At 43.9% G+C, this 1,016,007-nt stretch overlaps 37 protein-coding genes and 3 long non-coding RNA genes across 127 annotated transcripts; 20 read left to right on the plus strand and 20 right to left on the minus strand.

Annotated features, from left to right (window-relative positions):
• The first annotated feature begins 28,689 nt into the window (after positions 1-28,689).
• On the plus strand, positions 28,690-43,174 carry Blimp-1 (PR domain zinc finger protein 1). Of its 2 annotated transcripts, none has more exons than XM_070662957.1 (8): positions 28,690-32,688; positions 35,354-35,566; positions 36,930-37,049; positions 37,739-37,864; positions 37,982-38,108; positions 38,422-40,311; positions 40,698-41,039; positions 41,299-43,174. In XM_070662957.1, exons 2-8 carry the CDS (start codon positions 35,360-35,362, stop codon positions 41,457-41,459), a joined length of 2,973 nt encoding a protein of 990 aa, XP_070519058.1. In that variant the 5' UTR covers positions 28,690-32,688; positions 35,354-35,359; the 3' UTR covers positions 41,460-43,174. The 2 variants fall into 2 exon arrangements, with proteins under 2 accessions (XP_070519058.1, XP_070519059.1); XM_070662958.1 differs by having other exon boundaries at positions 28,695-32,688; positions 35,354-35,524.
• Positions 43,175-45,470: 2,296 nt separating this feature from the next.
• LOC139106312 (protein FAM76A) lies at positions 45,471-48,621 on the minus strand. Its single transcript, XM_070662959.1, has 7 exons — positions 48,231-48,621; positions 47,739-47,803; positions 47,445-47,658; positions 46,868-47,004; positions 46,451-46,694; positions 46,127-46,364; positions 45,471-45,984 (listed from the first exon to the last, which is right to left on the minus strand). The coding sequence occupies exons 1-6, from the start codon at positions 48,324-48,326 to the stop codon at positions 46,131-46,133; spliced, it is 990 nt and encodes a 329-aa protein (XP_070519060.1). The 5' UTR covers positions 48,327-48,621; the 3' UTR covers positions 45,471-45,984; positions 46,127-46,130.
• An 835-nt stretch (positions 48,622-49,456) lies between these two features.
• On the plus strand, positions 49,457-52,658 carry LOC139105892 (stromal membrane-associated protein 1). Its single transcript, XM_070662216.1, has 8 exons — positions 49,457-49,667; positions 50,247-50,380; positions 50,492-50,659; positions 50,761-50,962; positions 51,060-51,329; positions 51,422-51,687; positions 51,760-51,903; positions 51,994-52,658. Exons 1-8 carry the CDS (start codon positions 49,550-49,552, stop codon positions 52,108-52,110), a joined length of 1,419 nt encoding a protein of 472 aa, XP_070518317.1. The 5' UTR covers positions 49,457-49,549; the 3' UTR covers positions 52,111-52,658.
• A 1,333-nt stretch (positions 52,659-53,991) lies between these two features.
• Positions 53,992-54,694, plus strand: LOC139105894 (small ribosomal subunit protein eS28). The gene has a single exon (XM_070662218.1). The coding sequence runs from the start codon at positions 54,077-54,079 to the stop codon at positions 54,272-54,274; it is 198 nt and encodes a 65-aa protein (XP_070518319.1). The 5' UTR covers positions 53,992-54,076; the 3' UTR covers positions 54,275-54,694.
• Positions 54,695-54,884: 190 nt separating this feature from the next.
• Positions 54,885-56,457, minus strand: Mrgbp (MRG/MORF4L binding protein). Its single transcript, XM_070662217.1, has 4 exons — positions 56,212-56,457; positions 55,946-56,067; positions 55,420-55,771; positions 54,885-55,330 (listed from the first exon to the last, which is right to left on the minus strand). Exons 1-4 carry the CDS (start codon positions 56,315-56,317, stop codon positions 55,176-55,178), a joined length of 735 nt encoding a protein of 244 aa, XP_070518318.1. The 5' UTR covers positions 56,318-56,457; the 3' UTR covers positions 54,885-55,175.
• Positions 56,458-58,003: 1,546 nt separating this feature from the next.
• On the minus strand, positions 58,004-61,809 carry LOC139105996 (solute carrier family 35 member F2). 4 transcript variants are annotated; one of them, XM_070662427.1, is made up of 9 exons: positions 61,576-61,809; positions 60,768-60,880; positions 60,456-60,649; positions 59,885-60,047; positions 59,641-59,797; positions 59,349-59,559; positions 59,065-59,192; positions 58,786-58,981; positions 58,004-58,193 (listed from the first exon to the last, which is right to left on the minus strand). In XM_070662427.1, exons 1-9 carry the CDS (start codon positions 61,692-61,694, stop codon positions 58,158-58,160), a joined length of 1,317 nt encoding a protein of 438 aa, XP_070518528.1. In that variant the 5' UTR covers positions 61,695-61,809; the 3' UTR covers positions 58,004-58,157. The 4 variants fall into 4 exon arrangements, with proteins under 4 accessions (XP_070518528.1, XP_070518532.1, XP_070518531.1 ...); XM_070662431.1 differs by having other exon boundaries at positions 58,004-58,981; positions 61,576-61,802; XM_070662430.1 differs by lacking the exon at positions 61,576-61,809 and adding an exon at positions 61,262-61,555 and having other exon boundaries at positions 58,004-58,981.
• A 451-nt stretch (positions 61,810-62,260) lies between these two features.
• On the minus strand, positions 62,261-96,628 carry Ryr (Ryanodine receptor). Of its 13 annotated transcripts, none has more exons than XM_070662384.1 (61): positions 96,488-96,628; positions 94,739-95,128; positions 88,964-89,068; positions 88,783-88,881; positions 87,873-87,887; positions 87,165-87,242; positions 87,007-87,082; positions 86,653-86,765; positions 86,390-86,589; positions 86,069-86,251; positions 85,800-85,971; positions 85,468-85,637; positions 85,190-85,314; positions 84,746-85,116; positions 84,300-84,631; positions 83,026-84,134; positions 82,736-82,944; positions 82,259-82,358; positions 79,951-80,149; positions 79,494-79,870; positions 79,205-79,427; positions 79,096-79,125; positions 78,839-78,974; positions 78,426-78,721; positions 77,814-78,347; positions 77,500-77,732; positions 77,147-77,249; positions 76,917-77,087; positions 76,561-76,676; positions 75,936-76,481; positions 75,029-75,847; positions 74,770-74,924; positions 74,194-74,365; positions 73,967-73,987; positions 73,606-73,883; positions 73,234-73,454; positions 73,056-73,146; positions 72,620-72,942; positions 72,206-72,509; positions 71,979-72,132; positions 71,075-71,869; positions 69,965-70,983; positions 69,502-69,873; positions 69,132-69,244; positions 68,580-68,673; positions 68,193-68,432; positions 68,050-68,070; positions 67,744-67,764; positions 67,211-67,622; positions 66,744-67,148; positions 66,452-66,668; positions 65,504-66,359; positions 65,236-65,432; positions 64,905-65,151; positions 64,547-64,825; positions 64,142-64,428; positions 64,011-64,071; positions 63,623-63,901; positions 63,374-63,530; positions 63,138-63,303; positions 62,261-63,034 (listed from the first exon to the last, which is right to left on the minus strand). In XM_070662384.1, the coding sequence occupies exons 2-61, from the start codon at positions 94,790-94,792 to the stop codon at positions 62,872-62,874; spliced, it is 15,414 nt and encodes a 5,137-aa protein (XP_070518485.1). In that variant the 5' UTR covers positions 94,793-95,128; positions 96,488-96,628; the 3' UTR covers positions 62,261-62,871. The 13 variants fall into 13 exon arrangements, with proteins under 13 accessions (XP_070518485.1, XP_070518483.1, XP_070518484.1 ...); XM_070662382.1 differs by lacking the exon at positions 82,259-82,358 and adding an exon at positions 81,695-81,794 and having other exon boundaries at positions 74,194-74,377; positions 96,488-96,627; XM_070662383.1 differs by having other exon boundaries at positions 74,194-74,377; positions 96,488-96,627.
• On the plus strand, positions 86,511-107,393 carry Nt5a (5' nucleotidase A). Of its 2 annotated transcripts, none has more exons than XM_070662426.1 (3): positions 86,511-86,603; positions 105,204-105,321; positions 105,834-107,393. In XM_070662426.1, exons 2-3 carry the CDS (start codon positions 105,224-105,226, stop codon positions 107,155-107,157), a joined length of 1,422 nt encoding a protein of 473 aa, XP_070518527.1. In that variant the 5' UTR covers positions 86,511-86,603; positions 105,204-105,223; the 3' UTR covers positions 107,158-107,393. The 2 variants fall into 2 exon arrangements, with proteins under 2 accessions (XP_070518527.1, XP_070518526.1); XM_070662425.1 differs by lacking the exon at positions 86,511-86,603 and adding an exon at positions 104,836-104,977.
• Emc6 (ER membrane protein complex subunit 6) lies at positions 97,796-99,021 on the plus strand. Its single transcript, XM_070662433.1, has 5 exons — positions 97,796-97,942; positions 98,212-98,372; positions 98,430-98,522; positions 98,628-98,647; positions 98,736-99,021. Exons 1-5 carry the CDS (start codon positions 97,903-97,905, stop codon positions 98,764-98,766), a joined length of 345 nt encoding a protein of 114 aa, XP_070518534.1. The 5' UTR covers positions 97,796-97,902; the 3' UTR covers positions 98,767-99,021.
• Positions 99,081-103,283, minus strand: LOC139105993 (excitatory amino acid transporter 2). The gene is made up of 9 exons (XM_070662424.1): positions 102,314-103,283; positions 102,156-102,249; positions 101,783-101,981; positions 101,386-101,599; positions 101,026-101,310; positions 100,675-100,908; positions 100,280-100,474; positions 100,042-100,176; positions 99,081-99,950 (listed from the first exon to the last, which is right to left on the minus strand). The coding sequence occupies exons 1-9, from the start codon at positions 102,394-102,396 to the stop codon at positions 99,746-99,748; spliced, it is 1,644 nt and encodes a 547-aa protein (XP_070518525.1). The 5' UTR covers positions 102,397-103,283; the 3' UTR covers positions 99,081-99,745.
• A 735-nt stretch (positions 107,394-108,128) lies between the features above and the next one.
• Acat2 (Acetyl-CoA acetyltransferase 2) lies at positions 108,129-111,004 on the minus strand. The gene is made up of 8 exons (XM_070662432.1): positions 110,300-111,004; positions 109,763-109,884; positions 109,561-109,673; positions 109,254-109,453; positions 108,930-109,162; positions 108,660-108,848; positions 108,426-108,588; positions 108,129-108,366 (listed from the first exon to the last, which is right to left on the minus strand). The coding sequence occupies exons 1-8, from the start codon at positions 110,346-110,348 to the stop codon at positions 108,248-108,250; spliced, it is 1,188 nt and encodes a 395-aa protein (XP_070518533.1). The 5' UTR covers positions 110,349-111,004; the 3' UTR covers positions 108,129-108,247.
• A 364-nt stretch (positions 111,005-111,368) lies between these two features.
• Positions 111,369-243,425, plus strand: LOC139105990 (ensconsin). 27 transcript variants are annotated; one of them, XM_070662396.1, is made up of 19 exons: positions 200,171-200,410; positions 204,836-205,430; positions 206,483-206,772; positions 223,231-223,299; positions 228,019-228,075; positions 229,044-229,112; positions 230,021-230,210; positions 230,440-230,786; positions 233,111-233,293; positions 234,502-234,957; positions 236,429-236,608; positions 237,084-237,400; positions 237,512-237,743; positions 237,847-237,968; positions 238,046-238,287; positions 238,389-238,512; positions 238,595-238,932; positions 241,305-241,564; positions 241,659-243,425. In XM_070662396.1, exons 2-19 carry the CDS (start codon positions 205,096-205,098, stop codon positions 241,670-241,672), a joined length of 3,825 nt encoding a protein of 1,274 aa, XP_070518497.1. In that variant the 5' UTR covers positions 200,171-200,410; positions 204,836-205,095; the 3' UTR covers positions 241,673-243,425. The 27 variants fall into 27 exon arrangements, with proteins under 27 accessions (XP_070518513.1, XP_070518516.1, XP_070518514.1 ...); XM_070662412.1 differs by lacking the exons at positions 200,171-200,410; positions 204,836-205,430; positions 206,483-206,772 and adding exons at positions 111,369-111,548; positions 210,601-210,654; XM_070662415.1 differs by lacking the exons at positions 200,171-200,410; positions 204,836-205,430; positions 206,483-206,772 and adding exons at positions 118,784-119,219; positions 190,978-191,028.
• Positions 243,426-253,765: 10,340 nt separating this feature from the next.
• LOC139106141 (protein Fe65 homolog) lies at positions 253,766-392,052 on the plus strand. Its single transcript, XM_070662704.1, has 16 exons — positions 253,766-254,121; positions 272,671-272,727; positions 292,714-293,075; positions 346,519-346,828; positions 381,577-381,744; positions 384,097-384,323; positions 385,098-385,216; positions 385,333-385,445; positions 385,540-385,738; positions 385,885-386,012; positions 386,199-386,204; positions 386,306-386,556; positions 386,698-386,900; positions 386,981-387,157; positions 387,241-387,411; positions 387,635-392,052. The coding sequence occupies exons 3-15, from the start codon at positions 292,775-292,777 to the stop codon at positions 387,388-387,390; spliced, it is 2,352 nt and encodes a 783-aa protein (XP_070518805.1). The 5' UTR covers positions 253,766-254,121; positions 272,671-272,727; positions 292,714-292,774; the 3' UTR covers positions 387,391-387,411; positions 387,635-392,052.
• A 247-nt stretch (positions 392,053-392,299) lies between these two features.
• LOC139106140 (bicaudal D-related protein homolog) lies at positions 392,300-412,627 on the minus strand. Its single transcript, XM_070662703.1, has 6 exons — positions 411,798-412,627; positions 410,683-411,168; positions 395,757-396,089; positions 395,096-395,265; positions 394,559-394,877; positions 392,300-394,448 (listed from the first exon to the last, which is right to left on the minus strand). The coding sequence occupies exons 2-6, from the start codon at positions 410,923-410,925 to the stop codon at positions 393,828-393,830; spliced, it is 1,686 nt and encodes a 561-aa protein (XP_070518804.1). The 5' UTR covers positions 410,926-411,168; positions 411,798-412,627; the 3' UTR covers positions 392,300-393,827.
• Positions 412,628-414,908: 2,281 nt separating this feature from the next.
• On the plus strand, positions 414,909-418,233 carry LOC139106258 (coiled-coil domain-containing protein 63). The gene is made up of 6 exons (XM_070662859.1): positions 414,909-415,155; positions 415,245-415,635; positions 415,908-416,242; positions 416,661-416,884; positions 417,124-417,386; positions 417,650-418,233. Exons 2-6 carry the CDS (start codon positions 415,285-415,287, stop codon positions 417,941-417,943), a joined length of 1,467 nt encoding a protein of 488 aa, XP_070518960.1. The 5' UTR covers positions 414,909-415,155; positions 415,245-415,284; the 3' UTR covers positions 417,944-418,233.
• Positions 418,234-418,494: 261 nt separating this feature from the next.
• LOC139106259 (coiled-coil domain-containing protein 42 homolog) lies at positions 418,495-420,336 on the minus strand. The gene is made up of 4 exons (XM_070662860.1): positions 420,146-420,336; positions 419,760-420,048; positions 419,365-419,604; positions 418,495-419,141 (listed from the first exon to the last, which is right to left on the minus strand). The coding sequence occupies exons 1-4, from the start codon at positions 420,262-420,264 to the stop codon at positions 418,788-418,790; spliced, it is 1,002 nt and encodes a 333-aa protein (XP_070518961.1). The 5' UTR covers positions 420,265-420,336; the 3' UTR covers positions 418,495-418,787.
• A 144-nt stretch (positions 420,337-420,480) lies between these two features.
• Slh (sec1 family domain containing Slh) lies at positions 420,481-422,866 on the minus strand. The gene has a single exon (XM_070662857.1). The coding sequence runs from the start codon at positions 422,536-422,538 to the stop codon at positions 420,649-420,651; it is 1,890 nt and encodes a 629-aa protein (XP_070518958.1). The 5' UTR covers positions 422,539-422,866; the 3' UTR covers positions 420,481-420,648.
• A 373-nt stretch (positions 422,867-423,239) lies between these two features.
• Positions 423,240-435,709, plus strand: Pcf11 (Pcf11 cleavage and polyadenylation factor subunit). 5 transcript variants are annotated; one of them, XM_070662849.1, is made up of 17 exons: positions 423,240-423,395; positions 424,675-424,895; positions 426,294-426,419; positions 426,929-427,114; positions 427,198-427,422; positions 427,551-427,643; positions 427,776-428,970; positions 429,435-429,546; positions 429,690-431,048; positions 431,139-431,381; positions 431,573-431,922; positions 432,020-432,278; positions 432,367-432,593; positions 432,801-433,042; positions 433,157-433,171; positions 433,470-433,998; positions 434,238-435,709. In XM_070662849.1, exons 2-17 carry the CDS (start codon positions 424,731-424,733, stop codon positions 434,576-434,578), a joined length of 5,667 nt encoding a protein of 1,888 aa, XP_070518950.1. In that variant the 5' UTR covers positions 423,240-423,395; positions 424,675-424,730; the 3' UTR covers positions 434,579-435,709. The 5 variants fall into 5 exon arrangements, with proteins under 5 accessions (XP_070518950.1, XP_070518953.1, XP_070518954.1 ...); XM_070662852.1 differs by having other exon boundaries at positions 429,438-429,546; XM_070662851.1 differs by lacking the exon at positions 423,240-423,395 and adding an exon at positions 423,703-423,885.
• Positions 435,710-435,910: 201 nt separating this feature from the next.
• Positions 435,911-437,949, minus strand: Asnrs-m (asparagine--tRNA ligase, mitochondrial). Its single transcript, XM_070662861.1, has 4 exons — positions 437,738-437,949; positions 436,829-437,403; positions 436,277-436,724; positions 435,911-436,197 (listed from the first exon to the last, which is right to left on the minus strand). The coding sequence occupies exons 1-4, from the start codon at positions 437,867-437,869 to the stop codon at positions 435,937-435,939; spliced, it is 1,416 nt and encodes a 471-aa protein (XP_070518962.1). The 5' UTR covers positions 437,870-437,949; the 3' UTR covers positions 435,911-435,936.
• Positions 437,950-438,524: 575 nt separating this feature from the next.
• On the plus strand, positions 438,525-445,501 carry Cmb (combover). 3 transcript variants are annotated; one of them, XM_070662855.1, is made up of 18 exons: positions 438,525-438,876; positions 438,946-439,194; positions 439,765-439,906; positions 440,016-440,155; positions 440,261-440,359; positions 440,451-440,564; positions 440,648-441,043; positions 441,385-441,657; positions 441,720-441,950; positions 442,023-442,149; positions 442,219-442,374; positions 442,455-442,887; positions 443,799-443,927; positions 443,989-444,240; positions 444,322-444,496; positions 444,569-444,739; positions 444,820-444,942; positions 445,021-445,501. In XM_070662855.1, the coding sequence occupies exons 2-18, from the start codon at positions 439,033-439,035 to the stop codon at positions 445,180-445,182; spliced, it is 3,285 nt and encodes a 1,094-aa protein (XP_070518956.1). In that variant the 5' UTR covers positions 438,525-438,876; positions 438,946-439,032; the 3' UTR covers positions 445,183-445,501. The 3 variants fall into 3 exon arrangements, with proteins under 3 accessions (XP_070518956.1, XP_070518955.1, XP_070518957.1); XM_070662854.1 differs by having other exon boundaries at positions 438,525-438,846; XM_070662856.1 differs by lacking the exons at positions 438,525-438,876; positions 438,946-439,194 and adding an exon at positions 439,363-439,696.
• Positions 445,502-448,292: 2,791 nt separating this feature from the next.
• LOC139106037 (probable phospholipid-transporting ATPase IA) lies at positions 448,293-475,770 on the plus strand. 9 transcript variants are annotated; one of them, XM_070662495.1, is made up of 22 exons: positions 448,293-448,652; positions 460,013-460,364; positions 465,555-465,790; positions 465,885-465,983; positions 466,079-466,189; positions 466,281-466,528; positions 466,677-466,957; positions 467,035-467,329; positions 467,417-467,646; positions 467,729-468,105; positions 468,185-468,322; positions 468,407-468,559; positions 468,631-468,828; positions 468,903-469,002; positions 469,075-469,319; positions 469,387-469,512; positions 469,608-469,748; positions 469,824-469,942; positions 470,031-470,165; positions 470,238-470,342; positions 472,801-472,898; positions 474,365-475,770. In XM_070662495.1, exons 1-22 carry the CDS (start codon positions 448,629-448,631, stop codon positions 474,508-474,510), a joined length of 3,957 nt encoding a protein of 1,318 aa, XP_070518596.1. In that variant the 5' UTR covers positions 448,293-448,628; the 3' UTR covers positions 474,511-475,770. The 9 variants fall into 9 exon arrangements, with proteins under 9 accessions (XP_070518596.1, XP_070518601.1, XP_070518599.1 ...); XM_070662500.1 differs by lacking the exon at positions 472,801-472,898 and adding an exon at positions 472,027-472,058 and having other exon boundaries at positions 448,294-448,652; positions 474,413-475,770; XM_070662498.1 differs by having other exon boundaries at positions 448,295-448,652; positions 474,413-475,770.
• On the minus strand, positions 450,047-452,623 carry LOC139106045 (uncharacterized). Its single transcript, XR_011546280.1, has 2 exons — positions 452,118-452,623; positions 450,047-452,007 (listed from the first exon to the last, which is right to left on the minus strand). It is a non-coding gene; the product is annotated as an uncharacterized lncRNA (long non-coding RNA).
• A 103-nt stretch (positions 475,771-475,873) lies between the features above and the next one.
• On the minus strand, positions 475,874-479,876 carry LOC139106042 (uncharacterized). The gene is made up of 6 exons (XM_070662516.1): positions 479,504-479,876; positions 479,072-479,302; positions 478,500-478,903; positions 477,794-478,379; positions 476,893-477,531; positions 475,874-476,684 (listed from the first exon to the last, which is right to left on the minus strand). Exons 1-6 carry the CDS (start codon positions 479,842-479,844, stop codon positions 476,018-476,020), a joined length of 2,868 nt encoding a protein of 955 aa, XP_070518617.1. The 5' UTR covers positions 479,845-479,876; the 3' UTR covers positions 475,874-476,017.
• Positions 479,877-480,217: 341 nt separating this feature from the next.
• Positions 480,218-513,836, minus strand: LOC139106039 (protein scribble homolog). 8 transcript variants are annotated; one of them, XM_070662506.1, is made up of 16 exons: positions 495,877-496,597; positions 494,913-495,484; positions 493,109-493,219; positions 489,161-489,398; positions 488,808-488,916; positions 488,578-488,602; positions 488,284-488,464; positions 487,607-487,968; positions 487,023-487,092; positions 486,104-486,421; positions 485,820-485,970; positions 485,177-485,514; positions 484,503-484,616; positions 484,168-484,266; positions 481,068-481,676; positions 480,218-480,917 (listed from the first exon to the last, which is right to left on the minus strand). In XM_070662506.1, the coding sequence occupies exons 2-16, from the start codon at positions 494,960-494,962 to the stop codon at positions 480,750-480,752; spliced, it is 2,943 nt and encodes a 980-aa protein (XP_070518607.1). In that variant the 5' UTR covers positions 494,963-495,484; positions 495,877-496,597; the 3' UTR covers positions 480,218-480,749. The 8 variants fall into 8 exon arrangements, with proteins under 8 accessions (XP_070518607.1, XP_070518608.1, XP_070518606.1 ...); XM_070662507.1 differs by having other exon boundaries at positions 495,686-495,962; XM_070662505.1 differs by having other exon boundaries at positions 494,913-495,120; positions 495,212-495,962.
• Positions 513,837-517,635: 3,799 nt separating this feature from the next.
• Tsp74f (Tetraspanin 74F) lies at positions 517,636-524,466 on the minus strand. The gene is made up of 7 exons (XM_070662514.1): positions 524,040-524,466; positions 520,117-520,211; positions 519,824-520,018; positions 519,416-519,586; positions 519,165-519,257; positions 518,529-518,669; positions 517,636-518,294 (listed from the first exon to the last, which is right to left on the minus strand). The coding sequence occupies exons 2-7, from the start codon at positions 520,192-520,194 to the stop codon at positions 518,247-518,249; spliced, it is 726 nt and encodes a 241-aa protein (XP_070518615.1). The 5' UTR covers positions 520,195-520,211; positions 524,040-524,466; the 3' UTR covers positions 517,636-518,246.
• A 1,128-nt stretch (positions 524,467-525,594) lies between these two features.
• Tdrd3 (Tudor domain containing 3) lies at positions 525,595-529,385 on the plus strand. Of its 2 annotated transcripts, none has more exons than XM_070662165.1 (11): positions 525,595-525,971; positions 526,128-526,212; positions 526,283-526,482; positions 526,554-526,701; positions 526,769-527,002; positions 527,084-527,217; positions 527,296-527,532; positions 527,613-528,234; positions 528,398-528,511; positions 528,630-528,720; positions 528,829-529,385. In XM_070662165.1, exons 1-11 carry the CDS (start codon positions 525,946-525,948, stop codon positions 528,999-529,001), a joined length of 2,064 nt encoding a protein of 687 aa, XP_070518266.1. In that variant the 5' UTR covers positions 525,595-525,945; the 3' UTR covers positions 529,002-529,385. The 2 variants fall into 2 exon arrangements, with proteins under 2 accessions (XP_070518266.1, XP_070518265.1); XM_070662164.1 differs by having other exon boundaries at positions 525,596-525,971; positions 528,826-529,385.
• Positions 529,386-529,648: 263 nt separating this feature from the next.
• Positions 529,649-530,335, plus strand: LOC139105861 (uncharacterized). Its single transcript, XM_070662170.1, has 2 exons — positions 529,649-529,790; positions 529,918-530,335. The coding sequence occupies exons 1-2, from the start codon at positions 529,735-529,737 to the stop codon at positions 530,177-530,179; spliced, it is 318 nt and encodes a 105-aa protein (XP_070518271.1). The 5' UTR covers positions 529,649-529,734; the 3' UTR covers positions 530,180-530,335.
• On the minus strand, positions 530,251-534,726 carry LOC139105860 (apoptosis-inducing factor 3). 4 transcript variants are annotated; one of them, XM_070662169.1, is made up of 7 exons: positions 534,473-534,726; positions 532,226-532,518; positions 531,817-532,153; positions 531,383-531,733; positions 531,096-531,301; positions 530,811-531,027; positions 530,251-530,715 (listed from the first exon to the last, which is right to left on the minus strand). In XM_070662169.1, exons 1-7 carry the CDS (start codon positions 534,540-534,542, stop codon positions 530,456-530,458), a joined length of 1,734 nt encoding a protein of 577 aa, XP_070518270.1. In that variant the 5' UTR covers positions 534,543-534,726; the 3' UTR covers positions 530,251-530,455. The 4 variants fall into 4 exon arrangements, with proteins under 4 accessions (XP_070518270.1, XP_070518267.1, XP_070518269.1 ...); XM_070662166.1 differs by lacking the exon at positions 534,473-534,726 and adding an exon at positions 533,779-534,106; XM_070662168.1 differs by lacking the exon at positions 534,473-534,726 and adding an exon at positions 533,812-534,104.
• A 2,976-nt stretch (positions 534,727-537,702) lies between these two features.
• LOC139106041 (cell adhesion molecule Dscam2) lies at positions 537,703-613,121 on the plus strand. The gene is made up of 28 exons (XM_070662515.1): positions 537,703-538,280; positions 560,241-560,567; positions 565,241-565,402; positions 565,813-565,962; positions 571,744-571,861; positions 576,609-576,852; positions 577,540-577,744; positions 582,386-582,682; positions 583,107-583,217; positions 583,563-583,721; positions 590,120-590,470; positions 594,943-595,062; positions 597,365-597,541; positions 598,353-598,500; positions 599,460-599,761; positions 603,133-603,281; positions 603,474-603,628; positions 605,970-606,151; positions 607,071-607,367; positions 607,819-608,115; positions 608,480-608,615; positions 608,687-608,814; positions 609,302-609,730; positions 610,066-610,350; positions 611,118-611,401; positions 612,036-612,288; positions 612,396-612,486; positions 612,608-613,121. Exons 1-28 carry the CDS (start codon positions 538,124-538,126, stop codon positions 613,032-613,034), a joined length of 6,141 nt encoding a protein of 2,046 aa, XP_070518616.1. The 5' UTR covers positions 537,703-538,123; the 3' UTR covers positions 613,035-613,121.
• An 867-nt stretch (positions 613,122-613,988) lies between these two features.
• Positions 613,989-868,853, minus strand: LOC139106036 (putative receptor-type tyrosine-protein phosphatase mosPTP-1). Of its 4 annotated transcripts, XM_070662494.1 has the most exons (21): positions 864,628-868,845; positions 782,418-782,726; positions 676,922-677,045; positions 644,919-645,100; positions 636,531-636,718; positions 636,327-636,441; positions 626,768-626,977; positions 625,871-626,151; positions 625,334-625,590; positions 623,082-623,365; positions 622,173-622,393; positions 621,836-621,961; positions 621,527-621,702; positions 620,993-621,284; positions 620,743-620,914; positions 620,524-620,648; positions 620,176-620,453; positions 619,943-620,078; positions 619,727-619,851; positions 619,264-619,411; positions 613,989-619,177 (listed from the first exon to the last, which is right to left on the minus strand). In XM_070662494.1, exons 1-20 carry the CDS (start codon positions 864,719-864,721, stop codon positions 619,357-619,359), a joined length of 3,750 nt encoding a protein of 1,249 aa, XP_070518595.1. In that variant the 5' UTR covers positions 864,722-868,845; the 3' UTR covers positions 613,989-619,177; positions 619,264-619,356. The 4 variants fall into 4 exon arrangements, with proteins under 4 accessions (XP_070518595.1, XP_070518594.1, XP_070518592.1 ...); XM_070662493.1 differs by having other exon boundaries at positions 619,264-619,851; positions 621,527-621,699; positions 864,628-868,853; XM_070662491.1 differs by having other exon boundaries at positions 619,264-619,851; positions 864,628-868,848.
• Positions 636,298-639,926, plus strand: LOC139106044 (uncharacterized). The gene is made up of 3 exons (XR_011546279.1): positions 636,298-636,415; positions 636,499-636,851; positions 639,797-639,926. It is a non-coding gene; the product is annotated as an uncharacterized lncRNA (long non-coding RNA).
• LOC139106043 (uncharacterized) lies at positions 732,791-851,875 on the plus strand. Its single transcript, XR_011546278.1, has 3 exons — positions 732,791-735,343; positions 788,040-789,094; positions 849,923-851,875. It is a non-coding gene; the product is annotated as an uncharacterized lncRNA (long non-coding RNA).
• A 10,618-nt stretch (positions 868,854-879,471) lies between the features above and the next one.
• On the plus strand, positions 879,472-904,611 carry Woc (without children). Of its 6 annotated transcripts, XM_070662680.1 has the most exons (13): positions 879,472-879,731; positions 879,849-879,892; positions 897,787-900,139; positions 900,206-900,559; positions 900,634-901,451; positions 901,654-901,877; positions 902,004-902,239; positions 902,347-902,533; positions 902,638-902,763; positions 902,845-902,966; positions 903,438-903,585; positions 903,696-903,795; positions 903,880-904,611. In XM_070662680.1, exons 3-13 carry the CDS (start codon positions 897,815-897,817, stop codon positions 904,052-904,054), a joined length of 4,815 nt encoding a protein of 1,604 aa, XP_070518781.1. In that variant the 5' UTR covers positions 879,472-879,731; positions 879,849-879,892; positions 897,787-897,814; the 3' UTR covers positions 904,055-904,611. The 6 variants fall into 6 exon arrangements, with proteins under 6 accessions (XP_070518781.1, XP_070518783.1, XP_070518782.1 ...); XM_070662682.1 differs by lacking the exons at positions 879,472-879,731; positions 879,849-879,892 and adding an exon at positions 897,025-897,386 and having other exon boundaries at positions 901,702-901,877; XM_070662681.1 differs by lacking the exons at positions 879,472-879,731; positions 879,849-879,892 and adding an exon at positions 897,026-897,386 and having other exon boundaries at positions 903,699-903,795.
• Positions 888,627-896,495, minus strand: LOC139106133 (probable E3 ubiquitin-protein ligase makorin-1). Of its 3 annotated transcripts, none has more exons than XM_070662693.1 (7): positions 896,195-896,495; positions 895,379-896,013; positions 894,783-895,064; positions 894,322-894,688; positions 893,777-894,099; positions 893,553-893,712; positions 888,627-892,947 (listed from the first exon to the last, which is right to left on the minus strand). In XM_070662693.1, exons 2-7 carry the CDS (start codon positions 895,411-895,413, stop codon positions 892,819-892,821), a joined length of 1,296 nt encoding a protein of 431 aa, XP_070518794.1. In that variant the 5' UTR covers positions 895,414-896,013; positions 896,195-896,495; the 3' UTR covers positions 888,627-892,818. The 3 variants fall into 3 exon arrangements, with proteins under 3 accessions (XP_070518794.1, XP_070518793.1, XP_070518795.1); XM_070662692.1 differs by having other exon boundaries at positions 895,379-896,042; XM_070662694.1 differs by having other exon boundaries at positions 894,783-895,055; positions 895,379-896,042; positions 896,195-896,491.
• A 95-nt stretch (positions 904,612-904,706) lies between the features above and the next one.
• On the minus strand, positions 904,707-906,257 carry Mrpl19 (mitochondrial ribosomal protein L19). Its single transcript, XM_070662698.1, has 4 exons — positions 906,074-906,257; positions 905,538-905,967; positions 904,998-905,282; positions 904,707-904,922 (listed from the first exon to the last, which is right to left on the minus strand). The coding sequence occupies exons 1-4, from the start codon at positions 906,135-906,137 to the stop codon at positions 904,793-904,795; spliced, it is 909 nt and encodes a 302-aa protein (XP_070518799.1). The 5' UTR covers positions 906,138-906,257; the 3' UTR covers positions 904,707-904,792.
• A 99-nt stretch (positions 906,258-906,356) lies between these two features.
• On the plus strand, positions 906,357-908,772 carry LOC139106132 (pre-mRNA-splicing factor CWC22 homolog). Its single transcript, XM_070662691.1, has 2 exons — positions 906,357-908,557; positions 908,637-908,772. The coding sequence occupies exon 1, from the start codon at positions 906,593-906,595 to the stop codon at positions 908,546-908,548; it is 1,956 nt and encodes a 651-aa protein (XP_070518792.1). The 5' UTR covers positions 906,357-906,592; the 3' UTR covers positions 908,549-908,557; positions 908,637-908,772.
• Positions 908,773-909,559: 787 nt separating this feature from the next.
• LOC139106134 (divergent protein kinase domain 2A) lies at positions 909,560-911,826 on the plus strand. The gene is made up of 4 exons (XM_070662695.1): positions 909,560-910,415; positions 910,546-910,846; positions 910,924-911,060; positions 911,164-911,826. Exons 1-4 carry the CDS (start codon positions 909,810-909,812, stop codon positions 911,383-911,385), a joined length of 1,266 nt encoding a protein of 421 aa, XP_070518796.1. The 5' UTR covers positions 909,560-909,809; the 3' UTR covers positions 911,386-911,826.
• On the minus strand, positions 911,614-915,222 carry LOC139106131 (eukaryotic translation initiation factor 2-alpha kinase 1). Of its 6 annotated transcripts, XM_070662690.1 has the most exons (10): positions 914,990-915,221; positions 914,738-914,919; positions 914,128-914,316; positions 913,895-914,051; positions 913,340-913,821; positions 912,990-913,249; positions 912,715-912,891; positions 912,484-912,639; positions 912,281-912,412; positions 911,615-912,165 (listed from the first exon to the last, which is right to left on the minus strand). In XM_070662690.1, exons 1-10 carry the CDS (start codon positions 915,103-915,105, stop codon positions 911,920-911,922), a joined length of 2,097 nt encoding a protein of 698 aa, XP_070518791.1. In that variant the 5' UTR covers positions 915,106-915,221; the 3' UTR covers positions 911,615-911,919. The 6 variants fall into 6 exon arrangements, with proteins under 6 accessions (XP_070518786.1, XP_070518785.1, XP_070518787.1 ...); XM_070662685.1 differs by having other exon boundaries at positions 911,614-912,165; positions 912,990-913,821; positions 914,738-914,907; positions 914,990-915,222; XM_070662684.1 differs by having other exon boundaries at positions 911,614-912,165; positions 912,990-913,821.
• Positions 915,196-956,051, plus strand: LOC139106128 (telomerase-binding protein EST1A). 4 transcript variants are annotated; one of them, XM_070662677.1, is made up of 27 exons: positions 915,196-915,220; positions 916,242-916,701; positions 916,822-917,116; positions 917,228-917,503; positions 917,578-917,822; positions 917,916-918,113; positions 918,198-918,333; positions 918,412-918,584; positions 918,698-918,916; positions 919,013-919,354; positions 919,432-919,599; positions 919,707-920,231; positions 920,316-920,394; positions 920,471-920,581; positions 921,739-921,963; positions 922,130-922,191; positions 933,744-933,889; positions 940,650-940,831; positions 942,418-942,491; positions 945,111-945,223; positions 946,725-946,828; positions 947,044-947,217; positions 947,374-947,580; positions 950,033-950,195; positions 950,997-951,217; positions 952,178-952,259; positions 952,674-956,051. In XM_070662677.1, exons 2-27 carry the CDS (start codon positions 916,247-916,249, stop codon positions 952,808-952,810), a joined length of 5,112 nt encoding a protein of 1,703 aa, XP_070518778.1. In that variant the 5' UTR covers positions 915,196-915,220; positions 916,242-916,246; the 3' UTR covers positions 952,811-956,051. The 4 variants fall into 4 exon arrangements, with proteins under 4 accessions (XP_070518778.1, XP_070518775.1, XP_070518776.1 ...); XM_070662674.1 differs by lacking the exon at positions 915,196-915,220 and adding an exon at positions 915,428-915,621; XM_070662675.1 differs by lacking the exon at positions 915,196-915,220 and adding an exon at positions 915,431-915,621 and having other exon boundaries at positions 917,581-917,822.
• On the minus strand, positions 929,933-933,813 carry LOC139106136 (odorant receptor 13a-like). Of its 2 annotated transcripts, XM_070662697.1 has the most exons (9): positions 932,116-933,813; positions 931,864-931,977; positions 931,632-931,749; positions 931,228-931,492; positions 931,026-931,148; positions 930,868-930,958; positions 930,513-930,652; positions 930,293-930,425; positions 929,933-930,151 (listed from the first exon to the last, which is right to left on the minus strand). In XM_070662697.1, exons 1-9 carry the CDS (start codon positions 932,269-932,271, stop codon positions 930,101-930,103), a joined length of 1,191 nt encoding a protein of 396 aa, XP_070518798.1. In that variant the 5' UTR covers positions 932,272-933,813; the 3' UTR covers positions 929,933-930,100. The 2 variants fall into 2 exon arrangements, with proteins under 2 accessions (XP_070518798.1, XP_070518797.1); XM_070662696.1 differs by having other exon boundaries at positions 929,933-930,425.
• Positions 956,052-1,016,007: the final 59,956 nt, after the last annotated feature.

The raw sequence follows: 1,016,007 nt of genomic DNA on the forward strand, positions 1-1,016,007 counted from the left end.
CACGGCATTAATAATAATTCCATTAATAATTATCTCTGATAAATAAATTAGATTAATCCAAGGCTTTAGTCGTTTCAAACTTTTGTAGATTTTCTAAATTCTGGGCAGGGGCTAAAATAACACCGCGACATAAATCAACGTCAGGCCTTTCAAGTTCTTATCGATAAATTTACGATGCTATTACGGACTGTAATTATCGCTGTAAGTCTTATCCTCGTGGGCCTTGATTTCGAAAAAAGGTGCTGTACCGAACAATATCACGCACACGTACTCACGCGTGCGTGAAAGTAAGTACGTGCACGCGGTCGCCCATGTGTGCGTTGCGTATGCACGACTTATGTGCATTCACGTCACGTGATTTCGCCTTAACCCAGTGTCAGCGGCCAATGTTCACAACGAGAGCGGTTTTTGGGTCTAGGTCTGCCGAGGGCGTTCACCCCGCTTACGTTGTTAACACACTTACCATACTGCACGAGGCCAATGGCAACGTTAGTGTGCGCCTCACTTCCTACCACCTACCACGTGAGAGACGAGGAGAGACGCAGAGCGTCTGCCTACGCCAACTACGACCCGCGGGCACGTGGTCAAGAAGCTTCACTTTTAATCGCCTCGCTATGCAGCCGCCCGGTTCCCGAAATCTCGAGCGAAATGAAAATAACGATTGCGCGCCGTGCTTCGAAATTATCTAATTTTAAGAGGTCTGGACTTAAAAAAATCCAAAAGCATCGAAGCCTCTGCGAAAGGAGTAATATCATCGCAGAATTTCGCGAACGTCGACTTTTCGTACAATCGATTTCAAACGCGGATATACATAGCGTACAATTTCGCGCTGAAATTAGATTCAGAATATCGGTAAGACCAGTGATCACGAGCCGAGATTACTAGCTCCCGAATCCCGTTACTCGGGCCGCAAATGTAAAGCAAATCGTCTGTGTGTATCTATTAAAACCAATCGTACTCCCACGTTGGCGGGATAAGTTTCTGGCGCAAAAGGTCAGGGCGATAAGGAACGAGCCAGGGACCGAAGTGTCGACCGCTCTGCGAATCTGTATGGACCTCTCGTCGACCGTACGTCGCCCTGTCGTCGTGACGAAATTCACTCTCGTCCCTATACCGTTACGCCGATCGTGTACTTTCGTTGACGCCGAGCGGAAAAGTACCCTAAACGCGATCGGGACAAAACGAACGCGCGTTTTATACCGTTAGCCCTCAAGGTGATCGCCTGGCTCCGATTCGCTCCTCGCCGAGGAATCGCTCGCACGATGGAAGACGCGCGCGAGAGGAAGAGGGCGGAGGCCGAGGTAGGAAGCCCCCATGAGAACGTTCGACATGAATGGACCGGCAGACTCTCGACACCGTTATCGTTATCGCGGCGCTCTGACGTAGGTAGAAATCGTGCTGCGCTGTGCGCGGGCGCGCGAGAAGTTGTCCTGTCGACGTCCATCGGGATATCTTAATCCTTTTGCCTGCAAAGAAACTGTCGGGACACACCTCCGCGCGCGATTCCGACGATCGAGATTTCGATACCGTTGGAGAACATACGTCTCTCGAAGAGTTCTTAAACGGCCCCAAAGAAAGTAAAACACAACGATCCACGCGGCACAAAAGCTCGCAGCGACAGTGGCTGCAAAGTTGCTGGCATTAGTTACTGCCGTGTAACGTTACAGGCGTACCGCGAGGGTATTATTTGATGATATTTATGCTATAATAATTCTGCAATATTTCGCGATACCAAAATTAAAATAATAAAAACAATTAATTGTACGCGCGCAAAGAGCCTTGAGCTTCGGAGTTTATTCACGTGCTTAATTTTATTTTATCTTTATAACGCTAACTGTCACTTACGAAGAAAAAGTATATATGGGTGTGTTGTAATGGATAGTCAATTTAAATTATTTTTACCCCCCGTGAAACCGCGGTAACGTTGATATACGTCGTTTACGGTAGACAAGTAAAAATTCGTGAGATGATTGATCATATTAGCCAAATTATGAGGGAAACTAATATTTGTAAAATAATATTGGCACCGTTCTCGTTCGAGCGGCGCGCGAGTTCGAAAATTACTATAATTTATTATTTTTCTTATATCAAAGGTATTACGTCGATGCGATTATAAACGAAGCATTATTGCATATTTATTACTTGCTACGAGAAAAAAAAAAAAAGAAAGAAAAAATGTGATAAATTGATTTATGGATGCTGCCAGATAGAACCAAGCAAGGCGAGAGATACGCAGAACCGTGGTGCGAATAAACCGAGAGGAGAACCGCTTCTTTGCTATGCGAGATATCGTATTGATACTTCCTGCTGCACAGAATATATATTGCAGATACGTACGCGACAATCGTTTCGGTCACGAGACACACCTCCTACCAAGTCATCGACACTCTTCAGTCCACGCGCGACGTGTGATTACGTCCGACGGTCTTAAAATGGGATCAACGAACTGATTTTATCTAAATTACCTTTCCATTAGGTCTACGATTATTAAAGTTACACGCGGTGAATTTTTCCTTTACCGTTTAAAAGCGGCACACATATGATTTTATTCAGTCGCGATAATTTTAGCTTGACGTTTATCTGTATAGATAGAATCGTTTATATATTTTTTATTTCCGCAGCTACGTTAAAGATAAATGCACAAAAGTCACCCGATGTAGCCAGAAGGAACTTAACGGTAAAATCTGTAGAAAAGAAGACGGCGAGAGAAAAAATGAAATAGAGAAAGTATTTTTCTGAAAGTACATTGAACTTTATCTTCGCTCTCCTTCGACGCTGAGAGGCATCGAGCCACTTCTCGAGCGGATTCTGTAACGCAATAGGGTGTGGGAATTCGTGCGGCAACCTTTGCGTCGCGTTATCGGAGGTGAACGCCGGAGGTTCCGATAGGCGGAGGGAGGATTCGTCAACGAGAAGAATCGCTCGTCCGTCATCGAAGCTCTCACGTCGCGTATGCGTGCCGCCGCCGCGCTGCAGCTGCACCTCGCTGCACATGCACGCCTGCACACTCTCGCGCGGCCAGGCCGTTCAGGAACTGCGATGCGTGACCTAGTGCCGTTGCGGCGGCGTTCTACCTTCGAACTAGGTCTGCCTCGTTCCCAACTAAGTCCGCTAACGCGGCGAATGAGCGTAGAAGGCCAGCGAGAATTGCATCCGCGCGACCGCGAGGGGGAGGGGGTGAGAGGGAGGCGGAAGATCACCTCTCGCGCGGGGTGCATACGCTGCGCGTGCCTAACGCGCGTTTATCCGAGCGCGAGCTAAACGCGAGGGACAATGCGGCGCGCGTCCGCGCGACGAATGCTCTCGAATGCGCGACCCCGCGCCGCGCGTCTTATGTTAGAGCCCCGGCGGAACACCTCGCACGCGTGGTTCTAGGTCACGTTCAATGCGGACCACCGCTCGTTTCTCGCGGCGATGATAAATTACGGCAAAACTTAAGCACAATGTAGTAACGCGTGCGAAAATGTGACTCTGGGCGGGAGGGGGCTAAGATAAAAATCGCAACTCTATAAATAATCGCAGCCCCGCGGGAGAAGACTTGTATATTTCATCACGGTATTGAATTAAAAAAAAAAAAAGAGGATGCAATAGATTTCGAAGTCTTCTATCGTTGAACTAGATCGTGACTTCGAACGTGAATATTTAATAGCTCGTACATAAAGATATATATTTGATAAAAAAAGAGAAAGAAAGGAGGTTTCGATGCACAGGCTGGAGAATCGGGAGATACGTCGATTGTCAATACGATGGCATTGCGGACGTGTGTTATTCTCGCGGCATTAGATAAGTATGTCTCAAGTGCGCCGCCATAACTCCTCTCGGGGAACGAAATTTGCGCGGACGGAATAAGAAACGAGAGATTACGCAAGGCGGGTCAGACGGATCTACGTCAGTCGCTATTAGAAGGGCACCGTTAGAACTCGCTTGCGATCGCCCGTATTTCTATTACAGTATGTATGGCGACATACGTATATATCGGCAGAATACGTATTAACGCCGCGGACGAAACGCCAACGGGGTCAATGCCTCCTATACGGAGCAGTATACCTCGCCGACTTTCCGTAAAGGTATGCCCAGAAACCTCACCTGAGATTCATGCCCGAGTCCAGATAGCGATAAAAACGAATGTGTTACGGGAATTTCCTTTTCAAAGCGATAATCCCCCCTCAGTAATTCCGACACCGTCGATTCTCGCGTGGCAATTTATTTACGAGGGTGCTATTTGCGACACGATAGGATGCGTGAAACAATTATTAGTTCAATGTTCCCTATCGGTTATTTAACAGCGAAGCGGAGGCGCCGCGAAAATTCAAATGATTTCTCTTCAATGCTTCCGCCAAATGAAGATGTTGAAGCGAACGCGATGACCGGCGCGATTCTTACGGCAGAAAGAAAGCATTGATAAAATCTGCAAATCAAATTACCGACATATTTCGTTGACATCGGAATATATTGCTGCATTCGTTAAGGTTTTACGAGATTATATTCCGATGTCTATCTCGATTAACATATCGCGTATGTAAAAGCGTCGACAAGGACAAGGGTGTAGATAAAAATCTAGCGTGGAACCTATATCCCGTGGTATCTCGAAGGCGACGAGGTAACTTTTACCTCGAACGTTGAACTCCCGGCGAAAAATTCACGTAGGAACCGTAGTTCATCGAACAGGGTCGCACACGGCAACGCGCGATGTAAATTTAATGACGATCCGCGGCATAAATGAAACGATGTATGAAATCATTGCCTAAAAGTGAAAAAATTTAATGTATCGTCGGAGTCGCGCGTTGCGTATGATCGCGAAATGGAATTTCCGATCGAATTCCACGCGTGGTTGACAAATGTAACAAAACCAGTTGCCAAAAAACGATGAAAGGAGATCTCTTCTTTTTTTGTCCTTTTTTTTCAAGTAACCTTTGCGCGATATCTTGATTTTATATCTCTTCGTTACCCGGGTTTGTTCGTCTACATCCAGCGAGCCCTCCTGGTGTAAATCAACCGCGAAAGTTGAGGAGCAGGCGACGTAGATTAATACCCGCGATATATTAAACCACTGTTGAAATGCCATAAAAAGAGTATCAAATTGCTTTATCTCTTCATTCGGAAAGATTATGTCCACGTTTGACTAATACTTATTTGTTGCCATAAACATATGCCGGAAAATAATTCGTCAAGTCTCAGGAACTGACGCAAGCGTTATTATTTTTAATTTTATAACTCTAATTATAAAATAGATTAGATCGTTAAATTTTATCAAATCTAATTCGATAAATATTTTCAAATAGAAAATTATTATTGCAAATCAGCATTCGCCGAACTATTTTATTATGCTTTCACAAATTAAAATAATTTCCAGTGCTAACTAATTTTTCATTAACATTTGTCTTCAAATTTAAATACTCTTTATCGTGTATACGATAATATCGTGTACACGTTTTCACTATGTAGCTTAATTTGACAATTCCGAAGGATGAGGAACACTTGTTTATGCATTGAACTTTATTCACGCAAAGTTGGATGCGTGAAAGAAAGAAAGAAATAAAGAAAAAAAAAAAAGGAAACGCACAAAATCCACGTGAAGGAAGATTGGAGAACGGTCGGTTAAAAGAGCGATTTCGCACGTTGCCGTTCATTGGTCGCGTCTCCCGCACACGGGCAATTCGCTGCCGATGGGGTCCCATGGCGCGATGATGCGATGGTTTACGAAGCGAGAGGGTCCGACAGATCAGCGGGAAAGAGTAAAAGAGAACGAGTGAGAGAAAGAAAGAGGGGACGGACGGTGGAAACCTCGAGGAAGCAGAGCGGTCGTCGACCCCTAAAAATACTCTTACGCATTGTGTGCCACTTCACTTCTGAGCGGTTTCGAAGCGGACGGAGCGGACCCCGCTCTCATCCTCGCACGGCGAGCCAGCGAGAACAAACCATCGGTGTTCACCGATTCGTTCGGCGTTACTTGTGATGCACACATGCATCGTAGGGATGCCGGTACAAAGCGCGTTGCCGGCCTGTCTCTCCCGATGCCCCGCCGGCTCCCGATCTTTCAGATCCACAAGACGACGCCTCCTCTCGCCACCGATCGTTCCCTGGGACCCCGAAGAACTAACAGTACTTTGCCGGCCTAGACCAGTCAGACATTGAGACCGGCAGGAACGTACCGCTCGAATTTCAGAGCCCACCTTCCGTTGTCCTGCCCTTCCCGACGAACGAACCCGAGAACGAGCTCTGGTGAAGCTGCAGATGGAGCCCGCGGTATCGGCTTTCGAAAAACGGAACCCTACGACCTATGATACCTGCGTACAACGAATACTTGAGACACCGGAGTGAGGGCCACATTCTAAACTCGTATTGTAAAGTTATTACGGGACTGATCACGGGGAATGGATTTCAAAGATTCTTTTTTTTTTATGGCCGCAGAAATGCGTACCGGATATCCGCGGAGGGTAGGCTAGAAACTGGTACCTACTTGTTTTCATCAATTGCACCGGCTAATTGGCATTAGAAAGGAGAGAAATACCAGATCTTTTAAGGGCGAAGACGAATAACGGGATATTGGTTTAATTCAGATTGCAATTAATTTTAACAGCGACACAACTCGATCTTGAGATATGTTTAATTAAACGGTAGAACCGGCTAATGTAAAAGGTTTTCTATTAAAACTTTTATTGCCCTTTATTTAAAAGAATCAAATTAATTGAATGTTATTAAATTTATAACAAATTCTGAAAAAGACATTTTGATGGCCAGACAGATTACCGCGCGTTGATGCATGACATATCGTTAAATTATTTTTTCTTTTTAATATCGAGCTCAAATAGAAACGATCGAAATTATATTTCAACCGACTAGACGCGTGTCAGAAATAAAAGAGATTTACTTATTTTACACGGACTAAATTATAATAATAATGTCGAATTATAAATGGAACTTATTGAGAATAATTTTCGGAGACTCGTTGCATGCGATTAAAGTTAAATTCGATAACGATCAGACCGCCGTTACGCGCACCGCCGTAAATATACAATGCAAGTCAGCATCTCTCGGGGAGAGTAAAGTTGCGCTATTCATCTTTCCGACAACAGTAGCCGCTGCATCCGTCTCTAGTATCTCCTCTAATTTTGTAAGAGAAGTCTGATCTCTCTTATTTTCACCGAATGCTGATAAAATTAAAGTCTTCGCATCTCCGAAGTTGTATTATCAATTTTAACAGTAATAATTTAATATTCTCTCTTGCACGTATTAAAACGTAGAAGACTTTCAAGTGTCTTTTAATAAAGAAAAGAAAAAAATTAATTTATATCGTTAGAGACAAAGACGTTATTCGTTTCACACGCGGAGTTGTAATAAGGGGAAAAAAACAAATTCACGTTTCAGAGTGAACAAAATTGTTAGTCAATTATTCTGAAAAGGAAATCTCCCTTTTTCTCGCTCGCTCAAAAACTCGGCGCTAATCGCCTTCAAGGAAAGATCATCCTCGAGAGGATGGTGACCGCGCGCGACGGCGACCGTAATCGTTCTTCCGCGGCGATGTAAAAGCGAGACGCGACGAGAGAGCCATCCTCTCCTATCTGCCGATGTAGGTGAAGTGGCTTTTCTAATGATACGAAGCGTGCGAGACAACGCGTCCGAGTATCTCACGCGTTCACCACGTGGGGAAGCCGCGCTTGCAGGGGGGCCCGTCTCTAGCAGACGAAGATGAAACGGAAGAAGAACGAGGAGACGCGGCGGTGGCGGCGATGCGCGAAGTAAACTAGTGCATCCCCGAGAGCTGGAGAACTGCGCTCGGCGGCGGCGTGTGCAAACACGTAACGACGTGTTGTAAGGAGAGTATTTTCAAGGGGGGTTAACGAACCCGAGAGGCGCCGAGTCGGCCATCTTCGCTGGCCGTGTCTTACTTTGCTGCCTCCACAGCTCCTCGCGAGCCTGCCCGACGACGCGGGGCACACCGGCTCGACGACGGCGCGCTGCCGAGGGAAATCGACCATTTTTTTCTCCCGATTCCGCGAACGTGATTTTAATTTAAGTTCCGTTCGAAAGTCGATCTCCAGCAAAGCTCGACGCGCGAGGAGCCCGATCGTTACGCGCGCTGGGAATCGCTCCGTTTATCAGACGGACGCAGTTTGGACGACGCGCGGCTCTATAAATGGAGGAAAATCGACAAATTTATCCGAAACGTCAAATGAGTCAAATTTTGACGAAGATAACCGTCAGCTTTAGATAAAATCAATTGTGTCTGTCCAGCGTGATATTTTGATAATCAGAAATTCTAAATTTGACTGGCAGCCGACAATATTCTGCAGCATAGGTACAAACGACCCGGGTTCGTAGCCGCGTATTATTTGCCTCGCGATTTACCTTGCAGCACGCTGATAAACGTACGAGGAACTATGCGAGTCGCGATGCTATGCGGATGCTGCAACTGCGTTCAAGGTGAAGGTATACCCGTGAAAAGTGGCGATTCAGCGTGACCACCGACGGACCGCCGCGCCGCGTACGCAATACACGCGGTAACGACAAGTTAGCTAAGTAGTGCAAGCGTAAGAGAGTGCTCGGCTCTAGAGGTCAGTAACCACTCGCGATCGCTCCGTTCCGTTCCGGTTACCCGCTCCGGCACGGCACGGGCGATCGCTTGCTGCCACCTTCTCTCTAGAACTCACCTATTAGCGTTTTCGCGTTCGCGGCAAAGCGGTGAGCTATTCCGCCTAACTTTTTGCACCGCAGAAGTTCGCCCTACGCCGCATAATGACGTTCTCTCGCAGCACCGTTATTCGGATGCGATAAGTATCTAAATCCCCATTCGCGCAGTCCTTCCGAGGGAACTTTCTCGGTCCCAGGAAAACGCAAAGCGCGACTTTGCGTTTCGTAGGTAGCGAATTTAGCTTTTATGCCGATTAAAGACAACTAGATATATGTATATAGATATATACATCACATGTCTGGTGCGGGGAAGATTAAACTGCGTGATTAATGCGTCTTTAGTTAAGTAGAAATAATTTATCTTTTGCGTGGAAAATGACAAACATGTGCGGTTTTAGCTGTCGACTTTAGCTAATTAAATATAGAATTAATTGTATATAATTCTTTTTTCTTTTTTTTTTTTTTAATAGAAAACAGGCAGCTCTTAGAAGCCGTGCATTTTTTCTCAATGAGAACGGAGTAGCACATTCTCAAAGTTCTAATTATCGGATACTCATCTTCTTACTTTTTATGGAACGCAAGGCTTTAATTTTAATTCAATTAATTCACCCTCCGTTTCTATTTATTCATGATAACGCTGTATATTATTCCTCGGGTAAGTCAAGTTTACGCTAGTAAAATTAAATAAAATGTAATCCGCGGAGTTTAATTATTGATCGTAAAAGAATCGATTGGAGACGGTAAATGCTGAGAAATTGTGGTTCAGGGCAACAAAATTCCATTCGCAAATCGTTCAATGATATTCCGTTACCGTGCGATTTCCTGTTCTGATCGCGTCCTTTTTCAACCCATCTTATTCTTACCGCCAAAGTGCCACCGGGATAGTGATTGATGCGAAATGTCAGTGGCCACGAATTGCTTTAAATCATCAAGTTAATTCTCTTAGAGACAATATAATAGAATTTGTAAATGTCTATCAATTCTGCATATTACCTATTTGCAACATTAATAAACTAATAAAAAGTAATTTTAAATAATCAGAACTCAACGTAGAAAATTAAGTAATTTAATTTTCTTTTTTTTTTTAATAATTGTGCACTTCTTTAATACGTAACGATTTTTATTAAAAGACCTATTTGGAATTATTTAAATACGCGATACCAACGGAGCAGAATCCAGTTTGGAGAGCTTCGGTAAAACCTAACTTTCCTTATCGATTCTAATTTTCGATCAGCATCTAAATACAAGATTGAATTTATGCTACTTCCCAAATAAAAATATCCTGTATATCATTATGGTACAATGATCTCACTTCGTACGCGTTACGCAACTCGGGACAATCGTATAGAGTTGGTTTCGTTGGCCATGCCATGAGGAATTATGTAGGCGTCTACTCCGGCGACTTCAATGCCAGATAGGAGGATTTTACGAGCGCGAAGCTCGTCAGATGCCAATGAAGCCATAGCCGTATCTCTATATCCATTTGTACATTGGCAAGGCTGATGATTTTTTGTGTTAACGCAAAAAATATCAACGCCACAAAATCGACGCTCTTCGATTGGCAAGCGGCTTTATCGCGATCGCGACGATCAGATCCGTACAACATAGTGCGCCTCTCAGCTACGTTGCGGCAACATCGAGCTTGTACAAATTGAGGTATAACATTGCAAAGATATTACAGAGGCAAAGTACAAGGCTAGAACAATATCGCAGTAACAAATCGTTCGATATCGACGGTAACGAAACGGTCTGATAAGTAAAACCTGTGCGCTAAAGATCGTAACGCGGACAAAATTATTAAAATAAAAATAAAACCCTGAATTATATAAATAGATAACTTACAACTTTAAAATATTTAGTATTTTTATCAGAAAATTCTGTTGTTCTCAAGATAATAATCTTGTGCAACTTTCACTCGAGTTTTGTTAAAATGCAATTCACTTATGAACAAAGATTACACAAATAATTAAATTTTTTAATTAAAATAGGAGAATTAATTATAAAGTAAAATTTGTCTTGTTTCATGATCGTCGAAAACGCAGATGAAATCGAGAAGGGCACATGTTCCGCGACTGCTAAAAAAAAGGGAAAAAAAAAAAAAGATTAAAAATAAAACCGCAATATAATGTACGTTGATCGCCGTCGTTATCGGTCATCTCCGCCGTCTCATCAGCGGCCATCAGATTCTCTGTCGTTGCCCATCGGCTGTTAAGAGATCTGGAGACGATGGCGTATAATACGGACGGATGCTCGAAGGAGCCATCTTCGGCATTTTGTATGTAAAATACAACGCGAATATTAATCGGCCGACCGCGTATTTTGAAGGTCAATAACTAGAAGAAATACAGACGGTATTCGGAGAGAATGCTGACCGGTGACCGCCGTTATTCGATATTCTCGTGAGAAAATATTCTCCTAAAATCCACTAGCGAATATGATCGTCCACTTGTATTTTCGGAGGTCAGTAACCAGAGAACGTGGAAGGCATGCCCGCTCGTCGTTCATAAGGAGGGAGACGGAAGAAGAGACATATACGCATACAGGTAGACTCCAAAGAGGACAGAGGAAAATGTCCGGGATGGTGGGGATACAAGGAAGGGGAAGGATAGGACGGAGTATGAGATTGAGAAAAAAAAAAAAGAAAAAAAAAAAGAAGAGAAAGGATGAATTAACAGACAGGGAAAAGGATAGAGTGAAGAATAAGGCGAGACGTATAAAAGAGAAAGAGAACGAAGACGTGGAGAGACAAGTAAAAAGAGGCAAGAGACAGGGAAAGGGAAAGAAGGAGAGACGGAGTACGCGCGGAAAAGAGACTGGGAAAAGGAAAGATAAAGCTAGAGACGGAGGAAAAGAGGCATGAAGAGACGCGGAAGGTGGAAGAAGAGAGAGAGAGAAAAAAGAGAGAGAAAAAGAGAGGAGAACAGTGTGAGAAAAGAGGAAAGACAAAATAAGAGACGGAGAAAAAGGGAGACGAAAAGAGAACGCTAACATTCACGGAAGAAAAGAGATAAACAGAAGAGAGGATGGAGCGAAGAATGAAACGAAGCGAGTCGGTGATGAGATCGGCGCGAAGGAAAGTTCTCAAAGTTTAAATGTTAATAAAACTATGGAATTTCGAATTCCTCTATTCCCAGCACTTCCGTATTTTTCTCATTTTTTTTATTTCTGTACTGAGAATGCAGCTAATTTCATTTCCTGTTTACTCTTTTGGCGTAAAATAATGAATAAAGGACAGAATAAAGCGTGGAAGAATGAATCCTACAAATTAAAATACGTTTAATGTATTTAAAATAAATAAAAATAAAAAAGCCAAAGGTTTTGCGAGAGCAAATACTAAAAAAAAAAAAAATTTTGTTTTAATTTAAAAAATGATAAAGCGCGAAAGAAAACGTATCGAAGATCGAAGACACACACAGAGCACGGTGATAAGGAGGACGAGAGGGGCCCCACGCGGGCGAAAGGGAGACGAAGATGAGGTGCGAGAGAAGGTGGAGGAGGCGAATGATAGCGTACACGCGGGAGAGAAGAAGTCGATGCCGAGCGATGCTGAAAATGGGGGTGGGGAAGAGTACCGTTGCTTCTGTCGATGGGGAATGTCGGCGTGCGCGCACGAACGAAACGAATAACCGCCTGTATGCCGTGGCGAGCAACCAACCTGGACGGAACGAACGAGGAAAGACAACGCGAAGGAGGAAAAGAGGGAACGTACGACCGTACCAACAAGCGGAGGAGCGAACGAACCAACGAAGAAGCAGAGAGGCAGCACGAGGTGTTCACCGCGTGGCCGTAAAGAGAGAACAAGCAACGCCGAGAGAACCAACGGCCCATCGTCGTCATCGCGGCTCTGCCTCCTCTTCCTTCCTTGGTCCCCTCGCTGGGCCGCTCGTGCATACACACACCGAAGTCCGCAGCACCCATACATCCGTCCACGGTACGTACGCACGTAGGCCCGCCCGCCTGCTCGCGGCCCGTCTACATGGGTCACGCACACGTGCGAGAGCGAGAGCACGGGCAAGGAGACACCTAGACTCACCTTACCCGCTTCGTACTCGTCAGTTGGAACCACGCGGCCCCGCACGGTGTACACGACCGTACGTCAAGGACGAGGCAGTCCTCGACTGCCGGCGCGGAATCAAGAAAGGGAGAGAGACGGAGAAAAGGAAAGAGGAGAGAGAGGAGTCCTGACGCGCGCGATTACGAGAAAGCCGCACTCCCAGTTCGACCATCTCGTCGTAACCGGCCAGCACGCGCAAAAGGGTGCGAAAACGTTCCGCGGCGAATAATAAACCAACATCGGACACGGCGCAGCGATACAGCGAAGGGAGTGGTGCACCGTGAATGCGAGATACCGTCAAAACGTTGTGACACCGCGCCATTGGGACCGTCCTGCCGGTTGGTACCCCCCCGAGTCTTCAGTGCCGCAGAAATCGAAGAAACAACCACGAGACGTGAATCGACGGCAGCACGATCGGTTGACGCGATATCGATGGTGGATTATCAGCCGGACGTCGTCGGACTAAAGATATGTCAGTGACTTCAACGTGTGAACTTTGACAGTTCGTGAGAGGATCTACCGGCTGCCAGGCAAACACGTCGCAAGGTGAGTCTGATAAGCCATGTTATAATATTACTTGAAAAGATAGAGATTACTGCGTGCGATATGAATATATTTTGCTAATAACACCTCGCAAACGGTCGCTTTGTCTGATCTCATACGTAAAACTTTGAACAATATGCAAACATAAAACTACGATCAACTTTTTTCTCTTCAATGGCATTAAAAGAAAATTTTCTTCCCTGGAAATTTATCATTTTGCCATGTCTGTGTAAAGTTTTAATTTTTTAATTATTTATTTTCAAACGCGAAATCGCCCCCATGTAACAGTCGGATTCTAAACTTAAATTATATCACTGGCGTTTAAAGGAGATAACATAGTTGAGCTGTTTGCTTTTGAAAGACGTATTCAAGGTATTATCAAGTCTTAAAGTTTGCAGCAACGCCGGCTTTTTATTACGATTTCACAATCGTAATAAAATATTACTATATAAAGTATTTTAGCAGCAATAAATTAATTAATTAAGATTTTTTAATTGCAACTAAATTGATTGACCGCTATTATTGCATATTTATAAATTTTACAATTGCGGTGTTGATCGTCAAATTGTCTCAGCAAATAATTTAAGTTTCTTTGATTTTCTCATGCATCTTAATCGATTTTAAGTTGATATATCAAAGTAGCGCGCGCGCTGTAAATCAATACATAAATCCACGTTGCGGATGTGGATATGATATTTCACAGCTATTGTAATATAATTTACAGTGAATAAAATTAACGTGTGACATAATGGCAAGCAATCGGAAATCTCATTAAAATCATCGTCAAGAACTAATCCTGAAAAGCGTGACGCTTTTCTTTCACATTATCGAATTAAACAGACACAAATCTGTCCTCATTTGTTATTAATACTCGTGCGATTTCATCGGGATATCATTACGGTGCAAATCGTCGTAAATAAATCAGGGGCTTTCAATGTTCATTAATCTGCCCGAATCGGATTAACTTGATCGGTTTTAAAAATCTCCGCGCGTCCGTTCGTTATTAACAAAACCAGGTACGACGTACCAATAATCAGAAAATAAAATGAATAAATTAGCAACAATGCAGCGAGTTGGTGCTCAACACAATTATGCAATTTTGTATAACGGTCCATCGGGACGGTAAACAAGTTGAATAAAACGACGGGCATAATCGCGCGGAACGAAAATGAATATATACGAGACATTCCCGAGTACTTTGAACCCTTCGATATACACGTTACGTCACGGGAGATGCTCTTCGAATACAGAAAGTGTTTCTTCACGCTCGTTCCTTGAGAGCCTCCGTGTGTCCATAACGGTACCAGGACCAAGCCGAAAGTCTTGAAAAATCCAACGGTAAAAGCAATAACGCAGCTCGTGTGTTGCGAACTACCACGGCACCGCGTCACACGGATCGATTTTTATATAATACATACATCACCTCGCTTCTTTAATCGCATTCACGACCGGATGTTATTCTAGAAAAATTTATTTTCAACAAAAAGTTAATTAAAAGCCACTTATTATTTACGAGGGAAATGTAAAAATCACTAAATCCTGCAAAACGTGATACGATGTCATATATTATTTTAACTATACTCGCTAAAAAAAAAAAAAAGGAATTTTAAAATATCTATTCGATAATACGCATTAAAAATCCACGTTTAATTAAATTTTTTTTCTCCCGAGATACCGCATAAAGTGGGTAACCGAAAAAATTATTTTTATCTGCAAAAATTTGTAAGATAATATCGAGCTAAAAATAAATCATTGTTTGTCGACTATCCAACTTTTCTGTGACGATTGCTGATAACTGTTATTGATTTTCTCTTGTCTTTTTTTTTTCTTTTTTTTTTTGTTTTCCAAAGGGAATAAACGACTGATTTTTGTGACATCACGCATCTGTATTTGATGTACAGCTGTTAGCCGAGAGCAATATCGGCGAACAACTGTACATCAATATGACTTCGCGAACGATCGGAATCGCCTGCCTGTCATAGGAACGAGAGAATCACCGTTAAACGCACGTATTTCCTAATATGACATAACGGTGTCCGTTGCGGCCTTTCACTTTTTTCTCGGGCGAACGAAATTTTCGTCGGCGCGTAACTCCTCGGTCCAGTCGAGGAAAATCTCAACTCGAAGAAGGACGAGGTTTCGTATTTGAAACAAAGTCCCACCGCGAACGAGAGAGGAAACGGGACAGGTAAAGGAAAGGGACGGGGACTGGAAAATTGTTGAGGCATCAAAGGATTACGAGGTATAAAGGAAGTCCAGACCGGAAACGAGTCCTTTGTAGCTACACCCCACATTTCCTATCGGACGTTGCTTCAAGAGGTACGAAGAGACTTATCTTTATCGAATGCACCATAATTTAATAATCGCAAAATAGAAGGATGGGTCTTCAGAAAATTCGATAATTTGGCTTTATAGAACGTTGTACAAAATTCTAAGATAAAGATACACATTTATATGTGTCTGTAATTATTTTCCGCCACTCGTGCTCATTCTGATATTTCAATTTCTTTCCTTTTTTTTAAATTGCATTAAACAAATATAAATAAATAAAATTTAAAGACACATCGAACATTACACACTGAAATATTTATATATTAATAACTTATAAACTCATTTCTGTATTAATTTCATACATATCTAGTTTGGTGCATCCGGTAAAGTATTAATACGTAAAAGATAGCAGCACGTTCATTGTTTGTGACATATATAAATTTAGAGACCATTTTAAAATATATTTCAAAGAAAAGAAGAGAGTTAGATACATTATTAAAGATATGTAAAAATAAGCTATATTTGCTAACATAGCTGAAATTTGCAATAGCCATGCAGTTCTAAATCAAAAGCTAAAACTTTCAGGAGTCCTCGAATATTTGTTTTATGATAACATGTACGATGTTCTGATAAATAATCTTAGAGCAAAAGTCAATCACAAACAAAAAAAGATATCGTGCATTAATAAGAGATTGTTCAAATAATATAAAATAGGAATAGAAACCATGCAGTTTCTTTTTTTTTTTTTTTTTTCGATATGATACTATTACGGAACGGAAAATTGTCCCAGAATAGAATCAGTCTTAATTACCGGTTCGACGTTCTTTATCTCTGTAAGGCTGCGATGCCCAAATGTCCTGCGCGACGCCACGCTCTAGGATATTTCGAGGTGCCGGCCCGGTCAATGTCGATGGCCGGTACCGTTTTCTCGCGTGTTACAGGATAAGTGCTTTTCGATTTTGAGAATGGCACGCTGTGGGAGAGGATAATAACGCTTGCAGGTGCCTACTAATGTGACATAACGGTATCCGCAGCCGCGGTTCGTAGCCGCGGTCACTGCGAACTTGCGTATATGTAATCATTTTGGGACGGGAGGTGGGAAGGGGCGAGGGGTAAGAGAGGTGGAGGTAAAAGAGAGAAAGAGAGAGAAAAGAGCAAGAGAAGAGGAGGGGAGGGACGGTCGATTTATTGGAACGGTCGTTGCACTTTTCGTACGGGGGGCACTGATCGAAAAGATCCGTACTTTCTTGTATGTCCGCGAAACACCGAAGATTTTGAGATATTCCCGATCTATCACCGTTCGATCCAGCAGAATGTCTTCGTTTTTTTTTTCTTTTTTCTTATATTATTACCGATTGCTAATTAACCGCGATGAAGACTTTTATTCTCGCAATTATAACAACGATTTATTTTTCAATTGATAATTCGTCATTATCTTCGAAAAGGCAGTTCACGCGTGTCCACGCCTGAAATATGTGTTTCATCCGGCGCCACGCATTGCAACGGTGTCATAATCTAATCAACGGGAAATCGAACTGTGCACACGGCTTTCTCCATCTTTAAAAAAAAAAAAAAAAAAAAAAAAAAGAATCAAGGGTGGTCGATGACCGTGTCGTTCCTAGGCCTAGCCTAGATTCGTTGTCCGCCGCGGACGAGCGGCGAGGCTGAAAGTACCGTAGCGCCATTTTCCATGCAAAAATTGCGCTTGTCCTGTGCGATTCCGCGATAATACGCACGCCGAACCGTAAAGTATTACGCGCTACCGTAACGATGACCGTCCGTCGCGCGTATACGGGGTGTCCCGTTCGGCGCGTGCTATCCCGTCGTTATGTGTTCAATGAACGGATACATACTTCTCGTAATAGATTTCTCAAACTCTTGTTTCACACGTTGCCCCAATACGGAACTCGTGGTCATTTCAGACCTTGTAGCTCGATAAATTCACAAGACATCGCCAAGAGGGTGACTCTTCACCAGAAAATTATTCAAAGTTCTTAATTTAATTTTTTTTGTAACGCTGAATGACTTTAATTATTATTACTCTAAATATTATTTCATAATAATATCAATTTTATTTAACTTGCCGAGAGGATGGATATTTCGCACGTTTATCAGTAGCTCATTGGAAAAAAAGAGATTTAATCTGCTGAAAAAAGATTTTTTTTTCGTTCGCAGCGAAGATTCTAACGGACAGACACGCCGAATTAGTGCAAATTTTCTCTCGGCAACCGGAGTGCAATAAACTCGGCCTGCATTTTCTGTGGCGCGCAAGCTAGACTCTCCGAAGTATTACGCGGTACCATAACCCCGATTATGCTATCTACAGGGTGACTACGAAATGTACTAAGCCTAATTCATAACTTAGGTCGTACGAAAAAAAATGCCTACACAAAAGTGCTTTTCTCTCTCTCTTTCTCTCTCTTTTTCTCCTTCCCTCCACTTCTTCTCTCTGCCTCTCTCTTTCTCTACCCTCCTGTTTCTCTATACGTACGGAAGTGTTACATCCGTGTCTATCGGGTGCCGCTAGATCGCTCATGAGCCCTAATGCGTACGATCAACATGGGGAGATAAATTCAGGAACAATAGAAATTAAATTGAATTTGTGTCAGTCATACTTTTGTGGTGTGACACAACTGGCAACAAATAAAACGTGTCGGCACGATAATTATGTGGTACATCCGCGAAAAACTTCAGCGTTCGCTAAACGAAGGAAATAACGCAAATGTTCCGTGGCTGGATGAATTAATTTCGATAAGGCTTTAAGTTTTTCGGATCGAAAACGCGGATTATATTTCGCAAAATATGCCGCGACATGCAGCCGCGATGTGTGGTCATTTGCACGCTTCCTTATTCTCACTTTACGTCGCAGCTCGCGTAATTTATCGCGATAAAATCCTCATCGCATCCCGTGCGAGGCACTACACCATGGATCGTCAGCATCTCGGGATATACACGCGAGCCGAGTTATAAGGGTGTTTATCGTACGAGCGCGTCGTTAAATGCTCGTTTCTTTACGACTTCTTTAACCCTACGCTATCGTCAGGTAAATTGCGAAAGAAATAATGTAGAAGCGACGACTTATTCCCAAATTTATTACGTAATTTATCATCGTCTTCAGTAATTACAGCTACGAGTAGGAAGCTGTAAACGCGCCGAGTTAAATTAAATTTTTTTTAATTAAAAAAAGAAAAAAAGAAAAAAATAAAGTTTTTTAAACTGTTATCAAACTATCATTGACGGCGAAAATGCCGAGTGTACGAGGAAGTTTTAGGCCGCCCGGCACGATGAGTGTGCGATCTAGAGGGGAATTAGCGTAAATCGGTAGATAATCAAATCGCGGAGGTCAAAGCGCGGCATCGAGTGTCGAAGTATCACGAGCCGCGTGGCGTGTTGATCTACCGGGTGTCCGTCGGTGAAAGGACGACGTTTGCGGATGGAAAGGAAGGCTCGGGCGGCGCGGAATCGACTCGGGCGCTCGCGTATATAGGAGGCTCGCGAGGCGAGGGGTCAATGACCGTTCTACATTGACGCGCTGCTCCGGCCCGAGTGCCGGCTGAGTTGAGTAAAGTCACGGCCAGCCGTCAGCCGTGAGATTCCCTCCCTTCACTTCACTGCGGTTCGCTTTAGCCTTGCTGGTCGGCCGAGCGACGGCGACGAGCCGCACGCGAGTAGTAAACTCGACATTTCTTTCCCCGCGGCAGATGAAGTCAAATTAAAATAGCGCACTGTTGATCTTAGAACAATACGCCGTTGGGCTTGGTTGCATGTAAAGTATTGCGAAAGCTGGAGGAATAGATTTAACAAAATGGATAACTGAATTTTGGACATGTCTCTGGTATATCGACATCACGTCGAGATTATCGCGTAAAATTTCACTTGCAGAGATAATAGAAATGATGAGAGATATAGAAATGCAACATTAAAGGCTTTTTATAAACTAAGCTTCAGTTAGCGCGTTTAAACTGTCTTATAATTCGCAGTCGTAGCTAATTAATATTATCGATGCATCAAGGTCGCGTGCGAGTAAAACAATGAAAGGTGACGATACGTTGTTACCGGTAACGTTACCGTGGGATGAGAAATTCAGTAGCGCGGAATTCTTTGCATTTTGATTTAATCGAGGCGAGTTGCCGCCGCCGATGAGAAGGCACGCTGGTTCTTATGAAACTTCACGGATTGTATAATCATCCCTTCATTATATTCCTCCGTATAGATTGTGTTCTTAATCCAGCAAAAGGCAAACACGCGCGCTTCCCCGACCGCCGCTCGCTTTACCCGCGTTTGATGCTAATGGCATTAGCAATTCGTCATCGCCAAATTAAAACAGATTTGCATTTCGGCCGTCTGGATCGACGAGAGAAATCGCGGGGACAATCTCGCCGATTATTTCATCGGAACGAACGAGCTTTACCGCGCTCGCGGTCTCGGGACCGCTCGTCGGCCTTTCAAAAATTCCGCGGCCGAATGTCGCGAGAATGCGACGATAATTAAAGTTGACGTGCACTCGCAAACAAGGCGGATGAAATACTCGCGTGATCCCGCTGCGACCGGCGAGTACACAAAATCAGAAGACTGTAAAGCAGAAAGCGGTTTTCTCGGTAGAGAGATGCGCGAGCCACGTTTGAGCGCGAATAAAAGCGGGAGCGCGGATCCGTTATCGCGGAAATCGCACCTCTGACGTATTCGGATACTGACGTCACGACGAACGACGAATACAGGTTGCGGCTTCGAGCAAACGACGCTCGCGGGATCGAAGACGGGATCGCGAGAAAATATTGGTCCGCGTCGCGCGCGAAGGGATTCTTTCGCGTCACGGATTTACCTACTTTTCTCAGTCAGCTGCCTGACTTTTTCTGCTGTCAATGTTGAAAAGTCAGTCGTCCAAGCGGTGCTAAATTTAGTTCGCCAAGCGATACGCGACTCATACCGTGAACGTATCCTTTACTCTCACCACGGCCATAAACGCATTTTACTATCGCCACGCTGCACCGAAGGAGGTACACTTACCTAGAAAGATACCTTTTAGAATTTCCATTTTCTCAAGTACCCGCGAACGCTACTGGAATACACGCGGGTGGGCGGAAGAAGTGAGACTTGTTCGATTAGCAATTCAAAAAGGCCGAGATTACTGGGCAAATGGTTACACAAAAAAAAAAAAATTATCCGTCTTTAATTCTACAAACGGCTAACAGAGCAGCGCACTTGAAAAGTCATTTGCGACTCCGCTTTAATCTTCCCCGGCGAGATTGAGAAATTTTCGATTCTTAAAAAGCTTTAATCGATATTAAAGGGTACAATTATCCTAAATAATTTGATATCTCGATTCAACCGAGTAATTATTACTCGGTTACTCGAATTGAGATCATTTGGATGTATAAAAAGAAAAAATCCATAAAATCAGCTCACTAAATAAACAAATATAAACAAATTTGCTATCATCTTTTTAAAAAAAAAATCTCAATTAGCACACTTCCTCCCAGTAAAAAGATTTTAATCAGGTCTTCTATTATAAACGTTATTTTTTTGTAATAGAAATAGAAGAAATTTAAATAAAATTTTATCGTAATTAATACATTTAATTAATGTAGTGTCTATCGAATTTTGTGTGCCAGTTATTTTTATTGACAATTATCAACCGGCTCGCTACAAATAAAAAAAAAATATATATTTATATATATATATATAAACATTTTATTAAATTTAAATGAAGATTGAAAGAATATATTAAAATTCCTAAATTAAAAACCAATGAAACGACCACGGCTCGTTTTAGTTAAATTGTCGTGTAATGTTACACTTGCTAGATAATTAGTCAGAGGCTGCCGACCGAAACAGGATACAGCTGCGAGCAGACGGAAGAGAAAAAGAGAAGGGGGTACACGGGAAGAAGATTCCTGGATTAGGAAGGATTAGACACGCGAGAGCGCGCGATTTTCGCATTTCCTGATTCTTTGGCGAGCAGCAAAACAGGCGGCGGAATTATTTCATCGTGTTCCACGGCGCGCGTTCGAATCGCATTAAGCGGATAATATGCCCAGTCTCTCGGCGGCGAGTCAGCGCGCTCGTTCGTTATATAAGGTGAAAGGGCGACTGACATTGACATTGAAGTTCCGAGCCGCTCAATGCGGAAACGCATAAACTCCGTTATTTAATCTCTTTCGCAACGATTACAGGGTGTATATCACTTTATCGGCGTATAAACTTTTTGACTACACGAAAGTTTTTTCGCTTTATCAATAAGAAGGAACGTATCACGCGCAACGTAAAGGGAAAAAGCTAGAAGTTATCTCATTCGCGTTCTAAGCTTCCTTTTATCGTTAAATATTTTTATGCGGCTTTAGTTCGCGCGTTAAAATGTCAAAGAAACGAAAGTACTTGCAGTTCCCATTTTCTTTTTTTTTTTTTTCCGCATTTATACGACACCAGAAAAAGTTTAGCCGAGTTTTTCAGTTTGTTCAATCTCCATGATATATATTGTTACAGGACGCTTCGTTATTCGCGTTGTTCAACGTGAAAAAAAATAAAACAATTTACTGCAAAAGCGTGCGACGCGCATTGATAGAGCTTCAATTTTCTCGCGGCCGTTTCGCGCGCGTTCGATAACCTCATCCTGAAAGCGAGAAACGTGTGCACAAGATATAGAAACACTTGACCTGCCTTACTCTCTCACGCCACGTCGAGCACAATACCCGAATATAACCAACGTTCTTATCTGTCCGTGACAATTTCTCGATTTCGACGTACCACGTGCTACTACCCGGCGCGTTATCAGTTTTGTCTGGGTGAATTTTATAACAAACACGCCAGCCATCGCAAAGGTTTAAATGAAACGTCCAACGTACACATGGTTTACATTTTTTTTTAAGTCCTGTCTTTGTTGCTTAATTTTACTAATCTCACATTTTTTAAAATACAATTTTATTCTCGTACATAATAATCATCTTTTATATTTATTTTTTGATAATAAATGTAAAAATTTAACAACTGCAAACAGTAAAGTTTAATTCTGAAAGGTAATGCATTTTTAAGTTTATTCTTCATATGTTAAAATAATTTAATTTGGGAAAAATATTAAATTTAGTCACAAAAAAAAAATATTTTTCCAACATCCGTGATGTAAAAAATAACGCATTTTTTATCAACGTAATTTTATATTATATGTGATTTTAACTCGATCTTTCTATTCTTAACTTCGTGCCACTTTTCTACTCGCGAAAGAGTCAAATATTCTACTTTAGCTGGAGCAGAGGAAGTACGTCGACACGTTCATTCGACCTACTTTATTCTAATCAAATAATCAACTCGCAATCATACAAATTGATTAAAATCATGCGCGAGGTATCGATTTTAATAAAAGGAAAAAGTCATTTCCTCATATTTAAAACAAAATTTTGCGATATACACGCGAATGTACATATTTAAAAGCTAAAAGAAGAAATTACAGATTTCAAAAAAGAATTATTAAATTAAAGCTAACTAAATTACAAATTTTGCTTTTTTTTTTTCTTTTTCAATTATTCAAAATTAATCATTCACGGCACACTATCTTTGTCGTCGGTGGCGAGAAGAGTTTTCGAAAATTGCAAATTAAAAAAAACTATGGAAGATAAGAAAGAAAAAGTGCAGGTCGTTCAATTGGCAACACGCCACGAGCAATAAACGCGCGCAGCCCATTTCGGAATGAGGATGCCGCGCTGGTGTGCTGGTTAGCGCGGCACGAAGTGTGCTATTACAAAATAGGTTATGCAGCGCGCAAAGAGAGTTGGGTTCAACAACCGGCGAGAACGGTGAACCGTGAGGTGCGCAGCCCGGTAGCGAAAATGATATAGCGGTCGTCCGTGACTGTGCGCGCTCGCTCGCGCCGCAAGTGGAGAGAGCGTGTTTTGGTCAGCCACCGGCGAAACACGCGGCCGACTGCCGCCGGCCGACTATGAGTACGCGCGATCACGTGTCCCCATTGAAAGCGGTCGTGCCGTACGACCTGACGTCGAGTTACACCACTCGTCGAGGCCAGTGCGGCCGACGTCCGTTTCCACTTGTACTTTTGCGAAACGGTGCGACGGCCGCGGGGGTCGATGTACTCGCGGCCGAAGTATCAGTTTCGGCGTGTTCGCCATGTTTTCACGCAGGAAACGATATTAAAAAAGAAGCACACGGACTATCGAACGGAACGGCAATTTATAATGTCCCGAGGCGACATGATTTTGGATCCCTTTCAAACAATGGAGCCGCGGTGGAATAAAAAAAACTAGAGAAGTCCGCACGGACTTTAGACGTTATCGTCTCTATGCTTAAAAATAGAATTTTTTTTTTTAATAATAACTTTAAAAATTATTTAGGTCACGTTTTCTGTACTATAAAATTCATTAGCGTGAAGTAATTATTTTATTACATCGTAACGCGTTTAAAAAGGATATTACATCGTGATTAGTAAAATACACCTTGTCCCGTTCCCATCATTCGTTAATCAAACGACGCTCTCCTTTTGCCGTTGATCTTCGTGATAGCAAAGTGCACGAAAAAGTAACATATTTAGATATAAATTACAAGTATGCCCCGCTTTTTTTTTTTTTTTTTTTTAACTAAGCAATGTATTCTATTTTGTTAATGCATTCGAGAAATACCAATATTCAACTTCTAAAAAGTTCAACTTTACAAATCGAGGTTAGCAATTTCTCCTATTTTTATGAAACGACTTAGTCTGAACTTTTATCCATTAAATATAAATGTATATAAAATGTAACTAATATAAAAGAAATTAGTTGATGACGAGCTACATATTTTAATTTCACAACTTAATAACTTTAATTAAGATATTACTTCTATTTAAATACATTTGTATTATTATTATAAGATGATAATCTCAGATTTGACAGATTCCGGGATGATTTTACAAGACATTTAAATAAAACTTACCATTTAATTATTGCAATCTTTTTTATAGAAAAACTGCTTTTAAATCTTATTAGCTCTACGTTTTTTCTCGTGAAAAGCAATTTCCAAATTCTTTCTTTTCAGCATTTCTCATTGATTCTACCAATTTTACTTAAATTTCAGCAGAATCAGCAATCTTTCCCTTTTCAGCTGCATTTTTATTTTAAAAATAAGAAAAAGTTGTAAGGAATAAGGTCGGCAAAATAGAGAAGGAAGGATATTATATTCATGTCAGTTTTTGCTAAAAACTTTTAGACAAAGAAAAATAAAGAAAGAGGACACATCAGCACTCTTCCTGCCCAGCAATTTTTAGCAGAAAATAACATGTCTTTAGCCTTTCATCTATTTTTCCAATCTGACTCTATGCGGCTTTTTCTTATTCCTTAAAATAAAAATGTGGCAGAAAGGGAAGATTTGCTGACATCGTCGAGATTCAAACAAAACCGCTGAGACATTGAGAAACATTGAAAAAAAGCGAGTCTAAAAATTGTTTTCACGATTAAAAAATAACTTAAATTATAAATTAAAAAGATCACACTTAATAGCATTGAAATAATTAAATGCGTAATAAATCAATTTTAATATTTTAAATTCTAAAAAAAAAAAAAATGCAAAATACGTGCTGAAAAAAACTATAATCTCATCTAACATTATTCAAGTTGTATCTTACAAAAAAAAAGCTTTCGTTAGCTCATAAAAAAAATATATACCGCATAAAAAAAAAGGATTGAACGTTGAAGATCTTCGTAAAAATTTCCACAAAACCTCCAAGGAACTAGAGAGAGAGAGAGAGAGATGTTCGCGGTCCGGGATAAAAATCAAGAAGGTATCACGCGTGTGCGTGACGTTCTCTTACATAACGCGCATAAGGAGAAAATACAGACACGCGCGGACAAGGAACATCCGGAAGAGGCTCGTGATAAGGAGATAAGCGGAGAGTCGGCCGCGCTCCAAGCCTTACCGAAAACGAATTCGGTTTTACTTTTGGCCGTGCCATCTCCTTCTTTTCCACACTTCCTCCTCCGCCGCGGCGTGTACAACGGTGCTTTTACGCACCTGTACACGCATAGACTCGCGCCGCGTGCATAGTGTGGGCCCGCCACGTGTGCGTCCTCACGTATTCATGCGTTTTACGGCCGTTCGGCCGCGGCGGTGTACGTATCTATACGGTACTTTCGGTATATACACGAGGCGCAGGTATGTACAGTTAGGCGAATGACGCGCTCCGTCTGTTGGCTCTGTTTTGATGCCGGAACGTGGTAATATGCAGGGGGACAAATCGCGAAGACACCCGTGCGCTGAAAAATCTTCTCACGTTACGCACACATGCGCCCGAGTACACCCCGCGCGATTGTATCTGTCGCCGTTGCGAGTAAATACGGCGGTACCGTTCGTGCGCCCAATTCACTTCGCTTGATGCGCGTTCTCTATGACGACGCGTTCGGTTTTTCGCATTCGGACGCGCCTCACGTCATCCACAAGGATATACGAAGAGCTGACCTGCAAATTGCGCGCCGTTTGCTTCGCAAAATGAAATAATCAAAGCAGCCCTGCCTGCGATCGAACCTAATTCTTTTTTTGTCTTATCGCGAGGTAATACTTGGGATTATTAATAAAGGCTCAAGTACTATGAAAATAATAAGTTTCCCGATTTTTTATTTTCTCCGTTATGTAATTAAAAATAAAAGAAATCGGGTTATTAATTACGATTGCGAATTTTCATTCATGTAATATTGTTCTATGTATGAAAAATAATAAAAAGTGCACCAGAGAGAATCTATAAGCAAAAGTAGCAACGATAGTTCCGGGACACCCCGTATACGTTATGCAGGCGCGAAAGGGGGTCCCCTATGGGGGTATCGGAACCTCGTTACTCAGTGCACCATGCCTATGGTGTGGTCCAAGTCCAAGTCCAAGTAGACCTCCAAGTAGGACAACGACCGACAGAGACCTTCTTTCAGATCCGTGGCGAAGAGAGAATGGAGAAGGTGCCGTGGCGAATGAGGAGAAAGAAGGACGAAGCACTCACTCGGGTGGGGTGCGGGGAGAGTAAGACTGGCCGAGCGAGGGAGACGGGGAGGTGGCGGCAATCGCGAACTCACTTTGCTAATTCACTTGCTCGTTGCTTTTCCGGTTTACATTTTGCTACCAGCCGGGTACGACGGCCTTTAAAGCCGCGCTCGGCCGACTGGAAAACGAGATTTTCAATGTTACGCGCCGTGAATGAGAACTCGCCGAAATCGAAGACGCGGATTTTTCGCCCGTCGTCGAAAAAACGGAGAGAATATAGGACAAGTTTGTGAAAACACGCCATTCTAATTCCGAAGCACTTAATACGGTTCCGCCCATGCAAAAATCAATGAAACAACAACTATTATTTCCTTTTTCTATTGCATATTTAAATCATGATGAAAGTACAATTTTTATTCTCGTAAATAAATGAACTTCGAATTAATATTTTATAATGTTACGGATATTTATGAATGACGTAAAGATTCGTAAAGACAAGTTCGGCAATTTATTTTTTAAACGAATTTTTATATGCGTCCGAGATTGCGACTGTAGCACGGCAGGTCTAGACAGGAAACTTTTTAAGTGACAGGAAACAACAACGGGGAACCGATAGTTCCTTGGTGCTCAAGATGCTAAATATTTCAGCAAGTTTCCTGCTTGAAGCACCGTTATCGATAGGCAAGAGTACATGAAGCGTCCAAGCGAGCTAGACAGAAGTTAGATTTGGCGTTAAATCGGCCTCGTGATTTTACTCGGCAAAATCTCCGCTACTGACATTTAAACTCTAAATATTCGAATATCAGCTGAATAATAAATACTGAAGCGTGTATAATTTTGTTAAGTAAAAAGATAAAAGTTTTAAATATGCAATTTTTAACAATAATATTAATCGGACTTTGTGCATTAAATATTTTCATAAAACTTCCTTTTTGTTTCGTAAGAAAAAAAAAAAACAACTTATTCGTGTAATTATTGGTGGTACCAGCCGATCTATCAATTAACGTTTGCCAATTCTTAATACGTAGGAACGCGAATAACGGAAAAAATTGCGGATTTTCCTAGAAGGTTAGACAACTGGTTAAGCAGGCGCATCAAATATTCATTTCATGTCCTCCGCGGTTAAGAAAGGTCTGGACGTCTGTAAGAAGGTCGATGCTTCTCCGTCAGTGCGAGAGGTCGATGACCCATAAGGCTTTGAACCGGGACATGTTGCGTTTAAGCTTTTTGTAGAAAGTGCTGTTACTCCGCGTTACTTTTGTATTAAAGTGAATCCTCACCGGCCTGCCGCGGAACAATTTACCGTTTTTCGCGTGCGATTCGTCGCACCGTGGCGTTTCAATTATTCCGCCCTTCAACTTGAACAATCACCTGTGCGAATACACACGAGAGTCCGAGCTAATCTATTTGCAGCGGAGGGCAGTAATGTGGGAAGGGCAGATGATGCATTTAAAAACGCATTAAGCTATTTAATTCGAAATATTGATGACCCGAAAAAATGACAGTAATTAATTTTGGGTTTCTTTTTTTTCCTTTTTTTTTCAGAATTTTATTTAGCAAGCGTGTTTAATATGCTTTCAGCTATACACGTATACTTTTATGTAATCATGATTTAATTATGCAAAAGCGGGCGCAGTTGCAGCATACGTTTCATCTATCAAAGGTTCAATGATACGACTTTGTATTTTGTCTTTGGGAATATCTCGAGCAGCTAACAAATTTCTCGCCGTTATTCGCCGTAATCTTTACGTACACGCAATCTACTTGATAAACACGTGAATATATATATAGTATATATATGCTGGCTGATCCGTTATAGTACACTTCTAAAGTAACAGTTACGAGTTACGCGGAGCGCGGTATACGTGCGCGGGGGGAACGCAAAACACCTTGCTTCGATCCGAATGGGTTCCATGGAAACGACGTTTCCGGTTCACATTCGGTTTTCTATCCGTAGTGGCCGCTATTACGCGTCTGATTAGAAACCTACGTACGAGTAGTGACGCGCGACATGTCGCCGCCGCCGATTTTTCCGACTTTTTTTTTTTTACGTGGCATTGTGGCATGGTATCCCAATTTCTCTTTTACTCAGAAATTAAGTTAGCGTTAATCAAAAATTTCGTTAGACTGACCACGATCCTGTCTATAAACGATAATTAAAAAATAAAAAAGTAAAAAAATTATTAGACATTTAAAATAAATATTCCAAATTAGCTATAAATAATGGCGAATCGCGAAACAAAAGTTTTTTTTATTTAGCTACAACGCCATCGCGCGATGCCAACGTCCGCGGCGACGCTCAGAGGCTGCGTCCGAGAGTATTGACCTACAGAAAACGAACTATTCTGAAAGTTTGCAAGCGCCGACATTGGACTGCGATTCGTGTGCAAGAAGCGGTCGTGCCGTAGGAAATTAATATATCTGGTACACAGTCGTTCTCCTGCCGAGGAGGGAAAAGATCGACGACCCCGAGGAACGTATCTGGGTTAGTAGTCGTCGGCGATTCACGCGGAAACTTCTTTCGCTAGGCGGGACCGGCGTCGACTGGTTCGCGATCGCGGAAATCACATCGGAGCGAACCGCACGTGTATCTCCGTCGAAAAGTGAAATTCGGCATGAACTGTCGTATCGCGTATGCCCACGCCGAAATTTCATCACACCGGCGGCGGAGGAGGAGGGTGAGAAGGTCAATGGCTTCCGCCAGCCGTATAATCGTAGCGTAATATGAGAACATCGTCCACATGTAGACCAGAATTGGCGTAGTATGTGTCGACGATACGACACGATTTATTAACACGTTTAGCTTCGGGTCTTAATATCAATTTTATTTTATTTATCAATTTATATTTGCAATGCTTTCTCCGCGTATAAGAGAACACATTTTTTTTAATGATTCGTCGCTACGTTTAACGATCGGTCAATTGTACATTTTATAATGGAAATTCGAGATAGAATATATGATTAAAACAGCATTGGGGGAAAAAAAAAAGTTTTCCTCGCGAATGAAATTCTATAGTTCTCTCGATTTCGATTAAATTACGAATAAATCATGTGTAACCCAATATTCTATTAATATCGAGAGCAACGCCAATGAATTATAGCGGTGATAAATTGTCCTGCGGTAAATATGTGTTTTGCTGCCTGTTCTTCGTTGAAAACCTCTATTCTTTTTCCGTATATAAATATAAATCACGACGTACGTAATAATTGCTAAATAATATTAAATCTATAAATATGTTTTTTCAATTATTACGTGTACAAAAATCGTATTGTTAAAAATTTTTCAATTACGTGTCACTTAAATAAAAATAATTTTTAATTTAGAACTGGGTCTCTATAAAAAAAAAATTTGTAGCGACTAATATGTATTTCTCTACTTTTTTTTTTCAAACTAAATATAAAAATTTGTCGAAATACGGATGGGTTCCCTGTCGATCGTTCACATAACCTTGTATATAATCGAGACCGGTCTTTTGGACTTAGAGTTTGAGTTTCAAAAGTTCGACGACCTTTTTTCTCACGTCGCGATCTGTTCACGGTTCGATTAATATCGCAATAATTAAAAAAAAATTTTTTTAACCGCACACGTAATCATAGAAGTGAATGGAGTCGCCGGTATCGAATAGCAATGACTCTGATCCACGGTCTGGGCCAGTTGGATGCTACGTACTCGCTGACACAAAGTCATTGTGCAAAGAACCGACCAAGAATCTGTTATATTAATTAAAATATATACCTTTTCGATCTTCAAATAATTCGATAATAATTAATTTAAGATGATTCGTACACAAAGTGACGACTATGTTAATACAAGAATTATCTATCAGGCACTATTCTTATTAATTTAATAAACCGCGCGATTATCTTACAAAATACTGCATATGCATCAAATTATTAATATTTTTATATCGTTTGCTGCCTTAATTTATTAACTGCAAATAATAATAAGCTGTTTACTGATTTGTATTCGTGCGCATCGTACGTAGTCGGTTCATGCATCAAGTCGTGAATGAGAATAGATGGTAAAGGAGGGGTGGCTTGAAGTAGTCGGAGGGGTTAAACGTACGTTCCCGTAAAGGGGTTACGAGAGGGCGCCAGACAAGGAGAAACGGCAAAGATGCACCTAAAGAAGCATGAAAATGACAACAGGAAAATAGTATGACAATAGACGAGAAACTTTTAAAAAAAAAAAACCATAATTTTTAAATACTCTGTAAATTTTGTTGATTATATATAAAAATAACGAAGACAACACAGCTATAAAAGTAGTAAAAATACGATTTTTGCAATAAAATAAAATATTTAAATACACAGTAGTAATGATATACCGCAACGTGTTAATATTTTCAAATATTACTAAAATTTTTAAGAATGATTTTCCTTCAATCGTCAACCAAACTCTTTCTCGGTTCTTCACCCGCTTTTTATAATGACAAAAAGTTATTTGAAGCATTAAACTTCGGCACCGACCGGCGCATGTCTTTTGCTGTCATCGACAACGATGAGGGATGAACAAACAAGCGCCGCGATGACGACGAGAGAAAGGGAGAAAGCGACGTGTGGAATAGGGGTAGTGCGCCAAGGGGGTTGGTTGCACGCGCGTCGAAGCGGGCGGTGGGTTGAAAGGGGTAATGGGAGATCAACAAGAGAGAAAGAGAAAGAGAGAGAGAGAGAAAGCGAGATGAGCAGGTACAACAATAAACGATGAGACAAGGATGCAAGAGGGAAATGCACGAAAGAAGAAAGACGGGGGAGAAGAAGGTGGAAAACGGTGGTAGGGACGAACGAAGAGCAATGCGCGGGGAGTGCATCGGGGTTGTAAACGAGGACGGAAAGTGGCGTACAGTGAAGCGAGACGAACAGAGGGAAGAACGGGAGGATTCGGGGTGGCGAGGATCGAGGTAGGGGCGGAAGAGAGAAATGGGAAATAGAGAGAAAGAGAGAGGGGCAGCCTCTGGCAACGGGTCGATCGAAAGCGCAGCGCAGAGAAATGCACCACCTCTGCTCTGGTCTGGCAGCTTAGCGGGCGCACCACCGCGTGCGTCAGAAAGAGAGAAAGAGAACAACGGCGTGAGCGGAGGAGAGACGCAAAAAGAGGGAGAGAGAAAGGAACTGACGGAAGCGGAAGGGAGACCGACGTATATCCGCCGACCAATACCGACGTAAGGGGAAGAGGACGAGAGGAGGCAAGCCGAGTCGCGTTGGGCTAGGTCAGGTCTACCCGAGTTCCACACACACCGCGCTCTCTTGCGTGTGCCATCCCGCCGAGAGCCACACGAAGGCGGAGGCGCAACCCTTTCGCGAAAGAGAGGACCGCCGCGGATTCCCGGTTTTCGCAAGTGGGTTCGCCGAAAGCGTTCCAGATTTTTTTTTAAGACAAAAAATAATGGGAGAATTCGCGCGTCGCGTTCGCCAGCTACATGTCTTGACAACGCGAGATCGGTGCCGAAGAGTGTGATCGCTCGGGAAAGCCGGTGATAGTGCGCGTTGTCGAATGACGCTTCGAGAAGAATAACATGAGAAAGATGATCGGTAGTGAATGATCGTAAGTGTTCACGCGCGTGTGTGAAGTTTGAATCGATCTTCTCTAAATCCGTTTTCGCGGAAGGTGGAGGAAATAGAAGAAAATTGAGGAGCGACTTTCTTAGGAAGTTCCGATCTTTGACTCCCCTCGGTGGCGGCGGGAGCAAAAATTGGCACTGTTGACAAACAAAACAAGCCCGACGGCGATACGGACGGAAAAATGTCGAGCGATCGGTGGGAATCGTTTGCAATTCCCTTTTTCCGATGTCCTGATAATCGATAAGCGTCGTCGACGCGTAGGTGGCCGCGTAGGGACCGCCTAGCCGGGCAGCGATTGGCCTTACCGACGTAATTTCTCGCCTTCGTCTTTTGTGCAACCCTCGGCGCGATCAACTCGAGCTAGATAAATGTTGAGGGTAAACGGCGCCCTGCGTCGCCCGCTAGCGCGAGGCCAGGAGGATCAGGCCCTAAGTGCAACCGGGGCCGGCGCGATGCCGGTCTCTCTAAGAAACCACAGGATCACGTAAAGGGTGGCCGCCGGCCCACGACGATTTAGAGCCCTCCGTACCGCGCACGCACGGTCGCGCAACGGCAAAGGGATCGCGACAAAAAGAAGGTCTTTTCCGGGTGATCCAGGGTGGTGAACCTACCTACGTTTTCACCTCGGAGAACAACACTGTCGTCATAAAGTTCGTTTGACGGTGTCCGATGCACCAAAAGCCGTGAGTACCGTAAATCCGGCTTGCCAGTATTAACACACATTGCGAAGAGTAAAGAAGGATAATTAATTACGTTTGTTAAATCAATGTGTTGCTGCAAAATAAAAACGCGGCTTTTCGAGTAAATCCTTCGCTATTCTGGAATCTAGAGTGAAAAATACAGGGACGCACGCAGCAGACATTGCCACCTCGAAACTAACGGTGCTGAGAAAAATGGAGTTCTGTGTATAGCCTTTCGCTACTCCAAACTTATAAAGAAATTAGCTATCTGATATATGTATTATCTTTTTTTTTTTTTTATGTACGAACGACCGCTTTAACAAAATCTTTAGAAAATTTAGTCAATAAATGGATTCAAGTAGATAAAATACAGAATTGTAAAAGAATAACGGGGGGAAAAATATATAAAATGAAAATTGCAAATACTTTTCCATTACGAAAGTTTTGTAATTACACGTAATATTAAAAACTCGGGAAAATTCGTAATGCAACGCGAAAGGCGACCGACCAAAACACCATATATATCTTTTCGCTGGGGATCGATCCTGTCGCGGCTGCAATTTCTGCAATGTTGCGAGTGCAGCTTTTGTGTGAAATGTGATGCATTGCGTGTTATTTGAACAGTCTTCGTAGTTTTTGTATTTTTTGTTTGGAATTTTTACTGCAAGATCAAACAATCGAAAGAAAGAGATTTCAATTACAGATTCCGTTAAAATAAAATATCGGTGAACCAACAAATATTAATTAAAAAAAAACAATTTAACTTCAAATAATAATATCGGGAAACGATCTGCTACTTTTGAGATATTAGTTTCTTGTTAAAGAAAGGTTAAAATAGATACATAAGCAATTAAAAGTTGATGAAAAATAAATATAACGGAATATGGAATATCCAAGAAAAGGAATTCCTGCATTTGAACGAAAAACCGCGTTGTATAAGATACGTGGTTTCAATACCTTTAAACAGGAAGCAGAAAAAGTAAAGTAAATTTACTTTGAGTATAAAAATCAAATTTCGAAGACGCTATTACACAAAAGCGAGAACAACCGATTACAGATCGTGAGAAATGTAAAGAAAAATCAAACTTCTAAGTACCCACGAATAAAAAAAAAAAAAAAATACCTGCAGAATATTGATTTTAAAAAAGAACCGTGCCTAAAATTCGCGAAGCTTTTTCGGAATGTAAATTCACGTTTATTAAGTTTCAACAAAAGAATTAATCTCGAAAATGCGATATCTATTTTGTAAGAAATCTATTTTCACAAGAATTCGGGAACGTGATAAAACGCTTTTAGTCGGAAAATTGCGTCGAAAGCATACGCGAGCGAGCGGTTTGCGATATCGGTGCAGCGGTGGTGCGCGATTTTCATGGAAATCGAAATCCACCGGGTAGCGAAAACCCTCGGCGGGTGGTAGCGGACGGGGAGGACTTCGGAGTTTATGCCTCCGTCCGCTCTGCCATCCCCTTGCTTCTCCTTTCTTTCTCCCTCCCTCTCACCCCTGCAGTCGATCAATGCGTGGACGGGTTTCACTTTCGCGGTGTTAAAGTGTGCACCACCGCAAATTGAAGAGTCGGTACCGTTGAGAAAACTGGATCGCGGACCACGACTCACTCAATGACGTATTCCAAATCGGCAATTAGCCGATACGCGATAAAAAACATTCTTTGATATTAATTTGATGTTTTTATAATTAAACTGTACGTGCGCGGATATCAATTCGAATTTATGTGATCATTGATTATACGATATTTCGAGCATTGTCCTTGTCTTAACAAGACAGTTGAAAACAGACATAGCGGTAAATCAGCCTTAATACCGAAAAACAACTTCATTACTAACCATTAATTTCGCATCATTTATTAGTTATTTCTACATCAATTTCATCGGTTCTAAATACGTACGTACCTCGATTCCAATTTATTACACATTTATCATTTCCCGGAGTTTGAACGAATACGTGAAGCAAGGAATAGCACTGTGCACCGTTAAGACTTTTAATTATTCCTTCGATAACGATCGCGTCAGTTAACTTTTGCAAGACTTAATAATGACACTTGAGCTTAATCGAGTGTTCACTCGACGATAAAAATAAAAAAACGTGACTCTATAAAAAAAGCAACAGGGATAAAAAAAATAGTGGGCATCAATGGCGAAGGTTCGATTATTCATTCAAAGTATTATTAAACAGACGAGAATGGATTATACGAGTTTGTTTCCTGGAGATCATTGAAGTCATTATTTATTAATTTTTATTTTTTAATCGTATATAATCGGACGACAAGTCGTAATATATATGTATACCACGGTGCCTATATATGACAAAATTAATAATCTCAAAGCATACCGTAAAAATTCGAAGCCTTCGTAATGTATGATCCGCGAAAAAGGCTTTAATCCGTCACTCGATTACACACAGCTTTTAAGGGCTGCCACAAAAGGGATGAATTAGCTTTTACTATTTAAAGTGATAAAAAAATCTGTAAGTTGAAACACGATCTTTGCTATAATTTATAATGACAAAACTATGAACTATCTTCCAATAACATGTGACGCGAGATGTAATCTATGAAATAATTTCTATTTAAATAATTTTTTTTTTAATACAGTCAATAAAATTTCTCAAATATTGAATTTCGTTAATAAGAATTCCCGGTTTTGTTCACAGTGAAGAATGGAGGCCAGCGAGTGGGATCACGCGACCTTGAGGGAGGAAGAATTTGAGCAACATGCCGTATATTTGGTACCGGATGTGTCGGCGTCGCCGAGTGATACCAATCGTGCAGAAGCGTCTTTGCCACGGAATCTGGTGCTCAAACCCTCTCAGGCCCTCAACGATGTATGTTCTTTCGCGGAAGAAACTTATTCCGAAACTACCTCGGTAGGAGCCGCATGTTCAGTCGTGAATCGATCGCATTATTAATTTTTCGACGCCTGCTAAATTCTCATTAAATTACGCAAAAGAAAAAAAAAATTAATAATTTCAAAAAACAAAAATTGTTATCGCCAGAATCAAAATTTCGTTAAGCGCTAGCAAATTGCAGAAACTTTAGAATTTAACCAGATATCAGTACGCGAGCAAAAATACAAGTACACGAAGAACATTAGACTTAATTAAATTATTAAACTTTCATTTATTAGCTTCTTAACCATCTTCCATCAATTAAAGTTATAATTTATAACCAGAAGATAAGCAAGAAGATAACAAACGTTTCAATGATTGATGAAGAAAAACGGTTTTTAACTATAATGTAAAATATACAAAGCGAGAAGGCGTTGGCCGAATGATGTCATGGAATCAAACTTGACCAAGAGATGCTAAGGCTAATTAACTTACGAGGCATGACCTAGACACAAAGTCGAATCGCGTTACACTTTCCTCAGCGGGGCAAGAATCGAGACCATTCGATATAATCGTCGTGAAACTTTTGCTTGAACCTCCTCTATGCTGCTTACGAAATTTCGAGTCCGGCGTGGAAACCGAAACGTTCGCGAATTGCAACGATGTAATATATTGAGAAGGAAACGCGCACGAGATGGGCTAATCGACATCCGTCGGTCGAGCTTCCGTTTGTCAAAAGAGAAGCAAAAGCATCGAAAGCGCGTTCTGGACTGAAAGCACCGAAGAGTTAAATTAGTTTTACCGAACGGACGTTTCTATGCAATAGGGCGAATACTATTCTCACGTGAGCCGGAATGAAAATAGGTTCTATCTCCTGCCGATATCTGCGTATTTTAACACAACGCCGGAATAGATGAGAACGGGCGATGAAAATATCGGAGGAGGCAAACAATGCGCTTTTACCAATCACCGATCATTTATACATTTTGGTAGTTTTTGTGATTTCCCGAACGAAGCTTAAATACGTGAAATTTTTTTTAGCAGTATAATTTCTCTTCCGGATTTCGAAGCAAATTCATTATGAATTACAGAATTGATTTATGATTTCAAATTGTAGCCAATATAATCGTAAATAATTTACATCTATTTATTATTTCTTTTTACTAAATTAATATTTGCACATATTACGGTAACTTCTATAAAAAAAAAAAAAAAATTAGTTATTTATGTTAAATTATAAAATATTACGAAACATTATTGGGAAAATTTTTCAATCATAAAATTTGATGAATGTATAAATATGAGATGAGATCTAAGAGGCAATATTGATATTCAAGCTTCAAATATGCATCATCCCTCGATTTCAATCGTCTCAATTAATCGGAAATTACCCATGTGACAGGTGTTGGGTGTGTGGAGCACCGGTTACATCCCAAAAGGGACACGTTTTGGCCCTCTTGTTGGGCAAGTGTACACGAAGGATTCGGTACCGGCAGACGCAAACCGGAAGTACTTTTGGCGGGTAAGGCTCATGTTATTTTCATTTATTCATCTAAGCTATTTATATAGATTACACGGGCAATAACTTCCAGCCAAGGCAAAGGTTATCGCATATATTCGTCATAACACCGACAAAAATTAAAAAAGAAAACGTATAAAAAAAGCTAGAATGGAAGGAGAAGCCAGCAAAGACCAGAAACTGGTTTCAACCGTTCTAGCAAGCCTTAAAGCGAAACCCCCGAGAAGCCGTTGATACCTTGTAACTTATCAATTCGTTACGACGATTACTTGGTTCCTTCGCGAACTTCACATAAAATACACGATACATACAAATCACAATAAAACCTAACGAATGTTAATATTAACTAATGGCTTTTTTTCTTCAGTATTTTCTAATAATAATAATTCAGCATTTTTAACATACAATTTGTGCATATTTACGACAAAAAAATTAAAAAAAAAAAATAATAATAATAATTAGAAAGACTTGAATTGTAATTTTGAATGTAAACGGTAACTTTGTGCTCTCGACAAACAGAATTTAGAAAAGTTTTGTATTATTATTTAAATACTTATTTTATTTAAAATACAATTGGAACGTACGCAACGAATACGTATTCATAATTAAAAATTTAATATCAACTGTAATAATTATTCTTATCAAACAGTTTCAATTATCGCGAATATAAAGATGATTTTCGCATTGTTCAGGTATACAAGAACAACGAGCTGTTCTATTACATCGACGGTTATGACGTCCAGAAATCGAATTGGATGCGTTACGTGAATCCCGCCTACTCATCCGAATCGCAAAACCTAATAGCATGCCAGTATAAGGTAAAGCAATTTTGTGGAGTGCGTTTTACGAAGGAGTGTGCATCTATTTTGAATCGCGTTTAAATTATTATGCCCGAAGAAAAACAACTTACAATTGTTACTGTACGTGTGTTTCAGATGAACATTTATTTTTACACGATCAAGCCGATATTACCGCATCAAGAGTTACTGGTTTGGTACTGCAGGGAATTCGCGGAAAGGCTCAATTACCCGCTCACTGGTGAGCTGATGCTTCAGAGAATACGTAAGTAGGCGTATCTTTACTTTAAGCCAGTATATGAAAATTAAATCATAACATGGAAATTTAATGCGCAAATCGAAATCTCGATATGCCACTAGCATTTGCAATTAATTAAAATGCGATTAGCGTTATAAGAAGATCATTATTTATAATTCGATTATTCACGGATTTCTGGCACTGTAAATATATATATATTTTATGATACGTTTTACGACCAATCTTGTCTATAAATTGAAAATCGGTTGATTAACGAGCTAACAGCGCATAGTTTAATATTAAATCAACGAAAAACGTCAAAATAAAAAATTATTTTCAGGACAACAAGTACAACAATCAACACTACCAACAGAAATTTCACCCGCCGTCGACGTAATATCGCCATTGAAGGACTCGTCGATTTACGAGAGGCGTCAAATGACGCCAACGGATGGTTCTGTGAGGTCAGACGAGGGTTACCATTCAAATGGCTATCACGATGAGATTCTAACACCACCTGAGGAGAGCAGTGAATCCGATAGTGAGAACAATTATGTGCTGGATTTTAGTAAGAACGCCAAATCGTCGGTGTGCAACGATGAAATTCTTAAGCAAGACAATACTGCGGTGAAGAACGAATACAGAAAGGTAAAAATCAAGATCTCCAAAACCTACGGTAATTTCCAGGCGACGAAAGGTATAGCCGATGGCCCGACAAAAGATAAAGATCAAGAGCTACCTAGCCGAGCAGTCACCCCGGAACTCCAGAAGCCGGTGTCACCTATCATCCTGCAAAAGAACACGGTGCTGTCGACTGTGACCGAGGACGAAATAGACGAGAAGAACATAAAACCTTTCTACGAGCCGGAGGTTAAAAATGGTAATCCACCGATGTCTGGCAGACCCGCCTACTTGCCCAATCCTAGCAGCTCTATTCTGGAGAATATTTTATTGCGTAACAACACAGATAACAACAATAATAGTCACCATCATCACAACGGCAGCTCGCAGCAACACCATCAGCATCATCAGATGCATCATCAGACTCACATGGATTCAGTGACTCCGCCACCTTCCAGTCCCACCGAGATGGCGTACTCTTACAAGAAGTCTCATCGTTATGGAAACATTTTACCTTGCAGCCCGGACTCCAGCTCAAACCTGCCCTTGCAAACAGACTCGTGTGTAAACTCGACAAGCGGCAACGGCACCGGGCTACCTAGCATACAAAGTCCGACTGGAAATCTGCACTCCAGCACAGGAGGGCTGCATTCGAGCACCGGCGGAGGCAACAGCTTACCGCATCCTGGAAGTTTGCACTCGTCTAGCAACGCTGGCGGCAACATACATTCGAGTACGAGCGTACTTTCGTCTAGTACAATGTTAACATCGAGCAGTAGCCCGCATTCGGCATCAACAAACGGATGTCCGCCCAAACGAAAGACCAAATCGCCCTCGCCGTCGTTAAGTCAGAATGGCGTACCCACTCCGACAACGATTCTTTACTCCGGCAGCTCAGGAGCCGTCAGTTGTCAGATCGAGTCCGCCAGTCCGATATATCCGAATTCTACCGGTAGTAGCAGTAGCAGTAGCAGCAATCAGAGCGTCTCGCCGATTTCGCCGATCCAGTCGCCCTCGTCCTACAGTCCGTATGGAAGTCTGTACGGCCATCAAAACGGCTCGCTTCATCACAATATGGGAGCGTCATTGTCAATCAATTGTAGCGCCTATTCACCCACACCGAGTGGCAATGTCGTTTACGAGAGAACTACAGATGGCAGGCGATTGGAGCCGACCAGCAGCGGCAGCCATCAACTGCCGACCTCGTCGACCATGCAAATCGACAGCAACCAAGCATTAATCACTGGAACGCACAATCTCCATATCGGCCATCCGGGCCTCACTATTCATCCTAACTCCTCATCGTCTCTCAATAGATACTCGCCCGCGAGCTCCTTGTCGCCGGACGATCACGGTTGTTCCCAGAGCGGCTCCCTCAGCCCCAATTCTCAAAGCTCGAGGGGCTATAGGTCGCTGCCTTATCCGCTCAAGAAGAAAGACGGCAAGATGCATTACGAATGCAATGTCTGCTGCAAGACCTTCGGTCAGCTATCGAATCTCAAAGTACACCTGAGGACGCACACCGGCGAGAGACCCTTCAAATGCAATGTTTGCACCAAGAGCTTCACACAACTCGCACACCTTCAGAAACATCATCTCGTGCATACCGGTAAGCTTATTCATCTGAGTACATTTTAATGTAATTATATTTTTTTATATAATTTTAATGTTTAATATATAATTTTGGTTTTCTAAAATTTTTTCTAAAATTATTATATAATTTTAATGTAATTATATTGTAAAATAACAAATATCAATGTCTATTTTTTCAATTATTATTAATACATTTCACATGGCAACGTTTAATGCATTTATTAAAACTTTTGTAAAATATGCCTGTTTTTTTTCTTTTTTTTTTTTTTTTTTTTTTTTTTAATTAATATCTAACAATTACTTTTCAACAATTTTATATTTTAAATTCGCAAAAATTTAAATTTGAAATAATAAAATATTAAAAATTATAATATTATGTAATGTTAATACGACTGTTCTCAGGTGAAAAGCCGCATCAATGCGAGGTATGCAAGAAAAGCTTCAGCTCAAGTTCGAATTTGAAGACCCACCTTAGACTGCACTCCGGTCAAAAGCCGTACGCCTGCAATCTTTGTCCTGCCAGGTTTACTCAACGAGTTCATTTAAAACTGCACAAGAGGTTGCACACAAACGAACGACCTTACACCTGCCAGGGCTGCGATAAAAAGTACATTAGCGCGAGCGGCCTCAGGACCCATTGGAAAACGACGAGCTGCAGACCAAACAACATCGAAGACGAGCTTGCACTTGCTGCGGTCGTGGATTCGCCAACGTATTACGAATATGGTCCTGACATGAATGTTGGTAAGTGTAAATTCTCGACCGATTTGCGATCAAATAATAATGAAGTAACTTATCTGTCATTGTTACGTTATATCGCGAGAATAATCGCAAGAAAAATTAATCGACAAATTTATCAACACGTTTAGGAGAAAATTGCTGAAAAAAAAAAAATTGAAAAGAATTTAAAATAAATGCGTTAGATTAAAAAATGAAAATAACGCTGGGGGCAGATGTTCCATTTTATGGACGCGGACACTGAGCCTGGCGGGTTTATTTGCAGGAAATATGCCCAAGGAATGCGAATTGGAGCACATCGATGACTACGACAGGCATGGATCGACACATGGCCCGCACTCTACATCGCTTCACAATTTGGAAAACTCCGTGGGTCGGCCGAGCGTCATAGAAACATCCCAGCCACACATTATCGAGTGTACATAAGTACATTACATAAATGTTATATAATACTATGTACATAAGTACATAAGTCGCATGATGGGGTATAAATTCCCTTTCGTTCGGGCGGTACAAAATGCAATCGTGGAAACGTAAAAGAGCTTCTCGCAATTGACCAGAAAGGAGAAAAAAGAAAAAAGCTTTTCCTCTTCTCTGGAATGGCAGTATAAAACAAAACCTTTCGCACGTAGCGCACACGAAATCTTCGCAAGTTAATTGTATAATAAAAGTTGTTTAATCGATTGATCAACAGCCGCCTAATTTTTTAGCGAACACTTTGAACTTTGTTATTTTAATATAGTGACGACGACGAAAGAAAAAGATGAATTTTTTCTGGGGTACTCAACAAAGTTCTGTCTAGAGACGCGCAAAGTTCCTTCCTTGTAAATTATCCTTGTAAATACTCATTTCTATATTTTTTCTATCATAGCGTTATCAACGAAAGGAAGAATAGTGTTCGGAATAATTAGGTTTAATTGTTTAAGAAGATTCTAATACTGCCACTTCAGAAAAATTTAGAGGAAACTTCGCGTAAGCAATGGTACCAAAGTCACTCGGGTTTCTCGATTACTTAATTCCATGATGCATTTCAGAATTACACGTCAAAGATATATAAACGAATTGACAAATTCTCAAATTCGAATGAATATTAAAATGCCTGCAAATTTTAAAATAATTTAGCAAGATATATATTGCCAGGATTTTGCAATAATTGACGTTAAGTGAATTGCGAAAGATAACACTTACAATTAGTATATTTCAGGCATATAATTTTTTAAATTAAATGAAATTTTACTGTCTTCGACGTGTTAAGATTTTAGGTCGGTGTGTAAAATGGCGGATTTTGTCGGCACCCGTCATAATGTTCGCGTAATATGCGAAACAACAAGAAGTAACAACAAAAAAAAGACTCGAACAACTAGTGACGACACGACTGCAACTATACGAGACCTGTACCTGTATATATACTAATATTATTATTAATTATTCAGTAATTTAAAAAGAAGTAATATAAGAAGCTCTAATTTATGAATACCTTTATACATATATACATATAGATATACTATATACCTATATATGTGTATATACATCTGTATGTGCACATGTACGTACGTGTACTTACGCATATACGCACGTACATGCGTGCATACCGTCGTCGATTGGCGGACGGTAGACTGCGCTTTACGTTAACTTCCGCGAAATAAATTTTATTACTTATTACAGATTTTATTAATGATATTAATTTATTAATATGTAAAAAGAAAAGAAAAAAAAACGTTGAACCTATCAACGTGCGTTTCTTAGTACTGATATAAGTTATATAACTTTGTTAGCACATTAAGTGCTTTTTTAGCCTTTATTACCGTAGGAAAGTTAAATTTACGATAAAAATGCTGTTAATATCTATCAAAATTTTACGTAAAACATTTTTTTTTTTATTAATACTATGATATATAATTCTTTTCGAACTTTGATTACAAATTGGAACGATAAAATAAAATTCGTTAATAGCACTTATTATCTTCGTATATTTTTTGGCTTTAAAAATATATATTTGTAACGTTATTGTTCCATTAGCTTCCATGCTATATGTTTTTATTTATTGCGGCTATGCTAAATCTTTCTATTTTAATATTTATTCATTTAAACAGAATGCATTTTATAGAAACTAAATTAAAATTGCAAAAAAAAAAAAAAAATATATATATATATATTTTATTATCGTAGGATTTGACGGATACTCGTAGTTTTAAAAGATCAAAATTTAATGGCGAAGTAAAGTTTATCGTCTATAAAATCAGAAGTTATGGTAGAACATCTAGTCAAAACGTCATGAGAATATAGTGCAATTATGGCTTTTCATAAGAGAAAGGTATATTTCTTAATCGAATTAAATCTTCGCGGAAATAATGGATCAAATATCGCGTTTGCGAAGTTCAGATTTCGATTATAGACTTCCTTTATATGTAACATAAAATGTAAAAACGGGTGGAATTAACGAATTATCGAAAAAGCTACCCTTTTTTCTCGCAGCTTCCATTGATTTTACACAAAGTTTTCAACGAATTTGTACTTCCATTAATACTAAGCCAGATCGAACGAGTTAATCCTGAGCGCAGCTTACCGTACGTGATGCGAAACAACTCATTCCTTACTGAGGGACGACTCTGAAGTTTCATCAGTGCAAACGACGGGAACGAGAAAGATTTTTTTAACGAACGATACGAATTTTCAAATACGAGCTCGAGGTTTCAGAGTCGTCGTTTTGTAATATTAATCTAAAAAGAAAAAAAAAAAAAAAACGTATCGCAGACTGATATACACACGGCTATCGAGCGTTTGAGATTTTAAAGAGTCACGTGCATCGCGATACGATTCCGTGCGAAGCGAGCGAGAGAGAGAGAGAGAAAGAGAGCGAGAGCGAGAGAATGAGAGAATGTGCGACTTTCAAGAATGCGGGAGAATATCATATTATTATTCTAAGTTTTGGCTTCCTTCGCAAGATCCTCCGAGGCTTCGGTTTCGCAAAAATCTCCCCCACGTGTGCGCGAAAATTTAAATCCAAAGAAATCCTTTTTTTAACTAAATCTCTTACCTTTCACGGAATATAACAATACCGTGTTAACATTTTCTCCCCCCAATGTCGAAACCGCGTGCTTGCGTGCGAGACCTTTACGAAACTGACGATCCTCGTTTCTCCATACCCCGAATCACTTACTACCCTCATGCTATTCATCACCTGCCTACCGGACATTATCGAACGCACTCGAAGAGTTCCTCCTCGATTGTCCAATTACACCGTAATAAGTTTAACGAGCGTTCGCGAACTGGGACTCACAAATACGAACGCGAGTATCATGTACTGTAGATTCGCAAGGCCTTTACACTGATTTGCTGATATACCCTTTAATAACCAGGCAGCGTGGACGACTCGCGGGTTCTTTACGGGATGGAGAAGCAGTGAAAGCGTTTACAATGTAGCGTGCGCTATGCTTAGTAATAGTACATATTAATAACGTTGCCGTGATCACGCTCCAAGAGCCTCTCGGGTGCTACGTGAGGTATCTCGGCGTACGTGTTCCCAGTATCGTTCTGTAAAGTGTGTCTATCTTACGAAAAAAAACTGAAGCATATGAGATATGAAACGAAGTGGAAGCAACGACGGGGAAAAAAATTTTTTCTAAGGTCGTTGTACAATATCGTGTTGCAAGCAATAATGAAATTTCTTTTGCGGTTTCTGCATATGATGTTCTTTACGATCGAATATCATTCTGTACATTATTTTGGTTTCCCGCCTTGCCTGTATTTTAAGAGCACTATTACGAATAACGAAGTTAAACCAGAGCTAGAGGAGAAACCTAGGCGCTTAGGACTTTGAATGTTAATAGCGATACGGGAAAAGGGAGCAGCACACGGCGCAACGCGTAAAGAGGCAGACGGTGAAGACCATGTAAATATATACGCTGAAAGTAGTTGAAATATCGAGAGAAAGCGTCAAGCGAGGGCGACTAACCGCCTCAAGAACAAACAAGCAATATTTAGTTCTTATCATCTCGTAATAATTAAACGATAACGATCCAACTGTACCGTGCACGCACACGCGCGCGCACGCGTGCACGCGCTCGTACATATTTAAACGACTATAAATTAAATGTTAATTATCCTTACACTTCGTATACATATTATATATATATAAATATATATAGTAAAATTGTTACGCATTTATTATCATTATAATTATTGAATAGGTAATGCTCAATTAGCATTTGTTTCTTAAAATAAAGAATAAATATATGGCTGTTGGATATTTATATGCACATATCACTACCACACCTACATATAATGTCGTCATGATCCGATATCATTTACATCCCACTACTAACATTTGAAATGACGCAGAACTCACGTTTCGATAACGAGGGAAGAAAAAATTAACGAATGACTTGGACATGGACGTGAACTGGATATGTGGAACCATAGGTGGAACCATAGGACTATAAGTTTTTCAACTTTTATTGTAAATTAATCTACACTTCGTAATATCCTGATTCAGTGTCAGTATACATCATTATCATAAATAATAAAATGCCATAGCTACGCTGCCACTTATTGTTTCCACATACATATTCCGAATTTGCCTCGAAACCTACACAATAATTTCGTACGACTTCGCGACACAACACGGAATTCGTCAATAAAATTTTACTAATTTTTTTGTCATAAGAGCCAATATTTTCAGTAGCTATCATTGACAATCGTCAAAAATTAAAAGAACGAACAAGCTAAATCTAAAGTCCTGTATTAATTTTACATTTGCATCATCAATCTCCCCTAAACGGAGATGCAAATGACATTTCTCAGTGTGTATTGAGAGAATAATGTACATTCCTATAGTAATTAGAAAAATAATACACTTTCGCCTTGTTAATGGAAACAATTAACTATATGCATAATCACAAGATTTATATGTATAATTGTCATTTGAGTTTGTTGTCTGCTAACCAATTCTCTGGAAACAATATGAAAAACAGGGCTTTTCATTTGCAAGATATATTGGGCGACGCAATCTCATATTGCGACTTCGTTCAATGTATTAGCTCGTTCCATTAAACACGAACATTCTGAAAATAACAAAAACCAAGTATTCCTACCTTATCAAGGTACGGGACTGTCTGTTCCACTCCCACTATTGGTCCCAGCTTCCGTTTTGGTGGCGGCTACCCTATCACCTCGCTTGGACGTTTTCGATAACGATGCTACTTCTTTCAACAAACTAGATATCTTGTGCTGCATGTTGGAAATTTTAGTTTCGTACTCCTTCTCTGAAGCTTTCATTTTATTGCGTAATTCCGTTTCGGATGTGAAATTTTTCGCCTTTAATTCAGTAATCTACAATCAAAATGTTGGTTACATATTATTTATTTTATTTTTAAAGAAAAATTTCCACAAAAAATTGCAGAAAATCTTTCACTTACTTGTCTATCTTTTGCTAATAATTGGCCCTCTTTTATGCTGATTTGTTTTTGAAGATGCGCTATTTTTTCTTTGAGCTGTGTGACCGCTACTACATGATCTGAACTATTTGGATCGTGAGGGTCGTGCACGCCAACCATTCGTGCCGCTTTTACAGGTGTAGGACCATTTGTATCTCCACCTTCGGATTGCGGTGGCAACTTTGTCACATCAACTCTATGCGGTCTTTTATTGTGGCCTTTTAATCTGTAACAAAAAGCATAAGACATATTAGTGAGAGAAGATGTCATAAAAATGTTTAGATGTATGTTTATTAATATGCATTTTGCATAGAACATGTTCCAAAAAATGATGTCACGATGATAAGATTACCAAGCACAGAGTTACCTTGCGATATTATTATAAATTTTAATAATTACTTTTGTTCTTTGTGCTTTGCAGCCCGCTGTTGAGCCAATTTCATATGCGCTCTTCTCTCTGCATCCGATTGCTTTGTCTTTGCTAACGCTCGTTTATACGACAACGTACACAGCCAACATAATAATTTGCCATCTACCTAAAAACCAAAACATCACCATAATTAATTAAAGAACATTGCAATAGAGTAGATTCATTACCATGTACCAACAAGAAGAAAAAAGAGAGAGAAAGAGAGAGAAATCTTAGCTGTAGAAATTATACTTGACATTTATTCACTCTCTAACAATAAAAAAAAAAGTCATGACAGATGATGAAATGTACAGACTCAAAATATATATTATAGTGAAATAGCATATATGATTATTTATAAATTTCAATTATTCAGAACGGTAAAAGAAATGATAGTTAAGCTTCTTGTGTTGAAAACCATGTATATATCTCACTAAAAATAAATTTATTTGATTTATAAATTTTTCATGGAACACAGTCTTTTATTATTTCAGAAATCTTAAAACATTAAATTTTAATCATCAAGATAAAAATTATTTTTTATATCTACACTGCAGAGCTAGATACCTTTTTGTCCTCATCCTGTCTATCAAAGGCACACTTCTGCTTGCATTGCTCACATGTAACTGGTGGTCCATAGCGTTTTTCGGAATTTGTACACCGTTGGCATTTGCTACCAATAAATGCAGCAATGGTATTGCAATATTCGCAAGCTGATGGCTTTCCATAGGCCTTTACATTTTGCTCACATTTTTTACATATAGTGCTTGTGTTACCCTTTCTAAAAACAAAGTAAAAAATCTATTTAGTTTACTTTACAGGTAATTTTTATAAACAGAAGCAATTTGTTTTCACACTTACACTGTTTGCTGGAATTCTGATCTGCAGTATGTACATTTTACAACAGGGAAGGCTCCTCTGCATTCCTATATAACCAACAAAAATATTATTAATATTACTAAGAGTATAACAATATTTTCTAATTATTAATTTATCCATCTTTTTAACTGCACTTATTTCCTTAATAGTATTTCCTTTTCGAAATTTAGATACCACTAAGCAAATTAATTTTTTTTTTATTCTGTAGCACAATAAAGAATAAAAATTATCTTAATGCGATTTGTTACACAGCATTTAAAATTTCCCTAGCTGAATATACAATGTATGCGATACAAAACTTACAACGCGTTAAACAAAATTTTTATCGAAAAAAAAAAAAAAATTGCGTTCTCGTGGCGGCTTCGATCAAGTCTTTTGGAATCTCGTTAACGCCGCGAAACGGTGGCGTCGATTCGCAGCCGAAATATTTGCGTGACGCCCGCGTGAAAAATCAGGTACGGGCGGCGTGCATACCTTGCACAATTGTTGACCGGGCGAGAGGTCTTCGAAGGGATGTCTGGAGAAGCACCGGGAGCACGCGAAGAGCGCTTGCACATTATTCGCGCTCATCCTCGGCGGCTTCTCCGTGGTTGGCGATCAACGGTGGCTGGCTGTCGCGTCGCCGGACAACGGGACGAACAAGGAGAGGCGGCAGGAGACGCGGTATCGCAGACTGCCGAAAGAGCCGGAAGACGTCGTTCACGTCGTAGCGCGAGAAAACACGAGACGAAGCCGAGGCACGGGCGAACCGATGAACGTCGATGGCAACGCGACAACACGATTATCACAAGCGCGATGGAACTCCGCCGGAACCGGTTGTTGACTTTCACGTAGCCATCTGTGACCGCTGCGGCGGGCACGGAGTAACATGGCCGACGGTGACGACGGAAGTGGCCGTCCGAGGGCATCACCGTCACACGAGCGGCTACGTTCACTGAGCGGCAAAGTTCTACTTCTCAGACGCAGCCGGAAACGATCGCGATTGCAATTTCGTTTCTACATATGCATCTCCATCAATGCGAACTACATTTGATAAAAATAAATGTCGCACGTTATGGATGTTATCACATTACTCTTATTGCCTAAGCATGAAATATATCTTTACGAACAAGCCGTGATAATTTTCTAAAATAATCTAAAATTGATTAACGCCTTTTCTGAAAAGGAAATAAAGATCGGGATTTCGGGATTACTTTTTTTTTATTTTTAACCAAAAGTTTTGTAATAATTAATATTCCTCTTTTCCTCGACACGTATTCCTTTCATTTCAATAATCGCAGCGAAAGTATCCTAAGAAGACATATTGAAAACGGCCATGGCCACTCAAGTTTTTCGACGCAACCGGCGAACCGCGTAAGCGACGCGATCACCGTGCATATTTGCGATAGCTCGTTTATAACAGCAGATTATTATTCGTCTCTTATCGTTTTTATTTTCTGAGCAATTATGACTCACCTGCGGGAGCGCGGAGATCGGAAAATTTTACTCCAAGTTAGCCGAGAAACGGAGCAGTCTTGTCGTCGCGAAGTCGAACGCCCAAGTGGGCATCGGAGGCAAAAAACGCTGGAGCGGTCGATAAAATAGTTCACCTCGCAGGATAAACCATAGCTTTACCTACGGCCACGATTCTCCCGGCACTGCTGTCGCGAGGCCGATGGTATCTCGGTGCACAAAACCCGTTACGCGGTGCCGTCGCGGCGCGGCTCTTATCCAGCGTTATCGCGGGGAGGCGACACCGGGGTGCCGTCGCGCGTGGTCCCCGAGATTCCTTCGCGTAGACGCTCCCAGCAAAAATGACGTCCCGCCACGAGAAGGAGCGTGCCAAGCAGATCCAGGAGAAATGTCAAAATCTACTGACGCAGATGCTGCGCGACGAGGACAACAAATACTGCGTCGACTGTGACGCGAAAGGTTTGTCTCGCTGTCCGCGGTTCGTGACATGGATGCGACCATTCGCCTTTCTCGTCTCGCGATCCCCGGATCGGGTAGCGTCATACTCAACGCGTTGTCCCATCCCGCATTCCCGACCCGCGGCTCGATACCAATCATCGAGACGATCCGCGCAAGAACGCGACGTTATAGATTTTTAATATCCGCGTGACATACCCGTCGACGCATTGTCATTAACATGGTCAAGGTCCTCCCGAATTTCACATTGATTTTGGATATTATTTAAAAAAATCACCGCGTTCTTTTTTTGCAAGCTCCCTTTTTTTCTCCCGAAGAGAGAAGATTAACAAAAATCGACAGAACAAAAAAAAAAAAAAAAGAGGAAAAAATGTATCTATTTCTGCTTGGTTATTGATATGTCATACAGTAATGAGAACTTGTAATTAATTGTCATGAATATTAGATAGCTCGGTCTGCAGATAATGTCTTTTTAATTGGTTGTTGTTTTACATCACATTTTATTTGTGGCAAGTCTCTAATGATGTATGAATGAAAAATATTGGAATTATTTGTAATGTCTCATAAATTTGCATTTTGTAGGACCAAGGTGGGCCAGCTGGAATTTGGGGATTTTCTTGTGTATTCGATGTGCTGGTATTCACAGAAATCTTGGAGTACATATAAGCAAAGTAAAGTCTGTTAATTTAGATACATGGACACCAGAGCAAGTAGTGGTATGTAACAGACATATGGTTCATAGTTTCTGATGAAAGATGATTTTCTTAATGTTTTAAAACATTAAATATCTAATTTTCTAAAGAGTTTATTTATGATTAAATTTTTAGAGTTTACAACAGATGGGCAATTCTCGTGCCAGGGCAGTTTATGAAGCAAATCTTCCAGATAGTTTTCGAAGACCACAAACAGATTGCAGTCTGGAGAGTTTTATTCGAGCAAAATATGAACATAAAAAATATATAGCTAGAGAATGGGTGCCGCCTCCTTTACCAAAAGTAATTTTTATTATCAAATTTTAATTTAAGTTATTTAATTTCATATAATTGTATAGAAAAGTTTATTATATTTAGCTTTGATTAATAAATCATTTCTATAGGTAAATTGGGACAAAGAACTTGACGAAGAAGCTGAAAGACAACGTAGACGAAAAAAGGAAAATTCGGAATCTACGACCACTGTACTCCCACCTGTAAAAAAACCGGAAGTCGTGCCTCAATTGCCAAAACCTCGCAGTTCCATTAGTCCTAAATTGGGCAGAACAAAAGAAAATTCTGCAATTCTTGATCTCTTAGGTCTCGGTATGTTTTTTATGTGTTCTATTTATACGTTTAAAATGTACTCTCATTTAAGAACTATTATTCTAAAATAATTATACCATTTCATTATTATTCACAGATGCACCACCAGCTAACCAAACATCCGTAAATGGTTCTGGAGATGACGTATTTTCTTCTTTTTTATCTGCACCGCCTGCATCGGTAACATCAACTGGAAGTGATACTTCTAATGGAAGTAAAACAACCATTACAGCAAGCAAAAGTGAAGAGGAAAGCTTCTTTAATCAACCAACTCCGCTACCTCAGGAAAAAAGTAAGATGACAAAAGACAGTATTTTAGCACTGTATGGTACTCCGAGTCATCAACCAGCTATTTATGGTGTCTCAGGTAATGCATAAAATAGAAATGGTATTAAAATAGGTTAAATTAATAAAATAATCGCAACGTTAATACAATTTTTTAACATTAACATACTTTAGGGGGAGTGTATCCTCAACACTCTGTACCATATAAACAGCAAATACCTACTGTAAGTGCATTTGGGCAACAAAGCTCTTTGAATCAACTTGGTCAACTTCCCACTCAAATACCGGTCACAAATCAGATGCCTGTTAATCAAAATCAAATTATGACAAATCCTACTTCGATTGGTGCTGTAGCAGCTAATCCTTTAGGCTTACATGTAGGACAAATGAATCAAGTAAATGGTGTACCTAACGCTGCTATTACAATGCCACCTCAAATGGTATATAACATTTTTAAATAAGTTATTAATGTTTTCTTTTATATTTAGTTTTTTTTTTTTTCGATTTTACAGATGATGCAATTAGGACAAAGTAATATCGCTAGCAATAATGGGTGGAGTGGAATGCTGACGCAGCATGTTCAGCCAGCTCCTGGCAGCAATCCCTTCTTTAATTTAACATCACAGCAACAACAAACTACTGCATTTGGCGCTCAAGTATGTAAATAAAAGAACAAAATTTTGTTAAAACATAAATGTATCGTTAATATTGAAGTAAATTAATCTTATTACACATTTTCGTTTCAGTTACCACAACAAATGTCGCAAATGTCTTTAGGCGATATGAATTTTGCCTCTACGACGGGCAAGCCTGCCACTGCCACGTTACCTGGGCAGACTCTTTCCACCAATTTGTGGCAGTAAAGTTATTATGGATATTGTTAGCCTGTTATTTCGTTCAGTGTTGTATACTAATGTCGACAGTTTATTATCCAATGTAATAATGTTTCCATGTCCATCGATTGGACATTGCTTCGGAAAGTAATAGAACTGACGACAGAGACACAAAAATGAAGAAAAAAAAAAAAGAAATTAAATGCTGTCTCAATACATAATTCGTCAATGTTCATAGTGCTTCAAGTAGATACATATTTTTGTTTGAAAGTTTACACCAGCTTTCAACGTTATTGTTGAAGTAAAAAGGGGAAGAAAAAATCAGAATAAAAATTGGACAAGTCTTTGACTGAATGTAAGAAATTATTTGCGTGACTAAATATGTACCTTACGGTGCAAATTATTATTACGATAAGAGTTTTTTGTAATTGCAATTAATATATATACCAGGGTCCATTTTCAACAAAGTATTCATTCGAGTCAGTAGTGAAAAGCGGTATTTATTAGTTCAAATTGTTAAAATTATAGTGATGTACGGTGTACTATTCAAGAAAATAGAAATACGATTGGCATTATTATCATTTTATTATATTTTTTATTGAACAACATCGAAAATTTAATTTACTGCAATTGTACCGATTTCATATGCTGAGTAAAAAATTAAGACCTGCATATGTATAAGTTTTATTAGAAATGTGAAAAGACTTGGATCTTCAACTTATTTTTAAGATATATTTGACACGTGCAATGTGTGTCTATACATTTATTCTATATTGGTAAATAAAAAAATGCAAAGTGTAATGCATTTTACATTTGAGTAAGACATAGAATATATTAATGTTGTAACAATGGTTCAAATGGTTCGGCAATTTATTGTGGATATCTACGAAACGTGAAAAAAAATCCGTAATTTATACACTGGTGCTAAGAGTTCCGAAGCATCTTTACCGAATGTACCCAATTTAGTTAAGTCGAATTGTATAATAATTTTTTTTTAATTATCTATGACATATTATTTTGAAAAGTCAATTTAAAAAATATACTTTGCGATTAGGCATGTTAATTAGATAATAATTTATTGCATAAATTGTCATGAGACGTATTGCAAAAAAATTTTTTTAGTTTTTTTTTTTTTTTTAAGTGGAGGATAACTTTGTTTTGTGGGAGGCACTACTATACTTAGATATATAAACACAACTTGTCTTTCAAAGTACCGATGATTCTGCAGACTGTCTAAGTAATGCGAACGTTTTTTCTCATTTACAGGTTGTACGTAGATTTATATTTTTATTGAATTAATAAATTTAGAAACACGAATAAAATAATAATTGTTACTTTTTGTGTTACTTTTAACGACTAAATTAATTATTAATACAAAGAGAGTCTAAATCTAATTTTTAAAGAACCTGTAGTTGAGAAGAAATAGATATGGCACATAAAACACTATATAAATATTGCAAGACGCAGTATTTTTGGCAAGTATTTACGTTAATATTAACAGATAAATCACTCGACGTGATTTCTAATAATCAATAAAAGGTATACTAAGAGAGACTAAAAAAAAAGCTCGTCTTACCTGTTGCCTACGATATCAAGCTGTTATTTATATGAATTATTATTATAAGTGATTATGAAATAGTGTATTTGTGTCAAAATATAATGACATTTTATTGTAATCTGATTATTGTATCGGCCATCACACTTGCAAAAATTAAGTAGTATTAAAGTTAAAAAATAAAACTAATAATTAATTAAGTTAAATAAAAAGTTAGGAAAAAAAAATTGTTAATAAGTTCCTGCAATTGTAAATAAAAAAAGCGTGCACGTACCTCATCGCGTAGAAAATTTCATTTAAATAAATGAATTCTTGCACAGTAGCGACACCGGAAACTGAGCCAAGAACTCAAGCGAAACGGCATGCTCGTTTACGCGTGATCTTCCATTTGCGCCAAGTAGCTTTTCCGAGTCGCAACCACACGTGAAAAAGGCAATCAGTATGGATAAACCAGTCGTTTTGGCGCGCGTTATCAAGGTCCTGGGACGTACTGGCTCGCAAGGGCAGTGCACCCAGGTGAAGGTTGAGTTCTTGGGCGAGCAGAACCGACAGATTATCAGGAACGTGAAGGGACCGGTGCGAGAAGGCGATCTTCTAACCTTACTCGAGTCGGAGCGCGAGGCGAGAAGGCTTCGATAACGTGGGGAGATTCGTTAATGCCGAGGAGAAAACCCGGTCGCCAGCCGTCATCACCACCGGACGTCGCTATTCTGCATCTCTCGAACGTGAATTCCTTCCATAGATAGATCATGGACCGTGGATCACGGATTATGCATCAAGGATCATAGATCGTGGGCTCATGGACCGTCAGCACGAGCACTCCTAACACGTGCCTGGAGGATGCTGCCGACCGCGGGATGGGGATCACGTTTTTCTGAAAACATTCCTGATATATGAAAATTTTTCGAATAAATCTCGGCTGGTAACTGCAACTTTCACGGTGTTGTCATTGTATCCTCTCGTCGAATGTAACTTGCGAAATGTCTGCGATAAGAGCTGTAAACCAAACACTTCTCAACTTAAGAATATTGGAAGAATATATCTGCATTTCCTGATCCACTTCTTGCATTTGTTCTTTTGTCCATTTGTTTTCTCCTTTACAAAGCATGGCTGCATATATTTTTTTCAATTTGGTCATTTTACATATTCTGTAGTTTGAAAGTAGGATGGATATATTCTAATTTGAGAAGAATTCTTATAACAAAAATATAGACATATAAAATAACAATTAGTATCTTAGAAAGTAAAATTATTACAAAATTCAGTTATTTATTCATGGACATTTTTGCATTTTTTATAAACTTATATAAAGAGTAACTATTTATTAGAATCAAGCTACTCGTCACATTTTAAAGTTAATTAAAAAGATACAATGGTATATGTATATACTGCACATATAAATTTTGTATAAAATGAACTTATTTTCTATATATACATTTATGTTGTTAAAATATATATATATATATATCATATTACAATTTTGTGAATAATAAATTATGTAAGGAAGGTTTTTAATGAGATGCGAAAATAATAATAATCGTTAGATTCTTCTGCGTTTTGGTGGAGGTGTATCACGTGGACTGGAGGAAGCTTTAGAAGAACTATCTACACTTTGTCGAGTTGGTCTTTTCGGAATTCTTTTTAGTAGCTCGCGACCAGATTCAGAATCCTTCCGTTCTTTCTTCCCATTCGATGCTAAAAAGAAATAAAAATACGATTGAGCATACAGTTAATCTATTAAACAAAAATTATTAAACAATTAGGATCAATGTTTATTAAAATACCACTCTCTTCCGAATCCTCCTTTCCTTTTGAACGACCTTTTAAAGATTTATGTTCTTTCTTTGGTTCTTTCGAGTCTTTAAATTTTTCTTTTTTCGCGTCCTCTTTCACAAATTTTTTAATTTCTTCTTTTTTCTTTTCTACATCTTTGGTTCCTTTAAAATCACGCAACACACTATCTTTCTTAAAACCTTCTTTGATGTCCTTTTCTTTTTTAATCTCTTTGTATTTGTCTCTCTGGTCTTTTATCTTAAGTTCTAATTCTTCCTTTTTTCGAGGTTTTAGCACAAAATCTGCCTCTGGTAAGGAAAAGTCCACCTCATGCCCAGGAAAAGGTAAATCTTCCATGTCATCCTATGAAAAATTTAGTTTATGTATAAAAACGATATTGGATTCAGTTATAAGCATTTAAAATTGATATATATGTGATAAAAAACAATGAGATTTAATTTAAAAAAACGCAATAATTACTTAAACATTTGTATTGTCTAAACTTGCATTTTTCTACATATCTACATCATTACTTACCAAAGCTATAATGTCATACATAGATTCCAAGTGATCCCAAATTGCTTTCAATGGAACATCTTTGCGAATGGCATTACGAAATTTTTCCCATATACATACCATATGGAAATATTTGTTTATACCTTACAATTAAACAGAAAATAATAAATATTAATCTATCAATACTATAATTTAAATAAAAATCTAAAAGAAAATTAGCATAAAATAAGCACAAAAGCGAGATCAGGAATGAACGTAATCTCCCGTCGCCGGTATTCGCGCCTTACCGACTGGCTTGTGTTTATTCATGGCGAAGAAAAGCTGGATCTCATTCTCTACGTTCCACTCCACCTCGTCAAACGATGTTTCAGTTTGTCTTTCTTTAACAGCCATTTTAGCGTAGTTCAGTTGTATAATGCGGTTGAAGCGGCTCCTAACAGTTTCTAACTACACGCCACTACACGCGTTGAACGGCGTCGTCCCAGTACCAACTTAGAGTTTAGGTTATCTGTCAAATATACAACGACGTCAGCGACATCTAATATGTTATGTGATCATTCGTGCAGTTTCAAAGAGATATACAAATAAAAAAACTTTGAACTTATTTTTTATTATTATAACGATAAATATAAAATAAACTAATGATTATTAATTAATTACTCATCGGACAAGCAAAAAATGAAAAAAAAGATTTTAGGAAGTCTTTAAATTTTAATTCGTGATAATGAAAGGGTTTATGGTTCAAAATCATTATTTTATCTCTTTGATATTTTTAACGTTAATTACGTAGGTTTATTTTATTGAATAATTGGATAATATTAGCATGGTATATAACAACAAGGTCAAGTTGTGTCGTGTTTGGATTTTTAGCCCGTTCTGTAGATGCTCTATGATTCTGGTTAATTGTTTAAACGAAAAAAAGTTGATTATTGATGCAGATAGTAGCGAAATGCAAATTGAATACTCATGTGTTCGCATTAATTAGAGATGACTATCGCATTTTGCTTACTGCGACTGCAAATCGTACTACTGTAATAGAAGAATAGAGTAGTATAGAATAATTACGTAGCCGACTTACATTGACATTAATAATTAGGTCGATTGAGTTCGTCGAAATTGTATTATGTAAAGTTTTCTTCTATCTCGATCAGCATAACTTATAAATATCTTTGTATATACTACAGTATATCGATCATAATAGTTGTAACAAACGTACACGAAAATTCGTGTTAATATAAAAAATTTAAGTGAAAATGAGTACACGTTGTACATAAAACGAGTACATGTTTTACATTCGTATTTTCCTAATTCTACGATCTAAGTGTTAATAGACTTCGACATTTGGCACGTTTTGTTCTTACAGAATTAATTCACATCTTTACAAACAATATATTGGAGAAGTACGTTTTTGATTAGAAGGAGTACAATATCCAAATCGGTATATATTTTGATTTTATGGCCGTCGTTAAAATTAATTAAATAAATAATCCTTATAAACTAATAAGATTAAATTATTTATCGTTATTAAAGTAGTTATTATACTAATCAAATTGATTTTTACGAATCAGAAAAATTATCGGATTATTAAAATATTTTTGAGACTTGCTCGAACAAGAGTTTTATAACGACGACGATTTGGGAGAAAGTATACAATTAATCTCAGAATCGCGAAAAACATCTTATTTTTCTGTTTTAGGGGAAAATGTTTCGAACTCGCCGAGCGCGTCAAAAAAACGTAAATGGATCAATTCTGCATTGAGCTCGGCGATTCGAGAAAATTGCGCAAAAGGAAGGAAGGACGGAAAGATGGAAAATATTTTAACCTAACCGGAAGATACAAATGTAAGTGAACCGGCAACACGTCGTCGGCTGTAGATCACTCAATTGTAATTATTAATATAATTAACTAATGTCCAAAGCTAACGACGCACGTGAAGCGCGCGCTCTGTAATCTCTAGTATATCTAAAAAAATACATTAGATAAAATTATAACTTAAAGACGGCACCATTTATCGTTAAGTACAATTAACACTGTGTAATTATGATTTTACACAGATATCTAAAAGAAGTCTTTAGGTATTTTAATTGTGTGCTAATATTCGTAATTACGGCGTTGATACAAACATCTTTTCGTGTTTTCTAAGGGCCTCGTTTCAAGAAGTCAAGAAGTTTTGCATTTCAAACGAATGAATTGCACGGTATTCTATTCTAGGCAGTCACTTCCTTCCGTTTATTAATTATAGGCAGAACCACTGTTCCCGTTTGCAGCCTGAAACCGTTACAGATTTCATTTACCTCCAAGTATAAATAAAGAAGTACGGAAAAAAGACTTATTATCGGAGGCAGATAGATCACGACAAATTGAAAAGTTTCTTCATGCGGATAATTATTCAGACTATTTAATACAGAGCACCAAATCTATTCTCCTATCACACGAACATATGTATAACGATCACTAAAATTTATACATAATACATTTATCAGTTTTATTTGTCGTATTATTTTATTGCCATTGTATAAGTCAGTTAAGTTGTATAAGTCAGTTAAATTGCCCTGCATGCAGGCCATTTTTGTAAAAGTCTACTAAACTTTTAGTTTAAAGAGTCTACTAAACTTTAAAGAACCATCGTAGTGCAACACCGTCAAGTCTCATATCTCGTATATATGCGTAATGCAAAGTCGCATTATCGGAAATGGGTAGACTTCGAGAAAACGTTCAACCGTGTGGATTCCATCTGCCTCGGAATATCACGCGAACCCTGCGCTCGCGTCAGGTTCATTCCCGACATATATCAGGGGACACCGGTACTCGTATCGAAATACGAATTGGATGAGACACGTGGCATCGATCTTGATGCTACCTTTAGGTTTGCCTGACTGCCATAGAAGGAGGTAAAGGCCGTGTCGGAGCTGACGCTAAGTGGTAGACTTGTCGCATCCATCGTCTCTCTTTCGCTGCCGAGAGTAGACGCCCTTATGTCGAGAGTGCCGCTCACTCCAGACATTCCAGAACTTGTGGCCATCTCAACCTCGCCGACATCGGGATGGGACATGTGTCTTAATATTAAAATAACATTACATTGATACATGCGACAATTCGTCGCAAAAATTGATTCGCAATTTAATAAAACTATTTTTACCTATAATCCGGAATCGGCGGCTCGATGTGCTGTCTACGTGAGTTCGATGACATTGGTGTTCTTTTTATCGCGTAAATGTATATGCCAGTCATTGTGAGCGCGTACGAAACGAAGTATAATGCGTGAAACTAAAAGAAGCAAAGACAGAAATCTCATATTATTCTTTCTATAAAAAGTTAATTTTTATTTTAAAATTTTATAGTTATTAAAATATCATATATTATAATTCAGTCGATTGTATAAGCCGAAAACTTTAGCACTTGTAATAAAGATCAACGGCTTACCTTGTAATGGTGATTAAGCATGCCAGCCAGTATATTAAAAGAATCCGAAGTAAGCAGCGCGAGTTGTAAGGCGGTAGCACCTGATTCGAATAATATTACCGGCACCAGAGAGAAGAACATGAATTGCGTGATACAGTAGAGAATCAGAATTGTTATTACTGGTATGTTGTCCCAATGAAACGCTTCTATTTGAAACCTTTGGAGCACGGCGCTACAACAAAACGATCGATACAAAAATGTCACTCATTCAAGGCGTTCCCATAAAAAGCTTTCATTGCAGCTTACTACTTACGTCTGCATACAGCTCAGTATTGTACCGAAAAAACCTATCATACCGAGATATTCGATAATATCGACCGTTTTAACGGCCAATTCCTGTAGAACCGTGGTTATCGAGAATAGTACCGCACCGCCGAGACAAAGCATATCACCAACAAGTTGGTTTTTTCCTATAACGAAGTCTAAATATTAATTTTTCCCCGTTCTTCTCTTCACGGAATAATGGTCCACCGACGTTTTACTTTATAAATAATTACCAGTAGCCGTGGGATCGTTATTGTCGTCTATACCAGCCCAAACCAAGCATCCTACCCCCATTAGGCAAACTGATACTCCAACAATGTGTACCATTCTGTATCTGACGCCCAGTACCAAAAATGAGAGCACCAAGGCAACCGGTATTGCCACGCAGTCGAGGAGCTGAAATATTTCATAACTTTTTATTAGTATTATATTAATTTATACGTCAGTAATGGTTACATAATGTGATAATGCAGAAATAGAAGTTGAACGTCGTATAGTGCACGCGACAATGGATAATTCATAACGCGCTGGTAATGCACACGATTAAGAATGGATGGCTCGGACGACGACGGAACGAGCATTGTTAGGTCGAAGACCCAGCATACTCTTCTCTGCTATGCAGCCGCGCGGTTACAATGCAAGTTCCGTGCGTCATTCGCAATTGATACGAGTATTACTACGTGAGGCAGATAATACGAATTCAAACTATGCGAGGGAGAAAGTTACGTGTCTGAGTAGGAAACTGTGCATTAAGCAACATCGACAGAAATCGTATTTCAATGGGATTTAAAGCTGATGGAGCACCTGTATACTCGCAAGGCTGGTGTATTGATGGGACGATGTAATAAGCGTGCACGCCTCAACGTCGATCAAAGCTAACAACAAATATCTCCATCCACGAGCTCGTATGACAGAAATTAGGCCATTTCCCACGCCTCTACAGGACATCCACGTTGTGTAGACCAAACACATCATCACATAGTGCGGAACGTTCTGCCCTGTCTCGCAAAAATGATAAATTAATAGTTGGCCCAGCAGAGCTTCAAGCTTTGCTATAGCTTAATTAATTGTAAAAAATACAAAAATTTGTAGTCTGTTTTTTAATAAATAATTTACCTGTTGGAAGTGAGAGCTTGTAGGAACCAGTATTTATGTAATGATTTACAAACGTCATGAAGCACAGCACCAGCGAGAGAAATTGGCCCATTATTATCGCTCTCCATACCGCCCTATTTTGTAATTAACAAAGGATGCTTATTTAAAATATATAAGTTTAAATTACATATTTTATTTATAAAGAATCTTGAATGTTTAAAAGAATCGACTTTTTTTTTTAAAGAGAACTCTCTATTCAGCTTAAACTTGGATGGACTGAATATAGTATAGTATAATACTAGTATGTTTAAGTAGTAGTATACTTAAGTAGTAACGCCCGGCATTGATCAGACGAAGATTGCGTTTTCGCTCACGCGACAGAAGACACGAAAAAGGCACAAAAATGAGCAGCGTTAGTCCGTTATTCCAAATCGTAAAAATAAATAACACAAATGCACACAATAATTATCACATGCACAAATCTCAATGAAAAGTCCTACCAATTTTGTACACACCGAAACCAAGTTATTGTACCAATACTAGCGTGTTCCGGATTTCCGGAATCGCATTGTTACACATCTATCGATTTGTCGTCAATTCCAGAACTTTTGAAACCCAGATTTAATCGCAATCGCACCACAATTACACGTCGTTATGCCAATCATGGGAAACCGAGCGTAGATCGAAACGTAGCTAAACGCCCGCCACTTTTCCTGGGTCGTTCGCCGCCTCTCACCCGTCCCCGCCAATTCCGTAGGGCGGCACAGAGCGGAAAACAAGGGCTTCTGCGGGCCGCCTAGGGCGGCCACCCCCACGTTTACTCACGTACCATCGGCCTAGCTCGGATATGTAATTTTCGATTTTGTCGCAGACCCCGTTCCTGGCCCGCATCGCCGGATTTTGAGCGCCGTGGCGATCGCCCGCCGATCCTCCCATGCCATGGTGCATTTTCACCCTGAAGGCTCCTCGCCGGTGAGCGAGTACTAATCCGTAGCGCCTGCGCGACCTCCTTCCGCTCTCCGGCGTGAAGGGACACGCCGTTACTCTTGTTGCTCCTCTCGCTGCTTCCCTGGGGTGCGTGCCCGCGACTGGAAATACGAGACTTCACCACGCCGCGAGATAGACATCAATACGACGCGGAGTCAGGCGGAAAGTTCCGGCCAGTGCTGCACCGATCTCGAAATCGATCGCGCGAAAAATAAATTTTTTTTTTAATTGAACTTCTATTATTGCACCAAAAATTAATTATTAGATACTTTAAAAAATAAGTAATCTTGTAAAGCTGAGTTATTATTCAATCTTGAATCTGAAATTAAAAGATTAAATTTTAGAAAAATGTAATTATATTAATATGTGAATTTATAAAAAGTTATTTCAGGCTTTTTCTTTGAATTATAAAAAATAAGAATTTAAATTCTACATTACAAATGTAAAATATAATTAATATGTATATGACATTCAAAAAACATTCTGGGGTAAATTAAAGAGTATGTCCTTTTACTTATTATTAGATATCCTGTCGTAGAATTTTATTTACAATACATTGACATACTCAGATATATCAAACTTATCATATATCTCAAACTTGTCACTGCGATACGGCATAAAATTACGCACAGGTATAGATTATTCGATACATGAAAAGAAGGCAATATTGTAACGTTATGAATATGTAAATTTGTGCAGTCGATTTTTCGCCAGTAACTATTTAAAAGAGGAAATCGGCTTTTGTGATACTTTGGCTTTTACAAAGTTGGAAAAATATTCTTAATTTTATAAGTTCCTTCGATATGACATCGGAAGTTTTCTATGCTCAAACATCTTCACACACAATATGCCGTTAATGCACTCTACTCACACATCAGGAAGTCCATTAGTTAGTCGGAACAATGGTACATTGTCAAGTGGAAAATGGGGATGTAAATTTGCTAGATAAAAATTTTCTCGTTTATCGTTATGAGGTAAGATGTAGAATTTTCGAAACTTTTGATTTTAACGAACGCTAACCTCTCGTTCGATGAGCAAAAACTTATGCTAAAAACTATCGAAGACATTGTTCGACGAGGAAAGTCTTCTTCGTCAAGTAAAATCGATCGTTTTGATCATTTTAATTAGAATCAAGACTTCACTTCTTCTTGGCCTCTTCTTCTACCGTTTCGTTTTGTTTACGGAAGCAATCGCCCACAGGGAAAAAGTCCCAACACCTTTGCTGGTACATATTCCACACGTAGGTCTCCTGACCAGTGTATTCGGTGTCTGGTTTATTAATCAAGTGCATGAGGAAGAACCTGTTGATAAAAAAATACGTTAATAAATAATGTAAAGTACGTTTTTCTTTTATAAAAAATATTGCATTGTATAATCAACAGTAAAATGCTTAACGATATTTACATGTAATTTGCTAAATTATGTTCCTGTTGCACATGAGTATCGAACCCGTGTGGCACCGCGTCGAAATATTCTTTTCCTAAACCGCATATGAAGCAATTGCTCTCCATATTCGTCTTTACACTTTCGAGCTGATCTCGAAGTTCGCCAAACGCGTCGATGATCAAACCTGATAACCAATAGCGATATAATATCACGTTATCTTTTTGCTGAACATCGTCAGGGAATCAAATACTCACCTTGAATAATAGCTAACAGAATGATAATCACGAAAAAGAAGAATGTAATGTCAAACATTATACGATAAACCTCGTAGTCGTCACCATCAGGTTCACCAATTTCATCGCCTATGCCACCGCCGGCTCTCACACCTTTGTACAAGTGAAAAACGAAGCACTGCCAAAATAAATCATAGAATACGTTAACAACTTCGATCTGAGAAATAAAATATATTATTAAAAATTCTTTACATATTCAGTGTAACGTACCGTTAACATATGATGACACTTTTTATCCGTTTCATCATCTTCCTCTTGTATATAAAATTTCCTAAAGAAATTAAAGGCAATTACGGTGTAGATGTATACTACGATTGTCAGTAACATCACTGTCAGCACTAATTGTTTGCCGTTATGTGTCACCGATTGCAAAATTGTTCGTAAAGTTTTAAAGCCGACTGCGACGTCTAGCAAGTGAGCGGCGAAGAAAAAATTATTGTAGTTGCCGAGAATCGAAAATGTAAAGTACCATAAACTGTATAAAAATGCCTAAAAATAAAATAATATAATTATGCTTATTATTCAATTTAAATAAATAATAAATATAAAAACATATACTTATAAATTGTAATCTAGCCGAAAATTTATTTAAACTTACGTTATCAGTAATGGTGACTCCGGCTTTCCATATTTGATATCTCCAATCGATATTTACAATGCTGCAAAAAATTATTGCATTATAAACTCTGATAAAAAAATCTGAGATGCTATTACGATATATCTACTTACAAATGTATTAAGCCAGATCCTTCCTCTTCCTGCTGACTAAAAGAAGTCTTTTCCATTCCAAGCAAATTGCTAATGTAATCGAAATCGTAAGTCTCGCTATATTTTTGTCGAACCTTCTTTTTAACAAACTTGTCCCAATAATTTACCGGGAAAGTTTTGGCCGATATCACCATTTTATCCCAATGTGCTTTAATGTCGTCTTCTTCCGGCGTTTCGGCTATGTACAATCCATCGAATTCTACTCGTCTTGCAATTTCTTTTTCTCGTTTGAAAATGGCCAATGGTACCTGAATAAATATAAATATTTCATTATTTAAAATTGACGATAATTATATTGTAATTAATCCTATCCCATCTTCGCATCAATTATATAGCTATTATTTTTATTATTCGAATGTTAAATACCTTTAGATGATAATATGCAACCAACATAGCGAGAGAGACAAGAGAATGAAAAGCAGCTAATAGTCTCATAACGTGAGCCATGTAATAATAATCCTCGGTTATTTCCACGAATTCTTGAGGCTCCTCGTCTTCTTCCTCCGAACCATTTTCACCGCTACCGCTGCCTATATCTAAGCCACTACCCGCCAAACCTGATGTTCCCTCGCCTGATAATTCCGTTAACATATCTGCCATTCGTCCACTACCCTCGTCGTCCGAGTCATCAGCCAAAGACGTAACCTACACATATTTAACATAAGCATATGTAAAAGAAATTTATTATGTGTGAACGCCGAAATGTACCGTAAGTTTTACAAACCTTATAAAATAGCAGCATAAAGTTAATACAAAAGGCAAGAACTAGCGCGACATACTTCAGATTATAAAAATTCCTAGCCAAGAAAGATACTATACGATGGCTGTACTCAGACAGATCGATACTTGAGCCTGAGGAAGGCTCAGCTGAAGTTTCTTGCTTTGCTTCGGCTTCAACTGCTGCCATAGCGGCTTGTTGAGCAGCCGCTGCTTCTGCTGCAGCAGCAGCTTGCGCTCTAGCTTGTTCCCCACTAAAAAAGTGATAAAATAAATTATTTAATTAACAAAAAAAAATTGTAATTAATATTATATAAAGTTTATTATATTGTACTAACCCGAGAAGATCAGCTAAAGTGACAGGCGGCTCACTTTCTCCTTCAGCTCTCGCTCCTTCCTCTCCAGTCCCTTCATCAGGCGTACTTTCGCCGGTCTCTTCGATGCTAGATTGCGGCGTAGATGTAGTCGATTCGTGTGGTGCCAATTTTATTTGCCCTCCTTCCTCTTTTGTTATATCCATTCCAAAGGCTTGCACCTATACATATAAATTATTTTAAATAATATTTTTTGATGTAGTACGAATATAATTTATTGAGAAAATTTTACTTGTAAATTTGACTCATCCGGTGTCGGTGGTAAAGCGGGTAAATGTCTCAATGGCTTCTCTTCTTCTTCCTTGACTATAACGGGCTCTTCTACCTGTGGTCCTCTCATTAGCGTTAATAAAAGCTTCATGAAGTATTTGATGACGCAGCCAACACCAAAGCCAGAATAGTAGAAAGCGTAGAAAATCATCTTGAAAAAACCGATGAAGAGCTCAGGTATCGTCATCTGTTGCATTTCGGCGATCTTGTTCTTGATGTTGGTCGGTGAGAACATGTAGAAAAAGAAGTAAACGCCATCTTTGATGGCTTGTATACCTCGCCTAATCGGATCTTTATTTCTCTCTTCGTCGTCGTCGGTCATATACGTATACGAAGATTCTCTCGCCTTGCCTATTCCGCCGCTTTCCTCGACAGTCATCAACGCGCTCGCATGTTGCATTTCAAAAATAGCGTCTTCGCAAAAGTTGATAAAGGTTTCGAGTTTCTCTTTCTCACCAGCCTCAACTACCGTATTGTAGAAGTAAGTTCTCTTCGACTCCTTGATTTGCGGCTTCTCCCACTGTTCGATATTTGACTCTTTGATCTCAAAGTACACGCGTTCAATCTTTTTGTTGCCGCCGAGAATCTCAATCCTGCCTAAGAACGGCTCAAAGTAATTTAGAACAGAGCCAGCAGTTTCGAGGAACTTAGCTAATCTCGGTTCATTAGGCATGTGTTCGGATAAATTAGTGAGCAATACAGCCAGATTAAAGCCAATTTCCTTCGCCGGCTCGTGGAAACGATCCATAAAAGCAACGTAATTAATCTTGCCGTCGTGATTTGTCTCGCAGCAAGCCAAAAGAAACTCGATTTCCTCGCTAAAAACATTTAAAGAATTAAAACGCTCGTCTTTTAAATTTCATCGCAAGATATTTCAGAGAAATCAACGGTAATTATTTTATAAACGTACTTGGTGTAACTTTTTTGCTGTTCCATTTTCTCCTTGAAATCCTTAGGATACACCCAGCCATCATTATTGAGATCGACTTCAAGGAAACTTGGTGATGATACAAGATCTTTCAATTTCAAGAACATATCGAAATACTTCAAAATTAATTCCACATTGCTAGCCGACTCGACTAAAGTGTCCACCATTTGTTTTCCAATAGTTCCGTTTACGACGTTACCTTTAAATTGAGGAAATATTAATTATTGTCTTTATTTAATTACCTTCTTAAATAAAATTAAAATTAAACGTGTACCTTCAAGCATAGAAAGCATCATAGTAATCATATCTTTTTGTAAGTTAAGCAGTTCTTTCAAAAGATCCACCTGGCTGGAATGCTTCGACAGTTTATCTTGCATATGTGAGAATAAAAAAAGAAAACCTCCTACTGCGTCCCACAGCCTAGAATGCGCTAAAGCTTGTTGATTCTGTGCGCATGGGCCTTGAATGACTTCAGTGAGGGTGTTGAAAACTTGACTTGCAACGCCAATAGCCTTAAAAAAGTTCGCTTTTCCGGCGGGATCAATGAGTTCCTTACTCGAGTAATGCCAATAAAAGTCCATGATCGACTCTTGCAATCGCAATAAGTAATCAACAGTACAAATTACCACGTTTACCGTCGTCGTGTTACCAGCCTGTGTTCTAAGATAATTTTGCCAATCTGTTGAGAATAAAATAAACGTTATTTAATCAGATTTATCTTTCAATATTAATAATACTTACCTAGATTGTGACCCTCGCAGGTGAGTTGAATAAAGCGAAACAAAGCGCAAGTAAATTCAGCGTCGTGCATATTTTTCTCTCCAGCTGCACCCTCGGAACCGACACCGAGACCCTCAGCTTTCGTATTTCTCTCGAAAGCATCCAGATCTAGCACGCTACAAGAGTTCATTAAACCCGCAATGGATGTGAAAAAACCGACGTCTTTTTTTTCTTTTAAATGGTTCAGCATTCCTCGCTGAATTTCAATATTTCCGCCACGTAAGACCGAAATCCCAAGCTCTAAAGTCTTCATCACCATCTCGCTGGGAATGCCCTTGCACGCAGATATATGAAGAAGAACCATTTCGGCGACGCCGCGATTTGCTAGACGAGCCTGATGAAACAAGAGCTTTTGCTTCTCCATTTCTTGCTCCTATATTATAAAAAATAAAAAAATGTTATATTAAAATTATTTTACATACAAATACACGTAATATTTTGCAAGACTTAAAATACTACATTATGATTTTTATAAACTTTATACAATATCTTACCATGAGTTTATGCATTGGCCTCTTGAGAATTATGTTAAAAGATAAAAATTCACAGTTTAATTATATTGTTAGTAATAAATTGTTAAAGAAAAAAAAAAAAACAATTTGGTAGTTTATAATGCTATCTATGATGATTTGCCTACTTATGATATTATACAGATCGCTTTGGTTTCGACGAATAAAACACTCTAGTACAATTTAACGAATTTGGGTGTCACAATATGAAAAACATATATGGTTGACAATTTCTTGGATTGCGAGCATACATTAAGCGGATGGATTCTCCCACTAACTACTGATTCTTACCGTACATACTTTACGTTTCCCCTTTTAGTGGGTTAAAAGAAAATAGGGAGCTTATTAATGCGGTGGACAGATTTTTTGAAGATTTTAAGGATTTAATTTTCTCAAGTTCGAATTAATATATTATTTATAAACAAGATGCTTACATGAATCGAGGCACCTCCTTCTTCCTCACCGCCTTCTTCTTCACCTTCTTCTTCTTCCTCTCCACAAGATTTAGAAATAATTTGAGCGTAACTCATGTATAATGGATCTTCTTGAAGAGCGCCTGATCGTTCAGTCATAGCACCACGACAGAATGTTGTTACCAATTGTGTCAACGGATCGGGTTTGCTCTCGTCTTCATCCTTGTCCATTTTCTTTAATTCAGCATCTTCGAAAGATTGCTTTAAAAAAATTACAGAATTAACGATATATTCAATTTTACGTAAAATTATTTTTTTGTATACTGTCTGTTTTTATTTAATTGTAATTAATTATTAAATATTATTTAATTAATTGTAAATAAATAAAGTAACATGGGGTATAATTACTGTAAGATCCTCGATCATCACTTCTTGACCAACGTTTTCATCTTGTAGCCACAACTCGTAGTACGTTCGTGCAAAAATGTTTATCGCTCGATGCCTAAAAAAAAAAAATTTACTTATACCATATTAACATTATCAAAGAAAATTGCACATTAGAAATTAATTTACGTTAATCGTACCTTCTCAATTTATATAGAGGTTCACTACGCAAACATGCAATCGCCGCTCTTTTTCTAGCAGCGCATAATACACGTTTCCATCCATCTCGTGATGGCGGTGGCTTTGTCGCCTATTAGTGTATGCGTAAACAGCAAGCGCACTCATTAAATCATTAACAATCATTTTCGTTATTGCAGTTGTTATTATATAATATTAAACATTAAAAACAATAGTTTTATTGCCGCAAATACGTAACATAAAACACAGGCGACACTCAATGTAACTTAAAATAAGAATGAGTTTAGTGATATTTAAAAAAAAGTAACAATGTGTGAAATCACAACTGAAAGATTAATGATCAAATTAAGCAAAAACGTAACTAAATAACAAGGATACCTGGGCAAGGAATGCAAGGAAGTTTGTCGGAAGCAAGCGATTACCGCTCGTTTACGCTGGATCGACACCACTGATCGATACTGACTCTTGCTCTGCTGTTGCGGATGATCTATCTACTCGAGAATAAAAGTACGAAGTAAATTCGATGAATACTTTGACGCGATTTAAAGAAATAAAAATATGATGATGATATAATGATAAAATAATTTCTAACAATAATGACAAAAATTTTCAATTACAACAATCACAAAAATATTAACATCAATAGCAAATTGGAAAAAAGTCACAGAACTTTAATTTTTTTTTTTATATGAAATATCTAAAGTTTTAAAATAGAATATTTACTACGCTGACCAATTTTGTAACTAACCATGTGTAAACCGAATAAAACTTTAGCCATGTCGGTAATCCTAGCAACAACATCTTCTAGTTGTTGAGCCTTTACGGGTTCCATTGCGTCTTTCTTCTGACCTAATTTAGAATACAGATAATGTTGCCAGGACATTTCATCGGCAGGATCGATCTTGTCCGGCAATGTCAGCTGAGTTTTGGCAAATTCTGCAATGTCAGATTCCGGCATTTTCTTTAGGAATCTATCTTTACAATGCTGTACCAGCTCTTGTTCGCGACCAGCAAAAAGATTCAAGCCGACAGGTAGTAATCTTTTCAAACAAGCAACCATTAAAGACGCTTGCACTTCTTTATCTTTGTCTCTTTTCTTATCTCGATTTTTCTTTTTTTTCTGTTGAAAAAAGAAATATTTTTCTGTATATCAAAAAAATAAAAGTACTGGGTTTTTTTATAATTAAAACAAATAAATAACTTGTACGAACTTTGCCTCCTCCGGAAGGCGCGGTGCCGTCAGACACTGCGGCAGGCCTTCTTGTTGCGGTGGGCATAATGAGCACCATGTTATCGATCTCATTTGCTGATATAAAGTTCTGTTCTTCACGTAAAAAGTACTGTGACTTCGACCAGATGTTAAAAATAGCCGCCACGTGGTTGTACAAGTCCTCGGCCTCGGGAATATTATTTCTTAGCCAATGATTTCTTTGAAGATCAACGTACTTTATTAACAGAGGATAAAAAGAATAAATATCGCGCACGAGTAGCTGCCAATCTTCTTGAATTTGCGCTTCAACTTGCGAGGTATCATCGGTCGAAGACTTAATAAAGCCTCGAAGAGATTCCTCTTTGTGAAACATAGTATCCGTACGTTTCCTGACGCGTTCGGCAAGGGGCAAAAATGGATCCTTCAACAATTCTTCGGATGAGTTTATAATAATTTGCTGCGTATAAGCAGCGATTCGCGTCATCCACGGTGCGTTTTCGTTGCCAATATTTTTCTTGATTAACTTTAACACATTCTTCAGCAACTGATTCATATGATCGCTAGTTACCATACTGACATAAGTACCTTCAGTTGGATTCACATTGTCAGGTCCTTGAGCCCACCAAAATGGCAAATAAGAGCAAAGTAGAGGTAGAATTACATCAACGACGTGAGGAGCATCATTGTAAGTCTTCTCAGATTCGACAAATTGATCGACTTCACTAAGAATGGTTTCCAAAGTCGGCATACTCGATTCCATTTTTGTCATAATGTCCTGAGCTTCCAAAGAATGATCGGCGATTCGATTTAGAAGAGAATACTGATTGTGTTTATTTAAATGAGGTTCTAAAAAGGCTACTGGAAAGCAGCTCGAAAACGCACCTAGGCAGGAGCCTAGATTAGGTTTATTTCGTTCAATCTCAGTCTTCAAATATTTTCTATCGTGCGTCAAACTAGCATCTATCCCGAGAGTGTATAAAGACGCTAACATTTTGTACGATGCTACTTGAATCTCGTCAACTGTATATGTAAAATAAATCAGATTAAATTATTAAACATATTATTTTAATTAAAATAATTAATTACTTTAATTATTAATTTTTATACTTACGTAACAAATCGCTGCCGTATTCACATGCAGCAAGGTGATCAAACATTGCAGTAAGCACCGGTAGAACTACACTGTTAATATACGATAATGACGTGGAGGTCTTCAAGTGAGTACCTCTGAGATGACTATACTTCCCTTCTTGAAGATTTAGAATTGTGTGACCCAGATCATCGGCGGTGTTATTGAAGAACGTTAACATTGAAGTTCGAATAAATTCAGGACAGTTTTTCACGAGACTCTTAGCATCTATGCCTTTTACTAGCACTTGCAGGCAGCGGACCGTTATTCTTACGTCCGCCCCGAAAGCAGCAAGTCTCGATCTCAGCAGACTTGCCAATTTGCAGAAAAGAGCAGCCACCATCTCCTTTTCTTTTAGCGATGCTGCACCAATATTGTTTGTGGCGGTAGCCACGGCAATGAAATAGTTTCTGTGTGTGCTAAAGTACTTCTCCATTAACGGGAGAACTACTTTGCTGAAGAACTTAATGTCTCTTGTCGACGTCTTGAAACTGTTTCTTCGACTAAATGTGTCAGAAGGCTTCAAGAGCTTCATATTGATCGTCGCTTTGTCAAGATAAGCTATCAACTTCTCTAATAATGAGTAAGCGAATCTTAATTCTACCGCAGCAACTGCGCCAGCCACTTCGGTCTCTGTACCGCCGCGATTAGGTTTGTGAAGCTTGTAGCCTTGATATTGCAAATACTTGAGAAATTCCTGCGAACGTTCGCGATCCTTTCGTTTTTCTTTATCAGTTAATAGATCGTACGGTACCAGCTGAGGATGAATACCACCGCCTAAAGCCGTTAAAAATTATAAAAGTTATTTAATACATATCAATTGAATATTAATATGGAGAAAAAACACAAAATAATTAAAATTATTAGATAATAATCATATATTTACCGCAAGTAAGAAGTTCTTCCTTTTTCTTTTTTGCCCAAATATCATGTGCATTATCTGCTAAACGTTCAGCCATATTCTGCATTTCTCTGCTTAGCGTGAGATTAGTCATGTCCACTGGATGAGGATTGTAGTTAAACGGATTTGCCGAATCGCCCTAAAATATTTGAAAATATGTATATCTTTTTTTTAATACTTATGAGTAATGAATTTTGCAAATAATTTCTTACTTGACTTTTAGAAGATCTTCTCATGGAACTACGATTAGTCGACGGCACATCAACCTCTGCGTGTTCCACGCTCCACCCAATCGCCAAGAGAGCTTTCAAGCTTTCTCTAACAGGTTCCTTATATCGTTCTCGTTCGTAATCACTCAACATATTGTATGGTTTTAATCTCGGATGGGTTTTATTCACATCTGACCATTGTTCGCCGTAAGTCCAACCGTTTTCTAATTTACGACTAGCCCAAGCATCGTGATAATGTTCCGAGAACTTTTGTACAATTTGATTAAGATCGTTATTGAGTACCACGCTAAAAAAAATAATAAAATATTAAATTATTTATAATCACAAAAAGATTTTTCATATCTTACACAATTATCTGCATATAAAATTTTTTTATAATAAGAATTAATAGTTAACCTGGAAGTATTGATTGGTTGAGGATTGTAAGGACCGTCAGGTGACTGAGTTGAGGCCGATTTGCTGCCGTACCACTCGTCGTCATAATTTTTCGAAAGGGAGTAATCTGGCGGCAAGGCGCAACCAATGGCCGTTAAACAGGGTAGCGCTTTCCCGAATAATTCAGGATCGTAATCCATTTTAGACAAGGAATCGAATATGTTGCTGAAGAGAACCATCGTGAGTCGTTTTTCTTCATCGCTTGAGGCACCATAAGTACCTTGACCAGTAGAACCGGTGGAACCATAATATTTCGCACAACGGTCGTAATGAAGTGTTAACAACTAGTAGCGCAAAAAGTAAATCAAATTAAAATAATTTTATTTAAAAAAATGCAGTTATTAGTTTTATTTAATATCTATATTAAAATAAACTAAAAAAATAGTACTCAACCTACTCTAAGAGCCACGGTAGTATATTCAGATAAATTTGATACATCGACAGTCAGCTTTCGTAACAGCTTTAGCAACATGCTCGGCTGCATTTGACTAAAAAAAGAATTTCGAGTAATAATAAGAGACGCTCAATGAATAAAAATATATATTCAGTTAATTGGCTTAATATTTTTTACTTACCTAGTCAAGGCAACCAAGAAGTCCGAGACAGCTTCGCGTTGACCCTTCGTTAGCATTCGATTTTTGCTCAATCGGTAGACTGTATGCAACGTGGCGTCAAGTAAACTCGCGTAATTATCCGCTTCATTATAAAATTTGGAATGCTTAATTAACAGCGGCAGAATACTGTTTCCTATATAACGATTCATAGCGAGCGCCATGTCTGATTCGTAACCGTCGTTCTGAAAAATTAAACCACATAACAATATAAATTTTCCATCATTGTAACTCAATAAAAAAAAATTCCATCTTTGTTAATATAATAAAACAAGTGCGAGTAAATGATATTTAAATAATACTGTACAAAATGTAACAATACAACGTGATCCGTACTCTGTCGAGCATAGTAGCAGCACGAAGATCTGGCAAAAAAGCTTCCTCCAATATTTTGTAAAATAATTCTTGTGTTTCGATACCGTAAACGCGTTCGAGAAACAGCACAACGCTTTGCTTGTGTCCTGGTATCAAACCAGACGGTGTATCACTTTTCGGTCGTTCTTCGCCGGCAGCAGGATTAAGCAGCGTGAACCGCAAAGATAGCACACCCTGAAGATCGTCTAAAGGTACTAACGATCTTAAGATCGCCCGAGCTCGGAGAGACTCATTCTTTCCTGAAATAATTATATAGTTTCAGATAAATGAGTATAATTTCTGATGCAATTCTATTAAAGAAAAGTTTTGTTTCATATATTACCAACAGATTCTGTAGATGCCTCTGTTGCTCATTAAGAAAAAAAAACGATTGTTATTAAGTAATTCAGTTTCATAAAAAAAAGTTGTCGAGCAATTTTATGTCGCGAGAAATATATATTTAAAACAATGATAATATGCGATAAAAAAAATAATTCGAGAATTTATATTAATGATAATGTAACCTAACCATTGTTAATAAATATATAACCATTTAGACCGTTTTTTTACCTTGCTCTATGACAGAAGAATCTGGAGCACAACGGCCTAACAAGTCAACAAGAGTGCAATAGAAATTTAATATCGCTGCTCCTGTGTCGATATAGTCCTCATCGTCGTCCGATTCCGGAAGTGGATGCTCAAATTGCATAACCATAGCCGTGCCTTCGGCTTCGTCGTGTACCTGTGCGAGGTACTAAATTGATATCGTATTAATGACGGATCGGGTACATGCTTGCGGAGAATTTACTTTAAATATGATCGCACTTATGTCATATTTAGTGAACTTTGTGTCTTGAAAATAGATTAAGAAAAATTAAGTCCAGATTAATTTTAAGGAGATTTTAATAACAAATCTTAGTAAGGAATTAACCATAAGGACTAAACAAAATTATTCAAATAATAAAATCTCAAGGGTATCTTTTAAACAGACTGTAAAGATATCTGTCTGCTAATTTTTAGATTAAAGTAGGATTAAAAATTCACACATATTTTTTTTTTATAAATAACAACAAGAAAAGTAATTTTTTACTTACAAAGTTCATTTATAGTCTTTAACTTCAACTGAATATGAGTAAAATATCTTACTTTTCGTCTATCGGCAATACGTTCAGACATCTTGTTAGCTTCTATAATGGCTCTCAATAAACCTTCACCTTCGCCTCGAAGAGCCGGGCCTAAGCATTCTGGTCTTCTAATTAGCAGACGAATTACTAAATTGGCATTTTCCTCCACGCTTTCACCTATAATTAAGATCAAATTGTTTAATATTATGTTTATATAAATATTATGTTTATATAATAAAAAAAACTGAACAAAAGATATTTAATAAATAGGTAAAATTTACCATTAACCCATACACAAAATCTCAAGAAATCGAGATAGCGTTCACCCTCAACCGGATCCCAGCCTAAATCAGGGTAGCCTTTTTCAACTAATTCCGAATTAGACTGCAGACCGCATCGTGATAAATAAACAGCAATTTTTTCTAGATAATGTTCTCTCAGGGCTAGGGCTAATTCGGTGTTCTCCATCAGTGACGAATACGCTACGTCCAACGGTGTCGAGCCTCGTAATGACGGTCTTGCCAATAGAATATTACTGTTCTCCAACAAGAAGTCAAAATGGTCGAACATAGCCTTTTGATTTTGTCTGGATGTGCGACAAAAGTAGCACAAAAATCTACAGCAAGCTACAACCATCTCGTGAGAGGTATCCTTTTCCTTCGACGCTGGCTCACCTTCCGCTGCTTGAGCCTGTGTTTGAGCATCGGATTGTGCCTGAGCGCGCCTTCCCAAAGTATTCATCATGATAGCCATTACGTTTTCGTGAATTCTCAGTACTCTAATGAGATCGGGATGCTGAAAGAAGGTGTGATTGTTCACCAATTTCCACAATCGTTCTCGTACCAGCGCCTCTTCTTCCTGAGACATTTGTACTGGCAACAAAGCACGAATTTGACTCAATCCAACCCACATTAACGCGACATCGTCCTTTGTTTTATTGTTAACAACGTAGGTTTTTTCCAAAGCTCTGATTAACTCGCCGACGGTATCGTATTGCCGAACCAACAAACTGAACATCTCTCGCACAAGTTTTGGCGTTTCAATTTGCGATTCCTCGGCCCAAGCTACGATGGTTGATATTAATACTTTGCGAAATACCTCTAAAAAGAATCAAACAAATTTAATTAATTATAACATTACATATTATTTATTTATTTTAAGAGAGATTAAGATAAACAAGAGATTTACCTTCCGGTGTCTTTTTTTCGGGTTCAGCTTCAGGTTTAGATTCCTCTTCTAATTCCTTGACAGCATTAATAAAATTAAAGAGTCGTTTCATGGCACCAGGTTTCTGAATTTCCTCGACTGGTTCGTTTGCGGCATTGGCTGCTTCTTGTAGAGCGGTTAAAGACACGTAAGACATTAACTCGCTGTGGAAATCATTCATTTTCACGATGAGATCCTCGCCGCAAGGACAATTATCTGGATCTTCTTCGGCATCAAAATTTTTAAAACTTAAAATCGCATTCATCTGTTCTCGCGGAGGGCATCTAAATTCTCTGGTTTTCTTAGCAGCGACAGCCGACGGTAAATCTGATTGCTTAATTTCAATGTAACGTCGCAACTGATCTGCTTGCAATTCTCCAACAAAATCGGAGGCAAAGGCGATAATAGATTCGACACGATGGCGTAACTGAATGTCGTTTAAATGATGAAGCAAATAACACATTTGTAGTTTCGCTCCCTCGGCCATTTTCATATGCAACAATCCTTTTTTATGCTCGTCTTTTCCTTCTATATTTTCATAAAATTGCGTTAAATTATGTTTTCTAATTTATTAATGTTTAAGTTATTTATTTTTTAATTAGCTTACCTTTATCGAAAGTCGGGTCCCAGGTTTCGGGATTAATCATGATGAGCAACTTAAATATGTCTTCGTTCCTTAACATACCGACTAAGAGCAGTCTATCTACCAGTTTTAGAAGAGGTCTGTAATTTTCAAAATTATATTAAGATGTATTTGATTATGGAATAAAATGTCGTAAGCAAGAAGCAAAAAATTGAAAATTCCTGTTTAAAAAAGAAATAATAAAACGAGCTCGCACATTCCATTTTATTGCTTAAACATTTAAAAATAGATACGATAATTATCATCGCTTCCCACTAGTATTGACGAAGAACATTAGTTGCAGCAGCAGTGGCGGCAGCAGGACTTATTATCTTACATACAGAAAGAGATTTTCATTGCTGCCTCCAATCGGATCACGGTTGTGCACCTGATTCACTTCGACAGCTTCGTTGAGTGCCATCATCACATAATCTCGTACAACATCAAGCGGAAAGTGCGGGCTGTATAAGTTCTTTATGTTCTCGATTGCTTGATCACTGGAAGGAATATTCCTTGATGGCAACTGATTAGTAAAAGATCTCACATCTATTGGGGGAAAAGTTTTACTTACCTGATATCCGTCATTTTCATTTGTGGACGAATAGACTCGGTCTCTAAGTATCTAAGACTGTGTCTCATTTCAAAATCCTCATATAAATCCTTCAATTCTTGACCTGTGAAAAAGAGATAAATGTTATATCGAAATCCGTATACAACAACATATTTTAACAATAAAAACTTAAAGTATTATAGTAATATAAAGTAATTAAAGTTTTAATTAATAAAATTGAAAAATATATCTAACTTTAAAGTTTTGTAAAATATAAAAGTTCGCGATGAGATCTTCAATTGTCTAAATAAAAAATGTAAAAAAAATTTTTAATAAATTTTAATATTTTCTATTTTTTTAAATAAACTTCTTACCAAGCGGTATTATGTACTCATTTTTGCACACTTCCATTGTTGTCGCATGTGATTCGAGATGTAAGGCAATAAGTAAGTCGTAAAATCCTTGTCGCAGGGGTCCGGACATATACTCGGCTCGTATCGCGTATAACAATTGTTTCTGGTCAACGTGTTGACACAGAGCGTGCGCTGCACGATAATTTGATTGATAGCACAGAGCTGCGTACAGTGTCAGCGTATGCGCATGAAAACTATAAAAAAAAGCATATTTCATAAATTATTAATATAAGAAAGTTCAGACAAACGGAATAAATTTTTTATCAGTGTTTTACCTGAGTAGCTTATCCATTTCAATGAGCTCCAAAATGTCAATGCATCTGTCTTCTTCAGGTATATGAAGAGCCAGCATCGAGATTGCATCTTCGCATAACATCGACCAACCTCTAATGTCCGATAATTTCAAGGCGTGTACCTGAAGAGACTGGTTCGGCACTCTGGCCCATTGATGCGGCTTTAGACATTGCACTTTTAATCTCGGCGGAAACTGCGGTATTACGTGTCGTTCGGAATTTTGTAGCACGGCGGCCGATAGTGGAAGTGTCGTTGAAGTTCTACCAAGTTCAATTTGCAAAATTTCCTTGCTAGTGGCTTCGACAAAAATCGCCGGAAACAGCTTCGTGTCTGGCTCCATCTTAAATTTGTGACTAGTTTCTTTTCCTTCGCAGGTAAAAGACACATAGCCTGTGGCGGTATCGACGAAACATCCGACGAACATACCTTGAGATGCACCCTTGCCTGATGCATCTTGAGTGACTTCATTATATAGTTCATCCGCTCGGACCATATAGCAGCTTTGTCTGTCAACTCTACAATGTTACATGTTTTTAAGCACCTTTTATAATTATGTTACAAAAATTTTGTAATAAGTAAATGCTAAAACGTACTGGTCCATGAGACGATCGTATTCGTCTATGATTGCGACAGAAGCTTTTCTTACGCGGGATAGATTAAAGTCCTTCGTGTGCAAGTGATATTGCGAAGTAACCCAGCCTACATATACGTGAGTTGGATCTTGACCAGGGAATATTCTAACGCCATAAAAGTACTCGTTCATTAACTTCATACACTCAGCGTCAAAGATTTCATTGCCAATCGCTTCGACGCCACTTCCGGTTAAAACGGACATCGCTTTGGGAACGTTACGTTCTGGAATTTGCGGCGGGATGACTTTCAAATCCGTCTACATAACCAAATGTTATAAAATTATTATAAAATAATGTCGTAAAGTTGCTGTCAAAAATATTTTCTTTGTATTTAGATATGCTCCTCATTAATTAATGTTGTAATTTTTACTTACAGTTGAGACACGAATTTGTGGAGCAACTTTTTTGCTTCCAACTGTTCTCGTACTTTTATCCGAAACATCTGCACGAACTTGCGGCTCAGGCGTTTTCGACTTTGCGTCCGGTGATTTCGCTTTGCGCGAAAAGAATCTGTGCACATAATAAAATTTACTTGTTAAAAATAAAATAATTTTTTAATTTATTATTAAGATATTAAACTAAAAATTTATAATTATATTTTATACTGTTAAACAATATTTAAAAAACTTACGATATATCCTCCATTTCTTTACTAAGCTTGCTAACAAGTTCAAAGTATTGAAGTCAATTTTTTTTACAGCATTCATAAAAAAACAAAATAATTAATAATTTGCGCTTACCGGAAAGGCGATCGGCCGCGTTTTTTCTTGTCATCTTTAATGTCTCCATTCATCTCTGCATATCCATTAATTTCAGCGTCACTGACTGCGTTGTCTAAATGCGATCCATAAAGCGAACCTTTTCTGGGTGGCCTAGCAGGTTTACCTCTTTGCATAGGAAGTGGCGATTCTTTCATCATCTCATCCGCTTCGGCCGCATCTTCCGAATAATTTCTTTGCAGCCCTACTCAATACCATTTATATTAAAATCATAATGCTACATTTATTATAAGTATTATTATACTGATACCTTTAATATCGCTCATACTGAAACCGGACTTCATAATTTGTTCCAAATGAGCCGACGGTGCTGCCTGTCCTTGCCCTTGTTCAATTTGCTCGGTTAAAAGTCTATTCTGGCGCATTTTAATCTCCTGCCATCTTCGCAACTTTTCACCCTCCGTTACGAAACTGGATTGGCAAATCACGGGCAAAGATAATCTTAAGAATTCCCAATTAGCCTTCTCCATGGTTTCAAATGTGTTGTGGGAAATTTTCAAACACGGCGGCGTGTCGGAACCTGCTGGTATCCTAGCCACGTCAATACGCGTATCAGCCATGTCGTCAGTATTCTCAAAAATGGGCTGATCTTTCGTATACCAATACGTAACTAAGCGATTCATATTTCTGCAAAAATTAATAAAGAATATTAATTCTTTTTGCTGTTTATCATATTTTTTAATAGAAAGATTGAAATTAATACTTACACGCAGAATGGTTCGTAGCCCTCTTGCAAACCACAGGTAGTAAAAAATTTTAAGGTGTTCACATCCTGACCGAACGTTAATCTTGCCTTTTGTCCAACGCCAAGGGTGAAAGCAGGTACGAAAGAGTCACCTTGCACATCGGCGAAAGAAGTTTCGCCGCCAAGTGCGTCCATTAGAAGTTCTCCGTTTAAGGAGAAACCTATATAATTTGCAGATTGTATTACAATATACTTGTATTCAACATTAAAAAAAAGTCGAAACAAACAACTTTATTTTAATAAATAAAAAAATAATATCTTTCTTGATAATTTAAACTGTTATTCGTTTCGGCTTATTAAAAAGACAAATTCAATTAAACAATGAATAATCACTACAGTTATTTGTAAATACCAGATATTATAACATTTATAAAAATACAAGCTTGCGATTTTTCTTTATAAGAAAAGAAATAGTTATAGGAATTTTAATAAGATCCTCGCAATAGTTAGTTAGAAATATTTAAAATATTTGCAAATAGAATTACAGCGAAGCAGGTATTAAAGTAGGCTATACGAACAAAAGTTTCTATTTTTGTTTAAAAAAAATTGTATGACATTATTTAACATGCATATACAAAATAATTACACGATTAAAAAATATTTTTATCTAAAGTTCGAAAACAAAGCACTTGCTTCATTTTTATTCGTATGACCTATTAACATAAATTCAGATAGAATGTGCATGCAAGCGGCATTATTCGAAGGCGGTGTAATGAAAATTAAATATGTGTATTATTACACACACATACATAAAAAAAAATTAATCTTACAATAAAAAAATAAAAAAAAATTATATATACCCGGGATAAAAAATATAAATTATAACAGGAAATTCGTACGTATGTGAGAGATCTTCCTCAAACTCTTTTTGTTTTTAATTAGTAGCTCAATTTACGTTTACGTACAATATTTTATAATTGTTTTAAATCAACAGCTTAAAAAGATAAATAATTTCGAAAGATGTAATAATTAAAAAAAAATTTTATCGTGTTTTTTGTTCATAAAATATATTCACGATCTGTTGTTTCAAAATGCACATAATATAATTAATATAATACAATATCTGGGGTTGCCCTATTGTTAGTGATTAGTAGATATGAATTAAATGGAAGCACTGTAGTCGCGCTGACAGTATAAACACTGAGTAGAGTACTGGATACTGGAAAAGACATTAGGCAGACACATGATTTTCATTTGAATATGATTAATAATGACAGGAAACCAGGACTATCTCTGGTTTTGTAGTTAACCACATAAAGAAAGATATGTTAAAATGACGAGATAAAATATCTTTTGTACGAAAAATACAGGAATGTTTTATTTTATTCGAACAACCGTCTCAACGGAGGTTTTTTTAACTGAAAAACCTTAAATAAAGTAATTCAGCTTGTAGGGTGTAACGCGAAAATTTTGCCTAACAAATATCTGTTTAGGTACCAAATAATACTAAGATTCTATTGTGCATTTTGGATTAAATATTATTTTAATTTCATACAAGTTATGAGTTTCTACACCGTTATTCTGTAACTCGTATAACATCTATTTTAATTGTTATGCTAAAAATAACTATCTAAGCAATATGCAGAACAAGTCATTAAAAAGAAATCGCAATGTCTGTATCCAGTAATCTATCACTAAAGATCAAATAGTATGTGTATAGCTTGAGATATGGCAGCTGAAGCGTTCGCTTAAAAATTCCGTCTTACTAATTGTTCGGTCAATTAGATCCAGGAAAACACCGACAACGTCTCCGACCTGCCATTGTTTGCCGAACGTTTCGGCTGTGCCCGAGTATACTTTTTCCTCCTTTAAAACAAAATGTTCACCAGTTCAAGGATACTTTCGCTCGAGAAGATTGGGACAAACCGGTAATCGAGATGCTCTATTTTTGCCCGTGGGCTAAGACTGTGCACACTTGTATATACACTAATCTTCCATTGCTATTAATACGCATCTCGATGTCATCTATATTCGTGTGACATTAATGTTTCAGCATGGTGTACAGTTAAATGATATATCTCGGGGAAATTACGCAATTTTCCTTCTTTCTTGATAAAGAGTCAAGCCACACATCGCCGAATGAGATTCACCAGCGATTTTACATGTCCTGGGGCAAGGGTGCAAGATATAAAACCAAAGTCAACACGTAAAGAAACATATAGAACGAGACAAAGACAATAGTAGTGACGAGAAAACGCAAAAAAAGAAATAAAGTGTATATGTATAATAGGGCCTCTAAGATCGGCTAATTTGGGAAATGGGACTCTTACTGATCGTTCGGTCTGCCACGTCAATGAAACATCCAACTATGTCGCCCACTTGATATTTGTGACCAAATGACTCGTGGGTGCCAGCGTGCACTTTTGTCACCTGACATTCATGTTTTTATGAATTATTTATGTTTTAAATTGAAAAGAGCCACGTAGCACTATTAATAATATTCGTATTCATTTTGTAACATAAAATTTACCTTCTATAAATTGCGCTCAACCTCCCTAATTCATGTTTTCGTAAAAATAAATTAAGCGCGAACTATACTATATCTACATAAAACTCTTACTTTTTGTGATTACAACTCAAATAAATATATAAAATAATTTTAAATAATTTCTTGTTATAAGTATAGTAAATTTAAATTTTATTTGCACAAAAAGATTAAAAATTATTGTTTTAATAAATTCCATTTATGTTGCTTGTTGTTCTTATTTTAATTGTTGAATTGTAGAATAAGAAATAAATATACTTACATTATAACCATCGAACGCCCAAGTACTTTCATCACTGCCCAGCATATTTCCTGGCATGCAATCAGCTATCGCCCAACCAACTCGCATTGGTCCAGCTGTGAGAACTTCAAATTCAAAATACCACTTTCCACTGCTGACTGCATAATGTTTCTCGACTCTGTATGTCCTGAAGAATAATTGCCGTAGTCTGTTGGCTTCCAACAGTAATGCTACAAACATGAAAAATTTCAATAAGATAAATATGTCTTAAAAAATTATCAAGTATATCTAGCAAAAATTAAAAGTTTTACCTTCATGTTGTTCTCCAGTGGGTGGATCAAGCATGTATCCATAAACCAACAAAGTCCTGACAGTTTCACTGGCCGTATCTCGATTGGCTTTCTTGATAGCTTCGTCAACTTTCGGATACGGAACTAAATGGGGACTTCTTCTCATCTCCGAGTCTTCGTTCAATCCGTAAGTCCATCCTTGGCTTATTCTTTCCTTTGCCCAAAGATTATGCGTGTTCTCTGCTAGTTGATCAACGAGCTCTTCCATTTTGGGGGTTAAGGTAATCGCAGACAGGTCAAGTGGTGCCGGTTTATACCCACTGCTTTGCAAAAACGGCTCATTTGGCAGCCTCAAAGTTTTTATTCTCGACGGTGGCTTGTCCATAGTGATGTAATAACCGAGAGCTAAAATTGTTTTCAGAGTTTGCACGGCCAACTGAGTATCGTAGCGTTTCTCCGCGGCTGGTAGTCGCTCGAACTGTACTATGCAAGGATGTATCTTCCTGAGATCATCCCTGATTTCGCCGTAGATCCAGCCGGCCTCGATCTTGTTCATCGCCCACATTTCATGGATGTTTTCCGCCAATTTGTCTCTAATTTGTTCAACGTAGGCAGGAAGATTGACCATAGTAGTATCGACTGGAGCCGGTACGAAGGCAGTGTCATCTTCCACCAACCACGGGCCTGCTAGAGTAACCTTGTTCATATTACCGAAGTAAAAGCACGGATCCAGCGACAGAATTTGTTGTGGTAGCAGACTCTCCACTAGCGGCGAGAATTCTTCCGGTGGCATAAACTTGAGTTTGCCGTGATCGCCGCCTAACAAAAACCTGCAGGAAAGTTTCGACGAACAGCTGATTACGGGAAAAAACATGCCGTCTAAGTTAAAGTTCCGAAAAGAGCCCATGATGCGGGTGCCATTAAAAGTAAACGTTATGATTGGCACTGTCAAGTCTAATGCACAACCGATCACATCGCTTTTTCGTATGTAAGGCTCAGTTGCACTTTTGACCACCTGCGTTTTTCTTCCGCCGGTCCACAAATAAGCACCATCGAATCCGAACGAGTATAAGTCATCGCCAACGCCATTTCCTCCCCATTTCTCACCGCCTCCCGGATACGGCATATAACTGGAAGAAAAAAGCAAATTTTACTGATTTTCTCTGTCACGAACAACGTATAAATTAATAAAACGATGAAGGTAACGCAAATGCACTATTTAATGTAAGCTAACCTTCAATTAACGTTCCAAACATAATCATGAAATATTTAAAAATATATTTTAACTTAATTACCCAGCGGTGTTCGCCCATCCAATTCTCAAATGCGGCATCATGTGAGTCGTTTGCTCGATGTGATCCACTGTTACTTCAAAATACCACTTTTGGTAAAGAGCCGAGCCCTCAACTCTACCGACGAATATATTTGGTCTGACGCTCGCTACATGATCCACCAGCTGCGTTTGAAGGAGCAGATTCTTTCCAGGCAGCAAAAAATCGCAAATATTGTTTTGTGAAGAGCGTACTGCGACGCCGTTACCAACGCATAGTGAGCACAGGACGTCTAGAACCTTTGGATCTCGGCCATGTTTTTCCAGCAGCGAAATAATCACTTTTATATGTTCGTCCTAAAATAATTTATAATCAAATTATGAAATAATTACAAATTTATTTTATAAAAGTTTATTGCATGAAAGTTTGTTTTATTAATAGTTGATTTGCATTGTAGAAATGACACAAACCCGCATCATATTCAAAGCCTCTGGCGAATCAATGAGGACGCAGTGAAGCACATCTAACATTCCAGTTCCCTCGCTGGAAGCCTGCGAACCCAACCGGCTGAATAGCCAATTGAGACGATTACTGTTGGCGAACTGAGCACAGTTGGTGTGATTTCCTTTAATAATGGCCGCCAGGAGTTGATAAAGGTATCCAGATATTTGATCCCATGCCTGACCACTCTCATCACCAGAAAGAGCAACGAGAAATCCTTGCGAAGTGATCACGTTAATTTTGTCAATGGCTTCAAGAATTAGATTCAGTATTCCTTCTTCTTGAAACAGATCTTGACGATTTCTGAGAGCTCGAAATTTATTTTGCTTTTCTTCGTGTTCTGAAAAGAATTTGTTGTTAGCTGTGGTTAATCTAAATAAGTGTCGAGACTATAAAATAAATATTCTTTTTACCCATGTCGTCTTCGGGTTGAGCAAAGTAATTAATCAAGTCCTCAAGACACATTACCATCTCGTTAAGGTTCACGTTTTGAAAAAACATGGATGCTCTTCTATTCACTTGCAGCGTTTCTAGGCCTCTAAAACATATTCGATATTTTTAGCAAACTCTTGTTTTCTCCCTATATCCGATACCTTTTTTATCTACCTGTCTTTTATACTTCTATATATAGTATGTGGTTTTTTAAATCACTTTTTGCATTTTAAAAATATATTTAATGGCAAAAACATACGTGATGAATTGTGTGAACAAGCTGCTACATTTTCTGATGACGCGAGCGGTACGAGATTCCTCTTCCTGAGATCTAGAAAAATCTAAACCGTCGTCCATTTTACCCTCTTCGTGGAGTACCGCTTGTTTCTCTTCGACCTTTCCAACTCCCTTCTTTTTCGTTTCGTACGACTGAAACGTTTGATGTAAAATAAATAACGTGATCACTTCTAAATTATAACTTTAATATAGCTCGATTTAATTATTTAAATTTATTTTATTTAAATAAAAAAAATTTTGTCAGTTAAATTAAAAAAAACTTATTTAGAAAAAAGAAATTAGTTTCTTATTTACTTTATAAGACACCCAGAGGCACGTGGTTGCATGTTGCATAATAACAGTAGAGTCACCATATTTAATAATTGGCATTCCAATAACCTCCAGATCTTTATCTTCCAGAACGATTTTTTGATCATCCTTCTCTTGCCGGAGCCAGAACGTCGACGTTTCGATTGTCGCCTCGTTCCTTTGGAAAAAAAAATAAATCACGGATTTAGGAAACATTGTCACGAGCCTTTAAGAATCGCTGTGACCCTTGAACTTTTCTAAAAATAAATATCAACCTATCGACCAGATAGAGCTCGTTGTTCTCCTTTACGCCGAGATAACGTCCGGTCGTCAGATGTCTGATCCTCATAGGATGCAGCCAGTTAATGAAGCCGCCCGCCCATTTCGTCCTGGCGAGTTCTAATCTCCATAACGATCTTGCCTGACTCATTACGCTACCGCCCTCGTAAATTACGAGGCTGTAAAATAAAGAAGAAAATATCTGTAAGACGATTATTTCAATTCTTGCTCTTATTTCTAAGATAAATTTTTTTATTCTTGTAATTATAAAAAAAAACCATTTTGTAGGGATATACATAGCATAATCGAAGACTTACTTTTGACTGGGTGCAGGACTCCACGTCGACGGTATCGTCAAGCATTCGTCGCCACCGTGGAAGAACCTCAGCACATCGCCGCCGAAAACGTAGCCGACGTATTTCATCCTGCTAATACCGGTACCATATGGTTGCACCGACCAATGCGTAACGTGGAAAGACGCGTTCACCACCGACAGATCATTTTCTTTCGTCGTGTGCTGCAACGAGAAACGTGAGTTATTTTTTATTTTACATAAATTATCTTAGCACTTCGTACTTACTAAGTATCGTTCGGTGGCGACGGATACCAAAATAAGATCGTCACCCACTCGTACTTTTTCTCCTTCGGATCTCTGCTTGGAGGCGGGATGCACGGTCCACCAACACGCCTCACCTTTAGCAATAAAACTTTAAAAATTCTCGAATAACTCGCAAGATTTTATTTGTGCGTGAAAAGTTTATGTCTTGACCCGTTTTAAATGCAATTTAAATTTTATTTTAATTCTGTTGTAAGTTGCTTTTCGAAAAGCAGTCATTCTTGAATGTTCAGTAAAATATTTATATCGGAATAACGAGAAATAATTTTATTAAAAGAATTCGCTAAGCGTTGAAGCGTGATGCGTTGTTACACTGACCATGAGAATGCTGTTGTAGACCGACGTCGAAGGCTAGCTTATCGTTCGACGAACTCGTGGACAGACATGCCAGGTACTGCGGTACACGATCACAGGTTTACGTAACCATGAAAAATTAATGTAGCATGACGGCGTTATTATAAAGAAAAGCAACTCACCATGTCGCTGTTTAGATGTCGCAATAATATGGCGTTGCCATATAACAAGGTCCTGTGCCCTGACCCGGTGCCCTTTCCCTGGAAGCATCAAAGGATTGGTCAAAGCCCTTGCCACCCCTCGCACTCGATAATATTCCTTTCTCTATACCGTACGAGATTTTAATAGTTCGCAAAATAACAGAGTTTCTTAGACAACTTCTACAAGCGTACTGATAAGAGAAGGCCATAAATGCTGATCAAGCTACGATACGAAGCTCAGGAGGCTCAAATCGAAGACACAGATCGCTAAACGCGGTTTTAATATAAACAATTAATATATTAGGCAGCCAAAGAAAGCAATTGCTGTTATTAGTCCCAATATGTTCGTTATATTAATGTTAACTTAGGCAGGCATGATCGCTTAATCGATCGATGGGTGAATAGTCTTCATATTTGAAGAAAGAAATGCAGGAAAAATTATTAGACATTTCTACAAAAAAAAACAGCTATTTTTAAAATTCTATTAAAGGAGATAAATATAAATAAGGTCGCGCTTAATCAGTGCTAAGTAGAGACAGACGGACTGTTGCGCATCGAAATTTAACTAACGCCACAAACTCAGATCTTCACCCAAATTCGATCGGACGTTACGACGTTTTAGCACACAAATAAATGATCGTTTTACCCAAGAGCACAGCACCCCGCAGATGGAATGTAAATTGTACTTACTAAACTGTCTTGTTGCTGTAAAGAGAAATAAGAAGCAATGAATTGTTCGTCAAATGTCGAATTCGGATTTGTTGCAAAAGAGTGAAAACGGAAAAGAAATAGATAGAAAAAGAGAGAGAAAGAAAGAGAGAAGCAGAGAGAATAAATGATAAAGTAATACGCGATTGATGGTAACGGTGGATTTTAATTAAATTTTTAGACAATGTTCTATTTTTTTTTTTCGTAGTGCGAACGTGTTTCGAGTGAACAAAATCACAGGTGAAGATAACATAAAATTGAAATCGTTTTACACGATGAACATAGATCACAATTATAGGGGGGGTGCGGTGGCAGCGAGGATTTGCGTGCGAGTGCAGTCAAGAAAAAAGCTATTCCGATGTATCAGGAATTTTTCGAAGATTATTCAGCGGAAAAACTGAGCAGATTTCTGCTAGGTCTAACGTATTAAAGATGTCTAGAAGATGTCCTAATTATTTCGGGTTATCGGAAGAAGATTTCTACCTTCCTAAACGCTCCTTAGATCTATGGTGTTTCGGGATTGTTGTAGTACACAATAAAATAAGCGGGCGCATTTTATGGCCCACTCCTATGCAGGTCGTGTAGCAGCTTAATTAGATGACTAATTTCGAACGTAAAGAAATAATAAGTGTAATCACGAAGCGAGTGATTGTACTAGTCGCGTGGATCACAATTTAGCGAGTCGTATGAGTCGAGCACGATTACACGAGCCCCGTCGTTTGCAGCCACGTTTGAATTGTTCGCCTCCCATTAAATGGAGGGAGTCGCTGTTTCTTTGATGGCACGAATGCTGAATAGAAGCTACGACTATTCCCTGGATCTATGAGTTTCGTTGGCAAAGCTGAAGTCATACGAGTATTATGCGATATCAAGCAGATAATTCATACGTTACCGTCTCGGAGCCGGCTGCGGTGACCAACTCCTGCAGGGCTCTCACCGAAAGGGCTTGCTCTATTACGAATACGCATTGCGACAAATCCGGCGGTATGTTCTGAAAGAATAAAATTATTAAGTAAATCGCGAGAGCAAAAATTAAAAAAAAAAAAGTCTTTGAGATTTACGGCCGTCTTTACCTTATCCGCGATGTTCTCGAGAAAACAATGTCGATTACCGAAACCCTCGGCTGCCAGACAGACCCTCTCTCCCGTTGCGGTACAGGACAGGCATACCATATCCTCCTGTACATTTTAAATGATATCGTCGCATTTATTTCACATATTAACGATTTATTATATTTTTTAAAAGGACCGATTTCAAACAGCGAATATATGATTTTAAAAATAAATTAATTATTAGAGATAATTAATTATTTCAAGACGATATAATTTTGCTAGAAACATCGTCGGTTTACTTTAATTTTGTAATATCTTCATCGCTTCAGACGTTCGAAATTTACGACTACAGTGTAAATTAACAAGAGACTCCGGTGTGGATTTCTCTCGTGACTGCATCGCGTTGTTTGCTATGCTGCAATAGTACGCAATACGATCCAACGATTTTGCAATCCGAAATAGATGATTTCACGGAGTAACAACGCACGTGTAAATCTTGCAAATTAAAAATTAACGAAAACGTCAAATTACTGATGAACTGATGTCGATTTGAATGATGATCGCTTTGAGAAATTTTCGCCGCAGTAATAAGTAGCTAATCCTTTTGCGAAATCGCGTGAATTATGATGCCGGCTGAACGACAGAACACGGCCACCGTGCCAAAACCGATTTGGACGACCTCAAGAATGCACTAGAACCGGATATACAAGTATGCCGGTTTCGAGTGCATCTCGTAATCTTTCAACGTGTTGGGGAACGAAAAACGACGTTATTTAACGCAGACTTGCAATAATGTCGCGTTTCGAAAAGTTCGTCGAGTGAGTCATTCGATTTGCGTCGTTCGATTTCGACCTGCGAAGACACGCATAGAATCTTTTTTTTAGATTGAAATTTATTCGGGATTCTTTTGAGCTTCTATTTTCTACGTGGACTATATACGCAATCGTATCTTAGTACCTTTCCACTTTAAGTAGAGATATTAAAAAAAAAAAAAAGGAAGAGAAAGATAACAGAGTTATGGTAAAGAATTTATAAGCTGTAGCAACTGGGTCAAGAGTCTCCGAGAAAATTTGTTTTTCTATCCCGTTACTTCTGTTTAGACTGGATGACTCCATCAGTCAATTGGTACACACCTATGTATAAATTACGTAATGACGAATTCCCACACGATAAGATCGTACGGTGATTAATAATATCTGAGCTCGGTTTTAATTACGCAGAAAGGAAATTAATACCGATGGAATCATCTAAGTGCTCTATTTTTAACATCGTTATAAATATAGTAAATTGTATGATCTCACTAAAAATACAAACATAATTAGCTAATATTAAGATTAATATTTAGGACATTTTTCAAGAATTTTAAGTTATTAGTTTTTTTTTTTTTTTATAAGAAATATAGTATATTATAAAATTTAAAATGATTAAAGTAAATCAACACTCACTGATAGTCTTCGATAAAAACGATGGTGCTCGCATGCAATTTGTATGAAATATTGTCCGACTTGCGGCGCTAATCAGCTTTATTTATTGGCAATCCGGAATGCGACAACAATTTGTAGGTAAAGTAATCAATCGATTATAAAGTTAAATTGAAATCGATGGCGAAATCCGATTTGAAGTAGAACTGTTTGTGCAAAATTAAATTGGTTTACACGATCGTATTAATTGTATCTCGCGTCACAACCTTCGTTTTTCTCTTTATATTTCAGTAAGAGTGCAATCCAAATATTCTCAATTGTCGGTTGGCGATGTGTGACCGTAACCGTGAATGCATATTCCTTGACTTACTCAAGTTTGAAAAAATTAATATGCAAGGGGAAGAAAAATGTATAAGTAACGTTAAAGGACACATTAACATAACTTCCTGTCGGGTTGAACGGAACGGCACGCGATTCACTGTATGTAAACCCGTATATTTGCTTTTAAGACACGCGAAGGGCCGAAAGTTTCCTCTGGAAACTTAGCAGGAAGCCTTAATCTTGTCCATCAATATATCAGTAAAGCGCAATTCGCTTAACACGAATAATGTTATAAATTTACAATTTTTTAAATATTAATTATACGAAATATTTATTACCGAAGATCGCCGGATTTAATAATAAATATAACGTATACGAGAGATATTACATATATTGGAAAGGATTTCAATTTCACCTCTTGAAATATATAATTATTTATAATCTGATAGACGGATGCGCGACACATGCCATTGATAATGAACGTATACCGCTTACTTCCGGCGACCGGCGACCGATCGAAACCACACATATTACGGAATGGGTCAAGGATAACCCTTCATTTTGCAAGCAGAGACAATCCCTATAATATTATCAAACCGACGAATCATAATCATAAATCATATTTACCCTTTAAACTTTACATTGCACATTTTAAAGCTTAGACACACAGAAAGAAAGAAAGAAAAAAAAAGTAACGCATGCACGATATGAGAAAATTTATTCCTTGTTTGTCACGTTCACGATTGTAGATATTCAACGGAATTGGAATCTTGTTTAGGTCGAAATGCTAGCGGTTTGGTTTGCTCGAATTAATTGCTTCGGAAAGTTTAAACCTCGACTTAATCCTCAATTTAAGTTCTCGCAAGATAAACTTGATAATTTGTTGCTTCCTCAGCTTATTAGAAATATCGGCGTATAAACTAGCGGGGCGTTTGATAAACATATCGCTAAAAAAACGAGCCTCGTGACGGCACCAGTGAGCTGGAAGAAGGTTCAGAAAGGTGTTAGTGTTCTTGCCGTGCGTGCAATATATCGTTTATTGTTCGATACTCGGTGCATCCGATGCACGCCGCATATTAATTATAAATTCATCACTTTTTGATGCGACATCACCAATGAAAGCTACGCGAGCTATATCGATCAGATGGTACGGCGTCGTGTTAAATTCTAAAATTAACTAAAACCGACCGGTTTTAAAGAAGCGACTTTAAAGAAGAGCGTATCGACGTGTACGGGAACTTCGCTGGATTTCTATGCACGCGACCGTGGAGTTACACACCAGCACGTGTCGTAAAGTTCCGTCAGCAAAATGCACAATGAATCACTCTGCTGCAAGCTTCCTTGAAAGCACGAAATTTAATTAATTAAAAACGATACCATCTATAACATTAGTGATAAAATTTCGTGATATATTACTCAAATTACGTTGCAATTTTATGCATTTCTTTTTTTCGTCTTCAAGAATATTTTAATAATATTTTATTTCTAATCTGCGGACTCGCAACCGCGAAGTCCTTCTTATTTCAACTTTCTGCATAAGTTACAAATTGCAGCAAATTAAAATTTAAGATGATACTTCTCGGGGTGCAGTTTTACTGAAAGAAGCAATTTTCTCCGGCGATGTTAAAACGATCGTAATTACGAAGTTACATGCAAATTTAACTTCGCACGCGGCTAACTTTACGCCCGACGACATAAACATTAAAAAATTGTTGTCACCGCAACGTTGGTCGACGGATTTTACCTGTCGATTATTCCGAGACGTGCGAAGTGAGAGAATAAAGTTTGTGAAACTTCAGATGTTTTCGTGCGGACGACATTTCGTATTCTTTGCTCAATCATATCAAATTATCAAGTAAAAATTCCGACGACCAAACGCGGGGAACGATGGACAGATATTACATCTACGAGAACGGATACGACGCAGGCAGGTGAGCAGCGTGGAGGAGCAAGCTCCACTTGTTTCACTGCTCGGCTTAATCATCTATCCGGAAAAATAGCTCGCCGAGAGGTGCAGATTTGACGTTTCGTGCGAGAACGCGAGCGATTCGTATCTCGGTCTTGGTTGATTGTGTACAGCACGTTATCGCGAATCTGACGGAAATGCATTTTCGCACGCGATTTCGCCGTATCAATTCTTTAGAGCACTTAATCTCGCGAAGACAGGCGTGATTGTGCCGATGATCGAAACCATTCTGCCATAGAGCAATCGACTTTGTTATCGAGCAACGTCCTCGCGTGCTCTATATACATGCTATATATACGTACTTTTTCATCGTAAAAGTTTCGCCGCGAATCGTAAAACGAGCCGTATCTGTTTGCAAATGACTTGGAGAAAAAGCCGCAAGTTTCGTGAAATTCTTTTCCAATTATTAAAATCGTAGCGTGTATATTGCATTAGATGCATTAATTTATTTTGATGAAGGTTTTACATGTTAATTAATTCGTGCCAATTATATTATATAATTTTATTATATAATCATATTATAAATTACAATGGTGTGCGCGGTAATGGAATAAATCAGTCAAAACTCTTCTCAGAGGTGTTACTGAAGAAACGGATAAAAAAACGGGCAAGCAAACCCAGCAAGATGATACTGAGAAAGCGCGTTTGGAACGTTGCAGACGAAGAGCCGAAAGGAAATCGGCGTGCCGGTGCGGCGAGGGTACCATGAAAAGGAAAAGCTCAAGATCCGAAAGGAAAAGACAGAAGGTTCTCTCGCAGAATCCCTTCATCATTTTTTTTCTCGAAATGTACTATAAAACGCCCGAAAAACGCGTGACAGAAGTCGCTCGGGAAGCCGGTAAGGCATGGTGCTCCTTGCCTCCGGAGGAGAGAATGAAGTACATACGTCTAGCGGAAAAAGAACGGACAAAACGAGGACGAGGACGTCAAAGAACCAGAAGAAGACACAAACGTGATTAAGAAAACGAAACCTCGTCACTGTCAAACGCTCTACAAAAGAATTCGTGGCATGAAAAATATCGGGAATCAGAAACTACTCTTGATAAAACAACACGAAAGCGTCCACTGATAAGTTTTAATACACCTGATTTTTTTTCTGTTATCTGTATACTATATAATATAAATATAAATTAACAATACGAACGGAGTACAATTTAAATGCCACGACGCCATAATGCAAGTGCAAGATTGTACTCGGCACGATCGCTGATCTCTGTAGGTCAAGGTTTACGTTGCACTTTAGATTGCACTTCGCTAAAAATCACACACGATTTTCTAGTTATGACTTCTCACGTAAGAAATTGTATGCGTTGGTAAATTGAAAGCAAGCGCTCGGGCAGTTTTTATGCGCCATCCTAAGTACACATAAAAGTGGAACCTGCCATCGACACATAGTACTACATTATTTATTATAATTTTTCCGCGAAATTGATCGAGTATACCCTCCAATTATAATTTAACTTAATTTCGAAACGTGGTATTAATTATTAAATTTTTCTTAAATTATATCGCATCTGATCGATATTTTCGCCAAGGTGCGTTATGAAAATCGCACGATGCAATATACATAATTTACCGGCTTGTCTCAGGCAATGCGAATTTTCTTATCTCCTGCAATGTAGTGTAAAGTTTCACCGATCGGCATTAATTAATTTTCGCACCTACACATCGCGTCATTGAACGCGGATTACCTCCCCGTTTTCACGCTTTTGGCTAGCATCCACGCTAGCATTTCGCACCGGGATCTTGCGGACTTATTAGTATTAATGAACCTTTATTAAAGTTCTCGCCAATAAATTTATTTAAACAAGAAACCATTAATTCATTAATATCGTGTTAAATACCTTTATTTCGTCAAATATTAGTAAAAATTCATCTTTTATTTAATTTTTTTTTACATAAAACCGACGATTTTTCTACTTTTAATGAACATTTCTGAATTATTAATCGCAAGATCCTTATCGGAAGCATGACGATACTACGCGCGCGTGAGCTTTCTCATCGCGATCTCTTTAGCACTTCCTTAAACTCTGAAGTTACTGGCACCTTTTTGTCACGCGATCTTAGATGTAGCAAAGTAAGCCTTACCGTGCGGAGGAATGATACGTCATCCTGTTCGGAACCACCCTCACTGTCGGCCATCCCTTCGGCGCGCTTTCACGCGGCGAGCGTCTTCCGCCTGCGTCAGCTCTTTACGTTCGTGCGTGCGTGTGCGATGTGCGTGCGTATGTTACGTGGCCCTTCGTGTCCGAGGCACCCCTATCGATGCTCGAAACGGACGCGGTAGTCATACACGGTACCGCGTGGATGGCATGCTCCTGTTATCACACACGGGCTCTTCGTCTCGTCGAGAATAACGTCGACGACGGTGATGTTGACGTCGGCGCGCTGAACCGTCGTAGGGCAACGACGATCACCCACTGCTGATCGGATGGCACCCAGACCGCTTGCCGACGTCCTTGCGCAAGCGCCCAATACCTTCAATCAAGTTCCGCATGCTCGAGATTCCGTTAAAAAAACCTCACTTTACGCGATTTTATTACGCGGTTTTCACGTTTACGCTACCGCTTGTCTTTCACTGTGAAATATTGTTGGGGAGGGTTTTTTTTTTTTTAATTTTTAAATAATGCGAGAGGAGTGGTTCTTAATACATGGCTTTTTAGAATAGAAACGCGTTCATGCATTGCAGTGATTTAAAATAAAATAGACTCTTATTTTTAAAATTACAAGAAAAATTTTTTTTTTAATCTTGCCATGATTTGATGCTCATTAAATCTTGGAAAATGTAATACTTGTGAAATACGTCGATTATTAATGCTCACATGTGTTATTAATATTCTAAATAACGCATGGTGAGACAGGTGTATTTTGGCAATTTTGTAGTCATGTAAAAATAACTTCGAGCAAACACATCTGTTTCATCGGTGAACGCAAAGGCGAGGGTTCATGAATGAGTCACAAGTGAGTGCTCTGTCAGGTTTAAATCACAAAATTAGAAAGCATCTTGGATTATGAGAGCAATTGGGAAATGTTACAAGTAACACGTTTAATTCACGAGTAATTAATTCGATCGGCTCACGTTGCAAACGCGAAAAGCAGTTATTAACTATTGATACTCTAGTTTCGATTTGCGTTTGAGTGAGTAATATTAATTACGTAAAAATATTGAATCTTATAATATTTTAATATCTTGTTTATATATTTATATTTTAATTTGTGAAACGTTCAGCAGTATTTCAAATAGAAAAAAAAGGAAGAAAAAATTACATTATCCCGATGCAATACGTCGACACAAAATTACGCTTGGCTGATTTTACCTTCTCTGAGAGTCTATTTCCAGCAACGCGGCAAAAGTAGAGCCATCCGTGATGGCTTACCGAAATATCCCTGTGCGCTCATCTCCCTATTACCGCATTCAAATACTCAGTTGAAGGAATAAGAATCACGTTAGTGGTCGTTTCTGCAATGCTTGGGGGTATAAAATCGTTTTAGAACAAATTAAATAAAAATCCTATAGACCGGCGGAAAGCCACGTTTTTAACATTTCCAGAAAACTACTCCACAGAGTTAATTAATTAATTCTAGAATAAAACACAATTTTCAGAAGCACATCACTCAAAGTACCACACTCGTGCGTGCATGGTTTCACATGTATGCATGCACACACACGCATACGCACACATATAACAAACACACGCCCTATGCGTAATAGGGTGCAACCGGTGGTTCCATTTTCCAAGTTCACAGGCGCATGTCCGAATGAGAACAAATGGAATTAATCGCAACGATTCACCCCGAGGGAGTTTCACCTTAGGGTGATGTTTTTTTTTTTTTTACCTCGTCACAAATTGTCGAACTCCAGTTTTTCGGCCTCACGTGAAAAATTCGCGAACACACGCACGACAAACGCACCACCGAAGGGCAAGGGTGGATCGTAGACCCCGCGATCGGCCGACGCGGGTCGTTTCGTGCCGGGTGCCTAATGCCCTGCTTTTTTGACCGTGTAAGATCGAGCCCCCACGACGGAATATCTATCTCAGTTCGAGAAGCTGTCCCGAGCGGAGCCGAGCAGAGCGGAGTGACGGCTATTTTCAGCCTCGAGCCGAACGAAGCCACAATGCTCTGCGCGTTTCTTCTTGAGAGAGCCTTGAGAGACTCGCAATCACGACGAGATCACCTGAGGATTGTCTACTACTTTTTCTATTAATACGTAAAAAGTGAAAGATATCGGAAACTTTTGTTCAACGTAAAATTTTACTGAATATTATTATTAAAATTTTTTTTTTTAAGATAAAAAAATTTACAAGTAACGCGATATTAATACGAGACTCCTGATGATCGTAGATTCCAAATAATTAATGAACGCAGTAGGATATTAAGCTTTCTAAGTTATAAAATTACAAAATTTAATTCAACGCAAGAGCTGAACAAATTATTTGACGATATTCGGTTTACAGCGGTCTCAAGTTTCAGTAAATGACCGTTCAGTAAATACTTTTATACATACGTTATATATTATACCTTTGTACGTCGCTTTTGTTGCCACCGAGTCTTGCCAAGATTTTCAACGTAACGTATCATTGTCACCGAAACACGCGACAGAACAGATCGTGCATTATTTTATTAAACTATATAACAGTATTTTTTATTATACTATTAATATTACTTCGCCGCGTGCAATATAAATCTCCCGGAACGTTTACTTGTCGATTACATCAATCACTTTTACTTTACGTGATCATTCTAAAGAAACAAATATAATTAACGAATGCATATATAACTTGCACTTAATGAGACGTGAGGTTTTTAAAGTATCGTGTAGAATGCGCACGTACATCTGTAATTTATTGCTGAAAATTAATTAAATGTGAAATAATTTTTTTTTAAACGTAGAATTAAGAGTAAATGACACGCGCGTTCTGTAATGTCCAGTCTTTTTTTTTTTTTTTTTAAACATGTTGAAGAACATTAATCTGACTTGAGTTTGCGGTATGCAAACCTTTCGATTGCTAATCAATTGATTGGTAATTATTTAAAATAGCTAACGAGCAACTGATCGAACAGTGCGAGTTTTAACAACGTGTCTCGCGAACGAAAGACATACTTTAAACTTGCCGCCGTCAGACCTCGTATGCGCAGAAGTTTATGTGACGTGTCTGTGTGAAAGCAGCTGATCGGAGCTGACTGGAGTCGCATCGTTCATCCCTTTATTTTTTCGCTGTTAAGTTAACGTACCATTATTCGACAAAGTAATGTTGGGGAAGATAAAAACGAAGCAGGAGAAAAGCGGCGGTAAGTGTGGAAATTCTCTTGGAAATAAATGTAACTACAACGAAGCGAGAGAAAGTTGAAAATTTATAGAGTTTTTTCTATAGGTTAGGTTTGTTATTTATTTATTTGTTGCTCGGATGTAACAGCGCTTTAATTAATAGAATAAGCCGTAATTATTTTAATAATAATGAGTGCTAATTGTTTTACATTTATTTCCAAAAGTTCAGAGAAATTTCTAAGTTTATTACTTACTTATTCAGTGTGAAATACAATTATGTATTGTTACGCAGAGATCATCGCATATAGCGAGACGGCAGTTGCAAACAATGCCGCAGTTGTGGAATACTGTAAAATCTCAATGGCAGCTTTATCGGGTGGTACAGCTGGACTGTTGGGTTTGACCGGCCTGTATGGTTTTGGATTTTACGTTTTTGCGGTTTTTGGACTGTGGGTAAGTACACTGGTGTTATTAACAATAACTTTTTAATGCCACGAGTTACCTTTGTAGGCCATGCTGTTGATGAAAGCTGGCGGCCAGTGGAGGAAATACTTTATTAGCAGACGGCATCTTTTAACCAGCGGGTTCTTCGGAGGGCTTTGTGTATCCTTTGCAATGATTTGTAAAACTAATTTTTTTTTTTTTTTTTTTTACTTTCAGAGACTGGTTTATGTATTTCTTCCTTAACCGCAATAAAACTTTCTGCAGACATACGTACTATTCTGGACGTATCCTTTTTTTAATTACAAATGGTGTAAGTAATAATTTCTGTATGAAATATTAAAATGGTGTAAGTTTCTTAATGATCATGATTAGATTCTTGTACGGAATGGTCCACGTCTATTGAAGAAGAGAGGAGATGGAGATACCAAAAGTGGTGATATCACTTAATAATTATTTAAAACATAATTACTATAAGTGGGTCATTTATATAATTTAAGTTTCTTTGATACTGACCAAATAAAGCGTTCTCGTGAAGTTTTGCAAGTATGTCGATATGTATATAGAATACACTTTTCATGAAGATAGCTGCATTTATTCAATATTTGAATGTGAAAGTAGAAAATCTGAAAATCAATGCAATAAAGATGTTACATAGCCATATTGTTTTTATTGAATGCATGGTATTTATAGATATAATATATATCTATATATACATATATATATTTGCATAATAAATTATTAATTACTGAATTAAACTGTACGATGAAAATTATTTCTAACCATATACATATACTTATACATACACGTTTGCTGCTTCGAATACATTCGCGCAGATAGATAATTACTTTAATTATCGCTTTCGACAGTTAATTTTCTGTCAATTAATCACTGATAAAGCGCCTTAGTCATCGTCAAATGCAGTTTCTAATAATTTATTGTGTGGTATATTTTACTGTACCTATTTTACTGTACATGGTTATTTTTGATTACATATTTCGTATTTTAAAGTAAATGAATTTTCTTTCACGTAATGGGAGGGGAAAATATATGAAATTGACACACAGTTTCTGTTAATTTGTACTTAATATGCTCATGTTCTATGTTAATGTTACTCGCTATTAGCTAACGTAGTCTACGAAAATGAAGATCTGTTCGTATATCGTTTAATAAGACTCGAATTGTACCTACGGTATCCTTAATAATTATATACTATACTTCGTTGTGCTAATTTTAAATTACGGGAATAACTTGATTTTCGGCAGTGAAAGTCAATTGCATTACACAAATATATTTAGTACAAAGACGAGTGGTAGTTCTTGCGAACTGACGGATAACATTCCTGACGAAATAGATTTTACTTTGTTGAAATCTGCGGGAGGACCTCAGATTTTTGTCTCAGAAGTTTGCTCGTGTGCTTCCGTATCTTCTCGACAGCTTTCAGTAGTGATATCGAGGGGTTTTCCGGTTTCTAAGCCTTCCAGTCTTCTTTCCTCGTCCATCTTATCCAACTCCGCTTTGCTTAAGTGATAAACTATTCCAGCTCCGTAACCATCGCCCAGAACGTTAATCGAGGTTCTAATCCGATCCCTTGAAACAAAAACAAAAAAAAAAAAAAAAATTAATTTTATTTCTATCCCTAATTTTATCGCGGCGTTAACAGTAAGTACGCAAAACTTACAACATCCAGTCGATGGCAAATAATAAGGAAATATCGTTCGTTGGAAGACCCAAAGCAGTCAAAACTAACAACATAGTTACTAAGGCTGCACTGGGAATACTTGCGGCTCCAACGCTTGCTAAAGTAGCCGTGAGACTATAAAAAGAGTAAATCTTGAAACAAAAAGCTCAAATTCTTTTGATTTAAATTAAAATTTCCAAAAAAAAAAAAATATATTTATTTTACGAAATGTGTATACCTGACAGTGATGACTTCAACGAATCCTAACGAGATTCCGTTCAACTGTGCGATGAAGATTGCAGCCACAGCTTCATAAAGAGCTGTGCCGTCCATATTCACAGTGGCACCGACCGCCACAACGAAGCGTGTCACTCGCGGATCGATCTTGTTGTTTTCTTCGAGACAACGAAAAGTTAGAGGCAAAGTTGCCGCGCTATAAAACCCACGTGTATCGATTACATCATTGCTATTTCTTTAAAAGCTAGAAAGCGAAATTTTTATGCGCAACTAAACGTAAATCTACGAAACTACGATTATTTGAAATCAACTTTGAATTAAAAATAAAATAAAATAATTGAACGTTTTTTAAAACGATAATCGCAAAAAGTTAGAATTGATTTTGTCAACAATTACCTTGAAGCGGTTCCCAACGCCGTCACCCAGGCTTGCATCATACCTCTGAAGAATACTGCTGGATTCTTTCGGGTTATAAACCAATAGATCAGCGGCAACGTGATGATCGCGTGGATCATCAAGCCTAATACAACTGTCACCATGTATAGACCTAACATCTGCGCGGTCGCCGCTAGATTTGTGATCGACATAATTTTTCCGGCTATCAGACACATGATTCCGAATGGCGAATACCTGAAGCGATTATTAATTACATTATCATAGACAAAGAAAAAAAAAATTTATTTTCATCGAGCTTCAAACGATGTATAAAATTGTTATAATAGATTATTTATTCGTATCGTTTCGTACCAGACGACGACGATCGTAACGAGTTTCATAATGATCTCGTTCAGCACCACGAAAAAGTCAACCATCAGTTTGCCGCGTGGTCCAATCTGACCTGCGAGCACGCCAAAGATTATACAAAATACGATCATGCCCATCACGTTCGTGCCGTCTTTATAAACCAAGGTCGGCTCCAATACGAATTCGGTTTGATTCACGCTACCACTGATCACGACCACTTTCTTCTTCACGTAGGAAGTCTGAACTTGCTGAAAGCACGCCTGCACCAGATTCTCCGGCAACATGTTTCTGTGAATGAAAGATTACGAGAGATTGCGGGCGCGAATCGTAACCGCGGGAACCATAGAAACTGCTTTTGCGTACCGAATTATGTCGAGGATCGCATCTATGGTGGAGACTTTGGTCTCCTCGGCCTTAACCACCGCCGCGACCGTAGATTTGATCTGCGGATTACCCGGATGGATCATCAGCACCATCGCGATGCCCACTATAGCTGCGAGAATAGTCGTTATCGAGTAATACGTTAACGCTCTGAACCCTATCCTTCCTGACCTTCGAACATCCAGCTGTGCCATTCCTGAAATAAGCAAGTAATCGCTTGCCAGAAGAGGCAAGATAGAAGCGAGTTGGAAAAATTCTAGCGCGTATCCCTGCTGCAATACGAAATTAAGTTCTCCGTTTTATCTTTTTTTTTTTTTTTTTTTTTTTTTTACTCATTGTCTACTTAAAATTAAATTAATTATCGGCGGGTTATAATTACCGGCAATTAACGAGGAGATGATGAGTGGCAGGATAAACATCTTCAGCATCCGCATAAGGAGCTCTCCCGGGAAGCTAATGAGAGTTATAGATTGCGGCGTGAGATCGGCCAGCCGACCCAGAAACCCGAGACCCAGACCCAACAAAACTCCACCGATGGTCAGTGCCAGAAGCATGTTACTTCCCATCCATTCTATCACCTACGTACGATTTTTACTGAGATTTTGCAGAAGCACAAACACACACTGTGCCATCGCTCTTATCGCAAAAATATCGGAAAATTATATTAACAGCAATATTAAAAAGTGGAGGAATTAAAAAATTTAATTTACATAATAATGTAAAATGTAAAGCCTCGAAAAAAGTTTACTGACCATCTGTAACCTGTCGAGCGCCGTTACTTTGTGCTGCGTCTCGGCCTCGGCTTCTTCCTCGGACGTCATCTTCTCGATCTCTTCTACGCACGACCTGGAAGATATTCCTGATGAGAAGCAGCGCAAATTTTGCGGTAAAAGCATTAAAAATCTTTTACGTGTGGCCACCAGTCTCCTTGGCCTCCGTCGAGGTCCCGCGTAGGACCGCGACCGCGCCGGAAATACGTTGCCCTAAGGACATGTTTCAAGCTTCCTTCGAAGATCTTCAAGGTTTCAAGTGAGACGTAAGAATGTCGAGGTAGGCCCTATGAGTCTTCATCCCGCGGCTTTCATGACTGCGTTGTGCTTTTTCACAATGCGAATCATCACGATTATATTTCAAGCACTGGCGACAACTTTATCTGAATTAATTCGTGTAGAAAAGACGCGTGCTATTCTTCGTATATTTTTCGCGCAAGCCTGTCCGTCTGTATTTTTATTCTCGCATCGGGAAGCGGCAAAGAAGCGACGAGAGCCGAAGTTAAAATTTCAGGGCTAAAATCCAACGAGCGAGCACTTGTATTCGCGAACGATTATCGAAGCACGTGCGGACCGTTTGGTAGCGCATCGCGACACACGACGATCCTTTCGCGCGAACCACCGGGAACCATCAGGGCGGGTTGCAGAAGCGCTTGGAGAGTTGAACGCTGGCCCCAATGATAACGGAGGGAGACGACGGAGTAAGGCCCCGAAGGAGGTCACCGCCGATCTATTACGTTCAGGATCATTGCACCGCGGGCGCGAGTGACATCCGCAGAACTTCCGACGAGCTTTTCGCGCGATCGACTGCCGAGAGATCGGATAGATCTGCCGTGGGTGGGCTTAGGTATCGCGCCGCGGCGTTGGGATCTGCCTGCAATCAGGCCGATAATGTGCCCCATCCAGGAAGTTGATTAGTGCGCGCTTCGGGGGAGGCTCTCCGGAGAGACGAAAGGCGCGCACCGAAAAGGGAAAGAGGGGGACTAGATGAACGGAGATGTGTCGTGAGGAGAAAGAGAGATCGGTAGATCACAGGAAGGAGGCACTCATCGTTACGGGTCGCACGGCACCGAATAATAAACGCCGAAGGGAGCAAAAATGCCGCGGTGCCGGTACATTTCGCAGAAATCAGCGGTCCGAGAGATTGGCTACTTGGCGAACGTAAGGTACACCGGATCGAAGGAGAAAGAAGTCGAATGAGAGTGAGATGAGAGGGAAGTTTTCGAAGATAATGTCGCAGCGACGTCATAAGAGCGCTGAATGCTGCCTTGTTACGCGTAAGAGTCTGCATCAAATCCGGAAGACACGTAATAAAGCCGGTAACAAGACTCGATGATCTTATTATACGAAATGTATTTATTAATAAATGTTTTTATTACGATTTATATTTAGCAGTTGATTTTTTTTTATTAAAATAATATTCTGTACAAAGCTTAAACTAAAATAATCGTTATAATTTTGTCTAAAATCCGAATGAGATATTCCGAAAATATTAAAAAATCTTAAGAACATCTCAGGTATCTTGACGTCAGAAATAAATATTTTTCTGACAGCTTTACAAGGCATCTTTAAAATTTCGAGACGTGTCTTCCAGATTAAACTTTAAGAAGCGCGTAATAAAATTCTTCAGAATTTTTTTTTTTTTATTGCGGTATCTTTTACTCAGTTCTCGTAAGAACATTTTCATCGAAAGCGTCGGTTTTCAATCTTTCGCGAATGTAACGAAAAGGAAAGGTAACAGTTACACGGAAATATTTACGCGTGATTGTTTTAGATGCATGTAGGATACGACCATTTACAAGACCCCTTTGTATATCCGTTGGGAAGTAACCTAATTCCTCCAGCAATGATGGCTATATAAGTGACTATATATAGACTAACATCGGGTTCACGGTAGTAGTATAATACGAGGACAAATCGAATCTCCCCACAATAACGTATTTAACATCCCGTAACTTCTGGACCACAGAGCGAGAAGTGGAATTAATATGCATTCGAGAAAATTGAGTTACAATTGTCGTCGCTCGTGTATTTCATTTGCATAAATGCAACCTTATTTAATTCCTATCTGCTTCATATACTTTGCATCGCTTTTTCGTATTAACGTTCCGAGGTTCATATCTGGCAAGCAATACATCGCATTTATAATTGTCACCACATTTGGATCGAATCTATTAAATGCAAAGTTAATCTATGATTATGAAATATAACAATTCTTTTGACTGATCGCTTAAGTTTGAACTAGATAAAGATATGACGCTGCTGTCGGCTAAAAAACATACTTCTATATAATTGTAATTTATACAATTCAGTGTACAGAAAATGTATCTCAGTAAAAATAATCGATTTGTCGTAATTTTAATAATTTACTATTCTGATGTAATAATTATTGCAGCTACGAGTAAAAGAATGACGAAATTGTTCAAAGACTGATTACACTGGAAGATTAAATATCTCGTAATAATTAATTTTGTAACGTTTCTGTACATTATATTTATACCATGATTTAGACACGTGTAATTTTAAATTTGTCCGCATTCTTGCGCGCGACGTTCGCATAACTTGACGTAATGCATCACGTGATGACGCTTCGCCGGACAGTGAGCAGTTTCATACGAGTCGGGCAGTTCGCGCGTTCGCGGTAGTTTCACGTTCGTTTTCGCGATGTCTAAAGACTCGAATCGTGAGAAATACTTCTTCCACAACACCTTGTCGATCTTACTGAAGGCAGTGGAGAAACAGCGGACAACGATAGACTTGCGGAACGAGGCGTCGATCGTCGGTGTTGTCGATTATGCTGATGCGTAAGTCAACGGTTTTCGACACGACACAAGTGCAGCTAAGCGCTGCACATTTCGGAAAAAAATCGCGTTCTGTCGACAGCAAGCAATGCGCGATTTTTACCACAAAATTAATATCGAACACCGTGCAATACATGAAAAATCGGAGAGTCTTTTTCGAAAAAAATAATATCTTGTGATTCCAACCTGCCACATCTCTGAAGTTATTGCATTCGCTCTCGTTTTGCAGATACATGAACGTCGTGATGAATGACTGCATATACACGGACCCGCGCGGAGACTCCTTCAAGTACGACCTATTCTTCGTGCAGGCGAGAAACATCCGCTGCGTCCACATCCCGGCAAACGTGAGTCTTTTGCAATCTTCTCTCAAATGGCTATTTCTTTCCCTCCGTTTCGATTCCCGGCCCGAGGTGGTGGTAAAGCGCGTGAGCGGCCGGCTGTTCATTTCAGGTTATGTCACGTCTCGCGACGCCCGCGTCTAAGGAACCGGCTTTCGTTTGCGTACGCGTGTCGAAGCATGTCGAAACGTTCAGAACACTTTAAAGCAGCTTAAGATCTGTAGGGTTTAGGTGTTTTGCGTTTCAGGGTTGCTCAGTCTGGCTGTAAAGATTTTTTGTTACTGTTTGTACACCTCTCTACTCAAGTACATAAAATTTTTAGTCTCTTGCTCCTGTACGTTTGCCAAGCGTGATTCTTGTTAATAGTCGCAATTTGATATGATTAAAAACCTGCCTGTTCATCACTGCATCAGGTTACACATGCACAGATACTGTTTGGTGCATATACGAGCAATACATAAAACAAAAGCACTTATTAGTCCAGTTTTTAGTAGCCGGTATAATTTAACGTTTAACAGTTCTGCTAAGAGCATCATGGACACGTTCAAATTCACTGACTACGATATCATTGGTTTCGACCTGGATAATACACTGCTGCGTTACAACATCATGAATTTGGTGCATATGGAGTACAAGATACTAGCTACATATTTAGTGGAAGAACGAGGATACAGCAGAGAGCATCTATTGAAGCCGCTAACGGATGATGATCTGGATTTCATGCAGAAAGGGTTGTTGCTGGATTGTGAAAAAGGAAATGTGCTTAGAATTAGCCCAGATGGCATTATTCACAGAGCATGTCATGGCACACATTTATTAAATATCAATCAAATTAAGGAGATATATCCTGAACAGAGATGGACAGTCACTGACATGTTCTGTCGCGACATGGTAGCAACTTGGAATGGTCCTTTGTCTCTAAAAATAAGAAGCCTATTAGATAACTTTGACATAATGTCCGTTGTTGCGTTTGCACGGGCCGTAGATGCCTTCGACGAGAAACATGGATCACCCCGAGATTACTCTTTTGAATACAATATTTGGCCTGACATATTGAGCGGATTGGTGTACTTGTACTCTAGAGAGCATTTCCAATCAGACAAAGGAATATTTGGTATTATTAAGAGACATCCAGAGAAGTATTTGCGTAAGTGCAACTCAGACACAATTTCATGGTTAAAAGAAGTAAAGAAAAAGTCAGCAACCTTTCTTCTTACCGGGTCAAATGCAGATTTTGCAAATTTTACGGCCAGCTACTCTTTGGGAAAAGATTGGCGATCACTTTTTGATATTGTAGTATGTTTCGCGAAAAAGCCAGGATTTTTCATTTACAATCGACCGTTTTTCGACGTTGTAAATAATAATGAGACCAATATTGAAACTCAGAAATTAGAACGAGGTGAAATATATAGTCAAGGAAATTGGAATAAGCTGTTAGAATTTTTTATTCACATAACGGGGAAAGCTAATCAACGTTGTTTGTACGTCGGCGACAGTCTCCTACAAGATATTTATGTACCAAGTGCATTCACACGTTTTGATACGTTAGCCATAACCGAGGAACAAATGTCGGAAGGAATGCTTCATCATGCCTTGACTCATCCGGACGAAAAGATTTTGAATTCCAAATTATGGGGATCTTTCTTTTGTTTAAAAGACTCCACAGTTTACGTAGACTCTTTATGGGGACACATATTAAAGAAACACGCGAAGCTGTGTATACCGGATCTCAGCGTGGTAGTGAAGAGACCATTAGAAGAACCTATTCCCTGTTTTGATAAAGATGGAAAGTCGTATCACGGATATTATCCTGCCATACCACTTAGTATATCTGCCCTGTAAAAATAATAACATTAAATATCACGTTACATTGATTGTTATAAAAAAACTTATATTTTTTTAAGAAGTCTTTAAAGTATTAGAAAAATTGTTCAGTCCATGTGACTTCAAGTATAATGTTTCTTCATTTACATATTAAGACATTGATATTTGCTTAATGGTTTATTGTTAAAAAAAACTTACAATAAAAAAAATTTACTTATATGAACGTTTTTTAGAATCTAATTTAGGCATATTAATTTAAGATACGGATAATCCCAGCAATCAAAGAACAATTAAAGCAACTGAATCGATCTACGAGGAAAATGCAAGGTACGACACGTACTTACAAAACAAAACGTGAACTACAGAAACAACAGGAGGACCTTGCGGCTGTGGAGCAAATTCTGGAAAATAAAAATACAAAAAAAGCGGAAGACACAGAAAATAAATAAAACATCAAAAATATAAAAAAATTACTTACAATTGTTTTTTATGAATATATAATTGTTAATTTTTTTAAGTCGAACTATATTAAAATATTATTAACTAATTTGCATAATTTATTTTATTGTGTATAGTCTAAGATTACCTTAATTTTTATTTGAAAAATGTCTTCTTATTTATAATATTTCAATATTCTATATAATCTATATATATTTCAATATTTTTTACTTAATCCTTCAGCTATTCTACTTTTTTTTTATACAAAAAATCAGATGCGTATTATCTTGAGAAAATTCATTAGTGAAAAAATAACAATTTATGTTATCGGAAATTTAAATATATGATTTAAATTTTTGATTTATGTGAGTTTTAAAATAAAATTCAAGAATAATAACATGAAAAAAAGCCTTACTCAATGGCTGAAGAATTAAAAATAAAATTTTGTTTCGATTTATGTATGCATATCATAAAAATTTTTATTTACAGTATTATTAAAAGAAATTGAATACTAAAATACTTATATTACGCAATTTAAATGAACGAATACATTTTTACAAAATATATTCCTTTATTTACTGCATAATCTAAGAGAAAGGCCATTTTATAACATTAATAAAAATATAAAAAATTTTATATAACATTTATTTATAAGTAAAGAAGACATTTGTTATTTTCTTTCCACAGCAATAGCGATGCCCATCCCTCCTCCTATACATAAAGATGCGACACCCTTCTTTTTACCCGTTCTTTCTAAAGTGTGTAACAGCGTAACCAGTATTCTTGTACCTAAAACAATTTGGCCGTGAAAATATTTTCGGAGAAAGTTCAAGCATATTAATACATACCTGACATACCAACAGGATGACCTAAGGCTATAGCACCGCCATTTACATTAACTTTCTCGGGATCTAATCCGAGTTCTTGAACGCATACTATTGCTTGTGCGGCGAAGGCCTCGTTTAGCTCATAAAAGTCAACTTCTTCTTTTGTCCAGTTCGCTTTTTTTAACTGCAATATATATCTAATCGTAATATGTGATATATCAAAATCAAAATAATTAACAAATAAAATATACAAACGACTAATTTAACAGCTTCGATTGGTCCGATGCCCATAATTTTGGGATCAACTCCAACTTGTGCAAACGCAACAATACTGGCTAACGGTGAAATGCCTTTGTTTACAGCAGTTTCTTCAGACATGAGAACTACAGCTGCTGCACCATCATTTACACCAGACGCATTACCAGGAGTCACTGTTCCATTGTTCTATATGTGCAACATAATAGTTTTGAATGTATTTTCGTAGTTGTGAATAGATAATATTTAAATATAAAATACGATATTTACTGGTTTGAAGACTGGATTTAACTTTGCAAGTACTTCTGTAGTCGTTCCAAATTTTGGAAATTCATCTTTAGATAAAACTTTAGTCGAGTCTTTTTTGCTCGGAATAGGGACAGAAACAATTTCTTTTTTAAAATACCCGGCAGTGATAGCAACTTCTGCTTTCTGCTGAGAATTGGTGGCATAACGATCCTGTGCTTCTCTGCTTATTGCATACTTTTCAGCTAGATTCTCGGCTGCCAATGATAATAAAAACACATAAAATTTATGTTGTACCATAAAGATTTTATGGAACATATAAAATCGCTAAACTATATCTAATTTTACCTGTCATTGCCATGTGAATATTATAGAAAGCATCTGTTAATCCATCCTCTAATAGTGTGTCGGTTAAATTGCAATTTCCAAATTTTACACCAGCTCTGAGATACGTGGCATGCGGTGCTCTGCTCATATTTTCTTGCCCACCAGCTACAACTATTTCATTCTCTCCCGTCTTTATAGAACAGTAACCAGACATTACCGACCTACAAAATAAATGCATTGTAACGTAATCTATGAAACATTTTTAATGATCTTATTTGTAATTGTAATTATAACATATATGACAGAAATAAGCATAGATTAGACTTACTTAAGACCAGAACCACACAACATATTTATTTGAAAGGCTGGTACATGAATAGGTATGCCAGCATTTATTGCAGCTTGTCGTGCAGGATTTTGGCCTTCAGTTGCAGTTAGTATCTGAAAAGTGACAATTTCTATAAGACTGTGCATACTTAAAATTTATATAGTTTAATACTTTATTTCTTATTTTACACAGTTTTAACTACCTGTCCCATAATGACTTCAGAAACGTCTGATCCTTGCAGTCCAGCTCTTACGAGGCTTTCTTTGATAACAATACTTCCCAACTCTGATGCTTTCATTGAAGATAAGGATCCGCATAATGACCCTATGTTTATAAAACAAATCTATCATAAATACTATAAATTTTATATTTTCAGAATTTGTTATAGAAATAAATTTTTTTTTCCAATGCTTCTTTAACATATTATGCTCTGCAAAAAATTTCTCATTTAACAATTGTAATAGTTTTTCTCTTTCTTTTTTTTTTTTTTTTTTGTAATTATATAATTGAATTTCTATACTATTCTCAAAAAGGCATAACCTGAATAGATATCTAGAAGAGGCTTTGTCGACACGTTATCGCTTGTAAGGGAACTTTGCACAAAATATTTGCAAAATCTACTTTAATGACTCGTTCGAATTCAAATTTTGTATTTGTTTAAATGTGGATAATTTAACATTGCAAATTGCTAGTCGTGATTTTATTAGCCAGGAACCACGTTGTTGTTGCCCGCAATTACCTATGGGTGTCCTGACTGCGGACACTATCACCACAGTGCGATCGCTCATTTTACAAACGGTGAACAGGCACAGGCGACTCGCTGAAAAACACGCGAAGACTGCCGCGTCTCGGCTACCTAACGGAATTATATTAGCACTGACGACGTGTACCAGGAGCGGCTATATTGTGAAAGTGTGTCATGCTGGAATGCATGCATGTATGTACTTGCGCGGAAGAAAATCGGTGGATCAAAAGGAGGGGAGTCTGGTGGCTGTTTCATTATTTTTCGGAATTTCGCGGAAAAAACTGCGCGGCCGTGACGCACATTTTTGCAAATCTAAACGCCCGAGTTGCAACAGTCCAGTTATACGTGCGTGAAATTACAGGAAATAACCAATGACGCAAATAATACGATAATGTTTGAGGAAGGAATAGCGAGTAATATGAGACCAGTTTGGAGAATTAAAACGTGATAACGTTAAAGAACGTTGTAGTTATCAACTTTAACAGCTTATTTCGTTTAGGTACAGGTTAAGTTAGTAAAGTCCTCGTATTAAAATAATTTTAATACAATTTGCGTTCGTGATTACGAGGTACACTCGTTGCGGGTTGAAATATTTTATATTGTAATTTTTTGTGATAATTCGTCTAGTTTATTAAAAAAATATCTCGACAAAGATTTGAGCAGACATTCACTGCAGCCGTTTGTTTATGTTTTAGTTACGAGGAGCTTTTCGAAAAATACAGTCCTGCATGGTTGAACACTGGCCCGATAAGTCAGACCGATAAAGAAATATAGGTAGCTGAGCTGATCACAAAAACTGCTAAGAAGACGGGTCAAAGATTACGAATGAGAGGCTTGACAAAAGAGAGTTACGTAGCAGTCGAGCAAGAAATCGCGATTGGAATACAATGTACGGGGCAACAGTGCGAGCCGAAAATCGAGCTGAAAAATATCTATAGCGCCGACAAAAAGTCGAACAATGCCTGGACAACAGGGCTATTGTCGAACGGCGATGTCGACGATGCACGTGCAGGATAACCTCATCGAACGAGCGCGGACCTGCGGTGCGACTCGACTGGCAGGCAGTTTCCCGGACTTACATCAGGTGGCGGTATTAGCCGGCGTGGCGTTATCAGCGCGAGGGCGCGAGTGTGCGCGTATGCGGCGGCGCGTTTGTTTTTACCCAGCGTGCATTGTGGGACAGTGACTGGTGCTAAGATGGCTGACAACAGGGAGGAGATTTTGGAGCTCGTCGAGAAACGAGGTATTTGTCGGCGCCACGCGTCTTGTATTCTTCGCGATCACGTTGCGTAGCGGGCCATCCGGGTCCCGGAGACGAGCCGAGACTCGCCGGACCGACCGCCGTCGCCGCCAGGGCACGTTCGCCCGTACACGTCCGCGGCCGCGCATGTCGACCCGTGGTCGGCCGTGCCGCGCCGCGCCGCGCGGGTGTCGAGAGCTCGTCGTCCGCTGAATTACCGGATTCCGCGGCCCTCCTCGGCGCCCTGAATGTCGTCGCGTGAGCGAGGGACCTGCTGCACCTCAACGGAGGCTGTCACCGCGTCGTCGCGACGCGTCCGTCCGGAGCGCGCGCCTCGCACGCGGGGGATTGACAGCGCGTTCGATCTTCCGTGGACGGCCTCACGTATTACGCGAGATAGTGATTCCGCGGTCGGCCGATTACTCATTAAGGTCACGCGCCGACGGCCTTGCAGCTCGCGTTGTCGCGACGACGTCCCTGCCGGCCCGCGATAGATTACCCGTTATCTGTCTCCGTCTCGCCACCTTCCTTCGCAAATTTTCTTCTCCCCTGACTCGCCTGCGATCGCGCACGATTCGTCTGTGCGGGCTAATTAATTTCCACCGGCCGATTCGCGACGAGCCACTCGCGGACAGGACTCGCCGCAACGTGCTCCTGTCGGAGCGTTCGTTTCACGGATGCTGGATTCGTCAGCATGCGCTATTATTACCTTCTGTGCCCCGCGCGGACAAGTTATGCCTCCATAAATTGGATCATTTTCCTACTAAAGCTTAGATAAACATTTATACGCGCGCCAGATAACTGGATGCCTTTTCACGGGTACACCTGTTACCTCGTTTGCTCGGTACATACATTGGTGATTCATGGAATCTTTAAATATCGTGGTCTTGTCGAGAAATATTTACGAACGTCCTCAGTCATAATGCTCACGCGTTAATTAGTCGACACCATTTGTAGAAACCTAATCGTCTAATCAATCTCCAGGTTATATTTAAATAATTTTAATTTAATATGTTTATTATTATGTAAATTGCATATCGAATGCCGAAAAATGTATGTGTTGTATTTTAATAAATTTTTTGTAATAATATAAAAAAAAGAATTTAAAAAATTTGTTAAATATTGTTGGAGATTAAAATTTAAATATACGTATAAATATTTCCAATTATTTTTCGGCATTCGGTATATAAATTACAAAATAGATTTCTCGATATCAAGGTTTTTTACTATATGTATACATTTTTTAGCATTTAGAAATGTTCAACATATATTTCGTCACGTTACTTTAATTGTTTGATATCTATATAGAATTGTCATTCTTATTTCTTCCGCATAACGAAATGCGAACATAATCGGTAAAAATAACCTGGAAAACGGTCGAAAGCAGGCGAAGGTAGTGAATAGAGCGAGTCGAACAAACATCGCTCGGTAGTTATTTGATATTTTTAATGCAATCCGTTACTCGTAACAAAATTAACTGTAATACGCACATCCAACGATGCACCGTGTCCCGCAACGATGCATACCTTGTTCGGTCCGATGCACATTCGTACACGATTCGTACAAGGATCTCGTAGTTTCCTGAATGAACATCTATATCTTACAATCGCCATACTCCTGATAAATTATGTAATTGCGAGTTCCGAGTGATGCCGATTAATTCGCGTGTTTATTGCATCACACTCTCCAAGCAGTCGGATCAACGATTTCGATCTTAGTCAACGCGAATTATACACCTGTGGATTTGGAAACGATATACATTCAGAAACAAGGCGGAATAATGTTTCAAAATAGTGTAACGATTAATTACTGTAGATTTACTTGACTGATCGACGAATATCGACCCAACCTGACGGACTATGCATTAATTGTGAGACAAGAAGCTGCTTTTCCATTGTGTTCGATCGTAGATTCTCTTATCGCGGTTTCTGATATTCACGTGATCCATTATCGATCATACAAGGTATCATGATTTCAGTTTCAATGCATTATTACGCGATATCCATTAGTCGCTCGGTAGTAACGAACGATATTTAGTAGATTTCGTGGCTTCGCTAAAGCTTTCAGTGACTCAAAGCTCGGAAAGAGTTATTTATCTGCATAAAAAAAAATTTTTTTGCCAACAAAAAAACGCGTATTGTTGCGTATAATACGATCGAAAGATCATAATGCACTTAAGAATATTGCGAGCACACGGTTTCTTCCGCATTGTAAGTAGTATCGGCTGCATACGTATTCTCCAGATGGTTTCACGACTGCCGATATGCCTCAGTGATTTTTTAACGGAAGGAAGTCGGCTGTTCTCGCGCGTTTTTACACGGATACCGAGCCCCGAAACAAATTCAGTAATTCCGTCAAAGTATTTTTGTCTATATTTACCTCACGATGTCATAATGATACTGCACTTTGGATTTTTTTTTTTTTTTTTTTTTTTTTTTCGTTCGTAACGTTATGACGTAACCTCGCGTTAAATTTCAATTGTTCGCGACTCATGGTCAAGTTTCAACATCTCGACAAATTCCTGCCGGGATACGGTGGGCGTATATGTATTCTCATGTAAAACAACGTTGCTCTGCTCATTTGTTTCCGTTATCTATTTTTTTTTTTCTTTTTTTTTTTTCACTTATATTTTTTTTATTACGCATTGTATCGAAAATAAAATTACGAAATCTCGTAACGTAATAGTTTTATGTGATTAACGGTTCTAACAATTACAAGGCAAAATAGTATGCGAAATGATTTGTAACGGTGAACTTTGATTTCATCGCAGTCGTATTCTTCATTATGCCGAGTCTCTGGCGTCATCTCTTTCATTGAGACGAGCGCAGGGCTGTCAATTCGATTATTCGAGGCATCGGGCCTGTGTTTCAGATCAGTAGCTCTCTGGCATACGAGTAGCGGCGTGTAACGAAAGCGCTTAAGTAGGTTGCAGTTATTTATTCTCGCAACACCCGTATGACTGCCTTCTCTCGGTAATAGAACGGCATTGTTGTGCGTTTCCGCCTCTCCAAAGCCGCTTAAAAATCCGTTTATTTATTATTAGCTTTAATAATTCCACCGCGCGTTTCCAGCGATAATTCTTCAATGTCAAATTTCTGTGCCGTGCACTTAAAAAAAAAAAAAAGAAAAAAAAGCCGTTTATAATAATAGCCGTATATACGTGCGCGTGTGCAGCTCAGAGACGTATAATAGCGCTCACTCTCGCGCCTTGTAATCTCGCGGACGCCACACGTGTATTCTCGCGTACTCATCTTCATTTAGATGGAGAGATTGATACTCAGTCTTAAACGACGCCGAAATAACTCTATTCTTCGCGGCACGCTCGGAACTTTGTTTCAACATCGCACGTTGCCTCATTCAGGACTCGGAGGTGTATGCATACCTACGCACAAGGTGTCGTGTATAACCGCGTGGCCAATGCCTCGTGCTATTCTCTCTCGTTGCCGGGGAAGTACTAATGACAGACTACACCCTAATTTTTCGGACAGAGGGTTACGTTAGGCTAAATGTGTAACTAACGAGCGCGATTTCGTGCGATACTCCACCCTCGTCAGGGTCACGTAACCATTGATCGCGTCGGCATTAGGGGCGTAATCAACAGGAAACGATGTGGAACGTTTTAAATTGGCCGACATTCGCCGGCTCGCCAGTCGAATCGGCAGCGGGAAGTGGCTCGTGGTGTCGCTTTAATGAATCGTCCCTTTCGCGTCCCAGTCGTATCGATAAGCAGGTCGGTCCGCGGCGCGAACTTTAATGCACAAACTCGCACTCGGATCGTGACATGCCTCGAGTACTTCCACGTGGATAACGCGGACGGTAATTCGTGAATTTTCTACCGCGACTCGGCTAGATATTAATCGCGTCACAAAAATCGCAGGCTCGGTCTTTATCTTCGCCGCTCCCGTCGTCCTGCCTTATCTCTAGATATTTTATCGGACGACGTATAGCCGGTCCGAGCGACAGTAAATCGCGAGCGGAGTAATATTTTATTCAATAAAATACCTCGCGTACAGTTTCGGTCGGTCTTGCGCGAACGACTTTCGCCGCGCCGACGTAATGAATTGATATCTGTCAAATGAGCGAGTCGCGGCCGGGCTCGAAGTGACGAGCCGGCGAGAAGACGGCCCGAGGAGGGAATCTGCATCTCGCACGTTCAAAGTCCACCGTTTCGTCGAGTCGTAGGCTCGCAACACCGACCGTGTTTCATCGCTGACGTGCGGAGCGCTCGCCAATTACGACCGCGCGCAGCGTAACGCTACGTAATACGCACTAATTATTTTAACACCGTTACGTAATCGTATCTGCCGGATGGTGGTTTTCGGTCGACGCTTCCCGCTGCGCTGGAGATGCATTTCGTTCTCCGAATGTTCAGTAAGAAGAGAACGATGAATTCCACTATCGTCTGCTGGCACGATTAAGCAAGCAGAGGGCTGATCGATCGACACGTGATCCCTGATTTTCTTTATCGCGACGCTTATCAATTGTACGTGTCTTGTCTTTTTTTGGGTTTTTTTTTTCTTTTTTGTTTTTAAATAGGACATTGATTTTCGTTGATTATACGATATATATCTTTCGTAGAAACTCCGTTCTACTATCGCTAGCGCCGTTCAAGCCGGTTTATTAAATCTCTTCTCGCGAAGTGAAATATTCCGCGCGATAACGTCAGGATATCTCGCGGTTCTTCTATATATTTCCTTATCTTACATTGTCCGCCTTCGATGTCGAATAATTACAGCGCGAAATAAACAAAATTACTGACCAAGCAACTTATCGAAAATGATAACGCGATAGGTGTGATCACGTAAATCCTTTAATGTCTCGCATTCGAGCAGGCTGATTTGGCCGATCTCTCACGTTAACGCGACGCTTGTTAGGTGATCCCCGGCGAAATCTAGCCGTAATTTCTCTCAATCGGATTTCCGTTTTCGTTGGAAAATCGCCGGCGAGTGTCGCGCGGTATATCGTTATGCAAAATGGGAACGATCTCTCGCGCCGCCGCCGTTTATACACATCCGACTTAGAAATCATCTCGGAGGAAAGTCTCTCCTACCAGCGCGAAGAAACCTCTCGCGGTCACGTTTTCCACGCGTTCGCTAAACGCAATGCGCGATCGCATGTCGAACGTCGGGTACGACCAGCCCCCCGTTCATCCGATTTCTATGCGCTCGTCGGGGGCAACGTCGGCCATTTGTTGCCCGCTTCGCCGAGCAATTCCGCCCGTGGCCGCTCCGTGAAAGTTTCTGCTCCGTGCATCGCTCGTTCGCGCGGCATGTGGCACGCTCGTGCAGTATCAAGTCGTGACTTATGCTCGCGAGCATGCTAATTATCCGCCACGGCAAATTTTTTACTCCCGCCGCGACAGGAGACGTGGCAGGTCGTTCCTTTCTTTATCGCGACCGCCACACGTGGTAAAAGCACGCCTTCTGTTGGTTTACGTCGAGATTGGGAGATAAACGAGTGACTAATTGTCCGATGAAATATGCCTCGGCAGCGGGGATAAAATTATTCTTCCGGGAATTTGTTGAGTTAATTTCCTTCGCGGCGGGCGTACGTTTTGCGCAAGTAGGCTGATCAAAGAGATGCAAATTTGATATTGCGGATAGAATTGAAAAATTAAATGAGAAGTGAATTCATTAACGTTCAGCGTTTTTTTTTCTTTTTTTGATTAATTTAGTAAAAAAATATTTATTTTTAATTCGACAAGTTTAGAATATCAAGTTCATGATTATTTATCAGTATTATACCGAGGACATTTTTTGAACCTCTGCCAAATTGATTTGTTTTACGTAAAGAAGATTTTACTGGATATTACACCGTGAAAATAGGATTAAGATTCATCAAGTGTTAATAAGATCTCGCGTGCATTCTTGACGTGTTGCTTCAGGCATTGGCATGCTGCCTATTTAATGTCGTCACGTGTCATTTCGATGCGGCTAAAAAAAGGAAATGTTCAAATGGATGAAGTGCAGCCGTCGTATCCCTTCTTCTCTTCTTTGTCTTTTTTTGCCGCTAAGACGACGTTATTTATTGCCTACTGAATGTCAGACGCGTGCGAGTCGAACGTATTGCATTTCCTCGAGAATTACCATAAATCGATTCCACCATTCTGAGTTCTCCCGACTACGTCGAACATTACTTTTCCAAGATCGCCTCACCATAAATCGAATTTTAAATCGCGTGGCACTGCGAAACATAATAATCTCGACGGCTCCGTCGAGCGTGTCTAAAAAATTTTGATCGTACATTTCGGATTGATACCACTTCGATACAACCGCGATCTGTTGCGTTCCTCGTGAACGAGATTTTATTAACCGAAAATGGCACCTCCCGACCGTTCCGATGTGCTCTTTTTAGGAGCCCGTCTGCTCGTTACATTATTTTTTTTTTCGCGAGGGCGAAAAAGGAGTTGCAACGGAAGAGACGGGTGGCGGTGGGGAGGTACGTCGACTTTGGGATGCAACGGGGAGCTTGATTCATCGCGGCGGCTGCCGCGGCACTCGGCTTCACGCAGCCGTAGAGCGAATCTCGTCCGTCGGGATCCTGGATTCGAGCGCGCACGAGCCAGCCAGACGGCCAGTAGTTGGTTATGCGTCTTCCGCGCGAAAGTCAAGGACGCGCGAACGAGGTTCCGTAGTTTTCTCTCCCGACCTTCGCGGCCGCGCGTGCACGAGCAATCACAGTCGGCCGGTGTGATTCGCTGAGGTCAGTGCGCGGATTTTCGCAATTTGACGAGAAGGAGAATTCCCGGCGATTGCCCGGTTCTTACCCGAGCCTAGAAAAGCGATCCTTACCCGGCCCGGTGCCCTGGCCTCTTGAGATTCCTCTCTCGGTAAAACGTTGGACAGCCTCGTATCTCTGAAGACTCGTATCTCTGTGGTGTTCGCGTTGCGGGGGAGATAAAACATTCAGTAGTGCTGCTAGTGGGGGAGTAGTGTGTGTTGGGAAATCTGGCTTGAAGTACACGTCGAAAATAAATTTGTACTAAGTAGAAGACGGAGGGTATTCCAGTGATCAAGTGAATCACGCGTGCATTTGAATATTTTCTGCTTGTCCGGCGCGATTACGTCATCGCGAATTGATTAACCGCGCGTCACTCGGTACATTTGCGAATCGTTACAAAGTGAAACGTGTCGCGTATTCCATTTTCCCAAAATTTATTCATAATTTCGTAGCGCGTGCATTTCTCGCTATTTACTCTGATCAAATATACATTTTTATTTTTTTTTATACTTTTTTTTTTTTTTTTTTTTTTTTTTGCATCATATAATATCGTTGCTGTGCAGTAAAACTCGCTAATTTCTCCGACGCATCTCCGTGTATTATTTTACGTATCGTCAAGTACAAAGCGAAGCGTAAACTTTGCGGTCTCGGCGGAGGCCTACGTGAAATCAGTTTTAACGCGACACAAATTGCTCTCGATCTCTCCGTAACAAAGTACGTGCCTGCCCGTGTCCTAAATTAGTGATTCACCGCCGTACGTCGAGGGTTCGTAACACCGCGTTCGTTCCGCTCACCTTTCTCAATTGTTTGCGGCCGAGTAATATTTGGAACTCCTCGATCACCTTTCCGCCTTGATAACCGCACCCCATTGTTTCCGGTGGCTAGTGTGAACGACCGGGCAACGACTCAGAATGGTAGTCGCGATGGTCGCAAAATACGGAGAGTCTGACCTAGGTATGTCTGATCAATTACAGAAAGATAACGAGTTATGTTCTAAGTCTCTAAGTCCCGCTCTTCTCAACATTTTTATTACACGCTTACGCAAGTCACGTAATCGTTAAACGTACCTTCGATCTTCCCATGTTCTTTCAATTAGTACAAAGCGCGCGAACTGTGTACAGATAATCGGGAGGAAGTCGGCGGCGAGTAGCACATGGTGCTAAGTCGAGTTGCATAATTATTGCGCAATGGTATTTCGCATGTTGATAATAAATAAGTGCTATACGATACAGCACGCGGAGACGCGAGATTTATCTCGGCCACGCGAAGGAAGCGAGAGATTTGTTCTAATGAATTGCATACCGCTAAACAAACTCGAACGAACGGCCTGTAATTACGAGCGAGTGTAACGAGCGAGAGATGGTAACGCTGGGTGAAATACGCTGGCCTTAATACCCTGATCGATTATTACTTCCGTTCGGCGGGATATGTTGAAATCTGGAGGGAATTTAAAAGTCCGAGTTTATCGTCTGGTAAATATCAATTAATGATGGAAAGAAAGTACAATCGTTCATGCGGATAGCAGATAAAACAGCACGCTTTCTCGTTATAATCTCGACGTATTAATTTCTTCTTAGCTTCAATCACGAACCGCAAATTGCGTTACAATTAGTTCGGGATTTATGTTCTGTATAAATATTATTATTAAATTGATTGCATGTGTACGGAAAATTTTAGAATAATTCAAGTACGATTGCAGACCGCGACGTAACGTGGCTACTTTATCGTCTACAATCTACATCATCTGCACGAGGCGGTAGCCTTTACGATTTGGAGCTCGGAATCGTAATTTCCGCGATAATTTTGCCATTCGGGGCACGTTTGCTCCGTCTAGCGCGGGGTCGGTCGAGTCGCTTTATTTGCAGTCGAGTGCCATAATTGCAAGGTATACACACACACACACCCACATATACACGTGGGGCGTTCGGCGAAAAGTGCGCTAAAGTCTCCGGAGGCCGGCTAGCGCGTTCACGCGCGGTTGAAAGCCCTCCACCATCGATCGTTTGAGAGAACTCGATCGTGTCGCGCGATATGTAATCGCTCGGCGGCTGAAAAACTGCGGGAGAGACGACTCGCGGGTACTCGAGATGGAACCGGCTTAATGGCATTCCGCCAGCCCGATGCTCCTGCAAGACCCGGCTCGCGCCGGACCGAAGACGTCGGCGGATTGAAATTCGCCGCGGCAAATTCCGCAATCAGCCTCCCTGGCGTCGTCATCCGTCGAATCGCGTCATTAACCCCTTACGTCGTGGCGTCTCGGCCCGCGAACCGGCTCGTTTAAAGTCTCCGCGCGACTCTTCCGCGACACAAGGCGCTCGCAAAAAGATCCGCCGGCGAAGAAATCACGTCGCGCCTAATGGGAGATCTCGATTCTCGAAGACGGTCTTGCGAGAAGCCTCGCGTGCTCGTCGCAGCCTAACGTTCCAAGCTGCATCTTGTTTCTGGGCGAATTGTTTATTTGACGAACGGTCGTCTTTAAAAATGCTTTATTGGATTTTGTGAGACGCGCGTATTGTTTTAGCGTGCGAACTTAAATTTGCCGTTACAATACTCGGATTAATGTCGCGTTTTTATGGAGCTCTTCCCTTGATTAATTAGCGCGGCACTGACCGCATTACAGTGTATTTATAATGAGAAAGCTGCGAAATATCATCGCGGCCGACGTCTTCTAATTAAGCATGCGCTATTTTTGATAATGTCGGTAATTACCCTAATATTCTCAATTATGCCGGACGCAGGGTAAATTGGAAAACGACTCCTTAAGTATTACCAAACTACTTTTCACAATGGAACATTATTCGGGCTGCTTATCAGTATTTTCTTCGGTAAGAAAGAAAATACTGCATCTTAAATTTCGCTAGAAAACTCCCACGCGTCTATGTGAGAATTTTAAATAAATAGAATTGAGAGAATTTTACGAAAAAGAAACTACAGTTCTTTAATGACATCCAGAGTATTATTTTTATATAATGTATCTCGTATAAAATATCGCAATTTTTTTTTTAATTTTTATAATATGTATGAATTGATTGATATATGAATGACTTTTTAAGTGTAAAACAGAAACAGTAGTTGCGGTTTATTGCTCTATAATACGTAAAGACATAATTCATGGCCGAGGTTAATATGCGACATAGGGAGAACGCGAGCGATGTTTGTTTCCGATCCTTTCTCTTTCCGGCCACGTGTACTTACGAAAGGAAAGATCTATGGTGTATTTACCATTGTGCGTAGCAGTGTTCGCGACCACTGCCATTGTTTTATATTTCACAGACTAGTGGGAGAAACAGCTGGATTTTCCTTTCAGTATTATTCATTATAATTAAAAAACAATCCGCTCGTGTTATCATTGTTCGTCTTGTGCGAGTTTAAGTCAGTAGTAGTCAAGGAATATAAACGTAATACGGTATAAAACGTAGGCGGTAAATCGCAGTAATAACACTTTAGCAAATTGAAAGACATGATTGCAATAGTAATTAATATTAGCATCGTTGTTATTAAAATTTTTTTTATTTAATTTACGATTAAAAACACATCACGGTATGTGCGTATTTTATTTGGAATTCTAGACTTTTTGCATAATGCGAAATAAACTGCGAAACAGTATCGAGAGGCTTTGGAAAAAATCTGTACACGGGTATTTCTGTGGTATTTCGCGTTCCCGGGGTCGTAGGGGCGAAAGGTTGGCTCGAACCGTTTAATAAGTCTTCGCGTCGATGGTCACCAGCGTGTCCGCGTCTCGAGACTTTCCACTTCCGAGTTCGCGATAATTAGCGTACCTGAAATATTTACGAGAGAATTCGAATAAAATTCTCTTCAAGTTAAAAGGGCTTCAATAAAAAAAAATTCTAGAACGGGAGCCGCGCTTGTTTCGCGGCTGGTTTTTCCAAGTCTCAACAACACGTACGCGGAGAGGCTTGCTTTGATTTATGAATGTCCCGGTAGGAAGATGTTGCGGAAGCCGCCGAGCGCGAAGCGCGGAGTCCAAAGCGTGCCGCGTTTAGCGCGATTTTTTAGCGTAATGAGTGTAACATAACCGTTAAATGCTGAGTATTCATGATGGATGCAAAATGTAGGGTACGCCAGCGAGACGACTCGCCGGGGAGCTTGAATGTTCCCTCTATCTATCTACCGCGAGGTCTAGCATGAAACCAAGTTCCGCGCGCGCGCGCGAGAGGAGAATTCCGCTTAGCGGCTTGCGTGCACACGCGATATATTATGGCGCGCATAACGAAGTAGCAGAAGGAACGAAGAGTCGCGATAATCGCCGGCTTGCAGTGGCTTTGTGGCAACTCTCCGGAGTTTATCTTGCGCCAAGCCGGCGAGATATCACCGCGCGCGGAGGAGATATCGCAGATCGATATCTTGCCGGCCATCAATTGCGGCGAAAGCATTAATCGCGCGAGTTTCCGCGGCGACCTTTCGCTACCAACATACGCTTTCCGTAGTAATCGTCGTTAATAAACTTTTAGTCGAAAAATCAACGTTTTTTTGTTACGTGAAAGAAACAAGAAAAGACGTATATAATAATGTAGAGAATAATTGAAATGCGTTGATTAATGCTGATAATTTTTTTCCTTTTTTTCTGTTACAGGTGAGTTAATGCGAATAATATTTTCGAGATGCAGCGCACGTAATTCGTGGGCGGGTTGAAAAGTAAGTACGTTGACGCTGTTTTCTATACCGTAACGTTGCCCAGACACGTATAGCAGTTTCAATTAGGCGATACGTCGATCGAACGATCTGCGCGAGTTATGCGAATTAATTAAAGCGGAACCCTCCCGATACGCGACCGGCTCAAGAGATTAAGATAACGTCGGGAGAGTTGCGATAGAACCGTAATAAGAATTTGGCACGTTGCTACGTGGGAAATACGCGCGCAAGTCGAAACGTTTACCGTGATTTATCGTCGATTATTCTCGCGGTTATCATTCCCCGGGAGGAGGCGGGGTAGAGTCAACGGCGATTATCGTCGATGTAACTATTATTCGCGGAGAGGAAAAAAAAAAAATTCGAAGTAGGTTCCCAATGGAACAAGTGGATGCCGTAAGACCGCGTCGTTGCGAGGAAATGCAAATTGTTGCACGACGGTTCCGCAGCCGCGCGTGTCCACTTATATGCGGACGGAGTTATTTAGCATTCAATGCTCAATGAATAAGACGCCTGATTCATCGGCGCGAGAAGCACGCTGCGCGAGAAGCGGGTTAAAAAGTACCGGGCGCGACGCGGCCGCCTTGGCTCTCGCATTCAGGCCTCCGACACGCGGATTAGCGGTGTATGCGTGCGGGTCAGCGGGAGGCAGGTTTCGATCCACGTGATAGATTCCCACGATAGGTGGGTCGGCATCGAGGTGCACATTGCGTTTCTCGATCGCCGGATCGAGGAATCCGTGCCAGGGGAACGGTCCCGCGGAAAGCTGCTATCGCGAGTGATCATTTCTCGCGGGCGGATTTACGCGCCCGTACGCACGAGCCCATTCGTGTCGCTACAAATCGCGTATCTTCCCCGCGGATCTCCGAACGCTATCCCGCCACGGCCGTTTTCCATGCCTCCATGCCACTTTTAACGATTTAAAGGAGAAAGCAAAGCTGAATACCATTAGGGCCGCTCGTCGATGCGGCACAGATCTGTTTTACGAGCAGAATGCCCCTCCTTGTTCGTCGCCTCGTTTGAGCAGAGAGAAAATATAAAAGGGGGTAATCAAATTACACTATACGTGTCCGTGGGTCGCAGTCGGTTAATTACATTCGTTAAAAAGCCGGCGGGAGAGACGAGAGATATTTCTTCCGCTTGAAAATAAGTCTGATGATCTGACAACGTTTCGACCTCTTTCGTTTGTAATTTTTTTTCTTTTTTTTTCCTCCTGCGATCTAATGATTCCGTGACATCTAACTTATTAACTCGTTTAAGAACACGACGAACGATATCATCCGCGTTTTCCACGCCGCTTTGCAAGTCCGGTATCGCATGCGGAATCTTCGCGAAAGTGCCATTAGCACACATCGGCGTCTTATAGAAAATTTAATAACAGTTATTCGTGTTACCGCTAATTTCGCCTACCCGCCCTCACGATCCCAGAGTCACGCCGTCGACCCGGCGAAATCGAAAATTCATCTTTCCCGTCGCATGTTAGCCCTGACGGCGTGCGAATTGCTCCCGCGGCGTGCGGCACGGCCGGCGATAATTGCGGAAGACGACGCTCGTTGCGGGGCGCGTCTCGAGAAATCCCCGTCGGCGGGACGCGCATTAATGCGAGCAGCAAACCATCTCGTCTACTTCATTAGCATCCGCGAATCGGACACCGTTAATTATTTCCATTATCCCGTGCTATTCATAATTCAACGGCGCATAATTCAGCGGGACCGCACGCGCTAACGTGTTTGGCTGCGACTAACGGAAGGAAACTCGCGTCTGTTCTTTCTTTTTTTTTTTTTTACACGTGTCTTTGCGCACGCACCGTAGATCATCTCTTTCACTTGATGTACACGATACTCGATGTATGCTATTATGGTAACGCTAATGGCAAGCCCCTCATTTTTTTTTCTTTTTTTTTTTCTTTTTTTGCTTAGTCCACAGTGTTCCGCGTGCAACATTGTTCATCTTCTCGTTAATATCCGCGAGTCGAACGTTTAATTTTCTAATGACTTCCATCTCGCGGGTTATTCATAAATTCAACGGTACTCGCCATGTACAAACGCGAGCGGAGGAACGGTAGTGCGAAAAGAAAAGAGGAAACGGTGAGATTGCCGTGGCGAATTCTTCGATTTCGTGGCAGGAAGAGATTAAGCCGTCGCGGAAACGATGAGCTTCCTTGAGCGTGTCCGACTAATTTTCTGAACGGCAGGCCTGGATAACGATAAGAAGCTCGTTAAATTTCTTTTAATTGCATTCCAAGTTTCGTTCGTTGACTCGCGTGCTTTTTAATTTCTATCGCGGTTGCGTAGCATTTCATGCTATTCTACATGTTTATTTTTCCCAATTATTATTGAGTGTTGAATTAAAAATTATGCCATTAATTTTAATATGGAGATGAGAAGTGCTTTGACTTACAAACGATTGCAAATTTAACTGTTTGCGATCGAGCTTTTAAATCAGAAGTAGATTGGAAAATCTATTCGAGGAATGGTTTACATACGGACATGGGTATATATAAATTATGAATTCATGAAGTCTCAATCTAACTTCACACAGACTATTTTTATATTGCTATTTTACACAGCAATTATCGGAGATAATAAAAATTTAATGTTAAAAAAAAAAAATACCGATAGAAATAATATAGTACGTCGATATACCTACTTTTCTTTGGATTTTGGAGGCAAGTTTAGCAATGTCTGCGGAAGAATTTTATTCGTTCGCTTTTAGTAACAGATTGATATTGTGAGTTGACGATGATCGATAACACGGTTCCATTTCCGCGTTGGGCGCGGCATAATTTCAGGAAAGTAGATTTTACGGCAGCCTGACGGTCGAATGGAAACTGATACACATAGGCTTGGTCGACAGATTTCTTAGCGGCGTGATAAACGATCGTGGAATGTGTTGCGCGGCAATTCCTTTCTGGCGAGATGCTGATCGAAGATAAATCGCCGGTCATAATTCTAATTGTAGCAAGATAATTCTAAAGGGTATACATTTATCAATATGTAACGCGCTCGCGAAGCAGTTACATCACGCGGCTAATTGTCAAGAGTTCAAGAAATAAATCAATATTCGCTTTTCTAAAGGAAACTTTTTACGCTCGCGTTTTGGTGGAAATGAATCTACTTGACAGACAAAAGAAATTAAAATCTTTCGCAAAAAGGAAATTGACAAACGTTTAATAAACATCGCGTCGCAGGAATCTCCGTTTGTGAAATCGTGTCTTCTTTCAAAACTACCCACGTCTCTTAGGATTTTTCTTCTTGCGCTGGACGCTTGTGCAACCGTCGTAGTGAATCAAACTCCAAGAAATTGAGAAATCGTTCGGAACGTGTGTTTTGCACACGAATAAAGATTGCACGCCGTAATAGTTTTTTTTTTTTTTTTTTTTTTTTTACTGACCGTTAAGCTGCATGATTATTGACTTCGCGACACAACATTGAAATAATTCGCGAATTTGAAGCAGTAAATTTTTTTTTTATTTTTAAACGTAAAGATTTTTTTTTTTTTTGGTCTCTTGGTAGATCCTTCCCGATTTGTGTATCGTTCCATATACGTTAATGAGGAAGAGCAGATTAGACGACCTCGCCCACGTCTCATTACGCGATTACATAAACACGAGATACACGAGCCGCGGCGCGCCTGAAACGATCAAGTTATCCAGCGCGGCCAACGCGCTGACACGCGGAGGCCAATGATGTTAAATGCGAAGGAGGCCCACTTAACGTTGCTTTAGTCAGTTAGGTGTGACTGGCTTCTCGTTGCTTTTAGCCTTTATACCTTGTCGTGAAAATTTACGTCGCGTGTTCGGGGACCATCCAGCAGGAAGAAGGATGGTCCAGCGAAACATTTATATTTCTCTAAGTCTCCGAGATCGATTTTTCAAAACGTTGCTAGGCTCTTACACGTTGAGGATTCAATTTAAGGATACGAACGCAGGGAAATAGCCTGTTGGGAGATAACATTATCATAATTGCGTAACATAAAAGTGAAGATCTGGCGTAAAGGTGTCATTCGGCCGCGTAGAGGATAATGCCACGTTCAGCGTGGTTGCACTTGCGTTTCGTGGGAAGATGCATACAATAGTGAGAAAAGATGCGCGTCGAAACACACAACTAGCTATATGGAAAGGCGCGATGCGTCACGGCGTTCTTTCGACCCGTGTCGGTCGTTATTAACACGAACACGTGCTCTCGGCGATTGATAATATCGCACTGAAACAATAGAAACGTGAAATGGTTTCATTCGCCGGCGAGAAGATTTTCGTTAAATAAATCGTCGCAATCGTGGGCTCTAATCGCTGTACGAAAATTTTATTAAAACTGGAAGGTTACTAGGGAGGTTAATAAATTTTACGAATTTTTTAAATATTTTTGAAAGTAGGTTAAAGATAAAAGAAGGTCCTATTGACATTAAAAAATATAATTATTCCGTTTTCTAAAATTATTTCTCGCATTCGAGCTTCGTGAAATATTGGCGTAAATCGGATAATACGTTTCGATTTGTCGTTCAATTATTATACAGAATTGAATTCTCGACTAGTCCGTCCAGCTCGCGGATGATTTCTTGCAGCGGATCGTACACTTAATTCGCGAGATTAATTATACCGTAAAATTCAAATTTTCGGAAATAAAACAGACGTAAGCTGCATATGACGCAAAAACGTGCTCAGAAAGTGTGACGACTATTTGTACGATCGTTTTAATGGAGACTACTTTAATAGAGATCGTGCCAACTGACCCGTGAATCATCTTCGTGATTAACGCCCGTTAGAAATTAGATCACCCTGCAAATTTCATTCTTTTTTTTTTTATCATGCAATTAATTTTATTAACGAGCAATAACGGGTAAGTCAGATATGATCATCGCAAAGAACTCGCTTTTAAAATGTACGTTTTGATGGTACATTTATTCCAAGATGAATGATTGGAAAAAAAAAGATGTAATTTTATGTATAAAAATATGCGTTGAGGAGGCAGAAATAATTTGATTTGTTGACAGATTGGATTTTAAATTATTTCGTCGTTTTCAAGTTGAGCGAAGTAACAGAATGCGTGAAATGCGGTTCGGTGCTTAATATTATTATACCCCGACGTGTCTCGGTGTCAAATGAGCGGATGAAAACGGCGGCGAGACTAATACCGATTCTTACAGACGTGTCCGCAAGAAAACGTTCGAGCTTACGTAATCCGGGAGCTCATGTATTATGTCCGCTGCGGAACTGGACGAACCGCTTACGTCGTTAGAAACATTCGTCTATCTGGTTTATTTCTGCTAAAGCGGCGTTTTTCGGGGTCAAGGTAACAGCTGAATCTTCCACGAAATCGATTCTCAGGACGAATGGTCAAATCGTAATTTTGTCGTGTGTTTCACAAAAAGAAAAAAACAATTTCTTACCGTTTCCGAAATTATTATCATCGAAAGCATCGAAGATTAAATTAAAACTCTTATTATAATATAAATGTCGAGATATTGTTTTATTATTTATCGAATTAGCTTTAATTTTTTTAAGAATAATATTTCAAAATAAAAAATATCCGAGAGATTGAAATATGTATATTCGACGAGGTTAAATCCCGCGGTTAGAAGTATTTTTCTTATCTTCATTAATTTCGCAGCGTATGAAGCTGTTATTTCGGGAGATATATGCGGAACACTTGCAAGCGCGAGTATCTCGACGGTAATCCTGTTTCGATATGATCTATACGACGCGACATCAATCTTGCACCGTTATTACTTCGTACGCGTCGGCTCGTATTGTCTCCGAAACTATGCGCTTGATCTTCGCGCTTCCGCGACTGGTCGTCTCGTTTATTTTATCGCGCTTCGAATGAACTCGCGCTGACTTCTATATAGTTAGAGCCCTCTCGTTCCTCGATCCCGCGAAGATTAAGATGAGGATATTCGCGATACAAAGTATACATTTGCACAGTTTCATGCGCTTTACGGTTAGTTTCATTACGCGATAATGGAGGAGAGAGGCGACATTGAAATATCCCCATCGCCGCGATGAATCGCGGCTCCTAATGAATGATACTTCGCGTTTAAGCAACACTTAGACCGCATCCATCAGAACGACGAACAGGGAGCGAAACCGCTAAGCTGCGCATACCATTCATCCGGCGTTTTATTTCATGAAATGCAGTAATAATATACAAGTTATTCGACGACCTCGAGGGCGCCGTAAAACATAAACATATATCGCGTTTAAAGACCTGCCGGGATTAATACGATACTCGGCGTACTCAGCGGAATTTTGTTATTACATTTCCGAGTTACCGATTCGTTACGCTTAAATATGTTCGATTACCGCGCGTGCTTACGGATTAATTACGGCGGAAAGCGACCGCGCGAGAACCGAGCAACGTGAAATTTAATTTGGCGCACGCGCCATCGTTGTATACTACCGGGAAAATATTAATGAGGTATTATATCCTATCGATTCTAATGGGCACGTTTTGTATGCCATGATTATCGATTTTGCACGCTTAACGGACGCCTGTCGCCGCTAATATCCCCGACAAAGGAAACCCCTGCTCGACGAAAGTAAAGTTTCTCTTTTCGCAGCTAATTTTTTCTTTTTTTTTCTTTTTAATATTAATTTAAAGCCGAGATATATTCCCTCTCTTTCTTCGCGATCGCATTATGTCGTGCAATTATTCATTCTCCACACTCGCCGGCTATACATATCGCCAATTCGTACGTAACCGAGGCACACAGTGGCCGTATTTCTTCCGACAAATTCACCGGGCGTGTTGCACCTAATTATCCATTTTCCACGCTAGGGAGGTAGTCTATTTCCGCCGTCGCGCAAGGGTGAGAAAATTCTCGTCGAGGTCACCTGCCTCGTATTAATTTTATCGTACAGTTCTAGCATAATTATCAATTTTCCTCGCTCGACCAGCCGGACATTACCGAGCGACATACGTTCGGTCATATGCCGGCCTCGCAGGTGTCGGTTTGTTCACCGGGATCGATGCAGCACGGTGCATTAACCCTGTAGGAACGTGGAAACTCATTTACAAACTAGAGGGGAATCCCGACACCGACGGCGACAACCGTAGTCGGTCTTCGTTCGCGACTTTAACGAGCGGCAGCTCGAAACGATTCGCCGCCACCTCGCCATCCCAGCTTTCTTGCACAAACGAGTCCATTAGGAAACATATCTGTCTGCCGTTACATTGATATACACCTCGGCGCCGTTCTCTTTCGCCGCGTGCTGCAATTTTCGTTACTAGTTGTACCTCGCGTGAGCCACTCGGTTCTAATTGGCAATTGTTGCATGTCGCACATTTTTAATGCCGACTTTAATATCGACTTGTGAGCATATTATAATTCGCAATGAGTCCTAGATTGCTGCTCGATATAAAAATTCATTAGGTGAACTGGGCTATCGCGAACCTGTTGCGAGAGCTACCGGCTATGTGCTTCTTCCGTTCGATTTGTAATCGATTTTATTTTATCGTTAGGTGGATGAATTCCTCGACTTTTATTTATGTCGCATAAATTCTGATATTTCTCTACGGCGAAAATTCAATCTTGGAAGTTTAATCTCGTCGCTCGTCCTTTGATATTTAAAACGATCGGCGGGCAAATTAATATCGAGACGCGTGGAATTTGCAGTTCGACGGCTAAATGGAACCTCCTGCCTTGCGTGACCTTTACGAAACGCATATCCGTGAGTGTAACGTATGGTTATCGCCTCTCGGGTAATATTAAAAGATTGCGAGATGCAACTTCGCAGGCCGATACATCTTATGGAGCGAAAGTGTGCGTTGCTTTTTACATAACTCGTTGAAACCGTTAAGACGTTCTCTCGAAGAACTTTGCCAATGCATATAAAAGAAAAAAAAAAAAAAATGTAAAGATTTTATTCTTGCTCGATTGTTGTCACTTTTCCTCGATGCTGCTTCTCTCATTTGACTCGTATCGCGCCGCGAGAGTAAATGTCAGCTTAATTTTTTTTATTACTAGAAGTAACCATGCATGCTCTACGCGCGCGCTATTTTTTTAACAAACCCCAAATTACATACTACGTAAAAAAAGTCATGCAACTCACCAATCTGCATGAGCATCAGCGGAGTTGTAGATTTCTGGCGTTGGCTGTAACATAAAATAAAAATTATTGTAGACGTGTAAATTGGTTCATAAAATTAATTAAAAAAAAAAGGTAAAAGTTTTTATTTAATATTTTATTTTAAAAAATGTATATTTACCTAAGAGTTGCTCCGCCGGTGCAGGATACCCGTCCCGGGCCTGCTCCTCCTCTCAGATGGGACGTGACGAGCCATCCTTCCGCGCACTAGACACCCGCGGACGCACTCGCGTGAAAAGATACTCGTAAAGAAAAACGTCCGATAACTAGCGGCACTCCCGATACGACCGACGAACCGACTGCGGTTCGTATTATCACTGATATCGGCGTACGACACTTCTCTTTCCACTTTTTTCCAACGGGGACGTCAGGCTGGTGCTTCTTTGACGAAAGTCTTCCTCTGGATTTTCATCTGAAACCAAAAAAGTTAAATTTGATCAGCAAAATTAATGAAAATTAAACGTGCTGCGTTACAAGTAATTAAAACTATTTTGTATCGAGTATTTACTTTACAGATTTCCCTACACGTACACGTTATCGATCGCGAAGATTAGTTTGCATCAGTCTAATATCTTTACATACTCTAAAAGTATTTTACGCACAGAGCAACCGACCGGCCGGCACATACTTACGTTTCACCGTGCGAGACATGTACACCACGTGCGCGACCGACCTCTACTCTCGGCCACTACGCAGCCATAGAAATACATTAACAGAGATTTTCAGACCTCGCATTCCTACACCACGAATGAATATCTCCCGAATTTATCGCGGACTGGTCGATCGAAACCTTCTTCCCTCGAGCCCGACTCTATTCGTCGACACTTCGTTTACGGCAAAGAAACACGAATTTAATGTACACGTACACGTGGTTTTAACTTACTTTATATCGAAAAGATGTAGTCGCCGGTACGCACGATTAACCCAGGAAGGTAATTCACGTCAGATTATGTACCCATGGCCCGTCGATTGTGCGTCGATTTTTAATACGTACGGAGCACGTGCTGCGTACGTACGTCTCACTCGATCGCTGGAGAAAGACAGAGCGAGAGTGGTGGTGGTGGAGAACCGTAGCTCGCGCGCGGCACGTACGCCGCTCATCCTTATCTTTTTTTTTTTGTAAATAACTAATGTACTTTATTAAATAGAAAACTTTATAAATTTTCTATACATTTATTTCAACGATATTTCTTTATATATGAAATCCGAACCTTTATATCATTGAACTCTGCTCCTCTTGCGTGCCAAAGCTTACAAACCTGTTCACTATTATTGATCGACATTAAACTTGCAATTATACACGGCTAACTATGGCATTACAGTCGCGGTATCGTGTAGCAAAATGCATTTAATTCTCATGCTCTTCCTTTCGCGATCTATACCGGTTTCTCGCCTCCCCAGGCGCTCGCCAATGTATTTCCGTTTCCGTTACTCGCCTTGAACTTACTTTTCTCATGCTAAAACCTTGAAACATCTGGTTTAGCATCGCTCGTGAATAAAATCGATTTTTTTCGCTAAATGTTTCGCTTAACTCAATCGAAATTCATATCGCGCCGTGAAAAAAGTAATCGCAAGGTATTTTCCGGAATAGTTTTAATGTCTAAAGTTCACTTTGCTAAAAATTCAGAAATATTTTGTTTTTCGTGTGGAAAAAGGAAATGAATGCGACGATGACAGGTTGCTGGGTGCTTCGGGAAGTCCATACGAAAATAGCTGAGTCTGACGCGCGCGACGCATTATGCTTTTCTGTGATGCTCGTTCGCAACGATATCCGCTCCCGAGAGTTGGTCCAGCCGACTTCAGCAGCTCGAACCGCGAGCATAATTCTCGCTTTTATCAGAACGTATAGTTTACCTACTTCCAGACACACGTGCGCGAAACATAACTGCTCTTTCGCGCAGGTGAAATAGCGAAAGATTAGAAAAATCTTAGTTACCACAACGCGCACGTTTCTTTACAAACAGCGTCTTAATGCGTTCAATAAATTCTTTAGAGATTCATTAACTAATCCGGCGAGCAAGATGAAGCCGTCGAAAGTGTATAGACTCTCTCGAAAGTATCAAGGTAATTTAAGAAAAAAATTTTAAAGCGCGATCTACCTTCTCATTCGCTCGGATTGCGTATCGCTGATTTAAATCGCTCTCGCCGGTTTGTCATTTATATTCTAATGCACTTGCAAGGCGTCTCGAGATCGAGAAGATCGACTTTGTAATACGCGTGAATGTCAATTTGTTGATACCGGCGACGACGACTCGTTAACGTCGCTGACTTGGCGTCATTAACTGCGGGAAAGAGAAACTCGTGTTCTCCGTCACTCCGCGAGTGCACCAGACCTAACCAGACGTATCGAGGTACACGAAAGTCTTCTTCCGGGGCGATTTGTTCCGCGGGCGCCGTCGCGGGCTTCTTTATAGATCTCGTGTTCACTCCGACGTTCCCGCGGATTCAAGACGAGCTACGATAAATCATGAGCGATGACCATAATTGAGATAAGCCTTATCTCGGGAATGTGCGCGCAGTAATCTGGAAAACTCGCCGTAGCGAGACCAGTAGCGGGTTCGCGAGCCTGATGACGATTTACGAGTGACGGCGATCTCGTAACTAAACGGCTTCTCGCTTGCCTGACAAATTCAATCTGCTCGGATCGGCGAGCTCGCTGCTCTTGTTCTCCACGGCGCTTTTCAAATTATTAATGACAGACGGAATAATAATGGGTATGATTTATGCGCGCGTTTAGCGCAGGTGGAGATTTTTCAATGGATCGGAGATATATGACTGCTTACGCAGGCGGTAACATACGCCTATACGTACTCTTTACGTTCCGGACAATCTATCTAATTCGTCATTATATGTCTAATACGCACAGTAATTTTTTAATTTTATTATTTACTGCCTGTGCACGTTTTCTAGAAGGGAAAATAATTGCGACATCCTCACGGAGAGCTTTTAAAATATTTTAAGCTCAAAAATACGTTCATCGCGCATCGGTTGCTCCGCGCGTAAAACTATTCCTCGTGCTTTTATCCTGACACTCCGCGAGATGTTAAAACTTCACGCTTGATACCTCCCGCGAGCTGCAGCAATGTAAAGTAACAGCATAATCAATCGCACCGCCGACGAAATGCGTATCGAAATGCGATCTCTGTTCTAAAAACCGGTATGGAGTCCTAGAAAGAAGCTGCGAGCGCAATTTCACGCATGCTCTCGCCAGGCAAGGGTTAACAGCGGTTAACGGACGAACCTTTTCATTATGGAAATAGCGACGCGTTCTCATGTTTCTTCGTCGGTCGAGTGTGCTCGGCGAAGGCTACCGGTTCCATCACACGTGACAGAGGTTCCCAAACGTTGGACTAGTTGAGAAATTATACCCGATGATCCTGCTATTAATGATAAAAAAAAAGTTTCATCGATGTTTTAATATGATTGCAATTAAAAAGAAAAAAAGAAAATTAGAAATTTTTTTTAAGTTTTTCTTAACCTTTGAAAATATTGCTTTCTAATTTAAAATTAAATCTCGTCTTTGGATTTGGGAACCTCTTTATAACACGTGTAGCCAGGCAGCACTGACGTCTCTAATTCGCGCAACGTTAATTTGCGGATTGCGGCGTGTATTTCCGTGCTTGATATATCCGATTAATCCGCACGTGATCTCGCACGGATAAGCAGCCACGTGGGAGTCACGGTTACTCTCGCGCTTATTTTTTTTTTTTTTTTTCCCGATCGCGAGAGATTCCGCAAAGCGAAACCACTTAGCGCCGCACGGGAGTGCATTTAATTACCACTCCGCGTATGGCAATATTCGCTCCTTAGCAAAATAAAACCGACGCGATCGCGTATCAACGCCATCCTGTAGTTTCGCAGAAATCCTTATCTAATTGGGGAGCTTTACGCAAAAATCCCTTATCGAGAAAGATGCACGGTTCTATTTCGCAAATGTTTATGGATCGATTAGTCTCCCGCGGGAATACGTCGTATTTTTTTCGAGTTTAGTTGCCAACGGGAATCTCTCGTGCGCGTGAAGAAGCGGCGAGGGACGGGGGGGGGAGGGAGCCGGGTCTTATTTAAGAAAATTTATCCGCGATCTCTCGCTACGTCGCGCCGCCCGAACGCGCGCGGGGACACGCGTTCGAGGATTTCGGAATGAAGATAATTACATCGGGGTCTCGAGGATGCGATAAATTCGCCGGGGCCCCATGCTCACGTATGCCCGTGGAATTTGCTGAGAGACGCCTTGTCCTCTATCTTCTTTATTTTCGCCGTTCGAGCCTCTCTCTTTTTCTCTCTCTCTTTCTCTCTCTCTTTCTCTCGCTCTTCTTTCTCGTTCTCCTTCATCTCTTCGTGGTCCGCCGCAAACCCGTAATTTGCCCGTTTAATCCTGCCGCGATTCCAACGAGCCCAAGCAGCTTCTTCGTGCTCCGCTAGCGCCCGTCTGGTTTCGTGTCAAACATCGGATTCACCCTTCGGGAATGCCAGCGGATTTCCTAGAACCCTAACGACTCAGCCTCAACGAAATAAAGGGATAAGCGCCTCAAAATGATCTTCTGGGAAAGGAAAACGTTCTCCAGCGCGGTGCAGATTCAGGAAACTTCAGCTTCCCGCGCTGCTTCGCGCATAAATTAGCGAAATTCACCAAGTTCTATCGCGGAACAAATTTTTAACGCGCGCGTAATGCGTAATATATGCGCGATACTTCCTTTATTTTCCAAGTAGAAACGCAAAGATGATCCTCGGAGATTACGCGGCGCGTCATTGGATTTTTAATCGGCCGACGTATGAATTTATCGACGCTTTCATATCTTTTTAGGCACACTTTCCGAATCGTATCGCTCGGATACGTTCTGTAATTTGATGAAACCGACGGTACACATAAATTGCGGGCCGCGAAGACACGTACGACGTCGTTACAGCCTGCAGCGTGCGATACGACGGAATGTTGATTCTGTTCGATGTCAGTTGTCTCGGGGCTTTACGTGTTCGATTCCTTGCCGTAATCCGCGCTGCCTCGCTCGAACGATTCCGCAGATTGAAAAACTTTTCGCTGATTGGATTTCGTCGGAAGTTGTCGGCGAGATTAGGCCACGAGAAAGAGGGACTTTAAGGTCGAGCGTGTAACGCTTCGTTTGCGTTATCTATCGCCCGCGGCCGTGGGATGGAAATCCCAGAGAAATGCACATAAATCGATGGGCTTCGCGCGAGAGAGAGCATCCGTCCGCCAAGCGCTCCAGGTCGATCCTCCATTAATCGCAGCCTGATCCTGGCACTGCCACGGGCAGGCTCCCGAGACTACCGCGTTCGGGACCACAATACGAGTCGTCGGAAGTCGAGTTTAACCGTTCCCTGAATCTTCACCCGCGAGAGAGATCTTAACGCTCTATTACGGCGGGTACCCTTCGAACGCATCACTCCGAATCCCGAAGACAGTATCCTAGAGCTTGTTATGGTCGATTAAGTAAATTTGCTAGTTCTTAACCATTAGCTACCCCGCGGCAAATAATACTTTATCCCCGCCTTGACTTTAATCCTGTACAGTTTATTAATTAGTTAATTGAATTTGTTTTTCGTACCCGTGCCTGCGTTCGATATTACCGTTTCGCGTGGAATTTCGCCAATTGGGGCGCACTCGGCGGTCGGTAATCGCGAGAATCTGAGGAAAATCGATGCCCTTTCTGTGTCGAGTTCACGCCGACGTCATCGCGACGGTGGTATCGTCGACGTTGACGTCGCACTCGATGGGGCGTCTCAAGGTCTTCGTTGGGGGCCGCGGGTGTTTCTCGACAACCCCATCTTCTGGTCTAGTCCGCGAACTGTGGAAACGGGGGGGAAAATTATCCGACGCGTCGCGTCTATCGACCATCCGTGCCGTCGGCGCCGCGCAGCGTCGCGACGCCCGCCAGCCAGCCAGGAGTTCACTGCGCTCCACCTTTCGGGGCGAGCCCAGGCCGAGCCGAGCCAAGCCGAGCGTCTCGGGCCAAAGCGGAGGAGAGAGTCCACGGTGTCAGGTGAAAAAAAAAATCGCGGCTTCGTTCTCTTTCCGGTTATCTTTCCATCGTTCTTTTTTTTTTTTTTTTTTTTTTGGCGTCCCTGTATCGTTATCGACATTCCCGCGTCTCTTCGGCAAGCAATATGTGGTGTTGCAAACGACTAGACGCTTCCGATTGGCCAGTCACGACCGTCGTTCGAGGTAACATTTCCTGTCTGCACGTCGCCGCTACCGCCGCCTCTCTTACGTCCGAGACGCCAGTCGGTTGTTGTTCTCGAGACTTCTTGTCCCTCTTTCCTCCTTTCTCTACCTTCCTCACGGACGCTTCTTCAGCTTCTTTCAGCCACTTCGCTCTTCCACCGCTTCTTTGCACCAAAAGAGAAACAGAGACCAGTCGGAGAGAAGGAGAGAGGAGGAGATTTCGCATACCTGCGCGAGAAGAGACGGGAGAAGATGAAGGTCGAACGGTGTCCACGCGAAACGGGTCGTCAGGCCGTAGACCTTCGCGAGTTGCTCGAATTTTGGCGAGACGGGCTCGCGTTGAGCCAAGACTTCTTCAAAAATACTTCCTCTCTTGGCAGTCAATTTTATCAGTCTCCCGTTTACGATCTCGAATTCGCGATTGTTAGGTCATTCACTCGTAAACGTTCCATAAATCAAATAATATAACGCGACAAATAATACGTTCTTAAACAAGCCCGTGAGCAGAGGATGCGACTCGCCTTAATGGAGGCTGGCGAGATCGCCCGCCGACATTTTTCCGCTGGAAGATAAATCCATCGCTCCGCTCGATGGACCGGGTGACATTCTTGTCATCGGGTTCTCACGTTCTCGCGTCGCTTCGTTGCAAAGGATGGATTAAAAGCTTTTCAGCGATGCTTTTAGCTCTCTCGTCGAACACTTGTCAAACACCTCCTTCGATATCGCCTGTTTTCTCGTGTCAAGGTTGAGGCCTATGGAACGGACTCGTCCCAGTTAGATCGTCGAGTAGGTAATCGTCGGAGAGACGACTCGTCCTGTGACGCGCATTCGTTATTCCTGTTTCTCCGTCGCACGCTTCAATTCACACGCTCTCTGGCTTTATGTACCGCACCTTGTCCCTTCGCCCATCAATTAAAGCGTTATCTCGCTACGAGGAATTTACGTGGATTAAGGTTGTAGAATTTTGGTATTAATTATTAACGAATAATAGCCCGACGTGCGCAGTGACAAGGGCGTTGATTATCGATTGTCTCTTATCACTTCAAGGCTTCTCAATCTCCGTAACGACCTCCGCTAAATTTACCATCGGCAATTTCGCCGCGCAATCGTTTATGAAAACACATAGCCCGTAACCTGCTCGTGTTATAATGCGATTCCGCCCGATCTACTAGAAGCCGCATATGGGCGATTTCCTTAATCGCATTGGACATTCCGATAGTCTATTCGATTTGATACCACTTGCGGGTGACGCAACAAGCGCGTCCTCTTTCGCGATCATTGATTTGCCTCTTTGCGCTTGGAGTAAACCGTGGCTCTGTCTGTACCGTGGTTATCTTTGCCGTAATGCGAATGACGTGCCGTCAACGCGGCGGTCTCCTCTGGAAGCAAGTAGCCCAACAAGTCGCAATTGTCGATTGCTTCAGATTAAGGCTGATGCAATGGTTAAGAGCATTAAGACTAATTAGCGATTAAAAAGATGAACGGATAAACCTCGGATGTACTTAGATTTTTTTTTTAATTAAGACAAAATTTTTTTTAACTATATTTAAAAGAAATTTAGAATATTTTGTTTATAGTAAAAATCTAATCGCACAATTTTTTGTAATGAATAAAATTGGAGTTCGCAGTATCAATTTTAATGTCCGCTTCTCTCATTGATCCGCGTGAAAGGAAGACGGACGGCAAAAATAACAGCTTCCGTTATGCGCTGGTAAAAGTATTTGGCACATCCGCCGTCTAAAGGCGTCGACCGTTGCGAGTTATTTCTGTCTGCGTCGGCAGAGCTTTTGTAATTGGAGAAATTGCTTTGTGTACAATGAAAATCCTCAGATCGGTGCAACTCGATAGTAAAAAATATTTATATTTAAAGATAAAAAAAAAATTACTTTACTAACAAATAAACGTGAAGAAGTACCTTGCATTCAAATCAAATATTTTATTTCTTTTAATTTTCCTTGTTTTATCTATATAAAGAGGAAGAGAAAATCATTTAAGTCGCGGCCGGTTTATCTTGGTTACGCAATTGTATTTTCCGTTAAAGGTTGAATGCTAACGAATCTCGCGTTCATTGAAATACTGCGACTCGCGAAACACCGTCGCCGTGATTACGTGATCCATGGCGAAATCACCATCGCGTACCAGATATCATTGCCCACGTGCACCGGCAATCTCCTCGAGAGGCCGACTCTTGCAAGGCCCTTATGCAAATTCATACGCGCGCCCACGTCCGCTGTCGCGTCCGTCATACGCATTACGTATCGTTAAAATAAAAGACGGGTGCGTTGCCTTAAACAGCGGTGCTGAAATTAATTCGAGGCGCTGACGCCGCATGATATTTCATATCTAGATTTTAACGATGTCTTGATATTCTTGTTATCTATTTCTGTACTTATCTCGTTATAATTACTGGTATTATTACGCACTTTATAGCACTCTTTCGGGATTTTTCAAATGTGTAAGTAGTGTTTTTCACGGCGGAAGCTGTTCGATTAACCTATCATCGTGCGAGCGACGATGGCGCGAAGGGGCAATTTCCGACGCGTGAGACGTGATTATAAGAAACTATGGGAAATACGAAAGCTTGTAATTAAGTTATAATTACTATTAACCCGGCATCATTACAAGCAAGTGCGACTTTCATCGTCACTCCGAAACTTTCAAAAGTTAAGTATCTTGTTTGATTGCACCGCATCAAAAATCGTTTTTTTTTTTTTTTTTTTTTTTTCGCGTTTAAGACGGAAACCTGCCATTCCGGCTAATTTCGTTTATTCATTATACATTCCTTGATTAAATGCGGTCGTTAAGTATCGTCAGAGACTTGTCTAGATTTTCTCTACTCGTTTCTTCATTTTACTCGGCGCAAAATTAACGCGGCGCTTCGTATAATCCAAAACGAATTTGCCATTACGTTTTCTGTCGACAGTTTTAGTTTTTTTTTATTTTTATTTCTATTTTAGTTTTATTTAGTTTGACCTGTCCTGCCGGTCTATCTATCGCAATCAAGCTGAAAGGGTCCCTTGTACGAATATAAACGTCAGAATTTCAGATCCATCGCGACCATGACCTGTGAATGAAAGCTGCGCGCTAATTCCAACCCTCCTTCAAAAAGCGTTAATTAATTCTAGTCAAACCTGAAGCTCGGTCACTCAAGAACTTTCTAACTTTTAATTCCTATTTTACGGTTTGTCGCGAGAGCAGCGATCCGACAAATTACTCGACACGGATTTACCCGAGTATAACGTGGTTATATATTTATTTTATTTTTTTTTAGTTCTCTTTAATAACGTTTTAATTTTTCTAAATATAATTTTTACACTCGTAAATTTTGTTAAGAAGAAAGTTAATTTGAGGTTTGCCAAAGAATAAAAATTAAATAAATACCGCGACAGAAGTGGGACACTTTGTAACCCTGAGATCTAATATGAGAGCCTGAGCATATCGCGAGTAATAGCTGCATAAGACACGGCAGCTGTCGTGAATCGTTGAGCCGGATCCGCGAGGAACCGTCGATTATCGAGACACGGTGGCCTCGGGCATCGCGCATGTTTGACCGAGGCATCCGATGGCATTCAGAAGTCGTCGTACTATCGGTTAATGCGATCGGATCCGAGACGCTAATCAGCGTATTGCGAATCGGCTTCTCCGCGAACACGGCCCGGCTCGCGGCGGCGAGGTTCGGTAATCCCGCGCGGATTCTTGAGGATAGTAATTACAGTGCTTAACGAATAACCGCAGGCAGCTGCCACGCCGGGTACCGACGAACGTTCGTTTATCAGTCTCTTTCTCCGTCGGCCGCGTGTCGGACTGTCTCGAAACATTTGCGCGGGGAAGCACCTCTGGATGCCGCGTGAAAGGAAAACATATACGTATACGAGGAACGTATATGAGACGTTTGAAAAAAATATGAACGAGGTCTTTATTAGTTCATCGGAACGTTCGCTTTGAGAGAAATTAAATTCCGCCACGCGGAAAGAAATTGAATGCGAGTTCAGCGAGTCGGTCGCTTCTCCTCGCCGCTTCGCTTGAATTTTTGGATGCTGGGCAGCAAAAGTTCTGACGTGATCGCGAGGAAAGTTCGAACGATGACGCCGATGATAAGAAATGTTTGATAGCTCGCTGCACCGATGGCGCCTCGCGGCACGATCATCGATCACAATCGTCGCCGGGATCGAATCGACAAATAGAGCATCGTGTATTGCGCGTAATAACGATATTCATTTCTGTCGCGTCTAACAGGATCGCCTTTTCTCGATATGATGCATCACGCTGATCGGGCAGTGATGGGAGTGTGTTACATCGTAAATCCGAAACGACGGCGAGTCCATAAGTTATAGACGATCGCCGCGGAGATTTAAATAAATCCTTTCGTAAACACAGCCCGCGCCGCTCGATGCCCCAATTAACGGTTGCTTTTTTGCCTCGCGGAGGCCCCAATCGGGTGTAAAAACGAGCGTTGCGAGACAGACTAAAGGCCACCATCCTGGTCGCCGGCGCATAATTGCGCTTGTTAATGAGCGTGCCTCTCGACCGGCTCTCGTAATTAGAAAGGTAGTGACCGATTCTTCTTAAGTTCCCGATCGTCTTTTTTTTTCCCCGTAGCGTTGCGTAAGATTATCGTTTTTCCTTTTGTTCTTCACGATGGCACTCGGAAGTGAACCGCAAAATAACTCCGGGATGAGTCACGAGAGCTGATAGATCGATTTATTGGTCGCGGAGGCAGTTAATTATAATTATGCAAATGCCGCGGCGGGACTGAAAATGCCAAATAAGCGCGCGCAGCCACTCGTTCTGCATAATCGCCCTCATAATGTGGTAACGGGATCGCGGTTAATTAGCTGACAACAAGAGATTGCCGACACCAAGTCACGCTTTTGAAAATAATCTCAGAAAATCGCTAACGGAGTATTACGCAGCGAATTCGAAGAAAATCAGGTTCCGATTTCTCAATATTCGTTCGAGAGGAGTGGAGCTTTTACTCAAACCTCGATTTAATTTGACGTAAATAAATTTTTTTTTTTTTAGTTAACCGATTTTTTGTTAATAATTTGATTGTGATTGCTACATAGAATTTGAAATTGCATACACGAGTTTTTAATGATTTTTACGCAAAGGGTCGGTGATCATCGTCATATTATCGTTAAGAGTTTTTATTACGAAATTTTTAATTAAAATTAGATTTGATAATTGTTTAACATTGGATAGTGCTAAGTTCCTCGCTTTTGTCTTATCAGTTTTCGCTCGAAGCGGCTGGGTATTTAAAGTTATCGGTGTCATCGGTATCGCGGGCAATTTGGAGGACGCCGACATGCGAGAGACGGTAATTCCGTAGATTCGATCCGCGCCACCACGGGTGCCACCGATTGCAGGGTAAACAAAAGGGAGGTCGAGGGTGCTCGTACGTGACTGCAGAAATAGCCGGGGAGACGGGGACGCGCTTCGAAAGTTCTAATTTTACATATGGATTGCTACTAATTGCGGACCGACTGTCCGCGTTCGTCGTGACGTTAATCGCGGACGGATGCACACCGTCGACTTACGTAATTTTTAACACCGGACATTTCAATTTTAATTCTGCCCACGTTTCGCGAGAGTATTGATTTGAATAGCCGCGAGAGCTGCGACTATTATTGACAACTGTTGCGTGCTTTCGGCGCCGAGCGCAGTGCGGTTTCCGCATATTGCGGCCGCAGAAATAGGATAATAAGCGAGGAGAACGCAAACCGCGCCGGGCACGCCGTCGTTCTAATTTTACAAACGACTCGGGTCGATCCTCGCGGTCGGCAGGAGGCATCGCTCTAAAAGCGTCTTTCGGAAGCACGCGCGCCCCGCATTTTTCGAGCACGTCTCTCTCTCGCCGTTACCAGCGAAGGCACACGACGTAATTCCGCGGTTTTCTCGACCACGACGTCTGGCGAGCGAAACTCGTAGGCTGCCTCTCTCGACGTCGACCATCGGAGCTGCAGATTCCTGCAGCTATCAGCGTTTTCTCCCGGCCGACGGTTTCTCGATAATACCGTCGCTCGTTAAAAGTTAATTCGCTAAAAAGCGCATTGTTACATTTTTCTTTTACGCATATAAAAAAAAAAATTTTTCAAAGTACCGACGAGTCAATTAATCTGGGAATAAGAATTTGATTTTATTAATTTATATAATGATATTCTTTTAGCAATAACAAGTGTATTCACTTTTCTTAAATAACGTTTCATTTTATATTTATTTAGTTCTGCCGAAGTCTAGCGTATTAGCAAACATTTTATTATTTCTTTACGGATTTTATTTTTAATTTGAATCTCGGTATGTGTGACGCGTAAAAGATTAAAAAGAGCTGTACGTCGCGCAGTTTACTTTGTAGAATAAAAAAATATTCTCAGAAAAAAATACCAATTTTTTCGGAAGCTGGATGAGAGAAAGTGCGCATTGCTCACGACACTCCGTGCAATGTTTACGGAAAATTTCTTGCATGATTTAATGCGTATCGATACGCTGTCTTGCATATTCAAGCCGAGAGCGAGCAGACTTTTACGATTATGGGCAACACGTTGCCCTGGCCGATAAAGTTAAAAAAAAAGAAACAAAAAAAAAACGGGAATTGCGAATGGTGTTGATCGTGATTTTTTCACGCGACCGCTTTTCCGGTCGGTTTGCTATCGGCGCGTATCGCCATTCAATTAAATTTCCCCATCGCATTGCAACCGATCGTCGATCGTTTACTACTGCATTATCACAAACGTTTTTGCTCCCCTTCTTTCTCTCTCTCTCTTTCTCTCTCTTTCTCTTTCCCTCCTTTTCGTTACATTCCAATAACTCCGCTACAACTTTGCAAATAACTTTCAAACAACCTATGGGAAATTAGTTCGAAGGACAGATAAGATAAATGTCAAAAAGGTTAGAGAAAGGGCTGGAAATTGTTTATAGAGGAAACTCTCCTACGCAGGAAACTGGTAATTATCTCCAGTTTCTCGTCAGTGGAAGGTAGACGGGTCGTGGTCTCAGGTTAGAACGTTAATTAAAACTTATCGCATAAATTACTGCAAATTTTCCGTTATTACAGATACAGAGAATGACATTCGTAGTCTATCGTGTAGAACTATCGAAAGAAATATTTATTTTTAAGCAAATGTTTAATTTTAATATTAATATTTTGTTTAACGTATAATTATATTTTTGTTGCAGGTGAGTCGTCACAAATTGCTCTATCAGTACAATGTCGCGAAGCTGTTTTGCGCGAAAATAATCGCCCGAAGTTCAGGTAAATCATTACGAGAGAGAGCTTGAAATAGATCCGATCGTAGACGTCATTTAGATATTATCTTAACGCCAAAGGGATCGTAAATCTTCCTTCCAAGATATTTACGATCAATTTTTTTTTTTTTTCAATAATTATTATCCGTATGCAGGTTGGGTCGCGTCTCATTTAGCGAGAGATCGCTTTTGGCAGCATCTCCAATCGCGATGATCGAGGGGACGCGAGTAATGATTAAATTTCGAAAATAGACTTGGCCCGATTTGCCCGTAAAGTTCCTACGACGTTCTCCGTGGTTTCTCTGGCATTCTCCTTTTGCATAGAAAATCATGAGAAAAATCAAGACTAAAGATGTATATACGTTGATATATTGCGTTAAAATAAATGTGCTGAAATAGATATATACGCGCATTTGGCAGTAACGAACGAAGTGGAAATTTCCAAAAGGACATATCTAGCGTGTGCATTTTCTTTTTCTATATCGTCGATTATTTGGCCAGCAAAAGGAGCACGGGAGAGAACTAATCAAGTTCCAGGAAATTTCTTGGCTATTAATATTCGCGCGCGTACACAATTATCGCTAATCGTGGCTTTGCCGTGAAAAAATAAATTATTAATTAACACAACGACATTGATATATTTGTACTTTCGTACCGAAAGAAAGTTTCGTTGCGGCGAGGCCGCGCTTGTGTCTTTAATTTCCAAATGCGTCCCGCTGCCAGTTGGCAATGATTGCATTGATGTTTTTATCCGAGTCGAGAACATGTCAGCTGCTAGTGACGCTCCATTTTTTTTTTTTTTAAATATAAAAATTTGAAGATTAGGAAAAAGCTTAATTATGTTAATAACGATTGTTCACTTTTAATTAATAAAACACCGTATATGACGCATTGATTTTACCAATTTTAATCGTGCAAATGTATTGAAATGTAACAGGTTTAAAGTATACCCACGTAATTTGCACGGTGTTGATGGCACATACGATTATCTGAATTAATAATAATAATTCTGAAATGTTATATTCAAATATATGTATAATGCGAATCGGCGCGGCACTCTGCCGGAAATTAATTGTGCTTGGAAAATTAAACGGATATTAACGTGCGACGCAGTCATTATACACGACATGACGTCTGGATATCGCCGCGATACGGTCGTTCAATTATTATCGGAGATGCAAGGAGAAATGTGCCAACCGTTAATTGTCATTACCGTCGTTGAATTAAGAGTAATTAAGGTCGGGCCGGCGTTCGCGCGCGCGAGGTGATAGCGTGGCGTGCAGTCCGCGGCCAAAATAAATAAAATCCTGCTTAATTGCGGTCGTGTTTCTCCGATAGATAGAACAATTTTATTATTCCGCCGTGTAATCTGTTAATTGGTCTACGTCGCGTAATTATATTTTTCGGAGCTCCACGAGACGAGACGGCGCTTTCGACGTTTTCATAAAATCGCAGGTAATTGCGATATCACTCGCGGCACGATATCATATTTGCCGTGGAGAAACAACTCGCATTTTTACCAAAAGATCGCGGCTAATTACGTGAGAAAGCAAAAAAGAGGACAAATTGTTCGCCGGAGATAACTCGTGTGTACCGTTAAAATAGCGTAAACCTTCCTTATACATATCGTCCGCTACTGTCGTGCTCGCCAGCTATTTGTACTTGTCGCATGTAATTGAAGGCTCCTTCAACGCACGTTTCACGAGATCCATTACGGCTTTCAAGGCCAAAGATTTAAGAACCGCGCGTGACCTCTCTTCTCTCTCCGGCCATTAGAGATAATTAAATTAATCTCGCAAATGCTCGAAACAAATACCCTCCATTATTAATCTTGCCTTTTTTTTTTTTGTTTTCTTTCTTTCGGCACTTCCGTCGTTATAAAAGTAATACGTTCCGTGATATCACGGCAATTCGCGTAATTAATTATAATTACACGTGTTTGTTTAGAAAACGCGGATTACTGTCTCGTTCCTTAATTACAATCTTGCTTGCGTTTTAATTGCGGAATTTTCTGTTAGCGTTGGAAGTGTCTACACTTGTTAACACTTGGCAGAACCACTAGAAAGCGTATAAAAAATATTCAATACGTACGATTAATTTGTTGAATTGGCCGTCCCGCGGCCGAACAAGTTTCCGGCCGTTGAGTCGCGTGAAAGCGAATTATTTTTCTAATATGCCGTCCTCGATTTCTGTATAACCTTTCGTCAAGATGACCGCCGGACATTCGTGCTCCGGATTAAGTGAATCTCCAATAATATCTAAGCTTCGCACGTGCACGTCACGTAGGAACAATGCGCAGAGGATCGAAGCGGGATTCTGCCGCTTTGCTCTTTATCAGCCCTGCGATTAATCGATTTCCCCAAGCGACCCGCTCGAGTTAATTACGCGTCGAAGTAATAAGAGAGTCCGATCTCATTGTCGAAGGGGACCCACTATTCCGGTCACGGGGTGGCGTGTTTGACGGATCGCGTTACCACTGACCTGAAAGGCGAGTAATAACGACAATCCTTGGGTAAATCATTGTAATGAACGTCCTACATATTCGGCCACAAATAGCAACGTGCGGGCAGAGGTCGATGGTCGTAAAAACCGAGTTAACGGATCGGAAAAATGACGAGTACAATGACAATAATAAGTAACGAAATACCACGTTGATAAATTCTCCACAAAAATTTGCGTACTTTTGGTTTAAAGAAAAAAAAGAAATAAAAAAAAAAAAATAGAAAAAGTGAAGACTTAGCGAAATTTTACAGTATATTTTATATCGAGATTTCTGACGTAACGACCGACGTAATCGACGATATTTTTTTTCTTCGCGAAAGCCAGGCACATCGATCGGCATCGTTGTTTTCTACGTGCAGCTTCTCTTAGTCGGGTGGTGTTATTAATGCGTGCGAGAGTTACGGGCGTTACAAAGGTCTCGCGCGAGCTTAACAAGGTGTAACACGTGCGTAAAGGCTCAGCTGTCTCGAATCGCAGGTGCACGCTTAAGGTGGGTCACGGTTTACGTGGCTGCTCGCCGATATTACGGTTATCCCCTTAGCGTGCCTGAATACATACATGTGTTTCTGAATCACGGCCGTTTCTCCTCGGAGGCCGCCCGCGCAAATCACCGGACCGCGGCGTTTCGCAATCGCGCTCGTTCGAGCGATGACGATCGATTCGGCGCGACCGACGCACACAACGGAAACGAGAACCGTCAGTCGAAAAAACCGTGAATCAAAATTCCATGTTAATAGCTCAATTAAAACGTTTGATTAAACCTGCAACTTAATTAACTGTAACTACGTGACATTTTATTCTATTATTCTTTGAACCTGATCACGAAATTTCGCGCAGCCGCGACTCGATCGTTATTTATTGGAATAATGAGTAATTAATTGGAAATAGTTCAAGAGATGCATTTAGAAATTGGTTCTGACTATATTTAATTTTTGCGAATCTTCGCGTTGACATGAATTCAACGTGGAAGGCACATCTATGTTGGAAAAATCTGTTTGTTAACACTGGTCACGTACTGACTTTGTAACCTTGTCGGGGATGAGTCTCAAAAGCGTCATTAAAACAACGTTTTTTTAATATATTTTTTTTATTTAGTTGCCGAGACATTGAGAGTTCTTGCCAAGAACGGTATAAAGTCTGAAAATAGGGTAAAAATTTCCACCAGATAAAATGTCATTACGTTCGCTTGTTAGGATACTTTTCTGGCCTTCTCCCAAGACAGTATATTTCGTATGCAAAATTATCAGACACCATTTCAATTTTTCACGAAGCTTCCCCCGAGCCCTTGAACTTTTCTCTCAATATATCAGACCCGTGCGTTATAATTTATTTAAATATTTAAAACGTCGAATCTTTTCTTTATATATTACATTTAATTGTACGCATTGATCATTCGCGTTACCGTCGATTATTAATAGAATGTGGATTTTCTCTAGTAATTACGTGTATTAATATCGGCGTCTGCGGTAAGGCAGCCGAATGAAACACTGTCACGTCACTCTGCGGTAACTTTCGAAAGTGTCTAATTAGTTACACTTTCAGACGGCACTTTTTAACTGGGCCACCATAGCATGATCGGTAACCATTAATCAAAGAAATTTATACCTCGTATTTACTCTAACAAGAAGGAAGGTATATATATACAATTACCGAAAAATAAAAAGCTGTACAGTTCCGCCGAGAAACGGTATCTAACTATTCGTTAAACGATTTAGTAATCGATAATTCTTATCAGTTTGCTCCACGAAATTTAGCTCGTCCGGCGTGATTCTCTTGCGTTTCGACGATAGAAAAATCGCGTAGCCGTCCGCGATCGGAGATGAACCTCGCACCTTCGAGCTTACAAGATACCGACGCCAATAAAATTTTACGAACCGTATCGCGATCGCTCCGGGATCGTTCCTCGTTCGTCTACGTACGTCCGGATTCTCGACGTTGTGTCAATAAAATCATTAGTGATTAGGGAATCAGGAACTTGGAAGGAACTTTTGATATCAGATTATTGTGACGTCGATATATTTTTAATCGACGAGGATTTTCTTGTTGAATATTTTCCTCTCGAACGAAATTTTGCCACCGGAAATATGTCGACCGCGAAAGACAATCGAAATCGTTCTCTTTACATCGGCGAAAGCGTGAAAATCGGAATGTGGTGTTTTTTCATGGCAGCGCGACGAACGTGTCCGCGTATTGTGAATATTACAATAGCAAAAACGGCATGAGATATGGATCGATGATGCCAGGCGAAGTTAAATGATTATCTTTATATCTTCCACGAAGTCGTAACAATGCAACTGCGCGCGCTTTTCTTTCCTTTGTTGGATAGCTACGGGTTACTGGAACGCATACGGTACACGGCGGATCGTAAATTTTGAAACTCTCGCCGCTGTGGGGTAACAGCGTCATTTCGTTAGACCACGAGAGCCTTGCTCGACGTTTATTCGGCAAATGAACATGCTCGAAATACTGTACATGTATTAACTGGAATTATATACGCCTGAATTGCGGCGAGAATTTTCCCTCGACTATAATTTTCGTTAAATCTGCGGTAGCATTTTGAAGAACGACGACGCAACAAGAGATAGCGAGGAGAATAGCTTCACGAATTGGTGACGTCGTAGTATCGACCCTCTTTAGTCGGGGCGCCAGCGGTCCGTCACCCTGGCAACCCTCGGCTCCTTTTGCGTAGACGAAGCACGACGGTGCTTACAAACTCTGGCTAGACGAATGGAGGATCCTCTCGGCGTGCACTCTTCGTTAGCGTCGCGGTCAACGAATGTCGAGAACGCTCGAGAGAAAAAAGAGGGCTAGAAAAACAGAGGGCTTTCACCGCGTCTTCCCACTGGGATGGGATCCGAGAAGATAGTCTCGGCTGTTATAAATCGCCTTATCTCCCGACGAAACTGTAGCGGTTGACGAGCCGAGATTACGAGAATGGAGAGGGGGGGGGGAGGGGGTGACAGATTACAAAGGAACACAGTCATCGATAGTCGGCCGGTTACGAGGAAAAGATAAAACTTCGAATAAGGCAGTCGAGTTTATACAGATCGCGCCGGGGAAGATTATCTCGGGCAGATAGCGTCAATCTTTAATCCCAGAAATATTTTCTAGGATTAAATCTCGACATCCTGTTATACTTCGAGCGCTGTGTTCAAGTCTCGCGGATGAGGGACACGGTGATTGGATTAATCCGGTATCTTAATCCGCGCGGAGCGAACTCGCGATTTTGTTTCAACAATATGACATGCTGTGGTGCTATCTCGCGTCAGATTATATTAATTTTCCTCCATCAACTCCGCTTTCCAAACGATGAAAAGAAGCATCGTCCGTTAGTATTATTCCGACACGTTCAATGATTGAATAACAGATTAGGCGGCCGCGTCGCGGTAAGACCGTCGGACTGTTAATCGGTGGCGAGTTCGGAATAACTGTTTTTAGTCCAGCGAATCGGTTTATTGGCGGTGCGGGGCTAGATGCATTGTCCTGTGCCCGCCGACTCTCCCCGACAATAAATAATCGGGATCGCACGTAACGAACAGGCGAATTACGCCGGTAATAACGACGTGCACGCAGTCGCTCGCGATCATACTCGTTAATTAAGTCGGTATTGGATCGATCTCTCCTTCGCGCGCATCATCGAGCGTATCGTTCTATCTTTCTATTTATCATCGCCGCGCGCGAGATAACAGGAAGCGCCGGTCGAGACTTTACAGCCGCCGGGAAGCCGTTTGCCGCCTATGCTTCCGTGCATCGGCTTTGATATATTATACGCGATATCATATTGATGGCTGATACGTCGTGAGTAGAGAGAAAAAGAGAGAGAGAAAGAGAGCGAGAGCGCGCCGTGAATGCGAAGCAATAACCCGCTAAACTACGAGCGGCTGCAAAAGGTGGTGAATTTTTAACTAGACCCTGCCATTCTTCACTGTTGCCTTTGAGCCTGATCTTTAATCTCCAAGTATTCACGCTGTGATCGGCGCTTTCATATACAGTTACCTTTTCACGACATTATTTTTTTCCCTCTGTCATTACGGTCATGTAAATCTTTATAATTTATTATTAAAAAAACATTTATTTTTTACTCTCGTTCCGGTATTATTTTGTCGAGTAGCTTTAAAGGAAAACGGATATAGTGTCCTCATCGCGCAATATTTATTGCATCGGAATATAACAATTTCAAGAACCAGGTAACTCTGTTCGTTCGTTTTACAATTTATCGCCGGGGTATTGAGCGGACAGTTTTAGCGGATGGATGCTAATGGCATCTTCGGGATGCACCCGAAGACGGCAGCGGTTATTATGTAATTAAGGGCTGAGGGCTGGGGACGCAGGTGCAGCCAGGAAGTCGATAAGCGTCGCGATACTTATGCACAGTCGTCGCGCCGTTTCTCTCTATAGAAAATCCCACTTTGGATTTTCGAGATTACACGTTACGTTTGTCGCGAGCACGGGGCCCGATAGTCGTTTCTCTCGCAAAGGGGAGCGCGCGCGCCGAGAAAAACTAAAATACATACGACGTATATAGCCATCTCTGGAAACGATTACGCTGAAAATTTCTTGTCTGACCTATAAAGTCGCTCGTCTTCCCTCGCTTACACGAAGACCCCACACACGCCCGAGCACACACTCACGCTGGAAGTTACATTATACGAGAAAGTTATTGGCTTTTTCTTGCGCGGATGCTGAAACGTTAAGGCACGCTGGTACGGAGGAGGGGGAGAGGGGCGATCGATAAGGATCAGAGCGTGCAATGGGGAATCTCACTCGCGAGAACGTTACGCACACGGCGGGGCTAATTATCGCAATTGAAATTTTTACAAGCTCACCCGCAGGATGAGTTACGACGTTGTTTATGAGCTCGCGATGAAAAGATGATCGATCGGCCGCGATTGCTTCGGCAATCCGGCAATTTCGCGCGTTCGCGATTTGACGCACGAGACACGCGATTAACGAAGAGCAAAAGGAGCGATGGAAAATTCTCACTTGACGTAAACGCGATGGTCTTCTTGCTCCTAAGGAAATCCTATCTCTTTAATAGTGCCTTCGATCGAGACGACGATGCTCAAGGCAAATGGGGAGAATTGAGTAAAAATAATCCAGCGTAATTTTATATAATCGGGTTTGAAAAATATTATAAAAAAAAAAAGAAACAGACCAAAAATTTTACAACGCGGATCTTACGCACGCAAATGTATCTTAGATTTCGTGTTTTAGTTGTCTATTTTAATCAGAAGTCAAATACACGCGGGATTCTAAGTATTATGCAGTTATTCACCCGAGTAGAAATTGAGCCTAACAGTTATCTAACGACTAGCCAGCAAACACGTTGTTTTTCTCGTGACTGTCTCGTAAAACTGTTCAGCACTGAGCCAGAAATATGACGCTCAAAATGTTTATAGCTACTAAAAAAATATTCCTGGCTAATTATGAGCTTGAAAAGCTAAATAATTTCGCCGTGTGCTAGTCCTGCATCCACGTGGACGTGCAGCGCGATGGCCGCCGGTATAAACACAGGCATGTGCTTGCAACGCGCGCAGCGGCCGGCTGACTCGGCAATTGAGCGCGCGTTGACATCGGTCAATACGCGCAGTGAGTTAATACGCGGAGAAAAACGTTCAAATACTTAACTTTTCTAACTCTTTATTAGCCAGGAATAAATAATTATCTCGCTACGTAACCCGCGCTGAAATGGTTAGACGAATAATAAATTTTTTTTTTTTAAATAACACAATTTTACTTTTTTAATTTTATACATGCAGTAACGGCTGTAAGACACTAGATAGATAGTTTAGCTAAATAAAAAATTATGGTTAGTATCAAGCTAGTCACTAGGTAAGAAATATATCTAATCTGTGCGATCTAACCATTAGCTACAAAATCAGAATAATTAGATGTATTTCCACTCGGGTATATTATACAGTTTACAACTGTCATATTTAATTGCAATATACGGTCGGCGGAAGGGGCGATCACGGCGTTTTCTACCACGCCTATTCCGTCTGTGGGCATAAAGTATTTACGAGCGGTTGCTTCCTGCTTGAGCGGAAACCTGGGTACACCTATGCATTATCCAGACTGGTAAGAAGACCGACCGCGGCGCGTCACTTTTAGAAAAGGGGAAGACGCGGGCATCTCCCACGTAACTCAGAAGATACGGTGCGCTTTCGTGCGGCGAGAGCGAGACGGAACGATCTGCCGGATGCTGCGGATTCTCATGTGCAGAAGCCAAGTCGGAATGCTCGAACTCGGCTAACTACCCGCGAGCTACGTTCTCTCATATTAACTTTAATCAGAGCGGGGCTCTTCTCATTCGAGTTTCGGGGCAGCGCTGGACGTTACCGAGGAACGTGTCTCTTTCGACGCTCGTGACGTCGCGGGGATGAATAGTAAAACGCTACAGTAAAATGCACTTTTACACGGGCGTACAAATGCATTTTTATTTTTTATCTCTTAGAAAATTATATAGTATTAATGGATTAAATAAAATTTGCGTCATTACTTTCGCGTACCATTTTTAAATTAATTAATTAATATTGTTATTTCGAAAGCATGCATTCGCCTAACAATTTTTTCGATCTCGATACTCTTATCTCACGCAATGTGTTTCATTTACTTTCGCAACGGTCATCTTATCGAGGCATTTTTTTTTTATTTTTCCGTATCATCCGTGGGATCGTTGTTAATCACGCTAAAAAACGTTCCGGCCATTCGCGCACCATTATGGCTCGTACGCGAGCAATTTAATTCGTTCGAGTTAATTTACTTCGCATAATAGAAATCACTTTTCTTCGAAATCCTAACGTGCCGCGAAACGAATTTCTAGGCCTTCGAGGTGGAAAATGGACAGGCATGAAACCACCTAGTCTCCGACGACGCGGGAACGTCGCAGGAATCGCGGCGCCGATTAAAAGATCGGTCCTGAAACAGGAACGACTTCATGCTCGGTGATGCGTGTAATATTCTCCTGTTGGAAGAACATCGATCTCAACAAGCGTACGAAGGACGAATCGAGATAGCAATAAGCACACAGCTTCCGTTTTAAATTGTGCTTAATGCGTCGCGCGTTAAGAACGAGAAGAATCGTTTGTCGATCAAACCTTTCATTTGATTTAACGCTTCGCTGTACACGTTTTTTTTTTTTTTTTTTTTAACTATTTATCTCTCGCTTTGTTGTCATTTTACAGCGTAATTGTCTTTATCAATCCTCATTGCTTCCGTCGAATACATCATCAGCACGACGCTCGATAGCAGCGTATAAGAGATTGAAGGCACGCACAGAGCGAACGCAATACTCCCGTTTCCACGAGATCACAGACAGAGAAGGCGTGTTTGCTTTGAAATTCGAGTTTCCGAGAAGGAAACATTTTAGTCTCCCAGAAACTTAATATTATCGTATACTCGGGGCGGAAACAGTTGTATTTCTCCCGAGGATATAAACGTGACTCACGAACAGACGCGGCGCGCGAGCAGTGCGTCTCAAAAAGCGTCAAAAGAAATCGCGGAAACGGCAGGTAGATCAGCCCCCTCGAAACCCTCCCCGTCGGCCTCTAACTCCGCGTTTTCCCCGGACGACGCTCGTTCGCGAGCGGCGCTTCCTCGTTGCTCTTTCTCTCCCGCCCTGCTCGACTTTCGCCGGCCGCGCGCTCGCTCATTTAATTTGCGATCACGGCAAGAAACGACGGCGAGAATCCTCGAAGACGCGGAAACGACGCGGGCACGAACGCGAGCAAGAAGATCCGCGAAGCAGGGGATATTTATTACCGTCGGCTAAGAAATTATCGGTCGTCGTCCCGTCCTGCGCCGCAGCGAAAACGATCCTCGGTACGAAATTATTGGCGTCCCTTTGCGAGTCTTCCAAGAAACGATCGGGCGACCTAATTCCCTCCGCCGTGCCCACAGCGCGATTCTCGCGGCGGATAAAGGATCGAAGATCTCTATGGGAATTATGGCGTGCCGTTAGATTTCGAGGTAAACAGGCGAGGTTTCCAAAGCTGGAAATTACGCAGAGTTGCGTTTCGAGTCGCGAAAATTGTTTACAACATTATTGTAACTGCGACTTAAAAGATCGATTTCTTGCCAAATTGAAAATCGTCAAGCTCGCGATTTTAAAATCTTATTTTTTTTTTTTATAAGAAATTTTTTTTAGCAAAAATAATTTGCGACATGATGCGAGAAGCAGTAATTTATTTTGTTCCGAAAAAAAAAGTGTGCTTCAAATTTAAAAGCGCAGACGTAGCGATACATTACTCCGCGCGCTCCCAAACATGTAATTTGACATCGCAATCTCTGGAACGGCGCGGCTATATAGGTGCGTTTCGTATCGGAAATAATCGTGATCATCCTCATATTTACTCGCGATACGGGCGCGAATGCATTGCACGTGTCGGCCGGCTGCATGATTCTGGATCTTCATTACAGTCGCGCGCACACTGATGTGTTCAGGATGCGGGCTAGGAAAAGGGAATTCTGAACGAATAACGATCGCCGATGCATGCAATAATCATCCGAATATACCGGTATTGAAGCAGAAACTACTTACAATTACGTAATGTACTCCATTAATTACCACGAGTGAGACAATCGTTTCTTCGATTTGGAAAACACTATTTTGGAACTTATTTTCGCATTTTTTTTTTTTTTTTGGCGATCTGATTGATATTTATATCACGTTTAATAAATGCAAAAAATTTTTAACGCACAACTATCCCCGAACTTAAATCCATGTTTCGTATACGACTTTTCGAATGATTCTAAATTCCACGATGCGTGTCGCGCGCGATTGAAAAAACTGCGTTGCGAAACGAACGCGGAAAACCGTTTATCGTCGATTATTATTCTAGCGATGGGAAACGACGGAACGAAAAGTTCGCTTGGCCGTCAATAGAACGCGCAAATTATAGCGACATTAAGACGAGCGCGCGATCGCCGTCTCGTTGAACAATCGTTCGCGGGAGAAAGCACGGACGGCGGAGGTGACGCAATTTGTGACGCGCCAATCTGACTTCCCGTCACGCGAGGAAAGGATTGTCTTTCACGGAAAGCTGATTCCGGCTGACTACGGTTATTACTGTGATATTTAACACCGGGGACGGAGACGTTTTTGCAGCGTGCTTCATTAAAAAGAAAAACAAAAAAAAAAACCAAGCTTCTTAATGTGTCTATTAGTCGCATTAGTTATTTCAGAGAATTCTCGCGCGTCGCCTCGCTGACACAAGTCCGGCTTTATTTTTCAACTAGACCATTTAATGTTTTTCTCCGACGGAACTAGAAATGTTTTCAAGCTGCGAGACTGATTTATAATAAGCGGCACGAATTATTTTTAGGCTAACATATCACGAATTACCGTCACGTCGTAGCAAGCGTCCTTTCTTCCTCCGTTTTACCTGTCGTGAATTATAAGCTTGTTTAGGGCTTCCGAAATAACGGTTTGGCGACCAGCCGTTGCACCTTTTATTTTCTCCGCTGTCAAGTAGATACATTGTTCATTTGGCGTTTGCTTTCTTTACGACTTGACCTTCCATCTGGACATTTCGCTTCGCGCGTAATGTAAATTATAACGTTGAAACCTTTTAGGTTACGTTGTATTTTAAAGAGAGAAAAAAAGTATTTAACTTAATTACCGGAATTACGATAATGAAACGTCGCTATCATCCACGCACACCCCGCGGCTCTTACTCGAGTTGTTCCTTCACGTGGCAGATGCGGACACGTGCGATAATCGATGTGACACGAGCTCTCTTTCTCTCACTCTCTCTATATCGTCGGGAAAAGGTGATAAGTAATCTCCGTCAATCAATGGCTGTCCTTGGTGCTCGACGTTGTAGCCTGTATCTAGTGGAGCCAACTGATGAACCTGGCATTAGTCTCCCATACGGGGACATCGATCGTCGTTTGAATGACTTCGTACACGAGGCACGCACACGGAAGATCAGGTCGCAAGAAGCAGGCGTTCGCTACGTTCGCCGTGTACGTAATAGTGAATCGATGATGGAAACCCGGTCGAAGTAATTTCCTCGAGCTATTTTGATATTTGCCGTTGCCGGGAATGTTTTATCGAATGAAAAATCAACCGAGCCAACATCGAACGGAACAAAAACAAAATGCAATTCGCAATCCTCTCGCAGAAATCGCGCGAGCCTTATATCAATTCCCTGTTAATAGCGTAACTCGGATTTACGACGATTGAGAAGAATCGCTCTGCGCTTTACGACAGCGGGAGAAAATTACAATTTAAAAAAGTAAAAAAAAAAGATAAAAAAAGAAAAGGAGGGGCAGACCCTTCGCGATTCACGCTGCTAATGTTGACGAACTGCGTCTAATTAACCTTCGATTGAGGGGACAGTTATTCAAATATTCAATTAAGCTGTCTATCGAATGTCACGAATTTCAATTACGCGCGACGTGTATATTACTATAATATCTAGATGTAAATTTAATCACCATAATTTTCCGACGATTCCACAGCGGTTGTTAAACGAAAGTAGTTATCGCGTTAAACGAGTTTGTAACGACTGCTGAGTTTATTGGACGAGCATCGTGTCGCAGCCGATTGACCCTGATCTCTAAATTGCTGCGTGAAACGTCTTCGCAAGTAAAATCCCGATGGCTTCGTTTATCCGCGATCTTACGTCGCCGTCGAGACGGCATGCGTTCTCTCGACGCGTAAGTCCGATAGGGGGGGAAAAAAAAAGTAGCTCGATAAATCCAGCAAGGGAGTCTGGACTAACGGAGCAGCAGCCGCTACGTGTAACTATTATTCTCCAGCATTTTTCCCGACTCGTCCACGTTGCGAAATGTTTCTCGGAGCACCCATTTTCCAGCGCTCGTTCTCGGCGAAAATAGAATCCCAGTCAGATCGCGGCGTGAAAATAAATAAACGCCGTAAGAATTCGCGATTATAGAGCGAACCGCGCGACAGTGAATTTAACTCGCAAAAGCTTTGCTAATATGTTTTTAGATTTCTGATTTTTTATTTTGGGCTCCGCGGCCTCGTTCGCGGAGGAAAAGTCGGGGCTTGAACGCAGGAAAAAAAATCTGTCATTAGCGATTAAGACGGGGCGGTCTTGTAGGCGCAATCGATTAACCGCAAGAAATAACCGCGTAAAATGCCGCGAGATGTTCTCGGAAACGATTCGCCGTATGCTCGGTAGTTTCGGTGCATATTCGTGAGGTGCATTTTCCAACGATAAAAAGGGTCTCGCCGCAAATTACCGTAACCGCAACAAGAGCCGTTTCTTCCGTACAACCACGTTATTCCTACGGCGCGATTCCGCATTTCGTCCGGGTCGTACCACCCACGTTTTTCGTTGCGACTTACGCGGAGCTCCTCGCGCAATGCGGACGCGAATGATGCACGATATTTAAGGAAATTGTTTATGCAAAGTGACGACGATAATTTTTTATCTCTTTTTTTTTTTTTTTTTTCTTTCCTTTGCGATAAATTGTTCCGCAAAACGGTTAAACGGCAGAGTAGCAGCGAGTTAGCTGCAATTTAATTCGCACGCGGAGAATATTTAAACGTCATCGTGGAGTTATAAATAAAAATGGAATCACCTTTCAATGAAGATAAGCGGGGGAGGAGAGGAGGGACAATTCTGTTACCGCGACGAAATTTATAATCCCCTTTTATAGACGGTTTCCAAGCCGTCTAATTGCGCGGATTATGACCCAGAAAGCGGGCCAAAGCTATTTTAATGGCTCGGCCGGCTTGTCCGAGGAGGCTTGTCCGCTCCTTTTACGTAATCCCATGTAACCGGAAGGGATCGCGGAGCAAAAATATTGCGGTACCCGCCGCAACGGTTGCTTTCGCGCGGCGAGATTATTCCTCGGAATTAATTTTTAGACGATACACGTTGTTACACCGCCGCCGGTGAGCTGTCTAATTTTATCGCCCGTCGTAAAACCATGATCAACACAACGCGGTTCTTTTAGCCGCCGGTGCGAGCGAGTGCCACAACCGTGACGGATCTGATCTCGGGAGACATTCGGGGCGGAATCTCGCGTCGCGAAAATCCGGGGGGGATCGGCGAGCTTTCTTACGCGCGCGAGGGAGACAGGCTCCCTCGGCACTTCTCTCAGCTGGCGCGGAAAACGCATCTGTCCGCCCGCGCTGCATCTCTTCTGGGGCGCCCTGTCGGTCGTTTCCGACGGCGGTCGGTATCGCTCGCGAACGCGGCGAGACGGGCCCACTCAGTCGACCGCTGACCGCCGTAAACGCAAGACCGTTCGTGAGAGAACCTGGCGCAAGCCGCGCAGCCACGAGTCCGCCCGACTTGGATATCCCTGGCTGCAAAGACGCGTGTCATCGCCGGTCTGGCCGCGTGGGAGGCTACCCGAAGCGACGCGTTGCCTCTTCGTCATCCGGGAGAACCTGCTGGAGTCGTCGCGACATTCGTCTCCCTCGCTCGCGGTCGCGACATCAAAGGCGACGTCGCGTAGGCGGCCGTTAATTGGTATTCCGCGGCGTTGCGTAAATAGTATAAAAGGCCGCGACGTGTCGATAAGTGAGTCTCGCAGCAGATAACGCACAGCTGACACCTGCGTGGGACGTGGTACAAGGCCGTAACCGCCGAGCGTGTTGCTCGCGCGTTCGTCACCGAGCTGTCAAATCGCACCGGAGCCGAGTCGCGTGTCTTCTCGCGGAGGGAACGATTTTGGGGGGGGGCCTAGGACCGGTCTTACGAAACTCGCTCCGAGCTGGGCTTCGTCTTAAACGAATTCAACGAGCGAACCCGTTCGGACAATTCGTGCCACTTTACACGGCGAAAGATCAGCCGCCCCGGCGTTCCCACTTCCCCCTTTCTTTCGTCGACGCGCGACGTCGAAAGTTGACTGACCGACGTGACTCACGGGATCACGAGTCACTCCCGAGCCGTGGTGATCGTCGCGTCACCAAGTGTGAACCGCGGTCTCTCGCGGTCTTATCGCGTCACCGCCAGGGAAAAAAAAAAAAAAAAAACACCGATACCGTATCATTAACGCATCGCCGATCGAATCTCGCGGCGACCCGGATCGAATTACGAGGAGAGCGCCTCGTCCTTGACTGCAAAACTCCGTCGAAACGCCAACGTGCCTCGAGCCTAACTTAATCGGCGATTAATCGCAGCCGGATAAGAAAACCCGAATCTTTCGAGTGCTACTAATTAAGCTTCAAAGAGAATATCTCGCGACGACAAGAAGTAGCGATTCTTGAAAGCTGCTTTGCTGCTGCTCAACTCTCCAAGACCTCACGATCTCCGCTTCTCTGACGAAGCAACGCGCGGCAAGGTTTTGCATACCCAGCGTCAGGATTAAGTACCCGAGGACGGGGGCTGTTAGGAGAAGCGGTCACGTGCCACCTGTTACGAGTCGGTCCGCAGTGCGGAAAGGTCGCGGATTACCGTCGCGGATCAGCGTGTCGGGCGTAAGGCGGCCGCGGGAGGATGCGACTTCGCGCCGCGACGCGATCCTGGCTGATCCTGACGATAGGATGTTGACGGCCCGCTCGGGGCCTCTCGGGCTCGGCGTGCCGCGAACCCTGGGGCCCGCGGAGGGAAGCGATCACCTATTCCTGCTGCCGGAACGCGCCCTCGTCATGGACAGCACCCACCTGCGACAGGATCTGGCCGGTCTGGATTTTAACCTGCACCTGAACCTACTGCACACCGCGCCTCGCGGCAACGTCTGGCTATGTGAGTTGTCGATCGGCGTTGACGGGAGAGGGACAAGAAAGAGCTCGTAATTCTCGGGATGCCTTCAATCCCTCCCCCTTCTCCCGAATACCTCCGCTTTTATCTGCCGAACTCGTTCCTACTGATCCACTCGGATTTTTCTTTTTTTATTATCTTGTTTTAGAAACAAGTCGCGTCTACGTTTCGCTTTGGTATTGTCTTTTGTATTCGGCGGTGAAAATAAGGCGACGAATCGGATAAAAAAATTGAGAAAACTGTGGAGAATAAATTTGAGGACATTTTGATAGTTGTATATAGAAAAGATGACGAGAGTAAAAATTTTGTACTTTGTCGTTTACTCTAAATTAATTTACTTTCTCGAAAGGATGCTCTCTATCGTATGAATAGAGTAATCTCTATGCTTAGGTCTCTATGCTCGCCAATTACTTCAATTGACGGGTATTAACCGGGCCCTCGATTATCCCGGGCAGACCGTGGATAATACGGTCGAATTTGGAACATTTGTCCGTCAAAATCGCTAGGTGAATACTCAGATAAAGACTTTCTAAGTAGCTTATCTATGCGAATAGGGAAAGCGTCTCGTCAACTTATCTGAATAGGGAAAGTGCCTCGAACGACAGATAACATCACGTTTTACGACCCTGCGCGAAACAATGCGTCATGTTATTATTTTTCGAGACGTTTCAAATCTGCCTTCCGGTTTCGAAATGAACCAGGAGAATTGGAATGCTAACATTGACAATCCCTTTTTTTTTTTTTTTTTTTTTTTTTGTCTTAGATAATTTTTCTTTCGACGGAGAATTTGAAAAACTCGGAGGCTCTCGACGCGGCAAAAAAGAAACCATTATTTTGCTCGAGTGTTGTCTAAAATAATGTATCTTCCGCGGACCACACCTTCGTGCGCTCAGAATTTTTATCGTGCGGTAATTAAGATTGTAAACAAGGCGTCGCCTGTAAAGAAAGATCGCTTTGTGACGCCGCGAGAACGGTCTCGCGCAGTGTTTCCCGGTACTTTGCTATCTTCCGCAAGTGTGTGCGTGCATCTCTGCTTACGCCTCGACGTTGAAACGAAACGCATTGTAAACCGGGTCGCGCTTCTCTTTCGCGATCTCTCGCGTGCCGTACTAGTAAATAGGCCCGATTGCTCGCGGCATCCCGGGCACTGGGCACCTTTCCGGAAAAAGCCGTGAAACTGTTCTCTCGGGAGATCATCGGGCGCGCGATGCTCGTTGGGACCTAGCGAGATCGCGAGCGGGTGAAAACGCGGGGAAGAATTATTGGCGGCCGGCCGTTGTTCGTAACTCCCGCGAGCAGAAACACACGGAAGAAGATAAATTACAATAGCGTGCAAAAAGATGTTTCGCGGCTGGTAGGAAGAATCTTCGAAACGCGGGGTCTGGAAGGAGGTAAGAGATACGGGGAGAGAGTTAACAGGTGCGCCGCGAAATTATCGCCAATTAAATACTTTTTTTGCCACCGGTAAAAGCGTAAAAGCCGTGCTCGCGAATGAATACCGCGCAATTATAATGCTTCGTCATTGTGCCTTTTTTTTTTTTTTTTTTTTCCTCTCCCCGCGATCGTTCGAGGCACGAGAGTGGAGGCGATTGTTAATTTGGCGGATGGAATTCAATTAACGCGAATTGGTGCGTTCGTTTTCGTTGCGCCACGCGCGCCGGAGAATCGCGGACGTGTATTTATTTATTAAACACGAATGCGTTATTTCTTACGGGGCTTGACGATTATTATAACGTATGTCCTTCTTCGCGGTCGGCGATAATTGGGCCAGGATGGAAGAAATAATTAACGCGCGCCGCGAATAAGTTATTTTCTTTCCAGTCTGAGACATTCTCCTCGTGAAGTCAGTATTTTGACGTGTTAACGGTATAATTGTACGTTCTGATTGCGGGATGAGAAATCTCGCTCTTTTAACATACGATTTTACGTTATATCGCGAGTACATTATGAATCCTAATTTACTCGAGGAGGTTTACGTCCCTTGGCCGGTGTAAGTTATTATCGCGGTTACCCCGCGATAAAGGAAGCTGTCCTTTACTCGCCGAAGAACGAGGGAAGTTATGTACCTCCAACTTGTTGTGACAAACGACTTGTCGTAAATGGTGATAAATGGAAAATCGTAAACCGTTCAAACGACTCGCTCGGAGGTAACAAATACTTTCCCTAAAAGTGATTTTTCCCGGTTTTTGTAATCGTAAACACGTAAATCTCGGCGGTAAATATCCAAACGCCGTTGCTCATAGCTTCCCGTAAAAGCGTGGTAAAAGTTGCCTTCTTGGCTTGCACGGGCGGTATTTAATGCGCTCCGCGCGAATAAATAATTCCCTGATATTTTTCTCCTCGGGATATGAAAGTATAAATATCGCGCGGCGTACAAATGCATTTCTTACGCACGCATTTACTTCCCGATTAAAAGAACGTTACGGAGGCCAATAACTTTGCATGCGGGTAACCGAGAAATATGATTGAAATTTTTCTCCCCGGACGATTGTCTTTTCTCACGTTCGCGGTTACTGCGGCGCAGCGAATGAAGATGCACTGCAGCCAATAAAGATTTTATCAAGGAATCGCGGCTTTGTCTATTTGTCCTGCGTCACCTTAACGATTCGCTCCTTATTTGATACTTAATGCCCGAGCGCGATATGACGCGTGACGCGTGTAATGCGCCGGGAACTTTGCGTTAAATATCGACCCCCGACGATATCGCGTGGAAAAGTCGTCGGATTCACGATTGAACTTAATAGAAGGTGTATTAAACCGTCGCTGGGAAGGAGGGGCGTTATCGCATCCTCTTTTATACCGCGATTACGGAAGGCCTAGTAAAAAAGATCGTTACGATTTATATTTATCAGCGCTCAACGTACCATATTATTACGGTTTTTGCGGCGGCAGTCAATTCGCGGCGTTAGAACGCATATTGGCGGAGCTCGTGATAGGATGCCGCAACGATATCCCGGGACATGTTCGGCGGGCACATTCCTCGCTCGTTTTTTCCCTTCCTCTTTTATTTATTTATTAATTCTTTTTTTCTTTTTTTTAATTATGACAGCTCCCACGCGCGGCCGACAACCCCGCGAAGATTAATGAAATCATCCGGGATGTGTTTTCATCTGGCGCACCGCGGGCGCCGTCAGATTACTCCGACGGCAGACCGTGTCCGATTTGATGCACGGGAGTACTGCATCCGTGCATTACCTAGTTTTCTTATTTCATTAAGGGTACGCAGACTGCGCGGGAGACACGCGACGTTGACGAATAGCTCGGGTAAAATCTGAGTAATCGCGAAGGCTGGTAGAAAATCAGTGGGCTGAAAGTATAATTCGGGTTCAGCCGGACATTTAAAAGCGCGCGACTGCCCGTCTCGAAAATTCAGGGACGAGCGGGAGATATTGAGCGGTGTATTGTTTCGAAATCTTTATTTAGCACGTCAGAAATGCGCAGGTATATCCTCAGGTCTAGAAGTTCAATTTTAATAGCCTGTAATTTCGTGATATTAATATAGGCTTCGGGAATACCGTTCGGGATACCGTTCTGCATTACATTGTAATTTGCTTTAAAATTTACGGCCCCCGCGTGTCCAGCGGGACAATGGCTGCGAACGGTGATTGCTCAAGCGAATTCATGCAGGTGTCACGAAATTATTTCGCGTGTCTAAGGGGGATACGTAACGTTACCGAGCGTTACGCTTTCAAATATTGGTCGACTGAACGAAGACGAAGAATTAAAACGGACTTGCAAAACTGTAGATCGTTATATTAGCGTCAGGGTCTTTCGCTGATGCCGTCTAAATTTCTCATACGCAGCTGCTACTTTACGAGATAGGCAACTCTAATCTGGTCAGATAACCAGTGGAATTAATTCGTTCCACGCGCCTAACGGCAATTAATTAAACGTCTCGGAACTGGCTGACGATAAAGCTAATGCTTTGAAGTAAAAATCCGCAGCGGCGAAACGCGCGACTGACCATTCCGCGAAGTTGACCGTAGTAATTTAATAATTATTTCTTGTAATACACACAACGTGGCGTCGTGCGTGACGGGACGTAACGATAAAACGACGACAGCTATTTACTTTAATACGACGGTTCGATCGAGACTAATCGAAGAGATTGCCCCCTTCCGTCTTGTACGCGCTGTCACATTACGATGATTTACAACTGCGGCCTGTCGCAGCGTGCCCCGTGTGCGCCAGGCTTTCTTGCACTGAAACGCAGTATCGGTATCGATGGGAAAGTTTAAGGTTGCGATAAAAGCGCGAGGTGCCGCTTCGTTCTCAAATGGCCGTATATTTAGATGTAAAGCCTACGCATACAATTGCACGCGCGACGCACTTCGCTGAAAAGCAAGGTCCGCCTTTTCCGAGGCAGATTAATCTCCTTCGTGCGCGAGATAAAGAATCGTTGAATAATTCAAAACGCGAGACACTTACGAGAGAGACCGCCGGTCTCGTCGAAATTGGGTTACTTGGGTTTTTTTTTTTCTTTTTTTTTTCGCTCGTGTTGATTAGCACGCGGCCGGCGCGTGATCAATATTTTTCGTTCCGTTATTAATTATGCTAATGCATATTTTATTTTTAGCGCAAACGCGCGCGATATGAGCATCCGAGCGATCTAACGAAACCTTGTCGCGCCGTTGTTATTACTCACGAGCGCGCGCGAAACGTTATTTGCATCATCGCGATTACTTCACGCGGCTGGGATTCTTATGTGCTTTTGTGACAAACTTATTGTGCTCGCTACAATTTTGTTCAATGATAACGACGTAACTTCCTGTCGTTTCGGCATTTTTGTATTTATCTATTCAAGCGAAGGCCGAACATTATTTACCGAGCACAATATGTTTAAATCATCTGAAATATCTTTACAGATTTTTTTTTTATAAAATTTTTTTTTTTTTATCATTTAGATCAGACTTTAAATTTCAAACGACGTATTAAAATATCCGATAAGATCCGATTTTCTCTCTATACTTTCACAGCGAACGTAGCTGGTATAAAAAAAAAAAAAAAAATTATTTCAACGCGGACCTTGAAGAGTCGCGCGTCGCCATTTGGCATCAAAGCGCAATTCAAGTCCGGGGCAGTTTCTTTGTGCCCGGCCGTTTATTCCAGTCGATTGAACGTTCGGGCCGGATTGCAACTTGGCCAACGGGTAATCCGAGATCGCTCCGTCTAATTATCCGGGAAGGGGCGGCCCGTCGCGACGGTGTCATCTTTTCGCGGATTCGAGATTAATGTCGCCACGATAAGCCGGGAATTGCGTTCTCGGCGCGTCGCCGTTTTTCTCCCTTTCGTCGCCGCGGATGCACGCACGTGGGCAAAGAGACGATATTCTTTCGCAGTCTAGGCTAGTGCCGCGATCAAGACTAATGGGCTGCGGCTCGGACGCTGTTTGCGATAAGCGGCGCAAGTGTGTCACGGTTATTAAAAGCTTTCGCGACGAGACGCGGCCAGGCTGGAGCACTTAGATCACGCTGGAGCCCAAGTCGATGTAATTTCCCGTTTTTCTCCGCCCACCTTTAGAGCCGCGGCCTTTTTCTTTAATCCTGTATATCGCGCTTCGCTGATAACGGCGCCTGTCGTAAATCAGATTTTTGGAACAAAACTTCTGACTCATCGACCTGATTGCTCTCGGCGAGACGCAGGCCGTAAGCTTGGGGTTTTTACGGCGGACGTGTTAAGATCGTGGCGGGCGCGCGAGATGGGAAGCAAATTTGTGGGCGCAGCCGGTCGGGAAATTTAGAAAGTTCTATACGTCATATATGTTAAACCGATTACGCTTATACGTATCTATATTTCTCTCTCCGATGCGCGTGGAGGAATGTCGCCTGCGACAACGACAGCTGCCAAGCTCGTCGTATCTCGTGCGGTATTTACGAAATTAACACATTATTGCGTCGATGACGTTCCACGGAGTCATGCTCCGAACAATTACGCGGAGTGTTCCCACGAGTTATAGCGATCATCCGCTGCGTAGAACGAGTGTGTAATATGAACGGAATTTTGCAGCTAATGAGGTGAATCAATGTAACGCACGCAGGGTGCTCGTACCGCATTCTGCCGTCGCGCGGGTCCTTTGTAATCACGCCCGGGGAAATGCGCGGATTGACCATGCCCCGTTCTCAAAGCCCGGAAACACGTGTTCCGCGAGGCATAATCGACGCATGTGTAACAAGGTGAACTCGTCTTGTTACGCAACCGAGTTGTGCGGCAACCCGAGGCTGCTTTTGTCGGCGACTCGCCGTTTACGCGAGGCATCGATCGCGCAACGAAAATTCAATTATCCGAAACAAACGCGCGGGGTGGCAAGCCTTGGCCGGTATATCCGCCGATAATGTTTCCCGTCGTCGGACGATTTAGAGACGCCGTCTTCGTCGTCGAGAGACAACGGGGCGAGGCTTTGAAACATTTGCCGCGGAGATAAGCTTTTTTTTTTTATTCTCAAGCACAAAACCCGATAAACGTATATTTCTCTTCTCGTTCGTTCGCGCTATCGATAGCCGATTGAAACGTCACGACCGTTGACAGTTCGTATAGAGCCGCATTTACTTCGCCGCGTAAGTGCCGACCGCGTTATGTTTTGACAGTGACGTTTTATAGAAGATCGTCAAGTCCGAAGAGGTTTGCGGCGACCGGCGTGAATCGTTGCTTCAAGCGTCCGTCTCGCAGTGAAGTCCGCCTTTCAGCCGAAGTATACAGGCGATGAGTCGATGATAGAATTGTAGAGAGATATTTAACGGCGGACGACCATTGCCGATGCCAGCGGTGACATTAGGTTTCTCTCCTCGTTCATAAAGAGAGGCTCCTTCGAGGTAGCGTATCGAGAGGCGCCGATACAAAGACGCCGTTCATACTTTAAGAGTCGACCTATCGATTGATGCAACATCGGGGAGGATACCGCGTACGAATGCGCGGAATGCATAATAACGAAAATACGCTCGTGCTTAGAAAAAACAAAATCTAAACTATCATTAAATAGCCAATAACAATTTTTTTTTTTTAATTCAATATCTTGTGACGAGTTGATACACGTCTGGAAAACTGTCTCACGTATGAATGGTCCATGTACAATGTTAAATCGTTCCACGGTGTAATCGTCGGGTGAACTTAAAAATCAATATATCTTAAAATAGTGCAGACGTGACATACTTCCCGTATCCGCGGCTCCATTTACGAGTCTTACACGAATTGTCAGGCTTAATCGCTGACTACTTGCGAAATTAAATTCCTTCGAATCTTCGTATGTTCGAATCCCCTACGCATTATTTCGTACAAGTGCGATGTATTATTAACAATGAAATTTATGTCATTTTTTTTTATCAGAGATCTTTCTCCCTTTCTTAATTGCTACAGTTATTTATTTTACGGAGAAGAAGTGTGGTTCTGCTTAATCGATATGGTTTACGATCTCCTGGTGAAAGTGGAATTTTCTACGGGCGGAAAAACACGGTGATATTTTTATTATAGAATTTCGTGGGAGGAGCGTAACGCTATTAAAATACCTTCCACGCGGCGATTTATCGTCCAATAACTCGAACAGAAGCGTGGAGAACGGAGGGAATATTCATATCTCGGGAGAGTTGTTTCACAAGAACTTTGTCTTTCCCTTTCAAGTTCCCGGCGGTTCTCCGCATGATTTGCAAAAGCCGCGGCTCGCTTCCTCGGCCCGTTTCTTTCCGCGTCGCGCAATCGCGAGATTGCTGGTAAACACGCCAGCGCAAACTCGCGAAATTTACGCAAATGCGTACGACCGGCAAAGCCGACCATTGGCCGAGAGAGTCGGTCCACGATCAATACCATAGACTCCGTCCCCGTTTTGTTAAACTTTTAAACGAAGCTGGCAACATCGTTATCTTCTACAATCGTCTCACGTTAATTTTTTATTTAAGACTTTAGTCTGTAAATTACCTAAGTTTTTAATCTTTTTTTTTTAATGAATTTACAAGTATCAGCAATTTTTTGTATTTGAATTTAATTTCGGATACTTTTCTTTATTAATTATTTTGTTATCGTATTTTAAGAGCTGCAGTTTGCATGCGAAGATGCGTTCAGTTTACTGCCGGAATTCGCAGTTGTTCGCCGTGTAAACGGTATACTTTTATGTGACGACTATGATGTAAAATGGTTATAGTAAGTCCCGGGTCTCGTTCTACCGTAAAACCCCATTACCGGGAAGATGGTATTGTTCATTCAACGACCAGTTCCTGGACGGGAACTCAATGGTCTGGTTAAACGCACCACGTGTGTCCAACCGGCTTGACAACCGCCTATTTTATCTCGATCGCTCGATCACTCTGTAATTCTTTTTCGCGATATGGCTTTCACGATTTTTCTGAATTATTAACGTCGCTTGTGCGCAGGTAGACGATAAAATAAATCAATGTTTGACAATCCTCCGAATGCGGTATATAATCCTTTTCAAAGTATTCTCGAACAATTCTTGAGAGAATTTTTTAAATGTACATAATATAAAAAAAAAAAAAGAAAAAAATTTGAACAGATTGAAATAGGTACAGTTACGTTGAAAAACGAAACGGATAAAATGATACATAGTACATAAAAGGAAGTATGAAAGAAATCACGGAGTAAAGCCGTACGTAATTTCACGCTATTCTGCTCGAGTTTGTCTGTAGGTATTGATCGTTCGATCGAGCGAAGAATGCGCGCCGATCCCACGCGATTATTACCGTAGGACACGTAACAAAAGTAGATGCGAAACTCGCGTACACGTTAATTTCTACCGAACCACCGTATTCGAGCTGAATTAAATCCGGACGCGCCCCATCTCCGAAGTTCGAACCTTTACGCAACTTTACGATCGCTCGACAGAAATGTCAACGCATGAAGGTATTGGTCCGTAATCGCTATCAGCTCGTAAAAAGCAATCGCGTGCGTTTAACTGTATTTTTTTTCACGCAGGCATTAATTTTATAGCATTTCGTAGTACGTTTATGCTGCACTTATCTTGTCAAATTGCGATTACAACAATTTTCCGCAATAAATCGCGAAAAAGAAAAAAAATGTTTCTTACGTAACGTTTAGAAATTTAAAATTATACTAGTAAATTAGTAGCTACAAGACTTTACGACCGTGCTTGGAATGTAAAGAAATAACACGTATCTACTTATATCAGATTTGTAGTTCAGAGATAAAAAAGATTTTTAATTGAGGAGAGCAAAATATTTTAAGTCTCGCAGTTGGCGACGTTAAAGCTCGAGAACTTTGCGCGATTTTCTTTTCGACGAAGCGATTCGAGCGATGTGGCGTTAAGTTCGCGAACTTGTTTTTCGCGGATTCGCGGATTCCCGATTCTTTCGCGGATGTATTCGGAACTTTGTCACTCGTGCATTGGCCCGTGGTCGATCGTTATTGTGCAATTCATTGTCCCGGGGGAAAGACGGGTCACGAGTGACGGTTTATCAAAAAGATTATCTCGACTCCGCCCGTTATATCGGCTACCGTGTAATCGGCTGTTACACTGTGAGCGGAAAAAATCCTGTAGAGCTTGCTCGCCGATCCTGCCGCGTCATGCCGGAATGCAATTCTCATTCGCGATGGAAACTTTGCTATCACGTTTTAATTTCTGGACACAGCGTTTTTGCACCTTTCAGAAGGTATCGCAAATTTTTTTTCTTTTTATTCGAAGCAACGAGAATAAATAGAACGCACGGCGTACGCGAGTTTATTAGAGCAGCTTTCTGAAGTCTAAATTAAATTAAAAAAAAAAAAAGAAAAAAAGAAAAATATTTTACTGTAATTTACTAAACTTTTACATTGTGGCGATTATTAAAATTTTTGAATAGTTATCAAACTGTTACTAAACTTTTAAACTTTCTCCTAAAAATTCACGATCAAGGCCTTTTTTCTTTTCGAGAGTGCCGACTGTTCAAGTAACAATTGTAAATGCAAATCTAAGACTCCCTATTGTTCTTCGTTCGGAGAGTTGAACAACGAAGAACCGTTGGTGCTACAAGACCGGAACTTCGCTTGCGTTCATTTTCTCTCGTTTAATATCGCGATTTGTTGTCGTATCGCGCAAGTGCTTGACTCGAGCGAGTCGCTTAATGGATTATACGAAAGGTCAGGGTGCCTGCCTAAGCCCACGTGGCATTTTCTACACGAAAGAAATGGACCTCTATACTTAGCTCGTATTAAGGCAAAGGGCGTTTCGCGAAACTTTAACAGGCCTCAGTCCAATTAGTCGCGGGGAATGCCGCCGCGAAGTTCGCCGGTCGTTAACAACTCTCCAATTAGCGACGCAGCCTCAGTTCGTAACTTATCTTTATCGCTAAACAAATGGTGTGCATTAATTTTATTTGCGAATCCTGAAAGCGGATTTTACACCTCGCTATCCGGCGAACGTTTTAAGTTAATCGAACCGGGGAGTTTATACTAAAGAGTTTAAAATCCTCGATGATGTCTAGATTTAATGAGGTTGAAAAAGCACGCGCGCTAAGTGCCTCCTATTAGGAAAACCTACTTCGGACGCCCCGCTACGCGGACTCCCCGTCTTCCTTGCCTCGGCGGCGCCTCGCTCTTCCAAGAGAAAGTACGCGCTAAGCTCAAAGCTCCCCGATGCGTAACTAACATCGGCTCGCGGATTGCGTCAAGTTCGATCGAACGCGCGGGAGCGATTGGCCGACGCGCCTTTTCTTTTTCCCCCAAGTCGGGATCCTATCGTTCCGCGATTTATGCTTCCTTCATTGTTGCCTCCGCGGGGATTTATCTCCGCGCGCGAATGTCAAACTCGAAATACGCGGCCGACGCCGCGTGATTTATTCGTTAACATCATCGCGCTCTGTTTGGTGAGTCCGCGCGCACGTCGAAACGAAACGGGAGATCAAAGAATATAAGAAGGTGGCATATAACGAAAGCTCAATCTCGTTTGTTCTCTGCGCTCGATCTTTGAAGATTAATCAAACGATTTTTTTCATCCTTCTGCGAGCGTGTAAAGAACGAAAAGATCTGGTCTGTTCCGTACTCCCGGCTCGCGTCAGAAAATCAATGTTGTACTTAAATTCATCCTACGTTGCTCGAAGTTGGAATGGTATTTTCTAGCGGAATTCAATTTCCTGACGTTCGTCCCCCCCTCCCCTTTAGTACGACGACCGGAGATGATAGAACGTCGGTCGGAGTCCTTCCGCCGCGGCGGGAGTCAAGAGACATTGTCCTCGAGATAAACAATTTGAGAGTGACTTGCCGTGTTCTTTGAGGAATTCTTTGAATTCCTCCATCGCCTCTTAATGTAAATTGCTCCTCTCGACTCGGAAAAAGACTCGGCTTCGTCAGGGTATTAGAGTCACCATCGGCACACTCCGCGAAGTCGCATAATTTTATCTCTCATTTAAAAAAAAAAAAAAAACTATTATTTCAACGCTAACAGACAGACGCGATATGTGAGAGTAGAAAGGAAGAGGAAAACCTCACTTAAAACGTACGTCTCAGTATTCGCATTCATCGCCGTCCTTTCACTTCTTCGCTTTCAACGTTTTAATTAAATGTTATACAAAATTGCGACGCGCGCTAGGACCGCATGCATGATTTGCGAATGTGTAATTTGAGAGTCGCACGCCGGCGCGAGGGATACGCGCGCGCGCTCGGCATTGTTGAGAATTCTTTCGTGCCGTAATTAGATCCTGCATGAGACACCGCGAGTGGAAAACTTTCATCTCGATGCCGCGCGACTTATTACCGCGCGATGATTTATGAATAGCTCACGATACTGATATAATTTACAATGCAACTGAACCCACCTTCGGGCTTCGATCTCGCCAGCTTACCAGCGCTGGTTAATTGCTCCTCAACAATGAGCTCCTCTGAGAGGGCCCCATTTTCTGCCTCTACGAAAAGATTCATCTCGAGCCTCCGCGAAAGTAGGCGAGCGTCGATAGAAAATCGGCTCCCGAGTTCCGTTATTAATCGACGAGTTTGAGAACTTTTGTTATGAAATTTCTCTCGCGCGCGTCTTATCGTCGCTAATTAAATTCTCTACAATTCTGAAATCGTACAAATCGTGCCTGATGGACAGCGCGTGTTTTAATTATAAAAAGTCTATTACAAATACCTAAATACAAAAAAATTTTTTTTTTATTTTTAATAGGAGGAGAAAACGCCGTTATTAATTTTGATTTTTTTCTTTAGACAAGTGTGTTATTTTATTTATCAGAATTTTATCAGAATTTTTTCCTTTGTGCAACTTCCTTGGCGTGCCGAATATTGTGAAATTAAAGCCAAGCTGCGTAATTTTTTTTTTACGCTGCCCGAGCGGCGAGAACCTTTTTTTAATTCAGGAAATCCTGGTACAGAAATAAAAGGAAAAGAAAAAACAAACGTTCCTTCAGACACGACGATAATGCACCGAAATCGATCGTTAAGGTCATCGTGGACCAGTAAAAAAACTTCTTGGACGGCGCGATCGGGAGAGAACCGGTTTCTCCTCGCGGTCTAGCACGTGCCCGATGATGAGGTACACCATCGTCACGAGGAAGCGAGACGTCTCTCCCCAATTTATTTCTTACTCTCTCCATCTCGTTGATCCTTTCACGCCCACAGCATCATATTTTTATTAGAAACAAATGCTGCGTTTGTCAGACCGTTGACGGAGAATTGTCCCGTTTACGGCGTGCCTCGTGCCTCGATAACGTAACTGCTTCGCGTAGTTTTCGTAGAAATAAAGCCATTCTCCGTCATGGTTGTATTTATTTCGCGCAACAAGCAACGTGTCTTTGAAATAATTCTTTTTTATATCCAACGTTATTATAATAATTGCAAATGTATAAAATAATCCTATCCGTGAATATTTTATTATGTTTATTCGATCGGTAATTATTTTACAGTTTACTTAATTTATGCTTAAGGGCACCTTTCGTTTTTACGCCGAGCTCTCGTGATCGCAAGAATTATTTTCAGGGGGGAGGGGGGGGATTTAGTGTCGCGTCGAAACACAATGCCGTGTTCAGAGACGCGTTAGGCTTTCAGCCGCGCAGCGGCCGTAGGTTCGATACGAGGCGAATTTCTGCGGAGTGTAAGGAACAGGGCGGGACGAGAGATGATGATCGCGAAGGGTGCAGTTAAGGAGTACCGGTCGGTCGGTTGCCTCGTCTTTCAGGCGTGTTGTTTGAGCTGCGGGGGCGAGACAATCCGCCCACATCGTTGCATCGAACGAGTCGCGTCGCCGTTCTCGCATTTGCATTTTCTTCCTACCCTCCGTGATCAATAAGAACCTCGCGGAACATTGATGCTTGCGATTCAACGGCGGTCGCCAGTACCATTTGTACCGATTGTATTAAAAAAAAATTTCAATAGCCGCGCTCGACGCGCGACAGAATTGCACGTCTCAACGTCCATACGTGAATAGCAAATTTCATTGACAAAGTTCAGGTTGCGTCGTAAACGTCGAGTCTCGCGTTATCATAATCGACTCGGCCGTCTAATTCCTTAGCAAATGTATAACGTTTGCAAACGATCGTCGTCTTGTGCCAAAAAAAATTTTTTTTTTAAGTTGAGGGATCAATTTTTAAAAACGTGACGATGATGACGGAGCTTTTCTCCGACGCGAACAGAAAGCTACTCGAAAAAAGTAAAATATTTTGTGTTTATTAATTTCTCGCGCTTTCTCGCTTTGGGATTCGACGCTTGTCAACGCATGTTTCAGATTGTTTATGTAATTTTGTCGCCGATAGTTGCGATACAGGTTCCTGCCGCGGGTGTAATACAGGTTCCTTCCGCAGATGAATACAGGTTCCTGCAGTACAGACGGTACGGCAGAAATTCTAAAATCGCACCAGCAAACGATAGCCGTCCGATCGATGCTAACCCAGCCGTGGTTGGTAACTATCATACTTGCTTTGCTATCTACGAATACCAGTACGCGGTATCAACGTAATAGACGTGAATTAAATATTACGCAATTAATATTAAAAAATAGGGTATTGTATTTCGCGTCAAGATGTGTTTAAATGATTGCCTTCGCCATTCGTTTTAATTATTGAAACTTTTTGGGGTATCACGACTCGTCATTTTATTTTCCGTCAATGTTATTGTAATTCATCAAGAGGTAATTTATATGCGAGAGTTACTACGTCGTTAATAAAGTTGAAAAAGGGAATAATAATACACGGGAATCTTCACAGACGTCGCTTTCGCTCGACGTTGTGCAATGCCTCTCTTCTGCTTCACCCCCGCTGTTAATTATGCATAATCTGCAGCATCGAGCTAATTAACTGCAATTTACGGCCGCCTGATACGAGCACACGATGCACTCCGTGGAAAATCTCGCGTCTCTTCAACGAACTGAGCGCGATGCAAGTTCGCGCTTAAATCTCCGCCCTTTCATTTATTTTAATATCCCCCTCAATGCGGTTTTCCCTGGCTGTTTTACGAAAATTAATCCCGCTTTTCGATTTCAATCCCGACGTCAACAGGCCGCCTCAAGTGCGTAAGCCTTTCGACCTATTAAAATTATATACCAAAGTGTTTTTTTTTCTCCCCCCCGTGGACGTTTTCTCTGACATAGAAAAAAAAAAGGGAGTGGGCATGCCTCTAACGAGATGCTTTTTAATTATTTCGTTCTGTAATTAAAGCGAACCTATTTTCCCGTAATCGTCAACCGCTTGGCTCACAAAAAACAAGACACGCGCGCGTCCTTATTTATAAATTTGATTGTCGGTTTGCGAAATAACGGTTGTACATTTTACAAACGCTCCGCGTTGTTATATAAATGGACAACGACGCGGAAAAGCATTAGTGGTCAGCGGCGAAATAAAAATAGCCGTCGGCCGCACATATACGTCGCACGCAAACGCGGCGCCGGCGGTTTGCGCTTTTCAAAAGATGGGGAAACTCGGCGGAGCGAGAAACAAAAGGTTGCCGCGCGATCGCGACCGAGATTTTTCCGATTCGAGCCGCACGCACGGACCAGAGGCTCTGACCTACATTTCAGTCGAGGTACTGCCCGTGCTCCATCATCTGACTCCCGCATCACTTCTTGCGACGGCAAGAACTGTATCGCGCTCGGCCGAAAGATATTACAGCGAAGGAGAAAAGAGGAAGAGAGAGAGAGAGAAAGAAGAAAAAGAAAAAACGGAGAGAAGGAACTAATCTCGTTGTCACGGACGCGGCGGTCGGCTGTTATCGTGCGCGTAATGCCCTCGAGGCTGTCTAAATCTGGCCTAGTTCCGCCAGTCAATCGGCTGGCTTGCGTCAAAATATCATTTCCTACTCCCGGATTTAATCTGTGACTCAACGAAGAAGTTTCTCGCAAGACTCTATCGAGCGTCGATAATTACGACAGGCCACACTCGCGATTGTGGTGTAACGAAGCCGCGCTAATAGAAAATAATCGATCCGCTCCGGACCCTTTCTCCTCCCATCGCGTCATACGCGAGATTCATTTCACGTTTACGTCGCCGTCGAGAAAAGGAAAGGGCCCACGCCTCGTTGTGCTCTAGCGCTGGATGAATTCCCTCGAAAATATGAATTCCATTTTGATTTCCCGGCCGCGCTTCCCACCCGCCTTTCCGCCGTTTCGGCCGTTATTCCGGTCGGCGGAATGCAAAGAAGAAATGTCGATCGATTATGCATACGGGAGAAGATATTGCGGCATGCTTTCTAGACTTTTTTGCTCCCCGCATATTACATCCGGTGGTTTGAAGTGATTATTCTATGCGACATTGTTGCCGTAAAGCGGCGGTTCTTTAAGCATTTATCTTCTGATGTCTTGACGTCGCACCGAAACGATTTGTTCACTTTTTTTTTTTTTTTTTTTTTTAATTAATTGATTTATTAAGATGCGTTAAAAATTTTAAGAATGCCGGGAGCAATTTGAAAGAGAAGACGAGAAACGGAGAGATGCGATGGCATTCCCTTCCAAGGACTATCGGCGTGCTCGATTCCTTTACAGGTGCGTCGAGTGATCTCACAACGTTGTCAGCCTAACGTATCAAGATAACCGTGCAGGAATGCACACACGCTCGCGCTGACACGACACGCACACGATTGTGACACAATCGCTGCGGATCGCGCTCGGCCGCGCGACGTAACCGAGGGATTTCTCACGGCGATAATCGGCTCCGCGGAATTCTAGGGAAAGTATCAGAAAAATCAGAAAAACGCTGCCATTGTGTCCCTAAATGCTGTGAGAACGAGCGGGCGCGTTTCGCCCTGCCGATTGTCTGTCAGTCTAATTAAAGGCGCGACTGCGATGCCGCAACCGAGAAATCACGATCGAATTCGAGCGTTTCGTTCCTCTTCGTTCGAAATTAAGCGAAACTCGAGCGCGTTTTTTTTTTTTTTTTAACTAAATTTTCATAAATGTTTGCGAGACAGAACTACTTTTTGTTTTGCGTCACGAGTATTTGCGACAAGAACGTCAAATACTAAAGGAGCACTTAACTGCGCTTTTCTACTGCCCGGTCGCTGCCTTTAGCTATGAATAAAGGATGTATAACCGCCGTTAACGAGGCTTTTTCTTACGGCACAAATGTCCGTGTGCAACGCCTCGTGACAGTGTCTCATAACTTGCCCGGTAATTTCCACGGTTCTGACTCGGGAAAATTGTCTTAAATCCCGCGACTTCCTAATGAGACGGCGCGAATTCGGTGAAAATGTAACGCAGCCGTGCGCACTTATCGCTACGTAACGTTGTTAGCACAACATTTGTAATTAAGATAACACATCGAGTGAGAAGCAACGCAAGAGAGAGAGAGATAGATAGATAGAGAAAGAGAGTTGTCATCTAAAATTAAAAAAAAAAAAGGCGAGCGCATCGAAGTTAATAATCTATCGAATCCGTGTTATTGGAGAAAAATTGTACCGCACACGGTCACGTAAGCTCGCGGACCGAATTTACGGCAGCGAATTTACGATAGCATCACCGAAACGCCTGAAAATATATCGGGCAGTCGTGCCGCTTTTACGTGAGATCTGAAAATTGCAGTTCTAAGGTTCCCTCGCGTGTCGCTCGAGCGTAGCGATTAGCGATTTGAAATATGAATTTTCAGCATCGATTTCTTGTCATTTTTATCTCATCTCATTTTTTTTCCGCGTGACAGAAGATCATAACTTTATATAAGAAAAAGAATATTGAAATTCGTGCAAAGTTTCGCCTGATATAACGCGATAAACCGCAGCACAAATGTTCTTTGTTTGAGCGAGGCGCACTTCCCGTGCAGCTGCGTCGCTTGTTATTCTCAGGTGATCTTTATTACGAGCCAAGCCCACTGATCGTACTTATGAATCAAGTAACAAAGTATCTCACCTTAATGAAGGCCGTTATAGTTTGCGACTCGGTTGCATATTCGAGCTTTTAATTACTAGAATTTATATAGCGAAAGAAAGAGCCACTGCACTCTACAACGGAATAATTCTCTAACTACGCGACGATTAATTTCCGCAAAAATAGAATTATATAATCATTGATATGTAAATCGCAAGAAAGAAAAAAAAAATAAGAGATCTAACCCAATAGTCGCGGATAATCTCCGTGAATCGAATGCCAAACGCACAGATTACATCAGAGAAGAGAACCTGACCCCCTTTTACGTGATATTTACTTCGCACGTCGATCAGACCGATCTTACAAGCACGTGTCTTATTTTATTGCATGCAGACGAGTGTGTTTCGTCATCGGCTCGAAGGTGATTAAAGTTTCCAAAAACGAGGTAGACCACGGAGAAAGCTACGACGTTGTAACCGATACGAAAAGTTAGCGCTTCCATTCATTCACGAATAAAAGAGAAATATTTTAAACGTTTAAAAAAAGCAAAAAAAAATTTTTTTATATTCTACAACACGTATAAGATTTAACGTTTCTAAATGCTTTTTATATTACTAGAAGAAACCATGCGCGCGCTATTTTTTAAGAAACCCTAATTACAAACCACAAAGAAAAAAATTATATGACTTACCAATCTGCATGAACTTCAGCGGAGTTGTAGAGTTCTGCCGGTGACTGTAACATAAAATGTAAAATATTAATGTAGACGTGCTGAAAACAGTTAATGTTTAAACAAAAAAAAAAATTACGCGTTTGTATTTGATTCTTTAATAAAAATAAATAGAAATAAAGTTAATAAAATGACAAATTTAAAAAAAGAATTAATTCTCACCTAAAAGTTGCTCCGCCGATGCATGATGCTCCCCGAGCCTGCTCCTCCTCTCAGATGGGATGTGACGAGTCATCCTTCCGCGCACTAGACACCCGCGAACGCACTTCCGTAAAAAGATACTCGTAAAGAAAAACGTCCGATAACTAGCGGCACTCCCGAAACGACCGACGAACCGACTGCGGTTCGTATTATCATTGATACCGGCGTACGACACTTCTCTTTCCACTTTTTTCCAACGGGGATGTCAGGCTGGTGCTCTTTTGACGAAAATCTTTCTCTGCATTTTCATCTGAAACCAAAAAAGTTAAATTTGATTAGCAAAATTGATGAAAATTAAACATGCTGCGTTACAAGAAATTAAAACTATTTTGTATCGAGTACACGTGGTTTTAACTTATCTTTTTTTTTTAATTATTAGTTACATCAATTTTTTAAGATAAGATGCGACGATAAATTGTTACTAAAATCTACCCTGAACCTCGTCGCGAGTTGCCGAGCCCCATCTGGGCCTCCGGAATAGATTTCGTCGAGTCAGTAAATTAATAGGACGATCTATTCGATCCTCATTAATTTTGCAGCCTCAAGTTACGTTCTCGTCGAGATTGGCGGGGAGCTTTCGCAGCTCGTCCGTACTTTGTTACGTCGCGCCGACTGATTCGGAGTTTGGAATTAGCTTCCTGGCATCTCCTTTATTGTCCCGGACGGTCTTCGTCGAGTGGGCGGCAAATTCTGTGTTTCTCACCCACGGTAATCTCGAGCGTTTCCAGTCGCCGCTTCGCTCGCACGCTCTGTATTTCCCCGTCGCGCCGCTCGGTGCACCGGCTCGTGCAAACCGTGTAGACGGCCTTGCCCGGAGATACACACGCCGGTCACGTCCCTCAAGTCTCTTCACGATTCGCATTTTCGCATACACAACCAGCGCGCGCGAGTACGCTCGCTCATTATCGTCATGTTTATTCGTCTCCGTAATTTCGCAGCGCTCCGAAATAATGCCGCGATTCATAAGTATCTTCATTCATAATGACTTCGTGTCGGAATTGCAATAACTTTAGAATCTGCTCGAGCACATCTAGATCCGAATTTATTTTTTGAAAAGTCGAAACGTTCTATCGGCGCGAGCCAACAGGTAGGTGAAACGGCGTGCGGCCTTTGTAATTGAAAAACTAATCCCCGCGGAGGTTTCGGTGTCGAACTACCGAACGTATAATCGTGAGAACCAGAGAACTCGTTCGGTGTGAAGCCTCTTACTTTTCAGCCCCGATATCCTTCGAATTTGCGATCGTTTTCTCGTATATCCCATCCAGCGCGAGTACGCGGATCACGCGAAGGAGAGCGAATCAAACTTGTCGATTTCTCGCGAATCACAATTGCGCGAATGCTAATTCGATGCTTTTTGTGCGATTAGACTGAATAAAAAAGGGGTGCGTTTTTACTGGTGAAATTTAGTCTTTCAGGCACCGCGGTAATAAGAGAAACAATAAGGAGAAATATAAATGGAGATTCTGTTAGAGTAACAGAATTTACGCTTCTTATACAATATTTGCGACGAATGTTGAAGGTAGAAAATTGTAATCCCGTTGGGATTAAAAAAAACTTGGAAGTTTCCCAACGTGGCGGTATTGTATTTTTGAATCGGACGCACAAAGCGTCAAAAAGAGAGAGAATTTCGGTTTTTTTAAATTTTATTTTCGCTGGGATAACCTTCGCTTCCGTCGAATTATCGATTATCGAGACAATTATCGAGAAAGTCGGCGAAATGAGTTCAGCTTCGCGCGTCATTGCAATCAGCCCGTTTTATCGGCCGGTACCGCGAACGGAATGTAGATTTATGTTTATTCAGAAAAGTTCTATTTCACGACGGTAATATACCGTGCCGCCGTGGCGCGGTTATTGGTTCCCAATAAATGTCGGCGATGCTTACGACATGCGCCGGCCAATGCGGGTCACTTTTTCCACCGACATTGCGGTACTAACCGGCTATGTATCGGCCTTTATTTGGCATAACGCATTCCGCGGAATATATTTCCCGACGATTTAAGAACTGGTCGCTCGACTTTTACGGTCAACAGCGGCGCGGCAAAAGATACGGAGGAATCGAACCGAGCGAGTTTGCATTCGCGTAAAATCGCGCTGCCGCATAGAAAGTGTATTCCAGCACGGCGCGCGTTACGACGAGAATGAAGCCGTCGACTGCAATAATCGGGAAAACGCCGAGATTTAAAAAAAAAAAAAAAATAAAACAAAAAACAAAAGAGACGACGTGGATGACGTAAAAGGGATCGAGCGGTCGACTCTGCTTGAAGACTTGACGCGGGAGAAATTAATTCTGTCAGATTTTTGATAGGTTTATATAATGTTATTTAGAGATGCAGCAACGCTGCCAATAAGATTTTAATTTTTTTCTCTTTCTCTCTCTTTCTTTCTCTTTCTCTTTCTCTTTTTTAATAGTTGTCCAACACTTTCTTATATCAATTATCTTCTCATAAATTATTCATAACATCCTGCCTGTCCGCGTGAAAGTGAGGACGCTTTTATCGCAGATATTTTCACAGCACTTGAGGCCGCGCTCGTTGGAGGCCAATAAGAGAAACGGGAAAAGGCACCTCGGTTCTCAGTCATGTAAAACGTTTTACCGTTCCGTTGTCTGAGGACCGTAACGTCCGGCACGCTGCTCCGAGAGATGCAATTTCACGTGTGCCGTTGCATCCGAGGTGCATGACGTGCGCGCTCAGCTTGGCGGCCATGTCGCTGGGTCCTTTTAAAATTGAATGCTTGCGCGCCGCCGACGATCTCGATTATTGCATTCCCACCTACGCCCCCCCGTTTCCTCCTTGCGCACTCTTCGAATATCCTGTTGCGTCCCTTTATCTTTACAGGTGACAGCCTCCCGACGTAATCGAACGCAATCTAATAAATTCTCGCTTTCATCTAAAAGCTTTCGCAACTTTTCCGGCACAATTTTCCGGTCTTCAAATCGCAAGATCGCGGCCCGCGATCGGCCTGCGTCTCGGGAGAGATATTATGCCATAAGGCAATCGCCGTAGTTTCGATAAGACGCAACGATTTCACGAGTATCGTCACGTAATCTCCCGGTGCGTGTCTAAATTGAAAAACATCGTTTCCAGTCCCATTTCGCGCTCCGCGATTACACAAGCGACTTATTAAAATGTCCGAAATAACACCTTAGAAACGCGCCTCGTGACTCGCGGCTGCACATGAGCTCTTAGCGTGCAAAAACCTCTTTATTACTTAATGATCTCGACCAAGCAGCGTTTTATTATTATTATTATTATTTTTTTTCTTCTAAATTGAGGGTTGTATAAAAAATAAGTTTTAACTTTCGCCGACCTATTTCGCATATGTTTATGTCTAACATGTATATAAATCTGATTTTCTTTCTTTCTGCATGCCGTTGAATTAAGTTGCATCTCGCTTTCACTTTTCGACCGAGTACTCAAATATTTATCGCGTCGTCACTTGTGAAAACATACGTACGTGTAATGCATAATGTGCAAATATCTATGGTGCATTGAGCCCCAATGACTCCGTAAATCAGTCATCTCGGCGCAATTTCATAACGCCTACTCTGTAACTCAGTTATTTTTTAACTGTTACGGTTTATACACCTTTCCACTTAACGCGAATTTATTCGATAATTAGAACCTGACGTGTAATTTACTTCTTAATAATTCTGTGTTATGGAAAAAGGAATGTTTCGTTTCGGCAAAGTACTTATTAGTCTTACGACTAATCCGGTTCTTTTATTCTTTTTATTATTTATTTTTATAAGGTTAATTGTAATGATCTTATACATAGCGGAGGAAAACTTCGAGTCTTTAAATTAAAAGATATATCGTGAGAAGCGGACTCTATTCTTAAATGGGTTAATATCCCTCTTGAATATCGGATAATTCGATTCCACGAGATTCCGCGAGCTTAAAATAAATTTGGATGCTTAAATTAAAACGATGAATTAGTAGCTTCGTGTGAGATTGCCGAAAGACGTATTTTCAAGAGAGAGAACTCATTTCGTGTCTACGAAGGTTTACGTAGTAATTTTGTTTCCCAAGGGACCACAAAGGGATAATCTCGTTTCTTCTTCGCGTTTCAAAGCCGTCGCGCGATAAAAACCTCAGGCTCGATTAGAATTTTAAATGCATAATCTCGTTGACGGTGCGCGAGAACAAGGATTAACGATTCCAAGTTTCGGTTCGCGGCGGGAAACTCCCTAATGACTCTTTTACGAACTTCGGCGTCGATTTCGCGTACCTCATACACGGGCGCTCGTTATTTTTCACGACGTCGTCGGTAAATCGCTTCGCCGACTTTGCGGCGGCACCATTTCATCTCTGCTCATTGTTAAACAAACCGTTCGTATTTACTTCGAAATTATCGGCGAATATCGGGAAATAATACGGGCTGCATTTTACGTAGAACTCGAGATTCCGCTCGGAAACGGGCGCCAATTGTTATCGACACGGTGTCTGCGAGTTGTTCCGAGATGCGCGGCCTTCTCTCTTCGCGGCAGCGATCAAGAGCGATGCTAATGTCGACAACGCGCGTCAGTTGCATCTTACCACGGCATTGCAAGGTCGCCCGGCCGCGAAAGACCGACGGGACGAGAATACCAGCGTTGCATGACGCATAAATCGCACGAAGGCGAAGGTGCGACGCAAGATGGTGCCCGAACCGCGACAAATCTCTTGCGTAAGCCTCATGCGATCGTCGGCGCGCTATCCGCGATGCAAATCACCGTACAGCCAACACCTTAATCGCCCGCGCTGCATATAATCGCGCTTATCGTTGACTCGATAATGCGCCTCGCAAAAAGCTCGGATTCTACAAGTACTATTTTAACAACAAAAAAATTTTTTTTTTAAACCAAAGAGAAGCGGAAGTTCCTATCCGTCTGGCATGTTTATTTCTCCTGTTTCACGCAACGTGTTTGAAATCTTAATAAAACCGCTCGATTCAGCTTCGCTGGCACGTCCTGTGGCACCTACACATACCGCCACGTGCGTCACGTAGAATTTAGAACGGTGTGCCGGATTTGGTGTACAAACCGGGTTTCCGAGCCGCGCGAAAGAAAGAGTGCCTGTAAAATTTTCCATTCATTGAACAGCCATTCGCGCGGACACTAATAACTTCTTCCTCGCGCACAATGCTCTTATTCTTCTCGCGATTGGAAGTTACTGAGTCACCGCCTTTGCGGTTTTCTAGCCCAGCCGTGCCGCCTCTACGAGGCGGTTCGCGGAATAGCGAGCGCGAAAGCGGGAAGTCCGTATGCCGAACGAGATCTCGGGGCCCGTGGAAGAAATCGCGAGAGCTGTTTTAGGCGGCTCGTTTCTTTCGAGCTTTTCTAAAGTTTCGGAGAACACGGGCGCGCTCGCCTCGCTTTCTCCGTTCACGGTCATTACCGTCACAGCACGCAAGCGTTGGCATTATCGATGCAGATTTGTTCGCCGAACGCATATCGGACGCACGCGCTTTAGTATATTTTCTTTCTGATGCAATCTCCAAGTTATTTTACCGTAAATAAGCATAAAATTTTCCTTTCTGCCTCGTCGCATTAAACTGTTTAAGTTCAGAAAATAAAAAAAAATATAAAAAAAAAACGGAGAGAAAAATGCATAGTTATCCATATCTGTTGACGACATGGGATTTAAGAGAAGCTCAGCGAGGACGGTTTTTCGTGTATTTTGCGAGCTGGAATCCGCGATCAGGATCGTTACTTACGGTCGATTCGACTTTATGGGTGATTTACGGTCGCCATGCTCTAACGCCTCTTCCAAGAAGGTCTACGGCGGGAAAAAGAAATACTTTTGCTACCTTCTCGCGCCGGTAAAACATACGGCTGATCTAATAAAAGTGGACCTGTGCCCGCTGATCAATATTATCGCTCACAAATTGCCGAGCTCCGCGCGTATCGATACATGCTGGTCCGCGAGATCGACGTAGAAAGAATAATAACAAAATAAATAGAAATAATTTTTACTTTAAGTAGACGTTCTACGAAATAAAAATTTAATATAATACTTTATCGATGAAAGGAAATAGGTATAGCGTTTACTCTTTCGCCACTTGAGCTCAACAACGGAACATCTATCACGATATATTTATGAGGTCAGTATAAGTCTTCGTTAGGTCGATCCTTGAACGGTTATTAGTTTACAGATGATTTACGGAGTTCACGGACGACCGCCCTTCGTTCACGATTACAGATATCGACGTCGACGATATACCGACACGATTAAATCAGTATCATCGAGGTGTGAATGGATTACGCTATCGACGTTTTGAAATAGAAGATTCCACTTAATAATTGCTTAACCAAATTTTTTAAAGAAACGCGCTTCATTAAATTTTTTTTTTTTTATAGACGGTTCTTATAAATATATTACAGATTTTTTTTTACTTAAATAAGAGTTTGCGTAGGACGTTTTAAGCAACGTTTTTTTTTTATTTTTTTTTTTTTAACGCACGAGGAACAAAGGAACGATTATTTTTTCACGGAGACAAAAATTACTTAAATTAATGAAATGATTTAATGAGTAAGCAAGATTTCTATCATGCTTGTAATCGAGAGAACGTCTGTTAGCGTTGCCTTTTAAGGCCGTTTTCGTCATTCCTCGATTGCCGCTTATACGCTCCGTTGTGCTTGCAGAGTGAAACTCCAGCATAACCATAAGTGGAGAGTCAACGAACCGTCAGATGACTTTTGATCGGTCTTTGTTGCTCGATTTTTCGTGCAGAATTTTTATCTCAAATTCAATAATAATAATCGCTTCGCGGGTTGTCTTTCAGAAATCACGTTGCCATTGTTTTTAATAGAGCGCGGTGAAAGTGAGGGGCGCCGGGTCCAAATTAGGTGTGAAAGTCTCTTGTCAGCCGTTCAGTTCCGTCGTTGATAGACAGAAAAAGTAAAGAAGCGAGTAATTAATGTATCGCTCGACTAGAATTTCGCGTGCAATCGCGCCAACGCCTCGCGGAATGCCGAAAGTGTATTTTCGAGGGGAGAGAAAATCCAGGTCGCGAATAGCTCGAATTGTTCTCCGGGTCGCAGGAAGACGGAGCATAATGGCCCGAGGTAATCCGGATAATACCTGAATTCGTGACGCCACCCGTGCTCCGTCTCGGCAGTTACGCGATCCGTTTCGCGGCTGCCCCGCGCGCGTTCTGCAAGACGTGCATCGGCAGGTAATAACACACAGGTGCTGTCCGTCCCCACTCGGGCCCGGCGACAAACAACGGGCACCTCCACCGAAGGTAGCACACCTATCCGCGTGGTACCTGCGAAGCGGACGCGCCGCGCGAGTGGGAGAGGAATGCGAGAGTACGGAAAGAGAGAGACCACTCGCGCCAAGGAGGGACCTGCACCTCTTCCAGCAAGTCAGTTACACACTCGGCCGGCATGTTCGACGTGGACGTTCGCGCTCGTTAAACGATACATGGTCGTGGCGGTGACGCTGTTTCGACACCTCGCGGGATGACGCGGCATGTCCTTGAGCAAGAGGTATATCGAATCGCATCCGGGAGAACGAGGGGAGACGAGGGATTAATTCGGGGTCCCCTGGGGAAGCTGCTGGACCGTCCACCTCGCGGGGTGACGTGTGCGTCTGAGTGAAATCGCCGGCAAATCCGGGAGCGCCGGAGTGAGAGTGCGGCACGCTAAGTGCTTTGTTGTATCGGAGTGCGTTTACGAGTGTGCACCGTGCGGAATGCAACGTGGGCCGCGCGGCGCGTTGCGTGCCACCGTGGCCCCATAGCGCGGCGGTTTGCCGGCAAAGGAAAAGTTCGTAACGCACGGGAAGGCTTTTTAAACGCGCGAGGTCGGCGAGCGGGTGCTCCGGCGAATCCGGGTGGCGGGGCTCTTTTTAAAATCGCGGCATACTTGCTCTTACGCCTCGCGCGAGGGTGCTAATTAAATTTTTCCAACCGGTTAGGTCGGATTAATCGAATAGTCGCGAGAGTGTTGCTCGCGATACGACGCTTACGCGTGTTCGACTATCTGGGTGATTGCGTAAAAATGTCACGTGGGGAAATGATATCATTCGAAACTATTAAAAAGAAAAAAGGGAGGGGGGAAGTTGAACTTTTCATCGCAATTTTTAATCTGGATGCAAATCGAATAGAGATCCGATTTTCAGAGAGATCGGAAGCCGGGATTACAGACGGAATATCCTGACAAGTTTACCTTTACGCGGTGACATTTAATCTGTGTGTAAATCGAAAAAGAGACCTGGTCGGCAATGTACTTTCGAAACTCTTGAATGCTTTAAAATAGAATAAAAATTACAGTACACCTAATATGCTCGTTTTGCTTTCCAATACTTCGATACGAATGAGATAAATCGATAGTTTACATTCAGGAAATTCGTGTCTCGTGAAATCTAAGCCAACCCTAGTCATCACCAGCGACTTTTGCTGGACGTATTCACCTGTCAATCGATTATCTAAACAAATCTCGTGGATTACGTTGATTCTGCGCATAATTAAGCGTATTTGCCGTCGCGAAATCCGCGTAATCGATTTTCTATCGCCGCCGAAGTTGTTTAACACTCTTTTCGGTGATAATTCTGACCTTTAAACCTACGTCGAAGTAAATTATCTTTTGCCGAACGCTAAGTTTATACGCTGACGTAACACGCGATTACGGACGAAAAAAAAATGGTCACGGTCTTGAAACGTCATGTGTTGTGACGTAATTATTTTTCTTTCTTTTTTTTTTTTTTTTAATTTGATTGAAATATCGTGTCACGGCAACGGCGTTTGACACCGAGCACCACGTTACCATAACCGATTCACATTAACAGTCGAAGCGCACGAAGCCCCGTCGGTTCAAAAATTAATGATCCTAATTAAAATTCCACTTATGTCGGACGGAGTTTTACAGCGGATGATTAATTAAATAATTACACAAGCGGGTGATTACGCGAGCGCCGATCGAAGTTCTCCGTGCCCGACGATACCTTTCGCTTTTCAGCAGCGGATTCGTTCGCGATGCATGAGCGTTTAATCTGCCGTTCGCGGGAATTGCTTCGTTAACTCGGACATTTATCGGGGCCGTAAACGAGGGCGGCCCGAGAGAGTGACCCGACAAAACCGGCGGTGCGGGCAACCGAAGCGAAATCCCGGACACTTGGTTTCTCGCTGGAGCGCCTTCTCGCATCTCCCGGGGGGATTGTCTGCAGTTTTATTACACGTGCCGGTTACGCGGATAAACGCCGTCACGATGTAACTCCGTGGTGGCTGCCGTGCCAAACGAGAATCGCTCGCGTTTTCACCTGGGACGTTGCACCGGCCGCGCACACGTGCGCCCGACGCTTGATGGCGGAAACCTGGATATGGGAGCCGGCAAAATGAATAGAGAAATTCCCAGCAGCACCCTCGCGACCTTGAGGGGGATCCTAGTGAGCTCGCTGTCGAGGGAGAACCTCGGCCCGAACGACTTGCCCGTTCACGAGCACACGAGGCATCGACCGGCCAGAAAAGTGCACTTTCACGAAGGTAAACTCGGCGGAGAAGTCACTGCGAGATAACGGGGAATACATTTCCGAACGAGACGTGTGTGCGCTATCTCGTTTCGCGTAAGAAGATTTGCGTAATTGCCTTGACGGTCATTCGTATCTCGTTTGTTTTATTCCGGGCGTTTAACGAAAACGAATAACGCTCGCAAAGGCGCGTAAAAACTTGACTCCGGGTTTAAACAGCGACGCGGCTGAATCCAATTTACATACGAGGCGCGCGATTCGGAGCTGCGAGAGGAAGGGCTTTGATTGCACGGGAGCGCATTAAGTTCCCAGCATCGAGTGCATTTACACGTTACGCATTTCTCTTAAGGGTCATACGATAATTTAAATATAAACGGAGGAAGCGGCACGCCCATCAACTGATGACATTGTTGATCGATTATGTGATTACGATGCGATTTATATGCATAATCGTTTACGAGGCGGCCGTAACGAGCAGATTCTCAATCGTTTCTCACGATATCGGTTCATGGGAAGTTAGAGTAATTACCGGCCGGTAATCCGGCCTACTCAATCAGCGCATTCGACAAAAAGTACCGATTTTTATTCGGTTGATAAACAATTATATAACGGAGACTCTTAAAATTTTTATTAATTTTTTTATTATTTAATTTTTTTTTAATAATTTAATTTCTAAAAATTATACGATTATTGTTAGAACTCTGGGGATCGAAAACAAATTTCCTCGTCTACACGTAGGTTCAAATTAATATTAAAGACTTGCAGTTGACTATGCACGAGCGTTAAACACTCGCTCGCCTTCGATATTTCAAGGATAGCCTTCGATTTGAATATATTTCACTTACACGCGAGTTGCGTTGCGCTGACGTGTCGTGCTGGATATTCAATAAATAAAATGTAGACGTCGGTTTAAAATTGTATCCAACGCGAGGACGCATTTTTATCCTATATTTACAGTTATTCTCGTAAAGAATCGTTCCCGACTTTTTCCGACGTCGACTTAGAGTCCCGCGGAGAAAAACCGCACGTCGGCGGGTGTGCGCCGTGCATACGCGAGCGAATTTTCTCATCGGCGGAAACACGCGACGGGGATGCATAAAATAATGCAACTTCCTTACGGGGAGCCGAGGAGAGGAGCTCGCGGTCTGCGCTCAGACAGTGATGGGGTTCGATAAGGATCTCGGCGACGCGATTCTCGTTAAGCGCATTAAATGTGCCGGCGCGCTGCTTAGGAAGCAACGTTAGGCTGCACCCGCCACTTCATAGCCATTCTGGGAACGATCGTTTCCTCGACGGCGGATCTCCCAGACAATTACCGCGCTCCGCCTGCTCCGTGACTAATAGAATCCGTTGATGTCACGCGCTGAAAAGTACGCGCTCTCGTCGAGGGCGTCGCGTAAAACGTGCGACGATGTCGCAGGTTCCGGAATGCGGATTGCTGTCTGATCGGGAAACCGAGACGCGGCGCAATTCAAGCGTCGTCACGCGGCCAGGAACCCTCCCACCTCCCCCGCACGTAAAACGCGTTCGGCGAAGAAACGTGACACACCTGCGGGTGACGCGTGACGGCACGCGCTGATAAGATAGCCGATTGATAACCGATGATAAGGAGAGAACTTGTTTAGAATTCCGTCGTCGATTCGACCAGAGGGAATGGCCGCGATTATTTCGAGAGACAGACATCGTCCCGGGAATCCATTAGCCAGACTGTAAACAGGAAGCACCACGGAGGCCGGGAAATGGCACGGGCGGGTTTGTTAATTTCTGACTGAATCAATTCACGCCCCAATTAATTGACTTGTCATTCGCGTTTACGCAAATCTCGTCTTCCTTTCGTGCGATTTTCGTTCATTTACACGTGCAAACGCGAACACGAAAATCCTCTCTTTCTCAACGTCTTTCACAACTCCGACTTGAACGTAGAGGACTCAGTTTATGGCTTCCGTTTTTTTTCGGAGACTCGGGCTTATTTTATCGTTAATGTCGCCACGTGGATGGCGAGCGTAGTAATAATTTAATATATTTTGTATAACTTATCGTTAGCTACCCACGAACGAAAGCTGTGAGATAAATTTTCCTTCAACGTGTAACGATTTCGCTTGATCAAAAGCATTGATTGATTATACTTAATAGCCAGTAAGTGGAGGAACGAGGATCAGCAAATTTTGACGCTTGACATTCGCACGAATTAATATTTACCGCGATAAAAATCGATCGGCGATTATACACTGCGATGCTTACGATACTCGTCGCATATCGATGCGTATCCGAATACTTTGAAATTGGATCGACCAATATTGTCGCGTTCCCCGGAGGTAAAAGTCGATCTAATACTTAGAACATATATTTATAACGTGTATTATAAGGTACTTGTTTTTACAAGAGAATACGATTATTTTGCTTACGAGCTAAAAGCGAATCGCGGGGTTCAAATATTTTAATATTTTATCTCGTCTGTTAGAAAAATATTGATACAACATCTCGTAAAAATGATATCGACGTTTGCCGGCGGCAATACATGTTTGGGACAAACACTTCTTTTTTATACTTTTCTGACGAAAAATACTTTTTTATTTTTTTTTTTTCTTCTTTTTTTCTTTTAATGGAAAATAAAATACTTTACTTTTGAAGACTATAAAGTTGTGTTCAAGAATATCTTTATCCGCATTGCGTCAAATCACAGAACGCTCGTTACTACGTGACATTATTATGTAACGTCTCGTTGTTCGGTAATTGCAATAGGCCTTATGTTTTCTCTTCTTCTGTTTCAGGTGAGTACCCCGCCATAGAAAGCCGCTATACAGGTCATCCAAATAATCGCGGTATGTAGACTTGTCGAATGCAATTGCAGGACACGCCGCGCTCGAGTAATTCTCTCGGCCAACACTTTGTTTTTATCCGACTTTTTTTTAATTGAACGGCAACGTGAGGCATACGTGAACCGATAAGTTCTACGGAAACGATAGAACGTCAACAAGTTTGATAACTCGTTGATCTATGCGTGATATAAGATAAACCGTCAAGTGAAACTCGAGATTCACAGTCTCTCTATCGCCTGACATGAAATAATAAAATATTACTTATTCAGACGAAAGATTATAATGAAAATTATGAACTGCTCCGGGGAATTTTGGAAATGAAATTCGGAGTGAATTTACGTTATTTATTGCGAGCCGTTGGCGCGGAAATAACGAAGCGATCTTTTAAAATAGAACGAAATAAATAACGGATCGGATTAATTCTCGAAGCTGGCAAAAAGGGGAATTTACATATCGGGGCTCCCGTGGGAAGACCACGACGGTCACGCGATATTGCACTTCAACGCCGTCTGCATTCCGCGAAATCCCGATGCTTAAGGACGAGATAAAAGCAAAAGTAAATCGGCCTGCCATATTTTCGAGTCACTTTATCGCCTTTTATGGCATCGTTATCGCTTCGAGAGAAAGGAAGAAAAGATCTTGCCGAGTCCCACCTTGCGAATCGGTGCCTCGGAGGGCTTAGGCTTTGCGCCTAAAGGGCGCGTCGTGCGGTAAATTACCCGAGCGAGACTTGGACGCATCGCGTGTATGTGCACTCGCTTCTTTCTCGTTCTCACTCGCAACAACGGTGCCGAGCATCGTAGCGGCGCGAAAGTATCGTTAAGAAGGACCTTTTCCGAACACTTGCTGGCAAAAGCAGTGCCTTACCCCAAAAGAGTGCCGGGCGTGACGAGTAATTAATTTCAGGCCCTTTCGAATTTACGGACTTTGCATGAGAAAGCCGCCGTGTGTCGAGTCGCCGATAGTCTCTTTCTTAACGAGCCCTTGAATGCTAAAAAGAGATCCTTGACGCACGGCTGACGAGATGATTCGGGAGTAAGAGAAAGAAGAAAAAGCGGAAAAGTCGTTGGTAGAGTAAATAAATTCTGAAAAAACAAGGTCCGCTGTTGACGCGAATCGACGGCGCGGGGATCGAAACGGTGTTATTGACGAACATTCATTACTAAATATTGATTTTGAATCGGGAGCAGCGTTGACCATTGTCAATTTGCGCCGGTGAACGAATATAAACGCGAACGCGATATGTACACGTCAGGAACGTTTCTGCCTCGACTAGATTACGTAATTTATTTTCGCACGTCGAACGTAATTAAAGAAGATCAATTATATACGGCGGACACTTCTAATTTAAGACGCTTGATTAATTGCTTCCGCGTTATCAAAAAAAAAAAAAAAAAATTTAATATTCTATTTTAAAGCGAGCTCTTAAAATAAATTTACGAGATCGGTTGGCGAGATGAGAGGCTCGCGCTTATCACGTTTGCCTAATTGAATATCTTAATTAAAATATTTCAAGATAAATAAATTATTTTGCAGAACAAGTAACTTCGTATCGCCTATTTCAATCACTTTTCATATTCTACCTGTTATAAAATTCTCACGAAATGACGTGAGAAATCCGCATAACATGTTCGAAGCTTGCAATTTCCGCGTCGATCGACCCGCCACTCGATATTTTATATGTTGAGCTCGTCTGATGGATCCGAACGATGTATCGTTAAATTGGTTAACTGATCGGCGTCTATCAGAACCGACTCGCGGAATTCGCCTCAAACGCGAACGTAATAGACATTAGAATGAAGATAGTGGCGGTATCCCCATCTGTTTCCCTCGCGACTCTTCTTGCCCGACTCCGGCGGGAGAGATATCTCGAATAAGACAGCGCCAGGAATGCAGCCGCTCGATGGCTTCGCGAAATAATGCCGCGCGGTAATGAATATGCCGCGCGGGAGAGTGCTCTATCGCATTAAACGATTTAGTGTATTGTCGGCGGGAATATATTTGACTTAATGCGATTCACGTGCGATCCAATAAAACCACCGGGGAAGTTCACAATGCCGCCCTTGGCAGAACACTTCCATTCTCACGCGATTCATGCACGCGCATGGTATAACTGGCTGACTGCAGTTTTTAAATGCGGAGGCATTAACTATGACTAACGTAAAAAGCTGTTCTCGCGAAAAGAGGCATGTAATCCCTTTTCTAGCGTATATTACAGAGATATATTTTTCTTGCGCTTAGTTTTTTTTTTTTTTCTTTTGTGGACAACGAAACGCAGTAAGGTTAAAAATTAGCTTTGTTAATTTAATTTAATTTTGAATATTGATGATATCAAGATTTGAATTAATTAGACATGTCGAAATAGATAAATTTTGACTCGGCACCGATATAATAATCCGCCCCAATCCGTTTATATGTGACTCTCGATTCGACATTGAGGACTGAGCGATATTGCAATCTCTTGATTGATTCGCAAATCTTAGGATGAACTAACAATGCTAGGATTAAGATGCGCAAACGAACCGCTTTCATTCGATTGACGTGCACACTTCGCGCCCGCCTCGTCCTCCGCGAATATCCGCTTTTCCACGTGGCTGGAATAGCGATCGCGATAACGTATTCAGAATAGCGGAGAGTGGTTTCTTGCATCATGAGTCATTGTATTAATTAGAAATTGCTTGCCGAGACTTTGGGCCCCGAGAGATCGGTAGGGCATATATCGAATGAAGAAAAGTTCTTCGCTCTTAGCTAATGGAGTTTTGCTGTCCAAGTCGTTTCAAATTCAGTTATTCCTAACAGCAATGTAATGTTTACGGGGTTTTGTTACAATACTGTTCGAAGCAGATTATCTAAAACGGAGTACAAGCGGCAAAATATCAGGCCGAAAATTCATGGCAGTTTTCAGCCAGCTACTTGAGAAATATATATTCGGTACGCGTGTCTGTTAAGTAAATAATAATGTTATTTTATGAGATAGATTTTTGTACGTTTTTCTATTATTCAACGCGGAATAACGGGGAAATTCCGATATTCGGAAGATGGATCCGAACAAACGGAAATATTCCCATGTGCAATATTCCTAGAAGCGATGCATTGCAAAAACAACTCTTTTTCCTCGAAAATAAAAGAGTTGCAATCATGAGCGTATCGAAAAAAAATCTTTTTATACGAGGGGATTTTTTTTATATTTTTTATCGTTGAAAATACACCTCGGTTTTTCGATAGTTCCTACGATCGAACATTATTAAAATTGCATTCCGCTGAAGTATCAAATATTTCTCCGAATCTAGAAAAACGTCTCGTAATTAAAAGCAAAAATTAAATTTCATACAAATAACGGCACGGATGTTTCCTCGGAGCTCGGAACAATTTGCGGCCATTATAATCGAGTTCTCGCTCTGTTTTCTACTAAATTTACGTCCGTTATGCTTGTCGACACTGCCAGTGGGTCACCATTGTAGCCCCGTTTATTATAAGAACGAAACGAAAATTCAATCGAAAAAGTTACCGCATATTATTCAAGTAAGACAAAGAAATATAAAGCGTAATTGTGGAGAAAGAAAGAGACAGATAATTAATAACGTTGCTTTTTGTTGGCATTTTTAACTTATACAAATTAAATTTACTAAAAAGAAAAAAAAAAATCTTAATTGATTTCTAATATTAATAGTTCCAAAATACACGCGAATAATACAGCAGGCCTTTGATACCGAAATATTTCGTTCCCCTTTTGTGGCTCGAAAACGTTCGTCGAGGTGGTCCATTAAAACCAACCGCAATGGCGAAACAAAGGAAGCTACGCAGTCTTATCTTGATTGAATAAAAATGCCCAGGACTTTCGATGCACTCGATATAAATCTTGCTAAAAGGATTGCGGCAACGAGCAATACTGTCGATCGTTAATGCCACTCGCGGACGGAAATTTGCGAGAGGATGTATCTTGCATTCCACTTTCGACGATTAAAACGTTGACCGAAGTCTTGTACGATCGGAAGTGGGAATCTAAAATTTTTTTTCTCGACGACGCGATTATTGATACAACGGATTTGCAATGTATTTCCATTTGAGAGAACGTGCTACAAATATCTTTGTATTTTTTTTTTCTCTTGCAAACTGCTTTGAATTTGTAATGTGAATATTTTCACTAAGATCTTATTGTACGAAATTCATGTTGAACGATGTGATGCAGGCTGCATTTATTTCTGTTTCGATATCAAATACAAATTATCTTTCGAGCATCTCACATGAAAAAGTATTACCGATTTTCGTATCTGCGTGCGCTTGTTCTAGCACAAGTTTTTGAATAATTTCTCACGCGTGTGGCGAATACACGGTGGTGTGTTGCTCTGCTTCGCGGAGATGATCGCCGAGTTCGCAAACGACCGTGGCCCCGAAGTTTGTTCAAGCTTTCATCAAAAGCGACTTTCAATTTTGATTAACGATTCTTTTTCCACGGGCATAATTGTGGGTTTTACGGAGTCTCGCGTTGAAATTATTTTGCGCAGGTTGAAAAATGAACGAGCGCTCGGGAATAATCAACGAAAAGAAGCTGCACGACTTCGCGATATTATTCCGGCAGACCCATTCGTCGGATTGCGAGTTAAATCTCGGATCGGCCGACCTAAGCGCGCCATAGTTTTGATATCTGGCGAATAGGCAAATACAGTCTATCTTCCAAATCGCCTTATGAAAAGGAATCTCTCCGCGGATGAGCTTGTATATCGCGTCGCCGCAGCTGGCGCGAGGAATTATTTATTATTTACGCAGTCGGGGAGAATGTTCGTTCTACTTCAGCGCGACGGCGGCAGCATCCGGGCAATTCCTATTTGGCCATTTCCCTCCGATCTACTTCCCCTTGCATCACTCTTCATCCTTTCCCGCCGCTCACGTCACGGGAGATGTCAATTAGTCGGCGAAACACGAAACGACGGTGGAAAAAAAAAACAAAAAAATAAAAAAAAAACGTCACCACGGTTTATCTCGGTATTTTGGTTTAAAACTTAAAGGATCTTTAGCCGTGACGTGATCGGTGTCTATCGAAGAGACGAAACGGTAGTCGGGAATTGTCTACCTTACCGTATTCTCGCATCAAGCATTACTCTCGAGACTGAAAAATATACGAGGATAAAATTTTCTCGACTCGAAGAATCAACTCCGCGTGCGCAATTCGATCCGTCGATCTCGAGTGTAACTTTTAGAATCCCGATAGAAATAAAACCCTGACAAAGATTCTTAGATTCTTCAGCATGTATGATTCAAGCTGAAGGAGATCAGCCGCCGAACTTTTTTGAAAGTATTATTTTATCGAGGACAGCGGGTCCACACTCATCAAGGCAAAAAAAAAAAAAAAAAATCAAGGAATCTGATACGAATCGGATGACTCAATAGGATATTAAATATGAGATATTAAAATTGTAGTTTGGTTAAAAATGATGCAGACGGATCGATATTTTATTCCGTACCCTCGTCACTTTGACGCCCGAGAATCGATAAAATTCTAATCTCATTCGAATACGCGAGCGAAGTGGCTATTATTGGCCGAGAATCCGATATTAACCGATTCGTACAACTCGTGAAATCGACAGTGTGAGGAACTCTATATGCGAGACGCAGCGAGACACGAGGGAGAATCGCTCCTGCGGAAGTTCGATATGACGAAAATTAACGAGCTGAGTGACGCGACGGCGCGGGGGCAACGTAGGATGAACGCGGAGAGTGGACGCCGTTCGATTGATTTCCATTTAGCGGAAGAATGTGATTTTAAGCGGGGTGACCAATGCATTTAGCGAAACTGGCAGAAAGGGAAATGTGTGTTTTTAATTCGTTTAGCCGCCAAGGGTGGCTTTTGCGCGCGGCTGGAAAATGCAATATTGAAGATCAAAGCGAGAGGCGAGATGAGCGCGCGGCAAGGCAACGGGGCGATCTTATCAATAATGGTTTTCTCGGGACAGAAAATTTTTTTATCGCGGGGAGAATCAACGTTTCTCATATGTACGTAACGGCCTCGTTGCAACTCATTGGCGACCGGGCTGAGCGTAATCGCCGATAAAGCTAGGCTGCGATTGCAAAGTGGGACGAGAGCGACGCGAGAGCACCTTAAGTGCCGCGGAGTGCTCCTTGTTTTCCCGCTTTCCCATCCCGGGCTCTCTCGTTACGACAACGAGTGATTCGAGAGAAATCGCATTTCCCCCTCTCCCCCCTTAACCGATGGACATTTCTTGGCGTTGAAATTAATCTCCCGATAAATAACTTACTCCGCTCTCGAGTGCTCGTCTCCGGCTCGGTAATTATGGTGCTGCGATAAGGCTCGGCGCCACGAGTGCTTCTTCGAGACTAATTCGCCAACGATTGATGATTGTATCGCGCGTAGCTGCAAACTTCCGCGGTTCTTTCTCTTCGTGAGCAGGGAAAAACTTTTCCAATTAAATATTTCCAACCGCAAGGACGCTGCGGAATTGATTCAACGATTCTTACATCTTCCTTTTGAAAATAGGACACTTTTCTCAGAAAATTATCAAACACGCTGTAAGTTCCTTTCTTTTATAGAATATATATTGTATATTGAACTATTTAAGCGTGTGTTAAAGCGACATCGTTTACAGCCTCGTTAATAACGTATTATCTTTGTAAATCATATTGCCATAATTATTTCGCGTTTAATCCAATATTATCGCTCTAGTTGCGAAATATTTAGTATTGAATGTGTTCAGTTTATACGAGCGTTTAGAACTAATTACCCCGGGCGGTGATCGTCAGCGGATTAGCTCCGATGTCGGGATGCAATTTTCCGGAGGTACGATCGAGAGCAAAATCGCATAGCAGGGGCTACCCGAGGGAGAGTCCTTCGAGTGACAAAACGAGAGAGAAGCGCGACGGATGACGGTGGACGCGCCGCGTTACACCGCCAGAATGTTTCTTGCGCGGAAACATGGATACGCCGGCTCTCACGCGGCAAGGGATTCTGATTAGTCTGGTTTCTCGAATTGGCCGTCTTCCCATTTCCCCAGACACGCCCGGAATTTCGGTTTGGACACGTATGCGGAACCACCGCGCCACGTCAACAATGTAAATTCGGGCGTGACGACGTTCGGAAACTGTCGTCTGCGATAAAGTTTCGAAAGGGCGCGATTTGAGAAAGCTGCAAACACGATGAGACCCGAACCGATTACGCGGTTTGCGAAATTTCCAAAGTGGGACGACGTTTCGAAAATGTATCGCTTCTTCAAGGTTCTGCGGGTCTGTCGGTAATGCTCTGAAAATTCTACGTATCGCGACGATATTTCCGCGACGCGGCGAACGTTGCGGTGCTTTAAGACGTTTAAAGATTTAAAAATCAATGTGATTTTATAAACCATTAATTTTTCTTACCGAGTTTTCGTTTATATATTATAAAAAAAAAAGGTCAGCTCGTAATCTTGTATTTTTTATGAGACTACGTACGGTAGTCTCGTTTAGATATTGTATCGCAATACCGAGAGCTACGATCTGGATTTTCATCGCGGCGAGTTAACTTGAGGGAAGAAATAATATGATTTCACCGTCGGACAATTCCCTAAAAGAACGACGTTTCTGTATTCCCGCATCGTGTTACTTCGTATCGCCATAATCCGTCAGGGGATTCGTACAGGAGCCCTGGAAGCACGTTGGTACGACGTCTTCAAGGTTATCGATCCTCGAGGACCTCTGTCGCGAGACGAGAGAAAGGCAGATAGACTATGAGAATTGCCAGCCGTTTTCTACCCTAAATCTTCACTTGCGGTACCCTTGAGGATCGGCCCTCCGCAAAAATCTGTTCGTCTGTTCCTCAATGTTTTGTAATATCTTACGTCACAGTTTTCTATCTCCAACTAACATTCGACTTATCTAAAGATATAAGTCTGAAAATATCTAACGCGATCTCTGCGAGTAACATTCACGGTCTATCGGCGAAATATTAAGGCTTTAACTGTCAAGCTTTCTAATCGAGGTCAGTTCTCCGTCGAATCGCGATCACCGTTGTTGGCGCGATACAAAACGCCAGTTCACGCAAAAGTGCCCCTGCTGATGGGGCGAAAACTCAAATGGGCAAAATAATAAATCAAGTCCATCGGTCGATCGGTGGCGAGCAAGAGACGTGGCGAGGGGGGGGATGATGGGCGAGGGGAAGTTCCTACGACGCGAAATAGAGGTGGAGGTTGAAGATCACGATGGAGTTAGGCGGCGCGAGCTAAACGGATGTGCTGAACGCGCGCCGCTCTACGAGATCGAGGGTTGACCATTTCGGGAGAGGGTTGCAGGTGGTGGCGGCGACGGCTGATCGATGCAACAGCAGCGCCACTAGCCGGCGGTGGAGGACGGCCGGTATTTCCACTTCTCCTTCGCTTTCTCTGTATCTGTGATTCCTCCCAAGCTTATCTCACGGCTGCTGTTCCAGCTTCCTCTCTCGTCTTTCTTTCCTTCATCTCGCCTATTTTTTTCCCGCGGTACGTGCAGTGCGCGCTTACTAACCGAGTGTTCACCCCCTCGGTCCTTCCCGTCATCTACCCTTCCTCCATTCCCGTGTCCTCCGCCATCTCTCTGGCTCTTTCCTGCCCTCCAGGATCCTCGCAGCGATGTACTACGCACGTACTAACCGATCGGCGCACGTCGGACCTTCGTGGGAGTCGGTGCGACCCTCTCCGCGTGCGCCACCCTCCAGACGGGGGTCGCCTCGACGTAGCACCTCCGCGCCGTTCTCTCTCCCTCTCGGCGATCTCGCAGGCTCAGTTCTCGCCTGGAGACCATCCGGTACGCAGGTGATTCGGGACCATCTACCTCGGGCTCGGGTTCGCGATGACACGTCGGCGCGCCACGAGGTGATCGCGGGATTCGCGCGTTCGCAACGAGGTGCTTTACCGTGCTTTTTTTTTCCGAGTCGCAAAAGCTTCCTCCGCTCTTTCGTCCTGATCTACTCCTACTCTGCGGTTCGCTGCGGTTGGCTCGTTTTAATGCGGATGAGATTGATCACGTCTGTTTCTCGCCGCCGACGGTTTTCGTTGTTACTTGTTTGTTTCCGCTGGTCGGATCTAATAGCTCGATAAAGCCGAGAGAGAAACCGGGTGTGGTAAAGGCGTTTCATTGTACTATTCTTTTTTTTCTTTTTTCTTTCTTTTTTTTTTTTTTTTTAAAGTAACTGTTGCATGGACTGATTATTAAAACTGACCTTGGCAGATGAGAAGAGCGCTCGACGGATTATTTTATTTGCGTAACTGCAGTTTCAATTATTTATTATTTTTTTTTATTAGTCGTATATTTCTGCAATTTCAATTACGCAGCTCATTTGCGTTTGATTTTTTTCCCTCGCGAAATCTTGGTAGATGTTATTTCATTAACTAAGTGCCGAGAAACGTAGAACACTTCAAAGGAGGTATATAATTTACAAAATTGTAGACACGTAATTATTGCATCATGCATTTCGAGATCGCTTTGTTAAATTTTCGCATAGAATTCGAAAATGTTTTCGTAGCGGCGCAATACAGCGGAAGTACAGTAGTCTAATTAGTCGTCTGATACGTTTAATTTAACCGAAGATAATTGAAGACCGTTTACAAGATTTGCGGTCGTTTTGTCGAGAGACAGTTTTACGGCGAATAGACGTGCGTGAAAAACTAGAGAGCTACTAAATCGTCGCGCGGGATCTTTGTGAGATAATATTCTGCAATATGTCGCACGTGGACAGATGGAATGTCACAAACGTCTTGATCACGTGGTCACTGCGATCCCACCTGGATTACCGCCCAGTATCGACGTAATTTCGAGCATCAACATAATTTTAATCAGGAACTAAATTGGCGATCTCGATGGCAGATTGGTTAATTTCGAAATTAATCCGTGATTGCACTTTGGCCTTATCCTCATCGGCGCATTTACGCTTCGTCACGTATTATTTGTTCAAGACACTTGATTCATATGAAACGCATTACGTTTAATTAACGTTATCGAATAATTTTGTGAACTCCCGTCAAGTAATTTTTATTCGGTCTCGCCTCTTTTCGAGGATACCGTATCTTTAAGATAGCTGGCCCGATTGCTAGCGAAATGCTGCAAAGTGGCACGGAAGTGGTAACAAAATCATGTCCCTCCACCGGCACCGCGGCGTCGTTCTTTCCAGGAAACTTTTTGTTTTCTATTCCGTACAGTTTATATAGCTGGCGACTGGAACGCGGCGGGTCTTGGCAGGCACAATTTTCCCGAAAACGACGAAATATCCGGAACGTTCCAAATAGAGTTCGTAATCAAAGTTCGAGTTAAGCCGTCGGGATCAATTTTTACCGGCCCTCCCGACGGTAAGCTGCCCGAAATGCTTATTCAAAATTAAGTTTTGACAACCCGGAGCTCGAAATGTCATGTCATTAAAAGATAAAAAAAATAAAAAAATAGTTTTTTTGCATCAAAACTTTTCTTGCGGAATAATTCGATGAGAAGTTAATTAATACTCCGATTTTGATTACAGAAAAAGTTTGTCGTAAAAATAATTATAACTTAATATCGGAAAGGGTATACTTTTCTCTCATTAAAGCGCGATGTTCCATAAATTTAAAGATAAAGGAGATAGCTTTTGCGAAGAAAAAGTAACGCTGTACTTTTAAATCAATTTACTAATATTAGTATTAATATTAAATCACGGTAGATGATATTTATATATATTTCTGCTTGGAATACAGGAGGAAATTTATCATTTTAGTTCGAGCTGCTCTTTATCGGCACAAGTTTAACATCGATCAAACGCATATAATTAATAATAAGGCGAATTTAATTATTCTAATTTCTCCATTACCGGCAATCTGTAGTTCAGCACGAGAGCCACATTCAATCGTCTACGAAAATTAATTCCGCTGCCTTTGTTTCATTATTCAATTCTCGGCTCATATTCCCCTTGCCTCGAGGACAGCAATTAACATAATGAATTTCGGCCGTGTCACACACGCCTCGCCATTTATCCTTTAGATACGTTCGGTCTAAGTACCGAAATTAAAGCGGCCGAGTCTCGCGAGAGGCGGGTCGAAAATAATAAACGGCATTCAATTAAGATGACCCGCGGTATCTCGCCAGCAATAACTTACCGACGTTCATTATTATTACTTCGAAGACGCTCGTTTATTTCTGTCAAACGTATCGTGTCTCGCAAAGATCTTTTTATTCACGTCGCTTGCCGGGGAGATATCTTCTCTTAAATTCCTTCGACCGCAATTTCGCACGCGATTCTGTTCTATATTTTCACTGTTATTCAAAGTAAATGACTTAGCTGGACTTTTATTATTATAATTTTTTTCTACAGTTTTCTTGCTTATATAAAAAATGAAACGATTATAGATATTGTGGACACGTTGTTACATATACGTATGGAGATGAAAATGGAGATGTCCACACGTGTACCGCTGGGAGAATGACACGCCATTGTTCCCACGCGCGTCTGACTTTGACAGAAGCTCAATGATTCGTTCACCGATGGGCAAGGCCGACCAGCCGTCGGCGATTGCTTTCACGCACGATCGTAGATCGCTTAGCCTCATGCGAATGAAAATGCATGCTTTTGCATAACACGGCCGCGCCGACTTCCGGTTCTCTCACGTCGCTACTTCGCACGATCGGGTATCGCGGGGAAAGATACTTAATATTCCGGCGTAATCTCGTGGGATTCGCATCGAAATTCGCCAACGTAATCTTCGATATATCTTCGATAATCTTGTAGCCGAAGTTAACTTGCCGCTTAAATATAAATGAAGCCTGATCACAGATCCTTGATCGCCGGACTCAGAATCTAAAGTTTCGATCCGGAGAACGTTCGCGCCGGATTCTTTTTTAATGAAACCATTTACACGTGTAGTATTAAGCGCGAGTCACTTGGGGAATATCGTTTTCGCGTTATCTCGCGAACTCGCAGTTTAAAACGCGGATGATAAACGGCGGAAGGATACCCATTGTCAGTCTTTTTTTTCTTTTTTTTTCTATAGTTTCAACGAACGCGATGTAGTACTCTTTAGCGCGACTGAGAATCGCCGTGTTCGGGAATTCCCATCAATTCTGTTTTCTTCCTAATGGTCGACGTGTGGCTGGCGATGGTACAGCGGACGTTTGACGGAATAATGTGCATGGCTAAGTGCGCGCATACCGAAAGAGTTTTTGCGCGTTGCACGTCGCGTGCAGCGATAAATCATAGGGCCCTTCGACCGGGAATGCGAACCATTTTTCCTGTACAGAGGGAGGGAGGGGGGAGGGAGAAAAATAGAAAAGTGCCTCTCTCCGAAAGTTTCCAAATCATTCTCTCGCGAAATCGCACACGGAATTTCAGACTTATCGCATCTAGATAGCGTCGGATTTCCGCCTGAAAGCTCACAGCCACCCGTGCGCCCTGTTTATCTACGTTTAAATGCGCGGCATTCGCGCCGATAACGCGAGAGATATGAACGATTCCGCACTTACGATCATCGTTAACGCGCCCGCGTAATCGAATCCCGGATAATAGAATAATAATTGAAAAATAGAATTATGCGCTCGCGATACGGGTCTGTAATAGCGCGATTTTGCAACGCGTCGTCGACGTTCAACTTTACAATAAAATCATCCCGTTACCGGCAATAAAATCGAATATCAATCAGGATTATACTTATCGCGACGTGACGAGCTTCTTCTCTCGATGCAAATTAACTGGTCTCGTTATCGATCCGCAATCCGATCCAGCGTGGGAATGCAATTCTCTAATGTAGAAATATATAATATTTTGAGAATCACGAAATGCAATTTATCCCCGGCGAATACTTCTTATCGACGATCTTTTTCTCGATTGACTCGGCTCGTAATTAATACCTTGCAGATAGTAATAATTTATATTAACTCGGATCCGCGTATCTAATCCGTATAATGGCTTCTTACCCTCGATTTGGCACGGCTTAATTATTAGATATCGCTGCAATCATTAGTTATTAATCGAACGTTGTTAACAGGACCTCCCCCCCTTCCCCCGGCCGGTTCAACGCGCGAGCGGAGTCGTTAAACCTGTCTTGATAATTTTCGTTATCCAACGTGGGAGACGGGAATGGAATACGGGCGACACACAAATCGTATAACGGGGCCCCGCGTATTCATGCTCGCGTTTGCGGTGGAAATACCTCGCATGCCCACGCGGCGAGAGCTAAATTAACAGCATGCGGCGTAATTTTAACGTAATGTAAATCGATATTGCTGCGGCGCGCTCCGCCGGGTTTCTGGCCCCCCTCGAACGCGAGCGTCACGGAATCCAGCAAGACATTTCGCGCTGCCTCGACCGGGGTAGTAAATTTTGCCGGACGGCCGCCTGGCAATCAGCCAGACATTTTTGCTATGGGTTACGACCGACGCTACGCACACCCCCACGCTAATGAACATGTGCATTCTTGCGTTATGCGTCCGTGTCATCTGTCGTCGCTGCGCGTATTGTGCTCTACGATGCCCACCTGCGAGTTTCCCCCGATCTTTATGCCCTCACGTCGAGACGTTTGTGCCACAACCATGCGACATTTCACGGAGACGTAAATTTCTTTCTCTCGCCGACTTTTGATATTGCATATTATTAATTAATTTCTTTGTAAATTTTATGAGAAATTTACCGAGGCATTTTTAATTTTTACATTTTCTGAGGAACTGATAAAATGTTTGAAAGGGAATACGACTCGTCGGAGAATTTTCTGTAGAAGTTTTCTACTTCGGTGTCAATTTTATAATATCGCCAAGCACTGACGAAACGCAAGCCAACTTCTACGACGCAAATACCGCCTAGCCTGATCTCGGTGTAATCTTGTCGATCACTCCCTAGATGCTCGCTTAAGCGAGCTCTTTCCATCCCCGAATCGGATCCCGGATTAGTCGGTTTCGCGTTTAATAGACGCAATGTAATATCTGTCGTGATGAGATCGCCGCTGTTGACGATATCGAAAAATATCAGAAGAGATAGCCATGAATAGTGAGCGGGACTCGTGACTGTTTTGCGAACAACGAGAAGAAAACGACGAAGAGCGAGCGAAAGAAGGTAGAAGCGGGCCGGTCCGGTGGGGCCCCGGCCATGGGGGAGACAGTATGTTTTCCGAGCTGTGCAGGGAGACCCTGCGGAAGGCAGCAGTGTGTTACTCTGCTCGTGCAGGAAGTCCATCACCATCGCCACCAACGTCTCCGCCGCCATCACCCGCCAAGGAGGCAAAGACTGCTGCCAACGCTGACCTGGCAAATGTCCGTGATGCCAGCCACGAAGGAACCAGAGACTACCACCAACACCAACACCACCATCATCATTCAGGGACCATCGCCGGAAAGCGAGCACCGCCAACCGGAAACACCACCGGCGAGCCCAAAGACTCGGAAAAATCAACTTCTACCGACCGTTCGAACGACTTCAGGGAGTACGTTTACATCCGGTGCGCGAATGACATTAGTTCATTACCCTTACTATTCTTCGGGGACAGATCGAGCATCGGTATATCTCCGTCGTCTCGACAATTCGCGCTCAAACAGATTAAAAAAAAAAAAAAAAAAAAAAAAACTAGAAGACCCGTAATTCTTTTGAGTGGACAGAGTCCTTTGGAATGGACAGTTCGTTTATCGATTCGTAAAATTGACCGTCTAAATTTCTATCGTTTTAATTTTTCTCGCACTTTGCGAGATTTTGTTGTGTAAAAATGACATATAAAAATTGCAATTTTAAATCTGTATTAAAATTTTGACGATTAAACGCTTTGTATAGAAATGTACAAATTTTTTTTTTGTATATTTAAATATAAAACATCAATTTGCAGCGTGAGATTAATTAACGAAACCGTGATAAGCTGAAAGTTACATTTGTATTTTTCGCGAAACAATAACGTTAAATTATATTTTCGCGTAAAAAAAAAGAAAAAAAACAATTTTGCGATGCTCGTGTTGGATATATCGATCCATTAGAACGGCTTGACGTTGTCATCCGAGGAAATTGATAGATCACATGCATCACTCTGTGAAGCTCAATGCAGCTTGGTCCGCTCACTTCCGTTTTATATACCCGAGATTAGCTTCAACGTGGTACCATCGGATAAAATCAACAACGTAGACGTAATATCTCGATTTTCAATATACTGCGATGGTACCGTTCGCATTTATTGAATCAACTTCATTTATATTTGTTTCTCCTGTTTGATCTGAATGCGATTGAACGAGTTATTCAATCTCGCGATTATCACTGTCGAGCCAATAGTTTGCTCAGCTTACATACATTTCTACGTATCGCGTCATAAAGTAATGGAAACAAAGGCCGGTCGTAGACGAGTGATTTTATTAATTAACGAGATACGTTTGTTCTCGCGCCTAGCATTATGTCGAGTTTCCTCGGATCAAGTCGACTCCCGCGCGTCGAATCTTGCGTGAAAAGAATAGATACGAAATAAAATTCTCTTTTGGTTGGAAAACCGTGACGTAAACGTGAACGTACTCCCAGAAAGCGACCAGCGATGCCAACTGACTTCAGCAAACGATTGCCCGGACTCGAGGCGCGAGAAGGACGACGTGGCGGCACGCACAGTGCCGCCAAGTCCAAGGAGTCCCGATCGGTGTCCCCTGAGAAAGGAACGGCACGTCAACGCGAAGACCACCGAGGAGGAGGAGGAGGAGGAAGCGGCGGAGGAAGTGCCAGCAGCGAATACGGCAGACTGGACTCGAGACTCGGCCGACGATCCCCAGGGTCGTCGCCCGAACCTGAGGACAACTCCTCAACTTCTGGCGACGAAGGTATCCTCTCTAGTTGCCCGCATGCACGCGAAATTTTTCACGACCGGCCGCGACCAAATCCGCCGGCCTATCCCGCGGGATTGTAAAAAATACTCGCGTGTCCTCGCATGTCGACACGGCGCTCAGTTTCGTGTCATTCGTACGGCAGTAAAGCACAAGACCGATCCCGGGATCCCTAATCTATTTTTCTCTGCAATAATATATCTCGTTCTATTCATTTGAACGTGATATCTCTCGGGGGAAATCAGGAGAATTTAATCGTTTTGGGGTGGGAATTAATAATTAAACATTTTAGAAGGTAACGAGTTATTTCGGTGCGTTCTTCTGTGCACCTCTTTTGTGCGAAAATATGCGATTTGGTTATAAATGTTGGTGGTCGTATTAGGAGTTTATTAAAAACGCGGTTATTTTCAGGAAGATGGTGTAACGAAATGTTCAATGATAATCCTCCGCTCAGCGTGAAATGGCGGAAGTTCGATGAGATCTCCGCGTTCGGAAAATACTCTTGGGGATTGCGGGAGTTGTTGATCGTGGCTCTTTGAGAAATCGAGTTCGCGAAGTTACAGGGAGTACCTCGACAACAAAGGTGAACTGGAAGATCTTAGATAATTCAGTCGAAAGCGAAAACTGTGATCGTACAGAAAGCACTTGCAACGGGCGTTTAGTCGCGTGCTGTCGCCTTATTTATTCCTTTCTTATCTTTAAAAAACCGTGTTATGTCGAATAGAATTTATTAATGCCGTTTTTTTTCGCGACGCTGATTCTCATTCTCTTGATTGGCTCACTTCGTACCGTGTGAGTATACGTCAGATTAATTGTTATTAATTTGTAAGAAATAATAATTATTACTTTTTTGTTTAAATTATTTTTTATTGGAAGAATAAATTCATTACGATTTTATTTCGATGATATTTATTACGACACGATATTACGTATGCGAATAAAAAAATTTTACGCCAAGTATCGAAAACACGAAATTTTTTAAAAATATTTTTTCGTATATAAAGTATAATTTTCCCTCCCGAAATTTATTATTTAACAGAATAAAGCATACGCGCGCGGAACATGTGTTGTTTTCTAACAGATTCCAATAATAAACTACAAAAAGAGAAAAACATTACGACTCACCAGTCTGCATGAACTTCAGCGGAGGTGTAGAGTTCTGCCGGTGACTGTAACATAAAATGAAAAATATTAATGTAGACGAGCTGGTTTATCAGTTAATAAAGTTAATAAAAAGGTATAACTTTTTTTTTTAATACAGATTTTATAAGAAAAATTTATAATTACCTAAAAGTTGCTCCGCCGATGCAGGATGCCCGTCCCGGGCCTGCTCCTCCTCTCAGGTGGCAGTGTCGAGTCATCCTTCCGCGCACTGGACACTCGCGAACGCGCCCGATTAATTACCATTGCAAAAATTAGTTATTTCTTAAACACCTTCGCGCGATAGTCCACGACACTCCCGTTAAAAAAATTCTATATGAGAAAAATCACGTCCGATTACTATGCGGAACTCCCGAGCGACCGACGAACCGGCTGCGGTTCGTATTCGTTACAGTTTCGGCGTTCGGCACTTTTTCCGTTTCTTTTTCACTGATGTGCAGCGGCGAAATTGTTAATAAGATGATCGGGCACTCTTAAAGAGGATGTTAAGCCTGATGTTCTTTCAATGAGAGTCTTTTAGCCGTTCTCTGAATTTCCACTTAAAACAGAAAAAGTGATACTCTGTCAGCAGTCTCAAAATATTAAGTTACAAGTAATTATACTTCACGAACGAATGTCTCCCGAATATATCGCGAACTTGTCGATCGACACTCTCTTCCTCCCCCGAGCCCGACTGTACTTATCGACGCTTCGTTTTCGACCACGAGACGCAATGTACGCATAGACGAGATTATAACTCACTTTATAGCAAAAAGATATAGCCACCGGTGCTCTCCGCGTATGCAGAATTAGTCGGAGAAGGTGAATCACGCCAGATTAGGTGTCCTAGCCCGCCAATTGCACGTGATTCTTGTGATACGTACGCAGCGGCTCCTGCGTACGTGCAACATGGTCGACCGCTGGAGAAGGACAGAGCGAGAGTGGGAGTAGTGGGGGAATATTGCTAGCGCGCGGCACGTATGCCAGCGCTCCCCCCTTACTTCTTCCCCCCGGCTACCCGACTTTCTCTCTCTCTCTCTCTTTCTCACCTCTACACGATTCAACGCGTTGTAAAAAATGTTATATGCCGAATATTAAATAAAAAATTATCCTTACCCTGTGCCTGCTCCGCCGAGGTAGAAGGCTTCTTCGAGATCTCTTTTTCTCAGGTTCTCCGGGATGTCGAGCCTTTTTCCGTGCACGGGAGACTCGTCGCGAATAAAATCGCGAATAAAATAAGCTACAATCGCGCGTGGGCTAATTTACTTATTAAAATCTGTCGCGCAACGTTGTATGGCGCTCTCGTTCAAAAAAATTGCTCAAACTTTGTTTGCCCATTTATTAAATTAAACGACACTCCCGAGGTAAACCCGACGAACCGACTGCGGTTCGTGTATTCTATATAATATCGGCGACGAATGTACGTTGGCCACTCCGAGTTTTTACCTAAAACAGACACAGAACAAGAATTGGTTAGATGGATTCTCAAGAACAAGAAAGTTTTTTTTTCTTTTTTTTTTTTCAACTCGACAATAAAATTCGAATGGACTGAGAAACATTTTCGTGCTTTAGTCGCGCATTTTTATTTTTCACGGTGCAAAAAGAGAGAAACTAGAAAAGAGCCTCTGGACCTCTGAATACTAACTACGAATGCTGACTATTTCGTCTCCATGTATGCGAATTTTTATGCGCGATGCATAACTCTGGCATAACCTAACTCGTTTGTCCCTGCAACAGCACGTAACGTTTCCGCGCTTTAAAGGAAAAAGGGAACTTCAAAAAAGTAACAAGGTTGCAGAACAAGACTGCGCTTCGAGATAAACAATCTGCGATCGATTGCAAAGATTCCTTTCGTCTCTTTTCTATTGTGTTTTGAGATTCTGATCGTTTCTGCAAGCGAGACAAGCACTCTTTTCTTCTCTTTGGTATCTCTACATTTTCTTATTTACTCCCGGAAAATATAAAGCATTTCTTATTATTGTCGTAGGTATCTCTATGAATTTTTCGATAAATTTTTTATGTATAAAATGTTACATAAAAAATAACCGCACAATTAAACGTTCACTACGACTCGAAAACATACGGAGTACTTGGTTCGCTATCGCGGCGGATCGTTCTCGCCAAGATCGCTGATAAAAGGCAATACGTTGATATTCTCGAGGATACCCGAATCGCTGCGCTGGCAAACTTGACGCGGCATCTTTTCTCCTAATCGAAAGTTTCCTTCTCTTTCCGAGACTTTAGCGACTGCATCGGCTGCACTCGAAGCCTAAAAGTACCAGAGCTATCTCGCGATGTGCCAACTCGCGATGCTCGAGAACACTCCTCCGGTTTACTTGCGATAGTTTCTTTCCACGTGTCCTCTGGATCGCTTGTTATATTTCAAAAATTTTAACGATCAACCTTCAACAACAGACGCCTCCGACATTTAGAATTTAAAACCTCACGTTAAACAGTTTACATGAAATTTTATTTAAAAATTACTATTAATCATAAATGATTATTTATAGTTTTATTATTCATTTGTGATATAAAAATTTTGAAAGGTTAGAATATGTTGTAAGATTATAAATGGACAGCTTCTAAGGAAGAAATTATATAACAATAGAAAATTTTTCTACATCTATAAGATTCGTCGATTCGATCAAACTTTCTAACGTTACATTTTTTTTTATTTTTTTCCAGGTGAGTATTCTCCGAAATTGGCGGAAGCGTCTTATCTTTCTTCTGCGGCGTCAGGTATTTATATTAGAAAAGATATTGGCAATTAAACCTTAATTTACGATTCTGATACTCGCGAATTAGTGAGAACGCGGTTTTCTCTGGAAGGTAATCCAACTCCATTTAATCTTTCAGAAGTGGAAAGAAACTTCTTTATAATCACTATTGGACATCATTGTATTCGCATTAGTTTTCGACTTTACTCCTTTTTATCGCACCGTGCGATTCGAAAGAGATCGCCTGAAAGGGATCGCGATACCGGACTGGGTAAACGTGGGTTATCGCCTGTTATAAGATTACCGGTTGGAAGACGTAATTAATTTAAAGAACTTAATGCCAACGAGGTCACCGTTCGTTTTAATTTCAACTCGCGTTCAACGTTGCTTTTTTCTTTTATTGGCACTTTTCTATTCTTCCAACTTTTTTTTCTCCCTGTCAGCAGACGAAGAGACTTCGCCCATTGTCCGGAGAACGCACTTTGAAACTCTTTCGTACAATGTTGAAATGTTTTCTCAAATGTTCGCGCGCCGTTCGGAGAAGAAAGCTCTCCGATAACTTCAATCAACGTCGTCGAGATTCTTCCGGGATGAACGTCATCTCGATCGAGTCGAGAGTCCCGGGGCTATCAATCAAACTTACGTTGCGTTATATTACTGTCCGTATTCCGCGTAAATGTCGACGCCGCGCGCGTTGAAGTTTAGCGGTGAATTGTTGCCCGATCATTAATTTGATTACGTCGTCCGCTGGCGCGGGCGAATGCTGTTAAACGTTAGTTGTGAATTACGGAAATTATTGCTGCTCGAAATTCGCACCGGCACGTGACACGATCTGACAAATCGTGCGGCTGCTCGCGAGCGCTCTTGACATTACGAAATAATTCTTTAATTTAACTCCGTGTAATTTAAGAGCATTTTTATTTATTTATTTTTTTTTCTGGTGGGTGTTAATATTTTAGAAATTGATCGTATATATTGAAACAACATTGAGAGGTTCTTATTTTAACAATTTTTGCATCGCCACTTTAAAAGCTGTCGACCCGGATAGTTAATTAATCACGTGTAAATACATTTCGGGCGCTTTATTTGCTCTCTTTTCCATATCGATCTTCGGTACGCTCCGCGTTATTGCTTGCCAAGGAGATATATTTTGCTAATAGTCTTCTTCGTTGGTCGGTCGACGGTATTCGGATATCTGGAGCGCGCATTTAGATCGCGGAGCCTCGGGTTTCCGGCGAAACGAACTTTCGGCATGCCTCGATCCGCATATTTGCTAAGTTACGGTTATTTACTTTCGAGAGAAAACGAATTTATGTTACTCGTTCCGCAACGTTTTTATATCGAGACAAGAAGTCTCGAATATTTCATTTCGCGCGAGGGAATCCATCGAGCTCTCGATGTCGCAAGAAGAAACACGCGGCTGTGTACATTATTCAGCGTATTAAAAAGCGAAACGCTTGCCTCATAAAGGCTCCTCCTTTATTTCTTCCTTTTCAATTGAGATCCTCGACATCCCGTCGTCTCTTTTCTCGGATAATCTAATTTCATCGCCGATTAAATGTGCTATTGGAAACGTGAGAGAAACAATGATTTCAATTAACAGTAACGTCAAAGTGCGTTAAACGACGTTGAGATCTCCGCGGGAATTACCCTCGAAATTTCAAACCGAGCTTACGAGTCTCGCTTACGACGAAGTTTTCGTAAGCTGTCGTGCATCCCGAACTTAAGACGCGCTTCCTCGCGAGATAACGCGGCAATCCGTCGTTGTTTTAATTAAATCCAACCGGTGAGTATCGAGGAGCTTATCAGCTGGTTAGACACGCACTGACGGCTCGCGTCGTTGTTTCGTTACCGAAATTTCGCTTTACTAGAAATTATCGAAAACCGGACTAGGCGAATACTCAACGAGATGCAGGACGCGATCGGAAACACTCGGAAAGCAAGCATCAAAGTCCTCCTTCGAGAAGTTAATTCACCCGCTGCTTCGCCCTCTCGATGCACTTTCAAATACTTATCTCATCTAATGCCTTTACGAATCGCGTGATATTCGAGCATGAGCCAAACTTTCGAGGCGTCCGTCGGAACTTCCGGCGACATTTTCTTTGACCGTAAAATCTACCGCGATAGGATATCGTTGACTCGTAGAAGATTTACCGTTCTCGAATGGCACGTTTATTATCACGACAAATATATAAATTTAATTGCGATAAAAAAAAAAAAAAAAACAGAAAGAAAACCAACCACGTCAGTAATTTGAAATAAATTTAACCCGGACGTTTTATTAAAGGAGGATATTGTTAATATTATTTGCCGAGCGTCTTCCGGTGAACAGGAATAATGAACTCGGAACAGGAAAATTGTCCCTTGTTAGTGGCAGTTTTAACGGAGGCGCACAATGACATCTCCGTCGTAAATCATCGAGGCCCGCGCGCGCGGCTCTCTCGTTATTTAAGCGGAAACGGCGATGGGTTATTTCGCAGCTGGATGCAGTTCCGTTTCGCACGATGCTCGCCGGTAATAATTATGCCCGACGTTAATGGACGATTAATTATTTCTCGCCGCGTCTTCGTGGGTTCACGTGCGATCGCTCGGCGAAGTAATCTGACTAGCGCGTAATTAACTATGGGATATTGTTTACAGTTCTCGCGTGACGCGCGGAGGCAAAAGTTGCGCGATGTTTCGAATCGCCGGATCCTCAAGATCTCGCCCCGGTCTCGTTGCGACGACCAGGCCCGTCGTTAAAAGCTACTCCTCGTTAACGAGTTTCTTGCGCGCTTCCCGGTCCCAGCGCCGATAAATCGTCCAATTCGGGGCGCTTACATACGAGCTGTAAATTCGCGTTTATTTGGTTCGGGCTACCGTGTTGAGAGGCTTTCTCCCGTCTTGGCGAAAAGAGCAACTATTTTGCCCGTTGCGCGGAATTTCGTCTAATTCTAGAAACCGGAACGCTAGAAAAATTGCAACAATTAAGGAGGATGCTGGAAATAAAAATGTTTTATCGTTTGAAGACTTTAAAGTAATCATTTCTTTCGTAATAAATATTTAAAAAAAGTTATAATTTTTTTTGTTATTAGTTCGACTGTTGGTAGAGTATTTCTAAAGCTTTTCAATTGGCAGAAATATCCTTACGTTTTACGACGCGTAATGCCGACGGATAAATTTGTCAGGTTATATTATTAAATTTCTTCAAATATTAGATATCGATAACTCGATAGCGATGTAGGTATAATAACAGCTCTATAAATCAACGTCACTTGCAGATCCTAGCTTGCTTTAATTCCGCCCTTTTTGCCGATCTCCTGGAAGAACCGAGAATGCATCTCGGGTCTTATCTAGCCGTACGACTGCAATTACTCTGTAAAAGGCGGGATAAACGCAGCCGGCGTCGCCCTTTATTCCCAGGACCTTAGACGACCCAGAAACATTCTATTTTCTATGCTGAACATGTCGAGCGCTGTCGGGCCGCGAATAGTAATTATTGCGGCGAAAGTAGTAGCATTTATCCTCTCAAGTATCAAACAGATCATTTATTTAAAGTGCATTTCTAATTTCGTAATCGTAAGGGGGGAGGGCTGTGAAAACGGCGGAGCAGAACTAAACCGCAAAATGTCAAGTCGGCAAGGTAAAAAAAAAAAAAAAAGGAATAACGTTCCGTTTGAATGACATTTGATCATCTTCAGCCCACGAGAAATGTCGTCGTAATGCCACACAAAGTGCGATGTATACGCGAAGATTGCAATATTAAACAATCGACAATATTTATAATATATCGGCGTGAACGGAGGAGGACCGGCTGGAATTGTTTTCGCTTGAATATCAATAGTTCGTAAACGTGGGCGATTCTCACGAATAAAAATGATCGGGATAAATCAACGATCGGTTCCGATCATTAATCAGATGGTTGCAGACAGCGGACGGCACGGCGCAAATGAAACGTCTAGCGGTACTTCGGCGCATACGGATCGCATTTGAGACTCGATCGCGGGTGCTAATAATCCGGCAAATTTTCCGATTGTTCGCCGTCAGTCGACGGAGCTCTCTCGTCCGAGTGATAAATGAGCCCGATCGCGATGGATTGAGGTCTGGCGCGGAAAAAGTCGACCGGGAATTCCGGCGTTCTCGACAACGATGCGTTCTAAAGAACGGTGAAAATAGAATTTCTACGTCTCTCGCGAATGATCTTTTCACTGCGTCGCTTTTTGCAATGAGCGTGCACTTTGAATAAAACAGCATCAGTTTAGGATGCATCCTTCTACGCGCAATGATATTCGTCAGAGTCTTGACGTCATCACTTTAAGTATAATTTCCTCGTAAAATATTGAGCGAATAATAAAAATAATGGTTAGCGTATTAATAACGTATAAACTTTGCTAAACACAACGACCGTTGACGTTTTAGTTCGAGAAAGTTAAACTATCGCTCTTTTATTAAACTGACCTAATTTACACCTCGGTCCTATCTCGGGTCCATTCTACCTCCGCGACGTCGCCGGAAAAAATAAAAAAAAGAAGTCCCTCGCGGCAATGGCTTGCAATTGAAATCCGCTATAAAAGAACGTAAATTGAGACCTTTTCTCTGAAGAAACCTGCGGAAAAGGATGCGAGCCATTTTTGTGGGTTAGAATACGAGCGATCAGACTTCGTTGAACATTCTTTTCTCTCTAAGATTCGTTTGAAGGGCAGAGTCATCGCGGCTCTTATCTCCTTTGACCGAACCGCGAGCGCATAAACGGGGTTCGACGAGATAATCAGATCTGATAGGAGATTCCCCCGACGCTGCGAGTAACCTGTTTCCACTCGGCGATTCTCGCGCAAAGACAATGTAAAAGTTACTCTAATATGTAATATTTTTATCTCGTTAGTTTGAGAAACTTTTGTCAGCTAAATAATCTCCGCGATTTATGCACTCGATATATTCTTTAATCAACTCTATTTTTTTTTTTTTTTTTTTTTTTTTTCTTTCGCAGGTCAGCTCGTCGCGTTATCCCGGCTTTTGATTTATTTACTTCCTCGAGAGAAACTTCGCTTAATCTCCGACATTTGTCTCCTCTCCGCCTCTACAGCTTTCAGTTGCCGGATAAAGGCATGGTTCTGCTAGCGCACTTTACCCACGCATAAGAAAATTTACCTCCTTTAGCGATACTTAGTCGCCGATATATACTTTCACGCTGTAGAATATGCGCTTACCAGGTGCACGGAAGACCCGTTCTTTCGTATTTGGAACTTTATTCTTCCTGCCGATGTCCCGCCGCCGAAACTTTCGGCTCGTTTAAAGAAATGTTCCGGCGATATTGCTACGCGCGTGGCGCACGGTGACGGAAAATGGTTTCCCTTCGCGGTAGGATAGACCGTATATATTCCGTTCTCTTTAAATGCCATTTCGGAATTGAATTCAGGAACGAGATGGCCAGGGAACACATGGCTGCGTAGGGATCGATATTAATTCATTCCGACGTTCGGAAGCGGAAAGCGTAAAGTATACTTAAGCAAACTCTGTAGCAATATTCTATGCGCTACTTGCTAAAGTCCGCAATCGGAAATAAATAGAATAATAACGTAATAGAGAGAGAGAGAAAAGAAAAAAGGTTTCTGTACCTACGTAAAATACAAATTGCAATTAAATCCTTTCAGAAGTGCAGAAAATTCGCGCATTTATTCGGTTTTTTTTTTTTATTTTTTTAAATCATACACACGCTAAGATATGCACTCTGTGTGAGTGAAACGCACGCTTCGTGAAGTTCGGGTAGCGACACTCGGCGGAACAATCTTAATCCGATCTCTTAATTAAATTTCCTGCCTGAAATTGACTTCAGCTTTTGTGTCAATGAACACGAAATAACGGTAATCGTTTCCTCGCTTCGAAAGTCTCGCGGGCGTTTCTCGGTGTTTTATATTCTCGAATTAAACGAACGTGTACACGACGGCCGATTTCCCGCATCGTCGAGCAGTAGCACGAAATGGAAAATGGAAACGCCGGACCGAATTGTCGGCCCGGATAAGCCTGCCTTTGTTTTTGCCGACCGATATGCACATATTTTTCACGTTTGTTTTTTTCTTTTTTTTTTTCCTCTTTTCACGCTGCGCGTTATACGCTCACGTGTAAAAAAAAAAACAAAAAAACTTGTTCTCGGCACAATGAATCTCGCGGGCTCGGAGTCAGCACGAAATTTTTCGCCCGTACCGAACGCGTACCGCTTACCAGATGTTTATCGATTACGCGTTTTGAGAGATCCATCGGGTCTTTTCGAATCCCTGAAAAATGCTTGTTGAATTTTAATCACTCGCTGACATTTTTCCCGCGCACGTATACGCCCGTACCTACATGCCGCCTGCGTTCACGCGGATAATTTGACAACTATTCAACCTCGCCATCCACGTCGGGGAGGGTCACACGTGATTTCATGAGATGGATCTGCGGATGCAAATGAATCCGTATCAAGCGGGAGTTTCGAATCGAATCAGCTATGCGTCCGCATGTGAAAGGCAGTCTGTACGTCAGCAAGCGGCCCGAAAATCAAGGCGGATTCAATGGCTCATCGAGTTAGATCGTAATGGATTCCGTGAATATTGCGATAATTAATTTGTTGAATAACTCTGGAAGCGTCTCTGCCTCGGCAGCTTTAATAGAACATCCCTTTATTAGAGAATATGCCGTTTAATAATGGATTATCTTGGCCCTTTTGCCCGTCCGGGCAATTTCATTTCCGGAATGTGATTCGCGATCACGGTACACGTGTACGCTATTTGCGCTGGCATACGTAACATGCCAATTAGAATAGATAATGTTTTATTAGAAACGAATTTTGTATTTATTTTCATTTTTATGAGAAATTTCGTCGCTCGCTATCACGTTTTATTTAAGTGACGTTGGTTAAAATATCGCGCCGATTATTATTTTATTCAGAATACGCCGACGTGTTCCAGGCCTTTGATATATTCCGATGTTCACGCAATACGCACATTTTCTTCTATTTTTTATGCGCCCGCTACTCGCCGATTCCCAGCGGCACGTATTTTATTAAGGAAAGTAACGTTTCTTTATTCACTCTTAAATTATGTAGAAAGCCTGATGCTTCAGATTCCGGTAAATAATTATATGAGCGTATTCTTATAATGTACGGTTAAATATTTGATTATAACGTTTCAAATCACAATCGCGCGACACGCAGAGTACTCACGATGATTGAATTCAAAAATATTGCCAAGGTTCTGCCAATATTAACCTCCTATTTTATGCTTTCAATATTAACGTACTTGTTCTCGTAAAAAAAAAATGTTTATTTTATTGTTTAGAGATTTACTGGAAAATAAGTTACACATGATAACGTTTTACTTTTCGAAATGTCAATCAATGTCGTCGAGACCTACGGCGACATCGCGATACCAACGTTAAATCGACAATTTATTTTACGAAGTGGAGGTCGTCGAAGACACGCGAGGAAACAAATTAGCATGGGCAATGAGCAAAGAAACAATGCGAACGCTGCCTGGAAATTGGCGCCGAGAGTTGAGCCTCGGTGTAAACTTGGCGCGTCTGACCATGTGGATCGTTTATCACTGCGGACATATGTCTCTGACATTTTCAGCGTGGATAAATGTCAGTTCGACCAATACGTCGTCGTTTTACGCTACGTTCGGAACTTCGAGTCGTTACGAGTTAAACGAAAGTTTGAAAGAAATTACAGGAATATGAATTAAATACTTAATTACGTGACGCGCTGGTAAAAACGCTTAACGATTCCGAGCTAGGGACTTATGAAATTTTAATACACAGTGAAAAGTGGCGCAATTTAAATATGAATTTTCACTCGGAGGAAACGGTAACGACGATCCGCGGCGAGATTTCAGGCCGCATGCATCGAAAGCAAAATATTTTCTCATCAGTATATACAAGAAATATTACGCCGGGCGCACAGTTTCTCTTCTTAGTTTTTTTTTTTTCTCTCTCTTAAAAATAACTTTTATGATTGCATTTATCACGGCGTAAAGCTGCGGCTGGCGTATATATTACAGACGAAATATTAGCGTCATTTGCGACGAACAACAGCTTCTCTTCGTCGTATTCGCGATCGATATTATGGTGTTATTATAGCGAGCAACGATTAAACGGAGACAATCGTAACCGCTTTTATGTATGTCACCGTCGTAAACGTGGATTATTGTGCAAACCATTACTGGAACATGCATTTCCTTTCATTATGACGACTTGCTATTATAAAAATTTCTCCAGATAATATTGCGTAATTTCCCTCCTTATCGAAAATATAACGCTTTAAAAATTATTTCCTGGACTCTAAGAAATAAGAAATCACTCGTCCTTCCCCCATTTGCACTTTACGATTTAGTTAATTTTGAAAATTTTGACATTTTGTGAAAATATACCTAATGTTTTCCTGCGAATTATGTAATTATTTAAGACTAGTCGTTTTGCAGTTTTAATATCGCAAGAGGAGATGGCTATCGCGATAGATTAAAGCTTTGATTTTTTCAAAAGGTTATTTTCCACCCGTAGATCTAATAGGTCGGCCCTATTCTTCCGTTGAAGACCACCCAGCCGTAAAATTAATATATCGCTTGATAGTGGTCGCCCTTCCCGTCCATCACCATTGTCCCTTTTCTTTCTCGTGGCAGTCATTCTTTTAAGACTAAACTATGTTGCCCAGACGAAGAGGGAGAATCAGCGATGTCGGGCTTCCTCGTTGGCTTCTCGTAAACGCATTGCAGCCTTCTTTCCCATTTAGAAACAATGCACTTATTCTCATAAAAGTAGCGATCTCGCGATAAAGCTGCTTTTAATAAAAAAAAAAGGAAAAAAAAAAAATTAATCGCCGGAAATATCGATATCGGCAGGATGGAGCTCATAAAACGCGTAAAAGAGAAATTATATTTCACATTTTTCTCGAACGCGTCCCTTTAGGTATTTCATTTTATGCTCTTCTCAACTTCTCGTTTATTTCTTTTTTTATCGGATTATTTCTCACTACGTTAATTTAACGCTCGATCCGGAAAGTTTATCGAGAATAAGGAGCGAGTTTGTCTTACGCTCTCCGCTCGTAAGGAAAAGTAGTGCAGAACATTGCAATTAGCGGCTCGGTCGATCAACGATTTAATTGCGACGCGAAGGACGACGGTGCTCCATTGTCTGATCAAGATACGCCTGGCTCTCTCGGGGATCGCACTGCCGGCAGTTTAAGCGCCTTTGCGGAGTACGGTAGGGTGTCGTGTCACCGATACATAGTGAGATACTTTGGCAGAGCGAGCACCTGTTATTTCTTCATCGGCGTCTGGAGGCAATTAACTCTTCTCAATGTCCGACCGATCAATAAAAATTTATTACCGTTTCAATACGTGATATGCTGTATCATATTGACACCGTTGTTCTCGGGAAAGAATAGGGCCGGCCAATTCTGCTCGGCATCGCGACACTTAAATTTAATTTTATCGAGATATTCCGTCCGTGTAATTACGAGTCTTGTAAAAATCGAGTCGAGTAGCAACGACCATTTGTAACACCGAAGGAAATATTATACCGAGGCTCTCGCCACGTTTGCTCAAGAACTCGGCATTTACGTAAGAGAATTTTATTTAGCGGAAATTGTCCGCGAGTTTTTTCGCGAGACGTAGAAATAATGCATCGGGTGAAAGCTTTTAATGTAGATTTGCATTTCCGCGTTGTTTGTCTACCTTACTGCTAGGTGCGCATACACGACACAACGTCGAATAATCAGCGACCGTCGCGCTGAATGGGTTAGCGTGTATTTGTCAACTAGTTAAACGGCTGCTAATATTTGCTCTCGGGACCTTGAAGTGCATTCGAGTGTACACGACGCGACGAGGTAATCACTGGGATCTCGTAATGACCTGCAAATGAATATTTGGTATCGCGCGGCCTCCGCGGAAAGGCGGATCACCACACGTGCCGCGAGTTAACATTCCCTCCCCCCACGTAATTTATTAACAATACGATCTGGAGATACATGTGAATTGATTCTGTCACCCGCGTATGAATTTCTTACGTAACCCGAGGAACCGAGTCTCCCGATTGCCGCTCACGCAACGCCTCGCGGTTGGAAATAAAAACCTGAGCGCGCGTTCTCCGTGAAGCCGCATGCGAGTTTTCTGTTTCTCTCGCGCTTCGCACGGACTGTGTAATTGCGCAGAAAAGTATTTTTAAAGCTAATAAAACTTATTTTAACAATGAAACAGAATTTGAGATTTTATTAAATAAAATCTGTTCCCTCGCCTTTTGAATTCACCCCGCATCACACATGCCCGTTAGTTTTTCCGGCTTATTTTACATGAGAATGCCTGAAAATTTATGGCCACCGGTGGGGCCACGCTTTTTCCCCCAAATAGCGATCTAGAGAGGGTGTAACTCCGGACTGGCGAGATGCGATAAGAATTGTTTCACCTCGAGAAAACCATCTCCGGGCGAGCTCGGTTTGCGGGGGAATACAAAAGAGTCCATTTAAAAATTGAGACGCCACTCGGAGGAACGTAGCGTGTGATATGTGCTCAGAATTTCTGAGCTTCATATAACGAATTATTATTAACAACAAAAATTTGGACAATTAAAATCTTAAGTATCTGATAATGCCTATCAACTTTTTATACAAAAACTAAGTTATACGTTTTCACATCAGTCTCTCCAAAATTTGAAAGTAATATAAAAAGAAAAAAAAAGATTTTTATATTGGCGCTCCTTGGTGTAATTAACTACAATTAATGACTATACTTTCAAGGAGTCTGCTTTAAATTGATAGTTATTGTACTTTGTGTGAATCACGAAGAACAACACGCCAGCGTCGTTAAGCGAGCTGGATTCTCCTTTCAACGAGGCTCCTTCCATTCCTGACAAATCGTCCGCGACACCTTTCAAAGTACACCTCCGGCATCTTTAAACACAAAAGATCTCGCTCTAGCTTCCCTCCTTGTGCCATACTCGGCGTTTTCTTTCGCGATGCGCGCTGCATCGAAGATTTTATGTCAACGTTTATTCTCTCAACTCTCCGTCCTTATTATCCGCCGACTACGACGTCTTAATAGCGCAAATTTAGCGAGAATTTCGAGAGCTGTCCTCGTAAGAACGGCCATCGATGGTAAATGCCGACGACGCGCGATAAAATGCTTTCTCTCCGCTATAACCGTCTCGCGTTATCATCATTAGCGTCTTCATCCGTCGTTCCGCATCATTATCCGCCGCTCGATACTTTAAACTACATATCTGCTCGTTGTAGGAAGCGATTTTTTTACCACCGATTTGGATTATTCTCTTCTTACTCTCTCTACTTCTTATCTTCTTTTTACTTAAAAGATCTTACTTAAAATCTTATCTTGCAACTGGAATTAGAGTCTAAGTACTCCGTCGTTTTCTTTTTTTTTTTTTTTAATATAAAAGATTATTTCAAGATTTTTTTTTAACCGTCGATGAATTATCACCACTAAATTAAAATAGTAACTCGCTTGTTTCGTGACGGAAAAGTATTCTTTGCAAGCGTATTGTTTTAGAAACTTAATGTAATATAAATTTTAAATGTAATTCTAACATTTGCATTTAATCTGTGAATTAAAATAATGTATAGAAAAAAAATTTAATGAGCTATTCACGATAAACTTTTCGCAAATAAGGAACGAAATCGATTGAAATAAATTATGTTGAATGTATGTGCTTCGCTCGGAAGATACCAGCCTGCATATCGAACCTTTTCGCTAACACGACCAAGTTCCACCCAATTGAGTCGGTGAATATCTCCGCGTAATGGAAGGAGAGCCTCTCCTCTGTGAAATGTCGAAGTTCAACTACCCGGTATCTACCCTATACACTCATGCACCAGATACGCAACTTCTCGTCCTCGTGCCTAGCCCTTACTTACGTGCGTCGCACGATTCCGATGTTCGTGTAACGCAATTTTCCCGTCGCACGTGCAACTATTCCGCCTCGCTTGCCACCGATATCTCACTTTTATCTATTTATTTAACTTGCGATTAGGAACGCGGCGTGGAATTTCTTCTACCTTGACGGGCAGATCTCTCAAATGGAAAATTTCTTAACGGCCTAATTTTATTGCGCGACGCTTCATTTTGAACGTCGCGTTGCGAAAGTTCGGCAAATGCAATTTATGCCCCCACAGTTCTCGTGTCGTAATGAGTCTCGGTCGTACCTAGTTAAGTCAACTTTAGACGATTCGCGAATATATATATGGATATATTACATTACACATCGTTAAACGTTGTACACGAAATCCTATTTCGACTTCTAACAGAAATTACATCGCATTTAAGGCGCGCTTTAATCAATAATCCTAAATTGAACTCCGAATTTAGGTTATGCTACTCGAAATAGCGACTTTAATTAAATTTCCTGCCTTCTGTCTTTCATGGGATGACAACAGTTGTTTCGCCGTGAGGAATTAATGCGGCTACTAAAACACTAATATTGGCGCAAGATGCTTCGAGCCTTTAGAACCGGTGTGTCGGTTCATACTGTCGTCGGACCGCTTTTAATTAAATTTTTATTCACCGTCGTAATACGTTCGCATATTCAATAACTAATTCCGTTACCGAGAGAGTGGGTTTATGTGGAACAATTTATGTTACAGCTGGAGCCGCTCCTGAGGAAACTAACCAAAGGTCCAGTTCTGCACACAATCGCCACTCTCTCACGAAGGGTAAGACTACTACGTTTCAGATATTTTCATTTGCTGTAATAAAGCGCTAATCTATCGAGCAGAAAAAAATCGCGAGATTTAAAATACATTTTAAAATAAATTATTAAATCATTTAATAACCTTAGCAACGTCATTAATTAGTTATTGTACATATTATTAATAACCATATAGTATAATAATAGCTCAAATTTAATAGATAGTCTGTAATTTTATAAATTGCCTCGCATAGGTTTTTATTTTAATGGAAATGATATAACCCAGTATGCTCGGTAGCTACGTTCCAGAATTTAATTTACTATGCTTTTTTTTTTTTTCTTTCTGTCTCTCTCTTTCTCGTCTATCTTGCTGTATCCTAGCTAGTTTCTCGTCAAAACTCTAAAGCATCGGCTCGAGAACTTTTTATTACTTCGTAGCGAGTGTAACGCTCGACGTTATACCTCTCATGTCGGCTTTTTGACATTTACACGGCGGATTTAGAAGTGATGCACTTTTCAATATCGCACTCCGTGTCTACCGACATTTCTGTGACGTTTGTGAGCACAACTCGATCATTTGTTTGTGATACAAATAGTGACATAGACATACGTACGTACCGAGTGTACAGGTCATTTTTAGCTGGACTTGAAAAGTATTTGATACTTCGGACGCGCTGTGATTTTAAAATACTAAACACAAAGTCGCTCGAAATAAAGTTTAATAAAAGAAAAAGAAAAAGAAACATGTCGTTAATTAGATTTCGTCTATCAGTTCTCCCAGTAGTAGCATAATCTTTATCGAATGCTGCGTTTAATACAGATTGAGATTATTTTGCAAAATTGCGCGAAGACAATCAATTCGCCAAGCGTCTTGCTGCTGTAAATTCAAATCCCCGGGGAATTTTCATAGAAACGCAGATCCGTAAATTTCTGCGTCCTCGAGATATTCCGCAGTCGATAATGATATTAATCTCGCGCGGGAAACCGCGTAACTGCTTTTCAATCTGCGGTAGAATCGAGAGCGCGATCGAGCCGGCACCGAATCCCTAGTACGACCTCCCGGGTCGCGGTAGATAACGAATGCAATTCTCCGAGTTCGACCTGCCAAGCGGCCAACTGGATTTAATAAAGCCTCAATTGCATTCCGCGCTTTTGTGAGAGACGCCGTGAGTTTAAGCAATCGGGAAAACCGCCTGTGAAATTGTTAATAAGTCCGCGTGGCCGAAAAAAACTGCGCGCGCGGCCACGCATAAAAATGGAATTTAAAATTAAAAAAATTAAAAAAAAAAAATGCGTAATTTATCATACGATTGTGTGATTAGATACGTTCCAGTGGCCGGTATAATTAAACCTGAGTTAACGAGGTCTGTGTTTCGAGTGCGAGCGCGCCCGTTGGCTTACGCCGATTTATTAAATGTAACATATCAATTCATATTTAATTACGTACGGCGAAAAGTTTAATTGGAAGCTTAAATTGTGTCTCTTGTTTTAATAACGGATTTTATGAGAATAATGCGAGAGATTGGGAAAAGGTCTGGGAAACATTTTGTGTGTGTCTTTCGCGAGTTACTTTCTCCAGTTTACCTAAAAGTAACGAAGTGCTTGGAAAATGTTTAAAACGGTTTTGTTTGATTAAAAGACGAAGGGAATAATCGAGGGTTTAAATTCGAAATATAAATATCGTTCTTGCTCAAGAAAGCACGTTCGCTCGTTAAACATTAGCAAAACACTCTGGAGATATGAAGAGTTCCGCCAGTTCGCGACGTTCATTAATAATTTAGCCCCTACGATAAATTAAGAAAAAAAAAAATTCTTAAAGTATATTTTAGTCGTATCGTGCGGTAGAATTGATCTTACATAAGCCAAAAATTTACAACGTTGACAAAGTTTTTCTATTACAAGTACTTTGAAGAGATTATTCTCTAAATGGTTACGGATCTATCCCTGTATACAGTTCCTTTTCAAATAATTCACGCGAATATATCTCAAATGTCACCCGATGCGATAATTATCGCTTCAGCAAACATGAAAGGGGCACGATAATCGACGAGAGCGAATCTCGTTACTTGGCTGCGCAACATTTCATGAATCATTCGCGTAGCTTAAACCAGCGCGCGTATCTGTTCGCGTTCTACGCCGCCACCCGAGCAAGGCTGGCAAGATAGAACAGTCGAGTGGATGAATGGAGGATCCGAGAGGAAAAGCCGAGAAGTTGGAAAGAAATGAAGAGAGAGAATTGTGAAGACAACGTCCGTGGCACGGTGGCGGCGAGAGATGGAAGCGACGGATTCCATTGTTTTCCGACCCACTTCCAGACGAAGGGAGATTAACAGAGCGGTGTGTATCCACCGGCGGATTTACTAACGTTGGAGCCTCGCAAGACGGTTGACGACGATGACGGCGGATGCTGCGACTGCGACTGTATCACAGATTCCACCGGTAGTTCGAACGAGCGCATCCCTCCGGGCGACAGCGCGCGTCGCGGTTACGTCTCATTCGTTAAATAGTCCCGGTTACCGCATTGTCCCGACCTATCTCCCCTCGAAATTGCGAACATGCCGCTGTAAATATTCGTCGGGATAATCGGGGATTTTAACGAACCACCTTCTAAAATAACGCTGCAGGAAGTGACTTACTCTGGGATATTTCCGTGCTTTTATTACTAAATAGTTGTCGCGAAACGTCGGCTAAACTTTATTTGTTTCCCGCAGACTACGTTTTCGTTTTCCTTGCAAGTTGTTATTTAATTTTATTTTATTTCGCGATTTGAATAGATTGTATTGAGATCTTTATGTGGAGTTTTTTTTTTTCTTATAACGCCGCTTTTATCACAATTGATTTCTTACGTAATTCTAATTCCTCACGCATACTTAACGCGGCCGTGTTGTTCTTTATTTGTTATTCCGTTCCATTCGTCAAAAGCGGATGAATTAACGGCGATATTGTGCGGAGGACAGCATTCAGAAAGATTGATGGATCAGAGGGCGCATTGTGCGTTTCCGAGTGACCGGAGATTAACAGCTCTAGGGACTGCGTGCAATACTAAGCGGTGCACTTTGCATCTACATTCTCGAGAACGCCGCTTCGGCGACGTGTTATTATCCTTCGTCTTTGAAAGTTCGCGTTCTCCTCGGTCGAAGAGGAATCTTTTTGATCAGGATAATGGCCGGAAAAAGAAAAGAACGCGCTTTGTAGCAAACTATTTTTTTCTCTCGCTATTCCTTTATCTGTAAGAATTCAATTACGTATTACGCCCGCAGTGCTGTATGTATTATCTTTGTTTATCCGCTCGAGAAAAGCTGGCCCTTGATTAAATAGAGTGCCAGAAATCGTGTTATTTATATTTCGCAATTCTCAAAAAATTTATATTAAAAAAAAAAAAATAAGAAAAAGTATCGAGTTATTCCAAGTGCAGCGCGATGATGCATACGTAAGTGATGAAAGGTTTTTACTTTAATAACTCGTGATTCTAAAAACTTCGGTAATACGGTCTGCGAATTTTCTCATAAATCGCTAAGTGTAACACGGCGATATCAAACTTATTTTTCCGGTCTTCTTTTTGTTTCTTTTTTTTTCTCTCTCTCTCTTTCTCTCTTTTTCTTTCCCATTTTTTTTCTGCACGTCTTTCTCGGCCCTCTCCACTTTTCTTTACTTTTCGTTTTCGGAGCATGCCACTCAACGTCTTCAAGCTGCACCACTGCAGCAAGTATCGAGTATTTCCCCAGTGATTCGATTCGAATTCGTCTTCCAAATTACATTTACGTGCAAGTGGCTCTCGGTAGTTTCCCGTCTTCAATAAAGGGAGAAGCGAGTCTTCAATTACTATCTCGTGTTGTTTGAAAAATCCAGCGCCTCTTTCATCGTCGAGAATTCCCGTCTGCATGCTCGCGACGTAATTCGATATTCGTGACGTCGAAAACGTCTCCTTTTCATATCATCCCCGGCCTAGTCCCGTTTCATCCCCCGCGTTCCGTAGCGTTTTCCCTTCATTCTCGCTCGATTCGGTGTCCGCGTTACTAATGGTATGTCCAATTACTATCGGCCGTAGGTGTGCCGCGTTTTCTCCTTTATCCTCGCACTTTTCCACCCCTTCCCTCCCGCCTGATATTTGCAATCAGCGGCCGGAAACAATATTGGCAGCTTGGCAGTTGTTCGCGTTGACGCTCGTCGAAAATTGATCGCCAGCGAAGGATGAAAATATAAGCCAACTACGTTGCAATTAGCGAATGTAAGGGGGAACGGAGGGGTGGGAAGGGGGGGGGCTTCTATCCCAGATTCGCGTGATATCGACGCAAAGTGAACGATTTTGTATGCGTGAGATAACGAGGTGCCGATCAATACTTTCGTCACGCGGCGTAAATGTAAATTTCAAGAGCCGAGAGGTTTATTAACGAGTTGCGCGGTTGTGTATACAGTATTTATTGCGAAATAACCTTTCAAAGGGCCCGCGACGTAATGAGAGATTTAATTTGGAACGACTTTCTTCGGAGACGACAACGTCGTTCGGCGATACGTGCATCGTCGTCGAGCAAACCCGAGAATCACGTAACATGCAGCGTGGCTGTCGTCTTTTGGTAAACAATGTTAGCTACATATAGCCATCCGGCGCTATCTACATACGGTGCACTTTGATATCGTTGATCGTTAAACACGTGTCTTTCGCCGACACAACGGCAGCGTTTGCTGCACTACGAACTTTATTGGTACGAGAGAATGTGTATATCTTCGAATTTATCTTTCGTAGAGCAAACGATGCACTGGTTCGCACAGATTGGCGGTAACGACGCCCTCGCTTTGACAGGTACGCTCGGCGTGAGTTCAACGTGCTTCGATAACGATTGTGTGTGTCTTGTGTGTGGAGCATTTTCTCTTTGTGGGAATGACAAAACACACGTTCGGAAATAGTTTGAATTTTTGGAAAATATTGATTTAAAAATGCGAAAGTGGCGTGCATCGTGATTTTAATTCCCTTGAGCAAATTATTCCGCATTGTTTGGCACATTTGCGTTGCGAATGAGGGATTGATGTACTCCGTTATGATAATTTCAATGTGGTTTGCAATTGAGATAATTAATACTACGTCCTATAATTAGAAACTGTTGTGCTGCCGGAATATATTTGTATTCGATTTTGCGTAAAAACGTAAGCTGTATTTGCATGAGAATATTGAATTTAACTAATTCTACAGGGAATCAAACAATTACGTGTTACGTTCAATGTCTGTAACATGCGTTTAAAAATAAAAAAACGTATATAAAAATTTATTATACGAATTATACGATATTATTCTAATGGTATTATTCTGACGATAAACCGGGAGAAAACGAGAAAATTACTTGGTAAAGAAAAATCATAAGAAAATAATTTTTACATTAATAATAAAATCTAGGAGCCATATTTTACTTTCAATTTTATATTCCTTTGTTTTTTTTTTTTTACTTTATATTAATTTTTTGTTAATAAATTTTTGCGTTTTTCTATCGAAAGTTATCATGTATTGAACATTGACACGATTTATCCATTAATTTTTCTCGCTTGTAATCAGCTGTCTACGATTTTGTATTAACACAAGCGATTACGTGCATGTTGATCACTCGTTTTAACCGCACAAGCACACATTTGCATATTATATCACTAAACGGCAGGTGCGCACCCGCAATAACCATTTAGTCATTCATTTATTCATTCATGCTTTCATTCGTGCTGTAGTTTTTTTTAATACTTGAAATCTTACGTGCACACGCACATGTCTCGCTTTCTTCTCGGCAGATGTGAAGCGCCCGCGAAGCCTCTACGACGAGGACTCCCTCGACGGTGATCGTCCTTATGAGAATGAAGGTATCGTTTTTCAAGGGCATTGTACAGATCGCGTTTTCCTATTCTTTCTCTTCAAGTAAACTATTCTTTTTTTTTTTAATTTTTTTTTTTAATAAAAATTAACGAGCCAATAACGCCTTGCGACGCTTTTCCAATTTGCATTTATATTGATTTTAACAAATAATAACAGATATTATCCGCGTTTCACGTATCTGTGTCTAGTTCTAATAAGTAAACTGGATTCATCCCGAGTCGAAATTAAGCTTATATACAGTAACGACGAAACACTAAGGAATATGTCTAATATGCGCGATCTAACTATAGCTACAAAATCAGAGTAGATAAATTTCCACTCGGGATGCTGCACGTATCTCTAATCGCGCCTTGTATTTTATCATGTAATATTCTTTGAATATTTTATTTTGTAAATAACTTTTTACTACCGTTTCGATTTAATATGTAATATAATATACGCGTGTATATTTATTTTCTATCGTTTCACAACCCACACTTACATATTCTTGTATCGAAAACGTAAGGTAATTTTAACAATTAATTGTTCATATTGAAAGTTGCTAGTATTTATTTAAAAAATTCTTTTAAATCATTTTTCACCATAAAAACAAAAATTTTTTTTTTTTTTTTAATTACGAACAACTTTTTATTATTTCGATTTTAACTTGGTTTGATTTTTAATTGCTTTGTTATATCAAGCGTAACCATGAAATAAACCTACTGGACTTGATACATCTACTAAATATACAATTGAACGAAGATTTAAAACTGCTTCGTGTAACATTCTAAAAGAAAGTGTGTTAATCTCTAATCGAACTCCTCCGTTTATAGTAAATGTGATTACCTTAAATTAAGCATTAGCGAGTTAGAGCAAACGAATACAGAGTGTGTTAATCTCGCGTGGCTGTTTGCAGGACGGGAGTCGACGGGAAGCTCGAAGGAGTTGGACAGGGCGAAGCTCGTCCGCGAGAGGCAGAACGAGGAGCGGCAGCGGAAGCTGGAGGAGCTCAGGCAGCAAGCTCTCGCCGCGCAACGCTTCCGCGAGCAGCGCGAGGAAGAACGACGAAGACGAATCGATGAGCTCAGATCGCGCGATAACGACAGGTTTGTTAAGTACATTTACGATCCAACTGATCGACTTCATACTATATAAAATAAAATAAAATATATATATATATATATATTATTTCTATTTTTTTTTTTTTAATTATCTTAAAGTGCAAACTATTTGTATACCTGCCATGTGCAAAGAAAATAAATCTAGGTTTACTTAATCGTAGATGGTTTTGTTTGAAATTGTCACGAGCGTGTTCTGTCGATTTTTTTTGCTCAGACGAAATCAAGTCGAGGAGAGAAAACGGTTGATATGCGAGGCGGAGCGGGAACGACGGGAGGCTATCCTCCGCAAGAATCAGGAAAGGGAGGCGCGTATCGAGGCGAAGAAACGGAACGAGAGATCGCATATCGTCTTTGCGTTCGGCAGCTCTACACCGCGAATGCTGGAACCCGCCGACACCGGCGGCTCCACTTTCTGGGGTACTCGCAGAGCAACTTCCACTACAAATGTCATGATGTTCCCCGCCGCGCAACCCCTCACCAGGAGGTCCTCCGAGAGAGAGCTGGACGGCAGCAAAAAACGAGCTACTTCCGCCGGTGGACTTGACCGGAAACCGGGAGAAGGTTAGTCGATACGTTCCATCGAATGCCGATTGAATTACGCGAATTCACCGAAGTTTATTACAAATCAGTTAGCGAGATGGCGATCGTTCACGTAAACACGTTAGCTGCACATCGCACACGGAAATTTAATTAACCCTTTCAGCGCGCGATGATAGACCCTTCATGTACTTAAACGTTCGGTTCTATGATCAAATTTCTCGATCGCAAACTCTTCGATAAATAGATTTTAAAATATGATATAATCACGAACAATTCACCTTCTCGTTCTATAACGTTGATATGTACAATATGCATTTATAATTATATAAATTATATAAATTATAATCAATCAACGTTTACGCGATAATTTAATTTCCCAGGCTACTACGCCGCGATGAGTTTTAGCCTCGCTGTACCTAATCAGCCTCTCATATTTTTCTCGAAGTCGGCGCATTCGTTTATATTAAGAACTTCGCAACGGACTGTAAATAATGCAACGCTTTCTCCGCTTGATTTATCCAGCGGAGGGATATTGAAATATATATTGTAGGAAATATCTATAAAATTCGCTTACGCAATGTGAAACTGCAGCTGAAAGCGTTGAGGGCTTTTCCGCATCTCGCGAATGAACGATACACGCGTGCGCATCTGTCCTGCACTTTTGCACAAGTAGAATACGAATTGGTGTTTATCGTAAATTTAATCGAGTATCGAATCAACGCCGGGTGTTGATCGCATCATGAGCGACTCGGAGGCGGATTTATCTTAATGTGAGTATAAATGGGGATCGCGACACTTAATGCACGGCTAAGTTTCGTAATGAGAGAGATCGAAGACCGAACACCGATTGATCGGGCCACCCTGAATATTAAACACACGGCGGCATTTTATGAGTCAATTATTTTACGTTCGTGGCTTAAGTGTGTTACTCGGAACGGAATAAATTCTGCCGATACCGTCCGGAAAGAAATAAATCGTGTTTGGGAATTCAACGTCTCGTTCCCTGTTTGCTTGCTCCACCCTGTTTATTCGAACGTCCGGTATATGTATCGATGATTGATGTTTGTCATATTGGGCCTACAATCGTTCTTTCTGCCGCGGTGGGATTCGTGAAGGATGGGTGCTGCTTAATCGCGCCACGGCTATGAAAATATCTCTACGTCACGGCTTTTAGAAGCGGATAAACGAGACAGGGAAGCGACTGGCGTCTTGTCGCAGCCTACACTTTACGCACGATCGCTTCCGATACATTTGACAGCGATATATTTTTCTTGGCGGTAACCGATATTGCCATTTAACGAGATAGAAATTTCTTTCTGCCGCACATGCTGTGATAGATCAAATTCTACGCTAGATATTTGAAAAAAGTAATAAGAATATTTGTCCGAGACGTATCAATTATTATGATTATGAAAGATAATAATATTTAAAATGGTTAAATTATTTTGCCATAAAATTAAATTCGTTTATTTAGTTACGCCTTTGGAGACTTGATTGATCGGTTTGGATTTAAAAGAAAAAAGAAAGAAAAAAAAAACTATGAGCTGTATAAAATCGCTGTCACATGAAGCTCTCTTTTTCGCACAATTGCTCGCAATGAAAACGACATCGCGTGGCATGAAAGAACGATTGTCCAGCACTTCTTAGAACCTGCAACGCGATATTATCCACGGTGTAAATTTTATTATTTTTGGTTCTTTACTTTCAGGTTTACACTTTCTAGCCTATTCTGTGTACAAGTTTGTGGCATATTCTCCTAAATGACAGACGAATTCACGTATTTTCAGCTTGAGATTAGTTACACAGCGTATCCTGAGAACGTTTTAAAGCGCGGTATGAGTCGCAAGTTTTGCTTTTTACGCGACATTATTTACTTTTACACTGCACACAAATTGCTCGGTTCGCATTCACTTTGATAAACGACCCATTTTCATTCACATTCTTTCCTATCCGAGCATCTATTCTGTCTTTTTCTTTCTTTAAAGAAATAACCACCGAAACGAAACGAAAGCAATTTTTTATCTTTTTTTTTAAGAAAATAATTTACCATTAAATTATATTTTTTCTCTGTACTCCTTTCCTTGGTTACGAGTCTGTGCTAATCCGGTGGTGGTTGTGTATAACGAGGTGTACGGAAAGAAGAAGAAAAGAAAAAAAAAAAAGACTAATGAGGAAGGGCGACAGACGTGCGATTAGCACTGTATCTAACTCACGCTGATACTTACGCTTTCCCGTCCTATTTTTTATCTCTACTCCCGCCCCGTAAAAAGAAACCCAAAAAAAAAAAAAGAAAATTTTTCGCGGAACACCTAATATTTGCGTTGCGTTGAATGGTTTGTTCGCAGATATGAGAATGTCCTCGTCCATGTACGAGGTGTTCAATTGGAATTCTAGCCCCGATCCTCCCTTAACTCCTGCCAAGCATAAGAGAGCCAGCCTCTCTCTGCCCCCCACAACCGACATCTTTGCCGTCGATGATAAGTCCGATAGCGATACTAGGCGTCCCATGATTCAGCGGGTTGCCAGTGGTGAGTCCTGATGTCTCAGAAGCCTGCAAGATTACCGGGAGAGATCCGTTTCTGTTCGCCTCGGGAATGAATTGTCGAATCCTCTTACCTCTCGTTTCGTTCTAGCACTCACTCTCGTCGGACTCTCCCTCTCTTTCTCGTGTTTTTACGTTACGTTTTGTCTTTTTTTTTTTTTTTTTTAATTAATTTTTTATTTACATCACTACAAGACACTATCAACGCATGTCACATTTATTTAATATTTCGAAAATCTGTCCCGTGCACTGTCTCCCTTGCTCCGTAGCTTCGTATTGTTAGTTTTGTTATATGTTTCCTTGATCCCGTTATTATTAACTCTAGCTAATTACTAGACACTATTAATATTTAGTTGCAGCTCAGTTATCTGTTGCACTGGTCGCGAATACGATTAACAAGACGATTATCAGTCACGACCAATCTCTCGTTTATTTTATTTTATTTTATTTTAATTTTTCTGTATGTATTTATTATTGAACTATCAATTTATGCTAATAATTATTTGAAATTTATTACGAAGTCGTGCGATAATTTACTGCAGATAGAATTTAACGTAAATATTGTTAATTAAACGACTTATAATCGTCAGTAGCATAAAATTTGCTGCTTGCGTAGACGCGATTTTTCGCTGTACTTTTAGACATTGTTCGATTGAGTGTATTCGAAACAATCCTAACATGCTGCTTATATAAAAGATATCGTAATGTTTTCCTTTACATATAAATTTTTTTACAGCATGCACACTAACTTTGATACTCAAGTAATTAAATGCGCTTCAATATACAGCGGTTTACATTGAGAGAACGTTTCTTATAAAAAAAAAAATTTAAGAGCTGCATATACCTCTTTTCTTACTTTTTTATTTGCTCATCTGCAAATATGCGCTAACTTTCTGTCGTATTAAAATTTCAAGCCAAACGCAAAATACTCTGTCCCCGCGCGGCTCTAAATAAAATCTCTCTCAGTGTACGTCTCCGCGTCACCCTCACGTACCACAGCATGAAAAGCAAAGCTCTACAAACGCAAGTGACGAAAAAGAAAGAAATAAAAATCTGGACGCGACCGAGTTGCCGCGTCAGAGGAGCTCTCTATTCGAGTGTGTCTCGCTACTGAACGAGCCGCGTATCCGCGCGAAAAGACGACGTCGCTCGTTTTCGCAATACGGGCGGCACCCTAAGCAAGATTCTTTGCAGGTGACGATAGCGACGGCGGTGGCACGCCTAGCACCCCGACCTCGGTTTACCTACGCGTGAACAGAAGACGCACCGACCTCATGCCGACGATACCGTCCCCGCGCGACGGCCCGCCGTCGACGGCACGCAGCTCCAGCGCCAAGGCCTTCACACGCTCGCCAGGTAGGACTTACTCCATGTCCAGGCTGGACCAACTGGCGCAGCCTAGGAAACGCACGTCCGAGCAGCTCGGCACGTTGACGGAACAACAGCAGAACCAGCCTTTGCAGAGCGCTTCTAGCATGAGTCGCAGCATGTCGCACTTGGCCGCGCCCGGAGGAGCCAAGAATCTAAAACGCTCCGATAACTCGCGTAGCATGGGCACGCTACCGGGCGCGGTACCTATGCCCAGACCTACCCGCGCTGAAAGATTACGCCGTAAAGCTCGCGAGCACCAACAGGCCCAGCAGCATCAAGGTAAGCGCGTGTGATCGTGCACTCAACTCGACTACTTTAAATCCTCCCATCGAAACAAGCTTCTGTATATAATGAAAACACCCGCGATTTCCCACGAAATAAACCGGCAATTCTTTGCGCACTTTGTGTAAAAGGGCGTAAATCTCGTTCTTAATAACGTAGAATTATAGATAAAATAGCTAAGCGGCTGCTCGACAGTCGCGTTGATTATACACGTAATATCGTTTGGTTGATTTATTTTTGTAAGAATATTTTTTATATTCTCCTGATGCAATATTTAATGCCCTGATCTCAGCTCTCCGAATTAATCACTTCTTTGGCTTTGTACTAATTTACTAGTTAACTTTTGTCATCGTACAGTCGGATTAGTCATCGCTTGATGACGAGCTTTGTAAGCTAGAACGATATATAGTTAGATATGCTCTTTGAAAAAAATAGGAAGTGATCTCATAAATCAAAGTTACATAAAAAGACAGCACATGAATGCACTCCACTGCCTAACAAGGAAACTTCGATCAGAGTTGGGTGCACACATGTATGAATGAGCGTAAAAAGGAGTCTTTGTAAGTCAATTGGGACGACTAGCTTTATTTCACGGCGTGAGGATAAAAAGAAATATGTTTCTCACCTAATTTCAAATCGCAATTACTTTAAGTTATAAGTTTTTTTTTTATATGTACTATACTTAATTATTAGTGACTAACCCATTGATTTTCAAATTCTTCTATATTTTTTAATGTCGAACTTTTACGGCGACCTACTTTAACATCAAGAACCGACCGCATCAACGATTAGCATTTAGTTAAGATCCAGCTAAATCAGTAATGCAGATGGCATAAATTTAGTTAAGCATTCTGGGTGGGTTATCGATTTTGATGCGACCGGGCTCTTTGATTTTCAAATTAATTAACAACGCTCATACTAAAGAAGATCTCTCAGCGGCTTTTCGATACCATGGGTGAAGGTATGAGCTAACATCTCGGTAAGCTGCATGTTTTTCTTATCTTATTCTGATAGCAGTGCGTAAACTTATCTCGCTTGTCACTTATTATACATTTATGCATTTATACATATTTTATATTTAGTGTGCAATTTATTTATTCCTCATTTATTTACTCAACTATAATTTTTTTTCCTTTTCTGCGCGATTATCTTAATTTTTTTTTTTTAATTCTACTGGCTTAATTTGTTTTGTTCGTATTGGCTTATATTTTGCCCTTCGATTTCTCCTTCTCTTTTCTGTTATGTTCACGGACTGCGCTCGGTGATGGTGCTTAACGTTTCGGTTTCTTATTTGTGTTTTTGCTACACGTTACGTTACAATAACGGCACAAGCGATACGATCTCGATAAAGTACGAGCAGGAAATTTATTCGCACCGCCTTCTCCGCCGCGAGATCCACGCGATCGCGTTCAATCAGTCTCCAGCGAGAAAGATCAACAGATTACTTATTTTGGGTGGGTGCGCGTAGGTATCCGCAGCGGCGAAGTGACACCCAACAGCCCGTCCCGACCGCACAGCTCCATGAGCCAGCAGAGTGCCAGCAGCGTGGGCAGCAGTAACGTCAATCTGCGTATCCGCACGGCCGCGTCGCGCCGTCCGCGGCCTGCTTCTATTGCCGGTACCGGTGTCTCAATCACAGAGAAACACAGTGAGCATGCTTCCTTTACTTCTCGTCCTACCGATTTTTTTTAGATCACCGACGATCAACGAGGAGATTTTTTTTTAAACAATAATAATTCAACTAACGCAAGTACTTTTGGAGGAATTAAGTTAAAAAATTATGGATAATATATAGAAAAGATTGTCCGCTTAAGTTGAAAGGATTAAAATACATTCGCGTCTAAAAGATACGATGAGAACTCCAGACATCTCGACCTTGCTTTAAAATTCTTTTCTTTTTTTTTTTTTTTACAATAATTTCTTTTTTTTTTTAATAATTTATATTTTTCGAAAATTTGTATATATATATTTTTATGAGATTTCTCTTTTAAATCTCTACTTTTAATCTTTTGTACATATTTTTGATTATTAGATTGCTAGAATTGCACATGTAAATAATGCATATATTCCGAAAGCTTTCACGCATAGCAAAGAAAATATTCCGTTTGCTCTCGTTATCGCAGATCTGGTGGGTGACGTGAAATTAACGAAGGATTCAAAGCCACCACTGCCAAAGGTCCATAGCACTCCAAAGAAACCTTCTGTACCCAAAGCCGCGGAAATGAGGAAGCCGACGGATAAATTAATTAAAAATGCCAGATCATCGCCGCGAATAACTCCGAAGGCAACACCCTTGCAAAGTCCCGGAGTTGAGCATGTACCACTCATCCGTGAAACTAATGCGGAAATCATAAAGCAGGATGAGGGCAAAGAGGCGCAAGACGTGAAATCGGAAGATAAAAATGAAGAGAAGAAAGACCAGGGTAGCGAAAAGACACAGGTGAATTTTATTCTAAATGTTCCTGCTTCAACATTTAAATATGTAATTTTTTTACGCGATAAAAAAAAAAGTCGTAAATTCAAATAAAAAAATTTTTTTCCCCAAAAATAGGAAACGAATATTGTCGAATCTGTAGCTAACGATACAAAAGTAACCGCGGAGCCTGTGTTGGCGAGCAAACAAGTTAAAGATGAAACTAATTTGATGCAAGAGATTTCATCGGATGCTATTGAGGAACCGGCGAAAGTCGCGAAGAAGGAAGACAACAAGCAGGAGAAAAAATCGCCAGAGGTTACTGAAGTTAAGCTCGAAAGTGAAGGAGACGAGCAGATGGACATGTCAGGTATAATTAATTGAAATTTTATCGAGATCGAACGATCGTTTATCACAAGTTCTTGAGTGTTACAAGCGAACGTCTCCTTTTATTGATTGATTTCTCTTTACAGCTTCGATGATCGCAAAAATCAGAATTACCACAGAAGAGGAGGCGAAAGCTGCTTTGGCTGAACGTAGGAGATTAGCTCGGGAACAAGCGGAACGAGAGGCGGAATTGGAGCGCCAACGACAGGTATCATCTATAAGTTAATTTAATACTAGGTCGACTTGATCTATAACTCGTTATCTTACGCGCGAAAATTTCTACAGGAAGAAGAAGCACGTCTAGAAGCTGAAAGATTACACGCGGAGGAAGAAGAACAACGTCGTCTGGAAGAAGAAACTATACGCTTAGCTAATGAAGCTCGCGAGGCGGAGGAACAGCGATTGCAATTAGCAATAGAGGAAGCGAAACGTCGAGAGGAAGAGGATAGAAGAAAAAGAGAAGAAGAAGCTCGCCAGAAACAAGAGAAAGAAGAAGCCGAGCGCAAAGCGAGAGAAGAAGCAGAAAAGTTGGTTTAAAAAATTCTTTTTTTTTTTCCTCTTTGCTTGTCTTGAGAAATTCACTACAGATATGCCTGATGAATTATATCTAAATATATTTAAATTGCAGACAACGAATCGAAATGGCTGAGAGGCTTAAGAAGGAAGAAGAGGAGCGGAACGCTAGACGCAAACGAGTCGAGGCGATTATGCTTAGAACTAGAGGCAAAAATCAAAGTAACACATCTGCCAAGGTACGTCTACGTTACAAAAATTAAATATATTGTTTTAATTAAGTCAGTTTAGTTAAAACGTAATTTTGCGACAATAATGTAGGGCGAGAGCGGCGATGGCGACAAGCTAAAAGAAGATAGTCCTACTGACGAGAGCAAACCGGTACCAGACGGTAAAGGTGACGACGTCATGACAGCCAGTTTAATTTCTGAGGCGACTCAGCAATTTATCAGCGGCGAACAACGGGCGCATCATACGGAAAATAACGTACCTGCTCCGGACATAGTGCACAACGGCACGACACATAGCAACGGCATTAACGAAAGTAAAATTGTATTGGATAATAATCAGGGTAATGTTGAAGGAGAATTGAATGGTCACCATACGAATCACGGCAACGGTATCAACAGTCAATCGATTACGCTGGACAATGCCACTGTGTAAGTATACCTATTCTAAACCACGGAATCGCAAACGTGTTATACCGTCGTCGACCGAGAGTCAAAATCGTGCGTCTCTTCTCGTTAGATCGATGGACAATAATATCATAGTAATAGCTTATTTCCGCAACGCGCGTTTATCTATACATTCAAACATATAATTTTTGCAATTCAAAAATATTTAAAATCAATCAAACGTTTATTTGTAGTTAAATGTAAAATTGTTAGCTGTATTCTTAAAAGCTTTGTATATATATAATAAATTATGTTGTTCATGATAAGTCTTGTAACGTCGGTAAACTATTAAAGTAAATTAATTAAGTTTCAAAGTTATATACGTATATATAAATATAAATCTATATATACATACATATATGTACACATTATTAAACGGTTATTTAGTAAATAAAAGTTTATATATATACTGCGCTTTCCTGAAACTTTTACAGGAAAGAACTGCCTATTGACATAATAATTTCACGAACATTTATCACTTCATGCAAGTATTCTGAGTAACCACGCGTATTGTACATTGCAAAAGTAGCCAGAACAACGGTTGACGAGCATAATAAGCACGCCATTGCGACTCATTGTCTACGGTACGATTAGTTGCACAATTAGCAGCATATTAATTAATAATAAATTACATGAGACTAACACTGTCACGATGATAATGAGATTGCAAGTACAAGAGTGCATATTATATCACCTATTGTAATAGTTACATATATTTTATAATTGATATTCCGCTATGTACTGACAAATTTACATACTATTTTTAGCTAGAATTATCAAAGATAACACGGAAATCGCGCATGTATTCCGATCGTTGTTAAATACTATGCGAATGAGTTGGAAGAACGTAATGTAAAAGCAGAATAATCGTTAAGAGAAATATTAACAAAACTGCAAAATATACTTAGCGTTAAATCGTACGACAGATAAATTTCAGTGTATATAATGTAAAGAGAGACAAGAGCGGCATAAATCTAATGAATCATCGAAACGTTTCGTTTTGTGATTTTACAACATACCAACTCAGCAAGGGTGACTAATGCTGACATGACTTTCACGAAAATACGACAATAACGTGTCGAGTTATATCACAGAAAGCACAACGAATAATTTTTATAAAATAAGCATAATAATTTCGTAAATATCATCTTTGCTGAGTTATCTCTCTAGTTCTTTCCTCCAATTTGGTGCTAAAAAGTGTTCTTCCATTTATTGACCCGTTGTGTATACCGTAAGTGCGACTGATTTTCGTAACAATCTCTATAAATCACCAATGCATGTTAACTAACGTTGATATGGTGTGGCTTGTTCTTTTCCTTGCACAATGATTGTCTGCGTTCCTTATGCTTATGTATTGTATACCATCAAGCGCGGTACATGTCAACTTACTGCCTACTTTTGCTATGTACTATTTATATTTCCACATGTTTTTTCGGTATAGTACTTTTTTCGTGAGAAAACATGTCTTCACGCACACCACATCCACGAATCCTACACAATGGTATCCGGTATATAGGGAAGATAAAGGGAAGAAGAAGACGAAACGCGGCATGAACTTTCTTCTCTAATATAACTTTAATACGACGAGTATGATTCGATCGAATGTGATTCAATTTTCTATGTAATTAGATCTCTATTTGCTGTTTTGCTGTAATATGTTCTAGCAAGCTATGAGTATTAGTTACACAGTTTACATGTCGATTTAATTAATTGGTTCCTGTAGTTACTTACTTAAACAGAAACCTATTATGATCCATCGACAGAACAATATGTGTATATATTAGTTGTATTTCGATTCTTTATTCGGCCAAATGCAAACGAAAGATTTATATTGGATATACAAAGGACTGCAAATGGTTGTGGACTATCTCGGTTAGTATTTATGCTGCGCAAAAAAACAATTTCTATCCGATTTAACCGCTTATAATAGCTGTTTATATAGTTATATATGAAAATAGTTGTCTCTCGAAGCATTTAACGTCTGTAATTTATGATGCAGTCTCATCATCGATGATGCAAAAGAACAATTGACGCATAAGCGCTTCATATTTATCCGACACGTTATTTAGTTATTTTCATCTAGCTTCGTATTGTTGAGTTGACAACGTTTTTTAGATGTATGTATATAGAATCGCGAACTATGTTCTTATTCGACAGAGTCCAAATCCGTTTCATTTAATTTTAGTGAATTAACCATATGAAAGTGTTAACGAATCGCTCGTAATCGGCTTAGCTAATTTAGCGGCGGCGATTCCGTATTAGTGATCGAAAATAGTCGCTTAAGTCGTAGACCCTAAATCCACAAATCTGGCTGCCAATTTAGTCTTTGTATGTTTTTTATTTGACTCGTTTTGTAGCAAGCAAAACAACGTGACCAACAACTTGTTAGACCTATCGGACTTCGACACTCTGAGTAATAACAGTAGCGGCTACAATACTGGGCCGATACTCGAACTGACGCCCAATCTGGCGAACGAAGATACCCTCAACTCTAATCTGAATCCGACGGCAATGCCGTTTACCCCGATAGGGTTCGTGCCTGCTGCTGCTAATGTCAATGTCAATCCGTTCCAGGATAATTTCATCAACAAGCCACAGGATAACAATCAAGTACCAGGTATATAAGTTTGATTTTTATTACAACTTTAATATATTAATTGAAAATATTCGAATAACAAACTTTTATATAAATGCCGTTTTTCTTTTCACAGATCTACTATCATAAAGTGTCTCTTAAACGTTCCCGGACGAACAGAGAAAGAGCAGTTAGGCAACTAATATAACCGAATTGCTCGTAGCGAGCAATAACTGTATTTGGAACGAGACGTTGTTGTTTATGATAATGTAAATAACCGCCGTCGCGCGACGTATCATATGTAAAGGGGATATCTCGGTGAACGAGACGCGAGCATGAATACCATCCCCGAGCCCTACAACTATGCCGAGCTCTGAGCGTCATCGCCGGGAAGAGAAGATGTGTAAAATAATATATAATGTTAATTAATTATTATTGCGCAACAGAGTGTGGACACTCAATCTGTGTGTCGTAGTACGCTATTAGAAAAAATAATTTTTTTTCTTAAGGAAAGGGGTTGAGGCCTGTGTAACACATCATTTTTCGGATGTTCATATACGAACGTATTTTACGATAATGAATACGACATGAAATTATTTTCTCTCACAATATGTACACACAAATACACGCATACACACGATTTCGCCCTTACCACACATATACGTGTGTAGATTACAAATAAGATTTTTGAGGCATTAATTAATAATGAGAGAATTGAAAATTAACGCGGAGAGAGTATGCGTGAGGAATGAATATAGCACAAGACACAAAAGAAGAAGAGGGATTAAACACGAGTCCGATCGAACGCTGAGAACGTATCTGCCAAAACGACGGATTAGAGAATGTTTCTAATTTATAAGAGATAACGTAGCATGGTACTATCTTATAACAATTTCACGAGCAGATCTAGGCGCGTTATCGCATTCAACCTGAGAGACATTCTGCAGATACGAAATGGGGAAAAGTAGCACGGATAGAAAAAAAATAAAACACTTTTCTTCCATACCGGATTTCGGGGCGTGCGCTCACTAGTCAAGCAATCTTACTGTTTTATTTTATTTTTTTTCTTTCCTTTCTTCTTTTTATTATATTTCATTTAGAAGGCCTACTTAACATTGGTATATACCGCTTCTGTTTGAACTCGAGATTTTTCTTCGTTTGCGTTTGCAACTTGCTTTTTCGGGCGTCGAGAGAAACTCTCTCGCGAATAATCAATATATTTTCTTATAAATAATTAATATATATTTCTATCGACAATTTTTAAAGCAAGCGTGTTTGTACAAGGTTGTGCATCACAAGTTATTTAATTCATACATGGAAAATGTTTGATCATTAAAAAGAAAATAAGCAGGAAAAGGCATATACACAGCCCGAAACTATGTAATCTAACGGATCTATCGACATATTTTATCGCCCCGTTTTTTCACAAGAAATTGTCTTTACGTTTGTCTTGTAAAAATTTCAATGCTGTAATGAATTGGAAACAACCGGTTCGCTACAACTTATTGTATGTAAAACTTATTTATATTTATATTTATATATATATATATATATATATATATATATATATATATATATATATATATATGTATGTATGTATGTATGTATTAGTCCTTCTTTTTCGACAATATTTATTAACTGTTTGGTCACCATATATTATAATAATGCCCCTGCGTCACGTGTACACTTATACTATTTTTAATAGATTTGGTTGAGATTCTATTAAAACTATCCCCTATAAGAATACCTAATAATAATAATTATTAAATAGAGTACGAGAGAATGTTTCTAAATATACCATAACGAAGAAAAATGCTAAATATCACCAGTCATGTCTAAAGAAACAGATACTTCATATTGTAAAAAATGCTTGTATGTAATAAATACTTAATACTGAAAAAGATGCCCCGAGTGTGTGCTGATTTTACACGCCCTTTCCTACGGCTACTTTAAACGCAGCTACTTCATTCCCGATGCAGCGCATCGCATTGAGAAACATCAGCGATTCCACCTATTAATATCAACTGCAGTTGCGGCCATTTATAACTCGGTACTCTGTAACGCAAACTCTTCTTGCCGCCCTATAAATCTTTACCTTTACCGAAACTAACGGATCCTCCCCTAGTAATGTAAACTTGCAAACCTCACGCGGTGAAATACAGTACGGCCGCTGAGATGCATCGTGGATGCAACTCGTCCCTTGAGTCTCACACTCGTAAAAACTAATGTTTGTACCTTCGTGCCTCTCGTGAATACGATGCTGCTCCTAACACAGAAAGTAGTTCCTCGAGCTAGACGCGTTCCTCGCGTGTCTCTCCCCTTTGGAGCTCTTCCTCAATTATTCATTGTTATCTCAAGAATCGTGTTCAACGGCACAACGGAGACGATTCCCTTTTTCTTTTTTGTCGCGATAGAGCGTATTCTTTTATATTTTGTAAAATTATTCTTACTACTGCCGATGGAGTATTAACGTTGTAGTTCTTGTAAAATTGTTATTAAATCTCGGTTTATGCTAACGAAGGGAGAAATAGAATTCAAATTTTCCTAATGTACAAATACCAGATAAAATTTTAAATTGTATATAGGAACGAACTATTTAGACACTAATATGTTACGATTATAATTTTCAAACAACAATGGAGAGACAATTTTGTGAGAATTAAGATATATCTCCGGGTGAACCGACAGTTACGCCATTTAGCAAATTTACACGATGCAATTATCTGCTTGTCTGTGTAGACGTCGTCGCGGTTAATGTTAACGCTATTAGGTGTATAACGGCAGCTGGAAAAGCGGGTGGAATCGTTTGTTTACTTCATTTCTTCGCGAGGAAAGCGAGGGCAATGGAAAAGGTTACAGCCTCGGGGGTTCATAATCCAGTGCCTCATCGGCGTAAATTAATTAATCAAACGACGTAATACGCCGGCTCCTTTTGCCACGTTATTACGGACCGGAGAGGTGAAAAGGATCGCCTCTGGGCATAATGAGGATTTCGGATATGTAAGCGGCATGTTGCGGATTCAGCGTTGTAGAAAATTAAACCGCGGTGCAAAATGAAATTTTTAGACAGCTGTTTATCATTTGTTGAAACTATATATACGTTACTCATTATAAATATATTGCATGTTATCTAATACAGTAATTTATTATATACTAGAAGAAACCATGCGCGCGCTATTTTTTAAAAAACCTCAATTACAAACTACGAAAAGAAAATCATGTAACGCGTTCTGAAGCGCGGTAGAAATAAAACGCGGGATAGTGAAATTATGATTAATATTATGTTCTGTTCGATATTTTATTGATCTATCGATTTTTTGAGTCGAAATCACATTAAAAATTTACATTACATTATTTATCATCATATCTTAAAAAATTGGTGAGTGACGCATGAATTAGCTTTTTAATTCATGCGTTACCCACCAATTTTTTTAAGACAGAACAAACCAGACGCGCGCTGCGCGCGCGCAACGTTTTACTTCATTTTTCATTTTTCATATTTTGCAAAATATAATCTTTAGAAAAGAAAAAGTAATTTTCACGGTAATTTATCAAAATGAGAATTTATTTTTCACTGACGGAATTGAAAGAGCTCTAACGGCGGAATAAAAACGCTAATTGGTCATATACGACGACGGTAAGTTGAAAGTAAATGAGTAACGATGTAAAACTGGTAAACCAACATCTGGCCCGGCGCAAATAGTATTGCTCGCGCAATTAAAGCGGACGCGAGACATGCAGTAATTCTTCGTTTAGCAAATCCGCGGTATTAATTCCGTAAATGAATTTCGCGTAGTCACAGCGCAACGGGAAACACGTATTCGCTTAACGACGGGGGTGGCTCACGAATATTGTAATTTATGAACAGAAGAAGTGCTCCCTCCTTCGTAACGTTTAGCTTCCACGTGCGATTACGCGCTTTCCCCTCCTGGCATTCAAATTTTTATGCGCCCAGACGCTCAATTAGTTTTTAATTAATGGTACGGAAAATGTAAAAATACTTGTTGCACGCGTATAATTTTTTTTTCATTGTTTATCAATTTAACAAATTTTATTCCTTCGCATCTTTAGATTAAAGTAATAAATTTTGTATCCCAACTCGTCTTTTGAACAATTATTTTTATTTAATAATCCACTTGGCGAGGTAATTAATATAATTTTTATTTTTTTTATTAGATTGCAAAAACGTTTGCTCGTTCGAGGAAAGACGTGTAACGACAGTGGTTGCAAGCTTTCACGATCAAACGTAATCCAACAGACTTGGACCAGCACATTTGTGTTGCAGTCGGGGAAACGGGCGAGGGGGCGGGGGGGTGTGAAGGTGAATGGGGTACCCCGTAATTTGCGGGTTGTAATACCGTGCCCGTCGTTTGTAACCTGTTCGAGACACGTAAGTACAGCCAAGAGAACGGTGTCGGGGAGAGAAGTAACTACGTAACCGCATCGTCTCATTGAGGGGGATGTTTTCCCGGTTCTGAAACGGATGTAACTACTACCGCCCGTCTATGCGGCACCCTCAGAAAACGCATAGGGGTACTCGATCACCGCTCGCTTCATTCTATTTGCGGGGTTGTGGCCTTCAGGGTTTCGTTTAAATAATATATTACGAGCGGCTGCTTAACGTTACGCCATCCGGCCCCGGCAAACCTGTTCATATTTATGATCCGCCCGCGATTAATTGCCTCTTGGGCAATTTCTTAATTCCCGCCTTGGAAATGATTGCCAAAATGTAAAAATACGTGACGGTGTTAAAAAAAAAAAATAAAAATAAACCTGGCTGAACAAATTAAGTTAATTAGCTAATAATAAAATTTTTATGCCTGGAAGATACAAGTTAGATCGCGGGAATACGTTTCAATTAAGAAAATTATGTACGATACTGTAAAGAAATTACTTTGTCGCAAGGAGATTCGAAAAAAGTTTTAGACAAGTATTTGTCGAGATGAAACAGATATAGACAGTAATAATTAAAATAAGTGAAAAATTAAAAGACGGACAAACGTGAAATAAAAATCAATGATCGATTTAAATTCCAATATTCTTTTAGCGAAAGTTTTTAAAAGTTTCAGCGAGATACATTTTCATTATGTCCGGGTTGGACGGCATAAAGGTCAGGTAAGAAAACGGCGGGGTTTAGGGAAGAAAGATTCGAATGAAATTCTCCGCTTCCGGTTTATGGGCACGCTCGATTTAGCGAGTAGCTCGACAAAGGAGGCGAAAAGGATGCAGCTCGGGTCGAACGGGATGCATCCATTTTGCATGGGTCATAAGGCCTTCTTGCACGCGCAATGCAGAAAAGAGAGAGGGAGAAAAGGACCCAGGACTCCTTCGCCGAGGTTACTGCACTTTGGGGACGAGTTATCCTTCCCATCAGCTACCAGAAATTCTCGCTCGAGCGTTCTCCGGGTGAACTCCCAAGAGAGGAGCACGAGCTCCTTTCGCAAGGAGCGCTTTTGCAGCTGCGAGATAACACTTCACGATGATTTAAATTTCTGAATGCGACGTGTGCTCATAAATGTATATTCACGAGCAAATTATTAGAAATATTAAACGTACTCGGCAATTAACAAAATTTAACTTTCGTATTTTCCGTAAAGTATCTTCTTGAGAATAATGAAGCTACATACGTTTCGTGACATTATATTTAAGAATTATATCTCCGGTGACAATTAATCCTGAAGTGGATATTCTCGCAGCTGCAGCATTAGGTGCTCGTGCCAATTACGAGATAAAAAGAAATTATCTCCTGGCAGTAAGAAAATAACCTTGTGAGAAACGCCGGGGAAAGTCGCATTTCCGAAGAGAGTGCTCGAAAGCGAAATAGAGACCGGGGAGAAGGGAGAGGGCGAGAGAAAAAGCACGGACGAACAAAAGCGAAGGTACCAAAGGGGAAAGAAGAATTGGATTCGCGGATGAAAAAAGCAAAAAGAAAAGCGCCGCTTTATGAAAGCATCTTTCTGTCTCGCCGCGTGGACAACACTTGTTCCGCGGCCCTCGAAAAATGTACCTGCTTCCGGCGGGATGCGAGACAACAGCGATCGCAGAACGATTGACCGCAAGAAATTACTGGCAGTGATATCGGAACGAAACGTTTCGATCCTTTCGTCGTCCAGTCGGGCTACTCTATGCTTTTTAATCGCGCCGCGTCCGAGATGTCTTTTTCCACCATTCTCTCTTTTATCTTTTGCCGTAATAAAGACTCAATGTGCCTTGACTCCGCAATTTTTCAGAAGGGAATTATTATTTTATGTTTTACTCCAAAATATTATCACATTATCAATAACAGCTCGTTAATAATTCCTTGACAATTTTTTAATTGGAATGATCATCGCCGCGAAATATTTTCTTCCAAGGAAGCAAAAACGGTGAAAGAACTTAGACATTATGCATTCATATCTCTCCGAATCGAGATTATTTTTCCACTAACCTCGGCACGACTGGGGTACTTCCCCAAACTCGGTATATGAATCCATTTGCACTCATTAATGTCTTTTCATTGGCATTCTGGTGCACCCGAGCGCGTCGTAACGCAGCAAAAATGCCCACATAAAAATCTATCATGCATTATTCAAGCCTTTCGATCGAAATCGCTTCCGAGCTGCCGTAACTTTTCTTATCTATCGAAAATAATTTATCTCCACCTATGCGTAAATAGCTCGCCACACACCTCTGTCGTTAAAATTAGAGGTTTGCGAAGGGGTTAAAGGAAATTCTCGCGAGATTGTGGTGCGTTGCTACGAAATACGTTGTCTAAGAGAACGGAGCGAAATACAAACCACGAACAGAGGAGAAAGCGGGAATCGGGGTTGAACGGCCGTTTGCAAAATTATCGGACGGAACGAGGGAAATCGGACGGAATCCGCGTGTGACCGCCGGCCGCAAATGCCGGATGTGATTCGTTCCTTGTCGCGCTCTCACCGGCCGATAATACGTACGTCCTGCTTGGCCAGGTCTCCATCTGGCTGGCCCTGCTCATCGGAAATCATTGCCACGCTGGCAATTGTCAGCCGCCAGCACGTCGGATTGGCTTCGATCCCAATACAACCGATTCGCGATTCCGTCCGGCACGATCGCGTTATCCGGATTATCCGCGGTTGCGCCCCTTGAAATACCAGCTCGTGGAACGTGGGGAAGTTTCGGATTTCGAGGCTGACTTTTCGAGTCAGCCCGGCATGGATTTGAGCTCCTTGGATTTTCCAAGTTGAAACGCGAGAAAAAGCTTGATATCCATAGCACGTAAAAATAAATGCGCGCGATTTTAAAACGTGTTAACTTTAAGGGCAGAATATTAATGTTCAAAATAGTGACGTTTGCCGGCGGGCGACTGAAAGTCCTGGTGTACTCCGTGCAGCATAAACAGCCGGTCGTTTTAAAACTTTAAAATAAACAACTCGAAAATAAATTCAGGGTTTGCGAATCGGCTGCTCGAACGCTTCAGGACTTCGGCGATTGTATTAGAAATCTTTTATCGCGTCTAACTTATATATGGAGTTCGAAGACGGCGGGAAAAATTATCGACGGGAGCGACCGCGATAAATCCGGATTTGGAAAATTCAGATTTACAGAGTCGCGGACGGGAGATGTAAAAAGCCGCAGGAGTGTTCCATAAATTCGAGAGAGAAAGAACGAGAGAGAAAAAAAAAAAAAGAAAAGAGAACAATGTGCACGGGGGTGGCGGCCTCGTCGAAACTTCGGCCAAGTTTGTTTCTCACGATTAAGGCTCACTACCTCTTACGCCGGGCGCGTTTCTGTATCTCGCTTCCGGTATCTCTCAGCGAGAGACTATCGCGTTCCCGGAGAGGATCTCGATAGCGCCCGCTCGGTTTGGCCGAATGAAATTTTAATTTTTGATAAGGCACCCGCGCCAGTTCTCCCGGTCTTTCCCTCCGCCTTTCTTCTCTTCCGCGCGATCCGAGCAACCTGCGTTGGTTGGTTTCGAGATATTAAATATCGCCGGGAACACGGTGCAGCGGCGTGGAGAAATTTCGCAAAACGGCCGCACGGACAGCCCCTGTGAATCTTTTAAGGCAACGCGGAGGTCGAGCTGCATACTTATGCTGAAAGAGACCAGTTTTCGTAAAGTACGTTACGCTCAGTTATATCGAAAACTCTTCAGCTAATTTCGGCTCGGGCTCGCGTGTTCTTTTCCGCGCTGCTACGACTGTAACTGAGGCGCTTTGATTGCGAGAAACGACGTGAAAGTTATTCTTAACATAAAGTTTAAACGGTCTGCGTAAAGGCAGATGCGTTTCTTCTATACGTTCAATTCCCGTACGCGCTGCACACGGGCAGTTACCTTTAATAAGTTTGAACCAGCCTTACAATTATTCTGGGAGTCGCTACGTGACGATAAACAAGCTATTCGGGGTAATTAATCACTTTTAAGTTAAACCACCTACGAATTCTAATCAGCTACGAGGCATCGGGCAGTAAGTTGACAATATGGTCGGGGTTCCGCTTGTCACAAAACGTGAAGGATGGCGAAGGGTGGCTCGTGACAATAATGCGAAGGTGAGCAAATGAAGAGAAGAAGGAGAGACAGGGGGAGACCATGGGTAGGACAAGGAGGAGCCGTGAGGAACCAGAAGTGGGTATTCCACGACATGTGGGTGCACTCGTACATACAATCAACGAACGAAAGCAAAATATATGACGCATGGTGACGAAGAGGGATGGAAGAATACCACGGCGAAAGGCTTCTCGTTGCGAGGAGGTAAGCCGAGGGGGAGGGTGAAAGGAGCAGTGCGTTACGCCATGTGTGAAATTACAATCACCCATCCCTTATGCTCTCGCTTCGAGTCGACTTCGTTCCCGCGCGCACGTTCGTTTCACGCACGCATTAAGTATTCGGAGCGTTTCGGAACTCGTGCAACCATCGGGCTCTTAATGGCTAATTAATCACGCGTCCCGGCATCCTAATCATTTTTTTTATCTTATTAAAACACCCCAATTACAAACTACGAAAAGAAAATCATGTGACTTTCATCAATGTGTTTTCGTAGATTTCATATTTGACGTTTAATATTCAACAGTTTTAGTATACAAGATTAATTCATATGTAATTATATAAATATATTCAGCCACGAAAAGCATACTCAGCTCGTTAAGTCTCGCTCGTGCATCTGATGCATCTCACGAGTGGCGGCGAAAAGGCGTGTATCGCGAAGGTTTGGCGCACTAACTTCTCTTTGAAGTCTTTGGTAAACTTTGACGTGTAAACTTGTCGCGACAACCCTCTCGCTGTGGTCGCTTATGCGGCGGCTCGGAAGTATGTGTATACCTATTTAACGAACGAATGCCGCACGCGAACATTCCAAGCAAATCTTTAATTTTTTTTTTTTTTTTAACAATAAGAGTTTATTTCAAACAGAGGTTTGAATGATAATGTATAAAAATATATGAAGCTTTCGCGAATTAAGGCTCTGTATTTTACAAAATATCACGTCTCTTTATTGTTACGCAACGTGAGATAAAAATTGAAATTTAGATTTTAATGTTGCGCTATTATTGACTACGTTTAGCAAAAATGCTACTTTGTAACCGTTGATCCGTTGATCAAACTAAGAAATTTACGCAGCCGCCTTTCACGCCTATTATTAATTCGACGCTCTAGCGCACATGGCTGTAACGATTAATTTTTTTTTCTACGGGATAGCATTGTAGACAATAAAATTATTTTCTTGTAACTACTAAAAGCGACTGCATTATCACTCAAACCTCTGTTGAAAATAAACCCTTATTATATATATAAAAAAAAAAAAAATACCCGCAACTTCTCGCTCAAATACGAAAAAAAATTTTCTGTAGCGAGGGTACGTATTTACGAAAGAAGACAGACTGTCTCCCTGATTGGCGCGAATTATAAATGCGACGTGAGCATTAAAGCGGCAATTTTCCGGGCAATTTCATTTCGCGAGTGCGTAACGAAGTGCGCATTTTTCTGACAAAAGGCGATGAAGGATCGGAGCGACGAGAGCGGATTTCTGCGCGCGTGACATAAATGTTGCACGGTCCGATTTCTACCGGGTGGCCGACTGATATGTGTGTGTGTGTGTGTGTGTATGCTGTACCGTAGCTAAAAATCGTCAGCGCGCAAATAAGATTAATAAATATTAGAGAAAGAAAGAGAAATGAGCGAGAGAAACGCGTGCTCGGGATATGCGTGATTTAAAGAGGCATCTCGCCTCTGGGAGCCTCTTTTAATAAATAAACCGGCTAGGAAAATTACTTGGAGATTGTATCTTTTTTCACGGACCACCGGGTAATCGGTCTTCCCGGCTCGGTCCACTCGTCACGCGGAATAATTAATAAGCCCGAAACGGACAGGACCGACTGAACGAAACGATGAAAACGCCGACACGATGCGACGTGTATTTAAATGTTCAATCTGGCGAGATTCGTCTCAATAAATTTCCCAGCTCAATCGACTGGCTTTAATCTTTAAAACCCGTCCAACATGCTGAATGGGACGATAAAATGCAATTTCCATTGACAAATGTGTACACAGTTTATCCCGGGATTGAAACATGTTTCAACAAATTTCTTAATGCACGGTTTTACGTCCAACCGAAAGTTGGCAAGTCGCATGCTTTTTTTTACAAATGCTTATATTATATTTATAAATTTTTATATATATTTGTACTAATATATATTTCTTTCAGGGAAATAATGCGGAATGCATCAAAAATTTTTAACCACACCGGTTGTACTTACAGAAAATATTAAAAGTATGTACAACCGACAGTCCGCAGTCTGTTTAAGTGGGACGGAAAATTTTTGTTGCATTGCACATTAAAAATTTACATTACATTATTTATTCTATTTTAAAAAATTGGTGAGTGACGCATGAATTAGCTTTTTAAGCCAAACAAGAGAGAACTAATCAGCATGGGTTTTAAGAAGTATAGGAACACGAAAATTAATATTTAATATTGATCTTCTGTAATTGGAAGTTAAATATACGCGACACACGCAGCTAAAAAAAATAAAAAAAAATAAAAAATATAAGATTTGAGATAAGAAATGCTACAAATTCGAAATGGGTTCTATTCGTATTGATTTTTGCGCGCTTGTCGTAGTAAAGCGTGACACGACCCAGCAATTCACTTTTGCAACCCTTCCTTCTGGCAAGTACGCAATTATACACGCGGTTCTTGTCACGCTTTCTAAAGCCATTGTCTATTACCGTTAACGAGCTTCCGATCACCCGGCGGAACGTGTCGTTAATCCATCGTAAATTTTTAGATTTTTCAATCGTTTTGCTTCTTCCCTCCTTTAACGTTTAAATGTCATATGACTTGATCATTTCTCTTGTTTCTGTTTCAATATTTCCATTTCCAACGTGAATGTATTACAATAAATAATTTGTCGTTTTTTATGATTAAAAAAAGGTTGTTTTACGAAAAACGATTTTTTCCATAATTATTCATCGTCGTGCTGGAATATTTATGTTCTCGTTGAAGGCGTATTTTATTCAAAAGTTTTGCAAATAGACGTCTACTGAATTTATTATTTAGAAAAGCACGGAGAAAGCCGAGAACGGAGATTTGCTATAATTACTGAGCGCGAAAAGTGAAAATGCGTATACACATCGCAAGGTAGACAGCAATGAAGGGATGCTAGGGCAACTTTCTAGACGCTGATTAATCCACAACTCTACGTAATTTATAGACCAGATTCGCAGCTTCAAAGGTTATGCAATGGTTACGCAACTTTCCGGGATGTATTTTCCTTTGATCTGGATTTTAGAAGTTTAACACGAATTCACTACTCGATTTTATAACGTGATACGTCAGCCAATTTAAAATTAAAGGTCTATTGTGCAAAGGATCAATGAGCAAAAGAAAATAAATATTAAAAAAAAAGAAAGAACGACGAATTTTTTGCAAATTTAAAGCTGGATTTACAAGTTTCGAACACGGGATTTATTACACAAATAAGTGGGAAGAAATCCCACGACATACGATACCACGGCTCTAACAAAAAAATCAAATTTCAGACCCTATGCAAAATAGTTTTTTTAATAGACACGTACGCAACAATTAACGCAATACGAATTGAAATACTTTGTTTGGTATTTGCCGCAAAATTTGGCCCAAAAGAATAACGTTTGAGGGTGCCACGTGCGTTTCGACGTTCCTGAAAGCTATTCGGTGGGGATTGAGGGTTGCTATTGCCTCCACCCAATGGTGCGCGTGCCCAAGAGAGAGAAAAAGAGAGGGATTCGCAGAGGGGTTGCAGGAACACGGTGGCGTCGTCGTTTGGTAGCGCCGCGACGCTCTCAACGCGAACTAGACGCTCTCTGTGCACCCTCAGGTTCTATGGTATTTCTAACCTAACCACCCTCGCGTACCACCCCGTTCGTGCTCGCGTGACGTGTGTGTTCCGTGGCGCGCTGCGTTATACCGTTTCCCTTCTCATTCCCCGGCGCAGTACGCGCGTTATCCTTGTTCCGGAAGGTTCGTTGCAACCAGGTGCAAAGCGAGAACGTCAGTGTGAGCCGAGAGGGTGCGAGGGACCGAGAAAGAGAGACAGAGAGGGGAGAAGCCAGCTGGCTCCAGGCGGGAGTCCTCGAGGGTGGAAACGACTTGGATTTCGTTGTAAGTATTTTCGTCGTTAAGTCATTAATTTCGCGAGTATTACTCCTCGAAGGAGAGCCGAGTCGCTCGGGAGTTTGTAGAACAACATTGTTATCGATGTCATCGATGGCATGACCTTGTGCATCCCCGCGGGAGATGGTACACGATCAGCCCCTTCGATTTCCAAGTATGCTGGCTATACGTACGACGTAATATTGAAACCTAACAGCGCAGAATGCCGTTTTATTTTTTTTTTTTTTTCTCTCTCATTTATTTCTGCGTGAGAAAATCGCGAGAAAACAGTTTTCAACTTTTCCGTAAAAGGTACTTAAATTAATAAATAAGATGTATACACGTCAAGATTTATTAAATAAATATGTTTTTTAAAGGGTGAATTTTTTCTCAATTAAATATCAATTTTTTTTTTACCGACGTGAAATTTGACGTTAATAACTTACTGCGTTGATTAGATTAGTTGATTGATTGTCTGTAATTGACACGTTTCCCTCGTTCGAATATTTTATAAACCTATCAAAAGCTGTCAGCTGTCTCTTGATAATTCAAATTCTTCGTTCGCGTTTTTAAAGCTGTCGATGCGAGCTTAAATCTTTTTCTAGCTATAGAGCGATAAGTGTGCTCCGGTTATTGCGAGAGGTAATTCTCGACTATTGTTCTCGCGCACCGCTGATAAGCACAGGCCCTTTTTCTTTTTCTACGTGATGAGAATTCGCGCCCAGCGACCTGCCAGCATTACGCTTTGACCTATAAAGGTCTGGCTTTTTACTTCTCTCTGTCGCATTTTCGAAACGATCGCATAAAAAGTTGTAACGCAGCCGATATTAAAAAACATGACGGATATAACAAAAGTATATTAGCCGAGGCTGAAGGCCAATGTTCCTGGTTATACGTAAAATATTTACTGATCTATAAAGTCTTGTCCCGGACTTTATACGTGTCCTGACTTTTGTTACATGAAAGGATAACGAAAATAAAAGCGGCGTCCTATGTTTTCAGCTTTTTATTTTTGGAATATTATTTGTGTCCTATTTAATCACGGTGGCTCTTGCGCTGAAATACGCCCCAAATTCATTAAGAATCTAAAGTTTATTTTGGAAAATCGAAATTAATTATATCATGATTTCGCAAATGAGATAACTAACTGCATCAGCGTTAAAGTGTCATTCCTACGTAAAGGAAGATTAATTATTTGTACCGTGATTTAATCCTGAACGAGACACTTGTCACGTGAAACTGTACAGAGGTATTTAGGGCTGCGCTAGCGAAAAATCGAACGATACGGTGTCGAGAGAGAAAGACGTAGAATTTTATATATTTTCGTTGCGGCAAGTCGATACGCCAAAGTTTCTGCAGTGGTCCTCGCGAGTGTAGCACAGACGGACTCGACACGAGCGGAAATAAATCGCGCGCCGGGTTTCGATCCCAAGATCTATCTCGTGTAATATTTAAGGATCGTGCGCGGAAGGCAGACTGAGCGGAAAAAAGACCCAAGTGCGTAGTTTTCTCCTTTCCTTACCTATCTCGCTTAAAGCTCTGGGATTTCGAGTATCGTTCCTAGAACGGACAATGAAATCGATACGAAATACATGTCACGTTTCTTCTTTCCCGATGAGCTTTTAATCCTCTCGGCTCTCACTGACGCTACGCGCTGTCCTAATATTTAATGTTGTCTAATTTAGGAAAGAGAGAATAATGCGAGCTCTCCATAAATCAAGATTTACTGTCCGGAAAAAGTGAGCTTCGAAAAGAAAAAGCTCTCAATTTAAAGAAAAGTCTACTTTATTCGTATCATTATTCTTTTCTTTTGTTTGTTTGCTTGTTTTTTTTTGTTTTTTTTTGTTTTTTTTTTTTTAATTTTAATAAAGTTTTAGCACGATGCAATACTAATTTTAATACAGTGACATTTTCGAATCATGCATGAATTAAATAAACGGTAATACGTCACGCTCGTAATTGCGAAATTGCTTTCCCTCACCGCTCACTCGGTCGTTCCATTCATGTCTTTAAAATTCTCGTTCGCGGAGAGGTGCAGCGAGCAGGTTGCGAAACCGCAGAGAAAACCAGGGTAAATAGATCATTTGCGAAACGACGGGGCGCGAAACCGAGAATAAGCGACGACAGAACGGAGACAAAGGGAAAGAGAAACGAGAACAAAAGCCGACGAAAAACGGTTCCCTCTTTCCCCGTCCAGTTTCGCCGTACTTTCCATTTTTCTTGCTCTCATTTTTTCCGAAGCGCGGAACGCGTGTCTCGCGCAGATACCGAGGGTACACCCGCGCATTATTATTTTCCCTCCGCGCCTACCATTCCGCCGCTGCAAGTGGCACGAGTGTTTTTTTTTTTTTTTTTTATTTCTCGCCGCCGTTTTCCTCCTTCGTTTCTCACCGTCGTGTCTACGTCGCCTTTTCCTTTGTCTCCTTGGAAACCTTGCGGTAGTTACGCGACGTTCGGTCGTGCTGTTCGGCAAGAGCGAAGGATACCCGGCGGGGAATGAGAGTACGCAGGGGCCGAGGGGGGAGGACGGGCGCGAGAGGATACGGTCCAAGAACGTGACTTGGATGCAATATTTAAAAGCGGCGCAACGTCAATACTCTCTCTCCTCTCCGCCTAGCTCTTTCTCACCGTCTGTGCTCCTTCGGCGAGTCTCCCTTCGAGGGCGAGAGGAGAGAACCGCCAGTTACCCTAATACGGCTCTGAATCGGCCCCGCGGTCTGACCTTAACCCGAGATCATCCCCTTGTTCGACGGGCAGGGCTTCCTCGTGCGTCGCGTTTTTCGTATCCCGAACTTCGTTTCGACTCTTCGACGTATGGAAAATTTTGGTGAAAACGAGTTTCCAAGCCGGTATAAGTGAGTGGAAATTTCGAGTGTGCTTAAAGGCTACCACAGGTTGTAAATGCATGCTTTGACTGTCGTAAATCAAAAGGCTACTCAAACACATCAGCTTTTGCGCGGTCGTTTTATTATTTTGAAAGTTCTCTAGCAACTTCGTTCTTTAAAAGACATCGTTATCGCATGTTAATGTGATCACAAAAATTCTTGAAAAAAAATCCACGTATGTATATGTTGATTAAAAACCGTTTACCTTTATTTTTATCGAAATTTTCTCGCGCAACGCTGTTACCGAACGTTATTAAGATACCAGAGGAACGAATGTTTACGCTACGAATTATGTAAAATTGTGGACGTAATGCTGCAGCCATCGATAATGCTATAAGTGCGCAAATATTTTATCATTTCCCGACGTGGCTCTATAATTTATTGCTAATGCCTTCCTGCACGGCCGGAAAGTCGTCTTCGCTCCCTTCTGTAAGCAGCGACTGGCGAAAACGAATGAGAGAAAGAGAGAGGGAGAGAGAAAGATGTACGAGCGGTGATATAACGGCGAGAAAATGCAGGAAGTTATGACAATTATGAGGGGAGGCGGGGAAGGAAGAGGCATCTAGTTGTGCGACGGCTCGTGAAATGAAATCGAGACGGAGGACGATCGTTTATAAGTTCGACAGATGGAATTCTCCCTCGTCGTTTTTCCCCGCTATCACCCCCCGCGGTATTGTCCCTGCAGCGAACGTCTCTCTACAATCTAATTAGGAGATCTGACAGGAAGATAAAAATGAATATCCGATATATCCGACATTTCGGTCGCCGGTGATACGTTCGTTCGTCGCTCCGCCGCTAATTCGAGCCAAGTATAACGGTATAAATAATTTATCAGCTCAATTTTCAAAAATAACCGGTTTAAATTATTAATTGGTAATAGACGGCTCGCCTATTTTAAAACGCGTGCACGCGCCCGACTTTTTCAAGAGAATCTTTTATAGCTTTTATTTTAAGAGATGAAGGGAGATGGATATTAACTTGGAAGAACCCCAAGACACACAATCCTTTACGCTCGCTAGATCTCTCTCTTTGCACTTCGAATCCGAGAGCCTTTGACGTTGGAAGAAGAGACGCGTCTTGACGTGTCCTTCCTTCCTTTTCTAGTAAATTCGCGGGGCAATACGAAGTGGCGTATGCAGGTCACGAAGAGAAGATCCACGTTCGCGTAGCCAAGGTTGACACGACCTAATTAAGAGAAAACTATAAAGTTCTCCACGTCACCGCGGACTCTCGCAATACCCTCTGTATTAATTGCATCCTAGTCTCATTCGTCACATAATACTTTTTATTTCAACGGCTCCTTCGGTATTTATAATTTACAAAATGCTCTCGAAGACCTAAACTCTTATTGCCAAACAAGTAAATTTGTCTTTGCGAGGACGGATGTGCGAAGTAATTAATTCGCCGTGAGCTTTATTATCGCAATAAATCGCCGCGGGTCTCGACGTGGATTAGAAAATCCCTTTATAGCTGATTAGCGCCGATTAAAGTAAATATTTAACTCGCTTTGTGTTAATCGTTAAGTAGGGTTGTAGAATGGGGGTGTCGTAACGCAACCCCCGTCGAGTCGCAACGGGAGCTGGATTTATGGTGGCTGTTGGGAGACTCGCCTTCTCGGAATTTCGTAAAATTTACAAGCTTATTCCTTTAACAAAGGACGACGGTAAAAAAAAAAAAAAAAAAAAAAAAAATTCCACGCGAACAGAAGTGTTAAAACGTCGACGTTTTTCTCTCTTCCGTGATTGTCGGTTAACTTCGAGAACAATGCCTTATCTTAAATTTTATCTGAGTAAAATAATTCAATCTTTAATAAAAATAATAATACGCAAAATAAATAAATATATAAGTAAATAAAAAAAGCGTTGTAAGTATTTTTTTTCTCGCGAAATATCCTAACATCGTCTGGGCAAAGTTAAGGCTTCTAACCCTCTCGGGCTTATAGCGGCGTCTTAAAGTGAAGTTACCAAAGCCCGGGACATCTTGTACAACGATTTGCATGAGTAGACAATACACAGGCGGCGACATAAAAAAATGATATTACCCGACCAGCTGTTCTGCCATTCAAGCGGCAACACGCGCCGCGGTCCGTCGAAATTTCCGTCCTCGGTGTCCCGCTTTTCTCCTCAGTTTCGCACCGACGCCCTTGCCCTTGACTTTCTCACCCTCTCTATCGCCTCGCCGAGACACTGCCACCTTATCCCCGAGCTTAATTCGCAAAGGAAACGGTCGATGAAGGGCGTGCCTACTCGCGCGTGAAGATTCGTCTAAAGAGTGACAGGAAAAAAAAGGGGCAAGAACCTGGCCGCGCATAACGCGATGATTTCAAATGTTACGTGTTGCGATTTTTTAATCAAATCTTTATACCGCCCATTTCGACGCAGATAACATACAACGAATTTCATATTTTTAATATACTGACGGCATAAACTTTTTCCTTCGATCCTCGAGTCTTTCACATTTCGCATTTCCGCCCTTCTATCTCGTACCCCTCGCCCCGCGTTGTCCGATATTGGCGCGATGCCTACCCATTTTTCCCTCCGCTGTTTCCACCGAGCCTTGAACCTTACAAGGCCTCGCCACGAGAAACAGAAGCGTCGAAAATTCTTCATTAAATAGTATAATGTGCGTTTCATTATAATATTTCATAAATATGTAATAAAATTAATATGTCGTAAGCGAATACTTTTTGAATTACTTTTTTTTTCTAACCAAGCACGGCATTAAGAATCTTCTTGAAATTCGTCCCGGAATATTTTCTGCGTTTACACGGAGCATGGCGCTTCAAAAGTTGTCTGATTGCGAACCTTCGACGGCGCGGTAAACGCACAGTAATTTAATCTCGTTCAGAACGCCGAGAAGTTTCGTATCATGTTTTCTAGGTTTTCATTCTCAGACGAGAGGACCGTATTTTTTTTTTTTTTACTTTTTTAAAGATATTTAATATGCAAAGTTTTTTTTTTAAACGATTATATATAAGTTTTATTCTCGGTTTAATTAGAGTCTTGCAATCATTGAAATTTTATCAAGGAAATGTGCAGTATACCAATCTTCTCTAATATACAAGTTACATTTCACGTAACTGTTGATATTTCGCGATATAACTCGGAGTATAACTGCTCTAAAACATGGTTCTCCCGCCCGTATCTCAGAAACATCTATCACTTCCACGGCAGATAAACATCTGCTCTTATTTGTACAAGTGTAACGTTGTTTCGTGCAATTTCGCGAGAATTGTCGGGGAACGAATCGATAATCTCAAACAATAAGCGTAAATACATATTCCGGGACAGATATTAACGATTATTGAACGTACGGCCACTTGCTTTGAACGCAGGGTCCTTCGATAACGAGGCCATAAGGATGCCAAAGGACTGGCTGGAGCCATAGGTTCGCGATTAATTCCGGCTGCAACATGCGCGCACTTGGTTAGTTACTCCATCTTTGGAGAACCTAATTTACGGAGCGAACTACAGGTCGCGGCGAAACTTGGTGCTCGCAAGATGCTACGCTTGCTGATATCGACTTCAGTAAATTGATGACCCTACGGCAGCACGGGTCTACGTAAACTGGAATTCGGGGGGGGACTAAATTATACAAATAGCCGTGGAAATTGGAAAAAAAAATTGATTGAAAAAAATCAATCAGAAAAATGAGAAGAGCTTGAGATGATATGTTCTTAATCTGAGCAGGGAATTATTTTATATTACGTATGTTAAAATTAGATTAATTTCGATTTCGCAGGACGATCTTGCCGAACGTACGTCTTACTAATGATCGCTTTAATCGCTTTAATTATTCATTCTCCGGAATTGTCAATCATGAATTTGCCTATTACCCCGAAACTAAACTCGTTTGCGTGTCACTTTGGGTGATCACCTCGCAGTCAAACTTCCCCCGGTGCTTGTCACGCCTCGCAAAAGTCCACTCGCGATGTTGTGTTGCACAAGTGTAGTAACAAAGCGAGTCTCCCGAGAACTTTCGACGTGGAAATTCAATTTCCATCGTGAGGTTCGCGCGACGTCTCGCGACCTTTTCCTTCCCCGCGCTCTTTATCTCTGTTTCTTTCTCGTGTGCTCGTCGCTAGGTATTCGCCTTTTTTTTCGTGGATCTTATCTCGCCCGAGAGACGTGAAACGCCAAGACAGGCGATTTCTACCTCTTTTTCCTCTTGCGCGCGAAGGACGAACCGAGGAGCGTATCTTCCTCTCTGTGTGAATACTTCGCACCCGGAGATCACGCCGATTCTTAGAGAAAACGCTCGTCGCGGGGAATTCTCATGCCAAGATCCACGCGAAATGATAAGACACAAAGGGATGACTTCTAGTGCAATTTTCCTCATCGCGTTCAGTACATTGCTTATAAATCAAAAATGAAAAAGAAAATTATCTCTTACGGATAAGAGATAATTCGTCTCACGAATTTACCTCCTTTTACTACAGAAAACTGTATTAATTTTAATACCAAGTATTCACCGATAATATAAATATCTTATTAAAAAAATATTTTTACTACGAACGTACAACGGAAATACTACAAGCCGTTGAACAAATATTGTTTAGTATTCTAGCTGGACCGAAGCGAAACGCATAAATCATCCCTTCGAAGCAGAGGGTCGAGCCGAATCTTTCATTTACCGCAATCAATTCTCCATACGACGCCGGTACACGCACCATATTTCTACGCTCATTTTTGTCCCCTATTCGTACAGCTTTTCATCCCTTACCTCACCCTATCGCAACCTGCATTTGCGCCGTCCGACAAAACTTAAAGACCGCGCTCTTCTATCGCGACGCTGTTATCTTTTCAAGGTACCAGAAAGGATCGCAATCGTAAGTGCGAACGTAGATACACAAGTTACACAATAATAAAAGAAAATATCGATTTCCAGATATACGTACGTGTGTACGACTACATATAGGGTGTTCTAACTTGTGCCATAATTTTTTTTTTTTACGTAGTCTTTTAATTTTTACCGAGTCAATTTTTTCTAACGTAAGTCAAACTCTTCTCTCAATTTTAATTCGCGACAATTAATTCGAGCTTCAAAGTTTTAATTAACTAAAACAACGTGGAATACTATATTTATTGATGTCCTGAAAATTATTGACTTCTTAGAGAAAAATTAACCTTCTCGGTATCTCGGAAAAGAAGGAAGATACGAATTGCTCGAAAAACCCAAAAATAATAACGCACCCTGTATGTCTATACGGATGTATGCCATATGTAGATGTACATGCTATAAGACCGGTTACAGGAGGATAACACCATTTATGTTCCCTAGAGACCGCGAAGATACCGAGGAGAGACGCGTCTCTCCATTTCTTAGTCTATCTTCCTTCCCGCTCGCTCACCGGAGTCCAATCTTCCTCTAGCTTCTCGGGGATCGATCGTTTCATTTATTAGTCAGATACGGAAAGCAGGGAGAGAAAAAGAATGGAATTCGCCGGGACCCAGAGTAAATCTGCGTCTTTCGAAAAAGAAAACGTTTCGCCGATGCGAGCAAATCATGCGATCTGATTAACTTATAAAACTTATAAAAATATGAAATATTTAATTCAACATTTACTTTGGAAAAAATAACCTTTTTATTATCATATATCGTTTAAATAGCCTGTTAATTATCAGTTGAATAACGCCAATTAATTTTTCGTGGCCAATACCTCCACAATTAATTTTTCAAGAACGTAAAAATGTTTTCGCAAGAGTGAACGCCTATTGATACTTCCAATAAAATTTCGAACGGTATTCGATATCGTTCGCGAAAGCACCTTGCGCGAGTTGAGATCCAATTAAACTCCGCGGTATCAAGTTACAAGCTTTTCCATTACTTAAATAACGCTTTTATCCCGCCCGCGTCGTTTCCCTTTTCGCGTGCCCGAGTGGTTCAAGCCTCGCGTGCAGTTTCTATCGATGCGAGAGCATTTTTGCCGGACATCGGAAGACAGGCGGACGACGCTTTATCGGCCAGGGAAACACCGGCAAGTCATGTATTGTGACCGGTCGAGATTAGAGCTATTGTTCTCGCACTCGCCCGACCTGAATAACGTTCGACGGTGAGGAACGAGAGCGCGGGAATAGAACTCGTTTCAACGTCGCCCTGGTTCGTTTGCCGTACGTAACGGACGTGCGCGAGCTTTATTAATTTCCGGAAACTGAGGACCGTCAAACGTCGGATCGATATCGACGGTGACCGCGCGATCGAATTGCCTTCTCTCTCGCTGTCTCTCGATACACCGATAACTTTCGTCGCCTATCTGAAGCTGCACAATAACGATCGGAGAATAAACAACACGGCCGTTCGAATATTTGTTTCGCCGGACACGCTGCATTTTTTAATATATATTTTCTTTTTTTTTTTTCTTCTTTCGTGCCGCTCGGACTGTGACATTCTAAAACGTAGCGCAGTGGCTTTATCGTGATCGATAACGCTCTCTTATCATAATTCACGTATAAACATGGTGTTGTGCAATTTTTCTCCAATGACTCACTATGTTAAATTTATTTGGCATAAATAACTAAAGAGTCGAAGAGAAAGAAAAAGAAGCGAACTCGCGCAGCGACATATTCAATCGATTTTGCAGGTCGCGGGTGTTTGCTCATCGCTACGAGAACGAGTGTGTTTTTCGCGAGGAGTCCAAAGTTTTCGGGGACAAAATGGAATAATAAAAACCAAAGGGGGAAGAGAGTGGGTGCGCGAAACGAAATTCTCTAACGGTGGACCTGTTTGCGCTCCAGATTTAGCAACGAACCGAGTTCGTTAACCGGCGTTCCATGCCGCGAGGCTTTATGCACCTCGGAGAACAATTTCTAATTTTCTGTTACAATAGCGCCGGGGCTCCATTGACGCCGAGAGAAAAGGTCCGGCGCGCTTTCATTCCCGGCGAAATTTTCGAGAGAAAGGGCCCGCTCGATTAAAAAGTAATGTTTCATTAATTCAAATTTCATGAAGAAATTGTTTGCCGAATGCGGGCAGCTTTGGCGCTTTTATTCCCTCGCATGGATCGGCTTCTACCTCCCCCGGCCGGGCTCTACACTCCGTTCGCCGTTAAAATCGGACCATTGTCGCGCGCGTTGTGAAACGAACGGATTTAATTTCCGTTAATTAAACTTACGAGAACAAAGTTTCGTGTCAAATGCGATTATTCTAACGACACTCGGGCGAAACTGCCGGGCGCGGCCGCACGTTGCCCGTCGTCGCGTGATAATAATCTTTTTGTAACGGCATCGCTTTACTCGGTAGAAAACGTCGGTCGAAGTGTCGAACAGCACTGTCTGCTTCGCCTCATCCCAAAAGATGTTCGATACGCGCGCGGAGATCGTAAAACCCCTTTTATCTTCATTTTTTACTCGTATTAATCTCGTCGGCCGAGTTTCTCGCGTAAATAACGCAGCGCGGGGGAATGTAAGTTCGCATCTGAAAATTGATATTTACGCCCATCGCGGTGCCGATCCTCGATATTACGAGGATACACGGTTTGACCATTGAATTAAACTTTTTTTTTTTCCTTCCTCCGTTGTTTCTCGTGGGAATTCGTCGGTCAGCACAGACGCCTAGTAAATTGCGTGATATACGTCGATAACATTTTATAGGAATAACAGTGATTTATCTAACCGCGTAATTCTCAAAATACTCGTTGAAAGCGGACGCGCGGATAAAACGGTTTCAATCGTACACGATTTTATAAGATACTAGAACAAACCATACAAAAAAAAAAGTCATGCGACTTACCAATTCTGCATGAGCTTCAGCGGAGTTGACGAATTCTGGCGGTGGCTGTAACATAAAAAAAGAAATATTAATAAAAACATGTCTATTAATTAATAAGATTAATAAAAAAAAAAATATTTTTTTTTTTTTAATTTATACTTACTTAAAAGTTGCTCCGCCGATGCAGGATGCCTATCCGAGGCCTGCTCCTCCTCTCAGATGGGACGTGTCGAGCCATCCTTCCGCGCACAAGTAACTCGCGAACACCCCGACCGTGATTTTAATCGCGAAAATTTACTATGATTACTTTCGCGCGTCCCACGTTCGGCACTCGCGTTTAGAAGAAAATCGTATGTCGAAAAACTACGCCCGGATACTTAGCGAGACTCCCGGGACGACCGACGAACCGACTGCGGTTCGTATATATCTTAATATCGGCGGTGACGACGGCGGAAGCAACTGCGTCGATCTGTAACAAAGAAATATAAAGTTTAATTGTAGTTATAGTGTCGGAAGGGTTTTCGTTAAACAGAAGTGCGAATTACTTTCGGCACGGAGACACGTGCTCGCTGCGCAGTGTGTAGTACGTGTGTGCCTCGCGCGACCGCTGGAGAAGGACAGCGCGAGAGTGGGAGTAGTGGGAAAATATACCTAGCGCGCGGCACGTAGGCTCGCGCTCGCTCTCACTCCGTTCCCCCCTCATCCCGCCCGTCCCCCCCCCTCGGCTATCTATTCGTTACTCTCGTCTTCTCTCTCTATAAAAAATTGGTGCATTACACATGAATTAGTTCTCTAATTGTTGCCGCTCAAAACCGACGCTGATTAGTTCTCTTTCGCTTGGCTTGCTTCACGCCAAGCGAGAGTCAACGTCGGTTGTCAAGTCGGCGATTTTGAAGTTCGATTTAATTTTAATATTTAATTCATATGTCCAGGCAAAGACGGTCTTCGCGATTTTCAAGATCGAAAACGACCTGGTGGAAGTACCGTCTTTGTCTGAACATATTAATTAAATATTACAATTAAATCGAACGAGAGTAACGAATAGATAGCCGCATCAATTTTTTATACAGAGGATTTGATAGCGCGATGCAAATGTTTAGATGCGCGGATATTATCGGCCGTTCGAATAGCGATTCGGTATCTACGCGCGCGGTGCCTGAGCGTCGTTATTTCAATGATATTTTTGCTGCGACGGAATGTATCTCATTTGATCACGAGTGAAATGACAAAGTAATTCAAGCCGCATTAATAATTGTCGCTTATGACGCGAGCATTACCGCGCTGGATTGTTCGAAAAGATACGACTGTGATGTTCAATTTGTCATCCATAATCAAAAGAAATTAAACACGCGATATATATTTTTTTAATATTACAATACTTTGTTCTTTATAAAGAAAAAAGGGATAGAAAATACAAAATTTATTCGCACAAATCTGAACAGCTTCGAGCCGCGGACTGATAAATTTTCTCTTCCAATGCTTATTTATATTGTTCGACGTAATTATTTCCTCGCGGGTTATCTCTTTAATCGTCCTCGAAATTGCATCGCGCTCTCCCGCTTCGAAGGGAATAAAGTCCACGTGCCGGATTGTGCGCTCGACTTCACCTTCCTCAGTCGCGTTATTATATGGAGCGTGCGTCCAGAGCCGGTGACGAGGATTACAGCGAAAGTACACGTATGTAAGCGTTGCGCACGTATTCGCAACAGAAAAGAATCAGGGAATTGTACGTAGATGCACGCGAGAAAAAAAAAGAAGATGGAGAACGACGCGTAAAAATCTTACGGCGAGAAAGCGGGAAGACGCATTGGAAAGAGAAAGAGAAGAAGGAATGCTCGTGCAAGAGTGGTGTTACCCTCTAATTGCATGCCAGACAGCGACTGCATTTTCCACCCTCTCTCTTCCCTTTGTTCTCCCTCTCCCTCCTCTCTTTCGTCACCGTTTCATTCCTTTTCCACCGGTATTTCCGAGACACCCACCCACTGTAGCCTACGGCACGCCAGCCCGGAAACGTGGCGTAAGAAACGTTATTGTGCCACCCCGCGGAGTTTCCTGTCCTTCTTTTCTCACCCTCCCATTCTCATTTCGGCTCTAGCTGACAACATGTACCCGGAAGAGACATCAGACAGTGTACTACGAGTCGGGTTTGTAACGCATACCCTTCCCTTTCAAGTTGAATCTACTTAAAATGCTACCGCAAGTAGTTCTGGTCGGGTCATTTTCAGCGATAAACACACAATGCTCGCGAATAAAATGAACGTAGACGCTAATAAAAAAAGAGACTCTTGACTTACTTATGGAATGATAGATGCGCGACGATAATTAATATTCATGCATCCGAATTTACTGTTAGAGATATCTTTCACTTTAATATATTCGAAATATAATTTCAATTATAATATAGAAAATCTACGGTCGGGAATTTTATCAATAAAATTTTTTATCAATAAAGCAAGAAGACTAATTTAAATCAACGACAAAAAGAATCAGCCTGAGAAAGCCTAGGCTGCGAAGTTTAGTCAACTTCGCGGCTTTTCGACGCGCGAAGAACCAGTTGGTTCCAATCCCGGCGGTCGGCAGGTTTCGCCGGGAGTCCTGTACCTGTTGATCCCCCGTCGGTGAGAGACCCTCTCCGCCCCTCGTGTCGGGCCCGGCGCGCGAGACCGAGGGGGAGGGTAAATAACTGCCGGCGGAACGGCCCGGAATTATGCTGGCCGCTCTCAAAGAGCGATAAAATAAATTATGCTTCGCGAGGACACGCGCGTTACGGCGGTATCCGGCACTCTCATCCGGCCGGCGCGATATCCCGGCGGCTTCGCCGCGGATAAGAGCGGCAAAGGCGGCATCCCTTGGGAAATCAGAGAAAGATGCAGTGCAGCTCGCGAAGACGCCCCCCCAGCTTCCTCGCTCAACCTTTCGCTACCGCGGCGCCCATCCCTCCCAACCTTCCCTTGTCTTTCGACGGCCGAACGCACCCACCCCGTGGTGGATATCGCATCGACAGGGAGCAAGGGCCGACGGACGAAGAACAAGGGAAGAATAAGAATACGAGAAAGCGAATGCAACACGCTGTAACGCATCGGCCCGACGTTAAATTGAGTTTCTTGTATAACTCGTTTGAGAGTTCGCTATTGAACTTGATTATTGGACGCACGATTGTAATTAGAATGCTGTATCGATCAGGGCGGAGAGGAAAAAATGAAAGAAAAGGAGACGACGCCTTATCTCATCTTCTGGCAATTCTGATTTTCTCGGCTGAAATCTTTACGCGTAACGCGAGCTTATTAAGTAATTTGCGATTGTTATTGATTTACCGCGAAGTTCATTAGACTCATTGTTAAAAATAATTGTAAATTTTCTTGTATTTTATTTTCTATTACTATTATTGTTACGTATATTAATTTAAAACGTGAAATTATGTTTATGAATTATGAATGGAACCCGAGAAACGATATCCGGATCGTTTTTAAAAGTGTATCCCTATTTGCATAAAAGCCGGACGCCTTTAAATCCGCTCGGAGGAGGACGACCGAAAAGATTTTATTTTGATCTTTCAAACGAGCTCGCGACGTAATTAAAGCAGGAAGTAAATCAAAAGAATATACTTAAATCAAGAGAATATTCTCAAAAGGAATTATTCCGATATTTCTCGACGCTCTTTACGTATACTTTACGTTTCCATAATAAAAGTTGAATAATTTGTCTACTTTTCTTTTCGCTACAAGTATGCTGTAGTTGCAGATCGAATTGCAACAAATTAAATATAATTACTAATCTAAAATAAGTGCGCAATATTAATTTATTCACCGATCGATGCACCATCCCATCTTCGCATTCTCGGCTGCATTTAACGCATCCTCCCTAGCCAGAGATCCCGGTCAGATCCAGAAGCATCCTTCGTCAACCAGACATCTCGAGAAGAGAAACGCATCCTTCGTGTGGCATTTCATTATCACGACACAAAAGTTCGTGTAACCGTTTGTTTTACGACGAACCGCGACGGTTAATCGCACCGATTGCGCCTTCCACGATCGAAGCAATGATTGAAATGGCAGTTCCAGTATTTAAAAACTCGGCAAGATTTACTGACGAGATAATTGATACGCCGCGGATACGCGCTATGTCTCCGGATTTTCGAGAAAACGACGAGCGTTCGCGAGCGACCGCCGTCATTACCGTCAAACGCCGTGATTGAACGCAAACGACAATCAAGTCGAAGTGGACTTCGAAATACGCAAAGCACGCAATCTTTTCTGCGGGAAACCCGTCCGGATGTCCATCGTCCACTGTGGAATGCGGTAATGCCACAGCAGGACGTGATGTGACCTTCTTTTCCGCGATAAAAGGTACCGAAACTCGCATCGCGACGACAAGGTATCAAGCGATGATCCATGACTAACGATTGACGAGAAGGCGCTTCTCGCAACAAAATTAAATCGACCAATCAGAGCGCTGAAAATTAAGTCACTGCGGAGTGCTCGCTGTCGGATAGCGTCGCGCCGCGGTGGAGCGCTAAACTACGTGACGAGATATCGAACGATCGATTTATTCTTCCCGAGAAGCTGCATATTTGCGAATATATTTTTATTACAATGAACGCCGTCAATGTTCCCTCGCAACGAGTAAGGTAAATCGTCCGCAACTTCGATCGCTATTAAAATTAAGTACGACGAAACGCTGGCTCTACTGAGCTCCGGAATTCGTGCATTCACGCATCGGAATAATTTGTTAGAGCGTTTCGTTCCATGATATTTCAGTCGTCCTCGTTTCCCAGTCATTCGCGACAGCTAACGTCTCCCGTGAAAATTATTCGGCGACGTGTGAACGTCGCCGAAGATGTGAGCCGCTCGACGAGTGCTTGCCAAGTTTCGAAGTGTCTTCAACTCGGTTCGAATTGTTTCAGAAGCTGCGATTAAACTGAATTTGTCATGTGCTCGCGTGAGACCAAAAATGCGTTTGGTTTGGTAACTAACGTTAATACGCTGTCGAATATATTTAAGCGCGACGTTCGCTGAGAATTGAGAAAACTGCCTCGCGACTGTCGTAAGAATCGCGTTAACGTAATACTCCTAGATTCGACAAAAATCTAAGACCGTGCGCTAATCAGATTCGTAGATTTTTGCAACAGTCGCGAGACGGTTTTTCCTCTAACGCAGCTGTTAGAATCACGTCGAGTCGAGTGAATTGACGCGAGCATTTTCGTATTTTCTCTTCCAGATATTTATCGTAGCTTCTTTCGAAAGTTTGCTTTTTGTCCACGAACGAACGATTAAACTATGCAAAAAGACGCGCTGGCCGAGGGAAGCGACAATTCTCGGAATCCTGGCAAGCCTCGAGATGTTAAACAACGGTAAAAAGAACGCTAACTGCTGCCCGAGAGAAGCGAAAATATAAAGAATCGAAGCAGGATCCGAAATGGTATAGCAGCTAAAGAAACACTGTTGTCCGTGGTCAAGTAACGCGTCCGAAAAGTGTGTCGAGACAGTTGATAAAAAAAAATAACAAAAGAGGTACGCTTGCTGGGCGAACGAGAACTGTAAACACGCGCCGCTATCTCTTTTTATCGAATGTGCATCTGACTTCAACACGCATCTCACTTCAACGCGCCTCGAGTATAGGCCCGTGGCGATCACGTGACGCGACTTAGCCAGTTCAGTCGCGCGGCTACCTTCCTGCCTTGCACACGCAATCTTTCCGATCGGGAGCGGTCCGAAGTGCCATGTTGGATTGCCAGCCCTTTCCGCGGTGCTTTTTCTCGTCGATTTCTGTTCGTGCGAGGTTGGAATCGCGTTCGGGAGTATTCGATCGTGGCACGCTGCCACATACGCGAGCGATTCGATCCGGTAAATCCTCTGGGCCGCTCGACACCGGTCGAGCGTCCCATCGTCGCGAGAATTCGTGCCGCGTTGGGCTTTCGTCCGGTGTGCGTTGTGTGGGGGCGAATGATCGCCAAAAGTGCAATGGAAAGTGTTGGGCGCTTGTGCCGATGTGAGTTAATCGCGAGTGAGGAGGATTACACGGATCTCCGAGCTCGGGTCCCACGAGTGAGTCAGCGAGTATTGGAGGAACGAGCGACGACAAGATGGCCGTGGCTCCCGGTTCAGGTGAATAAATTGTTGTATTATTTTTGCGGGAACATGGATGTTGCTCGCGAGCGCTTTGACGTCATTGAAAAATACATTTATTACGCAAATTTCTGGTTTAACCTTATTTTACTAAGTATCTTCTGGATAATAGATACTTTTTTTGTTTGTCACTCGACTACGCGATTATTTATTTCATTGTTTTCCGTCGAAATTCGTGCATTCGTAAAATCGTAAATTTAAAATGCGGAGAGGGTATACAATTTTACTTAGGGCATACAATCATAATTAATTATAACTAAAATTATAAATAAAACAGTTCCCTTTTTTTAATTCATGATACAAAAATTATATCGCTTTAAAATTACGATAATTAATTATAATATTCGCTGCTTTATTTTATTTAATTATTTAATTAATTAATTATTATTTAAAATATTTAATTCATTATTTAAAGTCTGTTCGGAATTTTTATTCCCTTATTAAAAAAAAAAAAAAAAAAAATCTCGTCACTGGATCGATTCACAATTGCCGAGCAACAATTTTCTAAATTTATTCGTGGTAAATATAATTTTCCCTTCGACGTTTTCCTATTTCCGCAATTGCCTCTCGATAATAGTTTTCCCAGACGCTCCGTGAACGAGGACCTAACAATGTTAAGCGGCCGCGCGTGTACATTTGCGTCGCCGATTCGCCGCCGTGCCGTAATGCGTCTCGTCAAAGTTTCCTCTCGACGAGTAGGCACTCGTCCGCTTCCCAGACAGCGCGGGAGATGGGACGAAACGTTCGTGAGGAAAACGCCGCGAGAAACTCCGAATTTCGACCGGCCGTCGGGCGAACATTTGCAACCGCTTTCGACGCGAAAACACTCGGCCACCGCCGTGCGGTACGTACCTACTCTTCGCGTGACGAGTCCTACGCGAAGATGAGTCTCGAGGACTCCTTCACGCTGCTTCCACCGGGTGCACGTGAACCGCGTAACGCCGCGAGTGTATCGTCCCGGCCGTGTGCGCGACGCCGAACACGAGAAACCACTCAGCCTCGGCCCGTTTGGGAGTGCGTTTGCAGAGACGACCCACTCGTACGTTGCCCTTCCCCCTCGCCACCCCTCCCCCCCCACCCCCGTTTCTCTCCCGTCTTCCGGATGTGCTCGGATGTGCACCGACGAGAGAATTGAAATAAAAGGGCCGAGACTTCACCTACGTCGACTCGCTCTGTCGACCGTCCTCCGGAGTTTATCTCGTTTCGTGCCTTCGACTCCGGGGTAACCGACGTCAGGGAAGGTCCCTCCCCGATGGCCGATGGACCCTTTTCCGACATGTGAAATCGGAGAGTGGCGTTTCGCGTGAAATTGTCATTGCTGTATTAAACACGGAATTTCGTTCTCGCAAAATACTATTTTGCTTTTTCTCATCCCACCCGCAATTTATTCACGAATGAATCCCGACGATCACCTTTCAGTACGCGGTGAAAATAATTTTATGGGGAATCACCGTAGGAAATGTACTTTTATACATTTTGTAACAAATACGAAAGCCTTATGCCGGTGTTAAATTTAATTTACAATTAATTTCCGTAAAGCGAAGTGCGATTATTTTATTTTATTTATCTTAAAATGCGAGCAATCGAGAGTGGCAGCGTTGATTCAAAACGCGCGTCGCAAGAACAGCACCGATCTCGTAATATATTTCACTAATAAGTCGAGATAACAGGTATCTAATAAAGAAGCTGCAATTAACTGGTGATTTATCTCGCCGAGGAGATGAGCGTTACGATAGTCCGGCTAATTGCTGAGATTTGAAATCCGGCGTAAACTCGAAGTTTCTCCCTGCTAACGTAGTTGCCGCGCAAGTTGAAAGTGTTCTTTTCGTTTTGTGTTTCAGGTATCTTTCGTCTAATGCAGTGGCCTCTCCCGCCCGGCGAACTTTATGAAAACTCCGGTAAGTGTAGCGTGGATTCACAATTTGCCCTCGTTACGGAATGATACATACCAACAGTTTCGCGCGGACTAATGGCGAAGTGCTTCCTTCGTTTTCGCGCGGCCGGGGAACTATCGGGAAACTGTTTTGTTTCCGCGGAGAATGGAGGCTGGTCGCGTCGCGATGCATCACGCGCGTTATGCGGGAGACAAGGAGGAAAGTGGTTTATAAAATCCGCGGCCCGGCGCCGCGATAGTCGTCCTCTTTCGCGGGGTACGCATTTTTCTCGGCTTCGAGTCAATTTTATGCGGCCCGCCTTTCACGCGAGAAGAGAGAATTCCCGTCGCTCAAACTGTGAGAAACTTTTGTGGTCGTCGCGCTCCGTACTTCGGCTCGTATTTTAAGACGAATAATTTCACGTTCGGTAATATAGTAACGCCACGGCGACGGTAAATCAGTGAACGCGTTACCGTAATAATAGCTGGCGTGATTCATAATCGCTCGGGTATCACTAACGCGGGCTTAAGAGCCCGGCAGCTCCGGGATAGCTTCTTAGATTAGATTCCTAGGCATGTCGCCAAATTCGCATTCTTGTGCGGCCATTAAACGAAGCTCGGCTGTATAAAGCGCTTCTGATAAAGCCTCCCCTCCCCTCGATCCTCCGCCTGCCAAAGGCAGCCCTCCGGTAATTAAGTCGGGCCCGCAGTGACGTCGCTTCCATTGTACCGGGCAAATGGGCTGTTTAGCCCGGATACATGACTCCATCCCCCGATATTGTGCATGTACCGGAGTAATCGATCACCGACCCACATCTCTCGGTCCCTCGATCTCTCTTCCCGAGCCTTCTCCCCCTTCGCAATTTCTCTTTTGCACGCTCTTTGCCGACCGGTGGATCAGCCGCTTTATTTTCCGAAACCTCAGTATTATCAAGGTTTTGATGGACGTGCGAAAAAAAATTCCGCTCGCAATATGTTAGGCCTGACGGGTCTTGCTTTGCGCAGTACGTTTTGTGAAAATTATTTTATTTCTATTTTGAAAAGTGCCTACCGAAGTGGAAGAAGTAGACAATTTTTATTTTTATATTATTCGCGAACGACGCCTTTCCTCATGAATATTTCTCTTGCGTAAAACGCGAACGATTCATCGAACACAATTCAAAATGAAAACCCGAGTCTCCGACTGTCGTCTAATCGCGCGAAAAGACGGACATGAGCGTCGCAATATAACACAGTTCAGCAGATAAAGATCGCCGGTGTACAAATACGAGTGCCTGAAATTCGATCCGTCGTGTACGATAATGTCGATCGGCGTGCAGCTTTCCTTCTCTGCGACAAGAAGTACGCCCGCGCGGAAACGAAACGAAAATATTGTTCCACGAAAAAGGCATCTCGGCGACGTTACGCGCCCTACGGAACGTATTCGAGTCGAGAGTGGAAAATACAGTCGAAACGAATTCGCGAAAATCCTCTCCGGGGAACGGACGACGCGCGTCCTCGGAATTTTCTGCAAGAGAAGTCTTTGACACCGGAGACATTTTAAAAACGTGTCGGAACTGCCTGAAAGCAGACTATGCATTTCCGCGAGAACAACTCGCTCGTGCTCGATCGAATATTCCTTCGCTTTTATTAATATGAAATTATTTCCCCTCAGTCGAGAGAAATAGGAGGATGAGAGATGAGAAAAAGAAAGAGAGAGAGAGAATCCGTTCTTTCTCGCGAAAGATTTGTGGAAAATCATATTCGAATCGCGGTGATCAAACGAGATTTTTATTTTCATATCATCGAGATTTACGAATTTTCAAACTATATCTTATTCACTTTGATCGCGATTTATAAAGATAGTCTTGTATATACGTGATTACATTTTTTTTAGATCTCATGCAATTGTGATAATAAATCTTGATACGATAAATAAATTTATGAAGACTTGTAAAATTATAATTACATTATTAACTTAATGCATACATTTTATATTAATATAAATATTTTATGTATATATTCCGGTAATTTACATTGCTTAAGAATTCCAGCAAGAATTCTTCGTTACTCATTGTAATTACTAATTAAAAATCCGTCAGTCGTGCAATTATGCGGCCGGAATGTCTCGCGAACTTACTTGATAGCGCTCGGTCGTTAAGTACGCGATTCCCATTCTTGATGAGGAATATTATCTTCGTCCGACGAAGACACCGTGTACCGTTACTCACGATCGCGCGGAAAATCCAGTTTCCAGGCGAAAACTTTCGGCGCGACGGAACACTCGTGACACGTCGCGTATTTTACGTACGTGGCGGGAATGCGAGCACGTGCTCGGTCACGGCTACGTGGCGGAAAAGTTTCGGATGGGAGAGGCGACATTAATTATTATCGTTTCTCTTCCTCTCTCGGACGCGAATGCGATCGACAGCTCGAGACGGACGTTGAGCAATAACGTCGTCGATCGTCGCCTCGTCATTAAGCCGCTCTATCTCTCTCTCTTTCTCTCGTCTATCGATCAGACTCGGTCTCGGAAACCACCTGCCGCCTCCAAAGTCAACCTCGTTCCCGAGGAATTACACGATGTTCGCGGCAGATGCGCCGATGCGCTAGTGAGTGATAGCCTCCTCCTGAATGCGGAAAGGGTTGTCACGAAATCTCTAAGCGATAAATCAATCCGAACGTCCAATTAGCGCCGAGCAGCACGCACGTTTGCGTGGTAAAAGTAAAAATTCGTCATGTTTGTCATATCTACTATTTGTTAAAAAAAAAAATAAAAATAAAAAATTCGCTAAAAAATACATCCACAGATGCGCAACGCGCGATGCTCGCATTCATTTAGCTCAATTATTTTAAATCCGTTTCATACGCGAAACAAACAGATTGATTCGTATGTATCTAATTTTATTTGATTTTATTAGTTTAGATTTAGTGGTCTCAGGGAATGAAATAAAATACGGTTACACCAACGCACGCTTCCGCATCGTTCGCCCGTGTCGGTACAACGAAACATTTGTCTACGTGCGGCGTCCCTATGATTTATAGCGGTATTATTCGCACCCAGCTACCCTTTCAATAAAATAACATCGATATTCCCCGAGTGGCATTATTGAGACGAATTGTTTTCAATGTGTTGCCCCGACATTCCAGAGTACGCAAATTTTTTCGTGGTTGGCGCTCGTTTGATCGTCATCGATATCCGGTAACATCAGTTTATTACCATTACGTGATTATTAGCGAAGGATCATTCGCAACGTATCAAAATAAATCAAAAGATTGAACGCTGTTGAAATTAATCTTTTCTTTTTTTAAGAAGAGGACGTAGATTTATTTGCTGCCGCTTTTCTGCGGCCGATTGCAGGCGATCTCTCGCCCGGTTCGCTTTATGTCGCAAAAGTAAATTCGTTGTAACGCTAATATATTTTAATTCTTAAGACTCACCAGTTCGATGCGCAGCGGCGGAGTTACAGCTGCGACGATTCTGTAACATAGAAATATAACATATAAATTGTAGAAACGATTTCAATAACGTAAACTATATTGAAAAAAATTTTACGCGTCTCTAATAAGCTTTTTAATTAAGCAATTGAAACAAAAGTTATTGAATATGTGAACGAGATTTCTAAATTTAATTGTTTCTAGAATTAAAAATATTATTTCTTTATTCATTATTTTTTAAGTGATCTCTATAACAAAAAAACTTTTGATTTTTTTTTAAATAAAAAATGATCTTTACCTTAAAGTTGCTCCGCCGAAGCAGGATGCCCATCCTGGGCCTCCTCCTCCTCTCGGGTTAGAATGTTTCTTCCTTCTGCGCACTGGACACTTGCAACAACCGCGACCGTGAATTTATAATCGCGAAAATTAATTATCGAACACTTTCGCGCGATACTATGCAGCACTTCTGAATAAAATTCCCCATAATTTAACGCCGTAAAAAGATATTCAGTAGCATTTTAGAATACAAGAACGAATAGATGTGAGGAAGCGTAAAGAGTTCGAGGCCGCTTCGTTTTAAAGAATCTAAAGAATTACGGGTATTTTACGTATTTAATTTGTCAGTACTTCTCAGGCCAAGATTATTAATCGCGGAAGCTCATTCGCGTTAGCAAACCCCTCTGATAACTTTATCCCGACACGTAAGAACCACCACGTTACTGCGTACCGTGACCTACCTACCGCGTGCTGCGTACCACATGGTTCGACTAGTTGAGGAATCCGGACGGAGGGGACAGAGGCACGCGAGGTACATACACAGCTCGACCGCCCGCCTTTGTTTGTGTACATATACTGAGAGATGGATATGGCGTTTGCTGCGACGACGGCGGCTAGCGTAGGTGATCTTAAAGTGGTGTGCGTCGAATCTCACACGAAGCGCGCATGTGCCACGTATCGCCGGCTGCTAGACTGGAGTACGTGACTTCCCTACTCTCCATTCCTACCCTCGGCGCACCGCGGCACATGTACTGCGCGCTTCGTGTGAGATTCGACGCACACCACCCTAAGTTCACCTACGCTAGCCGCCGTCGTCGCAGCAAACGCCATACCCATCTTTCAATGTAAGTACATCGCCTATTCCAACCGATACCTGTACGCGTTGTAAAAGAAATAATTACGCTGAATAGATATATGTATGTATATGTAATTTATGAACGCACATATAAATTACGTTTAAAGGAACGAAAAGTGTTTAAGATAATACTTTTAGATTAATACGCGCGTGCATAGTTTGATGCCGATATTTATTACATGTGAAACAAATGTTTTTAATGTAGAAAAAGCAAAAGTGAATGACGCGCACTTTTTAATATTTAATATACAACGGAAGCTTTTTGTTTCGTTTTTTTTTATTTTTTTTTATTTTTATAAGTATCAGGGCAAACATAAATTTAAATGTTAATGCAGTGCGCTTGATTTAATTTATCAATAATTAATAAACAAAATTGTTTACTGCTTTATTTGTTTGCTTTAGTCAAATATAGAATTTAGTTCATGCATTTTAAAGTTTTTATATGTACATTCATAATTTTTCCGTTTTTGAACATTTACCGATAATTACAAACGAAATGCGAAGTTGATTTGATTTAATTATTGAGTAAACATTATTCGGTCGACATGAAAAACTGGAGCATGACCGGTTGATAACTTGATTTCAGTTTACGTGCCGATAAAAAATATATACGTGCGATAAATATCTTCTTTTTTTTATTATTTGATTACTAAGAAGAAAGTTTTTCTATTCGAATAGTTCGAAAAGTTTTTTAAAGATTAATACGATAGAACATAACGAAGATTATTACGCATCATGATGCTCTACCTGACGTTTATCAAGCATCTCTTAATCCATCTCGGTAATAGCGCCAACCCTAATTTAAGTTCCGAAACAATCCCCAAGCTTCCTGCAAAACTTGGAAATCAGATTTCTGCCTACGTCCCAAGACGATTTGTGAAAATTTCGCGAACTAATTCCCACGGTGGTAATTCTGTCGACAAACTCAGCATCCCTTTCGCTCTAAATGAGGTGTTTATTTCGAAAGTGACGTAAATCGAATTTGATAAACTTCGTTACGTGTAATATTAAATAAATTAAAACCAGGTTGCTTTAGATCTCTCGAATAACTTTTTAGTCGTGCTTCCGGTTTGACTTTGATTTCCTCTCGGCGGATAGTTCCTCATTTCGCGTCGGTCTATCATTAGCCATCGCAATAACGATATGTTAGACAAAAGAACCGAGGAAACTTCGCCGGCGAGCCATTTCGCGAACTTCAACTTTTTTTCCTTTTTTTTCTACGGAAATAAAAATTTTGAAATCCGATTTCCTCGTCCACGGGAGACAATTGTCGTAAGAACCCAGCCGGGATTTGCGGCGAGCAGTTCGGCACACTCTCTCCGCGTGGGAATGAGAATAGTTACGAGGAGTTTTCGGCCGGCTGGCTGGCCGGATTAATCTGCATATTACCATCCGCCGCGGGGCCATTTGCATTCCCGGGACGGAATACCTGCAGTGCCAGCGTCTTCCGTCGCGTGGCGACGACGTGCCAACGATCCCGTAATGATCGCAATGACGGATGCGGTCGCGGTGCGGTCATGTCGCACGTGCGTTGCAGGCCATCGAGAGGCCGTTGAAAGATTTAATTAACGCTCTGAACGACGCTGGTAACCCGCCATCGTTGTAAAATTATTCCCGGATCGTGCAATCTCGTAAAAAAAAAAGAAAAAAAAATCAAAGAGATACCGAGTACTTTTTCCGTTTCAAATCGCATCGTGCACGAATAACGCGTAATACTTTAGATTATTTCGACATATTGAAAAGATATTTTTCTATTTTTATTTTATTTATTTATTTTATTTTATTTTATTTTATTTTTTTTGACTACTTGTTCGTTCACGCTTTTCGTCATCTGTCTCGTCGCGCACATTTTTCATTCGACATATCAAATCCTTCCGCTCGTCGCATTCTCGTCCGCCCTTTGTGCTAGAATCTACCCTTGGTCCCTTTTATATCTCTCGTGACTCTTTCTTTCGCAGTTCTTCAATCTCCCCGGCGGATTAGGAGCTCAAAGCGTACCGTCTTCTTCGGTGCCGCCCGTGTCTGTTTCGCGGCGGGACAAACTGTTCGCCGTTTCCTTCGGGCGTAAATTTATGGTCCATCCACGGTAAACTAACCGGAAAAACGGTAGCACTGGCGAGAGCCAAGAGGGAAATTCCGCGACAAAGATCGTTTTATGCGCCGAATTAACTCTCAATGTATAATTTCGTAATTAAGAGTTAGCATTGAGGAATTTTATAAAGTTTGATTAATATTACACGTGGGAAAAAAATAATTCTAGATGATTATTAAGAGGTTCCACTGAAAATACACGCGGTCGATTAAACAGAAATAAATATTTCTGAGACTTCTGTTTTATATTTTAATGTTCAGTTTCAAAGTTCTTCTAGTTTTTATAATTATTGGCGTAATGGGTTGATAATATAAAGACATCAAAAGCTGAAATTCTCTCTTTATATGTCAGTGCTTTTCTCCGCGAAACTTTCAAATAACCGGCTCGTGCTTCGCGTAATTAATGCTAGATGAGAAAGAAGCCGCGATTAGAATACTCGATGAATTTTTCCGAAAGCCGTACGGCTCGCGAGCCGCGCTGGAACATCAAAGTGGAAGCGAATTCTTTACCAACTCTGTTTTCTCTTAAACCTCCAATTTACTTTTTCACTTTACGAAATCGTCAAACTGCTCGTACTGTAAAAGACAAAGAAACCCGAGTCTCGAGATTCTGTTAGAGCGTTCGAGTATCTCGCAGCCCTCGAGTTTTCAGAAAAATGTACTCTATTGTGTTTCGTGCTGTTGCGCACATTTATAGCCGAAACATTTTCGAACTTATCTACAAAAATAAAATAACTCTTGCGAAAAAGTCGATCCAGTGCTGACGGATAATCCGTAAAAAGAAATAGCGTTACGAGTGTAACAAAATCAAATCTCTTTTCTGAAAATGTATTTGACGATAGGTACCTTAAAAAAAAAAAAAAATAACTTACTTTATCCGAAACGGATAAAAATGCAGAGGTGGAAAATTCTACGTTATTCGAAATGCTTATTTAGAAGTTTCTGCATGCGGCTTTCTAAGGAATTATTTCTGGAGAAGGTAAAATAACATTTTGCCATATTTCACTTGATAAAATAAGCCGTGTAAAAGAACCGTGGTGCTCCTCCCCCTCCCCCTTTTTTTTTGTGTGTGGGACAGTCGCCTTTTTAAACTTCATGAACAATGCAGTCTGCGAATTCGGCGCTTTCGCGTTCTCGTGCGCCGCGGATTAACCCCGTTTACTGCCCCGCCGTATTAATAAAGGGACGGTGTAAAACCGGTGGATTATAAAACTGTCCGCGACGGATTTGCAGGCAGGCGCGATTATTACAGTCCGCCAGCACGCTTTTATGCGGGAGTAAGCGACAACGAGGTTATTTCTGCAAAATCATCGCTGCACTTGATTGTTTAGTCTAATTATCGCGGTCTGAATAAAGACATGCAAATTTACAGAAATAAATGGAACGAAATGAAGTCTGCGGGAATTGGGTAATATATCGCGCTAGAAATATCACAAAATGTGAAAATCAAATATCTTGCGTTTCACCAAGAGGATCAATCTGTTATAATCCGAAATTGACGCGCCATATTCAATCATCTAATGTTGAAATTCACATGTCTGACGCTGTATATGAACTGCGAATGCGAGGCAATTGTTATCCCGTTCATATGTATTAATCCATTGTGTTCAACTTTTCTGATTACCTATTCGCCGCTGCTCTAATGAGGTAGCCAATGCGTTCGTACATAATGAACTGGACAAGCCGCAAACAATTAATATAATCACAAGTCCAGATCGATTAGTAGCGTAATTAATAAATTTCTTTGTGGATTATCCGTCCATGTGGCTTCTCGTAACAGGAGACAATGAGATAGAAAATTGATTACGGATTAATATAACTTTCCATATTTACGTAAGAGATTTTTTATTTCCGCGTGGACGTCTATACGTACAAGGTTCCTTTGTTTTCTAAATTCTCTTTCTTCATGTACGCCATCGAAGATATGCAATCTTGGTATTATCGTGTCAAGGACGAAATAGCTTTCGTCCTTCGCGCGATAATGCCGGGGAAAGTCCAAATTTTGATGCGGGCATCAGAACGGTGAATGACGGGAGTCGAGTAAAGAGTATCTCTCATCGAGGTATCCCCCAGGAATCATTTCGACGAGCGAAACCCGCCCGAATTCTCCAACAATTTCGGGAGAACCTCTTAGCCACGTGGGACACACGGGTACCTGAGTTTCCTCCACGTTCTCGTTTTGAGAATCGTAAACTAGAACAAGCCGCCGTATCCCCTCTGTCTTCTCCAGAGTGTGACGAAGTGCTCTAGAGTCCGCTCTTCTCACCGTATGTCCAAACTCTCGCTCGGTACCATTCTGTCGCACCCGGCCCTTCTCTCTGTCCCGCCCTGCGCTTTTCACCTGTGATCCGCACGGGGGTTACCTCGATTGTTACGCAAGGTGGCAAGTTTCCAACATTCCGCATTAAACGCGACTTCCGCGTCATTAACTTGCCGGCGTTTATGTCACGATTTAATTAACACTTATAAACCGACGACGGGGCTAATATCGAAGTTCGCCGCTGTATTTATTAGACATTCGAATTCACGAGGCGATTTTGCGAATAGCCGCCCGCGCCACGAATGCAGATTTCAATTGATATCTATCTCGACGAGGGTCTGAAATTTCATTCCCGTCACCCGCGAAATGGACGGCTCGTCCAAAGTCAGCTCGTACTCTCCGTCTAATTGCGATTTAGATCTTAATAGCGCGCCCATTATTCGCTTTTTATTAGATTTCGAGCTCGCGACTCTCGCCCCGCGCGACACCGCCGAATAATTAAACCCTTCGTCTCCTTATTCCCGCCGTGTTACGGAGCACCGTCCATTAAAATCACTAAGCCCGAGAATAAACGTGACGGCGCACCTGAACGATCGGGAATCGCTCAATTAACGAGGCAGTCGTCCGCGTCGTCGCTCACGCCCGTGGTCTATTATCAGCCGTTGCAAAAACACGGGGCGCATAATCGCGGCAGCCGCGAAAATCGATCTTAGCGCGTGCAACGCAGACCGGAAAAAGCAATCCCCGCAGACACATCGATTTTCGGATGCTACAAGATCGGCTCGCGTGGCAGCTCGTGTTCGGGCTCTCGTTTGTAACGATTTTTAATTATACAATAACGACAACCGCGCTCATTACGACGGTCGTAGCATTTGCATAACGGCGCTACCGCCTGGAGATAAAGCAGTAAAAATATCACGTGTTTACAGGCCGACACAGACGAGATAGATAAAGAGGAAGAGCGCGAGGTCAATTGCGATCGAATTCGTGGGAGGGTCAAAGGAAACGCGACGCGGCGGAAACGAAGGTTTCATATCGGGCGTGTGTGTCTCTGTGTGTGTGTCTATATATGAGCAGCGGTGGGCGAACGCGTTTACGACAGCACGGGCGCACAAAAGGTGTCGGCCTGGACTGCATTTTATCGGATGCGTTTTCACAGGGCGGTCGGTGGCGGTCGGTCGACTGCGCGAGCTTGCGGCCGACAGCATGAATGTTTGATGGAGCGAGTTGGATCGCTTGGAAGTACCGGAGAGTCATCTCTCTCGTTCTCTCCTTCGTTCCCTTTCCCGCCGTCCGATATTACCCGCGATAACGTCACTCGTCGATCAAATAAAGGGACCCGCCGGCGCGGCGTAGGGGCGGGGGATGGATAAAGTGACTGACAGGTTACGGTGGTCGGGGGCGCCCAGAGCCGTGATTCGTTTCCACGGGAGAGGGTTGACCCTTCTGCAGGGCTTTAGCGTCTACCCTTTCTCTCTCTCTCTCTCTCTCTTTCTCTTCTTCGCGTTCCTTGAAACCCATGCGAATTTAATTCGCGCACACGCGAATCTACTTCGGCCGTACGTGCGCGAAGTAACTCCCTATCGATCGCCGCGTCGTGGAAACGTGTATTTTCCGTCGCGAATTAAAACGGTTCGCCGCGGCGCTTCGTTGCTGTTTACCCTGACCGAGTTTCAGAGTTATTTTTTTTTTTTTATTCGCCGCGCTCTTCGTATGACAGAGGGAAACCGATACCCCGGCGTTTATCGCCACCCATGACTGCGCCGTTTCATCGTAATTATGTTGTAATTGCCGGAGAGTGCAATCCCGTGGGTTCCTTCGCGTAGGCGCCAGTCCATCGCTCGTCGTTATCGTCCCGCTTGCAACGAAGATAGCTCGAGTGATTGCGCTTTCCACTCCGGAGGCATAACAATAATACACGGCGGATATTGCGGAAATAATTGTCGTCTCATCATTATTAAATGCACGGCGGTGTCATCACAGTCTTAAACCGGCTGCCTGAGACTTCACTCCGGATTTTATAACTACGTCGCGCCCGAGACTGTAACCACTTTAAAAATTTCTGTTGACACTCTGATGAAACTAAAAACTCGGAAGTTATTCCCTTCAATATTAAAGAGTCCTTTTATTACCGCGAAGTCACTCCCCCGTTGATAACTTACCTCTCTTTTACGACATCCAAATCGCATTAACAATCTTGTACCTATTTTTAAATTTAAATAAATTGCGTTTATCGCGTTTACACTGCTTTTTTAAAGGCAACTTTTGCATCATAAAAGAACAGCCTGTTTTACAGCCGCCTCACAAGCTTTTTTTTTTTAATAGAACGTCATCCCTATATACTTTTTTTTTACGTCATTTTTTATTCATGGTTTATTTCCCACGTAACACGTTGTGTGCAACAGAGTGCACGCAGCTGCGTAATAAAACGTTGTCGTCATTGTGCGTGGCGTCCATACTTTTAAGCTCGATAAAAACGGACTCGACTTCCGTCTTCGTTAATAGCCCTCGTGCCTTGCACCCGCAAAAGTTGCCCCGAGTGCCCACCCTCGCATGGAAGCGGGTTGGGTACCACTGGCCTGGCGCCAGGTTGGCTAGAACCTGACACGCGATCAATCAACCTGCTACCTTGTCCCCTGACTGAGTTCACTCGCTCCAGACTTCCTCACCTGAGCTCGAATTCGCATTCCCTATGCGACGTATGAACGTCCTCCCCTGCCGCCTCCTCGCGACAAAAAGATCGAGGCAAAATTTCGATTAGATCGTCGATCTGTTCGTAAACAATACACAGCAGCTTACGTTATTATAATAAAAAATAAAAGCAAGGAATTGAAATAGTTACGACGTCAAAAGAATGCCTTTATATAACGTTAAAATATAGAAGAACGTATTTAGAGGTAAAAAAAAAAAAAGAAAAATATATATTAGCTAGTGAATCGGTGATTATTGTTTATTGGAGCTGTAATCAACATTTTTATAGAATCGAATAACTGCAGTCGTAAACCAGTCGGAATAAATAAGATTGCATGCACATTGCCGCTACTGACGTGCCAGATATTACGACTGGCATTTTTCCTAGGGCAATAAAGCACTGTTTCGAGAAAAATGGAATTTACGTGAAAACAGAAATTTTTGTGGGATAGGATAGCGAGGAGCTTTATAGAAGGCGTTGTTCGATGATGCATCAAATATATTTGAATTTATATTGGCCACCAGCCACCACCTTCGCACAATTGCTTCTCTTTTTCTCCCCCCCACCGATCTGCCCTTCGCAACTGTCTCTAGCAAACCATGTAAATTCTCATGTAAATTCCCCGTTTCGGAGGATAACCCCGACTCACTCGCAAATCCGATTGCCGAGCTATTGCGGTATCAAAAGCCATTTGCATGTAGTCTGCGCTTCGCCGATGCCGATATATGCGTGCTCGGCAATCACATTGTTTATATTAATCTCAGATTTCCGCCGTATGAAATTCAATACTTTTAGCAGAGTGATCAGCGCGTATAGACGGCGCCATCGATTTCCTTTTGTAATAGCTGAGAGATCGACCTTTATAAGCTCCACGTGCTACGGTGCTTCGATATTGTCACGGGATAGTTTGTTACTAGAAAAAGATATTAATCACACGCCGTTATCGATTCCTCAACACACACAGAGAGGTTTTAAAATAATTTGCGAAAGAGCTCTCAGGTCGGTCGGGCATCACGTCGAATTTAGAAAACTGACGAATAAACAGTTATTTAATAACGCTCGTTGATAAAGGACAAATCGAGATTGCGATATATTGAATTAGATAACTTTCCGTTAAAATAAATCTCCCTCCCTCTTTCCTTGTCCGGAGAAAAGCTAAACTCGGCGGTTCTCTCGTTTGTAAATGTATGAACATTCTCGAGATCTCACTTTGACCAGCTTGCGTTTCGCGATGAAGATTAATTACGAGAAGAACAGGATAAGAGATCGCCGTGTCAGATTACGTAAACTGCTCTATCCCGATGCCGCAAAGTGCGGCCGTTGCGTATCCCGTGGAACCCTGCGTTGTCGCGCCGAGGAAAATCTCATTTGGCCGAAGGGCACGGCAAGCCGGATACGGGGCTGTATATACACGTACCCGGCATATCTAGAGACGGGATAAAATTACGTCGAGTTTGTCGGCTTTACGAGCAAACGCCGGTGACACGTCGACGTGCGGTCGGTGTAACAAGCAGAAACCAGTAAATTACGTCTCGCCTTACCTAGACCGCGACGCGATGCACACACGGGCTCTATTTTAACTTAGGACGTCCGGCGTACACAATGGCTATCCGCGAACAGTTGAAAGTTTAATGACACCCGTTGTCTGCCGAGATCGTAAGACGAGCCCTCGAACAGTGAGATAAAACTCTGAGAAATTATTTCAGTTGCTAAAGTTACGTGCTATCTTTCCGTGCGATAAAAATTGTTGGCGCTATATAATAAATGCCGATGATATAGCAGAAAAAGAAATACAGGACATTTGTTACGTATAATAAAAAAAAATGAAAAGCGATGAAAATCGCGTTTTAACGATAAGACTCCTTGGGTTAATAAAAAATCAATAGGACTACAGGGCGGGGGCCGGTAGCACTTTCGTGACGCTCAAAAAAATAAGCATTACGGAAATTTTTGTTGCTTTACTCAGCGCTTTTAGCACGGAGGGTAAATGGAATCGATTTGCGTGATCGTTGTAAGCCTTGTAAAATGTGCGTTAAACAAAAATCTCTCTTTACGAAGAAACCAAGGGAAGCGCGTTTTACGAAGCATCAAATTTCGAATGCATTTTATAACATTCTGTTGAGACGCGGAGTGTCTTCTGTCCACTTTTTCCCCGAGATATCAAAGGCGAAATGGAATCCCGCGCGGGATAGGGGAAAGTAGCCATTTGCATTCAAATCAAAAATCTTAATGACGAGATTCTTGTCGGCAGAGAGTCGACTTCGATTTGGAAGATTCCGCCAGCTCGCTGCAAGTCGAGGGGAAGGCCTTTCCCGCCCCTAATGTAATCAACGGGGTAGCGAGGGAAGCCCCAGGGTGAAAAATTCGCCCGAGATTTCCGACGGCACGTCCCGTCCACTTTCACGAGCGATATCGAATATTCCTGCCTCTCCACTTTTGTTGTTAAGTATTTGCACGGAATTATAATTCGATGAATTATTACGGGCAGTCGTCTTCCTCTTTCATCCCTGTGATTTACAAATATCTTATTGTGCGTTATAATTTACTCTCGTTTCGCGTTATAGAAAACTCTGTTAAAAGTTGACGTCATGTGACATGCATTTAGTTGCGCACATGTTGTACGTACAGTTGTTAAACTGTAATAAATTCGAGTTAAATTAACACGTCATAATTTTTGCTTTAGTAATAATTCATGAACGCGAGGTTGAGTGAATTATTCCGATAAAACAGCGGTAAAACTGCAATTAAAATTTTAAGTTATATACGACAAGTGGTTGGAAAAATTAATGTGCGGCAATATTTCTGAATTATTAATTGTGGCACGCGATGTACTTCAATGAGCGCGATGCAATTTTTGTTAATTCACCGGAAGGGAGTGAATATGATTTAGTGTACGTTAACACAAAAAAGCCACGTTTAATTAGGAAATAATTTTCGCGTTGCGGTAATTACGGTACAATGAGTCTTTGAACTTTTGATTAATTGGATATAAACTTTTGCTTAATTTAATTTATATATTTAATTGGTTAGATTTGTAGGGGGATTCAACTATTGCAGTTTAACGTTTGAAATTACAGTTATTCATTTGGTGAATAATTTTTTGACGTTAATTGAATAAGTATCTATCTAATTAAATTCATCTGCCGATGGGTTATCGCATTTTTGTCTCCGCCCGTAACGAAAGTGCTTTTTCAATCATGAAAATTGAGCTGATTAAAAATCATCATTGCGCACGTAATATAAAATGCGCGTTATACGAAATTCCGTTTGTTTTAATTAATTGCTCGACGGTTATCGAATACCTCCCTTTGTCTGTTCACTTCGGCTAAAGTGCCTTTTGCGCCAAGTCCCTGTTCTCGACAATTTCACTTTGATTATCATCGCGCTCGTCCTTTCCGCACTATCGTGCACCTTGAAGGTCCAAATGGAATCTATCGCGAAACCGGGTATTGTAGGGCTCGAAGGGCGGATATCGTGCGATCTATCTGGCTTAGGTTTACCGTTTATAAGCCTTCTCGCGCGGTTCACGATTTTCCACGGCCATGCAGGTGATATCGGGCCCCGCTCCAAGATTTTCGCAAGTACGACCGAGATTGCAGCCGGTAACGACGCGGCGACGATGTTTACCCAGACGCCGAGGGTGGAAACGATCCACCAGGATTCGCGTGTACGTGCCCGAGGACTCCTTACAGTTAAGCTCGCGTTCCTTCGTGTGCGCGATGTGTCTCGATGTTAATCGTGCGAGCGTTGCTGAAATCAACGGAAACTCTCGTGCGAACGTGCAGATGTAAACATGACGCGATGCAAACACTCACCCTCGCAGACGTCGCTAGCTTTTTATCATTATTTAAAATGTATTTAATCCGAAAATTCGAACTAGCTTTTAATAATCTCTTCGCGGCACGCGGAGGGACGGGAATTCCGGCGTTTTGAAATAACGCGAGAGACGCGGTGAGTACGGTGACCGCGCCAGAGCGGTTTGCGGCCGCGGAGTACTCCGCGTTTTTCGAATCCCGTGAGCTGTGAAATTTTTAGCAGCGGACACTCGGGGGCTACGAAATCCGCAGTTGCGGCTCATAAATCACGGCTTCGCGGGGCGATTAAGACTGGATGTTTAAGACTGCTTTATGAATGGCGAAACGGAACGGTATCTCGTGCCGAGCGGTTGTTTCATAGCGAGCATTTCGGTGAGGCAAGATAGGAGATTGTTCCAGTTTCAAACAAGCGAAGGAGTGGACCGAGGGTAGCCATGGTGGGCGTCCCTGGTCGATGGCTTCATCCACCACGCGTCCTCCCGTCTCTTCTCTACGTTATCCGGAATATTGCCAGTGCCAGTATCGCGGTATTCCTGGACGATTTATCCTGTCGAGCAGTAACGCGACTCTCTACGCGCGCCGCTCGTGAATTCGGGTTTAAAGTTTGTGCGAATCGCGTGCGACTAACGAGGGAAGAACTTTTATTTGAGCATCTTTAACTCGGTTAGTAATTAATACTTTCGTGATAGATGTGAAATTTGTTTCGCATTCTATCTACATACGTTTTATATTTAATAGATATGTCAGTTGATTTTATTTTTGATCTATTAGAAAATTAACTCTGTGGCAGTGGCGTGTCACGCGAGTTACACTAAAAAAAAAAAAAAAAAATAGTACGAACATTAATTGTCATGTATCGCATATGGATGCGTTTCCGTTTCCATGTCGCAATACGCGCAAATATCACGATGTATTGACAAGCAGAAATGCATTGCTAATATTTGCGCTTGCTGCGACAACGCTAACCAATCCGATACTTGTTATCATGTCGAAATCGAAACGGTATTTAATATCGGTGATTGAAAGTTCCGATTTTACGTCCATCACGTATATATCGAAAAACGCGTATTTAATGAATATTAACAAACATTATGTCACGTTCGACGGAGAAATATAATGTATATAAACGTGCATGACAATTTCTAGAACTCCTCGATATCTCTAACGGCAGCTTTTAATACAGATTTTAGTTCAAAGACAGTTTCCTTTGTTGGAAATTGTATATCAAGACAGGCACGTGCGCGCGTTCGCTCTTCACTCCGTTAAATCACGTGGACGCGGGCGTTATTCATGTGCATTTGCGATGCACTTGATGCAATTCGTCAGATCGATCGCCCCGGCCCGTGAACCAGAAAATTATGCAGTTTCGATTTCGCGCGACGCCGTCCTGGCTGCGATCATTCTCCATGAATCACAGCGGAATTTAAAAAGCAGGGAGGATCGGACTCCTTTCGAACCGGAATCTACCGGTGATTTTTCATTGCATCCCGGACAGTCGCTGCGCATACGTAACGCCGCAACGTTTTCGCGAAATAGACTACGCGTTCAGTTAACGTGGAAAAAAAATCTGCTACATTTATCCGTACTTAAAAAAAAAATATAGAGAGAGAAGTTTCACTGTTTCCTGTTTACTACCGTTTTTTCGCGATGTCGATTGATTCTCTTGCTTGATGCACTTTGCACCGCGATAGTACAGGTAGCTTTTTTATTATTTGGCAAATTGCAAAGCGGTATTTGTGTTATAATTTTAGGAATATAACTTTAAATGCTGCTCGTTATCATTATTTCTGGTCGCTATGTTTTAATAAAAAAAAAAAAAATAATATATACATATATATATACTACACATACATATACATATAATCGCGTACGAATGGCGGTGCAGTCACGCCGAGGGAATTTGGGAAATTCTGGATTACGTTGTAATACAGCAAGTAAATTTCTGTCATGCGCTGTGCAGATAATGCTACATGTTTATTCTGCGCCAAGCAATTTCCGCGACGACGATGACGCGCGTGGAATCTCCGCGCCCTCATAAGCCGCGAGCGTTATGCCGGTTTGCGTAACGAATACTTTCGAAAGATTTCGCGAGATAATTTTGTCGTGTTCACCGTTTGTGCGGCTCGATTTTACAAAAGGCAGGGAGTGCCGTTGCTCCCCGTGCCGTTACGCCGCTGCACGATGTCGCGAATTCCGATTCGGAATTTCAGGGACGCCGAAGTTCGCGGGAATGTCTCGCGGCATAATCCCGTGCCGCACGAGATGCGTATAATGTAATCTCGCGTGCGTGTACGCCGGGAATTCGTGCGTGGGCGATCGGATTAACGGCGGACGAGATGTCTTCGCGTATCTCATCTCTGATCCGCCGCGCTCGATGATGATTCGCGAGGAAAACGTGTGTCACTCCAGGAATGTATCTCTTACTCATCGTCGCGTCTCTTTTAACATATATTTTATTCATTTACGTCCCGTAAATAAAACCTCAAATTTAATACATTATATCTTTTAATAAAAATTCAAATTAAATTCTAAAAATAATCATTTTTATAGACTATCAAATGTTTGTTACTCCAGGTAGTTAAAAGCGTTCAGTTTATATTGCAGCTTCTCGTTATCTCGATTTTTAAATTCTTTTCTCTCCAACTAATATATATATATATATTTTTTAATTTATAACATTTAAAAGCAAGAGCGAATTTATTTGCGGAACGGTTCTTGGTCTCCAAAAACTCGTCGATTGTCGCCTGCCATTTATCACCGCGATGTCGGGTGCATCGAGCGCTTATCACAGCCTTGTCGGCATGAGATCACTCGATGCATTCACACTCGCTCGATGCCTGACGTCATGCATCGCGCCGAGAGGCGGTCGGCTCCATGGGAATGCTTCTCCTCCCATTGGATCACTTCCGGTTTTCCGTCTGTCACGCTCCATTTGCGTCTGTTCAGTGTCGCATCGCCGGTGTCCGCGATCGAGTGCGTCCGCGTGTCCTCTCCGAGAATATTCGGGAATTTTGCTATCCGCGCCGCGTTTTCTCTTGAAAAAAAAAAATCCGTATCGTCCATCACGGGACCCTCTTCAGCTTATGTGTAGGGAAAATGGTGCGTGAGCCTTACTATCTTCAATGTTGCACGTGACACTGAAAAGTTACGAACACCGGATAATTTTGTGAATCTCTTCTTCATCGCGATCGATTCGAACAATATTCGCCCCAGACATATTTTAATAAAGATTTTTGACGCACAGCACGTCGATAATGAAGCATTCGGATTTAATCTGTATAAATATTTGAAATATTAAATTTTCGGCACAGTTGCATAATGAGGTCAATTACACCGGGTCGCAATTGATGAATTTCGAACAAATCTGGAGTAATTGAATCGGCGAGCTTAGCTCATTTAATTTCATAAACCGCAGTCAAATTGAATCGTCCGACAAAGCGATTCGAAACCCGATTGTCCAGACGCCTTCTCTTTCGAACACCCGTTATCTGCCGTATCTCGCCGGTGCTGCCTTCTCGTTACTCTATTCGGTTCGTGTTTCATCGGGATCTGCCTCGCGTGGATAGGATTAATTTGCGTATATATTTCACGATAATTGTGCGCATTTGCCCGTCTGCGAGAGATCGTATTGTTCCTCCGTTATTTCGCGTTCGGTATTATCCGACCTCGGCTCCTTTGTTACTGCGAGACCGGACTTGAAATTTCGCAACAATTATTATATCCACGTCGTTTCGCCTGGTTTTCACGTTCACCCACCGAATTGTATATTCAATATCGCCTCGCGACGACTTCGGCGGCACTGAATCTTCCATCGAGGCGCGTTAACGACTGTCCTATAATTCTTGCAGCGCAAACGATGAAAGGACATTGTTCTTTACCGTTAATATAATTATTCCGAGGTCGTTCCACGGGCGTAATTTTCTAAATAGAGATAGCCAACCGATGGGAGTAGTTAAAGTATTCCTTTTCTCAATTGTCTCAGAGTCGCGCGTTGGCAGTTTGCGATAAAATAATAACGAGACGAGTAAGCCTTGCACGCGTTTGCAAAGTTTATTGAAACCAAAGAAAGACACGTCGTGCGTGCAAAGTTACGTCAAGTTCTGTAATACAGTGCCTTGCTCACTCGCGCTTGTGAAACTTTACTTTTGAAAAGAAACTGGCGAGCAAGTTTATGTAACGCTGTAAAAGCCGTGAAAAATTTCAAGATTATTTAATGGCCGGTATCAACTCGCGCTCTATCAACTCGCGCAGTGCCGGGTGCAGTTAATTATTTTCAGCTGTTGCTTTTTTTTTTTTTTTAATCACCCTTCTGCATAATCATCCTCGCCGTCGCAATCTCAACTCACCTCCGTTAGTTAAACACAGCTGCCGACTTTTTTTTTTTCAAATCTAAAAACTCGCGCGAGAGAAACTCGTAAAGCTCGGTCCCTCGACTTTTTCGCCGTGGAAAGTCGCGAAACACTCTATCTTCGCACCCGTCCCGGCCCATTACTTCCTCCGTTAACCTTTGAAGAACTCGCGGCAAGTTTCGCAATTAATTTTCCCTTCGTCCTCTCGTCGGGACGTACCGCTCGAACTGATCGAAGCCGTTGTGTGGTTTGCAGATAGTCGACACCGAGCCGGTGCCAAGGTCACGAGGGAGGAGCTGAGGTCATCGCGGCATCTATGTTGTGCGGCGAACTCCTGAACGGTGGCTTCGTCAGTGCCGGAGCGGTACCGGTGGTTCCGTACAGCCTCCCAGGACTCTGGTTGCCCGGTTGTCTGCGTGCTACCAGTCCACGCCTGTTGACCTCTCCTTACCTGACCCTGCTGGCCGAGCTTCTGGCCGCGGGCCGCCTCGAGCTGCGAGACGATCTCCTGGAGCTGATGGATCTGGCAAAGAGGAGCCATCAGGCTCCCGGTACCAACGGGGCGTCCGAGCTCGACCTCGACCTTCACGCCGACGAGATCGACGAGATCTTCTTAGGTGAGTACCATACGTTGTTCTTTTATCTAACTTACACAACCATTTCAACAAAGCGATTCGCAAGAAGCACAGTCGCTCGCCTGTCGAATTCTCTCCGAGTTAATTCTCTCGCAACAGCCACTAAATCATTCGATATGTTTTAATGTCTCGGATGTTGAAACTGTAATACAATTGAGAGCGAACACGCCCGTCGTGTCTTTTTTTTTTTTCCCCTCGAGACCGTTTGATTAAAAATATCTCGGAGGCCACGCGTGTAACGATCTACGCGTATCGTGGGTGTACGCGATCCGTTGTCCTTTATTTCAAAAGCATGCCAGCTTAACAGCCCGGCCGTAGCTCACATTAATGGGCAATACACGCGGTCGTGACGACATCGTGAAAGTAGCCGTGCGTTGGCAGAAGTGAGCGGCACGAAGTCCGTGATTACGTCCGCTGGCAAATATGCTTCTCGGTTGAAGCCCGGTAATATTCTCCGTTTTTCACGACGAGTGATTTGTCGGTCTATGTACGAAGTACATAGTACCGCTTCACTGAAGTGTCTCGGGAAGAAAAATGAATGTTTTCCCTGCGGTGGACTTCGAAAGAAATTTCGAGAGACGTCACACTAAAATGCATTTAATTGCAAAACTTTTTTAGATCAGCCCGACGTTTTATTACATTTTATTTTTATCAGGCCCTTATTTTAAGAATACCCACATATTATTCCCGAAGCGTTTCATATAAAGCGCGGCGTTAAATTTATATTAAAATGAGATTTTCCAGGGAATTCCGTGACAATGAATAATTCGAATTGCGAAATTGCACAATCAACTGCAGCTGAGTTTAACTCGGCTTGTAAATTAACGTTTGATAAACGATTCTCTTTGGTATGAGCGACTTGCGACTGACGACCCCGCCTAAGTCATAAAATCATTTATAGCGCTACGATTGTTGTAAAACGGCGAGAGCCAAATATCGGAGAGAGTACAACGGCTGCGAATAATAATGATATGTCGCGAAGAAGGGCTTAACGTGAAGGGTCTAAGAGTAAATAAGAAATTATTACCGTGGTACTCCTCACATCTCGAAAATACGTTTGGCTCGCGCAAAGCGCCGCGATCCTTACAAGATCCTCTCTACTTTTGCTCCCGGTAAAAATTCCGCTAAGAGCATGTTTACGGATATGACGTCGCGAGATTTATTTCCATCGCTCTCGAGAGAGATTCCGCGCTTGGTATTTTGTTGTTTTTTTTTCTTTTTTTTTTTTTGCGAAAGAAAGAAAAAGGAAACCTTGGTCCCGCGAAGCGTTAAGATTTTCCAAGACGAGCCGCGCCTTATGGTCATCCTTCTTGGCTACTCTTCCGGTCAGTTCTCCTCGTTCCATCTTCCAGCTACGGTTTACTTTCCGCCCGGGAGACCGTCGAGGATCTTAATAAATCGCTCTACGGCTCGATCCCGTTTCTTCGTAACGGTCGCCCGGAAAAATGGAGTATCGTTCCACATACTCGGGAGATCCCTTAGAAATTGGCGGTTCTCTTTTCCGCGTGGAGGACGCTTTTAATCCACGGATAATTTACTTCTATCACATCGTCGGTCTAACGGATTTTTTTTTCCCCCCTCGAAGAGAAAAGTATGAGATCGAGAAGCGGCGTTTTTATACCCGTAATTTGGTTTAGTGCCGATATCGCGATATACACATTAATATATTAATTATTATAAATTAGAAAATTAATTGCGTTAGTTTGTAGGTGTCTGTAGAAAATTTAGGAGATTTTAAATCGTATAAATGACGCTGCGGATTATTTTGCGAGCTAGTTTTATTTAGCAACGATATAGGTACAATATACTATACATATATAACTGAATATTTTAGTTTGATACTTGGACTTAAAATATTATTGCCGGCGTATATCAGGCGGCATATCGGGCAGGTCAATTTCAGTGAGCCAAATTGGTGCAATCGCTTGTCGTCTGGTTGCAAAGTGGTTGAACTTCGTCGACAGCGCTTCCAGAGAACTGCTAGACTTGGCTGAGAGTTTTGGTGGAATTCTATTGAATTTACGGATTCACGAGCCACCCATGTCGATCACCGTTCTCGGTTGCAGCTGTAAACTTCGTTGCGTGCAATATTGAAATGCCGAATTCTTTTTTTGAGTTCGATAAATGATTCGGAAATAAATATTTCCTTCCGTCCCTTTGGATTACCTACGTACATTGCGTTAGCAATATATTAATTGTTCTTTTGTGTACCGAATTAATCTTCAGATTGCTAATTTAATTTATTTCAATATGTAAAAGCAGTACCATTAGTTAGAAAAAAAATAAATAAATAAATGTAGTAAAGGCGAGACAGGTCGTCAAAAATAGATTACGCTTGAGCTCGATCGGATTAGCTACAACTCGCGCTGCGTGCGAAAAGTTATGTTTGCTGTTGATCATAAAAACGGGATATTCACGAGCGTCCGGGAAACACGCGGAAAATTGCAGAAACAATCCGCGGCCGGCGAAAATTCTCGTCGTGGAAAAACTGCGTACGCCGGATATTTCAATCAACTCGCCGGATTGGGCGATATCGATATCGCCGCTCTAAAGTCGGCGTGATTGGATCGCCTCGATGCCGATCGATCGTTCGTCGATCACCGGACAGTTTGCGAGTACAAGCGAGAAAACGCAGGAGAGGGAGCCGGGGTGTTAAAAATAATCTACGCGAGTCGGAATAATCATATTTCACGATCACGTCGCGGCGACGACGGCGGCACGGGGAAAATTGAAAAACGAGGTCGAATCAGCACACCGGATGGCCACCGAAAATTAGTTTTTATATTCATTTGCTTTGCCGAGAAAGTATATTTCATCGGCACGCGTGATGAATCGTAACTGGCACGCGCATGTGCAGCCACCCTTTCGAATAAACGTTTCAATCTGTCGCGGATCGGCTCCCGTCGTTCCCGTACAAGAGATAATAAAACACGAGCGACGTAAAAAAGAACGAGATTCGCATGCACAACTAGTAAAAAAATTTTTTTTTTCCCTCGACTACCGATAAACGAAGCGTTATGAATAAAAAATGACGAGCACGAGTAGGAATAAAATATTCTCGTACGTTACGTAGAATTTTTTTGGAAATTGGGACAAAGGGCGTCGAACTGTTACATTTTTGCCGTGCATTATCTTCTTCGATCGATACGTTTTCCGTCTATATATATATATGTATATATATATTTGTATACATATTTTTTTTTATATACCCGCTACTTTTTCTCGTATACCAACCAAATCGTGCTCGAGATGATGCTGCGTCTTTTTCCCTTCTGTCGCGCAATCGGCTGTCGACGAAATAGTTTTAATAAATGACAAACGCGCTTAATAACGTGGCCAGCCTTTGGCTTTTCTTTCGAAATAAAACGGTGTAATCTGTCACGAATCTTTCCCTTTAAACCTCGGCTAAAAAAAAATGAGAATACGTATGCCGTTCGAGGCGGGGGCGGTAAAAAACAGGTGGGTCGGATAGAGTGCTGCAACGAAAGCGGGGTGGCGGGAAATGAAGAGCGGGAAGAGGATCCCTGGTAAAACTCGACAATAGAGCGGATGATCCTACAGTGGCGGAACGCGAATTGCGAGTGGATAAAGCGGGACAGAAGGGAGCAAAACGGGAACAATGCCGTCCGGTATTATTTTCTGTTTGCTGCGTCAGGCCGACCACCCACTCGGAACCACAGTTTTCATCTACCCCTGATCTATCCCGGTGCTTTGCAATGGCGTGGCCATAACTTCCGCGTCCTTATGTGAGGCTTGCTGACGGTGACAGCTCTCTATCTTTGTGCTACGATTACCTTCCGCGCGATCTCCGCCGTTTACGGACGTTTCGCTGTTTTACGCGAGAGCCATTCTTCCTCTCTCTTTCCCTTCCCCCGTGACAAATAATTTACTTTTGCGATTCTCTCTGAGATATTCCGGGCGTATCAGAAAGTTATGCCGCCGATGCAGTCACGCGACGTTAACGGCAACTGGGGGATAATCGATTACACGAAGAATCGCTATCGGTGCATTCGAGGGGATCACGAATTTATGCGTTACTATGGCAGCGCCCGGCTAATGGATTTACTTATCCGTTTATTACAGAGCTAGTCGGAGTTAAATTTGGTTATCGGGTACTTACCCGGCAACTAACGCAAAGCGAATCAATGACCCAGTTCGCCCCGGCGCGTTAAATTATTTTTCCGCTATCGATCGCCGCTCTTTGCCGACGTTGATGCTATTATTTCGCGTTAATCATGACTAATGAAGAGCGCAGCGCGATTAAACGCGCGCCGCCGAACGCCGCTTTGTTCTACGCGGGCGAACCGCGAACACTTCTCGCTTCGCGTCAATTTCAGATTTTCAGTCGCACCCCGCGATAAATTAGAACGCGAAGTGCCAGACACGCTGGGAATGAATTCGACTAATAGTCCGCGCTTGATTGATTTCCCCGAGACGTGGGAATCGAGATAAATCGCGCGTGCACAACAACTCTTTAACAAACCGGCGGGTCTCGCGGCTAAAAATAAAGTCGAAAGGATTATGAAGATTTGATTTATGAACGCTGTAAGAACAAACGGGTCGTTTAACGATAACGAGTATAACGAGGGTGAATCTTCCTTTCTTAGTCGCGCGGAAGAATTTTATCGGGTAATTACCGGCTTCTGGCCGTTTCTTCGGATTCGAGAATCAGCTCCTTTTTCTCGTGCGCCCTCCAGGTCCGTTTCCGGGGATTCAACAGAGGGTCTCCGGCTTTTGTCGTTAATCATTTCCGTGCTTCTCGTCAGCCCGCCCCTGACCCGCGATCTGGAAACGAAACTGTTCTTGCAATTAAGCGCATTCAAAGGAAAGACCCCGGTTCCTGCTCGCAGCCGCTCTGAGACACGTGTTTCCTGCTGCGCGCTGTTTCGATTTGCAGCTAATTCTTTGCCATTTCTACCGCCGTTCGTCAAGCGCTCGAAACAAGAAATTTTGTTCGCCCGAGTTCTCTCGTCGGTTCACGTTCTTGCCGCACTTTAGTAGCTTTGTTCGCCATGTCTCGTTCCATCTCTACGCAACCGTTAATTAATGGAGTATGATTTAATAGCGGGGCCCTTTCGCGTACGATATCAAAATCAACTTTCTGTTCGCGAAAATCACGAGCGATTAAAATTCGCCACGCGCCCGACGTTAAATATTAAATATTACGATTAATTGACGGAAGTTTGGTAATTTAAAGCGGAGCCTTTAATTGGGTCAGTCCTTACTTGGCGAAGACTAACTTTTCTTCCTCTCGGTGCGCGATGGTACAGCGCGAGGTGCGGATCGAGTTTTCGCAGCTGTTTGAGAAAGTTGTAAGAAGCGAGAACCACTAGCGGGCTTCAAACAGACACGGCCGTGCAAATTACACCGCGGAAATGCATTCGAGTTGGTACGCGGCGCCCGCGTACGAAAAGACGCTTTCCGCGCGACGATTTTGCCCTTGGGGCACTATTCAGGCGGGAAAAAATTTCGCCGTGGAATCGAAGAGACGCGCCCGTTGTGCCGAGGAGAAGGAAGGGGTCTCTCTCGAAAATTCGTGACACGTGAATTTCAAATCCGACGAGGCCGCCGGGAGGAGCGAGAATAAAGCCTTCCTCGAACCCAGATTAAACCGAACTTCTTTCTCGTTGTCGCGCGGGCGACAATAACCTCGGTGAAAATGTTTCGTTTGAACTTCGTATGTCTGGTAGTCACGCTGCTTAAGAGACAATATCTCGCCGAGTATTTTGCCAAATAATACAACCAAGAGTCACAAAAATCGTTCCGAATAATTACTAATACACCTTTTTTATTTTACGAGTACTTCGCCGAAATTGATTACCAAAGTTTTTAATTAATATCGGAATATGCTCTGATACCTTCAGAATTCGATGAACTGTTATTAGATTTCGAACGAGTAGTAATCTCGCATAATACATGCTGCATGGCGACGGGACGCGGTGTTTCGCGACGGGAATCGATTATTTGAACGAACGTCGGGTTTCCTCGACGTAATTTATTCCGTTGTATACGGGTAATGCACACAAATACGTTGCGCGAATCCAAACGCATTTGTATTAATCCGTTCTTTGACCCAAGGGCGAGGGGGGCCTCCCGTTGTCGCATATTAACGCGGCTTGCAAGTTTCAAACCGCGTCGCGAGCGAGAATCAAATTACCGAGTTGTCGTGAGATCGATGGCGGTAGGAATCGAGAGCTAATTAATGCCACTGGAAGGGGATTAGCGACGATGTAATTTGGCGGGTATACCATCGCTGGCAGCGAGACGGTGGGTGGCCTGAGACCTCGAAGAATCGGAATGGTTGCCGAGATAATGAGGAGACCGACTGATTAAAAGTTTACTTTTTCCCTTCGGTTCGCCGCCGACCTTTCCTTTTCGTCCCACGAATTGTCGCGGCGAATTATTTTCTTTCCTGTGTTCGTCCCGAAATGCGGAATGATTTTACGAGCTAGTTAGCCGCACAGCGCAAAATGCATTTAATCGTCTTTGGACAGCTTTAATTTCTTTTTTCTTTTTTTTTTTTTTTTTTTAAGTATTCTTGTTCAACATAAATATAACTGGTTAATTTTGTTGCGCATAAATCTGCGGCTTTTCGATTTGATTTAATTATTGTACTTAGATTTAAATGCAGACATTTACTCCGGGAATGAAGAAAGATCACGTATGTTAGTTAAGACTTCGACAGGAGGAACTTAGTGCGATACCGACGAGGTTAAGAAGCAATTCCCGTTGGATGAATTTATGGGTGCTCGGGATTAACACGGTCGGTTGCAATAAAAGTCAGTAGATCGCGCATCCCTCCCCCTCGTACCTGTAGCGTTGTCTTTCACTGCTGCTCTTTGCTCTTATAGCGAGAAACGTCGCTATACGAAATGGTTACCTCTGCGCCTCAATTTCTTCTCTCTTTTCGCTTTCATTTTCTTTGGATCCCTTCGTTCTCGCTCGCGGGAAAAGAAAATAGAACAGGAAAACGGCAAACGTCGGCCCATCCCCCTTCGCACGGGGATGGACGACACAGTCGGCATTAAACCACCGGAATGTCCCTGTTTTCAGGACACCAGAATACCACACGAAGGACTCGAGCTCTCTTCCATTTTTTTTTTTCTTTTTTCTTCCGATTCTATCGATCTCGAGGCGTTGCACGAAATAGTCTTGTTCAGCAGTAAAAAAAAATAGAGTAAAAGAAGATACAATACTAATCAAGAGAATATCCACTTTGAATGTACTGTAGATTGTTGAGAACAATTATATTGAGCTGCGATTATAGAACTTAAACTTCGGAGATTTTTTGACGAAACTTTTTGTCAGAGATACGCGAGACATCATATTGTAATCACGTTTCCGTTCTATAATTTCCAATTTTCAATTATTTTCGGAACGTTAACGTACGCGATAATTAAGGCGAGTTCGATACGATTGTTCATTAAGTCGGGAATTAAATCGTTTCACGTATAATTCGTGAAAATTTATCATGCATCCTGCGGGACCAGAAAAGTGCGAATTAAGGATGCGCGCATAAATTATATCGGAGGACACGTCGGGCACTTTTTTTCCTCAATTGCCGCACGCAACTCACGCCGGGAAATCTCGAGCGAATCTCTAGGCCGATTTGCGAACCGGAGATATGTTCGCTGGAAATCGTATATCCCAGGATTTAATTCGATTCTGCGGGACTGTCGTTCCCCCGCGCGAAACTCGCTTTGCAGAAACTGCATGTCGGGATTAACGACTCGGCGTTTTGCTCCGTTTTCCCTATTTTCTTCCCCCTCGGAGACGAATTAGATTGCGGATCGTGTCGAGCTCCTTTTGCACCTGTTCTCTTCTTCGCTTTATTTCTTTGTTGATTGAAATTCCTGTACTATTAGATCACTTCGCCCATCGGATATTTTAGGATGTCGGGGGAACAAGTCGTTCAATATATCTTTGTTATTTGTGACTTGCAATTTTATAATCTCTCTCTTTTACAAAAAAAAAAAAGAAGAAAGGAAATAGTTGAATTTTATTACGTCCCTGATCTCTCTTTTCCTTTTTCACTCTCTTTTTTTTTTTTAACTCCGCTCTTTTATTTCTCCTATGTGCTCGTTCGTCTCAAATCACATTTGCAAGGAAAAGCCAGTAGGCAGAAAATAAAAGCGATGAAGGAGGACGAGGGGAATACCGGAACGTGTCGCTAACGTAATAACATTTCAATTCGAGGACGGAAATTACCGCAGGGCACGATAGACCGTCCCCTATATTCAGTAAGCTGACCACCCCTCCTCGCATATCTGCCCTTAGTGTTCGAACTTACTCTCTTTATATATAGGTAACGTGTTATCAATATTTCTATAAAATAAATTTACGCCGACGGAAATATCTTCAGGAGTCACCTCCGCTTTTTTTTTTTCAATTACATGTAACACTACGGAGCGTGCGTTAGATTTTACGGTGATATTTTTATAGAAATTAATTTCAACGTTTATTCCGGCGCGGTCTAATCATACGCGGGTCCGAAATCACGCACTACCCTACTCCGAAACGTGCTCGTTGCGCTTTACGATCGCATTTACCCCGTTAATCCATGTCGCACGAAACCAGAATAAACGGAAAATGCGCGCGGTTCACGACATGGATGAAGAGGGGCGTCGAGACCAAGCGGGAGTGCATTTGAGGATTTTTTTTTTTCTTTTTTTTTTTCATTTATTTAACGAACCCCCCATCGCACGCTCTCGCACGGGCTCAACGGGACGGGCTCGCGGTGTGGATTACGAGGATGTGGCACTTTTCAGCGATGGGGAAAAAAATGTGTCGCATTAATTAAAAACGACGCTGTCGTCGTCGTCGAACGCAATTACGAGCGCGATGCGCTGCAGGTCGATTTATACCGCGGATCCTCCTGTTGTCCGCTTCGTGCAGCGACTTATTTTTATTTTTATTAATTTTTTTTTAAATTCTGTATTCGGTTTTTTCTTTTCATTTCGACGACGCGACGTTGCACCGTAAAGAATGACTTCTCAGTAATTACTCGGGGCGGATGACGTCGAAATTTTAATGAAATTGAGTCGTCGAGGGACCGGCATATTGAGCCATTTTAAATGTAACCCACGCATAATTTTCCTGAAATACATACGCACGTTGTTACGCACTCGATTAAAATATTAAGTGCCCCGTGGCGACGGCTTTTTCGCAATATTAAATTAATTTATTACATTCGTAGTTTCCGCAAACGAATATTCTTTTACGGCGAAACTAAAAATTTTATTGGTGTTGTAATGTTAATGTTATTGTGCGATAATTATATGATTCTCTCGGGGTAAATACGCGTTATTATTTTACAGCGTTTTGTGCCGCGTCCCGATAGCGTAAATATGAATATTCGAAAAGTGGCAAATGACAGAAATATTCATGGCTGCGTATCGTTGGCATGAAAATATAACTGCTTCGCCGCAATCATTTTCCATTTCTTTTTCCGCGGAAATGGTGAAAAAAGTACGTCCGCGATTTTTCTCCCCAAATATATAAACTACGTGTGAAAAGAGGAAAAATACCGTGAAACGAGCCGTTCTCGTTTGCTCTGTTAAGACCCTGGCCCCCATTCACACACCACTCACGTTTTATTTCCTTTCGGGCAACTCGGACAGGGAGTCATTCACATAAGAAACACGTGAGATTTATTTTTCCGTCGTATGCATTTTTATCGCGCCGCATTTGCGTTATTTCGCGTTTTTAAATTCCACCACGTGGGACAAGAAGAATTGTGATTCTCGCGATATCGCGTTTCACCCGCCCGCGCATTCAAATTCAGCAGATATATAATTACGAATTCTTTTGTTCCTCGTGAAATTAAAGAGGAATATACAGTCTCATTATTGTGTTTACGTTAGCGAACCATTCTTTTGAGCGTTGTACCTTTCCACGTCTGCTTTTCGTGTTTCTTTAATTGCGAAAATACAAGATATTACGCCGGCGAAATAGAGAACGCGAGCCCGAGAGCGCACGAGCAAACTGTGTTACTACAATTATTAATTGCGTCACATGCAGTTGACTTAACAATCGGCCCGCTGACAAGTTCACGAACAATCGGAGGGCTTTTTCGCTGTGCTGTCACTCGCACGCGTGTAGCTTGCAGTCTCGCGACAATGCTCGGCCAATGATTTGTGCGGGTCATTAGGTACCGGTTTTCACCGGCACAGCACGGACAATAATACGTGGCGTAATGCACGATGTAATGCTCGTCCTGCATTACGAAGCCATCCATTGCGACTCCTGCACGGCGTTTAATGCGCTTATCTCATTTGCGGCAAGTGTAGGCAATCGTAAAAATTTTATCGGCACATTATGCTCGCGTAATTCATCTTTAAATTCGTCACGCATCACCGACGTGAGCGCGTCGGTTGTTTTATCGCGTGGTTTAACATTTTTGCGAAATTGTCACCTTTTATATTATTAAAATATTTTTTTTAATCGATATTTCATCATTTATTTAAAACGAACATTTTAGTAGTTTGCATTAAATATCCTTCTGTAATACTCATTTTGTGTTCGGTTTTGTGTTTATTTTTATATTCAGATTTTGTATATTTAGCGTTTGTATTTAGAGTTTAGTCGTGCGGTACATTACCCGAGAGGAAATATATCTAGCTATTCTGATTTTGCGCCTAGCGCAAGAATCTCTAATATCCGATATTTAAGATAAAATTTGAAATAATACTTTTGCTTTGGTATCGCGACGTTATTACGTACGGTGAAGTGACGTAATGAAAGAATATGGCATTCAACGTGATAGGAATTAAACAAACGGCGATAGCTTTCAATAAAGTTCTCGATGTCTCTGATTACGCTAATGGACGTGCTCGATTTTCGACAACGGTGCAAGTTATCAAACGCAGAGTTTATTGCTTAATGAAATGTAATTTCAATTTTTGCTACGCCACTAACCATATTTCCGGACGCCGTTTCCCCGCTTGTCATAAATTTTTATTCCATCCCCGGCGCCCGCGAGGCTGCTAGATGCTTCCCGGAAAATCGCGGATGTTCGCGTGATTCAAATCACCTGACAGTCGCGCGATCACGTCGATGTTAAAAAAAAAAAAAAGAAACTAACTGAAACGGACGAAAAAAACAAGAATACTCCGTGAAAGAGAATCGAGCCACTGCTTTTTGATTGCTCACGCCTACGTTTCAATTATTGCGCCCGACTTGATTTACGGCTTCGCTCGCGCGTGTGTTGCGTTTGAAAAGGATTATATTTTTTCCGGACAACGAGAGCTCCGATGACGCAAACATTTCTGATTAAATCGACGTGACTAAGAACGCCCGTTTAAAAACAAATTTGCTGACGGCTGATTAACTCAATAATAAGACAGCTATGCTCCTTTGGACCAAAATTTTTAAAAATAACTCGACGAGAGAGTTTCTCTTAAATTACCACAGCAATAAACGTATAGGACCGTTTAGATTGAAGACTTTGCTCTGAGCTGTTCATGTAATTAAAATAAAAATGTTTGTCATTTAATATTATATTATTGACGTCGTACACCAATTGCGAAGGGTTTTTTTATTCCTCATATGACGCAAATTATTAAAATAATTACTCTCAATTATATAAAGTACTTGAAATACGCGGTCTCCGGACGCAGTTCATATTCGCCGCGATAATTGCTTTCTGATTGTAAGCGCAATTCATCGGTGACTGCAAATACCGGTTAATTATTTGCAAATTTGGGGTGCGCCGGATTTAATCCACCATAACGGGGACGAGATTTGCCGCCACATTTCATTGCGTCACGCGCGGTCGTGGCAAACGGAGTGAGTGAATTTCAGCTTACCGAGCGTTTTATTTACACGTTTTCGAATCAAGATGCGTGCGCTAAATACTCTTCATCATTTATCGAATTTTCAAGTGTTTTCGGAGCACTCGAATCGCACGATAACGGGAGCAAATCGGTAACGTGTACCCGAATTAACCCGCATTATTCCTTGCACACGCGTAAAGATGAATTACGACGGTCTCTGTCGTGCTAAAGTTGCGGCAAAATGCAAATAAAAGACGAATAGAAAATTTTACGAGGCACAAGATTTACGACTGACTTCTCCATTTTCCTTATTTTTTTCTTCTTCTGCCGGTGCATAAAACTTTCCTAGTAAATCCACATCTGGCAGCGTCCGATCGCAGTAACGGCGAAGTCGTGCGGGAGTATTTCCGCCGCCGAAAGAGAATCTTTTTTTGTTCTTAAAATGAATGTTCAGTAATGTTAAACGCCTTATACTTTCCTCTTTTTCTTTTACCTTCTTTCTTCCGTCTTTCCTTTTAGTGTCAGTATATTTTTCGCGCAAAAAAAAAAAACAAAAAACGCGTACGTAATTATTTTGGCATTTACGAGCGTCCTGACGTAACGAGGATCGTCATGCGTGACCGCATTCGCGAGTCGACCTCGTTATGACGAATGCGTTATCGGCTTAGCATTAATGAAATGATAACGACGAGCTTTTAATCGATTAATCGCTTTTGATGAGATTTTATAGGCGAATCGTGCTTTTATGAGAGCCATACGTAACGTTGATTTAGCGCGTTTGCAGCCTCCACTTTCCCGGCGCGCTCATCATCCGGCTATGCGGCGCGGAATTTCATTTCGGTGACGACGACCTCGTAATGTCTGCGAGGAGAGAAAGAGAGAAAAAAAAAGGCCCAACTCGGGCGCGGAATACAAACAGGAAGGTTTTCGGCACTAACCTATTTTCCGGCCGGGAGAAAAATGGGCCTCGGTATGAGCCGTTCTCGGTGTGACGCAATTTATGGTCATACGTTGCCTCCAGTTTCATAGTACAGATGCGCCACGAAGTGTCCTGAACGGAGGAAAAAATCCGCGACATTGAGCAAGAGAGAAGGAAACATTTAATTTTTCTTTTTTTTTCTTTTTTTTTTATCTCTCGATATAGTAACGGTTATTTTTATTTACATTCGGAAACCGTCTGTCATCGCGGAATCAATGGATTAATTAATTGACGTATAACTAGGTGCAGTTAATTAAAAACAATGAATATTAGAGGGCAAAAAGAATAACTCCCATGGATTTACATAACGACGTGTAAATAACCGAACAAATACTAAAATAAAGCGCTGCGGGAATTGAACGCGGACTGTGTGTAAAATAAAAGGGAAAATGAGCAGGATATGAAAGGGCAAAACGGGTTTTAAATTAAAAACTCAGCCACCAACTTCGCTTGCGCGTATTTTAATTTTTTTCGCTGTAAACTTTCGCAAAATTATTTACGCGTGTGCGTTAAAAATCAATGTACACGCACAAAAATCGATCTACGGATATGAAAATGATAAATTAAATCGATACACTTTTGCGTGAAAGAGTTCTGATACGTTATAATTTTAAGACTTTCGCCGTGTATACTTTATGACGTTTTCCAAAGAGAACGACGGGGTAAAGTAGCTACTAAAAAACCGGCGCGACAGCGTCTTAATCCTTTTCGTGAGATCTCGAGGATCGTTGGTCCCGCCGTTGCATCACACGTCGGCCGTAGATCGAACCGACCGACCATCCATCCCTACCCAGTGTGGAACACGTCTCCCCCCGATCCGCAAATGCACCCTTACGTCCGCGACTTCTTTCCCGAACTGAGCGAGGGAACCCACGCGGATGACGTCACCCGGCGCACGATTGGCCGAGCCAGCGTTCACGTGACCAGCTTGGCCAGTGTCTGGAGGGTTGCTGAGGGACAGAAGGAGACGCGCGCGACAAGGCGAGTAGGGAGAACCGAGGGTGCAACGGAGAGAAAGAAACGAGGGTAGCTAGAAGGCCGAGTACGAAGGAAGGGCGAGAAAGAAAGAGAAAAGAGGATGAGAGGGACGGCGGTATTTCGAGGGATGAAGGAGGCGCGGGGCTGCATGACGCAAGGGATATGTGATAGATAGAGACAAAAACTACGGCGGGAAAGAAAAGACGAGATATGGATGCTGCTGGCGGAGAGTCACCGGTGGAGCGTAGGAAAGAGAGGGATGGAGCACACGTGCAGAGGGACGAGGAGTGGTGTAGTCGAGTGACGTGAAAGAGAGGGTGCCGGGGGGTGAAAGAGAGAGAGTAGAGGGGATCCGCGATGCGCGCAAACGGTGAAGGGGGTGGTTGCGAGTCTCGCCAGTCACACTGCGACGACCGCGACGCCCCAACGTCTCGGGGTGCCATTTGTCCGTTCGTGACCTCGAAAAACCTCGTTGTAATCATTTCCGGCGAACGCGCTCGGGCTTCGAATAGTTACCTCCGATAAGATGAGTTAGAGAGATAGAGGATCGAATTGCAGCATCGACGAAAAAGCGTTTCCGCGCGTTTGTCGGGAAAGAAAATAGAGTATCGGCTGTTGAAGGAGTTATATCGGCGATTATATCGCGCTTCTCGTGTCATATGGTGATGCGTCACTCGTGCTGAACTCAGAACCCCGTGCCGTCACGAAAACTCCCCCCGTCATCGGAATCGCGCTCAATTCTCCAGCGAAAGGATGAGCTAATCGCGCGCGCGCGCACGGGGGGTGGCTCAAGGTGCGAGGCATTTTTTGCGCGTCGTTTCCGGGTGACTGTAAAAGTACATAGCCGGTGGGTGCCATCGAGGACACTTATAGTTGTGTAAAACGCGGCCACGATGGTCCTCCACGGAGCGAATCGTAAGTTATATGTCCCCCGTCGTCGCCACCCTTGCTGAGCACGTTTCACAACTTTATGGGACGTCCGATACGTGTCATCTGTATTAAATATATATGTATTTATACGGTTTAATATTTGAAGCCCCGGCACTGCGACAAAATCGATTTTGAAGAACGCGTATCGCGAATGCCCTTTACTTTTACAGGAATAATTTTCAAGAAAAATATCAAAAGTCGATCGACTCGTCTTGATTAACGCGGCGTTTCTCATTAAATACACGTATCTTGCTAACCATAAATGAAACGTGCTTTAAATCTCTCCCTTATTCTCCGACATATTTAGAGTAGCAGACAGTAGTCCCTTCGCGAAATTAGTCGCACCTATATTTATTATACGTTCCGATCTCGAGATTAAGGAGTCAGTTTATCAAGATTACGTCTCTCGGCGAACAAGCTCAACAGATGGCCGAACAATAGTCATAATGAAAATTACTTTCGCATTTTTCCCTCCATTTGTACGCCCGCCGTAATAGCACTTTCATCTTTTTCCACTCATAATGAATTATCTCGTATACTCAGCGCGGCAGTCAATCATGTCGTCGTACATTTCCACCTTTCGCATATAGCGAAAGGTCTCGGTGTCGGTGCCATTCTTCGCGAGCCGCACAATGTGGCGGGTGTGTCGATTACGAACGTGTACGAGCGAAATCGCACGAGAGAGAGAGAAAGAAAAAAAAAAAAACTTGCTATCGCGTGACCGACGAAAGCATGGCTCATTGCACGCGTTCGATCACGCGAAATCAGAGCGACGTGACGGGAACAACCGACGGGTGGACCAGATACGCCTGACGAATGGCGAGAAAGGTGCAATTGCACTCCGAGTTTCATTCCGTACACTTCAATTTCGTGAGACGAGGCCATCTCGCGCATACTCGCACCTTTAAAAGAAGAAAGACGTACGAGATCAAAATTTTAATCTGTTAATAATTAAATTAAATGCCGCGAATTCCGGATCGCACTTACGATATTTAACATATGTTTGACGGGCACGTTTTGCAATTATCATTTATTGAGATTTTTAAAGTTTGAATTAAATGTAAAGTAAAAAAAAAAAAAAAAAAAAAATCTGGGGAGCTTAAAACGTTTTATCTTACCCGAGATCGCATGAGTAAACCACGATCGATGATGACTAAGAGCCGGAGAAAGTCGGCATAATTGCTTGCCGGTTAATTGCAAATGGAAAGCTAGCGTTGCCGTGGAACGTGGGTGTCCGCCAGGAAGTACACGATTTGATTTTCGGATAATAATGTACCAGGGGGAAACGTATAAAATCGTAGGGAGTTTTTTACGTAACCGCGCGCGGTCGATTAGCGTGACGTGACGGAAACGACGGGTCAAGTACGCCGCGCGAATAACGAGAGGGGTGAAATCACAGGCCGCGATCGATAAGTATCGCGGACACGGCACGATCGAAGGCTCATAAAAGATTTACGACGGCCAGGCGGGACAGGACCGATCGCGTTTCGACGAGCCCGCGCGGTCGTGTCTAATTCCGAGATCGGATCTCGGCTATCTCGGGGGACGATAAAAATCGCTCGCCTTTTGATTCGGCGATGATAAAGATCGTTTGTTAAGAAGTCGTTTGCCGAAGCCGCTATAAAAAGTTTTATCGCCCCAAACAGAGCGGAAAAGTGTTCTCCGTGCCTTGTTTTTTGCTGTCGGCTGGTCGGACTCGGTGTAATCTGTATTTTTTTCATTTCGTTACGGTCTCGATTATATGGAATCGAGACGATGCCGCGATGTGACGAGACATAGACTCCGTCGTTGAAATGATAAAAAGGGAGAGGAGAGGACGAGATCGCGAATTGGGATTTGCAGAATGTCGCGTGTGCTCGGTGTGCGCGATCCGGTCTCTGATCGATTAAAGCTTTACGACCGTCGGTGTGGACTCCATCGCACCGCGAACACGTATATCGGCGCGTAAACAAGCGTGCTTGCTTGCACGGTTAATGATAATAAATATCGCCGCATTGCCCCGTGCGTCATTTTAAAGAGATCGGCTCGGTGATTGAATGTACAATGTAACGCCACCCAATGGTACTCTAAATAATAATTCGCGCCGGCATGAACGGTCACGTGTTGCGTAATTGCGTGTCTGGAATAACGATGCGTGTAAATTACACGAATCCGCAATTTCTAAATTAATATAGAACGGTAATTTGATAGCGCCGCGTTTTCCACCGGAAATGATATTTTATTACGCATACGTGGCGCATGAATCTCTAATAGATATTTATTACTTTGAAACAATATAATTTTACGTGAAATATTTCATCGAAAGAAGCGCGCGGTGCAGAGTACTTCCTTTGTTAAATCCCGCCGTGATTCGAGACCGCCCAAATAATTCTCGATCTCTCACCATTAAATGCAACAATGCATCCCTTCCGCTGTAATCTTTTCTACCGGCCATACGTGCTGGGGCGGGTCCATTAAAAAACGATAACCATTAAAAATCTCCGAGGAAACGTGGGGATTCACCCTCGTAACCGCTCTCCTTTCTTTAGGAATGACGATTGTCGGTCTTCCGCCGCGAATATCCGAGGAAAAAAGTATGAGAGAGGAAGGATAGAAAAAAAAAAAAAAAAAACGTTAGAGACGAATGGCACGAAAAGAGAGACGATGATCTTTCCTTCGAGTTCGGTGTAGAAAAGGCGAAGGTCGGCCACGATGGTGGTGAATGTTGGATCGCACTTTATAGTCTGCAATTATCGGCAGGGTTGGGCCGAGGGCATCTGGGAAAGCGAATTTTCTCGCGGCCCGAAAGCTCCCGTCGACTCGTAAAACTCGCTTATATCGCGCTGCAATGGCGGTGGTGCGCTATTCAGTGCATTAGCTAATTGTTGTGCCGATATTGGTTGCCAATTTGCTCAATTTGTTCGTCACTTCCGGCAGTACATCATCGAGCCTCGAATCGATTGCGTTCGTTTGTAGTGAAAAATACGACCTCGCGTAAAAATTTATCGAACCCCTGTTACAGAGAGTTATTAAAATACAGTTCTACTTATTCAAAATAAAAAATTTATTACATCTTTGTTGTCGATTGCTTTAAATTTGCAAGTCCTGATATAGACGTTATCAATCCCGCATTTTTTTTGCCGGTAAAAAAACAAAACGGGATTCACTCTAGCTATAATGTAAAATAATTTTATTCAATACGGCTGGAAAATAAAACAGCGACGATCGATGCAAGTACGTATGTAGTAATCACCTGTAGGACGTCACGTGTATATGAAAGTGTTAATAAAGCAATTTCGTGTATTAGCTAGGTCGAAGTAGGCCGATTTGTCCAATTCGTTCGTCCCTTTATCAACCCGGCAGCGACCGTTCGACGATACCTCGATGAGAATTGGCCGGAAATCGACGCCGATGAGATCTCATCGGCGCTGCTGGCCGTCGAGTGATTGGCGTTATCTGCGAATTCGAATTACGCTTAAGCGGATCTCCCGACGATGTCATCGCGAAAATATGGCACAATCGCGAGAGCGCGGCCCGGCGGCAGTGTCCTTTTTCTCTTCATTGTTCATTTTTATCGTCCATTATTTTTATATCGGCAACATCGATATTGATAGCGGGCGAGAGCGTATCGACAAGCTGGTGTCATTTGCGCGGGGGAATGACTTCAATATCTCTTCCGAACGTCGCATCGTCATGGTAACGAGGACAAAAGAGAAAGATAATAAAATAGAACGAATATAGAACGGCGCGGAATCTATCACATCGGTGATAACATGATCCAGCCCGACCAGGTTCCCGCCGTTATGTGCGCGAATACGTGTTACGCGATAATACACTGTACAAGATTAAGTATTTCGCAACTGGCGGCTAACAAGCTTACGCTTTCTCGCGCGCAAGGAAATCCGACGCGTCTCGACTGGGCGTACGTTTTTTTTTTCATTTTCTTTTTTTCTTTATTTTTTTTTTTTTCCTTTACAAAAAGGGAAATTATACGCCTTGAGACGCAACTTTGTCACTCTTTAAATAATCGCTAAAAAAAAAGAATACAGTTTAAAACTTTTATGTTCGTGATAGTTAATAGCTCTCGAATGTCAATGTGTTATCAACTTTCCGCTCTTCATCACAGCGCTTTAGTATTCAAATTTAAGTCACTGGGCGGCCTAACGTAGCGGCAGTTCGAATATGAATCTCCATTGACATTAATTAACCCCTTGTCAATCCGGTCACGTATTCGGCGTGCTCTTGTCGCGCGCGCTGCTTCAAAAAGCCGCGGCTTGGGACTTTATAAAACACAATTACGGGCCTTAATCAAGTTTCGACGCACTTAATTACCTGAAAGTTGGGGAAAACCGTGCTTGCTGTTTACCCCGTTGTGACATCGTCATTCTGGCGGCGACGACGGTGAAATGGAACGGCGGTTTTCAGTCACGACGCGTGGCACGGCGGTAATGAGCCCGCGCTATGTGCGGCGTGCACCATCTTTGCCAACTACGCCTATCAAGACAAGCAGAATTTAATATGTGACGTTAGAATGCGCCCTCGGGGTTACGGCCGAATTCGCGGCACTTTGCGGCGCGTCGTACGCGAACTCGGTGATGTTATTTCAACGGCGATATTGCGCTTTAGTGACGCTGCTAATATGTCGCCGAGGTGTTGTTTGAGAACGCGATGACCTGAAGGTAATCGATCCCCCTCAGATGTCGTCGTACGTTTTTTCGCAACGGCTTCTACGTCTCGCCTCCCGCGTCCGATATCTTAAAACGTATCGCGTTTAATCTGTTGCCACGTAGATCGCAATTCCGTCGACTTGCATCGGAACGGAAGACTGTACTTTATATAATCGAAGATCTTGAATCGCGAAGAGCAGCGTCTACTTAAAACCCATTTGAATTATTAAGAGCACCGGGTTCTCTCGAAGTTACTTTAACGGAGTTCTCGAGCGCGACTTTCCGACGTTCATTTTCGGATGTAATAAAGGCAGGGGTTGGCGCTCGCGCACGGCATTTTTAGGTTGTACAAAATTTTAGAGTGCGTCTCGTTACTTTGCATATTGATAAACGAAGTTGTTTAACGCGGGGCGCAAGGAGACAGTGATCTCCCGTCGTTTACTCAAATCATTTTAACGCCATCAATTACGCGAGCTCGGTACGCGGCGGTAGACATTTGCATTTACAAGGGCTATAAATTGTGCAATCTGCGTCTGCACAGTTTGAAGCCGCAGTTTCCGCATCGACGCCTCCGTGGTTTACTGCGCCGGAGGATCTTGATTCAAGAAAATACGATCGACCTAAATTTCTTCATGCGCTACAAACGTGGCTCGGGTTTCTTTGCGGAACAGACATCCGTGTGGGCACCCGAGGGATTTCCCTCTCGAAAGGAAGTCCTCGCCATAGTTATTCTAAAAAGTATCCCGCGATAATATTGGCTTTTCCATCACGCGGGATTCATCCGGTATAGTTTTTATTCTCGTTCTCTCTCTCTCTCTCTCTCTCTCTCTCTCTCTCTCTCTCTCTCTCTTCAACTTCGATCGACGCGTCTCGGAATCGAAACCGCGCGTTAAACCTTAGTTCTTTTATATTTAAAAGACCACGAATATAACGGGAGGGAAGCAAAAAGCTCCAGCGGGTACCTTCGCCCGCTTATCGGATAATAATCGCGGCTCGAGCCCTCCGCTTGAATATCTTGAATGCCGCTTTCCGTCGCGTTCCCGGTCCTTTCGCGTACACTCCCGCCTCTAAATCACCCCGGCCTCGTAAATCGTCCGACGCGATGCTTCACGCGGTAAAATACGAGCGTTACACACCGCGGGTGCATGCATGCATCGGGCGGGTCGGCGCGATGCATCGCGGACGATGGGCGTTGCATTCACGTCCGGCCACTCCGCGTGCATGCAGGCCCATGTCTCTCGCAGGTCGAGGAACGAACGCACAACGCCCGAGATGCATTCACGATGAGCATCCGTCCGAGATTCTTTTCCCGGCTTTTCTCACTTACGGCGGACCGCGATTTACCTCCCGCGTTCCTTATAACTTTCAGAACGTGCGAAGAGGAAAACGGCGGGCGTGTTGGCCGTAGCGGAAATGTCGCCTCGCTAAAGTGGGCCGCGCAGCAGTTTCTTGCAAAGTGCATACCTCAGGTGTACCGGGAAGATCGAGAAAACGGCGGAGGTTGAAATGTGAGCGCGAGAGTGCGGCGCGCATACCACTCGGTACAATGGGTTTTGCGATATATCGTGAGCGAAACGGGCAACGAAGACCGAGGCTGCGAGTTTCTCTTCCGTTTACGGTGTGTCCGAGAGACCGCGTAAAGAATACTCGAGAAAACGGACGATCGGCGGAAAATGCCACGGGGACCGTCTTGCGTATACCCGACGTTTACGAGCTTTTAAATAAATTTCGAATCGCTGCAGGCCATCGCGAATAGTAATTCCAAGTATAGATTATTATTAAATTATTAAGAAGTGACCGCGAGTGAAGCGTCGTAAAGACGTAATTATTACGATAATATTTCTTGCGATAAAATTTATGTAGCAATGCAAGAACGTTTGTCCTTGTTGAACGTTGCCCAAGTATATACGTTACTCCGATTAAATCCCGACTTTTTCGCGTGTCATCTCACGCATAAAGCGATTCGGATATCGATTCGTCGCACTAGTCATTCTATTCTTCGCATAATCGCATCAAAATTTTATGGGACCTCGTGGGTGTTCTATACTACCGCTTACTGGTTATTACAACTTGTCATATCTCGTATGCATATTACCTATCACTATCCTCTCAAACATAAGTGCCGTATAAAAAAAAAAAGAAATAAGAAAATAAAAAAAGGAAAAAAGAGAAAGAATCTGTACGCGAGAGATGTGCGTCGTAGTCGCGTTTTCCATTTGCAATATCTCGGGACGAATAAAAATTTAATGCGTATTCGTTCGCAGTTAAAGCGGATGCGATCGGCGCGACGCCCGGAGTCGGAAACCGCGAACCGGAAGACGGCCCCCGGAGGACGGTAAACGGGGCGGTCCAGGGAATTCGCGTGGCCGCGGATCGAGCACGTTTCTCGTATGCGACATCGGCGACATTATCGGTTTCGCATCAACCTCGGTTTACCCCGCGCACATTTCGCTCTTTGGTCCCTTACGCCCTCGCGCGTTATTCGTACACGTGGAGCGGCGTGGGAGTCTCGAAACGAGACGCAGTTTGATAAAGACCACGGACATTGTGTTCGATTCTGAAATGCCGGCGCCGGCGATGACGGCACGAGGTAAGCGTGTGTTTCTCCGCGAGCGGTCGAACGAGGGCTGTTTTATCTGGTGAGGAAGGCGAGTCGCGGGGGTGGCACGTGCGTCATTTATGTATCGAAGGAAGGGCGCGAGGCCAAAAATTCGGCGAGGAGCTTTTAACGAGCGCGCGTCATGCGAATAAAATACGAGCATTAGGTCATTGTTGTTTGTTAATAGAACGTTTAAATATTTAAATAGTAATATTTAGACGATTCATAATGTTGCGTCATTGTATCAGGAATTTTGGACGTAATTAATTTTCGGGATTAGACATTTAGCCGCGCGCGAGTCGTTTTAAAACTATTACTCCAGCAGTTCACGTTTGCGGAAAGAGCAATTTTATGAGAGCTTCGCATGCAAGTGTCTCTCTTTCAACTTGATCAATTCAAATATATCGATCGCCCACGTCGGGATATATTTAGTTCCTCGATAGGAGATATTAATAAGCAAACTCTAAGGAGGTCGTTCGTGTGCGAAGATATTATTTCATAAGGTGACAACTTATTTTTATCAGCAGGACCTCGTTTCGTGAAGAAAATTATCCGGCAAATATGATTTTACTTTTCAGAACCGATTTCTGTTATTTTCTAAATGAAAATCTTATCAGTCTGAATTCCGAGTTATTTCGGCTGATTAATTGCCGGTCGCGTTTAAACTGAATCGAGTAATCGTGTCGAAAGAGAAGCGACGGAGAAAGGTGTAACGGGCGGCACTGGAGGGCGGTTTGTTCACTCACGGCTTCGAAACCGTTTGCAAGTGGCAGACGGTGGCGAAAGAACAGTTTTTCGAATTAATAGACTCGCGTAGAGGCAAAAGGACGCGGCGAGGACGCGGCGAGGTGGAAGAAGAGGACACCCAGGAACTCTTCATGCATAATACATGCCACGCGCGGCAATATGTCGCCCTCGTTGCTTCTCTTGTTTTATGAATCTTTCCAGCCTCTTCAGTCTGCCGTCCAGCCACTTCCAAAAGCTATCATGCGCTTTTTACTTTATTTTTTATTTTTTTTATTTTTTTTTTTCGGAGCCCCGAGCATGCTCCTTGTCGTTCCTCGAACGCCTTCTTCCGCTCGTGCTACTTTAAAGCTGCTGTTTATTGTTGCCCGCAACTTGCTTCTCTCCGGAATAATTATTCTCAATTTGAACGCCGGAAGCTGCCGCAACTTTTCGCGAGCGAGATGCCCCGGTGTCGGATTTTCGTCTCGAGTGTATTTAATACGAAAACCCAAGATATTAAAAATAAATATTATCGCGTGGATGCTCGCCGGGATGCTTTCAAAATATTAAAAAGAAAAAAGAAAAAGAAAATGAAAGAAATACGAACGTCATGCAACATCTCGGATAAACGTAGCGGAACTGCAACGACAGAAAATGAAATCGGTTTACCGCGGATGGACTCTTTCCAGAATCCCTGCTTCGAATCCTTCCTGTGCCCTGGTTCCACCACACCGCGCTCCGTTCCCTGCCCCGCTCCGTTACCTTCCGCTCGAGGAAAATTTATGGCAAATTGTTTTAACCGTCGGCGTGGTACCACCTGGTGCACGAAATATACCGACGGTATACCGACCTCGCGAAAGCGGACACAGCCGTTGTAGCAGATTTTGCAAAAGGGGGGTTGGCCGTGTCTCCTTCTTCGAGATCGCGTAAAAACGAGGGAGCGAGAAAGGAACGTGCGGTTACCTGCTGTTTTATTATGCGGCTCGAGATTTTCTGCCGATTAACCCGAGGACAACAACGCGTGTGATAAAAATCCGTATCGCGACAGAATTATCCGAGTGATTCGAAACATTAAAAAACTGACGTAGTTAGATAAAAAATTTACAAATAAATTATAATTATATGATTCAATAATAAAGTTTTTTTTATTATAAGATATCGAATAATAGAAATATAATAATTCTTAATTCAATGTTTCAGTTATTTAAAAAAAACAAAAAAAAACAGTATAGAATTACTTGTCCTTTTATTAGCATCGAAATTGTCGTGATTATTTCTGCAGCTTGCATTTGGGAGATACGAATAACGCTTTATTACGGGGCTCGCGCTTAATTAATCACGTCGCGCTTAATTATCGCTCTAGCGAGAGAACGTATACGCCGCGGCGAAAACTTCTGGGAACGGGGAAGATAAAAAGCTCGAAGGCTCGGCGGAACTCAAGCGTTGCTAGAGCAAATATTTCTCAGAGCAAAGCGGAGGAAAAGAACCGGTACGTTTCTCCACTTTATTATGAGGCTTACGTCGAGTTTCCTACCTATTAACTTTCGGGACTGCGATAGAACCGACGACCTCCGACGAGGCCGCAGGCAGGGTGGAGGAGGACGAGTTCGTGTCCAGCCGAAACTTTTCTCTACGCGGCAATCTTAAAGATCGAGTGAGAACACAAAAAAAGCAAACTAGGCAAGCAAAAGGAAGGTAACAGAACACGTAACGCTTCTCCAGACGCGTCTCCGAAATAAAGTCTACTTTCGTATTGCTCGTCCGCGCGATTAAGTTTTTGCGATGCCCACCTTGAAATTAGAACCGCTAATTATTTCATATTATTAGATAACCTTAATTAACAATTTATTTTATTTTATTTAAATAGGAAAAGCCAGGTAATAAATCGTTAAATTATCATGTTATTCCAGTTTCGTATTGGCTCGTTTTCAACGAGAGATAAAATATCGCTGATAAAACTATTTTGTATCGTAATAGGATTTATTTCGTTCATAAGTTAAACGATATATAATTATTTTATTTAACGGAATATTTAAAAAGACATGAAAGCGATATTTCAGCACAGATTCCATTATCTCATTTCTAAATTAAATTCGCCAGCGAGAGGTGGGAGAAAGGGAGCAATCAAATAAATCGATGTTGAGCTGCGAACCGTATCGGAAACAGAGTTCGAAAATGTCCGGCGCGAAACGCGGGAGGAAACAACGAGGATGAAAAATGGTGCGGGGGTGGTCCGGCGCGATGGTCCATTAGCCCTCACGCTGATCCGTGAATAGAATACGTGTTTTCGGCGAGGGTGCGAGACGTGCCGGCATCGTTATACAAACTGTGTCGCGGGGCTGGGGCATAGGGGCAGGTTGTAACGACCTCCGTTGATCCTGTCGTCGGCAAGATTATGCCGGGAATGCAACCCCGTAGGACGATTATGCGACGCCGGTGGATCCAGCGTGCGAAACATGCCCAGCCGCGTGCTGAGGCACGCGGACACGTGCGTGCTCGTGTCCCCCTCCGTTGAAATTCGTGGATTACGGGCGAGAAAATGGCAAGCGGCAGTCTCTCGCAAGGCCACGTCGCCAGGTGGAATATATACTTCTCATACCGGACGCGGAATATTAATACCTTTCTATATCCGCTTCCTTGTCGAATGCGCTTCTTTTTCCCCGGCACGAATATTTAGCGAGCGACGTAACTTGCGTTACATATTTATGACGCGGCGGGAAAAAGTAATAAAGTCCCCGAGATCGCGTTTAAAATAATCAAGCCGAATGGAAGGATTTTATTTTTATATGTTTGAGTAAAAATATTTATTTTAACCAAAAATAAAACCTTTCGGAGAACATTTTTTTGACAAATATGACGACTTTTTTATTTTTTTTTATTTTTTTATTTTTTTTTATTATTCTACTCGGACGTCGAAGATGAAAGCTGGAAATGCATTTGGTGGTAACGTCTGTTTGACATCGTGAATGAATTCCCGGGTGTTGTTCTACTCTCGCTGACGAATGAACATTTCTTTTATGGCGCAGATTTATGACTGTGTAGTGTGACTTGCTGAAGGAACGGGAGAAATAACAAGCTATCGATCGAGAGGAGGATTACCATTCGCGGAGATGCAACACGGTTTACCGTGTATTTCGTCTGTGATTTCGGTACTGAACAAATATACTTTCTCTCCCTTTCTCTCTCTCTCTCTCCCCCCTTCTCTTTTCGCTGTCTTAAGCGCAGGAATGACGCGTGCCCTCATTTGTATTCACGCTGTAAAGTCTGAGTTACGAGAAACGCGAATATAAATTGCCATTACGAGGTGCGGCGAAAAGAAACGCGGCCGAGAGGTAAGGAGATAAATCTTCTTGTTTGTCAAAATGCCTTCTCGTTTTTGGGCTTGAAGCTTATTTCTCTCGCATACGAATCGCGGGTGGACTCGTGCGTGACGCGTGGGTCGTGCTAAAGGAAAAGAGCGATAATAAGCCAACGAGCCTGCTGCGCCCGGCGGAGAGAAACGAACGAAATAATTGGAATTGGAGATAGTGGACGTGTTATGCGGGGAGAAAATGCTCAACGGGAATGAAATTCACCACGACGGAGGAAATCCGAAGGGACGTCGAGCCCATATCTCGAAATAGTTTTCCATCTAACAATGCTCGAATAGTACATTTATTAGCAGCGGAAAAAATCGTTTAACTCTTAATCCCATACTTTCAAAAAAAAAAAAAACCCTTAATTATTATGAACACTTACCGACTTGATATTATATTTCGGAAAATAAAAGATAACTTGTTTTTACGGATCGTTAATGTCGACAAATTAAAAAGCTGTCCGGGCAATATTTTAACAGCTCAACACGAGATGTTGAATTTTAATAATAATTGTAACCCGAGTCACTCGCGCCGCTTGAAACTCGACGTTGACGTGTAACGCTCTCCGTCATTCCCAATTCAGTCCCGTCTTAATTAATTTTGCCGATCTCGCGTGCCTTACATCAGATTATGCGCGTCAGATGTGCGCGACATTCGACAGCGATACGACATCGTACGTGCCTTGCTCGCAATAAATCGGATATAGCCCGCGTTTACTGGCGCATCTTGCAGTGCATCCCGCAAGGCGCGGTAAGGCAAGAACTTGAGATATGCAATAAAGTCCGGCGGGGGAGAGGGTGGGAAGAGAGGAACGGGAAACGTCTCCGTGACAGAAATGCCATTCCGATAGAATTCTTCGTCGTGCATTATACACGGGCTGCGACGCTCATTTACTCGCTTTGCAGCCGCGCGCCGTTCGTCTTGCAAATGAAATTACCGGGCTCGCTTCTCCAGACAGCCATACCGTCTGGATCATCGCCACAGTTGCCTCGCACGTTTCGGCACAAATGTACGAAAATCGGTGCGCGACAATATCCCAGACGCAGTTAACATTTTAACTGCCTGTCTATCGGCAAGTTCTTGAATAAAATCGGAATTTATTTTGGAAACGAAAGAAATTAATTTTTATTATTTCACTATCGCGTCTGTATTGTTACCCACGTTATGATTATGACAATCGTCGACGTTATCTTGCGCCTTGTCTGTCTCGATGCATTTAAATATCGCTGCTTAAAAAAAAAAAAAAGCCGTATGTTTCACCGCGAGAGGGTAACGGTCGTCGGGAATGTACTTGAGTTAACGGAGACCGATAACAATGGTCGGTCGGTCGGTCCCACGGGCAGTCTCGAAATATCACCGAGTATTTTGGTGTTAATTCGTAGCCGGCGCGGACCAGCGAAGGACGTGGCTGGCTCTATCATAGCTCGACGAAGAAACGAGGGTAAAGCTAGCCATCTACAGTCGGTGTAATGCTCGTCCCGGTCTGGTCGGAATGGCATAAGCTGCCCCAGGGGTGGCCGCTCTCTATTAGAGGCAGATACACCTCCGGGTTCACATCAGCGGATCAACATGCAGACACTCGCCCTCTCGCAGCACGGTCCGCATCTGCGAGCGGAGTGTAATTCGGAATTGTGTGCCGGCGCGAGAGAGGAAAAGAGGAGAAATTTTGCGGAAGGGAAAAAAAAAAGAAAAAAAAAGAAGCTATCTCTGCGAGATCTGCGTAGCATCGTCCGGAATATTTTTGCGTTTAGGTAATCTCATAATGCGGCCGCGCTTATATTTTACATAATTACATTTAATAGAAGATATACTCTATTAAGATTGTTCGGGGTTTGCGGTTCGCGTATATTTGTAAACCTTGACGCGGCAGAAAGGCCGCGGGAATAATTTATTAACGAAACGTTCGCAGGTATACGAGCATTCGTCGCCGGTGAAGGAACGGCATTGCGAGCGACGTGCGTAAAATATTAGGCGCCACGTTCGGTCTTATATCCTGGGTGAAATAGAATATAGAACTAATTGCTTTCAGTAAGCCGGTTCCCAGGTACGCGATTAAAGCTTTGCATAATATAGGAATGCACGGTGCGCCGTCGGTTTCCTGGGGGAACGGTAAACAGGTCGCCTTCGCGACCTTAATCGATGATGATGGAGCGGCGGAGTTTCCATTTGTTCCTGTTCCTCGCAAAGATTGTCCTCGGACATATCGATTACTTTTAATAAAGTCGCTCATATTATTACAAATTTTTTTTTTCTTCCCCGCTCGCGACCGTCAAGCCACTCGATCGCGAAATATATACATATATAACACTCTTGTTTTTCTTTACGATCTAACCACCGCGGGAAGAAACGTTCGAACGGATCCCTCGGAATGACAAACGACCAATTCGAACTGATCCTATCGATTCTTATTTCGCTTTCGTTCTGTGTGACTGCCATAACGAATCCGCGCGGCAAACAAGCGTCGCTGCTTACTCAACCGAAACTCGTTATTGGGAAGTTTGATGAGGGAGCGTGATAGAGCACGTGGCTGCGGGATCTATAATTCCGCCTTACAAATGGGAAATTGTATTATCTAAGCATGATGCAGCAGCTGCGTCCCATCTCTTTCCGTCTCCGTCGTAATTAAGTGCCGCCTCTCGTTCGGCTTGTCTGGCGATAATCAAATCTAACGAACGGCAAATTTCTCTAATTCTGCTAACGAGGGCAGCGCGATTGTTTTGTGAAGTTTGTTAATTTTGCTTTTTTCTTTCTCTCTCTCTCTCTCTCTCTCTTACAAACTTTAAAGTTCAATGCTCTTCGAGTTTCACAGCTTCCTGATTTTTTAAATACAATTTTTGTACGGTTTACGTTATGCACGAATAAATTGCGAGGTTTTAATGGCGCAACAATACGATTAAGGGTTAAAGTTGACAACGGGCTCTTGCCGGGAACAGTCGGGTCGTTCAATGAAAGTAGATTATCCAGCGACGACCGACCCTTCCTACGGGATTCCATACAACTCCGGCAATCACGGGATCCGACTATTCCCGCAGTATCATCTTCCGATATCCCTCTCCGTCCCTTTCGTAATAGAAGCTTTCTCAGCAAAAGACGCGCGCGAGAAAGCGGTCTTTCTCTTCGGTCGTCGGTTCGACGAACGATTAGGCATAGGTAGACACGTGCTTGCGGATTAGGAGGATAGGTATCATCAGTAACAAGATTATCTCGCGCGAGGGGAACGCATGCGATGGACATTAGATATTGCCACTAGCAGAGCGACTCGCATGCTCCAGTTGAAGCCTTATTCGCCGTTGATCTCGTTATCGGCGCAAAAGTATTCGTGGAAATTCTGAGTTCCTCGTCGTATCCCAAATATTTTTTTCTTTTATTCCTTTTTTTTTTTACCTCAATGCGTCGCGTCGATCTGAACTCGTCTTCTACTTTTAATCAAAATGCCTCACCGTCTTGAGTTTAATTACGCAAAAATAAGTTGCAGGAAATAAGCGTAAACTCGATTACAAAGGTTTGTAAAGTTCTTTATCTCGTCGCAAGTTGAATGCGCATTTTTGCGTCAAATTGCCGCGGACTTCCGCGGAGTCTGGTCCAACTTTCAGGGAAGTCTCTCGATTTCTGAAAATGGCGTTCATCCCAGGGATAAGTCCCGAAACTTATTGCCCCGTGGCCGTCGTCAAGAGAATGCGCGTCTGCGCCTCGTAAACTTCCCGCTGATACGAATTTCAAAATATCCTCGTTCTCCTATTCTCTCTCTCTTGCCCGCGCTCCGCCATCAGCGCCAAGTTGCGCCCTAAAACAGAACGCGAACTTTACGTCTGCGACGTTTTCATCACAAAGATACCGTTAACCCCGAATCGTCCTCGTCGCAACTTCCCTCGGAACTTTCGCCCGCTAATGGAAAATTTATATTCCATCGGAATACAAATCTCTCGCCAAAGACAAATCACCATCCCGGGCGAGTCGCGATTAGCATCGCACCACAGGATGACTATGTACGTTCCATTATGCGGGACGCGAAGCTGCGGCTTTCAAGGAGCAGACAAGCTCCTCGGGTCGGACTTGAAAATTTCCTGCGAGCCGCGAACGGATCTTAAAAGCCGGCGTAAAAGTAATTTTCGGGAGTCGAATCGAATTTCGTCTGCGAGATCGCGTCTGGCGATCGCGAATTAAGTGAATTTTTTTTTTTCCCCCTCTCTCGACGGCTGCTTCCGGCAACGTGATATTTTCCAATACTCCGAATTACCGAATCGAAACTTCGCCGGTTAACTCGCGAACTTCTGTCGCCGCTCGTCCTTCTCGCGTTTCTCAGCATCTGTCTTGCCGCACGTGGAAGCTGCATCCGCGCATCTTTTCGGCGAGAGGACACAAGCTATCTCGTGCCACGGTGGCGTGCGGCAATAATTTTCGAGATTTTCCAGCAGTCGCCCGCGCTCTCTGCCGAGAAGCGATAAACTTTTTTTCTTTTTTTTTTTTACCCCCAGCCTCCGTTTTCCTTCTCCCGTTTCTCTCTTTCCCTGTCGCCGTGCGGCCACCAGCGAGAAATTCGGTAGGTCGCACCGTGTCGTGTCCGACTTCGTTCTTCAACGGTTTTCTCGCAGCTTCGTCCCGCGACGAAACAGATTTTCTCGTTTATTCTACTCGAGAGAAGTTTACGTAGACAAAAAGAAATGCGCCGAGTCGCTAGCAATATAATTTTCTTCGAAACACCGCATAGCAAACGCCGCATGACAAGATACGTATTTTTCGGCTTCGCCGTACGCAGATTTAATTTATTTATTCCTTTATATATATATATATTTTTTTTTTTTTTTAAAGAAAATACGTTCTTTTAATATTAATAATATACAACAATTGTCGATATGTGTATAATGTTGAAACATGTCGTACGAATTACTTAAAGCGATAAGAACCTAAACGACGGATGACTTCTTTTATTATATAACGCGGCTGACATTTATTTCATTTATAACTTCACCGAGTTTATGAGAAACTCGTAATATCGCCCGCTAGAGTCGTAGGAAAGGTAGAAAATTGAATGTACGACCGTAGCGACCCGGTCGACCGCTATTGAAACGCCATTGCCCGCCGCGCAATTCGGTGGTCGCTAAAATGGACGTTTACGCAAATATTTGCGATTGCGATTGCGATATTTGTTTGCGAAAATATATATATTCATCGAACATGTAGAAGTAGAAATCTTCCACTTTCCTTTCTCTCTGCACTTCGTGTATTTTCAACATTTTATTCGATCGCTATCGTCACCTCGCTAAAAAGTATAAATGACATTTATTAAAATGTCAGGGAAGTTCAACCGCGAGTTGATAAAGAAGCAATTATGTCACGCTTTAGTTCTTGTCTCGTCAGTAGCTGTTTATTATTTCTCTATCCGCGCTCAGGTAATTATGAAACCGGATTTACTTTTTGTATTCGAAATCGTAATTATATAAAAAAAAAAAAAGAAGAAAAGAAAAATTGCATGTAAAATGTATTTTTTTTTTTTCTTTGGGTATAGATTTTTACGCGAAGAGCTTCTTTTAATATAGTATAACAATTTTTTTTCAGCAAGTATTAAACTTATATATTTAAATATTAATGTAAACGAGATTGATCATCCTATAATCGCCATTTTCAGATCGGATTGATTACTTTCGAATCGCCTGACCGACATAACCCCTGTCTGATTCACTCGCATTTGACCTTCACCACCGTGCCGTAAATGTAGCGAGCATAAAAGCTATTCCGGCTGTAGGCAGGATCCAAAGTTCCCCGTCATCTCCTTGTCCTCCCTTCTCGCACTTTATGCCCTATAACCCACCATAATTACGATACCGACTCAGGTACCTCGTAAAGTCGGTCGGGTAAGTAAGGCTAAGGGTTGTTGCATCGGGGCGCGCGATGACAAATATTACCGATAAACCCGAGAACGAAACGATTCTGTAATACGCGCCGCGAAACCCGGCAATTATCGGCGTTAAATAATTCTATAAATTATTTTGACGTACGCACACATGCATCTGTTCGTTCTGACGACTCATTACTATCAATTGCATGAATTACCATCGCGCATCGGCTCGACCAAGTGCTCGGCTAGATATTAACTCGACGAAGCTATTTTTCTTTTTTTTTTTAATTTTTTTAATTAGTTTCCTCCCGTCAGGTTTTTCAATTTGGAGCTCACGGACCGCTAGCGATTAAATATTTTTGTCACGCGACGACTGAAACGCGCTATCTTAGTGTCACATGCAGACGGAATCTTTCTTGAGCATTTGTATGTACTTACCAAACACTTAGAAATTGTTATAACAATTAACGTGCGCCGTTAAAATAGAGTAACGATTAGAATTTCCGCGAAACTATTATAATTCAGGTAATGCCGTGTTTATCTCGATACTGAAAAAATATTCCCCTCCCGCGTGGTGGCTCGTTGAACGCAGAACGCCGCTGATATATCATTAAGTATGAATTATTAGGTAGAAACGCGACCCTAAATTAGCACGCGACATACCGTTATCGTTTCATTGAATTATTCATACACGTTGCAGTACTGCGCCGCTGGTACTTCGCCTTTCGTGAGGCAACATGATACTTAGTGCGTCGGTATCTTTGACAAATTCCCCACCCGGTGACGTTATTATTATGCGTACCGATGAGATTACACGTCAGAAAACAATTAAAGAAAGAAAGAAAAAAAATCGCAGCGTAACAATAAATAACAATCACGCGCCTGTGTGTTTTTGCGTAATTAAAACTTGGAGAAAAATTGCGGCGATCGGGCGTTTTACGACGCCGAAAATATGCGCGCAGCGGCAGGACCGCGTAAACTCGGCCCGAGCGAGTAACTCGAGCGAAAAAAGGTGTCTGCAAGCCGAGCTGTTATCTTTAGTTTCACGAGATATATCACGAGAGACACTAAGTTGCACTTTAAATTCAAAAATAACGGGCGCCTCTTTTGCCGGAGGTACGGGTAGTGACTTGGGTTATTATGAGAAGGAAATAAGACACCGTTGTACGCCGGGCTGGAATTTTTCAGCGCGACAGTATATACACTCGAGAAACAGTTCTCTTCTTCGCAAATAAGGTTTTAACGCGGGAGTAATGATTCCCCGCTAATTGGTCCGTTCTCGAAACAAATAACGTCTTTACTTTAGCATGTTTATTCACAAATTGTTGTGATGCAGCGGAATTACTTTCTTTATTATATTTGATATAAAAATATTAAAAGTGAAATCACATTAAACGCGTTGATTATTAATGACAAGTGAACTTTATCAACGACGAAAGTCTATTCGGTAATCACTTCGCGATATATATCAAATTTGGGAGCGTCCGGTTAAAACGGGGCGAGCGTTAATATAACGAGATCCTCGACGTCGTGAGGTCCTCGGGTCTTCGAGATGGTATCGTCCTTTGCCTGCAGATTTTAAGGATAGGAGATTAGACGAAGAAGGGTAAAGAAAAAGAGCAATTCCTCCTAATGATCGAGAAGGTCCGTTCATTAAAATCCCGCTTACTCGCCGAACGTCCCGCTATTTTCCTAATTAGTCACGAATTTCTCGAGAAGCTCTCTAGATTCATTTGTTTTTTCTCTCTCTCTTTCACTCTTTTTCTTTTTCTTCTTTTTTTTTTTTTTTTTTTTTTTTTTTTTTTTTTTAAATCCTGCGTTTGTTGACTCTGGCGACAATTTCAAGAACATACTGCCAATTACTTTTCCCAAGCTTTTCCCTCCTCTTTACCGCGGTTTCAGATTGGCCGCAAATTAAAGAAACGTTAATTCACTGAGCGATATTCGTTTCAGTCGAATTTAAACGGCCGTTTTGCCGAGTCACGTCGAAAGCTGCGCGGAGCAGAAACGGCCGGGCAGCTTCTGCTGAATAAACTCGTGATTTCCCCAGATGCTCCTCATAGAAATCCTCGCGTTTCCCGATGCACAACCGCGGCAGAAAATCTTCCATTTGTAATTCCCTTTGTCGACGCCAAAGAGGATCGGCACTTGAACTGAAGCGGCTCGCGCTTCGCTTTTAATCCCGTTTGAATGACGGCTTGAAATTATACCTGAAATACCGCAGGTTTCCGCCGGTGAAATCCTCGCGTTTGAGCCTCCCGCGGGAATATTTCGCAAACATTCTCTCCCTTATCCATCGCGAATTCTGTTGCGGAATAAAAAGCGAATGGCGTCTTTTCTCTCCGTAAATACGCGCTTCTATGGCGGGGTGTCACTTGCGCCTTCATCTCCTGACACTCCGTCCAATGACATTCCATGACGTTGTTAAAGCCACCTCCGGGTAGCTTTAACTTAAAACATCTGCCGCTTTATTCCAGAACTATGCCCTTAAAAACGGCGCCGCCCGTGTTACGAGGTGTCTTTTAACTATGCCGGCTGATGGATGCGCGTTTAGAAGCTCGCGATGAAACGCGGAATGGGGTATAATTACGTCGCATTCACCTAGGCGTTTAATTAAGTGACGAAAATAAAATTCTCTGCCGCAAAAAGAGAAAAGGTCGCGTTGTCTCGTGATTGCATTGGCATTTTACAAGGCTATGGAAAACTGCGATGCCGTGCTCTAAGAGAGCGCAAAAACAATTATGTAATAAACGTGGACGATGAACAAATATTGATTCGCGTATTTTCGTGTTTTGCGAGATTACATCTCAACGATTCATTATTGTAGAGTAAGTATTGCAATCCTATGCATGGTATTTTTCTTTCGATAACAAGAGATAATAAACAGAAATGTTTTACGGGCGAGCGATATGGGTTTTCGTGTTTGGCTCGTGAAAAAAAAAAAAAAAATGAACGCGAAACGGGCTGGGCAGAGCGGCGCGGAACGTCATGGAGTCACAGGCCACCGACGGTATTGTCGAAATGCGAAAAATAGTAACGTTACGGGTATTACGTTCCGCAAACAGACAAGTTCCGGAAAGGGTGAAACCAATTTATTGTCGAGGTCACGTTATCGCAATCGTGCTTTTCGCAGCAAAACACGCGGGAGTTGATGCATAATGAAAACATGGCGCGTTAAACGCAAACAAATAACTCCGTGGAAAATAAACCAAAAAAAAAGAGAATCACGAATCCTGCAAAGAATTGCAATTTGCAGCCTAAGGATCGTTGCACGATTCGGCATGTTTCTCGCGTCAATTCAAAAATTCCTGAGCGGGGAAAATTATTCGCGCTTGTTTTTGATTCGGCAAAATAAAATTGTTAAAGTAATAGAAAAATAAAATGCACGTTAAGAAGCGAATCAAAATTTAATTTATAATTATACAAAAAATTTCTGTACGAGCACGAAAATAATTACCTGAAAACATTCTCCCAAGTTATTGAATAAATTCTACAAAATATATGTGAACTAGGGAGACGAATTCGACGTTTGTAACTCGAGGAAAATATTAAATAAGTAAAGAATAACGTGATGCAAACTTCGCGACATGTAGCGCAGCAAATATGGAACCAGTGTCGTGTTAAAGGCACCTCATAAGAAACAAGTCAACGTTGCGTCGTCGCAATGTAAAGTTCACCAAGTTGCCGGTGCTTAGCGGCAAACGGAAAGACGTCATGCGCGACGTCGCGCCGGTGTCGCGGATATTAAATTACGGGAGCGAGAAATGCGCGAAAAAAAAGAAAAAAAAAAAATTACGTGTCGCGAAACATGGTCCCCATCATATTTCACGCGGGCACGGTTCGCGAAACTTAGCCGGGTACCGAAATAACTTTTGCGCGACGTGTGTGCGATTCGCACGTGCGCGTCCGTTTATGACGCGCGGCGACATTCCGCCGTGTCTCGTTGGCATCGATACGATCGCGAACGGTCGTTCCGGGAAATTCCCGACGAAGATTGATAACGTCGGACTGCGCGAAACCGACGATCCGCGACGGTAATCGCGCGGTGATAAAGCCGTACGCATTGTCGAGCTGCCGGGTATAATAGCCGGACGAATTGGTTATCCAAGCGGGAAGAAATAGCGTAAACTATGCGATGATAACGACAACAGTCGGTGTAGCGATTGCGTCTCGGATAATGAAAACAGACCGAGTGAAAATTAAGTTTAATCGTTGTCTAATGACTAGCTAGCGGATCTTTGATTTATCTCGTAAATGTCTAGCAAAACTATCTAGCACTGAGCCAGAAATATAACGTTCAAAACGTCTATAGCTATTAAATAATTATTCCTATCTAATGACGAGTTAAAAAAGCCCGATATCTAAACGTTTTTTGTCGCGTGCTAATTTATTACGCATACTGACATAGCTAAAGCGCGCTCGACTGCCGCGGTCACTGACTTCCGGGCCAGCTGTCCGCCGCGCGTTGTGAGCACGTGCACGTGTTACGTCAGCCGGCGTCACCATTGTTGCCGGCGGTCCACATGGTGGGAGTAGCGCGTGGCGGTCAGCGGGCCCGGCGACCGGCGGATTCGGCAGTCGAGCGCGCGTTAGCTAAGGCAACTGAGCGGTTTTCAATTCCGCACGATGGAAAAAGTCATTGACTTTTAATTAAAATGACAATAATATATAATTAATGAACGATAAAAAAAATAAAATAAAAATTATAGTGCTCGGTAGTAATGAAATAAATCACCTAAGTGAGCGGCATAATTTTTTATGGAAGTTAGTATCTTCTTTGACATGCTTTATTTTTTCACTTAATGGATTTCACGAGTATTTGCAAATTAAGCATGTAAAGCGTGTAAATTCCCGGATAAGTTTCTTCGAGGATCTCAAAAGGCCGAAACGTCCGCGATTTTCAAGAGGCACCGTAAGTTATTTAAAAGAGAAAGGGCTTTTCTCTCCCGACGGCGCAATCCTATTTCCAATTTCTCTCCTCCCTCTCGCTTGTAATCCAAGGGTGGAGCGGAGGTTGTTTCGAATTAGTCGGGAATCCACCCTGAAAACGTTACGGCTTCCCTACCTCTCCCATCTCGCCCCCGTTCTGTCACGTCTTTCCGTGTCCTCTTTTCTCAACGAGTTGTTTCGCCCGTTTTATCCTCTTTGCATTCTTCCCCGCTATAGTTACGTCAGAAATTTCGAGGGGAATGTATGCTCGCAAATAAGAGCATAACTTTCCCCAGAAATGCGTTTGTTACGTTTCTTATCGCGACACGAAGGGCATGAATTCGTACGAACAATACCCGCTTTTTCTTTTCTCTCAACAAACGTAACGCAGTTCTTTATCCGACGATAAAATAAATGCGCGTACACATACGTGACAAACATATTCAATATTCTCGGTAATTAATTTACATTATCAGCCACGTCTTATCGATTTTGCTGAATACATTCCGTTGGATCATATAATTTTAATTGCAAAGTATCCTTTCTCCCCCATAAAACGTTATTACATTAATCCCCGATAATTAATTAACGCGATGCCGCACGGTCGCCGTGACTCTTACTCCCGCAGCGGGCGTGCACTTATCAGAAATAATTAATTGCCTAGGCGACAATATCAGACCGCGGCGTATCTGTTCGCCCGGCGATATATACCCGTTTAGTGTAAAGTTTTCGGCGATTAATAACGGCGGGATTCTGGCGCCGTAATATCCCAGATTAATCCCCGGGCCACTTCACCATATCAGTGCTGCGCGAGGCGGACATCTCGCCGGCAGTCAAGGAAAATCGCGCGATACGCCCAGTATATTTGGCGGAGCCGAGTGCGAACGGGACGGGAAATAAAAGCGCCGACTCTCGATTTGATTGTACGTAGTTTATTGACGCACTTGAGTACAGAGATATAACGCGGGGCGTCTAGCGACATCATTTCCCTGACATTATTCCGCGTGATAAAAAGCTGGAGATGTGGATTTTATGCGCGCGCGAAGCTACACGCGTGCCCCGGCGCGGTTTATCTCCCGGGGCTCGTTTGCAATTAAAGGCCGCAATAAAAAACGAAGTACTCTCGGGTCATTCGACGTTATGAAGAAATATGAGGCATAGGCATCCCCATTGGCTCGCGGTAAATTATAAAAAAGGGGAGCGCGACGGAGGGAGCGGGAAAAAGGAAGAGAGCGAGATCTCGAGTTAAATTTACGAGGAAGCCCGCAAGCTCGTCGCAGACAAGTGCCGCGTCCACCTCGTAAAACCATCCCTCGCCCCCTTGAGCTCTTCTTTCTTTCTTTTTTTTTTTTCGCCCCATCTCCGTTTCACTCTCTGCCGTGGACCATGTCCCGACACTTCTACTCTTGTACTTCCTCCACCGGTTCCCCATCCCGGTTCGTGCCCCCCGTTCCTCGCCCTCGCGATCGTTCGTTTCTATTGCCGTCTCCTCGCCTCGCTCTTTCTCTCCCTCTGTTTTCTACGAGCATAAAGTCCGCGGGGAACTGCCAGGGCGCTGCAGTTACAATTCTTGGACTCGAAAGCCGGCCACTGTACGTGTGCGCGCGCCCGTGTGTGCGTGTACGCGCGCGTTGATTAACCCCCTTGTAATTCCACCCTCGTAGTTACGTTAACGCCACGAGCGCCTGTCCGCCGCCGACGTGCTGCTTTTTCGCTCGCCTTACACGGCCGCCGGCGCACTTTTCCTCGATGATTTTTTTATCACGCCGCCGTTTCGCGAATTAAATACCCGACTTATCCGAGCGTGTTGCGCGAGGCGGAAATTATATCAACGGAAGCTCGGCCGGCGGTTTCGCGATACGGGTGATACGCCCGCTTGCCTGCGTTGTATTGTGTATCGATGTGCGTGCACACGCGTACAAGATTTAACTCCGCTCGTACCACGAACGGGGGAGGATATTTATCCGCGATGAGTTTCACGCTCGCCGTTTATTCGTGCGTGCGCAGCTCGGTGAAAGGAATCCCCGTGAATTTTCGAAAAATTGTTAACGTCCTGGTTCTCCGCTTCCCGGATTCTGCACAGTTTCGCTCGCGCGAGATATCCTCGCGGCGATCGTTAATAATGACTCGTTGCACATACGCGAAAGCGGCAATGGGAGTTGGAAAAACGGGCTTTCCTTTGCATAAAAAATTGCTGAAGCGGCGAGCGTCGGCGTGGCCGGCGCGTGCCCTCCGTATAATGCACTCGTCGCGTAACACACGTTAATTGTCCGAGGTCGCATAAATTTTTCACGAGATGATAAAGACGCGAGTGTGTACGCGCCATGCAGCCCTGTTTAAAGCACGCTTCTTATTTATTCAACCGTGATTAGTATCAAACGGCGAGGTGATTTAAGGAGCCTGCGCGCGAAGCAGCCGCCACGTTAATCTTGGGCTAATCTGCAAAATAGCGGAGCGCTGCTCGTTATTCGTTATCTCGCTCGTAGTTATTTCCTCGGCTTTTCTCTTTTTAATTTCTATGGTGTTCTAATATTTATCGTTTTAATTATATGTTTCCTACTGCCTCGTCTTGTCGCTAATCCCATTAACCTTTTTCTCAATAATCTAATTTGAAATTTTTAATTACTCCTCGAACTTCTTCCTAACATTTTCCTTGATTCTCCAACGTCAAATGCAACAACTGATTAAATTTTAACGGGACTGAAAATTACTCCGTTATTGAAAGAGAGCTGTGTTAATTAGCGCTAATTAATGCCAACGTAATATCCTGACATTTTTTTTTCTTTTCTTTTATTTTTTGGAATTTAAAAAAATCGTAACGGTTCTTTTGTACTTAAAGTGCAAAATAAAAATTTATTTTCTAACGGCAATTATTTTTCTCGATCGTGTTTAAAACAATACTTATCGCAGTTTGCAAGCGAATCAACGGAAAGCACCGTTGGCGTATAGGACTATAGGATCGATCAGAGTGAAAAGGCTCTGTGGCTCGCGGTGGAAAACTACGTGCTTTCCTGCCTGCTATTGGTAGTTGGCGGACATCCAACGAAGCTTTTCCACAATCCCTTTTCCCGAGCCAAGCGTCGAAGACAACGGCAATGTTGGCTGTAAGTCAATTATAGGATGGCAAAGAAACATAATAGAAAACCCGACGCGCGGAACATAATAGGCAAGGAATAAGTAGTAAGAAAACAAGTGACGTTAAAAATCGATATATTAACAATAAGCTCAACGAGGCAAAAAATAAAATAAAAATTACAGTCGGTAAACAGACAGAATTTTAATGAAATAATAAAAATATGATACGGACGGCAGAGATGAAAGCTTGTACGTTTGAAAGCCGGAGATTTGAAGTAATGTTATTGCGGTCGGAGATTAAATTCCATCACGTGCGCCTTATATCTTCCTCTGCATAACTCGCGGTTTCGTTATGTTTTTATCGTAAATGAGAAAATCGAACCCGACGCGGTTTAAAAGAATGGCGGCATCCTCCAGGGAACCAGGCCCGTAAAAGTCCATAAAGCTTTTTCATGGCTCCGTAGTGGAGAGCGGTAAACTTCATTTCGGACATGGGTTTCGACAATTTGCGCTACGCATGCCGGCCGCGAAGAGCCTGGAGCTCTCGCGCTGAGAGACTAGACGCGAATAACCGTAGATCAATTAAAAGCCGGGAAAAAGAAGGCGAGAAGACGTCGACGGCGAGAGACCGAGAGAACGACAGAAGGATCGGGAGGTACGGTGAAAGGTTTTGCCGGCTGGCGGAGCACGGCGGCTAATATCGCGAGATATATTGTTATAACCGCTGATATTTCGCGGAAGACTCCCAGCAGTCGGCGTCTGCCTCGGGAAATCTCCTTATAGTTGGATTCGCGTCGAAAGGGTTGCAAGCAATACTGCTTTTCGTATCTCCGCCCTCTCAGTATCTATTTCCTCGGTAATTCGCGCCGGTTCCCTGTATTTCACGTTGTTGCGCAATTCCCGTAGGAAATTTTGTTCGAACGAGGCACTTGAGCGAAACGTAAGAACTATTTAAACCGGAAGGCGTATCTTCCGCACGATGTACAAGCCGACGCTTAATTTACTTCGAAGATTGCTTCACGTCGCTCGTGAAGGCGGCCGATTATCGGCGATTTCGGCAGACATTTCGCTGCGCGGCCGACGGGTCTCGCTTTATCATCCGGCCGCTCTCGCTTCCTCGGTCAGCAATTAATATCGCGGGAATTACCCGTTATTGTCGTTAATATTAATATATGTCGCGCAAAAGTTTTCGACATCGAGGCATGCTTCGGGAAATCTCCTAACAACTGGTCGCCGGAGAAGGGTTGCGCGAGCGACATCGTCTCCTCTCGTTTTCCCAGCTTCCTCTCGCTGCCCGCCTCTCTTTGTCCTCCACCCTTCCCCCCCCCCTCTGCGTAATTCACGTCAGCCCTTGTTCCGGAGCTCGGCTGGAAAATTCACGATGAAGAGCCAAAGAAGAATCCTCCTCCTGGAATTATTGTTGCCTCATAACTTCCACCTTCTCCACTCTCCTTATGTAGAGAATTATATACTTTGCGGATATTGCCCTCGACATGGTATATGCTTGTAATACGTTTCGCAGTGCGTGGGATCCGGGAATGGTGCCATAAAGGATACAATCTCACCGACGCGAATGTATATTTTATCCGCGTGATAAAGAAAAATATTTTACGAACGGGAATCCGCGTCAATCCGGGATCGTGGATGCTTTCAATAACGCCGCTGCGCTATCAGTTTCTTCACCTTCGCGTTATTTATTTCGTATTATCAAGACAACCCATCCGCGCGCGCCGCTTTCCTTTCTGTGCCGTCGGGGATAATTCTTTTTTTTTTTTTTTTTTTTTGCCGGCTCCTCCTTTCTCGAAATTCATTTTGGGCTTATCTGGCGGCAAAGGATGAGCACATTTTATCTTAATGTAGACTGGAACTCGTCGAAAAAGAGCTCCCGACGAAAGCTCTCTCGCTTGGCTCCCGCCGTTAGGTAACTTTTATAATCCGCGTTCTCTTAATCGGGAAGTTCCTTTTGGAAAGACTTTATCTTCTTACCAGGTCTCCCCGCCGAGAAGGATTTTAAACGATACTATCCCATACATTTTACGTCGTTTCTTTCACGGCTAAAAGCGGAAGGTAGGAAAATGGAGCCGGGTGTCATGGCAAAGCCGTCCCGATAGCTTTTAAAAATAATTTACTTTATGAACTTACAACGACGACTACTACTGCAAACTTTTTCTCATCTCGCTGCACGCGGATTAAAAAAAAAGGGAAAAAAGAAAAATAGTTCGATTTTCTACGGCGACTGAATGTTCGAAGGCTCGGATTCGTCATATTATTTCGCCCAATGAGCAAATAAATACTTTATTAAAGAAAAATATGTCATTACGCAATATACGATTAATTATAAATTAAATTTATTTTAATTTATTAAAGTTACATATTAATATTTCGTTAACTACTCCACAATCGTAGCGATAATTTAAATGCTGGAAGATGACGTTTCATCGACGTACTTCGATGTAATCCCCCATTTTCTCAAATTACTGCTCCCCGAAGCGAGCGACGTGGCATTACCCTGGACTTTGCACGGTATTACAAGTCATTACGTGTTGTCACAAGCGCGCACAGGATCAAAGGCTCGTTTCGCGTGTAACCAAACCACGCTCCTTTCTCCTGCGGCACGATCTCGCGTTGTAGCACGCCCTAACCGTCCATCCGCCGCAGTACGTTACGTTCTTATCGCGCGGTTTTCATTACGTCCCGTGTCTCGCTCGAGCGTATGTGAAATTATTGAGTTTGATGTATAATAATTTCTCTTGTCCTCGGGTACGTCGGCACTTAAAACTTATTCGGAAAATTGCTCGTGTAATTGAATTTATTCGACGGCGAACCGAGACGTGCTCCGGCAGCATTCATAAATAATATCCGCGGTCGTTCGAGATCACTTAAACGAAAGAAAGAAAGAGAAAGAGAGAGAGAAAAAGAGGAGTCCGTAATGCCGGTGCTTCCTACGTGCCCGATAAAAGTCGTCGCGTCGTAAACGGCTCGAAAAGTCGGTGGCTGATAGTTAAAAAGATTAGTCGAGCCGCAGGCGGACGGTAGGAGGGACGGGGGATTGACTGGTGAAAATTTCACCAGGACCGGTTGCAATATCGCTTTTATGGGTGCACGGTAAAACCGAAAGATGCTTCTAAGACCGTCGTAGCGGGCGTACGTGCTGCTCGATGGGTATTAAGGGGTTAAGGTGCGCAAGACGGCAGACTTACGGACGGACAAACGAAGCAGGGAGCGGATCGCCCGACTGGGATGCAGGTGGCGAGGGTCAAAAACACCTTCACGAGAAATATCCACGACAAGACCGCAGCCGGCGAAACGGGCGCTCGTAAAACGCGAGAACCCGGATAAGTGGTGGGAACGCGGGACGAGGTTCTTAGGCGACAATATGTTTGCTCGCGGCGAGACCGCCGCCGGGAATAAATCACCCCTCGCTATAAGCCGAAGGAGCGTATCAGCCGTAATCGACCGGCACGGATCGCCTAATTTTATTCCTTCCGAAAAGGGGCGATTTAATTAAATTACGCGCCTTCGCGCGGTAAATGCTGCCTTAATAAACACGTAACTTGCGTTCGCTCGAGATGCACGTCGGCCATAAAACGAAATAGGGAAAAAGTCGAGGTATAACGTAGCAGTCAACTCGAACCTTGGCGAGAAATCGACGACACGGGACTTTTAAAAAAAAAAAAGGAGATAAATTAATTTTTACCGCAGTAGTAAAGACGTACGAAAAGTCCCATGTTTCTCGTTGGAAAGACCGGCGACCGGAATTAAGGCAACTCGTCTCGAGATACCCGGAACAGTCATTTTTTCCGATAACACGCGGCTCGAAAAAACACATGTCGATTACGAAAAAGGGGGACGTTCTATGGACAAGAAATGCAATCGGAAAATATGAAACTGCGGCGGCGTGCACAAGCGGCAAAGCTCTCGGACTCGGTCGGCGACACGTACCGTGCTTTTCCCAGGCACACTAAAGTCTTAACGGGACACCGTAAAATCGCGATTTATCGTCTCTCGTTAGAAAAATAAATTACAACGCAATTATTTCTCGACGGGAAAGCGTCGTGCAAACACGTATAAGCCGTCACGTTTGCGTCAGACTTTGAATCGATGCATCTCGCCGCCCGGAAGTTATCGCGGCCGCGTTATGGGGATATTCAAGAGTACTTTGTCGGAATTCTCGCGGCGCGATTTATGCGGGTTTTACGTGACACGTTCCTCATAAACTTTTCCTTAACGCTCATCCATTCTCCTTACGGCGAGCGCGTATAGTGCATTCGGTGTTGATAATTTTTCCAGTTAAGCTCACGAAAAGTTATCGCGTCATTACGACAAATGCGTTTCAACGGAACTCCTAAGTGCTTCTCCGCGTCTTTTTTTTATCTTTTTCTTTCTTTTTTTCGGATAATTCGACATGTTTTCTTCAACTTTTCCCATAAAGCAGAGGCGCGGCTAAATCGGGGCGGTCAGCTGTGCAGATTTCGACAAGTTTTCGAGGAGGCTGTCGCCGCCCGCTGGAATCCGGCCACGGGAATCATTAAGAGTACATATGTCAGACCCGGGCGGCGTCGCGACGCCACCGGCGGGGGCCCAAATGGGAAAAAACGACGGTCGAACTTGGCTCATTACGACGGTACGGTTTTTGATCTAAATGCGAATCTAACGAGGACACTGCGTGCTCATCGAAGAGGGGTGGCCGCGCAATCTTTACCGTCAAGTTTCACTTATGGCTCTTTGCTACAAGTAAGAAGAACCGTTAAGAATTACGCGGCGCTGTGGTTTATGCGTTAAAAATTTTACCGCGAGCATTTGCATCCGACAGAAATCTGCATGCGGCTGAAAAGAATCTCTAAAAGTGCCGGAAGTAATAAACAAGCTGTGTTCTCGCAAACGAGAATTTAATATCTCGATGAAATAAATATCCCGCATTATTTAAAATACGATGTATAAAAGATTCCAAAGGTGGTACGATAATTCACGTGCTGTCTGGAATTAACAAGGCTCCGCTTGCATCAATTATCCGGATGGCGTTTTTCATACATCGGCTGACAATAGCACGAATCATCTTGCTTATGTCGCTACGTACCTACCTATACGCGGCCGGCAGATCGATAACGCCGCTAGACAGTGACGAATGGCTTCGTGTCGGTGCTTGGTGGAGGCAATTCCGGCGCTTGTATCAGTTTTTAATAAATCCCCCTGCGTAAATACGTTCATGTTACCGCTCGTGCAACTGCAAAAACAACGGAAGATTTAATGGAGTGCTTAAGCTACTTCATTGCATTTGCCGCAGTGGCAGCGCGTAAAGCTTATTGGATTTTTAAGTAACATTTAATTAATTTGGAGTTAATCATAGGGCATTCGTAGGATTCGTGGCATTCGTGGCATTCATGGAATATTTAAAATTATTTTTTAATTTTTTTTTAAAGCTCCCTTTTTCTATCTTTCCATCTATTTGCGATAGACGTGTCGTTCCATGAAAGCGTTATTATTCCAGGTGTTCTCGCTTTTAATTAAATCACCCATTGCATCAGCAAATGGCAATGAGGAAAGCAGCTATCTCGCTGCGCCGTCTCGGCGAAACGGGTTGAAAAATAGAACACCTTTTCCGCCGTCGGGAAATACGTTTTAAATATGTAACAAACCAGTAGCTAATTAAATTAAAATTTTTAATGTGGATGCCGTCACGCTTTGCGAAAAGCTCGGTAACGTTACTGGTACTACAGCAGGCTGCGGGCGCGAGGTACTAAATTTAATTTCCTTATAGTGTCACTGACAAAAATTAACGTAATTGAGTGACATAACGCTATTTATTTTTCAATTAAATATTGTTAGATAGTTGTTTTTTTTTTACATATATTTTATTTTAAGCGTTCCGCTTGTTACTGAAAGAGTTAATTATTTTTATATTTAGTTAAAGAATTGTAATTATATTAAATGTATTTACGTATGAAAGTTTCCGGCGATCCACTGTCAGCTCTATCCATCATCAGTTTTAAAAGTTTCACGGGAAATATGTTAAACGGAAGGAGGCTGAAGATTAAAACAACAGCCTTTTTTCTCTCTCTCTCTCTCTCTCTCCCTCTCTCTCCCTCGCGAATTGAATGAACACTTATTCATATTCATTGTACGTACCGCTTTTACACGTGCCATAAAGCACAAGCTGGCACTTTAAATGCCGCGACATCGTCTCGGTGCAGCGTTCGTACGTTCGAGTGAAAACGGACGCGATGAGTCAGACCATAGTCCGACCAGCTCGGCCGTCATCGTTGAGCAGATTTTACTGTCGCATCACATCGACGCCATCAAAATGTCGCGTCACGTTGAAATAATAAAATCGAGTCCGTCAGTTCTATCGTTAAAGTCCTCCCCGCGCCGTCATCGGAGCGCGTCACAAAATCTCGGTTCTACCATCTTTGTAAATGAGCGTCTGCTGCATACTTTGTTATCGTTGGACCTCTTCTTAACCACGAAAAATCACGTGTGGCACGCATTTTATTCTCGGCCAGTCCAAAATATTTTTTTTTAATATCTTTGCTGCAAGCGTTAATCAAGAAACGCGTTTTGATTCTTAATGTTCATGCTACGGCGACGGCGAAAGCCGGAGTAATCGCGAGCTCGGTAAATACCGCTCGTTACACATTCCAGGATTTTCTTTCCGTGGCAATCGCACGACGAGACACAAAGCGAAGTGGCGCGTAATTTTGCTTTCTTCGTTTTCTCGCATTCGCTCTCCATTGAAATTGGGAATTTCGTTCCGCGAGTTAGGCGAAAGGGGATCGGCTACTTTTCACGCGGGCAATCTGCCTAGCGTTTTTCCACGACGGTCACCTAGATTGGCTTCCCCGAAGTATATACCCGGACGTTCGTTCGGGCCTCTCTTTGTTCGATCGTACTCCGTTCAACGGTGCTTCCAGCGCGAGTGACGTATATCTATACCCGGAAAATATACTCGCCGTCGGGGCGCTTAGACGTGCCGGCGCCGTTCACGTGCGGCGCCGCACGCAAGCCCTAAGTGCTATTAGCCGCACCATATCAACTCCCCCCGGAGACCTAACTGACCCTTCTCGGCCAGCAGTAACCCCTTCATATACTCGTTGTTATCCACTCCTCCCGATAACGTCGAACGACCATCGCCTACTCGTCAACGGAGGCAGATTTACAATCTCGTCGCGCGGACCAGAACGCATGTCGCGTTCCGTTTAAAATATATTATTAAAAAAAAAAATTGTATACGTATTTATTTATTTAAAAGTAGAATCTGCTAAAATGTTAGTTTGTTAAAAAGTTACAACATTGTTAATAATTGTAAATAATTATTTTTGGAAAAAAAAATTTTTATTTAGCATGCGGCTAATATATTTATTGCGTGACATTTTATTAGTCGTATGTTTTAAATAAATAGTGAGTATTAAATAACTTATTCGTGGCTCTGCGAATGTCGTTAAGGGATAAAAGAAAACGCTTGTCTATTATTTCGGGCTTTCAATGTTGCTGATTGAACGCGGGTAATTTTCCTGAAATTCGCTCGCGTGGAATAGCGAAATGAGGTTGCAACGTGAATAAGAGATCGTTGCCGTGGAACCCGAGCCGAAAAATCTTGACCTTACCGTCTCCCACCGTCGTCTTCGCCATCTTGCGCACGTCGTTAAGCTTAACGACCCGCTTTCAGAATTGCCGCGGCCTTTTTTCGCCATAACGAGACGCGGCACTTGGTTCTTCGCACCCCATTCTCCCATGGTTTCCCGTGCGAGAGACATTTAAGTCCGTAACTTCATTGTTATGGGAGGTAGCGCCGTGCGAGACGGGATGAAGCGAGGAACTTCAACTTCTGCGCTTCGCATAATCGCGCACTGGAGAAATCGATTAACCGTTGAGTTCCGTGATAAGAGCCCGTGGTGCAGAGATCACCTTATTTCCGCAAGCACTCCACACTGCAATGCGCCACACACTTATCGATTTTATTTTCAGCGGATAAAATAATCGAAAATATCAATTATTCCGGTCTAAATAATTGCCTCCTCTTTTTAAAAAAAAAAATTGATTAACGTTTTTATTTTTAACAAAAAAAAAATTATTTTATAATATTTGTGTGCAGTCATTGTTAATAGAATCGTTTACTTTTAAATTCATGCGTATTTGCGTTGCTCACTCGCCGATCTCGTCCGCGAAGAGAAAATCATTTTAAACCGAAAGTGGCGGGATAACAAACGGTCGGTTTCACCGATCGAACGTCGCCGCCGTTTGCTTGGCACGCGTCCTTCGCTCGCGAAACGGCGCGGGAGAAACGGGGAGGTCGGTTGTTCCGCGTCTATGAAACTTAATATTCCGTAGGAAGGACTTACATAAAGACGCCGGCGGCAAGAAGAAAGGCGTACGGTAAAAAACCCAACCCTCACCTCCGTCAGCTTTACCTACACTCGCCACCGAGCAATCGATAGGGTGACTCATCGAGGGCGGTGACAGAGCTTTTTACCCCTGCTCTCTTTGCCTCGCGCTCCTTCTTTTTCTGTTTCTCGTCCTTCTTGCCTGCGGCACTCTTCTCTCCATCCACTCTCTCAACTTCGTTCTTTTCGCCCTTACTCGCTTCCGGCTTGTGCACCTCCAACCTTCCCTCTCCGCCCGCCGGCTTTTCTGTGTGAGAAAGCGTGTCCAAACTTTAAAACTTTCCGCAGCAGCCCACTTTTCGGTTAGACTGTGTGCGCGGGTTCCTGCGGGCCGGCGAAATAACGGGGCGCATCCCGAAGTATGCAGCTGCAAGTACACCGCGCACTTTTGCTCGCAGCACCGCGAACTGGAACACGAACAGTTTTGCCCGCAGCCAATTTGTCGCTCCGTCTACGTCGGTTTGATTCAGCCTCTCTTTGGAAATCGAGACCCTCCTAGACGCTCCCTCGCGAAATCTAACCGACATTTTTAATTCGCTTAAACTTTTAATTAGACGATAATTGAAATATTGAGTTCAACTTTGGTACGTTTGTCTCGGGGGATTACGCAACTTCGTTTGCTGATCATGTAAAATTTCCCATCGCAAATTTTGTTTCCCTGAGTTCAAAATAAAATTCACAATCTTGAGAAAGTTACACTTTTCGCAAATGAATTTCGAAACGGCTTCAAACACTCGTTCGCATTTCCGCGTTATCCTCGCCGCTCTTAATTGTCTCATTCGCGTAACCCTTTCCGCGATCCCGACATGCGTTCAAACTTTAAACTGCTTCATTCCGTGCGAAATAACGAGACGTGTTCGTGGAACAACGATTGCGAAGGCTGTGCGCTATTCCGTCGCGCCGTAACACCTAACCGGTCGCGTGCGAATCTCTTGTTTGCAACCGATTTCCCCGGCAAACCGTTTCTTCATCGACTCGCCGGTCCCGTATTTTCCCTGTGCGAGTTTGGAAATGCGTAAACTTTTTAAAAATAAAATATGCATATAAAAGTCAAAACTCTGACGTTTGTGCAATTTAAATATAATTTTTTTATTCTTTATTTTTAGTGGATGAGTGGAAATCAAATTTTTAGCGCGCACAGAATGGCTAAAACGTTGAAATGTTTTAAAAAAGATCTTTTTTACGTGCTCCACGTGCTGCTAATTTTTTTTTTATTTTTTTTTTATTTTAAATAACGGAAGGAATTATTTCGAAAATAAAGCCATTTCAAGCAGAAATTGATACGAAGTGAATTCAAAGAGGTGCAGAGTTTCGCCCAAACGAAGCCTCTCATATTACGGCGCTCGTTAAACACGCCTAAGCGGCCAATTTTTATTTCCATCCTTCTTTTTATTCGTCCCTTTCAGACGCGGGGTGCGTCTGGTTGCGCCACGTGAGAGATTTTTTAAGATGGGATTTTAACGAGCACGTAGGGTATTTTTCAGAGTCTTCCTTCGCCTTAATACTTTTCGCTCGGCTCCTCTCGCGCATCGGACGTGCTCTCGAACTTTAAAACACATCTCGACTGTTCGACCCCTCCCCCTGCGTCCCTCCTTTGCGTGCCAGGATTTTCGCACGACAGAAATAACGAGATGCACTCGGCGGAGTACAGTCGTCGCTTGTACTCGCGCATATCTATAACGAGCACGTGGCGGAATGTCACCGGCAGACAGTTTGCCGGTCCCGGAATCTGTCCCGCCGTCGACTCCGATCTTCTTCTACAATTTTATCTTATTACGCGAACTCCTTTTAAATACTCCGCAAATTACAAGCCTCGTCAAAATTATTTATGCGACATATTCGTTACGATTTTCACGCGAGGAAAAAAAAAGTAATAGTAACTAACATTTGCAAAGTAATATAAATTAAGGCAAACGTGAAGATCGATTCTGCGTCGCTTAAAAGCGACGACAATCGGGCAACAATAAAATCTACATCTTTTTAAATAGAGAATGCGGCCGGAGACCAAATTTTGCACGAGAGTGCTTTTTAAATGTGACGCGAACGGTATATACATATGTAAATTTGTAAACGCATTTTATAAACGAGTTGTTAAACGGCGGTGCCTCGTAGAGCATCGTGTAATTAAACTTGCAGTTCTGTTTAACTCGCCCGGCGCGCGTACGTTTGTTCGTAAATATAAATTTCATAGGGCATTCTTTTATTAATTACTCCACAATTACCAGCCCGGCGTCGCGCGTTATAAAATAATTACTTAAACAGCCTTTTGTACATTTTTTTTTCCCTGGCGCTTTGTGACGCTACAGCGGATGAATAACCAATTTACAGCGCCGCATAAATTGCGCCAGTTAAATATTCCCGAAAGTTAATGTCGACGTTAAGACGCTGCGGAAAATGCGATTTTATTTTTTTTTTTATCAATAATTAACTCTCACGTGGAACGTTGTTAACACGCTGGCGATCCGTACGCCGGCCGGGGATAAATTCAAAGTAACAAGGCTATTAATTTTAGCTTTGACCGATCAGCGGAAAGAAGACTTTTACTTTGTTGTTAACGAAACGGGGAACGTCAATTAATCTAATAAAAGGTGACCAGTTAAACTCCGCGTTTTTTTTTTTTTTTTTCGATATTATTAACTGCTGCGAAGGAGGTTCGTATTTTTCACCACGTGACTCTCGTTTAGTGCCGTTTCGTGTGCAACAAGTTAATAGGCTTTTTTGTGACCGTACGCTAACCCGACCCTTAAAAAAAAAAAAAAAAAAAAAAAAAAGAGAGAGAAAATAACATGAAAGACTTGCGTACGCGCGAACGTTGTTTGAATGATAGAATGACCGACGTGGATGAGAGTTCATTGCCCGTTTGCTTCTCGGATCGCAGACGCGCGATTGGTATTTACGTCGCAGTCATCTTCGCCATAAACGCGAAACTATGGTGGTTATTGACGATGCCGAAGGAACGCAGACTGAATGAACATCCGTGAATTCATGTTCGGCACGTCTGTCCGCGATTTTATAGCATCGTTAGTTGTATATTCTTTCTCTGCCGCGTTGAATTTTTCTACCGGCAACGTAAAAGAGCAGATTATGAAATTCGGAGCGCTCTGACTTTCATTTAATATTAAAATTTTAATATTTAAAAGAAAAATTAAAAGGAGAAGGGTGAAAGAGAGGAAATATTTTATATTGTACTCTCGCCGTTTCTCAGGTGCAGAGATCGGAGCTTGAAGTGGGGCGTTGCAGTATTTTTAGTTCGGCCTATCAGTTTCACGCCGCGCGTCATTTCGGGCGAAAAGAAGCTCCTTTCGAAAGTTCGGAAAGCTGTAGGCTTGACGGCGGTCGAATCGATAGCGCAAGCGAGGCGGATAGACGTGAGCTAGATGGGAGAGGCCGCGGATGGAAGAGAGGCAGGAAGAAAAGGGACAAAAGGAGGCCAAGGAGAGATTCGGAGACTCGAGACTCTTGCACGTACGCGCTCGCCGGTATAGCGCGTCGATAAGCTGCCTTTAGCCGATTATTTTGCGAGAGTATCGCGAAGTATCGGGCTTTTCCGCCAACATGACAGCCGTCAGACCAGCATGGATTCGTTTTGTCGATTCCTGCGCAACGTCGTTCTCGCCGCTATCATTCTTCTGAGGATTATCAGTGAGTAGCGAGAGAAAAAGAGAGAGAGAGCGAGATACTAATCGGACCGATCGCTGAATATCCACGAGCCGTATTGCGGAAATAAATCGCGAAACAAAACAATTAAAGGACTTAATTATCGGAGAAACTTTGGTAGCCAGCGACGCGCGTTCTCTATTAATCGAGAAGCTATTCGCGGGTTTTTGCAAGTTGCGCCGGCAATTATAGCGGGCGGACACGTGTGAGCAGCCGTAATGGCTGGGCGATGTAAATTCCTGCGGGCGAGAGCTCTATATTAACGAGCGACGTGTACTCCGCCAATATTAACCGCGCTGAATAAATTTTATTAGTATTCCGCGCGAGCCACCGCAAAGATAGTCGAAATTTCGGATAACCGCGACTGCAGTATTTAACTTGGCTATCTATCCCCGGACGAGCTTAAAGCTTTAACGCTCGCGTCCATTACTCTCACCGCCGCGTCGGCCAGATAATGGCCCGTCTTCGACAATCGCGGACGACAAGCTTTCTTGCTTGTAATCGTCGCCACTGTCGTAGATTAGCGCCAACTTAAATTGGATCCCCGACCCGGCGTTCGGTTTTTCCCCGAAAAGCGCAGCCGAAACTTGGAACATTTGTCATGCGGCTTCGTCGGGCCAAGCGCCTCTCTTGATTTCTTGACGCTCGCAGGGAAGTTCGAACTCTTCCGCGTGAAACGAACTCGATTTCGCTGGATTCCGCGGCGTTGCGGCGCGACTGCTCCGCGATAACTTCGTACCGGAGGCTGCGTGTGTATCGAGCGACCTTTGGCGATGTCTCTTATGCACCGGCAGCTGCGGTCGATCGCATCTGCCGGCCTGCCGTAACTCCGGAGCCTTGACCTTTGGCTCGCTCGTTATCTGCTGGTATTTAAAGCTGCGGAACCGCATTCGTGACTTGCCGTCGCACGCGAAACGACGGTGGTCTTTCTAAAAACGATCGGGAGCCTCTCGCGTGGACAATTGGATCTCTAATTATTTTTCTTTTTAATTACATGGGGAGGAAAACTGATTTTGCAGACGCGGAAACAACATTCGAGATCTCCGCCGCGTAAACGCTTCGCGAGGAAACGGAATCGTTTATTATCACGTGCAATCACGTCAGAGAACGGCGAGTGACTACGCATGCGTCTCGTAAAATCGATGCCTAATTTTCCATGATGAATATACGATACAATTGCTCCGAAGTCGTTCCGAGCCGGTCGCTACAAAAGCGAACGCTGAAACGCGATATCCATTCCTTTTTGATTATTTGTTTTATGTCTCGTCCCACCGCCCGTTCAGTTTGCGTGATTGATGAGAATTATCGTAAGAATTGCCTTGAAAATCGTTTGAATAATTAATTCCCCGTCGTTGCGACGAGGCACTTTGCATCGATAATATCTTCGATCGTCTCCCATGCATATACATAATAATATACAATAGATCATGCACATATATTTATATAAGAATACAATTTAAACCAAATGTATAAAAATTATACTTTGATAAATTTCGAAGATATAAAGATATGCCGCAGATTATTTTGTCTTCTCTAACCAGACGTGTCGCTTTGTTTTTCAGAAAACGGCCTTCTCTCGTTCGAAAATCCTAACTACCACCTGGACCCGGCACGGCTGGACGACGCTCTGAACAGCAACGGGAACGGCAGCTCTCTCTATGACGAACTGTATCAGGAATTGGTCGGCGGCGGCGGCAGAAGCGGCGAGGTGACCGGTGGCGGGGGAGGGGGTGGCGGAACGAGGGTGCAGGCACGCAGAACCTACGCTACGTTGGATTTGGGCAGCATGGGGGTCGACGTCACCCAGGGCCCTCTCACGCAGGATTCTGTGACGGATGACGCCGCCGACAACACGGACAATCATAACCTAGGGTGAGTACCGTTAGTTTTGTCACGTTTTCCCTCCCGCACTCTTTTTTTTTCTCTCCCTCTGCCGACAAATGGCTTCCCGATGCTGATAAAACGATATTCGCCGCACGCGAAAATTAAGAGCGCGATAGGGCGGAAATACGATAAAGCGTTGTCACTTCGACGGAGGAATATGTCAACACGTCATTTTGCTTTCAACGGGAAATTATTATAATTTTCTTTCTTTTTTTTTATTTGAGCTTTTCGATTTCTTTCAGAGAGAGAGAGAAAGAGAGAGAGAGATAGAGAGAGATTAATGAAAAGAACAAGCTGTAAAAATCGCGTTGTCTAAAGACATAATATTCTAAATGTTTAAAACAATTATCTCGATGTAATTCTATTAACTAAAAGAAATTTTACGTATAATCGTAAATCAGAAAGTAATCTTTTTCTTTTTTTTTTTACCAAGCTCTCGTCTTTTCATTTCAACTAACTGAGACATCAAAATCTCTTTTTATCTCTCTTTCTCTTTGAGAAAATGGAATATAAGCTCCGAGCAGCGAAATAGAAGCCGGTCCTCACTTTCCTTTTTTTTCCCCCGCGTAATATAAGGTCCGACCACCCATCGTGGGCATCGATAAAACTTTCGAGTCGGACCTCATCGGGATACCGCATAAAATTTCAATAAATCTACAAGCGAGAAGGGAGGGAGTCCAACGGAGATAGCCCGATAGAACGTACGGCCGATGTTACAAGACAGTTCGAACTTATTCGCGACTGTTACACGAATTTGGTGCAGCCCCCGCTTTCGCCGAAATTCACTTCTCTCTTCTTTCTCGTATTTCCATCGGGACTCCGCTCCATTGTCCAACTGCACTATCGAGTTTCCGGGGATATTTAGGATAACATGGAAACGCGATTCCGCTCATGAAACCGGAGACACGTAACAGAGACGAGTCGCAATCCGGGATAAAGAGATAGAACGCTAATTACGTTTCGAGAAAATTATGAATTACGGAATGCAGAATCACGTACGAATTTCGTGCATTATGCAGCGCATAATTTGATGCGTTTTGCTTGAAATTTGAAAACCATCCCGGTTGAAGCTCGAGCGCGTAATTAATTTTGAAATTTTTTTTTTCACGAAAGAGGAAAATACTCGATTGTATTTTTATTTGATATCGCTTTTAAAAAGTCTGTTTACTCGCTGATACACTGTAACGTCTGAGAGAGATTGTTGACCTCTTACTTCTTGTTAATTATGGAAACGAGATTTTCTGAAAGGTCAAGACGATAATTTTTTTTTTCTTTTTTTCCATTTTATTCTATCTTTTACTTGAGATTGAAATTAGATTTGTCACTCCAGCCAGACCTTTTTGTAATTAGTTTTGAATATCTTTTTGCTCTTTTTTTTTTTTCTTTTTTTTTTTACTCGAGATGTTCCGCTTTAAAACGGATCTTTTTAAAACTTTGTATTCAAGAAAGAGAATTTTATATTTTTGAATAATAATTAACTTTATATTATCTTATTAAAAAGAAATTGGTGGAAAGAAAGAATCGCTTTTATTGTTGCCTCTTTTCCGCGACGCTGATTGGTTCTCTCGCTTGGCTCGCTTCGTGCCGCTCAAGCTTCCGACTAAGCAAAGATCACGTCGCGTCGATTTCGTTTATTCCATGAAGGAGCCAAGACGCATTAATGGTTAGCCGCGGACTGGGAGAGTTTCTACCTTCGGTATAATAAACTCCTTTCTTTTCCCTGAACCCCTCGGACCCTTTTGCCGACCCGGAAATCCGGGCGGGCATAAAAATGCAATTAAGGAAACGCCCGACGTCTGGCCGCCTCCGCATCGCACTAGTTTTTCTCAACGGCGCTCTTTTCTTCTGGATCGTCAATCTCCATTCTTTCATATTTTTCTCCCGGCTTATTCCTTTACGCTTTTAGCGTAACGCGCGACAACGTGCGTTAGCGAAAAATCAAAAGCCTCAGCCGCGCAAAATGTAGAGAGACTTCGCGACTTAAGAACGAAAGCTCCCGTCGTCTAGAGCAGAATTTATTTCACGGCGAAACGCGCGGGGACGCCGCGCACGGAAATAAAAGTATCCAGCGTTTCCGTTTGGTATTGAATGTAATACACGCGGGAAAGTTTATCCCGCGAAATTTCCAAGGGGGATGAGGTACCGTCGAGCGTTTCGTCCGCCGCGCGCGGCTCCTCTTGTTCGCCGCGTTGTCGAGCGAGATGGCGAGGTAAGGTAATGACGCCATCAGCCGGCGAGAATGCGGCGTTCCTGATCGAATTTTACGGGCACGGCGGCGAAGGGTAGAACGAAAGGCAAATTTCGCCCGACTCGTCGCCTGGCGAAGGCTTTCATCGCGGTACCACGTTAACTTGATTTACGTGATGTGCTCTTAACGTACGCAACGTTACATCGTTAGACGCTTGACACATTCCGAATATAGTTCCGCATGTTCGAGATGCACTCGCGACATGCGGTCGGCGGAATCAGTAATTTCCGTTTGCGACGATAAACGAATTACGACTTCTTTAGACACGCCCGATCGTTTAAAAGGACTTTATGCGCGGATAAAAATTAAGTGGCGCTATCGGTTAATGCGAATTCTATTTACAAAGTGTTTTGGAGAAAAATGTATTACACGCGAAAAAGATAATAAAAATGAATAATCCTTTTTTTTTTAATAGAAAATCGTGGTCGGTATTGAATCGTCAAGTTTCGCAGCCGCGTGCCGCGCGCCCTCGTAGAACTGTTGACTTTTCTCGCGAAACGTACCGCAATTCCCGAAACGTATTAGCAAACCGCACTATCAGCAGCCGCGCGGTTGCATTGAACTCCGCGAGGCGCTCGTTAAACGTGGCCTGACGTTAAACCGCTTTCGCTGATAAGCATCTCGGGCGTCGATAGTTTCTGGGAAGGAGTGAGAAAAAAAAAGAAGAAAAAAAAAAAACTTTACGATCGCGCCACACAATTCCACCTCGGACGGTTACTTTGTCACCTCTGGGAGGGGAGGGAGGGGGTCTGGAGGGACCTAGAAGACATAGAACTCGAGGACGCCGGGGGTCTAGGCACGAAACGTCTCGACATTTCCACCTCCGGCTGGATATTAGGCGATAAGCTAGCCGTACGGGGGGTGCAGGGAATCGAGAAAGGACCGACGGTTGAGTCACGATAGGCCAGAAGGTGCGAGGAAGTAACATCCGTGTGCGCGTGAACGTGCGCGCTTACGCGTGGCAGTGTGGGTGTCTCGGAGATTGAACTCAATCTAAACTTGCGACAAACTTTGCCCGGGCCCCAGCGCTATCTCTCATACCTCTGTCGATTCGCCATCTACAACCTTCGACCTTGTTCGCGACGGAGCGCGAGGTGACGTCTCGGCACTAGGCGGGCCGCATCGGCGGCAAAGTGCACGCGAACGGAAGACGAAAAAAAAGATATGCTCCTTTGAAATGTGAAGTTTCTACCTTTGACTCTGCGGCGAGGTCCTATTAGAGAGTATATTACGTAACGAGCACATAGAAGCAAGCTTAGGGCTCACAATTAGTGGAGATAATTAAATGACGTTGCGGAAACTAAAATGATTCGTGCGGTGAAACTGCTATCGAATTACGCGAAAAACGATTTAATTATTTTGATGCTTTTAAAGGTAGATTTAAATTTTTATTAATTTACGTTTGGATAATTATTTCTTGTTAAACGAAATTCAATCTAGCTCTGCGGGAGGGCGAGGTGATGCGTTTTCACGCACCGGCTAGACTTGGGAAAGTTCGTGTACAGGAAAAAAAAAAAATTGTTTAATATCAAAAAGCACGAGATTTATGAGCGCGTCGTAGCGTTTTTAATAGCCGGATCCCTTCGTGCATCCACCAGGGCGGTCGGCAAAGAGCAAAGGAATATTAACGAGGAACTGCAGTTTCTTCGTCAAATAAAAGGTAGCCAATGCACGGACAAAGAGTCAAATTAAAAAACATTAGAAGTCTGCAAAGACTCGTTTGCCGTCAATTAAAAATTGCTTTAATTTCGCATTTCTCTAAAAATTCAGTAAAACGTGTTCAGTTTCCTGCCGCCGCTTTTTCTCTCTCTCTCTCTCTTCTTTTTTTCTAACGAGAGTTCGCCGGACGTATTCTCATGAAATTCAAAACCAGTACGGAGTCCTGGTCGGGGAGTAAATCGCGTTTCATCGCGAGGCACAGTCGATGAAAAGTGGAAATTTTCACACGAAAAAGGAAGCGCTGATAACGCGCGGAACGAGGTTATCGGGCTAGATGTGTGTGCACGGAGCTGAGTTATGTCGCGACTTTCGCGATTTCGCATCGCCGGTTCCCGTTGTGATAACAAAAATTATGCCGCGGCGTCTAAGATAATTCGCACGCTTGCGCGCCGTCGCTATTAAAGTTAAACGCTCTCTTCTTGACACACTTTCTTTTGGACACTAACAAATGAAAGTCTTAAAAACTTCCCGCAAGTCGTATTTGAAATAAAAATAAAAAAAAAGGGAAGAAATAAATAACTTTGTAATAAAAAATTTAGCAAGAAATTTTTGCTTCTTTTTTTGTGAGCGATAAATATCTTTTGGGAGCTATTCATTTAGAAAGACTGTCTTAGAAGTGAAATAATATGATCGAGCGCGACGTACTCACATTAGTTCTCATCCAGCGAAAGAGTATACCTGGTTAGGAATGTCGGGAAAAAATGGGGCGGACAAGCTATAGATTAATGCGGGACGCATCAATCTCCATCGGTAGCTGACAGCTTATCTGGCTTGCGGCAAAACACAGCTACCACTCATCATCCATATTCACTTATATCACATCTTTCGCCCCTTATATACGTCTCTTTACACTCGTCTCTGGATAATCATCCTTCGGACCACTCGAGAAAAAAGAAAGATCGCCAGGGAAGATCGAGCGTTTGCCGGCGTTAAAAAAAAAAATGGGAGAAGAATCTAATCGAGGCGTTGTGGCGGGGACGGCGCGTTGCGAAAAATCAATTTCTCCTACACGCTATTTTATAAAATAGCTCTTTCTCCTCGGCGAAATTGAATTTTTCTTCTCTTTGCGCCGTATCATCTTCCCGATAAAATCGATCGAATGACGGGTTAACGACGGGCCCGACTACCGCCCTCGCGTCTTCCATTGGCAGCTGCCACGTGAAAAATTGAATAAACAAATTCGCCGAATAGGGTCGCGAAATAATAAAGCGCACTCTCGCCTTTATTTTCGGACCCCTGATGAAAATCCTACTGTCGAACTTACATTTACAATTCGCCGTAAATCTATCCGCGCGCGGAGGGTGTTCTTTACTCGGAAAAAAAAAAAAAAATAATAAAATGGACAGCCGTGTATTTCGAGGACGCGACGTGAAGCGAGAAAGAGGAACCGCGACGAAAATACACGTCGACGTGGATTCCGCCCGTAAAGCGGAATTTTGGTGTACGGCTCGTCGTGTACGCGCGCGTTCTCGTTCCGCGTCATTTCGACCGCACTTCGCCGCGTTCCGCGGCGCGGTTTATCTAGCGGCCAAGGGGGTGGCCAGTACTTTTCGTTTTTATTATCGCGCTATTATCATCTCTTCGTACGATCCCCCGGTGAACTCTGATGCGATACCGGGCGAGTGTTCGCGAACGGCCCTCGCGGGCAGAATGCGCGCATAATCGCGCCAACTGCACAAAGCGACGCCTCGTAACGACGTTGTCGACCGATATTCCGATAAAGTCCCACGGGCTCAGCTCCATTCAGGAAGCATAAACCCATAAGGAACGGTGCGCTGGGCGCCATTCGGCGTCGAGTGCGAATTGCGAAACCCGCTGCTATATGGAGTTGAACTCGAAAAAAAAAAAAAAGAAAAAAGAGAAAAAAGTGAAAGAGAGTGTTGCAATAAGTCTTCTTTATCAGCTATAACCGACTACATTTTTCATCTTTGTACCATTAGCACTTTTCTTTTACCTTCTTTTTTTTATTTTTTTATTTCTTTTATTATTATTATTTTTATCGAAGGTTAACGACGGGCCGCTCTCAACGGCTCGGAAATCACTTTGGAGTTTAACGAGACTTATCCGGGAGGAGTTCATGACGATTTAAAGATTTTAGAGTTTAAGAGAGGCAAGTTGCGACAACGGGGGGAGGAGGGAAGCATTTCTTTGATTTATACGGACTGGTCCTCGGACCCGAGAAACGTCAAGTGAAATTAAAGAATTGTCGCACATCTCGGCCACCTCGTCGCGGTAACATCCCAGGGCTTCGCAAGCGGGAAGGCATAAACCTATAAGGAATGACGCGCCATTCTCAAGGGTCTCAAAGAGAAAGGAAGATAGGGCGAGGAGCTCGTAGAGTGCGGAAAGGAGGAACGCACCTCGCACCTCGCCAGGATAGGTATCTTAACGATCGTGTCTGAGGCGGGGTACATTGGGCGTGAAATAAGGCGCCTTTGTTAGGGCAGCTTTTCTTTAGAGAAAAGCTCATCTCTTCCCCTCCTTGCCTCTCTCTTTCTCCCGCATCTCACGCTCTCCTCGAGCCTTTCACCCTTCGTCGCCCTTTCTTTCGTTTCCGTCTCCGTGGCACTCTCGCGACCGCAACCCTCCACGTGAGGACCTTCCGCAGGAAAGTGCGCCGTCTCTGACAACCTCCCTCTCACGGTTTTGCCACGCTCGTTTTCACGAACGAGATACGGAGGGAGAGTGTTTCTCGCGTCTCCCAGCACGTTTACGGAGCTAACTCATGCGCTCAGAGGGCCGCGGTGCATTAGTTGAATCGTGGCGCGATATTAGTAGCAAAGACCGTCCTAGTTGAAAATTATTTAGCGAAAATATTTAATAATTACATTGCTTTTCCCAGTCAAAGCAATCATCTCACTGGCAGGTTTTTTCTATTTCGAATACGAACCGCAATGTTTTTAACCACTTAATAGTAAAGACCGATTACTTTCACGGCGTTATTTTTACGTAATTTCAAAAATTCTTCAAGCTGTTCTAACAGGTTGTAAGCAGAATTACTGTGCTTTTACGCCAGATGTCTTAAAGAAGTCTTCTTTAAAGCGCGATTGAATTTAGAACCCACGCCCGACGCACTTTAGAATTTTATGCACTCGCGCGCAGTATCCTCGAGTCAGTCACGACCTGTCTGGCTGAATATATGACCTAGAAAATTTACGATCGTCTACGCTGTCGTTGTCAACGGCGTGCCGTAATCTCCTGACGTCGTTACCTGCAACGTACCCCAACGACGGCGGCCCGGGTGTCTTTATCTACCTTCCGAACCAGAGGCTCGAAATTTCGTCCCGTCGATCACGCGTCGCAAGTCGCGCGAGTAAACCGAGAGGCGGCGAGGGAGAGGGAGGGGGCAGGGTCAAACGGCCGGAATAAACTCGGTCACGTTTCGTCGATTTTCAATATAACGGCGTTCAATACAGTAAAGGATTTTCAATATAACGGCTGCGCCGTTTCTATCTTTATCTCTTGGAGACGGGCGAACCAGCTAGAATTGATCACATCCCGGGACATGTAGGTATATAAAAATTGTTTACATCGAAGTGACAAATTGAATTCTCGCGGTCGGCACGGGTAAAGAGAACCACCTTTGCTACGATAGTTTGATTAGGACGGACTGCTGTTAAATTCTTAAAATCGAATTCACTTCGTTGGCGCGGCCGTCGCGGTAAAAATTGGAAGCCCTCCCCTCGGTGTTTGACGCGAGCGCACGCCGGCTCCTGGCGAGGTCGAGATCTCATATTTGTGCCTGTCATTCTTTCCTCTCTTTTATTCATCGCGCATGAATCCGCGGCGTTGGAAGTGGTACGAATCGATAAATAGTCCGGCGGAGCGTGCCCGGGATAGAGACAGCGCGGCCGGATACGTCGATAAACAGCGGCCGGATATTTCTCAATAAAATTTATAAACGGCGAACGCGCAGCCGAACTCGCGCGAGTAGAACTCGAATAGCACGGAGGCGAGACGCGGTGGCAAACGGCCGCGTTTGTTAAGGCGTGTCCGGTGCAATGTACTCAAAGTTTGCTCCGTGCGATCGTAGAAGACCTCGCGGGGTTTTCTGCGCCTTGCGGCCGGCATTTACCGAGAAGAACACACGCGAGCGGGAGCTTATGACCGCGACTACTACCTCGAACATAACGTCGAACGCGGGCGTATAAATAATGCGGCGTTCCCCCGATGCCCGCACATGCACACTGGCGTCGGTGAATTTATGTAGAGACTCCACGTCGCCTACGCTCGGTAGTTGATAAAAGTTTCAGCGCGGCTATTCGCGGTTGCTGCGGATCGAACGATCATTAGAAATTATCGACCGTCTTCGTCTTTATCCGGAACGAATCCCAGATGCGCATGATAAATCGCCAATTTATTCGCACTGTACTTAAATAAAATTTACCGCGACCTTTTTCGGCTGACGCTTAGATCGAGTTGGACGGCTTCTTTTTTTTTTTTTCCTTTTTTTTTTAACTGCGACTGAAGTTACGGAATTGATACCCACGCAATCGCCCGACGCCAGATACATTTCACCCGATTCAGGTGCATCTGGTATTGAATACGTCTTCGGCAATACGCCGCGCAAATGGAAACATTGTCGGGGACGTGGCGCAGCCGCAGGCGCGGGGAAAACGTAACTATTCACTGTGACACCGTGTCGCGCGTATTCCCGCGCGATGTAAAGTCGATACGCATTCATACTTCATGTCGCAGCGACGATTTTCTGAGCCGCGCGAGGAGTGCGGATGGGAAATTACAGCGGAATATTCCGGTTTGCGCTCCGGAAATACGCGTCGCGACGAGCGAAAATGTATCGTTTAAATTCACTTTAATGTAATTAGATCGCACAGCGCGCGTACAAATGTTAAGCGCGTCGTTGCGCCGCGGCTGCGCGAAAGTTCACGGATTCTCCTGCGAAATTCCGCGATCGAAAACGTTGCCGGGAGCATTTTCTAAGAGGGTAACTTTCGGCGCTTATTCGGAGAAACCGGAAAACACGGTGGGAAAAGTTTTTTAAGTTCCGCAGACCGGGAAACGTGAGGGTTGATGGACGCGAATTGGAGATGTCGGCGAAAAATTCCTCTCAGAGTTGTCGAAATCTCCGAGCCTATTTCTCTTCGGCTCGGAAACGCGGCTAGAATCGCGCCGCGTGCACCGAAACACGTGTCCGTTCTCTGCACGGCCGCCAGCAGCACGACTAAAAGCTTGAATCCGCGATTTCCATTCTAACGAGAGATCGGCGTATACTTGCCTCGACGTAGGGTCTCCAATTTCATGCAAATCGTAGCGGGCGAAAGAGAGGGCCCTCGAGCAACTTTACTGTACACCACGAGCGACATGCATGTGAGAGACCGAACGGCAGCGCTTGTTATTAAAATACCCTCCGTCGAGAAGGGTCCGGCGAAATGTTCCGGCCGATGTTCCGTTTAACCAGCGCTTCGAAAAGCGCCCGCTCGGGCTGGAAAATGCATCGCGGTCATTCCGGATCCTCGGCTCTCTCCGGCGCATTTGCATTATTCCGCAAGCTGAGATTTAAATTGAAGTCGCCGGGGCGATCGGAGAGTAATCGTTGACCTCTTTTTTCCCGTGGCGCGCCGGATACGCGTAAGAATCCTCAAGTGCTCCATTTAATTTCAAAATTGCATTCTTGTCTATCTCGATCGTTTCCGCGTCCTCGTATCCTCCCTTCGCACTCGACGCGATTGCTTCACGGGTGGCGCCTAACGCTCGCGAGCGGGGCGAATTGTTCTCCACCGTCGGCCGTGTTACTTTCGCCCCGTTCCTCCTCGCTCTCGACGAATCGTGCCGGCGAATACTTCGCAATAGTTCCGCAGAACAGGCGCACGCGACAGAATCGCGCCCGGTAAAGTTTCATTACTCCAAGGCGGCGATAAATAGCGACCTGTTTTATGCAAATGGCCGGGGCGTAGGCGCGGGAGGACCGGCTGTGCAGTCCTGTCGGCCTCGCGCAAACAGAGGCAGCGAGGGGCGGAGAGGAAAAGCGAGAGAGGAAACGGGCCGACGCCGTTATTAAAGTGCTTGTATTGCGTCGCGGGAAAGAAGTATCGCGGACTCGCTTAACTCGTGAATAATAAACGGGCAGGAACTAGCGGATAACTAGCGCTCTTCCGTGCGGGAATTAAATTAAGCCGCCGTATCGCACGAACGTGTAATACGCGCTTGTACTCGTACGCGAGCACGATCGACAAGTACAAATCAAGCCTCTCATTACGTTTTCACAATACCCGGCGTTAATGATGTATAATGATTAATAACGAGGCGGCAGAGAGAGAGAGAGAGGAGGAGCGCCGTTGAATTCTGCATAAACCGACTTGAATATTTATGACTATCCGCGATATCTCCATACGTTATCAATGTTTCAGCGGGCAGGGGTAAAAAGTTTATGTGCGCGATAGCGGGCACCATTTTGTCGTTTATCGTTAATAATTAAATTCCACCGTTTACCCGCGCCTTGCGCCGAGCGCTTATATTTAGCTAATAAAGTCGACGCAACGTAGACTCGGGGGTGAGGAAATGGTGGGGGAGGGGGAGGAAGGAGGAGGGGTTAGTAATCGTGCGATGACTGCGCAAAATGCATTCTTCGAAGATATCGCAACGATGAGAGCGTGCACGCTCGTACGAAAATGGCTCGGGGGTCGAATTTCTCCTTTTCGCCGATCAATTCCACGGCCCCGCTCGCTTTCGTTCCTCTCGCCCTCTCATTCTCTCGCGCCCGATCCACTGTTCGGATATTCATCGCCCGCTTTCGCTGCATTGCGCAGAACGGCGATAAATCGCATTATCCAGGAACGACCGCTGGCCCTGGAACGGGCAGCTTATTTGGCCGCGCTTAAATTCCGGTCTAAGCCATTTTCAGGACCCCGCCGTGCCGACGGGAAACCATCGGCGGCCCGTTATCCCGAATGCGATGTTCGAGCCAGAGACCGGGAGCGTTTTGATGTCTTTATTAAATTTTAATGACGGGAGAATATCATCATCGGCCCCGCGCTCGTCGCGCCGGCTCGTAAAAGAAAACGCTTCTATCGGAGAACGGACACTTCGCAAGATATTCTTATGATTAAAGGAAGAGAAAGAGGAGGATGCTGTTGCCGCGACGAGAAAATTTGTTCCCGCTGTCACGTAAATTTTCCATTACGCTTAAGACCCACTTTTCCGATTTATCGTTGTCTCATAATTTGTTTCGCGTTACCCGTCGAGTGTATCGATTCCCGACGGCGAGAGGTGATTTATCTACGCCGCTCCCGTGCATCATACGTTTCCCTAATTCCCCTCGTTCGTCAGCTAGCAGAAAATTACGGTGCTCGCGCACTCGATAAGCCGCCATTTGCGCGGCGAGGATAAAAGTCCAGGATGTCTTTCCGTAGCCGCCCGCCATTCGTCTCCGTTAGTCTCGCTGTAACGCGACGGGATCGATCGTACTACCCGCTCGTAACTCGTCGATCGTACACTCACGCACCGCCCCCACGTCGATGCAGAATCCCTCGTTTCGTTCGGTGAATTGCCTCGCGTTAACGTCGCGGCGCAGTAGAAAAGGCCAACGCGGGTCAGACAGTCGCGACTCGATCGCTGCACCTTAATTGCTATTACACCCGCAGTGCCGATCGAACGCGTCCGATAACGGCACCTCGGCGCGCATTAAACTCAATGCGGAAAGAATATTGCCCCTCCGGGTGCATTGCGCTACTTCGAACAATCGCGTGGCAACGGGAAAGCCCTTTCTTTCTCAAATGTACTGTATTACGTTGTGCTCATTTTTTAGAGAATTTATTAAAGTTAACTGAAAAATTAAATTGTATCTATATGAGGTCATCGAATTAGTCGTGCCGATAATGGTCACGTCAAGACTGGCTCGAATCATGGTTCAGTCTTATAACCCTATTTAGCGTGAATACGTAAACGAAGACTTTATTTAGGATAATCACGTAATTTCCGTACAAATTAAAAGTGATCTTCAGTCTAATTTATTTTAATATTAATAATAATATTCCTTAGAATTTCACTGTTTAACGATCTCTTTTAGCAATAATACCACCATGGTATCGTTATTAACGCATGTGGAAGTTACGGTAAAATACAAAGACCGCACGCGAGCTTAAAAAATTTTAACACATGCCTAAAGACTCGATCGTCTCCATCACAGGTGCACGCGCTTGAGGTTGGTTACGGTTTACGTGACCGTTCACCGATATTACGGTCATCCCCCTATCTTTGTTCGTGAATTATTTTAAGATCAAACAGCGCTGTTTTTCTTCTTTTTTTTTTTTTATTTAAATATTTGATTTTCTTTTCTCCTTTTACGTATCACTGTACCATCGGACGTTTTAATTTCAATTCACCTCTTGTGTTTCTTAAAAAGAACGGTACTGAATATCCAGCTCCCTTCCATCCATCACCCTGATTTGACAGACGGGTTAAACGATACAATTGCAAAGGAAAACATACATACATATACCGTTGGCGAAGAGGGTGCTTTATCGTTTCGCTTTGCGTCGCGCGATTTAATTCTTCTCTTTCCGTGCGAGAATCGAAAACGGGATTACCGTTCGATCCGCGTAGCCGTCCAATCTAATCGACAGCTGTCGCTTTAATGATGGTTGGTTTTCCCCGCGCGGGTACGCGCCTCGAATAATAGGAATCCAACGGAGACCCAGGTACAAGGAAAAAGGCGGACACGTCGAAATCGTTTCCCGCGCACAGCGCCAGCTCGTCCGCGTTTCTCTCGCGGACATTTCGCCGGACACGTTATTTCGCTGACAAAACCTCGCGGCTCGTTCACATTCCGCGTTCGTATCGCCGGTCGCCGGCAGGATATCGACTGTCCCGCCTCGTCGACCCAATTAATAATAAACGATATCGCGATATGCGCGCGATACCGGGATTTTCTTCCGTCCGGCCACAGGAAATTGGACTTAACGCGATATATGACACGTCTCGGTTTTCATCTGATTGTGAGATGTCAATTTTGCAAAACCTCTCCGACAAACGGAGGCTCGCGGCCGTCGAATGTCCCGGAGGTTCGGATCTACTCGCGTTTCGCAACCGGAACCGCGTTTCGACCGCCTGTTTTTGACCGGCATCCTTCCAGTGCGCACACGTAAAGGCGCACCGGCGCAGAGACCCGGCATTCATTGACATTCTACGAGTCGTGGCGAATTTCATTTATATGCTAACTTGAAGCCACGTGCACATTTCTGCATTCCACCTTGAGATCCCGTCGAAACGTGCCCGATGCACGCCCCCGGGCGCTGGATAAGCAAGCGCGACGGGAGTATCTTCCGCGTGGCGATGCGGGCCAGAAATTTTCCCCGTCCGTTGCTAAGCGGTGGCTAAACTCGACGTCGCAATTTCTGCCTAGAATAGACCGATCGATTTAATTTTACATGAATTATTTCGGGAGCTTTTAAAATGCCGGCCTTTATATTTTTGACGTATTCGGGACGCTGAAAACCTCTCTCCCCGAATAGCATGAAACGAAACGATTTGAATTATTCGACTGTAAAAGCGTCAGCTGTAATTCTGCAGTTTTTGAAATGAATATTACCAGCGCAATATTCGTTTGCACGATTCGGTTTGTTTTACATTCTTGTAATATATATATAAATAATAATTTTGTTTTTAATGTAAGGATAACAGTTCATTATTGCGTTTGCAACGTGGCACAACGACATTATGCTAATACCACTTAATCATCGTCGTTAATTACCACGCTACTAAGTCGGTCAGTGAAGCAATTACGGCGGCAAGAAATTCGAGCTTGCACGTGCGACGAAACTATGATGTCCTCGCGTTTCTCTCAAGCTGCATTTGCATCCTTATCCCTCGGCCCGAGGTATGCAAAAGGGCGTTTATTTTCTCGCGCGCTTTATCTCGACGGATGACCCAGATAGAACCATTTCTCAAACTCGAAGCATTTATTTTAATTTTCAATCGCGCTATTCGAGCCATTCGCGCGCGTTTAAAGGATTGATTCCAATTTCCGACCGTGTCGCGCGATTCATTAATTTGCGATTTCCGCGTAGAGAGGCGAGAAGCAAATTCTCGGCGAGCGAGACTCGCAGAAGCGACGGCGTTTATTTAAATTATATAATCTCAATGAAATTCCCGGGGCGAGAAGTCATCGGTCTTATGCATTATGCAGGAATAGGGGCCGAGGAGAGACAGACAGGCAGTTGTACAAAAGAAAACGGAGAAGATAGGCCGCGTTCGCCGTGGTTTGTCATGCACGACACGTGTCACGTCGTAAACTTTCCTTCTTTCTCTCTCCGGCGTTTCCGTGCGAATTTCGGGTTCTCGTAAAGTACTTTCGGAAAGATGGCCGGCGAAAGAAGTTCCGGCCTTGTCCCTGTGTCTTAAACGGAGACAGCGGGATCAACTCCACCTAGATCTTGCTCGCGAAATAGGCACATAAAGTGAATGTGAAACGATTTTTGACAAGCTGTGAGCAAAAAAAAAATATTTAACGTGATAAATTATTTAAAGACGCAATGCAGGATTTTCTTAAAATAAAACGATACTTCTGCGAAGAAAAAAAAATAAAAAAAAAGATAAATGAATAAATAAAGGAAAAAAAAAATAAATTTTGTATTCAGAATGGATCTCCAACGTGACTGTTTCGTTGCATATCGAATTATGCAATCGACCGCAATTTTCGTCGGAAAGCGCGCGGGATTCGCGGTTTTCCAGGCCGAACTTTACGAGCTATCAGATGTGAGATCGTGAGCTCGTGCATTTTTAAACCGGACCAGTCATCTCATCGTCGCGTGTGCGAAACACCTATTGAATTAGGTATGACGAATTAAATGTTAATATCGGAGTTGCTCGCTATCATCTAGACCGCGGCGGTGCGAGTCTTATAGCTGAAAGAAATCCAGGAAATTCGAGCGGAACGTTGCTCGCGCATGCGAGAGCAGATCGGCGCGGATACGCGGGCGGAAAGCGAGAGATCGTAATTCGAAATTCTGCGCCTCGTCGCCGACGAGTCCCACGAGGCGGCTTCTCGCTCCTGGCCGAAGCGACGCGTGTAAGTCGAGGAGATTTCAGTATTTCGCAGTCCCAGGTCGACCCGCGCTCTCGCACGAGCGAGTTCCGTGCATCGCGATGCGTCGCGCGAGGATAGAGAGATCGAGTGGCTGGCGACGGTTTCGCGAAACCGTCGCCGTGCATGCGGAAGGTAATAAGGGAAAATGGCATATAGCGGGGGAATGGCAGAGCAAACAAAACGCCGGGAAAATGGTGGCGGACGTATATGGCCGGGCGGTGAGCGAGAGAAAGGGGTAAACACGTAACGGCCGCCGGAAGGATAAGATGACGGATCGATCCGCGCTCCGAAATGCAAGGCAAGGAGAAGATCGCGCTCCCTCCATCTGACTTCCGCGAATTCCGAGGATAATCAAACTCGACTTGCGCGCGATATCAGCACGAAACTATTCCCGGGGTATCTAACATCTGCACACGAGCAGCCGTTTTATTCGTAAGCACTCGCCTGGTTTTACGGTACGCGCAGGGGCGTGGAGGAAATATAATATCGAGCGATCGCACGCAATTTCGTAGACAAATATTACACGCGTATTAGCTCGCTCGTAAATCGAATAAAGTTCCCAGCCGCCGAACGTGTATTCGGCGTTTATCGCGAATTTATATACGTGTTTCGAAGTTATCGGCTCGCACATTTTCGCGAACCGGGAATTGCGCTTTCCGGCGGACCTGCACGTTCCGTTCGCGCGCGATAGCGTCGCTGGAAGGTGAGAGGGCTCGAGCGAGCGGTGCAGGCCGCAAAAATATCTGACTTCCCGCGAGTCGCAGCGATCCGTTGTGTAAAGGGTGAACGAGGGGAGCCGAGTCGGAGGAAGGAGGACGGATGGAGTGGAGGGGTTAGAAGAACGAAGGAATTAAGGCCTCGAAAATGTAGGTAAACGCAAGCAGGTAGAACAAACGGCGGGGAAGGGGCGACCTGCGCGCCGAGTGGAAGAGTCGATCAAGGGCCAACGAACCCTTCTTACCCTTTGACCCTTCCCAACCGGCTCTCCCTGCCGGTGCCCCTCCTCCTCGGGGCGATCGCGTCAGCGGGGATCCTCTCGACCGGAAGTGCTTTGCAATGCAAGTCGCCGAGCACGAACGCGACGCTTTGTGGTGCATCGCGATGCGTCGAAGAAGAATCGATTGCGAAAGATGGCCGGCCGACAAGTGGCGAGGCCGTCGCCGTAATCTTTCGTTCGCGAAACGGCGCCGCGCGTTTTGTCTCCCGTCCCGTCGACTTTCAGAATTGCATAACGAAAGAAAAAATAAGAAGGTAAAATTTGGTTTAATTAACTTCCGCGAGTTTTCTTTGTATCGTCGCAGATACTTTGTTAATTAGCGACCGAGGCTGACTCGCCTCGAGCGGAATTTCGCGGCGAACGGAAGTTCGCGCGCTCGCGTTGTTACTTGCGAGCCCGCATTATCGCTCGCGACTTCATTAAGAATCGCGATAAGACACTTTGCATTATTTTTATTCTGAAGAATCCTCCACCGGACGAATCGACGGTTGTTCTAAATGTATCGAGTGAACTCATCGGTCGAAAGTCGCGAATAAATATTCAACCGTCATCTTCTTCTAGCCTCCTTTCTTCCCGTTTCTTTAGCGAAAAGAGATGAAGTTCGAGTGGACTCTCGACGAGAGAAAAACATTCCTTATTTTTTTGCTCGCGGAGACCATCGAGGCATCCTCGCGATCGTGAAGCTAACCTCGACTTTTGCCATATCTCATCCTCTCACTTTCTCTCGCCGAATACCCTTCTCTCTGTCTATTTTTCCGTTCCTCCGCATTCGCCTCGATCTTCCCGTCCATGACTCGAGAAATAAAGATCCCGAGGACAGGCGAGGAGGCAGGGACGAGCGACATCGAGGGGAAATTATTGACGACGGCGGGGGTGCAGCCGGCAAATTCCGGGGATGCTTGTGGAAATTACATTCGATCGGCTCGTCATCCGGAAAAAAAAAGAACGAGCCCCGCGTCGTCGCCGAAAAAGAAATTTGCTCGAGAATAGACGGTGACATCTTTCTCCGAAAGAGGATCGTTCGTAATTAGAGAAAAATTTGCATCCCATTTGCGTATTGAAATATAAAATTGCATAGTCGGTTAAATTCAGATGTCACCATTGTGTATTAATATTTATTTTATTGATATTCATTGTGCACATTTGTTATTTTTACATTTTTTTAATTTTTTTTAATAATTGTTCGACGATATACTTTTCGTAAATCAAACTCATATTATTTCCTACGTTTAAATAAAATACGCGTGAATTTCCGAAATGGCAAACGGATGGAAATTGCGAACGATGACGAGCATATATTGCTTTTTGGAGCCATCGGGACGACGCTAAGCGATTTACATGTCCTCCTGTTCGCACTAGTCGGACACCGATAACGGAATTTCGGGATATCCGCTCGCCAAAGCCGCGGCAGAGAGTCCAGAGAGTGCTTTGAGCCGCGATAACTTCCGGTTCGGCGGTTTCATTGCTCACGCGACTCTGCGCCCGACTCCGGGTCTCCGGGATTTAATTTATCGTCTTCGTCGTATTTGCGACGAGCCGGGCGACCATCCTTCTTTCTCTCACCGACGTTTTCTCTATGAATATCAGTCCTATAGAACATACCGTCCCTTTTTTCGCCTAAATGGCTAACCAGCCAATGTGTGCAGTACCCGCACACACGCTCGTTCGATGGAAATTACATGGGCAGCTCCTTGTCTTTCTGCTTTTCTCTCTCTCTCTCACTCTCGCAACTTTCGCACGGCAATTCCGAAGACGCCGATAATTCTTGCCGGCTATTAGAAGTTCGACCGCGAAGATTTGCTCGAATTCGATGGTGGCTGCAGGTGCCGAGATGATTTATCCGGGAAATTTTGTAACTCCGAGATTCACGCTGCGCTTAAGAAAATTCAACGTATTCGATACACGTTCGCAATTTTCCACCTTCTCTCTCGCCGTAATGTAATCATGATATACGATAGAATTATACGTAAAGAGCGAGCGATCCTCGAGTCTTATATTTTCGTCGTTCACCCTGCGTTCGGTTAAAAAAAAAAAAAAAAAAAAAAAAAAAAATATATATATATATCTTTCTGATAAGGCACGGGAACCTCTCTCGTCTAACGAACTCCGCCTTAGGACGACCTTGCGCCTCATTCCGATTATTTAATTTATCCAAAATCGTGCGCGGTCGACGGTAATAACAGGCGATTATCGGATGAATAACGAATTTGTGGCCTGCCGGAGTTGTTTATTGAATTAGTATCTCGCCGTGGCGATTGGCAGCATTTTTTTTTTTTTTTTTTTTACGCTAGAACGCGACGAATGAATAAATGCCGCGGAAACGAAGGCGGCCGGCAATCAATTAGGGGCCGAGTATCGCGATGGAATTCTTTTTCGCCCTCGGCGAGCCACGGCACGCCGGGAATCGTCGGCGAGGGGTGACGAATGAATCCATAAAGTGTCGCGGCCGATAGAATCTACAATTATACTTACGAGATGACGGGGTTATTTCGCGTTATTTCACGGGGTCTCGCGAGGAAGGGGAGCCGCGTCTTCCACGCAGGGGAGCCAAGTAAAATATTGGCGATAAAAGGGAGGGTGCGCTCCGAGTGCATCGAGGACGCCGAGTCCCTTCGAGCCGCCGTATGTAATCGCGTAGATTTTTATGGCGTTTAATATTACCGCGAGATGTACGACGGGGTAAGCGGGGAGGGAAGACTGCAGACTGTCTCGCGATTATTTCCAGTCGGCTGCGCTCGCAAACAGCATTTGCGCCCGGCGATTGGGACTTTTATTGCACTTTTTATCGCGCTCCTTAGCTTCTTTCTCCACGAAAAACGGGGGCGACTGATTGCTTCGCGAAATGACTAAATTCCGCTGCCTTTTCGACCCTTTTTAACCGTTGAACGGAGGGTGCAGTCGTTTCCGCGGTCCACCCCCGGAATGTCGGGGGCGCTTCGCACGAAACGCCGAAAATATATTTGTCATCAGCGGCGAGAATGCACCCGATAAGACCCGCTGGGGGCCACTATACTCTATTGATTGGGCTGCGGCATTCTGTGTATCGAGTTCTGCCTCGTAATCTCTGGCAGACTACGGACGCATAGCGTGGAGCCTAGCACTCGATTGTTCCTCGTCAGGCGATTAACCGAAGAATTGCGAGACGATTCGGCGCGCTCGGATTACGGTATCGCGATTGCGTATGTAATTCACGTATAATCGCACGATTAAAACAACAAAAGCGTTCAAATGCAAGTAACTTTTATATCAATCTCGCGACGGTTTAATTATTAAAATCCGCGTTATACCACCGCTTCGATCGTCTCTTCTCCGCTCGGGTCGACGTGTCAGTGAACTCTTTCGACGGGCCGCGCATCCAATTCCGGAGCGAAATCTCGTTCGCGAAATCAGTCGGTATCTCCCAATAAACCCTCGTTCCGTGGAGGCCATAAACCTTCATTACGCCCGCCCATTTAATATCTTCCCCTCCGCGTTCGCTTAACGAGCGGAACTTCGATCGTGTCCAGCGTCACGTCAACGATAGCCACCCCCGTTCAACCCACTAAATCTCCCTGTATCGAGAAAAGGGGCCAGAACATGCCCCGGTTACGATTCGTGAACCCCGCGAGGGTCGAGAGGGTGGCCTGCCATATCGTGACCTCGCGTCGTTCGCGTAAACAAGTCGTCCCTCCTGTCGACAACTTCCACCTTATCTACTCAATTAGACAAACTACTTCTTTCCCGACAAACATTGTCCGGAGGAGAAAGCGGCCACCCTCTGCCGCGCTTGTTTTCGACTCAGCCCCTCGCCCATCGACGGCTGCCTCGGAGAGAAAACTTGCGGCTTTTACTTGCGGGGACTGCAAAGAAATTTTCTAGAACATCACGGTCCTTTTGACGCAGAAAGATTTTACCTTCCTCTGCACGGAAAGAAATTTTTATTTAAAACAAGAGACGAGGATCGGAGCAGAAAGAAATATCTTATAAATCTTTATTTTCAAGCATTAAATAATTGTAAATTTTTGCGAAGAAGGAACTTTAAAAAAATATTCTAAAATAGAAAAAAAAACGATATTTAAGTAGAATTACTAGTGAAAAAATTCCAGGTGGTTATTTTATCTGGGGCTCTAGATTATCTCGGAAACTCGTTATTTTTATTTTATTTATTCATTCTTTTTTATTGATAATTATATGCGTGTACATAGATAGACTCGCGAATCTCAGTACTCCGAGTGCGTCACCGGCGACAATAAGTCTCCCCGCGGTCGGCATCTATTGTAATTGCCGGTGACGTGTCGCGCGTCTCGCGATTTATCGCGGCGCCGAGCGCGCACTCAGGCAGAAGTCGCCAAACGTCGTCTGCGGGACTGAAAAATGCATCGCGGTGCACCTGCACGCCACGTTGGTACCGGTAAGTAGTAAGGGCACGCGATAGCACGGCGCGACTCCACGTCGGTGACGTCACCCTGGCAGTAGCGAACGCGACCGGAGTCAGCCGAGACGGCAGACCCGAAGCGCACCCACACCTAGTTTCGCCGCCGACGTTCAGTCTGTCGCCGACCATCGAGCGCTCGTGATTGTCTTCTCGCGTGGAGGACTCGCCGTGCCCCTTTCCCCCCCTATTTTTCCCCTCTTTCGTCGGCACCTCGATGGTACGGCGCGCGTCAGCTGGTCTTCGACTCGCCCAACACCGAGAACCGTGACAGGTGACAGTGACCAACGACGAGGCGGACCATCGCTCGCGAGGGGGTGGCAGGAGAAATTAACGAGGCGTCCACCCTCCGCGGTTCCTAAATGAATAACAATCCAAGTGCGGTGGAGGTCGAGCTTGTGTCGCGACTGCCGTTGCACGGCGATCTCCGTGGCAGCTGACTGTAAGTCGTGTTTCCTTTGGCACTACTACCTTTCGCGACTAGACCGCGATGGAAATCATAGGTTAAATATTGATTTTTCGCGCTGGTACCATCCGTCTCTTCTGTATCTAGCGTCCGTCTAACGCCGCCGGCCATAAACTCGCCCATTTCAGATATACGCTTGCCCCTTTCGCGGTTCGCGTTTTATTCTCGTGCGACGAACGAATTCACGGCCGGATAATCGTTATCGTTTGTTGACGCCACCCAAATTCCTTTTCGCGATAGGTCTTGATGGCGTAATTCGCGCACTCTTTCCTCGTCGGACCTACTTACGTCTGATCAATACGGATTTCTCCACTTGCCGTGACTCGAACGCGCCGCGCTTCTGTAAATGAACAATCGCACCGAGATACGAGCTCCTTTTCTTTTCCTTCTTCTTTTTTTTTTTTTTTTTTTTTTAATTTTCTTTCAACGCCGCCGATCTTGATCGCGATAATCCACGGTGTTATCGATTGTCCCGTATCTAAACGCGCGCACTTAAAACGCAACGATGCGAACGATATTATTTAAGGTCACTCCGTTAATACGGCTGTAACATGCATCGATACTCGCCGTAAAGAGAAAGAATCTCCGGGCGGAATTAACGTATGTGATAAAACAGGCGAGTTACCGCGACCTCCACTTCGCGTTCGTCACTTTCTGACCCTCGGTCTCTCTCTCTCTCTTTGTCTCGGAAACTTTCATTTTCTCGGATTTAACTATCCCGCTTCTAAAGTTTCGTCCACTTCCACTTTCGGCGGAATTATAATATATTATTTATTATTTATTATTTCCTTGATTTATTTCATTAATTTACTCGAAGAGTATCGGACGTCGAAGCGGCAATTATCGCCGGGATATAAATTGCCGCGACACACGGTCGCGATTTATATTGCGATTTAAGTTGCCGATTCGATATCGGCACGCATCCGCGTATATGATAATGCGCGCGCCAGATGCAATTTCGATAACAATGCGGGGCCCAACCGGCTCTCGCGAGTGCAAACTCTCATCCGCCGAGCCCGGGCGTTTTGCTCAGCGCGGCGTGAAATGGACCGGGTAGCGGAAAATAGTTATCGGCCCGGTGCATACTGAATTGCGATAAAGCATTCTGGCGGCCTTCGCGGAGACGCGTTGCGTAATTGTTAATAAATATTGTCGGAAAAGCGGCGCGGGCCCGAACGTCGAGTCGAACAGATTTCCGCGCGTGGAAAACAATTCTCGCCCCGGCAGTTTTATCGTTGGTCGTGGCTGGAAAACGCGCGGCTAATTAATTTTGACGTAGCGGCTCCTCGTTGTTTCGGCAAACGAAACGCGGCTCGATAATGAGCCCGGTCTGTGTCGGTACTCGATAACTAACGCTCTGGTTTCAAAGCCGCGGCGCACCGTTGAACGGAAACGCGAACTGAAGAACTTTAAATGAACCCTGCATTAATTAATCGACGTATACGTGAATTCTTTTTTTAAAACAAGCATAAATTACATTATTTTGTTCGGCAAACCTACATTTTTTTTTCCCCTCGGTCGTTTCTTCGATCTTTGTTCCTTCAGTCACGATAGCGAAGTGGAGAAGCTGTAAATATTATTTATCGCCGTTTGTTCGGCCGCAACGAACTGGCCACAAGTAGTTAACTCTCCGAGGGGCCGCCAATAAAATTTAACAATCCAAATTCGAACTTGTCTGGAGAATGCCTCGAGTGGAGAAGTCGCGTTCCATCGCTTAACGTTAGCGGCGATCGTTCGAGTTTACCGGAGTCCATCGTTTTGTCGTGGACAGCAGAGCGGAAGCTCGTAACACGTAGGGCCGAAGCGGAGAGAGGATGGGGTGCAAGGGCGACGGACGAGGAGGCAGCAGACACGGAAAGGGGTGGTCGATAAAACCCGCCCTCGCGTGGCTGCGTTATTACGTATAAAAGCGCGGGGATTGCGCCCAGCTCGGTTACTTCAGCCGTCTCTCTCTCTCTCTTTCTCTCTCTTTTCTTTCTCGTTCCCGCCGCTCTTCTTCCTTTGCCCGGTGCACTTCCTCTATTTTACACGACGCTTAATAACGACGAGCGAGCGATTAAGCCGGAATAAATTCGTCAGTCGGCGCGATCGGCGGTAAATTTCTCGCCGGGCATTGTCATAATCGTCCCTCCGCTACCGGAAATAAAAATTAAATTTGATGGCCCGTGTTATTAAAATTTGAATATTTTGATGGCGATGTGTTAGATCAGCATCTAGTATTCCGCAACTCTGTTCATGAAAAATATATTTTATATATTTTAATTATTAATTAATATTTTATAAAAAAAAAATTGTTTTTTTTTTATTCTTTAAATGTTAATATGCGTTATTTGGAACCTGCGATATTAATAAAATTTAAAAAAGGCTGATTTATTATTTTGCGGAATATATTAAAAATATATTTTTAAAAAAATCTTTGCGAAAAACTATTTCTGTATTTATTTTGCTGCAGAAAGAGTCCTTAATAAATGTTAATTCCTTGACACTCGGCTGCCAATCGATGCAATAATTACTAATAATATCAGCCACACTGTAAAGATATCTTCGGCGGAGCCGCGAAGTTACTCGAGAAGTTTGGCGAGCAAATAGAACCGATAATCGATGAAGGAGTGCCGGCACTCGTGGCTAATTTAAAAAGGCAAAACGGCGCAAAAACAGAAGAGATCACATCCTGACGAGTATGCTTTCGTTAACTCGCTCGGAAAAATTGCAGTTGAACGATAAACGAGACCTCTTTTTTTTTCCCCTCTTTTTTTTTTTTTGTTTTAACCCTTTTTTTCAATGCCGGTGTTCACAATGCAAGCGCCTCTCGACCGCGCCTGACTTTGCTAGTCCGCTTTCGCGACAATCGTTAATTAAAGCCGTCTAAAGCATTCGCGTTTTGCCAGACTTTTCGAGGGCGGCTTCCGATAGGGAGATCCCTTCGGCGTCGTCGTTACGTTCGGCGGCAGCTTGAATCGCGTCCCGTCATATAGGATTTTGTAAAGTCCACGACAACAAAGAAGTTTCAACCACGCGCGGGTCGGAAGGAGGAATAAATCGTTTGCCGATAATTAATGGCCCGGGCACGTGGCGTGATATATTATCACTCGCCGGAGCAACTTTCTAAGCGCTCGCGAGACAGGCGAGAATCGCGCTGCGCACGTAGAAGCGTTCTTCGCATCTTCGCAACCTATCACTGTTTAATTATCATCATTAACTCCCGCCATTAATATCGCAACGCCGTGATGCGATATGCCGAATGCATAAGTAATTTTTTTTTTTATTCTTCTGGCGAGCTGGAAGAATGCCGAGGTAATAATCATAATTATGTCTCTCCGGCGGAGGCGTCTTGATTCATTCCGACTGCGCGATTCTCCGTCGTCGTCAAGGAGACAGCCGTAATCCCGCTTCCTTCTAAAATTAGAATCCACTTCACACGTCTGATCTTGGTCCCTCTTCCTCCGCCGGCGTCTGCCTTGAATTGCTCCCCACGTTCCCCGTCCAATCTACCTCGTTCCCCTTTGATCGTCCGTTCCCTCTTTCCGACTTCCATATACCTTTGAAACAACGTTGCTGGACTTTGTAAAGCGCGTATACACGGTGTCCCGGAACGACTCGGCGGTGATCCCCGGCCAATTCGAGATTGGACTCCTCGCCGGTTCAAGTGAAAATTTCCTCTCGCAGTTTAAGCGGGTCGGTATTTCGCGCGGACGAAAGATAACGGTAGTCGGATGCGATATCGAGGCAATTTAGCATAATTGCGCCCGTAGTATTCACGAGGGCGAGCGTGAATTATTATTCGCCCTCCGTAGCTATCTGTCACGTATTTTCTATCCGTGACGATTACGCGAAATATTTCATCGCGGCGCATTACCATCGCGTAACTGAACGGGAGGTAAAGAGAGTCGTGTCTCCTGCGAAGGAAATGCGTTGAAAAACCGGAGCTCGCCGGAGACGTTCCTCGCGGCGAGAAAAAGAAGCGAGTCTTCCCAGAGTCGCTCGGTTTTAAAACCCGACCGCATTCAGCGCGTATTCGGCCGCAGCCTCGCATTCCTCAGGCAATCACATTAATTTCCGAAGCCGATTTCGCCCGCGTGCACGGTATTCGGGGTCAGTTTGACCCCGAAAGTTGGAATCGTATAACTTCCCGGTGGCGCGTTCGGGAGACACATCGCGTCCCGGCTAGAACAGTCGGAATTCGGCACAGTAGTTTGCAAATTCTTCGCGTTTTCCGACTCGAAGTTCACACGTACGCGGAGAGCGCTTGGATCCGACACGTTCCACGTGCGACTGCAAGTCAGGAGGATGGTTTTTTATAAAAAAAAGTAACTCACGATCGAAGAAAACGTCACGCAGGCCGTTTTATCACTGGACTATATATTTCGGATTGAACGCGATTAACTTTTTTGATTTGTCTGCTAAGGTCTGCACCGACCGCGTTCGCTCGCAGGATACGCTTTTCCATAGACTCAGTCCGTGGTCCCGGGTGTCTCTAATTCCGAAGTGCAGAGCCCCCCCCCGACTTCAGGCGGGCCGTCATGGTAAATTAGATTACGCTTCGTTAGTATCGCGTCCGCTGAAAAGTTGAACGTTAGCATGGGCGGGCCGGGATTAATTATGCAAATTAATCCGCGTGACGCCGGAGTATTTTGCGCGCGAGTCGTCGGGCGATAATTCACCGTCGAGTTCTATTAGACCGCATCTACTGATTTACTCCCCGTTTTCCCGGTCAATTACGACGCTTCTGCCGCGCCGCGCGGATTTATTGCTCCGGGAAGTTGCGGGCTGGAAAGGGGGCTCTATCCTCGTGAAAGATCCCGCGGACTCCCGACGAGGAAACGACGACCCGCACGGGGATGCATCGCCGCGCGCGTTTTCACGATTGCGTAACGGAGCAGGAGTTGCAAATTATCGCGCGGGCTCGTTATGACGTGTACGCCGGTAGTCACGGAATGCCGGCGATTACGCCGTTGTAATTATGTAATAAGCGTAACAAAATAACGGACCCGGCCCCGATTTGCATAATAACGTCCCGGCCGGCACGAGCCGACGAGCGCCGGCTCGCCATAAACTCGCGCACACGTTGTCCGGTGCGAAAATTGCTCGGCGATTGTTCGCGAGGAAAGCGAGCACCGCCTGCCTCGCCTAGTCCCAGCGGTGGGATTTAAAATTAATCGGCTGGCGAAATTAATTCGCGACTCGCGAAGGCGCGACATTCGATCGCCGTCGACTTTCACGGTCGCCGCCAATAATCCGCGAGGTCCTCCCTTTCTCCGACGGTCGTGGATAGCGGCCCGGGGACATTGTCGAGCGTGATTGTTCTCCGCCAGCGTTCTAAAAGCATCAAGTGTCGATAATGGAAACTTTATATCGAGCACATAGGCTCTCATTACCGCAAGGATTACTTTTGACGCATCGAAAGCGCGATATTGTTTCATATCGTTCGCTGCCAGCGAATGCCATTCGTTACCATTGTATCGCTTCCGAAATTACGAAATTAACTGATTCGCGTTGCGCGAATCGCAATCGAATGTGTATTTAGTAGCGGCGAGTTTAATCGACGTACCACGGCGAGCTGCAAATTGAGTTCCACCGCGAGTCGCACCGCGTGATTTGCAACCGAATGCACTTTTTCTGTTAATAGAGAATTTACTTGCCATTTTATTTTAAATTGACAATTAATCTATTATTAATTTAAAAAAAACTGGAGACACTCACAAAGAAATAATTACAACCGAGCGATAAGTTATAGGTACGTTATCATCTGAATAAAATTTGAAATTAAATCGAGATGCTGCCGAGCTCGGAATTTCAACGTTGATTATTCGTTTTCTAAGAGATATCGACGGATTTTTAGAGCGAGCCCGCCGCGGCAACGACTTTTCCACATTGATCGTTGCCTCTCGAGACGCACTCGAGTATTTCTGTCCCGAACAGAGCTGTCGTGCGAGCGAACCTTCGGCCGCCGGTGAGACCTTCGCGGTTCTATAATAGCGTGCGAGTATAAGAAAACATCCGGGTGGGTCCGTTATCTTGCAAAACACGCGCTGCTGGAAGTCGATCGCGCGCGGTGAACGTGCGGGATAATTATTCTCTATCGTCGACGCGAATATTGCGCACTCGCCGTAGCCAGCTGGTCCCGATACGATTTGACGATAATTACGGGCGTTATCGCGCGTGCGATAGACCCGTGTGAATTCAGGTCGAAGTCGAACCGGGTATTCTCTCGGTTCCGCTTCCGTCGTTCCGCCGCGCGACGCGGAGAAAGTGAGCGACGCTTTCGACACTGTGCGCGATTCCGTCACGAGCGGCCACGCCTCAGATCCTATCTCGATGCCACGAACGGCCGGCGAGAGATTAGTCCGGTAGTTATCGATGATCGAAACGCTCCGGTTGCACAAGTGTCTCGCTCGCGAACGAAACGACACCGATAATAGACGCTTGTTCCTTTTATTGCTACTTCTACGGTGCACCTACGGAGGAAAATGGACCGGGAGTTTGAGAAATTTATCAGAGGCCACACTCGGGTTCCTTAGCTCGCCGCGAACGTGACGAGATAGGATGCAGGAAGGGAGGGGAAATAAAAATAGAAACACGGGAAAGCCGTCTTTCCCTCGGTGTGAATATAATATTAGATAGACTATAAATTTAAATGGCAGTACACTTTTACTGATGACCCGTGAGGACTTCATCTCTTCCCGCCGGCCCGACGTTTGATGAATGAAGACGCCTGTTCGTCGGCCGCGCGTCTACTTTCGCAACGTAGACACACCCGTGGAAAGAGAGATGCGCCCGCGATAACGTGAGGCATGAGGAAATTACGGTGAAACCGACATCATGCTGCGAGTCACATGCATGCGCGCGCGACGCGTCCATAAATCCCGGAAATGGAATTCCCCCTGCGACCCGCACCTGTCTTCCGCAAGGGCCCCCCTTTTTCTTCCGGGACACCTCTTTCTCTCCGGTAATACCTGCAGGACGTAATCGGTGATCCCGGCAAGTCGGCACGCTTGATAAGTCCTCCCACGTCGGGCTTTGAAAAAGCTCCGCCGGTCTGAGGGCTGAAAAAACGGCGACAGGGAAAAGGAGGGAGTCGCTAAGGTGAAAGCGAGAGGGTGCAAGAAAAGAAAGAGAGAGAGATAGAGGAAGACACACAAAGGCGGGAGAAAAAGAAGCGAGGGGAAAATGATAGAAAGAATAACGTCCCGAGAGGTCTTGCCAGGGATACCCCGGCCGTCGGAGATTATCGGGCTAAACTGAAATCCGGAGCGAGGACACTCGTAAACGCGAACGAATCGTCCTGTCTGGGATGCAGGATGTTCTTGGCGACGCCAATAGCTTCGTTCCGAAGATATATATGCCGGAGAGCGGACTAAGAGCTAAGGAGCTCCCGGCGATAATAGTCTTACACGGATGCCGAGGAGATCGGTGAGATCGGATCCGCATAATTCGTATAGGTCGGGGCATTCCGCGAGCTCTTCCGGCAATTTTCCACGTGCCAACGAACATCGGCCGCCGCTGCAATTTGTAACGCTGCTCGAAACGCGCAATGCGTTCTATTAATATTCTATCGATCCCGTGACATTTAATATTCACGCGTTTATTAGTATTCGATATCGCGGCGGTTCCCGCCGCGGATGCAATCGGCCGGGCATCAAATATGAAAGGCGCGACGGTGCCGCAAAATAAAATGCAGTTCGGCCGCGGATCGATAGTCGCCGATGCGCGATCTCGAAAAATCCTCGGAAAACACAACGTGTGCGCATTTTTTTTTTTTTTTTGGAAGTAAAAAAATATTAAAAAAAAGGGAAAGGGAATCTTCTCGGATGCTGATTCACTTTTGATCGTGTTTTATCGCGCAAGTTAGATTAAAGTACGGCACGCGAGTTGATACAGCGCGCTAGTAGACGGGGAGGTATTGCCGCTAAAGGGTCGATTTTAAGAAGAGCGAGCGGAGTTTTCGAATTCCATAAAAAAAAAAAACTCGTAAAGTTGCGACGAGAAAGCAGGCACGGACAGGGTTCTCGATGAAGAAAAAAAAAAAAAAAAAAGGGAATCGTACATTTCTCGGCGAGGAACTTTATTAACCGTGCTTCGCGCAGATTCCGCGACGGAACGACCCGCGACCAATCATAAAGGTTTATTGGCCGCGGCCGGTCTGTAAAAATAGAGGGAGATGTTGGCGAAAAACGCGGCGATTTATAATACGTCGTAAAGGGCCGTGTTGCGGATCGCGAGGATTTCGCGATGGCGGGCCCGATGATGGAGCGATAAACGCCCGAGTAAACGGTCCGGGGCTTCCAGTAGCGAGTGTGCTCTTAATGCTCATTCCCGCAAGATGACGAAACGATCTTGTTACTCGCGGCGTAAACGGGCTTTAGTGGCGATTTACCCGCGCTTTGTCTTTATAAGACGGGACGAATTCGCGATCGCGAAGGCGCTCGTTAAAGGCGTTAAGCTCGAAAGGCGTTAAATCGCGGGAGTACATGAAGGAAAATTAGCGGCGTAAACACACGAGGAGGGCGGAATTATGCAAGTGGAGATTATCTTGTTAAATGCGAGATTACCCCCGTTTAAACGGCGAGATTTTCCGGAGGTACGTGGCATTTAAAAAATTCATCTAAATACGGATTAACGCCCGGATGGGGAGGGAGGGAGGGGGTTAGGCGGGGAAGAGAGTGAGAAATTCCACGGCATTATTATAGCGACCGTGATGAGACGCTATTTCCTAGCTGAGAACAGCGATGAAACGGGGAAACGGGCAGTATAGTTTACTGTGCCTAAAGCAAACGTTGTTACTACGTGCCGTCTAATAAAGTTATACCGCGCTCGGTAAAAATTTTACAGCTCTAATAATATGCGAAGTTCTTTACGCGTTCAGGATCAATAACTCGCACGCGGGGTGGTTTCTCACTTGCGCGATAATTCGCGTCTTGAGCCTCGAGAATGCAGGTTCTTTTTTTTTTTTTTTTTCTTTTTTATACACCCGTCTTTAAATAATCTCGACGGGGAGAAAGGCGGGCGATAGTCGTTTCAAAGGAAGTAAGCGTAATGTTGTAAATTCAGCCTAACTGTTCCGGAGATCTTTCCCACGGACGTGACTCAGTTTGCCTTCATGAATCGGCTATTTGTGGGAATTGAGTCATTTATCGGAACATTCTCGTCACGAAGCGTGCGTAGATCGGCGTCTTTCAATCCCTCGCCTGACCTTGCTTTCAACTCCGCGAGGCTTGGGAACCCCGCCGCTCGATTTCTCTTAATGAACACTCGTTTAAATGAGTAGGTAACGCGGCGTTCATTCCCGACAATAGCCAGCGAGAGTCACATGTACTTTTTAATTTATTAATCCGCGATACTTTCTCGCCGTTTCCTCTACATCTTCATTTTCTAGTTGGCATTTTCTAGTCAGACTCTCTTTGCTGTTCTCTACTACCGTCGTTACCGCATATATACTGATTAAATCGGTTATATTCGTCCTTTTATTTGAATTCTATTTGCATATCTAGTTCACGTTTTATTTCACAATCTTATCTGTTTAGCATTTTTATTTTACGACCTATTTCCGCTCGAATTGTCTTATCTTTGCTATAGATAAGTCCACGCGGTAGCGGTTTTGCTGATATAATACACGTGCACATCTTTTATTTATATCTCTTTATAAATAATTAAACATTTGTAATAAAATATTTTTTTTTAATTACGCGTTTAATTAAATATGTTCTTTCATAAAAACTCATCGATACGTTAACGATTTTTGCAAAAAGTTGTAATAGTGGCTTAATTGCGAGGCTACCGGATGTATTCGGAGAAACCGCGGGCAAGCTCTTGGAAGCTCTTGAGACTTCCTCCCATCGGCCAGAACTTAATTACCTCAGCGAGCTGTATGCGGCACCGTCAGCCACTCGAAGGGTGAAAGGGCCGCGGGGAATACCATCCTCGACAAGGCCTAACTAGAGTTCCCTACGTGTTCCAGGTAACCGACCTACCAACAAGAGTTCAGACTTTGCAACACCGCGACTCTCCTTCGCGGAGAGAAACGGCCTTTCATCCGGCCGGTCGCTTTCCTCCGAAGATGATTCCCCCCCCCCTCCCCTCTCGTAATACGCTCGATTGCTTGTCAGTTGCGGCCAACGAGAGATCGGAGGTCGGTCAATCAGCCTGAAAGGACTGCGAAAATTCAACGGCTTTGTCGATACCATAGCGATTCCTATCTCGTCGTACGTGCGTGCGAATCGTGCACACACACGCGTGTGCGTGCGGAATATATACGGCGGTGGCTGTGCGCTCGAAATGGGGTGACGTTGGCGGGTGAGCGCCGCACGGTGGTCGAGGGTTGCGCCATGGAGCAGAGACGTGAAGGGTGGCTCGGGTGGTTGCTGGTAGTGTGTATTGATCGAGCGAGGAGAGGAACGGCCCGACTCTCTTTTCCCATTCTCTCTCTTTCTCTCCGCGCCGCGCTCCGCGTGGACGTCCATCTATCTACACGGTGTTTCGGTCGTGCGCCACTTTTTCCTCTCCCGGCTTTCTCGCTCCTTTTTTTTTTTTTTTTTCTCTCTCTCCCTTTCGCCTTTTCCTTTTATTTAACTCCCTTCGCGCAAATCACCCCTCGCTGATGTTCCGCGTCACGGTCGATCGGTCGTTTCTGCCGATCGACAAACACCGACAGCGAATTACAAACACACGGGAGGGCCCGATACCGATCTTCTCGACACTCCGCCGCCTCTGCGCTTCCTCTCGTTCGTGGCGGAGCATTTGTTAGATTCCGTTAATAGGGGAAAGCCGATCGTCACCGCCTGGATATACTGACAGAATGCAGGGCCAGCTGTAGAAATCGATGCGGCACGGATCCGGAGAATAAGCTCTCTCGAAAGATTAACCTTTATCGTGGCGTCCGCTCGGATTGCTCTTATCGCGATTTTTTTTTTTCTCTTCCCTTATTATATAATATCCTTTCGCGCTTTATAATTACGGAAACGGCTTCTTTGTCTCGCGCCTTACTTGACGATTTAATTCGCGCTTCCCTGAAAAGGGTCGCGATTTATGACGATAGTAATGTAATCAGAAGATAATAATCCGCGTTCTCGAGCAGAAACCATAAAATTGCGAATACTGTAATCATAGTGCCGGCGAGATAGACACGAACGGAAAAGGGAGAAAGAGGGACTTGCCGGGGGTAATTTACGGCTCAGCCAGGTGCGTCAGAAGTTGCTCACCTTACGACCTAATTGGGTTTAATTACACCTGACTAGAAGTTACAGCGATGCGCGCGTGTACGCGCCGGCTGGATTACAATTACCGTCCCGCGGCAGCTGATTTAAGTTGTATCGCGATCAGTTTATCTGTTCTTCTTCCAGCTAGCGCTATTTCTTTTCCGTGCGAATAACTAAAAAACTTATTTTTTCTTAAACGATTATAGCGTTCCAAAAAAGAAAACTTTTTTTTTATTTAAGAAACAAACATTTTTCAAAACCATCAAATCTTGCTAGCTGCAAAATTGTTAATTATAATCGTTACAATATCAAAAAAAGGAAAAAAAAATTCTGAAATTCTTTAAAATAGATATTATTACGGAGTCAACTGGAGCTCTAAATATAATTGTCCTGGAAAACTGTTATTTTTAGGAGTTAAAGCTTCTTTTCGTCGATGTGCAGCAGGCGTCTCTTCCATCTCGCATTGCGAGGTGTCGCGTTCCGTTATCGCATCGATTCGCGGCCATCCGAGACGAATCTCGGACTGTCTCAAATTGACCGTATCGCCGTTCGAACGATCGTTGATCTCGTAACACTGCACCGTCGATCGATCGGCGCACGGCCGGTGTCAATAACCCGATATTCTATATGCACTCCTGTCGCAGCGCCGGCAATCCGGAGATTAATGGTATTAATAACGATTCCCGGCTATAACGTTATCGCGAGAACCGAGCTCCTCCAAAACGAATTACGTCAATGCGTCAGTATCGCGATTTCATTTCCGATAAAACGTCCGCCGGTCCCGGGCCGATCCGGGGCGCGATATCAACCGGAATTAATTAATAATGCGTTTAATAACCGAGCGCGTCACGCTGATTATAATACGTATTCGTAATTCAGCAGATCGGCGGCGCATGAATTCCGGGAGCGGGGGAGGGCGGAGCGCAGCGAAAAAATTTTCCCGCTCCGCTTTGGAATTTCGCCCGAGCACGTCCAACATGTCGTCGATTATTCCCCGTAACACGAAGTACAAAAGTAACCCACCCTCGAAACTTCCGCAGAATTCTCGGGGCGCTCTTCGTGTCGCTCCTAACTCACATATTTGCGCGAAATTACATCGTATCGCTTCGCGTATCGTCGTTTCTGCCGCGGCGCTTTTATAAATTCAATTACATTTCGCTCTTTTCTTTTAGGGAAGCTATGGAGAGCCCGCCCGAAGTTATGGTCTCCGCCCGATTTATTCATGCCTTTGAGCGGCTTTTTTTTTTTACTCGACGCGTTCGATATTTTCCCCGACGTTACGGCACGCGAAGAGAGAGGTTCGGAAATTTCTTTCCGAGCACGCGTGGCCGGTAATTTTCTTTCGCTACAAGCGTCGAGAAGTAGGTCCGCCAATTAGCGGCACGTACGGGAAATTATCGCGATTATCGTCGGGCGGTTAACAAAGTTGGGAGTGACCGGTGTGTGTCGATGCGTCCGCTCGATTCTCGGGGATTATGCAATAGGTTTGACGCAATAACGCGGCAGACGCTCGAACTGTCGTTAACGACGCGCTAAAGAGAATTGAGCCTGATCGCTGATAATACGGAAACGAGCCCTGCGCTTGCGGCCGATAATGTGACAGTAGGGTTAAGCGAAAAGGGGAGAAGCTATACGTGTCGCGCACTTGCGGGATAAAGTTTCAGATCCCCCAGGTGAACGGGAGATGCACTTCCCCATCCGATTGCATAATTTACAAAAATTAAACTTCGCTGCTTTATCATTAATACATAATTCTCTTGCGACAGTCACAAATTTATATCGAATATGAAACTCGATGGGGGGACTTTGGATTCGAGAGATATGAGAAACGAAGAGCTGAAGTGAATCAAGCCGCCGGAGCCAGGGAAAAGTTTTCGCGTTCGCGAAACTCGCGTACCCGGTTATAATCCCGCCGATTAAAAGCCCCAAAGTCGGAAGCTCGTATTCCTTGAGCGCGCGCGAAGGGAACGCGGCCCCTTTGGTGCTTCCTCTAACGCCCGAACGATACTCGAGAGAGGCAGCTGGCGTTAGTCAGCAAACCGCTCAACTAATCCCTTAATTACTTCGACATGGTTAGCGACCCTGTACTAACCGCGTCGGTGCCTGGCACTGTTCCCCGATCGTTAATTAAAATACCTCTTCCTTGCAGCCGCGCGCGATCTCCGTCCGCGAGGAGCGAGTGCGTGCGGCGAAAGTATATCCCGGTGTGCACGAACATAAAATATAAAGCTACACGGACGTTCTCTTTTAATAGCACTTTGCGCCGACTCTTCGCGGATATCGCCCTCGAATAACTTACAAGCGCGTCAAGATAACGTTTATAAATCCGCAAAAAAAAACCGCATGACGCACTCGCGGCAATAAAACCGATCATTAATTTTCTTTTGTATTATTATTTTTATCATCTTATCACGCCTAATTATTAGAAAATATATTAAAGTAATGTTGCGAGAACTGTAATAAACTCTGTATAGCAATTGAATAGCTATTGAAAACGCAGTTTAACCCTTAAACTCGATAAACGCCGAGTCCCTTGGCGAATAAAATCACTGTTTAAGGGTTAACGAGCGGAGCGATGCTCCGTCGCGACAGGCACCACCATTATCATCATTACGATTCATTCCCCTTGTAATGCGTTGCATGAACGATGCTGATTCAGGTACGGCTGCGAGGGTGTGGCGGAGTCCGCTCTCGTCGACGACACCCTCAACGGGAATCCCCGCTCGTCGTCCACGTCGTCGTCGAGCGCGATCCTGCCTCAGTCTCACGCCCTTCAGTCGGGATCCGCGGGATCGATCGACGCTGCGGACACTACCGGGTCGAGAAAGTACGTACACACCCTCGTGGTCTCGTGGCGCCATTTTCACCCCCTTGCAGAGACAATGATCCGCTTGCTACCGTCCCAATCGCTTTTCCTTTTGTAATGCCCAAGTTGTTGCTTCCCGCACGGAGAACTTTTTGCACTGAGAATTATTACGTCACGGTGGTAAGCGGGCCATCAAGGTATTGCAAGAATAAACGTGGCACGGCTAAGGTAATTCCTGGCATATTAAACTTGCAATTCCAAGATGGTCCCGCGACTTGTCGTTGACAGTGAGGGTGATTCTCAGCGCAAAATGTTTCCCGCGCGTTTATTATCGCTCGCTGCATCTCACAAACGGCGCTCTCGTTCGGAACGAAAAGCGCAAGCAATTCCAAGTAGATCACCGCCGTTAGTTTGTAGACGCATTCGCTTAACGCAACCGCGGATGCGAGTATAACGCGGAGGCATAAATCGCGAGCGCTCAACCGAGAAAGCCGCAACGTCCGCGTGGCACGACTTCGCTTGCTTTGATTGAGCTATAATGCTGCTGCATCGCATGCCGCACCGCGAACACCTTTTCTACCCCGTATCAGTAGGAACGTCGGAGTTTATCCTCGAGACGCGCCGCTCTTTTCCGCGACGTGCGTTACAACGACGCGCCCCACAATTTTCCGCCGCCGCGCGCAAATCCCTCTTGACTTCCGCGCGTTGATCCGGAGACGCGCGAAATAAAATCTCGCGCCCCGCTGTATAGAGCTTGCCTCGGACTCGCGGCATTACAAAGTAAAATGGACCTCGGCAAGGGTGAAAACGCCCTTTTTCGCACCTTGTTTCGAAAGATTTACGGCGGGGCCCCGGGTGAATGCGAATGAACAGTCGAGTCGCACGCGACGGGTAGACCGCAAATGCGAGCCGCCGGGCTCGCTGGAGCAGCATCTGTTCTCGATGTAACGATCACGCTTCCGCCCTGCCGCCAATACGTGATAGATGGACCGCGATGAACAAGCTCGGACTGATCAGGGACTGCTGGACCATCCCGCGACCACGTTATTGCGTAAAGCCGGATGTAGACGAGGCAAACGAGCGCGAGCAAACACGTGCTCGCCGCGGATTGAGTTCCAACCGTCGGTGCCTTATTACCGCGAGTCGCTGTTCATTCACGCTTGCCTGGCTGCTTAAGACTGTTTTTTTTTTCTCTCTCTCTTCTCCCGACTCGAAAACGGTCCGTTTGCGGGTAAGAGTTCACCTTTTCGTTTCTCCAACCGAGCGCACTTGACGGACACCTGTTACAATCCCTTCACCGCGATTTATCCGGTGGCTCTCCGGCCCTTCGCGCGGCGCGTAATTCCGCGCCGTTCCCGGACACGGCCGACGTAATTCCTCCTCGCGAAGGACGTTTTATTTTACAGCAGCCGTAAATAATCCGCTACCCGGCTCGCGTCGCGCACCCGGGGGCCTTCGATTAGCACGCGAGGACTTCTCGTCGCGACGCGATAACGACGGATCGATGGCGGTCTACGGCGCGGCCGATCAAACGATCTAACGAGCGGAAATCAATTTGCCGTTCCGTCGTGGCCGATGACGCGGCAAAGCGAGGACTCGGCCGAGCGATCCGGGCACCAGGACAACGACGCGATAAATCAAGCCGCTTATTTCGGCGATCGTGATTCGCCATGAAATGTCGTGGGCTGAGAATCCCCCGTGGTCACGCGAGCGGCGAGCTACAATCGTGCCCTCACGGGCGAGTCTCGCGTTATAACGCAACGAGAGGCAGAGGGAGAGGAAAAGAGAGAACCTGGATGGATAACGCCGTCGCGTGACCGCCGCGAGACGAATTTAAACAAATGGAACGCAGTTCGGATCGACAAAGAAAAGTTGTCGTGGAAGTTCGAACAACCGGATGCTAATGAGAACGTTTCTTTTGATCTTGCCGCGATCAATTCTGTAGCTTGCATTGTATATTGTATACTACTAGTTTCCTTGTCGAACCAAGGAGCTGTGACTCTACTTCTATTACAGCTCCGTTGAGTTTTATTAATTTTTATTAACGCCAGCCTTGATTTTTATTTTTACTTATTTATTACTAATTTTTTTTTTTTTTTTTTAATTATCATAAGTGCACGTGAGAAAATTCGTATATACCTTTACGAGGGTAAAAAATCACGAGTATGCCTGTTTGAAGACGTAACAAGACGCAAGGGCTCTCGAAAGAGCTCGCGAGACCTTTTCTTTGAAAATGTTTCTTGGACCCAGAGCTTAGACTTTCGTATTGCTTGCGTATTCAGTAGACGTCGCGGCGTGACTGTGCTCAGGCCCTTCGGGGTGAACCCAGACTGTCGTTTCTTAACCCCGGTTTTTCTTGACTTTGCCCTACAGTTATTGCGAGAAGCCCGACAACGAGACCGCAGAGATGGGCGGCGTGCCGCACGTGGAGGGTGGCCTGAACAGCGAGCTGTACGCGGTACCAGTGAAACGGCGACAGCCAAAAGACCAGAAGAACAATACGATTCTACAGAACAATACCCAGGAGAAGCCCGACGTGGACAGCACCGATTCGGAAGATAAGGACGAGAACTTGCCGCCTGGCTGGCAGAAGCACGAAGGTAGATACCAAAGCGAATCCGCACGAAGTAACTTAAAGCATCTCGTTCCCAATAATTGAGATAATTGCTTGCTGCAATCTTGCCATTATTATTTTTCTTTTTTTTTTTTCTTCTTCTTCTTCTCTTATTAATCGCACAATTGAGAACGTCGGCTACGCCGCAAATAGTCGTGAACGAAACATTCGAAACACTACTTCTTAAACTACTACTGATGCTAATATACACGACAAATCTACGAATTTTAATATTTTTTAATTATTACTATTATACAAAAAACTAAAATGAAAAAGATGTATAAAATAGCGATTATTTATTTAAAATATAATTTTAATATGCGACGATTATTCTTCTTTTTTAATATTTAATAATATAATTATTTATTGCTAGCAAAGATTTTTATTAGAAATTATTATCTATTACTTTTAGGATAATAAAATCAGTAAAAATAAATAGAAAAAATTATTTTTTTAATATAAATAGGAAATAATATTTACCCAAACGATGCCCCGTCGATGTATGATGTCCATTTTAAACCCGCTCCTCCTCTCAGAATTCAGATCCTTCTTTCACAAGTCACTCGCGGATTATTAATTAAAACTATACGCGCGACCTCGGCGGCACTCCCGTTTTTAAATATCCTAAATAAATTTCGGTTGCCCGATTACTTTGTGCGGTTTCGCGATTGTGATTAAATGGATAATCGATAATTGCTTAACTGTTGCAACTATTGTATTAGTTCTCGAATTGTGTTGACGACTGGATTAAATATTTCAGATGAGAATGGACCTTATTATTGGCACGTAAAAAGCGGAAACATACAGAGAGAACCGCCGGAGGCCCCTTTGCATTCGAAAACGGAGGCGCGTCGAAGCCTCGTCAAAGATAACGATAGCGTAAGTACAATAATCGAGAGAATCTTCAAATTACGTATACTGTTATAATTAAATTGTTAATAAAACTCAATGTTAAAATTATTATCACGTTTTTATTTGTAATGTTAATGTTATAGATAAACAATTTTCACACTTTGAGTGGTATGGTGAACACGGTAACGCGCAGCAACACCAGTTCGGCTCTGGACCAGGAATTGGAAAACAAGAGAAAGGTGGAATTAGCGCTCAAGTAAGTACACACCTTCAATTTAACGATATTACTCTGTAAAGAATTTTAAATTCACTTACATTTTTTTTTTAATTTTTTCTTTTTTTTTTTTTAGACGAAGAAGCTATCCTGCCAGAGCGGATTCCGAGGGCAGGGACAAGCCGATTAGATTCGCGGTGCGATCCCTGGGCTGGACGGAGATCGCGGAAGAGGATCTGACACCCGAGAGAAGCAGCAAAGCTGTCAACAAGTGCATCGTGGACCTATCACTCGGCAGAAACGATCTTCTGGACGTCGTTGGGCGATGGGGTGACGTAAGTTTCTTTAGAAATTAAGTAGGTTAAATGTGCATTATTAATCGTAGATTTAAAAATGTAAAAGCAATAGCTGGAAAAGTACATTTTAGATTTTACTACGCAATAAGCACGCGATGAGAAAGATATGTTACGAAATATTTTAGGGCAAGGATCTATTTATGGACTTGGACGAGGGCGCGCTAAAGCTGATCGATCCGGAGAATCTCACCGTACTTAACACACAACCTATTCATACAGTTAGAGTGTGGGGCGTGGGCAGAGATCATTGTCGGTGAGTGGTTTATTAATTTAAATTATTTAATGCTATTAAAACAAACTCTTTATCAAAATCCACAATTTGTAAAATTGTAAATTTGCTATCTGTATATAATAATTATTTAGACGTATATTATTCATTCAACTAAAATATTTCCATCGTTTTCATGAATGTCTTCTTTCCTTGGATTGAATCTCATAGCGAAAGGTAAAGTATACAACAATGTTATTTGAAATAAAATACAAAAATAAGATTAGAGCAAAAACTTTCGGTCAAAGTTCGATTCTTAAATGTGCATTACTTTTCAGGGACTTTGCTTACGTAGCAAGAGACCGATCGACCAGGAAACACATGTGCCATGTGTTTCGTTGCGACATACCAGCGCGCACGATCGCGAACACGCTTCGTGACATTTGCAAGAAGATAATGATCGAGCGTTCTCAGCATCAGAATCTCGCGAAACCGGTGGACATTAACGGCCGAACAAGTCTCGCCACGAGACCTACGAATCTGCCCACTGAACATCGGCGCTTCCACAGAAACGGCCAGGCACTAGTCAGTAAGTAGCTTAAAACTAATATTTTGTTTAACAAGCTGGCAAAAATCAATTTAAAATTTAAATTAAAAAAAATAATTACCTTGAAGTAATATATAAATTTAAAGAGAAGTTACATAATTCTCTTGTTATATTTTTGCACAGCACAATCTTTCCCAACACCGATGGAGGAACCGAAAAAGGTGTTGCGAGCGCAGTATCTCGGATCCATGCAGGTCACTCAGGCGACCGGCATGGAAGTGCTGAACGAGGCGATAGAACATATCGTAACGAACACGCCGATCAATCAATGGCGAAACGTTAACGTCGCCGTAGCTCCTAGCATGATCTCTATTCACACACCGAACGTGAGTAAATTTAAAGACATCGATATTTAGGTACCGAAAGTTCGTGAAAACATCATCAATTTACAACATAATATTTTCAGGACGACAAGCTCATCACCGAATGCCGAGTACGCTACTTGTCATTCCTCGGTATTGGACGCAATGTGAAGCAATGCGCTTTCATCATGCACACTGCACAGGACTTGTTTATCGCACACGTGTTCAACTGCGAGCCCAGCAGCGGAGCCCTCTGCAAAACGATTGAAGCCGCTTGCAAGGTAAAGATTTTCTCTCAAAGACCTCACAAATCCGCTTTAAATTGAGACATTAAATGAATGAGATGTTTCTATTTCTCTTTAAGCTGAGGTATCAGAAATGCTTGGACGCACATCCACAAGGTTTCAGAAACGCCAGCAGTCTTAATACTCCGAATGGCAGAGGCTTAGGTGCGACTTTGAAATCTTTGGTTGGATCTTTGACTGGTCGCAGGAACAAGCAGGGCGAGTCCTGAGACGAGGCTCTCTCGCTGCAGGTAAATTACTTTTCGATTATTCAATTATTCTTTTCAAAATTAAAAGAATTATGCCATTAATTAATCAATAATTTCTTTAGACTTGAAAATTTAATAAAAAATACATATTAAATTTTTCAACAATTGTATGCAAAAATAAATAAAATTATTAATGACGGAAAGATTCATCGAACGGTTCAATATTTTGGATTATAATTAGATCAGTCCTCCGACTGTCCGTTAGGAACTCTGGCCACTGCCTGCTGAGCGAGAGGTGATTCGACACAGGCATCTGCAATCGCCGTTGACGCTCAAGTACTTCGGCAGCTCGCCGCCCAGCGCGTCCCTCAAGTCGCTGCTCTCACCCTCCCTGGACACCAGGCGTATCCAGTTCGGCCGTTGGGAAAGCAACCCCTAGAGAAACGAGGGGAAGTAAGCCTGATGGGTCAAAAGGCGGCCACAGGGCGAATGGATATTCTCTTTACAATGTAAACGACTGAATTTCGCGAAAAATTGCGCAGAGTGCTATACCAGTACCACAGCTATAGTGGACTACGCTTACCTATGTCGATATGATGTTATGTATGTTTATGCAATGAATCCGATGAAGGAGGGAGAGAGTATTGCGAGCTTGTCGCGTTTCGTCAAGAGATAAAAATGTCACCGGGACGCGTAGATTCTGTCGCATCTTTAGAAGACAGCGTATACCAGCTTGAAAGCAGCATTTGTAAGAAATCAATAGAACGAAAGCGTACGGGAAGGTAGGGAGGCAAAGATGGGATAGAAGACAGCGAAAGAATCGGAAGAAATCGACGAGCAAAATTATCTGTATATATAAGATCATGATTATCGCGCTAAATTTAATTAATTCGCTTGCTTGAGCGGGAGAAGAAGTGGAGGAGGCCCTGCCGGTGGGATCTCGCGAGCGAATCAAGTTGTGTGCGTGCCAGGGAGTGAATGAGCTCTGCAATTAGTGTAGTAGTAAGCGTATATCCGCGAAGGCATTCGACGTGATTTGAGAGGAGCTATAGAGAGCTTGCATATATATAAATAATATATAAACACACATACACGTGCGTGTGTAATCTCGGGTATACAGATTAGGCAAGGTGAGAACGGCGACCGAATTGCATGTACACGCGTACACAAGTGCGGAGAAAACCTCCGCTCGCACACACGTAAATTAACACGAAGACATACATATACGTACGTACACACGGACCAGCACCGAGTATCTCGCGGACGTCGTCGCGTTCTCTTATTTCGGCGACGATACGCCAGTCGAGCGCGACGGATTCGAAGACACCCCGCAGATACACGCGCGCACGTTTACACGACGGCCGATAGGGAGTTTATTTTTTATGGCGAATTAATAGGAGCTTTAGGAGAGAGCTTTGCAGCACCTCGGAGATCACGAAGCCGATACGACAAATACTTATACCGCGACCGTCCTTTAGACTTCAACCTGAGGTGAGGGAGGGCAAGGGGGAGGAATGACACTCTTGTACTAGACAGGAGATCAGTGGTCCGCAACAATATCGAAGCTACGTGCGATCATAGTCGTTGTATACGCAATAACGTATTACGCAACACTCAGAAGAAGCGCGGTGATAAATGTTAAACCAGACAAAATGGTGATTAATAATTATCGTCAGTAATAACTACTATCTATGTAAGCGCGAACGCTAAACGATAATTGTTACCGCTAGGCGCATCGTAGCACGACAAATTACAGTCGAAAAAAAAAAAAATCGTATGCATATCAGGCCATCGCAATTTCTCCAATCGCTACCCCAGAGAATATAGAGAAGCACGTTCGTACCAGAAGATGTCGATTAACATGAGAAAACAGCACGTACGAAGACTTCCCACAGCACTTAGACATACGTCCCACGCACGTAGGAACATGTACAAGCTATGGGGCCGCACTTCGCACTAGCGTTCGCTGCTATCTGGTAGAATTTAGATAGCTGAGAGCGTAGCTTCGGGCACGTTTCGGTGATAACACCTGTAGACCCGATCGCGTCGCACCGCGAATTCATGATACGTATAACATTTATATGCGTGCATACTGATGACGATTGATGCACGAAGAAGACTCACCGCTCCCCAATACACGCTTAATTTGCAATCAACTCTCCCTTGGTTTCAGTCGATTTTAATTTTATACGCTGATCATTAAAAAAAAAAAAAAAAAAGACAGGTAGTTTGATACCTACTTTAAAGATTAATCGTCTGTTAAATCTTATCTCTCCAAAATAAATCCGAGTGGCACTTATCGATAGTTATATGTACCCTAAGAGAAGCGAGTGAGTTGTGAAACAGTGAGCCACTGAAATCGCATCCTCCCAGTTTTCTCGAGAGGCAGCCTCTCCCATTCGAAGAGCGTAGTCCTCGTTGTTTTGCGAGGACGGTCACGTCGTACGAGCCATCGTCGTTGCGAGAGATACAAAGTTGTGCGGGACCCAGAACGAAGATATTTCTATGTAGTGTTATAAAAGTAAGAGAAAAAAAAAACGCAGAAAAAAAATGGAAAGAAGAGAGACGAGATATAATAAAGCGTTGCAGGAGTGTGCGTGAGAGGATGAGTATGCATGAGTATATTGCTGATCGGGAGGGGCGATTACTATTATTATGTACATAGTTCATCGCGATATCTCTCTTTTATTCATCACCGTCGTCGCGAAGTCTTTTTTTTATTGGTTTCATGTCGCGAGAATTAATTAACGCGGCGATACTTACTTCGCTCCCGAACGAGCGAACTCAAATGCCGCGAACCTAATTTGACTTAACACCACATTGTACAGTAAACTTGGAAGAGAGATCGCGAGTCCGCAAAACGCGGGGTTGAAGGAGCTCGGCGACGGGGCTCGTTTCACGATATTCGGTCGCTTCTGAGCACCGCGAGTTCCAACTTCGACGCTGGAGATTTGCGGGAGCGCGATCTTCCATTCCGTCTCCTTCATCCGCTCATCTTTCGTTCTTTTCCTTGGTCTTTGGGAGGAGAACAGCCTCGAAAAATGCGCGAGAAGTATTTACAAATGATGTGGCTGTAAATATGATATATACGTGTGTAGAGAATAAAAAAAAAATAATTAAAAAAACCGAAGCTATGAAATTCAATGGACAGACACGTTCGCAGAAACGTCATAGCACCGCGCCCGATGCACAATCACTCGCATTCATATACAGACATACGTGCACACACGATTCCAAGTAGTCACGAACAACGTACACGTGGAAGAGAGAAGAGCTTACACTCACTCACACAAATTGCGCATAGCTTAACTGTCTCTTTATATAGGTGTTGACACGTTGTCACGGGGGAGAAAAGAATTACGAGCGATAAGGTGATCTTGAGCTTGGGGGAGAGGGTGGAGGGCGAGTTTTCAGGTGGTCAAAACACGACAGGAGCCACTTATAACTGACATAGAATAGCGAACCTTACTGTATTTACCGTGGCATGTAATACCCTTAACGAAAGAAGAAATGCGAATCTACTGATAGAAGAGTTTGCTCTGCACAAAAGAAACACGATTGCTTCATCGATAATTATAGTGTCTTTCTCTCTCTCTCTGTCTCTGTCTCTCTTTCTCTACCCTGAGAAGAGTACGTACCTCTCTCTATACCTTTACACTAATTGCTACATTGATTATTCGTTTCGACACGAGGGAAGCGCTTTGCATTCGAGACTCGCGGTCGAGTCGCCTCATTATTACGAATTGATTACGAATTAACTCACGATTATTCACGCTATCGCCGCTAAAAGCCTCATTGTTATTACATTGTTGTCATGATCACGTCATCGTCGCGTTACTATAGGAGACAAATTTAAAGAGCCGCCGTCGTCGTATATTGTCATACTATATATTATATATTGTTACCACACACCGGGACACCTTTGAGGAAGGGGAGGGAATCGTGCAAAAGAAATAGAAAAACAAAAAGTCGCCGATGTTTTATGTCTACGGAAAAAGTTTAGCCGCCGACTAGTGGTGGACCGAGGGTCCTCCCGTTGAATCATTTCGGCAGTCGGGGTTCCTATTAGGCAGCGTGTTGCCATTCCGTGTGCAGCCGCGCGGTTTACGCGTACTTAGCCGCGCGTTCTCCCCTGAACAGGTCCTCGTCTAAGGTGCCGCGAGAAGCACCTAATTAGGGAGAAGCATCCAAGTTCTGAGTACGTCCGCGTTCAGGCCGACTCGCCGGGACCGGGTAACGGCGGGTCGCAGCGTGTGCGAGCAGCGGGATTCTATCTGAGAAACACAGGCGCGCATACGTACATACAGAAATTTTATAAAGTGGAATCTCGCTGCGCTCAAAGTAAAATTTAAAAGAAACAAAAAAAAAAGAAAAAAAAGAAGTACTTAGGAAAGAAGAAGGAGAAACGGCGCGTTTCGTGTGCGAGAGGACGAACACTTTGTATGCACCCGCCCCCATTGTTCATGCCCATTTGTATTGCGTAGTTGGACCGATCGGTGATTACGGGTCGGTTACAAGATACTATTATAAATATATAAATATGTATGTGTATATATACACATATATGTATGCACGTACATATATATACATATATATATATATATATATATGAAAAGCAAGACAGAAATGAAACTACTGTAACTACACCTGCCTCTTGTGAATAAATGCCTATTTGTTTCTTTTCACGTGTCTCGCTTATTCCCAGCATATTAAAGAAATCATCGAAAAATTCAATTAAATTACTCTCTATTATATACTTAGTTAATTTACATTTCCACGTGTCAAGTTTGAATTAAATTAACGACGTCGAATAAGAATACCCTCAAGAATAATTACAAATGACACGAATTGATTCGACGATATGAATTTATGCAGTGATAATCACGACCGTGCTGGCAATAGGTGAAAAAGCTGACGGACGCATAAAACATTCGCAAAACAGATTTTTATTAAATAAATATCGTAGTTAATCAGATCGAGAATTGTACAATTAATATACAGCTTCGGTACGCTCGTCCCGAAGAAAAAGAAAACGAAAACTATTGTACAAACGACTCGTTAAATGCGACACGCGCGTGTTCGTGCAACGTCTACACGTAAAGATCACACGTGCCATCAAAACGCATCGCAGTCACAGCTTCTCAATCGTCGTCTTCGGAACGCAGAAATGTTGAGAAGCGTCGTTGCAGTCCGTCGATTAGATTAATATCGTCGTAAAAATATTCCAGTGATATTGCACTATCGTCGTGTCAAAATCTCAACAATTACGGCTGGACCGATCGACTTTCATCTCCGAATACCTCCCACATTACTTCTCGTTGTTTCGCGAGCGGTTCGTTGGTCCTGTCGGACGGAACGATGGACGGACAGTAATTATTCGTGGTTGGGTAAATCGACGGTGAAAGTCATTCAGGCCCATGCGTACGACTATCTTTGAATACATAGATGCACAATAAATGCACGATTTTCTTATAAATCACTACCTTTAGATTGCGGAAATTATAGAGAAAAGAAGTCTTTAATTTCTCTAAGACGATCGTTGATTTATTACAAAAGTGACGCTCTCGTGATGTGTCAGAAGGCGCTCGATTCTTTTTCGACTAAAATAAGACACAACGTATCACAATATTATCGAGGACTTCGACATCCCCGCGTCGCGAGAAAAACGAATCGAGGAATCTGGGCGACCATGTTCGTTTCGAAATAAGGAGCTTCCTCTTGGAGATCGGTCCCACCGTAAAGAACTACACGTTCCACGTTAATAAGAACGACGGGATGAGTTTTCGCGAGAAAAAAAGCGATTGCGCTTTGCGGGCCCTAATCAGTCTTACCGCGGCATAAAATCTTTCGTTACTTTTCGATTTATTACCGCGACAATTAATATCTCACCGCGCGAAAAGACCGTAGACTGGTTCATCTCGATTCGATTGCTGTTCGAAGTCAATGGTCCCTCGAAAGCGAAGGAATCCAATGCAGGAGCAAAATTAGAAAAACATCCGCGATAATATTTCGGGAAGAACGGTTCGCGGACTTTCCTTGGCTGCGGAGTCTTACATAGAAAGTTGGGTGTTCCTATTTCTGCGAACGACGCCACTTAAATTCGAATTACGATTTCAACACGAGCGTTAACGTCGATGTAACACGAGTTCGAACGTGTCTCGTTCGAGTATTTAATATTAATTACATGAAGTCAGTTTGATTAGTTCAGATATTCACGCGTGACACAAGTGACATCACTTAGAACGACTTTAACGGAGCACAGAACATTCGAAATGTCACCGAACGACATCGGATATCTGTCGAACGGCCCTTAGGCAAGTTAATGTGTCTAAATTCTCGCTATCACTTCACTCCGTTAATGTACTTTTTACGCGAAGCGGCTATTCAGGAACCAAAAGTCTAGGATTACGTCAGTCGTGGCCGCTCGGCTATTGAGCGATCACGCTGCGTCACTTTCGTCAAAACAGGCCAAACATTTTTCTTGTTGAGCCAGTGCTTCTCTTTTTCCTGGCCGGCGCCGACAGATCTGAGTTCTCGCCGTTCTTTGCGGCAACCATTTGCGAGGCCGGAGTTAACTTGCTTCGCATGTGCTCGTCCAGGAGCGCCTGCATGTCCATCTGCCACTGGTCCACTTGCTGACTGAGCTCGATCTTCTGCTTAACCGCCTCCTTTAGCTGACTATCCGCCTGTAAGAAGTCGATTCGCGTCCTGGCCAGCTCTACTTCTACCCTGTTTTGTCGGGCCACCGCCTGGTCCCGCACCTTGTACGCCTTCGCCACGATATCGTCCTTCGCCAAGTCTGAATGCTCGATATCGTACCTCGCCCTGTCACGTTCTTCCTTAACGCCGCGCAACTCAGTCTCGCAGATACTGAGCTTGCTCGTCAAGTCTAGAACGGTGTCGCCTCGTCGCTTCAGCTCTTCCTCTTGTATCTTACACTGTTCCCGAGAGTTCTCTAACTCCTCCCGCACCCTGTGAAGTTCCACCGCTAATCCTAATTCTCCTGGCGCGCCTCTTCCCGACAGCGCGAGGTTATAGACCTCTTCGACCAGCTCCACCAACGCACCCGGACAATTCGTCTGTAAAAAAAAAAAAAATGACTAGATAGATCGCAGGTAAGTTGTTAGGTATTTAAAATTAACATACTCATCATGCTCGTAGGAAAAATCAAATGATGCAAATTACGTACTGGCGAAGGGTGAGTTTCCCGCTCGGTGCTCACTTCCGCCTCGGAGTTGTTTAGATTAATTACCAGCATGGACTCGTCGCAGTCGCTTTGCAGACCCGAGTCGTCCTCGCTGCGTCTCAAGTGGGCGCACAGCTCTCTCAACCGCTTCGTCGCCCTGGCCACTTCCGTCCTCAAGCTCTTGTCTTCCTGCTCCTCGGGCAGGCTCCCGCTTTCCTCACATTCCATTTCCGCCTGGAGAGACCGCGGGGTTTTCTGTATCGAGTCGGACCGCGCTCGCCTTTCCACTTCGATCGCCGCTATCGTCGACGCCAGCTCATCTCTGAGGATAATAATAAATTTTAATGCTTAAAATACAAAGAAGCCGTAAAATAATTAGTGTCAGATACGGTAAATCATGCTGTTCGCTGACGTCGCTCGTTCACTCGATAAAAATGCGAGCGTCAGTAATATCTGAGACTTCGGAAAAATTTAGTTGTATACCGTGCTCAATCAAGCGTTATCCTCGCGTGTTGGCTGAACCGCGAATTCTGGTCTTACCTTTCCCGCTCGGCCATTCTCGCACGGTGTTCCGCTTCGTGGCCGAGGCGCTCCAAGGCCGCGGCTCTCTCCTCAGCTTCCTCGAGGGCCGCGATCGCCCTGGCCCTCTCCTCGCGCAGCTCCAAGGACCGCCTTTCTAGCTCCGTCCTTTGTGCGGATACCAGTTGTACCTGAAACGGCGCGTACGAGATTTACAACGTGCCTCATTGAAATTAAAAGTATAAGATAGACTTTAAATATTACAACAATCGCGTACGATTCCCGAGAATCGACATCCGGTTGTAAGACGAGATAAAAGGGCGAGGCGAGGTACGCGTTTGTTCTCACTCGATACATAAAAAGACATTTTCCCAGAGATCGTGCGCATAGATTCACGTGCGAACACGAGCAACGATTACCACTTCCTTTTTGCAAAAAGGATGCTGCGAAATTATTCAGCGCCGCCCCGCCTGAGAACCACGTTCGACTTCCGATGGTTAATGATTAATAATGACAGTTTCCGTTCCGCGGATCAATTAAGCGGTAGGAAACAGCGGTAAGAAATTCGTAATAATCGCGCCGGGTAAGGCAGCCAAGTTTTTATATGCATTAACGGAGTTAATTATGCACACGCTCGGATGATGCTATGGTGATACGATCGGCATTAGAAATTCGCGTCTACCTCGTCCCTGAGAATCTCCAGACTGCTGACGTGATCCTGCAGGGTGGTGTTCCTGAGAGCGCACTTTTCCCTTAACACCTTCACCTCCATCAGCAGCTGTTCCTCCTGCTTGGCAGCCTCCCTCAGTTGGTCGGCCAGCCTCGTGTTTTGCGCGGTCAGCTCGGCGACGAGCGTGGCCTGATCGCGTTCCGCTCTCCTTGCCCTCTCATTTTGCTCCTCCAGCTGGCTCCTGAGGGTCTCCACGTCGCTCTGGAGTTCCAGAGCTCTCGCCTCGCTCTCATCCCTGCTCTCCTCGAGTCTCCGTCGCAGTAAATGCCTTTCTTGCTCCAAACTCTGCACAAAAAAAAAAAACCATTTAGAAATGATTAGCGATTATATTGTAAATTTATTCTTTTCTTTTAATTAATGGTTCAATAATCACCGGTCACTCTTCTCGCTAATTCGGTATCTTACGTCACAAACGTCATACGGTTAGCAGAGACGAAAGAAAAAGAAACCCGCGGCGTGAGTCAGTGCACATAAATTACGTTTCCCGGCGTCCGTACCTACGCACGACGCGATCGAGATGGTGCAGGTAGATAAAAGTTTGAGAACTCAGTGAAAGGAGCTCGCCAAATTTATTAACATACAATTAGACGCACAGTTTGACCGTTTAACCGACTATCTTACTTTCCTTTTCTTTTAAAGACTACAAGCGCTTTCCAAGATTAAAGAGGTACATTTGAGCGTTTCTTTTTTCAAATCATTGTATCGCAGATTAAAGTGAAAACTGAAGAAATTATATCTCATATTCTATATCTTATGAAGTAAATTAAAAGAAAAAAAAATATTAAAATTAGGGCAAAAAAAGAAATAAAAAAATTAAAAAAATGAAAGAAAATAAGCGCTTGGCAAAATCATCCCTGGCAAGAGATGCGAACGCGGCGCTTTTATGTGCAACAGAAAGAACACGACGCGATAGTGGCCACACATGGCGAGCCGCTTTGTTCTCACGTGGAGTTTCTCAACCCCGATGCTCGATAACGCGCTCGGCGACGAGTAATAAAGCGCAACAATCGAAAAATCGCGGGCGGATTCTAAATAAAGCGTTATCATTAATTAGCCCTATTTGCCAAGTGAGATAATCCAGCTAATTGGCGACGATTCGAAAAAGGCAGCGTTTACGCAATCGCATTACGAGCGTAATGCAATTTCGTGAAAGATATCCCACGCAGATATTTCGCTTCTTCCCCAACAGCGCGCCTTTTCAAATAAATTCCAGCAGATTTTTCTTTTCCCTCCTCATACTTTTGCATTCCTATTATTGTTCTCGCCCATTGTCGAATACTTTTCGCACACCGCGATCGCAAATTGGACCGTATCTCGCTGCGATCGAAATTTATCTGCCCAGGCGCGATAATCGATAAGATTAGATAAGATAAAGCGTGATTAGCGCAGATGCAGTCTAACTTGAGATAAGATATCACTGTGGCAACGGGAATCTATTGTGATTTACGAATCGCTCGGGGATAAATTGTTAAATATTTACTGTATTAAAATAGCAGGCCGTCGAAGGTATATATCGAAACGCCACCACAGATCCGCGTTGGCACGTCTCGTGTTTCGAACGCATTACGAGATGATGTTTGAATGTTTTATTCGCCTGTCAAAAATTGACGTATCACTTCTCGCTGTCGTTGTGTACGCGCGAAATATACGCGGGACACATACAGGAAACTGCGTGTGTTTTCGTGTGCGTGCAGGAACTACAAAAAGGCTTGACGTCGACGAGGTTTATCGAGTTGGAAAGCCTGTCCTTGGTCTCCCATGGTTACTCATCGACCGATCGCCAGCATATGCCCGCAGGTCTACAGTTCACCGATCCCCAAAGTCCGCAAAGAACCATCGAACAAAAGAAACAGCGGCTAGGTACGGCAGAAAAGTTGCGTCGCAACTGGTTGTAAAAAGAGTGAATCTGATTAGTATATTTTTTTTTTTTTTAATTTCGGCAGAATTTAGGAGCATACGCTTAATCAGATTCACCATTTCTTTTTTACAACAGTCGCGAAGCAATTTTTTTTGCTAAACCTAGCTTGCTAAACCATTGTCTCGCATCGCGAAACGAGGATTTTAATTTAAAGGACATGCACGAGTGATTAATTCGATCGACACGTTGCGATAAAGAGTATTTAACCAGATAACAATTAACAACGATAACCAGCTATTCTTAGCATTTCGTACTGTCCAGTCAAGTGAAGCGTCGAGTTTCACTTTGCCATTCTCACTTGCGACTCTTCGAATCGCTATCAATGATTATTTGCAGTTCTTTGAATTATTATCTACGAGATACCTTGCGCCGAGAAGGATACGTGTTTACGTCACTCCGGGACTCGGTTGCATAAATGGAGACGGGGAGATTTCGAAAATCAACAACGTAACGTAAATATAAAAAAAGAAATGTATATTCGTTTCTCGTTTCGAAATGTGAAACAGAGCCGTGGCGAAAACCGGAGCTGAGGCGAGTTCTTCGCGTAGAGCCAATTATTACAAGTCCAACCGGATCCGATCTGACGGTACTGCTAAAGGAGAACGCAGTACACTACTATCTAACATTCTAACCGATCAGAGATGCTGTACGACTTGGACGTATCTCCCGAGCAACGGCGACGTCGCTCCAGTTGCAGTTTTTGCTCCGTATAACACGAATACGCCGCCAGCCAGAAATACCGGTGCTCGCGGAAACGCGCGCGTTGAAGTCTCTCGAGTGTGATGAGTCGCACTCGGAACCGGACGATTTTTGCGGTCTCTCGGACGTCGCTCTCTCGAGCAGCTCAACGTGCACGATTCCGAAACAGCGAGAAAAAAAAAAGAAAAAAAAAAGAAAAAAAGTTGCGAACCGCGGAAGTTATCAAAGATGCGTTTATTTAAACCGCGATAAATGTCGTTGCTGAATAAATCGGACCGACTTAGAGCGCAAACGTTTGGCGCGAGGTTGAAAAGGAGTTCGCACGAGAATGTTTAAATATAAACGCCTTGCGAAATTCACGATCCGCGCCCTTGTCCGCTCGAGCCTGGACCGTTACGTTAGCTTAAACATCGATTGCACTATCTATTTGTTAGCGACAGGTAGCAATGAATCACACGTCCGTGACGTTGGCGACGGTGCGCCAATCGTCGGACCGATGCCGCGTCTGCAATTTACAAAATGCCGTGCGCTGCACGCGAGACCGTGTAATTGCATGCAGTTGCAAGTCCTTTTAGCGGCGATTTAATGCCGCTGCCAAGTGGAGACGATCCCGGAGTCGTGACTCACGACTCCTGTCTAATTTCCAATCCTTCGGCCGTCAGTTCTTGCGACACGCCGAGGGCAACATCGATGATCGAAGCGAGCATCTTGCGAAATAAAAATGCAGATTGCGATCGTATATCATCAAGAGAAGTCGCGACTGGTCACGAATAGATTCGATTTTTAGTCAGCCGCGTGTCTACGTGATATAAACGTATACACCCAACTCCACAGAATGTTTTTAACGAACGAGAATATATATATTAATTTTTTTATCATTTTTAAATACTCGGAAAGAGAGACAACTACTCCCAACGCTTTTCTTTTTTCTTTTAATCATTTATAAATTATATATAATTAACGTTTGATACATTTGTAATTATTTTTCTTTTTTTCTTTTGGAGTGGGTTTCTAATTTTATACTTGTCAAAAACTATTTTCCCAGATTCGCGGTTTAAACTGAAATTATGTGGAAATTAAGTGCTTTAGGTAGAGAACGAATTTAAAGCGGGAGAGTTGAAGACTGTAGTCTCGCCGACTTGAGCGCACCGTGACTTTCGTTCGCCGTCGTAAAGTCGCCGCGATTGCGGCGAAACGGACATTTCGCTCTCGTTGCAAAACATACCGATCTCCAGTTCGATCTAATTACACGGTAGGTCGGGTGAGACCACCGTGGCGCAAATACGGGTTAATGAACACCCCTCCGTCGTTCTCCGCGCTGTCGAACCGTCGCGCCGTTTCGAAGAAAGCGAAAGACCTGCCTGGAAGCCGAGACGCCAGTACAAATGGAGTGAAAAGAATTTCAAGCTCAGTGTCAAATAAATCAAGTAAGTATCAGTCAAGTGTTCCACGCTCGCCGTGGAAAATGCGCGTAAACTTTTCCTCGCTATTTCCAGCTCAAATTTCAACGGACTCGCGATAGTCTCCGGGGTCCGAGACGCGACAGAGTCTCTCTCGTTGTTGAAGAATCGACGCCGTGGGAAAGAAGAAGTTCCGCGGATAATTGCGAATTAATCAGCTTTATATTCTCGACGGCGTAGCAGCCGGGGCGACGCGCGGGTATTATTGCGTCGCACTTCGTTCACTTTCCCTCGAAGAAAACGATAATGCCGCGCGCAATCGGACGTAGAAGCGGAGTAGAAGGCGAAGGTAGGGAGGTCTGTAATCGCGAGGCAATGGCCTGTGACGAGTCCGGCGGTGATCGCGAGCTAGCGCAACCGGGTCCATCCGTTACGTGGTGGAACGAACGTATCCGGCAAAAACGGCCGAAACGGTCGAAGTAAGGCGGTGTCTTGTAAAGAAATCGAATCTAAGCGTTATTTCAAAAGAGGAAGGAAAAAGTCTTTCGAATTTGCAGTTGCATATTGATATAAAACAAAGTGTATGTAATTGCGAATAACGTGATGTAATATAATAAAAAAAAACAATTAAAAGAAACATGTATAACATTTTGTAATCCTCTTTCCTTGACTAGAAACTCTGGCGGCCTTTTCAAACCTTATTATATTTTATATTATAGATCTCTCAGTTAAATTTATCTAACTCGCGAACACAGTTGCCACTATTTCGCGATCTTCCGCGTTTCCTCGTCGTGATCCAATTACTTAATCGCTGACGAGTGAAAGCGGATGTATGCCAATTGACATAATCGCGCAAAGCCGCGATCGGTGGGTGAATCCGTACGCGAACGAGAGCGAAGAAACCCGCGACAATCGCCCGGCGGTTAAACGTTGCGTAATTTTTCAGGCGGCAACGTTTATCGGCCGTGACGACGCAAAAAGACGAGTTAATAGGATCGGTGCATCCAGCTAATAATCGATTCCATTATCGCGGGCCCGGGAGAAAATTCTTTGCCCATTGTACTTCGACGGGGAAGCGATTATTACAGAGCGCCGTTGAATTAATTATTTGCCCGCTCCGATTTGCTAAAAGAGAAACGCTGAAAGAATTGATCATTCGCGAGAAGTGCAGTGACAAACGACGTTACTACCTAACAATCTAATTTGACTCTCATACGTTCGCCTTTCACTATTCAATTTTATTTAACTTTATTCGCCATTTTCCAGCCTCCGATAAATCAAGAATTTTTCTTTTTTTTTAACTACGCAGGATATATTTATAAGATAAAAGTGTAATTATAGCGTGGGCATTAATACGCTCCCTCGAAAATAAAACGACGTAAATTTTTACAGTAGCTTTGCACAGTTAAATACGAGCATGTGCGATTTAAGCGAATGCAATTCCGATTCATCAAACTAACTCTTCGACCGAAAACGATTCGGCCGGAACGGCGGAGCCCCTCGCGAGACACATTATCCAATGCTTGACGAACCGTGTTAAAGTCTCTCGCGCGCCGAACTCGCGTTACACAATTTTAACGATTGGCAAAAAGTGCCGAGTAGGTAAGTCGCTCTTACGACACTCGTTAATAAAGGTACGCCAATTCGGCTGCGGAAATTAAAAAAGAAGAAAAAAAAAAAAGAAGAACAGGCGAGTGACCGGGCGGAAACACAAGACGCAATTATCATCGCAACGAGTCATGAAGCCAGTTTTTTCCTCCCCCCCTCGGATCGCTGCTCCGCCGGCCGCATGCACGAGTGCGTAATTAAAACGCAGTTTGATGATACGCGCTAATTATGGCAAAGCCGTCCGTCAAGCATGTTTGAGAATACTTTGTCGGGATAAGCGGCGACGTGATGAAAAAGAAAGACGCGGCGGCAAGAGTAAGCGATAACAGACAATTACGGAAGTCTCGCTATTTTTCGATAATTACGTACACATTTATAATTATACACAGTGGCGGGACATTCGTACCGAGTGGGCGAATTAATTCTCTATCATTTCTAGATCACGACGCGACTGCGTATCAACGATACAAGAGATAGATAGATACAGTTAGTTACAATTAACGTTAATCAACGGCGGAGCAATCGACTGTGAAGACTTCGCGTGGAGCAGCAATACGAATCGCTATCAGCAAAAATACGTACGTAATTTGGCCGGTAATTAACAGCGATGCGAGGAGCGTTTCAGTCAGTCCGCGCGCGGGAAAATAAAATTAAGAGGATAATTGGCGTGGTTTTTTTTTTTACGATTTTTCGTTCCACAAAACAGTATCATGGAACGCGTTAAATGTCGACGTGACCAATTAACGGCAGCGCGATGAATAATTCCGGTAGGTCGTGCAGTTAAAAACGCTAAAAGTACAACGACCGAGGGCATTAATATGCGATCGCGCCAGCCGTACGTTAAATAATTATGGTAAAAAATGCGACAGATCGTTAGCGGATTCGCGTTGGAGATGTTACACGAGCGGGTTGCGCGATATACGGCGTTAATTAAATTAATCAGTACGGCCGCTATTATGAGGCCGCGGATGACGCGTGACTCACCGGCGATTAAATCCACCGTGCTGGCCGACGAAATTCGCGGGGTCTGCACTTTCGTGATTTTCCCAAGGCCGCGGGCCGTTCTCCAGAATCGACGGAAATTTTTACACACGCCGAGATAAGCCTTATCTTATCGAGTCGATCCGAGGTAATCGTCAACATTTGCTCCGATTGCGGGAAAGCCTCCGACGATCGGGGGAGAAACGTATCGTCGAGGCCACGCGATGTCACAGGCGGTGGAAAATCAAATCGTGGAGAAATTTACGCCTTTACTTTCTTCCTCAGATATTTTTAGCTCGCCCCGCTTTCCGGTGCTTCGAGCGTTTTAATCGGATGGCAGAACAGATGGCGGCGACAATTTCGCGGCGAAGTAGGAAATTCCTGGCCCAGAACAGCCTAGTTCAGGTAAACGGGTTAACAGCTGTTGCGTTACGTCGCCGCGAATGCTACGGCGGCAATAAAGCGCACGATTCCGCGGGCATTCGGCTTCACGGCTGATCTCTCATCCGCGAAAGCGGCAGACGGTGACTCCGCGCGCCTGTCGAAGGTACCCGCGGCCGTCATTCGATTATCTTTTATCGCCGCGACGCTCGCGTTTCTCAGCGAGACCGTGCGAGCAGAAACTCGGTCGGCGTAATATTTAATTAAACGACAATCCATATTAATGAGCCGCTCGGGTGCAGTAACAGAATATTACGCTGCCCGACGTGTAATTTGCGAGCCGCGCATTGTCGGTGCGTGCGCGCATATATGCATTTTTCTCATCGCGCGACTTACTTTCCGCGCGCGCGGAATAATGTTGCTTAAGCGCCGCGAGAGAGAAGGGAATCGGGTCAGTCGTGCCGCGAAAAACCGAGGAAAGCGAGCGGAAGAAAGACGCGTATCCCTCGTTATTGTTCTCCGACGGGTGGAAAAGGATCGTCATCTCTTCTGGACCGCGCGGCAGCGGAGGAACCAGAACCTATCGTATGTCGCGCCGCAACGCGTGGCCGGCTTTTCCGCGGGAAAAGAAAGCCACTTTTTTTTTTTTTTCAAGAAAAAAAAAAGAGAAAAACCGACAGTAATACAAAACCGCAGCGCCGCACGCAATTAGACTTTATAAAATGATACTTCTATCAAGATACGATCAATTCGAGACGGAGAAAAGAGAATTGAGATATACGGGGACAGAGCGCTGGTCTCCGGTTACACGAGGGTGCGCTTAAAACGCGGCTTGCCTTCTAATAAATTCGATATTAAGCAAGCCGAGCCTCATCGAGAGAGAGACACGCGTTTCTCGGCTGCTTTTAATTGCCGTTTGTAATCGAAAGAGACGGTGAGACAACGACGACGTAACCGACTATTGTGGGCGCCCGTGCACGCGGTCGGAGCACCGTTATTCTCTCCTTCGCGGAGACACGTCGCGGGAGAGAAGCAATTAGGCGAACAATAGGAGTATCACTCGCTCAGCTCTCAGCTGTGGATCTCTAATCGGCCGATCTTTCGTTCGTTTTCTCGCGACAACGGGATTTTTCGGCGTCGCGACGCGCTGGTCCTTTTTTACAGCGCGTTTCGCAATCGTCCCGCCTTTTTCGTGTTTCGACAAGCGAGGAGGACACGATCGCGTGGGCCTTAAATCAGTGCTTAACAGTACGGAAATGGAGCCGACGGCGTTACGGTGTTCCGCGTCGGTGAGGAAAAACGAGCCTGGGAAGGAAACGAGAAGAGAAGGGGAAGTGTAACAATCATTTTAATCATCCGCTTAACGGTACCCAGGTGTTAAAACCTTCTGATTACGGGCTTGAATATCGCGTATCTGTTTCCTGAAATGATAGCTATTTGCATTGAAACCTGGTGGACGCTCGAGTTGCTTAACGAGATAATCGCGCGCCTTATCACATTTTTAAGATGCGGGAGGAAGCAGGAAGCGTGGTGTAGCGACGCGAGAAGTCATATCTTGATCTCGTGATTTTAACTTTCTACGATTCAGGGAACAATCACGCGGTTACCGGCGTTTGAGATAATTTCTTTGACCGAGTGCGCGGGCGAAACGCTGAACGAGCCGCCGACACATTAAAAGTAACTCCGCTACGCAAAATGTCTTGTAGAAATCTTGTATTAATTCTCAAAAAAAAAAAAATTTATGTCGAGATCGTAATGCTTTCTTCTTTAGCATTTTAATATTCGCACCATATCTGGAGTATAAAATTTCGCAAAAATTATTACTGATTTTATTTTGAAGATAAAGATGGGAAAGAAGTGAAGCGAATTTTCCCCGGGCAACAAGTGGACCTCTCGTTTTGTTAACATCAACGACGAGCGGCACAATTTATTCCACCTTTCTAATCCTACTTTAAGCAACAAAAAAAAAAAAAAAAAGAAAAATAGAAAAAGAAACAGAGAGGAGACAAAATAAGCGTAACAATTCTCTATTGTGTCGACGCCGAATAAAACGTGGAAAAAGCGGTCCGCGCGCAGCCGTACGAAACTATCGCACGGCACACCTGACGATTCCGTAAACGCGACCATTGTACGGTCACGCGGCTAAACAAGAGTGCAGGGGAGAGTAAAGAGGGTAGAACGTTTCTCGAGAGGGTTTTCAGCCTAACGGTCTACTTTTTTCGAGGCCTTCCGGTCCGCCGGTCCCGCTCGTTCTTGTCCGACCGCGCGCTGACTTCTTCGCCTCCGCGCGTTTCAGCAATTAGCCCTGCGTGGCTGCGGACTATTATTGCGTACCCGGCACGGGCCGCGGTGCTCGGCTTCATGGCCTGGAACCCGGCCTGAAGAACGAACTGGGTCAGGGTGCCTCGGGAACGAAACATAAACGATAACGGTTCCGACGCGAGAGCAGGGATCCCGCGCCAGGCATCGCCTGCATTTCCACGTTGGCGCGAACATTTGTATTAAATATAGAATAGTTACGGCATTCGTATAGAATAAATATAGCAGGCAATTAAGCGCGCGAAAGTTAAGAAATCGAGAGGAAGCCAGTATCGGAAGAAAACGCGATCGAAATTAAATTGCAAATCACGCTGTTAATATCCTATCGGTCGCAGTCGACTTTCGTTGCACCGCGATAGAAAAGGGGGCAGGGAAAAAGATAGAGAAAGAGAGAAAGACCGAAAGATATCGTTTCCTGACACAAAGAGAAATTCTCGAACTTCGTGACCGAACGAATTTCCTTTTCGTAGGCACTCATGCGAGGCGCGGGAGGCCTCGACGGAAGTATAACAAGTGGATAACGATTCGAGAGCGCGAGCATGTCCGAGAACGGAATAATAAAAATAAAGAGACGACATTTCCCCGCTGGAAAAAGGTCGCAAAGGAAAAGCTACTTCCCCATAACGCGCCGATTATCTCAAGCCTCGTAATCGACGTTTTTTTTCTTCGCGCCGATGAGAGTAACGTCATTCAACTCGTCGTGGCACTCCCGAGAAAGCTCCAGGACGCGTACGCGACCAAGACAGGCCGAACGTGACTTCATTTACATCACATTCCGTTTCTGTCTCTCTCTCTCTCTCCGCTCGAGACCAGCGGCCGGAACCATTGTGTGTTCTTTCATTGCGTAACGTTCTGCCACCGTTCATTGGAAACAATAGATTACATGAAATTATCCTGCTTATGTTTACATTGTAGTCTCATTTTGCCAACCACGCCGCGAAGAATTAGACGTGAAAGCGAGTCGCTTCGATCAATGGCTCTTGCGAGCTTTGCTAATGTACAAAATCACTCGTTGGATCACTGAGAAGTTGAGGGATCAAGGCAAAGACTTGGAGGACAAGTGCTCGCGACGAGGCACCGCTTCGTCCCGAAACAACGCCTCGCCGATACCGATCTCTCTCTTCTCGCGCCCTCGAATTCAAGCGCGGGACTGCCGGCCGTGACAGTCTAATTAAGTGTACCGCGCCTAATTAGCGCGCTTGCATCTCGAGGTTAATAGGTGATCTCGATTTTTGCCGGGAGCTGTTGCTTCCCAGGGCTGACGAGGTGCGAGAGGCGTGCGAAACTCGCGGCAGTTTTCCCGGAGCGCGAAGAGGCAGCCGCCGAACGTGCACGCGGTCTATGATTATTAGCCATTGTCTGACGTGGCATTTAAACTTCTAATTCCACGGTGGTCCACAGCTGTCGCTTTAAGTAATTCTTAGTACAAAATTTTCTATCGCGTATACTGGACTCTGGACTGGACTCTTTATCGCCGGTGCGAATCGGTTGGAGAGCAAACCGCTTTCGGACGCCCAATTATACAACCGCGGGGCGCACCAACTCTTGGCTGTGGCCAACTCGTTACGACTCGCGATCGCGACCCATTTCTTTTCCTCGCAAAAGCACACATGCCCAGATGAAAGTGTTAACTTGGACGAGAGCGCGCATTTCGACCAGCAGGCTCCAACCAGAAACCTCTCGGACGCTGATGAATGACGACCACAAGCAATCTATTCTGTCCGTCTGCGCGTTAATTAACGCGATCGTAAATCAGATGGTAGGAAAGTGGCTCTCTAAGTTTCCCCGCGAATAAATACGATTTCAAGCCAAATTTAACAAAACATAAAATTTTGTTTTTTCTCTCTCTCTCGCCAGGGATTCTATATTAACGAATCATCGAACATTTTCACACGAGTCGAGCCTTTATTTCATAATTTCAATATAACTACGTGTTTGCACGTAGGTTGCATGTTATTAGACATTTGTATTAAACAATTCCATACATTTTTAAAAGAAAATAATCGAGGTAGTATATCGGCAACTTTATACGAAGAAAATTCGCGCGATCGATGTTTCGCGTGCGACTCATCGCTTATGCACGTGTCCGTAACTCAGCAGTTCACCGTAACTGATAGCGAACGACCAGTCGGAACGACTGGCAGCAAATCGGCAGGGAAACGATACCTGCGTCGCGTCGCACGTGCGATTCGCGATGCTTTCAAGCGATTCGCGTTGTGTAAGGGACCGCGATTATTCCATATACAACCGTGGCGGGTTTAATTAAAGACGAAACCGGAAGCGCTAGATGATCCCGCCTTCGGGCTGGAACGTGCTATCGCCTTCACGCTCGATATTTTACGCACGCGAGCCGCGTTTGAACGGCGATCGCAAATAAACGCATAATATAGACGAGTCGTCATAGATAACGGCATGACGTCAGGCAGGTGCAGGCACGTTAAACTTGCACGCTGACGCAATTAAGGCTGATTCATCGTTGCTCATGCGATTAAATATTCACAAACATTATCAAGAATAAAAAAAAAAAAAAGAAAAAAAAAAGAAAAAAAGAAAAATACTGTCGCCGCGGACTTGTATCTGTCGAATTTATTAACACACGACGTTTAAACATCGGAGAACGCAAGAACAGTCATCAGATAATTCTCCGATAATTTCGCTTCGCACGTTACAACCGCGAATGTTGGAAGAGACTTATCCTCGCCGGAAGGAGCAATTATATCCGGAAACGTGAAGGGACTCACGCACTGTCATTTGGCAAAGGGTAGTTATCCCTTCGGGCGCAGAGTTCTCGCGGGGACATTATCGTGAGTGCAGAAAATGAAGCTTTTTCTCTGTTCTCTCGGCGCGGAGAGCGCACTGTGGACTCCGTATTCACGTTTTAATATTTAATTGTAATTTGAAATGTGGGCCAAACGCGATTTTCGATATTTAAATCCAGAGACCGGATCGGAGGACTCGTGCTTTCGGCTAATTATCTTTCGCAATCCGTGCGTCAGTAGCCGTGTTCGCTCTAATGGATAATTGGTCTAGATCCGATTTGAGGGGCCGAGTAGGCGCGGGTCCACCCGCGGGGAGGTCAAAAATAAGGCGACAGGCAGAACGCGGAAAGATAGGGGAACGTGGGTAGGCAGACGCAGGCAGAGCGTAGTGCCGGGCATTGTCTCTGGGGCCGTTCGTTGTTGCCTAAGTGGCTTGTTTCCACGCTTTCGTGGCTCGCCGCGGTCGTCGGAATCACGTCGCCGGCGTACGAAACACCGGGGGTGCCGTGGCCGCTCGTTATTATTAAGACGCGATTGCACCAGCCGCGTATCTCGAATTAAATAACACCGGCGTAGAATGACAAAAAAAAAGAAAAAGTTCAGCCAGATAAACGGCGTTAGCTGCCGCAATTCGTCCCGATCCTGTCGCAATCCGCGGGAGAAGCGCGACGAGAAGAATGGAAACCGCGGAGCGATACGAGATAAAGCCGGTGGCTCTTGTTCCGAACAAGCTCCCGGGAGGTTCAACCGTGCGCGCATCGCGTGCTCGTCGAAAAACCGCCGAGATGCGGTTTATTGTCTGGCAGACGAGTTCCCAATCGTTCCTGCGAATCGCCGTCGCGAGGAAAGAGAGGAACTTGAAATTCAGACCGCGTGTCTCGCGGCCTGGTTTCGGCTAGATCTACATATCGCCGGTTGAAGAAATGTTCCTATTGGCAATTTTATTCACCGTTTCTTTTTCTTTTCTTTTTTTTTTTTTTTTCGTTTTCCGCTCCTCGTCGCAAGAAGGCACACGTGCAACGCGATAATAATACTCGACGGTAAATGAACAGCCTGGTATTTGAGGCGGCGGACGCGAGTAACCCTAACCGTCTCGCTTGGCCGTTCCGGCTGCTCCGCGAGTGCCGGCGTGTCTCTCGGAAAGGCATAAAGGAAAGAGGAAACAAAACATTTAAGGTAATCACATGCAAACAGCCGTAAAATAAAGCCAATTACGTAAATGAGAGAAATTGCGTTTACTCCGAAGACCAGTTATCGCATTAACTGAGGTGGAGGAGGAGGCGAAAGAGCGGCGAGATGTGTCGCCGAAAATATCCCGGACTTGGCGGTAAGCTTGATTAATTCGCGGTTTGGACCAAATTACTCTGGCGCCTCCGGCAAAGAAGTTTCGGTTTAAATAATGCTAGCAATTTTCTATTCAAATCGACCTGAAATTTACTCGATCCCACATCTCTCGAACATATATTCTCGTGCATATTCGATCTTTTCGACATCGAGTTCCGCGTTACTTATTGTCTTATGCAATTGCGCCGCACACGCTCGCGTTCATCACGACAGCGATTTTTACACCGCCAGCCGGCGCGGCGTCGTAATGCGTTAGAAAGCGACTATGCTCACTATGCCCGTTAAAGGTGAAAACTTCCGACGCTACAAACGTTTCGTCGGATTAGCCATTGTCACTTTTCCCCGAGCCGCATCGCGTTGTCGGCAAAACAAACGTTGATATTTTCTCTGATATCGAATCGCCATTTATTTCAACGAACGAGTGGTAATTTACAGTATCGCGGTGCAATTTTTCATCGCGTTAAATGACGCGTTAAATGACGCGGTCAACGCTTTCAACGTTTTATTTTGATTTATTTTATTTTATTTTTTTATTTCTGACTTTAATAAAATAAAGCAAATAAATTTAATTATTTGTCTTATCGTACTCAAAAATTTTCCAAGAGAAGTTCCACGTTAATATCGCGGTATATACTTCTGTTTTAAATAGATAATGTTTCTATCTTCGTACAATTAACAGCTCTATCGATTAGATAAGGCGTTGCAGTGGCAAGCTTGATTGTTAACAGTGTTAACAAACGACGTCCCTAATCGTTCGTGCTGTCAGGCTCTCAAGAATTGTTTACGCGATCAGTGAGTCACTTTAGGTTTCCTCGGCTATTTCGTCATAAAACCGGCGGGCAATGTAATAAGATATAAAATCGAAGGAAGGAGGATTAACACTCGCGAAAGTGGAGCACGAGCTGGTTGCAACGTAGCGCCGCCGCGCACGTGCAACGAGCGGATTGCATTATGTATATGCACATGCGAAACAGAACACGCGGCGTAGTTTTCCATTAAAAATGTTATTCCCCACCGTGCGTCTTCCTCGTGCGATCCTCGCGGGCGTGTCGAAAGTAAAATTCACCTCGTTAAATCGGGAAAACTCCGCGTAACGCATTCCGCCTCTAATTAATTTTTGTTTAATAAATGCTGAGCATCAAGTATTACATAAGCGTTATCTCTAACCTGCTGGCGCGAGCGATAAATTGCTCTCGTACGTTTATACACACACCGCGCCGAAGAGAAAACGCTGAATTTATTTATTTTTATAAGTTACTTGCTCAACAGCTCTTACGCATCTCGCGCAAATGAGAAGTTTTGATTTTGATTTTAATTATTCAACTTCTCGCTTTTATTTGTAATGTAATTTTTATGTACAATTTAATTATAAAGTTGAATAAATATTTTCTACGTTAAGAAACAGCCTCAAATAATCTTGAATCAACGATTCGAACAGGCAAGCAAATATTATTTTTTAAACCACTCACCTCTAGTTTCGTGGAGTATTCTTCGGCCAAGGTTTCCGACTGCTTCGTTAACTCCTGGTTCCTTTCGAGGAGAGCCTTGCCGAGCTCAGCGGCCAGGATCAGGTCCCTTTCGCGCTGCTTCAGCAGCTCGGCGGGGTCCTGCACCACGTCCTCGTGGTCTAACGAGTGCCTTCTTGCCTGCAGATCTGATATCATGTCTTCGAGAGCGTACGGCTCAGTCTGACTGTCTTTCTTCGGCAGCATCGCGACTTATTGGTTTTCCTTCCACGTCGCGGCACGTCACTTATGCACCGATTCGCGAACTCGCGATTCGCGATCGATACGAAGCGAAGGAGGAGGAAACCGCGTCAGGTGAACACTTTGACAACAGCACGTCAAACGTATTCGACGCGGCGCGATAATGCCGATGACGTCGTCACGATCCACTTGCGAACGTCGCCCGGTCGTACGTGAACAGCATCAGATGATCGGGTGCCATTGATTAGCCTGAAAGCAATTAAGACAACCATTCACTCACCGCAGAAAGAAAACGGGATGCATCGACCATAACGAAATGTCTGTATGTACACTTCTGCGACAAGTTATATATTTATTTAATTACGAAATTTATCTGCATCGCTGCTCGGGAATATTCCTTCGCCCACGAGAATCTATTCTTATTACCTTATGCAATTATACTTCGAATTCTACAACTTTACTGAGTCATCAGTATTTATTTGCTGATTTCATATTTCAGATAAAATTAATTTGCTTCTCGAGCTATCTTATCGGCCAAAGAGTGGAAAGAAATACGCGAGTAAATATTTCTAAGTGAGAAAAAAAATATAAAAAAATAATAATAGACGTGTACAGTTTCAATTAACTTTAACTTTCGATTACCTGTTTAAAAAGGTGATGTAGACATTTCATTATTGCTCAATTGCTGTCGCTTTTTCTTGGGGGGAGGGGAGGAGGGTTAATTTCGCGTTACAAGAAAAGACCTTGGAGACCAGCTCCGCGTCCCTCAAAAGACTGCAACCTGTTTCGAGGACCGCGGGCGACCCAAAAGCGATCGGGCCTTGAAGTCTCGCGGCAAGAAGCACGCGATTCAAGAACCACCCGGATGACGTACTCACCTTTCAACTCGCGTGATCGCCTTGCCGTCAATCCTCCTTTCCGGTCGTCCTCTCTTCGATAACCAGCGCTCGGCTACCGGAAGCGATCGGTCGCCTTGACATTGCGCGCGATGCACTCGCAATCACATAAACGCGTCGACCGCTCGGCCATCGTCATTAGCGTTATTATCGGCGACGGGGACGATGGCAATGTTCCCATTGCGCGAGGGCAACGCACCGACGATGCGCTTCTCCCCGGGGATATCGATCGCAGAAGTTCGCCGTGTTATCGATCGACCGGCTATTACCTGGACGGTTTCTTTCTTTCTACCTCCCGCAGCTCGATATGTCGTGCACTACACCAAGAAGGCGTCCTTACGATGGTCCCGAGCGAATCCTCGATCTTTCCCTGTTCGGAGCAAGGCCATGCGAATGGAAAGTCCGATTGCGACACCGCTTCGCTCACAGCTCGCCGTAGAACATCCGGTTATGGATTCACTCGCGGATACAATCGCGACGGTGATCGATGACTCTCAACGTCGTCAGGTCGGAAACGAGCGCGAATCATGGCGCACTGATTCTCCACGGTTCTCCATTTACTCGGGCGAGTAACGCTCGCTTTAACCTGGTGGAAATATCGCGGGGAAGATCGGCGGCTCTCAGACAACCGGTCCGTTCATCTCGCAGCGGAGACCGGGCAGGAATCTGTGCTGGGACCGCGAGCGACTCTCGGCGTGCGCTGCATCTGCGACGGGACCATCTCGCGACGGGCGTCCAGTCTCTGCAAAAGAAATCAAAGAGCTTCAGTCTATAATCATCGCCGCACCTAGAAATAATAATAATCCCCGCGTATCCATCTGACCGACGCGCGTTATTAATTTCCAACAGAGTTCGGACGTTTTCTACAGACGACTCGTTAAACTTGGATTTCGTGCGCTTCCCCACGTAATTAATAAAAAAAATTTTTTTTTAAATCGGTTTCGGGTCGTTTGGCGAGTCGCGAGGTGGAAGAAAGCCTCCGCCGTTCGAGAAAGAGCGCGACGGGACGATAGAGTCGCAATTGCGTCGCATTATCCTTGAGCGGCGATAAAATGTGACGCGACGGTCACGGACGGCACGTGCGATAGTTGACGTTTATCGATTCGCACGTTGGCTTAGCGGCACCGTCAACCCTCGTGGATAGATCCAATAAAGCTAGAGGGACGTGGACCGCCCCTCCTCCTCGGTGACGTTGATCGTTAATTCGATCGGTGACTTACCCTCGTGATCAACCCTTAAGTTAACTTCTCACCGATCGAGCACTCGTTCGTCCCTCGCTTACCTTCCTCGCTTTGTTTGCCAATTAGCGAAATGGCCAAGCAATGTATTTCAATTTCCGCCGAACGAAGTGCCTCTTTCCTTGCCCCGCTTTCGTTCAATATTCTCGCGTCAAGGCTCGATAAATATTTATGAAAAATTGAGAAAGAAACGAGCACTGGTCGTTACGTGTACATGCACTTACACACACAAAAATCCACCTACGTACACACATGCACCTTAACCTCTCACGAGAGCTCCCTGCGAAGCACGCGCGCGAGTATGTGGGAGAACGGTCACGAATCCCGCACACGAACGTGAAGTTTACCTGCTCGCCGTGGCACGGTCGGCCAGGTAGTGAGTCACTAGCCGTGAGTGGAAAATAAATATTACGGAATCGCGCGGCGTGCACGGAGGAGAGCGACCAGTACTCCCACCATATTGCCGCGCGGTTGAAAGTAATTCGTTCGACTCGACGCACCCGCCGACGCTTTGTGTCGACTCGCGTGGCACGCGCGCTCGCGACAATTTCCATCTCGGCATAATCGAAAAAATTAATTCGAATCTAGAAAAGCGCAGGACTGAAAACCCACGGAAAAAAAACTCAGCAAAGAAAAAAAAAAAAAAACTCAATTATCGAACGTTCCGACCAATCGCGCACATTCGCGATTACCTTCAGGTCCTTTCGCGAGCCGAGACTTGAATTTTCCGGTACTCCGGGAACTCGACGGGAACGAAAGTGAGATCTGCCTGCGGATGCAAGCGTAATTACTATGTATAATCCAATAACCCACCTTCCTCGTGCACTTTCAGATCGATCGGGGACTGCGGGCTGGAGCAGGCCGCGCTATCACTGCGATCTTATCGCGTCGCACGATAATCGTGTCCTCCGCGGAGCTCCGACAATCGCCGCTCTCGGTATCGATCGAAAAGCGTATCCGAGCGGCGCGCCGAAATCCGAGAAATGGCGAGGCACCGGGACGACCGTGCGGGTTTTCAGCGCGGCGGGCCGCTTTGTTACGAGGCCGCGGGAGGATGCGGAGGCTGCATACGTACGAGAGACGCTGCGCAATGGCCGGTCAGGAAACCCGAGAGGTTCCGCGTTCGTTACCCGCGCGCCGGACAAAACCGATCGACCTGGCGACCTTCCCCTCCGGAGGTGAACTAACGTCTCCCCCGTCCGCATCGGCGAGCGTGCCCCCACCATTTGACCCACCTGGTCGAACCGCCACCTGACTGATCCCACCAAATATCCATGGAGCACCCAGCGCGCCCATGAGGTTCTCAACGACGGGAAAAACGAGTTGGCGGGATGTCGATCGACGAATTCATCATCCGCCTCTCGAAAGAGACCTGGCGAACGTCTGTTTCCTGAAAACAACGATTTAAAAAATGACGGAATCGAAGATCTAAAATGCGTTTTTGTTGCGTAATATCTTATGCAAAAATCTGTACTTTATGCTGAATTTTTGAGAGGATACTTGCTGGAAAATAGTTAGCGTCGACGAGCGAAACGAATGGAGCTCCGCGTTTTATATACATGTATATATTTGCGGAGGAGAGATCCGCCGTTTGGTTTTCAATCCTATTTACGAACGGAAACGCATCGCGCGGATTACCTTGGCGATCGATAGACTCGTATTAAGCGGAGCGATTTGTACACTTCCGATTATCGCATCGCGATAAATCACGGTCTATCCAGCCCGAGGTCAAGCTGGATTATTGAAACTACTGCTGACTTGGGAATTGATTCCCGTAGCAACCCAGAACGTTAAACGAGTGTTACGTTGCTAGGGCCGTTGCTTAGCAACCGGAAGTAACAAACAGAGGCGGCTATAGCAGTTATAGAACGCCTTACGTTACGGCCTATACAGCTGCCTCAGTTGCACGAGGTGGCAGATGTCTCTCTGTCGAGTGTCAGTATCCAATGTCATCGGGGATCCTTACGATTGGATTGCAGACCCGCCCTTGCGTGGATCTTCGTGACCGATGTCGCCGATCGCGATGACCGACGTCTTCCGGGAAGCAGACTTTCTCTTCCGTCCTTCCGTCCATCTCCTATAAATCTGCTGTAAAGAAATAGGTACGTAAAAAAAAAATAAAAAAAAAAACTGCGGTTCTCGATCGAATGCAAAATAACTTTGAAACTGTTAACGATTATTATTACTTCAGAATCGTTCAGAAATAAGGTTAGCGACAACGAAGCTTCGAGATGGCGTACAAGCAGCAGCCGGCTCAGGACGAACTGGAGTTGGAGACGATGGCGGAAGCCGAGCTCTCGAGGTTGAAAAGGCAGTACAGGATAATGGAGAACGACCGCGCGACCTGTGCGGAGGACGCGAGGCTGCAGCTTCGCAATCAGCAGAACGCCATAGATCGCCTGGAGTACGAAAAGGCCGAGCTTGTGCTGGCGATCAAGACCGCGCGGTCAAAGGCGTTCACGCGCAAAGATGTGCAGATGGACGGCAAGCTGAAGTGCCTGCTGACGAAGCGCGCCAAGTACATCGAGCTTATAGAGAACGAAAAGCGACAGATAGACGAGCTGAACGAGCAGATCGGCAAGGTTTCTGGTATTGCCAATATCGAGTTTATAGATCTATGTAGGCACCACGTATAAACAAACGTACTTTGATTAAAATTAATTTTTTTTTTTTTTGCTTGAAACTAGAATAACGAAAAATAGAACGGAGCGTTAGTTTGCGATATTGCGGCCGCGATCGGTAATGAACGAAAGCGCCGTGATTTGTCACGGCGAGAGATCAGCCTTGTTGAAATAAAGAGAGGTATCACTTTCATTCCGCGACACCGCATTTACGACATGTAAAAATGTTGCAGCTTTCGAAGGATGTCACGAGCATGAAGATGAAAGTGCGCACCGATGTGCAGTCACGGGAGATAGCGGCGCAGCATAATAAGACGATACTCATGTTGGAGAACCGAGTCGAAGTGGCTACAAAGAGGTTCAATCTGGTAACAGCGGAGAACGGGAAGCTGCGCACGGAGATCGAGACCCTGCTCAAGGAACGGTCGCAGTTCATGCAGGTGTGGAACAAACTGATCGGCCAGCTGAACACCGGTAAACAGATCATCAACGATTTGATCGAGCAGGCGACGGTCACGTTCAACCAGCGAGATGAGGAGCTCAACAAGATTCAAGCGCTTCGCGAGAGGTAGAATCGCCACGCGGATTTTCCGCGTCGTTGATCGGTGCCGTATCGTGAAACGCGAGCGTAAGAGACCGGCAATTTACACGACATCTTGCTGTTGCCGATTGACGAACACTTGCGAAAGTGGAAATTTCTAGATCGTTGTCCCCATAATCTAAATGATTCTGTTGCTAACTATGCGAGATCTATTCGCGTTCGATCTACAATAAATGTTGTTACCTCTGAATTAGAAACTCTGAGATTAACGATCGGCACAATCAATGGCGCATAGAATTTCCGCTGCTTTAGCTTTCGATCCGAAACGCCGTAACGGCTCCTTGATTTATTCGGCCGCGAATTTGCACAATTCCACCCGAGCGAGAAAAGATTCTAACCAGCTAAACTATAAACCAGCGAGATAAACCGACGCGTCTGTTTCTAGGGGTATAAGAGATCTGAAGAACCACACGTCGGAGATGTGCGAGCTGAAAAGAACTCTGGATAACGAGATGAAGCTGCAGGAGTTCCTCGGGGTGAAGGGACAGTTCCGCGAGATGGTCGACCTGAACGCGAAAAGAGAGGCCGAACGGCAGGCCAAACGGGAAGAGAAGCAGAACAAAATAGCGGCCTTCACGCAAATTTTGCAGACTATCAAGCAATTTACCGGTACCGTAAGCCAGGCTTTTATTTAAAATAATCGGGCATTCTAAAACGCGTTCTCTCCTTGTAATCTTCCTAGATTTTCTCACGGGGTACTTAAGCTTGCCCTAGTTTTGTACGTGATACAGTTGAAGAAGCAATTGTGTCTTAGCACTCATTTAATATGCGAACTTTATATCTGATAATTCATACGTTAAATTCAGCTTACATTGAGTACCAACACTAACACGATTACGATTTAACAGGCGAACAAGAAATCGACAAGCTCACCGCTCATTTCATCAAGCAGGAGGAAGAAAATTTCGCACTATTTAGCTACGTGAACGAGTTGAATGACGAGCTGGAAAGCCTACAAGCGAGAATGGAGCAGCTGACGGCAGCTATTGACGAAGCACGTGCCCAGAATGTGCATCGCGATCAGCAGCAGGCCGAGACGTTAGAAAAGATCACGAAAGAACTGGAGGAGCAAACAACGCTGGCGGATGCTGCCGAAGACGACCTCGCTCAGGTTGAAAAATCTACTTCAATTTTTCGCGAAGTTTCGCGTTTATTTTCTCAAAGCTTTAAACGCAAAGTATCATCGTTGATTAATAGTAAAATTTATTTTATATTCTTATTAAAAAATTAATATCGCAGTTAAAAAGAATTATTATTTTATTATTTCTTATATGTCCTTGATCTTAATAAAACGATATTACGAATTCGATATCCGCATGGCGACTCGACAAACCACAGAACGTGCAACAAGCGTTTACTCACGTTTCATTCCAGTGCAACAACGTGATGGATAGGCTACTGCAAGGGATCGACGGCCTTTTCAAGGCGATACACTGCGACAATTCACCGATCTTAGAACTGCTGGGCGACAATACCCACGTCACTATGAGCAACGTCATGCTCTATTTGGGCGTCATCGAAAAGCGTATCACCGAGATGTTCCATAAGGTCTACTGGATAGATAAGGAAAGCAAGGTGCCACAGCTACGACTGGACGAAGAGCGAAAGCCCAGGCTGAAAGTGCCTGCGCTCGGTCGCATCGTACCCACCCAGCCCTGTGTCCTGTGAGCTTCGTTACCCTATCACGTTTTTTTTATTCTACCTTTGAATCCGCAAACTTCCGGTTCGATGGGCGTCCTCGAAGTTCCTTAGCATCTGAAATATTTAATCTTGAACCGTGACGGTTTAATTTCCATTAAAAATAATTTTTTTTATCGAAACAAAGAATTAATATATTAGCGGATAGATTTTGTCAATCGATTAGATTCGACGTTAAATATCGTCGGAAATATTCGGGATTTAGCTTTATTTGATTACTCTGTCGTCCTCGGCAGCTGTGTGGAACAAGAAGAGATGCAATTTGTCTCGGAGGGCCTAGATGCACCGTTGACACGTGCCGAAGCCATGCAGAAGTTGCAGCAGAGGCTCACGGAGGATTATACAGAGCTGCTTCACAACGTATCCGCCTGCCATTTACCGGTAGCTAGGAAGATTATTCAGAGGCGTTATCAATAAAAGAACGGCGTATTTTCTTTACGGATTTGCGACGTGACCTTTTTGCATTGTAATTAAACTCGCACGTGGAGCGTACAAGGATTCAGCTCACGAGAGGTCACTAGATCACTGCAAGCGCGATAACAACACGGAAAGTTATAACGATAATTTTATTTATTCGTTTTTCTGTGATTTAATTGTAATGATTTATTTAATTTCATTTTTTAATAAATGTATATACATTTAAAAAAAAAACATATGTTTTTTATTTGTACTCTTCTTTCTAAAGCGAAAAAACCAGCTAAACATTTTCGTTATTATCGTTTCATTCACTTACTTTATTCCGTAATTACGCACTCGACTGCTTTACGACATCGTAGAATCGCAATCGATCGCCGTAATGAGACGATAGGTAGCTCTATTCGCACCGCGGTGATCCTTTCTCTTCCCGCATCTTCCTTTTAATGGTCTTGAGTATTCGCTTTAATTCAAGGATCGTGCGCTTGATGTGAATCAGCTGTTGCTCGACGTCCTTGCTGTTCACCTCGACAGGTATCTCTTTCCTCTTGCAAATCTGTTGATAGATGTTCCAGCAGCACGCCTTTACTTGCGTAAGTTCTAAGTTCTTCGCGGCGGCGGTCTCCTTTATCCTCGACACAATCGTCTCCCATTTCATCGCCTCCACCTTCGCGCGATCGTACCGTTCTTGTAATTGCGCCAATTTATTATTCAATCCCATCAGTATTTGCGTTTTAGCCTCCGTCATATGATGCTACACGTAAAAAGATCATCTTTATAAATCTCGGCTCTGTTTCTTTATGAGAAAGAGATACTATTTAAAATAGAGTAAAAATATATGAATCTTGTAGAAAACATTTTTTTTAATAAATAAAAATAAAGATATTTTAATAAAAAGTTGCATATTAAAAAAAAAAAAAATAACGAGAATTTATGAGACCACAACGATTCAAGGTAAACGATTATTCGAACAATACTATTTCTGTTCCTTTGTCTTCCAGCATCTGGAGATTCTTATCTTGACGATCGGACAACGTTTGCCTCGTCTCGACCAAGGTTTCATAGCGATTAAAAATTTCGTTGATCGACTTAAACTCATCCCTCTCGTTCACGACTCGGTCCAAGTAATCTTGGTACTTCCTGTATTCCTCCACGTATCGCTGCATTTTATCGCGCACGTCTCTCATGTCGCGTAATTTCCGCTCCAATTCCTCGATCTAATAAAAATAAAGTAATTATCAGTCGCAATATATCAATTTTTTTTTGTTCTCATATTTTAAATAGTCGTTCGGCTGAAATTAAGATCGCGAGATCCAGAGGTTCTCGGACGAAATTCTACTCGAGACATTTATACTCTTTATCGACTCCGTACTTCTAGCTTGTATTTCTCTTGGCGTTCGTGCTCCTCTTTGATCTTCTGCTCGGCTCGCTCGCGCTTCTCGACGTTCTCCTTCACGAGCGTATTAAACTTTACGAGAGATTGCCGCAGCTGCAATTGCTGCTTTCTCGCCTCCTCCCACTGCTCGTCCATGCACTTACGTTTTATCTTCTGCTCCGCCCGTTTCTCCTTTAACATTTCTTCGACCTCGGTCAGTTCTAGACGAGCTCTCATGACTTCCGTCGCCGGGCAAACCCTTCCTCTGTCCCATTCCGGATATTTTCTAATTGTTTTTATAGATTACACAAATATAACGCATTATTTATAAATTAACAAAATGTATTGAATATCAAAATTAATTTGTTTTTTAATTGCGTTACTTGATAGTCTGTCGTTCTTCCTGTTTGGATATGAAATACTCTGAAACTGCTTCCAGCGAGTTCGCCGGAATAACAGCTCTTCGCACAAGATTTCTCGATCCATCTCGCACCGTGGTCATTTCCTTTTTTTCTTCCTTTTAATTTGTCCTTTTAATCAACCGCAATTTTCAACAAATGTGTCAATGTGTATATGCGTGTATGTACCTTAAAAAAAATGTTATAGTGAAGAGCGCATGTATCTGTCGTGTTGAACTGATCGATCAAACAAATTGAATGCAGTCGCGCGCATACACGGGGACAAAAGCAGGGAGAGAAAGTAGGAGGCAGGAGAGGCATTATTGAAAATAACGAACCGAGTTTTATTCATATCGTACACTTTATACAAGAGCTAACAAGGACCTTATTTAAAAAAAAATGCATAGCTATTAGATACCACGGGTGAAAGAATGACGGCAGAAAAAAGAGAGGCGCGAGCCATACGAAAATGATAAAAGCACATCCGTTCACGAGTGGACTTCCTGGCCGAGCAGAGAAAGTTGCTTGAGCAATTGCTTGGCGTTGATGAAGGTCGTAGAGCCGTAGATCACCCGTTTATTCACCCCGGCTCCGCTCCGTTGCTTCACATAGTCCACCAGGTTTTGGTACTCAATGTAATTGCCGCCGCCGACCATGAAAACTATCACGTCCTGGAACGTCGGCCGGTTCTTCGGCATCTGCTCATTGTGCTTCAGCTGTTTCGGATCTAAATAAAGATAATCCTCTGTGCGCGACGACTGCTTCGATTCCATCAGCTCGTCCACAATCTTGGTCACGGGCAGATTGTGCTTCTTCACCACCAAGTTTTTTACGCCCTCCATAACGAACGACGAACCTTGATTCATCAGCTTGGAAAACATACTGACCGTCTTGGTACCACCGCCCTCGTAGCTACTCTGAATCTCGGCAATTCTAGTGTAATTGCGTAATCGCTTTACGTATATCAGTGGATTTAAATCGCATCCGGCGGCGGTAAGCGTCGCCTCGAGTTTACCGTAGTCCGTGTCGGACATGTTCGTGCAAATATAATAAATAATAGCGAGACGTAGCTTGTCTTCGGGAGTACCGCAATCCGGATCGCTAATAGTCTCTAAAACGCTCCGGTCAAGCGTTTGCTTGCTCATGATTTTCTCCTCCAACTCAAAGAACGTATCGAGCCGCCTAGACTTGATAAAATTCAGAATACCTGTAGCCACTGACGTATGCATGTCAATCAGTCGCTTCATCTCTAGCAATTGCGGTAACGAATTGACAGCGCTCGTCAGCCGCGCTGTGTTGTTGGATACCATGGATAACGCCACCTCGCTCTCGTTATCAATCCCCATGGAAGATTTGAGTTTTTTTACGTCCTCTTCAAAAGTGCGATACTGCTCTAGCTCCTCTTGTATAGCCTCTGCTACTCTGGGAAACGGGCTGCCCTTGTGCTGGTACCAAAAACGATCCCGGTTGTCCAGTTCGTACGCACGCGTCTTAGAGCGCGTTCCGCCAGCAGGAGACCGTCCTACGTTCTCTTCTACAACAAGCCTGTTCAAAGTCATCTCTAAAACATCATGTGCCAATGCCTGATATGTCCATGTGTGATGTAATGGAGTAGCCATGTCAACATTACGATCTAAGACAATGAGTAAAGGCCTTTGGAAACTGAAGTGACTGGCAGATGCTTCGCCTTCAAACAGATTGTTCCTGGCATCCCATACGTTTTCTCTTAGCTTCTTGTCGATCATTTTGGCAACCATTTCGGCAGCATTGCCCCTGGGACACCTTATGATTGGTACTGTACCTAGAGTAACAAATACTGAAAATAAACAGTCCACAATAATATCCATTACCGATTCCATCTCGGTGTCTTTGACGTCACCGCGGTTGATCGCATGGTAGGATATCACGTCGCTGTTCTGGTGCCGCAGAACAAACAAGTCGTCTTCCAGTGTGATGAAATTCAGGTACTGATCGAACACCTTGTGGATACTGGCGACGACGCCACCGAGTAGCGCCGCGGCCGCGAGGTCTTCCATCCTCTGCCGGGTGATTGGAGAGATGAAATTGAGATGGTAGATGTCGTAGAGGCCGTTCTGCAGATCCTGACCGATCCTGCCCAGATTCTCGTCCGTTGGCGCGCAAAAATAGATCGCCGGCACCTCCGGGATGGGGTCGCGGTCCGAGTGCAGCTGCATATGCAGAGTGATGCCGAGCTCGCGCAACTCTTTGACGGAAATCAGTGGCGATATGATGTCCTGTCCCAAGCGATCATAAACCAGGATCTTCCAGCTCGGTACGGCGTTTTCTAACCGCGGCTCTGGCTGATTCAAATTCAACATCTGCTTCAGGGCGTTTTTCTGACGGTCGCGCAGGCTCATCGTGATGATTCTCCGCTGATGCCTGTTCTGAAGAATCTAACCTCTCGCGCGACAGCCGGACACTCGAGTCGGTGGACCAGGAGGCCGGTCAAGTTGCGACCACCGCTGGTGATCCGTAGGAGACGTCGTGCGTTTGTTGACGCATATATGGCGAAATTCTCAACAATTTGTCAACTCGGCCCGGTCTCGCACACCCATCGAGCTGTCAAACTATTCGATTTCGTACACGAGACGGACACGTCACGTTGTTCTTCATGGTTCGTACTACGTCATGTTGTCGATAAAATAATAATCTATCTAACTCGCTCTAGATAGTACAGTAGCCGTGGTTATCGTTCCAATATGGAGAATTTGCAGATCTAGAATTTTACCATTTTATTTAGTGTCTTTTCTAAACTCGTTTCTCACCGCAACCAACCATCCGCTCGCTCGAACGGAAAGTAGGGCGTCGAGTGGCTCTTGATGACGCACCGCGTCGCGCAGTGTTGGCGTCTTTTTCGGTTCCTAAAGACACTTCACGGTAGAACAGGAAACAGGTTTACGTGACTCGTTGCTTGGGCGATCGCAGCGACGCGTCATGGTCAAGCACAAAACACATTCGCCAATTGGCTGCTCCGAAGGCGGTGGGATCGAATCCTTTCTTCTACGACGTCCAATAAAATGTGGCGTTACGTTGCTAGCTTCAACTCCGCCGACAGTTAGGACGGTGGTGTGCACAACGGCCATTTTACGTGGAGATTCTGTTCGCGTAAGCAGTAGTGTAGTGCAACGTGCGTGGGTTTTTCTCAAGAATCCCGTCGAGGGACGGGCGTACATCGTAAGAGCTGTGCCTGCGTCGCGCCATGTGCTGAGAAAAGGTAAATTCGATCTCCGATAGGTAATTAGTAATTAGGGAGCGAGAGAGCTCAACGACGAGCGGTCCGCGCGAAGGGACGAGCAACACGGCGAGGCCAAGATGACGGCCAACAGCTCCAGATGCGGAGCTGGACGGCCGTTACGCGGCACGCCAGCTCGCTTATTCAGCGGCGTCGAGAGTCGAGCTTCACCCGCGCGGCGTTTGGTACAACAGAAGCCGCGTCGGTCGCGGAAGCGAGAGCGGGCGCGAAGAGAGGGAGGCCGCGAGTGAAATCGATAAGTGTTTCTCGCCGCGATACGGGCCGCCGCCGACCTTCGTCTAGAGCCGCGGATGTATTACGTAAACGGCGCCTTGCGAGCATCCGGGTCCTCCTCTTTTACTCTCCCTCTCCGGAGCGATACTGGGAGTTCGGATTTCTCCTCTTCACGGGAGTACAGCCGAGGGCACGCCGAGGCGTCGCAACGCTCTCGCGTCCCACATTCGTCCTGACCGTGAGCTTTTCCTACTTGAACTAAAAAATCGTACCGCTGCTTGACCGCGGCGTCGCTTGCCTTTTGCGGAATGAATCATCGGGAACTCGCGCGTTCCCGGTGAATCATCCTCCAAAAAGTTTTGCCATTTGATTAACTTAATGATCCTCGCGCGGCCGATGTAGAACCGCGTGTTTTGACTTGCTAAAAGAAGGGCACAATTTCTGGGATCGCGAACACGCTGTGACACGTGACTTCCGGATTCCAGCAAGGTGCGAATTAGTTAGGGTTTGCTGTGCGTGTTTTACAACTGACTTCTTGGGAAAACACGCAAATTTGTTAAAGTGAGATAACCGAAATGATGCAATGTATGTCTTTACGTTCATGAAATTGTAGAGATGTCCGAAAGAGTATATTTGAGGGTCAAAGATTATTAAAATTTCCTGGAATGCACTTCAATATGTATTAATAAGCTATACAATTTCTGTAACAAAGTAATTTAGGACTCTTTTTATTTAATATTTAACAAAAACGAAAATTCTTTTAATGGACTTATTTCAAAGAGAATAAAGGCCTTAGCACAATGCAAGACAACAGACAGTAAGAATAAAAAGAAATTCAATTGAAAAGTATTTTAAACAATCAGATTTCTTATTCTTATTATCTGTTGCCTGGCATTGTGCTAAAGCCTTAAAAATTGTATTATACATATTTAATACAAAACTTTCTTTTCTATGCATTAATTAATGGATTTTAAATGTAAATGTACAATAAACATTTTTTACTACAAGGTATTCTTTTGTGTTGCAGTTTGAGTTGGAGTTCTCGCTCTGGCCGAGATTTCTTGTGTTAGTCCAGTGGTCATCATGTTTACACCAAAGTCCAAAGAAGTCGCGGATGAGTACATCTCGTCTCTGTCCGACCTTACAATTAACAGTAAGCCACTTATCAACATGCTCACCATGCTGGCTGAAGATAACATCGAACATGCACCAGCAATTGTGCAAGCTGTCGAGACTCATCTGCAAAAGGTTACCTATCTACCTAAAATACGTTTTTCGAAATAATTTCGTATATCAATAGTAATTTGCATTAGGTCCACAGTCCTTTTTTTCCATTTTATATTTTTCTTTCTACCTGAAAGTTTTCTTTTTATCAGCATAATCTCTTGCTGTTCCATATTGTACAGACAAAAACTTTGTGATACTTTTATGAGAACTATAAAAGCAGATTTTAAATATTGACTAAAGCAGTATTTGAACTATTTCATAATTAATATTCTATATTCAATATCTTCTTGCTTCTTTTTTTTTATTAATTAATTAATTAATTTTTTTTTTATTAATTTTTTTTATTTGGCAAATTTAATGCTTAATAAGTCAGAAGGCATGTGTAAAGGACTACAATACTTAAAGACTAATATATATCAAGCAATGTTTTATCGTAGTTATATTACGTTACATGTTAAAATAGCGAATAAAAATATCCAAATATATTGATTTCAGTATTATACGTTTCAAATGCACCACGTACATTTTATACACTAATGAAATGAGTATGTATATATCGTTAAAATGCTTGGGATGATGTAATGCCTAAGCGACATTAGGGCATTTAATAAAACAGTACATATTATATATTTTTCTCTACAAACTTTCTTGCTATACATTTTCACATGTACATAATGTTCAGAAATTACATCACTTTCCTCCTATCTATGCATTCTTTATGATGGACATTTTCCAAGTGGAAGATTGATAGGTGGCTTCTTTTTTTTTTTTTTTTTTTTTTTTCAATGCACTATTTCTACTTACAGCATTAAATGTATTGGCAATACAGCCGCAATTTAAATGTTTGTACGAATAAAAAAATATTTGTAAGTAATTAAAAAATACAAGATTTTACTACATGTTACCCTTACGAAATTATCCTATGAAATTTAATGTAAAACCTTTTGGACTTTCTACGTTGAGCACTTTCACAATTAGGCTTCCTATCAAGCAATTCCAAGGAAAAATGGACCTCAAGTTAAAGAATATGTAGAGAAGTGTAGTGATTGAAGAGAAATATGATGTTGAAATATGCATATCGTATTTGCTGCAACACAATATTTAAAAAATTAATTTATTTGAAATTATTTAAGCTTTGTAATATTATTCTTAAGTGTGACTTTGATGTAATAATGAATTCTTCAAAATCACAAGACTTAAATACTTATTTTTATTTAGTATGCTTTATTCTTTCTGTTTTTATTTATTAATTTAATTTTTTTTTACAAAAAATGGTGACTTTTGATTGTAGCAAATGAACGATATACATCAAAAATATTTTTTAATGCGCACGTAATAGTTTATTAAATTATAAATACTATTAATAAGCATTCTTATTAAATAGTGAAGTAGTGTATTGTGCATATTGTATTTCATCAGGTGAGAAGTGATATCAAGTTACCGGTACTTTATCTCATCGATTCGATTGTCAAGAATGTGAATGGTGACTACCTGAATCTCTTCACACAAAACATAGTAAACACGTTTTGCGGAGTATTTGAGAAGGTAAATATCTGTATTATTATAAGATTATTGACGTGTAAATTGTTAAAGGCAAGTACGATAGTCTGTATTGAATGATGATATTTGCCGCTGACCGCGAGTAACCTTTCCTTTCTATCCGCACGCGATGAAGCAAAACTATAAACTACAAAGTTTCTGAAAGTAATATTTTATGACGTGTGCATAGTCGCGCTTGCCACTTTACAGTTTACGACATAAGATAATTGTTTGATCGATATAACATTCACCTCCCTCAATAGTTCTGAAAGGTCTAAAAATATAGTTGCATACGTCGTTTCTTTTAAAAAAGATATATATTTATATATATATTTTTTTTATTTAAATAAATTAACTGTAAATAAAAACTAGAGAATATTATAAAATATATTTACGAAAGAAATTATGTTTTAAAAGTTATTAGATTATTGATCTTGTGCTGCAAGTTTTTGTAGCGTTTTTTTTTTCATTGTATAATGTATGGTTTTTTTTTTTTTTTTTTTCTATTTTTCTAGGTCGATGAGAATACTAGAGCCAGCATGTGGAAATTGCGACAAACGTGGAATGATGTATTTCCACCAAAGAAATTGTTCTCGTTAGATGTACGGGTGCAAAGTATTGATCCCGCATGGCCAATCACTGCCTCATCTACTAACATTCCGTCAGGATCCATACACGTTAACCCGAGGTTTCTTTCAATGGTAAATTTCAAATATATAATTATATGTTTTTAAAGAACGCAATATTATTACATTACGGTTTTGTATACTATTAATTTTTTTAGCCTCAGCAAACCACAACGACAATTGTTCCTCCTGTAAAATTGCCACCAGGAGACCCAGTAACATCAAAAGAAGCAGTTATGCGAGAACAAGTATTAAAAAAGCAGCGAGAATTATTAGAATTACAGAAGAAAAAAATAGAGCTGGAATTGTTGCACGCTAAAGCGAGTTTAGAGCAACAGCAGAGGCAACTTGATAAACAAGCTGGAAGTTTGAAGACGGAAGTAGTAAGTTTTACATAATTAGCTTCAAAATAGACGTTACATAAAATTATCATAATTAAAAAAATCTCTGTTTAATACTATTACGTTCGGCTTTTTGATACGATACGATATATTTTTTTGTTACGTTATAGGTCACGACCACTGCAAGTGTTACGCCAACTACGGAGACAACCACGGAGGCGAAAACTGTACCATCTGTAGTGCCAAATCAATCTCCAAAACAAGTAAGTTTTAAAACGAAAATAGTGCTAAGTTGTGTCTAATTTTTATTCTGAAGAGCTAACAATTTATTTTACAATTATATAACTACTTAATTTTTGTAATTGTGACTAATAATAATAATTTTCTTTATTCAGTTTTCAGTGGCGACAGCATCGCTTTTAAAGACGGGAGCTACCAGTGGTCCACGAATCGCACCAGCTAGTAGTATAGCAGTAGCATCGGCTAAACCAGTGTCGCGAGATCCACGTTTAAAACCCACTCCTGCAGTTCAGGATGTGGCAGTGCCAACAGTAGATCCACGACAACGGCCGGGTACAACCAGCCCAAAAGAAACGCGGAGTGAAGGTCAAGCGCAGCAAGTGGCGAATACAATTGTAACTTCAAACCAATTAAAACAGCAGATACTTTTGAAATCGGCTGTAACTATCAACAAGCCTCCGGCGAGTCCTGCCGGATCCGATAATCCGACGTTATTAAACGTTATTAATAATAATGCTGATAATAATAGCAATAATAAAAATTTCAGTAGTAATACAAATAAAGATGCTGTCTCGCATCGGACAAGTCAAAAGAAAGACCCTCGATTAAATAGTAATAGTAATGGTAACCTAAATAGTAACAACTCTAAGAACAGTCAGAGTTTATCGGTTTGCAGTAATAACTCGTCTTCAGTATTATCAACAGGCAGTCGAGGAAGTGGAGGCAACGACATCAAGTCTAAAGAATCGAAGAGCTCAAACTCGCGTAGCTCTTCCTCGTCTTTAGGTGACAAGTCTTCCACTTCCTCTAAGTCTTCGCACAGAAAATTAGGTAATAAGTCGCGATCTAAACAACCTCAAATCTGTCCGAATAAGATTCCGAAAGTCGACAGAGACTCAAGTCCGGTTAGGTCAAAATCTCGTGAGAAAGACAGCGGAGACAGTTCACCGTCCTCACGTACCTCTCCACAATCCTTCCAAACTTCTAAAAGCCGCAAGAAGAATACGAAATCGAGAAAGCGTAGTCCAAGTCCTCCGTATAGAATCCCCAGGCGTAATGACGCGAAATCGAGCTCGAACAATTCCGGTGGTGTTACTGAGGAGGAGCAATCTGGTTCGCTGATAGTATCTCCTCCTCATCCACCTACATTCAAAGAGATCAGGCCGAACGCTAGACAAAGAAATTATGTAAGACGAAATAAAGACGGCAGTCTTAGTCCGGAACGTTCTCCAGCCAGTGCTGGAAATACTCAAATCGCTGCCGAACCAACCTTGGAATCTTCTAGCAAAGACGAAGATCTCAGGGCACCATTGTCACTACCTGGAGCTGCTGTTACCATATCCGAAAAGAGTGAGTCAACAGTGTTTGGCAACATATATTTATAACATCTAGTAACACTATTCATGAATCTGTCTATATTTCAATTGTGCATGTACGAGTATCTGTCAATTTTCCTGCGTGCTTTCTTTAGTTACTGCTAAAAATTTTCTGTCTTGAACATTTTCTTATAAAGGTGACTACAAAGTTTGCCTCATCTCTGGTAGCAATTGCAAGACTGTAACAGGTGATATCTTTAAAAAGTAGTATTTTCAACTTATCATACTAACTTCTCTTACGCTCGTAATTATACAGTTTTAATTGTTTTGATGAAATTTTTTAACGCGACATGCATTTCTTTAGAAAAATATTGCTCGCAAAATTCTATTAAAAAAAAAAAATGCATATTAGGGATATATAATAAAAGAAACTAATAATAAGTTAGTCCGTAATAAAATTGTTTTGCATGTATTACTTTATCTTGAATTCTTTTCCAGAAGAAGATTTAGATCTACGAGTATTACCATCTGTTAACACTAGCAAAAGACGCAGTGAAGAACGTGTGGAGTCAATTCCACCGAAGAAAACGAAGACTGAAAAATTTGATGCGTATGTATCGTTAGTTAATTATCTAATATAATAATTAATAATAATTAAGTAATTGAGATTTAATAGTAATTGAGAATTAATAGTAATTAAGTAATTAAGAAGCAAATGTACAACAAATTGTAAGACTTTCTTCAATTTTATAGATTATTTGGGAATGAAGACGTGGATTTACGTACTCTGACGCATCCTAAAGCTGGTCGACCTCCGACACCTCCACCGCCTGTGATTTCCGGGGAGGATGGAAAAGATAGTTGGGCAAAGTTAAAGACGCCTACGAAGAACGACAGAGATAAACAATTAAACAGTGCTGATGATAAGCGTGATAGAGACCGAAATAGAGATAGATTAGGACGTCTCAGACTTTATAACAAACTCCCGGACGATCCTAAAGAAAGGAGAAGAACGTTATCGAACGAAGAACAAGAAACCAGGCCAGGACGCAGAGGTCGGGAAAATGATAAACCTGAGAGAAATGACGATAGAAATATTGAAATAATAATGAAGCAAGCCGCTGAACAGTTGAATCAAGGATCTATTACAAAAACGCAGTACAATACTTTGATACAAGAAGTATTACATATGAGTGAAGATCGGAAATTGCGAGCGGCCCAGCGTAAAGAAAAAGAAACTGGTACTGTGATATGGGAGAAAGGTATCAATATGGACATATCTGGTACTGCAGATCGCGCCTCGACATTTAGTCCGTCCAGCGATAAAGAAATGATGCGAAATAAAGAGCACCAAATACCACGAAATCCAAATGGACCGAGATGGCAAAATCAACCGTGGCAACAACCGTGGGCGCATCCGCCGGGGCCACCGTATGGTGGACCGCAAGGGCATTACAACTCGGACATGAGACCTGTCGGTCCTTGGCAAAATCCACGTCACTTTGGGCCGATGCGACCGGATTATCAATATCATAGCGGTTTTAATCACAGTATGGGACCTAATCCACGTTTAGGACCTGGTATGATGGGCCCGATGGGACCGAATGGACCGATCATGTCGAATCTTTTACCTAACGGCCCGATGGGACCAATGGGACCTATGCCAAGCTCGATGGCAATGGGATGCCATCCTGCAATGATGATGAATAACGGACCAATGAGTAATCTTATGGCAAATTTACCATCTCTGTCGTCTGGTAGAAACGTATCACCAAATACATCTACGAAGTATGATATCGAGGATAACGATCAAAGTTACGGCAACACGATGCTAAAAAATCCTGGCTCGCACAGCCGTGAATTGCCGCCACCAGATTCGAAACTGTTAACGGAGGTAGCGAGAGACACCATGAAATCCATAAATATTGATAATATACCCCGAGAGATTCGTTATTACGGACAAACTGGTGTAGTATTTATGAACTGGGATGATCCACGAGAGATTGGTTTCCAGGATGGTACAAGAAGAATATTGATCGACGAGAAAGATACTATAACTTGCGCATTTAACGATCAATACAAAGAATTTATGTATGAGGGAGAAGTGCATAGGTGAGTACATTACATTCAGATGTTACATGAACTCAAATGTTTCAATAATATTGCAAAATTTCTTTTTTTAATATTTTTTTTTTTTTTTAGAATTAAATTGGGTGCACCCACTCGAGAATTATATGTCGACGATTGCTGGTATGAATGTTACTTTGGTGGTTTGCCGATAACAATCGAACTCGGCGGAAAGAAAGTCTACGTAAAATTAGAGGGGCCTCCGCCACAAGTTAAAATCGGCACTGTGAAGCGAACGGATCTCGTAGTCGCAAAAATCAATCTCATTATTAATGCGCGAAATATGGTACCGGTGTTTTTGGATGCCAAACCGCAAATGTAAGTACATATTTCGTATACGAATTAAATAAATATATTTATATTTATATAAATTGATATAAATTATATATATATATATATATATATATATAATTATAATAATTTATATATATATATAATATATAATATATAATAATAAAAAATTAAACCATAAATGTACACTTTTGTGATCACGTTTGTTTCTTTTACAGATTTGAAATCGAGGGAAAGCCTCATACATTAGAATTTACAGATGCATTGCAGACAGTACTTTTAAATGGACGACCATTTAAAGTAGAATTTGGAGGCTTACCAAAGCCTATTATTGTCAGAGATAAAAAGCATTTCATTAGGTTCTCCGTATTACCTAGAGGAGTACGTGCTGGTCATGTCAAAATTATGGGCATGAGAGGCGAAGGTCCTAGTGAATCGCCACCACCGGCACTTCTCGTTTCTCAAAAACCGAAGGTAGAAACTACTCCTGCGCCAAGCCAGTTACCTGTTGTAGAACACGAATCTACGTCGCAAGATGGTCTAGATTTTCCTTCTGCTTCCAAGCCAGGTAAAAAATTTATTGCATTGTGCATTCTTCATATTATAATTCTTTAGTATTATGTAACATAAGTATTACGATTTAATAATTATTGACATAATTTTAGATCTGCAATTAGACATGCTGTCATCAGTTTTGCCATCAGCGATGGCACCGTCATCCGGGTTGTCATATCAAGCCGAACCCATAGAAAATACTTCTGCACCAGCACCGATATTGCCATTGAATATGAGCGAGTTATACCAAAGATTGGTGGAGACCGGTATTGTTCCCGGTCTTTTTGAACAAAAAAAGCAGGAGGAAGAAGATAAAAAAGATCTAGAAATTACTCCGGTCTCCTTTGATAAACCGGAAACTCTTAAAAAGTAAGCCATTGTCGACATCGCATATGTCATTTCTAATATTAATAAAAAAAAAAATCTTTAATATCAAACGGCAATTCTTTTTTTACAGTAAACAGTCAGCTATTGCTACGGCATTATACAGTGGGATGCAATGTAGTTCTTGCGGCGCCAGATTCGCACCTGAATTGGCCACTCGGTACAGCCATCACTTGGACTGGCACTTTAGGCAGAACAGACGTGAACGAGACTCAGCAAGAAAAGCACATTCGCGGCCATGGTATTACGATGTTAGCGACTGGATACAGTTCGAGGAGATCGAAGATTTAGAAGACAGAGGTTCGTATATATTCCGATTCTTATAATTTAGAACTTCAAGAATTTAAACGTAACGTCAGATCAGCCAAATTATATTCAGCAGTATATACTTAGTGAACAAGTGAAAGAATAAAGGAACGTAAAATTTTACTAAAATATAGCAAATAATATGCTTGATTACTTGTTAACGATTATACCTTTTTTAATTTTAATTATTTTTTTTTTTAGCTCAAAGTTGGTTTGAGACTGAAAAACAAACTGCAGAAACGGAAGGTGTCGCTGCCGATGATTCGCCCCAGGAAACGTTGCAGCCCAGTGTACCAACTGGTAGCGACGAAGATTCGCGATGCCAAGTATGTCACGATGCATTCGAGCAATTTTATAATGAGGAAAAGGAGGAGTGGCATTTAAGACCGGCTGTTAATTACGAGGGCAAGAATTATCATCCACTCTGTCTAGAGGATTACAAGGTTCGTATCTTTCTATTCTATTTGATGCATACGTTTGAATCTTATCAATATGTCGATATTATTCCTTTAACGAAAATACCGTTTGTTGCATTCTTACAAAAAAAAAAAAAATAGGAAAAAAGTCTAGCGGTACGTGATTCAATAATTCATCTTCATGGCACATATAAGCTTTATTGCTTGTAGTAATAGAATAACTGCTACATTCACGCAAATTTCCATTTATTTAAAACATACGAAAGATTATTTATTATTTAACACCAGAAAAAAAATTCAATATTTTTTACCATTTACTTGTATATCATATAATTGTTCTCAATCGCACTCACTTACTAATTAATTTTGATGTAACTAACACATATTGATTAATGTCAGTGTTAACATTGAATTTACACGTGTTAATAATTTTAATCTGCTATTGAAACTTCAGAGATCGTTAGAAAAATCAGCTTTGGCACTTGAGGAAGCAGCTGCGGAAATGGAAGAAAGTAAGGTGGAATGCTCCGAAGAAACGCCCGGAGATGAAACTAAACAAGAAAATACTGACGTAGGAACGTCAAATAAGGAGCAACTCGAACCTACAGAGAATGTGAATCAAGTGGAATTAAATGTGCTACAACTCTTTGATTCGATTACCGCGTCTGAAAATAAGGAAAAGTCTGCTGACACAGAAGAAGATACCGAAGTTCCACAAACTGATACAGAAAAGAAAGAAAATGAAGAGAGTGTCAACGAAGAAAACACAGAAAATAATGAGAAAGAAGACCCTGAGAAAAACGAAGAAGAGACGTCTGTGACAAACAAAGAAGAGGAATCTCCGGGCGAAAGTGTAACTGCACCATTCGAAAATATTAAAATTAAAGAGGAGCCACTAGACGACATTGACGAGCAGCCTGAGAGCGAAATGTTCGATTTCGCCAACGTGGAAATAAAGGAGGAACCAATGGATCCCGAACCAGGTATAGTTTTCAATTATTACAAACAAAATACTTCACTTCCATTTGTATCTTCCTGTTAAGTTGAAATATTTTTCATCTTTCCGTCCTTCGGTCTTTCGGGAAAAAGAGAATCGCGTAATAAAGTGAAACAGTCAATAGATTGGATTGTCAATTGTCTATTATCTTTCTCGCGAGGAGTTCTCGAAGCGCCGAACTTAACGCCGAGTTGATCTGTTTAACGTATTTTGATTTCTCCTCAGATCCTGAAGAAATTGTAAATGAATCGGCTGTGGTCGACACAACATATGCCGCAGTGAAGAGCTCCATCGATGGAAATGTGGAACTGGATTCAACATCATCGGCCATCCCCGCGCCTCCATCTCGAATTAAAATTAATATTACTAAACCGTTGAATATAAACAAAGAGCCAGAAGAGAGTAAGGAAAAAGAAAAGGTGGCGGTTGAAACTCCCGTAGAGGAAAATGCGGAACAGCCATTAATCCCAGCTTCCATTAAACCGAGTTTACAGGGTAGGAAGCTATCAAATTTACCTCCTATAGAAAAGGGGCAAGAATTATCAGGACTTTGTTCTATTATGTAAATAACGTGTACAAAGTTTGAAAATGAGTCTTACGTGAGAAGTGTATAAAGTGCTAGAATTACGTTTAGATAGAATATAATCTATTTCTAATTTACATGCTGTAAATTATAATTTTGTACAGCTTGTACGACGTGATAACGTGATTTATAAAAAAAATGTTCCATAGATTTTTTTATTCTATAGAATATTTTGTTATATTACTCGTCTTTGTAGGTTTTTTTTTTTTTTTTTTTTGTTTAAATTTACATAATAAATTTAAATTAATTGGTAAAATTAATTTAAATTTATATTATACAAATTTTGCATATAGTTTGTTCGAACGCACGAACTGAAATCTTTTATTTAAATTCTTAGCAGATTCAGTCGCGTCGTACAAGTTCAAAGCACAAAAAAAAAATTGTATGTGTGAAACGCGTGCAAATGTGTAAATATTCAACTACCGATATCTTAATTGACAAGAAAAAGACCCCGGAAAGAAAAATAGAGTTGTAAATATTTTATGCAATTTAGAAAGACGTGTAGCAGCAATTATGCGTGAGTGAATGTATCATTTAGCGATATGCTTTTGTGATCGAGAAAAGTACCATGAATTTTGCCGATGATTCACGCTGTAAACTTCAAGTGCTATTTGTACTTGTTTTGTTTTGATATTTTATGCTCACTAGAAACTTCAAGTACTTGTGCAAGTTTGATGGTGACTTTGTACTCACCCGTAACGTTAAGTACTATTTGTACTTTGACAGAACGCGGCAAACTCTTCGAAATGACAATTTCGTTGAGGAATAGGAAGAAGTCATTTCGAGGTGTACAAATTATGTGATATATAGGGGGATTATTCTACTTGTAAAATACATATGAATCACCAACGGAAAAAACAATGACGACAAAAAAACGACGATGACTACCACTACTAGATATACATTATTTTGTTGTATAAAAAAACTTGTTTATTACAGGTTCGACTTCCTTTTTAATTAACCTTTCTACTATTATCCTCTACATTATAGCTTCGAAACGTTTAGGGTATGAACTTGAATTCATAACTAGTACTTGAAACAATAAAGACATTGATAAAAAGTTAATATTTTCGTTGTATGTCTTAATATTCAATAAATTGCATTCAAAATGGAACTGCTGTACGATTCATTGAAACTTTACCCCAAAAAAAAATTTAGAAAGTTTGCAAACCCGTTTACCTTTCAATCACACTTCAATCATTCATAAAAATATTTTTTTATAAATTACGCGACATTGTTTTTCCCTTGGCAATATGACTTAATTTGTTGCATTTTTTTTTTTTTTTTTTTTTTTTTGTTAAGGGGGATAAATTAATTGAAACGATGACCTGAAAACTTTATTCATAAATTGCAATTGTGTGGCCATCTGGGGAAAGGTACTGTGTCCTTGATATTGCTGATTCCCAAAATGCATTGTAAGAATCTGTCAAAACCCATTCCATAGCCACCTGTAGGCACGTTTCCATATTTACGTAAATCTAAATACCATGAGAGATTTCCCGTGGGAGGTAATTTCAACTCTAGTCTCCTGTAATCATCTTCACGTATACTACCTCCAACCAATTCTCCCACATGTGGTACTAACAAGTCCAGTGCCGCTACCTTAAAAAAAAAAAAAAATATCGACATAAAAGACATGCATTTCTTAAAATAATTGCCCTTTAATACGTTACTATCTCACCTTAGACTCATCGTCCGTACACTCTTTCATGTAAAACGGTTTAATTTCTTTCGGCCAGTTAATAACAAACAGCGGCACCCCGTCATTATGTTGTACTAAAAAGAGTTCGTGCTCTTTTGAGAACGCCTCTCCATACTTGGCCGGTCGTTGCAAACGATTCGCGTGATTGCTTAACACGTTGAATGCATTTTCGTACGTTAAACATGCAAACGTTTTGTTTAACCATTGCGGTTCTGGAGCTTCGATCGCATGCAGATCTGAGCTGCCTTTTTCTATCATTCCTTTGGTAATTTGTTTTACCAAGAGCTCTACTTCTTCCATTAATTCCTCGATACGCGAGAGAAATGCTACTTCTGCCTCTAACATATAAAATTCTGATAAGTGTAACCTTGACTTTGAATTTTCCGCTCTGAACGTAGGTCCGAAGGTATACACCCTCGTGAGAGCTCTGAAAAAATTCTAACAGTACATTGCGTTCCATGATTTTGTGACGTTTGCAAAAATACATGTATATGTTGTAAAAATATGTGATGGCTCAAAAAATTTAATCACCTTGCTACTGCCTCCAGATGCAACTGACCGGAAACAGTGAGAAAAGAAGGAGTGTCGAAATAGACCTCATCTTCAGACTGATCCTCCTTTTGCATACTTTTCAGAATCTCCTTGGACTGTGGCCGGACAACAAATACCTCGCCCGCGCCCTCGCAATCGTTGGACGTCAGTATCGGTGTGTGAACACTGATAAACCCCCTGTCCCTTAAGTGATCAATGATCACTGAGGTAGCAAGATCACGCAACCTTAAAAGGCTGGAGAAGCCTCGTGTTCTAGGCCTCAAGTGCAAATACTGCCTGATATAATCTGGGTCATACTTTTTTCTCGGTGCAAAAGGGTAACCATCCTCAGAGACATTGCAATCACCAATCACATGCACCTCTGTGGCACGTAGCTCAGCCTTACCATTGGGAGTAGAAGCCAACTCTCCCTCCACACTGATGCTACTTCCATAACGCAAATTGTCGGGCTTGATCGTTTTTGGCATAACAATTTGTAGCATTTCGCACGTGGATCCATCGGAAATGTCAACAAAAACGTTATCTTTCATCTTTCGCAGGCCGCGCACCCATCCCTAGAAAAAAACACACGAGTCAAAAATATAAAGTCAAATTAGCGAGCTCAACTGCAAGTTGTAGCCACAATAAGACGTCGGAATCCAACATGCGAGCCACGCGTTAGGTTCAAACGTAAGATATCTCAATTTTGTAAACAGGTCGGTCACGAGGTAACCATAGAACAATCACAGGAACATCTAGAAAATTTCTTCTGCATTAATTAAGCGCATGATGATCAAACAACGAGGCCTGAAAGCGACAGGTGGCCTTCTGAACGTTTTTTCAAAGTCCTTCGAGTCTTCGTTGTTGTTTCACGGTGCAAAAAAGGTCGTGTAATAAAGCACGTCTAACCTGTACTTTGGCAAGCCTCCCGATCGCCTCTCTGGACGTCGTATCTAAAATTGACGTGCATTTGTGCGCTCTGTACCCTACGAACTCCGTCTTAAGCGGGCACAGCAGTCTCCCGATATACCTCGTGAGCATTTCCGCGACAAGCGGACGACACGGTATCCCGGGGCGAAAAAAATGTCCAAACTTGTGCACGAGAAAATTCCAAAATGGAGTCGCGCTTCGTGTGCGCGTCGGAATTTTACGCGCGACCCTTGCGAGTGAAATGCTGAATCAGGCCGCATCCATTTGTGAAAATGACGATATCTATCCTAGACGAGGTGAACTAAGCTTAAAGATTACTTTAATTAAGCTTTGATTAATTTAATCGACGATTGAATCGATTAACAAAAATTTCCAACTGTTTATTTCTTTTTATAATTTAATCTCTTCCGATTTAATTAATTTTTTTAATAAGAAAATGATAACTATATAAGACAGATAGATAATTTGGCAGCGAAATAATATTAGCTAATGACTCAATCAACCGAGTTAATCAAAATTAAATAATATTTATTCTAAAACATTAAATCACACTTTTTACTCAATTACAGATATTGAAAAATCTCCCACCTTATTTGTGGGTGGTGACGGTATCGTCTCGCAGCAGATTTTATTGGAACTAAAAAATCTCAAGTGCATTTATTGTCAAAAATTATTGAATGTAAAAAATAACGCGTGACACGTGCGCGCGCGCCTTGTACTATCCGGTGCTTTTAAAAATGGAATGTTCATCCTGTTACAGAACTAGAAGAGAATGAAAAGCAATTGAGAGTTGATCCGTATCAGAATTAATCGAACGTTAGATTGATCAAGCAGCCCGTGCAACCAAGAACAATAGTTTATGCAGGTCGAGGGACATTTAAAAATGGCCGCGGTGTCGGCACGTTAGGGAAACACACCTGGCCATCGTTCTCGTCGTCATCCGGGATCCTGACGCCCGTCTGAATATCGCGACGATTATCGTCGATTCGCGTAGACTCCTATTTATAGCGCGTTTCCTGGCTGCTTCCGGCACAGCCTGCCAAGTGTTTTGACGTAAGACCAACCGGACGCAATTTCGCGTCACCGAGGTAAAGCAACGTCGCGGAAACTGTGTCCAGGTAGTGCGCGCGAGCTTCCTGCTCAGTCTCTTGAAAATTGTCATTTATATCCGTTTTCGTTTCATCTAGGTGATCCAGACGCCGTGACGGTGTCGTCCGAAGTGAGGTTATCCGTAACCCATAACAACAGTCGCACTCTCTGAGGAGAGAGAAACGATGTCACCCGGGATCAATGGCGGAGGAAGTGGTGCAGGGCCTCGCAACACGGGCACCTTGCCGAAAAGCAACCGCAGAAACGACAGGAACCGGGAGCAGTCCGCTGTTAATCAGCAGAATCGTGCACCTTACTTTGGCTATGCCCAGCATTTTAACAACTTGGTAAATCCTAGCAGGAAGTACTCTCCTGAGATTTTATATTTCCATTTATCTGATTTTATTCAAGCAGACTGAGTTATTCAAGTGCTCACAATACTAATGTATTGCATTAGTTAATTATTTAATTACTTTTATAGAAGGAACATTGTTATTAAATGTTGTTGATTATTATTGAACGTTGTTTTATGCAGTTTATAATTTTTAATATTTATTAAACATATACAGTTGTTGAGGAATTATATATAAATAAGTTATGATGAGAGAATAGCTGCTATACAAAAATGAAAAAAAAAGTGATTATAAATAGCTGAGTTTGTGTTGAGAGATATTTATTGGGAGAGGATGCCCGAAATCTACTCTGACAGAGATATGCTTGCAGCAGTGTCGAATTCGGTCTATTAATAGGGCATAGGGAGTAGTGGGGTGTTTCTTACTCTAAAAATACATATCTACAGAGGTGGGTCTGCAGTAGAGCTGCGAGCATTTCTTCCAGTAACTCTCACAGGTTCTTTTCAGCTCTACATTTGCAGTACTTTAACAGTAATATTAACTTAAACAAATTTTATTTGTTAGTGTCAACTTGACTGGCAAGTAGCAACTGAATGTGAACGTGAAGCAAGAATACCAAGAGAAGCAAAAAATAGCAACACAAGATCAGCTTCCTCTCAACTGCCTTCTTCATACTTCGCCCCGTATCAAGACTTGCCTGATTTTGGTAGGGTATATATATAGAAATAAAAAATTATATTATTTTTTTTTTTTTTTTAAATAAATTTTATCTTTTTTTGTCACGTATTTTATAATTGATTTTACTTTTTTTATAGTGTCGCACAATTCCTCAAGACAGTACAATTACAGTGCAGAAGACTGCCCACCTTGGCTAAAAATGGTACCATTTACTGATCCTAGAACCCAATCACCATCACGGTTACAAGAAGCAAAGCCTTCTAATGTGAATAAAATGGTATATTTATATCTGAATATCTTTTATTTTAAATTGCAATTTCTACATTTACTACGATTATAATTATGTAATTTTTTAAATAATTTTAATATTTTTTTTTTCAAGCCCGAAAGAAGTCAAGTAGAAGGCCGCTTAAATCAAATCAGAGAATACATCAGAGTTACTCTCACAATGATAGAGTCTCTCAATCAATCATCTGATCCTGTGAGTTATTATTTATGCATAATAGTATTGTTAATATTCAATATCATAACGATTAAGTATTTTGGATATATATTAAAATTGCATTTTACAGCGTGCACAAGCTCAAAGCGAAAAATTAAGTAGAATGGTGGAAGATCTTCACGACAGTGAGACAAAGCTTTCGAAATTATTGGAGCAGTATCATAATCATGGAATTTCTGATGAAGTTTGTTACTTCTTAATACTTTATCGAAACGTTGATTGACTTTCTCGCACTATATAATTTATTTTATTCATATTCACACGTAGAACGGTGAAAATGGAAGAGAGGACATAGACGAATGCGGCGATGCCAGCCGAGAGATGCAATTACGAAGGAATATGGAAGAATATCAAAATAAACTCGCGCAATTACAAGAGCAGCAAGCTACCTTAGCGGACATGCAAACGTGTGTCAGAGAAAGATTAAATAAGGCGCGTCAAGCACAACAGATACTTCTACAACAAGAGAATCAGAATACGCCTAATTCTACTACGTGGGAAGACAACTCTGCATCTTTGCCGAGTCCTGCTAATGTTGACCAACTTGAGTCGGAAACGGCAGTATTGAGAGGTAAACTGGTAATATTGCAAACGAAAAAGAAACAAATGGATCATCTCATAGCGGAATTGCAAGCCATAGAGGCATCTGATAGAGGCAGTTGTGTGAGTATTAATTTATAATAATATTTTTGTTTTTTATTATGTTGAGCGAATGGTAATGTTACTTACTTTTTTATTTAATTTTGTATAATATACCAATAGACATACATACATTAAAAATGTCATGTCAGTACCAAACCAAGTTTCGCGCGATATAGTAATCAATATTTAGAAACGTTAAAAATATTTTATTAATTTTTTAATATCAAACTTTTCGAATTTTATTTGTATTCGTCATGGAGGAGAATAGTTATATATTTTTTGTACTTGTGAGATTAATTATTTTTATAATATGTAAGTTATTTTTATCGTTTATTATTATTATATTTATATTAATTTGCCAGAGTTCGGAAGGTTCGAGGAATACGATAAAGGACAAAGCTGCGGAATTAGAGACGATGAAAGCGCAGCTGGCACATATAAAGGCTCTAATGGAAGACAGTACAAAAATTCGCGATTCTATAGACTCTTCTTCCGAACCTGAACAAGATACCGATGCGCATGATGAAAATGCAACAAACGGGATTGCCGAGGATGTAGCAAACGCTTCGTTTGAAAGAAGCAGTGATGCCAATCAAGCAAAACGATGCTTTGAAACTAACATTTCGGACATGCGGGTAATATCGAGAATCTCATAGTGGTATAATTTTATATGTAATGTGCACTGTTTATTCTTTAGGCACTAACGTCAGAACTTAAAGAACAAGCAGTTTTACTACAAGCAACTCGAGCCGAATTACAGCGTTTAAAACAACCATTATCTGCTCAACTTGCTTCTTCAAATTCTTCTCGTCCACTTCCAGGACTGATACCTTTAAATGCAAATGAAAAGAAGCAAAGCTGTAATGCTAGTACGGACAGTCAGTCTAAACAATCGAAAAGAACTCAACTTGAGGATATTATAAGAAAGGTTTATAAATTATATATATTGTTAGATTATTATGTAATTATACGTAATACATATCTCTTTCGCATAAAATAGGATCCGACACAGCCGTCTCATATGAATCGAGACGTTCAAGCGTTAGATCAACATAGTCAAAGAAGCTCCGGTTCGCAAGCTAGTCATACCAGCACGCCTGGAAATATTTGGCCACCTATTAGTGCAGGTAAATATTATATTTTAAGTACTATGATTAAATCAAACAATTTTGATTTTATACGTATGTTTTGTATAGGTGCAGGTGGTTCTAACGAGCAAAGTGTGGATGGTGTATCCACGTCAGAAAATTTATTGGACATTGCACCACCTGCTGCTATCGAAAATGGTGGAGTTGTTGGAAATTTATGGGCATGTCCTATACCACCTCCGTCTATCAACCAGGGACAAACTGGTATGTGTGTAAAGTATTTTAAAGATTATTTTAAAAAATTAATAAAAAGAAAGAAAATTGACATAATTATTTCATTGCAGCCACTGTTGAGTATTATCGACAATTACTATTGGGCTCGCAAGCCCATCAATTGCAAATGATGGGCACAACGATGCAACAGTGCTGTCAGCTGTTGTGGTCACAGCAACGCGAACTGCAATCCATGCGCGCTGCTATTGCCGATCTGCAGATGCGATCACCAAATCAGACTCCACAGCGTGGTAATAACGCTGAGAATCAAGAGGAACATTCTAATTTGAGCCGTAGCGTTCACAATCTCGGTGACGCATTGGACGCGACCTTACCTCCCAGTTCGTCTTTACCAAACCTTGTGTCTCTACCTAATTCTTCAGCAGCATCGTCGCACACTCCGATAATTAATAGCTCTAACTTGCAGCAGCAGCAACAACAACAATTGAACAATCAAGTACCTCCTGGTAATAGAGCGAACAACTACTGGGACAATTTTCGAAGGTAAAAAAAACTGACCCATAAGTTGACGAATATGTGTCTCGTTAGTTTTGATTTATTAATGGGTTAATTTCAGTATATTGTAAACCGGTAGACTTGTGAAAAAGACAGATATTTTATTGCGTGTTATCTACTTGTTCATAATTAAATTTTTATTTGATTTTAAAGACTTTCTTTTTAAAAGTACATTTATAATTGAATTCGATTTTACGTGTGATTACTTTAATAGAGAAAGACAGATAAATATGGAATATTAATAAAATTTTACTACTAAATAACTTTTTAATCTACTATTATTATTATTAAATATTAATAGTATAATAGTGACATAAGAAAAAAAAAATTTGTAATTATTATTCCATATTTTTTCTACTCCGTATTTGTTCATAATATTTCACAGTTGCTAGATTGATCACACCCATTTTCCATTTTTCTGTAAATTTAATGTATCACACTTCATTTAGTAATAAACATCACAATCTACCTTTGCAACATTTTCCGTCTTATACTTCTTACTTATTATTACCCTTGTTTAAGACTGTATTAAGCACGTTTTTATATTATAAATTCAATTACATAATCCGGTGGTTACAAACGAAAATAATTAAGGAAAACGATTATTGGTACGTAATACATAGGTATGTAGATGAATTTTGTGAGATTTGGATAGGACATATATCGTCAATTTATCAATGACTAATATTAATGCATGTAATGATTGTATTAACAGTGAAATGTTCTTGCCATTTAACTACAGTTTCAAATAAAATCTTTTTCTAATTTTATAAAGTGTAATAAAACTCTTTAATTAACGATTAAAAATTGACTTTGATGAGACAAATAATTTTTTTCTAAACAAAAATATATCTGTGCTACATACGTTTAATATTATAAATATCTTTTTAAATTTTCAGCTATTCCCGGCAAAATCTACTCTCAGGAAATGTGAAGACAATGACCGATCCTTCGACAGCTACACTAAACTCGGCGTGTTCCACAAACACAGCTATTGCAAGCGGAAGCAGTGTGAACAGTTCATTAATGTATGTAATATTAATTACACCAATTAATGTATTTTCTATAACATCTTTAATTTGCTTTTAGAAAAGACAAGAGGAATCGGGAGCAGGGCTCTGACAACTTACCTTTACCATTAACCAGCACAGAGACGCAGTATTCATTAAACTTACAATTACCGTCAAATTTACAACAACAGGACAGAGATAATGCTACTATCCGCAGCAATATTATCGCAAACGAGGTGTCTCAACAAGTCGATAACTTTTGGGAGGACGCTCACAGTTCTTTTCGATTACCATCTGCAACGAATGACGATAATCTTTTTAATAATTTAAGGTTTGAATTATTTTTCAAGAATCATTAAAAGTAATTATTATATAATTTTTAAATATATCTTTTCTATTTTACAACGAACAGTTTGGAAATGAAGGAGGCTATCAGCCATCTCATCGCAGCGAACAAGAGGCGACCCGATTACTTAATAATTATTTTACGAGAGATCAAGGCTATTAGCGAGGATTACAGATTGCGACCTCAGTTGTTAAGATCGTTACGTTTGTTGCAGGATAAGCAAACACTAAATAATCCATTGGTTTGTATATAATCTGTGGAGTATAACGTGTGCATCTATAAATTATTAATTATCGATAAACATTTTTCACAGAACGAAGCACCTGACTTAACTCCAAGCGAAAGTTGCCCGTCTAGCGATGAGAACTCGGATATCGGTGCGACCTTCGCTCTGGAAAATCATACGTCTATGATGGAATTGATCGCCACATCTCATGTCGACACTGCCTCGCCAGTTTTACCAATAGAACATTTGGATACAACGGTGAATAATTATATCAACGAAGCAGAAGAGTATAAATATAAGAAATAACTTAACGAATTCATATATTTTATTATTGTTAGGTAGCAACATTTCCTTTTGAATCTGCGAGTGCTGCTCCCTCAACTTCTAACGCTAAATCCGGCTATAATGAAGACTTGGCAGAAGCTGATCAATCGAGACCTGAATCTTCGGGAAATCAAAAGGTTTTTTTTTTGTCTTAATATTCTGTTTTTAAACTTGACTGCCCACAAAATGTATAATAAACGTGTACGTTATTCCAGCTTTCTAGTGATGTAGATAACGAAGAAGGACAAGAAGAAGCAGCGTCTTATCCTATCACTGCAGAAGCGGCTGCTTCTGATCTCGAAAGTTTAGCTGCTAAAACTGAAGATGAAAGAGCGGAAGATGCCGGACTTGATAATTTTTTCAAGTTGCGAGATTGATTAAATTGATTAATTGTTTAGACTGCATCTGTTTATCGCGATGTAATAAAATGTTATTCACGGCTATTTTAAGCGTCATATTAAGATGAAACTGGACATACATTGTATTTGATAAGACATCGATTTATTCTATTGCTTCCATTTATAAAATATTAGTTAATAAATCAAGAAAGTCTGAGTAGTAAAAACTATCAAAAGTTAAAATCTTTCTAATATGTCTATAGATTAGGAAATATTGGTAATAAAAGTAAGTTTACATTATATAAATACACATTACACCTAATGTACGCAATAAATTTATATATATAACTCTTAAAAAGATGTGAAATTGATCAATCGGTGGAAATAATGTATAAAAAGAAAAAAAACAGTGTAGATACTGATCACTTGGTAAAACTCCTATGCGATTTAATTATCTCTTATGTATCATTTATATTTACTAGAACAAACCATGATTACAAACTACGAAAAAAAAATCATGCGACTCACCAATCTGCATGAGCTTCAGCGGAGGTGTAGAGTTCTGCCGGTGACTGTAACATAAAAAGGAAAATATTAATGTAGACATGTCAGTTAGTTAATAAAATTAATAAAAAAAAAGTAAAGGTTTTTTTGTAATAAAGTATTTATTAAAAAAATTAATGCTTACCTAAAAGTTGCTCCGCCGATGCATGATACCCGTCCCGGGCCTGCTCCTCCTCTCAGTTTGTGTGTCGAGTCATCCTTCCGCGCACAGGTCACTCGCGAGCACCCCGACCGTGATTTTACAATCGCAAAAATTATCGATCACTTTCGCGCGTTCCTGTCGGGCACTCGCGTTTAGAATAAAGCCAAAAAACTACGCCCGAATACTTAGCGGAACTCCCGAAACGACCGACGAACCGGCTACGGTTCGTATAATCTGATATCGGCGTGCGGCACTTTAATTTATCATTGAACGATGCGAAGCAGAGGAGTTTCTCTTCATCTGTAACAGATAAATTAAAAAATTATATTGTAGATATTTAATTTAATTAAATAAAATAATAAAAAAAACGTAATAAAAAGTTTAAACCATTTAATTCTAAAGAAAAATTGATAATTACCCTGGGATTGCTCCGCTGATGCAGGATACCCTTCCTGGGCCTCCTCCTCCTCTCAGGATGTCTGCGGAATGTCGGGTTGGTCCTTCTTCAATGGTAGAGTATTACCTGAAACAGAAAAATTACAATTAATATTCTGTTCTGTTCGATGTTTTATTGAGCGCGTATTGTTTATTGTACCGCGCGCGTGTTTTAGTGCCGGGTAATCTCGTCGCACATTTAAACGCTAGCACAACTAATGCGTACACACATTATTCTTGGTGCTCCTCGTGCCTACAATCGTTTTTACGATTAAAATTAAGAAGCGCGACGAACGATTACTCGTGTAAATTTACTTTCTTAATATTCGTTGCTTATTTAAAGTGCGCGGAGAATATTTCTTGGTGATCGAAGTATAGTTTCGCGTTTTCGCATACATTACGGGATGCCGTGTTTTTTTTTATTATAAAACAAGGTCGCTTTTTTCGTGATCGAAATATTGTTTCGCGCTTTCGTGATAAAATAATTCGTGTTTTTAATTTATTTTTAAATTGATTATCGCACAGCCAAAGTACGCGTCAATCTTTGGTGGTTGTGTCGATTTTCCGTCTGGTAAAACGTGTCTAACACCACACGCAATTCGGGAAACGAAATTTCTGCTGAAGGGATTCGCATTACGCCGGATTGTGCGATGCGTAATTTAATATTTTATAAGTCTTATTCTAATAATTAATTCTTGTTTTATAACAATTTAAGTTCTAAGTGACAGTGTTAATGATAGTGTTATTAATTAATAATAGTAATTATGAAAAAAAATAAAGCAGAGCAGTGTAATAAAGTGCGCGAAAAACATTTTGTGTCGCGGCCTGTTTCGTTCGCCGCTTAGTGCAAGTTAATATACATATATTTTTATATTTATATATATATTTGTATTAATATATATTACTTTCAGGGAAATGATGTGGAATGCATAAAAAATTTTTAACCACACCGGTTGTATTTAAAGAAAATATTAAAAGTATGTACAACCGACAGTCCGCAGTCTGTTTAAGTGGGACGGGAAATTTTTGCTGCATTGCACATAAAAAATTTACGTTACATTATTTATTATTTTAATATATTATATTGTATTATATTATCTTTTATTCTTTTCTTTTATTTTTTCCTCAAACTTCAAAGTTTTTTCTTTGACAGCTGACGTTAACTGAAGCAAGCCAAGCGAGAGAACTAATCAGCGTCGGTTAAATAACTAAATGCCGCGCGGAAAAATTAAAATTGAGATACCGATATCAACTAACATGATTTTGACGTCATGACTCTCGCATTATTTTGACGGCGATCGAGCAGATAATACGTAACTAGCTGATCTCCTCACGTACTGAAAAATCGTTATACAACTTGGAGAATAAAGGTATCGATTGCTGTTAATTGATTTCGATTATTAATCTTTACGCCGGGAGTATTTATAATTCGTTTTGGAGAAAAGTATATCGCGTGCGGAAAAAGAATAGTAATTCATTAAAATTTACAAGATAACAAAAGCTAAGCTGACATTTACTCTCGATTTGTTCTTTTTAAACGCGATGGAGTTTAAGGAGCACAGGAAAGACAGCTGCGCGGAAAATCGCGGAAAATTTGACTCATAAACTCGATATCCTTCTAAGCGTTCTGTGATTTATTTCAGTTTCGCAATATTTCCTCTGTGCGCGGGACACCCGGTGGACCGGTGATCGATTGACAGCTGCTGCCAGCTAGCGAGACACGCGAGGGCGGAGGAGGAAGCAATGGCTCGAACCGACGGCATGGGCCGCGTGCGGGAATGGGAGCGAATGCGTTTCACGCGACGCTATGGCATCCGACGAGGAAGTTAATAATAAATGTCCGCGTCCGTAGCGCGCGTGGCACACCGCCGGTCTTCGCGGGCGTCTTTACACGCGAGGGTATCTAGTCCACGCCGCGCGACCGTCAACGCCTACGACGGGAGCGCTCGCAAGCGACGCAAACTCGCGCGAGCCGCAACACCGCGAGAAGCGAGCCAGTTCGCCGCGAATTGCGCGTGTCGCGTGTCGCCGCGGTGATATTCGAACGTAGAGGAAAAGGAAAGAGCAAGTGGACGCGTGGGAAGCTCGGGTCTACCCTTCGGCGGCTGTCAATTGGACGCGCGTTTACCCTCCATGCGGCCGCGAGGCAGCGGGCCGCGCGCCCGCGCCCGCGCCCGCTTGCGGCGTGCGTACGAGTGCCGTGCGTGCCTGCGTGCGTGACAACGACATCGGCGACGACGACGACGGCGGACGCTTCCCTCCTGGAGTTGACGCGCGGATCTCATCTCCCCCGACGCGGTGAAATGCCGACGAGCTGGCGGCATGCATGTGACAGCATAGTCAAATGCGGATACGCGGCGGCGCCCGGGTGAGTCTTCTTCTTTTCGTTCATTCTGCCTTTCTTTTTTTTTTCCTCGCGGCGTGCATATATACGCTCCCACGAGACGATACCCGCGTCGCCGCGGAGTTTGAGGTTAGAACGCGGGAGATGACGGGCACAGGACGGGTCCAGGGAGAGCCGGAGGGATGATAGCGGCCGAGGCCGCGGCTTTTACTTTCGTTCGACGCGGACGGAATTATTTGTTTGCTCCCTCTCCTGGCTCGCCCGACTCCAAGGAGCGGCTTTGATAATTGATATTTTCGCCGCTGATTAATTCACGACCGAGTAAATCGCGGTTCGATCGAAGCCGTCCTAAATCCGCGGCGACGGGTCTGACTAGTCTAAAGCCGTCGGTGGCCTTGGCGCGATTTCCTTTCCCTCGGCGTGCCGTTTCTAAATCGTGGCTTTAGATCGCGGCTCTAGGGAGCTCATTAAGCAACGGTCCGTTTAGACAACAGTTATCTGGACGACGCGATGAGGGTCCCGTTGCGGGATTCCGTCCCTTTCCCCTCGTCCGTTCCGCGGACGAAGCTCGCGGAAATAATACGCTTGCTTACCTTGCTTAATATTAACCAGGTTTTACCCTTGACATTCTCGCGGCGCGCTAGAGTCCATTTCTGCTGATGTAGATTAGCCTTCGAGATCACGGCGCGGTTGTCCTTACGCGATTCTCCGAACGAGAGAAAGTTGAGAGATAAAAAAAAGCCAAGAAGATGCTCGATTGAGAAAGATTCCAGCTAATCTCGTTGATAGAAATGCAGGCGTACACTACGCTTCGGGGACAGTTGCTACTAAGCTCGACTACTTTTTTCTTTGTTATTTATATTTGCGTGCTCGGAATTTTTTAATGAACTCGATCGCATTTGTCGGTGGGAATACGATGAAACGTTTGGCTGGGTCCATTTCTGTGCGAGGTGAATTTAATATCGGTTTCACTCACTTTTTTTTTTTTACCTCTTTTCTCTTTATCGAGTTAGAGGAAGGTGAAAAAGTAAACGGCGTTAAAATTAGAAATAATTAAGATACGTTGATGGAAGCGGATATAAGACGACCTATTATTCTTCCGGAAGCGTCACGAATGGACTTCGTATATTAATCACTTTTGATTTGATACGAAAAAGATTCCTTGCTGAAAGAAACGTTCCCTCGTACCTCCTTTCCCTTCTCCGGCGCCTTTAACACGCGACGTAAACGCGTCAGCTGATTGCACAGTTATACACTGTGTCCACGAATTACGCGGATACCTTCGGGATAATAGAATGAAAAGAATAAAATTAATCGCTTAACTCGGGAATTCAATTAAGGAGATTCTGTTCAAATTACTATTTGCGTGTGGAAAACGTTTACTTGATAAGTTAATGTAACTCCGGTTTAAGTCGGCCTTTTATTTATTAATTTTCTTTCTTTTTTTTTTTTTTTTTTAACGTGACGATGTAGATTAGTTTTAATCTGAGTTTAATTTACTCCTACCTTCGGGAAAATTTTTTAAAAGCCTCAGAAAAAGACGAGAAGTAAGTTGAACCAAGATCAAAATTATAAATCTTAATCGGTAGGAATAAATATTGGAGAACGACCGATCTCTTTCCTCGACTTGGCTCGCGATGGTCGGCGAATTGAAAATGCGCTTCCTCGCGTGATGGCGTGCATTTAGCAGCTCGTCTCGCGATGACAATTGAACTCGCCTCGTAAAAACACCGAGGTGATAAATTCGCCGATAAATTTATATCGCTTTCGGTATTGCGCGGGAACAAGGGCGCGGCGAAGGACGAGATGCGCTACTTGTATCTCGCCGACCCTCCGGTCATTTCTGCATATAACCGGATACAACTCTCGGGATTTCCACGCGACTTTCCAAAGCGAGCGACGCCTGCGGCAACTGGCTACTTGTTGCATAATGCATCGATCTCGGTGACCTGGCGGCACCATTCGGTTCTCTTTGCGCTGGCACTTATAAGTTCGACGTTATTTACTCGATCCGTAAGCACCGATAAGCAATTGAGTCGGGATTGATAAGCGATAAATTAACACGCTCACGCGCGGTCAATAGCTATCTTGTGTTTAATTGAATGAAATTAATTAATTACGGGAAAGGATGAGAGGGATTGCGGATCGATTGCTGGAAAAGGAAAATAAAAACCTGGGGTGAATAATAATTATAATTAATATTGCATTTAAATAAATTTCTCTTGTAGTTTTTAATTTAATCTATATTATCAATATATTCTTTTAATTTGAATAATTAAGTTTTATTTGACGTCTGGGGATTTTTATCCTCGTTTTGTTTTTTCCTCGTAATTTAATTTTAATTATTACGAGCATCTCAGATTCGCGCGTGTGAAACAAACGTGTTGCCGTGGATGCCACGGTTTCACGTTTGTTTCAAGAAAGGTGGACAATAGCTTCCCTTGACGCGGTTTTTTTCTATTCCGACGTATCGACAGGTACCAATCTAGCGAAGCCGCGTGCGTGAACGACGCGTATCGATGGAATCGCGGCATTGTTTTTTTCATTCAGGAAGCCTGAACCTCGTGGCCTTGCAGCGGTAACTACGCTCCGGATAATCGATAAAACAACGTCCGCCGTATTAAACCCGGAACACTCGGTGCGCTGTGCACCGGTGTTTCGAGCGCGAAATTAACTCCCGGAAAAGTCAGACGATAAATAAATTACGTTTCTTTATCAGAGCCAGAGACAATTCCGAGCGCGACGCGGTATAAAGACGGAGGAAACTTCAAGAATTACGTGTTACGGTAGTCGTAGATTGCTCAAAGAATTCTAAGATTAAATACTGCGGCTGGCCGTTGACTGCCATAGCATTTATACTGCAAAGCTGCTTGCGGGAGATTAAAAACTTCGCTACGAAATAAATCGCCGTGAGAAGTTTCGCGTTTTTCGCCCGTGATGGAGCAACGTTGAAAATCCTCGGGTTTTATCTGCCGCGGTTCGCCGTTAAACACTCGGCGAATTAACTTAATCTGAATCTGCACGGTGGATTATACTTCGTTTGCCTTTTCATCGTACGTCTTGATTTCGCTGAATGATTATTACGTTATCTTGATAGCGCGCAATCTCGATTCTGCGCGTCGTTCCCCGAACCGAAGCTCGCTCTAATTAAAATGTCCCACACCCGTGACAGTTATGATTACACTGCCGAATTAATTAGCGTCCCTTTTGTCATCCCTGACGCAAGAGTATTTTTAATATACTAGAAGAAACCATGCGTGCGCTACACGCACGCTATTTTTTAAAAGGTCCTAATTACAAACTACGAAAAAAAAAAAAAATCTTATGCAACTTACCAATCTGCATGAGCTTCAGCGGAGTTTTAGAGTTCTGCCGGTGGCTGTAACATAAAATAAAACATATTAATGTAGACATGTTAGTATTTAAATTAATGTAAAGGTAAAGCTTTATTTTTATAAAGATTTTCTAAAAAACAAAATTAATATTTACCTAAAAGTTGCTCCGCCGATGCATGATGCCTTTTTCCCGGGCCTGCTCCTCCTCTCAGAACATCGGACCTCCCGTCAGTGTTAATCAGCTTCCTCTTAGATCGTTTAAACCTCGTCCTCGCGCTGGTTACCTGCTAACAAGCCCGGATAATTAATTAAAATTGCGCGAGTCTACGCAACACTTCTGAAATAAAAGATTACTTCGGAGAGATGAACGCGTAAGGATATAACTTACTTTGAGGAAAGGAGACCTAATCGCACGTGCTCTCCTCACACGAAGGATCACACGTGCTCTCCTCACACGGAGAACGGAGAGGAGAAGATAGTTCTCGTATCGTGAGGTTTTCGTTCAACGTAAATACATATTACTTAATTTCGGCACGAACACGCGGTCGCTGCGAAGTGCGTACATGTGCTCACGCGATCGCTGGAGAAGGACAAAGCGAGAGTGGGAGTAGTGTGGGAATATACCTAACGCGCGGCATGTAGGCTCGTGCTCGCTCTCACCCCCCCGCCCCCCCCCATGGCTATCTATTCGTTACTCTCGTTCGATTTAATTTTAATATTTAATTAGGATGTCCAGACAAAGACGGTACTTTCACCAGGTCCTCCTCGATCTCGAAAATCGCGAAGACTATCTTTGCCTGGACATATTAATTAAATATTAAAATTAAATCGAACCTCAAAATCGCCGACTTGACAGCCGACGTTGACTCTCGCTTAGCTTGCTTCACGCTTGGCAATTTTTTAACATAGGACAATTCGCACGACGTAGGCTCTCCTCTTCGCGTGATCAGGCGGCTTTTCATTCCGCACGTTCCAATTTCGCCCGGTTTATTTTCGCGAGGAATGGGAGCGTTTATTATAACGCGTTCTATGAATCCCACCGCCGACGGATATTTTTGTTTTTACATACGACAAATTTCCCGGGAAAGACAATTAGAGATTTTAATGACAGAGATACACGCGCGGATCAAATTAATTTCTCTTAATTGCAAAGCCTGGCACAAAAATAAATCGCGCGCTCTGTAATTTCTAGTGAATAAAAAATTGCGAATCGCGATGCAGTTAATAATGACGCGCTTCAGAACCTAATCGCGAAATTAACATCTTCAATTGTTACCGCAATTAAGAAACAGCATATCGCCACAAGTAACAAGTGGCGCGGGATTTCGGCGCTCTGATTTCGATCTGCCGTTTGGATTATTCAATGTTTACGGAATTAAATCCGGTTTTATTCGCGGAGGCACGTCGCTCGGCATGCCGTCCCACGTGCTCGACCCCATTCCCGAATATAATCCCCTATTTGTCTGAGTTGGCAATTTGAATATGTTTCACGAGACCCAGAGGCATGCTTTACCAATCTCCTATCCACGCGCGATTAAACTTGCAGCAGTTAAGTATCCGCTCGCCATTGGGAAAATCTCGATCCGAGAAGTTGCATTCCTGAAGAAGGCGCGCAAAGGTCCAGAATTAGCGAATTTTGGGATAAATAATCCGAGAAGGATATGCGAATAAATAAAATCCGCTTTAGCGCTTTAATTTTTTTTTTACTCGGCCGAGCGTAGAACCAAGTCGCCGCTAAAAAATCGTTAAAACATTGATACCCCTGGTCTCGCCACGAAAAGATTACACTTGATCCTCGACTGTGCCACCGGGTGCGGAATCGCCGGTTTCCTCGAGAATAGCGGCTGACGATCGTTGGCGAGAACGTGATCTCGATGCCAACAATTGGTTTTCATTAGCCGGCAGCGGTGGCGGCCAAAGGGACGTGCCGCCGTGACAGGAAGACGATTGTGCCCGCGAACTTTGTGTAGCTTTGCGGGGTGCGGCCGGCACCGCGGATACTTGACCCAAATATTCGACAAAAGCCTCCTAGCCGGCGAATCGCCACGCGGAATGTTGAAAGGCCCGTCCGACGACACGCACGAATTTTGCCCCGTAACGGACGCGAGTTGTTCGTGTCACGCGAGCCGTTGAATTTAGATTTCGCACGGACCCCGATCGGGAATAACGCGCGAGTAGTAAAGACGTGCTGCACAACGACGGGCAGTGGCTTACATAATCGTCAACGGCAGAAGTTTCGTAAGTCTTGCGCTACCGCGTGTTGTCACCTTGTGCACGTTTTCGCTTTCGTCGAGTTCTCGGGACTCCCCCATCCTCGATTTCCCCATCCCGCTTGTCCAAGAAGCAGATTGCGCATGCAATCTTCACTGTAGGAGTTCCCAAGTTTATCAATTTCTTTTTTCCGCTGCCTGGTTCTTCCGCGTATTTCTTTGGAATGAATTGAAAGTGTTTATCCATTTATGATACAATTGTGTTGATATTATGATTGCAAAAATGATTGAACAAAATCGACGGAATTAAAAAATTAATGAAATAATACTTCCTAATTTCTTTTTTAGAAGTTTTATTTTAGCGAGTTTTGTGTAATATTCACTCTTTATTCTGGGGAATTTTATTGTTTTTTTTTATGATCCTTTCCGGTGCATGTGAGTCATCCGTATGTCGCCAGTATGTCGTAAAAGTCTTCGGCTCCTTAAGAATTTTATTTCTCTTTAACTTGTCTGGAAAATAACATTTGCAAAGTACGCTTCAACGAAGCCGAGAAATGATAATTATTGAAACGTCAGTTTAAAAGAAAAAGTAGTTCACCCAGTCAATCTGAATCTGACACTTCGATTATTACCTCTCTTCTCTAAAGTTATTGAAAAACACTCCGAATCATATTTTCCAAGTAACAAGCTAAAAAGAAATATTCATAAGACCTTTAAAAATCGAAGACCTGCAATATTACTATGCAGCGTCTAACGTACAAACGGTACACAGGTATCTACATAGAAATGGAAATCGCACGGAAAAATAATACTTTGCATAATAAAGAACGAGCACGATTCCATGCAAAGACTAGTCTCGAAACAAAATTTTCCAAGAGAGAGAGAGAGAGAGGAAAAAAAAAATTAAGAGGTACTATTTGCTTCGCCGATCTTCGTGAGTTTAGTTTCGCTTTCCGACGGCAGAAATTACGGTTCCTACGGGATATTGGTCGTAAATTCGCGGCGAGATCGCCGATATCCGAGTAACGATCACACTCGGTCTGGGGTAAAGGACTCTATACTGGACTAATTTCACCCTGCCGACCCCCTCTGATAATGCCAAAGGTCGCGCGGCCTCATTTCGAGGAAGGGTGTGGCGTTACGTGCGAGTTATCGATGGATTCGCGTCATTATCATTCGCAAACACGTGCACGTGCTCGGCACACACCTTCGCGTAATCAATGCTCGGTACGTCGCGAGGTTGACAGGCGCGCCTTCGTGCCATCATCCTGCTCGATTAGAGAGAAAACTTCACCGTGTCCCAGCCGAGGAATGTTCTACGAGCGTCGAGTATTCATCCGCATGAAAATGCCGGCGCAATTCGCACGGCTCATAAAAAATTTAACGATAACGCTTAATAATATGCGGCGGGAGTATTGCTCGTTAAATCATGCATGATCTTAGGGATCGCTTTGTACGTTGTTTGTCGCGCAACGCTAATTATACCGGCGCTTATTAGCGTTCTATATACCGGAAGCGGGACGTGGGGTTTTGCGATCTAGCTCGACAGCTCGCGGTGGAAGACAATTACGTCCGTCGTTTTACCGTCGCTTCGTGGGTGAGAAAAGGCCGACACTCCGGGGAGCTGATATTTCCGACGTCCGTGATCTTTTCGAAAGCGGCCGGCGCAATAATTTTAATGATCCGCTTCCAGCAGTGGTAACGGTATTTTATAATGCATTCGAGAGCGCCAGGCGACGACGTGACGCAAGGACCCGCGCATCGTGGTTCATTATCAACTCGATAAAATTCAATTATTCAACGTCTTTTTACCGCCGGCGATTCTGGCGATCCGCGGTGACCTCATCACGGAGGAACGACATATTGTACAATCGTCGATACCATCGACCACTTTGCACTCTATCATCACGGTTTTCTTCGCCATCGCGTATCGCTTTGCGCTATCAGACGAGCAGGTCTTCGCGAGAATTACGGAGCCCCTTGGGAACCAGCACGTGCATCTAATTTTCCCTCTGGCTCTGTTGTTATATATTTTGATGTAACATATGACGAGAATAAGTACTTGCCAACTTTTCCGTCGCGAAAATCCGCGGGAATCCAAAGAACGGTCGCGAGACAGCGAATCGAGGCCAATCGCGGCGCGATTAATACGTAATAAATCGAAGTTATATTTAAGAGTGACACGTGTGAGGAAGTCTGTAAGATTTACCCGCAAAGAAGATATTCCGAACGTGTTTTATTCGTTAAACAAATCGTTACTTGAAGGTGCGAGGTGAGTTAGCAAAAACGGCGACGGCGATCGATGAAGTTTCAAGTTTATCAGATTGATGGCTCGCATCGCGATCGATACTTCTATCAGACGAGTGTCACTTTAGTCGGGTTCAATCACGGCAGTAGAAATAATTAAAGTTCCCGTGACATTGGTGACTTTGGAAATCAATCTTAGCGAATTTGTTCTGAACGTTATACATAAATATGATTTTAATCTTAATATCGAAGCAAAACTGTGCGCTGTTTATTTTGAGCAAATAAAAAAAAATATGTTTTAACGATCGCGAAGTATCCTTTTGTCGCAATCAATTAATCAATAATTTTCCCTAATAATTCTTAATCACCTCGACCAATTACTAATTGATTGAAATTCATTGGTAATTAATATTGTCTGGAAAGGAACGTGGTTCTCTTCTTCTGAAAGGGACCGGAGACGGCTTTTTCTCATTACATCTGGCCGCAATGAGATACAATCAGTGAAGAATGGCCTTCCCTTGAAGGCCTTATCGATAACGAACGCTGATCATCGTGACAGTCTCGGTAAAACCGCGAACGGACGGCCAGGCGAGCGCCATAGAAATCTTGATCTTATCAAGTCGAAACTTCGTGTCTTGCGTTATCGATCGTTCGCTCATTGGCCGTGCCTCGTCGCTATCACGTTGGATTTCTACAGTGACTTCTGGACGTTCCTCGGGGAAAAAAGTGCTCCCGGCCGGTCATGTCGCTCTGGTGCTACGATAAATGCCTCCCGTTTACAACGTCGTTAGCATAAATAGTGACTATTATTTTTTTTTTAACGCCCCCGCGGTCTACAAGAATTCCCGCCACACGTAAATGCAGTTTTACTTGCAGTACCGACTAGTGTGCGTGGTCAGTCGCATTTTTTTTTCCCTGGTGATAAGCAAACGTGCCTTTTTCGAATTGTGATTAAAAAAAAAAAAAAAAAAAGAAAAGCGCGAGTTTCTTCCTTCGCAAAAATGTTTTCTAAAAATATTTAGCAATTGTGTTGCTTTTCTTACTCGAATTTAAATGGACTTTAATAGACTTCAATGGAGTTTAATGGATCACAGTTGACTTCTTTCCGAGTTGCTTCTACCGCGGGTTTAGTCCGAAGAAAAGTGCAATCGACGTTCTTTTTCGTCGATCTATTCTTGAAGATAAATCAACGGAAATTAAAGAATAAATCGCGACACGTGGTGAAGGCGCCTTAAGTGACGAGTAGCAATTTTTATCAAGCTCCCCAAAGAATAAAAGAAAAATGCTCTCTTTCTTATGAGCCGTTCGAAGTTCAGTAATCTCCCGGATAAAAGTAGAAACTTGGTCTGACCGTTCCCGTGTTCTTACTACTAGATAATAACCTATTCGGTTCGAGTACGTTCTCGCAAGTGTTGTCTTCCATATCTATCAGCTTCTGCGAAATGGGAGATAAAGTTATGTAATTTATCGCGAATCATCCGAGATAACTTCTAATCGCACCGTCTATTAATGCAGCTTGCAATACGATAACTTGGTAATTTAAGTAGTAATTAATTGAAAGTGTTGCATACTCGTGTGCATTTCGATACCGTGATATCAAAATACGTGCAATTTAATGAAACAAATGTTGGCCTGAAGAGTTCCGGAAAATGAGTTGCTGGCCGAATCAGTCGCGGATCGACGACGAAGCGGGGCAATAATAAGACGACGAGACGTGGGACAGATTGAGATTTCGCAAAACGGGACTCCGAAAAAAGCCTCGGACGACGCGTTTAACGGTAGTGAGTATCAGATGGTACTTGTTATTTGCTTTGTTGATCGTCAGCGCTTCGTCAGAATTGATAATTTAGGTAATTCGCGTAATCGATGAATAGCGCAAGGTGTGAGAGACACGTCGGCGTGCCGAAAGGTCCGCCTGTTCAAACAAACTCGAAATTAAAAAATAACAGAAAATATTTTTTAATTTACTCAGACGTTTCGCCGACACATTGTGTGTTTGTACACGTCGCTCAATTATTCGGGATGAGTTTAGGTAATGCCCGAGATACCATCGCTGCTTCTCACGATCGTTTGAAAAACGAGCTGTTACGACTTCGCGCCTAGCAATCGCCAGAAAAATCTTTACGAACTTTATTTCATCGCGGCCTAATGGATTCTATTTTTATTCCTCGGCACGTCCGTCCTCGAGCGTTGGTTTGATATGCCACGTAAAATGCACCGAGTAATACGCAGTCATGCGGAAGAGACGCACGTGCGTGGCACACGCGATTCGTGACCTCCAGCGTAGTTTTTTCAATTTCAGCATACCTCGTACGCATAAAATCGGGTGTAAAGCATTACGTAAGATATTCTTATTTGGAAATGTTGTCATCGTTATTAAAACTCCTCCCCTCCCCGCGGAAATGTACGTGCGATTAATATCTCTGGATTTGATTTACGACCACGAGCGAATTTAAATAAATTGCCTTACCTTGTGCGCCTACGACGAGTCGTTTTTTCGTTGTTAAAAAGCGTCCTCGGAGGGAATCCCAGGAGAGCGAAGCATAAGACGTCATCTTGACCAAGTGCTCGTTACTCGTTTATCGTTAGATATGTCGCACGCTGCGTTCCGCTGGATTGATCCATTTCACCGTCTTGTAATATTGCGAAAATTAAATATGCACATATTTTTATACCCTCGTAAGTTATATGCATCAATGAGGCCATCAATGCGCAATGTGTTATCAAGTCTATCTAGTTTACCGTCGGACATGAGTCATCGACGTCGTGTCACTCGTAAACCGTAATTCTACGCCAAACCCAATTTATCTTAGCGTTTATTATTTAGGTAGAAAAAACTGTCTAGTTAAACGTGACTGATGCTGATGTTTCGCAATTAAGCACTTTTCAAGCCGCTTCATATGTTTTTATTTATTCGTTTTAATAAGTTTATCATATTTCATAATATTTTTGAGGTACTTGTATGTATAAATGAACATATTAAAAGCACTCGGACAGATCAGTTTCTGATTTAGAAATAGGGAGCCCGCACGAAAAGAGTTAATGGTCATAAAAATCCATTATCTCATAGACATCGGAATTATCGGAATTATGTCAGAAGAAGTGGAATATTTATAGACTTTTTGCTCAGCTGCGTGACTCAACAATTCGCTTAGAGGCCTCGCCAATTTCAGTCAATTCAGGGAAACGAGCAAATCAGGTCGCCAAGGCTCAATCAGTTTTACCTTGTTCAGACTTCGCTTCTTAGAAAAAAAAACTACGACGCGTACGTGACGCCTGAGGCGAGACAATCGTGGGTGAATAAACCGTGAAGTACAATGTGAAATTTTTTTTCAAGACCGTCAGATATTTCAAACACATACCGCTTATAACGATTCCACTCTGTCTCGAGATTTATTTCAACGAAATAATCTCGTAACACATAAAGAACTTTTATCTAACCTTTTTTTCTTTTTTTCCCTCCTTTTTTTCGGCTCGAGTTACTTCTTCTCCACCGCCAACAGCAATCGTCGCGTTGATCAAGGATCAGTTACATGTCACGTATCTTCGAGGTGAAAGGTCACGAGTAAATAGATCTTCGATTTCATTACAGGCGCCGGCACAGTCAATGCAACCAGCCAGGAGGAACCCGAGGGTTCCTAGTCCTGGACCGTTGCGACCGTTCACCCCGCCGGACCTCTCTTCTATACCCCATATGGACGACACCTCCCTGCACAATGGTAACGACAACTATAGCAACGCGTCACCAGCGGCCAGCCGGGCGAACGACGGCTTGCAGCAGGAACAGACCGGACCCTTCATTGTTGGCAGTCCCATCGACCTCGGGGACATCGATAACGTCGACAATATCGGCCTCCGTCTGGACCCCATCACGCGCAGTAGCAGCAGACGGAGAACGCGGGAGCACATCGAGCTTCAGGAGACCGGCTCGCCGGACTCCGACGGTGAGTAAACAGCTCGACACTTAATTAATTATTCTTAATTACGTTCTAGAAAAAAAAAAAAGAAAGAAAAAAGCACCGTGTCGGGATTCTCAAGTAAACAGTCGGCGTTTATAGCAATAGTTTGCAATCTCCTGATAAAAAAGACATTTGCCGAGTGTTTGTCGCCCGAGTGGTCGTGGGTGGAAATCACCCCGTTGACACCTAGATTGTCCTTGGCCTATCGATGCCGTTTACACAGTCATCGCGGCACCGTGCGCTCCTCCACGTTCTCCAGGGCGCAACCGTTGCGTTACGCAGCACGGCCGGTGCTGACACCAACTTGTTGCCCGCGACAGACGCATGCGTTTTCACGGCACGTTAAACGCGGCTGACGCATTTGCCTAAGCCACCCTTCAGGAGCAGTGCCGCACTGGTTGCAGGCGCACGAATAATTAAATGACCAAAGGAATACCACCAGAATGATCACTGCATCGCGAAGTCCGAGTCTCGAGGAAACCCACCTCTTTTCCCGCATCTTCCACTTTCTAAAAATTCATCCTTAACTCACTAATAATTCGCGATTAGAAAACATCACGCCGAGATGCCTTGAAGAGTCTTTAAAGAGATGATTACAAGATTGTTTTAATTTTCGGGGCTCGGGATGTAATTTGAAGGGTGGCGGGACACGTCGCGTTGATTCGCAGCTTCGCTGATGGTACCTTAGGCATGGTACCTCGACATTGAATACATGCCGGGAATTAGGGTGAATTACGCTGGTCCCGCGGGCGCCGCGGTGTCGCCGCGGTGCGTGTCTCCCGGGTGCGGATTTCCTGGCGGCGCGATCGATGCTGGGGCGACGCGTGTGCGCGTTAAAGACGCACGTGCACGTCAGCAGCGACGGACGTACCGCGGATGTGTCGTTCTTCTGGCCTTCGCGGCGGGTGTGGCGTGAGAAAGAGAGAGAGCAGGCAGGCTCCGGTGACGTGGACCACTTGTCTCGAACGGTCGTCATCTCAATTCGGATGCGAGACGCGTCTCGTGCCGTGCTGATTGTGCCGTGCGTGAGAGAAAAGTGCGTGCGCGGGACGTTCCGTACGGCGGAAGAGGTGCGAAGGATCGATCGCTGGGCGGTCGGATGCTGCTCTTGATAGAGAGCTCGTTCGATCGAACGAGATGTGCCAATTTGTCTGGGACTTTTAGCACCGCAATCTTCCGGATTAGAGTAGAGAGATTTCGGGAGCTTCCGCGTAAATTTTAGCAGCGATTTGTCACTGAAAGAAACGGGACGCTGAGGTCCATCGTATATCGAGAGCGAGGATCTGTGGGGACGATTGATTCGACATTTTTATTTCCGAGGAGGGCTTCGCGAAAGTAGTTTGCGAGCATTGATACTTCGCGCGGAGCATAATTACATGCGATAATTAATTAATTATTTAATTAGAGCGTTGGATAAAATTTATCTCGCAGAGTTAGACCTCGGTGAAGATACCGCCAGAGATATTTTTCTTTAGAAATAATTCTGATTCCGCCGCATTCGCTGTCGGTGACAACCTTTCAGTAGTTTTCCGTAGCAGGATCCTTATGTAATATTGAAAAACGATGTACAAGGAGAAAAAGGATCCTCTCAAGCATTTGTCTTGAATAAGCTCTTCTATTAAACCTCTATTTCTTTTTTTTTTTTTAATTTAAAAAGAGAAGACTCGAAATGCTTCGAGCAAGAACTCCTTCGTAACAATAAGCTACATGGTTTCATTATCTCAATTCTCTTCGTTAATTGGCGTAATTAAGCTTCAATCCAGCTCGTATTTGCATCAAGAGAGAATCCTTTTTATTATCTACCGATCAAATTTGCATACTTGTTGATAAATCCATAATTACGAGAACGTAGCTCGCATTCAGATGTTGCTTAGGTAAATCTCGTAGATTCGATTTTTATGCTTTTTTCCCCTTTTTTTCTTTTTTTTTTTTTTGTTTTTGAAACGAAATACAAGGCTGAGAACAGCCGCGTGTGCGACGGAAATGCTAATCGCGTCGTTTTAGCGTGGCGATCGTTCGATAAACGAGCGCGAGCGTTTCGCGTGCGAGCGGAGGACAGGACGTAATGACAATTACGCGACCGCCCACTATCGCGTAACCACATTACATAATCGTTATCTCCCGGGCGAAAACACGCTCGGCGTAGTGCGTCGCCGAGTTTTTCTCTCGGGTGATCGATAATCCAACGTTAATTAAACGTCGCCGGCGTGCCGTGTCTCGTAAAGAAATGTTTTACGAATTTACCGCGCTAGTTTGTCGCTCGTCAAGGAATTACAAAACTAAAAATTATACCACGGCCAACAACTAATCCTAATTACAACTTATAAATAACAATTAATTGAGTTAAATTACAGAACTACCGCGCTGTTCGCAGTGGTATTAAATCCATCGAGAAAATTACAAAATTTAAATACTACGACTATCGCTTTATAAACTCGCGTAACTTAATTAAATTACAGTCGTTTTCATTGTAATTCTCGCCGAAGACGACCCTCGCCGGTGACTCGTGGACACCCGGTATGCGCCGCGCGATGTCGCGTGAGCACGTGACGAAAACGTCAGTGCGATGCGATGCGATGCGACGCAACGTGACGCGACGTAACGCAACGCAATGCGAGTTCGTCGGTGCGGAGCTTCCTCCGTTTGCCAGGCGTTCGCCGAAAGGTTCGCGGGAATCGGGAAGCGCGTGAGTAGCCGTGGATAATCGCGCGTTCAGCCAGTGCATCCTACGCGAGGAACCAGCGAGTTGGCGGGGCGCGCCGCGACCTAACCTCAAAAGCGACGGCGACGGCGTCGGGTGGACGCTCCCCTTCCTCCCTCTCGCGCGGAGGAGGCGACGCGCACCGACGTCGTTGCGCGGCACGTCGCGCGCGACGATCGATGCAATTAAAGGGGGAGAATTATTCATCGGATATCCCGCAGGCGAGCCGCGTAGTGCGACGCGTAGCCGACGTCCTCGCCTCCTGGCCCGATCTCCCCGATGATCTGATCCGACCGTCCGCGAGGGCCGCAATCCGGGCGCCGCACGTGAGATAGAACGAGATATATATCTACATGATACGCATGAATCGGCAAGGGCGTAGCGCGCGCAGAGACATGTGAGATAACGTGCGCGGGCGAGGGGGAAAGAAAAAAAAAAAAAAGAAAACAAAACTAAGAGATCCCGGCGCGATCTACGACGTGTGCCACCTCGATCATGGATATCGCCGCCGCGAAGCTGGTGCAGTGGTTCAACGAACTGAGATCCCGGGTGCACCTCTACCTGCACGCCCAAACGCGTAAGTCCCCCTCCTTCCTGGTAGTCGATCGAAGCCGGACAGTCGAGCACCGGCGGACTGACCTTCCCTTGTTACGCGAAGCTATAACCCGGCGTTCTCCATCTGGAGACTCGTAACGATTCAACGATGTTTAGATAACGCTCGTGGGAGAGTCCTCCACGTTGCACGCTTTCAATTAACGCCAATTTTCGATCCCTCGGGGATACCGTTCGGAGACCGCGTTATCTCGTAATAACAGCGAGAAGCTTGAATTTCAGTTCTTGATAAAGATCATTTGCCATTTTAATTTCAACACCGCGCCTATAAATAGATTTGTATATTACGTAAATATTATAAAATCAATGTGTCTATTTTCGTGAAATACGGGTCACGTTTTTTTCTTTTAATAATTAATATGTATTTGTTATATGTAATATTATGTATTTAATAATAATAATTATAATATATTAAATATTAAATATTGTCGGGGAATAGTATCGGTCGACGAAGCCTCTTTAAATTACGTCGTAACTGAAAGCGCTCGTTGGATTATTAACTAAGCGCACTTATCTCTCTTTCCAGCTGCAATCGGTTATCTATTATTCCATTGACGTAACTGCTATTCTCGAGCCGGCGGCGAGCGTTCTAAAATTGTGAAAAATTTCTTTTACAGAGCGGCAAGTAAACTTACGAAGTCCTTTGATTCCACCTGTATGTATAGCGAGGCGTAGGTACTCTCGACATTTACAGCAGTTCTGAATTATTGATGTAAAGCACACGAGATATCGTGCCAATTGAGACGTAGGTCTTCAATATTGGATATTGATCACGAGTATTTATTAATTCGAATGCACGAAATGCCTGAATCAAAATGCCCGATTATTTGGAAGAGAAAGAAAAAAAAAATATAAATAAAAAGAAATTGAAAACGAGTTTAATGAGTTTGAATGTTCTTGTTTATCTAGCGTCGAGAGAACTTAAGAACGCTATCTATAGAAAACGTAAAGTCGATATCGCGTTTCGTTAGATGAATGACTGATTACGCAAAGGTTTTTTTTTCATTTTCAACGAAATCCTCGGCTAAGAAATTTTAATATAAATTTATATTGATAGATTTAACTGTCTCGTTAATATTTAATTATTTCTGGTTATTCAACATTGATGAAAGGCCATTATTTATAGCAGGGTGTAGCCAATATTGCGTCTCGGTAAAACTGAATAAACAACGCAGGCCACGCGTGCACGACGATAAACCCTGAAACTTCTCGTGTGAGTCGCGCCAGGAATACCCCGCGATACCCACGGCTGTATTACTTGCCTATCAAGTTTATTGGGCTCACGTATGATATTTTAATAGCGGTTGTTTGCGACGAATCGTTCGCGATACAACTTGTCAAGTCCGATCATTCGTGGGTGGAACTATAGAAGAAATATCCAAGCGCGATGCGAATGTCGTTTATGTATCTCGGACGTAATAACGGTCTTACGATCGGAATCCCCGATAAAGTAGCGTGACTTTACTCCTCGCATTAACCTTCCCTTCGGGGTGTATTTCTGTGCCTGACGAGGTAAGAAATGCGGGTCTAGAGACTCGTTTCGCGAGATGGCTGGGAATGCAAGATCATCGATTTTCTTCAAAGATAAATCGAAGAGTAATCTCGTACAAGAAATCTCATTGCTGAAAGGAATTACGTAGAAAATAGATAACGTTGGATTGAATTATTTATCAATTTGGAGCTTGAAAGTTATGGAAGACAGTAGCGTTGTAACGAATTAATTCCATTATTGATTGTAATTCCGAATGCAAATGAAGAAGGGAAAATCGAAATCTGCACGGATTTAGCTTTAAGATTATAACAATGTATACATAGGTGTTCTGCGCAAAACAGCGTGTACAAAAGTTGAACATTTGTTGCAGTTGATCCGGTAAGGGCGGAAAATGGTGGCTCGCAGGGCGATGATCAGCCAGCCGCGCAGCAGAACGACGGTGAAGAGAGGATCATTTTCGTCAATGCCCCTCATCAGCCTGCGAAATACAAGAACAATCACATCACCACCGCGAAATACTCGTTTTTGTCATTCGTACCTCTGTTCCTGTTCGAACAGTTCCGTCGTTACAGCAACTGCTTCTTCCTGTTCATCGCACTTATGCAGGTAGCTTACACAAAAATATTAACTTTGAACAGTAACATACAATAATTGTACTGCCGCTCAGCATTTAATATTTCTTTCTCGATTTAAATTTTAGCAAATACCAGACGTGTCTCCGACTGGACGCTGGACAACATTGGTTCCATTGATTTTCATCCTTAGCGTGTCTGCTTTGAAAGAAATCGTCGAAGATGTTGTACGTATAATTGTTACAATCTATCACATGTATTTAATATATATTTTTAATTATTGTGACATGCACGATTAAAATTTTTTTTTTTTTATTTTCAGAAAAGGCACAGAGCGGACGATGAAATAAATATGAGAGAAGTGGAGGTGCTAAGAGACGGACGCTGGCAGTGGGTACAGTGGCGGGCTGTAGCAGTCGGCGACGTGGTTAAGGTTGTTTCTTGTTTTCATCGAGATCATTCACGCGACAATAATTAATCACCGGTTACATCATCTCACTAAAATCGCTCTTAATTATGCATAGGTTCACAATAACACTTTCTTTCCCGCTGACCTGATTCTGTTGTCGTCATCGGAGCCGCAAGGTATGTCTTTTATAGAGACTGCCAACCTGGACGGCGAGACAAATTTGAAAATCCGACAGGCCCATTCCGACACTGCCAGCCTCTTAGATGCCGCGGAATTAATGAATTTCCGCGCGAATATTCAGTGCGAGCCGCCCAACAGGCATTTATACGAGTTCCACGGAGTTTTACGGGAGACCAATAAACAGTAAGAACGCAAATGATTATTATTAAGTACATTTCTTTTTTTACCGCCTGGTTAGAAGTATTTTTATTAATGGAAATTTTGATGTTTTTATGTCATGCGATACTTAACACTTCGTAAGGTTACAAACGGCATTATTATTCTTTTATAGGAGTGTAGCTTTAGGGCCCGATCAATTATTACTCCGTGGCGCGGTGTTGCGGAACACACGGTGGGTGTTCGGTGTAGTCATTTACACGGGACACGATACGAAACTTATGCAGAATAATACTGCAACAGCACCGTTGAAACGATCTACTTTGGATCGGTTGATCAACACACAGACATTGATGCTATTTTTCATACTTCTTCTGTTGTGTATCCTCTCCGCGATATTCAACGTCGTGTGGACGAACGCTAACAAAGAAGGCCTATGGTACCTGGGATTGCAAGGTAAGTACAAATACACACTACTCTCGTTGCACGTAACCGGAGGATGCTTGAGCTTTGCTCTTTTTTTTTTGTTGCAGAGGAAATGACGAAGAACTTCGCTTTTAATCTCTTGACATTTATTATTCTCTTCAATAATTTGATACCGATATCGTTGCAAGTGACACTCGAGGTGGTGAGATTCGTTCAAGCCACGTTTATTAACATGGATATAGAGATGTATCACGCGGAGACGGACACACCGGCAATGGCCCGTACGAGCAACTTGAACGAAGAACTCGGGATAGTCAAATATATATTTACGGATAAAACCGGTACCCTTACAAAAAACGTCATGGAATTTAAGCGGTGTTCAGTCGGTGGAAGAATATACGAGTAAGTTTCATGCTCTTTTTTTTTTTTTTCTCTACGATAGAAAATAATAATTTAAATATTAATGTTCCGCATGTGTACATTTTACAGTTTGCCAAATCCTTTAGACGACCAACAGGAAAGTACAAGTGATAGCAGCTGCGAGTTAATTAGAGATATTAAAGAAGGAAAAGCCGTACTTGACTTTTCAAATTCTGTTGATAAGAAGAAAGCGGAGCACGCGGTTATACTTCACGAATTTATGGTTATGTTATCTGTTTGCCACACGGTTATTCCCGAAAAGATCGACGATTGCTTACTTTATCACGCTGCATCTCCTGGTAAAAATTTCTTACGGATATTCTTATGAATATGATGCAACGTTTACAGAATTATGTTACATTTTTTTCTTCTTTTTCGCAGATGAAAGGGCATTAGTGGATGGTGCACGTAAATTTAATTACGTATTCGACACGCGGACACCAAGTTACGTGGAAATCGTAGCTTTAGGCGAGACCTTGCGATATGAAATCTTGAACGTAATAGAATTCACTTCCGCTAGAAAGCGTATGTCAGTGATTGTGAAAACGCCCGATGGAAAGATTAAAATTTTTTGTAAAGGCGCGGATTCTGTTATTTATGAAAGATTGATAACTGCTTCTTTAGAAACGAGCGATCTTGACTCTGAACACACGGACGATTTTCGCGAGACGACCTTAGAACATTTGGAAACTTTCGCTACCGACGGATTGCGGACGCTTTGTTTCGCGACTGCGGAAATACCTGAAAATGTTTATCAGGTGCGTATTCCGTCCTATTTTGGCAAAAAAATTAATGAATTGTTCGATAATTCTCTAAATTCTCTAAAATATTTTACAGTGGTGGCGTGAATCGTACCATAAAGCGTCGATTAGTATTAGGAATCGCGAAACTTTGCTGGAACAAGCTGCGAATTTTATTGAGAGTAAACTCACGTTATTAGGTGCAACTGCAATTGAAGATCAACTGCAAGATCAAGTATGAAATATTATTAACTATATTATATTATTATTAATTAAATAATAATATCATTGAAACTAATACTATGTTGTATAATTTTAGGTTCCGGAAACGATACAAGCTTTCATACAAGCTGATATACATGTTTGGGTACTAACGGGAGACAAGCAGGAAACCGCTATAAATATCGGCTATTCGTGCAAATTGTTAACACATGGAATGCCACTTTGCATCATTAATGAATCTTCTTTGGATGTAAGTTATACATATTATAAGTTCTAAGCGTTCTATTCAACCTAACACATCTCAAACAACATACCTTGCAGAAAACAAGAGAGATTATTATGCAGCGGTGTCATGATTTTGGGATCGATTTAAAATGCCAAAACGACGTAGCTTTAATTATAGACGGCAGTACGTTAGACTATGCTTTGTCCTGTGACATCAGAATGGAATTTTTAGAATTATGTTCAGCTTGCAAAGTCGTTATCTGTTGCAGAGTGTCGCCGATTCAAAAAGCTGAAGTAATATATCATAATTCTAACTTTTGAAATTAAGTAAATATCATGATTGTAATTTTCGACTTTTTTATATTTAGGTAGTTGATTTAATCACGAGTAACAAGAAAGCCGTAACTCTGGCGATTGGAGATGGCGCGAACGATGTGGCTATGATACAAAAAGCTCACATTGGTGTTGGTAAGTTTTATCGCTTTCGTTTTCGTTAAATAGTAAATACATTGTAACGTTGTAATGTTTCGTTTCTTGCAGGTATCTCTGGTGTGGAGGGTCTTCAAGCGGCTTGTGCCTCCGATTACTCTATTGCACAGTTTCGTTTCCTAAAACGCCTACTATTTGTTCACGGCTCTTGGAATTATAGCAGAATGTGTAAATTAATCTTATATTCGTTTTACAAGAATATTTGTCTTTATGTTATCGAATTATGGTTTGCCATTTATTCTGGTTGGTCTGGGCAAATTCTTTTCGAAAGATGGTCTATTGGACTTTACAACGTGGTAAGTTTTCAAAAACTGTACAATATAAAAAAACAGAATTAAATTTCAATGATTTCGGTGTGTTTAGGTTTTTACGGCTGCTCCTCCGTTAGCTATGGGTCTCTTTGATAAAGTATGTTCCGCCGAAACTCATTTAGCTCATCCAGGATTATACGCGACAAAAAATAACGGGGCGTCGTTCTTCAATATTAAAGTACGTTTCTGTGTGAATAGTGTTAAATTTAGAAATGTAACTGTACCTAATCTGAAAAAATATGAGTCAATGAATTTATTTATATTTTCAAACAGGTATTTTGGGTATGGATTGTGAATGCGCTGATTCATTCATCGCTATTATACTGGCTGCCATTAATGGCTTTGAAACAAGATGTGGCTTGGGCCAACGGTAGAGACGGCGGCTACCTTCTATTAGGAAATTTCGTATATACTGTAAGTCTCATATATCTTTCACATTATATCTATGAAATTCTCGAGAAAAATATTACACGGCGTGTGGTTCCTCAGTATGTTGTAGTAACGGTATGTGCGAAGGCGGGTCTAATAATAAATTCTTGGACGTGGGTCACTCACTTAGCGACGTGGGGATCCATTATACTCTGGTTCTTATTTATTCTTATATACAGGTAAGATTTTCTCGATATAATCGCGTTACGAGTCTCCTAATACGTTTTAACAACACGTAATATATTTAATATGTTCTCGCTATTGCAGTAATTTTTGGCCCGTCTTGAATGTCGGTGCTGTGATGTTGGGTAATGACAGAATGTTATTTTCTTCGCCCGTTTTTTGGCTGGGACTTGTATTAATACCTACTGCAGTATTACTACTAGATGTCACAGTAAAAGCGTGAGTACAACTGTTACTAAACATTCCGTCGATAGATATTCTATATTTACGTAACTATTTTTGTCACGTTAGAGTAAAAAATACAATTTGGAAATCCGTAACGGAAGCAGCCAGAGAAAATGAAATTAGGAAATCTGATCCTGGAGATATATTCAGCAATCAAGATTACAGGAGCTCGTAAGTATCTTGTCTTTTTTTAAAGATTAATACATAGCAAATACGCAAGATTACAGTTTAAATTATAGAAAAGACGCTTTTTTTTACAACTATGATGAAAGGTTGAATTACGATTATTCTTGAAAGTTTAGGCAAAATATCAATTTATCGTTGTCCTAATTATAAATTATTTCGTTATCTTTTAAAACAGTTAGTTAACATACTATATTACAGAAATGAATTTAGTGCCCTTCATTGATGCACGAGTTATTTTAATAACTGCATATATTTCATGACTTTGACTTACTGAAAATATGCATGGCTTTTTTAAGTTCTAGCTCCATTATCGCGTGTTATTTATAACTATAAAAAAAAATTTTATAGTTTGTGAGTGGTATGACTAAAATTGTGGGTAAAAATTTAATATTTTCTGGTACACGTAGGTGCATGTATGTAACAATTTTCTAATCAGGGCTGCATTCAAAACCGAGTACGCCAAGTATTATTCTATCCTTGTTTAACATTCGGTAAACAATAAGGATAAAATGATACCTGGCGCACTCGGGTGATGTTTCTGTACGCAGTCCTAATTATGAAAAACTTTTCCTCAGATTTCGTAAAGTAACATTGTCATTTGTTTAATCGTTTACGTGTTAATTGTTTAACGGAGTGCATTGTGAAAGTGATAACCTACCTAATCCAACCTTTTACTACCCATAAATGTTGTTGCTTCATAATCGAACAGATAAATATGAATTACAACAGGAGGTCAGTGAAACGATGGTTAAGTCAATATTGGACCTTGATCTGTTCGCGGCGAAGACGCAGTAGGCTGAGAGTGTTTCCGTTTGTAGCACGTGGTTCGTGGTTTGCGCACCGTTCCGAGCATGCATCAACCGCGACACTTCAAGTTTCATTCTCCTGAACAATCCGTCCAACATATTCCCGTCTTCCAAGAGTCCCAATGTAGTAAGCAAATTATAAATACCATATTCGCGCACGTACGCTACGAATTATTTGTTCGACATTTATGTTTAAAAATTATATACTTCTATTTTATATTTTTAATTTGAGTTATTAGTTTAAAATATATTAATATATTTCTTAGATTTTTTAAATATATTTGGTATAAATTCACAAAATACATTTATTTAATAAGTATTAATATAATTTAGTAATTATATATTTAATTCAGATACGTATTGAATATATGTGTAATAGAATCTCTTGCACGATTTTTAGTTTAAAATATTACAAAAAAAAAAAATTAAATTAATGTGTTGTAACGTGCTGCAGGTTTTATTGCGTACATAAAATACTTAATTTTTTTTGTTAACGTTATTAACTCTGCCTTTAGAGTTTTAAATTAAAAATTTATGTACATAGTATTTTCATTCCTTAGCATCGTCGATTTATATGTATCTCCCTGTTTGCATATCGATAGCAAGTCAATCCTTAATTTTTTGTTCTCTTACATACGTGCATAAATAATATTTCAATGGAGCTAGATTGTCGTTGTCCCCAGATTTCTATTTATGCGGCAAATTGATAAGTAACGTAGTGTTATACAATACCTCTCAAAGTAGTAGAGCTTGTAGTGTAGAATTAACCCCTGTATCAGCCACTATACTAATTCTGTAAATGATATCTGTCGTTCGTTAATTCCGTCTTTTTGATGTGTTCTCTTGCGTGGTATCCCGTGCAGACCTGTGCATGCCATCGCCGATCTCGCGAGGTGTAAGTACTCCCAGTAGCAGTACAATTCTCTCATTGCTCCCACTTGTACCACATTGTTCTCCACGACTTGCGAATAAGCGAGTACACCGCCGATTAAACGAGATCGCATGATCGTTTGATGTAACGCTGGATTAAAAAAAAAAAAAAAAGGCGAAAAGCACAGAGCACAGCGACTTGAAAAACGGCAATCACGCAATTTCCCTCAAGACTTTTTAACGTAGCTTAGTTTGTGACAGTAATTATAGTTATTCCACTCACGCTTGTGACCGTACACGCCCGGCTTATCAGCGGCGCGCATGTTTGATTAATTAACATCTCTTTAATGAGCGTAAAGGGACGTATCGATTTCTCTCTTTGCGAATAAGTTACCACGCACTCCTCACGTTCTCCACGTTTGGTTTGCACCCCGTTTTCTCGTTCTACTTGACTCCTGCACGGTAATCGCACCGCACTTGTCACGTCATCATCCGAAACCGTAAACGTAAAAAGATAAAAAAAAGAAAATGTTCCGCACGGAGTTCGCGATGAAATTGGAAAAGTACTGTCGGCCGAAAACACCCCGAAGGCGAGAGATCGTAGAGCGACGATTTAGCAAGACAGATACTAAACAAAAAAAAAAAGAAAAAAAAAAAAGAAAACGAAAGAATTGTTAGGTCGTTTTGTCCATACGACACGTGGACACGAGAAGGCTGCCCGGTCACTCGAGAATCTCTAAATCATTGCTGAATGCCCGGCTTTGCAGATTGACCGAGACGGCGAGGCTGCTGAAAAATGTTAAAAGCGTTTTCACCAGGCGCTCGAACGCTGCCTCCAGAGTCAGTGTCGAGGTGGAGCTATCACGTAAGTTATCTTTTCCGCAGATACCCCCGCACACAGCCGGGATAACTATCGTTCGCGATGCCGCGGGGTTGTTCCCACTTTTTAGCCGAGAGATTGCGGTACCTTCTGGAACCAGGCATAATTTTATGTTACTCGGAGAAAATTTCATTCTAAAAATTACTTTGGTGTTGCAGTAGTTGCGGACCATCAAAGAATTGTAAGATTGAGTGTCAGCCGTTGTCTGCCATAGGATTTAATCTTGTAACTCCGAGATTGTCCACGACCACTGCGACGTCTTAATAATTCTTGGTATTAAATTTCTTCTGCGTGTTTCTGCCGATAAATTTAATCGCGTTCATTATACGTATAATTGAGTGTCATGTTTATCGTTAGAAGTGTTATAAAATTATAACCGGGTCCAGAAGTACTTTCCTCTCGGTGCTCGGTCTTCCAAATCGGTCGTTCTTTCTTCGTGGGCCCTGTAACCCTCGGGAAACTACCTTCTTACTGGGGTAAAAACTGTTCCTACCGTCTTTTCTCACCGTACTTTATTCACATGTTAAGCACGTGCTTAATTTCTCACTTCCGCTTTTCGTTCTTCTCGTCCGTCCGTCCGTCCGTGAGCTTTTATCTCATATCTCGAGTGCCATTCTAAATAAATTTTAAATTTTCGAACAAATTCTACATGTTTTCGAATTTAAATCTGATTAATTAACTTTCTGCGCACCTGCACATGCACCGTATTTTATCTCTTATAGCTGAAGTTTCTATTCTTTTTAGTAGCCCGATGCATTGCGCCCAGGCGTGACGGAAGTCGCGACTTTCTTTTTTCATTTTTGAAATCTCTCGGCGTGTTGAACGCAATGCTTCCGAAGCGCCTTGTAACATAGCTATTAGTCTTAATTAGTGGAACGATTCGAGACTAGACATTTTTATTTACTGCTACAAATAACGTTTTACTGAACACTCAGTACCTAGCGGTTGTACACTGAAGGATAGATATAGCGTTTGCTGCGGCGACGGTGATTAGAGCATATGACCTTGGCGTGGTGTGCATCGAGTCTCGAACAAAGCGCGCGTACAGATGTGCTACGGAGCATCGGTCGCCAAAGACTGAGGGCAAACTTATCCCCGCACCACTTCCCCCCTATTCTTGGCGGCTGAGAGAGGAGATGGAGAGGGGGAGAATCACGTACGCTAGCCGCCGTCGCCACGGCAAACATTATATCCGTCTTTTAGCATATGTACATTCCGAGGAATTCCTGGCTGCTACGTTCGGCGATGGGCCGGGACGAAAGATGCTCCGTTTCATCCGTAGAAACTGAGACTTCGCGTGAGATCGCGTAAACCACGAGGACTTCCGTGATTCGAAAATTTCCTCGAGAGCTCGCGGGGAAAGGTGGCCCATCGCCGAACGCGGCGACTTACACGAATTTAACCAGACCACTGTTCTCGCATGTCCCCCACTAATGAACTTCTTGCGGCAGAGATTAATGAATTGCGACCTTTGTTATTGCGCATGCTGCGCGATGCAGATGGTTTCGCGTTCTCGCAAGAGGAGGGCGGCTCGGTGACCCAGACGGACGTCATTAGAGCCTACGACACGAATCTTCCGAAGCCCGGCGGTATGTGATTTAAGCCGGACGGCCGTCACGCGGCGAGACGATGCCGGCCGCTTTTCCAAGCGGCCTGAGCGATGAAGAGCTCCGCGGCTCTGCGTTTTGCTCGACGGAAGAGGACAGCGAGGAACGACGTCAGGATCGGGATCGGGACCGAGGCAGGAGGCTTTTCCTGCGACCGGTCAACGTTATTTTGAGTTACGACTCGATTCTGACGGAGATGGCCTTTTCATCGCGACTGACCGTGTTTCATTTCGCCGGACCTGTCGCATTCTCGGGCAAAAGGGAATCGCACTGTTGGAACTTGACTCAGCATCCGCGGGAATGGACAAGCTAATCTGATTCTCGAAGAAGGGACTCTTCTCTTTGGATTAATAATTAAATTTTGCAGAAGGATAATCCGATATTAGCGGGAATAATTATTTTGATACTCCGTGAATCTTTATTCTGATACACTATATAGAAGCCTCGTCCTTGAAAGATTGGGTAGCGGCGTGTTCGCGACTGTATTTCACGTGAGAATGCATTTCGAGTCGAAGATCGCGTATGTAGAATTACTTTTGTGGTTTAAGTAAAATAAAATTGGAAATTAAAACTGCATTCCGTAAAACGCAAGAGCATGGCGCCGTTTTACTTCTTTTTTTCGAGGAACAAAAATTACGCAAGCGATTGCGATCTTAAATGTGTTAAAATATATATACATATATATATAATATATTATATATATATATTTGTTTTATACGTAAATAGATTTGTCGTGCGCGATAATTGTCCTGGGGACGCATTCGAGCGGAATCTTTCTGGAATTGCGAGTACCTCTATAATATACGTCTAAAAGAGAATTTGTATATTTCGAAGATTGGAGCCTCGATCGTGACACGATCGACAGAAGATTACGTTCGATTTCGTGCCGGAAAAAGACTGTCCCCTTGTCCACTACTGTATGTATGTTACGTTACTCTTTGCCCTTTCTTTTAAATCGATGACATAGACATTCATTATTGTACATACACGAGATTGCGTTATTATCTAGTCAGAATCCGATACTTATTACTTAGTTCAAAGATCTACTCTTTTTTCAACTATTACGATAATCTTCTTCTTTTTTTTTGTTTTAAGTTTATGACTGAAAATTTTCATTAAAAAAAAATATATATATATGTGTGCGCGTGTATGTGTATATATATGCATAATATATATACGTATGCACATGGCATGTGTAAAATAACAATTGTATACACTATGTTCGGAATAAAACAGTGATAAAGAAGAAATTGTCTTAATCTCAATCCTTCACCTCTCCTAAATAATAAATTATAACAGACTACACAGTCGCTCATAAATTACTAATTAATACTCATTACCTGAGATTCACAGAACAGTATTCAAAGACTTATTTTATTAAAGTATTATAGCAATAATAATCGTACAAAACGCGTGTAGACTTTCTGAATAAATTATACGTAAATAACACTGAGTCCAGTCGTAATCTTAAAGAAAACAAAAATTAGCGATCGAGTCTCAAGTGGTTCTCGGTGGTTCGACCTTTAAACTGATGAAGAAGTTCTCGCGGTCCTCTCTGTAACGCGCTTTTAAAAGATACTCACGTGCGAACGAGTTCAACGGGATGCTGTATCCCAGCGCGAATCTCTGGCAGTTAGTCAGCCATTCAGCGGTCTCGAGAATGCTTCTCCTTCTCGAGTCCACGCTCTTCAAGTTCCTCTCGTTCTCCGAGCGAATTTTCAACTCCAACGCGATCACTCGCCAGCGATCGAAAAACTTACGCGCGAGGCACCGCTGTCTGCACGTCCAAGTGTCATCTTTGACCACCTCGTTAACATTCTGGCGCTTTGTGATTTTTATCCTGGTCAGCGTCGCCGCGAAAATACGTCTAGCCAGAGACGACTTGGATCCCGCTTGATTCTTATTACCTCTCGGGCAAAGATCGCCGAAGTGATCTTTAATAGACGAAAACTCTGGAGCTTCATTAATTTCCACAGTTGATTGTTCTCTTACAAAGTTCACTTGAACTTCCTTCGGGCTGTAATTTAATCCCAAAACTTTGTCCAGAAGGTGGCCGACATACGGCATGCAAGGTGGATTGCGTTTGGCCGCGGTCCAAATTCTCTGGTACTTCCGACAACGCGGGCTTGTGTAAATCTTGGACAGCTTCTCCATCGCCGCGTACCTGAAATATATACGATTGTCAGTGCGGAGAAAAGAAATTTTTTTTATATATTTGCATAATAAAATTATAAACTTAAAATATAAAATCGGAAAACACTGTTATTTATTTTAAACCTGATTTATTCGCAGGTTTGGCCAAAGAGAATTTACGCCGAGTACTGTTAATCGCAAAGCGAATTATTCTTCGAGACGGTAATTAACAGGCAAACCTGCTGGCGTGGTGAGTCCTCAGATAGGACCAGCTTTTCCTGAGCCTATAAATCGGCGGAGTCTGCAGACCGGCCAGGATTGATCGGCAGGACTGAAAATTACCGAGCGCGAGGCATTTGTCTGCGGCGTTGATGAACCTCGCCATGATCCTGGTCCTCATATCGAGCTGCTTGATAGCGAGGACCTCGCTGGCGGTCAAACAGGCGACCCGGTGGCTGAAGGCGATCCACGCGCCCATATGCGGCGCGTTACGTGACGATCTCTGGTGGACCAACGCCTCGACCTCGGTCGCGGGGATGCGGATGAAGAGATCGCGATCGATCGACGTGAGCTGTGCAGCGAGGGTTGTGCTATCCAGGTCCCACACGGTGATACGAAGACTCATTTTCAGCAGCCTTCTCAGCTGCGCCGTGCTACCATCGTCCTCGTTTCCGCATGTCTTCCTGTAGCGTTTACGAGCACCGTTTATGGAAAGCACGCGATCTAAGAGACTGCTGGATTTTCTTGTAATTGCAGTCTCGGAATTACCGCTCTCGCCCAAGATCCGGCTCTTTTGTCGGTAAAAGAACTTTTTTCTCGTCTGCCTTTCCTTGTCGCGTCGGAAATTCTGGAGGGACGTCAAGTGGTGTCTCAGCTCTCTGTCGTAAGAGGCTTTACGTAAGAGATTAGCTGATAAGCAGACGGAAGGTGAAAGACAAGCTGACGTTCAAGTCATCTTGCGATAAACGATCTTGTTTCGGATTATTAAAACAAGAAAGTTTAATCGAGCGATTAAATTAATATAATATATTAATATGAAACAAATTTATTATTTTTAAATGTTAAATAACGTAAGTTGGTTTTTTATTGATTAAACGATAAGTTGCGTTGCCGAAATGTCAAATATTCTTTTTGTGTTACCTGTAGGCGGCCACCGCTGCCTGAGGTCTGTACCAATATTCCGGCGTCCAGAAGAGCGTCACTCGTCCTCTAGCGACAGCGCCGATGATTCTGGACCCGCCGGATGTCAGGGCGGCACACGAGATGCTGGCCGTCAATTGACGTCGCGAGATCGGCGGCCTGAGCTCCGGATCCGAAGGCTGTTTGCGAATGTTCACCACGCTCGGTGACCTGAAAGTCTGCACAGTTTCCCGTTCACCAGGTTCTACCGACCACGGGCCGAGCGCGTGAAAGAAATGTGCCGCCGAAGAAAATCCGTATCTCCGCGGATGCCTCCGCTTTTTCCAGAACCGACAGTTGTCCTCCCAGATCGTCACGCCGCTCTCGATTAGCCTGCGGGGATCGATGATTTCGGCGTAACTTGAATCGCCGCGGTAAGGACCCAAAATCAACTCGGAATTGCATTTCTCGGGGATACCGAAACCGAAGCGTGATATTTTCAATGCCGATGATTGTCGTTGAACCGCCTGGTCTTCACGATAGTGCTTCCCATACTTTTCTTCCATGTGTTCTATGAAATCTTCCTCGAAAAGTATGTTTCGACGCTCTAAATAATTTTAATATTGACGTTAACGTGATTCGATTAAGATATTTAAATTAATTAAAAATATTTTATTCATAACGAAACTTGTAAATTTAATAAAAAAAATACTTTTGCATATCTAACCGTGACATCGACTGTGTTTTCTGAGAACATTAATGCTGACAGTGTTATCCAACTGACTGACGTTGCAAGGCGAACTTTTGCAACTCGCAGTGTAATCGCCAGGACGGACGTTGCGACTTTTTGCAAAAAGGACGTTGCAGAGTCCACCAGCGCGTTGCAATCTCTCTTGCCCGTCAAATCTCGTTTGACACGGCCAGCTGTGACAAGATTTCTCGCAGCCAGCGTAATGCGTATGATCGTCGAGTTCGTTTTTAACATCCTCTAAGCTGGCTCCAGCGAATCTCAGTGGAACCGGAGTATAATGGCCATTCATCAGTTCATTATAAGCCGGGCCTAGATACAAGTTCTTATCGGTCCACGTGGGAGTAAAGTAATCTCCGGCGCCTCCATAATGATTCCAAACTCTGCATGCGTTTTTTTTTTTTTAATTAAAAAAGAAATTGTTTTCTAATTATTTTTTATAATAACGTTAAAAAATTAGAACTAGAGAAGACTGCTTAAAACATTATTTCCAGCTTTGCCATCTTATAGCAAAATAAAAAGATATAAAAAAATTAATTTACACCAGCCACCTGAATATTGATTTCTTGCACTTTGCATTGTGGTTATTCCTGACTTCAATCTTGGACGACAGTAAGTATAGACCGCTACTACTTGACGAGCTCGCCGCCGTTGTTTCGGACAACGAACTGCCGTGTGCTTTGCTAGCGAGCAATCTTCGCACATGCTCGCACCAGATCTTCCAAGAAACTTTGCGATGCGCGCCGCCGAGCTCGTAATAATTAACTCGACCATGGATAAATCTAGAAGCGACGAATTTAGGATCAGTCGAGTGTAAGAATTCGCTATCTCCAAAAAAAAAATTGTCAGCAATTTGTCTACTGATTAATTTTATTTTAATTAATTTTATTTTATTTATTCTGCTTACTACTTTAGTGCTAAGTAGATAAAAAATTGGAAACTGCGAGATTTTTAACCCCGTTTCGTCCAACGAAAAAATATACCTTGCTTTTAGAGTCCTGCGATGTCTCTTCCTGAACACGCTAAGTGCAACGTACTCTAAGGGATACACGGACACCAGTTCGAAGCTCTCAATACTGGCATCAACGCTGGGCGGGCAAAGGAAATTGGGATTGGTCTGGATGATATCGGAGGCCACAATCAGCTTGGTCGCCGTGAGACCCAGGACGATCTGACGGATCCCCCGTCCGTTCCTCGTGGTCTCCGCGAACGGCGACTCTACCAGGATTGTCTCGGAGAACTCGCGGTACTCCGATAACAGCAGTCTGCGTATCCTGTTACTCCGCAACCGACCGGACAACCTCGTGCCGCGTGACGCGTTCATGGATAACTTCTCTCGCGCGACGAGAAGAAAATGTTGCCACGCGAATCATCTATTCTATGGGATGCTGCGCGTACGGATGATTTTCAAATCTTGCAGGAACTGTCCACTTGCCAACCTAACCGCGTTTGTAAACGCCGATTAAAACGTCAAGAAATGATTATTATTTATAGCTAACTTCTCAAAAAATATTTTATAAAGGGTGACAATATATTAATTTTTAAATTAAAATTGAAATGACGAATTACCTTTATGACTGCATTACATTTGTGTCTGTGACGTCGACGTTTATAGAAATTATCTTGATCCTTAAAAATCTTGAACACCTCATGGATTTCGTATTTCAGTTTAGGAAACGAGGAGCCTCGGAACCAAGTACTTTATGTGTCGTTGATTTTATTTAGAAATTCAACATTCCGTTGAATTTTCTGTTAAGATTCATACATAGTCGCTGTCGCAGTAGATACATTGAAAAGACTACGTGATAAATACTGGTCGTGAAACCTTGTCTCGATTAATAAGAATTAGCGCCTTACTTTCGGTGTATAATACGATAATAAATAAGATATAAAAAACACGTACGTGTAAAAGAACCTCGTAAATAGAGGGAGCGCCTTTTCACTTACGTAATTAAGTCGAAATGGTTAGCAAAACGTGCAAAAATGTACAAAATTATAGAAATGGAGGTTTCCGCGAGGAAGTCGCGTTGAGAAACAGCGTTATGCCGACGTTTTGCAAACATTCAAGTTCGCATCATCAGGGCAAAAGCTTTCTCAACGCAACTTTCTTCCAGAAATTTTCATTTCTACTAAAACTAGTGGCCGCAAAAGCCTAAAAACTAGAATGTACAAAATTTACGAAATTACAGGCGATGATCGTTGCTACGTCTTTTCGACTCAATTACAATCTTATCGAGTGCTGTTCTCCGGATTCACTTTGATGGTGACTTTATTACTGAGAGCAGATGCGAGCTTCTCGATGTTGTTCTGTAGAAGCTTACTGGGCTCTGAATTTGTTATTTCTTTGTTGGACGCTGCTATATTCTCATGAACAGTCTTCACGGGCGACTGATTTTCCTGGAACATGAAATATAAGCTCAAGTTTTTTCAAAGCACTGCCACTTTTCTAAAAATAAAAAATTGAAATTTGCTGTTTAAAATTCGTTAATTAAATAACTATAAATGTCGAAAAATATGATTTAATTTTTATTGATGTCGTTCACTTACGCTTTCAGTCTTTTTTCTGAGGTTTGACCTCTGCAGGGTCGCGGCAAGCTCGTTTTGAAGTCTAGAGACGACCGGGCAGTTGTCCAACTCGTCGACAATGCCATTTTTCTCGCGACTCGGCTGTTGCGGCAAGAATTCCAATCTCGATGGTTGCTTGGCCTCGCCCTCGTACGCCCCTATCCTGATGGCCACCTTGCTGCCGGATAATTTCGAAGCCCCGTTGGTCGGCGAGACCGACACGGATGTACTTTTCGCGAGCTCCGCGACAGGACTTGTCGCAGCATCCTTGGGAATCTTGCCTGCAGTGCCGATGTGCCGCGGACTGGCGCTCGTCGAAGATGGACCGGTGACCGGGAAATACGTAGACGGTGGCTTTGGTACCGTGCTGGGTGTCTCTTTCAGCTTGAACGACTCGATGCTCTGCATCTCCACCGAGTCATCGCTGTTCCTGGCCTTAGAAGAAAGCGGAAGTGGAGGAGGCGCCGGCGGTGGTACCGGAGGACCCGTCGTCGTCGCGGTCGTCGTCGCCGTTGTCGGTACGTCGTTAATGAGCACTCTCTTCTCCTGCTCCTGAGAACGCAACAGAGCGCGAAACGTTGATGTGTCATTCTAGCAGGAAGTAAATTTAAAAATAAAACTGGTCACTAAAAAAATTTACGCCCATTGTTTTTTTAATTTAAAAAACGATTTAAGAGACGGATTAATTAACTTTTTTTTATAGTTAGTTTAATTTTTAGTTAATGTAATTATTTTTTTTTTTTATTTAATAAATTGGAAATTGGAAAGTTGTACAAGCTGTTTTATTACTAACGTTGTAAGGCGTGATTGTGACCAGCGCCTGTTTCCTTTTCATTGTGTCGGTTGCATTGTTCACGTTCAATTTTTTCCTATCCATTCTGAATTGTTCTAATTATACTAGTCGTAATCTAAGTAAGCCGATACGTCATGTACGTAACTTCTCGCGTGCGCTGTATTTCTTTTTGCACCTGCACTTTTAATCACCTCTTATCATCCAAAGCGCTCATTGAACAAGCACGTGTGTTTTATCAAAATCTATAACATTCTACCCGCACAAAAAAGCTGTTACATATCACAAGTTATCTATTAAAAGGCAATCTTATCTACGGTAGTTTTTGCCGAAAGACTTTCCTGTCGTCTCTAAACTTTGTTACTTTTTTTTTTCTTTTCTTTTCTCCTAAACTTTCCTTCAAGTCGTCAATCGTTGATAGAACGATCGCTTTCACGTCTTGAAATATTTTCTCTTTTCTGCGGCGTTCCCTTCAATTTTCCTCGAATTACAATAGCGCGGCGTGACCTCGTGTTTTGCGGTATTTCACAGACGGCGGCCGATCGCGCGACACGACCAGCAGGCAACTAAAGAAACGCGCACGGTAAGAAGAGCGCGCGTTACGTCGCCTCACCCCGCCGTTCTTATGTAAGCCCTATTATTTTGCACGTCTGCAATTCGTAAGAAACTGCGGCAGCGCGGAAAAATGTGGCACAAGACCTCGCGTGTTGCGTTGCACTGCCGAGTGTCGGATGCTCTCGTGACGTTCAGCCGCGATCGCCGGTCTCGCGACGAACGGATCCGCGCACGTCCCGATAACGATGATTAATGGACGATAAAGCAGCAGCGGGCTTGCCAATCGGCCTCTCGCTTTAGCGGCCGCGAGCCGTCACCTGGCCGCAAGAGAAGCGCGGCAGTGATTTGCCGGCGATAGGAAAAGTACCATCCGGATTTATCTTCGTAAAAATGAGACGCGCGCGTCCTTGCACGAGATCACCTTGTCGCGGCGCACTGCAATCTACAGATTACACATTTGTGACCCGAGGAAGTCGTTCCCGTTATTTCCATTATCCCGGCGAGCGACACTCTCGCGGTATCGCTTCGAATAACACCTCCGAGTAATTGTCATTAATTCTCTGCGGCGAGCTTATAATTATTGTCTATTAAATCGATACACTTTTATGCGGCGGGAACGCCACGAATGACGCGCGATTAATAACTAGTTCGTCAGCATATTGCTTCCGCGTGCGGACAGGTGTCGCAGATACATTTTCTTCGTGGCGCGGCAGTGCGAGGACTGAAACAAAACGTCGGGATATACGTGACTCTAAGGTGTGCAAACTGCTATCTCTCGTCGTTTCAACAAAACGTGTGTGTGTCTGGCAGGTACGAGCACACTGGTAAACGTATCGGCGCCCGTCAGCAACGCACGCACGCACGCACGCACACGTGGCTGCACGCCACGATAGCTACTCCGGAGTCTTCATAATTTCGTGCTCTTATCTGTTTGCGCCGGCGGATCCTTGCTTAGCGGTCGTGTAATTAAAAACGCGCTGCCCGAGCCGCCAGTTAGCTACGCCACGAAAATACCCACGAGGAAAAGGCACGCGGGTCAAAAGACTCATATCTTTGCCATCTATTTTCTTTGACGTCTCGTTAAAGCGAAATTAACTTGAAACGAGTGGCCATTGTTTGCGAATCGTGCCATCGCGCTACCATTAATTTTATATTGTTAATTACGGTCATCTTTAGAGAGACGTGGCGATTGACGTTATAATCCGCATTGTGCCATGATTGATTCCAATTTGAATTTTTGTCGACGATTCGCTCGTGTGGATTTTATTAGTTTATTTATATAACTTTTGCAGTCCGTGCCTTGATATAATTTCGTTCGTCTTTCTAAAATTTACATAGCTTGTTAGTGTAACGTTAAAACAATACCGAGTTCACGAGTGTGATGTTAATGTTTGAGCGCAATTACAACATGCAATATGTTACGTCACTAATCGGCTTGAAAGATACGCTTATCGCTGAACAGTACACCAGACTGGCGTCGCGTCGACTATTGTTATCACATAAAAGTTGGAGCGCTATGTATTGCAAACTTCGTAAGTCGACAGGTAAATACGCCGGGATTACATTTAAACTGCTCAAAAGTTGAAAATTGCGAAATAATTAGAGATATATTTAAAAAAAAAAGTATCAAAAGAATTAATATTTATATTTTTAGAACTAGAAAATTATTACTTTATAAATTTCGCAATTTTCAATGTCTAGTAAAATAATTTTTTTCGGCGATTTATTCTTCCTCACCTTCTCCTGAACTTCTTTGGAAACTTGTTCCAAGGACTGCGCTTTTTGCTGAGCAGAATTGAACATCTTTTGGTGTGCACGCTTGAACTCCTCCATCAGCTGTGGAAAAAGCAAAGTAACGATTTTATCGTGATAGGTTTTCGAGCTCAGTCGATTTGAGAACTCAATTATTCAAAGTTGTAATAAGTAACGCCGCGATAATTCATGTTCATAATGCGGCTGTTAAAGTAACGGTGCGATTGTTGACCGATAAGTGTATTGCATATGAATTATGAACACTAGTCACCTTCTGTACGTTTTTAATTATAATATTTGCACGCGTGCGAATAACTGACCTTATCGTGTGTGACTTTTTGCTCCTGCGACCTTAGAACTTCGGGATTCTGAGGCTTGCGATTTTCCGGAGCTTTATCCTTTGGCGCATCCGCTTTAGCGGCATTGTTCATTCTCTGCGAAGGAAAGATATATAATGCGCGTAGCACGGTGAATGCGAAACACGGATAATAAAATAGAAAATAATTTACTAACAAATATATATAAATAATAACTTTATAAAAATAATTCAAAGATAATAAATAATTGTTAAGATTTTACTTTATCTTCGATATTTCCAAGAAAATATTGTATACGTTGACAGATAAAAGACTAATTTTTGCAGCGCGTTATATTGCAAAGTACTTCAAATCATTGCCACAATGCTCATCAATTTTCCTCGCAACGGGCACCAAGAACATAAAATACAAAAGATATCATAGACAAACAGACCAATCGAAAAGATACCGCTGTAAAATAACGATCAGATTAAAAAATTACGAGTACGTTCCGCGAAAGGGAATAACCAGGGTCCTGATCGCGATGCGATAACTTACGTGATAGGAGCGCATTATAAAAATTCTATTGCGAATAATATTTTACTTTCGAATTGTCCTCGTGATCTCGTGATCTTATCACAAAAAGAAGATATGGAAGTAAGATACGCGATTCATTTTATCGTGCCGATCGATCTCACCTGCTGCGCTCGCCTCTGCAATTCCTGCGTGATGGCGGTGCTCAAATCGGTGTTGGCGATCGGCGACGTCCTAGCAACGTCCTTGCGCGGCGTCGCGTATGCGGTCGTCGAAGTCTCCGTCGTTTTGCTGGCGACGCTACTAGACCCACCAGCGGTCGCAGATCCATAGGAGACAGTGGATGCTGGGTCGCAGGACGACGTCGACAAGGACGACGACGTCGACGCGGAGTCCTTGCTGCAAGAAGACTCGAGGCTGGACTCGGTCTCTGTCGAGCCGGTGCTACCCATTGACATGGTGCTACCCATCTGTATCCCCATAGCGTTCATCGGCTTGGTTTCTGTAAAAGATAACGCACAAGATTAAGAATTAAAAAACATCGAAAGGTGTTCTCTCGAAACGGAAGTCTCTCGAACAGTGTCACGTTTGTTTAAATAAAAAAAAAAGAAAAAACTCGACGTAGACGACGTGCAAAAGTTTGCTAGCAAGCCGGGGTGTCGTCTATTTATTAGAACAGCCGTAAAAAGTTGTCATATTTGTGTTTTCGAGCGAATCAGCAGTGAAAAGAGGACTCCTTTCGACTTGGCGCTCGAGCGAATGCGGTCAGTTATTATTCTAACGATGCCGCGGGAAAAGCCGTCAAACCTGCTGGCCATTTGTAAGGAAGCGGCGGCGGAGGCGCAGGTGGACAAACCGACTGGTGCACCTCCACGGTCGTTATCTTCCTCTCGGCCTCGCTCTGCCGCTGCATGAGTTGCAAATCCGCCAATCGGTTGCCGACTGCCTGGCCGTTTTCCTAGTGGAGAAAATTATTCACGACACGTTAGAATCTCGCCGGGGTATTTAATTAACCTGGCTTATTCGATTGTTTAATAAAGAAACGTATCGTTGACGAGAAATCGTGCGATAACGAAAATTGCGAGACTTACTTTGGAGCCGTGATACATAGGCAGATCGTCCGCGGGCCCGTCATAAATCACGTCCTGCTGCCTCGCGTTATCTCGCCGATAAGCTAGCCGTCGATTAGCCTCGTCGCGTGGATTCGCGTCGAAGTCGTGTACCTCGTAGTCGATCCTGGGCGCCACGGGATCGTAGAGTGGTTCGTTGTCGATGTCATCGTCGTAGTTGCCGCGCGGATTGAAGTGGTACTGCCCGCCCGGTGCAGACCGATGATTCTGGTTCTGGTTCGAGCTCTGATTAACACGAATCACGGTTGTGTTATTCGGTTTACGCGACCATTCTGGCGCCTAGAAAATGGTCAAATTAAAATCCAATGAGAGAGAGGCGCTGCAACTGTCTTTCAAGCGATCTTTTTCAATCTCTTTCGAATCGTCGGCTAAAATTAAAAGTCTGATAAAAATTTAGTGCCAAACTCCACCAGAATTTAATTACACTTTGTTATTAATCAGAATAAAATTGAATTATTTATATAAAACATAACATTTTTGTAAAACCAGTACGTGCAATGGAAATTTGACGGTTAATAAATCTTCAAGCGGCCCGCATCCTGTTTTTTCCAGAAATAATAAACGTGTTATTCAGTGCATAACGGTAAAGGTTGATAAGCTACCGCGTTGCTTTTTATCATACAGAACGTGCTGCCGATAAGACTGCGCTATTAAAACAATATATATTACGATAAGAGGTAAAGCAACCCGAGGCGAATAAGACATAATGCTAATTTTAATTTTATATAAAATTCTCAAAGATATAGAATAGAATTTATGCTGGTACCTCTTTAAAATAGTTGCTTGGCGTGACGAGATGACTTGTAATGTTGATGTCAGATCTCGTAATTGCGTGTTTCAAGCGAAATAAAATAATCTGTCTGGTTTTAAAGTCTCTTACCTGGTCCATGTGCGCCCATTCCGAGGAAGAGCTGCAGCTGGTGGTCGTGAGAGCGAGAGGGCAGCATATCCTACAACGTCACGCCCAGAAATGAAGTGGGATTTGCCCGATTATGTAAGCACGCTCGTGCCGATTTCTAAAGAGCGGAATTCGCGAGACGCGTATTTTTATCTGCGCAAGCACCGAGGTGAACGAGAAACGGAACGAATGTTTATTTACATGGTGGTAAGGAATTCGTGGCCGCGTGGACTCTACGGATCGCTATCGCCGAGTGGCCTATTAATGGCCTGACTTTCTCCCGGTGTAAATCCATTGATGGCACCCGATAACGGCCGTTGGAAAAGACACGTGCGTAGCGCGTACAATCGCGAGCAATACGCGACTCTAGCCGCAATAATTAAACGAGACGATCTATTATCGTAATTCGTATATCGTTTTCAAAAGTCTGCTGTGCGATCCTTTGACAGACGCGCGCGTTAACTTGTAAAGCTTAACGACTTGTTTCATTAATTAATTAATTAATTAATTCTAAAAAAAAGTCGCTAAGTAAATAATCAATAATTGACGTGACGCTTGCGACTCACCTGCCGTTTCTATTGCAAGCGTCATCGCGCGGATATCTCTGATGCATTCTGCTGTCGTGGCAGTGATGCTGCGGCGAAGATGAAGAATTGTTTGGATGTTGAAGCGGCGGGCTGGCGGCCGCCACGCTAGACGTCTCGGAGTCGTAACCGCTGGAACCGCGGGTCCACAGCGGCTCGGGACAGTCGTAAAGATGATTGGGAGACGTGGGTCGTTGCACTACCAAGTCGAGAATCGCCGCGCTGCGCATCACCTCGATAGCCCGCTCGAACGGAAGATCGGTGAGCCGTTGCCCGTTGCACCAGATTATCACGTCGCCGGCCTTCAAACCAGCCGCTCTCGCGGGGCCGCCTTCCCTCGTGCCCTAAAAATTCACTTTTATAAGCACGACTGACACTCGTTCCTTTAATAAGACGCGAGCTTCTTGAAACGTCAAATCTCAAACATATAAAAAATTAATTGCTTTATCAATAATGTAATATAATATTGTTTTTACTGTAAATTAATCTAAATCATTTTTTAGCTTTATATTTTGTAAAAGTTAGGCTTTTAAATTGAGATTTAGATTTGACTATTCAAAATAATTCTAATTTTAATTGAAAATGAACTTCCACGGTATTAAGGAATGAATTTCAGAAGCAGTAGATTTGGTGACGTGTCTAAATAAAACGCTATTAACCTGAACGGTGAGACCGGGTACAATGCCTCTGCAGACGCCGCAACCTAGGCGGCCTTTCTCGCCGACAAGGATCCGAATTCTGATTTCTGAGCTCGGCACACCGCCTAAACCAGTTTCGTTGTACTGCAGCTGCTGCTGCTGTTGCTGCACCATGTGCCAGGTAACCGGATCGTTCGGATTGCTTTGCGAATCATAAGTGATTTTTGTAACGAGGATGTCGATCGAGAAGAAGAGGAAAGAAACGCGCACGTACGCGTGGTGCGCGCAAGGTTTTAATTAAGTTTCGATACTTACTCTTTTACGGGTATCATCCCTACGCCTGCAATAACAAATCGAAAGCTATAAATCCCCGCTATCAGCAACGAGATAGAGATTATTACAACACGCCGCGCGCATTATCTGTTATTAATTATTTTTCCTTTCCGATCGCGAGGCTATCTCCGCGCGGCGCGTAAAATGAAAGTTTACGTCTCAAGCATTATACTTCATGGCAAAGATAATTAAGATAAAGGCGAGATAGTTACTTCGAATTTTGAGAACCAGAACTTGCTGATTCTTCGCCAGAAGCGCAACCTCTTGGTGGACGGCGTCTTCCACCGGGTAGCCGTTCACCCTCAGAATCTGATCACCCACCTGAAAGCGACAAGGTCGATAAAGGTATTTAATTAGCCAACGTGGTCTCGCCATTTGTATGATAATTAACGTATTACTTGTGATCACTATGATAAAAAACAATTCTTAACTGAATCAAGTGAATTTACGGATAATGTAAATGTAATGTAAATTTAAAAAACAATGTCAAAAAGTGACTTTGGACTTCTGTACAACTTGATAAATGATGGTGAAATGAAGGAAGGTAATGATTAAAGATAAATACCCTTAATCCATTTCTGTGTGCTTCACCACCCGGCTGGACGTCGCTGACATAAAACCCGGCGGCGTATTCGCGTCCACCTCGTAATGAGAAACCGAAGCCGGCGTTACCGCGACGCCTCAGCCGCACATTTCTGGTCACGCCAATGACGGCCATCCTACCGCCTCCTGCCGGGTTCCCAGGACCTCCACCGGTCGACGATCCCGTGCCGGCACTTGACGCGCTGGAGGAACCACCCGACCTGCCGGTGTCGTAAAAATGACGCATATAAATAATGTCGTTTCCTGGTACTCCGCCAGCCAAGCATAAAGAGCCGGCGCAAATTCAATTATTTTTTTAACAACTTTCAGTAATTTAAAAACCAAAAAGCATTTCGAGACCGCGGGCACCAGAAACACGCTCCAATTAATTCTCGCAAAATAAATTAAAATTTAAAAATATATTACATTATAATAATAAATATATATAAAAATATATTTCTGCTCGCTTGCAAAAATTTACATTTTATATTCCTCATTTTATTTCGAGATATCTCTTGTACTCTTTAAGTTTACGGTGAAATCATGGTCTTTTGTTTCCTCAACGTAGCTATATCTGTTGTCGTGCCATCACGGTCTCATTTCACCCTCGCGAGTAATTGTCTCGCGAGGATCCTCATTTTCCCTCCCCGCGCTTCGATGAGTGGATGGGCGAGCGGACAATTCCGTACCTTTGTCCGTCCTCCGCCGACCTTCTCTAGCGCGCTGTGAAATTAATGACCACACCTGACGCGAGGAAGGAAGGCGAGCTAAGGAAGCGAACGTAGCAGTAAAGTGGAGGAGTCTCAAAAAATTCCGCGCAGCGTAGAAGGTAAAAGAGGAAGACGGTTGGAGAATGACGCGCCGACGTCGAACAGAGACACTTGCTAATGACGCCGGGAATCCATCTTCCGACGGACATTGAAAAGATTACATGCGACATGAAACGACAACGCGGATGCTGTAGGACCAGGGATGACACCGGGTAAATGACAGTCATTAACGAGAAAGAGAGAGTCTGCTCTAGATTGACTCGCGAAGGTCTCGGTGAAGCGAAGGGTTCTCGGTTCCCCTCTTTTCGCCACTCACCAGCTCCATCCATCACGCTTTCTTCGTAGAACGATTCTACGAGGAAGGCTGGAAGCTGTGCGTGGTGCACGGCGGGTCTTCGGGTAAAGCATGAATTTTTGGTGCGCGATGAGCGTGAGAATACGCGAAGAAATCGCGGATTACGCCCGGTCGTGGGATAATAAGCGTTTTATTCCGCGGCCGCTGACATCAGCATCCCCGGAATCCCGCGTTGCGTAATAACGCCGTGGGATAACGCAATTTCATTTTAGCGCGTTTAATCGCGCTCCTCTTTTTTTACAGAACGGAGTCCCGGGGGCGTTCGAGCGACGATGGAGAACAGCTGCGTGCAAACGTCAAATTGCTACCTCGCCGCCGGAAGATCTATTATGCAACCGCGACGGACGGGAGGACAATGGGATACACGCGGCGGCGTTTCTCGCGCGCGGGGATTCCGCGACGCTGCGCGCGTCCGCACGGAAAGACGTACCGTTACGATCACCGATATCGCCGTTCAACGATCGAGCCCTGAAAGTGTTACGACTAACGCAAACGTCGCACGTTACACGCCTTGCTGGTGACCCGCCTATATCACGATCATCGCGATCGTCGTGACAGTCCCGCGCACGTATCAATCCGGGACTCGATATTCCGCTCACGAACTATGTTAATTTCCGCCTCCCGAGGGTACGGCGTGTCGAAAGAGCTAACGGAAAAAAACGGTAGACGAGCAAGAAGTGGAAGGGGAGAATCGAGGAAACGATCTCTCGTCGGAATCGGACCTTGCCTATGAAAGATTATCCGAGAAATTTCGAGATGTGGGGCTCGCTCGGCGGCGCGACATTTCTTTTGCTCCATTGTTCTCGCGTAAGTTACGTTTTCGTATTCATTCGCTCCGATACATAAAGGTACACGCGTAACATGTAACAGAACATTTGTGAAGCATCGATTACGCATTCCGCTCGCGTCTCGTGTTAACCGGTGTCGAAGGGAAGCTTCGGGTCAACCGCGAGGTTTAAAGAGAGCCGAAACGTCTGAGATGTGCGTTTCACTTCTTCGTCAGTAATTTATATGACTTTAGGTCATACGAGTGCGAGCACCGCTCGTCATAGGTAATTTTTCTTACTTCCTGCCCGAGTTCACGCGTCGTATTTATTATTGCTTTTAAATTTCCGCTTGTGCATTATGGTAATAGCGTGGTAATAGTGACGTGAGGGATGCGAGGAACGTCCAGCTCGCCGACAATGCGGAGAAAGTTGATACAAGGCTGCAAAGAACACGGAAAGGCACGCCCTGACGAGTGTTCTCGTCCTTTCGACTCTCATGCTTGTACCTCGGGCTTGTTCCCCGTGCCCATATATATATTACACAAGTGGAAAGTAAAAACTAAAAATTCTCTTCGACGTTCGACGAGTTCGAGTTCTAAAAGCCGCAATTTAAAAGAAGAACGAGTTTAATTTCTTTTGTGCGTGTCCCTTGATTTTTACTTAATTAAAAAATCTAAATAATTTAAAGATAAAACATTTTCAAAATTTTAGTTTTTGAGATTGGAGAATTTACTAGATTTTTAATTGTATTTCTACAGCGATGCTTAACTGTAAGCATGCTTAAGCGAGTGTACATGTATTGCAAGACTCCCGGCATCTAACTTTAGAACTGGTAGCAAGCAGTCGAACCAGAAGTTGACAAATTGTTACCAGACGTGTTTAAAGTACCGTCAGCGATTCGCCTCATAGTCTGCGCGATCGCGTATCAGCTTATACGGCTAATCTTTCCACAAACAGATTATTGCTACGCGAACGGTGGTATGTATCGATCTTTACGTCACGAAATTTGTAATAAACTACTCGGGAATGCGAATTTTAAACTCGTTCTTCTTAAAAGTATTCGATTCGAACCAGTTTTGCGAATAAAAACCAGTCTGGAATCGGGTGAGACTTGCGTAATGCATCGGCCAGCGATCCAAATGTATTTAATATTAAAATATTCTTAAACTCGCACTGTTTAAGAAACACATCGAAAGAAATACTGCCTGGTATTGCCGAAGAGGAAAAAGATGTGTATACACTTAGCGAGCAAATAGCGAATGCGAACATTCGTAAACAAATTAGTCACTACAAAAGTAACACATTAACAACAAACATCACCAACAAATGTCGCAGTTACTGTGTTCACTCACTAAATGTACACACCTTTACATATCGCATGTTAGAACATAAATAATTATTTTTTCGGTACTAAAAGGGAACCTTTCGTGTTCTGTTACTCTATTTAGCTATAAAATCGCTGATAAAATAGAAATCAAAACATGCTGAATAATTTTAAATCTAAAAGCGATACTAGTTATCGATTCTGCGTCTCAGCAGTTTCAGTCGACTCGTATCACATCTACGCTCCGATGCCTCGCAACTAGAGCAACTATAACTGCGCTTGGAAACAGAACACGTGTTGAGTATACGAACTACAAATTACATGTTCAAAAATAGGACCTTTTCTGTATCGTTCAGCGTTGTAGAATCGTTCCAGTTTCACGGTATCGATTCACGAAATTCATACCTACACGTCACTCATCCGTCAGTTCTATATCTAGTTGATAAGAAATTGTTACGGCTGTTCCGCGCTTCGAAAGCATGCAAATTTCCTGTGCAAAGCGTCGCTGGTTACGAAAGCGATCGGACGCGTGGTACCGCCGTTTCCGAAGGAAAATTCATTTTCGTCACGGCCGAATTGGCGGGTTAACTATGCACGGTCGGTGCCTAGGTTGGCGTGAAGCCGCTCGTGATAAGAACGCCGCGGAAGAAATCTGACGTGTTTCTTTCCTTCACGCGCGAACGGCCACGTTCCATCTGATCCAGGGAATCCGCACCTTCGATCAATCGGTTCACTCTCGCGCTCTGGTCGTTGATCCATCGTAGTTTCGCGGTTTCCGATCATCGACCCCCATGGATCACGGATTCGCCTGACGTCACATAATGTTCTGCAGAAAAAGAAAAGGATCAGCTTCGTCGGACAAAAAAGAACGATGGCAATGATTGATTAATGTCCCAATCGAGACAGATACGATCGAGACGAACGTCTAAATTCAATAATCACGTGTGTCTCGATCGACTCTTTCTGCTTTCGTCTAATGGTGCATGAGAGTTATATTAAAAATGACGACCGTGTCCCGCGCCGCGCGTTTTAATGAAGATCGTTTCTTGCTCTCTGATCTCTGATTTAGAAAGCAAGAAAAGTGACACTCGATCGCGACTAAACCGGCGTTCATTGCCGATGATAAATCGTGCGGAATATCGATCGTAGGGAAAGTCTCAGTCGCAACGGATAGAGAAAAAAGGCAAACGGAACGACTCGTTTCCGGGATTCTTTTCGATGCGTTAACGATTTACACTCTTCGTTACAGATTTCTTTTCAGGACTTGTCGCTCGAGAGAGATAGAAACGAGAGAAAGAAAGACAGAAATCGCGAGCGTCGCGGAGAAGAGAAAAGAACCACGGCGCTCATCGCCGTGTTTGTGGTGAAGGGTAACGGTGATCATCTTCTGGCAGTAAAGTTTCAAGCCGTCTCTCTACTCTCATCTCTCCGGTATCCCCGGCCAGCCGGACTTTAATGCGGCACAATGCCGATAGGATGGTAAATAATTTCATCGTTGCGGCTAACGGAACATTCGCGAGCCACGCGAAAAGCAATAATTTCGCGTGCGCCCGTAATCCCCGTCTTGTATTATACCTGCCATCCGCCGTGTTTCTTTCGATCTTCGTATTCGGGAGATATTTCCACGACGCGGGTCGCCAGGCGTGGCGTTGATCTATTATCTGCACGTGAAATCCTCCCTAAGTCAATTAAAGCGCGAGAAAAATCCGGAAATTAAAGATCTACCGTCTACGAACATTCAAGCATCTGAGAGAAGCGATCTCGCGATGATCTCCATTTTTTCCATTCAATCAATAAATAATTATATAAATTTTATTTATCTAATAAAACATAACTTGTGTACACGTGTACACTGAAAGCAGATATGGCATTTGCCACAGCGACGGTGATTAGCGTATGATACTATCGTGATGTGCGTCGATCCTCGCACGAAACCCATAGTTAATATACCGCGAAGCACCGGCTGCTGAGAAATACCGAGAACTGAGACAGAGAACAATCCGACTATTTCTTCCTTCGTTTTCTCGATTACCACCCTTTAGACCCGGTCCAGGGGGTGGTGTACATATATTCACGCGTGTATTTTAATTTTCTAAATCTTCTCTCGAACTACTCTCATGAATAAAATTGCAGACAAGTCTCTCTAGTGAATGTCTGCTTCTAGAGATCGTCTAAAGTGGCCGCTGCAAATGATGCTAATTTACTAAAAATGACGTTTAATTTAATGAGGATGAAATGGACCGCGCGCATTTATTCGCGGCTATTCCATCAACCAGAGAAGATTAGACGACGGCGGCCCACTCGCTCGGGAGATTTATTACGGAGGAATCGCCGGCCATCAGACGGAATGAATCGCAATGATTTTTGCTGAGCTACTTATGGAATAATTGCATAATGTTACACCTTATTAAGACTGAGCCAAGACCGTTCCGCGAAGAAGCATGTGGGTTACACAACGGATATTTAATTCCCCGGCGATTCATCCGCTTATCTAAAATGCATCGTAATTTCCACTAAACCTGCATTTTTCAGTAATTAAAGCAGCATCCAGCGACGACGCAATGCTCATGTGCCTACGTTGAACTTTTTCTCTTCATTCTTTCATATTCGGAAGGATAAGACACATACAATAAAACTTCTCGAGTAGATCGAGAAATTAAAGTAACGTATATGTACAAAGAAAGGTAGTTTGGCAAACAATTACTGTGTAATATAAATATAATGACCCTGCAATGAACGATATTTATTATTTTAAGATTACGCTGACTAATTAACTTGTAATCAGCTGCGAGATAAATGTTTGTGGCAAATGACTCACCTTCATCTCAAATTACATCAGCAATTTGCATCATATAATTTTGGGAGTCTGATTTTGTTCATCCTCAAGTGGGTCACGAGATTACGCTTGTTATTAATATACAAAGTCAGTCTTATTCTCCCTGCCTCTTTCTTTCATCACGATTGCTGCACGAACCTTTAATTAGGATCGAAAGTCTTAATGTCGAGACCACAAGTTGTCCAGTTTATGATTAATCTGCGTTGTGAGTGTCAGACATGAATAGTGTTAAAGTCAGTAAAATGACTTGAAGCACTGCGAGAAAAGAGAATTCTGTTAATTTCACGTTCAAAAAAATATTATAATAATACAAATAATAAAACAATTTCCTTAACTCTGACATTCCGTACACATAGAAGTCAGGTTAACAAAGAATAAAACTCAAAATGCATGTGAAATAATAATTCACGATTTCCGTCCCTTGAATCTGTACAGATATAAATCATACATAAATACCTCTAACTAAGCAGTTGCCTCGCGTCTCCTCGGTCACTAATTGGAACGGTTAATTGTTACGACGATCGTTAATTATTTCGCGCAGATAATGCGACGCTTTTACTTGAAAAAAAGGCTACACGACGATCACGCGTAGTATCAGAATCTGGTACCTGCGGCAGCTCCGGCACCGATATGTTCTAACTTCATACCTTGCAAGTAATTCGGTGTTACCGTTGTCTGGCTCGTCCGAGACGCAAGAATTTTTTTTTCTCTTCTAATTTAGTGTGCATCCATCCTCTCAGGATACTGGCACAATCTCCTCTTGAGACGCAAGAAGCCGTGCACGAGGTTAGGAAAAGCGTGCTCGTTCCTTTCAACACGAGTCGGGCCTGGAACAGCCGCCAGGATGTTTCGAGTCTCCCGAATGTTCGTTCCACTGATATATCACGCACGAACTGCACTACAGTACAGAGCTTCTTTTTTTTCTACCTCTAAATATGGCTGCCGAGTCTCCCGATACTCCCGACAGTCCCGACTATTACAGTACAGAGCGCAGCACTGGCTTGACTCACGTAGTTGCTACGTCATCAGGAAGAAGACGGAAGAAGACGCTAGAGACATCCGCCATGTTGGCGAGCAACGGGGGCACGAGACGGACGGTTCGCGCCGGCGGTCGTCGTAATCTTTTTCATTATTCTACGTATCACCTGCATCGCACTCTCATCGTCCACCCAGACAGTTTCGCATGAGTAAGGTATCACGCAAGTATGTGAGTGGCTCGTGTAAATATGTATTTCGCGAGAAAATGACGAAAATCCTAGGCACAAGACAGAGTTGTTCTAACGCGCAAGCGTAGTCGGTAACGCTACGCAGTTCTCGTCACTTGCACGCTGCGTCGCCGTACGGTTTTACATCGACCTTCGCGCTCAACCCCCGCGTATCATTGTTCTCGAGCCTGCACGTGCTACATGTCGGAGAAAGAAGGCTTCCGGGGAAGCATCCGAGGCTCCCATCGCGCGCGCACGGTCGGTAATGCGATACATAATTCGGACAATTGGACCTCGTGTTGCTGTGCGATGTTACTCTGACCTTTGCACTCGTCTCCCGCGTATTATTGTTCTCGAGCCTGCATGTGCTACATATCGGGGATAGAAGGTTCGCGAAATCTTTCGGACCAGATTTTCGCGAAGGCATGTGAAGGTGACTGCGCGTCATCTCGCGTACATTCCGGCACCCATGTTGCTTGCACGGTGCAGTTCGCGTGACGTCGTACGAACGAATTCGGGTTCCGGCGCGTTCGTGCCCGCGCTCTGTCGGCGCCTCGTCGACATTAAATTCCGGTTAACGTCGGGAGTGTCGTAAAAAGTCGCGCGATTGTTCTGGACGATTCTCGCGGGTGTGATTAGGCTGTCTTCCCTGAGAGTGCCATACCGAGAGGGTCTGAGAGGAGGAGGAGGAGGCCTAGGAGGCATCGGACACTGGCGGAGTGTCCTTCACCTTGTAGTGAGTATAGATGACTGTTACTATTTACAACCTTCACTTCGAAACCAATCGTACGAGAAAGATTAAATTCATTTATATAAGTAATAAAAAATGAAAACTTTTTGTATTAACTTTCTACGAAAGCTTGCGTTCCGGAAAAGATTTCTCCACGGAAATTGTATAATCTCTTATTTCCAGTACTCCCTTTTGAAAGACAAATAGCTCGCTTGTGTAATTAATGACAAATTGTTACGATTGTTAATTTTGTCACTTGAGAACTAATTTCCGAATTTTTTTGTGTTTCAGATCAACGTTACTCCAACTCTGCCCTACGCATCGTCAACGTTTGTTAAACTCTGGACAATTTCGAGAGTGCCGTGAGAATTGGACGTTTGCTGTGTGTTCTGTGAGAGTGCCACACCGAGAGGGTCTGAGAGGAGGAGGAGGCCTAGGAGGCATCAGGCATCGACGGAGCACCTTATAGTGAGTATAATTGACTATTACCACTTACAACCTTTACTTCAAAATTAATCGTACGAAAAAGAATAATTAAATTCATTTATATAACTAGTAAAAAAAAAAAAAGAAACTTCTTGTATTAACTTTTTACGAGAGCTTACGATCCGGAAAGATTTCTCCGCGGAAATTGCATAATTTCTTATTCCCGGCACTTGCTTTTGAAAGACGAATAGCTTGCTCGTGTAATTAATGACGAATTGTTATAATTGCTAATTTTGTCACTTGAGAACTAATTTTCGAATTCTTTTGTGTTTCAGACCAACGTGGCGTTACTACAACTCCGTCGCTGCGCATCGTATTGGTGAGTGAGAAGCTTATCTTATTAATCGAGGTAATGGATCTGCGGAAACTGTACGAGGTATATGCAACACGTGGATGTTCATGTATACATTCAAAGATAAGAACGCTTGGACTATAAATATACAGAGCAACATGGATCCATTGCCTTAAGATGGATGGGCTGAAATAAAAGTTGTTTAAACCCTAATATTAATTGTCGACACGCAAGCAAAAATACATTTTTTTTTTATCTGCTGGAAACATCTTTGCATTTTAAGAAAGAGAAAAATATCTGTCTGTTATTCAGTAAAATAAATTAATAAAATAATAAATAAAGTAATATAAATTCATTAGAGAAAAAAAGAATCTAACGAGTATCTAATTAGATTTTATAACGAATATTATAGTAATATATGCATAGCATGTATATTTTATCATATGTTTTCAGCCCATCCATGTACAAACCTTTTATGTGTGTGATTTTATATTTTATTGCAAAATGATACTTGTCGCGTGAGACTCCCGCCTTTTCTTTCAAATACCCATAAATGAATCGTCTTAAATTTATTTCGCTGCATCCGAAACGCTAGCATTAATCTTTCTTTAAAACGTACTTATTCACATTCACCCGCGCGATTGATCGTTACGAATCAGTTGCAAATCGCCGATTTTATATCATTTCGGTTTGCGAAACAGAGAATTCACTTTCACACGATCGAAAGCTGCGGGGAATCGCGGCAGATCGTATCTGCGGATCAATTTATGCCGTGAGCCCTATCGCGGATAATTAAAATCTTCTCGTTATCTCGATCGTTACATCTGAACGACGTTGCGGGCGTTCCGTACCCCTATAACTATCAGATTTTTATCCGGTCGCGGGCACTATAAATCGCGAATACTCGTAATGATAGTCTCGAACTATAGCGAAGCTCATCGCGGGCCCTTGAAAATAAGTCAAAGGGTAAGCTCCGCTAATAAGCTCCGATGGGTGGCTCGTGAGAGCCTTTTGCTTCGGGAGGGATTCAGCGAAGTCTCTTCGTTCTACCGCGAAGTTCGCGGTACGTATCGAATATTAGCAAGCGTATCCACACGAGATAAGCGAGAAAATAGTTCAGGTGGAAAGGAACCGGGCAAGTTCATTGACTCGCGACGGTAAGGCGCGCTCGTTCGTATTCGCGGGTAGACACGGAGGCGTAAGAAGCGCGTGTGCATTTCGAGGAGATCGATGTATGTCAGCGGGTCAGCGACACCCATCAGCGGCAGTGATATCTCTTCGACATTTAACTACCGGCTACCGAGCGCAAAACATCTCTTATTCGACGGGTCATTAATTATCCAATAAGATTGTTGACTCTACGACGTAGAAAATTAATTCCATTTATCTCCCATTCTCTTCCTTGCGCAAAGTTATATTAACATCCCCCGCTAGTAAATGGCTTCGTGCCGCAGCGTTCATTAAATTATCATTAAGGAGAATCCCGAAATTGGGTGGGAAAATACTTTTGAGCCTTGCACTTTTTTTTTTTTTTCTTTAATGGATATATTTATATTATAATTTACGATATAACTGAACAGCCTACAGGCTTCTCGCATTTTTCTCAGAACCAAGTTACACGTCACCGGGTTGCGTTGGTAAAACGTTGCGGTAAACGTTGCACTATTTTACGACGTTGTGGTAGAATATTAATATAAAGTTACCTTTGATGCACCTTTCTGTGTGGCGTTTCGTTCAACATATGGTATAAAGTTATTTTACTCGCGATGGACATATGTCACTTAAATTAACATGCAATTCTGCGGCTTAATTGTATGGCGCACTAAGAAAAAAAAAAAAAAAACCCCCCATCTGTTCTGTCGTGAACGTGGCAAACTTTATAGCCGTTGGCGATTTCGATTAGCTGGTCGGCACACTTTTCTGCGTTTACCCAAAACGGAATCTTTCGATACGAGGCCGAGGACGTTTCTTTGCGAATATCCGCGAAACGCCCGTTATTGATCGTGGGATTGAGGAAAAGCGGCTTTGATTTCTCGGGGGCGCGTGAAAACAATCTAATTATTCCCGAAATTGACGCGAAAGTAAAACCGCCGAGCACACGTGAATACAATGGCATTATTACGCGCATAATGGTTCATCTCCATTTTTTTTCCGCCGCATACAAACGTAATCGCTATCGCTCCTGTTTTTCTCGCGCTAATTGCCGTCCTTTTGCAGCCGTAGCCGACTTTGGCACGATCCGTTGCGAGCGAATTGAGCACGTTGCCGACGAGCATTCCGCTAAATTACGAACCGAGAAAATCTAACATCGGATCATAAAACGCGAAAGACGATAATAACACAGTGCCCGAGACAGCGTCTAAACTGTAAATCGCAATTTCGCGGGCAGTTAATTTCGAGCGCGTGCTTTAATTCTTTTTTTTTTTTTTAACATTTATTTAATATTTTGTACGACTGCGATATCACACGGGTTCGATCATTACGATTCGTTAATGAACGAAGATCAACTGTTTAAAGATATCTGAAATGTTATATAAATCATTTTTAAATTATTACGAGTATCGATTAATTTTTATTGAGTTGACTTACGCGGAAGTTTTTACGTCGATACTGGGAATGATGATTTACTCGAATCGCGCAATAAACAGACACGGTCGAAGCTTTCTAACGTCTCTTTAATCGCGGTGGACGAGCATTATATTGTTTGAAGGAACTGACACGCCATTATCTCGAGTCTATCGCGGATTTTCACCCCTGAGGACGTTTTTGCGCGTGAAAGTCGAAAATCAGCGCGGAGCGGGGCACGCTTGACTAAACGCTAAATCGCGTTATGCGCGACACTGTCGCCGAAGGCGGTATGTAAGGCTGTGAGAAGATAAAGTAACGCTAATCTGCAGTCGATTGCATTACATTTGTTAGCTAACCGGCTAATTATTTTCCGCGTAGGAAAATTCTGCGCAGCGACAAAATCATTCCGCTCAGTATGTTCCCATATTATTCGAAGAACGCAAATTATAATTCTATATCTAAGACTAATTACAATTGCGTGATTATCCTTGCCATAACGCGTAAATAGAACCTTTTTCGCAACGCGCTTCTGAAAAGGATTGAGAAAAAAAAAAAACAAATACTAATTCGCTATTTTGCATTTGCGTTGCATAAGCGCGGCCAATTAAAACAGTAATACATTCGAGTCTCTGATCTGTAATTGAGAAAAATTCCGAGCCCTAAAAGTACGCCGTACAATTAACGGAAGCCAGAACTTTCTTGCTTCCTAATAATCGACGTGTCTCGGCCCAAACCGCGCGTATAAGGAAAGGAAAGTTTTCAGGCGTCAATTCGTTAATCCATGTCCCTCAGACGGCAGGCAGTCTCTCTACCTCACACACGCACGCATATACACACGTGAGCCTTCAAGTAATCCGTAAGCCGCCTGGGCTCGTAAACTCGTGACGTTACGTAAGGCTGCACTTTACATATGTGCCAATATCTGTTTACCATAGCCAGGTGCATGTGTGAATCATGCAATCGCTCGCGAGAATTCGATTCAACGAACTCCCGATTTATTTTCAAGATCAACGATCCCATTCCTTAATTTTTTTTTTTTTTTACGTCACGTGTCCTGTTCTGTAATTTTTTATTAAAAGAAAAAATTGCAAATTTATTTCGCACGCGTGGAACGATTTGAGCCGTGAAAATATTTTCGATAGAGAATGCAATTATTATTGACATTTGAATTGCAACACGAAAGATCGCTATCGAGTGATGTTTTTTTTTTGTCAAGATAAAAATTGGTTAAAGTGCTATCGATTTCAAAGGCCTTGCCGGAAAGAAAGTGACACTGAATCACATTTCCAGTTATTACTTCACCCACCGATTTCCCCCTGTCTTTTTTCTTTTTCTTCTTTTATTTCCCTGAATGAACTTGAAATGGGTTTCTTATCAAACGCACATGTATCGTGCAACTTTTATGTCGAGTCGAGCGTGGAAATAGATCGATGATGGCTTTTTAATGGTATCGCGCGGAAGCGGTGGCCCGCACGACACGCGAGCGTGCACCTGCTTTCACGAGCAAAAGGGAACACGCGGCTGTTTGCACGTCGTCGTGGATCATAAACGGCTACCCGAGAGAGGCGCGAGCTGACCTTTCGCGGCGCTGATTACTTCGGAAACATTGCACCTCGCTTCAGTAAATTCAACGGATCGTGTGACTGCCGGGGATCGCCGACCCCGTTTTCTGCCTCGGTTATTAGACTTTTCGCACGACTCGGCCACGTACGGGCGCGCTCTAATGTTTCACTCGCGTGATTATGATATGTGAACACGTACGCAGCACTGTCTCAAGATAAATGGATCCTTGTCTGATACCCCAAACGAAGCTCGGAGCTGATTTTCCTCGGCGAGGATTTTTCTCAGGTTTTATTTCGGCCGTAAATTCCACACGTTACATATTTACAACTAAATTTAGTTCGAACAGACTTGGAGACTATTTAAATTAAATAAAAAAAAAAGTAGGATTTAACTTCTATAGCATCCTCGGTTACAATTAATTAAGTTGTAAGATCTCTTTATTTGGATTGCTGATAGATAAAGAGAGAAAGAAAGAAATAAAAATCAGATTACATAAACGGGCGGAAAAAAAAAAAAAAATTGGACCGAGTAATTGTAAGGGCTGATCCTTTTTGCGGGCAGGTAGCTCGCGATTGCAAACGTATGTGTATTAGTTCTCGGCCACGAATACCATTCGGTTTGATCGTCGACTGACTTCGCGATCAAAAGCGTTATCGACGCGCGCGGCGAGTCTGAGCCGCGTGTTGCATCGTCTCTCGCGAGATAACGACGTTTCTATTTCGCTAATGCTGCCGCGCCGCGAGCCGCGATTTTTCACCGACCTTTCCCATGACGCGCGCACCGTGGTATTTGTTCAACCTACGGATAAATAATCGCAGATACGCGCCTATCAGCTGTGTAAGTGCCCGCCCGCGAGCTGCACTTGCATCTACAGGCTGTCCCATAACTCGCAATCTAAATCTCAATAATCTTAAATTCCTCTGCCGGTTGGAACGTAATCGTCCCTCGTGCAGGCGCAAAACAGTCGATTATTCAAGTCGAAAGGCGATCGAAAGGGCCGGGGCGAATAGAAATCACAGACGGCTGCAAATGCACGAATCTTTCGTTCTCCAAACGAGATGTCTTTCGCGAGAAATTATAATTGAAAAGCGAAAACGCACGGCACTAGTTATCATTCTGTCCCTTTTTTTTTTTTTTTTTGTAGCTGGGAAAAAGTCAATGCTATAGATTTTATTTCGATTTCTTGATACACCCTGTACGATCGCGAGTGTAAGAGTATCAGAGGCTGCGAAGGGAGAAGGGGTGGGACTGTGTGATTCGACGAGACTCTGGCTTAGACGCGACGTAACCGGCATCGCAATCCCTAATTATGCAATGTTCCTCTTCTTCTTCTCTCAGTGCGGAGCCTCTCGCTCCGCTCGGCGTGAGGTTTCTCACGCACCTGAAGTTCCGAAAGGCGCGTACGCGACTATCGCGGCATTTCCAAGCTCTCGTGCAGGCGCGGGCGCTATTTAGAGGCACTTGTGCGGCACGGCACGAGCTCCATAAACGTTTCAACGTGAAAACGGTTTCGATTGTTGCGCAAGTATAGTCTAGGAAATACGATTTAGGGACACCGATCACTCTTCCGTCGCAGAGTTACATAAGCAAATTAAACGGCGAAAGGGGGGAAAGAATCGCGACTTAGCTAAAATTTGTCGTACGAAGGGCGAATTAATTAGAAATTAAGATCCTTCCGCGTTCCGCAACTCGCCTCGGACGTGCTTGGCGAAACGATCGCTATCGCGTGCGTGTTTCGCGTTATGCACGCTCAGGTCGACATTGGCACGTGCGCAAGGCCATCGCGGGGAAGTTTCTCTTTCGTCGCCGTGCAAGTCGAACCTCCCTCGGCAAATATTTCGGGTTAGTAATCACGGGCGAAATTAATTTCGCTCGGCGAGCACGTCGCGCGGGCCAATCCTCGGGTTTCTTTCCGCGCTCGCGGTTAAAAGCGAGGACAATGACGCGGACAATAGTCCGTTACACAAGTGAACCGGTGGAAAAATTTCGAGAGGCAAAGAAGCGCGGGCGAGACGAGCCGTAACGAGAATCCCAGAATTGTGCCGTCGGCGTGTGGAAACCGACACAGAATCTCGCGTTGAACCACGAACGGACGGAGCAGTCGAAACCTCCGTACGGGCGGTGCGCGTTGCTTTTAACGCGCTGCGTAATTTTTTTTTATGCCCTCCTTTATTTTTCCGGTGGAATTTACGGCGTTGCAGAAATCAACGAGGCTAGGCTCTTTGTCCCAACCGGCGAAGGGGATTGTAAAATTCAATTGAGCTCAATGCGCGCGATTACTCGGCGAGCAGTTGCGCTTTCTCGGGCCGTAAATCATCCGGAAAATATTCCAACGCGATTGTTGTTGCATATCGAGAAACTCGGCCGAATGTTCGGCCGCAATTGCGCAACCGAGTGACTCTCGCTGTACGAAAGTGTATTATATTTATTCGCGGAAAAAGAAAGGGAAGCAACGGCGAATTTCTAAAATCCGGAGATATTTACGAGCGGAAACCAGGAAGTCGTCTCGCGGAACGTTGCGTTTAAAGTAATAAGCGAGCCGAGGCTGTCTCGCGGCGTGTCCGCGTGGGTTCCCGGTGTCCCGCGGGTCGAAACCTCGTAGTGAAAACGGACAGCTCTCGTCAGACAAAGTTAAAGATATACGCGACTCGCGAGATGCGCTCAGAGGTGCGTTCGCGCCTAGACACTCTAATCGCGCGAACACGGGAGAAATTTTGCATTCGGTCGCTTCGCGCGATTCGCCGTAACTTTCACTGGCACTTTCATTACTCTCAAATACGAAACGACCGTTGTCATGAAATCGGCGCCATACGTGGAATTACGGCGAGCATTATCGTCGCGTAAAACAAAATGGAAAATTGCGCCGCAGCCATTCGCCGTAATTGTGGTTTCGAGTCGCTTAAAATGGTTCTTGAGATAAATTAAGTTTCACGGTTGTACATCCCTTTTATTTTCCGATTATTATTAATGTTTTTTTTTTTTTGGACTTTATCTCAAACGGTTTCAAACGTTCTTTTAGCGTGACCGATTTTTTTTCCCCCCCATTTCTCGGTTCGGCTTAGACCCCGCCGCCTTTCACTCTTTAACATTTCGTACAGATCTCCTCTCAGCGTCATTAGCACAATATTCCTACGGTGTATTTTACTAACCGCGTATTTCATTATCTTTGACATCTGACGTATCTGACATGTGACATTTATGAGCGGGGCCTTTTATCCGCATCGCGGCTCTCTCGCGCGCTTCTGTGCAATTAAATTTTTTTTTTTTTTTCTCTGTTTAATTTTCATGGTGTTTTAATATCGGCGCGGGCGATACGTAGGAATGCAAACGTGAGGGATTGATTATTTCCTAAAGTATAGATATTGACGCGCGGACGCCGAGGTGCGGCGTGTACCTTTCCGATACGGATGTCGATATTACGCCTCGATATAACGATCTTACGCGATGAGCGAGGGTTGTCCGCTTACAGAGTGGCCGAGATAATCGCGCGGCGGGTTTCTCAAAGAACGCAGAGGCGACGCGGATGCACGCGCACCTGTGTGCGTGCGCTAAGCCAATTTAAATACCACCACACGCCGGATGGTGAATCCTCGCTTTTCCCCGTTCGCTCTATCCGATGGAAACCCGCCCCTCCGCCCCGCCGCATAATTATACGCGAGTTAATAATGACTTACGAAGTGCAGGCCTTCGTTCGTTCGTCCATTTGTTTAGCGGAACCGATACATAGATACGTACATACAGAGTGGCGTGAAATTAAAAGCCGTTGGACTCTCGAAGGACGGTGTATTTATCCTCGTGAAATTCATGTCCCTTTTTTTTTTTCGCGAATTAGCAATTAATTTCTTCCACAAGCAAGTCTGAAATCTCATTGCAGTCCCTAAAGTTGATTGAGCTAATTTTAAATTAAACAGGATTTTTCCTCTTTTTTTTTTTTTTTTTTTTCTTTTTTTTATCTTTGAAGTCTTAATGATTGAAGACCCGACTTTCTCTGTCCCGCGTGATTGGATTTTGATGTCAACGTTCTCGTTGAGAGATCTATATAATTTAACCGCGATGGCGCAAGGTGTTCCGTCCATGTTCGACGGCGAAATTTCGGAATCACCCTATAAATACTCAAGTCGAGGTCGATCGCGGCGCTATTGCATTAAATTGCACGGTGCTAATCTCGCGTTGCGCGCTCGCTCGGCGTAATTCCAGCGGCCAACGCTTTTTTTTTTTTTTTTCTCCGCTTCCCGAGATGAGTACTCTCTCGCGACGGGCGATGACGAAAATCGCGAGTCACCGGTTATCAAGTCCTCTCTGATCCCGCCTCCCGGATAAAGGGCAGGACGTCGACGTGACTGACGGGTATGACTGACGATCGTTGCGTCGATCGACGGGCTCGATGATCGATGCTCTTATCGGCACGGATGCCGGTACAAAGTGGTTCCGCAAGTAGCTGCGGCTACGCGGACACGGCACACGCTTATTACTCGCGCGCGGTTAAGTCCCCGATACACTGTAGGCAAATTAGCGGTGGCTGGTTGCGCATACATCGCGCGAGTAACGACTGCAACGCGAGTAGGTACTCGCAACAATCAATAAACCGCGGCCGTTTAGCGGAAATTACACGCTCGGGGGTTAGAAACTTTCCACTTAAAATCGCCGTAATTTCGAGGCACTCGCGACTACGGCGTCGCCGATATGCAGATGTATTTCCGAGGCCGCTCGCGGGACCGGACAATGATGCATCGAACGTCCGTGGCGCAGTCGCCGGCCGCATGTTAACGATTATGCGCTACATTTCTCATAACGCGCGCGGCAGCGCAACGCGGCCGCGTCGGCTGTCAAGCGGAAATCTTCCCTTGGGACCGGCCCACCCCCTCCCGCCCAGCGGTGTGTCTTTCGAGCAATTATTGAATTAAGCGTGCAATTAGGGCGCGGCGTCCGGCGCGTAATTATATCAATATAATATATCGCGAACGTTAATTCTAATGGCGTTGGCAAAGTAGCGTAATTTATTAACGGCGGTTATGGCGATCCGCTTTTACTAGCCGATCGCTCGGTCTTTCTCAAGGAGGCCGTGCTGCACGAAATTATAAATAATTTAATATCGATATTTTTATTCGCCGCGATTTGTTAAATCGCGCGTAGTATATTTAACGTCTTATAGATTACCTCGCGCGAGCGCGTTTTCTTCGCCTTTTTTTTTTTTTCCTTTTTTTTCTTTTCTCCAAGGGACGCAAGTAGAACGACACTTTTTCTTCGTTCACCGCCGCCCGTCCTAAATTTACCGCATGGAATTAAGAAAGTCGCCTCGCTCGTCTCTTTCTCTTTTTCTTTTCCCATTATTGTTTTCTTTTTTTTTTCTTTTTTTTTTCTAATTTTATAACGCATTGCAACAGAATTGTACACAAATGTACTTCACGTTTTAAAAAGTGGGGTGGCGAATTAATTTTCCTCGCAATTATTAATACCACGATCGTTCGCAAATAGGTCACTTAATTAAACGCGATAATGAATGTCCACGTTCGACTTAATCGGATACGAGTTTATTTCCCTGAATAACAGATGCTAATTTATGCGGTCCTAATTTGATCGGGTATCTCGATATGTTGATTCGAGTGAGTTAAGATGCGCCGAAATCATCGCGTCCGTTTGATTCAGACCAATTTTCGATACCGCGTCGGCGCGATTTAAGGTATCTCGGCGCCGATTACGAAAAGGGACTCCTCGCGCCGGCTTCTGCATGCGCCTCTCTCATTATCGTCCTGCCTAATGCATAAGTTCGCCGCTAATGTACTGTTATTACTGCGATCGTATACAGAGGCTGTCGACGTAATGGCCGCGCTCGGTGCATAATCTCACTTCTCCCTTTGTCATCGTTTGACTCGCGCGAGACACTCGAGTAGTCCTCGTTGAATCGATGAATGCTAATACGACGAGCGATCTGCGCGTCGGACTTTGTAGGCGATTTTTAATTTAGATAGAAGTGCTGGATTTATGAAAGCGGTAAAAAAAAAGGGGAATGTATAAAGCGAGAATAAGAAGTAGAAAAATGTACGAAACAGCAAATAATAATTCCCAAGTATAATATCGAGCGTAAGAGAAGCACGGGAGGAACGCGACTTCGCACCTAAACGCGCGATTACGCGAAATACGTCCTGCTGATTTGCATTTCAAATTCCGTGAGTACCGTACGAAACGGTTTTCGCGTGAAAGGAAAGCACGCGAGAGACAATCGCGTTCGTAATTTTATTCACACAGCATCTTACGAGGAAACCGTGGAATTTTTTCTTTTTTTCTTTTAATTATTGTATAGTAAAAGATCACGTTGAATAACTCCGGACAGTAAAATTTCAATGAAGAATTTTCTTCGAAACGTCAGCTTTCTTCTTTATTTGTACGCAGCAGAATATAGCGTTTAGAAGTAAAAGCGAGACGCGCGTTTCACGTTTAAAGACAGGTAGTAAAGTCCCACAATGTATCATTACTCACTCGTATCGTAAAGAGACACGCTAAACATTCCGACGGTTATTTCAGAACGTTAATAAATGGATTGATCACTCTCGTGGGGGGTATAAAAAGTGTTTCGGTCGCATTAATAACGCGGTTGTTAATCTAGAAATTACCGGGTGGTTTTCCGCGACAGTAAAGTTCTATCGCGGAATTATTCGTGCTTTTACTTTAAGTGCATATCACTCGGCGATCTAATTACGGCCGCGCGACAGAGTAGAACGGGAGGAGAAAAGAAAAAAGAACGGAAAAAAGAAAAATTTATGTATTGCAATCAGAAGAGAGCGGTATCGCCTCGGAGAGGGGGATTACTTCCGCGGACGATCGAGAAACTTGGCGGACAGGAAGCGTTTCAGCCTCGAGGCCGACATTAATAATTCCACGAAAAGCGGGCTGCGAAGTCGTTCGGGGACGAAGAAACCGCGCGACGCCGCGCCGATTTGGAATCGTTTGCAAAATCGGCACTCGAACGAGCCGCTCTTTGCCGCACTCGAGCGACTTCCTGCCGATCGATCGGTCTTCCGGGTTCGCGCGAGAAACCCTCGCGACCGATAGCAGTCAGAAGTAGGCTCGGCTCTCTAGCTCCAGCCGGTTGAATGCCGCGCTCTCAAGTCTATAGGTAGATAATCGTGTATGCGCCGTATGCGCGGTTAGACCTACTTTACTCGGTCAGGAGATTAGTTGAGTTGCGAGCGCAACGAAAACACACGCCGCGAAGTTTCCAATTGCTAAACCTAACTCTTGCGCGTTTATTTTTTTTTTTTTTTTTTTAATCCTCCCAGGTAACGAAAGATAAATCGAGCTACGTGCGAAAAATGGAAAGGATACCTCGAGCATACCGGCGGTGCGCTCTTCGATTCTCGGCCAAAGGAGTACCGTACAAAATTCCACGCCGCGGAATATTAAAAAGGCGTTCGCGGCGCGGGGCCGATCGCTATCCCGCGCGTATATATATCACGCGTAATCCCGCCATCAATTTCCCGGAGCGTCGCGAAAAAGTCCGCGAGCGTAAGTACCTTCATTTGGCGATCGGATAAACAGCGGCCGTATCGCGCGTACGAGTTTTACGCGGTCAAACGAGTCGCGGCAGGAAACTCTTTAGCTGCGGGCCGGCTGTTTCTACGAAACGATCGTAGAGACGGGGACCCCGAGATGCGTCCCGTGCACCGGAGCAGCGCGCCGCTCCGGTGTTTACGGATCCCTTCCGTGCCATCGATCTTCCGCGTTCTGCGGCGCGGCAAATGCAACGAGTATTGTTCTAAGAGCAACAAGGATGCGACGGCCGGCATGCCGGCGCAAATAGTGAAACACGCCCAGCGTGATCCTGCCGCGGGTTATCGTCCCGGCATTAATCCTTCCGGGCCTTGCCCGATGACGATCGCACCGGCGCGGCGCGCTAGTTAAGCGAAGCGTTGCATCTAGGAAGAGAGCGTGCTCCGCGCGTCGCAAAAGTTTTTCGATGCCGCTCACCGGGAAGTTTTACTTTTCCAACGTGAACTTCTAAAAAGTAAATAGGACTTCTTCCTCGAAAAATAATGTCTTCCTTTCTTTATACTTCGCGGACGGCGCGTGTAGTATTCCGAACCGCGTGAATATCGATCCCCGCAGATTCTTCGTATCGATTACCGGAAGCTGTTACGAGGAAAGAATTAAGGCAACGGGGCTGCGTGCCGGCGATGATTATCGGATTCGGGGGCGAAGTTCGCGGACGAACTTCCGCCCGGCGATTCTTCCGGGTGAGCGGTGAACGCCCGAGTCGTCGACGCCGGTAATCGATATCGTTCGACGACCGAGTGAAACGAGTTTCGGCGCGAACGAGTAGAGGGAGAACGGCGAGAGAGCTGCCCGTTTTCTCGCGCGGACGGTCGTGTAATCTTGGTCGGAACCTTGCGCGAGTTTCACTTCGCGATCCCTCGATTACCGAATCTCTCGGCGTGTTACGGATTCGGAGGCGATTGAGTGATCGGCCTGCGACAAGTCGCGTCGATGGAACGCGCGGAACACACGGCCACGGTTCGCGCAGAGCGTAAACGCGCTTTTGGCGCGAACGGCGCGACGCGATCTGAACGCGAACACGGCTACTCCGTGACCCTATTCTTTTCCCGCATGTCGAAGTGTCACACTGTCTGTCTCTAGACTGGAGCTAGAGAGTTGCGACCGGTTGTCGTAGAGAAAATGCTCTTTTTTTCGCGCGCTTTTCCGCGATCGTTGCTCCAGTTCGACGTCGCTGGTAGATATGTATCTCGAGCTCGCGGTAGCCACCGCTGCATCTCGCGGCGAATCTTGTATAATTGAAACAGCGGTCGTGGAAAAAAAAAAAAAAAAAAAAAAGGATACGTAAGCAGAAAGCCGTTTCAAGCCGCGGGAAGATAAAGTCTCGAGTTTATTTTATAGTTCACGTTAATGGACGCTGTAAATAGTTATACGCCCTACGAGGTGGAATAAAATCTCGAAACGTATGCTTTCCGAAAGCTGCCGTTCGTGCATGCGAAGTAAGTTCTTTTCCCAGCCTCACGCACAGCTGTACTTGCTCAAATGCGATTTTTTTTTTTTTTTTTTTTTTACACGATCGATTGCCGCGTTAACGCGATTTACTTCTCGTAATCTTCGTACGAAACGGTCCGGCGTAAGAACCCTCCCTTACATATTTATCATAAATCCGAATAATTCCCGAGACGTTCGGGCGCTTCGCGGAGGTCCGTGAATGCCCACTGGATACGTTCGTCTGCTATACGAGTGCCGGTTCTTCGAAGCGACGTAATTTACATGCTCGCAAATCGCTTTTGCAATTTTGCTCGGACGTGTCCGGCCGTTTTTTCCCCCTTTTCCGTTTCTTTCATCCCGATCGTACATCTGCCAGGGATTATTCGCGAACCGAGATCGCAATCACGGCCGTTTGTTTCGCGGGGCTAAGTCGTCGATATCCGTGTGGCTCCTCTCCTCGTCCATCGACACCGTGTCATCCGATAGCCGCAGGATGTACGTGCCTTATATATACCAGGGCAGGGGAGAAAGAGAGAGGAAGAGATAAGGAGATATATCGATTGCCGTTCGGCGTCTCGCTTTTGTACGAGTTCGCGGCCGGCCGCCGCGCCTAGAGATCTGAACACGGGGATACACTTCGATGCGTCCGCGGCGGAGGGTCGGAAAGATAGGAGGGTAACGCGGCCGGAATTAATGCGGAGTGAGTAAGCCGGCTTGGTAGTCGCGCGAAGGAAAAAAGGGATTTATGCACCGCCAGCGTTGATAAAATATATCCCGTAGCCCCAGAGAAATATATACGCGCGCCTCGTCCCTCTTTTCATCCGATGCTCTCTTTGCACCTCGCGCATCGTGCGCGTGTGCGAGGATCGCGCGTTTTTCCTGTGCGAGTCGCGGCCCTCGCGCGCGGTATCGCTCCGTCGCCGGGGATCCTCGAGCGAGGAGGATCTCGCGGGGCCGATACTCCGGCAAATTATACTTGGGGCGGACAATTATTAATCGACGATCGTGGACATTCCAACCTGGCTGAATACGTCCGTGGGTTTCTATCAACGCCGCGAAAGAATAATAATTATAAACATAGAAGGCATTGCGCTCGAAAGGCATCGGCCGAAGAAACGCAATTAGCGTTTTCGCGGGAGTGTAATTAGCGTTTTAGTACGGGATCGCCAAAGAAGCGGATCTGTCCGCGTGGTGTCCGGCGAGATGAGAAGGAGATCGCCGAGGTAGGGAACGAATGGTGGAGGAAGGGAGAGCGGGAGAGGAAAAAGAGAGAGAGAAAGAGCGCCGCGCACTTAGGGCCTTTCGTCACGGAGACCGGGCGAGAGAAAGATAGAAAGAGAGAGACTGGCCGCGCGCGGTCAATGGCTGCGGTATCCGCAGGTTCAAGGAAACCGGGCTGGTCCGATTCGACATCGTGTCGTGTACCAGGGGAAACCGAACAGGTGACGCGCCTGCCGCTGTGAAAATGCAGGTTAATGGAATGCCGTCTAAGTAGCCTCTGCCAGCAAGTGCATACGATTACCGCGACTGGATTCTCGAGAATCTTCCACGCTCCGACGATCGGATGGAGAACAGTGCCCCGATCGAAAACATTACCCGCGACACGTATAGGACTCGTTGTAAAGATTCGCACTGCGTAATTTATTCCGCTACGACGATTATCGCGCTGAGGAAACTCGCGGATGTGAACTGGCCGCGCTTGGCGAGATCTTTTATTTTTGAAAAATAAAGAGCGCGAACTTAAAACTGGAATTTTACATAAATTATTCGCGGGGGAAGGGGGGGTAGGGAGGGGAAAAAAAAGTGTTCGATCGCTTTCTCTTTAATTTCCGATTGGTCGCGAGGAAAACTGGTGCTTATCTACACAGCCTGATAGAGCGAAAATGAATCTGAGAGGTTTCGAATACCGATTGTTTCTCTTACAATTCTTAATGAGGCAACGAGTCTCATTGTTGCAGACTCTTTCATAAGCATGTAAATCTTTTCACAATCCACTCGATCGTTACGGACAAAGCGGTGATTTTCTCATCAGTCGTAATTTCGCGACCAGAGACGATAAGGACTTCGATCGAGCCGTGCGTGAAAATCTTCCGCCTTAATTTATATTGCACGTGTAAGATTAGCTAATCTAGAGTTTAGTTAGATACGTCGATAAACGGCTAATATTTACATGTAGTACAATACCGACATATTATCGTCAACGAGGGCATACGTGGATTGCCAGGATCCATGCCCTCGTTTATTGCCTATGTATTTTGGCATGGACGGGGTCTCCATACGCCTGTATCAGCGCCGCGACATAGCAACGGGCTCATCGATCGGTCACGGAGGCAGCTTTTTGAAAGCCGCGCGAGGGAACCACGAGAAACCCCAACCGGATAACGACACGAATAGGGAGGAGCACCGGACGCTTCTCGCGTACGCTCGCGCCGGTGTTAGATGCGTATACGGCTCGCGTTATCGATCTTAATAGGCTTTATTTCACGTACCGATGCATGAAGGCGGCGGTTGACATATTGCTATCCATGGGGTGGTTCCATAAATCCCGGCCGGGCTCCGCCAAGGCGACTCTCTTGCCGGCACTCCCGACGCTGCGAGCCTCGCTCAGTCACCCTCTTCTCGATGCGGCACCGCGACTTCGGGGTAGTTTTATAACGAAACACGACGAACGAAGGGATTTGATCCGACGCGATCGCGGCTGGCAACAACAATCAGTAGACGTTCTCTGCCGACACCTGTCTACGTCGATCCAGGCAGGTCGAGACCGTTTGGTTGACTGAAGTTAGAATGCGCACTGGCCGGTTTCCATGGTGGATGGTGGGCCGATGGTGGTGGACGGCAGGAAGGTGGTGCGCTGCAGGAGAAAAAGAGAGAGAGAGAGAGTTGGTGGTGGAGGTGGCGATAGCGGTGGCGGTTGTACCCATGCTCGGGGAACTGGTGGGGGTTTTGATAGAACCGTCGGTGCCGGCTGCGCACTGCGTTCTCCATTAGGTGATGGCACAGACCTCAAGGCACTGCGCATGATGGTGTTGGCCGAGAAACCCATAGGATTAACCCATGAGGCACAGAGCGTAGTCCTGCTAGAGTCGAGACTAGAAATCACCGCGTGACGCGCAGAAACAAACGCTAAAAATTCGCGTCGTACGTTTTATAAAATATCCTCGTCAACGATAGAAAGACCGGTTTTTAAATTAATTCCGCAATGTATATAGTTACTATACTTTATTAATATTTAATTATTATTCTACAACTTTCTCTCTCTTTTTTTCTCTTTTTATTTTTATTTTTCACAAACATTTTATCTCTTATAATAAAATTATCTAAAATATTTTTCGTTTCTTTATGGAGAACCAGTTATATTTTAGAGGCATTCTCTTATTTCCGAGCTACAATAATAATTTCTTTATATGCTCTACGAGGGAAAGTAATGTATTCCCGGTAGTTAGTTCATCGCGAAGGCGCGGCATCTTATGTAGCTTCTTAAAGCGTGTGGTTGCGTTTTAGCGTAGGTTTTTCTAGAGTCTCCTTTATTGTCCCGGCAAGTATCTCGCTCGTGATAGTGATTTTACTCTTATACGGGTTGGGAAATGTTGGCACAAGCAGTACGGTGCTCCGCTGGAAATTGCCATTTTTTGCTTCTCGTTTATAAGCTTCCGCAGTTCCATTTTCATCTGGTACCACCGTCGTCGGCCGCTCTCACCGAGCATTCATTTTATTCTTTGTCTTTCGTATCGTTTCTCGTGCTCGTACCTATCGTCCTTCGTGCTCGCGCAGGATGCATTTTTGCACATGATTCCGGGCTGATATAATGGCGCGCGATTTTTGGAATGATTGCAGAATGACAGAGCGGCAAATATTTGCAAATTCGTCATTATGTTCCTCAACCAAATTTTCCTCTTTCGTCTATTCTTTTTTTTTTTTTTTTTTTTTTTTTTAATATTTTGCCGATAAACGTTTTCTCGGAATACAATTACATACGACACAGTTTTATTTTTGCGGATCCGAGAAACGGGATCAGTCACTTACGCGCATCCAGGTGACAATCGAGTTTCCTCGAGACTGAATCGAAATTAAATTGCGCGAGGTTCATTGGAGCATTTTGTGCACAATATCGATCGCTCTTTGACGACGTTTGCCCGGAGACGTAGTTATAATGATGCTAACTCGTGTAATTGTTCGGTTATACTCAACTAATTGCATTGGCCCGTCCGCGCACCGTCTCTCTCCGAGTGACGGAGGACAATTTAATTTATGGCTGAGTGCTTGCCCGAGATGGCCTCGAGTCCTCGGTTTCACCTGGACGACTTTGGTTTCCCCAGTTCCGGCGCATTCGGATTCAAAGCTCGGGACGAAATCAATACGTAGATATCGCGCGCTTCAGCGTATTTTCCCCGCTCCCGTCGTGCTTCCCTCCATTTCCGGTAATAAGTTCCTCGACTGTGCGGCAAAGTGTGCCAAAGCAAAGGGGGAAAAAAAAAAACGTAAAAAAGAAAAAGAGGACGCAGATATTGGCGAGCCTTGAAAACCGAGAGAATCGAATTTCCTCCTATTCTTAAGTAAAATAAAAGTTACTCCCGAACGTTGAGAAAATAACTTCGGTCTTTTCGTAAATAAAACTTCCTATGAAACTTCGCGAAATTTTTTATTATCCAAACAATTTGTTATTTATCTAAGCTATCTAAAAATATAAAAAATGATGCGTTCATATTTTATATTAAAAATTTCGGCGTTAGGGAAGTATTTCAATGAAATTTCTATGGCCGCGAGTAAAAATCGCACGGTGATGAAAATATTGTGCTTATTAAATATTGACAGCGCGTAATCACCCGACGTAAGTCGTCATGTGAAAGAGTACGGACAAAAGAGCGAAAGGAAAAAAGTACGGCCCATAAGGACGGCGCGCTCATCGTGATCGGCGCTGCAGAACGGACGGCATTATTCGCGCGGCACGTAGCGATTCATTCGTCATTGTCCGACATCCCTTTGTAACGTTACACGAGGATGACTTTCGCGGCATATGGGCTCATTCACTGGTGAATCGCTGCAGGCGGACGCGCACGTGCGCAACGTTCATGTAGCGCATTTTTAGACGACCTGACAAATATTTCGAATATCCGAGCCCTGAAAAGATATGCGCCAGCTACATTTTTACGTTAATTAAAAGAAGCAGTGAAATATAAATGTGCCCCGGTCAATATCGCGAAGAGCAAATGAGCGCGCGTTCGAAGCGACGTAATTATTTTGCACGGAGAGCGAGAACTCGTTTGTCATTCACCGAGAACGACGAAGTTGGTCTGTTTACCTTCCTTCGATCCATCGCGCGGAGGGTTCGAATAAATGAGACGCGAGCGAAAGAGGGTGGCGAAAAAGAACGGGCGCGTTAGGGGGACATCGATGGAAACTTGCGTGCGAGAATGGTTCGGCGAGATGTTTACGGAATAGCAGGAAGTCACGTCTCGTCGCGAGAACGAGTAAAGCTGATTCATACTGGGGTTGAGTGAACGTAAAGGGGTGGTTTCTCGAAGCCCGTCGTTATCGATACACAGAAAATTACAGAAATAAATCCGCGAGGCGCTCGCGCATCGACGAAATTAGATTTAACTTCAAATCCATCAAGCTTAAATTCTTGACTGTAAGTTCATCAGGGAAGTTAGATCTACTCTTTCTTTCAGGAATTTAAAATTAAAAATTTTTCCGTCTTTTTGTAATAAACTTTTGCGTAATTCTTGTTCATCAAGCGTGAAATTGAGATAACATTTTGACGACGATTGTACCATCTCGGCATGCAAATTGCGACAATCGATAATTGCGAAAAGAATGGGGAGGGAATTGACGGACGGTGAGGTGATAAAGTAATTTATTTCAGCGAGGCATAAAAATTCTGAATATAAAGCGTAGTTTCGAAAGTAATGTAGTTAGAAAATGTTTCTCGATTACTTGCAGCGTAAGCAAAATTCGCGACTACGTATAAATTAGAAAAAAAAAAAAATATATATATATATATTATTTAGTAATTAATCTTTGTATCGTAAAGATGTGTATTCACTTAGCGAACGAATATTAAACGGTCAGCAAATGCGACATTCATAAACAAATAAATCACCAAAAAAATAACACGTCACCAAAGAATTGTTCGCTATATTCGTTCGGTATTTGTTTTTCATGTGTATACACTTTTATCAATTTATTCTCGCGACATAAATTTAATTTTAACGTTTAAACGATAAGCGTTTTGGAGAAATGGCAGTAATAGAGGAATAATAAAATCTCGACATTTCCTATTAAAGAAGGACTCGTTAAACTTTTCGTAGTAATTAATAATAAACAAAGCTTGATGAAAAGTGCATTATTTAATTTATCTTGAATATTTCGTAACGTGTTAAACAAAGCTCGATACTCAATGTGCAAGGCATTATTTGTGGTCACCAAGCCATTCATCGACAGTCGACTATGCAGATAACAAAGTCACATGTTATATCGAAATGCAATCATATATTACAAACATATAATTGTTAAAAAATTGACAATTTTTCAATAGAAACGTATTTAACGCAGAAAGCCATAATATATTAACAACAATTGCCCAGTTCGAAATAATTTCGTTTTATTAACATTCAAACGATATTTACTGTTCAATCGGTCATTATTTTTCAATTAGACTTAAAGCTAGCACTACATTATTGTTTTCATTAAACGTACGAAAAATTAATTATAAAGATGTGAAAAAAAAAAAAAAAACGGTCGCTATGAAATACGTAACTGTTACATTGTACTCGACATCTACTATAGTACTGAAAAGACTGCATAAATACGTAATATTATATACATACTGTGTTTATTACGGCACAATAATGCGAAGTACATGTATGAGGCACTAATACACACTAGCGATATACATATAATATGTAAATGAAAATATCTTAGACGTATAAATTACATAAAAAATATATAAAGAGTGGTAATCGTAATGCGCATATACTGTGTACGTGTAACAAGTTATCGAGACCTGTACAACTGGATGGAGATTCACTTTTTGATTATCACGGTGCGATTAACCGCGTCTATGGCGACGAGTATAAATTTCGTTGATTGGTACAATTGCGCGAGCCTTCTGGAAATAATGAAGACTCGCCACTTCTCCCTTTCCTTATCGCGAAAACCTTCTCGGCGTTAAACTGTACTTCTGTCCTGCTGTCATTCAATCATTTTAAAGAGCGCGCAGGAGAAGATCATTCCAAAGAACTGCAATAATTCGAAAATTAGAAAGATATTATTTACTAAATAATATATGTATAGGGAACTGGTGAAAAGATAGGAATCTGTTCGAAATGCGACGTGTTCTAGAATGCATAGTTAATACAACTTTAACAAAAGTATAGAAAGCAAATTTTGCATTTTATATGATCGTAAAGAGAACTTTAGGTCGCTTTTAACCGCGAAAGTGCCATAAAAAAAATATATAAACTGCGTTCTTACCATGAGACATGCGACTGCGATACCAGCAGCACCCATAATAGCCGCGTGTCTCTGCATGTAAACTCGTGTCCCAGTGATGCAACCTTCTACATAAGCGTTGGAAGGATTTACCGTGTCCGGGCCAGCGTTGCAGTGGAAACGCTGCGAGCAGATCGGATGGCCATGAGAAACACAATTCCCATTCGCGAGAAAGCCGATCGTAAGAGTGAAAGTGTGAGAGATGCGAGCCGGGGCGCTTAAGTCTCGGTCGATTAAGTAATTGCGGCCAAATTGATTCGGCCGGGGTGAAATCGGCGTGTCACGTGAGAAATTGCTTAGGCCGCGGGTAATTACTAGCGCGAAATTACAAACGCGATCGCCTTTTCACGCGGATCACGAAAAGTCCTCGCTTGTACCGAGATAGGGGTGCCGTTCCATTAGAAGGTGGGAAGTCGAATTAGAATCTTCACTCGAACGGCTTCGATTAGAGCGAGCATTGTTCGGCGCAAAAACGTTCGTAACGCGCCGCGTAAACACGGCACGTTTTATATAAAGAGATGCAAATTGCCGTCATTAAAGTATCAGCGAAGTCGGCCGGTAAACTATTTTATCGAACGGTGCACCCGCGTGAAAATATGTTTGATTTTTTTTTTTTACCTGGCCAGATGCAATCTCTCGGCAGCAGCTTTCCGGCACGTTGAGATTGCGGCTTCCCCAGTCCCTCCAGCTGTTGACGCCGCAACAGTGGAGCTAAAACCGAGACCTGAATTAGCACCGGGAAAAATTTTCCGAGCAATAACTATATCTACTCGTGGAGAATAAAGCGCGTCTGAAATCGTGCCCCGATCGAGCTCGATCGTCTGATAAAATTAACTTTTATTTATGTAACGTCCGCGGGAGTTGTTTACCGTCGACTGCGTGGTATCCCAAGCGTCGCGGATGGATTTACGATGATCATAAAGGCGGAGAGAACTCTTCATCTCTCTGTCGAGCGTGTTCAGCAATTTCTCGCGGAAGACGTATCCCAGGACCCCGCCGATCAGCATCGTCACAAACAGCAGGAACACGATTATAAAGTACTGGAAACAAAAAGAAATTGATTTTAATCGGCCGCTCCTTTAACTCGATGAGCTTCGGCGAACCGATGGACCGCGAAGGTATAACGAGATTTTAACGTGTAATCAATTTGAGATAAGCTCCTCGTTCGCGGATTAAACTCTCGTCGTGCGGTCCAAACGGCGCGAGCGCTGGATATCGAGGCGCCAGTTGTAAAGCTCGCCCACCGGTTCGAAAATAGATCTGCGATAGGGACTCACTGTCAGGAGCATACACTTGACTTCCCGCGACGCGCCGATGCATCCGAAGAAAGCAATGAACGCCACGATAATTCCGCCGACCAGTAAAACGTAGACTGCGCCGGTTAACAAATCGTTACCCACAAGTTCGCCTATCCATGGTACTTTGTCGATTAAAGCCCACACTGCCAAGCCTGTTACGACCAGTCCGCCAATCTGCAATAATTTCGTGATAAATCATTGATATATTTAACTATTCACATATCTACGAGTTTTATTCTTTTCAATAAGCCGAATAAAAGCTTAAAACTTACGAAGATGACGAAGTTCGTGAAGAACAGGGAATATTTCATAAAACGTCCGCAGCCATCCATATCTGAGCCGTATCCCATGCCCTTTTACCCGTAATCTGCCAACAAAAAATGATAAGTTAAAAAAAAAATGCAAATATAATTAACGATCAAACGCGAGAACTTTAAAAAGACGAGGTCGCGCGAAGTCGCTTTTTGCTGACAATTAACGCGACATTGTGATTGCGATTTCGCACGAGGGAAGTATTTAAAACTCATTTGACTAAACTGACTAAAGCAAGGAATTTTTTTTTTTTAAATCAAATCAATCGTAAAGAAACTCAGTTACTGGCGATTTTCTTTTTCTTCTTTTTTCTTCGTATAAATTAATTGCAGTGACATTGAGCGTCTCGAAGATGAGTCTCGCAATTAAACATTTTTATAACAGTCACGTACATCGCTCTTAATTATGTCACACGTCTCGGTGACATCAGACTTATGTTTGGCCCAGTTTGAATCACCTTGGCCGTCCCCCATAGCCTTGACCGTATGCACAAACGCGGGACAAAACTGGGTTTTAAGTAATTGAACAATGAGACTCTTGTTTGCGACAAAAACCGAATTTCTCTTTTAATCGCGCAATTTTTATGCAAGCCTCGCTAATTTAATTAATTAATTTATCTTATTCTAACTAAAAAAAACTTATCGATCTCAAATAGTGTCTGGTCAGGTTTCAACGCATGTTACGAACTGCTTGTTTCGCTTAATTACATTCCTCGTGAATTAAGCTAAAATCTAATTTAATTAAGCGCGCCCTTTTGTATATTCTCACCGCCGCGGCGCGCCGTGCGGCAGTTCATACGCAGTAAACTTCGTCGCTCGTAATAACCGTTAATGGTCTCTTAGAAACGTGAAATACATGCTCGTGATCGGCGCGAATTTTCACGGCTCGGCAAGCAGAGTCGGCGACTTCCTGTTTTGAAAATACTGCGCACACGGCTCAATTGCACGCTATTGTTTGCCGAACGCGTAACAGAATGCCGCGGTACGTTTGCGTTTGTCGGCGGGTTGATTCTCTATCGGCCCGTCGCATCGCGAGGAAAACGGGCGGGTTTTTTTTTTTTTTTTTTTTTCAGATAACGAAGCCCTCGTTTTTAGAGAACGCGCGCTCACCTGTCGGGTTTGCAACCCTACGCAGGGCGCGATCGATGGTGCAACGGAGGTTCGAGAAACGGCTTTGCGCGCGCGTTGATCGTTATCACGGCGCACAATATCACGTATACCTCGTCGCATATTTTATAACGTATTATACGGGCCTTGGACACGCGTCGGCGTGCCGTCTCGAAAACGTCGGGTTACCGAGAGAGAAAGCGGCCTCTCCGCATTAAGTAATCCACGGCCAGAGCGCAAAAATGACGCGGCGATGCTCTCGCACTTGCAATCCCGCGTCTCGCAAGCGCGACGCGGCCGCGCGCTTCCTCCGCCTTGCGAAAGGTTTAATTCACTTTTATGCTAACCGCGTTCGATTACTCGCTTCCACGAAGCTGCAAGCCGAACAGCTCTTCGTTCCTTTTACTCTTCCTTTCTCTAACAGAGAATTTCTAATCGCCGGGCTCGCGTCTGATTCCAAAGCGGTAGGGAAGTGTGCGACAGTTGAAAAAGAAAATTGTCAATTAATTTTTGAAGCCCCCCGCAACTGGTATTAATCACAAAAGCGAGATCTGATAAGAAAGTGAGTCAGACCGTGTTTGGGACACTTTACGCGCACGGCTACGTGCTGTCGGAATTAATTCGCAATCAGCGCAGCTGGCGCCAACAGAATTATAAGAACTCCGCTAGATTATTCTTGAGAAAACTACCTACGATGACGCTCATTAATAAATCGCTTCATCTCAGTAAAGTAGTAGGCAAGCGAGCTCTTCAATTAGAATCCTCTGACGTCATCGGCTAGAATCGCGTCGTAGTTATCTAGCGGAATGCTGACATATGTGCGGTTTGCTCTATTACGCTGAGCAAGATCGTCGTTTTTTTTTTTTTTTTCTTTCTTTCCTCGAAGAGTCGGATATTTATTAGCTTATTAACCGCACGTTACGGCGTAATTACGAACGACATCGCGGCCACCGACGCGCGTCGCGGACGCGGAAAGGCACGCGTGTAAAACATCTTACCAGAATGCTGTATCCGCGAAAACTAGAATATTAAATTTTCGAGAGGCAGGGACTTTTCCGCGCGCGAGCCAGCATCCGCGCGGTGCAATCACGCTTATCCTCGCGTTCGCGAAATATGTTTCTTATGCCGCGCGTAGCTAAAAATAAACGCGCACACCTGTGAACAATCTCGCTCGCGGTGGAGCTCGAAGGGAAACGTGAGCGCGGCGAAGACGCATTCCCGCCGAGCGAGCAGAAGCCGGGAGCCTGAGGTGCGGCCGTTCGATGAATCGAAAGTCGGATCTCGAGCCGAGGTCGTCGAGCTCTTATTCTTCCAGATAATACTGTGAGATAGCACTTCCAGGTAGGGCAGTCCCCGTTTAGCCGACCCGTCTTCTTGTAATCGCTCGGCGGATCCTCGCAAGCCGACACGGCGCGTGCAATCGCAACGCGTTCTTACGCGACGCCGATGCATATCGTCGCCTTTACGAGGGGCCGTCGCGCGAATCGCAGGTAATTTTCATAAGCCATAATGTCGAGGGGGAATCGATAATACCCGGCTTACGACGTGTAACGACCGCCCGTTGCGTGCCACTTCGAAGTCGCGCGGAAAACTCCCCCGGGATTTCAGCGGGTCCCCGCGAAGCTTTCTAATACGTATACCGAAGGTGCGAGAAATTTCTCATCGCGTTGATTAGTCATTCTAGAATGCTTAACGATCCAGTTATGCCTGGGGTACTCGAGATATCCTCTTCGCAGAGATCGTAATTCATGCAAATGTTGAGTAACTCTTGCGGCTAGACGCGACAATTTCGCGACTACTTTGCGGGCAGAAACATTTTTTTCTTTACGACATACTCGGGAAGCTTGAAGGTATTAATGTAAATGCATATGGAGGTCTCAAGTCTGATTCAGTAATCCAAAACAGTGCATATTGATTATGTAACGTGTAGGAAACGTTCGGTCTATAAAAAAAAAGGAAAAAAAAATTCGAAAAGATGATAAAATCACATAACCACTTGCATTATTTTATTCTTCAGCAGTTAATTAAAAATGAATTATTTCGATATATTTTTTAATACCGCGAATTCAATAAGTAAAGCTTACTTTTTTGTGACATCATATATCGTATAAAAAGAAAAAACTACATATTTATTTTAGTTTCGACGCGACGAAAACCAGGCAATAAACTCGCGATTATTCGCGAGTCAGAAACTTTCTCGTTTAGTAGTCACCGGGCTTGATCCAAGTGCTAATTAAATTAACACATTAATCAAGAAAGTTTCCATTGTTGTTCTCTTCTTTGGCCACTTTACAGATTGATATTATTTGACGAACGTGGGCGTAAGTTAATTCACATATCATTTCCTCAATGAACTAAATGATATCTAATTACACTACTTCCTTTCTGATTCACATCTTTAGTACAAATGTTATGATAAGACTGTCGTCCAAGTTAAGCCAGCTTAATTTGCATGTTATCTTGAAAGATTAAACGAGGCGTGCGTACGTGCCGACGATTTTGTCCACCAATATTCACCAGTATTAGTATACCTAGATTGAAATTTCGACTTTGTCCGTCAAAGTGAGACGAATCGTAATACATTATCGAATTGATATGATTCATATTTAACTACCGCGTTTTAAATGGCGCCGGTGAATCACTGCGACGCAGCTTCAGCGTTTTTGCGTCAAACATACGCGATTCCCAAGAAGAGAGATCATTTTTTTTTTTTTTCGTGAGAATCGCGACCGGTACCATCTAACATCGTTCGATTGCTCAACATCTCGGCTACTCACGCTGGTCCCTGGCCGGGTCCCTTTCTCTCCAGCCGCCGGCGAAGTCGCGGGAAACAAACCAAAAAGAAAGGTCAAACGGTCCCTTTCTCCCGCGTGGAAAATCCTTCCCCCGTCTCGAGGGAAAATGTCGAGACGACGAGCAGCTCTTCTCGGGCGAAACCGGGTGTAGGCCTCGCGATGCTAGGTCGAACGTTTCGATACGGAGAATTCGGAAGCGGCTTAGACGCGCGCGTTTTCAGACCAAGCCGGAGTGAAACTGAAACGGTAAGACCAAGTGAATTTCTGCGTCGCTCGCACTCTCTCTTTCGATCTCCGTCCTTCTGTTTCCCTGCTGTTTCTCCCTCTCCCTGCTGGTTCTCGTAGTAGAATCCCCCCCGTCTTCTCGTCCTGTCTCCCTTACCTCTCTCTCCCTCTCATTGAATCATCGCTTACTATACCATGCGTTACGTACGCGTTACTACACGTTCTAACTATAGTGCGATCCATTGTGTGCGAGCCGACGTGCACAAGGAAAACCCATGACTGGGAGGGGGGACACCGAAAGTGGGGAACCTTGCTGGCACATGTCGACTGGTCGCACACGCACACGCATTTACAGATACAAACGCGCTAACGAAATAGGGAACCGCTTCTCAGGACCTATGGCTCCGCAGGGCCTCACTTTCGGGCAGGAATGTGGATGTATAGCCAACCGTTTCTTGCCTGCAAAAGATGACCTGTTATTTAAAGTTTCCCCGGATAATTATCGCGGGTGCTCGGCGACTGCTGCCGTTAAAATCACCGCTTTTGGTTGCGGGGACTCTCGATCTGGCGGACGCGTTTCTGTTAAATGATTATTACCTTGAAAATAAAATTAGAAAAATAATTAAATAGACTTCGTAAGATAGGTCGCACGAATAATCAAAAAAAAAACACGTAGTATTTAATCACGAAATGTTATGTAAGTGAATATAGATCGTGATCACACACGCATGTCACGTGCTTCCGTCATTTCCAATGTTACACATTCGATGGCAGTAATTTCAAAGTTTGTTTAGCAACTGCCCCACCCAAGTAATAACCGTCTCTTCTAATTGACGCAATCATCATTCCGTTTTTTCAAGGGTTTTTAATCAAACCAACCGTAACGGCAATAATTAAGTTAGGGAATAATTTTGGGATTATTTCCCAAAATGGTGCAATTTGTGAGATATTCCACGCATAATTTAGTTTGAGAAATACGTTGACTTATTAAAAAGTAATTTTTTATATTTTTTTATTTACACGTATGTATATAGAAATTATTTACAATTACTTTATGGAATATTTATGTTAATGCTTTGGTCTTAGATTATTACCGCATTGTCTTTATATTTTATAAGAAAATATGAACAAAATTTATTTTATTTAAACTCAAATTAATGCCAGTTGTCAACGACAATCTAATGAGCTAATTTAAAAATAATAATTTAAACTAATGTATCGTTGGCGCGTCGCTCTATGTCGAGATCGACAATTCGAGAAGTCGAGGTGCGACGCTGCCTTCGATTCCTTCGAGTTTGCAAGATGGCGAAGAACGTTTTTATAGATTCTATAGGCAGTATAGGTGCGGTTCCTTCGTTTGAGCGAGCTTGATCGCTGCACCGGTGCGCGACTTCGCTTCCCGCGTTGCGAGGCCGTACTCGCGGGAAATACTTTCAACGAACACCTGCAGGTGTTGGAATACCGAGTCGCCGAGCTCGGGCAAGCTCGAGCTTCTTTTTCGATCCCGTTGCGTTCTCGAGGCGCGTGTCAGCTGTCAGATGTTTATGTACGCGTGGCCGCGCGTGACGCCTTGCGAGCTCACGGGCAGCTCGCAATAGCAGTGTCGGTTTAATGAAACGTGGTCGAGACTTTGTTCAAGGAAGACACAAAGTCCGGCAGGAACATGGAGAACTTGGAAGCACTGGGATGGCAAGTAAAATTTATAGCAAGTAAAACTTATATTATACTTTTCCCAGCTTCGAGCTGAAGGAAAGAATTTATTCTTTTTCCTATTTTTTTTCTTTGTCGCTTCCTTATTGTGCAGTATGATTTTTTTCGAATATATTAATTTTTTTTTTTTGTTAGGTATCTGTCTGATTTTGGTTACACTGTGGCAACTGATTCAGGTAGCTTGGTGGATACACAGAAGATAGTAAAACGATTGTTAGACGTATGTATTGATTATAAATAAGTTACTGGATCTTGCTTAAAAGATGAGAAAAAAAAAATGTTATTTGTAGTTGGATCTGAGAGAAATTGGTAGTGGAACTGGAGATATTAGTCAGGGCAATATTGTATTACAAATACAAAAGATACGTAATATAGGTGCACCTAAAGGAAATGAGGAATCAAAAGCAGCTCCACGAATGTTAAAATTATCTTTGACAGATGGGAAAAATAATTATCAAGCCTTAGAAGTTGAACATATATCAGCTTTAAGGTAAATTTGCTGTTTTACTTGTTTTCTTATTTGTTTTCTATTAGTATTTTTTGTAATTTAATTGATTGTAGTTTGAACACACCTCCTGGAACAAAGATATTGATAAAGTCAGGAACTCTACCCGTGTTACACGGACTTCTTTTATTAAGACCATCTTATTTAGTTCATGTACTTGGAGGAAAAGTTGCCAATTTAGTGGAAAAATGGGAATTAAATAAGGTAAATCATGTTTTACTTGATAATTAATTCTATTTAATAGATGTGGCACCTGTACTATTTTTTATAGAAATTAGCTCTACATACTCGAGTAAGATCTACAGAGGAAGGTGGACCACCACCATGGATACCATTTGGTAAGAAAATCGTAAAAGTGTCCGAACAAGACAAAAACTTCAAAGCTTTGGCAGAAAAAGAGAAACCTAACAAAGAAAATACAGAGTTTGAAGCACAACGTAAAGATGCGATAGCGGAAGCCGCCAAGCAAGGGAGTAAGAAAATATTTGGAGGTGGAAATAAACAGGTTTAATTTTCTTATACATTTTTTATTTTATCTAAAAATTTCGTGTTGATAGTAAATTTAACTCAGTTTATTTTTTCACAGCTATTAGATTATAGCGTACAGAAAATCGTGGATCGTGGATTTACCGTAGAGCAGGCAGAATATGCCTTAAAAGTTAATAGAAATAATGTAGACAGAGCTTTGAGAAGCTTACAAAAGACCGACAGCAAACATAAGTAATATAAATTATCTCTTCTTTTTCTATTTTTCTTGTGTTTATATTCAATTATTATCGAATTATAATTTTATTGTAGCAATGCCAAGGAATCTCGCGAACCGCGTGAGCCACGTGGCAAACGAGAAAAAAAAACTGAAGAGAGTAAGCCGAGCAGCGGAAAGATATCCTTGTTCGACTTTCTTGAGGACAAGTTACCCGTGCAGCCTGAAACCGAAACAAGTAGCTCGCAAAATAACTATATACAAAATATCGAAAGTAATCAAGATCGTTTTGAATCAAAGGGTATTGATGCACCGAGTGGAAGAGGTGGACGGTACGTAATTAGTTAGCTAAGTAAAATCGTAAAATATTTTATATAGATTATAATACGGCTATTAATTGATGTCTCAATAGAAATCAAAAAGGTGGCCGTGGTTATCAACCTCCTCCGAGATATTCAGAAGACCACAAAAATAGTAAGCGAACCAATAACAGTAACACCACTATGTATTCGCAATATAATGGTGCTAGTCATGCATCGCAGAACAAGCCGCCTCGATTTCAGCGAAATCAAGAGTCTCAATATCAGTATCAACATGACGGAGGCAGAGAAGCGTATCAGAAATTTTCTCAACCGAATGATTACAGAAATGTGTTTGCTCAGTCACGCACAGGCAGCGTAAACGCGAGTGATAGCGGAAACGATAACAGAGTCCAAGCTGAGGGCAAAAATCTCGGTAGTAACAGAAACTATAATCACCTCGAGCCGGAGGTAAAAAGTAGGCACTCTTACGATGCTTCTTATAATAGGCATAGCCGAGCCCAACAAAACGGAATTCCTAAAGTTTATTCATCTAACACAACGGAACAGAATTTTAAGAGTCAACCTAGGTATCAGTCAAATAGCAGTGTTGGGAATAGAATGGCCATGAATCCCAACATGCAAAGAAACGAAAATAATTACGGCGGCCAAAATAGTACGTGGGTATGGCAAGTAGGTGACAAGTGCATGGCTAAGTATTGGGAAGACAATAGGGTGTGTATCATATTTACGTATAAAAATTTTTTTTTAATTAAAATATAAATTTTCGGAATACATTGCCATGCGCTATTTCTATATTCGTTATTTATTTATTACGTATACGTATTTTTTGTACTTGTACATACATTATTTAATTATTTATATGTAAAAATTGCAGTATTATAATGCTGAAGTCACTGGCGTTTCCGAAAGGACTTGTGTAGTGCAATTTAAGGGATTTGAAAACTATGAAGAAGTGCTCCAAGTAGATTGTATACCAATAACGGATGATGTATGTAGAACTTTATTGTTATAATTTTGTATTAGTTTCTTTTTTTATCATCATAATAATTTTAGATATTGTTATAATTTTGTATTGGTTTCTTTTTTTATCATCATAATAATTTTAGATACAAGATCATATTTCGGATACTAAACGGCAAGATCAACGTTCTAATAATAGACATCCGCGTTACGATCAGAGTCAGAATCATGTAAATGGTAAGAGACACAAATCTCCGAATATTAAATTTCGTTTAAACTTTTATTTTTTTATATTGCAAGATTTCATTGCTGATGTAATTTAATTTTAAATGGTGATTGTAGCAGGTATGGAATTTCGACGAGGAGGCAGCGGCGCTGTCGGGGGGAATAAGGGATACAATAAAAAACGAAGTCAGCAGCGGAGTACACAGCCAATTTATCAACCACCGGCACAAAGAAGCCACAATTCTCTGCCAATTAATAATCAAAACGATCCTCAATATAATCCTTTCTTTTAATGTAATTCTAGTCTCGTATCTTTAGTAACAAGCGGAAGTAAATTAAAGTCTTGCTAAATATTGAAGCAGTTGCATTCGCGCTACTGAGGGTTAATCTAACAAGTTGCCAGATTAATTGAGAGTTTAGATACGTTTATATTAACCGTTGATAGGCAGCGAATTGTGTGCCGCATTTGATTTCTAGAGCTGACTTAAATGCGCGATAATTTAATACGAAGCAAGTTTTCACAAAGAGGGAGAATTAGGAAGCTCCTACTGTAAAATATCGACTGTGTTCTCAAAATGTTGTATTATTTGTATTGTAGAAAAATTGATTCTTACTAATGCAAAACAAGGCAATGTCTGTACCTCGTCCACTTTAGCTGTAATACAGTTCTAATTAAATCCGGTTCGTATTGTCCTTTTATCCTTTGATATTTAAAAAAAGAAATAGATTCGATCTATTGTCGATTTATACTGTTATTTTATGATTAAGTTTTAGTCGATGTACATACATACGTGATTCCCTCTCGTCTCCTTCGGTCAGCGCTTCGTGGCACATGTATGTACTATTGAAAAGTGGGGCAGTTTGATTGGGAGGGGACAGCCAAGAACAGCAGAGCGATTCTAACCAAAAAATATATTGTGAGATAGACATTGTGAGTCTGTTGTGAGAGAGTATCGTGCATATTGCCGAATAACGGAGCTGCGGATATCTCTAATAACAATTTTTTGGTATAATATTTAATTTATAATGCGACTTGGGTTGTCTTTATTTGCTGCGTTTAAGTTGCCACATAGGTTCAGAGGGTGAGTTCTTTTTTTCTTTTAGAAAAATTAACCTCGTATTATTTGGTCATTGAATGAAAAGCCACATCTTAGGTTATTTTCTTGCCGTTACACGGAACACGCGTAACTCTAAAATATTTTCCCGCAGGAAATACCGTTTAGTTAAGAAGCCGACTATAGAAGATTTGACAAAGATGAAACACGACTTCGAGAGGGAAGAGCAAAACATGTTGATACTGAGGCATCCTTATCTCACCCGTGAACAGTCTGAAAATCACATGAAAGTTGTTTCCGATAAAAAAACAGAGTTTCTGGAAAAGAAATACGCCGAGTATCGAGCAAAGTTTCAGAAAGAGATCACTTATGCTGAACATCTAGGACACTTAGAAGTTAAGAACGCATGGGATTGAAACTATATCTTTTTTTTTTTTTGTATAGCCTAGTGCTTACGTTTTGTAGGCTAGGTCCTTGTAAATTTAACTTGTATTGAAATCAACAATATTTAATTTTTGTTTCTGCTTTACACAATGTCAAATATATATTACATAAAATATTTCTCATCATAAGGACATTGTGAAATATATCACAAATTGCACCTAGTCAAGTACATTTTAAACATATAAAGTAAAAATTGAAACTAATACTGTAATTATATAATTTGTACAAAGGAAGGAAATGTTCTAAGTTTACACTTCAATTAGAAGACTCTCTTGAAATCGCGTTGATACATTCTTTGGCTTATTTTTCATCCAGCCAAACGGATCTGCGTTAATCTCCTCTTCCGTCAATACCCTTCCTTCGTACAAAATATTAGCAAAATCCGCTGCAACTGGATCGGCATTGACACTACTGATTCCTATTACTTTACCATCTTTGAGATAGTAAGCGAAAAATTCCAATTTATCTAACGAACCATGAATCTTTATACTAGTAGGTTTTCCATAGCCTGAAAATTAAATGATATAATCATTTAATTTTACTGTTAATTCTAAATCATTTACTATAGCTTTAAAGTACTGTACAGAAATATGTAAAACTTACCTGCGTATCTATAATTTTTTCCCAGTAAATTTGTCCAGAAAAATGGAACGGTCTTCAACGAAGTTTCTTTTTCACATATATTTAGAGCCGCTATTTTTCCGTGATAATGAGCTAGGGAATAGTGACCTATCGCAGCTAACGTTTCGTCAGATCCATATATCGGTGCGTAGGCTATGTCACCCCCAGCATATACATTTTCCACGTTCGTTTTTAGATGCTGTAAGTCGATTAATATTCAATTATTCAAATCTGATGCGCAACTAAAAAAAATTACTAGTGTCGTACCTTATTCACTGGTATAGTGCCGTCGTCTCTCATTTGAACAGAGGATCCTTTCATCCAATCGGTATAAAACGTAGATCCTATTCCAACAATAGCTATATCCGCTGGTAAAATCTGACCATCCGTAAGTTCGATTTTACCCAAAACACTTTCCTCATTTTCCTTTGGAATAAATTGCTTAATATTGTTTTGGAAAATGAATTTTACGCCTGGAAACATTCGTTATTGTTACTCGTTCTAACAAATACTACCACAAAATTTATGTTACATACAGCTGTTTATACTAATACCTTTTGCCTCGTGTTCCTTTTGAATTCTTCTACCAATATTTTCGCCGAATATCGCTCTAAGCGGTACGGTATCGCGTCCTATTATGGTCACAGACGCGCATTTGTCAGCGCAATAAGCTGCCCCTTCCATGCCGATAAAGCCAAATCCTAAGACGACTACGTGTTTTTCAGAAGACAGAAGCGCGTATACACCTTGCGAATCAGTATAATCTCGCAGAACAAAAATATTTGATAAATTTGCTCCAGGCACGTTTGGCATTCTCGGCTTGCTGCCGGTACAAATAAATAAATTGTCATATTTCAATTTCTCGTTATCGCTCAATGTGACAACGTTCTCAACTGTGTCTAGGCCTGCAATAAAAAATATAAAATGTAGCGCTAGCATAATAATCGATGCAACTTAAATATCAATAGACCGATTCTTGTTTACGTACCTATCGCTTCTACTCCAAGCTTCGTTTCGATACCGTTATCGTCGTAGAATAGGAGGGGTCGTAATGCCGCTTTGTGAACGTCGAAATCTAACACTTTGGAGACTTTTATTCGATCGTAAGGTACCACGTTCTCTCTGCACACCATTACTATACGTCCTGTGAATCCTTCCTGTCGTAGACTTTCCGCACAAGTCGCACCTGACGGCCCACCGCCGACTATCACGACCGTTTTATTATTATTCGGGTTACGTGCGGACATGCTCTTCGTGCGTTTGTTAACGTCTAGGTCTTTACGTTTGGCTCTCACGTGAACGAGCCCGGCTTCGTCCACGCGCACCTGTTAAATTACCACGTAATAAATATGCGAGGTAGAAATGTAAATGAAAATTTTGATAAGATATCAAGTTACATTGTAACATGGTAAAGAATCCAAGCCTGGGTAGTCTTCGATGTCACCGGTTTTGATGTTGAAACATGCGCCATGCCAAGGGCACCTCACTCGTTCTTCTGCCAATGCGCCGGTATGTAACAGTGCACCGTAATGCGTACATTTCGTTCCGATCGCGTGCAATTCTCCCTTCTGTTTCACTAGTAAGATCTTCCCTCCATCCTCCCCAAGGGGTAGTAGCTTCATCTCATTTTCGTTAATATCTTGTTGATTGCACACGACATCCTCGACATAGTCATGCTGCTCTGAAGAGCCTGAGAACAATGTGAGACGACAGTTCGTAATTCAGCTCTTTATTGCAATTACCTAAATAGGTGTATATTATTAAAAGTGCTCAACAATAGGTGACTCACATACGCAACAACACGGTAATTTCTTACATTTGCCCGAGACGTTATCTGCTTTGTCGTGTTCACCACAATATCCTTCCTCTTTAATTTTATTCGACATGATTAAGACGAGCAAATAAAAAAAAAATCAAAGTGGGCCATTATAAACTTCATGTATATCTCTACATAATTCATAAACATGCTTGTGAGATAATTAATATAAGTTTGATATCAGATTACATTTAGACACAAAAGTAAACGTATTAAATTAGATTAAAATACAATTTTATGTATGTATGAGCGCGTTTAATGCACGCAGGAGATTCTCAAGATAGAATTATTATACATAGAAATATTATTTTAATTTGTATTCGTGTCTCTATGGTAGCCTGCAAACAATAGAGCGACTGCTTTCGTGACGAGCTAGTTAGCGAGCTTAAATGACAGGCGGTACCTTCGGTCAGTCGCGTCATTAAATATCTCCACAACGAGCGCAGGATCCTCGCCAATGACGCGTGCAACAAGCGAGTCGCCTCGATTACGTAACGCAGCATACAAACAAATAGAGGAAATCACGGTACTTCGGACCGTACGGAAAAATCCCCGCTGCCGTTATCGCGTACGTGGATCGGTACGTGCAACTCGGTTATCAATAATTCGACGAACAACGATATTTTTCGTCCGCGACGCAGCGACCTGACGACCTCGACGTTCCCGTTTACGGATAATCCCCGTTGCGTTACCACCGCGACGCGTCGATGCGTCGCGCACGTGACATGGTTTCATGCACCGCTTGACACGCGAAAACACATAGAAATAGAAACGTAAGAGAACACTTCACTAAACGAAATTTATAACAGTTCTATAATTAAAAAACATAAACGTTATTCAAAATGTAATAATATAAATATTATCAGCTGAGAATATCGATTATTTATTCGGCGGATTAATTGCCCTTTACGGGATCGGTTACGATTTCAATATCAGACCAATTAAATTTTCGTAAACTTTGCCACCGATGGCAGTTCGTGTTTCTTTAAGTTTCAAACATCGCCAGAAATTGCGCGTGACGTAATGGGGAACTTATTAAAACACTGGTACGTCACGTTTCTACTATAACCTCTCTAAAAAAAGCATACATTTCCGTGTAAATTCCGGCGAGCGACACTGACAAAAATATCGTACCACGTGCCTTATACAGCGTCGGCAGCAACGTACCCTGAAAAAGGCGCGACGACGATATGTACGCCAAGGTGGTCCACCTGCGTCCGAGGTGTCCGAGCGTTCTGACACACCGCATCGATTCTCCCAAGGTACTGCGAGCGAGCGAACGTGCCGGCACGCGATTCGATCAATGCGCTCGTCCTCGTGCTACATAACCCGCCGAATGTCTTTTCTTCTCGTACTACTGCTCTAATCGCGTGCAACTGTACCGTTAATCACGTTCTTCAAACGTCGCGATATCATTTTAACCTCTGCCACTTATGAAAAACACGTGAGAATTAAAATCCTAAACCTTAAAATAGATCACCGCAAAGAAAAGATATAGAAATGAGAAAGGTCTAGGGAAAAGTAAAAAAAAAAAAAAAGGAAAGTAATTAAGAAATAAATAAATAAATAAATAAATAAAATAAGAAAAGAAAAAAATATAGAAAGAAGAAAATGAAAAAGATAACGTTTAATCACGTGTGTCTTTAAAATTTATTGCACAGCTTAAAAGTAATTTATTCCGATACAATTACGCGCTCAGGAAAACGTTAGTTCGTGTATACTATAAATATTGCGATGTTGAAAGACGGAAGCAACGTTGGCTTAAGTTCGATGGCTGATTTTCGTTCTCTTTTCCCGAATTTTAATTGTTCTTGTGTATGATACACACCTGTTGCGGCGAATTTGTCTTGGCTCGAGTCGGTGTTTCTCCGCCAGGCTTTACAATTACCCGCGCCCATGCTGCGGCCGTGTGCGAACTGTCGACAGGACCGAAAGCCGAAGAAAAGAGAGAGGCCGCGCGCGGTCTTGCGGATCGACCACGGGCGTTTACCATCCACGTAGATTCCCCCCTTGATCTATAATCGCGCGCGCGTACGCAGCCTTGAGATACTCTCGGTACTTCGAGTCTTATGAGTACTTTCACGCGATTAGCTTCCCGCGCTCGGGTTCCCCTCCGTCCCTCTCGAGTGCCACGATTGGAAAATCGGGGCTCTTTTAGCGAACCGACAATCTTGGGATTTCAATCGGTTCCAAGTGGATCTAAGGAACCGCGATAAGATTACCATGACTCATTCCGTTACGACATACTTATTGTCGAAGGAGAGAGAGAGAGCAAAAAGTACGCTTTGTTCCACGGCCGGAACACGCACATTGAGGAAGTCGCGTGAAACCGCAGACGCAACGCGAATTTATTTTAAAGAGACGTTTTAAAGCGGGGGGTTTTTTTTGTTAGCAACTGCAATCGTTCTTTTTTTTCTAAAGAGTTCTACTTAGCATTGACAAAGTGTGTATTCGAGTTTTAAGTATTTCTACATGTATATGGTCTTCGAAAGTTAAAACATTTTATTGTGTCGCGATAGTTTTATGAATCTGTCGACGTTATCAGTATGTTAAAATAAAAAGCGCGAGTAGATACCGCAGTATCACGAGCTGACAATCTCAGGAATTTACAGCTTACGGTATTTGCGCAGCGAAAGCTTTCGTCTTGTGCACTACTGTCCTCTGCAGAAACTTCGTGGAACAAAGTTGAGAAAATAAGATCGATAACACGAGATGTATAATTATTAATTGTAATTATTTATTTCGTATTACAATTGTGATTGTCATTAAGAGTACAATTTTTTAACGTCGATGTAATTGTTATGGCTGTAACTTTTTTTTTTATTTATCAGCCGCGATATTTCATAAAGCCAGCAATTACTTTAATATTTGCTAGATGTCGCGGGACTTCAATTTCTCGTACAATCAGTTTCTGTCGAGGATTGGATTCTGGGCTTGGCTGGTCCATGGACCCGAGCTTACATATTGCGGACATAAACACATATTTACACAACCGCAATCGTACGTAGCATTTTCCCGCGAGCGATAATTCCACGGACACTCGATCCGAGGGATCAGCGAACAAGAAAAAAAAAAAAAAGAAAAACTGAAAATAAAAAAAAATGGATTAAGAATAATTACCAAATTTGACGGAAAAGGATCGTGAAAATCGCGGCTCATTTTTACTTACATTTCTCGATAAAGGATTTGTTTTCCGGTATTCTCGCGCGAAAATTTACCGCCTTGCAGTTTTCCCTGCATTTATTTCAAGGAAAAATCATCTCTTTATTAGACTCTGATTTTATTGTGTTCCCCCAAGCTCCTTCCATCTCGCGCGAAAGATTAATGGTGTAAAAAAAAGTGCAAGGTAAGCGAATAATAGGAGTAAATGAATCGAATAATAAGCGCAGAGATTGAATAAGAAAAACGGGAAGCGAAACGATACACTATACATATTTTATACGGCGCGAGTTTTACGGTTATTTCAGTTTTTTATAATTCGCAGGGAAAGGCTGCCTGGGAAATTTGGTCGTGAAATAAACGCCAGATTAAAACTGACGTTACGCTCGGTCGAAATGTTAGGGCTTGATGTGGCTAAGGCATTCGCGACGTCATATAATCTCGGAGACTCGAAGATATTTTTAATAACAGCTAACGAAGTTGCGATCGTCCGCCGGTATACCGCGAGATGAGATAAGTTTCAAGCACGTTTTTCCGGATCAAGTTTTAGCTTAGGTTTTTTCCCTCCGTGGCTGCTATCTGAATTGTTAATTCGTTTAGAAACATAACGTCGCCCCGGTATATTTTTACGAGATATTCCGAGAAATCAAACAAACTCCCGTGCTTCTTCTCTAGTAAAACTGTGGTATAAATCGGCGGGAATCAAAGGGGGAGGATTCGCGATAACAATTACAACCACTCGTTTTGCGGTTGTCTCTCCGAGGTCGCACGTCAAAGGAAAATACGCGTAGGTTTTCTTCTAGCAGAAGGGCAATAACGCCGTGAGATGAAGAACACCCGATGATTCTTTTCCATCCGGCTCGCTTTGAAATCACTTCGATCTTTACGAGCGACGAACGCGGTCGATCTCGCGCTGGAAAGGCTTGCGCGAGATTTAAATTAGCCGGTGCCCTCGGAAGCTTTCAGCGATGCGTGAAAAATGCGGCCGGTGCGTAAAGGGCGGTGAAAGTACGTGGGTATTTAATTTGTGCCTGCCAACGGCGACCTCGGCGGCGACGGGGTGGAAAAGCGACGGCGACGGTAGCCGGGGTGGCGCTTAAAGTTACCTCTCGCTCTTTGAAGTCGGTAGTTGATAGCGGTCATCGTCCCGCACCATCCCGACGATGTGGGCTTGGCCCACGCACTGAAAGTAACCCTCATATCCAAAGGAGCTTTCGGGGGCTAGGGGGAGAGCGATGGTGGTCTCGCGTGCGAGACCTGCATCTCGATGTACATCACCCGCGGCTCCTTTCAGTCTTTCCCGTTTCTTCGGAAGAATGCCGCGCGTTTTGTTCGCGCCACCAACGTATGTGCTACTTGCGTGACGCTAATCGGTCGAACATTCCCGCTGGCTATTCTTCTTAATACTTCTATGAGAGACGAGCGTTTAGTATTGTTGTATTGTAGAAATATAATTTACTCGTGTGAAGAAGTTTTGTATTGTATTACTTAGGCTTCTTCTTAGCAATTATTATTTAATGGGAAGAAATAGAGTCTTATATCGAGGCTAATTTTTCTTTTTGTTTTTTTGTTTTTTTTTTGTGGTTTTCAATTTAAATCCTCTCTCGTCATTGTTTCGACAATGAGCGACGTCGCCCTGATTTGGAAGGATTAGATTTAGCTATTCGTCCAGAGGGATTCTAAGCTTTGCGTCTAGTTGCTAACGAGGCTGCGGTGTGATACGGGCATTAGGCTACCTGCAATTTCTCTTGCATCCGTATCTCGTACGCGTCGCCATCAGAACGGAGCCCGCCGCGGGCGTAGCGCGAAGGGGATGATGTCGAGCGCGTGCCGAGGGTGGCCGGTCGGCGCCGAGCACCGTCGAGCGTGTCCGAGGTCGGTCGAATCGCGGAACCGAGGGAACTTAGCGCGCAGCTCGAAGGGTCCTGGTTTAGTCTATCTCCAGGCGCTAGACGCGACGAGTGCCGAGAGGGGTTGCGGCGCACGAGGCAGAGGGTTGCGCGCGTGGTTGTACGTCGTCTCGTTTCTGATCCTTTCCCCGTGTACACGGCACACCTACACGTCCACGCGCGAAGACACACGCACAAACGTATTTCGGCCCTTCTTTCGCCTATCCGCACTTGTCCGACCTCGCGCCTCCCTTATGTTTATACCGGTACGCAGTCGGAAGCCGAACAGGTGAATACACACTGCCCATTGCTCTCCTCGATGAACCGGGAGCAGTAGATCCTTCTCGCCTTACCGCGATCCGTCTGTCTGCCTTGCCCGCCCCCCGTTTACACGATCCCTTGATCTCTCGCGAAAATTTCCAAAGAACATTATGATTGCGGCACCGCCGGCGAAGATGGATGGAAAGCCACGGAAGAGACAGTTCGCCGAGCATCGGCCGTGCACGAATCGTTCGGCTCACCACGTGGATCGCGGTCTCGTGCTCTCGTCGCTGGCACCGTTCACGCTCGTCCTAGTCTTCGCACTCGGTAAGTGGCCTCCTTGATCGCGCGATTCGCCATTTCCGCAAATATCCGCTCTGCTTCCGAGCATCATATCGCTACCGACAAATTATCAGAAAACTCACCCAAATCAGAACAGTTTTTTAGTTGAAAAACAAATCAAATTTTTAGGTGTTTCCAATAAAAAAAAAAAAAGTAGGTCTCGTATATTTTCAGATAGATTGCTGAATGGGAAAGTAGAAAAATTGATCTCTAGGTCATCTTGTTAGCATATCTGTAACGTTATTAATATTATAATTATTTAAAAAAAAAAAAATAGAAAAAAATGTTATCTTATTATTACGTTAAGTAAATTAAAACTGCTATCAAGCTGCACTTTAATTATTTCTCAACACAATGAAGCGCGTTGTTTTGGCGGATCAAGCTAGCATGGTATCAGATTACAGAGATTCGTCATTCGTAACACGTTCGGCGAGATACATATCACGAGTTACAGTTTTAATAAGACACATGGGACTGCAGTTCCACGCGTTTCGTCGTCGCCAGGGCTGTTCCATAGAATTTTCAGCTTCGCAGCGTGCTGCCTTGCAACACGCGCAGTACCATCGTTCGTTGTAAATGCAAAAATACAAGTGTGTTTTGTACGAAACAATATTCACGGGGTTTATTCTATATTGTTACGACGTACAATTTTTTAGTTCTACAACCATCATTTGCGCCGTTCCGCGTTCTTTTTTTCTCCCCTTCTTTTTTTTTTTGGCGTCAAAACTACGACACGCGTTAACCTGCCGGCGGATAGGGTTTCCGAAAAAACATATAGAAAAATCGATGCAGCGGTGCGCATCTGCGAAGAATTGAATTTCGCCAGAAATATCTTGCCGCACGAAACCAGATATTGATCTTACGGGGCGGAAGATAGCCGCCGGTGATAGCGATCGCGTAAACTGAGTCGCAACGTCGTTTAACAAAGTGGCGACAACAATATTCGCGCTCGTGGATAATCGCGTACCGCAATGTAACGCGAGAATCGCAAGCCGCGGTTCGTCGGGATCGACGGAACGGGTACCGCGGCAAAATCCATTTCCGCGGCATCTCCGCCATTGAAACTCAACGTAGTCGGGGCTGCAAAGCCAAAATAACAAGTGTCTTATTACGCGCGTCATTGATTGGAAAATTCGTTCGATGTTTAAAAAAAAATCTGGAGAAAAGTCGGAACAAATAGAGATACAAATATATATTTTTTCGTAGCCGTCATTGTTTTGAAAATTGTTTTTTAAATTGAAAGCTTTAATTTGCTCTGGAAAACTTGATAATTTTGTTATTCCGTGCTTCGTCTTGACGTTCAGCGCGAAACGACGTTGCCAACAAGTTAATCATACTATAATGATAATTTCTCGCCTTTCCCATGGCGCGAGAGTAATTTACCATCGATCTGATTAGAAGGCAAGTTCGCTGGCATGAGAGGAACAGTAAAGAGCACTTCTGAAATGCATCAGCTATGGGAGAGCACTGTCTAACGGCGCTAATCGGTCAAGTGCCGGAGGTTGTCGAGTAATAATTGGCAGAAGCGAATAATCAATTATGTTAACGCGGACACGACATGCCAGAAATTTTATCCGTTTATTATTATTAGCGCGAAAACGTCCAACGGGGCTCGCCGATAAATCTCGCGTAATTTTTCTCAATTCGTTTTAGCGAGGAAAATGGGAGGAGGTGGGAAAGCGAAAAGAAAATTTTATTATTCTTTGGAAAGAAGAAAGAGACGGATACGTCACGATGCATATACATATCGTGTTGCACGACTTGCGCTGCACGTGAAAATTTATGCCGTGTTGAATTTATATATTATATACATTGCATATACATGCATCCCGGAAGCGCTCCTTGTTGAGTTGTTCGTCCCATCTGCCGAGTTACACATTGCGAATTTTCGAAATTCTCTGAATCCACGATCAGTTCTCGTCGAATACTTCCGCGCGTCGCCGATAAAAACGCGAAACTTATCGAGATCTCGGAAGTGTTTCGCGCTTAAAAATGAAAAAACCGCGTGACGCGGTAATATTTCGCGGAAGAGAAAGAAAAGAGCCATCGAGTAACGCCGAGAAAGTAATAAGGAGTGTCTTTCGGATTTAAATTTTTCCCTGAAATTCAAGCCATTTATATTCTCTTCTTGATACGTCAAATATTTCCATACAATGTAATTTTTCTCGAGAAAGACATGAAACTTATCTTAAAATATTTATCTTTAAGAAAAAAAAAAAGAATAAAGCCTCGTGCTATACGCGGCATATGTCACATTTTAGACGAAATGGAAAGAAGCGCTGGGAAAAAGTAGGGAAAGTAATAAAAGCTGAAACTCTCCGGATTGAAGTTTTATCGAAATTCAAACCCCTTTGAGCCGTTTCCCCCCTCTCTTGTACCGCTTTATTCTTATCGAGAGCACGCTGTCGCATAAATCAAAGTGTTTATTCAGTAGCCATGTAGAGAGTTGGGCGGAGAATGCGAGATGCTGGAGCGTGCTTCTTGCTAATAATCTACGACGTTCCGCTTTTCTGACCTATACTTGATAAATATTGCAAAGGTACACTTTTGCCTGCCTCGCTCTTTCTCCCTTTCGAGATAACCAAGCAGGAAGTTTCGAGGTCGGATCCCAAAGGTGTAGCTTTTTAAACTCAACTTGGACATTACTCGGAATTATCCGACGTGCGCGAAGAGGGGTCGGATAAATAATGGAACTTCGATATTTGAGAAATCTTTCGCGAAGACGGCCGTACTTCCCGCTCGTGGCGAGCGGACGCGTAGAACCCCCGCTTGAAACTGTATCAAAGTGGCTGCGCCACAAAAGGTCTTTTTGAAGGGGCAGATTCCTCGGGCGAAGTTTAATCCGTCAATCTGCGAATAAGCTTCAACGCCGCGCGTTTAGCGGGGAAGAAACTTTTGCGTGGCGTACATTAAATTAGCTCCTGCGCGGATAAGATTATAAGCCATATCGGCACAAAGAGGCCGCGCCCGTCACTGCCCGAGAAAGATAATTCGACACAATGTTTAATTACAGCGGGTAATTAATGGCACACCTACGAGAGTGGCTCGCGAACGTCCGACCGCTATCCATTCAACCGCTGAGTAATCCTTCGAACCACAATGGATCTACGACACGGAATGCGCCAAACCGTCGCGTACACCGGTCAATTTATCGTTTCTCTCGGTCGGCAAGACAAGACATGCCCTTTGGAATGCCGTGAACGTTTGCTCGTGACTGCGGGAAATGATTTTAAATCTCTGGAGTCGCCGGATACGTCGCGGCAACCCATTCAGAGTTCACAAAAAAAAAAAAAAAAAATACGTTTGAATTTTTTTCTAATTAACTGGCTGGACGGTATTTTATCCGCTCGCTTTATTAATTTATTCCACACGAGGAATTATTAATAGTACAATAATAATTTTAAAAAATATAACACGCGATTGGGTTCATAATTTGATCAGCGGCTAACACCGATCGCAGTCATAATTAATTTCAATCGTCATCGATCGTTATAATTAATTAACAGTACCTCATACATTGCGAACGAGTTGGCGGAAGCTTTTGCACAGAATTGCAGGAAGTGGAAAAGGGTTTGAAGGTCCTCGAGATTTTCTCTGGGCCGGTTGAAAATTTACGGCCGGCCGGATAATCTTAAGTGATCGATTTCGATCGCGTAAGCCGCGCGGTTTCAAGAAAGCGAAATGCCGGGCATCATATCAGAGGTATTGGCCGGCGGATAGTCGCCGCGTGTGGTCAGCCGTTTCATTCCACCGTCCTCCCTTCCCACGCTATTAATCGGAAAAGTGTACAAAGACCGGCGCGCACACGGCCGCCTGTTGAATTTGCCTCGGTATATACCTGTCGATACGCGCTGCTTGCTGCGGAGCGCAGCGTGGAATTGAAAATAACGCTATCGGAGCGCTATCGGAACGGTATCTAATCGGAAAGCAATTATGAGCCGTTGAGTTTAAGCCGTGGCACGCCGTGTATGCCATAGTCATTGCCGTTGTTATAGCCCTGCCGTCATTCTCGATACCACCTCCGGTGCTTCGATTTACGCTAAATTCATCCGGTAAAATAAAACGCACGGCGTGATGAAGACCCACTCTCTCTCTACCACCCCCCCTCCCCGTCACGGTGACAGCCGGTTTAATTAAATTTCGCGTTCGATGAACTTTTTAACATCCGCGATTTCAAGCTTTTTTTTTTTATTTTTTTTTTTTCAACTCTGCTCCACTCTTTTGCCACGTAAAACAGATTATGTGCGCGCGTGTGTAAATAATTGAGAGTTACATGAAGCTGGATTTATACATATGACGTTTAGAAACTAGCGCGTGATTAGTAATATACCGAATAATATATCTACATATTATAAAAATTGAAAAAGGGAATTAAATTAATTTTGAAAGAATGAGAATTTTGCCGTTTAGATAGTCATCAGAATTTTGTGGAGATTTCTTTGTGCCTTCGCGAGCATCGCCGATATGCTCCAGTTCGTCCATTCTCGACTCTCACGTCGCGTAAACTGATGGCGGACGGGGTATTCCGCGATATTACGCGAGAAAGCGCATGCAGGGAAATAGAAAGAAAAATAGAAGGATAAAAGAACGGGAGAGGCTGGCAAAGAGGATGAAAGGGACGTAAGGTCGTAGTTCTTGTAATACAGACATCTTCGCTTCTTTTTCCCCGTTGATGCCAGCCGTGGAAGCGCGGCTGTCATCGGCAGTATTTAGTTTAAGGATAGCGGAGCCCACGGGGGAGCCGCCGAGCTCCGGAATAAAGACGAAGTAGATAGAGGGTGGATAAAGAAGGAGCTCGATATGACTCGCGAGGGGGGCTGGGAACGGGGTAAAACGAAAGAGACGGGGCGAACTTAGAGGAGCTTGCAAACGCCCGTCGACTCCGGGTCACCGCCGTCATACCGCCACAATACAACCCTATCAAGCCGCGGTTGAAACCACCCCTAGCGGAGCCTCGCCGGTTTCATTCTTCCGCATCTACCTGACCCTTTCCCCGCGCCCGCCATCGCGACTTCAGCCCGCTGCTCGTTTTAACGCTCGTTTCCACCGGAGCCTCTCGTTCCTCCGTCTTTTCGACGGTGCACCGCGGCCTATAACGAGTACTGCGCCCCCATCCGAGGCGTTACGCGCTTCTCTTCTTTCTTCTCCCTTTTTCTTTTCGTTCTTCTACCCTCCTCTCGCGCCCTCTCCCCCCCCCCCGTCGCGGTCCTCTCATATTCCGCCTTTTATTTCTTCATCGGGCGTCCTCCTTCTTGTCGTGCGCGCTCGCTCGCTTCATCTTCGCTTCTTTTCTTTCTCGTCTCTGCCATTTCCTCTGCGCGGTGGGAATAAATGAGGAGCACACGTCAAAGCAAGAAAAAAGAAGACGCCTTTCTTGTTGTAAGCTCAAGCGCGCTGGCGCTTGGGCTGCCATGTTTTTCCACGGCACCGTCTTCCCAGGATGTAGACGTCTTCGTGGGTGGTTCCATCCCCCGCGCTCGCTTCATGGTTTCTCAATGAGACTCTCGCCGCGAGTCGGTTCGTCGACCGGTCGGAGATTAAACGTCCCCCTCCCGCGAGATGTCAACCCCTCGGAAATGAATTTCAAATAATTTGCAACTTTTTACTTCCCCCTCTTTCCTTTTCAGACTTCGCGCATGCATTTCGCACATTCCGAATTCGCGATCGCAGAGCAAACTCAACGAGGTCAACGAAACCACCCGACGAGATAATATACCCCGCTCGATACAGACCTTTCGTATATAGAGATGATTAAGGAAGGCACGTCTACGAGCGCGCGAGATACGTCGTTTATCTGTGCTTCGTTTAGTTTCACGTTTTCTGCGAGCGCGAGCGAAATTTTCCGACGTTCCTGCTGAATCGTCCTCCGGCACGAGAACGTTGTCTCGGAACGTTCAATTCCCTACGTGACTGTCGTGCATATCGCGCACTTCTGACGCATGTCCTTGCAGTAGTTTGAGTCGATGATGCAGTCAGACCGCGCTGCGACGAGGCGAAACTTGCCCGCAGTTCTCCGTGCAATAGTCGCGATCATAGTTAATACACGGCGACAGGGACAAATCAGTCAAACGCGTCGCAAAGTTTGCGAAACAGAAGTATCCCGCAATCGCAATGAATTGCTCCAAGAATTAATGCGACCCCCGAGTTCTTAATCCGTTAATTAATTACTGACGAGCGGATTACAATTAATATATTTTGTTACAATTATTATTCCAGAAATAGCAGCTAATTAAATAACTTTATACACTTGCACAGTTTTAAAACTTTAGTCGTTTATCATCTCGTATATATATACGTTTTGTCGTAAAATAATAGAAATAAAACGGATGAATAATAATTATAATGACAACAAGTGTACAGATTTCCGTAGCGTCGTAAGTACATGAGAGGTTTTGGAGCTATCTCGCCAACTATTTGATCACGTAATGGAATTGATAAAATATACTCAAAGCGTAAATGGAGATTGAGAATTGCGCGTCCACGAGGGGAAACGAATAAAGCAACGGAGTTAGCGTGCGCGCGAAGAACGGTTGCGTAAATAAATTCCAGTTTGAACGGCTTAACGCGTATCGCACGGCAGCTACGTCTCTGCAGCGGCAGCTTTGTTAAAAGACGTTGCGCCCGAGGGAGTAACCTGAACGAGGTACGGAATGACGAGGAGGAAAATAAGAAAGACCCCGGGTGGTAGGTTCTGGTAGCGGCGACAGAGGCGGTAGTACCAGGCAGTAATAAAACGTGACGGAAAGATGGCGAACAATAACGACGCTGCAGGTAGCTGGCTGGATATATGCCAACTAAAATTTTCACTAAACGAAGTATATGGAGAAGTTAACGGACGGGCGGAGGTTGACGCGAATCGCTCCGGTACTAAGAACCTCAAACGTGCGTAAGTGCCGAGATCTTCTTTAAGCCGCAATTTCTCTCTCTTTCTCTTTTTCTCTTAATCGCGCCAGACTCGTTCCGGGTAATTGAACGGAAAGAAACAAAAATTGAAGGGTGGCTGTTCCCCACGGTGCCGTAATAGCTCAGTCGAAGGAGATAAGAAAGGAAGACGTGACAGGTATCGCACCGTTGGTATATCGGGTACATGCCAATCGAAGCTAAACGCGGCATTGAGAGATGTAGAACACGAGCGAGAAGGCGAACGCTGAATTACGTACGTGACGCGTGTCGCCGAGCGTAAGATTGATTATTTCCGGCGGTTAACAATTTAACGCCGGGCGAAAATGCCCTGGCGTAGGGCGGCGGCGCGAAAATGCGGGCGCGTAAGAAGAAGGCGAAGGTGAAACGAGGGGGGAGGGGAGGAGAAGACTGCGAGCGGAATACCGGGGCACCGAGGTCGCGTTGCACAGCGGCGCGTAACGAGGGTACGACGGAGGAGAGAACAATAAGGACGGTACCGCGCGGGATGTCTGCCAAGTAAAACTCGACGGAGTACGAAGAATAGGAGCCACCGTAGGCCGCCCGCCTTCCCTTCCTCGCGTCTCGTCCGATATCCACCGCGTCAGCCCCTTAATCTCTGGCGGTGTGATAACGTCGACGCAGCATTTTGCATGCTAGACTGCTGCCGCATCCATTCCCGTTTCTCTTCATCCCTGCGGCGTCTGCTCGCCTTCTCCCTCGTACTCCGGTCTCACCCTCGCGCACGTTTCCAAACGCGTACCGCCCGGCATCAGCGAGCTCCACCACCGTCGCCACCGCAACCACCACCATCACCGCCACGGCCATTGCCGCACTGTCGTACTTGCCGCTGCCGGTAATCTACTACCTGCTCAAGCTAGACTAGCTTGGCTTTATTGCCTATGTAGCGGCTTCCGAGACCCTCGCTAAAGTACGACGTCGCGCGATGCCGTCGTGGTGTCGTATTCCCGTCACCGATAATCGAACTTTGTGGATTCACATAGCTTCGTCTTCCTTAAAATGAAGAGCGCCGGGGTCTCAACTTGAGATGCAAGTTTCCGATTACGAGCCGCGTGTGGACGGTGAACGCCGTACACGTACGGATGAGAATAATTACTCGACCGCATTAAAGAGATGTCCGTTGGGAGGTGCGCGAGGGTATCGTGTTTACGGCCTTTCGTGCCGGATATCTCTGTGAAACTCGGCTTCGGGGTAACGCACGAAGTCCCTCGTAGAAGAGGAACGTCGATCGTAAAAGCGGCTGTTTCAATGAGTAAATTATGTTAGCAGTTTGTTCTCGAGAAAACGCGGAAATATCGCGGACCGCACAATAAAGAAAAGGAAGAAAATAATGCGGGAAATTAACTAATGGCCCTCTTTCCCTTACTATCTCGCTCGCGCGCCGTTCTTCAAAGCAATCCCGGTAACAGCGGCCGCGTAAGTCAATTTCTCCTTTCCCCCCGACGTTGCGTAATAATTTCCGCGAACGTCCCTTGCGTTGATGTCATTTGCGTTTATGTCCTTTTCTCTTTCTTTCTCTCTTTCTCGCCGGGCAGTGAGATAAAATTCAAGAATTGCCGGTACCCGAGCGAAACAGCGGCACGGCGACGGCAGAAACGGTGTTAACGGGCTGCGGATGTCGGTGATGCAAGACTCTCTCTCCATAGTCACGCATTAGAAGGTCGCTCTCTCTGTTCCGTGGTGCCCCTCTAGGCTCGTACGTTTCAATTTGTCCCCGGCCTCTGATGTAACCGCGCGGTCTCATTAGTCGACGGGGCGAAGGAACGGGGCGGCAGCCCATCTCCGTTCCACGACGTGTAGCTTCGTCGCTCACTCGAGTCACCCTCCACCCCCTCGCGCGAGCGCACGCCCCGCGCCCTTTTCCGCCCCGTTCTCTCTTTCCCTTTGCCTCTCGCTCTCCACAATCAACCTTACTGGCTGCACCACTATTCCCGACCTAACTACCTCTCCGCTACGACCACCATCGGCAACGTCACCACCACTACCATTCGCCGTCACCGCCGACTACCGCGGGTATCGGGTCTATATACCCTTCACGCTCCGATGTAAGGTACGGACAAACAATTACTTGTTCCACCCTCGTAATTGGTATGCCAGGAAAGAAGCCTCTATCCACCTGTCGGCTCCGCCACCTAAGACTCCTCGAGAAACTTTAGTCACTATCCACGGCACGGCGGACCCTTCCACGTCTCCCTCGAAAGCCCCGCCGAGAAGGCGGCGGAGCTTTCAGGGAATCGAAATTACGTCTCGCCGAACGAACTCTTAGGGCTTCCTACATTTTTACGTCTTATTTTTAGATTTGTCTTTATTTCCCTGCTTTTTCTTTTCCTTTTTTTTTTTTCTTCTCTCTCTCTTTCACTCTCTTTTTTCTTTTTTATATTTTATTTTATTTTATTTTATTTTATTTTATTTTATTGAGATAAATGTTTTGAGTAATAAAGTGTCTTATTATTTCGCGATTGCGATTCTCGACGCGAGCGTGAAATGGTCAGAAATGTATACCACATGTCGCTCGTGAATGATCAGCGTTCCATGACGAGGACAATATAGCGGTTGTAATTATACCGATCGTAATTGCATCTGGGGATAACTATCCTTGCAATAATTTATTATTGGTCACATTACAACATATACGCGCAGATACGTACGTGATGTTTAGCTCGCGTGGTACAAATACGATGTACAAATAATTTTACCGAATAGGGAAATGTTTGAAGACACCGTTCGCGTGACCGGGTAACATTTGTTGCAAAATTTTCAGAGCATCCGCCGGCGCTCGCAGCATCGTCGTCGAACACTCCATTAATTTAACGGTAAACAAACGAGCGTATAATTACGGGTCTTGTTGTCTTCGCAGTGCGGTTACCGCGCGTACTTAACAGAATGTGAAAGCGTACTCGTATCAATTTGCGAATGGCAACGCGGACTAATACATACAACGCGGTTTAGAGATGATGGTTCCGTCATCAGCGGGTCCTCGCAATATAAGCAATTAAGTGCGTAATTATATGAAACCGCACACGCCTGCGGCAACGGGCACCACAAATTCATTCGACGTGAACCACAAAGCAAATCACTGTCATGCGAAACGCGCGCTGGCAGCTTGTCAAGCACCGGCAGGAAAAAGTTTCGCCGAAATGTTAATAGCGGCCGACGTTCCCGCAGCGTTTATCAGTGCGTCCGCATACGGAATAAGAATCGGATTATAAACGGAATTGCGAAAATTGCATTGTCTTCGCTCGCCCGGCGTCGCGATTAATTAATAACCGTCGAGAGAAGGGAAAGAGAGGGTTAATTTAAAGTCATCTTTCGCAAAATAATCTTAATTGTTATTTATTATTGCTATTATCTCGTGGCACAATATCGCCGAAGTCGGTCCTCAATCGCGGCGTGGTTTTTATATTTAGCTACTTTATATTATATCTTTCTCGCGTTTTTGGTTCCTCTTCATTTATTTTTCTTCCCGCGGAAGGCAAAAAGGCTCGTCCGCTCGGCTCCGCTGATACTCTATAGTTTTTCGAGGTATTTTTATTATTAAAAAATTCTCATAATTCACGCGTTGGTTTTTCCTGCTTCCATCATGCTTTTTAACCCGCGAAAAACTGTTTACAGTAATCGAACGTGTTTGAGGGAGACTAGCAAGATGAGAGAAGGACAGACTCGTGGAATATGTTTGCTCTAATAGTACTGGAAACATGGAACGTAATTTTCTTCTCCGTGTACAAGCGTCGTAATGCTCGACATTTCCACGGTATCTCTCTGATCAGGGCCGGCTTTAGAACTTCTTGAGATCAGAAGCCAAATGGCTTAACGGCAGTGAAACGCACTGACGGTTTCTCGTAAAATATTATTCAAACCACTGCTCGAACTTTTGACACAGCCTGTGATTAGCCTTAAGAAAGTCTTACGTAAGATCGAATTAAATATGAAAAATTTTCTACAAGTCCATCAGTTGAATATAATTTGTAAGCATTTCAATGAATCTCGTATAAAGAAATTTCAACTTTTATACTTATACTGCGAGTATAAAAAAACGGAAGGACGTACCGAGTAATGTTAAAAGTTATTATACTTCGTCTGCAATACATTACAACCCGCTTAATTAGCAAGCAAACGGAGCTTCTTTCGCTCGCGAGTTACGATCTCGTGATGCGTTGACCCGCATCGCGTAGTCGACCCGGCCCTGACTTTGATTCTTGGCCCGTGTATTATAGAGAAAGAGAGGGACCCGTTTCAACCCGCGCACCGAAACGCAGCAATGTGCATACGAGAGAGCAAATATAATTGTGATAAATGAAATTATGCCCGTGCTCATTTTCGCTAATACGATTTTCCGCTTAAGGATGGTGGCGGATCGCGTTCGCAAGATCAGTGGAAGGAAAAGGTGTTCAAACAGAGAGCTTTGTAGGCGCAAAGAGCGCACGGGGTTTCCGCTTTCGCTGGCGGTGAATGGACATTTACATCGCGAGAAGGGGAGCATCGTGATAGGCAAGAATACCGTCGTTACGGCGGCGGTTTGGCTCAAGCAGCCCCTCGGTAGCAGATGCGTAAACGAGATAAAAGCATGCAAAAGCCGCGCGCGGTGCAAGCGCACCGGATACGGCGCCGTCACCTCCGCCCGCGCGCGACTTTTATCTTTCTTATCCCCTCCGCGCCTCGCCTATATTCTTTTGCAAACTTTAAGAGGTAATTGAACGTCAACAAACTCCGTATTTCAAATTATTCCCCGTAATATTTCTCTCCCGTCGTGCAGTCGCATCGGGCGCGAGTTACTCGCCGTCCCGTAAATTTTGCGCTTTATTTAACAAGCGGGCTAGCACAAATAGCGCTACACGAGACGCGCTCTCCCGCTTCTAATTTAAAGCGACGAATCTAACTGGCATTCCGACAATTATCGACGGGGTAGGCGGAAACTTTTGTCGCCATTACGACGCGCCGCTCCATTTTTATTGCTCCGAAAAAAAAAAAAAAAAAAAAATTCCCAGTTTAATATCTCGCCGTCAGTGTCGCGGAATTTTGAGAAACGATAAAATTCGCCGCTCGCAGAAGAGCGCTTCGTGACCGATTAGCTCGTCGTCCCGTAGGAACTTCCGTCGCGCTTTTATTTCTCGCAAACAGCTCGCGATGGGCACGCGAAATGGGACGGCAACTTTTTTGATTACGTTCGCCAAGTAGCCGAATACGCTGGCGCCGGGTACATTGCGCCGGCCGGTAGTGCCTTAACCGTCTTCGATACGCTACCGCCAGTAATGTGATTCCTGAATTATTCATGAGAAATATGAGTGGTACTTAATCGCGCGCCCGCCGACCCGCGCGCGCGCGCGACGCACCCCGCGCGATGAAAGTGGTAACGGGCAATTAAATTTAAATTTTAAACGTCGGACTTTATCACTCGCGATGAATTAATCCGTTTGATACCTATCCAGCGCAGGCAATGGGCGGCGGTTTGTTTTGTTTGCGGGACGCCGGGTGCGCTCGCTGCAAGCTCTCGACGGTATGAAATTCATTCCGATTCATTTCGATTTTGAGGTCCGATAGCGCAGCGATTTAGAAGGATTCGCGCTTTAACGCGTTTCATCCGTGTGCTTGAACGGGGGGAGAGGGGGGGGGGAAAAAAAGGGGAAACTCATCCACTCGTTGAGAGAATTCCGATCGACTTCGCGCCGGAAGGCACAAAGGGCGGCAGCTCAAAGATCGGGTAAGAAGGGCCGGTAATCCAGCGAACCCACCGAGTCGGCGTACGTTAACAGAGCGGCGGGCGGAAAAGCGTGAGAGAACGAGAGAGTACGGCAAAGAGAGGCGTGAGAGGGTGGCGGGCCGAGGGATGAAGGCCGGCGTGGCCGTGGGTCGATTTTACACGGACAACGTACAATCTCTATGCATGAGGCTCACTGGGGCTACCGCTTCCTAAGTACACAGAATACGTATTTGCATTTCGGTCTTTGTACCGGTGTGTCCTGTTAGTGCGCTATCTCTCTCTCTCTCTTTCTCTTTCTCTCTCTCTCTCTGCTTGTCGCACACTCTCGCGCACACACTCCTTCTGTTCTCTCGGTCTCTCTTGGTTTCTCTCTCTCTCTCTTGCTCTCTCCCTTGCTGCATTTCGCTTGCAGCTCCGGCGTGGCTGGCTGGTTGGCTGGCTTCAGCCTTTACGTATACGCGTATACTCCGGATCCGCACGCATAGCGTTAACCGCACTGCGGTTGCAATCTCCAACCACCCCTTACCCCCCTTGAGATAGTATTTATAAGCCTCGTATTAAATCATCGTCGAAGACAGAGGCCCGGCGCGCGCCGAGATTCTCCCGTACGTTCTGCCGTGACTTGTCGCGCGAGAGATGCCGCCGACAAATTGACCGGCATCCCTGTAAGCGCGCTCGTAAAACAGCGCTCGGGTATTTTATATCCCGAAGCGGCTGCGATGGATGTTAAATGAAATTTGTTCCCGATAAAATTTGATGTTTCCACCACGGCGCGGCGGATGAAAGAGGGAGTTGGGTGTCGAAAATATGCGGCGTCGGGTGGAGGGGCGGATCACGGAAGCTCGCGGCCGATCAACCGGATCCTAAGACGTAATCTGAGACCGCCGGAATAATCCCTCTTTCCAGTCAATATACTGCGGTGGAATTTCGAGAATTCGGAGTCGCTCGAAAATAGAGTGAGAGATCGCGCGGGTGGGCGAAGGCGGGCAAAATCGTGACTGTCAAGCACGGCGAAATTAACATGGCTTCTTGCCGCGATCTGTGAATGTACATTGTCTGCGAACTTGCCGCACCGAAGTCTGCGCTCGCAGACCTTGGATTAATTCATTGTTCGAAGATCCCCGTTTCTCCGGGGGCCTATTTCGCGAATATTCGCCCCGGCGGCGGTCCTCGGAGCTTCGGAATAGCGGCTAAAACTCCACCATTTCGGATCTCGGACGTCTGAAATCGCGGCTCCGCGAAGAGGTTTACCCCGGGCGGAAGATAAAGGGGCCGCGATTTTCCCGGGGGCGAAAACACGCCGACTTAATTTACATGGTAATTACGGAAACGCGCGGATATCCCGCCGCGATGGATTTTATCGCGCGTCTAATGTACGGGGAACGAGATTTTTATTTGGCGGATATACGGTAGCCTTAGGTGAATTTTCTCTATGCACCTCTCTCTTTTTCTCTTTGGAGCCACAGATTAAATCTCCCTTAAAACGGCCGACTTTACGATCCCGGGCTGTCTCGAGCAGTTTCTTTCCGCGGCAGTTTAGTAAGTTGGCCGACTGTTGGCCGTAAAGTATCGCCGATTTATGGCCTCGGGTTACCGAGCCATCTACGCCGAGAAGAAATCAGCTATTCGGCCGATTCTCAAATCGATCGTGCGTGTATATTGTACATACGTATGCTACACGTAACGGGATGCGGGATGAAATACGAGCTACATTTTTGATATAAATCGTATCCGTAATTTTCTCGAATCAAGTGCAAGTCGTTGCTCCGCGGTCAAAGAGAAAGAGAGAGAAATAGAGAGAGATTGTCGTTCAGCAAGGTAACTGAAAATCAGCATGGCCGCTTGGACGTATTTTTTTCTCTTTCCTCTTTTTTGTTATAGTAGAGTACCGTGTAGCTTTAATATGTGCGCCTGTATTTTTTTTTTTTTTTTTTCTTTTTTTTTTTTTTTTTTTTTATAGTCGACCGCCCAAAACGTCGTTTAACTCCGGGCACGAATGTATGTGGCGGGTAGGAAAATTGTACGCGGTGGGTATAAAACAAGCAGGCATGACGAATGAAAAGCATCGGACCCGAAAGCGAAGCAATTTTAGGTATTGACCTTTTGACAATGCGCAAAGAGGAAGTACCTGCTTTCGCGCGAAGCGTGACGAAGCCGACCCGCGCCGCGACGACAATTAAATCCGCTGGACGGCACTTTCGTTTCATTATATCTTCCGATCGATAGCCCCGGCGACGAAAAATACGGTGATAATGCCGCTCCCGGTAAATAGTCGAAACTGTCCAAGTGCGGACAATCGCGGCACGCGTGGCCGGTTTATTTATGCAAAAGTGAAAATGCTGATAGTAATGACAAAATATTTTATCGCGGAATGAACGTAGTTTAATTAACTTAGCGATCACGTTTCAAAAGTATTCGTTCACGGTTACGCTCGGAAAATAATATTGCTCGCGCACACAATTTTATCATATTAAAAGTGTTTGGAGTGTTTTTTGAGGTATTTATGTTTTACACGATAGAGTTTAAAAATTTCGCGAAAAAGGAATCCCCGTAACGCGGAAAAGTCAGAGTGCGGTGTATTTAGTTACGTTAACGTATATCGCGATATACGTTTAATTATTTTCTTTACGCACCAAATGCGCGGGGGCGTGTTTACGGTAACGTAATAACGCACGGGTCAGGGAATAATGACGCCACTTATGTCCGTTTTAAGGTAGCTTTCGTGCTCGTTATAAGCTACAAGGCCGCGGGGAAAGATCGCAGCGGAACAAAAACCGCATGCCTCGCGAAATTAGCGAATTTTCGACCGAAAAATACACCGCACGCGCATTCTTTTGAGGCTGAAAGAACACCGCGCAATATTTAATTTATGCGGGGAAAGTGGGAGGGAGAAAAAAAGAGAATATATATTCGTCAAAATTATGAAACGCGCCCGGAGCAGTGGCGTAAAAGGCGGTCCACAGCGACGGACGCTGAGAGAATTAGCGCGCTAGTTTTATTTTATTTATTTAATTTTTTTTTTAATCCTTTACCGGCCGTCGTATCGGTATCTCGCAAACATATTTGGCGTGACGGTGTAATTATAGTTTTGCGGTCGACAATTTTCGAACACGCCGAGCGTTTTCGTCGATCGGGAATTTCCCGAAAATCACGAACGAATCGTGACTATGCGAGCGAGTTAATATTATTCGATAGCCAACGATACAGGGTAGCCCGGGCAGTCCATACTGCCGTTCGAGTAGCTAATCTCTGATGCGGTAACGCGGATAAATTTCCGGAACGATAACGCGAAACGCACCGAAATTTAATGACGAAGCTTTATCATGTAAAGTTTAGTATAGTTAACGCATGCCGAGAGTGAGTGGGAGAGGGGGAGGGAGATAGTCGGGCGTTTACCGCATCACCTTCTACCTATTCACAGATCAATTTGGCGAAGTGCATTTATATTTTAACTAGAACGGTAGCGAGGCGGGGGAGAGAAAATGGGCTTACACATTAATCTTCCACCGTCGCATTGGTACGCCGCGTAGATGCGCGCGATCGCGCGAAAACATCGCCGATAAGCTGCTCAACTAGAAATCAGATTGCAGGGACAAGATAATGGCTGGCTCTCTAATCGCAGATTAGCTATTCCGTAATACGAAATAATTAACGTTCGATCGCAGATACTCGGGCTCAATTAAATGGACAAGCGCCGCTGACGCAGGCAATTAACGCGGCCGAATGTGCACCTTACTGTATAACGAAGATAATTTTGTCCAACTGCTGCGCCGCATCGTGCCGCGATTCTACCGCGCGTGAATTTACGATATCCCTGAATCATCGCGCAACGTTGTACATATATGCGTTTTATTTGAGATAATAATCGACTAATAACAATAGGAATTTAATTTTGTTTTTTTTTATTTCAAAGATATAAATTTATTTAATATTTTGTATCTCCACAATTAGTACCTTCGCAAATTAGATGTGCAAGTAAACGATAATTCTGTAGTATACTTCTCGCTCGCATTTTCGTCTTAATAAAATTCTGATTGACGTATCGCAACTGCAGTCTTTCAAGTCGGGAGCGTAAAGCGTAAAGCCGAGTAAAAACGTAAAGCGCGGAGATCGCAAGTTCAAAGGCCTCGAGAGGATCGATGGTGATGGCGATGCGGAGTGGAGAACTTTCGATTAATAATCCACTGCACAGACCGGACGCGCGGGTTAGATTTAGAGATTATTACGGGGATTAAATTATATCTCGAGAATGCAAAATCAAATTTGCAATTATAGCGTTAAGTCGGAGTTCCACAGAGGTTCACTGTTCAACGATCTTTCTTATTTCGCTAAAATGTACTTTATTTACTGACTTTTTATTAATACAAATTACTATTATCAATAAGTTACAAAAAAAAATCAGAAGATTATTTATTAGAATAATTATTGCGCAACGTAAAATTTTATTACTTAAAAATTAATGACCGCTGCGATTTTTAATCGCCACTGGAATAGCATCCGCGTGTAATTTCATGCTTGCAATTCGCTGATAAGGTCTACGACTCGTCATGTAGAATGGTGCGTGAGCCGTTTACTATCCGTTTTGCGCATCCGTTTTATATTTCAATAATTCGACTGATTGAAATTCCTTTAGAACAACATTTCATATCGCGCACACAATCGAGCGATTTACTAACCAATTGCATGCCACGTGAAAATGCACGTAATTTCCTCATGATATAAAATCAAGTTTAATTTTTTACATTTACAGCGCGTAACACGAGCGCTTGTTTAAAACCCGAGTGGAAATTAATCTAACTATTTTAATTTTGCAGCTAATATTTGAATCGTGCAGATTAGATATATTCCTTGCTTTGGTACCAGCCATAATTTGTAAGAAAGTATTATTTATTTATTGATTAGACAGTGTCTAGTATCATTAAAAAAAAATCCTAGCATTCGTCTAGCCACTATTTAACGCGAGTCATGTAGCGAGATAATTATTTCTGGCTAATGACGAGCTAGAAAAGCTTGATATGTAAACGTTTTTCGTCGCGAACTAGTCTACTGCGCGTACTGACCTAGCTAGCGCGTGCTCGACGTTTTGAGCGTTATATTTCTGGTTCAGTGCTGGACAGTTTTGCTAGACAGCCACGAGATAAACCACGGATTGAAGTTAGTAGATAACGGTTGGCTCAATTTCCACTCGGAAAATGTATAATTTGTAATCTAATAATTTTCTTTGCGCGGATATCATGTTCCGATTTTTTACTATCGAACTACAGCACGAGTATTGTACGTGTAAGTATATTAGATCGGAATATGCGATTGATAAAATTATTGTGCGCTCGTTCGTCTCGGCAGTTATTCACAGCGACACGCGCCCGCGAAGATGAGACGCGAAATCCGGCGGGATTCGCGAACACGTCTCCGATAGAAATTACCTGTTATGCCCGCGAGAGTCGCGCGAAGATCGGACGATGCGGGGAGAATGACGATGACGATCAGCGGTCAGGACAGCCGGATAAACTCCGTTCTCTCTCTTTTCGAATCTTCTCTGACTTCTCCGCTCCCGTAATAATGACTAACGATCCCGCCGCGCGAGCCCCCGGGAACAATGGGAACAATACAGTGATATGAGAAAGCCGGTTTGCATTGTCGGACAAACCACAGACAGAGCTCCTCATTTTCTCTTCGTGCGTTTCCCTTCACCCTTTCCACCCTGTGTCCGCCTGCGTCCTGCGATCCGTGGTGCGCCCGCCACCCACCTGCCCTTTCGTCTCTCCCTCTGATCCCCGATCTCTCACTTTGAGCTATCCAATACCGCGCAACGCGTCTCATCTGGTCTCCGCACACGTGGATATTCCGAACTTAACTTTTTCTTCCGCCACCCTCTCGCCGCCCGGAAAGAATCATACGTCGTTGAATGGCCGTTGATTCCGAAGCGGAGGCTGCTTCGCTCGACGTTTCTTCTGCCCTTTGTACACGCGTCGGCGGCGCTATAAACCCTCCCTACTCTTCTCATCTCACGTCGGCAATTAGTCGGATGCTGACTAAGTTCGCTATTAGTTGCGCTGACTTTTCGAAATCACGGGGGGAAAAAAAAGAGATTTTCTTGCGCTACTCACGAGTTTTTCGTAATCCACGCAGATGATATTTTTTGGTTAATCACTGAAAAGTTTTTTGAAATACACCCAAAATGGGTAAAATGTATAATAATCATATTCTTTAAAGCTTGATATATCTAATATTAAATATTTATTTGTTTATTTAAACGGGAAAAATCTGTGTATACTTAAAAGCGACGTATTGAATGGTGTAGATTAAGATATGTTATTTTTTGGTTAATTAAATATAAACAAAAATCGTGCGTTTTGGCAGAATTTATCATGACGTTTATTTCAACATTACAATTTTAAACAAATCATATCAAATAAATCAAAGTCTGTAATTAATAAATGCCATTGTTTGACATATCCACGCAAGTAATGTACATTTTTTTACAAACAAGTAATAACGTATTTTCCGACCGCTGCGTTTCGTGCTCAAATAATAAATTTTATCGCAAACAATGGCTGAAAACTGCGTTCCTTTTTTTTTCTACTGGGGGCAAATTTGTAAACCCTTGTTCAATTATATTGAGCGGGGGGCGGGGACGACGCGGATTGGAATTAATTGGAATTAATTTAACGCTATGAATTTCGCAATGCGCTCCTTGTCAAGAATTCTAATGGCAACCGCGGTGAAAGGACACGCCGGACGAGATGGAAATAAAGGCGGGCACTCGAGGCAACTTAGATAGGGAGCGAATTCTCGAAGGATGTTGACATAAAACATTATACGGGTGGCCGCCGTGCCCTCGGTCTCGTTCCGGCCTCTTGAACGGCTGCCGGCTAAGAAGCACAAGTACGCGTCTTCGGTGATGCACTCGGTGATGACGTCGAGGGTCGACACGGTGTTACGCTTCTAGTCCGTATCGCTTACGACAACCGGCCCGGCGATCGTGTTCCCTCTCGGTCGCGCCAAGAGCCCCTAGAGAGGGTGTATAGTCGAGTACGTGCCGGAGTAGATGCAACCCTTAGCTACGCATTCGGTCCGTCCCTCCGCTCGCCGTTCATTGTTTAGCTATTTCGATGAACCGACGTATCTCGAGCGCACTCCAGCCTTCGATCCGTTTCTACGATCATAGCTTTGCCGCGTAATCAAAAAGGAAAGAAAGAAAAAAAAAAAGGGGGGGGGGAAACGAAACTTTGCAAGCTTGAAGTTCCGCATATCGGAGAAACGTCGGGTCGACCTCGCGGAGAGATTACGAGGTCGCGTATCCGTTAATGTGTAAATGGAAAAAAGAAAAAAGGAAAAGTCGGCGCGATTAATCTTTCTGATATGACGCTCCCGTTGCGTTCGTAATCCAATCTGATTCGAGGAGATACGGGATCGCATTTCTGATGTATGCCGACGAACCGGGAATTCTTGGCGGGATCAAATCGCAAGACGTACGTCAAATGGTTTGCGCGGACAGTGGTGGAATTATAACGCGAGCTAGGAGAGCTCATGGAAGATGAAGAGTTAACTTTTTATGCGGGACGTCTTTCCTTCCTGCTCTTCCCCTCGCGGGAAAGTGATTACGGAGCTCAGGGGTGAATGTAGGTCGCGAGATATATCCAATCGCAGGTCTGCAGTGCACCGGCTATCCAAGGGATGGTGGTGTGCGCCCAATGTTAAGATTCGAAACTCCGCCGGCTTTGAAGCGAGAGGAACGAAAAGGTACGGGTGGAAGAAAGAGAGAAAGAGATAGATCGAGGAACAGCGGGAAGGAAGGGCGAGGGAGGGTAAGGCAGGAAGTAAATCTTTGCCGGGTACTACAGCTTTTATAGAAGAGAGTCCGCGATTTTCTTTTTCGAGAAAACGATAACTTTCCGGATTCGAACGTGCACGTCCGAGAGACGACGCCGCGAGGGTGGGGAATCAGCCGGGCTACTAGAAACGTTGCCTCGGCTTATGGGAGATAAGTAATCAAGATTTAAGCTCGCCAAGGCTGGCGGTAAGGGAGGGAATTGCCAACGTAAGCGCTCATCGGAGACTCGGCCAAAACAACTTCCGACGTCGCTACTTTCGGCTATACGCGGCTACTCCGGAGTACCTTGGACCCGAGCCTGCAGCCACGCAGATAAAAGCACGTAGTTTTGGTAAAACAACCCCAATAAGCTGTCTAAACTCCGCGTGCTTTGACTTGTAAATTTATAGCCGGGCTCGTACCCGACGCCGATAATATCGCGGATAATTTATCTCGCAACTGCGACTCGCGGAGCAGCAATCGTAACCTCCCCCCCCGTCTTTTTGCAGCGTCGCATTTGGATAAATTTAACCGCGCATCGAAAGTTTGCGCGGCGAAATTCTTGAGAGGCGTATCCTTTGACGTGCATCGATCGCGATCCCGTCGAAGGTGCATACGGAAACACGTCACGGGCGCGCGCGTCATTCGTTGCACGTTCTGCAACGTGGATGGTCCGCACTCGGTCGGGCCCAGCTTCCAGATGAGCAATGCTGGACGGAATGCGGAATACATCGGGAGCGAACCGGCATTCCTACTTAAATCAACATAACTCGGGTGATGAATGGTTAACAGGCTTCGGCGGGCGAGGGGAGCCCGGCGCAAGCGGGGGACGTGCAATGCGCTCCATTTATGGAAGCTATTACGACCGAATTTCAGCGTTAAATGTATGATTTATGGCCGGGCGTATTATCTTCGTTCATGTCCGTCGACGATACATACAGTGCACGTCCCGCCGCTGCATTCCCTCCCCTTTACCTCTCGGCGTTGACTCTCCCCCCCCGGTCACCCCCTTTTTCCCCACCCGGTTCGGAAAATTACTTCGCATTCGACCGGCGGTGAACGAAAAATTCACCGCCGAGTGTCCATTCGTTGACGCAACCGCGTGATTAATGCATTTCTGATTGTTACTCGTAATACTCTGGAATTTATGGCACATTAGAATCGCGAGATGAAGCACCGGCCCGAAGCGCCGCGCGAATCTTCGCGCGGCGCGTTTCGAGTTTCGGCCGGTTTTTCCGGGGAATTCGAGAGCGCGCGGTGCCGGTAATGGAAATTTTAAGCGTATTTAAAGTTGTATGGCGCCGCGGCGATGCGAAATGAATAATGAAAAGGAAAGACGGGAGGCAGATATCCGCGAAATATGTGCGCGGACTAACGGCATAAGGATGGCTGAGAGGGAAGGGGGGAGGGTTGGAAGACGAAGGGTGGAGCCGTAATCTTAATTGAATACAGTTAAGCCGCTTTACGTTTTACCGTTAATACACGTCTGACGTCTCTCGTTCTGTTCTTGTAGCAGGCATGTCCGACGCTTCCTACGAAACGCAGGGTCCCAGCTTCGTGACGGAACCGCCGTCCAGGGTGGAGTTCACCAACGTGAACGGCGGCCGCGTGGACTGCACCGTTCGGGGAAACCCGCTGCCCACCGTCGACTGGCTCGCCGCGGACGGCGGCAGCATAACGAACATCCTCGGCATCAGACACGTCCTTGGCAACGGGACGATACACTTCCCGGCGTTCGAGGCCGAGGCCTTCCGGCAGGACGTCCACTGGGCCATTTACAAGTGCTCCGCCGTCAACAGTGTCGGCGCGGTCGTTAGCAGAGACGTCACCGTCAGAGCAGGTATGTCAGCCCCCGAGGCGAAACTTGCCCGGGCTCGTTATCTGCGGTTCGCTTCCCGACATTATTCTCACGTGTACCCCTCTGATATCACCGGCGTCCTCGACGTCATATTCCACGTAGGTCGCGGTGACGGACCTACCGCCTCGTGAACGCGACGCGTGCGCGTGCCTACCCGCGCGCGAGCTCTCACGCTCACGAATTCGATCGCCTTCCTTCCTCTCCCGACCCTCGGCCGACGAGATGAAATTTCCTTCTCGCTCACGTTTGCATACTGTAGCGAATCGTAATCGACAAGCTAAGTAACTGTCTCGTCGCGGCGGGATCTAGAGCGACGGCATCGCTAAATATCGAAATTGCAGCTTTTAATGTTTCATTAAAAAAATATGAGGAAATCTTGAAAGATTATCTCTGAAAGAAGTGTCTTTGATTTCGCGAACGTTGTGTTAAAAATTGCATAACGTATAATCAGACAGTCATCGATGAATTAAAGAAGAGAAGTTACGTTGTGGCGAAGTCTAGAATGAAAAGTCGAGAGACCGGACTAATTTGTAGGTAATTTCATTTAAAAAATGTCTGGCGCAACTTGGGATTTCGAATATTAGTGAGCGAAATAAAGTACTGCGGGTTTAAATTTAAATAAAAAAATTTCGAGTTCTCGGTACAGTCTGATTTTATTTAAATGATAATGTAATTTGGCTTGAATTTTATATATTCTCTAAATTGTTCACTCTGTGTCGCGGGATGTTTGCACGTCAGAATTTTTCGTTCGCTCGCCAAGAAAAATATGAGTTCCGTAAACATTGGCGGATAAAATATTAGGGATTTCGCGTTGGGCGGCCCATGGTACTTAGTCAATGAAATCGCGTTGAAGGGAGGGAGATTCGTCTGGAGATTCTTTTTGCGCGACGACGCGATACCTTCCAAAACTCACGTCTACAAGAGTATCGAAGTAGAAGACGGCGAGGAAAGAGAAAGAGGCAGGAACGGGTAAATGGAGTAAAAGGAGGCCGCGAGGCGCCTTAAAAATAGAGCTTCCGCCGGGTCAACGAACCGGAAGATATCTTATCGACCTAATACGCCCGTAAATCATCGTCGCGTGAACGCAGCCCATACCTTTTCAGATTCATGCCTGGTGCCTCTGCCGCGTCAGCTCCTAGTATCCGCCTCAGCCATTTTCTTTTTGCTCATCTCCTTCACGGTTTCATCCCGCCTTCTTCCCTCTCGTCGCCGCCATCCTCCGCGACCGACTTCAGCAAGCGCGCTTCCTTCCGTCCTCCGAGAAAAATCTTTCGGGCGCGCGCACTCTATTCTCGGAAACAAAATGGATATGATTGCGTGCGCGATCGCTCGGGCGCATTGCCGGTTGCCTCCGGAAATGTCGCCTTCTTCGTTTTCCCACTACCTACAGCTGCCGCGTGTAATCGCGGCTCTTTGTCAAAAAAATGGGGAAAGAAAGCGGGAGGATACCTTGTCATGTGAGGTTACTTTGTCTCCGTAAGAGAGAAAACTTTTCGCCGGCCGTGCGGGAAGTTTCCCTCCGGTGGGATTGGTTTTTAAAGGAGCAGTTTATGATTCTTCTTTCTATTTCCGCGCGCGAAATCCCTCCCTCCTCCCCCCCTCCCCCCGCGGTGCTCGCGCCGGCTATTTTTCCGGGGGACTAAAAGATTCTAATGACGATGCATTACGTTCATTGTTCCGGTACGTGGGATTCGATCAAAACACTTTCCCGCGGGAGTAACTTCCATCATTCAGTATTTTCCCGCGGAGTTGCGAGACAAACAAGCCATTAGTCTCGCCGTTACTTGACATATTTCATCATCGATCCTGAATGGTTTTGAACGGCGCAAGACAAACGACATAAAAGATGACGGGAGATGGCAGAAAATAACTGTCGCCGGGTATCATTTGCAAGGGCTCGGGCTACGCCGTACCCGTGAATATATGCTGTTTCTTGTTACGTGGCCCTGGCATACGTATAATAAGCTGAAAAGCTGTAGAAAAATCCGTTCTCCACCGGTAGCGAGAAGCCGCTTAACGAGACCGAATATAACGTTCCGCGGACACTGGGCGTTCGCTGTTTGTCAGCACGAGTTTGCTTTAGCTCGCGGGCAAATTGAATTTTGCATGGACCCTGTTATTTATTTCGAAGGAGACCGAGTTAAATGGACGCGGCTTCAGAAACGCGTTACGCACACCTCTCGAAGATTAGGCTGTTCGCGACCGTTGTTCCGCGCCCGCTCGACTGACCCGCGTGTATCGGGCGTAAAGCAAGCGTTACACGACGTTTCCCCGCGTATGTACAGCGTATGTACAACGTATCCGCCTTACACCGAGAAAATGAGTAAGTTTAACGACCGCACTAGACCCTTTTATAAAAACTACAGGTAGGAACCGCGTCGCTCACTTTTACGAGACGGGCGCTCACATTTTCCACCCCCTTCCCCTCCCTCCTCTCCGTGTCGTGTCTCTCAACTTATCGTTTAGACTTCAGAGATACACCTCGCGTCTCTAAACGAAACCAGCTCGACATCGCGTTTCCTATTTTCGGATTTCATATAAAATTGTTATTCGGCGTTAAATAATGTTATATTTTGTAATTTCACGTTGAAGTACGGTTTGAAAAGTTAAATGTATAAAATTTTTCCTGTCAAAAGAAATCCGTAATGTTTATTTTAAGAACAACTCGTGATTTATAAGTAATACAATTTTTGCTCCGCTCTCTCTGACTTAATTACAATTTTTTTTTTTTTTTTTTGTTTCTTTAGTGGGTCGCGTACGTACGTGCACACGGGAAAAATATACATGCGTGCTTAACAATTTATTACTCGCGCTCTTGATTTCAAAACATCGCCACTCAGACCAGACCCGTGGATTTGTCGTCGAGTAATTATAGCCCCCGACGAGAGGTTTCTCGATACTTTTGCATAAAATTCAACTTGTCGAAAAAGCGCGGTTTTCGTTTCTAGTGGATGACTTGCGGGATGAGTCGCGAGAGGACGAATCCGTGCGTTGATGGAAAGCCGGTCGCTGCTCTCGCGCGTCTTCCTCTCTGTCTTTCGCCCTTTGACTCCCTTCGCTTTCTCCCTGCCTTCCATCCTCCGCGGTTCCCTTACGCTATCTCCTCTCTCTGCTCGTTTCATGCTTTGTAAATATTACCTGCCACGAGATGTCTGCCGAGTTTATGTTCGGCTTGGTTGCCGCGTAACTGAGAGAGCCGAACGAGCGATACGCGGGGAAAGCTAGAGAGCGACTGCTGCTGAGGGAAACGTAACTAGAAAGGAGACGAAGAGAGAAAGAGAGAAAGAGAAAGAGAATGGCAGAGCGTACGCAGGGCTCGGGGTAAGGGGGATAGAGCGAGCACGAGAAGGTGGATGGAGTACGGGCAAACTCACTGAGTTTTTACCCCATTCTGAAGTCTGAGTGCCTCGCTCCGCTGACTCTCGAAACGGGTTGCGGAGGTGGAGAACCCCAACGCACCACCACAGCGATTCCCTAGCTGCCGCCACCACCATCGTTCGCTTTCCTATCCTCCTGCTTCTTCTTTCGTTATTTCTCTCCCTTTCTCTGCCTCTCTCTTTTTCTCTCTCTTGCTTTCTCTCTTCCGCTCTCTTTGAGACTGCTGCCTGGCTGCTTGACTGCCTTCCACGTTCTTTACAACCTTATTCCATCCCCCTCTTAGACATACCCTTACCAACCTTTCAGCCGAGCCCATCAACTTACGTGGGCTGCCGGGTCAGGGGCGGATCGCGACATGAGATTTCGGATAAGACCGCCGCCTTTTGGGATTTTTCAACCCCAGCCGTATTGTGTTGCCTCGTTTCTGTCGAGCCCGCGAACGCTCTCGTTAGCGCGCAAAGTCGACCGCGCAAAAATGACGATGGTTTAACACGGAAGATGACGCGATTTACTCAAAGAAACTCGCGGTGCGCCGTGCATTTCGCGTGAATAACTTTCCCACGAGCGGGCCTCTCGCGGCGCATCATCGGCGCGAACAAATAAACCTTTGTCATGAACCGCACATAGTTTCTTCAACGTGGATTACAACAAATTATTCACGCGACGTAAAAAATTTAATCGCAAAAATGTAATGCGATATGAAAAGAAACCACGTTCCTTTCATCTTTTTGTTCACTTAGCAAAAAAATGACTAAACGCATACAGTAGATCTGCATAATTTAAGGCGACTATCCGGGAAGCAACCGAGAAGGCGTTTTCTCGCCCCGCCGAACATCCCGACTTTGTCCATACCCTGTGTACCGTTATTCCGCGCAGTTATTAAATTTCTAACAAATTAACGAAGGCTATTCGCTACTCATTTTATTAGCCGCGTGAAACTCGCCACGCGGACACGCAGCGGTAAACGTAACGCGTGTTTGTTCCGCGAATATGCGTTAAGCAGATCGTTAAGTGCACAGACGAGAGAAAAGAGAATAAAATCGCGCGTGTCCGCGCGACATATTAATGAAAGCTTTCCAATTAGAAGCGACGTCGAACGTTGTTTAAAATCATCCCGCGTTGTGCCGTTTCGGTTCTTATCGGCGAACGTGTATCAAAAGCGAATGGCAACGGCCTCGCGCGGGGGCGCCATTAGCATTTGCGTTATGTTCTTATAGTCCCCCGGAACTATGGTATATGGACACGACGAGACTGAAACTTATCGTTACGTGTTGCAGTGGTAAACCAACGTTACGATCCGGAAGTGCAAAATCCCAGCGGCTTCCCTGGGAACAACGTGCTCATGCGCTGCAACGTGCCCAGTTTCGTTCGCGATCACGTCACGGTCACGTCTTGGCTTCAGGAACCGGCTTTCAATATCTACCCTTCTACGTTGGGCGGTAAGTATCTTTTCCTTCCCTCAAAAAAATAACAATAAAAAAAAAAAAAAAAGCGATTATAACACGCGCGGATCGGATACGGCTTGGCATTTTCAATTAGCGTGCTATATGAGCGTAATTACCGCGGAACGGAATACACCAGCGTTATTCTATTTGGTGCGTTGAAATAGGGAGAATCAAATTATTCTAAAATTACAGCTGCCTTTTATCATATTCACCCATTGTCGTAAATTAATTATATCGTTGGAAAACAGGAGTTATATTGCGCGGCGTCATCTACGTTGCGCGCACGTATAAACACGTAATTTCCTTCCGATCAATTTAGATTTCCATGATGATAGAAACGTAATTCAAGCCCCTCCCCCCCTTTTCCCCCGTGCCCCATCGCACTACGGGGCGTGCTGTTATAGATGGCAAATATCATATGCTGCCGGCCGGCGAGTTGATGATAATCAATATTACGCGAAGCGACGCGCAGATGACGTATCGGTGCAGGACGCATCACCGGCTAACTCAGGATACCGTCGTCAGCAGCAATGTAGGGCGAGTGCAACTGACTGGTGAGTACGTCATAGATTTTTTTTTTCCTCGCGGAGGAACTCCGCTTGCGCCCGCGCCTCTCCGCAAGGGCGGGCTCCCCCGTCTGTTTTGCGGCCGGTTTTTCCGCGGTCGAAATACATCGGTATCATTTACAATTAAATTACGGCAGATTATTGTTTGCGCACATCTAAACCGCGGTTCAACAATATTCAGAAGTCGGGCGTGTGTTCATAATTAAAAATCAGTTAAACTGACTCTCGCGGGCGTCGAATTTGAAATTGAAATTGCATCGGCACAAAATTTAGTGGAAGGAGAAAAAAAAAAAAAACGGAAAAAAAGCAAAATTAATAAATTTTAATTAAACGTAGAATACGGCTTTGCTGGCCCTTCGGTTATTATTTTCAATTAGCTTCTCTCCCGGAGGATATTTCACGAAAGACTCTTTATTTTCGACCGCTAATTATTCGAAAACAATAGGCAACTCGATATTTTTTTCCTTGAGGAAGATTTCGGTGCCGGATTAGTTGATGAATTTGTTATTATAAAATATAATACGTTAAGAAACCCGAGCGTTCATTAACCTGGATATTCATGAACATCGCTCTTATTATTCTCATTGCGCAATTGTTACATCCCGATTAATTAGGCCGCAAGATCGGTTTCGTTCTGTCGCATCCGTCGCTACGCAAAGATGAATTTATTTCGACAATTATTAAATTTTTCGAAAACGTAAACAGAACGGAGCCTTGGATATCCGTTGCGCTTGTCGAACGGTAAATTCCCGTTCCGCCTCGAGCTGAACGTATAGCGGACGTATGGCGGAGTTTAATTAAATGTTTACTTTACCTGCACCCGATTCGATCGATACTGTGGCAATTATATTTCCCATTTTTTTCATTTGAAATGAAAGCAACCAAAGAAGAGCGATGAAAAGAGAAAATTTGTCCCCACAAATCGGGAACCCGATACATCTGCGCTATTGAAATTTTTAATAAAAGGGACTTCTTTTTTTTTTTTTTATTTTTTGTTTCTACGAAAACATATGATTATACGCGAATGCTTATTTCTATTTGACGTATATACTTACCGGCGTAGACCGCCGTTTAATTAATGCCCGATCAAAAGGGATCGCCGGGAATCAAGGCATCATCAAACAAAGTAGATAATTAATTCCAGGAAGCGTCGTCCACGTTTTTACGCTCTCGCAATTTGTTCCTCTATCGTGTCGGGCACATTAACTCGGATCTTATCTCGCGATAGTCGGGCGGTCGTTGGGGATGAAAGAAGATAAAAACAGGGCGCTTAATGGCTGGCGCGAGACCCATTCGAGCGACTTCTTCGACAGTGGTCGATGTTTAATTAGATAACTTTATTTGTTAAAGAGGCGATGACGGTATGGCGTTGTGTAAATTATGGGAGAGCTGAATAAACGAGGGACGAACGGGAGAGGGAGGGCGCGGGGGGGAGGGGGAGGGGGAGAGGAAAAGGGCGAAGGAAGTTAACCCAAGCGGTTCCGCTAATGACATTTCTCTTCTCTGTAGAACGTCACATCGTCCGCGAAATTAAGTGGAACTTTAATCGCGCGAGCGCGGCGTATAGCGTGCAGACCATTGTGGATTTCGCTTACTTTTACGTTTCGCGACACCAACATAATCGATCTAGCGACGTCGATTTCTCAGGATTATTACAAATGCATTAGTCTGTTATTCCGTATTTGCCGTTACTTATTTGCTGCATTTGATATCTCGCGCACCGCAAGAAGGGTGGAGAAAAAAAAAAAAATTGAAATAATATTTATGCTGGAATATTGATCGCGGCTTCTCCCGTCGAAGGATCCTTATTACGAAGTCTTCTCGCCGTCTTCCAGGGTGATATTCTAGATTTTCAAAATTACAAGGGGGAGAAAAGAGACAAAGAGTGTGTGTGCGAGCTCGGAAACTTTAAAACTAGGAGATTCTCCCGTGACATCGCAAATTTGGTAGAACGTGCGACTTATTTAAAGTTTCCCGACGGTTCGAACAAAGCCGCCCCGTGATTTTATGCGTCCGCGCTTACTTTCGGCTCTTACACTTCGAAGCAAAACTCCTCCATTCGTAAAATCTCGCCCCTCCCAGTAGACGAGCGCGGAATAACATTTCCCAATTAATTAACGTGATTATTGAGATTTTCGACGCACAGTATTGCGATTAAATAAACTCGTATTGTTGAAAAGAGTTTTGGAAATTGGCCCGGGCGATATGAACGCCATTTAATCAGGTGTACGGGATGTTTGAAATCCATAATCAGCACCGCCGCTTTGGTATATTTCTAATCACACAAATATTTCTGACAAACATCAATTAATTATCACCGTAATTCGCTCGTGGGTTAATTACCTCATGTATCATTCGACGGCTTCCGGAATAAACGATACTCGCTGAAAGCCTAGCAATACACACACGGCCGGGATAAATATTTGTTTCAAGCGGGCCACGGGCGCGGAAGAGAACGCGTAGAATCGACCTAAAACAAAAAAAAAAAAAAAAAAAAAGAACAAAAAAATTATAAAAAAAAAGAGTTACATCAACCGTTAATTCGAGTGTACCTCGGGGATCGCTTTCGATATTTCCAAGTTTTACCGCGCGCGAGCGAAATAACGTCAATAATAATTACAATCATCGCCGCATCAATATAATTATCCACGAAACAATATGAAATTACACGATAATAACAGCGAAACAATTTAAATTGTAACGTATCATTGGTAATGATCGAACGGCGCATTATAATCCGACGTTATATCCTTGAGATGAGCAGGAAACGGCGGCGGGGATGCGGAGGGTAGGTTAGCCGTTTGTGTGCCGCCGCATAATCAGGCAAGAAAAACCGATCCGACGTGCCCGGGCAAGAATATCTCGGCGGACGTTAAAAAATTCACGGGTTTCAATTTTCCAGAAACGTACGCGTTCGCGCCCGTGCACTCATAATAAAGCCGGCTCCCCCTTTCCCGGGCGGTGGAAAGGGGGGCCCGGTGCCCCGCCGCGCTGGATATCCTCCGCCGTGAGATAGAAATTTATGCTAAGCGCACTTAGGTAGTTAATAACTTAATAATGAAGTTCGGGAGAAATTCGATCGTTTGCATATTTCGACGCGGGCGCGCGCGTACAGCTTCGGACTCTCGCCCCGGTATATTCCCTCGAAATTAACCAAAATCTCGATGTACAGTAGTTTTCCCGGAGTAATGAGGAAACTTTTTGGCGCATTATCCGCGAGCGTGTAAATCCTGGTAGGAGGCCCGCCGAAAATTTAGAACCGACGCGCGAAGTTAACGTTTATCGCGCAATTTCAGGAGACGCAATAATGCAAAACCGCCGCGAATACGCGAGACGATTTCGCCTCGCGTGCGATTCAGCGGCGCACGAATGGCTACGTTCGTTCGATTAACTGCAAATTTTGCCGGTTGAATTTTTTATAGATTCGCTCTTACGAAGAGACGTCGAATTTCACGAATTTTTTTCTCTTTTTTTTTTTTTTGTTACGACAAGGTGAATTTTGTATTTCCGTTCAATTCTGTTTGCTCGAGCTTTCACTTATTCCGCGTTTCTGTTCATGTCCCGCGTGTACAATCGTTCAGATCGGCAAATTGTTTCTTGCAAATTGAAAAACCATCGTTTTTCAGAGTAGCGCGGAATGAAAATGTTAAGTACAACGTTAATTAATTAGCGCCGGCGTGTATTGTCATTATTTGCATTGACGTTTACTATTAATTTTAATCATATTATGCAGTGATGCGCGAGGTGATGGCGCGCACGTTTATCGTATAAACGTATCCCGTGTAAACGATAGATGTTTTTGTCCCGACGTACAAGAGGTATGTATGAACGCTCCCGGCGAGTGTTCGCCGCCGTAATCCAGCGCATTAATTCCCCGTTAAATGTAACAGCACGTATGTGCGACTCTGTCCACACATCATTTGATCGCGAAATAACACACGTGCCGACGAGGAGGGCACTTGAGTATCTATGGACGAATCAATAAACCGCGCTGCGTTTCTACCGCAGATATGCGCCGGGGGTGGATTGAGTGGCGCGATTTTAACATAGCCGCGCGGAATAAAAATACCTGCATTCGTAATTGAATAACTGTAGCGCGAATAACGTCGCATTTGACGCGTCATTAACCGGCGTGTCTTCATTTTTATTTTCTTCCTTTTCTTTTCTTGTTGTTGCCGCGACGACTCGCGTGTTTAACTATGAATTTTTCACCTCCGCGTGTAAGAAAATTTGAATTCTCGAGATCTCGTGCAATCGCCGAAATCATTTCGGTCGCGAATTGGGAACGCGATCTCTTACCGCGTTTTGACGGCGAGTAATTTTGTTTCCGAAAACTTACCCGAGTGGAAATTGAGCCTAATCGTTATCTAATGACCAGCTAGCCGATCCGTAATTTATCCCGTGGCTGTCTAGCATAACGCAGCCAGAAATTTAACGCTCAAAACATCTAAGTACTAGACGATTATTCCTTGTGCTAATAATGAGCTAAAAAAGCTAGATGTCTAAACGGTTTTCGTCACGTACTAGTTTACTGCACGTGCTGATCCATAATAACGGGTGCTCGGCTATCGAGTCCGCCGGCCGCCAGGCCCGCTGTCCGCCGCGGTCAGCTGTGAGCACGTGCGCGTGTTTACCTCTGCCAGCATTGCGCTGCAAGTCCACGTGGCGCGGGCCGCGCGGGTGGCGGGCCCGGAGGTCAGCGGCCGCGGCAGTCGAGCGCGCGTAACATAGGTCTGTACGCGTAGTAAACCAGTACGCGGCGAAAACCATTTAGATATCTAGCTTTTCCAGCTCGTTACGAGTCAGAAATAATTGTCTCGCTACATGACTCATGTTGAACAGTAACTAGACGGACACTAAATAACTTTTTTGAACAGACAGATAAAAAAAAAAAATACAGACAAAAAATTAATTTTTTTAAGTAAGACAGCTGGATATTAGCTAGATAGTCATTAAACAAATACTTTGTTACAAATTATGATTAGTATCAAGCCATAATATATCTAATCTGCGCAATCTAACTACTAGCTGGTAAATCAGAATAGCTAAATGAATTTTCACCTCGGGTTAATTAACAAATACGTGAGTTTATTCTTGTTTTTCGAATTATGGTTATTTCCGTGGTTTTATTTCGCGTGTAATGAGTGTAGCGCGTGTGTACAAATTTCTTTCGGGTGTATCGCGTACATTTCAATGCAGGCTGATGAAGGAGTTATTTTTCCGGAGGGAAAAAGAACCGCCGTGAAATTTCGTTAATCCGCGACACGAGCGAATTGCACGCGAAGGCGTTCGCACGCCGGCGCTCGGGCAAAGCGGGACTTTCCCGACGTTTTTGATAGCGCGTGACGTAATTTCAAATTCTCGCCAAAGCGCGGAGATATATCGTCGTTATCTAACGTGGTTCCGCTTCATAGTGCGCCGTGTCGTAAGACGTGGCGTTATCTGCGACCATAACTTCCCATTAAACGTCACGCTGGATGCGTGCGCGGAGTCCGCACTCCGCTTTTTTTTTTTTTTTTCTTCTTTTTCTTTTTTTCTCTCTTTTCGCTTCTTCCGTGTACCACCCATTCCTCGCCGTCCGAGGCTCCGGCGTTTTCTCCTCCCGCTCGTGGACGGTAACGATTTATGAACATATTTTCCGCGTATCACACGGCGAACTTGCCCGGAATCGATCCCCGAACGCGGCGGAGACCCAATGGCGTCCTACGATTTGATCTTCGATTTTCCGCCATAATTGAATCTATAACTGCGGTCGCTTTCTGTTTTCAGATATTCGGGGCTCGATGCCGCCGATAATAAACGAAAAGCTCGTGTACATGTCGGCACGCCTGAAAGACACGGTCGTGATCCCCTGCGTGGCCTACGCCAATCCCACCTCGACGAACAGGTAAGGTTTTTTTTTTTTTTTCACCGATACCACTCCGAATATGTACTCATTAATATTACCGCGGATTAATAAATTATTAATTTTATAGGTTTAATAACGCTTATTAACTCGGATTAATAAATTATGTTTAATTCTCGATTAAATTGAATTTATATTATTGACGAGAGGTGGAACTCGTTGCCGACCGCGATCCCTTCGTGTGTGCGTGCAAAACGCGCCGGATCTCCGAGTCGCGCGAGCAAAGTTCATCTCCGACTATCAATTTCGCAATTCCCCGCCCGTAATTCGATTTTAAGCAACATTTTTCCCGTCAACCTACTCGCGCGTCTTCTCCCTTCTCTTCACCGGCGTTCCCTCGTCCCCAGAAGGGCTCGCCTTACGCTCGGATACGCAATTAAACGGTAAGCAGGCATTTACTTTCCGCCGTGTTTCAGCGATGCTGTTAAGTAATCTGCATACAAAGTGCGCCGCGGCGCGCTCGCGAGTTAAAGGCGATGCTCGAAGATTAACAGGGGCGTCACGCGCAGCGCGAGATAGCAGCCGCGAGATCCGCGACAGCCGGTGTGAATGGCAGTTAATAATGAAGAGCGACCGCGATGCGTATATATATCGGGATGAATATTGACGATCCGATATTAGGGCGAAACTGTCGGGACGCCGGCCGGATTTCAATCCCGGTTTCGTTGCGTAATAATACAAAAACGCCAATTGCAGGGCCACGTCCGTTTGCGGGGACGAAAGAACTCTCGCCCACTCCTTTCACCGGGCTCCGTTCACGGGAGAGCTTCCGTGCAACTTCCCCGGTATCGTTAATACCGTTTTTCGAACAGGGGGGAAGTAAAGAAGACCCGGAGAACGTAGTTAATCGGATGAAAATTTATAAAGAGCTTTACCTTTGTTACGCGGGATCGAACTCGCGCGTGCACCGCTTCGCCCGGGCAGATAAGGATAAAACTCATTATCTAAAATAATACGCGTGTAACGGAGTCAAGCGAGTTTGTAACGGAGTCAAACGAGTTCGTAACGGCGTTTTGCGCGGCGCGCGCGAGATCGTTTCGCCGTCCGACAGGCCGAGTGATGGAGGAAATTGGAATCTTTGTGCAAACAGACACGGACCGATGCACATTCGCGCTACTAGACGCCGCGCTCACTGTGTCTCTATTTTCCTTATATTAATGCTAATTTTAAACATAGATCCGCGGGGAGAATGTTTCGCGCGATATGAGCCCTGCCAGTGCGGGGATACCGGGAAACGCCCGTAGAGGTTCATCGACATCGCGAGAGGACTCCTCGGAAGGCCGGACTCGAGAAGAACGCGCGCCGGGGAGACGAGCGGGAAAACAGTTACGTGGGGATTTTCTTCTTCTTCGTGCGCGTAGTATTAAATATTGCGTTAACTCTCGCGAGATACCATCCCTTTTCCGCGCCAGCTCGCGGACATATTGCGTTTATCCCGGCGCACGAGGGAGGTGGCGGGCGAGGGGTGGCTCGTCAGGATCGCGGCCTCACATCGTACACGCACACGGAACGGCGACGAGAGGGCTCTACGAAACTTGTTGCGTGGTAGGGGAGCGTGTTATTACGGCGGATTACGCGATTAGCAACTAGTTTGGTCCCATCATTGATGCCGCGAGCATCGTACGGAGAGATCGGCGATAATCGAACTCCCGCGTTGAATTGAAACACACGGTTAACGCCGTGTCGCGCGCCGACACGCGTTTAAATAATTATCAGCCCAACGTCAGAAAAGACGGCAGCTAGCGCCTTTTCGCCCTGGACGATCGAACGGGGGTCCGGCTTTATCTCGCGCGGTCCCTCGCGTGCGCTTCGAAAATGCAAGATGAAAATTTCAAATGTCGCCGGCAGAACATATCGACGGTGAGAACTTTGATCGTAAAATTTGTAGAACCAACGCCGGATAGAGCGGCGCGATTGCGCGCACGCGTGCGTGTGCGGCGCGTATAGAGCCGCCAATCTACGCGAGCGCGACGATAGTAGCCGGCGGGATGAACGAAGATAGTCGGAAGATATATAGACGTCGGGAGGGCTGTATGGGTAGCGCAAACAAACCGACCGCTGATTACAGAGACTGCTTCTGACAGCCCATCAAATATTCCGCATTTACGTATACGTCGACGTCACTGAGTATTCCATGCTTGTGTTCATCAACCGCTCGTTCCCTCTTACCCTCTCACCGTCGCTTCTCCGACCACCCTCTTCTTCCACGTCGACTCCCTCCTCCTCCTTCGCCTCCGCCTCTTCTAGTCGTCTCTTCCGCAGGTTGATTTAGTCGACGGAAGAGAGCCAAGGGGAGGAGGAGGAGAACTAGAGAAGCTGGAGATAGGGATAAGGGATATAGAAAGAGATGGTAGATGCGAAGAGGGAACGAAAGGAGGAGAAAGATAAAAGGAGACGGGGAAGAAGAAGAGAAGGCTGAACGCCAGGAGAGGACAAGAGGACGACGACGGAGAGATGACGAAAACGGAGAGAGGCAGAGAATTTGAGGGTTCGTCGCGGCGCGGAGGCTTCCATCTCTCCGGGTTCCCTCGCACTCGAGCATCCCCGTATCCCATCTTCTACCCTCGCCAATTTCCCTCCGTAAATTCGATTATCTATAGGTATACTCCTCATCCCTGTGGCTCCACTTCTGCCTCGCTGCCGACGCGGCCGCCCTCTCCGCTCCGATCCGATCCTCTTCGGCCTTCTCTTCGTCGTCCTCGTCCTCCGTCTCGTCCTCGTTGTCGTCGTCGTCGTCGTCGTCGTTGTCGTCGTCGTCGTCGTTGATCTTACACGTCTCTCGGATGCGGAGTAAGCAAGACTCGGACCACTGCGCTTTGGATTTCTAAACCACGCGGGGCCGATAGTCGCGTCAAAGCAGGGGAGATAGAAAGTGAGAGAGACGGAGGTAGGAAGAGACTAAATAGAGAGGAGTTATTCTGCGCGCGCGAGAGGAACGAACCGAGGCTAATGGCGCGTTACGAGCAATCGCGGAAAGATGAACTGGCTCCATTCGGTCTCGATAAACTTCCCGCAGAGCGATAAGGGATCTCGTGCCGGGATCGATTTGCGTATCGGGGAAATTTAGATAACGGCACTTGCATTTGTACAATCTATAATAATTTAATTAGACTGATTTATTTAAAGGCGTCGCAATACATCTCGTACGTTAATCAAATCGGGCGACGACTATAATTGACAAACGCTCGTTTCCCCGAAGAGTGACGTTTATCTTTTCTATCTCCTAACTGTTTAACGTGAACGCGGGGAAAATTTAATTAGAATGTATTTTCACGGATTTAAATTTCATTTTTGCGCAATATTTAAAAGCAGGCTCTACATTATTAAAGAAACAACGTATTTTTAACTCATTTAATTAAAGCGCGGAGCGCGCATATGTTTGAAACATATTCCGTTATATTAAAAATTCATGTCAATCTGGTTATACAAATACATATGCAAGTTCGTTAAATGGTCGACGCGGGCATTTGGATCGCAAAAATGGCGGCAGCTTGAAAGTTTCATTAGCGGCTCCGTCGCTGCACTGACGTCGGTATCGACGATATTGATAAGATAATAAGGGGAGAGGAAAAATATATTCCGCGAGGATTTACGTTGTACTCCGGGCGCGCGAGCTTGCAGCACGCAAGATCCCGTCTCGCGCGTTTAAGCTCCGCATGATAAACATAATATGCAGATAAGGCAAACGACGTTTTCTTTAATAACCGCACAATTGATCGCGAGGGATAAACAATTTCGTAGGGAATTGACGCGCTCTTGCGCAAACGTCGATGCGCATTTCACGTCGCGCTGACCACCGATAAGGTCAAAGGTCGCGCGTGCCCGCCAAGAATCGATTGGATTATCCTGTTTACCGTGGCCGGCTTAAATCGAGACAGTCGGGCACCCCGAATTTTCAATTAAGACGGAACACCGAGAGCCGTCGAAGTTATGCGTGATCTCGTTTTGCGAAATTCGCTGAGGATCGATTCGCGCCGTAGTTGCTGCGCCATACTCGCATAGTTATGCAATAACGTTGCAGGGCGCGCGCCTCGCCGGAAATCCTCGCGTTATCTCTCTAAGAGCGAGACAAAAGTATTTGAGTCTAGATCGGTTGATTTAGAAACAGAGGAATAAAAAAAAAGAAATAAAAATACGAAAGAAAAAAAATTATAATAATAAGAGGAACACCCTTCCCGTTGTGCTCAGCAACGTCCGAACGATCGCGCCGACGAGTGTCACATTAAAATGTACTAATGTTCTCGGAAAGTGAACGTTTTGAGAGCGTGCCAGGGCGTATCTCGCCACGCACACGTGTATGTACGCGCGTACCATCGCCGCGCGATATATGGGCGCACAATAGCGAGCGAAATGCATTCGGTCTTTCCCGATGAAACAATAGTTATTTTGTAGTAAGCTTGTGCGACGGGGAGATACGGTTTCGGACAGGCGACCACGCGTGTACGTACGCGTACGCATCGTTTTCGAGATCTCGCGTCGGTTAGGTAACTACAATAATAACATCGTCGCTTTGACGAGCGCGGGAAATGGTAATTTGCATACGCATTCTGTCGAGAATGCATCCGCGCGAGTCGGCGGGATGTAAACGCGCGAGTTTCACCGCGAGCGTCTACCTATATCGCCCGGCTCTTTCACCGCGCCGGCCGGTCGCCGATGACGGGCCTCCACTCGTGAAAGCGAGCTGAAACACAATCTCACGTGGGATCCCCATTTCTGTTTTCTTGCGCAGGTGGTACTACAATAGGAATCAGAGAGAAGAGCCGATCGAGGAGTCGTCGGGTCATTACGTGGTGCGTGACGGCTCCTTGATTATCCAGAGCGTGGAGGAAAACGACGCCGGCTCCTACATGTGCACCGCGAGCAATTCCGAAGGCAGCGAAACTCTGGAGATCAGATTAACGGTGTCTGCGCCGCTGAGCGTTCACGTACAGCCGGCGATACAGACGGTCGACCTCGGGAAATCCGCCTACCTGGTAATCAATCATCATCGACGTAGATTTATCCGGGAATAAATAGAAAAAGTCCGCCGTACCCGAACGTTATATCGCGTAGAAATTGGATAAAGTGTAGAGAAAAGAGATACGAGGGATGGGAATATAAATTAATATCGGCCGATTCCGGAATCTTATTTTAAAAGCCGTTTTAGTAGAGTTTATTTTATTTTCCCGCCGGCTTTTATGACAGGATTCTGTTCGTAATTTTTATTTACGTCTACTTACGTTTCTCGATTTTTCAAACCGTTTTCTCGTACCCATCGGATCGGTAACGGCGAACGGCAAAACGTTTGAAGTCTTAATGCATTCCAAGTCCGAGGACGCGAAAGCAGCCGGCGGATCGCTCGCAAGCGTTCGAACGGTTCGATTGCTGTTATGAATATTTACCGCGGCGTTTTCAGCCGTCTGTAAATACCGTAAAGCGCTGTCGATGACGCGGGAAATGAATCTGTACGTGCCGGAAATTAATGCCGTTCGTCGCAACGCCGCGGGTGTGTGATGCGAATACATTTTCAGGAATACAGAGAGATCTGATTTTTCTCAAGAAGGTTTGAGGATCCGGGACGAGGTATTCTCCCCCGTTTCCGCGACCTAGCGCCGGCGCGACGGGAGAAGAGGTCCCTTTCTTGATTCTCATCAGTTTCTTCCGTCTAAACTCCTTTGCAGACGTGCACCGCAAGTGGATTTCCGCAAGCGGCACTCTATTGGCTGAAGGACGGTCAGCCATTGAGAACGGGCGCCCGGGTAAGGACGGTCTCCAGCGAGCGTATTTCCGTGACGTCGGTCGCGAGGGAAGACCGCGGCATGTACCAGTGCTTCGTGCGGAACGAGTACGAAATGGCTCAAGGAATTGCGGAATTGCGCTTAGGAGGTAAGGCATTCTGCCCTCGGTTGCCGACTGTACAATGCCCGTACGTCGCGACGTCTTAACGTTTCGAAGAGTCGGGGGAGGCCCATAGTCGCCGTGCCGTCGCCCGGAAACTCGAAAACCTTAAAATTGCGGGACAAGCTATCTTTCGGAATCGACCTAAATCCTGTTACACATTCGCCCCGTTACGACGAAATAATATTCCGAACTTTAAATAGCAAAATTGAGCAGAGCTTTAAATATTGCATAATCAGCGCTCCAATCGCCGGACATTTTTAATTATTTATTTTCCCGAACGAATTACTTTTGAATGGCGCGATAAAACATTTTATACATAGTTAATTACGGCATTTGTATTTTATAGCGTTACGACTATTTGATTCGGGGCGGAAAAAACTCTTGTTATTTACCGTACGGTCGATGCGAACGCCTCGCCGTTGGTTAATATCGACGGAATACACGTGCGTACCGTGTTACGGCTCGCGTGGCATTTTATCGTAACGCATTTTCCATCAGGAGGCGGCACGACTTCCCTGCAGGGCTACGTGCCATTTTTGCGGGAAAGTGCCCTCGTCGCTCTTCCGATTGTGCTTTACGGAGCGTGCGCCCATCTGCGGAACGATAATCGCGGTCTCGGTTTCGATTAACTCTCCGGCTTGGGTATCGTTTGCAGCAGCAGCGGCGGCAGCGAACGTATGCCAAATTGCGATACTCAACTTTAACAATTGTTTTCTACCGTCCGATCTAGCGACTGATTCCTACTTTTATTTTGAAATTACAAAAGCTGTAAATTAATACCTTTCAGAATACCCAGCGACGTTTCGTCTCGATTGCCGCTGTTGTCATCTCGCGATCGAGGTGCGTTGCGTAACGAAGTGGAAACAGATGAAACAATTCTCGCGTTTATTACGTGGGGGGAAAAAGAGAGAGAGACTCTCTCTGAGAGAAAGAGAGAGAGAGAGTTTGGACGAGCGATCGCGTGTTTGGCGAACCTGATCAGAGACTTGGTTTGCCCGCGGTTTGAAAATGTTGGTTAACGGCTGCGGAAACCCGGTGCATGTGCGGAGGAGGGTTGCCTGTTTGCGCAGCGTTCCCTTCGTAACGTATTTTCCATCGGCTGGTCGTTTCACCGCGGGATACGTGCCATTTTTGTACGAAAATGGCCTCGTTTGCCCTCCCGCTTCGCAAACCTCCCCGCCCGATATGAGACCTCCGCCGTCGCGCATCAATGTCCGATGAACAACCGCACGACTCGCGAATTTGCCCTGGAATATAATAATAAAAGCGATTTACGATAGGTTTCACCGATAACATCGCGAGCCAAGCGTCGAACGGATCTCGTGCGGGTAACATATGACACGCGGAACGCATCCAGTAACTTAAAGCACGGTGTGTTTCACGCGGAAAAAAGCCCTCGGAAATTCCCTCTGGAATTTCTTTCGGAATTTTTCGCGATAAAAGCCGAAGCGGCCGCGATTTTTGACCGCGCGTCTAAATTTACAGCATTTAATATCTAGATTAATATGTAGATTACGTTAATTGCTGCCTCGCAAAATTGCATTGTATATATATATATATATATATTAATAATTATACGGGTGTCATTGTTATTGTTAATTACATGTTGAACAGGATATTTTGTATCTGTGCCGCGGCGGTATTATTTTCAATTAAATTTGACTGCAACGCCAGTCCACTTCGAGTTTTTTTTTTTATTTTTTTTTTATTTTTTATTTCACGCTACTTTCATCTCGGGAGAATATTGCTGCTGGCAAGCGAAAGCGCGCGTTGAGTTTCCTGCCGTTCTTACGAGCGATTTGTACATTTCCAGAAGTTCGTACGGGCTTTCGCGGCCATTAACCTTTATACGGCCAACATTCGGCAACTTTTATGACCTTTGAAAGTTTAAATTTTCTTTCAAAATCGCTTATAGCTCGCGCTCGACTGCCGTTCTCTCGTCGGAAACAAGCGTACCGATCCCAGAGCCCGTGTACAGTTTGTTTCTTCCTGCACCGTAATCCAAGTTCAGATATCACGCGCGAGCTAAATTACTACTTTCCTTCTACCCTCTTATCCCAGTTTTCTCTTAACCCTTGAGTAATTTTACCACTGAGTTTCTCATCCGAGAGAAAAGTCGGATAAAACAGTATTACATCGGATCCAAGTTTTCAGGCGAGCCAATATCGCGACCAATAATTTGAATATAATATATAATCTACATACATTGATATTCAGAAATTGATTAACGGCTGGTTAAAGTACCGGATACGCCGTATCAACATAATCCAATCCACATTCGCATATTATATATAAATCGAACACGATTTATATACTCGGGAAAAAAAATATCTCTATTTGAAGCGGAAAAGAAAAAAAAAAAGAATTATTTAACCGCCGTAATTAACTCGTGAATAATAGTCGCGTGATTCCTGCACTCGAGAGCGCGGCGTAATCGTTATTTATATTCCTAATGACGGTGCTTGTCGTCCCGGCTACGACGGCGGATAGAAAATTAGTAATTTACGGCGTCCAAGTTCGGAGCCGGATACCTATTACCTTGCCATTAGGATTCTTCCCGTCTCCGCGATTTCTAAGCTTGCGGGGGTATAGAGTGTACATTAGGTTGGGATCGCCCGCAGCACGATAGGATAGTTAGTACCTACTACTACTACCCCCTCGGATTTGCATACGCTAACGAGATTCCTGCGGTTTTGCCGATGCTTTGCATGCTAGTCGCGCGCGATTTCGCGGAGCGACGCGACCGACTGCGTCTATTTATTATGCGTCATAGATACGCGGGCCGGATGAAAGCCGGTCCGCGCGGACGGGCGTCTCGGCGAATTTGCGAATTTTACTCCGACGGTACCTGGCCCCGGGCGGAATTATGCGAACGTGATATCTTGTCCGTTACAATTTTAATGGTATTATCCCGTGCCGCTGGACGAGATTTACTTTGCCGCGCGCCCTGGTAGCGACCGCGGAAGAATATATCGCCCATGCAAATCATGCTTTATCGCGCCATTTCTGCAAAACGCTCATCGGCGTTTCGCATAAACTTCAATCTGAGGGGGACGATTTCGTTCGCACCCCGGCGGAAGTTCCGCCACCGAGCCGGGCGACCGTTTTCGGCCGGCGATGTTTCCTGAAATTTAGAGAAAAACCTCCACCGGCGCGACGACCAGCTAATATTAATTAGAGCGCAAGTAAATCACGTTAATCTTTATAATTATACCGGCTCGGAAAAACATCTCTTTTTCAACATTATTTCAGAGATTGCAAAAAGCGTAACAAGAACCCCCTCGTTATGTATGCGCGGAAAAAAAAAGGAGAGGTATAATATTCACAAAATTATATTTGATATGCGATAATACCGGTTAATCGTTTATCGAGACGAAGCGCGAAACATATATGACTGCCATTGTGGCATGCGTATACCGGGGAGTGAATTTGCACTTTAATGCCGTCGAGATTTCACTCATTTTCCGTATTTATGTAACGAGGAAAATTTTTGCCGCGATAACATATATCATAATATTCGCGAGTTAGAACGCGCCGCGATCTTAAACTTTAATTTACGGTTCTTGTGGAACGCGGGGACCGTGGAATATCCCCTCGCGCACTGGTGAGAAGAAATAATCAGTCGACCCAATTATTAATTTACTAATGGCGGCATCGCGTAGTCTTTTAATTATACACAAAACTGTGAAAGCTCGATATTTGCCCCGGCGAGTTTTTAACTTTTAACTATCGAGTTAATCCACGGCGAGGAAAAACCCGCCGCCCTTTTCGTTGCCCTTCGCGCGCCTTTGCGGCAAAAATTATAATCGGGACGAACAAAGACGGAGGAAAGAATACGCGGTCTCTGAGTTGTACTTTCAGTTTTGTCGGCGTTTTCCTCTGCAAAGAAGCGAAATATCGTTTTTATCATAAATATTCATCAATATCGATATCAATAACGCCGCCGGCGTTAAAGGGATTCCCTTCGCGGATGAATACGAAAACTTTCGGGGTAGTTGACGTTATCTCGCGATCGGTACACATCCACGCGCCGTGAAGTTTACAAATTTATCATCGCGTCGTTTTCGGAAACTACCGAAGCGGAATTTAAGCGTTGCGAAATCTCAAGGGCTCGATCCGCTTTTATTTCGTCATTTAAAACAATCCCTCAGATCCGTCAGCGCATCGTAATACAATTCTGATCACCGTCACAAATTAACTACATAATGACATTGTTTTCTCGTTCCCGATATTATTGATAAGGTATCATTCGCCATCGGGTTTTCCGTCTCCATTTAGACGATTTGTAGATAAACTCCGCGGAATCGACTGGATATTGCGACGGCAATTGGCATAGATTTTTATTTGGATTATTTTTAAATGGCTTTCACGATAGCCGACGGGAGATATCGTCAGGTTGCGAACTTAAATTCGTGATGGTTCGCTTTCACGTTCGACAATCGATTCGGACGTATGTGTAGAAAAGAGGGATAAAAAAAAAAAAAAAAAAAAAGCGCGGAAATATATGGACGTGGCCACAGGCCGTGCACGTGGGGCGCGGTGAAGGGCCGGAGGGGTTCGGGGACAATGGGCGTTGGAAAACTTCGGGGTCGCGCGTAATCTCAGGTCTGTAACGTCTGTTAACAGAGATCGCGCCGCAGCTGGTCTACAGGTTTATAGAGCAGACAATGCAGCCTGGGCCGTCGGTCTCCCTGAAATGCAGCGCCGCGGGTAATCCCACGCCGCAAATTTCCTGGCTGCTGGATGGATTTCCGTTTCCGCAAAACGACAGGCTCCTGATTGGCCAATACGTGACCGTGTACGGGGACGTAATATCCCACGTTAATATCACGACGGTGAAGCCCGAAGACGGCGGCGAGTACGAGTGCATCGCCAGCAGCCGTGCCGGCGATGCGAGGCACTCTGCGAGGCTCAATATCTACGGTGAGTCAGCGTGAAAGTCCCGAGTCAGCTTGGCCAGATGCGTTTTTCCCGTAATTAAAAATATCGTGCGGCAGATCGCAGCCGTGCTTACGATGCGGTTATCGATATTATTCATTTATCGCGAGCGAAAATGTTGTCCTATATATTTTTCTCCGTCAATATTGAATATTAACTCTAAAATTTGGATCAAATCCAAAATCACATTGGAAGAGTTCTCTCTCGCGTCGCGATAAAAGTTTGTTCTGTTTTATTTTTTTCTTTTTTTTTTTTTTTTTTTTTTTTTGTTTATCTTTCGCGCAGCCTCGGGTCTCTGAAATCGAGAGGGGAGATAGAAAGCGGGACTAGATTTCCTGCTGGAAATTTATAACTTTATGCTGTTTCGCGTGGCTGTAGCGTAACGAGCTTTACTGCTTTCTAATCTCAGGACTGCCATACGTCAGACCGATGTCCCCCGTTTCAGCGGTCGCGGGGAAGCAGCTATATATCAAGTGTCCTGTAGCCGGTTATCCCATCGAATCGATAGTGTGGGAGAAAGGTAAGCGTCGTGCGTCATTTCTGTTAATCCCCCGGCCGAATAGCGAAAAGAGAGTTTCGCGTACGTTTATTCAATATTTCCATTGCGGCAGAAGGCGAAACGTTAAAATCTGTCGACGATCTTCCGCATTGATTGATAATCCCCCGTTCGTAACAAGTTATGCAATTTATCGGCGAGTTACGCTGAATTTATCCTCGCGTTTTACGTTTGCAAATTAATTTGCGCGTTCGGGGGCGCCAATAATGCGAAATATTTGCAAAACCGAGTATCATTATCGAGTATTCCAAACATCCTCGAGCACGAGGGGGCTCCCTTTAATCGACGTCGCCGAAACGTTGTTATCAGGGGACGTAAAACTGCCTACCAACATGAGACAAAGAGTCGCCAACGGCACGCTGTTCATCGATACAGTGCAGCGCAGCGCCGACGAAGGCACGTATACATGCACTGCCAGAAACAAACATAATTTCACGTCGCACCGCTCGGTCGAAGTACGTGTTCTAGGTAAGTAAACGTAGCCGACAGTTTCCGCATAATTTCCCGCAGTATTGAGCACCGGAATTTAAAGCGTTCGTAAAATTAGCATTCGAAAATGAAGAGATCGCTTTAGGTGCGCGCTCCCGCGAAATGAAACGACGGTGGTCTCTTTACTTTTCAAAGTGCGGAAAGAGGAATCTCGCGTTCACGAGATAATAATTTCCTGCGACAACACGTTTAATGCGATGCGTTTAATTAACGCAGTTTTTATACAGCGCGACAACTCCATTGCCATGCGACGTTAAAATGTGCAACATTCACTTTTCTCAAGGTTTGCGGTTTATTTTAAATTAGGACTAACGGCAAAAAGCTCGCGTAAGCCGCGGATGAAGATTCGGCAAAAAGTTCCGCATATGATCCGCCCTTTTTGCAATTTGCACCCTCCCTTCCCTCCCGCGATATCACAGCGCAATTATGGATATCACGGGCGCACGTTAATATGCATTCTCCCTTTGTCGAACGTATTAACTATCTATTGCCCGCCGCCCCTTCCGACTGTATTAATTGCAGCCCGTTTATACACGCAACATGCGCGGCATGCAGCGTTTGATGCGCGTCGTCGAATTTATCTTTACATAATGTTTCTATTAGGTTCATCAAGCAAACTCTATGCGTTGTTTGACGTTGGGCAGGATTAATTAGTGCGGGACAACATCGACCCGAGTCCTTCGGTTTATCGCATTGCGCATCGTCCCACGGAATACATGGTGCTTTTCGCACGAAGATCCCATCGATTTATTGATCGCGTACAACGCCCGCGTGTTCGCCGAAATCGAATATAGCCGCGCGCGAAAATTAGGGCGGAGGGTTTTGCATTACCGAAGGAATATTTTTCGATGGGGAGAAAAAAATACAGTATCTCTCTTCTTTTTTTTTTTTATTTTTTTTTTTACATCTGGATGATTGCGGAGGGTAACGCAGTCAAGCCTTTTCGATTCTGATTGAACATTTATTTCTACATCACCCGGCAGTTCGTGTAATCTGAAAAATATAAGAGGGGAAAAAGAGGAGAATATATTGTCTAGGTCTCTGTATCAAAATGCAAGGCACCGTGCAGTTTTCAGCTTCGTCTCGCCCTGGACTCGAAGGCCTCTTCGAAATCGAGCGGAGTCTTTCTTGAGAAGAACAATTTTATATGTATATACATTATATATATATATATCTTATTTTTTTTTTTTTTTTTTTACTGTGATATAAAAGCGCACATCGCGCATGTTTATATATACATAACGCCCCGGAAATTGCGCCGAAACGAAATTATTCTCCGTTTGTTTTCGCTCGTGATTTAACATTTAATATCAAATATTAAACGTTTCAGCAAAACGTCCGATCGGATCGCGGGCTGGGAATGAATGGAATTATAACGAACAAAATTATCGTCCGCGGCGGGAACAAAGTCGGGCGCGATGACTCGCGTGAGATTGGGGAAGGCTTTCTCTTCGCCCGCGCGATTTCCGGCGGCGTTTTTTTTCCTGCCCGCGCGCGATACGCCGCGCGTGCTGAAGACGCGCCCGGAAATGACCTTATGCACAGAGCACAGCACCTCACTGCATCGCTCAAGCATTCCTCCTTTGCACGCGCTCGCCTAACTGCTCTGTTCTATTCCACCAGTATTTTTATGTACTCGCGTGCGCGCACGTACATAAAAATCCAGCTGCCACGTACGTACGTGTCGTACATCAGACGGACGTACTGCGTGCAGATGTTGCACGGGGTATTACCGCAAACCGTCTTTCGATCGTAATGTCCTTCCGCCGAACATTTCTGCGGAGGAGGGACCGACTTCTTCTACATCTCGTTCCGCTTTCCAGACGAAAGCCGCACAGCCGCGCATTGAGCTCGTAATACCCCGTGACGCGCGAAAGTGTACAGATAATAAATTATAAGCGTCGAGCGATAATTCTCCAGCGGTGACCACGGGACCCAGTCAGTCCCGCCGGCGGTAAAACATTAACGCAAACGGCGGGTATTTCCTTTCAAAGCTTCCGCGCGCGATCTCTCGAATATTTTCCATTAAACGCGCTCGTTCGGCGCGCGGTACGCGAAGTTCGCCTCGCTCTAAATGCAAAGTTTACTGCGGAGATTGCACCGGCGGGGCTGAGTATCCTGTCGAAAATCACCGGAGCGATTACCCTCCGTTAAAATTGCACACGTTCTTTCTTTTAACCCGCTGACGATCTGTATGCATACGCGCCCGTGCATCTCGCCTCGCGATACCGCATACGTTCGCTCGTTATTTGCTCCCGAGGAACGGCCGCTTATCGGGACAAAAATTCGCGACGGATAATGAATTGACGGCTCGAAGTCAGAGTCACGCGGGTTTAGCAATCACCTGGAATCCGATGGAATCCGCGACCGACGGTATTTTCTCGCTTTAGCGCCGGCTGACGCGCGCAAGTCTTGATTCCCGTCAAGACGAAGCCGGTGCCGCTCGGAGAGGAGATCGATTAATCTCGCTCGCGTCGAATCCCGCCGCCGGTTTCTGACGTATGCCGTATCGGACGCGAAGCCACTCTCCTTGCCCCGATCCGCGGCGCGTTACCGCCGGATCGCGCCGCTCTGAAAAATTGCTTTCCGCTGGAAGGCGCGGTCTGGCGGAGGGCGCGTAGCGGAGCGACGATTACGACCGTTTTATCCCGGTCGCTCTTTATCCCCACGACCGACCAGATCACCCCCGTTCCCTTCCGTTCCGTGATGACACCCCCGACATGAATATCGTGATTCTCTAGATCTAAACTGCTTTGATGGAATGCCACCTTGTCTGTATTGTTCTTTCAGTGCCACCTAAAATCACGCCTTTCAGTTTTGCTCGCGATTTAAACGTAGGGGACCGTACTAGCGTACAGTGCGTAGTCGTGACCGGCGACCTACCACTGACATTCACGTGGCTCAAAGATAACGTCCCGATAGAGACGGTCAGGACGTTGCCGTCGTCGCAGGATGCGCCGTCGGGCAGCCGCGGTCGGTCGCCGGCCGGTCCTGGGATGGACCCGATTAACGTGGGCCCCAAGCTAAGGGGCCCTGCCACCATGACCGCCTCCGGCTCCGGGCATGACGAAGCGTCCTCCTCGTCCCAGAGAAAGAGCATTACCATCGGGATACATGACGCTTTTACCAGCGCCCTGAGCATTAGCACGATCGCACCCGCGCACAATGGCACGTACACCTGTCGCGTGACCAATGGCGCTGCAACCGTCGCTCATTCTGCACTCCTTCACGTCAACGGTAAACGCACACCGTTGGTGTCATTCTACACCCCGTGTTCCGGAATACTCATCTCGGTACTCCCGCTTCTCGTCTCTGTATTTCTTTTCTCCGTCTTCTTCTTTATCACGCTCCGCGATCGCGATCGAAAAATGAGAGAGACTAACGCCTTTTCCGCCAAATACAACGACATCGTATTTCGGAACACGGAGCACCCGGCCGGCGCTCATCGGGATGCCAACGGCGACGCGCCGAGGGACGCGGACGGATTCGCGCCACGTCTTGTGGAATAAGATCGCGTCGACGACGAGAGCGGATTATCATTGAGATTCGCGAGCGGATGCGCCACTCGTGATAGGACCGGACTGGCAATTTTCCAGTTCGTTGGCCGGTACGCCGATGGAAAGTAACTGATTGATCGGGCACGTAGGGAAACACCGGTGCCCCGCCGGCCATCGTTTGTGCCCTCCCCGACGTTCCCGCGCCGCGACGATCGATCAATCAGCGCGTCCGACCCCACGCGATGCGTACCGTAATCAATTTTGTTTCACCTCAAGGAAAAAAGGAAGCGTCCGGTAACGCCAACGGTAAATCGCCGATAGCCTTCTGGGCGCAATTTCGCGAGATGGAACATGGGGATTATTTTTCGCCGCGGTCGTGTCGTCCGTTCGTTACATCGCCGCGCGGGGAAACCTCGCCGTTGTTCGTCGACCGTTCGAGCGCCGGGCCGCGTCTCGGTCCGTCGATGATCTCCGATCGCCATTCCCCGAGATTTGAGATCGTCCGACCGTTTTCTGCTACACGCCAATCCAAACTGCACGCATACCGACGCGCCGAATCGGCCGATATCTGCAGAGGTGTTCGAAAAAGAATCTACAGAAACAGAAAAAAAAAAGGTAATAAAAAAAAAAAAAAAAAAAAAAAAAATAGCAAACAATGGAGTCTCTCTTGGCGTGCTAGTCACAATCACCGATTCGGCGCGGCGCCAGCTTTTCCTGAGATTACTTTCGATTTTGAAATTGTTCTCTCTTTCTTTCATTCTCTCTCGTCCTGCACGCAGTTCTCTTTGCACGCCCATCTGCACGCTTTGATCGAGTTTTCCTGCAACCACTATCGGATACCTATGTGTATTATGTGTACTGTATACAATCTTGGCAATGTCTTTGGCTTCCTCTCCCTCCTCCCGTATTAGCATTACGTGTATGAGCGGCTCGGAGCACTTGTTCAACCTACAATAGTTCCGTGAATTTTTTTTTGTCTCTCGCGAAAATCCAGCTTCAACGTAGAAAGCGTTGAATTTAGAGGAAAAACGATAATCTGAAAACGTTTTCCGCGCGTATGAAAACGTAAATGAGAATTTATTGAGAGGTTGGACACCTATGGCATTTAGCTGCTTGTATATTTATTACGGTATCTACTTCTTAGACACAGCACTGTGACATCGAGAAATTGTGAAAGAGGCGGGAGCCCATATGCGAGAAGGAGCGCGAGGGGATTCTCCTCCGGCGAGATATCTCGATGTCGCAGCGAGACCGTTATTAAAGTTATCGTACTGGTTTTTTCTATTCGCACAGGTGTATATGCATCGTCCAGCATTGGTATTCAAGAGACACGAGTAATGTTTTGACTGAATATTACATTTGCCTATTTCTCCTAGTACTCTACACGTATATATACACATGGAAATCGCTGTTAGCGACCATTCTGCGATATACATCCCGTAGGAGATTCGTATTTTATACGCTCTGTATTCTTTTTACGAATGACTCATCGTACTCTGTTACTCATTACTGTGTTGTATGGTTTTGGGCGTTTTAATGAAGACATCGTCTTTTTATTAATGTAGCAAACAGTTTTATGATAATGTGTTTAAGCTCGAGGTATAACGTATATACTTTGTGTAACGTCATTTTCATCATCACTATATTGTTACGATATGATTATGAAGACCGTAGTGATGTTTGTGGGCGCCCGACGCGAGAGATCTCCGGAAGTTCGCCTGCATGAACTTTTGTCAAGAAAAGAAAGGAACGAAGTGCCGTTTGGAATCAAACCGCGAGCTAGCTGCGTCGTTTCGCGACGTCTGCACACCCGGAGATCTCTCGCGAGCCTTAGATCTTGTTTCACATTTGAAAGTTTATCTATCGGTAGGGTTTGGTAAGTAAGTCTGCGATACGCAAACGGGATAAAGAAAAAAAATTAATAAATAAAAAAATAAAAAATTAAAAAAAAAAATAAATAGGAAAAATAGAGGAAGGATATATCTTCGAATGAGAAAAGTGCAGGTGTCTCATGCCGGATGAGCGGTCGCTATGGCGCATCTCGCCAGGCCGGATCGAGCACGAACACGCGTCGCGAGAATCCATTTCCGACAGGAGGAGTGCGGCAGGTGCTTCTCAAGTTTTCGCGCACGAAGCAACGCACTAATGTGCCTCCGCCCCGCGCGCGTAAGGGGGTGGCGCGGGTCGGGATTATTTCTAACTTCGCCGGTCTCCTCATAAAGACACATTGGTCGACATTAACAGTTATGCTCGCTCGTAAATGTTCATTTCCCAAGCTACACCGTCGGGCCGCGTTATACTCTCGCCGGGCGCGTTACGTACGTACATACGTAACGCCGCCCAATATTTATGGCCACGCCACAATTTTCCGCGGATTCTGCCAGCACGCACGCGGCGTGCGAGGAGCCGCCGGCCACCTGTCCCTCCCACGCGAAGGGGGGAAAAAATCACGGGGCGAAATGGACCGGAATAAATGGAGGCGAGTTTATCGAGCCCTCGCGATGTCACCGCTCAGAACTCTCCCGCGCCATTATCGCGGCTCACCGTCGCCGAGCGGCTGGAAGAACGAACCAGCGCGACAATGCGCGACTTGAACGTCGAGACCCTCGTCTAATTAATTTGCCCCGCGACCCGTTAATCAGGTAAAATATTAGTCGCCGACAAGTAAGGGAGGATGATTTACCGTTACGTACGGTTAATTAAAAATTGCATGTACCCGACGATTTTTCCGACGCAGGCGCGAGTCAATTGTGCACGAGACGCGGTCGGGAAAATGCAAAGTCGTTGCGATCCGACGCCTAAGGCGCGGTGAAACGTCAGCGCGAGACCGCGCAGGTGGTGCATACTCTCCATTATCATGTCACAACGTAACGTTTATAGTTCCGCCGCGGATCTCGCCATTTTTTTTCGGAGACGGTGTGATGGAGGGACAGCGGACACAGCTTATGTGTACGACGAGCCAGGGCGACCAGCCGTTCAACATCACGTGGTTGATGGACGAGAAACCGATTCAGGTCAGACCGAACGACGGTGGTACATCGGTGTCGTCGGTCCAGACCGCCGCCGCCGCTACCGTCGAGGCCAGCAACGGCATACAGATAAGCGACTATCCGCCGTTTTCCAGCATCCTGACGATAAATAGCGTCAGCGCTAGTCACAGCGGCAACTACACGTGCCAGATCAGCAACGTCGCTGGCCTGGCCGAGCACTCGACCAGCCTCTCAGTCGCTGGTTGGTGTCCCGAGAAAAACTGACGTAGTCGTAAGAAACTGTGTACATAAAGCGTCCCACGACTAAGAGCCTTCCTCTTTTTCACTATCTCCCCTATCTTTTTCTCTATTTTTCTGTTTATCTCTCAATCTATCTACCTGTCTATCTCCTTATCTCTCTTTCTCTCTTCTCTTGCTCTTTTTTTCCTTTTTCTTTTCCTCTTTTTTTTTCTCTCGCACCACTGTCCTTTTTCTCATGTATAGGTACGTGTACATGTTAATGTGTACGCATATGTATACCGGACAGGTATGCAGTTTGCGTTACAGCGCAGATTTTGAAGAAACGTCGAACAAGATTCGGTTTTCTTTTTTTTTCTTTTTTTTTTTTCCTCGTGTAATCCGCTTCCGTGTTCCGGGTCACTCGGACGACTTTTCCGAGCCGTTGATGACGTCCCTTGAGAAGGGACGTACGATACGAGTCTCTATTCGCCGGATCGTAATCTTATACGCCAGTGTCTGATTCCGCCAATTTGAGATACCACTCTCCGTTTCTGAAAGTTTCTTCTGTAATGGCGCGGATAAATCTTAAAAATTTATTTTATTGCTAAAGTAAAGTTTATTATCGGAAAGTTTATAAAAATTAAATCATTGGAAACTACGTGTATAAATATATAGGGATTTGTGGTGAAAATCAATCTTTAAAAAATAATTAACGTTTAAACATTCAAGCAGACTAGTTTGATATCGCGAATATAGACATTAAGAGAATAGATATATTTCGGGCAATTGTTTGTATTTTATGTAACGCGACAGAAATTTTATTTTGGTAACAAAATGTCGAATATATATATATATATATATATATATATATATATATATATATATTTTTTTTTTTTTTTTTATTAAAATTACTTCGTTGCCTGTTTTAGGAAAAATTTATGTACAGCAAAGAGAACCAAATATTAGTTTAATTCAAAGTTATCAGATTTAGCCATTTAGCTTAATTAGGAGAATCGATTAAAAAGAAAAATCCGCCACGGATCTTTGTTTAAAATAGTTTTGAGGATTAATTGTTAATGGGTTTCGCCGGATTTAGTTCCTAGTGGTTTCCCAGTCATTGGCGGGCCAATGTTTTATTCATACCCATCCATTTCGATTCGAGTTCTCTAGAATATCAAAAGATTCGTACATGTACTACTTCACATATTACCCGATACGTAGTAATGGCGTTCGATCCTATAATGCGTATAAAATACGGGATCGTTAGGCTTTCAGCATCTAAGTGCCACTAAAGATTTTCCCGGCGAATGTCGCGCGGCAAAGGAATTTCTTCAAAGCGAAATACGACCTCTTAAACACGAGTAAAGTTATACGCGCGTAACAAATTGGACAACGAATGTGCAAAGCCGCGGGTTTTGCAAAAGTAAACGTCAAAGGAGCTAAACAACAATGGCAATTAGATATTCGTGTTCATAAAGCGGAAAAGAATGAGAGTTTAACGGTTACCGGTTTGCGTCTCGAATTGACGTCGCGATTCGCGAGCTACTCCGCAAATGCGAAAGGCGAAAGGTAATAAGCGTGACGAGGAAAGATCGTAAATAATATGACGTGGCTACGATACGAATCTCGTGCAATCAAATTTCTCGATCCATTGTGCTCGCATATTCTTTAAGAGCGCAGCAGTTACATTATAGGCTGCATGCCAGACTTTTGTAATATTTGCCAAATGGAATGCTTGCTACGTACTTTTGAGCCCGCTTTGTGCTCATCGTGCAACTCACGAGCGAGTACGGTGCGCTTTTCAGTTTCGCGGTGCTGCCTTTACCGGCGAGAGCCCGCTCTTTACCTTACGATCGTCATATACGTGGGTATATCCGTTTCAATACGATCTTTCGTGCACTGATATCTTTCGCATTATTTCTATTCGGTCGCGTTACGTGCACCCTATGCAATTTATGTATGGATACATTCGCTTGTATCCGGTTGTATTCCTTCCATTTCGCCGTACTAATATCTGTATCGCGTATATCTGGCCGTACTATTTGCGCGGCCGTACAAGCGCATCTATTACTACTCACGCTGGGATGTATTTTAAATATCTGGTCGTACTACTTATCCTTATCCCCGCTTTTTAAAGCGTCGAGGTCGGAGGAAATAATTCGGCGAAAATACCCATTAACTGTCCTCATTAATCGCAGAGACGTTTTCGTTATTTTTTTTTTTTTCTTTTTTTTCCCCTCCTCCCAAGCGCATAGAAACGAGATTGGAACGGCAAAGAAAGAAAGGTCGACGTGTCTGAAATCACAGTCGTGCTATCGAGAGCAATACCTGGCATGGTGCCGCCATATCCCGGTTTCTTTCATTTATCTTCGAGGATAGCTTCGATAGAAGTTTCATTTGCCGCTGGAAATGGAGGCTCACGCAAGCGAGGAACGCTTCGACAGATGACACGGAAATCGCGCGGACGACAAACGTATCGCCGACTTTACTTGTTTGCATGCTCGTCAGCGGGAGATAATTAGATTTGATTTTCACGAGGCCGTTATCTAGAAGCGAAGCCGGGTTTTATTTGCGAATTTTAACGAGGCTGACGTGTCTCCGAATAGCCAAGTAATTCAACAGTGACACGCACCGGCCGTGTTCCAGTGTCCGTTGATCTGGTGTCCCGGTAAGGCCCAATATCAAATGTATTGATTCTTAATATCGTTCCCTGTACTCCGTACGTTCTCCACAAGCAGCAGCGTCGCTGAGACGGATCGATGTAGACCTCGAAATTGAGATATTTCGGTCTCGAGCGTAGAGCTGTTACCAAGGTGTACTCGGAGATTCTCTCTCTTTCTTTTTTTATAATTTAAAAAAAAAAAAATTTTCTTTTTTTTTAAGAACGTTTACCGCGAATGTACTAGGTAGAGTATCGTAGCGAGTTGGTATTCGAGACGTTGTGCTAATGTGATGCAACAATTGTCTATGACACGGGTGTGCATAAGCATGCAATTCGCGTAGTTAACCTGTTTCTGATTACAATTTCCTCCGTCTTCCCCCCTTTTTTTTTCTGCGAGACCGACTTGGAATGACGATGGAAGAATGTAAAAGTGATACTCCTCCTTACTTACGTGTCTTTCTATTCTCGTATTATTACGGCATATTGCCACGGTATCGTTTGCGTTTGTCGTTGTCTGAAAGCATTTAACATTACATCCGTCTTTACAGCTCTGTTAACTTGGAATGGTGCTTGCGTTGTTACGTTCCTTATGATAATGACCGACTTTGCATTTTTGCATGACATTACGTTTCATATACTCGTACTATATTATGTGTATTATATTTTCTCGACATATATTTATATAGTTCAATTTGTACTCTCATGTATTTTAGACGGACAGTTTTTCTTTCGTTGGAACATCCCCGTTCCTCCCATTTATATTTTCTCTCCACACATTCTGTAATTTATTGAGATTATTTAATTAGAGAATCTTCTACTTCTTTTTTTTTTTTCTTTCTTTTTTTTCTTTTTTTCTTTTCAGTAGATTTAACACTCCACTTTTCTCTCTATCAAAAAGCCGCATGCCGTTCTTTATTTTTCATCTCCTTGATAATTCTGAATTATTATTTCTTTTATATATATATTTAACATTGCTTGAATTCGTAATGAGATTAAATGTAGTTAATTGCGGAAGGAAAACCATTCTCGTTTATTTTTACATAACATATACATAACATCGTCAATTCAAGTAATTTAGTCGTAGCCGTAATGAATTCCGTAGAATAACAGTATTACAATTTTCAGCAAATGTTTCAGCGTGTAAGTATGTATAACTTAGTTGAAGAGAAAAAAAAAGAAAAAAGAAAAAAAAAACAAAAAAAGAAAGAAAGAAGTGCATGCATTTTACATGATTATTAACACATTAGGAAAACATTAATTTTACTCATTGCCGTCGGTATTCGTCACCGTTTATACCACAGTAAAATATCGATCCGATATTTGAATACATACGGGATGACTGTTCAAATAAATAACCTGTCATATCACATATATATTTTTAGACTGAACTGATAAAAGATAAAATCGTGACGCGGCTGTGAAATGAAAATCGATACCATTTGACGGTTTTACATGATATTATCTTTAGGAAATAACGAGATAACGCGGAATAAATCGCGTATTAATCTCAATATTCTGCAAATTAAATTAAAAGGAATTTATAATAAATTTGTAATGTAGCAACGGATCGCACGTTGTCGCGGGCGCCGTTCTTGCTTTTAGCCGGTCGCACGAGAGTCTCTGCAACACGAGCGTGCACTTCGCGTTGCGAACACCCTCGTGCTCGTTGCCGAACTAACTGGGGTCGTGTTTTTAAATTTTACTGCACCGCTGCGAATTCCAGAGAGATACGAGATGAACGGTGACGGAAACTAGGAGGCATCGAGTAAAATTCAGGCGGATACGAATTCGAGCGACTGAAAGATTCTAAGCCAATCGGTTCGTATTTTTAGTACCACCGAGGTGGACCGTGGAACCTATCGACCAGAACGCGGTTGTAGGTCACGGCGTCTCCATCGCCTGTCAGGCCGAAGGATTCCCCATTCCGACTGTGACTTGGAAGCAATCTATCGGTAAGTCACGACTCCTTAAAGCTAGGATCCCGAAGGTGGCTCTCTCCCTCTCCCTCCCCCTCCCCTTTCGTTCTCCTATCCCGGTGGCGTTACGAGAGATGTATTACGTCCTCAGACGTGGCGCGAGAAACGAGAACGTTCATTCGCACCTGATATCTCTAAATGTAAAACGGATATTCTTAATGGATCGGCCACTTTTTAGGGTTTTTAATTCGTGCCGGATAGCGATCGAGTAATTGATCTCGCAATTCGTCGCTCCTTAATGAACATCGTAATGGACACGAGTCGAATATTCGAGCGCGAGGTTTATTTTTAACGCACACTGAAAACTCACATTTCGAGTGACGTATTGACATCGATTATTTATTCCCAATCGACTTTAGTGCGAAGTATGACGTGGCTATTATTACATTTTCTAATAATCCCCTCCTGTCGATTAAGCGAGAACTTTGTTCGCGCGGGTATTACGTAATTTTCATTTAAGTTACGACCGGCGGAGCCCGCCGACGACGTCGGGGGGAGTGAAAAAAAAAGGATCGGCGCTGGAAACAGTAATCAATCACGAATCTCGCTGAATCGCCGGTCGTCTCCGCAAGCGGATCTCCAGTCAGAAATAAGCCGTATCCATGGATAGAGCCCGTGTAATTAATTTCGTCTATTCGCGCGCACTCGATACGCCGTATTTTCACGATCTTCCCTACCATCTTCGCCATTCTTCTTCCGGCAATTGCAACCCGGCACGGTGATACATCTCTCGCCGTTCAGCCTGATTGTACTCTCGAAAGCCAATTGTTCCTCGTCGCCGATTACGTCAGATCGTAAGAAGAAGTATCTCGCGGCGCGACCCGTCTACGTTACGGCATCGAGCACCGTAATATTTTTAACTAATATTAATTAATCGCGGTAAACGTACGTTTGTCCGCGATATGCTTTCAGCCGGTTGTGTAATCGTATTACACGCGCGTTTGCACAGCAGGTTGTACGTTCTGATAAATTTTAAGCGTTCTCGTTACTCAAATATTAATCCGCAAAAGTTCTCCCCGCCGTCCGAACGGGTATTTCAAAGTTGCTTGGCGAAAATAAAAAAGCAGATACCGCGCGTTTATGCATTTTCATCATTTGCCGACGTATCGGAAAGGTTGTCGGGAGGCCATCGATCTGCTCGTCGAGCGATGCGCGGCATGCAGAAAACGGCGTCAAACGTGGAATAAAAACGAAAAAGGGAAAAAAGAGGGAAAAAAAAAACAAGAAGACGAAGCCGCGCCGCGGGAAGACACTCCGTCACAATTCGCATCGGGCGCAGATAAAGGTAAAGCGGCACGTCGCCGTTTTATTAAAATCTGTAATGCCGTAACGACTCGTCGCGAGACCGAGTGGCCGGCGCGAAACGTAATTTACGTCGGTCAGGAATGCAAGATAACTGCCGCGAGTCCCCTGATAAGATGTAATCCCTTTAGGAGAATTCCTGCGAAAAGGCTGATTACTCAAAAGCGACTCTCGACTCGAAATGTTTGGTTTAACCTTGCGATGGGAAAGTCTAGCGAAGTAAATCTCCGGCCGTTTGAAGTTACGACGTCGGTACATACTTTGATACATCTTCCGCCTCCGTTCCGTTCGTTTATTTATGAAAAGATAGAATAAGCGAATAAAGTCGGCAGCGTCGAATGGCGTTCTCGAGACATGCGCCCCTCGCATTTAGCTTCTGACACGTTACGCTTCAAAATCATTTGGACATTCATGTATTCAAAGAACGCGTCTTGGGAAACGTGTCCCGCGTGCTTCGGGAAAACTCCTTCCCCGTCGTCATTTCGCGGCGTTTAAGCTCGCATCGAGACAGAATGTTTTGTAATGGGGCGTAAACAAGGTGATACCTTCACGCCGCGTACCTGAGAAATAATTTTTCCTCCGGCGCAAACTTATCGTTATTTTTTCGCAGTTTATAAAGTTTCTGAAATTAAATATCTCGGTAGCTGAGTGTGCCTTCGAGTCAAAACGCTGTTGGAGCAAAGTTTACTCTGGAATTACGCGAAGAATAAGACTTTGTTATCCAACGCACATCCCCTCTTCTCCCCCGAAACGTCCGGTTTTTCACCCTTCTTGTTTTACTTCTCAACAAGTCCCGGGGAGTATCGGCGATAAAATGTAAACGAGTTTCACGGCGAGTTTTAATTTGCATCCTTCTTAATTTCCGCGCGATCCGAGGTGAATGCCGATAAGGGCGTTCGCGAAACGTAGAGGGATGATTTACCGGCGACGTGTCTATTATGCAGAGAGAGTAAAGGGTGTATTCTTGCGCGTCTAGGTGAAACCCCGGGTGAGTACAGAGAGCTCGGATACGGCACGGAGGGCGCCGGGGTGGCCAGAAACGGATCTCTGGTGATCCCACGGGTATCGCGGGATCACGCCGGATTCTATCTATGCCAGGCAAGCAACGGCATCGGGCCCGGCCTCAGCAAGCTCATTCGACTAACGGTCCATGGTAAAATATTCACGCAACTTGCAGTTACCGTCGTAGTCGGGATCCCGGGATCCAGGTGTCCCGAGCGGTATTCAGAATCCGGTGGAGAGTCGCGGATCATCCCGTGGTGATCGATGCCGGGTCGATTCTCTCGGCGGCGACATTGCGGGAAAGGTGTAAAAATTTTTTTTTCTTTTTTTTCCAGAGATTACTGTTTCGCGGACGATGTCAAAAATGATCCCTCTCACCCTTTCGAAAATTATCTTTGGGGATTTTAATAGAGAGGCCGGCAGGAATTTAATTTGTTATTACGCGATATTCATACGCAGGCGGCGATATGTAATGCAACAGTCATGAATTTAATAAATTTGTTAATTTGAATTTGCACACGCACGCACACCCGCTTGCGCGGGGGCGAGTCCGCGCGAACACACAGACGTGTCCGCCGGAAATTCAATAGCATTACTACAATATTCGTCACCGGATAATTGCTTCGCATCACTGCATGAAATCCCCTCTGTGAGAGGGATACACACGTGCGTACAAACACGCGCGCTTATTCGGAATAGCATCATCATGCGTCGATAATTGATCTTTTTTTTTTTTTTTTTTTTTTACTCGGCCTCGAAATAAACGCGTATTCAACAAAGTGCCGTAGATTGGCCGTGCGATTTCGACGCAAACAAAATTGAATTGCTCGTTTATAATTACAAAAAGGGACATTCGCGAGTTATGGCGAAAATTGGTTTTATTGTCTTGCCTTTTATTTGGCGCTCATTGTCAGCGCCGTGAGCGCCGGGTAAACTGTTCTGATGAAAAATTTTCACTACAGCCGGCCCCCAGGTGACAGTGAGGACGAGGCAGGAATCAGTGCGACGAGGGGAGAGCGTAATATTGCGCTGCGAAGCCGAGGGAGACGCGCCTCTTGATCTTAGCTGGCGTGTTCGTGACAGCAAGATCGATCCTAATTACGACGTTAGGTTCGTATCGGAATTAATTATGCGTCTTTCGCGTGAAAGCACGCGGGCTTGATATGCGCACATCGTTTGACGCACATTCCATTATTTTGACGGTACATTGTCTTCATGCATTAATTCAACGAAACGCGCGGAGGAAGGAAAAACAATCTAAACTCGCGACCTAGGAACCCTTTAAACGCGATAATTTATATCCGACAATTGTGCACGTTTAGAATTCTATTTTGTACATTAAAACGAATAATGCTCGCAAAACTGGACCGAGCGCAGTGTATAAGTGGCTGGCGGCTACTTTGGACGAACGAACTTCGTGTAAAATTATCCGCGATGTTTGTAAGATAAATCCCTCAGATATCACAATTATGTTTGAAATTATTAAACTTATTTTTAGATAATTTAGATAATCAACTTGATCCTGAAATACGCGAGATTAATTTACGTACATATAAAGAAATAAAAAAAAAAAAAAAAAAAAGATCGCCGCTGTAAATTATTGTTTTTGTTGTACATTCGATGTGAAAATAGCCAAACTTCGCTAGTATAACCAATTATTTGATATTACCTCAAAACCTGTTTTGTTAGTAACGGGAAAATTGTACCGGGCAAATTTGTTTGTGGAGGCATTCACGGACTCGTTAATTGACTACTGTGGCAAAGTAGTCTATTCCTGGGAAACGCCCTTTGTTATTTTAACAATTTTAACGGCGAAATAAAAATTAGTTTAATCATTATTTCGACGAAATAATGCATAAAGAGATAAATAAAGGGAGAATAAGTTTTATTTAACGTGGCAAACAGTTGTCTACTTGAAACTCATCCTAAGCGTGTGGATCAGCGGAAATGTTTAACATAAATGTTTAACATTAAATGTTTAACGTAAACCAGAAAAAAAAAAATACCAAGCCTCTCGGCCCCGATCACCGCACGTATCGATTAATCGTGACCGCCTCTCTCGGTTTCAGGTACGCGGTGGACAATACGGCGGACGCGTCCGGACGCGTCACCACCGAGCTGCGGATCATGCAGGCGAGCCACATGGACCGCGGGGACTACGTCTGCGTCGCCGCGAATGCGTACGGTCGTGACAAGGCGACCATCCATCTGCTGGTGCAAGAGCCGCCCGATTTCCCACGCAATCTGCACGTAGCCGAGCAGAGCAGCCGGTCGATCCTGCTGGCCTGGTCTTCGCCAGCGACCGATCGGGACGCGAGCCACGTCAGCTCGCCCATCACCAACTACATTGTGCAGTACAAGGAAGCCCAAGGTACACACTATCCTTCCGTTGCTCGCTCGCCTTTTTTCGGTATATGCGCGCGGGCCCTACCTTGCTATCGACCGAAAGCCGAGAGCATCTCGTTATAGATCGCGCGCGGCCAACGACACCCATTAGCGATTCCTCGGCGCATTGACCGTCACATCATTTATGTCATAAATCACAAGCTCGGCTACAGTTCGCGGCGCGGTTTCTAAAAATGAATTTTCGTGCCGGCACCTGTATTCCACCGGTTAAACGACCGTTTTCCCCGTCAAAGTGACGGGGATTTGGGGTAGATTGATACGGTCTTAAGAAATATAAAAGAGCTCATAATGCCGACTTTGATAAAAATAATGGAGGTGCCTTAAAGTTTCAAACGGGTATGAAAATGTTAATGTGAATTTTCTCAAACTTACGACTCGACAGTTACGACTTAGCGTTACTTCGAAGGACGTTGGGTAATAATGAATAAAGAAATATTGCACTTCTTTGGAATTACTAGCGCGCGTCTGCGTCGATAGCACTTCCCACTCTTACTTAGTTTACGCCGCAGATTTATATATTTTAGAAGTGAATATAAACGCGAATCAGGTGGAAAATAAAATTACCTCGCGAAAATTGCGTGAGGAAACGCTCGCCTTTAGACGATGTGGCGGTGAATGCGGCGAAATCGAGAAATCTCTCCACGCTAGCAAATTTCGGAATTACAAAAAAAAAAAAAAGAAAAAATAATATTAAAATTTTTTTTTAATTTGTGTACCATGATCTGGCCTGCGATCAATAGTTAAGTGTAGATGCGCGTAAATATGGCAGAGATTAAAAATTGTTTGTTTAATTTTCTATTTACTGTTGGCGTACGCGATTAATCCCAACGGCTGGTGTAAATATCGCGTTATAGCGTTGCATATTGGTGAAAATAACACCAGATTTTTTTATGCTTGTTCGGGCGATAGCTCGAAAAAAGACAGAGAGAGGAGCAGGAGAAGAGAGAAAAAACAAAGAGAAAGAGAGAGAAAGGGGAGAAAATATCGATGTACGGTGTACGGTTTATTGCGCTCCATTACATTCTCAATTCATCGTCATTATACGTATACGCGTACGTATGTGCTCACAGTGCGCTTGGCATTTCTATCATTCGCCGCGGAATATCATATGACATTCGAGTTAACACTACGATGTCTTCGGCGAAAGTGTTTATTCGCGTTCGCGAGTAACTCCGTAATTTCTGTCACCGGTACAAGGGAGGATCATTGATCATTTACCTCACAATTGCTGCCCCACATCCTTTGCTATATTCGATCAGTATTTCAGGCGCTATGTTTATTTCGGACGTATTTGACTTTCATCTACCCGTTCCTCCTGTTCCATGAACCGGCCCCGTCGACGGCGAAACAAACGCAACGTTTGGAACGCTCGAAATTCTATCAACGCGAATAGCATAATGTGCGTCTCATTAGTAAATAATAACGCAATCGCGAAATGTGTATCTACGGCGAGTAGTCTATAATGAAATATTTAGTTGTTTCATTTCTGCGTCAGCCGAAGCGGTGCTTTCGAAAGAGAACAATCTGGCCCATCGAGTATTTTCCCTTAATTAAATTCGCGCAGCTAGGTTTTATTTTATTTTTATTTTATTTTATTTTATTTGCGCGGAAAAATGTTTTTCGGCGGGCGTTTCAAGTTAAATTAAGAACGCGTTAAGCAGGACCACTCAAAATTGGGGCCAACTTAAATACCATCTTGCTCGAGAGTTTATTGCTAAGTAAATTTTATTAAAACGTTCCATTTTGCGGAGCTAGCTCCGGCAAAAGCAAACTGTTTTCTCCCCCGTTTTGCAACGTCGCTCCAAGATGCACACGTGCAACGTAACGTGCAGTCTGTCGCATGAGCTGCGGCTGTCAAGAGCAATGGTAATTACATCGCTATGTCTCTTGTAAATTTACGTCGAGTTGATTCTACATAATAGCGCCCGCGATTCGCGCACCCATGTAATACGCGGCCGCAAAAGCAGCTCTGTTCTTTGACGTTCACTTCCGCGCGTTTGCGCGCGAGGAAACACGATTTACGTTTCCTCATTGATCAACTCGTTCGGGAGAGAATCGCTTGTCAAACGTTTTCGCTTCGCCCTCGTACTCGCCGACGTCTCGAAAGATATACAATTCGCACCTCCTGCCGCATGACCGACCGCACCACCGCGATATCTTAATTATTTATATTTATTGCGCGCCTTCGTGCCTGTTTTTATCTCGCGCGATATCCTTTCGCATTCTTAACGACGCTTCTTTTAGCAGTTTCGAATTATGTAATTATTGAGTTGTCTCAAGTTTTTTTTTTTTTTTCTTTTTCTTTCTTTTTTTTCTCTTTTTGATACGATCCCTTTATTTCCCGAAACACACATTCGCCGAGGTTTTGTCAGACGGGCAAGACAAAGTTTGCCGTAAAGTCGTTTGTGAATCTTCGCGTCTTTGTTTTACAAACTCACCCCCGTCGACTACCGGGCTATCCTCCCCCACTCACTCGCTCCATTTTCATGGCACAAACTTCTCTTTGAAACCGCCCCTTGCCCTGGCCGCTCGTTAACTTTGGATGTCCTCATTTACGCCTAATCGACTCGAGTCTCCCCGCCGGTGTTAAATTATCGAACTTAACGCACGAAGGGGCATGGAAGCGTCGTGGTGTTAACGCGCATAAAACATGTTCTTGAGGCAAGCACCGTCGAGAATTATTATCGCTCTTACCGAAATCGAGTCTCGCGAGGATCGAGATTTCCGACGATACCGGGGAAACGATGATAAATATACCGTCCTAGGTCTGCTCGTGCAAATTTATCCCGCGAAGATGCGAGGCGCTGTGCACGCGTATATTGCGAATGCATTATTTTAATGACGACACACCGGTGGTAGACGCGCGTCTAAAGTTACGCGCTCCTAAATTGCAGATTAAAACTAGACACGGAGCCGCATCTCGCCGTGACTCTACCGCGCTTCCGTCGCCAATGGTCAGGGATTAATTTCCAACTGAGTGTTAGCGAATATATACCCGACTGTATGCGCGGCCGGTATTTATTGCCGGCTACTACCTTTGCCGCGAGTTTGCACGGCTCTCATCCTCCATTAAAATGTCATTCGCCTGATCGATCCGCTCACTCATCGCGTACGATCCGTCTTTGCGGGCGAACTGTTAAACTACGGGGCCGCGCCGCGGAGAAACGAAATAGATTTATCGGCCGGAGCGGATGTGTGGGTTAATCGCGTTCTGGATTTTCCTCGCGTTGAAAGGAGATGGATCTCGCCTCGCGAGGCTCGGCCCTCCCCCCCCCGCGATTACGCTTAAGAGATCGTACTGCATCCTTCTAAGCGTTGTTGCCTTTTGCTGGAAAGACGTGTGGCATGAGCACAACACGCAGAAGCTGGTAGCCGGAGACAACACGGTCGCTCGGGTATCGTCCCTAAAACCCGCGACTACCTACCACTTTCGAGTGCTTGCGGAAAATCATCTTGGAACATCAGCGCCAAGCGACATCCTTCATGTCAGTATCAAACATTGTCGAAAGAATAGACAAAAAGAACACATACATACATTACACACACACTGAAGCATGATCGAAAGTGTAACTCTCACATTTATCACGTCATTAACATTGCGTTAACGGCAGACGGAATGCTTCTTTTGTTTTTTTTTTCACGTGCGCCGTGGGGGCGTCTCGAAATTTTCGAAACAGGTGCAAACGGACGGTGAAGTGCCCGGTGGACCGCCCAAGCACGTCTCCGTGGAGCCCCTGGGTCCGCAGCAGCTCAAGATCACGTGGCAGCCACCGGATCGATCCCTGTGGAACGGCGAACTCCTCGGATACACCATCGGCTACACCAATCTCGGGTATCGTTATCTGCTTACCGCTCTCCAACGATAGTAGTTTGCGGCATTTAGCGTCCATCACTTCGACTACGAAAGTCCCGTACAACGATCGCGACGGTGATCCCGCCGTTTGCGCGAGGATAGCACCTAACGATAAATTTATACAACCGCGAGCGGCGTTTAAATCCCTACACATTATGTCACCGATAATATTGATCTTGCGAGAGAACGTTTTCGAGAATGAAATATCAAAGACGCGAAAGGAACGTTTCAGGAACAAGACGGCGCGCGGGCGATGTTATTTTCGCAAAACGGCGAGGCAGCCGATTTTAGATGTATTTTTTAAAAATTGCGCGCCTCGCAATTATCAAGAAAAGAAAAATATCGAAGCGCACGGTTGACAAAGGCTCGCATGTTCGGTTTCACGGTTTTGTTATTTCTGTAGTTGGGTTACACAATTGTTCCTCTTGAAACAAATCTTTCTCTATATTTTAGAAAGGAGATGTAGAGATTTGATCGTTGCCACTTTTCCACGACGCTAATTTATTCTCTTGTCTGGCTCACTTCGGGGTCTCCGTTGTCTCGGTGCATACTATGTGCTCGATCTTCGACTGAGGAATGCGGGAGTCGTGACGTCAAAGTCTCATGAGACACAGACGCTGCTCGGCCACCCGCGATTTTTGTTTGTGCACCCTCGCCCGTTACCTTTACACATTTTACGCATTGTAGAAGAACAAAAATTAATACCCCGAATATTATAATCGAATATTTATTCCCATTTATTCCCATTTAAATCAATCGTCTGTAATTTCTACAATCAACCTAAACAAATTAATATAATTAATTTCAAGTATTATGCAAACATATACCCATGCATTTATAACTCGTTGCTGAATATTAATAAATATAAAACAGTTTTCTTTAACGATAGAAAAAGCAGGATTAAATAATTTGGTACACTAGATATTACAGAATGTGTGCTCCGCGCGTTATTTACTCTTGTTTCTTCTACGTAAATGGAAACGGTTTTACATTAAATTATTTTTAACAACGAACTACGACCACGGAATTTCCGGTATCAGATCGTATGCGTTTATCGCGTTACTGTAGCGGGCAGCGTTGTGGCTCGCGCGGGCGGTGTTCATATCGTCTATTGCGGGCATGATGCCCGACTCGCCGGCCGCACGGCAGTTGAGGTCCGTTGACGCGTTGGCGACCTACTTTATTTCCATTCTCGCGCCTACACCAGCGACCGAGCAGCGGGCCGTGTACCGCGTGGGCGAGTGCGTGTGCGTGTCTCGTGCGCGTGGTGCAAGGGCATCGCCCGGCTGAGCCGGGCAACCACAATGCGGCCTACGACAACCGTCGGACCCCGGCAATCTCGGCAGCTCACGCGCGCGGTGTCTGGCCATCGTTTCGCGCAAAAAAAAAATATATATATATATATAAAATATAATAAAGATAAGTAATAAAAATTAATTAAAAAAATAATAAAGTATAGATATTAAAAGTTATAAAAATAAATTCTCTCGCGAAGTGAGCCAAACGAGAGGACATAGCATCGCGGAAAAAACGGCAGTAATAAACTTGATTTGATCTAACATAATTTTTTCTTTTTTTCATATAGAAAAAAGATATTTAAAAAATAATAAAAATAATGAATAAAGTTAGTACGACTAAGGAAAAAAAAAAAAAAAAAAAATCTGCGACGAAAGTTCCCGAGTAGAGCATGATGATGTTTGCTCTGTGACATTTCATACTAGAATAATTGGATCATACTTCGACGGTCCGGTCGCGCGCGGAAAGTACCATGAATTCTTAAAATACCTTTTGTCCGAGCTCCGTAGTTATATTCCATTGAATTTCGAGATTGTTACGTCCCGGGCCATTATACTCGAATCGGCCGGCGGAACGTAATAAATGCGGACGATAAGGACGATTTCCGGTAAACTTTGGCGACAGCGACTTTCGCGCTGAGGATTTCCCGTTCTTAGACAGCACCGGCTCGCGAACAATGGAACGCGCGGGCGGAAGAAAAGATGGTTTATAGATTTTAATGCGCGCTGTCTATTTGTTACGCTGTTAACTTCGTCACTGCAAGTTACGCGGAGCACGGGGTTCGGGAACAGCAGCCGCTCGCTTCGGTACAATTAAAAAACTTATAAGAACGATTGTGCCCTCTTTTCAAAAAATAAAACTTTCCGCGATCGATTACTCGCTAACCGATTCAGTAGCTTCTCTTCTCGACGAATCTTTGCCGTTCGCGCGGTTGACGCGGACTCCGCCGCTGTCGATTGCTTTCGCGCTCCTCGCGCGTTATCTTTTTGCTTCAACGAGCCGTGGTCTCGCGGCTTTATTTCAGTGGAGATGATCAGTTGATGAACACGACGCGGGTGGGAATCACAGGAAACGGAGACGGTTCGCACGATTACAGACTCACCGGCCTACGAAAATATACTCAGTACAGTGTCGTGGTGAAGGCGTTCAACAGCAAAGGAGACGGTCCAGGATCCGATCCCGTGACGGCGCATACGTTCGAGGACGGTGAGTATTTCTTCGTGTTCATCGAGATCCCCGCGGGATTTTTGCACTCTAATAAAAATACCCCGGCACATTAAACAAAGCAATTACGGGACGGTGCTTTGAGTAGCCCTTTGCATTTTGATTACGAACTAAATGTAATTGAGAATTGCAAATGATGAGATCAAGTTCCATATCACAAATTAATATCATAATTTAAAGTTTGTCATATGTACCATATTGGTATACAAACGTTCAATAATATATATAATGCATAATGTTGAACAACAGCAATCATTTGCGTAATAATATTGGATGGAACGAGCTTTTACACGACCCAAATAGTGAATTGTTGCAAAATTCAACACTGGCAATAATTCTTTGTTGAAACCGTTCTTTTATTTTACTGTAACGATCTGAGTTCCGTCGATTTTCTATCAATCTACATCCCCTTTTTGCACTCTGCTTCAATATTAATCACAATTCTTATAATTCAAATTCTTTTACACTCGTAATTTTATATAATTCCTGAAATTTGATCGGTTAATTATATATTGTGTGTAAATATTCTATTTTTTACAAAATTGGTTTAGATGTTTTTTTTTTTTAATTTTTTTAAAATAAAACTAATTAAAAAATGAACATATGAGAATAATAAAATATTTTTTAATTGCCATTGAAACTTTAAGCCAGTAATTAAATTAACTAGTCGGGATTGAAAATGATTGTATAAATATGTTATCAGAAAAATGCAAAATATATGTTTGAACTCTCGACGATTTTCGTGTAAGTTTCGGAGCACTCGATCAATCTCGTGAGTGGCCGCGAGTTCGATTCGCGTTCCGGGTGTGCGATATCAACGGCATAAGCTCGGGACCGCATTTTTCGACACGTCAAAGGAGAGCAATGTACTACAGCGATTTACGGTTCCGATTTGACATAGTTCCAAGTGCGCCACCGCAGAATGTAGCCTGCGCCGCGCTGAATGGCCAGAACATCCAGGTGACCTGGAAAACGCCGCCTTCCGACAAAGTTCACGGGGTCGTGCAAGGGTACAAGCTGCTGTACGAAGCCGCCTCGGACTCCCAAACCAGCAGGGAGACCAAAGTCAGCCATGCCCTGAGCACAGTCCTGCACACCCTCAGCCCTTACACCAACTACACGGTGCAGGTTCTCGCCTACACCAGGGCTGGGGACGGCGTCGCGAGCAGTCCTGTGTCCTGCACCACCGGAGAAACAGGTAAGCCTGGTTCAGAACCCACCACTGATTTATTAAGTTTTAGAATAATGAATTTTTCGGGTTTAATAAATTCTAAATTATTAAAGTACTTTTACCAGAATTTTTGTCGAGGTAAAAAAGAAAGTATTCTTATGCAATTACCATCGGCCACTTTAATTTCGAATGCATTCGAATACATATAATAAAATTATCTCGCTGTTTTCAACCCGTCTATTTCAGAAAGTGTATTTAAAGGAAGCCGCGCATTTCAAATCGCTCTTAAAACTGAAGGCACAAATAGAACTGAAAACACATTGATTATTTATCGTTTAGTCAATGTAATTTCGAGACAAATGTAAACGTGATTTCGGGCGAAAACGCGTTAGAGATATATTTGCGTATTCCGTTTCGCGATGTTGATTTGTCTCGCGAAATTACGAGCGATAAAAAAAAACGGGGGATCTGTCGACAGTTCCGGACGCGCCGGAGCGCGTGAAGGCGGTGGTCAGCGGCGAGAACGCCGTCGTGATATCCTGGCTGCCACCGCGGCGGCCGAACGGCCTTCTCATCCAGTACACCGTCTACATCCGCGTGCTAGAGCAGGGCAAAGAAGTGAAGATCACAAAGAACATCCTACCCGCTCTAAACCTGCACCACGAGGTGACCGGTCTGAAACCGCATGAGACTTACGAAGCTTGGGTCACGGCCTCGACCAAAGTCGGTCAGGGCTCCAGCACGCCGGTTATCAAACTTCAGCCCAGCACCACCGGTAAGACGCGTTTTAAGAGACCTCAGGGATTATTGAAAATTCGCCTTCGCTGTAAAATTTTACATCGCATTGAGTCGCGATTCGCGAACGCTCGGCGCAGCTTATTTTTCATCTTCGCCGAGTTCCGGTTTCTCGAGGAAGCTGCGGCTGTTAAAACCCGCACCTCGGATACGTAGAGGAAAATAGAGCCTCGCCGAACGGCGGTTCATATTCCATAAAGGAAAATGCCGTTTGACGGGAAGTACGCTCCGCGGATCGATAACGAGCGTAAGCGCGCGGCGACTTTTCGATAATACCCACATTTGCGGGCGATATTAGAGAGGAAGCGGCGAATGGAAACTCGCTACGCGGGTCCTTTAATTAGTTCCAGCTGCTATAATATCGTACGGCGTGCCCATCGTGGTGCCGTGGCGAGTGGACGTTAATATGGCTTGCCTGGTCGTCGGCGATCCTCGACCGACCGTCGAGTGGCGACGTGCCGACATGAAACTACAACAAAAGTAAGTACAAGCGAGGCGCGCCTGTTCGCGGGAGTGGTTTTTTCTTTTTTTTCACGGGACGAGTTTTCCAGATCCGACGTGGGTCCGGACAATACCTTAACTCTGAGAAATGTGCAGCGAAGTCACGAGGACAATTATTCCTGTCACGCGAAGAATTCGCTCGGCACGGACGAAATTACATACACGCTTCATATACAAGGTGGGTCACGATCTGGCGATAAGCGCCGCGTACACCGCGTGCGTACGCGAAGATTTTAATCTGTCACGGGGGGAGGGGGAGGGTGGATGACGCCCTCGCTTGGCGAGGGTAATTCGATTTAAACTTACGTTATAATCTTTCTGATAGAAGGCGTAATATACCGTGAACTTTCCGACAGAAGCGGCGGCTTTGAAGCCGGTGTAACTCGGAGAATTCCAGAATTATAATTACGATTAAACGTATTAGGTAATCACGATTGAGAGCACTTTCCTCAAGGCTCGAACCGCGCGGCCTTATGTACGGGAACGAGTCTTACTTCGGGGGATAACTCCTACGAATTCTTATTCATGCGTGCAAGAGAGAGAGAGAGAAAGAGAGAGAGTGAGAAAGGATGAAATGCATCTCGCTTGGAGAGCGAATGTCGAGCGGTGTTTCGCCGTCTCCCGAGCGGGCGCACTAAGTTCTAATTGGTAAACTTTATGCATAGTACCACCGACGTCGCCGACTCTGCTGGCGACCGGCACGACGACCGATGCTATCCAGCTACAATGGAAACAGGGCGACAACGGCGGCGCGCCTATTAAGGGATTTCTCCTGGCTTATCGTCGAGAATTCGCCGAATGGGAAGAAGTCATGCTGGACCGGCGCGAGAGCACGCATCTTCTCGAGGGCCTGCAGTGCGGCACGCGGTACCAGTTCACGCTCGCGGCGTTTAACAGGATCGGTAGCGGCAGCGCGAGCGACATACAGACGGCGAAGACGAACGGGTCGAAGCCGGCACCGCCGCCCAAGCACCTCTTCGTCAAGCCGAATCAAACGTTCGTTATTCTGGAATTGGCCGCCTGGCAGGATGGCGGCTGCCCGTTGACCTACTTCGTCGTGGAGTACAGGAGGCTGCCCGGGGATTGGCTGCTCGGTAAGAACCTACAACTTCCGCGAAGTTGGAGTCACGAAGCGACGAAGTGAGGCTCAATAATTTTTAGGAGCGCGACGTCGATCGCGCTGAATTAATTCGAAAATCGATAACGCGGAAGTGGCGTGGAAAATGTCGGTTATATTTATCTCTCGTTACGCGTTATAATGTATCAATTGCGGTGTTGTTCGCGCGGTACCACTGTTTCAAATTAATTTGGAAATATCGATGTATAAAAAAAAAAAAAATACTCGAAAAATTTGCTTTAAACGCCCATTAGTTATATGCGCTCTCGCGTGCCGATAATTAATGAGGTTTGATCGGCGCGTGTGTTGCAGTGTCCAATAACGTGCCGCCGCAGTCGAAATTCCCGATCGTGGATCTGGAGAGCGGCACCAGCTACGAGCTCCGCGTGACGGCTTACAACAACGCCGGGTCCACCCAGGCTGAGTACCTGTTCAGCACCCTGTCACCTAACGGAAACAACCGTTTGCACGAGGACCATCCGCAGGAGAGCGAGACCACTCCGCTCTACCTCGACGCGCACGTTTTGGCACCCAGCGTCATCTCCGTTCTCGCTGTCATGTTGGCGATCGCTGGAGTGTGCTTTTGCCTCAAGACACGTAAGTACGAGGCCTGTCGAACCGCGCTCTATCAATTCACGTCGCGAGTGCGCGATTTTTAACCTGCCGCTTTCAACGTTGTAAACAAAATCTGTCGAACGCCATTTATTTTCGTGCATACCGCTTGATACACGTTGTAACGGTTCCGCCGTGAATTGCAACCGGAGCGAGAAGGACGGGAGGGAAAGGGGAGGAAGGGGTGGCACAGCCTCACTCGGGCCGGTTTTATTTTTTCGTCGACCACCCTCGATATCAGTGCAATGTCAACAACAGCGGTCTGCGATACGCGCCGCGGGCGTTTGGTTTAATTAAAAACTTCATAAACGAATTACGTAGACGTTGCTCCAGATAGGCGCCGGCCACCGAAACGGGAATATCTTTTCCTGTGCATAAATCATTCAAGGGACACCGGTGCGCCTGCTCGTACTTCGAGATACCAGTTTCTTGATACCATCTTCAACGCGGTACGTGAGCGCCGTTATTTTACAACCGCGAGAAGACGCGCTCAATCTACCCGGCGATGGAATTTTATATTTCCCTTATACGCAGCGCTGTCTCTCTTTCTTTCTTTTATTTTTTTTTTTTTTTTTATTTTTTGTTTTAAATATATTAATATCTTTTGCATCTTCTTCCACGCTTGAATTCGCGTTGGTGAATTAATTTGAAAACTCGAGTTGGGCGATAAATATTAATTCTTCCGCACGTAGTATAGATCGTTAATTGATGATGGCCGAGTGTGTTCTCCAATTCGAACCCGTCGTTTGCAGATCCGGACGGGTCCGGAGCGAACGATCCGAGCTCGCAAACGCAGGCGGCCTTGGACAACAAACATAACATGGAACAGCGAGAACAGTATTACGCGACCGTCAGGAAGCCGGGACAGCAGTCGCCTTGCCGCGAGGTGAGCGCCCTGGAACGAATACCCGAGTATTCGGAAGACATTTATCCGTATGCCACCTTCAATCTGCCCGAGCAGGAAAATCTTTCGGCGAATCCTATGAGACAGGCGTTCTTCTACGAGCGCAGCGAGACGATGCTGCAAGGTGCACAAGTACGTTTATTTCTCACCCACGGCTTACGGAGCTCGCGCGATCCGTCTTACGATACTTTTGACGCAGCGCCCGGAATCGCGACGTCCGGGCTGATAAAAGATTTCTGAACTCGCGACGCTTAGATGCCCGCCGCGAATAAAGTCACCGCAACTAAAAGTAATCTCATTAGCAAAGTTATAATGCAATGGGCGTAATTACTTTCTTTGTATCAATATTTAAAGAGGTTATAAATTGTTCGACACTGAGAAACGTTAAATTAGAACCGCTGACATTATTTAATAACTAGCGCCCGAATTGAATTACAGTGCGAGAATTACGTGAAAAGTAATACCAGGCAAAAATAGCCGGTCAAAAGGTATCAACAGCGCCGCGGAGGGAAAGAGATATTTAATAATAAATTGATGAGAAATAATTTTTAATGCGCGAACGATAAAATTGTTTTTATTGAGTTAAAGTAATTACAATTGAACGAGAGTTGTTTCATTGTCGGCGCGTATAAATAATTTGTTACAATGATTACTCCATATCTCACGGGAAAGAACGTTCGAAAGACGACGTTCTCAACCGAGTCGCGTGTCAAACATTTCTCATGTGTCTCTCGCAAAAAAGTTTCACACAGCGAATCGATTGCAGTGCGACGTGGACCAGTACACGAAAGTACGCGGTCGGGCGCGGCGCAAGTCGAAGTCGTTCAAGTCCGAGTCGGAGGAGTACGACACGCTGGGCTCGGACAGCGACACAGAGGTCGGCACCAGCAGCCGCACCGAGTCGTCGAACCACCTGGACGACTCCGGGCCGACGTCGATGCTCGCCCGCTCGCCCGGGCCGAACTCCGTTAATCAGCGGGAGCAGCGGCTCGCACTGGTGCAGCGACCGGTTCATCATAGTAAGTTAGTATTCGGTTTTCTGTGTCCGGGCCGCGTTATCACGCGGCCTATCACGTTAATCAAGCGCGCAACAACTAATCCCGCGCCCATGCGTGCGTCTTTTCAGATGTGCTGTACCACACGCACGAATCAAGTACATCAACCGAGCCGTCACCAATTTCTGAGAGAAAGACTTTCCCGAGGCTCGAAAAGCAACGGTAAGTGTATCGGTGGCGCCAGACTGCCGTACTATTTGTTGGCACGTCGCGAAAAACTTTACTACTGCATGCACTGAGCTTTTGACGTATTTTATTTAACGACAAATTTTTTCTTCCGTAGGAATCGCGGCGCGATCGACGTCGCGATCGACGGTCGCATACCCGGCATACTGCGACCGGTGCTGAAGCTATCGGAGTCCGGAGTGCATTCGTGCTCGCGAGGAGCGTCGCCGAGTCGTCCGGTGCGTCCTGGTTCCTACGACAGGCTGGAGAAGGAGACGCTGAGCGCCAGGAAGTCCATCGAGTCGCTCTGCCTGCTAGAGGAGCCGGTGGGCATGTTCAGAATGATGAGGAGGAACGACGATTGGGGCAGCGAGCTGTCTACGTTGGAATTGAAGCCACCGAGCGGCTTCACCGACGTTCACGAGACCAGTGAGGCCGAATGCGACATCGACATGAAGCTCAAGTTACACCGGAAACGACCGGGCGGTCTTCACTCGAACAGCTCGCTCTCCAAATCGCCCAAAGATTTCACTATCACCGTCTAAGTGTTTTAATCAAATATCGAAACCAAAATGAAATTTAAAAGAAGCCAAAAAAAAAAAAAAAAAAAAAAAAAAGAAAGATTTAAATAAGCGAAATATTGCCAAAGCATGAGTGTTATTAAGTCAAAGTAAGTTACGATTACTCGCCGTTGAGATTCATGCGATTGCCAACGTCGCATTACGGATCTAGATCTCTGAATGTTTGTCTTTTGGAGTGACTACTCTGTCAAAGACTTCTCGTTTACAATTAAAAACCTATTTTTATAAAAAAAAAAGAAAACCAAAAAAAGGGAAAATAATGGTTGCTCCCTTATCTTCACGGTCTCCCGCAATCCTCTACATCAAATTATCTTATTTTTATGTTATTTTTATGTTTAATACTTACTTCCGTTATAGTTAATCGACTGCAGCAAACGGCTTTCCAAATGAAAGGAACATTTCTACCTTCGTATAAAATGCAAAAGCGAAATAAGCGACGGAAATGAAAAAAAGTAAGATTTTTTTTTTTACTTGGTTATAATATTTTTCCTTGCGCGTTCCACTCGTCACATCGTTATTTCATGTTATTGAATTATTTATGAATCGAAAGAAAGAAAAAAAGAGTATATTTTTTTTGCTCAAAGTGAGAATAATTTCTCTCGAAAATATTTTCGCTCATTATTTATAATATCCGCAGTTGATTTAATCAATCTTTACGTAATTAACCAAGCCCGACTTTTTTTTTTTTAGCTGTTAAAACTGACGTAGTCGACGGTAATTTACTTTTAAATGAAGTTATGTGATAAAAGAAACGAGCCGCAGATAATAAGATAAAATTAAGAAGTCGACGAAAACGGGATTAGCTGCCGATCACTGGCGTCGTCTTAAAATGCAGCTGGCTGTTCGGATCGGCGATTACGGAGGCCCTGTGGTGATGCACTTGGTAAGTGAAACTCGACTAATTTGACCAGTTGCAAATTTCTCGCAAACTATTTATTAGACGTATATGTTCTTAAGCACGGACAATTCTTCTCGAATGAAGCGTACAGTTAAAAAAACGAGTAATACTATCGCACATAATGACTGATATCGCAATCATTATATCCGTTTAAACCTCTCTAAAATTTCTCTGTCATTTGTTTCATTTCATTTTCTTACGTTTTCGTTGAGATACGTACTGTATGTCGAGTAATAGAGCTTGATGGAAATCGCGTTAGACCAGCGTTTCTCCGCGGCTCACCGACGCGCGTCGTCGTCGCTCAATAATTTACAGCTAAAGACGAGCCGCAGCGACAAGGATGACTCGCGTGACGTCGTAGGAACAGGGAAACCGAGCCTTTTGATTCATACGTTTCGTACTTAGCGTTTTTTTTTTTTTTTTTTTAACACGTCACGGGACTCGTCCTTTCCCAGCGCGAGTGATCTCTCATTCCCGAGCGACGGTCAGAGAATCGATTTGTGAAAAATTTCATCGAAGGCAGTGCGGTCGCTATGCTCGGAGAGTTAACTCTTTCGCTACTGGTACGATCGCCGAATCTATTTGGCAGTAAACGCGCCACCGGCGACAGTCACGTTCGGAGCTGATACACGCGTTACCTCCGTGGATTTTTAGGAGACAATAATATAGTTATCTTTCCATTTATATACAAACGAAAATACACTGCGGATTAATTATTATAATTGATATTTGCGTTATCCTCGCGCGCTTTTAGAATGACAGTACTTACAGCTTTTTTGACGTTTATTTATACAGAAATACGTCGAGTAAATGCGAACGCTCGACTGCTAAAATCGCTAACTTGACAGCCCCTACCGTCTCCATAAGAAAGGAGTTTCTCCAGGGTCGAATCTCAATTTCTGTGTCGCGGGTAAAGGGATCGCCGAGTGCTCTTCTCAGATGCCATAGCGAAAGAGTTAAGGTAAAGGGACAAGAGAAAGGAAGGAATGTTTTCGTAGGTACTCGTTTGGCAGTCTTGACTGTCGTTTTACGTATTGATTTCGCGCGATCTCTTTCGTCGTACTCGTCGGATATTAATTGGGCATGGCGCGGATTCGTGATACCCGTTGTCTCTCAGGACCCTCCTTTAAGACTTCCTACTGCTACGATTTTCGTACGTTAGTCGACCTCGGACTGCTGATCCACGTTGAACGTCGTGGGTATACGTATAAATCTTTTTTTTCTTTTTTTTTTTTTTTTTACAGTTACCGTAGGCCGTAGTGCATACATTTGGTGGAAGGGGAGAGACTCACTCCCCTTGGTCGTGTACCCTCCGCGCGACACTTCGTTACAAACGATAATTACAAAGTTACAAATCGCGGCAACTTATGTACGAAACAATCGAACGTACTTGAGTGTGACTTTACGCCGCGGCCGTCTATTGAAGTTCCAATAGGCGTTCCAACATTATATACGTTCCCGAGGCGCGTCCGCGCAAACGAACGCGCGGAATTTATGCGAAAGTAACGAATTCTCTGAACGAAAACGAGACCCGCGCGATCCCGGGCCGTCCCGTTCGACTTGCGTTCTCCACTTAATAAAATACACATGTGCACATACGTACGTATATATATCACATAAAACCAACTCGGAACCGTTCGCTTCTCTCCCACGTGTGGTCCGCGCGAATACTAACAGTTACAATCGCAGTCTTTGTTGTACCGAGGGTGCGAAAAGGAACCGGGTGAACACCGCCGGAGCCCGGACGCCCCTTCGGGTCCACTTCAAAATCATTCGATTAACGTTATTAATCCGCGATTAATATCGGTGAGTCGTTCTCCCCCGTGGAGAAGCTCGTTAAACCGGATCAACGAAAAAGACAAGTATGATCGTCCCTTTCTCTTCCCATCGGCACTAGCCCGGAGTTTTCTTTTTTTTTTTTTTTTTTTTTTTTTTCGTACGGCTCTTTCGCGGACGAACGACGGGAAAACGCGATTCGGTCGTTCATCGTTATCGTCTCAGTCGCGGGTGGCGAAGGAAGGAAAGAGACAGAAATGAAGTGAAGAGGCCAGAGGAACTAGATGCGAGCTAACGGTTGTGAAAACGAACGAGACCATGTGTGTGTGCGTCATCTTACAAATATTATGTTGACTAGAGTCTACATTATCTATACACACCACCTATTTTATCATCGAGTTATACGCGGGCGGCCCTCTCCGGATCGCCACCTTATCTCGCGGCCACTCGTGCCTCATTAGACGTCTATGTTGCGCTTATCCAGGTAAATACGTACACATATAATCGTGTAATATCGTAAAATACAGCGCAGACCACGCCTGTGTACGTGCGCGACGAGGCATCGCTCTCTGTACAGGTCGTCCCCGCGGGATGCATTGCTTCCACACCCCCGTTCTCCTTATGACATATGTCGTTAAATCGGTTTGAAGACGGAGCGATCCCTCGTCCGCTACACCCGCGACTCGCCTTCCGATCGCCACTCATATCATAAATATTCATATTTATATATATATATATATATATATATATATATATATATATATATATATATATATATGTATATATATCTTGTTTCCTCCTCGAACGTCAGCGCGACGAGTTCGTGTTCGTGTAAGCTGTCCGTCACTCAGGTGTGCATTTATCGGCTCGGCGTAGCTTCTCGTATACGTGTACATGTTTGTATGTGTGTACGCGCGTGTGTCTGTTTGTGTGGGTACAATAATATCGCCTCACGCCTCTTTTCGGTGACTTAAGTTATTACGGCATTAGCTAAAAGACACGTTCTTTACATACATAGTAATCCCTAGTTAGACGATAAGTCGATAGGTGTTTCGCCCGCGCGAATCGGCGAACAGCCGAGACTCGGCTGGTCGGGTCTGCGTCGATCATCGGGCCGAAGATCGGTACGCTCGGAAAGTCGCAAGGTTTTCACTCGGACGCTACTTTGAGCTCCTCGAGGAAGATAGTCTCGACTCGTTAACTTCAATGCGAAAGGAACAGCAACGTCGTCTTCTTTAGCGGTCTTTGTCGCAAATCCCGCGATCGTCGCGAGAACGGTTCACGTTTTTCTGCGAAGTGACGGTCAGTCTTGTGCCCGCACGGACATATCTAACAACGTAACTTCGACGATTTCCTTCGCAGACGAGCACGTGCAGCACTCTCGCATAACTGGTCACAGCTGACCAAACAGAAGTCGCTACTTCCTTTCCTCTCGCGCGTACTTTTTAACTCCGGCATGTCGCACTCGTTGCCTCTGCTCTCTCCCTTTCTTCCAGCGGTTCTACTTCGTTTAAAGAGCGGCGATTGCATTCGGTATTCGCGATTACGCACGAAGATGAATCTGGCGAGATTTACCTACCGCGATTCGCGAGGAACCTTTTTTTACTTGGTTTTTTTTTCTTTTTTTCTTTTTACCTTCTTTTCGCGACGCGAAAATCGACTGATAACGTTATCGATATCGCGAACGTCGTCTGGTGTGATTAACCGATGCCTGTCACGATTATTATTAAAACGTCGTTGATACTTAATTGTATTACAGCTTCGGCAAGTTGAAACAAATCAGTTTTGACTCCTCCGCGTGATTGCTCATTAACTTAAACGAGTAGTTCTTCGGGAAAGTAGAGACTAATTTGTACTTGTACGAGTTAGGCCAAACGACGGAACGTACACTTCGCGAAGTATCCGACGATGCCTTTTCGACGGCGGCCAACAGATCGGTAAGACACGTTTGTAAATAGCGTTGTAAAAAGCGTGGCTGTACGAAGAGCACCTCGAACAAAAGCAATCGTTATTAAGCGCTAATCGGTCGACTTTCGATTTTTTTTTTTCTTCGTTGCAAAGCTGTTTTCGCGAAAAACTTTAACGATTAATAAGAGAAATTAATTAGTACCTTACACATACGCGTAATTTAATAAATTGAAGGTTCGGAAGCCGCTTTTGCTTTGTTTAGCAGCTCTCAGGCGCAAAGAGAACGGCAAATGAAAATATTACGATTGTCATCACGGTAAAAGGGTTGCTGAACATTTTTTTTTAATTAACCGGAAAGCGTAAGCTGCGAGTCGATGCGCCGTTTCATTCTCTTAGTTTTCTGGTGTTGTACATGGATGAATACCGTCGGTGAGTATCGGCCTCTCCGTGTTATTCTGTGTAAAACGTCACCTATAAAAAGAAGATCTCTCCTGCGCTTCGCGGAGGGACTGCAAACGCGGCGCGTTACCGTAAGCCGCGAAAATTCGTCTGCGAAATTGTGCGTTCAGTTTTTGCGAGGCGGGACGCGGATTCGACGTCGCTCGCCGGTTTGATTTGAGTCTCGAGCGGCGCGACGCCGCTCGGCCGAGCTTAATTTTATATAACGGCCGACGGGTCGCCGGTGTCGTCGCGATAAATGGCAGTAGCGCGGAGCACGATAAGCCGTGCATTGTCCGCGAATCGGGGTGGATGAAAAACGAGAGAGGGCAGACGCTCTTATAAATGAATTTCGGTTATCACGCGCGACAATCGTAAACTCGCGTGCGCGAGGCGCTTCGCCCGACGATGCACCCTCACGTGCATAATGAACTAACACGCAGAGTAGTTGGATACACGTGTATACGTATATGATATATATGTACACACTCATTCGCGGGATTATCGCTTCTAACAATTAGGCTATCGTAATGATTCTTTGGCAACTCGGAGCTGTCGGATTTTCGACGTGCATATATATATATATATATATATATATATATATATATATATATATATATATATGTATATATATATGTATGTATATACGCACGCGCGCGCGTACTCACACATGCACACAAACGCACAAATCCTCCGGATATCCATATGTATACATATATAATATTTCATGTGACGCGTATGTGTGCGCGCGAGCTCGCGCGCACGTGCGTGCGGTATGTACCATTAATAATACGCAATGTATAATATATACAGGAAATTAGATTGAACAACGTGAAACTTACGCGACGGACAAGACAAGCGTCGCCGTCCGGCGTGTATCGGCGGCAATTTTGTCTCTTTTGTTTGGCACTGCCCGCTCGCGCGCCGGAAACAGGGGCTTCAAAAATCTCCTCTCGCCCTCGCGACCTCCTTTTCTTATAACATTCACGTCAGCTCTATGTACACTAAGAAATCTTCCGCTCCGAAGATCCTCCAGCTCTCCCTCGTAATGCGGCTTTTCACATCCTCCGCGACGCGAAGGGTCAGTCTGCACGCAAGAGAAAAGCGGATTTGTCGTTTGTGTCGCGTATCTGCCGTAACTTGCCGAAGATTCGGCCCGCGGACGGCACTTACCATGTCGTGGTCGAACTTGCAGCGCTCGGGGAGTCTCGATTACAGCGGGGCCGACCTTCGCGAGGGTGCGCTGCAACCGAAGATAGGCCGGCATCATTGCGGCATCATTTTGCAGCTGGGCTCCATACTGTCGGAGGGCACGCGCATGCTGCCATTTGTGATATAACCGTTAGCATCGACCATTACGGAGACGCCGGATGGCGGGTGATTATGATAACTAATGTTTCTTTGCGACACCACCATGCTTTTTTCTGACGGGACTACGTGGTCGTTGCTGCCGCCGTGGGAGGAGAGGCAAGGCTCGCTCCCACGGCTGCTGGACGACTCGATCGGGTGGTCCACGCGAATAGGAATGGTATAGTCGGATAGGTATTCGGAACTGACTTCTACGGTCGCGTATTCGCGAATGACGGATGACTTGGATGGATAATCTATCGGCATGTGTTGAATCGACGAGGCCGACCTGATCTCGTTCGGGTCGCTCAGTCCAGCGACGTGTCCGTTCGCCATGGCGTATAGATCGGGCTCCGCGCGGCCCTTCGTCGTCAGCATGGACTCCAAACACTGGTACAGCAAAACGTAATCCTCCTAGAGATAATAAATAGCTCGTCAACGTGAATTTTCCGTTAAATTGCGCGTCGTAATTAAATATAGGAAAATTTTAATTTGCAAGACTTACCTTCGAGCGGAACACGCCAGGCCGCTTCATGTAAAGCAGCTTGGCGAACATGTAAATGTCGGCGCTTTGCTCGAATTCCAATTGCTTGTTTAGCGTGGTCAGCAGAACAAAGAGTGCAGCCTCGACTCCGCCGTACCTAAAGTCAGCGATAGCATGAGATACGCTTCCTTTTAACGATTCATTACGGAATTAATTCGTCGGAAATTCGCGAGATAATATACGTTTTCGCACACCTGTCCATTACGACGATAGGACCGTTCTGATAATCTCGATGGAAGTCCTGAATGATACTGACGAAGGTTTTCGGATTATTGTTGTGCGGCCACAAACCGTTCTGGTTCGACGGCGCTTGAACTATCCTGGCGCTGAGCTCGTAGTCGTCTTGCAGCGAACGTACCGCGACTTCAAGCAAGATCGTGCCGTTAACAGTTTCTTTTGTTCCGCAAAGTCGCACTCGGAACGTCTCCGACTCGAGGTCCTTTCCTTCGATAGGCCAAAACTCCGGATACTCCTGTAAAACGGTATTCTTTATTAGAAAAAACTTTATTTCTTCCCGCGATTATCTCACTTTTGAAACTTACCTCGTCGCATTGAGTTAGCATGACTATAGTCTGCGCATTGTGGTCCCACATCATTTGCCAGAATTCCATTATGGTGTTCTCCGTCGGATGTTGCGTTATAATAAACTCGCGGTTGCGTTGAAAGCCTAAAAGCATTGTTGTGTACATGTTTTACGAACGACATTTCGTCGCGAGGAACTTAGGCTATCTCCAAAACGAGGAGACGAACGATGCACCTACCTGAAACCCACGTCGCGTTTATGTAGTCGCTCCCGTCGACACCTGGTTTCGGTGTCAGGTGGACGCGAGCGTTCTCGATAGGGACGATATCCATGTTACGATTCTTGTGGACGTTGCACGCCTTGGTGGCGGACACAAGATTAAAATCCTTAGGCTTCCACGACGTCACCAGCTGCGGCGGGATTACGCGTCGTTAGATTAGGATGATTTAACTTTCGTACGGCGGCAAATCCAAGGATAAATCGGTTACCTTATATTGCGCTTCAATGTTATTCCATGCGTCAGTCTTGTTATTCGATGGGCACAGCATGTCCTGAATGTGCTTTATTAAATTATTGGAATCGATATTGGTCTCGCCGCTCTCGATCGCCTCCTGCAGCGCGTCGTGGATAAAGATGTACTGCTCTTCCGTTTGAACCAGAAAGTTTCTCTGCGTGCGGATGTGCTTAAGAAAACCGAACACGTTGATTTCGCCCTTGGCCTTGGCTTGCTTCAGCATAGCGTCGATCACGATGTACGTTCCGGTACGTCCGACGCCGGCACTAAAAAAAAAAAAAATTTTTATATCTCGTATAGAGTCGTCAAAAATGGTTAGAAATATTTAAAAATGTTCGCACGCAAGGATGAATTAAAAATCTCTGTTGATTATAAATTATTTTGATAAATAATTAAATTAAATAAACTTAATTAAATAATTTATTAATTATTAATAAATAGCAAATAGTAAATTTAATTGGTTAAATTAAAAAAACAAAGTTTCATTAAATTATAAATAAATTCTCACCTGCAGTGTACCACGATGGGTCCTGCCTCAGGCGGATTAGCGTTAGACGACTTGCGGATAAAACTCAGAACGGGTAACGGGTGATCGGGCACGCCGTGATCAGGCCAACTGGTATAATGATACTGCCATATAGTGCGCTCGCCCATATTGGTCCCATTTTTCTTCTTCTTGATCTGCTTAAAAATCCGAGAGAATTTCTCGTTGGAAGGATTAATCGGCTTTTGATTTTATTCTAAATCTCTATTACAAAATCCCCTCATGTCTACCTGTTAAAAATATTTTAAACGTGCTTCGTTTCTAAATATATACCTTTAAATGTCGAATTTGGAGAGTGCGGATGGTGTACGTGGCCATAATATCTTCCCTCACGAGCGTTACCTGAATGTAACCGTACGTTTCGGTCCCTTCTTTGGGCCAATACATATCACATTTCCTCTGGAATTCACAACAATATTCCGTAAGCGATAACAATTCGATGCGACAGATTTCCTTCTTCAACATTTGCAAGCGCAAACAATTCATCTCCGTTTCGCCAGCTTCGTTACGTAACTTTTTACAAAATGCCGATATCGATTTCATAACTTTATTCGCCGTTCTGTGACGCCTGGTTAACGTAAAGAGATACGGATATCAAATTTATACTTACACGACCGCGCTCGACCAGATTGGTAATCATTACGACTATTGATACGCGCTGCTCCCAAACCATCCGCCAGAAGCCGTCGAACGTAGGCGGGAGCGGACCCTGGGTGCCGATGTAGGCTCGCGCCCTTTGCCAGCCATCGATGTAGTTCGCGTTGACATAATCCTGACCCTTTTTCGGCGGCCCACCGCCGCAAGAGAGCAATTGCACGCGCGTGTGGTCGTCTAATGGTGACAGCAAGAGAACAAAATTAGACTATTCCGCGCGGCGAAATAAAGCATCAAGAGGTTTCACATTTCCATTTCGCCGGTGATTTTCGTAATTACGACTTGTCATCGGTTTAAAAATACGGGCCTTAATCGCGCTACACGGTTATCCACTCATCAAGACGACGTTAAAATCAGCGTGCTATTCAGGCCGGAATACCTCGTATTGTTTCATTTTCATTTTCGAGATTATGTTGATTGTAACATTTCGCGGATAATGACGCGCGCAAGTGTTGCAAGCGCAAGGCGACACAAATCGCTCAAAGTTGTATACGTGGAGAATCTCCTCGAACGAATTTATTATTATTATTTTTTTTTTTTTTTTTTTTTTATTCAGTCGCGAGCTTTCGTTTTTGGTCGTCGAAATTGATAATTGCGTGCTACAATTTTAGCCAGATGGTATCAGCATAAAGGTCAGCGACTGAGGGGTCAGACCGTGCTAAAATAAATCATGAACAAGGCGAACACATTCGGCGATTCGGCGAGTGGAAGCCGCGTTAAAAAATGGAACGTTCTCGCGGGGAACGAGGGGGCCGAGAGACGGGAGAGACAGTGGCGTTACCGGTTTTATATTAAGATATTTCCTTTCGTTTGTAAATACTACAACAGTGCACGAACCGGCGGAACGCAGTCAGTGGCTACTTACACGCGAGTATATTCAAGTATCTGTTCTTGGCCTTATTCTCAGCGAACTGGGAATTCTCCACGGTGTAATCGCCGGTCTCGGACTGTATTAACTCGTATTCTTTGCTGAAACCGATGTCACCGTCGGCGTGCAGGCTCGCCACGTGCTGAACGAATTGCTGAACAGCTACGGCGGTCCTCTCGCCGTCCTGCTCGCTGTTCTCCCATTCTTGAAGAGTGGGAACGTTCCGTGGCGGATAATCCAAGTAGTAGTAGGCAGTGTGGAAGCATTTCCGAAAGATCGGTCTGCGCAAAGGGAAACAATGCTTAGACATCTTTCAAAAAAAACTCAGGTACATAGGCACCCCGAGGGATTGGTACAATATCCTTTTCTCCAAGCGTAAACTTTCTTCCGGAAAAATTCAGAAGGTCCACCGCGCGTAGGTTATTAAAAAAAAAGAAAAAAAAAACGACACCGAGAACCACTTCGCACGATTTCGAATTATTCAAGCACCCGAGCGGTGGAGCGCGCAATATTGAGGAAGAAAACCCACGCGGCATGGGTTGGGCAGATAGCAGCGATCAAATATTGATACATCAAAATCGACGGCGATAACACCTCTCCGTCGTATCTCGCCGATTCGAGCACACGGATTCCGCGCAACCGGGAACTTACAAATTGCGGAGAAACTTCTTCATTTCGACGTCATAGCCCGGACGACAGCATCCATCGTAGGCGAGGCCGCTCGCGAATTAACGAGCGCGTTTACGAAATAAGTGGTGATTAGGCCGGATCCTGTCCGTGACCCGGAAAACGAACTCGCCGCGACCGACTCCTCGCGCATCGCTCGCTTTCCCGAACGTCGCCCGAGACACTGAGGCGTAAAAACCGAGACGAAGTGCAGAACACGCCAACACGCACGGCACACGCGCTCTCGCTTCTGGCGCGCGAGAGTCTAACTCGACGCGTAGCGTCACGCTGCGCTGCCCGATTCCGCTCCGCGCCGCGCCGCGAGTGGCTCCGGTAACTGTAAGAGCATACTTAGGCCTTGTCACCGGTCGTTATCTCACGATAACGCGAAAAAGAGACGTAAGAGTGAGCGTCGGAATACATTAAAATACGCATCGTATCTCTCCGCACACGTATGAGAGCGTTCCGTAAATCACGTTTGATAAAAATTTGTCGGTACCAGCGAAATACATTATACGCGGTGAAAAGGGCGTGTACGTTTTCTTCGCGAAAAAAAAAAAAGAAAAAAGAGAAAAAAGAGAAGTTACATAAAAATAATACCTGGCTCATAAAAAAATAATATAAACTATAATATCTTCGAATAATTTACGGCGCGTCGTAATTCGACGATCGAAAAGCTCGTTTCGACTTTTAAGATGGTTTCTTCGTGATATGCGGTTTATTATCTCATTCCGTGACGTCGGTTCGTAAAACGAAAAACGTAGCGTCGGAGCCCGACGAATTAAGCGCCGCAGAAGCTGCAGCGCTTCCCGGAGACCAAGATAAATTAAGGATCACGAACGAGACGAGATCGTGGGGCTACGGCGGGAAATCAAGTGGGAAAGTCCGACTGGGAAAAACTGCTGCGGGTGCGTGCGAAGGTGCGCGTGATTGCATCGCTCGCCTCGGAAACTTTCTAATTGCCCGCGCGAATACTCCGAATGAGATTCAGACACGCGTCCACCGCTCCGATATTGTTCGCCCAACAATTTCCCGCCGGTAGAAATGACAGATCATTTTACGGCATTCGGTCGATTCGGCGTGGAACGGAAGTGAAACGTCGGCAATGCGAAATAATACCTCGCAAGATTGGCCGTAATCGTAAAGCGTAACTTTACGGCGGGAGAAAGTAGATATCTCGTTGTCACTTGTTTCGTTCGCGCGATTTTTCCCCGGGCCTTCCGATCGAAAATTGGCCGACGACAAAGACGTTGTTAACTGGTTAATTAATCAGTTTATCTCAACGCTGCAATTACGTAAGGAGGAGAAGAGGGAGAGGAGAGAGGTTTTGTTTAACGAGGCCTTAGATCATTGATTGCACGGATAAAAGACGGTTCAGATGAGAGATATCGATGATTTAAATAGCGCCGCGAGATAAAGAGGAAGATAAGCAGATCTCATTATATAATACGTTCGAGGAATTTCGATTTTTCTTCTTTTATTTCTGCGCTCGGTCGCGCGCGGCACGGAAATATATCGCGGTTAGAGGATGCAAGCTAGGGTTTCCTCTGCGATAACGCGCCGTGCGTTAAACCGTGACTTACTTCCACAGCACGAAGGACGTGATCGCCAGCATCACGGCGAAGCAGGCGCAGACCATACCGGCGATCACGCCCGCGCTGAGATCCTTGCTGCTGCGGCGCATCAAGGGCGGTATCTTGTCGCAATCGCGGCTAACCAACACCTTGGTCGGCATCGAGTTCTCGCCTTGAATGATCAGTCGACTGTTTATCGTGCTCCTCGTGGCTCCCCGCACCATGATCTCATAAACGGTGTTCACCGTCAGGTTGGGAATAATCGCCTGCAAGCATAAACTTCCAGACGTTACGACCGCGTCGTAATTTACTTTTTATTTAAATAAAAAAAAAAAAAGAAAAAAAAACTGTCGAAGAGACACAAAACGAAGTGACCAGAAAATAGAGTGGCTTTTGCTAATAATATCGCTGGGAATAATTATAATATTTATAATTGTGACAAGCGAAGCAATTTATAAATTACTAAATTACTATCTTGCAGTTGATTTAAAATTAAATCCTTTATCGCAATTTATTAGGAATATTAAAAATGATAGGGTAACGTACCCCGCTTTCGAGATGAGTTTTGTCGGCCGACAGCTCGATTTCCTCGTAGTATTTTCCATTGTCCCTCCGGTAATTGATGTAGTAGTAGTCGATCGAGCCCCAGAAGTTCGTTGGCCTGGCCCAGTGAACGTAGACCGACTCGTGGGATTGGCAAGTTAAATTCAAGATCTGAGGTGCGTTCGGTCCAGTTATGTCGGTCTTGCGAATGATCTGATCGGATGGCTCACCTTCGTTCTTCCGCGTGTAAGCCTTCACCCAGATCTTGTACTCGGTGTACGGATCTGTAACGCGAGACGGGTATAAAGGCGGTGCCGGGTTCGCGAGTGACAATTGAGCAAGTTGAATCCCATAAGTGAGAGTCTATATATATAGTTTTTTTTTTTTTTTTTTTTTTTTTTACTGCACTCGTATCTAATCAGATTTTGTCGAAGCCTCATCCCGAGGCTCAGGTGCACGTACGATAAAATAGTCGCTTATCCATCCGTAGTAATAACGAATCGTCTGGCGATGTATTGTAGTTACTTGCGCCGGGCGAGTACGTGAGACGGAAAAAAAAGTAAGCGCGGTGATAAGAATTCTTTGAGCTTTCGTTATCAATAAGCTAAGTACACCGACCTATCTCCAGTCGTCTGTTGTAACGACTGTTCGCTGCCGAGCAGAGATTACGCGGTTAATCTCGCGCGTTATCTGCGTGCATTAAAAAAGGAAAAAAGAAAACACACTCACAAAGGCCGGATAGCGCGCGTCAGCCGACGTTAAATACCGCATTTTTTTGCACGTTTAAGCAGAAAGGCAGGCGTGACGCTAATACGTTCACGTAATTCCGAACAATAGAGCAACGTTCGGGCAATCTTATCTACGCTCGTCGCGTACTCCGGGCTCGGGACGTCTACTTACGCAGCTCCTCCAGCATGAATTCGATTTCCGAGTCGTCGGACTCCGCGGACTTCTTAGGCACGTGCATCCTGACGTCCGTGTAATTGGAATGCATGTAGTAGACGCGATAGCCGGCGATGACACCGTTGGCGTTCTCCGGCTCCGACCACGAGAGTTCGATGGTAGTGCCGGTGATTCCCCGTGAGGTGAGATTCTCCGGTTTGGTCGGCGCTAGAAAAGAAGAAACGCGTTTTTCATTACAATAAGCCTGGTGCCGTTAACCTTACGTTTTCTCGGCCGCTGACAATGTCGGCCGAGACATAGCCGCGCCGGCAATCAACTCCCCGATCGGAATCCCTGTTTTGTTATCTCATTTTCCGACGCCCTCGTATGTCACGCGCGGTATTTGCATGACACAGGGAGACAGATCGGCCGCGTGCGCCGCGTACTTTTCTATGGCAGCTTTTCAATACGCGCGCCCTGGGTCGGGGCATAACGGAAGAGAGACATTGGATCTTATCCGGCTCTTTACTACGCGTCGCTTGATAAGAAAAGAATACGACTCGGCGCTCTCGCGCGGTTCCAGGACTCGCCCGCCCGAGATTCACGGCCGACGGGTCTGCTCCCGCACGTTTACAGTTATGCTCCCGGCGGTAGATATCGACACCCAACTGTATTTCCATTTTTCTAAAACGTCTTTCTGGAATAAATAATACGGACGAATAAACGGCCGCCGGGGCGTTCATAAGAGAGCTCAAATTTATTGAATATTCATACATCTGCCGCGGCATTACCATACTACTCGCACTGCGCGGTATAAAGCATGCAAATTGATTTGCATTCTGTCCTCGGCTGCGTGAAATCATCGGCGGCGTACCTGCTTAGACGGCTCGCGTCGACGCGCTCTAAATGGCGCGGAGAGCCAAATTTGCCGTTGAAAATAAAAACCGGAGAAGCGCAGGCTTGATATACCAAGCCCCCAGGTTCTTGATAAAATAGAGAGAGATATTACGGGACACTTTTTACAATACGACGGCTGAATTATTCATAACTGTCGATAACGCGGTAGGAAAATCGTTACCTCGCGGACGAGAATTTATTTGGCGGTCATTAGTTCGTCTTGTCACCTCGGCGATACTCCGTTTAGAGCTTATCGAGTTCGCGTTAGATTAACGACGTGTAATAAAACGCCGTGCTGTCGGCGAACGGGAGAGCTACAAGCTTTACGAGCCGCGCGGCCAGAGGATGATGTCATACGAAGCCCGCGCAACGCAGAGAGCGACGGGATCGTGTTCCTGTATTACTATCGGGCTGAAATGCGATTGCGATCCGCGAGGCGCAAGGTCGCGTTTGTTGCACGCGCCGCGTAGAGCGATCTACGTCGAAGCCGATCGATACCTGCTGACGCTCGTTCGCCGAAGTCCGCGTTATGTGACGAATCACCGTGAAATGATCTCATCCCGAGGTGACCAGGAAGAGATCGCGAGAACCGAGCGTCGTAAAGCGGCCGTCGAGCACACGCACGTTGCCCGCAGCAGCGAGCATCGGCCGGGAAACGTGTGGTTTCGAGGATTATCGTTCGCCTCGCGAGGCACCGGCGAGAACTATGTAGGCGAAAGTTCCTTTATTAAGATAGGTTCTCACCGAGTAACGGTTCGCGAGTGAAAGGAACGGCCGATAAGAAACTCGAAGTACCTGCCTCGAGTGCTGGACCTGCATCCGACCGCAACTATCTCGGCTTCTCGAGTCCCCGCGAAAGCGAAGAATGTCGATCGATCAATTAGCTGAGAGTTGTACAAGTATTTCGGACGGTACGGCGAAGTCTTTCGGACCAAGGCTGGATTCTGAGCTTTTACCGCGAGGAAGGAGGTAGCTCTTCGTAAATTGCGCCGCCAACGCATACATTTTGTAATTTTGTAGCTCGTCGCGCGGATGATTTTCCCCACTTCGTGCGAAGTTGCCTTAATTAAATTCGCAAACGGCAGGGCCCTGACATGCATTCGTGTCTGGATTAGGCTACCTTGGTCGGCCTTGGCTCCGTCATAAAAATAGAACGTTCGGATCTTACGCGCGGTAGTTTCGTCACTCCTGAAGACAATTCTGACGAACGAGCTTATTTCCATAATTTTATGCCCCGGCGGCACTTAAGGTCAGTAAGTAATCGTTGCCATGGCGATGCACGTGGCGTTATGCTACACGCTGCACGCGCAAAAAAAAAAACCAGATGTGACGTGTGCGCTCTTTTAGATACGAAAACATGGCGAGGAAAGGCTCAATCCCGTCAATATTGTATCGTTTTTACGTAGAAATACAGTAATCGGATTTCCCTCTCCGTAATCACGGTCAGGTGAATCCCGCAATAAAAAAAAAAAGATTGTTGCGAAATATTGTTTTCCCCGCGTAGTTGGTGATTGCAATCGGTTACAAAATAAATGAGCGATTCGCGCTTGTGTCATAACGTTGCGGCACGTGTGTGCACGCGCGGCGGCGTGCATTTAAAAGGTTTGCGCAATCCGTCCGGGTGTGCATTGTGGGCGAGTCGTGTGATTTGAGGAGAAGCCGACGACGGCTCGCGTCTCGTCCCGGCGTCTCGGAGAACGCACGTACATTACCGTCGCCTGTCGCGTTCCGCGAAATCGAGACGGAACAGGAAACGAGTCGGCGTCGATTACACGAGCGGACAGTCTTACGCTCGCGCGGTGATTACGAGGCGACCGGGCGAGTAACGCAATACGCAAAACGGGCGCGTGGCATTTCCTAGTGAAACTCGCGCGTCTGTTTTTACCGGCGACTAATTGCGCGTTAAACGGGCGCGAGATTTTCACCGCCCGAGCTCGTTTTGCATGCTTTGGGTCGCGCGGCGTCTCGTTCTCCTCGCACGAGCATCAGCCACCGAATTGAAAATGGACTTCCCGTCGCTGACAATGTAGTCTTACGATTTATCCGCGCGTTCGCTCGGTCTGTCCACCGAGCCGACTGTCGGAGTAATTGGAAACGCATAAACGTAAATAACGCCAATTTCCCAGACGCAACACGAGTTGGATTTACCCTGCCTAATTTCGCGGCGTTGTAATTTCAGGTCGAGACGGGCTTGATACTCGCGGCGGAGTCTCGACTAGGTCCCCGCCCGTTAATGTTATCCCGTCCGATCTAACGAGAATGCCGCAAGATAATACTCAAAGCGTCGCGTTGCCGTTTTATTTCCCGTTTTATTTCCACCGGCCGTCGATATCGCCCTGGGATACTTCGTGTTTGTTGCCGCGCCGGTACTCCTTGTAATTCTTTCATCACGTTATTAATAAATTATTTGTGTCTCTCCCCTCGGGAGGCGCGATTCCGCGCGTCTCAGCGACCCCCGACGAATTACCTCCGACATCGCTGTCATTCTCCGTGGAAAACGGCACGATGTAAGTCGTCCGCTCGAAGATCTGCTCGTCGGTTGTCTGCGCGATCGGGTCCGCCGTGGCGACGAGGAGCTTCAGAATCAAGGCTAGCGCTACCGCCAGTTGAGCGACACTGGCCACGCTGGTCCACGACATCTCTTCTCTCTTTCTTCCTCCTATCGCGCGCCGCGACTGCAGCCGTAGAAACGCCGCGCGCGTGTTTTCTCTCCTTCGCCGTCGTTTTCCTCGTGCTCCAAGTCTTCCTTTTCCCTTGCTATTTCACGAATTCGCCCATCCTCGCCGTGGTGCAGGGCGCGCTTTCCTCGCGGCGCGTCTTCGCTTAATTATATCGCGCCGTCTTCATCGCGACGCTCTCCAGAAGCCGCAATAATGCATCGTACGTTAGCTCGTCTCGCCGTGACTGTCACATCGCGGAGGAGGCACCGCGGATTATCAGCCGGCCGATCGGCCTCTCGGTGGGAATCGTCGCGCGACGCTAGATTTGAGAACGACTACTTCCTGTTAGGAACAAACGACCTCGCATGAGTCTCGACGAGAACCGTCGCGAGCTGCTCGCGAGTCGGTCTCGGCGGCTCGCGCGAAAGAGACAGAGAGAGAGAAAGAGAGAGACGTCTCGATAGAGCGTGCATTAAGCAGCGGATACGGAAATCGCGTTATCTATGGAAAGCCAGAGAGAGAGAGCCCGGCGAAAGGTCAGACTCGATTCTGTCTGCTCAGCCTCAGAAAGGTCGAATCGAAAGTTGACATCGATAGCGCCGCGTTGTGCTGTGCATTAATTCGCGCCGATAAGACACGTCCAGTGCTTTATCAATATTTAAATATACTCCCGTGGCGATAACGGCCGCGTCGAAGTTACGCGTAAACGTTAAAAAAAAAGAAAAAAAAAAAAAAAGCGACAGCCGAATATCACCGCGGCCCCGAAGCGTTCTAACATCGAACGCGCGATCGCGAGGGAAGAGCGGAGAGGCAGCGGCGAATTTATTCGGCCCCCTTGAAACGCTGCGGAGCGATTTCCCCCTGCATTTTTAGTGGACGGTGACTAGGGGAACACAACACTGCCGTCCTAAACAACGGCGGTACGCGTCGACATTGTATTAATATCGATTATACGAATGCACGTGAATATTAACGCGGGTCAATATTTATACAGTCGAGTGGTAAAAATTAGAACGAGGGGAGGAGGGGGGCTCTTTCGAAAATTTTGCTGAAAAAATATCGGGCATTTACCGCGCTTATCTAAACTTTTCTTCTAAAAAAAATTCGTTGGCCATAACAATTCTCGTTTAAAGAAACGGTAGGGTAAATCTATCGCGATTCGCGTTAGCTCGCGTTTATTTCCCAAACGTTGCCAGGGTGGAAGGTTTCTCCCCGTATCTTCATCTCGCAAACGGATTTCTAAATAAAATTTCAGCACAATGTGGAAAGTTCGCGCGCGCATATGGAAACTTTTTCCAGAGCCCACGCGCGCGTCCTCTCAATTTCCGATCGGCGGAAAGGAGGAAATTTCGAAGCGGCGGGAATGAATTTTCCTGATACAATGCGAACAATTAAGCGTCAGTCGCGGGAGAAACCGAGTTAGCCTCGAACGCCGGGTTAAATGGATAAAGAACAAAATTACAGGACGGCCAATAACAATAGCGCCTCCTCGTCAATAGAGAGAGCGAAAGAGCGAGAGAAAGGACGAGGGTATACCCTTTTGCATAAAGAGGATCGCGTTCCAGCTTCATATTCCATTTGCTGTATAATTGACACCGCGAAGTAAACAAATAATTGCGCGAGTTTCGAAATAACGTCGACGAGTAACGCGACACGCGTTATTTCGCGGTGATATAATTTTTTTATTTATTTTTTTTTTTATATTTGGCGCGGAAGAATCGCGCACGTGCGATCACATAACGGCGACTTGCAATTGGTTCATAAAGGAATAACGATGTTTCATTAAAGTTTCTTCTATACGTTTTTATTGCAAAAGCGCGAAAGACCCCATATTGCACATTGGAGGAGCGATCAAAGTATGTTATTCCTTTCACTACTTTGCGATTGATGTTACCGTAATTAAAGTATAGCTGACCATTTGCTCTCTAGCAAGTAACGTTGAACACACATTTGCCAGCGACACGTTTGAAGACTTTTATTCTCCGCGGGGGAAAAAAAAAAGAGCGATGCAAAGCGGATGGGACCGTTCCGCGATTCCCACGTTAATTCGCCCGGCCGAGTTTTTACTTCATAACGAGACGAAGCCCGGAATATAATCGCGCAAACGAGAGGAAAGAGGAAAAAAAAAAAAATAAAAAAGAAGAGCGGGAATGGGACCGCGCCCCATTTCGTGACTCGTCGACATTTGGCCGGCGCGGGACGAACAACGGCGCACTGTCGAAAATTACGCGAGGATTAGGACGTCCCGGAAGAGAACGGGGCGATAATGAACGAGCGAAATCGAAACTGTGAAAGAAATAATGTCGCGGAACTGGTCGCGTATTCGGGAAAAGGGAAGAAGAACCGCGAAGGAGCGAGGGATAATCGAGCTGTCAAAAGTGTCGCCCGCTTTTCGGCTTATCGACAAGGTGAAAAGGAGAGAGAAATCAGCCGGGAGGTTCGCACGCGCGGATGCAGCGGCGAGAACGCGCGGTGGACCACTCGCGGGGAGACGCGCGCGGCCGAAAATTGGGACGCCTCGAGGACTCGCGGTTCGAAACGGTCGGCACTGAATGGATTGACCCCGATCGCGATTTCTGCACGAGAGATGTACCGGAGCGTGCGTTGAACCTGTCGACCCTGCGACGATCTGTCGTCGCCGCCGGCGCTCTCCTTACCCCGCGCGTTTCTACGATCCGCGGCGGATGCGACGAGTTTCGCCGATCGAACACGGCGGGCCCGAGTCTTTCAACGTCACGCCGTCGCCGTCATCGCGACGGATTCGCTCCGCTATTTTTCCTCTCGCGCCGGAAGTCGAAGAGACCTCGCATTTGGTACATTTTTAGCATCTCTTACTCAGCTCCCGATCGAAATTCTTTCATTAACAGCAGCACGCTCGAGCAGTTGAATTTTCGCACGACTTTCGGGCGAGCGCGAATATAGTCGGTTAAACGCCGACGTATCTCGTCATTGTAGTTTTTATCGGCATTCCTCGTTAATCAAAGTGACTCATATAATAGTGCTGTATTGATTGCTTTTTCCTTCCATCGAGTACAAAGGAAATACGAGCGAAGTGTCATCAAAATTTATTGACGCTCGTCTTGGTCGAAATGAGTCGTAACAGAAATTTCTCGAGTACAAAAGGATTGAAAGCTAAGCGGTAAAAAAAAAAAAAAAAAAAAACGCTACGATTTAGTTCCCATTTTCACTTTAATGACACTTGTCATCCCATTGAGGCCGATTAGCGCTCCTCGACATTCAAAATCACTCGCAAAATCACGAGCCCGTGATGATTCGCGCTTAAGTTAATGTACTGGAAATCAAAGTTGAAAGAAAAAAAGAAAAAGAAAGAAAGAGAAGAAATAATCTCTTTGCACGATGAGTTGTTTTCCTCCATCTGACAAGTCAATCATTTTCTCTATTTTCTTTCGACCACTCGCCGAGGCGTCATTCACGATGATTTTTTTCCCGATGGACACGACAGTTCGTACTTCCTGCACCTGCCCGATGCACTGCGAACGAGACGGACGATCGAACGGGACGGAGAAAGGGAAAAAAAAAAAAAAGAGAAAATAAAAAAAGAAACCAGCGTCGAAAGCCGCGGGGCAAAGCAGGTACGCGTTACGGTATGCCTGGTCGCGGAGAACGAGGGATATTACGGATTCGCCGCACCAGTTTCATTTTGGCACTGCTCGACGTGCACATCTCTCCCTCGCGTCGTATCGACCTCTCGACCCCGTCGCCGTCTCTGCCCAATCCGACTCGGAGTACCGGGAGCCTCCGATCGAAGAACGACTCCCGGCGACTCACGCGACTCGAACAAAGGATCACACCCAAGCCAAACGAACTCGGCCGCGACGTATCCTCGCGATTTCGCGGACTAGGCGTCAACCAGCGTTCTGGAGGAGGCGTCGTCGGGATCGACGGTCCGCCGCCATCTCGGCAAGCTCGGTTTCTCTCTCTCTCTATCTATCTATCTATATATCTATCTCATTCTCTCTCCTCTCGTCGCTCTCTTTTCCTTCTCCTTTCTCTCTTTCTCTACCGTAAAACGACGGGTCCCTCGCTCTCTCTTTCCGTCTCTCTCTCTCTCTCTTTCTTGGTCGCGGCTTTTGCACTCGGCGATCCCGCGATTCCGCACCGGCCTCGAGAAAACGCACGCGGGTTCGATCGTTCCGCGCACAAGAGCGGCCACTCACACCAGAAGGACGCACGTACTGTCAACGGCGCGCGTGAGCGCGACGCGTGCACGCCAACGACTACACGCGCACTCGCGCTGCATCGAGTTTGCGCTCACTCTGAATTATGTTCACGCACTCACGCGTATGAACGGACGGACGAGAGAGCGCGCGCGCACACGCGCGGCTCTACGCTCGTCGACGAGGCACCGTGCATCGTTTGCTCGGGTATACCCCTCGTATCCGGCGCGCACACCGGGAGCACCGTACGAGAGCGGAGCGTGAATTTCGCACGCCGATCGAAATGTACCTAGGCTACATATATCTATCTCCCCCCGAGACCGCAGTACGAAGAGCACGCCGCGCGCTCGTTGCACCCGCGCGGAATACACACACTCCGGTCGGCCGAGAGACTCCAGACGCACGTGCGTCCGACGCGAATCCGACACTCCACTCTCGCCGTCGTGTTCCGGATGACGACTCTCGGCGACGATAAACGGACCGGCTGCTGGCGAGCCGATGCAGCATGCTCGCCGCGGCTGACTCGCGAGCGGGCGCCTCTCGCTACCACTCTCTCTCTTTCTCTCTTTCTCTTCGCTCGGCCGCCGCGTGCTGAAAAATCGGGGAAAATCGATCGTCGAGACCAGGCGCGGCGCCGACCGAAACGCCGTAGCAGCTGCTGCCGCTTTCTCTCTTTCTCTCCTCCCCTCCTTCCTCTCTCTCTTTCTCTCTTCCGCCCACTATCTCTCTTCTTGTCGCGCTTCAGGCCCTCCGCAGTCGGCTTCCTCTGTCGCACGGTCGTCGACTGTCACGATCCCCACCTCTTCCCCTTCCTCCGGTGGACGTGCGGCGTCTCTTTCGCACAAACGGCGGCCTCTCCTTTGCTCTCGGCCCGTTGAATCAGCTGCCTCTATTTTCTCTCTTCATCTCCCGCTTTCCTTCCCACCTCTCTTTCCTTCTTTCTTCCTTTCCCGCTTCTCCTCGGTTCTCATTAATGAGCTTGCAAAATAATAAAGCCTCGCCGGCAGCTCCTTATAAATTTACGAAACGCCCCTTCTCCTTATTGCATATAAATTCGAAATCTATATCGAGTGCTCGGAAACATTTCCGCGGATGAGGAACTCCCCTAGGGGGTGTCTCGCGAGCGAGGAGTATCGTGTATTTCGTGCATTATGCGAGCACCGAGTTCCCGAAGGGAGCGCTTCCCGACGTCCGCCAGGAATCTTCGCCGAGAGCGCGGCTAGAAAGTTGGTCGGCTTGTGGATGCGCGGCGACGATGATTCAGGATGCAACGATGAAAACGATGAATCACCGGCGGCGGATTTATATGGGCTCCGGTAATGCGTTCTAAATGCGCTGGAAACAGGGACGAAGCTGCCGTATCACCGGGGACCTTGGCAGTCGTTTTTTTTTTTTTCTCCACGGAGAAATCGCTTTGTCTCGCGACGGTCCCGGTTGCGGCGCCAAATATTTCGACAGACCCCGCCCGCGACCCCGGCGCGAGTTGTCGCAACGCGATAAGACGACTTCCAACGCCGCTTAGCAATTAACGCGTACGTTAAATAGGACGTTAACGCAAACGATACTCCGCCTGCGCGGCCACGCAGAACTCTCGTCTTGCGGCGGCAGTTAAACCAGCTTGCCATTGAATACCGCGGCTACATCAGCCCGCATTCTGCTTTACCGCATCTAGGTACGTACGGTATTCCGATACTGGGCTCGGAAAAAATTTTGCTATTTTATTAATTTATTTTTTTTTTACGTCTGTCTCGACCGATTTTTTCATTCAGTCCCGCGCGAGATCGCGCAGCGACGGTATTTTATTTTTAATTTTTTTTTTTTTTCCTTGTAAGTTTTACTTACCGCCCTCGTCGGTCATCACCGTCACGGTGGAGGCCGGCCCGTGACCTTCGGGGTTGAATACTTGCAGGGAGACGAGGTACTGCGTGAAGGTATCTAAATTGTGAATACTGTGATTCTGGAAAAGTAAAAAAAGAATTTTTTTTTTTTTCTAATATTTTATTACTGTTTTCAGGTAACGTCCAAGCGAAGTATCGAGTGACTTACGTCGACGGCAGGATCACGAATGTAAATGTTCTTCATTTCCTCATCCGCTTTCTCGCGTCGCCGGTATCCAATGCGGTACCCGAGGAACTCGCCGTGAATGGTGTCGCGGCTTGGCGGCTTCCACGCCAGATAAATAGACGTCGCTGATGTGTTGTGAGCCGCCGTGATGGTCGGCTTTCCCTCTGGTACTGCAAACAATCGTACACATTGCGCATAAATCCCTCCGATTCCGGGTGCCCGGAAAATAAAGATAAACTTAATCCTGAAAAAGAGCATCGCGCCCGGAGGGCCAAGAAAATTATCACCCCGGAAACGCAGCAGGTAAGAGTGGCCGAGGCTTCATCTAAATATCGCGTATGTCTATTCCACGCGCAGATTGTTCTACCCCTTCGGGAAATTTCAATGAAGTTCCGCGGTTCCCGCGGTCTCTTTTCCCCTCGACGAGACATTTAACCGGGACGCTTGTTAAACGCGCGCTGTACAAAATCGTCAGTTTATGGAAAAAAAAAACAAAAAACAAAAAAAAACTTTCAGAGCCTCTGAAGAACAATGCAATATATAACATGCCATAAAAATAATATTTTAAAGTGCCGCTCGACAGTTGGATATCGATAGTTGTGATTGCATCGAACGCGAATAAATACATGACCCTCGTTCCCCCCCCCGTCACGTCCATGCAAACGTGGGGAAAAATTAAAATGTAATATTTAACCGGCGATTGCAGGCGGAAATGCACGGACCCTTGGAAATTTGAAGTTATTTCATGTATATGGAGGAGCGCGATATAAAATTCGGCGGATATTCATGCGCGTTGTTGACGCACGCGCGAATGTATTTCACGCGCGATGTGGAATGTGTATTCCCGTCGAAATCATTCGATCTGTGTTAACAATATCTCTTTACATACGCGCGATCGTTTACCAACGCGATGTCGTTTATTGATCATCCCCGCGCCTCTGCCTCGCCGGCTGAAAACTGTTTTCGAGATTGGGCATTTTTAATTTCGCGCTTTCGACCGGCGGGCCGCGTCTAAATTTAAACCGCGGTCTTTACATCATTTATGAGTCGACGAAACCGCCGAGGGTATCTTTGTGCGGGAAGCCGACTCATTCGTCTCTGGTCGCGAATTTTCACCGCGTGATTAAACGTCGTTTCCTTCGCGGCGCGTCTCGCGCGTCCGAAAAGCACTGCACTATTCAATCTCTGTGACGTCGTCCGAGATACCTCGGCGTGCGATGAAAAAAAAAAAACGGTCGTGTAATAATTTTAATGCCCGCGTAATTTGTTTCGAGCTGCCTTATCGCGAGAGCGGGACAGGTGAGGCTCGTTGCCCCGGGTGCACGGCGGGCGGGTTCGAAATAATTAGCATCCGCGCGTCACTTTTTGAAACACCCCCGTCGCGCTGTCGCGCTATCGCGTCGGCACGTCGACCGACTCGGCCGCGGGGGATGAGAAATTATCGCAGAAATTATACCGAGACATTTAATGCGCGTTATGCGTCGGCGGCCTCTCAGTTAACCTGACCGACCCGTATTTAATATTGGCGGAAACGCTAATTGCACGATCGCGAAGCGATTAATTGCACGAGGTACGTCGCGGAAAGAAAATAAGAAATTCCACTCTCACGACCGGCGCTGTCAATTATTTAATTAATCCGTCGTCAATCGTCTCATTAATTAGTATTATAATTACTCCTCGATCTGTATACGAAAGCGAAGGAAAAAATAGAATTGTCAAATTATCAATTTAGTATTCCGAGGAAGAATAGTATTGAATTAATTAATAATAATTATATCTTTACAAATTTTATTATTATTTATTATTATTTTTTTTTTTAGAAAATTACGTTAATTAATGTCTTTCGGAAAAATAAAAATGCATCGGGGATGGAAATATCCCAGCTGACTGTCGGAGAGGATAATGCGGCGATAAGCTGGCGGGCGAATTGGATATTAGTAGAAATAAGTGAAAAGCGATAAGTCGCTTAGCCGGCCTCCGCCCCCTTAGTTTCACCGGGGCAATTTAGCGCGACGATAAATGCGCGCTGCAGTTTTTACCGTCGCTAAATTTGCGTTAACTTATTATTACCCCGTCGGCGTGTTTATGACGATAGCGTCGGTTTTATGTTTCCGTGATATATTATCGAAGTACCAATTTCGCTGTAAGCGCTGAAACGTTTAATCGTGACAAACCGTCCGCGTAAACGTCGCTAATATTGTTCTCGAAACCTACGTATCGCCGTAATAGCGCTCTAAGTGCGCGAGCATACATATTACACGGCTTAAGCATGCAAAATTACGCCGTCGAAGTTGGCGGGCCTCACGTAACCTATTCTCTCCTAATTAATCCTTGGCTTAATTGATTTTTCCTTAAATTCACCCTCGTTCCTGTTACCTCCGCTCGGCAAGCCAAGCGGGTACGAATAACTGATTGGGACGTAAGAATTAGGCCGCATTGTCGGGACGCGATCGAGAATCGCGTCTTGATTCGGCGTCCCCCATGCGATTCATCATTTAACCGGGCCGCGACAAAGTATTGTCGTTATGTAATATCGAGGCGGAAAATAAATTACCACGGTCGCGCCGGGCTATAGAGATTCCTCGGGCTCCCATGCTACGTCGAAACGTGACTCGCGGAAAGGCGCCTTTATTGCATCCGCCGAGTCCCTCCACCACTTTATCAACCCCGTCGGAATCGAAAATAGTTCACACAGCAGGCAGAAGCTACCGCTCTTTCCCGATTCTCGAGACGACTCCCGCGAATGAACTTACTCGGGGACCTGACCTATCGAATGTTGCGGGAACAACAATGCGATTCGCTTTTATTCTGTTTCTCTTTCTTCTTTCTCTATCTCTCTCTCTCTCCGTTTCCCTTTGTCGTTTTTTCGATTCCTGGCGACGAAGACCCTCCGCTCTCGTTTATTTTATGCGCGCGGTTAATTGTGCCGAGCGCAGGATATACATTTAATCGATGAGGAAATTTCTCGGTTAAACCAATTCGGCGATTAAGCCTTGAGTCCTTCATTTATCGTTATTATTACAAGCGGTTGTTAATCTGCTCAACTTGTCCAATATACAGAATTAACAGTGTGGCCACCGAGTAATCTTCTCGAGCAAACGCAATCGATAGCCACATTGGAATATAGATCAACACGCGGCATTCTTGAAATTAGAAATCCGGAATATCGTTTATGTAAATAGCGAGAGAGAAATCAAATTACTTCACAGGTACCTTTTTCCCTTTCTTTTCAAGTAATTCACTTTCAGGTATACAAGCACGAGATTTTGACGCCGCGCTTAATCGCGGACGCGGATCATGGTTGGGAGACCTCGCCGGAGCATGCCCTTTCATCGACGCCCACTAGCTGGAATAAAAAAGAAAGAAGAGAGAAGAAAAAAAAAAAAAGAAGAAAAAAAAAAGCGCGAGGTGAGTTCCTGCAATTTTCGGTTCGACTCCCCGACTCGGCGGTGCGAATGAACTTACCGGGCACGACGCAGTGCCGACGGGTGTCCCGATGGCTAATTGGTAGCTCGGTTGCGCTGTATATTTATGGCGTGCGGGGGCGAACGAGGTCCGGAAACGGGTGCGAGGACCGTGGGCGCCCGTGTACGTATTCGGTACCGGCCACGAGTAAAGTGGTAGTGGAGAAGTTTCGTCGGTCCGTGCCCTATTGATCCGGGGGTGCACGGGGTAGAGAGGGAGGCGAAAGGGTGCTTTCATTTGAGCCATCGTGAATTCCCGTGCCGTTGCCACACGGTCGAGCGGGCAGGTGACCGCCGTCGGATCGACCTATCTGCCTCGACCGCCCGGCCTACCGTGCGCCCGATACCCACGAATTAGAATCACGAATTAGAATCCGGTGGCATAAACCGATGCACGTCGAAGAGAGGGGAGGGAAGGGGACCACCGGGATGCCGTCCATCCGTTTGTTCACCGAGTTCGCCGATCCGCGCGACGAGATCGGCGGAACGCGCGCGCAACGTGACCCGTCTACGCATCCTGTCAATATTGACGCATTACTCGCCCCTCGTACAATCGACGACGTCGATGTGGGCATATCGACTGCCGCATTCCGTTCCGTGTACTCGCAAACCGAAACGAATCGCGCGCTGGAACGACCGAGGAAGATATCGTTTTTCGAAGAGCGCGTCGACAGTGTTTTTCCCTCCGTAGCAGTCTGAAAACGCATCGCCCGTAATTAAAAACAAATGGAGAGCGCTGTCGAACGAGATTAGCGCGGAAACGCACCGCGGTTGGAGAAAACGAAGGAATCATCGTTCGGAAATGTCGTGAGCGAAATAAAAGAATTAAAAAAAAAAAAAAGAAACAAGAAAACGCAGAAAAAGAAAGCAACGTTTTTACCTCTTATTAACGGTACATTTCCTCGTTTTATTTATCTACCGCGAAGAATACTGGTAATGTATTCAAAATATCGCGACGCCCGTAGAAATACACCGTGGAAATAGTATTCCGTTTCTCCATATGTCGCGGTGCCGTCGATCCCGAGTGCACGACAGTCGGCGCATCTACAACGCGACAATATCCTGGCCGCATTTCATTTTCGCCGCGGCTGGCGAAACGTATCGCTTTTCGATCGTTTCGAAGAACTATTTACTCTACTCTTCTTTTTTTTTTTTTTTACTTTTTTTTAATTTTGATACATACCAAAGAACCTGTGCCGCGTTACTTAAAACATCGCGCGGAAATGAACCGCGCCAGATCTCGACGGGGACGCATCTTCCAACGTCCGTCTAACCGGCGATATAGGAAGTCGCGACTCGATAGCGCGATCGAATTCACCGTGGGAAAACGTCCGTATGCCGCGTAACGAAACCAAAGCGGGGAAAAGGGAACCGGCGGAATTACCTCGATTTTATCGCGAGCGTTATCACGAGGCGTTAACTCGAGCACAGCTGATCGGATCGCGATACCGCGACGGGAAATTACGAAAGTACCAACACCGTGCGTAATCGCGCGATTTTGCGACTCGCCGGGATAACATCGCCGTTGAATTTTTCTCTTCGCCACCGACGACGTCTCTTCGACGGCATTCGAATTAATGGCTAGACTCGCGCGTACGTGCGCGTTTCCGCGTGGCGGTACGCGAAATCCGACCCGGCGGACGCGTCTCGATAGCCGGATAATTATTTCGTCTCGCACGACGGATCGACCGAGCCGACGAGCTGCATCCGCTAGTGATTACGCAACCGCGTATCTGCAGTGAAAGGGAAGTACAATACCTTCGGGTTCGTAATTTTATGATATTGTTAACAATAAATATGGTGGAGTCTATTAAAATATATAATCGAGAAGATAATATTTATCTTCGAAAATCTCACCTTAAAAAAGCAATGTTTAAACCGAATCAAATTTACCATTCCGCGAGCGCAGGTTGGTTCTCTCGTTTCGCTCGGTTCGTACCGCGAGAGTGTCAGCTTAATTTTTATTATTCTCTTAATTTAATTACTATTATTTTTTTCGCGCGTAATATGCTTTTTTTTTCCAAAATGCTTCATAAATACTCTCCGCATAAACATTATTAATCGCAGAACTAATTCGCGGTAACTTATAGCATTATTCGTCGGATATATAAAAATTTTCTGGCACATATAAAGTTCCTGCGTGAAACACCTGCCTGATTTTCGACAAAGAAATGTGGCAGTGGCGATGTGAATGTTGCGCGAAACACGTACCTCGCCGCTACGCAGCTCAACGGGTTATGAAAGTATTTATACGCCGAATATTTTATCGAATTTTATGTTAAATATTCAATTTAATGTATCACGAATCTGCAGCTGGTCGATTTGTTGCGGTATTTGCCAGACAAACTAGAATGAATATATTTAACCAATGTCCGAATGTATACATATGTGCACGAATTATTGTTGGCTCCGAGAGTAACTATACATACTTTTCTCTCGGATACGAATATGAAAAAGTAAAATTTTTTTTTTTTTTGCAGATGGAAATGTCCTCAGCTCGGCGTGATCGACTTTGCAAATGTTAATTTAGGCAGCGCGACGCAACAGGAAATGCGAGACTGAAACTTGTTGCGATAGCAAACCTGGAAATGATATCCAAAATATTCGGTAATCGATACATTTAATTTAAAACTTAATTAGCATGTTATTAATATCATATTACGCGGTTAATAATGTAACGTAATACGCTACCGCCCGCTCTATGATGACAACAATAAATTAATGTGTAAATAATTAAGAAAGACGCGCGTGTGCACAGGCAGCGAGCGTACGAAGAATGTCACAAATTTCCTCTTTTCGGTCCCCAAATAAATTATCTATTAATTATATTGTTACGTGGCTACTAATTATAACAATTTGTCTCTAAATAAATTATTAATTATATTTATTAAATATAACTAATTGTAACGGTTTGGAATATAAATTGAACAAAGGGATATTTTTAAGCCCCATGGCATAACATCATTCTCTAATACACTAATACAGTATTCATATATGTATGCACTAAAATATTAGTACAGCATTAATAATATATAAACGCGTAAATATTGCGTAACGATCGGGGTAGGTACTTGAAAATTTTAATAAGCACATGGTATCAGTCAAATATTAGTAAAATCTGATATAGTAAATATGAAGCTTGTTAAAATTATAAATTCTTTTGGTTAACCCGTGTAATTATCACGCTGTCCTTAAATATAAATTATTCTAACTTGGAAACGTTTTTCAGATTACGGATACTTTACGTATGATTAACACGAGGAACAGAAGAGCGCAAAACGTCCAGAGAGAGAAAGAGAGAGAGGAAGAAAGAAAAAATCAAGCCAGCTGTAACAGACGCGAATTCAATGTTCACGCATTTACTCGCTCATCCGTTAAAAATGAACCGGAATTCCATCTACGATGGTTACATTCCACGGGCCACCTAATTCTCGTTGGACCGCGAGTTGGCCCTTCTCGTGCACGCGCGGCAGCGAGCAACCCGATAATTGGGGCCTGCGATCAGCGACGCGCGGGAATTCAGGTCGAAAAGGGTTGAGAGCGTGGAACGGCGAGATGGCTCTCGCACTTGTGAACTTTGTCGTTCGCGTTGCGTATATATACGGCTACACGTTGCTGGCCATCTTCCTGCGCGGTCGCCGGAATTTCTAGGGCCAGTCTTGCGCTTCGCGACCCCAGGCCGCTCAACCTATTTCATAACGCGCAGAAGAATGACGCCGGGGACAACGGCGACGGGCGGAAAGAAAGCGGGACGGAAAAAAAAGAAGAGGCGAATTAAGAAACAAAAGGAAAAGAATAGGCTTGACTTGAGCCTGCTTGCGCGCTCCCGCCTGTCGGCTGCAATTAGCGCCTCTTTAGTTAGCTGTCCTGGAAGGTTCTTCTCGCCTCTCCGGATGCCAAGAACTGGTCGCGCTGCGCTTTCAATCCTCTCTTCCACCTCCCTATCTCTCCTTCCCTCCCCCGTTTCCCCGTTTTCTTTCTCGCGGATTTTTTCCCGTTTCGACTATAGTCTCATCACTTTCTTCCGCGCGCCGCCGTGAAACTCTTTGTGCTCCGGGCGCGCTAACGACCGGAGAGTGTCAACCATTTAATTTAGCATGACGCCACTCAGCGTCATCGCGGTCGGCAAACTTCGTTTTGATAGCCTGCGGGAGATGTAATTTGGACGATTCAATCGGTTTGAAGCGCAGATGTACGCGACGAGAGGATATCCTAAAGCTGATATTGGCCCTCGCCGGGAAACTTTGCTATTACGATGCTTCTGGGAGTGAGAAAGAGAGAAAAAGAGAAGAGAAGGCGGAGGAAAAAGACGGGGAAAAATGGAAAACGCGTCGGTTCTATTTAAAGATAAGTTCTACACAGCGTTACTGCATCTAACAGGCTTAAAAATTTTCCTGATAAAATAAAAATTATAAAATAAAAAAATAAAAGAAAACGCGAAGCACTATGAAGCGTGATTCGAGCGAAATATTTTCGATTTGCCGAGGAATCAATGCCACCGCTGCGATTCTCACCAGCGTATATTGTTTGTAACACACATTGATAAATCATTAATTATACCGGCGAATTAATATTTTTGTAATGTACATGTATAATTATACAACTATTTGTATTAATTAATCATACCTATAGATATTTATAATGCGTTTTATCGAAACTGCAGATATGCAAATACATTCTATCAGAATATCAAATTTTAATCAATTCCGCGTAACATGATTATTTATATTAAATTCTACAATGCTCCGCACGTAATAAATATCACGCGCGCGCGCGACCCTCTTTAAAACTTTAATTCGTCTTTTATTCTCGTTTAATCTCCGAAAAAGAATTGCGCCGCTCGCCAAAGCCCTTTGATTGCGCGACAGAAACGAGGAGGTGGAAAAATTGAAATCGTAAAACTTACTCTCGCGTAGGGTCACCATGTAGTAGGACGCCTGGCTGGGCTTGCTGCGCCCTAAAGCATTTATCGCCGCCACTCGGAAGCTGTACACCGTGAACGGCCTGAGATTCTCGACGGTGTAGAACGTGTCGTTGTGCGGCGTGATGATCTCCTTCGTCGCGTTCCACGGGCCGTCTTCGTCGATGCTGCAAATAACAAACGCGCCGCATTATGACATTTGCAATGCAATTCAGCCGATCGCCGTGTGATCGGAAGTCACGCGCGACTCTATCGTTGCACGAATGCTCGTGGTACGAGAAATTTTAAAATCCTCGCGAAAATCCTCCGCGACTCGAACCAATATTTCTCTCGGTATTCTCCGGGAATATTTTTCTTCTCTTTTATTTTTATTTATTTATTTTTTTCTTATACGATTTGTAAGAAAACGCCTTGACACGGCGGCTATACGATTTTGAAAGGTCCGATATGATAATGTACGTCTATAACCCGCGCTACTGCGCAAAGTTATACGGAACTCTCCTATAAACTGCATTAAGAAAATGGTTCGAGAGATGATGTTGGTTAGAGAATTCTACGACGTGAAGAAGGGAGAACTTCTGCGAAAGGTATTCAAATTGCAAATGCGCAATTCTTGAAATAACGCCGCGTGTGCCTTTAATACGCAATCTTCTATTATCGTTACACTGCCTACAGAGAGCATGGAAAAAACGCAGGCTTAAAATTAGCTATATATTAAAGAACAATTTTAATACGCACGTTTGAAATTGTTAAAGGTACGAGCTTGGAAAAAGAAAAATCAAAATGATAAATAATTTTTAGGATTACGTTAAAGCCACATGTGAAAGACGGGAGGATCAAGGATATGATCGTTGGAATTTTTAAAGACACGCGCGTGCTTTTTGAGATCGTAAATATATTCTAAAAAATGGCGCAATAATTTATCTCCATCGTCTTACGCGAAGCAACGCTCTGTATCATAAGTATGTGACATGTTATTTTTACCATGACAGTTAAGAGAATTCCAGAAGAATATTAACTCGAAGCGTCTATAAAAGGTGTTTTAAAATTTTTCCAAGACGGAAGTATCAGTAAAACACGTTTAACGTCTTTAAAAATACTTTAATTTTCAATTCACGACGTCGTCGACACGGTGTTCTAAGATACTTTTAAGACGTCTTATTCTAGGTTGGCTTTAGACCTGCGCTTGATAACGAATATATAGATACGGAATAAAAACGGTAAAAGCTGCACGACATATCGATACGTTAATAATTTAATTCGCGTGTAACTCTAATAACGATAATTTGATATCTATTCCGCGATCTATCCATTGAAAATTTAATCTAGTATATTTTGTGCAAAATTAATTTATAATATAATATTCATTTTATAATTTGTCATAATTAGTTTATAACGTAACAGTCATTTTATGATTTGTCGTTGATGAATATTAATCATCACAAAGATACGCATTTTACGTATATTCAAGCTTTATCAAAAGTCGCTTAATTAATAACAGGATTTCAAGCTTGATTGTAAATTAACCACAAAAAAATACCAGAATTTAGAAAATCGCAAGTGCGCGTAACGATAAATGAATAAATAATAATAAATTAATTACCGTAACTTTATTCCAACGATAAGTCTGATAAAAATTCCATTATAGGCCTTATAGGTCCGCTAGAAATGGTCTGAAATATTCGTCGTGTCGAGGTTGGCAAAAGTGGAGAAGCGCATGCGCGTACGCGCAGCCTGCTCCTCTTCAGTACGAAGGTGATCGGCGCACCGTTGTTCGCGCGCCGCGGTGTCGTGAGCAACATCGATCGCTTTATTGCACCGAATCGATCGGGATCCCAGTTAAATCCGTCCTGCGCGACGCGCTACGAGCAGCGACTTGTTTCCGCGACCCTCCGCGACCCTCCGCGACCCTCCGCGATCCTTCGCGATCTTCCGGATGACAATCCACCGGATCGACGCCGTAACAGTCGTTGGATCGATCGATGCATAGCGGACCCGCCGTCTACTTCTTGCCGTACGTCGCCACCCGTCATCGCCACTCGTCGTAGCTTGCTGACACTCCGTACGATCGTTTCGACCCGCGAGTGATCAAGATTCGTCGGTGATTGTGGCGAGTGATCGTAATTTGTGATTTGTGACCTGTGATCGATGCCGGTCGCCTCTCGCGACGGAGTCGCGAAGTCGTCCACCACCAGCGCAAGTGCGTAGCAGTTCGAATCAAGACGGAGCAGCCATTTTAAGGACGGAAAGATCCGCGAGCTTCCTATTCAGGCTTCTTCCCCAGGCTTTTCCCCGGGACTCCTCCAGCGGCGCACGGTAAGTGAATTTTCGTATCTCTTTAGTCTGCATCGCGGAATAGTACCACATTGAGGGGAATTGACTGCGCGTTGACTAGGAATTCTCTGCGGTGGCCGATTAAGGGTGAATCAAATAGTCGCGATCGATCCGCTGGATTGACGTCCGTTGGGGAGCAGGTCAACCGGGACTGTCGAATAAATCTAACAGGTGATCGTTTCGGTGCGTCGATTAATCAGCGATCAAGCGGCTGCTCCGCGATCTGCCGAATTTGTCCGTCGCGTTTACGTGCACGCAAAAGAGTCGGGACAGTGAAATCGCGTTAAGGATTTGGAAAATGTAAAAAAATTTTGTAAAATATAATCGCTGCCTCTTTGACTTCGATGTATCTAAATAGCTTTCTGGATCCTTTTACTCCGCGACGCGGAATTGGCATATCGCAGACACGTTGAAACGTTTCGACGAATAGACACGGGAGAAAAAAAACGCAATAATATTTAAAGCTTTTCTGAAAATCTATTTCGTAGATTTTACGAATGGTTTATTTCGTAAAAATTGCGCGGAGTTTCTGACAATGCTCGTATCAGTACGTTTTATCGTCCGAAGTTAAATTGATTTAATTTACAAATATTGTATATCTACTATTTGCATTATTAACAGAATAATTGATTTTTAATTTAAACTACTTGGGGAAAAAAATACAAAAACCAATAATAAAATTAAATAATTAATATTAAAAAAATTACGTAAAAAAAGATTTTTTTGAACTTTTCACAAGTAATTTTACACAGAAAACGCGTGGTTTGATTAATTGTTAGAAAACGTCGCAGTTTAAAAGATGAAAATCTGGTTAGCATGTTTCTTTCGATTATAATACCGCAAGGATTTAAATCGCTTGGTTCAAGCCTTGTTTCGTTGTCGACTCGCATTTTTCTATCCTCCCCCGTTCTAGGATTCGAGGCACTGGACGAGCGCGAAACATAAACAAGTCGCGCTCGATGTTTTCCTTCTCGCACTCTCAAAAAATAGTCGCTCGTTCCAATTCTAAAACGTTCCCAAGCGCCTTGGTCTTGTTTAGTTTACCATCGTTTTTTGACGATGAAATCGGTCTGAGATATGATACTAATATTGCAGCTTTAAAAGTCCTTCGTTTCTCCGCGGCATTGGACAAAGATAAATTCGGGTATTAATAATTGCGGTAACTTGGATCGTTCTGTTCGGATTATACCCGAACTTCCGTGGTTCGCGATTTTGGGAGGGAATAAAGTACCGATTTTTCGAAGCGGTAACTGGAAGTTATTGCTCGTCCCGGCTCGCCGAATGGCGCAATTCTCGCAAACTAATTAGCGGTCGAAGACGCGACGCGCGACACGGTAGCTGGGAGAGGAAAGGGGAGAGGAGAGGGACGATTTTATCGTCTTCGAATTGCATATCCGCGTTTTGCAGTAATTAATATAGATTATTAATCGTTGCGCGATCTGTTACGGGAAAGTTTCCGCGCAGCTGCGGTTCGAATAATTGCCACAGTTTGCATTCGCTCGGGTCGATTCGTTGCCCAGGTATTGTGCGTGTACTCCCTAACACACACGCGCGTACATCGCACGCACACGCCCGCGAGCGTAATGTATTTGTCACGCTGTAGTGAATTGCGGTTATCTTTCGGGTTCGCTATAACGTTAATTTTCGGAGCAGTTTACCGGGCCCTTATTTTTCATCAGCATTACACTCGAGCGACGATAAAGCGCCATTTATTCACGATTTACCCGCGGGAGATAAAAACAACCGCGTCCCTCAGCCTCCGCGAGGAACGGAAGCCGCGGTTCGATTTTCCTTACGAGAGAGACGCGGAGGGTGCTGCCCGTCTTTTCGGCGAGCGACATCGGGTTCTGGTCGACGACGACCGGAGGGTGCCGCGAGTAAAAGTTAAATACACGTCGCGAGGAAACGAGGAAATACGAACCAGAGGGAGGTCGCAGCTGGCAGGAAAATGAGGGATGAAGAATAGCGTTGCACGCCCGGCCTCCGCTTCTGCATGCCGTGTCAACAGTTACGCACGTTCGCGCGCGTTCTCCCGTCGCGCTATACGCTCAGCATCCCGTCCATGGAGCACAATCAATTTACCGGCGACAAACCCCTATCGCCAATTTGCCGCGAGATAAGGGAATGATCCGGCAATTAAATGCAAAAATGACCTGTCGCCCCCGTAGTTTTTATTCGTGACATTTTTGCGCGCGACGGCTCGGGGAGGGGGGTAAAAAAAAAAAAATAAAAGCAATCGACGGACTTGTATTCAATTAGCGCGATTCGCGTCATTGCATTTTTGCGGCGTGCCCCCGGTCGAAATGTTCAATACCCGCTTTACGCGACGAGACGCAGCCCGCGGATATCGACCCGCGCCGAGGAGCACGACGTTCGCGTCTGTACGTTTTTTCGCCCTCGCCGTGAATTAGATTAAAAGCTTTGAAAAAGCTCTCGCGGCGCTTTATTCGCTTTCAAGGGGCGGCACTTAAGCAAACGTCGTCTCGCGGACTTAATTCGGCCGCGCGGACGAATGCATGCGGCATATTAAGTTTCTCTATCGCGAAGAAGAGCAAGAGAGGGAAAGAGAAACAACTTTCTTATTGGGACTCGTCTCGGCGGTAATTGATTGTTTCTGTTCTTCCGCCTTGATTTTTCTCCGGCCGCCGCCGCGCGACGGAAAGAAACCGAGCCACTTGCCGCGCGGTAGAAGCGTATTTCAAGAAACTCGAGACAATTAATTATTCCCTCGTTCGCGAGTGAAAAACAATTCCGCGATTTCTTTTGACTTCCCTGCGATCTCGCGCTTCCGATACGCAAATGAAGGTGCGTCCCGCGACGGTGGCAACTTTTCAATTCCGAAACTTTTGCCGCGCGAAAGGCGGCGCATAAATTATTAACGGGCAAATATGCGAAGTCCGCGGAACGTAATTTGTATGAATTATCGAAAATTCCCTGGCCTTTTGAGCCTGCAGAATCTTCTTTCGGATTCGACTTTTCTCGGGACGTCGCGTAAAGTCGTATCCACTATTTCATATTGATACGCATTTAAATATGCCGCTTGCATTTTGAGATATTTATCACGAGATTACCGGGAAGCGTCTTATTATTTCGAACTAGCCCAGGTATCGATCATACGCGAAGATTTTTAATATTTTATTCGCGCCCGACTTCTTCCTATCGACGAGAAACCGCGAGTACGTTTGCACAAAAAAAAAAATAATAAAAAAGAATTGCGATGAAAGTAGGTCGGGCGACTTTGCAATTGTTGGTTTTTCGAGCGAAGTTGCACGCCTCGGCCGTTAATGCGAAAAAAGATGCGTACAATAACGCGGGACAGGATAAGGTCTATTGTTGGCCGGCATAAAAGGGGGCTCGCGCGGATTCCGATGGAACAATGAAAAACTTTAGTTTCGGAAACCTAAATCCATCTCCGACACGGAAAGAAAGAGCCTATCAAAACTTTCGGCCCGGGTCTTTCATAATTCCGGTCCATTGTGCGTGTGCCAGTGCGATCCCGATAAATCCCCAATGCTCGCGGATTCCGGCCGAGCGGCCGCGGACATTTTTTTAGATAGGTGTTGATACGCGCATAATATCCGAACCGCCGATCGAACCGAATCCGCGTGCATTCCGCAGCGGCGGAGGGAACCCGACGGCGAATATCAAATTTTTGGCAATTCTTTCGTGGGGATTACTCGGCGAGATTCGGCTCACGCTCAGCAAATATTTAAGTCCCGCCCGCGAAAAAATACGCCCGAGACTTTTCCACCTCGCGCGGGAATTTGTAAAAAGATAGGGGAAAAAGAACGCGCGCGTGAGAAAGAGAGAGGAGCCGTCACTCGTTTTCGAGAAATTACTGTTTATTATCTTTTTAAGATTTATCGCATCGCCGGTCGCAAGATGAGTTGGGAACTTTGATAACAAAAGTTGATAATAAAGTTTCGTCCAAGTTCGGTGTGTAAAAAAAAACACAAAAAAACACACAAAAAAAAAAAAAATGAAGGAGAACGGTAAAAACGAAAGAAAGAGAAAAGGAACTTCGCGGAGAGGTAGCGACGGGGAAAAATGGGAGGTATCTCGGGGAGCCGCGATGCGCACTCCATAATAATTGATTTCTCGCATCCGACGGTAGTTGGAATAAAAAGAAAATAAAAAATAAATAAAATAATAAAAATAAATAAAATTAATACGTTAAAAGAATTGATGTATCGTCTCGATAAATCAATTCCTATTCTCCCGTTCGCCTTACACGTCCGTCGAGATCGCCGGAGATGTACCGTGATCCACCTGTCGTCGTGGGATATAGGAAACGCTGCACCCCGGGAGAAGCAGCGGAATACCGTTCCTCGGTATCGCATTGTGTCGTGTGTCACGTACTTTATAGGTCCGATTGCGATCTGCTGCACGCGGCGGTCCATCTCCCTTCCCCTCTTCACCTCTCGCCGCGTACAGGTCGTAATAAAGTATATTTCATCGGCCGACAAATATAAGATGGATGGCCGGGCTCAATTACAACGATCGCGGCGATTGTATTCCGGTAAATCCGCGGAATAGGCCGCGGCTGTCGCCGGCATCAATTCTGGCACGAAAATACCGAATCGGCGGTCGGATCGAACTACGGAATATACGAGTCCTTTGCGCGACGCAAGGTGCACGCCGTATGCGCGTAAACGGCACCGTTCTGATAGATTTGACAGCCAAATTGCATCACACGCCACGCCGCGCGCGAATATATCCGACGTGTCGGCAATTAACTGTTATTAGCGTAGCTCGCCCGACGTCTTACGTGTTTCCACCGTCGAGGTCTTCGCAAGGCGAGCTAGCGGCGGTGGAAGAAAATCGCGCAATTAGCACGTCGTAAATACTCGAGTCATTTCACGATCGTGTAACATTGATCAGCTGCGCGGAAAGAAGTGTTCGGTACAAGAAAGGAGCGATTAAAGAGAGCGATTTCGCAGGAAATAATTCGCTAATGACGTATTATCCTCGCATTACGTTTTTACGAGCGGCGAGTCGGAAAGTGTCGGTGTAATCGGCTCTGGCGGTCGCGCGACTCAAACAAAATAAAAATAAAATTAATCGGATTTCATGTATTTTTATTTTATTTATTTTTTTTATTTTATTTTTTTATTTTATTTTTTTTTTTTTTACTCCCTCCCGGCGAATTTTCGCGATTTTTGATTCTCGGGTCCATTCATCGCGCGTCGCTTGAGCGACGTGTAATTTATCGCCCGTGTGCGCAAAATGCGATCGGCCCAGTTTCTTCTTCGTCCCCTCCCTCCATTCGCGCGTATACTTCCGTGTTGCATCGCGCGTATGCATCGCGAGCGGTATCGCGCGCGTCACATTACCGTTTGCGCGTGTGCGCACCCGGAATAAATTGCATGGAACGCCGGGTGAAGCGTGGTGTGCTCTTGCGATGAATAATTTCGGATTAATTCACCGTGTGTGCCCGGCCCCGCGGGCGCCGCGATCGTAACGAAACGGGCCGCCGCCGATTGCAATTAAACGCTACTTTTGCACCGATGAGACGTGACGTCGCGGAATTATTTAATATTGCAAATACGCGAGCGGCCGCCGCGTAAAAACAAAGCGCGCTGGAATCGCGATTCGGACTTGTTGCGCGTAAAAAAAAAAAAAGATGAAAAAAAAGAACGTCCTCACAGACGCCGTGTTTATTTAACGAGCGTTTTGCCGTCGTTCGCTTTATACGAGCTTCTTTATGCGCGCCGTTAAATGTTCGCGACCGGCCTACCGTTCCGGGTTTCCGCGTCTGAAGGTAGACTCGGACGTGCGGGGCAATGTAGGTTTCATCGTTTCAATCGCGTAAAACTACAGGTGCGAGAGGATGCGCCTCCGGTATTCCGATTATTGTGGTAATTGCGACACGATCAAACGGAGATTTGCGAACTCTGCGGTATACGCGCGGAGATAGATCGCGGCCTCTCCCACACACGGCTAATGTCGCGATTGTTTATGCTCACACGGAATAGTAAATTCGTGGGAATTATCGGCGCACGCTGCGCACGTGATCCGTGCCACTCGGCCGGCGAAATGTCAATGATAATCTGATACAACGTCTGTTGAATGATGCATTTCCCGGGGCGTTGCGAGGTCTATCTCGAGGATCCCTCCCTTTAGCCGAAAAACTTCCCGTGGTGCTCGATCAAAATACGTATCTTACACCCGTATCTTACACGAGCCGGCGAGAATGCGATTTTTACGAGCGATGTACCTTAACCCACCGTCAGCGATCATTTTTTTTTTTTTTTTTTTTTTTTACCAACGCCGTCAGCAAACTGGATCTTCCAAGTCCACTCTGTATTACTTTTACGATCTGGGGTCTTTCTTGAAAGACCTAAAAAAAATTTCGGGCCACTTGTCGAGGTCCTCGTAACATCCAGTGAACTTTAGAGTGAAATGTTAACCCGAGCTCTTTACACGAGCGAAATTGGAATAAAAATGAAAAAAGAAAAGAAGAAGATTTATTTTAATAATTTCCAATTGGACTTATAATCAGAACAGCAATTTAATATAGTAGATAAAATTGGTGATAAAGAAATTTGAGAGAATAATTTGGCTCGTAGGTATCTTGAAAGATCCAGATTTCTGGCGGAGGAATGTAGAGGAAAGAGAGGGTGAAGAATGGGGGAGTGCGAATCGCAGATTTACATTCTATACCAATATTTATCGTGGCAAATGGCATTTATTTATTCGTGCCACGGGGATTCATTTCGCAGTGCCTGCCGCAAGTTTTCAAGGGAAAAATACGGATTTATGTTTTGCGCGCTTTACGCGATGTAACGTCGGCGACGTCGGGCTTCCGGTTTTGTGCGTCCACGAGCACCGTGTCGAAAATGACAGCGGCGCGATCAGGCCGAGATTAAAAATAATGTAAGCCATCGGGCCGCGCTCGGGCGTGTGTGTGATGCATAAATCAATGCGCCGCGGTCGGATATACGTATATGTATTTTCGAATTTGCCTTCGATGCACTTATCGATCCCCAGGCCCGGCCGTTTGACGACGAGATTATTGTACGCCATGGCACGATCCGCGCGAACGCGGTCGACGAGAGCGGCCCGGATAAAATCGCGTCCGGGCCGTGATTGACGTATTTTATGGATAATAAATTTCGCCGTTTGCGACGTATTAACTAGACGCGAACTCTTGTAACCCGGGTTGCTGGAATTTATTTCTTCGCGGCCATAAATCATCTCCTGTCCGCGAATACGTGCACACCGCGACATTTTGCGAAGCGCGTTGGGCTTCGCGCGAATCGGCGAATAATAAGGAAATCATCCGCTACGTGAAATATTTCGCGCTCGATTGTTTCGCCCGCGGCACGGATTCGAGCCGTGGTGTAATGACGCGGCGATAAAGCATCGGATCGAGGCACTTCAGGTACTCCGAATAGAGCAGCGAGCGTCAGAGGTGGAGTGAGGCGAATACAGGGGAGATTAACGAAAAACAAATTTGCGAGTTCGACGATTCTTCTCACGACGGATCGCGACAAACGCCACGATTGCCGTTTCGAGCGGGACAAAGTTGACCCGTTTTGTCTGTAGGAAAATTGCAACGGCCGTGCAGAGCGAATTCTCTGCGTACCGATGCTTTTACGAATGGCTGATTCAAAGTTTTACGAGCCGGTTCGTCTTCCCCGGGGTAGGTGGTCGCAACGAGTCCGCCCGTTTACTTCGCGTGCGCGTTACAGGGAAAAGTACACCCATAATGCACAGAACGACGGCGAACAACGGCAAGGAGCAAGTAGGGAGGCGGAAGCGCGGAAAATCTCGAGTTTTCCAACAGTGCGCTATTGATCTCTGTTCTCGGCGATGCGCTCTAGCGTGTGTCCCTCCCCTTCTCTTCTCCCCGAGCTCTCTTTCTCCTTTCTCTCTTCACTCTCTCGCGTAATAGATTATTTTCATTCTCGTGTAACCATTTGCTTCCGCAACCGCGTAAACAAACATTTTCCTTCGCGCCACGAGCGAGCGCCTCTCGACCGGCACGAAATACTTTTGGAAAAGCGCGAACGCGAGCCGGAATGATTGAAGCCGGTGTCGATATTGCGCGCGACGTTTGTTTTTCGGTAGCTTTTATTTTCAGTGGTTTTGAACGCCGCGCGATCGACAACGGTGAGACGATACCGTAACGCAATAGGGCGTTTTAGGAGAGCATCGCGCTCTGCCACTCTACTTTCGTCCGTTTGTCAACGGCTGGGTCCTCGCGAGCGATCGATTTTCTCAACTCTCGCGGTTTCTTTCACTTTCGTTAATTACGTTTTAAGTAATTATATTTACGATGCATTTTTGCAACGATGAGTTTTCTCTTTTTGTTTCCACTTGCAGCTACGTCGCTTTGCGGCTGAAACGCTCGCGGTTTGAAATAGCAATTTCCGGACGTTTAATTTTTGAGCACACGGAAGGAAAATCACGCAAGTGCGTGTTGTTGATCCCCGGTTAATTACTTCTTTACCGTACCTACGAAGCATTTAATAATTTTGTCCAATCTCGGAATCGAATAGCAAGAGATTGAGATTGATCCCGGGACCCTTTCCCTCTTATTTTTTCTTTTAAAAAGGCGCGCGGGCGAAGAAAAAAAAAATGAAATTAATCTGACGCGAGCGCCCGAGGCTTGGGATTAACAATCTGCAAAGTTCCTTAGAAAAAATGCATTAGCCTGCTATTGCAGCGAGCTTTTAATTGTAAGTGTTCATCTTCTAAACTGCTCCTCTCTCTCACCTTCTCTCGACATGGAAATTGTAATTTTAGCCCCGCGCCCGTGATTCTGCATTAAGTAGTCATTCGCGAAGGCGGAAAAGAGCTCCGTAGCGCCCGGAGTCCAAGGAACAAGAATGGAGCGAATCTCGCCCGGCCATCTCTTTCGCGAATGCGCATTACCGTAACTCCTTTCCTTTCTTCTTCGTGAGCGCTCACGTGACGCGGCGCCGTCGATGCGTATCGTCTAAGTTCAGCGATAGCGATTACGCACGGCTTGTTACACCGTCCGCCGGTATATCCCCCCTCCCTCCCCCCCAGTCGTGGCGCGTTATCCACCTCGCTCGCCGGAAGCGCACACAATGCCGGTCGTATCAAACCTGGTCTGGACAGCGTTCGTAGTCGCGCCAAACATAGACTGGCGATCTCCCGACTCGGCGCCACGCTATCAGGGACCTCCGCTTCGCAACTACTCTAATAACGTACGGCCAAGAGAGAAACGGCAAGCTCGCCAGAGCCGCTGTCCGCATCGGTTCGCTCTCGCCGTTGTACGAGAGATTGTGCGTATGTACCCGCGTACATATTAACGACGTCCACGGCGCGCAGCAGCCTATCCCGTATTACGACGTAATTTATACGCCGGCCGGCGCGTTATCCCGGGGATTTTGACGAACCGTCGTACTCTTTCCGCGATAACGCTGAGGCGAAACCACCCGCGCGCGGTCGTCGATGTCGCGGGACGACGTCCACGGTGCGCACATTGTGCCGATTGAAATAGAACGTAAGAGTTATAGACTCGGCCGAAAATGGAGCGCGAGAAGTTCTACTCTTTTCATCCCCGTCGAAACCGACTGTCCATTGGTAGAAATTATAGGATTGTAAAATAATTAAGATTTAATATCGGCCCGTCGCCAAAAGTTTTGTAATTCTTAATGCGTTTTCCTAATACTCTCCGGCGGTTGAATTGTGAGATACATATCTTATTTAGGACGTGGATTAGGGATTTTAGCGTTCGAAAAAAGTTTTTAATCAATCCGTGTTATAATATTTTCTGGTAATATTCGCAGTAAAATACTTTTTTTTTTTGCAGTTCTTAAGAAATTTATATGTTAATTAAAATCTTGAAAGTATATTTTAATCTGTATGATTAATATGTAAGATATTAAAATTGTTTCCCAAATTTATAAACTTAGTTACGTGCTTTTAACCCGAAATATATTTAGAGCGAAATTCTAATGGTAGAAATAAACGTTTATTTTCACGAGTTATAATCAAGTATAATGTTAGCGGTTAACTTCACTTTGTGCAGAAATCAGTTTAGGTGCAATCTAGCGATTCACGTTGCAGCAAGGCATTCAGTATCGCCGCGCATCGTCGATTCTATATTCTTCAGTTTGTCTGACCGTATGCGGAGCTCTTTCCCTTGCAGATACTGCTCGCGCATCACAGACGCGTATCCTTTTTATTTTTCACGTGCCATTCCACTGGAACGCGTTCGATTTGACGTCGAGCACTTTCCGCGAGCCGTCGAAAGAACTCTCGTGGATATATTAAGAATCCTCAGTGGCATTCCTTTTTAGGAAAGTGAAATGATCTGCGGTGTGATCCAGCGACTCTCTTTTCGCGAGATATTCGAGAAGAAAATTGTCCCGAAATCCGACATACCTTCCGACGAGCCATCGATTCTTTCCCAATCGCGCGGAATTTTGTATACTGTTCATAAATTAACAATTTATTTATCGAGCCAGCGACGCGTGCGAATCAAACCGTGAATCTCGAAAACGAAGATAAAGATTTAAAAGAAAAAAAAAAAAAAACTCTCCTCGGTGAAATTAATCTTCGTCGCTTTAAATTTCGATTCTGATTGAAAGATTAAGTCCGATAAGTAGGGTTCTCTCTCGCTAAGCGTTGGAGAAAATTTTCGAGAAGCTGAACAATTCGTTATACCGCGGCCATTTGTCTTCCTCTCCATTCGCGTGACTCGCGTTGACTCGACGACTCTCCGCGTCTAGTTATTATTCAAGTCTCGTGGTTTATTACGCGTGACACCGTAATGGTATACGCCCGGCGGAGGCGGCGGAATAAATTGAAATAAGCTGGACGCGCGCGCGTAAAACTCGTACGGCGCGCCGGGCCAAAAGGCGGCGGGAGATCTTTCGCGGTAGGGTGAACGCGTACCAATCTTCATTCGGCGCAAAAATAGAACTGTTGCGAGATGAAAGTCGTTCGGCGTTAAAAGCAGAGATCGATTCTCAATTTCCAATGGCAGATGTGATATTCTAGTAAACGAGAGCTGGGATCACAGAGATCCGCCACAAAAGAGAGAGATTCCGCGTCGGTGGTGTGGTGGCCGGTGACCACCATCGGAAGGCGAGGAGGATAGAAAGGAAAACGGCAAAGCGAAGGGGGAAGGGGAGGGTACGAGGGAAAGGGAGAGGCTGAGAACGGATGGGTGGAAAACGAATAAAAGTTTTTCGATCCCGAAAACTTTTTATGGTTGGCGCTTCTACTGTATTTTTTGTCGCGGCAGTAAACGAAGCTCGATTCTTAATAACACCGGGATGTTCTATGATATTGTTATAGAGCCGAAAATATCATAGCGCCGAAAGGTTTCAGACGGATGAAAAACTCGTTCGGACGCGCCGCGGCACTCTCTTTTCGACCGTTATTGCCTAGCGCTATCATATCGTACAATCGTAAATGTGCTAACACCCATGCCCATTGTCGGCCCGTTTTCATTGTTTTCCATTAAATTATAACTCCTGGATTATGCCTGCCTGCCTTCGGACGCGAATGGAAATTATATCTACGTTGGTTTGGGATAGAATAAATTAGTCCGCAAATAGCGCGATAATGTGCTAATTTAATCCGGTTTTTTTTTTCTTCTTTTTTTTTTTCCTTTTTTTATCACGTTGTGATTAGCGGGACGCTCGAATTTTCAAACGGGGAATTTCAATCGAAAGAGAGTAAGAAATAAACACATGATGTGGAAAAAGGGATAGTTCCTGAATTATTCAATAATTCAAATTAATGTGCGCGGTGATTCGTGTGCATTCGGTGGCTCTTTACACGTTCTGACTTTATTCGCAGCGAATATCGAGGCGGTATAGGCTTTTTCGGAGCACGGAGTTCCGCCGACCGCGCTTTCACAGAGTGGGAACAACGCGTGGAACAATGCGTGAAATGCGTGTCACGCAGCGACGTCATTTTGACACCTATCGATCGAATGGAAATCATTATCGACGTTTATCGGCGCGACGCGGGTTCAAATTTAGTTAACGAAAAGTAAACGTCACGGTTAGCCACAATCCGCGTTATTAGAGGTTTTTCCTCCTCCCTCTCCCACGTAATCGACTCGGAATATTATATTTTACTTATCTCATTTATAATTTGTTTATGATATTTGTGTGATAATTTAGACGTTACCCATTCACGTTCTGACATAAGCTAAATTAAATTTTGTTATGAACATATCCAGCTTTTTTCGAAAAACCGACACGATATAAAATAATAACAAAGGGGATATACAAAAAAAAAAAAAAGATAAAAAAGAAAAAAAATGTGGAGAAGTTTTATGTTGATAAAATTAATGAATTTCTGGCGAAAATTTCTACTAAAAATAAAATAAATTAAAATAAATACACAGAGATGGTAATGCTATTAGAAATTTTGCCGAAACTCGTACCTTTGTCTGCGCGGGCGAATTAAAATATTACATTTCGCAAATTGCGGCAAACTTATTTGCATGATGTTAAATACAATGCGATGAAATGCCGATAGTCGACGTAGCGTTAACAGCAAATGGCTTTCCCTCCTTCCACATATTGGAATTACGTTCGGGGTCTATTGGGCAGAAGATTTTATCGATGAATTAATGCACGAATTATTGTTGCAATTGCGACGTGCGCGGGAGAGGGGGACATCGAGGGGAACATCAATTGCCGCGAAATTGGCTAATATTCGCGCAGCAAAAAAAAAAAAAAAAAAATAGTACCCGCGACACGTTCTCGAGCAATTAATCTACGGGGAAAAATCTCAATACAATCACCGTTTAATGATCTGTAGCCGGAGACGCGACGGTCGATTCGCGCTGTCAGAAAACTCGCGACTGGCCACCAGTGATCTAAATGGAATCCAAAGAAGGAAAAAGAATCCAAACGCGATTTATGAATTGCATCTTGTTAAACAGAAATAAAGGGCGCTAACACAACGGTATGTTTTATTCACTCGCGCAACTTGGTAAGGTCGTCAAGAATTTGCCGATGTTTATTTCTGGCTCCTCGGTATCGGTAACCGAAGTGTATTGAATCTTGGAAATAATTTATCCCGATCTGCGAACCGAAAATTTACAAATTCACGCCTTGGTGTTCGTGATTTTCTTTCATGAACGATTCAGGACCACGTTGAAATATCGATCGAAGACTATTTCGATGCATTTACACGTCCGGCGCATCGGCGGCGGCGGCGGCGGCGGCGGTCCATAAGTCACCGTGGAACTAAATCGCGCCGGATGTCATCATTTATGTAAATAGGTTAGCCACGGGTTGTTAGATCCATAATACTCTTCGAGTGAAATCTCCATATGAATATTGCACATTAATGCGTACTATACTGGCCCGTTCATATGTTAATATCTTTACCGCGAGTAGGCACGAGGCAGATGGCGGCGCGATGTGCAAATTAACGTTTTGAAACGCAAAAATCTTTTATTTATGCCGCGGCCGCCGGAACGCCCGCTGATATTTCCGCGTTTGGCCGGCTTCGGATTGTCCGCAATTAGCATTTGCCCTCACGTTGCTACGGCCGCGGCCGAAATGGTATCGTTAACGCACTTCGGTGTTCTCTGATGCCCGTCAGAAATTGATTTATGATAATGCCCGCCGCGCACAGCTCGCGGCAAGAAGCATGGCCGATTCGCTCTGATAAGAGTCCGTAATTGAATCTTCGCCGTTATTTTACGATCGCCATTTACCGGCCCTACCGGTTGTCCTTTTTTATCGTGCCTGTTTCATCGCAAACTTATTTCCCAATCGTGTAATGATAATGAATATCCGACGATGATCAATTTAATTTTATCAGATTTTTACTTTTTCTTTTTTTTTGTTTTTTTTCCTTTGTTTTATTTAATACCGCTTTTTGCCGGTAAAAAAACTCGCCATGAATTTTGACCAAAATCGGGAAGGAAGAGGCGATAAAATTAAAGACCACCTCGGCTTCGTACACATAAATACGAAGTAAATCAATTAAATTTGACTTTATATAGGGAACCGTTCCGGAAAGTAAATTACACCCGAGGAGCATTAATATACCTCGCGATTTCCGTGTAACGAGGCGTTAATTAATCACAACTTCGACGTGATCCATAATATTCTCATTATTCTAGACGACTGGAATTTCGAGTTGGGAATTTTAAATACTTTTCCTCCCGGTATCAGCTGAGGAAAGAGGAAGCGCGTGTATACTCAGTCAAATTGAAACTCATTTCGTTAAAGAGAGACGGTCGGATGCGAAATCATTAGGAATTTCCTTGGCAGAGTTTCATACCCTCGAGCCTGTCTATGCGCCGAAAGCCTAAGAAGGGGGTTAATTAAAGCGGCGCCCAAAGTATAGAATATGCTGCAAAGGAACCCCCAAAGTGCCCGAATATTATCACCGGCATACTTAAAGGAACGATTGATTATAATTGTTCACTTTTCCCGAGCGGCGTAATTAAGTTATAACTTGCCGAGCGAGTCGACGAGATGAGTTTGCGGGCCATCAATTTTATTTATATTAAAAACTAATGCTGCATATTTTTGAGATTCGCGATACAAGAAAACGCGTCGGTTCTTTTTCCTTCTTCTTCTTAATTTATTTTTTTCTCTCCTTAAATTGTTTTTAATACGCGTTTCGACGTTGCGAATGGGTTCTTAAAAATTATAGAGCACATTTTCCAAGGTTCTCGATCGTTAAGATATTATGTGTGAAGGAACTGCGCACTTCTTGTGACTCAATAGACCAGTAAAACCCAGCAAGTGTATTTGCAAAGCGGCCTCTGGGGGTTTACGCAGCTCGCGATACAGAGAGTAGTCACGGGAAAGAGAAGCGATCTTTGCGTTGGCGAGGGTGCGATCGCACTTTGCGTTTCCTTATATGATAATAACGATGCAACGCGTCGTTATCCTCGATTGGCGCTCCCCGACAATTGCCAGTGACGTCGTCAAACTTTCCGGGAATTTATTTATTTTCCGTTATATATCGGCTCCGACGTTTTTTTTTATCTTCGCGATACAGGTCGTTGCCGCGCAACAACTACATGGCTCCTTAATCTGTCAAACTGTCGATAAGGAAGTAGGTCGGGATCAAAAGAACGTACTCTTACACGAGTCGCTTGTCGATTTACTGAAATTGCATTTTCTTTAGACGCCAATATAAAGATCGGCGCGACAACCCGAACAAAGGAAACGTGTAATTAAAGAAAAATTCGATACGCAGGAAGCGGGGATTTTTGCCGTCAAGTGTCGCGAAGTTGATATAATTATGATATGACATTTTGTAACTATCGATTGCAAAATATTTATTCGTTTTCTCATTAGCTCATTGATTGCCCGTTTAACGAGCGATGTCGTGATACCGCGTTGCCGAGTGATTTTAATCACGCGCGATCGTGATTATCAGACGGGTCCGCGCGGAAATCAAACGTGGCATTTACTTGCCTTGTCGTTCGCGCGATACGTGTGTCGCTTCGCCGAGTAACTTCTTGCCTCGGACGGACCAACTTCGGTGTTACGTAGGCGCCGCAAATAATAGCCGCCGGAGCGTCCCGTGACGAGCATGCAATCTCTCTTTGTAATTGAGAGACCGCCGCGGCATAGGTGTCTTGCTCGAGGATTTAACGGCAGATCGGTGTTAATTATTCCAATGTGTACTAATTGCTGATTCGGTGGATTATCTGGTTATCTACTTCGACTCGGCCGCTGTCCCCTGTCGCGTCGTCTTACTCTCGCACGTCCTTCTCTCCTTCCTCTACGTCTGCGGCTTGTAGTAATCAACTGCTGCTACATGTACGAGTTTAACGCTACGTATAACCCATCGCGTGCCATTTTCAGAATACAATACTTCGAAATTCTTGTCACGGTAAAATTGGCTATAATAGCTTCGCAAATTTTAGAATTGAAGAAAGATACCATTTTCGATCGGTGCTAAATTTCAACACTTAGTTAACGATAATTTTGGGTAAATTTTGTCTGCTTTTTCCAGCTTGATTTAGTTAATAGCGAAGTTAAAGTATATATATATGCATTATGAAATTTGTAAGTTTTAACTACTATTATTTTTTTATTGTTGAAAGTTATTAAATATAAATCAGTTTTCTTGAACGTAGAAGAAGCGTGAATAAATGATGCGCGTAAAGCACGATCTCTGTAATTTTATTTTATTTATATAAAACTTGTAAAAAATATTTAAAGCCTATTATAAAATTTATAAAAATACTATTTGGCCATTGAGATTTGACCCGGATCGAAAATGATGCTTTTTCTATTTAATTGTAAAATTAATATTTATTCAATTAAATATAGAATTAAATTGCTTAGATTATGTATTTTTAAAAAGCATATAAAGTACGAAGTTTATAAAATATTGCAAACGGTTTCAATCGATTATCAAGCTGATTTTGATAATTGCGTCTCACTGAAATAGGTTTTGTTAACTAAATAAAGTGTATTTAAATGGAGAAGCGTCTAAAACGATTATGCCCGGAAAGTGCGGGATAATAACCCTGGTATTAAAATCACCGCGCCGGCCTCGGTCAAAGGCGGTTAATAATAATTAATAAAAATGCGGTTAGATTATCTCGGTGTAACGAGGATTACCCCCGGCGCCGTGTTATCGCTTAGAGAACACGATTTTAAAAATTAACCTACTTTCCTAACGAGCGGCCGAATGTGCTATTAGAAATTCGCCAAATGAACCCGGACTCAGCGGCTCGGCAAAAAATATTCGCTGATAATAGCGCCGACGTGCGATCGTCCCTTTAATTGATTCAACGGTGGATTATCGCGACGCTTATCCGCGCCGCGGAGAAAAAAAGTAGAAAAAAAAAAAAATGAAAGAAATTCATATTAACCGGGAGTGGCTGTTGCACGTCGCGCGGTTTAAAAAAGTATTTCGCAAGATTGCGATTGTAAGTAACAGTCAGCAAGGCGGCCGATAAGATTCGCGGACTAATCTTCTTGAATTTATGGACCGGGCCCGATAATGTCCTCGCTTTCCTTTCGCCTTAATTCTAATCTCGGCCGCTCATCCCGGGGGAGGGGGTTGCCTGCGATATCCCGCGAGCATTTTTTCCATTTCCACGTTTTTCACGTCTCCCTTTCCCCATCGCCGCCGGTCCCGCTCCATTTCCGGATCGCATTAAGCCTGCGAGCTCGGCGCACAATAGAATTTAACGTGACTATTCGCTATCGATCTTGCGTAATAATGGTGGATACGGCTGCCTATTCTTTTAGAGAAATTCACTTATTTCGTATTTCTCCCTTCATTTATCCGCGGCTTATCCGCGCATCTACTTACAATCGGCGTAATCTTTTCTACATCCGCTTGTGTAACTCGCCGCCGTAGTACAGCTCCCGAACAGCGAATAGGACCGTTTCCATCGCACGTGGAATTAGATGAATTTACTGCCGATGGCGGAATAAGATTGCCGGCTAGCCGCACTGCAATTTACGCGACAAATACGAACGCGCGCGGCGCGGGGAGGGTGCGGCCCTTTTGTCTCCGGAGATGACCCGCGCTCTTCCTTTCCGCCGCACCTGTCAAACAACGCGAACATCAACCCTAGCCCGACAATGGAATTTCATTTACATTTATGGGCGACGGCGCGCGCGAATGGCGGCGCGAGTTGTAATGTTACTCGGTCGACGCGGCGCGTCCGCAACCGGCGGAGAGGCAAATGCGCGCGACGGACAACGGCGCTCGTTAAAAATTGAATCTATTTGCGCGTCGGGGCTTGAAATTCAAATTCGACGAGAAATATCCATGCCCGTGTGCCCGAGCTATTCCGAGTTATATATAATCGATAGATCCATCGAACGTTGATCTCCCCGTGTCGCCGATGCGGCCGATTGCCGTCCTCTCTTTTCCCTTCGCTTCCTCGTGTCCCCCGGTCGGCAGAGTTCTCCATTTGACAGGGAGAAATGACGCCCGGGCGAAAATATTACATTACGCGGGATTTCGGGAGATTAAAAGTACCGCCGGCGGCCGAAAAAAAAAAAAAAAAAAAAAACGCGACCCCGTTTCCGTCCGCGCCACCACCTTCGATTTTCATGGAAAAGTTCGAGCGGGAACGCGCGGGCGCCGCGTGGCCCCGTTAAATAAATTAGCCACGCGCGTACCGTGGCACGGAGCGCGAAATGTATATCGCGTTAAGCGAGCGGAATTTTTCAGAACGCCGCGGAATTTTTCATTTTGCGACAAAATGCCTTTGACTCGGTTATCTGTGGATTGTTACGCGTCACCACGTGGCTATAACTTTTTTTTTTCTTTTTTTTCCCCCACCGAACAGGCCGAAGAAAGGATCTTTTGATTGCGCGCGTCATAGTCGCGGTAACGCAATTTTCCCCGCGTCCAATTCCGCACCGCGCCTGATAAAGAGTTCGGTCCACGAAGAGCCGTTAGATCCCCGCGATGTCGCCGTGTAACGGGAGAGCAGTTTGCGTTCCGCAAGTTCGACAAACTTATCCGTCTTGCCTCTCACTTATGCTAGCTCCATTCTCGTCAGCCCGAATATGCATGTCGGACGTTTGCGTTAGGAGCAGTATGCGCGGCAACGCCTCGGCCGTATGTCCCGACAACGGCGGAGAATCTTAATTAAATTTCCCCGGTACATTTATAATTACAAGATATTTAGTATCCAGTATTGCGAATGGGAACAAATTAATATAGTTTGCCGCAGGTGGGAAGTTATTCCGGTCTCGTTTACGGCGCGTAGGATTTCACGGCGGGAAAGAAAGAAAAAAAAAAAATAAAAAAAAAAACAGATTTAAACAAAAAAGATAAAAAAAAGAAGGATATTTTTTTTTTCCTCTCCGAGCCGTGACTTTCCGCCAACTTCCATCGTGGTCCTAACTCCGCGGGCGAAGTTTCGAATATTGACGAGCGCGACGATCGTACACGTGCGGTTAGAAAGTAACGTGGCGGTTTAATCTGCACTTCGAATGGATTAATCGCGGAAGCCGGCGCTGCCGAGGAGACGGTTTCTGGTTGCTAGGCGACAGAGTATAGTAGTTAGGACGAGCATGAAAGCCCCTGTGTCCGTAGTCTGCTAAAGTCTGGAGCCCCCGTGTCCCTTAATTCTAAGCTACCTAATCTGAACGCTACGAGTCAGCTCAGGATAATTAAACGTTCGCCGCGCGCCCGCCCCGTTTTTACGTCTGCGAAATCGTCCCACGTGCGAGACAAGAACAAATGAGAAAAAGAATTCCCACCCGCCCGGAAATGTTTCGCGGCGTGACATTTAACTCGATATTGGATTCGAAATTTATTGATCGTAATTGCCCCGCTAACGTGCAGATTGAGTGTATTCGCGTTTTCGAACCGATTATCCCAATAGCCCGTGTTTAAAGAATGTTTTTCCGGGCGTGAAAGGGATCCGAAAATACACGCGAGTTAGCGCCCGAAACGGGAGGCCTGGTTTTTTAATCGTCTGCTTGCACTATTGATCACCTGCACGCTAAATCGAGCCACACGCTCGACATCATTTCGGTAACTCAAACGTCAGATTATATCACGTGGATATTCATAAACATTTTCGCGGCACTCTTTGCGTTATTAAATTTTCCATATGACACATTGTAATGAAATTTAACATTTTTAAATTTATTTTTTTATATTTTATATTTTTTTTTTATTTTATTTTTTTTTTTTTTTACAAATAACGAATTTTTATTTAATTGCCGAGTTGTCGGATTAAAATGTTGAATTTATTGCGAGGTGCAAGGTCGCCTGGAATTTTCGTTAATAATATTAAAAGTATCTTACAGCGTGTATTTTTATACGCGACGAGTGTCCGTCCGTCGCGAAGCAGACGTACGTCAGTTTCTTTCGCTCCGCTGAATGATTAAAGTTTTGTTATTGCACACATTAGGGAATCCGTACTATAGCATCATATTACGCTGCTCCCTCGATTAGCGCTTGTACCAGTTATACGGCGGCGCGTAAGATACGTGAGGCGAAAATTAACTGACGCGGTGGATCCCCGAGAACGTGAAAGTCCGACCTGGCCTCGTTAAAAACGCATAACTTCGGCGAGAAGGCGAGAGGGCGTAAATTCCGTAGGCACTAAGGGAAACGAGATAGCGAGCTTATGCCGAGGGATGGAGAGGATTTCGTGCGGGCAAGGGAACGCGAAAGATCGAAAAAACGTAGCGGAAGTTACGAGGAAGAGGGAAAAGGAAGGAGGTACGGGCGCAATTCTGCGGGTTACTTCTAGCACATATTTCCGTGTTAATGACAATTATTATCCGGCGAATATGCCACCCTGGGTCGAGTTCTGTAGGCAATTATATTGTTTTTATCACTAGATCCCGTTTCTTCCTTTTCCCTTCGAAAATGACGGCGAATTCCCGACGTCGTTGGCGAGAATTAGCACGCGAGATTACGGGCGTCACTTTAGCCGTGGTGTCTTAAAAAACTTAAGACACGCGTCGGTCGCAACGAAACTTGAATCTTCATAAAAGAAAGTAATTCTGTTGATTCGAATTCAAGCTAAAACGTACTATCGGATACTTAATACATGCGAGGCATTACGAGTCGTTTCTTCGAGCTCGTGCGAAACGCGCGGTAATAGTGACTCTCGGCGCGAATCGGTTACTCGCGGTGATTTTTATTGCGTCGTGTAACTAAGCGATTTGTAAAAATTCCCAATGTGTTTACCGTAATCTAATTAATCAAGCAACGTACGAGCCGACCAGCGTAAACGAGAGGCCGAGGGCAATTCGAGTCGGTATCCCGAAGGAGCAGATAAGACCGTTGAAATATCGACAGCGGCGGCTGAAGGGTGTATAGCGGTCGAGACAGAGAGATAATCCTCGGGAGAGCTTCCCGCCACGGAGCTTAACCAGTCAGAGATAATCACCGTAAGGTAGCGCTACACCGCGTAAAACGGTATCGACGTCGGCGATCGTCTCGAATTTCAACGAGACCGCGAGGAAGATTCGTTGGCAAAGCGCCCCTCTCGCTCGCCTCCGTTCATTTCTGAAGAGGACACTCGATTCACCGAGTTCGCCCATCCTCTCTCTTTCTCTCTCTCTCTCTCTCTCTCTCTTTGCTAAATGCGGTATCCTCACCGGTTGGTTTGCCACCGCGCGTCCCGTCGCGGAACCGCCAGAGTTCCGGAACTTCGGGGGCCGCCTAAGAATCCACGAAAATCATTAAGTACCTCGCGAGCGGGTAATCCGGGGAGATTAATGCGCTGCTTGTTCAAAAACACACGATAAAAGATAAACCGGTACGAGATAACGTCGCGCGGATAATGGGTTTAAGGCTCGTTGGCCAGACCGGACAATAGAAAGTTTCTCTTAATGAAAGTCGCAAAGGAGTGTACACGTGGCTGAGGCGTTTTAAAGAATTTCCATTAATCGAGAGGGAGGAGCAAAGGCAAAAGTACTGATTTGTCGTATTCAAAATATGGAAGTGAGCTTTCTCTAGCGGAATAATAAGATCGACGATAATGGCCCGGCTTTATTGCCTTATCTCGGCAAACGAGATTCGCCGACGGAATGAAAATAAATCACATTCTGAAACGGTGTTGTAAGACATGATAAAAGACCAGGAAATTAATTTCGACAATTCCGTCGAATAGCATTAAGGACGCGCGTACGTTAAAGATGGTATATCTTCGTCGTGTCGCGAAACGTGATCTATTTCTAATATGCCACTAATAAATCACCGGATCGAAGCGAGATGCGCACACGCGCGCGCATGTGCTATTTGGAATTTATGCGAGCAAAACCGACGGTGCATGCTGCAGCGTAATATGACCGCAAGGTGCATTAGATTAATGACGACGATAAGACGAAATGAAGCCGGTAATACAAAGTTTGCGTTGCGAAAATAATTCTAATCGCACATTTGTACACCGTAATTTACAAAAATTTCTTCTCTCGAATATTATTTCATTCGTACTGATATCGAACGGGACTTTTCCACGGCGCGCGGAGACGGCAATTAATAAATACCACAGCGTTTCTGAGATTTCTTTGTACGATATTTTTTTTCCTTGGTTCCGCTGAAAGATTTAAGCTTCGATATCCGCGCGGCCGGTTACGCGGGCATAATATAAAGGAGATTAAAACGCCGGTCCGCTATGTGATACAGTGTCCCCGAACGTTTTTCCACGCGCGACAACGGCGAGGAGTTAATATGCAGATTAATATGTTCGCGCGACGGCTGTTAACGCCACCGCGGGCATTTCGTGCCGCAGATATGCAAACGAATCTGGTCAAGTTGGCTTATCGCGTCATCGATTTTCGGCCCGGTGCATTTAGTGCCGCGCGCTGATAATAAAGTCGGCGAGTCGATGATCGGGAAAAGTCACAACCGGACGTGAACCGGCGAGCTGGCCGGCAGTTAGATAAACGAAATCGACCCCGGCAGCGTTTATCACATTTTCTCCGGCCCCTTAAATCGCGGGTATCACGTACGCGTTTCAAACGGCTCGTAGAAACGTATGGGAGGGCTGCTGCGAGGACGAGCTTTCGCTTTAACAAATCTTCCGAAGCTCCCTTTGAATCGAGCAATTCACCGGGAGATGAAATCTCTTAGGGGGCTCTTAATTCTCTTTATCTCAATCCTCTCTATCCGGCCGAAAATTATCTAAAAAACCACGAGTATAAAGGACAGCTTTAATCACTCGGCGGGTCGGAAGGAAAGCCGGCAAATAAACCCACGAGAAATAACGTCCGATGGTTGGGGAAACTTTCAGGATTAAACGCGCGCGACACGCGTTGACGAACGTATACAAACAGCGCGACGTTACGTGAACAAAACATTCGGTTTTTATCTCTGGGGGCGAGATAAAACTCGAAATTCTTCTCGCGCGTCATTGGATCACGGACGAACGTTACATTTAAACGATTCAAACAATTACCCGACTTATCGGAGCCGCGAGTGTTGGCGGTGCGAAAAGGTGCCGTGGAAAAGCGCGACAAAATTTTCCGAATCGCCGGGAATGATTTTTTAAGTTAAGCGCCATCCGGGCGAATTTTACTACACACGGACGGTTTTCGCCGTCGCGGTTTCGTTCGTGCGAAATCGCCTTGGAAAATCTCGGCCGATGGACCGGCGCGGGAAACCCGCTGGGGTTGGGAAAGAAGCGGAAACCAGGACGAGATCGAGCGAAGCCCGGGGATGCGCGCGTGTGTATATTCGCGCCGTCGGCCCCGTCGTCCGATGCGATAAAGTAGGCATTTAAACGCGTCAAATAAATCGTGCCGCGGCCAATAAATCACGGGATCACGTTCTCGGCCCGGCCGATCGCCCCGCGCTTCGGCGCGAGCGGCTCTTTGTATCCCTTTATGGCCGTTCGTTACAACGTTAAGAGCGCCGTTAGCCTTCGCCGAGGTTTTTCCCTCGAGGTCCGTCCCCGGGAGTCTCCGCGCGCATTTTTTTGACTTCGTTCTTTTGGCCGCCGTGAAATTGGACAGCGCCGCGCCGCGCTCTCGTCTTCGTGCTACGGTTTTAAATCATTCCGGAGGATAGCAGGTCGCGTCTCGGTAACGTCTTTGAGGGCCCACAGCGAGGGCGCGGCTCTCAGAAGCGCACTTAATTAAAAGGTCTTGTTTATTCAGAAGGTTGACACTACGCGTACAAACAGAGAAGCGATATGGCCCGTCGTATAATTCATGTATCTCTATTCCGCGACATAACCGGGGGGAAAAATTCAGTCGCAGTTTCACTCCGCGAAAATGTCTCGAAGTATTTCGAAACTGGCCGCCCCGGCGAACAATTTAATCAATGTTTGACTTGGTTGTTGGCTGTTTAAAATGTAAAAAAAGAAAAAAGAAAAAAAAAGGGAAGCGCACCAATGTAATTTTAAAATACTTTAAAGTCGGAAATTAGTTAAACGTTTACTTTACAGTTTACCTTACGTTTATTTTATACGTCACGGGATCGAGCGACAGTTTCTAATTCACAATCACGCTTCGTGGATAACGCTTTTACCTGAGAGCGGAAATAGCGTCGCGGAAAGAATCGGCGTACGCATTGCGTGCGAGTGTTGTTATCGCGCGGAGAATCCGAGCCTTTTCCGCGGAGTGAGCCTCCGGAGGGTTCAGCCAATCAGGAGTCTTATAATTAAGTTTTCTGTCTAATCTTCGGAATGGCCGATTAACTGAGCAGACGCCGGGGATGCAGGTCCGCGCACATAAACATAGCAACACAATTCCTGAAATTACGCCCCGGCCGAGGCGGCGGGGGCCCGAGATACCTCGCGGAAGATAAAAGATTCGCGGCGAAGGCGGAAGGATCCCCGTGAGATTTTCGACAAGGATCAGAACGGTTTTCTCTTTAATCTCGTTTCGCCCTCCCGCATCAATCTTACTCTTGAAAAGCGCCTTGCATCCATGGATTTTAATAACAGAATGGCTTCTAACGGAGGCTGATGATCCTCCGACGATGACGTAATCGATGCAACGCGGAAAGAAAATGCGGGGCGGTCCGCTCGCGCGGGGCGGTATCGGGAATAATTTCCGTTTCACTTCCGCGCCGCGCGCTTCGAAATTTTCCGCGGTTTTTGATTGCAGCGAAAAACTAAATCAAAACATTTCTGGCAAACCGAGTTATCATGCGCAAAAAAGCGCCGTAAACCGTATATGACATACAATCTGTGAAATATTTAAATTATACATATTGCATTTTAACGTTTTATATTTCGGTTCGGACATTACATTAACATGTAACGCAATTTGAAAGTTTTGTGACCTATGTATTTACGTATTCATTTTTAATTTTATAATTTTATATGCAGAGTTTTTTTTTTCTTTTTTTATTTTTTTACGTCTTTCACCTGTCGTAAATTGGGGCAACTTGGAGTAACTTCGGACAAGTACCAATCGAGAATATACATAATTGATTTTATGTTCATTAATGATTTAAGCTATTGTAGAACAATGCGACTCATATTACATTTATATACGAACTACATATAAAATAAATATAAAATAAATCAATGAACGAATTGCATACGGTTTAAGATTAGTTCTACTATTTTAAATGTGTAAAATTATGAAAAAAAAAAAAAACAAGCGTTACGTCTAAAATAGCAAAAAAAGATGCCAATTATACAAGTATTATGTTATGTCATTGCGTGCGATTATTTTCGCGAGGGAAAATTTTATTAGGAACACGTGGTTTTGGATGTCGGTAATCGCGATACATACGTCACTCGCGACAGGATTAATCGTTTATCGGAAAACTAATCAAGTGGCAGAGTAGAAGTGCGGGTTATGAATTAATCCAGGCATCCGTTATCCGAGCGTGTATACGTGATCTCGTAAAAGCGCCGGAAGCGACGTCGAAATTATATGTTTGGTAAGTGCGCACGGGGTTTTTCGTACGGCTCGAGTTCTTAATCCGGCGTCAGCTGCAAAATTCGCCTTGTAATGGCCCGGAAAGGACGTGGGATTGGATCGAGGAGTGGAGGAGGGAGGGGAGGACTCCGAGATCTGTAAAGCGGCGTTTTCGACAGCGTGATCAACGACGTCACGTATCTCGCATTACCTTTCACGACGCCACGCGGAACAGTTTACGGCCCCGGAATTAAGGCACAGAGTTAACGTCGGCCGATTATGTTGGGTCGCGTTTGCGCTCGTCGTAATTAATCCCGCTCACTTATTCCGACCTTCCACGGCCAACTCGAGCTGATACGCGCTGTTTAATCCGTGGTCTTTGGCGGAAAGAGATAACGTTAGCCTTCTCTTCAATATCTGAGAGGAGCCAGGAAGAGGAACGGGAGGGAAAAGACGGAGGACGCATAAATCCTTTAACGAGTATCAGCGATATTTATTACACGCATTAATGTATTATTTACCGAGTCGGGCCTTCGGTCGCTATTAATTCAAGCGGGATTTTTCGACGGACATCTATCTCCCGAGCGAACGTATAAAGCCGCCATCAGTAACGCAATATTTCTGAGAGCGTATACGTATTACACATCTGTTTCCTCGGTGAAATTTCTTGCAAGATAGCTGCCGTTTATGAAATCGGAAAATAAGTCTGCTAGGAGGTCTTTGAAGAGCCACAAACGTAAGCAACTTTTCCTTTCCGGTGAGAATTAACCCACGCGGCCGTTCCTATTGGGAAATCTGTACCTTTATGCAGAATGTAGCATCCGCGAGACAGCGAAGGCGCGGACGGGGTCGGCTCTCTTTGTAGCGCATCAAATTTAATCGTCGAATTTAATGAAAAAGTGTCCGGCGAGAAACCAAAGCATTTCCCGGGCTATTATTCGCGCGACGTGCAATGAAATACTCATTTAACGCTCGTTAAATACACGCTGGGCGCCTGCAGCTTTACACTCAGCCGCGGAAAAAGCCGGAAAGGCCTTCTCTCCTCCTCCCTCCTTTCACCGATTCATCCCGCAAGACTGAAAGTCGATCCTCGCCCGGAAATCGGGCCGTGAGAGGCGCGAGGGGGCCACGCAACTGCACATGAGTACGCGCGAGACAAAAGTAATTAAAACTCGCGGATCGCGCCGTAATACGAGCGGATCGGCGAGCCGTAACCGAGCGGCGGCCCTCTCCGCACCGGTGGGCTCGCACGAAATTGGAATTCCATTTTAATACGTTTAACAAAACGCGGGAAGATTAAGCGGAGGAATCCCGGGAAATTGATCGGCCGCCCACGGGGGACACCTAACGCACTAAGATCGATAGTCCGTCCCGTCTAATAAACGCGGTCGCGGCATTTATTCCTCGCCACTTTTCTGATATTACGGAGATAAATGATCGGCGACGTGGGGATCGCGCGGGAGAAAAGGGCGGCGGGGGAGGCAAAGAGAGAGGAGTCGGCGCCGCTTCCCGGATGCTGTTCGCCGTTTGCACGGCGTGCACGTTGCGGCGGCAAATTGAAAACGTGTTTCGCCGTAGTACAACCGCGTATACATTTAGGCTTCACAAATGTTTTTTAATCCGAGCACATGTGGCAAATGGCCACTAGATTGCGAGAGGGGGGCCGGGTGGGCGCTCGAAGCGGATGCACGCCGCGCGTTTCCGCGGGCCACCGGTGTCCTGCAATGGGTTTTCCGTGCGCCATAAAGAACGCGGGTCGCGCGTCGCTCTGCGTTTCTTACGTAATAATAGCCCGCGTTTTTCGACTCGTTCGCTATATCACTCTCGCCGAAGGATTTGTGGCGGCGACGTGATTGCGATCGTCGGGAGGCGTTCCGGTGACCGCGCGCGTGGCGACGTCATTTCCAGCCGGAAGATCGGCGAGATTCCGGCGCTAGGAGGACCTCGTCAAAACGGCGGTTGATTTCCGCGAAGATTAATAATCTTCGAGCGGAACGACTGCGGAGCCTGTCTGCGGAGCTCTCTCTTTCTCTCCATCTCTTTTCCTCTTTCGCGGCTGAACGAAGTTCAACCGAACTTTATTATAAAACTAATATTTTCCAAGTTCTATGAGGTATTACGATAGTTTTCTGAAAGGGCCTGCCAGTCCGAGCGGCAAGGCGAAATGGTTCGCAGGGCGAAACTTCAATATTCGGCGACCATAACGACACCGACTGATATATTATTTCCTACAACTTCTGCTCTCGGGGTTTTGTCTGCTCCGCGACCGGAAGAAAGGGGGTGGAGGAGCGGGGCGGCGACGGTCGAGACACAGGGGCGGAAAAAAAAAAAGGAAAGTAAATGGAAACTTGATTAAGAATTCCATCCGCTTGTAGTCTCGCGCGGGCGTTCGCCTTCCAGGGGAACGAGGGAACCGCGATGCTTCGCGTTGCGTAGCGAAATGAACGTCCGGCGATGTGAGGATTTAATAATAAAACTGCGCCAACGTTTTTGCTCCTTTTTTCTTTGCTTTTAAAGATAGATGGTATAGCCGGGATCGCTCGAATTAATTGTTACGTCGCGATCGAAGCGTGACGGGCTCGATGACGATTGCGGCGCATCGCGCAAATTAACCCTTTCGGCAGAGGAGGGACCGAAACGCGGAGCTCTGGCTCGAAGCACCGGCTCGCAAATATACCGCTAACGATCGATGGAAAGCAATTTTGCTAGGCCCCACGTTATTACGTAAGAATATCGCCGACCGAATCTTTTAAACCGCTGAAAATTTGCTGAGCTTTGCGAAGAGAGCAGCAGCGACAGATTTTACCAGGCAATATTCCAAAATAAAAGACCCAGACATTACTATGCACGGAACAAAAGGATCCATTACGACACGTGATATTTCGTTAAGTGATTGCAAGGAGGTTAATCAGAATTCTAACAGTGATAGCTTCTACTTGCGCAGATATTGAAATAAAATCTTTTAATCCGCTGCGCACTTTTTATTCATATATTCCTGTATATTTTAAATGTTTTTTTTTCTTTTTTTTTTATTTAGGAAAATTATTGGAGAAATTAAAAAATGATATAATAACGAGCAAATGGAAAAACGATTCTCTACAGTTTTAACTTTTTTTCTACCACAAAGTTATGCATTTCCCCACCGCGAAATACTCGCAGTTCGCAAACGCTTGTTCCTAAGAATTAATCGTAAAATTCCCGTTTAAGACGAAATTCAGGGAAAAAAATGTATCAAGAGTTAAAAACCGTGCTCTTCATTTCAACGGTTTATGTAACTTTAATTTTTCTTTTTTTTTAATTTTTTTATTTAGCCATAATCTTTCTATATATTCCTCTTTCCCGTGTTCGCGATTTCCATATCTGCAGCAGTTTTGCAAAACGCAACACCGCGAATACATTCGCGCGTGTAGTTCTCACTGTATATATTATATTGTTTATATATCACACAATGGTACGAAAATATTTTTTCCAGCTTTATGCAATATCCCGGCATTTTTACGTTCTTTTTTTTTCCCTTTTTTTAATGCGTATATATTGCGACGTCGAATAGTTTGGCTTCACCGGCGACGTTGAAGGGGAAATTCGTGGGAAAACGGGAAGGAGATGTCGCGGCAACGGAAAACGCGGAAGTCGGTCGCGGGGTCAAGGGACCCGGCCGTGGGGGGCGGGTCGGGGCGCGGAAGGGAGAGATAACGGAGCCGAGAGACGCGGCGTAGAACAAAGGGTGCTTATCGACACCGCGGTTCTTATCCTCGGCGATTCCTTTTATTTTATCCGTTTCTTCCTCCACGTCCTCCGCAGAAGAGGACCGCCGAGAGCCGGCGCCACTAGCCGCACCCGCGAGATAATCGCGCCGAGATCTTCTCGAGCGTAGACCGAGCTATTTCCGGGCGTATCCCGCAGGCGCTCCGATTTTTTTCCCATTAAAAAATGTTTCTCCTCGGGAAAAAGCGACATTAATTCACTTCGGCGCGGCAATTTGCTCAACTTCCGCGAGAAAGCGACAGTGGCATGTCGTGGAAATCAACAGTAAAGTTTAGCGGCTGACGTCACGACGTAACTCCTAAATGACATTACGGCGAGAGGGGTGAAGGGGAGGGGGGGGGAGGAAGAAGTCTCCCCGGTTAAATCGATTGAGTTAATTTTTCACTTTAATCTTTGCATCTCTCTGTGTATATAAGCGCGTGACAACGCCGCTAAAAGGGCCGTCGGTGTGTCACATCAATTTTCACTTTATTATGTTTCTTCGAAAGGGAAAAGAGCCGCGTTGTTAATAAAAAATATTTGCGATATCGGAGTTATACCTGAGGAAATTCGGAGCGCGCTGGATCGGCTTGAAGCGAAGTTTGTTTTTTTTTTTTCTTTTTTTCTTCTTTTTTTTTTTCACGAGTCAATATTTAACGGACTTACCGGGTGTAGATGACGTACTGCGAAATTGGAGTATTGTGGGAATTAACACCAGGTGCCCACGATATATTCACGGCTTTGGACGTGTAGTTTATGACGAGCGGCCGTTCTGGCGGATCGGGCACATCTGAAAGCAGAAATTTCATCAACGTTAACACTGATCTGCGTCTCGTCGTTGCCCGGGAAAACTGCCGTGCAACCGCTGCGACACCCCGTGTCGCGGCTCGCGAAAATTTCCGCGATTATCAAGCAAACGAGTGTAGGTGCGCGCAAGCAACTTTGGCGAAGACATTACTTTGAAGTAGTTACCGGGAGCCGCCATGCGCGGGCACGACACGCTTACAATAGAACGCTAAGTCGCCTCAGTTCCACGAGCTGAAATTTATTCCGCCGAAAGTTGAAGTCACGTACCTGATATTTCTTACGGGCGTTTGCATTGGTATCGACACGAAATGCAACCGTATAACAACCTTTATACGAATACTTATGATATCCATATTTTCAAAGCAATCTTCTTGTCAGAAAATAGAAACGCTTTAGCAGTGTTCTGTTGACAACTCCCTCAATCGTGTTACATTTCTCTTTCATGCGTCGACTCAAATATAGTAAATTTTTTACATGCATTGCAAACGTGTACTCACTTTGAGAAAATCTAACGGCTAAAATAAATGCATAAAATATTTGTATGAAATTAAATGTAATTTATTTTATAACTATATCGATTTGCAATGCAAGCAATAATTTATGATTTTTCTGGAATATGTTTAAATTGAAATTTGCACTAATGTGAAATTACACGTACAGACGGAAATAAATTATTGAGATATTTTAATAACGCGTACTGTTGAAGCTGCATTCTTATTCAAATACAGCTTAATAGAATTCTATCCAATTAATATACAATTTATAGTCACCAAACATGACAAAATACGTGCTTTGCGCGTGCCATTTACTTTCCATTATTCCCCTACGTTAGAGAATTCCGTTTTACATTTAACAATCTTCAGCATTGCAAGTATGCGTACTTTAAACAACAGGCACAGATTCGCGATTTATTGGACTGAATATCGAAAATAATATTTCGTATATTATTTTAGTTAAATTACGCGAGGTAACGATTGACGTACATAAACCAAGGCCGCGGGTGACCTACGTGCCGCGCTCGACCTTCCGTTAGGCGCTCAGTCCCCAATCGGCGCTCGAACCATGCAGCACGCAGCACGTGGCAGTGCGTAGTAGCTCCGTACGTATCGAGATAAAGTTATATCAGACGAATCTGGTATCGCGAATTAGTCCCCGCGGTTAACAATCTTCACACGGAGAATACATACGAGCTAAACCCGTTACGTAAGATACTTCTAATTACACGAGTCGCACTAGGCGACTTGAATTATTCTCGTTCGGTATTTTCTGTCTAGATGATCGACCCGGAGAAACGTGCGTACGTCGCCGATATGGAATTAAACAAACCGCAGTCGGTACCGTCTTTGTCGGGGAGGGTTTTCGTTGTAGTAATCGAGCGTAAAAAATTCGTTACGATTTTCATTTACGAGAGTATGTCATATATAGTGTCGGGTGATTTTATGTAACATTGAGATCTCTCGGTTGTAAATTCTCGGTCGTGATTTTCGGGAGTGTCCCGTACATGGAAAGAGGATGTCTCGGAGAGGCATCCTGCTTCGGCGGAGCAGCCGCAGGGTAAAAATCATTTTTTATTTAATATTCGGCATATAACATTTTTTACAACGCGTTGAATCGTGTAGAAAAAGAGAGAGAGAGAGAGAGTGGGGTAGCTGGGGGGAAGGAGTGAGGGGGGAGCGCTGGCATACGTGCCGCGCGCTAGCAATATTCCCCCACTACTCCCACTCTCGCTCTGTCCTTCTCCAGCGGTCGACCATGTTGCACGTACGCAGGAGCCGCTGCGTACGTATCACAAGAATCACGTGCAATTGGCGGGCTAGGACACCTAATCTGGCGTGATTCACCTTCTCCGACTAATTCTGCATATGCGGAGAGCACCGGTGGCTATATCTTTTTGCTATAAAGTGAGTTATAATCTCGTCTATGCGTACATCGCGTCTCTTGGCTGGAAACAAAGCGTCGATAAGCACAGTCGGACTCGGGGGGAACAGGGTCTCGATCGACAAGTTCGCGATATATTCGGGAGACATTCGTTCGTGAAGTATAATTACTTGTAACTTAATATTTTGAGACTGCTGACCGAGTATCATTTTTTCTGTTTTAAGTGGAAATCCAGAGGACGGCTAACAGACTCTCATTGAAAGAACATCAGGCTTAATATCCCCTTTAAGAGTGCCCGATCATTTTATCAACAACTTCGCCGCTGCACATCAGTGAAAAAGAAACGGAAAAAGTGCCGAACACTGAAACTGTATCGAATACGAATCGTAGCCGGTTCGTCGGTCGCTTCAGAAATTCCACATGATAATCGGGCGTGATTTTTTTCATATAGAATTTTTTTAACGGGAGTGTCGTGGACTATCGCGCGAAAGTGTTTAAAAAATAACTAATTTTTGCAATGGTAATTAATCGGGCGCGTTCGCGAGTGACTTGTGCGCGGAAAGATGACTCGACACGTCCCATCTGAGTGGAGGAGCAGGCCCGGGACGGGCATCCTGCTTCGGTGGAGCAACTTTAACGTAAGGATAATTTTTTATTTCCGTAAAATCGACATTCTTTTGCGGCCCATTAGAATCACGTTGTCGGTTCAATAATAATTGAAATTAATAAGAAATTTAATGACAAGTGAAGAAGTTCTATTGTGAACATTTTAGAAATGTTTTATTTGTTAGAAATTTAGTTCGGATAACGAGTAGCTATATTTTTAATTATTTGATTGAACGAGTAATTAGAGACGCGTATAAATTATTTTTTTTAAACGATGAATGATATTTCGATTTTGTTTATAATTAAAATTTTTTTTTATGTTACAGGTCATGACTACGTAGCTGCAACTCCACCGCTGCGCATCGAACTGGTGAGTTTTATTTTTTGACATTTACTCACGGTCGAAGTAAGCCAAGCGGGAAACTTGATCAGTGTCAGCTCCAACAATTAAATAAATTCCTATTTCTTCTTTATAAAAGAATAAATCAATACCACGTGTAATAAGTAATACGTGTAACGAATCATTTTTATACGATATGCAAGCTACAACTAATTATCAAAATATGTTTTTTTCTATTGATTTTAATTCGCTTTGACAGTTCCATAATTAAGCCTCAAATCCAACTTTAATTACGAAAAAATCGGTTGCGCGAAATAGATATGCGTCATATTTTCATTCCAAAAAAAAAAAACAAAATTCTGTTGCAAGATTACTATAATATCAATGCGGTAAAAAGGATGATAATGAGTCACGATATGTAATTCGAAATGTACGGAATATACTTGAGAGCGAAATTCGCGAACAAGTTGAATGATAAAAATGTCATCTAACTTCCAAGTTGTTGAACTCTGTCTAAAATTTTGCTTGTTAAATATTAGCGCGTATCCCGCTGGCTTGCTCGCGCTGTAAACGTGACGTACTGGTTGAATGCAACCGGCAGGAGAGTAGAGTACCTTCCCGCGACTCCTCTCGCCGAAGTTATTCCCGCGAAGGAGAAGGAAGCGCCGATCACGCGCCGCGCGGTGCGGGCGGTTGCATCGGATAAGGCTGCGGCGTTTAATATGCACCGGCGTGCGGTGCGACGAAATATAACATTGCGCGCACGTTGCATAAGATCATAAATGAGAGCAGGGACCTCCAACCTCTCAGGATAGAGTCGTCTTTTCTGACCCCGCGCGCTTCCCTCGCGCTTCCCTCGCGCTCGAGGCCCGCTGTTTATGTTGGCCGTTACCGCACCGTCGTGACACCTCCTGGTCGAGGAGAAAAATTTCGCACGCGCAAATTTTCCCAACGCGTAGCTTGATTTACATGAATTACACGACCGGAGGCCCCGGCCTCGATATTAAGTATTGAACGCGACCAGGCCGCGCCGTAAAACGCTCCGGCGTCCGCTAATTTACGTATCAGTCGCGTTAATTCACGTGATTTTATCGTAATTAAATGCGCGCCTGTCCGCGCAATTTGTATTTGCTCAATATGGTATCGATATGATGCCCGATACGACAGAAAAGTTATATAACGAGACATTTTAATTCGCCGTTTATTTCGCCGCATTAGCTCGCGCGTATGATTTTTATGTGATTAAACGTGCACTTGTCCGCGCAATTAATATGTGCCCAATTTATTTTCACTGCATTAACCGTGCATAACTTTTACGTGATTGAACGCTTCTCCGTACAGTTCATGTCTGCCCGTTTTGTTTGTCGCTCGACGTGATAATCTCAATAATATTATATTAATTCCATCGCGCATCCTCAGGTCTACATACAATCTCTCCAGATATAACCTGCGTTTGGAAGCTCATCGCGGAGCGCGTTTTTCTTGCGTATTATACCTACCAACGACAGGCGAGATCTATTTTATAAATATGTAAGGAATAAATATATTTGCGTGAAACACCCGTGAGTCGCGTAAAAGTAACTCGCGACGACACGTTATTAGTGCTCCTCTTTATAAAGAGTCACGAGCAATTATTTAATAATTAATATAAACTCGTTACATTATTCTTGGATGGGTTTTTATTTTTTTATTTTTTCCCCCCGTAATATTATCTTGTTTGCGACTCGTGGACTTCTCTCTCGCGTACCCGCCTGCATTTCCGCGCGTTTGATATAACGTCGGAAAATTCAAAGGCGTGGAAACGGAATAAATGAGATTTACTATAAAGCCGTCGTTCGCGAATTATTAATTTCACATAGCGTTTCCGGTTGACGAACGGAAAAGAGAGCGGGGAAGCACATTGCGCCGCCGTCTTGAGTGGCTATTGGGTTTTTCTTCGCTCGGATGGAAGAATATACGTGATACAAACAGAATCGAAAGCGAATCAACTCACTCTTGCCGCGGGAAAACATTTCTCTCTCGCGAGTTTTCGACGCTTTTTCGTGTATAATCGACCGGCACACTCTCGTTTCCTCGAGTATTTTCTTTGACGTTACAACTCCTTGACCACTAGAACGAAACTTTTGCATCTCGTCCGAAGCCTCGCGATTCTTGCATACGTGCAAAAATATGGATATGAGTAGCTGAGTCATCTCTCCGTCATGATTCAACGCGCGAGCTTTATGATTTTAGACAAGAGATTAATTATATTATGAGATAAAGCTTTTTTTCCCTTCTCTGCGTCCTTTTCCTTTTTCTCTTACGGGTCGCGATTGTTTAATCGGTTTTTGCTTTCTAGCGAAAAAGTGTGCGTAATATTCAATAAAAAGAAATTAAAATCAATCGCGAGTCTTTGAGTTAATTTTCTACCGAGCAGAGATTGCGAGAAACACATACAATGGCACATACGCGTATCTCTCTCTCTCTCTCGATTGCCCATTAATTCTATACCATTTAAACAGAGTACGCGCTGCTGCATCGCTCTACCGCCCGTCGTGCGTTGCGGCCTTTCATTAATAATTCATGCCTTCTGCTTTACGAGGTCAACAGTGGACGTTTCTTTATCCGCGCCGCAAGTCGGGCGCGTTGCGTTGCACAAAGCCACCATCGGACGTGCGGCAAAGTAAAATCGAGCGGGCCTGGACGCGTGCGAGTACCGCCATACAGATTCCTACACTTAGCGTTTTGCAATATTCAAACGATCCGCCTCCAGGGGAGGAAAAAAAAAACCGCTTATAAATCCCGCGGAATGTTTATAGATCCCTGGTCATTTGCCTCGCCCCCGAGCGGCGAACGCGCCTTTCACGGTGGTAAAAAATTTATCGTTATCCTTTAACCGGCCGCGTGAGGTAATTACGTGATAAAATAATGACGCTGCCCCCGCGCCAAAGTGTCCCGCGGACAATTGCGACAGATCGAGGCTGCGTAATCGAGATTTATCTCAATGGCCGGTTAAAGGGCGCGTCTTCCGGGCGATATTTTCCACGTTAAATCTTTACCGTAAACGCAAACTGAAATATGCAAAGCAGGTACGTGAGGTGACTAATTAAATCTCAGCGTAACGAGTTAAAACTTCGTTGAATTTACGCGACAGTTTTTCTAAGTTAAAAACTAGGCGGCGCTGGCAATGAAATTAATTGTTTAAAGTATTTCCCGTTACGCGGAGGGAGGGGGTGGAATGGGGTGCGACCGATACGGAAGGGCGGTCGGTCTTTTGCGCGAGTATTGGTGGCAGAACCGGGATAACCGCGCGCGTATGCACCGAAGGACGTCGTCCCTCCCTCTAGGCGGGTGGAATATAAATTTCTACAAGCGCGTTTAGCGGAATTTACGAGCGTCATTTTAAGAACTGTTTTGCCTTGCTCAACCATATGGCTCCCACGTAAATATCTCTCGCCCCGTTTCGCAGTGAAAACTCAGTATCTAACCATTAACCGTACTTCCGTACTGCCTACTCGTGACGCGCGAGTTCCCTTTTTCGCCGACGTCATCGGTATAATTAGCACTTTAGTTAATTGTGACGAGATTAACGCGACTTGGCTCAATTAGATCTGTCTTTTTTTTCCCCTCTTCTCGCGGTTAAAAGGCAATATAGGGCGGACGATATAATGCTAGTACCGAAACTCCGCGGACGATTCTACTGTGATGAGAACTTCGAAAAAAACATTACGTTGACTTGAGTATCGCTGTCGAATTATGTACGCAGTGTTTTAAGTACGATAAAATTATTTCAAGTAAAACTTTTATTAATATGAACTCGGAAATTAAAATGTTTTATGTTTAAAAGGATAGCTTGGACGCCGCCAATAAAGAAACTCTTTTTTTTATTTCTTTTTTTTTATTTTTATTCAGCAGAAAATAGTTGCGGGTATTTCTGAAATAAGATACATTTATGTTTGACAGTAATATCGATAATTTCGATATATCTTTAACTGAATTAATCTACAAAAAAAAGAACTTGAACTAAAAATATTTTTCAGAAAGAATATTATTAGCGCTTATTCATTGCGGGGTGGGAAACGAGAGCGATTGATACAAATCGCGATGCTTTTCCTCGATATTCGACGGTGATTTCCGCGGAGTATGCATGCTCGATCGTCGCGTCAGTCGTCGATATTTTCACTGCGCGGCCGACATGTCGCCGTCATTAAGTTCGAGAATGGGTGGCGGGACACAAAGGGGCGCGCAAAGTGAAAAATCGCGAGACGTCCCGTGCGAAATTGGCTCGCGGTCCATTCCCGGGGACCTTGGACGTCGACGTTCGAGATATCGATTCGGTGGATCCACGGTGGATTTGCGTGGGACGTCCTTTGTGCGGTAGGATGGGTCCAGGTGCTCGGGTCGACGAGCCGTAATAGAAGGCACTTTCCAAGGAGTGCGTTTGGAAACACTGAAGCCCGCCTCGTCTCTCTTTCTCTCTTTCTCTCCCGTAAGGTGAAAGGGTGTCCCTTCGTCTTCCTTCGTTTTTATCCATTTTTACCTCTCCGCTTCCGGCTGTCAGCTTTTCTTTACATACGTACATAGGTATACATACGTACATAGATACGGGCGCCTGTATGCGAGGGAGGACACTCGCGTTTTAGCTACATATCTGCCGTAGATATGTACGGCCGTCAGGCCTTCTTTGTACATCCACTACATTTAAATATATATGCACGTGCACTGTGTACACGCACACGCGCGTCTGTATACACCGTCAGTATGTACGTACGTCTTCTCCGCGCTATACCCAGCGAAATAATTCGTAATGCAATGGCAGAGATAAAAAAAAAGAGGGAAGGAAGGGGGGAGGATATTTCGTATAAAAGTTGCATGGTTTAAAGGGTCGTATGACACACACATACGCTCGCGTGGATCTATACACGTATACGTTACCTCGAGCGAGTCCTTGTCGCGTGAATTTGCCCTCCGCGAAAATTTCCATACGCGCGGCTACATTACGGCTTTTTAAGTGAAACGTCCAATTCCCGCTTCCGCTTATTTTCTGCCCTTACACGACAATGTAATTTTTTCCATTCGCCGATTGCAGAGGTCGCGTAAAGCAACGAATTCTTCGCACGATTGCCATTGTCCCGTTTTTTTTTTTTTCTTTTTTTATATTTTTTCTCCCCTCTCTTTCCCTTCTTTTCTCTTCAAAGTTATTACGTGCGAGAGAGGAAATTATACAATGAGATCTCGCCGTATAAAACGCGTATTCGACGCAAGGCGCCGCTCAGCGTCCCGCGCCGTGGCCCGAATTATCTGAATAACTCCGTCATGATCACACTGTTGGAATTTCATGATCGCGCTTACCGCCGCGGCGGCGGCGGCGGCGGTGGCGGCGGCGGTCACGCTCAAAATGCGGAAGCAATGTTCGCCGGCTGGCATACGGTGTTTACCGATAAACGGGCTCTAGAGTACATTGGCAACTTGATATTTCCCACCGGGCGAAACGGGGGAAGGAGGGCTGTTTGCGTTAATCGCGCCTCGAATCGCTTACGACGAATAGCGCGGCATTAGCGCGGCGCGTAACGTTTTAATCAGATCAAATCTATACCGCGCTGTTAAACACGCCGAGCGTTCGAAAAGACCCCGAGCCACCCAGCCGGGTTTGCGAGTGGGCACCCCTGACCGATTTATATCTATTGCGATCGATTCGCGTCCAATCTTGCAATCTTGATATTGGCCCACTCTTTATTTTCAATTATTGGCTATTACGGTGTCAGTCTGTTTCTCGCTACGCGAATCGACGCGGTTTATCACCAGAAGCGGAACGATCGCCGGTTGTGTGTAACGCGATTGGGCATTCGATTCGGACACGCCGGCGCGTTATTTATTTCAAATTTTGACTGCGGTTTCTGACGCGGAAACAGCGGGGCCGTTGCTTTTACTAAAACGTGCCTTCATTGCGAAGAGAAAGAGAGAAAGGGTGGGAGGGGGAGGAAATAGAGAGCAAAGAGCGAAATGGAAAAGAGCAGCTGCGGACTGTCGGCACAGCAACCGCGCTAGGAGTCTCGCGGTAAATATCTCCCATCAAAAACAGCGCCGGCGAATTAGCGCGCACAGTAGCCGCCTGTCTACTTGGGGGACCGGATGTGCCGCGGGAACGACACGGCTGTGTACCGGAAACTACGAGGCGCATTGTCGTTGAGAAAACCTTCTGACAAGGATACGCGTTCCTTTTTTTTTTTTTTTTTTTTTTTCCCCTCGGCCTCGTCTTCGCAGCGGAGGGACGCGGAGACGATTTTTCGCTGATCACATGGCGGAACGACGATCTCGACACGTAGGGGGTGGGAATCGGTAGAATTCTAACTCGACACAAGGTGAATTTGAAATTTCGATTGAAGACGGGGGCGGCTACAGGCCAGGAAGCTGCCGCCGCCGCTTTCGCCGACCGCTCTCGCGTGAAACCGGACGGAATTAATCGAATATAAAACACGGCATTAAGAGGCGATCGAAGAGGACGCTCCGCACCCTTCCGCGGCCGTAACTCGCCTCCCTCGCTGCCTATCGATAGGATATTCCCGATATTCGCCCGTGTAAATTTCCTTCGAATACGCTCGCCCCGTCTCCGGAATTCCCGTCAAAGTGCTAACGCGTTATCTCGGCTCTCGTCAATTTATTTTCAGTCAATTTATCCCGGCGGAGATAATGCTCGGCGGAAAAATCGGACCTTTGCGGGCGGATCGGTGGCGGATTTCCTTTTTCTCCCGGCTAATACCGGGGCTGCCAAAAGAGCAGGGATCAGAGTCACGTTCCGCGGATTGTTTATTTGCGCGCTACGCTAGGACATTCCATCTGCAAATAGTTTGGACAGAATTACCGGGAGGATTTGTAATCCCTCGCAAAAATATGTGTTAGCCGGTTTACCTGGGGGAGGGCCCCCGCGGGCCGGGCGACCAAGGCGGGGAAACAACGATATCGCGGCGCCGTCGGCTCGGGCGCGCGGGCAAGGGGCGGCAAAAAAGGAAAGAGAGGAGTGAAAACGCAAGGCGTATACTTTGCGCAAATATTTTACTTGCGCCTCGGATGTTCTAAGTACGGCGGCTTCGAGCAGAAAGACAAATGTTGGACGAAATAATCCGTTTCTTGCTTACTTTTTGGAAACTTACATTTGGCAGCTGAAACGGCGGAAGCGGTATTCGACGAAATAATAGAATTACCGCGAGAAGAAGCGAAAACGTGCCTGCTGCCGTTCGCCTAAATAATCAAGTTCCGAATGTGTGTTTTTGCGATTCGCGAAAAAGCCGCATTACGCCGTTCGACGTTACCCGCACGCGAGATCGGTAAGTTGGCGTGTCGCGTGTACCGAGAGCGTATATTCGCTCGACTGATTCTCGCAGGGAATTATTCAATCTCAGTTCGGCGCGGCGGAGGCGCCGATGCAACGCAGGGCGGCTGTGACGTTAATTCTATGACGCCCCATCTCGGCGGGATTAGCGCGCGTATGTAAATCGGCCCGGCGTATTTTACATTTTCGAGTTAATATTTTAAGTTTTACCCGGGACGAATATATAAAAGCTAAGGATCCCGCGCGCCCGCCCTTCGGCAAAAGTATGGCCGTTTAATTCAATTATAACGCGACTGCTACGGACGTCAGGCGCTCCCCCGCGCGTTTATTACTTTTTATTTCGAGCCGGCAGATTTATATGGAATTCGCCATACTTCCGTGGCAAGTAACAAGATTCATTCGCGACATTTCTTTTATTGCGCCCGCGTTAATTATACTAAAAATCTCGGGCGCAATCTTCCCTCTTCTCGGGAAAAGCGGGACGACGTATAGGCCGCGATTTGTTATGTTGATCTGCCGCGAAAAAGGTTCACCTCGCATTCGGGTCTTTATTCCCCCGTTTTCTTCATCCGCTTATTAAAATCCGTCGTGATATCAAACCCGGCTTGGATTCTTTTCCTTCTCCAGCGCGTCAATACGTAATTATTACGTAGAAAATTAGAAATTGTAGCAAGCGGCTGTTTTTGATATCGGTGTAGAGGAAAACCCGCGCGTTTTTAATGGAAGACAGGTTGGTCTCGCTGAATTATGCGCCGTTATCCAGGTGCTGAAATCTAAAATATATTCAACATTTCAAAAGAGTAGCAGTCGAAATGAGGGCGACCTGACACGGCTCCACGAGAAACGCATTCATAGCCGCTCCGTCGCGGAGGGCTTTTCCGAAATCTTGAGTTCTCGAGAAATCTTGTTTCTGCGCTGTAATGCAATTCCCGCGTACCCCGCGTTTTTGCCCGGGAAGAAATGTATGTGGCAAAAACCTTTCGCGCACACTCTCGCGATAACATACTGGTACAATTTTTCGCCCCGGTGCGCGGCGCACCGTGGAGTCTGCCAAAGGAGAAATTGTTCGGAGCGAATTCGCGCGTTGATCCAGAGCGCCGTTTTGCGATCCATATTTTCCTTAATTCGCAGACCTTCGAAAGTTTAGATTAGAAATTTTCGGGGGACCGAGGGAGGAAAGGGATTGCCGTCGTCTCGGAAGTAATCCGATCTCTGGGCCAGAGCTTTCGGCGAGAGCGATGTCGACAGGACCGTGCCGAATCGGGCTAACGACACGTAAAATTATCAATCTGGCGGCGGCGCGCGATAACTGTCGACGGCGATTTTGATAGAGCTTCCCCTCTCAGTTAACAAGTTGCGGCGACGCGCGCCATCGAAGCGATCGCGATGTAAAATATTCGACGCTCGCTCTCGTCATTATTTTTTCACGATACGTGTACGCGCATACACGCGTGACCGTGCATCTCGACTGGCGCGCGGGAAATGAAATGAAAGTGCGCGCCATACTGTCGCTTTCGCGTTTTAAATTACAACGATTTATTCAATTATTCAATATAATGCCTTCCGACGTGTGGCCGAGCGAGGAGAATTTAACGTGAGCTATATTACGCGACAGTCACGCTTTTATAACTGCGTAATTCAGCAGTCGCAACGTTTATCGTTCAGCGATGCCATTTATTTCCGCGCAAAGATTGCAAATTGCGTTTTCAGCGTTTGTGCTGTGCTCGATATCGGTGATTATGCTACGAGGGGGGAAGAAAAAAAAAAATAGAATATGATATCGGTACATATACATAGAAATATAACGCGCGAAGGAGATTCTCCTGTCGTAATTAGGATTAAATATGAAAATTGTGATAGCCTCATCCCGTGACTGGCGACGACGTTTATTACGCGACATAAACGCCCCGCGCTCGTGCTCCCGCGACGAAGGGTCCCGCAAAGAATTTCAACGCCGCCGACGTGAGCCACGTCGTTTGCCGTAATACCGGCCGTAGGAAACAATTATCTCGGGACGTAAGATAGCGCGTAGACTGCCGTGGAAATTTGCCAAAGCGACGATGCACCCCGACCGGGGTAGAAACTGGCGTCGGGACGATCAGCAACTTCCGTTAGCTCGGCGCAGCCGAAGGCTATCGCACGGCGACACATATTCTCTATTTCTCTCTCTCTCTCTCTCTTATCCGCGCACACTCTCTTTTGTAATGCACGCAGACGCGTGTACAGGGATCATTCCCGTCGCTCGCGGTTTCATTAGCGCCGGATATTATGAGGAAAGTTTCGGTCGGAGGACGCGGCGGCCCTCTGTCATTTGTCTTTCCTCGAATTAACGTCACGCGGGTGAATTGGCCGTGATGTAGCGCCGTAATCGCGCTATTATTCTCATCCGATTCGCGGGCGAGATAAAGACGCACGAGAGCGCGATATTTGCACGATCGACGGCCGAGAATCCGGTCGCGGACCCGCCGACGCTGGTTTCCGCCACTGTGCGCGATATCGCGTTTCGACGCCCGTATTTAATTCGCCGCGTGCCTTCCACGACGCGATTTTTCTTCACGGCCGCGTAAACGCTCGTGTCGAGCATCCATCGAGTGTCCATATTCTCTCGAGTCCGACGACGACCGCGCAGACTTTCATTGCGCGAGAAAAGCACCGCCTCGCAGAAGAAGCACGGGAGAACGTCGGGAAAGAAAGAACGCGCGAGCAAAATTTATACGGAGGATAATATATCGGGACCGTATTTTGCGGAGCGTTCAGCCACGGGAACGAGAGAGAGAGAGAGTGAGGGAGGAAGAGAGGAAGGGACAAAGGGAAGAAAGAGAGGCGAGTGGCTTATTTTTTGGCGCGAGAAGGGGACGCGTACTCGCGGTGCTAAAGAATATCTTGCTTTTGATTTATACTCTCTTCTAAAAGTTGCGGATGCACAAACATCGTCTGGCACAAGCCGGATTGTTCTCGCACCTTCCGCCGAGCACGTTCGTACAAGAATACTTTCTGGTCCGAAAATACAAAACCAGCCGTGGCATCCCGCGCGCAATTTATGTGGGAGTTTCATCCGCGCAGTATCCTGGATCCGTCAAGGGTGCCTTCGCAACGGAAAATATATAATTGCCCGCAAGGCGTTTCGCTAAATATGATTAACGTTAGAGAACTTTCTGAGCGCGTGTATGTGAATTAATATTAATTATTTACAATGGCTAAAATAAAAAATTAATAAAAATTTTTTTTTTTTTTTTTTTTAATCCAGCGACGCATTTAACGTTTTATTTTATTTTATTTTTTTTTTTTAAGAAGATATTTTATTGTGCTAAAAAATCCTCGCATAGAAATATTTAAAGCTCTATTTTTAACGAACGAATATTAGGCGTCTTTTTTTTTTCTCGGTCAATAAAGAAACGTCCGTCAGAAATTCCGACGTACACTATTGGAACCGCTGGTTCTTGGTCATCGTGATGTTCGTTCTACCTGCTCTGTTTATCCCTTCGGCCGCGATCGATCCACGCGTTGGCGCAAACTCGTTGCGAGCGCACCACGGCGTCCACATGTCACTGGGAAAATGTCTTTCTGTTATTTTGCAAAAGCGATTTGGTGCCATATAAAATTCTCGTTATCCACGAACAATTCTTATTATCTTCTTACCGGCGTCGAACGCGTTCTTCAACTTTCTCTCCCCGTGTCCGGAAACTTTTCAGCCTCCGTTAAATGCACGCTGAGGAAAATCGACGGACCGACTATTGACGCGTGAGTAACGCGGGAGTTGAAATTAAATAAAAGTGATAATGCGAAAAAGAATGCGTGCGAAATAATCGTTTTCGTTCGGTTCACACGCGGGGAATCTCGTTTAACGTCGTGAAAGTTCACGTGAAGCGTAACGTTAAATGAGCGACGGCCGCCGCGCGCACGACAAACGATGAACCCCCATGTATATCACGGTAATTACCCGATAAACGGTACAAATGATATTTAGAACATGTCAAGCTTAACATCCACTCAAAACTTCGCTGCTGCTCTTGCCTGCTCCTACCAAATGATAAACTCCTGATTAATTGCATGCGTGCAAGCCACATGCGTTAGCTGATGCAAATAGTTAACGATAATAGTGTTCGTACTGGCGTTAGAATTTGGCTACTCGACTGCCTCTTTTGTGACGGTCTTTTTTTTTTTTTTTTTTTTTTCTTTAAAATTTATTCTCGTATTAACTCTTAAATCAATTTCTTTAAATAAATTCTTGAAATAAATTTAGTCTTTTACCGCGTAATTAATTTTAGCATCAGGTTCCAGCAGTTATTTTCGTGTATCGATCCATTCCGTTTCATACATCATTATTGAAACATGTACACGTCGACGATAATTGGTTCAAATAATTGAAGCACATATATCAGTAATCATATTATAGAAATACTCACGAAACGTTTTGTCGCGTAAAGAAAGCAATGGCGTTAAAGCGAAGGAGTTCGGTATTGTTCTGGAGATTTATATCGAAACATTCGGGAGAGAGAGAGAGGAGTTTGTCGTTTCCCTCGAACGGGCTTGTCGCGCCCGATGGGATTTGTCACCTAGAAGAATTTTAATAGATTTCGACGAAAGATAGCCCGGGACGTTTTGCCCGGCCGTACTTTTGACACGGGAATTCGCGGTGCGGGAATATTTGCCTGGCGTTGTAAAACTTAGGCGCGTAGGGCCCGTCAAGTTCGGGCTGGATATTGCGCTGTGGTTAGGTTATTGGCGCGGTGATAAAAAGGCGTCGTGCCGGTTGGCCGAGCAAATGAGCCTCTTTTTTCGGATCGACGACGGTCCCGTGACAGGGAGAATTACACAGTGCTCACGCGGAGAAGGAAAGAAAAGAAGTACGCGCGAACGGGGAAAAGACCGGCGCGCGCCGCTCTCGTTCTTACGCCGGAGAATTTTCAGGCGTCAGGCTTTCCGGAAAATTTATGGCGAGGTCACAGCTTGGATCGCCATGAACAGTGCTCACCCTCCTTTATCCGGGCTTGTTATCGTTCTGAACCTTTTGGCCCTTCCCGCAGGTGTTACGCGCGCGTACGTGAGCGAACGTATGTTCACGCCCGCGCGTTTCGTCCCAAGAGACAGATCCCGAGATACAGAACGGACGGACGTTGAGGATTTTGTTTTCACGAGCGGCCGTGCGCCCATAGCTAAAACGTGTCGGACTTTAACGCGAGCGGCGGGAGCTGCGATTTGCGGCGGCCGAGATAAGACGGTGGGGAAGGCCGAGGGGGGGGGGAGCCGAGATTCAATGAAGAACGCGCCGAGATCTTTATACGTCCGAGGGGGCGGGAGGGAAAGGGGCACGGGATGGCCGGCGATCCAGTTACCGATTTATTGGACCATAAATTATCCTTAACAGACGTCGATAGCGGTGGAAGTTCGTATCTTCCGTTTTTAGAGCCACAGGCGGCGGCCGCGCGATCATCCAATTTCACGGTGGATATCATTTCTTGCATATCCCTGAGAAGACACATTTTGCAATTATGATATGTGTACGGCGCGACGTCGCCGCGCTCACGTCACGAAACGTAAAGCTTTTCCCGGGGAGATTTATCGACCGCAATTTTTGACGCTTCCCGCGAATATCGGGGCCGCTTTTCTGTTAGCTGACGTCTCGCGAATACAAGATATCGGCGGCGACGTGAGGAACGACGACGCGCGGCGATATTTCTCGCCCTTAACTCGCGAGCTGCGGCTAAGCGGAAGTTAAATCGCTCTCGCTTTTTATCGCGATTCAACGGCTGACGAACTTTTAATTCACGTGTTGCAATTACCGTGCCGAAGAAGGGAGAATGTTACGAGACGCGGGCGTAATAAGTTATATAATACGCGTATATAGGTAGGTGCACATGTTTACGCGTCTTAGACGACGACGTTAGAGCGCAGAGCATGGAAATAATTACGATTCCGACGCTTCGAGCGCCGTGATAAAGAGAACGGATTAGAGATACGAACAGTAGGAGGCAAAGAGATAGGGAGAATGAAACCGGGGGCGACGGCAGAAAAGAGGAGCTAACGGGCGACAAGGAGACGCAGATCCAATTTGATGACTGGATACACATCGCTGAATGCGCGTCTAGCTAAAGTAATTATTAACGCCAATTGCATCGTAATTAAACATCGCTGCACCTTCGTTGTACGCCGGGGTATCTGGAGGCATTAATCGCCGGATTTTCTTATTCGTGCGAATCGTAACGATTTTTCTTTCTTTCTTTTTCTTCCCTCGCTTCACTTTTTTTTTTTTTTGCCTATAACGCTCGGCATTGATACATGAATAAAATTGCTACATGTAGCTCATAGAAAAAAAATGCAACGGCTTGTAAAAGTTGCAATAAAAAAAAAAAAAAAATAAATAAGAAAAATGAAAAGAAAAGGAAAGCTGTGCTTTATGCTAATCGAAACGCGTAATTAATGTTGCATCATGCCGCTCGTGTAACACGGTTAATACTGCACGACCAGGTGTTCGTTGGCACCGGCTTATCGCCAATCGGTGCATAAAGGCGTTTTACGGCCGCGACAACGCCGCGCGTTCGCTCAAAACACCATCGCGGCGCATAATGCATAATTCCCGAGTATATCATCAGCCGCGGCGTTTACCGTTTCTTTAAAGGGTGACGCGACACGGCACTAAGAAGGCCGCGCTCTTTCATCCCACGGCGATCTCTCGCGCATCGCGCTCATTACCGTCCCCGCAGCTAGACGGTCCATTAATGCTGCGAGCAGATACCGGGGGAGGGGAGGAGGGAGAGGACGGGCGGGCGGGTGCTTTAATTGTCCGTTATAACTCAGGCGAACGTAACTTTTCCCGTAGGGATGTCAAGGAGGAGGACGGAGGCTAACGGCGGTAGATAGGGAGAGGACCGGGGAGATCGGGGGTCGGTCGCGTGGGGCGGGAAAAGGAGGCGAGGAACGGGGAACGAAACGGGGTGCGAGGGGGAGAGCACCGTGGAGAACGGCGAAGTCGAGAGGTAGCATTTTAAGTTCGCGAAGGTGTTAGTGAAAAGGCGACATTAAAACGTCAGGCCACGTCTTGTATGCATCCCAGGGGTCGCGGATGAGGCATCGTCAAAAAAGGTGGGGCGGTGCCCCTAAATCAGTGTAATCGGTGACCTGCCTGGGGAGTACATTAGAATAATTTACGACGTCCCGCAGCAAGACGTAAAAAGACATCGTGTAACGCTTTTCGTTCCGCTTCTCGTTTCTCTACGTCGCCCGTTCTATCTCTCTCCTCTTTCTCTCTCTTTCTTTCCCTCGTAGTCCCCGTTTGCCCCGCTGACTTCCCCTTCGCTCACCCTCCGCGGTCTTCCCCCCGTCGCCCTCCCCCGCTTTGTCTTGCCATCGCGCGGGATATAACCAACGGTTCTGGAATTAATTAAAATGTAATTAACTTAGCGGCGAAGTCATTTTCGTCCATGCCTTCGCTTCCCCGCCGGCGGAAAATACCGAACGTAAACACGAAACATTCCCGCCGCTTTAGATACGAGTACCCGGTAGTTAATACCTTACCTGCGCACATCCGGAGAGATATTTGCCGTCCACTGCCGGAACAATGATAGACCCCGGGTTTGGCGCGGCGGCACGTCGACGGAGCTGCCCGCGGTTCACCGCCGGCGTAGAGGTTTCGGATAGCTTATCCGACCAACGCGAGATTTTGCGGTTAAGTTCGAAAGACGACGGCGGGGGAATGCTTCTGACACCCGAGTTTCATACGTTTACCTCTTAAGTCCATTGGCGCGGCGAAGTAGATCACAAGCCGGACAAGGGCCAACTTAAACTCGAGGAATAACTCCTTACGTCTCGCGCAGACTTCGATATGAGAGTGAAGGTTCCTGGCGGACGCCGCGGTCCGTTGTGGTCCGCTGCGGTATCTCGAGAGCAACTTTGCGCACTAACTACGTTATCGGGCGCAACTGGGATAATAACAAATTGGATTACGCGACGGGGGCGGGAATTAAATTTTGTCAAACGCAGGGCCGAACGCCGCGGTGGGAGTCGTCGGGTTCGAGTCATCGCCCGGTTATCGATCTTTCCTCCTTGTCTACCCGCCTTTATTCACGATCGCCCCGTTTTCGCGTCGCCGCGTTGAGATGCGAGACACCGAACGATGAGAGCGAGTCCGCCAGGACTCGATGCTGCCTGTCGATGTGCAGTACATACGAATCCGTGGGGGGCAAGCACATTCTTTCGGTAACCGAAGGGATTAGGCAACGAGTGTACCCTTGGGGAATTTTCTCGAGATCGAGGCAACGCGCGAAAGGGGAAAGTCGAGCAACTTCCGCTCACATGGCAGCTTCGTGTGTTCTCTCGTACGGGACGCGTGCCTTACACATCGGATCGTCCGTCCCCGGAGACGCTTACTTAACGGTTAACTCCTCTCTGCTGCAGCTAGGCTCGTATTGTATACCTGCGACTCGTAAATATTTCTCCGCGTGTATTAGTCGTAGTGCACGCTCCCCGACTGGTTAACCGATAACGTTTCGTCCCCAGGAGGGATTGCAAATCGAAAATTTTATCTCCGGAATCGATACCAGCCGCAATAGTTTGTAGAATTAATGAAGAAAGAATCGAGCACGAAAATATAAAATATGCAGCGCGAAACCGCGCGGCCGTAATTGCGGGCGTTCCGCCGAGAAGGCGATATCGATTAGCGATATGAATGACATATCGCTCGCGTGTCATCGACGACGCGAAGAAGCTGTTTCGTCACCTCCGGAAGAATTCGCCTCGGCGAATCCCGTCGAGCGGCGACATCGCCGTCTACGATGGCATTTCCAAATTGATAAATCGCGACGTGTCGCAGCAACGTTTGCGTAGCGTAACGATGCCGTTTCTATCCACGCCTCGCGTCAGAAGCGATCATCGTCGCGCCACCTGATGCACGCTCACATATCCCATCGTATTCGTGCAAATGCGGATTTCTGCTTCCTCCCCACGATCGGCAAATATTCGCGCACCGAATGCTCGCTCGTACGTAATAATTAACGCGTATTGACACGCGTAACAAATGCGTGTTTCCTCGAACACGTGCACTCGGGGTGCCCCACCTATTTGCCCCGCCGCGAGATGTTTTCCCGGCGTCAAGACTCGGCGATTCAGCAAATCCCCTCCGCGACGCTTTGAATAATGCAGTGATTAAACTCGAAAGGCACGAGGTGAAGGCGGCCGGGGTTCCCTGCATCCGACGTAGAACGCTCAACGGGGTATCGTCCCCGCATTTCGTCGCCGATACATTTTAGATCGATACGATGCCGTGTCCGACAATATGGCCGCGCAAAATTCATCATTCATTCGACAAATTCGGGACGTCGGAAATGTAGATCTTGCGGCGCGACTCGGTAAAATTTTGCACCGAAACTGGGGTGGTGGCTGTAACTCCCGGAGTACTCTTAAAACAAACTTAGACGGGTGGGAAATTATTCGCTATCTAATTTTAACGTGAAACTAATTTTCTATTTTTTTAAATTTTGTTTATTTATTTATTTTTTTCTTGAAACTTGAAATTATTAAGTAGACCTCTCTTTTCCTTTCCAAAATACAAATTTTAATCTTCTCAAAATAAAGTGGAAAGTTTAAGTAGAAACATGAAATTTTAATGCCGGAGCGCAAATTGTACGCTTTCAATCCATCCGTCTGTATACATTAATGAGATATTTTTTTTACTCACGTCAAAATCCCTTTTCGAATTCAGCGGTCGCGTAAAATACTTTGGATATTGGTAAAATAAAATAATTACAAATTGCAATAAAATCTTTGACAGAAGATCGCAGCTAAATTGCAATTGATTGTTCTCTAACACAAACATCATTCTCTAATAACGTGGAGTATATATTTGTTATCATAATTTCAGTAAACGGTAGTGCATTATTTATCGTGCCAATGTAAAATATCATTAATTACTCCATGTCCTCTTTGCTAATTATCTTAATTGGGTAACGTTCCGCTGGCGCGGAATTTATGATGAAATTAGCGAAAGCACAGCGGAAAATAGTGGAGGATGGAAGGACCGCGCGGACCAAAGCGGTTTGTGTTCGAGGAACTCGAGTCGATAAGTTGAGAAGCGGCGAGTCGTTAAGAATAAACGGCAGCTAATGAGAGAAACGAACGCGCGGCTATCGCGCACCGTTCGCATTGTAAAGACAACGGTGGGCTGCTTTATTGAAAGGAATCGGACGATCGGTGCATTAATTACCGTTACAAGTAACCGGGGCCGCGCAATAGTTTCGGAGGCGCTTTAACAATTGGAAGTATAATTAGTTGATTCGGATGAGCGTACCGCACGCGCGTGTTTCAACTCGCGCGGGAAATCCATTGAAGATACTCCCGACAACCAAAGCGGCGCGCGACTCGGACGAATATCGGCGGCCGGACGATGTTCCATTAGCCATATTAAAGTTTTCGAGGATCATTAAAATTATCGTGGATTATTAATCCCGCTTTGACAACCAAAATGTCATCGCGTGGCGTTTTAAAGCGAATTTCGAGTGATCGTATGTACGTAACTATCGCTCCGGGCTGAAGCGCGTATATGAAAATTACGACGGGAATAATCGCGACATTAATGGGCCGGGCTCGGAATGAACCCGGTTCGAGCACGCCAGTCAGGAAGTATTACGGCGGAGAATAACTCGCGCGTGGAGATAGTTGAGACACCGCGACCTGGTAAATGAATGATTTATTCGGATGTCAAGAAAAGACGACCGGCGCCTGGGTCGTCCCGAAAGTTATTTCCGCAGCGGAAGATACGTCGTCGCGCGCGCAAACCTTTGACTCCGCGAAATTCTCTTTCGAAGGGGACAGGTGAGAACGTTGCACGGTTACGCGGGGACAGATTAAGAGCGATCGATCAACGTGACTGAACGGTGGCTGTACGTGAGCGTAATTAGAAACAGTTTCGCGGGGGAGCTTTAAAATTTTTGCTCGGCGATTTCGAGCTAACAAAAGCTGCTGTAAGTTAACGTTCGCTTAATCGGGGATTATTAAAATTCTCGCAACGCGAGCTCTCGCAATAGCCGATAAAATCCGATTCTGCCGGTTTATTTCTTGTGTATGCGCCGCCTGTATTGTGATAAATTGAAACGTCGGAATAATTCAAAAAGCCCTTTTTGCACGAGCGACGAAATACCTTTCATTAATCACGCGAATTAAGCCACCGAAATAAATGTTGAACGATAATAACGCGCAATGCCGCCGTCAAGGGCCGGCGACGGAGTCAAGCGCTGGACTAAATCGTTATAACGCCAAATTTATGCAAATTGGGTTTAGCAAGTTTAATACACCTTGGGCGGAGTTTACCTTAGTCCTCAAGGAACGTCTTTTCCACTTTGCTTGTCAATTGATCGACACCGCAGAGTTATCGATTTTGAAGTAGCCGTGGAAATAATTCCGCGAAGACAGCGAGTCCGTGAAATTACCGTTCTTCCAATTATATCCCGACGCCGCGAATATATATTGCTGCGCGCATCGCATTTCGTATTAACAAATAGCGTGCAAATAATTTAACTGGAAAACTCGATTCGGCGCATCAAAACTCGAATTATGAGGTATCAATGGAGGCCCATGGTGCTTTAATCGCCGCCGTCGGAATTCTAATGAATTATCAAACAAATGATATTTGCGGAAAAATGTTATGCAAATACATAACCGGTTGCCGGTGCATGCGAAATTCGGTAAAACAAATTTAACATTTACACGCGTATCGATGATGCGTTTACGCGCGCGCGGCCGGCTGGGACGCACAATGTATTTCACGAGGATGAAGAGCAACGACCGCATCTCAAATAACGAAAACGCGATATAATATTTAACGGCGCGATCGTTCTGGGAGAGAAGCTTATTATATTTCACAGCTAACCGCGGCGTGTTAAAATTATGCGAGGACGTCACGATTCGTTCCGCGCGCGTCCCCGACATTGGTGAATCCGAAAAATATACAAATTGTATCGAGCGGCGCGTTACAGTTTGCACGAAAATTGGGTCTCGACGGAGAGATACATTCCCGTTTCGGGAGAACGCGTCGCGCGAAAAGCTGGGTTGCAACGTCGGAGAGAGATCCTCACGCCGGCGCACGGGCCGGCCGCGCCAGCGGCGGCCGATACTTTAGAAAATAGAAGCGGTAAAGGGGTTTCCCCGTGGCCATTCGCGGAGTTTGGACTGTGATTGATGACTGTTCCAACGAGCGATAGCCAAGTGTTTCCGAGCGTGGAGGTGCCGAGCTAGCTCATTCACCGCGCATCGCGCCCGATCCCGACAACGCGATGTACGTCACGTATCCGTCCTCCGTCGTCCGGGAACGTGGAGTTTCGCGTCAATACTGTTTCATCTAGAATGCACGTCGGGCGGCCGTCTTGTCAACGGCATCCAATCTGCGATCGGGACGTGCATTCTCCCGAGCGTGCGTAATTAAAAAGGCTAACGTAATAAAGATGACGGCTGCGGACGCGACGACACGAGACGGAAAATAATACTTGCGTACATCCGGACCGATCACTATTTATTCGAACGCGCCCGATAAGATACGGTGAAATAATATATTCCGCAGAGTCGTACGCGCGGTTATCGGCCGGCCTGCATTAGCGCGATGAATCCTCCCCCCGTAATTCGCTGACCCTTCGCGATTATCGGTCGTGTTTTTCGCCGTTCGTACCGCAATTTAAGCTTGATAACCGCATTAGTTGTGATACGCGGACGAGCGCAAATTATCAAGCAGGAACGCCCAGGACGCTAACGTTCATTCGCCGGCGAGAGGGATTTCGTTATAAGGGAATGCAATAGCGATTAAATACTTCCGTTATCTCGCTGAGCGATATCCTATTAAAATCCATTCGATCGTCGGTAGAACAGGCCGGGGCTCTGCTCGTATAATTTTATTAACCCCGTTATGAGCATCAAACGAATCATGGGATTAATAGGATTTTGCCTGTCACAGAACAACGAATCCTATTCCAGCTCTCAGTAGAACAGAACATTGTCGGGCGATCGAGTGTCCGTGCAGGACAATGAGTCACGATCGATCGCGTCGCCTCTTTCTCTCGCTGCAACGCTTTCGCGCGCTCGTTCGGAAGGAAACGCGAAAATTAACGCGGTCGCCAAGCTAATACTTTTAACGAAAGCGTCTTTAAACCGACCTTAGTAAGACCGCGGCCTAAATAATACATTTATTTCATCGCGGCTGCGTTATTTCACGGGCAATATTTTTGATACTAGCATTCTTGTCGCGTTTGCACGTAATACGTTTGTTGCGCATTATGCTCCTCGCATGTTAATACAATATTAATTAAACTTGGAAAATAATTAAGAGATAGTTACGTGTGCTCGAACGTGTTTCCCCCGTTGCACACAAAGTAATTCCATTGTTACGTTACACATATCTTTCGGGATTGTTGAGCGGTTGCATGAATTCAATTGTTTAATTCCTACTCATCGTGCGAGCGCATTATACACGAGAATATTACGCTCCAGAAATCTCAAGTATTGAACAATGGGGGGAGAGAGAGAGAGAGAGAGATAGAGAGCCCGATGGAGGGAACTGAGCGTGCGGAGATATCAAGTTTTCCGCGACTCGTACCGCGTTCCCCGCTTCTCCCTCGCCCTCCGCACTCGCGGTATTATCAGAAAGATGGAATTCTAGATATAATGTGTCACGTCAAGTCATCATACGCATTTCGAACCGTGAAATTGCTATTTATTCCCGGCGTGCGGGCTGCCGGGCGCGATGAGAGGACAGAGAGATGCGAGTTGCGAGCTAACGGGGAGCGAAAGAGAAGGGAAAAACGGGTAAGACTGGCCTCGACGTAACCATTTGGCCACCTCGAATCCATTACGGGCAAAACTACCAAGTTATCACCGTGCTAGTTGCCAAGACGCGCGCTGGCTATATACAAATGCAAACGAATGCGGGAGTGTTTCTGGTTTAACGATGCCTCTTCCTCCCCAGCCTCCGTCCCTCTCGCCCTTTCTCGCTTGTACGCCGGAAAGGCAGACCGAATTTTGTGATCGTCGGCACGGAAGATTCGAGTGCAACCAAAGGTGTTCTCGCGCTTGAAATTCGAAGGCTGTTTTCGATGTTAACTTCGTTCCTATTGAAGGTTCGATCACCCGTGAAAATTGAATAGCTCGGGGAACAAGGCAGATTGAAAAATGTCAAATGTAGCGGGAGGGCGCTCGGCGCAAAGACAAGCGGATGTAATAAGTCGACGTGAAACACGAGGACCCTGCGGGATTTCGATAACAGTTCATTTTCAGCGGCGGGGCGATGGATTTCTCGGCGTCTCGGAATATCGCCGCTTGCTCCGGTGGAATTAATTCACACGGCAAACTGGTCAATCGCGATTATTGCGACGTTGAAGGAGTAAAAAAAAAAAAAATAATAATTTCCTGAATTTCGATTGTCGAATCGCACGCGTCGCCGCGGAAAATAAATCTCGTCTCTTCGCGATCGAATCGTACCTCACGGATTTACGCGGCGGAGTAGCCTGACGTGTGAGCACGATCACGTCGTTTCGTTTCATTTGTTTTCATTCCCTCGCTAAGGCATAATGGATACCGCGGCAGAGTTGGCAAAAGGCACGGGGGCGTTCTGGCGTTTCAGTGAATTTAAATCTTTCGTGCGGGAGAGAAGAAACGCTCCTAGGGCGTGTCGAATGTGCGGCTGTCTAGTCTGCGGGAGAAAAGCACCCGGCCAAGGGAGAGAGAGCGAGAGAGGAAGGGTAAGGGAGAGGGATAGAGTGGCCGGGTAATAAAACGCTAAAAGCGTCTTACGCGGATCGAGAGCGGCACGATATAGCACTAGTTGACGCGAGCTTCTTACCTCTTTATTTGATATTTATTCGCGCGAAAGCTCCCTTAAGATAACCGGGGTCCAGGCAGCCGCGGGACGTTATGTCGTGTCGCCGTCTGACGTAATAAAGTGTAACGTGACCGCGGTGCATTATACAGGCCCCCAGTCACAAAAAATTCGCAGCGATTCCGCCCGGGCTGTCTTGTCGTATCACCGGTATCTCTATTTATTTCCGGCGGATTCTCGCCGCGCTGTTTTTTTTAATATTTTCCTTCCCATTTGACACGAGGACAGTTAACAGCGTTATCGAGATACGCGCAATCAGGAAATTACAGAAACGCGAAATACCGGCGCGCGTCTGGTATTGAATTTTTTACAAATAAAAAAAAAAAATATATATATATATATATACATATATGTATATTATGTATTGATGTAACGTAGAATTTTTGCAAAGTACATTTCTCAGCGCGCAAAATTACACGCGGGATAAAATATTGTCATTAACGTTGCTTCGCGTATCCGAATAAACATCCGTACGTTACCGCGAGTAGATTGCATTCGGCCAAAATTGATATCCATTTTTTTGCGTCAGTTAGGGAATAATGACGGCCGCTTTGGGATAATAAAAAAATACGCGCGCGCATGTATCGGGCGATTTATGAATGTCCGGCGCACCAAATCACTGTTATAACCCCCACATGCCGGCCAGTTAATAATTCGCGCTAGCAATTTTTTGCGAATTCACGCGAATAAGCCGAATATGTGCGACGGTGCGGTGATTGACGCGGCCGAACGGAAGGGTCGCGTTACGGGAATGGGCACTCGGCCTCGCTTTTTGAATCTCCTATACCTCGTTACACCTGCTCGTAAATCCGCGGACTGAATATAATGGCGCCGTGCCGGAATAGCGGCGTATTATTCGCTAACTATATAGCAACGTCCGGCAAACGGAGTTTCAGAACTTGGATTCGAACGCGCACGTGGGCGGTCGTGAAATAACGCAATGCACGCAGCGCAGCTTTTTCTCCCCCCCCGGCTTCCTTTCCTTTTCAGCGAGTAAAGAGCGCACGCGAAAGCGTACGTGCTTCGAGGGAAGACCGCCGCGAGACCAGATGAGATTACGGGAAAGCAGATATTCGCTTACACCGACTTACTTTCGAATAGAACACGCGGGTTTGTAATTTGAACGCTTCCGAGAGTGGTACATGAGAGAGACGTTAGGTGCCCGTTATATCGTACAGGGTTACCTGTGCCCGTCTGGGAGCCGTTGCCGTCGTTCTATCGAGCGTTCTCGGGTGGTGAAGTCAGCTACAAAGTCCGTTTAGAACTTTGGAAGCCCCCAAGTGCTCCACCGATCCGGCCGCGGCCAGTTATAAATCGCGCGCATCCACTTTCCACGTCCGAATGCGGACTTTCGGCACCCGCGCTAATTTATGTAGGCTCGGGATATCAACGAGAATGCACGTCCGAGAGTCGATAAACTTCCGAGAACCGGCTGCTCGTTGCTTATCTCTCTCTCTTTCTCTCTCTCTTTCTCTCTCGTCCTTTCTCCTCTCGTTTCCCTCCTTTTCCTCCCGCAAATTCGGACTTAATCTGTCAGAATTTGAATTTAACTCGGCCCCGGCCTCTAATGCGCGACCGATGCTCTGAACGCGGTCGGGAGAAATTGGAAACGATCATTTAAACTCCGAGGCGTCGGCGCAACCACCTGGCAAATGCTCACAACGAGCTCGTTTATCGGCTCGCTCCGACTTGTCGACTGATCAGGGACCGATAGTGCTCTCTCGTCATTGCCCCGCTTATATAAAGGGAAGATGCTATCGAATAATTTATCCGCAATTTATTTCGGATCGCGGACGTAAATGGCGAACGCGGAAGATGCAGGGAGAAATTTTTTTTCGCCGAACAATCAGGAAGTTTTCTCGGTTTTTAGCAATTGTTCTCGAATACATTTCGTCTTTTTTAATCTCTCTCGTTTTCTTTTTTTTTTTTCCCCGTCAGCGCGAATGCGATTGGCGGCAATCGTAATAAACGTCAGCGCGAGCCGCGTCCATCTGGGTGTCATTAAACCCGGCGGAATCGAGTTAGCGCGAATTATATACGCATAACGCTTTGCAACGGCTGTAACGACCTGTTTCCTGCCGTGCCAGCATTATCGAGCGACCGTTCGTCATCGTTTCCGATGCCCGTTGATCTTGAAATTCAACAGTAATCAAGGATTAAACCGGTTTAAAAACGAAAAAAAAAAACAAAAAAAAAAACAAAAAGTCATTATGTCATTAGTCGCAAGGTATTTTATTTTATTTCGGCTCTTTCTCCGTGTCGCTTCCGCATGCATTATCGATCTAGATTCCGGTGGATTCCGCGCGATCCTCACGACGGAATTCGGAACGGTTTGCTAGATCTTGCCGCACCAACTCGAGCCGGAGATCTAATTGGGGACGAGATAATTAATTATAACCGGGAAAACTGTAATTCTGCAACAAGACGCGCCCGCGATATTATTTAGGATGTGATACCGGGGAGGAAAAAAGCTGCGCATAAATGCACCTATAAATATCCGCGGAAAAAAGTTACACGCGCAAACTTTACTTACGGAATTTTTTATCAACTTTAACTGGCTGCTCTTAGGACGGGCATTAGCCTCTTCTCCCGCGCTTTTTTAATTTTCAACGTCGAACGTATCATAAATTAATTAAATTACATTAAAATTTTAGTACGCAAAATCCGCTTAAAGGTCGACAAAGAATTCATTGCTTTTTTTTTTTTTTTTTTTTTAATATATATCAACGTTGATTTGAACGTAGAATTTGCCTCCGATCATACATTCGTACGAAGTTTGGTATAAAAAACAAATGGCATAAAAAATATTGCATTCCGGCGCTGCGCAGTGGATCGAAATAATCGGGATTTATATTGTATTTACAGTTTTTCCGTCGAATCAAAAGTTCCGTGCAAATTGACGAACGTTTATTTGGACGGAACCGGGCCGAAAGTACCGGCGAGGAGTATCCTTGCCATAGACAGGTACCGCGGTTGACGTAACGCCGACCTATCCGAGGTCCGGGCAGCAGAAAGTTGTCTGTTTTTCCTCCGATGTTACCGTGCTGCGTCTATTTTCTAATGTCTGTCTAAACTTGCCGCGCCCGCCCACTCGAAGCGAACTAGCTAAAGTTTTTCGAGCACTCGACCCCGAAAGTTAAGGCCGAGACCGTAGCGATCTGCGAGTTTCCGGAATCTTAGCGATATAACTCCCGGTCTCAAATTCTTTATTAATTTTTTAAGAGTCTTGAGGGATGGTACAGCCGAGCGGTGTACACGCGCGCATGAGCCGGCCGCCCCCTTTGAAACTTGTATTTCTGTGCCATGCCATCTCTTCATCCAATTTTCGGGGTTAGATTGAAATTTTCGAAACTTCCCCCGCGCGGTGCCGCTCGATCGAAGTTTGTCCCTCACTGTCTTCCAAGTACGTCAAGTATTAATGAGAAAACGATCGCCCGCTACGTAGTTTCGGGAAAGCTGGATTAAGGCTTCGCTTGAGGGTACAAATCTTTTATACCGGATAAAGTCTCGCAATAAGGACAAAGAGAGAAAAGTCAGAGGCGGATACTCGCCGAGCTGATATCCCGGCGATATTAACTTCCCGGGGATATATGCGCGTAATTTCGCAGACTCGGTTGATCCCGATGAAATTTCGACACCGCGCGCGCCGCGATCCTTTCTCCGAGGACGGGTAATTTCGGCGTTCGAATGCGGCAACCGCGGTCCGCTCGTCGGCGCCGTCACGAGGTAGAGCGGTCCGATTTCTCATTGTACAACGCCCGTGGGGTCCCCATGAATGCCATTAGAATCCTAATACCCGCCGTAAGAAAGGTGACCTCGCCTCGTTCATCTCACCCGAGCCTCGACTTAGCGACGACGCATCGTTTTCCCCGTCGCGCCTCGCCCTCGGATGTCTCCGAGCTATCTCGGGAAGCCAATTAACTACGGCAACAGTCTTCGAGTCGATGTAACTCCTGTTATAAAGCTACCGGAATAGAATCGGCGTCGATTTGATCCAGCTTTTTTCGTCCGTGCCGCCGCGCTCGGCATAATTAGATCCCGCGATGTTTTCGTAGTTAAAAACGTATCGCAGCTAATTGAGAAGCAGCTGACGGTGAAAACATCGGCTGTGTGTACGACGACGGTAGGTCCGTGTACGTCGCCGTGCAAAATTTAATGCTATTTGTACCCGGCGCGATTCATTTTCCCGATCGTCACGCTAATCACGATGATAATAATAAACAAATGGAATTATTTCTGCGCTCTGACATTAATTACGCGATACCGTAAATTGAGTGAATTTCGTGCCGCTAATACGTTTAATCGGGTGTCAGACGCGGCCGAAACCAGACGGGTGGGAGAGAGAGCGTTTTGACCACGAAAGTTCGTAATTGCATCGAACGGGTTAATTGCCGGTAACGAGGACGCGGAACGATACCTTGCGGTCGCAGAACCCCGTAGGAAAGTGTCATTCGTGTCCTTTTCGAGTGGCGGACCGTTTGCCTCAAATTGTCCGAAAAACACGCGATAATGGATTAAACTCTCGCGCGAGACACACGATGTTTTCGGGGGAAATTAATATGCGGCGTAATGCCCCGCGTGAAACATGCATACGCGCGACTTGTAAATTATTCGTTTGCCGATAAGTGGATACAAATAGTTGGCGCTCGGGACAAGCGAAATTAGGAAATAAACGGGGCGCCCCCGTTCGAGCGTTAAACAAAAGCTGCCGTCGGGGATGTTTTTTTACCGATTCGCTCGTTCGGCCCGCGATGCGTCACTTTATCGAAGACCGCGTCGCGATTTACTAAAGATAAAACGTAAATTGTGCAAGTCGAGGCGCGAAACGCGTTAACGAGGTGTCGCGACATTTTTATTACCGCATCCATTATACTTTTTAACGTACTTCCCACGCTTGTACGTGACGTTAACGTCCTTCATAAAATTAATCTGGCATACCGCACCGGTGCATTCTGTTCGCCCGGCCATAAGCTTCAAAATAAGAACAGAGGGGAATATTGAATTAACAAAGTACAGCTAATCTCCGGGTTTATGTTGCGCCAGAAGTAAAACCTTCTATCGCACGGCTCGCGCGTGATAATGTGAAGTTTCAACGGTTTTCTCCATCATTGGGATACGCCTGCTGCAAAGCTCGCAAAGCCATTCTTGCGCCCACCCCGTAAAACCGCGTCTCCCGCGAAACGCCATTGTAATTTTTCAAGGGCTTTCGGATGCTCGTGTGACGTTAGCCTTCGCCAAATAAACTCGCGCGAGATCGCGTCAAGAATAGATTTGACAATGCGTAATGCCAAATTTAAGACGGCGTCCAAGTGCTCGCGGGATATATACGGTTTCAGTTACAGAAAATGGAATGGAACAACGCCGTTGATCAAAATGGATTGAAAATACGAGAGAAAAGAAACGGCAGAAAAGCGGTAATGTAAAAAAAAAAAAAAGTATATATATAAAAGCGGATTCGTGCCGCGGTCGTCGTGCGTCTTTTTTCTTTCCCTTGCCGCGCGAATGAATTATTAACGTAGGCGCAGTTCGAACGCAAATGAACGGCCAGACCGCCAGTCGTAGATTCTAATTAGATGCAATCAGATTAAATGCGAAGCGGAGGTGGCCGCTTAGAACCGAGGCTTCTATCCTCGCCGGAAGCTTTTCCCCGAGCACTGCAAGATATAGCGACAGTCTCAGAATCAAACCGAGATCGCGGCCGAATTATCTGGAGTTGCATTGCGCTTAATCTCGCGGCGCGGCCTTTCCGCGGTCTTTCCGCGGTCGGACGCACGTTCAATCCTCAAAGTAACTCGGACTAATCGCGGTGGCGGACCGTATCGATCCGAAGGTCCCCGTTGTCTCCGGTCTGAGCTTCGCTCGCCCCAGTTTTCGGCGCTCGGCTATCTCGCGCGCACAATCCACGAACGCGTTATTGTTGCAGCGCGATATTACTCCGCGTAATATTTTTCCTCTCCTCCCTCTCTTTTTCTTTTTTTTTTTTTTTCTTTCTCTCTCTGTCTCTCGTGCAAAACCCGTCGCGAGTTACGTGTGCAAGTACTTCGAGTGATCCCGTTATCTTTGCATCGCGAGGGCGCGGGAGGCACGCGGCGAACTTGAGTGAATAAATAAAAGTCGGAAGTATTGATAAAACAATGCGCTCCGATGCGGAGCATGACGTGAGCGCTCGACTTATCTCTCCAGGATATTCCGATCCCGTTATTGAATCTGAAGAAGATTGTTTCAAACGCTGCAACGAGGAGATGCTGCAGTATGCGCATATAAATTTCTTTAATACTCGACTATTGTCTTACGCAGGAAAGCGCAATAAATAAAATGCACGGTAATTTGGAAATATAGCTCCCTTCGTTATCGGATTATTTTGCGACTTTAATGGCGCCGCGAATAACGAAAATAATTTAGCCGCGTGCGGATTTATGGTCGCCGGGGAGGTCTGTCTCTTTATCCTCGATTGGCCGTATCAGTTTCGTCATCCCTCGGGTGTAATTCAACTCGGAGGCCGTTTCAGATAAACGTTTCAACTTTCGACCGCTATTAAATCATCGTAAGACGCGCCGGTGCACGCAATATCGCGGCTGCATGCCTGTTTCGGTCGGTCGAAGTTTATTTCTACAAAATAACTTCTACGGAGCAATCACGTGAGATAATATTGTTGCGAATCACGATTGGAACTCGTTCGACACGCGGAAATTAATACAAAAAAAAAAAAAAAGAAGAGAATCGTTTTAAAAGTTTGTGTAAAAAATTATTCTAATAAAAAGAAAAAAAAAACATCTTTAGAAATATCAAGATAATTTTTTAAAGAACTTTTTTTATGGGTTTAATTATTTTGCGCCATTATTTTTTAAAAAGGGTAGTTTCATTAAGATCACGGTCAGTCTCGCTGCGTTTCTGCTTGACGAGCTACGGTGTCTTTTGATAGATATCGCTCGGCATTTTGTGCAATGTTTTTTTTTTTTTTTTTTCCAATATACGCAATTCCCCACGCAGTTTTGAAAACTAATTACGGCGGATCAGGAATAAAATAAAAAAAAATAATAAAAAAAAAAAATACGTATTAATATATGTAAACGAGTGGCGTTTTTGAAATTTTACCTCCGCTCACTCGTATTTACGGTTTAATCGAGCGGAAAGTTACACGCGGATACACGTGTGCCCGACAAATATGAAGCTTTTCCCATGCGCAAAGAACATTCGCGAATTAATATCAATTATCATACGGGGAGCGGCCGCGTACACGCGCATTTTTACATACAACTTCAACGCTACGCAATTAAAGCTGTATTAAATATTGCACATCGTGATAAATGTTATCCGGTGAAATATTGAGCTTCGGCGCCGTCCATCAAGCACCCGCCGACTTCAGAGGGATTTCACTATTCATTACGTTTGTTCATTCACTATTTATTCACCGCTCTAATTGAAACGCGAGACGCGCGCGAGACACGAGCGATTTTTCCAAGTCTTTACGAGGGAATAATAACTTTTTCTTTCTTTCTTCCTCCCTTTCTCTCTCTCTCTCTCTCTCTCTGTCTTTTTTCTGCCATTCTACACTCGGCTCGCCAATAATTTCGACATCGTCCCGAGGAGAGCACACAATAAAAATACCTCATTGTTTTTATCCCCGAGGGTTTTAATCCCGTCGACGGGATTAACTTACTATTACGCGTATTACCGAGCTCTTTTTCTATTTGGCCGACGTGGACGTGCTGTTGTCGAAGGAACGGAAAATGGCGGGCTCGTCAAAGCGGCGGTATATTCGGGGCCACGAGAAAGGGAAGACAACGGTGCCAAATGACAGCCCGCGGCTTGTTTGCGGCCGGACTTGGACGCGAACGAGTGACTAACGTTTGGCTTATCGGTGGTGGCAGCCAATAAACGATATTCACCGCGGTCTGAAGGACTGTAACGCCGGTACCGCAATAACGGCCCTTGTAAAACCCCTCCCCCTTAAACCCCACGAGTGAGAGACCGGCGATTCGGTCTGCCGTGTCGTGTGTGAGTTACCCGTACCGTGCCCGGTAAATGCGGTAATGCCGATACGTCGTGTGCCCGTTTGTCGCCCGCGGACGAATGGTGACCGATAGACCGCGCCGGATCTACCGCGAGAATAACGACCAAACATTTGTATAAGACGCGATATCGCCCCGTCGTATCGCGCACGTAACGGCACGAGACGCGGCCGGCGATAAAATCGTATCGCTCGCTCGCATTCACGTGTCGCGCAATCGCGGGACTCGGCATTAAAACGAACGATTCCGATCTGGGCGCTGTAAACTGTTCTTAAGTATGTCTCGCGATGAGCTTTCGCGCAGGATCGCGCGACGCGTACAACACGCCTCGGGCGGCGGCTGGTATTGTCGCCGGCGCGAAAGCGGAGGTTTATCCCTCGCTTTACGAGCGTGTACGAATTACACGATTAATTTTAAATCCATTCTCCGGGATCTCTAGAAGGAAGCGAGAGGGAGAGAGAGAAAGAGAGAGAGGTTTAAGCTGAAATTCCGATTTCGACGCGTGTCGCACATAGGGCGCCGTGGTACTACTTGCGCAGCAGTTTGTCCTATCTCTCTCCCCTCTGACTAACTCCGGGCTTCAAATTTCGGAGCTGAACTTCACGCGCGCGGATTTGGATTCGCGCTTAGTTCGCTGTAAAATCCCGCAGCTCCATTCGCCGGTGACGCCAACTACGTAGGAGATATCCCGCGCTGCTCAGCTGCGAAATGCACCGTTGCAAACGGCTTTTACGTCGCCCTCCCAGCCCATTTCCCCCCCCCTTACCCCACGAATGTTATAGCAGGGCTCAAGTCCGAGTCAGACCCCCTTTTCCTTCGAGTTAACAAGGGACGATAATGAGGCTACGGCAACCTATTATGAGCGGTGCCCGTGCCGCACCGAAATATCTCGAAAACAACGTGGAAGACAGTAAAACTCGAAATCCCATATCCAAGCTCCGGCGGAGATTTTCCTCGGAAAATCGTGGGAGAGACGTCTTTGAATGCGCGGTGCTTTTTGAGATAGCCATGTCGCGTCGCCACGGTCATTTGCGGAGGGAACGAGGGAATTTATTTATTTTATTGGCCGGCAGCGCGCCGCTCGTGTGTGCGCGCATCGGCGGAGGCATTATTACCTTGTAAAGGCGGTACGCGATTCGATTGTCCCGTGTTTGTGAAGTGGCGTCTGTTAAAGCGCGCGTCCCTTTTTCTATCTTTGTCCTTTTTGTCAAACGCCGCGGCGCACACGAGGGCGGCGCACGTATGCAGAATGGACGCGATGACCCGTCGAATGCGCTTTTCTACCGGCAGAGGTACAGTTGTAAAAATCAAACACACACACACACGTACACGCGCGCGTGCAGGGTGAAAAGCTGAAGGAAATCTTTCCTATCCTTGAATAATTCTATTCAAACACGACGACGCTGCAAACCCGGCCGTACGTCGCAGCCAAAGAGATTGTTTAACGCTTTTCGGCGAATCGATGAACGTCGCGGAATCATACATATATGAACGTTAATAAAAATGTAAAGTCAAATACGGCGGTTGCCGATGACTACATAAAATTACGGCTAACTGCGTTAAAAAAAATTTAAATTCTTTACATTTAGTATAAATCGATTTCATCAGCGGGGATTTTATAAAATGATTTAATTGATAATTTTTTAACGTTCCAAATTGATTATGCGAAAATCTGTCTTTAATATTGCTTTATTACCAAGTCGTTAAATATAAACAGTTTAAAAGTCTTCAAACTCTTCGCTGAAAGGAATAAAAAAAAAAACAATAAAAAATAGGTCGTCTTGGCATTTCGTTAAAAATAGTATAAGCGGTTGAACTGCGCGAATTCTTCTTCTTTTTTCTTTTTTTTCTTTTTTAAGATCCACATTCGGTCTTAAATTCTCTCGAGGGTCGCGGTTTAATTATTTCGTGTATCTTATATTTGACATGATCCGTTTAAAATACTTTGAAATATCGTTGATTAATTTGTGTCGATATAACGATCGGTACTATCGAGCCGCCATTGAACGCGATGAGCAAATCATCGAGCGCAGCTGCTGGTATTACGTACCGTGCCGATTACGCGAACGTAAGCGTATGAGACGGATATACATGCCGCGCGTCTATGCGTGTTGGCCGCGTATGCCGCGCGTTTACTCATAAATTCTCATCGTCCGTCGATGCGTGGACCACGCGCGCGCTCGTTGCGCGAATGCGTTCGCGCGTGCATTGCGAGAGAGAAAGAGAGAGAAAGAGAGAGACAGAGTGACCTGCCTTTCTCGCTCCCTCATGCATATACATACGCATAAGTAAATAATAAAATATCGGTGTCGCGTATCAAATTCGGCAATATAAAAAGCAAATACCGACTCGACCGGCGCGGAGTTGACTCAAAAATCAGTTTTCCCGAATATCGGATGCCGCAGCGATAATAACTTTTGTACGTCGAAACGAGCGAAGCAGCGCGCGAGCTCCAATACCCCCTTTATCTTTTCTCTCTTTTTCGGTCCCTCTCTTCATCCTCCTTCGACCGTGCACTATCGGCGAAGTCGCGGCGGACTGAAAAAATAAACGCGTTCGAAATAGAGCAAAAGATACCTGGGGAACGGAAAGTGACACAATCGCGGGGCAAATTGAAAAATGACTGAGGGACTGCGTCAACTATCGGCTCGTAGTGAAATTTACGATCGCGCGGCTCGCGCCGTCGAATCGGTCCGCGGCTCGCGATCCTCTGAAACCGTCGCGCGGGTGGATACTTTATATTCCCGGCGTTTAGCGCCCGCCTGCTGTTAATTATCGTCCTGGCGGGCGGCAAATTGCGCGGCGGTTCGATCTTAAATACAGCGGAAGTTTTGCAACGTAATTTACTCGTCGTCGATGAGCAATGAAATGTCAGCGGAGATTTCAGCAAGTAGCTCATTTAATTATACAAGTTCGCCCGAGAGCCGGCATTGTCGCGCAACAATGTATTATAATCCAAGTTGGTCTCTCCGCGCCGTGATAGCGTCGACGAGTTTCTGTTATTTTCGCATCGCCGGCCGGGAGGACCCTATGCCAGCAGCCGGGAACTTTGCTCGGTTTCGCTGATGCCCCGGCCAAGCCCCCGAGCGAACCAATGATAAATTAATTCGCCCGACGAGCGTCGCTGAAAATGCGAAGTGTCAGCTGACACGCGCCCCGCATTCACGGACGTCGGTTAAATATTCTCCCGAGACAAAAGATATTTATTTGCAGTAAATTATCGTGCCATCCTTGAGCGCGAAAATATGCGAGTAATTCGCGCGGCGGAACGATTTGTCATTGCGGCTTATCCGGAACACGGAAGGAAAAGCCGATTTTAGATCCAGCAAAATCTCCGAAATAATATTTGTATGATACATTTTTCGGCAATTTCGCGACACGATGCATTAGAAATTGCGCGGCGCGCGTATAACGCGCTGCCGCCCTGCAAATTCCCTCGTGGGTCAAATTTTGATTTTAATTAGATGAGTTACGCTGTAAATCTTAATAGGGAATACATTATGAGCCGCGTGTTTATTAGGAATGGATTAATAATAAAATTATTGTAACCGCGTTACGGGCCGCGTCGTGCCTCTCTGTAATGAAAATATTGATTAAACATTTCTGATATTAATATGCTACATTAATTTAGCTAATTAAGAGTCTATCGTTGAACTCCAATTACGCTAACAGTATATCGCTTATCGTGAAGATTTTAGATCAATTACTAGGTGAAATCATTAATGAAATAATTAGCAGGTTAAAGTGAATTTTACGCATTCTCGTGTTTCCGGCTCTCGCAGAGAAGAGAGACAAAAAAGAGAGAGAGAGAAATCAAAATAAAAATTATAAAGCACGTTTGAAATAATACCTTTCTCTGTTTCCAAAAAAAAAAGAGAAAATAAAATAAAGATAAAATATGAAAAATGAAAATAGAATATCTCCGGAAACATGCCGTCGCATTGAAATAGGTAGCGTCTATTAGCCGTGTAATTTATCAGAGAGAAAGACCTTGTAGGCGTTGTAGGGGTTTCGTTTCTCATATCTGCGCTAATCTATTTTGCATTAGATAATCTACTTATGTTATGTGGATTTCCCAGTCACGTCAAACTAAACCACGATTTATGGTTTCGAAGCACAACGGACATTAACGGACCGCGGAAGCATTAAATTGTCATATCGCCGGGCATTAAATAATCGAATGCGCGCGATATTTCGCGGCGAATAGCCCGAAATGTCTGATTTCTATGCGCGCGGAACACCTACTTTTTTTTTCCTTTTTTTTTCTTTTTTTTTTCATCTCTTAATCCGCCCGGCCGTTGTTGCAGCGGATGATGATTATGCTAATACGCGAGCGAGCAGGTTGCGCAGATCGTTAATCTCGCGGAATGGCGAGACATGCAGGGACGTGCATTAAATCGCGCGGAAGAAAAATTCCGACGGCGCACGGCGGCGAACGGTTTCCGGTGCCGGGGGCCGGATTCCTCGATCTTCTCAATCGAGAATCAATTTCGTCGATAACGGTACGGCCGGCCGCGACGTTCCACGTCAAGACGGCGGACAGCGGAAAACATTTTCGGCGATATCGAGTGCTGTCGAGCGCCGTGACGTTCATATCCTGGATACACCCTCGTCCCTTACCCTTTTTACCTTGTCACTTTTTCTCCTTTTTCTCTCCTTTTTTTTCTCTTTTTTTTTTCTTTTTTTTTTTGTGTGTGTCGTAACCAGCCCTAGTTTTCCGACCGACATTTCGCCGTTGTTGGCCCGTCGATTGCCTCGAGCGGGCTCGCGAGACAAGAGACAACTGAGTTAATCGGCAGAGCGAAAATTCATACATTTATTCCGGAAAACAATTTTAAGTTGAAAACGTCCAAGTATACTGCTGCGTCTATCGCACGCACGAGGGAAACAACGCGAGGGGGTGCACGCGTTACCGTCACCGATAAACACCGGAGGAGAGCTTGAAATAAATTTTTATATCGAGAAGAGCAGCCGGGGCGGCATCGAGCCTCGTACTCACGACCGGCATTCGTTTTTGACACAGGCAAAAAAAAAAAAATTAGGTTTCTGCGGGCAGGGCGAGAGTCTATTTCGCGGGTTGACGGCGACGTCAGTACTCGAGAAGAGCGGAGCGGAATTGTTAGCATGCGAGAATTCCCGTATTAATTTCGGAGATCTGTCTCGGGAGAGAGAAGCGTGCTAGACATCCGTGGAAAATGTAGAATCCGTTCCCCTTTACGGTCTAATTTCATTCAATCAACAATTGCGCGTAAGTCGACGACGGAATCAGGCTCAAGTGTATACGTGCGACTGCAATCCTACCGTATGCAACAATCGCAACCAGGGGAGAATTATTAGAGCGTCATCGGTAAGAGCGGGGGAAGGGCTGAGGGCGCGAGATCGGTAGATTCCGGAAATGAAGCACACGCAGCTCCTTCGTTAGCCGTACGCGTCATCGCGAAATGGAATCAATGATTAGTGCCTTCTCCGCGCGTGAATTCGTAATCACGCCGCTTTTGACGAATCATTGTCGTACGTTCACGTCGAAGTTGAATAAAACCAGGCGGATCGATCGGCGCGATCAGTTATCGCATATCCGCGCTGATAACGGTAATTGATAAATCTCGCTCGTTCATTCCTCACCCTTTTTTTCGTAATTGGATATTCGGTAATCGAATCCCGGTCTTTTCCCTACGTATAGTTTTAAGCTCGCGAAGTAACCAGAGCTCTGTGTAAATAAGTCAACCCTCCACGGTGAAAATAGCGCGCGATTGATCTTCTTCGTAAGGCAGATTCCGCCGTCGATCGACTTCGCAGTCTTAATATGTATGCGCCATTCGTTGATCGCTCCATCGCGAAGTCGGATTCGCCGTGGGAAGCCGATATCGGCAAGATTTTCGAGATTCAATTTCGAGAATGCCTGAGCTTATAGTTGGAAACAACGATGAGTTTTCCGCCGGCAGGCGAACGTTGAAAAGTTCGCAGTTTCTGATGGCGAATCGTCTGGGATTTCCAACTTTTATCGCGCCCGTGATTGGTGCTCGCGGATGTTTTTCCGCCGGTCGAATCTCCCGATCTTTCTATTCTGCCGAGGCTTCTGGGTGACGTGACGTCTTTTGACGCATGGAGAATAAGGGACGAGAATTACAAAAATCACCGATGGGCGATGGTTTCTCATTTTCGTTACGAATTGACGCGGAACGAATTGCTTGCGGAACGAAAGTAGTATTACATATGTAGATTCCAGAGGTCGGGCAAATTGTGATACTTCATCAGCAGCGGGCAGAAATAATATTCAAAAAAGTTTAATACGCGAGCGGGGGGAAAAAAAAAAAAATAGACAAAAAATATACGCTCGCGGTACTTAATGTCGCCAAATGTTTCCCCTCTTTAAAACGCTCGTCGGCGTTTTGACACGATTTTACGTTTCATTGTAATATTTTAGCCGGCCGCGCGGACCTCGCGATAAAACAAATTGGAAGTCGCGCGGGTGTTGCCACCGGTGGCGGAATCCTCCCGTTTCGGCGGTGTTTCGCCTCTCGGTTTTAACAGTCGCGGTGGAGCGCACCTGCGGATACGACGATAAAACGTCTTTTAGCGTTGAATGCCGTCGGCTATGCGACCGACTAAAATCTACATTTGGTGTAAACACCTTAGCGAGGATGCCCATAATTTTCAGCTGCCGGCAGCCGAGGGAACACGGCGAAAGTTTCCGCGAGACAGAGAGCCGAGTGCAGCACATTGTGCGTCGTAAACCGGGCGCTGTAAATCTACATTCAAAAAGCGAAATATAGAAACTGCCGGCATAATTGCGTTCTGAATTAAAAGATCGCGTCTCTATGAAGCGGCTGGAATTTCTCACCGGCGATAAATTCACGTGTCTTTTTCACATTGTTTTTTTTTTCTTTTTCTTTATTTTTTTTTTCTTTTTTTTTTCTCGCGACAGCCTCGCCTTGACACGCCGCCGTTTACGTTTTCAGCTAACGCCGCGAAAATATAACGGTACCCGCCCGCAGCAACGTTTCGCAGCAGTTCGAAGCTCGGATTAAGAAATTCGTGACATTTACAATAGCGAACGAGATATTTAATCGTACCGTTTTCTTTCGCATTTTTAATTATTTCCTTGTTATTAATACGGTGATAAAAAGAATATGGAAAAATAAAATGGATAGCTCATATAATAATTTAACCGCGACCGTAACATGACAATATTTTCCTTGCGCTTTGAATATCCATGAAATTAATTCAACAAAACGTTCGTAATGAGAGAGCGTGAGGAGGGGCCTCCACGTCGCGCGATCGCATCCTTTAAAACGAATCCCGGCATTTTTTTTTCCGTCGAATCTTATTATTATCGTTTTATATTCAAACAAAAGCTCCGCGCGTAACATCCTGCGGGGCACCCCTCATCGTTTTTCATATTTTCCTCTAATGTGAAATATGTGACGTACGGTCGATCTGTCGTTGAAAGTAAAATCGCGGCTCGGGGAGAAAGGGCGTCGGCCGCGCGAGGCGCGGAGACGAGAAAAAGGAGGCGAATATACATGGACGATATCATATCGGTCAAGTAGGAATCGCCGAGGCACCGTACGCGTCATCGTGGTGTCTACCGCCGTGGATACGGAATGAATCAAACGGCTTTGACGCCCTTCGGGATCATGAATAATGCAGCGACGTGATCCAATTTATAACTCACGGAAGCGTAATATGTGTTATGTGGGGCGCGCCGCCGAGAGGTGGTGATATGTAGCATAGCGAAGAAGCTACGCGGATATTTCACTATACCGCGGTCATGACTATTCATTTTGCAGATAGTTAATCGAACGGGTGTCGGGGCCCGCACGCGACCCCTTCCCCTCGCCCACACACACGCGCGCGCCCAAACGTGCATGTATGCGCCTACATACCAGCCCGGTTTTTATTAATGGATTTTTACTCTTTGATAATATCGCGCGCTATTACGTTCGCGTATTACCTCGTGCGCGATATTACGTCGCCTACAACCCAGGCTGTAAAAACGATTAGGTTGTAAAAAAGTTATTAATCGCGCTAACGATACCGGACCACTTAACGGCCGTATCGCTCCCTTTTTTACGCGACGCAATTACGTGGACGTCGTAATTATTAAGTTAATATAATCGCGCAGCGTCCGGGGCCGCGGAGGCGCGGGGCAATTGATTAATCCCGCGGAGAAATCTCGGGGAACGGAGGAAAATCTAAAAATTTCGCGCTTTACTGCCGCGGCGGACAAGCGCGCCGCCGCCTTTGCCGGACACCGTTTGTGTTCGCAGCTTTTATCACAATATGGAGCCCGACGTTTATTTCGCTCGTAAACGCGTGGGGTCGATCGTCGCCCGGCGCGCTTGTCGCGACTAATTAATGCCATAATATTCAATGACCGTCCTGCGAGAATATAAGGTGTATCCGCGATTGGTTGGCGCAGTCGCGTTTTAATCGCCCTCGTTATTCGGATTATTCCTCGTTTAATCTCACGCGACTTCCGCCGGCTCCGCGGGGAAGAAAAAAAAAAAAAGAAGCAAAAATTCCGAAAGCGAGATAAAACTGAGTTATTTCGACCAGCACACCGAAAAACCTTTCGCGGGGAGGAAAGGGAGATCCTTTTCCCGGCTATCAATTTTACGACCGGGACGATCGCGCCCGCGAAAATCACGATTTAATTAACCCACCGACGCCCGATAACCCACCGGTTCGCCGTGCAATACGGCGAAAATTAATATTGTCGTCGAAGCTGCTCGATGTACATTATACGGGCCGCGCAAATACCTGCGCGCGTCGCGGGAGAACATAATGAGGCGGATAGTTTATGGCTGGCGACCATCGGTGACGTCCATCCGGCTATGCATTTTGATGCCGTTCATTGTTCGACGGCATATGCGATAAGACACGAGAGCGCGGACGACTCTACCTTTCTCTTTCGCGCGTTTATCTCTCGACGTTTGATCGACGCCGACGTCGCGCGACTTCTCGACAAATGAGACTAGTGCGCGCGAGCGCAATGGCAAATTAACCGACGAAAATTTTTTTTTTACTTTTTCTTTTTTTTTTTTTCCTTTTTTCTTTCTAATGTTTACACTCGCCGCACGAAAGGCAGTCGGGATTGTTAATCGCGGAATTAGTTACCCGCGATGGAAGCGGACGGAAAGAACATGCCGCGCGACTAAATGTACGCGAACTTATCAGCCGCCAGCAGGTGCTATCGCGGTGCAATATTAACGAGTCTGGCTATGTGCGTTCTATCGCGTGCGCCCACCGAGTACATCGGTAGTTCACTCTCCATACATTTCGCTTTTCCACTATTCGTAGTTGATACATGCATAAGTAAACCCGCGAAGCGCGAAAACCGGCTTTTACGTATCAAATATTTACTCGCAGCGTGCATGCTGCTTTTTTTCCGATTCTCATTACGAAACTATCCGAATCGCGACGTGCAAAAATAAGAGAAGTGCCCGGCGTGGACCGGGATTTTTTTTTTTCCCCCCCACGACATTTACGTCACGCTGCGAACGTGAGAGATCTGAGAGAGCGGCGTAGTAACGGCCGTAATCCCGTGCATAGTTAGCCATGGCGAATAGAATTACCAACAGGACTTAGGGAGTCTCTTCCCCCCCCCCTCTCTCTTGCATTCCCATCTCTCGTTGAGCGACTGCAATTGCACTAGATACGAGACAAAGTTAAATAAGCTATCCGGCGCAGCGACGCGTTAATGAAGTCTCGAAGGGGTAGTTACGTTTGCCTTACATATAAAACGTCATGTATCGTTAAAATCGAGCTGTCGGTTAATAATAAAGCAGTGTCTATATACGAGCGCCTCGAAATGCGAACGTCACCGCCACCATGGCATTTCAATATTTAGCAGCACGAGCTTAGTGTTGAGACAGAGGGGACTATAAAGAGAAAGAGAGAAAGAGAAAGATAGGAAGAGAAAGAAGGAGAGAAGGGAGTACATACTGGAACCGCTAATACCACCAATGCAAACTTCTCAACGTAAATGAAATTACCCAAACAAGACATCACTCCGTCGCGCTGTGCTCCTCTTTATGAAGCCAACGCGCGTACAATCCTGCGGATCAAAGTTGCAGGCGCACGGCTAATGTCGCGCAATGTCAACGTTCTTCTGCCACATGCGGCGGCGTGCGTAAATTCGTCAGAAGTTACCTGTCTACCGTTCGACGTCGTTGGAAATGTTGCCGTCGACTGCGAATCGCGGTTCCCTCTTTGTTACAAACACGCGGCTCTCGCATCGCGCTCGTTTCTCTCTCTCTCTTTCTCTCTCTAGCACGCCCATACGCGCGCTCGTTCCGACGGTCTTCATCCCGCGGGATATCCCAGCAGGAAAGTTCCTCCGGGTCACTCATTTTCCTGGGGGCCGTACCGCCGTAATAGATACGAAAAGCCAAACTCACAAACGGCGAAAATAAAGTTGCCGGACTCGTGACAATCCCGACGGACCGCCTCTCCGCCGGCGATAAATTCGAAGCTGCGAATATTAGCCTGTGGGTGCCACCCGGACATTCATGCGGCCCGCCGGGACCGCATATATCGTTCGCGGTGAATGAGTCCTCGCCTATAGAAAGCGCGAACGCCGCGTCGTTGTGCGTCAAATGACGTCTAATTTCGTATAAAATTTTGGATAGTGCGTATACTCTGTGTACGGTTCTGTTTTGTATCGTAATACCGTCGACATAAAAGAAAAAATTAAAAATTAATAAAAAAAGAAAAAAATAAAAAAGCTCTTCGCGATTATCGCGATGGCGCCTCGCTCCTACATTACGATAAACAACGTAATGCGAATAACGTTGTCCAAAATAGATTTCATGGCGATTCAATTTGAGCTCTCGTTCGTAATCACGAAAAAAAAAAAAAAAAAAAGAAACAAGAGATTTTGATTTAAATTAAAAAGCACTTTCAGCGAAATGGACGACGGGGACTTTTACGGCGGGGGACTTTTACGCGCCAAAAATTTCGCGAAATACACGGCGCGCCCGTGCTCGATACGCCGCTCCTGATGGACGATGCATATTCACGCGAGCTTTTACTATATGGGCAAATATTTATTCTCGATCTTCCTCCGTGGCGTTTACCGCAAACACATCGTATACGCGGGGCTGATCTTGCCGCCACAACAATCTATGCTAATTTCATAGCACTTCGTGAATGGTAAGCTGGAGGGTTATTGGCTCGTTATTGGGCCATCCTATTGGTATTGGGTTATACACTGCTAGATTATAACGACCCTCCGCCGATATTGCATTTCAAATAGAGAAACATACATTTCACGCGAGAGCGTGCATGCATGTTACATTATATCGCGATCAATGTAATGCATAATTTCATTTTACCTGTCACCTTTCGTGCCGACGTCGCTTCGTAATTTTTTCCCTCCGCTCACCGGCGCGCCGTATATACATAATATTTAAAGTAAAGAGAAAAAGAGGGTCCCTTTTTCTTCGTCTTCTTCTTTTTTTTCCAAGATTACGTCCAAAGTCTTTGGCTGCTCGCGCGACGATCGATAAGCCGGGGCAGAAATCGCAATAAATTATAACTGATGAACTCGAGTCGGCAGACGTTAAAGTTAAGAGCGACGCGAGGAGAGAAGTAAGCGGGACTTCAAAGGCCTGCCGGGGGAGTTTGAAATTTTAACGATCGATAAGCGCGAAGAAAAATTTGCTCGTGGGCTGTTCGATGTGTGTGTGTGTGTGTACCGTGGCTAATGAAACATCCGTCGTTACGGCGTCTTCGTTTCGCTGGCGGCAACGATGACCCGGGAATTACGATCGTGTCGGAAATTAAGTCGATTCGGCCTCGTCGCCGTCCGCGTACTAGGCGGCAAGATTGTTTTCTGGGTTGTAACGATCCTCGGAGAGTAATTGCCAGGTTGTTTTAGTTGACTCAGCACTGTCGGAGGAATGGAAAGCGGAAAAAGACGGTGAGGCGCGCGGGGGAGGGTGGTGCGCGAGGTAGACAAGCGAATTGCGACAGCCCCGACGCTCGTGTAAGCGAGGAAAAGCGGCAGAGAATAGTCGTGATAGAATATGTAACCCGAGGTAAGCTTTTAAATATTTTATTATCGAAGCGGACTCGAAAATTATATTTGCGGAGCATCGGTCTTCCTTATTACTTTCGCGATTCGCGGCGATTAAATTCTTAATGCGCGGAGTCTTTAAGATAAATCGATTTCGTATGTGCAATTTGGACTTATTTGTTATTAAATGCCGATTATTATGTTTATAATAATTTAATTACGATTAAATACAAACAATTTGCATACAATATTAATTATAACACTGACTATCACGTTTATGATAATTTCGATGACTAATAAATGATTATTTTAATTTATTAATAATTTATAATTTAATTTATTAATTATGCAAATAATTTCTGTTAATTTAAAATTATCGCTTGTTAATTGAAGTTACGGAAGACGCAAGGCGAGAGAGATGTTAAGAATTACACCGTGAATTAAATTAATATTAATGATCCGCCGATTTCTCTTTGAATTTTAACGAATTAAAAGAGGTGTGAATTTTTTCCAGTTGTCTGAAGAATAAAAATTCAATAGGTTTATCAGGTATATGTTGGGAGATGGTTTCGAATGCAATTGATTACCGTCGCCAGATGATTTTTACACCTATTGTATTCCGCTCGCGGGGATATGATACGCTCCGGCAACACTGAAATCGGCATTCGCGGGTACCTCGTGAAACAAACTACCGGCCGTTCCGTTTATACCGGCGGCGTTTTTTTTTTTTTTTTTACGATTTTCATTTCTTTAACATTCCAGCGGAATGTCTTATTTACGATCACGCGTTACACGTTACCGTTCCGCGTCGGGGGCTGACAGCACGCAGCGTAACTTGAGGTATTTTGCATGAAAAACGACGCCCCCGTATATTAAAATCCCTCGGCGAGAGACGCGCGTGCTCGGACGATTTGAAGAAATTTCTATTCGTTCGACTTTCGCGAACTTCTCCGCGCCGCGGAACTTGTTTCCTCCCGTCGTTAGCGGTATCGCGGGGCGATGCTTGGGGGCCGTGTAATGCGAGCCTCTCTTCCTCTCTGCTCCTTTTCGAGGCTCTATGCAAATAAATTCGCGAGGAGCCGAGCCGCGGGATGTCGGCGTCGCCGGCGCGGAATAAAATAACTTCCCCAGATAATACGCGACATTTTATTCTCTCGGTACTTTCGCGGCGCGCAGATAAGGCGAGTCATAAATTTTTCAATACCTCCGATTTGGAAATAAATCGTGCGCCGCGCCGGCGTATGCAGAAACGCCTGGGATAACTACGGGCTCCTTCCGCGGGCGACGATCCCGTTTACCTCTGTCACCGTGACAGATCTTTCGTAACAGAGGACTTTACGCATCGTCTCGTAGAAATCGTAATTCTCTTCATCCGTAATAGCCCGTAGATAGCGGCTGTGTAATCTGAAGCATCCATTCCGAGCTCTCAGAAATAAGAGTAGAGACCCTGCTCGACCGTATTTAGGGGGCGGGAGGGGACGGGAGAAAAGAAAAGGCGCTTCACGTTGATCGATATTGCGGGGCAATCGGCAAGAAAAATTGCGAAAGAGATCTAATGAACGATGACGCTCGTTCCTGCGGGACAATCGCGACGGCAGGGACATTTATTAGGTCTCAATACAATCGGCGCTAATCGTTTTTCCGCGGCGGTGAAACTCGCGCGAAGTCCCGTTGAAACTACCGGCAACCCGAGTAGAAATTCATCTAGCTATTCTGATTTTCCAGCTAGTGATTAGATCGCGCAGATTAGATATAATTCTTTTTTAATTTTGCTTGGTGCTAGCCTATAATTTGTAACGAAGTATATGTTACTTAGTGACTATTTTACTGTATGGGATTAAAAAAGTAAGGTTGTGTTTTTAAAAAAAATTTATTTAATATCTGACTGTTCAGCGCGGATCATGTGGCGAAATAATTCCTGACTAATAACGAGCTGGAATAGCTAAACATTTTTCGTCGCGTGCTAATTTACTACGTATACTGACCTAGCTAACGCGCGCTCAACTGCCGAGTCTGCTGGCCAGCGGGCCCGCCGGCCGTCGCGCACGCCGCGAGCACGTGCGTGTGTTGCTTCGGCTGACGATCATCGCGGTGGACGGTGGGGGAGGACCGCGCTGACCGCGCGGGCGGCGGGCCCGGAGGTCAGCGGCCGCGGCAGTCGAGCGCGTCGTAGCCATAGATTCGTACGCGTAGTAAGCTAGTACGCGGCAAAAAAACGTTTAGATATCTAGCTTCTCTGACTCGTTATTAGCCAGGAATAATTGTCTAGTAGCTGTAGACGTTTTAAACGTTATATTTCTGGCTCAATGCTGGGACAGTTTTGGTTAGCTAAGTCATTAGATAACGGTTAGGCTCAATTATCACTCGGGAAGTGGCAGAGTTATCCTTACGCGCACTTCCGCAGCTCGCTCACGCGTGTCGTATGTACGACAATGCGATATCGCAGCAAACTCCATTAAAATCACAGAGCGAGTCAATCAAGCATATTTGAACAATTTCTGGGGGGCGTTACGTGCAGGCGAACCTACCTGGAGCGTCGTCGACCGCAGAACACAAAGCTAAATCCACTCGGCCGTGCGGTTTACTATCATTGGACATATTACATTTTCCATAGATGACCTACGGTAGCAGCGCTTCTTGCTATCCCGGCCGCCATCGATCGCCGTACTGCGCGCCTTCGGTGTTGGCGAAATTAGAGATAGAATAAAAAATTTCACTCCTCGCGGCCACCGCTGTTATCGGGTATCGATTTAATGCAAAGTTACGAAATACTGTTGACTGCCGCCGAAAAAGAAAAACAAAAGCCGCCGCGTGGTTTATGTAACGGTAACCTCTTGGGCACTTGACTCCCGTAGCAGTAGATTTTCGCCGATAACGCCGCAACGTTACTCTTTTGGATACATACAAATAAATGGAACAATTGATTTTCAGCGAATGCAATATTCACAATATCGTTCATCGAAATTCTATCTAAAAGAACTCTTTGATTTTTTGTTTTTTACTTTTTTTTTTTTCCTCCCTCCCTCCTCGGTTTCTAGTAAAATTCAATTTTTAAACACGCCGCTAATTTGCCGCAACGGCGGCGTTCCCCTCGAAAGCTTTCTGAAAAATAAAATTGAATGCGCTGCTTTGTTTTTCATTTCAATTTCATTACAAGTTTTGCAATATCATTTTCAAATGCAATATCGATGTAATAATGGGTAACAGTAACCTAAAAATATCTGGCCACATCGAATTCTTTATTCGATTGATTTAATTTGCCGTTCTTTAGCAAATTGAAGGGCGAAAATTGAGCCGCGACAAATGAGCGATGTGAAATAAATGCGCGGGCTGATTGGCTCGGGAAATTAGAATTCTGATGTGCCGCCGAAAAAGTTTTACGGGGTTTAACAGCCGGGGTATTACGCTCAAGTTGCTATTATCGAATGAAAATAAAGCGGGAGCGCGCGCGAGATGAATGAAGCGCGGAAGTTGCCCGCCGAACGATCGGCCAGATATCGATGGCTCGGCTTAACGAATCACGGGGCCCGTAACTTCACCCCCCGAACGCAGGAACTTTAACTCGTCATGACAAACACTTAGTTTGGCTTTAACTGTTAATTGATCAGAAAATCCAATTCCTGATCCTGACATATTATGCGCCAGCCGTATCGCGGCGATTTAATGTTCCTCTATGAGAGATCGGCGTGTAACTTGTACGCGCGATAAATTACATCCGGCTTTAGTCACTTTAGTCGCAACTAATACGAGGAAATCGACACATCGCTCTGCAACGGATACGAAAACTTCATCGGGGGCCGGGAAGGAGCGCGACCGTAATCGAGACGAATTTTGCGAGCTGCAACGGAATTTTGGCGCACCTCGAAATATTTTTTTTTTCTGTCGTATCCGAGAATCGATTTCTTGTCCGAGGTTATCCAAAGTTATACGAGCCATCAATAACATTTCGACGGTTTCACTAACAAAGAGCAGTAACAAGCGCGCGATAAATTCGTTCTGTACACTTCGCGCGCGATGCATGGGGGCTTTACGGCTTCACGAATTATTACTCATGCTCGCTTCCGCATCGGAAAACGTCCAATTTTTGAGTTCTCACCCATTTTCGATATCCCAGCCATTGTGTCATCGCGTTCATCTCGCGCAGGTATCAATTGCCTTCGCAAAAAAAAAAAGAAAAAAGAGGGAAAGAGAAAAAGAGAGAGAGAGAGAGAGACGGAAAAATAAATAGGAAAAGGAGCAAGGCTTGCTCGGGGGGTTTCTTTTTTATTTTTTTTTTTTTCCTCGCGCGCTTCTTCTCGGCAACGTGTCTTGCGGCGAGTATTTCCGGAGCGTCTTCTCGCCATGCGCGAAATTAAGGCGGCGAACGGGCCTCGGAAAGCTCGGCAACAATTTATTGGCGCCCCCGAAACTATTCACTTCACGGGGCGCAACCTTCCGCTTTTCCGCGAAGCTCGCTCGCAATTATTCATAATTTATATTCCAGAATATCAGGCGCGCACGATATTCGTGCTCATTCGTCTTTCTTATTGGTCCCCGCGCGCGCGGGCCTCCTCCGCTGGGTCCGCTCGCGAAAGAAAAATCAGATAAATCACTGATAAATCGTCCCGGGCGATCGCCAACTGCCCTCGGCGACATTGACGCTCGCTGACGCGTCACGGTACTAATTACGAGTAATTAATCACCGACGCCGGCTCGATTTTCACTCGTTCTTCGCACGCTCGCCGCGGGGCGTGTTCCCATCGAAAACGTTGCCGCTGAATTAAATCGCTTCTCGTCAACAATTTTACACGCTTTTACACGATTATAAGTTTTCGATAGGAGCGAGCGAAATATTACAATAACACGCTGACGTAATCGATTCGATAACGCGCGATTTTCGGGGCGCTGGGCGCGATCACCTCTGCGGTTTTCTTGCGACCCGTGGGCTTGCAATAAAAAAAAAAAAAAAAGTGAAAATAAACGCGTGATATCCATTAATCGGAAGCACGAGCGGTCGAGAATCTCTCGATTCGCCGTGTTGCACGGGGCGTTTTTCTTTCGCGCCCGCAGCGTCGTAGTAATTTTCTTCCACCTTCGGCTGATAAAACCCCCGTCGTTTCAGCAACGCTAAAGCGCAAGGGACGTTCTCCGCGTTTTCCGATTCGCCGATCCGTCTCCCGATCGCGAGAACACTTTTAATATTCTTAGGCGGTAAAGCCTGGATCTCGTCCAGGGTAGGAAGAAGACGGTTTTCCACAGTGGCAACCTCCCGTGTCTTTCCCGAGCGCTCTGTATATCTACGGAGAACAGGCAATTTCCTGAAGCCTCCGATCGTATCGATTACGCGTCGTCAAAGACGAATGCCGAAATTAAAAGACGAAATCGTGACTTCGACGTGCACTATTTCACAAAGCTCGACGGAGAACACGGGGGCAAGAAGGGAGGGGGGAAGGGAGGAGAGGAGGAGGTAAGGGAAGGTCTTTCGTTCTCGACGACCATTTTTAATATCTGTAGAATCTCGGCAAACTTCCTCATCTGTAATACTTCGAGTAGTAAAACAAGAAGACGGCTCATAAATAAAAAATGAAGTACGAAGCACCATCGCGTTGCGTCGCTTCGCTGTCGGGAAATCCCGACGTGTTCGGGGTAACGTCGGGATACTTGTCATTTCTATTTTAATGTCGAGCAAGATTAATACGGGGAGGGGGAGCTAATAAGGGTAATACGCAGCGCGATTGTATTTTCACATCGCGACGATATATATTCGTCCCGACTTGTCTCGCGCGTCTTGTTCTTTATTCGCGTGCTTCTCGGTTGGAATAATATATCCCAGCTTGCGACGACGACCGGGATGTATCTGATTTTGGCAGAGTCGCCTCGTAGGCGCTTGGCGTTCCGCCATTGGCCTATCAACGTAATTATTTTTACCCGCACCGCCGCTCGAGTATCCGTAACGATCGCTACGTGCGCCGCGATATCTCGCTTCGATCGTCCCGCTGAATTAGATGGCCTCGAAAAGAGCCCCCGCGCATTTCCGCCCACATTGGCGCGGCGCGCGATTTTTCTAATCGCGCTTTCCGCAACCCTTTTACTCGTTCCCCGTTCAAAGGCAAACGCGAGATCCCGCATCGGCGTTTACGTTAGCGCGTCGGTCGGATTTCTCAGTCAGCGTTAAATATTTGCGTCTTAAGCCGCGCGTTAATGACGACAGTCTGACAAGTTCTCTTTGCGCGGCGCCGGCAACAGCAGCTGCGGTGGGCGAAGTTACAATGCGATACTGTTCGGAGCTGGGGAAATCAATGCACATCTGGAGATCGGACGGCTGGCAATGTTGGTGCCTGGCTGTGTGCCGGCATATAGAGGACGAATCTCTGTATCCAATCATGATTGTCGATACAGACGATATCCAGGCCCCTGTTATAGTCGTAGCTCGTCGAACTGGGTCATCGGTTATCTCTGCACGAGTACATTAACTATTGGTCCCTCCGATGCGCTATCGCGCCAGGTTTCACAGAAGATCATGTGAATATCGACCGTACGTTATTAGCGATCGCGAGAATTGTCATCGAAGTACGTTGCGTTATTGAACGTTAATAGACGACGCGAGCAAAAGGTAAACGAAAAATGCATCTCATCGATGAAGTCACTCTTCCGACGTTTAATAAAGCGCCGTCGAGTCAATTTTCGATCTTTCCTAAGTACAAACGAGCGAATTGAGCTCGGAGGCCGCGGACGCGTAAATCGAAAATCATGCCGCCGTTCGAGATTTACGTGTTCAGGCAATTTGACGTGTCGGCAAAAGCAAATGAGCAGCTTCGTTATGCCGGGAGAGCCTCAATTAGCATAGGATCGGAGCGGCGTTTGTGCACGACGATTGTTAATATCTTCCAAATTTGTGATACGACACTCGGCGGTCAATATATTAAGCGAATCGCGCGCGCCGGCGGTCGGTGAATACGCTCGCAGCGGTGTTCCTCGTGCCCGGGCGTTTGCATCTGTTTCAGAAACGGGCGCTATTTGTTCGTGCACCGACGTGTATGATGGTGCACGGTGTGCAATGGACATGCAGGCGGCGCGGATCCCGATAGAGAGAATCGCGCGCGCGGGCAGGTCCCGCTTGCCAGGGCGGTCGCTTTGGTTACTGCAGCTGCAGTTACAGCGGCCTGATGCCACAGTGCTTACAGCCGGTTAAACCCGCGCGACGACCGGGCTCTCGCTTTAATGCCGAATTATGAATGGATCGCGATAAGAGATAAGCCGCGCGCTTCCTGACTAATGCGTGCGCGTGAGCTCGCGTGCAAATGCTCGCCGCGCGACGTCAATCACGAGTTTTCCTTTGGCACGCGCACGCCATTACGTATTCATTCGCCATCCGATTTCGTCCATGGACTTGCGGGGCGGGCGGGTATACCTCCATTGAATTACCACGCGGCCCTCCTCTAAATAACGTAGAGCAAGATGAACGGTCCCGAAGAACGCGGCGCATGAAGAAAAATGACGCGTTTCACGTTTCCTCTTCGTTTCCCCCCTTTTTTCTGAAGGGGTAGGGAGGGACGGGCGGGGGGGGGTGGGTAGTATTAAGATCCTTTCGCAAGTTGGCTTAACTAAGTAACCGTGACGAAGTTATAATTAAGTGGCGCGTATTCATCCGATGAAGAAAGCGTAATTAAAAGTTTCCTCCCGGCGAAGCTAACCACGGCGCGTTATGAATGTGTCGTTTACCATGCGCGCTCTATCATCCGCCGCTTATACCACTTTCCATTAATGACCGCTTGGACCCGACATTATTCGTTAACGTAGTTGGAGAGACCGGAGCTGCTTACGCGCCCCCCGCAATCGACTCGTTTCTCGCGCTCGCGCTAACTAGGAGCGAACAGTCGGCTTAACGATGCTAACAATACTTGTTTTAATTAAAGCGCGAACGTACATCCGTCCTGATTGTAAAGTTACGAATCAAAATCTCGCTCGCCTTGAGCGAATTTCGTAAAAGATCCCGCAAGCCTGGCGAACCCACGCGCGTTGCGACGCGCAATAACGAATCGCGGAAAATTGCGGCTGCGATTTTCACTTGCGTTCAAGATGCACGGTGTAATGATCGAGCGTTAACGACGACGAGAAGATTTTTATCGCGCATTTCAAAGCGCCGGGTGATCAGCGCGGCAAACGAAATGCGGAACGTTCTTAATTGCGCCGCGTAGAAAAGTCGCGCGTCGGATAAGAGCGCGAACGTGAAACGGTTTTTTTCGAGTTGAATCCCGTCGGACGCGGATACACGCATCGTAATTTGAAAAGTGAAGGCTACGAGTGAGAAATGCGCGGAAACGAGAGGAAAAGCAGGTGAGAGTGCGGGATGAGATGGCGGAAAGACGAGCAAAGGCCACTGGCGAGAAGAGACGCGGGAGGGAACGGAGAAAGAAGCGCGCGCTCGGGTTCTTCGTACTTCTGAAATTTCAGGAAAGCCGGGGCTCTGGTTCGTTCCCAGGAATGTTACGCAATTGAATCGCTCGGAAAAGAGGAGCTAAGTAAATTTCCCGCCATTTTCAGAACTCTCAGCCGTTTATGCCGAGTAAATTTCTCGTTTGTTCCTTTTTCATTCCGGTGCCGCGCGGGATCGTCTGGCCGACCCTCCGCGGAAGATCGAGATGGAATATAAGAGATGCGCTCGCTGGCTATTATCGAGAGGCGCGTCGAAGCGTTTATTTTCAAGAAGTGACTTCGTCGCGCTTTGAATTTCTACGGACGGTGACGATTAATTAGCGTAGGGCTGTCGCGAGCGAGACGTAAATGACGCGCCGGCGATTTCGGGATTGTTTTAAAACTAGGCAACGCGATTGTTATTTTTCGACGGAAATATTTGATCGGGCCGCGCATTACTGGAAACGTCACGCGACATCGAGAGACGAGAGAGCGACTTTTAAGGGGATCGTTACTCACGCACGTGTGGATCAACATTTACACGCGTCTGTAATCACACAATGGAAAATAAACCACCACGAAGCTATCTGCTTTCGTAGTAATCGGGATAACGGATTACGCCCGGAGCTACGCTCATTTGGGAGATGACTAACGTGAATCGGCGCTGTGAGAAACCTAGTCCTTTATCAAACCAGCGCGTTCAATTAGTCGCATCTTACGCCCGGATTTACAGTCGCGGCGGGGAGGCGCGACTAGATGGAGAACCCTATCTGACAGGCGGGCGTATTGCGTTCAAGCGCGCACGTCGGAAAGGAGACGGGAGGCCACCACGAAATCCGCCGTACACATCGGCCATCCTCTTTTCGCAGCTCGGACGAAGGCTGTATTTTTAAACGAAAACGTTCGCCCGCGCGGCGGCCAGTAAATTTATCCCTTGCGTTACTCCTGGGTCCATTTCGTAGTTCGCAGAATGGAGGTCCACCATCAGCACCGGGGCTGGCCTGGGGTGGCAGGCTGACTGGGCTGCTCGGGGATGGTTGGTGGTGGTAGGTCGGTGTTAGAAGCTCTAGATCTATCGGCCGGTCTACTCTAGGGGATGCTAACCTGTCCAAGGGATGCTGTTCTCCGCTTGACTCTCCCTTAGCCTCGAATGGCGGCCGCGGCCCGTATCCCACATTTCTTTTCTCCTCTTTTTTTTTTATCCTCCTTCGCGTAGTTACGTGTATAGTATTATATCTTTCGCTCTCGAGAACGCGCACGTCCAACCGAACTTACACCGATCGATTTCCGGTTAGCGACCCTCGAGAGTATACTCGCCTCGCCCCCCACCGTTGTTCCGAGTTGCTTATATCGCGATTCGTCTTTGTTGCGAGCGCCAGCCGGGAAGTTCGTTATTTCACGTCGCCGTTTTGCATACCGTCGTGCACCGATGTGTTTTAGAGGACCAGTGCACAGGTCATTGCGCCCCAACTTTCTGTAAGTGTTTCTGCGCGCCGACTATGCAGGAGCAATATTAATTTTAACTTATTTTGTATACGCGACGGGATTATTAATCAATTTCCCGCAGCGAAAAATCAGTCGAGGTTTTAAACTAAATATCCAAACTAACAGTCATTGTTTCACACATAATTTTCTAATTAAGAAACTTTTTATAATTTCAAACTCCGGCGATATTGTTAGCGCGTTTTTATAATCTGCGACTGCGTTCGAAGACGGCCGCTAAATAAATTTTCGTTCGATAATTAAACGCAACAGTCGCGCTTATTGATTGTGCCGCCGGAGCACTGGGATACTGGGGGGGAAAAAAAAAAAGAAAAAAAAAAAACGGCGATTCCAGTCGGTTATAACGGTCTGTTTCTCAAGCGTATTGCGCTTTTAAAGGACAGAGAGGTAAAGAGAGGTCGCGAGAGAGAGGAAGCGCAGGTACTCGAGAGAGATGGGAGCTCATGGCCCATATCGATACATCAGTAACCCACTTCTAGTTGACAAAGCGGATATAATGCAGTGGTGCGGCGAGAGGAAAACGAACGGAGGCTGCATGCGCCCATCCCTGGCGCGGCCCCATCTATTTCCACGAAACTGACATTTCTATCGGAACGTAGTTTCTCTTTAAAAACTTTTCCGCGGGGCTACAGACGTGAGCGTAGTGTTTTACAAGCACTCTCTCTTCCGCACTTTGGCTCCGTTCTTCGTTATCCACGCGCGCTTTCGCCTTCTCTTTCCCCTCCCCCCCCCGTCCCTCCGCCCTGCGCCCTTTGTTCCTTCCCCTTTTTCTTCTCCCCCCCCATCCCCCTCTTTCCTCTGTCTTTCTTGAATCTCCTCTGACTTTTCCTTTTCTTCCGGTGCAGCGTAACGATCCTGAGCATCTCTCTATTTATGCTTCGCAATTTATGAGCGCGCACGGGCTTATATTCAAACCGCTTGCCTCTCCGTCCGCGCCCTACTTCGCCGCTTATCCTTTCTTACGCTTTATATTACGCTTTTGACACACACGTGGAAGTCGCTACTTTTATCGAATTTCGTCCCGAATTCATTCGGGATTCCTATGCGCTCGCGGGGCCACTTCAACCGCACTTCTATTTGCGCGCTGTAGCTTATTAACTTGTAAAATCGTATATATATATGTATGTATATCTTGTAATAAATGTAAAATCACGTCGCTTCATGCGAAATGCGGGGTCGTGATTTATTAACGGCGTAGCAAGCCACGCTTTGTCCACTTTTCATTTTTTCTCTAATAATTTATTCGCGAATTTATATTTACTAGATATTACAAAACGCGCATCATTCACTCTTGCTTCCGTTAGCGGGTAAAGAGAATCGTTTTGCATTTAATAATTTCCAGCAATGGACTGCGGATGCACGCGCGTACCTTACGTGGTAGGACTTTAAAAACGCTTCCCGTTGCTTCGAATGTAATGTTCACGTACATTCGGAGGTTAATTATAATTTAACTCTTTAAATCGATAATGTAAAGTACAGACGGTTCGCGTAATCGACAAGTATCCGCCAGCCACAGCTTCACGATACATTAAAGTTGAATATTCAACACAATGCACGACGTATAAATTATTTTATAACCCGTTAAGCCGCGTCGAGGTAGCGGGCGAGATACATAAACAGCTTACGGGCAATTAATATTCGATATGACGTCGCGTATAATTTCTTTTATAGCGGTATTAAATTTGGCAAGGAATTAAAATTTCGCGTCAGTTGAACGGAAAGAGTGAGAGATGAAGGTAGATCCGGAGCGCGTGGAGCGTTAACGGGGTGAGGGGGATAGGCTCGCGCGCGAGTCACGCAATTTTTCTTTTCCATTCCTACTCCGGCGTCCGAGAGCGTAACACGTGCGCACGAGGCGCTCCGTCTACATCGGAAGAATCACGCATTACCGGTCGACTACAAAGCGTAATCCAGCGTAAATTACAATCTCCTATCAATCCTCTTTACGCGGAGAGCCGTATTGACCGCTTCTTTTCCTTGTAAAGTGAGTTACATTTCCATTTATATGTATAATACATTACGTTCGTTTTTCTGGGCCGGCCGCGTAACCGCGAAATCATCGCTTTAAATGCTATCGACTGCGTTTCTGTAGACCGTGAAATTTTTCGCAGCACGTCCGGTAGAAGTATCTCTGGTGGTGCAGGAAGTTAGTTGACCGTCGGGATCAGTATTGTCGTAGCATGGGCGAAGGTGGCCTTAATTGACGAAAACCGCGACGTATTCGGGAGGTGCGTATCTGTGATACGTTAAGAGCGATGTTGAATATAATCGCAAAAAGTTTCTTTGTACGAGGTATTATTGCGTAGCGAACGAAAGTCGTAAAACAGGGTCGCGTGGAAGGCGAGGTGACTCGCACGATGTTGGCAAAACAGCCGCCCTTGGAATGCGCAGCGCGGTCGGCGAAGGTTATGTACGCGTCGAATAATATATTTAATGATTGTAAAATATTCCGTAAAGCCAAATCGACTTTTACGATCAATGCTCTGTACATGTAGACTGTGCACAGTATCAGTGAAGTGAATACTTCGCAATGAACGCATTCACACACTTTGATGCTTCGTATTTAATTCGTATTTAATTTTCGCATTTTATCCTTCCGTTTATCTATTCATTGTTTTAATATACATATTAATTACTTGATTTTCCATTGCGAATTAATTCACTTTGCGAGTAAGATTACGTCGCGATGAATGGCTCGATGTTCTAAAAGTATTAATCAAGTATACTTCTTTCTGTTTCAGATAAAGTACGAAGAAGATGGTTACGTGTACGTTCGTTGTCGATGTTAAGCAAACGAACCGCAGCTCGGTTCGTCGGGTTGTACTTCGCGAGTGTCGCACAGTAGTGTCGCGCGATTTTAATTTAGTATTCGAGTTTTTCGCGAGTGACCTGTGTGTGAAAGGAGGATCCGGTCTGACATTCTGAGAGGAGGAGGAGGCCTAGGAAAGGCATCCTGCTTCAGCGGAGCAACGTTTCGGTGAGTATCATTTTTTAGAAAAATAATAATTAACTTTTTCGTTATTTATTAAGATCGCTCTTTCATTTTGATAACGATTAAAAATAATTTTTTTTAATTTAATAACTAATTAAGAAAGAAATTTTACATTTTAGAAACGTTTTGTTTATTACAGATTTTGCTTGGATAATAAATAACTTTATTTTTCATCGTTTAATTGAAAAGTTAATTAGAAGCGTGTAGAATTTTTTTTATTTTTTTTATTAATACGGTTTGCATTATTTTAATAATATCTCTACAAGTGTACAATAATAATAATAGTCTCTACAATTAAATTTTTATATTTCTTTGTTACAGTGCCGTCGTATCTACGTTGCTGATATATAACTCCGCTGCTGCGCATCGAATCGGTGAGTTAGAAATATTTATATCAACGTTACGATATTCGCGCGAATTTATCTCCGATTTTAACGATTTTCCGTTTTTTATACATTTAATATATAAGATGTTATTATTATTATTTTAATTATTAATCCCTTGGTAAAAGTACCGTCGCGTTTCGCGTTAAATATTTATTCGAAACAAAAGTGCGCTTTAGCTTCGTCGACAGGCGTTCCCGCTTACGGGAGCGGGAAAAGTCTCGCTGGATGGGCCGTCATTCGCACGAGATATTTTCACGTTTTCGTTACATGTCTCCGTGCTGCACGGAGAGAAGTCTTATTCCGGCAAAGCGCGGCGACGCGCTTCCTTACGTTTTCCGCCCGCCCATTTTTTCCCTTCGACGCCCTTTTCCTCGGTTCTCTTCTCACGCGACGTCGAAAGCTGTCGGGGGATGAAAGGCCGCTTCGCTAACGCGATGTCGCCCGGCAAAAGGAATATTTCGTGCCACCTTTTTTTGCATCCATTTCGATGTCGGCCACAAAAATTGAAATGCAAGGCAATTGGAAGATGGAGAGTGCTCTAAGCGCGGATTCCTTTGTCCCGTTTGTTCGGCGGTTTCGAGTTGAAAATGGATTCGTGCTGGAAATTAGGCCACGCGAGCGGCTGGAAAGTACGGTGTAAATAGTGCACGGGGGGAGATGAAATCGTGGACGATCGCGGATTCCGCGCCGTTATCGCGTCTCGCCGAGTATTCGTCATCGAGCTTAATTCACTGCGCTCTCAATATCAGCGCATAGGGAGGGAAAAAAAATAGTTTTCTTCGCGCCGGGGTCTTTAAGCTGCCTGCATATCGCCGTCCTCGCGGAGAGAGGCACATTTACCAACGTTTTATCGAGTTTAGCTCGTCCGGAAAACTCGACGTCCCGCCCTTCACCCCCGGAACTTTTTCACCGACAAGGTATCCCTTCGTGTCGACGTTTTTCAAACTTGTCCCACGGTGAACTTCGTGACACGATGAGAACTTCTAATATCAGGAAGACCAGATGATCTTAAAACTTTCCAGATGCGTAATTAGGATCTCCGTAGACGGGGTCCTCGCGGGCCCTTCCGGGAGCCGCTCGGCGGCGGTTAACGTAGGAACGATAACGATCCGGTAATCCAGCGAGACCGTTTCTACTCGGCGAGAGACGATCGGTCAATAACAATTCTCTATTTAAATGCGATCGCGCGCCGTAATAGTCGAATAAAAAGTACGTTGACTTTCCGCTTAATGGCGTTCACATGTTTAATCGGGTGCTCGCGATTTACGTTACAATTAAGCCGAACTCTCATTACCGTAAAATACGGCGAAACACGTTATATTACCTTATCGTTGCGAACGGCATGACATTCAAGTGCAAAACGCCGGTCTAAATTCTCACGGCGCCGTCACGATCGTCGACGCCTGCCGATGTAAATTCCGACAATAATAGCTCGCAACTAGTCGCGCAGGAAGTACAGAGCCGACGTTTAACATACTATCTTATGCATCCCGCTGCACCGTGTACTGAACTTTGATTCTATTCATTCAAACACTCCGTCAGCAGGAGAACAATTGGGGCGGGAGAAAGAGACCGAGAAAGAGGGAAAATGCGTTGTTTAAGCGTGCGAACTTTGCGCGAGTCTCGAGCAAGGCGCCGAATTATCGGGCGATTCGCCCGCGCAGGGGAAATATCCCGTGGGAAAGGGCCACGCGTAATCCCGGCGTATATTGATAAACAGGGAATTATCAACTTACGTAATTTTACGCTTAATGTTTAATACCTCCCCCCCCCTTCCCCCGTTGATTAAGTGTCCGGCGATAGCGAATCTATTTTCGCTATAAAAACATCGGGCTGAAATTGCTGCAAAAATACCTCGCGTGTTCATCGGAAAGAGCATTTGCAGCATTTAGCGGTATGAAGTAGATAATCGTATCATCCAATCGGCCTGAAGCGACCGCAAGCTACGAGTTGCTGTTGCTGCTAAACCGAGCTACCGAGTTACTCGCTCTCTCGACCAGTGGACGGATGAATGTATGTGTGTGTGTATATATGTGTGAACATATATATATATTTACGCCGTCAGGGATAAATCAATATAACTACGCACTGCACTATATTTCTGAACGCCGTACGTTGTAACGACCCTTTGTCGAACATCCATGTCGCCCCAAAGAAGTGCGAAAAAAAAAAAAAAGGACTCTTCAACTAACGCGGAGTTATGAATCGTTTTAAAGCCCCTTCGCGAAGCTGCAAACATAAATATGGTATAATTATTGTAGAGATGAGACTTTATGTTCTATAAAAAAAAAGGAATAAAAAAAAAACAAGCTTAAAAAAATTTTTTTTTAACTACATTAAGTACTATTAAAAAAAAATTATGAAAAGTATAAAATCTCATCTCTAATTACGGCCGATTCAAATAGCCATGATTCCTGCAATTAAAATTTTAACGAAGCAGATTTTGTATTTTATTTTTACCGTGCTTTATCGTAGGATTTAATTTTCGCGGCGCTTACGCTATCTAAAATAAAGCTATTCGGCGATTTGCCGGCTCGCAACTCCAGTTATTGCGATTCCTCGCGAATCGTCAGAAATCCACATAATATTCGCAATCGCCGGGTAGCACACTTATTCTGCTCGTAATGGCCGCGCGCGCGGCACGAAAAACCGTGACTATGCTCGATTTGTAATCTCACCGCGGACTCGAGTTTCACCGTTTCACGACTTCGAATCACGTTACCGCGTTACCACTTCGCATCAGTTATCGCACCTTACCTCCCTTTTGGGAGCAAAGTTGGTCTTCCGTTACAATCGATATCGCGATTATCGCCGAGTCCGTCATCGGTGGATTAGAGCTATCGCGATGCCGAGCTTGCATATAGCGCGGCTTTGTACGTTAAAAAAAAAAAAAAAACAAAGAAAAAAACTGCAAAGTCCATTTCGAATTAGCGAATAAATCTACGACCTCGATAAAATAAATCGGAAATTTTTGAGATCCCTGACATTCGAGATCACAATCCAAGCGATCGATTTTGTCGTGCGCTTCGTCAATAAAAAAATAACGTTAAACTTTTCGCGGGGGCAAGAACGAGAGGCGTAATAGAATAAACGAGGTGGTTTAGAGCGGAAAAACATAGTTTCAATATGCGCGCGCGGCGCGCGTATCTCGTTAAAACGGGCATGACATATTGAAATAGATGCCCTCGCCTTATCGTGATTAATGCCGATGTACTGAGCATTATCTTTTTTCGCAGTTTATGCAGCGCGTTTTGCATACAAGCTGGAAATAAACCGACGTAGGGGTAACATTATCGTTATTTATTAGTGTTGCAACTTCCCCGGCGCGCGACGTCGCTAGTTATGACTTTTGTCGCGCGGGGAGCCGGGACGTAGTCGCGGAAACTAGGCGGTCGACCTTTATCCACCCTCGCGCGATATCGCGTTTCAGATTCGTCCTGAAAAACCGTGATTTATAGCGCCGCGCCGCCGCATTGTTTCGCAGCTTACCGCGTCTTCGGACTTTTCAACGGTGATATTGCACGGGACGGTCCGCGGGGATTACCACGCTCTTTCCGCTTGACAGTATCGATACCGACGTAAAGCACGAATATCGGATACTCCGGTACTCGCGATGACGTAATTAATGTAAGGCACTTGAAGTTACGATAATGAGACGTCGATGGATAATGAAGAAACCGTCTTAAGACGCTCGATATCCTTATTATTTTTTTTTTCTTTTCTTAATTTTACATCGCGAAACTGGTCTTGCGAACGAGAAAGAAAGTAATGTATCCGTACGAAAAAATCGATAACTATAAGTACACCGGTAAAACTCGAAAGAATCGTAAATCTCGCGGATATTATTCGCTGATATTTAACCTAATAAAGTATATCGCGTATAAAATTGCGATAACACGAGGACGTTAATTTTATATGCGATAATTGCGCGTGAATTCCTCTCAAAGAATTAATGACGTCGCGAGTGTTAATTAATGAATAAACCAGTCGAGAAAAATTTTAATGACTTTTGTGCGACAAGTTTTAATAAATTTCAATTCGATAAAAAATTTACCGGCGTATTTCTATAAAATATAGAATTGATAGAAGTGGGAAGGGAAGAAGAAGAAAAAAAAAACCCAAACCCGGTACAATTGCGTCGTTGTATGAAAAAATTATTGACTAAGAGAATTTAAGAATTGATTGACCGGCGTATGGCGACGCGCACTAGTTTACACAATCACGAACTAAATTTCCCGTTGTTGATTCTTTTTTTTCCCCCCTTTTTTTTCCCTCCCCCGCTCTGATTTCCCATAGGAACTCCGCGACGTATCGTGACACGAAGCGTAGCGCAAAACTGCGTAATGCTCTACGAAAAGTTGTTAATTACTGTTTGCCCGGCTAGCTTAACAGATAGATAGCATTTAATTTGTGGTTGTAACATGTTGTACGTAGTCTACCGATGCGACCAATAAAGGTAATTATACTAATTACATTTGCGTACGATAAGCGCCGGGATAGTTCACGTGCACGCGCGCATATTTTACATGCGCATTATACGGCGCATATATATAAATATAATAGCGATATGATTGCCGTGGATCAAAATTGAACACGATGAAAATTACGGTTTGATGCACCCAATGATTTTACTAATCAAAACTCGCTATTGATATCGCGTAACGTAACAGTATTATGCGATTGTGAAGAATAATGATTTTTCGAGAACCGCGCAATAGCTTCTGATAATATTACAGTATTATAACCAAATAGATTACCGCGGTTTAATTGTTATGAACGATACGTCTGATATTACACTTGATGTGGCCGATTTTTAAAAACCGAAGCTAAAATTGCGGCGAGCCAATGGAATTTCTCAAATGGATGAATAATTCTAAATATTCCCGCGATTTTCGCTTGATAGTTTAACGAGTTTACGACGGTCTCCCCGGTGATTTTTTGATAGCTACAAATAATGTCCACCGATTAACTAAGGCCTGGTTCGTAGTACGGCGACAGTATCGTAAGCGTATATTATCATAAGCCGACAGTTACCGCAATTACGTGAAATAATTGATTTGGTTACGTGCGCGGCGTTAATCTGATATACGCAAGTCTTGACGCGCGAGGGCAGATTTAGATTATCCCATGAATTACGACTATGTACATCCGTCTAGGGATCTGATATATATTAAAAAAAAAAAAAGAAATATATATTTTGAAATAGAATTATAAAACAGCGCAAATAATACACAGCAAAAACATCATAAGATATAATTGGAACAAACAAAATTCATAAGTAAATAACTCAATTAGCTTATTTTTCAGCTATCGCAAAGACTTGCAAATAGAACAGTATTGCTCTAGATTTTGTTTTTCGGCAACCCGACGCTTTAGCTATTAAAATCGCAAAGTGAGGGAAATATTTTCCAATAGAAGCACACGCGAGCGTTGCTCGACGTATTAATCGCGCGTGTCAAACGCGATTAGCGCCGAGAAACGTCGAGGTGGGTTTTTACAAGGAGCAGGTGGCGAAGGGGTTTTGTTTGCGGGCGAGCATTAAAGGAATTCGGGAAAGCAAATTAGACATAACCCGCGTGCGGAACATGCGCGGTGCATAACTCCGGGAACATGAACACAGTCCCGGGCACACGAATAGGGGATAGTTTCAAATGTACTAACTAAATGCAGCTTGCATAGCTCTTAAGTGAATTCCACGGTATCCTCGAGCTGGCAAGCAGTTTCGTTGGCTCCTGCCAAAATTGATCGCTCATCCGAATTAAGCGGCCGTATCCCGACGCTTATGGGGCCGCGGATATAATTCATTAAGAATCCAATTGGGAGGTCAATGCGTGCTCGTTAAGCGCTCCACGGCGCCGACATGTGTTGCGTAAAGCGCTTGTAATTGGCGGGATAAAAAAAAAAAAGAGAGAGGGAGAGAGAATAACACACACGCGCGCAGCTGTCACGGTGAAAACGAAATCAACGTCGACGCGGTAATAAGGTTTATAAGCGAATATTTTTACCAAAAGGTCCGGCCGACTTTCGTTTAGATTGTTAACAGTAATCGATGTTATAGCGGCCCGATAGTGACGTACGGTAGTTATTCGATAAACCGTCCATCGTTTTTCAATTCCCCGCGATGATCGTTAATACCGAACTCACGCCGTGAGTTTTGTGTTTCACCGAGTGATCGTTAAAAAATTTACGACGCTCACTCAGCCAGTCGGCAAACGTCGAACCAATATTTATCCGGCGCTCTCCGCGATTGGGGCGGATCAGATGATTTTCGGTGGCGGTTGTCACAGTACGAAATAACTGTTTGAAAGGAAGTATTTAACTAAAACACCCGACCGGCGGAGTTTAATATAAAATACATCGTTCATATGTCGCAGTGGCGCAATTTAAAATGGTCCGCGCGTTAGAATTAGACGAGTGAAAGAGATTACTGACCTTAATTAACGCCGGGGAACGTTACTAACTGCTAAAAAAGAGTTTTGCGAAACGCGATTCTCACATACGAAATTCGTTTCCTCACATTATCGCGATTTACATGAATCTGAATTACGAGAGGGATTATACGGGGAAAAGATATTACGTAACAGAGAGATACAAAGGCTCGCGACCACTGGCGGCGCCCTTTGCTATGAGGTTTGGATCCTGAGATACTCGCGAAAATTTATGAAATTAAGCGCCGGCGGAGAGCGGCTGAGGTAAGAGAGAGAAATAGCGGCGGAACCGTCTGCTGCAACTTAAAACGTAAACGTGCTGACTGTACAGTACGTGTTTGCCTAGCAGAAACAGCACGAAGCTGACCGTTCAATTGCGCCGTGGCCGCACGTGACTAACACTCTAATTATGTATTTAGTCTTAATTAGACGGGCGTTACATCGCCGTGACGGCGGACGCTCGGCGCAAAAGTTCAAAGTCTGCGTTGCTATGAAGAGCGAGGGGAGGGAGAGAACAGTTTCTCGTGCCAGCTGTCGCGTCCATGCCGCACGAAATTTCGCGTTTACGAGGTAAAATTTTCGCGAAATTTAGAAGCGCGGAAGATCGAGAAGTTCCGGTCTCGTTAATTCGATTACGCGCGAAAACTTGCGTGAAATTTTACTACATTTGAAATCGGACGCAAACACGCGCCGCGAGGTAAAACCCGCTCGGGCGCGATTCGCGGTGTTAAAATACTGGAAAAAAAAAAAAAAGAAAGGAATAAACGCAACAGTGCGACACACCTTCGGAAGTTCCTCAGGTATCGTCGGAATTTAATTTGGATAGGACTCGCTCGCGTTTCGAGAGCCGTCGAAATAGTCGGATAAATGCGTGCTCGTCGAGTCCCATGCGATATATTGGCGCGATAGCGCCTATTCGTTTGGGCTTTATATCCATTAAATTCTGATTTCGACCCCGTCGAGCGACAGAGGAGCAGCGGTCCTTTAGCTAGATAGCTTTTCAATGGGCTCCTTCATTTATTCTCCCGCGCGGCGACGCCGACGAGAAGAGGCGCCGGGCGTTCCCTAGCGCCGGAGGACAAAGGGCCAGAAAGGAAAGAGAATCAAGTTCCGCGTATACATATGCGAGCGCGGCGCGGGGAATGTTAAAGCGGACTTTTATGAGCGAAAAAGGAAGATCGGGTTAGGAAACGTCAGCCTCGCCATGGTATAAAGCGGTACTAACGACCGTTTCATTGATTTTCAATTTTCGATGAGCCGCGACATGACTAATGGGAATTCGAGTATGCGAATGTTACGCAGATAAAACGAGCGTTGTCGTACAATCGCGCGGCCGCTGTTCGTATCACGCCGATCCGCACGTTGATACTGCAAACGAAAAAGACGCTCAATATGCTTGCCGTCGGGTCCGCTCGAGTAATAAATTTCCGCGATATCGCCGCCGTTCTCGTTTAAATAAACGAATCTACGTAATGCGAGCTGAGTGCCGTCGATTCGTTTCCATTAACGAACGTAAACGGTATCGCTTGATAATACGCGCGTCACGTAAAGTAAAGAAAAAAAAAAAAAAAAAAAAAAAAAAGAAAAACTCGCGCGCGAGGTTCGCCCCGAATCGAACGAGACCGCGGTTCCTACCGCCGCTTTCTTATTCCGGACTTAATTAAGGCGGGCACGCGAAGTCGCGGTCCGGGCGTGCCGGATGTCGCGCTCCACCCTTCCGGTATCTCGAGTCCCCAAGCCCCTGGAGAGTTGGGCCCGGAGTCTGTCGGCGACAAATCGCGCTTCCGCCGTGAACGAAACGCGAAATTTCCCGTACGTATCGATTGCGGCCGCGTGCCCGGGGGTTAGCACTACCCTCGCGGCTACAGTCGTCAGATATGGGCGAAGTTGCGAAACACATATCCGCGCGCACCGGCATTTCCCTCGCAATCTAGGAACGCGCGCATTACATAAATTCATATACCGCGAGAAGGGTGGTAGGCGAGCCGCGCCGCCACCCACCGGCGACGGGAGCCGGCGATGGCGGTGGCGCAAGGTGCGAGGTGTTGCGGAACACGTTCCGCGCGATAGTGTACATTTGAGATACAGCGAGCGGACTACGGTTCTAATTCCGATGACGTATGAGCTTGCGTAACCTAGTTTTCTGTTTGCCAGTCCCTGGTAATGAGTTGTCTAGTCCTCCGCCACCGTGCTCGTCCCCGCTTTCCGCCATCCACCTGTAACCATCGCCGCCACTTCGTTCTCGACATACCTTCTCTCTGTCTCTTTCTTTTGTCCTGACCCCTCTCCTCCTTTTTCTCTTTCTGCCTCGGTTCCCTCGTTCCCGCAGTCGTTTCCCCCGTGACATCGTGTACTCGCGTGTCGTAAATTACACACCGGGTCGGCTATGTTACGTACTTGTACACGCGAGTGATTTCACGGCAAACAGTTTGCGAGAAAAGGAACCGGCGTCACGGCTCAATTGTCCATCCTCGGGGAGTCACGAAATTATGAATAGAAATTGCTCGCGACGACGGTATCGACCCGGTGAGTTACAAGTCTTGTAGCTTTCCAACCTCGACGTAATCGCCGTCGAAGCTATTCTTGCGGCAGTCACTTGGGAATGCAAACACTTCTTCGGGATATTACATCGCGGTACGTGCAAAACGCGAATTATCGATAAGTCTATCCCGTTAATTACTATTAAATATTAATATGCCCGTATGTGTAACTAGAGAAACGCTCTCTTTCGCCTATTCTCCCGTATCTACAATTTTCGGTGGTTGGAACTCTAGATTTAATTACAACGCAATCCAATATTTGTTCGCGAATTAGTTATAATAGAAGAAGCAAAAATCGGATATTAACAATGCCCATTTCGACGATGCGGCCAATCGCATTCGAGGTGTAAATAATTTCGTGTAATTCAGAATTCGCGGGGCTCGCCCCGAAATATATAAAAGCAACGGGAGCGGAACTGTATGCGCGGCCGGTCGCCAACGTACCAATGCGATCGCGGCTGATTAATGACTAAATTGCGCAATTAATATCGAAACATCAGATAATCACGCGAGCGAGAGGGTGGACGGGCATTTTTTTTTAAACGCCATCGAGTTGGCGTGCGCCGGATGGCTTTAACGAGGGAGGGAAGATCGGGAAATTTATCGGAACCGATCGTCCGGTCATCAGTTTGAAATCGAGAGTTAGTGTCTCCTCGCATGTGAGCCGACTATCCTTCACGCGGAATGTCTGGCCTCCCTTTTTTTCTTCCTTCTCTTTCCACCCCCTCGGTATTACGCCGCCGTCCGTCGAGACGCTCATGATAAAAAGGAACGGTTTGTACGACGTGCGCCTATCTCGGTATTTCCTAGAAATGGAACGACGACACCGGGACGACGACGTGCCCGTTCGTTCGTGTGCTTAAGGATTCAGACATCGCAGAGAGGATCTCGAGCTTTGCGAAAGATAACCACCATTAGTTAAAAAAATATTACATTACACGTAGCTGCAGTCGTCGTAGTTGTAATCTTCCGCAGCGGGCATCGATCCTTTTTGATTACCGAAACCTGCCACGAACGTTGATCGAAGTGATGTTCGAAGTTACGAAGCGAAGAATTAAATTTTTTTTTTTTTCTTTTTTTTCTTCTTCGGGTGAATCTATCGCAATTTTTGCGCGACTCGTGCTCCGGGCTTCTACGTTATGTTACGCTGGGCTTTCTGATATTTTCGCCCTGTCCGCAAATAGATTTATATACCTTGAATCATCGTTTGTCCCGCGTGTTTTCATTTTTGGAGCCGAGTTGTCTTTACGGGGCTCGTTGCTTTTTTCGACAACGCACCATATATCCGCGGCTAGAGGATGCCAGGCAGGCGTGGAAATATATCATCCGGGAGAGACATTTCCACCCCCTTATTTCGCGTTTCGCCCTCGAAGCGAACCTCACCCTTACAGGCTGCCGCCGGCGGGCGAGACCGGCGCAACGAGGCCCGACTTTACCGCTGACACCTCGAGCGTTCAAATAAATAATACGCCTTATTTGTTGTACGTATTGTGCGCGGCGGGAGAATGAAATCTGTTAGCGCTATCGCGGGCCGGATCAACGGTACAGATGGGATTACGTGATTTAAGACGAGCTTAAACGTATTGCAATATGCATAGGGCATTTCTTTTGTGGTAGAAAAACTACATTGTTCTTGATACGTTAATTATTGTAATTATCACTCGATTTTGTTCCCTTCGAAAAGAGAAATGTTGCGAAGAGTAAATAAAGAAAACTAAATAAAGAGAAATACCAATATAAAAGAAAAAAGAAAAAAAAAATTAATTAATTAAAAGCAATAACAGATTTACAATTTAAATAACGATAATTAGTGTGCATGTGCTACGCTTCTCTCAAACTGTACTCGTAAATTTAAGCGATTAATTATGCCCTGTTTTCTCAGTAAAGCAATTATCGTTCCATAAAAGAATTAACAATCTCGTGCAAATTGAATCGAGCGGAATTAAAAATAGACGTGGAAAAGTTCGAGGTTGACGGGGCGAGATGTTTTCTCGCGGGCGACGCGCGCGCGTTACACACGCGGACAAGTTTTACGCGGCTTTCAAGCGCAAGGGACTGTTAAAGAAGTCGTAACGCGAACAGCAAAGTCGCGTCGGTCCTTTAGCTTCCGTCGCGCGCTGACACGGCAACGGCTCGGGTAATGGTTACACCTGCTGCAACGTCGGGGAGTTTACAAGGTGGACGGAGGAAACTGGGCGAAAGAATCAGCGAGCGCTCGGTCGAACGCGAGTTACGGCGAAGGATTTCACATCTGGGGTGGGCTCGCCCGGCGGTCATTAACACCGAAGTTCGTGTCGCGTATGTAACTCGCTGCTCGTGGCGGGTCTTGCGACCGTGTACGAGGCGCATCCCCAAGTTTTCCCCGCGTAATATTCCCCGCATAAGGGCGCATTATACGTTAATTGACGTAGTGCTCCTTCGCGAGGTGAGGGCGGGTCGACGGGAACGGAACGGAACGGAACGATGAGATGGGATGAGATGAGGAAGAAATGGTGCGGTATTACGGCGCGATACGCCGCGACGACGCGATGCGATACCGGTCGATAAAAACCCGTCGTAATTAAGGTAAGACGGGCGCTATCTTTTATCCGCGAGCCTTCATCCGTCATAATTAATGATACCGTCGATATCGGCGCGGCGCCAAGCGTGTAACCGCCCGCGGTGGAATTTCTCGTCTGTTATTTAGCGGAACGCATCTCTTCTCGGTGCCCGGGGAAGTCGTACCTTGCGAAGAGTAAATGTGTGAGCCGCGAGCTACAACGTAAATTACGTTACGAATCACGTCTGTTTAATTACCGTAGTTATTTAATATCATTGAGGGATCCACGATGTACAATGCGCTCCGCTTTGCCTCTCCTTCCCTCTTTTCTCTGCGGCGCACAATTGAAAGAGAAGCGTGACGAGAGTCAGCGAGAGTTCAAAGCCGACGTTACGCGCCAGCTTGCGACGTCTAAAGCCTCTTTTCGCGCGCTGCGGCTACCGCCCCGCGCCCACACGAAGGGGTGTTAAAATTCAGCGCGTTCAGCTTGCCACCCGAGGCGGTCCAACTGGGTCATTAAATATGAGAGATCTTGTTGGCCAACATCTCCCGCTGCCATGCAGCGGCGACGAGCCAGGCGAGAGGCGAGCGACGAGAGTGGAGACTAGCTCTCTCTCTCTCTCCCAGCAGTTGTTTCTCGGCTGCCTGACGCAAGACGCGCCACTCTCTGGATGCACTTTTGTATAATTTTACTTTAATTGCTGTTGAGCCCCTAGAGTTTTCAAGTTTCGCCCTGTCCTCGCCTCTCGCCAGCCTTCTTTCAGCCGTCTGCCTCCCTCGCGTCTCGTCTCTCGGCCCTTCTTTTAGCTTCTCCCCCGCGCTTCGCACCTTCCATAAGCTTCTCGCTCTCTCAACACTTTCTCTCTTTCTCTCTATCTTTCTTGACACGGTTTTCGCCCCCTTCTCTCTGTCTCCTTTCGCTTTTCTCGTTTCTCATGGTCTCTATTCCCCTTATCGCTGCCCTCGTCGTACTTCCCCCGCTCGCGAGCGGCCGCTATTTATAAGATAAAACTTCCTCGCGCGTACTTGCTCCTTGCGCCTTACATAGAACACGCTCGCGAGAAATCCGCCCCGCGACAAACCTGTCGCGACTGGTTCCGCCAGTCAGGACCTGTGAAATATGATCGTTTCTGACGGGGAATTAAGCACATAGCCTGAGTAATACGAGTCATTGCGGAACTCGCGTAAAAGCGCGGGATTAAAAGAGCAAAGAAAGAAGAAGAAGAAAAAAAAAAGAGGGAGAATGAAGGGGGAAAAGAGGAGGTAAAAAATTGAGAAACGCGCTCTATCCCGAGATTTAGCGCTGACGGAGCCGCGAAAAAGCGCACGCAAATTTCGGGAGGGTAGTAACACACGAGCGACACACATCTCTCACGTTGATCTAGATCGATCGCCGGTCGGTCCGCGCGCGCGCGGCCGCATTATTACTTGTCCCGACACATTTTACTAGACGGGGCTTATCCCCCAGACGATTTTTGCGATACTAACATCCACAATAATTCTCGAGTTTCTTCGCTCTCGCGGCCTGCCGGCGGCCGCCGGGAAAAAGTTGCCTTCTCTCCTGCGAGGAAGTCAAACAAATAAATGTTCTGACGGGCGAACATAAAACTCATAATATATGAGATAAAAGAAATACTCGTGATCTCTCACGCGAATCCTCACGTACCAGGCCGATGCATCACCCTTGACTACGCGCCCGCCCGAAACCCGTTTTTGGTCGGGAACCGCGGTGGGAGGGAGGGAGGGAGGGCGAAGGGTCGCTCCCCGCAAACTCGACAACCTTCCCGCTGCCGATTTACATATGTACATCCTTGGGGCTCCTGCGTGTGTTGCATCCCGTATTTGACGAGGCAACGTCGGGGATATGCAAATCACGCGGACGGATGAATATGCGGGGAAGTTTTCGTTAAATCCACTATAATTGATTCTATTCGGCCCGCCGCCGAAATCGCCTCGGGAAATGAATAGCAACGTTTTCCTCCCTCCCCCCTTCCTCCCGCTGCCGGATATCGGAAAAGTATTTTACGTCGCTTTGGAATTCCTCTTTCTCTCTCTCTCTCTCTCTCTCTCTTTCTCGCGTTTCTGCCCCCGTCGTCTCGAACGTCTCACGGTTTCGCAAAGATACGGCGTGCAAATTTTCGGAATAATCAAATTCGATCGATCTAAACGAATATCTGACTTCGTGAAGGCCCACGGGAGTCACTTCGTGCGATAACACAACCGACTCTTTTCGCCGTTTAATAGCACGGTTCGCCAGTGGCGATCTTTCTTTTTATGACGGTTTTTTAAATGATATTGCGGCAAAAAGAACCGTGAAAATAGCAGATGAGGGCAAGAGACCCGGGTGAATAGTGAAAAGGGACTCCAATGCGCGTCGTACGTACATGAAGCTACAGAAAACGACGATCAAAAACGATTTCGATATATTGCAGGGTTTTTTTTTTTTTTTTTTTTTTTTACAGCTACGGTAAAGTCACGCTAGGTCTCGCAAAAAGAAACGCGAAGAAACGTCACGATCGGTATACGTACTTGGCTTATCGGCGCCATAAACTTCCATCCGAGGTACGATCGAAGGTAACTTATATCTTATACCGTCGAGATAATTGGGAATCATCCTACCCGCAAGTTTATGCGGGTATAAATAAAACCTTAATAAGAGAGACAAGTGACAACGGCTCGGGCTAACGATGAAAGAATACATCAATCAACCGGGGATCATTATTAATTCTCTGGAATAACGAGATAAACGAGTTGCCGGGGCGAACGTATAAAAGGTCCAATTTTAAATTATATAAATATCTAGCGGCGAGATAAATCTGTCGCGGCAGGTACGAGTGTGTGTGTGCACGTGTGTACGAGGTTAACGCCGCATCCGCTGCGGGAAAGGGTGAAAACGGGGTGCGGTTGAGAGGGACGGCAAGGAGTAGCGCGCGAAACTTTCCGAAGACATTAAAAATAAAATTCACCGGCGAGCATCAGGACGTATTAAGGGTGACGACTGCGCTGCACTTAGGATCACGGAAGATCGGGAGCGAGGGTGCAAAGGAGATTCGAGGGAAGCATGCATAATGGATCGGTACTGCTGCGTGTCGATGCGACCGCTACGTCAGTTCGCATAAAAGCGTCGGGGCGGCTTTTTCGCGCGGCCTTTATTTTCATCTCGCGCGCGCGCCAAAAAGACGGCGCTGGGCCGTCCGACGGCGCGCTGAATAACTTTGCATCCGATCGCGGAAGCGCCCCTCGCGATCCCGTAGGAGAGCGATCAAACTTAAATATGCGAGGCCGGTAAGCAAGGCGTGGGAAACATTATTCTCACGTAGGACCGGGGGAAGTATCTAGTTTCCAGCGCGCGCGTAATCAATATTCTCGCGTGTAATAAATTAACGCGTAATTAACGAGTGCAGCGGCGAGACGAGTGCGCGACACGAGCCTAATAAATCCCACCGGCACGCTCAAAATGTAATAATTATGACGGCGGTAATGCAGCCGTAATAGTAGTAGTAATAATATTAATAGTAATACGGCTCCGCTTTTGTGGAGGAGTATCGCGTGGTGGGCAAACACCAAAATCCGAGGGTGGAATTAAATCATGAACAATAAGGGGATTCTGACCAACGTCCTTGAGTAACGCTTCCCCGAGAGGCGATATCGTGCGCGGATGTAGGATTGGTGGCGAGGCTTGATCTGGGTTGCCGCTGCATAGGACACTCGGCCAGGACTCTATTCATGCCCGAAACCTCGTGTCACTAGTTATGACAGCAGTTGTGTATACGCGGATGAATCAGCGTGGACGTAATCCAGCGCGCCATTGGAAATGGCCACGCTGGCAAATTCAATCGGATTCCCAGATTCCCCCTTCTAGCGGTAGGACGTGCGTCGAGGATGCGTGAGACAATTATCATTGTGAAGGAGATTAATCCGTTAATGGACCCTTACATACATCACGGCTGCGAGACAGACATGTCTATAAAACGAAACATCGATCAGTTAACGCTAATTGGCGTGTTTCCTATCGGAATATAATTTGTCATCGATAATTATCATAACTTGCTTAAGTGCTACATCACATTTCTATTACATCGCGTTATAATTATATCGAAATACACGATCGAGCGGCCGTGCGCCGTTGACGTTAAAAACTCGCGATTTACATCTTATTCGAGCACGGAAAATACGTAATAAATGTACTATTCTAAGTTGCTCAGAAAAAAATATAAAAAAAAGAAGAAGAGATTTATAGACGAAATATTCGACGCGATAACTCTTCACGTGTAAATCAAATGTCAAGTACACGCGAGAATTTTAAATGACTCTGTTAATTTCTCAATGATTTCGACTTCCATAAAATGAAATATGGATCACCGAGAGGTAAGGAGAGGTCCCCTTTTCTCGCGGGAAAACTTTTGTTTTTACAAACGACAAGACAAATATTTCTTTTTTCCTAGCGCACCGCTGTTCCGCAGCGCTATTTCTCGTTGACTCGGTCAAATAGTTTTCGCTAGAAACCGAAGGAAAGAATACGGCGCGTGTGATTCTTGTCGGTAACACATTTCCGCGACTTGCATCGCGAATGGGCTGGCGTACCGCGCTGACACAATAGTCGCGAGTGTCTTTTGAATATCTATCTGTCGCAAATGATATCGGGCAACGATACAGGTCGTTTCATCGACGCGGAGACGCGATATGGGCGGGCATATTACGAGCTCTTAAGAGTCACGAATTACGAGCCGCGAAAGTCTGCCTTCTATTCTTGCCTATCTTAATTTAATACCGCTCCCGGGCGCTTCACACCTTTCGCACGCCATAAAATACGCGTAATGTACATAAGTTCGGGTATAATCAGCCTAGTTTAACGCAACTTTCGTCAACTTTCTGCATTTTGCAGACACGCGCTTGACTGCTAATAAAGTTACGTACATTTATCGGGCGCCTGGTGCGCGCTGAATTTCCACGCCGCGCAAGATGGCACACAGACAATTTCCTCCTCGAGAACTGTTCCGCGATCGTTGGATGAGGCGGTAATCGACACGTTTCCGCGGCCACCGCGATTGAGACGGGCCGGCCGGGAGTGTCCCGGGTAGATCTTCTATTGTAAGTTTCGGCACAAAGGTGTCCCGCTGCTCTTTTCCCGCGGATATTAAAAAAAAAAAAAAAAAAAAAAAAAATGAAATGGAATTATCTGTATGGCAGTTACAGCCGGGTGTATCTTTTCTCGGAGAGCCGGGGGCACGGTGTGGGCAAGGGACTATGGATTCCACGCGTTCTGTCGACGCCTCGACGACAAACAATGTGTCGCGAACGTGTGTATTTTGCTGTCTCCACTTCTCGTCTCCGCGCCGACTCCCTTTATCAACGTTCTTTGTTTCTCGCCTCTTTCCCGCACCCTTTTCCGACCTCGCCATTTCTACGCGCGAGTTACTATCTCGCGCAAAGGATGTCTGTTTTGTAAATCAGCAAAGTTGGTTAAAGTTACCTCTTGCGCTGAGCCGGTCGCCAAGACTGTCTCGCGGAGATATAGAGGATAGATGGTAAACATGAATAGATAGTTGAAAGGAGGTAGACGTGTGTGAAGAGAGACGTGTTTGGCCGAGAGATCGCGCAAGAAAATAAAAAGGTGGATGAAACGCATCCGTCTCTCGGCAGGGAGACGTTTCTCCTCGCGTAGCTGCGCCGTTCAAATCGCTAAACCGAATATTCGAACCGACCGAGATCCTTGCGAAAGCACCTCGCCCATGTGAATTACATTGAGATTCGTCACGTATTGACGCGCTAAGTATGTACGTACATTTGTCGACAATATATATTGTTCGAAGCGAACCAGATACTACTATTCCGATCAAATAAAAATATACTTAATTTCATGACGTGAAGTTTTCAACTTGACAGTTCTTGCGAAATTTTATTTGATCTTTTTTTTTTTTAAAAAAAAAGAATGTCGTTTTAATAATTAGTAAAAAAAAAAATATTACAAAGATTTCAATGGCCTCCCCGACAAAAAAAAAAAGGTCTCCGTAATAAATTTGCAATTCTCATTCGTTTCGACTCGTATACTGAAAAGCGTTTTCAAAACGATTCCGTCCCGGGACTCGATTATAGCGATTCGCGGCGCGAAGCACGCGAAGTTATAATATCCGATAAACGATTAATAAGAAATAACACCTATTTCCGTCGGCGTGGAAAAAGCCCCGGCTCTCGCCGCCCGAGTTTAAGTGGAATATGCCGCGCCATATCGCGGCGAAACGGCTCTTATCGGTTACTTCGGTCCGACAACAAATCGAAGTTACTCAGGCACATTGATAAAAAGACGTAGCCCGATCCACTTGGCACTTGGAAGTTTAGTACGTATCGAAGTTACCCCGTAGTTGCACTATACTCAATATCCGCGCCTGTATATATCGCGCCTCTCCGTTCGCCCCGCTGCCCTTCCTCCTCCACGCTACCCTCTCCGTACTTTCCCGTGTGGGGTGATTCGTAAGGTGATCGACTTCCTAGTGGAAAGCACCACGCAAAGTCGTAACTAATGGCGATAGCTGCCGTACTAACTTTAAACCATGCGACGGATCTATTCGCGAACACTCGCGTAATGCATTGCCTCTCTTTAATGCACTCTCGCGGTAATAACGTGATTTACGACGTCGCGCATTCGATACGGGGGAGGAAAAAAAAAAAAAAGAAGAAGAAGAGAAAAAAGAGAACCGCGAGAGATCGCGTGCGCCGTATGTAAACAAAATGTGGTGCGAGGTATTATCGTGTCTTACGAATTCGCGATTACGGCGTTCTGAGCGCTTCCGCCGACATAAATTGAGATTTAAACGGCGCGCACCGATAAAACCGGCCAGTATCGTAATCAAGCCGTAAACAACAGGTGCTCAACGCGATAATAATTAATAGCCAATGACTAATGGTCGCGTTGTACGTTTGGGAATTATTCACTTCATTGGAATCCTATTCCTATATAATTATGCGTTACGATAATAGGTTAAACAAGAATTCGCCTAATGGCCAATGTATATTTCATCGGTGAAAAGTCCGTGGGTTGCTATCGCGCGCGATTACGCCGTCAAGAGCCGCGACGCAGGCGCGCGGCCCGCTGTTAATTAAGAAAATAAAATTCTCACAAATTATTTCGAAAACTGTACGTGCGGCGTTTATTCAACGCGGGGGCGCGCGCGATTTGATAAAATTTCACGCATGCACGGCCTACATGTATGAATAACAAATTCGGCAATTCCCTTTGCAAATTCGTTGAATATAAAGTGACGCAATCGAGGACCACTATTATCGCCAGAGGTACTGTTATTAACGGAGATTTCTCGACGTTATTCTAACCGCCGCGAAGAGAGCTATCTCCCTCTCGCTCGGTCTCTTCCTCCCCTCTTTTTTTTTTTTTTTTTATTTCCCTTCACTGGAGTTTATAAAATAGCCTGTAAAGGTGATTACGAAGCCTGACCCGAGCACGTTAAATTACTTTCGGTAACGTTAACCACCGGAGCTCGATGCTGCGAGGAAGATAGCGCTTATGGGGGCTGCCTCGAAACATGGCATGAAGGAGGACGGGGGTTTCTCGCACCTGTCGAGCTTCCCACAATTCTGCGCGGTGCTTTCCTCGTTTACGGGCATCTCGAGGAGATATGTACGACGGAGGGGTAAAGAAAAAAAAAAAAAAAAAAAGGAAAACGAAAGAGCGGAGCTCTCTTCACATCGAGGAATCGCCGGGTCCATTTAATACGATTAGAACATCCGGGTATCATCACGGCCTGTTTGATTCGCCTTTTTACCGGACGAGTCGTAATGTCTTCTTTTTCCGCCGAGCCCTCTTCTCCCCTCCGCCGTTTCTTGTACCTTCGATTCATCCATCGTTGGTACCAGCCAGCCGCCTGTTCCTGCCGCTAATGGCTAACCGCGCGTGTTTTTGGTCCGCGGTACAACTTCGCTTCTTAATTCTTCATGAATTTGTCTCTCATCGGGGGAAGACTTCTTTCGAATTCGCCCGTGAAGCGCCGCGTGTTTTATTTTTCCGCATTGAGCTTTAGGGCCCCGATCCCTCGGACTCGAATTCGCGATAAACGCCGGCATTTTTTACTCCGCGGGTTTTAATCTTAACGGGAGACGCCGATATAAATCCCGCGCGTAGGATTATTTACAACGAACAACTATAATATTACGACTCGCATCGGCAAGAGTATCGTATTAATTAGCGCGCAATTACCGTCTATGATTAATAATTAGATAACGCGATAAATTGTGTGCATCGAGTCGTTATATGGACTACCACCCGCACCCTACATTGTATAAGAGAACGGAGGTATCCATATCATTTCGCATGTAATTAACCTTGCCGTATACAATTACCAAGTGTTGTACTAGGATAGATGCATTTGTATGGTAGGATAGTATTTCGGTGTATATCATTACGTCATTGCGTCGATTACTAACGAAACTTGATAGGCAAAAAATAAATTTTCAAACTTCCAGCACGTCAACCGAAACAATTTTGAAATGAACGTGTTTTGTATTTGGAAAACGATTTCACATTTCAATGCAATTTTGATTTTTTTTCTTTTTTCTCTCCTTTTGTTTGTATAAATTAATGTGCCGATATGTTATAATATTGTTATTGTTTAAATATCTGAATAAGTTGAGCATACATGTTACAAATTGCAGAGAGATGGTAAACGTGACGGGATGCACTTGAAATCCCTGCGTAATCTCGTCAAGGAGAGGCAGCGCGCGTTAATCGTACGAGCAAAAAGATAAACGTTATTTTTCTGCTCGACTGCGCGTATCTTGCTTCCGCCTTAATATTAATTATCGTATAGCGATAGAGTTAATTACATACCGGGGAATTATTCAAAGCGCCGCTAATAAACGAGAGGATCGGATTATTAATTATGCTTTCGTGCTCGCGGAATCGTTTTAACAATAGTCCACGGTGGAGTCTAGTAATAGCCCCCGCCGCTGCCAAAAATCGTCCGGTAATTATTTTTCAAGATATTACAGCGGGACCGAGAGAGAAAAAACTAATCCGGGAAAGACGCGCGGCTAACGTAATTAAAAGAGGTAGGAAATTGTAATTAAAAGATGTAATTAAAGTAGACAACGGGACGAAAGACATTTCCTTTGAGCCAAGATAGCGGGAGCACATTTGCTGTATCCCTAGGATTTAGGATCGCGTCTTTCCATAATTCCCTTTTCGCAAGCGCGCCCCTTGATCTCCCGAGTAACGGGATCGAGCTCGAAAGTAATAAATCAACAATGGACAAAAATAAGCAAGCGCGCGAGAGAAAGAGCTTTAATAATCTCCGAGTTTCGCGAAACGAAACTGCCGCGCGAATGTCTTGCCTCGACCGCAACGGAAAAGTGGCGGGAACAGAGTTGAACGGACACCGCGCCTTAAAACGCGTTTCCGCTTTTAAGAGACACGCCGCTGTCTTAGGATCTTCGCCGTTGAAGATAATGAAATTAGTTCAAGCGCGGAAAGACGTCGCGCCACCGCTGTCGGACGTACGTTCTTAATTTCTACCGTGGTTCCATTCGACTATTCTTTCGACATAATTCGCTCGGAAATACCTGTTCTAATCGAATTGATTCTCGGGTGAAATTCAACGAGATTGCGAGGAAGAAGAAGAAACGTTAAACAGGAATAAGATTAAATCTAATTCTATCAAACGCCACTCGCGCGACACGTGCGCGTGTGTCGTCTCTCTCTCTCGCTCGGCGATATATCCTGGCGCGTGTCGCATAGACGAGAAAGAAATCTCCATCGGAATTATTTTTCCGCGGCGCGTGAAATAAAATGTAGATGAAAATTCGCGCCGACAAGTAATCTCGTTACGCGCCTCGATTCCTATCGCGCGTGAAATTTTCTCTCGTTATCCGAATGTTATTTTCAATATTCCGTAACTTTATGTCTGTCAAAACCCCTTTTTTTTATCACTCGACTCGCGGTGCCACCTGTCAAAGCGCAATCTCATCATTAAATTGCGGGTATACGTCACGGGGCCGAGATTTATGAGCGACGTAAACGGGGAGGGGGGGTATCCCCGCACGTGCGAGCTCGATAATTAACGACGGGCGAGGGAACAACGTTACAACGCTGTAATCCAGTGCCGATATCGCGAAAAAGAAGCTGATAATAAAATAAGTTATGGGCCGTACGTGGCGCAGAAATGATAGCTCTTCAGGAATTTCATATGTTCCCCATGGGTGCCGTGCTGAAAATAAGAACCATTCGCACTGGTTCAGATTGCCCGGGAGTTTAATATGGGCGTTCCTTGGCACAAAGGGCTCGCCGTACAATGACTGAGAAAAAGCGCCCGGGAGAGAGAAGTGGAGCGAAATAGAAATCTCAAGGAAGTGCTGATATAGCTGTAGTGAACCGCATTACACGCGGTCGAGTACCTTTGCATTCGGAATTTTAAGCGCCGCCCGCCCGATCGTTTATTATCGGCGGCTAGCTCCCGGAACTCGCGGGATTAACTGTTTCAATTGGGATATTACGTCAATGCTATGCGCACAATGTCGCTGCGCGATAGGAGATCCCCGTTCTGAGGATGCGATACGTTCGATTAAACCTAAATAAGCTTTACGATCGATACTCGGCCGTGCTGGCGGAGAATATATACACGAGATCCATCCGCGACGTCAAGAGATATCGTAATTGAGAGTTTTCTACGACCGGCGAACTTAGAGTGAAAAATTCGCCGTTTTATTACCGTCGCGTAGCAAAATTTAATGAATACAAATAATCCCTTCCGGACGGCTGGAGCAAAAGTGAGTTGCCATTTCCGCGAAAAATCTCGGTAGACGTAATATTGAAATAAGAGAGACAGCCGACGAGAGAAAAGTGGAGAAAATGTGAAATACGAAATGCTATTTAACCCGAATTAGCTTGTAATTAATCAGCCTTCGGGGGATAAAAGTACGGCTAATAAACGCCAAAAAATATTTCGAATAATTCGCACTTTCGCGAAAGACTTTAAAGACAAATCGCTATTTGTTCGATTATACGCCGCGCTGTGCGCTCGCTGCATTTTCATCTCGCCGAGAACTTCCACTCAAACGCTTGAAATGAAGTTCCCGATCTAATTTTCGCTTAAGATAAATCTAATGCAAATCGCCCGAGGAGTACGCTCGCGCCGTTATCGTGTGTACGCTTTGCTTACGTGGCAAGTCGTCTTAAATCAGACCCTCGGAGATAGCGCCCTTATTTACGATCCCGAGTGGAGGAGGGGAGGGAAGAAAAAAAATTTTTATTCGCTTCGTTCATCCTACGACAGGTTACGGACTGCGTGACGCCGCGAGATTCGTCGCCTCGATGTCGGCGAGGTAATTTTTAGTTGTCCGTGCCGGCGGCCAACTTGCAAAACTCCCCGAGATAACTAGCGGCCGGGATCCTATTTTAGCGCGCGGCATAATGGAATCGTATAAACGGCAGTTAAGCGTATTGTCGCGTAAGACCGCCGCCGCTCCTACGTAAGCCTGGCGGTGCCTTCCTCCCATGTAGAGTACGTGTCGCGAGCTCGTACAAGATAACGTATGTACATCCCCGCAGGGACATTAATAAAGTCCGTGATAAGGAATACGTAACAAGGTGCGCGTTTAAATAAATGCCGCGCCAGTTTCGAAGAGGCCGGTTATATCTGAAACGTATAGGGTTCATCATCCGGACTTGCATCCTGCGCGATGTGTTATGAAAATCTCGATCGTTAAAAAATAATGGGAAAAAATTTGCGCGAGTTTTCTCGGTCGGATTGTTACGCGGGTTCATTCGAGACGCGCGAATCATCGTGGTTATTATCTCGAAGAAAAGGAAGATGATCGTTCGCCGATCGTCGAGGCGTGAACGAAGATATCTTTATCGTTTCTCTTACTTTATCAAGTTCAAACTAAGTGCCCGGCAAGCTGGCCCCATTGAGCTCTCCCTCGTTTCTCGGCGTAATGCAGTTTCCGCGAGGAAAATTAACGTCGGGCGTACATGTTCCAGACCTGTTAGAAAACGCGCGGTCGCGTGGCACTTACATCCATCTGGAACGCTACAGCGTACTCGGTACATCTAGGTCGCGTTATACGATTTCTTTCTAGATTACCCACGCATATAGGTTACACGCGATAAGTGCCCGTACGTCGGATACACGCTCGTAAATCACTATAAACGTGTACGATAACGCGGGCTCGGGCAAAAGAAAGCCGAGTCACTTGTTGAGAAATGGAAATACGTCGGGGTGGGCTTTTAACGGCGCGGATCCTGAAATGAACAGACGTCGCGATCCGCCGATTTCTCGATACGCGATACGATGCGATACGTTTGCTGGTGTCTGGAAATTTAATTTCAGAAAAATTAATAAATGTCGCATCCGTCGCGCCGATCCCAATTCGCTCGGCCGCGTAAACGGCTACGCGTCGCAACTCTGTTTGTCGCAGATATTATTGACTGAATTTCTTCATTATGCATACAATCGCTCTATATCTAGTTACACAGTTGAAAACATATTCGACGATACTCGTTATTCCTGATAATAAGATCCCCCGGTGGCTGTCATCGATCGATCCGTGCGCGCGCGCACGTTTATTAATGCATCGAAATTATTAACAGCGTTGACGTATCGATGGATACATTTTCCGTCGACGTGATTCATAGTAATCGGCTTACACGCGGCTCTGTTCGCGAAACGAAAGACGATCCGTGAGCGAATTAAAAATCTGTAATTCCGTCGCGCTTGCACGTCCAAGCACGCCAATTTCTCAGGCGATGCTCTCGCCGGTAGATTTTTTTTTTTTTTTTTTTCGAGAACTAAAATATTTTCCCGTCTCGAATTTTCCGCAAACCTAATTCCGTCGAACGCAGCTTGCTCGGGGAAGTCATCGTGACGGAACGACCTAAAATGTATGTTAGTCCGGGCGAGGTGTATCGCGTGTCGCCAGCCACTATGTGTTTTCACATCGGAAAGATCAAATAGCGGTACCGCGACGTGGATAGAGATGCTTCGCGTCAAAGACACGTTCTTCCGGAAAATCACGATGTCGGCGCAGCTGTCAGGGCAAAACCGTGCGGCAGCGTTTAAATGTCAAGCTATCCCTAGCGAGCAAGTTCGGCGGATGGATGCCGTCAGAAACGATCGCGACAAAATCGTAGACTCTACACGTCGGAAAATGATGAACGAAGCTGCGTGAATATAAATTGGAGCGCCTCGCTTGACAACATTTTTATGATTTCTATCCGTTAATTCGTGCAATTTAAAGGATAACAAACTAGAACGATATTGTATTTATTAACTCGTGTAATTAAAATTACACGAAGTTCAGATCGTAAAAAGGGAAAATTACGGGGGATAAATTTTGTAAACTCTTAGATGCCGATTATGCCGCAAGTGATACTACGAGTGGGCATTCCTCGGTGTTTTATAACATTCACATTTGATTTAAAGATGGAAAATGCTCAACAGTATGCTTCGCGCTTGTATCGCGGCGGGGTGAAAACTTTCCAAATTTCCCTGTCGTTTATTTTGCGTAACGGAGTAAATATCTAGCTTCCCATGCAAAAAGAGTAAAGAGAGGAAAATTGAAGATCCCGCGCAAAGTTGCGAACTTTCGAAATATCTAGCATAATCCCAGAGGGTACCCGCACCTGTTATCGCAAACGGAAGTCCATGTGCTACGAAATGCCGCTTCAAGACGTTTTAGCGGAAGTTGGCCCGTTATACGGGGTGGTAACATGGCACTTGATAATTTCGCCGAGAATTATCGCGACGTACAACAGGAGATCTAGAAATTACGCCGAGTGTCATTTATTTCCCGGGGCGAGTGCGCCGAGAATCGGACGCGGGTGAGCCCGTCCCTCGGAACTTTTTAAAATTACGAATTCCATTATAAACGTTATGTTTCCCCGCGCAAAATAAATTCGACAAATTTACGGGACTCCGCGGCGGCGGGCTTAAATTCTCGCGCAAATGCATCGCCGCACTTCGATAGTAAACTAAAAACTGCACGTTAGCACGGTAAACGATAAATATCCGCGGGGCCGCATGCGGCCGGCGAGACGATCGAGCCGCGCGCGCGGCGCGTTGTGTCAACGCTTAAGAATGTTTGCATAAACGCTTTATATTTTAAACGCCGATTTAGCCTCCGACCGATGAAAATTCCAACGAGGCGCGTCCACTTTTGGAAACGCCACGAGGCGGCTTTAATACCATTTAGGGAAATACGTGAATCGATAGCGCGGTTACTTCGCCGTGAATTATTGAAAGCGCTGGTTATTAATTACGCATAACCGTGTGAACGCGGTAACGCCGGGTCGTTATCCGTGTGGAAGACTCCGGCTTTCGAAATGAAATTACGATAGCGCAAAAGAAGAATGCGCAAATTTCGAAATAGCGTGACGGGCATTATGATTCCAGCGGTTTACTCGGCGTAAAAGTGGGCGCGATTCATTAACTCGCGCATTTCGCGATCGCTCGACGAAATAAGCTTCCGATGTGCGGGCATTTATTTTCATTCCGTACATTAGCGTGGTGCAATTTCACACGCTTATGATCCCAAACGCGAGCGTTGCAGTAGCAAATGGTCCGAAGGCGTCTCGGAATTCGCGTCCTTCTTTCCCGGCGCTCCTATAGACACCAAGTCGTACGTCTTGCTCTTTGTAAATCCCGAGGGAATGTCGTGTCAGGATCGAAAGGGTCTTCGGCGATGCGACAGCTGAACCCTTCGATCTCCGCGGTTCTATCGCCAATATTTCACCGTAACGATCATAAAAACGGCCGACCCCGGAGTCGGGGCCGCGAAAAAACAATGCTGCATAATACATCTATACCGCGTACATAATAGTAGAATACGTTTTCCCCCCGGTCGGCGCAAGAGCGAGGTGAAAGCGTATATATCTCGCGTACAATCCTTTGCACAATTCGTCCCGGAATAAAGACCGCCCTCCTTAAATCTTTCTCGTCAACGGAAGCGCCCGATGGAACGTTTTCGCTTTACGCGGGGAAGGGGCGTAATATAATTCGTCAAACATTCAATTTTCAAAGGCTAACGATACCCGGAAGAAGAAGATATCGCTGCTGCAGCCCGAGATCCCGAGCGAAACATTAAATTGAAGACTACGGGGGCTTCCCTCGCCTTCTACAATGCGAGTGCGTAAGACGGTCGATGAACCCTGTAATTTGGTAGACGCCGGGGAAAACGAGACGTTACGGAGTGATCTTCGTTTTGAAGGAATTTACGTTTAAGATGTTCCTCCCGTGCTGTGCGCGCGCGCGCGCGGCTCGCCCGTCCGTGTACCTTCGCCTTCGTTCTCTTTCTTAGGCAAACGGTATTCTCGACGATTGACTAAAAACTGATTTGCATTTAAATTACAGAACGCCTACCTATGCAGTTTCTCACGGTGAATGAGGGTTTTAATTTATCTGTACTCTCAATCCATTTCAAGATCCTTTCCTTTTACCTTTGAATATAATCTTATCATCGCGAGGTGCCCGGGAATCCGCTCGGAATGCTCGTTTTAATATTCATGATTTATTGTCGGTGACTTCGTGGATTCGCAAGAAATGAATTCGAATGCGCACGGTTTGAACTTCGACCAGGCGAGGCCGGGCTCTCGTCTTAATGGATTTATAGCGCGGGGCTCGCGACAAAAATTGGTCGCGGGAGGAGAAGAGCGAGAGGGGGGGAAAAAAAAATTCTTGCCACGCGGGGACGTGTGCGCAAATGACCGGGATGAAGTTGGAAAATCTCTGGCGTCACGCACTAGACTCTGCGTGCGCGAAACGCAATCGAAATCCCGGTTAAATGACGTTCGGGGATTTCGCGAGCGATCCGGAATTACGCGCTATCGAGTTACGTCGGAAAAGACGTTTCCGCGCGAGCACGCGACGTGGTCGGCGAGACGAAGCAGGTGCGAACGCGGAATACGTACACCTGCATGCACGCAACACGGCCGGCATGCTCGGTACACAAGCACACGTACACGCTCGCATACGTTAGTTATTGCGGGTACACGCGAATACTGTCGGGCAGAACAATGGATGGTGCGGGGCGCGATATCCACAACGCGCTATAGACTACGGGATGACGACAAAGAGCGGCTTTTCGGGCATAAAGGATACCCGGGAAGGCCCTCGGAGGATCGCGGGCGTAAATCATCGTTATGGGAGCTAACCGTGCGCGGACTTAAGCCTGACGAGATCTCACAATTAGAAAGCACGAATTTTGACGTCGGAAGTTGTTACCCTGCGCGGGGATTACTTGTAATTTAAGCGATACAATTATAATCATCCGTTATCGCGTGCGTACCCAGCGAGGAACCCGCGTAGATATTTCTGACGTATCGACGTCGTTACGCAACATTAACGCTGAACAGCGCGTCGGCTATTATTTTAATCGCGGCTTGATCGAGATTAAAATCTAATCGTGAAGTCACCGTAAATCGCGGAATGCGGCTCGACCGAGAATCGGTTCTATGGGCATCGTCACGTCGCGCGGAACAATTGACTTTTTGCGAAAGCAAAAAATTACATGGAGAGTGGAACTATTACAAAAAAAAAAAAAATTAAAAAAAAAAAGGAACTTTTGCTCGACATTGCAGTCGGGACATTTTGCAAACAGCGCTATGGAAACTCGGTTTTTAGACGTGCCCAATTCAATCGGTTCAAAAGGAACGAAATTGAAAACACAGTTTGTAATATCCCATTTCGCCTTATCGGACTTTCAACGGATTTTTCGCGAATGCTAATCGATACTGCAATAGCCGCTAACGATTGCAATTGCTTTAATGCGTCCCGCGATTTCCTCATCTCTTTTAATTTCGAAGTTACGCACGCCTGCAATAGTACCGAGAAAGATTGCGCACCTTTTTGTGCTGGTTTTTCATTTCCACCGAGTTTAGCAACTCGAGTGGAAATTGAGCCTAACCGTTATCAAATGACTTAGCTAGCCAATCTAATTTATCTCGCGGCCGTCTGGCAAAACTGTTCAGCACTGAGCCAGAAATATAACGCTCAAAACGTTTATAGCTACTACGAAATTAATTCCGATTAATAACAAGCTCGAAGCGCTAGATATCTAAGCAGCTTTTTTCACCGTGTACTAGTCTGCTGCGCGTTCTGACCTAGCTAATGCTCACAGCTGAGCACAGAAGCGTCCGCGAGCGCGACATTCAGCGGGTCCGGCAGTCGGAGCGCGCTAGATCGGTACACGCTGTAGACTAGTACGCGGCGAAAAACGTTGATATCTCATTTTTCTAGATCGTTAATAGCAAAAAATAATTGCCTCACAACATAGTTAGCCAGTGGCTAGATTGATATTAAACAGATTTTTTTTTTACTAACACAATTTTACTCTTTGAATTTTATTCAAGTTAGACACTAATAACAAATACTTTTTAACAAATCGTGGCTTATACCAAGCTAGTCACTAGCTAAGGAATTTAATTAATCTGCGCGATTTAATTACTAGCTGCAAAATCAGAATAGTTAGATGAGGGTTCTTCAAATATTTTTTTTTATGTTCTTTAAAATATCATTGATGTTATACAAGTATAATTTTAATATAAAAAAGAAAATTCTTAAATCTCTCATTCCCTCTGAAATTATTGTTGAACATAATATTACATAAATACGTACAATTAATCTCGCGTTTTAACAAGCAGCTTCATCTCTGTCTTTAGATAAATTACAGAGATAGTTAATAGTAACGATGTGGGCAAAGATTCTCCCCCTTCGTGTTAACGATTTATGCTCGTCGCCGGCGATATATACGCACACATGTAGAGTATATATGTATAGTTACATTACGAGGCAAGATATATTTCGCCGAGAATTATAGGTGCAGCCTTCGAGTTAAGACGCTTCAGCAAAGAAGTCGTTGAAACCCCTTTCCGGTAAAAAGGAGATCGTGACTTCCACGGCGGAACGTGTTTACGGCGTCAGGAAATGAATGGCATAAACGTCATACGATACTACACCGAAACCCATAAAGTGAGATTATCGTCGAAATTTTACGACTCGCGAGTAATACGCCGGTTGTACCGCGGGCGGACGTTAAGGCTCCAATGCATAATCTTGTTAATTGAAACGGAATTACGCCCGCCTTCGGGCGCCGGGCTGCGTAGACGAAAGACCGCCCCATTATATTTGCAAATTTTTCAATCTCCGAAATGGAGGAGAAGAGGCCGCCCGGGCGAAACGGCGGCGATCAAACGGCGGCTCGTCGTAAGACGAGCGGCGGATCGCATCCGGCGCGTTAATTCTCAACGAGTGAACCCGCGCGATAATATAGTCGTCCCCGCAATTGCCGCGATCAATCACTTTTGGAAATGGCATCAAACGCAACACAGCAATGAAGTTACGCAACAATTATCGGGATTGGCATTGGGCCCGCTAATCGACGAGAAATCAAATTACAGCTATCACATTTGAGATGTCCCGTTCTCTCTTTCGCCGGCAAAGCGACGGTCGAATATAAATATTGGAACGGCGTAACGCGATTAATATTTTTATGCGTCGATGTTATGCGCCGATTAAGCGCGGCTCGGACAAATTAATGCGCTCGATTATTTTAGCTTGAAGGGTTAATAAAAAAAATTAGCGACGCGAAACGGTACGATGATAGAACAGCGCAGGGAAGGGCAACGCGGAGTATATTGTACCGTATATCTTCCGATAATGGCGTTTATAACGTTTGATTCATCTTGTTTAAGAGCTAATTTCCGCTGTAATTGTGTAATCGAACGCTCGATGAGATTATCGATACCAGGGCAAGACGGGAGATCAATCGATGAACGCGAGACTGCGAATCTCATTATGACGAAAATGTACTTATACAGAACTGTCGGGGAAAATTAGGCTGGGAAGTGGCTCGGACGGTTGGCCGCACCAAAGCCTTTCCCTGGACCACTTGCGCGAAACTTTAATCGTTACTCCGTCCCTTCGAAAGGACGTCAGAATTAAACGCGAGGACGGAATCCTTATGATTAATTCAACACATTATCTTCGAGAACCGCCGGTAGAAATTTAAATAAAGAAACAGTTTCGGTTACACGGTTCCTCACTTAGACTTCCTCTCATTGACGGCATTTAAAACGACTTTTCTCGGATTCCGCTGAGATTTTTTTCAGAAAAATTTGTTAAACGGATTAACGCTGCTCAAAGTAATACGTAATTTACATCTGCGTGTGAGCGAACGAGCCGAACGAAAGTTGTGCAACTTGCGTAATAAAAATGTTTCTCACGATTATTTTGAAAATATGATTACGTGCTGCTAGGCCGCGCACGTCGCAAAAGCTATGATTTAATTCCATTGATATATATTTAATCCTTAAAATTTGTTTTCACCATCAGAATAAATTTTTGAATTTCTAGATAATCATATAAGTAGATTAGCCCGTACGAATAATAGCGCGTGCACGAATTTATGTTTTTACGAGCGGAAGAACTGATGCAGAAAGATCCACGGAATATCGCCGAGACTTCGCCGGAAACGGCCGTCCGCGTTATTAGCAATTTGCTAGAAATACGATTTATCCGTGTCATGGCGGATTATGTCCGTATCAGTAAATATTACGAACTACGGCGGCGGCCGACCACGATCTGGAGAGGAGGCCGGGAGAGAAGAGAGAGAGAGTTGGCTGAAATTTTCGATGGGGTCGGTTTGCTGCGTGGTGGCGGTCGACAGGTCGGTACTACTGGAAAACTGCCAGAGTCAAGCGTGGAGTGCAGCGGCGTCCAGATATTCACACGCGATCGTTTCGGAGTGACTAAATGCGAAGGGCGGAGGAGAGAGAGAAAGAGCGATATAAAGAGAAAGGGCATCTACAACAACCACCGCCCGCCGTGACGTTAAACATCTCCCTCTGTGTTCTCACGTCCGCTACCTTCGCGCTTAAGATAAAGTAGGCTAAAGCCAGTAACGTGAACTTCCCCGGTTTCTCCGTTCGCAAGGAACTCCGCTTAAACTTCGGATCAATGCTCGCAGAAATTGCACGGGAGTTTAAACGGAGCGCTCCGGTCTTATCGGGAAATGACTTTCATTCCCGAAATGATCCGAACGCAAGCCTGACGCGGTTCAAATTTTCGATCGACCGTGGCTGTATGTGCGTGCAACCAGGCGCTTACCTTTCTTTCGCGGAGCGGAAGCTCGCTCGGGAAAGACATGTAAATTTTGATCTCGTCGATTCTCTCTCTCTCTCCCTCTGTCTCTCTGTTTCTCTACCACCCCCAGTCTTAGATACGACTGAAATTTCGCCAATTTCGCAATTCGATCGAATAGGCGCGTATTAGATACGGTATTTACGATAACTCGATTAGTAGCTGCTCTTGTTAGCCAAAGACGATTACAATCGCTTGACATATTGCGGTCCCTATGTACCAAGAGCAGCTATAGTTGCCTAACTGGAAATGACGTCGTAATAACTTGGAGCGCAATCCTCGAGTGCGCTTACTAGTTCACCGAACCGAATCATCCGCTATCTCGCCCGTACAAAAGGACGAGAATGACATTTTCTCGCGACGCTGATTCACGTGAGGCGGAGAGCGCCCGCCTTTGTCAATTCGGCTCTGTACTCAAGCGAATTTATTTACAACAAGATAGAGACGTATTTTTGTGCGTACACGGAAGGATTAAACGATGCTTAGTTACTCCGTTATTCGGCTCGAAGGCGGCTGTATTTATTATTCCGCAACTCCCGCCACCTTTCGATCGATCTTTTTTCTTTTATTCATTTTGGCTCTCCACTCGGCCGCTGTTTCTCCGTTTTCTCTCTTTCTCTCTCCCTCTTTCTCTATTTCTCTCTTTCTTTCTCTCTTCCTTTTTTTATCTCGCAACGTTCCTTCCACCGAAGCGAGAGAAACGTGTGGAATCTTAACGCGTCCTCTGCCATCGGTACAGTTTAACTTTGGTAGCAAGCTGAATTCCTAACTAGCATAATCCACGCTGTTGCGCCGAGCTCGCCGGCCAATTAGTGCAAGCTCAGCACGCGAAAATCCTCAACAAAGAAAAAGTTCAGACGAGTTGTAAACGTTCAAATTAATAGCGCGACATGCGCGAGAGTAATGAAGCAATTTTGCATTTTATCAACGTTCCTATAATGAATTCTCTGATTGAGCGCCGCGTATCGTCGCCAGAAGGAACGCATCGAAAAATAATGTCACTTGATTAAAACAAGTAATCACGTCGCAATATAAATAATACCGTCACAATTATCGAAACGGCTATGTATTAAAATTAATTATTAAGACGGGTATAATAAGCCTGTAATAACAGTAATTCATGATTATTCACGTTCGGTGTAATAACATTACAAGAAGGTACGTTTCTTTCTCACGGGCCTTCCCCTCGTCTTCCCTTCGAGAAAAGTTACTCTACGCCGAGAAAACGACCAAATAAAGTAGCAATCACGAAAAAATATTTCACAGAGGCAGGGTCTCTCTCGACGTACACTCGATCCGCGGTTTTTCGCCCGTAGCAGTGCGAAAAAAGAGCGAGGAGGTGGCCCGGATATCCGACTTAATCATCCTCCTTTATTAGAGTAATTTAAGTATCTAATTATTATATGGAAATTTCCCTCGGGTTGCAGAGACCCTTGATACAATTTTTCTTGCACAAGTTCGGATCTACCTCCGGGGCAATTCGCCTTTCTTCTTCTCTCCTTTTCGCGCGCGGTCCGGTTCTCTTTATATCGAATGCTTTAAAAGTTCGCCGGGAACTTTTGTCTTCCACGTGTAAAATTAACCCTCTTTCCGCCCGCTTGGTCCTTCGCTTTTCGAGCCGGAAAGACGACTTCCCTCCCACTCTCCCTCCCTAACGGCGAACATTATCCTGATTATGTCGTCTGTTATATTATCGCGATAAGGATCACTGACGGACAGTCGGTGTAATGCTATGTTTAACGATGTCGTTAGGCGAAATCGAAAACTTTCTTTTGCCGTGTTATACACACCCCGCGTACGCGGCCCCGCTACCATATCGCGGAAACTTTCGCCTCGATCGCGCGCATTACTCGACAGTATCCTGAAATATACTCCGCAAAGTAGTAAAGTCGCGCCTTTAAGAGAACAAGCGCGCACGGGTACTTTTATCACGCACAGCTGGCGAAGCTGTTTCCATATCTTTGCGCGAATCGCGAGTGTGTGAATCGTCCGGCCGCGAAATAATACATTTCGACGATGTGTAAACTCGACGTTCCGCCCGGATTTTTTACGATCACGCGAAATTACGCGAAAGCCGCGAGGATCTCGCCGATAATCGCAGAAGCGAGGTGGAAGCGAGACCAAGCGCCGCGTTAAAATTACGACTCGCATTACGTGCTTGCGCAGTCAATTAACATCCCATTTTGCCAGAGCAAATATTCGCCGGGCGACCGCGAAAGGAGTAGCGTGATCGAGTTTAAAATCTCTGAAGTGTATTTTTGTTGTATAATACCGCGCGCGAAGGGATAAGGAGCGTAACTATGTCTTTTTATCGAAAACTAATTTGATAATGGAAAAGATTCGTAGCGCTTATAACTCGTTGGAAAAGTTCTCCGCAAAGCGAAGTCCCGGCTTTCGGCTCTCTCAGAAATTATGTGCTCTTCACGAGCACTCGATGTTTCTCCCCCAGTTTCCATTTCTCCGCGCGCTCGCGCGCTTCCAGGTTTTCATTTCTTAAACTCACTCCCGGAGTTATCATGCTCGCAGGCAACGGTCGTGTTGTGCAGGTAGCTCCCGACTTCCGGGATTAATGCGCTTCTGAAAACTATCTTGTAAATCATATTCGTCTAAAGCGCGGAGCGCAATTTTCCCGTCGTAAATACAGGCAGCCTTTATTTCCCGCGATTTTGATTTACGCGGAAGAGCCTCGTTTCGCCGCTGCTACTGAGGTGAAACCGTTAATCGCGAGTATGCTAATAAAGCTACTCCGCACCTGACGTGCGTGCGCTGCACGGTCTTACTAGGATTGGCGGATCAGTAGGTAGATCGAGGCGCGTGCTAAATAAAATATACATACACCGCCAGGCCCCACAATTACCGTGCTTCGATAGTGCAACCCCGAGAGATTAATTAGAGCTTAACGCTATCTCAATGTGAAAATGTCAAAATATGTCATAAATTATAAGGGATCAAAATTAGCGAAAGGTAGTTGCGTAACTCCCACCTAAAACCCGCAGTTATTATTTTAAACACAGCAAAATTGGACTATATTATAATTAATGTTCTATTTCGCGATATTTATCGATTTTCCACAAAAAAAAAACGAGTAAATAATTTTGGGGTTTATATAAAATTTAAATATAATTACCCACGTTTCTTTTTATTAAATAAATCGCTGTGGTTTGTATATTAGTAACTGTTAAATATTCTATGCTCTTTTTACTCGACACGTAAAAAGGATCTTCGAGCGACATTTTCTTTTGCACCAGCTTACATTATACTTAGTTCTGGCAAAATGAAAGAAAGTGTGGACTTTATGTTGTGTAAAAAAAAAAAAAAAAAAAATTTGAGAGTAAAGGGGAAAATAAAGTATCGTACTTATTAATAAGCATTTATATAAATTTATTATTTATATAATTATTTATTTTACAATATAATATAGCAAATATTGTATCTTGAAATTTATTATTGTTTATGAACTTTTTTATTTTTTACTAATTATCTAAGTACAAAAAAAACTTAGAGAAACTGGCTTGATTAATTTTATTATTATGTCTTAATTATATTCACGTTTAAGAATATATTTCCTTTTCTACTTGCAACGCGAAAAATCTTAAATTTCTCTAATAATTGATACATATCTTGTATCAATTAGTATTTTTGTATAACACTATCCAAGTATGAATATAATTGAGACGATACAGATATTTATAATTCCTCTCTCTCTCAGTTTTATAAATTTATTCGATTTTATACGGCGAATCAACGAAATCCCGAATACGATCCCGGATTAAGTACTCGTTTCCATCCGCTTTAGTTTATCTATTTTAAGGCAATGGATCAATGAGAGAGGCTACATTTGTAACGAATACGTTCTTAACTTAATACGTGTATATATAATCGTTATGATTTACATAAATTTATTACTACAATCAAATATGAGAAATATTTTTATTGTATCATTTATTTAGTCACAAACGTATAGCATTTTCGAGTCTTCATTTACTTTCTTTAGATAAGCAAGTTGTTTTAACAGTTCTTCGGACTCTTAGCACGTTGCTCATCAAGCACCATTTTCGGTAATTAAATAATGAAACAAATATTAAAATAATTATACAAAATCTTCTTCAATTCGCTGTATATTTCAACAACCGCGAATGAGAGACAGACTTTCTTTTTTTTTTCTTTTTTTTTCTTTTGGGTGGGTCTAAGAATATTCTATCGCGCCACTGAATTTCGCTCGCAAACAAATTCTACAGTTTTCACTGATCCAATCTCGTCGGCGATACTTCGAGCACGTGTATTACGCGCGAGCAGAGGCTACTCGTTGAGGTTACTTGGCTGTAGAGGTATAAGAAGCGGAGAAAAGTATAAGGCGTACCAAAGTGAGCGGTTAGATACGTCGGTATGTGTCGCGATCGCGTGTCGAGCGGCAATACAGCGATAATAACGTTCCCTCTCGCGACCGTTCATTTCGCGGCGCCGTGGAAAAACGCGAATCCGCGAGATACGCGACGTGCTGCGGAAGCGGGACCGTCCGATAAAGATAACCGTGGACCGATAATGCTAATGCGTGAAAGCGAGGACTAACAAAAAACTATAACTCTCCATTGGCTTCTCGCGGTGGAATGGCACGATGACGTTGCCGCGAGCCACGAGCTGCTGATTCGTCAGTTCGAGCTTTCGATGTGCAGTGATAACGCGGTGACTTTCATGTACCTTTGTATACCGCGCGCCGTTGTATCGCACGCAAAACTAGTCGCCCGAGGCCAAGGCCGTCCGTTGACCGATTGGTGCGCTCGAAAGTCGATGACCTATACTTTTATGTAAAATAATCGCGCCGAATATTCGCTCACCGAGAGAATTTTGCCTTCGATATTTTGTTGTACCGAGAAAAAGATGTAATTACATAGTGGTTTACAACCACGATGTTTTTGAATAATTCGCACTACTAAGATTTCTTTGCACTTTTGACGCGTTTTTCGTCAATTTTCTTCGAACGAGCCTAGTATTTTCACAATACGTTGCTTTTGTAAATGTAATTTTTTTTATTACTATTTCGAGCGATAAAAAGTGTCGCTTAACTGAAGCTACTCTTGCGGCGCAATGCTTTAATAATGACATTGTCAATTATTATTAGATCGTGAGAATTTTAATTTCGAAATTTCGGAAGGAACAAAAGTGGTACGATTTTTAATAATTCATTGTCGGGCATGTTCGCGATAACGAGTCGCAATTAAATTACCGCGTAAAGTATGACAGGTTGAGCATCGCATTTTCTTCAGTCGTTCAAGCTCGTCCGATTATAATTGTTAAAGTTATTAAATGTTTTGTTCGCCGCGACGCGAAATCATCGGCGCGATATTGATCGTTTATAAATCAAAGGGTATTACGGCCCTCGACGTTTTCGCATTAGAATTTTCAGCTCTAATTAATCTTCGGAATATGTTATTAAAGTATACGTACAGAGCATGCGGGATACCTTGTATTCCCGGAACGCGTAACTTTTGCTGCAGAAGTGGAAGCGCATTATTCATGGAGATTTCTCTAAATTCACGGCGCGCGCTATAATTAGCATGTATCGATCGGCAAATAATTCCAAAGGGTTTGAGCTTTCCCCGGCGCCTTAAAATACTCGATAAACGATCGAGCAATAACAGGACAACTAAAAATAAGCGTCACATTGCGAGTTGATGCAGGTTAAAAAAAAAAGTTAAAAATAAAAAAAAAGTTGAAATAAATCGTATTTTATTTCGAGCGTTTTATCTGCGTTTTATTTCGCGCAATGACGAAACAATTCGACGCAACGCGATAGAGGTGCCGCACTTTTCCTGCGAAACGTCGTAGACGGGAAGACTTTTCTTTTTTTTTTTTTTAACGTTCCAACTGTCAACTGGATATACCTCGTCGCGTTTCTCGTCTACAATGAGCTCAGGCGTCGTTTAGAGTTGTCGCGCCAAGTTCTCGAATCAGTCGGCGAAGTTCGGGAACGGCGGCAGAATACGTTTTTGTCCGTAGTTAACGGCGCGAGTCCGCGATCAACGGCCACTAAACCGCGCGAGTAGCGAGGAAAAGGAAAATAAAGAAGCCTGAGCATGCGAGAAGCGCGTCCGACGTCGCTTTTCTCGTTACGAACTCATTAGCCTAAGCGCATATGCATATACGTGCACGCCGAGAGAGAAATGCGGTTAAATTAGCTATAAACTATAGTATACTCTGACAGCAACGATTATTTACAGCCGTCCTAACATGGGCAAGGGTAAATTTCCTTTTTTCCCTTGCGATTCGCCGCGAGCGCGGCATTACCGGGGCACTCAATTTCGCGAGTTATCTCGCGACGTGTCGATTTTAGCACCGTCGTTCTTTTGAATTTAATTTTAAATGAACTTTTTATGTGCAACGTATAACAAATACCTAATCTGAATAATGTAACGACGTGCGTGAAAGACGCCGTTGTGTTAATTAATTACACGGTTTTTATAACGAATGTAAAGGGAGACTGAGCAGGCCGCGGGTTCGCGTTACCAATAAAAATTGACACCCTTGTAGTTCTCATTCGTCGCGGTTAACGAGGGCAGCGATATCGTGACGCATTGTCTTCTTCCATGACGCAACCGCGAATTGCCGACCGGACAATCAACCACACCGACTACTCGCGGCTCAACACCTTCTCCACTACCTTCTTACGTCATATCGGGCTTAAGAACCTCTTCGTGCCTCTGAGCCTTTTTAGAGGCTAAGCTATCCGATAGCGCCATTTACGCGTTCTCGTATATTGCCCGCTAAATTCTAATATCGCGAAAACTTCCGCTTTCTTTATCTTGACGGGAGGGGAGGAGAAAGAAAGGAAACGAGGGTGACGTCGTTTCGTCATTTTCGAAAATAGACTGCACGCGACGAGAAGGGCGGCGTCGAAACGTCGTATTCACGTCTCGCGATATCAAAGTATCACTCTTGGAATTCACGGCGCATTCACAACGCGTATTGAAATCGAATCGCGCGACGTCGCTTGACGCCCCGCGAATATATATTATACTTTCCGTGAGCGGCGTAATGAAATATCAATAAACACGAGGGATCGCGAAGCGAGAATGCACTGTCGCCGATAGCGATGTAGACCGGGGTAAACGCCAAAGCGTCGAAAGGAACGAGCGGATCCGGTAAGATCGCCCTCGGCGGATGAGATTTGTAGCGGCGCGGCGCAGCTTCACCGACGTGATGCGTTGCATTATTCACTTCTACGCGCGACCAGTATCGTCCGCCTTCCTGAAGCCTGTCTGAAACCTCCGCGGCTTTTCGACTAACTCCGACAGGCGCTTTGGCATCGATACCACGAAACCGCCTTCGACATTCGACCCGCGTACGCTCTCCCGGTGGTTTCTGCATCTCACGCTGCAACTCCGTTTAAGCAACAGCAATCAAACGTATCATACACTCGTTTTTTTTTATCCCGCGAACTTGTCGCCGGCGAAAATTGGCTAATACATTTTTTTCCGTTCGCGATTTTAAACATAAGTATATCAAAAAATTTTTTTTGAATTTTTTACCTCGCATATTATTAAACAATCTTATTTGTACATCTGTAATAATTTAGTCGCAGAGTTGAATAATCCACTTAAGGATAATGCACCTCGTGCGATTTACAGCCAGGGCTCCCGAGAAAGACGTTAATATTAGGAGTTTAAGGATTAAGCACAGGGTCTGTTACTTGGATTTTTGGAATTCCGCATTCGCGCGGCAATATGGAACGTTCGAACGTATTTATTATTTCGGTGTTATTTATTTGATTCAATATTGATGCGCCATCATCAACGAAATACTCCGCTGCGTATTCGAGATATTACGAAATCCAGGTCTTTTATATCTATCTCTTTTCCCCTATCCTTCTCTTTATCTCTGCTTTTCACATACACGCGGTGCACGCAAGTATTTCAACTATGTCGACTACAAAGTTCCTTTCGGTATCGACAACCACATGGACACTCGCGCGGCGCTTTGACTTTCACAACGAAACGTATAAATGCAGCTGCGCATTTGACTCGGATTGAAATTTTCGGTGAATATTCCTCTCTCTTCTGATCTTCTGTCCTCTGGATTTCGGTTGAGATTTTCATGGTCCAATTCGCGCTGTTGTTCACTTCGATGATTCGCCACTACCGCGGCGTGCGGGACAAAGACACGGCGATACTCATCCCGGTCGCCATCCGAATTTCTCTTTAGCTAAACGAAACTAATGCCGGAGGTCTTTATAAAAGCGTGACGTTAAACGGCTAATTCCTCTATTATAAATCTAAGAAAGTCCCGCGACTTTTTAATGCGTATCCACCTGATTTATCTCGGCAATTATTAAATTCCTCCTCGCGAAACTTTCGTTCGGGAAATTTATGCAACAGCCCGCTCGCATTTTTCCGTTCTTCCACGGCCACGTTGACAACTTCTTCGGCTATTAACGAACTTTTAAATGTTTGCTGAAAAAGGAAAAAAAAAAGAAGAAAAAAAAAAAAGAAAGAAAAGCGGAACGAACCGCGCGCGCCGAATATCATTTCAATAATAATGCCGAATAAGGCGACGGGGACGCGCGTCGCGGCAGCTGCGGCTTTTCGGATGCGGGGCTTCGTTCTCTCGCTGCTGCTGCAGTCGCCCCGTAAGTTTTCGTTAGTCGGGAACGAATGGAAATTAATTTATGAAAGAGCAGTTTACCACCCGATTCTTAGCTAAGTAAGAACGCCGTCTAATGTTGGAGTTTACCCGAGTTATCCCTGCCGCTTTCAGGCATAATGACAGTCGGACGGCCCGATTCATTAATGCCCTTATAAAAGATAAATCTATGGCGATTATTCATCGCGTATTAAACATAAATGAGTTTACGCTGTAGATTGTTTTACTGCGAATTGGCTGGAGTGCTTTTACACCGTTAAAAAATTAATGCGACGGGAAATATGTAACAATTAACGCGCTCGGGATGCGTTTCTAATTCACCTACCTGCTGGATGTTAGCATTTGTAATATCGTTTTTTTTTTCCTCTTTATCTCTCTCGTTCTTTTTTTTTTTTTTGTTAATAAATGATCTATCGTTTATTTGCTTCTAATACTCGTTTCAAACAAGCAAATTTTCAAATTGCTACTTAAGACGTTAATTGCGTTAGAAATATATGTATGTTAGTGTTACTTGTGTAAAGGTGCTCTTCTTACAGACTCGTCGCAAATTAAATACCGCTTAATTAACCGTGTCATAAGGTACATAATTCACAGCGCTACGTCGTCGATCTCGCGGATTCCATTCTAGAACTCGATTAAAGCGAGAGTTCGTTATTTGCAGAAATGAAATTACCTTTCGTAAACATCGAAAAAAGAATTCTGCAGCGTCATAAAGTTTACCGTAAATAGCGGCAAGAGCAAATTTTTTGAAGCCACTCTGCGTTCTGACGAAACCTCGTCTTCGACTATTGACTACGACGTTAAACATAAATAATCATTAGAAGTGAAAATATTTATTTTTACCCTTTGCGCACATTTGTGGCGCGTTAACAGCGAACTTATCAATTTTTATTCTCTTTATTTTATTTATATGTAGCGCAACAGTCGAATTGTGTCCATTGGATAATTATTTTGACGGAACAGACTTTTGTGTCGAGCGTTATTTCACGTCGCATATGCCGGTGTCGCGCGGGCGATGTCGCAGAAATAGGAATCTGGAGAGTTTTGAGGGCGGGCGCGTTTTGAGGGCGAGAGAGGTGATAAAACGTATTAAAGCTCAACGCGGGCAATTTGCGCGAAAGATTTGTCGAAGTAAGCCGTGCGCTTTGGCTTAGAAAAGCCGGCATTTTTCAACGCACGCTTCATTATCTTCGAAACCGAAGTAGTTTCCAGTCGGTGGAGCACATTTATATCGCGGTGCGCGCGCTGTGCTCGCGCGTTAAATCGTTGCCTTTATTCAAGGCTCGACGCGCGACCAGTCATTTATCTCGTGAAATCAACCGGTCGGCCATAACGTCATAGAACAAGTTAAATACAATCACGTAAATAATCTCGTTCTATTTCCGTCGATTAAAATCCGCAATAAAACCTGATATTACGCATAGAATCCCTACGCGCGTAACCCGGCACCGCTATGCACATAGCGGCTGTAAAATAATTGCCTTAATACAACTACACAATATGTTTTTGTTCGTCTAGATTTATGGACCTACTATTGTAATTTTATTTTTATTATTAATTTAATCTTCCAGATTGTATTTTATTGCGTCAAGCGCAGGAACGAATACGCGAAAGCGGAAACTGTTCGCGTCGGGCTATACAAACAGCGCGAAAATGGCAATTGATGTAATTATAACCGTTTGCGCGTGGAAAAGGTAAAAATTACTCGACAAATAGTTGACGTTTTTCTTCTCGTATTATCAATATCGCGGCGCGCCCGATGCCGGGGATAAAAATAATTGGCCGAGGGGGATTTTTAATTACTGCGTTCCGGCGCTGTGATTAAATGATCTGCCGCACCTGGAGGATCCATTCCCGGGGAGGAAAAAAAAAAAAAGAAATTTGCACTCGAGGCATTCGATCACTCGCGGGATAGCCAAGTAACGAATAGTATGCTAATCCGAGAACGCTACGGCAGGACTCTTCGGCGAGTCGCTTGGAACTTTTCGAATTGCGCCGAGACTATCTCGGCCGGTTAGTGAAGAGCGGGTAGTGTGTTCCTTTCCTCCTCGTGCGAAAGTCCGCGGAAGAAGTTCGCTCTATCGTACCAATAAGAATGCTTCGGTGAAGTTCACCCGGACGATCAGTGTACTCGCGATGTAAAATAAATCTCGACCTACCGCAGACTCTGATCCTCCCCCATCTGTGGCATGAAACAAAGCCAACACCCTTAATCTCAGAAAGTACATATAATACCCTTGAAATATTTTATTAGAGATTTATCACGGTGGGCTGCTCTTTTTCTCTCTTTCCCTCCCTCTCCTTCTCTTTCTCGTCTATCTGCTGTACGTATTACAAATCGTATTACGAGCTGCAAAGCCCCGGGTATATCCGTCGCGTCGCGAAAAAAAAGCTGCGATACTCTCTATGTACATATCGCGGATTTTTGGGCTACCGTGTAAATTCGCGAAATACGAGAAACGCGCAATGACACGCGGGGAAAAAAAATCCAGAGATAGCACGCGGAATCGTGCAATAAAATATTTCCGAAGAGGGCGAATTGTTTTTTCAAAATCGAAATTTTTTGACGTCGCGACGGATGAAATGTCTGCGTGCGCGACATCGGTTTTCCGTATCTTTACGGGGAGGAAAAAATAAAAATAATAATTAAAAAAAAAAAACCTTATATGCCACCGCGAATTTCGCGACTCGAGCCGCACCGGCGCGGCGTTGCGTCCACCTCTCCATAGAAAATCGATCTCGATTACGACGAAACGCATTTCCTAACGTGGTTAAGAGTCGGTCGCGCGTGCATCTGCGCGCCCGGAGTATTAGTACCTTCGTTTTACAGTATTGGCTGTACATTCTAATGGAATCGACTGCTCCGCGCACGCTGGCTGCCGGCAGTGAAGAGATCCCTTCGTTCCGACATGAAATAAAATCGAACGAGGCTATTCGCCGAGCGTTTGCCATTCTCTCATGCCGTTGTTCTAATCTTAAATGAGACGCCCGGATGAAAAACGTTTGCACTCTCGCGACCAGTAGCCGTCGAAGAAATAACTGTCGGCGACGCTCCCGCCTCTTGGGTCGCTACCAAGGCGTAATTTGCTCGCACCAAAATCAACCGAGGGGAAAACGTACGCGGGGGAAAGAGAGGGTAGGAGAGAAGAAGAGGAGTGGCGGATCCTTGGAGAAGCTCTCGCGGATCTTGACAACGTAGATGCCGAGTGCATGCAGCACGGTAATCCCAAGGGAGAACAATTTTATTTGTTCCATCAAGAGCGCATTCCTCCTTTCCCGTCTCTCTCCATTTCGAACTCGATTCTCGGATCACCCAGTCAAGCTACTATCCTTCCCTCGACTGAGCTCATCTCGTCATCTACACGTGATGCATAAGAATACCGTCGTCTCACCATTTCACATCCTACGCGCATTTTCGCAAGCTCTCCTTAACCGCCCCCCTCCTTTTTTTTTTTTTTCTTTATTAACGACACTTTTCTTTTATTATTTACGATCTCTTTCCATCGCGCCCTGTCGTCCGAGAGCTGCCCCTTCGCCAAGACGCGAACGTAAAAACAATGAATCAGTGATCAATGCCGAAGTCGGTAACGCGAAGCTCTTCGCATCTGCATTCGCTCGTTAAGCGAAGTAGAAGGAATAATCGTGACTCGTTAGCCGAGATTCCGCAAAGGTTCTCCTCTCGCTCTTTTTTTTCTTTTTTTTTCTTTTTTTTTTTCTTTTTTTTACCCTCTTTTCCCTTTCTCTCTCCGGTACGCGCCACCGTCTCGCTCTCTTTCACGCCGAACCGCGTATCCCGTCATGCATATGAATGAAACTGTTTTGCCGCGAGTCGAAAAAACGTCACGCTGTTAAACGACTCGCGCTTATTCATAGCTGCAGTCAACCAACAGCGTTCCCGTTCCCCGCGCCGAAGCTTCGGGAGACTATAATTCGAAGCTCGTTCCGGGCGTTCCCTTTGGGTCCCTTGCACGCTCTCGCGATACCGTTCCAAAGAGTAGCACACGTATTCTCCGCCTTTTTCACCGATGCTCGCCCATCGAAACAAATCGGCGAGCCTGCCGACTTAACGAGATGATAACTCCGGCGACAGTACCGCGAACGACTTTCAACGCGAGCATTCGCGAGATTTATACGCATTTTGTAATCGCAAATCGAGAACGATTGGACGCCGCGTATCACTCTTTATTAATACCCTTTACGGTTTTTATACTTTCGTATAGTATCACCCGCGCCAGGCAGACGCGCGCGAAAATTTTTTCCCGTTTATTATTTCACGACAAAAATACGAGACTTTTATAAAACGAGACAGATCGACGGCAGTAAGTAATACGAAATTTATTTTCGACCGCCCGTCCGTTTTCACCGGTGTAATTTGCGAATTTTTCAATGCGCGCTTTACGAGAATCAGAAATGAGGGGAAATACGAGGATCCATCCTGAGCGAGTGAAATAGCTCGCGTGAGATGTGCGCGTACGCTCCCGTTGCAAAGATTTGAAAAATGTTCATTTTAATGGTTGATGTAACGTGAATATTGGTTACCGCCGAAGTGTTACGTGCTCGGAGTTTCGAGTGGAAGCACGTACGACGGAATGTACATATACAGGATAATATTACACGTATATACACTGCTGTAAGATACGATATGAATAGGTCGCTTAATGCCGAACGCGCGGCGTGAAAAATGTAGACTCGGGGCGCGATCTCCGCGATCGCTGGCATTAGTTGCATTCAATATTTTTTACTTAATAAAGAATCACTGGGCGGTTAGCGATCACTCGTGTCTCTCGAACGTAACCATTGATTCCTCCGGGGGCGCATCGTCGCGCAAAACTCCCCTCGCGCGCGAATAACGCACCTAGCCAGCCGGCGGCTGGCGTAATTTCGCGTTGTTTTAGCGCGGGCAAACTTTTTAGTCAAATTGAGTAACGGATCGTGCATTGAATGCAAATCACCGCGACATAACGCGATAGCGTCCTACGTTCCCGTTTCTCCTTTTTTGCAGTGAAGTTCGGCGACCGAACTTATGCCGCCGAAGTTATGTCGCGCGCTCGCTCCCGTGATTCCAGCCCGTCGCCCCGTCGTCTGCGGGCCCGCTCTCGGGGAAAAGTTTGCTTTTGACGCGGCGGGTTGCACGTGACGAATTCAAATCAGGCGTAAATACTTAAAGCAAACACTCGGCGCACGAGCGCGACTCGGTTTTAAAATAAAGCATTAGAAGCTCGATGAGAGACGACGGGGCTGTTAAGATGGGTGATGCCGCCGCTCGAACCGGTCTACCTTCCGAAGTTCGCGAACTTTGCGCAAACTCACCGAGTTTAGCTCCGGCGAACCAGTTCATTAAACGCGAATCGGCAGCGACAATGAATGACTCACCAATATTTAATTGTACTCGGAAAATGCTAATCGAAATTGATCCGGCAGGATTGCGAAAGAGAAAGCAAAAAAGAGAGAGTTAGAGAGAAACTTAAAACGTTAATAAATAAATAAATATTATCTGAATTTACGAAGTGCGATGAATTACGTACTTTGACTCAGACGAAATATCTCTAATTAAATATAAGCTAAAATTAAAGTCGGTGGGATTTTATGTATTCATCAAAGAAGTGAGATTAGCTACAATCCGCAGGGACGAGTTTAACTTAATTTCTTTTCGCATGCATCAATGCGTAATTTTTATGAAATTATAAACTGGCTCAAATATTCAGAAGCCAATATCGCAATTAATTTTTAATGCTACTTGCTATATTTAGTTTTTTCACCGATACCTGTTTCGCGAAACATTCTCTGAGAATTATAATCGTAATATATTTTACTTTAATGCAAAATAATAGCAAAAGCAGTTGATTTAATATTTATTCTTTACCTCGACTTGGACAAAAAAAAAAAAAAAATAAAAATATTAAGCTCCGAGAAATTCTGGTGTATCGGAAAATTCTTTCCATACACATATATAGCTAACGGCTAAAGGCAATATAAGTGAGGCAAGTAAGAGTTCCTTCCCTTTTTTAACTCGCAGCTAAGAACAGAAGAATCGCATTTGAACTTTTATATCTCCTTCGATCAGATACAATAAGAAATATCGATAACAATACGTTATTGTCGCTGGAGTTGCGGAAAATGAAAGCTGGATATGATATTATTTATAGTAAAAAGTTTGAATTGAATTAGAAGATTTCGTACACGGAAAATAGTGAAATATTTAAAACGATTCGCGCTCAAACTGGCAGATATTATCGAGTTATATTATCGCGGATTGTGCGCTATAAGTTAGTTAATAATATCTCCACCATTCGCAAGCGAAATCCATAAATTTCACGAAGACAGATCGCGAAGTAATAAAAGCCGTTTCTCGACGGGATTTATCGACGTAATATCAAACGGTTCAGCGCAGAACGAGTTTTTAATTCGCTAAAGATGTTCAGAATAAAAATCTACCGCTTCTACTCAAATTCCGATTTTTCTTATTTTTCCCTTTTTTTTTTAAAGTTTGATCGCGACAAGTAATAAGGTATATTAACTTCGACAATCCGTCGGTAGTCAGAAATATACGTTTAGTAACAAGATAAAAATAAAAGAAAAGGATGAAAAGAAAAAAAAAAAGTTTTTGACTTAAATTTCGATTTAAGGATTAAAAACGTTGTCGTCGTTAACTAGCACTGTCACCTAGCACTAGTCTACATTATCCGACTTTGTTACCCGCGAGAAGTACATGTCCAACGGAAACAGGGAATGGGCAGGAGAGAGGGGAGGGAAAGTGATTAAGAACATTCCGCCACTTACCGCGCACGATGAGCTTGATCACGGCTTCCGGCGCGTTCCTGTTGTTGACGAGACACTCGTAGGAACCGCTGTCGGAGGCGGTGACGGGGTGCAGCTGCAGCGAATAATTTTTCAACGACAGGGACATTCGGTTCTGTTCCGTTCGCCGCACGACGGTCGTGCTTCTGCTCTTATACTCGAGCAGCCGCATCCCGTTTGCCCGCCACTCGAGCATCAACACCAGCGAATCCTCCGTCACTCCCGGACAGCCCAGCGTGACATTCTTCCCCGCCTCCACGACGACCTCCTCCATCAACGAATTCATGGCATCTGCGGACATAGATCTTTCCGTTATTTCCGGTGTACGGCAACCGGGGCGTTATCACCGCGATAAAAACAAACGTGATCGCGGGGGTGCCGCGGTGGGAATGAGAATGGAAGAGAGCGAGAGAAAGACCGGACGAACGGCGTCCCGCCGCAGATTCACCTGCGTCAGGACAATTTCACCGTCCGGCGAATAAAATCCCGGTGAATGACCAGACGTCCTTTGACTTTACAACGCGTCCACTCCCGTTTTCTCGTAAGACCGGACGTGAAAAAAAAAAAAAGAAAAGAAGAATTGCGAGGGTACCGTGGGGTGGGCGCGTCCATTTTTCTTCCGACTTGCACGCGCGGGTTTTCTCTTTCTTTCTTATACTTTATTTCTCCTTCGTTTAAAGAAAATATTTTTCCCTTCGATATTTTTTAATCGCACGACGCTAACGAATGATCTCGCGCATAAACGGCCGGGCTGCTACAATTCGTTTGCGGCGAACGTTTAAAGTACACACTCAAGCTTAACGTACGCGCGCGAGCACGGCCGGCATCGCGGCGAGATGGCTTCCGATCGACTTTTAAAATTTCACGCGGCCGCGCCGGATCGTAATTTGCAACGCAAAATATACGGCGCGCGCGAATAAGCTCCCACGGTTACGCCATATTGCATCGCGAAATTCTGAATAACCGGGCATCCAATTTTCTTTCTAACGAGTTCAATTTTTTTTTTTTTTTTCTCCGCTCGGCAAGAACCTTCGATACACACGCTGGGCGCCACGCGTAGCGCCGTTATTTCTCTCTTCTGCGAGAACATCGTCGTCCGGAAAATCTATGAAAATCCATGCACGGACGGACAGGAGTTGGCGCGTGATTTCGTAAGCACCGCGAGCACGTATGCGTATAGATATGTGCGCCGGTGTATCGCGCGGAATCTGTCGATCGTACGTGGCGAGACCGCTCTGGACATCACGATGCGGTAGGTCATCGCGAGGTAATTCACGAAGGGATTCCCGCCGCAATCTCTCGAAAGCTCTCCGGAAAAGCTTCCGCCGCGCGGATCTGCCTCGCGCAAAACGGCATTCGAATCACGCGTGCGTATTCATACGTGCATAAAGAGCAAGTTCGAATCTCGTAATACTCCTTTAGCGCGTCCGGTCTCTTTCTCTCACAATCGGCATAAATCACGAGCCGCTCTTTGAACCGCGTCGTTTGCTCGAGCAACTTGGCGTCCCGTTTGTTCTCACGATAACAAATTTGTCGCGAAATAATATTTCCTCGATTCTTGAAAAATCTCGCGAAAATCTCTCTTGCTCTTGTATTTCGTTGAATTATTCCATTAGTCTTTCCTTTCAATTTTTTTTTTTCTTTTTTTATTATTATTTTTTATCTTTTTAATAGGTACGTGTCTTTCATTTTTTAAATGAAAGTAGGATTTTTGTTTGCATTTTAACGAGGAGCAATTTCTATTTGACTGATGGCCCGGTTGGTCAAAATAATTCAAATTTAGCCTTTTTCAGAGAGAAACGAGAGAAAAAGAGAGGGAGCGATACATTATTTTTCGTATACGTTTGCGTCAGAGTAAACGAGATTTTTTTCATGATAATGACATTCATAATCAATAAAGCGCTCTTATAAAACGTGCCAAAGACTCCCATTTCAGTTCATTAATCAATAAAGCCATCATAACTCATTCTGATGGCTCGAAATAGGGCACTTGAATTAAATAACGCGGCTGTTTATTAATTATGAAGTACGAAATCAAGTTGTCCAATATATTTTTAAGTATCCGATACGTCGATCGCACATTTTTCCATCCCTGGTAGAAGCTCGGTATTGCAAATATGTGTCCCAAAAATAAATTGTCTATTTTCCTTTCTGTTAGACCGGTCATGAATGTGAATAGCTGTCCGACCAAGAACTTTAAAGTATATCCAGTATCTGCACACACACTTATACATATATGTATGTGCATATGATATCGATCTACTTTTAAAACTAAATTTCTTCAAACGTAACGTCAAAGTTACTCACGAAATGAGTCGACTGGGAAACGTTTCGTGTCGGAAGATATCTCAACGGAATTTTAAAGCATACGTCGCTTCTCAAAGCTTCCTACGTACCTCTAAAAACTCGGACTACGTGCGCCTGCCCTTACGCCCGACGTCATTACGTTTCATCGCCAATCTACGGAACCGTAAGGAGAAAGCAGGCTGCGAGTTTCGTTAGCTCTCGATTAGCTCTCGGCGGAATATGTCTCCATAAATAAAAGAGCGCGGCTAAAAAGGAGGAAAAAAAAAAGAAAAAAATATAGGCCAAAATGCACATTAGCGAGGTCGCGGAAAAGTAATCTACAACTATTAACGGCGGCGATCGTTACCGATAGCCGCGCGGTACACGAGCGTAGCAAAGGGCGGCGGAAAAAAAAAAAGAAAAGGGAAGGAACGCGCGGACGCAACGATAACGATAACGTGCTCGAACGGCTCAACGAGTATCGCTGCCGTTTGTACCCGCGACGACGAGGCAATCGCGGCCGCAGGACGCTCGTAAAATCGACACGGCAGATTGCCCAAGAAAATAAAACCCGTAATCGCATGCGTTTCGGTGCGCGCGACGGTTTCTGTGTGACGTACGCAAAAAAAAAAAAAAAGAGAGAGAGAGAGAGAGAGACAAACAAAAGAAATTGTGAAAGAAATTTCGTGAACAAAGGTGAAAATCTCTCCCGCGCGCGTTTTCATTACGCTGCAAACTCACGGGCGTGACGTCGTGCGAAAAAAGGGCTCTTCACTGGCCTCGTGCGCTTCGCGCAATTCCGCGGGTTATTTCATCGCGCGGTCCACGTGAATTCAGAATATTAACGTTGTAAAGTTTACGGGCTAATAACTAATCTCCATCGTTGACGCGGTTGAGCGCCTGTGTTGAAACGTCGATCGCGCAAGCTTGTATGCTAAATGACAGCGAGAGGCGCTGAAAGATCCCACGCTGCGCGTTATATTTCGCGCGAGCTTCCACGTGTAATCGATGTAATTTGCCCGGAGAAAACGCAGGGAGTGTCCCCGAGGGTTGGCGCGTGGTCGTTTTATTGAACTCGGTGTCTTTCTTTCTCGCGTGCCGCTTACTCCGGGGGTGGAGAAGGTCCATTTTGCGCGCAAGTTAACATAATGTAAAAAGTTTCGCGGTGAATAACGCCGCCGCGCGCGCCGTGGCGGAAAAAAATTTACCCGATCGCGCGGTGCGGTTTCGATCGCGTTCGACTCACGCGCGTCCCGGTGCGGAAATAAAATTTCGCACGCGATTCCGTCTTCGTGTCTTCGTGAGAAGAAGCCTCCGCACGCGAGAGTTTTTGAACAACTACGGCAACGGCGACAGCGGCGGCAACCAAACGGCGCGAACGCGCCTCGTTACTTCTTCAACTTTGCCAAAAGTGTGTCGTAAAAAGTTTCCATACCGATTCCCGCCGCCGTGCTTACGAAAAACCATAAATTTCTCCTTTTCCCGGGGGATGAAAAGGGCTGAAACGTGACGCGGTAACTTTTTTTTTTTTTTTAATTTCACGGGGCATCGAGCAGAACGACTTTTCAATTAAATCGCTAAATCATCGAAGGAATTAATGTTAATTACAACGTGAAACTCGCTGTAGTACCTCTTCCCCTTAATTGTGATAAGCAATGTCTTGGAAAACGCAAGAATATTTACGCCCGTCGACTACAAATTGTCAGCCAATTATTTTATTCGACTCTCGAGCACGCTCGTTAATTATTCCTTACAAAGTGATATTCGTTATACTTCCCTGAGGGGATTAGTAGAGGCAAACGGCATCTTGAATCCCGCATGGGCCTTGAAATTTGCTTTAATGCTATAGGAATATTACGAGAGAACTTAATGCACGTCTCCATGTCGGCGAAATAGGAGCTTTCAAGCTGCTATTCCTCCCGCTGACATTGTGGAGAAACCCGGCCATTATCTTGAATTCCGTTTAGCAATTTTCCCTGGCATTCAGAAAGAAAGCGCGAACTGCATAAACTCGTTTCATTTAAATGCAAGTGAAGCAACGTGGTTTAATACCAACGTTAATTCTAAACAGCGCAACGAATTATTGAAAGCGGACGATATTAATTTAACAAAATTAAAGCCGCGCTTTTATAATCTTTCACGCATCCGAGCATATGTAACTCAGATCGCGAGCGCTCGTACTATCCAGCCGCAAGAAATTTATGTCGAGTGTCATCAATCACTTAGCGCGCCGTGGCAGAAGCAACAATCGGTTCGCGTCCTCGACCCGCCCCCGCCGAGGCCGACCTAAAAATTGAATTTTATCCTCTTTCCCGCGACGGGGGACCGGCTCGGTGCGCCGTAAATTAATTTACGCAAATCTTCCGCGGGCATGAATTTTTCCCGCACTAATTTCCCCAGAAGCCACCACGGTCCGCGAGATACGGTCACACGGTCGAGGCAAGCCGTTACCACGGTAATTACCTTCCTACCTTCGTTTCGCCTCGTCTTTTTGTCTCATAACCAAGTAACTATCTTAATTGCTTTTGCTTTTCTAACTCTGGATACCGCGCTAAGTCCGGCTCGTTTTGCACGGCGGAACGCTGACCCGCGCCACCCGCCCCTATCGGCCTCCCGTGGAAATCACCCGGTCACCGTTGTCGTTAGCGACCATCCACGGGAGTTATCTCACCCTCGTCCCGGGGGTCGATTTAAATTCGCTCCCTTTCCTCCCCCCCCCTCCTCCTCCTCCTCCTCCTCTCGACGTTCCCGCGCTACCCGCTCTTCTCACTCTCTTCTCGTCTCTTATCGCACCCGGGCCGCCGATATTTTTTCATTACGCCTCCGAGGTCCTTTGTCTTTTATCGAGCGCGGCGATAGCATCGCAACCACCGCGAGAGAGTCGATGTGGTCGCGGAAGGCAATCTTCCTAAGAGAGTCTCAAACGGTACGCGACATCGCCTCGTGCCAATTTTCGCTCCGTTAACCATCACACTGCGCGAGAAGACGACGACCTTCGTTATTTCTCGTGGAAAAATTTCGCGTGAGAAGTAAGATCGAGCGTCGTTTGTGCGACGCGAACGAGCGGGACCGCTGATAAGAGCGGGGCGCGTGAGCGGTTCGTCGATCATTCTAATGGTAATCGCAGTTTCCTATTTTATTTAAAAAAATTGGTGTGACGCCTGAATTAGTTGTTTTTAGGTAAACATGAATTTTTTTTTAATAAACTCTTTGTTAAAAAGAAATAAAAACTTTTACCTTTTTTTTTTTTTTATTAATTTTATTAACTGATATACCAATATACATGTCTACATTAATATTTTCTTTTTTATGTTACAGTTATCGGCAGAATTCGGAATCGCAAAAAAATACCTCGTATTTTTGTTTTGGGAGAAGACACCGAGCTCACCGAGCACATAAAAATTAACGTAATCAACAGATCAACTGCGCTTGAGAAGGACAGTGCTATTGACCGTCTCACTTTTTTTACTCGGTCCTCTCTCTCCCTCTAAGGCCCGAAATCTCTAACGGCCATTTTAGTCTAGTCGCGGAGCATCGAGCGTGAGGACGTGTTTATTAATCGCTCCGCAATTACGCGTATTTTTGACCGCGGAAAAGAAGATCTCGCATGCGAATAAGTGTCGACATCGTCGACTCGGGAACGACGAATCATTTTCTGTGCTTCTCTGTCATTCCACTCGTCGTCTTGTCCTACGTTTTGCGCTCCGAAAAAGTGCTTCGGAACAAGGTTATGTAGCGAGCTCAGCGCACGGAGCGTCCAAACTGAACCACGCCGCGTCTCGCGTTGCCAACCTGCTTCACTCGCCATCTCTCTTATGTTAGTGACATTCAGCGAGTTCCGGCGACTGTCATTATCAGAGCGTCAGACTGCACCTCGCCCCGTCTTCTTCGTCGCGGCCGGGGTTCTCATTCCGTTTCGGGCAAGTGATTTTTGAGAAACTTGAAGAAGATTAAGTGCGCGGAAAACATTTTACATCGCGGCCCGTTTCGTTCGTCGCCTGGCGCCAATTCTTGCCGTCGTTTACTCCGCCGACAAGACTTGACCGAAGAATCTAAAGGTTCGTTCGTCGCGCTTCTTAATTTTAATGGAAAAAAATCGCCGCGATAATCCTCCGTTATTCTTTCGATCGTTCGTCTTTCGCGTAAAAGTGTTGATTAGTGACAGTAATTTAAAAAAAAAAAAAAAAAACAGCAGTGTGATACAGTGTCAAGTCAAGATTTTTAATGCTGCAAGACGTCAGGATCATCCGAAATACTGCCACGAAAGGAAAGAAGGAAGGAAGGAAGGAAGGAAGGAAGGAAGGAAGGAAGGAAGGAAGGATGGACGGACGGACGGAAAATAATCTACCCTAACCTAACCGAAAGCTACAAATGTAAGTAAATCAGCAACACACCTTTAGATCGCTCAATCGTAATTACTCTAAAAAAATCGCGCGCTCTAATCTTCAATTTTATAGAAATAAAAAGACTAACCGTTTGCGTTGCGTGGCAGGGCGCGAGTAAATAACGCCGGGAGTGATCGAAACGCGAAAGCCGTTATTACCGTTTCGTTACAATTAGGGAGAATCCGCCGACGGTCTTTAAGGGATAAATAGGATTGGCCGGGGCCGCGGCGGGTAAAAATATCCCACAAATTCACTCAGACTTTTTCATCTCGCCGCCGGTTGGCTTTCTTGCCGCGGTAAATCGCCGGCAGCCAACCTCGCCGCAAGACCACCGCGATTCCTCGCTCCCGGGATTTCTGTCGCTTTCTTGCCGGCCATCAGATAGATAAGCGCGCGTAGCATAACGCCAGATCGTCTCCAATTTTATGAATGCAGGAGGATCTTGATACAGTTGATTGCCTTTCAGAAACTCCCGGCATTAGTCGCGACAGACAGGGATTTATCGCGCGCGAGACAAGTCGGGTTTTAATACCAACTCCCGAGAATTATTACGCCGACAACTTATTAGCTTACGGCACCGGTGCCACCCGCACCTGGTAACAACTTCTCGAGTACTGTTACAACGTAACGCGCACGTCTCGGTCTCGCAAATGTCCCGATTTCTCTCTCTCTCTCTCTCTCTTTTCTCCCATAATTTTTAATTCTACTTCTAATTTATTTCTTGAACGCGGGATGTGCGTCCATGATTGCGCGACCGCCCGATATTTCCCCGCGATCGGACGCGTTATCAAGATCGCCGTTTTACCAGACAGCGCTGACACGAGAGGTAATCATCTGGCACCGGTAAATAACATTTTCATCGAGCGGTCGGACTGACAATAATAAGGAGGTCGCGCGATTATTTTCCTGGAAGGGCCGCGCGCGTTAGACGGGGCCGCTGGTCGATTAATCATCGGTAGATTCCCATCAGCCGGGGCATATTTGCACGAACAAACGCTTCGCTGAGGAGGAGAGCTCGTCGCGCGCTCGCGAATTTCTGTCTACGAGAGTTGAAATCGTCGTAAATCCACCGACTGCTCCCCCGGAAATCGTCCGCGTCGACGCGCGGAACGTAAACCTCCCCCGTTTAATCGCTCGCTCGGTCAAACGCTCTCGTTAATTACTTCCGATTTAATTAGCGTTTTACCCTCTTACACCGTAGGGCGGTAGTCTCCTTCGTTATAAATCATCGAATCTGGATATTCCGACGGGCCACAACGCCGTATCATCTCCGCGCACGAGAAGCGCTCTTCGCAAACGTCGGTTTTCCCATCCGCACTTGGATTCGTATTTTGCAACGAACGATTAATATAACATCGCAAAATACACGAATATCGGACGGTGTTTGCGAAACGCAGGAGGGGCTAGGGACGTCCGGTTGTGTGCATACTTTGCTCCATTCTAAAATTTTCTCCTTCATCCCACCGATAAATTTATATCGGGATACCGTTCTCCATAGTAATTAGCCGGCGGCGAAATTGCGGGGATAAATTTTGACCGGGTGATATTCCGCGCGGGAAAATCACATATAACCGCTAAGTGAACACCGCTTTAATCGTCGAAACGGCCCCTGTGTACGGAACGGGTCGCACCAGCACCAAAATAGACGCCAAACTGTTAGAGCAAACCGTCCGGTATTAGTTTTCTACCCCCTTCCTCCCCTTCCCCTCCTTTCCCCTTCGCTTTTGGAAACTGAAACTCCGACCGAAAGAATTGTACGATCCGATAGCCGATGTTCTCGCTAATGGAGCGTTCGCGGGAAACGAAACAAATGGAACCGTGCCCTCCTCGCGTCTCCGCAAACCAGGCCCCGCTTCGTTCGTTCTTTCGCTCGTTCAGTTGTTCGTTCGTTCGTTCAACCATCTCTTGGATTTGTCTTGGAAACCTTGAACGGATAGAATTCTTGAAGGGCGATTCCGCGCGAAGTTCGAAGGTATCTCTCCTTGGCGGAGAAATCGATCAGGCATCAAAGAATGATCAGAATCCCGAATATTTCCAACTTCCGAGTCGCCGTTTCTCGTTCCCCGGCTTTCTTGTCTTTCGCGCAGACCGTAATTCGATTTCAGGATGCGCTCTGTTAATAAGTTAATTCGTCGCGTGCGAGTGCTTTTTGCTGATTCGATCCCCTCCCCCCCTCTCCTCTCACACGACCGAGTTGAAATCTCTTTGACACGAGAAAAAGCTCTAGATACGATCGCGCGAAATTCATTTGACTCTTATATTCCGAGCCGATAGCGCGATAAAAATTACATTTGCCGCGGTAACAAATGAGGACTGCGCCGCGAGGTTTGCTTAGCCGCGACGAGGAATATGATAAGGAAGAATGCGCGCCCTAAACCACCATCGGAATAACGGCAATTAAATTTACATACACCCCGCGGAGATCGTAGCCGGGTGCCATTCGTGCGGCCGCGCTAACGTTCGCCCGACGAACAATTTTCCCCGTATCTGCTGCCATTTTTCTATTCTGTCACAACGGCACGGAAATATTCATTTAACGCGTCATTACGATCGCTCCCTGTCGTCCGCGAGGTGTTGTGTCGTGTCGGCCATGCATCGGCGTAATTACTGTCTCGACAGCATCAAAAAAAAAAAAGAAAAAAGAAAAAAGAGAAAAAAATAATAAAAAAAAAGCGAGAGCGATATTTCAACACCCGGCGACGATGCTTCATTGCTGATCGCATTTCCGATTGCGCCGCGAGGATAATCGGCTCGCGAATCGCCGCGAATCGGTGATTTTTCTTGACCTGCGCGAGCAGCGACTTCGCGCGAAATAAGACTTGAAAAATTCCGAAATTATTTTGTGCACGTGCACATTTTATAAGCGCGAGTTTTCGTAAGGGATCGATGCGGAACGTCCATGTAAATATAAAATACGTAATGCTCTCATCCGGTAGGAACATGCGTTTCCATATTTCCTGCAGCGCGAGTCGATATACATATTCGCAAAAGGCACAAGAGGCGGATGCTCGTTAAAGCGCACGACGAACGCACTCTCGACGATAATTGGATTCGATAAAGTCTCTTCATTACGATACACTTTTTCAGCGATTTCTACGCCTTCGCGTTCGTCTGCACGTGGATAATTCGGAAGTAATGAAAAGTGAAAGAGAAAACTTTTTTTTTTTTTTAAGTAGACAAAATTAACATCTCTCCTCTCTTGAATACGTAATGAATTCGAAAAGAGCAGATGTTTTCCCGCCTCTCCTTGTTTTTTCCATTGTCGCGTATGCAGAAAGTAATATTGTCACTTTGTTCGTGTCTTTTTTTTTAGCGGCTTCTGGCATATATATTTTTATTTTTCAACTTTAGCATCAAGTATTTAAATCGTGGAGAAATACAAGAATAACAGCAAAGAAATGAGAAAAGTAAAAGCAAAATAATAATTCCCGCGGTTCATAAATAAAAAAAAAGAGTCAAGGAATTGCAGACAGTGTAATTTAATTTTGCGGAGTTGTTTCTTTTTTTGTTTTTAAATCGACAGAAACAAACGCGCAAATGGTTTAGTTTAGGAATCGGGGAAATTAATACGTGTCCACTCGGTTTAGATTCCGGTCTTCGCGCCGCGGTCGAATTGCTTGTTGCCGAATACGCCGCGAGGAACAATGCCCCGGCGTTTCTTGTTAGAACAACGAAGAGGCCGAGAAGATACCGACAAATATGTACCCCGGGCTAACGTGTGTGGACGAAAGGGGGTTTGTCTGGATATATATACCAGCGGTAACTCCGTTACATAAGTGATTGAGGTTAAACTCAGTGGGAAGGATTCGCAAACTTCTTACAAGCTGCAGCTGCTCGAAGCGCGGCGCTTTCCCATCGTGTCCCGTGACGTCGTCAGTTTCGTACGTACGTTTCATGACGAGTTCGACGACGTGGATCGATATCGCATTAAAGCCACGTTCGTGCGAAATTTTCGGGGAAAAAGCGCCGGTGAGTGGTATATGGAATCTTGCCGACAATCCGCGCGCCGGTTGTACGTCGAAATATCGGATGTTGCTATTTTAATGCTGAAAATGATATATCACTGGCCAAAACTCGATAGAGAATCGATTGCGCCACGTCAAATTGCATGATAGATAGCAACGTTTTTGAAATAAAATCGGGAGTTTGTACCAATATGTTTTTACAATGTCTTTTTTTTTTTTATCACATCGTTAAACGTCGAGGGGGAGGGAGGGGATCCACGCGATTTTCAGATGGTTCTTTTTTTTTTTTTTTAGACGGGCGAGAGACCGCTTCGCGAGGTGTATTCTGCTGAATTAATTAAAATGAACAATAAGCCCGCGTTCTGTTACCAACTTTTAAAAGTCCATTTCGCGATAATAACGGTACTTTCTTCGTTTAATTCTTGGGACCGGCAAAGAGAGAGACGTTCTTATCTTCGTTGGACGGTATCGCGAGCGTCGCTTCGAGGGGGGAGGGAAAAACTTTATTATGCGTTTAGAATCAATTAAAAATCCTTCAGCGATTCTCTGTAATCGCGTCGTCAATGTTTTTAATAGACTTCGGGTGATACAATTATTTGACGATTTTCTACGAGCGCCGTATTATACATATACATTCGCATAACTTACTTATCTTAGCGCACGATTGACGTTTTCTTTAATAGCACCAGTCCTTCCCGGCGTTCTATTGTTATTCTTACGACTGACTTGGAGATATATATATATATATAATTCATAGAAACACCGCTTCATCGATAGCGACGGGAAATGCAAAAGCGAGTTAGCTTAAATTAATCGAATTACGCGATCCTCTAGCGAATTCTGAGTGATCTGCATCGAACACTTTGTCTTGGAATAACTACCGGCGTTCGACAAGGAGTATGAAGTGGTTAAGCCAGTTAAGGGTCTACACCAAACACGAATAATCCAATTTCTGCACCGAATGCCGTGAGGTCAACAGAATTTCGGGCACGTCATTGTGCTTCCAAATTAGGACAACCACGCCTTAAAATACACAAACCGAACTTTGACGTCGTCTTCCAAATAATATTAAATATTCGCCCCCGTTCGTCATGATTGCGTCATCGAATGCGACGCGCGTTTCGCAATTCAAAGGCCCGTGCGAATCGGCCGTTCGATAGCGTCCAAAACCTGTCGTTCGCATCTATAACAATAGACACTTAACGTTTTGAAAGACCGTTCGCGGCGACGCTATTCAGTTCGTGCGCAGCTCTATTCGTCCGGAACTATATTTAAGCTAAACAATAATTAACAACAAATTATTAATATATAATAATTACATGTAAATTGAGGGAGGATAGTTTGGCGTATAGGATGGGTTTCTCCAGCTACAAATAATATTTAGTTTATTTTGCCATACAAAGTAGTGTTATTTCATTACGAAACGCGGAGTAGCACAAATTGGGATTCTGCAACTACATTAGCGTGGGCCGTCTCGTGCATCTATATCATTAAGTGAAATGGAACTCGGAGCACGGCGGTATATCTCGGTGTAATTAAGCATAACGGACGTCAACTTTGGAAAATCTTGATACCCCGGCGTGCCATTAATACCGGCCGATTCGCGGCATCGCATGCTCACATGCACTTTCGTTTCCTGAAATTTCAAGAACGCACGAAACACATTGTTCCTCAAGACGTCTCTATGAAGAACGTAACCTATATTCGCCGGCATTGTCCTACCGATAAACCGTCGTCGCCTTCAGCGGGCACTAGATACCCTTCTAGAGTCCGCTTTTCCAACAGGGAGAACAAGCGTAAGGAGAAAAAAAAAAAAAAAAAAGTACGGAAGCAAACCGACTCGCACCCAGAGGAGGAAAAATAAGAGAATGACGACCGGACAGACCCCCGTATATTGGCTTCTCATCTCGCGTTTGAAAAGCTCGCTCGCGAAAATAACTTCTGCGCGAAGCGCGGATATTTTTTAATTTTTAATTCGTCGCGTTGCTCTATTGTGCGCCAATAAACGACGATCTGAGAATGTGAGAGCTTTTGTTACTGTAGCCGCGTAGAGTTATTGGATCCTCGGGACGAATCCTTGACGCTGTACCGTAAGTCGAAAGTGGACCGCGGAGCATATATCGCTTTTAAATCCGTTAATGCGGGTTTGGAAAGGCAATTTGCATAGGTTTCATGGTTACGTATAGCGACGCAGGGGTCGGGGGCTATCATTGCAACAAGCGGAGGATTCCGGCGCTGTTAATCCTTTGGACTTTGTCCGTGACGTTTCGGCGTTAAACAGGTCGTTCTGAATTGCGCGCGCGCGCGCTCGCTTGCAAGCGCCATAGAAACTGCACTTGAATAAACTTCCAAAGCGAAATCTTCCGCCCTTTATTTTAAGAACGCGATATTGGCTTTTCGATGAAATCTTCTTTTTCCGATTTCTCCCTTCGCTCTCCCTCTTGTCGCTTTACCTTTCGGGCCCGTTTCCCTCTGTGTATACCTCCTTCGCCTTTATCTTTCCACCGCTTTCCGTCCCGCGCCGGGAATATTTATTATTTTCGCTCTGTGCCGTTGATACGCATCTTAAAGCAGGGCGGGTTTGTCATGAAAAATCGAAGCCCATTCTATCGCGACATCGATGACGGAAAGTGTTTCGTTCGACTCTCCCACTGAGCACACCTAGAAACCACTTTTGTCTCTCTTTCTTTTCTCGTTTTTCTCTTCGTCTCTCTTTGTCGCTTTCTCTTTTTTTTTCTTTTCTTTCTATCTCTCTCTCTCTCTCTCTGTTTTTTTTTTCACCGCTCCTGGCTCGGTGACGTTAAATCACACGAGAGGCAATAAATCCTACGCGCTTCCTGGACAGCTGATTCGGCACAAAATATCAGCCAAGTACGAGCGAACAACGGCCCCTCGCATTTATTTGTGAAATCGGGAGTTAGCCGACTATTTACACATTGTTATACGTTTATATAAGCCGTGTATCGCGCACCAATATTTGCGCTTGCAAATAATTCGCAAATTATGCGCCGAGCATAGATAGATAAATAATTAATAGATAACCGTAATTCCCAGGTAAATTATTGAGGCGGATACGTAAAATTTGATGCGAACGCACACGACGCGAGGTGCTGCCTTCATTAATTTAAAATAAGAGGATTTAAAGAATCATCGACGAGATGTTCGAACAAAGAAAGCAATAATTGTTGATGAGAAAAATAGCGATAGAATTGACAACTACCAGGGTGAAAGAGAGACATTGTGGAGGCCGGGAGGGGAGGGGGGAGGAAGGGGTAGGAAGGTGGTATAGATAGGCGGCGAAGCAAAAGCGGAGATAGTTACCAATATCGGTCGGGATCCCTCATTTGATTCCCGCCCTACTGAAAAAATTGCATTTGTCGCCGGCAGCCTTTGGGCGCGGAATAAGATACGGTTCCAGCAAAAGAGCGCCTGGGGGCTTCTTCCGCCGGATCAGATATTATGTTAAACGTTTTTAGTTATTCACTCGACGCTCACTCCTTCGGCGGCAGCCTCCCTTCCTCTCTTCCTCCTCCTTTGGTAATCGAGATCGAATCGGAGGCGCGCTATATCTCGCTTTCCTCCCGTCGACGGATTGGCTTTCGGAAAAGAACGCGGGTAGATTATCGGGGGCGCGCAACTAGAGACACCTGTGCGAAAGGGAGCTGATAAAGACGTAGTAAAAAAAGGAAAGAAAAAAAAAAAAGAAAAAAAATGAATCGAGGGATAATAATTTCGAGGTCGCATTGTATACACCGGCCGCGTTTAAAGCAGCGCATCAATGGTAGAAGCTTATGGGAGCATTTATCTTTCACACGTAGCGCACCGATTAAAGGATATCGAGGAAATGTAATCGCGAGAGAAGTTAAGAAGGGCTCTGCTGAGATAAAGGCCGAGAGCGAAAATAAGACGCGGCGGGCTATACGTTTTAAAAGTCCAGCTCTCCGACTTAGGGCCGAAATTATCTCACTTCAATTCGCTTTATTTTCTCGGGGAAAAATTTCAAATAGAATCCGTCCGAAAGCGTTTGTTTTATTTTAGCGCCGGGGTCCTTAGATATGCGCGCGTATATCGGTGTCGGCCGGTAAAAGGCTGTGAAAGACGTGGCACGGCATCATGAAACCGGAGGAGATGCCTTCCTAGCCGGCTATTTCCGCGTCAGGCCTTCGTGGCAGCGCAATGTCCATTTTAATAACGCGTCACGGAACGAGCGACGATGACATTCTACTCGGTTCTGCGCCTGCGGGAGGACATTGCTCCAATTCGGCAGGGCACTGCTTGGTCGAGATATTTCAGGCATAAGGACGTTTTGACCGTAGAGAAAGCTTTCGAGCCTCGGTTTTCAGCTTAAATGGACGGAAAAGCGAAGGCCAGAAACGTCGCAAAGGCAAAGAGAAGGCTGGCAAGTAAGGGTGGGTAAGGGAGTAAGAGATAAAAAAAGGAAAGACTTCAACAGGGAAAATTAAGGTAACACGAGATAGAGAGAAAAGGGCGAAGGGAGGGAGAAGGGAGGAACGGAAGTTACAAAGGAGCATAACCAGTAGAAGAGCACAGAGTATGCAAAGTTTGGAACTTAATTCATTTCTCAGGCATCTCACGCGAAGAGCTTCGAACGTGCCCGACGACTCATACTCGCAGTAGCGGCTTTCTAACATCCACGCAGCCGCAAATTATTAACCATTTTCGTCGCGCTTGCTAAAGGCCTTAACAAACAAGTCCATTTGTTAAACTATGATCCGTTTATTATTTCCAATTTTGCACAATTAGAACCATGAATACATAAAAAATTAATCCTAAAGTATATATACGTCATTAATGAATAACCAAAAATGAGTTTTATAATTTTTATATTATTTTCTAAATTTAAATTGCGCTTTTGATTGCAGCGTACAATTTTAGAAATTTATTTATATAATTAATATATATATATATAAATATATACATATATGATAAAATTTAATTAACGTAATTACAAATTGTACAATTTTATCCTCTCTAATTTAAATTAATTAAATTTACTCGCGACAAGAATTGGTTCGCAGGTTTATTTGCACTCCGCCTGCATTTCTTTTTTTTTTCCTCAACGCGACAAATTTTCCTGTAAAATTAATCGTAGAAGTTAGAAGAAATAATTTAAGAATATCCAATTCGAGATAATCCTATGAGTTTTGTAGCGAGTATGCGTTATTTGTATAAACGTACGAGAAAGCACGGTGACATTTTTGACGATGGACACGACAGAATCCAGGCGCAGTGTCGGAATGTTAAAAAATTGAAACGTCAATTACATACAGATAGGGATTATCGAAATTCCATTCGTTGGAATTATCGGCGGTGCGGCCACTTGGCCAAAAATATCGATTTATCCGGAAACTCATATTGAATGCAAATAAGCTACGGATGTAGTTGTTTATTCGGCACTAGAGAGCCCGCTCATTCGGCCTTATCCAAGTATCGGCGACCTGTGAATTCATTCCGGTATCGTGGCTTGTTTGCTCAAATGCCCGTCGTAGAGTATGATTAGGCGGCATGAAATCGCTTCGCACAATTACATGAGAGAATAACGTACTGCAAGGTGTGATCATTCACTTTACAGAATCACACATTAAGAGAAAAATATAGACACTTTTAGCCTCAACTATAGTCTTATAATATTTCTGATTGCAAATATAATTGTATTATTTTTAAAATTCTTTTTTGTTATCTTTTTTTTTAATTAAAAGCCATTTTTATATTTTTTTAAATTACAATTTATTCATTAGAATAAAATAATAATTTTATTTCCTATAAAATAATTTTTTTAATTTTCTTATGTAGGTATCTGCTAATGGACCAATTAATATTTTATGCTTTTACTCGACTATATTTGTGGTTAGAAGTGTCATATTTTAGTTGAAGTCGAAAGTAACTATTTTTATCTCTCACTGCAGCAGCAATAGGTTACCCAAAGTCGTGGTCATATTTTCTTCATAACTTCTGAATCGTATGAGTTTAAAATACTTGGACGCGTTGTAAATAAATTTTACATTTATTTATTTTTTTTTTTTTAACTCACCGCTGTTAGTGCTCGCCTTATTTTTGATGCAACATTGTGAGCGAATCTAATATCGAATGCGCACCGTGTAACGATACACAACTAATGATATCATAAATATGCGCCGCGTCACGTCGTCTACAATTGCAATGCGTTTAAATGCAGTGATTACAATATTCGAACGATGCCGTCAGTAGATTAGGATCGCATCGGTCAGTCAAAATAGGTCTCCCGTGAAAACGCAATATATACGGGAAATCGATATTGTTTATACCGCGTGCATACATTAAACATGACAAAAGTTATACAGATTCACACCTGTACGAGGATACGTCGAGCACATTAAAAGCGCCTCGCGCGAGTCTTTTCCGAATAAGAGAGAAAGGAGAAAGGCCGCGATTTCCAATATAATAACAATTATTATATCGTTCGTCAGTACTCACTATATACCGAATGAAGCAATATCGCGTTTTCCACTCTCGCGATTTCTGCACGATACTCGTAACTAGATCCAAAAAAAAAAAAAAAAAAAAAAAAGTGGGAGCGAGATAAATCGGATACAGCAAGCAAACAGATTACTCGCGTGGTTCGGAGAGAAGTGGAAAAGATCTCGGACTGAAATATTCCGGGCGCTGGGCGCGAGTTTCCGAGTATATACATTTTCGGGGTAAGTTAAGCGGTGCCGCTACACGTGGGATCCAAGAATATCACCATATAGATAATGCCTCCTCACGTATCGCGTTTGTGATCTATATTTGATGACTCGATTTAGATATTCGAGTAACCGCCCGCGCTCTCAAAGGCCCCGGGCGCCACCATCCTGTTCTATTCTACTTGGATCGCTAAGTAGTCCGATTCCCCTTTGCCTGTATACAGGATGTCCCGCAATAGGATATCTATAGCTCAGAAATGCGTTCTTGGAAACGTTTCCAACGGAGAGCTGGTGCTGATAAACGTGCGCCCTTAGTCGAAGCCTCTCTGTATTATCGCCCGACGTTTGCCGTTATCGTTAAATATTACGCCTCGACTACTCTTTCACCCTCGTCATGTCAGTCCATTATTACACATTACTGTCGTGTTTGATGGCGGAGATAATGCGGGGAAAAAGGATAAACTCCCCATCCCGCGGATATAAAGCACTCGAGAAAACGCGGGAAAGCCGATGATGAGTCGCGTTTCTCGTATTATCGCGCGACAGCGATAATTAATTCTCCCAAGTTTATCGAGCGCGCGCCTCTTGTTATCGGGAATGATTAACGTAATACGTGTCTCAGGACTAAGCCGTAATCGGTCGAAATCCTCTTCTTATCAACGCCATCGACGCTATAATTTTCGTTTAAGGGCGTTCCCGCCGGCTCGGTTCTACGGGCGGGCGTCGCGGATTACTTATTAGAGGATACTTACTGCGGCGACTGCGGCTTACGGTAAACTCTAATTACGGGGCAATTTCTTCGGCGACGTGAACGGTAAACGTTTGACGTTTTCGCGCTTCCGCCGCGGAAAAAGAAGTTACGCTCAAAGCCGTTTTAATTTTCATTCGGTCGACTCCGCACGCGAGCTCTCCGAGATTGCGCTCAAAAAAAATCTATGTGATCCATCCGCTTCTACGGATAACGTTACGCTGCGGTTGGTTTTCTATCCTCACTCGGTCGCTTGTGTAGTTTTATAAACTAAACGTTACTTTTTTTTTTTTTTTTTTTTCTTCTTTTTTTCCCCTCCTTTAGTTCTGTGCTGGGCAGGTGCTTTTGAATACCGCACGATACTCGAAACATTTAACTGACAATTAGAAGCTCGTTTCGCGTTATCAATCCCGCAGTCACGTGTGTTTTGTGCCTCCGTCTCTTTGATCGCGCTCCGTTCTCGTTACCTGTCATCATCGTTTCCAGCGAATAATTTTACATCGAGACCACCGCGCTCCCCCGGAATCCGAAGATGTTAATTATACTTTTAATTGACTAACTTGCGCGAAACATAGAAATAACGTTCAGCGACATTGTTCTAAATTAAAAAAAGCGTGTTACACGACGGAACAGTTTAGGAAAGATGAATTTGAGAGACGCGAGAATGCATTTCGAACGTTCTTTAATTCACTGAAAATGAAAATAAGTGATGTTGACAGATTCCTTACCTTACTCCTTACTTTTAATTCATAATGCGAATGTGATCCAATCGCGGGACATCCGTATTTTTAATCTACACAAAATCGAAAGGCGCCGGACAAATTTATATTTTGCAAATTATAGATACGCGTATTTTTGCAGGATTGTATTCAATATATGCAGATACGCGTAGCACAAAGCCGGTGAAAAGCGACTTGGCGGAGAATAGAATTTTCTTGCCTGGTTGAGAAAAGACGACGACCGCCGGCGATATTATTCGAAAATATTCCGCGAGATCAAAGCCGCGATGAAAGGCGTTTCTGTTGCTCGAACGGCTTCGTTAACAAGATAGGGAAGGGTAGTCGGACGCGACAGACAGAAAATATATTGGTATATACATCGGTATATTTCCGCATGAGACGACGCCGAGCGCGCCCGTTCTTCCCTTCTTTCATACGTGCGCGCACATTCCCGTCGCGACAGTGAAGATGACTAACGACGCGATTAAAAATATTAGCGACTTTACATGAGAAGCCCTTCTTCTCGTCAATCGTCGTCGACCCTCGTTTCCCTCGATGTTGCGCGATATGTGGCTCGAAAATACCGATATTAATCATCGAAAAGTGACTCGGCCACAGGTACGACGTTCCCGCGAGATATCATTCTTCTCCCGACAGGACGACTTGGCTTCACTAATTCCCGAGGAAAACCATTATCGGCTCGAGATCTCGCGTGCCCGATTCGTTTCTCGGTTACCGACTCGCAAATCCGTTTGATTCGAATGTAAAGCTCTCGTGCGCGATCGAAGGAGTAATGTCTCTCGGTTAGGACCGTCTTCGCGAGACGGAATATGAATGAGCCCCTCGCTACAAGGCCCGTGCCAAACGAACCGGCCGCCTTTGCATGTAATCGCGATCAATGCCGCTATAAAGTCAATATCGCTCCGTGGTTACGAGATAAAGCGTTGCGTATACGAGTAATTTCGCGATTTTACGTCAAATGTTAAAAACGGGTCGTGGGATCGTCAATGTGAATTACAGGCCCGCCTTTCCCAGCAATAAATATTTTTAACGAGAAATAAATGGAGACATTTTATTCGGCCGAATCGAACGGGCCGAGCTACGAACCGGAATTGCAAAGTTTGAAATAACAAGCAAAAGGGGGAAAACAAAATGCCCCCGGTCAGCAAAAACGTTACAATATGAGCCCCGGCAATCGCGCGATTCTGTGCGGCCGCGTTCTCGCTCGCGATGCAACACCGTTCGCGTTACGAGCCGCGGTTTTATCATTGCACCCCTGGTTTCAGGGGTAATGAACTGTTAATGAGAAATGCCTCGCGTTCTCGGGATTTTTTCCGGCATTCATTTTCGCATTCTGGTGTCCTCTGCGCCTTGCGTCGAGAGCGGCCATTCGGCAATGAGCTTTATACTGTAAATTAACGGCGCCGCGGTGTTATGACATTCGCTTCCAATTCGGTTGGACGCAATTAATCGATCAATAACGCAAAATGCATGTGCGCCCGCCGTCCCTGCGGAATTCAATTTACGCAGCGTTCCGAAATGCGGTGGCCCAGTTTTTTTTGTTTTTTTTTTTTCTTTTTTACCCTCAAGCTTAGACTCGTTCGTTGAAAAATATCCAAAAAATCGAAAGAAGGGGGATGGGTGCGTTTTCTGTTTTCCATCGTTCTTCTCTCCGCGATATTTGCACTCTCGAGGATTTGCAAGTTTCCTACGTGCCGTTATGCGATTTATCTCCATCAGATAGGCTACACGCGCGATATCAAAGGGAACGTTTCCTAAGCATGCCGCGGTAGGATCAAATATCGACGAGACCGAGCCTCGATACGAGCCCCAAGCCAGTCATTCGAAAGTAACTTAAGATCTTGACGCGATCTCCGCTGCGCCTTCGGCGGCGGCTCTCCCCTGGGCCGAGGTGCGCACAGGCAGCTCGCATTCGGTTTTGAACTTTCCATCTGAAAAACCGGATATAGCGGCGATCGCTTTTTCCCCCCCCCGTTCACCGCGTACCGGCCCGATCCCTCGGACTTTCCTTTGACACCTCCTCGTTTTTTGTCCAGCAGAAATTCTCCTTCTGTGATCTAATCTCGGCACGGCGACTTTTCCGCTTCTCTCTCTCTCTCTCTCTCTCTCACTGGCGCGAAAGAAAGCGCGGAAACGCTCTTCTATAGTCTCTGTTTTTTTTTCTCTCCTTCCTGTCTATGAACGTTACCGTATTTTTATTTCGAGAGAACGCTCTCGCGGCGCCGAAGCTATCGCAGCAACAAAACGGAGCTTGTTATGAATTTACTCAAGCGAGCGAATACAAAAGCGTGCTCGATCGCAGCGAGGGTGGACGAGAACGAGGGAGGGAAGGTAGGAGGGAAAAAAAACGCGCTGCGAAAAATGAAGTGTCAATAATCGTGCTTGTATTACATGCGCACCTGTTTTCTTGTGTATTCCATCTTCATCACGATTAAATACGATATTCCCCGGTCTGTTCGGTCGGTTTTTCTGCACACGTCGTAGAATCTCGTTACGTTTTAAAGAGGCTTTGATCGGGATAACTCGGCGCGCGTCTCCCGCTTTACATTTTTCCGCGAGTCGCCTGACGTAATAATAAACGGATCTCGAAGTCGATCGGCCGATATGCCTTCGCGTATTCCCGCGACCTTTGAGCGCGCGCCGTTCTTTGAAGTTAGGTATTCGGACTTCCGCGGCATTAATATTTGATGATATCGTAAACGAAACCGGACGCGCGCCGCCGACCAATGTGAATTGACGGTAAAACACCAGCATTTTCTATGAGCCGCTAATTGAATCCGTCCTTTGAAGCCGGTGTTCTTTTCCGTTTTAATGCCGTCAATATCATTCTACCCCTGCCCCTCAGTCCCACGATCGTCCGGCAAAGCTCGCCGCGTTGATAAAACGAGCTTAAAAGTTCAGGCTGCGCCACAGAAACCGTTTGAAAACGTCAGTCGTTGTAAGTGCAGCCGCGCTATTGCGTTTGACATTCTTAAACATGGTTTCTTTGTGGCGAGAGAGACTTTCGATAATGACGCGGAGATAGACCGGATGGGCCCATCGTAAAAGCCGGGAGCTCAGCGCGGTACAATGCGGGACGGGCAACAAAGCGGATCCCCCGCGCGCGCGTGGCGGTGTTTATTAATTTTGCGCCACTCTACTTGTTCCCGCGATAAAATGATGTTATACGATGATGCTTATACCTCAACGTCGCGCGACTATACTCGCTAACAATGTGATCTTATCAGCCTCGTAACTTAATATACGCTAACGATATTTTAGGAAAGCCACGGGGCCCGGGTGAAACATAATTGCGTGTGCGCGGGCGTAAGACACGCGAACGCGCGACCGACTTGTAAATAAAATTTTATGTAATTCCACGTGTTGATTCCCTTACTTTTCCGGCTTTTCTTTCCCGGCGCTTGAGGCGCTAACGAGATGTGACGAGACAAAACGGGAGTGTAATCACAGCAACCGGGCTCGGTGAATTTTCAGAGAGGGATTTCCAGCGATATCGGCTGTACCGCGGTGCCTCGATAAAGCGCCGGGTAGAGAGGACTCGTTAACCGGAATGATTCCTAATAATGGCATTCTCGCGGTACGGTCGCTTCCATTTCGCGTTATGCATTAAACGGCAAGTAAATTAATTGTACCGCTCTCGCTATCCTTCTCGCGATGATTCTCCGGCGGCGCTGGTCCCGAGCGCGCGGAAGAATTACTCCGACTTATCAGGGGATTTCAAGAAAAATTAAAGGCGGAATTGCGCGCGGTACGGCGGGAACTCCCTTTCTAACGAGACTCCGTTCCCCGAGTACGATTCTCCTTTGACGATCAAAGGAGTCCTTCCTGAGCAACGAGCTCAACATCCGACCGACTTTTTCGTTTCGATTCTCCGAGGAGCCCGCCTTTGTTCATTGTCCGCGATGCCTCTAACGATATCTCGCCTTTAGCGAGATAGATCGAAAAAACTATCTTCTACGCGAATGTACGGCAGCCAGAGCTGTCGGCGATTCGCGTCAGTGAGAAAATCGTCTAAATTGACAACTTTACAAATCACATTTTAGCACCGCGTTTCATCTCGAAATATGACACCGTTCTTTATTCGACAAATCATTAGTAATTAAATATACATACATACATATATATATATATATATATATATATATATATATATATATATATATATAAATTGCAAAATTATACCGTTTCATTTCCTCGCCGTATTGTTTTCCGATAAAATGACAAAGGCGATTGAAGGCAACCGAATTTTTCTCAGCTCCAAATTGCGGTCTCCTAAATCGCATCTATCTAACAGCTATTTTGCCACGACGACACAATGCGAATATAAAAGGCTTATTTCCACCCTAATTTTTCCGCCCCATCGATAAAGGCCGCTAAGAGCCGCTCCCGATTGTGAGCCGCGCCATCGTAAACAGCTTCGAGAATATTTAATCTCGCTATCGATCGTCGGAAGGAAGTTTTGCAAAAAACACCTTCCTGTCGTTTAAAAGGTCTAAGCGCAAGGAATATCGCGCAAAATCTCAAAGGGAACGATCACTCGGGGATTTTGCCCGACACGAGCGAGAGAAAACCACTAAGCGCCCATTAATTAGAAATACAAATTAAAACGCGGGATGAAAGCCGGCCACATTAATTCCTTGATTAAATATACATGGCAAATCGTTGGAAGCCACCGGTGTACAAAAACTAATTGAATAAATGTTTAATAATTAGAAAATAATGAACAATACAAAATACCTGTAGAACAAAGGACAAAATTAACAGTTTTCGGTATGTTGCACGCGTTCATTATGCAATGTTTCTGTTATTTAATTCTTAATATGCGATTTGAGGGAAAAATCGGTTTTTCCCTCAAACTCACCGAATTCAGCGTCGTTTCAACATAAATATCTAAACGTCGTATCGACGAAAATAAAAAAGAAAAATATATGTCGCGGGGAAAAAAGCTCGCCGAATGTTTTCGATTTCACTCAAATCTCCCTCTTAGATCCGCGGATTTATTCGCGATAATAAAAGATGCGCGGTCCTGCGAAGACCTTGACGTGTACTCGAAAGCTTTTCGTCGGCGTATCATCCGAAAGTTTACGCACTGCCGCGCGAGATCTCTTCCGGTCGCGTCATCGACCGTATATACGGATTTCGCTCGAATATCAGCCGTAAACGAGCAACGTCATTACAACAGCTCCTAAAATCGCGGGTTCGATTTCGCTGCGATATACGCGCTCGCCGGATTGCATAAATCAATCGCGTATAAATCATCCGATGACCCAGAAATTCCTCTCTCTCGCGCGCACACGTGCACGCTTCCGGAGGCATATCTTTCGTTAAGAAGATAAATTAATCCGCGTCGCTAATTCGAAGCTCGAGATTTCCGCGGCTCAACCCGGTAGCTGCGCCCTAGTGCCGCGGTACTTCTTATCACTTATCGACGTGCACCACTCGCGAAGGAGGGCGCGTCATTGTGTAACGTTAATACGAACGGTAGGAAACAGTACGCGGCATCGATTGTGCGCTAACTGGAACAGCGCGTGTCCACCGTTCCCTGAATCCTTCGATCAATCGTGCCATTAACCCGTAACAGGAAGTTGCCGCGGTAGGGAACTATACCTCGAGCACAATACTCGCGGGCGCGAGTGAAACCCGGGCGTGTTTACCCGCGCCAAATCGGACATATTTACATTGCACGAGCGGCAACGTAATTTTCTCCCCCGTGACTAATCGGGCGATAAATATTTTCGGGAAATACGCGAGAGCGCGAGAAGCTCGGGAATGCATTTTCACGTGCGTGCATAAAACACCGGCGCCCGAGGCGGCCGCCGGCGACTTAACCGCCAGAAATATTCCGCGGAGGACTTAAAAGCCCGTTTAAAGCGCGCTCCGTCGGGCCCGACGGGAAACGGCGAGGAAATACATTGCGCCCCGGCCAGAATACCTTTTTCACCCGCGGGACCACTCGGCGCGATGTTTACTCGTGCGTGCAGTTCGGCGCTCGTTCGAAAAGGAATGAATTAAAGAGGGGGGGCGAGTCCCTTGGTCCCTTATCGCCTCTTTCGTCCGTTCCCCGCCTCGCCCACGCCTCGTTGCCCTCATGTGTGCCGCCGTTGTTCTCGCACGAAATCTAAACCGAAGCCGCGGGACCGGACCTAACTCTCGAATTTATTCGGCAGGGCCCCATGAAAAATGCAGCGCGTCAGCGTAGAATAAATCTCGCTAAATTTACGGCGTCGCATCTGCAGATTAAATTCGCGGGGGCCCAGACTTTCCTTCCTGCCCGTCTCGAAACCATTATTTAGGTCACGCTCGCATTCGTCGTGGAAGACTATACAGGAGATCGATGAGAAATCTGCGCCGTGACACGGTTCGACGAACGGGGTATTGGATCGCGTAAAAAGGTCTCCTCGTCGATTTCGGCGATTCGCGAGAAGCGTCCCGGTCGGTTTTACGCTCGAGAGACCGGCAAAAATCCCGCAGGACAGTCGCACGCGATGGAGGTCGACGTGCATTTCTAAACTAAGTGACATTGTCAAAAAGCGGTTGCTTTTCGAAGAGGTAGTTCAAAAGACGTTGATAAAAGCGCGATAATCACAGGGAATGGAACGAGCCGTGACCAAACGGCCCGGCGGACGATTCTCTCAGTATTTGCGGAGGTACGGGGGGGGGCCACCCTTTTAAACTAAGTACATTAGTCATCGCGGTATGCGCGCAAGTAAATCCGCCGGGCGGAAGATCGCGCGTTGGCCACGTTGGAAAATTAGATTCGCCACTCAACAAATTGAAAGTCACGGGCGGCGGTGTACCTGTATCGGTTTAATTCCGCGGCCGCCAGAAGGATCGGCCCTCGTAAATCTCGAGGCGAACCAGACCCTCGGTCTTGCGATATATATACGGACGCCGCGGCAGCCCGCCGCGTTGTTTCGGCGGCCGGCGCGAAGCGGCGGAAAACGCACCGAAAGCGAGCCGAGCGCGGATTATGGAGCACGCGTATTCGTTATATGTAATCTCATAATATTTCTGTTGACGTTCGCAGTTATGCCGGTAGCGTGTACCAATTTCGAATGGTCGCGCCGCCATCCCGAGCCCTCCGCCCCCGGCTTGGAAAAGCACGATGATTTGTGGAGCGTGTCACCTGCGCGCCGATCGCGTCGATGCGCGATTACTCATTCCGGCTTATGGCGAGAGGGAGGGGAAAAAAAAATCGATTCACTTTTTCATTCGAGATATAAAGTCCAATCTCAGTCAAATAAATTAGAATCTCTCAATCGCGCGCCCGAGGGGATAGCCGATTCACGATCTGATTTCATTTTCTTTAAAACTTGAAGGGGGGAGGAATAAACCCGTACAAACTTCGGCAGCTCTCGCCGCTTTATTTAGGGAACCTTGCTGGATAATAAATTTTCAATTACGATTGCGATTACGATTATAATTCTTAGAGAGATCCGATCCGGAAGTGCGAACGGCGACCCGGTGCTCGTTATTATTTCGCAAATAACGACGCGACTGGACCGAGTAATCGATGGCGGCGACTTAACGTCGAAAGAATAAAGGTGAAATAATAAAGATAAAGCTCGCTAATAGAAGTTACTCTCGAGCGTCACCGGAGCATAGAGCGCGATAAAACTTTCGAATCTGTAAGCTGAGTCGCGCGAGCAGCTCGAGCGGAACACCGGTATTCACTACTATTTTTGCGAAAGTTCAGAGTGGAGAATGGAGCCGTTTCCTATCGTCCGGGAATCCCTTCGATTAATCTTTTATTGCATACCGGCGCGGCGCCCGCGCCGCACAATGCACAGCGGTGCAAGAAACGATAATGCGCCAGACTCCGTTAATGGATCGTCATATCTGCCGTCCTCCTTTGACGCCGTTGAATTATACACGGCCGTTGCGAGAGATACATACTCGCCGATTCGAGCATTAAGATTCGTATATCGAGATATATCGCGTGCGTACATTTAAACCGAGTCGTCAATTTCCCGTGATTGAGAGCAGCACGAGAGTGTGCCATATTATATCGTTAACGCTCGCCGCTGGAGCCTCGACATATGCGGCGGAACGCCGAGTCGCGCCACGAACGAGCTTCCAATCGTAATGAAACCTTTATCTCGAGAACCCGATAACAGCGGTGACCGGAACGCGTCTTACCCTTTGTCTCTCGTCGTTTTCTTTACGTAACGGCTCCGCGAACATTTCGCCGTATTGCACGTCGGAGATGCCACCGCGACATAACGGCGTCGTCCCCATCGCGATATTGTAATACGTACGACTTTTCTCGGGTCCGCCGAGTCTTTTCCCGGTGCCGTGAACTTTCTCATTATGGGGCATATTCGCGCTTCAGAAAAAAAAAAAAAAAATCTACCATCCGATTGTGCCGTCTTGATTACAAAGTCTCATCATTTTTCCCGGGGCAGGCGTCGTACCTCGCGGGGGAAGCGCGAATAACGAGGAGTTGCCTCGTCCTCCCGGTGTTTTTGACACGCCGGTCGATCGATGGAAGCGTGTCGATATCGTTTCCGGGCACGCGAGGGGAAAGAGTTCCGGAATTAAGGCAGCTAACGAGATCGATAAGTAACGGACGGCGAGAAAAAGAGTAGCGGGGCACTATTTTATTTTCGAGAATTAAGCGTGGTCGATAACTTCTTATTAAGGAAGACGAAATTGTTTCTCGGATATTGCCGCGCGGGAACGAGGTCGTCGATAAGATTGTGTTTACCGAAATCGGCGCCTTCCACTCGGAGAAACGCTTCGTAGGGCGAACCGATGTCGAAGTTAATTATGAGGTAATACGTACGGAACGGCGCGTGCATGTGCGACGCGAAGATGCGGAGCGAGAGCGGACCGGGAAAGTTAGCCGAGCGGTCATTATGGGAATTAAAATTTCCGCCGATGCGATTTAACGCCTTGGAATTTAAATCACCGCGTAACCAATGTAAACCGGTTGCGGATAATGGCTCGAGTGTGGAAACGAAAGTTTCACTTCGACGTCGGAAAGACGAAGCGTCTGCGGAGGGGGGGGGGGAAGCACCGAGGGAAAAGGGGTCGGCGGAGAGCGGTAAAAGGAGTCAGAAATTACGGGCGAATCTAGCTGGCTTTTCTACTTCCTCTATCGCTGGCCTCTTTTTCCGCTTCCGACCCCTGAGAATGGCGAGTCTTTCGGTAATATAACATTAACCCGCTATCGAAGCCCCGTGACCCGAATCGCTCGGACCTTTTTGAAATCGTCTCGTTTCCGTTAAATATTCCTTTTCCCGAATGAAGTTCTCGCGGGGGATGAATAGGGCTTAAGTACCGTCTCCACCTTCCATCGACTTGCCACTATTTCCGAATTGAAAGTCTGCATTTTTCTATCTACACATACACACACACACACATACATGTGTGCATACATATATATATATCTTTTTCATCTTTCTTCTTTTTTTTTTTTTGCTTTCGTCTTTCTCTTCTCTCTCTTTCTTTTTCTTTTTTTTTTTTCGGCATTATCTTACTTTCCGAAAGCGAACTAGAGTTCACTGACCGACAATGAGAAGATCCAAGATGCTCCACTTAAATTTTACTGTTAAAATTGGAATTCTCCATAACTATGGATATATTCAAAGCGGAAGCAAACGGTTAGTACCGAGTTCCGTCGTACACATAAGAAAAAAGAAATAACGACGTTATCCGTGAAAAATTTTAAGAGAGTTTCCAGCGTGCTTCTGAGGAAACATTTTCGAAATTATTTCAGTATAACCAAACGAGAAGCATGCGTACGTAGAATTTAATACAGAATTTTTACTAATATTGTTAATTGATAGATATAGAATTCAATTAATTTAAAATTTAATTCATATCTTGATTTCAATTATTAACTGTACCGACATCAAATTCGTAGTTGATCGCTACTACTTTCACCGTAACGTTGACTACAAACCTCCATTTTTTTCGGAAAAAAGAAATAAAAATTAACTTATCAATAGATTATACTATGCGTGAAAAAAATAATTATTTTTCTATGTATAAAAAATACAGGGCACAATAAATATGCAGAAAATCTTCTCCAGCTTCGTGTGATAAATATAAAAAATTAAATCAGATAAGAACGCGCTCGCGCCTAACGCCTACGAACAGTCGGTCTTATATCAAGATGAAGAGTTGAAAAAAAAAGAGAAAGAAAAAAAAAAGAGATCGTCTCGCTTTCCTTAAGATAAACACTTTCCGACACGCGCGCAAAAATACGATTAGCAGAGAATACGGCGCGCCAGCCGGCTCACTCGAAATCGCTCAGCAGTCGGTGCCGAATAAAGCCGCTTTACGATCGCGTTTCACCGTGATGGGATCGGTCGCGGGATTCCGAGGGGGAGCGGAGGCGTCGACGAGAACGGGATGGAAACTTTTTCATCCACTCCGTGCGACTGGATACGACGAAGGGGATGGATAAAAAAAAAAGGGGAGAAACGACCGGGGCACGGAGAACAGCGAGAGACGGACGCGAATAGGCACGGAGCACGCGGGATTACGTAAATTACGAGAAGCTCGAACGAGGAACCCACGAACTTCGTTCCGGAGAACGTCGACCGCGAGAGGACGACGCCAAGTCGATGTGGAAACGAAGGAAGACGGTACGTTTTCTTAGAGGAGACGACGGAGGAAGCGAAGGCAGGAAGAAGCGCGCGCGCGAGAGGGAAAGACGAGTCTATCCGCGTGTCACCGCGATCGATTTAATGAGAAAAATGTTAGGAGCCGCCCAGAAATCGACTCCGGGGGTGAGAGGGGCCGAGAGGAGCAGCTTATATCCCCGGCTCCTCTTTCTCTTCGTCTGTTTCGTCTTTGCAAGGGCCACCCTACGCCGTCCTCGTTCGCGGTCGTTGTCGTCATCGTCGTCTTCCTCCTCTTTCTTTTCCACCTCCGGTTCTCATAGTCTTTTTGCACTTCACCGCCGCTCCACGGTATTCCGATATCGGTATCGCGTGCTACTCCGCGAGCTCACTTTCAGCGAGTTTCGATCCATTAAACCTCGCGGGAGGTCGTCCGGCGATCTCTCGAAAGCTCGTGAAAAGCCGGACGTACTGAGTCAAGGAAAGGAGAGGACCCTTCTTCACGAGCTTTTCCAGACTTTCCTATCATTTCCACACTGTCTCGCGGCCTCCGCCACTCAGGCTAACGCGAACGAAACCGCAGTGCCCGAGACTTGAACAACAAAGAACACACGGACCTCGGTCGCTGTATTGTCGGGACGCGGAACATCTCGATGTATCTTGAGATATACCTCGAGGATTCTGACAAATATTCTTCCGTATTCGTTTACGGATCCCACCTTATCGTACCTGCTCCCTTCTGGAAACACGGAAGAAGAATCGTATGCTTTAAAACCCGACGAAACTCGATTCGAATTATTCGGAGTGGTGTTTAAATTTTTCAATCGTATCCGTCGCGATTATTCGATAGCAACACGTTCGCTATAGGAACTCATTGAATTCTCGTTAATATTAAAGCTTCGAAAATAGCCCCACCGATACGACGCCGCGCGCCGTCTTTTAATAATCGCAGACGCCGACGCGACGCGCGTGTCATACATACTTGACGACATGAGCAATTGAATAATCGTAAAAGCAGGCGAGGGGTGAGGGGGTGGAGGTGACTCGAGGACAATTAAGGATTTCGAATCCAAGGAGTTAGCGGAAAGTCGCCCGTAACCGGGATTAGAGAACGACTACCTTCCTTTTCCTCTACCCCGGCGTAGTCGCTGGGCCCATTCAGTGCCATACTACTTTCTCCGCGCCCTCACCTTCTCGCCTCCGGGGCAATTTCACGCCCGGGCACACATCCTGATTTCATTGAATTATTCGGTGCGTGAATCGCGGAGATAGTTCGTGACAACCTTCTCTCCGCGGCTCTTTACCTTCCGCGCCAGGCGCACGCTGGATCGCGCACGTTAGGGCCCTTCTCGCGCCCGGATCTTTCTCCCTTTTCTCTCCCTTATCTCTCTTCCCCCGCGTCTTCGGCGGTTCTCAATTCTCGCGGATCGCGCGCAATCATCCGGGAGAGCCACGTCATATTTCCGCGGTAACCGCACGTGAGGGATGGAACATCGGGGAGCTCGCGATAAATTTCTAAGTGGGCCATCCAAACTTTCTTTCCCGGCCAGCATATACGTAACGAAGATAAATGAGGGGAAGGGGAGGTACCATAAGTAAAGAAAGATTGAGAGACACTGCCGGAGTGCGCGTAACACGCGCGCACATACGTCCGCGCACACAGAAACGGTCCGCCGGATTCTCCAAATCTGTTTTTCTGCTTTTCTTCTCTCCGTTTTCTTCTCCGCCGCCCCGCCGGTCCCTCCCTCGTCCGCGGGTCTTCCTTCCTGAGCCGCGGCAGTTCCTCCTTTATACGATCTTACGAAAACTTCCGCACCACCGCCTCTTCCTCCGCTTTTCTTCCTCGCAGCAGCTATTCCGTCCTCTCTCGCCCGCTCGTCCTGACGTTTAACGGTTCCACGCGTCGCGCGCTGAAAACGCACCGGAGTCTTTGGCTGCATGAACGAGAAACGCGGCGGTTCGCTGGCGATTCTAACGAAACATTCTCGAACGGTATATAACGACGGGTAACGATTCTCATTTCCCTTCCATCTGTTCGTCGCGACGCCGATGTTAAGGTACTCTACGTGCTCGATCAGCGATGAACCGGGGTGCCGAGAAAATAAAGAACCAGAAGCGAGAAAGTTGGCGAAACAGTCGGAGAATAGTTGCGAAAGGGGTAGGGCTGTGAAAGATCGATGAGACCGGAAACGGGAAAAGAAGTAACCGAGGACTTTTCGACGGGCTCGTTATCGATTCCCGGTTCCGTTTCGCGGCGGTAAATATCGGGCGGCCAGCGCGCGGCCCGGACGAATTTGCGAGGATTTAATTGATTGCATAAACTCTGGCATGGCTCGAGCTGTGTGCGAATTATATCCGCTTCGGTCTTAACGATATAGGCGCGAATTCGTTTTCCATTACGCTAAAACCCGAGATGTCTCGCGAAACGGTTACCGTTCCCTCGACGGCAGCGATCGGTCGCCTAGAGAATTCATTCTGCGAGATCGACGTAGCCGAGCCTTTCTCGCTTTTACGATTCCGACAGGATTTCCAAATTGGCGCATGAAGGAAATGGATCCCAGGTGGGGCAACAAAAATAGACGCGGCGAAAGTGCTAGCACGTCTCGAAGATGTATATACTGCAGGCGGGGGCTCTCCGCTCTCACCGGCAGCCCGGAACGTTATTGCCTCGTCGAATCGCTGGCGCGCCGAGATGCAAATGGCACGAACGTCGAATGCAGTCGAAAACTGGCGAGAGCTGGCGCAGCCACTTAAACGTGAGATAAAAACGAGCGAGCGGGAATACGGTAACGGCCCAACATTGCGCGACGTCACGCGGAACACGCGAAAGTGAATCACCGCCGCCTCCCCCTTTTCCCGTGCGCGGGTGTGTTTACTGGCCAGTTTACTGGAAGGAAAAATTTTACGGCGCGTAAACATAAAGTATTTTCGCGAGCGTTTTCGCCGCGCCGAAATCGCGCCGAAATTCGCCTCGCAACGTCGCCGTTTGCAGCCGTAAATCTCCGCGGGCGGTGACGGCGGCGCGCGGATAAAATGGTCCCAAAAATTCGTAAAAATTTTTGCTTCCCAGCTCCGCAGAGCTTCGCGCTCTCCCGCGCGAAAGATGCTCGCTAATATTCGCGGCGAAGCCCCCGCTCTTACCGGACCCCGCCGCCGCAACCGCAGCAGATACGAGCTCGGTCGCCGTTATCTACCTCCAGCATAATTGCTACGCCAAATCTCCGGTGCATCCGACTGTGCGGGGCGAATCCGCAGTGTCTGCCCGCGTCATAACGTAGCGCCGCCCTCGCGCGTTGATTTCATAAAATCGCCGCGACGTATCGTAACGAGATAAATCCTCCCCGAACGTGGGAGAACAAACTCGCCCAAGGCTGATTCTATCGACCGCGATTTTATTTCGTCGTACAAAACTTCGAACCGTCAAAGCGAACCGCGAAACAGTTTCTTCTTCTCTCCCTCCGGCCGCCCTCGTCTCGTCCCGCCGTAACCGGCCAAGTTCTCCGTAGTCAGTAAAATATTTTGTAATAGTTTTACTTACGTCCGAGATTTATAAGGCAATCTTGAAAACTTTTAATTCCCAACCGCCGCCGGTACGTTTTGATTCCCTCGCCGCGGCTGTCCTCGAAGACTCCGGCGCGCAACGGTACTCTCTTGCCATTTCAATTTCTCTCCGAGAGTGTTATTAGTTCAGTCTATGACTTTGGCAAAAATTCTAACGATAATGCTTAGAAGTTTTTCGAAAAGTACGGGCGACGCGTCGTACGTTCCGCCGAAGGCGAATTTGTATCAACGTCGTGACCGAGGAAGTTTTGTTCTTAGCTACTTCGGGAACGAGCGCGAATATTTGTAATCATAATTTACACGAGGTCGAGGGAGCGACGTGAGATTGCTGCGTAATACAGCCCCGCGCGAGTGACATCTCTATCGCCTCGCCGCGCGCACGAAACGTCTTGGGAGTTTCCGCTAACGCGTTAAACATTAATAACACGAGCCGCGTTTCGCGTGCTCATTAAATCAGTTCAATCGCACGTAATACAAAGTGGGGGATTCGCGCTCCGGGCCGCCGTATCGCGCGGGCTGTTGCCCGATACGCCCTCGATCAGCATAACCCGGGATGACGTTTCTGGGTGAGCGGGAGACACGCCAGGTACGAATGCAAATTCCGAATCAGACGCTATTATGCATATCAGGTAGCTACGGCGCTCGTGACTCTCCTCTCATAAGTTCTTTGGTTACCGGCGGCCCGGCTCGGCCTTCTTTCGACGGCTCCCTCCGCTCGCTCTCCGCCCCGTCCTCTCCGCAGGGAGGGTTGACACTGCGGAAACTTTGCCTCCTTCCGAATTTGTAATCCGACTCCAACTTTGATAAGGAATTTACATTTGTAAAAAGCCATTCGGGATTGAATTCCCGCGGGGCCGTGGCGACCGCCTTGTAGCCACCCTGGGAACGGAAGAAATATTGAGACGAGCGAGGAGACGGGGGGAAAAAAAAAACGCGAATCTTACCGGACTCGGAAGAAAATATGGATGTCGTCGCGAAAAAAAAAAAAAGTGAGCAAAAAAGGGACGCGACCTGAGGTCATCGACAGCCATCGTGATTTAACGAAAGCCTGCTTGTATCGAGTGCGCAAAACGGAACACTGCGGGTGAAAAAGGGAATGCGGGCGAAGCAATTATTAGCTCGGTCCGGTGAGCGTGTAACGTAAAAAGGTGGCTTTCAACAAACGGCTGACTTATCTCGTCCGAACGTTTTGAGGAATCGATACGCCAAATGTCCATTATCATAATTTAAATACCGCTGAAACGTGTCGTGCGATATTCATTTCGTCAAATTGCAGGATAAAAACCGACGCGGGTAAATACTTCATTCGGCAACTGGACGGATAATGCAATATTAATAATCACGCGCAATATAACAATGAATAATGCCGGCGTCGCCGATATAGTAGTAAATGGAGCGACGTAAATGAGTTCGCGGATTCCGTTTTATTCGCGTCATTTTCATTACGCGCTCACTTATCATCCTGGAACCGCGTTAGTATCACCGCGAATAGGACAAATCCCTTTTTGAGCTTCTGTTTATCGAGCCGCGCTATCAAGCTCAGTGCCACGCGGCACGGAACGCCATGAGGGAAACGTGCACGAAGGGCCACCGTTGCATGCGTGGATTGCGCGGCGCATTCTGATTACTGCGGAGGATAACCGCATTTTCGTGTCGCGAGAAAACACAATTTCTCCAGGCATCTCCATTATACCTCGGCGCTCGCAAGACAAACATCCGGTGCGCACGACCTTTCCAAGGCGCCCGTGCTCATCTGTCGATTGCAAGATTTTTCCGCAAAAAGAAGAAAAAAATAAACGAACCCACGAATTCTCGCCGGGCCGCCGGAAACGAACGGATTCCGATCAATCGCCGCATTCCCGGACGCGTCCGGAAATAAAGTGATTGCGCGCGAAGAGCGGGTCGCTAATTCTGATTCTTCTTCTGGATGTTTTTTTTTTTCTTTTTTTCTTTTTTTTTTTTTATACGTGGGGCGAAACTGAATGTGCTAATTACATCGCTAACTCTTTGTTTCGCTCGGCAGAAATTCCACGCTTCGAGTTTCGCGATAGCTCTCGATACGTCCGCCGATCCGTCGACTAGTCCCTCGCAGCGCGGCGATTAACAATTCGTATCGCTAACGAGAGGTCGGGCACGGGAGATGGCCGACACTCGGCAATTTGATTGCTATCGCCCCGTGATTTCCGAGAATTTATTTCCACGACGCTAAGTGCGCGCGCGTAATTTGCAGAATTTATTTTGCTGATCTCGCAGCGAGATTTTTCTTCGCGTGCTCGCCAGAATGCGCCGGGTGAACGCGCCGATGGGATGGAAAAGGGAGAGGACAAAAAAAAAATACACAATCAGTGATGACTGGTTGTCGCGTCGACGAGTACTCAACGGGCGGGGAGGGTAAATCGAAGGAATTTTATTCAGTACCGGTGGCGTTCCTCCCTCGCGCTTGGCTCTTCATCGCGGATGGTAAATTCCTCGTAAATGAAATAGGGTGGAAGCCCTTACGATTTCCCTTTCAACGAGTCTCTCCGAGGGGCCGGGTACTTCGATCCTGATTATAATTGACAGGTCAGTCACGTAGCGAAAAGAAACGTTCGCCGACGCTCGCCGATTAGGTCAACGAAAGTGCATCGATTTCCACCGAGCTCCCGGTTATCCTCCCCTTAGGCGAGCCATATTAGGCGGAGTGGAAAATACTGAGGGTCGACGGGTGGTAGGCGAGGGGGAGAGCGGGGACTCGAAAACGTGCGAACGACGGGGTTTGGAACGGGCACTCTCTTCCGGCGCTCTTCTCCTCCATCGATAGTTTCTCTCTCGAAAGAAGAACGTCCTCGTTTCATCCCTCAAGACCTGCCCCCTCGTCAGCGAGCGGATAGTCCATTCGCACCTAACTGTTTCGCAAGCCCCATTTACGGCTACGTTCGCGCCGAGAATGCTCTTATTTTCCGCCGGTCCGCCAAAAAGAGGCGACGAGGCGGCGACCGGGAAAAGGTAATGACAACGACGACGAGAGCTTTTCAACGGCAACCGAAGTTGGAACTACTTCTGTCACCGATTCGACGTGTCTCACCCTGGCAAATATTCTCTCACCGCCTTCCTATCTCCTTCTCACGGCCTAATAAACATCGCGAGTCAATTACTCGGGAGAGAAATTGCGAGGCGCACGGGAGCCGCCTCCGAGAAACGTTCGGCGCGTCATTTTATTTTACGGTAATTCGTGCAGTATTTAACGGCAAACGTCGAGCGCCAGTCGAATCGCTCATTTTACAAAGAGCTTTTATTCCAAAAATGTCGAAATTGGATGTTCTCTTTATAACAATATATTTCTTTCCGCGCGCAGATCCGCGCGTTTGCACGATACGAATAACGGAATGTCACATTAGCGGAATGCTTTTACATCGTTATATCAATGCTTTTTTTTTTTTTATATTTTCGGCAACAGGGAGAATTTTATAATTACGGTACCGCGTGCCGCAGTGAAGCGACCGATTCGATTACGCTCCCGCGATAATTATTATTCTCGACAACCCCGTGAGCTGTAACTTAATAAGGCGAGATCGCATTTAGTATTTTACATTATTATATTTCAGTCGGGGGGATATCGGCCGTAGTTATCGGGGCCGAATATATTGAACGATCGCTTCTTAACGCTCTGTGTACACGTCTCGGTGGTACGCGCCCGGGCGATGTTGAGTCAGGCGATAGGGAAAAATGAAAATTTCACATAACTCGTTATCGTCGTGCCCGCTATCGTTCACTGCAAACATCATCGTTCTTCTCGTTATCCCTACGGTAAACAATTTATCCTGCCCCGTGCTGCCGTGCCGCGCAAGTTCCGCACGGCCGGCCGTCGCGAATATAATTCGTTGACGCGAAAAGAGGAAGGACCACCGTCGCCGGAAGAGAGCCCTGCGCTCGCAGGGTCGATCACGGAGCTTCCCGCGATAAATCAACCATCGGCGCGGAAGGGAAAGGGACGGAACTCGTAAAATGGACGGACAGATGGATTGTGCCATGAGCGAGAGCGGGGAAAGGGAGTTGAAAGAGTGACGCGAAATATGGCATTCGGCTAGCCGCAGCTACGAACTCTCTTTAACATCGTTCACGGTGGATGCGTGCCCTACCGCCCTGTATTTTTTTTTCTTTTTCTTTACTTTTCTCTTTTTTTTTTTTTTTTTTTTTTTTTTGTCAGACGTTACAGAGCGCGTGCTTCGCCCGCGTTATTTACTCTTGCTTCGTCTACGTTAAAGAAAACTGCTTTACATTAAATAATTTTCAACAACGAACTGCGGATGTACGTACGTATTTTATGTGGAACTTTAAACGCTTGTCTTCCTTTAAGTTTAATTTATATTGTATACCTTCGAAGGTTGATTATATTTTTATTTCTTTAGACCGTTACGTAAGTAAACGAGGGATCGTTAATTGCATACCTTTTAGGAAAAAAAGATCGAAAAAAAAAATTAAATAAAAATCGCGTTTTAATTCGTTTTAATTCGTCTATACGTATCGTAATAAATGCACTCTCGCGACAAAGATTTAATTTAAACGTTTAAGCGAAAGCGTTTTAAAGAAAAGTAAATGCGGGGAAAAAAACATAATCACAATTAAAATTAAGCTGGGCTTTTACCCTCGCGACACGAAGTGAGCCAAACGAGAGAGAGAATCAATCGACGTCGCGGAAAAGCAGCAACAATCGGTCAACAATTAAAATCTCTATATTTCCTTTTTAAATAGCTATCTCGTTTCTCTTCCATGATTTCACGATCCAATAGTTTCTTTATCGCGCCGCGCTCTTAATTCCCGGCTTCCTTCGAAGTCTGGCGAAACACACGGCGAGAAACGTGGAAAGAGAAAAACCAAAAAACGAAAAAAAAAAAACAAAACAAAAAAAAACGCAGCGGTGCCGAAATGAATGCCGGCGAAAACTTTACGCAGCCGGACCGCGCGCGGTAAATCCCTCCAAATGAATATCCGTCGGCTCGGCTCGGCTCGGCTCGGCCGGGTCACTCTCGCGAGTATGTTTTAATTTGGTCAAAAACCCGCCTTCCATTAATAAACTCGGCCTAGCCCGGCCGGATAATACCGGCGCGAAAGAATGCACGTGATTTATTCGACAATAAATGAGAGCCCGCGCTGACCTCAGCGAGGTCATCCTTTTTTGTGACGCCGGCCATATTCAAATTCGCCTATCGTATCGGCGGGACGTAAGAAGCTTTTATGTAACACAAGCGCGCGCTTGTCAATTTCTTGCGCGCGATTTATTGAATAGTCGATGAAGAGAACGGAGAAGTCGCGAATAGAGAGGCGTGCAACTTGTAGACGATAAAAAGAAAGAGAAGGTAATTCTATGAAAAATATAAAAACTTTTTTTTTTCTTTTGTCAAAAAAAAATTTTAGAGCTTGCGCAAGTGCGGGAGTTTTCTTGTCTGTTAATAGATTGGCTTTACAACAATCGTAAATTATAGTGAGTAGATGTGCTCACGCGAATTGGACGCAGCAGCACTGTTAATAAATATGCTTTGACTAACGTTGAATATCTTATTCATTATTTCACGTTCCAATGATTCTTTTAATCTCTATTCCGTTTGCGCGGTATGCAGCGGCATTGTGTTGAAATAAAATTTTATAATTAACGGTAGTGACATTAATTAAATTCAAGAATTCGCGAAGCATGCGTATATAAATATGCATAATTTTCTTTTTATTAAAAAATTTTCGACGATAAAGGCTGAAAGATCCTCGCTATTGGCCGTCGTCGTCATTTAGCACAGTAAACGTATCTATTTTACAAAAACAGACAAAGAGAAAGAGAAAGAGAGAGAGAGGAGCTGATAAGATTGCCGTTAGAAATTTAGTTAAATTAAAATAAACGATGAAAAGTGAAAGGAAAAGAGAGAGAGAGAGAGAAAAGGAACAGAAACAAACGGATTCCCCTATAATTCCGACAAAAGAAGAGCGGAGTCTTATCAAAGTATCCTCCCTGTCTATACCCGAAATTAATTAAAATCTTTCAGCGTAGCGCGAAAGACGCCACCGCGGCTTCGTGGAAATGACCTCGGGCGAAGTACCGAGGAACGTCCTACAGAATTTCTCCCGTCTTCGCTGGTTGGCGTGAGGCGGCGAGGAAGCTATGGAGGCGGAATGAGGGTGAAGTCCCGAAGGTAGGACTAGGTACGGAACATTTCGTAAACGGGCCGGCCGTTTGCTAGATGTATTCGTCCGTATAATTTGCCTATGTAGTTCCGCAAATTCTTGGTGACTCTCACGCTACTACCTGAACGCATACATGCGCTCACATCTCACAACTGTCTTCCTGTCTCTCATCTCTCTCTCTCTCTCTCTCTTTCTCTCTCCCTGTTTCTTTTTCTGACATATACATATATACTTGTAACACGACAAATTTATCCGTTTAAGGCATTTACCTTTGACGAGCAGCGCGATCGCAGCTATCTACGAAGTAGTGTCGTTGCCGTTGCGGGAAATAAGAACACTCGATTGCATTTTCTCTTTCGGCGTTCTCGCTCGCGTCTCTCGCATCCGTACATACATACGCTCCCCTCGCCTGCGCATTGTTGTACATCCCCGCGTTTTTATTGCCCCACTTTTCTTCTAACATGCACTTCAGAAAATCATAGGTACCGCGGCGTACGTAGCTCCCCCGAGTCAGATACAAAACCTAACTGGCTTCGTAGTTGTGGATTGTAATCCGTTTCTTCGTCCGGCAAGTTGTTCTTGTTAGCAATCCACTCGGGGAATCACGGCGCTCGGGTTAGAACGGTTAAAGAAAAGTATCGGATAAATAATCGGACTCTTTCTATTCATCAGAAAGTCAAACGGGATATCGGAGGCGTTTCGAATAAGCAAAGCCGTTTTACCGCGACAAAATGCGTTCGTTATCGATAATAAATGACGTGACGGTTCTTGAAGCTCCGGGGAAAATCTATTAATAAATAAATAAATGAAAAAATTTACTGCAAAATTTTTTTTTTTTTTTATTATGTTGCAACATACGCCTGTAATCGCTTTTATGCTTTCATATACATGTATAATTTACGCCGCGCAACTTTGTTGTAATATTAACAAGCAGACGACTAATTTTGAATATTTCATGATATTTTACAATTTCTTGCAAGAGAGATGTCATAATTCGCGATATTTTCGCAAAATTTCAACGTAAGAGATTCAATTAGAATACTTTATTCTTCCTTCCCTCCCTCGCTCGCTGTACATGTTACTACGTGTGTGTCTATATGTGTCTCGTTGATTGTGGCGTAACATGCGCAAGCTGGTTGATCGAATATTGAGCCCGACAACGAAAAGGTCAGCGGAAAAATAGACTGCAATATCCATTTTGTATGCACGTTCGGGCACGCCGGCCGAGTCGACCCTTGGTTTGATTTCGTTAATCTGCGTGAAACCACTCGTTGCAGCTCCGTCAGAACATCGAATTTCATTCCGGGATTCAGATTCGCGTCACGCAGCCGTTACCCCCGGAGGAATCAGAGCGACGGAAAATGAAAGCAGAGCCGCGGATGCGATTTAGACAAAGGCGGGGATGCGAAACAACGCTGCTCGCGCGTTCTTTTCGTCCACCGAGCCTCCAATTTCCCACTCTTTCTCCGCAACCTATCTCCGCTATCACGGGTGTCGGTTCGCCATACAGAATAAATATTAACATTGCCGAAGCGCCCGGTTGCATCCAAGTTAGAAAGTCCATTCACAGTTTCCAACGACTGTATTTTCTTTAACGACTAGCTGGGCGCAGTTATTCAGCGACTGTACGAGCGATTTCGCATAACTGAATAGCCTGTATGAACGATTTACCCGCGTCTCTTTTCCCCGTCGCCCTCGTTTTTCTATTACCATTTTGCCATTTTATTTTTAACAACGAATCGCGGCACTTAATATTTTAGCGGCGCGTTAACGCTGGTGTTGAAGATTTCATTACTATTGTAAACACGATGCACGGCGAGCGCGTCACATTATGTCTTTATATAATGGTTTGTTGTAAAACTGTTTATTTCACTCTGCTAAAAAAAAAAAAGGACTCCGCGGTAAAAGAAAAAAAAAACAAATTTTTTGCTAAACGCAATAACACGAATTTTTCAAGAAGGTAGGTTATTTCAGCGTTTGGCGCATTTCCCGGGACTGTGCAATGTCGTATTCAGTTTTCAAACCGCAGGCTCGATATACAAGTTATTTCCGAGCTGCTTTATAATCGCACGAGGGCAGCTGGCGCCAATTTATTTTACACTCAGTATTTATCGGTTCGATCGTAAACTGCGATCATAGTTTTTAGCCGAGTAGTGTAACGGTTCTAAGGCAACTTACGAGAATTACTAAAAAAAAAAAAAAAAGAAAAAAATCAATGTTCGCCAAAAATTTCTCGATAAAAAAGAAATCGAACATTTTTTCTTTTTATCCAAAAACCTACCTTGTACATTTAAACCATTCTAAAGACAGTTTTAATATTTTCGCGTGTTTTACGACTAATTCGCAATTCTTACTAAAGTCTCGAAAGTTTTATCTTTCCGTAAATTCAGATTGTGATTGATACGCCCGAGCAATTGTCGTCTGATTTAATTCTATATATATCGAGATATTGCGCAACGCGAAGGTACAGAATAAGCAACACGCTTAACATCTTATTTGCTGTATAAACGTCGCGGCGTGCATAATAAAAATTCGCATCCACGGGCAAAACACCGTTGCCTCACCGCGTGTAAAAACTCAGGGAGAAATGTAAGGCTCTAAAGTAAAATTTGGACAATACTTTCGCGGAAATCTCTGAACGCAATCTCATTACAATGTCCGTTACCATGTTTCCACGGCGAGATCACTATTACGCAGAATATTATTCCCGGCTTGAAATCCTTCCCGTTTCAGGGAGTATTATTTTCAAACGTGTTCTTTCTTTGCGCCATTTGCCGCGGCGGTCGTGACATTATTATTTTTTCTTTTTTTTTTTTTTTTCCTTGGATTTTACAGCCGAGGCAGACGGTAGGAATTACAGGAGTTACTTTCTTACCTTATTTATAAAAGCAACGGCGCACAAATATACGTATTTTCTACTTCTCCCAACGCGCGCGGCGCACATGGAATTACCGGAAGGGCCTCTTCAAAGAGACACGACACAAAGGCGTTGTCTAATTAATTCTCACCCTCCCCCCCCCCTCCGTCTCCTCCTCATAATTCCTTCATCCCGTTTATCGGGATTAAAAGTGGTAATCATCTAATCACTAGCGAACACATGCATCGACGTGCAATCGCGAATTATCGTCATTACGATAAATTTGACATAATTGCAGTAAACTAAAATCCGACGGGAATGAAGCTTCGGGGATGCGCTTTTCGCTCGCAATCCGTATATTAGTCTTTTGTCTCCAGTTTAATTACGCCGGAAACGTGTGTATGTGTGCCCATCTCTATTACGAATCGTAGCGAAATCCTGGTAATAACGCGAATAAATTTATGACACATAAACGAAAGGCGAGAGACAGAGGGAGAAATTGAGGTTTCAATATTCACGTCCGCGTGCCGGACGAAATGCCAGCCGAGGCCCCAAGTCCAGGTGGGTCCACCTTGACCCGTAGCCTCGTTTCCCTCGTTCTTTCCCTTGCCCCCGCGCTTTGTAACCTCCAACCCTACCTCATATTCAGACGTAAACGGCCGTGCTCGCTTCGCTGCGCGCCATTACGGTGTCCCAGGGGCCAAAACTTCGCGAAAAATGCTTGAATTTATGCCCGCCTTCGCTCATCTTCCACCTCGCCCTTTCTCTCGCTTTCTATGGAGGACCTCGCGGTCCCTCCATCCACCCCGCCGCTCATTCCCCGTTCCCCTATCCGTCTCTCTTTTTCCACTTTCTATTTGGCCGTTCTACGTGAAACTTAACCCGACCACCGCGGTGGCGGCGGCGGGGCTGCTCTTTGCGAGTTCGGAAATTATTTGCCGCCGCCCCATTGTTCCACATCGCCCTCCCGTTCCCCCGCCGTCGAGCTATTTATTATTATCCGCTATTGAGCATCGCGTGCCTCTCCACGATCCTCCGCTATCCAGTTAAGTGAACCCGAACTTCGTTTTCTTTCGGCACTTTCTTACTCCTCGGCGCTACACCTAACGATCCAACTTTCGCAAATTTGTCGAGGCTAAGATTTCCGAAAAAAAAAAGCATCTTGCGCGAAATTTGTTACATTTATTTTTTATTTTTATTAATTATATTTTATTTATTTTATTTTATTTTTTTTCAACTTGAGAAATAATCGCTAGCAGCGCGTGTCGCCAAGGAAACTCTCGCGAAAGAATATCCAGCGGGAAACGTCGACTGTTAAAACCGATCGGTTAATTCGCGCTTCTGTTCATAAACCTCAAGTTTATTCGAAGAACGCCGTGACGCTGCCGCGCGATTACGATATCTCCGTCGCTATCTCGCCGTTTTTCTCGTATTCCCCGGATCTACATTTTCGAGATAGGTTACAGGGGGAGGGCGAACCTTCCGACGTTATCGTTTATCGAAATCCATAACAAGGCGACGTGACGCGGATATAGAGGCATATACGGGCTCACGTTCTCCAGGGCGGCAAGCGGAAAATGTCGACGAACGTCGACGATCGTGCCGGAAAGATTTGCAGCTGGGAGGGAAGGTGAAACCGGAGGATAGATCGACGGGCCGCTTTGCTCGATCGCGCGATCTCGCGGCGTCGTTTAAACGACGTCTCGTAATCCGCATATTAATTGCCGCGACATGACAAGCGGGAGAGAAGGGCTTCCTCTCCGACGGTATCCGCGCTTTCGTTGGGCCGGCAAAGTTTCCGCGGGACGAACGCCGCTACCATTGCCGGTTATTACTCATTCGTTAATCCAGGCACGTCCCGAACGATATACTCGCCTACCCGCGGGTCTACGAGCCACCCGCGCGGGAAACACGTGCGTCTGTGTTACGTTCTCTGTCTCTCTTCCTCTCTCTGTTTCTCTCTCTCCGCGGCGAGTATGTGTCTGGCCTGATCGACCCCGCGTAATACAGGGATGCGCTTTCCTCTATCTAGAGATACATGCTCTACCACGTATACGTTTGTATGCATATATGTATAAGTATGTCTACACCAAGAACGTCGCTGGTGTGTCATCGACGCGACTCATCGCCGCAGCTAAGCGAGCTACGCGAGAGAGATTCGTCGGTAAGACCGCGCTGGCGCGGACAGAAAAGGACTCCGACCGAGTTCAGCTACGAAAATCGGGAGTTTTAGTTTCGAATTAACGTTAAACGAGTGTCGTAATAATAACTCGTAACGCGAACGTTAAATTTAACATCGAAATTAAGCGTGTTTATGTCCCGGTTTCACATCTCCGCGATTTAAAATGGATTAATTTCGTACGTCGCTGAGTGCTTTATGTCTTACCTAATTCGTTGTGATTTATATTTGATGATATCACACATTGATATATTTTTGTCATGTTTTTATTTATAACAATGTGAAATCGTGCACGTTGCGAAACAGAAATATTGATGATATTAATATTTTTTAAATCCACGTACGATCCGAGCGTTTCTCTTCAGCAAAGTTACGCTCTCCGCAATTTTCCACGACGAGCGAGAGCACGTATTATCGAAAGCGTGCTTAATAGACGCACATCAGCGACATAATTAATTTCTTATTATTTCTAACAATATATCGAGATCGTTAGAGTTATTTTAAGCGAAGATAGTTGTGCGAAAATAGATAAGACGTACAGAAATTGAAATAAGGCGCGCGGGGAAGTAAAATCCCTAAGAGTAACATTTACCCGTTTCCTTCTTGCTCCTTGTTCTCCCCGATCTCTTTATGCTCGTTTATCTCGTAACGATCGTGTTGTCGAGAAAGGAATACAAATATCTTAAGTATCATATTTATTAATAATGTGAATAATCTCGAGTTGCTTTCATTAAGGAAGCTCGTGGTTAGACAATATTTTCCGTCTTGGAAAAAAGAGAAAGAAAAGAAAAAGATTTATCGATAATCATTGCGAAACATAAATTCCCGGAGAAAGAACACAAGAAAAAGAGGTACTTGTCGTCCTTAATTATCAAGCCGCTGACCGTTTAAGTTCATTAAAACCTAAATGCGAATGCGTCATTATCCGACGATTTTTATTCACGTACAACTTCGTCTGATAAGTTCTTAATGATGCTTTTTATATGCGAATAATAAATTTTTTTTCGGAGTACACCGGCCGCGTGCGTGTGTGTATGCATGATGATTCGATCGCAACTTCGTTCTGCGTCGCGGAACGAATCCGCGCTGTTAAATCTCAAAAATCAAAGCGACTAGCGGAGCTCTCGATGGAATTTTTATCGACAAACTTTCTCGCGTAACTCGCTTGGGATCTCATCTCGTACGTATTCGAGAACAAAGTACATCGCTCGACGGGAGAAAGATAAAAAGGGGAGAGAGGAGAATATGGAGCGATAAGACAGTTGCGAACATCCCCGGCTCCTCGGCGAAAACCCACGATGCCGCGCGCGCAATAAAGTCGGAAAATATAAACGCGAGTAAAGCGTAGCCGCGTTTGACGCAACACGGCGAAAACCTATATAATATGGGGGTATATTTCTCCAACCCGCAGCGGGTTTCTGTTATTACTATTAGACGAGGACAAATTGATACAATTATCCGCGGAGCACGTCGCGGAGTAAAGTCAGGCCGGAATCCTGCAGACTCGCTGAACACGTAACAAAGTCGTCGCGTCAGCTGATTCGAATTCCCTTTTTTTTTTCTCTCTCTCTTTCTTTTTTTCTTTCACCCTCTCTTTCCTCCTCATCCGTTAATAAGGTCGAAAGCTTTGAAGCGCCTAAGTCCGTATCGCGCTGCGCTACGGCAACGAACGGTCACGGATTGGTCGGGAAAGAAAGTACGAGAGAACGAGACGCGTAGCGAAAGGAGGAAACATTCCTAAGAAAAATAAAAGAAGGGAAAACGGCGGGGGGAGGGCGCGCGCAGGACGATTCTGTACGGCGCGGAGGGAAATCTCGTTTTCATTCCTCCACGAGACCCATATCTCGTATGCCTGCGGGTTGTGTGTATTTTGTCTCCTTTTATATCACGGGATACCCGAGGGACCTCGATTCTATATATTTTCTCTTAGCCCTCCGGCTCGAGTGTACCCGTCCCATCTTCGACGTAGGTGGTCGCATTTTTAGCGGGCGAAATGATCGTTGGATTTTTCTTTATTTCCATTCCCCGGCTCCGCCGTCGCTTCCTTTCTCCCTTCGTTTTCCGCGTCCTCTTACTTTCGGGTCCCAACCTCCGCCGGGAACTCTTGCTTCGTTTAACCGCGACATCAGGCTCCGTACGGCCGCGAATTACGAGCCGAAACAACACGGAATTCGATCTGTCTGCCGATACACCGGAATTACGGTGGATCCTTCCGCGCGTTCTCTTTTCATTTTTACATTTTTTTTTTGTTCTCCCCCTCGCAAACCGAGTTTTATTTTACCGTTTTAATTTAGCTTTTTTTTTTCCTCCCCCGCTCAATTATGCTTGATTGATTTATTTCGGATACTTTTGCGCGTTTATTAAATCAATCCTAATATTTCACTAAAAAGCAATAATCTCGTTCGGGAATATCATCCGCGTTGAAAAACTCCAACGAATGCGAACTCCATTCTGAATATTACTACGGAATTCTGCTCTAGATGCGTCCGACTTGGCTTTCTAATATTTCCTGAAATTCCCGACCCGAGGCATCGCTATCTCCCGCCTCGTATATTTACTATAAATTTGCGGGGGAAGCCAAAACACTCGCGCGTTACGTGCGAACTCATATGAGGGCCGAAAGTGCGCTCGTATTTCGGGGTGTTTGCATTGTGTCGAAACACTTTTTGCGTTTCCGTCGAGGCGTAACTTTTTGATTCTTTAGCCGGGCGACAACCGCGCGAATTGTTACCAAGGCACACGGGCCGCGGTAACCCCGCACGTTCGCGCGACGTATAGAAACGGGCGGAGGGCCGCCAATTCAGCGCAACGGGAGAAAAGGATCCTCGCACGAGCACAAACGAACGAACGAAGGGAGCAAGGAGAACCGAAAGAAGGAACACTCGGCAATATTCTCGGTTCCCGGCGCGCTCACGTCCTGCGAATGCGGAAGCGCGCGGCACGCAAGGGAAACCCCATCTCGGTTTAAAACGATCAGACCCACCCACTTCGCGACACGTACAAAGCGCCGGGAAAGTATACAAAGCCCTGAAGGCTCGAGCGAGCGAGGCCGAGAGCCAGCCAACCGTCCGGGGCCTTTCTTCCCGCCGGCGCAGCTTCCCTGCAACCTTTCCCGGCTCCGCGTCTCCGTGCCGCCGTCGACGCCGGCGACGCCGACGACGCTCCGGCGTTCCAGCTTTGTAATCTAACAAATTCAGCTTATTTATATTCAATGTAGTGGCGCTGCTCCTACGTGCGATGCACGTACGTATTCCACTAACGCGAAACACCTCCTCTCCTCCATTCTCCTCTTTTCCATCCCCTTGCAATCCCCGGCTTGCAGCTACACGCGTGCATGTTTCGCCCCGCGGGTTTATTGCCCGCGAAGGCTCGCCCTGCGCGCCGGGAATCGCGCGAAGCGGAGAGAGACGTCTCGCGATTTTTCTCAATCGCGTCCCCGACGCTCGCGATTTTTCGGAGAGGCGTGCATTCGACGACGAGAAATCACGCTCGAGTCTACGTCGGCGCGAATAAGGCGATCCTACGTCTCGCGGCGGGAGGGGCCACCTTCGCCGTTCGCGATTTACCTTAGTCTTTACGTGAAAATCTCGTCCAAGGAAGGGAAAATAAAAGAGTTCGTCGCGGGAGTTTACGGATCCGGTCGGATTTCATTCCGCGGAAATACGCCAAATAGCGTCTAATGCGGAAACTCCGGTTCAGCGGATGCGACGCGATTGTGCGACATCTCTCGCGTCTAAGTCCACTCGAAAACGGGCGGGCGAAAAATCTCGAAAAAAGCTCGGGCGTAGGATATGTCTCGGGACGAGTACGCGCGGATTCGAAGCTTCTGCTCGCCTGCACGGCTGTAGAAAAGTTGCACGACGTGCTCGAGTCGTTGACAAAGTTTCCCGTATTGTGTTCTATTGCACGCACTATTGCGCGTCGCCAGCTTCATAAAATAGCTATGCATAAAAATGTACTCCGGTTATTTCGACAATGTCTTTTCTCCTCGCTCGCTACCACCTTCATCTCCCTATTTTTACACGATTGCCAAATTAATTGGCTTAAAAAGCGCTCGTTTATTCTCCCATAGAGAAAGCGACCGCGGTGGCTGCTTTTGATCTTGCACGATACCGTTCGCCGTGCGCGAATTAAATCTTTCGATACTGCCGCGGATATTATATCGGGGCCGCAGAACCTGCGAGAGTGACGATGCAACGTTTCATTTGCAATTCAATTTTCTTTACGCCATTTAAATTGTACCGTGTAACCGCAGCGTCTCTCGAGACTAGGCGGTGCATTTTATTTCCGGCCACCGAAAAGGCGCGCTCCGGAACCGCGATACGGCTTAATCGCGCTTTCGAGCGGGCGACTGCGGACGACACACCGTTAATTTTATTTGTTAATGTACTATTTAAGGGTTCAAGGGCCTCGGGCCCGTTGTCCTAAGAGCCGACATGAGCGGGAGAGTGGAATTATTGATCGCCCACGTACCGGGTGTCGTTGTCGGCCCCGGTGAAGGAAACGCGAACGTGAGAGTTTCGCGACTTAACTTTGCCATGTCTCTCTCGACCCGCCGCGAGGATCGACGCCCGGATTAAACGGCATCGCGTAGGCAGATCGGCGTGCAGCCGACTCGACGCCGCGTTGCGCCACGCGTCAGGGATAACTTCAGCTTTCGCCGTAGCGTAGCGAGAAATGTAGCCGCGGTGAATAAAAGTAGCCGCCCCTCGGTCTCTGCATTAAACAAGCGCACTCTCGTATTTTTATACGTGCTTACTTTAACCGCGACCTCACCCAGTGGCCCCCGCTACCGCCATCGCCAGCGCGCTTTCCGCAACGTTCTGTTTAATGCACATGATACGTGGGGCCGCGAGATATCGCCTGGGATATCTCTGATGAAGCAATTTGACAAAATATCGACCCGCCAGCAAAATATTCTTTGTTTAACGGACTGCGGACTTCCGGCACCGTTCGTTTCTTCCTGCAAAGCCGGGCCGGTGGCGCCAAGAAAATTGCTCGTTAGTCCTTATTCGAGGAACGTTCGTGCGCGCCCGTCATACGCCCGCCGTGGCCAGCGCATGCAAATCCGTATAAATGGGAATCAACGTATTATCCCGGCACACTGTAGCTTTTAACGTTACGTTTTATTCCTCGCGGGTAAGATGAATTAGGTTAAAACTGATACCGCGGCCGCTCGACAGCGGTATCTCGAACACAAATCCAAATTAGCATTGTTAATTATTTTCCCGACCGGAATAATATGGCGCGAATGTAAAATTTACGTGTGCGGCATATTTCATATTTTCGTTTAGCATTCCGCAACGCTTCGGAACGCGAAGACGGTTTGTTGTCGACGGTGTAAAAATTATTCCCCGGAAGCGAAGTTGATACACTTGGCGCGGCGGGGGAGGAAGTTATTCTCGAAGAACTTTTTTCGTTGGCACAAATTTAAAAAGTGATAATTGCAACAGGATTAATTTGACTAATTGATCGGGCGACGTGCGCGCGAGAACGAGGAGGGGAGGGGTCTTTGCAATATCGCAGCCCGCGATTTTTAATTATCACGTCGGCGAGAGGATAAACCGACTCGTAAGCGAAACCTTATCTACAATTAATTTCCCATATTATCCGAGCAAATTTGCGCGTCAATTTAATATTTCACGCTCTAGTATCTCTATATCGTTTTCTCACCTTATGCATCATGATAACGATCGACACACGGCGCACGTGTAATGCCGGCGCGTATTCTTGATAGGCGATCACGGCAAAAAAGCCATTCGATTATCACGCTTGCTTCCTCAAAGCGTGATTTCTTGCTCGATCACCCGATAGCAAAATCTCAGGCTGGATGGTGGGACGCGATGTAATGGTTTACGTATTAAATGGAGCATACCAGGTCCCACGGGAGAGACCTCTTCCTCTATCGTCTCTAGTACGTTCGCAGCTATAATATACACACACACACCGCCGGCACACAAAGCACCGCCGGCTTCGTTTGCGTGCACGAATACTTCGGCCGCGTCCTATGCGCCCGGTGGATGCAATTTAAATTAGACAGACTCTCGGTATTTCCTGACCGTAAGTCTTAGCCGAATGTCAGCGGCAGGTGCTTCTCCTCCCCCCTCTTCTTTCTCCGTGTACAGCCCCGCCGCGAAGCAGAATTACGCGGGGGCGCCTCTCAAAAATCTTAGTGATTTATCGGCGGCCCGCCGAACGAGCGCCTCTTCGGCGACCTTTTCAAGGCCCCGAAACCCTCGCGATTCGCGCACCGCGTCGCGTATTTCACCCATTTTGCCATTATTACCGGTTCGGGGTCGCGAAAACGCCGGGCGATTTTCCTCTCGTTTTTCCGCTCGCTCGAAAATTCTGACCGGGAAAAATTTTATCCGCGAGATTGGAAAGAGCTGTCGTCGTCGAGCGTTAGGAACCGACGATATGTCAGGCTATCACTATATCTAGGACCGGAGGGAAGGATACCACCTTTCCTCGAACGCTTTATTGAATTTTCCGTGAGCGAGAGCGTACGGAGAGAGAAGCCGGCCTCGTAGCCGCGGCGAAAACGTACCGCAGCGCGCCGTGTCGGGTTAGAACGCGACTTTAAAGGACGCGATCGAGCGCGAAGCGCGACAAGGGAAATTAATTAACCACGCTCGACGAACGGTGGGAGACAGAAGGGGCTGTTTGTCCGGGCGCATTGTATTCAAACGATGCAACCTAGTTTTAATTTTAGCCGCCGGGAGAGAACGGCCGCGAGACCACGGCCCTTCAATTTCAGGGGAATGCGAGCGACCGAACCGGGCCGGGCCGACCTGTCGTTCCGCAGTTAGTGTCTCTGTTCCGCGCGGCGTGAGCTGCTGCCAGCCGGTGCACTCGTTATTTGCATACAAAGCGCATACACGCGAACGCGCGCTCGCGCGCGAAGCCCACGTCCGGCGAAAGAGATAATTGCGAAAGGGACCGAAAGTTACTTAGCCGAAATCGTTTGTTCCCGGCGTACCCGGGGATGGCCGCGGCGCGGAACGCTCGGCATATGTATAATGGCGTTGCATCATGTTTTACAGCGGCCGGAAGTGTTGCGAAATACAAAAGGCGTACCCGAAATGAACGGCGAAATTGGTTCACGGAGGCCGCCGTGCAAATATCGTGCCTCCGCACCGTGCACCCGATACGAGCACGTAATTGAGTTATATCCCGAGGAAAGAGATACTTAAATGCGGTACCTATGAACGATCGATTTGGAAGATGGGGGAGAACATTAACACAACGCGTGTATTATTAAGCCATAACGCGCCACGACTCAATCACCCCAAATCGATACCGCGGCTTTCTTCCGATTAGGTCGTTATCCCTCTGCCGGCCTTAACAGCACCGACGACGTGCATTATTAATTGATTTCAACGGCGCGAGTAAAGAATTTAATTTTTAATGCGTGATTAGCGCCGAAAAGGAAACCGTGAATCTACACGGTGTGCATTATTAAGGACAGGTGAAGCTTTAATGCGCCGGCGAAACGGTAGTCTGTTTGTTCCTCGACCGCTTGTGTGCGGAAAAATTTTTCACGAATTAACGAATACATTTCACATCGCGCGATTTCTCGACTAGCGTCCGAACTAAATTTCGTAATTTACGTAAAGGTTTTTGCAGTTGGCAGCGGCGGAAGCCGGCTGGCGCAATTCAGAGGAAAATCAATTATGTAATCTCGCGGGAAGCGGCGGTCGAGAGGGGAGGATTTTTTTTTTAATTCGCCGAATCAGATTCGACACGATAATCCACCTTTGCTCGCGTTAAACAGCTAAACCTCGTAATTCGTGAGAAGTAACGGGGAACGACGAGAAGGACGTACCGTTGCCCGGAGTATCACGTCCTCGTAAGCGCCTAACTTTAAGCGGCGGACAGTCCGCTACGGTGCGTGGGTGTGCGCTTCTTGATGAATCGTTCGCATAATCCGCGATCGATCGCTCAATGGCAATATCCTACTACCAATATGTGCACGAGCGGGCGTGATCGAGCGACGAGTATTTGCCGGGAAGGGGTCTCGCTCTCTTGCCGGGTGGAGCCGGGCGGCAAACCCTAAATCCAAGATCGGAAATCGATCACTGGCCAAAGATAACCGCGATATTTGCTCGTTTAATTATATCTAGCATTTACTCCGATATCTGTTTATAAATCGCGCATTATCCCGCCATTAGGACCACCGCGAATTTCAATACGGTGGATTTGTGTAACTCGATTAACGTTCACGAGTCGCCGCGAAATAAAAGTATCTCGAGACGCGACCGTGCGATAAGAACGGCTCTCTCCGGGAACGGCGCGAGGATTATATCAAGAGAGATCAAGCCGGACATATTAAATCCCCTTTCCGCGGAGTTTATAATTGAAGCTATACGCGCAGGACGTCTTGCAGTTCTTTCCGAGAGAATCGAGCAAATAACACGTATATTTATTGGTAGCGGTTTAACGTCTTCGGGAAAACGATAGCGACGCGGAAATCACCTGGCGTTCTCTCTCCGCGATATAAGTCTCATTAATTAAAACCCGTGCTCTTCCAGTGGCGTTTTAGCGGAAAAATTAAAGAAACATTCTTTATTTCACAAAACTAAAAAACAAAACGTTTACTTGATACAAAAAGAAAAGGAAAAAAAAACCATTTCGATACGCTGAATAATTGAATAGTCTATGAAATAAGAATATTTCACGTCGCACGTCTTTTCCCACGTTTGCAGACGTAAAAATAAAGTCATGAATACATAATCAAGTTAATGGCGAAGGCAGTTCGCGGTCCTTGAAAGTCTTTCGAGCGTCGCAGCCGAGTTTACGCATATTACTTACGCGGCGACGTAGCAAACCCGCCCGTCAGATACGAACGTGCGACGGAGGACGTAAAATTTTCGGCCCGCACTTTCTCTCAAATACTTTACACGCGTCAGGGTACGCCGCGCTCCAGTAAATATACGACGTACGTATACGGGCGTCATATACGCCGTACACGAGACAGGCGTTTCCTCGTCGGAATAGTATCGCTATATTCGCAGCGCGCGCGACAAGAGCGAGGCACTCGAGGTATCTCGATACATATTTCTTTCAGACCACCCCGGGGAACAGGCTCTCTTTATCTCTCTCTCTTTCTTTCTGTTACGATTGAACTGTAGAAATTATTAGACTGTTCCTTTCTAGAACTTCGTTCGCCCTTCTAAGCCGTTCTCTGCACCGTCATCATTTTTTTTTTTGTTTTTTTTGTTTTTTTTTTTTTTCCTTTTTCTTTCCTCTCATCTAGCTTTGTGTAATCCGATCTTTTTTCTATTTCCGTGGATCATTCGGCGCGTGTATCGCGCAGAAGAAATGACGTTTCTAACGTCTTTCTGATACTCGCGGCGTCTTCCGCAGATATTTGTTGCTTCGGAAGAGCTCGCTCGACTTTCGGAATAATGGAAGTTTTAATTAAAAAGTGCCTGCAGCCTGTTTCGACGCGACGATGATAGGACGCAGCGTCAAAGGTCGCCGGGGCGGGATTTTCAGATTGGCCTAGTAATCTTCGCCAATTCCCGACAATTGGCACTTCGGCTTCGTGCCGTCCGCCGTTTTGGGAGATTGGCGAAAGGCGTCGCGAATTAAATGAAGCGCGGAGTGAAGTCAACCTCGCCGTCGCGGGTTTTCCTCCCCGCGGCATGTAATATTCATACTGCAGCCGGTACAATTTGCAGACAACTTCGTCTTTTTTTTTTTTTTTTTTTTTTTTTTCTTACTCCTTGGTCAGCGAACGTAAAGTACATAAGGAGACACCCGAGACATTTACATTTTTCGCAAGACGGAACCTCCGGACTTTAAAGAAGTTTAGACATTACCGTAACGATAGAACGAGACGATTATGTATTACCCTCCTAATCTCGTCGCAGGCTAATTACCTGACTTATGGCACGGAATTAAGGCGCCTCGCGCTTCGTTAACGTGGCTTATGACTATGGATTCGACTCGAAATCATTACGCCGGAAAGTTCGCTCCTACGCAGATGTCCCCGTGAAACAGAATCAATCAAGCTCATTTTAATAAAAAAAAAAAAAAAAAAATACGAGCAGTTGAACGCACTTTAATGCCTAGTACTGTTAAAAAAGAAAAAAAAAATTATAGTTCCCGCTTCCTATGAATTACAATTTAATACATAAATTTCCAATAGGTTGGTAATTAAATTAAAAATCGCGCTAGCAGAATAAATATTAAGTTATTTCACAATCCATAAAAATTTAGTCAATTATGCGCGTTGAATTTAATAAATCTATTTAACACTGCGTGAGATTAATGCGGCTAAAAATTATTTAACGAGCCCCATTTTGCTCTCGCGAGGCGTGTGAAAGGTTTTCCGCGGCACGTGTTGCGATATTCGGTTTATATCTTACGTCGACGCGCGTGTTTTAAAAGCTCTTAGCGGCCGATCGCGGCCGCGCTCGCGCTGTTAATTTCTAGGGTGTCGGCGCGTATCAATTTTCATATCGCTCGCACGCGAGATCGGCCGAGCCACTTTACCGAAACTTACGGTATTATTAAATCCTGCGCTGGAGAAACTTGGCGGCGGCAGATAAAACCCGCCAAGGCGAGCCGCTAGGCTCGTTTAATTGCGCTAACCTTGTCATCGCGCGCGGTTGCACTCGGCTTCTCGCGGCGTCCGAAAAACTTTTGCGAGTTTTACGAGCCAAACAAAAGCGTGTCGGACGGAAATTGGATTCTTTCTTTCTATCGGGGTTGGAAGATTTTGTGAAAAATACCAGACGCAATCGGCCGAGTGTGTAGACCGAGCACTTTCCTTTCCGAACTTCGCGCTTCGTTCCGACGAAATACATCGTCGAACGTAAATCTTTAATGCTGCTAAAAATGGTTGAAATATATAACGGTTGTTACGCTCGAGAAGTTCTTTTTTTTTAGCCGGATTAAGACGCGGTTGAATAAAAGAAAATCCCCTGTCTTATTTAAACGCGATAATTATTAATAGCTACTTTCTCACATGTCTAAGATGATGAAAAACTTTACGTGTAAACTTTGAGAACATTTTAAAGATTCACAAACGATAGGGAAAGTTTCTGTAATATAGATGCGAAAAAGCTTTCCCTCTTAGTTAAAAATGAATAAGTTTTGTATATTCAGCGTCTTTTTTTATAGATAACAAATAAGTCGGGGAAAAGGAGTGCGAAGGTAAAGGAAGGAGGGAAAAATTTCTAGCTCTCAGTTAATTCCAAGCAGACTTCGTTTTTCATTAAAACTTTAAGATGTTTAATATTGAAAACTGAAAACTTAAAATTTCCGCGAAAAAGAAATGGCTTTTCAGAGCTCAAAATTGTCCATCCGCTAAGGAAGAAAAAAATAAATATCGATTCGCGAGAGAAGATGAAACGCATCAGTCCTGAATATTCCGAGAGTATTTGCGCACCGTGAATAGTTCTTTTTTTTTCAAAAAGCATTCGCTTTGCGAGCGTTGTTTCGAATCTCAAAAACGGATATCTGTACCCGTGTGATTTAAGCTGTTCCCGCGTAGTCTGTGCAATCACGCGCGGGAAAGAAACAATGAGAGGGAAAACGCGAGCTATCACGCGTAGATGATGCCGAGAACAATCGCGGCGCGAGGTTAAGCCCCGACTTCATTAATAATTTTCGCGAGGTGGGTAATGACTACAAAGAGGAACCGCGAACCGCACGGCACGGGCAGAACAAGGGACAAAGGCCAAGTAAAATATTATCTCGCGGTCTGCTCTTTATCAGGAAGAAAAACTGCGTTTACAATGGAAAACGTAGAAAGGAGAGCGAACCGGCCGAGAAAATGAAACTCAAGCGATCCCATGGACGGTCTGTTTTGACGCTGATATTAACGGAGATTTTCTTTCGGCCGCGCGATGTACGTCGGCCTTCCCCGCCTCGCACGCGCCCCGTCCTAATAATTATGTTATGTTATTTCATCGAATATAGAAATTATTGCGGCATAATATTTTTATCCGCACGAGATTATGCCGCCGCGCGCACTCTTGCTGGTTGAAACCACCGGGGATTTCGGATTATATCAGATACCGGGAGCGGAATACCGTTGGATACAATAATCTCTGATTTGATCGGCAAAAGGATTGATAACGACGCGCGGACGTAGGTATAACGTTATACGTTAAAAACGCCGCTCGATATTGGTAAGCAAAAACGTATCAGATTAAAACACAACGATCGGATAACGATTTCGCTACGTTTTATTTCATTAAACGCATTTTCTGCGTTGTTACCTTTCGCGGGGGCATCGCGGAGGGGCATAGTTAATTAGCCGTGGGGGAATTATGAAATTATTGGCATTGAGCCTGGCACCTATTAAGAGCGTTCGAGCGATTGCGGTCCACTTCCTGTACTCTTTCTATCTCTCTCTCTCTCTCCTTTCATCGGCAGAATCGCAGTTGCAAAGCAAAGGAATTACTCTTGAAAACTTTTTCCTCCTTTTTCACCGTTTACAGCTGCAGGCTCCGAGCGTGGCGTTTTACTTATAAATTACTCGAGTTAATGACGCGTCTTGCTCTTAATCCCCTTTCCCGCGCGCGGAATACGGGCGCCTTGAATTAAAATCAATGGCAATGGATGAGGAGATATATCTATATATACATATATATATATATATGTGCAATTTGCAGGACGCGTCGCGAGAATTCGAGTGATTTAATAAAATCCCTTTGTCGAATTGCGTTCTGTTTATCTGCGCTTTAGATCTAATTATAATAACAAACGACTGAGTTAATTAATTTCATGACTTTTTAATCCCTCGGTCGCAGCGCTCGACGAAAATACCTTTTATAGTAATCAAGCTGTTTCACAGTACAGAAAGGAAAGCGTTGGGACAGACGCGGAGGCGAAACATATCGAAGTTGCGGGCGTGCACGTATCACAGAATTTTCGTATTTATATTTGCGCGGCAGAGACAGTGATGGGAGAGAACAGCTCGCGCGCAGATCGATGCATAAAGTACCCCTCGGCCTTTTTCTTCTTTATCCGGCGGCTTTAATAATGGAACCGTTCGTCCGAGCAAAAGTTGAATAGAACCGAGATGGCTTATACGCTTGGCAGCTCCGGTCCGCTACTCTCAAGAAATACGAACGCCGATCGTCCGTTTTCTCTCTCGCACCCCCGCGAGGGGCCCGCCGTACGTAGGATTTCTCGTTCAACTTTACGTAAGTATGTTCGCATGGCCGATACATGATACACGCCTCCCACGACGCTCCTGGGTGTGCAGCTTTATCGCTTTTAATTCGAATTCTTTCGCGCAATCTGACACGCGGCGCTTAGATACTTTACGTAACGCGACGTTCGGTCAGAAGAGGGTCCAGTTTCGCGATAGATTCGAGAATCTCTCGGCGATAAACGCGAATGCACTTCTCCCCGAAGCTTACGCTCCCGCGCCACGGTGACGGTAGCGCCTGTTTCCCGACGCGAGTTTCGCAGAGCGTCGGCGGATAATTAATCGGCGATATCGATCGCGTTTAAGCGGGATTATCGCGAGAAAAGATGAGCCGGGGATCCCGGGCGAAAGCGCAACATACGTAACATTCTTACTTTGACACACCCGTTCCTGCGCGATGAAGCTAATGGTCTAACTTGATTCATTTAATTCGACTAGTTCGCTAACAGCTTTCTCTCCCCGCTAAGAGCGCGGTCGACTTTCGAATTAAGCGTCCTCCAATCTAAGTCGATTATCCGGGGAATGGAAGAGGAGACTTAGCCAATCAGGAAATTTGTATTTCCTCGGGGGGGTGCCGCGTAATTCACACCGAGCGGTTAAGCGCATTTCAATTACGCTGAAAAGAATCGCGCGGACAATTCGCTCGGGTGAAGAAAATTACAAAGTTACGTATGATATTTTCCACCCGCCACGCACCGAATGAATAATATCGATCTACTGTCCGCCCGCGAGCGCCGATATTAATTTGTAATTAACATAAATTAATATTGACATTTATTTATTCCGCGACCGTGCTGCGGCTCCATATTATTTAAAGTACCTCCGGAACGTACCAATATAAATTTTACAGGTTTATTCAACCTCTTTCAGCGGGGAAATATTCAAAAAAGCAATATTCGCATATCTTGATTCGAGCATTGTAAAAAGTACAGCGGGATAATTGTCTGCATGGGTTGCTGTAAAAAAGAAAAAAAAAAGTTGCTGCCGAGCGGCGAGCCGCGTTACAAGCCAGTTTGTATGCTCCCCGATCGAATACCTCATTCGCGATGTTTATTGCGTCTGTGCAACATAATGAAATTTAAGCCGCGAAGACCGACGAGAACGTTTATTAAATCACCGTACACGTGTCTGATTAACCGCGGAATTATTTCGATCCGGAAGCTCTCGCGATCTTGAACCGGTCCGGGCTCACGGCTGATACTCGATTCGTGACAAATCCCGCGACTCGAGCGAGAGTTGAGGAAGAAAAAACACGGAAGAGGACCTTGTCAGCCGGAAAACGATCGTTGAGCTTACCCGTACGAATCTGCAAAGCTAATGCGCGTACTACGCGTGTCGTCTGGGTTCCTCGGGGGGAGGGGGGAGGGGAGGGGAGACTGACAAATGTGATCGGGAAGCGTCTTCGAGCGCAACATCCCCGCAGCAAACTCGGCCGCGCAACGCTCGCGCGAGTAAACACGCGATAAATCTGCCGAGGTGCATTGCGAGCCGCGGATACGATCGAGGACAAAGAAAGGCTAATATATCTATTTCTTAACATCAGAAGAAAAGAAAAAAAATTTATTACTGTATGCGCGATGAATTCGTTCGTGACACTCCGCGCGGAAAGAAATAACGAAATGTATTCGTTTGTCATAATATTTGCCTCCGGGGCGAGAAAAAAAATTCCTACCGCGCTATCGAAAGCGTAAAAAATCCTGAGAATTTTTTTACGTTTTTTTTCTTCTTTTTTTTTTTTAATCCGACGTAATGCACGGTCACGTATATTTCATCGAATATTCTATCGAGAATTTACTTTCTTCCGAGCGACCGACGAAACGCATCGTTCAAATAACCATACGCAAATATCGCGTGGTTACGCGCAAACAAACGGTGTAACCGCGAAACTCAAGACGGGCGGCGAGATTGTAATTTTCCCGGTGGCGAAGTTCTACGAGGAAAATTGCAAAACGCCCGCGACACGCGCTGACTGCGTAAAAGGCGGTTGCCGCCCGACGTTCCTTTCTTTTAATTAAAGGCGCATCAGGTGCCACAGTGCACTACGTTCCGAAACTCGCGGCGACCTGGCGCGGCGACGTGGAAATTTCACCGGAACGTAAAAGTGGATTAGAGCGCGTAAGTATCCGCGATATTTTCCGTCGCCAATGCTGAAAGTCGGGGAAAACTCGCGACGGCGTGACTTCTCAAGAGCTTTATTTAAGCGGGCTATCTCTGCCCGCGTGAATGGCAAGACTCTGTTTGCGAATCGCGCTTTGCATCCCTCCGCGAGAGCGGGCGCACCAAGTCCCAAACACCATCACCGCGACGCGACGCAACTCGACTCACGTACAGAAGATTACTCAAGCGCGATTCTCATCGCGGGGGAAACTTTGATCGAATTCCCGCACTTCGGGAACTGCCGCGCGAAACAAGAAAATCGTGGATAATCCGGCGACTTGGGCCTTTTTATCGACTTCGCGGTGTTACCCGGCGCGAATTAAAGACCATTCCGTAAAATGCGGTGGTAGGTAGGTACTTTCGCTGGCCTTCGAACGGGCGACAGCTGCGACGAAGGAAGAAATCGCGGTCGTTGAGATCGAAGGGACTGGTGTACCTCCGGCTTATCGCGTCGACCCTTCGCGGCCCGATGCAAATCGTGGTCGGCGAAACTATTAGCGATACAATACAGGAAGAGGAAAAACAATCGAACAAGACGAGAGAGAGAGAGAGATAGATAGAAATATATATAGAGAGAGAGAGAGAGAGAGAGAAAGCGGAGAGAATGACGGCAACCGAATGCGGTCGGGTGAAATTGTGCCGCGAGGGGTGGCCGCCGGGCCATGTAACATTGAATTATCGTACACATAATAGGGCTGACACCGCATTGGCACCCTCGCCTCGCGCGCGCTATCGCCGCAGAGAGCGCGTCGTGCACATTTAGGACCCGGGCTATTGACACTCTTCCATTTCGCCCTGACGTGTACGTACCGTATACATATGTATGCAGCGGTAAGGGCGAAAAGGGGACGAAGGGAGGCGGGGGCGAAGGGGGTTTCCCCAGCCGAGCTGGTAAACTGGCGGGCGTTGAATCGATGAGACAAACACATCCATCAGTCAGCTGCGGGAATCGCTGTTTGGCTAAAAGCCAGACTGGTTATTATTTCTGTCAGACGGAAATGTCTTGCATCACACGGCGGATAGCTCGCTCATTGCCCCCTACGGTGATGGCCCTCACGCGCGACCGTGACCCGAGATAATAGGGTCGAAGAGGGTCTAAAACTTTGCGGTCGCGAAGAACCGTTTCACTCGCGCTATTCCGCCAGCTTCGCCGAGTTTATCGGACTTGGCGTACGTACAATTGCAACGTTCACAATGGCAAATACCTTGTTGATACCTCCGTACGATTATTTGTTTAATAATTTAAAATTATCCCATTAATAATGCGTGTAATATTGTGACACTTATTATAATTTATATTTTTTAGTTCGTATACATCTACAGCATTAATTAACATTTTGGATTTCTGATAATAATTGCAAACGATGTGGCGTTAAATCTAGATTTAATTTTCATTACTCGATTTTCCGTCCGTTCGCCCACGCCGACTTTCGCTGATATACGACACGTCGATTTTTGCCGGTCCATAAATAATTACGATAGATAATCCCGCGGTACAATCTCAGGATCGACGAGCACATTTTATCGTCTACGTGTGTCTCCTCCGCTAAGCGAATCCCACAATTTCACTTAACTCGATTAAACCGCGAGGCGAGCACTTTTTCCCCTCTTTCTCGTGTCGGAATCTCTGCGGTTTTCGTGATTTACTTTCGATATTGCCGTCGGGGCGATATATTATCCGGGACCGAAAAACCGCGGCCGCGCGATCGCGGCGATGTATACGGAGGTGTCGCCAGCTTACGTGTGCGTGTGTGCGTGCCAACCGCGTGCTGTAACTCCCGCCATCGCGGGGATTGATCTTTATGACTTACGACGAGCTCGGTGACTCATCGAGAGACGCGGAGAGTCTCCCTTGCGCCCTTATCTACCGTGCAGAACCAACCGCATCCTCCATTGTCGTCGAGCTGCCGACATCGATACCAATTACAGCCGCGAGCTTAAACTCCCATCTCCGCGAGAGCGCCGAGAAACCGCCTTCCGGATGCGATTTCTGCCGCCTCGCGCTACAGCTTTCCAAAATAAATCCCGTATAATCGTGGCGCCCGCCGTTTGTATTCCCGCGCCCGTGTCGCATTGCTGCGAGAGAGATACAATTCCCTCCGAATTATTTAAACGCTGCAGTACTTTTCCGCCGACGCGCTACTTTGCTACGCATGAAACGAGACGTTTTTCTTCGCCGGGAGAAACGTTGAAACGTACGTGGCCCGATTCTCGACGTCTTCTTCCTCATTAGACATCCCCCCCGGCTGCTATGTTCCTCTTACTGCTTTTTCCGCAGGGCCTCTGTAACACCCAGGGAACGTTTGCGATCGTTTCCTTTTTGGGAACATCACAAACGCTCACTCGCGCGTACTTAATTGCGGCACGCTGCTACAGCGGGAGGCGGCTGGGGCTCTTCTATGCGCGACGCGCTCTCATTGTAGTCGAACCGTTCTCTCCGTTCAGCGGAACGAGCGCGATCGTTCGTGTCATTCGATTTATAGCGACAAGAGCGAGTGAAAAGCATCGCAAATTACATTATAGCGCCCAACGGCGGTGCGTCTTCCTTCTTTTCCTGATGTAATTTCATCCGGGAACAGCTTACGGGTGCTTTGACAGATAATTTCGAATCAAGGCGGTTGATATCAACCGCCGTAGATCGCGCTAAGGTATCTGTTACGCGAAATACGGGGACCGAAACTGGGTTAATAGATATTTTAGTAAGCTCGCATAAATCGATTCTCCTGAAATCTATTATGCGCTAATGGTACGTATAAATGACAGGTATGAATAATATAACGCCGTTACGTTGATACTTCACGTTAAACGTCAAAATAAAATTATCGGACTGATGTTTAGACAGAATTCAAAGCGACTATGGTGGCGTATATTTTTGTTCGATTTTAATGACGTGTTATTAAAAATTTACGTAAAATTTTTAACTAATCGCAATTAATTGATCAAATACACGAAACGAAAACTAGGTTGTCGCACTTTCGAATGCACCTACGGGCTTGACGAATATCGTGCGCGCAAGATTTATTCGTACCCGGCAAGATGCATTTTCGCCCGGGAAGTGGAAGAGGACAAGTAATGGACGTATCCTGGAGGCACGATATACCCCTAATTACCTCCATCCATTAATCGACAATTCCGTTATAAAAGCGGGTCGACGTGGCCATGCCACTGGCCTTTAACGTCTCGACGCACGCTCATTGTATTCTGCGCGAGCGTGTGCCCGTGTTACACGCTCGTATGGCCGCGCGAGGACTCGTTTACGGTGTAAAATTATGTCTGGCTTGAACGTCGGCGCGGCACAATAGGGCCCTACAATTCCGCGATGTCCGCGCTCCACAAAGTGACCTCGAATTTGTCGATTATCACCGTAGATCGAATCGAGAGCTAATCAAACGGCGCGGGGAGAGGGAGGGAGGGAGTACGTGTTGCGTCGAGCGAGTAGAATCCTCGCCTGGTGCCAGAAATCAGTGCCAGACTCGGAACGTTTAAAAAAAAAGGGTCGGTGATCTAAAACCTTTCGGGTTCAAGAATTAAACAGCGGATTCTATTCTTGTAACAAATTATAAATTCGTAGAACTCGAAATAAGTCCGATTGATTTTAACTTTCAAGGTGAATTAATAATTCAACTACGTATTCCAGTCGTCTAAGTTCGCGAGCTTTTAGACGCGGAAGCATCATTAAGTCAGTATCAGTATACCTCATCAAGACGTTATGCGATCGCTATTCAGCGCGAGTCGACAAAGATCGGTCTAGTATCGTTGCAAGCAATTAATTTGCAGGAAGAATGCGTCTATTCAGAGGAGCGATGCTTGTAATTTAGTCTCTGCAGGGAACATAATGGCTGTTACTTTGATTCGATTTAAAGGCCGCCGTTTGGAAGAACGTTCTTAAGTCTCCACGGACTGAATACACGAACGAGACAAGTTATTCACCGTCCGACACAAAACTCTCGACGTATCGCGCAAATTACGTCGATAGCTACATCGCTCGGTGACACACAACGTATTAATTATGTATGAATTACGCGCTTATAATGTAAAATTACGAACGCGTAGTATATTATGTCGAACGTGCAAAATGGGCCTGTATAGTAAAAAAAATAAAGAAAAAAGAAAGAAAAAATTGTATTTAACAACGAACGACAATAATAATTAATATTAACGTCGACGCGCGTGTTGTGTGCGTACACGTCGCGTTGAAACATCAAATAAATAATACAATATACGAAATGAAAGCGATAAAAATAAAATTAAAAAAAAAAAAAAGAAAAAAAAGTCGAGAGAAATGGAAGCGTTGCTTATTGGAAATTCTCATTATACATCGCGCATTTAAATAATCCGACGTGTAAAAGAGTTATTACTTCGCGATTGATATTCAAAATATGCCCTCGCCTCTTTTCGTCGTGTAGATTCGCAACGCAATTAATATCTCGGGGATGCTATCTGGGACAGCAATCACTAACAACGGGGAAATATTATACCGGGGTCTATTCAAGCGAAATAATCCCTGCGGCGCCCTATTCTACAGGTTTAAACGGCATTAACTTAATGTAACGTTAGTGACGATCATGCACATATGTAGGGGCACAAAATGGTGGGCGTGCATTCGATTGAATATTTTATGCAATATACGCGGATCAAATTGACAATTACTAACCGACGCGGCATTTACCCACATTTACCTATAAAAGCATATTTGAAACCAGGCGTACATTTCAGCGATGACGTTCCTGTTTATTATTGTGTTAAACTCTGATTTCACGCGACGATTGACATATTCGGCCGTAATAACAATCATATAGCAATGAGCGGCCCGATAATAGCCAATTAATCTCTCGATCATCCAGCTGTATGCGGGTGGAAAGCGCAGGGCCTCTCGCTCGTAATGTGCCATTTTCCTCTCCCCCATTTTTTTTTCTCTTTCGTCCACTTTTTTTCCGTTATCTTTCTGTTTCGTTCCACCGGCGCCCTCTCCTCCCCACATATCTCGCTTTCTTTCGTTCTCCCGGTCCATCTCTCGCCACGTCTCCTCCCCTTTATAATTCTCTTCCCAACCCCGAGCCAACCGAGATCCTATAAGTCGCAATAGGAGAGTCTATTACGGAGGGGATCACTTCTGTAATTTGAAAACCCGTTTGATAAGCTTTCCCCGTTTCCCTCCTGCCGCCCCCTTCGTTGCCCCCTTTTTTTTCTCCTCTAACAATTCGCTCTCGCTCGGCAGACACAATTCCATACCAATCTTTCCTTTGGTCGTCTCGCTCTCGCGCCGCGCCGGCATTCCTCTTTTTAAAGAAAAGACAAATCGTCATTCCGGATTAAATTAATCTTTCGGCCGAGTAAGCAGCCCGGCCGGCGCAACATTCAAACGCGATGTTAAAGTTAAAATTGTAAAAAGATTTCATTTAAAGCGGTCTAAAAGGATAATAGATTGCGAGCTTCATTGAAGCTGGATTTCGATGAAAAATGCTGGACGCTTTCTTTCTCGCGTTGTTGTGCGCAATATTGTAATTGTTTGCATATCAGTATCAGGTTCCCGAGTAGCTTCGCGATACCTCGGGGCGCAATATCGGGGAGAAATCTTCCAGCTTTGGAGCTTGTCATATTTTGATTTGCGATTATCATTCGTGCCGTAACTCTCGAAGTGGCTCTTACACAGATATTCTTGATTAGGGGCACAAGGCACTTAGAAACGGCGTGTTCGAGATCGGGCCGCTTGTACGAATCAATTATTTAAATTGATCTCGACGAGCGTCGTTGTAGAACGAAGGTAATGAATTAAACGTCGCCACTCCCAACCGGCATCATTTGGACGCATCGACTTCATTCGGACGATCGATATGGAGTTCGAGCGAGCTATCGACCTTCCTGTCTAGTCTTCTCAGAGAGCAATCTAGAGCCCCGAACGTCTAATCTCGGCTACCGGCGGCTAGCTGTTCATTTCCTTGCAATTTCGATTTCACGATCGAGTCAATTTTGCCCTCTGCCGCCCCTCTCGGGCTCTCTGCGTCTCTCTCTCTCTATATATGTATGTATATATATATATCTTCCACCCTTCTCTTTGCTACGCAACCATTTCGACGCTCTGTTTCGTGTAAGAGACGAGCCGAGATTTTACGTGTCCGCCAACACAAGTGTACACACGTCATTGTAAAGAAAAGAGAAACAGAAAAGAAGAAATGAAAACGGGAGAAAGTGGAACTCGTTTCACGCTCGCGCGAACATTACTGAAAGAGTAGTTGAAAAACCCGCTTCAACGAAAAGTTTCGTAGCTCTTTTATGATAACTACTTCGACGATGTATCCGCGTACCTGACGATACAATCGGACAGCCGCGCGTCGTGACAAAGTTAATTGGAACCTGATAGCACGGTGGCTTAAAATAACGATAAATTAAAGCGGCGAGTTAAAACGTAGCGAGTAACAGTTTCTCCGCGCGGCACGAGTACCTCCGAAGCAGCCACCGCGCTAACTGTTCCGGCTCTTTTCATTAATCGCCGCCTATTTATTTGACTTTGTTAACATTGAGACGAAGATCGCCCTGAGCGTCGTGAATCATCCTAATTAACGCCACCGGGTCCAGAGAGACGGCGGGCGGATGGCGACGACGGCGGTCCGACGGACAAAAGCAGCCGTCATCGTTCCGTAACGAACGAGCCGGCACCCCTTCGTCAATTACCCGAGACTTAATTCGAGGCGTGACTTCGTTCCTACGATCAGAAATGAAAATTAGCGAGCATGCGACAGTCCGACCGCGTGGTACGAGAGTTTCTCTTCCTCTCTCACCCTCTCTCGTTCTCTCTCTGTCTTTCGGTCGCAGGTGAAACGGAAGTTCCCCGTGAGGTCGCGGCCAGGGCGTTAAAAGGTACCCGTGGCGCACGCGGGGCACCATTTTGGGAATGCCGCTCGTCTCCGGAAGCTGTCGCGCCAATAAATCAAGAGACATCTGCGACTTCTGCCACACCTTACTGCAAGCACCGCCGTCACGTACAGCAGCTTCTCTCTCCCGCTTCCTTCCGATTCTCTCGTCTGACTTTCTCGTAGCCTCTCACCGTCGCCGCCGAGCACCGACGCGCTCTCCTCTACCTCTTTCTCGTTTTCCAACGCCATTCTCTTTCTGCCTTTTGCTCGTCGACCCCGCTTCTCATCCCTCTCGCGCGCGCTGCTCGCTCGCCCGCACCTTCCCGAGAACCCTCGGTCGTTTTCTTTTCCATCCAAAGCTAATATTATACGCTTTGAACGGCATATTTTCTTACGCGGACACGCAATAAATGATGACTTTTATTGATAGCTTCGAAAATTATTTTCAGATCCGCCGCGAAGGTATTTCATTTGTTTGTTGAGAACGGAAAGAAAGTCGTATGTCTACGTGCTCCTAACACTTTTAGCACTTTTATGATATTAAACCTGTGCCTTACATTGTTATTTTTACTTGGCGTTAAAAGCGTCTGATGCTTCTTTTTTAGTCGAAACAAAAAAGAAAAAAAAAAAAATTGAGATTACATTGCAGAAGAGTTCTAAAATCAACTTACCAGTTTATATTCGAAGTAATTTTGCCCATAAATTTTATCATATTGTCCTACATTAATAATATCGTATTTTATTGCTGATTTACTATGTATCAATATTTCAGCTATGTATACCAATCGGACGTAAGCATGATACACAATAATACATTCGTGAAAAGTTTACGCGCGATCCTGCGAAAATTACGTCCGAAAGATTAATTTTAAAACATGATCCGATCTGATTTGGTTTACTGCAAGATATAAACAGCTAACGCGCACGGCGATTTAATTGCAACAAAAATAACGTACGATAACGCAAATATTTAAACAGATTTGGCGATAATGCAATTTTTACTGTATAATAATTAGTTTATAACCGAAATACGGAAAAGGAGCTGAAAATTATGTGAAAAGCTAAAGGATCAATTTTTTTCTTTTTTTTTCTTTGACGTTTTCATAATTTAATCTTGTAATATTTAATTAAAAAATCAGAGGCGCTCTACAATTTAATATTTTTCATTTATTTGTTACAGATCACCTTATCAACAATTCTACCGCTGCACATTAGTGAAAAATAAAAAAAAAAACGGAAAGACAATAGTGCCGCACGCCGAAAATAACGAATACGAACCGCGGTCGGTTTGTCGGGTTTGCTTCGGGAGTCTCGTTTAATTAAATAAATGGGCAAATAAAGTTTGAGCTATTTTTTCGAACGGGAGTGCCGTACAACGCCACGCGAAAGATTATAAAATAAATTAATTAGCCCACGCGCGATTGTAGCTTATTTTATCCGCGATTTCCGCGAGTATCCAGTGCGCGGAAGGATGACTCGGCACGTCCCATCTGAGAGGAGGAGCAGGCCCGGGATGGGCATCTTGCATCGGCGGAGCAACTTTTAGGTAATTATAAATTTTTCTTACAAACTCTGTATTCAAAAAAAAAGTTCTACCTTTTTATTAACTTTATTAACTGATAAATCAGTACGTCCACATTAATATTTTTTATTTCATGTTACAGTCACGGGCAAAATTCTACACCTCCGCTGAAGTTCATGCAGACTGGTAAGTTCCATGATTTTTTTATACTTTGCAATTGCGCGCGTATGGTTTGTTTTAGTATATTTAAATCTTGGAATTAAATTTTATCTGGCGGCACTCGAAAATTGGCCGCAAATGGGTTAATCGATACTATAAATATCATCGGCGTTAATTTTCTATAAGATTTTTTTGATTTTTTCAAACGAGTTTAGCGTGGCTTCGTGCCGATCAATAATGGGAATTACTAGCAATGTAAATCGTGCGTGCGTGTGCGAAGAAGTGATGTCGAAAAATAAAGTCGCTTCGCGCCGATGCGCGCGATACGCCGGCCGGTGGCGCATAAATTTCGTCCGGAATAAATTCTTTCGGCCCATTATCGGTTGGGTGTTCAAATGGACGCCGCGATATCGGCGACTAATTGAATTGCGCCCGCGTCGCCATCGACTACCGACGCTGTGTGTTCCGATGTACTTTGGTACGGATCGGCCGCGCGCACGCAACGCGCGCGTAAAGTAGCGTAAAACCGGGCGTTCACGCGTAAAGTAAAAATTTCACCTAACTTTCGCGCAAAGCCGCGCATAGTTTGGCTGAATCGCCCGGAGCGAACACACACAGCCCCGCGCTACCTCTTCTGCCGCAACACCTGCTTGTTTATCCGCGGTGGCCATGGCTTCCGGTAATTAACGGAACGCTTATTCCCGTCACACGCGTGTAAATAATTTAGCGTTTTAATAAGTGCGTTTTTTTTTTCCTTTTTTTCTTTTTTTTTGCACTCGCGCTGACCGATATGGCAATCTGTGACGAGACTCGTAGGAATATAAATATATGTATGAGCGCACGTTCAAATGCTTGCATAATTTATAAATTTATATATACAATTTTTTTATAATTATAAAATTATGTATGTTTTTTAATAATAGTATATATTCCGCTCACGTTCACGTGTGTACACATATTTATGATAGTATCGCGTGATATCTAGACGCGTTGCGAGAATAGCCGGAAATACGCGAATAAACGCATTCACACGCGATGATGACCCGTTTAGGTTTTACGACGATATTCCCGAGAGATTTCTTTTTCGAGAGGACAAGTCAAAAGACTACTTCCTCCTCCCCGTGTCGCCGGGGCGGATTTTGCACGGTAAGACATGTATTTCGATTGATCTGTCAAAATCAATTTCAAAGCTCGCAGGCGTAAAGTGGGTTTTACGGGGCTCGGGAACGGTACCCGATTTGCAGTTTCTCGCGCGGAACACGCGTAAACGTTGGATGCAGCCTCGGACAAGCGTATAACGTTACGTCTTAAGAAATCGTATCTCGGTTCTCGCCCCTTTCTTCCCCCCTTCCCCGTTCATCGGCGCGCGTAGCATCCGGATACATTGAATCGATAAATTCCAAGCAACGCTTAACTCTCGGAAAGCCAACCGCAATTCAATTACCGTGCCAAATTTCGGTCAAGTTACCTTCACAAACGGGCGCCGCGTAACATTGTTTCATCTCGCGACGGATGTTTTTTAGTCATGCGCTGCGATAGATTGATCGACGATCCGAGCGATGTGCATTAATACATCCTGACGTTGTTCATTGATATATGCGATATTAATTCAGGGTAATACGGTCGATTGTAAAGGGGAACGGTAAAAAGGGCACGAGGCTCGGGGTACAACGACCTCGTAAAGCGCGCGCGGAGCAGGCTCGAGGGGGAACCACGAGGGAGGGAATATTTTTACACCCGTTTTCGGAGGTAAGGACGGTTGCAGGCAGTGCGTGTGATCACGGGGGTGGAAAAGATGACCCCCATCGCTGGCCGCATAAGTCAATTTCGCCGCCATCGCCCGGAACCTGTAACAAATCGCTCGTATCGCCCCGTCCCCGGTTCGTTTCGACAACGCCGAAAGGATCGAGGGCACGGGGCGCGTTTATGGCATGGAAAATCAATCGTCCACTTGCCAGGCTTGCGTCCCTTCGCCCTCGCCCCTCTCTTTTCCGGATTTACGTCCCCTCGACGAAAGCACCCCCGGGTCGTCCTTTGAATCTGCCCTTACAAATATACCGTCCACACGCCCTTAAACGCCATCCCCTCTTCCTCTGGTTACGTACAAGGATGCAATCTATAAACGGAATAAATTATGTACCCCGATGGGTCCCGTTTCGTTTCGGTGCACAGAAATGAAGCACGCCGGCCCGACATGCGGATGAATATAAACGTGCGTTCTGGAGTCGCGTAAAACGTCGAGATTAAAGCGGATCTTCTTAAATTGAAACAAGATTTAAAATGTACAAATTTTGCGATTCAATGTTTTTTTTTTTTTTTTTTTTTTCCGAAATGTTGCCGGAAGACGCGCACTCGTAGTAAAAACACTGGTCGACCCAGTAGACCCCAACTTGTTACTTCCTCGAATCGAAAAAGTGTCAGCCAAGAATTGATGTATCTATTTTATGCGCGTTATTTTTAAAACTGCAAAGTTAACAAAGGTTTACTCGTGACTCGCGCACTTGTTACAAATGCCATTGATACAAAAAAGAATTTGTCGACGCATCAAATCTGTATCACGATCCATCACGCAGGATTCATAAATCAATGTGCGTCGCGGCGGCGTTTAAATCTGACAATGCTAATCTCTTAAATACATCGGCGTGTAGCTCTCGAAAATTAAGTTTCAGTTCGCTTTCCACCATCGTCGACCGGCTGTGCGACTGGTGTTTGCTGAGGGTACGAAATTATTCCCGACATCGTTGAGCGCAAATAATACATACCGAGTGCATCTCGATTCGCATGAATATTAATAGCGTCGTTGAATAGTGAGACACGTAAAACACAGAAAATAACGCCGGAGGATCGAAAGAAGAGATTCAAATCTATTTCGCGTGACAGCTACGTGATATTTTATACCTACGCGAAAAGGGGATAAAATGCATCAAGAGATTGCGCGGGATATTATTATCGATACCGCGATACGATATATGTATACGTATATATATATATTATATGTATATATCGCTAATGATATTAAAAACTTGGACTTTGACTTACGCGCTACACACGTTAATGGACACGCTAATTAGACGTTCCGGCTGACGTTATTAACTCCGGGTGGGAGAATTTTACATTCCCGCGCGTGTGTATACTTGCACATACGGCGGATTTCGTGTGACTGATCGTGGCGCAACAACGGATAACATATGCAGAAAGTTCCAGGCTTGTCGCCAACTTACGTTTACAATTAATTCAGAGGATTCGTGATATCCGATGTGGTGTAAAAGCGACATGAAGTACGAGCGTGCTGGAGCCGAGCGTACTTCGCAAAACAGCACTTACACGCGACGTCATAATTAAGGAGTAAGAATAGCCGTGTACCGCCGCGTAGAAACACATTTCTTCGCGGGCATTCGGGCACGTCGCGGGGGTTTACTGAATTTCAAATTAGCAATCAGAGGTAGCGATCCACGACGATCGTTTTTGCAACGGCACAAACGACGCCCCGCCGCGCCGTATAAAATGTCTCTCGCCCGGTTACAAAATATTTTCTAGGAATAGCGGAGAAATTGAGCCCGCAGTCAGGCGGCATAAAATGATTCTGCATCGCGTGAATTATTCAAGACAATATTCTCTGTAATGCGACGGAACGCATTTCCTGGGACGCGACGGAATTCAGGATTACCGCGAAGAACCGCGAAGAACCGTAAGTCTCTCATGAATCTCTCGGAGGTAGCACACGTCCTATGCTAACAATAAGTCCCGATTTTTCGACCTATCGACTGCCATTACATAACGCGCGCCATTGAGTCCTAAATTAATGTTACATCGTCCGCGACGTGAATTCTAAAAAAAAAAAAAAATAGCGCTCCCTCGAAATATCTCCGTTCTACGATTAGCGGTTTCAACGTCGAGTCGCGCTGTCCGGGCAACACTTTTATCGGAGCAACTTGCGACGTGCATCATTGAGTACGCAAACGGAAACAAATCCGGCGTCGATTCCATCGAACGGAACATCGCGCCGCGGAGGTTACGCTTTTCGTTGTGCATTTTCATCCCGCTGTTTCAGAATCGGGCGTAAAAGTCAGCGAACGAGATTCCTCAAGCTCCGAGAAAGATTCCCGGCGAGAGAAACGTGTTCCCTCGCACGTGGCAAATATCAAACTTATCTGGAGATGTTTGAACACAGCCCGCGGGAAGTTTGTGCGCGGATTCGCAAATCTGGTGAAATTCAAATACTACGTTTTGATTACCCATAAAGTTCCTCGCCTGACATTGCCCGCGTACTTCCGCGGCCGCGCGTTAAAATTCGTCGCGGTCCACGGCCTTCGGAATCGCGAGCGCAGTCGAGAGTTGGGCGTTACCAGTGTAATCGGCCAAATCGAAAATCTGCACGAATCCCCCCAGGTTTATTTCGCGCCGCTGTCTATACGCCGGCATGTGCAATTTCCTACGGAGCTCCAATTCCGCGAATCCCCGGCCCCATTTTCCGAGAATGCGGGAGATTAATTACGCAAATCGAGGACCGTCTGTAAAGTATTATCTCGCTCTTGCAGGGTTTGTTATCACGGGATGAGAAATGCTAATAAATGCCACTCTCAGCGCCCAAATGGTGCTGGCAGTGGTTGTTCGCGCAGAGTAAACTACGTTTCAAGGAAAGTTTGGCCAGGAACAGCGGGGTGGCACGACGCGCCGGGCGACCCGTTCCGAATTTTCCTTTCGTTTCGTAATTTACGCCTTGGATAAGGCGCGCCACGTTGCTCCGCGACAAGGGGGAACGATAGGCAGCGGTGTACTTTCGAAACACGACGCGGTTTAAAAATTCACCCGGCTCGCGTCACGGGTCTCTCTCGCTCGCTTCCCCGGCGAAGCCTATATTAAAACTTTCCGCGGGATTCGCGAAGACGGACGACCCGCGCGGGTAACTCATTACCCGTGATAAAGAAAGTCGCGTCGCGTGCACGTCATCCTAAAATAAAAATATCCCGAAACTTTTTCCCGCGCCGCGCTGTGAATGCTCGATTTCGCGCGCACCGCTCCGCTGCCGTTTAATTAAAAAGAGATCCGCGGCGGCGAGTCGTCGAACACGAGAGAGAACACGTGGCTTTGGGGTTCCCGATACTCCCGCGGGATTACGGTCATACGCGGCGAGACTTGGCAAGCGTGTCTGTCAAAACGCTTTTTTCCACTTTTGTCCCCACGGCCTGGCCACGGATTGCAATTGCCGCGCGACAGCAATACTTCCATACATTCCGCCACTTCATACTCGTCATCTGCTCCCGCACTTTCATTGTATTGCCCGCGTTTCGATTATATCCGTAGGCGGAAAGGTCTCCTATCGAAAAAAAAAAAAAAAAGTCTGTCGCGCAAGCATTTCCGAATGCAGAAATTACGCCTTCGGAAAAGAGTTGGCGGATTTTCAAGAGAGATTTCCGTTATTAATTAAACACACGCGTGCGGTAATATCGAGATGAAATAAAACATTTTAATATGAAAACTCGTAATTAGCAATTTAATCATCGAGATTTCTCGTTATATACATATATATATATTTTTTTTTCTTTCTTTAGAATAACGTAAAGTAGCTCCACGCACGATATCGCAGAAATTGATATTAACAAAACATTCTCTCGGAAAATGTGGAAAATATCATCCTGGCTTATGCTAATATTAATATTTTAGCACGTTGTTAACGTCACAATGCAAAGAAACGTGATGGGCGTAAAGATATGTTGGCGTACCGACATCGAGCGAAGAATTCGGTTCTCCGCAAGTCACGTCACATCGCGTGCGCTCCTTAATAGATCCATTGTGCGGGATGCGACCCCTCGCAGGATCGCATCCCGCAGAATTTTACTGCGCGCTGTGACTCTCCGATATATTCTCGCGTTATCCTGCAGCATCACTCGGAATTAGATCGAATCGAGGGCGAGCATCCGCTCCTGCTGTCGTAAATTAAAATGCGAAAAGGCAGCGACAAATAAAGAAGCCGCATCGATAATATTGTATAAACAAAAATATTTGCGCGGGTTTTATGTACCCCCTTTCATTAATTCGGGCAAAAAAATCTCTATTCTTCTCAGCGCGTATTATTTTACGCAACTGAATTACCCTTTTCTCCGCAAGAAGACGGGAAATATTCGCCTGAAAACAATCGCGGCCGCGAAAATTTTCAGATAAATTACGATATTTGTGGCAATTATTATTATTTATCTTATTTTTTTTTTGTATTTCTTTTTTTTGCAAAGGTTTTACATATTTATCAGCTGCAAAATAAAGTGAGGTACAGGACAGCGTTGGCGAAGCGTTAGATAAACCGCACGAAAATTGCCGGTCTTTTTCGTATCCCTGAGAAATAACCGCGTAATGGAAAATATACTGTAATGCATTTACAGTAATTTTCGTTGATGATACTTTTTGTCCTTTATGCATGCTCGACGTTGTTTGTTAAAGTAATTGAGACATTTATTATGAAAATAGACCAAAATGACTCTATCATTAAATGTCTTTTCCTTCTAACATCGAGACCTAAATATCTAATAAACCAATATAAAAGGATTATCGGAAAGCGTACTCTGTATCGGATAAACTAGCACGTGTAGAACCGTACATATGTGCGATCGATGGGAAAAAGTGGATATAACAATGAGACTTTATAATACGCGAAACACATTTAAACCGAGCGACAATTGGGAAGAGCGTCAGGCTCGCCGGCGGCCGATCTAATTAATCGTCGTTGTGAAAAAAAAGAGAGGAAAAAAAAAAAAGAAAACCCGGCATCGCGCAAAAACGTGGAAAATTAATCGATTATGCGCTTTACTCGCGATATCGCTTTGAGAGATTGCGCCGACGTGCGAAATTCACGGCGGAGATTTTCTTAATCGGGAATTACTGGATAAGGCGTAACTAATAGTACGTTCGCGACAGGTTGTCGATAACGACAGCCACCAATGCTTACCGGGGGGACTTAGCGTTAATTAGCAATCGAGCGGCCACGTCGCGATAGGTCCCTCGCGATAAAAATGCGCGGACTCTTCGCGCAAAAAGCAAGACGGGACGCGACCCCGATTCCAGGCGGACCTCGTTGGCCGGCACGGCGATTTAGCGTTACGGTTTTATCGTTCCGATTTCCGCGAACCGCTCGCTCGCGGCAAGAAACGTCGGCCGCGTCGCGATTATAATTTATTTGCAACGCCTATCGCGGAGAGGAACACGCGGAGAATGGACTTCCGGCCGCGACAAAAGATAATTACGGGCCGACTGCTGCACGCCAATTACGAGACAACTCTGACCGCGAAGGTTAGCCGGGGCTCGGCAAATGGCAGGGAAACACCGGGAAATGCGAAGGAATCACGGCATAATTATAGATTTTAAAGGGGTGGCATACGGGACCCGCCGCGCGCGCTTCCGCGTCATAAATAATACAACTGCTATCGCTGTTCGGCGTCATAAATGAGCCCAAGCTTTTATGTTACACCGTAGTTGAGAACGGCCCTCGCGGTAATTACGGAGTTACAGGCCATTATGACCCGAGGAGAGGGAGGGATAGGAGGGCAGCGCACCACGATGACGATAATAAATAAAACGAGTATACAACAAGCTGTGCCGAGCGTCACCTTCGCGCACCCCCGCAAAATTAGACGTTACTTGCACGCTATTCCTCTGTATCGCGCAATTAAAAAGACTCGCTCGAGTCAAATAGCCCTGTGTAAACTCGCCGCGGCGGATATCGTTTCGTCAGAAACACGAGTCACGGAGCGAAGAGAACAAAACGCCCTGCCTGGACGACTGATGGGAATGTATTATCAGCGTTTTATCGTCTCCCCCGATGCATCCGTTTAAAATCGCGGCGAGACTCGGGCGTCGAGGCGCCGCAGTCTTTCATACCCGATAAGCATACGCGCGCGAAAATCCAGGATTGAAGGTCCGTGGAAAAAGTTTTATTTACCACGACGCGATCGCGGTAATCTAATAAAAGCATAACTCGGTCCGCGCGGAAGTACAATTCCAGATATTACGCGCAAACACGGGCTGTCCGCGGTAATAAACTGTAATGAACGAAACAGAAAATTGCAATTGCACGAAACGACGCGTGGATCAATATACTTAAATCTAATTCTCGTAAAGAGCACCGAAATGAAATCTGTTATTGAACCTTAACGCTCCCCCGATAGTATTTATATCAACCTATTTCGGAGATCGGTAACGAAATTGGAAAAAAAAAAAAGAGGAGACAGAAACGGAGGTCGATTTCACAATTATATGCATCATTGGAGAATTGGAATTTTGGTTCAACGGTTTTGAAGGGCGCGATGCATTTCGCAAAAATTGTTATGAACGTCCCGACCTCGATTTCGCGGCTTCTTAACTGGCGATGTAACGAGCAACGGGCGAATGAGTCATAAAGGCGCATTGATCCTAATTAAACGATAATCCCAAACGTAAAGTACACCCCGGTCGAGGCAACGACTTAAACGTACAATAAATCGCGCGGCACGTTACTCCAAAGGAATTGCCTTTAGAATTTCGCAAAATTACAGTTGAGATAACGACATTATGACCACTAGTTACAGTCGCAACGGCGCTTTTTAAGGGAGACGCACGCACACACAAAGCCGGCTTTTAATTATTTTATCACCCAAATATTCGCGACGAATGAAGGCCACTGAGGCGAAAATATGCGCCCCGTAAATTTCTCGATTACGTAGACGAATCGCAATACAGGTTGATGTAATTTCCGCCACGCATTATTTTGTACAATTTGTACAAAAGATACTTCTTGCGCGGTGGCATATTGCACAAAACTTGTTAAAGTGTCGTTTCGTTAACAACCGCATATCTCTGAAAATGACAAAATTGCAGCAATTGCCGCGAAAAGGTTTTCAGCGCTCGTACTTTTCGTTTTAACGAAATGGAAACGAAGTATATTACTTAACTCGCTCTAATTTCTCGAACGTTGATTGGCCCAGAATTAGAAAAACTATCGAGGCTGTCGAGCACGGCTGTTCCATTGTTCGAAACGGTTGCACGGGTGACGTGCCGCGGCGCAAAACATACGGTATTTGCCGCCGTTCTGAGATAACAGATAGGTCCGCGTATTTACGTACAATCCCTGTGGATTTGTACATATGTGTACGTGTGTGGTGGGCTCGGCGTGTGCGCTTACAATATACCAATAGAAATTCGACGATTAACGCTACCCGGATCATAATTCGATCATCCGTTTCAAAATATGCGGTCGCCACGTGCAGAACTCGGAAAGTAACGTAGAGACTCCCACTGATAATCAAATTTTTAAGAAATACGTAGCAGCGCGGTGATGCAACTTATATTAAATGCCGAATAAACCAGCTCATATATGCACATCGTGCAACGGAATGCGATGGGAGGGAACTTTCAATTTGCGTACTTACTCCGAATGACTCGGGATTTATTTCGACAAGTCGCAAATCACGCTACTTTTTTATTTTTTTTTTTATTTTCGCGATTACTCACAGCTGCCTAGGTCGATCTCTTTCCGTCTGATAATCAGCATCCGCCACTGTACATTACCCGGCTATCGTTTCTTCGTCCTTTCAACTTGCATATCCCGGTTGACGGGTTTGCGGGGAAATTCCCAGCCGAAGTTGCCGAGGACTTCTCTCCGCGCGTCACGACGTCGCGCATCCTGCCTATTTCTCCACGTACGCCAGAAGGATGGGGCCGCCTAATCGTCCTCGAGAAATTCAATTTCGACGATGCCGATGGCCAGCCTAACTCCGAAAGACGCATTGGTATCCAGGTCAAAGACCTAACCTACCGCAGCTCTCTCTCGCGTAGTTCGCTTCGACCAAAACTGCCAGGCCACGGCGACGATCGATATACTCGCGTTCCGAGAAGCTCTCCTTCCGCGTGAGCCCAAGAATCTCAAAACTTTCGCATCGATTTTCCTCGATCGCGATAACGTGTCAGAGAATCGTCACGATCCCGGCCCCGGCGAGTGTACGACACCTTCGTGCGACCGCGGGATTAATTGCGTTCCGTGATAATCGTACTCGTCGCGATTGGCAATGTCACACTTGGCGGGATATCGACCCCGTGATACGTGGAACGTTGAAAAATTACATCAGCACGCAACTTAATCAAGTCATAACTTCTTTATCTCGGATAGGAAACGTTTTTCCTTTTTTTTTTTTTTTTTTTTTTCTTTCTTTTATTCCTTCGAGGCTCGAAATAAAACCCGATATCCGTGTAAAAAGTTAACGGTTTCGAAGATAAATGATATTTTCTAAACGAGTTCTACCAAAATTAACCAACCCAGGTCTTCTCAATGAAATTTCTAATTGAAGGAACCTAGAGAACTTAAGCACGGTTTTTATTACAAATTTCCATTTATCTTTGGGCGGTTCCGACAGCCGCGATTTCGACGTTACGGATATTCAATTTCCGCAGCGTAGCGTCGTAAAATCGAATGCTCTACATTCTCAAAGATTATAGTCGCGACAGACGACGTTTAGGAAGACGCCACGATAATAACGTTTGATAACATCGCGGATGAAAATAATTTCAAAGCGGGGTCGTCCGAGGTGGGTGCGCATCGACGTGCGTTTGACGTTGGCGGATTATACGCCTTACATAAAGTGCGAACTCGGCCGGCTTATTTACGCGCCAGAGCGCTAACTGCCGAGTATACGGAACGTCTTTTGCATTTTCAATGAAGTTGTCGGGCGCAACGCCTACGGTATACCGCCGGTTAAGTGAGAACAACGACAGCGGGACAAATTATTCTAACGCACGCCACGTCCGCGCCCTAGACGACGCCGGGGGTATGCCCGCGAAAATTGCACGGGCGACGATACACGCAATCAATATAAACGCGCCGCGGATCGGCACGTCTAACGACGGGGGGAGGGTCGAAAATTTTCACGCGGCCGGTATTTCGTTTCTGTTCGCCACTGGTGCCCGCCCTTCTTCCCCGCTGACTCTCGTTACCGAAATACAACATTTATTTCACCACGCGGGATTGCGGCTAATTGCGAAATTAGTTTCGGATTTTCGTGCACCCCGCCACGGCCGTCATCCGGTATGTTCCGCGCGACCCAAAAGCCCAATTCATGACAAAATAAATTTATTCCGTGGCCGAATCCACGCCGCGGTAGGTACATATTCCGCCCGTCTAATTTCTGTCACTGACGAATTCCATTAACCGCTTTGAAACATTTAGAACGACCGAATTCTCGGACGTGGATCTTTCGAACGGAAAATCGATACCGCTGATTTCCATAGCCGATGAGGAAGTGCGCCCACATTCCCTGCCCGGATCGTGATCGACTTCGGTTTCCGTGCCGTCGTGCTCTTAACCAACCAGCGGGACAGCGGTTACGCGACAGTAAATTCTTGCGTGGTTCGAGAATACGTAATTGGCCAATACACGAAGGAACGAGGTCGAAGGGTAAGCGAGAGAAGGGAAAAGGATGAAAAGAGAGCGGAAGGAAGGAAGGAAGGAAGAAAGACAGGCAGAGAGAGAGAGAGAGAGAATGAGAGAGATACAGAGAACAGAGCGGTGTCTGTATAGAAATATGGACGGCGGGCTTTCCGACAGCGCGGTAATACTGGACCATAGCAAATGTAGCCGTTAATTGCAATTCCCATTTACACGAAAGTCGGATGTACGGATATAGCGGCGCGTATGTAGCAGCGTGTTACGCGTTCACGCGACTATGCGAGGATGCGGTGCCGGCGGCGCGCGTGTTACGGGTGCTCGTACTTATGCACGTAGGTACGCCGCATACCTTAGGTCTAATTCGCAGGGCGCGGTACCACTATCTCTTCCGTGCCACGACCTTTCTTCCGCGCGCACACGGTTCATTTATCCCGCTGGCGCTCGACCGAATTGCGCCGGGCGTTACATTTCGGGTGCAGCGCGATGTGTCCCGCCCCGTAAGTGTTCATTAAAGCCAACGGTATTTCGTAGAAATGTTAACGCGACGAACGTTGGCGACGACGACGGCGACGACGAAGGTAAATTTATCGGAAGCGGGGAAGGATGCCGGGTCCCAACGACGGGGGTGGATAGCGCAGCGTGGCCGGGCGCGGTTTCCGCGTGCGTCCCCGACGGTTTGACACGCATTAATTAATGGTCCAGCGCTATCTGGGTTACGCGTTGATTCATAATTAATCTACAGGACGATAACGTAGCATTTAATATTCGCATACGTCGCCGGTGCACGCGCGCGGATGAAAAATGTGCGCCGCGCGTCGCGCGGCACCGTCATTACGATGCCGGCCGAAAATCATCATCAATCCGTATATCGCCGGCGGGTCGCGCTTTCCACCCTGTCGGGCACGATGACGTTCTACATGCGCCGATCAATCAGTAACGCCGGCAATCACGCGCGACGCTAAGTTAATACCGTCTCGCGTTGCCATTACGGGCGCACGCAACATTTCCCGCGACATTTTCACCGCGCTGTAAGAATAGCGCCTCGGTGGCCGACTTGGCGCACATCGGCAAGGAGATACAAATTGAAAAATGTGAACTCGACTCCCGACCGTCGAGCTTGAGAACGCAGCTCGGCGGCGTCTTCTTCCACGAAGTAACATCCACTTTTGCTCTGACTCGCCTTTATGCGTTCCGCTACCTGGGCGAAACCCGGTAGGAAGCGAAATAGGACATTGTAAAATTCCCCGAACGACCTTTGCACCGATTGCGGGATTTAAACGACTACCGACTACGCCGTTGCGAGGACCCGTCGACTTTCTTCCGGGACGCGTTTCCCGGGCCGTATTTCTCATTAACGACACGCAAAACATCCCGGGCTCTCTTTTACAGCGCCGCGCATGCTTCCCGATCGATATTAATTCCCGGATATCTCTTCAATGCGATATACGCCGAGAGGTACTTTCGCGCTTACGCCGAACGTGTTAATGAAAACTAAATAGTGTGTCTATTATCTTCTCCGCCTCTGTAGCGCGGAATTAATTCAGAGATAATACGATCTTATCGTATTCGAGAAATGCCCTCGAAAAATCACAAGTTTATAGAGCTTACGAAAGGAAATTAACGACGCGTGGAATAAAATTTTACGAAAATAAAAAAATTAGAAAATTAAAAAGTTAAAAAAACTTAACAAGGACAAATTAATGGGTTTGAATGCACAGTGACACGTGAATACGATGTAATTATACACAGGTCCATAAATGATATCCATGGCAGATTGATGGGGCAGATTAACGGTTAAATATGACAATATGTAAATACATTAATGGCATAAAGTTTATGAATATTATTCCCGGCAGATTGATAGAATAACGAGAACACCGGTGTCGCAGTTCGTTATTCCGACGGGTCGGATTAATCCGAAAAGTCGAGACGATTCGCCGGGGAGAATAAATGCGCTGTATAATTCTTTTATTTCTCGCCAAACGAGATATTCGCGAATTTTCATTATCATTATAACCGCACGTACGTTAAGAATTCAGACCATATATTTCCGCGTATTTGCGCTAGCGCGGAAAGTCCATCGCGAACGTTAATTAACGTTTTCACAATTTCCCGGCTATGAGTTTGCGCCGGTCAACCCGGAAAAGCCTTGCACAATCGAACTTTTGTAACGAGGCTTTCGATTTTCTACCAACGGTTGCTTTGTCGGTACGGGCCCGGCTTCAAATTTTTTTCATTCCCGTTTATTTGCAACTTTACGCGTATTATTACCCTCCCCCGTCCGAATGCACAATTTCAAATATGCAGAATGTTGATGCACACCCACCTCTCGCCCTCCCCCTCCCCCTCTGCACGACGAAAACGGTCGATACAACATTTATAGCCCGTGCGGCGAACGGGAGTCAATGGCAGCATTTCTCCGCGAGACTATATTTACGACCGGCGATCGAAAGGTTGAAGTAATTTTGATGTCACCGTCTCTCGCGTTGAATAGCCGGGAGAACGCAGTCCGTGTTTACCGGAAGTCGCTATAGTACCTTTCCCCCTCTCCCCCTCTCGGTAACTTCTTGCGTAGAGTCGCTATTTTCTTAGCACTAAAAATAACTCATTTTCTCTTTCTCTCTCTCAGTATCGATACTTATTTTTATGTCCGTATTTTTACATCCTTAATATTACATAAGTTGCAATAAAGATGGTATCGGGGGCGCGAGACCCCACCGGTTTATCGAGCAAGCATCCGACAATAGCCGTGCACACCGTGATCTTAGAACTAGATCTAGATACCAGGACGCGTACTCACCATAAAGTCCTCCCGCCGAGGTAGCCTTGAAGACGACCCATATGAGATAAGCATAGATTATCCGGCCGCCCTTCCACGCACTCATGATGCCCATGGCTTTTATCAATGCCCCTTTCGGAACCACTTCGACCCCAATTTAACTCAATTGACGTTGATTAGAACAGCTCACGCACTCTCCCGGCCCACGTAATCCACCTCTCTTCCCCCTCGTCCTGCTCGCGGATCGTTCCAGATACCTAAATGCAGGTGTCTCCGCACCGACGAATTCGTACGGACTTCCGATAATCGAGTCCGATCCGAAACGAGTATCCCGCGCCGCACATATCTTCCTCGGCCGTGATCGTCGTCCTTCTCTCTCAATCGAGGATCGGATCCACCGTGCGGACCGGTCCACGGCAAGGCGAATTTCACCGTACCGTGACAGGGCGCGATACCGCGTATACAGGAAGTTTCGTTACACTTACGATCGGACGTGTAACGACAAGCGTCGGGGGCACGAGATCGCGGGCACGCGATCCGCCGCTCGTGCACACGTGTATATCTATGTATATATATATATATACATATATATATATATACTCGCGCACTGCTTGAGAGAATGGGAATGAGCGGGCGCGCGCGCGATATAAACCCGACGAGGGAGGAATTACGAACAAGCGCGATATAACGGACCCGGCACTTTTCACATTCACCGGATTCGTGCGCGCCGCGTTGTAACGAGCGCACGAGTACGTCTAAGCGCGCGACTATACTCCAATCTCATTTTATTAAATTAGTCGAAACCGTTCCTTTTGAGAGCACGGTTTTTCTGACGGCTTTCTTTGAATCCGCTTCCTTCTCTATCCGATCTCGTTCTCGAGTTTATGCGAGCTGGTTCACACCTTGGGGGCCCGATCTCATGGAAGCGAGGGCGCCCGTCGCTTTTGATCGATTCGTGAGCTCAGCCAGATCGTCGGGATGTACACTGATACGGGCGATATCCGCGGTATAGCGCGGAATCTGTAACCTAATGTAGCGATCAGAGATTGAACGTGCGCCATTGGCGATGCGCTGCCGCGATCGTTCGTGCGACGCACGATCGCTTCAATTATTATAAATGAATCGCGAGAGAGCGAGATGCAACCGTTTTGTGCGACGGGGCTCTTTTTGGGATCTCTCAACCACGTCGTTCCGCCTCGCGTAATCGCGCGGCGGAATCAGCCCTCGGCGAAGAAGATTCCTCGGTATCGTTCAACGGGGCGGAACTAACGGCCGAACTTTCACCGACGCTACGTCCGAGAGCATCACTCATAGGCAGAATCCTCGTGCAGTCTTCCACGATGCACTCGGAAAATTCTCGTCCACTAACACTGCCAATTTTCCGGGCAAGCTGACCCCGAAGTCCCACTCAACTCGGGGATACCAAACACATTGGAACTTTTCTTCAACCACTTGCAAAAATTCTCAAAAATTTGCGCGCCAGAGACCGGTCCAGCGTTTTCCCCCCGGAACGTTCACGACATCTCGCCGGAGACACGCTCCGTTCTCTCTCGTCTTCGCTCAATTCACAAAACTCACGCGAAGTTCTCGCAGAATACCTCCCAACTCTCTCAGAATCTCATTTTTCGCTTTGTTCGTGACTAAAAACCCGGCAATTCCGAGTCGTCGCTGACCTTTCCCGGAAATCAATGCAGAAGTCCTCGATCCGACGTCGGTTCTCTTCTACATGACTACCGAACCTCGACGTTTCTATGCCTCCCAACAATTTTTCGCGCCGTCCAATCGTAAAAGAAAAAATTTCACCCAGGTTGCGCCGGGAGTCACTCCGCGCCGAGCGTTTCCAGTTCTTTCGCCAATTTATAGATTCAACGAAACATTTACGCATCGATCGCCCGTACACTTTAATAAGTTCGTCGTAATCGCGCTAGAAACACAATTGACTGATCGCAAGCGGATTCCTCTTCGTACTCTTCTTTGAATTCCTTAGAAGCGGATAGTATCCCAGTTCGCAGCGTTCGCTCGACATTTAAAGTTCGATTGCGGACGAGCCTCGGTACGGCAAAGATTTTCAGCACACGTGCGAAGAGTCACGACGGATTACAGCCGGAGTCGCGTGCACCACTGTAAAAGTAAGACCGGGGACTAGTCGATACGGAAAGTGGCCTCGCGAGTTCGAGTATGCGGATAAGAAGATCGCGAGTGCAGGCCGCCGCGGAGTAGGAAGTGGAAGACGCGAGGGACAGAGGGAGAGAAAGACGGAGTAAAGGATAAGGCGAACGCGGGACGAAACGCGCGAGACGGGAGACTGCACACGCATCCACGGCTGGTCGTCGAACCGGTTTCCTTCTAGAGATCGCAACCGGCCAATTGGAAATACCACTGACAACGAGCCCGTCGACCGGTCGTTTTACGATCTTGCCGATCGCCGCGGCCGGAGATCCAGATAAAACGCGACCGCCGCGTCGCGCTGAACCGAGTCCGAGTCCTCGCCGAGGATACGATCTGACGGGCGTCGATCGCGGGGAACCTGCTGCCGACGGAATCGCTAATGCGCCGGCAAAAGCAAGAATTTTCACGATGAATCGAGAACGAGTACGCGCTGTTGACGTCGCGGACGAGAATGTTACAGATTCCTTTGAGCTTGTTAGACCAGAACTCTGTGGATTTTAATAGACTAGCTAGAGGGACATTTATTGCGAGTTACTTTAGTTAAAAAAAAAAAAAAAAAAAAAAAAAACCGCGGGGAAAAAATTCCCTTTTTATTTGATCGTAATTATACCGTAGTTACTAACAAATTAAAAAAAAATTAATGAAGATATTAGTATCATTTACAAATATTAACGAGGTACGAAGGTACGTCGGAATGGAGGATGATCTTATGTAAAATACAGCGTGTTTCCCTCGGATTCTTTATGCCCTCAGAATGCAATAATCGAATTCTGCTCGTTGGTCCGCCGAAAACTGCCACTCACGCTGGCTACGCGATTTTTCAACATTCGACACGATCCAGAAGCCCGCGCGTGGATTTTGCGCATTTATTTTTACTTCCACTCCGACGAGCGTATGCAATACGCGCGGGCATGTAGAAACATCGCGTTGCGTTCGACCGCGATTAACGGCCGCTGCATAAGCTGTAATGCGTGTATTATTGATGCCGCGGTGGCAAGTATCGTCGACTGATTAATAAACACACGACTCCCAGGGAAAGCGATTACCAGTTTATACCCCCCGCGGGGAGGCGGCTAAAAAAAATCCAATTGCACGCTAAATTTTTTTTTACATTTCGTGATGCGTTTCCGGACCGGAGAAACAAATTAATCGGTTCCGTGTGCGCAAATTTTTTGCGTCTTCGAGGAGGAGAAAACGTACCTCGGCGAGGCTCGAGATATATGCTTTAAGTCATAACCAACGAGGTCGATATAGAGAGAAAAAGAGAGAGAGAGAGAGAGAGAGAGGTGGAGAGCGAGAGAGCGAAAGCCGACAACTCCAGTTCTTACACAGGTACGAGGCAACGAGCGGCGATGCACAATACGCAACAAGAACGATAATACGACTAACTTTTAAGCGACACTCCGCTCTTTTACTCTAAATGGCATCTAAGCAATTACGCCCGGGAACTCCTTAATGAAACCTGGGAGCGGGAGAATGCACGGAGAACTATTGAAATACAAACGTCGATTAAGCAATAGGACTATTTAAGTGCATTTCGCTCTCGACCTACATCGATCAAGATCAAGAGGGCCGACCCGGTTCGACTCGACCATCAATGAACGTACTCTCAGCATAAATTCCCTTCATCTTCGATCGTACGTTTATTCTCAGCCATTGTCCGGCCATTGGCAGACGTTGAAGCGGGAGGAGGAACGATAAAAGCATTGGAAAATGAAAAATGTAAGCGCGATCCTCGGTACGAGCTATCGTATTCCTTCCGGACGGCGGCCGACGTAACTTTTCGCGTTCGAGAACGGCGCTCGGTGTCCCGTGACCGTCACAGCGATAAGAGGCATCTTATCATCGCGTCATGTGTCATAGTTTTTTTTTTTTCTTTTTCCCGAATTTATTATTGCCCCCACATACCCCCCTTGCGGATACTCCAAACCCTCTTCGATAGTTCTCGTCGCACTGGACCCTGAGCCGGCCGTTCGCGCCGTTCGATCGGCTCGCTGACGGACGGACGGACGCGCGAGGATCGGTGGAGGATACGGAGGACGCCGCGACGCTGCGCGTCCCGCAGAATCACGATCCGCACTGGTACGCCATCGAGCGTTAGAGAAACTTCAGCAACCCTCCGACATCCCGGCTCCCCACTCTTTCAACTCCACCGACCGAGCCGTATACACGTGCCGGGGGTATACGACCGTGTATGCGTGCCAATTCGTACGGGCGATTACGACGGTATGGGTGCCCCATCCGCTCACGTCCGTGTACGCGTGTGACGAGCGGCAGGAGCACCCATACCGACGTAAGTCCCATGCCAGCCACGATTCTACGACGACGATGTTCGCGGGCGCGCGCACCGGGCTTATCGGGGGTGGGTATACGATCGGGTGCGCGAGCGCACCAGGGGCTACCTCCCTTCCTTTCCATCGTTACCCTCCACCGTTGGCACCACCACCGGCGCATCGACACGCTCTCCGTCTTTCTCTCAGGCTCGACCGAAGTGCGCGCGGCCATCCCTTTCGCGCGCCGTTTTCTCTCCCCCGATAACCTCTGCGTCCTTCTTTTCTCTCTTTTTTTTTTTGTTCTTCGAAGAGGACCTGTACGTGCCACATGACAATTTCGGATGAAAACATCGTCGAGTGGCTACTAAACCCGTTCACCGACGAGGGGGAGGGAGAGGGAGGGGACTCGGCAAGTAGCGGAGACCCACTATCACCGGTAACAAGCGCGCAAACATCCCCAGGTTGAAAAGGCGACTCTAAACGACGTAGCTTTCCGGATATTCGAGACCGTGGAAAAGAGCTGTCTCTTCGATTTAGCCGGCACGAAGTCGGCAGGCGACGACACGGGCCATTGGCGGTCGCCGGTATTCCGCGGCTGATTATCTACCGATGAGAATAAACGGAGCGACAGTGATAAATTGATAATGACGCGTCGACTCTTGAAGCGCGCGGCGCGGGCCATGTATCCCATGAGGTCGGGAATTACGCGGGCAAGACTTTACATCCGAGCGGAATAACAAGCGCAATAACGATAATAATAAATCAAATTTATCGCGCGACAAAGGCGAAGAATTTGTTAACTGGAGAGACAAAAAGCGCGAGGGAGAAAGAGAGAAAGTGGGAGGGGGAAGAGAACGAGAGACGGCAAAGCAAAGAGAAGAAGAAACGTAGGGAAATAAATCGTTCTCTCGCGGAACGTAGCAGCGGGCCTGGCTAACCGGTTACGATACGGGAAGCGCAGAATGTGCGCTGTGGTCGCGCATGCTGCTGGCACGGCGAATAAAACGAGAATAATTCGAGCGCTATTGGATAACGTATCGCGACGCCGAGATGGAGAACGGTGAGCGCGTACGGCCGCGCTTCGTAGCGCGAGCCATAGCTGGAAATTGGAACTCTGGCTCGTCCGCGGAAGTTGGAGCGAGGTCACGCTAGGGCCACCTAATCCAATGTTTTACAGGTTTACTGATTGCGGTGGAGTGCTGTACGACGCGGTCCTCGAGAGAGACGGTAGGACCGCCGACCTTTCCCGACCCTCTCTCTCCCCTTGGTCCGATCTCGTTTCATTCACCCTGCTATCTTGCGTCTCCCTTCATCTCTAACCTCGTCACTCTGTCTCACGCGGACATTGTCCTAATTCTTCGACAAATAAACGCATCATTGGGCAGCCGTAGATTTACCAATCAAACCGATGCCTGCTTCCATACAGGACAGCGGAAACTCGGCGCGGAAGCCGTGCGGAAGCCCGCACGCGATTCGGAATAGCAATGAAAACAGACCTTTAAATCTGCCCGTATCTCGCTCGACATCCTCTACATCTCGCCGTGATTTCCGATTGCCTAGACTAACCTTTTTGGTCGGTCAACGTTCCATTAGTGACTCCACTATACGCTTTGGATTTCCCTTTTTCAATGAGCTCATTAACATAAAAACACGCGCACCCCACACGCACGCTTAATGCGTCACCGATTCAACTGCAAATTTGCATTGTTCAGGAAACGAAATTAAAGCTAAAGAATTCTTTACCGAGTTTTTTTTTTTTTACAAAGGTAAGAACGATTAATAATAACGGAACAGTCAAGAAAATAATTGAATCCGATATTATCGAAATTTCTAATTGCCGCGTGAAATTTTACATTTCGCGATAAAAACAAAAAAATTCTTCGCACGCACTTGATGTAACATTGAAAAAAAGTTTTCCGCTCGTAGGGTCGTAACACCCCGTTATTTTCTGAATCGCGTCGTTGCGCCTGCCGGTGATCCCACGTAACTTCTAATTCAAGAAGAGCAATTACTTCAGTCGTTTTTTTCCATCTCTTTCGTCTCCTCCGGCGAGCGATATTCCATCAAACGCTTCGCTGCGTGCGCGGAACATCTCGCATCAAAGATTATTAACGAACGCCATCGATGAAAGAGACGCGCTTCGTTAAACCCATCGTGTTCATTAATCCGATCGCGAGGGAGGTACGTGCGAGAGTTTATAATAAAACTCTCGCCCGACGGGGGAGCGGGGGAGGGGAGGGGGGGGAACTTCCATGCGGGATAAGTGGCGGAATCTCGTTTCTATAAATTGAAAGTATCGAAAAAAGTGGAACAACGCAGGGAGCGCAAAAAGAAGAGGACGATAATGGCCGCTTCTTGCATCGCGCTGAACGCCGCGTTAAGTTCGCGGGTAGACGGCTGGCGGATAGATGGGATGGATAGATGGATAGATGGGTAGATGGATGGATGAATGGATGGCCGGGCGGACGGCCTGGACGGACGGACGAATGTCCTTGCGCTATCGATTACAAGGATGGCCCTGCGCGACGGACAAGGAGGGTGCGGTAAAGTGATGCAGACAAATGGTAATGTCATTACTTTTATCTCGGCGAAATACAGGCCGCGACACGCCGCGACCTCGCCCGGAATGAGAAACGGACAGAACTATAACGCGTGGACGGGGAAGACGACAATAGGCGAGGCTAATGTAATTGTACGTCGTACAATTAGCCGCCTAAGTTAAGATTTATTACGTTCAATTATAGCAGTGAGTGGCACCGAATTTCCATAAATGATTTTCTATTGCGCTTCCACACGAGCATTCTTGAAACTGACCGGCGTATATTTAAAAAAAAAACCCCCGCGACTTGTAGAAGAAAATTTGCAGGAAAAGAAATTTTGATTTATTAAAACGTAACGAGTGTGTATTTGTTTCGTGTAATTGCGGGTTGTTTTTTTTTCTTTTCTTTTTTTTCCCGCAACGAAGCACGTATTAATGCTGTGTTCATTTTAAAGGAGAAGAACCGGAGTTGTATATCATTTTGATGTCTCGCGGTTTCTCCTGATATGCAAAAATGATAGATCCCAGTGCGGCGGTTTACCCAAAGGGCAAAGAATAATATGCGGTTGGAATATATTATGAGCCGCGAAAAAAGCTTATAAAGCAAATCCTAAAAGACTTCATTGAATAACTGGAGAGAAGTCTCGGATAAACCCCACTTCATGCGGTTATTTTCATAAATAATTTATAAATCGTTCGTCATATGACCGTTATTATTACGCCGGCATCAATATATCGTAACAAATTTTTTATTTACTGTAAAAATATGTTTTTTTTTTTTTTCTCTACACTTTATTTCAATTAATCTATCCACACTTTACGTTCAAAACTCAGAACATTTTAATTCTGCACTGTATATTTTGATATATTTACGCTATAATTGAGAACTGCATAATCTTGTATGTGTTTGTAATGCTTTAAATAATTTTGCAGAGCGCAAAAATATCTTGTCACAGATTATAGATTATTTGAAGTGAATCTCGGACCTGTACATAGTGTCCATTATAACTCTTTGTATGAATGAATGCTTTATTCCCTTTTGTATTCCTTCAAATGTTCTATTATTACCTCGGTTTCTATTGTTTTCTCGGTATCGCATATTGGTTTCCTTAATCTATCTAGCGGGATAATTATACAACTTATGAATAATAAATTATACAAATTATCACGAGCAGAATCGAGGTACCTTCATTAATAATTGATACCGAGTGTACGATTTGTATCACCTAATTGGATATGTTAATCGTATTTAGCCAACTGCATGAATATTGAAAAGACTATATTCGGTTAATGACACGTTTACATCGTTATTTATTTACGGGCTGTATTAAAAAGCTCGACGTTAATAATATGTCCGGAAGAGCAACGGTTTATTAATGCTCGCATAATAGCGGGGGCGGTCGTGTACACACGCGCGCATCGGGCTCCTATAAATTATTTATAAAATTAACCGCATCGGTCCGTGTAGCGATCTCCTAAAATCCCCACGACGCGAGCGTTTCGGAGGATGCTGGGTACCCCAGATCTGCTCACGACCGGAAGCACGTCCTAAGACGATCGTCGCCCATGTACCAGCTCCGGATTAGGTTCCCCTCATAAACGTGAAACCAATTCATCCCCCTTTCTCCACAATATGCTACCCAGCCGCAAAATAGTTCTCCGCCGCATTGGCATGTTAAATTATTTCCCGCAACATTCACGGAAGCGCGAACGCGAGATTTTTAATACGAATAAATTTTGCGTGCTGTAGATATTCATAAAAATCAAGCAATTATCTAACTATTATACTGATCTTACGTGATTTTTCCACACGAAATGCTTTTACTCTATATAAAAAAAGAAATCAGCACTCACCGGTCGATGCGCAGCAGTGGAGTTTAACTACGGCGATCTGTAACAAATAAATTAAAATATTTAATTGTAGAGATTTCAATATTTTAAACGCTGTTTAAAAAAATATATATATTAGTGATTCTAATTTTAAATTAATTAATAAAGAATTAAGTAATTTGTAAAAGCAAAACTATGCTTACCCTGGGGTTGCTCCGCCGTGCATGATGCTCCTCCTAGGCTGCTTTCAAATAGTTGCACTTCGACACCTATAAACGGTGAGATTTTTATTTAAGTAAATATCAAATAACGAAAATTTAAACGCACGAGAGATTAAATTTGTTTACTCATTAGCAGGATACAGTCATTCCTTATCGTTAACGAGAAAGTCACGATACATTCGTGCGTTGATTGGCGATGCAAGCGGGTACATTTATTGATTTGTTCAACCCGTGCTCTCGGTATCACTATCGATATTTAATTGCGTCAATTAATTTTACGCGACATTCAGCGTAAGAGCGTGCAATTTTTTTTTTTTTTTTTTTTTTTTTTTTTTTTACCTCTCAAACCTCTCGCAAATTCCGGTTTGTTGATCGCGCATCTGTTAATGAGCGGGTGAAGCGTAAAATGTCGAATCGTTATTTGTTACCTGCGCACCGTTTTTTTCCCCGCCGCAGCGCAACAAGCATATCCTCGAGCGAAACAATTTATTCGCGAAAAATAAAATGGACAAGCCGCAGGTTTGGACACCGCGAAACGCGAGTACTTGCAACGAGACTTGCAGTTATAAATAGTTTATCACTGGCGCATTCCGCCCGGCCACGCTAATACACACCGACTTTTGAAATCAATATGAAAAATTTCCACCGCGTAATTTCAAAATGTTACCGAGGAAAAAGCTTTCGCTCGTTGCGACGTAACAGTCGTTTACCTCGTAGCTATCCGCTCTCTCGTTATCATATTTCGGACGAAGAAGCCGATTTTTTTTTTTCCCCGTCTTCCCTCTCCGTGCTATTTTTAATTTAATTTAAAATACACGCGAATATACATCGACGACACGCACGATAATGCATTAATTGCGCGCTTGAAAGACTCGCTACGTCCGCAGCGTCGTGCCATTTTGACGCAATAAATAGACGAGCAATTTGCCGATGCACCGATGGATCGAAGCCTTACAATAAGTCGAGGCCGATTCGTACTACCGATTCATTCCCTCGTGGAGCTTCTCTCGTACGAATGAACGAATGTACGAATGCACGAATAAATGAACGAACGAGGGATCGGAGAGAAAGGTCGGCCAAGGGGTTCTCCGAAGCTATGTAAACTGCGGAAACGTGCAAATAAGTAACCCACATCTCTCGCGGAGGTAGGCGGCCGGGTGCTTCGCTCTCCGATAAATTGTTCTCAGGTCGGAGGTTAGCGCTATTTCGAAGGATGAATGTGCACTAATATGCGCGCGTGAATAACTCGGCGAAAGTTTTCCGCGCCGTGGGAAAAATTTCCCGCGTACGCCCGACCCGATCCGGTAGGAGGATGGCAAATGAAGTACTACCTACTGACGAAACGTTACGAGTCTCTCCGGAGAACGGATTTTCGAAACGGAAAGTTACTCCTGAGTGAAAATACGCCGGTGGTATACAGGTATAGCCAAGTAATCTAGCCGTTACTAGTGTATAGGATTCAATAAGTGAGTTTGTATTATAAAAAAAAAAAATAATCTGTCTAGTATTCGTCTAATAACTATCCAGCACGGGCCATGTAGGAAGACAATTATTCCTGGCTTATAACGAGCTAGAAAAGCTAGATATCTAAACGTTTATCGCCGCGTACTACTCTACTGCACCGTACTGAGTACTTATGGTAACGCTCGCTCGACTTCTCGCAGTGTTTCGCATTATTACTGTTTTAACATCTTTGAATCAATTATTTTACATGTATATAATTTTTTTGACCGGGCGATCTGATGCACATGAGCGAACTTGTACAGCCACGTTTGTACAGTGATATGCCGCGGTAACACAAATAAAAAATTTATAATTGTAGAAACACAGAATAATGTTCGCCGTTTATAAAAAAAAAAAATTTGTACGCGCCTCTAATTAGTCTTTCAATTAAATAGTTAAAAATAAAGTTGGGTATTATTTAAACGAGATCTCTAATAAATTAAGCTTTTTTAAAATTTTAAATTTTTTTCTCTACTAATTATTAAATTCTCTTGTTTTTAAATGTTACCGAATGTCAGAGCGATCTCACAATCAGTAATGAACGAAATACTGTTCATTTTATATTAATGAAAATAATGCTCACCTCTGAACCCTCCTTCTTCTCTCGTTCGTTTGGGATGTCGGGACGAATTCTTTCCTCGTACGTAAGACACTTGCGAGGAACACGTCTGGATTAATTTAAATCGCATATTTATTCATTAAAGTCTCACGCGACACTGTACGACACTCCCGGAAAAAAAAGCCAGCTGCAATTCATTTATTCCACTATTGGTGACGAGCGTTAACTCCTCCTTATTTTTATCTAAACAGAAAAACAAATTTTGCTCAGATAAAGACACAAAGAAAATTATACTTATGGTAAGAACTACTTTAGTAAGTATTTTAAAATATAAAATCATGTAATTGACGTACTTATAAAGGCTGAATAAGTGAAATAATTCGAGCTGTTTTGTTCTAAATAATTACAAGTATTTTACGTAAAGTATTTGACTTGCACGTATTTTTTGCGTAAAGATCGTTAATCGCGGAAGTTAATTCGCCTTAACCGATTCATCTAACGTAACTTTATTGTGTCTAGTATAGTAATAGAAGACAGACGAAAAACAGTGCATTCTTGTATACGCCGCGCGTTTCTTTTTGATAAGTTTAAAACGCAATTTAAGTTATTATCGAGTTTAATACGCCGCGATAACGTAAAGTTGAAGGAATCGATAAAATTATAAATAATATAACGGTACTGTTAAATTTATGATTCAATGTTTGCTGAAGCATGAGTAAATAGAGTTTAAACTCCGTAGTTAATTCAATCGTTTGTTTAAGTATCGCAGATTATGTAGATGTGAACGAACGTGTGCACCGTAATCTCATAAAAATTTGTCAACGTGGATAAGTGAAAGGATCGCTCTATATTCTTTGCTTGTAATAGTTAACGACGTCTGGCGAGACAACAAAACGCCGCATAATCTGGGGGACAATACGATCGGGCGAAATTTAATTTCGCGAAAGAGAATTCTTCCCGCCGCGCGCCGTTTCGCGCTACATGACGAAGGGTCGGCGAACGGCAGCCCAGGTCTAAGAAGATAAAGGGTGTTCCCGCTGAAAGCGATGTTTGAAACGTAGTTAATAAAATCGCATGAATATTCAACGTCGCGGAAATCGAAGTCCCGCGGGATCGAAACAAAAAGGTCGACGCATATTTGCCGTTACAAGCTCTCTCCTGCCGCCCCGGAAAATTGAACTTTCAGAATCCGCATGGATCATATTTTTTTTTTCTTTTTTTTTTTGGCCGCCCACACCGCCCGTGGGGCGATTCTCAAATTGGACTTTCGCGATAAAATTTTTACGCCACGCCGAGAAACCGGTCATGATCGCTTTCATAAATATCCGTTTTCAATGGTAGATTTCTCGAAATTGCGCTGACAAATTCGACAATTCAATTTCAGAGCAAATGCCTGATCAATAATCGCTTATAATTAATTCCCGGCTGAATAAAATCCATACTTGATCGTTGTTGTTTGAAGACAATATCAGGAATTATTACTATGAATACGGAATCAGTACTTACATTGTAAGCTTTAAGAATTGATCACTTTTGTCACGTCCTTCTATGTACCTTATTGATACATTTCTATCTTTCTTTGTGTAATTTCCTCTTTTTTTTTTTGTACGTTTTGATATTATAAAATAATATTAAAAAATTCAATTTTATCTGATATTGTCGTCTATATTTCGTTTAAAACTGTTCGATTGTGTACGGTTTTATATTAAATATAAATATGATCTATTGAATATTGCGAATAAAATATCACATATAATTTATTATGCATTTTGTATTTAAAGTTATTCTAACAATTAAATCTTTTTTTTTTAATATTTTTAATTCGAAGCAAACATTTTATTGTAATCAGTGAAATATGTTTTTTCGCTTGACGTGGAAAGTAATGAATAATGATAATAACGTAACAAAAGTATCGAATTACAAATTAATCGGCGGAACCGCGAGTTGAAAGAAACTTCAGTTACTCATTGGAACGTCCAATATTTAATATACCACGGTCGATGACATGCAGTGAGACATGACATCATATCTAAAACAAATAATGGACCTTCCAAATGATAAATTTTATTTCCGTTTATTGTCAAAATTAATTTTTCTCGTTTTTTTTTTTTTTGCTATGAATACACACATATTTATTGAAATATATTCATAATGTCAAGATGTTATCCGAATTATTTTTTATAAGCATTAAGAACTTAGCGTTTTAAATAAAAAGTAATATCTTATTAGTGAATATATTAAAATTATGCTTGTATAAAACTGATAAACTTTGAGAAAATCTGTTCTACAAATTCTTTTATTTTATAGCGAAATATCGGATCTCATGGTATTTATTTTTATTCGGTATAAAATTAAATTTTTATGATATTTGATTATAAGAGATTGAAATTAAAATAAGTATGTATGCAGATAGATATAATTAATAATTATTGGCTTAAACTTTTTTTTATTAAAAAATTAATTAGATTAATAAAGGTATGTTGTATATTAAAATGCAATTATGATTAATAAGTTATTAATTGCGCAAAAGAAAATAAGATTAATAATGACGGTAAATAATATAATACATATATTATCACGAAATTGCTCTAGCTATGCTCGATGTTTTTTTGAGCTTTTTCCTCTCTTTCTCTCTTCAGTCCCGCAAAATCTAGTTATTAAAATATGATAATCGCCGAGATTGTGCATTATTTTGGAAAGTGTTGAAAACCGAATTAATTAAAGTGCGATTAATCGACGCGATTTATTTTTATTTTTATTATTCTATCTTAAAAAATTGGTGTGACGCATAAATCAGCTGTCAATTGTTACCGCTTAAAACTGACGCCGATTAGTTTTTTCTCGCTTGGCTTGACCTCACGCCAAGCGAGAGTCAACGTCGGCTGTCTAGTCGGCGATTTTGAGGTTTGATTTAATTTTAATATTTAATTAACATATCCAGGCAAAGACGGTCTTCGCGATTTTCGAGATCGAGAACGACCTGGAGGAAGTACCGTCTTTGTCTGGACATCCTAATTAAATATTACAATTAAATCGAACGAGAGTAACGATTAGATAGCCGTAGGGGGAGGCGGGGTGAGGCGGGAGAGACCGGGTGAGAGCGAGCGCGAGCCTACGTGCCGCGCGCTAGGTATATTCCCCCACTACTCCCACTCTCGCTTTGTCCTTCTCCAGCGGTCGCGCGAGCACACACGTACTCACTACGCACTGTACACCAGCCACGTGTGTCCGTTCCGAACGTCGTACGTTGTACGTTGCCGTTGTACGTATTTGCGTTCAACGAAAACCTCCCGACGCGACAACTATCTTTTCCTCCCCATTCTCCGTGTGAGGAAAGCACGTGTGAGTATATCTCCTTTCCGTAAAGTAAGTTATATCCTTACGCGTTTATTTCTGCGAAGTAATCTTTTTATTTCAGAAGTGTTGCGCAGTTTTAACTAATTATCTGGGTTTTTTGTTTGCAGGGACCAGTGCGAGGACGAAGCTTAAACAGTCTGCGAGAAGGCTAATCACTCAGACGGGAGGCCTGATATTCTGAGAGGAGAAGGAGGCCTCGAAAAAGCATCGTACATTAACGGAGCAACTCCAGAGGTAAGAAAAATTTTATTTTTAATTATTAATTTGATATATCGTTTAGAAGCGCGTGCATTCTTTTTTAAAGACTAAATACTTGTAGCATCTCTGCAATTAAATTTTATATTTTTCTTTTGTTACAGATTGACGGCAGCTGCATCCGCCGTCATCAACGAAAGTGTCGTCACCGCCGATATTAAGTATTATACGAACCGCAGCCGGTTCGTCGGTCGTTCCGGGAGTTTCGTACAGTATTCGGACGTATTTTTTGACGTGGCTTTATTCTAAACGCGAGTGCCGGAGAGGAACGCGCGAAAGTGATCAAAAATTTTCGCGATTGTAAATTCACGGTCGGGGTGTTCGCGAGTGACTTGTGCGCGGAAGGATGACTCGACACACAAACTGAGAGGAGGAGCAGGCCCGGGACGGGCATCATACATCGGCGGAGCAACTTTTAGGTAATTATAAATTTTTCTTATAAAATCTGTATTAAAAAAAAAGTTATACCTTTTTATTAACTTTATTAACTGATAAACCAGCTCGTCTACATTAATATTTTTCATTTTATGTTACAGTCACCGGCAGAACTCTAAAACTCCGCTGTAGCTGATGCAGACTGGTAAGTCGCATAATTTTTTTTCGTAGTTTAAAATTGGGGGTCTCTTAAAAAATAGCGCGCCCATGATTTCTTTTAGTTATTAAAAATAGACACGATGTTCAAATTCTATATGAATTTTCTACCGCAGTTATTATAGAACAAGGGCATTCTATAATGTATAAATATAACATTTATATTATGCAACATTCAAATGTGATTTCCCTAATAACAAGACAATTTATTTCCAATTTATTTAATATAAATACTTCTCTTAATTATTTGAAATTTGTGACTATTATAATAAAGCTTTTTGTAAAATAATCCCTCTTTTGTGATTTAAAGTATTAAAATGCATCAATCATTCATATTTTATTTATATTCCTCATGTCCGTTCTTTTTTTTAATAGTTTGCTATTGTAGAAGTTATTTTACATTTAAAATTTTGTAATTAAAAAAAAAAAAAAGGTTATGGATTAATTAAAAGCTTTTCACATCACTTGAGTGCATTCGAATTTTCGAAGGGAAATGTATTATACATTTAAAATCGCGAATTAATATACATGTATAGTAGTTAAACTCATTCACTATAGAATGAAATATAGAGCTGTATTTATTATATAATATTTTATTTACCAAGTTAATGGGCAACGTATCGCGTACACAAAACAATTTTTATAGAAAATAATTATTGATTGCAATTCAATGAATGCATTTTGCAAGATGTCAGATTATATTTTCAAAAATTAATTAAAATTATTGTTTTGCTTGAATGTAAAAATCAAAAGCTACTTTCAGATAATGCATTTAGCAAAATAATTATAAGACCCTGGTCGACGGGCTCGTTACGTTAATTGCAATATTATACACGAAATTGCAATAGATATCGAGTCGCGAATAATTTCAACGGTAACTTAAAAAAAAAAAAAAAGAAAAACCAGAAATGTAACGTCGGCGTATTTTACACCATTTGGCGTTCTGTTCCAACATTGGCCGCGTTCGGCGGGAAAAGTTGCTCTGCGGCTGTTGTAAAAAAAAATCGCGAATCTGAGTGGCTCCTAATCTAGACCGAATTCAAAATTAGACGGCTAATAAGGTACCTGATTTTTGCAGCAGCTGCAAAGTGGTTTTTTTCCACCGAGCGGCGTATCGTGTCCGCACTAAAGTATTCGAATGATTGACTCAAAGATTCGCGACGATCGGGAGGGGGAAGAATAATTGCGAATATACGCGAAATTATTAACAACAAGTAGCTCGGCGCTCGACGCCGCGATCCACATATTTTAGCACGGCCAGATTCTCAACATTCTCCAATTTCAACACTACGTTTTACGCGACTAGATACACGTACGCGCGATCCTAGCAGCGCCTGCAATCCCGATCGCTAGCGATTCGACGCGCTCATCGACCGCAGAGCTCCAATTAACACGTGACGATGATCAATCGTACGATTTCATTACGCATGTAGGTCGAATAATGTGAAACGGGCGAAAGGAAGTTTCAGTCGTCGGGACGCGACAGCGATAGGGTTATGAGTGTCGGGAGAGAGACACGCTTAATTACTAGCGCGCCCGTATCAATTGATACCGCGATCACTGCGTAGTGCCCGCCACCGCATAGTGTGAGGGAATAGAACTGGCACCGTGTTCGGCTAACTATATTGTGTATATCGCGGTGCGTATGTACGAGCGGTGTTCGTAACCTTCACGAGTTGAATTCTCGCTGACCGCTTCTCTAGGTTAGAACGCGCAGTAGACTAGTACGCGGCGAAAAACGTTTAGATATCTAGCTTTTCTAGCTCGTTATTAGCTAGTAATAATTATCTAGTACTCAGTACGTTTTGAGTGTTACATTTTTCGCTCATTGCTGGACAGTTTTGCTAGACAGCTACGAGATAAACCACGAATTGGCTAGCTAATTATTAGGTAACGGTGGGAATTCATTTCGGGAAGATTTGAAAAACACATATTATATTATATTAAACTTCTGGTTATTATTTATACAAATGTAATCGATGATTGATGAGGTATTTAATATGAAAGCGAGTTTGAATATATAAATTCTAAATTTCCGAAACAGTTTGAATATTAATAATTTTGAAAACAAGAAAATCGGCCAGGACGCTTCTTGCTGTTATTATCATTGCGGTGGTGATGATGTTTTAATTAGTGTTTAAGTGAAAAAGTAGCGTTATAATTTCGCGGATAATCCTATTTCGTTACCGATGAAAAGAATATTGAAAAGATATTAGCTTCTTACCGTTATTCCGCGTTGCGATTTCTACTCGCTATTGGCTTCCCGCTTACGGATCGGATCTCCTGCGAATAAAAGTCGCGGTAAAGCACGCGGATTTTGACCTTTATGCCGGAAGATCGCGGAGCGAAATGACCGGCTATCGCGCCGGCCATCGTTCGCGTGTTCGACGCGTCGCCAACTTCATTCGTTGCATTCGCGCCCCCTCGAAGAATCTCTGTCGCTTCGAGCTCTCGCACCTTCCAGATACGATCGAGATAAAACAGTTCCCCGCAACTTATAACACCTAACCTATCACATCGCCGCTTAATATTAATGCAACACGGCGCAAAATATACATCGCGGTTTCCGACTGCACTGCATTATGCAGCTCAGGCAGCATTAGTCCTGCTTGCCTGACTATTGCCGTGAACGTTAAGAAGATGCGGCCACTCGCGCCGTCTGCACCGCATTAGAATTGCAATCGGCATTCCCGATATTCCCGATACATTTTTTTTTTTATTTATATATATATTTTTTTTTATTTGCCAGACACGTTTTACGAGTAAAAAAAGAAAAGAGCGCAATATTGATACAGCAAGAAAATCAGCGGCGCGCGAAGTGCCGTTCGTGTGCGACTATCGTCAGTTTCGTTTCCGCGTTTTCAGCTTCGCTATTATTATATTAATCACATTTAACTAATTGAACTATGTTGTACTAATGTGGCCGATACGAGTGCGGCACATAGAAGATGAGCACCGTGCCATATTTATCGCGCCCGTTTACAAGACTGGGGCAATATTTTTCCGAAAATAATGTGGCTATTTGCGATAATCACCTTGTTCGACGACTCACACCTTCCGACGTCTGCTTTTGTTCGATATTTTATCCAATGCGTTTCTGAAGTAACGGTGCGACCTCGATGCGATTCTTGGCTTGGCGAGCGAACATTTGCGGTGCAAAATGGTAACGAAATTGCGCGCGAACCCGCTCGGCTGCGCGCGTAGGCGCGTTCGGAAACCTTTTCAAAAATCACGGCCGTCGACCGAAATGGAATTTACTTTATAATTTATTACATTTACTGTTGATGATGTCGGATATCGACGGCGATCTGACGCGCGAGGAGGATGGCCGGGAGTTTAGATCGCGTCACCGGCGAGGCATTATTAACGATCTACATACATTTCCTTAATTAATTTTGAATTAATTAATCCTATCCCCCCGAGGGGCTTTGGCTGTAGTTGATCATAGACATTGCAGACCGCTCGAAACGAATCTGACATAAATATCTAAATGATTAACCTACAATGCAATATTAATGATTACGCAGTGAGCGGTGATTTATGATTTATCCGGACGTTTCGCAGATAAGCGCACACAAAGCGCAAAAATATCGCATCTCCGCGGAGCCGCGTTTTGTTCTCATAGGTTTCATTCAGGATGATTGGCCGTGGATGAAAATTATGATACATTTTTAAATAAACACGATATCTTGCAGACTTTTTAAGCGCGGGTATCCTTGAAGCATTCAAACAACGATAAATCGTAAAATTGCACCTTACGTTACAAACTAATCATTCGAATATTGCCGCGTCGCTAATAAGGAAATCTATCTTTAATTAATGTCTCGTTGGTGGCCGCGTACTCTGCGTTTATTCATACATGCGGCTGTTTATGATAATCCGATACGCTATTACAGGTCTCCGTAGCTTTTCAATTATAGTCATCTATTAAGCTCATTTTACTTTAATCGCTGCTTGCGATTTGCGACAGCCAATGTAGAAGGTTCATGCGCGGAGATCAACGCTTATTGATTGTTGCAAGTCGTATCTAGTTGCTTAAGTTAATGGGTGCTTTCCATTTAGTGACACAAGTCGGGAACAGTTTTGTCCATGTTGTTCGCTGGACGTTAAAAAGTGACGTTCTGACCCCTGCGTCGATTTGTGCCACTGACTGAAAGGCATTCAGTGCAGCGCTGCTCTAACGAGAGAAATAGAAAGAAAAGAAAAAAAGCATAACGTTTAAATTTCGGCACCAACCGGCTGCGGTGAGATTCGGTATATCGGTCCGATTGCGATTCGCACGTCACATCCGCATTTGCAAACATTTGTATTTGCATTATCGCCACTCGCAAATGCGCATACAGCCGCGTTAATTGATCGCGCTTCGTCCCAGTGTTTGTCGAGATTCGTCATTATATTCGCGCTCAGTGAAATTCGCGAAGAACAGCGAGCGATTTTCGTGCGACTGCAGAACGCGTGGCGCGTATCTCAATTTCACGTCGCCGCCAACGTCAGGGTTTGTCCATCTTGCATATCCATTGGCCACGACCTAAAATTATTAAAAACAAAGCGTTATTATTTAAATAACTTTTTATTTTTTTATTAATTCACATAATAAATTATTGTCATCGTGTCTCGTGATTATCAATTATAATAACGGTTTTTTAAAAAAATTCTTTTAATAATAAAAAAAAAAAAAAAGAGAAAAAATAGCGGTTTCAAAATACGCCGACTTAAAACATGAATTTAGCCCGCGTGGATTTAATCCCGGGCGATAACACGAACTCGCCGGCATCATCGTCGTCTGTAGTTCCGCTCGACTTTATCGCCGACACTCCGTTTCTTTTATCCCGCCCGTCGATCGGCCAAAAGAGCTTTCAGCTCGAAAACGCGGTGAATCAACATCGAGTGGATGGGTCACGATCGGGCCGGGAAGAGGATTCCTCGATATATTAGACATCGGCTACCGGCGATCGACCATTTCGATGCACGGCGGTGCTTCTTTGCTTGCGAAACAAACAGAGGCAATTTAGAGATCCTGCGCGGGGCTGAATAGACTCGACAGAGAGACCGATTCTATATTCCATCGGCCCGACGTTTTCCTTTTCTCTTTCGCTTTTACTTGGCTCCGTTCTGATCTACCCTCCCCCCCCTTGCCCTCCCTCTTTTTCGCGTTTTCTTCGCGTCCGGATCTCCGCGATTCCTCCCATTAACCCACTACTGTCCGAATTTACTTTTCGCATTTTTAAGGAGAGCAAGAAGGTAGCGCATTTTGTAAATCTTCCACGACCGTCGTGAATGTTTATCCAGGTCGGAGCTAATCGCGCGCGGCTGATCAACGTAACATGACCGCGGATAATAATTTTAATAATTCCGCGCATTGGCGAATGAAAGCGCAACGGGATGGCTCAGTCCGGTACAATTTTTGCCCTTTAAAGGAAATAGGTATCGCGAAAGAAGCAGCTGCGTCGCAATTTTTTTTTTTCAACGAAAGATTTAAGCACCGACACCACTTTGCCTGGTGCGCTTAAGCTCGGCTAGCTTACGCCGTGAAATCCGCGCGAACGTACTGCGTAACGTCAGTTTTGCGATGTTTCCCCCATTTTTTTTTTCTTTTTTTTTTTTTCGTCTCTCATTCGCGGTTGCTAAAAGTAGCGTGAATACACAGACGACTATTTAATTGGACTTCTCTGGTCGGGACCCACCTTTGCTCGTAATTAGATTCGCAGACCGTCGTTGACGTCGTCCTCTCTCTCTTGGAAGCCGCGGATAAATAAGCCGGTAACGCGGGACCATGCGTACCGCAAAAATGTCAGAAGGCCGCTTGCTATCCAGAGCATCAGAAGCCATAGCGTGTGCTGCAACGAGATTTTAAACATCAAAACTGAGACGTCGAATCTGGCGCACGATTCGCGCGTCTATATACGTAACGAACGACGCGAGAGGCAACCGTGACAATGAGATTCGGGCCGGCTATTCGATTTATTTCGAGTTTCATCCAATTCTCCGCCATCCTCTGTAGATTTCGATAGACTTGTCGGAATTGAATAAACATATTAGACCTCGGTAATTTAAACGGCCGGGGGCCGATCAGAATTTAATTGCGCGACGTCGACCGTGAGGGAAAATATTTTTTTTTTTCTTTTTTTTTCCCCTTTTTTTTTCTTTTTTTTCCGACCGCGTGTCCGGTATTACAAATTTTATATTCCGGTTTAATCGAAATCCCGTAAAACATCTGAAAGGCCGTACGGACTAGAATGTAATTCAGCGATTGCTTTACAATGTCAAAAGGGAAGGGAGGGAGACGGGAAGGGCTTCGTTTAAACTGGTCGCCCGAGTTCTATATCGCGTCGAATAGGTGCTATATTTCATTTTGTAAGCGCGACGCGGAACCGCATTTCCTGATTACGCATAATGGTGCGCGATTCGAACGCGGCGTGAAATATTTGCGGTCGCCGTCCCTCTCGATTCGCGGCGACGATTCGGGCGAAGAGATCGGAGCGCGGCGACCGCCTCGTAGAAATATTCATGTAATATGTGGCAGGAGCACCGCACACCCCGGAGATACGTACAAAGGGGGTCGGCGAGTCGTGTCCACAAAGGGGGAAAAGTCTTGCGAACTCAAAGCGATCCCCGCGATATTCGCGGTGGCCGCGCGTCGCTGGATACATATGTAGGGACAATTTCGGTGGAATTTATATGCTAATTCGCCGCGCTCGCCGGGATTAACTTGCTGTTCTAGTTAACCGTCGCGAGTCCGAAAGCTCCGAGCACCCCTTGCGCGTCGGCCGCGCGCGACAAAGTCGCCAACGAGTGACGTGAAACACGACGTCGCTCCTAATGCTCGTCGCACGAAATTCCGTTCCGTCAATTGAGCAAATCCTATCCCGAACGTCCCCTCTGGCATCCGTCCCTTCCGATCCGTACCCTCCTGCCGAGATTTTCGATTCGGGACCGTAGATATCCGCATACCGTTCGCAATTAGATTCGAGTGCCGAGAGAACGTTGGCCTTTGGAATGCGTTCGAAAAGAATACTGTCTTAATTTTTGTGGTGGATATAATTTTTTTTTTTTCTTTTTTTTTTTTTAAGGAATTAGGCCATGCCTGTCCCACAAGTTAATTAAAATCCAAACAGATCTGAATAAAATTAAAGAAAGAAAAACGCGAGTTAATTAGATCGGAGTAATCCGTGAAGTACCGCCTTCAGTAAAGCGCGTCTCTACGCCGCGAAATAATTAATCATAATTCCGCGATGATTATCTGAACAGCCGATATTAATCTCTCGTCAATCAACTTTTCGTCGACGTGGGTAATCATCGCGTTCTACGTGACGGAACGTGAATGATCCTGCTTGACAAAAAAGCGACAGATAGGAAAGAAACTTTATTGCCGTGTTTGCACGTCAAACGATGTTAACGATTCCGATAAGAAACAGATTTTCCGACGAGGTTTTGCGGGCACGTTGAACGTTTTTGCGGAGGAAACGCGTGGGAAAAAGCACCGCCGTAAATTAGAAGACGCTCATTTCGGATTTACGAAAGAATGTCCTTATTTCCCGTCGCGTTTCGCGCTGAGATTTAATTAAGCGCGATACTGTTCGATTGCGCGTAAAAAAAAAAAACGAATTATTCAAATAATTATTTATTTAAAAAAGATAATAATAACGCGGAAATATTAATTTCTTAAGCGCACACTTTTGCGAGAAGAATTTAGTTACTTTCTGGACTCAACTATAACTTTATGATATTTTTAATCACAAATATAATTAAATTAATTATAATTAATATAGTGTAATTAATAGTTAATTTAACTATATTTGTAGATAGAAATATCATAAAGTTATATATTTTTCGTTCAGCGCAAAGGCGTCTTGTTAGCAAGAAGATCTTTAGTTCCTCACGTCATTTTGACAAAGTCGCGATTGGAGTCGCCTGATCGTCTCAATACATTTTATAAAACATTCACATATTCGACATCTCACGACAAATCGTCGCTGGCGGTAAAGAAAAAAAGAAGTCACGGTGGAAACTCTTTCCTTCATGTTTACCGCGAATACAATATTGCAGTCGTCATCTATCGTTACACTTTCGGACGAGTCCTCGAGATTTCCTAGCAGCCGTCGGTATCTCAAAGGAACGTCAAATGCTTTTGATAACGACCGCCAGTGATAAAAAAAATAAAAAACCAGTACGACACATTTCCAATAATCTGTTTTAAAAAATGCAAACAGTGGAAAAAACAGACTCGCAAAAAAAAGTCACTCTTTATCACTGCAAAACAAGTGGATTTTTACATTTTCAACTTGTTTGCAAAAATGTTTATTTTTATTGAAGTCAATATAATTTTAGAGGATTAAAATATATAAACATTTTTTTTTGTTTTAATAAAATAAAACGTGAAATTACGTCGGGCAAAATAATTTTGCAAAATGTGTTCGGCAGCACGCCGTTAAGGCTGGAAAGGGACGCGAAAAACACGGACCCTTACACTGTTTATTTTACTAGTCTACATCGGATAATAAAAATATATCGCGAGAAATAAAATTGAAAACGAGATTGCGCCCCTCGTCGGATGTATCCTCTGATTGAATTTTCTTTCAATCAAGAAAAATTAAAAAGGCAACTGCTTTCCCGTTAATAAAATAAATTTCCTTAAATTATTTACAAGTGTAAAAAACAAAAAAAGGACGGTCGAGGGTAACGTGAGTACCAATTCAATTCATATTATGCAATAAAAAGACAGCTTTGCTTGATCTACGTATTATTTATTGGCTAAAAAAAAACATTCACAATAATCTAAGATCTATTAATGACGTAAGAAACAAGCTGTGGCACACAACAATGTTTTCAATATTCGATTTTATCTTGTCGTGGTGGTGCGCTACTTAACAAATATAAGATTTAATCGTATATCTTATTATATCCGCTTTATAGAGCCTTTTTATCATATAACGTAGTTCGACGCGACAATTTTACAAAAATATAAGGCATAATTACGTATAGAAATTTAGCATAATACCAACAAATTCTTCCCTAAGAAAGAAAAAAAAAAGAACTTAGATATAAACCTCCTTCCCAATTCTTTTTTGCAAGAATCTTTGAGCGTTTTCGGCATACGATAAAAAATTATGCGATTAGCACGCTGAATAAAAAATAAATTAATGAAAAATAAAATGGTACAATCGACACAATAGTACTCTAAAGAATTTTATACATATAAATCGCGTAAAAACCAAAAACAAGAAAGAAAGAAAAAAAAAAAAAAGAGTTAAGAGACGCTCGAGCTCAGCTCATGTAAACGAGTTCCGTGACTGTAAAGCGTATCTAGGTTGTCGAAGAGAAAAAAACAAAAAGAAAAAAAATACTCGTCACTACGCAATACAGTATTCAATGCAGGTACGTTCAGTACGATTAATTCGCATTAATGCACACTCGCGGTAGAATCTTGGCGATTGAATTCTGCACGCAGAAACATAACGCACGCGGTCATTCCGTAATTTCTACGTAACTTCTAAACTAGCTCAACCAAACCATCCTGAGAATGGGATTGAAGTTATTAAGAGTTCTCGTTTTAACATTTGCTACTTCGCTCGAATAATGGATCAATTAATCGGTCCCTTCTCGCACCCCTCGCGCGCGTTAACAAAAATCGCGCCGATCTCGATACCGGAATCGCTTATTCGCGCGAGTGAACTCCAAAGTCAACTCCGAAAATGCACCATCAAAGTTAAGAAAAACCGCGTCGAACGGCGTCCGAACGACTTGCCAAACGTCAACTCCTGCTCTTTTATGTCTCTCATTTCACGTTGATGCATTTAGAGCATAATAATGCAGTAAATAGCATCCGCGGTTAGTTTAAGAAAATAAAAGACAGCGACGATGCCAATGTGTATATCAGATGTTCAACGCGGTTAAAAGTTAGCTTAACTTTTCTTAACAACGACAATGTGTACGAATACTGAACATCAAAGAAGTTACCATTACAAATTCTCCATTATTCGTAAAATGATTATCGACTTAAGAAATTCTCAATCAACGTGCATTCCGCTATCTCACAATCCAATATCGCTTAAGCGTTTTATTTTTATTTCCCTCGGCGGGGAAGTTCTGAGATTGTTAAAGAAAGTAGCTCCAAAAATAGCCGCTCGGAACACACAGCGTACCATAAAAAGTATTTCTATTATACATTACCGGTAACAATATAAAGCGTTTTATTCTAACAATTGTCGATAAAATTAACAGCATAGAAATTCTATGGGAGATATATAAACGATATGCTCACAGCGTAGCGAAAGTTTCGAGCCGATAAAACGCTTTGTTCAGGCGGATTAAGAAACTGACTTTACAGCGCAATGAACGATATATTACTCTATAATCACATAGCTTTTGAAAGGCAGTACCGACGGTTCTCTGCTGAAAGCCGATCACTTCCCACCGGAAATACGAATCAGGCTGTATGTGCGAACAGGAACTATATGTAGAACAATGTGATTATTTATCATAAATATATTGCAAAAGTATCGTTTAGCGAAAGAGTTAAAAAATGACATCACACGAAATATTCAATATTAGAAAGTGGACATCGTATCTCTTTGGTACACATTTACGTGCTATCTCGTCAGTTTTTGCACAAAAGAAATTTTTTATGCCCTCCAAAGCGTAATTATCATGGTTCTATACGGAGAGAACTGTTGTCGGAACGTGTTGCTATTATTAGTAAATTGATAAAATGTAAAAACGATCGACGATGATTCCCAGCATGGCTCTATATTGTGGGTCCAGGTCCGTCGTGCGTACTTCTACCGTTTCTCTTTCTTTCGAATCTACAAATGCGCACTTTACATAAAGCGGTCTTTTTATTACATCTGTCGTTATTCATGCCGCACATATGCTAGTCCTAGTCTCTTTTTTTTTTTTTTTTCACAGATATTTTTTTTCTTTTTTTCTTTCCACGTTTATACTTACTTCCATTCGTACATTTATGCACACGCACAGATACCGCACACCAATACGCTCACACATCATCCTTACATCACATTCACTTATCACACTTATTCTTAAAGGAATTATTACTCACGAGTAACGCTATACAATTGTATAATAATTTAAAGAAATGTATTATGTAATATGTATAAAGATTCGCAGAGCCATAGCAAGAGGTAGGACGACAGTTGCAGATCGTACCTTCGATATGAACTAGTGATAAATTGAACTGACAATGCACACTGATCACACAAGTAATGAATCGTTGTCCAGTTTTCCTATTTTATATGTGAATAGTAGTGTTATGAACCTCAACGACAAATTAATTTTTATAATTAAGTTTTGTAATTGCAATAACAATAAATTTTATCTTACGAAAAGAAATTTATTACGGATAAGTGCATTTAATAGCACTGTTGTCTTAGTCATATTTGCGAACACGACAACACGACACACTCGCAAACTGACTTTGATTTTTTTTTTTTCATCTAAAAAAATATTTTATTGCAATCACAAAACATGCCGACTCTATATATATTTACACATATAAATAGCTCAGTAAAATTAATCAAATCGATTCAAACGGCAATTTGCATTATTTAAAGTTTTTTTTCTTTTTTTCCTTTTTTTATGTGAAAATTTTAAATGCCATATTCTCCAATTATTACATATCATTTAAGTACATGTAACAATGTAACATCGTTGAACGACGAAGGTTTATTGAAGTTATAAAGTAAAGTAAATTTAATCTATTCGCCTTAAAACAAACAGAAGCCTTAATCAGGAAAAGCTATAATTAATCTACTCAACTAATTTAATATATCATCTCGATTCGTGAAAACGACAAAAATAAAATATAATTTTGTTTTCAACTGATAATAATTAACTGAAATTTCAATTACTCATTGCTTATTCTATGATTCGATTCGATTCGAATGTACAGATGTATTCCAGATCATGCATTATGGAATACTTCAATAATGATTAGTATCGGATGTAAAAAAAAAAACTACGTTATGAGGAAACAAACATCGGAAAAATACCTAGACTATTCACTGATAAGATTTGGACCACTGAATTAATAGTTGTTAGACTAATCGGTTAGTAGAACATTGGTCAAGTTACACAAAAATGACTCTGAAGTTACAATACATATCCAAGGAAATTTTCACTTTCCATGCTATTTTCTGCTTTTTTTTTCTTTTTCTTTATTCTCAATTATGTACCATCATAATTGAGATTGACTTCTAATTGTTTGTACACAAGTACATAGTCGCTATTAAAATAATTAAAACCACATTTCTTTCATAATATTTAGAATATTTAGATAATAGTTCAAAGATTATTTCTACGATTAAAAATAATAGTTATTAAAAGGTTACTTTTTTTTATCTAATAAAATGTTAACATAATTTTATTGTTGCGAGTGGAATTTAATATTTTAATAACTATTATCTTATATGGAAATAAAAAGACTTGATATTATCTGCAAAAGAAAGCATTTTAACTATTTTGACATCGGCTAAACGTTTTATATGTAAATTATTATTTGAAGAAAACATGCACATTTTTCTTATTTTTCTATTTCTTTTTCTACGTGGCTAGAACGTCTTCGAATTATGAATATAACAATTCAAATTATTCGCTAATTATCTAATAATTTTTCTTTCCTTAGTCGCTAAAAAGCCCCACATGGTGATAAAGGAAGTAGGTATCGACATAGCAACAAAATAGCAAAGACTGCGTTCAGCAGAAAAAACTGATCAGCGAACACTTAGTGATTTTTTAATGTGATTGGGGCTTCTGCCTTCAGATCCGGAGCCGAACCAAAAACAAGACGCAATCGTAATAAAAAATCACTGAGCGATCATTGATCAGTGTTTACCGCTGAACACAGCTGATGATAACTCTTGTATCAAGGCAGTTTTGTGTCGGTCGACTAGTTTTGTTCGTCTAATCGAACGACAGCTCATAATCGGACCAATCGGAATCGTCGGAATCGGAGAAGAAAGGGATATCTTCTAAATCGAGATACATCCAACGATCGTCCCTTTCATCGAAGAAATCCCACAAGATTAGTTGCTGTAAATAGTGTAAAATGTTGTCGACTACGCTCGATAAAAGAATTTTATACAGCGTTCAACTTTAGATTGCAAATGGACTGCGTTATAGGCAGAGAAAATGGGATGAACGCTACGCCTTTGGTACCGTATATGTATACGGAGCGTTGCGGTCCTCGGTTATCTTACGGTCATCTCAGAAAATTAAGAGACTAAATAATTTTTTACATTTTGTGCTATAACATTAAATTGAAATACCTGACCATATTTGTTTTCTTTCACAAGAAACAACTCTGTTTAATATTCGACATATCTTTTTTCATTTTAAAACACACTTTATATTATTAAAAAATTCCACTTGAAACCCAAAACCAAATTATTCGACGAATATTTAAATTGATGCCTATTGATATACCAAATGTTCTGAGGGTGCCGTGTTTATTACAATTATTACTGAAGTATTGGGGGGGAGGAGCGCTCCTGCGTGAATCGAACGAAAGTTCGTTCGTTCGCTCCGTTTGGAATCTTATCTTGAACGCCGTATATGTTTAGTTTACTTAAATATTTTAAGATAAACACACTTTGTCATCAAACGAATATATTTTGAAAAATTAAACCAATACTTACATGGAGAATGTCGTAGTCGGCATCGGCGTTGTTACGCCTCTGGCGAACTGGTGGACCGACATCTTTTTTAGTCCCATCCGGAAGTGCATGAAGATAGAAACATTTATTACCGAATGGACACTTGCCGCGACCCTTGTTAAAATATTTGCAATCCTTGGTACTATAGAAAAAAAAATTTACGAATTAGGACACATTAATATAAAGATAAATCAATTATGTCGTACCTTAAAGCGCCTTTATAATCCTTTATTAATTTTTCTTTCTCCTCCTTCGTGTCAACCCAATACATACTAGGACAAACAAAATCTGAAGGAATTCGGCACTCTGGACATGCTCTTATAATTTTGTTGTCAAACTGTTTGGCTTGTCGCCACTTTCTAATGCAAGTTAGACAGAAACAATGATTGCAATTCGGCAATATACCAAATCTCTGTTCTCGTGAAGATTTTTCCATTATTGTCTCGAAACAAACACCGCAAGATTTCTCTTTACTGCGTTGAATAGCGAAAGATAATTCCATATCTGCTTCATGTTGCTTCATGCATGCCTATATAAAAAATTACAATGTCGTTTATACAAATTACATCCCGTATATATCAATTATTAATTTCAGTAAGACATTAGGTGACAGGAAATATATAGTTAAAAATTTAGTATGTTTAATTTGTCCACGTTTCTCACGCAAACACGAAAATAAATATTCAAGACATAAAGTAGAAAATATTCAAATTAATGCAATGTAGTTGGCAAAATAATTACACAATCTTACATTTGTATGTTTCTTCCTCAATTCCTCGTTGTGTGGATGAAGGGCTGGGCGGCTACATAGTTCGCAAATGTCGCCATGTATCCACGGACAATTTCTAAGTAAACAATTTCCAATTGCTTCGGCATATGGGCACAGAGAGTCTAAAGGTTGGGTAGAAATGGGCAAATTTTGTTGAATGTGTGGGTTAACAGCTTGAGCATACGAAACTGGCGTTGATGTACTCGGAGATGTTCCTGAAGTAGAGGATACTGCAGCTGAAGCTGTAGCTGTTGAAGCTGGAACCACGATGACAGGATCTTTATATTTGTTAGGTACAAACTCAGGTGCCTTGACCCATTCTGCATTGTATTTGGATTTGCCATGTGGTCTACAATTGCAATTTTATTACAAACGTGATTTAATTGTAATATGAAAATAAGGTAAACAAATCAATAATACCATAGCTAGATATCTGAACTTACTTATTAAGATGCTCCAAGTAAGAGTAATCTCTTCCATTTGTTTGAGTTGCATTGTTATCAGTGTTATTTAAGTCGTGACTGAAACGACACTGGGCACCAAATTTACATGAGCCCTGTTTAAAGAAGCGACAAGTGGCAACATGAGCTTGATGAGTATGATGATGAGTGTGAGAATGATGATTAGTGGACGTTGCCTCATTGGTGCTGGCATCATTTCTGTTCCCTTGCCAATGCCGAAATCCACAATCTCCTTCGCGACAACCGCTAGTATTTCTAAAGTACCTAGACAAGGTAAAATTGTAATAAATGCTCACAAAAAATATAGGCTAGTCGAGAGCATGTTCGCTAAATACACCCATCGCGTTTGAATTGCTAAGAGATTTTTAACGAAGTTCATAGGTGGATTCGACTCTTTGAATGTCAATATTTATATTCTGTGGTCGAGTACCTCGATCAAATTTTGTTGCTACGTACTTATATACACGGGTTAACCTCTTTGTCCTGACGTGCATTAATTTCAATCGCGAGGATAGTTCTCGGAAGGTGTCTTTTCGCGAAACATGCAACTCGCAATACGCCCATTACAATGCCCTTACCGGCAACCAACATTCTGCGTCCAATTGTCGGCCATTTTCTTGGTTCTCTTCTACAAAGCGATGATCGACGACGCGTCGTCTCCTGAATGACCAGCTCGCGTTCTTCGTCAGACAAGACGGAGCGCGAGAAAGTGGGAGAAAGAAAGAGAAAACGGAGATGCGTGCTTCTAGTGGATCTGCTTCCGGTTCCGGTTGCCGCAAACCTGAATACTGTCTCGACGAGCGCAATCCGATATCGGCTACAACACACCCCCTGGCACGATTCGTGCAATAAAATACACCTCACAAGTATGATGTATATGTCGTGAGACAAGTACGCGCGTGCGCGCGCACAGTTGTTCGTCCGTTCTTCCTCTCTCCACGTACTAGTTCACTTGCGGTACGCGTGTCTGCGAATTTCTGCCTTCGTACTTCTTTCCGGCAGTTACAGGATCACTCTGCTTTTCTCGCTGTCGTAGAATGGCCGAGGATGACCGGCTGACTTTGCCCGCTGCCTTCCTCTGCGGATTCCTCCCACCTCACGAAATACAATCCTCGATCAGAGTACGTTCTGGCGTTCTCTTTCCTGCCGACGCTGAACACGATCTCTTATCGCCGTTATCGAGTAGCCAATGAACGGAGATTCACACGGTCTTCTACGGTAATTAGACATCAATTGTTGAATCTGTATAAGCAACACGGAAAGTGTCAAAGTACTGGTCGAGGCACTCAAGGACCGAGAAACGTCGAGATGTTCTGAACAGCTTAGATTTGTATCTAGCAATTTTTTGAACAGTTCCAACGCTTGTCTCGATGCTCTCGGAGACCGTAACCCACCTGACTGGCTCGCAGTTTTGCTCCTCAGACGCGAGACCGTTTCATCCCGCACAAACGCAGTTCCGAAACGCAGAATCGCATGCCTCTCGCGCGGTCATTGAACCCTGCCGAGCCGCCCTGCTTGCTTATCGGCACGCTCGTCGCCTTCTGCGTATTCCTATCCGGACGTGAAAGCGGAGGAATAGCCGCACGTACACTTATCGTCGCCACTTCGCCCGCTGTCGATCTGCGTCGATCTCTGAACGCTGTCACGAAAGAAGATCGCCCGTCGCGAGAAAAACGCGACGACACTTCGCTTTCCGTGATCTGCCGTGGTCAACCAACGGCGTGATGTGAGGCGCATGAGTCGCGACACTCGCGACTGCTCGTCCAATGGCAGCATCAAATCCACTCTTCTCATGGTGGCCTCCTTTTTCGCAATATCACCAACGTACACATACATATATACATTCATACGTTTGAAATAAAATAAAAGAAAAATGGCTTCGAAAAGCACACGATCGGCGACAAATAATAAATGTCTTATAAAATAATCTGTAATAATTCTAAAGATATTTCTATAAATAAGAAATTGATTTTTAAAAATCGATACGCGACCATCTCCTCGAAAAAAACTTGTACCTTTCTCGGTTGTAATTTCTCGTTTTATTATTACTTACTTGATTTTTTAATTTTTTTTTATATAAATAAAAATGTGTAATTTAAAAGAACGCTTTGAAATTGGGAGTTGTCCGCCTCGCGAAATCGCCTCGCGACTGACCAATGGCGCGGCAAGGAACGCGGTCCATGTCGCGGCGTATACGGGCACAATTGGCTCGCACGGCTTTAGGCGCGAGTTTGTTTGGCGAAATTTTGTTCTTTTTTATTACTTTTTTACCCTCTTACGTCGGGATTTAGTTCGACGTTCGCCGACCACGTTGCCTCAACACCGCCGGCTCGATTCCTTCGAACGTTCGTGGACTTTAAATAATCGCGAGTTTGACCTAAAGTTTGCCCTGTCAGCGCGATTGTGCATCGCGTCCTTCGGAGTTTGGCCTCGTATTCCGTCATTCCTCGACGAAGAGACGCACGTCCGTGCGCGAATGGACGCGCGGCATTGTCCAATACGTGACGCGGAGCTACATCCCGTCAAGGCTTGAGTGGGCTTGAGCCTCCCCGACGGCGCCGAACAAAGTCGACGACCGGCTGGCAGGTAGGGGAACATGGCGACGCGAAGAGAGCCTCGCATAACCTAGACGTTACCCGCGAATGTTGATATCGGCCCGCCCGCGCATCTGATTTTTCTCGCTTGCTCGCCCGCTTTCTTTCACAATTACTTTCTCAGTCCACTCTCTTTTCTAACAGATAAGTTTCAACTGCCAAGAAAACATAAGGACCCACACATAACCCGTATTTATTTTTATTAACTTTGTATTTATTTATTTATTTTTATTAATAATGTAATAACATAAAAAAAAAAAAATTAGGCGACTACTGAACTTGCAGCTTGGTATATTGTAATTTTTACTTTGAGCATTGTAAAGAAAAATGTTGGTAAATGTAGAGCCTAAAAGTTTTTTTTGGTTTTGAAATTCAATCTGTGTATGTTTCAGATATACAAGCGATAAATCAGAGGTGATTATGGACACCAAGGACGATCCGGTATCTATGGAGGATACTGGTGCTGCATCTCATTCTGAGGATGTAAATAACTCTAAGAATAATGATAATGTTGAAAGCTGTTCTTCAAAAGAAACTGAAGGGATTAAGCAATCACAGATTAATGAAAATACTGCAGAGGTACATGATAAATCGAATGAAGAAGAAAATCCAGGAACTTGTGAGAAGGATTCAGCTGTATCAAATATAGAAACCAGTGATTCTACTTTAGATTTAGAAACCAGTAAGAAAAATGATAATACAGAAATTGAAACAACACTGCCTGAAAACAATAGTGAGAATGTAGGGACTAAAGAAAGCAATGCAGTTGAAAACAAAGAAGCAGAGATGGCTCTTGCAGACACAGAAGTGGCAGAGCTAGATATACCTAATTTAACTAAAAATACAGATGTGTTAGCTCTTGAAGATTTGTGTAAAGTTCCAGCTGATGCTGTTAATGACGATGAAAAATTTATTAATGATAACATTATCACTGAAGAGTCTGAAACATCTAAAGAAAAAACTGATGATTGTGATATCCCAAATAAAACAAGCATCAGCGATAACGTTATCACTGAGTCTGAAATATCATCTAAAGATACAACTAAAGATATTGCAGATGAATCAAGTACTAACAAGAACGTCGTTACTGAGTCCGAAAAGCCATGTATAGAAGGAACTAAAGAAAGCAATATCCCAGATGAAAATAGCAGTAGCGTGGATGACATACAATTATTACAGAAAGAAGATGTGTTGCTTAATAAAACAGATGGAACTAACAAAAAAATAGAATCTGAATCATCAGACAGTAATTTAGATAATTCCGAAAAAGATCTGCCCGAGAAGAAGTCTGAAAATACAGAGCCTGAAACTACAGAGTTTGTACAGATCTCTCATGACAAAAATGACGATTCTCAAATTGAAGTTCAGCCTGTGGACGCGGAAGATCCGTTTGGTGGTGATAATCTTACGTCTGAAAGCATAGAACAGCCAGAAACCGATAACTTTGTCGATAGCGAACTTAGTTTTAAAAAGTTATACGAGCAAGATAATTTGCAAAACGAGATAATTACTGAAGGTAACGATTGTAGAAACGAAAAGTCTAATGTCGATTCTGCAACAAACGATCCTAAAGACATCGATATCGACAAAGCCGTGGACAATATTGCTGAAGCATCAAGTAACGTACAAACCGTTGAATCTCTCGAAGTTATCTCAATAGACACTGACCTTCCAGGTACTAGTATATCCGAAACGGGAACAGAAAATATATTATTTCCGAAATCAACTAATGAACAAAATGTTCAAGGCAAAAAAAATATCGAACAAATTACAACGATGGAAACAGACGAGGCTGACGTATTACCGGGGCAAGACGACGAGTTATGTATTATCCCTGATAGTATGAAAGTAATAATGCCAAGTAAATCGGGTAAAGCAACAGACGACAATCAAATCGAGACTGAACTTCTTAAAAACTTCGAATGTACGGAAATAACAGAAAAATGTAGCAAATCAAATTTCGAGCGCGAGGACACTTCAAACACATCCCGATTAGTAACAGATAATGTAAACAAAGACGATAGTATTGTACAACAAGACGTGATTATTCAAGACGTTTCCAAACTAACAACGGTAAGCTCAATCTTAGCATCGGATATTATTAATATCGATGATGGAACCAAACATTCAAAAGTTAAACAAATTGTTAATAAAGAAGCATGTAAGCAGTGTGGTGAAGTAGGCGCAATCAGAATTCGCGTAAGAATTGGTACGCAAAGTTATTTTGTGTGCTCGAAAACGTGCAAAGCATTATTCAAAGCAGCTAATATCATGAGCAAAATTCTCGATATACCGAGTCAAGGAATTAACACTAAACAAGAAAAGCGTTGCGCAACCTGTTTATCAATTATAGAACTAAATGATGAACGAAATCTTTCTTGGGAGACAATGGAATTTTGTAACGAAGAATGTTTAGGAAAATTTCAACGAAGGTATGGAAGTTATTGCAAAAATTGCAGTGGCACAGTTCAAGCTGTGAGTTTAGGAAAATACTGCGTGAGATTTGGATGTGATGTAAGGCAATTTTGCTGTTCAACATGTTTAGAGGAATTCAAAAAAGGTTTGAAAGTATGCAGTTATTGTCAAAAAGATATAAGTGTGAGTGCAGAAGGCTTTTTAGCTCCGGTTGGAGAAAAAGGACAATTTAAAGATTTTTGTACCCAAGATTGCATGGAAAAATATTCGAAATTAAATTCTACAGAACCGCTACCCACAGAAAAAAAGTTATGCAGTGTCTGTAAAGAGGTAAGACATTTTTTTTCTGTATATTTTTAATAATTTTTAAGTGAAACTAAATTTTATTTTTTACAGGAAAAACCTGTACACCGCGAAGTTCAAATATACAACAGTACTCCAGTAGCTATATGCAGTGAACCCTGTTTTGCTGCATTTAAATTTGTGAAACAAGTTAAACCTGAACAATGCTCTACTTGCAAAAAATTTTTCGAATTACCGAATAAACAACACTTCGTTGTTTTTTATGAGAATGAGCCTCATACATTTTGTAACAAAACATGTTTGAATATATTTATTATAACGAATAGGAAAATACTTCCATGCAATTGGTGCAAAGTAAAGAAATATAATTTTGATATGATCAAGAAGGAATTAAAAACAGGTCAAGTTCTAATGATGTGCAGCTTAAATTGTTTAACACTATACCAGGTACGATATATTACAGTTAAAAAATAACATGCAAAAATATGTAGAAGGTATACATTTTTTTATTTATTTTACAGGTTTCCATTAACGCAGTATCTGCAAAGCGAATTAATTGTGATTTATGTAAAGAGTATTCTTTAGCACATTATCATCTCACGATGTCGGATGCGACAATACGTAATTTTTGTTCGTACAATTGCGTTATGAATTTTCAAGCGCAATACACTAAATCACCTATAACTATACCGCCGAGCGATGATCCCGTGCCTGCCGGCTTACCTAAAAAAACTACGTTACCACAAAAAAGTATAAATCAAATTGTTCCCAACGAGGTACAGAAGAAAAAAATTATGCCAGTTATTTCCTCGGTAACGAGTTTAGCCTCGATGGGGAACGGGCAGGCAAATCAAACGCCGCAGCAAAATAATGTGGTGATACCTGCAAACGCAAATCAAACTGCGCCAATGGTTTATAAGCAGCAAGTTATTACCAGACCACCTAGTCCAGCGAAAATGCACAACAAGATGACTCAGTGCAAGCCTTTAGTGCATACGAAAGGAGTTTCTGTGCGTCCTCACCCTTGTACAAAAGGGACACAGACGACGGAAAATGTTCAACAGGTGCTGGTACCTGTACCAGTGCCAATTTACGTTCCATTTCCGATGCACATGTATAGTATGCCTTTCCCAGTTCCGATGCCTTTTCCCTTGCCTATTCCTGTTCCACTTTTTATACCTACCACGAGGAACAGCGCTAAAGGAATTATGAAGGATATCAAAAAAATACAGGAGAAGATACCGGCTGATCCGTATGAAGCCGAACTCCTTATGATGGCTGAAATGGTAGCTACCGAAAAGAAGGTTAACGATAGCGATTCGGATTCAGTGGACGATAAGTAAATAAATTGATATTGGTTACAGTTTGCTTAAATACACAATATCTGCAATTTAAATTAAATAAATGCATCAATTCTACTAGTTTAACGACTGAAGATATAAAAAGATAAAAGAAATTTCATTGTTACACAAATGATATTTGTTTCTTAAAAATTATGTTTCTGTTTGTCTCATGCACCAAAAGCATATATTTTTGTTTAGGGAAGATGACACAGCTGATCAAGACAATTTACATAGTGATGGTTTCAGTCCAGAAGCAGTTGATTCCAGTAACACGTTTGGAGATGACATGTTACAAATGGCTTTAAAAATGGCCACGGGAGAATTAGATGAGCCAGCAGTTGATTTGGAGGCTGCCTTAACTCCAAATACGATTACAGCTACGCAAGCACCGTCGCAACCGGAAAATGCTTTAGATAATGACGGTATGCGATGTGAAAATTAATTAACGTATTATTTGCCATATGTTACTTGGATTTCTTTTCTCAACTTTCGATCTTTTTATCTGTATGAATTTTGTTCTTATTTAATATATTTCGTACTTTTTTCAGTGCAATCGGAACGATTAATGGTTGGTTCCAGAGGAAGAAAACGTGTGATGCCATATAAACCTCGAACAACAGCAACCAAACGGATGAGACGTGTTTCCGGTACAAATGACATGCCGTTAATGCCACCACCAGAGTCTCAACCACCCCCGCAACCGCGAATTATGGAACCGATGGAAAAACCTGACGCTAATATGGCGTTAAAATATACATTTGGCGTGAATGCATGGAGACAATGGGTTTGTAACTGTTAACTAATACATATACAGAACAATAAGCTGAAAATATTGATTATAATATTTAATTTACATTTAATAATATTATATGTAATATAATTAATATGCAGGTAGTGGGAAAGAATGCCGAATTAGAAAAACAGTTTACACCAATGAAAAAAATAAAATTATTTAAGACGGACCTTTTACAACTTACCGCAGATGAATTAAATTATTCGCTATGTCTCTTCGTAAAGGAAGTAAGAAAACCGAATGGTTCAGAGTATGCTCCCGATACAATATATTATCTCTGCCTAGGTAAATTAATTTTATATAACAGCCGGCGATTTTAACAATGTCAAATATTATTTTTACATATCTTTGTTTTAATCGCAAATACATTTTTTATAATTTTTTTATAGGAATACAACAATATCTGTTTGAAAATAATAGAATCGATAATATATTTACGGATTCATATTACGAGAAATTTACGGATTGCCTAAATGAAGTGGCAAAAAAGTTCTCCATGCTGTATAACGACGCTCGTAATTACGTTTCATTATTTATTATCATTAGAAATTTTATTCTTACTTTGCTTCCTCACACGTATTATTGCTTGTGTACAGAATACATTGTGACTAGGGTGGAAGAAGAACACTTGTGGGAATGCAAACAGTTAGGTGCTCATTCGCCTCATGTTCTGTTAAGCACGCTGATGTTTTTCAATACGAAACACTTTAATCTTGTGGTAAGTCAATTAAAACTGTTAAAAGTTATATCGACGAAGAAAACGGGCGAGGTGCAGATCTCACACCTTGATTTTGGCGATCGCCAGAACTCGCTGAATGCGATAGCGAGTGAAGCGGGTCGGAAATGTCGGACGCTCCGTCCACTCTGCCTGCGACATAACTTTTCCTTTCCGAAACACTTTTTCTTCGACTTTTTTTGAAGAAAGTGAGACAGTCAATAGATTTGTTCGTCAGTTGACCGTTGCCTTCTCGCGCGGAGTTCTCAAAGCGCCGAGCTCAACGCCGAATTAATCTGTTTGCGTGTTCTTTTTTATGCGCTCGGCAAGCTCGAGTCGTAAAAATTTATTTCTTAAAAAATTACATGCAGTAACATCGACAGATGACATTAACAGCTAATTTACGCGTAACATCAATTTTTTTTAGATAGGAGGATACCAATAAATATAAATACTTTCCAATACCGTTTTTAGACAGTGGAAGAACACATGCAACTTTCCTTTTCTCATATTATGAAGCATTGGAAGCGCAATCCAGCAGCTCAACCTGCGGCAGTGGCAGGAAAAGTTCCAGGCTCAAGAAATGTTCTTTTGAGATTTTATCCACCGCAATCAGCTCTTGGTTGGTTATAATCTATACATCTTATACATTATAAAAATTCAGTGTCAATGTTTATTTATCGATACAGTTAATATATTTTTATATTTAATAAATTATTGATTATTTTAAAGAAGCTAATTCAAGAAAAAAGAAGGTATATGAACAACAAGAAAACGAAGAGAATCCATTGAGATGTCCTGTTAAGTTATATGAATTCTATTTATCAAAATGGTATGTATGCATTAACACATGTTGAAATATTAAATGTCTTCAGTCGATTTTGACGCAATGTATTTGTCACTTGACACATTTCAGCCCTGAAAGTGTGAAAACGCGAAATGATGTCTTCTATCTATTGCCAGAACGCAGTTGCGTACCAGACAGTCCAGTGTGGTACTCGACATCGCCTCTCGCGAAGGAACAGCTCGTCAAAATGTTATATCGTATTAAAATGGTTAAAGAAATTAATGTAGCTTTACTAACGAGTTAATTACATCAATTACAATGATCTCTTGTAATATTAAGGCAGCAAGTAAATAGTAAAAGAAAGACTTATCTATTTTAACACTTTGACTACTTGCAGTTTAAAAGTTAAAAATTTCAGTTTAAACTCAGCAATATTTCGACAATATTATTTATTGTAAAAATAAATTTCTTGAAATGCTTTAAATTTTGTTTAAATACAATTTAATAATGTTCTGTTAATAATTTAACTTGATTTTTGAGAAATATAAGTTTCTTTAATTTTAACATATCTGATGAAATATTTAATTTATGTCGAATAAAATATTTACCCTTTATACATACTATTAACATAGAGCAGAAAAGTGAATTCTACGAAAATGGAACGGTAGAGAAATGTAGGATTAAACAAGTGTTAATTTCTATTGTATATTTTTTATTTCTCAATAAAAAGAAACTTATTGATCATTAAAAGTTTCTGAAATTATAAAAATAATTTTATGAAAATAAAATTATTATTTATCGATAAGTAATCATTTTGGCAAAAATTAATTTGTCTTGTTACTCTTACGTTTAATTTTATATATTTGTGTAAAAGAATTCAATAAGAGGTGTAAAATAATCTTCAGTTCGTTCTACGATAATTACTATCTATAATAAATACTAATGAAACAAAGATATGACATTGTAACAAAAAACAAATATATTTATTTATTTCATTCTATTTTTTTACATGAATTGAAAAATATTTTACCCAATCGTAAATTTATCCAGTTTTCTTTGGACGTACGAAAACGCGTTTATGCTTTTGTCTGCGCCTAGCAATTTCCATTTCATGTAATTTTGCATACACTTCGTTAAATATTTCATTTTGATCCTCTTGAGGAATAGTTTCCCTAGGATAAAAAAAATTCCAATTAGAACCATTTTAAAAACGCAAAGTACTACAGAAATATATTTTCTTTTCTTACCGGTATTTTTTCATTAAATCATACTTCTCCCAAGGCTTCGCTACCGCTTGGGCTTTTTTAAGGCGTTTTTCAGAAGACAGAGACTCGAGCTCTGATATACCTTTCATTTCTTGTTGTTCCCATTTCTCCAACCATGGACGCGGATTGAGCTTTATTTTGATCTTATTTACAGGTACTGATGCACCTTCTGGTAAATATTCCCTTTCCATGTCGAAGGGGAAGGTACTATATTCCGCTGGCGCATCTCGCAAATATCGAAGATGTGGATCCAATCTCTTCTCAAGTCTGAAAATTTATTTCAAATGGTATTGTCAACAAAAAAAAAATTATTTTATTATTATTTTATACAGGGTGTCTGAAATAAAATGTCAAAACATAAAACATTTTAATTTTTTTCTTAATAATGTTCGCGAATTTTACAAACCTATACATTTTTGTCTCCAATTCTAATTCCTTACTCAGTTTTATGATTTGATATTTTATTTTGGACACCCTGTTTATTATATTATATTAAAATAATAAAAAAAAATAACCATTCACCTAATGCACTCTATTGTATGTATTGCAGGATCATATAATTCGAAAATTATTTCAATTCCCTGGTTATCAACGACGTTTCTCAACAAACATGTGGCTCTCAATCCTGTTCCTCCTCTCTCAATGCATATGCCAACAAATTTGTTGACCTTTTTAGGAGCATGTGGCTCAGAATAAGTCACAGCCAATATAGAACCTACATAAAATTCAGGTATGGCTATATGTGTGCGCCTAGCCAACATATCCATGCGCTCCAGTTTTTCTCGAAGTGCGTTGCGATACTTAGGGTCTGGATCGGGTAGAAATTCCGGGTAAGTAAATCGGTATCTACCTAGGATTTCTTTCTGCCGTTCAGTGTTTTGTTGTGCGTCACTTTGTGACTCCTGTACTAAATCTTGAGTGGGCATAGAGGAATTTCCTCTAACTGCATGGCCTAAAAAACAAAGTATATGATCGTAATAATTAAAGTTCTTACGAAAAGCAATAATTATCACATATAAACAATCGGTTAGGAACAATATTAATCTGATATAACTTACGTAGTGTTTTTACTGCTTGTAATCCGCCACACCCACGAGAGAAAATTCTTGAAATCACAACCATTGTGTTAACTCTCTATTATTAGTTTTATTACGTTCATATAAGCTCTTTTTAAAAACAACTCTCTCGTGTCGCGGAGAATTCACGAGTGCTCAAAAGCAAAAGAGTGACCTGGCGACATGTAGCGACATGTTCGCAAAACTCGTGCTCTCTGTCGATATGCAACTGGGTCGACATCTTCCGACTGCGGTGCAGAATTAAAACCGCAATTTGAGTCGTTCTCCCATGGAGGTAGGAATGCATAAGAATATATGGAAGGAGTCCGGACTCCGGAGTACGACATGTGTTACGCACCACGCTAGACTTAAATTCCTGCTTTCACCTTCGACTATAAATTTGAGTGAGATTTCTTTCGTAGTTCTGTAATTACGCAAGTAAAAATATACAGAAGCCGACTATACGCGAGTAGACGCCGCGGAGATTTACGTGGAGGTTCTTTGAGGTTATACGAAACCAAAATGAAACGATCGCGAAAGGACGAGGACGACGAGGAGCATTATCGTAAGCGCAGGGATCACAAAAGTTCGAGGCGCGGTGACGAGCGCAGGAGTTCAAGGCGGGATGACGATCACCGCGGCGACGAGCACAGGAGTTCCAGGCGAAATGACGGTCACCGCGGCTCTAGACGCGACGATAATTACCGCAGCAGTCGGCGCGAAAACCACAGGGATCGCAGGTATAATGACGATCGTGGCGATTCCAGGTATAACGACGAGGCCGATGACAGACGGAAATCAGAACCGCGGGAGGAGATTGGCAGCAGATATTACGGGGAGCCGGACAAACCGCGGGAAAACCCGGAGGAAGCTAAGCAGAAGCGAACAGTTGGCATGCTGACCTCCAGGACCGGAGGTGCATATATCCCACCTGCCAAACTGCGTATGCTCCAGGCGGAGATCACTGACAAGTCGGGTGCCGCTTATCAGCGTATTGCGTGGGAGGCTTTAAAGAAATCCATCCACGGATATATTAATAAAGTCAACACCAGCAACATCGGGATCATCACCCGGGAACTGCTGCAAGAGAACATCGTTCGCGGTAGAGGTCTATTGGCACGATCCGTTATTCAGGCGCAAGCTGCATCCCTGACTTTTACTCCAGTTTATGCCGCGCTGACGGCCATAATCAATTACAAGTTTCCCAATATAGGCGAGCTAGTACTGAAACGACTCGTCCTGCAGTTTAAACGTGGATTTAAAAGGAACGATAAACCTTTGTGTATATCCTCGGGAACTTTCATAGCCCACTTGGTGAACCAGCGGGTGGCCTACGAGATTATCGCCCTGGAGATTTTGACTCTGCTGCTGGAAACGCCAACGGACGACTCCGTCGAGGTAGCCATAGCCTTTTTGAAAGAATGCGGCATGAAACTCACGGAGGTGTCGCGAAGAGGCATCGAGGCCATTTTCGAAATGCTGAGGAACATCTTGCACGAGGGTCAATTAGATAAGCGAGTTCAGTACATGATAGAAGTTATGTTTCAAATCAGAAAGGACGGCTTTAAAGATCACGAAGCCGTGCCGGAAGAGCTCGACCTCGTGGAGGAAAAAGATCAAATCACGCATTTGATAAGATTGGACGACGAGATGGACGCGCAAGACATATTAAACGTGTTCAAGTTCGACGCCGACTATCTCGCTTCCGAAGAAAAATACAAAGAGCTGTGCAAGGAGATTCTTGGGTCAGACGTTAGCGACTCAGAAGACGATGACGAAGACGGAGAGGAAGACAGTTCTGACAACGATACGGAACAGACCGAGGGGAAGGAAAGCGTGATAACCGACAATACCGAGACAAATTTAACCGCGCTCCGTCGAACTATATATCTAACAATACATTCCTCGCTTGATTTTGAAGAGTGTGCACATAAACTCATGAAGATGCAATTGAAACCTGGACAGGAAATCGAACTGTGCCACATGTTCTTGGATTGTTGCGCGGAGATGCGGACATACGAGAAATTTTTCGGCCTCCTGGCCGGTCGATTCTGCGCTATCAATAAAATATACGTGACGCCGTTTGAGCAGATTTTCAAGGATTCTTATCACACGATCCACCGCCTCGATACCAACAAACTCCGGAACGTATCCAAGTTTTTCGCCCATTTGTTGTTTACAGATTCTATATCGTGGAGCGTTCTATCGTGCATCCAACTGAACGAAGAGGATACGACGAGTTCCAGTAGAATCTTTATCAAAATTCTGTTTCAAGAGCTTTCTGAGTACATGGGTTTGGCGAAGCTGAACGAACGGGTTAAAGACGTAACGTTGCAAGAAGTGTTTGAAGGACTCTTTCCCAGAGACGACCCGAGGAAGACGCGCTTTGCAATCAACTTTTTTACGTCAATCGGCTTGGGCGGTTTAACAGACGACTTGAGAGAACACTTGAAGAAATTAAAAATAAAGCAGCATTAATTCTGCAAGGTAATATATCTTCTCTTGTTAATTTTTTACACGTTATTAAATTAAATCTTATTTTACATGAGATTTTCACAAATTTAAGGTTGGAAAAGCACCGAAGGAAATTATTTCTTTGAGCGCACACAGCTTCGTTTTACAACGAATATGCAATGTGTAACGCAAGTTTACGAGACCACCAGCTCATCATCTAGTTCGACGACAAACGATTCTTTTTTTTCATCGTTAGAAAATAAAGTTTCAGCAAAGAGGAAAAATAAGAGAAAAGTACAACTTAACGAAAAGAAACTTAAAGATACAAAATTAGAAAAAGAAAAGCAAGACGTCGAAAAGGGATAAATGAGGCAGTAGTAGGAATTAAGTAACAAAAAATATTTATTTTCTATAATTTTGTAACTTTTAATTAAACTGTTATTGTACATATATGTAAATATTGCATTATATCTTGCGATTTATATTTTACAAATTCCTTAGTCTTAGGTGGACAGGAACAATAAACGAAGATACAATATTTATTCTACTCTGTATTCCATTTATTAAGTAAGTAATTAAGGTAAGATTGACATTAAGTTTCTTAATTTTTTTTTGCTTAGTGATCTAAAAAAAATTACAAAATGTTATATCATATTAAAATGGTTAAAGAAATTAATGTAGCTTTACTAACGAGTTAATTACATCTATTATAATGATCTCTTGTAATATTAAGGCAGCAAGTTAACAGTAAAAAAAAGACTTATCTATTTTAACACTTTGACTACTTGTAGTTTAAAAGTTAAAAATTTTAGTTTAAACTCAGCAATATTTCGACAATATTATTTATTTTAAAAATAATTTGTTTAGATACAATTTAATAATGTTCTGTTAATAATTTATCTTGATCTTTGACAAATAAGTTTCTTTAATTTTAACATATCTGATGAAATATTTAATTTATGTTAAATAAAATATTCACCTTTTTTTACGTACTATTAACATAGAGCAGAAAAGAGAATTTTACAAAAATGGAACGGTAGAGAAATGTAAGATTAAATAAGTGTTAATTTCTATCAGAGTTGGGAACGTTACTTAAAAAAAGTAACGCGTTATCGTTACCGTTATCGGCTACTGTTGTGGTTACGAGTGCGAGTCGTTCGAATACTTCGAATACTTTGATCACATCGAGAATGAAAAACATTAAACATAACCTAACATAACTCGTGAACCGCCTATCTTAAAAAATATTAAATAAAGCAAAGAAAAGTAATATGGTTATCGATTAATGATTCTTCATTACGTATGTAACATTGTTAGATTCAAAAAATGGAAAATATTAATGTTAATTGGCGTGTGTGCTCTTGTTTCAAGAGTAAACGTTATTTTGCAAAGTTTATATCCTTCTATAACGCAACTGACGGAGCTACCCAAGTGTCCAGCGTGTTATGGAGTTTCTGCGTGCCATGACATTCATAAAATAGATCTTATATGGGATGACATTAATGCGATAATCTCCCACTTGTTCGGCGTGAAAAATGTATTCTTTGGAACGTACAACCAAACGAAAGTGGTGCTAAAAAAGCTGGCACACTCTTCCGAGTTAGAAGCATTTGACATTACATTGTGTGACATACTTCATTTGGGATATCCCTGCTCGGTTTTCATTCCATTAGACAGATATACGGCACAGTTTTATGATCTGATCAGAAAAGCGATTACATCCGATTTTTCTAAGGATGACACAAGTCGCTTAAGACTTTGTCCAACATTAAGCCATTTAGACGATCTGTTTTATAATGTTCATCTTAATAATAAACATATCAATCCTACACAGTATCTAATTAATCTCTGGACATTAGTTTCCATTAATCCAGAGCCATTAATTCTTCAGGTAAATTGCAAAAGCTTACTAGAATTATATTTTATTAAATTATAAGGATTATTAGTTGATTATATTGGATGATGTTAAATTTTTGAATGGTAATATATTAAATACTATTATATCCCTTAATTCCTTTCAGATATTACCTGCTGAAAATGGATGGCCTGTGCCAAAATATTATGGAGCTTGTGGTCGAATTATTGTAGAAGAATATGTAGGGCTGCCACTTGCTGATTATTATGATAAATCTTGGATTCAAAGAATAAAAATAGCTTCAAGTCTTTTAAATGCTGCTTACATGTTTACATTCAAAGATAAAAATTTTGGTTTTTATTTAACGGATGTATCAGCTGATAATATTGCGGTTGATAATGAAAATGTAGCAAAATTTATTGATTTGGAGAATATTATTATTGTTGATAAAAATGTTTCTCAAGAAGGTAATAAAAAAATTTTTATTTTTAAAATATTGAAAAAATAAACAGTGAATATTATATCTTATGCTGTTAATTTGTAGATGAACCAAAAGGATGGCAGAAAATACATAAAAATACTATGCATTTCGATTTTCCAAATTTAAATTGCTTTTCATATTCTGCTGAAGATATTTGTAATCATTATCTAAGCGATCACAATTATTATGCAATCTGTCAGGTACTTGCAGCTTTATTTATACATTATTATAATTTGATGTATATACTGTTTTATATTCTGCATGTTAATTCATTACATATTTGTTAAAAAATTATGGTTGCAGCTTCTATTAAATGCAGAAAATCAAAATCCATTTTTTGGGGAATTTCTTCACGATATACCTACTAATATTGAACAGCAGTATCCAGATATTCAATATTTACTACGACAATGTGCTATTCCTGATTCTAAGAATTCTAGAATATTTTTTGGGCAGCAGCTCAAGATACTGTTAGATACGATTTTAAAAGAATATCTCAACGTAATGCAACATGAAATAAGTTAAGTTGTGCTGGCAGCATAAAAAATTTTTATACATGTATTAAGCTTTTATATGTTATATGAATTTATAATTGTAAATTTTATATAAAAATAATATATAAATTATAATTATAAAATTGAAAACAGAAATAATCTTTCAAAATTATTTTCAGTTAAAATGCTAGATATTTTATTTCAATAAAATGTATTATTTACAATAAAAATTACATTATTTACGTTGTAATAAAAAATTTCGCTATACGGTAATATTAAATATCTAAAATTCAATATGATTCGTCGTCACTTAATTGTAAATATCTTACAGTTTCATTTTCGCACATATCGGATATTTAGATAATAAATTATGGTACAATTGTAAATACAAGATAAATATAAATATTATCACGACCGTACATGAGCACAGCTTTGTTATTACTTTATCGTAAAAAAAAAAAAAAATTAGAAACTAACTCGAGAAAAATATTGCGTCCGGCAGTCTTATTAATGTCATGTCAAGATTTATTTTTCAAAAGTTTCTGCAGTGACAGTCAATATAAGTCTAATTTTTTGTATTGTCAGTTTGTTGTATCGACAATTTTCTAACTTTTTCCTTTAATAATGCAATCTCATCTTGTAATTTTTGAATAGTATCATCTTTAACGCAACTATCTTTTTGTAAATTTACAATGGTATCTTTTAATCCATTTATTATCACATCTTTATCATCGTCAATATCTTGCAAAAGTTGATTTGTCGATGGTCGTTTAGTTGGATCTTTTTGCACTAATTGCTTGATTATTTGTGCCTAAATAAAATTACACATTCATAAATTAAGTTTAATTTAAAAAATAATATAAATGTAATATATTTTTGCATGTGACATTCGAAATAATAAAAATTGCAATATATTTTTAACTCACCCATTTGTGATGTGTGAGACATTCTGGCATTTTACCACATTTTAAGGAACGAATAATAGAACTTAATTCCATTTGAGTTTTTATTGGAATTAAAAGTTCAACGAGAACGATTCCTATACTGTAGATATCACTCTGCAATATAAAAATATAAAATATATTACAATATGTTTTTTATTTATTCGAAGACGTTTTTTTTTAATTACTTTTGGGTCACATTTTCCTTGTAGTTGTTCCGGTGCCGCATACATATGAGTGCCAACTACAGAATGCTCAGTTCCTATTTTTAATGGACAAGCCAACCCAAAATCACCTAATTGAATTTGAAGTCGTCCAGATGTTGAAATAAATATATTGCTTGGCTAAAGGTATAAAAATATTTTATTTTACTTTGGATATTGTACTGTGACGTTGATTAAGACATTACTGCACATTACCTTTATATCGTGATGTACAATTTTTTGAGAATGCATATAATCGACTCCATAAAGAATCTGTTGAAATATTGCTCTAGCTATTGGTTCAGGTGTGACGCTTATTTTATCACGTAGCCATTTTTCGAGTGTTTGTTCACATAAGGCCATTTGAATGTATAAAGTCACATACAGTCGATTCTATTGACGTAAAATTTATTAAATATTATAGTTTTAATATTTAGAGTCTATATTTTAAAACAAAAATTATATATATTTTATCTTTATTATTTACTTACTTTATTCGAAGTATACATGCATATTTTTTGATTAGAGGAATCTTCATGCGAATAGCTATTACTAGTATCTGTATGTACAATTATTTGATTAGAATTTTCATTACTTTTACTATTTTGGAAAGATACTACGTCTGAACTAGTATCTGTGTCTATAACTTTTTTATCTAAATTTTCATTGCTCTTGCTATTTTGAAAAGATACATCTGAACTGGATTCTTCAATGCATTCTTCTTCATTACTTTTCTCATTTATTCTTTCTTCTGTAATGTTGAGTGACGAATTAGATTCTTTAAATCTTGTACTAATATTGTGATTATTAATTTCACTATTATTAAGCTTATATATCTTACTTTGCCTTTTTGTTTCTTTATTCATACTGCATGTATCAATTGTAGAAGATATTTCAGTTTCGAGCAACTTATTTTGACTATTGTGATGTATTTTAGAGGTAAGATTCGAACTATTTTTGTTGTTAAACGAATCTTCAAATTCCAAATTGTGTGACTTTGATTGTTTTCTTTCGTGCTTTGACGTATATGATTCACGATTTGTGGATGACACTCTCGAATTATAGGATGGCAATGTTTCAATCCAAGCCGCGTGATAGGAAACGATATTAGTATGATTTAATTTAGCCAATGTTCTTACTTCATTCAGTTGCTTATGTATAATCTCTATTTGATCGGCGGGCATAGCTATTTTTTTAATTGCATATTCACTACCGTCAAGACGATGTCGAGCTTTATAAACTTCGCCGAAACCACCACGGGCAATAAAACTTATTTCTTGAAATTCTTCATGATAACGCAATCGTATTAGCGTCGGTAGAGATCTGCAAGTAATAATAATGTTAATTACAATATTACAAGATCAGGAAGAGCACCTTAAATAAAATACTGTAATACTTTGGTATGAACAAAAGACTGTCACTTTCGGGCTCACCACGAGCAGCTGAAAACATTCGACACAAAGCGTGTTGATACTTTCCTCTTAGCATTTTAAATTCTACTACATTATAGGTATTAGAAATTAATTTCATCTCGTGTAGTTTCTCACAGATAGCTGTAAAATAAATGTTTTTATTGGCAAAAATATTTCTACATATGAGTAATAGTATTTAAAAAAAAGAATTAATTACCATTAAATAATTTTTCACTACGAGCTTGATCCTGTTCTATTGCATCACATAATTGTTGTAGGAGTGATTCAATTAAAACGGTAGTAACTTGCAAGTCTTGTACTTTTTTTTTTGCTGGAGTAATTTTTTTATTGCTCTCATCTTTACTATTATTAAGGCAAAACGTTGATTTATTGTCGCTATCTGTTCCTAAATGGATCAAAATTCCAAAAAACATGTTCAATATGTATCACAAATATATTTTATTCGCGCAATGGGTAATTATTTTTTGTTTTATTTCTCATTATTAAATTAATTTTTATAAAAATAATGCAATATGCGATATGATAAATAATAAAATATTTTAAAAATTAAAAATAAATTTAATCTAAATAGATCTTTTGCAAACATTTTTTTTTTTTCAAATAAATTAACTACTTTATAAGAAATTAAATACCGTAAACTTGTTATACATGTTTTTTTTCAACTTTTTTTCAAATTTTATAAAGAAATAGTGTACAGATGTGGAATAAATTATTTTGAAAGGCAAATTCGAACGTTAAAGTCACATTTTGTGGGGGGTATTGTTACTTTGTATATTCCAAATAAAGCGCCAGATTATCGATGTTACCTTGGTCGAACGTGGTTATGGTGGTCAGAGTATTCCAAGGATGTTCCGTCTGCTCCGTATTCTCCGTCATTCCACGTTCGGCATTGAGCTCCGGTTCCTTTTCCACAGGTTCCATATCGTCGAGCCATACGAGAGCAGACTGATTAGACGATCTAACTGCTCCAAGGAGTCTGAGGTTCCACCTGTCGAACTGTATACACTGTAAACGATTAACGAGGAACGTGCACGTACATGTTTGCGTGCACCTCATACCTTTCCCGAAATTCTGTTACGGACACCACGTTTAGGCAAGGTTCGACCAAACGAGGAGACACCGAAATTCGTGAGCATTGAATCGACGCAGCGCGCGATTCCACAAAACTTGACATTGTGCTGAGATAAGGCGCAAGAAGATCGTTTGTAACGTTCGAACGCTCTAGAACATTCAGTAATCTACTTGTCACGCGCGTTACGACTATATACTTGTCTGTTTTACCATTATTTGTAAGTAGGATCCCTTTACAAGTCAAGCAAGCATTTGGATTTTGTTGAACTTTTTCCTACTCTAGTTCTATAATAGTTGATTCGGTAATTAAATAAAATGTGAGCAAAGTAAAAAAAAAAGAAAGAAAGAAAAAGCTTAATCGATATTTTGTGGATGGAAATTAATTTACTCATAGTCGATACAACATTATAAAATTTTATTCGAAGGAGAAAGTGCGCGTAGAGGATGCGCCGCAGAGAAAGTCGATCTTCGCGACACCTGTCATCGTTTGCGCCATGGTTCGCTCGTTTGCTCTCTCGCGGGCTATCGTTGCCGTAGAAAAGTTTCGCTTTCGTGCGATTGCATTTCAATATGGCGAACCGCGACAAAGGACGCAGAAAGTGGGGAGCATATTCACAAGGTATCTCGGCAAAAATGCTATTATTTCGTGCGCGGACTAACCGAACGGCGTAAGCTGTCGCTGGCATTCTCGCACGCCTAATTTCACGCCGAGTACGCGACCTTCCCTCGCGGTTAGCTCATACTTAACGTGCGAAATTAACCTCACTGCGCCGAGTTAACCTGCAAACGGCGAACGTATATTGCGATGTCGCGTTATTTTATGGCGTTTGGCCGACGCGACGTTTGAACTGATTCCCGCGACGACCTTCGCTCGACCGATTAGCCTCGATGTTTTCGATCTACGCTCGGTTTTTTTGGTAGCATGGCGCTCTCGTTTGTTCTCGTTCGATGAGATACGTTTCGCTTAGTCCCTAAATCGACGCCGTCGTCGAAAGTGTCGTTAATTCGAACGATTTTGCACACTTTTGTAAAAGTTGGTATTTTGCTCTGATTTCTTCGATTTTATTATTATACTGAACGACGGGGAAATAATTTTAGATATGGGACTTTTGAACTATAAGCCAAAAGCGTCAGACGTATAAGTTTGCGGGATTTTTTTTATATGTTCTTGCGGTTGTTTTACAAAGAACTTATTGTAAAACTTAGACTTTATAATTAGCATATAATAATAATTTTCAGAATCAATGACCTCAAAATTAGAAAAAGATAGATTAGCAGGAATACGAGGTGGAGGGAATAGAGCATCTCAGGCGTTATACAGACCAGGAAGTGGCCCTTTACGTAAATCAGGCAGATGTATTAATGCTACTGATGAGTATGATGATGAAAATGGTTCACAAGAGAAATCTAGGATGACTTCCGTCCAGTATCGTTCAAGACATTCGCAACTTAATAAAATTAATCCAATGCAAGATAGTCCACCTCTGTCACAAATTGATAATGTAACTGAAAAATTGGACAATACTCATATTAACTATAGAAATAGCAGCAATAGTGAACTGACACAAAGTTCTGGTAATAATTCTGGTGGAGGAATAAGTAGAAATGATTTAAAAAAGAAAAGTAGGAAACCTGAGCAATTGTTATATGTACCTAAAAAAGTGAAAGAGGCATTGGCTGAACAGGATGGAATTAACAGGTACAGTAATTTTGTATCTCTTTTTGTTTATATAATTTTTATTTGAAATATAAATAGATACAATAATGAAACAATTGTGTTTATTAAATTATTTTATTATAAATTATCAAATTCTGTTAGATCTCCCAGCCATGCTACATGGGAAAGAGAAAGAGAAGAAAGCAATGATCGCGATGAACGTGATTTACATTCTAACCGTAATCATAAAAGTGATCGCAGTCGAGCAAGCAGTCATAGTACACGAGACAATGAAAGTGATGGCAGAAGTAGAGACGATACTAATAAACGATACTCGGGTAATCGTCGACATCGTCATGTCAACGAAAATGAGGAACGTTGGCATTGGCGATCTGATTCACCAGTATCTGGTAGAACATGTACAAATCGAAAGGATAACTCGCGTGAAGTCAGACAGGTCTGTATAGTTTAAAATAATGCGAAACCTGTAACAATAATATATTTTAAAATTATAATACATAAATTTGAATTGTTTAATAATAATAATAAATATTTTTATTATTATTAGGGCTCAGAACCTTTATCTATGACCAATCAAAGCGATTCTAATCGTACGCGAGACACTCGTAGTGTTGAACCTGTTGGGCATTCTGATAAATTTCAAGGCAAACCGCCTTCAGGCAGACGTGGCAATGCAAAAGATAGTTTATCAAAAAATAGCAAATTAGAACTCTTGCCACCACGTTTCCAAAAAAAATATCTTATTGATAATGGATATGCATTACCTAACAATCCAGGAACATCTACAGAGGATTCCTGGAATGGTAGCAGCATTACCTTTCAGGTATTTTATCAGTTTTATTTTATTTGTATGGTTTAGGATTTAGGAGCATTGTATATGATTGTATATATCGTTAGCAGGGTATGTCCAGTTATAATTATCCATCAATACAACATTCGCAAACAATGCAAAATCTACCACCATTTGGATCATTGCCACCTCAATCTAATTGGTCTAATACTATACCAACAAGAAGTAGGGGTAGAGGTAGACTTCGGCCCGAAGAATTTTATGGTACAGCGAGCAGCATATTCAGGCCTGTAACTCCTGAGTCGGCTCCAAGTTCTAGATCTCATACTCCTAGCCAGGAATATATGAATCGGTATAACTACATATCGTTATATCTTATAATCTTTTCTATTTAAGAGATTATATAAACATTCGTGAATATTTTTGTTGGCACATAAAATAATAGGTCTTACGATCGTCGTGGTAGCAATAGTACTATGTACACTAGTATGGAAAGTTTAAGTCGTGCCGATAGTTTAATGATGCCTCCACCGTCGTCAGCATCGCCCGCAACCTCTCAATCAAATTCAAACAGAGGCCATAGATCACCTGAAAATCACCGCAAAGGCGCAACATCGCCAATAGATATTCGCACCACCAACCAGTAATTAAATATTGATATACTTATTTTTTTTTTTTTTTTTATACATTTTTGTGTGCATTTAATAACGAAACATTGTTAATTAAGGCAAAGAACAATTACTAGTAACACCTACGAACATAATTCAAGTCTGGACAAGCAGAATAATCAACAAAACACAAATCTCAGTTCTGTTAAAAGCGAGTCATGTAACAAATCATCTTTTGCCACATCCGACACTTTTGTAAGTACCGAAATTAATAGATTAATTTTTAAAATATTTCTTGAGTGGTATAAATATATAAAATTATATTTTATTTAGGACTGGAGCGAAGAAGTTGAATTGAATGAAAAGTTAGAGCAGGAACATTTGAGCCGTAGTTCGTCCGTATTGAGCATACGGGAAAGTACAAGTGTATTGCGAAGTCAGGCCGTAGGTGAGAGTTATAAGCGACGTAGAAAGAAAAAAACTGACAAACATCGTGATGTCGATCGGTAATTACAACCTTGTATTTTTTTCCTAGTTATCTTATTAATATGTTTTGAAAAAAATAATTACAAATATTGAGAGATTTTTCGTTTAGTAAAATTATTTTAAATTATTTAAGTGGCAATAGCAGAGATAAAGGACGGGGTAACAGTCGTGAACGTCAAAAAAATCAACAGAATAGAGAGAACGATAATTATAATAATAATCAAAAAAATAATAATAGTAGTAGGCGATACGATCATAGAAGGCGTAATATCATTCAGCATAGCCGAGAATCAAGTAAAGACAGAAATTATAGTGTTAGCTACAGAAATTATGAGGAACTTCACAGACGCAGGTATTTATCTCTTTAAGATTATGTATATATGTAATAATTAAATATAAACTTATTAGATATAGATTTTAAATTATATGTAAAAATATTTTATTTTAGAACTGATAGATATTTAGATGAAGATTGGAGAACTGGTAGAAAGATATCAACTTGTGAATCGGACGATGGGAGACAAACTCCTAAAGTTTCCTCTCACAATGCTCCACTTTCGAGCGTGAATTCAAACACAACAGTACGTCGATCTTCTCCAACGGGATATAGTAACGCTCAACCGGGCGTCTTGATTTTGCCTAATGAGACTAATCAGTCGTCTCCCAACCAAACAGCTACAACTTCTCAGCAAAGAACCGGAGTGCAACAACAGAGAACACTCTTTGATCCAAATAATCCATATAAACCTATAGTTATTACTTCACCAGGGAGTAGAGCAGCTGTGCAGAGGTAACACTAATTTCTTTTTATTATTAATTTATTTATTACGATTATTTAAAAGAATTAATAATTTATTATTTTTAAAGGGATAATGACATGCAAGTCTCAAACGTTCCAGTATTTCAATCTAACGTAGGTATTACATCGCCGCATTATTCTTTCCATGGAGCTCAAATGGATGGCATGCCACCACCATACATGAACGACCAAATCGGAAATGTAAGACCTTCATGGTACGAACCATTTTCAGCTAGGTATGTATCAATCAATTATTCTTATGTTAGGTATTATTATATGATTATTATATGATTATTATATGATACTTTACTTTACATTAATACTCTATTTTTGTTTTCGATAGTTTTCATTCAGCAAAGAATCACTGCCTTTTATTGGACATAGAACGAGCCGATTTGGAACTACAATGGATAATAAGTTCTGGTGGTTTTGCCTCGCGTTTGGATCGAGTCTCGTATATACGACATTTCCTTCAACAGAGCTTAAAGATTTTGCTTGAGACTGATATAAAATTCTGCCAGGCGGAAAACGTTGAGCAACATTTTTGGAAGATATTGTTTTATAATCTGATTGAGATGTTACGAAAAGCGATGCCCAAAGAAAACTCGGAAGGACGAGAACGTTATAAGCAGATTATGTTAAATATTATTGACGATGGTACCACTTATTTGGAAAGTTTATTAACTACTCTTGAGACCACGTATCAGTTTAAATTAGACACGTTTCTTGCATCGTCAAATCTACCTAAGGGCCTCGGACTCTTAGGACTGGCCTTAGTTAGTGCTCAAAAGATATTTTTATTTTTGGGTGACTTGGCGAGGTACAGGGAGCAAGCAAATGAAACGAGCAATTACGGAAAATCCAGACAGTTAGTATTTATAATAAATAATTAATAATTTTAAAGATGTAACATATTAAATTTCATGTTTTATGTTTTTTTTTTTTTACACAGGTGGTACTTAAAAGCACAGCAAATAAATCCTAAAAATGGTAGACCTTATAATCAACTTGCCTTATTGGCGCATTATGCGGTATGCTTTCATGAATTGCATTACAATGTATATAATTATATGTTTATATATAATTAAAAAAATTTTTTGTTTCCAGAGACGAAAATTAGACGCTGTGTATTATTATATGAGATCTCTTATGGCGTCCAATCCTTTCCATTCTGCCAGAGAAAGCTTGATAGGACTCTTCGATGAAAATAGAAAAAAGGTAAGAGAACTTGTAAAACGTATTATTAAACCGTTTGTATTTATACTAACGATTAATAATTATATTTTGATTTTCTTTTGTCGCCAGTATCTACATTATGTAAGTAAATTTTGATACTTGGTGTGAATTCTCTAGATGTTTATTTATCATTTATTTAGTCAAGGCTTTTTAATCTGTTTATTATTTTGCTTATTGTATTAGATTTTTAATTTTAAATGCTTCTTGGAGCCTTGATGTTTTCATCAATTTGTGCATTTAAAATCTTTACATTCTATTAACTTTTGACAGCCAATGCGGCGAATTAACGCCTTTTATAATTCATTTAATTAAATTAGAAATATTTTTGCATATATCTGCTATTAGCTAAATATGTTTTTGCATAGCTATGTTTTTGCAGTAATGGCTCATGTAAATGTTAGCTTTAATTAAAAATTAAAAACACTACAATAAGAAAATATGTATAAAATAGTACATACATTAATATATAAAAATTAGTAGCATTGTTTAAACCTTTGGAGAAATTCACCTAAGAACATTAAAATCTGCTAACGATATGCCTGCAGCATTTTTGATATTGCTTGTTTATAAGAATCAACATTTCAAAATTTTCAGAAATGCTTTGCCGTAAATCTAAATTAGAGACTTCTTTTTTTATCTTCATTAGAACTCTGCATATTTCGTTAGCATGCACTTATCATAGACGCGGGAATTTGTACAAATGAGCAATATAAACATTGCCCGAGTAACACTGTATGACTAGCTGACTATACAAAGAGAGTTCCGCTACCATTATCATCTCTAGTTTAGTAGTAAAATTTTCTGTCTTTAATTTGTTTAATACAATTAACAGAATTTTTATAGAAAGCTTTTAATTTCGATATTTATTTAATGTATTACCATAAATAGTTTGGTAGGTAGATCACGAATCAGATTTCCGTCAAAGAATCTGTAAATTAGAGAACGTGGTCGCGGATCATCTTGTATAATGTTATCTAGTGCTCGTATTTCTACATTTATATATACATGGTAGAGATGTGCATATAACGGCAAATGAAATATACACCGATAATTGTAAAGACCGATTTATGTCATGCACTGCATCTGATACACGGTGCATCGTAAAAAATACTGTTTCTCAGTAAATGAAATATTCTTAGTACGAGTCTATCGAACGTAAACGGAAGGAAGAAAGAGAATCGAAGGAGCGTGCGAGGATGAAGGAAAAGGAAGGTGCGAACATCATTGGCGGTGGACTAAGAAGAGAAACGTGGATTCATCCCAGTGACGGTAGACGGGTGCGACGTACAACGAGTGCAACCAACGAAGCAATATTGTCCCACGCAAGCGACTTGGAGGAGTTATCGCAATTAACGAGTGTCGAGGTATATACATTTCTATTTTACCATTGTATGTAACAGCTTTTAAAAGCCGTATCTTACAATTTTTATATTTAGATGAATGTTATTGTCTACCGAGCAGATAGAAAACTCTTTTAAATTTTTTGTTTGATAAGAGATAATTTTATCTATTGCTTTTTTTTTTTGTTAGGTGAATAAACGATTCGTCACTTCGTACCTTCACGTGCACGGTAAACTCATCACTAAAATAGGGTGAGTGCTTTTAATGATTATTATAATAATTTATTTTTTATTTAAAAATTATCGAGCAAAAGCTTGATATATAAATTTATTTGTTCGGTATCTCACCTTTACGTATTTGAATAGCGTGCACATTCTATCGAGCGGAACAAATTGCTGTTTGTATTGTACTTGCATCTTCTAAAGTTTGATAAAATTAATCTATACCTTTAGTTATCCAGTTTTGCACAATACATTTATATATATATATATATATTTTTTTTTAATTTACATTCTCTCGTTGAGTCGTTTATACGTTATAATAATTATTACTTATCTTCTGTTCTTTTTATTTTGATTTTATCAATAATGTTAGGAAACCTCGATAAAGATTATCTTTGCTATTCCAATAAAATTCTAATCGTTAGATAAGAATTGAATAAATGAAGTGTACGCGTTCTAATCTAATGCGTTTAATCTTCCGACACTTTCATAGAAAGTGCAGAATTTGTCATTAGGATTCCGACTATTAATAACGTATTCTCAGCAAAGTAAGATGACCTCTCGCAAATAAATAAATTTTGTTCCTGCAATAAATAACCGGAACAACCCCGGTATCACGATCGAGCTAGAAATGGAGAATCGCTTAAAAATTTGTGGCTGCGCCTCGGCAAGTTTATATAAATTATCGTCGATCTCGTACAAACGGGATATTATTCGCGCCGTTAGAGCGTCGTGGAATTTAATCTAGATCGACTACTAATCCAGAAATATTACGCCATAGAGTCTCCGGATCGCGTTCGGTCGGCTGGCACGGCTCGATTAACAGTTTTCAAGGGGATAAAAAAATAAATTGGGATGGGATATATGCACATTAATAATTGTATAAATCGCATCTCGTGAATATACGAATGAAGAACGAGCTTATGTTGTTCTTTTAACTGCCAAGTTGTAGGTATCTGGAGATCTTTTTTTTAGAGTACATTTATCACGAATTCTTTATTGATTTTTTTATATTTTACTTGAGATTGAGTATTATTTTTAAGTATATTCCTGAAATAGAACTGCGGCATTAGGTTGCTTCTTATTCTTTGTCTCGAAAACTCCAAGTAAATTAGATTTACAATTATATCGACGTTGTACCTAAATTAAAACTAATCACATCATCAATCGCAACGTTTCATTTCGTGAGAGACGTCGAAGGGGGATTGCATGACGGGACGCTATGGGCGAAGAATGCTGCGTGCTTATCTAGAAGGAAAAAAAAAAGATTCATATAAATGAACATGATTATTCGTTTATTCGATTGAATGACCAAGTGCCGGTGCTCGTTCCCGTGACCTCTTAGGAGGTGCCCCGTCGAGCGGTGATCAACCGCGAGCACATCTGCGTCTTCGTATTTTCCCGCGCGTCAGTAAAAATGTTAATTGACAATTGCGTGGCGCCACCAGCGGCCGCGGCGCCGGTGGTCGCGGGGGCGTCGCGGGACAAAATGGCGCGAGAGCGTTCTCGATCGTGCGCGATGGCCTTGCAAGTGCACCTTGCGCGATATCACCGGCAGTTGAGCGACCCCGGCGATGGCTCTTCAGGGACGAAATCGACTCCGCTTCGTAGATTCTCGGCCTACTCGAGCGAGGGGATAGAGCGACGCGATCGGTACCGCCGGTTCAAACCCGTGAGCGGCGATGGAAGTTCGAGGGAGCGCGCGGGAAGAAACGAAGGTATGGAAACGTTGCTCTGGTACTCTGTATATGCGCTAGGGCTGTTGCTCCGCTCTAACGTGGTCTATAATTGGAATCGGTACCGAACCGGTGCCATTGGTTAGGGGCTTGTTAACGACACGGTACGTGCGTGGCATGGGCATACGTACAGATCAGGATGGGTAAGCAAGCGGCGGGCGGTTACGCGAGGAGAGCGGGGGGGGGAGGGGGAGCGGGCAAGATGGGAGACCGCTCAGAGTCGGACGCGGGTAGTAGACGGTCTTGCTGGTTGCTGGCCGCCGTAATGGATTTGGCTCATTACCGGCTGTAGGAGCACCGCGGTACGTCCGGCCCTACCGAGTTATGCCCAAGGTTGCCCTCGTGCAACACGGCCCGTCGCGAACCATTTCCTCTCCATCGTGCTATCGCGCTTTTTCGCCCGCCATTGAACCCTTTCTCGTGCCCTTTCCCACCGCGAGCAGAATTCGAAACTTTTTCGCGACTTTTTCTGTCGCGGCTGAAACATTATTATACGATTCAACGTGTTCTTATTTATTTTTTTGCGATAAGTTTTATATGGACAAAAATGTTCGGTATACGATTACGGATTCAGAATTTTTTATTATTATTATTGGGAATAAAGTGCAAGAGCTGGCTGAATTGTAACAATTTTTTTTTTTCTTAAATTAATTTTTTTTTTAGGAAATAAAAAAATAATTTTTCTTAAATAAAAAAAAAAAATGGTGATATTCTCGGTGAATACATTAATGAATATTATTCATGTTAGGAATGCACATAAATTAAACAGTAATTAATTAGTACTTTCCGTTAATATTTCGACTTTGTACGGTAGAAAAATCTAATCGCATTCCTTTCTAATTATATATACGTCTGTATTATATATTACAAGTAACCAGAGATACCAGATACGATTGAGGGTACGGTGGCGGCGACAGAGTTGAGCACACATTTAGAACACAAGTGCGCTCATCGCGCTGCATGCGCCTGCCCCTGATAGCCGATAATCTCGGGCGATATCTATAAAGCGGACAAATCGCTTATCGTCGATTAATATAGCAGTCCGACGGATTAAATCGCTTTTAACGCCGCCGTATGATCCAGCTTCGGAATTTTTGCGCGACGGGGATCGCGAGGCTCGCGCGCCACGAGGCGGTAATTAAACCTATAAATTGGCAGCGTGAAGGAAGAAGGCAGGAGTCGTTTCATAACACTCGTAAGGCAAGAGAAGTGGTCGCCGGTCGACCGGCGCTTCCACCGTCGTAGGTATAGTAATGGTAGACGAGCGAGGTAGGCTTTCTCGTGGTCCACGCTGCCTCCCGCGAGCGGCGGGAGCGGCAGAAGGGGGTACGGAGGACGCGGGGAGATCAGCGGTGAGATGCGCATACACACCCAGAAACTTAAGTAGTGCGAGTAAGTAAAGCTGCGCTATGAGGCCCCGAGCCCCGGCTGGTAACACACATGGGTTTCCGATGGTCGTTTACCCGCGGCCCTGCGAGTGACGACCCCGCCCGCTTCAAGGGCACCCTTCTCGTCGGATACCGCAGCCTCGCGGACCAGAACCCGACTACCCGGCTATCTTCCTCGGCGCTGCAACGCGCTGTAACGCATCGCGCGTCCACCGTGATCATCTCGATTCCCTGCTGGTTTGTCCCCGATCGGACCCATCCTTCACGAGCTTCTCCGGGAAATTGATCAGCTCTAGGGCATTAGATTTCCGACTTGCTCGCAAGCTAGGCGGTGACGAAATCTCGACGCTTTCGTATCGCTCGACTGAGATTTGGGTTTATCAAGTTGTCTCGCAAATGGGAAAAACACACCTGACGGGAATTAACTCCGCTCCGAAATCTTGTAGATTTTCAGATAGTCATTATCCGTCCTGTATTGCTTTCGCACGTAAACTTTATTTAAACGATGTGCTTCTGACTTTTTGCCACGCGTAATAAAAATTTTAATATTATCTCCGAGCTATTTTGCTTCTCGCGTACGTTTAATGCGCGTCATTTGCATATCTTTCAAATTTTTGTTTGCTCGTTTATAAAATGCTTTGCGCGCGCGCAAGAGAGAAAGAGAGAGTGTGAGATCCGTGGTAATCGATGATTAAATGATGTTCATTCCCGAAGCGTTAAAGCGTCGGGGAACAAGCGTAATGTCGTTCGTCTGCGAGGAGATAGCGGCTATATTAGTATCAGGCTCTGTCATCGACATTCTCGGGCTAATGGCTCATTATGCCGTCGCTTATGTGTCTTTGTATCGCTGGGCAAGGACGATCAGATTATATGATACATTTCATTGGAGAGATTTCTTTCGTAGCCGTTTAACTTCGACCGAGTCCTTTGTCTTCGATCTATCGCGAATCTGCACCGCGATATTCGTCGATTAAATCACTCAATTGCAGTAACATCCGTAATTATCCTAAAAAAATTAATATAATTAATATAACGCGCTCCGTCTATATAGTTTCTAGTCTAATAAAAAACGATGTGATGGCTAATTTAAATTTCTCCTTTTTTCTTGTACTTGAGGAATGTGTACACCCCTAAGTTTAATTAGCTTTTCCTCTCGATTTTTTAAACATCGGAGAATGTAAAGTAAATAGCAAATACATGGTGACGCTGGGAGTAAGCGCAATAAATCTTATCTGCTTGTTATGAAGTAGATATAATAGGAAAGAAAAATCTGCGACTATATGAAAAACGTCCTTGACACTTATGTCGTTTCGCTCGAATTGCAGCCTGTAATTTATGTCGCCGTGTGTTTCCTCCCAGTAGTGCTTAATCAGAGCAGTCCGCGCGCCGTCGCTCGTGTCATTTGCGTGCCATATCATTACTTATAATTAATTCCCGGAGTAAAACGCGCGACGTCGCCGCGGAGTATTTCCGACGTGCTGGAGCGACGCTACGTTCGAGACGACTTCGGACGGTATTATTGCCGGCTAATAAATAATGATAATCGTGTTAATGACAATGATTACCGCATCGATATATATCGGTTGTAATCATTTTTGATACGCGATGATGCATCGACGTCGCTGATTGAGTCATTTAGATTTTGTAATCTAGATAAAGCCCAATAACCCGCGATTACATTTCTATTACGGAACGACGATCGAGGATCCGAACTGCGGACGCGGTCCGTATTCCGAACTGATGTCGCGCCGGATCGATTAATTATGTGTAATCGTCGAATGAAAAATTGACGGAATTTCGTTACCTTGAAGGTATCTATTTATCAGCGTTGCGTATTTTACAGGACGATTTATTATCTTTCCGACATTTATTTATAGCTACGGCTAAATTAATCCTTGCGGTTAGTATAACTTGCGCGCTATTCGCGAATATCGGTACGCAATGGAATTACGCACTATTTCGTTCGGACTTGCATTTTTTTTTTTTTTTTTTGTGAAACTGTGCTTGCCAATGGAAAAAATTGTCTCGCTGCCTGCTTTCTTGTTTCTTCAGGGAAAATGACAATTAAATATTTACTGTAACGTAATTAAAAAAATTTGATTGTCATGCAAAATGTATTTTGTATCGATAATCAAAATAATGAAAAGTTGATTTATTTAAAATTAAATTACCGTGTACACTTTGATTACTGGATTGACAAACTGTACACATAATTTGCCGATCTAATGTAAAATAACTGTCCCTGAAGAAATTAGTCGCGCGGCGTGATTATCTCTCGATCGAAACGACGAAATTGGCTGTGCCGTCGCGAGAGAAGTGAGTTCGATGCGGGAGATAGCTCGATTGAGATTGAGCGGGAGTGGGAATGAAAGGCGGCGGAGAAGAAGAAGAGTCGGAAACTTAATGCTCGTGGTACCGCATCGCCGGCGCGTCGCTGTATCGAGGCGAGGAATGATTATGGTGGTCGGCCCACGCAATCCGCGGGTCATGGACCATGATCTATGGTGCACGGCGGAATGCCCCGTTATGCGCTAAAGTGCAAACTTGTTAGTCATAGAGCTTGTCCGTCGATGTCGATGGGACAACTCGGGCTGCCGAGAGGGCTCCTTAATGTCGGCATCGCATAGCAGGGCTTGCTCGTAGCGTAGGGTGGCGCGGTAAAGGATCCCCGTGAACGTTGGATAGTTCGGTGTAAGCGAGTAGTCGATTATAGCGGTTTCTAGTCTTTAGAAAATCTTGTTTGGAAAGAAAATTAATTTACCAAATAATAATATGCAGCGACATCGTTGTCGATTGGTCCTTAAGTGAACTTGACTCTGAAGAATCCTTGCGCGTCTTCTTAGGTCGTAGCTATGATTACGATCTATGCCCAGATAATTCTCATTCGTGGGAAAATGTCTGTAAAGACCCTGTTATTAGCTTTTTAAATTAACTACCTGTGCCATTTATTGTTTTCGGAGCATAGCGAAGCATCGACGGTAACGCTTATCTCTTCGTTAATACATGCACACTTAATAAACGCACGTGAGATTTCTTCTTCGGTGCGTCATATTCTTAGCATCTATTAAAAAATCGTCAAGTTAATCGACCGATGTCGCTACTTTGGAACTTTCACGGTTTGATCTCAATCGATCCGCCATAAGATTATCATCGTTATCTCGCGATCGGCCGGTTGTAGATACTACTCTTAGTTACCGTGCATTATTCCGAACGAGGTCGTTCGATTTGCCGCGAGAGAGTTGTAAAGCGCGAGCAAGATAAAGAAATCGATGATCACGGAGTTATAAGCAGATCCGATACCATAATGTATCTGGCCAAGTGGCATTAACGCTATACAGATTTACGATTATGCTCGAGTAATATGAAGATTACTGGTTGCTCGCGTCCGTTCATCTTCGTGTCAGTAGCGTCGACATGCCGACGTTACATTAAAAATTGATTTGTACTGAAATAATTTTATACATTGTTTTTTTTTTTTTCCGCTAAATTTTAAAGGTGAGATTTTCTATTGCAAATTAAAAATTTTTTTTTTTTAAATTTAATATTACTAATTTATTTAAAAACTTTGTTAAATTCCATCATAATGAAAGAATTTTGTACAAATTATCAATTAATATTAATGAACTAAAAGTAGCGTAATTGAATGCGGTGGTCGCAGTTGAATCCGAAATAAAATAAAAGAGTTTCAAGTATTCAAGGCAAAGAGGGAAATCAGGTAATTCTAGTTCATTTCCAGTTTTACGCGGTTCAATTTGAAGGAAAACGTTTGAGGCAAATTCTATCTCGCGGGGTTTAATTCAGAATTGTAGAATCGTTGTTTAATCAGATTTCAAATCACGAGGTCCCGTCGAGCACCGGCGAAAACGTGCTTGTGCAAAATTGCACTTCGCTTTGTCACGTTTTTGGTCCCTTGTTCCGCGTCGTTGGCACCGGTAATGATGGCGCGAATAAATACGGACGATTATACTACGTGATGCGGGATGGTAGCGTACCAGCTTGATTTCAGTCGGCGGCTAACGGTCTTTTTCGACGATCGGACCACGAACGAGCGTGTGAGTGCGCCTTGATCCGCGCCGCTGGTCGCGCTCGGAGGTGTCCGATTTCAGCAGCCGCGTTTATCGCTCGCGGCGTGTTGCCGCGATGGGAATAGCGCCTCTTCGGCGTTCTCTACCCTTGGAAGGAAACATCGGATTTACAATCGGGGACTATCAGCGACTGTCGTGTCCCTGTAAAGCCCGATATTTCGCTTACTCTCGGCCGAGGGACGGCGGTCCCGGGTGATTCATTACGCGGAGAAGCCACGGGAGCCGAAGGGGTTAAGCGATTACTTAGCATTCTTCGGAGTTTAATCGAGAGTATGTAATAACGGTACGTTGGCATAGAAGTCGGAACGGCGTAACTTGGCGCTCTCTTTCTCTCTATCTCATTTCTCTCTTCTTATCTGGTAAAGTAGCACGTTCTCGGCTACCATTCATTCGTCCTATTGAAACGTACACTAGCTTATTGGAATCAACCCCGTAAGATACAATAATTAAACGAAAAATCTCCAAAGTTATTTATAATATTATTAAATAGTTATTTATTTATTCTAAAAAGTTAAATATCAATGTCAAGATACAAGACAAAATAACGTAGCGTGAGGTTTGAAGTAAAAATTTATAGAGACTTAATTTTTAAGCTAACTCATCGTTAATTATATTATAACATTGACATGTAATTATAGAATAAGCGAAAAACATTTTTATATAGAACGTCATTTTGCTAACATATATTGTTAATTATAATATGTAAGGATACTTCGATGTGATTGCATCATCACTGGAAGGAACGTAGAACCGTAAAATAAGACATCATCGTTTTTAGAACCTTTAGAAAATAAAAGTTTCATGTGATTTTTATAATTTTAATCAAGAGTTATAAAGGAGCGTTGTATCAAAATCACTAGAGACTCGTTGGAATTATCAAAAGGTTGATAATCTTAAAACAATCGTTGTGGCTTTTACTTACTGTGCCGAAGCCTTCGATTGACAAAGTTATGATTTTACCGGCAGTTATTTTACACGGTGATACAGTTCTAGTCATAATTAAAAGGAAAAGCCTTTGACATCTTTTCGAAGTGTAATACCAGTTTCCTCTACAGCTATTGCGTAAAATAAAGTTTGTATGTTACTTTAAACAGTTATAGACAGTCGATGACAGGGCAGAAAAAAGCTTGCACAGCTCTTACATAGAATCATATGGAATAACACTGTAATCTAACAGAAACTGTGCTTGCCAAAATTGTAGAAAGATGTGGACGAGTTGCGCAATATAAATTGCCATAGGCGCTGCTGCATCTCTAGCACCTTTATTTAAATTCATTACCATCTGCAACATAAATTTATTTTTTTAAATAATACTTAATTTTTTTTTTTCTTTTTATTTTGACCTTTTTTTTTTTTTTAATTAGATGCGAGCCTACCTGATATTCAGAGAATCGTGCACTCGGTATTAAAGGTTTAAATATTATTCTTTCGAAAATATTGTGAACGAGTTATTTTTTATTTATGGATAAAATGCAAATTGTTGAGATTAATGCATACCTGTATACCGGTCATACTTCCACCAATCACATTCAAGTTAACACTTATCAGAAGTATATGCGAGAACGTAGCTTCGATCAGTTCTGCGAACCTATAAAATCGCGAATCTTTCTAATCACTATCTAATTATCAATGTTTTATCATTTACCAATACGCACTCTATTGCTTGCAGATGCCTACGTAAACAGTTCAATGCTTTCTTGTAATCGTCGTCTTTCGTCTTGTTCAGCGTCAGATCAAAATGAATATTGTTATTTTTACCGATATCCTCTAGCATGTGTCTGGAAGCGCACCACAGTGTTGGTGCAAAAAATAACAATATTCTTATCTTTAATTTCTAATTGTTCGGAATATTTTTACCCAATGATAGAGAACATCCCACAAGCGTGCTGAATTAACGTGCAATATAAACCGTCAACGGCGATCGTACTAAACACATGAGCGAATACGGCTAGGTAACAGTGAATTGTTATTGGGTAGAAGAATCGGTCTATGTCCACACCGTAGTCGACAAAGAACGGCAAGCTCGATGCGGACGTTTTCGTACTATTCGCGACATCGGTTTCTAAGATCGTCAGAATAACTGGTTTGAGCAAGTAAAACACTTGTGTCATATGCATAAAAACTAAAATAAAATTAAGTATTAAAAATATGTTACATACGTAAAAATGCTAGAAAAAGAAATTTAAAGATTTATGAAAGAATATAGTGCGTTACCATTAGAAATTATAAAATGTACGCACGCACAATTTTTTACATTATACCTGCATATGATGTCGTTAAATATTGTCCGTGTAAAGTGTGGTACTGTAAGATAGATTTTTCTTCATCAGTATTTAACGACAGCCAATCATTCTCTATCATCTTAAGACAAGACTTTACCTATACACATATTCATATTTACGCTGGTTTACGTTTTTCATTGAATTGACAATTTTGAGAGGAATTAACTCGATTATACGTGACAAAAATGAAATTAAGTTTTGGATCACTTACATTTTTGCTAAACATTACAGTCGCTACTTTATAACTGAATATTACACTGATCATCGCTGCTGTTGTACCTTCTATCATGTTATTGATGTCTCCGCCAGATATTACGTACATTATCTATGTCAGAATATTAATTTATTGATTTTTATTAGAAGAAAAAAAGAAAATTAAAATTAAAATTAATTTATTTGCGGTGGCGTAAATAATTTATTACAGTGAATTGTTTCTCTCGTAAACGTAAATCTTAAAATTTACCTGAGGTATCAAAATACTACTGGAGAATATAAACGTCGGTATAAAGTGAATATACCTGTCGCAAAGTCTGCGGTATGGCCATGTACCTGATATGGTCATATAAGTTCTAAGGATGAGATAATACCGACTTTTCCAAATGTCTTTCTTGTTGGTCATTTTGCGGAACACTAATATTACGGGCAATCAACAATTCCTTCTAGACGTTTGTCCGTTCGGTGAATTACAGAACCTTACTTATTGATTCCTTCTGACGCAGCTAAAATAGCCGTAGTTCAATAATTTCGCTTGCGAGTAAGTGCGCAATTATTTGTGAACCTTTGTAAACCCTTTCTCTCTCTTCTATAGAAAGTCCTTTTATCATTTCTCTTTGAAGATTAAGTTAGCTTTACTTTCCAGTGACATAATGCTGCGTAATATTCGCCGAACCATTTTCCAGTATTACATTTGACATTCGATGAATGCGTCGGACAATCATATCATTGCGTTTGTCATATCGTTTTTGCAAAAGAATTCATGTTTTATACACGCGTTAGAGATCAGAAGTACAGAAAAAAAAAAAAATAGCGAGTCTTCAAAATTAATAGAATTTTAGAATTTAAAATTTACAAAATTTCGGCTGCAAATAAAGTCAATTCGTGGACAAAAATTAATTATGAATTTTCGTGTATTTTTCATTTTTTTTTTTTTATACAATCGGGGATCGAAAATAGAAATGGTCGTAATTAAAATTTTTAGAATCCAAAAATAAAAAAATGTCTGAAATATATCTATTTAATATTCAATGTGATTGTTAAGTCCTCTCTATTCTCAAATTATTATTTTGAGGTTAAAAAGATGTTAGGACGCGAGATGATGAGAGGAGTTGGAGAGGTTTGAAAGGAGGTTGCGTCACGAATACTCCGAATTACTACAAAACGCGGTGTGGCGCGCGGGTGAGACATCAAGTGAGACGTCGCACAGATTTAATATATTGTGTGTACACGTGTATATATGTAATATATATTTATATACATATATACATATACATTAATGTACGTAGATGGTACACCACGCGAAAAGAGGCTGTGGGAAAGATAGAGTCCGCTATGCGAGGTCTCCCGTTGCCGTGTTTACGAGGATGCCCCGTCGGCGGCTGTAGACCTCGCGGCCAACCTTCGTCCTCCTTTATCACCGGTCTCGGATTAGCCGCCGACGTGGGTTGCAGATTTACCGATTTCGATCTAAACTCGATTACTTAGAGATGGACCGATTGAAGAGATATTCAACGTGGGTGCTTACGTCGAGAAACGTTTCTCGTGCCGTTAATCGTCCCCATTGTGAATATATATGTATACGTAGTTTATATGCATAGTTTTCGAGGGTGGAGGAAAATGAATGGTATTTTGAATCGAGAACTTGACTGACACTTCTCAGTGTGTTAATCGAAAGAGAGACTCGTTCGTTTTATGGTCAAAGAATGTCTTGAAACATTTTACAAGTGTTTCAGATAGCGATGGATGTAAGATTTAATCGATCTTTAGTGTTAAAGTAAATAATTTAAATTTACAGCCAATTATTTCTCTAAAAAAAAAAATACAAACACTGAAAAAATATGAAAAAGTTTGTAATCTTTTTTTTTTTTTTTTCAGAATGGAGACTTTTCAAGAAGCTGGTGTTCAAATGCTGAAAGAATTCAGAGCCCTGTTGCAGCACTCGCCACTACCACTTCCTGGTACTCGTTTGCTTCAGCTTTTGGCGCTCAACATGTTCGCGATCGAGACCACGCAGCTGAAAGGTAAGTTCAAACTTCTTAGATTTTCATTTTCGCGTCTTTTAACAGCCGTGGATGATCTTATTTGATTATTAAGTTAAACAAAAATCGTTTTAAAAAATATATTGCAAGCTAAAGTATCTTCGCAGGAAGTTATGCATTAACGGTCATAAACGGCCGCGTGCACGAGCTTCGCGAAAAGCCGTCCTAGGGTATAAGTGTCCATGCAAATACAAAAGTAAACGCGTCTTTTCTGCGAGCCCGCGCCGCCGCGTCGCCGATACGCGCGGCGTAATTACGGGCTGCATGCGCGATAGGCCTCCGCTAAATTTAGATCTACAAATCTAAGCCCCCAGGTGAAACGAAGTCCGCGGAAAAACGAAGACGCGGGAGAAACCTGAAGAACCCGATTCCCCGAGCCGCCGCGTCACAAATGTATTCGAATACCGAGTAAGTGTCCAGATGCTATACAGAGCGGCACGATAATTTCACTACGGGAACTCTCTAAGCGATTTCCAGCATTAATTGAAAACGCGATCCGGAATTTCTGAGCGTCCGCGCTTAGCGCGGCGACACGCAAAACGCGCCGGCGCGTTAATAGACGCACGTCGGTTCGCCCCGGGAAGGTTAATCTTATACAAACGTCACATGTTTCTTGCAACATTCTTCTCCGCGCAGAATTCCGATGGGCATTTTTCTCCCGGCTATCGTTATTCCAGGCGCGTCGGCTGCGAAGAAGGCGTTGATTGCCCAGACGACATTCGCGATTTACACCGTGACCACTTAATGACAGCGCTATTAATTTGCAAATTGTCGTTTACCCGGCGCTGCTGCAGGACCGTTCGTCATCTCATTCTCGTTACAAACTAGAGGAACTGTCGTGCCACTAGTTAATTGATTAATCGTCGTGCCAGCCGGTTTCTCGTCGTCGTGTCGTGTACGTTGGTGCTTTCAATATACAAACTGTACAAGAATCTATGCGCTCAATGAGTAATTCCCAGTGTAAGACATGCCGCCAGATGTATCAGATTTTGTTAATCAAAAGAAAAAGAAAAAAAAAAAAGCGTGCTCGTAACAGGATCGTGACGAGCACGAGGGGGTAACTGGATCGTAACAGGAATCGATTATTGAAAACTCCATTAAGCGCTCGCAAAATATATTTTATTTTTTACACGCTACTTCGAACTAGTTAAAAATTATTATTTAACTTACGCGAAAACTTATTATTCGGTATCGCGATACGTTTCGTGATACGCAGTCTATGGATATGTCTTTTATTATTTTCAATATCTACAATTTAAAATATATATACATGGCCGTGATTATGACGAACGTAATAAGTCCAGGAAGCGAGCCGAGTTCCAACGTACATAAAAGTATCTCGAAGGCTGCTTCGGGGTACAAATAATAACAACGAGTTCTCTTTTTATTAATCATCGTATATATGTTTTCGCCGAGGTATATTTTGCGATAAAAGAAATGCTTAATAGAGCACAAACAACCGAGGCTCATTAAAAAGATGACGGTTTCATGGTCGTGACGTGCAGAATTTCGGGACGAATCCGTCTCCTTTTAGCTCTCAATGTCGGAGCGGGTCATCGGCCCGAAACGGCCGTTTCTTGCGAAATTTATCTCGTCGCCATCTGGTTCAGTGGCACCCGGTGAGCGTGCGCGGTACGCACGGAGAAAGATCAGGAATATGGATATCGTAATCGAATGGCCGTGCGCGCGGCGCCGTTTTATTAAATCCTCCGGTTTGCGGCGCGGTAAGACGCGGAGCAGCGTGCAAACCAGTTTGCGATAACCTAACAGGCTTACGTGTGTACGCGCCCTTCCTGCCTGCCGTTTCTAGCCAGCTTCCCTTGCGTATCAAACGATTTTCCCTTATCGATGGAAAAAATGATCAAGGACGTCGCGTATCTTCTCCTCGTCGGGTTTACCGGCGTGTGCCCGCATGGGTACGTACCGCCGAGGCCTCGCAGTTCGTTCACATGGCGACGGATCCGGCGACGACGAGATCCTCTCTAACGTGTTCTTGGCGCCAGGCGCCAGCCAGCTATTCCTTCTGTGGTGACGGTAGCTCTCTTCGCGTGCACGAACCGAGAGAGGATCTCGTCTGCGAGTATCGAATTTCTCGCGTGCGACGGTATATATTTGCTGTCCCTCCGGCTCGTTTACTCGCCCATCTGCTCGACGATCGCGATTTGTAAATCTGTTATTACTGGCTTCTTCTAATCCATAATGAATGAGAAGGGAACCGAACCAAACCTTCGAGTTCTCTCGTTTTTTTTTTTTTTTGAAAAAATTACGAGAACCTTAACGATCGCGTGAAGCAGCGGCGATGAAGGAAGACGAGGATGAGAGAGAAGCGTGGATTTTGATCGGAAAGGGTCGCGTTTTCGAGAGGTGAAAATCGATTAAAAGTTGGTGCCTGCAGTAATGCGGCCACTGGCAACGGAAGGGTTAATGTCGTTGAACTTCTGCTTCGCGAGATACGCGCTATGTTAATAGTATGGTAATGTGACACGAGCGGGATATTACCGCTGGAAAATGCGCGCACGCGAGTGCGCCGAATAATAAAATGACTAATAAAATGACGATTACGCCGGGGACCGGCCTAATGAGAGGAGCTCATTAATCTGCTGGCGTGATTAGCGCGATGTAAACGGCGCGCGTGCGTGAAGGTCGACGGCAAGAATTCACCTATGCCCGATTATTTACGGGCGCGCTCATACTCGTGCCTCTTTACCTTCGGGCGGTCCGCGCACATTCGAAAGGCATTACGCGGGGGTCGCCGGTGCTAAATTCATTGCGCAATGCTTATATCTTTTGTGAAACACGTCGCGACTGCTCGAATCTCAAACCACTCCGGACGGTAAGGTTTCAACAGCTAGAAAAATACACTTTAATCTTGCGCCGCGAGACTTCCTTAATCCCGTCGAGAAATAATTATGTTACAAAAGCATGATTATCAACTTTGATTGTCTGACAATTTGTTCTTGATTGTGTATTATTTTTAATAAGGATAATTTGAAAAATAATTAAGTGCTTAATTTTTCTTGGATGGCGAAATATCTAATTATCATTACGTCAGTTTGTGCGAAGCAGGGAACGTGTTTGAAAATACAGAAGATAGATTTTTCAAATAAATGAAACAAAATTTTAACGTTATCACGGGGAAAAAAAGAGAAAGAGAGAGAGAGAGAGAGAGAGACTCGTTGAAAAACTCTACCGCGTCGATTAGATAATGATAGCGGAAGCTGCGCGGTTTATCGCGCGAGAGTGCCCCGTCTCTATAATATCTCTGCAGCCGTTAACGACTCGGGGTGCAAGGCGCAATGAATGCGGATAAAATGCAGTGGCACGGATTGAAACGTTAACCGCAAAACGAGCGGGCCGTTCTGTGCGTCCGCATCCCGCGCGCGCCGCTTAAATAATACGTAAAACACTCGGCCGTGATATTCGTGGTCATTAAAATCATCCTACACTTGGCGCGGGCCCCGTTGCTCCGCATCGCGCAGCTACATTTAACGATACATTACGCTCTCCCGCCGGCCATTAAGACGTGATTATCCTTAAACAATAGCTCTTTTATATTCCCCTAGTTGCTATTAGAAAGAACGAGGCGGTAACCGAATTAACGAGTGCGTGTGTAGATTCGTCGGGCTTGAAAAAAAAAAAAAGAAACGCCTCATCCGTCGAAGACAACGGTATCGACGATATCGCCGCGGCGCGGTTATTACCGTCCTTACCGTTAACCACTTAAGGACCCGACGACTATCAAAACATTGACGAGAAGAAAAAAAAAAAAAACGATCGTTTTCGAGTGCTCGGAGAGAGATACGTAAAAACGGCCGCTAAAAACGTAACAGGCCCCGCCACAAAAGGAAATTGGGGAATGCGTAATGAGGAAAGAGGACGTTTAAATACGAATTACGTGATATTATGTCCGACGAGATTCTTTTTTACTTTTCTGCCGAACGTGGTATTACGTAAATGTGCCCGAGCGTACTAAACTCGTAAAAAGTTTCGGGTTCTCCGGTGCGGAGAAAAACGTACGGACGTAAGCGCGCTTTCTCGTTAGCTCGCGTACACGTGGGATTAATTTTTCGTGAACCGTGTAACTCGAACGAGAGTTCTGTGTCACTTGAAATTAAAGAAGCACGCGAAAACGCAATAACCCGGTGGCGCACCGCGTATATCCATCCATCGGGTTAGAAGCGGCAGTCGTTAATAATCGAATTACCCGCTCGCAGCCCGCTAACTCGATTCTGTTCGTTTTCGCGACGTTAATATCCCGCCCGGGAAACAGGAAGACCGAACTTACCCACCGGCTTCATTAAAAGCGCTTCTCGAGCTCCGCGCGGGACCTCGTTGTCGCGTTTACCTCGTTAGTTAAGGATCTCGATAAGAGGAAGTGTACGCACCTCTCGCGAGGTTCGTTGGCCTCGCGGTGTAGCAACGTACGAAGCATCGCTTCGCATATCACGTATATTTCGGATAGAAACTTGCCATCGTCATTTTCCGCTACCCCGGTAATATCGCCACGAATGAATTTTTTCACAATTTCTGCCACCTCGAGACAGTCACGGGTGCACTCATTCGCGGATTACCTACCGCGGTTAGGTTTTTTTTTTTTCTTTTTTCTTTCGCGCGAAAGACGAGGAAATAGTCCGAGTCATAGGCGGGCGATACTTCTTTTCGCTAATGATCGCGGTGGCAATTAGTTAAAGCTTCTCCCTGTAAATCTTCCCTAACTAATTACCTTTTACACCCCTCCCAATCCCCCGATGAGTGGAAGACCACACGGGCTCTCTCGGGGCGACCTCGCGGTTAAACGCTAATTATTATCCCTGTCCGCGATAAATTAAACTGCCAGAGTCCGCCTTCGAATATGGCCGTTGTGCGTATGCACGACGCTTTGATGGAGGATGGCACGGTGCGCTACTCTCCCGCTTGTTAGATTTGTGTTAGCCTACTATTTCGTGGAGTTAATTCGCGTCACACATACACGCACGCAACGTGAAATCACGCCCTTACTATCGCGCGTGAGCGGAATGTTCGGCCGTCTGTAGAGTTGCCGCCAACTCTTATGGCAAGCGAAAAAATAGAGACGGCTAATGCATGCCAAGTCTACGGGAAGTTTCTCTCGCAAGTTTCCTTCGGCTACGATCCTTTTTCGAATCTATTATTTTATACTTTAAAGTATACAGAATTTGTAATATTAATAATTGATTTTAATTCTTTTCTTTGTTTTTCTCTGGCTTAGATTTTTTATTCGCAACACTCTGTGCTAAGAGATTTTCTTTTAAAACTTTCTTTTTTTTTTTTTTTAAATAAATATCTGTATTTTAGAGAGGATTTCTGTCTACTTTTCTGTATCCACGACGATCGTTTTCCGCGATAAATGCCAGTAGTCTCGACAAGTGACGTTCTTGTACGGATCCATTACACCATCGTTAGCGACGTTTGTCTAATAAGCTTCGCTATAACTCGCTAATAAAGATGCATAAAGCGGTGACGGGACTTGCGTCGAAGACGCATGATATTCACGTGAATATTTTTAGTATTCACCAAGTAGTAATGTCCGCGCACGCGGTAGCTAATAAGACGACAGCGATTGCGCGAGGTATCACTCCGCAAACCGACGTTAAAATATCCGCCTGTTGATTATTGAAAAATAAATATGCGAGAGAAAATGAAAAGTAGGTACTTTTCGATTTTCGTTTTGCTTCAAGTATTCCCGTGAAACATCAATGTCGCATTTAATCCCGCTATTTTGTCCTGCGACTTTACTTTAATTTCACTTTGAAACGTTCTGAAATTCAAAGTGACATTCGTGACGGACGTGTCATTCTCGCGCTTACAAGTTTTATCATTTTTTTTTTTTTTTCTTTTCGTCGAAAATAAAACTGCTGGAAAGAGCTGCGCCCTCGGGAGATTAACGTTCTCGGCGGAATAGCAGCTGGAAGGTAATGGATCGAACCAAGTACAGATAATGCTTATCCGCCCTCAAGGGGGCCGAAATTACCGGGGACGATATTCGTCGCGCTTCCGTTACCGCGAATTAAACTGCTCCCGTAGATGATATCGTTTGACCTTTCCGAGAGAGCTGTTTCTCTTCAGGAAATCGATTCATTACGCAGGGACCGATCCCTTCGGGAGAATCGCTTCGGGAAACGGTCTAGAAATGACTTGGAGGAAGCGAAGGTGGATGCAGTGGAAGGTTGCGCCGTGACCTTCGCTCTTCTGAATCTGCCCGGGAGCCGCGTCCCGTCACGTAGCTTCGATACAGCGCGTAATGACAGTCCCGAAGAGAGAAACGCACAGCCGCCGATGGCGAATCCGGTCGCGACGCCGAATAGATTGCGCATCAATCGCCCATCATCATCATCACTGAAACGTGATCGCTACCGGCATTAACTCGCGCGTTTCTCTCTCCCTTCGACGTAACAATCGGTACCGATACCAATTTGCTGTCCGGATATTGCTATTCATAGCAGACGCCGCACCCTCGCGTTCTTTCTTTTTTTCCGCGGGTCGTTCATCATCGAAATGATATTCCTCAGCGACAGTTCCGATAGTAAATGATACCGCACGAGTGATCCTTGCTCACGTCATGCGGTTTTAAAGATCGTGAGTTTTGCCAAGTAATTTTCTGTACGGCGAAAGCTATGCTACAAGTGGTAATGAAAGGAAGAGCTTCGAAAATATCTTAATCGCGTTTTCTTAGCCGTGCTTGATAATAATTTCAAGCGCTTATATATTGAATTTTTAATTACAGATTCTCAGATGGAGCAAGGTTACAGATCGGAAGTCCAAGAGCGTGCACTCGTCGTATCGCTGCAGATGTTCAGCTTGATCTTGGAGCGCGGTGTATCCTTGCTGAAAGCTCAGCTAGATAGCGGGCAGGAGCCGAGGCTAGTGGTTGGCGAGGATCTCCAAGTGCTTCTACCGGCTATTAAGGTACTTTCCTCCCTTTCTCCCCCGGCAATACGTATCGTTTGAGCCAAGTCTTAATTGCGTTTCGCGACGCAAGTCGGCGAGCGTAAGTCAATTTCCGAGTCGAAACGTTGCCTCGATCACGTTCATCGTCCGCGGCTTGCCATTACGGAATAATTAGATCTAGAGCAGTGGCGGCCAACCTCTCAAACTTTCATATCGCATCGCGATATATTCCACACTTGGAGGAATCGATATGAAATGTGGGCTCACACGTGGAAATCTTTTATCTTACGTTCGTCGCCGTAATTATTTCATTCGCTTCCCACGGGATAATTTATGGTGGATCGCCGGGTTGATTATCACTGATCCAGATTGCGACTGCATCAGTCAGTTTCACGGGCGTCGGGTTTTCTTCGCCGGCTCGATCCGATTCCGCTTCCTGTCGCTGTTCGCGGCCTCGGACCGCGAATGCGCTTAATCATCGGAGAATTTATGAAGCGGCCCGCGAGAGATTCGCGCCCACGTGTTTCCGCCGGTGGCCGATATGTCAGATCCGGAATCCCGATTCGATCACATCGCGACTTATTACGCAACTCAACGCTCGCAATTAATCCACCTACCGCGCGTCATCGTACGTACGAGAACATTTCGTCGATTATAATGGTCGCTTTGCGATCGGACATCGCAGCCTTGGAATTACCGATTTCCTAACTCGCCATTATGCCGTATAAAAGATCGATCGTATACAACGATACGGCAATTATGTAATTCAACCACGGGGGATGAGGGGAATAAGATCAACAGTAAAAAGAAGAAAAAAAAAAGAGCGGTCTAGGATATTGCTTGAAACGATGTGCTTAAATAAATGTTAATCTTGCGCCGAGAACATGAGGTACAATATTTCCGGATTGTCACCGATTAACTATCGATTTTACGGCATTAAATAAATATTTTACTAATACGTACCGTGAAATTAGCGCGTCTGCGTAGTCACAATGTATTTCTTGGCCAACTGTAAAAAGATGTAAAGGTAAAAAAAAATAGAAGAAAAAAAAAAAGAAAAAAAGAAACAATGATTACTATCGGAATGCGGGCTGATACGAGGAATAATAGTCGGACTCGCGCTTACGACTGAGGTGAGACCATTAATATTACCGATAAAGTAGACGCGATACAAGGCCGCTGGAATATGTTTCACTTTATGAGGATGGATGGACGTGCTCGATGAAAAAAGCGTCTCGCGGGTGTGTCTATAAATAGCGAGAACATCGTCGTCAACATCGAACATTGTATAAACTGCTGCTTTTATTATTCAGTTCTTCGCCAAGTTATTCTTCACGAGATACAGTTTTTATACGTCGACAAGTTATTTTTCAGAAACGTTCTCGCGGGTTTCGTTTTAAGTCGAACTCATTATTATTATTATTTTTTTTTTTTATATTTGAGTGTAGATTCAAAAATGTGCTGGATAGGAAAAAAATGTAGGTACAAATTTAGAAAGATTTTCTTTCGACATTTTTTTTTCTTATTGGCGTTGGTTTTGTTTACGTATAAATTAATTTGAAGTTGATGGACTATGAGCTTTACTTTTCTTACGTTTGTTTCAGATCTGGTGCGACTGGATGCTCTGCCACAGCACCGTTTGGAATCCCCCGCCGTCTTGCACGGATTACAGAGTCGGGTGAGTTTCTTACTCTGAGTTTCTCTCTCGGGGGAGAAGAGAAAGAAAGAGCGAGCAGTGCCGCCGTTCATCTTATCGACGCACGGCGCGTCGTCGCTTCTCGGCGCGAGTTTCGCTAATGAGATAAAATAAAAGAAGAATAAGAGCCCGGTGTGAGAGACGGAGACAGAGGGATAAGAGCGCGAGAGTCACGCTTGTCCGACTGATGCAATCTACTGTCCATTAAACGAGGCCTCAAGGCTCTCTCTTTCTCTCGCTTCATCTCTCGTTCTCTCTCGCAACGTCGGTCTCTCGTTGCAGGTTTTTTTCTCCTTTTTTTTTAATCTTTTTTTTTTTACGTAACCAACAGTTAATATCTGCCTGGGATAGGTTAATCATTGTTGCTCGTTAGCGATTAACAATTACGTGAGTCAAGCGTTTCCTTGGCAAGGACGCCGCGCATCGCGGAACGTGCGATCCCTCCCGATCCTTTCTCGGATCTTGATCGTCGTTGCACTTAAAACGGCACGGGACGATTCGACGCGGACGCGGACTTCTCGACGGCGGAGTCCTGTGGCGGACGCGATTAACAGATGACCTTTAAAGACGCCGACCGTTTAATCGCGCCGGAAAACCACACGCGCTTCTGCCTCGTCGCTAAACTGAGCGATCAAGCAAAGTCGATTCTCGCGTGATCTTCTTTGGCGCATTGTCATCGGGGTCGTGCATCGTCAAGATTCCATATTCGGGACGAAGCTTGCGATGAAAATTTACGGCCAAATCCGTTTTCTGTAATGCAAGACGAGCGATAAGTAATGTCGCGTTACTTCGCGAGGACGCATTAATACATAGAATATTACCGGTGAATATTTCCGGTATTGCAATTCCTTTAGATGCTCTTGTTTCGCATCAACGAGAATTTGCACGATCTTAGAGCCGCTACGCGCCACGAAAGAATTAATTGAACGAGCGACTTTGGCTTTACAGTAATACGGAAGTGGCGAATGGAAACGTATGCCCTGCCGCGGGTAGATCATTAATAACGCCGGTAGAACGAGCCGCCGCCGGTCATACGAAGTACATTAAACGTATAAATCCGTGATCTATTATTATTATTATCCACCGCGCGCATTACGCGGGTCCCCCTGCCGCAATAATTTCCAATATGTAATTCTCGACATTGATAATGAATAGTCGCGCAGGAATATATCATATTATCTGCACGAAGACTCGCGTCCCCGCGACAGCACCTCCTTCACGCCACAAATGGTAGGACATAAATTTTATCAGCCGACCGTGTTTTTTCTTTCTTTCTTTCTTTCTTTCTTTCTTTTTTTTTTTTTTACTTCTTTTTTTATCGCGTCCATTCGGATTTCAGATTTATGTATCTCACCGTGAATACGCGCGAAATCACACCACGTTCCGACGCGAAGGCGTGCGAAAATGCAACGTGCGTCTCGTCGCGATCACGCGGAAGCCGCGAATCTCCAAAGTGTCTTTGCGCACTTTCGTGCGACGCATCGAAACTGTATTTTCGACAAATGGAATTTCATCAGGAGCCTCGGTCACGTCGTGCGCGGTAATTGTACCCTTGTCACAGAAGCTCGTCGCGTGACGAATGATCCAGAACCAAAAATATTTGCCTTGTGGTAAAAGTATACGCGCCAGGTATCTGGTAGCTGAGAAAAATCAAGTAGCAATTTACCTGATTATTTCTTTTTTTTTTTTTTCCCCCTCAATAAGCAAATGTTTGAGCAAATGTTGTTTGCACAGCCGGCAATTTCACAAGTCTTTGGCCATTTAGCCGTCAGTCTTACAAAAACAATAATGAACGGGGAATCTGAAACCCGTAGAAAATTAGTCCCGAATATTATCCTGAGGTATAAAAAGTTCGTCGGCCTGGCGGCGCCAAGGTGGCGTCAAGCGACATTCGAAAGTCTAGCAAAAAATCTAATTTAAAAAATTGAAGGAGAGAAAAAAATTATTGTTTTATCTCAATGTTGGACACATGTGTTTAGAAACTAGCAACATAAAGAAAAAGCATTTAAAATTCTCACATATCGCCGCAGCGTGATTTTCGTTCTTTTCAGAACTCTTGCAAGCTGATCGCTCTTCAGCTAAGCTAGTGAGTTATTTTCTTTGTTTAAGTGCTTGCGCGTGCTTTATCTCAGGTCTGGCGTCAGTCAATTCGTAAGTTGACACCCGAATTCTTTCTAAGAGCACGGGACTTTCCGTAATTTTACTACGTATTAATAACGAACGAAGAGATCAATCTAGCAACGCCTACCAAAAACTTCCGGCTCTGCGACGCCGTTGAATCAGTCGTGCAGTGATCATCGCGGCTCTCGCTCTTGCGATTTTAAATACAATATGACGTGGATCATAAATCATTCAATTGGTGAATCAATTTTCGGAGCGAGCGCGGCTTAATCACGTGAAAAGAATTAGACCTTGGTACTATCGAATTCCTTTCTCGCTCTCAGTTTTGAATCATGTATTAGAAAAGCGATCGAATTCATCCAAGTTTTGCCAAATCACGATAGACTTTTGATCGTGAGCGATCTCTTGGAACTCTAGCTATTTTTAATGAATCTTACGGTACTTGGATAAGTTTTAATTTGATCTTCTTGTTTGTTACAGGCCACCGGGAGACGCGTGGAGTAGATTAGCGACGATGGTAAATCTCCTAGAGAAATTAAATTACACCAGAATGACTCTGATTCAAGGCAAGGATACGGAAGACCGCGAGGAAGGTAAGCAAATTTGCCGATTGTCTTTTATACGATAATAATTACTACGCGCGTTATCGATCGCCGATGGTTAATTAATAAGATTCACTGCTTATCGTTAACGTTTGTTCTTTTTTTTGTTTTTCCGATATTTGCGCTGATTAAACGCGCGCGAGCGGCGAGAGAAATGACCGCTGATCGAAACGCGCGGATGAGACACGAGCGATTCTCGCCTGACCTGGACCAGGCTTAATCGAAAAAGTCACGTTCCTCGAAGTCGGTGAAGTCGGTGCCCGGTCTGTTGACCCGTAGATAGCTGGCGCGACGGTTGCGTAACGGTGAATACGTTCGACATGACCACTGCAATGCCATTCTCTTGCAGCCGTTTACTAGCGTGTGGCCAATGGTCTTTCAGCGTGCGTGCGAGCTACATCGCCACTATATGCATGCCGCGCGCATGTTATGAATACACAAATTGCGTTGCCTCGAAGCCCATTCACTTGTACGCGCCGCGCAGGCGACTCGGCTTCGCGCAGATTTTTTGATTCGTGCTTATCGATCGGATTTTATATAGTTTTCCGAGCTACACATCTATTAAAACTGACGATAATTATTATTCTAGAGTAAATTTTTTTTAATAATAAAAATATTTTTAATTTTATATCGAGAAAAATATTGTGTACCTACGGTCCTCGAATGTTTAAAGATGATTCTCTTTTTCTACGCAAAAATATTCAAGTGAAATTCCTTTGTCCGTCGATAAAATTACTTTTTATTTCATTGGCTCTGTAATGAGTCTATGATCAAGTTTGTTAGCTGATCACTCGCCGACCGAGAGGAGTAATTGTAATCAGTCGCGAATGCGCGCGCGATTTCCGCGAGCGAAATACGGCGGGTTTTTCCATTTTCGACAGATCAATGAGACGCGATCGCGAGTTTGGTCTCGAACTGGGTCTTCCAACGGGTCCGCTCGCCTGGAAACGAGCGTTCCAGTTTCACGACGCGTCCTTGCTCGCGGTACACTTACCTCTAAACCGAGTACATATGTGCGGATGCAATATGCGTGGTTCATTGCAAATATCGTTACGTGCATATCGGCGTGGATGCAATGATACGGTTGACTGGGATTAATAAATTTGGTCGAAGTTGCAGTTCGACCTTGGGTTTTTATCAACGCCGCTGGAATTGCTTGCCCGACGTCGTCAGCAATTAATTTCGTTTATTTATTAATAATCATTTAAAGTGTTTTTGGTGTTATTCATTTAAATTCAAATGTTAATACTCATGTTTTGTCATAAAATATTTTAACGTCGGGTTTAAACATATTTCATTAATTTTTAAATTGTACTGCATAAACATTTGAGCTCCTTTCGCGATACGTGATCTTCATGCTTTATCACGCAAATTCCTCGCGTTTATTCGTACACTTTTGAAAGAGGATCCGTTTTGGCACGGCCGCTAAACTTTCTATAAGGAGCATCGATCCTCATACATAAATGTATTGAATTTCTACATTTGATTTTAGACCTGGAGCTCGTGAAACTACCGGAAGATATCACCCTGGCCGGATTCACTCCCCTTATGTTGAATCCTCAGGACCCTTGCTACGTGGAGAAAACAGAAGATATGGTAATTTACATTGCGTTACGTACTTCGATAATTGCGCTGATATACATATCTGCAGGACACGCGCTTTTATTGTTCGCAACAAACTTTAAGCTTTAAAACGGAATCCCGCATGTATTTCGAGATACTTCAGTCCTAAGAGGATATTTAGTATATCTGGGTAATACCGGGATATCTGTGCGCTCGCTCGACTTTCACGGTTAAACTTGTGCTTTCAGGAAGTGGCTCAGATGTGCCTCAGGATAAGCAAGATCCTCTTCTTCGGTCAAGTGTTCTTGTGCGGCTTGGAGACCCCAGTGCTGAAATTGCAGAAAAGCGAGACCGGTGTTAGCGAATATGTTTCCGTGGTCGAGGCTTCGAGCACGAGTTCACCGAGTTCACCGCCGACACAGGTACGTGGTAACTGTCGTAAATGCACTCTCTCTCTCTTTTTTTTTTCTTTTTTTTTTCTCTCTAAAAACAAAGCTTCGTAAATTTCTAATTTGTAACGAAGAATAAAGGAAATAATCATCTTTAATTCAGTATACCCATGTGCATTTAATTTCTAGAGCGACTCGGAGCTTCTAGTGGAAAGTTATAGCGAGGGGGAGGAAGAAGAGTCGATTTCCACGTCGAGAAGATTACCCTCTTGCGGCAACGTGTCGGACGATACGACGGCTACCGTGGCGGCTGTCGAGATAAGGTCATTGATCGAGAGGAAGGAAGAACTGGAGAGGCGGCAACGGAAACAAGATCGGCATCGACAGCGGGTACAGGTGAGTGTTTAAAATATTCTATAGCGATACCCAGGCAGTGCACGCAGCCAGGGATGATCTATCGATTTGTCTACACGATATACGGCGCGATAAAGTGTTACTTATTACATGCTGTTACGTCGCGGTACGTGATTAAAATCGCGTATTAACTGGCGAACATTACGGCGCTAAGTAAACAAGGGTGGAAGTTTCTGACAAAGTTAATTATCGGTATTTGATTCCCGTTTATAAAACTTTTACGCCGGCATGAATGCGCGTGTAGAATGAATTCTGTATTAATAGGAAAATGAATGCAAACTCATTTCAGGATTTTATTCCACGATAATGTGAATTTTCTCCAAAATTGTCGCGCTTCTTTCACGTATAAATTCAACACGTAATTATGTTTTAAATAATTGTTTTTAATTAATAAAAAAAATTGAATTCTTGGCGGAAGAATTTTTTAAGTTGCGGGAATATTTTTGTAATTTTGCTCGAGCTTGTCTCAACCGAATTATTTGGAAATGCAAGTGAATTTTAACAGTCGATCGTTCGAGGATTGCGCGCTATGAATAGCGTTCGAACGAGCTTGAGATCGATGAGGAATCTCGCCGCTTCCAAATTTAGTTTGCGGTCTTCCGATAGAGATGTCCAGACGTCCTACGCGAATATCGTTGTCGAATGACTGTCTAACCGCCGCATTTCTACCTTCCGTCTGATTCGGCGTTGCTTCCCTGGCATAATTTGCGCGATTAACGAAGCACCGATTACACAATAAAAAAATAAAAAATATATATATTATCCACTACTATACTTTTATAAAATTTACGTGTGAAGCTACACGATTACATTCTTCGCTCAATCAATAATATAATTCTTACAACTGTTATCTCTGTAAAGCTACTATTCTACACTTATCACAGTGCAATTTTACATTTATTATCTAGTGGGCAATTTACAAGCAATCTCTTTTTTTTGCAATTTAGACGCAACCGTCTTAGCTAAGTCGAACTGAATTAGGAGATTGCAATACGCGTTCGACTTCTTGCGAACGAAGATGAAGAATGCAGTTCTTCTGTCTCCTCTTCTCGCATTCCTCCACCCTCTGTTACACCACCCTGGCGTCCTTTTATTTCGGATCGCGCGCAATCCTCTCACCGCAGACTTCTCGCGCAGCACGCAAGCCTGCCGTTTTTATTTACGGCATCGAAACTCTTCCTTTTTGCATATTTATTATCTTACCCCTGGTTGGAGCCGGATTTCGTGTGTACCATGTGGTCGGCCGCGTACTTTCTTTATCTTTCCCAGTGCGATTTTTTTTTTCTTCACGAATAAAAAAAGGTAACAAAGGTTGGTCGGAGATCCTGTACACGCGCGATTGTTCTTTTTTTTTATTACTTTTTTTACTTTCGGTATAATTTTCAGATTTAAATATGTTTGGTATATTAATGCATGAATTTAAAGATGAAATAATCGAGAAATATAGTTAAAAGCTTTAAATGTTTTTTTTAATTACTTTTAAATTGCAATTACATGAAAAATGTCAGGAAATAGAAAGTGAGAGAAGATTTACGGCTCTGATATATTCAATGGTTACTTTTGCATATATTATTCCGGTCGAAAATTGTAGACGACGGTAAACACCTTAAATCGCCACTGAGGATATGTTAATGAACCGAGATAACACATGTACCGAATACTTTGCTGAATTTTAATGAAGTAGTTTACAAATATCTCGAAACTAGCTCTTTATTACAGAGAGAAATTATCGTGTTTTTTTTTTTTTTTTTTTTTTTTTTTGAATAAATAAGCTTGCGGTCAATGATATGTATCGAAACAATATTGGAGGTTTCATTATAGTCCGTAGCTTCTGTTACGACAATGGTTACTTGGCATTCACACCAGGGTATATACTGCCTAGTCGATATTGTTCCGTGCGCGCCACTGCCTCTTTCGCGAAGCACCATCCGCATTCGTGGGATTCAATTGGAAGATAATGCGTCTTCCGTTGCATCTTGCACGCTACACGCACACGCGCGCCTCTCTCTCTCTTTCTCTCTCTCTCTCTTTCTTTCTCTTTTCGTTTTTCTCTCTTGGTAGAAGGTGCGTGTAATGCGCACGAAGATGTGGCACGTTTCTGTCCGACGAGGATGAGAATCACGAAGATGGATGCAGATTGAGACGATTACTCAACTATAAAATTTACTTGGCTATTGATTTCGAAAAGATTTTGATTTTTTATTATTGCGCAATAACAGAAATTGAAATGAAACTTGCAGTTGAAAGTAAAATGTAAATCGTCGTCTCTCTCTCTTTCTCTCAGTATTATCTCTTTTAATTATCGTTGCCTAATTAATTGCGTTAACATTTTAAATATATTATTTCGTAATATTATTTTGACTTTTATTCAAATTATACGATATATTATGTATTATATTTTTACGTTACTGGAATGTGCGTTTAATGTGTTCAGGAAATTCTGCAAAAGTCTTCGGTGTCGGTGGACATTGAAGTGAGACCGAGACAGCTGGTGCCCGACACTAACTGCTTCATCGACTATCTGCAACAGCTACAAACTATCGTAAGAGCCATTTCCGGAGCGCAGCCAATCTACACACTCATGGTGCCACTCGTTGGTAAGTGAAAACAAAAGTTTAATATGTTATTAATATGAAAAAAGAATCGACGATGCGAGATAGACGTGCGTCGTTTGGTTCCCAATCTTATATTTTTATTTTTTTTTTATTTTTTCTTGATCGACGATTATCGACTATCTTGAGAGAAGATGGATGCGTTACTATAATATGGTTCAAATTAATAATCTTTTTTTTTTCTCTTTTTAAAAGTGCATACGACCAATAAAGATCGTGCCTTTAATTATCAGTCATCCATATCAGGAGAACTTTGATTTATCGAATATTACAAACTCGCCATGCTCTGTCCGTAAAATATAACAGATACGAAATAATTATTCATTAAACGCAGAATTTTGCAAAGTGTTAACAGAATCTATCTCTTTGTAACGAGTTATTATAATCGTTTACTCAGTTATTGGCATATCAAAATCCCATCTGTGAGATATCTAAAAATTACACAATGACCGGGAACACCTTCTCAATCTTCTAATCAAGAATAAAAAAAATTAATTAGTGTAAAATTAATTTTTTTATTATCGATAATTATGAAGCAGTGGTACGTCAATTGAGCAGTATATTATATGAATCATAATCACGTATTATAATTGCAAATTAATTTTTTTTTTTTCGTGTAGTTTCTTTTAATTTTTCAAGTTTTTTTTTTATCGTAATCAATTTAATAGTGATTAATTCAGATCCTTTTTTTTTTAGTCTCGCAAGGCGCGCACGCGACGCGCTCGCGAATATTTCGTCGCGGCTTTTTCGCGCTTGCTTAACGAGCGGAAATACGCTTTGTTGCAGTGTTAAACGAACTAGAGGGTCTAGCCCGAGGCGCCGATGCGAGGGATTGTCCTCCAGCGTCAAGAGCAACTTTGAATCCCGAGCATGTGGCACGAGTAGCCGAGAATGCCAAGGCGGCACTAGCCTTCGCGAGAAGTCGAAATCCGGCGATCCGATGTCTGACCACGAGGGGCACCGTTCTTTCATCCAGCACTTTCACGGTCGAGGAAGACGTCGACAAGGTAAGTGAGAACCCTGACAAAGCTTAACAATTTGATACGCTTACATTCGTCTGTTAAATAACAGTATTCTCTGTGTCGAGGCGCTATTTAAAAGGCAAATTTTCACCGATCGTTGACTGCGGCTACAAGACGTAGTAGAACTGAAAAACAATTCTTTACTTTCTCACTCTTATTTTTTTTTTTTTACATTTAACCATTTCTGAAATTTTCGCCCCAAATGCGCAGAGCACTTCGATGCGCGCTTTTTTGTATTTAATTTGCACAATATTATTAAGGGATTATATAACAGTATTCTCTGTGTCGAGGCGTTATTTAAAAGGCAAATTTCGACCGATCATTGATTGCGGCTACAAGACGTAGTAGAACTTTTGATAAACAATTCTTTATCTGACTCTTTTATTTTTTTTTTTACATTTAACCATTTCTGAAATTTTCTCCAATGCGCAGAGCACTTTGATGCGCGCTTTTTTATATTTAATTTGCACAATATTATTGAGGGATTGTTTTTATTGCATTTTTTTTATCTGAACACCTGCGGGTATGCAGTGATGAGCAATACGATAAAGCGAATCGATCGCGACAGTTAGTCGATGGGATTCCAACGGTTGCACATAGAAAGTAGCCACGTTATAGTACAAACCAGTCGCTCCAAAGATCAATGCTAGCGAAGAAAGGTAGGCGCGGTGTTCATCGAAGCGCGAATGTTATGATGACGAGCCGAGAACACCCACGTGGTGTACGTGCCAAGTATTTTTTTTTCTCTCTGCATTCGCGGGTTACGCCTGATTATTTTTCTCCCGGCGCAGTTTTAGTGATCAAAACGAAGATTGAATTTTCACGACAGTTGTTCCGAGTTCGAACACTTCTCTGCTTTTAACCGCCTGGTTAAGTTGCTTAAACAGCACGCACTCATCCGCCGATTTCGACGGTATATTCGGAATTTCGATCATCTTGTTCTAGGACGGACTGACACGCAACGACGACAGGATATTAACTACGTGCCTCAGTCTTTGCAGAAGTATCAAAGATCAAGCAAACGCAGGTAAGTATCGTAGAGCCCATGGACTGCGAGATATATTTTTATCATTCCATTTATTATCTTGTTTTATATGATTAATTTACGTCGTATATTAGACATGCTTTTTCATGATGCCCTTTTAAATTTTTTAGTCGAAGAGAATGCTTTTTTCGTCTCGATCGGAATCTAAATTTACCCAAGAACATTCCGTCCTAGATTTATTAAAGGATACCTAGAGGAAACCTTTTTTTCTTTTCTATCTTCGCCGAAGGAGATCTAGAGAAGCAATATTTTATTAGTTTAAATTTATCAAAGACTTTCGGAACAGGAATAAAAAAAGCTAGCGGGAGGTCCTAAAGCTCAATAAAGAAATTAAATAAATTAAGGGGGAAAAAAAAAAAAAAAAAAAAATGGAAATCCCGGGTTTTGCTCCCACAGACGAGGGACAGCCAAGGCGCTTGAGACGGGAGGTAGTTCTGCTAACGGATGACCGGAACCTCAGGGTGAAGGCTCTGGCCAGGGACGTGCCAGTCAGGGAAGTTCCCGATTTCATGCAGTGGGCTGGGCTCGGTTGAGGCAGCGCGGCGTGATCACGAAACTCCGATTTTCACTTGGCAAGAAACCTCCCGCGTTCCTGCGGCGCGAGAGTACAACCGAACGTCAAACGAGACCAAACGCACCTGGAAGAAGTAGAAAAAGTAAGAGGAACGTTATTGCCGACGTCGTAGATCCTCCACGCGGCCGATCGATCGTCAAACTGTACGCCCACGACGTTGTTATCGCATACGACTTCGCTACCACAGACTGAGCATGCAGATTGTCTCCCGGCGGTAATCTTTTTTTTTTTCAACGTTTTAATCCTGTCACGGAGAAACCGCGAGATGTGGCGAGCAGAAGCGAGTTTTCATGAAAGAAAAAGCAAAGCGCGCGCGGTGGCGTAAGATCGCGAATGAAGCACGGATCAAGGAGGAAAGAAACAGGCTCCGGTGTTTGTCGCTCGCCGTTTCACTTGTCGGAAACGTAATGCCGTTCGAAGGCTCCTCGAGAACGAGCGTGACACTACCTACTTTGTACCCCTAACTGTTTCCGTGTATCTCGAACGTGCGGAGATAAAAATTCCGAAGAGAGTCCTTTCACACGGGGCCTGTGTAACGGGCGGTCCAAAAGACACGTTGAATCCAGGACGTTCACAGCCATGGCGTACACCGAGGTAAAATCGAGAGATCAACTGACAGAGACGTATTTCGAAAAAGAGAAAAGAAAAAGAAAGAAAGAAGAAAACGGAAAAAAAAAGAAAGAAGAAAACGGAAAAATAATAGAGCGCTACTGTTTTAAAGTGCTGTCACTATTTATAAATTTTTTTTTTTTTTTAATTAATAATGACCGTTTATTGCGGTTAGGCGATTTTGTATAATTTTGTTTGCCTACAATTATTTTACGTTAGTAAAAATTTTATATTGTACGTGTGGTTTAAAATAACGACGGCGATTTTCGCGTCTTCGTTTTGCTAGCAATCGAGAAACGTGTCTTTTTATTCGCGTATGTCAACCGTGACATTTTCCACGATGCGATTCTCCCATTTATCACCGTTCGAGTAATTAACGTCATTACCTTTAACTTGTCAAGTGAATCATTAGCAGCGATTTGTTATCTGATGAATAATTGCGTGTCGATGGAGTTATCGACAAGATCAAAACGACAATCGGCGTAGCGTGATCGTTGATCGCGTGTTGGATTGTCGTCTATCGACGATTATCTTCAAGAAATATTATTAAAAATAAAAAAAATCGCTTTCGAAAATTAATATCACTGTACAAGAAATGCACGCGTGGTTATACGAATTTTATTAATGCGTCTCGCAATCGCGAATATATGTATAATAAGAATTATCGAGAAACACTTATTTTCTTAAACCGATTTTAAATTCTATAAAGTTTATTGAACAAAAGTTTTAATTTAAGAAAAAGAAAATATTTGTTATATGTTATTGTATACTCGAAATATTAATCATCATTGGTCAGTAATTAACGAAATTCGATTCTGGCGAAAATGCAGACTACGCGCGATCGATCGGTTTTCGAGCCAAGTGTTTAGCGATGATTTACAATACTTAGCTTAGTACGGGATTAAAATCAGGGTATAGTTTGCAATTGTACTTCGGGCATATCACACACAAGTATATTTACAATATCGTCGCAATAGTTTTTCTTCTGCAATAGTCATAGCGGTGCAATAGACACTACTCACAGATAAACCACCTCGGTAAGATTATCCGTCCCCGACGCATCGTAATTCATTTCCATTATTTCGATGTAATATATCTTCACCTTCGCTCACTCTGGTCTTTCAACTTGAAAATTGCATACGTCGATCTTGCGAGTAGTAGTCGACTGCTCGAATCGGATTTCGCGGGATCGAGTTCACGTTAGCCCGTGCTTAATAGAAAAGGTATAAAGAAAGAAAGAGAGAGAGAGAATGAGAATGAAAAATTGCAAAACACCTGAAAACTTTAGGTAGACGTTTGACGTAAGATAGACGTCGTGATTTTTAAAATCGATTTATCTCGGACGTGGACAGGCGAAATTCCCGTGGCACGTTCTTTCGACGCCTTCCACTTCCGAGATAACTTACGATGGTACCTATATCCATATTGTATATAGGTATATGTAATTATATATAATTTTAAGCACACCTTTATATATAATTATACATATATAAATACACCCACCCGTCACCGATTTTATGCTAGATTCTCGCAATATCTCCGATAATCTATGTACTCATAAATCTGTGTACGTGTATTATTATGTGATGAGGTAAAAGATCGCGAACTATTTGTATTCCGCCTGAAGAGAAAGATATTTGCCGACAAGGCGATAAGATAATAATAAAAAGAAAAATAAAAAAAAGGGATTAACTATAAAGATGACACTACGAAAGCAGAAAATTTTAGGCTAATCGTTTATTACATATTATAAGAAATGTCGCTGCTAATAGTGTTACCACTTTGAATATTCAATAAAAAGTTGAGATTAGCGTTATTACATTATTATGTACCTTTTTGTAATTATATAATATTTAGTATATAAGATATGCTTTTTACTATTTTTCTTTTATTAATTATAAATTGCCAGAAATACTGTTAAGGTTTTTTCTAGATCGAACCTACATGCTTGTCACTCAGTTTGCGAAATTACGCACGCGGTGAGAACTCTCGTTTTGTGATAGAGCCGTTGACAAGTTCAATTGAAAAGCAGATATGGTGTTCGCTGCAACGACGGCAGGCTAGCGTACGTGACTTTCCCCGTCTTGATCCCCTCAATCCTCCGCGACCGGTGCTTCATGGTACATCTACGTGCGCGCTACGTGTGAAATTCGACGCACATCAAGACAATGTCACATACGCTAACCGCCGCCGTTGCAGCTAACACCATATCTGCTTTTCAGTGTTCAACCTCGTTATATCTTCATCGTCGATGGTCCACGCGCGCGGACGGTACGGTATTTCTCTTAAGTGCGCGCTAAGGTCGTCCGAGTCATCTCGAGTACTATTTTTTTACGCGAGGCGTGTGTGCCGATAGGTGCGTTTTTCGCGAAAGCCACCGAGCGACAACAGACACCGTTACGGGATCTCCGCAGAGGTATGTACCCGTTTCTTATCACGATCGGACAATTCCGATATAAAAACGTTACTTATTGTAGTCAGATTCGCTATTTTCTACACTTCTTTTTTTTTTTTTTTGGTCTTGCGTTTTTTTAAGTATTAATTCGTAATTGAAAGTTCTACCTTGTTACATCATCGCGAAATAAACGGTCGTCTAAGCGCGTACATTCTCGTTGAATTCAACGCCTTCTCGCACGTCTGTCTCGTTATACTGCGCCGTGCATGTGGTAAAAAGTCTAGGAATTTACTCCCATTTAAAGTATTCGCGGATTCCTAAACGATGTGGCGTGTACCGTTGCGCGTTCCCGCAAACGTAAAACACCACTCGCAGTTTCTCTCTCTCTCTCTCTTGTTTTCTTCCTTTATCTACTGTTCTCGTCGCTGCTTTCTTTTTTCTCTCTCTCTTTTCCTCTGTGAGGCCCGCTCATTCCTCGCATCTCGCACCTCTGCCGACACAACCCGGTCTGCTCGTGAGAACTCTCGTTGAATCACGCATCGCGGTCCCTAACGCCCGCGTGCATATCAAGTGCGCACCGACACGAGCCTTCACACGCTCGAGCGGGCCCGCGCCCCGTAACAATATTGTAAATGCGCAACACTCGCGGAAACGAACTTGGCGACAAGTCCGCAAGTTCGCCCGGCGAGGTGCGAACGTGCGCGCATGGTCGAGCAACGCTATTCTCCCGTGAACGAAGAAAAAAGACGGAGCCGATCGCACTTTCGTTTCTTTCTCAGGTTTATTCGGGTCGTTTAGGTCGCTTCAATTTGGTTTTTTTTTTATGTTTGGACGTTATTAATCTCGAAGCAATTGCGTGCATTATATCGTTTCTGTAAGGTCTTATTTTATCTACAAAGAATTCGGCAAACATAGAAAAAAAAATACATTAAAAGAGCAGAAAATTATTAAACAATTGTTTACGTTACATTTTTAAACAGTAAATAGTTCGTTTCTTAATCTTTCAGAGCGTTATTGCTACGATAAGTAGAATAGTTATTCCATTGATTCCGTGCATAAATCTCGAGATCTGCGTTACGCAAAAATCGGAAGCGGAGGAAGCGAGTGGATTCGATCTCGTACTAAGTATTTCGCCGCGAGAAGATTGCTCCATCGAAAGAGGTAAACGACCTTCTTCATCCGCGAGTATGCCTTCCTTTACCGAAGTAGGATCCAATTACCAATCAAGCACAGGATCTAAGAAACCATTCCTCGCCGGTGAATTATAGGATAGTCACTCCCGTAATCGTCGCCTTCGACGTTTCATTCGTCTTTTGATTGCGGCTCGATCTCGCCCTCTTGCTCGTCGACGATTTACCCTCTCGCGAACGCCGTTCCCTTGACCGCCGATACGCGGTTCTCTTTCGCGGTAATATTACGTACGTCAGGCGTCGTCGATAGAATTCTTTGGAGGTTCCTTCAGCCGCGTCTACGAATTTTTAAGTGATATCAATGTTATCCGTACGGTTCTTGGAAATATGTATCGGGGAAACGCGCCGCTGAATTATTTTCACGCGGGCAGCGTACGCGCGAGGAACGAATGCGGTGCCGGAGGACCCCCGGGGGCCACCGAAGAATCGCATAAAGCCAAGGCTAATGTCCCTAATGTCTATAATCTTGGATCATCTGCATCCGAGCTGCGGACTGGTTCGGTCTCGCGTATCTTAAATCCTTCCACGTACTACTACCTGCTGCCTTACTGGAACACCTATAAATACGGGTACAGACTTTCTTTCCCGCCCACCGCGCATTGGTGTTATTAAATTGTTTCATTGTTTTATCTTTTTTTTTTTTTCTTTCCTTTTTTTTTCGTTTTTTTTTTCCCTTCCGTTTCGCTCTTGATTGGCCACGTTTCCGCTCATCGTTGCACATTTGCTCGGCACAGGTGAAATTATTAGCTCGAATATTTTAGGCGTATTGCGTTTCGAAGAGATTCTTTAAGACCGGAACAATTTAACTGCGTTGAAGAATTTTATTTTATCATTTTTTTGTCAAGTATATTTCGTTGGTCTCACAAACGATCTCTTTTATCTGGAATTACTTTAAAAATTTGGACAGTCACTTTTATGCGCGTCTTTGAGGATTTTAAATAAATCGAACGAGGCTCGAACGAGTTATCAAGAGATTTGAGAAACATTTAGCAATTTTTGATAAAGGAAGTGTCGCCGCGACACGCCACGTGCGTGCGTTCGAATCGGAACATATTTTCGTCGGGCGGAATTTCGCGGACGGGCAACGGTGGGCATGGCGCAGGGGAATCGCTTCTCGGAAAGTCGAACCGAGAGCTGCGGCCAAGCGGGAGAAGCTCGTTGGCATAAATTATCGAAAAGTACAGCCCTCGAAAATTCAGCTCTTCCCTCGTATGTGCGCGCACTCGCCGTTCGAAATTGCCTCCCTAAAATACGAGAATTATTGCCCGTGGGCTTCGTTCCGTCTCGCTCGCGACTCGCGTTACTTCTGCGCTTCTTATTTCACGAGCCCTTTTCTGCGGGCGGAGATGCACGCAGCCCGTTGGCATCGCTATCGCGAGAGCGAGAGAGAATCTCGGTGCATCGTCTCGGTCACGAATGCGCGCACACCGCGAAGCGCACCGTTTCGTTTTGATCTTTTATCTCGTCGGAGAAAATATTTCTCCGCGCAGCCAATTCGTAAGAGTAAATCAGCTGGCAAAAAACGAGCCTCTTTCAGTGTCTCTCCTCTCTCGTTCTTCTCCTTGAGCTTTCCGCGTGGTGCGTACGGGCATGCGTGCGCGCGTCCACGCCTGCGTGCGATCCCTTCGCGTGGTTCGTCCGTGGTTCATTGAACTTTGAACTTTCTAACTGCCCAGAGGCGTCCGAATATCGTTCCCGTCATTGCTCCTGGATGTGGGTCCTGTCGTCTGACACGACGCGTCGTCCTAGCGCTTTCAATTAATTCAGTCAATCCGCCGAGCAGTTGAGGCTGTTATTCGAGAGGCTATCTCCGATATTAGCACATTGCACCCTTACGATTGGGGAGGGTTTTGATAACTAAATATTATTTCGCGTGAATACAGGACGTTTTATTTCCATCGAATGTAATTACGCAATTTAATTTCGGGAATAATTTAATAAAGATACAGAGTCATAAGTTGATTAAGATTTTTGTCGATCGTTTCGATATTTACATGCGCAAGAGATGAGATTATCGCGTGATGAATTCACGAGCTTCGACGTCACCGTCGCGTATCCACGCTTCTGAGAAAATGTCAATCTTCGCGTAAAAATTATTTTTAAAAGTTCGCCTTCGGTTTCTTTGGCGAATTCTTGCCGCGGAGACGATCTCAAGACGGTCTTCGCGTTCCTACGCGAAAGATCAGCGCGGAGCTGTTTCGCGAGTTTTTGCGAGCTCATTTCCCGCAAATAATTTATAGTCTGGCAAGGACGATTAGCCAGAACGAGGCTCCTACTAATCTGCCCCCGGCAGCGATGCGAGAGGACGCGCGCAAATGCATCGTATTGTCGGTCATGCGTCTTTCTACAGTTGCGTCTAATGACTTCCGGCGATAGCGAACTAATGAAAACATTTCTTCGCGAGGCTGTAACGGTAATATTTTGAGACGCTGCGCAGCGTGGTAAAACGGCGCGAAATCGGCCTGAGGAATAACCGCGATTTGAGGATTAATTTGTCGTTTCGCTCGCTCGTGACGCCTCGTGAGAGCGCCTCGATTAGTAAGGCTGGGTTCGCGAATTCGGTAGCAAGCGAGCTTATTTCTCCGGGGACGACGCGCTCGTCTGGTCCAGTTCCCGCGACGTTATTTATCATCTTTCCACTCGGCCGCACCGTGACCCCGATCCTGCTCACGAAAATCGGCGGCTGGTCACGCGACCACCGAGAGTCAGCGGGGTTATGCGACTCGCGAAGTCGAAGGTTGCGCACCTCTGTTCGCCCGCGTTCTCGTACCGCATGTCGCCGGAGATGGATGAGGGACTCTATCTTCAGCGCGGAACCAGTTACGGCTTGACGAGCTGTGTGTTTCACGTAATGCCTCGCGATCTTATCGTCCTATTAATAATAAACCGCGAACGGCGTTACACGTCGCGCTCGCGGGAAGTGACCGGGTAAATGCCTGCCGCCGTGTGCTTTGCCGCCGGGTGCTTACCGTGGCCGTTGCTCATTCGCCTGGCCGTGTTTCCCCAGTTTCTCCTGATACTCGATTTCTGCGCATTAAGAAAACAAAACCAAATTATTCCCACGCGCTTTTGCATGCCACTTGCTCGATCTCTTCGCTTTTTCAGCGTCAATTCGAGCGAGATGGATCATCGCCGTACCATCTCGCTGCGTTCTGTCGTTCGCAGCCGCTAAAGCGCGCGTTAATCTGTATCGAAGAGACGCGGCTGACAGCCGGTTCCTCAGCCGGTCGTTCAGGATGTTTGCCGAGTAGAAAATCGTAAAAAAAGAAACGGATCTTTTCCGGGTGAACGTTGATTCTGAGGTCATATTGACGTTACGCGAATTAGAATTTACAACCAAGAGTTAAATTTCCGAAACTTCTCAAAGCGCATGGCGTTGCGATGGATGCAGTTCACCTGTTTGTAAACTCAACACAGTGTCTTTATCGTTGATACGAGAAATTTATGGGCGCGATGGGAATAGTCGGAATTAATCGCAATCGGCGAGAAGGCCATCGGCTGGCTCGCGGCCTTTAAAGGAAAGTTCGCGGGTGGTTAATTAATTAGTCAGGATAACGGAGGTTTCGAAGGCTTCTCCAATTAAGCGCGATGTGTGCCGCGTCCCGTTAGTTTCGCTAATTAGGTAGGCTCTTTCGCGCGTAGTAGCGCAGCTTCTTTCTCCCTCGGCCTTTTCTTTATTTAGGGGAGCGTGCGCGGTGTGTAAAAATGCCCCGGCCTTGCCGAGCGAGCGTAACATTCCTCATTCTGACGTCGTTGCGGCCAATTATGGACTTTTGTAATTTTAAGCGAAGCCGGGGGAGACCGCGCTCGGCCGAGAGCTTGCGTACCGACTATCATTCTTCCACCGTCGGTACGCCAGTTTAAGTCATTAAGTGATAAACGCTCGACTCCCGCTGGTGGCGAGACCTCTCCCGTTCGGGGCCGAACTCTGGGCGAACGCGCGCCGTGCAAGTGGATGATCGATGCGTTCTTACCGCGGCGGAAAAAAAAAAAAAAAAAATTGGTATCGAGCCTCGAGAACATTGTGTGCCCGTTGAATTCGATAAGCGTTCCACGGCGCCGTTGCGACCGCGTAAATCCCTACAGAGGTTCCGCGTACAGCTCACACCGCGACTATAGAAGCCACTAGCGACGGTTTGGAGCGGCGCCAACACAAGATAATTGCTTTAAAGTAATTAGTTACAAGAGTTCACTTCACTCTTACTTGACGCCTTCCCTCTTCATCGTCTTTGTGCCCGTCGTCCTCCATCTCCTCATTCTTCTCCTAACTCTTGCCATCGGTAGCGGACCTGCGCCCATAAAACGTAATTGCTTTTCGGTTTAATCACGTTTTTTATTGACTGTTTGTCGCGAACGGATCTCCGAGCTGACGCTGACTACGAGCCTCGTAACGAATAAAATATTATCTCCTCGGCGAAACGTGTCGTTTCGCGGCCATTCCGTACCGCTCGTTTCGAAGCATCTTGTAAATTATATCCCGCGATAATGAGCTCAAAACGAATGTTCTTCTTGCCGTATAAAATATATATATATGTACGTTCGGAATCGTAAAAAAAGAAAAAAAATATATATATGCAAATCTTTTTATTCGCCATGACCTCCGGCGTCTAAAATTACGTCACGTCTCTGCGCGTCAGCCTATTAATCTCAAGGACCTTTGGTAGCATCTTTGTAGGAGCAACCATCGCGCGAGTATAGTACTCGTAGAATAATAACGATTGTATCATCGACTCCGAGTTACTAGTTAGCGTTAGAGAAATGCGTGAAATATAATGTTATAAAATTATTGCTGAAGGAATCTGACAGGCCATATCTTTTTGCCGTACGTTTTATGGATTTCTTTTTGCCGAAACGGAACTCTTCGTTAGAATTCTATTTTTTTGCACGCATCCCGCCGTTCGTCTCTGGTGCTCGACGGAGAAGCGCGGCTGAAAGATTCGACTCGCGTGTCTCGAAAAAAATTATCAGGCGATCCCTCATGACGCTAATTCTCTCGCAGATGGGGAGACGTTCTCGGTTTTGTCTCGTTTCGTTTTATTCGCTCCGCAATTTGTACGTTCGCGCAGTTTCTGCGTACGTCGAGGAAACGTGCATTAGCGTGCATCTAAATATACCCTAATTTACATGTCATAATTAAGATCACTATAGTAAGAGAAAAATGTTGAGTATTTTTGACTATAATTACATAGTTTAATAAAATATAGTCAAGAATATTATACTTATGGTCATTCTTATTATAATTTTAGTAATACTAACCACATGAACATATTTGGTCTAATTTCTTTTTTTTTTTTTCCACTTTTCTTCTGCTTCTTGAAATTGTGGTCTCAATTAAGCGTTACGATCTTGCCGCCGATGTTATCTTCCTCCTAATTTCTAAAAGTCGTTTAAAAAGAAATTGAGTCAGATTCTAAAGCGAATTGCTCTAATATTACATCAATCTCGCGATGGAAATGAAGGCGGAGCTCCGACGTACGGATTCAGCGTACATAGAGTCGATACGCGCGGCCAAAAAAAATGTCTCGAGGAAATGAATCGTTTCTTGCAGCATCCTTCGTATCACGGTGCGTTACCGTTAGCCCAGCCCTTGCAATCGCGCCGCACGTTTCTTTTCCTTCTTTCTTCTCGTAGATCACGCCCCGTCGACTATCTCTTCACCGCTTTTTGCCGCCGTTAAACTCACCCCGGCAACTGCAATTAGTCGAAATGGAATTGTTTCGCGACACGACATCGTGAAATTCGATGATTTCCCGCGCCGCGTCGCGACGCGACGCGACGATCTCGTTCCGTGCTCCGCGCGCATCTCCGGGATTCTTGTCTCGCTTTTTCTGCGCTCACCTTTTTCCGCGAAAGCCGCGCGAGCGAGCCCAATTACGTGGCTATTCACCGACTGTATCCATCTAGCTTCGCGGGCTGACGCGGGATGAACGGGCCGGATAAAAATTCCCAGTCGACCGAAGGTGTGGCGGATGACAAAAGGTCGCGCCCGATCCATCTTTTCTCCCTTTGAACTCCGGTTCTCTGGACTCTTCTCATCTAATCCCTGCCGATCTGCCGTGCCGCGAGCGGCATGGACAGGACGGAATCATGTCGGCGACCTCGCAAGGTCCCGCCAAGGTCGAACGTTGAGCTCCCGAGCGAGCAGGCGAGCCGCGAGCATCTCTCGAGAGATGCTCATCTCTCCACCGCTGAACGTCCCGTTGACCAGTTGCCACTGTTATTGTTCGGCATATCGGACATCGTGACTCATTTGGGGACGATTAAAATGCTACCAGTCGCACTTTTAACGCGTATTCTTTGTACTGCACGAATCGTACGTGCATCAGTATCTTGCGGATCTTTCATATCGGGTGTAACTTGTATTTGCAAGTACACGGGGGATCTCGAGTATCTAAACTGGCTTCGCGAGATAGAAAACGGCTCCAACGACCTCTTAACACACCATTCGCTCCTTTGCGCGAGGCTTCTATTTAAAGGTTTATTATGCCAATTAAATCCGCTTCATGTACGGGGAGTTCAACCGCACGCCGCGGATGCGAAGGTTATCCTGGAATCTCCATCCCGCCGTTTCTTCTACGCGCACCCCCTTGTCGTCGCTCCTTCTCTCTTCCCGTATTTCTGTTATTAGATCGCGTACATTCATAAAGTTGTGCCCAATGGCGTTTTCTAGCATGGGCAACGCGCCGAGCTTGAGGTCTTATTACCGCAACTCTACCGAACGATATGAAGACATTTTGCTTTTAATACCACCGTTGTTATTTCATTATTATAAAATTGAATTTAAAATACACGTTGAAAATTTAATTTTTTTAGGCCTTACGCTGGGTCGCGTTTAACTTACAAAGCCAGCTTTGTAATAATGCAATATTACAATTTATAATTTGCACAGTGAAAGTTAGTATAAAAATATTGTTGATGCCTTTTTTAATTTTTTTTTTATAGTCAAATTATCCCAATTATATTTTTCTCTGAATGTAAGAGAAAGGAGGTAACGAAACGAAATTATTCGAACCGTATTTAAATTTCTTAATTTAATGATTACATTGTATATAAATATAAAAAAAATATAATAATAAAATACCTACACATTTATGAAATCATAAATACATTATGATTCTCTACAGGTTCGCATTAACTAAATTATTGACACGTTAATGACGGTAAAAGACGTTCGAAAATCCTGAAAAAAATACCGTGAAAATTAAATGCAGCCTCGCGAAGGGCAAAATTTTATGCGGCCGCATAATTCGAGCAGTTTACGAGTAAATGGAAGTAGTTCGGAGAAATTATCTTCGGTCGCGCAATTTTCGCTCGTTCGTAGCTCAGAAGAACATCGGGCTATTAATTTGTATACAAGATTTGCGCGCGCACGCAAGAGCGAAAAAAAAAGAATAAGAAAAAAAAAAAACGCGATGATGCTCTGGACCGAAGGGGATAAATGAAAATTTTGCATACCGACTTTGCGGGACGAGATATATAGTGGTCTTAATTATGACATGTAAATTAGGGTGTATTTAGGTACACGCTAATGCACGTTTCCTCGATTACACAGTGTGTAAAGTTCGTGCAAATATTTCTTGTTACGGAATTCGAAACAAATATTATACAGGATATTTAATTGAATTTCTGCTCCGTCGATGTTATATTTGCCAACAAATTTTCTTTTTTTAATTTAATATATATCTGATAGCAGAATTAATGAATGATAGAAGAATTAATGAATCTGATAAAAATTCGTATGAAAATGTAAATTAATGCGCGAGCTGGAGAAAAAGATATCCGCTTTCTTATGCACAAATTATTTCTTACCGTTTGATATTCGCCATGATAATAAAAATTGGAAAATCAATTTTCGACGATTCTACTTGAAATACGTTGTAATTACGCGTGCGTTATTTATAACTTCGATCGCTTTTATTAAATTTACTTATTGAAGTAAATGATGAGTTTGCCTGAAAAGTTTTTTTTTTTTTTTTTTTGGTTTACGGGTCTGTCAAAATTAACTTCTGTTACGAGACGCATTCTATCGGGATGATTCGTTTTCCGCTTTGGCTTGTCATCGACGAGCAGCCGTGGTGTAAAGGTATATATCCGGTTCGGGTAGATGTTTCTCTCTCTTCGACAATGACTCACGGCTGCTCCTCCAAGAGGGCATGAGCACCACGACAGCAACGAGCGTTCTCCGAGTTTTTGCACCTGCGTGCAGGTGCTAGTCCTATATAATTATCACTAATTTCTATACGAGAGCGAAACCCCGCTCGCTCGAGGTTTCGCTCTTCTCAGAATGGAACCTAGCTAACCTGAGTCATCAAGGCACTACCTCTTGATGCTCTATTTCCGAGGTAAAATTACAATCACGCGCATACTAATTATCAGAATACAATCATCGCGCGACATTCCGCCCGGCGCTCTGGGTTTTAATTGCATATATAACGTATATCTTGTCACGTCGAAAGAATCGTGTGGAAGAGGTGAAACGGATGTAGGCGACGGAAAAAATAGAAGAGATAATCGGTCCTCGAACTCGGAGTCCTTTGATTTTGACGCTTGTACATAGCCATCTACGTCAGGGCTCCTACTTCTAATTAGTATTATTTTTCGACAATAATTTGCTATGAGGTTTTTCGCTCTTTTTGGGAGGGATTATTTTTTTTTTTTTTTCTTTACGCACCGTATAGTTAGACAATTACGATATTATCAGAAACTCGTGGGTCAATTTTAACGCCTGAATGAACCCCTTACCTTGGAATCTAGAACAATCCTGTTGCATGCGTAACACCTTGGAACCAGTTTTTCCGCGGACAACGGTGAATCTGGATTATGCCACTCGAGTCGAGTGAATTGCGTTTTGCACATCCCGCAGGTTCTGAGCTAACGCAAATTAGCTCGAGTGAGGAATTAATTGGCCGGCCGAATTTCGCGCGTGACGTCATCAGATATTGCGATTGAACCGTAAAATTTCAGGTGAAATAAGATAGTTCGTTTAGAGGCGGCGATGAGTTTTTTCTAATTTCACTATTTTTTCGGGGGATCTCAAATATACTTCGAGCGAGTACCGTTTTCCATGTTCATTATCTCGATGGTCGAGACTCGTAGACAATCGTGAAACGCAAACTGCTATTTTTGGCGGAGATTAATTAACTAATTAATTAATTAATTAATTAACTTACACGCGGTTGGTTGTCGTGTTGATTTTATAATTCCTGTAATACCGGAATCGTGAACCGTACAGTGTTAATTGAATTGGTTGCGCGAGATATTACGTTACTCGTTTCTCGAACAGAAAATTAGAGAGAATTTATATAATATCATTTATATGGCGTCATCAAATATAATTATTTCTATCTATAGGAAAGCTATAGAAGAACTATAAAAGAAATTTTCGTAATCAATAATTTCTTGTTTAAATTCGGGAAATATTAAATGGGAACCTGCGATATCGCGATCTGTTTCATACGATTTTATCTAGTTTTTTACGTCTCTAATTGATAATACCGTATACATAATGACGATTTTTTCATTATTAATTCTGTCGCGATGAAATCTATATTTATCTCAATTTATTTTAACTAATTATACTCGCACGTATCGGACGAGGACGCAGCTCGACGCATATTTTACAAACAGCCACGCTACGCGGGACGATTTTTTGTATGAAATTTTTCTGGCCTGCCGGTCGAACAATCAAATTCGCATTTCGTTCGCCGCTCGTCACGTGCCATTGTATCCCGGCGAAGAAGTTGTAAACCCCCGTTGGTCACGTCGATTAAAACGATATTTCTCTTTCGACGTGTGCGCGTATATTGGAGAGGAAAAAGAGAGCGATTTACGGAACGTACAAAAAGCTCGCCCGAAACGAGGGAATTGGTCCACAGCTCGGTCAGATCGCTGCGTTGATAATAGACGTTATCTCAAACTCGCGCACGAATGCATCGCGTTGGGGAACCGGAATGTACACATCGCGAACTGTAACCAATTAATCCTTCATCTGCATCGCCTGTGGTCTTCGAGGATATTTTCTTTTTTGCGCACGGCGGCCGGGGCCCGTCATGGTTGGTCGATGAACCATGGATGCACGGATCCAGGATAACATCGTAATGCGACTTAACTGCGAGTTTTTTTTCGGTACAGAGCATGTTTAATAACCCTTTTTGATTCTACCGAATTGTTACTTGTCGAAAAAAAAAAAGATTTACCGTCTTTTTGGGAAATTACTGTTGATATGGATGTTCAGAATAATGATTCGTACGCGATAAAAAGTAGTATTTTATTGCTTGTTTTATTTTAATTGTCTTTTTAGTTGAGAGCTGTAAAATTTGTTAAATTCTCTCGATGCGTCACTTAGAGCGTAAAAAAAAAAGAAAAAAAAAATAACAAACGAAAAAGAAGGAAAATAAAATTAAGTGTCTGGGCGCGGGCGAGAAAAACGACTCGCGATAAAACTGCATCGGTTACACTATCGAACAAACTACTGACGGCTACGATATCGCGGCTATTTATTTCGACGAGGTCGCATTGGTCTTCCGCCGAACTTTATCCTCGAAACAATTCTACAAGCCAGATCCGCATTTCGCTTCGAGTTTCGTTTCCTGATAAAAGCGTCGGTCGAAAAATTCACGAGATACGGGAAGCAGCGTGTAATTTATACCGCCTTCTCGAGCGGAGCGGAAAAACTCGATAAATTTAGATTTTCTCGTAGGAGAAACAGCGGAGCTCGGATATTGCAAGCACAAATGTTTAAACCAAGCAGATATTTTTTTTTAATTCTTTTCCTTATTTTTTAAAAATATATTAGAAGAAACCGTGCGCGCGTTGTTTTTCAAAAGGTCCCAATTCGTGCACGTCATTATTGAGTATCGTTACGTTAGTTCTTTTGTTGGCATTGAAAAGTTTCGCGCCGATTCTTTGAATGCGAAATTAAGCAGCAGTCGATGGACAATTTGGCGATTCGATTGAACGTTTGTGGCTACCGGTCGATCGTAACCGCGGCTACGGCCACGACGGCATCGCGTTTATGCGAGAAGCACGTAATCGCATTCGCAACAGCCCCTGCGCTTGTCTGACGAGAGTATAAAACCAGCGGGAGAACAAGGATAGAAGAGGCCGCCGTCGCCATATGGCGACATAAAGATTCGTCCGCGCGTATACGCTCGCACGCACGCAGGGCAATCTGAAATTCAGCCGCGTTTTCGTACCCGAAGTTTAGGAGGACCCGAGCAGAATCGGAAAGGACCTCCGCACATTCGGATCTTGACGCATATGCTCGCCCGGTGCCGCGGTGATGCTGCGAAGGCCGCGCGAGAGTCTTAGCCGTTTCCCGGTAGCGATTAACATCATCCCGCGTTCCCGGCTCGTCTTCTTCCGCGAAGGCAACCTCTCCCGTCCGCTGTCCACGTCGCGCATATCCTCTCTCTTCCCTCGCCGCTTCGGATGCAGGTCGGCAGGCGGGATCCTTTTTCTTTTCGCGCCGCTTAACAACGTTTCGGCGAACGATCCGTGCTAAACCGCGACGAGACGAGAGACCGGCGCAAGTTCAAGTTCACGGGGTCGTTGCACGTGTGGTAGGCAGGCACCGCGCTCTCACTCGGACGCGTGTGGGTGTATCTATGTACGTTGGGGCCGCGATCGGGTCGGCGGTGTGTTCTCGCCAAGTCAGCTGGCCGTGAGCCAGAACGCCGCGGCGACTGGATGACTCTCGATCGCGCCGGGTGGGCTCCGTACATCCACTTCGACTTAAACGTAACTTCTTTTACCGTGCTCGACCGTCGGGGACAGTCGGACGTCGGCAATTTCGAGTGCAGCGTCAGGATTTTATTTAAAACAAAATTTTACATGGATAAATTTATTTTGATTTTTATTTCTTGGTAGATATCGTACGAAATTTGAATTCGTATTATTTTTGGATACTTGAATTATGTATTCGTATTATCCCTGGAACTTTTAATAATCTCACTTTCTCAAATTTAATTTTTAATCTTCTTTATTAATTAACGCAAAAGGCTGTAAGATAGAACGACTGTTTAAGTCGATAATCCAGTTTATAAAAACTTGCGCGCGAACGTTCGTTGATTATTCTTACCTGAGAAGTGACGCAATAATGATTTGAGGTTCCAGTTAAAATGACACAACTGTACATGACGTAATTTTGGTAAAAATGATTTCATCGCTGCATATTCGATCGCGCTATCGTCATCGTTCCTTCGCTCGAGCGGTGAATTCCGTTTCCGAACTCTTATGTAATGTTTACGGATGCAGACATCGGGAGGCGAGTCCAGTGTTCTTCGCCTTTCACGTACGCTCCGCTCGTGAGTACGTTTTCTGCATTCGTCGGAGCGCTCCTGGCTCGTCTGTGTTACGAAATGCATCAAGCGCGCTGCGCGAATGTGGTAATCGCGCTCTTGCCCTTACCAGTTCCTACATCGGCGACAAAAAGTTCGTTCCCTCGAGGAATAACGTTACCCAGTGCTCTCGAAGTCGGATCTTTCCATAAGAGTTGTACAAATCTTTCAGGAAATTTACTTCCAAGTTTTACAACAAGAAGCAGCAAACCTTTTTTTTTTTTTTTTTTTACTACTCTGATAATATTGTAGAGTATTATACAATTAAATAAAGTAGGGATTTATTAACGAAAGTTATATTAATTCTATCAGTATTTAATATTCTGGATCGTCTTGTTCCTTTCTTTTTTTTTGTCGAGTATTTGTCGATCAAACTGCGGCAGCGGTGCAAGAATTATGAATTAGAAACCGAGCGAGACATTACAATCGCAAACACGTGTCGCGCCACGGGAACGTCGTCTGACCGCCGCGGGTGTCGCGACGTCTTTACCTGCGAGTTTCTCACCGCGCGCGATTCTCCAAGGCATCACCGCGCGGGGAAAATTAATAGTCCGATACAACAGCCATAATTCAAAACAGCTCAAGTGTCAACCTGAATTAATAGCTGGCCGCGTGCAGCTGCGACGAAGCCGTGGCCGAATGCGGCCGGCTCGAGTTGGCGAAAGCCACCCCGCAAATCCTCCCTCTCTTCGTCCGTCTCGGTCCTTCGGAGTATTTTTCCTAGTCGACGAAAACGCGATCTAGACCACTCTGCGTCTTGCAACTGCACGAAACCTCTCTTCGTGACGTTAAAACCGGTGCGGTAATAATTAAAGCGGGATAGTAAATTATGCATGCGCGACACAAACCGCGAAAGAAGAACGTCGTTGGTGGTAGAAATATCGCCGCGAGAAACCTGCGCGAGACGCCCGCGACTCGCGAGAGATCAGGTCTCGATACGATGCAGCGGTTGACCGTGACCTACGCCACGTTCGCTTCCATCACCTCTCCTCCTCGTGAGATATCGGCTCTTGCTGGAACACGCTCGCGTCTATTAAAGCCAGCCGATCGAACGAAATGCATGCAGGAATGCAAGCGCGCTCCCCTTGTCAATTTGTCGCGTTATTCTCAACGTTCGCTCTATGCCGTTAGAAACGGTATAGTCAAAACACAAGAGACAAAGGTCGTAGTCGCACGAAAATAGGAAGATTCTCGAGAGCCGAAATGCCGGAGGCGACTGCGAGACGAGTACGGTTATAATTTATATCTCGGTAGCCGAATGTGATTAGGCCCCGACGCGATCGGTAGCACGTTAATGACCTTTCTCGATCCCAGAATCTAAATTATCCCGAGGCCAGCCGTCAACGAAGCTCGGATACATGCCGCTAAACGAGGCGCTCGAGTAACAATTATTTTCGAATTAATTTCGTCTTCCATAATAATTTCGCGTCGATAAAAATAATTCGGCTTCTCACGATCGCCGGGACTTGGTCTCGCCAGAGTAAATTGTAAGAGCCGAAGGGAAAAGGAGATCCGTGCAAACGCAGAGAGAGGCGGTCCCTCCGCCGAGACGTTTCACCCTCGGCATTATCGGGGGACGTAAACCCTGGCAACCCTCCTCGCACAGTCGAGACGTTCCGGTCCCTCGCGACGGCGGATTGCGCGACGTTAGGATCGATCTGCCCGGCGGTTGTCATTGCACGCGCCAACGCGTCTCTCGAGCGCATCGACCGCGTGCGTCGCCGAGAACCGCCCTTAGACTAAGCTCCATCTTGCCTCGCGCCCGTCAAATTGAATCTTAGTTCTAAACTCGATAAAGGAAATGAGATTTGCGTGCACGCGCGACCTTTAGTCACCGTAACGCTCAGCTTGGCGTTTCCTAATCTCTTTATATTGTTTCGCAACATAAATTTCGTTTGGCTTACGGACTTGGATTAATTACAACTTCGCCTTGCGTGGTAACCGCGCGCCGCTAAGTCGTACCTCGCACGATTTAAAGTTGGATGCCAACGCGCGAATGTCGCGTGTGCCAAGATTGAGCGCAGCGTTCGATATGTGCCCGATACTCGCCGATCTTGCGGTTTTGCGGTGTTACTTGCGGCTTGCGTCGGCCCATCAATTTTCAGCGATGCGACATTTACAAGAAAATTTGCATTCGTTGAGGCTGCAAACTTCGAAGATGATAGACCGCGAGAAATTTATTATAAAATGTAGAATTTAGGAATCTGTTTATTAATATCTGACATTTATAATTAAATGTACACATCTCTCTATTGGTCGTTTGGAATTTAATAATTGTATCAGTTACTTGCGATTAACGGCAAAACAATTGGCAACTAAGCAAGGCCGTTTTTCTTGCAATTTTTTTCACTCGTGAAATTTCTTAACATCGTTGAGTGTCGCGTGGACATCGCGCGAGGTATCGTTCTATCTCCAAGGGGTTCGTTAGCGCACTTGATTTATTCGGGATGTTTAAACGGCCCCGGTGCGGCGATTCGCGCGTTTATCGTTCCTCGCACGAGAAATCGTTCTGCCACTAACAGCAGAGAGAGAGAGAGAGAGAGAGCTCCGGTCTTCTCTAACGCGGGCGGCCAAGGCAAGTGAACACGTCACGTTCGTTAGACGCGTCAAGATAATCTGCCGAGCGTAAAATCTCATTGCGTCGACGTCGCAATCTGGACCGCCCGAATGGCCGCGATATCGCGCGGTCGGTCACCGTCCAATTCCGCCGCCGTAAAATAATTACCTTCGCGCGGACATCGCGCCTCGTCCGGAGAGGAAGGCTCGTCAAGCTCGCGGCGCGTAATCGATCGGCGATCGCGAGGTCGCGCGCATCTCGAGGAAGCTCCCGGCGAGCGAGCGAATCTCGTCCGGCCGCTTTTTACCGCGTGTTATTAGGTGCAATAAACTATGACGCTCGCTTACCATAATAGCTCGAACACGCCGGAGCAGCGGCGCGGGACAGCTCCGCCAGTTAGTGCTTCCTTCCACCGTTTTTTGCCGCGTCCGGATGAAGCGCGGACACAAGCGCGTCGCGAAATAAAAGATCAGATTCGAGTACATCGCGCGGCATGATCGATGACCGAAGAAGCGCCCGACGTCGACGATGATACGCCGACGGGGAACGGGTTTAATCGAGAAACCGACTTTTTTTTTTTCCCCCCTGCTCCGCTTCGTGCGAGCATGGGCGCGATCGTGATCCGGCGTGCCGGTTCGCTCGCAGTCGCGCTCCCGCGACGAACGCCCCGACGCTCTCGATGCCTCTGCATCGTTATCGAAACGACGGACAAAAGATAGACCGACCGATACAGGTTCGCGCGAGGCGCCCTTGCGTTCCATAAAACCGGCGAGAGCGAATAAAAATAGCTGAATTCCCTCGATAATCGGTATGAACGAGAAGGAGCAATAATAATTTATAGCCGATGACCACCGTCGATTAGAGTCACCTGCATGGGCTTCTCGCAATAAGAGTAAAACTCGATCGGCGATTTTCCGCGAAGCTCGGTGACGATCGGCAATGATGCGGCATACCGCTGGTCGGCTGGGGTATCCGCGGATATCTAGGATACACGCAACGCAGTTTTAGAATCTTCCCGAGCTATATTTAGACCAAAGATAGCCGAGCGCAAAGTGTCTCCCTCTTCTCTTTCCCGGTCGTCCTCCCGCTCAGCATAGATACTCGCTTATCGGACCATGACTACATCGGCTTCTTCATCGCGTCTCGTTGCTCTTGCCCGCGTTCTTCTCTTCCTCGAGAGAGAAGGCTACGTTCCCTTCTTTTTATCCTTCCCCCGCGCGCCGTTCTTCCTTCCCCAGTGCCTCGAGCGAACGAGTTTTCAATATGATATGCGTGTTATGGTTACGGGAGGATAATCAGCTACCGGATACTCATTTTAGCCAAGTTTCTCGCGCGCTGGAAATTAGACGAGAATGCGCAGAGAAAAGAATCGCCACGTTGTATAAACAGATCGTTATCATTTTGCGCGGGTAATACGCGTCGCGCTCCGGCGACTGGCGAGTCGAAGAACTCGAAAAAAAAAGCGGCGAAAAAGCGAAAGTTTCAAGACGCCTGCTGGAAAATGTTTTTTGCGTTTTGTATTTTTTTTTTCTTTTTTTTTTTTTACATTGCGCCACGGTCTGGCATTCGTCGTATTTACAAAAAAAAAAAAAAAGAAAAATTTTATTAAATCCAAGTCCTATATTTTCGATTACATTATACATAATTACAAGGCTCGTTCAAGGTGAGTGTCTTCGCGCGCGACTTTTTCACTCGCCGCATAAACGACCGCCTCCATTTTAAATAATGTGCCGAATGATTTACAATACGGTGCCCATCGTGCGTTTAGTCGGGCCGCGCGCCACTGAAATCGTTAATATTCAGCGGAAAGTTACGACCGTGTGATTTTCATCGCGCGAACAAGTTATCGCGTTCAAAGGCGGGTTCGCGGTAACGTAGCAGTCACATGTACATACGGGAGTCTCAGATCAACGTCACTTCTTTTTTTTAATGGTGTCCGCGGATATCTAGGATATACGCAACGCAGTTTTAGAATCTTTCCAAGCTATATTTAAACCAAAGATAACCGAGCGCAAAGTGTCTCCTTCTTCTCTTTTCCCGATCGTCCTGCTCAGCATATAGCACAAAATCCACCGTGGTACGAGCGCCGCGTTTTTTACGCGCTTGAAATCGATCAAGCACCCGGTGGCTTCTCTATTTTCCCGGACTCGTGATCGGCGATCGTTTCTCGCTTCATCCGCCGGGCGGACGATTAATTATCAACCTGTTGACACGTCGAAATAAGTGATTATCGTTCTCTCGCGCTATCATCTCCCGCGTGTGCACGCGCGGGGAGGGAAACCGGCTATCCGGGATAGTCGCGGCCGTTGACAAATAGCGAGTGTCGGCGGGTGATTTACCGACTCGGAGATAATTGGCGACGAGCGGCCGAACCGCTCCGGAATACAACGTGCGTTTCGTTATCTCGTGGATACACACGTCGAGACGCGACGCGCAGCCCGCCGCGGCGACGGGCGCTTCGTAGCTCGAACGCCGCGAAAATCTCTCTGCCGCACCGTTAACGCGCCGATAGTCCTTAACGAACGAGTTATCGCGCGCTCATTGTGCAACGCCAGCGCGAGATGTATTTTAATTACGGGCGCAGCCTCGATAATTCCCGTTGTCGCCAAGACGCCTCCGGACGCGCAAAAATTGCACGCGGCTGCTCGGCAGATGCATTAATATACATATGTATACGCGGCCGTTACGTTACCGCGAACCCGCCTTTGAACGCGATAAGCGAGTATCTATGAAGTTGCATCGTCGTTACCGTTCGTCGAGCACGAGGGTTAACGAGTCTACGTGTCTTCGGTCATTCGGGTTATTTCGTTATCGCAGCAGGAACCACGACCTCTTTCTCTCTCCCTCCCTCTCTATCACCGTCTTCCCGGCTTTGAACTCAATCAACCTTCCGTGTCTGTATGTATATTGCAAATAACAGAACGCACTTTTCCCGTTGGACCGTATCTTTTTACGACTTGGCCATCCTCGTGTCGCTCGTCGGTTTTACCAATCGACAGTTTTGTCATAACTGTTAAGACCAGACCTCTCTTTATCCAGACTCTTCGGCTTCGCCCGTTTCCTTTGAGCTCTTACCGAAGAACAGCGAGTCCTGGAAACAAAGCTGCCTCTATGCGCTCGAGAAGATGACGCGTTTTCCTATTTTGACCGCACGATCGAAGGATAAAGCTTGAAAAATACCCTAATCTAATATTTTAATTTTAAGAACGGGCTAATCTGTTTTGCAAATAGTATTTTTAAATATTTACTAGGTAATAAGAAAGCGCGGGTCATTTACTCTTGTTTCTTCTACGTAAAAGAAAACCACTCCATTAAAATTGCGAAATAATCTTTTAAATAATCAAGAGCTAGCCAACGGGCTTCTGAAGCGCGCTCCGGTCGCTAATTGACTCCGTGGAATCCGTTTTGAAACAAGGAGAGTGTCGCAACGAGGCAAGGACGAGCGCCAACGGCGAAATGTGCCTCTTGCCGTCCTAATAAAGCGGTGAATAGTTAAGAGGAATTGCGTCGATCAGCCGTTTCGGAAATCCTTCATTATGGGACACTCAGGCTACAGTTTCAAACGTAAAACCTAAGTCCAAGTATACCGACGTTCTCAGCGAGAAGTGATCCGGATGCAGCTCGGCGCAGCGTCGGGCGCACACGAGACTTTTCCTCTTAGCAATTTACCATCTGATCGCTGCCGTGTTTCTAATCAACTGCAAGCGATCGCAAATTTATTAACACGAAAAGAGAACCGGATCCGGAATCCGCACGCGAGGAATACACATTTGCATGAGTCATCGTGATCGACGCGCCGCGTCATCCTTCTCGGCGCGACTCCTCTGGCGTCTTGATACATTAACGCGATAATCTCTAATCTATCTTATCTCGTAACGCTTTTACTTACATCTGCGAGGTACGACGCAACGGATATAAATACCCTAGCCGGTTCGTGTCGAATCACCTCCCAGAATCGGGCGTCCGTCGTTCGCACGTGCGTCACTCACTCTTTTTGCACGCCAGGCTCTTCTCGAAAGTTTCGACAATTCCTCGCGATGCATCTGCATTCGGCGTATTGCCGCAGTCTCGGTATTAAAAATTCCGACGCTTCGATAAAATCGCAATTAATATTTTTTTTTTTTTTTTTTTATCTGGACGTGTCTTAGATATTCCTGGTATTTAGAGTTCTTGGAAATTTATTGCGTTAATTATATTAAGACGAAATTGATTCCCGACTCAAAGCAATCGTTTTAACGCGACCAGTTCGCTCGAGCTATCGCACGACGTTTCCAAAGGACCAAATGCGACGATTAAGGTCGGAGGGCGGGGGGTAGACACGTACGAAACCGGCGTAAAAGAGCAGGACAGGCGGAACGAAAGCGGATGATGTATAAGGGTGGACGTTTTGCACGAGGCGGGCTGAACGGAACGGCGCGACATGCACTTGCGCGACGAAAGAGAGAAAGAGAGTGATGCACGCGAGGCGTATCATGGCGTAATTGCGTTATCGTTCATTAATCATGTTACTTATGCCTCGTGCAGTTTTATGAATAGCGTGTAATTGTATCGTCCGTCTCGGTGGACGTCCCTTCGCGACGGGCGTGTTGTTTTCGTCCATTTTTCACCTCCCGTTGTCGTCGCCTTTGACGGCAGATCGTGTTTTCGAAGAAAACGCGTCCGCGGCGCGAATGATGGAGCGTCGTCGCGGCGGAAACCTGTTTCGATTTTTGACCCGTTGCCGATGCTATAATAATTGCGTCCGCAACGTTGTTAGCTCCGTCGTGAGCGCGGTGACGTGATTTATGCGATATCTCCGTGTCGAGCCATTTTTTTCATCTCCTGCCTCCCCGAGCACACACGCCATGTGACGTTCGGCCAGGGTAATGATAATAACAAAATATGTAAAATTTAATAAAATTATTTGCATCGTATTTGATAAAAGCTGAGGGAAAAATTTTGATAAATATAAAAATGCCGAAATAAATGGAAGTGTCAGATTAATCGGGGTGAACCATTGGATTGACCTTTGACGAGCCATTTGGCGTTCGTGGTATAACTCATTTCACGGTAAATTAACGCAAGGGTGTAGTTTCGTTAGCGGCTACGACACTCATGGGAAATTAAATGTTCTTCCCTAACATCGGCGATTTCTGCGAGTATAAATTTGTTGGTTTTGTTACGTAATGACGAAGGTCGGCATCCGCGATTGAGGGTTATCGCGTGTTCCTTTTCCCCTTTCTTTCCCGGGAGTTCGTCAATCATGCAAATACAGTAGCTCGAGCCGCTCTCTCTCTCCGCTGCTTCCCATGTACTACATAAGTTAATGACGCGTATCTTCCTCTTCGCGGGAGCGTAGCCGGCGAGCTTCGCCGATTCGACTCGTACCGTACGTGCAGGTACCGAAAGACGTGGAGAGGAGCTACCCGCCCGAGCGCACGCTCTGCGGATTTTCGAGGAGAAAAATCAATGGGAATAACGGTGACACGCATGGGTCAGTGCGTTTGCAACCTTTGAGCCGCGTCGCGCCGCGCGAAGACGCAGGCAAAGGAAAAGAAGAAGAATAAGAGGAGATGCTCGATTCCGAAGGCAAAACGGTAAACCTGCGGCCGGCGCGGAGTAGGATATCTTCTCTTGACGTAATTCCATTCGACATTCTCGCGCGGTGATACCGACACTCTACGCCGCCGTAAACGTCTCCTCGCGCGCGTGTACGTTTAGAGCCCTCGACGAGCCGCGAGGTCACCGACCCCCGTGCTGGCTGGGAAAAATTTTCGCTGCAATATTTCTATGCCATTATTCGATTAATTATCACGGTGTGGCCGTAGCGTAGAACGAGCCGAAGATGATTCAATACGGAGATGCCACTCGTTTGTTCCCGAAATCTTCCCTCTTTTCTGCCTTTCTTTCTGCTTTTCTTTCAAGCGCAGAAACGAAGGAATCTCTTTTAAGTGATACACACACACATATATATATATGTGCTACGCCATATATTCGTATACATTCACCCATGTTGCGTGGGACGCATCGTTGCTCGATACTGCTCACCCCGTTTCGCGAATTCGTTCGCCGATCACGATCGGCGACACGTCTTCGTCGAATTATCGAAATACCTTGCGCGATCGTCGACGGAATGCTAATACATATCGCCGAGCAAGGTTCGCGCGCATAACGTTGACGTTGCCGCGAATCCACTATTTTTAGATCGCGCAGATTCTATTGTGGGGATTTTTAAAGGGCGCATGTTGGGAACAACGATTGTCGCCGATGGATAGGTTGCACCGGATGTGATGTAATAAATAATGTCGTTCTCAGGAATTTCTTCTTTTAACAAATTCGGATTTATTCGATGCGCGTGCTTATTAACGTTGTTGCGGCCTTAATCACGGCTGCTGCTGGTTTAATCTTCAGTGTAATTCTGGATTTCCCTTCTGGCTCCGGTCGATTGATTAACCGCACGGAAATCCCTTCTAATCTATCTTTCCTTCATCTTAAGGGAGCACCGAGTGATGGATATTGTGCGATATTCCGCGTTCCTCCGGATTGCCCGCGGCTAGGTCGTGATTTGCTAGACGGTGCATCAAGACAATCAAAATTACATTTTTTTAAAAATTTTTTTATTTCTTAAGAAAAAAAGAAATGAGCCTCTCGATCCCGATCGGTAGCGGTTAGTTCTTTGAAATAGCAGAAACCGGAAAAGGAGATGTTATAACGTCAAGTTTTAACGCACTTCCACTTGGCGTGGTGCGGATCTTCTGGTTTTGACATTTTTTTCCCTTCCTCTCCTCTCGTTTTCTGGGGGTTTTTTTTTTTCAAGCTTTTCGCCTCTCGTCGACAGCTTTAAAACCGCTTGGCATCTACAACATCGCTTCCACTTGTATAACATAGGCGACAATTTACTTTGCCGTCTCGTCGCGCCGAGGGCGAGAGTCTCCTTCCGATTCGCTGAGTTTGAACCCCGTGGAAGGTTGACATTTCTCGCTTCGGTTCGTTCTCGCCGTTCTGTATCGACGCCCGATGCTGTGCATTTCGCTGGATTTCTCATGCTCCTCCAATTTTCAATTTACCTTCGGTTTTCCCCTCCCCCCCTCCTCTCCCCTCCCTTCGTCGACGGCGACAGAAATATCTCAGGAATGCGCCCGACGACGCACCTTTGAAAATCGAAAAGCGAGTACCACTTCTCGTCGTTTCTATTAGTTCAGTCATCGGCAGGGTAAACAGACTCTCTTTTGCTTCTTCTTTTTCACTGTACATTGACCGACAAGTCTCTTTCTCTCTTTCTTCGCTTCTCTTTCTCCAGAGATGAAGATAGAGGTAAAAAGATTCGTGTAACTCGTGACAGTGTCAATGTTTGCGTCGTTGCAATAAGGTACTCTCTCGGCGCAGTTGAAGCCAAGAATCTACGGGTTTGTACGGGGGAAGGAAAGATAGATACGCATTGAACATCTACTCGTTCTGCGCGGATTATTACTTCAATAAACATTTATTATCACGCTTGATCCGAAACGGAACTGTTTATTCTTCAGGTCTTTGATACATTGTAACATACGAGAATACCTAAACAGTAATTTCGATCGTAAAAAATGGTTAAAAAAAAAAAATATTAACTACATTTTAAGACTTTTAAGAGATCAGAATAATTAAAGAGTTTGCAGTCTCTGTCAAAAAGATATTACGATAAAATTTCATAGTAACTCAATGCGGCGGAGATTCGTATCTGCGATTTCCTTTCGAGGCGTTTCAAACGTGATCGCGTGCATGTACAACTCTACGACATGCTCTTGCCCTTTAACAAACTGCACCATTTTTTTTTTACATTTGAGAAAACTGAACATAAATAAACGGTCTAAATTTCGCACGAATGAAAATTTTTATACGTGATAGCAGATCTGTTTGATATATTCCTCGCAGCATTCTCGTTTGGAGCGCATAATGGATTTAACTCTATTTCTCCTCTTTCTCAAGTACCGTATTCAACTTGTATGTGTACGTATACTCAAGTTACTCGTATACGCGATGTTGTATCGGGACGTTGATATCTATCGGGCCAACTTTTCCGGTCGGCGATATATTATTCAGAAGCAACTTTGAGAAAACGTTGCGCGCGTACCTCCAATTCAAATCCTGATATTCCACTATTTTCTCGCGCGAGTTTTATTTATTCTGCATCTGAACAGATGCAGTCTTTTTTATTGTAACCCATATACAGAGAATCGTCTCGAGTTCCCGTGAGGATTTTTTTTTTTTTTTTTATCGAATCGATTCTTATCACGAGCGACAATCCGATAACGTTACTCGTTTTAAAGCAACATTGTATTATGCATCACCCAATACATATACAAATTGTCGGAACAAAATTAATATTTTAGCCGATAAAAAGCAGACAAAAAGCTGATATTTATTTTTCAAATTGCTTTATCGATAGTTCGTTTAAAAAGAAAAACTTGATGGAGATTGATAACACTTTACATATCGAACGATGCCTGATAACACGTATATTCAACCGCATGCAAAGCTGCAATTTCACAATAGATCATCCTGCAGGGTCGCTAACCGTTAAACTGGCTTGTTTCACCTGATAATTACGCGTGCAATGTAATTTGACGTTATTATGCACGCGTGGTTGAATAGGAATGAACGCAAAGAAATGAAAAATCGGCGTTCCTCTCCTTTTCTTTCTCTCCCCGCTCTTTCTCGATCATTACTTACGTTTCTATAAAGAAGAACGATTGAAGAGAAAACGCCCGAGGCGCTGAACGTCTTAATTCGATCAAATCGTTGTCACTGATTAAACGCTCGCGCGCTTGTAACGACTTCGTGAGCAATTAAATCTCGTTTAGCGAGCAGTACTTCCTGTTTCAGGCAGTTCTTACATTACTTTCTCGCGTCTTCCGCGTCGGTGATGCGCCCTTTTTATATATCCTCGCGACCAGTCTCGTGACCAACCCAACGGTAGGGAAAATGTTTTGTCCTACGAACCAAGGTTTTAACGAAAATGTTAAAAGGCTTTGATTGAAATTTTTCTAATACTAATTTTTTTATTATCGTAAAGCTATAAAAAGAAAATTATTTGTTTCAAGAATCAAAGCGGAAAAATTTATTATGGATTCAATTGAAGATTTTATTACGTTGAGCAAGTAAATCAAATTAAATTGGTTTGGTTCGAGATGCCTTCCTCTCAGCGAAGAGTTCAACTAATGTCGTCGCTGTGAATTACGTGCGGAAACTTCTGTTTTCGCGGCAGTGCAGGTCACAAATTCCTTTCGCGTTAACGATTGGCGGCATTAACCAGTAAGTGCGACGGTAATCACATTGTAATGCTCGGCGCGTACGCGAATTTCGCACGATTCATGCGACTGCGTAGAATTTACTATCGGACTAATGCCAGGCAAATTACATGCGCGCACGGATAATCATCGGGATCTTCCCGCGACGTCTCCCGTCGACTCCCGCGGGATTTCATAAAATCGAGCGAGAGCCATTGCATTTTTGCGCAAAACAATCGCGAACGCATCCGCTCGCCTCACACTTCTACTATCACGTATAAATCGTGCACATTATACGATAACGAGTGGTTAATAAGCTATTTAAGGCAATTGTAATAACCGGGTAATTTTCAATTAGTAATTGTACAATAATAACCTTGATTTTCCTGCGGGAAAAAAGCGATGGAGGAAACTGCGCGAAAGATTAAAATGCCATTTCTCGATGGTGATAAAGATAATCGTAATAAGAGCGAAAGGGAGAGGCGCGGCGAAGGAAACGCCTGGCGAAGATCGTAGTCGATATCGATACCTCTGATCTCCCATAAACCACGAAAAAGTCATTCCTGATAAATTAAGTCGAATCATTACGCGCGTCGTATGCCCATCGGGCGTGTACGTGTTGCCATAAATCAAGAAAATACCCAGTCCCACCAGCCGCAGACGGTCGGCGGGTATCCGCCGCTCGATAATCGTTACATCTGTTACATCGTAATCGTTATCATTTCAATTATCCCGTGGGCCGTGGAAGGAGAGACGGCCCGGCGAGAAGAGGGAACGTACGCAGGTGCCGGCGTCTTAGCTCCGTAACTGGTCCGCATAATTCTCGCATTACACCGAGGGTTAAGACGTTTTCCTATAAGAGAGGCGGCGCGCCGTGATAGTCGCCGGCGATTTTATTGACTCGGCGGATGTTACCCACGTGGTCATTGCGAAAGCAGCGCGCGTCAACGAGCCGCCGGCCGACCGAGGAATCCAAAGTGCCGCGGTAAATCGCGAACGATACGATCTAAACCGCCCATTCTGCCCGCGTATACGATTCCGCGAGGACGTCCCGGTCTCCTGCCCGCGAAGTCCCGACTCCGTCGTCGGTGACGCGCGCATGAATACCACGGTCGGGTTTCGGATCCAGCGATCATTTTCCTCTCTCCGATCTTCGATAATTAAACTTCTTCCGTATACTCTGCAATAAACGCTAATTCACTACGCGGGATCTCATTTGCATGGGAAACTCGTTACGCGTGTGCCACCGGTAATCACCGTGAAAGGGATAAGTCCATGAAAATCGCCCCGCCGGATCAATTCGGTCCCAATAGGACGAGCAAAACTTAAAGGCTCGAAGGAAGAAAGCGAGTAAAAAATATGAATATAAAAATGCATTCGTGCCGAAAATAAAAAATAAGCTGTGCCACTATTAGACCGATAAAATTAGTACGAGCCGAGTTAAACGGGCACTATATCACGAGAACTCGCATTTATAAATGTAAACCGACGGCGGCGGTTTGCGACCCCGCCATGCTTTCGCCTAAATCGGATTGCTTCGTCCCTTCGTGGTACCATAAACTACTTCCACGTATAAGAATTGCTCGCGACAGCGACCGGTTATCTCTTTAGCTTTTGTTAGGCTGCCCGAACAGTTGCGGGAACAAATGGTGGCTTAAAATAAATGGTCGAGAGATTTTGGCGAATTAAAGTAACCGCTGCAACTTGTCATCCGGGGATGAATCCATTGGTTTTTAAACTTATAGTCGGTTTAACGGCGGGATTTCAAGTCGTAACTTGCAAGAATATCTTTATGTAAAATCGTATCTAAATTGGATCTAGCAAATGGCATTGGTTCAAAATTCTTCATTCTTTTTCTTCTTTTTTTTTTATGAAAGGTTCTGTAAATTTTTGTTACAAACTATTATACTAATTAAAAAAAAAAAAGTTTTACTCAAAAAGATTTAGTCATATAGTGTTATCGTAGTTAATTAAAAAAAAAAAAATTTTTGTTGAGTTGCGTTATTAGTTCGTTTCGTGCGTTTATCCCTTTCCTTTTTGTCGTTCGTACGGGTCGTGGGGTCGAAAAACGAAAGTGCGCCTTTATGCAAAATCGGCCGACGTGCTGCCCTTTGACCTCGCCGGCCAGTCGGCCGACCGCGAGCCCGTCTGGCTCTTCGATGGCGAGCAACGGTGAGCGTTCACAGTTAGGTTCTCACGGCTCATACATGAATGCATGTATGCGGCTTGAAACGTTCGCGATGGGGCTCGATGACAGCGGCGTACCGCGGGCTGCCTTCTGGCTACGATCGATACGTGGGCGATATTATTTATATTCTGCTCGTAAACTATTTTATATTATCGATGCGGCTCTATTTTGCTCGATAATTTTCTACATTATTTTTTAAAACTCTAATTAACATTGTTATACAATTATATTTGAAGAAATAATACACTGAATTTTAATCGAATTAATTGAAGCTAATCTTAACGAGATATTTCTAATCAATTAAAATTTAATAGCTGTCCAGTAACTGTAAATTTTTTTATTTTTTTTTTTTTTATAATGTGAGAATTAAAGTTATACCTAATGTACTCGATAATGTTTGTCGAATAATAATTTCTTTTTTTAATGCACGCAAAATTTGTAGTGGTAGTTTTTAAAATTGTATCCGCCGTTATAGACTAGTTATTTTAGTCGAGCGTCTAATCCCGCATAATTCAAAGATTGATTATCGCGTATGTCGATATTTCAGCGTAGAATATTTATCGCGGAATGATAAATGATGTCTGCAAGCTGAGGTGATAAATAATGCTGTTTCCCCTATTCTTTCGCTCTGCAGTTATTCTTTCTAACGAAAGCCGTGTTTGTACAATCACCTACCGCTGCTCTTTGCCGCGACTTCGCGGCCGTGTTGCGCGCTTCATGTACCGCGTGTCAAGCCTCGAAGCTAACTGCAAAGCTAACTCATTTCTTTTTAAATGCACCCATAATAAAAGATGCTTGTTTCCTCGCTATAAATTTCAAACACCGGCAACAGGAAGAAGCTCAAATCTCTCTTAATATCGTCTCTCATACAATGCTTATTTCGCCATCTGCCGTATATTTTATATATGTTCAGTCTTCGCGTAAAAAGCAGACGGCATTTGAATCTCCTTTACCGCATGTCAGTTTCGCCATTGCGCAAATATTGATACGTTGCTATTGATCTAAGCGCGTGTATCTAAACGCATGTATCAGATTTGATACGCCTATCTGCCGTCGGTGCGTGTGCATATGCGTTACTTAGCCGAGTAGTCTATCGCGCGACGAACCGGCCAAGATATTCGTTGCACAATTCCGTCACGTGGACGAATTGACTGACCACCTGGTCAATATAAATAAATAATGACTATTAGTATGCGGGACGTGCGAGGCCGTTTACGTGATCGATTGCCCGACGCGAGTATCGTTACACGTGTGTACGGTAATCGGTACGTAATCGTCCGTGTGGATCGCGAGTACAGGTACATATTCGCTTGATCCGCCGCGAGGAAATCGAGGAATCCTTAATTCATATATGCGCCTTTCTGTCTTTCTCTCTCTGTCTCGCTTATTCTACTCGACTCTCAAGGATGCATTCAAATTTGCTCTTTATAATTGAAAGTAATACTATTACATTATTAATAATATATTGCCTTACATACAAAGTTTGCGAAAATAGTTTAAAAGTATAAAATCAATTTGGTATGCGGGAAAATAAAGAAGAAAAAGAGATCGTGAGATAAGTTTTGGTTTAAATGCATGATTTATTCCGAGGTCAACGACTCTGTATTGGATAACAATTATATTCGCATCTCTCGTATACAAAAAGACGCGTCTCGGCCACGGTTAATTTTGATCTCGCTCAAGCGAGGTTCACTCGGGTACAATCTCAAAATAAATACCAATCGGAATTTAATTAGCCATCATTAGTTCGATTTAAGTGAATTTTGCGTCGCAGGAAATTGCGTACGTGTACAATAGACGCCGGAGAAAAGACGGGAGCAAGTCAATCTTTGCGGCGAGTTAAGTTGAACGGTAATGAGGTATCGCGAGCGCGTTGGGACAGTTGAAATCGAGACGACAATATTATCCGGCTTACGTCAGAGTGGCTCCGTCCAGAATCCGGATGCAACCGATGACGCGTGAGCGTGCGCGGCGATTAACGACACTCGCATAAAGTGACGGTTTGCCTCCGCGATGCGCCGTCAGTTTACGAGCGTGACTCACGCTCGCGCCAGGTAACATCGATAAAACCGAGTTAAATTATGTAAAGGTTCACACGCGCGTTCCGACACGTCGGCCGAGCGGCGGCGAGCCGCGCGCGCGGGTTGCCCCGGGAGCTATTGCTTTTAATGAGATGCACGAGGAGCGGGAGGATCTCACAGTCTATTTTCGCTCTTAAATTAAACCGGATGGCACGGCCGGTATTTTAATGGGCACCGGGTTTTCAAACTGGGCACAGCGAGCCCGGGCCACGGAGTCAGCGATCCCTGATTTTCGATCAATAATTTTTAATAAGCATCGTCTACGCTGTTACATTATGCGCTCTAATTTTAAGCCACTACTAAAACGATCGTGTAAATCATTTTCAAACGCCGTAAATAAAAGAAAAAAAAAAAAAAAAACTGCCTTGTATATTTTTCGAGTTTAACGCGGCATAGCCAGGGATTCCCCGGCCTTTCGCGATGATAGGCTTGATTCACTGGAGCATTGTCTTCGGACGATACGCATACAATGGCTCAAAGCGATCTGAATCTAATCTATGACTTATAGCTGCAATGCTCGCCTTTGAATGAACAATATGCCGCGGCGCGCGCGTTCTTTTCCTCCGTTTTCTCCTTTTATTTTACGATTGGCTCGGCCGGCTGTACTAAAGCGCGTAATCCCCATAAAAATCGCGTTCGATGTCTTTTCTGGTGTGGGATTAAAAGCCATAAGGCTGTACCGCGGTGTCGTTTCGTCCCGGTCCCCGCTACTGGACTCGTCAGAAAAGCTACGTAGCGGGGTCAAGCCTCAGACGATACTTGAAAAGGGTAAAAGTTATTCTTCTAACTAGATCTCCACACTATCTGCACACGGCGAAAATATATTGCGAGCCGGCCATGCATATCCGCTTATCAATAACATTTGCCGAAGAAATACAAGCTGAAATAACGGTGCCACGAGTTCAGTTGCGAGAAGAATGTCGTTTATTGTTATTTATTCACAATTTTGCACGCTGGCTTACGCTGCAAGCGTGTTAATCCTCGTGGGATATACAATGCGGGACACACAATTCAATTTAATTTAAATACACTCGCAAGATTCAAGACAAAGTTGCAGGCATGCGATCGCAGAGCAGTGACTGGCGTATAACTTTTATTTAAATTTCAAGCGCTTGAAAAGTCACATGAGTTGTTACGAATAAATGTCTCGTACAATTTGCATATATACATATATATATATTTTTTTTTTATTTAGTTATTAATTTTTTTGAACAGATTGCGTTAAATCGGTCCGTAATGAGGAAGACTTCGGTTACAATAGCGCGGAATATTTGACGTGCGAACCGTGACGGTACCAATCACGCCGGACCCGTTTTACCGGGGAATTCTAATTTAGCGTAGAAGGTCTCCCCAAACCCCTCGCTCCCGCCGAAGGATGAAGAAAGTCTACGTCTGCAGCAAGACGCAAGGGGCCGGGAGGGGGGAGGAGGGAGAACGCAGGGGACGGGGGGGCATGCAACCGCGGAGCCCGGGGAGTCCAGGCAGAGCGCGGACCCCCATCATTATCCGTTGAACCCTGCGGAGGCTCGAACATGCATCAATTATTTGGTGGATCGAAGAGGGACGTATCCTCCCTCCGTCATCCCACCTCCGTCCGTGCATTCTATGTCGAACGACCAATTGCACCATACATCACACTCGCGCTATATTCGCCGTCATAATGTCGGGGTACGCGCACTTCTCTTCTTCCTTCCATCTCCCTTTTTATATATATATATATATATATCTATCTCTCTTTCTCTGCTGTCCTTGCTTTTCTCGCGTGTATCTTTTTAAATTGCTAAAAAGGAATTTTTTAATTTCCAAAGTACAGGCGCATCGACGCAGAGGGAGAGAAAAGAACAAATTAATTAATTAGCCCGTGTATCACCGACGACGCCGACTAAGAAATCGGAAATTTCCCAAAGTCAATTTTGCAAAGTCGACATTTCGAGGCAGATAAATTATTAGGCGGCGCGTTTTATCCGCGTTTCGTTAATCGATTCTGGCGCTCGTCCGCGCAAATTCGCTTGCGATCGAGCGAGTAGCAGATTCGTAGCGCGATATCCGAGAGAAAAACTACGCGCCGAAGGATGATCATCCGTGGCTCGCATTTCGGGCCTCTACCTGCGTCCGTAAACTATCGCTCGCGTCTGCTCTCGTTCTGTCGATTCTTGTCGTCGCGTCTCATCATATAATTACTTCTCCGTCCGATTCGGTTCGTTGACCCAGCGCATACGATAGTCTCCCGACGAAATCGATGGTATCGCCCGAGAACCCGATTAACGCCGATAATCGTTTACGGGCGAGTGCGAGGCAGCGGTCGACGGAAAGGAGCTTTGCCAAGTCTTGAGGGGGGGGGCCTTTGGCCAGCTTCTTTGTCGATGCGATCGCGTACAATCTCGCGTACAGTTAGAAACAGTTCGCTTTAATTATCTGCCTTGTTTATCACATTCGCTACTTAGAAATATGAGTTAATTGCGATGATTTAATTTCGCGGGATACAAAGGAAGAATCCTACGGGACGATGACACACCTCATCGGGGTTACTGTCCTCGCCGCAACGCGCAATTAACATGGCCTGTTAGCAATAAGCACGTACCTTTCGGAAACGTTGCTCGACGGTTCGCGCGCACCGCCAGCTCGCGCGTATCCCGTTAGATCGATCGCGAACGTAATCCGCGTATCGTGTAGAGCAGATATTAACTCGTCTAACATGCAGTGGCACATCGGTCGTGATTGAGTTATCTCGTCGGGCGCACCGTCTTCTGCGAGCAATTTTACAACATACTACATAAATTCCCGAGTGTTGACTCGCGGATCTGTCGTACGTTTAAGCGAATTCTTGCTCAATTTCGCGAGTGCTGGTTTTCAGATACTCTCCGTCAAATTTTTTTTTTTTTTTTTATTATTCCTTAATCGTTTAATTGAGCGTTCCGGTTTTTCGAGATATATCCATTAGAAGCGGTCGCCGTTGAGCACGTCGAAGCGATTTCTCCGCTGGACGAGAGCGAGAGAAACATCGCGCGCATCGCGGGATCGATAAATCCTCCCGGTCCGGTAATGGAAAAAGAAGCGAATCCTCTTCCGCCAGTTTGCGGCTGGTTATTTCTGCTCGGTAGGACCTTCCGAGTTATTACGGTTTAATGGTTGCACCGTTAACGAAATCAATTAACGAGGGAGGCGTTTCGGCGGCGCTGCGTTTAGCCGACGTCTCAACTTTCCGTCCGCTTCGCACACTTCCCTCGTCGATTCGATCTATCTAATTTCTCTCGTCTTCCCTGCACGCATATGTTGTATAAAAATATAACGCATCGTTGCCACCGTCATCTAAAGTCGCGTTAATGCCAAAATCGTCGTTATTAAAATGATCGAGGGGGCAGCGAAAGACTCGACCGATAGTCAATTACTTTTAACGTGATCGCTCCAGCTGCGGCAGCACAATGCATCGGCGATTCTTTTTTCTCTCACAGTCGAATCTCTTGCTGCGCTCCGCGTCGCGTTCCCGACATTTATCGCTGGCTCGTTCACGTTTTCGTTCAAGTTTTCTCTCGGCACGAGGTCGGTTAATGGCACGTAAGGACGGCCGAGAAACGCCACCACCGCCGACGACGACGGAAGCCAGCATGCGTCCGTCGGAATACCATCGTCATTAAAAATTCAGTTTTATCGTAAGCGAGACTTCTTCTCGGGATGGGTGCTATTTTAAACGGACAGATTTAGCGCCGGACGGGCACGTTAATAAAATCCGTGAATCGCGCCGGACCGGTTCCCGCACGTCGTGCGAAGTTCCTTTCGATGCTAAACGCCGAGTTTGGAAGGGCAAATGGAGCAGACTCCGCTTTGTTACCGAATAATATACGCAAAGATCCGGAGAAATAGGGCGTCGGAATCAAACGGCAACCTGCGCATTGTGTTGCCCGCAGGGGACGAAGGAATTGGAAAAACGAGGCGCGCGGCACGTGAGCAAACGCACCCACCGCGGCGCACGAAGACCTTCTCGAGTATCCACTTCGCGTCAAAGGGCTTGTCTGTCTTCCCCTTTCGTTCTATCTCGCTCGAACGAGCGCAGCAATCAAACCGCCCTCGCCCGAATGTCGTCTCCCTCTCTCGGCGCTTGTAAACAGAATCACCCTCCGAAAGGAGAATCAATTTCCCCACGGGCGAAAAGGAGAGGCCGAGGGGTGAAAGGCTCGCAATCCACCGGCGATTGGACTTGACGTTCCGCGTCCATTATCAATATTTGAATGATGCTTCAGCGAAGAATTGATGGAACTCGCGAATGACGAAGAGCGGCGCGAAAGATGGTTATTGATTCGACGATCCCGCGGGGTTCGTTAATGGGACTGTCGTTGTTCTTACGCGGATAATTTACGGATTAATTTCCGGATCTTCGGTTAAAACGCTAAATCATGTTATCGACTCGGTTCTAGGAAATTAATAACGTACGTCGATCGGGACGAGGTGACCACCGCCACAGTGGCAATAAATCAGAGGACGTGGTGACCAGTTCCTGTGTTAGGGTCTCGTACAACTTCGCGTGGCTTATTGAAGCCCCTCGTCGTCGCCGGTACGATACGCAATAGCGTCGACCGAAGCGGTTACAATTGTCGCCGCTCGGATAGCGAACGAGCATCTCACGATTACCCGATTTGCAATTTTAATGTTCAATTTAATGAGCAAAGTAGTAGTTGTCAATTATTTGAATCCTGAATGCGAGAGAACGCTCTTCATTACGGTATTTTTAATTTTAATTTTTCTTCCACTCAAGAGTAAAATCGATGAAAGAAAGATTACTGTTAAAAAATTTTTTTTTTTTTTCTCTAACTATCGATAAACGTTGTTACACCCGTAGAAAGATAAAAGACATATCGACAAATGTCCCGATTAATCCGAAGAATCGCATAATGCCGGGCGCAGGACCGGCTCGACCTCGTCGCTTAAAGAGGATACTCGTCCGCGATCTTTATCTATGTAGGAAGTCATCCACTCGTTTTTCCTCGTCCTCGTCCGCAAGCAGATCCAATCTCGCGCCGTGTGTTAGGTAATGCTCTTTCCGACCGCTAAATGCACATCGTCGTGGCCATTGACTTCTTCCCTTTGCGCTTTACGTTAGGCGACTTTGTTATCTGTGTGCGCCGCACCGAAGCCGCCGTCGTCGCCGTACAATATGCCATATTGCGCTAGCAGGCTGCTTCTTCGTTTTTCTTTCGTCAAAGCGACCAGAATCTCCGTTATAACGAGCAAAAATACAGCGAAAGTAAATGAAGATCCGTCCTCTCGCGGGATATTGGATTGGCAAATAAATTTTTTCCGTTTTTTAGCGTAAAAAAAAAAAACTATAACAAAATTTGTTTTTTAACTCAACGCGAATGTTAATTTATTGTGTATTGTAAATTTTTATCGATGACTACTTGTCGTCTTTTTACTAATTTCATTATGCCACTTTCGTAAAACATCTTAGACTTATCAGCGAAAAACGAATCTAGATGTCTTTTTACGTTATTTTCATTTTTAAAGATTTTTCCATTCATTGAGTTCTGCAACGACCGAAATAGATGGTAATCAGAAGAAGCCAGTCATAATATCGCGTGTACTATAGCTCGTTGAACGACATAATGAAAATAAATTACGGTATTTAGAGGCTAATGAAAATCGAGTTTCGAGCCACAGTAAAACCGTTTTATTTTATCATGAACGATGATTATTATCGCGCTGCTGTTTTTCTCAAGACGGGTTACGTTAACTGGTCGATAATTACAGAGATGTTTATAATCGGCAGCCACCTTGAATCGCGAAAATTCCGACGGAAACGTAAAAGATAATTTTACTCGATTTTTTACGTTTTAAATTTATTTGCACAGTAAACGCAGCGAAAGAACAAATACGTAAAAATATTGCTTCCTTATTTTAGGAAAATTTTGGATAAGAAAAGGTAGATCTTTTATTTCCGGAAAAGTTAAAGTTTAGAAAAAGTAATGTAAGGTTTATTTAATCGCGAATCTTGTTTGAAGGTGGTGCTATAGCTTTTAAATAAAAATTGTACACTCCTCTCAGTTCTTTCTCGAGTCAACGTCGTCTTATTTCAGCGCATTCGCAGCCGGCCCCGTATTATCTAATGTATCATAGTGTTACATCGCAAATCGGTTGTCATAACGGCTCTTAAATCCGGCCTCGCAGCAGGACGCTCTCGGGCATTACAAAACGATTGTACGGATGCGTTGTCGAGACGCTTCATTCTTTTCGAAACATCCGAGCTCCATCGGTCGGACGCCGCGCCGAAGGCTCGGGCGTCCCTGACCGTTTCGCGCCTGACACAGAGATCCTTCTCACGTTTAGTCATCCCGCCGGCGCGGCGACGTCGATGCGCAAGCGATTGCGGGTTCGAGAGGAAGAAGAAAAGAAGGTAACTCGCGCGCGGAGATCGCAATCGTATCCCGCGCTACGACACCGCCGACGAATGTGTCGGGACCGCGGATTGCCGCGACCAATCGCGCGCCGTTTCACGCCGACCGGTTCGTGATGTCACTCGGTATTTCCGTTTTGAAAGGGACGAAACCCGCGGTCGCGTCATCCTCCAACCCTCTGCGCCGCCGGGACGAAGGCGACTTCGCGTTTTCTCCCGGTCTCGTTAGGTTGCCGCGCCGGAGTTCTTTTTCTCGGGCGTCCCCACGGAACGTCACCGAGGGAATCAACCCGAAGATTACACTTTAATTGCCTTCACGCCGCAGAGATTGCCGCTTGTCAAACCTTTCGCTACAGACCGCTGATGCAAAATCAGCTCGTCAAAAACACGTTTCCTGCGTACACACGAGTTGGGTAGAATACGTTATAGGAGAACGACGTAAAAGTGTCGTGCGTGTTACAGAATAAAACGAGCCGTATCGTAAATAACATTTGCCAAACTATATTTATAGGCGCCTCAGGGGGGGGGGGAGGCCTTTTTCCTTAACGAAAATAACGAGTCGTTGACAGTTTCTTAAATACACGTAAGATAAAATAAAAAAATATACAATGTGTACGAAGAAACGCGTATATAACAATTTTTTTTTTCGGAGCATGCAATTGCGCCGAGCTGAATAAAGGCGTGAATATCTCTGGCGAGTAAATTGCTCGAACAATTTCGTACTACCGGGACGCGTCGAGCATGCAATGGGAGCTGTACATGTAAGGTTTTGTTTCCCGCTGAATGACCCGCGAGTTTACGCGTAAGCCGCCCAATAATGGTAGCGGGTCTTGACATTGCCCGGCGGTAGACAATGTGCTCGGTGTATTTTTTTCCCTCGGTCGGGAGAACTCACGCCTCGAAACCGCGCAGGAAACAAAGCGGCCGGGAGAGAGACGACATCCGGTACCGCGCCGTGTGTCGTTCAACTCGCGTCGGGTTGCTGAAGCCGAGCAGGAACTTGCACCGAGATCAGAGATCGTTAAGGAAGTCGATGCGCGCGGGAGAGTGATACCCTCGAGTCGTTAAACGGGATGGAGAATCGCCGAGTGGATATTATTTTGCCGAAAAAGGCAAAACTTCTTGTCTATTACGCGTTATGTATTTTTTTTTTTTCCTGATAATTATCGTTCTTCCACCCTTCACTTTCTTGAGTCGACTGATTACATTAACGTTCTGCTCTAAAAATCGACAGCGACAGGTTTCTTACGTAATTACTCTCGATAAACAGATAAGAAAAAAAATTACAAACAAGAATACAGTATTTTATGTTAGGTGCAAAGAAAAAGTTGGTTAGGTGTATCGTGATTAGAGGATGCTGCTCGCGAACGAGAGCTGGCAGTGTCCGATTGATTCAACTTTGATCGCGACCCCGACGTAGTCTCATTATTACGTTCTTCTACGGCGCGGTGCTGCATTAAAACATTGCGTAATAACGCTCGGATTCTAATCGGGACTCTAATCAAGGCGTAATACACGGTCGCGATACGGCCGGCCGAAGGTAGGGATTCGATCCGTTACTCCCGCCGGGCTGACGAGCAAATTTACGACGAGGTGTATCCTTCCGTCCTCGGGATAGGCGACCGGTAATATATCATATTCCAAGATTCATTATCTCCGGATAATGCGCCTCGACTAGGCGAGCGCGTACACAGCCGCGCGCACGCACGTACGCGGGCACATCCTGGAATCCACCCCGCTGCTAATACCCTTTATTATCCCGGACGATCCCTTTTTCATGCCGCTCAAGATACCAATTAGCGCGCGTCAATGTTGTCCGACGCGTACATCGAGCCGCGCGGCTCGTCGGAAGCGTCGTAAGACGCTCCCGCGAGTCTCAGGATGCCTCTCCGCAAGCAACCCGCGTCCTTGCCCGAGGCTACGCGAGTATTTATAGGCGATGATATCCTAGACTCCTCTCTCCTTTCTTTTCGCCGCAGCTGGCCGCTGTTTCTTTATCGTCGTCGCCGTCGTCGACGTCGCTTACGTCGGCGCTCTTCCCATCGTGCCCGCTTCTCTTCCTCGTGTATATCTCGTCTTTTCCCACTCGCTATCATCTAGTGAATCACCGTGCTATCGGTCGTGGCGCCGCGTCCCGCGTTCACCAAGATGTTCCCATCATGCGAGCATGTCAGTTTCATTCACATGCCTCGGGAAAAAGCCGACTCCCGCGTATGGGAGGAGAATCCTTTGATCGCTAATAGATTATATTATACGACCAGGCGATACTTTCGCCCGTTAATGCGTTTACGCTGAGCAAGATCTCCGGCCAACGAGGCGAGCGCTGCCAGTTCGAAGAACGGAAGTTCGCACAGGCGTCTTTCTTTCCTTGATGCTCGGCGATCAATTTTTCTTTTGTTTTTTTTTTTTTTTTTTTTTTAATCGCGGCGAAATGTGCCTTCCCTCGGTTAGCGAAATAATTTTAATATCTCTGCCGTGTTTCTCGCTCTCGTCGCCGAGGAAATCTGTCACAAAGCGTATCACTTCCGCGAACGTTTTCTCCCGTGGGCGCACATCTACGTCAATGGCGCGGAACGAAATCCTTGCAGGGCACTCGGGGCACGGCACGTTTTCCGTCCGTTTCTGAAAAACAAAGTTCCCAATTAGTCACGAGTATCATTAGCCGCGGGACAATGACGCGGTGAGGAGACGGCCGGTTCGCTTTTCTGGCGAGATAACCCGACGTGGCGAACGTCAAAGTGATTTAAACCGATAAAAATCATCGTCGTCGTGGAAAAACTTTTTTGCACGTGTTTTACGATTAAGCCATAGTCTTAACCAAGAGTAAATTGACTTACGGAATGACATTATTCTCTAGTCGAACGCATCATGATGCCGTGGAATTACTTACGCCGATCGTTATCATCGCTGACGTAATCGGCGACTCGTGTCTCGTGTTTGCAACGATTACGATCAATCAACTCCGTCGAATAATGGCGACTGGTACTTTCTATCCAATGACGCGGACGTTCGTCGATCGAATCGGACCTTCGATCGCTTCTCGATAATCGCCGGCGAATTTGTTAAACCTTCCGCTTACTCCTGCGGATTCCGCCAATTGTTGACGATCGTTACGACGGGTACAGTCAAGGACGTCTCATCGGCTGATTACGGTATCCGTTAATTATCAGTTTCATGACTCGGCTGCTTATTGCATTGCGTGAAGATCGAAAATACGACGTTGTGGTCGTAAACGTTCGCGAATCATAAATTCGCGACGATTATTAGTTCAGAAACAGTTGTGCGGACATTTAAAAATCACTCGCGACTGCTTTTTGAATTATTATAAAAGTAAAATAAAAAAAAAATAAAATAAAAGAAAACTAAAAAAAAAAAAAAAAACGCAGCGCCGTGAATAAAACGGTTGGGCCTAAATATGGAGAGTAAAATGCTTTCAAGTAAGATGCCAGGCTCGCTTTTAGTCACAGAGACACATTGTAACACCAAGCTTTCTCGTTATGTTCGTTTGTTCGGTCCGAAGAAGTTACATTCTGCTTACGCGGACACTTTTACCTAACTTAACCCATTAGCAAGCCCTTCTAGGATAGCTCGGCGCTCGGCTGTTACTCGGAACCAATTTCAGGCGGCAAAGGCAGCGAGATAAATTCTGAAATGTATGTCTGGGAAACGTCACGGCGCGCACCGTCGTCGACGTTCGGCCAATAAATACCGATTGTTGATGGCGACGTTGAGCCTCCCTCGTCGTTGATCCGTCTCCCACGTATCTTCGCGTGCACAAGGGCAACGAACGTTTTCTACGAGACGGTTGACAGGAGGAAGGCTGCCAAGGTGCCGGAAGACGATCGTTCTTACCTGTACGAATAATATCTTAATAGGACAATGGCCATACACACGCGACGAAACGTTATCCGGGAAACAATGTATTTTTCTCGGTGCCGGAACAGTTCTTCCCTGAAGTCGTTGCGCTGGCCAGATAATGTTGGGAGTCATCAACAACAGTTACGCTGAAAACGCGGCGTGGCTGCTGTCGCGACGAGGCTCTGTCGGGACTCCGGAGTATCAGGCCTCCGTCGGCTTCCGACGTCGACAACGAGATCGCGCAAAAATTATATTAGGCAGGATAATCGAATGGTATTATCGGCTCGATCGTTCGGCCAATATCATTGTCGTTCCTCTCCTTCCTCCTTTCCCGTCCGAAACGCGACGTGATACGCCTTTAATTTCGCGAAACAAAACGAAATGTTCGACGGATTAAAAAAAAAAAAATTTTCGCGGAAGCTAATTTCGTGGAGGTAATGATCTGTCGGTGGATACTTCGAACGTAAATGAGACCCGTTGTGATATAGTTTTGTTAGAGCAACGGTACCGTCGGAACGTTCGTCCCTTTTTTTTTTCTTTTTTATTTTTTTTTTTTTACGATACTTTTTTCATGTGGAGCTTGAATTGAACTATCATCCAGACACGCCTATACGAAGAAATTTCGGCCTTACGGTATTGCGCGAGTTTATTTTTTATTTTTATTTTTTTTTTTAAATTTATTCTTCGATGTTGCAGTGAGGTGGATTGTATTTTTATAAATAAATTGTAAATTATAAACTTTCGGTCAATAACTTAAAGTCAGAAAATTATAACCGCACACCGGGCATATATTTATAACTGAATATCGTTTATTTCGGAAAAGATATGCAATGATGATAAATATTACACGGTAAGAAAACCTTTACGCGGATCCGTGTCACGGCTGTCGTGGAAGTTCGAAATTGACTCAGTCGTGCGAGCATAGTTGCAAAAAAAAAAAAAATAAAAGAAAAAATATTACAGGTTCCATCGGACGGGAGAAGAATCCCAATTAGCATACTCTCCGTGAACTTAGCAGAGCCGTTCCGACAGAAAAATGCAAATGCTCGTGGGATACAATCCGTTCGCGTCGTCTTCTCGGCTTTGCCGAAACCTAGGCGCCATTGTGGGAGGCTCGGAGCACCGTTAAATCATCTATTAAGTCCACTAATTAAGGCAGATTCGGGCATGCGATAAATAGTCAGTCACCGGAAATATGGCCAGATGAGTGCAGTGACCTCTTCTTCGTTCGGAATATTTCTAAAATTACGCGGAGGAATGTGATTAAAGCCGCGTCCCGTTTCGACAGAGGCAAGAAATTAAAAAAAAAATTAAAAAAAAAAACATTCCACACCTTAGGCGATTGCTTCAATCGACGAGCGAAATAAAAATTAATTAAATTAATTGAATTAAGAAGCGAATGCGTGTTAATAATGAAAATGAGATTCGATTAATTAGACGATTAGGTGTCGTTTTGCGGAATGACCAGTTTCTGTAGGTGAGAATGAGCATCGTCGAGTCGTTTGCACTCCCAAGAAAACCGTTTCGCAACGTTCCCCGACGCGTCTTGGCGGCTACGTTTCCTAGCGATGGCAGGCGCATCTAAACGTATCCGCGCAATTAGACTGTTTTCCATACCGAATCGTTAAGTATCCATTATTATGCTCACTTTGCGGCCACAATGAAGGTGTCTTAAGTAGACAAGGTCGCGCGAGTGGTCGGGTTCGTTGGGACTGCCGTACGTACGTGTCGTACGTAATTTATTATCCGCAATTGTCGTGAGTGTCCTGTGCGAGGAGAAGCATCGGGCAACGACAGAGCAAATAATTAGTTCAAATTATTAGGTATTAATTATTATCAGGTATTGTTTTTTCTCTTCAAGTGAGTTAATTATCGAGAGTATCGACCAAATTTAATTGAGAAATAAATTATTTAATTCAATTATTTAAAAATTTTTTAAAAAGAAAATTAATCGATGGTATAATCACGGATATTATGTATTAAAAAAAACAGCATATCTATATTAATTTTCAGTCAGCATTTAGATCCATCACGCCAAATTTCAGCTCGCGAGCTAGCATTAAGTTGCACGTTTACGAAACGTGTCTTTATAATCGCATTGGGCGCTACGCTTTGGGGCGCTTAATCTCTCGCGCCGGTCGTGGTGCCGCGTAACGTCGAAACGTAAAGTTTGCGCGATTTGCGAAGTCGGTTAGCGTGGCACGGCACGCAACCGAGTTTTGTTCGTTTAATTCTGGTCGAACACGAAATTCGCCAGGAGGCGATTTCGAAGGCGCGGGGGATGTTAGACGGTGTTAGATGGTAATCTCCGCGCGCGTCCGTTCTACCTTCTTCTTTAAATCAGTAACACGGGTTTCTAGCGCGTATAATGATTTTCCCATGTACAGCGCCGCGGCTTACTCCCGAGGGAATTAAATTCTCATTATATCGTGCGCGCGAGTGTCTCTTATCGGCGAACGTCGGCGTAGCGCCGAGGCACTAACGCGCCTTTTGCGCGTCACGCAAGCTTCATCAACGCGGTTTTGCGTGCGCGCGTGTGAGCGCGTACGCCCGTGACATAAACACTGATTATGAACAGATTCTTTCTATGCGTTGATTCGTGTCGGCGATATTGCTCAGTCATAAAACACATCAATGGAAACAAACTAGTATAATTGTATCGATGTTGGAGATACGATCAACGTTTTTTTTTTTTTTTTCCCTTCTTTTTTTATCATTTACATTCTTGATAATATTATACATGTATGCAGGAAATTTAAAGCTGAGCAAAATAGAACCGCGTTAATCTTATAGAATAGTTTATGATCAAAATGTACATAATAAAGATGACGGGATTAAACAGTAAGGCTTTAGTGTAGATGGCTAGGTGCTGGCGTCAAAGACGAGAGACTTTTTTTTTTTTTTCTTTAACGACAAATAGGGATAATATAAAATAAACACAGTATAACTTACTGTATAACGTAAAGACGCTCGTCGCCGCCGTTCGGGGCTTGCAATCCCGCACTAGATAAATTCTTAAAGTTTTAATGATATCGTTGATTTTGATCGCGATGCGTAATCGACACGAAGCGCGATACGAGAAAGCCAGGTCCGCTGCCCGATTCTCGTCAACGATTTCGGGTCATTAACCCGCTCGTCGGTCGCCGGGTAGAGGCCGAGGATTAAGAAATACCATATAATTCTTTGAAAAGGACTACCATCGCGGTAATCACCATTCCTCGTGGTTGCGCACGTCACCCAGAACTGCAACCAGGAGGAGGTAGTTGACCCGCCGCCGCTGCGCTCCGCGCGCGATTCCCCAGCACCGGCTTCTTGTCGAGGTGTGCAGAGAAGAGTGACGTTCTCTCTAATTTTTTGAAAGATTGGCTCCTTGCGCGCGCACGCACGAGATGTCATTTACCGGGAAGTAAATCCTGGAACCGGCAGATGCGGCGCGGACAGCTACGCGTGGAAATATTTCGAGATCCGACGTCTCTCGCGACGCGAGTTGTAATCAAAATCACTGCCAGGTAAATTACACGTGCCTTCATTCACGCGGATGACGTCTCTCCTAATTACTGCATTAATGCGTTCTCGCATTGAGGATACCTCGCGCAAAGGATCCCGCCCGCCGTAGGAAGGCCCTTGAATTTGAATTTAAAGCCGCGATATCTCGAGCGTCTCCCAGCGAGCGTGCGACAATAACGCGCGACGTTCTCTGCGACTTATTCGCCACGCCGGGACAAAAAGCAATCGGACGTCATTAATTCCGAACGCGGTGCGGAGTCGCCACTTCATAAGCTTCGTAACGGGACACGCGTCTTAATACTCGCGGATGGGAAGGTAGCCCTCGTCGTGAAAAAAAGCGCCGGCTCTTTGCGAGACTTTAACCTCGAAGCCATAACCATTAGGTTCCATTAAATTCCACCGATCCTCTTGGAACACGCATGCACTACCGTAGTTAGAAGGTTCCCTTGGCGGCGGCGGCGGGTCGGCGGCATTCCTCGTACAACATCGCCGTACATTGAGCGAACTCCAGGATTCTCCGCCGACGCTCGGCGACCCGCGCCATGGAGTTTATGGAATCGCGCGAGAGCGTAAACGCTTCTGCGTAATCCACGGTGCCAATTAAGCGCCCGCGCCGGGTTGATAACAATAAGGCCGTCGTTTCAATTAGCAAAGGCGAACGGATTCCCGGAGCGGCCGCCCGTTCGATACTTAGCCTTGCGTCACGCGGAGGTCGCGTTTATCCGCTGAACTCGCGCGCTTAAGTGTGCAACTCGCAATCTCGTAACGTATACGTTTTCCAAATGTCAACCTTTTGTCGCGGGGATAAATAAAATTTGTTGGAAACGACCGTTATTGCCATTCGCCAAGTCACCGGGGTGTGACTTGATGTATGCAGCTAATATCGAAGTGTACGGTGCAGGTTTCTGCTATTTTATACTTTGGTAATTGACATCTTTACGGCTGTTATTATTCGCCGGTGTAACGCGTTCGTTCAACGAAGTATCCAATTTCATCGCGCCGGTTCTAATATTATTAATGCCCGTAAAACGTCGATTCCCTTGAGCGGCCTTCCAGGCGTCGTCGGGGCCCAACGAGGAAGCGGCGGGCGAGTATTCGCGTAGGTGCGAACACGCAACGCTTAAGCCAGTTATGCGGCGGAATCGCTCGCCGTGGACGGTAAAATAGAGGGACAAGCATCGCGAGCGGGGTTTACTTTACGCCAGGGATGTACCGGCGGCAATCGCACGCTTCCGCGATCGCCGATCTCGCGCGCTGCCCCGTCCATCTTGGTCCCCACGAACGCGGATGTATCTCGTGATATAATTGCGACGAGAAATAGAAGGGAAAGGGAAATCTACATCTTCCGAACGAGGTTGTCTCTCTTTACACGGCAAGATTCTATTAAGATTCGAACCCGAGCAAGTGGAGGTGACCGTCTCGCCGTGATTTTAACGCCGCGGAAAGATATATCGTGTCTTTTATGTGTACCTCGCCGAAGACAGTTTCCACCGCCTGAAAAATATCGGGGTAGAGGTATGCGCGCCGTGTATGCAACGCGGACACAAAGTTGTAGCGTGCACGATGTGCGTTCTATTGTCGTCATCGATCACGGCGGCGACGACACTGGTTATACAAGCCTGAGGATCGCGACATGCAACTTCATCTATAGCCTCAGATGGGCTGCGATAAGCCTCGTTCGCCGGCGAGGCAATCTACGGCGCCCGTTATCAGGGTGCGCGCGATGCCGAACGCTTTCAATAACCGCGCCGGGGTCAATCGAGATTCGAACGGCCCGTAACATTTCAATATCTTTACTTCAATACCCGTTCGTTTCATTCAATCGCAATACATATATCTCTCATCGTTTCGTCCCAGCCGCTTGATAGAAATACCAACACGGCGAATGTGGTAAAAGGGATTCAGCCGGAGGAGCGGGCATATTCCGCCGAGTTTATTTCTAGAGTTTGCTTTCAATTCTCTTTCTTGAAGAAAGAGAAATTTCTTCATCTTTTCCGCAACCAAAAAAAAAAAAAAAAAAAACAGAAAAAAAGATGTGTTGAAGAAAACACTATTAATCTTTGTTTCCCGCTATAAAGAATTGCGCACATTTGTCTTCGCTCGCGTTTTTTTCGATCGGCGAAACTACCGACGGCTGATGCCGTTCCCCTCGCGGTGGGTGGTTCCTCGAGACTTCAGCAGACCTTGACTTCGTGTGTCGCGCCGCTAGAAGAGTTTACGAGCCTTCGCCAGCCCGTCAAAGGCGGTAACACGACACTGATTACTATTTCACGAACTGAATTGCACGAGACCACACGATGCCGCGCGTTCGCTCAGATCCACGTGGCTCTTCACGGGTCCCTATTTCTTGGATTCTCATATCATTCCTTCATCGTCTGCGACTCGCCGTCGGACCCGAATAAAACAGGATGTCCGTCGAGCGGCTACGGGAAGGATCGCTTTGGGGATTCTCGGAGTATTGCGTTACAGTCTAGCAGCATTTAATAATACAGAGTCTCGTCGGCGAAAAAATGGCTGGATTATAAATTTTAATATATCACAAATTTATACTTGGCAGATTAGATAAATCAACTTGTATAGTTTCCGTCTATTCAATCGAATTGTTCTAAAGAACTGAATATAATTACTTATTTATATTTAGCGTAACAAATATGTTGGCTGTAAATTTCTTAAGAGACATTTTAGTTTGATTATCCCGAGAGTTAAATCCTCAGAAATGCGGATGATAGTTTATTGCAAATAATGGAGTAATTTCGCCGCCGGGTATCGCCACGGAAATTTACGGTGCGTTCTCGCGCGGAATTCCCCGCGAATTTTCGACGTGGCCCTTGATGTGGGCGGGCGGGCCCGAGTATCGAGACGATCTCTGCGCTCACGTGCAAGCTCATCGATTTTAAACATCGGGAAGAAGTGTCGGGGGAAAGAGGGTAGACGGCGTTCACGGCGTGGCGGAGGCGTAGAATTCGCGCGGGGCAAAGAAGAGCTGAGCAACCTAAACGCGGGGTATTGGCCGGACCGCCCTGCGAAAGGGTCCCGAAGGGTCTCGGCTTTGGTTCGATAACCGAACGCGCGCGCGCGCGCGCGAAATTACCGAAATTACTGGTCGGCCAAGTTCAGTACTTGACCTCTTCCCGCGGCTCTCAAGGAGGCAGATACGTGCATTTTTTTTTTTTTTTTTTTTTTTTTTTTAACGCGAGGAAATCCCTTTACGAATACCCCCGACTGATTGAGATAACTGCTGGGGGTTATGTGGGACTCGGGGAGTCTTCCCAATATCCACTTTTTAAAAACCTCACGAGTGGCCTAGCGCAGGCAATGATAGGTGGGCGGCATGGGAGGCATGAGCACATTACACGTGCCACGCAAGGTACGTGCACCTTAGGCGCGCACCTACTACGAGCGACGAGTTACCGACTTCACCGTAAGATATTCCGCCGTGAAATTTTGCCGACTATGTCCAGCGCAGAAATAACATTATAATGAAGTTAGCTGCCGAGGCTGCTCCTCTCCCTCTCGTTCGCGATCTCTTCCTTTCCGCTTCTCTTCCTCCCGTTGAAACGGGTCTTCCGACATGGGGGGGAACAACTTTACGAGGATCCAAACGTCCCGTAAGGCACCCTAAACCTTCGTCTCGGCATTTGCTCAAAGCTCCGTGGAAAATCTTGTATAAAAAACCGCGCGAATCTTCGTCCGGAGAAAAGGTTCTTCGACTACCGTCCAGAAAAACTTTCTTCTTTTATATCCGCAAGCGGAAACGATTTTGAATAATTTTTCTATTATAAATTATCGAGATAAAAGTATCGGGTAACGAAAATCGAGTTATGTTAAAGAAAACGGTGTTGAATTTATTGCATTCGGCCTCGATCAGTCAGCATTCCAGACGAGGTCGATATCGCGATTGGTAAAACGAACGTTGTTATACAACGCGCCGTCCTTGAAACGCATAATACGCCTCCGCATCTCTTACGTTCGTTCCACCTTCGCGAATCGACTTTCTTTATTACGTAGCAGTATGCACAGTGACGCTGTACCGGAAATAAGACAAATAACATTGACAAACAGCCAACAGACAATTATTTATAATTATTTTAACAGCTCTTTCATTATGTCATCAAATCTTCGCGGATAACAACGTTGCGCTTCAACGGGTAAACTGGTGATTAGTCTATCATTCCACGTGCCACGCCGATACGTCGATTCCCGGCGTTCGTCTTTTCAAAGAAAATTGATTTTCCCGAGCCGAGGAACTTAACGCGATCGTTGCGACGTGTTATTATGAATTAGCGTCCGTAATTAATCAGTTTGTTTGTCAGGGCGGGGAGCGTTTCCTGCTTAAACGCGCGAGCAGCTACTGAATGAACCGTCGAAATGCAAATGCGTATCAGGTAAATCGACGTATTAACCGCATCGAAGAGCTGATTCACGCCGATGACTGGACGATTAATTACTCGATTATAGGATCGCGATGCGGCCGTGCTCGCGGCGCGTGCATAATACAAGCCGCGAAAATTTCACGAGGAGAGAAACGAATAAGAGGAAACCGTTATGCAAATCGTACGAATCCGATAAGACGTGAAAGAGAGAAGGAGACACGCCGCTAAATCGACGATATATTAGCGATCGCGTGTCGATAGCATCGCTGATTTCTGCGTAGTTCAATCACTGAACAAGCCGCGTATACCGCTGCGACCGCCGATCACCAGTGAGGATATAAATAATTGGCTGTAAATTATTCGCATCGCGTTTCCCGTGCCACGGTGCCTCGGCACAATGTTCGCAGGTGCGCGCCTCGCCGGCGGAGAATATTCCACGGCTGTCAATCTGTCATCCGTCAAAGCCGGGCGCGGCTTATATAGTTGTTTGCCGGCTTTATTATACGCTAAGCGAATATTATTGCCATTAAATTGTTTCGCGTCTTATTCGAGATTCGCGAAAATCCATTCGAGTTTTTCGAAGCCAGGTCGCGGCAGCAAGCCGCCTTTTATTTCTAACGCCTCGTACGCGTGAAATTATCCCGCGCCTCCGTTTCGACCGTGATTTGAAATGCAAATTTCGGCAGCCAATTGCATTTTCCGGTGTGTACGGCCTTGCGTCACACGGGACCGTTAAGTAAACCCTTTCGCGTAAATTTACCTCGCTCTCGGCACGCTCGACGGAAATTTCGAAATCGATTTCGTTTGATTAGCGCTCGATGCGTCGTCTACCTGGAAACAGTATTCGATTAATTTAAGTTTCACACCTTTCTCTTTCAATTATAATTGAAAGAATTTGAGTAGAAGTAACCATATTACTCGTGTTTGATATCGCTTATTTACCGCGAGCTGAGTGTTAAAACCTTTGCCGGACGAAGGCGGCCGCTTGATCGAACAAACATCCGCAGATGTGTCCCCAAGAGATTCATTTTTTAGCGGCGCGACGCGCACCGAGTAGCATTCCTTTCCGTCACAATCGCCGTCGGTGACTACCGGAAAGGCCAAAGGCCTCCACAATTTGCGATAATCGCCCGGGACAACCGTGAAGACCTTTTTCTTCGGCGTCAAGTCCGCGCGCGCGCGCGCGAATCAAATACTCGGCGTATTTTATCCACGCGTATGCATGACGATGGAGGTAGTCGCAGGTGTCTTCGCGATTTCTATATATAGAGATTACGGCGGCGCGCGATCGCCGGCTGATAGAAGCGGCAATAAATTCGATAAATCGATCTGCTGCTCGGCGGCGACGACGACGAGGTTGAAGCCTCTCGCTGGCGAATGCATGCAACGCGCGGCGCGACGTCGCCAGATTCCTGAGGATGATCTAAGCCCCCCCTCCCCCCGAGATTAATTATTTCGTCACGTCTAATTAATGCCCGCCGGTATCGCCGCGTAATTACCGCCGCCTCGCGCGGAACGCGCCACTTCGCACGGTGTCCCGCTTGAATCGCGATCGATTATCGGCTGGCACCAGGAACTGAAACCGCCGCGCTATCGATCCAGGAACCTCGCGCCGACCCGATTCGATCTACGGCGCGATCCAAGATCTCCGTAGACGGCGATATGCCGATGTGGGTTAATCAGCAGGAGCCTTCGCAAACTCCTCATCGAATCCGCGTTGTTACTCGCATCGAACGCGCGTCTATTTACTCGAGTACTAGTTAACGATTGCGAAGTAATTAATCGCGATACGACGGCTTAGCTGTATCTTCATGCGTCGATTATACTTCAAATTGAACGGCATGCTGGGCCGGGAGTACTGATTCTACGATAAATTTAATTAAATTCGATGAAATGACATCTTTATTGACATTCTTTCGCGTCTGATTGCTTTCAAAGTTATTAGTACCCTGACATTTTCTTCATTTAAAAATAATACACTTTAACATTGAGTTAATTTTTTTTTTTTTTTTTTTACTACTTTGCCGTTAAATAATAATGCCGGTTTTGTAGAGGGATAGAAAAGAAAAAGGTTATAATGATATATTAAACCATGGAAAGGCGTCAGATACGTATGGCACTAAATTACGATTCTGCCGCGAGAAGTATGTGCGGGATTCCTGTAAATGGAAATCGGTACAAGGCGCACGGTAAATTAGATGATCGCGCTACCATACGTAGAGCGAATTGATTGTCATGTTCGCAGGTGCTCGCTCAAAGAGGCCTCGGGGACCGTGTTACCGGCGCGTGTAATTAATTGCGGTTACAATCCAACAATTTACTTCGATCGTTTCAGAAGTACGAGCGCGTGTGCGTTAATAGCGAGCTACGTCGATCTTGAAACGTCAGTTTAGCGTCTCAATAACGTATCGTTTACCGGAATTTGCCACAGAAAAAAATTTAATCGTGGTATCGTCGCAAGAAAGCAGGACAATAAAACGAAATAAATTAGTTTCGTTGTTTGATTATATAATTTTTTTTTTTTGTTATTAATTTGAGCCGCAATTTTAAGGGACGCAAACTTTTATATCAAATTACTTCTTGACATTGAAAATTATCAGCCTGCGTTACAATAATGGCAATATCGCTATGTTTCACCGCACGTGGAGTGAACGAAGTCTCATCGGTCTCGCATATATCTCGTTGCGTTGTGGGTGCACCGATAACGTTCATCTTCTCGACACGCGTCGCGCGATCGGCTAATGTTGTATCGATAATTATTTCCTATCGACACTTGGTTTAATTGCCGTTTTTAACTGCCTTGTTACGAGAAAAACGCCAAGTTATGCGAAGGCGCCGTCGTTTTTCCTTTCTTACCGATTTGTCGCATGGAAGTTAATTACGTCGGAAGAATTAACGAATTAACGAGCGAAGGTTACTTCTACTCTACGTACCGTTATCACCTCGTCGCGCAAACGCTTACGCATTGAGGGCAAGACGCGTGATTTTAGAAAAAGAGAGAGAGAGAGAGAGAAAGAGAAAGAGAGATTTATCGATCATTATCAATGTAATTCCATTATACGCGAATTATCGTAAACCGAAGAGGAATTTCTCGTTCTCGCGTCCGCTCGCGTCATCGTGATTACGCATCGTAACAACCTGAAATTCCTCCATTTACAGCGACTATCAATAATAATACCTCTCTCGGCGACGGGTATAAATAGATTTACATTATTGGACGTGTTTATTGCCGGCGATAATGGCGATTCTCTGCGATTGGGACCATTACTTTATTAGGCGCTTAATTACTTCGTTAGTTCTGCGACGTGTTATCGTAAAAAGCTCGCATTACACGGGCATCCGTGTGCGATGAGCGGAAAACGCAGCTCGCGATTTAAATACGAAGATAATCTCGTGTTTTTTATTCGAGCGTTGCACCGTTATGAAATTATAGGTTCGTCGAAACGATAAGTTGCTTTTAATTTTTACTTACTTGTTCTTGCATGTCCTACTTTTTCTTTTTTAATTTAAAAAATTCTAAAACTTATTTGAGATCTCAGAATGGGAATTATAAATATTGCTTATTAGCACAGCAAGGAAAACAGGTTCTTTTGCAAATAAACGGTAATCGCTAGCCTTTATATGTAATTTTTTTACTATACAGCGGTGCGTAATCTTTCAACGAAAAGGTCAATAAATCTCGATTTCACTGCGGTATCTCGCGCAATTAATCTCCCGCGAAAAACTCCATGTACGCTGCAGGATCGGATCTATCGCGAAACGGATAAAGCGACATATTTAGGTTCTCTTTTCGAGTTTACAGTTGCGATCAACGAATGCAATTAACGTATCTCCGCATATATCTCATGAAAATATATAAAAGGTATCGGAATTATTGTCATAGGTGATTTTCACGCGCCGAAGATATATTCCTTCCCAATTTACCCTCGCCGAATTATTTTTCTTATTAAGATTGCACCGCGGGGCAGCGCAGCGAATGATAAAAAATTAATATTGTACAGCGGATTTCTCGCCGTTTCATTAAAATCGGAATTACGCGCAACAGCGAGCGTATATCCATGGACCCGCCGAGGTCACGGCGGTTGACGTCACTTGTGGATGATCACTGTCTTCGCGGCAGAAGACGACGCGGCCTTGAGGTGTCTCCGTGCCTCGATGTAGCGAGTCGGCTTAACGATCCATCGATCGCTTTCCGTCGCGACTGACCGGTTGAAGTTGGGCCGGTTGGCTAGCTCTCGACCGGCCGGTCGGTTCGCGAACGAAATTATCACTTTCCGACGGTTATTAATTTGCGCGCGTTAGTGCTTGAAATTACAGTTGTCTGGGCTCGTAATGTGTTAATCTCTATGCTAATAGCGCGATTCGATGATACGTCGTAATAACGATTCTTTTATAACGCGCGCGGGAGCGCGAGTTAATGAAGTGTCAATGAAGCAAAACGTCTATAGTTTACCCTCGATTACTTTTAATATCAATATCAATATCAGACGTCGCGAAGCACGCTCGCGCCCGCGTCTCCGTGACGTGAACGTGCAATTAATTTGCAAATTAAACGCTCGGCGCTTGAAAAATTGCGCTCGCTCGAATTCACGTTGCTGATCAATTATACTAGTTTTTTTTTTAGATAAAATAAATTTATTTAAAATATATAATTTTCTTCTATTTGTAATTGAAAACTGACAAGTTTCTCAATGGCTGATTTCGGATTTTGTATATTTTTTTTTTTATTTTTATTAATATCTGACAAAAACTTGAGTTTTCCGAGATATGGGTAGTGATTGCGAAGGTGTGAGATTTAGAATATGTTAATTAGGCGTTAACAGCACTCGTTTGTGCGCGATAATCAGCGATGCTCACCACGGCCGATCTCTCTTCGTGCTATTAATAATTAGCTCCTAATTAGACGGCTCGTAAATAATTTCTTGTCGGGCCGCAAATCCGTTGGACGCGCTTCTTTGTACGCTCACCTTTGCTCCTCGTATCCCGTTAAGGGACACCGGGAGTTGCGCGAGAAGTCGCAGCCTCGCGCGAGAACGACAATTGTACGTCTCTCGTGAAAATTTTCGACGTTTACGACGGCGACGATAAAACCCCGTATTCGGCCAGCGCATCGCAGAATCCACGTCCAGAGTTGTGTGTCGGGGGGTATTTAAGAGTCACGTCGAAATTCCGGAAGATTTTGATCGATAACGCAATGAATTCCGTTTCTTGAAAAGGGAGATACCCTTTGCCGTGTACCCCAGAATAATCCAAGGCCCGATTTCGGATCTTTATCCCGCGATCCTTAATAGTCTGCATTCTCGGCGCATTAACGGTGCGATCCGTCTAACGCTATATTTCACGCCACGCGCTACGTACAATACGGACCCGACGCAGCTTTAATGAATCTTCGCGGGCGACATAAGAATGCGAGAATCGCGGCCCGATAGTTAATGCGCTTTTTGCGTATCGCATACCGCGCGCGCGCGGACCCCGCGCGGCTCCCTTCGCCGTGACTAATTACCGTTCGTATTTATTGTTAACTCGCGCGCCGCGGGCGCAGAGACGTTGTGACGAATCGGGTCTCGGGCACCCCCCGCGGCCCGAGAGATCGGAAGATGAAGAACCGATCTGACGTGAGCTTAATGGCGGTGACAAATCGCCCCGCGCAAGTCGGGCCCGGCTTCGCGATCTCTTGTGAGAACGACGGCACCCGCCGACGATGTGTGCGCTTCTCGCATGCTCGGGGAGACTGACTTACGCCTTGGCCGCGCGCGCGTCGTGGAACAATAACCTGTCGCCGATGACAGGCCGATCGATAACTCATCTGCGAGCGCCAGACCGGACAGTCGATTAAACTCGACCTGTACCGGCCGACGTGAGTGGCGAGCCGTCCTCCACGCTGTAAAAAAAAAGAAAAAAAACCACCCGCATTCTCGACGGTCTTTGCCCCCGGATCGTTGCGTCCGACGCAGTTCGGCGAAAGGATTTCCATAAAGTTTCGCGACGCTATTTAGTTTCCAAATTTTTATTCGATAAAAGCAAAGGCAAGCGCTGACGACGCTCCTTTGACCGAACGCTAATATCGCAAACTGATATTATTTTTAATCTGAAGCTGTTAAGCTTTCGACAACGCACCAAATTTTCTCTCGGACTGAACGCGCCATCGGAATTCTCGTCGTGCAATAAAGTTAATTACTAATCGGCGGACTCATGGCTGAGACACGTGTTAAAACAATTAAAAAAAAAAAAAGAAAAATCAAGAGGTTAATCCAAGATATACATTGTTCGAATTCGGGAGGGAAGGAAAAGAAGAAGAAATCGTCTGCGTTTTACAAAGGCAAAATTTGATGTTTGGCTAAACTTGCACACATAAATCTGACGAGATAAGCTCCACTGATATTTCGTGAGGCAATGAGGTAGCTGGTGATTTTAATTTTTTTTTTTTTTTTCTTAACACGATTATTTCGACTGCACACCTGCGACACGCGCGCGAGATTAAGCCGTTTCTCATCGAGACGCGCTACCGTTTCCGTTTTCCGGCATTCGCGTCCGCACGTCGGCGTTTCCCCATCCCTGGCGGATGACCATAGATCTCGTGTGATTAACGAGCGCATGTGTCTTCGATTAGCTGGCTCGTCGTATTGCGCCTCATTGAATCGACGTTGCTATTGATTCGCGGCGCAGGTGTCGCGCGGACGGCACGAGCGAGATAAGCCTTTTCCTTTACGCGTGGTAGAAATTTAAACGCGAGAGCACGGAGGATGATGAAGGACCACCTCGAGGGTGCGTGGCTTTCAGCGTGAATCGATCGACGCGTATTTAAGACGAGAATAAAGAGCTAATTATTTAAAGCTGAACAGTACGATAGCTGCGCGTTTAATATCTTTTTTTTTTCTTATAAAAAGTACTCTATATTAATCGAAAATATAAAAAAATATATATATTTTAAAGTTTCTTATTCATAAATCGATCCGGATATTAGTCTCAATTTTTTTTTTTTTTTTTTTACGGAGGAGCATTCCTCTTTCAAAAGCTGTAAGCGCTGCAATTACAAGGGCTCTCGAAACGCAAGCCGCGCGTTATCGCCATTCTCTTTCGCTCGCGCCGCTCTCTTCATTGAAGCTTTTCGACCGCGGTCGCCTCGCGTTCCCGAGCGCGCAGCCTCATAATTGGACCGTGATTGCGGGCGATTAATTTCGTTGCCGTGCGAAATGCGCGGGACTGATAGAACGCCATCGGTCTTGGGGAGGGCAGCTTCGAGTCGCGAGAGACGTTTCTCGCCCGACTGCGGCGCTCTCGCGATGCGTCGACGGGTTGCACCAGGTTCAGCGGCACTCTTTATCCTTGCAAGGACGCGCGTTCGCGTTCGCCAGCGCACCGTTGCGCCCTTCTCTGTCTCTCTTTCTCTCTCCCTTCCTCCATCTACGGTGAAGCAGTGCGGTGGCCGTAATCGCTGCCGTTTAATCGCGCATAATCATTACTAATCGACCGCAAAGACGATTGCGGCATCCACCACTTTATTATTACGACAGCGGGGATAAAGCTTCGCCATTTGTTACGCCCATTGTGTCGAGTTTCGCGGCGTGGCGCGGCGTGCGGCGCGGGCTCCCGCTGCTCGTTGTTCGCTGTTGTCGTTGTTGCTGCCGTCACTGGTAATCGAGGTTGCCTGCGTCGCGGTCGGTAGCGATCCCCGGGACGAGTAACGAAGCGGAGGCGAGGATAAGGAAAGCCGGAGAAAGAGCAGTGGCGAGGGACGCGAAACCCCGGGCAAAAATGTATATCAATTAATTTTCTCACGGCGGGGCGTGACTCTCGTCTTCTCGGCGTGGCTCGTTACACCAAGGTCAGGACCTTCAAGGTATCCGCCGGCTCACTTCTTCGTCGTGGCAAACGCGCGCGATGTACGTGCTTAATTCCCTTTGTGCGCTCCTTCCTCTTCGTCGACGAAAAGCGCTCCTCGGCCGGCCTTTCGGCCAGGTGTTTCTCTTTTTTTTCTTGCGTCTATTTGTAAACCCATCGAGATGTACGATCCTCCTTCCCTTGCGTAATTCCGATGCTCGCGATACGAAGAACACGCGCGTCTTCTCGCGAATTCCAGGCGCGCGGCGAACAGGAAGATTTACGGAGTATACACTTCCCAATTCGAGGTTTCGGCACGCAAGGCTTCGGCCCCAAGTATTTGCCCGTTAAACAAAGAAGTACCCTTGAGCAGGAGCATCCTCGCGATTTTTAAAAGCGGACGTTACCGTATCTTCAGAAATCCAGCTGGCCAAGGTCGGCGCTAATCGGCCTTGTTGCAGCCGCGCTAATAGTCGCGAAAAAAAAAACGGCGAGTTTATCGATTACTCTGCGCGACGGTGCTTTCTCTCCGAGTATCCTTGCTTCTTCTCGCCTTGGACCTTACGCGAGGTACTTGAGAAACTGCGCCGTTCCCGCGAGATCTCCACGCGCGCGCTAATGCACCCGGTGCTCCATATTTATCTTCCTCAATCATCCGGTGAGCGGCAGATGCTGCGAATCAACGGGACGCGCCACAATGTAGCGCCGCGCAACGGCGGCTTCGGGATTTTTGCCGGTCGAGTTCACGGTTCTCTCGATCGCGAGCCGATGACCACCGTAGCGTCAAAAAGGTAAAACTGCCCACCGGCCAACCGCTTATCTCGATTGTCGTGCTTCTCGCCTTCGAGAACGAAACGTTTTCGATTTTTCTGCGACCCGGCGACGTTCCGTCCCGATACGGAAAAGAATAACGCTCCCCCGCTTCCCTCTTCCTTGCCGCCGCCTTGACGACTCAATCCGCTCCTCTTTACGAAGAAAATGATGGAGCTTTATGATAAAATTCATGAGCCGAGCGCAGCGAACACGCGAGCGATTAGCATAAAGGAGTCTCATTAGCGACGCCAGTCGCCGAAATGTCAGGCTTGTTTCTTCCATTCCACCCGGAACTGTTTGCGCGCCGCTCTCGCAGACGAAAAATCCCTCGTCAAGCTTATTATTATTCTAATAACGCTACGAAACGAAACTCGGTCGACTTTTTGCATTCCATCTCGCTACAAGATAAAGTTTTAAATATAATTAAAAAAATGTTTTACTGATCAATACGCAGAATCTTCGCGATTGGTATTTATTTAAATAACGCGTTCGGTTTGATAAAAAGATTCTTTCAACTTGTTTTAATACAAGGTAACCGTGAAATACCGTAGGTGTTTTACTTACTTTCTCAGCTCTCGGAAAACGTCGCCGGCACCGGGCCGAAGTCGCTGCTCGTTAGGCGGGCGAGTAAACGACGGTGATCCGCCTTGCTAATCTACGTCGAGAAAGGGAGAAGGTCTCGCGCGGATTATTATCCACGGTCCTGGTCGCAACGAGACGGTATATCTACGAGGTGTACTATCCCCGCTGGCGAGACACAGCGCAAACCGAGCAATTAACCGGGAGACGTTACTGCTCCCCTATACTAAGCTTCTGCGAGCATCGTGCGCCGTATTTCTCGTTGCAAGGACGGAAAAGATTTCGCGCCGGGCATATAATACGCGAAAATAAGTAAGTAACGGCGATCCAAATCGAAACAAAGCAAGTTTCGGCGTTCGAGCGTGCGTTTAGTATGCTTTTAATGTGGCGCGCACCGTGCCATTTTTTTTTTCTTTTTATTTTTCCACCCGCCGGAGCCGCGTTGTTGTTAACTTACCGCAGGTGCAGTCCCGAACGCGTATCATACGCGGCCTTCGAGGACGCGAGCGAGACTTGCGAAGGAAAGTCCGCCGCGATGTAATCTCTCGCGCCTGTTTATCGGTACCTTAACAAATCGGACGGTACGAGCGGTCGAGGAATTAATTACGCGCGTTGTACGACGATAAGAACTCATAATGATTACCGTCGCGATCATAACCCGCGCCGAAGGTAGCGGAAGGAAAAAAAAAATGAGATAAAAAGCGATCACATGCCGTAATGAATACCTGGCGCATCGAATTTCTCAAATTTTTTACGGTGTAGCTCTTCGTACCTGCGTGAGGTTCTTGCGCTAATAGAGTAATTTGTGCTAACTTAAGCAGAGCCCCGACGATTTTTAAATAAATAATATTCTTTATACTTTTACTCCTCGCGCAAGGTAAACAGTAATATCAGTTGGGGTTTTTTTTTTTTTTTTTTCTATCGTAACCAGTTCAGCGTAACAAACGTCATCACAAATTTTCTCTTTTTTTTTCCTTGCGACCGATGAAATTAATGTTATTATTTGTGAATTTATTTTACAACTATATCCGCCTAAGTCAACGATTTAACCGGTATACGTTCGAGTCTAATTCTCATATTCTACAAGCGTATTCTAAGTATATTGCCTCAAGGGTCGGTTAACCGTTAGTTTGCATCCTGGTTGTGTCCCGGCAATGCGTACATCACGGCTTGAGATTAATCGGGTCTCTTTGTCTCAATGAACCACCCGCCGCTCGCCGGATAATATCGCCGATACATCGATAGCGGCCTCGGCAACCGTCGTATCGCGATGTTCCCAAGTAATTTCTCAGAGCAAATCGTTGCGCACGGAGACCCAGCGTTACCCCTCGACGCGGGGCCACTTCCTGAAACGAAGCGCGTTGGACGACTCGCTCCAATGATCCAGATCCATTTACCCAGTTTCCTGAAAACGTTGTCTGCGAAACGACAACGGCACTGTCAAGTCGTTTATTCGCGAACGATAACCACTGTCTCCGTCGTGTCGTTCTCCATCGCGGGGGCCCGGCACGCGCTCGCGCGACCCGTAATGCTGTCGCACACGAGGAGGAAAAAAAAAAGGAACCGCTAGCCCGGTGGCCCCCTATCTAACTGGTACATCGTTTTCGAACGAACGAACCGTTCGCCAGATTCCACGCGAGATTGCGTCCGTACGAGCGAGGTCGCGGTCGTCACGTCACGGCCCGCTCTTTAGCCCGCGCGCGTTTCGCCGGACGCGACATTCCGACGCAACGTCTCACTCGCGCGCCTTTTGGTTCCGCCGTGGCCAGGTGCCACCCCGGTCAACGGCCAAGGCCGGAGCTGAACCGCCGACCTTTCACGTCTCTTCGCACGACGACAATTAGCCGCTTAAAACGGAGCAGGCGTCCGTTTACTTCCGAAATTCGTTTTTTTAAGAAAGAACTCGCCTAATGTGTGTCAAGAGTAACGACTCCGCGTAATGTTATACATTTATGGCCACATTTGTAACACGTATGTCTTTCTAAACGCGTACGTAAAAAATGTTCTGCCTCGCGGTCAGGTTCATACAATATTCAAAACGTAAGAAACGTTATTCGTTTGCCGGCGATATTACGATATAAAAATAATAATTTTAATTACTCGATTTGACGATCGTGACGCGAGAAGGAGAAGAACATTGAGCAACGAATACGAAAAGAAAAAAAAAAACTGCAATCAAAGCTGCAATAAAACTGCAATCAAATTCATACAGTTCTACGCGAGTTTACGTCCATGTCCATAGTGACGAATAATTTTGCGCGATAACTCCACAAACTTCTTATCTACATTTCTCGGAGCGCCGAGCGTGTAGCGAAACAATGTCTACGAAGTAGAACGGCCCGGAGTGACATTTCCGTCGTGCACTCGCCGATGCAATATTTGAGACATCCGCAGCGGGTTCGCGCGCTCTTTAGGTATCGGATAAATTTGACGTGATTCCGCCGCGAAATGCGCTCCGTGCGCCGTAATTTATTTTTATCGCCGCGTAATTGACAGCGACATCCCCGACATCGCGGAAACGGCATCGGGTCACGTTCGCCAGACGTGGATGAAAAATTGTAAAGCGAGCCACGAAATCGATGATAATGCAGACGTCGCGAACGCGAGACGTTTATATTCTTATTCAGAATCTGAAATACGTATTCGCGATAGCACGTGCGCCGTGGAGACGCGTGACCGTTTTTCGCGTTATTTCAACGCCGGCGGCGTGCTCTGCGTCGAGATGGGTCCAGGAAGAAGACTCTTCCGTCAAATTCTATGTGCATCTCGCAAACCTGACGCGATGCAAAATATGGATATCGCCGTATGTGCAAATATTTTTAACTAAGTATCGATAAAACGGAGGAGTTTTTATCTTTTCTTTTTTTTTCTTTTTTAAGATTTAATTAAACCACCGACTCGATTTTGTGACATTTTTGATCGAAGGCATCGACCTCCGGACCGATCTCACTTATTATTCAATTCAAACGGGGTGAGTCGCAAAGTAATATCGAAATCACCGTCCGCTCGGGACTTGGCTCGAGCGCATACGTTGCGAGGCGCGAAAAAATTCCATTCCGCCCTCTTACGTAAATTCCGATGTTTACGATCTGTCGGGGGATTCTGCTCGCGAAACCAGCCGCGGACACCTCCATCGCCCGTCGCCTGCGCACGTGTGCACGCGCTCTGACGCTCCTCGCGCTTCCGCCTGCACACGTACACTTTCCGCGAAGAGTCC

The sequence above is a fragment of the Cardiocondyla obscurior genome, linkage group LG10, assembly GCF_019399895.1.
Source record: "Cardiocondyla obscurior isolate alpha-2009 linkage group LG10, Cobs3.1, whole genome shotgun sequence".
NCBI classification, from domain to species: Eukaryota; Metazoa; Arthropoda; class Insecta; order Hymenoptera; family Formicidae; genus Cardiocondyla; species Cardiocondyla obscurior.

Bases quoted from the DNA above. Each gene is read 5' to 3' on its own strand.
- Acat2 (XM_070662432.1), bottom strand. From the start codon at position 110,348: ATGAGCGATCGCACTGTGGTGATAGTGTCCGCAGTCAGGACACCCATA. The intron at 109,885-110,299 runs GTAATTGCGGGC...TTATAAACATAG, and splicing joins CGCAGTCAGGACACCCATAG to GGTCATTATGCGGATCCTTA. The intron at 108,589-108,659 runs GTTTGTATATTT...TATATATTGCAG, and splicing joins TCGAAGCTGTTAAATTAGTC to TTAAAAAAAGCGAACTGGAC.
- LOC139106140 (XM_070662703.1), bottom strand. From the start codon at position 410,925: ATGCTGCCGAAGAAAGACAGTCAGACTGAGCCGTACGCTCTCGAAGAC. The intron at 396,090-410,682 runs GTGAGTGGTTTA...TTTTTTGTGCAG, and splicing joins AATACTCCACGAAACTAGAG to AGTTTGGAGCAAGAAAGGCA. The intron at 394,449-394,558 runs GTACGTAATTTG...TTTTTTTTACAG, and splicing joins GGGAAACTCACCCTTCGCCA to ACGAATTGTCCGGGTGCGTT.
- Tsp74f (XM_070662514.1), bottom strand. From the start codon at position 520,194: ATGGGATACGGCTCAGATATGGATGGCTGCGGACGTTTTATGAAATAT. The intron at 518,670-519,164 runs GTAAAAAAAAAA...ATCTGCTCGCAG, and splicing joins GAGAGATTGCATCTGGCCAG to CGTTTCCACTGCAACGCTGG. The intron at 518,295-518,528 runs GTAAGAACGCAG...GAATTATTGCAG, and splicing joins TCGCAGTCGCATGTCTCATG to TTCTTTGGAATGATCTTCTC.
- LOC139106036 (XM_070662491.1), bottom strand. From the start codon at position 864,721: ATGGGCATCATGAGTGCGTGGAAGGGCGGCCGGATAATCTATGCTTAT. The intron at 636,719-644,918 runs GTAAGTTTTACG...GATTGTTTGCAG, and splicing joins CATGGTGACCCTACGCGAGA to TACCAGAGGGAAAGCCGACC. The intron at 621,703-621,835 runs GTATATATTTAG...CGGATTTTTAAG, and splicing joins TCCAAATTCGACATTTAAAG to CAGATCAAGAAGAAGAAAAA.
- LOC139105861 (XM_070662170.1), top strand. From the start codon at position 529,735: ATGCGACTTGGGTTGTCTTTATTTGCTGCGTTTAAGTTGCCACATAGG. The intron at 529,791-529,917 runs GTGAGTTCTTTT...ATTTTCCCGCAG, and splicing joins TTGCCACATAGGTTCAGAGG to GAAATACCGTTTAGTTAAGA.
- Asnrs-m (XM_070662861.1), bottom strand. From the start codon at position 437,869: ATGCTCACGAGGTATATCGGGAGACTGCTGTGCCCGCTTAAGACGGAG. The intron at 436,725-436,828 runs GTGATTAAATTT...GAATTTTTTCAG, and splicing joins CATCTGGAGGCAGTAGCAAG to AGCTCTCACGAGGGTGTATA. The intron at 436,198-436,276 runs GTGAGATAGTAA...TTTTTTTTTAAG, and splicing joins GTACGGACGATGAGTCTAAG to GTAGCGGCACTGGACTTGTT.
- LOC139105990 (XM_070662396.1), top strand. From the start codon at position 205,096: ATGTTTTCCGAGCTGTGCAGGGAGACCCTGCGGAAGGCAGCAGTGTGT. The intron at 206,773-223,230 runs GTATCCTCTCTA...TTTATGTTACAG, and splicing joins CTCAACTTCTGGCGACGAAG to CTGGAGCCGCTCCTGAGGAA. The intron at 237,401-237,511 runs GTGAATTTTATT...CCCCAAAAATAG, and splicing joins AGGGTAGCGAAAAGACACAG to GAAACGAATATTGTCGAATC.
- LOC139106128 (XM_070662674.1), top strand. From the start codon at position 915,573: ATGGCGAACCGCGACAAAGGACGCAGAAAGTGGGGAGCATATTCACAA. The intron at 916,702-916,821 runs GTACAGTAATTT...AAATTCTGTTAG, and splicing joins GAACAGGATGGAATTAACAG to ATCTCCCAGCCATGCTACAT. The intron at 917,823-917,915 runs GTATAACTACAT...ATAAAATAATAG, and splicing joins AGCCAGGAATATATGAATCG to GTCTTACGATCGTCGTGGTA.
- Mrgbp (XM_070662217.1), bottom strand. From the start codon at position 56,317: ATGGCTGTTAAAGAAAGACAAACTGAAACATCGTTTGACGAGGTGGAG. The intron at 56,068-56,211 runs GTAAGGCGCGAA...TTTAATTGTAAG, and splicing joins GAATAAACACAAGCCAGTCG to GTATAAACAAATATTTCCAT. The intron at 55,772-55,945 runs GTAAGTAATGAT...AATTTTTCATAG, and splicing joins TGTATGACATTATAGCTTTG to GATGACATGGAAGATTTACC.
- Tdrd3 (XM_070662164.1), top strand. From the start codon at position 525,946: ATGGAGAACTTGGAAGCACTGGGATG. The intron at 527,003-527,083 runs GTTTAATTTTCT...ATTTTTTCACAG, and splicing joins TTGGAGGTGGAAATAAACAG to CTATTAGATTATAGCGTACA. The intron at 528,512-528,629 runs GTATGTAGAACT...TAATAATTTTAG, and splicing joins GTATACCAATAACGGATGAT to ATACAAGATCATATTTCGGA.
- Mrpl19 (XM_070662698.1), bottom strand. From the start codon at position 906,137: ATGGTTGTGATTTCAAGAATTTTCTCTCGTGGGTGTGGCGGATTACAA. The intron at 905,283-905,537 runs GTGAATGGTTAT...ATAAATTTTCAG, and splicing joins CATACAATAGAGTGCATTAG to ACTTGAGAAGAGATTGGATC. The intron at 904,923-904,997 runs GTAAGAAAAGAA...TTTTTATCCTAG, and splicing joins GATTTAATGAAAAAATACCG to GGAAACTATTCCTCAAGAGG.
- LOC139106134 (XM_070662695.1), top strand. From the start codon at position 909,810: ATGATTCTTCATTACGTATGTAACATTGTTAGATTCAAAAAATGGAAA. The intron at 910,847-910,923 runs GTAATAAAAAAA...GTTAATTTGTAG, and splicing joins TAAAAATGTTTCTCAAGAAG to ATGAACCAAAAGGATGGCAG. The intron at 911,061-911,163 runs GTACTTGCAGCT...TTATGGTTGCAG, and splicing joins ATTATTATGCAATCTGTCAG to CTTCTATTAAATGCAGAAAA.
- LOC139106132 (XM_070662691.1), top strand. From the start codon at position 906,593: ATGAAACGATCGCGAAAGGACGAGGACGACGAGGAGCATTATCGTAAG.
- LOC139106131 (XM_070662684.1), bottom strand. From the start codon at position 915,105: ATGTCAAGTTTTGTGGAATCGCGCGCTGCGTCGATTCAATGCTCACGA. The intron at 913,822-913,894 runs GTATTACAGTAT...TATTACTTGCAG, and splicing joins AGTCTTTTGTTCATACCAAA to ATCTCTACCGACGCTAATAC. The intron at 912,640-912,714 runs GTAATGTGCAGT...TTATACCTTTAG, and splicing joins TTGTACATCACGATATAAAG to CCAAGCAATATATTTATTTC.
- LOC139105996 (XM_070662431.1), bottom strand. From the start codon at position 61,694: ATGCACCATGGCATGGGAGGATCGGCGGGCGATCGCCACGGCGCTCAA. The intron at 60,650-60,767 runs GTAAATTATTTA...TTTGCGAGACAG, and splicing joins CAAGCTCTCACTTCCAACAG to GGCAGAACGTTCCGCACTAT. The intron at 59,560-59,640 runs GTAAGTAGTAAG...GTTTTGTTGTAG, and splicing joins ATACTGAGCTGTATGCAGAC to CGCCGTGCTCCAAAGGTTTC.
- Pcf11 (XM_070662849.1), top strand. From the start codon at position 424,731: ATGTTTACACCAAAGTCCAAAGAAGTCGCGGATGAGTACATCTCGTCT. The intron at 426,420-426,928 runs GTAAATATCTGT...CTATTTTTCTAG, and splicing joins TTTGCGGAGTATTTGAGAAG to GTCGATGAGAATACTAGAGC. The intron at 427,115-427,197 runs GTAAATTTCAAA...TAATTTTTTTAG, and splicing joins ACCCGAGGTTTCTTTCAATG to CCTCAGCAAACCACAACGAC.
- LOC139106041 (XM_070662515.1), top strand. From the start codon at position 538,124: ATGATTGCGGCACCGCCGGCGAAGATGGATGGAAAGCCACGGAAGAGA. The intron at 599,762-603,132 runs GTACACACTATC...TTTGCTGGAAAG, and splicing joins GCAGTACAAGGAAGCCCAAG to ACGTGTGGCATGAGCACAAC. The intron at 609,731-610,065 runs GTAAGAACCTAC...CGTGTGTTGCAG, and splicing joins GCCCGGGGATTGGCTGCTCG to TGTCCAATAACGTGCCGCCG.
- LOC139106141 (XM_070662704.1), top strand. From the start codon at position 292,775: ATGTTGTGCGGCGAACTCCTGAACGGTGGCTTCGTCAGTGCCGGAGCG. The intron at 346,829-381,576 runs GTGAGTACCGTT...ATGCTGATTCAG, and splicing joins ACGGACAATCATAACCTAGG to GTACGGCTGCGAGGGTGTGG. The intron at 384,324-385,097 runs GTAGATACCAAA...TAAATATTTCAG, and splicing joins TGGCTGGCAGAAGCACGAAG to ATGAGAATGGACCTTATTAT.
- Slh (XM_070662857.1), bottom strand. From the start codon at position 422,538: ATGAGCCTGCGCGACCGTCAGAAAAACGCCCTGAAGCAGATGTTGAAT.
- Blimp-1 (XM_070662957.1), top strand. From the start codon at position 35,360: ATGGAGGCCAGCGAGTGGGATCACGCGACCTTGAGGGAGGAAGAATTT. The intron at 35,567-36,929 runs GTAGGAGCCGCA...CCCATGTGACAG, and splicing joins CTTATTCCGAAACTACCTCG to GTGTTGGGTGTGTGGAGCAC. The intron at 37,050-37,738 runs GTAAGGCTCATG...CGCATTGTTCAG, and splicing joins ACCGGAAGTACTTTTGGCGG to GTATACAAGAACAACGAGCT.
- Nt5a (XM_070662426.1), top strand. From the start codon at position 105,224: ATGACTGCATATACACGGACCCGCGCGGAGACTCCTTCAAGTACGACC. The intron at 105,322-105,833 runs GTGAGTCTTTTG...AACGTTTAACAG, and splicing joins GCGTCCACATCCCGGCAAAC to TTCTGCTAAGAGCATCATGG.
- LOC139106259 (XM_070662860.1), bottom strand. From the start codon at position 420,264: ATGACCACGGTGCGAGATGGATCGAGAAATCTTGTGCGAAGAGCTGTT. The intron at 420,049-420,145 runs GTAACGCAATTA...AAAAACAATTAG, and splicing joins GAAGAACGACAGACTATCAA to AAAATATCCGGAATGGGACA. The intron at 419,142-419,364 runs GTATTGTTCGAA...TTTTACGTGTAG, and splicing joins AAGACAAAGGAACAGAAATA to CATCATATGACGGAGGCTAA.
- Emc6 (XM_070662433.1), top strand. From the start codon at position 97,903: ATGTTGGGGAAGATAAAAACGAAGCAGGAGAAAAGCGGCG. The intron at 98,373-98,429 runs GTAAGTACACTG...TTACCTTTGTAG, and splicing joins TTGCGGTTTTTGGACTGTGG to GCCATGCTGTTGATGAAAGC. The intron at 98,523-98,627 runs GTATCCTTTGCA...AACTTTCTGCAG, and splicing joins GGTTCTTCGGAGGGCTTTGT to ACATACGTACTATTCTGGAC.
- LOC139105860 (XM_070662166.1), bottom strand. From the start codon at position 533,893: ATGCGGTGTGTCAGAACGCTCGGACACCTCGGACGCAGGTGGACCACC. The intron at 531,734-531,816 runs GTACGTAAACAA...TTTTTATTGCAG, and splicing joins GCTTGGAGTAGAAGCGATAG to GCCTAGACACAGTTGAGAAC. The intron at 531,302-531,382 runs GTATTAGTATAA...GAATGTTTCCAG, and splicing joins AAAGGAACACGAGGCAAAAG to GCGTAAAATTCATTTTCCAA.
- LOC139105894 (XM_070662218.1), top strand. From the start codon at position 54,077: ATGGATAAACCAGTCGTTTTGGCGCGCGTTATCAAGGTCCTGGGACGT.
- LOC139106312 (XM_070662959.1), bottom strand. From the start codon at position 48,326: ATGAGCGCGAATAATGTGCAAGCGCTCTTCGCGTGCTCCCGGTGCTTC. The intron at 47,804-48,230 runs GTATGCACGCCG...TTGGTTATATAG, and splicing joins CCGGTCAACAATTGTGCAAG to GAATGCAGAGGAGCCTTCCC. The intron at 46,695-46,867 runs GTAATTATTAAA...TTTTTGTTACAG, and splicing joins GCAAAGCACAAAGAACAAAA to ATTAAAAGGCCACAATAAAA.
- Woc (XM_070662680.1), top strand. From the start codon at position 897,815: ATGGACACCAAGGACGATCCGGTATCTATGGAGGATACTGGTGCTGCA. The intron at 902,967-903,437 runs GTAAGTCAATTA...TACCGTTTTTAG, and splicing joins CGAAACACTTTAATCTTGTG to ACAGTGGAAGAACACATGCA. The intron at 903,796-903,879 runs GTATGTATGCAT...GACACATTTCAG, and splicing joins GAATTCTATTTATCAAAATG to CCCTGAAAGTGTGAAAACGC.
- LOC139106037 (XM_070662495.1), top strand. From the start codon at position 448,629: ATGCGGATACGCGGCGGCGCCCGG. The intron at 468,323-468,406 runs GTATGAAATATT...GTATAATTTTAG, and splicing joins AAGATCAACTGCAAGATCAA to GTTCCGGAAACGATACAAGC. The intron at 469,003-469,074 runs GTAAGTTTTATC...CGTTTCTTGCAG, and splicing joins AAAAGCTCACATTGGTGTTG to GTATCTCTGGTGTGGAGGGT.
- LOC139106039 (XM_070662506.1), bottom strand. From the start codon at position 494,962: ATGAGCATTGCGTCGTCGCTGGATGCTGCTTTAATTACTGAAAAATGC. The intron at 488,603-488,807 runs GTAACTATCTCG...TTGTTATTGCAG, and splicing joins TCTGGTTCTCAAAATTCGAA to GCGTAGGGATGATACCCGTA. The intron at 484,617-485,176 runs GTGAGATCGATC...TTTCCTTCGCAG, and splicing joins TGCAGAGGCGAGCGCAGCAG to AGAATGAACAATGCCGCTAA.
- Cmb (XM_070662855.1), top strand. From the start codon at position 439,033: ATGTCACCCGGGATCAATGGCGGAGGAAGTGGTGCAGGGCCTCGCAAC. The intron at 439,907-440,015 runs GTAGGGTATATA...CTTTTTTTATAG, and splicing joins TCAAGACTTGCCTGATTTTG to TGTCGCACAATTCCTCAAGA. The intron at 440,360-440,450 runs GTGAGTTATTAT...TGCATTTTACAG, and splicing joins TCAATCAATCATCTGATCCT to CGTGCACAAGCTCAAAGCGA.
- Ryr (XM_070662382.1), bottom strand. From the start codon at position 94,792: ATGGCCGACAGTGAGGGTGGTTCCGAACAGGATGACGTATCATTCCTC. The intron at 77,250-77,499 runs GTAAGAAGTTTA...TCTTTTTCACAG, and splicing joins TGAGTACATAATACCGCTTG to GTCAAGAATTGAAGGATTTA. The intron at 64,826-64,904 runs GTTTGTAAAACT...AAATATGTGTAG, and splicing joins TTATGCTGCTATTTTATAAG to GTTACGTCTTTGGCTGATGA.
- LOC139106258 (XM_070662859.1), top strand. From the start codon at position 415,285: ATGGCGTACAAGCAGCAGCCGGCTCAGGACGAACTGGAGTTGGAGACG. The intron at 416,885-417,123 runs GTACCGTAAGCC...ACGATTTAACAG, and splicing joins GACTATCAAGCAATTTACCG to GCGAACAAGAAATCGACAAG. The intron at 417,387-417,649 runs GTTGAAAAATCT...GTTTCATTCCAG, and splicing joins CCGAAGACGACCTCGCTCAG to TGCAACAACGTGATGGATAG.
- LOC139105892 (XM_070662216.1), top strand. From the start codon at position 49,550: ATGACGTCCCGCCACGAGAAGGAGCGTGCCAAGCAGATCCAGGAGAAA. The intron at 50,381-50,491 runs GTATGTAACAGA...TTAAATTTTTAG, and splicing joins GGACACCAGAGCAAGTAGTG to AGTTTACAACAGATGGGCAA. The intron at 51,330-51,421 runs GTAATGCATAAA...AACATACTTTAG, and splicing joins AGCTATTTATGGTGTCTCAG to GGGGAGTGTATCCTCAACAC.
- LOC139106133 (XM_070662693.1), bottom strand. From the start codon at position 895,413: ATGGCCGACAATTGGACGCAGAATGTTGGTTGCCG. The intron at 894,689-894,782 runs GTAAGTTCAGAT...TTGCAATTGTAG, and splicing joins TACTTGGAGCATCTTAATAA to ACCACATGGCAAATCCAAAT. The intron at 892,948-893,552 runs GTAAGTATTGGT...CACTATTTACAG, and splicing joins CCGACTACGACATTCTCCAT to CAACTAATCTTGTGGGATTT.
- LOC139106042 (XM_070662516.1), bottom strand. From the start codon at position 479,844: ATGAACGCGTCACGCGGCACGAGGTTGTCCGGTCGGTTGCGGAGTAAC. The intron at 479,303-479,503 runs GTATATTTTTTC...CGTCGCTTCTAG, and splicing joins CGCAGGACTCTAAAAGCAAG to ATTTATCCATGGTCGAGTTA. The intron at 478,904-479,071 runs GTGGCTGGTGTA...AAACGCATGCAG, and splicing joins TGCAAGAAATCAATATTCAG to AGTTTGGAATCATTATGGAG.
- LOC139105993 (XM_070662424.1), bottom strand. From the start codon at position 102,396: ATGTCCTTAGGGCAACGTATTTCCGGCGCGGTCGCGGTCCTACGCGGG. The intron at 101,311-101,385 runs GTACGCAAAAGC...TTTCATTCACAG, and splicing joins GCGATCCTCGACATAATTCG to AAACATGTTGCCGGAGAATC. The intron at 100,177-100,279 runs GTATACACATTT...CTCTTTTTATAG, and splicing joins GTTGAAGTCATCACTGTCAG to TCTCACGGCTACTTTAGCAA.
- LOC139106136 (XM_070662696.1), bottom strand. From the start codon at position 932,271: ATGACCAACAAGAAAGACATTTGGAAAAGTCGGTATTATCTCATCCTT. The intron at 930,959-931,025 runs GTGCGTATTGGT...GCGATTTTATAG, and splicing joins AGGCATCTGCAAGCAATAGA to GTTCGCAGAACTGATCGAAG. The intron at 930,653-930,867 runs GTATGCATTAAT...TTTATGTTGCAG, and splicing joins GAAGTATGACCGGTATACAG to ATGGTAATGAATTTAAATAA.